Below are 1,153,433 nucleotides of genomic sequence, written 5' to 3'. Positions count from 1 at the left end.
GATGGGAAAACCAGGTCTCTGAGTCATTGTTATGGATTGAACTGTGTCACCTAAAAAGATATGTTAAAGTCCTAAGCCTCAGTCCCATGAATGTGATCCTACTTGGAAATAGGATCTTTGAAGATGTTATTAAAGACAAAGCCAAACTGGATTGGGTGGACCCTAGTCCAACATGACTGGTGTCCTTTTAAGGAGAGGACACTTAGACACAGAAGAAGGCCATGAGAGTTATGGCACAAACAACACCACGAACTGCCAGCCACTGCCAGAACGCCACCATTTTCTGAGCAAGCCTGGCTCCGCCGACACCTCCACTTTGGACAAGTGGCCTCCAGAACTGTGAGATGGTACTTTTCTGTTGTTTTAAGCAGCCCGGCTGGTGGCACTTTGTTACAGCAGCCCCAGGAAACCAAGACAACAACGCCTTGGCCTCTCACTCTGGATGCTCCCATGCGTATTTGGCCTGCCTTAGAGCACTGCCTGAAGATTTCACTCCACCAGCTGGGAGCTCCCCGGTCCTCTATCTATGGCTGCTCGGCTGCCGAAGCCCGACAAGGACATCCCCTCCTCGGCGCGGCCCCAACAACCCCTCAGCACTGCTCCTAGCCTGAGGCCGGTTTCCCTTCTCCCTGCCTGCCCAAGCCCCAGCATTCGCCCCATACACTTTAGGGTTTGCTTGTCTGTACTAGAGGGTGAGCTCCCTGAAGACAACTGAGAGAGTCACTCACCCTGGGGTCCCAGCACCAGCACAGAGCAGACTCCATACATGTATCCGACGTTGACATGAGGAGTCAGAGGCTCCCTGCTGCCCTGGCTGCCTTGGGGCCTTCTGGTTCTCCAGGGGATGGGCCACATCCCCAGATTTCCCCCAAGCCCGTCCCGCCCCCTCCTTGGGGAGAGTCTTTCCCAGGCCCCATCACTCCTACCATTTCCCCACCCTCAGCCTTCTCTTTTTTAAACAAGGATCAAGGTTAAAACCTGCTGATAATCTCTAGATAAAGACAGTCTGGTAACTGGCTCAAAACTCATATACCAGGGCCTGGAAAAAAATTTTTCAACCAGGAAAAAAATAAAGAGGAAGAGAAAGGGACAAAACTAAGCATTGAACTGGAGGCAGACGAAGAAGCCAGAGTGAGCAAAGTGCCTTATTCTTTGGAGCCTATCCTTGCATCGGGAATTCTCAAAAGTGGGGGAGAAATTGGCACAGCCTTGAGCAGACAAAATTGAGCAGTTGTGGTGTGTGGCGGCCTGTGGTACTTAAACGCAATAGCTGATCTTATCACCGGTCTCGTTCTCTGGGAAGCTTTTTGCTGCATTTTAGCACAGAAAAGCGTTGCCCTTCTCTCTTTTGTGGCTTGAGCTGCTATTTAAGAAAGAAAAAAAAATCGATATGCCTTCTCTGGCTTTCAGTCTTTTTCCCCCAAAAGGTGTTTCTTTGGGGAGGGGGAAGAAGTGGAGGGGGGGGTTTGAAGAGCGTTTTTGTCATTCATAAGCCGTGGTGACAAATCCTTGACATCATTCGTGCTTCCTATCGATCAGCTCCATCCGCGGCAACAGAGGACAAATAGAAATCATTTGTCTGTCTTGGCTCCCAAACAGCCCGAGACAAAGGGCTCGGCCAGCAATCAGCAGCTGGAGGTATTAGCAGCAGGTCAAGTTCAGAGGTCAGAGGTCAAACAGGTTGTCATCAGTTTCTCACAGCTATCAGCGCAAGGGCAGGGGAGGGGCTGAGAAAAACCCACCAACAACACAGCTGGTTCTTATTAGCCAAATCCTGCTTCTCTGTAAAGAGAGATGGGCCAGCCGGACCCACACCCACCCCAGGGACACCCTGGGGTGCTGGGTTTCATGTGCTGGCAACAGGGCTGGGGGTGGTGAGAAGCAGAGGAGGAAAAGAAGCAAGATCTGAGTTCTGTCTCCTGCTATCCATCCTTCCCGCTCTCCCAGGGGAAACCCAGCATTTTTCTGTCCTGGGTCCTGAAAGAGACAGAGACCTCGAATTTGTCTGGGGGCCAAGCAAGCAAGTTAATCCTGTAAAATGGGAAGTGGCTTAGATGGCCTGGGAACAGGGGAGGCAGCCAGGGGACAGTTGAGTCATTTTAAGTCCCTGATTACCCACCACCTGTTTTGGTTTCTCTTCCCACCCTCGGGATGAGACCCAACCCTTAGGACAACTAAACCAGAGAAAGGTGTGGGAAAGGCAAGGGTGGCAAATCCAGCCCCAGAGGAGTGGCACACATGGGAGGTGACTTGAGGAGTGCAGGAGAAGTGTGACAATTAGGATGGCACCTAACAACTCTCATCGCCAAGCACCCAGCTCCAAGGCTGGGCTGGGTAAACAGGTGATCTCATTAAGCCCCACAAAAGCCCTGTGAGGTGGGGCTTATTGATCCCATTTTACAGATGAGGAGACTGAGTCTCAGAGGGATTAGATCACTGGTATCATTGAAGCCTAAAAGGGACCCTGGCACATACCCAAGAGGCAGACCCCTAGAGAACAAAGGAAGAGGCACCTTTGGTGGGTCTACTCCTCAGGGAACACAAGTCCACCTGGTGAAACATGGGAGTTGGCACACAGCCAAATGCCCAAGTACTGTATTCTCATATGAAAATGAAAGGACCCAGAAATGGAACTTGCTGCTCCAAGAAGGACCCCACAACTAGGGATGGAAAGGTGATGGAGGAATGTGGAGCTGGCTAAGTGGGGACATTTTGAGCCCTGGCTGACCCAGGCTGGACTGCAGGACTTTACCACATTACCAGATAGTCAAGCCAGCCCTTGGGAGCCAAATGTCCCTCCTAATAAGGTAACAAGAATGATGGTTTCTCTTTAGTGCTTCGAAATAGCACGTATCTAAAGACAGATGAACGACCTGCCACTCAGAGATCTCTGCTGGAACCAGGGCCTGCCCAAGTCCAGGGGGCAAGGGGTGTACTTTCATAGGGCTGATCAGGGAATCCTGTGAGGCACCTGCTAGTTCCAGCTCTCTAAGGGACCTTTGAGAGGTGGGAGGAAAAGAAAGGTAAATGGGGTAGTGGAGTTGGGAGTCAGGGATCTTCAAAAGAAGCCTCAGTGATCCTCAGAGTAAGTGTCCTTCTGAAACAGGAGCCTTTAAAAATAATTGAGGGTTGTGGCTATAGAAGGTTAGTATGAGGGATCTATGAAACTACATATGACAAAACCGCATGGAACTAAATACAAACACACACACACATACACGCACAAATGAGTGCACGTAAAACTAGTGAAATCTTAATAAGGTCAGTGGATTGTACCAATGTCAAATGGCTATGGTTCTGCCAGATGCTACTATTAGGGGAAACTGAGTGAAGGGTTATATGGAATCTCTGTATTATTTCTTATAACCCCATGTGAAACTATAGTTATCTCAAAATTTTAAAAAGCTTTTTAAAAAGCTGTAAAAGGGGAAAAAATATCTAAGGGGCATTCTGTTCCCTCAACAGAGTTCTATCCTCTGATGCCTGATGGGGAGACAGGGAAAAGTAGAGGCACGGGAGAAATAAGCCTTAGGACCCACAAGCTCTCTAAAAGTAGAAAGCTGATAAGAATGATTCAAATTATATTTAATCACACATTATTACCCCATTTTTTGGAGAAGAACTCTGAGGTTCAGAGAAGTGTACTCATCTGCCTGAGGCCACGGTGGCTGAGCTGGCGCCCTGACCCTGGGGTGCTGCCTTGAAAGCCTGGGCTCCTTCCACCATACCCCAGCAGTCGAGTTGGCAGTGTTCCCACTTCTAAAGCTCCAAAAAGAATGCTCTCCAGGGGAATGTTTAGCCCAAGAATCAAAACATGTCAGTTCTATCAAGTATTTACTAAGCACTTTGCCACCAAAGAGTATGGAGGTGTAGGTTTTAGAAGAAAAGGGGAATGGGGAGTTCTTGTCTAACAAGTCCAGAGTTTCCATCTGAGCTGATGAAAGAGTTTTGGTAATGGAGGGGGTTATGGTAGCACAACACTGTGAATATGATTAGCAACACTGAACTGCATCTTTGCAAGCAGTTAAAGTGGGAAATTTTAGGTTGTATATATATGTCACCACAACAAAAAACAAAGAAAGAAAGGAAAGGAAAGGAATAACACAAGTCTCCTACCCTCAAGAATCCGAGTCTTTGTTGTGTACATGAAACGAACACACCTAAAGATGCGCAACGCAGTGTCTGAGAAGGGAGAGAGCTGTGGAGAGCAGGATGGACAGGCAGAGGGCCTCTTGGAAGGGGATGGCTATGTCTTAAAGGTTGTAGCATTTTGGTTTTACTTTTTGGTTTGTTTTGTTTGGCTTGATGTTTTTAAAATAGGCAATATATTTACATGTTCCCAATTCAAAAGGTTCAGAAGAAGAAACAATGAGAAGTCTTCCTACCAACCCCTCTTTCCTCATCACCCAGTTCCCCTCCCGAGAGACATCTAAGGTTATTGGCTTCTTGCTTATTCTTCAACAGGGATTTCAGACTTGTACAAGCAAATATGTATTAGGATAATAGAGTAGAATAATATATATTAGAAGAATTTGATAGGAGCAGAAGAGAAGAAAGAAAGGGAGGATAGAATTATCATAGAAGAGAATCGTTCTTGCACTCTTAAGTTTTCTATCACTTTGTTTTAGGGGTATCTCTTATAAACAGCAAATAATTTGATGTTATTTTTGACTTGATCTTTAAGTCTTTGTCTTTTAATAAGGAAGTTTTACACATTTACATTTTTTTCCCTGTATTTAATGTAAATGGTCTTCCTGATAGCAGAGAACAGAATTCCTTTTGTGAAAAAAAAATGCCTTTTGGTTTTATCTCTTGGTTAATTTTTTTTAAGGTCTGCACATTTTTTTTTAATCATTTTATTGAGATATATTCACATACCACGCAGTCATACAAAACAAATCGCACTTTCGATTGTTCACAGTACCATTACATAGTTGTACATTCATCACCTAAATCAATCCCTGACACCTTCATTAGCACACACACAAAAATAACAAGAATAATAATTAGAGTGAAAAAGAGCAATTGAAGTAAAAAAGAACACTGGGTACCTTTGTCTGTTTGTTTCCTTCCCCTATTTTTCTACTCATCCATCCATAAACTAGGCAAAGTGGAGTGTGGTCCTTATGGCTTTCCCAATCCCATTGTCACCCCTCATAAGCTACATTTTTATACAATTGTCTCTGAGATTCATGGGTTCTGGGTTGTAGTTTGATAGTTTCAGGTATCCACCACCAGCTACCCCAATTCTTCAGAACCTAAAAAGGGTTGTCTAAATTGTGCGTAAGAGTGCCCACCAGAGTGACCTCTCGGCTCCTTTTGGAATCTCTCTGCCACTGAAGCTTATTTCATTTCCTTTCACATTCCCCTTTTGGTCAAGAAGATGTTCTCCATCCCACGATGCCAGGTCTACATTACTCCCCGGGAGTCATATTCCACGTTGCCAGGGAGATTCACTACCCTGGGTGTCTGATCCCACGTAGGGGGGAGGGCAGTGATTTCACCTTTCAAGTTGGCTTAGCCAGAGAGAGAGGGCCACATCTGAGCAACAAAGAGGCATTCGGGAGGAGGCTCTTAGGCACAACCATAGGGAGGCCTAGCCTCTCCTTTGCAGCAACCATCTTCCCAAGGGTAAAACCTATGGTAGAGGGCTCAACCCATCAAACCACCAGTCCCCTGTGTCTGTGGTCATGTTAGCAACCATGGAGGTGGAGTAGGCGAATACCCCTGCATTCTCCACAGGCTCCTCAAAGGGGCACTACATCTTTTTTTCCTTGTTTTTCTTTTTTTTTTTTTTTTAACTTTCCCTTCTTTTTTAAATCAACTGTATGAAAAAAAAGTTAAAAAGAAAACAAACATACAATAAAAGAACATTTCAAAGAGACCATAACAAGGGAGTAAGAAAAAGACAACTAACCTAAGATAACTGCTTAACTTCCAACATGTTCCTACTTTACCCCAAGAAAGTTACCTAATATAGCAACATTTCTGTGAACTTGTTCCTACTATATCCATCAGAAATTAACAGACCATAGTCATTCCTGGGCATCCCCAGAACGTTAAATAGCTTATCTGTTCTTCTTGGATTATTGTTCCCCCTTCCTTAATTGCTCTCTATTGCTAGTTCCCCTACATTCTACATTATAAACCATTTGTTTTACATTTTTCAAAGTTCACATTAGTGGTAGCATATAATATTTCTCTTTTTGTGCCTGGCTTATTTCGCTCAGCATTATGTCTTCAAGGTTCATCCATGTTGTCATATGTTTCACGAGATCGTTCCTTCTTACTGCCGCGTAGTATTCCATCGTGTGTATATACCACATTTTATTTATCCACTCATCTGCTGAAGGACATTTGGGTTGTTTCCATCTCTTGGCAATTGTGAATAATGCTGCTATGAACATTGGCGTGCAGATATCTGTTCGTGTCACTGCTTTCCGATCTTCCGGGTATATACCGAGAAGTGCAATCGCTGGATCGAATGGTAAATTTATTTCTAGTTTTCTAAGGAACTGCCAGACTGACTTCCAGAGTGGCTGAACCATTACACAGTCCCACCAACAATGAATAAGAGTTCCAATTTCTCCACATCCCCTCCAGCATTTGTAGTTTCCTGTTTGTTTAACGGCAGCCATTCTAACCGGTGTTAGATGGTATCTCATTGTGGTCTTAATTTGCATCTCTCTAATAGCTAGTGAAGCTGAACATTTTTTCATGTGTTTCTTGGCCATTTGTATTTCCTCTTCAGAGAACTGTCTTTTCATATCTTTTGCCCATTTTATAATTGGGCTGTCTGTACTATTGTCATAGAGTTGTAGGATTTCTTTATATATGCAAGATATCAGTCTTTTGTCAGATACATGGTTTCCAAAAATTTTTTCCCATTGAGTTGGCTGCCTCTTTACCTTTTTGAGAAATTCTTTTGAGGTGCAGAAACTTCTAAGCTTGAGGAGTTCCCATTTATCTATTTTTTCTTTTGTTGCTTGTGCTTTGGGTGTAAAGTCTAGGAAGTGAGGTCTGCACATTTTTAAGAGCATGAATGCCTGTTGGTTGACTTTTTAAAAACATTTTTTTTTATTAGTGCAGCTGTAGATTTACAGAAAAATTACTTAGAAAGTACAGAGTTCCCATAGTACTCCCCCCATGCAGTTTTCCCTATTATTGGCATTTTGCATTAGTATGGTATCCTTGTTACAACTGATGAACCAATATTATTACAAATATGTTATTAATTATAGTCCATAGATTACATTAGGGTTCACTTTTTGTGTTGTGCAATTCCTTGTTTGTTTGTTTTTTTTTGATTATTGTAGTAACATATATATAACCTGAAATTTCCCATTTTAACCACTTTCAAATATACAATTCAGTGGTGTTAATTACATTCACACTCGAAGACAGTTGTATAAAAATGTAGCTTATGAGGGGTGACAAGGGGATTGGGAAAGCCATAAGGACCACACTCCACTTTGTCTAGTTTATGAATGGATGAGTAGAAAAATAGGGGAAGGAAACAAACAGACAAAGGTACCCAGTGTTCTTTTTTACTTCAATTGCTCCTTTTCACTCTAATTATTATTCTTGTTATTCTTGTGTGTGTGCTAATGAAGGTGTCAGGGATTGATTTGGGTGATGAATGTACAACTATGTAATGGTACTGTGAACAATCGAAAGTACGATTTGTTTTGTATGACTGCGTGGTATATGAATATATCTCAATAAAATGAAGATTAAAAAAAAAAAAAAAAAAAGACATAATGCTGAGCAAAATAAGCCAGGCACAAAAAGAGACATATTGTATGTTACCACTAATGTGAATTCTGTGAAAAATGTACAATGTTTTATACTGTAGAATGTAGGGGACCTAGAGATACCAATTAGTGGAGGGGGAATGATAATCTAATAAGAACAGATAAACTATGGAGGGTAATCTCAATGTTATGGGAATGCTCAGGAATGATTATGGTTTGTAAACTTTCTTGGATATAGTAAGATCATGTTGGAAGCAATAGAGTTATTTTAGGTTTTTTTTTCTCTTATTCCTTTGTTTTCTTAGGGGTTGTTAATTTTCTTGGGGTATGGTAGGAACATGTTGGAAGCAATGTAGTTATTTTAGATTATTTGTTTTTCTTACTCCTCTGTTTGGACATGGTTTATTAATTTTCTTGGGGTATGGTAGGAACATATTGGAAGCAAAGTAGTTATTTTAGGTTATTTGTTTTCCTTAATCCATTGCTTTGTTTGAAATGTTGTGGGGTTTTTTTGGTTGTTGTTTGCCTGTTTGTTTTTAATTTTTTGATAAACAAAGTTAAAAAATTGAAAAAAAATCAGTAGAAAAATGGGAGTAAAAACTAAATGACAAATAGAGTGGGATGGGGGGATGGTTTGGGTATTCTCTTTTCACTTTTATTTTTTATTCTTATTCTGATTCTTTCTGATGTAAGGAAAATGTTCAGAAATAGATTGTGGTGATGAACGCATAACTATATGATCATACTGTGAACAGTTGATTGTATACCACGGATGACTGTATGGTTTGTGAATATATTTCAATAAAACTGAACTAAAAAAAAAAAAAAAAAATTACATTCACAGTGTTGTACTACCATCACCACCATCCATTACCAAAACTTTTCCATCCACCCAAACAGAAATTCTGTACCCATTAGGCATTAACTACCCCATTCCCCATCCCCCCAGCCCCAACCCTGCTAATCTGTGTTCTAATTTTGGAATCTATGAATTTACATATTCTAATGATTTCATATAAGTGAGATCGTACAATTTTTGACCTTTTTGTGTCTGTCTTTTTTCATTCAACATGATGTCTTCAAGGTTTATCCATGTTATCACATGTATCAGAACTTTATTCTTTTTCACGGCCGAGTAATATTCCATCATATGTATATACCACATTTTGTTTATCCATTCATCTTTCAATGGAACACTTGGTTTATTTTCTAACTTTTTGTGATTATGAATGATACTGCTACAAACTTCAGTGTGCAAATACCTGTTTGAGTCTCTACTTTCAGTTCTTTTGTGTGTATACCTAGAAGCGGAATTGCCAGGTCATACGGTAATTCTATATTTAACTATCAGAGGCACCACCAAACTCTTTTCCACAGCGGCTGTGTCTTTTTACCTTCCTACTAACAATGTACGAAGGTTCCTATTTTTCCGCATCCTCACCAACACAAGATTTTCTGTTGTTTTTGTTTTGTTTTTTAAAATAATAGCCATTTTAGTGGGTGTGAGGTGGTATCACATTGGTGTTTTTATTTGTATTTCCCTAATGGCTAATGATGTTGAGCATCTTTTCATGTGCTTATTGGCCATTTGTATATCTTCTTTGGAGAGATGTTTATTTGCCTTGGCCCATTTTTAATTGGGTTGTCTGTCATTTTGTTGAGTTATAGGAGTTCTTTATATATTCTAGATATTAAACCCTTACCAGATACATTATTTGCAACTATTTTCTCCCATTCTACAGATTGTTTTTTCACTTTCTTGAAAATAGCCTCTGATGCACAAATATTTTTAATTCGAATGAAGTCGAATTTATCTTTTTTTTCTCATTCTTTTGGTGTCATATCTAAAAATCCATTGCCTAATGCAAGGTCCTGGAGATGTTCCCCTATGTTTTCTTCTAAGAGTTTTATGGTTTTAGCTCTTCTATTTAGGTCATTGATACATTTTGAGTTATTTTTGTATATGATGTGAGGGAGAGGCCCACTTTCATTCTTTTGCATGGGGATATCTAGCAAATATTTTCCCAGTACCATTTGCTGAAGAGAATATTCTTCCCACCATTAAATAGACTTGGCACCCTTGTCAAAAGTCAGTTGGCCCTAAATGTGTGGATTTGTTTCTGCACTCTCAGTTCTATTCTATTAGTTGATTTGTCTGTCCCTGTGCCAGTACCACACTGTTCTGATTCCTGAGCTTTGTAGTAAGTTTTGAAATCAGGAAGTGTGAGTCCTCCAACTTTGTTCTTTTTCATGATGTTTTTGCCTATTCAGGGACCTTTAACATTCCATTTGAATTTGAAGATTAGCTTTTTCATTTCTGCAAAAATGGCTGCTGGATTGATCAGGATTGCATTGAATCTGTAGACTGCCTTGGGTAATATTGGAGACTTACAATATTAATCTTCCAATTCATGTGCATGGGATGTATTTCTATTTATTTAGGAGTTCTTTAATTTCTTTCAGCAGTGTTTTGTAGTTTGCAGTGTAATAGTCTCACAAATTTGGTTAAATTTATTCCTAAATATTCTTTAGATATTATTGTAGTAGAGTTATTTTCTTAATTTCTTTTTCTGATTATTCATTTCTGGTGTATAGAAACATAACTGATTTTCACATGTTAATCTTGTACCCAGTGTTCCAGTTTGCTAATGCTGCCATTTTGCAAAACACCAGAAATGAATTGGCTTTTATAAAAAGGGTATATTTAGTTACACAGTTACAGTCTTAAGGCCATAAAGTGTCCAAGGTAAGGCATCAACATTCAAGTACCTTCACTGGAGGATGGCTGATGGTGTCTGGAAAACCTCTGTTAGCTGGGAAGGCACATGGCTGGTGTCTGCTCCAGAGTTCTGGTTTCAAAATGGCTTTCTCCCAGGGCATTCTTCTCTAGGCTGCAGCAGCATCTGGGCCTGTGTGGCTCTTTTTAAAGTACTCAAGTGATCCAATAATGATCCACGCTGAATGGGTGGAGCCACACCTCCATGGAAACATTTAATCAAGAGGTCACACCCTAATCAAAGGTGTCATTCACAGTTGGGTGGGTCACATCTCCATGGAAACACTCAATCACAAGGTTCCAACCTAATCAACACTAATGCATCTGCCCCCACAAGATTGCATCAAAGAATAATGGCATTTGGGGGGACATAGTACATCCAAACTGGCAACACAGCAACTTGGCTGAATTCATTTATTAGCTCTAGTAGGTTTCTTGTGGATTCTTTGGGATTTTTTATACAGGATTGTTTCAGTTTGCTAAAGCTGCCAGAATGTAACATACCAGAAATGGATTGGCTTTTATAAAGGGAATTTATTAGGTTACAAATTTAAAGTTCTAAGGCCATGAAAGTATCCAAACTAAGGCATCAAGAAGAGAATACCTGCACTGAAGAAAGGCTGATGGCATCTGGAACACCTCTGTTAGTTGAGAAGGCACAAGGCTGGCGTCTGCTGGTCCTTTGCTCCTGAATTGCATTGCTTTCAGCTTCTGATTCCAGTGGCTTTCTCTTTAAGCTCCTGTGGGTTCTCCCTTAGCTTTTCCAGGGCAAACTCTGGGCTTCATTTCTTAGCTTAGCATCTCTGAATGTCTTTCTGTCTGCATCTCCAAGCATCTGGGTCTGTGTCAGCTCTGACCTCTTTCTCTCTCCCTGATCTCTCTTAAGGACTCCAGTAAACTAATTAAGACCCACCTCCAATGGGCAGGGTCACATCTCCATGAAAATAATATAATCAAAAGATCCCACCCACAATAGGTCTGCCCCCACAATAGTGGACTAAAAGAACATAGTCTTTTATGTGGTACATAACAGATTCAAACCAGCACAAGGATCATGTCATCTGTGAATAGAAGTAGTTTTTCTTTTTCCTTTCAATTTGGATGCTTCTTATTCCCTTTTCTTGCCAAATTTCTCTGGCTAGAACTTCTACAACAATGTTTAATAGCAGTGGTGACATTTGTTTCGTGACCCAATGTATGGTCTATCCTATAGAATTATCCATGGGAACTTGGGAAGAATGTGTATTCTGCTGCTGTTGGGTAGAGCGTTCTATATGTATCTGTTAAGTCTAGTTGGTTTATAGTATCAGTCAAGTCTTCTATTTCCTTATTTATCTTCTGTCCAGATGTTCTATCCATTATTGAATCTCTTATTTGTTTTAATAGTTTGACCATAGATTATCTTGGGTTTTTAATTTGGATCATAATGCTCATATATACATAATGATAATGTAGTCTCAGTTTAAAATTTTTATGTCTCATATCTTTTTCTTGTCTTAGTGCATTGGCCAGGACTGCCACTATGTTGTCGAACTATGGAAATGCATCTAGTTTCATTATTAAGAACTATGATATTTGCTATCAGTTTTGGCAGAACGTTTTATCAAGTTAAGGAAACTTTCTCTATTCCCAGTCTGCAAAGAATTTTTATATGAATGGGTCTTGAATTTTAGAGAACTTTTTTTTCATATCTGTTGAAATTATTTGTGTTTTCTCTTTTCATCCGTCGATGTGGTAAGCTGTTAGACTTTCTAATACTGAATCATCCTTGAGATAGACTCCAGTGTTGAATTTGCTGATATTTTACATAGGATATTTCAATATTTTTTATAAGTGAGATTGACCTATACTTTTTTCCTACAGGTGACTTTAATATCAATATTATACTTTCCCCATAAAATGAGGTGGATAGCTTTCCCTCTTATTTTATCCTTGTGACAGTTTGTATAATATAGGAATTATCTCTTTATTGAAAGTTTGTTAAAAAGCAGTTTGGGTCTGGTGTCATTGGGAGGATTTATGTATAAAAAGAGATGACTTCAGTGGGTTAGGTAACTCAGATTTTGAATTTATTTGGGGATGAATTTTGGCAATTTATATTTTTCTAGAAAATTGCTTATTCATCTAGACTTCCACATGTATGTGATAATAATTGTGTATGTTCTCTCTTAATATTTAAAAATCTATAAAATATTATATCTATTGTTATGTTCTCTTTTCATTGCTAAAATTGTTAGACCTTATTATCTCTCTCTCTTTTCCTGATCAGTTGTGCCAGGGTGTGCCTATTTTATTATCTTTTCGAAGTTAGTTCAGTCAGTTCTAGGTTTTGATGAATATCTCAATTATTCTTTTATTTTCTATTTCAGTAGGTACTACTTTTATCTTTACTATTTTTTTTCCTCTACTTTCTTTGGATGTGTGCCTCTATATCTGTAGCTTCTTGAGCTTCAGTAGTTTTGCAGTAGAGACTTTGGGTACCTACCCTACAGCAATACCCTCCCCCTCATTTTTGGCTACCAGAACCCCAGTTTTATTCAGGTGTCATGCTTCAGGGAAGGCTGGTCCCCTCCACAACCCTGGGGTGAATCCTGATTAATTTATGCCAGTGGTCATAACTTAATTCTCTTGCAAATCATTGGCTCAGGAAGGGACATGTGTGAACCAGTTCTGGCCAGTGAGACATGAGGAAAAGTCTGTTGGAAGGAGCTTCTAAAAAAGGTTTCTTAGATCTAAAAAAGAGCTACAAGGAAAATAAAAGCTATTTTTTGGCCTTTGGACATTGATGTGGTAGCCAGCCTCCAAGAGATGGTCCTCAATGATTTTTGCCTCCTGTTTGGTGTTCGTGCTCTTCTGTAGTCCCTTCCCACAATGAATAGGACTGACTTGTGTAACCAATAAGATGTTGTGGAAATGATGGAGTATGGCTTCCAAGGTTAGATTAAAAGGATATTGTAGCTTCTGCCTTGCTTCCCTTGGATCACTCACTCTGGGGGAAGCAAAGGACCAGGAAAAGCAGCTATCCTATCATTGTGCCAGAAGGCAAGGAGCTGGAAATATCTGGTGAACAGACCTAATGACTATGACATGTACATTCAAGCTTCTACATTTCCCTCTAAATACTGCTTTAACAGCTCCTTACAAGTTTTATGTAGTGTTTTCATAATCATTTTTTAAAATAAACTTTTAATTTAGAATAGTTTTAGATTTACAGAAAAATTGCAGGGATAGTACCTGGAGAATTCCCATATACCTCACACACAGTTTCCCCTGTTATTGATCTCTTACCTTTCTGTGGTACCTTTGTAACAATTAATGAACCAAAATTGATGCATTATTAGTAACTAAAGTTTATACTTCATTCATATTTCCTTCATTTTACCTAATGTCCTTTTTCTGTTCCAGGATTCCATCCAGGATGCCACATTACAGTTCGTCATCATGTCTCCTTAGGCTCCTTTTGTCTGTGACGGTTTCTCAGAATTTCCTTATTTTTGATGATCTTGCCCGTTTTAAGGAGTACTGGTCAGGTATTTTGTAGAACGTTCCTCAATTTGGGTTTGTCAGATGTTCTCCTCATGAGTAGACTCGGGTTATGGGTGTTTGGCAGGAAAAACCATGGAGATCCTACCACACCACACCAAGAATACATACCATCAACATGACTTAGCATGATTGATGTTAACTGTGGTCACCTAGTTGAGGCAGTGCTTGTCAGGTTTTTCCACTGTGAAGTTACTCTCCCCTCCCCACAACCCCCACCTTGGAAGGAAGTCATTATGCTCATCCCATGGAGCGGACAAGTATGTTCCACGTCCTTAAAGGTGAAGTGTCTACATAAATTATTTGAAATTCCTATGCATGAGAGCTGTGTCTATATTCCACCATTTATTTATTTATTCAGTCATTTGTATCAGTATGGACTCTTGGATACTTGGGTATTTATTTTATACTTTGGGTGATAATCCAACACTGCATTTTTTATTTAGTTCCTCAAATTATTCCAGCTTTGGTCTTTGAGCACTCTTATCAGTTGGCCGATGAAGATGGTTGTGGTTGTTGTTGAGTGCTTCCTTACTTTTTGGCACTGCAAGATGCTCCAGGCTCATGTCGTTTATTTCCTGCTCCAGTTCTAGAATCAGTCATTTCTCTAAGAAGCCCTGTTCCTTTTACTGGAGAATGGTATTAGAAACCAAGAGCTGGGTATTAGGTGTATTTGTTGATACTGGGGAGTCGCTGCTGCTCTCAGATGGCAGAGCAAGGAAATCTGTGTGTGTATAATAATGTGTTTGTACATATATCTATGAATATTTCTATATGTAACCATCTATATCTATAGTAAGCTAAACATGAGTTCATATTAATGTCTCCAACGCTAATCCATGGATCATTCTAGCCTCAACCTCTTGCTTTCCTGTAACCTCCCACTCCAACAGTGAGAAACCTGGCTCCTACCATCCCCTATCCATTTACATAAATGTTCAATTCCAGTATACATGCAGTGTGGTTTCAGAATTGTTAGCCCTTTCGTTATCATTTAATCATAAATATTTAATTAATTTCCACTGATTTACTCAACCACCAATTATTTAGTAGTTGATTTTCTAGTTTTAACATAGGTTTTGTTTGCTGTCTTTCTGTGGATGATTTCTAGTTTTCTCAGATTATAGTCTAAAAAACACATATTCTTTACAATGTTGATTCTCTGGAATGCTTTGAGACTTCCTCTGTGATCTAATATATGTTCAATTTTGGTAACTGTTCCACATGTGATTGAAAAAAATGTATAAATTTTGGTACATCTACTCTGTGCCATTAAAAACATCATTATGAAAATGTAGAAAGTATCCCAGTGTTTGAAATAATGTGAAATGAAAAAAAAAAGAATGCTAAACACATGCTATATTTGCAGCAATGTAAACTATTCAGGCATAAAAAACAAAGACTGAAAAAGTATGTGAAAATGAAAACAATTATCAACTTACTGTGGTAGGTTTCTGGGTAAGTTTTTTCTTCTCAAAATTATATTTAATGCAGTTATATGTCTATAATTTATAAAACCTTAAAATATTTACCCTGGAAAATACTGGTTTGGTAAACTAACAAAAGATCAAAGATATTTAATTTTATGGATTTTTTTTTTTTTTTTTTTTTGAGCTCCTGCTATATGTCGGGCCCCCTGCTGGGCCTTGCAAATCCAGGAATGAAAAGTCAAGGTCACTTTCTTTGGGGACTCTCAGTTCAGGGACAGGCACAGGTGATTCCTATGCAATGCAGACTGTGAGAGGACTCTGCAAAGGTGCACAGGTGGTGCAGCTGGAAGACAGGATGAGGAGAAATTAATTTAGATTTCTCCAGGGGAGTTGAGGGGTGAGTGGGGAGTGTTGGAGGCCTGGTGGGGGTGGTGGGATCTACAGAGGATCTCAAGGGATGGACACAGAGAGGAACTACAGGCAAAAAGGAGACCTTGAATTACAGTAAAACTTGATGTTTGGATAAGATTTTCTGGTTTGCAGAGCCTCCCCACTCACACACACACACACACACACACACACACACACACACACACACACACAATATCAATGCTATTTGCCTATATCTATGCTTTTTCCCCTGTGAAACAGATGTTATTATTTTTATACCCATTTTTATAGAGTTGGAAAGTGAGTTTCAGAGAGGGGAAGCAACTTGCCCAAGGTCATACAACTAAGTGACAGAGCCAAGACTCAGATACCAGTTTTCTGGCTCCAGGTAGAGATTCCTTTATGCACAGCCCTCTTAGAGAATAACTCCTTCACAATGCACTTAGAAAGAGCCATAAAACACAATTCAACAAAGCTGACCCATTCAGTGAGAAAGAATATTATCAAATATCCTCTCGAGGAGGAACTCTCGTGAAAACTGAAATCAAGGACCACAAAGTTAATCTAGGTGGTCAACTGAACTGAGACAAATCTAGTTGAGTGTTGTGCGGAACACAAAACTGACCACAAAAGGAGCCCACCCAGCTGCCCCAGCCATGGGCCCCCTCCCAGCTCCAGCTCTACAGCTCTTAGTTGCCGAGCCCACAGGACTGGTGGATAAACGAACAAATGAACTAATGTTCTGCCTCTCGCCTCCATCTCTCTCCAGCCTCCTACCTGGTTGGCGTGACAGCCCTGTCCTCTCCCAAGGGCCAACCCCAAGCATCCCTCTTCCAGAGTCTGCAGGGGATTCTAGAGTCTGCTAGTTTCTCCTGCCTGACTCCTCACCTACCCTTGTCCTCCGCCTCCTGCCCACCTTCTCAGCACTCCCCGGCCTGGCCCTGGGAAGGGGGGAGGTTATCTGAGCACAGGTACCCCCAAGGCCACCCCACACACACCTTAATTTGACTCTCCTTCTTCCTCTCCTGTGTTTCTCATCTCTCTGCCAAGCTGTACCTTTAACTGACATGCTATATATATTATTAATAGGCCATCTCCAATCCATTCTGAAAGAGGGTAGGGTATGATTTTATTAGTAAATTAGTGTATTTGTTCTTTCAACAAATATTTATTGCCTATTGTGTGCCAAGCTCTGAGTTAGATGCTGGGAATACAACAGTGAGCAAAACAGCCATAGTTCCTGAACTTATAGACTGTACAGTCTGGCCGGGGGTGGGGGGGGGCAGATGCTAAGAAGTATGCTCAGAAATGTATATATAAATAAAATGCTTTGAAGGAAAAGGAAAATAACAGAGGGCATCTACTCTGGATTTGCACAGGAGGCAAAGAGCTAGAAATATTGGGTGAACAGTACTAACGACAGAAGCACATGCACTTAAATTTGTAAATTTCCCTATAAGTTCTGCTTTAACTGAACACTGCAAATTTTGATACTTAGTGCAATCATTATTCAATTCTATATATTTAATAATTTTTATTGATTTCCTCTTTAACCAATGGATTCTGTAGAAGTAAGGTTTTTTATTTCAAAATGTAAGGGCTCTATAGGTAATCCTTTTTAGGTTTTAATGCATTGGAATAGCTAGAAGTAAATACCTGAAACTATCAAACTCCAACCCAGTAGCCTTGACTCTTGAAGACGAGTGTATAACAGCGTAGCTTACAAGGGGTGACAGTGTGATTGTGAAAGCCTTGTGGACCACATTCCCTTTATCCAGTATATGGATGGATGAGTAGAAAATGGGGACAAAAACTTGATGAAAAATAGGGTGGGATGAGAGGTGAGTTAGGTGTTCTTTTTTATTTTTATTTTGTATTCTTATTCTGATTCTTTCTGGTGTAAGGAAAATGTTCAAAAATAGATTGGGGTGATGAATGCATAACTATATGATGGTACTGTGAACAGTTGATTGTACACCACGGATGATTGTATGGTATGGGAATATATCTCAATAAAACTAAATTTCATTAAAAAAAAAAAAGTAAGGGCTCTGTTACCTCTCTGTCTGTGGCTGATTGCTAATCTTATTGCATTGTGGTCCGAGAGCATGGTCTGTATAATGGTGATTCTCTGGAATGTTTTAAGACTTCCCTTGTGACCTAATATACATTCAAGGTGGGTTAATTCTATAACCAATTGAAAAATAAAGGTGTATGCATTTGGTATATCAAGTCTATGCCATTCAAAGATCAAGAGGCTTGAAAGATGAGAAGAGCGTTCTAACCTGAGGGAAGAGAATGTGTGAAGGCCTTGGGGGCAGAAAGGAGCTGGAGGCTTTGGAGGCCAGAGACAGGTGGGGGCAGGTAAGACCCAGTGGGGGCGAGGTAGGCAGGAGCCAATTTGTAAATAAATAAGATAGAAATGAATACGGAGCGGGACAGCTAACTCCAGATCCATCCCCTTCCCCAGCTCTCCCCCCTCAGCTTCATCCTGAACTGATTTGGAGTTTTGGAGTCACAAGACAACTCAGAGAGTGAGGACACCCTGTATCCCTTGACTTCTGCAGCCAAGCTAGATTTCTTCTGCCTTCCCCCAGCCCCAGGTACCTCACCCTCTAGCAGCAAGACGATCATCGTTAGAGGCCTAGCTCATAATAGATGAGCCTAACGGCCAGCACCCCGCCCCTGCCCTGTTGGGGAGCCGCTTTCAGCGGGCTTGGAGCTCTCCTAAGTGGAGCCCCAGTGGGGTGGAGAAGGGCTACAGCTGGAATGGAGGCCTGGGCCAGCCGCCACTCTGGGCGCCACAGTGTCTGCATCTATAAAAACGGGGACAGTCGCTGGGTACACCACATACGCGGTTTGGGGAGAGTCTGATGAGAGAATAACTCACTTTAAGTACTTGGTACTGAGCCTGGCACATAATAAGCGCTCAATAAATGCGTGTTCTCACAGTCCAGCGGCCTCCCCTTCTCCCCTCTCCCGCCGCCCCCCATTCCTAGCCCACTATTATTGTTGGATAAATGACAACCCGGGCGGGGACAGAGTCGGTAACTGCTGGTTAGGGGGCTTTGTGGGGACGTCCCTCCCTCTCCGCTCCCCCCTCATCCCTCCCGCCTGGCCAAGGGCAACGCCAAGGGCGGCCGCGGAGGGCGCAGCTGCCGGGGTCGGAGCGTCCCACCTCCTCCTCCGTTTCCCGCCCTTGAACGTCGCGCGGATCGTCCAGTGCATCCAACTTCATTTCCACTTCAATTTTATCAGCGGCTGGGGAGCCGGGCAGGAGATAGGAGACCGGCCCTGACACGAATTAGCCCGGAGATTGCCCGATACGGCTGGGCCCGGGCTCCCGCGCCGCGCGCGCTCGCCTCCCGCGCCTCTCCTTTGTGTCCGCCTCGCGGCTCTCCGCCTCGCCGCCCTCCATTCCCCCGGCGCCGGCTGCGGGCGCGGGCCAGGTTTTTACATTTGGCCACGTTTACCAAACCGCGGCGGGCGGTGGCGCGGGGCTCCGGGGCCCGCTCGCTCCTTGTGCCCTCACCCCTACGGGGCCAGGCAAGGTCACCCCGGGGCCGCCCCAGGGTGCAGGGCTCTGACTGCTCCTCTACCGCAGCCCTCCTCGGGAGTGGCGTGGGGTGGGGGGCTGGGGAGGGGGAGGCTGGGAGGGTAGGGGACCGCCTGGCGGGGGTGTCCGACTGACAGGGGAACCTGTACGTCGGCAGGGGGCTTGTCCTCAATATCTCATTTGATCTCCCCAAGGACCCTGATTAATGGGGAGATTAGAGAGGGGGAGACTCTAAGGCTCGGAGAGGGGAGGAAACTCGCCCAAGGTCACACAGCGCCTAGGTGCTCTGGCCGGGATTTGGGCCCGAATCTGTGCATTCCAAAGAGCCTTGGTGAGGGGTGGATAGTCGGGCATGTTTACACTACGGTGCTTTCCCTTTACCTGCTATAGAAGTCTCAGGAATTAATTATTCCCTCAAATTTATTGCAAGAAAGGAGGCCATGCGTGAAGAGGGCTATGGGGGTCCATGGGGCTTCCAAATGGGGGAGGATAATGACTTCCTCCCATTGCTTCTAGCTTCACTTGTCCCCCACCCCCAACACAAAGCACCCCCTTTCAAAACTCCCTGCCCACTTTCCCCTACAATCCTCACCCTCACTCCAGGCTTGACCCAGAGAAGCCTCCTTGCTGGGTTCCAGCTAGACGGATGGCGGAGGCCCCCTCTCTCACCGTGGAGGACCCGTTTCAGGGATCCGGGGGGTCTCACCCCAGCTCCTCTCCATGGCAGGGGTGGGGGTTTACGGGGATGGACAGTAGCCCTGCCCGGCTCTTCGCACCTCCATTTCCGTGGTGCAGCTGGGGAAAATTTATGTCCCTCTCAGGTTTGGGAACCAATCCCACACTAAAAAGAAAGGAGAAAGAGAGAAAGAAATGATTTTAATTTTTTTTAGGTCCAGAAATGAAGCAGAAGTGAGTAAATTTTAATGAAACGGTGCAAAAATGACATCATTTACTCAGAAATCATTAATTTGTCAGCATTAATATTTCAGCTACAACATTGCCTGTCATTTTGTGCCTGCAATGACTGATAAATCTATAAAAGCGTGCTGCTAATTTACTGAATATTTATGTGCAGTGTCATTTGCAGAGTAAGAATGGAATTTATTTCGTGCCGAGTTCTGCGGGAGAACATTCCCCACAAACCTTCACCCTGATGGGTGGGGGAGGGCAGGAGGACACTCCAAACTTCCTGGCAAACTGGTGACAGGGTGGGGAGAAAAGGGGCCCCAGGGCTCAGTCCCCCAGCTCCAGCACACAGGGGAGTGACCATCCCATTTTTGCCCTGGTGGTGGCATGTCTGAATTTTACCTCTCCTCCACTGTTCTCTTCAAGGGTTTCCCCTCCCAGGAAGGCGCCGGGATTCTGCTGCCTCCAACACAGTGGGAAAGGGGGAGATTGAAGGTGGGAAGGTGGGGTGAACAGCTCATAGAGAGGACAGCCGGGCAAATGGACTCCAGGTCCTGGATGGGTTATTGGAAAATGGGGCCCTGGAAGAGGTTTAGTGCTGGAACATGGGAGTCAGGCAGCCTGGGTTCCAACTCTGGCTCTGTCACTAACCGCATGGTGGTGACAATCTGGGTCCCAGTGTCCCCATCTGGAACGTGGGGAGAGTACACCAGTACCTGTTCCCAGGGACTCCGTGAGGATTGACCTAATGCGGGCAAAGCCTCTGTAGAGAACTCGGGAACCATCAGCTGCTGCCACTGTTGCTACCAAAGGAATCCTTGCCACATTCCCTGCTCCTGAAGTGCCCCCTTCCTGGGTCTGTTTTCCCGACTGGGAAGTGGGAGGCCCTGAGACCCCATGCCCACAATTCCAGGATATAACCCACAGCCCTGGCGTCTTGCTTGGCCACATGGTTCTGCCTCTCCAGCCTCAAAGGAGAATTCCCTTTGAGGAATTCCCCAGAATTCCCTAGTTTCTATCCAGAAGCAGCACCTAGCATTTCCTCTGGCCTCAGAGGCTTTTGGGGAAGAGACGACTACCCTTTGAAATTCCTCCATTTTACAGAGAGCAAAACCAAGGCTCAGAGAGGGGCACCAGCTGCTCAACGGCCCTGCGCCCCCACTTCCCCGTTCCCCATCCCACCAAGAGCACAAATCACAAGCCTTCAAGTTTTGCACAATTTTGCTCAATTTCCTGCCTGAATGGCATGGGGCCTGACCCTCTGAAGGTGCTCAGGAAATGTTCGTGGAATCAATAAAGAACAGCTAAATCTCCCATCTTCTGAGAGCTCTTTGTCTCCTCCCTCTCTCCTGCTCCCCACCTGGCTCCTGTGGCTTCCTCCTCTGTAATGCCTCTCAAATTGTTCCTTTCTCTTCTTTGCCCCTGCCACCCCTCTAGAGAAGTCCTCTGTTAACACTTACCTGGACCGCTGTAGCAGCCTGCCCATGGGCCTCCCTGCCTCTGTTTCCCCCACCTCCCACCCCCACCCCCATGCAGCCAGCACAGTTACGGGGGCTTTCTAGGGAGTAGTCCTAAGATTGCCACTCTCCAACTCAAATAGCTTCAGTGGCTCCCCACTGCCTGGGGAAATGGCCTTCGACTAGCCCTGCCAGGCCCATCACTCCCTGCTCCTTCTTCTTCCCAAACCCTAGAAGTTAACACACATGTCCCCCAATTTCCTGCCTCCAAGCCTTTGCTCACACTGTCCCTTCTGCCGGGTGCCCCTCCGTTCTTCGCAGCCAAATCCCATCTATCCTTCTAGGCCCATCACAACTGCCACCCTCTCCAGAAAGCTTCCTGATCCCCTTGGAAGAATTCCTCCTCATTCCAAGCAGGACTACAGGACAGGGAGCCACCTTTCCTCCCAAATGGCCCTGGTGTAGGAAAACCTGTGAGCAAGGAGAGCGGAGCGGTGCCCACTGTCTGAATCCTATTAGGCAGGGGGCTGTGGCTCTTAGTCTATAGCACTCTGTGACCTTGAATTTACCACACCAAGTCTAGGAAACTAACTGGTGCAGTTGTACTCTGAGTCTTTGTTCACGGCAGCATCCTAACACTAAGCATGGTGCCAGGCAAACAGTAGTTCCTGGAAACGGCTTGTGGAATGAGAGACCCCTAAGCTCCTGCTCCACACCACGGTTCTGAGGGTCTGTGGCTCAGTACTGGCCAGGCAGAACTTTGGAGGTTCACTCAGGGGTGCGTGAAGACGAATGCTCTGTTACGGTCATTGAAGAGCAACACTCTTTGACATAAATGATCTTCTTTAACCCTCCCAGCAGCCCTGTAAGCCAGGCTTTTCAAACCGCTCCCGTTTCACAGATGAGGAAGGTGAGGCCAGAAGCTTCAGTGACCTACTCAGGCCTCACACCCAGGTCCTCAGCACCAAATCCAGCGCTCTTCCTGCCCCATCCAACAGCTCTCCTTTGCTCTTAGAAGAAACTCCAAGCCCTTGGTGTCCAGCTAGGCCCTGCATGATCAGGCCCCTGGAGCCTTCTCCAAGCTCACTCTCCACCTGAGTTGGAGCCACACTGGTCTTCTTGCAGCTCTTTGGACACTCTAAGTACATCTATCTCTGGGCCTTTGTTCTTTCTGTTCCCACTGCCTGGAAAGATTTCCCTCGCCATCCAAGGCTCAGCTCCAATTAGAGGCCTTCCTTGCCCACCCAAGCTAAAATAGGTGTTTCATTTTCCTCCTTCACTCTCCTGAAATGGTCATTTACATCTGTAGCCTATTTATTATCTGCTGCCTTGCTCACCCCTGTAGGCCAGTGCCTGGCTCGGAGTGCGGTTGGTTGAATGAATCTGTGCCTTACAGTTCTGCCTGGATGTGTTAGAGTAAAACCGTGAACTCCTTGTCTTCCAGGAGAAGAGGTGGGGGCTCTGGGGCCAGTGGGGAGGTGTGGGTATTGGGGTGGGGGTGGGAGGATCTGGTAAGCTGGGGCACCAGGCACAGGAGGTGCAGCCTGCTCCCAGAAGCTGGGTCCAAGAGAGGCTGAAGCTGGGAGGCGCCTCCCCACCCTTGTCCTCTCCATTGCCCCCCACCCGCCATACCTCACAGTCATTTCCTTCCCAGAGTCAGTCTCATTTGCTTTCCCTAAAAGCCGCTGGAGGAGCCAATATGTACGTGATGAATATTTCATCTCCTGAGCGTGGGTTTGCGGGAGAGCTGCGATCACCCGGGGAGGGTGCGCGGCCCAGCCAGGCCTGGGAAGCAGGGGGCGGGGAGGGGTGCTGGCAATGGGTCCCAAAGATGCAGGTTCCCAGGGTCCATCTTCCTGCCCCTGCTGACTCTGTTGGCACTGGGATGCTAAGAGGGAGTGGTGCAGCCCCGAATCTGGGGCACAAACACTTCACACTCCCTAGGGCTCCCAGCCCCTCCTTGGGGTTCACCTCTGGCTAGCGGCAGAATTTGCCATGAGCTCAGAGGCTCAAATTGCCCAAGTTGAAGGTGCGGTTGGCATGGCAATAGCCAAAGGAGTGAATATGTCCTGGTCTTCATGTATAGTGGCTTCTCAATTAAGAATTCTGTGAATTGTCTCACCCTGGGGACACTGGCTGGGAAACTAGAGACTGAGAAAGGAAGGGAGGACAGAGGGAGCACCCAGGAGTGGGGCAGACGGAGATTATGAGCAATGCAGCCCCTCCTGCCCCATGCCCGCCCTTTCCCCTCCACTGTGCTCTCTTCCCCTCACCAGCCCCATAGTGATGGTCAAACGGACAGTCCTGGCTGCCAACCCTCTGCTCCTTCACCAGCTGAGTTACCTTTGAACCTCTCTGACCCTCAGTTTCCCCACCTGAAAAATGGTGTTGGTCACACCATCTGGCAGGATGATTCTGAGGCTTCAAAGAATTAAGGCAGGACAGAGGGACCAGAAGAATTCCTGGCACATAGTAGGGACTCACAGGATTTAGTGCTCACGCCACGCGCCCCCACACGCACACAAGCACACACACACACACACCCGGCACACCACCACCATCCCTCTGTCATCCACCTCCAGTTAGAAAACAAAGGCCCACCCGTTACCTCCTCCCTCACTCAGGTTCCCTCTTCTCTCCCTCTGTCCTGTCCGCCTCCTTGCTGCCCACCCCACTCCACAACCTTGAGCCTCTGCTCCCTGAGCAATGGGGAGGGGGCTGCATCTTGCCTCCCGGGTCTCAGCCAGCCCTGGGCCTTGTGCCCCTTGCCCCCAACCCCAGGCCCCTGCAGCCCGATCCGATCCTGTCCCTCCCCCACCGGCCAGGAGCAATCCCCTCCTTCGTGTCCCCACCCACCACATTACCCTCTGAATCCTCTCATTATACCATTACTAATTAGGGCCGCTCAGCAAATTGGCGGCTGCATTAGAGGGAGACAGTGTGCGGGAGCATATGGCATAATATCGTATTAATGAACACTCTAAATTCAAACCCGGGTCAGCTGCTCGCTTCTCGCCGGTGTCACCCACGCTAACCGGAGGGAGGCGGGAAAAAAAAGCAGTCAACCTTCCCCTTGCTTTCCTCGCCTCTCTCCAAACGCACAGGCCCCAGCGTGGGCATGGGGGACGAAATCTGAGCCTGGGCCTGTCTGAGGGGCTGCAGGAGGACCTCCCCCTCCCTGAACTCTTAGCCTGGTTGTGAAAGAGGATAATTAATAATCAGAAACCACAGCCTGAGAGGTGGGCTTCTCACCTGTGTCATCTGTCTGCCCCCCACTATTCCCGTGGAGGGAGGGTACAGCACAGAGGGACAAACCGAGGGCCCGGGGTTACGGTGCCTTCTCAGGGTCGCAGACCGGCTGAGCTAGACGGTCCCTCTGGTCATAAATCCTGGTGTTTCCTGCTCTGTCCAGGGGGAAAAGACTAGTCTGAGGAGGCTCAAGAAAACTCCAGCACTCCTCCAGCCACCCTCTCTCCCATCCCAATTCTGGGCCAAATGGACTGCCCCCCCAGCACCCGGGTTGGGGGACTAGGAGGTCACCCAGCAAATTCAGAGACAGAACTCAGACACAGGCTTCCTTTTCTCCCTGGGGAGCTTCAAGCCCCTGGGGTGATACTGGGGACTCCTCTTTCTCTGAAGGCCGAGAATTTGGCCTGTAGAGCCCACACCGGCCAACCTAGGGCCAGACAGCAGTCCTTCTTCTTCTCACCCTCTCTCCATCTCCTCCTTCCCGCATTCCTCCCCTCTGAGTGTGGATGCACAAGTTCACAAGCTGGCCTGTGAGTCAGGGTGAGGCCCTCCTGCCTACCTGGATCCTGGGAGGACAAGGAGAGGGGGAGACACCTGTGTCAGTCTGGGGAAGCCTCAGGGAACAGGTGGGCTCTGAGTAAGGCCCCCTGTGAGGGAGTGGAAAGATCTGCACCAAAGCTGCCTTCTCCCCCTCACCCCCACCCCCCTAGTCAGGGAGGATGGTGCCCACAGGTGCCCACTCCTGAGCCTGCCCAAGGCATTCTGATTCTGCCAGACCTGAGCCAAGCATGAGCCCGAAAGGGCCTCCTAGGCCATCGGCCTTACTTTGTGATGGGTGATGATGTCAGCTGATCCTCTAAAGACAGAACTGGACTCCTGAGCTCCTGAGTCCTAACTTCCCCTCAAGGTGGGTGGCTGTGCCATGGCTGCTGCCTGCTGGATCCAGAGACTGGGGAGAGGGGCAGGGGCTGGCCCCCTTGGGCCTCCAATCCCTGCCCAGGCTCATCCTTGCCTTGCTCAAAGCACCCCTCAACTTTGCCTCCCCTGGGAATTCTTCCCCAATTAAGACCCAAGATGTCTTGAGCTTTCATTAATGTGATGCCCACCAAGTTGAGACTGGGTCTCTCCATCAGAGAAGGGAGGGGTGAGGGAACCTGGCCAGATTTCCAAGAAAAAACAATCCTCCTTCCTCCTGCCCCCCACCCCCAACTCCAGGAGCCAGGTTCCCTAGGATGAGGCATCCTTTGGGTATCTCAGGGATGCGTATGGGTGTATGTTTTAGTTTCTCAGCTGCTAAAACAAATCCTATACAACAGGTTGGCATAATAACAGAAATTTATTGGCTCAAGGCTTTAAAGGCTAGGTGGTTTCCTCCTTAGGTTGGTATCTTCTGGCTAGCTGGTAATCTTTAGGGTTCCCTGGCTTTTCCATCACAGGGCAATGCACATACCATCTTCCAAATTCCACTGACTTCCAGCTTCTGGCTGCTCCTGGTGGCTTCCCCTTCTGCGTACAATTTCCTTAGCTTATAAGGACTTCAGCCCTACTGGATTAAGGCCCGCCCTCATTCAGTTCCGGCACACCCTAACTAGTAACATCTTCAAATGTCTTATTTACAAAAGTGGACCAGGGTTTGCGACCTGAACATGTCTTTTGTGGGGTACGTGGTTCAATTCCCAACAATCTGCCCTCTAGACCCCCAAAAGACAAGTTCTTTCCACGTACAAAATACATTCATTCCATCACAGCTTCCCAGAAGCCTTAAACCATTTTAGAACAAAGCTAAGTACAAAGTCTCATTAAATCAGTTATGGAAGTGGTTCATCCTAGGGCAAAATTCCTTTCTGTCGGTGGTCCTATGAAACCTGGAAAACAAGTTAACTGCTTCTCTGGTGGGATGATGTAGGATAAACATTCTCATTCCAAAAGGGAGAAATTGGAAGGAAAACAGGGGTCACAGTTCCTGAACAAGACTGAAACCCAGCAGAGCGAACTCTGTTAGATTACCTGGTGTGAGTGTCATCTGTGGATGAATGGTTTGTCCCATTACCCTGCTGGAGTCACAGCTCCACCCCTTCCAAGAGCTCCCCAACACTGGGCTGTGGGCCCCACCCTCTCTGAGCATCAGAATGGTGGCCAGGCTCCCCCCATCACCTCTCCAGGCATTTGGGTGCGGCTCTCCCTGAACAGGTACAAAGCCCGCCCCCTCCAGGCATGTGGGCAGTGAGTAAGCGTTAGGAATCAAGACCGCTTTCAATTCCAAAAGAGCCACAGTGCAAGCCCATTCCAGCCCCTTCTTCCTGACATGTCCCTGTCTTCCTCTCCCTGGGGCTTTGAAGAGCACTGAATGCTCCCAGCCCATGAAAACCTTTATTAGGACACATTGTTTGGGGGACTCTTGTCAGAGCATCGGAGCCTCCAGGGGGAGCCCCTCCTCTTCCCCTCGGCTCCCAAGCAGGACTCCAGAGGTTGGAGTTCCTGTCAGTCCTCGGGGTGTCTGTGGTGTGTTTGTGGGGGTGGGATTATGGAGGTAGGGGGCTGACCGTCTTAGCAGGGCCCCACCCGGGCTCAGAGTGAGTCCCCAGAGAGTCCCATGTTGCTGTAGGTGTGCAGGGAGTACCTTAATGCTTTTCCGTCTGTGCAATGGGTGTGTTCACAGTAGTTCAGCCAGGATTGGAGCCAAGAGAAAGACCTGCCAGCACCTCCACCCACCACCAGCCCTTCTGTCGGTTCAGTCAAAGAGTTGTCTGGAGGAGCCGTCAGAAAAGGGTGGGGGCTGGAGATACCCCCACATCCCTGCTGGGCCGTTGGGGGCGTCAGCAGGGGGTGCGAGAGGCCACTCCCCACCCCTCCACCCCTCCACCCCTCCACCCCGGACCCGCAGCAGCCTCGAGGAGAGGCGCCCCGACCGCCAGGCGGGAGACCGGGACTCAACGCGAGCGCAGGGCAGAGGGAACCGGCGAGACGGCGCCCCTTTCCCGACGCTTTCGGGGCTCTGGCCTCGGAGCACCCCCAGCTGCCCCGCCTCCCCGGCCGCGCCGCGCTCTCCGCGCGCTCCCCTGCCCGCCGCCACTCGCCCACGGTCATAGGATCATTTTCCTTTGTCTGGAGAACCCGCAGATCCTCTCCCTTTTCCCCACAGCTCTCCCGGCAGGGGAGCTCAGGAGGAGTAAATAATTGTCGCCCCTCCCAGCCCGGGCCAGCCAGGCGGAACCTGGGGGGTGTCATCACCGATTACCTTATGTGCCTCTCCCCCCACGTAAGCCATCAGCACTACCCCCTGTAGCTGGAGCCCCATGGCCCCACGTAGGAAAATAAACAAGTCGGGGAAAGGTGTTGGCTAGCCTCTGGATTTTAGAAGCAGCTTGTCAGGACTTGCCTGGGTGTGGGGACACTCCCCCATTCCGTCTTTCCCGAGGCAGTAATGCGGCTGTAGGTCGAAGCTTTGGTGAGACAGAGAGAGAGAGAGAGAGAGAGAGAGAGAGAGAGAGAGGGAGCACTGTGCTAACCAAGATTCCAAGGAGGTTTGGCCTCTTCCCCAGGGAGGAGTGGTTGAGCTAGAAAGGAGCTGAGAGGTCATCTCCTTGGAAGGCTGAACTGAACTTGGGACCCAGAGATGTAAGGTGCCCAGGTGACAAAGCCAGCAGGACAGAGCCCCAGGTCTAGGTAAAGTCCACTTTCTAGAAGACTCTGTTGCCGCAGCCCTGTCAAGGACCCCCTAAATATCAGCTCCCCAAACTCAACACTTTTTCCCACTGTCTCTATGTCAAAGACTAGGACAGGACTGGCTACTTACTTTGAGGTGTCTAGTGCAAAATGAAAATGCAGGGCCCCTTGTTCAAAGATCGTTAGGACTTTCCAGACACAACAGCAGAGCATTAAACCAAGCATGGGGCTTGCCCTGGGCACAGATAACAGCCCATGAAAGTGGCCTTGGATGGGAACATGTCAGTCTGTTTCCTCTGGAAAGGTGAAGGCTTTGGGTAACACCCCCCACCCCACCCCCCCACACACAAATTCTAGAAGTCTCCCTGCCTGGAGTCAGGGTCCACAGACACCCCCACCCAGCCCTTCTGAGTGCAGTGGGTCCATCAGCCCAGCCCCTCCAGTCTGGGGAGGGAAAACTGGGCAGGCCCCCCAAATCAGAGGGGAGCTGGCCAGGGATCAGATTGGATCTGTCTTTTGCAGGGGGCAAGGGGTGCAGGCTCTGGCATCCAAGGGAGAAGCTGCCCAGACCCGAGGCCCTGTGGATTTCAGAAGAGGGCAGGGCTGAGTTTCTCAGTGTTTGTGTCTCAGAAAGCACCATACAAGTGTTGTTCACTTGTGTGGGTGTGTAAAGTTACATATGCAGGGAATGCCCTGTGCAGGGTGTTTGTTATGTGCACAGGCTGCACATGCACCTGTGGGTGCCCTCAGAGCCCGAGTGCAAGATGGATGCCCCAGGCTGACCCCCTCCCCACCCGTGCTGCCCCGATGGGTGCCCTGGCCTCTGTTATGGAGGGCATGTTCCTATCCTCGGGCATTCTGCATTGGAATTCAGGCCCTTGCCAGCTGGTTCCCTGCTCACTAACTATAAACTATCTGATTTATATTCATTAACCAGTACTAGACAGTGGCAGGCGCAGCAAACTTCAGTGAGGGACATGCCTCCATCGACAAGCAGACTGCATTTCAGTTAATTAAGGGGCTGTAATTATTGTCCAGGACAAGGGTCCCGAGGGCATGGGCTTTGTAAATAACTGCCCTCCACTGCCCCCACCTCTCACCCTGCTCCTCCTTCCCCCACCCTCCCTCCCAGGCCTCGGAAGCCAGGTAAAGGAGCTGGGGCAGGAAAGAAAGCCATGGGGAGGTGAAGGAGAGGGCCTGGATATGGGGGCAGCCCCTCCTACATCCCTGCCCCATTACGGCCATAATTCTGGGGCCTGAGGTGGGCTGGGGGAGTCCGGGGAAGAGTCAGGTGGGACCAGAGTCTTGGAATCCTGGATTTATCTGCCCAAACCGGCTAAGTCCAAGAAGGCAGGACACAAACACATACTTGCACATACCCTCACAGACTAGTACTCACAAACATACACGCCCCCATCCCTTCCCCAGGCCCAGTTGTTTATGCTGTCATCCCCTCATCTGCCTACATTTCTGCTAAAGCTCAGCCTGGAACCTGGGCATGGAGAAGGCTCTCTGTCATCTGCCGGGCACAGGGAAACTTCAGGGGCTCAGGCAGGGAGCTGAGAAGGAGGTGCCATCTTGCCAGCCCAAACAAATAGAGGGGGGCACCTCTTACAAGAATCTAATGAGGATGGCTTGTCCCTTTGGAACTCCCAGACTAATGGGGGAGGCCAAATCCTATCCCCCAGGGAGCTTCCAGTCCAATAGGTTTGTGGGGTGCAATCCATGTCCTTCAGTAGCTCCCACTTTGATAGAAGAGAGGGTCCCTCCTCTCAAGAATTTCCTAATCTGACACAAAGCAAGGGAAGACAAGAGGCTGATGAGGGAGGTACATGTTAAAGATATCCATAGCAGCCAGTATAAGTAGATCCCATGCAGGTGTGTGGGCAAGTCCTGAGAACCCCACCAGGCAGGGAGAGGGGAGCCTTGAACAGGACTTTGAATTAAGGGACAACTCAACGTGTGAGCAGATGAACTTTGCTGGAGATGAGTTTCATCCAGCTATTCTTTCCACAGATATTTCCCAGGTGTCCACTATGTGCCAGGGATAAAATGACAATTAAGACTGCCAGATTCCTGCCATCCCAGAGAATAAGGGGTGCCTGCTGCATTTCAAACACCCCTTGGGGCACGGGACAAAATAGCAAGCCTGGAACTTCCATTCTTCCATGTATATATGTGTGCATGTGTGAATGCAGGATGTGTTCCCACTCTGTGTACATGAGTCTGTGAGTGAGTGTACAGGCCCTGGAAAGGGTCTTGAGCCAGGACCCAGGTGGGCACTCACCTGGTGACCCTCCCCATAGAATTTATTATCCTCTGACTTTTTTCAACCTGTGACACTTCTGCTCACACCTTACTACCCCACCCCTGGCTCTGTGCCCAGGGATCCCTCATATGTTTTGTTTTCAGCCTAAAAAGATATCGGTTGCCCTTGAATCACTGTGTAATCACCCTAAGCTAAATCAGAATTGATTCTTTTTAACCTCACTTGCAGTTTAGGATTATCTGTGCCCAACTTCTCCTTCACTCCACCCCACCCCATCCCAGGCACGATCTCGGGGCTGGCCACAACCCTTCCAGTGACTTGAGTTGCAAGATTCCCCAGGGAGTAGGTATTCCACTTGGATCTATCTCAAGAGTTTAACGAAGAAGAGAAAATAAGTTTCCATGTCCTTCCCCCCACCCACCCCACCCCCATTTCCACCTATCAGCCCTTATCTGAAAGAAAAATTAGAGAGTTATTAGGAGTTTCATTAGAAGTGAGCAGGTTGGTAATGAAATTACATTTCAGCTCCTTCTCAGCCCCTGTAAGTATTAAGTGCTTTGATCAATGGTGTTCACACAATTAATTCTGCCTGATTGCAGAGAGTGACTGTATCGACAGTTGGGTTTCACACCTCGAACTTTGTCTCTTAGCCAAACGTGCCTTCAGGAAGCTTGGAGGGTGAGGGCGGGGCCCTAGTCAGTGAGGGCCTTTGCTGAAAGCCACATTCAAGCTCATGGAAATTATTTTTTCTTTAAGCTTAGAGGAAGTTTAGGTATCGTAGCAAAATTAAGTTACTGAATTCTAAACCAGGAGAGAGGAGATAATCCACAGCCCTGCCTCTGGTTTATTCATTTGACCAGCATTCCTTGAGCCCCTGCGCCAGCTCTAAGACTTAAACCAGGCCCGGCAATATTCCCAGCCTCCCCGCCTGGATCAGGGCTATCAAGAGAGACTTCCTCCAGCCCATTCAAATCTCAGCTGCATTAATTTAATCCACTGACTCTTGTTCGGGCTCCTGGGGATATGGAAGGCTGCTGGGTCAGGTACTTTGTGAAATAACACTATCTACGGTAAAGGGTGTGTTCTTAGGGCTGGGGACCTCCAGTTCCTGGGACCTTGACATCCCGAGACCATGACATATTTCCTTCCTGTCACCCCACCCCTCTTCCCCAAGGTCTGTGGACACACTGCTCCTTCCAGCCTGGAGGAGCAGGCCTTTGCATGCCAGACCTTTGGGCTTTATGCAATTCCAATCGTGCCCTGCTTCTCAATAAGGTCTCCCACAGGAGAGCCTGGGAAGCTGGAAGAGTGTTGGCTGCAATGAGAATCTGGGAAAGGGGTGGGCGGACCAGGCCTGGGGGATGGGAAAGATGTGATAGCAGCAGCAGTTACATTCCTTGAACCCTCAGCAAGCGGCACATGCTGTTTTACAGGCACAGTTTCATGAAATCCTCCCATCTGCCCGGGGAAGGAAATGCCCTCTTTATCCCCCTTTTCTCAGATGAGAAATCTGCAGTTTAGAGGAGCTGAGAACCTTTCCCAGGTCCCACAACTAGTAGATGGTAGGACTTCCTAAGACGGTGGGAAAGGAACCTGTCTTCTTGGCTCAGTTATGGCAGGCCCTACTGCCCCCAAGACCACCTCCTCCTTCGGGAAGCCCTCCCCCAGCACAGACAGAATGTGAGGAGGTTGTCCAGAGCCCCTGGGACCCCACCGCTCGTCCCTGCCTGCACCTGTGTCTGAGCATCAGGAAGGCCTGGCCTTTTCTTGGCTGTGTGTCCCAAGTGTTCATGTTGGGTCATTTTGTCCAGTTCTAACAGTACTGGGCAAATTGTAACATCTGTCTCCCCTTCCCCTCCCCCCAGAATGTAGCACCAAGGCTTAAAGGTTTCCCAGGAGGTGAAGGATTCTGTGCTCCCCACCTGGCAGGACATGCTAAGGGGAAGGAGGGCAGCCTGGCTTTGGGTGAGGGGCTCCTAGGCTGGGGAGGGGGCCTTTCATCCAGGTGGCTGAAAATGAGAAAAAGGAAATGATTCTTAGACTCTCCTTTATCCAGATTCTAAGCCCGATAACCATCATGGCCAACAATAAGGGGATTTTCACCCATTCCCCTGTTGAACTATTATGTAACCATCAATAGTACTTAACAACAAGAGGGCAGTTTCATGATATATTAAGAGGGAAAAATCAGGATGGAAAACAATACAAGTCCAATTTGGGGTCTGTGTGTGTGTGCGCGCGCACGTGTGTGTGACTCTGTATCAGGCTAGGGTGCTGGCAGTAGCCACACATCATCTTGCTTAATCTGCATCATAATCCAGTGGGGTAAATGACATTATTACCCTCCTCTTATGACTGAGGAAACTGAGGTTCAGAGCACTTAGGTAACTCACCCACGGCAGCACAGCTCCTAACTGGTGAAGTCAAGCATCTGTATGAGACCTTCGGCTCCAGCGTCTGTGCTCTTATCCACTGCCCTCCAGTGATCCCATATTGCTGGCCAATCCTTTTCACTTTACAGAATGCCCTAATGTTTGCGCTCTCATATAAGAATATTCACAGCCACTCGATGACGTGCCCATTAATGAGCCTGTTTTATAGATGAAGAAATTGAGGCTCAGAGAGGTTAAGAGACTTGCCAAAAGCCACAGAGCTAATCAGCTGTGGCAAAAGGGCTCAAACCCAGGTCTGTACAGATGCGCAGCCCCGCACTAGTTCACAGAAAGACAGAAAGAGATGGGAGGAGCCAACACTGACAGACACTGAAATAGACACAGCAGAGGCAGAGAAACCCATTCGCCTCCCTTTGCCTGTCTCTACTCAAATGTAGAGGGGAAAAATCATTTTAAACGGATGCCTTGCAGCCTTGCATTTAAGAAAAATGCATGGAATTAAGTTCCTAAAAAGCTAGGAAAGCTGAACCAAACCATCACTGGGGCTTGAAATGAGATTTTATGTTTTCCCCGTTCTGGGCACTGATCCATCAGTGGTGCCACGTGCCAGGCTGGAGAGGACCACTTGTGCGTTAGGGGCACCAGGAGCTGGTGGCTGTCCGCCCAGCCTGGCCCAGCCTGGCCCTGCCCCGGTGAGTGCCAGCTGCCTCTTGGTCCCCCAGAGAGCTGGGCTCAGAGAACAGCCATGGGGACAGGCATTCCAGCTCCTTGGTGCTCAAAGCGTGGTCTGGGGACCAGCAGTGGCAGCCTCGTCTGGGAGTTTGTTAGGAATGCGGAGTGCCAGGTTCTACCTACTGAATCAGAATGTGCATTTCTCTAGCTGAAATGTGAATGGAGGAAGGACAGGCCCAGGTCTCAAAGGCCCCTCTTCTCCCTGCCCTGGGCCCCCACATTCTGAGCAACTCACACAGAGTTTAGGAGAACCGAGTCCTGACAGTGAGTGGCCGTGAACTCAGAGGGGAAGGAGGGAGGGAGAAAGCTCTGCCCACCCCCCTCAACCTCTTGCGGTGCCTGCCAGCCACAGTGGGAGTGGGTGGGGGTGGGGAAGCTTGTCTCCATCAGCAGATCTTTCTGGACGGAGAGTCAAGGTGCCCCTACTTCCCTCCGCTCCCACGCGGAGACCGAGTGTAAGAACGCTGTGTACAGCAGGGCAGGGCAGGCTGCCAAGGGTGCTGGGTTCACCTTCCCCAGAGGCACCGTGGTTCTTGTGGCCTGTCCCTGCCCCTCCCAGCCCTGCACAACCAGAGCTGACCCCAGAGGGGTAAAGTAGCTGCTTCTCTCCAGAAAAGGGAGGGCCTGGACCCCCTGCTCCCCACTGCATACCTGAAGAAGTTTCCCTTCCTCCCAGTCTCCCTTTGGAGGTTTGCTTCCCCAGGCTCCCTCTTGGCACCTGTTCCTCCCCAGCCTTCTGGGGCCACCTGGCCCACTGGGCAGGTCCCTCTGATCGTCCCCCAGAAGGTCTGGCCCTCTGCTGGCTCCCAGCTCACCATCTCCTTAAAGAGGCAGCTGTTCACCGTGTCTTTCCAGTGTAACCACCCTGAGAGCAGAGACTCAGAGACATGAGCAACTCTGATAGCAACAGCATCATGCCCATGGTCCCAAAGCCCGGGTGAGGGGCTGGACTCCCACCCTTAGCCTCACAGAATTAGACATCAGCTAGTCCGAGGGGTTCTCAGCCCCGGCTGCACACTTAAATCACCGGGGGATGGGGGGCTTTAAAAAATACCAATGCCTGTGCCCAGTCCAGGCCAATTAAATCAGAATCTCTAAGGATTTGGGGTGGGGTAGAGCAGGTATTAGTAGTTTTAAAATATTGACCAATGTGCAGCCGGAGTCAAAGAACCTCTAAGCAATCACTCCACCCTACTTCACCAACGAGGACCTGTGTCCCAGATAATAAGAACAGTAATATTGCTGCACCCCAAGAGAAGGGATCACTCAGGGTCCCACAGCAGAGCCAAGACTAGAGCATACCCAGGCAGCACAACGGGTACAATTACAGGGCTACCAACCTCGGGTGTCAGCGAAGAAGTAGGGAGAAGCGTCCCCTTCCTTGCCTAACTGGGAGAGCCCTCCCTCACCCATGGGGGACTGGGGCAGGAAGTGACAAAATCTGGTGCAAAAGGGCTCTGCCGCTCAATGGCTGTGTGGTCTTAGGCAAGTTACCTAACCTCCCTGTTCTCAATTTCCCCACCTGTAAAGAGGGATAATAATGCCTATTGTAAGGGAAGCCTGGCGCTCAATAAAATGCCGCTGAATGAATGAACGGACAAACGAACAAATGAATGAATTCACACTTGAGCTGTTCTCTGGGAGGGGTATGGGATGCTTCACTTAGAAATCTAAGATTGGAAAACCAATCCCAAGAGACCCCCAATCATCCCTTTTCAAACTTCTACTGCGAAGGGTAGAGGCAAAGACCGGCAATGGGAGGTTTTTCTTCAAGGGGCAGAGTTTATCCACGTGGATGGGGCCCCGCGTTTTCAGGCCGAGGTGCGGTAACTTGACAGAAGAATAGGCACTTCATTCGTCTTCCAGCCACCTCCTGCCCCAGCCCTGTTCCACTGGAGTGGCTCTGCCCTCCCACTGAGGGAGGGGCGGGGATGTTCACCTTCCCCTCACCCCGTTCCCCCACTGGGGCCTGTCCAGGGCACCTGTGGGGTCACCGAGCTGCCCTGGGGTCACAGGGATGCTGGCACGGCCAGCCCCCCGGGGTGGAGGAGCAGGCAGGGCCCCCCTTCCTATGCAGGCCGGGGAGAGATCTAACCAGGGAAGGGAGAGAAAGGGAGGCCCTCTCGGGGCTGGTGACAGTTGGGGTCTCCCTCCCAGCCTCCCCCTGACCGCAGGCCCCAGCAAGCACCTTCCCACCACTGCTCCCAGCCAATTTCCTGGTTCTCAAACCTCTCCCGGCCTGCTCCGCTTCACTGCCATGCACCACTCCATTAAAGCGCAGTTCCAGTTCCTGGCCTCCCTTATTCCCCACCCTCTCCCCACCCAAACCTCCGGTGTCCGCTCCCCCCAACCCTGTCACTGGGGAGTCCTACCCGGCCCAGTGCAGCCCCGGCCACAGGTGAGACAGGGCAGGGTCTGCCCCAATCGACTCTTTCATCACTGCTTTGATGAGACAAGAATTCCTGCAGATGGAGAGATCAAACTAACTGTACTGGGGCATGAAGGGGGGCGGAGAGTATCTCCTGGGATCTGAGCCGCCATCCTGGGGCAGGAGGGGTGACTGGCTTGTTTTCCTTCCTTGAGCAGGTACAAAAGAAGCCGCATTAACATAGCCCTGCCTTTGAAGCTGGCCTTTGAAACCCGGACTCCTGGGTTTGTGCCAAGCAGGACCAGACGCCAGTGCCCCCTCCCCAGTTCCCCGCCCCCCCAACCCTCCATCATGGCCACTGCCATCAGACCTGCAAGATCAAAAGGTCCCAGCTCTCTCCCTGCTGTGCAGTCTAGAGCCCTTGGTAGGGGTGCTTCTCAGGCCAGGGCACTCTGAGTCCCCCACAGGGGTTCTGGCTCAGATTGGAGGATTCCAAGATGCGTCCGCTCCCAAATCCTCACGGGTCATCCACGAGGAGCCAGATGCCTTCACGCACGCTGCCCGGTGGCCTCACTTCTCCCTCACAGTTGTTATTGTGTCCTGGTTCCCATTTTACAGATGAGGAAAATGAGGCTCTGGGGAGGTTAAATAAATTGTCTGAGAAGTCAGGATTGGAAACCTTCTGATCCTTAGTCCAGGGCTATCCCCCCACTGCAAAGTCCTATCCCCTTCCCAACGATGGAAGATCGTCTCCAATTCCCAGTCACCACCCTTATATGCTTCAGCCCCCACAGCCAACATCTCCTGAAAGCCGCCCCTTTCTTATTTCGAAGTGCACTCATCTCAGCGGCCCCCTGTCCTCCCTCCCCCACCTCCTCAGGCAGGATGGACACATCCGGGCTCTACTGAGAACCCAGTCTTCCTTCTCCCCCAGGCTCATCAGACTCACTTTGCCTTTGCATCTTCAGCAGCAAAGTTGTGGGGGTGAGTGGGAATGCCCAGGTGTCGCCTCTGAACCACCCTCAGAACGCTGGAGGGGATAGGGGCAGGGACTCAGTTCCTTCCCAGGCGAAGAGAGGCTGCGCAGAGAGGCTGGTCACCCCCCCATCCCCACTGCCCCTCTCTCAGTCTCCCCCCTCCCTCCCTCTCTTTCCTTCCCTCCTGCCTCCCTTTTTCTCTCTGCCCCGTTTACCTGGCCCTCTGGCTTTCCCCTTCCTCCCACCACCCCATCTCCTGGCCTCACCTCGCTCCAGACTACCTGATCAAAGGCAAGAATTTGGGAGCCATTAAGGATCTCCTCCTCCTTCCTCCTCCTCACCCCCCTTCCTCTGCTCTTTCTGCCAGGACAAATGACTGTTCCCAGCAGTGGATCCAGACTGGGTGAGAGATAGAAGGGCCTTTCTACATCAGTGGCCCCCTCCCTTTTATTTTCATGTGTCACAAAATATTCTTTTTGGTTTTTTTCCAACCAATAAAAAGAGTGAAAACCATTCCAATATGGTAGTCACCAGCCAAATTAAATTTATAGTCACACTAGCCACATTTCAAGTGCATCCTCACTCTGACAGAGACACCTGGAAGGCAGGACAGATGCTAAGGCCATTTAGAGTCACTTAGGGTTTTGCCCCCGGGTCCTTGGTAACAGCTGTTCCAGGTGGTTGAGGGTGAGAAAACAGCCCCTCCACAGTCAGATTAAACATTTAAGGATTGGAGATCCAGGAAATACAACCAACCACAAATTATTAGAACAAAGAAAAAGAACTCAACAGAACGATGGGCAAAGATAGGAATAGGCAATTCGCAGAAGAGGGAACCCAAATAAATGGTCAATAAACATAGGAAAAGATGATCAACTCCCCTAGTATTCAGGACAATGCAAGTAAAACAATAGTGTGACATCATTTCACATCCATTAGATTGGCCAAAATTAAAAATCTGGCGATACCGTGTGTTGGTGTGGATGTGGAATGACCTGGACACTGATGGGAGATTCTAAATCAATACTATCTGTTTGGAGATCAGTTTGGCAATATCTCGTACAGTCAGTGCTACTCAGACCCTGTTGTGGTAGATTGTCACATCCGGTCTGTTGTGGTAGATTGTCACATCTGGAGTTAATGAGCCACACCTCCCAGGGTCCCCACCCTTGCATACTATAGTCCCCTCCACATCATCCCTTGGCCTGGCCATGGGACTTGCTTTGGCCAATGGGTCATTAACAAGAATGAGGCAAGCAGAGGCTTAATAAGCACTTGCACCATGAGGCTTGTCCTCTGCAACAGTCCCTCTTGGAACCCTGAGACCACCATGCCGTGGGAAAGCCCAAGTTTCCACATGGACAGGCCATGTGCAGGGAAACTGTGGAGCCCATCTAAAAGCCAGAACCAAGCCTCTCCCCACCCCCACCTCGCTGCCGTATATCCCCAGACGATCTGTCCCAGCCAGCCCCCAGCTGTTTGAGCCACCCAAGACATTGCGAAGCAGGGATGATCTACACCTACTGTGTGCCCTGTCTGAGTCCGTAACCCACAGACTTCTGAGCAAATGAAAAGGATGCTGTTTGGGGTGGTTTATAATGCAGCTATAGATAACTGATAAATCTGTCATCCAGCAATTGCATTCCTAGTTACGTGCCCCAGAAAAAGTACTGCATGTGTGCACAAGGAGATATGAGCAAGGATGCTTATTGCTGCCCAAAAACAGCTGAAGGATAAATTGAGGTATATTCCTTCATTCAGTGTATATGACACAGAGCTACATGTGACAACAAGGATAAATCCAAAAGCATAGTGAACAAAGCATGCAAGTGTCAGAAGTTTACATGCTGGTTGCCATCTACATAAGGTTTAGAAGCATGCAACCTATACTATATATTGTTTATGTATTTATAATCTGTAGTTAAAGCTTGCATGGAAAGAATAAATCCTAAATTCAGGAGGGTAGTTACCTCCAGGAAGGGAAGGAAAAGAATAAGACTGGGGAGTTTCCATTGTCTCTATCATGTTGTTTTTTTTTTTAAATAATACATATATATATTTAAATAATACATACATATATATATGAAGAAAACATGGCAGAATGTAAAGATTTAACAAGGCTAGGTAGAAGATACATTGGTGTTCATTATATATTGTTTATAGTTTTATCTGTGTGAGAAATATTTCATAATTTAAAAAGATAATTTAAAAAATAAGAAGGGGTATGAGAGGCTCTGAATGGTGAAGGATGATTTAAGAGGAGATGGATATGGAGAGAAGTTTCCTGTGCCTCCTAGGCCTGGTCCCAGCCTCCCCCTCCCCAGGCCAGCCTCATTCCTGCCCATGGGTTCTTCAAGTCATCCCTGCACCCTTATCACAGAGGCTGCCTTTCTATTTAAAAAAAAAAAAGGGCTTCAAACAGTTGTGTTGCTTCAGCCTAGGGGTGAGGGGGTGCAGGGTACAGGAAAGCAGACTAGTATTAGGGCCCCAGACCAGGGCTTAGGAGACCTGAGCTTGGGTCCCAGCTCTTTCACAATTCTCTGCGTAACCTGTGCAAGTCGCTGTCTCTCTCTGAGTCTAGTTTCCTCATCTGTGTTATGAGCCTGGGGGATTAAATCAGGGATAGTCAACCAGGCAGAGCTAGAGAAGGGAGTGCAGGCATCTGAAAAAGCCCCTGGTGATTATGATACCCTTACCCGGCAGTCCCAGCATTCCAGGATGGCTGTGATAGGCCAGGGTCTACCTAAATTCTATTAGGATTGCCAGCAAAATTAATAAGGCACCTTGTTATTATAAAGAGGTGTCCATTATACATATTCTCCCTGCCCCTCAGGCCAGTCCATCCGTCTATCTAGCCATCCATCCGTCTACCCACCCACCCACCCATCCATTCAAGAAACATTTATTGACTCCCTCTATGTGTCGGGCATAGTGCCTGCTAGAAATTCAACAGCAAACAAAAAAGAGATAATAATAATAAACACATAAATCTCAGGCTCACTTTGAAGCTCTTTACCTGCATCGACTTATTTATCCTCACAAGAGCTCTATGAGGTAGGTATTATTATTGTCCCTTTATTACAGGTGGGGAAACGAAGGCACAGACCATTAGAGTAAGTGGCAGAACCAGGATGGGAATGCTGCAATCCATGCATTTAAGCCGAGTGCAGCTGCTGCTTAATCCCCAGTCTGCATCCGGCTCTGCACCGCTCCTGTTCCTCTACTCTGGTGCCTCTTCCTGGGCTTTCTTCCTGGGCTTCCGCACCTAGAAGAGCCCCTTGCTCTCATCTCCTGCCCCCACCTCACCAGGACAATGGCCATGTCTGGAGGCAGGAAGGAGGGACTGTGAGCTACACAGGAGCCAGGTGGGCCGGCTGTGCGTTGGAGGGAAGGTATATCATCCCTCGTGTTTGTGAAGGTATATCGTCCCTGTGCTCAGCTCCTGCACAGAGATGGGAGGGACAGAGCCACGATTTCCAACCTGCAGAGCCCAGGGAGTGGGAAGAACTGTGGTTTTCTGGGAAGTGGGTGCAATGGGGCGACAGGGGACCCAGAAGTCTTCAGTCATAATAGCTACCATCTATTGAGTGTCCAGCAACTGTGTCAAGGAGGAGCTTGACAAGTAACATCTCATATGATCTCCACAAAACCCTCAAAAGGTAAAAGTTACTACTCCCATTTTATAAACAAGGGAACTCAATTCAGAGAGGCTAGATAACTTTCCCAAGTTGCTAAGCTGGGATTTAAACCCAGGCTCTAACTTAATCATTCAACAAGTACTTCTCAAGCACCTTGTGTAAGCCAGGCACTGTTTCAGGTGCTGAGGACGGCAGTGAGGGAGGCAGGCAAGGTCCCTGCCCTCATAGAGTTTACATTCAGTTGGAGAAGGCAGGTCACAAACCAGTAAACAAACAATTATGATTATTTCAAATAATGACACAAGCTGTGAAGACAATAAAAGTAGGTGACATGATTGAGAATGCATTTCCATTCTTTACCATCTGATGCACTGGACACCCTGAAAAAACCTTCCAGTACAAAACATTAGAAATGTTGGTTAAACTAGAAAAACATCCTATTACAGATACAGCTGAGTTGCAAAAAAAAGTAAGGGGAATCTCAGTGATTAAAACCAAAGAAGGGAGAGAAGGAAAGAAGATGATGGCATAGAGAGGAGTGGAAGTTAGTTAGTCCCCCGGAACAACTAATAAACAGCCAGGAACAACTAGAAAATAATCTGGAATAACTGCAGGGAGACAAATGTGATTGTCCACTCATCATACACCAACCTGAATTGGGAGGAATGCCTGAGATTCCAGCATAAAATCTGTAAGTAAAAACTATGGTCCTGAACCGGGAGCCCCTTCCCCCCGCAGCCCAAACTGCAAAGCCTTGTGGTGCTAGAGAGCAGCTCTCTCCCAGTAAGTGAATATAGCTCAGCTGAGCTCCAACTGGGGTTTTAATTGGCACACATGGACTGCTCAATAAAAGCTATGAATCCGCAAGAAGCAGACAGAGGCTGTTGGTGACGACTGACCTTGGAGAGCTGGAGGACCTCTCTGGGAGGGAGGGGGAGCCCGGAGGACCGGGTGCTATCTCTGGCCAACAGGTGAAACTGAGGGGAGCTGCAGACTGACCCTGAAGGGGGTCTTTCTGTCCCTTTTTCAGCTCAGTGGAGAAAGCCTCAGCCATTTTCAATTCCCAGCACTCAGACCCAGACGAGGGTGGAGAAAGCAGAGTCAGACGCAATGCAAATGCAAATGACCTCTCCCCAGGGGGTATATCTTCCCTAAGAGGAAAGAGGCAGAGGCAGTGCCAAGCTCTACTACCTGCCTTCCATTCAGAACCAGACCTCAGAGCCTGGGGGAAACAGCCACAGGCCACACCTCCTTACACCAGCCTGGAGCTACAGGCTGACAGGCACCACTTACTGGGCAGAAAAGCAGTGACTCAAGGCCTCACAGGGTGTATCAGTCTTCTAAGACACCCTCAGGGAGACCTGAAACTATTGCCTCCTTCCAAGACCTGAGCCCATTCTGGTCTGGGAAAACCTGATTGGGGTAACCAAGGAGGCCAGATGCCTAAACAACAGAAAACTACAACCTACACTAGGAGGGGTGAAGTTATGGCCCAGTCAAAGGAACAAACTTACACTTCAACTGAGATACAGGAATTTAAACAACTAATGCTGGATCAATTCAGCAAGTTTAGGGAAGATATGGCAAAAGAGATGAAGAATATAATGAAAACACTGGGCGTACATAAGGTAGAAATCAAAAGTTCAGAAAAACAACTAACAGAATCTATGGAAATGAAAGGCACAACACAAGAGATGAAGGACACAATGGAGACATACAACAGCAGATCTCAAGAGGCAGAGGAAAACACTGAGGAACTGGAGAACAAGGCAACTGAAAGCCTACACACAAAAGAACAGATAGAGAAAAGAATGGAAAAAGATGAGCAATGTCTCCAGGAAATTAAGGACAAAACAAAATGCAGGAATGTTTGTGTCATTGGTGTCCCAGAAGGAGAAGAGAAGGGAAAAGGGGCAGAAGCAATAATAGAAGGCAATAATCAATGAAAATTTCTCATCTCTTATGAAAGACATAAAATTACAGATCCAAGAAGCACAGCATACCCCAAACAGAATAGATCTGAATAGGCCTACCCAAGACACTTAATAATCAGATTATCAAACATGAATGATAAACAGAGAATCCTGAAAGCAGCAAGAGAAAAGCGATCCATCACATACAAAGGAAGCTTGATAAGACTATGTGTGGATTTCTCAATAGAAACCATGGAGGCAAGAAGGAAGTGGGGTGCTTTATTTAAGATACTGAATATATCTGGCAAAACTGTCCTTCAAATATGAGGGAGAGCTTAAAATATTCTCAAACAGACAATAACAGAGTTTGTGAACAAGATAACTGCTCTACAGGAAACACTAAAGGGAGCACTACAGATGAAATGAAAAGACAGGACTAAGGTTTGGAAAACAATTTTGAGAGATAGTAGCACAGCAATGTAAGTACACTGAACAAAGATGACTGTGAGTATGGCTGAAAGAGGAAGGTTAGGAGCATGTGGGACACCAGAAGGAAAGAGGAAAGATAAAGACTGGGACTGTATAACTCAGTGAACCTAGAGTGCTCAATGATTGTGATAAAAGGTACAAATATGTTTTTACATGAGGTAGAACAAATGAATGTCAACATTGCAAGGTGTTAAAAATGGGGTGGCATTGGGGGAAAATGCAACCAATGCAAACTAGAGACTACAGTTAACAGAAACATTGTATCATGCTTCCTTGAATATAACATAGGCAATATACCAAAGCTAAATGCATATGGGTGGTGGTGGGGGAAATGACATAGGGGAAGGGTATGGGACTCTTGGCATTGGTGATGTTGTCTGACCCTTTATTTTACTTTAGTTTAATGCTATCTTTCCTTTTGTTGCTTCCTAGCTGTCATGTTTTGTTTGTTTTCCTTTTTTCCCTCTCTTTCTTTTTTCTTTTTCTCCTGTCTCTCTACCTTCTTTGACTCTTCCTCCTCCTTTGTGGAAGAAATGGAGATGTCCTTATACAGATAGTGGCGATAGCAGTGAATACATAAATACGTGACTATACAGGGAACCATCTATTGTTTACTTAGGATGGAATGCATGGTGGGTGAACAAAACTGTCTTTAAAAAAATAGGCTGATGAAGAAACCTGGAGGGCACTATATTGAGTGAAATAAGACAGACACATAAGGACAAATATTGCAGGGTCTCACTGATATGAACTAATTACAATATGTAAACTCATAGACGTGAATTGTAAGTTATCAGGATATAGAATGAGTCTAAAGAATGGGGAGTGGTTGCTTATTATGAGCAGAATGTTCAACTAGGGTGAACTTAAACATTTGGAAATGGACAGAGGTGATGGTAGCACATTGTGAGAATAACTAACAGTGCTGAATGGTGCCTAAATGTGGTGGAAAGGGTGAGCTTATTCATGTATGTCACCAGAAGGAAAGTTGGAGATTAGAAGATGGAAATGTATAAAACAGTGAATCTTATGGTGGACAATGTCCATGATTAACTGTACAAATATTAGAAATCTCTCTCATGAGCTAGAACAAATGTATGACACTGTAACAAGAAGTTAATAATAGAGGGGCATGTAAGAAAAAATATATATACCTATTGCAAATTGTATACTACAGTTAGTAGTATTTTAACATTCTTTCAACAACAGTAACAAATGTAGTATACCAATACTATGAATCAATAATGGGGGGGGGTGGTTAGGGGTATTGGAGGATTTGAGTTTCCCTTTTTTGTGTGTCTTTATTTCTTTTCTAGAATAATAAAAATGTTCTAAAAATTGAAAAAAAAATTAACTGTGGTGATGGATGCACAACTGTATGATGGTACCATGGGCAAGTGATTGTACATTTTGGATCTTTGGATAATTGTATGGTATGTGAACAATCTCAATAAGAAAAAATGGAGGAAAGAAAAAAAAAGAAGGGTCTGGAAACCAGATTGGTGAGACAAGTCTGAAGCTTCTAATGCTAATTTTGGCAACATGGAACTTTGCATTTTAGAGGTCTTAAATGGGCAGGAAGCAAAGTGAGGAGATGAAATTGAGATACCCATGCCCCACCACCCAACCCCCCATACACATGAAACCAAGGACTTTTGAAAAACTATACCCTCAGTGAAAGGATGAACTAGAAAAAAAAAAAAAATGTCTAGCTACACAAAGGAAATTAACAGACAAACATGACCATTCATGTCTTCACCTGGACTCGGAGTGAAAATTCAAAAGCCTCTCCTGAGAATTCCATAACCATAGGTCTGTCTTCTTATGGGCTGGGACTCTAATATATACCACCTATGTGAAGCAGAAAAATCCAAGGCAATAAATTGACTAAAATGGATCCATGGTGGTATTAGCTTAGGAGAGAGGCAAATACAAATCCTCCCTGGAGGGATCCAACCCAGACCTCTCAGGATTCTCATAAATAAATAAAGCCCCTTCAAGCATAAGCCCACATTCTATAACTACACACCACACAAAGAAATCAGCCACCATGAGTGAGAGTCTGCCAAAACAATAAACACCAGATTTGTGTTGCTGTGAATTTCATATCATGGATCATCAAATAGAGAACAACAACAACAAAATGTGTATATTCCATATATTTAAAGAGCTTAAAGAGGGAATTAAGTGTGACCAAAGAAGGCACCATTAGACTGCATGGTCAGGGAAGAGCTTTTTGAGGTAAAGATATTTGGGATAACACTTGAAGGAGAGGGAGCTGTCCATGCAAACATAACGAAGAGCACCCAGGAAGGGAAAGCAAGTGCGAAAGCCCAAAGGCAGGACTGAATTTGGCCTCTTGGGGAACAGAAAAAGGCCAGTGTGTTGACTGGGGTGACCTTGAGGGAGTGTGGTACAGGATGAAATGAAAGCGATAGGAAGAGGCGCAATGCTGGGATCATGGCAATGCGCCCTGTAGGCCATGGTGGGAACCCTGGCTTTTATTCCAAGTACAACGGGAAACTTCCAGGGCTTTATGCAAGAGCTTCACATGATCTGATTTACATTTATAAAAGATCACTCCAGTCACCATGTGGGGAAAGCATGGTGAGAGAGTACAGGTTAGGGCTTGAGAGTCCAACTCTCATCAACCACAGAAGACCCTCCTTGCCAAGAAAGCGGTCTGGGGAAGTACGTGTGTAAGATGGGGAGTGGGATGCAGAGAAGTTGTTGATCTTGAGCCCATCTGTGGAGGTGGGAGAAGTAAGGAGCCAAGCCTGGTAGCCCACTCTGGTCCGGTCCCATTGCCTAAATTAATGATTCATTCATTCATTCAGTAAAATGTTACTGTCTCCTATGTACCAGATATTATGTAAGCAGTGGGGGTAGATTGCTGAGGGACCCAGTCCCTGCCCTGGAGGACAGGCAATGAACAGACACTGACTGGCCTCAGGGGAAGCCCAGGACTCGTGGGAGCACAAGGAGGGCAACTGCCTGTTCTCAGGGAGGGAACAGTGTCCGTAATGATTTCTCAGAGGAGGTGGCATGAGCTGTTCCTCTGCTCTATCTCCCAGTCCCTGCCCCAACTCCAGCAGAAAGTTCTTGTGCCCGCCCCTGCAGACAGGCAGAGTGGGGGGTAGTTGTCCCTCTCTCCCAGAGAGCCCCAAGCTGGAAAGAGAACTTGCCTGTGCTCCCTGAGAAAGGAAGAAAGGAATCTGTGGCTAATGAAAGTAACTGTAAGCCTTAGATCCGGGCCTACGTCACTTCCATCCCCAGTTTGACCATCCCAGCAATCTTCTGGTGTCAGCTAGACAGGGACAGTTACCCCATTTCACAGATGAAGAAACTGAGGCTCAGTGCAGCTCAGTGCCTCACCCAAGGCCCGACAGGTAAGGGGAGGCTGGGCCCACCCAGAAGGAATTCTTCTGTTCTAGTGCTCTCCAGAGGAGAGGTGGCAAAGCAGGAAGAGACCAAGAGGAATGTCCTCGTGGGGCCTTCCTCCCTGCCCCCTCCACTCTCTCGTGCGCTCCATCCGGGCCCAGGCAGCAAGGGACAGCCAAGCAGGAGCCAGACGCCATGGCCAGGAGCAGGGAAACGCAAGGCAGCCATGCCAACTTCCTGGGCTGGGCATCCCAACTTCTCCACAAGTTCCCTGGGAAGAGTCCCCTGGAATGGGGCACCGGGAACAAACTTTATAAAATTCTCCGCAACCAGCCAAGCAGAACCTATTTTCCCTCACAATGCAATTAACGGCACCAACATTTACAAAATATGATTACCAGCGCTTTGGTTAAGTAGAGGAAAGTATATTAGATAGCAGCGAGGGGTTGATCTTAATGTGCATTTTTTCGAGAGACTTGCATTTTCTTTGTGCAAATAAAGAGGCCCTAAATTCTCCATAGGCACTAAAATCAATGCAGTGGAACCATGATAACAAACACAGGCTCCACTTTTTGCTACATCCCCCAATTAATTAAGCCTTTCACGGGCATGTAATTAGGAACATTAGCAAGTCATAAAATTGCCGTGAGTCTTTAAATTATGTGCTGGCCCTCAGCAATTTGTTTTTAATTCCTTCTGAAGACAATGGCACTGCGGGGCCCAATAGATCTTCCCAGCGGCCTACTGTGCTCTCCTGCACAGCGCGGGAGGGCCGCGCCTGCCCGGGCTCCCCTTGCAGCAGCCGGGACGCCCTGCGTTTCCGGCCCAGGGCAGGGAAAGCTCTGGGCAGCTCCGGCTCCTCGAAGGTCCTCACTTCTCTCCCCACTACAACCTTCCTCCTCCTTCCTTGTGCTTCTTCTTCCATCTTACTTTTTCTTTCACTTTGCTTTTCCTTGGCCTCTTCCTTCTCCTTTGCATTCTTCTCTAAGTCCTCTTCCAGCTCTTCTTTCTTTTTCCTTCCCTTCTTTTCTCATCTTCCTCCTCCATTTGCTTCCTCCTCGCCCTCCTCTTTTTCTCCCTTCCTCCTCCTCTTTCTTCCCCCTACACTTTCTCTTCGTTTTTGTTTCCCTTTTCTGTGTTCCCTTTTATTTCTTTTATTCTCCTTCCTCTCTTTTCTCTCTTCCACCTCTTCTCTTTCCCTCCTTTTCTTTTCTCCTCTCTCCTCTTCTCCTTCTCATCTCTTTCCTTCTTACTCTTTTTGCTCCTCTCCTTGCTTGCTCTTCACCTCCACTGTTTTCTTTTCTCTCTTCCGTCCCCATCTTCTTTCTCTGCTTTTCCCTCTCCCACCCCCAGCTCCCCGGGTCACAGCCCTGGGCTCCTCCTCGCTCTTCCCATGATCCCTCGGGAGGGACCTGGGCACCCAGAGAACCCCCCTCTCCTGCCCCTCCCACAGGACCTAGCTCTTGGCCCCTCAAGGCCCATCTGTGCTATAAAGGACCCGGGAGACCATGTGGCCTCTAGCCTGACCTGCCATCCCCATGATTTGTGGGGTCAGTTATCAGTTATGCTCCTTGGGAGCCAAACCTGGAAGCAATTCAGAGGTGTTTTAGGGAGTAAGAGGCAGGGGTTTATAACCTGACTCCCCCGACCCTTCCTTCTATGAGTGGAGGGGGAGTGGAAGGCAGAGCAAAGGGCTGAGGTGTTTTCCTTGCTGGCAAAATGCCCTTGAAAGGATCCGTGTTGGCCTTTCACGCATCACCCCCAACACCAGGGGACCCAAGGGAGTGGCAGGACCCTGCCCCACATCCCTGCACCACCCAGACCACCCCCTCTAATTGTTGCCCTTCCAAGCCTGCTGCCACTACCTCTGGGGCTTTAGGGAAGTAAGTCTCTGGGCTTGGGCCTTCTAAACCCAGACCATCTTCACATCTTCCACCCAAGTCTTCCTCTTCTGCCAATCAGAGATTTCTAACTTATGAAGCAAGAGCTCCTGGAAGTTCAAGGAGCCTGGGGCAGCAACCTCCCAGGCTCACTGGCAAATCAAGCCCCTTCTCCAAGGTTGGCTGGAATTCTGCATAGAGAAGGACTGAGCTGCAACTGGGAGCCCCCTTTGCCTTCCTCTGCACCATCAGCACCCCATCCCCTCTCCTGGCAATCACGAGGCTTTTGTGAAAGTAATCCCAAGTGCTAGAGCTGGGAGGGACATGTCAAAAGAGCAACTGAGGCCCATATCAGGCCAGAAGCCTCACAGCCCAGAACAGGAAGACCTTTGCTTGCTCAGCAGCCAACCACAGTCACTCCAACCATCCCCTTCTAGAAGCAGCTTACTCCTGGCAAAGATGGGAGGGTCTGTGCTTTATAGAGTCCAGGCTCAAACATGACCTGTTCTTTTAAGGCTTCTCTGATCATAATTCTGATCTGTGTTCCTCATAGCCCTCTGCAAATTCTTCTATTGTCTACCGGCCATAGGGGCTCATCTGACTATATGCCCTGGCCCTCTCTCTCGAGTGTAAGGTCCTCATGAAATGACCCACTTAACAGTCATCATTTGGCCTCCCCACCTCGCTCCAACACCAGGCCTAAGAAAAACAACTGCTTCAGGCTTACATTTATTAGAATATTGACCACATGCCACACACTGGGCTAAACATTGTACCCAGCTGATCTCTTTGAACAAGTACTACCATTGTCCTCATTTCATACCTGCAGAACCTGCACATTCTACTTACCCACCCTCCCTTATGGTCCCACAGCAGGTTCTCAAGAATGCTCTGTTGAATGAAGGAATGTTGCACAAAATTAATAAATGAATGAATAAATGAATTCTGACAAACACAAAGAGGAGGCCAGGAATTCATGAAACTCACCTGTGGAAGAGCTAATGAGCACCTCCTCCACAAGCCCAGGCGGCTGCTTTCTAAACTGCCCAGCAGCTGTGCCCGCGTCTGCACAGAGTCTGTGAACAGTCAGGGGTCTGCCTTGGGAAGGACACATGTTCTTCCTCTAAGCAGCCCACCCACGCCTGCCCTGACCCGGCCCAGCAGCCCTGAGACCCCCAGCCCCAGCCGGAGCCCACCCACCTGCTCACCACCAGGGTGGGGAAGAGGGGGCACCCCAGGAGCCCAGCCTAGCCCGTTCTGAGGCAGCCACAGTCCCTCAGGACAGGCAGCTGTGATTGGGAGTCTGGCGAGCGGCGTCTAACCTTGAGTAAGTGTTTTCTTGTTGTCATCCACAGATCTAACACAAGCCTACAGAGAATACGTGGTGCAGACATATATTACACTCAGAGCTTTTTATCTCGCACATGTGACCCTGCCCATCATGAGCCGTGCATTTTATTCTCGCTAGTGGGACCCAAACCACCTCCCACCACAGCATATATCAAGGGGAAGAATGTTGAACTTTCTTTGCATTAATATAAATAGCTGTTTAGGCCTCGTTCCTCAGCCTGGGACCCTCTGCATACCTGTCCTTCATCTACTCTATTTGGCATCTGGTTCAAGTTGGGTTTATTTAGAGCCCAGGTCGGCGGGCTTTTACATATTAAAGGTGCATTTTAAAAGAGCATTTTCTATTCTAATTTGGGGGAGCCAAGCTCTTTAGGGCTTTCGGGAACGGTGTCCACCTGATTTACATTTCCCCCATTGGAGCTGAGCCACTGACTCACATTAGAATGTAAATAATAGTGATGGATACATGTATCTTTAAAGATCCATTCTCTCTCCATTTTTTCTCTCTTTGAGGGGAGGGGACAGGCCAGGGAGCAACTGAAGTATCCAGGCTGTGAGGGCAGAGGAAAGAAAGAGAAGGGAGGACTGGGATGGGTTTCTCTGGAAGGCTGGCTCCGAGGGAGGGAAGGCGGGAGCTCACAGGGCTGGGGACCAGGCTCCCTCAAAATGGTCTGCAAGCTGGGCGAGGCCAGACCCTCCTTTGTCTGAGGAGAGGCAACTGTGTTGCGCTTAAGGCTGTGTTCAAATATCAGCTCCAGAGTAGCCTTGGAAAATTCGCTTCCCTTCTCTGAGCCTTAATACAGCCATCTGAGCTGGGGCATCATCATAATCTCCCTACAAGGGGCTGCTGTGAGGGACTAAATGACACGACGCCTGGAGACGACGCCGGGAATGCACTCCGCCCGGTGCCCGGCACACAATATGTGGGCAAGTTAATACGTTCGTGATTGGTTTTTATTGTTATCCTTGTAAATCTTGTCTTCTATCCCAAGCCACAGTGCCCTGCACATGGAGGGTGTTTGATAAGTGTCTGTGAGCTGAATTCCACTCAATGTCAAGAAACTTACCTGGCCCCTACTGTGGGCTCTCAGACACCATGAAAAGCCCAGGAGAAAAGACAGGGATTGAGAAATGGTTCTCTCTACCCCCTGCCACTCCTACCAAGGGCTCCTGTCTTCCCCACCTTCTTGTGGTTCCCATGCTTGCCATGCTGGCTCATGCTTCCAGGGCTCTTGGTCCAGGACTCTTCTTGTGCACCCGAATAAATTGCATTCATCCCGCTTCCAGGAAGTTTTCCTGACCCTCCAACCTAGGTTAGGTGCCCTCTTTGAGGCTCTAGAATACCCTCCATTTCCCTGTGCAATACTACTTACCATCCTACATGATAACTTGTGTGTCTGTATCTCCTACTAGAGCGTAAGCCTCAGGAAAATGGGAATTGTGTCTGCTTTGTTCACCATTATATCCCTGCCGCATTTTAGCTGCCCAATAAATATCTACCAGATGAATCTCGATATAAACAAACTAATACCTGGCATGCAGTCGGTGCTCAACAGATGCTTGTTAAAGTAGACACTTTTGAGGTATTCACAATCTCATCAGGAATGGACCCTATAAAAGCTGCCACAGTGCTGCCGTCTACTATGTGCAAAGAAAACTCAGGAGGGGCAGTTGGGAGAGGCAGGGGGTGCTTCCTGAAGGAGGTGGCCTTAAGGAATAAGTAGGGGTTATTCCAGAGGAAGTGGGAGAGATGTTGAGGAGAGCAGAGACTCTGACAGGGGAGAGACCCTGAATGGGAACAAAAAGAGATGGAATCCTTGTCTGGATCTTGGACCAAAATGCTCTTAGATAGTGAAATGGGTGGGAACCCTTCTGGAAGTTTCCCAAATGCAGGCTTATCTCCTGTCACTGGGCAGACCTAATTGCTGAGGACGGGGAAAGTTGGGGGGCATGGGGAAAGGAGGTGTCTGGCCTCAGCAACAGCTGGGAAGGGAAGGTAGAAAAGAGAGATTGGCTTAGTGCTCAGACCTAGGCAGAGCCCAGGCCTGGTTCCCAGACCCTCTGAGGGGACAGGGCAGCAAAGAGGAAGAGATGAGAAGAGAGGTGCCCTCCTGGCCTTGATTTCCCCAGCCAGGAAGCTTGGCTCGTATAACTGCTTTGGAAATCCAGGGGAGAAAGCCTGGGGCCTTCACTCATGAGCCCCCTTGGGGGGCAGGGGTAATGTCAAGGCAGTGCAGAGAGGGAAGAAACAGAAGGGAGGGGAATGGAAAGGGAATTGATCCTGGGGGTAGTCTTCATCCACAGAAGCAGGAAATGAGTGGGAGGGAGTGGGAAATGGGGAGGTGGGGGAGCACGGGGATGCAGGAGGCAGGAAGCAGGGGAGAGCCTCCCAGCTCTGGAAGGTTTGGTTAAAGCAGGTACTGGGAGAGGAGAAGGAGCAGGGAGGGAGGGAGGCAGGGAAGACAGGGGCAGGGAAGGAGATGAAGATGTCCTTTCATCTTCTTCCTGGAGAGAAGGGGCCAGGCCGTTAGAGGGAGAATGACGGAAAGTCTCATTGGAGCTGTTGGTTTGAAAGAATTTGTCTTTAGAACAAGCTTTTTATCAGTCAGCTTTAAAGATCAGGATTCCTTAGGGAGTGTTCCATCATCACTCTTTGTTTCTCTGTCTCTGCCTCCTTTCCCTTCTCCCTCTGTCTCCCATTTTTGGCCTGCATTTGTCTCTGTCTGTGTTTGTTCGGTTCCTGGGAATCCCCCGCCATCTTTCTCTGCCCTGCTCGCTGCTCTCTGTCAACAGGCCAGGCCCTCCTCAGTCTCTCAAGATAATGGTAGGGCCGAGAAGTGAATGGGCAAGGCCACCTGTCAGCGCTGGGTGTCTTGTTTCGACAAAACATTCTGGACCTGTTTCCTCCTCTGTAAATTGACAGGGTCAGACTGATCCTTAGGGTACAATAGTCCCAAAGGAGGGGAGAGCCTTAGAGCTGGGGGGCCTTGAAAACTCTCCATCTACACCCCCCTGTATAAAATGAGGTCCAGGGAGGGTGCGGCCTGCCCGAGATCCCACAATCCAGGGCTGATCGAAATCCAAACCTTGCCCAGGCAGGAGGCCGGGGAGAGGCCTGTGCCTCAATTTGATGACCTTTGATGGGAGGTGGGGGGCATTGGGGCTGAACTGACACCTTTAGACGCTCCCCAAATATAACTTAGAAAAACACAGTACAGTGATAAATAGATGTAAGGAAGCCCAACATATTTCTGATCCTCCCAGATTACTTATGTACTTTCTTGGGAATATTAAATTCTTTCCAAAACTGTTTTTTGGTGCCCCCACCTTGCTGGTGTTCTCAGCACGTGTTTGGTTGCCCAGCGTGTAGTCCAGCACGGTCCACCAGCACACGCCAAACCGAGAGGTGGGGGGAGGGCACAGCCACGAAACCCCTTCCAAGCTGAACACCAGGCAGTGAGATCAGGGGTGAAGGGAAACAGGCCCAGGTCCCAGGGAGGAAAAGGGGTGGGGAGAGCCTGTGAGCGGTGGGGGCCCTTGCTGCTGCCACAACCCCACCAGCCCAAGCCAAGGCTGCCTTCTGCCATCATGGCCAGCCGTCCAGGTGTGGCTCTCACCTGTCCCACATCCACAGCAAAGGCAGGTGGGAGGAGCAAAGGGAGGAGGGACCTGGCCCTGCAAATTACTCATGAACACACACCCCATCCCCACCAGCAGCCCTGGAGGGCTGGGATGGTGGGAGCTGGCCTGGAAGGGAATGGAGGAATAGGAAAATGTTGGGAGGGAAAGAGAGGAGCAGTGGTATCAAGTGTCCACAGTATGCCACGTGCTTTCCCCACGTTAGTGAGAAAGGAGTTTTGTCCCCCTTTTCCGTGGAGAAGTAACTGAGGTGCTTGCCCAGTGTCACCTGGCAAGTGGAATCCAGACAGAATCGCTGGCAGGATGGGCGGCTGGCTGGAAGGGGAGTAGGGAGGCCTAGCCAGAAAACATGGAGGCCTGAGCCCCCTTCCTATTTCCAACTGCCTCTCCTTGCAGGTTGGCCTTTTATATTCCCTCCACCGTCCCCATCTCATGTGCAGGTCAGGAGGGGCCTGGAGGACTCTTCCCCTGCGGCTGGGTGACAATGCTGGAACACTGAAGATTAGCGTTTCTTGGGTGGGATGGGACTTGGGGAATGCAGGAGTGGGATCAGAGATCTCCTTGGAGCCACAGGGAGCCGCCTTCTTCCTTCTAGTTCTGAGTCCAGAATGAGGGTCCCGCATCCAGGAGAGGCTGTGACCTGGGGAGGAGGGAGAGAGGAGGGTGATCAGATGGTGGTCTGGGTGTCAGGCCTGAGCTGCAGCCCCAGAAGCCCCAACTGGGCCAGCAACGCTAAGCTGTGCCTGAGGGGCCCCTCTGCATGCACAGGGCCCCCTCCCAGGCCCAGCCATGCTTTTCTCTGGGCGCCTGAGAAGGGAGGGGCCGCGCACAGGAGGAGCAGGGAGCGGGCCAAGCCGTGTGTACAGAGAGGCCTCAATTTCACAGGGCTTGCTCCTGAGTGAGTTTCGCATAAAAGGATTAAGGCGAGAGGAAGTGCAGAGGAAATGGGATGTTGGACACCTTGTTAAACGGGCTGTCAGGGCTCCCGGAGCGTGGGTGCTAACTCTATTCCCTGCCTCCTCCGAGAGCAGGCCAGGCCATTACCTGAGTGATCAAAGATAGGGCCTCACGAGTCAGACTTCCCAGCAGTCAGCCTGAGGGCTAGGAGGCCGGGGGGAGCCAGAATAGCCAGGCCCGGACTGGGGGCCCCAACCCACTTCGCGCTACTTCGGGCCTCCTTCCTATATCTTGGTGGGGGGGAGGGAAAGGAGAAACTGAGGCTCTCGAGGCTTGTTCCCACCTGTGCCCAGAGAGCTCTAGGCCCTGGGATTAAATCACAGCAGCAGGCAGGGTGGAATGTTTGACTTAATGATGTGTAGATTATCATTTCCTTCCTTATCTTAATACTGAGGGACATTCTTTTTCCTGAGCCTGGGAATTGACTGAGTTTGTGAATGAGTCTGATGGGATCAGCGCTTTTCCTGAAGAGATAGGGGGTTATCAGCAAGGGGGGGGGTACTTCCTCTGGGGAGAGCAGCAAGGGAACGGGCGCCCTGGGGACCTGAGGCGGGTGGAAGGACCCTCTGTGGGGAGGGTCCTGGTGCCCCGCAGGCTGGGGCAGCTCACACATCCACAGGGAACCCCTGCTCTGCCCCTACCTCTGCCCAGACGGCCTTCTGGCCACTTCCAGGCCATGCCTGCACATCCTTTGGAGGGGTCAAGGCTCTAGCCGTGCATTCAGACCTCCTGGGAAACTTTAAAAACTTGCCCAACCATGCCCATGGGATCCAAATCTCAGGGGGCTCTGGTAATGGCATGGTTTTCAAAGCCTTCGCGGTGACTCTCCCGTGCAGCCTGGGTTAAGTGCTGCTTCCCCAGCAGCAGAATCTCCAGGAGGCTTTCCTGACCCCCCCAACCCCCGCTGTGTTAAGCTCCCACCCCCTCTGTCTCCTCCGCTCCCTGGGAGGCAGCTCCACTTGTCACACCTACCAGTGGCCAGGGAGTTTCTGTTTGCCTCTGTCTAGACCTCCCCGCCCCAGACTGTGAGCGCCCTGAGTGCAGAGGAAGGCAGGGGCCCCTTTGTCCCCTGGGGCTTAGGTCTGCACGCGGTGGCTGTCAATACCCCGGCTTGAAAGGAGGGAGTGAGTGGATGCAGTGCCCCCTCATCGTCCTATCTCCACTCCCTATCACAGGGCCGATTGGAGCTGGTGCTCGATAAACGTGATAAATGTGTGCTGAATGCCTGATGATCATCGCAGTTTCTCTCTGGGCTGTGAGATGTGGGAGGAGTTAGCACCGGTTCCCTCGACTTGCCTGGCATGGGGTGGGGGTGGGGTTCAAGATGACTCCTCCCCTGTTCCCCTTCTCCAAATACTCTTAAAATGCTTTCAGCTGGGGAGATGAGAGTTTAGATTGATCAAGAGTCAGAACACTTGTTCTGTGAAGGGCCAGAGAGTAAATATTTTACGCTTTGCAGTCTGTATCCTGTAGTTTCAACTAAGCTCTGCTTGTAACTCTAAAGGAACTCCAGACGATACGGAAGTGAATGGGCGTGGCTGGGTCCCAATAACACGTTATTTTTGGACATTGGAATTTGCATTTCATATAGTTTTCACGTGTCATGAAATTTCTTCTTTTGGATTTTTCCAATCATTTAAAAATCATTCTTAACTTGTGGCCATACAAAGACAGGCAGTGGCCAGCTGGATCTGGCCCAAGGGTGTCTTTAAGAGCAGATCCCTGGTTTAGATAAAAATTGTTGGCTGTAGTTTCTGAATTCGAACCTTGTAGCTGAGCACCCCTGTCTACCCCGGGCCCTGTACCCTGTTCACTGACCCCTATAGGAGAGAGGTGAGTGCCAGGGGAAGCAAGGGGAAGCTCTGGTTCCTTCAGGGCTGGGGGTGTGAGTGTGAAGGGTGTGAACCTGAGAGATGAAAGCTGATAAGTAATGTGGTTTCACTTCAGGTCGTTTCCTGAAAGTCAGATTCACTTTGCCCATGAGGAGGAAAGCAGGAGCTTCAGAATCTACTCTCGGGGCCTCCAAATTAAAAGCCAAATAGGATGTAGCTTTTGCCTGGGCTGCATCTTCATCTGTCAAGAGCAGTTATGTTCATCGGCCAACGGTGGGGTCTGCTACTGTCACTCACCTCCTGCCCAGTCGCCCACATTCCTGCCACGGGGGCACCACACACCCCAGCAGGGGCGGGTGTCCTCGAAGAGGCCCAGAATACCACTAGTTATTCAAACAGGGAGGGAGGTGACGTTGGGGGCCCCAATGGGAGGACTTGCCCAGTTGGGTCTTTAGAGAACCTGCCTCTTCTGGCTGAAACCCCCAGCCAGAGCCTTGCCACTGGGGGCCTCACGGGGGTGGGCAGAGGCCTGGGCCAGATCCTCAGAGGGTCTCTCTGGCAAAGGGTTGAGAATAGAGGTCCAGCTATCTCACGAGGAGAGTAGCAGAGTCTGTTGCCAGAAACCACCAGCTCCAGCCCCTGGAGGAGAGGTGGGAAGGGAGAGGAGCCAGAGACAAAGGGCCTCAGTTATACACTCAGTTTCCAGAACTGACTGGGACCTTTACTTGCTCTGTGACCATGGGCCAGTTGCTTGACCTCTCTGAGTTTCTGCTTCCTCACCTTGGAAAGAGTCTTACCTGCCCTTTTCCCTTTCAGGATTGTACATTAAGGTTCAAAAGTAGCCCATGTAGGCCCCAAAGTGTCATTCCCATTCAAGAGAACATGTCATGTCAGCGTGTCCCAGAGGAGGCCCCGGGAGCAGTGGGCTCTGCAGCAGGTCCTGCAAGTTGGAGGGGCCGTGTTCTCTCCTTTCTCCCCCACAGCTGTTTGGGGGAAGGGACATGGAAGCTGTGTGGGGCTCTTTCTTTGTCTCCCTCACAACCCAGAACTCTCGGACAAACGGGCATTGTAAAAAAAGACCCTTTGTGATCAGAAGACTTGGGTAAAGACTCAAGTTGTGTGATCTCTAGTAAATTACCTCACCTCTCTGAGCCTTGGGATTCTCATCTGTGAAATGGGGATAACAATATCTCCTTGGGCTGTTGGTGATAATTTGTCTTAGGAATGTGAAAGTGTTTTGTAAATATAATGGGCCACACGTGTAAGGCTGCATCTTTACGCATTCTTCGCCCCAGCCAGTCACATCCGGTCCTCCAGCGGGGCATGGTCTCTGCTGACACCTCCCCACCCCCATTTGTCAACACTGGAGTCTGTGCTAGACTAGCTTGACTCGATCCCCAGGGGAATGGGGCTTTCATCCTCATTCACGCAAACCAGCCCTGTCCCCGCATCCACTGAGGCGGAGCTAGCCATGATGAGGCCACCAAGCCCTGCACTCCCAGCTCAGTGGCCCTGGCCCCTCACCTCTGTCCCCACCCCAAGTCGTCCAAGGCCTCAGACCTGGCCTCCCTGCCTTGTTTTCTCAGTCAGTGGCCTCTCACCCCCAAGAGCTACTGAAGTTGGGTCAGGGAAATGGCTGCTTCTGCACCGCCTTCCCAAGCCTCTTGCAAATGGGTATCAGGCCTTCTCAGCAAAAAAAAAATTCAATATTGTTTGAAAAATCACATGAGCAAAACATGCTCCTTAGAAAACATTTAAATACTTGTATGTATAGAAGAAGGAGGAGGAGGAGGACAGAATGCCCTCGGCCTTCCTTCTCCAACCCCCTCTGCCTGTCTTTTTGATGCCCCCCAGATCTGCCTCCACTGGAAACTCCCCAGTTCAACTCTCCTTCCTGCTCAAGAGCAGTAGGGTCAGGGAGGGGGCCTCTTTGTCTCCTAGCCCCATGCCCTATACACCCTAGGTGCTCAATAAATGCTCCTTGGTTGACCAAATGGGGCATGTTTCCTGGGACTTAAACACAAACCTATTGAGAGCAGGAGGCCTGTAGTTGCCTTGCTTTTGAGGGGCCAGCAGGATTTGGATGCATTTAGGGGTTTGGAAATTAAGATTTGGGGTGGAATGACTCAATATCAGCAAAATAATGATCCTTTTAATGACGAGATGAAGATGGAGACTCTCGGGCACTATTGCTCTACAATGGAGTGGAATGGAGTTTTTTTCATTCATGCATGCATGCGGTGAATAATCTTTGAATCCCTACTGCACACCAGCCTCCCGGCTCAGCGTTAGAGAGAGGAAAGGGCACCCGAATGAAGGAAACATGGCTTCGTGGCTGTTTAAAAAAAGGACAGTTTCCTGGAGAGAAAGGAATGCTGAGTGGAGGTGGGTAAGGAGGAGAAGCAAGGAGGCAGCTGGCTCTTCCAGGGTATGGGGAGAGCAGTGTGGCCTGAGTCCTAAACCCCCCGGTGGAACACGGTAAGCATGGGAGGGGGCCCTGAACCCTCCTAACCCCACCTCCCACTCACTTTGCTTCCTGTGGAAGCTGCCCTGGCACTGGGCGGGGGGCTGGTCAGGGGTTCCTTGGCCTCCAGCTCCTAAGACCCAGTGATGCTTGCAGGGAGGGAGTGGGGAGGAGACCGGTTTGATCTGAGTTAGCCCCTCTGGGCTTAGAGGTAAGTGGGGAGAGCAGGGAATGTAGTTCAGGGAGAAAATTAAAAAAAAAAAATCTTTGTGGCAGAGAGCTCTCAACTGGAACAGCGGGACTGGCTGGGCCCAAAGCCAGGAGGGAGGGTCAGGGGCAGCTCCCAGGCTGGGGCTCTGAGCCCCAGCGACCCTTTCGTGCCCCCAGGAAGACCTTCGGAGGCTGCTGCTCTCTCCCAGGCCAGCCTCCAGAGTTCCACCCAGAGTTCCACCTCTCTCTCAAGAGAGAGAGAGGGTCTAGGCCCAGGGACCTCCTGAATGGGAATGGGGGGTGGTTTCTCACTACAGCCCAGTCAAGCTGCAATTCCTTCTGCCCCCAATCCCCACCAGGCAGCCCCATCCCAGTTCAATTCCAGTGTGGGGCACCAGGGATACAGAAACAATAAGCTCACGTGGAGTTCAGCTGGGTCCAAAAGCTGCCCTAGGGCAGTGTGATCAGTGCCACAGTAGAGGCATCTTCGGGGTGCTGTGCAGGCTCAGAGGCCAGAACAGTTATATATTCTTGGAACCAGAAAGAAAAGGGCGGTTTGATCAGGGTCTTGATGGTTGAGTAGGAGCTCGCCAGGCAGAGCAGTAGTGGGAGAGCATTCTAGACAGAGGCAAAACAGGCAGGAGTGGAGAGAGCTGGGTCTGAGAAACTGTAAGGCTATTGTGCGGGGATGGAACCACAATGCCCGTGTTTGAATTACAGCTCCACTTTCTGGCTGTGTCACTTAGGGCAGTTTGCTTAACCTCTCTGTGCCTCCATTCTCTCATCTGTTAAAGGGTGCTGATAATAGCTGTGGTAGTCATTAGTGCTATTTGCCAAGTATTTTTGGCTGTTTCGCCTTCCAGGCACAGGTCAGAGTGCATTTTCTGGTCCCCTTTTGGTTAGTTGGGGCCATGTGACTAGCCATGGCCAAAAGTCTCTTTTGCAGGCCTGGGCATTTAAGTGTTAGAGTGAGAGCTTCCAGAGCTCTCTTTTTCCTTTCTGTGATAATGCAGTGACCAACAGAGATGTGACTGCTCTATCAGTCTGAGTCCCTGAGTCTCTCCAATGAGCAGAGTGACGATGCACATCAAACCTGTAGCTTTCATAAGACATAAACCATGGTTGTTTCCAGCCACTGAGATTTGGGAGATGTTTGTTACCACGGTGTAACAGCCCATGCTGACTGATAAAATAATACCTACCTCAGAAGGTTGGGAGGGGGGTAACATGGGTTAATAAATAGAACAGTGTCTGGCACATAGTGAGCATGTGATAAACGTTAGCTGCTATTATTATTAAGGTGGAGAGGAGTGGCCACAGAAAAGGCCAGAAAGGGAAGGAAAAGCCTGTTTGTGAAGGGCCTTAAACACCAGGCTCGGTAACTTGGAGCTGATCCTAAAAGCAGTAGGGAACTATTAACATTTGTTTTTTTTTTTTTAAGGAAGAGAATGACATGCTTTGTAATCAGTTCACTCCAGGATGTGGCAAACAGCAGACACCTAATAAGTACTCCTTGAATGAATGAATGAATGAATGAATGAATGAATGAAAAGAGCTTGGAGGAAGAGAGACCACTTAGGAGGCCGCTTCAGTGATTCAGGTATCCCATGGTGAGGGCTGGGCTCGGAGCAGGAGTTGGGTGGGACCCCCGGCCGGGCACCGGGCTCCCATGCCCACCCCCGCTTGCCCACCCCTAGCCTACCAGGCAGGCAGCTTCGCTGGCACTGCTGCTGTGTGTGGCGCACAGCATCACCTCATAACTCACCGTGTTTATGATGAAGCGGAGCAGTTGTTTGGGAAGACAACCACTCTGATACCCGACAGCCCCCAGGGCCATTCCTGACGCTTCTCCTCCACCATCCGCTGCTTAACATGCCGGCTCTCTCTCCTGCACCCTGCTCCCCACACCCCTCATGGCACTCAACTCTCCCCCATACACACACACACACACACACACACACACACACACACGCACGCACGCACACCACTCCGCGGGCCTCTCCAGCGCTGTAGCTGAGAGGAAATTTATTGCAGCCCCAGACTGCTATGGGCAAATACTAATAAAATGCTGTTTTGCTGCAATTTGTTTAATTGGCCACAAAAGAGACGTCTTGAGCATGTGCCGGCTCTGCCCTGCACCCGCCCGCCTGCCTGCCTGGCTCACAGATGCTCTCTTCTCCTGGGCCTTGTCTCCCTGGCTGTGATGACCAAGAATGGGATGATGGGGAGAAGGGGAGAAGAGGGAGGACAAGCAGAGTGGAAAAGAGGGGATGCAGAAGACTTCTGGAGTAGAGAAAGCAGGCATGAGCCCACCTCCATGTAATCTTACAGCACTTTCCTGAGCCCTCAGGATCCTTGTGATCAGCCAGACTGACTGGGTGCAAAGCCTACCAATTCCCCTTCTTGGCTGTGTGACCTCAGGCAAGTTATGGAACCTCTCTGTGCTCCAGTTTACTGTAAAATGGGGGTGATAACAGGGTTGTGAATATTAAATGAGCCAATACATGTAAAACATTCAGAGGAATGCCTGGCCCATAGGAAGTACAAAATCAGTGTTAAGAACTGTGACTACTTGGGTTCTAATCCCGGCTCTGCCACTTACCAGCTGTGTGAGCTGGGGCAAGTTATCTCACTACTTTGTGCCTCAGCTTTCCCACCCACGAAATGGGGTAGCAAGTGCATCTGCCTCATAGGGTTGTGTGAAGATCAACTGAGTTGATCAATCCAAAGGGATCAGAATAGAGCCAGGCACACAGGAAGAGCTACAGAAATAAGAGCTGCTTTTGTTAGTGGCTGTACAGTGAGCTAAGTGCTCTGGTTAGAGTGTTTGGGAAGATTTTCTGCCCTGTGTTCCTTAACTGGGATTAGCTGTGGGGAAGGGATGAATCCCCAGAGATGGGAATTCCCAGTGGGTAAAAAGCTCGAGCCAGTTCCTGGTGTTTGAGGCCAGCTGGCACGGCTGGTAGGGTAGTGGAAGACCTTCACTAAGCGTCTTTTTGGGGTAACTCCGCTATAGCTCCCCAGACAGATCCCTGGGGCTGGGCTGCTGCTCCTGGGGTCAGCTCAGCCTCCCAGCTGCTCCCCTCTTGGCCCTTGGCACCCACACTCCAGGGCTGGGCACCTTGCCACCAGCCAGATGGCCCCAGCAGAAGCTGGGACGTGGGAGGGGAGGTGTAGGGTTGGGTTAGGCCAGGCCTCAGGAGCTGGGTATGGGGGCCTTGGGACAGATGGGCCTGTGTCTGTCCAGTGCACAGGGGAGGGTGGGGACAGCCCGCTCCTTATGACAAAGCTGGGCTTTAAGATTTCCTTGTGTCAGGGGTTTGGGGGGTGGGGCAGGGAGTGCAGGATGGGGAATCAGGAGTCCCCAGGCAGGTCCCTTCCCTTCTCTAGGTCTGTTCCTCATCTGAAAAGGATTGCACTAGATGATTGATCTGATAATCCAGGTGCAATAGTTAGCTAGATGCCTGGCACAGAGTAAGTCCTCAAAGCCTGTGTTATTGTTGCCTTTATTTCATAACAGCACAGAGATTGAGAATGTGGACTCAGGAGTCATCCTGAGAGTTCAAATCCTGACTCTACCACTTATCAGCTGTGTGGCCTTGAGCAAGTGCCTTAACCTCTCTGTGCCTCCTTTTTCTCATCCATAAGTGGGCTAATGGTAGAAGACACCTCAGAGGGTCCTTGCGAGGATGAAACAAGATAAAACTATAAAGCACTTGGAATAGTGAGTGCCACAAAGTAAAGAGTCTATAAATGTTAGTTATTATCCCCACTTTACAGATGAGGGAAGCAAAGCTCAGAGTGGTTAAGCAACTTGCCTGCCAGAATTCAGTCCCAGGTGGATCTGACTTTAAGACCAGGCAAAAATGCTGGGCTGACTCCTCTACCCTGAGGCATACCCAGTGGTCAGGGTGAAAGGTTTCTTCAGGAGGGCTGAGTTTTCTTTGAACTAGGGGAGTCAAGTTCACTGGAAACACATAGAACAGGCGTGCATGCGTGTGTATGTGTTCACACGTGCCTGTACGAATGTGCCCTCATACCACATCTCTTGGGCATTGACCAGCCAGCTCCCAGAATCCCTGTTAAGGGGAAACAGGATTGGATACTGGGGCATCGGGCGGTGGCTGAAATCCTGCCAGGCTGCCATTGTGTGTCCGTGAGACTCTGAGCAAGTGGCTTCACCTTTCCATCCTCGGTTTCTTTATCTGCAAAATGGGGATAAAAATAGTACTTACCTGATGGGGCATATAGTGAGGGTCCAGTAACTGTCAGCTTTTATTATTACTGTCATTAAGTTGCCTAATTACTCCCCTCCCAATCCTCGTGGACCCTGTTGCATGCACACAGAGGCCCGGCTGCCCCCTCAATGCCCTCTGAGCTTCCCTGGTCCACAGCTGCTGACCCCCACTGTAGTGGCCGGCCCAGGTCATCCCCAGCAATAGGCACACATAGGCAGGGTCAGTGCCACCTCAGGCACACCCCCAGATGAGGCTGGGGAGCCGGGCAGCCCCCTGGCCCACCCTCTGAGGCCCTGGTCATGCTGGCTCATCTGGAACAGTGAGGCTCTTGGGGTCTTAGGCAGCCCCACCCTGATCCCTACCCTGGGAAAGGTCCTGCAGCCTGGGCCACGTGCTCTGTGCCTCCCTCCCCTCTCCCCACTAGGCCTTCCCACAGCCTGTTCCCTGCAGCCCTCCCTGCTTCGGACTGCTGCCCGCTCCAGTTCAGGTATAATCTCCGTCAAGCAGGTTCCAGATCCCAGGCCACTAGGAGCCTCTCACACACCCCCTGGGGCTGCTCAGGGTAGCATGAACACCCCCTCCAGCCTGTCAAGGCCCTTCCCCACAAGGTGAGGTCCTTCCGGAAGCAGCTTCGATCCCTCTGGACAGAGAGGACTCCAGAGTCCTGAGTAAAGGCAGCAGGGAGAGCCAGAACCCGGGAAGGTCAAGGAAGAAAGATGGAAGAGAAACTGTCAGCCCAGGCCAGGGACTGAACCAGCCATGAACATGCCCAGGTTCTGGTCTCCCTCTTCCAATCTCAGGGGTTGAGGTGGGAGGGGGGTGAGCCGACTCTCCCTGCCCTCCCAGGGCTGACGCAGCCAGCTGTGGCGAGCAACAGCTGGATACACAAACCAGGATGCATGGTCTCACGCCCTCTGCCAGGGCCCGGTGGTCAGAGGAGGGGGGCTGGGCTGGGCAGCTGCTGAGGGGGCAGTCCGGGCTCGGCGAGGCCCCCCAGTGGGGGCGGGTGAGAAGGAGGCCTGCTAGCACCCAGCCGGCCCCAGGTCTCCTGTGAGACTTGCAATCAGGCATCCCCACAGTGACGCTGCCAAACCCTGTGCAGGGTGACTCTAGGGTTTCTGTGGGGACGGCCCCATTCCTGAGCCTCGTCCCCCACTCTCCATCTCTGAGAAGCAGGCTGCATTAGGCAGTAGGAGGGTGGTGGATGGGACAGGGCAGTGACAGGTCCCAGGCATGGGTGGGGAAGATAATGTTAACAACCCAGGGAGCCCTCCTGAGGCCAGGGGTGGATGCCACGACTTCAGTTTCCCATCACCTGGGACTCTGTTTGAGTCCCTTTGAGAACTGACAGGAATCCAGGAAGGAAGAGGATGTTGTCAAGCATTTGTTCCTTCACTACCATTCGCTGAGAAGCAGCCTCAGTAAACAGGAGCACAGGCCTTGCCCTCATGGAGCTTAGGCTCTACTGGAAGAGACAGACAGACAAGTTCACAGGCAATTCCCATTCCATGTTTTAAATGCTCTAACGGATGTGTGCAAAAGCTCGCATGGACAAGTGCGTACCTCACCCATTTGCAGGGGCCCGGGGAGGCTTCCTGGAGGAAGGGACACCACACTGAGGCGGTGGGGCGAGGAGCTGGCTGTGAACGCAGCTGGCAGGGACGTGTGTTCCCCACAGAATAGCACATGCAGGGCGGGCAAGGGGGGCCTTCTGAGGAACCCGGAGCTCAATGTGGCCAGGAGAGGAGGGAGGCAAGGCTGGAGCGGTGCACGAGGCCCAGCTCACAGGGAATTGAGACATTTGGACTTCATCTTGAAGGCCTTGGGGGGCCCTGGAGAGTTATAAGCAGGGGAGGGACAAGCCCGATTTTGCATTTTAAGGTCACTCTAATTGCAGTTGAGAACTGGAGGCAGGGAGGCCATTTTGGCCAGTGGCAGAAGTCCTGGTGGCCTGATCTAAAAGAAATATTTAAGATGCGGAATTGATGGGTCCTGGCAATGACTGGTTGGTGGGGCCAAGGGAGCAGGGCTCTGCTTGGGCACATCAGTGGCTCCGTGTCAGTCACCAACATAGAGGACACCTGCAGGTTTGACTGATGGGGAGGGGAGCAGACTGGAGTTTGGGCCTGTAGAGTATGAGGCGCCAGCTCCTCCTGCTCGACCTGTCCCCTGTGGCGCACCCCTGCCCAGTGCTCCAAGCATCAGGCCCTAGTTCATGCATGCACTCACTAAACATTTTCTGAACCTCCTCAGCATGTCAGCAGTGCAGGGAAGACACAGAAATGTACAGCCGCCTGATTCTTGCCCTCTGGGCCCTTCCAGTCAGCAGGGGAAGTTGGCCACGTGCACAAATAGCAGTCACACAAGCTCTGGTCTGTCCAAGTCAGAATTTTATTGCCTTAGACCAAGGACTGTTTGCAAGGGCAGTAAATGATTAAGGGCCGCGTGAGTGGTGCAGACGGCAATTGTCTCCTGTCAGAGGAGAGGGAAAGCTCTCCTTGCTGGGGACTTGGGGGATGGAGAGGGGCAGGGCTGCCAGCGGACTGGGAGCCAGGGGACTGGGTTCAAAGTCCCAGCTATGCACTAATGTGGGTGACCTTGGCCAAGGGGTTATAGCTCTCTGAGCCTCTGTTTTCTCACCTGTAAAATGGGGACAAGAATAAAGCTCAGCCTCCCTACTTCCCATGCTAGTGTGGGATCAGTGGAGAAAATGGACCCAAATAGTCTTTGAGAAAAAAGTGCCACCCCTTTGCAAGGAGTTGAGGTCTACTAGGCCCTGGTCATAGGATTTGGAATTAGCAGACCAGAGTTCAAATCCTGGTTCTGCCACTTGCTGGCTGGGCACCTTTGGGCAGGTGACATAACCTCTCCAGGCCTCAGTGTCTGTAGAATACCTGCCCACAGGTAAGTGAGATCATTGTCTGTGCCTGTCCAGGGCTCCGAGAACAGGGGCCATTATCTTGAGGATAGCACCAAATCTCTGGGGCAAGTTCACCCCGAAATCCCAAATGCCCCAGGGTGATGAGGCCTAGGCTTAAGGTCTGAAAAGGTCCTGGCCATTCTTTTTTTTTTTTAATTGTGATAACATATACGACACAAAATTTCTCATTTTAACCACTTTTGTGTGTACAATTCAGTGATATTAGTTGCATTCACCATATTGTACTACCAACACCACATACATTTCTAAACTTTTTTATCACCCCAAACTGAAACTCTGTACCCATTAAGCATCAATTCCTCATTCCCTCCCCCGTTCCCCATCGCCTCTTCCCCAGCACCTGGTAACCTGTGGTCTACCTAGCCCTGGCTCTTCCTAACTACAAATTTTCCCAGCCACTCAAGGTCCTCGTTGTCCCCCTTCCTAACCACCCTGAAGCCTCCTCACCGCCCCTGCCCCAGGGTGGGGCTAGGGGGGATCCCAAGTCCCCCAGCTGCTCCCCTTCAGCTCCCCAGATAACATGCACAGGACCCGCCTGCAGAAACTTCCCAGATAAACACTGCCTGCTCCAGATAGCTGGGGCCCTATCAGCCTGTCATCTTGTTCTCCAAACCGCAGGCACTGGTGATAAAGGGATTGTGTGGGGGCTGCAGCTGCCAGAACCCAGGTGGGAGCTTTTGGCAGGCTTTTTTTTTTCCCCTCTTGCTCTTATTAACAACAAATGTTCGACCCCTTCCAGGACAAACCATCCTCTGGCCTCGGCTCATACCCCTGCCCCAGTCTCTCCTTTGCATCTTGCATTGAAAGCCAGGCGGCCATTTGTCCCCCTGTTGGATTTCCACAAGGAGAGGAAGAGCGGAAGCCATCAGAGATGGGATTAGGTGGTGACAGACAGGCAAATTCTGTTCAGGGGTCTGTGTGGTTATAGGGGGATGAGCTGCCCCTTCAGGGACACCAGACCATGTTTACTGAGTGCTTATTATGTATTAGGCACACTGTTAAGATGCTTGTTTGCCCCTCTCGTTGACTCAACGGGAAAGGCTTATTTTTCCTTTGTTTCCATTTTGCGGGTTAGGCAACTGAGCCTCAGAGAGGTCAGGGGCACGACGGGTAAGGAACTGGAATTGAAGGCCAGGTCTGGAGGCTCCAGACCCTGTGTCCTTGCCCTCTACACCCTATTTCCAAAGTCCGCTCCTGCATCTGGCCCTTTCTGAAAAGTCTGAGCCCAAACTGGAAGCTGGCCTTGGGCTAGGGCTGGGGTGGCAGGCTGGGATCCTGAACCAGAAGGAGTCCTGCCAGCTCCCCAGCGCTGGGGTCTTCACATCCCAAGGCTGACACAGCCTTGGAGGTCATCTGGAGCTGCAACCTCCCAGGACAGATGGGGAAACCGAGGCAAAGAGGAGCGATGTACCATGCCAGGATCATCCACTAGTAACACCTCAGTGTAAGGACTTTGACTCCATGTGCTCCCAACTCACTGATTTCACAGAGGAGGAAACTGAGGCCTGGAGAGAGAACGTGTCAAAAAAAGGCTACAGGGCTCATCAAGGTGGAGCTGGGGTTCACCATCAGGGCTATTTCCACTGCCCTGTTAGGCTCCCACTACCAGGGACAGACATTGGTGGACACAGACGCAGAAGCACAAGTAACGGGGCCCCCCAGATGGACAGAAACTCTGTACCCATTAAGCACCAACTCCCCATTCCCTCCCCCGTTCCCCATTCCCCCTTCCCCAGCACACTTTCAAGTACACATGCTCATGCTGACACACCCATGATGCTGTGTGGGACCCACCCCTGGCCCAGGACCTGAAGGAAGCACAGGTTGACTTACTTTCCCTCCCCTCCCCCTCCCCCCCACCCCCGCCTCATCACCCAGCCAGGCAGCTCCATGCTGTGCTTAAAAAGGGCACTTAATTTTTCATTCTTAAATGCTGGGATGCTCTTGTCTTCCAGCTTCACCCAAACCCCTCGGTGGAGATGGATGGGGGCGCGGAACACAGTTATCAGAAAGATTAAGCCAGGACTTGTCATTTTTTTATATCATGGAGCAGTCAGCCTGACGAGTGATGTCCTCCAGTCTGCTGGGATGAGTCCAGAACCGTTAGTGCCAGTAGTAAAAAAGACTATAAAAAACACCATCGGAGAAAGGGTAATGATGAAATTTAACTGCTCCCGATCACACACCTGGGGTCTGCTCACTACGGAACCGGGGGGTTCAGCCACATCATCCTTTACTGCTGTGTCCTTGTGTCTGAGTTTAAGGTCCTTCCACTGAACCAGCACATTGTGTCCACTGCTGGGAGCCTGGGGCCCTGCCTGGGTCAGGACAACAGACAGAGGGAGCGGACAGACTCAGTCCTGGGAGGCCGTGGGTCTGTGGGCCTGGCAAAGGGGTCGTGGGGCCGGACGGCTTCCCACTCGGGGCAGGGAGAGCCCAGGGTTGGCTCAAATTTTATTTCCTTCCTCCTTTCTTCTTCCCTCCCTCCCTGTCTCTCTCTCCATCTCATTTTTATGTGCTGGGTACTGTGTTACATAATCACCAGCCCAGACCTTTCACTGCTCTCAGGACACAGCACCCCGCTTACCTAAGTTCTAGCCATACTCACAACCCCTCCCCGCCCCTCCCCTTCATCCCTCCTGAAGTTCTCAATGCACTTTCAATGTTGCATTGAAATCATTCAAAATAATTTGCTCTCTCTAGCCTCTGGGCTTTCACACAAGCTGTTCCCTCTGCCTGGAACAGTTTTCCAGCAAGCTCCTGCCAGTCAGCAGGTCTCAGCTGTAACTTCCTCCAGGAAGCCCTCTGTGCCATCCTCTAGGTCTGCACTGGGCTCCCTCACTAAGAGTCCCCACAGCTCCCTGCATTTCCCCTTCAGGGTACAGATCACCACAGGGTACTGGCCATTGTTTAATTGTGTGTAAGGTACTTGAAGGCCCTTGTTGAGGACGCTGCCTTGGCTCCAGGATTCAGCCATGAACAAAACAGATAAAATCCCCAGCCTTCCTGGAGTTTATATTTCCAGTGGAGGTGGGCAACAAGGTCCGTCTGTCTGTCTTGTTCAACCTTCACAAACTTGGGAGTGCAATGTGTGGTTGAATTTAAGCCTCATAAGACCTGAGAGGTAGGTGATATCATCCTGACTGCTCAACCGAGGACCCTCAGGTTCACCCAGTTAGGGAATGGCAGGGCCCAGGTTCAAACCCAGGCCTGGTGGGCACCCAAGCTGGGGCTTCGCCATGTGCCACACTGCCCCCTCCTCGCTCACCCTGCTCCAGCCTCGCTGGCTGCCTTGCTGTCCCTTAGCAGGCCAGGCACATGCTCGCCTCTGAGCCTTGGCACATGCTGTGCCCTCTTCTCATTGATAGCACCAGGCTCATCCCCTCGCCTCCTTCAAGCCTTTGCTCAAATGTTGTCTTCTCATTAAAGTCTTCCCTTCCCCATTCATACTCCTACCCCACATATGCTCTGTGTCCAACCTATTTTGTTGTCTTCTGCCTCAGCTAGAGTGTTAGTTCCCTGAGGGCAGGGATCTTGTCTGTTCTGTTCACTGTCGCATCTCCAGTGCCTATGATAGGTGCTTAGTAAATATTTGTTGGATGGGTGGATGGGTGGGTGGATGAATGGATACAAGAGAAACAGAGCTGAATCAGCCCAAGTCCCCACCCCGAAAAGCCTTGAAATCCAGCCGAGGGAGATGGACGTTGCCATGTGAGTGAGAGGCATTTTCTTTCTAACGGGGCATGTCCAGAAAAAGAGAAACCACTCCCAACACCCATTCCCTCCCCTCCTCAGGATGTGGCTCTCCGGATCCCACTCTCTCTGAACAAACACAGGCTGACCATGGACAGAGGGTGCCCCAATTGGCCCCAGGAAGAGGCGCTGGGAGGGGAGCTCTGGGGCTGGGCTCAAAGGGCTGACCCCATCACAGCCAGCACAGGATCTCATCAGTTCTGGAGCAACCCCGGGGGTGCTGGGGAGAGGAAAGGTAACCAATGCCCAGGAAAAAGAGCCCCAGCCCCAGCCCTGCAGCTCCCACAGTGCCTGCAAAGGGCCGTTCCCCAGGACTCAAGAGGCCCAAATGCCAGTCTAAGAGCCCACCCTCGACCCACCCAGGGACCCTGGGCAAGTCACCTTCCCTCTGTGAGCCCCAGTGTTTTCTCTCCTATAAGGAGATGTGAACTACACAAATGGCTCCAAACCTTTTCAGGCATGAGGACCTCCTTTAAAAATTTTTTTATTTAACTATCATATATATACAGAAAAGTGCACAAAAATTGCATAATGCAAGTAAACATGTTCATATAACCAGCACTGTGATTAAGAAGTAAAACATTACCAGCTCCCCAAGAAGCCCCTTGTGCCCCTTCTCAGTCCCTACCTCCCCCACATGTAAAGATTATCCTGATTTTTAACACTGTAGATTAGTGTTGCCTGTTTCTCTAACATGGAAGATCCCCTTTTTACCTCTACACGATGTTCTTTGGGTTTGAGTGTCCGCAGTAGCCGGCTTCCAAGATGGCCGCCAGTGACCCTCACCTTCTGGAATGAGCCTCACGGCCTGGCAGTCACGCCTTTGTGTTGTCCCCATTCCCCCTGAGGCAGGATGGTCTTTGCAACCAATAGAATATGGCAGAGGGGACAGTGTGTGTCTTCTGAGGTGAAGTCACAAAGGACATCGTGGCTTCTGAAAGGACGTCGCGGCTTCTGCCTTGCTCTGTTGGAGCCCTGGCTCTGGGGAAGCCAGCCATTGCTCTGGGCGCGATCCTGTGGGGAGGTCCTTGGGGAGCAGCCTAAGCGTCATCCCACCAAAGCCCCATGATTGCGCCATCTTGGAAGCAGATCTTCCAGCCCCGGTCAAGCCTTCAGATGGCTGCAGCCCACACCGACCCATGACTGTGACATGAGAGACCCTGAGCCATGACTGCTAGCCAAGCCACTCCTGAATTCCTGACCTGCAGAGACTGTGGGAGATACAACAGTTTGTTGTTTTATGCTGCTAATTTGGGGTAATTTGTTACACAGCAATAGATAAGTAATACAATATACAACGATCAAGTAAATACCCAGTGAGCAAAACCTGCTTGGAATTCAGTAGCCCTTTAAACACATTCATTTTTTAGTGTTTAGTTTTAAATACTACCTTAATTGTAGCTACTCAGAATTGAAATAAAGGCCGCCTTTTCGGTGCGTGAGTGACTTGGTTCGGGCTGAGGACTCTGGGGTCCTTCCAGGGCCTGAGAACCCCAGCTCAGGGCCGGGGCAGGCGGCTCCTGCTGACTCAGTTATCTCCAAGGCTCTTTTCATACTAAAATTCTGGAAGCAGAGACATTCAGGGCTCTGCCTCCCAGTCCTTGCCCCCTCCATCTTGTTGGGTTATTGAATGCGGCAGTGAGGATCCCAAGCTTTGGGGACAAGCACACTGGTGTTCAAATTCTGGCTCCCTTTTCAGATCTGGGTGACCTCCCACATGGAGCTGTGTTCCCCTGAATGTCATTTCTTCATCAGAAAACTTGAAGAGCAGATGCCTAGCTCATCGGGTGTTATACGAAGAGGAGACGAGATGTGCCTTGTGATCGTGACACTTTGGAAACCCAGGTGAGATGGGAGATGGCAGCTACCACGATCTTCATACCATAGGCTGGCTGGGTGCTCTCAGGGGAACTGAGGGGACTCTCACTGCTGCTGGGGCTTTGGTTCTGTTTGGCTGCCCCCTGTGCAGCTGTACCTCCTCCCAGCTCAGCTGTACCCCAACAGTGACTTTGAAGGGCCAGGTGAACATATGGCCACAGGACAGACCCTGGTTGGAGACAGACCTGCTTCCCCTCCCTCGTTAGCGTCGCCCGGGGCCCGCGCTCTCCTTAGTGGAGGCCTGGATAACGAAGGCCACAGCCTATTAATTGCAGTGACAGTGATAAAGGAAGAGGGGGAGGCTGCTATTTGTCTTGCCTGTAACCTCTCGCATCATTCCAAGATGAATGAAAACTCATTTTCTGCTTTGATTCGGTCTAATTTCTCTGGGCCCCCTGGGCCTCGTGGGGGGAAGGGATCCAAGACCCCGCTGAGATGGAATTGGGGGGAGTGGGGTCAGAGGTCACAGAGGGAGGAGGATGGGTTCCACTAGAGAATCAAGAACTTGGTGGGGGGTGAGTGATTGGGGCATTCATTAATTAAGCACCAACTGTATGGGGCTTGCACAGATATTAGCTGATTGGATTTGCACACTAATCCTGTGAAGGAGAGAGTCTGCTTCCCATTTCATAGATGTGAACGGGCTGTGGTGAGAGAAAGTGGCTTGCACCAGGTCACACAACTAGTGAGGGCCAAAGCCAGCTCCGGCGAGGAGGAGTCTGCCCAGTGCCATCACTGGCTCTTCCCCATCACCACTTTGCCTCCCACTGGGGGTGAGTGAAGCACAGAGGGGAGATGACTGTCAGAGCCAGGGTGGGGGTGGGGTGAGGTGAATCTTTTGCTCCATCAAGGATAAAGGACTGACCGAGGCTCTTGTTAAAACGGCTATTTGCTCATTGGCAAGATGGAGCCAACAATCCCTGCCTCCTTGGGCCACGCTGTTGCCGGAGAGAGACTGATGAGAATGTGTTTGAAGCCGCTTCACCCTGGTGCTTCTTCTTTTGTTTGTGGAAAGGGAGAAGCAAACCTGCAGCCGCCGGCACTTAGAGCGGATACACCCAGACCTGATTAACTGGGTGTGTGGGGTCACCTGACCATGACGCCTTCCCCCTGCCCAGCCTGGCCACTCGCGGCTTGGCCGGCTCCCCTCCAAAGCTCCTGGGGTCCTATGAGGTCCAGAGAGTGGGAAGGGCCTGGGCTCAGTGACTTTCTGCTAAGGTGGCCTGGGAGCCCCAGAAAGCTGCATGGACTGTGGAGAAGGTGTGAGATGCCCCAGTTCTAGGGCAAGCTCGCAGTAGAAACTCAGTAAAATGGGTGGAACACACTCCATTCACCCTCCTTCTGGGGCTTTGGGGCAGGAGGAGGAGGTGCTGCCCCTGGAGGGAGGTTTTAGGTGGTGTAATGCAAGAATAACAGAGCCGGCTCTGGAGCCAGCCTGCCTGGTGTGAATCCTGCCTCTGCCCTTGATTGCTGTGTGGCCTTGAGCAACTTGCTTCATCTCTCTGGGCCTCTATTCCCTTGTCTGTAAAATGGGGTCATAATAGTATCTCCTGCATATGATTATCAGTTAACTTATGTGAAGCAGTTAGAGCAGCGCTGGATGCATGTGCTCTGGGGGCCTGCAGCTAGGCTGGGAAAGGCAAGTCTGGGATGGGGTCGTGAGTGAGAAGTTCGGCAGCTGCCTCGACCTGTGCTCCCGGAAACAATGTCCTCCCATCTGCCCCAGATCTGAATTGCAAATGGCCTTCCCTTCCCTACCACTCCAGCTCCAGCCAGAGACAGCTGAACCCAAAAGAAGAGTATGTCCCTGTGGGGGCTCCCCGTAGCCTTGCTCTGTCTCACGGAGTCTGCAGCTGGAGCCCTGAGACCAGGACCCCTTTCCAGTAGCCTGGGAGAGAGGAAACAAGATCCAGGTAGAACCACCTAGGCTGGCATTCAAGCCCTTCACAGCCTGGTCCCACGTTTTATTGCTGCTTCTGCAAGGAACCTCTCTCCCACTCCCAATTCCCCATGGGTCCCGCTGAGGTCCTGCCCTGAGTGCTTATAAGAGCTAGGCCTGGGCGCGGGGCTACAGGGATCATCTCAGCTGTGTGCTGCTGATAGTCCTGTTCTGCAGACGGAGGAACTGAGACTCAGAGAGGTTGCACAGCTAGCAGGTGGCAGAGCAGGGTGCACAACCAGGTCCTGCTCACTCCAGAGCCCAGCTCTTAGCCACCACCCCAACTTTCCACAAAGCAGACCCTGCTCAAAACATACAGGGGAAATGAAGTCAGGGGTCCAGGAGCTGTCACAAAGGTCATTCATTCACTCACTGATCTGATATCCACCCACTATCCAGCATGGTGCGAGGAACTAGGCATTCAGAGATGATGATGATGATGACGACAATGACGACAATGACCACGACGATGACGATAACATCAGTGATAATAACATTAATGATAGTAATAATATGAAACAATTGCTGACATTTCCTGCGCTCCCACTATGTGCTTGGCACTGTACTATGTGGTGGGTATACAAAGCTCCAATCCTTATGATGGCCCTGCAGGTGGTTATCACCATTTTATAGATGAGTCACCTGAGGCACAGAGAAGGTGAGTGTCTGAAGCCACATGGATTTAAACATCTGAGCTAGTGTTTGAACTCCAGCCTGTCTGCCTTGGAATAATATTAGCAACAACAGTGATGACCCTGTCTCTGGCATTTATTGGGTATTTTCTGTGCCAGCTAAGCACTCAAAATGACTAGGTAAGCTACATGGCATTATCATCCCATCTTATGGAGGAGAAAACTGAGGCTTGTAAGTTAAGTAAACCACTCAAAGTAGTACATGGAGTACACTATGCAGTCAGGATTTGGACCCAGGTTCACCAACCTCTGTACCTTCCATGTCACCGCACTGCCTCTCAAGGAGAGGTCTGTCTAGAGTAGGCAGTTTAAATAACAGGACTTTATTCCCTTCCTCCTTAACTGTTGCAACAGCCTCCTACTGGGACCCCCCTCTAGTATCTTCCCCTCCCTGAAATCTCCTCCAAGGGCCTGAACCCAGGTGACCCCTTGAAACTCATTCCTGAGATGGGGGAGGGGATTGAGGTGCGACAACAAGTTCTAGATTCATTCACCTGCTTCAAGGCTTGCTGGGAACAGAAGGCCTGGCCTTAGCTTCTTCCTAGATAATCATGGGGAATGTTCACCATCAGCTGCCTCCAGCTGATGGGTTAAAAAAAACCTGAGTTCACGCTGCCCTCCCCACTACGTGGGACCCGACTCCCAGGGGTGTAAATCTCCCTGGCAACACAGGATATGACTCCCGGGGATGAATGTGGACCCGGCATCGTGGGACTGAGAGTATCTTCTTGACCAAAAAGGGGATGCAAAATGAGACGAAATAGTTTCAGTGGCTGAGAGATTTCAAATGGAGTCGAGAGGTCACTCTGGTGGACATTCTTATGCACTATATAGATAACACCCCTTAGGTTTTAATGTATTGGAATAGCTACAAGTAAATACCTGAAACCACCAAACTCCAACCCAGTAGTCTGGACTCCTGAAGACGATTATATAATAATGTAGATTACAAGGGGTGACAGTGTGATTGTGAAGACCTTGTGGATCACACCCCCTTTATCTAGTGTATGGATGAGTAGAAAAATGGGGATAAAAACTAAAGGACAAATGGGGTGGGATGGGGGGATGATTTGAGTATTCTTTTTTCACTTTTATTTTTTATTCTTGTTCTGGTTCTTTCTGATGTAAGGAAAATGTTCAGAGATAAGATTGTGGTGATGAACGCATAACTATGTTATCATACTGTGGACAGTGGATTGTATACCATGGATGATTGTAAGGTGTGTGAATGTATTTCAATAAAACTGAATTTAATAAAAAACAAAACAAAACAAAACAAAAAAACCTGAGTTCAAATCCTGGTCCCACCACTCCCCATGGGACTTAGACATGCTGCTCATGTCCTCATCTGTATTAGTCAGGGTTCTCTGGGGAAACAGAGCTAACAGGAGATATCTATAAATATTATGAGATTTTATAAAAGTGTCTCACACAACCATGGGGATGCCCAAGTCCAAATTCCATAGGGCAGTCTGCAAGCTGGCAACCCCAATTAAGGTTTTCAATGAATTTACCAGGAGAAGCAGTCTGGCTGGAGTAGAGATGAAAATTCTCTCTTTTAACTGCTGAAATCATCACTTCTTCTTTTGAAGCCTTCAACTGATTGGATGAAACGTCTCTCATTGCTGAAGAAACTCTCCTTGGTTGATTGTAGATGAAATCAGTCATAAATGCAATCAACTTACTGGTGATTTAAGTCCATTAAATGTCCTCACAGTAACAGGGCAGTGCTTGCTTGACCAGACAACTGGGCACCATTACCTGGCCAAGTTGACACATGAAACTGACCACCACATCATCTGAAAAATGGGAAAATACTACCCAACTCACAAGATTGTCATGAAAATTCCTGGAAAATTCCTTATTGGGTAGGATTGACACTTTCTAACATGAGAATGGGCCTCCTGCCCTCCCCTTTCCACCCCTCCACCCCTCCAGGCCCTCTGTCTCTCTGAGACTCTCATCCACTTCTGTTATGAGTTCATGCTGGATTTTTTTTCTTCTGCTAAGTTGTGAGTGGGGACATACCACAGACACTGGGGTTTCAAGTAAAAGGAGGGTCTGAGACAGAGCAAGAGCCATTTCAAGAAGAGAGACCCACTGAGAGGAGAAGCAGAGATGTCAGTAGGAGAGAGGCAGAGAAGAAAGAGGAAGGAGAAGGAAGAGAAGAGGGGAAGAGAAGAGGGGAAAAGAAGGGAAACCAAGAAGGAAAGGAAACCAGGTACAACAGGAACAGAACCAAAAGACGGAGACACTAAGGGATGCAACAGAGACGGAAGGACAGAGAACAAGCAGAGAAAGAGAGAAGCAGCAGAAGCTGGCAGTCACAGAGAAAAGTGGACTGGAAGAGAAGGGCCCCTCAGCCGGGCAGGCAAAGACAGACAAACCTACACCCCTCGCCCCCGGCTGAGCAAGGATTTCCGACTCAGTGTTCTGCTGCTGAGGGAGAAAAGCCTCTTCTTCCACATTCAAATGAATTTGATATTCAATCAATGAAGATTAACTTGCCCAAGGTAAGGGGGTTTTTACATCCGTAAGGAAGTCAAATATGATTATGCAGATGAGAAAATTATCCTGAGATGAGGAGTATCTCAAATATGATAATCATGTGAAAAGGTGGATTCCCGCACTGATCAGCATATCTGCAAGACCATACCGGATGGAGGAGGTGGGGATGAGCCGAGGTGCCCAGAGATGGGCAATTGGGATGCGCTGCCCAGGTATCCTGCTCCGAGAAGTTGGTCAGAGATGTCTGGTTCCTAATTTCCTTTACTGGAAAAGGACACTCAGCCTAGGTCAGTGAGGACCTTCGCTAGAGTTTTGATCCTGCTGTGTCCATCGACATTCCCTGGACCTCAGCTTACTTATCTCTCAAATGAGAGAATGTTCTGGAGCACTTTAATGTGAGTACGATCTCAGGAGATCCTCCAGCGGTGCAGTCTGATTCAGGGGTCTTGTAGTGAGGCTTCACGGTCCCATTGAGCCCCCGGGTGAGGCTGAGGCCCCACTTTAGAAGGCCTTGTTCAGTGGTGCTCAGCCCTGGTTGCACATTAAAAGTCCATGGATCTACTCCTAGTCTCCAGGCGGCCTCAGGCCAAGGATTCCCCAGCCTGCTGAGGAGTCATGATGGCAACTACTACAAACAGCTCTCATGTATTAGGACCTAAGTTCTGCATATATATTCTCTCCAACCCTTACAGTGGAGATATTATTGTCTCAATTTGATAGATGAGGAAACTGGGCTCAGAGAGGCAAAGTGATTTGCCCCAAATCACACAGCTCATAGGTTATAGAGTCAGAATTTGAACCCAGCTTGCTCTGATCCCTAAAGCCCATGTTGTTTGCACTCTAGCGTTTGCCTTCCACCCAATGAGAAGAGAGACAAGGGTGCAACCAAGGCTAGGCTCTGGGCCCTAAGGCCTGGCTGAGCTAGGAGGTCCCCCCCTGCTGGCTACAGCTGAGGTGGGCCAGCCCCGGGTGGCCAGGTGATCAGGAGGAGTGAGGAAGGGCATGGAAGTCAAACAGCCCAGGCTTCAAATCCCATCTCTTATGAGCTGCTTGACTTTGAGCCAGTTATTTACTTTCTCTGAGTGTCAGACAGGCCCCTTCTTGGCCAAACAGGGGTAATAAGAACAACCTCCCAGCGTTGCTGAGAGAAGGAGACAGGGCAAGTATCTCCACTGTGGCACAAGTGGTTGCACAGACAAAGTTCATGTCCCCCTTTCAAGGGTGTGGAGCTTGGCTGAGCTGAGGTTAAAGGTTCTAGGGGTCGAGACTTCACATCTGCCCTCAGAAGCCCAGAGCCCAGTCTCTTTGGAGCCTCACTGGGTGGCCATGGGCTGCTTTGGGATGATAACACCCACGTCAAACCAGTGCTGCTTTAGTGACCAACCCAGGCCTGTCTAAGCCAACTTTGGGGGAGCCACTCTCCCCAGGAGACAGATGGCGCTGGGACTGTCCCTCTGCCCCAAGCAGAGCCCACGATAGGAGGTGTCCTCTGCTCTCCCAGGGAGCCCAGGGTGCAGCTCCCAGCATCTCTTCCGTGGCCTTCAGTTTCCCCTTCTATAGAGAAGCAGTGGGCCTGGGCCATCTCCGAGGAACCTTCCAGCGCTAGGCCGCCTCCCTTTCCTTGCCCCAGGAGCCCCCCCCCAGGAGCACCCAAAGCCCCAGCATCACCGTCCTATGTCCATGGCTGCTGGGTAAGCTTGCACCCTGGAATCCAGCCCCAACGCAACCACCACCCTGCCCTGCCCAGAAGGGGCTTCTTTTGTCAATTGTCACAAAAGCACCTTGCATTTCCTCAGGGAAGAACTTAGCTTCCCGGGGCCTCGGTCTCCTCATCTGTGAAATGGAGAGAGTAACGGATGCTCAATGAAGGTTAAATGCCTTCCCTCTCCCTTCCCCCTTTTTGAACACAACCTGTCCTCACTGCTGGCCTCACTGCCAGCATCCCTTTGACTACCAGTCACTCTAACAAGCAGAAACCTGGGGCGGGGTGTACTAGGCACCCAGAGGTGGGGGGATTGCCCTAGTCCTCACCCTGTTTCCACCTGCCTTTCGGTCCACAGGGTCTTCCCTGCCCAGCCAGGGCAACCAAGGATGAGGGTGAGGAGAGAAAGAGAAAGAAAGGAAAGGAAAAGGGCTGTGCAGTGGGGGGAGCTGGGGGTGCCTGCCACGTTCATGCCCTTCTGTCTCTGTGTTTTGTGATCTGCATCTCTGTATTGTCTCTCTCTCTGTCCGTGGTGTCAGTGCATTTGTCTGGGTGCCTGTATATCTGTATAAGGGCATCACTGTGTCTTTGTGCCTATGCCAAGTTGTAGATTTGTGTCTCTCTTGCTGTGTGTATGTGTGTGTCTCTGTGTGGGATGCATCTGTGGGTCAGTCTGGATATGTGAGGGTGAGAGTGTGAGATGGGGGTAGTCTCTGGGTACACATGAGCCTGGATGGGAACCAGCAGGTGTGGGTGTGTGTATTTCCAAATGTGTTTGAATGAGTGTGTATCAGTGTGTGTTGGTGTGAGTGTCTGTGTGTGTTTGGTGGATGCACATCAATGGGTGTGTGAATTCCTGAGTGTGTGTCTAAGTGGGTGTGTATTAGTGTGCAGGGATAAGTCTCTGTGGGTGTCTGGGTAGGGGTGGGTGAATGTGTGTATATGTTTTAGTGGGTGTGTATCAGTATCAGGGGTGTGTGTATTTGTGTGTCTGGGTGAGGATGTATCACGTGGAAGGTGTCTGTGTGTATATCCCTGTGTGTGGTATAGGGTGGGGGTGGGGGTCTGTGTGTCTGCGAGTCTGGGTGTACCCTGGGGTGTACCACAGTGTGTGGGATGTGTTTCCTGGGTGAGACTGGCTAAATGTGTAGCAGTGTATTTGTGTGTGTCTGCATGTGTCTGTGTGGGTGTATCAGTGTGTGGAGTGTGTGGGGTTGTGAACGTGTGTGTTTCTGGGTGTAGGTCGGAATGGGTGTGTTAAGTGCATGGGAAGTGTGTGTATCTGTGCATGAATCACTGAGAGGATAGTGAGTACTTGTCACGGAGGGTATGTGTGTGTTTCTGTGTGTCTGTGGGTTGTGACCGCGAGGCAGGGTGCATCTGTGTGTGTCTCCGGGAGACTCTGGGTGTGGAGCTATAGATCTGTGTATCTTGTGTGGGTCTGCACCTCTCCAGCCTGGCTGGGCCCAGGCACTGTAAATCCATCGACTCCCCATGATTTTGTCAATTCTGACAGCTAACTTCAACATGACGACAAATCTGGCCCCAGAGGATATTAAGCAAAGACACATGAGCCTATAATTTTCTGCTTCCACGTGTGAGATGCTATAATAATCAAAAGAAAATGAGTTTCTAACTACCCCAGCTCTTTGTGCTGTTGCCTTCATGCCGGCTGCACTAATTGAATCACCCGGCTCCACTGTATCAATGGTAACTTGGGTATTGGGGGGTAATCAGGCGTGTGGGGGGACCAGCTTGGAGAGGTGCGGGGGCTTTTGTGAAGGTCCCATCTGCCTCGTGCACCAAAGCTGCCCTCCAGCCGCCCACATTTGGCCGGACAAGCAAGTGACTGAAGGGCAGCCCCTCACCCAAGGGATGGACAGGGAGGGGATGCCTGGGGGGAGAGGGCACCTGTGCCCAGATGCTGCAGCTCGGGCCTGGGGTCCCAGAAGGAGAAAGGGGCAAAAATAAGAACAATCCAGACTCTGGAGATGGGCCTACCTGGGTCTGATCCCGGCTGAAGGCCCTTATGTCATTGGATCTCTCTGGGGCTTGGCTTCCTCAAGTAGAAAATGGGACAACGCATCTCCCTCCCAGTGTTGCTGTAAAGATAAGTGAGAACACACAGATTAAGCTCCCCCAGCTGCCTGGCGGAGAGGAGGCACTTGGAAGATGTAATTATTTCTGCCATTACCTAATGTTAACCGCACTTTACCAGGCCTTACTGGGACGCTCCACACGGCATGAGATAAGGCTCAGCTCAGCATCCCATTGTGTGCCTGAGGGAACTGAGGCTAAGAGAGGTTTAGTGACTTGGCCACTTGAGAGATACACAGCTCCCTCTCTGTGTGATTGTGATGGGTTGAAACAGGATGTGTGTGTGTTTGTGTGTTTGTGTGTTTGTGTGTTTTCAAAGAAGGAAGAGGAACACTCCCTGGTGGTTCCTAGGACATACCACCATCACCCCCCAACAATCCTGTGACTCAATAAAAATTATAGTTGCCCCCACTTAGGTAGCACTTGTCATGGGGAATTTACCATGTATTAACTCACATAACCCTCACAATTATTTATGAAGTAGAAATGCAAGTATCCCTGTTTTGCAGATGAGAAGAATGAAGCACAGAGAGGCTGAGTAACTTGGCCAAAGTGACACAGCTGATAGGAAGTGGAATTGGGCTTCAAGCCTGGACAATCTGTTTTCACAATCCTCATTTTTATCCATCACCCATTCTTCTTAGGCATCCAGCTGTACCCCATACCCCCTTTGTCCCCTCAAATTGATCTAAATCAAGTCCCTTGTTTTCTCCAAGTGAGGCTCTCCCTGACACCCAGGAAACATTCTTCCCAAAGTGAGGCTCCAGAGTGGGATGTAAATCCCCCTAACCCCAACCTCACTGAGCACCTCCACCTCAAGGCAGGAGATCTCCTCATACCATCCTCCAGCTCACACCTCCACCACTTCCAAGCAGCAGGTTTTTCACTGAGCAGCCACTATGAGCCTGGGACTGGGCAGGGAACTGAGGGACCACAAAGAGGTAACTTTCATAATCCTGCACTTTTGTACGGCACTTTACTATTTACAAAGCTTGGAGCATAGAGAGGGCACCACACACATGGGTTCTAATTTTAGCACTGTCACTGACTAGCTGGAGACCTTTAGGCTTGTTGCTGAAAGTTCTGTGACTCAGTTTTCTCATCTATAAAATGGGACAATTTTTTCCCTAAGATGAGGAAAAAGGCAAGGATGTCTGCTCATAACAATTTTATTCCACACTGCATTGCAATCCCTAGCCAGTGCAATAAGGCAAGAAAAAGAAATAAAATGCATGAGATTGTAAAGGAAAAAGAAAAACCGTTTATTCATAGACAATGTGATCACCTTTATAGAAAACCCTAAGGGATCATTGTCATCAACAACAAAACAACAAAATCACTATAGCTAATAAGTATGTTTAACAAGGCTGCAGGATACAATACAAAAAATCAACTGTATTTCCAAATGCTAATAATAAGCAATTGGAAATTGAAATTAGAAAGAGAACATTAATCCCACCTCACAGGATTACTGGAAGAGTGAAATAAAGTAATATTTATCTAGAGGTATCTAGCAGGCAGGCTGAATATGCTAAATTTATCTCATGTGATTCATCAAATATGCTACGAGGCAGATCAATGAATTATTCTCATTAGCCTCCTTTTGCAGAAGAGAAAACTGAGGCACATAGGTTAAATAACTTATCAAGGACTGAAGACCCTCGGGGGCTCTAAGGAATCCAGTTTAAAAATCACTGTCCTAGTTGAATTTTTTCTTGTCATAGATGGCTGAAATTGGGATATATAGAAGAGTAAAAACCTCACCAAAGTTTGCATAGTACATTTGTGACAAAGCCAAGGCTGATCTAGGACTCTGGATTCCCAGTCCAGGGCTGTTTCCTCTCCAGTCCTCCAAATCCATCTAGATTCTGAAGAGTGAGTATGATCCAGCAAACACTTCATCATCCTTTCATTCATTCACCCACATGAGTGTCGTCCCCTTGGTCGAATCAATGGTTCTCCACAGTGTGGAGATAACGGGTATGCTCCAATTGTCTTTGAGTTTGGTTCAAGACTTGTTACCAACAGGTATGCTCCAATTATCTCTGAGTTTGGTTCAAGACTTGTTACCAACCTCATGGTTCAGAGGTTAGTAATTATTTCATCTGTATTTATAAATAATAGCAGGTTTAAGCTTATCCCCATACATAAAGACACCTCTCATTCTTACATGCTTCCTGATAAGCTTTCCTGAGGGGGTAGGAAGAAAGAGGCTGGCAAAGAATCACAACCAACATGCACCCCACCCCATCAGCACCACAACCACCAAAGGGCATGTTTCTGATGTGTCCTTAGTAGTTGCACCAATTATGAACCATAGGGCTTTATTTATCCACAACTTGGTGGCGGGGAGCAGAGGGTGGGGAGGTGGTTCATCAAAATCTGGGGCTCCACTTGGCAGGTGAACTCAGTGCCCTCCCCCTTACATGGGACATGACTCCCAGGGGTGTAAATCTCTCTGGCAATGCAGGACATGACTTCCAGGGATGAGCCTGGACCTGGCATCATGGGATTGAGAAAATCTTCTTGACCAAAAGGGGAAAGCAAAATGACAAAATAAAATTTCAGTGGTTGAAAGATTTCAAATGGAGTCACTCTGGAGGGCATTCTTATGAGCTACAGAGATATCCCTTTTTAGTTTTTAGTATATTGGAATAGCTAGAGGTTAATACCTGAAACTGTGGAGATGCAGCCCAGTAGCCTTGATTCTTGAAGACGATTGCATAACTAGATATGTAGCTTATATGGTGTGACTGTGTGATTGTGAAAACCTTGTGGCTCACACTCCCTGTATCCAGTGTGTGGATGGATGGGTACAAAATGGTACAAAAACTAAATGAAGGATGGGTTGGGATGGGGGGATGGAATGCTTTGGGTGTTCTTTTTTACTTTGATTTTTATTCTTATTTTTATTTTTTTTTGGAGTAAGGAAAATGTTCAAAAATTGATTGGGGTGATGAATGCACAAGTATTTGATGGTACTGTGAACAGTTGATTATACACCATGGACGACTGTATGGTATGTGAATATATCTCAATAAAACTGAATTTAAAATTAAAAAGAAAAAATCTGGGGCTCCCTGGGAAATATGTGAACATTATCCACCACATGGGCTACTCAGCCTGTATGAGCTCTCCCTGCTCTCCCTTCACCTGCCCTTCCCATCTTTATATCATTCTATATTCCTCCTAAGCCAGGCTCAGGATGTACAATGAAAATCTGAATAAATCTCAGGCCAGTCTCAGCCTGAGTAACATGCAAAAGAAACCCTAATCACCTCCAGAAGCATTGATTTGCAATGAAGACTTTACTGAATTCTCTTGAACAAGCAGCAAAGTGGGAAAAGAAATTACATCACACGAGGGACAGCAGAACTCTCAAAAATCCTCTATCGTTCTGTCTTTCCCTTAAGTCTCACAGGTCACTACACTCCCCCACCGCATTTTCCTGTGTCTCTCCTGAAACTCCAGTTCTGCTCTCTCTTGCCTCCACCACCTGCTGATAAGGATCCATCTATTATGATTCATCTTTTGCTTCTGGTTCCTTTATGTGCTTTCTTATGTGACACATCTCCCAGTCCGAACCTGTAGCTTACTCTGATCAGCTCAGGGGTAGGGGTGGTGGGTGGGGGAGAACAGTTGTAAATACAAATATCTTAATAGTTTGGTTCCTGCCTCATCTGAAGCCCTCAAGTTGCTCACAGCCTGTAGGTGCAGATGAGCGTGGATGACTAGACCCCACCCCAGTGACAAGTGCTCTCTGTGAGGCAGGCCAAATACTGTAGAGGCAACGAAGAGACCCGATCCTTCATTCTGGGGGAAGGGGGGCTTCAGGAGGAGGTGACATTGAGCCAGACCTTGAAGCAGGAAGGCACTCACCTGGTGGGGGTGGGAGGGTGGCCAGAAGAGAGAAGGGGGAAGTAGCAGTTATTCTTCACCAACCAGTGCTTTGCATCCATTATCTTGTGTGCCCACTGTTATGGCCTGAGTTGTGTCCCCCCAAATACATGTTCAAGTCCTAACTCCTGGTTCTGGGAATGTGACCTTATTTGGAAATAGGGTCTTTGATGATGTCATTAGTTAAGGTGAGGCCAAATTGGATTAGGGTGGAGACTAATCCAATATGACTGGTGTCCTAAGAAAGGGAGAACTGGAGACAGACAGACAGATGAGGGGAGACTGAGGCAGAGAATGCCATGGACTGCTGGCAAGCCGCCCCCAGGAGCCAGGAGAGAGGCCTGGAACACAGTCTTCCCTACAGACTTCAGAGGGAGTGTGGCCCTGCCAGCACCTTAATTTTGGAACTTTGGCCTGCAGAACTGTGAGATGATAAATTTATGTTGTTTTGAGGCACCCAGTTTGTGGTGCTCTGTTACGTCAGCCCTAGCAAATAAGATACCCACGGTCCCCAGTGCTCTGGTGAGATGGGTATACATTAACCCCCAATTTTACTGAGTTGGAGACTGAGGCCCAGAGAAGGAAAGGACCTTGTCAAGGTCACCCTGGGAGGAGGAGGCATCAGTAGGACTTGAATTCTAGCCTGTCTGGCTCCAAAACCCTCATGGTGGGCAGATGGGGGAAGGGAGGGAGAACCTCAAATTACCCCTGGGGGCAGGTGGCGGGTGAGGACGGGGCTTTGGTCTCCCAGACGTGTGGGTAAGTGCAAACGGTGAGGTGCAGACCAGAGCGTCACCACTGGTGGAAAAGGCAGGAAAGACTATCTGTATGTATTTGCTTACTTTTGCAGAACAGATCTCTGGGAGGATGCCCAAGAATCTGGGAGTGTTGGTTCCCTTGGGAGGGGTAGTCGGGCTGAGGTAACTCCAGGACTGGGGCAGGGTGGGAGGGAGACATTCACCTTCCCTTTTATGTCTTTTGAAATATGAATGATTCAAATAAATAAAATAATAAGGATTACACTGTAGCATTACAATCCAAACTAAAACACTTGACCATGCAATTGAGGGAGTGAGTGATGGGGTCACCTCATTGGCCCAGGCTGGGGCTGGATTTGGGACTTGGCTCTAGTGAAAGGATTTGGGTGGGGGGTCCAGGGAAGAGAGCCTGGTGGGGCCTAGGTCAGCAGTGAGGCGCTCTCCATGGGTGCTCCCTCTCTGTTCTGAGGAGTGAGGGGCTGTCAGATGGAGGAAGGGGCTGCAGGAGAGACATCGGAGACGGGGCCGGGATGTTTGGGCAATTGTGGCCGATTTGTTGCCATTTTCACGGCCAGACTTGAGAATTAAGTGGCATGAAATTGAGCACAGACCAGGTTCCCCTCCAGAGACAGGACAGCCCTTGGCTGCCCGGGAGGGGAGACGGCGAGGGGGCGGGAGCAGGAGGGGTGGCGGGCGCTGCACTTGGCTGCCTCCGGGCGCAGATGGAGGGAGAATGGAAGGGGGCGGGGCCCAGCCCCTCCTCCCGGCCCCTCCCCTCCCTCGCTCTCCTCAGACCAGCAGAGGGTCTGCCGGGACCCCAGCGACCCGCCGCGCCTGGGCTGGCTCCCTTGTGCCCGAGCGCTCCTGGGAGTCAAGGTCAGGGTGGCAGCGGGGCCAGAGCCCCACTCGGGGCCCCGTCAGACCCTTTTGCTCATCTCAGCATCTCTCTGCTGCCATTTCTGCTCAGGGCCCAGGAAGGTGGGGAGGAAGGGAGGCAGAGGCTCTGCCCCTGCTTCGCTGGGTGGGGAAGGAACTTGTGTGCCAGAAGGAGGCAAATGGGACCAAGCCTCTATTGGAGAGAGGTTTGGGTTCTAGTGGTGTGGCCTTGGGGGAGTTACTTAGCCTTTTCTGAACTTCTGTCTCCTTATCTGTAAAATAATAGCGGTCAGCATGTATATGATGCAGACCATATACCAAGCACTGTTCTGTGTCTTGTATACTTTAGGGCAATTCATTTGATCTCGATAATTTCTTATGATGTAGTACTGTTATGAATTATGCCCCATCTTACAGATGAGAAAACTGCAGTCATCCCGCCAGGGAGAGGTGGAGCTGGGGTTTGCTCTTTAACAAGGCCTCACCTCAGGGAGCCAAGGGGAAGATTAAATGAGATAATGAGCACCTATAGTTGAACATGTGGTAAGCGTGTGACCGATGTTAGCTGCTGTCATCACTGTCCCGTTTGCCCTTTAGCGGGGCACAGGAAGCTCAAATGCAGACTGTTAGAACTGGAAGGAATAGTCTAGTCACCTAGTCCACCCTCTCCTGGGCTTGACAGATGGGAAAAGCAGGTCCAAGGTGGGGAAGTGATTTGCACGAGTCACCTCTCAGATGTTCTGGGCTAGGACTGAAGGGGGTCAGTGGTCTGAGTCCCTGGGTCCCCGGGGAGAGCGGCCTGCCTTGTTCGACACATCCACCTGGTATTTCAATTCCAGGGGGTACCGTGGGCTCTGAGTTCTCCCTCCCCAGCCCAGGCCCAGGTAGGGGTGAGGGAAGAAGACAGCCTGGGGTCTGCCAACTTGCACACCTCTTCCTGGACAGAGCTTGGTTTGCCCTACAATTAGGAAGGGCCGTGTTTGCCTCAACACCAGGCCAGGAGGCCCAGGAAAGCCACGAGGAGCCCTGCAGGAGGCCCCGGGGAGGAGGCCCCATGGTGCCAAATGGGACCTAATCTCTGCCAGGGTTGTCGGAAATGGAAATGAAAAACAGCAGTGATTTTGTGGTTTAAGAATTAACATAAATGCTTACATCATAAGCCCCTGGCCTGCATTACCATACAGATTTATCCCAGGCCCAGCACATAGCCAAAATATGTAATTACACAGAGGCTCAGGGTGGAAAAGTTGCTCTCCTCTTTGCTATCTATAGGATGTGGATTTCTACTAAAGACGGCAAGATCTAGACTTTTGTGAAGGGCCTCTGCCCAGCAGCAGTATGTGTGTGTTGGGGGGTGCCTCACGGATGTGTCAACTTGAGCCATCTCTCTAGGCTGGAGGCAAAAGTGGGTGGGGAAGGGAAAGCCTTGAATAAAGTACTGTGCCCGCTATACTCCTGGTCCCATTTGGTGTTCCCAGATGCACAGGAAGCCTAAAAAGTAGGTATTCTTATCCCCACCTGAAAGACGAGGAAATAGGCCAGTCAGTGGTGGAGTCCAGGATTCAAACTCATGACTCCCGAGTCTATGCTCCTTCTGTGATCCTACACATGGCCTGACCTCACTATGCTCTCCTCACCTGGGGGACAAACAGAGACCCTCGTCTGAAGTCCCTGGGGGTGATGGATGCAGGGAAGTGGGTCACCATTCAACTATGAGGACTGAAGGGAAATCAGGGTCTTAACGTGAGGGCTGATGGCAGGAAGAGAATGAAACGCAGAGATCCCAACCATTAGCACAAACACTGACCCAGTACATGTAACCAACAGATGACCAATGGGATGAATTGTCCAATGTTCTAAAATAAAAATCAGGGTCCTTATTCAGAGTTGGGCAGTGGGTAATGTCCAGATATGGGGAGAGGTGAATAAATCAGTGTCCCAATGTAAGAATCAATATTCCAGTGAAGATTTGGCTGAGTAATCAATGTCCCACGTGGGAATCAATATTCCAATATCAGGAGCAATGGCAGTCAATGATATACAAGGATGAGTACAACAATTTTCCACCGTGAGAGCAATGATAGCCATGGTCTTACCATAGGGGGACAGATGAAGGTTCATGTCCCAAAGTAGAGACCAGCTGGACAGTATGGAGAATGATAGGGTAGCTACCCATGCCCTAGAACTTCCCTAGGGGGCTTTTCCTTGGTCTTATTTGCTCAAAAGGGACAGTTCCCAGTCTCCCTAACCCTAGCAACCACCTAGGTAGGTCCTCCACTGCAGAAAAATTAAAGATGGGGCCAGTCCTCCACCCTCAATGTGCTTCAGCCTGATTATCCACACTAGATGCCCTTAGAGGGCTGCTCCATGCCCCAGCCTGTCTCCAAAGCCTGCTTGCTACTGAGTCCAGAGAATTCCACCAGCATGGAGGATGCTACTCACTTTACAGGGATCGTTTCCTGTGGCGAGATCAGGCCTTGAGCTCCTCCAGGCTCAGCCCAAACCAAAGCAGGTGAGGTACAGTCCCGACCAGCCCTATTCTTACCTCTTCAGTGTGAATCCTGTTATTTAACACGGCAGCTGTCATTTGAATGACACATTTTACAGGTGAAGAAAGCAAGGCCCAGAAGAGTGAACTAATTGGCCAGATTAGTGGCAGTAATGGATCAAAAATCCTGATTTCCTACCCGCTAGCTGTATTAGGTTGACATGACAGAGCCCCCTGCCCCCATCTTACCACCCCAAACTGCCCCCCCCCCCCAAGATAGGTGGGTTCTGAGAGTTTATCACTCTGGACAAAGGAGTTCAAAGCATCTCTTCCCCAGACCTTCACTTTTCTCCATCTTCTCCATCACCCCTCAAATTCCAGAAGTTGGGGGACAGGATGAAGGACCCCTGTTGCTTTCCAGGGCTGGAGATGGAGTTGGAGGGTGAAATGGGTAAAACCTCCCAGCCTCAGCCGCCCCAGGGGGTTAAGGGGAGGGTGTGATTTTTCTCTTGCTCAGACAAAGGCGGGGGCCGTGGCATCTGTCGGCTGACTCTTATGTCTCGCAGCTGCTCCGACAGTCAGACCCAAGGCAGGTGCCAGTTTGGCGAGGGAGGGGAACGCCCACGCAGGCACTCACGCCCCACCCCCTTCCCTCGCCTCCCCCACGTGCACACAAGGCCTCCTGTTGCCCGTCTCCACCCCACGAGCTCACTCTGTACCCCCAAGACCCAGAGCTTTGGGGACAGGATCTCCCATCCCCCATGGCTCCACTGCCCCTCCTCCACGTGTTTGTCCTGCCATGCCCTGCTGCCAGCCCAGGAGGAGCTAGGAGGGCAGGGGCGGGGGGCGTCTGGCAGGAGACGGGCCCTTGGGCCTGACCCTCAAGTTTCTATGGCTGAGGCCAGCAAGCTTTCTGGAGATGTCCTAGGAGACTGGAGCTTCCGGTTCTTCATGCAGAGAAGATCCACAAGCTCACAAAGATGCACAGACACTGATCGTGGAAGGGAGAGAGAATCCAGTAGCTTGGCAGGGGAAGTGAAAAGAACAGCATGCATGGGTGCATGTGTAAGAGTTAGACACACAAGAATGCACAAACATACATGGACAAACCCACAGGCATAGGCAGGTATATTTTTGTGTACACACACACACACACGCCTACACCCGCTCAGGGAGACACATGCAAGTTGGAAAAGTGTTTTTAATGCCGAGACAGTCCAAACTCTGTATTCTCCATCTTTTCAAAAATACCTATTTATGTCCATACTCATTTAAATCACGTTTCCACTCCTGAAATTTTCCCAAAAGAAAATTTTTAAGGCAGCGGAGAGTCCTCCATTTAGGTGCCTAGTTGTAAAATCTATTTTCTCATCTGCCTATTTTATTTTTAATTCTAGAACAGAAAATAAGGTAAGGGCAGGGGTGGGGTGGGATGTTGGTGAGAGTTGCCCTACGGGAGGAAAAGAATACTTCTGCGAAAGCTGCTTGGTGGGGAAAAAAATGTATAAATTTTATACAAAGATGCTTTCAGGCCCCCTCCCTGGTACAGTCCTCTTGACCTCTTCCTCCTGACTCCCCGTCTCCCAGCCGCCTCCCTCTTCTGCCCGCCAAGCTCAGGCCTCTCCTCCTTCCTCCCCCCCTTGCAGCCCCCGCCCCTCCCCAGGGCCGCTCCTCAGATGCAATCCCCCTGCTGTAATTTCTGGGGGAATTGCTTCATCTCGGGTGCAGATATATTTGTGTCAAGGTGCAGCTGCACAGATAGCCTTCCTCTATGCATAGTAAGAGGGTTTCAGAGAGAGAGGTTGTGCCCAGAGCAAGGCCTTATCAGAGCAAGCTGCCTGCCATTTATCTGATTCCCCATCAAATAGGAAAACGGGCCTCAGGCTGCTGCTTCCACTTTCCTTGGGAAAGCCACGGGGGGAATAATAATTTACTCCAATCTTTTTGTTTCCAGAGCTCACCTTCAGCCTGACACAGCCCTGGGTCTCTCCACCCCCACCCCTGTACCCAGACACGCCAGCCTGGGGGTACAAGTTTGGACCCCAGCCCCCGAGGGCACCCCGGGGAGGCATCCACACCACCCCAGAAATGCCCTTGCTGGTTGAGCAGACCTTCACAATGGATTGACACGAGCCAGAGAGACATCCTTTGGCATCAGTGAGTGTAGACACAGGGAAGGGGGCAGGGACCCTGGTGGGGAGCCGGGGAGGATTGGCCTGGCTGCAGGGGGCCTGGCTTTCTTCCCAGCCCCCCACATACATACGCAGACCCCCCATGCACCTCACTCTGTGTGTGTTCACACACACACACGTACGTTAGTCAGACTTGAGCATCCTTGTGTGAGGACCCATTGGTACCTTTATCTGTGAGTATCTGTCCATCTGTCTGTCTGTGTCTGGGGTGGAGATGAATGGACCAGAGGTGGTTTCTGTCCCATGTCACAGACTCTGACCTCCCATCTCAGTTCACAATCCCAACAGCCAAGAACCGGTCCAAGACAGGATGACAGGGAGTGTCTGAAAGGGGGTGAGCAGTGGTGAGGGAGGGGTCTGCGCCGGGCCTGGCGGCTGGTCATCTTGCCCCACCCTCCCTAGCGGAGCCGCTCCTGAGAGCAGCAGGCAGTCCATCTGGTGCAGGAGCTGGGAGAGGTGGGCAGTGGGGAGGGGGCCGCTCCCCACAGGCCACCCATAAATCACAGTTATGTGGCCAGGGGGCAGGGGGTGGGCAGGGGCCAGGGGGCAGCCACAGCAGCACACACAGGATGGGGCAGAGAGGCCAGGGTCAGGTGCAGCTGTAAATCGTCACCCAAATGCTTCCAAGAGAAGGCTAATCAGGGTGCAGTGACAGAACACACAGGCCCCACCTGTCCCCAGCGGGAACACGCACGCCCGTGCAAGTGCATACACACCCATAGATACAAAGGCATACCTGGACATGTTCTGCCTTCAGAGCAGTGCATGCAAAGGTGTCACACCCATACCTGGATACACAAAGGCACACGTGCACATCCGGCTTACTCCTGCTGTGTGTGTATACTCAGGCAGCTGTGTACCCATCCATTCAGACCCAGAAACACAAGGGAGTACCTAGTACACCTCGGTGTACACAAACACACACAGATGGACATGCAGAGTGGTGGACAGCTGTGTATACAACACCCAGAGCAAGTACCACCTAGAGGATGACACCCCAGCTGGAAAGATGAGGGGGTGAAAATATGTCAACACACTTAGTGATGCCATGCCACCCCCATCCTGGAACCCCAGCGCCTGCATTCTCCTCCCAACCCCTCCCCGGCCGGGCCTTGGTCCATTCAGCAGCCTTTCTTCAAAGTTCATCCCTTGTCGGCACGGTGCTTGATCTTTCCCGGCACCTATGCTGGAGTAAGGCTCATTCATTCACTCACCAGCATTTATTAAGTACCTTCTTTGCATCAGGCACCAGCCGCAGACTCCCCACTCTCAAACTTAAAATGTAGCAGAGAGATTCTTGCTGGATTAGAAGCCAGCACAGGGCAGTGGGGGTGCAGAGAAGGGCAAGGAAAGAGGAGGCTCTGTCCCAGGGGAGGCCTGGTGACAAGTGGGAGCAACCAGGTGGGGGAGTGGAGTGGAAGAGGGAAGTGCCCAGCCCTTCCGTGGGTAAATGCTGGAGGAGATGCACCCAGAGGGGGCCTGCCTTGGAGCCCTAATGCCAGCAGTGAGGCTGACTGTGCTCCCTCCCCTGGCCCCCCCAGGGACACCCAGCTTGCATATCCCTGGGTTTCCCTCCATGAGCCTAGAACCCTGTTCTTCTCTATGCAAAGCCAGTTGTTCTACACAGGGAGAACTGACAGCTGGACCTAAGCTTTCCAGTAGATGCCACAATTGACTTGCAAATGGGCTGGGGATGAGGGAACCCACGAGGGGGCTGCGGGTGGTGCCCACTAAGCCTGAGGATGAGCCCACCCCCCTCAGGCCTCCAGGGCAGGAATTGAGCTGGGTCTATTCTGAGTCCTTCTCCACCATGGAGGCTTTCAAAAGGGGCTGGGTGGAGCTCTGCGAGTTCTGTGGGCCCTTCTTAGCATGGGGGAGGTAGGGGGGAGGGTTTGGAAGGCAGGGCTCTAGACCTCCCAACCTCAATTCTACCATTATCTGCTTGCCCTATTGAACTTGCAAATAGGACCTCTTTGAACAAAGGACTCTGGCTAAAATTGTGTGAAACCCGTTGATCCACAGGATGAAGTCCAAGGTCAGCTTGGCATTCAGGACCCTTCCAAACCCCTCCCTCCCCAGCCTTACTCCTAAAATCCAGCCTAACAGCCTCTCCACTGCCCTCAGCACCCCTTTCCTCCCTCGCCCCACCACCCTGCCACGCATGGCAGCTCCTTTCTCCCTTTCTATCCCTCACCCTCTCCTCCAGCCTAACTCCCACCCACCATTTCTGTTTTTAGAATAAAATGCAAAGGGCCTTGCACATAATCTCACTAAGACTCATTTTTAGAACTCTGGAGATGTGTCCCCATTTTACAAATGAGGAAACTGAGGCTCAGAGAGCTTAAATGATCTGCTCAAGGTCACTGTCACCCAAGGTGACAAAGCTTAAGGGAAAGCTCACTCTGGTCCAACCTGAGCCTTCTGGCACAGAATCTGCTCCCCTTCCTCCCCCAACCCCCAGAACATCAGTGGAGCAGGGACATTTGTTCCCTCATTCCTGCACCAAGGCTGAGCAGAAGGAGGAGGTTCTGGGGTCAGGTGGCAGGAGGGAGGGGAGGGGGGACAAGAAGAGGACCCAGGTCTCCATGAGGCACAGAGTGGGGGTGAGAAGATCTGGATGAGGACCCAAGGACCCTGGGCAGCAGCTGGGGAAAGGGGATGCTTGTGGGTCACATGTCCATGAGGAGAGGCCTGGCCTGGCCACTGTGGCTGTTTCCATCCTCAGGTGAAGCGTCTTGTCTCTTCCCTTGCTGGGCGGCTCCCTGAGGTCAGGCAGGAGCCCTAGGAAGGCGGAGTAGGAGAGAAGCAAGAGGAGGTGCTGGGGCCAAACGAGCTCTACCATGTGCTTCTCACATGCCTCAGGTGCACCACACCCCTGGACTCTGTGGAGCCTCAGTCTTCTTATCTCCTACATGGGAATAATAATAGCATCTGCCCCCCAGGTGGTTGAGAGGATTCGTGTGACTGTGCCAGGGGCCTGCACATAGGAGACCCTCCACGAATGCTGGCAGCTTCCCCCATCCCAAGGCAGAGACTGGGCTGCCATCTTACTAACTGAGGGGAGTGGCTGGGGTGGGGCATCACGTCTGGCGGGGTTGCTGGGACTGCAAAGGGCTTGTGCCCTGGGCCTGGCTTGCAGTTGACATGGCAGGAAAGGGGGGTGGGGTGGCAGAAGCCCATTTTCCCTCTTCCTCCCCCACTGGCTGTCCTCTCTTGCCCCTGGAAAGAACCAGCTCCCTCTAAGTTTAAGCAGATCAAAAGGATAAAGGGCACTGAGGCAGCCCCTTTCCAGCGGCGCTCCGCTCGGCTGGGTAAATGTCTGTCTCCCCCCCAGGCGGGAGGGGCCCTGGTCGCCCTCACGGATCATGGGAGTGGGACTGATGCTCCCCATCTCCACCAGAGACAACGGTCTGATCCAAATTGGCAGGCAAGGGAGGAGCAGTCAATACGGATTAGTAGGAAGGGCGTCCCCTGGCCGGGGGCCTGGGGCCCCCATTGATCAGCCTCCTCACCGAGGAAGCCGGCTTGGCCAGCAGCCAGGGGACCCCCACATGGGGGCCACTGGCTTCACAGCCCCCCAGCAGGGTGAGTTTTCTTGGTATTGAGAAAACGGTCAGCAGCTTGTCATAGTCCACTGACTCCAAACAGCTCTCTGGAAACGTTGAATTTAAATCCAAACAGAGATACCCATATACACACCTGTCACTCCTTCTGCCTTTTCCTTAAGCACAAACACAGTTATCTCATGGCTACATACACACCATGTCATTCAATTCAGTCCCAAAGCATTTATTGTATACCTATGGGCACCAGGCACTGAAACCACAGACAGCTTCATGCCCTAAAAAGGAATCAACAGTCTAAGAGGAGAGACAAACATGGAATGAGGTCATTACAAGGCAGGGTAACAGGTGTAATTACAGGAATTCAAGCAATGTGCAGAGGAAGGCGATTAGCTCTGGAGCCAGGGGGTGCTTCCCAGAAGAGGTGAGATCTCAGCAGGGTTTTTAAGGATGAATAGGAGTTTGCCAAGTAGACAGAGTGATATAAATCATACAAAGGTATGATTATCATTGCCTGCCTTTGCCGACATCTTGGCCACACATTCTCCTTTCTCTCTTGCTGACTATTCTTATCCATGGTGAGTTTCTCTCATCCCCCATACTCTCTATATTGTTCTGATGGCTTGAATTCTCTTCCCCTCCTCCCCTTGACTATCCCCTATTAAACTTTAAAGACTCACCTTAAAGAGCCATCTCTTCCTCAGGTAGAGCTACCTTCCCCCATTCTAGCTGCTGCCGTAGCATCCTATATTTCCCTTTTCCTAACTCTCCACACACTCGTCTTCACTTTTTTGCTCCATGAAAGCAATGACCATGTGGTACCCAACAGCATCTGGGACAGGGCCTGATACATTTCAGGAGCACATTGAGTGGATGGATGGATAGATATGGATGGATGGATAGATGGATGGATGGATGGGTGGATGGGTGGATGGACGGTTTGTTCAAGGAGCTACAAGTAAATTAGAATGTAGATCTACAGAGGTGTGGAGAATGCAAAGGAGAGGATCGTGGTGGCAGAATTGTGGGAGATGAAACTGAAGAACCGGCAGGGATCGGAGCATGGAAGGCCCTGTGAGCCAAGCCCAGTACACATTGTCATAGAGAGTGAATTCTAGAGCATTAGCAGTACAAGATCACTTTGAGATAATACAGTCCTACCCTTTCATTTTACAAATGAGGAAACTGAGGTCAAGAGAAGAGGGGGTTGCTCCAAATCACCCAGAGAGCCTAATTAATGACTCTGTTGGGATTATGCCCCCAGGCATGGCCTCCTAGTTCAGAGCATTTTCCATGGGCACCTCAGCCTCCTGCACCCCTCAAGGATGTGACGAGTCTCAGCCCTTACACTCTGTGGCTCCTGAGTCAGGCCTGACTCTGGATATATTGACAAAGGCCACGTACTCCTCCTCCCCCCACCCCACAGAGCACCTGTACCCATCAGAGCAAACGACTGAAACCCTCCTTAAGCTAGCTTAATCCAAAAGGGGAGATAATTGGCCTGTGTAACTGGGAGTCAGTGGGTCTGCCTTCAGGTGCAGCTAGATTCAGACACTCAAGCAAAATTGCCAGATCTCTCCACTCTGATTCTTTCTTTGTGCTGGCCACACCCTCGCCTCCTCCTGATGGGTTCCTCTATGTTGGGTAGGCGGAGATGGGTAGGAAGGTCTGGATCTCATGTCCACTGGAGGCCAGGAGAAGGCATGGTGTGGTGATTGACAGCTCATCAGATGACGTGGAAAGGGGAAGGGAAGTACTTTGAAGGAAAGGGGTGCTGTTACCAGCAGAAAGGGGAAGGGATGCTGAGCAGTCAAAAATGACAGATGGTCACAGCAGTGCTGGGTGACTAGGGCATACAAGAAAATACTTGGATATAATAATAATAATAATTTTATTATTATTGTAGCTTTTAGTGTATGCCATGCAAGTATTTGGTCCACTTGTCTCATTTAATTCCATTTAAACTTGGAATGAGAAGACCTATGTTTGAGTCCAGCTCTGCCATTTACCAGACCACAGGCCTGTCACTTAACCCTACTGAGCCTGTTTCCCCATCTGTAAAAAGGGAAGACTATTGCTCATCTTCCCGGAGCCGCTGGGGGTGGGGCTGGGGGCTCTCTGTAAATTGCAAAGGAATGTACAATGTTAGGGGTAGGAGAGGCTCACAGTAACCCTTGCTTACTGATTCTGGGTGGGGACAAGGAGTAAGGAGATGTTCTCAGCCAACCAGAAGGCACTCAGGCCAGAGAAGCAGCAGGCTGGCTTCCTATCTGACTCGGCCAGAAGAATGGGGAAGCTCGGGGCACGGGAAGCCCCTTTCTGGGACCCCCTGGCTTGGCCATTCTCCACCGGGGTGAAGGGGATGGAAAGAAGAGTTAATGGATTACAGGGCTGGGCAGGAAGAAGAGAGGATTTTTCATTTTAAAATGTTCTGAAATAATTCATATTTGCTTTGCAGGATGGTGTTGTGCGCTGTCAGCTCTGTAATAACTTCTAGGCCTTTATTTATTGTTTTGCCTTAATGATTTCATGTTGTTCCAGTGTGGAGAATTCTCAGTATCTTGTAACACATAATGACAGAGAAGGGCCAGGCCCTGGCAGGCCCCAGGGGAGGGGGTCACACTCCCCACTTGGGCGGTAACCATCCACAACCCTCCCCCTGGAGATGGTGGAGCCTAAAGCAAGAGGCCGTGCCAGTCAAGCTCTATGCAAGGTGCTTTATCCTTGAGCTCCAAGTCTCAAAACACCCTGTGGGGCTGGTGCTATTATCCCATTTCATGGAAGAGAACACTGAGCCATGGGGAGATTACAAGACTTGCCGCCTGACTTTGCGTGGCCAAGCCAGGATTTAAACACAGGCCTGTTGGACTCCAAGCCTTCTATATACTGGTGGGTCTCCAACTTTGGTATGTGTAGGAGCCACCTAGGAAAAAGCTTTAAAATACGGGTTCCCGGGACCCAACCCTGGAGCTTGGGATGTAGTAGGTCTCGGATGGGGTCTAGGGCTGTCTATTTAACAAGCTGAGATGAATCACAGCCACGTTTGGGAATGCAACTAGTCATGCCTTTGGCAGGACCCAGCCCCTCGAGAGTTCTGGTCCTACAATCAACCATCTCCCCACAGCCTGTCTCTCTCACAAATGTCCCATCGGGTACTCCTGTCCCTCTGTTATTCTCCATCCTGTATCCTTAAGGACTCAGACTCCCCACCAGACCTCTAGCCCCTTCTGGGAAGCCAGGAGAGGAAGGGGAGGCTTTCTTGGTTGCCATGGTGATTCTCCACCTCCTAGGTCCGGGGCGGGAGGCGGTTTCATTGTGAGTCTCTAGCCAAGGCCTGGAGGGAAGCAAGCTGTCCCGGGCAGGGAGGAGGCAGAGGGGCGGGAAGAGGACTCTAGTGGCTAGGGAGCAAGGCAGAGGGGAGAGGGCTGTGAGCCCAGGGCAGCCGGAGCAGAGAGCCAGCCCCTCCAGATGCTGGGGCTGCCAGCCTTCAGCCAAGGGGGAGGAGAAGGGTGTGCACAGGAGCTGAGGCCTACAGGGCCTGATGCTCCCCCAGCCCAGAGCTGGCAGGAGACCCAGGGCAGGTGGTAGCAGAGATGCAGGGACAGGCGAGATGGGCAGAGAGGCTGGTGCAGGAGGAGTCAGAGTCACATGGCTGGGAAAGACCAGGGCTCAGAAAGCAAAGGAAAAATGTAGAAAAATAAAGCAAACTGGGATAGCCCTTCATAGACCCTGGACTGCGGCCCACTTGCACCCCTAGCTGGACCAGGGCTGGCACGGTCTGGGATCCCAGCCTGCTGGGCTGGGCTGGGCTGGCAAACCAGATAGCACAGGCTGCAGCAGAAGCAGATGGAGTGGGGAAGGGGCCTGACCCCCAGCCCACTAGGGAATTGCTGGGATTGTCTGTTCTTTGGAGCACTCCCTCTGTCCCGCCAAACGTCCCGCCTCTGGGAGCATGGCTGGGGAAACAGGAAAAAAAAAAAAAGAAAAAGAAAAAGAAGCATCATTTCGGCGTTTCCACCTCCTCCTGCTCTCTTTGGCTCTCTTTTCCTGCCTGGTGGGACATGTGCCCCCTCTACCTTTTTAAGCAAGCACTTACCTTGTACCGGGCCCCATGGAGCACTTACAAGTAGTAACTCATTTACTCCTCACAACAGCCCTAATCGGTAGATGCTGTTATTATAAGCCCCATTTTACAGGAGAGAAACTGAGGCACAGAGAGGCTGAGTGACCTGCCCCAGGTCACAAGCTAGGGATTGGCAGAGAGAGGATTCGAACCCAGGATCTGTGCTCTTAGCCACCATGCTCTACTGCCCTGCACCCCACCCACCCACATTTATATTCTTTAAATTTCTCATTCCCTTTTTGTCCCATCTTTTGTCAGTATTTCTCTAACCAGTCTTTATCCTCTCAGGTGTTCCAGTCTTCCCCGGTCTCCACACCAGCACCTCTGCATGGATGGATGTGTGTAAACACATACGTGTAGAGGCACACACACACCCACACGTACACTCAGACATACACTCACATGCATAACTGTTGGAGTCCACATGCATGGGAACTTATTGCACCTCTACACAATAAGCACACCCTTCCACGTATCTGTGAATGTGTGCACACGCACAGACGTCTTCAGGCCCATTCACGTGCGTGGATTCACCATACACACTACACCCCTGGGTTGGTGAGTGTTCTCACCAACAGAGCATTAACTGTGGCAAAATAATCCTAAACAATGGTTGAGCAAAAAATTAAATCTGTTTGGCTTTGTATTAAAGTGCTGCTTGGCATATGGGATTTTGGGCAATGCATTTACCTTTCTAGGTTTAGCTCGGGTGATGTGGCTTCCTGCATGTCTGTGGCTTGGCAGCCCCGGCTTATAGGGGAATCGATTGCTGATGCCAGGCCCTTGGCAGGCACATCCCAGACATTCTCTGCACTCCTCACAGCAGTGCATGAGGCTAGCCTTGCCATTCCCATTTTACAGATGAGAAACCCTAGACTCAGCAAGGCTGAAATTTGCACAGGGTCTACACACGCAGGAAGAGAGGGAGAGCAAGGATTTGAATCCCCCTGGTCAGCCTAAGGGTCTGCAAAGCTTGAGTGCCCACAGGTGGGTTGGTGAGTCTGACGTGACTTCCCGGGCTTGCCTCACCCATCTAGAATGTGCCCCCCTCACAGTCTGGTCACGTCTGGGTCCCTCTTCAGCAGCCCGACTGGTGAGTGTGGACAGGCTGCTGCAGGTTTATGCTGAGCCACTCTACAGAAGGCCCCACATGGGGCTTTGTGCAACTAGGTATGAAAAAGCCTTTCCCCACTGATATTGAAGATGATAATAATGACTCAGGTTATACATAGACCAGCTGAACTTATGACCCACCACCTAGATTTAGGCATATCCATTCCTTCAGCTTTTGTTGAGCACCTACTATGTGCCTGCCATTTTATTGGGCTTTGTTGGGCAAACAAGAATCAAACTAGGACCCTGACTTCCAATAGCTTCATAGAACAATTTTTAGGTATGAAAACAGTCTTAATACAAGGTTAAAAGGAACCAGAATTCTATAACAGAGCTGCAGTAAGGAAATCCAAGGGAGAGATCATTTCCAACTGGGGCATCAAAGAACTCCTCCTGGGGATGGAAGTATGTTGGGTCTTAAGGAGTAGATATGAACTGATGTGGTGACAGAGGAAAAGGGGTTCTTGGTTTTCCAAAGAGTGTGGCCCAAGACAGAGGATAGGATATTGTCAGGTGGGCATATGTGAAGGGAGTGGTGAGAGGTGAGTTGGAATCAGATGGTGGAGGATCTTGTGTTCTATGACAAGGAGTTGGGACTCTATAGCCAATAAGAAGCCACCATTGAGCAGGGACAGCCTCAGGAACTGTGTTTCATTTAGGAAAACCAATCTGCAGGTGCAAGCAAAGTGGATTGGAGATATACCTGCATTCATTCATATACACATACATGTACATCTTCAGGCATGTACACATACATGTGTACACAAATGTATGGGCCCAAATGCATGGGCCTAATTCCTGGGTCCAGCTGATATTTTTAGATTTTGAATTATATTTGCTTATTCAAACAGGTAATACATTCACATGATCTAAAATTCAAAAGGAATATGAGCAAATCTTGAAAAGTAAAGCTACCTCCCACCCCACACTTCAGGCTCCCAGTTCCTCTACTTGGAGACAAGTACAAGTGATCAACTTGGGGACTTCCTTCCAGAGATGTTCTGTGCATAGATAGGCAAATATCCATCTGTATTTTTATGCCAATGAAAACAAATCATACATATTTTCCTGTATCTTGCTTTTCTCACTTAGTATAACTTGGAGATCCTTACACAGCAATACACAAAGAGCTGCCTTGATCTTTTTCACAGCCGGATACTATTCCATTAGAGTTGGTCATTTACATTATTTTTTTTAACTTTTGCTCTTACAAAAAATGTTGCAATGAATAACCTTGAACATGTCATTTTGCATATTCATTCATTCATTCAACAGACATTTGTTGAGCACCTACTATGTGCAGGGCCACAATCCAGGTGCCCGAGATGGAGCAGTGAACAAAGCAGACAGGGTGGTTGTACCTTCTAGTGATATGTGTGAGTATGTCTGTGGGATAAATTCCTAGATATGGAATCACCAAATCAAAGTGTCCATGCTAAAATTATAGTAGATAAACCCAAATTTCCCCCTACAGAGGCTGTACCAATTAATACTCGCAGTGTATGAGAGTGCCTGTTTTCCCACTTTGACCAACAAAATATTATCAAACTTTCTGATCTTTGCCAATGCAGTGGGTGAAAAACAATTGTAGTTTTAATTTATATTTCTCTTAGGATGAGTAAAGTTGAGCATCTTTTCCTATGTTTGAGAGCAATTTGCAGGTCCTTTTCGATCAACTACTGTCCTTTGTATTTCTGGTAGATTGTGGATCTTTTTCATATTGATTTGTGGATTCTCTCTATCTACTAAGGGAATTAGCTCTTTGTCTGTGGTATGAGTTGCAAATAATTTTTCCCTAGGTTATCATTTGTTTTTGGTCTTTGTTATCATGTGTTTTTTGTTCTTGTTTTTGTTTCTTTTACTCAGACTTTTATTTTTAATGTAGGGTAAACTTTAAAAGGGGTTTGTTCCCAGTTTTGTTGCCCCTGGTGAAATGCTTGCTAGAGTTGGGAGAGACATAGATCACAATAACGTGATCTTGGGTTCCATTAGTAGAAGCACAGGTGCTGAGCAAAGGAAGGTGATAGTCCTGATCTGTTCTGGTGCCCATCTGGAGGGGTCTTTGGACCAAAGGGACAGAGGAGGGTAAACAAGAGGGTGAATGAGTTTGAAACCAAGTCGCATAGGGAATGCTGAACTCGTGTATTAGCCTGGAGCAGGTTAAGTGATGAATATCATCTCGGACAATGGCATTAGCCTCAGACGCAAAACCAGGACCTGTGACAGAGGTTCTGGGAAGCTAAGCATCAGATAATTGGGCTCTTTTTAAGGCAGAGCTGTCTGAAGATGGAATGGACTGCTTTGTGAGGCAGTGTCCTCATCACTAGAGATGTGCAAACCAGAACTGGATGGCCACTTATCAGAGATACCAGAGGTTGGAGCAGACCCCTTTTAAGTTTTCTTCTGATCCTGCAAGTCCATCATTCTACAAGACCACAAGGATCTTAAACTTCCTCATTTTATAGATTTTTAAAAAGGGAATGGGAGACTAATATGTATTGAGCACTTACTTTATGGAGGGCACTTTAGCACGTGACTTAATTTTAAAGGATGAGGACCAGAGAGGTTAAGTGACTCACCTAAGGCTGCACAGCAATCTAGTGGCAGAGTCAGAACTGGAACCTAGGTCCCCATACTCCAAAAGCTCTCTTCAGGGAACCACTTGTCCCTGTTTGATAATTAAACACATGTTTATTGCATGTCTATGCTCACCTACTTTGAGTGGACATTAATGTGGAAAGTGAGAGCAATTTATATGCAGGATATTAGCAAAGTCACAAGGTCTTTGCTCTGGAGAAGGTCACTGCCTTCTCTGCGTTGCCTGACTCAACTTGAATGGTGCCCCTGGCGTGGTGCAACGTGGTAGTTTTGGATAGACTGATAATGAAATATGAGACAGTTTGGTAAGTGCTATAATAAAGGTATATACAAAGTGTCATGGGACTAAAGGCAAAGCATGAGTAATTCTACCAGGGAAGGGAATCCAGAAAAGCTGTACAGAGGAGGTGACAGACATCTCAGCAGAGCCTTCAAGGATATGTAAAAGAAGAAAAGGCAAAAAAGAATATTTATGCATTCATCCTACAAACATTTATTGAGCATCTCCTGGTTGCCAAGAATAGATGAAATTCTTCACTGGACTGTGAAGTCCAGTAAGGGAAACAGACAAGTCACTAATAAATTACCATAGGGTGCAAGTGCAACAGTGGAACATTCTCACAGTACAAAAGTGGGAGCTCCCTCTTTCTGAAATAAACTGGGAGGTCTGGGAAGGCTGCTGGAGAAGTGAGATCTGAGATTTGGGAATGAGAAATAGAAGGATGAGAAGGATGTTGGGAGACAGGGAAAGGCATGCCAAGCAACGGGAACAGCATGGCAAAGTTTCCGAGTCTGAAAGATCATCATGTCTTCAGGAACCCCAAGCAGATAGGAAAGGCCGGAGTATAAAGCTCTGGGGGCGGGAGGCCGCCAGGCAGGAGGTAGAATTGGCATACAGGCTTTTAGGCAGGACCCACCAGGTTTCTGGCTGAGTGGAGAAACTGCCTTGGTATACCCAGGGACTTAGCAGGCTTAGCAACCTTCCCTTCCAAGCCACACCCCAGCCTGAGAGCTGGAGGGGAAAGTGCGCACCATGCATCCCAGCTCCTCCTGCGGTGGCCGGCGCTGCAGAGCTGGAGTCTCCATGGCTCTCTCCAGTCCCATGGCTGCGACCCCAGCTAATCCAGCCTCCTGGCCCATCTGACACACACTTCCACTTAACATTTTGTTAGCGACTCTATAAACGAGCTCTCTCTGACCTTCAATCCCTGGCTAATTGCTAGTTTCATGTACAAGACTAGCTTAATTTTACGTGATAATTACCTGAGAGTGGCAATACATATGGCATTGCATGTTCAAAATGTCAGGCCTGGAAAACTACGAAGTGGCCATAGTCAGGGGCAAAGGGAGGAGATGGCTGGGTGGCAGGGGCCTTTGAGAGGCAGCAGGGGGCAGAGGGACAGGGAGATGGGGCTATGAGGCTACAGGGGGAGAGGGAAAATGCCTGGGGGCAGGCAGACCTCTGGAGACCTGGAGCCCCGGCCTGCAGTAAGGCCCCAGAACCCTCTGCTGGCACAAGGCACCCAGATACCAGGCCAGGGGAGCAGTGCATGTATTTCAGTCACTTGTGCACACACGCACACATTGAAGAGAAACGTGGCCATGGTTAAAGGACACCCTGTTGGTCACCCATTCAACCAAGGCTTGCTGAGCCTGTCCTATGTGCAGACAGTGTGTAGGCACTCGCCCTGGTGTCAACCCTATTGTGGAGTGCATGTTTGGGTTGTCACAATTATTTGGGGGTGTGAGACACCTAAGAAGCAAGGCCCAGAAATGCTAAATGGCCTGCAGTTCCCAACACAGTTCCATTTCATAAAGAAGTGCCCGACCCACATGCCCGTGGTGGCCCCACTGAGAGGCAAGCCATTGAGCACCTCCAGAGCCAGGCCAGGCCCACAGCCAGGAAGAAACTGACTGGCCTCTGCCCCCTTGGAGCCTACAATCAGGGAAGGATGACAATGGCAAGGGGTTACCGTGTGGGAGGTGAATGTTACCAAAGGGGAGCCAAGAACATTTAGCGGGAGGCTGACCTAGTCCAGAGGTCAGAAAAGGCCTTCCTTAAGAAGATGTCTCAGCTGCAGTCTGAAAGATGAGCAGGACACAACTCATTCATTCATTCATTCATTCACCACATAGTGGTTGAGCAGCTCCAATAACACACAGGTTTGGGAGAATTTCTATCTTCTGCACGCCTAGCTTGGCTAAATAAGGGAAGGTGTCTGCCTCATGGTGCTTCAAATGGGCAAGAAAAAACACGAAAGCCTATCCATTTGGTTCCTAGTAGAAGGAGTCTTACGAGTGGGACCAAAAAACTCAGTGGAAACATGGCCAGGGAGGAAGGCAATGTATCTGGGAGGACTCAGAGAATGAAGTCTCTGTGGAGAAGGTGGCTGTGACACTTCTTTGAAGGACAGCCCCTGCACAGGCTGAGGTGGAGCCCCTGCACAGGCTGAGATGGCAGTCCAGAAATGTGTTGCATCCCCCCACCCCCTACCCCCACCGCAACAGGCGGAGCTCTTGCTGTCTCTGTTCCCAGGCAGTTCTGGGGGGATGGAGCTGTTTATTATGGGAACAGAAGACCACGAGGGCATCGGCTTCATTTTGTTCCCCTCAGCATTGCCACTGCCCTTCCCTATGATGGGACGGGGGGAGGGGGGGGTAGTTTGGACGAATAAGGAGACAGGGTGCCCGTGGCCACCTGGGAGGAGCCTCCACGGAAGGTGCACGTGCACACACCCACTGGAAGGCACACCAGCCACAGGATAAGGTAAGAAGCACAAGCCCCAGATTAAGGCAAGATCTAAAAACCCCTTTAGCCTCCTCACCCGCAGAATTGTGGACTCCCGAGCTTGTTGGAGTAAATTACTTGCTTAATGAGATTTCAATTAACAAAAACAAATTAAAATCACTTTGGTAATTAAGCTTCTGTGAACCTTGCCAGGAGTTCTCCCTCACACCCCAGGTTTCCACGGGGAGGGAGAAGGGTGTGGGGATGAGTGGGCATCCACCTGGGCATGGCCGGGCGCTCCCGCCCGGGGGGTTCCACCGCAGTGGCCCCAGCTCCCTGGAGCTGGTCTGCAGGCAGCACAGAGGTGGAGTGCGAGTGAGGGTGCAGCATACAGCCAGGAAAATGTAGGCTTAACTAGTGCAGACATCGCTGGCCTCACTCCACAGAAAATCAACTAAATGACTTATCCAGCGGTTGAAAGAGAAGAACAATGCCCGATCTTGGCAGGAATAGAGAACCCACATTCTCATTCATTGCTGGTTGAACTGTAAATTAGCACGAACTTTCTGGAGGGCCTGTTGGCAGCAGGCAGCAAAAGCCTTAAAATGGGTATTCCCTTGGATTCAACAGTTCTTCTAGGAATTACTCCTAAGGAAATAATCTGAGATGTGTGCAAAGTTTTAAAGTGCAAGCACATTCATCCTAAAAAAAAAAAATTGGAAGTAACGCAAATGCCCAACAAGCAGATTAAATATATTACAGTGCATTGGTGTTGTGGAACACGATGTAACACTGGAAAAGCATGCTGCGGACCTGTATGCAAAAGAGAAAGCAAGGAGGTATATAGAGAGTGTCACAAAAGGCTTAGTGCAGTTTTAGGCTTTAATAACTTCAAAAATATCAGCTGACAAAAAGCACCATTTGAACTTTGGTTATTTAAGCTTCTTTTACACATTTTTAGTTTTAATTTTAAAGTCACTGCCATCTTTATTCAGAGGGACTGAAACATAAGACATAAAACTTGAAATTGTATTATCCAAAATTCACAAAACTAAATAACAAAACAAAAACTGCACTAAACCTTTTGGGATAGCCATTTGTATATGTTATATATGATATAATGTATACGCGAAAGAGATATAAACATATAAATATGGAAGATATATATGAAATGTTTTCTCTGCATTGCTAGAAATTACACATGGTTTTTGTGTTCATTCAACAAATCTTTTCAGAGTGCCCATAAAGTGCCACAATGAACAAAACAGACTTGAACCCTGCCTTCAGGGAACTTAGAGCCTGTTGGTTAAGATGAACATTGAACATGAAACAATGAGGTAAATATTACAGGAAAGGAAGAAGGACAGAGTCCTGGAAGTCTATTATAGAAGGAGGCAATCTGTGGGGAACTGGGGTTTGGCAGAGAGGAGGGTCTGCAATAAACATTTATTTCTTTTGTAATTGGACTGAAATAAAACAATTTATTTATATTTTAAATGAATCCCAAGGGTCCCATCGCTAGTTAGTAACAGAACTGAAGTAGACCTGAAAGCCTTCTGGTTCCCAGTCAAATGACTTTTTAAATCTGACACCCTGAGTAGTTTGAACAGCATCCACTCCTTGCATTAAAAACCTTGCATAAAAAACACCCAAGATGGGAAAAGGAGATGTTTGACGGAAATGGTCCCACCACCTATGCACCTCATGTCAGACGTATCCCCAGTCACACATCCATGTCAGATAGAGGTCAGCAGGTGCACGCGCACACGCGCGCACACACACACACACACACACACACACACACACACGCGCGCGCGCGCGCGTCATGCCAGATGATACTGGAATAGGGGGGTGTCTCACCACCCATCTTTTCAGGAGGAGGAGACCCAAACCTTACCTGGTTTCAGCAGCCCTACTCTCCCTGGCAGGCTGACCTCTAAGTGTTCTTTCAGCCCACCCTGACTCTCTGCTATCCAGGAGCCAGTCTCAGGGGAGAATATCCCAACCCCCAGAAACTTCCACCATCCCCTCCCTCCCACGGCTTGAGAAGTACTGCCCATGCAGGCCCCTCCCTCTGCAGATACCTTTGCCATCCTCCAGGCACCTGGGTTCCTGGCTCCCAGGGTGATGTCCGCCACCCTGAGATGGGTTGTCCTTGCCTCCCCCAGTCTTCATGTGTCATATTTTGCGCTGACTTCAGGCAATCAAGGGAGGAGGACACACAGTTGTACTTTCCAAGTAGCTAGCAACCCTTAATCAATGTTAATTGGCTCTAATTAGCATATGTTAATTAATGATATTTACTACAAATTAAAGGTATGAGTGCTCCCAGAGGGTTTCCTGTTCATCCAATTAGTGCCAATTAGTTGCAATTAACACGTGTAAATGAGATTCCACTGAACCCAAAACAAACAGCACTGAATCTTTCAGATTCCCTCTTGTACCTTTTCAGTCAGCCAAGGGAGCTAGGGGGTAGAAGTTTGACTGGGGGGGTAGTGGGGGGCTTGTGGGGCTGAGGAGTGAGAGGAGAATGAGAGGAAGAGAAAGACCCTGGACTACCCATCTAGAGCAAGATGCGGGTTCTCCAGGCACCAGGGATGGAGAGAAGAGCCTCATTGGGCTAATCAGGGCCCTTGGCATGCCTGGCTACCCACAACTGCCCCAAAGGAGGTCTCCCTAGGAAGGTCCCTGGCCTTGACCTTGCTTCTAAGGGCCAGAGACCTTGCCTTGGGCATCTCTATGTGCCATCTCTATGCGCAATCTGCTTGGCACATAGTAAATGCTCAGTAAACATTGGCTGAATGAAAGGTTGATCCCTTTGCATCAAGGTCCAACATCTTCAAACATAAAAGATATATTGATTAGAAAAACGTGCACTATTTTCTTCTCCATCGGGTCTTCCCAAGGGGTTTACCAGGAAACAAGAGAGATTTGCCTCTATGACATAATTTTAATATAATCTGAATATGTCTACAGAGATTTTACTTTACTGCTCAAGTCACCATTTCTTCATCTTATTTTCTTTTTATTCAACCACTCTCTGAGGCCCCAACCTCTAACATGGTGGTAACTAGGTACAGAAACATCAGGAGGGGCTACCACGAGAAATAAAACTCTTCCCTAAATTCTCCATTGCACAGAGCCTTTTGTGAAACTGTGATGTAAAATATATCTCCCAATAACTTGTTTGTTCCTAACTCATTTTTGCTAAATAAACTTTCCATTAAAGTTGAAATTCATATTTTAAAAGGTTTACTGTTCGCTGTGTGCCAGGCACTGTTCCAGGGGCTGGGGATAGTACTGCGCTCCCAGCCCTCTGGAGCTCACACTGCACTGTGTATTGTCTCCTCCCACTCAGGGTTTTCAGGGATCTAGAGTCAGAGGGACTTGAGTTAATTTCCCAGCTCTACTTCTCAGCAGTCGCGTGACTTTGGTTATTTTATCTTCCTAGGCCTCAGTGTACCGTGGGAATAACAGCCCCTTCCCTCGTCCTCGATGGCTGAGCAGAATTTGGAGATAAGCTATGGGGAGGGTAGAAGAAAGAGAGGTAAAAGCCAGAAGCTCAGCCTTTGCCCAGGAACAGAAGTCTGATTGAGTCATCGTCTCGACATCCCAGTCGGTAACCCACAACAGTCCCTGTCTCGCGTGCAGCACTTCACAGTTTACAAGGCTATTATACAACCAGGTTCCCAGCCGATGCTTCTCATCCCCGCAGGATCCTTAGGAAGTGGGGCAGGGAGGAAGCCGGGGTTCCGAAGGGGGAAGTACTTCCTGTGTCACGCACGTGCAGGGGCGGAGTCCAGTCCTCTGACTCCTCCTTCACCCACGAGGTGTCCTTGAGTGAAGCGAGGGGAATGGGATCCAGAAAGGGTCAAGCCTGGCCCAGGGGTAACTTGCACACCAAGGCTCCAGGACTCGGCCAGGCCACCTCCAGGCCAGACCCCACGGCACCTGTCGCTTTTGTAGCCCTCCCTCACCACTGCTCCCACCGGCCCTCGCGCTGGCTGTTTGATCATTGCAAATTGTCTCAACATCCCTTTCTGAAAATCAAGGGAATCTTCCAAGATGGCCTGTAAAGCCCTTCAGCCTTGACATTCCAGGATTTTGGCTTCTTTCTTCCTTTGGGGAGTCCTCCCACCTGTGATGGCCTAGTGAGTCCCAGCCCCCACCCCCATCCTTTCCCATTGCTTGTATCTCGTCCTCCACCCCAACCTGACCTTCTCTTGGATAGTAATGAACCCCCAGACTGGTCCCCAGGAGACCTGATCTCAGAAAGAGTTCTCTCTCCCTCAGATTAAATCCAAAGTCAATTTGGAGGCTAGGAGGAGGAATGGAACTGATAAAGTTTATTTAAAAAAAAAACAAAAAACAAAAACAGCTGGATTATCTTCAAGGAGGGGGCTTGTGGCTGTGGAATGGATGTCTGTGCTGGGGCTTCTTGGGGCACAATCTTTCTTCCCTTCCACTGTTCTCCACCCCAGGGCCAGTGGGGAATGTTGGGGTGGGGAGTCTGGAAGCCAGTGGAAAAGGTCTGTTCTCCCTTCCTTCCACCACTGTTGGATGCCATCCCCCAGTGCCCGCACAGTGCTATACTATTTATCTGCATTGTTTCCATTTAAGGGGTGGCATTTGCTCCATTTTCATCTCTAGGTGCCATGGGCATCTTGGCATGACCTGACTAGCTTTGGGACCCATGGCCAGCCATAGTTAGCCATGGAAGGTGGATCAGGAAGGTTGTAGTGAAAGGTCAGGAGAGCTTTACTTGCTGTGTCCCTCACAACCAGCAGACACACACTAGCACACACGCACACACATGCACACACGTGTGCATACTCATACCCCTCCCCTCTCCCTTGGCCAGATGGATGCTGCCCCACCAGTCTGAGCAGAGGACACGTCCAGGGAGGAAAGGCTACCACTGAGAAGGCGGAGTGTAAGAAACTCAAAGTTCAAGAAGCCAGGGACACTTACTGGTGTGGACTCTCAACTTTCAAGGACAAGAATATTGCCCACAAACCAGTGATTCTGGGAACCCGAGAAACTCTGGGAGAGGAAAAAAAGGGCACGGGCCAAGTATCTACTTTTTATCCCACTAATGCCTCTTGAGAAGAAGTGGTATCTCTGATGCTAAAGTTCCTAAGATGAGGCTTAACGTGGCCACTTTGGGAAAAAACCTTGGCTACAGGAATGTAACAACAGAAAATAATTAAGGTCTAATAAGGTCAGTGTTCACCTTAACACCTTTTCAGTTCCAGTTAAAACCTCGACTAATTTGCCAAGAAAACCCGGCCTCACTTGGGTCTTATTATGTGAATCACGTCCTGTCTCTTAATTTAAACAAGAGACTCACATAAGGATTTTTTTTTTTTCTTTTAAATTACAAAGCCGACTTTCTTGCAGTTGATTACGGTATATGACTCTCTGTTGGAAGGCCATTATTTTTTTGCTATGATTTACAAAGCATTTAAAGCAAAATCAATGTAATAAATATTGAAGTATTGTAATAGATAATTCCATATATTTAACCGGAGACACGGTGCAGCTCTGGTTTGGGCAGCCAGGAGGAGCAGGGAAGGATGGAGTGGGGGTAGAGTGACCTGATATCCACTTGAAGGGTGGCTTCTCTTCTTCTATCTTGGATTCATTTAGCCCTGGCTAAATTCACCAAGCATTTCCTAAGGTGCTGCACCCTGGACTTGAGATGGTGGGGAGCTATGGGGTGCCCAAGACATGTCCTTCAGGGGCTGTGGTTTGCTTGGAGAAATCCCCCTGCACCACCCAGCTAGTAAGTCAAGGAGGCCACCATGGGCCCACATAAGGAACCCCATGAGTCAGAGGGTGGGGGAGAGCTTAGAAGAGGGAAAGGCCTGTGTGTCTTCCCCAGCCTCTCCTTTCTTCTCCCCCCTGCTTCCCTTCCCTACTCAATTCCTTTCCCCCTACTCCTTCCCTCTCCTTGTCCTTCCTCTGTCCTCCATCCATTTGTATGTCTTCCCACCCTGGGCTGAAGTGTCTCTGGCCTCTGGCTGCAGCCAGCCTGTGCTGGCCTCTGAGTGCACTGAGCAGGCTAAAAAGGCAAGCACAGAGCTCAGCTCAGGACAAACCACCCAACATTTGGAGCCCTGAAAGCCCACGAAGGTGGGTGTGGGAGGCCTGGTATACCAGGCTCCATCAGCCCTCTCAGATGTATGACCTTATGATCTGCCCTGGTGCAGACTCCAGAGTGAAGAGATGGACAAGCTCCAGGCTCTGCACACGTGGCAGCCAGATTCACAGTGTCCAGCTGCTTATCTCTAAGAAGGCAGGCTGGAGCACAGTGTCCACAGTGCAAGTCCGGGCGGCTTCCCCAGGGACCAAAGTTCAAGTGGCCCACCTGCTCCCCTCACCCCCATCTCACGAAAGGACCCAGGAGCAGTTTCCTTTAAGCTATCCTCTGACCCACTGCCCCAATGGGGAGCCCTGCCTTTCTTCCCATCCTCGGAGTCATTGCATATGGATCACGCGTCTGGTCCCAAGTGGGCTTTACTCCTGGTTCTGGCTTGATTCAGAAACGCAGGCCCTCCATAGAAGGAGCTATGCATGGGGCGTGTCTGGGCTGGCATCGATAACACACTCCAGTGCAGGCAATGCTGCTGCTCGGTCTACAGAGCCACTCGAGTACTGTGGAGATCTTGATAAAGGCTTTGTGGACTAGACCCTGCAGGCTTGTAATGGAGCATGGGTAGCACATGCAGACACACACACACACACACACACACACACACACACACACACAGACACAGTCTCTTTCTCTCTCTCTTAACAGAGCCCAGAGGATGAAGATGTATTGTCCCTTGCCTTCCCACCCCAAGCCTGAACCCAAGCCCCAAGTCCCTAGCTCTGAACAGATTCTATCATAAATCCCAGGAGAGGACATACAGAGGGAAAGGGAACAGAGGAGATTTACAGCAAACTTGCTTCCTGACATTTCTTTGGCCCATCCCATAAAATAATATCAGCAAATAAATCACACAGAGGCTCAGGGCACTTCCCCCTTGTCCTTGTGGGGTATTTGGGGGTAGTCAGCGGTGGGGTGGACAGAGGGATCCACCCAGCTGGGTCCTCCCTGACATCGGTTTTGTAGGATGTGGGGGTCTCGGATCTAATCCCTGGGGCATGTGGGGGGAGAAGGAATAGGGTGGGGGTTGGGAGCATTAGTGTCACCACCTAAGAGAGTATGGCATAGAAGATTCACTATGAGCTCTGAGAAAATTCCAGCTCAAATTCCTAGCTGTGTGACTTTGGACAAGTTACTTAACCTCTCTGAGCCTTGATTTAGTTCTCTGTAAACTTAGGGCATATAATATCTACCAACAGGATGTGGGCGAAGATTCACTGAGATTAATGTATGCCAAAATGCGTGGCATATAATAGGTGTTTCAAATATGGTAACTGTCATAACTGTGAATATCTTCCCTCATCTAGGATACCAAACACCATGGGAGCGTTTTCAGCAGAGGTGATCGAATGCCAGTCTCTCTACAGAGATGCCACACTGCCCTCCCTTCCTCTCTAGCTATAGTCTCAGCCTATGATGTTAGAAAGGCAAGGCTCCCACTAACTCACAGTGTGACTGTTGGCAAGTTTCTTCCCCTCTCCAGGCCTCAGTTTTCCCATCTATAAAAGGAGGGGATTGAAACTACTTGGTCTTTAAGGCATCATCTATTATAATGTCATAAAATCCAACAAGCAGGAGCTATTCTCAATGGGCACTGAAACCAAAGAGGGCAGGCAGGTCCTCAAGGCTGCAGGCAGTGTGGCCAGCCAAGGTAATCTGGGCACCCAGACCATCCTGGGCGGGACTGGAGGGCTCCATCTGCTACCCTCCCAGCCTGCCCCCCCTCCCCCCAAGCAAGAGACTCCTCTGATTACCAGCTGAAGAGCCATGGACATGGTCAACGTTGTCGTACTGATTACACTTCACCCAGAGGGAGAGTTGCGTTCCCAGAGGTAGGAGCCGGGTGGGCGAGGCACCATACAGCCTCGTCCCTCACACCTGGAGAGACTTCCAGGCTTCCCTTCCAGGCAGGGGGAGCCCCACTACCCTGCCCCCCCTTCCGCCCCCGAACCTCACACCCTGGTCTGTCTGTCCCTCCCTTCAGCATTTTCAGCCATTAAGGATGACTGACTCCCAACCTTCTGGCCTCTGCCCTCCTTTCTTCCTTTCTTCCTTCTTTCATTTATCCTCCTACTTTTCCATTTTCTTTTGTTCTCCATTTCTTCCTCCTCTTCTCCATTTCTTCCCTTTTCCTCTTTCACTTCTTTCCTGTTTTTTTTTTTTGTTTGTTTGTTTGTTTTTCCTTCTGCTGCTGCTGCCCTCTTTCTTCACCATTTCTTCCTTTTTCCTCCTCCTTCTGGTTCTCCAGCCTGCTCCTTCAGCTCTTTCCTTTTCCTCTTTCTCAGTCTCATTCTGGGGAACCGAGGCAACACTATCCGGGGGGAGGGAGTGTGTGTTAGAGAGAGAGGGGCTGAGGGCTGCAGGAGGCAGCTCTGGCCTGAGCCCCTCCAGTATCTCCAGCCCGAGGAGGATCATCAGGAGTTCACCCTCGGGGTAGCTGTCAGGGGCTCAGGGGCTCAGTGGATGGATGAGAGCAAGTGGAGCCGTTGGGGGGAGGCCAAGGTGCCAGGGAGGGAGCCATCTTTAAATAAAAATGAAAGGAGCATGGTGGATGAAAAACGAGGCTGTTTAATTGTAAGCCTCACCCCAGGCACCTCTGCCAGGGGACCTAGCCCTCCTGCTTACCTCCCTCCAAAGCGCTCCTGTGTCCCGATCCCCATGCCCAGCAGGTTTCCCTCAGCACAGAGGCCCATTTGTTCCCCTGATCCTTTGGGCAGGCCAGAGAGCAGGGGGACCCACTCAACTCCCCAGAACCCCCCTGACCCCCAACCCCAGCATTCCCTATCTCCCACCGAAGGGCACGTGAGATTGGCCTCCACACAACCTGCTCCGAGGGTGATGTCTGGACAGATTAGCGCCCCAAAGCTGGCAGGCCTATTAGGAGGCCTTTGTGGGGGGAGGGAGCCAGAGAGGAGAAGAAAGGGATTTTCCATTCTCACAGCAACTGGATTACACAGTCAAGGGATCAGGGAAGGACTGCTATTTAAGCTGCGTCTTCACGGGCCCAGCCTCTGCCCTGGCTCTCAGCTTCTTACGTTCTCAGCAGGGATCTTAGCGAGCTTTGTCTTGCTTACTTTTGGTATGTTTTTATGATCTGAGTCAGATTCAGAACCAAATCAAGTCTTATCTCTTGTGCCCAAGAGCTATTATACCAAAGAGCGACTCAAAAGGGATCAGCTTAACACCATCTCCACCAACCTTCTTCCACTAAGACCCCCCAGGTCTGGAGATGGATCCAGAAGGTGTGGCTCAGAGGTCACTACCTGTCTTTCCCTGAGTCACACAGCAAGTGAAGGAAAATCAAGATGGTTTCCCAATTATGGCTGTATTTACTGAAAGATGTTCAGAGTGAGTTAGGCCTATTCCAGGGGCTGGAAGGCACCCAAGACTCTGCTGTTCTCCCCTACTAGATGGAGGTTTGCTCTCAAGCTTTCCTCAGCCCCAAAATGCCCATTTGGTCTCCCGGGCTGCAGGGGACTAGATTATGGTTGGTTGGGGCAGGGGTAGGGTGGAAGGAGACTAGACTTAAAAAATCTGAAGTCTTGAGGTCTAGTCCCAGCCTTCCCACTAACTTGCTACCATCCCTCTCTGAGCATCTGTTTTCTTACCTGCAAAATGGGGATAAAAAACATCTTTCAGGATTGTTTTTGGAGATTGAATAAGACGAGGTACTGGCAGCATCAAACACAGCTTCTGGTATATACCAGCTGTTAAATTAATAATGGGGGAAGCATAATTGAAGGTGATTTTATTTCCTTTACCCAGGAGCTATGCCCATACCCCAGAACAAGAGGCTCTACTACACAGCCAAGCAACTGGTTCTTCCCAGCAGGAGGGCAAATCCATCATGTTCAGCAACTATCAGCCTCCCCCACCTAGTGTAAGGTTATTGGGGGGTCATGCCCCCATACGCTGTGTCTACTTTCTCAGAAGAGTCACCACACAAGAGGCCAAAGCCCCTCCACCCTGGCCCCATGTGGCCCCTAGAGGTTTTTTGCTGATAAAGTGGTAATCTCTGACCTTCCCAATAGCCAGAAAATTCTATGATCCTGTGACCCCTAAAAGCCCTGCCCTGCTAATGGTTTTATGATCTTCCCTATGGAATCCTCTCTTTGCCCTCCCTACCCCCAATCCCCTTTCTTTAGGTCCTAGTCAAAATAAACAACATTTATGACCAGAGCAGGATTCAAGGTCCACTTTGCAAACAAATGCGCAGCCCTTTGAAGGTGCCCGGGGAATCCATCACACTGGGGTGTGTGATGCTCCCCAGGCCAGAGGAGAGGGGGGCCCTGGGAAGGGGCGCAAGCCGTGGGAAGCTGGGCTCTGGATTCTGGATTGGGAATCCAGGGCTGCCTGCAAGGGAAGGGAAGAGAAAGGGGAAAAGGGGCCTGGGCAGGTCCTGACAGGTCCACTGCGATTAGCAACCTCTCCTGCCCTGTGTACAGGCCGCCTTGGGTACCAAGGCCTGAGTCCGTAATGCCATCAGGGGAGAAGGAGGCAAAGCAAAAGGGAGGGACAAAATAAAGAAGGAGGTGGAGAAATAGCAAACAGGAGTGGATGAGAAGGTTAGAGCCCAAACCCACAGAGGTCTGAGGCCCAGACACTACTACAGGGCTCATCATCTGGACAGTGGAGGAACAGTAGCCTCAATGGGATAAATTTCCTAAAGAAAACTAGGCCAATTGCCCTGAGGCAAAAATCAGCCTCCCCCCACCTGCATCCTGGGCCTGAGCTGAAGGGAGAGTGGAAGAGAGAGAACGATCCTCCGTTCTGAGTTTCCCTTGGAGGCCCCCAATGTCACCCTTAGTGAGCAATAACACCAAGGGAAAGTAGACGCCCCCGCCCCCCCATCCAAAATGCACACCTGCGCCTCCATCCCACCCCAGGTGAAAGGCAGAACCACCACCACCCCACCCAACTCGGCTGCCCTTAAACATCCTCAGATGGAGAAAGGAGCCATCAGACAGGCTGCCGCCCAGGCCGTCTGGGATCTGCCTTCAGCTCCCCGTGTAAACCAGAGGCCGTGCAGCCTCCTCCGGCAGGTGTGGCTACTAGAAGATTTGTTTTCGAGGGGGACTGCCTCCGCCTGGGGAGCTGTTGTTGGAGAATATTACTGTTCGATTCTCAAGGGCCCAGGTCTGAGAGCAGCTTTCTAGGACACACAGCTCAACGCTTTCTTCAGCCACCGCGCCAGCCTCCAGAACTGGGGCACGGGCCTGGGGCTGGTTTTCTCCAGCTCAGGGCTGGGGGAGGAAGAAAACTTCCCTCTCGAGGCCTGTCCCTCATCATTTACCCTGCTAAAAACATCGTGCTATTCAGCAGGTTGGGTGACGAGCTAGACAGGAGATATGTGGGAGTAGCAAAGGTATCTGTCAGATAGTTAGAATATCTGCATATATGGCATGTAAATAATGCTTGATGAGTGAGAGTCAGAGACATGGAAAAGTGGAAAGAGAACAAAGAGACGGAGAGCGCTGGAAGTGCAGGTGTGACTTGTTCTGGGATAAATACAGTTTGCTCAAAAATTATCTTCCTAAATTGAAAGAAAAATAACTTTAATGACATTTTGTGATCTCACACAAGTGAATTCAGAACATTAAGCAGAGCACCCAGGTGCCCAATACACTGTTCTGTATATAAAAGATCCTCCATGTTATAGGAGTTTTAGGGCTAGAAAGGCTTTGTAGATCATCTAAGCCAGTGGTTCTCAACCTTAGTTGAAATAGAATCACCTGAGGAGCTTTAAAAAAATCAGATGCCCAAGAACCACTTCTGGAGATTTTTATTTAATTGGTCTGGGGTGCAGCCCAGGCATCTGTATTTTTTAAAAGCCTCCCCCACTCCCACCCCAGGTGATTCCACTGTGCAGTCAGGGTTAAGAACCACTGGACTAGGCCAATACTTCACTTTACAGATGTGGACGCTGAGGCCCAGATTGCAGGTGGCCCAGGCTCATTCAGCTAACTGGCAGCAGAACCAGGTCTCTGACTCTTACGTACCTCTCTGATATGTTTGTTAAATGAGCAAATGAAAGACTGATTCTCTTTTGGAGACGTATCTGTCTGCAGAGACTAGTCACCTCCAAACACCTCTGACCCCATATTTTCATTTCATTTTCATCAGGCAGACTGGCATCTTTACCCCAATCTTCCAGCCTCCCGTCTTGAAAGCCTCAGGGCTCACTACAGGGTAAACACACGATGTTCCCAATTCAAAAACAGTCAGCTGGGCCCTGGAGCCTCCGAGAGTAATAGGGCAGCTGTTGCTTCTTGGCCATATTGAGCGTGTGAGTATCGGTGTGTACCCCAGAGCAGAGATGTAGGAGTGTGTGAGTGCAAATGTACATCCATACACAGATGCATATACACCTGAACCTGTGCAGAGGATTCTCCTGCATCTGTGCACAACATCCTTCTGGGCAGGTCAGCACTTGGCAGCTTGAGTATACATATAAATATCCCTGTGTGGGATGGTATGTGTGTTCATTTCAGCACTAATCTATGCAAGAGTATGGGTGGAAGTGTGAAAAAATATGTATAAATGTGTCAAAGACTCTGAAATGGTGCTTGATATGTGTACTGGTAGATGTGTCTGTAACTGTGCACAAGTGCATAACACTGAATCTGCATTTACAGAGGACCAGTAGAGGCAAATGGGTGAAAATATGTACATGGCTGACTGTGGGTGTGAATGTGTGTGCCAGGGCACCTGTGTATGGAAGGGCAGAGAGCAGATTTCTGTGAAGAGAGAAAAGAGTTCTGCTGTTTCCCTCACATTCATCCCAAGTAATCATTGGAAGATATATGTGTTGGAAAACTATATCTTTCATGGTTAAATATATCTTGGCATATATAAATGAAACATGATACTGTGCAGACTGAGATGCTACACATTAACATTGTTTATTAGTGATATAATTAAATAACCCATGCAAGCCCCTGGTAGCATTTCTTAAAATTTTATTTAACACTTTCAGCCAAGCAGCATTTGGCAAACGTGTGTACACAGTGTAGATTACTATAACAAATGCATAATTTGTGGAATATAATATATAGCACATGAGAAGTATAACAGAGAAGAGTCATCTAAAAATTCCAGCTGTCCCCATCTTTCTTTGGGCTTACCTTATTCCCCTTCCTTCCCAAAACCTGATTAAAACCCATCCTTTCACACTTCCTTAGGAGATCTCTGCATTTGTATGGAAAAAAAAAAAAAAAAAAAAAAAGATAAAGTGGAGGGTGAGGATTTGGGGTAAGAGGAGAGATAGCACTCTAAGACCTGGTCTCTGGAATGTTTCTATTCCTCCCCAGTCTGTCAGAGATAGGCCCAAGCCCACAGCAAGTGTTACAACGGGGCCACCAAAGGAAGCATTTTTATAGGTTCTGCAGACTCTCAGGTTGGCTGACAAAGCTATGCATTCAGTAAGAGTAAAAAGACTATTGCACTTATCAAATTAGTGATAAATTCTTCATTAAAAGATTTATAGAAATGGTTCCTTGCTTCTCTTTTTTAAGGGGAAGCTATATTCTCCCTTGAACCCAAATAAGAACTACCCTGCACATAGTAACAGGCATGCCAGCTCACCTTACAAAATGTATGCTGACCAGTTGCCTGGAATGTTGGCTGAACTACGACTGGCCTAAGGGAAAAGAAAAACTAAAGAGCTGGGAGAGCTGAAGTCTTAATCTACAAGGTAAAACTGGAACATGAGTGTCAATATAATAGAGCCACCAATAAGACTCATACAAGCTGAAAATGCTCTCTAACAAGCCACCAGGCAGTGAAAAGAGAGGCACTTATGCCTCACAGATGATCAGTCAATGGCACTGGTAGGTCTTTCCAAAACTTGCCAAGGTCTTCTTAATCTCCCAGGAGCCAGGGCCAAGATCCCAAATGGAACCTCAAAGCCCTGTTCCCTACGACCTGTTTTTCCACCATCTCTGGGCTTTATTTTGGCAGGACAGACAAGGAACTCCTTCCTATGCCCGCCTTCCTGCATTCTATGTTTCTCTAACTTTTTTTCCTACTGAAACCCTCAGTACTAGGAGGTAAAGGAGCCAAGTCCAATCGAACAGTGACACTCCCCCCATGCCAAATCCTCTGCCACCAGCAACAAAGCAGTTATCAGAACTATCTTTCCAGACAAGTCTCCGGATCCTCCCCACTTCTAGCTGCTGGAGAAGCCCTCAGGGATATCAGCCAACCTGCTTGGGGGACAGCTGACAGCCAACACCAGAAAGTATGATATCTTCATGCCACTCCGGAGCCTGGCGCTGTGGGCTGTCTCCTGGGTGAATACAGAAAGGAAAAAAAAGTTTCCTAATATTTGGATTAAAAATGAGAAGGGTGAAAAGTACCCATCAATGTGTGCCCCCCCCGCAAGGCACACATACACACATACACACACGCACACGCCCTCCCCCCACATACATACACCCTGTCCATGCAGACAAATCATGAATCATTTCTGTGGCTGAACATTTTAGCGTTCGGTAATATTCTCAGAGGCCCAAGGTTTTCAGCCAAATCCCAGGTCTGTGCACAAGGACACTGCATAAATCCCGCTCCTTATGAAAGGCCAGCCTGAGCAGATGGGACCACTCTTAAGTAAACTGAAGAGGCCTCCCTGCATCCATCTCAGGAGAAGCAGCAGGGGGCTGGCCCTACGAGGAGCCTGAGCCCCAGAGAACAGCAGAAGCTGCTAATTCTGAGGCTAATGTTCATATCCCAACTTATCTCTTGAAGAGGTGTCATTTGACCACACGGCCCTCCGTCCCCTCCCCCAAGGGGAAATCAGATCTTAAAGTCGGAGGGAAGGAGGCTGCAGCAGAACAATTTGGGAATCCAAATAAGGAGCATCAGATTGCTGGCTGGGGCCAGGAGGACGTGAGAGGCAAAAGGCCCCCTCAAACCCAGTTTCTTTCCATGCTAAGTCAGCGGAAATAACCTCACAGCAACTCCACTTTCTGATAACCTGCCTCATTAATATTTATTAAACAAAAGATTAAAAAAGGAGAAGAAAGGGCCAGATAATTAAACACTCAGTGGAGGTAGACGGCCTCCACCCCGTTCTCTGCCTGGCCCCCCACCCCCACGTGCAGCCTAGGCTGAAGGTAGACGCTGTGCCATCCACCGCCCCAGCGCTGCTCACCTCCCCAGGTGTGTCAGGAAGACATAAGGCAGGTGGGTGGAGAGAGAGACAGACCCAGGCCCCCCCAGGTGCTCACCAGGAAATGCATGGACTGTGAAATTACACCAGAGCTGGACAACTTACCACTGGAACCCTTGGGGTACAGAAATAATTAACTTGCTAATCAGCTACACCCTGCTTTTTCCTTTCTTCCTGGAAAAGAAACAATTGCAAATCGCCTTCGCATCAGGTGCCCATGCCAGTCATTTGGAGACCAAGGATGCTCTTGAAGAAATGCCCTGTCTTCCTCCATGTAGACCAAAACGGGTCAGACAAAGTTTGGCCTCTTCCTTTTCCCAACCTCTACCCACCAGGCCTCAGAATGCTTCTGGAGACACAGGTTGTTGTTTTTTCTTTTTCTCCACCGTACAGAGTTTTTCCATCTCTGCTAAAAGCTTTCTTGCTTTCGGCCCTCGTTAGCCTGCTTGCTGGTGCTAAACAGCCAAGACCCAAGTGGAGAAAAAAGGATTGATTAGAATTGTAATAATAATCCCTGGCATTCGTATGGCTTTACCATTTACAAAGTGTTTTCACACATTATCTCATTTGGTCAGAGGAAGTCGGAGCTGAAAATGACCCCAGCAATCGTTTAGTCCAATCCCCTTGGATTACAGATGAGGAAACTGAGGACCAGAAAGGTTAAATGTCTTCCCCAAAGGCTGCAGCCAGGGCAGTGGGGACAGGTCCCCGTGCCTATTGTCTGGGGACTGCGTGCCACCTGGAATCCTCTGAGAAAAGAGAAACAGTGTGATCACCTTTTTGCTCCATGGTGGATGTAAACCAAAAAAAAATTTTTTTTTAATTTAAAAGAGTAGGACACGAGAATGAATAAAACAACTCCTGTAAGAAATGGGTGGGGGGTTGGGAGTGGGGAAGATGGAACATGTTAATTAACAAACTTCCCCCTCCATCTCTTTGTCCCCCTCATCTCCTCCTTTCTCTCCAGGTTTAAAAATATGAACATTATGCAGTTTGGGATCTAAGGCTTAATTTAGCAGCAGGTCCCTGGGGGCTTTCCTCAGATTCAAATCTGGCACCCACCCTCCCAGAGCTCACGACATGATGGGCTCATGTGTGCATATGTGTGTCCACTCAGACGTTGGATTTAGCTATGAAACACAGGCATCTTGATCCTTTTACAGATCAGATGATTTGCAAATTAATGGCTCTTTCCCCCCCCAAGGATCTGAGGAGGTTAAAAAAGATTTCTGGTGAAGGGGGAAAAAAAAAAAGTGGAAAAATATAAAATGTGGGAAAGGAAACCAAAATGACACTGACTTCAGGTGGAAAATGCTTCCCAATGAATGATGTTTGGACCTCGGTCTCCACATTTCTGCGAGCCACAGTACCCTGGTTGGCCGAGCCTATTGGAAGGTAAGTGGTTCCTTTGTGTGTTCATTTATTACTAAGCCCAACTCTTTCCCTCTAAAACTCCTTCTCCCTGTTGAGCTGACCATGCTTCTGGATTTATGAAGAGAGATGTTTTAGCAGAAATCCCCCAGAGTGTCCCATCAGCCCTAAATCCCAGGCCCGCTCACCCCCCGCCCAGACCCCATGACACACAGCATGCCAACACGGCTTCCTCTTGCCTATGCATTAGCCATCCATTGTGGCAACCTGACATCTCTCACACATAAAACCGTAAGAGAGAAATAAAATATCTGTCTCTTGGCGAAAATAAAGCTTTGCCTCCTTCCTGATGTATAGGATATAAAATAAAGCCGCAGCTCCAATAGTGGCTTTTCCTTATGCCGGAGTTGCCTTTGCACACACGGAGACAATGAAGACGGATGGTTTGGGATGAGGCCCAGCCTCCTGGGGCCGCCTTCACCCTCTTTTATTATAGCCACCCCCCTCCTTCTCCACCTTTTTCTTTCTTCTTCACTTTCTTTTCTTTCTGGTTTGGATTTGCCTTTTGTATGCCCTTCTCCTTCTTTCCTCTGGAACTTTTTATTCCTCTTGCTCACTTTCTAAAGCATGACAGAGACAGTGAAAGAGGAGCCAAGTTTTTCACCTTCCCAAACATGCCCTCCATCTCGCCTTCTCCAGATTGCCAGCTCTCCCTGGGCCGCCAGCCCCTAAGACTAATTTTGCTGTAACTGCTTGGGGATTTGCTCTGGTCAAATGTACAAATGCTCCCAAGAGACAATTAAGAATGTGTTTAGTGGGGGTGAGGGAAGTGAATTTTTTTTCCTGGGGAGCTGCCCTTCCGCCCCTCCTTCCTTTCCCTGGGCTGGACGGTTTATGGATCTCAGCATTTATTTATTTAGCCTCCGAGGAGGCCAACAGGGCAAAGCCACCACCTCGCAGGAGTGAGAGTTATCATGTACCTCCCAAACCCAAGCCTGCATCCCCCAACAGACAGTGGGCCTGAGGCCCCTGCCAGCCACCTCAGCTACCCAGGGGCCAATCCGAGTCCAACACCCTTCTCCCTGCCTCTTCTTCCCGGTCCTCAGAACTGATGGTGCTGCAGGGAGTGGAAGGGGGGCTCTTCTCCATGCTCTGGAGAGACCAGAACTGTCCCCCTCACAGCCACACAGTCACCTGGATGTAACCACCCTCCTGTCTTCCCACTACTGGACACACTTGCCCATCTCCCATGGGGCATGGTGTCTACCTTTTTCCTTCTCTGTCTCTGAAAGCCTCACTCCTGCCAGTTCTGCTCTCCTCTGTGCCTCCACGTCTCTCGCCCATGTCTGAGTGGGTTTGTCTTTAAAAACCTGTCTCCATCCTTGCTTGGAACCCACCCACCCACTGCTTCCATCTATTCAAGGCTGCTTCCCGACCCATTCAAAACTCACTTGCTCTACTAGGGACCACAGGATGCATCACAGGTCCTGGGAGGAGTAAATAGTGACTAAAGGAAGGGGGTGCATGGTCTGGGCAACTGGGGGAGCAAAAGGGGACAGGGGGTGAGGGTTGGAGGAGGGCTCCCGGTATTGACTAGAGGTAGGAAATGTCCCGCAGGGATCCGTGGGTCTGAGATTGGTCTTCTCAAGCAGAGGGATGTGGAGTGCCCTGAGTGTGTGTGTGTGAGGGGGCGGGGGAGCCACCAGAGTTGTGGTTACCCCAATCTGATATCTGTAGCAATGCTGCCCAGACTTGGAGGGGCCTAGGCAGCAGCATCTATTGAATCTTGCCCAAAAGAGGGGAACGTGGGAAGAGGCTTAGGGCTGCCAAGTCCAGAAAGAACTACCCCGGTCCCAAAGGTGGTTAGTTTTGGGGTTCTCTCTCTCTCTCTTCCCACTTGATATCTCTACGGATATCAGCAGTGACCGATAGGTAAGGGGAGAGTCAATTAGTGAGAGGATTAATTACTCCCAGGCACGAGCCCCGTTTGTCTTCCTTACCGGGGTGTGAGTGTGTGTTCAAACAGAGGAACACGGGCACGCACCCAAATACGCATTGTTGTCACGCCATCTTAGACGTTTTATTTATTTGTTGGATTCCTGCCCGCAACCGCTCGCACGCTTTTCCACGGGCGCTGCGTCTCCCACCAAACATGCCGCCTCCTTTCCTCCCGTCTGCGAACGCGCCCGTCACACCCCCGCACCCCTGCGGAGTCCCGCCAACGGGACGCCGGCCACGGCCTCCCTCTTCGCGCCTTTGGTCGCCCTTTTGTCTCCGGGTGCCTTTCTGGGTTTGTTTTCGGTTTCTTTGCCTCCACTCCTCCTCCACGCATTTCTCCCAACATATCTTTCCTCCTCCTACCCCCGACTACTTTTCCGCATTCCTTCTCTTCTTTTCTCAGATTTTCTGCTCCGGTCTTCTCTCATTCGCCTTCTCCCCGCCGAGGCTCTCCACCTCCTGCATTTGCTCCGCGGCGCCGCGCTGACGTGCACCTGAGATCAGCACGCTCCAGACCTCGCTCCCCCGCGGGTGCCCAGGGTCTCCTCCAGCGCTCGTGGGAAGCCAGCGTTGTTTACCCAGGCCGGGCGCACACGGTGACGCCCCTACCGGATGCTGCCCTTTCCCGGCCTAGTGATCCGGCCGCCCAAGCCCCCTTGGAAAACGTACAGGCGGCAGAGTACACAATGGAGCAAGCTGGCAAGCCCCCCAAACTTCTCACCTCCAATAGTGCACTGTCAGGGTTTTTGGACAAACCCTCTAGTTGGGTTTCCTCCTCGGGAAAATGGAGACTAATACCCACCGACACCCATCTACCCACCCCCCGCTCGGCCTTCCTCTGCGGTTCAGGGAAGATAGTGAAGTAAACTGTAAAGTGCTGCTCACAAGTATGTCATTTCTACGAGAGATGGATGGGATGAGAATAGGGAACCTGGTGAGAACCCGAGAGGGGAGGGAAAGACGGAGGAGAGATCGGCGGTGAGATCCGGGAACCCGGGGACCCTGGCCCAACAGACCCCTCGTCGAGCCTGTGCCGAGTCTGCGCAGCTTCCGGGACCCACAGGGTCCAGGGGTGCGACCCGCTCCCTCCCTCCCGCCGCCTGGGCTGTTGTGACTGGGGACACCTCATTCCTGAGGCCGGGCGCAGAGTAACCGCCGAGAGCCGGCTCTTTCCCGGGCGCCTCCTTTTGCCGCCTCACCGCCCTTTCCTGGGGGGCCGTGGCTGGGCAGGAGGGGAACGCCGCCGCTCCTCTGTCCCGGGGCGGCGGGAAGGGGGAGGAAGCCGCCAGGGGCGGCCGGGATCAATAGCTATCGACGATGACCCCGGGGCTCCAGTCCTTGGGCTGTATGAGCCACTCGGGAACATCGTGGGGAGCAGAGGTGGGGTTCGGGAGGCGGCGGGAGGAAAGCGGTGCAGGAGGCGGCATTTCCGCCCCCAAACTGCAGGGCGGCTGAGGTGGGCTGGCAGAAGCCCCTCTATCTCCAGTTCCTGGGCTGGGTCCCTCCCCTCACGGCGCGTCTTAGAAGATAACCTGGACCGTGACAGCCGCTTCCTGGGCCCTCTGGGGCCTTCTGCATGAGTGCCTGGGAGTGGGGTGAAAAGGATTCTGCTGCCCATGAGCGACAGCACAACCGCGAAATCGACCCTCACGGCACCCCGTCCAGCATGTAAACGTCCTGGGGCGGGGGACGGGGCTGTTGATCTGTACCACTTAGAGGACGTTGGGTAGCCAAGCGCTTGCATACTTGATGGAGACAGTAACCTCGGCGGCGAGGGTGAGGGAAGGTTGGTGCTCGTCGCTGAGCGGACGTTGGTTTAAATGCAGGGTAAGCTGAGCGACTTCGGAGGACGGAGAATTTAGAAAACTGGGTCAGTTTCTCTCCAGGTCTCTGCGACCAATTCTCTTTAAAAGAAAAGCTCGGTGGAGACGGAAAAAGAAATTTTATCTGTATTTTAAACCTAGAATTAGGAACTAGGAGGCGCGCCCCGAGTTGCGCTCGGGACCCGCGCTGTAGGCGCTCAAATTGTTTCCCGCAGACCTGTTTACTGCGCCATCTGGACACAGGGACAAGAGGCCCTGATGCCCTAGAGCCCGCGTCCTGTCCTCGCCTCAACTCCCCTCCGCGCTGGTCCGAGCTCTTCTTTCCCCTACGTCGAGGTCCCTACAGTCCCTAACGGACAGAGCGACGTCCTCCTGCCCACGCGAAGGAAGGCCATAGGCCTTGGCTTCAGGGGAGAGCCAGCAGCAGGGTCCAGCTGGCGCCCCGTAGGTCCCCGCCGAATCCCCCCTTCCGCGGCCCCTCTGCTTTGCATGAGAAGAAGCCCAGCTGGGGCCCGGGTCTGGGGCCGCTATAGATTCCCGAAAGGGGCGGATGGGTCCAGGGCGCGAGCGGCGAGAACCCGGACAGCTGGGGCTGCGGGAGCACGGAGACCGCTGGGCGGGACAGGCCCCTCCCCGCGGGCCTCACCTTGTGCAGCGTGCTGGGGAGGAGCCTTGTCGTCCCGGCGGAGGAGGCGAGGACTCCGCGCTACGCCCGCTTAGCGCCTCCCGGGGTGCGGAAATCCAAGTACTGGCCTGCTTGCTGGTGGAATTGCGGGGTCCGCAGGAGGAGCGCTGGGCTAAGTCGCAGCGCGCGGAACTCGCCCGCTGGGTGGGAAAACCGACCTCCCCATCTCCGGCCCTCCCGCCCGAAGCTGGGGCCTGGGAGAGACAGGCGGAGGTCGCGGGGTGGGGGCTGGGGGGCGTTGCGCGACAGATTACCAGCCGCTGCGTCGCCTTTCCCCACGGCTGGGAGCCCAAGAGGAGGCGGAGGCGGGGGGCGGAGGCAGCGGGAAGGCGTTAGGAGGCCTCGTACCCAGAGGTCAAAGCGGTGCCGAGTGCAAAAGAGGAGCACTGCCGCCCTCGGCTTCGGTTTCCAATGAAATTATGACGCGGGAGGCAAGGAGGGTGTTGCCGAGTCTGGGGTTTGCAGAATGGTGCAGGCAGAGGCTTGGTGGCAGAAAAGGGGATTTGGCAGAGTCGGGAAACCCCACAGACCCCTGATGCGCAAGCCAAATTCGCTGTAGCACCTCCCCGGTTCGTCCGAAGAGGGTATTCCATTTACGAAGACCCAGATTTCTTGCCGGCCCAGGGTCACCACAACTGCGTTTCCGCGCATTTTCCCCAGCTTCGCCCCGGAAGCTGGGAGGAGGTCTGAGACCCGCACCGCGAGTGGGGTCAAAAGGCCAAGTCCAAAATACCCGCAAGATCTAGTAGTGGCCGCCCACATTTATTTCCTTTCATACTAGGACCAAATGCAACTTTTTAGCACCCCCCCCCCAAAAAAGGGAAGTAAAACCGGGGTCGCCCAGCCCTGCCACCTTCAGACCCACTACCTCGAGGAAAACCCTAGTTAAGCATAGAAAACTTGCGACCAAAACGGAATTTGGGGTTTGACGCGCGTGCGCCAGGGAAATAGATCGACTCTTCGAGGCTAAGGCTCTCGGGACCTGGAAATGACCCTAAGTCTCGGCAAAACCCCCATGCGCAGTGGTTCTGAGTATTATACCCGGGGTGGAATTTGGGAGGTATGGGTTCCGTAAGGAGTGAACTATGCAGGGAGTGGTCTGCGGTTTTCTGTAAAAGCTGATGCCTGTCCAGATCCTGGAAAAGAGGAGGACTGGAAGTCAGACCCACTCGGCCTGTGCGTCCCACATCCCAATCCATTGCAGCCTCTCTGTGGCGCCCCGGGTGACCTCGCCTCTCCCTCCTCCTTTTCCCGCTACTACTAACCCCCTCCCTTCGCCCCAGCCACTGCTGGAGCCCCGCGGTTTCCCGCTTAGCCGTTGTTTTTTGTATGTAAAAAAGGTGTCTCCAGATCACAGTTTTCACAGAACATCTCGCCTGGGTTGTAACTCCTCACCCGAGGCGCTTCCCCACCCACCCCTTCTCCCTCCCTCGCACCGCGCCTCCGGTCTCCCCCGCCCCCACCAGGAAACCGCCTGAATCAACTGTTTGAGAGCGCGCTGCAGGGGACAGACACCCAGGTCTCCCAGAGACCCGGACCCTGTGGACTTTGGATGGATTGGGAGGGGTCAGGGAAGGAGGGACAGGAGAAAAGAAGGAGGGAGATTCTGCTACCAAGCGTCCGCCCTACAAAGACGCGCGCTGTGCGGGGTAAACTTCCAGGTCAAGAAGGCAAGGGAAAGAAAATGCCAACACCCGCTGAATTTCAAAGTCAAGCAGTGTACCAGGGCCGCCCGAGTTCCCGGACCCGGCTGCACCACAACCCTCCCCAAGACTCGGTCTTGCTTACGCCCACCTCCTGCAGAACTCTGGTCCTCGCCTGCACCTACTCCTCCCTCCTTCAATCCCTCCCACCGAAACCGACACCTTACCGGAGCAGGTGGGGCCCTGGGAACCTCGCCGCCTGCACCGCGCCGGACTGCAGTTGCCTCCGCTACTGATCCTCTAAACGCGGTCTCCCCTCACTCTCCCGGCCGGGGAGATGCAGAACGGTTTACAGAGGGACCGCGAGCAGCTGATTGGTCGCGGACCGCGGTGACGTCGGCGGGCGCTGCATTAAGGCGAGGGGGCTTCCAGAGCTCAGCCAACAGCCAGGAGCGGTGACCGAGCCGCCGGAGCCTGGGAGAGACGCGCCGCGGCGGGGACTGGGCCAAGAGACCGGGAACCGAGGGACGCGCGCCCGGGAAGAGCCAGCGACGAGCAGTGGCCGGAGCGGCGACAGAGGTGGCCCGTGCCCCAAGCTGTTCCAGCCTCAGGCCTATTGTAGCCGCTACACCAGGACAATTTTTTAAGCTCTCGAAGCTGCCCCCCGCCCCTGACTCCTCCAGCTGCAAAAGGGGGGCGGGTAGGCTAGAAAGGAAATCCAGATTTGCCACTACAACGGAAAAAGAGGGGGGAAAAGAAAAGAAAAGAAAGTCGAGCGACTGGGGGTTGGACGCAGGCAGCCGGAGCGCGGGCCGAGCGATGCGGGGCTGCGCGCCCAGGCCGCGGCGAATTGTGACTGGAGCCACGATGAACTGCCAGGCGCGGTGAGGAGCCAGCCCGTATCGCCTCCCAAAGGAGCCCAGGTGCAGTGAAGGCCGCCCCGAGGACACTGAGGTCGCCGGGCAGGCCACGGGCGGAGGTGAAGGGGCTGTGGGGAGCGAGAGAGCGCGCCTGGCTGCGTCCGTCCGTGGTTGTTCCTCTCCGTTCTCGATTGACACAAACACTTCTCCAAAAGAGGGGAAACCCAAGCAACAACAACAATCAACAACAAGCTCTTCTTCCTGCCCTCCCATCCCTCCCTCCCCCCTTGGCCTGCCCCCGCCCCCTCCCCCGGGCCCAACACCGGCTCCCAGAGCATCCGCACCCTTTGCGTGATGCCTGCAGTTTAGGATCCACAGCTTCTCTACTCGTTTTCCTCTTTCCTTTCCTTTTTTTAAAAAAGGAGTAAATCCGGTGGTGGGCAGCCCGGCACGCACACTTCCACCCTCATACACCCGACAAAAGCAGATGCACTTTGACTTCTGACAGCTCTACCTCAAGCCTCAGAGAACTCGACGGCTCTTTCCCTGCAACCAGAGCTCGCCGCGTCGTCCTTTTCCGTCTCCGTCTGTTTATTTATTTCGGTTCCCACCGCGGTTCTCTGTGACCTTCACTCCTTGGAGGGCTCTGGACAGAAGGGTCGCTTTCACGCCCGCCCGAGACTCCTTTTCCTCGCCGCAGGAGCTGCAGCGGCGCTGCTCAGCCCGGGAACCCTGGGACTCCCGACTGCGCGCTCGACCGAGGCGTCCCTCCCGCCCCCCACCAGCTTCGTTTCCCTTCTTTTGATTTCCTGGTGCGGGTTTTGGCTTGAACAGCCGAGTGTGTCTCTTCTTTTTGGAGGGGTCAGGGAGCTCGTGCCGGTTGTCTTCGGGAGTCATCCCCTTGGCTCTGCCTGCCACTTTCTCTCCGGACCCCACCTGACCAAACCAAAGACCATGGTGCACTGTGCCGGCTGCAAAAGGCCGATCCTGGACCGCTTCCTCTTGAACGTGCTGGACAGGGCCTGGCACGTGAAGTGCGTCCAGTGCTGTGAATGTAAATGCAACCTGACCGAGAAGTGCTTCTCCCGGGAAGGCAAGCTCTACTGCAAGAACGACTTCTTCCGGTAAGTACTTACCTTGCTCTCCTCTGCGCCTGCCTCCCAGCGCACCCGTCGAGGCCAGGTCGGGATCAGAGGTCAGAGTGGCCGCGGCGGACGCACTAGTTGCTGCCTCTGGAGAGGGCAGCCAAGTCCCGCGGGCGCCCGCCTCTTCGCCAGCTGGCGCTCCGGGGGCTCGGGACACGGCCCTGCTTGCCTTCTGTAAACTAGGGGGTTCGGTCTTGGCTTCACGCTCCTGGGAAGAAAGAGTCTGAGCTCGTCTCAGTCCAGAAGCCCCTCCAAGCTTGGAAAGGAGGTAGGCAGTTGTAACCCCGACGTCTGTCTTTCCTGGAGCTAAGCTTTCCAGCAACTGCACTTTCCGGGCCTCTTGGTTACTCACTCTCCAAGCTGAGCTTAGAAGCCGGGGCTCGCTCCCTGCCATTGCCTTTCCGGTTTCAGAGAGGTCTTGGCGGGAACCGCCGAGTCTTTTGCATGGAATGTGTGGGCCTCCCGCCGTGGTAGCAGCAGATCCTGCAGGCCCAGGGGTCTTTCTCAAACCTGGACCGGCCTAGAAGTCCAGGCGTGGGCGAACCGTTGCACTGTAGCCTTTGAAATACCCCGAGGCTACAACCTCCTAGGGGCCGCCGTTTGTCCCCGCTTCTCTGCCCAACACAGACGCCGGCTCAGGAGCGCGGGCTCGGCTTTGAACCCTCTCAGGCTCTGCCGGCCTCTGCCCGCCACCTCCTCGCCGAAACCCGGGGAAAAGCCGAGACTCTGTTCGCCTGAGCCAGGAAACCTGCGCCCCTCCTCAGTTTAGCATTTTAATTGTATTCATTTAAACCCAATAACTACTTGCCACTTCACCGACACAAATACAAGACAACAGAGAAACCGCACAAATGCGAACTATAATTTCCCGGTGCGGTTTTGAAATCTCCCAGCATATTCGGCTGACTTGTTTTCTGCTGTTCTTTGAGTTTACGGTGACAAAATCAGACTGAGGGGGGTTCAAAGCCACTCGGGCCGCTTTGCCCAGAGGCTCAGGACGCGCTGCCTCCATTGCTGCACCGGAAGGTGTGGCTCCAGGTACGAAAGAGCATGGAGCAAATAGCTGTGCACGTTTGCACTGCCTGGAGGAAGCGCGGGCTGAGCTTCTGAGCCGCCGCCGGCCAGCCGCTGGCTAGAGCAGAGTCCGAGGGCGGCGGGCAGTGTCCGCTGCTGGTGGGCCCCAGAGGCCTGGCTCCCGCAAAGAGCGGCCCGGCTCCCGGAGCGGGCTCAACCCCCTGGTAACTCCCGCTTGTGCCAAACCGCAGGGCTTTCGGCGTGAACGTGGCGGCCGCCCATCTGCACCCGCCGGGCTCTCCGCGACAGTTTGTTTTCCCGCGGCGGAGCGGTACCTTTTCAAATCCCAGTCGGGTGCGCTGTCCTTTTACGGCGAACTCGAGCCAGAAGCTAGGAGAGAACCGCCGCGCTCGGGCGCCTTTATGGGGAGCTCTAATTCAAATTCGCCTGTCCTCTGAATCTAACCCGAAGACAAGTTTCCCGTCGCCTTCCCGCCTTCTTCCGCGGTGCTTTTCTCCTCTGGGATGTCGCTGGGCTTGACGTTGGGGACGCAATTTGGACCCTTCGCTCTAACCGTTTGCTTCTCCTCCCTGACTTTTCCTTGCTGCCCCGCGCTCGCTTCTCCTGCCTTCTTTTCTGCTTAATCGGCATTCTGCCTTTCTTTTCGGCTCTTTCTGTCTCTCCCGCCCCCTACCCCCTTTCCTCCTTTCCTTTTTCCTTCTCTTTCTATCTTTCTCTCTCCCTTTGTCGTTCTTTCTCCTGGTCCCTGTCTCTCCCTGCCCCTTACCAACCCGGCCCCTGCAGGTGTTTCGGTACCAAATGCGCGGGCTGCGCGCAGGGCATCTCCCCCAGCGACCTGGTGCGGAGGGCACGGAGCAAAGTGTTTCATCTGAACTGCTTCACCTGCATGATGTGTAACAAGCAACTCTCCACTGGCGAGGAGCTCTACATCATCGACGAGAATAAGTTCGTCTGCAAAGAGGATTACCTAAGTAACAGCAGTGTCGCCAAAGAGAACAGCCTCCATTCGGGTGAGGCCCCAATTCCCGGCTCCCCAGGGGCGGGCGAGTCCTGGGGGAAGGAGGCCCTCCAAGACCGTTGCTGACTTGTCCCTTCCCTCTCCCCAGCCACCACGGGCAGCGATCCCAGTTTGTCTCCGGACTCCCAAGACCCGTCGCAGGACGACGCCAAGGACTCGGAGAGCGCCAATGTGTCAGACAAGGAAGCAGGCAGCAACGAAAATGACGACCAGAACCTGGGCGCCAAGCGGCGGGGGCCGCGCACCACCATCAAAGCCAAGCAGCTGGAGACGCTGAAGGCTGCCTTCGCCGCCACGCCCAAGCCCACGCGCCATATCCGCGAGCAGTTGGCCCAGGAGACGGGTCTCAACATGCGCGTCATCCAGGTCAGGGCCCCGGCGCACCACTCCTCCCCAAAGATGCTGGCACAGCCATTCCGGCACCCAGGTCAAGCCGGTTGGAGCCCAGAGGCCAGGAGGGGAGCAAGTCCTTGGAGGCGGGCGCGGGGGGTGGGTTAGGGAGGAAAGGTCCACACCCCACCCCACGACTCCTTTGAGGCGCTGCCTGACACGCAGAGCATCAGGAAATCCCAACCCTCTTCCTCTTCCCACCCGAACCGAGGTGGTAGAGGCGGCGGAGGGAGAGGGGCGGGGAGCTCCGCAGGAGGCTGGAGGAGGGGATATTGTCAGACACCGCCGCGGAAGTTGGGACCGCTTTTTCCGCGCGGCTCCCTCGGCTCCCGTGGAGCCGGGAGGTCCCTGTGCGCACCAGAGTTAATCGGTTCCACTGACTTCTGCACAACGCAATCTCCCTCTGCGTCCCCAGGCCCAATTTTGTGGGTCTCTCTCCCTTAGACGAGACCCATAGCAGAGACTTCCCCTGGGAAGAGAGGTGGGAAGTCCCGAATTGAGGGGGTGGGGAAGGGTCCCGGTGGGAGTCAGCTCTACTTCCAGCGGTCCAGAGGGGGGCAGGGGAGCGGCCATCTGGAGGCAGCTGGACCTGTATTTGTAAGGGGTGAGACTGCGAGTGATTCTGGCCCAGCGCGACTGTCGCGCACAAGGCTGGGTGTGCCATTTGCGGTGCCCTGGAGGCTCTGCGAGAGTATGGGTGCTTGTACCAGGGAGGCTGAGTGTGCATGTGCACATGTGTGCAGCCCGCCTTCAGTGGGAGGCCCTGAGGCCTATGGGAAGCTGTGCCAGCGTGAGCGCACGTGAATGGGAGATTCTGTGTCTTTGTCACTATTAGTCAGAGGCTGTTTGGTCCTGGAAGATTGTGCGTGGATATGAAAAGGAAATTGTGGGTTGTGGTGTCACTATCATTAGGAGACTGAGTGTCAACAGGAGCTGCAAGTAACCGTGAAAGGAAAGCCGTGTGAGTGTGACACTATTTGGAGGAGGTTGATTGCCTCTGTGTGCACTGTCTCGCGAGAAGCTGTAATTGTGATAGTGTAACTGTTGTCAACAACGGGGCTACATCCTAACAGCCTCACGTCGGACAGGGCGGTCTGCCCAGATCCCCCTGTCGGGAATTCTGTTCACCATTGGCTCATGGTCTGCCCAAGGCGGTCCTACCAGAAACAACCCCACCCCATCCGTCCTACACACAAACGGAGCGCCCAGAGTGGACGAGCCCGGCATGGAGGGGTGAGAGGCCGGGCCGGGCCCGGGGGGTGCGGGGTCTCCGTGGCTTCACCCCGCGACGTGCGTCTTTCAGGTCTGGTTCCAGAACCGGCGCTCCAAGGAACGCAGAATGAAGCAGCTCAGCGCTCTGGGCGCCCGGCGCCACGCCTTCTTCCGCAGTCCGCGCAGGATGCGGCCGCTGGTGGACCGCCTGGAGCCCGGCGAGCTCATCCCCAACGGGCCCTTCTCCTTTTACGGAGGTGGGTGGGCGGCCGAGGGCGCCCCAGGGTTGGCTTCGCTGGAACCGGGTGGCAGCGAGGGAGGTGCTCCTCGCTTTCTATAGAGCAACGGAAAACTTGGGGGAGAAGGGGAAAGCCTGGAAATAAATCAAAGGGAGGTGGTGAGACTGAGGGCTGAATTCCCAACTCTGAATGAGGCGAGTGGGCACGTAGGGAGCAGCTCCTATATTTGCGCCAGACCGCGTCCTTTTTCCCAGCTCGGCAGGGGCGTCCGGCAGACTGCGCGTTCCTGGCGCGTTGCCCTCCGTAGCCCGCTTCTAGCGCGTCTTCCTGCCGGTTCTGCCCCGCCTAATCCAGGGCCAGGTCCTAACATCCTCCTTCTGGCCGCTCCACAGATTACCAGAGCGAGTACTACGGCCCAGGGGGCAACTACGATTTCTTCCCGCAAGGGCCCCCGTCTTCGCAGGCCCAGACGCCGGTGGATCTGCCCTTCGTGCCATCGTCCGGGCCGTCCGGAACGCCTCTGGGCGGCCTGGAGCACCCGCTGCCCGGCCATCACCCGTCGAGCGAGGCTCAGCGGTTCACTGACATCCTGGCGCACCCCCCCGGGGACTCGCCCAGCCCCGAGCCCAGCCTGCCCGGGCCCCTGCATTCCATGTCAGCCGAGGTCTTCGGGCCCAGCCCCCCCTTCTCGTCGCTGTCGGTCAACGGCGGGGCGAGCTACGGGAACCACCTGTCCCATCCCCCCGAAATGAACGAGACTGCCGTGTGGTAGCGGCGTCTCGCACGGTCCGCGGAGTTCGTGGTTGTACAGAAATGAACCTTTATTTAAGAAAAATAGGAAAAAGAGAGAAAAAAAAAAAAACAGAAAAAAAGGAAGTCCCCCATCCCTTTCTCCAGACTCGGGGACCATTCTCCGTCTGGGGAGACGGGGTGGGAAAGGGGGACACGAAATAGGATCCATATCCGCCTGGCGGCAGGACTGGGATCCGCGTGCTGGCTGGCGAGGTACAGCACTGGGGCTCCCAAAGGGAAATTGCAGACCTCTTCCCAACTCCCACCTGGACCCTGAACCCAGGAAAGCTCCCGCGGGCGGCGCAGAGACTTACACGGCGGCCGCGGGCGCGCACAGCCAGTTGTGACCGCAGGAGTCGTGGGCAAGGGAGGTGAAACTGCCCGGGGCGCCCCGGGCCAGGCCAGGAGAGTTCTAGCTCTTGGAAATCCCTTATTAGTGTTGTCTCAGAGTTCAGTGACAACAAACTCTTATAGCTTCAGAAACGCCGACCTGCTGTGCATCAGGTGGGACTATATATATATTTTTTGTCTATCTGGGTTTTTGGTTTTTTGTTTTTGACAAAATTGCAAAATTCTCGATGTAAAGCCCTCAGTATCAACTCTTCTACCTTCACAAAGCTCCACACACGCTTACACAGATACACACAGATACACTCGTTAGGATGGTCTCGGCCAGACCGCTCGCTAAAATGACTTGAACATCAGCTGTACAAGAAAAGTATTCTACCTTCACTCACACAAAGTTAAAAAAAAAAAAAAAAGACTATTGAACTAAAAACAGTCAACTGTTTACGTAATGTTAAATTCAGGAGTTCTGTGTTTTACTAATATATCCTGTTTTGAAACCTCTTGTTCAAAAACAAAATTTTTGAACAATCAACCAAAATTGTTCCTTTTCTTTTCCTGTAGATGTTCTGACAGATTTGCAGGGCTTGCGGCTCACTGTGCTAGTATGTAAAAAGGTGTTGTTTACACGAGGCAAAGAGAGAACACGATATCCAGACAGTTGCCAAATAGACTAATTATAGCACAAATACTGTAAAGGTGCCTGGCACCAGCAACCTGAGAAAGTGTTAAAAATAAAAGTGTTACAAGGTTTAAAAAAACATCTTTGCTAATTTTTAGTCCTGTTGAACATTCATGGAATTGTTAATATGACTTATATAGACCCACACAGGTTTTATTTTTGTGTCTTTAAAATAAAAGTCCAAAATATTTAAATTTTATGGTCGAATATGCAGTCAACAGCTGCTACTTTTTTCTTTATATATTAAATTTCTCATATGTCTTTTATTGTTCTAATAAACCTAAGCTTGTGTGACCTCCAGTGCATATTAGACCATTCACTGTATGGAAGAAAACATGTTGAATAAATTTGTGAGTTTTTAATAAAAATAGAAAAGCCGATGTTTAGATAATCAGTGTGTTATTTGGTGTTTTAACAAGCACAGGGGAGCCCTGATGCGGAGCGGAATGGTGAAGGAGGAAAAGAGGCAGGTCTAGGCGATGGATTAGTTTTTGTCTTGACTGTGGCTGAATCCCCTTGGTAAAGCCAGCCTAGCTTTTCTCTGGCTTCCTGCTGTTATTAACTACAGATTTGCATTCTGTGGACTTAACTGATACAGTTAAGAGATGTTTGCTGATAAATTAATATAGAATTTGAAATAGAAATCAAATCCATGGCTGAAAAATGAGCGGTGCCCGACTATGATTAGGCAGGAGATCCCCTGTGCTCCCACAATGCAAAACCTAGCTTGTGAATGTCCGATACATGTAAATATATAGTTAGAGGTGGCCCTTTTCAGTTTCATTTCCCATAGATAATCCTGCTTTCTAATTTGGTGGTTTGAAAGATAACATAAAATGTACAGTACAGCTAGAAATGAAATACCTTAATCCCTTTCACAGAGCTGATAGGAAATCGTTGTTTTATAGTATTTGTTACATTTGAAGTTCCTTAGAAGGAGACATATTTTGCCTGGCACGAGATACATATTAAATTTCTCTGGAAGATGAACAAAAATAACCAATATAGAAATCAAATTTCAACTGCCAGTTGCCAATAGTTTTGAAAAGTAAAGTAGTTCAATTCCTTCCAAGCCTTCATTGGATATTGAAGAAATTTAAATATTTTTACTACTGTGGAATAGGTGTGTGAGGTATATGTGTGTGTGTTTTAATATCACATACTAATAGACTTTCTGAATTTCTCCTCCAAATTACCTAGATTTCAGTCAGGATTACCTATTTTCTTATTTTAAAAAATGGAAAGTTTTACATTAAATGGTATGTAATTACAGTGCTGTTTTCGTATTTTGTTAAGACACGACCAAGTCTATCTTTCCTTCAGAGAAGGTTTTAAAATAAGCTATAATCCACTGAATCCACATGATGGCTTATCTAATAAGGGGGAAAAACTATCAGGGAGGAGTCTGGCGGTGTTCTTCCAGAAATCGAAATTTATGAAATTAGGAGAGACTTTTGAAACTCTTAGCCTCTGCATGCACTCATTTCTTTATCTGCTTTTATATGCAACCACCAGATCGGCTTGTTTTCTTTGCCCTTTTAGCTTCTGTATATATTAAATCATAGCCAAATTATTCATTACAGCTACCACCCCCACCTCCCCTCTTTAAAGGCATTCATTTAAGTGAACGTATGTTCTCTGGGAAGCTGCATTTTCCTATCAGGGCTGTTGAATTATTTAGCAGCTTTATTGTGGAATCGGGTACTTGATAAGAATCGTTTTAGGGTTGGGCACACGGTGTGGACTCAATTCTTCTCTCAGACTCCGTGGCAGCGGCGCCGCGTCGGTTCTCAGCGCGGTATCCTAAACCCTGGCGAATCACCGAACAGGTGGCAGTGCTCAGCAGTCGAATTTGGAGCGGAAAACCAGGGAGGGGGAGGCCGAGAAATGTCAGAGACTGTTCCCCTTCCCGTTGGAGCCGCTCTGCCCATCTCCGGCCCAGAGGTGCGGGGACGCGGGGCACCATCCCCACGCGGCCCCCAGGGGAAGCGCGCCGGCGGGAGGGGAGCATCACGGCGGTCCCCTCCCGCCAAGTAGGGCGGCCTCCTCTCTGGCCGGGCCTGACAGCCTGGTTTCTCCCCGCGGCCATCTTAAAGCCGCTACCTCCGTGCCTCCCACCACCTGCCCTCGGGACTCCAGCGGCCGGGAGCCGCCATCTGCGCGGGCCAAGAAGCCGAAGCTCACCCATCCAACCTCTCCAGGGGCAAGACAGGGTGCGAGGAATATACTTGGAAAGCCAGGACAGATATGCCAGGGGTCTGATGGGACCTGGGGTTTGATGGCGCCCAAGAAGAGAGGCAAGTCGGAATCTGGTCTCTCGAAATTCTGGAAACCTCTGGTCACGTGAACAGACAGTTCCCTGGGACAATGGAGGGGGTGATGTCCAGTGTCACCCCCTGTCCTATCCTCTGCTAATCCTACACCCCGTCTGCCACTTTGCAGCCTTGGGCAGCAGGCAGAGGGATTATGAACCAGGAGCCCCTCCCGCCTGTTCTGTAGAGGCGGGAGGGGCTCCTGGTTTACTGTCATGACTCCGCTAGAGCAGTCAAAGGTTGAAATATCTGCTAGAGAAATAGAGTCTTGGAGGGGCCCCCAGAGAGAGCATTTGAGAGCTTGCATCCCCTGCCCTCCCTGCTCCCCTCCCCCTCCATGCCTCAACTTTTCTCACTTGCATCTTGAGTCCTTGGATTTTTTTCCCTTCAGCCCTGGGTCGCCTTCCTACCCTTAGGATGGGTAAAAAAGCAGTTGAAAGCATTTTGGTGGCTCTGGGATGTCTACGATAGCAGTGGAATGGTCTTGATTATTTCCAGAAAAGCTTCCCAAGTCACTGGGGAGCAGGGCAGAGAAGAAAGAAGTAGGTAAGCAGGTGATGGCATTTTCTGCTGGTTGGAGCCCAGCACAGCCTCACAGTCACCCAGTAGTGTCCTGTTTACACGACAGCTCAGAGGTTGTCCCTGCCTGTCTCCTCCCCCTTTCTGCCTTCTCTTCACCCCTTAAGCCAGGTTTCTAAAGGTTATTAGTGTCCAAAATAGCAAGGGAAGAGGATTGAGGAGTTAGTTTCTAAATGTGGGGTGGGAGAAATATTTTTGTTCTTTGAAGCCCAGGGGGATGACCCTCTTCTGCAGTGTGAGGAGCACGCTGAGGTTCCAGAGGCTCTAGACAAAGACACCAGGCTGCAATCACAGGGGATAGGTTAAAAAGAATGAAAGAAAAAGAAATACATACATAAATAAAAATAACAAACAAACAAGTAAATAAATGAAGGGAGGAAAGAAGGAAAAAAGAAAGAAGCTGTTCTCCCTTGCCTGACATCTCTTGCAGATGCAAAAAGCCTGTTTCATAGCCTGAGTTCCCTGCATAGGGTGCTCCCCATGCTACCTGGCATTCATTCCCTTCTGTCTAAGGGATCTATCCTAGGATAAGTTCTTCTTCATCTCCTCTATCCTGATTGTCTTCATTCTTCAAGAGCCACCTAGGATGGGGACATAGTGCAGGCCACTATAAAGTGGTGGCCTGTCAGTGCTTTTAACTTTCAAGGGCTTAGGAAGACTGTGAAAGTCAGGGACCCTCACATCCCTCGGATTCCACAGGAGACACTGTGGAACCTGGGCTGTATCCAAGAAGAAGCACTGCCTCAGTCCTCAGTGCACCTCTAACATCTCTTTTCTGGATCCTTTTGCGACACTTTCTGTTTCCGGAGATCTAGGTCTTTACAGGTGACCTCAAACTGATACTACAAGGATAGACCACTTTGTACTCACCGCTTATCATCCCTTATTGCAGTTTCTGTTTACATGTTTGTCTGCTCCCCTAAGCTACTCACTGTCAGGACAGAATATGACTTACTCATCTTTATGTCTCATCTAGCAGTGCCTGCCACACAGTGGGCAATCAGGGAACGCTTGATGAAGGAAAGGGAATGTAAAGGGACCGTGTCTTTCTATGTGCAATTAAATTTATCTTATTAAGCCTTTATATTTTGAGTCTACCCCTGCCCCTCTAATTGTAGACCCGAGTTTATCTGCATTCGTGCACCAGTTTCAGGTGTCTGAGTATGCCCTCATCTTTGAACAACAAAGACTCCATACCGTAGAGTAACCCCCCCCCCCACCTTTCCCCTGCTCAGACAAGGCTACTTGGAGAAATACAGAAACGATCTTTATTTATACAGTCATAGTGATTCCTAATTATTCCTATTAATAAAGATGCCAGCAGTCCGCCGCACAATTACACATGCACATCCCTGACACAGGATTCCCAAATCCTGGCCGTCGCGGGACCGGAAGCGTGTGTCCGGCCCCAGACTCCAAATACTGTGAAATGCCAAACCTGCTTTTGGTACAAGTCTGTGTGTGTCCAAGGGCGCGCCCGAGGTTAGAGACGATTATCCCTGATCTGCTTCCCAAATCAGCCACCATGGGCCATGGCCACAGGGCACTTTATTTCCAAGCGTATCTCGCAAAAATCTTGCATATTTTGTGCAAAGGGAACACCGGCCGCGGGCTCCGCAATCTCTACAAGCGCTGGCCGCGGCCAAGTGCCCTCGCGCGCTCCCGAGCCGCCCATCACGCCCCCTCAATGAGCGTGCAAGCGTCGGGCTGGCAAGCTCTTCAGTCTTCTGCGCGCTTCCGTTTTCACCCTAGCAACACCCGTAGTGACGCACAGGCCCCGCCCCCTCACGCGGCTCCCGGAAGTTGCCGACTAGGAGGCTCGCGCGGTTCTTGGCTGAATTGAGGAGCCATCTCCGGGCGAGAGGATCCGGCGAGGGCAGAGTGGAGGGCCAGGGGCTTGGGCCGCAGATTCACGAGCGTGGTGCGCACAGAGACCTGGTAACGATGGCGGGGCCGAAGCCCCTGGCGCTGCAGCTGGAACAGTTGTTGAACCCGCGACCGCGCGAGGCGGATCCTGAAGCCGACCCGGAGGAGGGTGAGGCCTGACGGGGGTAGGCCACGTGCGGGCCGGGGTCAGAGTGAGGGGCCGGCAGCGGGCCTTGCGGTCTCTTGGGCAGAGGAAAGCTGCCTCCCGGGGGTTTGTCCCCAAGCTGGGTTTGTCCCCAAGCTGGGTAGGAAGGCTTCGGCCTCTTTCTGAGAGGCATTCCCTAGACTTGGTGCTCCGGTGGGCGGAACATCCTGAGGACGCTGGCGAGGAGTCAGTCTTGGGAATAAGTGTAAGTCGAGGGCTGTTGAAGGGAGCAAAAAGAGTCTGATAGGAGGTTGTAAGTTATCTTTCAGGATGCCCTTATTGTATTGGGTTAGAAATGGGGGAGAGAGAAGTCCGATCAGGTTTTCCAAGTCTAGCTGTCCAGCAGAACTTGCTTGGACAGTGAAAGGAGATTCCCTGGTGCTGCTGAAGCCTTTTTAGGCCTCAAGACATTTGCTCAGGGACAGACAAATGAAACGCTGTTCTGTAATCTGTTCAAGGTCTAGTTGGGAATAATCCTTCTTTAGACTGGAGTCAGAGAAGTGTGAGGAAGGGAGAATAAGGAGGAATAAATGCGAGTGCTGGACCGTGTCTTAGGAATAGCAATTCAAGGAAATGGGTCTGTTTAGCCAGTATAAATGAAGAAAACTCCCTAAGGAATAGGACAGATTGGTGCTAGAATATGATAGCTGACTTAAGGTATTTGAGGGACTGTCACACAGGGAAGAAGAATTAAACTAGTCTTATATGATCCAAGGCATAGAAATATATCCTATGAGTAGATGCAGGTAGTCATCTTTCTGTTAAAGTGGAGCAATAAGATGAGAGTGAGGTAATGATTTCTCTTTTGCTGGAAGTCATTGGGGACTTTGTAGGGGACATTCAGGCATCAGATGAAGGGGTGAACAGAGTTACCGTTAACGTTTCTACTAACCCTGAGATTCTGATTACTTTTGCCTTTCTCCCACAGCCACTGCTGCCAGAGTGATTGACAGTTTTGATGAAGGGGAACATGAGGAAGGTGATTTCCTGGCACTGGGTAGCATTAGAAAACTGGCATCAGCATCCCTCTTGGACACAGACAAACGATATTCAGGCAAGATCACCTCTAGAAAAGCTTGGAAGGAAGACTACTGGGAGCAGTCTTGGCCAGGTTCATCTGGTGAGTAGACCTACTTTCTTCCCTATTTTTTTTTAGGGTTAAAATCCATCTTCTTCCTCTGCCTCTTCCTGTTCTTTTTTTAATAATCTTTGCAAGACTATCTATGTAGCTTTACCTATTGTCTTAGGAGAGACCATTGTTTTGGCATTAGAAAGGTCCTTAGCAGGTTTCTTAATTTCATTTCATAAGGAATCTAAAGCCTAGAGGGATTATGGTGCTATACTCATATATTCACTCTAATGGTTCACTTTAAAATTGTGTGAGAAAGCACAGTGCATGTTGGATAATGAAGAGGGCTATATGTTGAAAAAATATTGCATCTGATGAGTATGCTTCTAAACTTGGATTTTGATCCTTTTCCTTTGGTTTTTCAGCTCTTGCATTGAGTCACCGTAAAATATTAGCTATTTGTGAAACTCATTTTTACCATTGTGAAAATAAAAGAATCCTCTCCTCTTCCCTGCAAGAGAGTTAGGAGGATGTTAGCTTACAGTTTTAAAACATTGTAAGTTTCTTAGAGTAGAAGAAGGAGCTGGATATGGTGATTATTGAGTGGATGCCATTTGCTTTCCTTAAGAGAGATCAGAGGTACCATGTGGAGAATCTACAGATGAAAGCAAGGATATGATACCATGATTTAATTCTTGATATAGCCCTGGCAGCTCCTGATAAGATCACTCCGTATTCTTTGCCTAAAGACTGATGAAAGTACCAAACATGCGACAAATTTAATATTTAGCATGGTCTCACCAGGTGTCAAGACACTGTGGTAAGCTCTTTAAGTTTTAAGAGCCTGGGACACAATAAATTCTCAAAAAATGTTGTTATTGCCATTGTCATTACGTATATCATCTCATTTAATTCTCCTGATAGTCCTATGAGGTTGGTTCTATTTAGTCCCATTTTACAGATAAGGAAATTGAGAGGCAGACTGGTTAAGTAACTTGCTCAAGATCACGCAGCTAGTAAGTAGAAGATCCAGGATTCAAATAATGGCAGCCTGACTCCAAGATCTACTCTATGTGAATGTTTCTTAATCTGAGAAATGGCATACACATACAGAATTATTTCTGTTTAATGTTTTTGCACTTAGTTTTTGTATATATATATTTTATATCTCTACAGCCTTTTCCACATCTTGAGTTTATGTATAATTCTGTGATATAAAGAAGTACTAAGACCCTTTTTATTTTACTGAAGGAAGTTCTTGGTAACTGCTGATCTCTGTATAAATTGTGCTTTCTATACCTGATTGATAATCAATAAAAACCTCTAGGTATCAGGTGATATCCTAAGCATAAGTAGAAGAAGGAGTCTTCACTAGCATTCTATTAGACTCAAGTCCAAACTCTTTCCCATGGAAGACAAGACCCTTCCTCATCTGGTCCATGAGCAGTTCTGTAGTCTCATCACCCACCATTTACTTGTGCATTCTGCATTTAGTGTGCTTTTGTGGTTCTGGACATTTGCACATGCTTCTTCCTCTTTTCTTACCTCCTTCTCGTCTGATGAGCTGTTACTTAGGATTAATAAGTATTAGAAAGTAAACTTATAATGTCTGCCTCTTCACATGAAGCTATTCCTCACCTTTCCAGGAGGGTTAGGTAGTTCCTTCTTTATACACTTTGCACTAACGGCATTGTAAAATAACTGTTGATATGCATATTGACCACTCTTACCAGACTATTATGTCTTTCCTTAGCCTTTATCTATGCCTGGTGCATAATGGTTGCCTATTAAGTATTTAATAAATAAGTTACACTGGTGTGATAGAGATTGTGCATTTGGGATAGACAAGATAAGCCATATTTTTTTCAGATGTAGGTTTGGGGAAACTAGTAGTTCCCAAACACTAGTGGAAATTGTATCATTTTTTGAGGTCCAGACCAAATGCTACCTCTTCCTAATAGCCTTGCTGAAATTTACTTGCCCCATAATTACAGTTTCTCCTTCCTTTGGGCTGTCAAAACTTTGTCAAACCCTATTAATTCTTCCCTGTATTGTAGTTTTGACTCGTGTGTATTTCCCACCAGAACTTTTTGTTAGGGTAGGACCCATGTCTTATTCATCTTTGCTTCCCTCTTAGCTTTTTATTCCCCCTTTATTAGAGAAGTTGTGGGTTTACAGAACAATCATGCATAAAATACAGGGTTCCCATATACCACCCCACCACCAGCACTTTGCACTGGTGTGGGACATTTGTTACAATTATGATAGCACATTTTTATAATTGCATTATTAATCAGAGTCCATGGTTTAACTTAGGATTCATTGTTTGTGTAGTGTAGTTCCATGGATTTTTTTAAAAAAATTTAATTCTGTTATCATATATACATTTCCCCTTTTAACCATATTCAGATACATATTTCAATGCGAATTGTGTCACAATATGGTGCTACCAATTACCACCGTCCATTAGCATTTTAAAGATGGTAGATGTGTGATAAGTGTTTGTTGACTTGAATTGAGCATAGCTAATTCCTTTTTTGCCTGATATTTTTCTCAAGGTAATACTCATTTTTTTCTTTCTTCCTTTTCTTCTTGTTTAGACAAGAACATATCTGATGAGGAAGGGTCCGGAGCTGGGGATTCGGAGGGACTGTGTCTGGCACAATCCGACGAAGATCCCATGAGTGCTGCCGAGGAAGGGGAGTGTGGTGCTGATGGGGTGGATAGTCTGGCCCGGAGGAAGAAGAGCAGAAGCCCTTCTGGGACAACACCGGGCTTCATTGCCTTCAGTGACTTTGAAAAATTTGCTGAGGGGGCTGATGACCTTGGTAGCAGTGAGGAGGAAGAGGAGGAGGATGAAGAAGAGAGTGGCATGGAAGAAGGGGATGGTGAGGAAGACTTTGGGGTTGAGAGTGAGGAAGACGAGGCTGAAGTCAGGGGCAGTGAAGATGATGGTGTGGTGATGACCTTCTCCAGTGTCAAAGTATCCGAGGAAGTGGAGAAAGGAAGAGCTGTGAAGAACCAGATAGGTTTGTACATGGCTTAGCTGACTGTTTTTCAAAGTATCTGCATTTGATCTACTTTTTGTTTGTTTTTGGCTTGTTCTCTTTCTCCTGTGCCCTTCCAATTAGTTTGTGATGTGCCCCATTTATCTAGAGGCCTAAAACCCCATTCCTCTGTGCTTAGCCAGTCATTTCCACACTGAGCTGCTTAGCTGGCTCTGCTCTTACTTCAAGTAACTGTGGAAGATTGCTTTGGAGAGAAGAATGTTTTCTCCTCTCTTTGTACTTTAGCATTCCCTCTCTCATGTAGCTTCCATCATAGTTGCTTCTAAGATGCCAGATTTATTTCCTATAATAGTATTTCCATGGCGTGAAACTGTATTCAAGCTGCACTGCCTAGAGAACTGGTGTGATTTCCTGTCTCTTCCCCCACCTCTCCACCCCAGGAAGATTTTATAACTGAGAAATGAGATTCTCTTTTCTTTTTTCTCAGCACTATGGGACCAGCTCTTGGAAGGAAGGATCAAATTACAGAAGGCTCTGTTGACCACCAATCAGCTTCCTCAACCAGAAGTTTTTCCTATTTTCAAGGACAGAGGTGGCCCAGAATTTGCCAGTGCTTTAAAAAATAGTAAGAATACTTACGCCATATGAAGATACTTAGAACCACTGGGGTACATTGGGATACACTAGAGTTGATGTATCTGCAACACCACAGGATTAAAGGAAAGAAGGGGGAAAAGATTTGGTTTCCATGATACGGTATAGAATAGTGGTTTTTAAACTTTCTTTTTTTTTTTTTTTTTAAATAGCAAGGGAACCCTTTTATCAAATGAAGACTTCTTTGATTGAATTGGATTGGGTGCTTGAACCATGTATATTCTGCTTTCTTTTCACCTGCCCTCATTCTCCTCTTGGCTGAGTTACTTCCTTAGTGCTCAGGGAACACTGTTTGCAAACCTACTGGTATAGAAAAAAAGGGAGAGAAGGGATAACTAAATTCAGTTAATTTAAGTTGGATATATCACATTCTTAAAAGAGACCTGTCTTTGTTTGGGAGGGTTTTAGAACAACATGCTAAGGTGATCTTATTCATACCTTCCTTCGGGTGGCATATGTTTAGATTGAGGAAATATGATGACAGCAGAGAGGAACTCGTTTTGAAAGAGAATTGCTGAACTATAGTCAGTTTTAGAAGAGGAAAGGAATTGAGAGATTATTTGGTTTCCAATCCCCTCATTTTACAGATGAGAAAACCAAGGCCCACAGAGAATGACTTGTCCAAAGTTACAGAGCTTTTTCAGGCATGATGGAGACAAAACTCCAGCTTTTCTGCCTTAGCATCTAGAAGTCTTCCTGCTGCGCCGCACTGTCTCCTGTGTGCTGCAGGTCTGTGTACTCAGTGGTACAAAAGACAGGGCATGGGGTGACTTGGGGTTAGTCTCTGTGCACTGTGGTTGGAATCATTCCTTCTTCTCCTGCTGAGACTTAGTGTTTTCATTTGCTCTTTAAGGCTATTTTTGATAGTATTATGGAATTAGAGTTGGAAGAGACCTGAGGAGGTCATCTAATTCTGTGCCTGTCTCTAGGTAGAACCACCTTAACCCACTCAAAGTAAATGTATTAAGATTTCTAGGGTAGGGAATTCTGTGAACCATTCTTGTAGGATAATACCTGGTTTAATTTAGAATTACTTCCTAGGGTTCAGTCTTTAGCTTGTATGTCTTGCCATACTTGAAGTCTGTTTACTGTTTGAGTATAGGAAACAGCTAACCTGGCTAATCCTTCTGGAATCCTTCATATACCGTGAGGGTGTGTTGTTTATGTCCCCTTCCCCCATTAAATAAGCGCTAGATTGATGGTTTTCAAATTTTTGAGATTTTTGGAATACTTCTATGCTACTTTTAATACCCTCGTTCCCTAATTGCTGGTATGCCTTTGGTATGAGACCTAGACTCCTCTAGATTAAATGTCTTAAATGTTTCACTGTAAGGTCCTTTTCATTTTGTTACTCTTTACTTTTTTTGCTTGAGTCTTTTCCCTTTTTGGGGGCAGGGTTGGGGAGGAAGAGGGATTCATCTTAAAATATAGTTAGTATCAGGACACATTCTTATTTTTGGGTACAATTTCATTTCTTTTGCTATTTTGATACTTATTTTTTGTTTTACAACAATTTTGATCTTTTTATATCTCTTTTGTACTTAACTGACATCCTCTTTGCCTCAATGGTCAGCTCCAGTTCATCTGACACATACGAGTGGGTTGTGGCAGAAGAGGGGGAGGAAGGGTATGTCTGGTATCACATAGTCTAAAATGGAGAGTGGGAAGTTCTCCAATAGCCAGAATTTCTGGGCACCTGAAGGGTGGCTAATTTTTGTTTTGTTTGTTTTAAACTTCTTTCCATGGCAATATGACATAGTGTATTTGATGTATACTTCCTTGTTTGGTAAACAGAGTTGAGAAATTTCTTGGCTACATTATTCTGGATGAACAATTTATACTGTGTTCTCTCTCTCTCTCTATATATGTGTATATATATATATATATATATATATATATATATATATATAGCTGATGAGGAGCATAAGCTGAATTTGTACCAAGCCCAGAACACTGGAACATATTGTCTTTAATTTAAATCTCTTCAGTTTGGTTGATTTTACAAACTAGTTCAAATCAGACTGCCTGGGTTTAGTTTCCATCTCAACAGTGGATTAGCTATGTGACCTTGGGCAATTTACTTAACTTCACAGTAAAATGGGGATACTGTGGTTGTGAGGATTAAAGGACGTAATCAATTTAAAGCATTAGCACAGGGGCTAGCACACAGCATGCCACAAATATTAGGTGCTAGTATTATCCTTTTCCTGCTGAAAGGCATTTGGCAATGTTTGGCCATGGGAAATAATTGTGATCAGTGTAACTAACCATCATCCTCACTGTCTTCAGTGTTTTTGACTTTTATTAGTATTCAAACTCCCTATATAATTTAACTATTTGTTCTGGAAAGTGGCCAGTGTTTTATTTTACCATAATACTTACAATTCAGTTTCTGCCTCTTAGGACTGCATGGAAAGATGCTGTTTGGCTTCTGATCCCTTCCCTTTCCTTCACATCCCATCCCATCGCCATCCCCATCCCATCCCCATCCCCATCCGCATTCCCATCCCCTCCCCTTCCCTTGTTCTTCTTTTAGCATCTCAGTTTAAATTTCATTGCATTTAGGATCCTGTTCTCAGATTGTGTTTTCTCAATATACTTTCTTTCTTTGGCACTGTCATTTACTCTCATAGCCTTAAGTCCAACTGCTAAAACAGCAGGTTTCCACTATTTTCTAGCCAACGTGAGCGCCTGATCATAATGCCTTTGCAACTTCAGTTTCCTAAACTCTACTTTCCAGAGACTAGATACATTTCTCCTTCCTTCCCTAACACATACATGCACTTGGACGTTGATCATCTTGGTGAGGAGTCTTTCTCCTTTGCTGACAGAACTGGGATTAGAACCCAAGTTGACTGACACTGTCCACTACTGTTTTCTAGTTGACCATTTTATCCCATGACATTCTCTCAACAGTGGCCTTTTAAAAATAAAAGGGAACATTTTATTTTACATAAAAAAATCTCTGATGGTGTTGGGGTATTTAATAGGTACAGAAAGGTAAGATGTGAAAAGTCTCCTACCCATCTTTATCCACTAGCAATCCATTTTATGTCTCCTGACATAAAATATTCCAGTTCCTTGTATCTTTCCAGAGACATTCCATACTTACGTAAGCAATTATGTCTATACTTCCCTTACCTTTTTTTTTATATTTAATACAAATGATAACATATGATATATAACTGCATCTTGCTTTTTTCACTTAATATATCTTGTTCTCCTTTTTTCCCATTTCTTTTAATATTGCAGGGCCTTAAAACCTTCTGTTGGGTCCTAAAATTATATGCCTGGTAGACATGTTACATGTTGGTAATTGTAACTCGAACCTTGAATAATTTCAAAGAAAGTTTTTTTTATATTTTAATGGCTTCATAAGTGGTGAGTCATGAAATAACCTTAACAAAGTTGAAGGGATTTTCTGTGCACAAAGCCTTTTCTCTAAGGAGGTGACTTTCTTTTAAAAAATGTTACAGTATTAGGAGGTGGGTCTTTAATGTTGATGGCAATGATATGTAAAGGAGAAAGCAAGTTGCTTGAGGAAATTTTATTTATTTAGACGTTATTTTATTTAAAACTTTCCGTTATGGAAAACATCAAACCTATATAAAAATAGAGAGAATATAACAAACCCCCGTATACCATCACCACCATAAGCATTTATCAACTCATAGGCAATCTTGTTTCATCTATACTTAGTACTATAAGTACTAAGTACTATAAGTACAACCTAACATTTAATCCAACAGTCTAACAGTTAATCAGTAAATGTCTCAGCTTGTATCTTTTTTTTTTTCTTTTTAATTTTTATTGGGATTGTTCAGATACCATACAATTATCCAAAGTTCCAAAGTGTACAATCAGTTGCCCCTGGTACCCACCTATAGCTGTGCATCCATCACCGCACTTAACTTTTGTTCAATTTTTAGAATCTTTTCATTACTCCAGACAAGAAATAAAGTGAAAGATGAAAAAAGAAAAAAAAAAAAAAAAGGAAACTCGAATCCTCCCATATCCCTAACCAACCCCCCTCGATTGTTGACTCATAGTGTTGTTATAGTACCTTTGTTACTGTTTATGAAAGAATGTTGAAGTACTACTAACTGTAATATATAGTTTGCAATAGGTATATATTTCTTCCCTATATGCCCCTCTATTATTAACTTCTAGTTGTATTGTTATACATTTGTTCTGGTTCATGGACGAGTTTTCTAATATTTGTACAGGTAATCATGGACATTGCCCACCATAGGATTCAGTTTTATACATTCCCATCTTTTGACCTCCAGCTTTCCTTCTGGTGACATATATGACTCTGAGCTTCCACTTTCCACCTCGTTCACGTACCATTCGGCACTGTTAGTTATTCTTACATCTTGCTACCGACACCTCTGCTCATTTCCAAACATTTAAGTTCATCCTAGTTGAACATTCTGCTCATACTAAGCAGCCGCTCCCCATTCTTAAGCCTCATCCTGTATTTTGGTACCTTATATTTCATGTCTGTGAGTTTACATATTATAATTAGTTCCTATCAGTGAGACCCTGCAATATTTGTCCTTATGTGTCTGGCTTATTTCACTCAGTATATTGCCCTCGAGGTTTTGTCATCAACACTTTTTTTTTTTTTTTTTTTTTTAAGATGGTTTTGTTCACACACCATACATTCCATCCTAAGTAAACAATCGATGGTTCTCTGTATGGTCACATATTTATGTGTTCACCACCCTCACCACTATATACAGGGCATCTACATTTCTTCCACAAGGCAGGAGGGAGAGTCAAAGAAGGTAGAGAGGCAAAAGAAAGAGGAAAAAAAATGACAGCTAGGAAGTAGTAAAAGGAAAAGTAACCTTAAATCAAAGTAGAACAAAGAGTCAGAGAACACCACCAATGTCAAGTGTCTAACAAGGCTCCCCTATCCCCCACCTCTTATCTGCATTTACCTTGGTATATTGCCTTTGTTACATTAAAGGAGGCATAATGCAATGATTCTGTTAGTTAGTCTCTAGTTTACGTTGATTGCATCCCTTCCCCAATGCCTCCCCGTTTTTAACACCTTGCAAGGTTGACATTTGCTTGTTCTCCCTCGTAAAACAACATATTTGTACATTTTATCACAATTGTTGAACACTCTAGATTTCAGCAAGTTACACAGTCCCATTCTTTATCTTTCCTCCTTTCTTCTGGTGTCTCACATGCTCCCAACCTTCCTGTCTCAACGGTATTCATAGTTATCTTTGTTCAGTGTACTTACATTGCTGTGCTACCATCTCCCAAAATTGTGTTCCAAACCATGCACTCCTGTCTTCTCCTATCACTCTGTAGTGCTCCCTTTACTATTTCCTGTAGGGCGGGTGTCTTGTTCACAAAGCCTCTCATTGTCTGTTTGTCAGAAAATATTTTGAGCTCTCCCTCATATTTGAAGGACAGCTTTGCTGGATATAGGATTCTTGGATGGCAGTTTTTCTCTTTCAGTATCTTAAATATATCACACCACTTCCTTCCTCCCTCCATGGTTTCTGCTGAGAGATCTGCACATAGTCTTATTAAGCTTCCTTTGTATGTGATGGATTGCTTTTCTCTTGCTGCTTTCAGGATTCTCTCTTTGTCTTTGATGTTTGATAATCTGATTATTAAGTGTCTTGGCGTAGGCCTATTCGGATCTGTTGTGTTTGGAGTACGCTGCGCTTCTTGGATCTGTAATTTTATGTCTTTCATAAGAGATGGGAAATTTTCATTAATTATTTCCTCTATTATTGCCTCTGCCCCTTTTCCCTTCTCTTCTTCTGAGACACCAATGATACTTACATTTTTGTACTTTGTTTCATCCTTAAGTTCCCAGAGACATTGCTCATATTTTTTCATTCTTTTCTCCATCTGCTCCTTTGCATGTAGGCTTTCAGGTGTTTTGTTCTCCAGTTCTTGAGTGTTTTCTTCTGCCTCTTGAGCTCTGCTGTTGTATGTTTCCATTGTGTCTTTCGTCTCTTGTGTTGTGCCTTTCATTTCCATAGGTTCTACTAGTTTTTTTTTTTGAACTTTTGGTTTCTGTCTTATGTATGCCCAGTGTTTTCTTTACAGCCTCTATCTCTTTTGCGAAATATTCTCTGATTTAGCATTAGTTGTTTAAGTTCCTGTGTCTCAGTTGAAGTGTACCTTTGTTCCTTGACTGGGCCATAGCTTCGTTTTTCTCAGTGTAGTTTGAAGTTTTCTGTTGTCTAGTCATCTGACCTCCTAGGCCACCCCAATCAGGTTTTCCCAGACGAGAACAGGCTCAGGTCACAGAAGGAGGAAATATTCAGTATCTGGTTTCCTTGATGGTTTTTCTTAGAGGATTGATACACCTGTGCTTTTCTGCCTGGCAGGTGCAACTGTCAGCCTGTCACCAGCGGGTATAAGAGGGTGTGGCCTGTGGCTCTCCTCCTCCAGGCTTTGGGGTCTGGTTCCAGAAAGGCAGGCAGTAGGGCTGGGCCCCTCTCTTTCCTCTTGGGAAGCTGTGCCCCCTCCAGAGAGATAACTGCATATCAATAAGTTCTTTGTTTCTCTGACTCTGCTGATCAAAGTGTTTTGATATTAAAATGGCTGAGGCTGTCTTTACTGCAAGGTGCTGGGGGCTGAAAACGGCTGAGGTTTTCTCCACAGAGAGAGAAAGGAACAGAAAAGCTCCCAGGTTCACCCGTCAGCCAGAGATAGCACCCGATCCTCTGGGCTCCCCGTCCTGAGACAGATATGTCCCCCGACTCTCCCAAGGTCAGTTGTCACCAAAAGCCTCTGTCTGCTTGTTGAGGATTCGCTATCTGTATTGAGCAGTTAACACTAAAATCCCAGTTGGAGCTGGGCTGAGAGAGTGCTGCTCTCTAGCACCGTGAGGCTTCCGTGGGGGAGGGGCTCTTGGCTCTTGGCTCTCAGCTTGGGTCCATAGTTTTACTTACAGGTTTTATGCTGCGATCTCGGGCATTCCTCCCAATTCAGGTTGGTGGATGATGAGTGGACAGTCACTTTTGTCTCCTCGCGGTTATTCCAGGTTATTCACTAGTTTTTTGGTCATTTATGGATTGTTCCGGGGGGGTACTAACAGTTTTCCACTCCTCTCTATGCTGCCATCTTAGCTCCTCCTCTCAGCTTGTATCTTTAAAAGAAAAGAACTTTTAAAAATCACAGTACCATTATCACACATGAAAATATTAATTTCTTGCTAAGCATGACTGAAATAAATGGGTAGGAGAATTGAGAGAGCATTTCTGTAACAGGTGCTCTCTACTATCATTTTCAGAGTTGGTATTATGTCTTTAAATGAAGTGATTAAAAGAAAGCTAAACTTCAGCCATAATAAGTTGACCTTTTAGTGAAATCCATGTTATTAATGTATTTAATGAGATGCATTACAAACTGCAGTGGGCACCATGTTTCATTACAGGTCTAAAATGCAATATCATTACAAATCTTTGATAGGAACAATAGTTGACATTTTGATATTTCCCATAGGCAAAAAATATCCAAGAATACAGAATAGTGTAATATAGAGAAAGTGTTGAATATTTTTACTTGCCTAAAAGTTTAAAAACAAATTATATTATTAATTACATTTTATTTGTTCCCCCTCATCTTCCCTTAACCATCATAGGTCATAATTCACCCTCTCATCTCTCTGTGGCCCCTCCCGTGACCCCCAGTTATTATTATTATTTTTTTAATTAAATTCAGTTTTATTGAAATACATTCACACACCATACAATCATCCATGGTATACAATCCACTGTCCACAGTATGATAACATAGTTATGTGTTCATCACCACAATCTATCTCTGAACATTTTCCTTACATCAGAAATAACCAGAACAAGAATAAAAAATAAAAGTGAAAAAAGAACACCCAAATCATCCCCCCATCCCACCCCATTTGTCCTTTAGTTTTTATCCCCATTCCTCCACTCATCCATACACTAGATAAAGGGGGTGTGATCCACAAGGTCTTCACAATCACACTGTCACCCCTTGTAATCTACATTATTATATAATTGTCTTCAGGAGTCCAGACTGCTGGGTTGGAGTTTGGTAGTTTCAGGTATTTACTTCTAGCTATACCAATACATTAAAGCCTAAGAGGTGTTATCTATATAGTGCATAAGAATGTCCACCAGAGTGACCTCTCGACTCCATTTGGAATCTCTCAGCCACTGCAAGTATTTCGTCTCATTTTGCATCCCCCTTTTGGTCAAGAAGATACTCTCAGTCCCACGATGCCGGGTCCACATTCATCCCCGGGAGTCATACTCTGCATTGCCAGGGAGATTTACACCTCTGGGAGTCGGGTCCCACGTAAGGGGGAGGGCAGCGAGTTCACCTGTCGAGATGGCTCAGTTAGAGAGAGGGCCACATCTGAGCAACAAAGAGGTACTCAGGGGGAGACTCTTAGGCACCATTACATGCAAGTTTAGACTCTCCTTTGTGGTAATGAGCTTCATAAGGGCAAGTCCCATGCTCGAGGGCTCAGCACATCGAACCGCCAGTCCCAATGTTTGTGACAACATCAACACCAGTCCAGGTGAGGATGTCCAACACATCCGCACCTTCCCCCAGATCCTCGGGGCTGGGGAGGGGGAGGCTGTAAATATATTTTTTATTATCTGCCCAAATTACTCTAGGATGTGTCGCTATTTCACTCCAGTGTATACTAACCTACTGTATCTCACTTCCTGTTCAAAGTTCCATGCAATTGCGGTGTTTGAACAAATCGATTGTAGAGTTGTACCGTTTAGAAAATTTAGATCCTGTACCAAATAGATATCTGTTCCCTTGTTCTCATATGGAAGTTGAAGTTTTAAAACACAATCAGTTTCAACCTTTACCCTTTGGCCTGGCTTGCCCTGGTCTTAACCAGACCTGCTTCATTCATATCACTAATTGAAGTCTGGGCTCTTTTTCAGCTTTTTTTTTTTTTTTTGACAGTGGCTGTATGCACTAATACTGACATTCATATCTGCTGAGCTCTAGCTCTGAGTTTCAGGTGTCTCAGAGATATGCATTGTTCCAGAGACCAATCAGGTTATATGCTATGGGATCAGCATCTCAAAGTTTAGAGATAGGCATTACAATTCAGGGATAGAGTTAACTGCTGTAAGAGCTTACAATCTAGGGACTATTACAATTTTTGTGTCCACGGTAGGCTATGTTCTACGATTCAATTCTGAGTTTACACATTGTAGTTAGTCCATATTGGTGAGGCATCATCCCTCTCACTATGTTTTCTCCAACACTTTTACTCCTATGTATATATTTTCCTACAATTTTATAGAGTTATATTCAGATACCATACATTTATCCACAGTGTACAATCAGTTGTTCATGGTATCATCATAAAGTTGTACATTTATCACCACAATCAGCACTTGAACATACTGATTACTACAAGAAAAATTTTTTTTTTTTTTAGCAATAAGAAAAAAATGATAAAAAGAAAAATAACATGTCATACAATGCAATATACTAGTAAGGACAGCAAATAACACCACTACCAAGAATCCCATATTCCTCCCCTATATCCCCCTCTCATATACATTTAGCAACCCCCAATTATTTTGACTTGAATAGACCAAAATGTTTAATGCTAATTTGACCTCAACAATAATAGATACCTTATAGAATAACTTATCAAGTTTTGAGTAGGTCAGGGGCAATCGTGTAGTTTTAATAGATAATGTTTCTACTTTGCTTTTTAAACTTTATTTTTAAATAGGCAGTGCATTCACATGGTACAAAATGTAAAATTTGAAAGGTACAAAAGACTATATAGTGAAAATCTGCCTTCTGCTCCTATACCCTTGCCACCGCATTCCCCATTCTGTAGGCAACTAATATTATCGGGGAAATGAGCCCCCCCCTTTAATTACTTAGTTGCCTTAGGCAGCAAATCCATGAACATCTATTTCAGTGTTCTCTCAATTAACACTTTGTGGGATCGTGGCAAAGATCTCACAAATGATCTGTAGAACCCTGAGATATTCTTAATTACTTAGGATGAGTATAAATATTGCTTGCAATGAAGGCACTTGCAAGCTTCTCCAAGTGTAGCATTATATAGGATTAAGGACACTATTTACTGCAGACTTCGTCTAGCCAAGATGATGTTAGATTGATCTTTCTGTATCACCCATTGGCTATCATTTTTTTTTTAAATTACTTTACTGTTCTAATTATAAAAGTATGTCGTGCTTATTTCAAGAATTCAGAAAATACATAAAGGTATAAAGAAAAACATAAGGATTACCTGTGATCTTACTGCCCAGAGGTAACCATGATTGTCATTTTGATGAATATCCTCCCAGATCTTTTTCTGTGCTTAACACACACACACACCCTCTCTCTCTCTCCTACACCCACTTCTTTTTAAAATTGGAATCATATTATATATGCACCTATTTTATAAGCTTATTTTCTCTATTTAATATATCTTTTGATGTCAATATATTTAGATGTACATCAGCATTTTCAGTGGCTACAGAGTATTCCACTTTATAGATTTATTGCAATTTATTTAACCTATTCATATTGATGGATGCTTAGGTTTATTCTAGTTTTCACTTTCATAAAGCATACTTGGGTAAATATCCTTGTACGTGCATATTTGTGCAGTTTATCTAAAAGTAGCACTGTACAGTAGAAATATAATGTAAGCCGCATATATAATTTAAAATTTCCTAGTAACCACATTAAAAAAGTAGAAAGTGACAGGTGAAGTTAATTTTAATAATTTTAATAATGTTTTATTTAACCCAATATTTCAAAAATACTATTATTTTAGCATTTAACCAGTATAGAAATATTGAGATATTTTACTTCTTTTTCATACTAAATTTATGAAATTCAGAATGCATCCTACATTTAGAGCTCAAATCAGTTAGGACTAGCCACATTTCAAGTGCTCAGTGGTGGCTACTGTATTGGACAGCACAGATCTGCATTCTTTGGAACTGTAATTGCCGGGACAAAGGGATTGAACTTTTTTTTTTTTTAAGGCTTTTGGAATATATTGCCAAACTGGCCCTTAGAAGAATTGTAACAATTTAAATTCTCATCTGTGGCAGCTGTTTTCTATACTCTCGCCAACACAGCACATTATTGATCTCTTAGTTTTCCTAAACTGTAGGTGGGAAGTGAAGGCTACATTTCTTGATAACTTTCTGTTTGATATTTATGTAATATCTGCTGATTTAACATTGAAATATCTATTTATTAGAGAATGAGTTCTGTGTAGGAAGACTTCTGGTCCCTATTGAGCTACTACTTAATTTTCCCAACCTGGTTATGAGGGCATTTAGGCATTTATGTTATATAAAGAGTAAAGTTGGGTCATAGGGAAAGTGCTTTTCCAAAGTGACCAAATGGTGGAACCAGGAGGAGAGTGTGATCCCACTTACCTTGAATAAATGAACCCTAGATGGGTCATGTTGCTGGCAGCTAAGGACAGCTTGAAAATTACTGAAGCCAATTTCATTTACTGTTTAGGGATTGGGTTTCTTATGTATTAGGGTTGTCTTCAGCACTAAAAACAAATTTTAATAGTGATTCGTTAGATAAGGAAGTAATCTTAACTTAGTACTAGTAGTTCAGTAGCAGGATTACTCTATCCACTATGTTCATGGTGAAATTGTACATACCATCGTATGTTGGAGCTTCTTTATATGTACATTTAATTAACTCAGATTTATGTGCCTGGCCACAAGAAAAAGAGGGAAAGAGAAAAGTTTAAATAGTGCCAATAATTCTGCCTGCCATTTTATCCAGGGAGTGAGTGCCCTGGAGTAAGCATGAGATGGCAAGCAGAATCCGCTGTTGTCTCAGTTAAATTCTTTGTCCCCTAGGACTTCTCCAGTGAGCATCTGGTTAAACAGAATACAGATCTAGTGTTCAAGTTGCAGTATGCTGCCTTAGTACAGCATGGTCCCTAAATGTAATCATCTGTGTTTAATCAATGAAGTACCTGTGTGTTCTAATATTTGAAGGGAAAAACTGATTATGAACTTAAATTTGCTGAGACACAGCACAGTGCTGTACTTAGAAAAGGCAAGTTAAGGGATTTTTCAAAGTAGTTTTGTGAGAATTTGACTTTTGGTTTATGCTCCGACTTTAGAATTTAATCCCAGCATAAGGTGGAATTATATTGTTATTTGTTTATGCAATCATCTTAAAACATTCTTAAATCATTCTTTAAAAATCATACATGAATATGATAAACATACGGAAGCATTTTGGAGGAAAAGCAGAAGTCCTTTACCTTACAGTCAGTGTCATTCTAGTTCTGTTTTACTTCTATAAGTTTAGAGAATTTGTTTTTATCTTTATTTCTTGATTTATTGATTCTCTTATAAGAAAGATGAAGACGCTGCTGATAGGTTAAGTGAGGTGAGGATTGAAAATTTAATTTGACAACATGGTGGTCATCTGACCTTGATGAGTAGTTTTGATTGAATGGTAGGGATATAGGCTTGACTGGAGTGGGTTCAAGAGAAAATGAGAAAAAGGAATTTGGGACAGTGAGTATAGACAACTCTCTCAAGGGATTTTGCTTTAAAGGGGATCAGAGAAATGGGATATTAGATGGAGAGGGATACGGAGTCAAGAGAGATGGTTATTTTGTTTGTTTGTTTTTTAAGATGGGAGAAATAACAGCATGTTTGTATGTTGATAAGAATGATCCAGTAGGGAGGGGAAAATTGATGATGCAGGAGAAGGATGACATCTGCTGTAGCAATGTCCTTGAGTAGGTAAGAGGAGATAGACTAGTGCTCAAGTAGAGTTGGTGTTAGATAGCAGTGTGGACAGTTTCACCTAAGGACAGGTGGGAAGATAGTCTGTATAGATATAAATAGGTAAGAGTCTGAAACTGTTCGTTTGATTGCTCTGTTTTCTTTGAAACAGAAACCAAGGTCATAGGTTGCAAATCAGTAATAGGAGAGGAGGAGTAGAGATTTTGAGGAGAAGGTATGAGCTAGACATCCCATCTTCTTTCCACTACAGTTTTACATTCTGCCTTACATTTCAGTGGTTATCTGTATGTTAATCCTAAGAGTGGAAAACCAATAAACTGCATTTACAGTGTGTTATTACCATGTGAATAAGGTTTAATACCAGAGCAGGGCAGAACTGGAAAATTATGTTTTCTTTCTTGTGGGTCCAAGATCATGACTCATGGGCCATTCAAAGGAGAATGTTCCTGGTTTCCAGGGTAAGTGGATCTTCTACTGCCCTCTACCAAATAGTTAAAATCATGCCATATTTTAGTTTGTATCACATCTGAACTATTAATTTTTTATATCTTTTTCTCAAGCTTCTAATTTCCATTTTTTTCCTTGTAGCTAACGTTCATCATTTCAATTTCCTGCCCCCCCACCCCCCCAAATTCTAAGTCATGCCATCTCTTCTACAAAAATTTTCCAGTTTGAACTGGTTGTTCTCTGTGACTACTAAATAATTGTATTCCTGGGACTTCCTTTCATTTTCTTCCAGGTTGGAGCTACTGCTTTTGGGCTCTCTCGGTTTCCTTTATCTCAGTTTATTTTATCAATTTGCTGGAATAACTTCCTAAGAAAACATACATGGGGAGTACGTTTAAAAATACTCTGTCCTCTGACTATGAAATGGTAAAACTGCTGTGGAAGACAGTTTGGCAGTTCGTTGGAAAGTATAGAATTACCATGTGTCCTGGCAATCCTACTTCTAGGTATATACCCCAAAGAATTGAAAGCAGACCCTTGAACAGATATTCGCACACTGGTGTTTATAGTGGCATTGTTTATAATTGCCAAAAGATGGAAGCAAGCCAAGTATCCATCAATAGATGAATACATAAACAAAATGTGGCATATACAATGGAATATTATGCAGCTATAAAGGAATGACATTTTGATATGTGACAATGATGAACCTTAAAGACTCATATTGAGTAGAAAAAGCCAGACAGAAAAGTACAAATTGTGTATGATGTCATTGCTTTGAAATAATTAGAATAAGCAAACTAATAGTCAGAAACTAGAATATAGATTACCAGGGGCTGGTGTGGCAGTAAGTAGGGAATGTACAATTTGTGCTTAATTGGTACAGGGTTTCTTATTGGGGCATGAAAAAGTTTTGGTAATGGATGGTTGTGATGGTAGCACAACACTGTGAAAATAATTAACACCACTGAATTTGAATGTGGTTAAAAGGGAAAATTTAGGTTGTTAATATAAACATGTTTAAAAAAAGAACTTAGGACTGTATAACATAAACGGTGAACCTAATACAAATTGTGGACTATAGTTAATAGTACAATTTTTTTTTTTAATCATCATTTTATTGAGATACATTCACATACCACGCAGTCATACAAAACAAATTGTACTTTCGATTGTTTACAGTACCATTACATAGTTGTACATTCATCACCTAAATCAATCCCTGACACCTTCATTAGCACACACACAAAAATAACAAGAATAATAATTAGAGTGAAAAAGAGCAATTGAAGTAAAAAAGAACACTAGGTACCTTTGTCTGTTTGTTTGCTTCCCCTACTTTTCTACACATCGATCCATAAACTAGACAAAGTGGAGTTTGGTCCTTATGGCATTCCCAATCCCACTGTCACCCCTCATAAGCTACATTTTTATACAACTGTCTTCGAGATTCATGGGTTCTGGGTTGTAGTTTAATAGTTTCAGGTATCCACCACCAGCTACCCCAATTCTTTAGAACCTAAAAAAGGTTGTCTAAAGTGTGCGTAAGAGTGCCCACCAGAGTGATCTCTCGGCTCGTTTTGGAATCTCTCTGCCACTGAAGCTTATTTCATTTCCTTTCACATCCCCCTTTTGGTCAAGAAGATGTTCTCCATCCCACGATGCCGGGTCTACATTCCTCCCCGGGAGTCATATTCCACGTTGCCAGGGAGATTCACTTCCCTGGGTGTCTGATCCCACGTAGGGGGGAGGGCAGTGATTTCACCTTTCAAGTTGGCTTAGCCAGAGAGAGAGGGCCACATCTGAGCAACAAAGAGGCATTCAGGAGGAGACTCTTAGGCACAAATACAGGGAGGCCTAGCCTCTCCTTTGCAGCAACCGTCTTCCCAAGGGTAAAACTTATGGTAGAGGGCTCAACCCATCAAACCACCAGTCCCCTATGTCTGTGGTCATGTTAGCAACCATGGAGGTGGGGTAGGCGAATACCCCTGCATTCTCCACAGGCTCCTCAAGGGGGCACTACATTGTTTTTTTTTTTTTTTTTTTTCCTTGTTTGTCTTTTTTCTTTTTTTTTTTTTTTTTAACTTTCCCTTCTTTTTTCAAATCAACTGTATGAAAAAAAAAGTTAAAAAGAAAACAAACATACAATAAAAGAACATTTCAAAGAGACCATAGCAAGGGAGTAAGAAAAAGACAACTAACCTAAGATAACTGCTTAACTTCCAACATGTTCCTACTTTACCCCAAGAAAGTTACATACTATAGCAACATTTCAGTGAACTTGTTCCTACTACATCCATCAGAAATTAACAGACCATAGTCATTTCTGGGCATCCCCAGAACGTTAAATAGCTTATCTGTTCTTCTTGGATTATTGTTCCCCCTTCCTTTATTGCTCTCTACTGCTAGTTCCCCTACATTCTACATTATAAACCATTTGTTTTACATTTTTCAAAGTTCACATTAGTGGTAGCATATAATATTTCTCTTTTTGTGCCTGGCTTATTTCGCTCAGCATTATGTCTTCAAGGTTCATCCATGTTGTCATATGTTTCACCAGATCGTTCCTTCTTACTGCCGCGTAGTATTCCATCGTGTGTATATACCACATTTTATTTGTCCACTCATCTGTTGATGGACATTTGGGTTGTTTCCATCTCTTGGCAATTGTGAATAATGCTGCTATGAACATTGGCGTGCAGATATCTGTTCGTGTCACTGCTTTCCGATCTTCCGGGTATATCCCGAGAAGTGCAATCGCTGGATCGAATGGTAGCTCTATCTCTAGTTTTCTAAGGAACTGCCAGACTGACTTCCAGAGTGGCTGAACCATTATACAGTCCCACCAACAATGAATAAGAGTTCCAATTTCTCCACATCCCCTCCAGCATTTGTAGTTTCCTGTTTGTTTAATGGCAGCCATTCTAACCGGTGTTAGATGGTATCTCATTGTGGTCTTAATTTGCATCTCTCTAATAGCTAGTGAAGCTGAACATTTTTTCATGTGTTTCTTGGCCATTTGTATTTCCTCTTCAGAGAACTGTCTTTTCATATCTTTTGCCCATTTTATAATTGGGCTGTCTGTACTATTGTCATTGAGTTGTAGGATTTCTTTGTATATGCAAGATATCAGTCTTTTGTCAGATACATGGTTTCCAAAAATTTTTTCCCATTGAGTTGGCTGCCTCTTTACCTTTTTGAGAAATTCCTTTGAGGTGCAGAAACTTCTAAGCTTGAGGAGTTCCCATTTATCTATTTTCTCTTTTGTTGCTTGTGCTTTGGGTGTAAAGTCTAGGAAGTGGCCTCCTAATACAAGGTCTTGAAGATGTTTTCCTACATTATCTTCTAGGAGTTTAATGGTACTTTCTTTTATATTGAGATCTTTGGTCCATTTTGAGTTAATTTTTGTGTAGGGGGTGAGGTAGGGGTCCTCTTTCATTCTTTTGGATATGGATATCCAACTCTCCCAGCCCCATTTGTTGAAAAGACCATTATGGCTCAGTTCAGTGACTTTGGGGGCCTTATCAAAGATCAGTCGGCCATAGATCTGAGGGTCTATCTCTGAATTCTCAATTCGATTCCATTGATCTATATGTCTGTCTTTGTGCCAGTACCATGCTGTTTTGGCAACTGTGGCTTTATAATAAGCTTCAAAGTCAGGGAGTGTAAGTCCTCCCACTTCGTTTTTCTTTTTTAGAGTGTCTTTAGCAATTCGAGGCATCTTCCCTTTCCAAATAAATTTGATAACTAGCTTTTCCAAGTCTGCAAAGTAGGTTGTTGGAATTTTGATTGGGATTGCATTGAATCTGTAGATGAGTTTGGGTAGAATTGACATCTTAATGACATTTAACCTTCCTATCCATGAACATGGAATATTTTTCCATCTTTTAAGGTCCCCTTCTATTTCTTTTAGTAGAGTTATGTAGTTTTCTTTGTATAGGTCTTTTACATCTTTGGTTAAGTTTATTCCTAGGTACTTGATTTTTTTAGTTGCTATTGAAAATGGTATCTTTTTCTTGAGTGTCTCTTCAGTTTGTTCATTTCTAGCATATAGAAACATTACTGACTTATGTGCATTAATCTTGTATCCCGCTACTTTGCTAAATTTGTTTATTAGCTCTAGTAGGTGTATCGTTGATTTCTCAGGGTTTTCTAGATAAAGATCATATCATCTGCAAACAATGACAGTTTTACTTCTTCTTTTCCAATTTGGATGCCTTTTATTTCTTTGTCTTGCCGGATTGCCCTGGCTAGCACTTCCAGCACAATGTTGAATAACAGTGGTGACAGCGGGCATCCTTGTCTTGTTCCTGATCTTAGAGGGAAGGCTTTCAGTCTCTCACCATTGAGTACTATGCTGGCTGTGGGTTTTTCATATATGCTCTTTATCATGTTGAGGAAGTTTCCTTCAATTCCTACCTTTTGAAGTGTTTTTATCAAAAACGGATGTTGGATTTTGTCAAATGCTTTTTCAGCATCTATTGAGATGATCAATTGATTTTTCCCTTTCGAGTTTTTAATGTGTTGTAATACATTGATTGTTTTTCTTATGTTGAACCATCCTTGCATGCCTGGAATGAACCCCACTTGGTCATGGTGTATGATTTTTTTAATGTGTCTTTGGATTCGATTTGCAAGTATTTTGTTGAGGATTTTTGCATCTATATTCATTAGGGAGATTGGCCGGTAGTTTTCCTTTTTTGTAGCATCTTTGCCTGGTTTTGGTATTAGATTGATGTTAGCTTCATAAAATGAATTAGGTAGTGTTCCATTTTTTTCAATGTTTTGAAAGAGTTTGAGTAAGATTGGTGTCAGTTCTTTCTGGAAAGTTTGGTAGAATTCCCCTGTGAAGCCATCTGGCCCTGGGCATTTATTTGTGGGAAGATTTTTGATGACTGATTGGATCTCTTTGCTTGTGATGGGTTGGTTGAGGTCTTCTATTTCTTCTCTGGTCAGTCTAGGTTGTTCATATGTTTCCAGGAAATTGTCCATTTCTTCTACATTATCCAGTTTGTTGCCATACAGTTGTTCATAATATCCTCTTATAATTTTTTTAATTTCTTCAGGATCTGCAGTTATGTCACCTTTTTCATTCATTATTTTGTTTATATGGGTCTTCTCTCTTTTTGATTTTGTCAGTCTAGCTAGGGGCTTGTCAATCTTGTTGATCTTCTCAAAGAACCAACTTTTGGTGATATTTATCCTTTCTATTGTTTTTTTGTTCTCTATGTCATTTATTTCTGCTTTAATCCTTGTTATTTCTTTTCTTGTACTTGGTTTAGGATTGGTTTGCTGTTCATTTTCTAGCTTCTTCAGTTGATCCATTAGTTCTTTGATTTTGGCTCTTTCTTCCTTTTTAATATATGCGTTTAGTGCTATAAATTTCCCCCTTAGCACTGCTTTTGCTGCATCCCATAGGTTTTGGTATGTTGTGTTCTCATTTTCATTCGTCTCTATATATTTAGCAATTTCTCTTGCTATTTCTTCTTTAACCCACTGATTGTTTAGGAGTGTGTTGTTTAACCTCCAGGTATTTGTGAATTTTCTAAGTCTCTGATGGTTATTGACTTCTAATTGTATTCCATTGTGGTCAGAGAATGTGCTTTGAATAATTTCAATCTTTTTAAATTTATTGAGGCTTGTTTTATGTCCCAGCATATGATCTATTCTGGAGAAAGTTCCGTGAGCACTAGAAAAGTATGTGTATCCTGTTGATTTGGGATGTAATGTCCTGTAGATGTCTGTTAAATCTAATTCATTTATCAGATTGTTTAGGTTTTCAATTTCCTTATTGGTCTTCTGTCTGGTTGATCTATCTATAGGAGAGAGTGATGTGTTGAAGTCTCCCACAATTATTGTGGAAACATCAATTGCTTCCTTTAGTTTTGCCAATGTTTCTCTCATGTATTTTGTGGCACCTTGATTGGGTGCATAGACATTTACGATTGTTATTTCTTCTTGCTGAATTGCCCCTTTTATTAGTATGTAGTGGCCTTCTTTGTCTCTCAAAACATCCCTGCATTTGAAGTCTATTTTATCTGAGATTAATATTGCTACACCTGCTTTCTTTTGGCTGTAGCTTGCATGAAATATTTTTTTCCATCCTTTCACTTTCAGTTTCTTTGTGTCCCTGTGTCTAAGATGAGTCTCTTGTATGCAACATATTGATGGTTCATTTTTTTTGATCCATTCTGCGAATCTATATCTTTTAATTGGGGAGTTTAATCCATTTACATTCAACGTTAAAACCGTGAAGGCATTTCTTGAATCGGCCATCTTATCCTTTGGATTATGTTTGCCATATTTTTCCCTCTCTCTATTAATATCCTTTATTGTACCCATACCGAATCTCTTTAGTACTGAACCTTTCTCCAAGTCTCTCTGTCCTGTCTTTGTTTCTCTGTCTGTAGGGCTCCCTTTAGTATCTCCAGTAGGGCAGGTCTCTTGTTAGCAAATTCTCTCAGCATTTCTTTGTCTGTGAAAAATTTAAGCTCTCCCTCAAATTTGAAGGAGAGCTTTGCTGGATAAAGTATTCTTGGCTGGAAATTCCTCTCACTCAGAATTTTAAATATATCGTGCCACTGCCTTCTCGCCTCCATGGTGGCTGCTGAGTAGTCACTACTTAGTCTTATGCTGTTTCCTTTGTATGTGGTGAATTGCTTTTCTCTTGCTGCTTTCAGAACTTGCTCCTTCTCTTCTATGTTTGACAGTGTGATCAGTATATGTCTCGGAGTGGGTTTTTTTGGATTTATTCTATTTGGAGTTCGCTGAGCATTTATGATTTGTGTATTTATGTTGTTTAGAAGATTTGGGAAGTTTTCCCCAACAATTTCTTTGAATACTCTTCCTAGACCTTTACCCTTTTCTTCCCCTTCTGGGACACCAATGAGTCTTATATTCGGACGTTTCATATTATCTATCATATCCCTGAGGTCCATTTCGAGTTTTTCAATTTTTTTCCCCATTCTTTCTTTTATGTTTTCATTTTCCATTCTGTCATCTTCCAGGTCACTGATTCGTTGTTCAACTTCCTCTAGTCTTGTACTATGAGTGTCCAGAATCTTTTTAATTTGGTCAACAGTTTCTTTAATTTCCATAAGATCATCCATTTTTTTATTTAGTCTTGCAATGTCTTCTTTATGCTCTTCTAGGGTCTTCTTGATTTCCTTCATATCCCGTACTAGGGTCTCATTGTTCATCTTTAGTTCTTTGAGTAGCTGCTCTAGGTGTGTCTCTTCTGGTCTTTTGATTTGGGTGCTTGGGCTTGGGTTATCCATATCGTCTGGTTTTTTCATATGCTTTATAATTTTCTGTTGTTTTTGGCCTCGTGGCATTTGCTGAACTTGATAGGGTTCTTTTAGGGTTTGTAGACCAGTTGAAGTCCTTATCTCTAATTTATCAGGTCTACAGCTTCGTGGAGTACACTTTCTCTAACTAACCAGCAGGTGGCGTCCACGAGACACCTGTTCTCCACAAGCCAGATCTCCCCTGCTTAGCCTTTTTGGTGAGTGGGGGAGTGAGTCTTGTGGGGCCCAATTGGTGTCCCAAGCTTGCGTGTGTAGTTGGTGTTGCCTGCCCTGTATGTGGGGCGTGTTTCTGGGCAGTCGGGGAGGGGGGGTGGCCCTAACAATCAAATCTCCCTGATGATCCTAGAGTTTTAAAGCTACTGCAATAGTCTAATCCTTCAGTTCAGTCCTGCCACAGTTTGTCTCTGCCACTGACCCACAAGTCTTTGGTATTGGCGTATGGCTCCTGAGACTTGCAAGTGGGCCCCTCTTCCAGGCTGTGCACCCCGGGTCCTCTGTTGAGGGATGACTGTGCTATGTCGCAGGTGAGTGCCGTCCCCCCAGGGCAGTTCTGGGCTGCTGGGCTGTGTTGGGAGGCTCCCAGTCTGCTCAAATGATGGCTGAATGGGGCTCTGTTAATTCACACTGCTCCCCCTTCCCAGCTCTGGGACATTCAGCTGAGGTTGCAGGGAAGGCTAATGTCCACGCCCAGTTTTGTGGTGTGTGCCTGTTATTTGAAGCACTTCCGTCACACTGGGTTGTCTGGGGCAGCTCTGGGCTATGGGGCTGGCGATGGGCAGGAGTGTTTCCTGTCCACCAGGATGGTGGCTGTGAGCGGACACCCCCCTTTTCTTGGGAAGTTGTGTTGTTTAGTGAATTTTCTCAGCCACTGGATTATTGCCTTTTGTCTCAGAGCTCTCTTAGTTCTGCTCTTGACTTGACGTGCCCAAATTTCAATTCTTTGAAGCTTTCTGTATTGAGCTTCTTAGAGTAATTGTTTTAGAAAAAGCAAAAAGGATTTAAAAAAAAAAAAAAAAAAACGGCCCTCCTCAGAGATCTAATGGGTTATTGAAATGCTAATAGACAAAGCAACCAGGGCCATTAAGGAAAAGTGCCCAGGGCAGAGAGATCAGCCTTGCTTCGGGATTTGCATATGCGCCTCAAGGCCTGATCTCCGCCCTTCCCCTTTCTGTGTTCACCAGAACTCCAAAAATCCTCTGCTTTTATTTTGGAGTTTTTCGTGTTGTTTTTTTTCTATGCCTGTCTCCTCTCTGCTGGGCTGGCTGCTCTCAGAGTCTCTGGTGTCTGGCCTCAGTCTATCTATGGTTGGAGTTTGAATCAGTAGAATGAGTTTCCGGTAAGAGCAGCCACTGCAATTCTCCCTTCTCCTTCCTGGAGCTGACAGCCCCTCCTCCCCCGGGACTGAGCCTGGCAGGGAGGGGCACGGGTCCCCTGGCCGCAAAAACTTACAGATTTCGCTGATCTCAGCAGTTCCACGTTTTCATGAGTGTTGTATGAAGTATGCCCAAAGACAGATTGCTCTGTGGTGTCCAGTCCACGCAGTTCCTGGCTTTTTACCTACTTTCCTGGAGGAGTAACTAAAACATACAGCTCACCAGTCTGCCATCTTGCCCCGCCTCTCCAATAGTACAATTTTAATAATATTTTTCGTCAATTATAGCAAAGTTGCTACAAAAGTGCAAAGGGTTAATAAAAGGAGGGATTATACGGGGAAAAAATACTCTCCCCTCAGTTGTTGATTGATATTGTGATTGAGTACAGATTTCTAGGTTGAAAATTACTTTCCCACCCGTATATCTCTTATTGCTGCTGTAACAAATCATCACAAACTTGGTGGCTTAATACAGCACACATTTATTATCTTACAGTTTTGGAGGTCAGAAATCCTAAAACCAAAGTGTCTTCTGGGCTGTTTCTTCTGGAGGTGGTAGGGGAGAATCTGTTTTCTTGCCTTTTCCACCTTCTAGAGTTTGCCCACATTCCTTGGCTCATGTCCCTCTTCCATCTTCAAAACCAGCAATCCTATCACTCAGACCTCTCCTTTTTTGATTCTGACCCTACCTCTTACAGGGACCCTTGTGATTACATTGGGCTTACCTGAATAATCCAGGATAATCTTTCCATCTCAAGATCCTTAATCATATCTCTGTAGTCCCTTTTGCCATTTAAGTTAAGATATTCACAGGTTCTGGGGGTTAGGACATGGACGTCTTTAGGGGACAGTTTTTCGGCCTACCGCCTGCCTTTCTGTCTTCTACCATTCAAGTTTTGTTGATGAGAAGGTAGTTGCTGGTTTAAATCTCATTCTTTTGTAGGTGGCTTGTTTTTGCTCTCTGGAAGTGTTTGGGATCTTCTTGCTTTGGCTTTCTGAAATTGCATGATGAAACATCTAGTTGTGGCCTCTTTTTCATTCACTGTGCTGAGCACTTACTAGGCCTTCAATCAGTCCGTCAGTTTTGGGGAAAATCCCTTCTTAAATTTCTCTGATAATTCCTTCCCTCCATTTTCTCTGCTCTCTTTTAGATATTAAACCTGGATTGGTGTTGTGTGTTTTTGTGTTCTCTAACGTTTTTCATCTTTCTGTGATTTTATGTTTATGTTCTGAAAGATTTTGAGTTTGATTTCAAGTTCTCTCTCTCTTTTTTTTATTTATAATCTCTGAGAGGTCTTTTGTTTTCTGAATGTTCCTTTTTAATATAATTAATATATTTAGGGTATACTAAGTACATTTAAAGTTTTTTTTGTTTGTTTTGTGTTCTCTTTAATCCTTAGAATTGTCCCTGTTTTTACCAGCTTTTTTGTTTATCTTGGACAGTTCCTTCTCTCTCTTCAATTTTTATCAAAGTTATGCATGAATTTAATTAACGAGTCAAATAATTCTACAAAGCTTGTAGAATTTTATAAACCAGTGGTCTGTTGTGTGTGTGTGGGCCGCCCCCCTTGCTGTAACCTATTCTGAAGCAACAGTTAAATTTTGAATTATTTTGTTGTATTTTTTTTTGGAATCCATGGATTTATCTCCTTCTTTCTAATTAACATCGTTTGTTTCTACTTGATTTTCAGTTCCAGACATTTATTTATTGACTTCCCATTATGAAAATGAAGATTTAGCCCTTGTGCCTACTACCCTCATATATACTTTCTGACCCTTCATGGTTATACTGTAATTTGGTTAGATCAATATTCAGTGTTTACATTATTGTGTCTATGTAAACTCTGTTCACACTGAGCCATGTATTATATGTAGCATGATTACTTTTCTTTCTACACATCATTTTGTTTCCTAGAGTTAATTGTTACATTTTTGTTTGTTTAGTGTTCTATGTAGTAATTAAAGCCCAAATTTTTCTCCAGTTGTCTAAATCACCCCTCAAAAATATTCACTTGCCTCAAATATTCTGCCAGTATATCTTCCTGAAGATGTCTCCCCCAGAACCTTCTGGTCTGCCTGAATCTAGACTGTTCACCCTCTAAGGAGCCCCATATTATGCTGGGATCTCCCTTCACTATCATCCTGGGGATTACCTTAACCTCCCACTTCTGTGGCTCTCCTATTCCTGGATCTTTCTTGTTTACTCCCTCGTTTTGGTGAAGCACATCCTCTAATAGTTTCCTGAGAAAAAGGGTACATGGGAGATAAATTTTCTCAGACTTTTATTTTCCCTAAATAGCTTTATTCTACCATCACAAATGATTGACTGCGTATAGAATTCTTTAGAATGCTCAATTGCCTTCCAGCTTCCAAAGTTGCTTTTGTTAAGTCAGAAGCTATTTTGATTCCTGATCCTACTATCTTCTTCTCCCTTTTTAGAAACTGGGGTCTTCTCTTTGTCTGCAGAGTGCTGAAATTTCATGATGATGCACCTTGCCATAGATCTGTTTTCATCCATTGTGCAGTACTTGGCATGCCTTTTTAATCTGGAAACTCATGTCTTTCAGTCTTGAGGTCTTTTTTTTTTTTTTTTCTTTTTTCCTCTTTATCTTTTTTTTTTTTTTTAATCTTCATTTTATTGAGATATATTCACATACCATGCAGTCATACAAAACAAATTGTACTTTCGATTGTTTACAGTACCATTACATAGTGGTACATTCATCACCCAAATCAATCCCTGACACCTTCATTAGCACACACACAAAAATAACAAGAATAATAATTAGAGTGAAAAAGAGCAATTGAAGTAAAAAAGAACACTGGGTACCTTTGTCTGTTTGTTTCCTTCCCCTATTTTTCTACTCATCCATCCCTAAACTAGACAAAGTGGAGTGTGGTCCTTATGGCTTTCCCAATCCCATTGTCACCCCTCATAAGCTACATTTTTATACAACTGTCTTCGAGATTCATGGGTTCTGGGTTGCAGTTTGATAGTTTCAGGTATCCACCACCAGCTACCCCAATTCTTCAGAACCTAAAAAGGGTTGTCTAAATTGTGCGTAAGAGTGCCCACCAGAGTGACTTCTTGGCTCCTTTTGGAATCTCTCTGCCACTGAAGCTTATTTCATTTCCTTTCACATCCCCCTTTTGGTAGTCTTGAGGTCTTTTTGAAATTATTTTGAAATTTTTCTTGAAATTATTTTGTTACTGATTACGTCCCCTCTGTTTTCTTGTCTGTCTCTTTCTGGAAAGCCTATCATTTGGTGTTAGACTGCTCCTCTGATTCTCTTTTTCTCTTCAATTTTCTGTCTGTTTTTTTGGTTCTACTTTCTAAGACATTTCCTCAACTTTATCTTCAAAACCTTCTATTGATTTTCTTTTATTTCTTCTACACATTTAAAATTTATTTCTCTGGAAATATATGTGATATATGTTTTCTTAAGTGTTCTTCCTACATAATGTTTCCTTCAAGTTGCTTTTTTCTTTTGTTTTAACCCCTATGTAGCATCATTAGATGTTTTCCTCAGATATTTGGTGATCCTTTGCTTTCTGCTGACTTTTTCTTTTTTTAGTAGATTTTGTTTTTTAAAGAAGTTGTAGGTTTACAGAAAAATTAAGCAGTAAGTACAGAGTTCCTATCTCTTCCTTTGCCCCCTCCCTAGTTTTCTCTATTAGTAACATTTTGTGTTAGTGTGCAGTTTGTTAAAATTGATGAATCAGTATTATTAGAATTATGTTATTAACTAAAGTCCATGTCTTTGTTGACTTTTAAGAGTAGGATATTAAAAAATTGATTGGAAACTTTGTATATTAGGGTGGAACTTTTTGTCTATGGTTTCCATTGTAAAGTAATCTATCTGGGCCATTTTGGGAGAACCTCCAATGTCATGTCATTATCTTTAGATCTTTGCCATTTATGGGGTCATAGTCTCTAGAGAAGGCTTGCAGTCTCTGACATGAGTGCTAAAATAGTTGGAGGTTGGTAGGCTGGGGATTTTAGCATTCAATCTGGAGCTTTAATTTATTCCCCCTGTGTTTAGTATTATACCCTTGCCCTGAACCATGTCTGATGTTCTCTGTCCAGAGACCTTCTGTTTAACTCTCTTCTAAGAATAATTTCTTATCAAGTTTCTGCCTGGTTAAAGGAGAGGAACTGGTTTTTAACAGTTCCAATTGTTTTTAGCCCTGCCTCTCTCCCTCCTCTAATGATGCTTGGCACTGCCAATTCCCGTATCTTCTAAGGGATTTGTTCCTGACTTAAAGTGGGGCTATTTCCTGTTATTCTCCACTGTTAATACCATAGTCAACTTGCTCAGGTTTGCTATGTCAGTAATTATTTGTCTATTTTTTCTTAACTGCTTCATTGAGGTATAATTCACACACAGTAAACTGCACACATTTGCAGTGTACAGTTTTGAAATTTTTGACATATGTGTATACCCATGAAACCATAACCACAATTAAGATAATATATTCCTAATCCCTAACAGGTTTCTCCTGTCTCTTTGTAATCTCTCCTTTCTTCCCCTCCCTGTCTCTAGGTGACCACTTGCTTTATGTCACTATAGATTAATTTGCAGCACCTAGAATTTTATATAGATGGAATCATACGGTTTGTATTCTTTTTTTGTCTGTCAGCATAATTATTTTGACATTCATCCATGTTTTCTCCTATGTCAGTAATTCATTGCTTTTTATTGCTGAGTAGTGTTCCTTTGTATGGATGTGTCACAGTTTGTTTTGTTTCCAGTTTGCCTATTACAAACATTGCATACATGTTTTTATTTGGATATATACTTTCATTTCTCTTGAGAACTAAGAATGGAATGGCTGGATCACATGGTAAGTATGTTTAACTTTCAAAGAAACTGCCGAACTGTTTTATGGTGCTGGAATAATTATATATCCATATGCAAAAATGGTGAACTTCAACCTACACCTCACACTTTCTACAAAAATTAACACAAAATAGATCATTGACTTAAATGTAAAATATAAAACTGAAGCATTTTGAAGAAAATATGGAGAAAAATCTTCATGGCCTTGGATTAGGCAAAGAGTTCTTAACTACATCAAAAGCATGACCCAAAAAAGAACACATTGGTGGTTGGGCTAAAATCAAAATTTAAAACTTTCGTTCTGTGAAAGATATGTCAAAAGAATGACAAACTATAGAAAATATTTGCAAACCATAACATCCAGCAAAGGACTTGTCCAGAATATGTTAAAGATCTCTCAAAACTCAACAGTAAAAAATATGTTTTTAAAAAGATAGGCAAAAGATTTGAACAGGCACTTCATCAAAGAAAATATACAATGGCAAATAAGCACGGAAAAGATACTTAACATAATCATTAGTGTTTAGGGAAATGCAAATTAAAATCACAGTGGCTACTCCTATATGTATATTAGAATGGCTAAAAAATAAAAACCTCAAAATACCAAGTGCTGGCAAGAACAAAGATGCAGTGCCTTGGAACTTTCATATGATGCTGGTGGGATTTCAGAATAGTACAGTTACATTGGGAAACAGTTTGTGTCAGTTTCTTACAGAGTTCAATATACATTTACCAAAACTGTCCTCCTCTTAGGTATTTATCCTAGAGAAATGAAAACGTATGTCCACACCCAGACTTGTACATGCATGGTTATAGCAGTATTACTCATAATCACCCAAAACTGGAATCAACCGAAATGTCCTTCATTGGGAAAATGGATAAACTGTGGTGCACTAGCAATAAAAAGGAGTGAACTCTTGGTACACGCAGAGATGGATGAATCTCAAAGGTGTTATGCTAAGTGAAAAACTCCAGTCTCAAAAGAACACATACTATAAAATTTCATTCATATGACATTCTGGGAAAGGCAAAACTATAGGGATGGAGAACAGATCAGTGGTTGCCATAAATTAGGAGGGGAGTTTGTCTGCAAAGAGGCAGTATGAATTTTGGGGGGTGATGGAAATGTTCTATATCCTGATAGTGGTGATTACATGATTCTATGCATGTGTTACAACTCTGAACTTAGACACCAAGAAATATAATTTTTCTGTATATAAATTTAAATATTAGAACACAGAAGAATTTGGGGAAAATTGTCATTTTAATGGTGTTTTGGAAAGGATCAAAAGAGATTTAGAAAACGTGTATTTGTAACCAACATTTATTCATCACCTACCGTGGCTTGCATTGTTCTTGGTGCTTTACGTGTAGGAAATCTTCATTTGTACCACAACCTTATGGTAGGTAGATGAGGAAACACAAGTAAATCTGCCATTGTTAACTCTGGAAGTAAGTGTTGGGCTTCCTTTTACTGTTCATTCTCTTCAAATGTCTGATGAGGCTTGTTGTCCCTTTCTATTTAAGGTAACTGGCATTTCCTCTGTTAAGTCAGAAGGCTGTTTTCCCACTAGGTCTCTCCTCTGAGTGGAAGTTCTCCGTAGGAGTCCCTTCTGGGGAAAGGCAATGCCAGTTGTCAGGTTCTGCCAGGAAGACAAAGGCTTTGTTCTGGGATGCCTTCATCTACACTAAGACCTATGCTAGCTTTTTTCAGACTGTACCTTTAATTTCTTTATGGAAAAGCCAATGTATGTTTCTGCTTGTTTTCGCTTGGATGCAAATACCTGCTTTTTGCTCTTTGCACAGGAAAGGTGGGGAATGGGTGGGAGGATGGGGGTGGTGTCCCAATTAGAGTCTGTACATAGAAGAGAGGCAAGTGAGTACGCCTGGTTTTGCCATCCTAAACTGGAAGTCTGTTTTTGTGTTCTGAAAATAGAATAGTGTTCTTTTATATAGCTCTTCTGCTGCCTGGCGTGACACCTGACACGTGGGAGCACCCAGTACATTAAACTGTAGTTTATGCCACAGGATTTTGTTTCTTTTCATGACTCTTTGACTAAGAACTGTACTTCTGATGCTGGTTTTTAGGAATGTAGAAAGCACCATTGATACTTACCTGATACTTTCTTAGATGTTAACTTTGTGAGTATGTCTTCCCCATAGCAGGACTTGGATAATCATGTTCATGGTCCCTTAGATGCTTTCTGTTAGATTGTTATGTTTCTGTTGCTGTGCTAGGAGGTACAGACATATTCCTAACATTTGGGAATCATACTTTGTGGGCCAAAATGTGGCTCTGATGGGTTTTGTCAACACTGATCTTTTCCTGATGTGATGCTAGGGATGTGTGTGTGTGTGTGTGTGTGTGTGTGTGTGTGTGTGTGTGTTTTAACTTCTTTCCAGGTGATATGGCTTCTTGGCATTTGAATTTCTTAAATTGAGGGTTTGTTTATATCATTTTATGGACTTGAAACACTAATTGTTGTCTGGCATGCCCTGCTTTCTCCTTTGTTTCTTGTGAGTCTCCATTTTCCTCTTCAGTAGCTTCATTTCCTTGGAGTGTTTCCCACCTGTTTTTCCACAGTGGTTCACTGTTGAACCCTTCAGCTTGTCTTGATTGTGAATGTTTTGCTGGGAGTGAGGGAGGGGGTATAAATAGTTGTGTGCTTAGTCCCAGATAACTCTGGGAATATTTCTTACAGTAATGGGTACATGATACAGTACTTCTAGGGATAGAGAAATAGGCTATTTGAACCTATAGTGTCATTTTTGCTTGAAAAATATATCTTTGGTACTAAAACCTTACCCAGAAGAGAATAATAGATTACCCAGAGCTTCTAGATTTTGATGTGGTTTAGAACTGAAAAATGAGATGTCTTTAAATTCTTTTTCCTTCTATTTTTGATAAGTGATATAATGTGGTTTGGACACTCAGAGATTCCTGAGATTCCAGGTTCTGGTTGATGATTTACTGCAAAATTGCTTATAAATTGAAGTAGAAAATGTTTTGCAGACCTGGCAGCTTTCTGGCTTCACACCCATTTGTCACCCAGCATTTCCCTTTGTGTATAGAACAAGAATTAATTAGGCTGCACTGCAGGAAAAGTTTATGACTATAATTTATATAGGATGAATTTCTTTTTAAAGAGACAGCATTGTTTTGTTATACCTAAATACTTTTAAGAGTGTTTGTGTGTGTGTATATATGATATTTTTTTTCCCTTAAAGCAGTGTCTGTAAGCTTCTGGAGTAAACACTCATTTTCTGCTTAATGCAAGATGTTGGTGGAATAGATGTTTTTATTGTGATTGCTTTCTGATTAAACTTGTATTTTTTAAAAAATCATTGTATACTAGTGAGTAGCACTCAGTTACAGGTTTGCTTTTTCATATTGGTCAGATTTGTCTGGTTTCCACAGCTTTTTATTCTTTTGGTCTCTTCGAAGACAGGGGATTCTGTCTTTTTTTTAGGGTCTTGCTCATTCAATTAATGTTTTCATAATCAATGCAAGTCAGAACTTGCAATTTGTTCCTGATTTGCACATTAAAGAGCTCCATTAATTAAGAATCCTGGTGTTTGGCATGTTCCCGCAGGATCTGTGCATTATTTACATGGTAAAAGTGCAAGATGCAAGTTTCTCAGTTGTAGTGGCAATTGCAGTTAATCCTGCTTTTTCTTTCTTTCTTTTTTTCCTTTTGCTTGTGAATAACAATTATTTCACAACACGTTGAAACTCCTTAGGGATACAGTGTGCCAAAATAGGAACAAATGATCCAAATGAGGATGCCACAGTGGAAGGGTAGAGAGTAAATCCTTTTTTTAAAGGGAAATTCTCCTAGAAGACATTTAGAATTTATGTGTTTAGTTTTTGTTGGTTCTCCCCACTTAGCCAAATGTAGAAGGTGTAATGGTGTTGAGTTGTTTACTCTGAATTTGCAGATTTTTTTTTTCAGTAATAGTAGTTGTATTGATATATGAAGTTGACTTTCAAATGGCATTAACTATAATCCAAATAATCCCAGAAATGGAGACTCAAACATAAACCTATGCTTACGTCACATATTATGTCAATATTTCATAATATTTCTGTTTTTAGTTGCTTTTTCATGAAATCATTCTCAAGAGTGTTTGAGACTGTTACCATTTTTCTTGGAAGCCTTGGTCTAAGCCCTGGTGGTCTCCACTTTGATGTGTGGGAGGGTTCCAAAGGCAGTGGAAACATGAAATCAGATCTGGTTCAGCAGGTTTCCCCCTTCCAGTTTTAATTATAGCTAATGCTTACCTTCTCTAAATATTTTTCTATTAGTAGATATTCTATCTCTAAAAATACCATAAGAAGCTATTAAGCATTTTCTGAAAGAGTGGAGACATTTTCCTCTGATTTTATATGAAACTTGATAGGTACTTCATGGGACTTAGTTTAATTTGTCCTTGACTCTTCCATATGTTTTATAAGTAAAGTATCTCTCTCCAGTATAAAATAAAATGTGAACTGTATAGAGAGATATATACAAAGGAAAAAGTAAAGGATCTTCCACTTTCCTAAATCCCCATACCTCTCAGAGAAAATATAGCTAACAATTTGGGGTGTATTCTTCCAAACATTTTAATATGTATGTATTTTCTTCCACTATTTGTGGAGTTTAATCTTCCATTAAATTTAATGGATGTTTGGTAAGGAAGAGGAGGAGGATATATGAGGGGTGTAAGGAAAAAAAAAAACGTAGGCTGTAATATTACCAATGAATTATCTTAGAGAAAATCTGTATGTTTTGATACCTTTAAGACATAGTTATCTCTTGATTATTATAGTATTATAATTATTTATAACCTGTCTCCAAATAAGTTTGTACATATGACCTACTGTGAAAGTTTGTCATACTTGGACTACATTTGATTTTTCCTTGAGTTCTTTGGTGATTTTTAATACCTTGCATTTAATGTTGATTATTTTGCGTGGTGTTTAATCTCAAATCTACCAGATCCTATTTTCTTTGGGGCAGTTGAGTAAAATTGCCTGTGAAAAAATCTAAAATGCTACTATTTTGAGATGAGTTCTTGCTAGTTGTTCATACTGTTTCACGCAAGGCCTTTTTTTTTTTTTTTTTTTTTTTTTTACGGATAGACTGTTAACACAGTTCTCAAGAGTCTTACATCCTAAAGATGTTACAGTATATGTCTACATAAATTTCAACAGTGATGAGAGTATAGGGGTGGGGATGAGGTGGGCAGAGACAAGCATTCTAAAATATGTAATTAGAAAGCATTTCTGGTATCCTTGATAAAGGGTCATTAAGTGAAAAGAAATCAAAGATGAAATTTTGAGAAAAGGGACTATCAATTTATTTCTATCTTGGTATTTTTATTGTACAATGCTAGATACCTATATGCTCTAATAATAATAAAAATAGCTTCCATTTGTTAATTGCTCACTATTCCCCATGCACTGTATTAAGTTCTTTATAGTGGTCTCATTTAGTTCTCAAAGCAGCCTGCAAAATAGGTGTTAATAATTGTGTTGTGTACATATGAGGAAATCTCTTAGATTAAGTAACTTGCTTTAAGGTCACACAGTTGGTTAGAGGCAAAGCCAGTACCAAAACTGAGGTCTGTTCTACCTCCCAGCCTTGCTCTGGCTACACTGTCCAGTTGCTATGCATAGGTCTAACTTTTATACGAGGTTGTTTTTTTTTTTTTTTCCCTTAAAAAAAGTGTGAGGAAATACAGAAGTGAAATAAATGCTGAATCTTAAAGGAATGAAGACAGGAGAAATATGGAGATGAATTTGATGTAGGACAGAAAGCTTGGAGTGGGAGTAGTAAATGTAGCCTTCATATTCTAAAGATGACAATTCCTACACAGTTTTTTTCAGTAATAGAGCTAGAAGGACCCTCGGGAGATCAGCTGATCTAATCCCTCCTAGAAGCAGGTAGAATTTTTTTGGGTGATAAAGAAATAGATAAATAGGTGGTTTCTTTTCTTATTATGAATATAATATATATTCATTGTTTAAAATTTAGAAAATAGGGAAGCAAATGTAAAGAAATACTTTTCCCTAATACTAGCAACCAGAGTTAAGTAGTTTAAATGTTTTAGGATATATCTTTCCTAGTCCCCTGCCCCCCCGCCCTGTGGGTATGTAGTTAGAACAAAAGCGGGTCCATATTCTATATTCTGTTTTGTAGTCTGAGTTTTTGCTACTTAACAGAGGTCATGAATATTTTCCCATGTCATTAAATATTGTTGTACAGCATCATTTTTAATGTCAGCATAGACTTTCAATCATATGAATGGTTCTTTATTGTTGGGACATTTAGAGTGTTTCCAGGTTTTCATTTTTATAAATAATGCAGTGAAATTATTATTACTGAATCTTTACTCATATATGTGATTATTTCGTTGCATAAAATAGGTTTTTGAGGTGAAATTAGTGTATTTTCTAAGGATTTGCAAAATTTTAAGGATTTTGATCTGTTTCACCAAGTTGTCCCCCAGAAAAGTCATATCAGTGTACATTCTCACCTTCTTATATGAATGTCACTTTCCCTTGTCCTTATCCACCCTTGTCACTTTTCCTTGTCCTTATCCACCCTGGGTACTATAATTTTGTTTAACTTTGTCACTTTGGTAGGTAGAAAATGGTGTCTGCTTATTTTAATTTACATTTCTTTTAATTTATGTTTCCCAATGTTTATTGAGCGTAAACCTTTTTTCCCTTACATTTATTGGTCTTTGGTATTTCTTTTGTGAATCAGCAGGGAAGACTTTAAACTACTCTAGAAAAGGATGATCTCCTTGTCAGTCAATCTTATGACCCCTGTGATTTCTCCTGTTTTTATTTTCATTGGTTTCTTCTTTTTGTTTGATTTTCTACTGACAGAGAGAATTATATCTACCTCAAAAGAACTGTTTGTATTCTTTATTTAGTCTTAATTACTTAAAAAAATCATAAGTAAAACATGTTTATAGTAAAATATATTCCTTTCAAACAGTACTGATTTTTTCCCCTCCAAACAGCACTGAAGTATGTAACATAGATCGTGAAAGTCTCCTTTTCCTTACTCTTAATAGTGCTGTCCAGAGAGAACCATTTATAAGTTTGTTGTGTATCCTTCCAGATACTTTATGTCAATATAAACTTCCTTTAAATCATAAAAGATCATGCTTTACGTATTTTCATGTCAATGCATATAAATCTACCTTTTCTTTCTTTAAAAAGATATTTATCATATTTGTTTTCTTTTTTTTTTTTTGCTAATGAATTTTCAAGTAACTTGTAGTTGTCATTTCACCTCTATAAATACTGTACATTTCTAAAAAAATGAGGGTTTCTTACATAACTGTTATACTATCATCATGCCTAATCAAATTGATATTTCCTAACACCATCTATTGTGTCTATTCCATATTCAGATTACTTCATTTAACCCAAAAAGGTATTTTTTGATTGATTTATTCACACCAAGTTCCATTCATACCTTACCCTTTCAGTAGCTGCATAGAAAGTTATCTGGCTGAACTAAAATTAACCCATCTCCAATAAATGGGCATTAAAGATGTATGCAATTTTAACCTATCATAAACAATGCTGAAAATAACATTTTGTACCTACCTTTTTGCTTTGTTATCTGATTATTTCCTTAGGATTAATTTCTAGAAGTGGAATAGTAGGATCAGGAAATATGCATGTGTAAAACTTTGATACATTTTGTCAGATTGCTTCCCGGATATGTTTTACTAATTAAACTCTTATCAGCTGTGTATGGAGACTATGCCTTTCCTCACATTCTTGCCAGCATCAGGCATTATCAGAAAAATTGTCAGATTATTTTAAGTTTTTTTTATATATTTTACAAATTATTAATGAGGCTAAGCACCTTTTCTGATGTATTTGGCCATTTGAATTTTGGAGACTATTATTCCATCTCTTAACATTCTCTTTTCCAGATTAAGCAAATGTTCCTTTATCTTATCTTATTGGACCTGCTTTCCATCTATATGATTTGAACTTCCTCAGTTCCTCCACTTTGTTTTTTCAAGTGTGGGAACCAAATTTGGGCATAGTATTTTAACAGAGCCTCACTAGTAATTTTTATTGTGGTGATATTGGAGGAGGGCGCTTTTATCATTTTAAGTCATTGGAAATTTCATTGTACTTTGTTTCCCTCATAGTTTTGATACATAACCTACAAGGGTACATTGATCTGGAAAATGAAAAATGCAGTTTGTTTCTTTAAAGCTAGTAGTAATGTGTTTCATTTTCTTCATCTGTAAAATGGTGATATAATAATGTTACCCACCTCAAGGGATTGTTGTGAAGATTTAAATGGTTAATACATATAAAGTGCTTAGGTTAGTGCCTGGCTCTTAGTAGGTCTGTTGTAAGTGTTAGCTATTAATCTTAATAATGATAGTGCAGTCTTTTCTTAGGCTATAGCTATACTACCACAGTGTTTGTTTCCTTTTCTTCAAAGAGTTATAATGTGAATAAATACTAGTACTATATATTTAGCTAGTTCTTTGAAGACTTGAAATGCAAATTTAAAAAGTATATGCCAATAAAAATAATATTCAGATGTCATTTTTATTCAGTTATTCGTTCAACAACATGGGTGCTACCATTTGCCAAACACCAAGTATATAAGGGTGAATAATTCACAGGCCCTGCTCTCAAGGAGTTTGTAGTAAGGCTGCAGCAATAGGCAAACAGCTTTTAAAGCATAAAACATCATTTCAGTGTTTTTTACATGGAAGCAGTCTTTCAAAGTGTTTCATTTTCGGTTGGCAAATATGCAAATACTAAGTCTTACTAATATTAAAAGAAACACAAATGAAAACGATTATTTTCTGAGCCTCAGTTTATCCATCTGTTAAGTGGTGATAATTATTAAGTAGTCTTCAGGAGAATGCATTGTAGAGTGCATGATAAAAGTTAATTATTTGTTAAAACAATTTATTGAGGTGAAATTCACATCACATGAAATTAGTCATTTAAAATGAACAATTTCATTTGGCATTTAGTGTATTCACAGTGTCTTGCAATGCTACATCTCTCTAGATCCAAAACAGTTCCATCACTTCAGTGTTAAACCCCTTATTCATTAAACAGTTTCTTCCCGTCTCCCCTCCTCCCAGCCACTGGATTTATCTTCTTCTGGATATTTCTTCTAAATCATGCAATCTGTGTCTGGCTTCTTTCACTTAGCTTAGTGTTTTGGTGGTTCAAGCATGTGTAGCATGTATCAGTACTTCTTTCCTTTTTTATGGCAGAATAGTATTCCATTGTATGTATATACCACAATTTGTTTATCCATTCATCTGTTGATGGACATTTTGAACTGTTTCCAACTTTTGCTTATTGTGAATAATGTTGTTCTGAACATGTGTACACATGTTTGTACACACTTATTTGAACACCTGTGTTTTCAGTTCTTTTGGGTATGTAATTAGGAGTGGAATTGTAGAGTCATAAGGTAATTCCTCATTTAAAGGAACTGCCAGACTTTTCCCCAGCAGCTGAACTATTTTGCATTCTCATCAGCAACGTTTGAGGGTTCCACTTTCTCCATATCCTTGCCAATACTTGTTTTCTTTTTTTTTTTTTTTTTAATTACAGCCAGCCTGGTAGGTGTGAAGTGCTACCTCATCGTGGTTTTGATTTACATTTCCCTAATAACTAACGATGTTGAGCATCTCTTCATGTGTTTGTTGGCTTTTTGTATCCCTTCTTTGGAGAAATGTCTTTTCAAGTCTTCTCATTTTTAAATTGGATTATTTGTCTTTTTGTTGCTGAGTGGTAAGAGTTCTTTGTATATTCTGGATACTAGATCCTTATCAGATATATGATTTGCAAATATTTTCTTCCATTCTATATTGTCAAGTGTTTTATGTTTGCAACTCCTAAATCTGGTAAAGTGGATTTGAGACCATTAGTCTCAAAGTAGTCCATACATCTTATAATTGATGTGTTATAATAAGGAAAATGTCAAATTTGACTCCTTTGCTTCTGCTAAATGAGGTCATTTTGTTGAGAATACATAGTTGATATTAAAGTTAGCAAGTATGTAAGCCATATTGTATCTGCTTGTTAGCATTTAGATTTTGAAAAGATAGGGTAGTCAGATGTTCTGCCATGTGACTTAGGCATCATCTCTTCTGAAAAGAAAGCATTTGGAGAATAGCTTTTATAGCCCAGGTGAGGTGTTGGATACTGGAGTGATGGACAGATAGGATAAATTTTTTGCCTTCACACAGCTTACAATATACTAAATTAAGACTCAAGGTATAATATGTGTTGTCATGTTGTAATATGATAAGTGTTATAATAATGATATGAATAATATTGAGAGGGGAATGATTTATTATGCATTTCAGAAAGCTTTGCATAGGAGGTATTTCCAGAGCCATATTATGCAGAGAATTTGGACACCTGGTTAAGGACAGTCTCACCACCAAATAAGCTATTTAAAGACTTTCTAATATGAAAGGGTCAGACTTTATTTTGTATGAAACAGAGAGGGTCACTTAGATTGTGGTTCTAGTTTTATTTTTTATAAGTTTTCTTTAAAGTTTACTTTTAATTTTAATAAATTTTTAAATTATAAAAATAATAATGATTATAAAATATTCAAACAGTCCCAAAGTTCTGCCAATAAAAATAAGTGTTCCTACTTTCCCTATGTAACCACTGTTAACAATTTTAACAGTTAAACTACTGTTTAAACAATTATAAATATACTTGGATTTTAAGTATCTTCTATTCTGAATATTTCCTCTTTCTTTTAAAGGGGGAAAAATAAATTTCCCCTTTTAGGAAAAGTACTCAGAAGTAATGAAGATTATCTAGGAACTGTGAAATGGAAGGTAACTGTAGTAGATTTCAGGAAGTACATTGAATAGATTGCTGTGTCCTATAGGGCTTTTTAAGGATTTATTGACATACTTCATCAAGGTATTTGAGAGAGTATTCAGGGAAACCTAAGAAATTCTACATTTCTTTTTCCTTCCTTATAAATTTATGTCTAGTCAGAAATTACAGCTTGAGTGGGCTGTCTCTCCACAGAACTCAAATACACACTATCTATCATGTTACTTAGTGTGGCAGTAATGTAAAATGTTAAGGATTTTTTTTTTCTTTTTGTTTCATTCTGTGAGGGGGCTTACCCAATATATATTTTATCGTATGTCTTTTCATTTCTCCCTTATTTCAACTTCCACTTACACCCCCAATTCCCCACATCATTCTCTTAAGAGAAAAAAATAAGTTTTGTCCACTGAGTCCTCTTTCTTACTTGATTTAATATGTCTTGAGTTGAATGTTTCTCACAAAAACACTTTGCATTCAGAATTAGCCTATCAAACTGTTTGCTCCATAGACTGCTCCATAGGCTGCACTCCTTCTACTGTGGTGCTCTTCTGAGGTATGAAAACCCAAGTCTACTTTTGGCTTAGCCTTCATGATTTTAGAATATAAGTCCCCGTGCTCTGCTTTGAAAGTTATCCTTGTGGTTATTTTGTACCAATAAGAAAAATTCTACTTTTGGTCCGTAGAACCAGCTAACACACTGGGACAGAACTCCTACCATTTCATTTAAAACCATGGTCCTCATAATGGCACACCTATTTACCCGAATTGGGGGGGGGGCAAGAAATATATATATGTGTGTGTGTGTATATATATACACATATATATATATATATACACACATGCACAAATTGGACATGTGTATATATACATGTATATATAAAAATTCTAGTTGGGAATGATGAAACTTACCCAAATGGTTGGGGTTAGGGAATTTGTAACATGCAGTATTTTTTCTTACTGGTAACGCCATTCTACTTGGGGAATATGGAACAAGCCCAAACAGTAATACTGACAGAATTTGGAATTATGATAACAGTGGAGCCTTCACGTAATTCTTTGTTGAAGAAGTTAGGGCCTAAATGTTAAGGCTTATTGTTATTCTGAGTTGATAATCTCTGCCTTGCTTTAATAATTTTTCCTCATGCCTGGGTAGCCCGCGAGTTGCACAATAATCACTCACACAGCTTTGTAATCAATGCCCAAAGTAATAGGATTCCTCTGGCCACCGGCAATTAATAAATTTGTGTCTTTTTTAAAACACTAGCAAGTCGGGCCTGAAATACGACTGACTGGCTCTCCTCATTTGCATATTTATTGCAGTGGAAAAATTCTTACCAGATGATTGATGCTGAGCCTGCCTCTTGAATTCCAAGCAGCACATTATTATGAAATGAAAAATGCCGGCCATACAGTTGATTAAAGTTGAAGACAGTGGAATCGGTGTTTTTTAAGATTGTGGGAGAATTAAAGGCATATTTTAATAGATGTTGACAAGAAGTGAACTAACAAAAGCAAAGCAAAGGATTTGCTTGAAAAGATTTAATCAAATGTCTTTCTTGGGGGATTAATTGCCGGGGATGACTAGTGCAAGTGGCAGGCTTGTGTGGATTTGAATGAAAAGTATTGTTCTCAAGCCAATATATTGTGTGTCATTTTGACCTATAGTTTAGCTGTAGTTTCAGAGTTATACTTTTGAAGGAGAAAAAAAAAATTTCTCTTGTAATCTGTACATTCCAGTTCAGTGTATTTATCTAGGTAAATAGGAATGTGGGAGTTGGAGTTTATGCATACTTTACATGGATAATTATATGTTTCCATATTTAGTTTTAAAATATCTGTATAGATTTTTAAAAGCTGAGAATGGATAAGGTAAACTTTACTTTTTACATTCACTCTTCCCATTCCCCCCTCCATGATTGCCAGAAATTTTATTTATTGGTTTATAATCTAATCAATGAACTGTATACCCATGTCCAAACTTATTGTCTGCCTACAATTTTGTTTATGTTGGACAGTCTGGATGAATCAGGGAAAAAAATAAAGCTGTTAGGTGGAAATGGTTTTTAGATTGGTGACACTTTATATATAGAATGTTTGCATATGGGTAGCATGTAAATGAATACGTAATAAAGGAATCTATGAATGCTACTCCCACACTTGTGCTGTAGATTAATACAAGCAGAGATTAAAAGATATTTACCATGTGAAAGGTGATGATTTTTTGATGTCTTCTATATTTATTAACATTTTTTTCAGAATACCTTAATACACAATAACACATTTATTTTTCATCTTAATTCTGTGAGATAAACAGGGAAAAGATTATCTACATTTTATAGATGAGAAAATTGAAACTATTGGTCCACTCACTATAACATGATTAGCCACTGATAGTTAGAATACTGGACTCCTGACCCTTAGTAAAGTACTCTTTCCATTTATTCTTTTTTTTTTTTTTTTTTTTTCATTTTTATTGAGATTGTTCAGATACCTTACAATTATCCAGAGATCCAAAGTGTACAATCACTTGCCCCTGGGTACCCTCATACAGCTGTGCATCCATCACACTTAATTTTTATTCCATTTTTAGAAACTTTTCATTACTCCAGACAAGAAATAAAGTGAAAGATGAAAAGAGAAAAAAAGAAAAGGAAATTCTAAACCTCCCCTATCCCTAACCAACCCCCCTCAATTGTTGACTCCTAGTATTGCTATAGTACGTTTGTTACTGTTTATGAAAAAATGTTGAAATACTACTAACTGTAGTATATAGTTTGTAATAGGTATATAGTTCTTCCCTATATGCCCCTCTATTATTAACTTCTAATTGTATTGTCATACATTTGTTCTGGTTCATGAAGTGATTTCTAGTATTTGTACAGTTGATCATGGACATTGCCCACCATAGGATTCAGTTTTATACATTTCCGTCTTTTGACCTCCAACTTTCCTTCTGGTGACATATATGACTCTGAGCTTCCCCTTTCCACCTCATTCACACACCATTCGTCACTGTTAGTTATTCTCACATCTTGCTACCAACACCCCTGTTCATTTCCAAATATTTAAGTTCATCCTAATTGAACATTCTGCTCATACTAAGCAAGAGCATCTACATTTCTTCCACAAGGCAGGAGGGAGAGTCATAGAAGGTAGAGAGGCAAAAGAAAGAGGAAACAAAAAAATGACAGCTAGGAAGCAGCAAAAGGAAAAATAACCTTAAATCAAAGTAGAATAAAGAATCAGACAATATCACCAATGTCAAGTGTCTAACATGCCTCCCCTATCCCCCGTCTTATCTGCATTCACCTTGGTATATCACCTTTGTTACATTAAAGGAAGCATAATACAATGATTCTGTTAGTTACAGTCTCTAGTTTATGCTGATTGCATCCCTCCCCCAATGCCTCCCCATTTTTAACACCTTGCAAGGTTGACATTTGCTTGCTCTCCCTCGTAAAAGAACATATTTGTACTTTTTATCACAATTGTTGAATACTCTAGATTTCACCAAGTTACACAGTCCCAGTCGTTATCTTTCCTCCTTTCTTGTGGTGTCTCACATGCTCCCCATCTTCCTCTCTCAACCGTATTCATAGTTACCTTTGTTCAGTGTACTTCCATTGTTGTGCTACCATCTCCCAAAATTGTGTTCCAAACCACACACTCCTGTCTTCTATCACCCTGTAGTGCTCCCTTTAGTATTTCCTGTAGGGCAGGTGTCTTGTTCACAAAGTCTCTCATTGTCTGTTTGTCAGAAAATATTTTGAGATCTCCCTCATATTTGAAGGACAGCTTTGCTGGATACAGGATTCTTGGTTGGTGGTTTTTCTGTTTCAGTATCTTAAATATATCACACCACTTCCTTCTTGCCTCCACGGTTTCTGCTGAGAGATCCGCACATAGTCTTATTAAGCTTCCTTTGTATGTAATGGATCGCTTTTCTCTTGCTGCTTTCAGGATTCTCTCTTTGTCTTTGACATTTGATAATCTGATTATTAAGTGTCTTGGCGTAGGCCTATTCATATCTCTTCTGTTTGGAGTACACTGCACTTCTTGGATCTGTAATTTTATGTCTTTCATAAGAGATGGGAAATTTTCATTAATTATTTCCTCTATTATTGCTTCTGCCCCCTTTCCCTTCTCTTCTCCTTCTGGGACACCAATGATACGTACATTATTGTACTTTGTTTCATCCTTGAGTTCCCGGAGACATTGCTCATATTTTTTCATTCTTTTCTCCATCTGCTCCTTTGCGTGCAGGCTTTCAGGTGTTTTGTTCTCCAGTTCCTGAGTGTTTTCTTCTGCCTCTTGAGATCTGCTGTTGTATGTTTCCATTGTGTCTTTCATCTCTTGTGTTGTGCCTTTCATTTCCATAGATTCTACTAGTAGGTTTTTTGAACTTTTGATTTCTGCCGTATACATGTCCAGTGCTTCCTTTACAGCCTCTATCTCTTTTGCAATATCTTCTCTAAACTTTTTGAATTGATTTAGCATTAGTTGTTTAAATTCCTGTATCTCAGTTGAAGTGTACATTTGTTCCTTTGACTGGGCCATAACTTTGTTTTTCTTAGTGTAGGTTGTAATTTTCTGTTGTCTAGGCATGGTTTCCTTGGTTATCCAAATCAGGTTTTCCCAGACCAGAACAGGCTCAGGTCCCAGAGGGAAGAAATATTCAGTATCTGGTTTCCCTGAGGGTGTGTCTTAGAAAATTGCTCCACCCTTTGATGCCTCGGGTCGCTGTGCTTTTCTGCCCAGCAGGTGACACCTGTTAGCCTATAATTCTTGACTGGTGTGAGGAGGTATGGCCCTGTTCCCCCAGGCTCTGGGGTCTGGTTCTGAATGGAAAGGGCCCCACCCCTTTCCTCCTAGAGAAGACAGACCCCTCAGGTGGAGGTCATTAGCATTTCAATGGTCTCGCTCTCTGCTTGTGGTGTCTCCACCTTTCCCAGAGTCACAACCCTGGAAACTGAAAATGACTGGGGCTTTCTCCACTGAGCCAAAAAAGAAACAGATAGTCCCCTTCAGACCCAGTCCAAGGCAACCCTCCGGCTCTCCCAGGTCAGTCGTCACCCAAAGCCTCTCTGTTTTTTGGGGCTGCGTACCTGTAGTGAGCAGTTCACACTCGCTACTTAAAACCCCAGTTGGAGCTCAGCTGAGCTGTATTCGCTTGCTGGGAGAGAGCTTATCTGTGGCACCACGCGGCTCTGCAGCTCGGGCTATGAGGGAGGGGGTCTCCCGACCTGGTTCCGCAGGTTTTACTTAAAGATTTTATGCTGTGTTCTCAGGCATTCCTCCCAATTCAGGTTGGTGTATGATGAGTGGATGGTCTCATTTGTCCCCCCGCAGTTATTCTGGATTATTTACTAGTTGTTTCTGGTTTTTTGTAGTTGTTCCAGGGGGACTACTTAGCTTCCACTCCTCTCTATGCCGCCATCTTGCCCGAGTCCCTTCCATTTATTCTTTTTTTTTTTTTTTTTTTTTTCCCTAGGTCCAAAATAAGTAATTCTTTATGCTAGTGAAAAAGTAAATGTTCTATGTAATGCAGTGGTTTTTTTTTTTTTTTTTTTTTTATCTTCATTTTATTGAGATATATTCACATACCACGCAGTCATACAAAACAAATCGTACTTTCGATTGTTTACAGTACCATTACATAGTGGTACATTCATCACCCAAATCAATCCCTGACACCTTCATTAGCACACACACAAAAATAACAAGAATAATAATTAGAGTGAAAAAGAGCAATTGAAGTAAAAAAGAACACTGGGTACCTTTGTCTGTTTGTTTCCTTCCCCTACTTTTCTACTCATCCATCCCTAAACTAGACAAAGTGGAGTGTGGTCCTTATGGCTTTCCCAATCCCATTGTCACCCCTCATAAGCTACATTTTTATACAACTGTCTTCGAGATTCATGGGTTCTGGGTTGCAGTTTGATAGTTTCAGGTATCCACCACCAGCTACCCCAATTCTTTAGAACTTAAAAAGGGTTGTCTAAAGTGTGCATAAGAGTGCCCACCAGAGTGACCTCTCGGCTCCTTTTGGAATCTCTCTGCCACTGAAGCTTATTTCATTTCCTTTCACATCCCCCTTTTGGTCAAGAAGATGTTCTCCGTCCCACGATGCCAGGTCTACATTCCTCCCCAGGAGTCATATTCCACGTTGCCAGGGAGATTCACTCCCCTGGGTGTCTGATCCCACGTAGAGGGGAGGGCAGTGATTTCACTTTTCAAGTTGGCTTAGCTAGAGAGACAGGGCCACATCTGAGCAACAAAGAGGCATTCGGGAGGAGGCTCTTAGGCACAACCATAGGGAGGCCTAGCCTCTCCTTTGCAGCAACCGTCTTCCCAAGGGTAAAACCTGTGGTAGAGGGCTCAACCCATCAAACCACCAGTCCCCTATGTCTGTGGTCATGTTAGCAACCATGGAGGTGGGGTAGGCGAATACCCCTGCATTCTCCACAGGCTCCTCAAGGGGGCACTACATCTTTTTTTTTTCCTTGTTTTTCTTTTTTTTTTTTTTTTAACTTTCCCTTCTTTTTTAAATCAACTGTATGAAAAAAAAGTTAAAAAGAAAACAAACATACAATAAAAGAACATTTCAAAGAGACCATAACAAGGGAGTAAGAAAAAGACAACTAACCTAAGATAACTGCTTAACTTCCAATGTGTTCCTACTTTACCCCAAGAAAGTTACCTAATATAGCAACATTTCTGTGAACTTGCTCCTACTATATCCATCAGAAATTAACAGACCATAGTCATTCCTGGGCATCCCCAGAACGTTAAATAGCTTAGCTGTTCTTCTTGGAGTATTGTTCCCCCTTCCTTAATTGCTCTCTATTGCTAGTTCCCCTACATTCTACATTATAAACCATTTGTTTTACATTTTTCAAAGTTCACATTAGTGGTAGCATATAATATTTCTCTTTTTGTGCCTGGCTTATTTCGCTCAGCATTATGTCTTCAAGGTTCATCCATGTTGTCATATGTTTCATGGGATCGTTCCTTCTTACTGCCGCGTAGTATTCCATCGTGTGTATATACCACATTTTATTTATCCACTCATCTGTTGAAGGACATTTGGGTTGTTTCCATCTCTTGGCAATTGTGAATAATGCTGCTATGAACATTGGCGTGCAGATATCTGTTCGTGTCACTGCTTTCCGATCTTCCGGGTATATACCGAGAAGTGCAATCGCCGGATCGAATGGTAGCTCTATCTCTAGTTTTCTAAGGAACTGCCAGACTGACTTCCAGAGTGGCTGAACCATTATACAGTCCCACCAACAGTGAATAAGAGTTCCAATTTCTCCACATCCCCTCCAGCATTTGTAGTTTCCTGTTTGTTTAATGGCAGCCATTCTAACCGGTATTAGATGGTATCTCATTGTGGTCTTAATTTGCATCTCTCTAATAGCTAGTGAAGCTGAACATTTTTTCATGTGTTTCTTGGCCATTTGTATTTCCTCTTCAGAGAACTGTCTTTTCATATCTTTTGCCCATTTTATAATTGGGCTGTCTGTACTATTGTCATTAAGTTGTAGGATTTCTTTGTATATGCAAGATATCAGTCTTTTGTCAGATACATGGTTTCCAAAAATTTTTTCCCATTGAGTTGGCTGCCTCTTTACCTTTTTGAGAAATTCCTTTGAGGTGCAGAAACTTCTAAGCTTGAGGAGTTCCCATTTATCTATTTTCTCTTTTGTTGCTTGTGCTTTGGGTGTAAAGTCTAGGAAGTGGCCTCCTAATACAAGGTCTTGAAGATGTTTTCCTACATTATCTTCTAGGAGTTTAATGGTACTTTCTTTTATATTGAGATCTTTGGTCCATTTTGAGTTAATTTTTGTGTAGGGGGTGAGGTAGGGGTCCTCTTTCATTCTTTTGGATATGGATATCCAACTCTCCCAGCCCCATTTGTTGAAAAGACCATTATGGCTCAGTTCAGTGACTTTGGGGGCCTTATCAAAGATCAGTCGGCCATAGATCTGAGGGTCTATCTCTGAATTCTCAATTCGATTCCATTGATCTATATGTCTGTCTTTGTGCCAGTACCATGCTGTTTTGGCAACTGTGGCTTTATAATAAGCTTCAAAGTCAGGGAGTGTAAGTCCTCCCACTTCGTTTTTCTTTTTTAGAGTGTCTTTAGCAATTCGAGGCATCTTCCCTTTCCAAATAAATTTGATAACTAGCTTTTCCAAGTCTGCAAAGTAGGTTGTTGGAATTTTGATTGGGATTGCATTGAATCTGTAGATGAGTTTGGGTAGAATTGACATCTTAATGACATTTAGCCTTCCTATCCATGAACATGGAATATTTTTCCATCTTTTAAGGTCCCCTTCTATTTCTTTTAGTAGAGTTATGTAGTTTTCTTTGTATAGGTCTTTTACATCTTTGGTTAAGTTGATTCCTAGGTACTTGATTTTTTTAGTTGCTATTGAAAATGGTATCTTTTTCTTGAGTGTCTCTTCAGTTTGTTCATTTCTAGCATATAGAAACATTACTGACTTATGTGCATTAATCTTGTATCCCGCTACTTTGCTAAATTTGTTTATTAGCTCTAGTAGCTGTATCGTCGATTTCTCAGGGTTTTCTAGATATAAGATCATATCGTCTGCAAACAGTGACAGTTTTACTTCTTCTTTTCCAATTTGGATGCCTTTTATTTCTTTGTCTTGCCGGATTGCCCTGGCTAGCACTTCCAGCACAATGTTGAATAACAGTGGTGACAGCGGGCATCCTTGTCTTGTTCCTGATCTTAGAGGGAAGGCTTTCAGTCTCTCACCATTGAGTACTATGCTGGCTGTGGGTTTTTCATATATGCTCTTTATCATGTTGAGGAAGTTTCCTTCAATTCCTACCTTTTGAAGTGTTTTTATCAAAAACGGATGTTGGATTTTGTCAAATGCTTTTTCAGCATCTATTGAGATGATCAATTGATTTTTCCCTTTCGAGTTTTTAATGTGTTGTAATACATTGATTGTTTTTCTTATGTTGAACCATCCTTGCATGCCTGGAATGAACCCCACTTGGTCATGGTGTATGATTTTTTTAATGTGTCTTTGGATTCGAATTGCAAGTATTTTGTTGAGGATTTTTGCATCTATATTCATTAGGGAGATTGGCCGGTAGTTTTCCTTTTTTGTAGCATCTTTGCCTGGTTTTGGTATTAGATTGATGTTAGCTTCATAAAATGAGTTAGGTAGTGTTCCATTTTCTTCAATGTTTTGAAAGAGTTTGAGTAAGATTGGTGTCAGTTCTTTCTGGAAAGTTTGGTAGAATTCCCCTGTGAAGCCATCTGGCCCTGGGCATTTATTTGTGGGAAGAGTTTTGATGACTGATTGGATCTCTTTGCTTGTGATGGGTTGGTTGAGTTCTTCTATTTCTTCTCTGGTCAGTCTAACCCCATTTATTCTTTACTCAGAAAATTATTCCTAAAGCTGGTGACCCGACACTTAGATTGAATCTTGGTGATATGGTGAGACATATGTTCTTCTTGATTTTCTCTTAAGGGGAAGGCCTCTGGAAACGGACGGTGTAAGACAAGATAAACATATATATCCTTGACAATCTCCATTTGATTTGTGGCCATGTGCCACAAGGGAGACAGAAGAGAGTGTATGCATCTTTGCTGCTTTTCTTAACTTGTATAATAATTGGGAGAAAAATTACTGTGTTAGAAACTGTTGATTCCATTCTCTTTATTGTTCATAGGGTGAACAAATGGAATGCAACCAAATATGAATAATAAAGAGGTTTCTTTTTGCTGGGAAGAAGAATTCACTGTTGAATTTGAGTCTTTAGGAGTGTTTCCTCACTCTTGTCATGTCATCATGTCATCGGCTGAGGCTTTGGGGAGGTCTGCTTACCTTTAGTAAAGGGTTGCCCATTGTCTCTTCTGGTTTTACATAAAATCTGATTTGAAGGAACTGTGGCCCTGGTATATTGCAAAAAATTGTGAGTGGGATTCTGCCTTCTAAATCTCTTTACAGAAAGTTGTCTATGTGTTGGGCCACTGGTGACATTTTCTTTGATAAACTTTTTTTTTTTTTTTTTGGTGGTGGTTTGAAGTACAGAATTGCAGATTTCATCTCTGGTAGGTCTCTTGACACTTTGATGCATGGTGGTGCTATTCCTGAAGGGAGCTTAAGTACTTCAGGGCTACTTTCTGACTGGGTGAAGGGGTGTATAAAAAGAGAACATATGAGAGAGTATTAACAGAAAGGCACACTTTGATTTACTGATACTGGCTCTCTGCTTTCTTGTTGGATTGATATGCTCTCTAATATATCTGCAATGGATTTTTTTAAACTCGAACAAAATGAAAGGGCTTGTATAGCTACTTGATAGTAGTGACCCTTAAAAGTTGTAGTCTTTCATTGGATGTTTTCACAATTCTTGGTTATGCTTCATGGTAGAGTCAAATTATGACTTGCTTTTTGGGGGCTAGCAGCTATAAATATTATAGACTGCTTTGCGGCTTCTTCCTCATGTGGTTCTTGATTTCGTATTTTAGATAATGGACACATGATACCTAGAGAATATAAAGGACAGGCACTTGGTTTTCCCGTTCTTTTTGACTAGGCTGAAGTTTGAAAGATTATAGATAATTTGTACAGAGATTAACTGGGATGATAGCAATTATTTATTATACTCTGATCTTGGGAATTTATTTTATAAATGCAAAATTAATTTGTGATTTCACTGTGGAGAACATGGGCTCTGTCTCTTAAGATGTAGCTGTTTCTAAAAAAAGATAAAAACTGGTTAATATGTGGAATTTGGATGAGATTTCTTTATTTTCTTGGGCTTCCTTCCAAGTATGAGTGTCTTTTTAATTTTATTATTAAGGCTCTTTCTATAAGGTTAGCTTCTATGGGATATCTGTTTACAATTCATAGCTCTTGTCACAGTTGAACATTTTTGGTAACAATATTTGTAGTTATTTGTATTCTTTGTTCTCATTTCTTTTTACATTTTTCAAGTATTTTCATAACTGCATTTTCTACTTATCTACTTAGCTCAGACTGAAAAATTCTTCCATCAATAATTATATCTTTTTTCTTATTACCTACTTTTCATCTTATTTATACTTCACCCATATCCCAAAAAGCAGCAGATGGAAGAATAATTCTGATTTAATTTTTTCTTCTTCATGAGAGTCACTTTTTATCTCCATGTTTGGTGGAAAGGGTTTTTTATTTTTGTGTGTTTGTGTGTTTTTTTGTTTGTTTGTTTAAAGACTGAGAGCAACAGGTTGAGGATCCTGATTTGGAATACAAGGTATTTTGGATTTTTCAGGTAATATTCATGTATCGCAAATTCTCTCAAGTGGTATGAATATGAGAATAAAGTATAGAATCAAGAAAAGATATGGTCAAGGATCTTACATGTTATTTTAAATTAAATAAGAAAGTTGTATTTATGTAGTTTTATGTGCAGATTATTTGAAGGAATGCAAGGTTGTGGTGGAGTCATTGAGTTCCTTCTGACCCATCAAAGAAGGCTTTCTCAGGTAGTTTAGTTCTTACCTTTATGTTGAACTAGAATGCTGTATAGTATGGTGTACATGGAAAGCTTGTCTACCTTGTGTGTTGGTCCCACTGATGGTTGGAACACAAAACATTTAGGAGGCCATTTATGCCGGGTAGGGTAGAAGCTGAAAGAATAAGGCTCATAAAAATCTTTTAAACTGAAGTGCGTGTGGTCCAAAGTTAGTGTAGAGTGTTGAATGGAAGTGAAGATTACAATTACTTAAGGAAAAGAGGGGAGGAGTGACAGCAGCATGGCCAGAGATAAATGGACAATTACTTGTGACAAGATGAATGGAAAGTACAGGATTTAGCAAACAATTAAATGTATAGAATAAGGACCCCAAAATATAAGTGATCTTCTGTGAAAACACATCAAACAGAGAAGAGAAGACAAGGGAGAAGTATTAGGTGGGAAGAAAAAAGTTCTGCTTGTAACATGGTATGGTTTGAAGGAAAAGGGAGCATCCGTGTGAAGATTTTCTGACAGTTACCAGAAATGTGAAATTTTGATTATGCGAGAGACATCTGAGTGTCATTGACACATACATGTTGATTATCAATGTGTAGTTAGCCCCTTTAGTAGGGTTATACTGATAGAAAAGGTCTCCAGAAGGCCAGTCTTGGTTCTGAAAGTTCTTAGCCATAGACTATACACTTAATCCTGTTGGCTATGAATAGAACCAGGTGAGAATTTATTCCTAATGTATGGATTTTCTTTTTTCTTTTTAGTAATAAAAATCACAATAGTTCCAACTTATTGGGTATATCCCAGGAATATTATATCCCTTTTAATCCTCTCAGGAACCTGATATGATAGCATCTTAGCTTGAATACCTATGAAACAAAATCTGAGGCAAACCTCCATGCCATGTTCTGTTGGTGGATACTGTCCTGGCGCATCAAGAGCAGGGAATGCAGAAGTGAGTCAGGGAAGGAGGGACAGCTACCAAGACAGCTGATCTCACACAACACCTCCAGAGATCCTGAGGAACCACTGCACTTCAGAAAGAGGAGAGAGGTATTTGCCTGTTGGGTCTTTCTGTTCTGTCTTTCAGTGGTCAAAGTTCACCTCAGGAGGCATTAATACCTTGTGGTGGATAGTTTGCAGAAATGGTCACCGTAATTCCTTCCATCCCTGTACCTTGCTCCTTTGCATGTGACTCTGTAGCTCCTGGCATCAAGAGCTGAGCCTTTATCTCTACCTCTTGAGCCTGGGCCTGGCCATGTGACTTGTTTTGGTGAATGGGACATTAGCAAACATGATAGAAGCAGAGACTTGAAAAGTGCTTGGGCATTGGGGCTGGCCCTCTTTTGCTGCTGGAAACCTTCTGCCACAATGTAAATGAGCCTGGGCTAATCTCCTGGGGGAAGAGGGACATATGCAGAGCCCTGGCTGACATTGAGCCAACTGCTGGACCTGTGGGTGATGCCCCCCAGGTCAACCAGCCTGCCGGTCCCCAGACATGCGAGTAACTTGTTGATGTAGAAATTTTAATGTACAATTCAGAGTACATACCCTGCAAACAATAAGTCATTAACTTGGGTTTTTCTATGTGAACAGGAACTTTTCCATAAGATTATATATTGAGAGTCTGAATGATGAATGTTTGTAGCTCAAACCAGAGGCACATGAGCTCTCCTGGGGAGGGTGGTGGTGATAGGAATTCCAGGACATAACTATGCTCTTTAGGGGAGGAAGAGGACTTGCCTGAGGAGTTGGTTGATAGAAGGATAATCTAAGATTTTGGGGGGGTAACCTGTAGAAAAATTCCTGAGAAACTAATACCAAAGGGGGAAATACAATTAGCTATATAATGACAGAGAGGGAAGGATTTTTTTGAACTTAATAAATATTATGAACTGGTAGTTTATTGAACTCTGTAGACACTTTTCCAAGTACCGCACACATGTTATCTTGCTTGCTCCTTACAACAATGCTATGAGGTTGGAACTGTTTATTTCCTTCTGGAAATTCTGTATTTCAGAGAGCTTGTAGTGCCTGCATGCACTGTGGCACCTTTTTTCCCCACCAGCCAGAACCATCTAGGAATCGTGAGTTATAGGCATTGCCTGCTTTGGAGAATTGTAGATAATTGTCCCTTCTCTCTTTCCCAGGTCATAAAGCACTTAAAGCATTGTTGAGATCACTGGTGGATCTTCAGGAAGAGTTGCTTTTCCAGTACCCAGACACTAGATACCTAGTAGATGGGACCAAACCCAAAACAGAAAGGTAAGGAGGGAATGTAACTATAGAGTTACTTGATTTCTTTTCATCTGGATCATTTCCTGACATTTATGAAAAAGAAAGCCATGTCCTTTCCAGACTGATATCATACTTAATGTTAGTAAAAATAGGAAGAACCTTTTATATTTAACTGTTGGACAGGATGGCATATACATAGGGAATTAGATGTTGGATTTTTATACCTAGTTGTGCCTTGATTCTCTGTGTGGGCTTAGGCAAAACTTGCCTTCTCTTCAGATGTATTGAAATTCATAGTTAAAAGCACGTTTTAAATATTAATGATTAATAAATGATTAATATTTAAGAAACACTTTATGCCCTCATGGAATTACTGGTTATAACCATTCCCTATTCACTGAGGGAAGAAGCTATTATTTTGTAAGGTAGAAAAGTATTCAGAAAACCATAGCAAAATAAACTCTTTTCCTTTATGAAATTATCATATTTCATGGTGGTTTTTCTCCCTCTGATTGAGCCTGCTGTATAATGCACATGCTTGCTTTCTTTTCTTGGATTTATCCTTTGCTTCATTCTTCTCTACTGGACTATTTGGAAGGAAAAAAAGGTAACTCATATTTATTGAGCACCCACTATATGTTGGGTTCAGTAATCTGGTGGGTGCAATTGGCTATAGAGTTAGAAGTTGTGTTACATTCTCATGATGACTGCGTATATTGCAGTTTAGTTCTCATTCTATTGCCTTCCCTTGAGTTTTCTTCACATTCAGCTCCTCTTCATTCAGTTCAGCTAACGTTTATTCAGTTTCCTTGAATAGTTGGTTACAGGAGACACATTTTCCTTATTGATTTGAGGATTAGGGTCACAGACGTATGATTATGTGTTTAAGTTTTAAAGACCCTCCTGTAACAGTGCAAGCCTGGCTTGTATGCATTTCTAATGTTTTTATGACCTCATTTATTTTTATGGTTTGCCTTCTTTAAGAAAAAAAATATATATATATATATATTTTTTGAAACCAGTCCTCTTTATATTTATTTGAAAAGTTACATGAATTTTTGACCAATCTCGTAAATATTCCTTTCAAACAAACAAACAAACAAAATATCTTCATATCTATGGTGTTATTTAAAATGTAGACAGAATAGACAAAGCCTGAATACTCCCTGCTTCATGTGAGCGTAAGTTTTCATTTAGGCAATGCTATTTACATTAGACTTAGTGTTCTTATTGGTTTTCTAGTGAGGAAGAGATTTCTAGTGAAGATGATGAGCTAATAGAGCAGGAGAAGCAGCAGAGAAGGGCCCCACCAAAGAGGAAGCTGGAGATGGAGGACTATCCCAGCTTCATGGCAAAGCGCTTTGCTGAGTTTACGGTCTACAGGAACTGCACCCTTCAGAAGTGGCACGACAAAACCAAGCTGGCTTCTGGAAAACTAGGAAAGGCAAGTGTGTGTATATGTGTGTGCATAAGTTAGGTTCTGGCAACCTGAAGCAGTTTTAAGAAATTGGAACAACAGCTCTTTTTTTGTATGTATTATGTCATGATATAATAATTATGATAATAAGTAATTTCTGTAGCAAAGTTTATTGGACTCCTACTATTAGGATTTAAACCATTCAGGCTTGGGTTTTAATTTTATTTGAAGGAATGTTTTATTCCAGAAATTGTGGCCCTGTAAGCACCCAGGTGCTGGAAAAACAAAATACTTTAAAGAAATGGATTTTTAAAAATTATTTTTATTTAAGGGAGCAGAAGAAACTAATCTCTGGGTATGGGGAAGTGATAGGACCTGATTTTTAAGACTAATTTTTTTCTAAGAACAGTTGTAAAATATAGCCACTTACAAACTCAGTCTTTAACAAAAGTCCCTCCTGAAAGGAGGATTGTCTTTCTCTGTTGACACAAAAAGATAGAGAAAGCAGTATAGCTGCCTTCAGCACTGACTCCTTGTTATCTGATACTGGCGAATGTTGTTGCAGGGTTTTGGTGCTTTTGAACGCTCAATCTTGACTCAGATTGATCATATATTGATGGACAAAGAAAGATTACTCCGAAGGACACAGACCAAGCGCTCTGTCTACCGTGTTCTTGGGAAACCTGAACCTGCAGCTCAGTCTGTCCCAGAAAGTTTGCCAGGACAACCGGTAAGAACTCTGTGATGCAGGGTGGTTATGGGGAGAAGTTTCTATAAGGCTAATTAGCTGAAAAATTGGATCACCCATTTGTAGATATTACTGTTGCTATAAGAAGTTAGTGAAAGAAAGGAAGAGAAGAAAAAATGGCTACTAGATTGTTGAGAAACAGATTATATGGGGGGAGAAAATTTAAAAAAATGGAGCTATTTATTGTTAACTGTTGTGTGTAGTAATCTCTTACTTTTGAGTTTGGTATGGGAGTCTGGTAATAGAAGCTTTCAAAATCCAGTTTTTAAAATTTAGTTTTAATACTGTTTCTATAGAAATGTTAGTATTGGAGCAAGTATATCCTTGAGGCTTTTGTTGGCCATTCAGATAATGTAGAATAATCAAATTATTTTGTTTAAAGGGGACATTTTATTTTTTAATTATTGAAGAAATATATTAATAGTTTTTTTTTTGCAGTGGGAGGGGGACAGTGTACTTTGTTGATGGCACATGACAAGGCAGAGCTCTTTAAGCCCCTTCCCTTCTTTACAGGGCCAGGGGTGGAAACTCTCTAGGACTTTTGATTCTCATCAGGGATCGAGTTGTGGCAAGGACTCCCCAGCAGTTGATTCCTCTCTCTTCATGTGCTGTTGCTGGAGCTGGTGGTCCAGGGGCCTCTTACTTCTTGGAGGCCATGTGGATCATAAGGTCCACCACCCTTTTGCTGTAGCCAAATTCATTGTCATACCAGGAAATGAACTTAACATATTGGTTGTTGAGGACAGTGGGCAGCCCCAGCATCAAAGGTGGAAAAGCAGATGTCACTGTTAAAGTCCCAGGGGACATCCTAGTCCTCAGTGTAGCCCAGGATCCCTTTAGGGGGCCCTCTGATGCCTGCCTTACCACTTCCTTGATGTCATCATATTTGGCTACTTTCTCCAGGCAGCAGGTCTGATCCATGATGGACACATTGGGGGTGAGGACACTGAAGGCCATGCCAGTGAGCGTCCCATTCAGCAGTGCTGGTAGATGCAGGGATGATGCTCTGGACAGCCCCACTTCTGTTGTGCTACAGTTTCCTGGACGGGCCATCCACAGTCTTCTGGGTGGCAGTGAAGGCATGGACAAGGGTCATGAATTCCTTCATGATGCCAAAGTTGTCATGGATGACCTTGGCCAGGAGGGCCAGGCAGTTAGTGGTTTGGGAAGCATGGCTGACAGTCTTGAGGGAATTATCATACTACTTATGGTTCATACCATCACAAACATGAGGGCATCAGTGGAAGGGGCAGAGATGATGACTCTTTTGCTCCACCTTTCATGTGAGCTCCCGTCTTCTCCAAGGTAGTGAAGATACCAGTGGACTTCACTACATATTTATCACTAGCATCAGGTGATTTGATGTTTGTGGGATCTTGCTCCTGGAAGATAGAGATAGGTTTCCCATAGATAACAAGCTTCCTGTTCTCAGCTTTGGCAATGACTTTGGGTGCCATGGGTGGAATCATACTGGAACTTGTAGACCATATAGTTGAGGCCACTGAAGGATCATTGACGGTGACAATCTTCACTTTGCCAGAGTTAAAAACAGCTCTGGTGACCTGGCACCCAATATGGCCAAATATGTTTGCTCTGACCTACACCATCGTGTCTCAGAGTTGTGATTGGCACTGCACTAGTAGATGCGGTTGTCTGTTGAACAGGGAAAGCAAAGAGCTGTACTTAATACTTGTTTAAGTTCAGAAGAATTTAAAGCGAAAAATTAAATTCTTCCTAGTCTGAAAATCCCACTCCTCAGATTAACTACTATTAACAGTGGTTAATCTGAGGAGTGGGATTTTCAGGTATTTTCTATGTACTGTAGATAACAACCTACATATAACAATATATATACTGTATATATGTTATGTACTGTATATAACTACATATATATATAAAATATGGTTGTCCTTTTTTCCTTTATTAAGTGGGATGTGTATATGTGTGTGTGTATATATATAAAAATGTATCAAAGATATTATAACCAAATATAAAATCTTAAAACTTTCTTTTTAAGTTTAATGTATCCTGGATATTTTTCCATATTACTTCCTAGAGAACTACTACATTTTCCTTAATGGCTGCAGAGTAATCCATTGTGTGGAAGTGTTCTATAATTTATCCAAACAATGGATATTTATGTTATCTGCTGTATTGTAAACCAGGCTACAGTAAACATTCCTGAACATTTATGTTTGTGTATTTGTATGAACATGTGGATAAATTTCTTGAAGCGGAAATGTTAGATCAAAGATTCTACACATTTTTAGTCCTTGATAGATGTTTCCAAATTGCCTCCAAAAAGGCTGCATAAACTTCCATTCCCCAGATGTGTTCTTCTCCAATGCTGAGTGTTGTCAATCTTACAGGTGAAAAGTGGTGTCTTCTCATTTTAATATGCATGTATTTAATTAGAGTGAGTTAAACATTTTTATATGATTATTGACTATTTGGGTTCTTTTTCTGATGATTGTCCATTAATGTTTTTGCCCAATTTTCTATGGGACTCTTTTTGTTTTTTAGTTTTAAGCACTCTTTATATCTTAAGGAAAAAAGTGCTTTGTCTGTTACACAAATTATACTAGCCATATTACTATGATAACTTCATTGGGCATTCACTCTCCTTCCCATTATTAATACAGGAGATCCTTCCTCAAGCCCCTGCTAATGCTCACCTGAAGGATTTGGATGAAGAAATCTTTGATGATGATGACTTTTACCACCAGGTGTGATTTTTACACTGTTTTCTGTTGTTTCCAAATCAGGTTTTAGCATTTTAAAACATCTGATAGAATTCTCTGAACAAAAAGCTAGCTTACTTGGATGGAGGATAGAATCAGACGGGGAGTTAGAATTCCTGTGTTCAGAATTGATTTTCTGTGCAATTCTGGATATGTTGCTTCTCGTCTGTTTCATTTGTTTCCTTTTGAAATAAAAGCAGCTATAGCTACTTTGTTAGTTGTTGCTGAGTGTAAAGGATTTGTGAAACAGTTTCAATGGCTTTGAATCAGGTGGTTTATTCTTTCCCAGCTGTTTTTGCTAATGTTGATGGAAGACTTTTTGTTTGTTATTTGGTTTCTTGTCCCATTACTATTAGAATGGGATATGGAGTTCTTGATTTGCACTTCTGGTTCTGTTACTATTAAGTCACTTGTACCTGTCTTTGGTGTCTTTTTGTACCTGTTCAAATCTGTTAAATACGTACTGAGAGTGTCTACATACTGTTGATTATAGCAGTGTAGAGCTCCAAAGACAGGAAGAATTGGTAGAAGTTGAAATAAGGTCTAGTTCTCAATATCTCTTCACAAATGTTCTCCCAATTATTTCCTGACTTTTTGTGTCATTTGCTGGCATGCTGCTCTTTGTAATGTGCTGATGACTGTTAAGGTAGACTAAACATTTGGGCTATTCTAAAAAATTTAAATAATTTCCTGTTATCCTGGGCCACTTGGTAAGATATACTTCTTAATGAAATGTGCTTTAGGCTGTACCTTTTCTAGCTCAGTGGAAGACTGAGGAAACTTTTCAGCAATGATATACCAATTTTTGTTGAGCCATTGTCTATAAAATAATTTTTTTCTTTGCAGAATTTTAAGTGTGTTAAGAATTTGCAACTGTTTGTTGCAAATGTACATATGCAACATATGGTGTATGAGAGAAAGGAACTTCTTAGAAAATTACACAGTACTGTACATATGGCGTATGAGAGAAAGGAACTTAGAAAATTACACAGTAAAGTCAATAGAATGAGTGATTTTTTTGGAGAATACCTCTGGTTTTGCCCTAAAAAAAGAGAAAGATACTTTATTCATCTTTCTATTCATACTGTAATATTCAATAAAATTATTGCCATAAGTGAATCTTAAGAGTAATGATGAGAGGGTGTAGGAAGGAGGATTGGTGTGGCCTCAGGTGTTCCCAGTCAGAGGTCCTGATTCTTTTTTTCCTTTTTTTCTCTTATATTCATTTGTCAGAAGAGTACGGAACTCTGTTTTGTTCTGGAGTGTCTAAGGAAGTACCTGATGTGGGATATTAATGCTGTAAAATTGTGTGAGATCACAGGAGACAATCAAAAATGTTCCAGTCACCATTAATTGAAGTGTACGTGATTCTATGGAAAGTGCATCATAAATTAAATAGACTTAATAAAATAAACTGAAATTACTGGGGAAATGTTGCTTCCACTGGCAATCCTTAGTCTGAAAGATTCTTGTTTTTTTGTTTTTTGCCTGTAGGTCTATTTAAAAAGAAATCGCTTTACTTGATTGGCCCTTCATCCCAATTAATAATTTTAACTTCGATAAATTGTGGTTTCAGAGTTATGACTAGTCACATCTTAGCTTTTCCCCTTGCTGGTTAATTGGGGTTCTGGGGTTAATCTAAATTAAAACTTAAACTAATAGAGGTCAGCAAGGCAACCGAAATACCTGAGTGAAACAAATGGGACTGCCAGGCACAACTTTATCTTGGCTGTTTCCCAAGAGGGAAGTGGCAGCAAATTGGAGTTGTTTCAGCCTTCTGTAAAGGTGAATGATGGGTGACACTTGTTAATGTGCAGCATCTCTGGAAGCATTCCAGATTGCTTTGCTGCTGTACCAACTGCTGCCATCCATGCACAGTCAGTAGGAACTGGACCAGTTGCCAACATCTGGCAGCACAGCAAGGAATGGGTGCAAATCTTGAAACCCCACAGATTCTAAATATGGTGCTTAGAACTGTGCAGGCTTTAATCACTTGGCACTCTTTGGCAGCAGGCTCTGACAGCTTATCCTAGCCTCATACATCACAAGCCGACATCTGCAGAGCCACAAGGCAGCTGCACATTCATTTTCTTTTCTTGCCTTTTCTCTTTGCCTCTTATTCCTTTTTCTTTAGACTTTCCTCTGCCTCCCTTCAGTTTTCCTCCCCCTCCCCAATATGCTTCTAGGGAGAGATGATCTGTAAAGATTACTGCCTCATTGTGTGCAAGTAATTGTGGTGATGCCAGGCCCTTGACAGACACAACGTAGCACCTGTTCTGCTGACCTGGTTAATTTCTTCTGTTGAGTGGGATTTGTCAGAGATTGGAGCTCAAGCCAATTCAATGATAAGGCTAAAGAAAATGGCTGTATGTTTTCTGTCACCTCCCAATTAAATTGGCTTCATAAAGTGCTTTCCTTTATTTGTCAGGGTAGTAAGCCTGAGCTAAGTGTTGCATTCAGAAGTAGTACAGTGTGTCACAATGGGCCTGTGAGTTTTCATTTGTGTTTTTTTTACAGGGTCATATGGAAGAGCTAGGGGATGAATATAATATATTTCACTTCTTTTTTTTAAAACCATACTTGAAACCGTACTCTTTGGGTCTATGTTTTGTAAGGAAAAGATTATAGCCACATTAAATTTTAATGTTTCATTGTGAGAGTTTAAAGCCTTACTTGGTTAATTCAGGTGGCTGTGTAAATGCCTAACTACCCAGAATGATGTGTGGGGGTCAGAACATCCAACACACACCCAACACGTGTGCAGCGTGCGCGCACGCGCACACACACATTCACTCACTTTCCTTCTCATTCTCTTTCTTCTTTCTTAACTGGGCTTAAATTACTACTTAAAATTCTTAAAAATTTATCAAAATTCACCTATATTATTTAGTAAAGACACGTATATACATATGCATGCATGTATATAGATATTTATATGTGTGTTTGTGTGCGTGCAGAGAGAGAAGAGGGCACTGAGGAGTATCAGATATACATAATTGTGTCATTCTGAGAGCTGAAAAGAACTTTAGAGAAAACTGATTTCTGAGAAAGTAAAGTAACTTCCTAAAGTCATATAGTAAATGGCAACACTAATACTTGATTTCATGGCTTCACAGGCCAAGTCTTGTTCTTTCCATCATAGCTTTATATCTTAAATATTTCATTCTTGAGCCATAAAAAGTCTTCACTGTAGTATTACAACTTTTAGTTTGTGAATAAATAAACTTCATTTTCTTAGAACTGGAAGAAATATTATGAGTATTAAAAGTAGATTTTTTTCCCTTAGGTGACAGATAATTTATTGAACCCTTGCTACTTAACAATACAGTGAAAAGATTAGCTTTGTAGTTTTGTTACTGGTTTGTTTGGAACCTGAAATTACTGGAAGCTTAAGGTATACCCAGTGGTGAAGATTTTATGTTGGGGGTGTTCACCTGATGAAAGCATTGCGGATTTTACTGCCAAGTGGAATTAGTTTGCATTTGGCCCATTTCTTGCCAAAGCTCATACCTGATGACAGTTTAACAAAATATGAAGGTTGTAAATAACCATAAAGGATGACCCATTCAGAAATGTTTTCCTGTATCTGTTTTTCATTTTCATGTCCCCATTGGCTACTTTTTAACATTCTTTTGAGATGTGTTGTCTGTATCACCATTTAAAGTTTTGTTTTGTTTTGCTTTCTTAAACCATCAGAGGCTCTTTCATTTGATATGCCTAAGTTCCTAAAAAATTGGGGAAGGACTCACATTTGCTGAACACTAGTTATGTGCCAGTTCCTGGACTAGGTGGATAGGTACTTGATATGTATCTTTATTTAATCCTCATAAGATTCCCATGTTGTGATATGACTGCACTTAGCTATAAACTGTATGAAGTGATTGGTTTTATTTTTTTTTCAGGAGACTCTCCCAGACCTCAAACTAGTTTCTTGTCACTTCATGGGGCATTTTGTTCTGAAAGTACTAATTGAGCTTAGGTATTGACAGATTGATACCTGGATTTCTAAGCATTTATTGGGATTTTATATGTTGCTTCTAACTCTGTTTATCTTTGTTCTGATGTGTGCTCGGTTATTCTGAATCTAACTAGGAGTGTCTAGAGAAAGGAATATATTTTGCCCTTTTGATGACCACCTTGATGGGTTAAATTTCTTCTCTCATTTGCCATCAGGACATGTTTATAACTAACCTTGTCACATGCTGGACTTCTGTATCCAAGACATTTGATAATGCATAAACAAGTAATTACTAGTTCGGTGAACTATTAAAAGTTGATAAAGTTGGAGAAATAGGGAAAAGACAAACTTTCTGACGAAATGGTATACCTTAATTAAATTGGTGAGTGATTAATATGGACACTTGATCTGGTGGCTTTAACTCCATGCATTTAGATCTTAGTATGAATAAGAGAGGTCTCAAGCCACTAGTTAATGGCAATACAGTATTCTTACTGTTGACATGTGTCTTTCTGTCATTCCGTTGATGGGTAATAATGTGCTTTAAAGTTTGATTTGAATCTGCTCCTTTTTGAGTTGTTGGAAAACAGATACCTTCTGTTCACAGCAGTATGTCATTTTTAGTTTTACTTTAAAATGTTGCTGTCATTTGGGGTCTGGAGAGTGTTTCTTAAAAATTTGATTAAAGTTACTGCAGATAGACCTTTCTGATTATTTTAGAGAAGACATATGCATGAATTATATGAATTTGAAAAATAGATACTATGGTTGAAGATGTAGCAGGGAGGTAACCAGTTAGGTTTCTTGTGGTGTTTAAAAAAAGGATCCAAATCACTGGTTTAGCTATCAACTGCTTTTCTCTTCCAGATATCTTTTTTGATCCCTGCACTCATTCCAACATTTTTTTTCTGCCTTCTTTGCTGCAGTTCAAGTACTCTTTAAAAATTTTTTTTAACTTTGATGTTATGAATCAACATCTCTTTTCCTGTACTTATCGACTTTATATCATAATGTTTAACATCAGTGCATGAAACATTAATGTTCACATAGAATGATATTCTTTAAAAAAAAAATTAAAATCTCAAAGCAAATACCAATGTCCAGTTAAACTCCAGTTTAATAATTACAAAATATTTTGACTCTGTGTAAAAATTTTGTTTGAAGATACATGACAGTTTCTTTGCTGCCTCTTTAAGCCAAGTGTGGCATCAGCATTGGCATTTGATTGCTAGCTTAGGCTTGCTATCATTGAGGCTGCACAGAACAGGAGGCCAAAAGCCACATTTTAAATGCAAGGCCTAGAAGTTTCATCAGATAGCAGCATCAAGGGAAGGTACACATGTCTGGTCCTCATTTCTTTCAGTTTCCTTGTTTTACAAAACACCAGAGCATGACTTTAGTACCACTGCTTTTAAACAAACGTAAAACTTCAGAACAAAGCCTAAAACAGTACACTTTGTAGGGCCAGCTAGGAAAGACATAAGAGTTGGCTTAGAGCTATTGAAGAAACTTTTTCAAACTCAAGTGGTACTCTGGGAGTTCACTAGGCACATACGTATGTGCCAAAAAATGGCTTTTTTTCTACTTATAAGAACAGTGCCAGCTGACTGATAGTAATTGAATACAGTATTCTAGCAGTATCTTAGTAACCCCAAGTAAAGAATTTTAGCACTCTAAGAAATGGGGGGGGATGCTACCTGTTTACTGAATTAGGCTTGACATCTTAGTATTAAATTGTATTCAATGTATTGCTCCTTTAAAGTAACATAGGGAAAATGACATGCTAAGAAAAGGAATGTTAATAAACATGTGTATTATGGATCTAGAATAAAACATAATTGTTACAAAGTTACATAGTATCTTTGGAGACCACTTGTCCAAACTGTTTTTTTTTTATGCATTTCTTTATTGTCAACTTTAACATATATACATAACAGTGATAACTTTCAAAGTACAATTTAACAAGTAGTTAGAGAACAAATTTCAGAGAATATCATGGGTCACAGTTCCACAACTTCAACTATTTCCATTATTGTAAAATATAACATACATACAGAAAGGTGTTAATTTTCGATATACAACTCAATAAGCAGTTATATAGGTAATTTCAAAAATTGTTATGGGTTATAGTTCCACAGTTTCAGTTCTTTCCTTATTATGGAATATAGGGTATATGCAGAAAGATGAAGACTTTCAAAGCACAATTCAACTAGTAGCTATAGAACAAATTTCAAAGAATGTTATAGGTTACAGTTCCACCATGTCATTTACCTCCTTCCAGCTATTCCAACACCCCAGCATCTAAAAATATATATATATATATATTTATTTATTTATATATAGTTTCAGTATTCATTGACCTTTGTTAAATCTTATCTTGTTTGTTGCTACCTCTTCCTCTCACTGAATCTCTTTCTCCATCTTCAGGGGTGTCTAGGCAGTGAGCACCCTAACTTGTTCATATTGAAAGGGTGTGGTCCGAACTGGTTTTTTTTTTTTTTTTTTAGTTTTTAATTTTACTTTTTAGAGAAGTTTTGGGTTTACAGAAAAATCATGCTTAAAATACAGTGTTCCCATATACCATCCTATTATTAACATCTTGTATTGGTATAATACATTTGTGACAATTGAGGAAAACACATTTTAATAATTGTACTGTTAACCATAGTCCATGGTTTAACTTAAGGTTCACTATATGTGTTGTGCAATTCCATGGATTTTTTAAAAAAACTTTTATTCTAGTAACATACATACAACCTAAAATTTCCCCCTTTAACCACATTCAAATATATAATTCAGTACTGTTAATTACATTCACAGTGTTTGCTACCATCACCACCATCCATTACCAAAACTTTTCCTTCATCTCAAATAGAAATTCTGTTCTTTCTCTTCACACGTCCATCCACCTCTTTTTTCCTTTATTAGAGAAGTTTTGGGTTTACAGAACAATCATGCATAAAATGCGGGATACCCAAGCACCACCCCACCACCTTTCATTGGTGTGGAACATTTATTACAATTGGTGATAGCACATTTTTATAACTGTGTTATTAACTGAAGTCCAGGGTTTTACTTAGATTTCACTGTGTAGTGTAGTTCCCTGGATTTTTTTTTTTTTTAATTGTGTTCTGTTACCATATATGCAATCTAACATTTCCCCCTTTAATCACATTCAGATATATATTTCACTGCTGTTAATTGCATTCACAATGTTGTGCTACCTCATCACCATTCATTGCCAAAACATTTCCATCGTTCCAAATAGGAATCCTATGCATTTTAAGACTTAACTTCCTATTTCCTATGCCCAGCCTGTCCCTTGGTAACCTAGATTCTAGACTCTGACTCTACGAGTTTGCTTATTCTAATTGTTTCAAATCACTGAGATCACACAATAATTGTCCTTTTGTGTCTGGCTTATTTCATTCAACATGGTGTCTTCAAGGTTCGTCTGTGTTGTTGCATGTATCAGGACTTCATACCTTTTCACAGCTTAATAATATTCCATTGTGTGTATATACCACATTTGATTTATCCATTCATTGGTTGACAGATATTTGGGTTGCTTGCATCTTTTGGCTGTTGTGAATAATGCCTCTATGAACATTGGTGTGCAAATGTCTGTTTGAGTCCCTGCTTTTGGTTCTCTTGGGTATATACCCAAGTAGGATTGCTGGGTCTTATGATAACTCTGTATTTAATTTTCTGAGGAACTGCCAAACTGTCTTCCCCAGTGGCTGTACCATTTTACATTGCCACCAGCAATGAATGAGTGTTCCTGTTTCTCTGCATCCTCTCCAACACTTGTAATTTTGCGTTTTTTTTTTTTAAATAGTAGCCATTCTAGTGGGTGTGAAATGGTATCTCATTGTGGTTTTGATTTGCATTTCTCTGGTGGTTAATGATATTGAAGATCTTTTCATGTGCTTTTTGGCCATTCATGTATCTTCTTTGGAGAGATGTCTATTCAAGTCTTTTGCCCATTTTTAAATTGGGTTGTTTGTCTTTTTTGTTGAATTGAAGGATTTCCTTATATGTTCTGAATATTAAACCATTATTGGATATGTAGTTTCCAAATATTTTCTCTCATTGTATAGATTATCATTTTACTTTCATGATACAGTCCTGTGATGCACAAAAGTTTTTAGTTTTGTTGAGGTCCCATTTATTTATTTGTTTGTTTTATTTATTTATTTAGTTAGTTAGTTGCTTGTGTTTTTGGGTGTAAAATCTAAGAAATCATTGCCCAACAGAAGGACCTGAAAATGCTTCCCTATGTTTCATTTTAGGAGTTTTATAATTCTGGCTCTTATACTTAGGTCTTTGATCCATTTTGAGTTGATTTTTGTATATGGTATGAGGTAGGGGACCTCTTTTTTTGCAAATGGAGATCTAGTTTTCTCAGCACAGTTTGTTGAAGAGACTATTCTTTCCCAATTGAGTGGTCTTTGCTACCTTGTCAAAAATCAGTTGGTCATAAATATATGGGTTGATTACTGAGCTCTCAATTTGGTTCCACTGAAACTTATTTCAGGGTAGAAGAGCCTGTTAGATGGGTGATGGTTACATGAGGGTTCATTTTGCTATTCTCTACTTCTGTGTATATTTGAAAATTTCTGTAACAGAAGGTTGAAGAGAAAAAAAGCCTTCAGATTTCTTTTTCCATTATTCATTCAAAACATATTTATTGAGTACTGACTATGAATTTATTAACTAATGTTCAAGGCTGTGCTGTCAAATGCAGTAGTCATTGGTGACATTTAGGTATTTAAATTTTAATTAATGAAAATAAAATAAAATTAAAAATTCAGTTTCTCAATCATACTAGCCATATTTCATGTGGCTGGTGGCTACTGTGTTGATTATCACTGAAAGTTCTATTTGTGCCCTCTTAGGGGCTAAAGATACAGCAGAGAACAAAACAAAGTTGCTGCCCTTATAGAACGTTCATTATAACTTACGGATAGGATGAAATAGGGAAATACATTGTGATAAGTGCAGTGGAGAACAATAAAACTGGGTATGGGTGAAAGGGGTGCTAAAGTAGGGATGGGATGATTACTGTTTTTATGTATCAGGGATAGTGTGATACTTGAGCAGAGACCTGAAGGAAGTGAATTAAAGAGCTATGCAGGTTTCTGGGGAAAGAGTGTTTCCAGACAAAGGAGTGGCAAATTCAAAGGCTCTGAGGCACAATAGAAGCTAGCATGTTCTAGAAACATCAAGGAGACCAGTGTCCTTGAACTGGAATGGGCAAGAAAGAGTGTGATGGGAGAGGAGGTCAGAGAGGTAGGTAATAGGAGGCCAGATTCTTTAGGATCTTGTAGGCTACTGTAAAACTTTGACTTTTGCTATCATTGAGATGGGAAACCATGAGAGAGTTTTGAAAAGAGGAGTAACATGATAGGACTAATATTTTTAAAGGATCACACTGATGGCTGTGTCAAGAATAGACTGACTATAGGGGGACAAGGTGGCAAACAGGAAGACGGTTAGGAGGCTCTAGTGATAATCCAGGCAAAAAATGGCAGCTTGGATTAGGGTAGTTTTGGAGGAAATGCTAAGAAACAGTTGGATTCTTGATTTATCTGGAAGGTTGAACTGACAGGATTTGCTGGTTGATTGCATGCAGGATATGAAAGAGAGGAATTAAGGATGACATTAAGGTTTTGGCCTAGGCAATGAGAAGAATCAAGTTGCTATTTAATGCGATGGAGAAAAATAACGAGAGAACGCTAGTTTTGGCGGAGAAATCGGAAACTCAGTTTTGGTTATATTAAGTTTATGATATCTCCGAAAGATCTACATGAAGTTGTTGAGGAGGCATAATGTGTGTAATTTTGGAGCTCATGGAAAGGTCTGGGCTGAAGGTATAAATCTGAGATCCATTAGCACATAGATTTTATTTAATATTGTGAGACTGAATGAGATCACCTAGGGAATGGAAGTAGAGAGGAAAAAAGATTCGAAGCCTAAATCCTGGGACATTCAAACTTTTAGGGGTTGGGGATTTGATGAGGAACCAGCAAAGGTGATTGAGAAGGAGCAACCAGTAAAGTAGAGAAAGACAGGGAAGAATGTCCCAGGCTGTATGTGAAGAACATGTTTCCAGAGGAAGGAATCTAGTATTGTTCTCATACCAAAAACCAGACAAAGATATCACAAGGGAAGAAGATTACAGGTCCAACATTTCTTATGAATATACATGCAAAAATTAACAAATGCTGGCAAACTGAATCCAGCAACACATAAAAAGGATTATATACCATGACTGAGTGTGATTTATCCCAGGAATGCAAGGTTGTTTTAACATCTGAAAATCAATTAATGTAATATACCATATCAATAGAATAAAGGAGAAAAACCACATGATCATTTCAGTAGATATAGAAAAATCATTTGACAAAATCCAGTAACCTTTCAGGATAAAAAACTCAGCAAACTAGGGATAGATGGGAACTTCCTCAACTATTAAAGAATGTCTGTGAAAACCCACAGCTAACATAATACGCAACGATGAAAGTAGAATGTTTTCCTCTAAGATCAGAAACAAGACAAGGATGTTTGCTCTTTTCACTTCTATCTAACATTGTATTGGAGATTCTAACCAGAGCAATTAGAAGTTAGGCAAGGAAAATAAATAAAGGGCATCTGTATTGGAAAGGAATAATAATACTCTTTATTCTCAGATAACATGATCCTATATACAGAAAATCTCCCCAAATCCACCAAAATCCTACTAGAGTTAATAAATTCAACAAAATTGTCAGGGTACAAGATCAATGCAAAAAAAATCAGTTGTTTCTAAATATCAGCAGTGAACAATCTGAAAAGAAAATTAAGGAGATAGTTCTATTTATGAGTGTCCAAAAGAATAAAATACCTAGGAATAAATTAAGCCAATGAGGTGAAAGACTTGTGCACTGAAAACTACAAAATATTGTTGAATGAAATTAAAGAGATCTAAATAAATGGAAAACCATGCTGTGATCATAGATTGGAAGAATTAACATCGTTAAGATGGCAGTACTCCTCAAATTGATCTACAGATTCAATACAATCAATATCAAAATTCCAGCTGCCGTTTTTGCAGAAATGGACAAGATGATTCTAAATTCATGTGGAAATGCAAGGGACCCAGAATAGCCAAAATAATCTTGAAAAAGAACAAAGTTGGAGGACCCACCGTTCCCAATTTCAAAACTTACTGCAAAGCTACAGTAATTAAGACATTGTGGTACTGGCATAAGACTAGGCATATAGACCAATGAAATAGAAATGAGAATCCAGAAATAAACCTTTACGTTTTGATCAATTGATTTTTGACAAGGGTGTCAAGACAAGAATAGTCTTTCCAGCAAATGGTGCCAAGACAGCTGGATATTCACATGCAAAAGAATGAAGCTGCATCCTGCCTTAGTTTGCCAGGCTTCTATGACAGATTTACAGTGAATTGGCTTAAACAATGAATATCTGTTGTCTCACTGTTTTGGAGGCTGTAAGTCCAAAATCAAGGCATCAGTAAAGTTATGCTTTCTCCCAGGAGTCTGTGGCATTCTGGTGCTGGCCTGCCACAGTCCTTGGGGTTCCTTGGCTTGCATCTCTGCCTCTTGTCACATGGTGATCTCTTTCTCCTCCTGCCATCATTTCTCCTTTCCCTGACTTCTAGCTTATGGCTCCTCTGTGGCCTTCTCTGATTTTTCTATAAGGCCTCCAGTAACAGTGATTAAGGCTCACCCTGATTCAGTTGAGCTGTACGTTAACTAAAAATAACATTTTCAAAGGTTCTCAAATTGTTGAGAACACAAAGGATGTGCTTTAAGATTAAGAACATATCTTTTGTCAGGTGCACAATTCAATCTACCACAGACCCTTACCTCACGTCATACACAAAAATTAATTCAAAATGCACCATAGACCTAAATGTAAGAGCTAAAACTAGAACACTCTTGGAAGAAAAAATAGGAGTAAATCTTCATGACCTTGGGTTAGGAAATGGTTTCTTAAATATGCCACCAAAAGTGCAAGTGACCAATAAATAAATAAATAAATAAATAAATAAATAAATAAATAGGATGTTCCGATTTGCTAATGCTGCCATTGTGCAAAATACCAGAATGGATTGGCTTTTATAAAGGGGTTTATTTGGTTACAGAGTTACAGTCTTAAGGCCATAAAGTATCCAAAGTAAGTCATCAACAATAGTGTACCTTCACTGGAGAAAGGCCATTGGCACCTGGAAAACCTCTGTTAGCTGGGGAAGCACGTGGCTAGCATCTGCTTGCTCCAAGGTTGCATTTTAAAATGGTGTTCTCCAAAATGTCTCTCTTGTCTGCAGCTGCTCTGAGGTCCTCTGAGACCCATGCTAAATGGGGATGGCCACACCTCCATGGAAATAATCTAATCAAAATTATTCCACATCTCCATGGAAACAACCTAATCCAAAGATTCCAACCTAATCAACACTAATACTCTGCCCCCACAAGATTGCATTAAAGAACATGTCATTTTGGGGGACATAATATGTCCAAACTGGCACCTTGGACTTCATTGAAATTAGAAACTGTTATGCTGCAAATGATACCATTGAGAAAGTGAAAAGACAACGCACAGAATGGGAGAATATAGTTGTGAATCACATATTTGATAAGGGACTGGTATCCAAAATATATAAATAACTTGTACAACTCAGTAATAAAAAATGGCAGAAGATCTGAATGAACATTTCTTTAAATAAATATATGTGGCCAGTAAGTACATGAAAAGATAGATCCTCAACATCATTAGTCTTTAGGAAAATGCAAATCAAAACCATGAGATACCCCTGCATACCCATGAGAATTACTCTAACCCAAAAGATGATAACAAGCATTGATGAAGGTGTGGAGAAACTGGAATCCTTGTGCATTCCTGATGGGAATGTAAAATGGTCCAGCAGCCTTGAAAACAGTTTAGCAGTTTCCCAAAATGTTAGACATAGTTACTGTATGATCTGGCATTTCCACCCATGGTTATATACCCAAGAAAAATAAAAACATATGTCCACACAAAAACTTGTGCATGAATTTTCATGGCAACATTATTCATAAAAGCCAAAAAGTGGAAACAACCCAGATGTCCATAAGCTGATAACTGGATAAACATAATGTGGTAAATTCATAAAATAGAATATTATTTGGCCATCAAAAGGAATGAAGTATGTGCTGAAACATGAATGAACTTTGAAAATATTATACTAAAGTGAAAGAAGCTAATCAAAAAAGACCACATATTGTATGCTCCCATTCATATGAAATGTCCAGAATAGGCAAATCTATAAGGACAGAAAGTAGATTAGTGGCTACTTAGGGCTGGGGGTGGGGTGTGTGTGTGTGTGTGTGTGTGTGTGTGTGCATGCACACGCACGCACGGCTGGAGAATAAGAGTGACAGCTAATTTTAGGTGGGATGTAAATATTGTAAAGTTGATTGTCATGATGTTTGCAAAACTCTGAATATACAAAAACCATTGAATTGTACAGTTTATATTTTATGGTAAGTGAATTTTATCTGAATAAATTATTTTTTTTTAAAGGAGGGAGTGATGTACTATGTCAAATGCTACAGATCAAGCAAGATGAGGACTGAAAATTGACCATTGATTTTAGCAATGTGTGTGGAAGTCATTGGTGACCTTGACAAGAACTGTCTTGGTAGAGTGGTAGAATGGTTTCAAGAGAGAATGGAAGGAGATAAATTGGAGATAGTGAGTATAGACAGTTCTTGAAGAGTGTGCTTTAAAGGGAATAGAAAACTAGGACATTGGCTGGAAGGGGAAGTGGAGGATCAAGAGAGAGTTTTATTTTGTTTTGTTTTAAGATAGGAAATATATTTGGTATGCTGTTTGTTGGCTAATGGAAATGATCCAGTAGAAAGGAAAAAATTGATGTTGCAGGAAAGAGGTGAAAATTGCTGGCAAGTACACAAGTAGAGAGAGGGGTTTGTCTGATGGCCAGTTCATCTGTAGGTATAGGAGGGAAGGAAGAGTATAAGAGTATAGTTGCAAGTAGATATACTGGTAGGACCATGGGGAAGTTCTAGGACCGTGGGGAAGTTCTCATCTGATTGCTTTCAAAATTTTTTTATTTTTTTTTAAATGAATTAAAAAGTGGAGAGTGAGGATTTGTGGGCAGACCTGGAGGCTTGAGAAAAGAGAAGAAGATAAGGAAAAGTTACCTAAGAAAGGAGAGTGAATGGACCAGGCATATGTTGAAGAATGTCATAGTGATAATGAAATTATAGTAAGTGAGACCCTTTAGCATGGTCTTATTTTTTCGCAAACCATATAAAGCCACATTAAATAAAAAAGTTTTATTCACATACCATACACACCATCCTAAGTGTACAATCAATGGCTTCTAAAAAATTAGAAATTTAATTTAGTTTGGGGTTTTCCAAGGAAGTACAGGTACACAATCCCTTATCTGCAATTATGAAATAAAAAAAACTCTGAAAACAGTTTTTTGTTTGTTTTGGTAAATTTGGCAAACTATTATGGTGGCAATACCTGACCCATATGGTCATGAAGCTGTTTATAGGTTTTCTTTTTCCTGCTTAGTGGAATATTCATGTATTTTGCTACAGATCTAGTAATGTATTTGATTAGGGGGTGATGGCCTCAGACTCCACTGAGGCCTTTATGGTATATACACCTGTTCTAGTTTGCTAATGCTGCCAGAATGCAAAACACCAGAGATGGATTGGCTTTTATAAAAGGCGGTTTATTTGGTTACACAGTTACAGTCTTAAGGCCATAAAGCGTCCAAGGTAATGCATCAACAATTGGGTACTTTCACTGGAGGATGGCCGATGGCGTTCAGAAAACCTCTGTTAGCTGGGAAGGCAAGTGGCCAGTGTCTGCTCCAAATTCTGGTTTCAAAATGGCTTTCTCCCAGGACGATCCTTTCTAGGTTTCAGCTCCTCAAAAATGTCACTCTTAGTTGTTCTTGGGGCGTTTGTCCTCTCTTAGCCCCTCTGGAGCAAAAGTCTGCTTTCAAAGGTGTTCTCCAAAATGTCTCTGTAAGCTGAAGCTCCTCTCTCAGTTCCAGTGTGTTCTTCAAAGTGTCCCTCTTGGCTATAGTAGCTTGCTCCTTCTGTCTGATCTTATCCAGTAATTTAATTCAGGCCCACTCTGAATGGGCAGGCCAACACCTCCATGGGAATTATCCAACCAGAGTCATCACCCACAGTTGGGTGGGGCACATCTACATGGAAACACTCAAAGAATTACAACCTAATTAACACTAATAGGTCTGCCCACACAACATTACATCAAAGATAATGGCGTTTGGGCCACATAATACATTCAAACTGGCACAGCACCGTATTATCTTTCTAAAATCCTAAAAATTCTGAATTCCAAAATACATCAATCCCCAAGGGATTGTGAATCTGTATGACAAAGGGATGGCATGCAAGGGACTTGAGGATCTATACTAAGCGTGATTTTCCTGATAGACTGAGGAATCACATCCACCTGGCAAAGGAGGGAATTGAGCACATGAGGAGACAATGAGGGATGCTGGAAAGGTGGCAGGATCAATGGATTATTGATCCTAGTGGGGCTGAAAAAGTATTGGAGTCTGGTTGCTAGAGGGAGAATGCCGGAAAGATAGGGGAGAGGTTTGTTTCAGCTGAGCTTTTAATCCTTAAAGGACATAATTACGGAGATACAAGTTAGTAGTGCCCTTTGGGTTTCTTACTTTTGAACTCTTTTGAGTAAAATTTTACCTAGTTCTTAATGACTTGCTCTTTATTATTTCAATCCAAATGACGTATTGTATGGTGCTGTTAAAAGAAAGGTTGCCAAATATGCCCAGTAACTGAGTTGGTGTCCCAAAGACTATATTACCTCTCTCCCCACCTTTATTATAGTTACAGGGAAAGAAAGAAAAAAAAAAGAGGACGTATGTCTGGTGACCAAGGGGCAGAATATTTGAAATGGGGATTCTTGGAAAATGATTAAATGAAGTCACTTAGTCCTTGTAAAATTCTTTTTATTTGTAGGGTAAAAAAAGGAAAACAGATAAATAGAAGTTCTTAGCATTCAAATTGCTTAGTTCTTACTCTGTTCACACATCAGAGCCTAATACGGATAGTGATTTACTTCTAGTTAATAATGAGACATTGGGAGACACTATTTATCATGCCTTATGGAATATATGGGGTCTGATGAGGAACTTTTCTGTTTTGACTAATAAATTTTAACCCAGATGGCCAAGCTTACTGAAATATTATGGCCTTTGAAATATTTTAGGACTCGTACTGAGAAAACAATGTTACTTTATTCAGTGGATGAATTTATCATTCCTTCCAAATCACAAGGCCTTAGCTCCAGCTCTGGAGTGGAGACATGAAGCAGTGTTGAATCAGAAAGTGGAAAAACTAATCAAATCCTTAAAGACCAAAGGCAGTGAGGCAGAGTTAGAGTGACTTTTTGAGTGGTAGTCGCTAGCTGTATATTCTCTTATCTTAGTAACCAAAGGCAGGTTATTTGTAACTTCACTGTTCAGATGCTTCTTGGATTTTATTCACATATCCTGATTTCTTTCCATTTTTCCCTATATTATTCTTGCTGTAAATATTGTACTTGCCCTTGCAGAAGCTGAATACTTTTTATCCTTGGTCACAAGACCTGGAAGACTGCTAACTACTTAATTCTTTATTTTAGAAATATTATTGAGTAATCACTGTGCACAAGGCAGTGTGCAGAGTTCAGTGTAGGGTGAGATTTCGAGTCAGATCTATATCCTGCCCTCAGGAAACTTATAGCCAAGCAAAGAAGATGACATAAGTGTAAGCAGTCAGAATACTTGGTGAGGGTGCATTAAACAACTCAGAAGAGGGAGAAATTAATAATAGTTTGGGGGAATTAGAGAAGGCTTCAGGAAGGAGGAGGTAGCATTTGATCTGAGCTTTCAAAGGAGGTTAGATAGGATTTAAGATATGCTGAGATGGGGTAAGAAGGCCTTCTAGGTAGAGGTAATTGTGCTCAGAGGACGGTGGGAGAAGTTGCAAACCATGGAAGGGAATAGCAGTTGTTCAAATAGAATTTATGATACAGGAGAGGATTACTTTTGCTCCAATTAATCATGGTCTAGCTTGGAAGAGTCCTACAACCAATAGCATCTTTTCCAGTATTGACTCATCAGTTTTGTGAATTTTTTATACTTCATACATTTCTTCCTTTCTCTCTGCCTTTCCCTCATTTCAAATCTTATTTACTATCTACTTTTGAAAATCAGGAGAAGAGAAAACTGAATTACTGTGCTTCATATTTTTAGCAGCAGTGGTAATTTAGCTATGGAAGATGTTGAATGTTTTACTCCAAGTGGGATTTGGGGAATATGTATTAGTATTATGATCTATTTATTGAGCCCTTACACTTTGCTAAGTGCTTTACTTTTATCATTTCTTTAATTGAAGCACAATTATTACCACTCTACAGATGAGGAAACTGAGTCTCAAAGAGTCAAGTAACTTGTCCCAAATTACACAGCTAGTAAGGGACAGAGTTGGGATTCAGAACCCAGATATGTCAGACTCCGAAGCCATGGCATTATACTGACTCATTGGCAGATATTTAAGATAACGTTGAACTTTGCAGCACACACATTCATGTAATTTGAGAGCTCATATATAGAGCCATTAGAAAATGGGAGATGGAAAATTGCTACCAGGAACTGAAAAACTTATTTCGTGGATAAAAGATTGTTCTAGTTTGCTAATGCTGTCAGAATGCAAAACACCAGAGATGGATTGGCTTTTTTAAAAGGGGGTTGATTTGATTACACACTTACAGTCTTAAGGCCATAAAGTGTCCAAGGTAATGCATCAGCAATCAGGTACCTTCACTGGAGGATTGCCAGTGGTGTCCGGAAAACCTCTGTTAGCTGGGAAAGGTATGTGGCTGGTATCTGCTCCAAAGTTCTGGTTTGAAAATGGCTTTCTCCCAGGACGTTCCTCTCTAGGCTGCAGTTCCTCAAAAATGTCACTCTTAGTTGCACTTGGGATATCTGTTCTCTCTCAGCTTCTCCAGAGCATGAGTCTGCTTTCAACGGCCGTCTTCAAACTGTCTCTCATCTGCAGCTCCTGTGCTTTCTTCAGAGTGTCCCTCTTGGCTGTAGCTCCTCTTCAAAACATCACTCACAGCTGCACTGAGTTCCCTCTGCCTGTCAGCTCATTTATATAGTTCCACTGATCAAGGCCCACCCCGAATGGGTGGGGCCATGCCTCCTTGGAAATATCTCATCAGAGTTATCACCCAGAGTTGGGTGGGGCACATTCCATGGAAACACTCAAAGAATTACAGTCTAATTAACACTGATAAGTCTGCCCACAGAAGATTACATCAAAGATAATGGCGTTTGGGGGACATAATACATTCAAACTGGCACAGAGATATTAAATAAGAAAGTACTACAGTGAAATTAATTCAGACTTTTATTACAAAGATACCAAGCACCTTTTTTGCAATAAAAGGACCAACTCATGAAGGTAATTTATTACAAAAAGGGTCAGACTGTGAGGGAGTAAGTGTTGGAGGAATCACCAAAGATCTGTTCCCTCTCTTCTTCTCTTGAGAAGAATTGGATATTTCCTTTGGAAAATGAGGCCCAACAGGGAGGATAGATCCACATCATTTTAACAGTAAAAGAATGAAAAATGTTTTACGATATTTCAATTCTTTGTATTAAATAGTTTTTTGTTTTTTTTTTAATTCAGATACTCTTGGGATGGTTAAAAAAATAGGTCACACTCATCTACTTCAAACCAGCCATCCAGTTCTGTAGGGCCTTTATAAGAAGTATGAGAAGGATAATGTTGTTTGGGGAAGAGGTATTGCTGATAGCGGTAATGACAAAAACAGGTAGGTTCCTCAGATGCTTAGTGTTCCAGTTTGCTAAAGCTACCGTTATGCAAAATACCAGAAATGGATTGGCTTTTTTTTTTTTAATTAAATTCAGTTTTATTGAAATACATTCACACACCATACAATCATCCATGATATACAATCCTCTGTCCACAGTATGATAACATAGTTATGCGTTTATCACCACAATCTATCTCTGAACATTTTCCTTACATCAGAAAGAACCAGAATAGCAATAAAAAATAAAAGTGAAAAAAGAACACCCAAATCATCCCCCCATCCCACCCCATTTGTCCTTTAGTTTTTATCCCCATTCCTCCACTCATCCATACACTAGATAAAGGGGGTGTGATCCACAAGGTCTTCACAATCACATTGTCACCCCTTGTAATCTACATTATTATATAATTGTCTTTAGGAGTCCAGACTGCTGGGTTGGAGTTTGGTAGTTTCAGGTATTTACTTCTAGCTATTCCAATACATTAAAGCCTAAGAGGTGTTATCTATATAGTGCATAAGAATGTCCACCAGAGTGACCTCTCGACTCCATTTGGAATCTCTCAGCCACTGAAACTATTTTGTCTCATTTTGCATCCCCCTTTTGGTCGAGAAGATACTCTCAGTCCCATGATGCCGGGTCCACATTCATCCCTGGGAGTCATACTCTGCGTTGCCAGGGAGATTTACACCCCTGGGAGTCGGGTCCCATGTAGGGGGGAGGGCAGCGAGTTCACCTGTCGAGATGGCTCAGTTAGAGAGAGAGAGAGGGCCACATCTGAGCAACAAAGAGGTACTCAGGGGGAGACTCTTAGGCACCATTACATACAACTTTAGACTCTCCTTTGTGGTAATGAGCTTTATAAGGGCAAGTCCCATGCTCGAGGGCTCAGCACATCAAACCGTGGATTGGCTTTTTTTAAGAGGATTTATTAGGTTACAGATTTACAGTTCTAAGGCTATAAAAGTGCCCAGACTAAGGCATCAACAAGTGGATACCTTCAACTGTAGAAAGGCTGATAGCATCCAGAACACCTCTGTCAGCTGGAAAGGCATGTGGCTGGCATCTGGTGGCCCTTTGCTCCCGGGTTCTGGTTGCAGGTGGCTTTCTCCAAAATGTCTCTGGGCTTCTGTCTCTCTTAGAATCTTACTCTCAGCTCCTGTGCAGCCTTACTTGTTCTTCTAGGGTGTTTCTCTCTAAACATCTGGGGGTCCTCTCTTAGCATCTCCAAACATCTTTCTCTCTGCGTCTCCAAGCATCTGGGTCTGTGTTGGTCCCTGAGCTCTCTTAAGAACTCCAATAAATTAATCAAGACCCACCTTGAGTGGGCAGGGTCACACCTCCATGGAAATAATCTAATCAAAAGATCTGGTTGGGTGGGTCACATTTCCATGGAAACAACTTAATCAAAAGGTCCCACCCATAATAAGTCTGCCCCCACAAGATTGCATTGTCTTTTCTAAGGTACATAAGTTTTAAACCGCCACACCTAAGTAGTTAGAGGTAACTTGGGATTAGAAACAGGGTATTATATGGTATGATTTCTTTTGTTTAAAAACAATGAAAAGGTGTATATATTTGAATGATAATATAAATGAAAATTTGATATTTTCTCCCAGAAACATTTTTTTCCTTCGTGTATATATTTATTGAGCTCCTTCAGTGGGCCAGATATTGGGCTTGCTTCAGGGGATAGAATGGTGAGCATTGTCAGAACCCATCTCTGTTCTCTGTGAAGCATACAGTCAGCTAGTAGAGGAAACAGACATTAATCAATAAATCTAATAAAATGTAAATTAAGTACAATAAAGACATAGTATATTTGTGGGAAGAGGGATGTGGTTAAGAGGGATCCTGAAGAAGAGATGATTAAGCTGAGATTTGACAACTGAGTAGAGAGAGGAGGTAATATTACATCTGGCTACTATGAGAGAACAGAATGGAGAAGGGGCAAGAGTAAATGTGAGGAAATCATTATACTGACTGAGGTGAGACCATGTCTTTTTTATTCTTTATTGTTTTCCCTAAGTACTATAAATATTTGTGGAATGATTGTAGATGATGATAGCCTGTATGAGGGTGGAGGCAGTGGAAACAGAGAAAAATGGACAGATTTGTGAATTAGGTGATCATGTAGATAAAACTTGGGGATAGATTAGATATTGATGTAGGGGAAAATAAATTTTAGGGATAACTCTTAGGTCATTGAAGCCTTCAAAATAGAATGAAACTCTCAGGGAAAACATGTGGAGTGTGAAGAGAAAAAACTTTGAATTGAGTCTTGAGAAATGTCAGCATTTAATGGCTGAGTTAGAGGATGAGCTGGCTGAATAGGGAGTAAAACCAGACAGGTACTTCACAGATGCCAAAAGCAGAGTGTTTCGGGAAGTGGAGAATGTCCAGTGTCCAACATTTGCTGCTTCAAGAAGTCAGGTAGAATATGTACTGATAAATGTCCTGAGACATGGAGATCTTGAGACCTTAGCATGAGTTTTAGTAGAATAATGGAGGCAGAAGGATTACATGGTAAAGTGGTTGAGGAGTGGGTGGGCAATATGGAAATGGAGAAAGAGAAAAAATTGTTACCTATGGGAAGTCGGTCATTTTTATGTCAATTTTATGCTGTAGGCATGCACAGTAATTCCTTTTCAGGTATTTGAAATTGTTGTACATGTGGGGTTGTTAGTATACCTCAAGTATAGTTTATAAAAACTGCAAGCGACTCCTTTTGGGGATAATTTGAAAGACTGGGGAGCTGAGAATAGAAAAAGGTGGTAAAGCAAGAGGTAGAGCAAAAATAGATATATTTTTACTAAGAATTCTTGTGGGAGAGAGAGAGGAAGCTGAAGAAGTAAATCCAAGGCATGTGAGACTGCTTTTGTACTCTCAGTAAGGGAGTTTGGAACATATTAGAGGAGTTGATTGCTTTTGTTTTAGCTGGCTTTCTTTGTACTGGGCAGAGAGTTTGAGGAATCCTGACTTAGCTAGGCTGAGTAAGATAGAGGGTTGCACCAAACTTTTTCCATCTTAAGCATCTCTGGCTCTGAACCATGGTAGAGCCTGAGAGATGGGAATCAATAACTTGGGGTCACAAATGCAGAAAGCCAGGGAATATGTGATCATAAAACCAAATGCTTTAAAAATGCTTGTTTTTTGTTTTTTTTTTTTTTTTTTTGACAAGAGTGCCAAGACAATTTCAGAATTGAAAAGAATAGTCTTCTCAACAAGTGGTGCAATTGGATATCCACATGCAAACAAATGAGGGTGGACTCTACCTCACACCATAAACAAAAACTTGCTCAAAATGGATCAGAAACTAAGGTTAAAATTCCTAGAAAAAAAACATAGGAATATATCACTGTGACTGTGGGTTAGGCAATGATTTCTTAGATGTAACACTAAAAGCACAAGTGACAAAAGAAAAAAAAATGTACTGCATCAAGATAAGAAACATTTGTGCTGCAAATGACACCATAAAGAAAGTGGAAAGATAACACACAGAATGGGAGAGAATAGTTGCAAATCATATACCTGATAATGAACTGGTATCCAGAATATGTAAAGCACTTTTAATAACTCAATAATAAAAAGACAAATAACCAAATTTTTAAAATGGCAAAGGCTCTGAATAGACATTTCTCCAAAGAAGATACATAAATGACCAGTGAGTACTTGAAAAAATGCTCAACATTATTAGGCAGCAGGGAAGTACAAATCAAAACCGCCATGAATTATCACGTCGTACCCATTAAGATGGCTGTAATCAGAGAGACAGATGTTAAGTGTTGGCTAGGATATGGAGAAATTGGAAACCTCATGCATTGCTGGTGGGAATGTAAAATGGTACAGCCACCTTAGAAAACTATTGGGCAGCTCCTCAAAATGTTAAACATAGAGTTCACCGTATGACCTAGCAGTTCCACTCTGGTGTATATATCCAAAAGAAAAAAAATGTACATGAATGTTCATAGCAGCATTACTTGTCATGGTCAAAAAGTAGAAACAACACCCAAATGTCCATCAACTGATAACTGGATAAACAAAATGTGGTATATTTACACAATGTAATATTATTCGGCTGTAAAAAGGAATGAAGTTCCGATACTATGTACAATATGGTTAAACCTTGAAAATGTGCTGAATGAAAGAAGCCAGTCACAAAAGATCCCATATTATATGATCCCATTATGTATGAAATGTCCTGAATGGGCAAATCTTAAAATAGAAAGTAGATTAGTGACTTCTTAGGGCTGGGCGATTTGTGGCTGGGAGAGAATGAGGAATGGTAGCTAATGAGTATGGGGTTTCTTTTAGGTGCAATGGAAATGTTCTAAAATTGGATGTGGTGATGTCTGCACAACTCTGTGACTATACTGAAAAACCTTGAATTATATACTTTGGGTGAATTGTATGATATGTGAATCATGTCCCAATAATGCTGTTAAAAAATTACTTGGCATCTGCAGCAAGTCAAAATGTTATTAGTGTTATTTTTGGTGGGTTGCTTTTGTTTTTTTTTTTTTTTTTTAGGGAACAGAAAAATATTCATAAGGCTATAATAGGTTTACTCAATATATATGTTTGATCTTCTTATGCTTTTTTCCCTGTAGAAATTGTGAAGTTTTTCAGTGTGAATTTGCAGACTAGGAAGATCTTTCAGAAACTACTATACTGTTTCCTCTGGACTTGTTAGATAAATACTGACACATTTTTCTTCTTGGGGTTTTCCAGTACATTTGAAATGTTAAAATATATTGTTGAGAAGTCCTAGGGGTTGACAACTTCTAATACTGTTTTTTTTCATAGTTACGTGCATATTTTTAAATAATATGTTTATGCTACTGTTTATCAATTTCAGTCATCATCTGTTGGCTTCCCATTACGGAAGTGAGGCCCTTGCTCTCATGTCCCTCTCCCCCATACGCTTTAGCTCCTAATTCTCCCAGTGTACTTATATTATAGTTTTGTAAAAATGATTCAGTGTGTATATTATTATGACTAAATAAATGCTGTTCACAAGTAATGTGATTTGATTACATTTCCTTACACATTTTTTTCTTAGAGTAAATAATGCCTTTTTAAAAAAAATTCTGCTTAGTTTTCTATATATCTGTTGCTATTTTTACCCATATGCTCCAAGTGCCTTGACCGTATAAAATAACCTGTCATTTCTCCCTTCTGCTTTTTTTTCCCTGGCAACCTCACTCCTAGAGCTCTCTTGGCTCCTGTTCCTTTCTAGAATCATCCCTCTCTGGGCCAGGTGCTTTGACTCTGCTTCTTTCCTGTGTTATACCTCTGTTTTCTAAGGTCTCATGTTTTTCTCTTTCTTGGTGTATGCTTTCATTTTACTGAAGCACATCTTCCCAGCTTCCTATGAAAGAGTTTGTGGAAAGTAAATTGAGTCCTTGCATGTGTGAAAATGTCTTTATTGAGCTCTCATAGTTGATTAATAATTTGGCTGTGTGTGGAATTTGAGATTGGAAATAATTTTTCCTCAGAATTTGAAGACATTGCTGTCTTCTGGTATCTGCCATTGCTATTGAGATGTCTAATGCCATTTTGGTTTTCCTTCCTTATTATTTAGGGAAGACCATGCATTTTATAAACCTGGATATTTGAGGTGCTAACCTGACAGAATATTAGGACAAGTCCAAACCAGGACTCGTGTTAACCTGGGAAATGTGGCCACTCTATATGTGACCTGTTTTTTTTCTCTTTGAAAATGGTTAGGTATTTCTCTTTACCTCTGGTGTTGTACATTTTATGTTGATGTGTCCTGGCGAAGGTCCTTTTTCATTTGTTACACTAGGTCTTCGTAGTCTTGTTCCTGTCCTTCAATTTTGAGAAAATATCATCATTTCTTTAATAATTTTCTCCCAGTCTTTTATTAGTCAGATGTTTGACTTTCTGGATTGTCCACTAAATTTTTTTCTTCTCTCACAAAAAGTAAGAGATATTTATCTTTTTGCCCTTTTGCTTTGTATCTAAGAACACTTTGTACCTTTATCTCTTTTTAAAATTTTTGTTTTGTGTTTAATTTCTTGTTTTAGTCTTTTCTCATAGCATCTTGTTTGTTTTAGTCTTTTCTCTTAGCATCTTGTTCTTATAGAAGTATATCTTTTCTCAACTCCCTGAGGATATTCATTGTAAGTTTTTTTAATTTAAATTTTTTTTTTTATTTTTAAGGTTTCTTTTGTTCCCATCGTTGCCTCCTTGGGTGCCCTTTTTCTGTTTGCTTTGGTCTGTGTCTGAGGCTTTCTTCAAATGCTGGAGATCGTTAACTGTCTGATCATATTTAAGCAAAAGGCATTAGAAAGTTCATTTAGAATCTCTGAATCTGGGCAGAGAGTTTTGGCTGGTGTGCTTCCTTGAAATATAATTATGCTGTGAACTAACCTTTTGGTTGGAGTACCCCCCAAAATGTTATTTTTGGGGGAGAAGGAGGATGATGACCATTTGATTTCTCCAAAAAGCACTCCTCGGCTCTCCTGCCTAGGAAATTATATGCTAGAATTCTATAATTAGGATGGGGGAAGTGGGTAGAAGGTCCCAGCGATTAGCATGGAGCCTTTTCCTTGTACCTCTTCCAAGCCTTCTGTGCTTGATATCCCTGAGTCTGGAGCATCTGTGCTTCAGTTTTTGCAGAGAATAAAATTTCTTTTCTCCCAGAGAGGGGATGTGGTAGTGGTGGTTGGTCACTTGGCTGTGTGGAGAAAGGGAGAGGGCCCAGTGGTTCTGCCTCCTCTTCCTTCTCCCACCTGTCATGATAACTGCCATTCCATGTGCTGATCCTCTCGGAAATTCTGTGGGCAAAATTGGCTCTGCCCTACTTTTATTCCTCTTCGTTTTACTCCTAGTCTCCTTACTGTCTTGGAAAAATTTTCTTTATGAAAATCTGCTCTAATTTATTAGCTTTCTCTTTCTTTTCTTTCTTGTGGGTTAATGCATTAATTTTATTCCTCTGCTGTCTTTAGAGGGTTTGAGAAGAGATCAACTTATGTGTTCAGTTTCCCATTTTTAACTGATTATGGAATGCTTGTTTCTAGGCAAAGTGTTATAAATGCTGATTAGGTGCCGAGTAGTAACCATTGGTGCTGTTCCTCATGTATGTTACAGGAAAAAAGAGGTTTTTGTGGACTGATTTGGAAACCTAACCACATCTGTGATGTTCCCCTAGAACTAGAAAAACAATCAAGCCTTTTTGAGTTGAAGACTCTCTGGAGGAATTATGACAGACTGGAACAAAACTATTTCATAGGTCTATGTTCTGAGTCACACAGAAGATTACTATAAGTATTATGTCATCATTGGTGAAATAAAAAGCTCTAATAACCAACAGAAAGTTGAATTTTAGTGGAAAAGTTTGTTCATAAAGTTAAGCTATAAAAATTGAACTTGGAGTTAAAATTTAATTCTTCAGCCAACATCCCTAAAACTTCATGAAGCTCAGCAACTTTTTTCAAAGCAAGTTTTCCTAATTAAATGCAAACCCAGTGATTGTGATAGCTTGGAAAATAGTAATAGCTATGGAAATAGTTTGTTTAGTTGTATTTTTTTGCTACTTTCTCATTTCTATCTTTGACACAATAGGATCTTCTGAAACATTGGGCTGAATAAACTAGACGTAGCCAGAGAGACCAATTAAACAATTTTCCTAATCATGAATAAGAAGAGCTGTGCAGGCTCTCAAGTAGAAAAAATGCATCCCAGAATATGTAAAGTGCACAGAGTGCTTGAAAGTAAATGCTGCACAAACTCGGTATTTGAATTGCAGAGACTACTGCAAGTATAATAGATCCACTGCAATTGTGTGGCTCCAAGTCCCAGCCTTTGGGAAGGGCATATGAGGCTCTGTTCTAAAGGATCGCCCCTGTTGTGCTGGGGCAGCCTTCCATAGCACTGGCTCCCTAGTGGCCATGAGTGCCCTAATTTCAAGGGATCAGAGACTATTAGGAAAAGCAGAATCGGTTGTTGTAATCTCTTACGTGGCTGGAACAAGGTAAGGGCGATGAAATGCAGTTGTTCCATTATTTTCCTTTTTTATTTTTTTATTTTTCTTTCTCCTCCTCCTCTTCCTCTTTTTTTTTTTTTTTATTAACCACTTCTCCCCCCAACCTTGCTTTTGACAGAATATTGACTAGGAACCAGAAGCCCATTTTGCTTAGCCTTAAGGGCAGCTGTTTATAGAGTAGCAGTGTTACATAGGTTTACTGTGTCGTATGTCTGTGTAACACTGGATTTGGATCTTGTATTTAGCTGCCAGAAGTGACTGTGATGAAGTAGGAGAGATAAACTGATAGATTGGCTGTCAGAAAGATGTTGGGAATCAATCAGATAAACAGGGTAGAGAAATAGCTTGCTGTTTTCTAGTGATAATAAACCAGTGGCCTCTGGTCACTGCATTTTTAAATGTAATTGCTGTGGTAATAATGTCCTAAATAAGCAAATGAAAAAGCATCATGGGTTTTAGAAAAAATTTTGATTGAGATATCCTTTTCCCTTTTGCAATAAAGATTTATCTTATGGAAGTGAATATTTTTATAAATTTGTTTTACTTCTTCCAGTGCCTACTTACATAAACAAATGAAAATTAGAAAGTGAACTACTTTGATAGGAATTTATTCCTCTTTTTCCATCCTCCCACAGGCTTTAGCTGTTTACCTTGGTGAAATATTTAGATTGCTACCATGCCTTATTTACAAAATAATTACCTATTTTTGTGAAGAAAGAAGTGTTAGTGTCAATCCTGCATTACTGATGAATTATTATCAGAAGCTAGTTTATTTTAATAGTGTCTTCCCTTAGATTTCTCTCAGAAGATTTTTGGAATTTACTCTCTGTTGCTGTTTCTCTGTTTATAGCACTGGTATAGGAGGGAGGATATCTAGTTTTATTATTGTAATGTAATATTCTCCCTTAATGTTTAACTTTGAAATCCGTTGCCTTCTCTTCACGTAGGACTTTAAGGATCCAGTGTGAATTTTTAAGTCTGTGTGAAAAGTATAGATCTAGATTTAGATTGCATGCTGTGGAGTACCCAGGATTAAGAGAGAATAGGAGAGAAATTTAGAGTTCCCATGGGGTTAATTGTATAGGAAATTGGTCCTCTGTGTTGTGTTTACAGTATAAATAGATGATTTTCTTTAAGTTTCTTTAGGTTTGTGGCTGTGAGTTTGTTCGTGCCATAAGTTGTCAAATTACTTAATAGTAAGCATGATAGAATACCAGCTATGGAAAGCAAGAGGATAAAGCCCACACTTTTAATTATATACAATAAATGCTTTTGCCTGAGGAAGACCTTCCTGCCTGCTGGAAGTTATAGGTCAGAAGTTAACCATGTACCAATATCCTATTGGTGAGAAGCTGATGCATTTCCTTTTTGCCACACAACCCTTCCCATCTGACCTTTTAAAGATTCTCCATTGATATCGATGGGGTGGGCAAAACTAATCATAAAAACAATGAAGGGAATGTTGCACACTCATTGATCCATTTGAAATGACTGCAGTACAACAAGTCTTCCAAATGGACTTCTCACCTATTTCTATAGCCATTTTTTTAAAGATACATACATGTGAAAGGGTTAAAGGAATTCAGTCATGTTCTTGCCACTGGGTTGTCCCTTATTGATTGTAATTTTAGAGCTGTCTCTATGCCATTCAGAATTCCTCCTGTGCCCTTTAAAGTAGTTGGTGCTGGGCGATGATTAAATCAATTGTTCCTTTTTCTCCTAGCTCCTTCGAGAACTCATAGAACGGAAGACCAGCTCCTTGGATCCCAATGATCAGGTGGCCATGGGAAGGTAATTTAGATATGGCTTTCTGTTTTAGTTTCCTCAGTGCTAAAGCAAATACCATGCAACAGTTTGACTTAAACAATGGGAATTTACTGGCTCATGATTTTGAGGTTAGGAGAAATCCAAATCAAAGCATCATCAAGCTGATGGCTTTTTTCTCAAAGACTGGCCTTCTTGGGCTGGCTGCTGGTGACCCTTTTATTCTTGGCCCCCCTATCACATAGCAATGCACATGGTGGCCTCTTCTGGCCTCTCCCCTTCTCTTCTGGGTTCCCTTGACCTTCAGCTGTTTGCTTCCCATTGCTATCTCTATCTCTCTGAATTTCATTCTGCTTATGAAGGACTCCAGGAATAAGATTAAATCCCGTCCTAATTGAGTTGGGCCACACCTTACCTGAAGTAACCTCATCAGAAGGTCTTACTTACAGTGGGTTCACACCCTCAAGAATGGATTAAGTTTAAGAACACATGTTTTTCTGGGGTACATAGCCAAATCACCACACTTTCTGTTCATGCAAGTAGCCAATATAATATTTTCTCTCTGAGTCCCCTTAATTCTGCCTTAACCACAGTGATTGGCCCTAGAATTATAGAAGTTAAGCAAGACAATAAGAGCTAGGAAGACAAAGTGATGGAAATCCTAATTGTTTACTCTACATTGCCTTAAGTGTAGTTTGAAAAGAGTCCTTCTTATGCTCTTTTCTCCCTGGTTTGGGTTGTGATTGTATCTGTATTTGCTAATCATTGAATAAAAAGCTGCCACCCAAATGTGTGCTCTTGGCTGTCAGAATGTGGTACTGTGCACAACAGGTTCCTTGCTCATTGTCAAATCTGCTTTGTTAGAGTCTGCCCTAATTTAGACCTCCACCCCTTCAGTAAAAGCTTCAGCACAATTAGAAATGGAAGTTGGCAGCATTACCCAGATGTCAGGGTAGAGTGTAAAGTAGTGAAGGAAGGTTCTTGTGTGTATACGTCATCCTATGGTTGGAAAATAAAAAGGGCATTTAGAGTGCTACCTACTGAATAGTGTACATTTTAATAGCCATGACCCATAATTTGCAAAAGCATGAAAGGAAACAAAAGCTGTAAATGCCAGAATGGGATTCTGGGCAGAGCAGCATTTTGAGAAAGCAATGAAAAATTTGTGTTGATGAAATAACTTTATTTGAGTAAAACACTATTTGAATTTTAGGGCAGGATGTTGTTGATATTTTGTATATCTCTGGAATGTTATAGAGAGCTATTCACTATAAATTTAATGTGATAGAGCAAATTGCATTTAAGTGGTGATTATATTGTACATTTATCTGACTTTACAATAAAATAGATTATGGTAATTAAGATTATATTAAGATTACAGTAATTGGATTTCCCTAGATTTTTTTTTTTCTTATGTTGCATTTTCATTGTGTGAATCAAGTAAGATGACTAGCTGCTGCCACCACTGCTGGTACTGCTCTTTCTTCTTCTTCTGCTTCTTCTAACATTTGTTCCTGTAAACAATTTATGGAGATTATCTTAGTTCATTATCCTTTATTTGAAAAATTAATTCCTTTTAATCTAAAGGGACTATACAATATGTGAATCTTGTTTGGATACTGACACAGCACTAAGTATAAAATTGAGACAATCTGGGAAATTTGGAGACTGACTGAATCTTTGTTAGTGAAGAATTATTGTTAACTTTTTTTGGGTGTGATAATGTTATTGTGATTATATTGGGGAGGGAGAGGGGAGTCCTTGTCTTTTAGTAACACATACTGAAATATTTACAGATGAAATGAAAATTAAAGAAATGAAATGTCTGTAAAACTAATAATCAGTAGTGGGTAATTATAAAAATTAGCAAAGATTGGAATGTACCAGAAAAAAAGCACTTGGGTATTAGCAAAGGAAAAATTAGGTTTAAAGAATTTATATATCCAAACCAAACAGCACTAACAACATTAGTAATAGAACATGCTGCTCAGCTAAAATATTAAAACAAAACCCAAGCAGCTATATTCAATTTGATGGGGTTTCCTGCAAACTGGTAGATTTAGTGCTTCACAGCAACTCCAAATACTAAGGAGCATTATTAACCAAATTTGTTGTAGAATTTCTCAACTGCATTTGTTTTTTTACCATTGCACAAATCTTCAACTGATGAGTCACTTTGGCCCCACACTATCTTGAAGAACTTGATGTAGGTTGATGACTTCTTTCTGCAGGGGTTGTTAGTGAGAATTTGTCAATATGTGTAACTGTTGCCTTTAGCCATGATGCATAATGTTGCTTGTGAATTTTCTAGGCAGTGGCTTGCAATCCAGAAGTTACGAAGCAAAATCCACAAGAAGGTAGATAGGAAAGCCAGCAAGGGAAGGAAACTTCGGTGAGTTAATTTTTAGAAAAAATTTTAATATGATATGTTGTATCTCTCATCTTGGAATTTTGATTTTTGTATGATTTTTTTATTTCTTCTGATGATTCCACTTTCTAGGATCAGAAAAATAATTAAAACAATATTTGAAGTTTTCTTGACAGGTTTTCTGACTCTAAAATGGAAATGTAATTTCATTTACCTTTTTTCCACTGTTGTGAATGGATGGATGAAATAGTATGCGAGTTTCCTTGAAAGATAAATAATAAAAAAACAAAGACAAATAGTTGACATTGTCTTTGTTTGTAAAAATTATTTCTATAGAACAGTATGAAAATTTTATTCTAGAGTCTTTATTTAGATTAGGATTACGTTGGTCCATTTTCATGATGCCATACATGTACACAGTATGCTAAAAAATGTACATGAAGGACTGCAGAGAATGTTAACAATGTACTTAAATGAGATGAGAAATATAGTTTTTATGAGAAAATAATGAATTTCTGACTGTAGGAAAACCCTCAGCCCTGTGAGCTCTTTAAGGAGTCTCATAAGTATATAGAAGACAATAGAAGGAGCAAGAATAGGAATTGAAATTGCTATACTTTTAAACCTAGATCCTTGTAACGGTATATATATTGCATATTGTCATTCACACAAAGCCCCAGTGTCAAAGAAACTACTTGTAATTAGGTGCACATTGCAAAAATCTTGAACTTACTGTTTAAGGATAGTTCTAAGCAGATAGCTAATCCCAGGTTCTCATTTTAGAACCCTCATAGCATTAAATTCCCTTTAGACAAATGTGGATCTGTCTCATTTTTAAAGATCTTCAGAGAAGCAGATTTCATGACTACTTTAATTAGCTGGGTTTAGTATTTAACAAAACTCATTAGGAGCTGCTGCTTTTTGTTTAACTTTGGAGAAGTACAAGGTAGCTTTCCATCATCCTTTGATTCAGTCACTTTTCTTAAATCTCAGGCTAAACTATTACAATTTGTTTAACCTTTTCAATATGTTAAATTTCCAAATCTTTGTTTATCTCCAGTTTCATTTTTAGTGTAGTTGTTAAGAGCATGGACTTGCGAGCCAGACTGCCTGAATTTAAATCCCAGCTTTAACTCTTGTCTAGTTGTTACTTTGGGCAAAACACTTAAACTTTCTGGGCCAGTTTCTGCATCTGTACAATGGGGATGATAATAGTAACCAGCTTTGTAGCGTTTCTGTGAGGATTATTGAGTAACATATGTGCAGCTCCTAGATCAATGCCAGGTGCATAGTAAGCACTAGAGAAGAATTTGTTGCCATTATGGCTGTCATTATCCCCAAATCGGGTCACTCTCCTGCTCTTGTGTTCACTTACTTATTTACTCACGTTCCTCTTTCCCTCTGTACCTGTTCCTACTGCCACCCCACTCACCCCCAGGATTTAAGGAAGTGTGTTTACTAATATTGTTTGATACATGACCCAGTTTATCTTTAATTTTGGGATCAGATTTTTCTCCAGTACTTCCTTTTAAAATTATAGCTTTGTGAAGCCATAAGTGTTCTCTAGAGGGAAGAGCCCAGGATTTGAAAAATCACAAGACTTGGGTTCAAATTCTGAGTTTGTCTGACTCAGTAATTGTTGTTGCTCTTTATTCTCTATGCCTCACTTTTCTTATTTAATAAGTGGAGATAATAATCCTTACTCTACAGATTTGGTTTGAGGATTGAATGAGATAATGTGCAAATATCTGGAACATAGTAGGCATTCAAAAATGTTAGTTTCTTTGGGTTCTCATGTGTCTTTTGGAAATATACACTCTTCAAAAGAATTGAGAAAGGAAAAATCACCTTTTCTATATAATTGTATTTTTGTGAATTTAAAAAATATCAGGGCAAATGGTTATATTTGTATGTCTTTTGAAGGCAAAAATTGTGCTGCTTTATCCTTTAAGACGATTCCAACCTTATTGTCTGGTATAGATAGTGCCTTGTAGACATTAGTCAACCAGAAAATGATTTTGGATGGTTTTGATAGTAGTAAAAATAAAATCTCATTGGAAAATGAGAAATGGTTATAACTGTAAACATAAAACATAAACTATTAAGAAATCTAGATGAGTGTGTGATAATAAACACTTTTCTAGCATGGCAAATAATTTAGGAGAACATGGGTCTTATTTCCCAAATCAGAATTGTTATTTATCAGGTTGAAAGAAAAAATACGATTTTGTTTTAATAGCAACTACTTTTCCTATATTAATTTATTAACTAACTTCATTAAACTGTTCATGCATGGTATGTGTCAATGTGATTATTTACTTTTGTCCTTGTAGCATTTTTATACTAACTAAGAACCCCACACCCCCATATATCCAGAGGCATTTCAAATCTTATTCTGGTAACAGGCAGGCCGGAGACAGGCATTCTTTTTAAATAGGGCTAAGCATTTAAAAATATATTTTAAGAAGTGTTTTGCATGCCCTCCATGTTCTAGGAACCTTACTAGGCACTGAGTAAGGCCAATTCTGACCTCAAAGAGCAGATAATTTGGAGGGACAATAAAACAGACAATATGTAGACTGTGATACTGTGTGGCAAGTGCTCGGGCATAGATAATCCTGGAGTGGGAGTACATGACTCACCCTTGGGGGAAGGCAGACCTCTCAGGCATACTTACTAAGATGCAACATCCACACTGAGCCTTTAAAGCATGATACTAGTAAGAGTTAGCCCAGTGAAAGGCATAAAGAACGTTTGTAAAGATAGACTTGAGAAAGTGCATGGCCCATTTTGGGAACTGCAAGTCATTTGTTTTGGCAGAGACTTACAGTGAATGTGGCAGAATGGCAGGAAAGGAGGCTGTCTGAGTAGGCAAGTGCTAGATCATAGCCATGCTAATAATTTTGGTCTTTTTCTATAGTCTGTAGTGAGTCATTAAAGCTTTTAGGCAGAGGAGTTTTGTCATCACATTTGCATTTTAGAAAGATAATTCTAGGGGTTTTATAGAAATGGACTAGAAATTTATGAGAGCAAGGGCTGGAATGAATAGGAGATGATGGATTAAAAGACATTTATGAGGGTAAGTAGTTGGTCCTTAGGAATAACTGGATATGAGGAGGTAAGGGAAAGAGAAGGTTAGAATGATTCCCAGGGTTTCAGTGGATTGTGGCATCATTCATTGATATGTGTCAAATAGGGAAGCTGCAAGGAGGAAATAATTTTTTGTTCATGTGTTCTCAGGGAGAGAGCAGGTTCAGTTTTTTATTATGTTGAATTTGACACAACTTTGAGAAATTCAAGTTTGGAGATAGAACTTTGAGTCAAGAGAGGATGTAGGTATTAGTTGATATTTTGGAAACGATTGCTATTTCCCAGGGAGTGTATACAGTGACAAGAGTATACAGTGACATGAATAAAATTCTGAGGAATGTCAACATACGTGAGATGAATAGAGGAAGGGGAACCCATAAAGAATGCCAAGAAAGAGTGGTCATTGAGGTAGGAGGACCTCAGAGTGATGTAAGGCAGAAGGAAGGAGAATGTCAAGTAATGGGGTCAGGAGTGCCAGATGCTTTAGAGAAATCAAGTAGGGTAAGGAAGTTTTCTCTGTGATCACATTTCTCCAGGCATGAGATGCTGTGAGTTACTATAGAAGCCCAGAAACCACAGGGACTATTCATATTTGAAAGGCCTTTAGAATTTATGCATAAATGTGTACTATCTTGATTGGTTTGTCTTATAAAACTTTTTTGGAATACAGTTGATATGCTGTCAAAAGGTCACGTGCAATTCCAATTATTAAATGTAAAAGGAATGAGAGAAGTACAAAATCACTTCTTAGGAAAACACCACGATAATAATTGTTACGGGCAAGATCCACCAACAGATGCTGAAATCAGTGGGCAAAAGTTTGCGTGCTCTTAAAGTATCTCTCCCAAGTTATTTATCAGTTTCAAAGGAAAAAGTAGTAATTTTACAGTGGAGAAACCCAGCAGATACCACCTTAACCAAGTAGTCGAAATAACATCACCAGTAATAAGACAACCCAGTGTCTTAGTTGAAGGACACAATATCATTTCTGTGGTGTTCCTGCCAACAGTGCAGAGCCTCAGTCTTGTGAGAAAACAAATTGTGAGACAAAATAACTTTTGTTTTAACAAAATAATACTCACAAAAGTGTCAAGTCATGAAAAACAAGACCAAGAAACTGTCACCAGTTGGAGGAGATGCAGGAGACATCACAACTACGTGGAATGTGGGATCCTATCTGTATTGGATCCTGGAAAAGAAAAAGGGTAATTAGGATAAAATTTGGTGAAATTTGAATAAGGTCTGTAGTTTAGTTAATCTCATTGTACCAGTGTCAATTTCCTGGTTTTGGTCATTGCTCTATGGTTATATGTGTAAGTTGTTAGCATTAGAGCAAGCTGAATGGAGGGTATAGGTAAATTCTCTACCATATTTGCAACTTTTCTGTTAGTCAAAATTATTACAAAATAAAAAACTCAAAAAAATAATAAGGCAGTGTGTTTTGAATTGGTTTTGGCTTTGTCATCTGTACTCACCTGGCTTCCTCTTGTGACCATAAACTTGAGGGATGTGGTCAGATTCAGAGAGTAATCTTTATTAATAGCAATAGCTGAGCACAGAGGCAGAAAGAGTACAGGCTCTGGAGCCAGATTGTCTAGGCTTGAACTTCTGATTCATCAACTTACTGGACTTGAGACCTTGAGCAAGTTGCTTTATATCTCTCTGCTTCAACTTCCTTATCTGTCAAATGAGTATAAAAATAAAAGTCACATCTCATAATAGCTCTGCATATTAAATAAGCTAATTAATGTAAAGTACTTAGAGAGAAGATAAGTAACGTATCCAGTGTTACAAAGCTCGTAAGTAGCAAGCTGGAATTTGAGCTAAGTGGTTTTAATTCTAGAACCACTTAATTCTTAACTTCTGGCTGTTGAGTTGTTTTTCTGCTCAGGCCTATGCAGGGACCAAAACAACATCTTGGCTATATTAGCACCTTGCTATAAAGGATTAGCCAAGTGGCCCAGGCTAGATGAGACTATTATAAATATATTCCTTGAATTAGACTCCAAGGAGAGCAGGCAGGGTGTGCCAGATGTTATCCCTGATACTAGGTCCCACCAGTGAGCAGTTTTTGTTCTTTGCTTGTGATAGTGTTGGAAAGAGAAGATTTACTGAAATGTTATAGTAAAGATCAACGTTACTTTGTGAAAACATTAGTTTAGTTGATTGTTAGTACATGAGACTGGCCAGACTTGGCATGGCAACTTGCTAGTTGGATGCCAGAAAATAGTTTATAAAAAAGAAATGCTTTTTGGATATAATTATAATGGTGATTATCAGTATTTTACTCAGCATTATATAGAAGTGGATTTGATCATGATTTACTTGGAACTCATAATGTAAATGGATTAAACGCTCAAGTCTTACTGTATTGGTCTATTCTTCTGCAGTGAAATTTATCTTTTCTTAGTATGGTTGGTTAAAGGCTTTTTAATACTAAAATATGCCCCCATCCTCAGCAGCACTGAGATGAGATGAAAATGCATTGCATTAAGTACATATTACTCAGTAGTCTTTAATCAGATTACTTTTTAAAGCCTGTCATTTATTATGCAGTTAATAGTTATTGAATGTAGTATACTAAAGTGTAAAGGTGTTCTATAGAGCAGTTCCATCCGATACAAACGCAGGGTGGTCACATGTAATTTTTTTCTTTAAACTTTTTATTTTGAAATTATTTCATACTTACAGGACAGTTGCAAACATAAAGCAAAACCCATACAAAGAATTTCAACATACACCACCACCTCTGCCCAGATACCCAGATCCATTAGTTGTAACATTGTGTTGCATTTGCCTCCTCCCCTTCCCCCTTCCTTCCTTTCTCTCCTTCTCTCTCTGTCTTTTGAACATTTGAGAGTAGGTTGTATACGTCATGCTCCTTGAATACATAGTACTTCCATGTATGTTTCCGAAGAACAAGGATGTTTACTTATGTAACCACCTGAAGTACATTTATCAACTTGAAGAAATTTAACATTGATATAAAGCTTACAATCTATGCTCCAGTTTTTTCGTATGTCCTTTTGGACACTTTCTCTTCCATTATTAGGTCTTGTCTAGAGTCATGTATTGTATTTAATTGTCATCATGTCTTTAGTTTGTCTTTTTTTTTAATTGTGAAAACATGTGTATAACATACTTTCCCATCCCAACCAACTCCCAAACATACCATTCAGTGAGATTAATCACATTTACAGTGTTGTGCTATCCTTACCACCATCCATTACCAGAACCTTCTCATCACCCCAAACAGAAACCCTACTCCCATTAAACATTAATTCCCCATTCCTCCTGCCACTGCCCTGGTAACCTTCCTCTACTTTCTGTCTATGATTTTGCACAGTCTAGCTATTTCATACAAGTGGAATCATAAAATATCTGTCCCTTTTTGTATCTGGCCTATTTCACTCAACACGATGTCTTCAAGGTTTATCTAAATAGTGGCATGCATCAGAACTTCATTCCTTTTATGGCTCAATAGTATTTCATTGTATGGATATACCACATTTCGTTTATCCATTCATCTGCTGATAGATGTTTGGGTTGCTTCCACTTTTTGGCTATTGTGAATAATGCTGCTGTGAACATTGGTATACAAATATCTTTTTGAGTCCTTATTTTCAGTTCTTTTGGGTATATACCTAAAAGTGGGGTTGCTGGGTCATTTGGTAGTTCTATGTTTAACTTTTTGAGGATCCGCTAAACTGTTTTCACAGTGGCTGTGCCATTTTTATATCCCTACCAACAATGTACAAGGGTTCCTATTTCTCTGAATCTTCACCAGCATTTATTTTCTGTTTTGTTTTTCCTTTCTTTAATACCAGCCATTCTAGTGGGTTGATATGTATAAATATCTTCCTCTGAACTGTAAAACATACTGCCCATGAAAATATATTTTTTGTTTGTGGATAGTGTTTTGCCCAAGCAGAAGTTTTTTTGTTTAGAATTTCATGATATATAGATTGTCAAACAACCTCTTCCATTATAATGAACAGAAAGGGGATGCCTCCTTTGAATTCTCTTTGGTATAATTTGGTCTGTATTAAGCCATGTATTTGTTCAGCCGCCATTCACCAGGGAATCTCAAAGTACTTCATACAAAAACACCCTCTGTTTTCTATTGGTGGAAAATGAAGGTAGTGTAATTAAAATTTCCCTAGCACATTGATTAAAGATCTAGGAATCAAACTTTCTATGTATTTATTTATGCTACTTCATTTAAAGATGGAGCCAGTAGTAGAGATAATGTGAAAAATTATAAAGCCTTTTTGATGCAGGGAAGCCGAACTAGTGAGTGATGGTGTTGGTGAGGTACTGTATTAAAGTGTTTTGTTTTTAGTTTGCTAAAGCTGCCAGAATGCAATATACCAGAAATGGGTTGGCTTTTTTCAATGGGGTTTTATTAGGTTACAGATTTACAGTTCTAAGGCCATAAAAATGTCCAAATTAAGGCATCAAGAAGAAGATACCTTCTCTGAGGAAAGGCTGCTGGCATCAAGGGTTCCTCTGTCACATGGAAAGAGACATGGTGACATCTGTTGGTCCTTCTCTCCTGGGCTCTGGTTTCAGTGGCTTTATCTCTCAGCTCCCCTGGGGGCCTTTCCTGTCTTAGCTTCTCTGCGGCACACCCTGGACTTCATCTTTTAGCTTCTTTCCTGGTTCTGGTTTCAATGGCTGTCTCCAAAATGTCTCTCTGTGCTCTCTGAGTTTCATCTGCCTTTTATCCTCTCATAAAGCACTCCAGCGAGGGGGGTGAAGACCTACCTCAAATGGGCTGGCTCACTTCTCCATGGAAACAACCTAATCAAAAGGTCCCACCCACTATACATCTGCCCCCACAAGAATGGATTAAAAAAACATGGCTTTTCTGGGTACATAACAGCTCCAGACCAGCACAGTGTTATAACACCTACTTGTGCGACTGTCAGTAAGTAGCTTTAATGACACTGAAAAAAAGTAGAGGAGGAAAATGGGTTACCCACGTCCTCATTGTCTTTTATCTGGAATCATTTTTAAGGGTTAGTAAGTATACTGCTCCAAGGTGTATGTGTTCTTTTTTTTGGGCTGTGATATAAACGGATCTGGGTTGAACTGTCATTTACAATGTACTGATATCAGACTTTTCTCTTATAACATTGAGGAAAAAGGGAAAGATATAGTTATGAGTGATAAGTGCCAATGAATTGTCCCCTATTCCACTTTGGAGCCACACGTTCCTCTGATCAGTTCTGGAGTGTGATAGTTCATAGAACGTGTTTCCTTTTTTAACTTACTAGTTACTAATGTTGCTGCCTGTTTGTTTCCTGCTTGTTTAGGTTTCATGTCCTTAGCAAGCTGCTGAGCTTCATGGCACCTATTGACCATACTACAATGAATGATGATGCCAGGTGAGTAACAAATTAATTATATGTCTCAAATGGCTTCACGACAGCTGGGTATTGACCTGTTCTATAGCCTGTCGCCCTCTCCTTTCTCCTTATCAGTTAGCCATTTGTCATTGGCATCATAGTAAGGGTCCCTGTCACATCTCTTCCTCCTATAATTACTGTAAAAGCAAACCAAAAATTTCCATAAATTTCAGTGCTGCCTCTTGTGGTTTTTTGTTTTTTGTTGCTTTGTTTTGTTGTTAACTTGAGCCCCCTGCCAGGACATCTCAGCTGCTCTCTGGGACAGAGGGGCCCAGATAGCACATGTGCTTACTTTGTGTGTTCAGGGGTTTTGTGCATATGTTCCCCTTTTAAAAATGGCTCTAGGGATATGCATGTTTTGTTTATTGAGGCTGCTGGTGAGGATTTTTAAGAAGTGTTTTTACAAAAGAAATATGTGCTCATTTTATAAAGTTGAAACCAGATAGAAATGTATACAGAAAAAATGTACACCCATAATATTACAATTCTTAAAATGACATTTTTAAAGAATCATTCCATCTATATTTGTTAGTTGCCATTTTATTATAATGAAGAGCTTTCCCTTCTCCCCCATTTATTTGCTCATTTAGGTTTACTCATTATGGGTTTCCTATTTTATTCAGTGGGTTATAATTTGTTTTCATTATTTATTCTGATGTTACAATTACCCTAGATTTGGCTAGTGGAAGCCTCCTCAAGGAGGCTTTGTCCTTTTGATATGTCCCCATCATTCTTTGAGCCCTTCCTTATTTTCTGGCACAACATGGTGTTCTAGGCTCACCTTAAACTTTCCTTTTTCCAGTCTTGGAATCAGTCTTTTCTCCAATGAGTTCTGATTCTTTTTAGTGGAGAATGGTATTTAGTAACCAAGATCTGAGTGCTGGTGGTGCTTGTTGTTCCTGTGGCAGTTAAATTCAAAAACAATTTTAAATGACTATGTAATATTTTTATAATATTGCTTAATTAAATATTCCCTAATATTTGGATATTTTACTTGTTTACAATTATCATTGTTGTAAATGATGCTTGTGAGGGACATTTTTAAACATAAATAATTACCAAGTGAAATTATTGATTGTAATATAGGCACATGTGGATTTTGTCAGCTTTATCCCTCAAACTACATTTAACCTTTTTATTTGAGAGTATTTAATTTGCTACTAAATTTTCCCCTTGCCTGAAAAGTGGTGGATTTGCAAGGTTAGATTATTATTAACTTTTCATTTGGGTTGTTCATTGCTTTGTGTATAAAACAGCTTATGGATGGTTCTGAATACATTTATATCTGTCTTTCTGAGCTCATATGCTCTCCTGTGCTTATCAAGTGAAAGCCTAGGTGAGGCTGTTTTAAAAATTTATTTCTGGATCTATTTGCTTCATAAAATTGTGGAGTAAAATGAATGCATGTTGGATTTCCTGTCAGGATGACATGAAAGAAATTACATCAACAAGAGAGGAAGAGTAGGTGCTTAAAACAAACCCAAACCCTTTAAGATCACATTATTATTCCAAGCATAAAATGAAACCTCGTTTAAAAATCAATTGCATCTTTTAAATACAGTACTACTAGATCATTTGGAAATCAGTTCTATCATTTTTAGTTGGGATTTTTCCTAAATCACCTGATGCCCCAGGGACCCTTAGTTTTCCAGAATCTTACTAATACACTCATAATTGTTGAGGGTCTACCATATGCTAGACAATTTGAAAAAGACCATATTATTTAGGATTGTGTTTGATTTGGGCTCCAAGAAGCATAAAACCTGTTTACAGAGGCATAAAGCAAATGGAAGTTTGTTTTTCTGAAGTAATTCTAGGAGGGGTATTGTTGGCGATGTTTTTCATTTCTCAGTGATATTAGGACCAACAGTTCTTGGACTTTCTCGCATGGTCCCAGAATGGCTTCTTCACCCTTAGCCATCGCACGTGCATTCCAGGCAGGAAGAAGGGAAAGGAGCAGTGCCAGCCATACCTGTTTTCTTTTATCAGAAAAGTGAAAGCTTTTTCTCTAGGAAGCCTCTTAAATCTCCGTGGTCAGAACAGCGTAACCTCTCCACCCCTGGTAGAGCAGGTGAGGGAGAAGGCGTTGGGAATGTGGGTGTTGGGTAACAGTCCTTGGGTCTGTATTGTATTCAGTATTTATGGGGGAAAATGCTTATCCCTTGTGGACTGTCTGATTGCTAATTATCAGCATTGTTCTCCAGCTGGTTTAGTCACTTAAGGAAGTAAAATAAGAGTTTTGTAGCTGGAGAACTGAACATTTGTTTTTTATCAAAGTACCTTCCATTCCCATTGTGTTTCCTAAGGATAAAAAGACATTATATCCATATTCCTGCTTAGTCTCCAAAGTCTAAATAGGCCAGATTAACATATGGGTAGAGTAATTGGGTATTAGCTCTCTCTCTGCTAATAGTATCAAACCTTCAAGGGCCAGTAGGTATTGGCACTTAATCTTAAATCAGAAGGAAACAGCAGTAGCTTGGCTGTTTTTGTTTTTCTTTAGTGAATTCCATAACTGAAGTATTCTAGTTTTGCATTATTTTGGGTCCCATATGGTGCACTGCAAAATATCATCACTGAGGAATGGGGAACTTTCATAATTGTTAAAATATCACTATCATTGCATACTCCTTTCTTCAAGTGAATGGTTTTGGTTTTGCAAAGTTACAGATATATATCTCTTCTTGGTGTGTGTGTGTGTGTGTGTGTGTGTAGAGAAGATTTTACGATTTTGATGTGGAGAAGGTCTTAAGCATGACACCAAGGCCAGAAATGAAAGAGAAAATGTTAATAGATCTGACTACATTAAAGTCGCATAGAAAAAGTCATCAAAATCAAAGATAAATGACACATTGGAAATAAAAAGTGCATATTTCTTTACTATGGAAAGAATTTTCACAAATGTCTAAGAATATCCCAGTAGAATAATGGGCAACACATATGAGCAATCAAACTCAAAAAATCATAAAAATCTAAAGTGACTAAAAAAACAAGGACTTTCAACCTAATTAATCAGAGGAATGCAAATTAAAATAATGAGATTTTATCTTTTCCCTGTTAAATTGGAAAACATTAAAAGGATTGGTGATCCCCAGTGTTGATAATGGGGCAAGGAAACTGGCACTTTCATATAATATTGTTGGGATGGGGAATGTAAATTGTGAAATCTTTTTGGAGGGCTATTTTTCAATGTATTTCAACATTTTAGAGGTATACGTATCTCTTGACCCAGAAAATCCACTCCTAGGAGTTGACCTTGACCTAAGGAAATAGCAACTTAGCAAATATATGTATCAAGTATCTTTACTGTAGCATTGTTTATAATGGGGAAAAATAAGAAACGATTGAAATGCTATTGATAGGGAACTGGTTAAATAAATCAGAGTAAAATCATGCAATGATATTATAAGCAGCTGTGAAGGGATGAAGTAGCGCTATCTGTATTAGCATTTGTTAAATGGGAAAGTAGGTTACAAAATAGTATCTATTATAATTCCATCTTTGACTAAAATAGGAAAAAAAAGTAGTGTCTTTGCTTTCATGGAAAGATCTCCAAGATATTTTGTTAATTGGAAAAAGAAACAAGGCTTATAATATGATCCATTTATATTTTTAAGATAAAAATTATAAAGGTGTTTATGGACACATATGTATGTATGTATCATAGTGTTTAGGAAAGGGTCCGGAAAGATCATATACCATAACATTAAAAGCGTTTACCACAGGGAAGGGAATGGGATGAGAATGGGGGTAAAGGGAGACTTTCAATGTTTTATTTTTTATACTTCTTTTTTTGGCTTAAATTTTTTGCCATGAGGATGGATTTATGCTAGTTGTCATTTTAAAAACTTAAAAATAAGAAGCTCTGGAATAATGTAATCAAGCTCTTCACATGTTTATTGCAGAATGGGGTAAGGTTGAAAGCACATTTACTTTGGATTATATGTATTTCTATACTATTTGATTTTTTTACAATAAGCTTGAATTGCTTTTTATCAACAGAGAAAAATGGAAATTTTGTCTACCTTTGTGTGTGTGTATGAGAGAGAGAGAGAGAGAGAGAGAGAGAGAGAGAGAGAGAGAGAAGGTCCTGATTATTTCTCTATTGAAGTAAATAAATGAAACCCCCATGGTTTGTGACTTCTGAACTGTTTGGATAAAACTGTCTTTTAAAGACCTTTTCCCTGCCTTTTTGCTCTCTTGTTCCCAGAGGCAGCTCTTCCACCTGCAGTTCCCACCTCACCCAGTTCTGGAGAGAAGCCTCTTTTCCTTAGTTGGTCCTTGGTTCCAGTTATTGTTGCACACACGTGCCTACGTTGGGTTACTGCTCTTTGTTGAGGAGGGTGGGGCCCCAGTGCTTTTACTCATCCTTGAATCCTCACTTCCTTTGTCCAGTTTAAGTTAATAAATTTGTACTGGGTTAAATTGAATTGAAACTGGAACATAGTTCTTGTTAAGGGAGAGAGAGGAGATCTTTAATACACGGTATTAAAGTATCCTTAGTAGAGAAGTACTTCGGTTTTTAAAAAGGTAGTGGCATCTTCATTTTGTTTTTCCCGTGATGCAATCTGCATAATGTTATCTGTTTAATTTCTGCTGATACCTATTTTGCCCTCTTTTCTTACATGAGGAATTTTTCTCTTCTAGTTATTACTCCCCTTTTTAAATGCAAAGTAGTCCAGTGGTGTTCCTATGTTACCAAATTCCCTTTTGGGTCATTTCTTTTTAGGTATACTTTGCATACTGGTTTTTTTTTTTTTTTTTTTTTAATTAAATTCAGTTTTATTGAAATACATTCACGCACAATACAATCATCCATGATATACAATCCACTGTCCACATGCATACTGGTTTTAATTACCTTTTTGTGCCTTCGGGTCTCCTTCTGTTAATGAAAGTCTCAGGTAACCTCTGATACTTTTTATGTGCTGGTCCAGTGAATTTTTACTCATCTCCATTAGGAGGCAGGCAGGTGGTTTCTACTGCATACCTGAGGAACACTGCCAATACTGAGAGGAAACAAACAAACTCCCACATTACCAAGTATTCCCATGTTTGGATGCTAGAGAGGACGCTTCCAGGAATCTAAATCCTTGATACTCTTGGCATAGGGCAGCTCAGCTCCCTGAGTAACTACTGTTTGCCCTTCAGACTCTTCTTCACCAAGAGGGCAAAGTATCATGTGATGCTGTAGAGAAACAGTTATTGGTGGGTAAAGAGGAGAAAAGGTGTGACGTCTCACTGATGGAATCCCTCTAAGCCTATCATCAGCACCTCTAGTAGCTCTGTACATTACTTGCATTTTTACAGGGTTGCTGTTCACGTCTCTGACTATTGAAACTTTTCTAAGCTTATCATGGACATTTTAGAAACAGAGCTTGCTTTACGTGTTGTAAAACCACTGGAGTGCTGTTACATCAGAGTATGAAGTAAAAATTCAGATGATCTCTTTTCATAGTTCTAACAAAATGAAGAATTTGGAGGCTATGTAAATAATCAGTTGTTTTTTGCCTGTGTTTTTTTGACAGACCTTCTGAGGCAGACTTTTTTTTTCTGTTTTTAGCATATGCATCACATATGCTTTTTTTAAATTCAGTTTTATTGAGATATATCCACATAACATACAGTCATCCATGGTATACAATCAGCTGTTCACAGTATCTTCATATAGTTGTGCATTCATCACCCCAATCTATTTTTGAACATTTTTCTTACACCAGAAAGAATAAGAATAAAAAATAAAAATAAAAAAGAACTCGCAAATCATCCCCCCATCCCACCCTATTTTTTATTTAGTTTTTGTCTCCATTCTTCTACTCATCCATCCATACACTGGATAAGGGGAGTGTGATTCACAAGATTTTCACAATCACATTGTCATCCCTTGTAATTTACAGTGTTAGACAGTCGTTTTCAAGAGTTGGAGTTTGATAATTTCAGGTATTTACTTCTAGCTGTTCCAGTGCATTAAACTAAAAACGGTTATCTATATAGTGTGTAAGAATGTCCACCAGAGTTGACCTCTCGACTCCATTTGGAATCTCTCATCCAGTGAAACTTTATTTCGTTTCATTTCGCATCCCCCTTTTGATGAAGAAGATGTTCTCAATCCCACGATGCCGGGTCCAGGCTCATCTCCGGGAGTCATGTCCTGCGTTGCCAGGGAGATTTACACCCCTGGGAGTCAGGTCCCAAGTAGAGGGGAGGGGAGCGAGTTCACCTGTGAGGCAGACTTTTAAAGAAGTAATTTTTTTTTTTTCGATTTTTATGCTGATGTAGGTCAGATAGTAAAATGCTAGTGTGACAAGTAGGAGAAACAATTACTGAGTGAGACCTCGGAGGCAGGTAAAGATGGTTTTCTCAAAACTGGCCCCCGACTCAGATTTGGGAAGGGGAACCCATGTGGCCTGCTCATTCTGCTGGCGTGGGTTTGGGCTGTCAGGTGGAAGAGGTCTGAGCAGCGGCAACCACCCTGATGTGCGGCAAAGAAAACGTGTTTCACCTTATGTTGGCAGCTTCAGAGAGGGGTTCTTAGAGAAGCTCTATTGTGGAACTGTCCTTAAAAGGTGGAGGTTATTGTATTTTCCTAAGTAGCTTTTTTTTTTCTTATTACAAGGACAGTAGCAATTTTCATGTTTTATAGGTACTCCATTCCTTTGCAAGGAACTTAAATCTCAACAGAAATGGTAAGAATTTTAATTTTAGCTTTCCACTCCCCCCCCAAAAAAAAACAAAAACAACCACTTTTTCTACCCTTTTTATGAAGCTGCTTGGCATTATAAAAGAACAAGGAGATGATCCTTTAGGGCTAAGTACCAAGCACCAAATACATTATTGTTTTACATCTGGACTTCTAGAAAAGGAATGTAAAAATGTAATCCAGCCTTGTAAAGTGCTTTGTCAACATCACTGCCACGTTGTTCTTGAGGTGCGTTGGTATAATAGAATTTGTACAGGCAATTTATCTTCGACTTGCCATTTTTCTGTGTGGGTCTGCACCCTAAATATCGGCATTCTACTATTCTACTGACAGTCTTCTTTTCCCTCTAATTGGTAACCCAGAAGTTCTTTAACCACTTTTGACTCCCCCTTTGCCCACTTTACACCTTTATAGAAATCTGCACTGAATCATGATGAAATATCCTGGTGTAGCTGGCTCAGCATTTGAGAGCAAATCAGCTAAAAACTCCAGAAGTGTCCTGCATAGAACATTTTCTGTTGGTTAAAAACTTGCAAGCAAGAATGTCTGAGATACAGATGTTTTCTCAAAGACTTCTTATCTCCTAAGAAGACACGGGTTACTCTGACAGGGGAAACAACTCTGGGCAAATATGCAACATTGATCTAATCAGCAGGAAAAAGAACAATATTTTAACTGGGACTACCTTTTACCAACATCATTAAAGGCCCCCATTACTCTTTTATTAGAGGTTACCTCTCTTTCTTATCAGATTATAGAATGAACATAACTCATGGCAGTGATTTGATCTCTTGTTAAAGAGGATTACAGTTTTGCATTAACTTGGATTGACACAGTTTATAATTCTCTTGTTGATACTCAGGCGGGTGGTGCCACATGTTTGACCCGCCAGCAGTGCCGAGGGGAAAGGACCCCCATATATCATCATTAAAGATGGCGTCTAGCTCGGAGATAGGAGGCATGGGGCCTGCCTCCTCCAGTAATGTCAGAAAGGACAAAGGAAACATTCTCAAGTTCAAACCTGAGATGTGGGCCAGAGTTTTAAAACTGGGCTGAACTCCGCCCTACGTGGGATCAGACACCCAGGGGAGTGAATCTCCCTGGTAACGTGGAATATGACTCCCGGGGAGAAATGTAGACCCGGCATCATGGGATGGAGAACATCTTCTTGACCAAAAGGGGGATGTGAAAGGAAATGAAATAAGCTACAGTGGCAGAGAGTTCCAAAAGGAGCCGAGAGGCCACTCGGGTGGGCATTCTTAGGCACAAAATAGACAACCCTTTTTAGGTTCTAGTGAATTAGAGTAGCTGGTGGTAGATACCTGAAACTATCAAACTACAACCCAGAACCCATGAATCTTGAAGACGATTGTATAAAAATGTAGCTTCTGAGGGGTGACAATGTGATTGGGAAAGCCATATGGACCATACTCTCCTTTGTCTAGTTTATGGATGGATGAGTAGAAAAATGGGGGAAGGAAGAAAACAAACAAAGGCACCCAGTGTTCTTTTTTACTTTCATTGCTCTTTTTTCACTTTAATTATTATTCTTGTTATTTTTGTGTATGTGGTAATGAAGGTGTCAGGGATTGATTTTGGTGATGAATGCACAACTATGTAATGGTACTGTGAACAATCGAATGCACGCATAGTTTTGTGTGACTGCATGGTATGTGAATATATCTCATTAAAATGAATTAAAAAAAAAAACTGGGCTGAAGATACAACAGTGCTATTTTTTCTTGTATTTTCCCTGATTTGCTGCTGTTCAATCCTAAACATTTCTAGAGAATTTGCATTCTCAAATTGAAGCCTTGGTACCAAGAAGAGTGATAAGAACACATCTTCTAGAAAGAGATTGTAGATGCTGAACAGATAAGTCCTTCTGCAAAATGAGGCTTCTTGGATATAATTCTCATTTCTGCAGTCACATTCCCATCATTTCATCAGAGTCTTAATCCTTCAACAGAATTTCTAAATGAGATTTTCCAACTCATTTACACAAATGAATGTAAGTGTTTCTCTTAAGGACTTACTGTTTTTTAAGTTCCTTTATTTTATTAATATTGTCTTACTAAATATAATAGTTTATAGCTAATATGTTAATCACTAAGTAACTTGCAAGTGGATAGGCAACAGCTAAATGTTTTTCACCTTAATTTAGATTAGTCATTCAGACATGTTAACAGGTTTCCCACAGTGATCTTAGATTGCTAAGATGTGTAGACGATTTCTGTTTGTAAGTGCATTCATCCTTTGATTTATCCACCGAAGTCTGCCACCCTATTTCTGATTGGCAATAAAATAACATAGAATAATGATATCATATTCCACTTATTGATCATTTACTGTATGCCAGGCATTGCACTAAGTCCTTCATGTACATTTTCATTCAGTCTTTATAAGAAACCAGTGAAATGGTTGTCATCTGCATTTTATGGACAAGAATACTGAGGCATAGAGAGATTAATTAGTAGCTTGCCTAAATTAAGGGCAAGAAAGCAGTGGAGCTGGTATATGCGTCTTGGAATGTGACTTCTAACCCTTTCTGCTGTTTTCCAGAAATCAGCAAGCCTTTAGAAGTATGAGAGAATAATGTGCCAAAGGAAGCCACTTCTCCCTAACGCACACACACAGGCACACACACAGGCACACAGCCTTTCTCAATTAAAAACTTATTTGGATTACACTTTTCTTTTTCCCTACCTTTCTTTTATAATAGAGATAACTTTGAACATAGGAAGGTTTTTGCCTATCATTCATTCATATTTTAGAGTGAACCACTGAATTCCCAAGCCTGTTCTTATGAATGGTTATATCATTCGTACAAAGATTTTAAACCTTAAGATCTTACAAAGGTCTTAAACCTCAGAATTAGCTTTGAATCCTGACCATTATATTCAGCGATGTTGCTCTTACAGTTCTACTTCTGTCATTCTCAGGCAGAGACCTACTTTCTTTAGGGACAATATCTTTTTCCCTGGGAATAAAAATACATGCTTATAGAAGAAATTTGGAAAATATAGAAAGGACAAAGAAAAATTAATCTGCCATCCTGCTTTTGATAGTTGAACATTATGAATACTTTTATGTATTTTCTTACAGAATTTTTGGTGTATATATTTTGTATAGATATGCGCATATATGTTTGAATCCTTTTTCCCAGTTAACTGTATTATAAGCATTTTTAATGCCATAATATATTTTAAAGGCATTTTAATAACTTTATAATATTCTACTATGGAATATGTATTATTTCTTGTTGGACATTTAGACTACTTCTGGTTGTTTTTATTTCTCTTTAAGTAATGCTACAGGGAACATAATTTATACATAAATCTATATTCTGGTTTTTGCTTGTGTCCTTAAAGTAGGTTCTTAAAGAGTGATTCCTGGGGCAGAGTTATAAGCTTTCTAATGATTCTTGATGGGTTGTACTACTTTACTCGCTCCTTCTTCCCCTGACTGAGGCTAATGCCATTGCACCTTTGCTGATATGGAGAGTTATCTTTTAAAAATATTTTCTAGTTTGATATGCTAAAACTTATTATTTATTCTTATTTTTAAGTAAATAAATGGCATCTTATTGAGCACCTGCAGTATGTTAGGCATTGGGCTAAATACCTAGTGTTTGTTTTCTCATTTAATAGTAAATTTGAGGAGTATGTATTTATTAAGCATGTGTATTGTCTGTGTTTCTGTTTTTATCCCTTGCCCATTTTTCTCATGAGTTTTAGGTTTTTTTGCAATTTATGTGAATTCTGTATATTACAGTTATAATTTCCATATTTCAGGGTTTTTGTCGATATTTCTTCCATTTTGGTTGTCTATTGATGTTAATTTTTATTGGTCAAAATAAGTTTTTATTTAATTAAATATGTAAACCTTTCTTCTTTGGGGCATTTTTTATTGCTTTTATGCTTAGGCAGTTTCTCTTGTGTCCCAGTCTCAGTCATTCACCTGTATTTTCTCCTAGTTTTGTTTGATTTCTTTTCCTGCTTTTAATCTGTTTGGAACTTCATTTTTTTATGTTGTTCAGTGATCTCTATTTTTCAATTCTGCTGCCTCTTCCTGGTTTAGGTTTTTTTTTAACTTCTCACATAGGCTATTGCAGTAAGAGCCTCCGAACCACCAGTCTCTGGTCTGATCGGTTCTGTGTATCATTGTCTGATTAATCTTCCTAAATATCACTCAGAGCATGCTGCCTTTTGTTTCCTTTAGAGTAAAACCCATACGTTCCAGCCTGCTACTCAAGGCAGTGATCTGAACTCTGCAGACCTTTCTCTCCTTATCACTTGTTTCAGTAACCACACCCTCCGTGCTATCCTGAGTGGGCTCCTGCGAGTCCAGCACACACTTGCCCTCCTCCTGCTCACCTCTGCTCCTTCTGCTTATTCCCGGAGCCCCCACAGCCCACACCTGCCCACCTGCCTCATGGGTACCATGGCTTCCCGGTGAAATGTGCACAGGCCTTCGCGGATACCAGCCTTTCCATGAGGACTGTCAGGATTCCCCACTCCCTGCTTCTCCTTTGAACCCCATTTTATTAGTACTTCTCTAACAGTACGTATTACAGGTCACAAAAGCACTTACTCAGCTTTTTTTCCTCTTGCTAGGAAAGCTAACTTAAAAGTCTAAGTGGAATGCTTCTGTTTACTATAATCCTGTAGTAGTTGGTACACAAGGTTTTGTGCTGATACATTTGGAATAATATATTTTGATTCCAATTGAATCTTGCCTCATTCCATAGCCTTTTTGTAGCATGAGTGTATTTAAAGTCCTTTTCCGGTTGATGTTGGCCTTCTGTGAACTGGAGAACTGGTTCAGGTTCTTGAGCACATGTTTACGCTGTCCCGCAGGCAGTGGGACCCTGAGGGGTCTTCTCTGTATGCCTTAGTTTTCTTCATCAAGAGTCCTTGCTCACGGGATTCTTGAGAATGAAATGTTCATTTTAATGTTTTGTTACTGAGAAAGATTGTTTTTATTGTAATCTGTACAGATAATTACAAAATGTGTATTTTCACAGATTTTTCCTGTGTACTTTCTCAGAAAATAATCAGTGTCCCTTTGCCTGAAACATGGATGCCCATTTCTATGCAAACCTTTAAAAAGGTGCTTATAGGCCTCCTCTCTGAAATGCCTTTAAAGAACTTCAGCTTATAAATCTGTTTACAGTTTGCTTGTAACATTATTTTTGCAAACTGTCCTATGAGATGGATGAATGGGGGTTTCTTGGAAAGCCTGTTTTACTGAAGAACTCTCCTCTGAAACTACTCCAAATCAATCACCTAACCCCTTTCCCTGATAGAAAGAAATGTATTTTCCTCTGATCCCATGGCACTTTGTACATGTCCTTATCACATGGTATTTACCATCGTGTTGTTTCCTAATATTGCACAGCTTGAGGGCCAGCTCCGTATTTTGTTCTTAGCACAGTGCCTTATGTAGAGTGATTGTTCTCTGTTGAAGGAAGGATGGAGGGAGGAAAGAAGGAATGAATAAAAAAAAGAAAAAAGTAAGCTACGTGAGTTCCTGGCCATGTTAGAAAAGCTCCATAAATGAAGGGGCCAGTTTTGGGGCTTCCCATTCCCAACCCTACACTTAGAGAATTTTTCAGGCCATTTTTACTTAGGATTAACCGTGGGAAAAGATCTTTCAAGAACACCCTTACATTTCCATCATTTCTAAGAGTGAATAGCCTAACCTTTGTTTTCTCCTGTAGGTTTTCTCCTTCCTGTCTTGGCTGTGATGCCCATTATAGGTTTGGTTTCTGGTGGCCCTTCTACAAATTATTAGTTACTACGGAGACATGGAGCATACAGACAGGGTTCTGTGATGAACAGTTACAGCTTTGGGTCAGTTTCTTGGACTGCTTTCAGGATTTGCTTGGTTTAAGAAAAAAAAGCAGTCCTGGAATGGGTTTATATGTGCATTAACAAGGCATGATAATCTTTGTTGTTTTTAGTGTTGGTATTAACTGTCAAACCAAAAAAGGATATTTAAAGGGCATTGCCTCATTATTCTTTGAGTTCTGGTTGCTGGGGAGAGCAGTGTTTGTAGTGGTAAGCTGTTACTAACTAACCTGGGAAATGAGGTCTTGAATGAGTGTAACCACACCTTGTGCTTTATCCACTGTCTTCCTCTGGGGAGCAGATCACTTTATAAGCATTAACTCTTTCACCCTCTGGGCACCTCTACTTAAAAGGAATATAAGACTGAAGGCTCTTTCTTCTCCAGTATAGATTAGGAAACTTCAGCCCAGAGAGGGAAATTGCTTGATCAGAGGCAGGTGAAGAGTCAGTGGACCCCAGGGTGTTTGGGACCTGCACCAGCCATGGTGACACCCAGGCACCTTGCTGTGTGGTTTCCCCTTTCTGCTTCTCAGAGGATGGTGGGGGTTGGGCCTTTTGTCGCTTGTATGCAGTGTGAAATGCAGCCCAGGCGAATAATTGTTCTTCAATGCTTTGTGCTCCCTTATAAGAAAGAAGAAATCAATGCAAAATTTCTCATACATGCACTTGGCAGTGTTCTGCCTCCTCTTTCCCAGAGCCTGATCCTACAGGGGGAGGCACAACTGTGCAGCAAACAGACTCACCAGCTTTCAGGTGAAGAAATGCAAACCACCGATTTTGCACTTAACATTCAGGCTTTTTAAAGCCGGTCATATAACTGGCTGAGGTCATCAAATTGCTGACTTAGTGGCAGGCTGGTGAAACTACAGTGAGGAGAGATTGCCCTGGTATAGGCTTTCTGAAGGTGTCACCCTGCCGTTTCCTAAGTTGTCTTGGCAGGCTGAAGTGTCTTGGCATACTCCTGGAGAAAGTTTTCCTGGCAGACATCTGGGACAGCCTTCCTTTTTCCAACTTTCTGTCTGATTTACAGAGGAGAGGAGGAAGTTCTTTGAAGGATACTGGCAATTTGCATTTTATCAATTAATATTAGTAATCCATCCAAAAAAGAGCTCTATCTCAGGGTAGCTTTTATTTTTTATGAGAAAATGTATTGATTTCTGAAACTTTGTCTTAATAGTTTATAGCCATTAAACAGTTAAGTGTGGCACATGAATAGCAAAAAGCTTGCTGCCCTTATTAACAGAAATGGTAGTTTGGGTGGCAGAAAAGCCTTGCAGAGCGATGAGGTGAGTTCAGTTATATTCATAGTTGGTAGAGTGTCCAGATGAACACAGGAGCTGGAGCTCTAGTGCTGGGCATCCTGCCTGCAGAAGATATTTTGAGAGCTGAGCGTATGTGTGAATTGCCAGGGGAGAGTGTTGAGAGAGAAGAGGGAGTGCTGAGAACACAACCTAGGACAAGGCCTAGCTTCCAGCCAGAAGGAAGGAAAAAAAAGACAAAGAGGTCGGGGGAGAATCAGGAATACATGAATTCCTGGGAGGAAAGCTTCAGGGCAGAGGGCTGTGAGCAGTTACCAGTGCTGGGTCCGAGGGCCCCCGCTCCTGGAGTCTGTGTGGGCAGAACTAAGCCCAGACCTCCTGGTGGCAGTTTTTACCTTTACTTCACTCAGTGGCTGCTGCTTTTAAGTTTGGATTGGAACTGGGTTTTAAGCAAATTAGTCTTCCTACTTATTTCCAGAAGTAATAGCGGAATGCCTTTCTGAAACTCTGTGGGTTTACAATAAATGCCTTCACTAATTTCCGTGTGTTTGGCCCCCTAAAAGTAGCAGTTAAACTGGAGCTGAGAAGTGCCTCATCTGTGGCGCACCAGGGCTGGATGGTTGGCAGTGGTCTTGCTGTGGATACAAATGTAACTTCGGTGTCAGTCTCACCTTCCTGCAGTTGGAGGAAGTAATTCACATCTAAGCAGTGAAGCATCCCCTGCTTTTAACAGGAGCTGTTAGAGGGGCTGCTGTTTGAACAAGGAGCTTCATCTTCCTGAAGCCAGCAGTCACAAAACCGTAAACACAACACCGGCCAACTCTATTGCCAGGATCGTGGTGGCTTGACGTTAATATTAAACATCTCCAGCAAGGCAGAGAGCTCTGCTGCCCAGCTACAGAATAAAAATAAATAAAAATAAAGGGAAAACCGTGCTAAAAGCAGTGAGATGATTTGTCGTCTTTCCTTTGTGAAGCCATTTGTCTTCTCTCGCATCAAATCTGTTATAAAACAGTCAAACTGTGAAAGTGGAAGTCATCCCAGGAACATGGAATATTAATGTAGAGGAAACAAGGCGACCCTCCTTTTGTATGAAGAGTGCTCCTCACTCTACCTCCACCTCACTTTTTGCCTTTTTACCACTGAGGTAAATTGTTTTTCTTTAAAAGAATATGAAAGACTTGGAACTAGTAGAAAGGGTGATGTGAGTTTCAGGTATTTTTCTTCCTTTGTTTAGGTTGAGTGAATTTGTAACTGACTTGAATAAGGAGGAAGTACCACTGAGAGAAAGCTTTTACAGATTTAACCTTAATTTCCTTCTCACTTCTCCATCCTTCTTCCCCCTCTTTCCTCTTCCTATCCTTTCAGTTCCTTTGTTTGGGCCTGAACCTGCTTCCTTGAACATTTATAAATCTTGAGTCTGTCTGATCTTTAGGAGACAGGCCAGAGGCCACATGTCACCATCTGTAATTTAAAGCTGTAGGGCTAAAAGCATTGGCAGAGGTTTGAAGGACCTAGTTCTGACCTGACCAAAAGAGCCAATTGAAACAGACCTTCTAGAGTCTCCTTCAAGCACTGGGTAGGATGGTGATGAGAGCAGACACACTGGGTAATTTATGGGCTCAGTTTGTTTGGAGCCACTCAAGCCACTCTAGCCTCTTGGCCCACTTGGAAATGAGTCATGTACTGCCACCTTGTGGCCAATTAGGGTAACAGTGGTTTGGCTGTTTTGGAACATTGTGGCGAGTTCCACCAGTGACTGACTGGAGAAGATGCACCTTGTATATAGACTTTGGTAATTAGTGATAGATAAGTGGGTTGTCTGAGTTACTATCTGTTACTTTGCTAACTTGATCCTGGTAAGAAATAAGTCTTAGGGGAGAGAGGGTTGCTTTCTCTTCCTTTTACCTCATTTCTTTATATTTTCTTTCTTTCTTTAGTATAGAATTGTGATGAGCTTTCATAAAAGTCATCTGTGATCCACTTTTTGTTGTTGGGGAGGTTGGGAGGAGAGTGAGGCCTTTCTATTACAATTCAGGAATCCTGACTTTTCTGACTAAATGACACCAACTCCTGAGAAGAGCTGTGTCTGTCTCTTTACTAGGATTGTCTTCCTAATAACTCAGTCTTCCTGAGAAACTAAATTCCAGTGTGGGTCATCTGCCTCTGATCCTGTTCCTATGATGCGCAGAAGTTTGCCCTCTACCATGCAGCCCCCAAAGAGCACAGGGCAATTGCCTGTCATTTGGATCAATATATTTTCCCCTTTTAGGTCATAGAAATATGTTTCAAACATCTTTTTCTCACCTGTTAAGTCATTGATACAGAATAGAATGGATTTGGGTCAGAGGAAGCAGAAGAAATGAAAAATTAAAGAAAAGAACCATTTTATCTCTAGTATTAGTTGGAAGCAGATCATGATTCAGCTGCATCCTTTTGATGATGACCCATGGGTTCTAGCATGTTGGCTACTGTGTCTTATTCTGTTTTTCATGATCATAATGTTAATGCTATTTATGCAAAGGGGACTTTGCTTAATGCTTAAAAAACAGTATGTTTAAAGAAGATGTCAACATTTTACTGATGAGGAAACAGATTCCAAGGGGTTGCATAAATTTGTCTAAGCTCATAGGCCTAGTAAGGATCTAAGCCAGAGTTCAGAACCAGCTCTGACTCCAAATTGTAGTCCTTTTATATTTATTAGACCATGCTGTGTGCCAAATAAAAGTGATGTTTTATTTTAGGTGACTGTTAGTATTTATGGATTTCTAAACTTGCATTTCTCGTTTGATTAAGCACATAGCAAAGAAAACTGTTGTTCTGAGATTTTTAGGCATGCCTGAGAGGAAGATGGAGCAGTGTGTAGTCTTTGATTCCTGGGGGTGACCTGATAGTTAGTATGGTGGCATGTTTTACCGCGGTGGGAGGAGGGTGGGGGGAGAGGGTAGTGGTAATTGGCAAGGCATCTTTTTCAGTGGCTATTTGGACCGTCCCAGCCATATTAGTAGACACAGAACAGAAGAAAGTGAAAGCTCTTTGAGGATAGGGAGAAGCATGTGTTCAGGACAGAGGAGGCCACACGGTCCTGTTCGGCTGGCTCTGGGCTGACAAGCTGCACCAGACATGAGGGGTGGGCCCAGAGGTTCCAAGGGCCTCACTGTAAGGATCTTTGGCAGATGGAGGGCTCAGAAGAGTTCAGTCAGGATGGCGAGAAGACTTCAGGCTTCGTCACAGCAGGAATGGAAGGAACTGAGGTTGATTAACATAGGAAAAAAACAGATTAAGTTAAGGGGAGACACATCAAATAGTTCAAGTGCTGCCACAGGGAATAGCAGCCAGTCTCGCCGCCCTCTTGTGCTGGCGGGGCCAGAGCCCAGGGTGCGGGTCGCAGGCAGCGGAGGCGGGTGGGCCTGAGAGGAAGGCTGGGCTGTCTCTCCTGGACGGAGTGGGTTGTCCCAGGCAGACCCACTGGAGACATTCGCATTACCAGGATCCCTCCCGGCTCAGCTTCTGCTGTGCCTTTCATGTCTTTGTAATCCTTCAAAAGATCTAACATTAAAGTTCAAATAGGCATTCAAATATTTTTTATTAATTTCTTATGCCTTTTAGTTATACTTTGAGCCCAGGGACCGTACGCATGTAATCGTGTCTATAAGCCTCCACAGTGCTAATAAGTAAAGTGTCTTCAAAAGACAAACGTGAAAAAAGACACTAGTAACATCACAAATAATTGTAAAAGCTTCTGTCTGCCTCATGGCAACCCTGGAGCCGTGGAGTGGGCCTGCTGTGGATTTCTACACCGGCCGTGTCAGTGCTGATTCTGCTCACAGGGACTCTGATTTGGTCAAGATTCTGCTAGGCCCCAGCAGTGTGGGAACTAGAGCCCTTATTCTGACTTTCCCTTTGTGTGCTTTATCATTTTCCTCTGATTCTTAACTGTATCTCTAAGGGATTGAGTTAAGGCTGAATCAAATGCTCCATCACTCTTGTGTGCAGGCAAGGCTCTCGTTCTCAGGGCCTGCAGGGAGGTGGAGGGTGAGAGAGGAAAGAGGGTGGGATGTCTCTGGTATGGGTCTGGTGTATTTAGGGAGCCCACCCCTGCCCCTGTGAAGCAACAAATGAACAGTTTCAAATTAATCAAGAGCAAATTATGTGTATAATTTTGATCAGGAAAGCAGCAATATTGTCTGTGCTGGCATGCTTGGCAGACTGGCTCAAAGCCTCTGCTGAGTAATACTTGCTTGGAGAATATGATGTACTTTTGGAGGCTGTACAGGTTTCTTTAGGGAGCGGTGGAATTGCTGCTTTCTTTCCACTGTCTGCCTTCTTTTGGCCACAGGATCGGGTAGTTTCAGCACAGGGATGTCCTGGAGGCCTGGGGGTTTCCAGGCTGGACTAGCAGTAGTGTGATATTCTGGAGAGCAGATGTGCGATTCCTTCTGTCTCCCAGAGGCCGCAAGCTACTGACTAGCAAGCTGAAAGCCCCACACAGATCATCTGCAAGTTTAATATGCTCTTGTATATTCTGCCCAAATAACATCATGAAAGACAGCGATCCGTGTTGTAGTGACATGTGTACATGTGGAACTTGAAGGGAACGTATTTGGGTACATATGTCTGAGGGCTGCGGTATTATACATGCACACACACACACACATGCACACACACCCCACCATTTCATTTAGGGCTATTTAAAACCTTTACCCTCCACTAAAGTGATTACATTTCAAGCTTGCTAGACTGTACATACTTTTTAAGTCTCTTCAGGAGAATCACATAATACATAAGGTGAATCCTAATACATACACACACATTCTGTCTTTATGGAAAATGGCTGCTAATCCATGATCATTTTTTTTCCAGAAACAGGTTTTATGATAATATAGTAAAAATATTAAATTAGAAAATGCCTCACTAAGGGTTATAAAACCTTACCACAGTAGAGATAGGTAATTATCCCCTCTATAGCCTAAATGACAGTTTAAAAGAAATAAAAATGTTAGTGCTCATTACTTGCTTTTGTAGGTTGCAATAAAGGGTAAGTTAAATTTTAATTCAAGGAAGTGCCCCTGCTCTCGATTTCTACCTCAGGTCCAAGCCCCCTTAATTACTCAGTCGGTTGTCCGCCCGCACGGTACCAATGTGAATGCGTTTTCCACAGTGGACTTTCCCACTGGCCATTGAAACCGAGAATGTGGGGGAAGGAGTGGCAAAGGGAAGGCACTTCAGCTCAGAGATGCAGGCCTTGTTTCTTGATGTGACAGGGAGGAGGAATTACGTATTTAAAAAAAAACAAGTTCATTATTCATAGCCTTAAGGGGACCTTAAGTGTTAAACTCTACACTTACCCTGGAGAATCGGATGGAGACAAGAGTTAGCCTGAAGGATCGATAGTTGCGCTTCTCTGCATGGCTAAATCCCAGGTAGGAGAGATGCCGCAGGGGAAAATGTTCCGCCCAGTAGAGGGTGGTATGACTCTCAGTCCCACAGCGGCTGTTTGTTACCTGGGTTTTAGTTTTATTTTCTTTGGGATGGGTAAGGAATATGGATGCATTTTGTTTCTTTTCATATGCTCTACCTTTCCCTATGCATTGTTACCTGATCTAGTGACCATCTGGGTTTGGGAAAAAGAACAAGCAATCCTACACTATGGACTTACAGGGATATGCAGAGTTTCTAAGGAGAAAGTAGACTCGCAGTTTTAAGGGGTCAACTTCCAGATATATCCTTCTTCTAAAATTGATCTGCTTGAGAATACAATTGTACTGGAGGTGCAGGCTCTCCTTTAAGCCAACTTTTTCTCAGTGACCCTCTCCTACCTGATGAAAGGCCCATCTGGAACCATTTCTCAGTCTGACATGGGACATGGCCCTAGAGTGGGAAAACATCTAGGGCACCAAACAAAAGGACAGTTTGAAATGTTGGTGCAGGGATTAAGAAAGGAAGTGATCAAGGACTGGGTAACAAATCCCTTGCAGGTCAGATGGTTTCCAGGTCTTTATTTTCAACAAAATTAAAGAAGATCCTAATTGAGTTGTCAGCTGATAGATCACTAAAAATAACTTTTAGTGGTAGATCACTATGTGATTTTTTTGGACATAAAATTCAGAAAGAATGACAAGAATTGAGTGACACTGGTATAACAAAACTCTTCCATTTCCATCTACTTATTTATATGAAAAAGGTTTCTCAGCATTTATGTCTACAAAAACAGGGAATAGAATTGATACTGAATTCTTTCATTACAGCAATAAATAATATTCATCTATGGATGTGCAAACAAGTAGCAAGAAAAGCCTCATTTATCACATTAAGAAATGCTTTCCAATCACATTTAAAAATACTTATGTACATTAAATGTTCACTAAAATTATAATATATTGTATTGTTGTTATTGTGTATATTGATTGCATCCTAATAATAGTATCTGTAATGTGAACCCAATCTAGAAGAAATCTTTTTTTTAATTATTTAGAATATTAAGGTCAAGAAATTAAAAATATTTAATTATGATTTTTAAAATTTCAAAAGTATTTCAATTTACACACTTATTTTGTAGGCAAGAAATATGATATGGTGATCAATAAAAGACTTTCAAGCATAAAACAATTATATTAGGACGAAATTCTATAGAGAAAAGTAAAATAGAAATGCAAGTTTAAAAAGGAAAAGGTTCTATGAAATTTCCAACAGTTAAAGATTGTGTTTTTGTGCTATTTAAATGAATGAGAACAGACATCTAATCAAAATGCAATGTAGACTCCTTTGGGTGCATTACAAAATGGCTGTAAGAGTTTTTTTTTTCAAAGTTAATATTCACGACATTCTGGAAATACATATCCTTTGTGACTGTTTAAAGTCAATGTGAGAAATTTTATATGTCAACCTAAACATTTGAGGGGTGTGTGAGTTGTGGTTTTAAAAAGTTCTGTTAGAAGGTAGCAAGCAAAGAGGCTTGAAGCCCTCCACCCTGAGCTGTGTGCTTAGAGGCTGTGTCTTCCCCGGCTCTGCCCCAGGCTCTCAGTGAGTGGAAAGCTCGGCCAGTGGCCGGTGCGGGAGCCCTGGATGGATAGAGAAGGGCTGAGGCCAAGCTGAGAGGCCGGAACCCTGGAGGGCTCCATCCTGGTGGTGCTCCTGGGCCCTGGGGAGGGTTTGCTTTGTCTTTCTCCAGGGTTGGGTCTGAGGGATGGAGAGAATAGGTAGAGGAAAGGGGAGCAGGAAAGAATATGGCTACCACTATATTCTTGGTAAGAGATGATGTAAAACCTGAAATAGTGACGGTCTGGAGGGGCTGGGGAGTTTGAGATCCTCTTGGAAGATGAAAGTGGTCACTGATTGGTGGTAGTAGTTGAGGAATACATCAGAGTTGAAATTACTTTGGGATTGTTAGATTGGAATAATCCCTTATGCATATTCTTTCTTTCTGTAAAAAAAGAAAAAAATTTTAAGAACCCAAACCACTCAGCTTTCCAAGTTGCGTTGCCATGAACAGCTGCATATGTTTGTCGGCTTTGCCCACCTGAGTGTGAAATGATGTTCTATCGAAACATGGGTTTCAGCATTTCACTCTCTGCTCCTGACACGTGAACCCTGCTGCGGACAGTAACTGCTGCCTTCGGCCCAGGCGTTTCCCTGATATTGCAGTGCCGAGTGGAAGCATTTGCTCAGTGGTAATGATGGGGTCTGGTGCAAGCAAGCAAGGCGAGGTTGGAAAGGGTATGATTGTGATGGGCTAAATAGCCTTGCGCTTCTGCATTTCCTTCTCATCAGATGTTGGAGTCTTAAAGTCACACTGTCCTTTTTGTCATGGTGACTCTCCCCTTAATGTCATTTAATTTTTTGTTGAAATGGCTAGAGAGACTTGTACTTATTGGCTAACAGGCAGGCAGTAAAGTGAAGACTGGACAGAGCATTGCTGTCTCATGTGATGGAGCTGGTGGTTTGGAAGCGACTGCCTTTGCGAGTGAGGCTGCCCGCCATTCATTTGCCATTGGTCTGAGGCTGCCTTCCACCTTTGTAGGCTTGTCTGGGGCTGGGTGAGGGCGAGCCAGACAGATGTATACAGCAGAAGAACAAAAGAGATGGAAGGAGCTTAGGGTGAACCTGCCTTTGTCTGTAGGCCTGAACGCGGGGCTGGTTGGTAGTTCAGAATGAGAAGAGGGCTGGTAAGTTCCTGTAATAACCTTGGAGACCCATTGTTTTCTGGCCTGCACTTTCCCTGCCTTGTCCTGTGGTCCCTAACATGGTAAGGTTAGTTTAAATTCTTGGCTTCTACAGTTTCTTCTTTAAGATTTTTACTTTTGTGTGTGTGTGTGTGTGATATATTCTTCCCATTGCTGGATTTCTAATTGTATTTCTATTCCTAGCCACCACTATAGCGGGGTGATTTTAAAAAAAGACTAATAAGTTTTTGTGTTGAAGTCTTGCTGAACCAAAATAGCTCTTTTGAAGGGTGGTGTTTTTTTCTTTTTTTAAAGCCAGATTTGCTGATAATACCTCTCAGATAATGAGAGTGCTTTAAAAAGCTGCTTTGCTTAACAAGGATAGCAGGCTGTATTTTGTTGTTACATCTTGAAGCTATAAAACAGGGCAGGTATGACTTTCACCTGGGGTCCTTCCCCCTGGCCTTAGCCTGCCCTCACCCCGCCCCCAGGGTCGCTGGCTGGGCTTTTGCTCCCACAGCTGCGCTGACGCTGGCCTCAGTGGGCCGTTCCTGGGTGGCACACGGCGCTGCTGGTACAGACGTTCTTGTGGGGTTAACCTGCTTGGGACCTCTTGGCTCCTCGTGTCTGTTCCGGAGCATCTGCTCTCTGTGCACATGGAAAGTGTCCTGAAGCTTCACCACGATAGGAAGGATCCCACGCCATCCCACCACTCTTGGAGGTCTCCCAGGCTCAGCAGACAGCTGTGGCTAGATGTGTGTGTGTGTCCATTTCACAGCAGGGACAGAGGTGGGAAGTGATTCACTTTATTTTCAACAGCTCAAGACCCTGGCATGTTATGATTTCATTTTTAATGTCAGAACCCAACTTTAGAAATCAATTAGCCAATCGAATAATTTATTCTATTGAGAATAGAGAAAAGGGGGCTGGGACTGGGGCAGAACCTGGGTTTTACCACTGAAGAGCTGCACGTGTGGTATTAATTGGAATCTAGTTACTGGATCATTTTCATTGTTTTTCAAGTACTGCCAAGTCCAAGAAAATGTATGAAAACTAAATAAATTATATCCTCCTACATCCCATGTCTGATTGAATAATCCTCATGGTGTGGCAATCTCATACATCCTATTAAAATATTCCATCTTGTTTTCTTACTTGAAGAGCCTGTCTGTAAAGGGCAAAGTTATAGAAAACTCATTCCCTAGAGACAGGGTATCCAGCCACACCGGACTGTTTACATATTTTAGTATTTGGCTCCTTCTAGGTTTCTTCCTTTGCATTTGTGAATCAGCGCTGCGGGATGCATTTTTAATTAGATGGTCCTGTTTTCAATTGAAGAAACAGATTGGGGTATTTCCCAGCTACTTAGTTTCTTTTTCACCTTGAAAAGTTAACAATGTGTTAACCAATTTGTTTTGCTTGTCTTTCAGGACAGAGTTGTATCGATCTCTTTTTGGCAAACTCAACCTCCCTGAGGAAGGCCATAGGAACTGACAGCCCCGGTCTGTCTGGCTTCAGGCTTGAGGCGGGGCCTCGGAGCCCCCAGCGGCTGCCCATCCAACCCCAAACGAGGAGCCCCGTCGGCCTGCTGGGGTTGAGTGAGAGGGGAACGTCCCTGGGGAAGGACTCTGTTGGGAGCTAGTGCCTAATAAATCCCAGGAAGCAGGTTTCTCCGTCTCCAGGGCTTTGGTGTACAAGGTTGCTGTCCTTCTGGTCCTGCGACCACCACCAGTAAAGAGCCTTGTGGCTGCCGCCAAAGGTTATTCCACAAGCAGCGTGGTGGACTCAGCACAGCTCCTGGCCCGCAGTCAGTTGGATTTAGAGCTCTAGCAGGACAGCAGATTTGTTGGGAGGGTTTTCTTTTCTATTCTTTTCCTAGCCAGACAGCCTCCTTATACAACATAAAATTTCATGGAAGGAATAATTCTGGGGCAAGATGCTCTTCTCTGGGTGGATGATGTTTAATTATTTATCATGACTCTGAGGAGCAAGGAATCCCAAGAAACTATAACTATGCTTAGGAGACTTACTCCTTTTGTTTCTGCTTTTCGCCCATAAAGTTCTTCCAGATCCTTTTCTATTCTCACCACTCATTCCTAAACTGTGTTATTGTAAATCTAGCAGGAGGAGATGATTCACTTGTTTTTCATCCAAAGGTCAAAAGCTGGGAATTAAATCCCCATAAGGGGGATTTATTGGCCTGCTGTGGTCAACACACAGTGAAGATTATCTTGCATAAGTAATGTGTGCATCTAGGTATGTCAGTATAGGTCCTTTACCCAAATCTTTATTTAGAGTCATGGAATTGGAGAAGAATTGTTGAATCTAGGCAACTAAGTGCAGTTTCTAGTTAATAACTTTTCACTACTTTTAAAATCAGGTTTTGATAGTGTTGTAAAATGTCAAAACAAAGTGAGAAATTTCTGTGCCCAGGAATCCTACATATCGTTGACTTGGTGATGGAGTACTGCTGCCCAGTGCCTGCAGGCTGTCTCCAAACTCCGCGAGTCCCGGATGTCATCTCCATCAGTTTAGTTGTAACATAAGTGTGTTTGCTGAGCCTGAGATGGGGCAAACAGGAGGTGGGGGAGAGGGCTTTCCGTCTCAGATTAATTGGACCTTGGTACGTGGTGGTTTGTTTTTCCTATATTGGTAGTTACCTCTTGGGCTCGACTATTAGGGAAATGTTTAATTTTCAGCACATCTCCAGGGACCCAAAAGGTCAATTAGGAGAAATAGGAGAATTCCCTGACTTACTTATTTAAAAATGGTCACTTTTTAAAATATAGAACATCTAATCCAGCCCATCTAGCCTGAGGATTCCAGTAAGTAGCAAGTAAGTTATCTGTTAATACTGAACTTTCTATGAGCCTGAGCCAACCCACATTTCCTAAAGAGAGAGAACCTCCTTGTCATAGTCACTCTTTATCTGATGAGGAAAAATATTATAAACAGGTACTTCAAAATATTTGGAGTCTAATGTATTTACTTAAAATGAATTAAAAACGGGAGAGATGAGAAAGGATGAACTGACAGAATTTTCAGTAAAATGCAGGAACTGACTTGCATTTTAAAATTCAGAAGACTATCCTCCTTCCAGCCAAGAATAAATTGGAAACCATTTTAATTGACACAGATACTGCAATTCAACTGTTACTAGAAAGACAGATTAGTTGATTGATTTGCATTTTAATAAAACTAATACTTTACATTTTGGTAGCTAATGCTGATTTTTAAAGAGTTCAGAACAGTTATCAAGAGTTTCAACCCAGAGCCCCTTTTCAGTGTTGACTGAAGCATTCCTCTCTTTTGTGTGGAGTTTGCTTATTTTATTTTTGCCCAGTTGCCTGCTTCACGTACAACATTCTTAAAGCATAGACCTTGAAGATCTCGCCTGGACAGCAAGGCAGTCAGCGGGTCACCGCAAATGCGTGGCAGTGTCCTGCCTAGCTCAGGTTTGGGTTGGGGATAGGAGCTGAGGAGGATGCATTAGCCCCTTCTTCAGGATGGAGAAGACATCAGGCCTGCTTTCTTGTCTTATTTTATTTTTACTTTAAAATTAATTGCAGAAAGTAGAAGGGACAAATAAAAATAAGACTCAGCTGTAATCCCACCACTCGAAATAATCATTTCTCAGTATTACCATTTTAGTGCTTTCACTGTTGTAGTCTTCCTCTGTGTGCGGGCATGACCATGCTGATGGGCCTGGGATTCTCCCTGGAGAGGAGCCAGAGAGCAGTGAAGGTGGAAGCCTTAGTCTTTTCTGTGTTTGCTTTTGGACTGTTTGAAATGTTTTACTTACCCTTTTAAAAGCAATCAAAACCAAAATATCCATACAGGCACACCCAACCCTGCTTCCAACACTCATACACACCAGCAGTACATAGTATTCTCCATTTTGATATTAATATCACAACAAAAAATTATTTCCAGATTTTTACAGATATCATTTAAGTCATTTTAATTGCTAACTAATAATTCCACTTGAGGCATGTATCACCGATATTTAACCAAATCCCCTGATGTTGGACATTTAGGTGGTTTCCAGATTGTTTGCTATTAGGAATAATATTGCAAGAACATGTGTGTGCATAAGCTTGTTTATTGTGTTTTTTAAAATTATTGTTTTTTTTTTGGCATTTATTTTTAGGAGTCAAATGAACCAGGTTAAAGAGTCTAAATATTTTAAGGCTTTTGGTACATATTATTGAGTCTTACTTTAGGACCCTTGTTCACACCTCTTCACTTGCCTGGGCTGGTTCATCTGCAGTAAAATGTCTTGAGAAGCAGAAAGGAGATTGGCTCTGGAGTTGGATCCTGGGTTTATTTCTTGCTCCCCAGGGAACCCTTCAAACCAGCCTCCTCCTTTGGGATGATTAAAGAGCTGCAGCATATAATGTGCTCTGAGCTGCTCCAATGAAAGATGGTGGATAAATAGAAAGTGACACCCTTGTCTCCCTCCTTGGCCCCCATAGCTTTTTTTTTCTGGCTGCTAGACCACATATAATTTGCTCTCCACTCTCCCCTCCAGTTTTCATTGTTCTTGCTACTTTGAGGTCTCCACCCTGGCATCTCCCAGGCAGGCTTTCTTTGCCTTGTATGGTTTGAGTTCCTCCCTGCTGCTCCATACTTTGTTTCTGGTGGATAACCAGTGGTTTCTGGGGTCACTATACAAGATCATTATTGTGCATCGTCTGGGTCTCCTTTCCCAGCAGAAGACACTGCAGAAAGCCGGCTCCAACTATTTCGGTAACAGATCCACATCTCTGCTTTAGGAGAGTTTGCTTTTAGAGTAGAGGTTGATTTTCCTAGTCTCAACATGCATACTACAATCCTTCCAAGGATTGTATTGCCTCTTTACCTCTTACCATTTGATCAAAAGGGAGCTGAGTTTGAGGCTCAGAACAAATCCAAATGTGAACATTAGTTACTCTCCAGCTGGCACTCTGGAAATGTAACATGTTAATGCCAAGATCTGGATCTTAAAGGAGGGAGCCACAGGTCTCAGCAAAGCTTTACAGACAAGTAGAGGTGAAGGGTGCCATGAAGGAGCCCAAGGCTGCCATGCAGAGTGTGGGTGTTTCATGTCAGGACATCCACCTGCCCCTCTGGTGACACCATTATCATGTGACCCTGTGTCCTTGCTGTTCGGCTGCTGTACCTTTAATAAAGACAAATAAACAGTGGTCCTTGTCTAAAACGAATGAGCCTTGTTTTCTGCGTCTCTTTTAGTTCTTTTTCTTCATAACATTTAGAAATAATTGCCAGTATTTTAGTAAGTTCATTAACTAATTCTCTCCTAGGTCTGGGGGATCCATATCACCGCTGACTTGTGTATATTCAATTTGTCCAGCAGCTCTATCGATGGCATCCTCGCCACCTGATCCTGTGTACAGAGCAGAGGGCCGTGGGGAATACAGAGGGATGCACCTTCTCTAGCTTCTGTTTTTCTTGTAAGTCTATAGATTTCCTTTACCATGCCTTTCTTGCCCATCGTGTGGGGTCTGCCAATAGGGTCATTGCCTTAGCATTTGTATTCCCCAGAAGTTTGCTTGGTTTATTTCCTTTGGTTCAAGGTTCTCAGCGTTCATTTGTTGAGGTCAAGGACATTGAATTTTCAGGAAAGAAAATTTAAAAGAATATAAAAAACAAAATGAAACAAAACCAATTCCACGTTACTGGTAGGGTAAGAAAGGAACAGAAGGTCCCCAGTAGGCCTGCGACAATCACACACACAGATTCCGCTCCCATCCCACCCCCCATCCCCCACCCCACACACACACTGGATTATTGGGGAGCTCAGCCCCCATGCAGGGCTGTGATTCCTCTCCCCAGGCGAGGTAGATGCTGTGTCTGGGGGCGTGTTACCACGTTATAGCAGAGCCCATGGTCCAGGGATGAGCTTCTACTGTGTTTCGAGTAGGGGACAGATGGCAATGAAAGGCATGGGTAGTGGAAAGGATCTTGGAACAGATACAAAAACTGGCGTGGCGAGGGACCTTGAGCAGTCGCTTAGCCTTTGGGCCTCATGGTCCTCATTAGTAATAAAAGAAGTTCAGCTAAACTGGGTTCTGAGGACCTTCCCATTCTAAAGCAGCTGTTTCTAAGTAAAGGCAGCTTCCTAGACTTGGGATTGAGCTCAGGTGTGAGACTTGTCTGTTCATTCAGATATTTATTGTCCTCCTGCCCTGTGCCAGGCACTGTTCAAGGTTTGACAAAAGGCTGTTTGGTTAGGTGACCTGGTCTCGGGGGGGCCCTGTTGCTCTCCTGCTCTGTGGAGTTCTGCGCACTCTAACTTGGGCCTGGTGAAAATCTATTGATCCACAGGAGTTGTCACCAGTGATCCTGGCTGCCACTCCTTGAAGTCCAGGCTCTAAGCCCACTTTCAGGCATGGTGTTGCTTTCCCTGGCAGGAGGGCAGCGGCCTGGCACTCGTGGGCACTTCCTCCTGGGCCTCTAAAGTCCGCCTCTGAAAGGCCGGGTGCATTAGTATGCAGGGAGCGCGGATATATCGAGCACAGGAGAGTTAGCCTGCAGCCCTGTGATTTCTTCTTTCCTCAGCCTGCGAGGCCGGCCACCTTCCTCTCCCCAGAGCGTCTAGACCACAGTTACCCAGTAGAACTTTCTGGGATGATGGAAATATCATCCTATCATTCTGCGCTGTCCACTACGGTAGTCACAACCACGTGTGGCTTTTGAGCACCTGGGACGTGGGTGTGACTGAAGGACTGAAAATTAAATTTTATTTAATTTAAATGTGAGTAACTCTCTGTGGCTAATGACTACTGTATTGGACACCTCAGATCTATATGAGTCTGGCCAGCTGGTTTCAAGTCACAGCAAACCCTGAAACTGGAAGTGGTCGGTGCCGTCACTGCCCTGAGCCCAGCATGGGTGGCTGGGGACTGGGAGGTGACCTCCTCCATGGGACCTTGGCCCTGAAACCCGAGTGGGCCTGGGCGGGGAGGCGGCTTCCTGCCTCGGTGGCCAGAGGGGCTGAGGGGGGCCCTGGGAGGTAGACTCAGCTCTTCTCTTCTCCTAGGTTGGAGCTGGCTCTGTGATGCTGTAAAATTATTTTCCAGGTTGCCTCTTGTGTTCTTTAAAGTCAGAGCACACAGCATTTGGTTTCAAGAGCTAAATGTGAGGCTAATAGGGAACACTTTAAATGTGGTAACTCCTAGTTCCTATTGTTTGAGGAGATGAGCAAGAAGGAGCAGGAGCTTTTGAATTGGCTTCTCGGTGTCTTAGCAGATTCCTCGTTGCTCCTGTCCCTCCTGGCCCCCAACCCGTGTGCGAGATGTCCTCACAGGTCTTGGGAGTGGCGGCTTCCCAGGCTGGGAGGCCACTGCTTCACCTTCTGACCCTGCTGGTCGGGTCAGAGCCTTGTGCCCCGGTGTGTGGGGGAGGCCCCTGCGGCCTGGCCGGGCCTGCGGAGGGAGCCCCGGGGCTCGGGACTGTGCCTCAGGCTTTGGGGCCCCGTAGGGAGTTTGCGTTTTTAAGGCCACATCCTGAGCTTCGGGGAGGACAGTGAGAGGGGGCGGATGTCAGCCCTAGTTCTCAGTTATATAATTAAACAGATTTTTCCTTCCTGGCAGAACAAAAAGAGGCCAAGGTCAGCCTAACTGAAACCCCAAGGTTGCTTCTCCAGAAGTGGCCTGAGTGAGGGGCCATGGTAGGTTCCCCTCTTCCCAAGCCCGCGCCCTGCCCCGCCGCCTACCACACAGGAGAGAATGATCTGCTGGGCCTGGGGCTCGGCCTCCTCTCCGACAGCCAAAGACTGGTCTCAAGGGCCGTTGAAACGGGTCACTTAGTTATTTCTGAGGATGTCAGCCTGGCTGGCTCTTCTGAAGTTGTTCATTACTAGATAAGTGATGGTGAAATAGTAATTCTTTTTTAATTGCGGATATGGCTGCTAATTAGAATCCAGGCATGTATTCTTTACACCTGTTTAATACACTTAACTTGCTCCAGAGTGGAAGGACTTTCTCATCTCCTTCTCTCTTCCCCACCCCCAGAAGAGAATTTCAACTTTAAGACAAACAACTTCATTTACAAGTGTGTCTCTAATTAGCTGCAGAATTAGGAAAGCTGAGTTTTCCCCCATAGATCGGCTAAACCCTCGAGGGAGACTGGTGGAATAGAGAGAATCGCATTTCCAATTATTTTGTTGAATTGCTAATTTAGTTATTGTGCCTGGTGTAATTGTGATGGGTATTGGGTGTGCAATTCAATTTGTTTTAAATATTTGTGGGAAGGCTGATCAGTAATGGAGCTGACCTATTTTGTGGCCCAAATTGAGAAAAAAGACTAAAACACAACAGCCACAAAGATATAGTTTGTTTCCATTTTTATTTTGATCTCTCTCATCCCTCTTAAGACCATTGATGCAACAAAAGGATTAAATTAAAAGATGACAGCACTTTGATCTTCCCCCGTTGAAAGCTTAACCGTCCTGGCTAGTTTAATGTGCAGATATTTTAGGGTAGAGTTTTAGATGCATTGCTAGAGTTGAGTAGTTTCCACCTCCTCAATTGCATTTCCGTGTGCCTAGAAGTGATTTTGGGTGTTGGACTTTTGAATAGTGGATGAAACAGTGGAGTCAGTAGCTGCAGCAAACAGTGCAAAGACATAACCACCGGATAGCTACTCCTGCCAGGCTGAAGCCCCTTGCAGAGCCTGGGAACCTGTGTGGAAAGGAAGGCACCTGGCCGGGGGTGGCGCCCTCGCAGGGACTGGGGAGGAGCACCCCACCGGTTTCGAGTCAGTGCCGTGCCCTGGCTGCCGATGGTGACTGCAGTTGGAGCTCCTCGAGGGCCGAGCTTGCGTTTCTCCCTCTGTGGTCTCCCCACCACTCAGCCAGAGTTTGGACCAGCCGGACCACCAGGTCTGTGGTTTAAGATTGTTTACATTCCTGTTGGGTGCTGAGCAAACGAATCCCATCTGGGGCCAGGGCAGGGCTGTGGCTTGCAGGGAAGAGCCCTGCAAAGGCTCTGCTGGGAGTTACGGACACAGAGATCAAGTCCAGGACTTGTGCTTTGGCCCTGGTTACTGTGGAGCTCGTGTGTGAGCACCGGGATGTTCCGGTCATGGTTACTGCAGGTGCCTGGGGCCCCTCACCCTTGGCATCATCGCGCCAGCCCCCCGCCGGGCTTTCTCAGACCCGGGGTAGCACGTGGCTGGGACAGAGTGGACGGTGGCAAACCAGAGGAAGTTTTGAGGAAAGGTATTGATAAAATGGGTCATAGAAGCAGCTGTTGGGATGAATTTCATCACAAGAGGATCGTTTTGTAACTCAGCTTAGAAAGGTGCCTAGGATCAATTTCCCTGCTTAGCCACTGAATAGACGCTTAAACGTCATTATTCCTATGCGAGAGACCATCAGGGCCCACAGAAGGCACCTGAGGCCCAGGTGGTCATCATCCTCTTAACAGGCCCTTCTAGAGGAATTGGGAGAGAACAGCTAATGGACAACGCAGCTCTTGGTCTTGAGGAGGGGCTGGGTTTTGTGGGAGGACGGATGGGTAAATCATCATTGTGCAAGCAATGGATGGCATGAACTAAATATAAACCAGTGAGTGTTGAAGGATGAGAAGGAGTTTGTGGTAACAGGTGCAAAGCCATGGTAGAAGGGCAGCTGTTGGGTGTTTGCATAAGGTTGGTAGTTATGGGTAGCTTAGGGCTGCAGACAATGGGCCAGGAGGTGGGCCAGGGCGAGATCTGCACTGGGTCTGCTTGGACCCAGCTGTGGACTGAGAAGGCTGTGACTGGAGCTGGCTTTTAGGATGGGCATTGCCAAGAGTGTTCGAGTCTGAGATGAATTAGGAGGGCTTGCAGCCACCGAAAATTCCTTATGGAACGAATCAGGTTGTAAATGAGTAATTGTGAAATCTATTGTGGCTGTAAATGTTTGATTCACGAAGGACTCTTCTCTTCTGGTTTAAAACAAACCAGAGTATGCTGTGTTAACTTTTTATTATGAAACATTACAAACACACAAAAGTAGAGGGAATAGTATAATGAACCCCCATTTCCCACCCCACCCACTTTCAGCACTGACCAGTATATTGCCAAACTTGTTTCCTGTATACCTCTGCAACCCTTCCCTCTTGCTGGTTATATTTGTAAAGCTTTATTATTGAGGTATGATTTACATGCCATAAAATTTATCCATTGTATATGTACAATTCAGTGATTCTTAGTAAATTTATTGAGTTGTGCTACCGTCAATATAATCCAGTTTTAGAACATTTCACCACTCCAACAAATTCCTACATACCCGCTTTTATCCCCAGTCCCAGGCAATAACTGATCTGCTTTCTATAGGTATAGATTTGCCTTTTCTGAACGTTTCATGTAAAAATAATACAATATGTTGCCTTTTGTGTATGGCTTCTTTCGCTTAGTGTAAGGTTCCTCCATGTTATAGCATATGTGGTAGTTCATTCCTTTTTATTGCAGACTAGTACCCCATTGTATGGATATACCACATTTTATCCATTCACCTATTGATGAACAATTGGATTGTTTCCAGATTTGGGCTATCATCTATAAAACTGATACGAATAATCACTTACAAGTCTTTGTGTAACATATGTTTTCATTTCTCTTGCATAGATACCTAGGCATGGAATTGCTGGGTCAATTGCTAAACTGTTCCAAAGTGGCAGTACCATTTTACATTCCCACCAGCAATGTATGAAGCTTCCAGTTTCTCCACATCATTGATAATACTTATTATTGCTGTTTTATGATTATAACCATTCTGGTAAGGAGTGGACTCTCATGGTTTCTGTTTACACTTTCTGAATGACTAATAATGTTGACCATCTTTTTATGTGCTTATTAGTTATTCATATATCTGGTGAAATTTCTATTCAAATCTTTTGCTTGTTTTTAATTGAGTCATTTGTATTATTGAGTTGTAAGACTTCTATATATATTTTGGATACAAGTCCTTTATCGGATATGTGATTTGCAAATTATTTTACGTTAGCCTGTGGCTTGTCTTTTCGTTTGCTCCATTGTCTTTGAAAGCACAAAAGTTTTTAATTTTGATGAAGTCTGATTTATCAGTTTTGTCTTTTAATAGATAGTGCTTTTGTTATTGTATCTAAAAAGTCCCAACCTGAGGGCACCAGGATTTTATCCTATATTTTCTTCCAGATGTTTTATAGTTTTGACTCTTATATTTTAGGTCTGTGGTCCATTTTGAGTGAAATGTTGCATATGGATCTCGAACTGCTCCAGCACCATTTTTCGAAAAGACAATCCTTTCCCCCATTGAGTTGCTTTTACTCCTTTGTAAAAAATCAACTGACCATAAATATAAGGATTTCTGGACTCTCAATCTGCTCCATTTTAAATGCCTGTTTTTAATCAGTAAAAGTTTTGAAATCAGGTAGTCTTAAGTCCTCCGACTTTCCTGTTTTATTAAAATTGTTTTGGCTATTCTAGGTCTTTTGTATTTCCATATGAAATCTGTCAATTTTGAGAAAAATGTCTGCTGGGGTTTTGATAGTTATTGCATTGAATCTATGGATCAATTTGGGGAGAATTGGCATTGTAACAAAAGTGAGTCTTTCAATTCATGAATATGGAATGTCTCTCCATTTATTTATACTTTAATTCCTCTCAGCAAGGTATTGTAATTTTTAGTGTGCAAGTTTTCCATTTCTTTTGTTAAAATTTATTGCTATGTTTTTAAATTGTTTTTGATGCTATTGCGAATGAAATTATTTTCTTAATTTCATTTTAGGATTTCTCCTTGCTAGTATAGAGAAGTATACTTGATTTTTTGACTATTGACCTTGTATATTGCAACTTTGCTGAATATATTTTAGTTTTAGTAGGGTTTTTTTTTTTAATGGGTCATGATCTTGAACTCTGTGTATAAAGACAGCTTTACTCCTTCCTTTCCAATTTGAAAGCCTTTACTTATTTATTTATTTGTTTGTTTGTTTAGCCTTACTGCACTGGCTAGAACGCTGGGTCAATGTTATGTTGTGGTGGCAAGAGCAGACAACTTGCTCCTCTTCCTGTTCTTGGGGGAAAAACATTCAGACTTTCATAGTAAGTATGAGGTTAGCTGAGGTTTTTATAAATTCCCTTCATCAGATTGAGGAAGTTCCCTTCTATCCATAGTTTGTTGAGAATTTTTATCTGGAATGGGTGTTGAATTTTATCAAATGCCTTTTCTGCATCTGTTGAGATGATCATTTTTTTTTTATCCTTTATTAATATGGTATATTACATTAATTGATTTTGGATATTAAACTAATCTTGCACACCTGGGACAAATCCTACCTGGCCATGGTATAGAAATTTTTTTATATGTTGCTGGATTCATTTTGCTAATGTTTGCTAAGGATTTTTACATCTATTTCCATGAAATATATCAGTCTGTAGTTTTCCTGTGATGTTTTTGTTTGGCTTTGATGTCAGGATAATACTGTTCTCAGGTGAGTTGGGAAGTGTTCCCTCTTCTGTTTTCTAAAAAGTTTGTGAGGGACTGGGATGATTTCTTCTCCAATATTTGAGAGAATTCACCAGTGAAGCCTTCTGGGACTGGGCATTTCTTTATGGGAAGCTTTTTAATTACTAATTTAATTTCTTTACGGTTATATTCATTTTCTGTGTCCTCTCAAGTAAGTTTTGGTAGACTTGTATCTTTCTAGGAATTTGTCCTTTTATCTAAATTGTCTCATTTGTTGGCATTAAGTTGTTCATAATATTGCTTTATAATTCTTATAATTTCTGTAAGGTCACTAGTGATGTCCCTCTTTCCTTCCTGATTTGGACATTTGTGTCTTATTTTCTCCCTTGTTTGTCAATTTTGTTGATCTTTTCAAAGAACCAAATGTTGGTTCTATTGATTTTTCTCTATTGTTTTCTGTTTCTATTTCATTAATCAATCTTCACTCACATCTTTATTTTTTTTCCCCACATTCTGTTTGTTTGGGTTTATTTTGCTCTCATCTTTAAAATTTCTTAAGGTATAAACTTAAGTTATTGCTTGAGACCTGTTATTGCTGAATTGTCTATTTCTCCTTTCAATTCTGCCAAATTTGTTTGACCTATTTTCAGGCTCCATTGTTAGGTGTGCATACATCTACAATTGTTAAATCTTCCTGAAAGATTGATACTTTTATCATTGTAAATGTTCCTTTTTTTGTCTCTGGTGCTATTTCTTATCTTAAAGTGTATTTTTCCATTACTATTATAACTGCACCACTCTCTTATAGTTACTGTTTGCCTGGTATATATTGTTTTCTATACTTTCAACCTATTTGTAACTTTGAATCTAAAATGTTTCTTGTTGAGCATATATAGTTGTATTTTTTTTTTTAAATCCAGTCTGATAGTCTCTGCCTTTTGATTAGAGAGTTTAGTCCTTTCACATTTAATGCAATTACTGATAAGGTTGTGTTCTTTTGTTTCTCCTTTACTGCTTTAATTTGTGTTACATAGTGTACCATTTAAATTCCTTTGTTGTTGTTTTTAACCATATATTTTTAAAGATATTTTCTTAGTTTTAGGGATTAAAATATGTATCTTAATTTATCACATATTATTTTATGCAATTTTATGTCTTTTAAAGGTGCCAAAGAGAAGAAAAGAGAAAACACACACACATTTTCTCTCTTGTTTGTATTTATCCATTCTGTACCCTTTCCAGTGCTCTTCATTTCTTTGAGTACATTTAATGACTTCTGGGATCAATTATTTTCAGCCTGAAGGATGGCATTAAATATTTTTTGTAAGGTAGGTCTTCTAGCAGTGGATTATCTTTTTTTCTGGGAATATCTTTACTTCACCTTCATTTGTTTAAAGGATAGTTTTGCTGGGACATAGGGTTTTGGGTTGATGTTTTGTTTTTCTTTCCTTCTGGCACTTTGACTTTCTCAGCCCACTGCCCTTACCTTCCTTTGTTTCTGTTGAGAAGTTATTCGTTATTTGTTTTGTTGTCTGCCTATACTTGATTAGCTGTTTTTCTTTTGCTGCTTTCAAGATTTTCTCTTTGTCTTCCAATAGTTTGGCTATGTGTCTAGGTATAGATCTCTTTGTGTTTATACTACTTGGGGTTTGTTGAACTTCTTGGATCTGTAGATTAATGTTGTCCAACAAGTTTGAGACATTTTCAACCATTATTTCTGCAAAAATTTTTTTTCTGTCCCTTTCTCTCTCTTTTCTCTTTCTGGGACTCCCAGAATATTGGGACCAATATTACATGAAAATTGGTACACCTGATGTCATACAGTTGATTTGAAGTTGTTGTCTGCTAAGTCCAACATGTGGACCCACTCAGAGATGGATTCTATTGGCTTTTTTTTTCCTCTGAATATATTATACTCCTGTTTTTTCTTTTTGAATGTCTTATATATTTTTGTTGAAAACTGGGCATTTTTTAATAATACATTATAGCAACTGTGTTCTGATTTTTTCCCCCCTGAAGGTTCTTTTTGCATTTTTTGTTTGTTTAATTACTTTGTTGGTCTAAATCTGTAGAATCTGTTTCCCCATCAGTGTGCAGACACTGATGTCTCTACTTAGTTTTTGTTTTTAAATTCTTGTTCTTATTTTTAAACCTAGCTTCCTGGGGGGGGTGGTGGGGAACTCACCCTCTTGACTGCGTCGCCTATTGGTCTGCCAATTATTTAGGCAGATTTGTGCTCAAATATCCTGAGCCAGTAGGGCTTCCACCCTCTGCTGCTAGACCCGTGTGTGTCTGTTTGGAAGAACACTCAAAATTTAAGCAGTTTTTAAGTATGTCCTGTTTGCTTTCTGCTGAGCCATCTAACAACTCTTCTTCATATGCTCACATATTCACAGTCAGCCAGGGATGTGTGGATGGCTTGGGTCCTCTGGTCTCTCCTGGGTGGATATATGGAGAACTCATCAGGGCCCCTTATGGCTTTCTCATTTTCTGGCTCTGTTAACTTTCTGACTAGCTTGTTCTGGACTGCAGTCTCAGGCTAGCTGAGCCATTGGTCTTCTCAGTTTGTCTGCCATTGAGATCACTATTGTGTTACTAACAACACCATTGGGCATGGTTTTTTGTTTGTTTATTTTCTCAAATAAAGCCAGCCCTCTCCGGCAGCAAAGATGCCAGTTCTCGAGGTTTGCTCCACCTTGATGGAAGTGCTATGAAGACCATGCTGGAGTTCAGGACGGGAGCAGCCCCAGGCAATAACTGTAAGCTCTGACTATTCTCATCCCGAGTTACCAGTTTCTAAAGAATAACTGCTTCTCAATTTAGTTTATGCCTTTGGTTGATTTTTCAACCAAATGCATTCTGACCAGTTTTATCATTGCCTTTTTAAAAAAAACTTTATTTTGAAATAATTTCAAACTTACAGAAAAGTTGCAAAAATAATATAAAAATAATGAGAGAACTATAATATATCATATTAGTTAGGGTTCTCTAGGGAAACAAAATCAATGAGAGGTATCTATGATTATAAAATTTGTAAAAGTGACTCACTCAACTGTGGATATGCACGAGTCCAAATTCTGTAGGGCAGTCAGCAAATTGTCAACTCCAAGGAAGATGTCCGATGAACTCTTCAGGAAACGAACTGGCAACTTTGACGAACTCCTCAGGAAATGAACTGGGATCTTTGATGAACGTGTTCAACGAACTCCTCAGGAAACCAACTGGCAACTTTGACGAACTCCTCAGGAAACGCTTTGCTGGGCAGCCAAAGAAGAAGTGAAGGTCCTCTGTCTTGCTTATAAGTCTTCAGCTGATTAACTGGATTAAATCCAGCCAATTGCATTCTCTCATTGTGGAAGACACGCCCTTCGGTGAGTCATCAGTCACAGCTGCAGCCAATTGACTGATAATTTAATAAACCAGCCTCAAACATCCTCGCAGCAATTGTTAGGCCAGTGCTTGCTTCACCAGACAGCTGGGTACTATCACCTGGCCAAATTGACACATGAACCTAACCATCACATATACCCACTACCCAGATACTCATATTTACAACATTTAACATTTTGCCACATTTGTTATATATATTTTCTAAACATGTTGAGAGTAGGTTGCATACCTCGTGTTCTTTTACCAACCATTTAATACTTACATGCATATTTCCTAAGAAAAAGTATACATTTATGTAGCTACATTAAATACAATTATCAAATAAATTTAACATTGATATAAAGCATAAAGTCTATATTCCAATTTTTCCAGTTGTCCCAATAATGTCCTTTTGGGCATTTTTCTCCTTCATTATTAGATGTGGTATAGGATCATGTATTGCATTTAATTGTCATTGTCTCTTTAGTCTCTTTCTTTTTAAAAAATCATGGTAATATGTATACAACATAAAATATCCCATTTCAGTAATTCCCAAGCACTGATCACATTCACAATGTTGTACTACATCACCACCATCCATTACTGAAACATTTCTATCACCCCAAACAGACTCTTCTCCCATTATGCGTTAACTCTCCATTCCCCTTCTCCACCCCCATCCCTGGTAACCTGTACTCTACCTTCTGAATCTGAATTTTCATATCCTAGTTATTTTATACAGGTGGAATCACACAGAATCTGTCCTTTTGGGTCTGTTTCATCCATGTTGTGTTCTTTATCAGAATTTCATTCTTTTTACAGCTGAATTAATATTCCATTGTATGTATATACACATTTTGTTTACCCATTCATTTGTTGATGGACACTTGGCTTACCTCAACCTTTTGCCTATTGTGAATAATGCTGCTGTGAACATTACTGTACAAATATCTGTTTAAGTCCTTGATTTCAGTTCTCTTGGGGATAGTCCTACAATGGGATTGCTGGGGCATATGGTAGTTCTATGTTTAACTTTGTGAGACACTGCCAAACTATTTTCATTAGTGGCCGTGCCATTTTACATCCCCCCCAAATGTTCAAGGGTTCCTCTTTCTCTGCATCTTCACTAGCACTTATTTCCGTTTTAAAAATAGCCATTCTAGTGGGTGTGTGGTGGTATCTCATCATGGTTTTGGTTGCATTTCCCTAGTGTCTAGTGATGTTGAGCATCTTTTCATGTGCTTTTTGGTTATTTGTGTACCTTTGGAGAAATGTTTATTCAAGTTCTTTGCCCATTTTTAAAAAGTAGGTTGTCTTTTGGTTGTTGTATCCTGCTTTTTGAAGAGAGGATTTGCCAAGCTACTCAATTCACCAAGTTGGAAGTCTCCCCACACCCCAAAATCGGAACATTTTTATGCAGACTTGTTTCATCCATGATTTCAGGTAGAACCTTGCTAGGAGAGATCTTAGGGATCTTCTCATCCATCCTCTCCTTTTATATTCTAGGGAAAGCAGGGCTCCAGAAGGTCCTAGAGCTGCTCAAGGCCCCACCGTGAGTTCAGCCTTGTGACTCAGGCGCACTGCTCCTTCGTCATGCTTCCTGAGTTACTGTAACTCAAAGCCTGGAGAAGACCTTCCCTAGATCCTGCCCAGTCAGCGGGATGGTTCTCTGACAAGGCCCTATGAGGCCTGTGAGGAAGGTACTCCCGAGTGATGACACGTCCCCAGTTTGAGAGTGTAAGGAAGTGGCAGGGCATGGAGAAACCTGACATGTATTGAGAATTTGCTACTAAAGCCTAGCACTTGACGCTTGTGAACTAATTTAAGGACTCAGGGACCTCAAAGGGGCTTTTTGAGAATTATCATCCACATTTTGCAAATGAGGAAATCCAGAACTTGCCTAAGGACAACAGGAGTGGAGTGAGGGACCAGATATTTGAACCCAGCTGAGGAAATGACCTATTAGTATGAGCTTGGACTTTTATAGTGTTTTTTCTCTCTCCTCACCCCCAGTCTTTCCTTCTTACTCCAGAAGGCCCATCCCAGAATCAGAATGTTTGGGATTAGCCAATTATTCAGTTCTCTTTGAGTGCCCCACTATAATACGTAATGGGCTGCACCAAGTGGGTGGTTCCCAGCTGTCAGGGCAGAGGCTCCATTATCATTGTGCTCTTATGTTTTGCAAGATTTTACTTACTGAAACAGTATTTATGAAGGTGTCTTATTTCCACTATTTACTATTGCTAATTGCCCATTATAACGTTTCGCTGTCTTGAGGTGGCCAGTACTACGTCCTGGGCTGTTAGAACTCCAGCCATCAGAAAGGCAATGGCATGGTGAGCTTTGCTGCCTGGTGAGGCACGCCTAGGGATTTTGGAGTGCTGGAACAGTCAAGAGTTACCCATTGTTATTTCTCTGCCCTGTGTGGATGACTTGGACCTACTTTGCTAGGTGAGCCCTCCAGCTTGGGGGCTACACACAGCATGACGGAGGTGAACGTGTAACCAGATTTCTTGGCACCCAAGGCCGTGCTCTTCTCGACTCAGCTGCATTCCAGACCTTCATAGGAACAGCCTCTCTGCCTACAAACATCAAGCATCCCACTCCCTTCAGGGAAAAGCCCCTGCTCCTTGGCCTGGCATTTAAGGCTCTTCATGACCTGACACCTGCTTGCTTTACACTCACCTCTGTCAAAAGGCTTCAGCCCTTCATTGCCCATACCACTGATTTGGCCCTTGGTGCTTTCTTGCCTTGATGTGTGAATCGGAGCAGGCCCAGGTCCTGAGGATCCAGCCATTTGAAGGAAAGTCTGTCTCCCCAGCTCTGCTGCTTGCAAGGCCTCTCACCACGCCTGGCACCGAACCTCGCACTTCAGGAGCTCAGGGAAGGTCCTCCCTGCGATGGTCAGTAAGCATTTGCATTCATCCCCATGCTCTTGTTTTTCAGTCAGGGAAATAGAGGTGGGCCAGGTCTAGATCACAGTACCCTCACCATTCAGTCTTATCCTTAGTATCCCAAAGTAATATCAATGCGTGTGTGTGTGTGAAATTTTCTTTTGTTTGGTGAGTGGAGGAAGCATGGCTTGTCATTAGAAGAAACCACTGTACATATTAGGGCACTTACCAAAAGAAAAGGCAGAAGTAGAATTGTTTCCCATTAATCTTGCTGTCCTTTCCCAGAACCACCAAGAGCTGCTGGCTCAGAACTCTTGTTCTCATGTGCCTGCTTAATGGCGGGCAGGAGGGCCCAGGGCCTCTATGCTGACCAGGATCCCCTGCTCAGAGACCTCGGTAGCTGGAGGTAAGGAGTAGCAATTTCCCACCGGATCTTGAATCTCACTTCTTATTCCCCTTTCTAGGCTGTCTGGCTTAGTGAAACTAACATTTTACTTCATTTTAGAAAAAGCCATCCTTTGCTTTGCCCCCCACCCCCCGCCCCATTACCTTGTGAGCTGCACCTTTCTTTGTAGATGTTCAGAGATTGGTGTTTGTTCCTGCCTCAACCAAGTGGATTCAGTTTTTTTCAGAAGAGAAATTGAGACAGGGGGTTGTCCCTAATGCCTCTTTGTGCCTGAAATTAAGAGCTCAAAGTCCGTTAAGTGGTTCGCTAATGATTAAGAAAATCTAAAACCTCTCCATGAAAATCTCCAATATGTGCAGTTTGGTCCCATACACCGAGTATATGAGAATACTCAACTTACTGCATGCTGGTAGGAGACTTCTGAGATACAGTGGAGTTGGAGCTTCAAAGGCTTTTAGGTGGTTTTTCTGTGCCAGGGGAGACTCACTGGAGGCATTATCAACACTAAATAGGCTAATAGTGTTATCACTGCTCAGCACATGCAGCCAGTGAGCCAAGTTCCTTCTTTTCTGTGGCCTTTCTCATCCCTTCCCTAAACCCACTTTCTTGTGAGGTTAGCCTCACCAGGACCCTCATCCAGCTCTCAGGGGGTAGAATGTTTCCCATCTTGAAAAACCCAACAGAAATGACACCAGAGGAGGAGCTCTTGGCTGTGGGATATTGTAGTATTTTCACCTTGATTCAGTCAGCATGACAGGTTGGCCACAGCCAGCTTTTCATTGCCTTCCCGGTTCATTCTTATGTGAGTTTAAGAGATCAGGAGGGTCACAGAGTGCAGGGCTATGGACGTGGAGGGGCTTGGCCCACCATGAGCCCCACTTCCCCACTGAAAGTGCAGTAAGAAAGGAGGGGGCCAGGCAAGGGTTGAAATGACAAACAATGACTCTTCTACAAATGAGGAGGTTTATTTCAACAAAATGTGAAAAGAGTGCATTTGACGGACGCTCCTTGCTCATCAAGGTGTGTGTCCATTGAATTTTGAGACAAGTGAAGGCTGCTTTGTGAACAAAGTGAATAGATACTATGGCAATTTCAGTTCCATCAAGTCTTGGTCGATACATCATTTATACTCCTCCTGCCTCAGTAACCTTGCATGTGTAATGGGCTGTGGGAATATCAGGTAGCTCCTGTTCTGTGGCTCTTTCTGACTTCTCCCTATGAAAAGCCTCTGCCCAGAGGAAGACCTACAGTGAGGAGCTCTGGAGATGGGGGAAGGAGGTGAAATGAGTGTCACCCACCCTGCCTCTGGAGAAATGGCAGGGCAAGTACAGGCTAGGGCAGGTCAACTGGGGAGAGCAGGATATCATACTACCTCCAGGAGTGTGGAACTTCAGTTATTTCAGAAAAGTGTAGAGGAATAATCTGGTCAAGAGTAATTTTTTTTACTCTTTTTTACTTACTGGGGAAGTAAATAACCTGTAAGAGTAGATGCTTCTTCCTGGACTAAGAATTGTTCCCTACCTTTTTCCGGCCTTCTGTGATGGTTCCCAACAAATGTGCCTTCCACTCCAGCCTGGCTGAGGCTTTGAGCTCCCGGGGCAGTCAGCAATGGATCCAGCCATGGATATCATGAATATCTCCCTGCGATTTAAAACTGTTGAGCAGTCCAGCCAATCTATCTGCACAAATGGTTCCTGAAGAAGGGGAGGTGGAGCTCTTTCTTGTGTGTGAACTGTAGAGTAAGGCTCAAAACTGTTGCTTGTACAAAAGTATTCATACCACTGCTTTTAAAATGTCTTAGTGATTTCCTCCTTGGTCGTTAGTGACAAATGTAATTAGCCATATTGTAACAACCAGACACTACACCAGTCCCTTATCACCTGCCATTCTTGCTTCAGGAATACAGATTGATGGACCAATAAGCTCTTTTCTTAAATAAATTGATTAATTGAAAATAAACTTTCTCCACAACCCCTGAGGAGGTAGGCCCCTGCTGCTGGCTGGGGAGGGACCTGGAAGACAGCAGCACCATTACTGAGTTTTAAATAATCTTAAGGTCATGTGGATTTTGCGTTCACTGGGAGCTACTACCCCCCACCAGAGAAGACCGGTGCCTGTGTACATTCCAGGGAAGAGACAGGACCCAGAGGGGGCAGGAATGTAAACTTCTGGGGGAGTGGGGCGTAACTGCCCTTGAGAGAGAGAAATAAGTGACTCCATAGGCACCATTAACTTCTTGTAACTATCAGAGCTCCAGGTGTACTAGTATTATCCTTCCAAGCCCTGAGAAGAGAGCATGCGGCCTGCTCTCCCTGTGGCATGAGTATCTCGTTTCCATCAGTGACAGGAAAGAGCAATTCCCTTTGTCTCCTCCCCCACCAAGTCAGGAGGAGCCCCTGCAGCACCCAGCCAGGTGCACCAGCTGGTTGAACCATGACACACAGGGCAACCACCTTTCCATTTAGTCTAAGAGCTTTTAACCAAAGTTGCAATCCCCTAAATTGAGAACAATAACTTAGTCTAATTTCTTTCCCCTTGGCTCATGGTTTTGCCTCTTCTGAGTTCCCACGGAGCTTGCAGATTTCATGCTCTAAGGTATCTCAGTGTTAAATTGGGAATGACTCCTATCCAGTGCCTGGTGTGTGCTGGGCTGAACACGGGGGAAGAAGAGACTGACTCGAGGCTTCTTCCTCTCCCCAGATCTGGTGCTGGGCCTGTGACCTCAGCCCTGGCCCTCCTCTGCTGCCTGTGGCCACAGACTCATGGGGCCAAGGGTGAGGGAGGACTGCTACCCACCAAGCAACTCCTCACACTTCACTGTGGTGGGCTGTCAGGAGAGGTGGGGCAGCCCTGCTTTTAGGTAGTAAGACCTCACGGTATATGCTTGTACCCTTCACTGCCTTCTGAGGACCTGTGCAGGGAGAGAGGGGTTGCAGCAAGAGCCAGGGTAATAAATAGTGACTAGGATAGATGTGATGGGTGAGCTGGAGCGGGGGTGGGGTTTGTGATCCTATATCCCAGTATGTCATGCATAACCTGAAAGCATTCGAGGGGAAGTGAAATGCCACTTTCCAGTGCTTGGTCTCCTGTGCCTTCTCATTACAATAGTTTCAGCTGTAAAAGGCAGCTCTAGCCCTTTTCTCTGGAGGCAGGGCAGAGATGGCGCAGGAAGCTCTTCCTATGTTGAAGGGGAGTCCATTGTGGAGAGGATCCGTACGACTTCTGCTCGCTGAGTGGGTGAGATGTGCTGGGTCATATGGACAATGGAATCCATGGCAACCTCTGGATTGGCCTGTACCAAGCTGGGGAGGAAGATTTGGAATGATGAAGAAAAGAGAGAGGCATACGTGTCTAAATCAGTGTAGCTTAAGAAGTGCCTAGTAAACTTGTTATTACTGCCTCGCCTGATTTGTTTTCCTACATTAAAAATAGCCCAGGTAGCAAGGAAAACATAAGATGAACCTGAAACATCTTACTATGCCAGAAAGTAAGTAAATACTGAAAAGAAGAACAATGTGGACATGTAACAAAGACAGGGGAGCCAGTGGGAAGGGGCTCCCATGGCCAAATCTGGGACAGTTTGGGCATTAAAATAAGTATGGTAATGAATTAATAGACATTGAAAAAAATAGAAATTCATTAGTCTGCAACAATAAATACATAAATAAATGTGGAAGAAGGGAGGCTTCTGCTTATAGTAGAATTTGCATGGTGACTGGTCATTGTAGAGAGAATGCTGGAGTTGGAAAGTCATCATTTTGCAAACCGTGGTAAAGACTGGATCAGGTAAGAATCACCAATGGTTTCTAAATTTAGGAGGAAATTTTAATGAGGAGTAGGATAGCTGCATGGTTCTAAAGTATTTCCCCAAAGACTGTTTATTAAGTGCAAGGAGTAATTACACAGCAGAGAAATCAAGTAACATCTTGACTAGGTGACTGAACTTAACATTACAAGGGACAGATGAACATCATGTGCCTCAGTGGGAGATCCTGAGAAGGATGCAACATTGCGGATGTAATATTCCAGCTGAAAAACCTGAATCTACTCATGAGGACATAGCAGAAAAAGTCAAGATGAGGCATGTCCTATTACAAAAAAAATGTGCGGATAGGGGAAGACCGTATAAAAAGGCAATGTCATAAAAGACAAGGAAAGGCCTTGGAGGTGCTCCAGATTAAGGGAAGCTGAAGAGACATGGGGACCAAATACAGTATTTAACCTTAGACTGGAGCCTTTACTGGAATGGGAAAAAAGGATGTTATTGGACCAACTGAAAAAACTGGAATATGAATGGTAGATTAGATAAAAAGCTTATATCAATGTTAAATTTATTAAAGTTGATCATTTTACTGTGGCTACATAAGAGAATATTCCTGTTCTTAGCAAATACACTGAAATATCTAAGGGTAAAGGGTGAAGACAAATGTAACTTACTCTTAAATGGTTCAGAAAAAGAAAAAAATATATATATATATATGAGAGAGCAAGCACACTCACAAATGATAAAGCAAATGGAGCAAAATGTAAACAGGTAAATCTGGGTACAGATATATATATGGGGTGTTCTTTGTACAATTTTTATTTTTGCAACTTTTCAGTAGGTGAAATATTTCCAAATAAAAAGTTAAAAATGTGCCCAGTAGTCTCTACCACTCATCCTGTGGAGAAGACTGGAGGGAAGACTAGAAGAATACAGCTGACACTGGACCAGGAGAGGATGGGAGGCAGTTTCCTGGGAAACACCAGGTAGTCAGCCTTCCTCTCAGAATCATTTATCCAGTTTGAGAATCTGCATTTTGAAGTAATAGGTGGGCAGAATGAACTAAACCTTCATCTAGCTGAGATTACTAAGTGCCCCTGGGGACCAGTAGCTGAGAAAAAATTGTACTTCAGGGCTCTGTTTTCATCTGTGGGTCAACTACAACAGTCTCAAATAGAGATGGACCACAAAGATTAAAAGGCATTATCATCTCAGGATGTGTTCTTAAACTTTTTATCCCAAAGAAATTAACCCCACTTAAGGAATTCCCCCACTCAGCTGGTCTCACCTGCGGATCTGCTTGAGGACATAGTCTCTGCTGATATATTTGATGTTTTCCTCTATTACTGAGCGAACGCCATCTTCCTCTGTCAGCTGTTTCTCCAGCCATTCCACCAGATCCTTATTATTGTCCCAAACATAGGCCTGCAAACAGATGATCTAGGTCAAGCAGCAGCGGGTCTGGCCTGGCCTGGACACCCTGATTATTCAGTAACTGGAAAGTTCACTAAAAAGCTTGCTCAACATAAAAAAGATGTTTATGATTCTCCTTTTCCATAGGCATTAGAAGGTGGAAAGTCTCCAAAAACAGGAACTGTACTTGGTCCTCCTTTCCTGTTTTTGATATACACGAGCCTCACGTTCAGAGCATGTCTAGGACTTTCCAGAGGGCGTTAGTGCTCACACTCGGTACCATCAGATGCCAGGTATACCTAGTCTACTGAGGCTAGGAGAGAGAATTTGATAACTTGACAGATCTGAAACAGCCAAAAGCCCAAATTATTTAGTAAAGTGCTGGTTGAGGTGGAAGCATTGTTTATTTGGCGTTTTTAAAAATGAAAGGCATGCTTCCCAAGGAATTGAGGCATAATTCTTAGAATGTAAGTTTATAGTCCCAGCCAGGCTTGGTGGATGAGTTGTCTTGAGTTTCCTGGACTATGTCTCAGACCTTGGGTTGTGGAAGGCTCCTGGAATATCAACAAAGCATGGAGAGGAGACTGATGTGTGGGAAGCCTTGCTGTTAGGGTAGAGCCACCAGGTCAGAAACCTAACCTCCATTTTATTATCTAGCAGAGAATTAAAAAGGGTCAAGATGTCTGTAATCACCAAAGTCTCAACAACCACCTCTCACCTCCTTTTTTCAAGATCATTTAGCTGAGCATTTCCTTGGTAGTTGATGACATAATAATTCAGGAGTGTGTTAGAAGCCTAATAGCCTTTCCCTTGCTCTCTTCTCCTCTCATTTTCTTTACAAATCATTTAGGAATCGCTTTCTTAATGGTTTCCGGAAAACCAAGTACCACCATTAGGGCTCATTCATATTTATGTCATTTTGTTTGGGTAATTAAACACAAGGCTCGTCATTTAAAGGTGTGCTATCCTTCTCTGTTATCACTAACGAAGTCAAAGTCAGAATGACAATGAGTTTGGTGCTATAATTTAATAGGTGGTGCATTAGTGACTCTCAGAGGCTTTGAGGCTTGAGATGTGGCTACATAAAACCTGAATACAAGCAATAGTACAAAAGCCATAGTTGTAACTAAAGAGCCTGCGAAGACACAGAGGAAATGTTTTCATCGCACCCTTCAAGAGGCATCAAGCAATAAGAAACTGAGCATTGGGCTGTTTTCTAACTTTCTATTTTGTGCCTTTAAACATAATGGTTTCTCTTCAGAGTCTCACTTCCCCTTCTCCAACTAAGCAGGCAAGTTAACTACAATTATAGGTTATCTCACTGACATCCACATTTCTAAAAATTCTTAAGGAGTCCTTCATGTTTGAGACTACCCCAGGATTCAGGATCAGCAAGACACCTGTTCTAGCTGTTTGGATAGTTCTTATGGTCCCAAATTTGCCAATCACCAATAAAAAAATCAGACCTCTAGTTAGGGTGGTGTGGCCAAGGCAGTGGAAACCCGAGCAAGCCTTTCCACTTCTCTGTGCTCAGTTCAGGACTAACCACCTCTCTTGAAGCTAAAAGGTAGGAAAGTGTTTTTGTTTCTAAGAAACAGAGGTACCATTTCAGTCCCTGTGGACAAGGGGGTGGGCCGGGTAGTGATGCTTTTTCCTATGAGGGGATTATATTCTAGCTCACTCATGTGGCCCAGCTTGCACACCCACATACGGACGGACACACCTGCAATCCTAACTGCCGCCATGTGAACTATGACATTTCCGTTTCCATCACTGATAATTTAGACTTCTGCTCCACTGCTTGAGGACTTTCACATATGTCCCCTACTTAGGAATATTTAGGGGGAGGAAAAAATAAAATAATGAATGCTTCTTGGGTTTCAGAATGGACAGGGGACGGGGACCACCTTAGATTTACTCAAGAATCCAAAAGCCTTTAGTTTCGGAGAATATTTAATACTCTTATTAATCATTTTTAATCCATTTGCTTTTAATTAAGAAACAGCATGATGCTTTCCTATCAACATATGCCAGGGAGCAGATTAATTGTGGCTTAAGATAACTCTCCTTGATTGGCGTAATGTATTAGCTAACGAGATGCCTGCTTCTAACGATGCTCAGATACTACACCAGAAAGCCTGCTACTCTCCAGAGAAAACCTTCTGCCTTCCCCTCCTGCAGCCATAGAGTATGCTAGGTGTTTAAATTAAACATTTAAAAAGTTCCCAGATAGGATTAGAACAACACATTCACATTTTAGAGTTGTTCTAATCTCCCCTTTGAACATATGAACCCTATAAAGGAAAGATTTGCTATTCACTCGAAGTACAACAGGATGATAGCCACACCAAGCCAAAACCCCGAAAAAGTTTAGATCACAACCCAGAGCACACAGCACAAAGGCAAAGGGGTTCTAAGTCCTAATCAATTGCATTTTAATAAACAAACATAAGCAACACAGTGCTGCAGGTTTTTCTCAACAGAACGGGGTAGGGTGGGGTTTAAACATGTTGAGCAGGGCTCCTTTCTAGTGCATTTGAGAGTCTACAGTTCTTTGTTTGCCTTCTTAACAACACCCCTGTGTGTGAGACTTATCATTCCAGTCATCTAAAACAAAGGGCTAACCTTATCCCTCCCAAAAGCTGTTATCATTTCTCTCCTTAAAATTATGAAAATGTGGCTGATTATTCCGTGTTCCAGCGTGAATTTTAAGCAAGTATGAAATGTTGGGTTGCTAACCTCATGACATATATCACCTACCTGACATTCACCCAATTCAGAACATTTTAATACCAACAAAATATCAATATTGTAGGGATACCAATAAGTATCCCTAAAATAGTAAGTGTTCAGCAGACACTTATCTTCATCTCTTGCTGCACCAGTGGATAAGTATCCCAGGCACTGCATGGCCTTACTAATTGTAGGGAATAATTAGTCTGTCTTACAAAATCTAAATCACCTATTTGGAAAGTTTCATTTCTAACACAATGGAGAGTTGTGAGCCCTCCTTAGTCGATGGTGTGGCAGGGCCAGGGAGTGACCAGGGTACAATTTGAGGAATGTAAGCCCTAATCACCTTATGAACTGCCTGGAGATACCTACAGCCAATGAGGTTCCTTCCAGTTGTGACCGTCTAGACTTGTAGGAGCCCCAAAGCCCAGGAGGGGTGGAGAGTGGGGATGGGATGGCACACATACAGAGGAATACGCATACTTTGGAAAGACATTTTCAAGATACATTCATCTCTAAAGTTAAGACCTATTCAGCTAGAGCCCAGGAAGAACATGATTTCTTCAGAAGCTTTGAACAAGGTCATAGCACGACTGCAAAAAACCACGTGGAGAGGGGTAGCCTGCTAGACATGCCAGTCTCCTGAGAGCCACCCCAGGTTCAGTTTTAGGCCCACACATGGTCTAGCAATGCTTTCCAGGTTCTGCCTCACCTCCTTCCTCTTTGGCTTTAAATAAGAAGTTTAAAATGAGATTTAATCATTGGCAGCTTAAGGCCAGGCTTTGGGGACAGTGGAAATTAAGCAACCCTATTATCAATGGTGGTTTTTCCCTCTAGCATTCTCCCTTTGGCCTCCCGTGACCATTCATTTCATTTGGAAATTCAAAGTGAGAGTGAGTGGGTAGCTATCTGGACAATAAGATTCTAGGTTGTGGGATACAATTGAGCAAACAAAAGAACATTTACTGGGCATTTATTGTGTTCATGGAACCCACACCCTCAGAAGATCATCAAGTTGCACATTTTAAATTTTTGGTGTTAGTATGTTGTTTTTTTAATCACTAGCACACTGTGCTGAGTGAGGAGGAAACCAGCATTATTTTGAGTATTGTGCTGAGTGCCAGACATTTTGTTCAGTACTTTATCATGTTATTTATAACTCAACCCTGCGAAATAAATAGACCCATTTTACACATGAGGAAATTAAGGCTTAAATGATATGCCTATAAGTCAGTACATGGCAAAGCTGGAATCCAAAAGTTTGTGAGATTCTAAAACCTGTTCTTATCATTACTCCATGCAAAGGAAAAATTCAGTTAAGCTGTTTGAAAAAAAAATGACACAAACGCTGTATTTCTCAAATTGTGAATCCAAGAATCAACAAAGAAAACATGCTTGTGAAACAAATGTGTGCCATGTTCTTACAATCCATTTTAAACTACAGTTCTTGTTAGTTTTTGCAGGGAGCTGTAATGATGCTCTGCTTCTGCCTGCAGTGAAACTACAAACCATAAACCCTACTATTTCCTACAAAAGGAATGTCCCAGTAGATTCAAAGAGAATCTTCTAACTCACCATAACAGAAACCTTGGAGAGAAACAAAAGAATTACATAGCTCAGTTATAACATCACAGTGTCTTCAAACTTTCTACCTTAGAATCTCCTTTTTAAGGATTAAGATTAACAAATTCTCTGAGGAAAAAAAGAACACACAGCACACACAGAGGGCTATCACAAAATATCTTTCACCACTAGTAACCACAATAAGGACTGGTGCAAAGCCAGGGACTAGGCTCAGCCAGTCTTCGCACTTGAGAGACACAGCACACAATATCACTGTTCAAACAACAACAACAAAAAGTGGTGGTTTTAAGCATTCCCGAACACTGAACAGATTCCAAGGCAGCCCTTCAGTGGCAGCACAGACTGCTTGTTAACATTGCAACACTTGATTCTCTCAAGGGCACTGCAGATTTTATCACCCCAACTAAACTATGTCCTGCTGAGCCTGCAGAATATGGAAAGAGGTTTCCAAGCCACATACCCTGACATCAGGATCATCTATCCTCACTTTCTCTCCTTAGCTATCCTCTCAGACTGAGACCTTAGGAGAAAACTCTTTTGTAGATGAGATTAAGGGAAATGGCCTCTTTACTTGGGTATAGATAGTTCCCAGTGCCTTCAGGCAGCCTTCTAAGCTATATGGGGCTGGGTTTGTCTTCTGCACTTGATTTCAAGCCAGGAGTCTGCGAAAATATAGCCAACTGTTCTCTCCATTGATAAGAAATGGCAATGACCTGTTTTGGACACACTTCCCCCCTAGGAGCAGTACAGTGAGGAGCAACTGAAGGGGCACTATCTGTTCGCTTCATGCTTAGAGGGGAAGCTGTTCCTTCCCCTCTTCTTTGTGCCTGCTGAGGCCGTGCATGTCCGTTAGTCACTAATGTGAGAGTAAGGCAGTACAGCTCTTTCCAGGCCACACACACACTCCATTTCCCTAGCTGGCCACTCTTAACTGGAGAACAACCTCTTATTTTACACTTGCATGACTTTCAATGCCAACTTCCACTAGAAGCTGCCAATAGCCACTGACAAAATTGTTTCACTCAATTATACCACAGACTGACCTGAACCTGAACCAAATGTCGCAAAAGGCTGAGCTCCTCTGCTGCACATCTGAAATATTTATCCAAAGAAGCTTTTCAGTCCTCAAGAAATGGGTAGACTTAACAAAAAGGCGAGTCATAGAAGCACCCCAGTTTCCTAGTTTTAAAATGGAAGGTAGCCTTTGGAATTCCTTTCTGAGAACAGTTAGCAGAGACTTCAAGCAACACTTTCCAGGAAGAGGCTTGAGGCCGCCATGTCCACGGACCAGGACTCCACAAGCCACCACTGGCTCCCCAGCCCTGCAGCAATACTCCAACCCAGGAGTCACCAATGTTTCTGATCACATCCCTCTCAAAAAACTCAACACTTATCAGCACCTACTGCCAATATTTTAATAAAAATGTACATATGATTTAGTTTTAATTGATATGTATGATTTACTTTTAATCAATATGCTAACTGCTAATAAAGGTTAATTTCTTTTTCTTTGTAAAAATAAATAGAAATGAAAGTTCTATCATTTTCTCCCCCATTCTCCTGTGGACTGTCTTGTGCAGCTCACCATGGATATTATTCTGCTCACTATCCTACGGGCAAATGCTGGTGTCCTTGCTACCTCCTCCTGGCCTTGAGACTTGCCCAATCCACAACCCCGAGGCAGAAGCCTGAGGAAAGAAGGCGGGCGTGTGCCTGGGAGCCTGCACCTCACCCCTCCCCTTGCCATCTGACTTCCTTTTGTCCCTTTGTGTGGCGATGAGCACACAGAGGCCTGCACTCCCAGCCACCCCTCAGGGTTTCTGTGCTTCTCCTGGCATAGCAGCCCACGGCCACCCCCACCACTGCGAGTGCTGCAACTTTGCCTTGGCAATCAGTGCACTGCGTCCTACACTGAATCTGGAAGCAGACCCTGGAGATTCTGATCCCTGCTTGGTCTTGGGCTCTGCTTGGCCTGGGGTGTGGCCACTGCCGCCACCAGGGGCAAGCAGAACAGCAAGCTGCAGCCCAAGGTGCTACAGGACCTGTGGGAGCACACGGAGTTCACTGACCATGAGCTGCAGGAGTGGTACGAGGGCTTCCTCAAGGACTGCCCCACTGGCCCCCTGCCATGTACGAGTTCAAGACCATCTATGCCAGCTTCTGCCCCCCGCCCCCGGTGATGCCTCCAGGTTCGTGGGGAGTTCATCACGACACTGAGCATGACCTCATGGGGCCAGCTGGGGCAGAAGCTCGAGAGGGCCTTCAGCCACAGTGAGATGCTTGCAATCGTGTGGGCCACATACAAGATGACATTCTCTGTGGAGAAAATGCCCCAAGATGAGCCCATTCCAGAGAAACGAACGGACAAGATCTTCAGGCAAATGGACACAAACAATGACAGCAAACTGTCCCTGGAAGAATCTAGTAAAGGTGCCAAGAGCGATCCTGCCATCGTCTGGGTGTTGCAGTGTGACCCCAGCAGTGCCAGCCAGTAAGGAAACAGGTGTCTGGACAGATGCAGAGAAACACAGGCTTGTCTTGCCATTTAAGCTTTGCTTGCAAACCCAGATATCTCCTCAATCGTTTCTGCACTTGTGGGCACTCGGTGCCCAGGTGACACCATCGCGCCTGCCCAGCCCAGCCCAGCCCAGCAAGCAGCTCCTCCCTCCTCCATCTGACCAGTGTGATCCTGCTCCCAGCCTGTTCCTTCCCGCGACTCACAGGGATAGGTCTACACACAGGGTACCTATGGTTCACGGCTCCCCAGGCACCCCCCTCCCACAGGGAGGCCATAGGACAACCTGAAGATACTAGGTAGGACTTCCTAAGGTGGCAGCAAGGCCAGCTAATTTATTTTGTAATATTAAGTAATTCTGTCAGAAAGGTGGGGATGTAAATGGAACGAGAGCAGACAATGCAAGTCCTTTCCCAAGCATGGCTCCATCTATCTTGTTTGTTTTCTCTGACCAAAACTGCTTGTACTTACATAAACTGTGGGCTTCTTTTTTTTAAATCTATAAATTCTATGTATGGTGAAGCACCATGTACATGCAGGTTCCTTATTTAATGCATCTAACTGCTCTTCAAGAGTGTTCCCCTTGTGGCTTGTGATTCTCGTGAACCTGGTTGTTCTGTGGCATATATGCATTCCCCATCTGCCTATTCCAAAAGGCAACGCATTTGTGCCCAGAGCTGTGGAGACCTACTGTCCATGTAGTAAATGCAGGTATTTAAGGTCTGTTCTCTCTGTTGATTGGTCTGGCATTTCCTGTACTAAAATAATCAAATAAATGGAATTATCTGGGGAAAAAAGAAACAACAACACAGGGAAGCATCTCACAGGGTCACTGTGAGCCCCAAGAAGATGCCGGGCTCATAGTTCCCCGCATGCAGGATGGACATTTCCCTCCAGCTCTGACTTGCAACCAGAAGACCTTTAGTTCTAGTTAAAGCATTTGTTGCCTAAATTATCACCTCCTGTTAGGCTTCCTGCTCTTGTCATTCAGTTCTTCCTCCAAACAGCCCCCCGAGTGGTCTTTCTAAATCACAAATCAGAGGATGCCATTATGCTGCTTAAATACTTTAGTGGCTTCCCATGGACCTCAGGACAAAGTCTAAACTCCTCAACACAGTGTGCGTGGTCCTGCACGGTCAGGTTCCTGCCCATGTCGTCTTCCCTGACACTCCATCTTCGAGCGATACTGAAACATGTGCAGTTCCTTGAACGCACGAGACTCCTGCAATTGTCTTGGAAGATGAACGTTGCTGGCGACATTCCTCCTGCCATTCCCTCTTTTCCTTGTCAATTCCTACTTTGTTTTCAGGTCTCTGCTGAGACGTCACTTCCTCTGGATGTCTTCTCAGATGCTCCTTCCCTTGCCTGCAAAGAGTGGGCTAGGAGTCTTTTCTGCGCTCCGTGGTGTCCTGGGCTTGCATAATTAGCGTCAGCCTCACTGTTGTACGTGACCTTGTGAGTTATCTGTCTCCCCCTCTAGGGGTGAGCTCTGTGTGGACAGAAACTACTTCTGCCTTTTTCACTGCCATGTCCCCAGGGCCTAGTGCAGAGTTTGGCATGTATTAAATGTACAAAAAGGTCTGCTGAATGAAAGAGCTACAAAGTGCCCTACCACCTCTTCTAACAGATACCCTAGTGTGTCATTGTGGAGGGTGGGGTGGAGGGGAGGAAACAGAGCTTAGACCCATATGCTTCCTTTCCACTCCTGCCCTTAGGAGACCCGGGGATTCTCAGATGACAAGCCTGTGGTCCTCAGGTGCGCGTGAGGAGCATGGCAGGGTGACCCACCTACCTTCACTGTTCCTTCTACCTCCACAAACCAGCGCCTCAACATGGCTTGGATCTGGCCATCAGTCAGCTCGGGGTTGGCATTGTGGATTTTCTTCTTGACCAGCTCCTCAAGCAGGAGACGCCTCAGCCTCCAGTAGAAGAAGGTGCGGGATGTTTTCCAATCCAGGATGTCCTTCACACAGATAAGAGTAAGATTAGTTACCCCATCCCTAATGTGCTTAGTGCTGTCCAGAGGGAACCACACAGACACCAAAACCTACTCTCCAGTCAAGCCCCTGAGACACTCAAGAGCTGGCTGCAAGCTCCCAGCACCTCCAGCCTAAGGACTACAGAACTGCACCCCACATGCCTTCCTAACAGAGATGACTGCAGCACGGTGCATAGCAATGGGCCTGGCTAATGCTAACCCCACACATGGCTGATGTTTGGGGGAAGTCTGTGAATCCCCAGATAATCAGAGGGTGAGTAATTGGTTTTGAGCAGATGGCTCAAATGAATTGCAGGCAGATCAAGGGGGGATTTGCTGCTGTTGGAACCTTGGCATTGTAGTAATCCATGGCCTGAGGACCACCTGGGAACCTACTGCCAATAGAGGCACATGTGACTCAGTTTCCCACCAATTAAGCAGGAGCTTGCCTACTGAGGAGTCCACAGAAACCTAAATGTAAACCGTTTTAGGCTAATAATGGATATATAAAATGGGAAAAGTCAGGAAAATTTGAAAACAGTTTGATCTGCCACAAGCTGTTTTACTTCACCAGTCTAGCTCCCTGCCCACTGAGCCTATGTGCACGAGACAGACACACAAGCACTCTTGTGGGTAAGTCAGGAGAAGTGGCAACCATTTGTACTTACGTTAATAACACCCTTCTCCTGCATCCGGCCTGGTGTGTCGTGCAAGTCAGCAAACTGCACGGCTACCTGATGGTAAATGGGAATTAGGAATTCCTCCCGCTCCTTCAACTTGTTCTCCAGCTCCTTCCGCTCAGCTAAGCTTAGCTCTGGGGTGCCTGCAATTAGATAAACCTGCCCATCACACTCTGTTATGACTAGACATTTCTCTGCACAGAAGCAGCCAGTAATGGGAAGCTCAAAATCGCCACGGCCCCTTCCCTCTGTGGCTGGGCTCTCCATCGTCTTCATCACCTCTTTGCTGAGTAACAGGGCTCTAAGAGAGATGCCAGACCTGTACTTGCCCTACCCTGTAGAGTGCACATGTCCTCTTTTTCATGATGGTCACAACAGTGAAAGCAGTTGTGGGAGCCCTTTTCTCCCCAGGCCTCCCATGAAGCAGGTGTGAACAAACACCTCGAGCCTGTGCCTCTTATTTCACTGCTTAAAGACCAGGTTCCTCCTTCCCCAGAAGGGTAGGGCCAGTACTTGTGTGGCCCCATGCCTACCCACCGCTGACCAGGGTGACAGTGACTGGACTCTTCCGAGCATGGGATGTGGGAGGACAGCACAAATAGCGGTTCTTATTTCCCTGTATCTACACCAGATAAGGACTAGAATAACTCCTCAAGTTCCAAGCTGCATTCTTCAACAGGCTCTAATCTCAAGTTTGGACACTCCTAACCTCAAATTAATAGGACTCAATTTGATTGGAGCCATATCAGTGTGTCTCTTGTTAGCCTAGTGGATTAGCCACCCCTCTGGGCTGCTCACTGAGCAAACCCATGACCAGAGTGACAAAGACATTCTAGTTCTTGGGCTAAAAGAGAAGGAAAGGGAAAAAAAAAAAAGAGAGGCAGTCCATAAACCCCATTTGTATCACCAACCTTATAAACACACAGTACCCTTACTCAACAGATAGGAGACCCTGGAATTCCTCACAACAAAGAAGATCCAACCCCGCTCCCCAAAATCAATAGCGTCCCAGTAAAAGGTATTGCTATGTTGCGCTTTCTTCTTAATTACTCTCAGACTAGGATGTAATCAATACTGAAAATTTAACTGCCTGCCTAGTAAGGAGTAGTAAGTCTAGGTGACAGCCCCTAGTGTTGGGGACAAACTGAAGTGCTTTGTCACCAAAGGTGACAAATAAATACATGACCACAAGTGATGGGATGCGGAAGAGAAAGGTCTATTTCAAGCAAGCCTGTCTGGGAACAGGCCTTGTTTATTTCATGCCACTGTGAATCATATGCCATAAACAGCCTTGGGCTGCTGAGTGAGCTATAAGTGTTATACATAAACACGTTAACAGAACAGGGGTTTAACTATAGGACCCAGTTTCATTTTTATGAGGCTTTTGGATGCTCAACTCCACACTCCACCTCTCTCTTTTAAATGCATCACTACTTTAAAAATGTTTTGAAGGGTGCTCAAAGTTGACTATCTTTTCTCAGAGATCTCACATACAGGATCATCATGGACCTACTGCTTCAGGTCCCTGATACCTCAGCAGACTTTTCAAAACAGGTGGACAGTGTGACAGTACTGGGTCCCATGCTATCGGATGAGGTTGAAGGTCCATTCATTCCAGTGTGGATCTGAATGGACTTCACCCTGCCTGGAGAAGTGATGGGAGGAGAGCTGAATGCTTTCTTCTGAGATGAGACTTTCTCAGAACACCCTTTATAGGGAAGCAAACATTTTTCCTTCTCCACTAAAAGGAGCCAAGACTTCTTGGAGAAACAGCTGATTCCAGGGCTGGAACAGGGAAAACAAGATAAGCCTGGAACAGCAGAACAACAATAAATGTAGAATGAATGATGGAATTAGAAAATCACCATTTTACAAGCGTAACAGAAATTGATTTGCCAGGAATCATCACAGTATGCTAAAACTAGTGGGTGAAGTTTAATGAGGAACAGGATATTCATATAGTCTCAAATTGTCTCCTTACAAATTGCCTATTAATTACAAAGGGGAAAATGTTACATTTACAGTGGCTTAACCTAGTGAACAAAACCTTAAACAAGTAATCAAAGTTGCCATCATCAATAACAGGACAAACTGACATAAGCCCTCCTGATAAGAACATAACATCACTTCTGCAGTATTCCTGCCCAAAATGCATAACCTGAACCTAACCGTGGGGAAATATAAGACAATCCAAACTGAGGAACTGTTGTAGTTTGCTAATGCTGCTGGAATGCAAAACACCAGGAATGGATTGGCTTTTATAAAAGGGGGTTTATTTGGTCACACAGTTACAGTCTCAAGGCCATAAAGTGTCCAAATCAGGTACCTTCACTAGAGGATGGCCAATGGTGTCCAGAAAACCTCTGTTAGCTGGGAAGGCACGTGGCTGGCGTCTGCTCCAAAGTTCTGGTTTCAAAGTGGCTTTCTCCCAGGATGTTCCTCTCTAGGCTGCAGTTCCTCAAAAACGTCACTCTTAGTTGGACTTGGGGTATTTGTCCTCTCTCAGCTTCTCCGGAGCACAAGTCTGTTTTCAATGGCCATCTTCAAACTGTCTCTCATCTGCAGCTCCTGCGCTTTCTTCAAAGTGTCGCTCTTGGCTGTAGCTCCTCTTCAAAATGTCACTCACAGCTGCACTGAGTTCCTTCTGCCTGTCAGCTCATTTATATGGCTCCACTGATCAAGGCCCACCCTGAATGGGTGGGGCCACACCTCCATGGAAATTATCTCATCAGAGTTATCACCTACAGTTGGGTGGGGGCACATCTCCATGGAAACACTCGAAGAATTACAATCTAATCAGCACTAAAATGTCTGCCCCACAAGATTGCATTGAAGAATATGGGTTTTTCTGGGGGACATAATACATTCAAACCAGCACAGGAACATGCTACAAAAAACCCTGGCCTATTCCCTTCAAAAAATGTCAAACTTATGAATGACAAGGACAGGCCGAAGAACAATTCCAGATTAAAAGAGACTAAAAATTGCAATTTGTGGTCTTGGATTGCATATCAGATCAGGAGGGAAAAACAAACAAACAAACAAACAAAGACTATAAAGGACATTATTGGGACAATGAGTAAAATCTGAATATGAACCATGGATTAGACAGTAATCTTTTCAATGTTGCAGTTCCTGATTTTTATAAATGTATTATGGTTATGTAAGAGAAAGTTCATGTTCTTAGAGAAGACACACAATATTTATGGATAAAGGAGCATGATATGTCTATGAATTACTCTCAAATGGTTCAAAGAAAATATGCGTGGGGAGGGAGGGTGAGGGGGAAAATGAAAAGGAAGAAGGAGAGAGGGAGGGAGGAGGGGGAAAGAAAGAGCATGCACACACGAGAATGCACAAATGATAAAGCAAATGGGACAAAATGTTAACAACTGGTGAATCTGAGAAAAGGGTTTCAGAAGTTCTTTGTACAAAAATATTCTTGTAACTTTCTGTGAAAGTATATCAAATGAAAGTTAAAAAAGTTAAAATCTTTGAAAAAAAAAAAAAGTCTTTCCTGGCTCCCCACCTACATACAATTGGTAATCAGAGCTAATATGTATAAAGCATTGGGTGCCATTCTAAGTGCTTTATATTTATTAACTCATTTAGTACTCACAACAACCTTATGAAGTTGGTATTCTTTTTACAGGTGAGGACACTATCGTACAGGTGAGGACACTGAGGCACAGAGAATTTATGTAACTAACAAGGCCACAAACTAGAAAGTGACAGAGCCAGAACTCAAAAGCAGCAGCTTGGCTCCAGAAGCTTTTGAACACTATATTATGGTGTCTCTACCTGCTTATTTGGGGTCAGTAGTGCTTCAGTAGTAATATCTTTTTAATTTCAGAAAAGGCTAAGTGGTGATGGCAGACTCCTGGCTGATAAAGTTGAAGTTCCCTTTTTGTCCTATTCCACAATTTAGAGCAGGACAATGTCTCCAATAACTCCCATTCTGTGGGTCAGACACTATTTACTAGGCAGACCTAAGATTTAAGGTTAGGTCCTCCTGTTACTGTGAGATTAAGAACTAACACAACAAGTAGCTAAAATCACGGCCTTGCCTAGGGGTGAGGGAAGGCAGGACTGGGGATGTGGCTGATCTGGAACTGCAGCCGTTACAACATGGTCCGTCTGGGTAAACAACCACCATTGCACTTATAAGCATGTACACATACATGAAACTACATATAACACATAATTATTGAGCCATGTACTATGTGCCAGGCACCACACTTGATGCTTTCAGAATCACATAGCTTGTAAGTCACCATATGCAATTTGACCTAGGTCTGATCAGCTGGTAACACTATGCTGCCAGGCTGAATACCTCAACGTTACTGAGCGCTTTCCAAGTTGCTTCACGGACATTATCTCTAATCCTTATTACAATCCAAATTTACAGACAGAGTTCCTATTTTGCAAATGAGAAAACCAAGGCTCTGAAATGTAAAGTGACTTGCCCAATAGCATATAGCTCCTAACTGGCAAAGTCAGGATTTACTCTTTGGTCTGGCTGTCTAAAGACCCGCGCTTGTCCATATTAAGTGGTACTAAAGGTGGCCAAGCAGGTATCCTGGCAGTGGCCACAGAAGGAAAACAAGCCAGAATTTGGTTCACTTTGCTGGAAAGGAGTTAAGAGGAAGACTCAGTATCAGGTGTGGAAGAGAGAGAACTTGTTGGCTGAGGAGTAGAGCATTCTGGGAACAAGGTTTTTGTTTTACCAAGTTGGAAGGATGAGAAGGCTGACCAACCCAATCAAGCTATTCTAGGGCTCTGAAAGAATAACAAAGCAAACACCCATAATGCTCTGGACTTCCAGCTTGGGAAGACCATAGAGCATCCCCCCAAATGCCACTGTGCCAGTTTGGATGTATTATGTCTCCCAAAACACCATGTTCTTTGATGCAGTCTTGTGGGGGCACACATATTAGTGTTGATTAGGTTGGAATCCTTTGATTGAGTATTTCCATGGAGATGTGACTCAATCAACTGAGTGAAATGTTTGATTGGATAATTTCCATGGAGATATGGACCACACCCATTAGGGTAGCTCTTAATTAAACCACTGGAGTCCTGTATAAGAAGCTCAGACAGAAGCAGCTCCCTGCTGCAGTCTAGAGAGAAACATCCTGGGAGAAAGCCCTTTTGAAACCAGAATTCTGGAGCAGAAGCCAGTCACGTGCCTTCCCAGCTAACAGTTTTCCGGACACCATTGGCCATCCTCCAGTGAAGGTACCCGATTGCTGATGTGTTACCTTGGACACCTTATGCTCTTAAGACTGTAACTGTGTAACCAAATAAACCCTCTTTATAAAAGCCAATCCATTTTTGGTGTTTTGCATAATGGTAGCATTAGCACCTTTTTTGATTCCTTCAGTCATGCCTCTGACCATAGTTCAAGACACACCTCAAAAAAGCATCAAAGGAAGGAAAAGACAAAAATAGAGAATGTGTAATTTTAAAAGTGTACACAAAAAGGCCATGGATTTGTGTGCTCTGTTTTAGGGGAAAGATTTTTTCTGTAAATTTTATTTTCTAAAAATAAAAAGCTGCTTTTAAGCTAGTTATACTCTTGTGTTGCACACCCAGGGCCCCTCTCACTCCATGTACAGCAAAGCAGCCAGCCCTGGTAATGATTTAGGAGAGATTAACAAATATGTCAATGTCTATTTTCTGCTTAATTTAAAAGCGGTGTCTATAAAGATTTTTGACTTCTGAACCCTGTTCTTCTGAAAGAAAGAAGGTAAGAATGAGGAGGGGGATAAAGAGTGATTATCCTATCATTGATCGTTTGTCAGGAGCATTTCTTATTCACTGGACTATTGTAAAAAGCTAAGCTCTCGATCAATCCTGTAAGCTCCCTGTACAATTAAATATCTTGGAATGGTTTTCTTTCTTTTCTAGCCAGATTGCAGGGCCTCAGGGTTTTTAGGAAAGCAAGTTGGTGTGTGTATGTGTGTGTGAGTATGTTTAAGAATACGCTACAGAGAGGAAAGGCATTTTTTTTCTAGAATCCTACTTTAGGAAAAGCCTGAAATGGGAAAAGAAAGGGAGGTTACTCCCAATCTTTCCTATCCCAAATAAAAAAACCCCTATGAAATAATAAAAATCCAACCTTTTAATTAAAAATTCTTAATGTAAAAAGTTAAATACAGAAGAGGCACTGCTAGTCTGATCAAATAATAGGTAACATTATTGCGAATTATTATGTGCTAGTGTTATTCTAAATACTTTTCATCTTATTTAATCCCTGTAACAACCCTAAAAGATCTCTATTTTACATATGAGGAAACTGAGGCACAAAAAAGTTAAAATAGCTTGTGCAAGGCCACAAAGCTAGGAATTGATGGAGCTGAGATTTTAAACTGACCCTCAAGTGTCCACGGCACAGCAGCCTGTCAGGTGTTTTCTGGTGCCAGGACACAATAAAGAGCCACATCTCTCCTCAGTGGGGTCAAAGCTGCAAAGAAACTTCTGGACAGGACAGCTGACTTCTGCAGCATCACCCAAAGAGAACACTGGAGGAGGGCAGGGGAGGCCAGCTTGATGCCACCCTTGGGCGTATCACACTCAGGAGTAGGATTTGGGGAGGAGAGACCTTCAAAGCTCAGAATAAAAAGCAGATTGGTAGGCTAAAAATTCTCTGTCCAGTCAAAGGTGAACTTGCAGAAATTCCTTTTCTTTCCTGAGCTCAATTTCTCATTTATGTAACAACAATCCTCATCTGGCAAATAAGGAAAATGCTTTATGAAAGAAACATAAACATTCCTAACATTTTTTTTGTTATACTAAGCCTATGTACATTTGAACACAATTTTAACTTTTATAGGCTCTTTTCCCTTCTCTTAGTGAAGCAATATGCTTTGATTGGTTAAATACTTATGATGCTAGAGGTAAGAACTAGACCACCATACCTACAAAGCTCATGAATATCTCAGATATAAGAACATATACCCCTGCCTAAACCTTGAGACTGAAAATCTCAGCATAAAAAAGGCTGGACTCTTATTAAGATCCAGAAGTAACAGCATATGTAGCTGTTTAAAAGATCTATGCAATCATGTTTTCTATGTTGGAAGAAATTTCTCTATAAAGATAGTAAAATAAGGTGAAAAAAAAACCTACAAAACTATTTCTGTACCAAAGCAGGTGTGCCTTTCTTTACATAAAAGCATTCTTGAAAAACTGCATAAATCAGATCCTGTTTTAAATGCCTTAGGGGAGCTTTTAGAAGGAACCCTGCAGTGAATCCTTTGGTAAAGCAAATAATCCTTTTGTAATGGGAGTAATTTCTCCCAATGTATGTAGTTTTTTAAAATCCCATTTTCATATATCTGGTTTTCTTCAAAGGGGGCCATACCTATCTAAATACAACTCATTTGCATATTGATTTTAACAGCAGTCTTCTCAAGGGATGTTTAATTCTAAAGTTTCTTGCAATGGTGTTAGTGCTCTGCTGTTCATGGTGATACAGTAAACCCGCAGGTTTCTGACAAGGTATAAATATATATTACTCCCCCTGCAGCCCTGTTCCTGGTGCCCCCATGCAAACATATAACAGAGCTGAGAAACAGCACAGAATTCTCTAAATCCTGCTGGTGATGTGCCTCTGCAGTTGTTACTGTTTTCCTTCCCATTTGCTCTCCCTAGGTCTGGCAGGTTGGGTGCCTCTGTATGGACTGGGCCCAAGCAGGGATGAGAGATCTCTCAGATGTATTCCAGTGGCAGCCTTCAGGGAAGCAAAAGCTTAGGCTCACTCTGACAAAGTGAATTTTGCCTGCCAGGCCCCTCTGGCCTAACAGAATTGTGTATCACTGCTTCTTGAGAGGAGGCAAGCCTCGGTGCTTTTATAAATATAACCAGATTAATGGATCAGACTAAAATGACCCCCTCTCATTCCCAGAAAATGTTGTCACTACTGCACTCTAATTGTATCAAGCCAAATAGCTTCAGAATTGATGTGATGGGGTGGGTTTTAAGCTGTTGCTAGCAAGGGCAGAGGCAAGATTCGACAATATCTACCTTCATGATATAAAACTTTATGTTGTTTCTCATCAGCCTACCTACCACAGGGCCCAGTGCTTGGGCAGGCACATTGCTAATGAGGGGCACTCCACATGTAACAGGTGAGAGGGTGAAATGTCACTTCCTAGGAATGGGTATTAGAACTTCCTTTCCTAGTCTCAACTTTCCAGGCAAGGACACTACTTTCTGCCTCAAACAAGCTACTCTGGCTCTTTCCAGCCTACAACATCTTGAAGATGGACACAAAGAGGTGGAAAAACATATGTAGCTCAGATACTTTGATCACCTCTGCCAGGAAAGCAGCTTAACTACTGAATCCCCTTGACCCAAGGAACAGTCCTTTCTTTTCCTGTCATCCTTACTACTAAAGACAAGGCTTGGGAGAAAGCCAATCCTGAAGATTTTTGAAGACATGTTTATCCCCACTATCTGCACCTAGGGGTGCCTTGGGCAAAAGGCAGACGGGTGCTGAGTAGGACTGGAAGGATCAGCCGAGGGCCAGCAGCAATTCTCAGCCAGGGCTGCTGTTGCCTGGGCCAGGTCATCATTCCCAGAGCATGTCATGTGTGGGCACAGCCAAGGTGCTACATGGCAGGCTGCCCAGCTCTCTGGGAATGGGGCCATGACCAAGATGTGTCTGCCTTGAGCAGAATAAACTTCCATTAAATGGCTTCTTTGCCCAGGTGCTCTGTGTATTGAGAGGGACAGTGAGGAACTTACAGCTGTTTCACACTTGGGCCGGATGGTTCACTTTCTATCTAAATTGATTTGTCATTTCCCTCTGAACACAACAGGAGGGAGGGTAAGGATCCTGAAGAGGACCTCAGGTCACAGTACTCAAGAAGCCAGGCTAAGAAGGCCATCCCACTGCACAGCCACTCTCCATGGTCTTGCCTCTGTGAGGGGGTAGAATGATGTCAAAGAGACACAAAGAGGCCTTAGAGGGCTGGGGCTCTATTTCCAGAGAAGAAACCAACTTTTTTAAGTCAACCAGAATGGTACGATACAACCCTCCCCACACTGAGTCTACCAAGCCTCCCCCACCTGAGAATCCAGGGTCAGAACTGGTCCAGCAATGCAAGACTCTGGTACCTGGGCTTAATTCACTTTTCTTTCTGGGCTAATTCTTCCCATTATCTCCATTAGGAATCAATGTATGAACTTTTCTCATCCTTTGTTATAAACACAGAACTGCAAACCAGTAATTCATCACCTTCCTACCCAAACTAACTACCTAAAATGACAAAAGGTCATTTTGTAAAACATCAAAATTCTAAAAAGGAGATGAAGTTAGCTGTTCAGAAATTAAATATCCCTCATTCTCTCGCAGAATAAATATTAATTTTCTTTTTGAACTCAGTCAGTTAGTTGTGCATTGGTGTGTCTAGGTGACCTGTGAGCAAGGCGGAATTGGGAAGAACCTAGGAACACAAGATAACATCCACTTCTACAGGCTTTCTCCTAAATCAGATTTCTCTACTCCTAAAATCAGTGGAATTGACTTTAGATCACAAAGAAAGGAAGATTTGCTTAATTGCGCTCAGGCTCAGTATTCAGCTGAGGTGAAATCTGAGAAATACTAATGAAATGCAGATCAAGGAAACAAAAATTCCATTCTGGGTTCTGTCATACATTTATTTTGTATCTTGGATGAAGTCATTTTCCGCCACTTGTACAAAATTGTTTTGGCAGTCTCTGGTTCTAAGCATTATGAAGGGAGCCAAAAGTGATGCTCTTTGGGCTTACATATGTTCTGTTATATCCATGTTGATCTGTTGTGTCACGATTGTGAGTGGGTGTGTACAGTCTCCCTGAAAGGCTGTAAACTCCCTGAAAGACAGGATCACTTCTTCCGTTTCCTTTGTATTTCCTTTCTTATATTGCTCATTCCAACTGTGGGTCTAACCCACACAGAACGCTCAATGCCAGCATAGCCATCTGCTTCTTCTAATGATTGAGACCAAAAGGAAATGATAACAACCCCATGTTTGTAAATGCTTCACAGATTCACAGCAAATACATATTCATCTAATCCTCACATCATCTCTGTGGAGGTGTTATCCCACTTTAAGATGAAGAAATTGACGTTCAGAAAAGTTAGACAACTTACTGCAAGCAATATAACCAAGACTTATTTTTATTCCAGATCTACTGCTCATGTTCCCAAGCTGCCTTGGGCCAGAGCCTGCTTCACATTTAGCAGACTAAGGATTCTCGAGTACCATTTTAGTCAAGGTTAAATAAATATGGCTTTCTTCAATGTGGACAGCAAATTGATAATGAGATGATTTGTAACAAATGATTAAATAGCCATCACTTGGGAATCTCCTCCCTCTCCCCTTCCTGTGCTTCAAAAGTTAAAAGGTGTTGGGTGAAGCTGGGAGCAATATTACTCTCCTTCAAGAGCAAAAAGCTTCAGCCCCACTCCCCTCACCATCCAGTCATTCTGCAAACAGATGTCAGAGAGGATCCCTCTTCCTACCACCCAGTTATTCTGAAGGGATGATAACAGCCATTGGGGGGTTAAAAAGAGGCAGTGAACCCCCAGTTAATGAGGAGGAATTCAGCAGGCAGTGCAAGATAAATGGAGCTCTCTCTGCTTCTGCTAGAGTCAGCATGAACTGTGGCCCTGCAGCTTGTTTGTGGCAAATGGAGTGCGCGAAATATCAAAGGGCAGTGATCCAGAAGAAGACCGACTTTGACAAATTTTAAATTGGCCAGAAAGAAAACTAGGGGGAAAAAAAGGGGGGGGAGGGGGGAGAAAAAGGAAAATTATGCAATCCACTGTGTCCTGCAATTGTGGCAATGCTGCCTTTGTACAGAATTAGTGACAAAAAGAGCAGCAAGGATCGCTGGATGCTGGGAGCAATTATGAGCCATCTAAGTGAGATGCTTATCAGTAGCTAAAGCTTTTAGAGCTCTCTCTGTGTACAGTTGTAAGTAACTTGCTCTTGAGCTGCAGTTACTTTAATTAAAGTGTATGAGATTGGTCAGAAGTAATTATCCTGTTTGGGCAAGAAAAAGGAAAAAAACTCACCTCACTGATTCTGTTTGGCCATAGATTTTAGAAACAACTTTGCCAATTTCTTGTTGTTTGTGTGCATTTCCCATAAAAGGATCAGGCTGCCATGAGTTAGAGTTATTGGTGGTTGTTAAATGGCCAACAATGGGACACAGACAAGGTTTATTGTAAACCAAGTCACCATGTATGACCAGCCACCTGGCTCAGGGCCCCAAACATGCTTTCTCAAGAGTGCAGGCTCTAGATGGTGAGAATAAAGAGGCCACAAATAGTACTTTATTAATTAAACTACTATTTGGAACATAAATGAACTAGCACATCTTTCTTCACTTCTCCCATTAACTGACGTTCATGACTCTTTTCCTTTAGAAAATCAAAAACAAAAACAAAAACAGACCAACCAACAAAACAAAAGAACCTCAAACAATTATCTTTACTAACATAGCAAGGGGCTCAATGGAAGACTTGGAAAGAAAATCAGTGTTTTAAAAGAATCTGAAACTTACTCAGGCTGTGGACACAACACAGAACTCCTACAGTTTACTCCTGTGTTCAAAATGAAGAGGCCTTCCAAAAGCTCCAGAAACAAATGAGCAACGGCATAATGGCTGAGAGCATCGGGCGCAAATGTTCCCAGAGCTATGGCCGCTGCAGCCTCTGTTTAGAAGTACACAGTGCACAATTTTATTTCCATTTCTCTAGGTCAGGATGAACTCAGAACACTGCCTAAGCGGGACTCCAGCTTCTTTATGCTGTGACACTGACTCCTGTGTCCCTTAGATATGAGGTGACTGTCCAAAGAGATGAGCACAAATGGGACATATTGAAGTCTAGCATATTCTCTGCCTGATTAGCCTGCCCCCAACAGCAACTTCTAGCTAATCATTCTTTACAAGGACATCCACAAGCCTAGAAAGATGGGCTATTTGAACTCTAAGTAAGTACTGGAAGAAAAATTGGGTGACTTTTGCTTTTTTAAGGGCCCACTTCCCTCTTATTATATACACTATTTTATTCTAGCAGGATTCTTACTATATAGCAGACAGTAAATAAAGATTATCATGAATTTGATCAAATGCTTCAGTGCCTCCTCTCCTGGCCTATGAATGCACTCATTACAAATCAGCTGAATGGCTCATTGATTTGCCAGGAGGACAAGCAGACATACCCAATCGCTCAGCCAAGCGGATGTAGACTGGGTCCACCCGACGCATGGTTTTCACCAAATCCTTTCTGCGGAATTTGATTTCTACTGTCCCTTCTGGCTCCAGAACCGATCCCCTGGATCAGAGAGAAAGAAAACAAAACAAAAGAGAAATACAGGCACTCTAAAGGAAGGAGACAACAGAACAAGGCCAGTTACAATTTGTGGACCAGGAAATAGCTTTCTTACGGTTTTGCCCAACCGTGGTTCACAGACATAACCCCAAGTTGAGAAGCAGGAACCAGAGAAGTATCCAAGTGAGGTAGGAGAAAGGTCTGGTACAAAGCAATTAAAACAATTCTCATTACCACACCAGCCTAATTCCATCTCAAAGGGAGAAGAATACATATTTCACCACCTATAACTGACAAGGGTGACTGGCATCACATTATTTTCCAGAAAAAAAAAAAAAGATGTAGGAGCAGTGGCAGGGGAACAACCTCTAGCACTTAGATTGTACGTGAGGGGTCAATGCCAATCAATCCTACACCACAGCTGTCAGTCTGGCTCTCATCAGACACATGAAGCCAGGCCAAGCTGTTAGTAAAGCATTCTGGCTACTGCTATGGAAATGAAAGGGCTTGGGGGTTATTGCTAGCATATTAATGACACCTTATTCTAGGAATTTTGTCCTCAACAGATTATTTTTTAACATTTACATAAAAAAAGCAGTTACAGCTAATGCTTACTATGTGCATTGCACTGTGCTTACATATAATCTTCACAATAATCCTATAAGGTAAGGTACTATTATCCCCATCTTACAGCTGAGGAAAGTGAGGTACAGGAAGTTAAGAGACTTATCCAAGACTAGTACACGGCAGAGCTAGATTTGAAACCTGATATAATATCAGATCAGGGGCTAAGTTAGGACTTTAAAAAGAATAAATCCATAAGTATAGAATGCTAGCCTAGTGATGTGACAGTAAAACTACTTGACACTCCTAAGCAGCTTTTAAGGTAGAAGGCTGAATTTTGGGGGAAAAGAGAGAAGTAGGTACTCTAATAAAATGGTTGGATGTAGGAATTAGCATGGGAAATGTCAAGAAAAAATACTGTCAGGTTTATTTATTTAGGAAAGGGTTGAGAATAGATTAAGGGACTGCTCAATGTTTCTCAGATAGTCAGTGGTAGAGCTGGGTTAAGAACCTAGAACCCCAGACTTAATAATTCAGTACTTCCACTCCAACTTACTCTAAGTTCTCCCTACCACAGACCTAAGAAAGAGATAGTGAACATGCATATCTGAACAATAAATAGGAGGGGAAAATGTCTCTCAGTTTGGGGCTGCTCAGAAGAGAGGACTTCACAGTAAAAGAATCTGGGGTGGTGGGACCCTAGCCTGGTTTCTTTCTCATGCCAACAGACACTATTTAGAAAGCCTATTTTTATGACCTGAAGTCCTTTGGGAATGGACAGACTCAAAGTTCTTTTGGTTATAATGTTCTCTAGGAGGAAACCAACAGGTACAAGATCCCTGGAGGCAGTGAATGGAAATAAGGAAGGAGGGCTACCTGCTTTCTCGGTCAGCGTACATCTCCATGTGCCGGGGGTTGATGGAGGAGTCAATCACAACCCAGGAGCCGCCTCGCAGCTCAGCCTGGGGAGGTATGTAAACCAGCACAGGCTGGGAGCACTCCCGTAAGCTGTCCACAATGAAAGCACCAAACTTGAGCACTTGGTCGTACATATCTGCAGAGAATGATACATATTAGAACTCATGAAACTTACCCTCCCCAAAGCAGTGCCTCTAAACATTGCTCACATCATGGAAAAAATATCTGTATTGCACCTTGTGTCTCCATGAGGAGAATGCTCATGGCCAGAGGTGAGAGGTCTGGGGGTTCCAGCCACCCTAGGCCCTGTTTGGCTACCCTGAAGACTAAAGGGATTGGTATTTCCATCTGTATCCCATTCAAGACTCCAGAGGACAATCAAAAGCACTAGAGAGCAAAAGAGAAATGCATTGTCTTTCACAAGATACAGTGCAAATCCCCTCCCCTACAAGAAGTCTTCCAGATTACATATTCATTTTATATTCTCCCTGAATTTCTGTGCTCAGGTTTTACCACATTAATTTACACTTGCTCTACAAATGTTGAGTATTTTTCACATCAACATGTGACCTCTCCCACTACATTACATTTTTTGAAGGAAAGAACTAGTCTAGCTCTTCTCAATTCCTCTCATGATACTTAGAATGCAATGAGCTCTTAATATGTGCTGCTAATGGAAATAAATCTTCAAAAATGTTATCTTCAAAAACTGTATTTTTCATCTGTGTATCCCCAGTGTCCTGCCCAGTGTCTGAAACTTAGTTAGTGCTCAGATTAGTGTCTGTTGAATGAATGAACAAACATACAAACACTCTGGAAATAACACAGTGAAAAAGAAAAACAAATTAATTCTTCAACAGCTCCATTTTATCAGGATAGCAATGAAAATTAAAAATACATAAATTTATTGGAAATATCACACAGCCACATAAAGAGAGGAGCCACTCTTCATTCTGCTAAAAGAGTAGACTTTGTAATTCCCCCAAGGCCAAGAGAAGTCTGAAGAAAAGGAGCCACTGGTGCATAAATAGCTTCCTTGGAAAGCAGGATCGGTTATTTATTTCTGAACATTTTTTGGACTTCTTCCCATTCCCCAACTCGCTGAAGTCTAAACATTGCTAAAGTATTAGGTTTATGATTCCAGATGTATAGTGAGTACTTAAGTGGAACCACAATGGATCCTTTCGAAACACCAAATAACAGGTTCAGCTGAGTTCAAACTTTCCTAACAAAGAGGATCTCAATTTGGAATAAATCAATTCTGGAAATGCAAAGAAGCATTCTTCAGGAAGTTAAGAGTAAACCAAATACCAATGACTTTCATTGTAGTTACTGGCAAATTAAACTGCCACCTTCTTCAAAGTAAAAATGGCTCTGTGTAGAAACCATCAGTGAGCACCTTCACTGCAAGGTCTTTCTCCATTCCCCAACCTTTTTGGTCTGGAAAGATTTCAGAAATCCCAGTCAGCCCAGGAAACACTCTATGTAAAACTCTATGTTGAATGTGTATGGTCATATACTCTATATATATGATCAGAGAGAAGACACTTATTTTATTGGGAGGAAAGCAAGGACCAAAAAAATTTACTGCTAATTACACAACTGCTGTATGAAGAGCAGGGAATAAAGGACTTCAAGCGCTTTACACTAATTCTGTGGTTATGAAAATAATTGCTCAGTTCAAATTATTTTAACTAAATTAATTCTTTAGTGGATATTTCAACTAGTGCTCCATAGCACATAATAAAATAATTGTGTAATTAGCAGTACATTTTTCAGTGCTGCCAAGAGTGCAGTCTCAGAACAAGTAACTGAAAGGAGTGGCCCTCAACGGTATCAAGCACAGGAAAAAAAAAAATTGAAGGCATAGATAAAAGGAGAAAATAAAACAATAGAAAGAAGTACGACAGAGCCATTCTACCTGAAAAGAAAAAAGAAAAAAGAAAAAAGAAATGAGAAGTAAATGAGCACAAGCTTCCAGTCTCCTTACTCACTTTTGTGTGTTGAAGATGTATCTACATCATCAAAATCTGTGTACTGCCTATGATTATCAGATCTAACTTCAAAAAAGAAGGGATATATTGTCATTAGGATAGACGCATAGACCAACAGAATTAAGAGTCCAGAAATAAACCCACGTATTTATGACCAATTAATCTTCAACAAATTTTGTCAAGTCCATTCAATGGTGAAAGAATACTCTCTTCCACAAATGGTGCTGGGACAACTGGAAATCCAAAAGATTTGAATTTGGAAAAGAATGCAAAAGAATGCAAAAGAATGAATTTGGGCCCTACCTCGTACCATATAAAAAAATTAATTCAAAATGGATCTATGACCTAAAAAGAGGTGCTATACTCTTACAAGAAAACATAGGGAAATAGCTTCAGGACCCTGTATTAGGCAATGGATTCTTAGACTTTACCCTAAAAGCACAAGCAACAAAAAAAAATAGATAAACTGGACTTTATCAAACTTAAAAACTTTTGTATAACAATGGGTATTATCAGGATAGTGAAAAGACCATCTAGAGAATGGGAGAAAATATTTGGAAACCATGCATTTGATAAGGGTTTAACATCCAGAATATATAAAGAACTACTACAACTCAACAACAACAAAAAGACAACCCAATTAAAAAATGGGCAAAAGATTTGATAGCTATTTCTCTAAAGAAGCTATATATACAAATGACTAATAAACACATGAAAAGATGCTTCACATCATTAGCCATTAGATAAATGAAACTCAAATCTGCAATGAGGTATCACTTCATATCCACTAGGATGGCTATTACGAAGAAACATTAAATAACAAGTGTTGGCAGATGCTGAGAAATAGGAACTCTTGAACAGTTTTGGTGGCATGTAAAATGGTGGAGCTGCTGTGCATAAACCGTTTGTGGGTTCCTCAAAAAGTTAAACACAGAATTATCATATGACTCGGCAGTTCTACTTCTAGATATATATCCAAAAGAACTGAAAGCAGGGAGTCAAACAGATATTTGTATACCAAAACACAGCATCATTATTCACAAGACTCAACAGGTAGAAGGAACCCAAGTGTCCACCAACAGATAAATGGAGAAACAAAATATTCCTACAGTAGAATACTACTCAGCCGTAAAAAAGAATGAAATTCTGATACATGCTGCAACATGGATGAACCTTGAAGACATCATGTTCAGTGAAATAAGCCAGACACAGAACAGACAGATATTGTGTGATCCCACTTATATAAAATAACAAGAATATACAAATTCATAGAGAAAACAGAATAGTCGTTACCAGGGGCAGGGGAGAGAGGGAAAATGAGAAGTTATTCCTTAATGGGTATGAGTTTCTGTTTGGGATGATGAAAATGTTTTGGAAATAGATAGTGAAGTTCATACAACACTGTCAACATACTTAATTGTCACAGAATAGTACACTTAAAAATGGTCAAAATAATCTCTATGTATATTTTACTTCAATAAAAAAATATTTTTTAAAGGGAGGAAGTTTATTTAAAATGTGCCATTTATTTAATTTAAAAACAATAGCACTCGATTCCATGGTATATGCAAATTGTTTGAGTTTAATTTGAGTTTATATGCATTTTAAATTTTTTATGAAAAGAACTGGTTCTTTTTTATCATCACCATTATAGCTAGTATAACTCTGTACTATGCACAGTGATTATATACAGCGCATGCATACACACACAAATTAATCTTCAGAATAATGTCTTATTACAAGTTACAGGGGAGGAAACTTGAGGCTTAATTAAATAAGTGAGTAAATGACAGACAGAAGACTTGAACTCAGATCTTTTTGGCTCTGAAGTCTACATTCTATTAGTTCGTTCTTATTGCTAGGAAAGATAATGTGAAGCTGAGGTAATCTGCTTTCCAACGCCTGATACAATGAGTAAAATAAAAACCAGAAAAGAGCCTTGAATAAATTATTAAATATTTCTAGATTTTTCCTGGATTTTTTTGTATGGTGAGAAATGTCAGAAATCGTACTGATGACACTGCCAGCCAAGGGAAGGACCTGGATCTTACTGCCAAACGGATACCTTTCAGGCCCCAAGACTGAGTAGAAAAGAGGCATCAAGTTTCATTAAAACCAACAAGCTTGGGGCTGAAAATAATGCCTCTAACACCAATACACCCACACTACAACCATCAAAACATCTGAAAAGCAGCAAAAGCTATTAAAATACAAACCAACAAACTACCAACACCATGCTCACAATGAACTGCAGCTGCCCCAAACCATGCATTTTAAAAGGCAGGTTGAATCATTTGGCAACATTCTGACACACATTTAATTGAAATCCCTTCATATTTAAGAGACAGAGCAAAAGCACAGCCAAGAGTGGTAACGGAGAGGGGCTTCCCAAGGGTTCAGGCTAGAAATCTGCGGGGAATTTTAAAGCTGTGCATATGCTGACTGTCCATTCTCAGCCTCCTGAGAAATGCAACTGGGAATGAAATATACTGATAGTTCTTCACTGGAAAGGTAGTAAGTAGCTTTGAGCCTTCCAGCATTCTGGGCAAAGCACATCTGCACGAATGGTGATCATAGGCAGACTTTCCAGCATGTTCTCAGCACCCAGGCACCAACCCTGCCTAGGGTCTTCATTGTTATACAACAAGGATAAACTACGTGGCCACATGTACTAAACAAGGGGACAGAGTGGCAGGGCGTTTCCACAGTGCCCCATGCTCTTGAAATTGGAACAGATCTTATTGGCTTGGACAAGATTATCTGTAACAAGCTGAAGGTAAACATTAGGCGTACACAAGCTGCATATGCATAATGTCTCTCCTGAGTCCATTATGGCCAGCTGACACTGTATTTCAACATCCAAGTAATCGGAGATTTTAAAATAGACTTTCATTCCAGTTAAAGTTTTCAAGAAGTGTTTTTTTTTGTTGTTGTTATTTATAACCTGTCCTAGGAAAAAATAATAAGTATAACATGAAAAGCCAACTGAGAGTGACCCTGTAGCACTAGCAGTAAGGCAGCTTAATATCACTGGGATTTGCATCCTATCAAGCTATTCATGCTGAGGCTGGGACCCTGGTGCTAATTTCTAGTAAATTTCACGCTTGATGTCTCCCTGTTGTGGGTCATTGCCGGTTCGTCTAAATAAACTGCTTCCAAATGGCTCTTCCATCTAAATATTCAGCCAGTTTTTATAATTTAATTTTGCATTATGCTGAATAGCCTTCCGGCCAGATAGAACGCATTGGAAAAAAGCACCAATACCATCTTGACATGCTTTTATTTATTTATTTATATTTTTACTGCTCGAATTAGACCTCCTAGGCTGACTAGTAAAGAGTTTTTTTTTTTTCTCTCCACTAATGTCAATTTTCAGCATAGCAAGAGCTGTCTCTAATCTTTTCCTACTCATTACACACAATTTTGGAGTCATTTTACCCACAGTGCAGTCGGCTCCTGGCTGTGTGTTTGTGTGCACTGAGGGATGGCATAATTGTTTATTTTCCCTCCCTGCATAATCCCCAACCAGTATTGAAACCAAAACTGCAAACATCACCCCAAGGGATGTAGAGAATGATGAGAAGTGCACAGCTCAGGTCCTTTTACAGGAGATAATATGTAGGAAATATCCTGACCTGTATGTAAATATGAAAGGCACTGTTTCTCCTCTCTCCTACTTTTACACTGATCTTTACCCTCCCGAAAGCTTATTTGTATTAGGGTTTGGATGCATCAGGACCAAAATGCAGAAGACAGAACTGGTCCTGGTTTATATCAGGCCAATAACTCGTTTCTGATTTTTCAAAGTTTCTTGTTACATTAACTAAAGGCAACCCCAAAGCAGAGGGGAGGTAGGTGGATGATAACTTTCTAAGGAACCTAGATATTGTATTCTAGGGATATTCTAGTAGATCTGGTTCTGGTCATAATCCCTAGTCAGCCATCTCTGCTGCAGGGAGTCAGACAGAGCTAGATTCCCGTCCCAGTTCTGTCATTTCTTAGCTGAATGATCTCAGGAAATTTACTTAACCTAACCCTCAATTTATGTAAAATGTGGATGACAATATAACCTACCCCTTAGAGGTGCTTGTTATGATTATTCTGTAAGATAATGCATACAAAATGGTTAGCACAATTTCTGGTGAAAAGAGCTCAATCTTAATTGTTGTTGTTCTTACTTTGTATAACTAGCAGCCAATCTGGGCCTGAGCCAAAATATGTAGCAAAATTAAAGCTCTCCCTAGAAGCAGCACATTAGAAACTTTTGACCTTTGAACTCGTGTTAGGATAAAATAGGCTGACTTGCTCCTTAAGTAATTTCAGGAAGAATACATTCTCAATGCCCCTCCCCACCCCATCCCACCCCCGCAGAGAAGTAACTAAGGAGTAGGAGCAATGCATTCTCTCTCAGGTCTTAATGTAGACCATATGGCCCCAGAATTTGGGATCATGTGAAATCTGATGCTAAATGCACCTTAGATATAGGAGTGAAAAGTAGTTTCACCACCACTCCCAACTTTGATATAGTATAATCTGCTTTCATGGCTTTATCATTCTCCCTAAAACATTTTTTCTTGACTCCTTGAGGCAGTGTCTGTTTCTGACTTATTTGTGTTTTCTTTGAAGTGGCTAGCATAGTTCCTTGCAAATAGGCACTTAATAAAAACATGTAAGATTGACTTGTTTAACCGATACTCTTAATTTCTCATGGTATTTCCACTGATTTATTATCTTGGCCAAAAAATAATTCAACTTGGTAGTCTAAAAAAGCACATAAACATTAATTTACTTAAATAGTTCAACTCTTCCTGAAGAAAACTGTAAAATGTGGCAGTTCTTCAGCAAATATTGGCAGAAGGGAACCTTTCAACTAAAAAGACTAAAACAAAAATACCCTAGTCGTCTACATTTGGCCAGAGAGGCCTGGCCATATAGGTGTCTTCCTAGGCAGGTAAAGGAGTAGCTTCCCCAGACCTTTTCTCCCTCAGAGGGTAGAGGTGCTCCTGCCCCAAGCTATTTTTTGATGCCCTCCTGAGAGTTCATTATTTCACATTTCATATGCCCATAGCCCTCTCTGATCACTCTATTTACTATACCAGTATCAACTCCTCCTTCCTTCTATTCCCCTAACCCATTCTACTACTTCAGAATCCTGAGTTCTTCCTAGATGAATGAAGTTTACACTCATGTGCCCACTCTTGTAATTTCTGGGTGCTTAGTCTCTGGCCTTCACATGGCCATGAATCTCTAGCCTTCAGAGAAAGAGCTTTCTCTACTGTAAGAGGTGGAGTGTGTTTTCTTTGGCTTTCCCTGTACTGTCCACAGTGACTCTACACATGGAAGATTCTCAGTAAGTGGTGATACTGGCTACCTAATCACTAAGTAATTCCCATAGCCCAGAGAAGAGCCTTTACAATAATGGTCTAACATGCTGGAACCACAGGCTCAGGGATCTTGTTGGATAATAAATCATATCATAAATTGCCAAAAAGAACAGCCGCTGGTATGGAATTTGGTGTATATTCCTCTCTCTCCCCCCCAATATACACTTCTTTCAGCATCTATCTTGGTCATTGTAGAATGTGAAAGAATAACATCAACAAAAAGTATGTCTAGAAAAGAGAGATAGAGAAAAGCACAAATCATATTTTCCCAGTACCATTAGAATGTTCCATCATCCACCAGTGAAATGCACAACAGCATCTCACCTCAAAAGCTCTACTAGTAATTGTTCTGAAATTTTTTTATAAAACTGTAAAACATTGAATTTTCCCATTCAAGTGGTACCTCAGAAGTTATCTCAGAGGGAGTCTAATCCCCAAGAAGCTGAGGGTGATGGGTTGTCAGCACACCCACAAGTACTATCCAGTCTATCAGTCTAACATTGCCCCCTAGTTCCCAGCGCTGTGCCCCCCACCCCTCAACATCAGTGACACCTGTCCAACCCAGAGTCGGGCCAATCACCTTTCATCCCACCAGAGAAGCCCCTCCAGTTGGCAAAGACCATCAGAGGCAGCCCTTCACGGTTGAAGTCCTTGATAGCCTGATATGTCTTAAATGCAGAATCTGGGAACCAAACCTGGCCAGCCTGCTGAATTATCTATTGGGGAAAGTCAGAAAGGAAGACACAATTAACAACACTGAGGGGGAATCTTTCCAAGGTCAACAGTTTTACTGATTAAAAACTCAAAATCAAATGAAACAAACAAAAACAGTCATTCATCAAGATGATCATCTTTGAAGTAAAAGAGAAGAAAGGATTCTGGCTTTTTTACCTTATTAATTCTTTTAAAGTCCTAATTACACCACCATTCTTTAGTGGAAGCTTTACTGCTTCTAATGGAAGAATGCAGTACGAGAAACCCTTATTCTAGGCTTCCCAAAGGTAACTTTAAATGACTCACATCCTCCTCAAAGCAAGTCAATTGCACACAGTCTCCAAGAGTGCTCTTTTTCCAGAAGTCCTTCACCTCTGTGCTTAGTAGAGCTTTTCCTATACTGTGGCTAATCAACAGACACTTGATGTCACAGTGCTGAATACACTTCTCCCCAATCTCCTACCGTTTCCTCACTTTCTGGATCTTATGTCAGGTTGTGAAAATGTAATGTACCCCTTTAAAAAAGATGGGCTGTTTATGCTTGGAGTCAGAGCAGACTTCATTATTAATTCTGGTTGTAGTTCTCCCATGTGTGTGCTCAGAGAATCTGGGTCCCAGATGCCCATGGCATCACCTCAGCTGTCTTTCTGAAAGATCACTTCCCCAATAGGAACAGGCTGTTTTCTAGCATCTATTAGACCACAGTAATGACTTATTATATTTTTAAGGCAGAATTTAGCTTGCAGTCCATCTAGAGTCATCTTAAAAGCGAGCACATGATGGTCTAAAATCATCGAGGCTGCTGATTGCCCTTCCCTCTAAAATTGGTGGCTTGTAATGCTTCCTCCCATTATACCACCAGCTCTGCAGAAGGGAAATGCCACACCAAGCACAAGCACACAGTGTACTCAAGATGACCCACCTTGGCTTCAGAATCCAGATTTGCAGGATCAGCTGGGATACTTAGTTCCACTGTTCGGGTTTCTACAGCAACTACTCCTACAGGTATTCCTCCTAGCCTGATTTAAAAAAAAAAAAAAAATGAGGCACATAAGAACCCAATGCATGTCAACATTACAGCTAGTTATTTATTTTCCAAGGATTCCAAGGAGTGGGAATATGGCTTTTCTAGGGGTTAAGTGTAGGACTCCTGGGATTTGGTATTCTAAATATTCTGGGAAACCATTCTCAGAATAAATCCTATTCTGAAATGTCCCACCACAGGATAAACTCAAACCAATGGTCCTCCTAGGGGAGTTCTCTGCATTTAGACTCAGTAGCCTAGCACATGCACATCCCTCTTTGTTTGCCACAAGAAATCTGTCACTTCATGGTAGAGCATCTTTCTGCTGGAGATGGAAGGAAATGGTCTGAAAGGTAGGAGGAATTTAAAATTTTCAGTTTCTGGCCTTGTTGGGAGAGAGATGTAGTTGTCTGTGGAGTACTAACAACATGATTCCACTTCAGATTTGAGGATACAGTAGGTTCTACCATTGGGTATGTAAATGAGGACTGGGTAGGTATGTTATGGGTTTGATGAAAACTATGCGCTAAGTGTAGGGAGGTGGTTAAATAAGTCCTTAACTTTCACTTTCATTGGAAAAGAACAATGAGACAGGGATAACTTTCAGTAGTGGTTAATCTTGGTGAAACAGGTGATCTAGATCAGTATATGTATTGAATCTCAAAGCTACATTAGGTTAAAAAGAGCTCAAAGTCTCTGGAGCATCATTATTTTATGATACCCTTCCAAGTTGGTCCTCATAAATATTTCCTAGTAAAAATCAGGGAGGGAGGGAGGGATAGAGGGAGGAAAGGAAGAAAGAGAAAAAGAAAAAGAGAGAGAGTGAGCTAACATGTGAGTGAGCTGCAAGGCATAGGGTGAATCCTAACTCTCAAAAATATGATTCAATCTTAACTTTCTTGACCTCATTCCTTGGCACTAGGGCTCGGATGTGTTATAATTTCTCATTCCTCACAGCATCTTCACAACAAACTTTTCCATGAAGGAAGGACTTTGGTTGTTACCTTGACTACTGGAAACAGATTCTTGTCATCAGGAGAGACCAGACAGAGGCCTGAGTGGGGACCACCCACCCCCTTGTCACTTGCCTCCACTGAATCAGAATCAAAAGCTCTCTAGACAACCAGACAATGAGCAGGAAGTACACAGGAGGGTTTAGAAATATTTCTGTTCACAATGATTAACAATCCAACTGGAAACTTGTAATTGCAAAAGCCACCCTAAATCGGTAACTTATAACTTATATATTAGGGCCCATGTGACCTAATAAAGAACATCTTTATCCGAGTATTACTGTTATTTATTGAACTTGAAAACAGCTCAGAACAACTTCTGTTTTCTATTATACTTCATATAAATTTTATCAGGCTAGCACATGAAGATGCTACATCTTGTTTTATAGTGTGTCCCTGGACAAGGTGCCATAGAATAATAAAAGACAATTTACAGCCAATAGCACACATATTCCAAACATACATACCAAAGATGAGTTTTGGCAGCACTTACAGTAACAATCCCAGAAGAATACATTTATATTTATTTTTTGAAACACCATTGCTTTTGAAAAAACCTAGCTCCATTTGTATTTTATATACTTGTGAGCATGTGTATGTGTTTGGAGTAGAAGCCCAGAACTCATCAGATGGAAAGAAAGGAAGACGTCAGAGCAAGTGTTGCTATAAACAATGGCAAAGGTAACCAGAGCCAAGCTTGACTTATTTTGGTTGCAGAACAATCCCTATTCTTCCAATCATAAGTGTAAAGCATTATTTTCTTGTTTTCCATGGGAAGATCTTAAAAACCTTAACAAAGGTTTGGTTTTCTGAGGCTTAAACTCTGTCACTATTTACAGACAGGAAAACTGAAGCAGAATAAACAAGAGACAAATTCCCAACAAAGTTGGTGCTAGTGTGATGTGATTATTTATAATAAACTGACAGGTCCGGGGGTAAGAGGATTCCTTGTCTAGTGTACTCTTGTCCCCCGCCCCCATATGTATATTTTACCAGGCATAAAGAATAATTCTCTATGGTGAGGTAGAAGATCTGGGACTTGAAAGAAATCAGGACCCTAGTCCCTGTGAGTTTCAATCTGAGCTGAATCCAGGCCTGACTCCTATTCAGAGTCACAGGAGAAGATCCTGTCTGTGGGATTTGCCATCTGATGGCTCCTTGTCACTGGCAGCATGAGGCATGCTGATCTTCTGTACTGAGAGAACCACAAAGCCTAGAATTATTTTCAAGGCTAGAATCTAAATCTCAACCCAATGTGGCATGTTTGAGAATCTTGAGCAGGTGCCACTTTTCACCAAGATAAGGAAAACTGATTGCCCCTGAGAGGAAGGTGAGCTCCAGATGCAGGTCCCTAGGGCAGCATGTCTCTGCAGTGCAGAACTAGATTAAGATCAGCCTTGGCAGGTGCTCGTTATAGCGAGTGCTACAGATTATTTCGTGCAGAGCATGCTGTTGAGTGAAACACTTCTTATAATAGGTATTAAAATTTAATAGAAACTTCAATTTCCCACTTGAAAAATGGGAACCTATTCCAGCTTATTTTACTTGCTCCCATTTCAAGTAAACTTTCTTCTGTTTTTTTTTTTTTTTTCCCAATTCAAATCTGATAATAAGCCAATATACTGTATTTAAATCATCTCAATGCCATAAAGGGACTTCTCTCAGGTTACAAAGAAAAGCAGATGCATCTCTGATTCACTGGCCACCTACTCTCAAAGAAAATGCTCTTTTGGGGAGGAGGAGTCATTGTGGGAAATGGCTATCATAGTTGGACTTTACAGCCCCCAAAGAACTTTCCTTTCTGCTTTATAAAATGGAAATGTCAAAATCAGCCTTCAGATTAAACACATCACTGGAGTGACACACTAAATGACTTCTGAGAACCAGTCCCTAGTACTGCTGCCTTGTGTGTGGTTATAATCTAATATTCTTAGAAAGGTTAAACAAAGAGAGCATTATTGGTAAAAATTTATACAGCAATGGCCCTTTTCTTTCTTATTTTTAGTTTAGAGGAAAAAGAGCTTCCAAAACAAAAGATGTCTTACCTGGCTCTGCCAACAACCACAGTCTGTGCCCAGGGTTGCATAATCTCTGAGAAAGATCCATAGTCAAAAAATCCACTCAACCACTGACCCTTCTGGGCTACAGAAAGAAAAAAAAAGAGAGAGGATAAAGACAGTCCAGTGAAAATGCATGGGGACTGATGAATTTAAGGTTGGATTTCAGGAATTATTTTGGGGGGTCCGTTGTTGTTTTAAGCATATTATAACAGATGCAAGCATTAGGCAGCAGAATGTTCATCTGCTTTCAGACATCATCTCCTATTTCAATTGCTAGTCCGCATAAAAAGAATCATTTATCAGCAAAAGCATCATTTATTGTTAAACGATGGGGCTCAGTTAGCAGAGGGAGTTTGCATGCGTTTAAATAAATAACTAGGCTTTTTTCAAGACACTGCAAACATTTGTCAAAAGGCAGCCAAGTCATTAAGGATGTTTTCAAAATGCCTATTTCTATTTTAAAACTTAGCTTACAATATTCTGTTTGATTCCATTGATTTTCTTTTAATGGAAAGTTGAAAACAGCCAAACTATAATATTAATGATCAGGTAAGGACCCAAATTTGGGGAAAAGAGAGTCAGCTTCTCTGCTAAAGAGCAACAGGATATAGCTGCTTTACTCACAGCTGACAAAGTAAAATCTTTCTACAAAAAAGGGTCATGTCCATATACTCTTAACAGATTGTGAAAACATAATGGTTAAGATGCTCATACTTGATGCCATTAACCTCCCTTGCAGCTGAATTTCCCTCCCTGGTAAGACACATAACTTTTAACATCTTGGTCTAAGAAAAAAACTTTTATTCCACAGGTATCCCTGTTTGACAAAGGCTGCATAAAAGCTTCTGCAAATAACTGTTTCCTAACTCATCCTTCTCAGTGATTCTTCTAATTTGAACATAGCCCTCCGCCCCCTAAAAACCCAAGACCAAAACCAATTAAAAGTGGAGATTCGAGCAAGCTAACCTCTGCTGACTTAAACAGGATAGAGAGTGTTTTATCAAGACTAAACTTGTAATTACTGTGTTCTACATTTCTTGCCTCTACGGCCCCAGTGTAAAATGTGATCATCCATTTCAAAATTATCTCTCTATCATGAGCCCAAAGCTGATCATTTAGATTCTGGTCTCGTGTTGGGCGTCAGTTTGAAGAATATCACAGCACTATCTCCTCTAATAAATGACTTTAACTTTTCACCTAGAAGATATCTGCTTTAACTTATCACAGGGAATCATCTGCTTTCCTTAACGCTTCCACTAAATTAAAATCTGAAGTCACTCGATTTGGGAGCGAGTGTTAGCTGCACATAGACAGCAGGATGAATTACTGGGGAGTCGATGAAAAAATATTATCCAAAAAACAGAAAACTTAGTTTATCACAAATTTCATTTTATTCAGTGGATCTCATTAATAATGGCCAGGATTATGCCCGCCTAAACACATCTGCTCACCCCCTGAAAGAGGTACTCACATTTTGATGAAAATTCTACACCAAACTTCTAAATCCATCAGTATTTATGATTCTCACTTCAGTAACAATGATTTGGAACTACAGAATTCATTTCAAAATGGAAATATCTCTCCTTTAAAAATCTTTCCTTATATGTTAATTTTGGGGAAAAAGGAAGTCTTTGGTGGGCTATGGCTATTGTAGTTGGGCTTTATAGTCCCCAAAGAACAGGTCATATTCAGTTCAGACATAGAACTTAGAAGCCAGTTAAGATGGCTCCCCGTCTTTCCCAGAAGAACACTCACTGAGTCCTGTTCTGAATTCTAGAAATAAAGAGGCCCACTCTTCACTCCCAGATAAGTCCTGGATTTTAAGGCTGTTAGGTATCTCATGTTATATGTTATAATCATAATACAAAAATGAGAGGTAGAGAGATTACTGTGGTGATTTTTCTAGCTATGTAAGAAAAACTATTTAAATTTATTACAATTAACAAGAAAAGGCATTTTAGATACATAAAATTTTAAATTAAACTCAATGTTTCTACAATACCTATAATTAGGTTTCAGATTAAGCCCCAGCTCTGAATAAACAGGTGTTTGACCTTGAACAAATCACTTAACATCTCTGAACTTATAAAATGGTGCTATTTATCTGAGTGGTAGTGAAGCTCGAATAAGAAAATGTGCATGGAAGTGCTTTACAGTGCTACTGCACTTAGAGGGGTACCCACAAAAGTATATTAAGACTTCCTTATGAATACCTCTTTCTCTTTCAACAAAATTAAGACTGAAATTTGGTGAAATGGTATCTTCTGCATTCCATTCTCTTTTTATATATTGGCTTTGTTTGAAATCGTTATAATAAACATGCAAAAAAGAACTTGTCTTATGCAACAAGAAAAAAAAAACAAAACATTAAAAATGTAGCAGGGAATTTGGGGTTTCACAAAAGAACCTTCTGATAAGGTTTGTTAAAAGAGCCAAATGGGCTGACAAATGAGAATGTACATTTGCTGCCTTACATGGAGTTACCTCTTTTTTTTTTTTAAGTTAGCTAAAATCAACTCCAAGACAAAGGGATACATCAGATAAACCTGAGGAGAGGATTTGTTTTCTTCCTCTACAATTTATAAATTTAGAGTTCTAGACAATCTCTTCAGAATAAAAGATCTTATGAAGTAATCTAGCATTAATAACTGAAGGAAATACCAATACTATTACCAATATCATAAGAAAACAAGGGCATATGAAGACTGGGTTTTCAGCAATAGCCTGTTGGGAAGAGCTCAGACATATTATACATTTAAGGGTTTCAAAGACATTTTCTAAAACTGATATGATTAATCTCTTTTTGCTTATAGGGACTAGGTTGTAGAAAATTCTGATCCTACAATTCTGTGGTTTCAGAGCTTACATTTAAAGTTTTTGATCTTTAAGTGTTTTGAAGTCTTTGAACATGTTAAGTGATAAGTGCTTTAAAAGCATAATGAACATAAATGTGTTAGTGACTATACTGCTTATGACTCAATGGCTGATTTGTAAATCTCGTTTCATTTATTTTTCCCGTGTTCATTATGGATTTTCCACCTTTTTCTTCAGAGAGCTGTTTTTCAGTTTCCTCACTTACAGGTATTTAGTAGCTCTGTTTTCTTTGTTATGCTATGTAGGAATGGATAGGGACTGAAAGGAAGACTAAAAGCTTGAGGGCCAGGGTACCATAGGGTCCTCAAACATATACATACATGGGTGAGGTCGGCCTGCTAGCATCCATCGAGGATCATATGGCGCCTTCGTGGGAACAAACTCAATGATTCTATCAACAGGATCCTTAGAGTTCAGAAGAGGAACTGAACTGCACACGCTCTAAAAGGAGATTGGGAAGAAAAGAGCACAGCAATCAGTGAAAACCAGTCCTATACTTCAATTCAACAACAACATTTACAAGGCTAGGAGAGCAGGGCCAACATGTGGAATTATGTCAACCAATCCCAATCATCTAGAAGCACCCCGATTGCATCCCACGCCCCAAGGAACATGTACAGGTATCATGTCTCGTTTAGGAGCCTGGCACAAAGTAGGGCATTTTGCCTCTTGATTTCAATATGCCCATGCTCTTTGGGAGGCTCGCTGGAGGGATGCATGGCTAGTACAAGGGAGAAAATGCACAATGAGGAGAGAGCCTTACTATGCTGTATCTGAACCCAGATGGGCCATAAAGGATTACGTATGTGGCTGGAAAACATCAGAAAGGGGCCTAATGAATGCAATCCAAAGGCATTTTAAAGACAGAATACAAAAGTTGGCTTTAAGAAAATGAGAAATCAACAGCTTTCAGAGAGAAACTTTGTTAAAGGAAAAAAAAAAAAACAAAAAAACTTCCACCAAAAAGAGGAAATGTTGGGAAATGACCGTTTCTGTGGGCTGTGTCAGTACCAGATAAGTGGGCTCACCTTAGGCATGTAAGACAACCAATGCAGGATGGTGAAAACCCCTTCAAAGTCATCACAAACAGTGCTGTGTGTCACACCATTGTTGTGCATGATATGGATGCCCCCAAGCTGGTTATTGGAAGTGTATACTTCCCGCCCAAGGACCTAGAGAAATAAGTAAGAGAAAAGACGCTTGTCTCTATAGAAATAGACAAAGTCTGTTTCATAATTCTCACTATAATGCATTCTTTTTTCCACAACAGAGTAAAATAGCCTCTGCAGATTGTCTTGAGGCACTATCTGAACCTTTATCCTAAAAAGAAAACTTAGAAAACAAAGGCTTTTAGCAATCACATATACCACTACAATTTCAAACCAGTAAGCCCCTCTACCAGCCGCCACAGATACATGTAGCATACTTAACTCGGAGCTAAAACCACAGTGGTAGGTGAGGCTGAAATCCTGAGATGCAGACCGCCTCATCACCTGCAGGCCTGGCAGAGTTGCAGCCCTTATTAGACACACAAAAGATAACAAGCCTGTCTTCTGACAATTTTTAGTGACAAGTGTCAGTTAAAAAAATGTTACGGTATTAGGGTTCCTTATTTTTAAAAGGGTTTTTCACCTTAAAATCAATTTTTAAAACTGGTTTCCACAATAAGCCCTAAGGTGAGTAAAATCCTGATGATATATACATGAACTCCCAAATCTAAAGTCCTCTTTGTGTGCTGAGTTTGTGACTGTGATTTATATCCATGCCCACACCCCCTCCCTTCCTTCTCTCCAAAGGCTCAAGGGAATTCAGGGCCTCAATTCCCTGTGTATCCCTGGAAGAGTTAAAACCTTGTAAAAAAAAAAAAAAAAAAAAAAAGGCACTTGCAACTGGAAACCACAATGTTTCCTTTAAAATCAAAAAAGAAAAAATATTCTTGGACTTGGAAATTGTAGGGTTTCTTTTTCCCTTGAAGATTGGTCAATAATTTCTTTCAGGGAGGGAGGTTTTCTGACCCAGCAGATGGAAGCCAGGCAGCCTAATCACTGACTATTGCAAACTGCTGAGTGGGTAGTAATTGCCAGTCATCTAGGGTAGCCCTGGAGAGCTCTGAACAGTTGTATGACACTCACTGTATTTTACCTTTCCTTTTCCTTCTCTCCTCCTCCCTTTAAAAACACAAGAATGTCTTTCTCTTGCTAAATTTTATTCATTTCTAATCTTTGGGGAGAACCCAATAAATTAAAGACCAGCAAATTCTACCCGTATATTCCCGTTTTGCCCCTTTTTGTAAGGAGTCTTGAGAGGTTCCCTTGCATGCTGGGTCAGCCTCTACATCAAAAGCCTCCAAAGGCTGAGAAAGTTAGTGACCAAAGAATAACTCCAGTGTGACCCAGCTGGTCTTGGTTCCATTTAAATTTAGCCAGGAAGGGCAGAAGAGAATTTTTTTTGCAAGGAGTATGGAAAGCGAAATTGTTCTCAGATTACTGCTTTCCTTGATAAAGAATCACCAAGAACAAGCCTCACAGGCAGTCTCACAAGCTGAACATGCTGGCAGCTCCTATGAAGGAGCCCTGTGAACAGGGGAGACCATAGCTGACCACTGGACTCCATCTTCCTCTCAGTCCATCTTTAATCTCAGCCCAGGCACTGGAGCTCCTTTCTCATTCTCTTGCTGTCTCTTTCCATTTGCCCTCTCCCTGACTGATACACTGATCTCTCGGTCACTCGGCTTTCTGCTCCACTGAGTCCATATTAATAATAACACCTCCGCCACGGCCAGTTTACCTCATGAAGGCAGGAGCACATCATTACAAAATAAACTCATAACTTTGACATTCTAGCAAATACACGCCGTTTGTTATTTTTATGGCTTTAGTCTTTCTAACAGGCAGAGGGCATTACATATCTGTTTCATTTATAGCTTCAAATGTGTGCACAGATGCACACTCACACATGCATTAAGAAACGAAACAGAACAAACAAAAACAAAAACAAAACAAATATCCAAAGCAGTCAGCTGATGGGGAACCCTGGTGGAGGCAGAAACCCTGTCACTCAGGGAGGCCAAGCTCTGATCTGGCTCCAGTTTTATGGATGTCATAAACCCGATGGCCCACAACTGGTCCTTCTGGGACAGCCTTGCCTCTCTGCTAGAAGTCATTCAGTGTGATCAACAGTATTCTCAATTATTAAAATAAAATTGGAAAGGGGAAAAGGAATAAAAAGGAGACACTGTGCTGACCCTGAATATGTGATATTTACGTCTATGTCAGGACCCAAGGACTCCAGGCTGCTGAGGAGAGATGAGGCTATTTTCTACTTACAAACACTATTTTCCTTCCTATGAAACAGTGTCTCTAGAACATAATATCTGACCACTTAGAATCTTACATATATCCAAAATTAGTAATGGACCAATGAAGGACCAATTGTGAAAAAGTAGGGGACCCAAGCAGACCAAGAGCTGTATAGCTGTTTATATACAACCCTCTTCATTAGTCTTTCCCACCTAATTTCAAGGAAGAAGAGAACATCCAGGACCACGTTACCCAGATGCTCTGCTGCTTGCCCAGTCCACCCCATATTTTTACAAACTAATGGGAGACAAGCTTTGAAGGAGCAAGAGTCTAACAACTTAGCATGCCTTCCTTCTGCAAGCTGAAACTGGTTCTGGTGCTTTGGCTCTGTTCTGAAAAGGCAGCAGTATTTCTACATTTCATCTCCTCTGGATTCAGAAGAAAACCCAACCAGGGCTTAACACAACTAGAAACATTATTTTCAGGCTAAAGAAGTATTTGGCATGTGAAAAGTTTCACTTCATCTGGGAATTAAAGAAAAAAAATTATAGGACAGATCAACAGAATATCTAAGTAGCTCTTTCTGAGTGGCCTTACCTGGGGGTAGGGGAGTAGGGCAACAGGCACAGAAATGAAGCTTGCTTCACTAACCACAAAAAAATGCTAACAATCATAGCTACTTATCAATTGGTGAAGAGAAAGCCAGTACCCTGCAGTTCATTTTAAATGACCGTATGTTTGGAGCCTGCACCAGTAGAATGAGGGTACACAAAATAGCTCCTGATTTATAGGGGTTGGTGCTGACTCAAGTGGTTTTAATGATTTTAGAATACTCCACAACAAAAGCTCCAACCAAGGAAGCAGAATCTGGGGTAGGACAAAATCCATTCTGCCTAACTCTGAAATGAGCATGCTGGAACAGTTATACAAATTCTGGTTAGCATCTAGAAAGGCAAAGAAAAGAGCACACATACCACCACTATTTTATTCCTTAATACATTGCTTTACCAACTTTCTACAGAAAACTGTGGGGGTAAAACAACCCTCATCAGCATAAAATTTTCCTGAAGAAAGTGAGCTTCATTCATCAGTCTTTAAAACACTGACATATGCATTTCTATATTAGTAAAGTTCCTTGCCATATTCCTTTTCTCCAATTATTCCTCTCATGTTTTCTACTGCATGATACAAACTTATAAGTATCTGCCCAACAAGCATCAATAACCATTTAAACAGGGGAGCCACTCAAACAGAGGTGACTCTCCTGAGGCCCCACTTTGCTGCCCTCCAGGTCTAAGTGGGGAAGTAACACCATGAAATATTAGGAACAGCCACCATCTAAGGGTCCCCTGTTGTACAGTGCTCACACTGACAGAATTGAATAAGGGCTGAATCTGAGAGGAAAGAGATCTTCATCCACTCTCGATATAAACGTAAGCCTCATCCAGCATGTCATTCATTGCAGCTGGCAGATCTGAGAATTTAAGGGGCGTTGTGTAAAAGCCAGTGATTAGCAGAGATATAATTGTTAAAGTCTCCACTAAAGATGCTACATAGTATAGAATTTTTGAGATACACAAGAAGTACAAACAAATGCAGTCCTACATACAGGCTAAGGCCTCTGCTGTCGTTGCTACTTATCTAGAGACGCTGCAGACAGCACAGGTATACAATAGCTGACAGGCAATGAAAACCATCTAAAATACCGCCTGCTCTCTCCCTTAAAATCCCTTTTTTGAGATCAAGATGAACATGTTCTTCCTTTCCCCAGTGCTCTAGACGTTTTGACTGAAGTGGCAGAATGTTGTGAGGTTTTGTGCAAATGAAGTTACTATGTAATACTGAATGAGTGTAGTATTTGTCAGGATATTTGTCAGCACAGGCATTGAGATTTCCAAGTTTCACAGATGCAACTTAGCTCAGTTCTTAAAAAAGTGCTTTTGTCCTAATATATACATTCTGTTGGGGACCCTTAGACTTACAGAAAAATATTTGTAATCATGTGCTGAATATGTGAAAAATAATGATGCAAATGGATGGGATAAAAATGAAATATGCTGCTTCTCCCTTTTTATCTAATCTTTCCCCCTGTTAACAATCTTTAGTGGGTCAGGGCATCTTCTATGTAAAGAAGTAGTACAAAATTCTTCCTGTACCTCAGAATTACTCTACGCTAGCTGAGACCTCTTTGTAATCCTCTTCCTAATTAGGGCATTTCCATTCTCAAGAGGATTGGGGGGGGGGGGGGTCGCTTAGAAATTTACTGAGCAATTGTCATCACTGGACTTCATTCATGTTCTAGATATTAAAGTCACTCTGGGACTTGCAAGATTATTGATATGGGCTTGGCTAAGGCAGGAAGAGAGATAGATATGAAAAAGAATAAATGGGAGCAGGGAAAAAATGGTAAAATTGGGACAAAGAAAGGAAGAAGGAAGAAAGAAAGGAAAAGGAGGGGGAGAAAAAAGAGGAAGGGGGAGAAAAAAATGCAATAGTTCATCTACTCAGGGCTGCTAACATCCTTTTCCCTGACCTGACAGGACTACATTTGTAAAAGCTGACAAGTAATTCAATCTCCAATTAACAATTTTAAGTGGTGTAGCACATACTACTGTGTAAATGTTTCCCCAGGAAATATATCCAAGGGTGAAGAGAATTAAATCTCTAGGGAGACAGGATAAGTGACTAGGTGACCAACAATATTTGGGAGTTCTAAAATACAGTCTCTTAATACACAGCCATAGAGTTACAACTTCTTTTCCCTACCTGCACTGCCATTACTGTCACTGGCAAAGTGGAGTGCTGGTTGGCAGCTGGTAAACCAGGGGTGGGGGTTAAAGGTGCTCATACTGATGGCAGAGGAGGGAAAAGCCTCTGACTTGAGCCACAATTGGATTTAAGTCCATTAACCATAAGATCGGAAATCTTTCTCTGAGTAGCAAAATTATGAAGTGCCCATGTTTGCAGAAGTATAATTTGAGGTCAAAGGAACTGTGCTACCAGTGGTAGGAAAAGAAAGGATATTTAGAAAAACAAAACAAAACATTGAGATAGAGGCCTGATTCAAAACTGGAAGATCTCCACTTACTGCTCACTGGAGAACACAGAGAGGAATGGGCTAGATGACAGGAGGATGCTGAGGATTTGAAGGAGGAGTGGGTGAGGAATAGACTCATTTTTAACGTAAAGGGGGTAGAGAAGAGCCACATGATAGTTTACTCATCAGATGGATGAGAAAACACATTGGCTTCCAGAGAGAAAGCTGACTGCCAAAAGAAATCACTCATTCCAGAGATCCATCAACTACTCATTTAGCTAGGGTCTTTAGAGTACTGATAATAGATTATTTCCAAATTTGGACATTGTTAAAAAGTCAGGTTTACATACAGCGAAATTCTCCATTTTTAGATATACAGTTCTGACAATTATGACAAATGCATATAGTCATATAACCACTTTTTTACAATCAAGATATAAAACATTTTCATTACCCCAAAAAGTTCCCTCATGTACCTCTGTAATAAGTCCCCTCCTCCCATCTCTGGGAACCACTGATCTGCTTTCTGTCCCAATAGTTTTGCCTTTTCTAGAATGTTATATAAAAGGGATCATACAGTATTATGTAGTCTTCTGGATCTAGCTTCTTTCAGTTAGCATAATGTACCTGAGATACATTCATGGTGGCGCAGTATCAGCAGTTCCTTTTCATTGTGGAGCAGTAGTCCATTATATGGAAGTACAATTGTTTCATCTGTTTGCCTATTAGTGAACATCTGGGTTGTTTCCCGTTTGGGGCAATTATGAATAAAGCAGCTATAGCCATTTACGTACAGGTTTTCATGTGGATATATATTTTCTTTTGGGCAAATACTTAGGAGAGGGATTGCTAAGTTGTGGGGTAAGTGTATATATAAAACTTTATTAAACTGTCAAACCTTTTCAAAATGGCTGTACTATTTTGCATTCTCACCAGTAATATACGAGAGTTCCAGTTGTTCCCCATCTTTGCCAATACTTCATATTGTAAGAAAAAAAAAAAAAATCTCAGTGGTGTCTGGGATTTTAATTTGCATTTTCCTAATGACTGATGATGTTGAGCATCTTTTCATGTTCTTATTTACCATACTTATCTTTACTGGTGAAGCATCTATTCAAATCTTGCCCATTTATTTTAAACAGGGGTTTCTTATTATTGAGTTGTGAAAATTCTTTATATATACTGAATAACAATCTTTTATCAAACATGTGTTTTCCAAAGCTAGGGGAAAACAATAACAACAACAAATAAACCCAGTCACCAGTGGGTTCTTCTATGGATACCAAACATGAGGTAGATAAAAACTGAAAGGCAAATGGCTGCATGACTGATTGCCTATGCCCAACACAAAAGTTCAGTGCTTGCTGGAGTTTGGCTTCTTGGGGAGTACCAATGACTCCACATCTCTGAAGCCTTTTTGCTTGTGCTTTCTCATTTACATATGGTGGGCATCAATTTGATGTTTCTCCCCCTTAAAATACGTTATGGTCATTTAGCCTAAATTTTAAGCTCATGAAAGCAGGAATCATCTTTGTATTCCCACAGATAAGAACAGAGGTTTACATAGAAGAGACATGCAATAAATGCATACAAATTGCCACAATTCTTGGTGCTCTCTACAAACTCAGCTTTGATCTAATTTTTAGCAAGTTTAGCTACTATAAGCAAAAGAAGTCTTTCACATTAATGATGTAATGTGTAGCAACTTTCATAAGAAAAGTAAATGGTTCCATTTTCCTACCTTTTGAGTTTACCCCACTGTAGACACTTGTGGGTGGGGTTTTTTTTTTCTTTCAAAATTCTTTACCTGTTTTAGAACTAAACTAGTAATTCTATATAGTATAAAGTTATATTAGGGTTGCTCTACTGAGCTGTATAAACCTGTTTTATTTGAGAAAAGGCATGCTTTACCAATGGATCAGGTAGAAAATGAAGATACTCAAAAGTTGATTATATATTCCAATGGTTTTAACTGAAGCCTTTTTGTTTGTGCTTTCTCATTTACATCTGGTGGGCATCAATTTGTATCTTATGCTAATGGTTAAATTTGCGTGGGTTCTTTTCCCTTAACACTGATTTCTCATTTTCTCTCATCTGCTTACTATTTTAAAGGGCTTAAATTTTAAACACTGAGACATTATTAAAATTAGGAACCAGTCAAGAATTAGCCAGAGATACTTGAAGCCTAGGTATGGTAACCTGTAGTTCAATCTAAACAGCTCTTAAAGCTTCTCCTTTCACAATTCAACATTCCTGACTGTGTACATTAGCTGATTAGTCTGTGTGATGACAGCCACTCTGAATGAGTGAGGACACAGCTAGATTTGGATTCATGCACAGGGGACATTCCCTAGAATGATGAACAGCCAGGAGTCAAGTTTCTCAACAATCTGGTTTCCTGAGTCTTTATCATATTCACACTGCAGTCTGTGCATAGCCAGGACTCAGGTCTGTCTTCCTCATAGAAAAGGACTGCAGTCCTTACATTTCTAATCTACCAACATGTGCAGTTCTTGCACTTTTAATTTATGAGTGTCTGGGGGGGGCCTTTCTGACTTGGGAACATATTGGCTCAGTCTAATGCTTGGAGATTATTAAACTTGGAGCTATGCTCCACTATCAAGTCTACAGATCTTTTATTTAGAAGATATGGTGCTCTAAATGCACAAAGAGCTCCCTGTCACCTTCACATTAAAGTCCCTAGTGCCTGGTAAATGGAATTATATAGCTGTCATCTCCTTTCCCCAAAGTTTTAAGAGTACAATGAGCTCATTTTTTCACGCTCCATCCCAGCTTCAGAACTAAGAGACCTACTTTGTATTGATTTAAGGTCTCAGAAATAAATAAACCTGCTTCACCACTGTGATTCACAACAAATTCATGATACACTATTGCATGATATATTTCAAGCTCTTGCTCTGGCTCTCTTTTTCCTCTGGTGAGTGATGGGGGAGGTGGGAGGTAGTGGGAGCTGCAAAGCTGACAGTCTGATGGTTATTAGAGATGGCTGCTGACTGCAAATCCAAGAACAGACACTGTTGGAAGAGTACTGGATTTTTTTCACTGGGGGACAGGGATAAGAAGATAATTTTCTTGGTTTCAGGCTGGGATTGGGGGAGAAGAAAAGTTAAGGTGGGGGAGAGAGGGGCAGAAGGAGTAGCAAAGCTTCAAGTGAACAATGATCTGCAAAGACAGGGCTATGAACACATGTAGAAAGAGAGAAAGGCAAAGAAACTACAGTATATGAAAGTGTAACATATGACTGACTGAAAATGAAGAAGCTGAAGAAATGGCTCTGCCTAAAGGACTATGCTCATAGACACAAGAGGGCACTTAGTTTGAGTGCAGGGGCAATGTTTTATTAGAAGCAGAAAGTACAGAGACCCTTCCTGCCACAGAATCTGTGAAGTAGAGGCATTTCTTCATTCAAATACTCAGGAAATATCAGAATCTGGGGGTTGAAATGGACACTCTGGAGATAGGGTAGAGATATAGCTAAGGTCCACTCGGATGAAGTGAACTAGACTGCCCACTGCCATGAGAGGGTAATAAATCCTAGTGTTTTAGCTTTTGTTTGTGTGCCCTTAGGGCTTTACAGTACCACTGGTCTATATCACCTTTACTGACTTCTGAAATAAGTACCAGCAAACCTCAGACCCATGACTTTTAACTGACATCTGAAACTATAGCACCCCCAAAGACCTATTCTCCAACCATGGATCAGGATCCTGACTTTCAATGAGGCAGGTGATGGGAAAGTCAGAGACAATCAGGCTCCACCCAACAGCCTTGTGTCTTTCAGCGTGTGAAACTGTCCAGGAGAACCCCTAAGGTTCCACTGAGTACTTCGAAGTGAGTTAAGCTTTAGCTGTTTCTCTTGAAATGACTACTTATTTCATCTTTCTAGCTGGCAACAATGTTATTTATAAATCCAGTTTCTTTTCTATCTTTGAAATACATTTTTATCTTCACTGCATTTGTTCTTGGACAAGGCCAGACTCTGAAAGCAAAAGTACATAGGGAAGATTTTGGTTACATTCAAGTCCACATACGTCAGATCATAAAACAGAGTTTCTTTGTGAATTCTGAGCACTATTTTTTTTTTTAACCAGGAATCAGACCATCTGTATAGGGAAACAGACTTTAGTCCAATATAAGGAATATCTTTATATAGATGAAAGGGATTGGCTCAAAAAGTACTGAGCTCCTCTTCAGTTGAGTTTTTTCAAGCATAATTGAATGAATATTTAGCAATGATGTCATAGAGGAAGTTCAAGCAATGGTTGGGTAGCTGGACTTTTTTTTCAGGTATTTACTTCTAGCTATTCCAATACATTAAAACCTAAAAAGTGTTATCTATATAGTGTGTAAGAATGTCCACCAGAGTGACCTCTCAACTCCATTTGAAATCTCTCAGCCACTGAAGCTTTATTTTGTTTCATTTCGCATCCCCCTTTTGGTCAAGATGTTCTCAATCCCACAACGCTGGGTCCAGATTCATCCCCGGGAGTCATATCCTGCATTGCCGGGGAGATTTACACCCCTGGGAGTCAGGTCCCACACAGTGGGGAGGGCAGTGAGATCACCCGCCAAGGTGGCTTGGTTAGAGAGAGAGGCCACATCTGAGCAACAAAGAGGCACTCAGGGGGACACTGTTAGGCACAATTATAAGCAGGTTAAGCCTCTCCTTGCAGCAACAAGCTTCATAGGGGCCAGCCCCAAGACAGAGGGCTCAGGGTAGCTGGACTTTTAATGACTCTTCCACTTTCAGTATTTTAAATTCTATGGCCATTTATCATCATTATCACTATCAACAATAACAACAAAATACACAGCACTTAATTTTCTGTAATCTGGATAAGAAAAAAAGATTAAAATGTTTTAATCACCATGCTCTACAACTTCCATTCCTAATCTCAGTAATATGTAATAATTTTACATGTAACTAATGGCTAATATGTTTTTTAGAATACCCCCCCTCCCCCAACCCAACCCCAACATGGTTCCCTGGCTACAAATCAATATGCTAAATTCATGGCATCACAGAATATTAGCAACAAAAGAGAATTTAAGATTAAAATCCTCTGGTCTTCATCCTAAGGTGGCAAATGTATTACCACTACCACTGTGCAAAGAGGAAACTGAAACCCAAACAGATTAAAGCTCAAGTTGCTTACCTGCTAAATAGGAGGGAAGGAAATGATCAAAAAATTTGTTTTTTAATCTAAAGGTTTCAGAAAGTTTGAACACATTTATAATGGTTGTCAAATATGATAACTCCTAAGTTTATAACTCAGCCCTAAACAGGAACTCAGAGCTTTCACTTTTTCTAGAATCCTAAACAGGGACTCAGAGCTTTCACTTTTTCTAGAATCTCTGGACTGGTTCTTGTAGGTTTTCCTAAGTTAATACTCTCTAAGCCACCATACCTACATGGGGCCCTCTAAGGGAGTCAGAGGCAACTTCTGTAATGGAGCCCCAAATAACAATTCCACTCTGCAAGAACCCCAAATGAGAGTACCGTGATACATACCAGGAATACTTTTCTATTAAATATAAGGAACATCAAATGGAAAAGAAATAAAACAATCCAAAAGATCGTGGTAGGCATACTCACTTTTTTTGGGGGGGGGGTTGACTTGAAAACTAAGGAGATCTGCCCATTGCAATCCTTTCTGACAACTCATTCGTGATGCTAAAGCAAGGCTTACTCCAAAAGGAAGCTAAAATGCCTTCTTTAGAAAGGAGAGTGATCCCATCTGGAAGGATGGGAATACAGGGACTGTCTATTGTGAAAACAGGCAGTTAGGGACTTTTAAAAATGCAAATTGCTGAACTGATTCTTTAGTGATTATGGGCTATTGTATCAATAAGTCCTTGGGGACTCTTGTAGACAGATGACTGACACATATACTACCTTATCATGACCTGACATGGTGCCTCTCATGTTAATGGCTTTGCCAAGTGCATTGGTTATCTTTAGATAACAACTATTGGGAAAGTAAATACAAGAATGTACGCTCCAGTAAAGACTGCCACCTAACATTTCTTAAAGGAATTTTTGCCTTCAAAGAATCAGAAATGTTGTGTTTGTATTTCTTTTCCTGGGCCTGAATAATGAATTGCAATGAGAAAAGACCCCAAATGTACATGAACTACTACAACAGTGCCAATGCTTTACATCTCCTAACTCATTTAAATCCTTACAATGATCCTGGTAGGCAGGTACTATTATTATCCCTGTAATACAGGTTAATGAAACTACGACCTGTATTGGTTAAGTAAATTGCCCAAGGTGATATAACCAGTAGGCGGTACAGCCAGAAATTAAACCCAGGCAGTCTGACTATTCCAGCTCTTTAAGGTATTTGAAAGCAAGACTGCCTCACAGTAAGAGCTAAATAGTCTTTCCACCATCCCTTCTTGAGCTTCCATCCATAACTCACTCACTTTGTGTGTCTTAGAAGCATGGATGGGTATGGAGACTGTACAGTGTAGGCCCCTGGTGCTATAGACAAATCCCACTCACAGGAGGAACTCTGATATTGTACCCAACCCAACACAGTCATCTGCAACAACTTTACATTCCATATTGCACAGCTACATAAAAATACATATATGGCAACTGAGATCCAGAGAGGGATATGACTTGTAGCAAGACTCAAAGGTAAGTGTACCGGTTTGTATGTATTATGCCCCCAGAAAAAGCCGTGTTCTTTGATGCAATCTTGTGGGGGCAGATATATTAGTGGGGATTAAGTTGGAATGGTTTGGATTAGGTTGTTTCCTTGGAAATGCACCCCACCCAACTGTGGGTGAAAACTCTGATTGGATAATTTCCATGGAGGTATGGCCCCGCCCATTCATCATGGGCCTTGATTAGTTTACTGGAGTACCATATAAGCTCAGACAGAAGGAGTGGGCTTGCTATAGCCAAGAGGGACACTTTGAAGAAAGCAGAAGAGCTGCAGATGAGAGACAGTTTGAAGATGGCCATTGAAAGCAGACTCTTGCTCTGGAGAAGCTAAGAGAGGACAAATGCCCCAAGAGCAACTGAGAGTGACATTTTGAAGAGGAGCTGCAGCCTAGAGAGGAACATCCTGGGAGAAAGCCATTTTGAAACCAGAACTTGAAGCAGATGCCAGCCACGTGCCTTCCCAGCTAACAGAGGTTTTCCGGACACCACTGGCCATCCTCCAGTGAAGGTACCTGATTATTGATGCATTACCTGGGACAGTTTATGGCCTTAAGACTGTAACTGTGTAACCAAATAAACCCCCTTTCTAAAAGCCAATCCATTTCTGGTGTTTCGCATTCCAGCAGCATTAGAGAACTAGAACAGTAAGATTAGCAGAGGTAATTCCCTACAGGACTAACATAGCCCTAGCCGTACATATCATATAATTTTTTTTCTGGTGGATTTAGAGGAAATAGAGGCCTGATCTCTCTAAGGAGGATGAGTCTATGGGATTTTTTTTTTTTCCCTCTAAAAGGAATGTGAAAGTTTTAAAATGCTTACCACAAGGAAGTCACATATCACTCCTGAATCTATCTATGATCCACCTATCTCCCCAGTCACTGGCACATGTCTTCTCTCCACAGGCAGATGCTGTCCAGAGGGCAAGTCATAAACTGCAAATTTTGATTTCTCTCTGCACAGACGGGGCTCTCACCAAGACTGGGGCAATGGACCGAGAGCTCGCAGGTTCTGTCTCTATCAGTATTTCCTTACAATATTAGGTCCTCTCAACTTGTCCACCATCTGACTTTATGTTAAACATTTTAAATAGAAACTGGGAGGAGCAGTGGGGTGGCAGGGGAGAGAAAATAAATCTGAAAGTTACTGCAAATGTCCAAATGGCACCTTGACTTAGGAGTTTATGACCCTAAGAATCACCTCAGCTTCTTAAGGGTCTATCTAACCAGTTCCCCCTGTACACAGCTTACTACCTTGCCACATCAACATGAGTTCTTTAAAGCAGGGTGGTTTGTTATGTCCATCAGTTCTGGTATTTTGAGGAATCTGCCACCCATAGCCTACTGATCCTGGATCTAGGAACTTATGATCCACTACCTTGAGTGACAGGAAATAGCAACCCCTTAGAAGCTTCTTACTTGTGTCATCATTTTCACAACATTTGGACAAAAAGGAAAACGACCAGACCACTTTCTCTTCTCAGGCATTGTGGACATTAAGTACAGGGGACAGCCCTTTTGAAATGAAACTCAGGGACATAGAGGTTCAATTTCTGGCCATGATCTAGTCTCTCTCAATGTAACCAGGTCACTTTCCCTCTGTTTTAGTCTTTCATCTGTAAAGTAGCCTTGACACCACTAGCCACCCCAGAAGGTAGCAAAGAGCCAGACAGATATTTGTGATTTTAAGTTCCAAATAAAGCCATTCAGGCTACCTCTAATCATGCAGACCATTGCTTTTAGTTCAAATGTCAAATCTGCTTCTGCAACACTCAAGAAAAATGCAGATACTGTATTCACCCTTAAATTAGTAATATTTTGAATATTTTACAACTAACTGCAGGCAACGATAGAGCTAGAAAATCACAGAAAAGATCACAAGAGGAAAGGAATGAAAATACAAATGTGGGTACCATTTTCTGGTTTTGGAACAAAAGACGCAATTGTAAAGGATAGTGCCCCACAAATAAAAGATGTAAGTGTATAGTAAAACCACTGAAAGTAAAAAATAAGAAACAGCTGGAATATTTGTTTTATATGTAGGTTACTGCTTTTGGCTACAAAAAGAAATACTTTAAAAAGTAAAAGTCTTTGGAAGCAAAAGGTAGGAAGGTCTAAATTAATTAAAAATACATTGGCTAAAGACTTGCAGTATCACATTTGCACTGAGATGGAGGGAGCAATAAAAGCTTGATGCTACATGCAATGGTGTTTCTTCAGTTTCATGTCTATTAAAGGAAGAAACAATTTACATGTTACTGCATTACAAGAGTAGGATATGTAGAGTGTCAACTCTTTCACTTCAAATCAAACCACATTAAGTTAAATCAGTGATGGGGTTCTGGGGAGCTGGGGAACAGAGGAGAGAAGCAGGGAGAAAGTTTTAAAAAAATCTCTGCCTCAGCAAAAGTTTTCATTAAAATTTTAGACAAATGATCCCTGTGTCCTTCTCCCTTGCTGCCTGGGGCTCCATGCTATTTCTATGCAAATAACAACCTCGTGGTTTATATCTTATTATTTCCACCGGAGCTGCAGCGACATGACCTGAGACGCGTAAGAGGTGGGTGGGAAGGGGGAGGGAAAGGAGGGAGTTGGAGAGAAGAGAGAAAGGGAGAGAAAACCAGAGAGGGAGAAATAGAGAGAGAGATGAAGTGAGTGTTCACTCAAGTGTGAAAAAATACTGTCAGGAGTGAGTGTCAAGAACAAAAAAAAACTGCAGGGATAACATGTTTATTTCGGTTCTCCCCCAACTCACCCTCCCCACCCCGCTTGCAAACCAGCACCTTTTAAAATTCATTGGGCATCAGGCGATCATGCACAATCCATCTGCTTTCACTTTATCATTTGCATTTCATGCCTCCTGGCTTTTGATGTGCTGATACTTTGATGCAGTCAGGAGACGCACATTATCATTATTTCAATTTTCAAAGGGGTCAACGGGATCGGCACTTGCACACTCAAGATTTTTTTTCCTATAACCTCTGTGCCTCCCCCTTCTTATTCTTCACCCCAATGTTTAACATAAAGGATGAAGACTCAAAAAGGTGGGGTCAAACATTTGTGGTCTAAGAGCTTGCATGCACATTTCCACTTTATACAGGTACACATGTACCATGAGCAAATTGGTCAAGGCTTTTAAAAAAAGGAGGATCTATTGTGTTTCAGCCATATACAAAAACACACACAGACATCAGGAATGCACACAGCGAAAGAGAGGGATCTATAAGCAAGCATACAGACACAAAGAGACAGATCAGCATCACACAGAAAGAGATGTGCACTCAGAGTGACTTGCATACACCCAAAGTGTCTAAGACAGAGATATCTGCTAAAGAAAGACAAACAGGGATGCAAAAAGACACTGACACACACAAAGACAGAACACACACAAGGAGTGAGTCAGAGGATGCAATCTGAATATGTAGCTCCCGTATAGTTACCCTTTTCATACCTGATAGGCAAAGGGACTGATAGGACATTCTAAATGAATCTGCATGAAATAGGGTGTTCTCCAGTAACACAAATCTATAATTAAGAGGCACCAACATGAAGACAGTGAAGCAGCAGAGCAGGATGAGGTAACCGCTATAACTGATCACTCCCTTCAGGTAAAAATAATCACGTCTTTCTGGAAATGAACATTTTTTGGTAAGTTATAGCTGCAGCTTTACTTGTCTTTTCCCCTGAAACTAGACTTTTCCTTTAACAAGTAACTCTGTAGGCTAGGAAGGTGAAAATAATGAATTTAATGAGAATAATCCAACCAGCCGATTTTAAGGGAAAAAAAAAAAAGCCCTAATGCTTTCTTTTGACACAAATGAAATTCAACTAGCAAAATTCCAGGCAAAACACCTTTGCTTTTTGTAATATTCTTTGTGTATAACATAGTATCTAGGGGAAAATAAGAAATTCAGTGTAAAGAAGATACATTTCAGAAATTAGTTCTCTGTTCAGGCATGGAAACATTATGGAAATACAGGTGTATTCTTTAAATTCTATCTTCAAAGATAATGGTACCTAAAATTCTCTTCAACATTCATCAATAGCTCATCTTAAGAACGTATCCAAAAGAGCAACTTAAAAAAACATTTAAGACTCTCAGCAGTTCCTCCCACTGTAATAATGTTCAGTAGGGGTGAGTCACAATCTTTATTACTAGGTTACTCTCCAAAAAGAGGAGGACAGCCAAGTTTGCTATTGTTAGCAGTACTGTGCCTTATCTTGGAAAGAAAGGCAAACCCAGAGAAGAATACAGAGTTCATTATGAATGCAGAGAGCAAATTGATGACATCAAAAAAATTCCCCTAATTTCTGACATTCCCCCCAAAGTTAACAGGATCAACAGATTTATCAACTTTCTGTAAATGTGAATGATGGATAGAACACTTAGTTCCTGTTCTTCCACTTGAAACTCAAGGCTTGATAAAAAGTTCCTATAAGTCTAATCAACATAATTATTCAATACAATTTAGTATGTGTATAACTCCACAAACCCCATCACCAAACTATCTCAGAGAGAAGAAAAGGGAACTGAAATTTTGGTAAATGCCAACTCTTTGTACCAAGTGCTAGGTAATTTTACTTATGTTTTCTCAACTGATCTCTACAACATGGTGTAAAGGTACAAATTATTATCCCCTTTCTATAGATAAGAAATCAGAGGAGCTGAGAAGTTATACAAGTTGTCCATAATCGGCCAGCCCCAGACTATTCCATTACATATTCCTGGCTCTGGAGAGAAAATAATGTCCTATGCCTGCAAAGAAGTCGGAATTGCATTGCCCTTTGTATATTCACGTATCCTTAGGTAGTTTTCACTCTTACGAGCACTGACCTCACCATCCATTTCTTTTCCTTGGAAAAGCCCCTATGAGCTTCGATTGAAAAAGCAAAAGGATTTCTTCTGAGAGGAAGATAATTTCTTGTCATATTCTTCCTGCAGCAATCCATCCATGCATTCATCTACTCATTCTCCCATCCAATATTTACTCAGTGCTTTATGTACAAAGGACCACCCTTAGTGTCTTTTTAGAGGTGAATTCACAGATTTCTCAAAATACTAAAACTCATTATCTGCAACATCTAGGCCAGTGCTTAAATCCATGCCTGTACATCGGAAATGGGAACTAGTACACTGGAATGAAAATCAGCTTCATGTGTGGGAACAGATGTCTTTACATCCCTGACTCACAAATGAGAAAAAGGGAGGAGGAAGCAGAACAAAAGCATTCAATTATTAATTCTCAGACTCTCTAGAAAGACATTAAAATGTAAGCTCTTTGGAGGGGGGGGTCTTATACGGTTTGTTCACTAACACGTCCATATGGCCTGGAATAGTGCCTGGCACATAGTAGGTATTTAAAATATTTGTTGAATGAATGAAATGAATGAGTGAAAGACAAGCAAGTCAATGTGCAGGGAAGATGCAGGGAAAGGGGAAGAGATAAACTGAGGAAGGCATGGATTGAATGGCTTCCCCTCAATCAGAATCTGAAATTAAAAATTCACAATAATCTTCAAACAGCTTCATACACTTCTCCTATACCCTTGAAACTTACTTTGTTGAGCGCCCCAGCTCCTGTCAAAATTAAGTGAGAATTCTCAACCTGGATGGTTCTCTGTCCCAGCCGGACAACGTAAGCCCCAATCCCAATGGCCCGGCATGTCACCTTAAAAAAGAATAAATTATACATGGTAAATATTTGTGCCCTTTCCCAAGTTGTAAGGACTAAGGCATAGATATGTAAAATCCACATCAACATAAATAATGCTTTTTTATGACATCTGTTTGATTAATAATACAAAAAGTCAATTTCCTGAGTAAAGAAGAGACAGAATCCATTCAATGATTCAAGTTTACTGTGCCTGGCACATAGTACGTATTTAAAACATCATACGTTACTTCTGCACTTTTGCCCATTTCACAGATGCCTGGCATCTCTACAAGAGGTATGAACATGGAAGTAGTAAGGGGTGAAGAACATCAAGCTATTAAAATGCTGGCAAAATATTTGGAGAAATAAGAAATTGAACTAAAGGCTAAATAAAATGAAGTGCTAGATTTATCTGGAAAATTAAATTATTTCCATTATCCTATCTTCTCATTATCATGCATAATTAAAATTAAATTGTAGGTATATATTTTCAAGAAATGTTCTCATTTGGGACTGAATACCAGTGAGGAGGACAAAAATTAACTCTAGCCCTCAGCAAAGTCTTCAAAAATTTTCCATTTTGGCATGATTTACCAGGCTTATGGTGATGATCTCATCATAGGCCAATGAGGATTCTCCAGCAATCATTCCAGAACCTCGAAGGTTCTCTGCGCCAAGTCCCTCTTCTTTCCCAATAATATCTGTTATCTTGTACCTATTGAATACAGCCATGCCAAATTATAAAGCTTACACACAGTAACAACAATCCGTTAAAAGACTAAGCACCATTAAAAGGCTACTAAAAGCATACTGAAAGCTTACACTTAACACCAGAGCTTTATATGCTTCCTGTTATATTCATCATTCATTTGTCTTTTCTTTTTAGCTTGGTTCCTATTTTATCTGGAAGCAATGTGGCTTAGTATAAAGAAGAGAATCTGGAATTAAGTATATGGATTTAAATCCCTGCTCTGATACATACAGCAGTGTGACTCTGGTGATAATAGTAACTTCTATCAGAAGGTGATAATAGTATCTACCTCTAAGGGTTAAAGAGTTAAATTAAAGCAAGTAGGAGAGGGCTTGGCACATAGCTGGCACTCAAATTTTACATGTCCTCTCTTACTTTCTATAACAAGTTTCTTAAAAGTAAGGGCAATGTATGTATGTCTGTAATAAGCAGTAGTCATTAAATCAATAATTTTAGATAAATGTTACATAGGAGTCAAACATCTAAACAGAAGGGTAGAGCGAATGCTTGGCCCCATATCTCAAGTCAGAAATCCTCCCCCTTTCCAAGACAGGGATGAAGGGAAAGGTCAAAACAGTGTACTTCCATTCCTGTTCCTTCATAAATATGTGTATACATGAGGGTTCCTGGCTATAGTTTTCTGGAGGGGCAGGTAGAATGTGTGTTGAAGTGAAATGCGGACCAGCTTAGCCAGAAAGCATCCTGTGGATCCAGTGGAATTCACTCATCTGTCTTTTTGGCAGGGGATTAGGAGTGATAGCTGTTAATAGGATATGGGAGATGGGGAATGCAGCTAAGAAAAGAAAGGAAGAATACAAAGTTGGAAGTAGAGATGGGCATATATTATTCATTGTTCTATATGTACCCAGAAGGCTTGGCACTGGGCACAGTTTATAAATTAAAACTGGGCACAGTTTATAAATTAAGTATCCTGTAGTGGCTTTTAAACTGCTTCCCCAACTCATATTTCTCTGTTCCCTTCTTTATTTCTAGTCCTCTTTCAATTCCTTTTCTTTGCCCTTGCTGTTGGTCGGTGGCTTTGCATCTCTGCTTCCCAGATTTCCTTGCCTTTCTATTTTTAGCCCCTCCCAATAATTCCCCAATTCTTCCTTTCGCCCTGTATCTATAGATTTGTATTTTAGAGGTTTGTTGCAGATGAAGCTAATTTCTCCTAAGGGGTTAATGAACCACACTAATGGGGGAGAAGGGGTGTGTGTTCTTTTTATAAGGACCATGTGTCATAGAGTCACAAATACTCATGGGGTCAGTCAGCCTTCCCTGTAAAGCAGATCCTTCCCTTCCAAGGGTTGCATATTACTTCACAGATTTGTTAGTGCCTTGTCAAATGGCATCTTCTCCCACTGAATTATATGAAAAAGAAGAAAAATTTCCCATTTTCTGCTCTATGACCAGAGACTTCTATATAGGACTATCATTCTTTTAAGTGTTACACAATTTTAATATTACTAATAATTTAAAAAAAAAACTTTGAATAGTGTATTACAATTAATAAACACACATATCTATATCACTTTTGACCCTCACACCAATCCAGTGTGACAGGTATTATCATCTCCATTTTAAAGATAATAGGGTGGTTGACTGCTTACTATATGCTCAGCTTTACATATTTACTTGCTCTTCATCTTACAGATGAGGAAACTAAAGCTCAGAGAAGAAAAATGGCTGGCTTTAACAAAAGCAATATACAAAATTAACTTTCTTAGATACCAGTAATAAAGAGTTAAAAGGATATAATGAGGAAAAAAATCCTGTTCATATAGTAAGAAAAAACAAAATTATCTAGGAATATACAAAGAAATTGGCAAACTCCCACTGTACCCAAAGGTACTCCAGGGTGCCCCCATGAATTCCCAGGGGCACTTCAGAATACTGCAAATTTTTGAGAGAAACATTATGATACAGAGTATCTGTTGGACACCAAATGAAGTACTAGCTTTAAGTATTCATTATTTAACATTAGATAGTGCTACATTCCTTTCAACAGTGTCCTATCTTTGCAAAGTTGGTTTTTTCAGGAGCTTCCGTGATAAAAATCAATGTGGAACAAGACATGAGGGTGGCTTGGTCCAATCTGATTCTGAGGTTTGAGAAGTTGTTTGGGCACAAAGATCCAATTAGTAAGTAACTAATAATTTAAGAAAGAAATAAAATACTTTTTTCAATTTATGTGTATTATTTTTTCAAATGATTAAGTTGTCAGTACATAAATACTTAAGTTGTCTGGGTCTACTTAATAAACAGAACTATTAGGTGTATCTTTTAAACTAGGAGTGTTGTGAAAAATTACCCAGACACTGAGGGTGCTGTGAAACAAGGGAGTCTGGGAACCTCTGGCATAACCTACATAAAGAAAACAACAAAACTTTAAAAAGTATGTTTGAATAAATGGAAAAAATATACCATCTTCTTTTGGGATGAGTTAGTATGAATATTTCAGGTCTTTCTAAATTAATTTAAACCTAATGCAATTCCAAACAAAATCTTTATGGAATGTTTTAAGGAGTTAAAGAAAAAAAAATGGGCCTATATGTAAAAAAGGAAAAACAGACAATAAAACTTGGGAAAAACTAAGAATGTGAGGAAATATGCCATACTAGAATAGTTAAAACAATATAGCATTAGCCAAAGAACATACATACAGAACAAAAAACATAACACAAAGCCTAGTAATTGAATAAGATTATTATTAAAGTAGGGAAAATACAGACTGTTCAATAAATGACATTGGAACAATTAATTAACATTCCACAAAACTTGTAGATTATAAAAATGTTCAACTTCACTGGTAATCAAATTAATACAAGTTAAAAAACCATAGCTGTTTTTATCATATTTTAATTGACCATAATCACTGTTGACAAAGGTAGAGAAAAATTAAAGAGGGGAAGCACACACTATCATATAGTACTAGAAAGAGAATAGATTTTGGGAGTGCAACGTGATATTATTTATCAAAAAAACCCTTAAAAATGGACATACTTTTTGCCTAGAAATTCTACTTCTAGAAAACAACCCAAAGGGAATAATCAGAGATAGTCATTACAGTTTATGCAGAAGAATGTTGTGCCCAGGGTTATAAAAATGAAAACCTGGAAATAATCTGAATGTTCAAATGTCATACACTCATTATGATGCAATACTATGCAACCATTAAACATATTCTCAAATAATATTTTAAGAATAGAAAAATTTCCACCAAAATACTTTTTAATAAAAAGAACAAATTATAAACGTTTACCTGTTTATGATCCCAAATATGCAGAAAAAAGTATGTGTATAGAAAAGATAGTAAGAATAAAACATGTTAATAATTTTGATCTCTCAGAGTAGCATTATGGTTGATTTTTTTTTTCTTCATAACTGTTTACATATTTTTTTCTAAAATGAATAAGTATTATAAATGCAATTAAAAAACCTCAATCAATAACAAGATCATTCAGCTAATAGGGGAGGATATAAACCTAGAACCTCTTGATTATGTAACAATCTTCAATGCTCTTCAGTGTCATGACCAGCAGGACAGTAAGGAAAAAAAATAACATACTCTCCTTTCTTTAGTCCACAGCCAAAATATTTTGATGCATATGACCTACCTGGATTCTCCTTCATCCTCCACATGTTCACAATAGACAGAGTTGAGGGCACTGACTCTCTTATAATCCTGAGGGGTCAGATATAAATACTTGTATCCCTGTGAAGCACAAATAGTTTTTAACTCATTATTTGCCATCATAACAACCAGAAGACACAGCAAAGCATGTACAATGCAGCTTGTTCCAAAGCTATCCTTAAATTGCCACATCACTTCTTATAGACAGTTCTCCTTTGAAAGATAGAAGTGCCTGTTTCTCTGGTCACTGACTCTCTGTCCTTGAAACAAGTTATCTTGTGGCTACTCTCCAAATACATTCCATTCATTTTATTTTCATCATGGTCTAAGGGTCATTTTCTGATCTTCAGTGACGCCTTTTTCAAAGACACCATCACAAAATGAAAGAATCATGCGAATTACTATTCTTCAGACTCTCAACTCCATAATATCATCAAAATATAAATGGGTAAGGGATATTGGGAATATCACAAAATTAAGAGATTCAATATTAAAATCAGAAGTCTATGGCACTGAACTCGAGTGACACTGAACTCATGTCTTTTGTTTTCCAATAAGCAACTTCTAATTCCCACATACATTTTAAAAATTATACTAAGATACTTTTTTGATCTATTTTTATACATACAGATACACACACACACAAAATAGAATTACATCACACATCATACATGTGATAGTGAACTTAGGTGAACTGGTCATTCAACCAAAAAAAAAAAAGTAAAAAGAGGAAAACACTTTGAATATTATGGGAAATTATGCGCACCATTCCCTCAGTAAGTTTAGGTGCCATGATGAGCACAATATGGAAGAGTCACAAATCTGGTCTTGCCATTGGTCTCGCATGACATGGCAGGAATGCCTTGTAGCACTGAGTTTCATTAGTATGTCTGTCAGCACATATTTATTGAATGCCTATTATGTGCTCTTCCAGGCACTGGGAAAACAGGATGAACAAAAACAGACAAAAATTCCTGGCCTTGTGGAACTTATCTTTTAGTGAGGGAGACAGACAAGATATGAGATAAATATATAATGAGGTAAAAGACATAATGTTCATGGGAATAAATTCTAAGGAGAAAACTGAAATAGAGAAGGAAGATAGGAGAGTTGGGAGGGTTGTGTTTCACTGAGAAAGTGTCATTTGAATAAAGCCCTGAAGGAGTTGAGGAAATGAGGCATGGAGATATCTTGGAAGGCAGGGGTGGGGTTGGGGGGGGCATTCCAAGTAGAAGGAACAGCAAATGCAAAAGCACTGAAGCAGGAGTGTGTTTAGTAAGCTGAAGAAAAGGAAAGAGGCCAGTAGAGTCAGAGTATGGAATAAGAGGGGCTGTGAGATGAGAAATGAAGGCACACAAGGACTGGAAGGCTAATCCATGTATGGTGTAGGCAACTATATGGTCTTTGGCTTTTACTCGAATGAGTTGGGAAACTATGGAAGGGTTTTGGTCAGTGGAAAGTTTTGCACCATGATTTACATTTTATATTTTATTAATATTTAAACTGCACCATTCCACTTTCTGTCAAGAATACACTTTGGGTGGGATGGGGGCACAGCCAAAAGCAAGAAGGTCAATTACGTGACTACTGCAATAATGCAGGTAAGAGATAACAGTGACTTGGACTAAACTGAAGCAGTAAAAGTGGTTAGAAGTGGTTGGTTTCTGGATATATTTTGAAGATTGGGATAACATGATTTACTGACAGAGAAGACACAGGATGTGAGAACAAGACAGAAGTCAAGGTCTTTTACTTAAACAAACAAAAGAATGGAGGTACCATTTATTGAGATAGAGAAGACTATGGGAAGAACAAATTTAAATTAGAAGATTAGAAGCTATATTTGGCAGACAGGTAAATAGAGGTGTCTGGATATATGCATTTGAAATTCAGTAGTAAGATATATATTTGGAAGTCATGAGCTTACAGATGGAATTTAAAGCTTTAGTACTAGATGAGATAACAAAGGAAGGTACAGAGAAAAAAGAGGAGAGGCCCAGGAATCAAGCCCTGAAACACTCTTACATTTAATACTGCAAAAACCATGAAAGAAAACTGAGAAAGAAGATCCAGAAAGAAGGAAGATAATAAGACTATGGGATTCTGGAAGCTAAGAGAAGAAACTATTTCAAGGATGAGGGAGTGGTCAACCATGACAAACTCTCAAACTACATTCTGAGAGGTCAAATAACTAAAATGAGGACTGAGAATACACCACAGGATTTAGCAATATGGAACCACTGGTGACCTTGACAAAAATGGCTACAATGGAATGGTAAGGGTGCAAGTTTAACTAAAGTAGGTTCAAGAGGGAGGTTACACTTCTGGAAAGATGGCAGAATAGGGAGTTGCAGGGCTCACTCCTCTTCCAAAAACAGCTAGAGGACAGGCAGAACTGTCTGAAACAACTGCTGTGTGTCTCTGGAGACCAGGGAAGAGTGAGACAAAGCGGCTGAGAAAAAGCGGTGTAAAACAGTGAGTAACTCACTTGGCCACAGCTTCTGGTAGGCCTGGTCCCTGCCTGATGGGCTGCTGTGGACTGGGAGGGCTGCAGAAGACCTCCTCCCCAAGAATAGGGGGAGTATGGGCCAATACTGATCCAGCTACTGGCCAGTGAATTTAGACTGCTGGGTCCCGCTGCTTTAGCCTGTTCCAGACAGGTGCCACTTGCCATTGTTTTGGCAAGCATCAAAAGTGCAGTTAGCAGAGGGCTAAAAATACCCTGCCTTACTAGGCCTGTGGGGAATAGGTTGCTGAAGAATTTCATTTGCTGGGCATGGCAGGAAAGCGCAGCCTTGGGAAGCTGGAAAAAAAAAGGCTTTTGGCATCCTTCCTGATCCTCCCATCAGGGCCCTCTGGAACTGGTCTGCACTCCCAGCATGGGTCCCTGGCCCTGTTTTGGCTGGGAAGTACTGATGAACAAAGCGTCAAAGAAGAGTCTTAACACAAACCCCAACAACAACAAAATCCTAGACAAGACAGAGAAACCAATCTCCAGAATAATCTCATCAACATAATCAGATGCCCAAATATCAGCAAAAATTTACAAGCCATACTAAAAGACAGGAAGAAATGGCCCAGTCAAAAGAATAAATTAAAAAGTCAGAGGGGATATGGAATTTGGAACAACTAATCAAAGATGTTCAAACAAATGACCTAAATCAATTCAAGGAGATGAAGAAAATATGCCTAATGAGATGAAGGATATTAAGAAGACAGCAGGTAAGAAGAATTTGAAAGCATGCAAAGAAAAATATTAGAACCTTGGAAATGAAAGGCACAATTGATGAGATTAAAAATACGCTAGAAGCATAAGATAGCACATTTGAAAAAGTATCAGCGAGCTAGAAGACAGGACATCTGAAATCAAACAGACAAAAAAATACAAAAGAATGGAAAAAATTGAAAAATTTCCTAATACTTGAGCAAGGTATCAGGAAATTGAACGACAGCATGAAGCACACAAATATACATGTCACAGGTATCCTTGAAGGAGAAGGGAAAAGGGGCAGAAAGAATATTGGAGAGAATAATAGCCCCAAACTTCCCAATTCTTATGAAAGACATAAATACACATATCCAAGAAATGCAACATACTCCAAAAAATAATAACTCCCAATAGACCTACTATTCCAAGACACATACTAAGTAGATTCTCAACTGTCAAAGATAGAAAATTCTGAAAGCAACAAGAGAAAAGCAATGCATTGCATAAAAGGGATGCTCAATAAGGCTAAGCTCTGATTTCTTAGAAGGAACCATGGAGACAAGGGGGCAGTAGTATGATATATTTAAGATATTGAAAGAGAAAAAATGCCAGCCAAGATATCTTTATCTGGCAAAATTGTCCTTCAAAAGCAAGAGTAAGTTTAAAATATTCACAGATAAACAGAAGCTGAGAGTTCGTTAACAAGACACTTGCCCTACAAGAAATACTACAGGGAGTTCTACAGGCTGAAAAGAAAAGACAGGAGAAGAAGGCTTGGAGGAGAGTGTAGAAATGAAGATTATCAGTAAAGGTAACTGAAAGGGTAAAAAAGAGAGACAAAAATTAAGATATGAAAAATAAAAGCCAAAGGACAAAGTGGTTGAAGTAAGTACTGCCTTTATAATAATAACACTGAATGTTAATGGATTATACTCCCCAAACAAAAGACACAGATTGACAGAATGGATTAAAAAAAATATGATACATTTACATGCTGTCTATAAGAGACTCAACTTAGACCCATGGATACAAATAGGTTGAAAGTGAAAGGTTGGAAAAAGACATTCCACAGAAAGAGTAACTACAAAAGAGCTGTGGGAGCTATACTAATATTGGACAAAATAGACTTTAAATGCAAAAATGTTATAAGAGACAAAGTAGGACATTATATATTAATAAAAGGGACAACTGACCAAGAAGAAATAAAAATCATAAGTATTCATGCACCTAATCAGGGTGCTCCAAAATACATGAGGTAAACACTGGTAAAACTGAACAGATTGCTAGACATTGCTATGATAATAGTTGGAGAGTTCAATACACTGCTCTCATCAATACATACAACATCTAGACAGAGGATCAATAAGGAAATATAGAACTTGAATAATATGATAAATGAACTAGTCCTAACAGACATATACAGAACATTGCATCTAAAAACAGTAGGATATACATTCTTCTCAAGTGCTCATCATTCTCTAGGATAGACTACGTGTTGGGTCACAAAATAGGCCTCAATAAATTTAAAAAGATTGAAATTATACAAAGCACTTTCTCTGATCATAATGGAATGAAGTTGGAAATCAATGACAGGCAGAGAACTGCAAAATTCACAAATATATGGAGGTTAAACAACATACTCTTAAACAATCAGTGGGTCAAAGAAGAAACTGCAAGAGAAATCAATAAATATCTCAAGGCAAATGAAAACAAGAACACAGCATATCAAAACTTACGGGATGCAGTGAAGGCAGTGCTGAATGGGAAATTCATAGCCCTAAATGCATTCATTAAAAAGGCAGAATGGGTTAAAATCAAATACCTAACTGCACACCAGGAGGAACTAGAAAAAGAACAGCAAACTAATCCCAGAGCAAGCAGAAGGAAAGAAATAACAACAATTAGCACAGAAATAGATGAAACTGAGAAAAAAAAAAAAAAAAAAAAAACAACAACAATAGAAAGAATCAACAAAATCAAAAGTTGGTTCTTTGAGAAGATCAATAAAATTGACAAACGCTTAATTAGAATGATAAAGACAAAAAGAGAGAAGAAGCAAATAAACAAAATCAGAAATAAGATGGGGAATATTACTAATGACCCCAGAGAAACAAAAAAGATCATAAGAGGATACTATGAACAACTGTATGCCAATAAATTTGACAACTTAGATGAAATGGACAATTTCTTAGAAACACATAAACAACCTACACTGACTCTAGAAGAAATAGAAGACCTCAACAAACCAATCACAAGTAAAGTGACTGAATTAGTCATCAAATCCTCCCAACAAAGTAAAGCCCAGGAACAGATGGCTTCACAGGTGAATTCTACCCATCATTCCAAGAAGAATTAATGGCAACCCTGCCTAAACTCTTCCAAAAAATTGAAAAGGAGGGAACACTACCTAACTTTTTCTATAAAGCCAACATGACCCCAAAATGAAGCCAGATAAAGTTACTACAAGAAAATAATATTATGGACCAATCTCTCTAATAAATATAGATGCAAAAATCCTCAACAAAAAACTTTCAAATCAAATCCAACAGCACATTAAAAGAATTATACACCATGACCCAGTGGGTTTTATCCCAGGTTTGCAAGGTTGGTTGAACATTAAGAAAATCAATTAATGCAATATACCACATTAACAAATTGCAGGGGAAAAAGTACATGAGCATATTGATCGGTGCAGAGAAGACAACTGGCAAAATCCAGCATTCTTTCTTGATAAAAACACTTCGAAAGATAGTAATAGAAGGAAAATCCCTCAACATGATAAAGAGTATAGATGAAAAACCCACTGCTAATGTAGAACTCAATGGTGAAAGACTGAAAGCTTTCCCTCTTAGATCGGGAACAAGAGAAGGTTACCCACTGTCACCATTATTATTCAATATTGTGCCAGAAGTTCTAGCTAGAACAACTAGGCAAGAAAAAGAAATAAAAGGCATCCAAATCAGAAACGAAGAAATAAAACTTTCACTATTTGCAGACGAAATGATCCAAAACTTAGAAAGTCCTGAAATATCCACAACAAAATACTAGAGATAATAAGTGAGTTCAGCAAAGTGGTGGGATACAGGATCAATATGCACAAATCAGTAGTGTTTCTATAAACTAGTAATGACCAATCTGAGGAGAAAAACAAGAAAAAGAATTCCATGTACAATAGCAACTAAAAGAATCAAATGAATTTAACCAAGGACATAAAGGACCTATATTCAGAAAACTACAAAACATTGCTAAACAAAATCAAAGAAGATGTAAATAAATGGAAGGACATTCCATGCTTATGGACTGGAAGACTAAATATCATTAAGATGTCAATTCTATCCAAATTGATTTAGAAATTCAACACAATCCCAATAAAAATTCCAATGGCTTATTTTGAAGAAACAGAAAAACCAATCATTTAATTTATTTGGAAGGATAAGGGGCCCCAAATAAGCAAAAACAAGTTGGAAAAGAGAACAAAGTTGTAGAACTCATACTTCCTGCCTTTAAAGCATATTATAAAGCTACAGTGGTCAAAACAGCATGGTACTGGCATAAAGATCAACATATTGAACAACGGAACTGTACTGAGCATTCAGAAACAGACCTGCACGTTTATGGTCAATTGAATGAAGACAGAAGCAAAAAAGTTGAGGGTATAGGAAAGATAGTGATTAAAATGTAAATACAATGATTAACCTAAGACTGAGTTTGGAATACAAGCTTGTTAAGAATAAGATAAGGTTTTAAGGAGGGAGTGAAGAATAGTTGCAGGTCCTAGTGGGTTCAAAGGATTGTTGGATTTGGGGTACTAGAGAGAATGAGCTGAAAAGAGAGTGGAAGGGTAGCAAAGAATAGGATGCATGAAACAGATTGTGGGCAATGAGAGGCTGAGGTAAAGTGGAGGATAAGACCAGTAGAGAAGAGGAAGTCAAGAATCCAAGAAGCTGGGAAGGATCATCTACATGGGTATAGCAATCGCTAAGAACTGTAACAGGACCAGTAGTCCTGGAAAGGGTGGCAGTGAGCCAGGAACTAAAATATGCAAAAAATTAGAGGAAGTGACCAAGGAGTTGGTAAAACACTATAATAAAGAGCAGTGGTGGTGTGGCATAGTCTGATGATACAAGATTCAAAGACGAGGGTTTTCAGGGAAAAGGAAGAGAAAGGGTCTGGAAGTAGCAATGAGGACAGAAGACAGAAAAATCCGTCACTATTTAAGAAGGCTACAGGGGATGCAGTATCCTTAGGGGAGAAATAGGTTTAAGCAGAGCAAGAAGGCTAGAGAATAAACAGAGAAGCAGCTCTGGTGACTGACCACAAGTTTCAGAAGCCACATGGAAAGGTTTAAAGATACATATATTTTTGGTTTAGCGTGGCCCAACACTAAATGCATACCTATCTTCATCTAGTGTTCAACCAAAGAAACAGTAGTCTGTTTCAAAGTTGGAGGAAAAACCAAGTGAACATATTGAGAGAAAATTTATCTCCAACATGGTGCCTTTTTAAAGAATTTTCATAATTTAGATTGTGTTTAATTTTCACCTTAAGTGTGACTTTTGAACTTAACTCTCTACTTCTTTTCCATCTCTCTCTACAACAAGTACACACACATGAACATAACCATACAGTGCCTGTACCTTGTAAGGATCCTCAGGATCTACCCAGGCCACATGAAACATATGACGAATTTCTTCTGCCAGTCCAATTCTTGCTCCACTGTTGGCTGCTACATAGATACGTGGGATTCCCTCTGCCCTGGCAAGCTCAGAAGCTCTGAGAAACAGCAAATCTTCCTGAGGTCCAAAGGACCCAATTCGGTATGTGATGTCATTGCCAATAACAATGATATCTCGGCCTTCTGGGTATTCGGGGCTTTTAAGGGTCATTTTCCAAGCTACCATGCCAATCTGCAAAGGCATAAACAAACAAACAAATAAATACAAGCTTCTTACATGTGGAGGTTTTTTTTTGTTTTTGTTTTTGTTCCTTGTAGGTATTAGACTATAGCTAGACACTGCCTTTATGTCAAGATATGCATAGCTAAAGAACCAAGCTCCCTGTGGGAAACAAGAAAACAAAAACAAAATAAACACAGAGCATTCTAGACTTCCATTAGAATAGCTGGATTACTACTTCACAACTGTCTCAATTTCTTCTTTGGGCTTGTCTAGAGAAGACAGGAAAACCTATGTCTAAATGCACTCAAAATATGTGTGGGAGAATATCATGACACTGGCAATTAATTTCAGAACTACCATCTTACCACCCTATCTATCAAGGCATTATTTGTATCTTTTGTGAGATTCTAAAAAACCTTCAAGTCATGAGAGGGGAGCAGAAAGAGGATTACCTCTCATGGGTTATACAGTTTTTGCAATTCTGGGTCCTTTTACTGTCCTCTAGCATTTGATAGAAATAACAGAAACACTCTTAGCTGGCTTGCTTTAAATATCTTCCCTTTCTACAATAATTTACCGAAGCTCAACGTTGTATCCTTCTGAGTGTCTCTCCTGCTGCTTTCCCCCAGCACCAGAAAACCAAAGGAGGAAAGGAACTATTCTCTTGCTGCACTAGGATATATGTAAATATTGCTTTCTGTTCATCAGCATCTGACTAGCCACACAAATAAACAATATTGACTTAAAAGGCAGGGATGATGTGTCACTTTCTAAACCCTCACAGCCCTCTCCTCTTTTAATCCCTTTCTATATGAGAACAAGTCAATCCTTCTACTTGTTTATTTTCTAGTTCCATTTCTGTTCACTCATACCCTAGTCACAGCTGCAGTTTTTCAAGCCTGCCTGTCTGTTTTCCCTATACCTGGATAAGTAATGCTTTCCATTTTTTTTTTCCCTTTCTATCTCCTCCTGCCCCCACCTCCCACACACTCACCCCAAACACAAAGCCTATCAGATGAATATCCTGCTCCTGTCTAATGGAGCCCAGCTACATCTGCAGCCTTGCCCCTCATCCCCAGGCTGCTGCATATCACCTCATTGGGGAGCTGGCCATCAAGAAGCGCCATTAAGAGATGTAAATAGCAGCATCCCTGGAAAGCCACATGCATCACCCAGACTCAACCGGGCCAGTGATCATAAGCTCTGAGTACACATTCCTCAGTCCAATTGCACATCCACTGTAATCAGGCTGGTTGAAGCTTTCCGCACAGCTATTTGTGATTCTCAGCATTAAGAAATATATATATGAAACACCCACAGATAAATATAAGCTATTTAATGTATCATACCATTGGCCATATACAAATCAAAATGAATACAATACAGAGAAAAACCCAATCACCTTCTGGGATGAGGTATTACTCTATCTACTCATTAAAGACAGAGAAAGGAAGGAGAAACAGATCATCCCAAAATAGCACAGAGCAACTCCAAGTATCAGGATAATTTTGGTTGTGGTTTTTAATAAGCTCGTTAATTTAGTGCCTGTTTGGGGAGATATATTTTACCTGCTTTCTCCTGTGCCTCTCCAAACTAACTACTCTTCTGTTTTTTCAGGTAGGAAAAGACATTTCCTATTTATTTTCCTCTAAAAGCATTTGCAGTTAAAAAATTGAGGCTTACACCAAATTTTATGACATATTAACCTTAGTCACCTAGGCCAGAAAGAGCTTAGATATATGCCCTGAAGAATCTACTTCAGCATTTGCGCCTAAGGTAAACAGTGTGACTATGTGACATTGGGTAGGCAAATAATACTCTTATCTTTTCTTACTACCTGGGGACTTTGTGTCATTTGGGCAATCAGTTCAGCAACTGGTCAGGTCATTATGTTTGCAATATGGACTTCTAATTAGGTGTCAACACAGCAGCACCAAGAATTCTTTATCATTGTCTTTCCAAAATGTGTTCACCATTGACTGCCCCTACCTCTGAAAGTACCATTACAGAGATGAGTATTATTCTAGTATTAGAACAGTGAAATTCCTTACTAGAAGAGATTAAGTTTTAAGTGAGTGCAATGGATAAAGATCTTAGAATGGGAAGCTAAGGCTTAAAATGTACAGGGTTCCCATTTGGAACAATGGAAATGTTTTGGTAATGGAGGGTAGTGATAGTTGCACAACATTGTAAATGTAATTAATAGCAGTAAAATATATATCTGAATGTGATTAAAGGGGGAAATATTAGGTTGTATATATGGTAAAAGAACACAAATTTAAAAAAAAAATCCATGGAACTACACAAACAGTGAACCCTAAGTTAAACCACAGACTATAGTTAATTGTACAATTATAAAAATGTGCTATTATCAATTGTAACAAATGTTCCACACCAATGAAAGGTGTTAACAGGGTGCAATATGGGAATCCTGTATTTTATGCATGATTTTTCATAAGCCCACAACTCTTCTATTAAAAAATAAATTAAAAAAAGATCTCAAAAAGTATGTGTTGCCGAATTTACATTAAAATTTAGATTTCACTGCTATCAAATGATAGCATGCATAATGGTGAACATGGGCTTTGGAGTCAAACTTGGATCCAAATCCAGGCTCTATCACTTATTAACCATGTGACCTTGGAAAAAATATTTAATTTTATTGAACTTCAGTGTCTCCATATACAAAACTAAGAAAATAATACATACAGGTTTGATGAGGCTAAACAAACTACTGGAAGCAGAAATCTGATAATACTAAGTTCAACATGCAATGTTTGCCATTTTCACTTCTCTTAACCTATTCAAATTTTACCTACTCCAAAAAGGTTCACTCAAATTCCATTTCCTTGGAAAGTGCCTTTCCCCCAGTCTACGGTAAACCCTCTCTTCACAGATCTCCAATTAAAACCTTCACATAGAGAACTCATTTGATAATTATACAATGTCTAGGACAGCTTTTAGCTTGCCATCTTGAATCATTATATCACTTTTTCCAGTGTCTAGCATGGACCCTACAATATCAGCTGGGAACAATAAATATTTGCAGGTCCCACAGTCATTTAAAATTTTAAATTATACTTGGAAAATAGTCAACATCAAACGCTGAGCATCGTCCCTGACTTATGTCTGGAGATCATAGAATAACAATCCTAAATATCATTAAACTATTTGTCTTAATTTAAAAACATAAGAGTAATAGCTAACATTAATTGAACATCTGATATATACAATACTATACTAGATATTGGCAAATACTGATAATGGTTAAAAGCTTAGGCTCAGGAATCAAGTTATCTTGGTTCAAATCTCAGCTTTACTCTTTATTATCATTTAAATTCTTAAAGCTTCAATTATCCCAATTATAAAATGTGGATAATAATAATAGTATCTTTCTGAAAGGACTGGTGTGAGGGACAGCACATTAAATTAGTACAGAGCCTGGCATATAAAAGACCTCAACTATTAGCTGCTATTATTAAAGTTATTATTGCCATGAGAAAATTGAGGCCCAGAGGAATTAAGTAACTTGTTCTTATAGCTAGCACGAATTGTTTATTTTTTAAAATAAGGTTCACACAGAGAGAACTGGTATTTCTTTTACTGGAGAAATTAAGGATGTATGTACCAGATAGCACTACTGCATTTAGCTGAATACAATGTGGAAAGATGAACATTGGTAGAACACAAACAAAAAACATCATTGACACCTAAATGCAATGTGGGATCCTGGATTGGATCCCAGAACAGAAAAAAGACATTAATGAAAGAACTGGTGAAATCCTAATAAAGTTTGTAGTTTACTTAATAGTATTCTATCAATGTTAATTCCTTAGTTTTGATAATTGGTTATATAAGATGTTAACATTAGAGGAAGTTGAGTGAAGGGTATGTGGAAACTTCCCATACTACCTTTCCAATAAAAATTTATTTCAAAATAAAAAGAAAACAAATGTCATGATTTGGGGGAGGGGTGTAAGTAAATTGGCTAGTGAGGTCATTGTTAGTGTCCTGTACAGTCTCATAAAATGATGGTTATGAAGAATATGAATAGCATTTAAAAATACCCAATATGTAATACTAAATTAGAAAAAAAAGTAGGATACAAAATCACAAGTATACCATAATATTGTGAGAGGCAAATTTTCTTTAATGGGTTTATATTGCATTGATAATCTTAAAATTTTTAAAAAGACTATCAAAATGCCTCTTTACTGGGTTTATATTTGCTTTAATTTAGTTATATTTGAACATTTCCAAAGTAAAAGAAAAAAATTCATCAGCCTAGTGGATTTCCCTTATTTTAGGGGAACTGACTCTAGATTTTAGTCATACTACAACAGACAATATTTATATGAAATTTAAAAGAGAGCTATAAACATGGAAATTAAAAATGAAGACTCACTTTTAAGAGAAAAGTATATTAAGAATTGTCCCTAGCTTGTTGGGACTGTCATTTTATTTTATTTACTTTTTCAAGAAATGCTCTGCTATTGATGTGGTGGAATGTAAACATATGTATATATAGGTTTATACAATATTAATATCTCTCTACCTGAGAAGTAACTGCTTCAGTGTTTTTCTGGTCTGATAGTTAAATACATATTTATACTTTTAAAGTCAATATTTGTACAATAGACAAGAACAGTGCCTATCAGCTAAATACATATTTAGAACTGTACCACATGTATTACAAACGTACTAAAATCGAAAGCTTATATTTATACAGAGCCTTTCTTCTTGAAGGGGGCTAAAGAGCTTTACAAACATATGTACACAGAAGAATGTTTGCACTGATAGACAGGCAAGGTAGCAATTCATCCACTCCACTATTTCTTCCAGTAGTTCTGGCTAGAACACATGGTGTCAACAGATGCAGGTCTACAGCAGCTGCAAAAACATGTAACACAATAATCCAAGTTGCAATGTACAGTCACTGAAAGGGGGCTTTCAACTTGAGAAAAACAACTGCTCTCCTTAAGTGCAGAAGCACTACAGCCATTTCCAGCCTTATGTTTTTAAATTATTCTCTACTAAACTCAACTAATCACTTGATAAAATTGAATTTGATACTGGAAATGGTTTCTGAATGCAAAATACTTTCTGTCTGATGATAAAAACTAGGTTGAAAACAGGTTCCCCCTGACCTTGTTAGGTTTTTTTTTTTTTTTTTTAAAAAGGTGTCAAAACATTCAGGAAAAATGGTTCAAAATATTCTAAGAATAGCTTTGTCTCAAAGGATTAGGTCATTACTTCAGAAGATAGCCATACCCCCCCCCAATTTAATTAGGACACTAAGTTTTTCAGTCAAATTATTCTACATAGATGGGTCTAACTATGTTAAACACACAATGGAGCTTTTATATTGAAAATTCTGCAATCACTATAAAAGTATACACAACACAGTGTGGCAAAGTGATTTAGGAATGACATTCACTGATTTCACCTAAGCCCAAGATGCCTTGTATATTAACTGAAGGGTAATAACCAAGGGAAATCCCATCATTCAGTTCCCTTGTTTCCTCTTTTCTCTCTCTTCAATGTTTTTATCAGATGAAATCTGGTGAAAATGACACTTCAGGATTAATTGCTAAAGGAGGGCTAAGCAAGCAACAAAAGGGCAATATATAGCCTGAAATGGGTTTGTGAAAGTGGGTGGGTTTTATAGCCTAATGAGTTTCAGACTCAAGCTTTTTAAGCACCTTTTGGCTACCCTATCTTCTCCTGCCCACTGTCCCTCTCTCTGAGTCACTGACTAACCAAGTGGTTCTAGGTATTTATTGCAAATTATATTTTCATTAATACCATAAATAATTTTTAAAATATTAAATTTCAGATATTTAAAAATAATAGAACATTCTAATTAGCAGGTTATCTACCTGAAATAATTACCTTGAAGTGAAAAGGGGAGGAGTGTCAAAAGAGTTACAGGGAATAAACTAAGGATATGAAGAAATAAGTATGTTTTCCTAATACAAGATCTAAGGAAGAAAATATTTCTTTGATCACAGTCGGATCTTGGAACAAACATGCTCAAGTGAGGGAGGAGGGAATGGGGAGGAGAAAGCAAGCAGAAGAGAACAGTCTTATTTAACTGTTTTTATGTGAGTAAAATGATTTGTGCCACAGTATTTCCATAAGAAGTGGGACCATTATTTTCCTGTAGAAACACATTTGGTTTGAAAAGTATCACTGGACAAGACGTGAAAATCAAACCAAATGAATTATTCACAACCTCTGATCAGAGGTGATCATTATTTCTGATGCTCCAAACAGTGATTAGGATTCTGCCCTGAGATGTCATTTTCTCACTGAGTAACGCTAGTGATACAGAAAGGCATTATCTATCCATATATGTATTTTTTTCTCCAGGGTTTAATGTTACTATAACAGATACCAAAAACATGATAACATTAACATTTATTCTGATGGTTCCCATAAATGCCATTAGTCTGATACAAGGTGTCAACACTAATCACAACACAAAATTAACACCAAAATTGACATCAACATTAATTGTACTATCAGTGTGAACAGAATGTATAAGCACACAAGTGGGCACTTTCCAAAGCTGTTGTTATCGCAAAATAAAATAACAATACTAATCTCAAGAAATTGAAAGGGAAAGCTAAGGGGCAAAACGGGACAGGATTTTGATTTTTAAAGGTATAAGAAGCATCCATCAATTCTAGGTATGCTATGGGAAGCAGAAAGGGAATATCTTTGCCACGGATGACTTTCTTGTAACTCCATACTTCTGGTTCAGCTGTAACAATATCTTTCAATAAAGATTTAAATATAGGTTAAACTGTGGCTAAGATATTGAAGCTTTATTTGTTATTTTCCATGCTAAAACTCTAGAAGCTGAATTTTTCTGGCAAAGCCTCCAATGGCTATTGTTTCAGTTCTGTTAATGCCAGGAAGATCACCACCCTGCAAGGCCCTATAGTAGCAACACAAAAAATCCTAGAATCTTAGAGTTGAAACTAACTCAGGCATCATCTATATGAAGAAAGTGAGAATACTAAGATCTACAGAGAAGGCATTTGAACTTGAGTTCCCTTTTGGACATATAACAAAATTTACCTTTTTCCACCTTTTGTATCTCATGTAGAACATTAAATGTGGACTTTTAATTAGACAGTATCAAAAATAATTAAATTCATATTACAGTCTCATGACAAAACATACTTAAGGAAGTAGCAGAAAATACTGTATACATCTTAAAAGGTGTATTTTTAAACTGTAAGGTAATGCAGTATCTGACTTAATTTGTGACATTTGGGGAAAAAAAAAAAGGCAAGAAAAAATGCCGGTGCCTTTCCATATTAAATTACCTGACATACCATGTTCCATTGTCAAATGTTGTATGATCTCATAAAAAAGCTCAAAACAATTTTCTTAACAGCTGAAAAACTATTTTTTTCATGCTTGGATAATTCAAAAATAGCTGAACAAACTTACCTCAACTCTTTTAAAAAGCAATAAAAGCGTAAGAAAAATAACATTTTTAGTGCAAAAAAACTTTCACCTCAGAGGTAATTCTTTGAAGATATTGCTAAAGATTGGAAATAATAATTTTGAATAGGGGAATTATTTTCCCTATAATGTTTATATACGTGAAATCACAGTAATTTTACACACATACACACAGTAATTTAATAAGCATTCCAAAATTCTAAAAACATGTAATGGAGCACATACAAGTCAGCAGTATTTAAGAAATGGGGCAAAGGATTAATTGGTTGGTATGGAAATTAACCAAGTTGGCCTACTATAGTTCAGAAGCCTTGCCCATTAATCACATGAATGAATGCTGAACTCCGATGCTCTACACTACACCTCATCCTCTGGCGTCATCTGTTGTACTGATGTTCATTATTGCCTCTAGCTGGAACTGTAAAGTTCCTTGACATAGGGTACTAGGTCACATCCTTTTACAGTAAAACCTTAAAATCGAAGACATGCACAAAAATGCTAGCAAGTATTTCCGTTTGTTTAAAGGCTATCTCTAGGACTTACTTTTGAAAGGAACATAAGAGTCCTCCTTAAGTTACTGCTTTGATAGGCCAGTTGCTTCTTTAAGGTTTTTAAAGTCAACCAAACTCATCGGTCCTTGGTTTGTGTCCAGTGAAATGGGTCAAAATACTAATCAACCTGATAAGAAATCTCTAAAAGTCATTCAGAAGGAATTCTAAGAAAAGTATATGCATCCTAAAAGAACAGCATTGGAAATTCAATTAGTATTAGTAATTCCATGATAGGAAGACTTATCTTTCAAAATTAGCCTCAGTATTTTCCTAATGAGGGATCCAATTTTGGCTCTGAGGATCATTTTAGACAAAGACTTGCAGTCAAATATGCTCACTGAGAATGGGTTAAAGGAAGGAAAGCACATAATAATTTGAAATAAAACTATCTTACCACATACTACATAATATATCTTTCTCTATATTTGCAATTCTATCTTGCTAGCTGTGAAGGATTCAAATTGGTTTTTTGAAGCCCTTGATGAAAAATAGGGCAGGCACAAATTATGGATGGTTATGTATAATGAACGGTATATGGCCCTTTTCTGCTGAGGATCTCAAAGCACTTAAACATTCTCCCATTCTCAGGGACAGAATGGTGGCAAGGGCCATTAGTCCCTTTATGTAAGTTGAACAATCAGTGCACAGACCATTGTCCTGTTTTTCAGATCTGCTTTTCACAGGACTATTTCACAGCTCAATTTAAGCATACTACAATACAAATATACCTCTTTTCCAAAACATAACTAAATGACTGACACCAACCCAACTTCCATACCCAGAATGAAAAGGTAAACTGATTTCAAAAGAATGAAACACAAGCACAATAAAATACATAAAAATGAGATTCACATTCATGGAGTTATTCTGAGGTTAAACTGATCAAAACAACATACAAAAGTCTAATGTAAAACCAGGAAAATATCTGGGTTCTGTGTTCATGAGAAATGGTCAATCCTCTCCTAACCCAAGACCATAAACACATACACTCTCTCCGGTCACAAAGCTTCAGAGAATAATGGATTCCACTATAATTCGAGTCTAGGATAACCCAAGCAATTTCTTTGAGAGTATAGAAAATGTCAACCAAGTGAATTAAGACAGAGGGTTAATGGTGGTGTTTCTAAAATAAGAGGTCCTTTGGGTTAAAGGTCCAATCAAAGAACATTAAAACTGAATCTACCAATTAATTTCTTCCAAACTTTTAGGCTTAAATAAGCTTAACAACTTCCTTGCCCTACCCAACTCTGACGTGTTTCTTTTTGGTAATCAAAGAAGAGATTTCAAAGGATTATAGTAATACATAAGTGAAAAACACAGCAAAATAAGATTTGTTCAAGCTGGTTAGTAGGTGCAGAGTATTTATCATATCACTTGCCAAATGTTTCTGTATATTTGAAATATTTCATAATAAAAAAACTAAAGAGATGCTTAAACTTTGGTGGTACTAGACATCAGCATGCTGCCATCAATTAAACAACAATTAAATATGGACATGGTAGGAGGGCTAAGCAGTTCCAGAACTGAATTCTTAATCCCACCATCCTTACCATTTCACCCCTGAGAATATGAAGCAGAACTGAAAGCAAAACACCAGACTTTGTTTTCTCCTCGATTATCCTCTTCCCAAATAAATGTCTCCTCTAAAAGTGTGTATGTGCATGACGTAAAGTTCAATAGCTCTCTACCCAAAGGGTTAAAATGCTTTTGCATATTGTAAGGAATACTAGGCAAAGTCCAACCTACCAAGTGATAAACAGGAAGATAACACTGGATTTGCTTCAGTAAACAAGGCAATTCAAGTGGCTTGTTTGAATGCTAAGCTGTTGGGAAGGAAAAACCCTGACACCTAGTGCCCATATGAAAAAATGAAACCGTGGAGTCATAATACTGAGGTGTTGGTAATGTGTATGGGGTGGGGGGGCATCAAATTGCATTCAATTTGGAATATAAATTTCTCCTAGAAAGTTTTTAAGGAAAATAAAATCTTACACTATGTAAGAATTTCAGTTTCTGATTACCAATTCTTTTTTGGGTACACATCCTGTATCTAATTATTATAAGTGCTTTAAATACAACACCTTTTTTTCATCTCAGTTTTCATTATAACAGGATTGATGGGATAATATGGATGGGTTCAAATCGTTAAAAACCCCATGTTCTAAAATGGTAAGGAAAACAGGGCCCTAATTTCTACCCACTCACTATAAAAGCTGACTGTATCATATCTTTCATTATTGTACAATTTAGAGATTTCTGATGTAGTTCACAAAGCTGTTACAAAGAAACATAATAAAATAACACTAATAATTTATTTCAGAACAAATAAGAACATAGACTTAAAAAGGTTAGCGTTTTCATTGTCCTCTCAGGAAAAGTTAAGTTGTTCTCTGTCAAGTCCGTGATGGCCCTTGGTTTGATCTTAGTCTGAGCCTTTTAATAACGGGATTTAGTGAGAAAAGCAGCTGCACCGGATTGTGAACTGTTACTCAAAATGTTCCCACCTACAATTACAGCTTCCACTGAATGATCAAAACAGGTTAGCAAACTGGCAGGAAAATGAAAACAATTCCTCCAAAATCAAAAAGTAGTAAAATAGAACTGTAGGTTAGATGCATTTCTCAACAGCGAACATTTATCTAGCTATATATTTACATACAGTGCCCATCACTGTAGCATGATAGCAGCTAGAAATGAAGTCAGTTTTGTTGCAATCACATTTTCCTCAATTTTCATCTTTACTTGAAACTATTAAAAAAATTCATGGACAATTCATCTTTGGATCTGTTTGCAAACAGCATAGTTCAAAGATTTGTTCTACATCTTTTTATTTTTTTATTACCAGTCTAAATTCATACCAAACACAATGCCATTCAAATCTGATGAGAAAAATGTGTTCACCTATACCCGTCATCATGGCATTAGGTAGCATTCCTTCAGTTACATATTCCTTTATGGGGAAGGAACAACTAGGGAAATAGAAAAGAGAATGTAGCTAACACCACATTGGAAAAGCAGTCTTTCTCCTGCCTTTAACACAGACACAAATGTTCACAATGCAGGTCACATCTCTGCTGAAACAGCCAATATTCTTCCTCAAATGGCAAGCAAGTTACCTAAAACTAAATGGAACTAAATTGTTCCAAGTCCTGGTCCCATCACCATTTTCCTATTTCCCGCACCAGACAAAAAAACAGGCAAGAAAGACTGACCACCCATATAGCCGATGGTCTGATAAATGAAGGTTTTCTGCCTTTGATGGTGGGAAAAGGCATGTCAATTCATGAGAAAACTCTGCAGAATCTCTTGCTTTATCTGTGTGCTAGCTTTTAAGCTGAGAAGCTCCAATTCTTCAGGGTAATGCAGTGTCACCCACAATGATGACCTGGTACAGCCATCACCTTTGGAGAACACCACATTATGATGATTTAGTGTCTATGTAGCATCGACGCATTTACATTGAGCCTTAGCTCTCAGTACATTAACTGGTCAATTTTTTATTCCTTTTTTAAATAAAACTATTTCTCAAGGCTCTGTTCAGGTGCCCATTCTCTTTGGGACAGGACAGATTTGCTCCAGATCTCATCAGCATGAACTCTTTTCTTTCCCATCACATCATTCTTGAGATAATATGTAGAGTGCCAGGTTCATGACAAACTTGTCTCTTTGGCCAAAGAAAATTAAACTGTAATAGCTGAAAGTCAACCTGTCCTAATAAAACTGGACTTAGCATGAAGAAATACATCCTGCTGAAACCTCGTCATTTCTTAGGTGGCTGTCTCTCGGAGTTCTGATGCTGAAACTCCATCCTTAGATTGGTCAGTCTCTCAGTGGACATGTTCCATTGCATGTTTAAAGCTATTCGCAACAGAGTTTTATACTAACACCCCAACCTCAGTCCTGTTGCGTAGCACCCTGTAATCTAGAGAAGGCCACAGACTGACTTACCAGCCATCCTGAGCATTACGCACTAATTGCTTGCAAAAGAACATTAGTCTCACTCCTTCCAAGCTCAAAGACTAAGAAACAGCAAGCTAACACTAAGCCTCAATCCTGGTTAATCATCTGAAGAAAAGGAAAAAAAGAACAAAGAAAACAGGCAACTGAAGAGGGAAATGCAGAGGAGAAGAAGAAAGCACAAAACAAAACAAAACAAAAACAAACAAGCAAAAAACAAAACATACTCCTTTTCCAAAAATCATTTCAACAAATTCTATCAGCTTTCTAAGTTTCAAGTTTTTTAAAGCTCTGGGCAAAAGAAAACATGTGGCCCTTATACTAAACCCACTATTAATAGCTTATAGTCTTATGCAGCTGTTTAAAACATCCCTTTTCAACCAAGGTTTGTTAGGTCTTAAAAGGGTTAAAAAAAAAACCTTTAGTTTTTTTTTATTCTTCTTTTGTGTGTGTGTGTGTGTGTGTGTGTGAGGGTGTGTGTGTGTGTGTGTGGTGTGTGTGGTCTTTGGGAACAGAGTCGTGTATAATAAGACTATTTGTATTCATACTGGCAGAGTAAACACTACATGTTCATGCCCAGGCAGCTCTGTGCTTGTAATTTCAGCAAGAGCAGAGCTCTGTCCCTCTGGGACTTCACTATTCCCCTAGTCTCCATTCGCTCAAACACAGAATGAGAGCAGAGAGAAAGCAGGAGAGAAAGATCATGGCAAGAGGTTTCACACAGGACTACAGTTAGTTTTCACATGGCCAAAAATCTCATTTTGTGTTTTAATTACATTAGTTAAAACTGTTTTTCTCTCAGCCCATGTTCACAAGGGTGTTTTCCATTCCTGAAGACTACACTGTTCAGTGAATCAGAATTTAAGTCTAGCACAAAGAAGCTTTTCTTTGCTGTTGAGGAGCTCACTAAGCAGATGTTACAGACAGTGGCACAGACCTCTCTTTCAACTTTGTATACTGACAAGTATATATATCAATTCTCGTCAAAATTCTATGCATCTTTCTTCCCTATCCTCTTGCCTCTGCAATGTGTCAAGGTGTTAGATTAGAACTCCCACAAGTCTGATATTCTCCATCTGGGCCCATGCTTGCATCCTTCTTAATACCAAATCATTTATTCTTAGCATCCACTAGTATAGTTACTGAAACAGCTATAAACCTTTAACATATAGTAAAATTTTTTGAAAATAAAAAGAAAAAAAGAGAAAAAAATGTATATGATCACCAGAGGTCTGCCCAGCCTGTTTATGGTGAATACCCAGTTAATGATTATTCCTTCTAAGGAATGAGATTTATCTAGGGATTAGATCTAGTTTGAAATAAAAACCATTCAGTATTTACTGCTATCATTGTTATAACTGTACAGTAAGAGCAGAGGCAAAAATCAGGAAGAAGGTTATGTGGGTATAGAGTAGAATCTGATTTTTGTATCATTAATAATAGTGCACCATATGAGAAAGGACTCTAAGGCCAGAAAATGCATTCTTGGACAGTCATCAAGAAATGGGTTCTCTGTTATTTTCTTTTAAGTTTAAATCCCTGGTCCTGATTGAGCCTCTTTAAGAGCAATATATTTGCCATGCTCACAGTAACATTAGATCAAATGAAAAGATACCAAAAAAAAAAAAAGCATATCGGTAAGACAGAGGCCCCCAAATAAGAAAAAAACATCAAGCAAAAAAATATTTAAAATTTTTTATTATAGAAAACTGCAAAATTTCAAACATATACAAAAATAGAGAAACTAATATATACCATGTATTTAATGCCTAGCTTCAATTATCAACTCATAACCAATCTTATTTCATTTATGCCTCTACCCTCACCCGCAATTATTCTGAAGCAAATACCACCCATGAGATCATTTCCTCTATAGTATTTTAGTATGCATATCTAACAGAAAATAATACTTTTTTTTGGTAAAAGCAAAACTGTAACACCATTATCAGATGTACAAATATTAAGAGTAATTACTTAATATCCAGTTAATGCTATCTCTTTCTAAAAAATTCTATCAAAAAGACTACTATGCTGCTTATGCTACTTGGGTCTTATTTAATATTATTTAATGACCACCCCTGTGGAAACCTAGTACTAGTGAGCACAGAGACAAAGGGTGGGAAGAGGGGAGATTCAACTACTTGCCTCATTTCCTCCTGGAAGTCTGTTCATGTTGACCAGCTGACCTTGATCATCCAACACTAGCTCGGTATACGTCAGCATGTCAGAAGGCAGAGGTGGTGATGGAAGGAATGCTTGAGTGGACATGGACTCCCAGAGTTTGATCAGGGACTAGTAGAGGGGAGAAGTTTGATTAGTCAACAATAATTAACATTTCAACGTGGATAACAATGAATATGAACAATGAATCTGGTTTTGTTCTTTATTTTCCCTGGTGTTCTGCTTAAGTCTAAGGATTGGACTTCTCCAGCTCCTATTCTCAGTTAAAACAGAATTTTAAAAAATGATAGCATTGCCAAAAATCAAAGACTTTTTCAATAAAGTCTAATTATTGAATGATTCTGAATTAGCACTGGAACATTAACAAGCACAACAGACCTAGCAGCCTGCAAAGAAACTTTGAAAGACTAAAGTAGCATCAATTCCTTCTACAAGATAAAGGGCGGTGGGGGAAATCCCAGAAAACTTGGCAATAGAAAAGTAAGAAAGTCATATGACACTCAGCTAATATAAAGAAAATCCAAGAAGGCAAGAATTAAGTTTCTACTAGAGGTTTAGAGGAAGCATCCTGTTTCTAATATCTTTTCTTAGCTACAGGCCCATACGCAGAAATTGGTTCACCAGAAATATACAGCTGTTTGCAAGTGTGCAGATCTTTTCTGCTCAAATTCAAGGAAACAGACACACCTATCCATTTAAAAATCATTATGATTTCCATTTCCAATTTCATATAAATAAAATAAATTCCAGCTGAAGGAGTGAACTAATTCAGTTCTTTCTTTGCTTGCCTCAAAGCAACATTTAAAGCCCAAATCATTCACACTTACCTACATATCCTAATCACTGTGTTTATGTCTAGACTATAGAAAGAATTACATAGAACGGAATTTCTATTTATAACACTGGCATTAGCTTGTGTCGTTGCCAGAACCAACACTCGAGTTTTAGGCTAATACTGCTGTAAAAGGGTAATACTGAATGAAGGTAGCTATGTTTCCAGAGATGGGACTTGTAAACAAATGGTTACATAAAGGGAATCTCTCGTATTTGTGACTAATACAAGGAATTGTAAACAGACTATTTACCAAGACCACGTGTATTACTTTATTAAAATTCAAATGTGGTAATACTGGTAATATTGACTAGGAGACTTGGAAAAAGTCTATATTCATAGATTTTTTTCTTTTAAGGACAAATTCATTATTCTTTTGATAACTTATTCTTCAGCTGTCGCATTTTTTTTTGCTGGTGATATTTTTTTTCTTGCTTTCTACTGATGGAAGAAAAATCTGAAGCATAGAGATGATTCACCACACAGATCAAAGGAATTTATTTTCATATAGAGGATGAAATCCATAATGCCAGGTTTTTTCTCACTAGTTTTTACTTACCTATAATATCTCTCCCATAAAAGAACTTACACTTTAAACTGTATCATGAACTCTATATCCATTTGTATATATTATCTATATTGAGTCTCATAATTTAACCTCGGCTATCAGTTGGAGATCTGGGTTATTTTGGAAAAGAGGAAAATTAGAACTAGAGTTTCAGAGCTCTCTCTGTTTTTTTTCATTAGAGAAGTTGTGAATTTACCAAACAATCATGCATAAAATACAGGATTCCCATACACCACCCTTATCACCAATACCTTGCATTGGTATGGAACATTTGTTACTACTGATGATAGCACTTTTTTAAATAACTATATTATTTGTTTAATAGTAGTTACCTTTGTTAAAATTGATGGAAGATTATTAAAATAGTTCTATCATTCATTATTTACATTAGGTGTATTTTCCCCATATACCACTCATTATTACCACCTTGCAAACACTTGTTATAACCCTTGAAAGAACATACTTGTATTACTAACTATAGTCTATCATCTACAGTAGGATTCACTGTGCTATATAGTTGTATGCTTTATCTTTTAATTTTTATTCTAATAATATACACATATTCTAAAGTTTTCTCTTTTAACCACATTCACCAAATAATTAAGTGCTGTTCATTACACTTACAAAATAATGTGCTACCATCATCACCATCCATTTCCAAACCTTTACTGTCAGCCTAAAAAGAAATTCTTTCCCTGGCTTTTTAAAAAAATATCCATAATTTGAATATAGACTTAGGAAATATAAACCTGAATGCAATTCCTCACATAGGTCACTGTAAACTACTACCACAGGCATGTGGTCTCAGTTTACTCTCTTCTACTCAACAGAGGCTTCTAGTTCACATTTCTCCTGTTAATTCATAAAGAACTATCCTATATCTGAGTTGGCAGTCACCAAATCCTAGATTCAAAATCAAATGAGAATAGCATCAATGTTATTTCCTGCTCCATGGAAATAGGCCCTGTCTAGACAAAGACGCACCTGATGGAAATTCAGGAAAATCTTGCCTCCCTGGAATATGTCAGATCCACCCCAGTTAGCCACCTTTACCTGCCGAAACATCTCTGGGATATCATATATGTATGTTGTCCCTAAGGATTGTGCCTGGAACCTCTTTGACTGAAGCAGGTCTTTGGTCACATATGGAGTGTTGATTAACATTCCATGCAGTGGTCCCTGTTTGTCTCCATATGCCTGAAACATGATCTGCAGGGCAAAGAGAATGGCATGGCAAGTCAAGACACAGAAAAAAAATCAGATAGCCACTGAGAGGAGCTTTTTTCACAGATATTATTTCTTAAAACACATTTTTGGTGGGCTAAGTATCTAAGACAAGCCTCTTAACAGTAAGTACTTGGTGCTCTCACTTCTCCTAGAGATTAACCAACTCTAAAAAAAAATAGTTATGTAACTGACCATACATCATAGCCCACTTTCACTTTTGGATTAGTTGATATCAACAAGAAAGCACAGCATACATTTCACATTTCCGAGACAGACTGACAACGCTTGTCTTTCTAAAGTGACTCTGAATCCCACATTCTCAGAGAGGAAGTCTGTCAACTAACCAGTTTGAGCAGTCCTAGTATTTAAGCTGAGGAAAGCTATACATGAAAGATAATTCTATTTTTCCCCAATGGCAGAAGGTCAGGTCAAGTCTCTACCATATCATCTGTACTTTAGTCTACTTGATTAGAATGTGCTTCATAACTATAGCCACAGATTTCTGCCAGAAGTGGATTTCATTCGTCTATCTCGCTAGTTTTCTTAACTTGCAAGACATAACCTACAGTATGTAAGTATACACACACACACACCCCATATACATATATTTTTTCCCCCAGTATACCATGGCTACAACTAGTAAATAGCTCCTGCAATACCTGTCTTGTCACAAAATGAAATCGCCACCTCAGTTTTCAATCATTTTAACGCAAATATTTCTAGATGACTCTATGTATTTACTTAGTTTTATTTGCTTATGAATATTCATAAGGAATGTTAATACAATTCAATTAATATTTATTGAGTGCCCAGAGGTATATGACACTAAACTAGGCACTTTATCCATGAATACATAAAAAATATAGACTCCCAACACAGTGAATACAAAAGGAGACTGGGATATAAGGGTATGTTTATATACTCATATATTTATTTGGGTCTAAAAAATACAATCACAAGTTTACCATTATCACTAGATTTGCTGTCCTGTTATACAGGCATAGCAATAGAATTAAGTACTTTTCTAAACCCTGGGCACAATTCCCATCTCCCAGTCAACTAAGTGAATCCTTAGTCCTAACTTAGCCCAGAGGAACAAAAATCTTTTGCACACTTGTCAATAAGGTCCTATCCTGGGCAAAACTTGTCTCAGTTAAAGCCCCACAGAATGGGGGACCTCCCCAGTTCTCTTCCACAGGATCACTGGGGAAAGTCACCATGTGAGAGGCAGAAGTAGTAATGTTTTAAGAGGTTTAAAGTATTAAGTGAAGCAAGGGTGTTAGTATGAGAAAACTGGCTCAGAAGAGATGAGCTGAATCAAAATGAACAAACAAAAAAGGAGTAAAAGCAGTAGGTTCTTGGAACTGCATTCCTGTCTATTAAAAGAGAGAGAAGACCTGTGCATACAGGGTTTGGGATTCAGTTTTGTCAAGCTGCAGAATAATACATGCTGGTTGCGGTTAAGCAACATATCCATGTACAGTGAGGAGGTGGGTTGGAGAAAGCCCTCCAGGTACATACACTGCTGGTGGGAATTTAAACTTTGGCAGTTTCTTATAAAGTTAAGAATATACTTACTATGACCCAGCAATTACTCTTATGTATTTTATCCAAGAGAAATGAAAACATATCCATGCACAGATTTGTAAATGAATGTTCAAAACAGCTTTATTCTTAATAGTCCCAAACTGGGAAAAAACCCAAATGTCCATCAACAGGAGAATGGATATAAAAATGTTGTTATAGTCATACAATAGAATACTACTTGGCAATGAAAAGTAATGAACCTTGCAACATGGATAAATTTCATAAACATTATGCTGAATGAAAAAAGCAAGATACAAATAGTACATATTTGTCTGATTTCATTTACATGAAATTCTAGGACAAGCAAAACTATCGTCTAATGACAGAAAGGAAATCAGTGGTTGTCTAGGGCTGGGGTTGGTGTCTCTACCTCTAACTGTAGAGGAGAATGAAAGAACTTTTTCAGAATGATGAAAATGCTCTCTCTCATGATTGTGATGGTGGTTACATAAAGGTATACAATTGTCAGAATGCAATGGACTATACACACAAAATGAGTGCATTTTAAGTATATATAAATTATGCCTCAGTATAGGTGACTAAAAAAATGTTTAATTTCCCCTTCAGCTACACATCAGAAATTGATTCACTTATGCAATGGATTATCCAAATCTCTTCTCCTCACTGACTTTCTGGCATCAGTGTTCATTACAATCTACAATACAAAGACTATACAAGGAAAATTCAATAAAAAAATTCAAGCCAGTCAACCTTGCTCCTTACTAGCAGACCGAATAAAGACTGTGCTGGGGCAAGAGATTGATAGTAATGGACAATAATGGAAGCCTCTAAATGATCTGTGAGTTTCAGCTATGTTAGTTCCATCTTCTAGTCTCATGAACATAGTCAAGTACATACTTTATAAGTCCATGAAATTATGCACAAATTTTATACATCACACACCTTTCACCAGAGGCCACTGAAAGGGCTTCTCTCTTGGAAATCAATCTCTGGCTCATACCATCTGCTCCCTTAGAACCCTGTACAATTTATTTTATGAAGGTACTAATTATTTATTGGTCTTCTTCCATTGTAGTGTAAATTTATTGAGGGTAGAGATTGCTTTTTACCCACAGTTTCTGACACACTATAGGTAACCAATAAATGTTGCATTAATTTGTTAATGAATGAAGGATACACATGGCTCTATATTATCTTAAACTCCTATAATAATTCACTAAAACAAACAAAGGAAAAAAACAACTTGGTAAAAAGCACCAAGTAGGACTGTGGATGATTATAGGATATATGAATGTAGGATATTGTCATATGTGAATATATCACAATGAAACTGAACAAAAATATATCTCAATGAAACTGAATTAAAAACAAAACAAAACAAAACACCAAGTAGGCAGTATGAACACCAAAACTGGGTTGGGAGGCTAATCTTTTTGTTGGTTCCCTCCTCTTGTCATTGGCTCATAAGTGAATACCAATGTGGCTGAAGAGCCTGAGGGAGATGTCTTCCTTCAGGACTTCCTAAATATGCAAGACCTGTATAAAAGGGGTTCAAGATACTTATTGAGACCTTATTTTGTGCCAGGCACAGTACTAAACCCTGATTGAATGCATCTGTGCCTTTCATGCCTCTATATCTCCACTAGCCACCATGAGGGAAATCTAAAAGCTTTCTAATAAAAGAAAGAAAGAAAAGGTAGTTACGAAGAACAAACATATTTATCAAGAACATTAAAATCTCAAGTGGCCATCTTATTTTTCACAAGAATAGACCTGCCTTGAAGCCATTGTAGAAGTTAATTAAAAAATCTCTGCCCATGGAAAGCTTTCATTGAAAATATCTTTAAGGTTGTCATGAAAAACATCAAATACAACAAAAATCATTGTATACTCTTTCTCTTGCTCACCCTTTGTGCTCTTGTACTGTCTATTTTAACTGCTCACTTCTCACAGGATAGATTTCTCTGGCCATCTAACTGGGAATCAACGAACAAAATGAAAGTCACTCTGACAACTGTCCCAACTTAGATTTTAACAATTCATCATCAAAAGACTGACAAAAATGTCTTTTCCTATCTCTATTCCCAGATTTAAAAGGACATAGATAGAAACAAGGGACACAATCTCTTCCTGGTACCAAATGCATGTAACAGACTGAAAGCCTTGTTTATGCATACTGGACTAAATTTGTCCTTTAATCAAAATGAATGCAATTCCCAAGTTCAGGTCAAAGACCTAGAATGACATCCCAGTTCATAAAAAGACATGAGCAATGGTGAACCAACCTAAATCCAGTATCATAGCAAATGGACCAAATATTTAGAACCAACGTGGTAAAGCAAACTAAAAGGGAATTCTCTGTTATCACAGAATCAGTCCTTAGTCACTTTCTTTTCATTTTCAAATTTCTCAATTTTTCTACCTGAAAAACGGGTTAAAATTTGCTGCTTAGCTCTTTTGTAGACACATAAGGAGAATAACAAAGGAAGAACACTTTGAAGGAAAGATGATGTATATAAACAGAATAATCTAATGGGTAAATATGATAAAGTCATTGCTTGAATATTGCTCAAGTTATGTTAAAATATTTCTTCCCTTCTTTAAGATAGAAGTTGGTGACATATTCTAATAATTTTGCTTTCCTTATTTGCTAATGACTGGTCTAACTCTGGTCTAACTAGCTGCAAACAGAAAGAAGGACAAATCTGACCAGAGAAGACTAGATTGCCAAAGCGGCCCAAGAGCCCTTTAAAAGAGCCCTACCTTGCAGAATTATCTCCAGAGTCAGGTTTGCTTGGCATCTGTTAGTGTTCACCAATACATGATAAAAAGATGAGGATTTCAAAAGATCCATGATTAAGAACATAAGCGCACCTTACAAGGCAAATGAAGTTTTTCAAATTCATACAACCATTTAAGCTGGTAGAGGATAATCCCATTAAGTCAACTGATGGGATGTGAGAGTTTAGATCTTCCATAATAAGGATGAGTGGCTTAACTGTAGGGACAAATAAAAATTTTGAGGCGCCTGCTTGATGATTGTACCTGTGCTGTCCTGGAGTCAGTCACTTCCTTATACAGGCTGATGTCCAAGTAATAGCCAGACTCATTTGTCAGGAATAGGCGGATGGGAATTGCTTTTCCAGTTGGTGTCAGGCGAATGTTGATTTTCAGTTCTGCCTGGAGGACGCGCAATTTCCACAGCCGACTTCCATAGCACATTACCATGCTCCGCACAGATTCCTCAATCTGACACAGACACACCAAGCACAAAACTTAAATACCTTGTAACTAGGACCTGCTTCAGGAGCCCATTCTTTGGGAAAGGATGAATGGAAAAGATGGTAGTCTGGAGATATGTATGTACTACAAATATTCCTTACAAAAAGTGGTCAGATGATCTCATGCTGCCTGGCATTTGAGAAGTTTTCTCTGGCTCACAGCATCCAAATGTGCAACTCTTTCTCCTTTCCCACTTATATTCATTATCTAGTTTATATCAAAGATCTGCAGTTTCTAAAATTACATCATGGGATTTAAGGGAAAGCCCCAAATAAGAATAAAATTTCTAGTTAAACAGCTATTAAGCAGCATTTATATGCATGGTAACTATGTTTCATTGCACTTACAGGACCTTAAATCACATAGCAATTATAACCATGAGCTTTTTTCTACACAATTTTATTAAACTTTATAATTTATGCCTCTTGATAATTGCAGAAGTTAAAGAAAAGCAATTTGTAGGTAGTGTTAGAAAGTTCTCTTTAAGGAGCGCCCTAAAGCTTGGTCACTGCCAAGTCTAACTGGGATTTAAGTAGATGTAACATATGTTTCCTGGTTTCTCTAAGCTTCATACCAAGGCATCTTGGTGCTCCTAACTTTCAAGGTTATAAGAGTATTTTAACTACATGGTCTTAGACATGATTTCTCTTTACTGACATACTAAAGTAAGTCTCCCCTCCTTACCCCCCAATATAGCTGCAAGCCGCTAAGACATACTACTCAAAATTAATGTTTTCTTAAATGAACTATCTTTCTGAAATGTTTTCCCATCTTTCTAGAAATTCAGAAATCTCACGTCACCCTTTTCTTGTGGTTCTTCAGCATTTTAAACCACTAACTCAGTAAGTGCCACTCTTGTAATTTGTTTCTGCATCAAAAAATTTTAGGTTAGAATGGATTTCAAAGAGGTAACTTCTCTATTCCCAAGAAACACCTATCCATTCTTTTCTTGGGAGAACAAAAGTCTACAATCTCTGTATACATAAAACTGATGGTATTCTCTGATTAGGAAAGCAGTCAGGGCATAAGGATGTTTAGAGTGGAAGCAGGGATGCTGATACCAAAAACTCATCGAGAAATGGTAATTAAAATATAAACCTAAAGTCCAAGCCATGTTTTACCTCTTCCAGCTTCATCAGTCCCAGAATGCTTAGAAGTTTTGCTTAAAAAAGATGATGAGACTTGAGAGTCAATGAGTAAATCGTGTTCCAGACAGACAAAAATGACCCACCATTAACTTGAAGTCTTGAAGAAAAAAATAAAACTAAACTCTTGGGTCTTAGACACTAAGTTCAAAATGCAAAAGTCCATTTCTACAATTGCTCTTGAGAAAGGGAGATACTGGTTCTCCTATCTCAAATTCCACAGCATTATGATAGAAAGAGGTTAGAGTGAGCAGAGACAGAGCAGCCTGTTCTTATTACACCTGGGATAAAAGGTTAAGAACAGAATCATCATGTTTTCCTCCCTTAAATTATATGGAATGCATTTTAGAATAGAGTCTTAGGGAAGAAAATGTACATAATACACATGCTATTCCTCATGAACCAAATTCTCTCCTTGTGGAAAAATACTAAAGAAAAAAGGTTAGGTATTTTGGAAACATGCATTACCTTGCTTAGGCCTTCAGGTAAGTAACATTTAGTTTACAGAAGTGGTAATTTACTCAAAGTGGTACTTAACGTGAACTGTGGAGTTCAAGCAAGTTTGCCAAAATGCTTAATGACAAAATGAATTATTCCAGATGAGAAATCTTAGGGAATCATGTAAAACAGGGCCCACCATCACGGCAAATATCATAAAACAGGTACCAAGTGAGGCAAAAAAAAAAGAGCTATGTTTTTTCTACTGCTTATAAATGACCAGCAAGACAACATCAAATCACTTTTGGCTTTGAGAATTGCTTTCAATGGCTATACCAAATTACCAATCCCATCACAGGAAACCCAGTCTTAAAGGCATTCTGTAAACTTTAAAGATTAAGGGCTCAAAAAGCTGAACAGGAATACTGTCCAAGTGAGAATAAATATGAACAAAATGTCTCTGCCTGTACTTGCTAGTACTAGGAAAGAAGCTAAGGAGAAATGTACCTTTGATGGATCCATGATGACTGTGGGCACAAAGTTGAGGAAAATGTGATTGCAGTCAGTGCGGACATTTGTATTGTTAAAAGCGACTTCTAACTCATCCATGGCTTCTAGGAGAAGCCTCTCGCCTTCATTTTGTAGATATTCAAAAGACGCTTCCTACATAGGAAGAAAGTCACCAATGACATTTATGTATTTTAAAAGAGGCAATAAAAAAATGGCTGATATAATCGCTCAAGCAGTAGTATTTCATGATTCCTAAGATACCCGGTAAAAATGTTACTTAACCCTCCCTAGTTATACATAGTCAACCCAACGACCACAAGCAGTAAGGGCAGGCAGGGGTCAGATAACGAGTCCCTGACAGCCCTACCTCCTGTCTCTTGGTGCACCATTTCCCTCTGATAAGCAGAGATGCTGGACATCCCCAGAGCTGTAGCCTCAATATGTTTACGTTTCACATATGCCAAGCAGAACTATATCTGTTTAGAAAGGAAATGCTGAAGAAAGGTTATGACTGTGTAGGACAGTAATAACTAACACACCAGCAAGTACCTGGCTATAAACAGACACCAGCCATCCCTCTTGACAGATTTATAATGGGGTCACCTCTTTTCTAACTTTTCTCCTTATTCCCCCCGAGATTTTTCTACTAGCATATTTTTCCTTTTCTCAAATGCGTCCTATCATGCTTCCATTACCAAGAAATACCAAATTAAAGAAAAAAAATCCCTTTATTGTAGGGAAATTTACTTTTTGAGAGAAATGACTCAGATTCTGCTGGTTGTTGGAGAAAAGGATGAAACAGAACAAGAGCCTTGATTCAAAAAATGAACCAAGCCTGTTTTTCTGTCCCTTCCCTCAGAATAACTTCTCACTAAAGTTCAGCACCTACCTTGGTAACCAGATCAGAATGTCTGATGATTGCCCGTACAAAGAACCTGTAGTCGGTCACCTCTGTGCCCACTTCCACCTTGGCTGCCCCAAGATACAGATGCATCTTATGATTAGCACATGGGATGGCAGTGAGGTCAAAATTTCTCATCCGGTTCAGCTCCAACTGAAAAGCCAGGGCAGGCTCTAGGTGACGATAGATCCGATCCTCCTCAAACTGAGCATAGTAGGAAAAACAACAACAAACAACTCACAATAGGCAGTTACAAAATTATATTATGAATGCGTATGGAAAAAAGATGCTTGAAAACAGAAACATAATGAGCAACAAAAAATTAACTACACACTTAAGGAAACAGCTATCTAAAAGATTCTTCAAGGTTTTAATATGTAGGATGCCTTATTGAATGCATTATGCCAAAGAAGACAATTTCTTCTTTCAAGAAGACCTCTTGAATATTAAAGTTAATTTAAAAGAGATGCTTTGCCTCTCTGTCACGGCTGCTGACCACTATGTGGCCATCTGCCAGCCCCTCCACTACCCTGTGAACACGAAACGTCATGTCTGTGTCTAAATGACTTTTGCCTCAGTATTAAGTAGTCTGGCCTATTCAGGATTCCACGCTGCAACATATTCTGGCTGTGTGTCTGTGAATTCAGTATGGTCCTTTGGTTCTTCTGTGACGTCCCCTCTCTACTAAAGCTCTCCTTCTCTGGCACCTTAAGCAATGAAACTGTAATTCTTGCCTCTCTGGTGGTGACGGGTGGTGGCTGCTTTGCCTTCACCACCAGGTCTTATATTCATATATTTTCTACTGTGCTTAAGTTTCAAAACCAGAGGAGAGTGAGGAGAGACCTTTCCCACCTGTGTCACACACATCCTTGCTGTGATTGTCTTTGTCAGTGCAGGTGCTGCTGTATATACAAAGCTAACCTCCAACTTACCCATGATTCAAGACCTGATAACTTCCATGTTTTATTCTATAGTCTCTCCTTTCTAGAATCCAAGACTATAATCTTAGAAACAAGTAGATTAAGGAAGCTTTAAAGAGAATTATGAAGAGAAAGCTTTATTCAGGAAAACAAAAGAATAATTATTTCAAGCCATTCCCATTTTGATGATGTGAATTAAAATATGATTCAAACATAACTTCCTTTCCCATGTCCAACTTTGGGGGACCTGACTTGATTTCTAAGTCAAAGTTCTTTTCAAATGTGTCAGCACAGAAACAAAGCATACATATTTTATTTTGAGGTTTCCACTCCCAAAAGCACACATTCCCTGATGCCTAAAACATCACTGCTTAAGACTCATGTCTTATGCTAAATAGTTCTCTTTCCAGTCTTTCTCAATTAAATTAAAAAAAGTCATAGACTAGTTAAACTCTACATTAAATTTTTTTCACAATTAGAAAGAAGCATTCAGTCATATATTTAAGATGTTTCTAAAAAAAAAATACTTTGTTTTTTATAATGTGGAGGGATAAATTTTAAATAATGATTTTTACTTGAAGCAAATATATTAGTATTTGTAAGTATAAGCCACTGCTATGTTAACAAAGTTTAGAATTAAGACTATATGTTGGCAAGCATTAAACTCTCCATGCTGCGTGTGAGGGTGGGGGAACTACATACAAGGGTAATGTTATTGCTCACATAAGATTAGGCACTAAAGAATCTATTTACTTCCCAAGCTTTTGAGATTGATGCTTTTACAAGTGGTAATGCTCTACATTAAAAACAAATAAAAAACAAAACAAGAAACAATTTTCTCAATTCCCTCAGAATTTCTGTATCACTTAATGTTTTTATATATCATTTTTGACATTTAAACACAGACTGCTTCACATTAATATCTACTTCACATATCAACATTTGGTTTACCCAACTAGTTTAAAATGCTTAAGGGCAGGGCCCATTACTTACACTCTTATTTCTGGCACAGTACAAAATACATAATAAATACTCAATGAATAAACACCATGTAATTTTTTTAAAAAGATATATTTGGTTTAGGAACATTATATCCATAACTATATAACTATTTATCTTTTTAAAAAGTAGTATAGTACCTTTACTGTATGTTTTGCTGAAACTAAATTGTTTTTCCAGACTATATTTCAGTTGAGTAAATGGAGAGGAGAGTGCCATTTAATAAAAGGAAGAAGTCAATGTAGTCTGAAACATTTTACTTTAAAATTGAAAAAAACAAATGCACATAAGCAAGAGTTGAGTATAAAGAATTGTCTGTAGATGGCAAAAATAATCCTAAATGAGAGATGATTTTGAAAGTTATCGCCCTCTTTGGGTAGCTCTACACATTTAACTGTTTCTTAAACCAAACTCTTTCAGAAGGAAGTCTTCTATAACTCTAAGAGTTATATAAGGCAGAGTACAAATTCAACAGAGAAAGGAGAATGGAAGTAAGAAATTATAGCAAAGATAAGCCACTCCTGGCCTTTGAAGAAAAAAATTAAGATTAAAAAAAAAAAAAAAAGAGGGAAGGAATTTGATCTTACCTTATCCCTTGCTCGGAATGTGAAAAATTTAGGGAATTCTCTCTGTGTTAAATAAAGAAGGGGAAAATTCGTCAGTCCTTTCATAAATATAGCTCTTCAGGGACAGACATATAGCACGAGGTAGTCAAGCATCTAGAAGATAATTTCCTAGAAAACATGCTCCTTACCTAAGCACAGTATGGGGAATATGAATGATTCTCTGGGTAACCACCACTTTGGCCTCACTTCTAAATTTGAAAATCACTACACTCTTAACCTAAGCTCAATATCTACCCACAACTAGGGAAAATAATTAGTACTTTTCATCTCCCAGGTGAAAAAAATCTTTCTGGGTGTTGAACTTGCCACAACATATACTCTTAAGCTGCAGCCATTGCAATAGCAGTTACGAAACTGATTTCCCAAGTTTCTCCTTAAGAAACTCTTAAAATGTAAACTAGTCAAACAGCACAAAATCCCCCACTCCAAGTTTGTTTTTTTTTTTCTTTCCTCACATTCATTCTCAAGTCAATAATTTCAAGGGTTTAAACAATAACATTTCAAGACAAAAAAAAGTAAAAGATGCTACTTTGGTCACTACCACTATATGCATATAAAAGAATGGGGTGGAACTAGTAAACTTGTAATCATTAGGTCTTACTGCTCTTTTGCAGGGCTTTACACAAGAAAACCAATTTACTAGAACCTTATTAATTAACAAAGATGAATTCAATTAACAGAGTTCATTAGTTTCTGAAATTTAACCTATTAACACCAAATACCCCTGTTTCTCGGATGGGAAGCTCTACTGGCAGTGTAGGAATCAAGTCATTACTATTTGCCTCTATAGGAGGCTTCATTAGGCATGTTCCTCATTATGAACACAATATAATCAAATACTTACTGATACAAGGCAGAGAGACCAGGAATAGCTGCCTAAATATCCCTCAATAAGCTTTAGGAACCATGAAGAGAACATGCACTCTCATGTGTTGTCTCATCTAATACTCTCAACAAACGTCTTGAGAGGTATAACCCCTATTTACAGATGAGGAAGTCTTGGCTCAAGTGATATGCCCTGGATCACAGAGCAAGAACGTGAATGTGGGTCTCTCTAAAGCTAGAGCCCATGCTCTTTTGTCTCCATCACTCCACCTCTTAAGTGCAGGGCATTACACCTTTCTATTCTTGATATACTCCAAATTCCTTATTTAAGAGGATTTGCTTGATGAGACAAGAAACAAAAAACAAAACAAAAAAAAAAACAAATAAAAAAGCAGAAACTAAGATTTTAAAGGAAAAAAAAGCAAAAAACAAAGCAAAACTCATGCTGAAAACTTGTTCTTCAATTTACTGAAAATTTCCTGAATATTTTCCCCAAGTATTACATCTTCTACTCACCTTAACAAAAGTACTAATCTTTCTACATTGTTCTTGACTTTTTACCTGTAAACTGCATTTAACATGCTTCTAAGGGCCCCTATACCAAGTCCAGGGAAGTCCTTGTACAGGCTCAGGTCTTTAAAAAGCCCTTTACAAGTGGGTTTTCCACAGGAATGCTCTTTTACTGACGATGTTATATTCTAAATAATTCTCTGACATGCTCCCCCCGCCCCCCCCAATGATAATGGAAAACATGGGGATTACTTCAAGTTAGGTTGTCAGTAAATTCCCCACTAATGGCTTTGTGTAGTCTAGTTTGGGTTTTGTTCCAGAGAGGTGTAGCTTTTAGAGTGTTAGTTAAGAAGTAACATACGTGAAAAAGGAAGGGTAACAAAATCCTTCCATGGAACTCTTTGAAAGAAAAGTCAAGGAACTTGATTATTCAATCTTTTAAGCACACAATCTCCTATTCTGGCATAGCTATTTATTAATTAAATAGTTGATTAAAATATTTATTTAGTATAGCATTTATTCGGGTTCGTAGGATAAAAACACTTTTCCTTCAAAGCAAAACAATAGAAACCAAAAAATTTTGGTTCCATTAATTTGTAAATTTTCTTAATAAAAAGTAAAAGACATAAAAAGTAAACAATTCAAATGGAAAACCTTTATTACAAATAATGAAAGAGACTGACTAAACCCTGACAGAGATGCATGAGATGATGTAAGCAAACTTTTTTTTTAACTTCTGAGTAAATTTTTAACTCCACAGTAAAATCCTCAATTTAAGTAAGCAACATTCAGGACAAGAGATGACAAGAACCTCTATGCAATGGAAAAGTATGACTACTGAGCAATTCTTCAGGACATCTGGAAGCCAGAAGACTTTTATAGAAAAATCTATTCAATCGGCACCTTGTTGGGAACTCAAAAAGCCCCGCAGAAACACAGCCTAGAGACAAAAAAGAAGAAATCCGAAAGTCTCTGATCCTATAGTTTTAGTAAATTCTTTCATTCCACTTTATTCTCACCCTGCCAATGTTTCCACTAATAGCATCCATGCTTATTCCATCATTAATGTAATTGCTTTCCAGGCAGTCTACTAGTATTTTGGGCAAATATCATAATTGAATGTACACAAAGAAAAACACTCAGTGTTCTGGTACCAAAAAACAAAAAGAATGCAACATTTCTCAGATAGAAATTATACCCCTGCTGTGTTCTAATCAGCCAAACATCATCAAGACAATCAAAATAATTTGCCTAAATTAGCCAATCAAGATACCCTGCAAATCAGAGAATGTGAAAACCTGCAACAAAAAACATCATAGCTGATTATGATACTAATAATTGTGTTAAAAACCTAATGAGATGAAGAAATTGGAAGCTTGCTGGTACAATTCTCTTTTACTTCAACATGCTGAGAACTAATTATATAGACTGTAATTAAAACAAAAACCCAAACCAAACCTGAAAAACTAATTGTTGGTCCACCAGCTAACATAACTACCTATATCTTGGTTGAGGAAATGAACTATTAATGATGATGACTGTATGATAGTGGGCTCTTCCTTCAAGGCCCAAACAATCTAAAATATTTAATTTTAAAGTGGGAGTCACATAACAATCAGTAAAACTATAACTATCTTTTGGGCTATTTATAAGCAAGAAAGAAATGAAACCTTATAAGCAAGAAAGAAAAGGAAATATTTTAATAGATATAAAACTGTTTGATTTAGAATTTTATCACAGGTTTTGGGCCTAATGCCTTTGTTTAAGTGGCAAAAGGTAAGAATTTCTCAGAATATGCATTTTGGCATCCTTAACAAATCTTTGTTTCAAAGACATATGGAAAGCTTCAAAACGGGTATAACACTTGTATTCCAATTGGACAGCACTTCCTTCTGCACTTTTTGGAATTAGCAGTCCTGAAATGTGAATGAAACTAAGAGACCTAATACTATATAAAATTGTAGAACTGCAGCTTTAAATAGCTGCAGAAATTCAAGGAGCTCTTCTTTTGCTTTTAAGGCTTCAATTTATATATATATATGAACAAGATATTTACAATGAAAGACTTTTTATTTTCCAATTTTTTTTTCTTTACCTAGCAATATTAAGCAGTTATTCAAGTCCCATTATGGCTACTTGATTTAATTAGATGGTTATGGAAACAGACTCAACCAACACCAAGTCTTTTAATGCTAGCGAATATTGCTATTGCTAATTTAGAAGAACAGTCTTCATGTAGAGTCAAGAGACTAAGGCAGCAGTATACATTCCTGGAGACTGCGGTGGCCAAACAATGAAGTGTGGAAATGCTTATATCCTCACTGGCATGTGAATAAACACCTAACACTATACAGATTCTGTGGGAACCTCTACTCTGTTTCAGTTCTAATTTGCCATGTTCTGGTTCTGCGGCTTGGTGCAAAGGCAGTCTGAAATATGACAATGGTGTGATAGCACGGTTGCTTCATCCCACATGAGCCAATGTTGTTCTTGAACCAAGCTTGGTAACCTTCCTCCTCTCCTTGCACTCTCATGAGCACGTTCTCTCTTCTACTCAATAACACAGGGATTTCAAAGTGTAGAAAAGGGGAGGCTGCATACATCACAGTGTATTACCAAGAAGCCAAAGAGATCAAGGGATTCATTTCTAACACTCTCAGAAAGCTTCCTCTTTTTCACACTACGCTAACTATGGGGCAAGCACACATCAGATAATATGACAAAAGTTAAGCACGACGAATGGCAAGCTACCACTAGCAGAGATACTCACACAGCAGCCCCATGACAGTGAGTCCTGGATTTTTTCAATTCCTGCAAAGGCTTCCTGGCTATTGCAGATCATGGCTAGAGTTTAGTAATAGCTCCCTTTGCCCCCTGCATAACCACTAATTATTTCTAAGGGGCATAATATAAAAATACCTAACTACTCTGCCATTCAATTCCTCAGGGCAAATCCAGTCCACACCCAAACCTTAAAGTTCTCTATGTCCTAAAGCAGCCTTTGCAACACTAATGACAAATCAAGTCACTTGACTTCCCATTTGATGTACCTATAAATAGGAACTGGTCAATGATTCCTAGGGAAGAAACCCTGCTGGACTCATTTCTAAGTAGATTTTGCCTATATATGTTTGTTTTCATTCAATCTAAATCCAGAGATGTTGGGTTAACATGGAGAGAAATGTTTTAAAGCTGTTAGGTATAACCCAACATGACACAGATTCACAGAGATAAGAAAGGTTTGTTTTTTTTGTTGTTTTTTTTTTTTTGGCACGTGTTCTATACATAAAAATAATGTCACTGAAAACTAATCTCTTTGGTCTTTTATAAATTTTAGTGGAGAGTTTTAACTGATCATGAAATGCCTGTCATAGGAATCCAGTTAGCTTGCTATAGACATGAAGACTACATCTGAGCCATAAGGAAAATGGGAAAATTTTTTTAAATTCAGTGTTTTCCCCCAGAATATTATGATTTTATTTCAAAGTCAGTGAGATAAGAAAAATCCAGTTGACACTTAAGAACCTAGTCCAATACTATTTCCAAATCCAGGGCCTGGCTCTGGCATGCCCGTCTTAATTCTGATCAGCATCTACCATTCACAGTATTTATTCATGGCTTCTTGTATTCTATCCTCAAGTATCAATTTTATTCTCTAAGTGCCTGATTTTTCTTCCTAAAGCCCCGGGGGCTCTCTTTAAGCTCCTCATACTTCTCCACTGACTCCAGTTTCCTATCTAAAGTTATTGATTGACATATATCTGCACTCTGCTTAGTTTCCTGACATCAATATCACAGAGCAGTTGCGTAGTCCACAACATTTCCTAAAGCATTTCAGAAAATCTTAGCTCTTTAGCTTGGAGCATAGGCTTATCTTGTTTCTCTACAGACTAGACCAACAAGGTGAACTGTGAGAAGGAAAACAAAATGTCAAATGCTAGAGACCTAATAAACAAAAGGGCAGTAAAACAATCACACATAGGTCCTTGAGTTTAGAAAGTCCTTTCCAGAATCTCAAATGTTATCTTCATTATTACAAATGAGCATGACTTGAGAGCTAACTCAATTATCTTAATTGCTAAACAAAATAAAATTTTCATCAGGAAAACTTTAACATCCTCTGGAATCTTGCTTAAGCTACATAGGATCACTTTTTAAAGAACTATTGTTACTACAATAAGTCATTTTGGAGAATGACATCTTGATTGCAAACTGGATCTTTGGCCTCACTGCTGTCATATACTGAGTCTAGATATCAGTTCAGATACCAGACTATTAACTTAATTCTCTTTTCAATACAAATTTTAATCCCATAAATGTTAACAGTTAATTCAATTGAATGGGAGAAAGAGCTTAATGCTTAATTTTTATTTATTTCCTGTTCCTGGAATTAACTCAACAAGGCAATAAACCAACTTGGACTTTGTTAAGGCATAATAAATCATTGTTCTTTGGAATTGAGAATTCTCAATAATAGAACTTGAATCCAACTTCGGCAGAAGTCAAGACCCCAAAGTAGAACTGGCAGTTCCTGATTACTGATTCACTGTGTACACAATAAAAATTAATGTTTCTGCTTCTACCTTATTCTTCTGGTCAAATGCTTATACTCATTCTTAACTACTTCGCAGAGATATACTGAGAATTCATTATAGCATTTAAAAAAAAAGAACCTTTTCTGGAACACTCTAGAAAAATTGATACTTTCTAAAAGGAAGTGGACCAAATGTTAATCCAACTCTTCTAAATAAATCATACATACTCTATGTTAATAAGCAGTGGTATACAGATAAAACAAAAAGTAATATTTTCATTATTGTTCCTTTTACTTACATGAAATCTCTGATCCACCTCATAGTTGACCTGTTTCCTGAAATCCTTCGAAAGTCAGAAAGGAAGGAAAAACAGCAGAAGCTGGTCATTAGTAAAAAAATTAAAAACAAATTGGGTAAAAGGTAATGAGTTAAACTAATGTTTTTTTTTCCTTAATTAAATTTATAGAAAAACATTTAATTCCCTGCATAAATCCCAAATGTTAGCATGTAATTGTAATCCAATTATTTATTTTTTAAAGTTCTAGCAGCAGCATAATTAAGTATCTGAGAGGTGTAATTCACATGCTATTACCTTTTGTGCAACCAGGAAAGTAAGGCGCCGGATCCCATGCTCAACCAGGGTAGCTTTCTATGAACAAACACGTAAAACAGAAGATAGATAAGATCTTCATTTATCCTAAATTTTACTCCATTCAGTCCTCTAGTCTTGATTAGGCTAAGTACCTTTTTGGATATCTACATCTCTACTCAGTACCTTCAAACTTGCACAGAAATCTCAATCTGGCTCCTGGGACTAAGTTTTACAGAATAGGTTTTACATCGATCTAGACAAAATTGAAAGAGAACTCTGTGGAGGAGAAAGGATCATATGAGGTCACCTCAGTTCTCTCAAGACTGAGTCACATAAAAGTAGACTTTAATACAACTTCTGCTTATAGAAATCACATTTATTCAAATATGAAGATAAATATTGATTCAGAAGTAATAAAATTGGGTAGACAAAAGAAAAATTTTCTATAAAAATGAAAAAAAAAGATCCTAAATTATTTAGATGATAGATATTATCTACCATCAGATATGGGCATTCCTAGAATACAACCTAACAAATCTTGACATTTTCAGTTCATCTAAAACAGTTCTCCTCTACTTTACATGAAGGGTTTTATTTAAAAAGTACTTTTTAAAAATTGTTAAAAGCAAGGTTTAATAGTCTTTTAGTTTTCATAATATACTATTCATATCTCCAATTTGGAATAGGCAAGCAATACGTTAAGCTGACAGAGACAAGTAGTTTCAAGACAGCCCCTTACATGAATATTGGGCTTTTGGACCTAAGCCTTTCTCTATACTTTATTGTTCATTTTCCTCAAAAGGCAGAAACAAAGAAACAGAATAATGAATTAAGTAAAAGAAATGCTTTTAAAGGTCCCTAACAAAGAGGGGCTACATGGCAACAAACAGAAAAGCAATCCCACCAGTTAAATGACCTGAAAGAATAAATGAATAGCACAAATAGAAAAAAAATGTGGACTTCCATAATCTATATGGAGACTTTAGTTTGACCACACTCTTTGCTATAACTTTAACCAAGAGATGTGCCCATAAGTCAGTTCTTAACTTTCTGGATTTTCCTTTTTTTTTTGAATTATAAATTGGCTTCCCTTAAAATCAAGCATGTTCCCGGGCCATTTTCTTCCATTTCTGCTACAGCACTGCTTAGTAATAAAATTAATTTTATTAATAGCATAAGCAAAAACATGCAAAATTCTGTAAACAAATTCTAGTAATAAATTTCTAGGTCAAATATAAGTCATTTTTAGTTTGACCACATTTTAAAACTATCTGTACTGTGGTCATGCCCATTAGTGTAAATAATTGAGTACTGACACTATGATAAGAAAAAAGATGAAAGAAGGCAGGGGCAGTTCTCCATCTCCCAATGTGCCCAGGAACTGAAACATTTCTGGCACCAACAAAGAATCTGACTATAACCAAGTCCGTCAAAGACAAGCATCAACAGTTATGTTCTGGCAAGGGAAGAAAATAACTTGAATAATGCCATGATTTAAAATCAAAATTGTTATTGCTTTTAAAATTCCACAAGTGGCTGACAATAACAGCAGAGCAACAGGATTCTGATTACATTGTAATAATGTGGGTCTCACAGCAAGTCCACAGCTATTACCCAGCGATTAGGCGTCAGCACCTGGAGAAACTCCATTTACACTGACTGCTTCAATCTCCTCCACAAGTCATTTACAAATATATGATCCTAATTTCTATGAGAGAAAAAAAGACATGCTGGGACTAGAAGATTATTTGGACAATTTGGATCAACCTATTTGATAGTTTAATCTGTGCTTTAAAAAAAATTTTCTTCTAAACTACCAGGAGCATGATCATGAAGTGAAAAACAAAACTAGTTATTTCAGCTTAAAAAAAAATTGCTTTCCTTCCTTTTTTTTTTCTTTTTGCTTAGTTTTTAAAACTTAGTCTTAAATATGCTTCATTCACTCTTCTTTTTCTTTTTAATTTTTTTTTCCCAAAGCAAGGAGGTGAAAGTGCCAAATATTTCAGGATAAGCACAGAACCTGGTGTAGGTAGTAGCTTCCCTAGGCTACCTCCTGAGTAGCCTTAGGGAAAGATATTGGATTTCTCTGTTCCTCAGTTTACAAGTCCATTAAAAGAAAAAGGTAATTTCTTATTGTTACAAATATATGTAGTAAAAAAGACACCTACCTCTTTATTTTTTTTTTAATCATCATTTTATTGAGATATATTCACATACCATGCAGTCATACAAAACAAATTGTACTTTCGATTGTTTACAGTACCATTACATAGTTGTACATTCATCACCTAAATCAATCCCTGACACCTTCATTAGCACACACACAAAAATAACAAGAATAATAATTAGAGTGAAAAAGAGCAATTGAAGTAAAAAAGAACACTGGGTACCTTTGTCTGTTTGTTTCCTTCCCCTACTTTTCTACACATCCATCCATAAACTAGACAAAGTGGAGTTTGGTCCTTATGGCTTTCCCAATCCCATTGTCACCCCTCATAAGCTACATTTTTATACAACTGTCTTCGAGATTCATGGGTTCTGGGTTGTAGTTTGATAGTTTCAGGTATCCACCACCAGCTACCCCAATTCTTTAGAACCTAAAAAGGGTTGTCTAAAGTGTGCGTAAGAGTGCCCACCAGAGTGACCTCTCGACTCGTTTAGGAATCTCTCTGCCACTGAAGCTTATTTCATTTCCTTTCACATCCCCCTTTTGGTCAAGAAGATGTTCTCCGTCCCACGATGCCGGGTCTACATTCCTCCCCGGGAGTCATATTCCACGTTGCCAGGGAGATTCACTCCTCTGGGTGTCTGATCCCACGTAGGGGGGAGGGCAGTGATTTCACCTTTCAAGTTGGCTTAGCCAGAGAGAGAGGGCCACATCTGAGCAACAAAGAGGCATTCAGGAGGAGACTCTTAGGCACAAATATAGGGAGGCCTAGCCTCTCCTTTGCAGCAACCGTCTTCCCAAGGGTAAAAGACACCTACCTCTTTAAATCAACATGTGATGATATACAACATTTAGAACTGAGGGCAATAAAAAGCCTAAAGTTGAAGTTGAAATTATGAAAAACAACAAAAAATCAAACGTGGACCATTAGTGCCTCAAAATCTGGGAAGAATCTTTCAAGATCTTCTTTCATGAAGCAGCAGCAGCAGCAGCCACCCAGAACATTAGGACTGTTCCAGCTAAGGTTACTTTGGTCACTGGGCTCTTGGTCATAACCAAGGGCAAGAACGAGGGTACATTTCTCGTCCGAAGAAAAATTCCTAGGCATTTTTCCTAGTTTCACTTCTCTGGAAGTACTTTTTCCTCATGTTGGTCACTGCAACTCCACAGTCAGTGTAAGTGCTGTGAGGGCATTATGGAGTAAGTGCTAATACTCATGTTAATCATGAAGTTACCACCTTTCCCTGGCTGTCTATCATTAGCCTTACATGAATGCCTATGGCACTAATTATTTATATCACTCAACAAAATAAAAAAAAATTTTTACTGAGTTCTTTCTTTGTAACAACCACTATGGGATAAGTGCTTTCCATTCAAAGAAAAGACATGAATCTTGACATTAAGGGGAGCTTCAGAAGGGTGATTTGGCACTATCACATATCACAATGAAATGTAATTGAAGATTATCATTTTATACATGCCTATCCAGCCCCTCTAAGTAGACTATAAGCATCTTCATGCTAAGAATGTATCATTTACTAAAGTACCTAGATCTGTGTTCCCTAGAGCTAGGGTCAAAAGCCTTAAAATCTAGTCTTTGCTCTATCATCTACCAGCTGGTGACCAAGGGGCCTTAATCTCTCTGAGCTTGAACTCTTCTCCATGTGTACAAATGGAATAAATCCTGGCTAACCTAACCCCATAGGATTGTGGTACTGTGCAAATAAAAATTTTCCACGGAAGTTCTTTATAAACAAAAAGTGTTATTATTACTAATAAATGTATGCTGACTATTTAGGAATTCAAGGGAGAAAAATACATTTTCAGTTATGGCTACTCAGAGAAGTCCTCATAAAAGAGGTGAAATTTGATATAGTTCTTAAGACAAGGAGGATTTTAGGAAGAAAGAAAGGGGAGAACATTCCTGGTGAGAGGCACTAAAAGAGATAAAGTAAACAAGGTAGATGAGACAAGAAAGACTTAAGTCTTTTCAAGGAAGGCAAAGACTAGATTATGGTAGATGGTTAACTATCAAGTTAAGAAGTTACACTGAAGCCAAGAGAGAATTATCATTGAATGGGAGAATTACATGGCATGGAGGCATTTTGGACATTTAATCTCATAGTGAAGAGCAAGTTGGAACCATCTGGAGACAAAGCGAAGGATCACAAATAAACCTGCTGTAATGTCTCAAGTATGAGGTGGTAAGTGCTTAAACTAGAGAAGGCAATGGTAATTAAAAAATCAAAATTATGAAAGAGAAAGGGTAAGAGACACGCAAAGGAAAAATTAACAGATCTTAGTGATTGACCAGATACAAATAAATATTTAGGGATTAGGAGTAGACAGGTATAATAATGGAATGACAAGGAAAAGGAAGTAGTCAAGAACTTCAGAATGATTGGGGTAAAGGGTTTGGTTGGGGTTTTATTTGGGGGGTGGTAGTGGTGATAAAAAGTGAAGGAAAATGATGGGAATTAGCCAGACTTTGAAGTATGATGTCAACATGAAACAAAAAATTGAAAGGAGGATGAAAGAATAACTGTTATTTTCAAGGGAGGGAAGGACATAGAAGGGACCTGAGGAGAGTATGGGTTTAGATGTGGAGTTTGAAGTCACTAGAAGAAAATATTGAGCAAGAGATTAGAAGTTGAAGATTAATACTCTGGGAAAGATTTAGGAATGCAATTTTCCTGAAAACATTTTAAATATTTGAGGTATAGTTCTTGATATAAAAAGATATCCAACATTTATTATTAAATCATATGGAATTTTATTCTTACATACAGAACTATGTAGAAGACATAGCCATAAAGCCATAGGCCTTACAAGTGGCAGCTGATGAAAGGATGGATATGACACACATCCAGCAAAAAAGGGCCATCACCAATTTCCACCAGTCAAGGACTTACATTTTGCTGGGTAAACTCCCTGAACATAGCTGCCAGTCTGTCATCCTCAATATCACGGTCAGTCTTGATAGCCACATTAAGAATGTGAATTGGTTCATCCCTGGGGACCTGTAAACCAAGAACAAAGCCAAAGAGATTATGAGGCTGGCTAATATAGAAGCAGGGGAAAGTTATAGTACTTAGTAAAAGACCTGAAGAAGAGGTACACCACATACACTGTTCTGGTTTGCCCACTGGTAGGAATAAGCAAATTGAAACTACTGCCCAACAACCACAACAGATTTTAAATCAAGTGAAACACATAACTTAAAAGATAAGGCAGCGAAGGCATTAGCTGGAGGTGGTCCCAAATCTTGACTTGACACAAACTAGAAGTTCACTATGTCTCAATTTTTTCACCAATAAAATAGGAGTGGAACAATTTGCCACATCTCTCTTCACAGAAAGTGAAGAAAAATAAGTGAAAGAAGCCATTTGCACATATTCTCACATAATGTATTTCCTTACAATTTATCAAACAGAAATATCAAACCAGGAAAATAACAGTAGGGAAACAAAAGAAATTACTGAGAAATGAAATGAAAGGACTTAATAAAAGAATAAAGTTTTAAACAAAATGTCTATTTTTTTATGCAATCTAAAGTTTATCATTCTCTGAGGACTACAACAGCACCACTGTGCAAAGATGCATTCCATCACTGTGTAAGAATTCTGGCAACCACAATTCATGTCTTTAAAAAAAAATATTCAGAGACCCAGAGGCAGCTACAATGAATATAGTTGAGTTCATTCTATACTATGGATTCCAAGATTAATAAATTAGAACTTATATTCCACCTTTTTCATAACATGCTTTAGCAAGGCATACAAAATTAAATACTATAAAGTAAAGTAAAAGGATGAATTTTTCCCTATAATGTTCCAAAGTCAGAAAGATAAAATAGAGGACAAGTCCTGTGTCTGTCTGAATAAACAAACCAGCCTTCCAAAGGGGATGCTATACCTTGTCTTCGTCGTAAAGAGATGTGTGACCTGCTTCAGGGAATGTGGGGCTTTGGGGTGGGGAGTCACAGAAGCAGCCCATCACTTCATCAAAGATCCTGAAAAATACCACAGAAAAATCCACTATTAAAACCCAAGTGGCAGAAAGCCTAAGTGGCAGGAAACTAACACTGCCATTTCCAGTTCGGTCTAAAAGAACCATCTATCCTACCCTCTGCTCAACAGCCAACTGACTAGAAACAACAGTGGCTAGAGATGACATGCAAAATTTCATCAAGTGGCAGAAATTAGGAGGATGGATTGTTTAAAGTTTAATAAACCATACATACTTTTTTGTTTTTAAAAAAGAATGATCTAAAGCTTTTTTGTTTTTTTTTTTTTTTTTTTCATGTGTAAGGTAAGAGTACTGCTGTCATCATTGGTTTTAAAGTAACAGAAGAGCCTGGGACTACAGCAGTGACAGACCAATGTAATTACCCCTCCCTCTAGGGTAATGCATCAGTATACATCAAGAGATAGAAGCTGAATGCATTTAATCAAAAGATGTATTGTCTCTGGTGGGGCTTACTCTAGTGTTGTGTTTAATTTCTCCTGACGTTTCACTCATCATAGAGCAGACAGCGTCTTCTGTTAGCTAGCTCCTAAAGAAAAGATGGTTTTTGTTTGTTTCTTTTTCTCTGACTAGGCTCATACTATGAGTAGAGGCTGAATGAGAGTTGGAAATGGAAGGACACATAATTCTCCAAGAGCATATATAGCAAGGGCTACATCTCCTTAGCAGGGTCATGGCTAGTCTATAGACCTTGACTTATTTGGCAGAAGGCTGAGACCCCAAAACAGAGATACTAATGGTTCTCCAAGTACCGACACAGTTCCAGTGTCTTACCTGACAAAATCTTCAAAAGTCCGAAAAGAGACCATCCCGCCCATCCGCTGACATGGTGGAGTAAATGAGTTGTCCAGCAGCACATCACTGACACTAGCTACATGAGTCATGCCATAGTGGTTGAGGTTGGAGGAGAAGGACATTCTAAACAGTAATTCAATCAAGGTCATTAGACAAGGAAGCAACAATAGGGAAAACTCTGAAGTAGGTTCAGGTTGCAGAGCAGACTTGGTTTTTTACCCATTGTGGATAAGGCTCTCTTGCAGGATTCATGTTAACCCTTTCATTTGGATTTCCCCACACAAATTATATTTTCACTACCCCCAACTTTTTCCAAATAAAAATCCAAGGACTGTCAGGAATTTCATGGCAGTTTAATAAAATGACATTATAATGTGCTGAATGACTGATTAGCACATAATGGGTTAAAAACCATCCTGCATCCTACCCCTCCCTAAATCAATCTCTCCTTTAAAAGAAAGTAAGCAAGCCAAGCTGAGTTGTAACTATGTAACACTTAAGGCACTTTTTCTAGGAACTGTATTAAGTATTTATACATACATAACAATAACTCTAGTTCAGTCACTCGGAATGGTTTAGTAAATCATTATAAAAAGGATTATTTATGGCACAGGAACAAGTCTATAGAAGGAACTTTACGAGTTATTTACTCTTTCCTCTAGTAGGTTGACAGGGATAGTAGTGATCAGGATTATAGCTCCTCCCTTTTTGAGAGAGTATAATTTTTCAACCCCCAAACTGCAAATTTTCCTTTTTATATTTAAAAAATTTTACACCATAGCACAATATCTTCATTGAAAGCTTGTAATAATTCCCAGCAAGATGCAAAAGGGCAAAACATGGATCTCAAAGTATGTGTAAGCATGACAAATAGTTACTGAATAGAGATGCTTAAAGAGAACTTATTTCTTTGATCTGAAAACATAATGAATCCGTATATATTCTTTGATGCATCTCAGCACTATGTACTGATAAGTAATACTGTAAAGTGTTTTTGAATGATCAGTCAATAAAAGATTATCTTAGGAAGGACTAAAGTAAGGGATGCCTCCAGAACTTGCCTGACATGTTACTGATATGAAGCAAGTTCAGAGCAAGGCAATGGCTGCCCCCAAATCTCCTTTAAGAGCACCACCTCCAGTGTCACAGGTGGAAGAGAGCTGGCAATGTGGAACTGAGATCTGGATACATATTATGCCCTACTGCAAATCATAATTATAAAAGGCAATGAAATTCTTTATAGGATGGGTGTGCTGCTCACACAGACTATAGAGACTGACACTCCAGGTTTTTTATTCCTTTGGAAAATAAGGACTACGAAAAAAGTACTTCATCTTTTGACAGTACTGGGGAACAGAAAACTAGAGTGGGAGAGGAAACCATTGATAGCATGAATGAAACAAAGAACACATCAAGCAAGTCTTACACACGGTGCTCACTAGAAACTGGGATTCAGAGTTATGCTAACTCAGAAATGCTAACATCTTCCTCTTTTCTGGGACCACCAAATACATACACTAAAGGGGCAAGTTTTTGAGGCATTATATCTTTTCTACCTGTGAGGCCTTAGACAGGAAGGGTATAAGGGTTCCAGACTACACTTAAAGGGAACTCCCTCTGAATAAGCCAGCAGGCTGTTTGTGGAAAACATGGGGTGAAGTAGGTTTTTCACCTAATTGACCCTTAATAGGAAACATCCACTATTCCGTTTCCTCCACTATTGTGCTCATTGGGCCAGTATAGCCAGAGGAAGGCAGGGAAGGGCCAACTACACTCTCCCAGCAGACAAAAGAACCAAATAAAAGCACCCCCTTTCTTCTATCCATCCAAATTGGGCTTTAAAAGCTATGATCAGTTTTGTTTCTTAATATTTTAAAGGGAGAGGGACAAAATAAATGCAAGTCTCTCTATATAGCTCAACATAGAATTGATGATTTACGTAAAGAGTTGGCCACCAATTTATTACTGCTTTAGCATTTTGTGGATTCAATTCCAATAAGAACTGCTATCCTCTCAAACTTGCACTGTGTTGTCTTGCTTGGCTCAGCTGCAGGAGGAACTCAGAATAGTAATATATCACCTGTGCTATCATACAGGCCTGGAAACCTCTTCACAGTTACATGTATCAGAATTTAAATATACCTTTCCATTATCAATCTATTTCCATTGTCAATCCTATTGTAGGTCTGAAATAAAACGACCTGTATAGCATTGAAAAACTAACACTTTAGAAAAATAGCTAACCAACTGATAAAACATGAGACCAGCTATTTCTGGGTTTCCATTCCTCTAAAAGGAGAGGCAAATTTGAAAAACTAAAAATTGAAAGAATTATGAACAATTTGTCATAAAGTTAGAGACAGATATGAGCAAAAGAAGATATTTCCAGCAAAGCTGAACACTAGGGAGACCAACCCTCTATCAAATACAGTTAGATGGGAGCTTTTCCAGACAGGCTTTTCAGGTATTGCTTTTTGAACAGCTGAAGGAAAGCTGAAGACATGTTTTCCAAACAGGAAGAATAATTTAGTGTGTCCATAGGGGAGCTCAGGACTCCCTAGGAGAAGGAACCATATTAACTTGTCAAGTGTAGTGTTATTTCTTCGTGGTTTCACTATTCTAAGTTACAAAAAAAAGGTGCTTTTAATTGGAAAAGAAACTAAACATACAGTACCTGTTTAGCGTGGGGATGTTCCCTCTGTAATTAAACAACCACAGTTAGTTACTGATAGGTTAGTGAAAGCCATTATAAAAGAATTGTCAGAGCAGATACAGACCAGTCATGAGGAGCTCCAGGTTGGCAGCTCCGGCATTCAGCAGACATAATTAAGTACTCATTACCCTTCAACCCCCAGGGTGCCTCCAAAGAGGCGTGCCTCCTGACCTACCTCATCACAGCAGCTGTTGATGGAAAGGGTCAAAATATATTTATTATGGATTATTTTTTAAAAGGCTATTACAAAAAAAAAAAAAAAAAAAGAAAGAAAGAAAAAATGCAGAGCAGTGGTAAAACAAACTAATAAAAAGCAATTTAAGCTATATGATATGGTACGTTATTATTAGCTTCAACATGAAATATAATTCTTAAAAATATGCTTCAAAAAGACTCTTAGAGACTCTTCTTTCTTGTTCCTATTTTACCAAAGGTATAATAATGAGGGCCAGAGAAGATGATTCCACACTCCCTCCCACCCCCACCCTAATTGCTTTTCTAGGATATGTGATGCACCGAAAAGCTATCCTTCAAAGAAAAGAATCCAGCAATCTGGTTACTGGCTACTCGTTCTAAGTCTATGTGGCCAGACTCTTCCTCCCATAGAAGAGGGAAAAAAGGAGGATACTAGGTTCTATAGGAGCTTAAAGGAACTGAAAATAATGCAGGAATGTCATAAATGGTTCTATGACTAGAGTAGTATAATTTGTTAAAAATTAATTAATACTTTTTAAACTATATGAGTGAAGGTAATAATGACTTTTTAAAATTGCCATAAGCTTAAAAACTCTAGGCCTCTCACAAATAACACCTTACCTAAGTTTGGCTGGTCCTAGAATTTCCTTACAAACAATGTGCCAAAATCATGAAAGACAGACTAGGATAAGGACAGGAAATTGCAAGGCAAGTCTCCTGTATTCTCTTTAGTCTTTGCCACCAAGTCTTGTTTTTTAATTTGATGCTAGTCATTTCCTCAAATGAAAAAAACAAACCAAAAAACCTCTTATTATCACTGTTAAAAGGGCAAAATTATACTTACCACCCACAATTTAGGGGTTGTAACAGGGTTGATTGGTTGATATCTTAACCTAACATTCTTTTAAAAGCATTTAATCATTGTTGGGTTTTCTGGCACAGAGAGGACTTAATGGGCAGAACATAGTGGGTGGTGCCGATGATATGTGGAAGGAGGAGAGAGGGAGGAAAATGATGCACTTTCCATGGCAGTGAAAGAAACAGAATAGAGTGAGCTGGCCATATAAATAAAAAGCTGTGACATATCACTGCACACAAACTGTATACCTCGTATGATTTGTGAGTAGCAATGCTCTTTGCATCAAACCTGTATCATAGACTGAACTCATAAGGCAGCAAAAGCAACCTCCTAGTGCAAAAACCTGAACCCTTGCTGTTTGGATTCCCTGAGCCTCACTCAGGGGGAATGGATTTCATTTTATAAGAGATTCTCAGTTATAAGGCACTTGGCCCTCATCAACACAGGAAAAGAATGGACAGATTCTATAGCAGAAAATTAATGATAGGCTATGCAAATACAGGAAAGTTTTCCTTTTAAGACATAAAGGATTCGAAAGAAAGAGCCACCTGCAGTTTCTTATCCATGAACTTCAGTCCAGAGAGAAGAACCCTACAACCAAAGCATTTTCTGGTGCCATCAACCCAGATTTCAGGAGTTTAGAAATCAGTATAATCTCTCTCAACTGTTAACCAATTTTTTAAACTAATAAAATGGTCTCACTGCTTCTGTACCTATACCATAATCCTTTAGGGAGTCTTCACATGATGAGGACCAAGTTTACAGTAGAAAAGGACCTGAATTAAAAAGAACAACAAAAAGCCAGCCCTTGTCCATCAGCAATTCTCAAGCTCTCATAGAGAGCCCCCTGCTGCCTTGTTATAGGAATTGTGTACCATCTAAACAGAATGGAGTGAAAAACAAACACTCTCAACATCTCCAGGTTTTAAAGGAATAACCCTAAATCAATCATGTAAGAGTTTAGAGCCAGACAGAATAAAAACCTGTAGGGTTGTAGGGAAGATGAGCAGGGAAGAAAGGATAAATCCAATATTACCAGGTAATATAGTTTATTAACCTATACAGGGGCTATTTGATCAATTTGAGAATATCACAAATATGGCATACTGCATACTTCTGTGATACATTGGAAGACTAGATCTATGGCCTTTACAAAATAAAGAGATTGTGTATAAGTCAAGCATTCCATTTTTGTGGTTAAAAATAAAATAAAATTCTGCCACATTGTACTGCATATTCATTATGCAAATATAGTTATATTGTTCAATCTCTGATAAGGCAACCAACTGCATTTTCAAATACATAAATGGTATATAAATTCACTTCTTATAAGAAGTTTGCTGTTTAGGCTGCTAAAAACACTTTTATCATGATGAATCTCCATTCACAATGTTGTGATGAATATTGGCATCATTTTTCCTTCTAGTAGATTAATTCCATTTTACAGATGTGATAACTGAGAAACCAAAGAGGATGCTTCCCAAGGACACTATTAAACATGGTGTCATAAACCAGAATCTAGACCTGGCATTTTCTCATCTCAGTTCCCAAGAATAGCACTCCGTATCTGTACAGAATTTAAAGAAGGACAAGAGAAATCCTTTGAATTCCGAGATTCTTGGCATTAAGTCACCTCTGATTTTATTGATCCGCCTGCCCAGAATGGCTGGAGAGCCTGTTTCAATATGAATGCAAAGTCAGAGTTGCTGTCTGCTATCTGAGCTCTCTTTAATTTAAGGAACACTGACTTCTCTGGCAGTCACAAGTTCTCGGAGCCGTTTACCATCCCTTCCAGCTGAATTTCATTTTGCTTGATTCTAGCTGGCCCTACATAAATCTTTCATCATATAAAAATGTCCCTGCTTCTTTTGCCTTCTAACTTGAAGGGGGGAAGAAAAAGACCCTATATGAAAATGATGGGGATGCATGCAAACAAGCGGTGGTTACATCAAGCTGTGACTGAGAGCCAGTAGAGGACAAATCTTTTGAAATCAGGCAGCAAAGCAGAATCAGAAGAGGTCGGTTGAATAAGCTACTAGCAGTCACTAACAGCAGTACCATAGGAGAAAGAGCAATTTGACTCGCTGTGACCAGTGGTGGTCTCCTTGTGTGACTCTATTTCTGTGGGAGAATCCAAATCAAGAGCTGTAAAACACATCTGAACCATGTATTTCTGTTGGCCTCTCCCTTTATGGTACCCTTGCAGTTCAGATGACCTGATTTCACTGCAGAGCTTTAGTTTACAATAAAATGATCATTGCTTCATTCATTTGCAGTCCCTCCAAAGTCCCTTCTTTGCTCTGCTGGAAGGTTTTGCTCTTTCTGAAACAAGTATGCCAACAGGGTTACAGCATATTACTGCTGCCTGCTGTATAATTAGCTACAAACCCACAGTACAAAACTACAGGGATTTACAGGTGCCCTGGATTCTGTTTTTCCTCCCCTCTGGAATCAGCTAGTCTTCCTTGACAAGAAGGGACCTTGGGCTACCCTAATGATACATTGAGAGTTTTAAACTCGACTCTCCAATCTTACAAGTTTAGTGTGCCAAAATAACACAGCAGAGACTAGAAGCTGAGCCATGGATACAGGAAAGCACTTTGGTAAGCACTTAAACCTGCTGAGAATCTTCTCTTCTGCCAGATGCTTGCATCTTATCAGTAGACTACCTCTGAAAGAAGGAAGCAAGCACTTTAGGATTTTATTTATTTATAGCTCATTCTGGCCTGCTAACTACAACCAAGTGCTCCCACTGTTAAAAAATGCTACAAGTTGGATGACTTTTGAATGCCTCAGTACAGTGCAAAGGAGAGTCTAATCTCTGGTGTCAAAGATTATCAGAATTCACAAGAATGGCAGCAGGCTGCTGATTAGTCACATGGAAGGCTTCTGATTTCTAACTTTATTCACAAATAAGAAGGTTGAGAGGCCACTCACCAACAGCTCAACATTGAAGGTACCCAGAAGACTAAACTCAATCATGACCAAAACCTGTACTATCAGGAGAGAACACAGCCGACCTCTTCTGGATCTAAGATGTGAGTAAAGGAAAGTGCTTGAATTAAAACATAATGCAGAAGGCAAAGTTCACAAGGAGCAAAAAGCAAAGAAGTTATTGTAACCCAACTTAACTAAAGCATGAATTTCCATTTAAGAAATAAGTGGAAATAAAAACTAATAGGTCCTCACCCATTTTATATGTACAGAAACATCTGACAAACTATGCTTCCATCTTCTGCATCAACATTTTGTCATATTTGACAGAAAAAAAATTTTTTAAACATTTTTTTGGAATTATATATATATATTTGGAATTATAAATTTTGTACTCCCAGACTGTCATAATAATATAAAGAGCCATATGTATGGCCATAGAGTTTATGGGATAATATACCTTACATATGTTTGTATAAATATAGCTGTGTTTTAGAACATCAAACACATAGGCTGGCTGAAGAATTTATTTGCTTCCAGGTTACTGTGATACACCTAACATTCCAAAAGTTAAGTGAAATCCTGAATGTCAAACAATTTAATGAATTGTCAAAAATAAAGCCATATTCAGCATGATGCCTCACCATTACAAGCTTTTGCATCACCAGCCTCAGTGATGGATAAAATAGGGTTTCAGTATGGGAAAAACAACACAACATACATATACCACTGACTCTAGACCTTGAGCCTCACTGGAAGAAGAAAGAAAAAGAAATCTCTAAGCTCCTGGATTAATCAGTGTAAAATACTGGTTGAATATACTAAGGAGCTGGGCTGATAGAATCTTAGACAAGATAATTAGATCCTAAATGTCTGGTTAATAATAAAATGTTTTCTTAGTGTAGACAAGCTGCCCTGACTTTTTCTGCATCAAGAAAATGACTGAGGAAACCCACTCAATTCTCCTTCAAGGAACAAGTGCTAACTGGTTACAAAGCACCTTTAAAACTGATAGCAAACATTCACTCTCTTCAAAAAAAATCCACATACAATAGGATATTGCCTTTAAATGCTAAGAAAATAAAGAAGGGAAAGCACGTGCACACACGTCACATATGTATAGGTTTCCAACTAGGCTTACGTCAGGAAAACCTCTGCAGCTGCTGTTTAAGTGAAGTGAATTTAAGAAGAAAAGGATAAATCCAGACCAGGAACTTCCCTGAGCAAAGCTCTAATAATTGGATCCTCTGGTTAGTAAGACCTGGGGACACCAAGTAAGTTCAACTATAGTTACCAGAAAAAAATTTGGAAATCTTAGGTTGAAGATCAAGAAGAAGGTGCCTTGACTGAAGCCTACCTAGAAAAAAAAGGCAATCACAGATATTAGGAATAAACTGTTTACTAATGTGCTTTAAAAAAATATGGGGGGGGAAGGGGGAGAGAGAGAGGTATAAGAAAAAAAAATACAGTCAAATTATACTGAAAAATTGACTAACTGGTTAAGCAATACAAAGCCCTATGATAAACTAAAACAAAAATTGAAAGTACCAGACATAATAGTCAGGTAGTAGCTGCCCAAATGTGCTAAAAAGGAGTGTCTTCTCCTTCCTTAGAGGTTGCGCTCTCATTTGCAATAGCAATCGCTTGTGTTTTGCTTACTTTTCTAAAAATCAAAACAGGTCCTAATAGGACACAGGTCTTCAATCCAAATGGCATCTAAGGTATTTTATTGAAAACATATTCTGCTGCTGTCAGTTTGCAGACAGAGAACCATGTTTCATCTCAACCTAGAGGAGCTAAATCACCAGTCAAAAACAAACTACAAGAATGGAATTGTACCAGGCGATCCCATACACAAGAAAGACTATAGTCTTACTTTGATATCACAGCTTACAAAGATACTCACTTCCAGGGACTTGGACAAAGTTAGTCTAACTCCAGATGCATGCATGTGTAGACTAAGGGTCAGATTAAGGGTCAGGAAAGAAAATGCAAAAAATTGGTTAAGCAAAATAGCTGTTTCCTCCCCCAAAACTTTTGCTTTAAAACCCCACAGTTGGGGAAAAAAAATCTTTTATGAAAATCTTTTTTTGCATTGGTAAGTAGAATACGTATGATAAGGCATTCACATGCCTGTTACCTATTCTCACTAAACAATTTTTAAGCATGCAAAAAATATTGTAGTGTAATATATAGCATCAGGTTTGAATATTTTTGTCACCATTGAGAAAAAGCAACATAAGAGTAAGAGCTTTTCTCCCTCCAAGGGACACTATTGTGAACATAAAACAAAGAAGGCTTCATTTTTAGACTTGTGACTGTCCTAATTAATTTATGGTCTGAAGTTGGGTTATCCAATGTAATAGCCACTAGTCACATGTAGTTATTGAGTATTTCAAATGTGGCTAGTCCAAACTGAGTCCAAAGGACTTTACATCTAAAAAAGCATTGAAACAATTTTAACATTTTTCTGGTTTTCAAAAAGATTATTTTACTTCTCCTTTATTTGCCCTTATTTTCATCTTCACATGGTGAGTGTAAACCCATTTGTCAGTAGGACCTTTGAAGATATTATTAGTTAAGTTGTAAAACATACTCTGAATTTCAAAGACTTGGTATGAACAAAAGAATGGAAAATATCTCATTAATAATTTTTATATTGATTACATTTAAAATGACATTTTGGATAAAACGGATTAAAATAAAATTTTACTAAAATCAATTTCAACTATTTCCTTATACTTTTAAAAATGTGGTCACTAGATAATTTTAAATTACCTACGTGGCTTGCATTATATTTCTATTGGACATCCCTGGTCTAAAAGTAGTGATTCTTATTTATAGATGTTCATCAGAATTATTAGAGGAGATTTTTTAAAAAGTGGTCATATGGACTCTAATCCAGAATGAATCAGAATCCTGGGAGTTGGGATCCCAGTAAACATATTTTCAAAATATTCCCCAGATAATTCTGAGGCACGCTGCTAGTTCAGAATCATTATTGTGAAGGTTAGTGGACATAATCATGTCCTTGAGCCTTAAGATACGGGGAGTGTGCAGTGGATACTAGCAGACAGTCTCATGTGACTTATTTCTGAAGAATAAAAAACAACATGCTAATTATCTATTTGTTCAAAACAATAAGAATAGAAAGAAAAGTACTGGAGTTAAAAAAAAAGGTTGGAACTTGGCTAAAAACTAGTAAAAACTCAGATATCCTAGAATTCTTTTTTAAGTGAGCAGGCCATAATTCCAGTTGTATTATATATATGTAAGAAAAGACAAACTAAATTCAAGTAGCAAATCTGCAATAATTATACTCTGTCTGTCTGTCTCTCTCTCTCTATACATACACACACTTATACTGTGAATAAGCTATACTCTAACACTGCATGTATCACTTTGTGATCAAATTTGATAATACATTTCATAATCCTAATCTACCAAAAGGACTTTAGATCTAAAAAAGCATTAAAACAATGTTAACATCTTTCTGGTTTTCAAAAAGATAATTTTACTTCTCCTTTATTTGCCCATATTTTCACCTTCACATGGTGAGTGTGAACTCATTTGTAAATAGGACCTTTGAAGATATTATTAGTTAAGTTGTGCCCAAACTGCATGAAGGTGGGTGTTAATCCAATATGGCCAAAGTCCTTATCAGCAAAGGAAACTGAACACAGAAAGAAAAGCCACAAGGAGCATCCAGAAGCTGGAAGTTTTTCACTGGAACCCAAAGAGAAAGAAGATACCACCATGTAACAGAAAAGCCATGGACCAAAGATCACCAGCAGCCAGCCCCAGAATGCCAGTCTTCTGGGAGAAAATGTTGCCTTGCTTACGCCTCAATTTTGGACTTCTCCTGGCCTTAAAACCATGAGCCACAAATTCCCATAGTTTAAGCCAAGCCATTGTATGGTATTTGTTTTAACAGCTAGAAAACTAATACAAACTACTAACAATCCAGCAGCTTTAAAATCATACGCACAACCAAGGAAGCCTTCATATAGGAAGACTAAAGAATTACAGTTCTGTTCAAGTCTGGCCTTTGTCCACAATGGCGTCAAGTGTACAACTTTTGAAACCCTATCAGAAATAAATAACTAAGATTCGAATGTTTGATGTGGAAAGGTGAAAATTTCTTACAGAAGTTAAGAAGAATTTCTGTCATTTCTTTCACTTTCCCTAACCAAACTGGACACATACCCTCATATAAAAAATGGGGACAGGGAAATCTTGTTCAGACAGACAAGGATAGAGATGAGGAGGGAAGGAAATCAGAAGCAGCTGTGCAGCCTGACTACAAATCACTGCCCAAAGAAAAGAGGTAGCAAAAAGCAGGAAGAAAAGGAGAATGTCTTGAGAATTACAAAGAGCATTAAGTATAGCATGTAGTTCTCTACAATTATTCAAGAAATTCAGGAAAATAAAGAAAACCAAGTGCTGAGCCCATGTGTGCCATGAGTACTTTACCATTCACTGAAGGACTACCATTTGTTTCTAGAAAATGAGATTCTGAAATCCATAGAGGCAAAAAGGTACCAAGAGATGCTTGCTAAATCAAGGATATATGCTTTTCTCTGTCAGCCATAAGGTATTTTTGAAGTACAGAAGTGAAAGGATCTTCTGAGACAAAGGAGGAAAGTACTTTTCTGAAGATGCTTCTGCTCTTCTGCTGACCTCTGCTGGATCAACAGTGGCATCCTGTGGCCAAAAAGTCTCAGCACAGACTCCTTTGTCTCTAGGAAGGGTTTCTATTGCTTTGGGTGAAGTGGCAGTTAAGAATAAAAGCATTTCTGGTGTCTATAACTAAGGATCCCCAAAGACACAGTACTTTGTAAAGCAAAATGAAGAATCAAAGGCCATAAAGAAGAAATGGAGGCAGGCAGGTAAAGATTGGCTGTGGTATTTATAATTCCTGTGATATTACTAAAAAGAATGAAAATACAGGAGATGATGAACATATGTGTGAGTGGAATTCCTAGATTTTTACTGCCTCAGAACACTTTATAAAGAATGAGTATATGAGATAAATGAAGTATTTGCATTTTAAAACCAAAGCAATGCTGAAACAAATTTCCATATGTACATTTTTTTTTAAAGGGCTTGAGAAAGGAATAATGGAATTAACATGGCTTAATTAAGTAATTTACTTACATTTAAGAAGTTTGGTTCTGAAGTATGATCTTTAAAAACTGATTGAATTTCAACTGCTAAATTCAGATGTCTGTTTTAGGGTGATAAAATGAAACTGGCTTGGGTGTAACCTCAATCCTTATAGAAAAGCAAAGCGTACTACTCAGGATATTTTTATGTTTCAACTGCTGACTTAAATGATTAAAAAAGTGATTTTTCTGGCAAAGTTCCTGCAAGTAAAATGCTAATAATTTTTTTCTAACATTAAAAAAAAGAAAGAAAGAAAAAGACTGACTCCTCAGTGACATAATTCAAGTAAGAATGAATGGGATAATGCTGAACTTTTATCTTAATTAGACTATACTTTATCTCTCATTGGAGCAAAGATGAGAAAGGGCACTGAGAAGCTCTTGCTCTTCTCTCAGGGTTTAAATTTGCTCACTTTCTGCTCTATATTTCTAGCTTAAAAAAATGGAATTGTCATAAACATTATTTCCTTTAAGCCTCCTGACATAGCTCTGGCTGGCCTAGATAACACATGCCAGATCCAACTCACCTGTTGGGATGAGATGTGGGCAGCATGAACTGGAATTCCACAACGCAGGTGTTGTCCTTAAGCTGGCGGTGTTGTACACTGTTAAGTTCATAGGCAATATAAGCCCTTCGAACATACACCTGGTTAAAAAGTAATCCTCAGTAAATACACCCCAAAAACAGAAATGAAGAGATTGCTAGTCTAGGAGAAAGTAAGTCTTGCTCGATAACAGGTATCTGATGCAGAAGGTCTGTGGTGAGGAGAGTCCCAAAGGCTGTACATAACTTGCTTTAATTAATAAAGCTGCAGTCTTAATAGTATCCCCATGACCAACTGAAAACAAAACCAGCCTGCCTCTTCTGGACACTGCTAGGTGCACAGTATACCTTCTTTCGTGCTAACCTAAACTCTGGGGAAGGTTCGATCTTTAGCAAAAGGAAGCATATAGAACCACAGGTAGTAACTCATTAAGCATGATCATTTCCCTAGAAGAGAAAAGCAAGCAGTAAGAAAAATTAGAGGTGCTGATTCTGGGCTACACAAGAAGTAAAGATAAAACATAAATGTTTGCAGTACCATTTAACTTTTTTACTATCATGCATCTTTGTTTTTTATTGTTTTTCCCCCCCTCCACTGCCTAAAATCAATTCTGGATCATTTATACCCCCAAAGCCTAGGCAAAGGCAGTAAGGCATAATTTGACACATAATATCTCAAATGTACTAACTTGACTCAGGAGTTAAAGAGCTACATCTCAGCAAAAAACTGTCAGCTCAACCTTACTTACCCACTTCACAGCCATATTTGTCATGCACATAAAATGCAACATGTGAGTCTATCAGCATGCGAGATAGATAAGTAAGTTTCTCATTAAAGGATATGAAAGCATTGTGAAATACTTACCCAGATATTTCAAAAATTTGGAATTTACTCAGCAGGCAATCTGTCCATAGAATACAAATGAAAAGTGACCCCAAAGAGCTTGGCAACAGTCTGTGATGGTGATGCCACATCACATAAAACCACCTTTATCCCCAGCTTCCAAAAAATGTACATTTGGTAATTTCACAGCAATGTTCAGGGTCTGCAATTTTTGTGCTTAATGAAGGAGTGTGTTGTAGTGGAAATAGAAAAAAGTCTTTGGAGTGGGATTGACCTGAGTTCAAATGCAAACTCCTTCCTCTTATTATCTATGTTATTTTGGACAAGCCACTTAACCTCTCAGAGACTTACTTTCCTTCTTACCTTATAAAGTAATTGTAGGATTAAATGAGAAAAATAAGTATTTAAACACAGTTCATTAAATGTGATTACTTTCTTTCCTATGCTTACCAGTTCAAAATATAACTAAAATCCATTTTAACTGGCTCAAATCACCTAATGTTAAGGTTACACATGTTCTAATTAGCCAGTCACCCTCTGTGTTACAGGGAATCCTAATTCATTACAAAATGGGAAAATTCAAATACCTGGAAAGTAGAGTCTACTGAAAAAAATGCTGGCACAAATTTTCCTGTGATTGGAGACAGAAGCTGGCAATTAGCTCAGATGAAACAGTTGAATAAGGTAAGACATATTTCATTGTTTCAGAGGAAAAGGAGACTCTACCCTTAAAAGCCAACCTTACGGCCAAAGAAAATCAATTGATATGACAGCCAAATGAATAGAGGAAATCAGCTAGAAACAAAGAAAAAAGTTACGTTGCACTACCATAAAAACTCACCTCCAGAGCTGCCATCCTCACTACCTGGTTACTGTGGTAGAAGAAGTTTGGTAGGACATCAAAAATAGATGTTTCAGACAAGATGAGTTTCTGTAAGATAACACAGACAGGCTTAAATGGCCACAACATTCCTAGAGAAAATGTCAGTGGACACTATTTGGCATCTGAAGTATCTAATGAAACCTAAGACTTTTTCTATGAATGCCATGTATGAGTTTAACCTCTCTCCGTGCCTCAGTTTCCTCAGTTATGAAATTGGGAAAACAACATCTCCTATCCTCATAGGGCCATTGGAGGTTTATATGAGTTAATATATGTAAAATCCTAAAAATAATGTATTAACAACACATTAACTGTATGCTACTATAAGCAATTATGAATATTATACTTAATAACATATATCCATCTCACTTCCTAAATATTGTTTTATAACGCTACTATGGTAAACACTGTGGTTCCTAGATTTCAACTATGAATCAAGTAAGCAAAGAATCCTTCTTCCCCCTCTAATTCCCCAGAAGGAAATCTTAGAGAAAGCCTGATGATTCCCCTGGCCAGATAGAACATTATCCTTGTTTTCAAGTAGAAAAATAGAAAGTCATCCCTGAGAAAACAATGTTATTTAAAAAACCAATAATCGAGGTATTACCAATTAATAATAAAATTAGCCAGTACTCTATTACAAATATTGCCTTTTTATACAGCATAATAGTATTAAAATAAAAAGAAAATGAAATGATATTTAAAAAGCTTTGCCTCCAGAAGAATAACAAGTGCCTATTTATACATCTGGTTCAGTATCAGAAATCAACTGGTGATGCCACTGAATTCTGGCCTAGAATACTTTCTAGCTAAAAGTATAAGAGGTAATGACTTCAAAAGGACACTTCTGTCAAGACAAGACTATCTGACTTTTAAGCAAAACACAATTCTAACAGCATTTACATGGAAAAAATATTCATAAGGTTTTTTAGAAAGTCAAGGTATGAAACTTCACTGCATTGAAAATCAAAAGTGATTGGCTGATTGATTACGTTATGCCTGCAGATGAAGGGGGAAGGAGGGCAGAGTGATAGAAAAGGGGTATATATTTATTTATACCTGCAAGTTCTCAATGCAAAACTGATGTCCATACATGTCAATAGCTGATAGGAAGATAGACTCGACTTGGTTATGGCGAAGCTCATATGATGGTAAATGGGAGGCAATAAGAACCTAGAGTGAGAGCGAAATAAGAGGCATAAGTTCCTCAGGGAGTGATTATTCTAGGCTCCTATTAGGCAGCCCTGATACAAAAGCAATAAATATAAATCTGTAAGTGCAGGCATCAAAGATAAAACAGACCAAGTAAAACAACTTCTAGGTCCTGTAACATAAAGCCAATGTCACCAAATACTGAATCTCAATGGACTCTCACCATGATTTGCGTTGTGGGCAATTTCCCAAGGGGACAGGGGGAGAGAAAACAGCTTCAATCAAGTTCCATCAGTGCATGTGATTTACCATTGCAAAGCTGCTAGTCCTGGGGACTGCATGACTAGCTGTTAATTGGGAATCAGGTCTGGCAGGAAGCAGCTGTGGGGAAAGTGGTTGCAGCAGAACTAGGCTTTTACCACTCGGAAGTAGAAAGACAGACCAGGAAAAGCTGCTCCGACAGTCCCACATACTCAGCACCAAGAAGAAGTCGTCAGGAAGTAACACCAGTGTGTGTGAGGGGCAAAAAGAGAGAAGGCAGTGTCACAAACAAATACACCGGGACATGGTGGGACCTGAATACCCTCAGCAGGTCACTGAGAGGTTCAATAACTCTGATTAGTTCAGTGACATGGATACAACTGTAGAGAAAGCAGAAGGTCACTGAATGGCTTCAAATGCTGCTTCCTTGTCAATGCCCATGCATTGAAACATAAAGGGTGCGCCAACTCTGTGCTTCCCTGCTGAAACCTTTTGGAATGGAAATGAGGACTGCAGTGTGAAACTAACTGGACTTCTCTGGGGTTGTTCTGATTGCTGGAACTTAAGATTCACTTCATTATCTTTTTATTTTCCACACTTGCTTTCTCCCCATACACTTAAGTTTTCATATGCTTCAAATGACCCTTTTGAGAAGTCAGAAGTATTGAGTCTTTCTCCTTTCCTCCACCTGATCCTGGTTTACTATCACAGGGCTACTAGGGAGGGAAGGGGGTGACACCAGGATTTTATTATGGGGAACGGGCTACTATGTATAGAGAATCAATGTTAAACTTTTCCCTTCTCTTTTAAAAACATATACCACATGAAAATATTTGTTTGGAGGGCAATGCGAAATTTGCAATGGAAAACCACATGATCTTCATAAAGTAACTGAGTAAAAGCTCACTGTGTCAAGGACTACCCAACCAAAGAAAACCATTCCTCTATCATAACCAACAAATGCCCTTACCTGGCGTGCTCGAAGTGCCACTTTAGCATTGGTGGTCTTACTGAGTTGAGTCAGCTCTGTGAGGATATTTAGCAGTTCATCAGTAAGAGTAGGGTCCCGGCCACACAGTTGATCCTAGTTGTTAACATGAAAAAGAACATCCACATCTACTTTTAAAAGAATGGAAGTTCTTTATAAAATGGGGAAAGAGAATAAAAATGATAGACAAAGCTGGATTAATAAGAAAATGCAAACTATTATTATTTTTATCCTAAATAACATGGTTATGGAGATTTCCAGAGGAAGCTGCTGCTAAGGAGAAGCTGCCAAAATTCCTCATTCAGATTCAGAATTCCTAATGTATTTCTTTATAAATCAACATTACACTTTTAACATGTAGTAGAAATCAGGACAGACCACTGAAAGGGGTCAAGGAGATTCTGAGTAAGAAATAACAGATCTCAAAGTATTGAGATTTTAAATAATATAGGGACTGAACTAGCCTTCCTGCTCCCTCTCCCACTTTTGGAAAGAAGGTAATATACAGTACAAGGAACAACTCTTGGTGGTTTTCATTCCACAAACCAAATGTTCAGATCCCAGGAGGGTAAAAACAGAAACATAAGAGCAAATTATTCACTAATAAGTACACACTAAAAACACCATCTCATAGTCTGGCAATTTGGCATCCAGCATTTAGCTCCTCACTATACTAAGAATCACTCTACTATATCGAAACATGGGCAATCCTACCTCAGTTAGAGAGAAAAAATGAGCTCCTACCATAGAAGAGCTCATTACCTGAACCCTGTGATTCTGAAAAACACAGTAGGTTAAGAAATCCCCCACCCATTGTGTTACTGTCCAAGATGGCCTTAACGAGAATCTCCTTAGCTTCACTCAAATTTACCAGCTTTTCCTTGTTTCTAGGCCTTGACCTCCCTCACCGTGGCCCTTAAGGATCCAGATAGAACACACTCCACCTGGCCTCAAAAGGAAACTTAGAGGAGATATCATGTAATTGACATATCCCACTGCTTGACCTTCCCCTCGAGTACTTTTCTATTAGATCATCTCAGTTCTTAAAAACACGTCTGATTCAGCGGAGTTGAGCCCTCTCTTTCTCCCCTATTGTGATAGGCTTCTAGTCTCTCTACAAAAATAACCTTCTGGTCTCTCTCTTCTCTGTTGCATAGTTTTGAATAAAGTCCTCCTTGCCTGTTTCAAATTGTCCAATTGTGAGGCTTTTTCTTTGACAAACACCAAGGTTAAAATTCAGTATTGGGTCCTTTCTCTTCTAAAAATTAAAAAAAATCCTAACATATTTTGAGAGAAAGATTTCTTCTGGAGTCCAGTGATGTCAGATTACTCATTAAATTTACCTATTATTCATGTAAATTTCACCTAAGCTGATAAAACTGCAAAAGTCATTTTTAAAATCCAGTTTTTAGAAATGTTTTTGTCCTTTATGAATTTTACAGAGCTATTTGTAGCAGTAATTCTTAATATCATGCCATATAAAATATACACGTTTAGGTATAGTTCCCTTTACTTGGAGTTTGAAATAACTGCCTTTATACTTTAGTGAACCTTTATTCTCCCACAAAAATGAATAAGACACAAAACAGTACAAGCTCCCAAAGGTCCATACTCTTGTTGCTTTTTAATCTTGTCTCCACCTTGATTATCAGCCCTTTATCTGAAATCTCCATTTCACACTTAACAGTCTCCATCTCAGGAATACTCTTTTGTAGTTCTTTGTTACAGCAATACAAATAAAAGCTTGCGACTCCTGGCCTTTGGAACCGAAATAATTTACCAAAACGCTTTTCCAAAACCACTACCATCTTCCATGAGACAAAGTAAATACTTCTGAAATATTCCACACCATTATACTAGGAAGAAGCTTTTCAATTATTTTAAAGCAGAAAATACTTTTCAGTTCCCTAATCCACCAACCACAGGTTTGCTCCAAGTGTCCAGAGTCATAAAACACAAGACAGAAATTAAGGAAGTACAAGTATTGCTTTAACCCATTTAAGGCAGGGAATTCACTTGTCTGACTTGGTAGAAAAGCTGTGAATATAAGTCCAGGTTCTGTTGAACACAGCCATGGACTAGAGGACTGGGTCCACTTTCCTAGGGCATGAAAGCAAAGAAGAGGTGAAAAATGCAATTAAGTCTCATTTTTTGCTGAAACCTAATGAGCAAAATAGAATTTCATATAAAATCACTGAAGACAAGACAATAAAAAGACAGGAGGGAAGTATAGATATATTACAGTGGATAGGGAAACCAAGATGTTTTCCCCCCCTAAATCCCTCTTAACCTAATGTTCCTAATAAATGAAACATACTCCTTTCTGGGATACTTACTTCAGCTATCAGAATGAGCCATTGAGAGATCTAAAAACATAAGACATGTCTTGGGTAATACCTTAATTCAGCCACTCTGCAAATAGCCAGACTAAAGTCTAAACATTAAAAACAAAAGCTGACGTGATAAAATAAGAACGTTCACTAGTCACCTTCCCTTTAAAGGGAAAACATATGGAATGTTTTCCCTTTAAAGGAAGTCCAGGTTTACCTTTTGAGATTAAACTTAAATAAAGAAAAATGGAGTTACCATCTTGCCAAACTACAGATTTGTTCTAATTTAAAAAACAAAACAAAGTAAAACATGCAAAATCACTTTTTTTTCCAAAACCACTTTTTTCATTTCATCTTCCCACTGTGAGAGACAGGAAGTGAGGAAACAGGTAAGAAAAACAGTATCTGTAAGAAAAGTGAACTATGGAGATTAGGAAAATAATAGTGAAGTAATTATTCTTTCACTATCACAGTTGATAATCTTCCTTGGGGCCCCCTGTGATAAAGTACAGAAGACCATTCTGGGATGGGAAGTATCAAACACAGTATTAATAAACCACTACATTTCCATTAGTTCATCATGGCTTGGAAATTTTCCATTCAAATATGCTTTTCTCCACTGTCATCATTAGTTCTTAGAAAAAGACTGGCAATAGAAAATTATGGGTAGGGCAACCTTCTCAACTCTCTCTTGTCCTTTCCCTAGACATAGTTCAGGTCCTGAAAGAAACCACCAGAGACAGAGGTTCATCTTGTTCTTAGAATTGCCCATCCTAAGATGCAGACATCCAGCAGAAGTATATAGCCCTTTTCCTAGAGGCAGGCTTCCTTTGGGTAACCGGACAGTCCACCATCACCATCTAATCCTGGTGAACATTTTGTAACAATCATATTAGCTATTGGTTATATCAGATGTGTTTCTTCAACATAAATAATTTCATTTAAAGAGGCTACCTATTGATTTTGAGATTACAGGTCACTTTCATAAATCTGCAGGCCAAATGATTATTCAGCATTGGTTAAGTAATTTCTTGCTTTTGTTCTTGATCTGGATGGGAGCTAACTATAGGCTATATCTCAGATCTGGGGAAATATAACAAATATGCTTAAATGCCAAAATCATAGCCAAAGTTAAACAACTAACTGGCAGAAAAGCCCAAAGTATTCCAACTTCATCTTAGCACCCTAGGCTAATTTCTAAGCTCTTTCCTATAAAATTAAATTCAATAAATAAGAGTTTTTTTTTAAAAAATAGAGGTATTATTGGCCATCTAGATTTTTTTTTCTAGTTGTGGCTCAATGTTTGTTATGTGGAAGAAATTTGACAGGACGTTAGCATTCTACTTGATATTTTGCTTTAAAGCTAGGGTAAAAAATTAGAAGAAATTGTCTCAAGAGTCCTTGAGGCAAGTCACCACTAGGCAAGTTATGCTAACACCTGGAGGGGATGAATGACCTCTTCCAACTGGAGCAGTCCGATATCCTATAACCCTGATTCTCAGAAGTCTGATTTTCTTGATCTCTTTTTCCAGGTTGAAAAGTCATAGAAATGATCACCTACTCAGTTAACTACACCATCAACATTCCTCCTTCTAGAAAGCAGACTGGAATGCAGGACACATAATCATCAACCAGGAAGCCAAGGTAAGCAAAGAAAGGATGAGCAAAGAACACAACTGGGAAAACCAAATGCCTGTAACATCTGTACGAGACAGTAAGACATCTGTAAAAGGCAGTAAGACCTACAGAAAAAAGTAATCCAAACAACCAAACTGGCTCTTACCCAGCTACTACCACCATTAATGCAGATACAGGGAGGTCTGACCATTACCAACGAAGAAAAGAGGAAAAATGTGTCTGGTTTTCAATAGTATCAGATAAGAAAGGAACAACTTCTAAGCTTTCATCTTTGCTCCTTAAGTCACAGCTAGGTGGCCCTTTTAATAGTATCAATTAACTTCTTGATTTCCAAATATCTAAGATAAGGATGAAAATATTTTAAAAGAAATTAATGACATGAAAGGCCAAGGATCCTACTTATTTTTAATGAGGTGTGTTTTGTTTTTTAAAGAAAAATGTAAAGATGACAAAATAAAGAAAAGGACAAATCTGTCTTACTGGTTCACATCTTCAACCTTCCTCTTCCTCCTCCTTCCTCCTCTCCTGTCCTATTTGTCCAAACCCAAACACTGAGAAACAGCTCTTTTCTTGAAAGAGCTCAGCTTGTGGGAAATAAAGTTTGGGTCCCATCCATGCAGGTAAGAAGTAATCAGGATGACAAGGTGGGAGAAAAAAAGAACAGCAGCAAGGCAGAGTCCCATTGGCTTCTGCCTGTCCTGACTGGCAAAAACAGAAAGCAAAGCCTTAAACCAGTTCTTTGACAGGGCCCAACGCCTCTGCAGTATCCCCCATGTAATTACACACTTGAGTGACTGGACTCTGAAGAAAATTGAAGGCCTGAGCTCCGAACAGCTGCCATTTTCTCTCTCCATCACACCAGCGTGATTACTTGAGAAATGAACAGCCCCGGCTCAAAGCTACTCCAGAATTCTCAGAGGAAATATGGCTCCGTGTTCCAATAATGAGATTCTTAAGGCAAGCGTTACTTACAATCACTCCACAAAAGGAGTGAGCCGAGCCCCTATATCTTACAAATTAGAATTTAAGAAACCAAGCGACAGTCTTGGACGATCATTATTCTTCTGCTGCTCCAAGGATTCTAGGTTTTGGTCTGTTTTCAGTGCAGAAAACTGTTAGGTCCTTAAAAAGATAATCATAATAAAATGAAAAACCTACCATAATTAGCTAACTATGAAGGCATATTCGACCCCATTTTAGATTCAAACCAATGGTTTATTCTACCCTCATGATTACCCTCTTCTGCCAGAAAGTCTTGGCTTTATCCAAATTAGAATTAACAATCTTTGCATTAAAATTTTCAAAACAGTGAGGGGGGTAGGGTGGTGGTGGTGGTGGTGGTCCAAGAGATTTCTCCTCTTTTGCTTGAGGAAAAAAAAAACAAAAAACAAAAAACATATATATATATATATATATATACACACACACACACACACATATATTATCTATCTATATCTATCTATCTATCTATATAGCAAATTGCTACAGATTATAGCAATTCTTTGCTGAAACCTGCTACTTGGGGAAGTTAAAATATTAAATAGTGCTGATATTTTCTTTCTTTCAAATGCATCTTCTGGTTTCCCCACCATCTAGCCATTCTAGGGTAGCAAAGGTAATAAATTCTCCCTATAATTATATATTTTAAAAAGTAGCTATTCTAAAAAACGTTATATCTTCTGGAGTTATCCAGCTAGGCATATAACTGAATGAGTGGCACTGCTGTTAACCAGAGACATGGCATAGATTCAGATTGTAGACAATAAATCCCCTATTACAATTTGAGTCAGATAGTTTCCCCCCATTCTGAATTATGAAATAAAAAGTAGCAGTGAGGATTTATGTTTTCTTTATTCCCCAAGAAGAAATGATGGAATTAAGGTATGAAGAATGCCAATTCCATAAAGGGACAAGAAACTCTAGAAGTGAAAAGACACTATAGTCCCCAAAAAAGACAAACATGCAGCAGTGAGGCAACTATTCAGGATCATGGGGTGGGGTACTCCAAGAATAGTCCCATTGTTCTCTGATTCCTAGAATTAACTCAGCCAGAAAGATAAGGGAGTGAAGGGCTTACAAATCATCTTTAAAAATCCTTAAATCAACAAAAATTCTACTCACTGGTCAAATGTACAGTCCCATTTACTTTTACCAGTCTTCCCTTCATTCCAACCTTCTACTAATTCTCGTATTACTGGGTTATAGGGAGAAAAAGCATGTATCTACTCGCAATACAATAATCAGATCTTAAATTTTCATGTAAATAAAACAAAAAGGGACCGAAGAAGTTGCAGAATAAATTGAAATTTCTTTGAGAGGGACACTACTGGATTCTAAAAGGATTTTTTCTTTTCTTTCTTTCTTTTTTTTTTTTCTTTTTTTAAAGTTTTGGACATCAGAGCCATTGCTTATATCCAAGGAACAAAAGAGAATTACAATGAAAATATACATTAGCTAGATAGGACTAAATTTTAAAGCTACTATCATGAGTGACAACAGGAATGGGGAAGCACAGTTCCTGTAAATGAAGTCTAGAGATGTGAGTTCCTGTGCATGATTATGTGCACAACAGTCAGAACAGACCTTTCCTAACTGGAGCAGGTGTCTTCAGGTCAAGGACAAGGACAAAAGTCAAGGACAGAGGTGGGTCTGAGAAACTGTTATTCTACAACCCAAATACCACTCAGCTCACCATTACAGAAGACAGTAGCTTTTTCCCTAACCATAGCCATCAGAAGATGCTTTTTGCATATTATCAACCACCCTCTCAAGTACTGAAGAATGGAACTCACAATGAGCATTGTGACGAGAAGATTCTTCTTGGTGACCTGAGCGTGAGAGAAGATGTAGTTCAGTACAGTGTTCATGTCACTCTTGTTCTCCTCCCGAAGGGCAAACACACATTTGTCATAGTGACCTGCAAGCAGCAAAAATAATTGGTCCTCTCACGTATGAATGTTCACATTTACAAGGTATTTGTGTAGGTTTTAATGTCTACAATTCTTCTGTTAAGCAATGAGAAGAAATATCTTTAGATGGATTTTTACAGAATTGGCAGTGTGGTTTAGTTAAAAGGAAGGCTGGCTGATACTTTATTTAATAGTTTTGCCAAAGGATACCACTGGGAGAAAGTAGGCAAAATGTGCAAGGGATCTCCCTATATTATTTCCCACAACTGCACAGGAATCTATAATTATACCAATAAAATTTTCAATTAGGAAAAAAAAAAAGGAATGCTGGACAAGGAGTCAGACAGTCTGAATATAAGAACTGGGCTCAAAGCCTAGCTCCATTACCAATTTACTATGTGCTCCTGGGCAAATCACTTTACCTCTCTGGGCTTTTATTTCATTATGCCAAAACAAACAAACAAAAAAACCCCACAAAAAACTGGGAGGAATGTACCTTAAAAACTGGAGGATTATGGACAAGTCCATGGCCCCTATACTCTACACTCTCTCATTTAGCTTTCTGGAATGATATTCTTAGAAGAAAGGGTAACTGCTGCTCAATTTAACTTGATAGTCTTTAAGTCTACCTCATCTTGAGATTCTGATTCCATGTATGATTCAACGAAAATACTTCATCTTAACTGGTAGGAACAATTCTAGCTAAAAAAAAAAAAACCTAAAAAGCAATAACAAAAATGCATCAAACTATCAATATCCCTAAGAAGTTGTGGCTGCTATCTCTGAAATCAACACTTTACCCTATAAATCCATGAAACAGCTAAACAATGCCGAGGAATTTCAAATCCAAATTAAGGCACAGATCAAGAAAAACTTGGCATTAAGTCAAAAGATCTGTAGGGACCACAGTCATGTATATGATCACTGGACTTTCATAAGGCCACCAGGTGCAGGTTAGTGCTGGGTAGGAGAGCTATGCTTTGTAACAGAAGCATAAGCTTCAGGTATACTACAGTACTATCCACCAAGGGATACAAGTAGATACAAGTAATATTCAGTTCTTTTGAAAACAGCTTACCTCAGAATTAAATTTCCAAGTAAAGAAGAATTAGTGTTTGATTATTCTCAAGGGTCAGAATTTTATGAAATAATGAAAATAATAAAGGATTATCATCTCAGTTCAGATTTTGAACTGAGTTACAAACCAGAACAGTGGTATCCAAACTGCACTACCACTGACTCCTAGATTACGAAGGACATTCAACCAGGGCAACTCTGCTTTAAATATCTGCTTTAAATATCAGACATAGACATAAAATTTTATTTCAAATAGAAACTACAATATGTTTAGTTTCTCAGTGAACTACAATATCTAGAGAACCATCAATTTCCCAAAAGACCCATTTAGAACAAAACAGAAGCTGTTTAAAATTGGTTGTCTTACTTAAACTCACATTTCTCCTTACCAAGACTAAGCTTCGAAGTGAAAGCAGAAATACACCTAGAGAACAAGAACTATTAGGATCAGGGGAAATAAAGAGAATATATTCACTTGATGGGGGGGGGGGGAGGACTCAAAGCAGAAACAAAGCACAACACAAAGTGCTCCCATTGTAAAAAACTTTATTGTACACTGAACTAAATATTTTCAAGTGGTTTAAAGGGGAAATTTTAGGTATGTTACTAGAACAAACAGTTTTTTAAAACCACAGGACTGTTACAACACAGTGAACTCAAACTATGGACTACAATTAACAGTATAATAATACTGTTTCATCAATTGTAACAAAGGTGCCACACTAATGCAAAGTGTTATAATAGGGAAACTGTATGTGTGCGAGGGAGAGTATTTTTTGTACTTGCTGCATGATTTTCCTGTAAACTTACAATTTCTCCAATAAAAAAACTTTTTTGTAAACTATACAGAAGAGTGTATAAAACATATACTAACAGTTGAAATAATAAACATTTACATTACTCCCATATATCTTAAGAAATAGAACCACTTTAGTACCTTAGGAAGCCCTTATGTGTTTCTCAGAGATAACCATTAAGCTAAATTTTATATTGATCACTCGTCTGCTTTTCTTTACATTTACCACTAATGTACATACAGTCTGATTTGTTAATCACTTTTCTGCTTTTCTTTGCATTTACCACCAATGTATGTATAGTTTGATTTTTCCTGTTTTTGAATTTGATAAAAATAGAATCATTCTGTATGGATTCTCCTGTAACTTGTTTCTTGAACTTGACATTATGTTTTTGAGATTCATACTTCTTGTTCATGTGTGTTCTGTAGTGCATTCATGTGCACTGCTGTATACTAATTCACTGTAGAAATACACCAAATTCAATTACCTGTTCTACTGCTGGATATTTGGATTGTTTCCTGTCTTTTTTTAACAATTATGAATAATGCTGCCACAAACATTCTTGCATATATCTCCTAGTAAATTCATGTAAGAGTTTCTCTATAGTATATTTCATGCAGGACTGAAATTGCTAGGCTGAAGAATATAAATAAGTTCAACTTTATTAGCTACTGACAAATCGTTTTCCACAATGGTTGTACCAATTTACACCTACACCAGCAATGGAAGAACATGGTCTGACTTTTTAATTTTTGCCAAACGATAAATGAATCTCACTGTGGTTTTGGTTTGCACTTCTCTGATTACTGAGATTGAGCATTTTTTCATAAATTTAAGGATCATTTATGTTTTCTCTTCTGTAAAATGTCTTTATCTTTTGTCCATTTTTATCCATTAGGTTGTCTTTAGTTATTGATTTATAGCAGTTCTCTGTATATTCTATATCCTAGTCCTTTGTTAGTTGTATGCTTTGTAAATATCTTCTCCTACTTTATGGCTAGTATTTCCAGTCTCCTTATGATATCTTTTGATGAAGTGTGGTAGAATTAATCAGTTATTTCCTTTATAGCTTGCATTGCTATGTCTTGTATGACAAGATCTTTCCTACCCTGAGGTAATGAGTATATTCTCCTATGCTGTCTAATAATTTAATAATTTCACCTGGAGTAAGTTTAAGTCTTTAATTCATCTGGAATTGATTTTTGGTACACAGATTCTATGGTACAGACCCAATTTCTTTTCTTTTTCTGTTTTTATTTTTGAAAAAGGATAAACCTGTATCCCAGTATTATTTATTGAAAAGTCTATCCTTTCCTCATGATCTATAATGCCTGTTCTGTAATAAATTAAGTTTTCACATATGTACAGAACTGTTTTGGGGCTCTCTATTATGTTCCATTGGTCTATTAATCTGTCCCAACACCAATATCAAAATCTGGAAGTTAATATGGATTTGTTAAATCTTGATGTTAGATTAGACAAATTCCTTTACCTTGTATTACTTTATGAGTATCTCAGTTAATGCCAGACTTTTTTCTTTCATATAAATTTTAGAATCAGTTTGACAAATTCCATGAAAAAATCCTAGTAGGACTTTTATTGGAACTTCAGTGAATCTAGAAAAGAATTTAGGGAGAATTGACACCTTTGTAATAGTGTAAATTCCAACCCAAGATTTTGATACAGCTCCATTTATTTAGATCTTCTTCATTATTGTTCACTAATAATTTTTCAAATAGGCTTGCACATTTTTTATTAGGTTTATTCCTTGATATTTCATATTTTTGGTTGTTATTTGTAAGCTATTTGGTTGCTCTACTGTAAAAACTGTAGCTGAATTTTGTATGTTGATTTTTGTCCCCAGCAACCTTGTTAGACTCTCTGTGGATTCTTTATGGCTTTCATGTCCAACAGTAGCAGGTTTGTTTTCTTATTCTTTTCTAGTCTCTACACCTTTTACTTTTTTTTCTTGTCTTACTGCACTGGCTAAGACCTCCAGTAAAATGGTGAATAGGAGCAATGATTGGCAGTGTCTTTGTCTTCTTCCTAATTTAAAAAAGAATGCTTTCAATGTTTTACCACTATGTATGATGTTTCCTGCAGATTTTTTGTGGGTGTCCTTTATAAGATTAAGGAAGTTCCTAGTTTCATTTCTAGTTTCCCAACAGTTATCATGATGGATGTTAAATTTTATCAAATTATTTTAACCGCATCTTTTGAGATGATGACTATGTCTTTTACCCCTTTAAACTATCACATGGTGAATTACTTTAATTGATTTTCCCAACATTAATGAACCTTGCATTACTGGGATAAACCCAGCCTTGTTGTGATATATTATTTTATACATCACTGCATTCAGTTTGCTAATATTTACTTCAGGATTTTTGCTATTCCTGAGTGACAAAGCCATCCTTTAAAGGAGACAAAAGGGACCCAAACAGATAAAAGAAATTTTAGGTAATGTTCAAATTCTGTGGTGTTTCATTGCCATCTTGTGGCAGTAAGCAATACCAGCAGTGCATAAATTTAAACTCTCATCCTAGGTATTTCACACTTAGAGGCTGTATACATCATTTAGCGAGGCTCTTCAGAGAAAGCCAGGGATAAATTCCACCTAAATGATACACAGAAAAGTACTAGAAAATCTGAGCCCTTCCCCGATGACTCTGGTTCAATCCATGGATTAGCTGCTGAGAGGCAAGTCCTTCAGATATAGGTTTCTCAGTTTCAGTCTAGTTATGACTCAAGTCTCACTATACAAGGTCAAGAAGATGTCAACAGGTAATTCTAATCTCTTCTGGAAAAATTATCCCAGCCCTTTCCAAGAAACACATTGGATTGACAATCTCATCAAGTTGAGTTTTGTTGTTTTCTTTCCTCAAAGCTAGTGGGATATAGAGGTTTGGTTTTTAAGGGAGTAGGGAAAAGAGGAAGAGTTTGTTAGTGGGAAGTGTTGGTTACAAGATAAACTGGCTTAGCTGTTGGACAGTACTATAGGAATACTTTGGGTTGGTCATCAAAATGAGAAGCTTTCTCAGACAGACAGTCCTAAGGAAGAGGCTTACCATTCTGGAATTGAGTTTCCACTCGCAGGTACTGCCGGAGCAGATCCATCACCACTGCCTTCATATGGCCTCGGATGCCACTTCGGTACCTAGGCAAATAATAAAAGGTTCCAGTGAAAAAAAGTCATAGGCCAACACTAATAAATAATAAGCCCAGAAGCTAAATTTATTTTCTAGACATCCCACTGAACTCTTCTCCCTTGAATTCAGGGAAAGACCAGGACCAGCCTAGAATTAACTAACCAAATTAATTCAAATTCAAAGCCTAAAGGAAATTTGGTTATAGACAAGATTTTTTAAAAACGAAAACAGGAGAGAAAAAAGCAAAACCTAAAAAGCATCATAGCCTTACCTAATAGCATCCTGATTCAGTTCCTATTGCTAAGTTTCCATTATTGCCACACCCTTAAAATGGCTAAGGGATATATAAAAGAGTTATTAAGTAAGTATCTTAAAGTTGAAAATTCTCTGTGAATATCCATCCGTCTAGTCCAACAGTCAGCAACAACATAAGCTAAGAAGAATAAATGTCATACTGAGCCCTGTGCTAGAAGAAAATTAAGAGCTTCATCCCAATTACAAGGAAACAAAAATGACAAAATTTCTATGGTTTAATAATTGACAGAAAAAGATGTAGAATAGAAAGAAGTCATCAGAAATACTGAGCATGAGTGTTAGCTCACAATTCTAAGGTTTTACTGGTACTTTCTTATTTACCTAAGTCAAACCTGATGTAAATCTCTTCATGGCTAGTAAAAGAAAAGAAAGTATAGGGATAGATGGGTTGAGGAATCTGGAGTTACATGTAATTACCTCTGTACCAGCTGTACAATGCTCTGAGTGTTCATAAAGAAGACTTCCCGTTCAGATTTCCGGTTCAATGTGGCTGCATGGCTATCTAGGATGTTGGCAATCTAAGGCATAAGAAGGAAAAACGAAGACCAACTCAACAAAGGGACCCAAAACATTAGCTTCTATACATCATCACTAGGAATCTTCTTGGTTATAACATGACAATTGCTATCTTTCAAATGCTGGTAGCAGCTAGAAGTTACAGGGCATAGTTTAGGGGCTTATGTTAAATAAGTAAGCAACTTTTATCCCTCCACCCTTTCCCAGATGAACTTGTGATTGCAAAACAAAAGCTACCATCATATCAGAGGCTCTGATAGGCAAGGTATGTTTAGGGTCAAGGTCCAAACTTGACAGGCCACTTGCCAAGCTTTACTCCTTGCATGTATATTTGCTTGCTTGTAAATAGGCAAAGGGTAAGCATGTTCCTGAGGTACTAAAGAAGTCTGATAAAATGACAAATATGCCTCTACTTTAAATTTGATAAACTACTTCTAATTAGGGCATAGCTCAAGGACTAAGCTATATAGACTGCATAGTAATGTTTTTCTCGTAACCACAGAAACTTTACATTTCACATGTAGTATTTTCATTATTGTGCTTGTATCCTAAGGTAGTTTTGTGAGGAGTACAAAGCTTCAAATGGCAAAAGTGAAACATCCAGACAGTAAGAAGGATCCAAACAGGGAAGAATCCTATAATATGAAATCAAGTACTGGTAGCCAATGGAAAACACTGATAGTGTTACCCTATAAATACCTGCTGGCTGGGAAACTGACAGAGGACTGATGTAATGTTGCTAGCATACTGAGCCATTTCCTTCTTGATAGATTTCTCCACATTAGGGGGGATACGGCCAGAGACACTGGTCATGATATCTTGCAATTCTAGGAGAGGCAGGGAGGGATCTCTGAGGGTCTTCATCAACCTTTCTACCCAGTCTTTTACCTGAGGAGAAGGAAATAAAACAGAATCAAGACAAAGTTAACACAATCCCCAAAATAAAATGACAAATATGAATTCACATGATTTAGCACTTTGAAACTGCAATATAAGCCTCTAAATAAGCACTACCCTTGTTCTCTGGTTTAAAAGGGAGATAAAAGACTGAGATAAGCATGAAGGATTTAAAGACTTCAGGAGAATTCCAGGCCAAACAGCTCTCTTTCACTCCCTCTAAAAAATACTTATAAGACTTTAAACTATCTTGAAAAATAGGTACCCCACTTGTACATCCCTTCCCCAAAAGAAATGATTCATACCCTGCTGCTAAAGAAAGGATCTGGAAGGCAGTATCCATTCATTACATTGACCAGATTATCCAGGACATAGTGGAAAACTCGGTGGAGCTTCTCGCCTCTGAGTGCTGTGCTCTGGATCCGTGGCAGACTACCCGTGTGAAGCTCAGCCTGTTAACCCCAACAAGAAATGAAGTCATCTACGATCTTCTATTAAAGATACAAACACCATTGCAACTTAAAGTAATTAATTCAAAATCCAAATATCCCTTTACCACACCCAGCTACCAGGAGATGGAGGAAGCATGATGAGGAAATTCCAGAACCTCAGTATGCTACTAACTTTTGCAATTCTAATTCTAGTTCCATAATACTTTAGGCACAAATAAAAGGCATGTGATCAAGAAATAAAGAGCTTAAGAAAAAACTGGTAAACCAGCACTGAAATCACTTGCCTCTCTAAACAAGCCTTCAGCTCTTAGAATACAATATTCAGAGTACCTTCCTACTCACCTGCTGGACCTTGCTGGGGTTGTCTAACTGCAATTTGGCTATTACACAGCCAGGGTCAAGAGCTGCTCCAGGCCGCTTGACATAATGGATACAGCCAGACTCTGCAGCTGTTAAGGTCATCACCATCTTCATTACCTACAGTGAAAAATAAAGTAAATTAGAATCTGGAATCTGCCCTCTCTTTGCACAGATGAATGGTTTTAGAGGTAAGTTTCTTCTTCAGCATCTAAGAACAATACCACTGCTAAGAATATACCCTAAAGAATTGAAAGCAGACACTCAAACAAGTTATCTGCATACTGATGTTCATAGACCATTATTCACAAGTGCCAAAAGGTGGAAGCAACCCAAGTGCCCAATAACAGATGAATGCATAAACAAAATGTGGTGTGTGTGTGTGTGTGGGTGTATAATGGAATACTATTTGGCCATAAAAAGGAATGAAGTTGATGCGTGCCATAACATGGATGAACCTTGAAAACATCATGTTGCATGAAATAAAGCAGACACAAAAGGACAAATATTGTACAATCTCAATTATATGAGATAATTAGAATAAGCAAATTCATAAAGTAAGAAACTAGAATACAGGTTACCGGTGGCTAGATAAGGGTGAGGAATGGGAATGAGAAGTAGTGAGGGTGGGGAATGGAATTCTGTACCATTCTATACCAATTAAGCATTAACTGGCACAGATTTCCCATTTGGGGTGACAGAAAAGTTTTGGTAATAGATGGTGGTAATAGGGGCCAACACTGTGAATGTGATTAATACCAGTGAATTGTATATCTGCAAGTGGATAGAATGAGAAGTTTTAAGTTGTATGAATATTTTACCAGAATAAAAAATGAAAACTTAGCACAACACCTAACACTCAATAAGTATTGAAGTATTGTTGCCTAATATCTATTTTTAGAGCTAGAGATTCCTCCATCAAAGAGAGCTTTCTATTTGTTTTAAAAATTTTAAGGTTCACAACCCAAATTAAACCAACTGATGCTCTTTCCTTTCTATTACTCCTCAGCCTTAGTTCATCCCAGCTAACTCTTTTCTTACCTTCCTTCCCAAGACCCAACAACCCACTCACCACCCTGACCTCAATCTCAGCATAGCACTGGCCAGCAAACACATGGCCCCCATCCTCCACAATGTACTGGATTAGCTTCCCAGCAGAAGGTGAGCGCATCACCGATGGGTCATTCTCCTTCTCAAACACACAAGTTTTATTGCCAATCGTGATCCGATATCTAGGAGATAAGCGGGAACATGTAAGCCAAAAAAAAAGCACCTCAGGACATAAAGGGGGAATGGTAGAATAATGTCAACCTTAAAAAAAAAATTTCTAAACTTTATCTTACCCACATACATAGAGGATATTTATTGCATCATTGTTTACAATGCCAAATAAACAAAATGTCCTTCAATAAGGATCAGATTAAATAAATTATGGTACATCCACATAACGGAATATTATAAGACCATTACAAAGAAGAAGGCAAATCTATTTAAAACAGAAAAACATGGAGAAGATGGTCATGTTTTATTGCTAACATTTCTTGAACCTTTATTATATCCCAGATAATGTTCTAAGCACATTACATGTGTTAATTCATTTAATTTTCACAACACTATGGGGTGAAACAGCCTATAAGATATGTTAAGTGGAAAAAAGCAAGGTGCAAAACTGTGTTTGATGAAAGTTTTTTTAATTCCTGAATGTATTTAAAAGAAAAACAAAGTATGTACATAAATCTAACTTGCATATGCACACAGAATTTCTAAAACAATATATAAGAAACTGTTACAGCTGTTGCCTCTAAAGGGGAATTTATTTCTACTGTCTACTGTATCAGACTGGTAGAGATATGTTTTTAATTGTACAATTTTATTTTTTTTTAATTAAAAAGGAGAACCAAAAAAGGCACTGAAAAATCCTGAGAGTAACTTTCAAGAACAAATGTTTTTAGAGTGGACCTCAAACAGCCACTCACCTATCTACTTCCTCCTTCATGTATGTGGTATAGCTGCTGCCATCATAGGACAAGAGCAGCCCTCCATCACTCAGACGATGCACATCTACTTCCACACATGAGCCATTCATGATCACCACATAGGAGTTGGGGGACTGTCGAGTAACCTGTAGGCAATGTGACCAAAAGGGATAAGTCAGTGTGTCCCTTTCAGGTAGAACTCCAGACAAAATTTCAATACTTCAAAAATAAATGTAAAAAAGATCTGTCAGAACCCAGGGGAGTGAATCTCCCTGGCAACGTGGAATATGACTCCCGGGGAGGAATGTAGACCTGGCATCGTGGGACGGAGAACATCTTCTTGACCAAAAGGGGGATGTGAAAGGAAATGAAATAAGCTTCAGTGGCAGAGAGATTCCAAAAGGAGCCGAGAGGTCACTCTGGTGGGCACTCTTACGCACACTTTAGACAACCCTTTTTAGGTTCTAAAGAATTGGGGTAGCTGGTGGTGGATACCTGAAACTATCAAACTACAACCCAGAACCCATGAATCTCGAAGACAGTTGTATAAAAATGTAGCTTATGAGGGGTGACAAGGGGATTGGGAAAGCCATAAGGACCACACTCCACTTTGTCTAGTTTATGGATGGATGAGTAGAAAAATAGGGGAAGGAAACAAACAGACAAAGGTACCCAGTGTTCTTTTTTACTTCAATTGCTCTTTTTCACTCTAATTATTATTCTTGTTATTCTTGTGTGTGTGCTAATGAAGGTGTCAGGGATTGATTTGGGTGATGAATGTACAACTATGTAATGGTACTGTGAACAATCGAAAGTACGATTTGTTTTGTATGACTGCGTGGTATATGAATATATCTCAATAAAATGAAGATTAAAAAAAAAAAAAAGATCTGTCAGAGAAGAAGGAATTCATGGGAATGGCTCAATCCTGCTGCAATCAAATAGGCTACCTTAGTTGTTTCTCCCTGTTCTTGTTGTTACTCCCCTCTTACTTTACTTCTAGGTTATTTATGTGAAGTTTAGGAATAACTAAAAGATTTTCATAGAATCATCAAATACAGCTTCAGGCTATCAACATAAATAATGACTTTAATTTTACTAATGCCCCAGCCCAATAAAACAAACTTTCCCCCTTGCCTCTTGACCTAAAGAAAGAAAGCTAATAAAGAGACGCAAAAATAACGTACAGGTTTCATTGGGATTAAGCATACCTTAAGTACGTACTTGACTCCTTCATAGATAAGTTCAACATCTACCGTATTAAGAAGTGTATGAGCAGGAAGGACTTGACCCCTGAAAGAACAACAATTAAGAGACACTTACTGCCAAAAAGTTCTAAATGTTTATAAAGGATGTTCAAAGATTATTGGTTGTAGCATTTTGTAGAATATCACAAGACTGGAAACAACTAAATGGCTATCAGTAAAAGACTGATTACATAAATTATGGAAGAGCCATATAGTGAAATATTATGCAGTTATTATAAGGAAAGATGAAACCTTTAATGTACTGATATGAAACATTCTCCAAAATATACTGTTAAGTGAAAAAAGCAAGGTATAGAACAGTTTCAGAATATGCTACCATTTGTGTTTCTAAAAGGGGGAGGATGGGTAAGAAGAAACCAATATTACACGTATATGTTTACATAAATTTAGATTATTTCTGGAACATTATTTAAGAAACTAGTAACGCTGGTTGCCTATGGGAAGGGAATTGGTTTGCTGGGGAAGAGAAGTGAGAAGAGACTTTTCACTATTTACCTTTTTATGCCTTTTGCATTTTTAATTATGTGGATTATTAACTGTTCTGTTCTTAAAAATAAATAAAATTAAAACTTACAAAATTAATAAAACCCCAGTATAATCTACCGTTATCTACTCCTTTCAACAGAAAATTTACTTGGGGTCTTTAAAAAAAAAAAAAAAAAAAAAAGCATTAGGCCATGGCTGGGTAGAAAGGAAAAAGGAAGACATTACCAAGGAGGGAAGCATTATCAAGACAGACTTTTGATAGTAATAAAGAGGGAGTGATAAAGCAAGTATGACAATTTGAGAATCATCAGTGTACAGGTAAAGATATACAGAAATTATTTGTATTATCCATGCAACTCTTCTATATTTCCAAAATTATTTCAAAATAAGAATTCTAAAAATAAATTAAAAATAATAATTTTCCTAAAAAGACCTAGAGGGACATTGTACATAGCACATTTGTAAACCAGTAAGAAACCATTTAATGAGATAGAGATTGCACATTGAGAAACAGAAATAAGTAAAACTGGATTAGTAAAAAGGGTTTATGATAAAGTGTAGAGGGGGTTGAAAGTCACACTGAGTTGTTTAGATTTGATACAAAAGGAAAATTGGAGGTTTTAACACCTGAGAGTAACACAGTGAAAGATATTTATAAGGATTGAATAACTGTGCCATCTCCACTCAATATTTAAAATTTTATTTCTTTTCTGCCTTTCAACACCTCACAAGGGAGCTGATACAAGTCTAACAACACAGAAGGAAATAAAAGTGCCTGTGATTAAAGGTGTTTTAAAATAACTAGCCTTTGGGACCATTCCTCCGGGACTCAAAGGTAGAGCTTAGAATCAGTGTTAGAAATTAGTTCAGTACTATACATGTCTAATCCTCACTTGAAAGACTCATGAGGTTATCTTGATATCACCCTCAATTATCAATTCTTGAAAAGTGTTGCAAGTAAAATGTGAAATATTTAGGGTTCAGTGCTAGGGAGAAACACCAAATTTCATCACCAGGGTTTGGAGAAATTTGATGCTTATACAGGATGATAGAATGTTTACTTTAGCTGGATTCCCTTTTTTTTTTCTTTTAAAGCAACCTGTTTTAACAATGGTATAAACTAATATTTAGAATCTGCAGTTAGATTCCCAAAATAAACTCCTATATCCCCTCCCCAGTCAATGAATAACAAATAGCACTCACAAGCTGCCAGGCAACAAATAAAGAATAAATGAGTCTTTCAGCTTCAGTCCTATATTCAGGACTGCTGGTTAGCTTATGCAGCTTACAAGAAACAAAGCCCACCTTTCTAATGAGTGGAGGAAGTTAGAGATGCTATTCCGCAGGTTCACATCTGCCACATGGAGAGCCCCACACACAACTCCCAACATGGTATCAGGTCGCTCTGCCTGAAAAAAAGAAAGAGGGCAGATTAAAAAAAAAACAACAAAAAAAACCTGGATCCCCAAACCATGTCCCCTCAATTCAAATCAGGTTCAAATTTGCTGTGAAAAGACAGCTAGCACTGAAAATCTCCATTCTTACTCCCCAACTGATTTTTAAGAAATAAAAATGAACAAATTTACTTTTAGAACTTGAAGAGCCTCATTTGAATAGAGATGAATAAAAGTACGATTAGGGGAAAACACCTTTCCCCACTCTCCCTAAGGATCTCCACTGAGACAATCAAAGAGCAGCTGAAAAACAGGCTTTTATTAATTAAATTTTAAAAAGGAACAAAGATTTGGCTACTGGTAATCTCAAAGAAATTGTTGAATACCCAAAATTCGGAACTTCAGAGAATTTACATGAATCTAATGATTTTATATAAAATCTTAGGTAATTAAGGAGGGTCAGCAATTCAGGAATAAGGGGTAACCCCTCTTGATTTAAGTTAGGGCTCCTTCATCAGCACTGTAGAAGTTGGTAACTTTGAACCAGATGATAGATGAGGAACTTTGAACATAGATGAGGAAAAAGGAAGTATTTCAACCATTGCATACCTCTCTTCAAATATTCCCCAGAAAGTAATACTAGAACATGGAAAATGACTGTCTAACACAGGCCAAGAACTCTTACAGTGCTAAAATTACAACTCCTACCTTGTTCCAGGTAGCTGAAGAACCATTTAAATTAGAATCAAATAAATTTCATGAAGTGATCAAAACAAAAGCCTATAAAAACCCAATCCCAGAAGTTTTCTGGACAAGTGGAGCAATATATACCTGTACTTTTTCTGCTATCAGCCTGTCCAGCCAGCCAGTGTCAATTCTATTCAACTGAAAGCTTTCAGTCTCCAACAATTTGATTAGGTATTCAACTGTAGTTCGAAAGTCACCCCGAATAGATAGCTCCTTCAAAGCCACCACCATGTTTCTGGGAGAAGAATAGAAGCAGTTGTGTTCCAGCAACAAACATTTCAGTGTTTTTCAATCATGTTACAAAATCTTTCTATTCATTTGGAGCGTAGGAGGAAGGGGAGAGAGATAGATCCAACAACAAATGAAGGTGCACGTATAAGTATGCTTATTCACATGTATTCCAGATAGGGAAAATCTGGAAGAAATCAGTAAACTTATGAATTCAGACTGATACTACCATAAGTTCACTGGCAAATCACATTCATTTTATTATATAAAGAACACAGAACACCCCACCTTGATGGTTGCTTATGTGCTCACAGACATAGGGGACTGGTGGTTTGATGGGCTGAGCCCTCTACCACGGAACTTGCCCTAGGCAAGACTGTTGCTGCAAAGGAGAGACTAGGCCTGCCTATAATTGTGCCTAAGAGCCTCCTTCCAAATGCCTCTTTGTTTCTCAGATGTGGCCCTCTGTCTCTAGCTAAGCCAACTTGGCAGGTGAAATCACTGCCCTCCCCGCTACATGGGATCTGACCCCCAGGGGAGTGGATCTCCCTGGCAACGTGGAATATGACTCCCAGGAAGGACTCTAGACCCGGCATCTTGGGATCGAGAACATCTTCTTGACCAAAAGGGGGATGTGAAAGGAAATGAAATAAGCTTCAGTGGCAGAGAGATTTCAAAAGGAGCCGCGAGGTCACTCTGGTGGGCACTCTTACGCACAATATAGACAACCCTTTTTAGGTGCTAATGAATTGGAATAGCTAGCAGTAAATACCTGAAACTATCAAACTACAACCCAGAACCCATGAATCTAGAAGACGATTGTTTAAAAATGTAGCTAATGGATGGATGAGTAGAAAAAAATGGGGGCAAAAAAAAAAAAAAAAAGGCACCCAGTGTTCTTTTTCACTTTAATTTTTATTCTTATTATTTTTGCATGTGTGGTAATAAAAATGTTCAAAAATTAATTTTGGTGATGAATGCACAACTATATAATGGTACTGTGAACAAATGAATGTACGCTTTGTATGACTGCATGGTATGTGAATATATCTCAATAAAAATGAACTAAAAAAAAAAGAACACAGAACAAATTATATACAAACCATCCTCAGCTGTATACAAACTACCCTCAGCTTTCACTTATTAGGTTTTCATCATTCCATTCATTTATTGCTGGCTAACTATAATTAGGGCATACTTCTCTGCATCTTTACACCTTATTTATTTTACCAGCATATAATTTACATACAATAAAATATACCTATTTTAAGTATACAGTTCAATGAATCTTGACAAATGCTAATACCTTAATTTAAAAGTTTGTATACAATGAGGGAAATGCCTAGGTACAGTCAGGTATCAACTTGATACTGCACATGAAAGTATTTTTTAAACTGCATTTTAGACATCGGTGTAATGACTTAGTCATTTCTTTTATTACTTCCTAATTAAGTGTAAAAACCTAATTTTAACAGAATTTCAAGTATTATGAGATTTTTCTGTATTGTTCTGCTCAATGTCTATCTTGTACAGGGCAGGTACTTAATTCAACAAATACTTTTTATGCATCTCACACACTCAAGACACAAACTAAGCTAAAAAGGGAAAGAGAATACAGATACAATATTGCTTTCAAAATATAAGGCACAATATCATAAACGCCATTAAAGAGATATAAACAAAGTGCTAGAGAGGTTCTAAGAAGGAAGAGAATCTACCTACCTGTACTTTCATGAAGAATGTGAAATCTGACATGGGTTAAAAGTATAGCTGAGAGTTTACCTGTGACAGTAGTATTCCAGGTGGTTCAGAGGTTCAGACAGTTCCTCAGCCTAGAACATTATTCTGTTTCCCACCATCATCCTCCTCTCTGTGCTCTCCCCCTTGCCCTGGCTTATTCCTATACGCTCTTTAGGTATATGTCTAGATGTCACCTGCTTTCAGAACCCTTCTCTAACACCATCTAGATTGACTTAGCAGCCTCTGCTATACGCTCCTATAACACCTTTAAATAATCCCACTGCATAGCACTTACTACACTGTGTTTTATTTGCTTATAAAATTGTCTTTCTTCCTCTAGATTGTAAAGTTCCATGAAGGCAGAGACCCCTACTTTAGTCATCATTGTAGTCCCAGAAACAACACATAGTAGATACTCAGTAAATATCTGTAGAAATGAATGGACAGAACAAATAGCAAGAATAGAGGAAAAGAGGTAAGAAAATATGAGTTGTATTCAGGGAATGGTATGATTGAAGTAGAGGGTAGGAGTAGGGGGATTAGTGGGAAATCCATTCATTCAAGAAAACATTTCCTAAATGCTTACTATGTTCAGGGGATACAGCAGCAACAAGATAAACATAGTCCTGTCCTCATGGAATTTAGATTATGATCTATGGCAAGTGGCCCTGGAAACATGAGTTAGGGCTATTCTGGAGAACAAGAGTCCAAATACCAAACTGAAGAATATAGTCCTAACATACCAGAAAGAAGAAACAAAGAAAATTCTGAGCTAAATAATGAACTTTGGGCATGATATCAAGCAGCAAGCTTAAACTATAAGGAGTGAGGCTGGCCCTGGCAGCGAGGGATTGAAAATGCCTATTTGACCAAAGGGGGAAAAAAGAAAGACAACAAGCTGAAGTCACAGTGGCTGAGACATCCCAAATAGAGTTGAGAGGCTATCCTGGAGGTTTCTCTATGCAAGCTCCAGCTAGACATCCAAAATGGCTACAGTATGCCACACCCTTACCAAAAGCAGTTCCCAATTACCTAGATCCCTACTTGAGATTCTATAAAATACTCACTCACTAAGTTTATCTCTCAGAAACCTAAAGCCACCAGAATGTTCCTATGCCAGACAAGGCCTAAAACCCAGAGGCAACAGCTTCTTTAAGATCAATTATCAGAAGCAGCTCCCTTCCCCAATCTGTCGACACCCCCTCTCAATATGAACAAGTTAGGGTGCTCAGTACTTAGACACCCCTGAAGATGGAGAAAGAGATTAAGTGAGAGGAAGGGGTAGCAACAAACAAGATAAGATTTAACAAAGATCTATGCATGCTGATACTTCCCATAATTATATATATATGTATATGTATATTTGGATGCTGGAGTTTTGGAAGGGCTAAGAAGGAGGTAAATGACATGGTGGAACTGTAACCTATAGCATCCTGTGGGATTTGTTCTATAGCTGCTCAATGAAATGTGCCTTGAAGGTCTTCACCTTTCTGTATATACTTTGTATTGCATAATAGGGAAGGGACTGAGACTATGGAACTATAACCCATAACAATTTTTGAAATTACCTATATGACTGCTGGTTGAGCTATACATTGAGAGATGATACTTTTCTGTATGTATGTTATGTATTACAATAATGGAAATCGCTGAAGTTGTGGAACTGTGACCCATGACATTCTTTGAAATTTGCTCTCTAACAGTTAGTGAAATCGTATTTTGAAAGTTATCAGTGTCATGTATATATGTTAAAATTCACAATTAAAAAAAAAAGAAGCAAGCTTATATTGTGGAGACCATATTTTTGATGGTTCAAAGTTAATCTAATCTAATTAGGTTTATACTGTAGAGAATTGTACAGAGTAGGTCGAGAAGTAAGAAGCAAGGCTTCTGGACTTGGTCATAGGACATGTCCCACAGAAAATACACAGTGATCTGCCTAATAGGACTGTAAACCTAAATGCCAATAGGGCCTGTCAGGGATCATAAATGAGTAAGGCAGACTAGAAGGGGGCTGAAGGGACCGCAAGTTCATGTCCCATCTTAAGGAAGCAGCCACACAAAGCTCCAGCTAAATTTTGCAAAATGAAATATAAAACCACTCTTGTCATTATCAACCCATTTTTGAAGAGAAGGAAGAAATCCACAGATTTTTATTGCAATTTCCCAATTTTTTAATACTGGCAATTTTTCTTTTTTAATTAAAACTATGGCCAATCAAAACATGTCTGTAGGTTGAGACTTGCTTGAAATCTACCAGTTTGCAAACTCTAATGTAAATCTCCTTCACTCTTTGGCAAAGCAGGATATGACAGTGAGAGAAAAAAAAATCGCAAGTTTATATCAGAAGGTTTTTCTGGTAATATGGCTTTAATTTAGAAAAATTCCACTTGCAGTTTTGAATAAATGGAAAGAATTGTAGAGGACAAAATAGAGAGATATTGAGACTTCTCTACTTCTGAAAACATTGTTACTAACCAATATTATTAATATTTTTTGATGACTTACTCTTTAGCACAGTTCAAAAGTCAAGGGAAGAGAAGTAAATTCTTAGTACAAGGAAATAAACTATTGAAAAATGGAAAGTAGTGGTTCAATTTTGGATAGATATTATAAAATATCTGAGCTCCAAATTCCCTCCTAAAGCCCTACTTTTTAGGCAAGCAAAATTGCCTAATTATTGTTTATTATTAATAGAATATTAAGTAATAACACCTTTGATATATCAGTTTTATTTGTATAAGCTGTCTGTATACTGTATAATACACTGAGGTCTCTTAGCGAACAAATGCGGGCAGTTCCCTTATGCCTGTTTCAAAAAACAAGCAACATAATTTTATCGCAAATGACTATAGAATGTTATAGCTATACATCTATTTTGATGACAAATGAAAGATTTTATCTATGATTTATTTGATGCCAAACCCTGGTTGAGAATCTGTCTTTCCTCAGCCCCTCAATTATAATAGTGTTCTTATGGGAAAATATGACATCCATAAAGTATTCAATTTTATCATTTTATCAAAATATTTGAAAACAAAATACTTAAAAGCCTCAGAACAACAAAGAGAAAAACTCAGCAAAACTCTGCATAATTTAACACATTAACACAAATGCATGTATGATTTAAGATACATTTTCAAAAAGGTTGTCCATACTGGTACCTCTGTAGCAGATAAATGGTAATCATTCCTCCCATACTTATACCTTAACTGAAGATAAGTATGAATTTATTTTGTAAAATGCAATTAAATGCTATTATACTCACGAGATTGCTTCCTCTCTGTTTTCTCCCCAGGAAAAGCAGTGACCAAACTGAGAATCAGCAAATTCATGAAGTCCTCCTGCAGCAGCAACACTGAAATAACCCCAAACGTTTTTATTGCTGCGGAAATTCAACTCCTGAACTGTTCCTGAGCTGGGCTTAAAACCCTGTTGGAGAATGGCAAATATGAGAGACTATAATACACATCCAAGGGAAGAGAACATTTACATAATTGTTGTTTAAGCTCTATGCTAATCACACACAAAAGCAGAAATGATGCACAAAAATCATAAAAACTTAAGAGTTAAGATCCGATGTTACAGATCCTTTGAGGACTCCATGGTGATAAAGTGAGAGTAAATGATCAATGGAGCAGTAATCACTTAACATTTATCTGCTCTGATGGATACCTCTATAAATTTCCCCCCCCAGAGGAAGTCCCAAGATATTTCAGAAGTATGCAACTCAGATACTATCTTTAATATTAGAGTTCAGAAGCAGGGAAAAAGTGTGAAACTTTTAAGTGGTGGGTTACCTCATCTGGATTTTCACTAGTGATCCGAGCAGCAATAACATGGCCCCTTGGGCAAGGAACATGAGCAGAATTTTCAAAATCAATGGGAGCATCACCCCAGGGAGAAACCCCGTACATCATACGGATGTCCTTGATTCTGTATAGAGGGATTCCCATGGCAATCTGAAAGGTAATAATAAAAAACATGTCATTCATTTTCCACAGTTATTTTCCTTAAAATGTGGAGGCTATCTGTTTGTCTACAAGGTTTTTTATTGTAGTAGCCACCACCTGAAACATTCTGTTTTTATAGCCTGTATTCCACAATCATCAAACCAGTCAACTCTAAGTTACTTAAAATCAAATATGCTTCTACAGGTATTTCCCACTCCTTAAAAAAAAATCCCTGAATTCCAAATGCAACAGACACGAGTTTCCTTCTATTTTTGTACATCCATTAAAGAATCAGAATGAAAATATCAAAGGGAAGAGTCTGTGTCAGTGAATATTCAAGAACTTCAGACAACTAAGAAGTCCTAATGTGTCATAATTATCTCTTCCATCCCACAAACCACTGGAGGAAGTAAATAAATCTTCAGTCCTTAACGGAAACACAGAAGGGGTTCACAATGTGGGACAAGAATATTTTAGATACAAATAGTATCAAACCGCATCATTAGCTATTACTGCTTCCCATAACATTTGTTTTCTGGGCTGAGATGAGACAAAAGTATTGACAGCTAGCACTTTACACATTATAAAAATAAATGTGTTCTATCATACCTTGCCAGGTAAAACCTTGATCACCACTCTCATAGGAATAATTGTTCTAATATAGAACACTAGTAAAAGGGAGTTGGGGCAAAAAAAAAGAAGAAAAAAAAAAGGTAAAAGGAGTAGGCAGTAATACTACACTTGTAAAGTTCTCTATAACTAAACAACTGAAAAAGCGTATTATTTTTAAAGTTTCTTTCTAAAATATGACAGTTTATATCTAATGTGTCTAGCTAAAAATAAAATAATTTCCCTATGTTTGTATCACATCAAGAAAACCAACCTACACATGCACAATCCACATAGTACAAGAGAAATGAACATTAGACTACGAGAAGAGGTGCCACTGACTAAACAACTTTTTCAGGTACCTCTGATGTTCCTAACTTCTCTAGGTTCCTCCTTGAGTCCAAATCAGGGTTACTCACCTGGAGCTGTGCTGCAGGGAGGTTGACATCAGCCACCATCTCTGTACAAGGGTGCTCTACTTGTAGCCGAGGGTTCAGTTCCAGAAAGTAGAAGCTGCCATCCTGGCTGTACAGGTATTCCACAGTCCCAGCACTCACATAACCAACCATTTTGGCAAGTTTCACCGCACACTCAAAGATGGAAAATAAGCAAACATAAGTATCTCACCTATGCAGCTGTTGGATCACTGCTTATCTAGAGCCTTTCCCTGACTCAAATATCCAGTGTTTATAAGATACACCAAAGGCTTTTAGCCCCAACAGAGCAAATTTCACCCTCTCCAATTATAATACAAGATCCCTGGACATGGCTAACTCAATGAAAAGCTGGGAGAAAACAGAATTTTTTCATTTTCAATCCCAAGCAACCTCACCCAATCAGGCATAAGTACATACATGCAAGCACATGTCTTCATTGTCTCTTAGTTTCTAATATTCCCAGCACTCTCCCCTTCTTCCTGGAAACATGGCTGCCAAGCTAGAAACTAGAATTTCTAACCTCTTTTGTAGCTCAGCACTAAGTTTTGATCACTGAGATGTCAGCAGTAGTGAGTGATACTCACAAATCCTGAATTGTGTTTGTCCTCCATTCCTGACATTCCCCTTCCTATGGATCACAATACAGTCATGATAGTGCAAGCTAGTTTCAACTATGCAGGTAAGAACATGCTAAAAATGGCAAAACAGGATAAAAAGAACTTGAATGTCGAGATGGCCTCATGGAGCAGAACAATCACAACAGCCCTGGAGAGTTCACCTCAGATTATTGAGAGAGGGAAAAATAAACTTCTATCTTATTTTCGTGAATATATTTTTTTTGATCTCTTTGTTACAGCAGCTTAACCTGTACCTTAATCAATACAAAAAGTATTAACTACAGGTAGGATGCTGCTGTTTACAAAAGTTAAAATATGGGTGTTGGCTTAGCAATAGGATAGTGGGTGGCAAAGAAACAGATATTACAGGATGGACATTTGGTGGCCTTTTTGTTATAGCATAACAAAACATGTGATAAACTATCTCCTACAATAACTTGGGATGGCTGACTACATGCCAACTATGCTCTAAGAAAAATAGTTAGAAAAGCTCAGAATGTGAAAAAGCAAACTGCTTTTATAACAACCCCCCCCCCCAAAAAAAAAACACCCCAGAAGATTAGATTCTCACCCTGAAGCAACCCAGTGTCAAAGGTCAGATTAAGGGTGTTGTTTCAGTTTCAGCTGACCTCAGGGTAGTCATATTTAAATTGAGAAGAGAAAGATGGTCTAGGCACAGAAGCCAGTAAACAAAAGAGGAAGTTTCTATATCCAGAAGAAACCTTTGGGTGTAGTTAATCCACCTTGAAGATGACTGGAAGCAAACAGCCCAGAAGCTTACTAAGTTTTTGAAGGCATTATACTACTAAAGAAAACATGTGTCTGGCCTTCCAAGTACTGATTGATGATTGAAGTAAATCTTTGCATCCCCAACCCTGCACCAGCAGGAAGCAGGCTGTGAAAGCTCTTCCAAAGAAGATATTGTCCAAAGCCCAATTTACAGCGAAAACTGAACAAGGAAGAACTTCCAAAAGAGCAAAGTCAGGTGCCCTGAAGGACAATGGGTAAAGAATTTACTTCCATAGAGAAAAAGCAGGAAAGACTGTTCAGAACCCTAAACTAGGACTGTTTCCAAGGCATCCTTCAAGATCTCTGACATTATTTTCTATACAAAAATATAGAATATGTGAATTGTAAAGATACTTGGGAGCCATTTCAAGAAGATAATGATTTGAATAAACTCATCTGAAGACATAATTATAATCAATCTAGAAAATGGAACTGCTCGTTTATCACAAACTTGTTAAAAAAAAATCAAATGAGATTAAAAATCCCCAAACACTTCTCTTCTTTATCCCTACCCAAAATAGTCCATTGTTTTTTTAAAAAGTTTTACTACTTTTAGAGTTTAAAATTTTCATTGTAACTCCCCCAAAGGGAGAATAGCAAAAAAATTTTCCTCTAGATAAAGCATATAATCGTATTAATTAACTAAAATGCTTGCTTGAAATTCCACTATTCTAAGATTGACACATGAGCTGAATAAAAAGCAGTTCCATATAAGAAAACAGAAATCAGAGCTTCTCCTATACACACCTGTTCCATATGTTCAAATACTGCTGGAGTAGCAATAGCAGCAGGTGCCTCTTCAATAATCTTCTGATGCCTGCGCTGTACAGAGCAATCACGACCAAACAAAGAAATAGCACTGCCATACTGATCCGCTAAGATCTGCACCTCCAGGTGGCGAGATTGTTTGGCTAGTCTCATCACAAATATAGGAGACCCAGGGACTTCAGCTTGAACCTATAATAGAAAAGGAAATAAAGCAAATTCATAATTGGTAACAATTTTTGTTATCCTGATAAGCTGCTTCAATTTCAACAGTCAAATGCCTAGAAGTCTCAGGGACCATGGTAATCAGTAAGAATACAAAATGAATAAAATACAGTAACTGCCCTCACCTATTTTTAAGATATTGTATTCTTAGTTATATAACCAATATTAATTTAGAAATAGGAAAACATATGAACATACTGTGTGTTACTAGGGTAAACAAAAATATTTGAAAACACATACACATACACACATACACACACAAATCCTATCACAGGGCAAAATACTGCTATTAACCCCATGTAAACAAATGTCCAACTTGATCCAGACTAGATGCTTTCCTGGTTCATATTACATCATATCCTGAATTACTGTAGTTCCTTATACTTTTCAAAGAACTTTTATCTTTGTTTTGAAGGATATGGGTATAAAATTCAACACAAAATTATCTTCTTTCAGTACTTAAAAGATATCCTGATGTCTTCTGGCTTCCACTGTTTCTATTGAGATGCTGCCTGCCATTCTTATGGTTTCTCCTTCAAAAGTAATCTTTTTTCTCCAGCTTTTAAGATTTTCTCTTTCTCTCTCTCATTTTTGGGCAGGGGATGGGGGTGGGGTGGCAGTTTACTGATAAGCTTAGGAGTGATTTTCTTTGTATTTGTCCTCCTTGGGGTTCACAGTGCTTTTTGAATCTGTGCTTGGTATCTTTCGTCAGTTCAGGCAAATTCTTAGCCATTATCTCTTCAAATACAGCTTCTACTCCATTATTTCTTGAAATATTGATTCTGCTCCATTCTCTCTCTCTTCTCTGAGACTACAAGGATGTGATGTCAGATCACTTCATTCTATCCCATATGTCTTTTATGTTCTGTATTGCCATGCAACCTAAAAATTCAGTGGCTTACTTAGGACATCAACCATTTTATTTGCTCATGATGCTGAGGTCATCTGGGTAGTTCTTATAGTTTTGCTAGAGGACACTCATACCATCGGGTGGTTGCCCAAGTGGACTAAATGACCTAAGATGGTCTCGCTCACATATCTGGTGATTTGTGCTAACTGTTGGCTGGTGGGTCTAGAGAGCCTCAGCTGGGACAACTCATCTCTGGTGCATGTAGCCTTTCATCTTCCAGTAGGCTAGACCAGGTCTCTTCGTGCAGTGTTCCAAGAGGGTAAGGGAAGAAGCTGCAAGGCCTCTTAAGGTCTAGGATCTGGAACTTATACAGTGTCACCATGGCCACGTTCTAATGATCTAAGTAAGCTACAAGGTCAGATAAGATTCAAGGGGTGGGGAAAGAGACTCCACCTCTTGATGAGAGGCACAGCAAAGTCACATTGCAAAAGGGTGTACATACAGGAATGGGAGGAGTTACGGCAGCCATTTCTTCAAACAACCTACTATGATCCACCCTCTGGACACAATAACTCATATACCTTCTCACATGTAAAACAGACTCATCCCCTCCCCAAACCCCCATAGTCTCATCCCATCATGGCATCAGGCTTGAAGTTCATTTTCGTCATGAGTCAAGTATGGAAGTGACTAAGGCTCCTTAAGTGCAGCTTCTTAGGTGTGGTTTCTCTTGCTCCAAAGACCTGGAAACTAAAAAGACAAGTAATCTGCCCCCAACGCTTCTAAAATATAAAGGTGAGATAGGGAGACGATAACTGCAGTGTATATTCCTGTTCAAAGCGGCGAGGAATGAGAGGTACATAAAAATCACTGGTCCACGCTAATCAGATGGGGTATTTGTTGTCAGGTTCCCTTACTCCAGGGGCAGGGAATGTTTATTTCATTAGCATTTGGTTCTGCTTCATGGGAGTGGTTCTTTAATCCATGGATCCCCTCTGCTCATAGCTCTACACCTTTGAGCTTTTGGTTCCATTCTATAAGAAGTATCTCTTTTTATTGGAAATGATCTACATTTACAGCTGAATAGCTTTCTCAGCCTGCTTCCTGACCATAAAAAGATGAAAACCCAGAGGCCTCTTTTCTTTTGAACTGTTTTTGTTCGTTTTAGTTCAAGCTAGTGGTGCATTCATCAATTCATGTCTCTTTAAAACTGTAGCTCCATACTGAATCATCTTGGGGTTCACTTCTTGCCCCAAAAGCCATATCCATAGTTCTTTTCCAGACAGACTTTTGGCGTATCTGCCTGTTATGGAACAAAGTCCTTAAGATTCTTAGAAAAACTTTTGTCTAGCTGAGAGGGTCAAACAGGTACTGTCTTAAATAGTTCTGAAGTCAAAATGGATCTTACTGGCACTCTTGACTTGGCCATTATTCTGAAGCTACTTTTTACTTTGAGAATCTTTGGGAAGCCGGAGACTGGAAATGAGAAACAGTTCTATTTTCATCCCAGCAAGTCCTGGACTCTTTATATTTCCTCTACATTCTTCTTGTAAACTAAACATCTCCTTCTTTAGCTCCTTTCTCTTTTGCAGTTTCTTAGCATATATATAATCAGAAGCACTAAACAGATATTGTCAACACTTTGCTTAGACAATTCCTTAACTAGAGCCACAAGTTCATTAAATACGTCTTCTATTTTCCAGGATACCTTAGGTAACACTTTCTGCCAACTGTTCTACCATTTCTGGAGAAATGATAACAGCCTCCTCACCATTTTTCCAGCACCAGTCAGTCTCAGAGCCTATGCCCCATGTTTTACTTTTGTGTTAAAGCAGTATCCCATGTTTAGGTATCAATTTCTGTGTGAGTTATGTATTGATGCCTAACAAATGACCCAAAATTTACTGTCTTAGGACATCAATTATTTCCTTTTGATTCTATTCATCAGCAATTTGAACTGGGCTCAACTGGGCAGTTCTTCTGCTGGTCTTGCCTGGAGTCACTCATGCAACTGCAATTATCTGACAGTTTGACTGGGGTTGGATGGTCTAATATGGCATCACTTATATGTCCCATAGTTAGTGCTGGCTATCAGCTAGTAGGTATAGGAGGCCTCAATGGGAGAACTCATCTCTGCCTCATATGGCCTGTCTTTCTCTAGTAGGCTATATTGGGCTCCTCACATGGCATTCTCAGGGCTCAATGCAAGAGGGTAAAAGCAGAAACTACAAGACCACTTGAGGTCTAGGCTTCAGAACCTGTATGCTATTTTTGTCACATTTTATTGGTCAAAACAAGTCCCAAGACCCAAGAAACTCAAGGGATGGAAAAGGACACACTACCTCTTAATGGAAAGAGCAGCAAAACCATACAGTAAAGTGAGGGCATATGGAGATGGGAGAAGTTATTGAGTCATCTTTACAAATAATTCTCACATATTCTCTTCTATATTTTTTACCCTTTTATCTCTTCTTGCTTTAGTCTGGGTTTTCTTCAGGTTTGTCTTCCAGTCACTAATTCTTTCTTCAATTGTATCTAATATGCTATCAAACTCCTCTAATGAGTTACTAATTTTGGTTGCTGTATTTTTCAACTCTAGAATTTCCATTTGGTTCATCTTAATGATTTCCAGTTGCTTCCAAAATGCTCAATCTTGTCTTTTATTTCTTTGAATACATTAAGCATGGTTAAAATCCTTGTCTGATAGTTCCATTATCTAGATAATCTGTAGGTCTATTTCTACTGTCTTGTTCTTCTTGGTTTTCAGTCATGCAATTTTATATGCCTGCTTAGTTTTAACTGGATGCTTTGATAATGTATATGAAAAAGTAAACAAAAACTTTGAGGTTCTGGATATTATCTTTCTCTGGAGAGGATTTGCATTTGCTCCTACAGAATGGTAGGAGCAAAAGCAATCATAGATCACCTTGCTTCAATCAGGGGTTGAGTGTTTTGAAACTAAGCTTTAGTTCCTGTGAGGGCTAGTCTATTTCCAGGTCACCCTTACTCTTGAGGTACAGCCCTTCAATATCCTAATCTAAAGTATGGGAGATATTCCAGGGCTCCCCCTCCTCACTAAGTCCTGAAGCCTTTGTCCCTTTAGCAGTTTTTGTTTTGTGAGTCTGTTGAAAGTTTTTCAGCTTTTCAGCTACCTTTCCCAAATTAGAAGATATCTCTAGGGAAAAGGGGGATTCAAATGCCTGGCTCACCTCTCTGGGTTTCCTTCTTCTAAATTTTAGCTTCAAATTTTGACCCCCAAATCTCTTAATGCCTTAAAATAGATTTTTTTTTGTTTTTTTCTTACTTTGGTCCAGTTTTTCTAGCAGGTCTCAATGGAAGGATTAGATTGAGTTATTTAGCTTACCATTACTGGAACTTTAAGGGCTTTTACATAAAATTTCTTCATAGAGTTTTAGAATCTTTTCAACTATTTGATACCAAAGTAAGAGTAATTTTGAAACGTCTAAGGGAGTTAGCATTCTTTTTAAATTAATATGCTGCTTCTTTTGCTTCTAAAAGCAGAAGACCTTTTCTCTGGACCACACAAGGCACTGATCTCCCTAGTAAGAAATTAGTATTACTACGGAGGGAAACGTAAACAAAAAGACTGAAATAATATTCAACTTCTGACTTTCAAAACAGGATAATGCAATAGCCTATAGACAATACCTTTATCACTTTACCTACTATTTGAAATCATGGAAAACACAGTTCATAGCTTTTCCCTTCAGCCCATGACAGTGAAGCAAGAAGTCTGCTGCGGAATATTAAAAAAAAAAAAAAAAGGCAAATAAAAATAAAAAGTAAAAGATGGTGCAAAGTATCATCTTTTGCATGTATGGGAAAAGTAAGAAAACTTACGTATTGGAAAAATAAGAAAAAGTGGGAAGTTAGGAGAGTGAAAAGGCCAGAACTGTATTCCAATTTTCTTTTTTCTTGGTATTGGTAGGAGAGAGAGAAAAATGAGTCAAGTATATGAGGATAACACTAAGAGTAGGACAGAAGAGACTCCTGCTTCCTTTCTTCCTCTCTGTTTAAGATTCTGAAAAGAGATCATCATATTCGCTGGCTCCACAAGCAATCTTTAGTATGGCTTACCAACTTGACTGCAACGCAGAGAGTCAGGCAGAAAGATCCTAGGTTTGGCTTTCCTGAGACACCCTCAGTTCTATTATGACATGGGCCTGCCATAGGATTCCTGTGCTAACATGTGGTTGCTGTGTAGCACAGGTGAGAGTGCAGACTATTTCCAACAGGGTAGATGGGAAACATGGTGGAAACTCAGAGACCCGTAGCTAACAAGAACTGAAGTGAGGTAAAAATCATAGCCTGGTCCTGGCCAAGCCAAAAGCAACAAGATAAAGAGTTAATCAAACCACACACTTTTATCTACAATGCCAGCAGAAAAGGGGCCCAAAGGCATCAACATTTCCTTGCCATTATGAAGTCCCATGAGCCACAAACAAAATAGAAAAGAGCACTCAGAGAAACTGAATATTTTTATATGAGAATAATTCTCCTGTTTGAATTACATAATTAAATAAAACTTCAATCTGAATTGGAACTTTGACTAACTTTCTTTTCCCTGCTTATAAGCAAGCAGAGGTTAGTGAGAAAGACCAGATTAGTTACAGACAAAATGAAAATTTATATATTCTCTGGACAACCAAGTTATAGTTTGAGTTAAATCATGTTATCTCTGATACACATGGGAATTCAAGCAAACAAAAACAACTTGTACCCTACCTGCCTGAAGAGGTTAGGGAAGTCATCTGCATTATTGACTTTTCTGATTCCCTTCCCTCCTCCTCCTTCTGAGGCCTTGATCATTACTGGATATCCAACTTCTTCTGCTGCCTTCAAGAAAGAAAAAAATGGAAGAAAGAGTGGTATTACCAAGGAAGAATACAACTGGCATTTTTCTCCCTTTCAGAATGCTGTTATTTAGTAGGTTTTAATGTAGTAAAATAGATATTTAAGATACACCCTATTAGGTGAAAAAATAAGTACTAGAATGATATTTGTAGTAATATTTTGAACCAAAAGAAATTACCATTTTGGTAGAAAAAAAAGTTGGCAATTTCATCTGGGTCATATAATCCCATAAAGTAAAAAATGAAATAAAGTTGTTTATGTTGATTATGTATGCATCCCTACATATGTAAGTGCAAAGAAAAAAGTCTAGAAAAATAACCAACGGTTATCTACAAAAGGAAGATGGATGAATGTAAACTTTTACATTTCAGTGTATTATTTCTGTATTGTTGGAATATCTTATAGAACGAATGTATTCATGTATTACTCATAATTTTTATTTTAAAAAATACATAAATAGTTCACTTAAAATAAGCTGATGGAATCTATTAATAAAGATTGTTGTAGTATTACTATATGAATTTATGAATTGAAAAAAGACTAGAAGAAAATACACGAATTTGTTAATAGGCGTTATCTCTGGGTGGTAGGTTTACTGATGGTTTTAATCAGCATCTCTTTACTGGTTTTCCAAATTTTCTATCAGAAAATTTTATATTTATAATTATAACCAGGAAAACAAAGAATTTTAATTGATAAGCAAAATAGCCAGTTCCTTAACAAATGGAATATAGCATTTGCAATTCAATTTGAAATAACCCTTATTAAAGAGATATAGGCATGCTTCACTTCAAGAACAAAATATGGAACAAAATTAGTTGAGCATTCAATGTTACTCTTGAATTTATAAGTTAAACACAGGGAGTACGTTTTTCTAAAATACCCTCTTTCAGCCTCTACATGGAGGTAAAACTGACATTTCCAATTAGTTAAACAGTGAAAGGGGAACAAACTGGAAAGAATTATAAAGGAAAAAAAGGTAATGCTGGGACAGGATCTCCTTTTGCTTGGGTTCTCATTTCCGCATTGGGTGGACAATAATTACAGTAATGCTTTTTGGCTTTCCTCTGCTCACAAACTCACTATTTCCCAAGTGGAAAAAAAAGTGAATTATGTGACTTGTCAATCTGGAAGAAGGTAGTGAGCCCAAGTAGCTCAGCCTCTAACCGTTTGGAATCAGCCAGGGCAGGAAATGTGTGTCGACTCTCAATAATACAGAAGCACTGCCTCTAAAGAGGGAAGTCTGTAGTTATTCAGCACTATCAGTAACCAGTGAGTGAGTCTGTTCAACTCTGGAATTCAGTGTACAAATCCTATTGTTTCTACACACTTAAGCCAACATCTTTATCTACAATCAAGCTGACATTTTAATCTCTATCTGCCTTGCTCCTTGGTTCTGAATTCAAGCAAGGGATAATGTGTGCTGTTTACTGGACCCCCTCAAACACTAACAGGCAGTGAAGAGAGGAAGAATCAGTCTTCCTTAAACTTTAATTTAATCACTTAAGAAATGTCTTGCCCAGATAAGCAGAGTGTTTCAAACTGAATTTAAATTGCTTTTGTTAAATCTAAGTTACTTCCTCGTTCTATATTTTATAAACTATACCTCCTGGCCTACAACCCTGATGCCATCATGGGTATGCCATGAGCCAGACTCCAAATCCCTCTGATTGTGACTATAATTGGTCACTTGAAAAGACATCACTCCCTGGAGTTAGTAACCTACCTCCAGCCCATCATCCACATCCTTCACATAACCTTTTTCGTAAAGTTCCTGGGGCACATTTAAGATACGTTTCGAAAAGTCATTTTCCTGCCAGTCTACTCGAAGACCTGCAATAGACAACAGTGACTTAAGAGCAGCCACAAGAGCTTCTCTACTCTTGTAAATTTTCTACTATATCTTCTTTACAATGCTCTCATATTTATCCAAAACATAGGAGAAAGAGAAATGCTGTTTTAAAACAAGTATCACAAACCCTGATCAGTCCTTGGGGTTACCAATATTTAGCCATAACAGAACCTGGCTACTTGGGTTCTCATTCCAGAGAAAAACAGGAGCTAACAGGGGACAACTTGAAAATGCAAGGACACAAAAGACGAAAATAATAAAAAAAAGGCATTGCAGTCTTCTCACATCAACTCAGCAAGCAAAATCCCTTTGAATTGTGCATAAGCCTACTCTAGGGCCAGGGATTTGGGAAATAATTTAATCTTTATGAGCCCTTGGCAATAGAAATGGCGGTTTTATTGGCCTCGGCAGAGTTATGATTCCATGCTCCCTGAATGTCCCTGTACTCGGCCACAGGGGGAACGCTACAGACTCTCCATTCAAAGAAGAACAAATTTGACCTTTTATTTTAAACTATTTGACCCAAGCAGTCTGGAGAGGCTATTGCAATCCCCCAGAAAGTCTGAGTATTAAGAGTTCAAATCTTTTCAGCCTAAAGGCAATAGTCATTCCCATTTGATGGAGATTTTAATGTATCTCTGCTCCCTAGGCTCAATTGTTTAAAAAGGAGGACGTTCATATGGTTATTAACTGTAATGATTCACATGACATTACTTAAGGAATTTGTCAAGAATGAATCATTTTTTGAATATTTTATCCCTCTGCACACCATTTGTGCCAGTTTGAATGTATTATGTCCCCCAAAAAGCCATGTTCTTTGATGTAATCTTGTGGGGGCAGATGTATTTAGTGTTGATTAGATTGGAATCCTTTGATTGAGTGTTTCCATGGAGATGTGACTCAATCAACTGTGAGTGAAATGTTTGATTGGATAATTTCCATGGAGGTGTTACCCCGCCCATTCAGGGTGGGTGTTGATTGGATTACTGGAGTACTTTAAAAAGAGCCACACAGGCCCAGATACTTGCTATAGCCAAGAGGGACACTTTGAAGAATGCACAAGAGCTGAGAGGATAGCTGCAGTTTACAGAGACATTTTGAAGACGTCCGTTCCAAGCTGATGCAGAACATTTTGGAGAACACCATTTTGACACGCAACCTGGGAGCAAGCAGATGCCAACCGTGTGCCTTCCCAGTCACCACTGGCCATACTCCAGTGAAGGTACCCAATTGTTGATGCATTACCTTGGAGACTTTATGGCCTTAAGACTGTAACTGTGTAAGCAAACAAACCCCCTTTTATAAAAGCCAATCCATTTCTGGTGTTTTGCATCCCGGCACCATTAGCAAACTGGAACACCACTGAAGAAACAATGACTATTGATCTCGTTTTCTGCATCAAGAGCAATAGCAAGATGAATGCATTAAACAGGCAAGGCAAATCACCAATAGAGCATGGCCCAACGTCAAGTGGGCTTTAGGTTTTATCTTAGTGATCCAGGCCATGTCCTGGGTAGGCCCAAAGGTTTAAGTCCACCTCTAAGGAAGATTCTAGCCTACTTAGAGTAGATCTGAATCCACAGAACCACGTGAGTTTTACCAGAGTTTTTCCAAAGTAAGTCCCAAGATCACTCCAAATCACATCTCTGTACCTGACAATAAATTTATATTCCTAAGACATGATAAAATCACAGGTGTATTAATTAACCCAGGAGACACAGGGTTCCGTTAATCAACCTAGATTTCTATTTCTTGCAGAGTAACCCAATATATTTTAAACAAACTTAAGCTCCAAATCACAGTCCCAAATATCCTACTGAGCTTCTCTGGACCTCAAGACACAAAAGAGAAATAATTTCTTACCACTGCCATTCCATGGAAGAGTTGGGATACCTGCAGTCTGAGCCACTATGGAAGATGCAATCTTATCCCCCAAAGCCCACATGGCCTGGCTTGGAGGACCTAAAAACAAAACAAGAAAAAAACCCTGACTGTAACATTTTGGCCTCATTGCTGTCACATATATTTTGCTCTGTATTATAATTATGTTTGTATTTGTCTTACAACTCCTTCCATCACATACCATGGAGATCATAAACTTGATTATAGGGACTACTATATTTTGACTCATCTTTGCATCCTTTGTAGTACCTAATAAAGTAAGCTTTTTGCAAACAAGAAGTGAGAGATCAATAAATATAAATATATCTTGAATTAAATTCCTGACAAATGTAACTTTGATTTTATTATCCTTCATGGTCCAACTTTACCAGTATAACACAGTTTTTGTTGTTGTTGTTGTTTTGTTTTGTTTTAACTAATATCCTAAAATAAGGACTATAAGGTTTTGGAGTTCAAGTCTGAAACTCTCCTTGGTCTTAGGGAAAACCTAAAGAGGAGAGTTCTCTTTAATAAGGTTTACAATGCAGAATCACCACTATGGACTGTCTGTGAGACAGCTATAGAAACACTTTTGAGTCATACAATCTCAAAATTTTTCTCTCTGCCACAGGAGAGCAGGAAAATCAAAAGAAGTAGCTCTCTTCTATAGGAATATAACCTACATGCTCAAATGTGAAGGTGCTGATTCATATTTAAGGGTATACTGCCAAGGTATCCTAAGTATTCAATTATCTTTGTTATCTAAAAACAAGTTATTTCCCCACATGTGTTCTGAAGATTAATGCAAAGTTATAAAAAGCCTGTGTTTTGGACATCAGAGCCTCCTCCATACCTCATGGAGAAGAACCCAGGTACAGAAAATACAATCAGGACAAAGTGAGATAAGCAAAGTATAAGAAATGAAGAAGGCTCCTTTGAAATTGCTGATTAATAATATGCTCAACAAAAGAAAATCAGAATATAGAGTGGAATATGGGAAAAACTGACAGAAAGAAACACAAAGACAGGAATAGCATGTCAGAAAGGCTTACCCATGAAGGCAATGCCATTTTTCAAGAGAAGTTCCGGGAGCTTGGGATTCTCCGAAGCATGACCCCAGCCAGCCCAAACAGCCTACAAGGGAACATAATACGACTCATTCTTAAAATTCACAAAAAAAGCCATAAACTGTATTACTCTCTAGCAAGGTTGACCCTTCATCATGAGGCAAAATAGTGCCACAATAGCCTCATACTTTATTCAACTTCTATGCCTACTTCTTGGCAAACTTTTTAGGGAACACTGTGACAAAAACCTCTGAAGAGATCTGACGAGGTCAGAACCAAGTTGAAATTGATATTAAAACTCCATCTAGTCTTGTTGCTCTTCAGGAAACTCAATTCATAGCCTTTCAACTAGGAGTTTATATAGACTTTTTCTAGAAATAGTGGTCATCTTTCACAGATTCAATTATTTTAGACACCCAACTCCACCTTTACACCTAGTAGATACACTGCCTCACAAATAGTTTCTTTTACTTTTTGGGCTTTAAGGTACTTACCTTAAAGCTCATAACACAATATGATAGGGAAGGAACAATCTACTTCTCTGAAATACCACCAAATTCTAGGCTAAGAATATTCCACTGGAAATAGATAACTTTCATTTACGTGGGATGATCTGAAGGTGAGATGGATAGAATAAACAATGTCTGAAAGACTCTTTCATACCTCCTGCTTATATTATGTTTATTTATTTTGAGTCAATTCAGACTTTCCATCTTTCCCATCCATGTTTTACTTATCCCATATAAAGACATTACAAGTTTTCAAAAAGATAATTTATATAAAAGTAAAATGCCAGTCCTTTGGCTCTCCCCTTGTGCCTAATGCAAAATGGCTGAATCTGGTTTTAAAGGAGACATCAGCATCTCTTACTTGTACTGGGATCCTTTTAGCAATATCAAGAATTAATTCCACATTTGCATAGTTGTTGTTGTTTGATCCTCCAGGCACAGGCACATAGTGATCTGCCATCTTAATGTATTCTGAAAATATAAACATATTAGCAGAGAACAATGATTTATTTTCAGAAATATAATGACACAGCAAAATTGTAAAGGACAGGGACCGTCATATAGAACCACAGAATTAATGGGGTAATTTCCAAAACAATTTAGTTGGATGCTCTGAATTTGTTAAGCCTCAGGCACTAATATGGGCTAATCCCACATTTAGGAAGCTCTTACATTAAACTAAAACATCATTTCTTAAACACTGCACTATGTCATCTTACTGAAGGGTCATTCATGATCCCTATATCGAGTTGATGTATTTGTCAGTTGGTGGCCCAAGTACAATTATACCACTCTGAGGAAAAGACTCTTGATCGTTAACTTGCATTCTATCCACCCCACCCAATCCCCCAAGAAAACCCCTTTTCCTGGTGTGCAGCTGGAATAGAATGGGGAAAAGAGGGAAATGTCTGGAGGGATTGAAGGCTGGCTAACAGGAAAGGTTAGTTACACAGGTCTATTAACAGACTGAAGAGGGATCATCTGGTATTTCCTCCTTATATTCTTTTGCTGAATACTCACTTTCAAATCTGTCACCTAGTATCTCTTCTATCCTGGCAACATGGTAACAGAGATGCCAGCATGTGCAGACACTGTACTAAGCACTATATATATTAATATATAGATACATAGATAGACTTACTTATATAATCTAATTTAATTCTACTAACAATCCTATGTATGATAGGTATTATTGATTCCCAGTTTACAGGAAACGATGGCTTCAAGCTGTTAAATAACTTGTTCAAGGACATCACCACCATATTTATTAAAGATTTTAAACAGGCATACCTCAGAGATATTGGGGGTTCGGTTCTAGAAGACCACAATAAAGCAAATAGCAAGATAAAGCAAGTCATAAAAATATTTTGGTTTTCAGTCTATTATTCAGTCTATTAAGTGTGGAACAGCATTGTGTCGAAGAAAATACTTTCTTGCCAAAAAATGCTAACCATCATCTGGGACTTCAGTGAGTCATAATCTTTTTGTAGGTGGAAGGACTTGCCACAATGTTAATGACAGCTGACTGATCAGGGTGTTGGTTGCTGAAGGTTGGGATGGCTATGGCAATTTCTTAAAATAAAACAACCATGAAGTTTGCCGAATCAACTGATGCTTCCTTTCAGGAAAGAGTTCTCTATAGCATGCACTGCTGTCTCATAGCATTTTATCCATAGTAGAACTTCTTTCAAAATTGGACTCAGTCCTCTCAAATCCTGCTGCTAATTTATCAGGTAAGTTTACGTAATATACTAAAACCCTCTGTTGTCATTTCAACAATGTTCACAGCATCTTCACCAGGAGTAGATTCCATCTCAAGAAACCCCTTTCTTTGCTCATCCATGTGAAGCAAAACCTCATCCATTAAAGTTTCATCATGAAATTGTAGCAATTCAGTCACATCTTCAGGCTCCACTTCTAATTCTAGTTCTCTTGCTATTTCAACCATATATGCAGTGACTTTCTCCTCCAGTCTTGAACCCCTCAAAGTCATCCAGGAGGCCTGGAATCAGTCTCTTCCAAACTCCTATTAATGTTGATATTTTGACATCCTCCCATGAATCATGAATGTTCTTAAGGGCATCAAGAATGGTGAATCCTTTCCAGAAGGGTTTCAACTGACTTTGCCCAGATCCATCAGAGGAATCACTATCTACGGCAGCTATAGCCTTATGAAATGTATTTATTAAATATCACAACTTGAAAGTCAAAATGACTCTTTGATCCATGGGCTGCAGAATGGATGTGTTAGCAGACATGAAAATGACATTAATCCCACTGGACATCTCCATCAAAGCTCTTGGGTGAATATGTGCATTGTCAATGAGCAGTAATATTTTGAAAGGAATCTTTTTTTTCTCAGCAGTAGGTCTTAATATTGGGGTCCAAATATTCTGTAAACCATGTTATAAACAGGTGTGCTGTCATCCAGACTTTGCTGTTCCAAGTAGAGAGCATGGCAGAATAGGTTTAGCATAATTCTTAAGAGCTCTAGGATTTTCAGAATGGTAAAAGAACACTGGCTTCAACTTAAATTCACCAGCTGTGTTAGTCCTTAACAAGAGAGTCAGCCGGTCCTTTGAATCTTTGAAGTGAAGCATTGACTTCTCTGTCTAGCTACGAAAATCCTAGATGGCATTTTCTTCCAATATAAGGCTGTTTGGTCTACACTGAAAATCTGTTGTTGAGTGCAGCCACCTTCATCAATTATCTTAGCTAGATTTTCTGGATAAGCTGCTGCAGCTTCTATATCATCTCTTGCTGCTTCACCTTGCACTTTTATGTTATGGAGATGGCTTCTTTCCTCTGCTAGCTTCAAACTTTCCTTCTGCAGCTTCCTCACCTCTCTCAGCCTTCACAGAATTGAAGAGGGTTGGACATCTGCTCTGGATTAGGCTTTGTCTTAAAGAAATGCAGGGGCTGGTTCAATTTCCTACCGAGATCACTAAAACTTTCTTCATATCAGCAAGAAGGCTGTTTTGCTTTCTTGTCATTTGTGTGTTCACTGGAGTAGCATTTTCAATTCCTTCAAGAACATTTCCTTTGCATTCACAACTTGGCTAACTGATGCAAGAGGCATAGCTTTTGGCCTATCTTGGCTTTCATCATGCCTTCCTCACTAAGCTTCATCATTTCTAGCTTTTGATTTAAAGTGAGAGACATGTGACTCTTCCTTTCACTTGAACACCTAGAGGCCATTGTGGGGTTATTAATTGGCCTAATTTCAATACTGCTGTGTTGCAGCGAATAGGGAGGTCTGAGGAGAGGGAGTGGGATGGGGGAAGAGCCAATCAGTGGAGCAATCAGAACACCCACAACATTTGTCAATTAAGTTCCCCATCTTTTATGGTGCCCAAAAACAATTACAATAGTGCTGTCAAAGATCACTGATCATAGATCACCATAACATATGTAATAGTAATGAAAAAGTTTGAAATATTGTGAGAATTACCAAAATGTGACACAGAGACATAAAGAAAGCACATGCCATTGGAAAAATGGCACCACAAGACTTGCTTGACACAGAGTTGCCACAAACCTTCAATTTGTAAAAAATGCAGTATCTGCAAAGTACAATGAAATGAAGCTCTTGTGAAATTTAGGGTTTTAAATAGGAAGCTGAGCCCTCCTATAATTATGCCTAAGGGGCACCTCCAGGGAACCTCTTTTGTTGCTCAGATGTGCCTTTCTCTCTTTAAGTCCAACTCCGCAAACAAACTCACTAACCTTCCCCCAACAAGGGACATGACTCCCAGGGGAATGAATCTCCCTGGTAACGTGGAATGATTCCCAGGAATAAGCCTGGCCCTAGCAGCGAGGGACGGAAAATGTCTACTTGACCAAAAGGGGGAAAAAAGAAAGATAACAAACTGAGGTCATCGTGGCTGAGAGTGTTCCTATACCAGACAAGTCCTAAAACCCAGAGGCAAACAGCCTCTTTAAGATCAACTATCAGATGTGGCCCCTTCCCCATGCTGTCAACACCCCCTTTCAATATGAACAAGTTAGGGTGCTCACTGCCTAGATACTCCTGAAGATGGAGAAAGAGATTAAGTGAGAGGAAGGATAGCAACAAACAAGATTTAACAAAGATTTATGAATGCTGAAACTTTATATAATTATATATGTATATTTTTGGATGGTGGGGTGTTGGAAGGGCTGGAAGGAGGTAAATGACATGGTGGAACTGTAGCCTATAGCATCCTTTGGGATGTGCTCTACACCTGCTCATTGAATTGTGCCTTGAAGGTCTTCACCTTTCTATATATACCTGGTATTGCACAGTAAGGAAAGAACTGAGACTGTGGAACTGTAACCCATAACAATTTTTGAAATTACCTATATGACTGCTTGTTGAGCTGTACATCAAGAGATGACACGTTTCTGTATGTATTTTATATTTTATAATAATGGAAATGGCTGAAGTTGTGGAACTGTGACCCATGACATTTTTTGAAATTTGTTCTCTAACTACTTGTGAAGTTGTACTTTGAAAGTTATTCAGTATTATGTATATATGTTAAAGTTCACAATAAAAAATATCTATATACATATAAAAAAATGAAGCACAATAAAACCACCCATTTAAAATGTAAATCATTTCATCTCTTGCACACACAAATACACTGACCTAAAAAAGATAAAGTCTATGCTCTATGCTCTTGAGCATGGCAACATGGCCCTCCTTGGCAAATACCAGATCATATCTTGTACTTATCAAGCCACCTGTAGTGTCCAAAAATCCCCTTTTGTCACACTCTTCACACATTTTCATATGCTGTTCTTTCTACCTGGAACACTTTCTCACTGCTTCACTCTTAACTCATTTTTAGCTAGGCATAACCTCCTTTCAGAAGTATTCTCTTACCCCAACCCCAGGAGTTAATATGTCTCTCCTCTGTGCTCTCATAGGATCCTGTGCATGTTTCTATGATAGCACTTACCTCATTGTGTTAAAATTATTTGTGCCTTGGAGCAGGATCAACCATCTTATCCAACTCTGTGTCCCCAAGCTCATTGAATGAATGAATAAATGAATTAATAGGAGCACAAGGTAGAAATTGAAGGGAAAAAGAAAGCATGCAAGGTAGTTTGAGTTTATTATGGAAGATCTCATCTTCGTAACTATCCAGTGAAATAGACATTATGATCTTCATTTTTTAGGTATGGCAGTAGTAGCTCAGTGATGTTAAAGGGTGCATTTAAGTGATTCAGATAGCAACATCTGTTTTCCAATAAATTGGTGCCTTCTCTGTTTCTAAATAAGATGACATAATACTTACCCCTTAGAAATAGTCTTAGCATCCTTGTCTCAAGATGGAAAGAATATATACACAGCAAAATAGTCTTTAAAGGACAGCTCTTTAAACCAAAGTTATCTATTGTGTCTTAGTTTGCCAGGGCTGTTATAACAAATAACAAAGACCAATTGGCTAAACAATAGGAACATACTGCCTCACGGTTTTGGAGGCTAGTCCAAGATCAAGGTGTTGACAGGCCATGCTTTTTTGGAAGTCTATAGCCTCCTGGTGTTGGCTTGCCAGCAATCCATAACTCAATCCCTTCTTCCAGCATGCGGCCATCTGTCTGTCTCCTGCAGTCTCCTACTGTTGTGTTTAAATTTCCTGTATTTATAAGGACTCCAATCATACAGAATTAAGGCCTTCTCAGATTCAGTTTGGCTTCCTCTTAATAGGACCTTTGAAAATCCTAATTACAGATGGGATTACATCCACAGAGCCAGGGGTTAAGACTTGAACATGTCACGGGGAACATGATTCAATCCACAACATATAGGTACTCCACCTTAGAGATTACCTTAGTGATAAAAAGAATTATGGGGAAGAAAGAACACACCTCTCAGCTATAACAGCCTAGTCTCTATTACAACTCTCAAATGGAGCACACTATCTGAGTAAAGACAATATACAAAAGAGCTTACACAGTGAAACACATTTAGATACCAGGCGGTCTCTTCCACAGGAAGAGAGGAAAAAAGTAAACTTCAATATAGCTCATAAAGGAAATAGCATTTCTTTTCAAACCTTTCCACTTCCACATGCTAAAGTATATGACATAGCAATTACTTATCACTGAAAAAGTCACATGCCTAAAAGCCCAGATCAGCACTTTGCTTAAATTTCTACCTTCTTCTACTTAAGAACACAGACTCTGTATTAAGGTTCAATATAGGGCAACCACTTTAAAATATCTATTACTGGCAATTTTTTAAAGAAAAGTTTTTTAAAGGCTTTCATTGGATATCCTAGGGCTTGGGAATCCCTGTAAGTTAACACTTTCCTACTTAAAGGCTGTGTTATTCAACGTTTCATTCTTGAGGGTGATGCCTTCTTAACACTAATAACTCACCTGCATTGGCTTTAAGGTCTTCAGGTGTGACCATGACAACAAATCGGATTGCACGCTCATTCCGAAACATCTCATAAGACCACCGACGAATAGACCGCATGCATTTCACTGCTGCAATGCCATTGTTGGCAATAAGAACCTGGGAGATTGAGGGGATGAAAATCAGAGAAAAGGGCAGAAAAGAAGGCAAAGATGGAGGAAAAGAGATGTGAATCTGTTCATGAAAAAGCCAGAAATTCAACCAGGAATTCTTATTGCTGATCCAGGCAGGAGGGAACCAGCACCCATGTGCTCAGGTGGATGGTATTTTAAAATGCTAGCTCAGCAAATACGTTAATATCTACCAGCTAAAACTCACTCCTTTTTAACTTCATTTCTTGAAGAGAAAAAAATCACAATTACTCAAATCCTACAAATTGGTGAATTATTCTACCATACCTATTACTAGGAAACAGAAGACAGAAAACGTCATAGATACTATGTATTAACAAATAAGGAATGGGAGAAAACCAATGAGTATAGTGTCATGTACTATTCTCTGTTGTTTTAAAATAAGGCACGTGGCCCTGAACATGTAAAAAAACACTGCAGCACCAATCACCATCTCTCTCCAAAATGCTGAACCCAAATACCTTAGAATTGTAAAGACTGACTCAGAAAGAGTGGTCACAAGAAAAACAACAGAAGAATCAAAGCATCCTGAGACTTCTTTATATTCAAACCTTTCATTTCCTTACCTGTCTCATGATCATGTCTCTGAGGATAACATAGGCTAGAGACACAGATTCTATCTTTACTGGAAGATTAACAGAAGGACACTGTTGAAGCAATAATCTTAGTAGTGAGAATATAGGTTCCCATCCTTTAATCTTTTAATTATTATAAACTATTTCAACCAAGTCATCCTCTCAGCTCTGGCATGGTTTAAATAAAAGTGACACAGAATTTCTCATAACATTTCAAAATACCTGAAATCTCTTCAAGTATTTCATGTGGTATATTTCCTCTAAATATCCCAAATACCTGGTAAAAGCCAGTAAGTTACAGTGTATCAAACTGTTCAAGCCTTTTGTTCTGAAACTCTCTACTCCCTTAGTTCTCAATCCAATGCTGTGATATATAGTGTCTCCCCCCCCCACCATCTCAGAGCTAATTCACTCCTCACACCCTCTTAAGTCGGTGCTGCCCCCCGCCCCGCAAAACCAGAAGATCTTTCAAAAAGAACTTTATGAGCTCTGTTCCATTTTAGTTATGTCTAAATTATCAGTGGTAAATATATACTACTGAAAATAGTGAAATTATATAAATAGGATGTTGGAAAGGCAGAAAAGATAATTCCACATAAAGAGGGAGAGTCTTAGAAAATCCAAATATCAATTTTGAGCAAATCTAGACAACAAGGCATCAAATCTCATGCATGTTTGAAAAAATAATTTAGCAAGTTACAACTTACCTTCTCAATCACTTTATTTCCCCCAAAACGAGTAACAAATTCTGCTGGAGAAGCCACAGTGAAATCTCGCTGTGAATCTATTTTCTTTCGGTCTCGACCTTGCTTTACTAGGTGCAAGCCAGACATACTGGACCTATAAAATAGAGAAACCATGAAAGTCCATAGTTAGGATTTCTTTACACCATTTATATCTGCTTTCTGCTACCATATTTATAACAGTACACCCAACTACACCCTTGTGAAGGCTGTAGACCACATACTTTTCAAATACAAGGGAAAGAAGAAAATGATCCTTGCCTGTAGACATTTAAGAAATTTAAGAAAAAAAAACAGGTGTAATAAATAATTACAATATCAAGGTATTAAGACACAGATACAGGCAAAGGGTAGAATGAAATGATGTAATATAAAAATAAACTCAGAAAGAATGTTAAAGCAAACAAAAAAAGTTAGCAAAGCTGTCTCTGGATCATGATTCTGACATGCAGATGACTTTCACCTCTGTATCTCTAGTTTCCACCTTTCTTATGAGCTCTAAATCTACATTTTAAACTGCATACCAAATGTTTTGCCTGGGTAGTCTGTAGGTATCTCAAAATCAACAATTTCAAAACAAAATTCTTTACAAGGCAGCATACTACAGCATACTTTATGCTGATTATTAAGATGCCCCCCCCTTTTACATTTAAAAATCTCTGAAATAGGGATACATCTTACAATTGATGGTGCTTCTTACTTAATTGGCAGCATTGTGGTTTTCTGTTTTTTTTTTGTTTGCTTAGTGGTACATAAAATAATGGTGCCTCTAACAATTAACGGTATCTTAGATTACACAAAATACATTAGTGGAAATAGCTCAGGAGTGGATTCAAATTCTAGACACTGTCCACTTAATCTCTCCATGATCTTTGGCACATAATTTAACCTTGCTCAGCTTCAGTTTTCTCTTTGTAAAATATACATACTAGCCACTGTTACAGTTATTTACGTATTTTCCCTCAGCTCCAAGTCCTCCCTTTCATGCCCTGCTCTGTGCTACTAGGGCTAAGACTACCAACTACATTTCCCAGGCTCCTTTGCCAGCTCATTTCTGTTCAGTTCTGCCAATGGGAAAAAAAGAAGGGAAAGAGAAGGGATTTCCTTCATGTTTTCTAGCTCTTATCAGCATTGTTCCAGCTGTGACTGAAAGTTAATTCCATCCTCCAGCTTCTTTCAACATTCCCAAGAAGAGCCTTATTGTAGCAACTCTTCTTCCTTGGCATTCAGAGTAACAGCTTTGTCATGCTCACTCATCCTCTGGGCTAAGGCACCTGGGCCGATCAATCACCTGCTATGTCAGGATACCTCCACAAGAGTGTGAGACCTGGCTACTACCAGAAGACCAAGAATCAGCCCCTAGTGTCCCTCTTCCAAGCTCCTAGGTTGTGGTAACACTACCCCTTTCCTTTTGTTCTCTCAGTCCTTTAGGTGGTAGCTGCTTCCTACAGTTATTAACCCTGAGTTACCTCAGCAACCCCATTTTGTTCTTTAATTCTTTCAATTCCCAAGCAACCAATTCTCACTATTGATTGCCCTTTATGATACCAACGTGCTTTCTCTTTCCCTGACTGGACCTTGACTGACAGACTCTCTGAAAGGGTGTTGTGAGAATTAAATGAGATAGTGGATGTAAGCCCCTTTATACAGCAGTTGTTTTCTCCTATTTCCATCTTTTCTCCCTTTCCCCTACAATCTAACTTGATACTACAATAAGTTGTCTTTTCAAAATAAGAGTCTGATTAAAGTCTTCCCACAAAGAAAATGCCAGGTAAAGGTAGCTTTAAAAGATAAGCTCACAGTCAGTTTGTTCAAACACTATAATTACATAGAACTTTGAATAGGAAGTGAACTATGGTAGATCTGTATAGATTAGAATGAAATAGCAACACATCCTAGAGTAATTTGGGTGGAGAATAAAAATATATATTTCGGGTCCCCCCTGAAGAGCTGGGGGAGGATGCAGAGATGTTGGACTTCCTCACCTGGATTGTTGCTGATGTTCTCACAAACATTGGGGACTGACGGCTTGATGTGCTGAGCCCTCTGTCTTGGGGCTGGCCCCTATGAAGCTTGTTGCTGCAAGGAGAGGCTAAACCTGCTTATAATTGTGCCTAACAGTGTCCCCCTGAGTGCCTCTTTGTTGCTCAGATGTGGCCCTCTCTCTCTAACCAAGCCACCTTGGCGGGTGATCTCACTGCCCTCCCCCCTATGTGGGACCTAACTCCTAGGGGTATAGATCTCCCTGGCAAGGCAGGATGTGACTCTCAGGGATGAATCTGGACCTGGCATCTTGGTTTGAGAACATCTTCTTGACCAAAAGAGGGATACAAAATGAAACGAAATAAAGCTTCAGTGGCTGAGGAGTCGAGAGGTCACTGGTGGACATTCTTACACACTATATAGATAACACTTTTTAAGTTTTAATATATCAGAATAGCTAGAAGTAAATACCTGAAACTACCAAACTCCAACCCAGTAGCCTTGACTCTTGAAGACAAGTGTATAACAATGTAGCTTACAAGGGGTGACAGTGCCATTGTGAAAATCCTGTGGCTCACACTCCCTTTATCCAGTGTATGGATGGATGAGTAGAAAAATGGGGACAAAACCTAAATGAAAAATAGGGTGAGATGGGGGTGTGTGTGTGTGTGATTTGGGTGTTCTTTTTTTAATTTTTATTTTTTTAATTCTGATTCTGATTCTTTCTGGTGTAAGGAAAACGTTCAAAAATAGATTGGGGTGATGAATGCACAACTGTAAGATGGTACTGTGAACAGCTGATTGTACACCATGGATGACTGTATGGTATGTGAATAAATTGCAATAAAACTGAATTAAAAAAAAAAAAGGATAAGCTCTATGAATGTTCAAGGATAGTAGTTCTACCAAACTTCCAGACAATAGAAAAGAAGTGAAATTCACTAGCTAGCATAACACTGATACCAAAACCAGACAAAGATGTTACATGAAAGGAAAATGCCAAGTTCATTTTACTCACAATTATAGATACAACATTCCTAGAATATATATATATGTCCTAAGACAGTGGGTTACTGATGCAAAAATGGGCAAAATACCAGTAAAAAATATGTCATGCTTTGAAGGACTGCATGTTATGTGAATACATCAATAAAATTGCATTAAAAAAAAAATGCTACATCATGACCAAGTTGAGTCTGTCCCAGCTATATAAGAAGTTTAATTTTAGAAAATCTATAAATGTAAAGCACAAAAGCAGATTAAAAGAGAAAAACCACATGATCATCTCAACAGAGGCAGAAAGAGCCTTTGAAAAATTCATGATTTAAAATACCGTAATAGAGACCCTAGCCAAGGCTATTAAAAAGAAACATTAGGATTGAAAGGAGATTTGCAGATGATGTGATCACTTACATATAAAACACAAAAGAATCTGCAGATAAATTATTACAACCATTAGGAGACCTTAGTGAAGTGAGTAGGTATATGAATCATATAAAAATTCCCAAAATATTATATGCAGCAGATTATTTACAGATTATAAAGGTAAAAACAACTAAAACATACATACAAACAAAATAAAACTAGGTAAAACGGAAAATAAGGAATATGATGAAAATGGGACTAAGGAAAATGGTTATGTGGGTAGGGAGAGGCAGGGAGGTGAGCTGAGGAGGAGAGACCATAATGTTAGACATAAGTTACTGCCAAGACCTCTCTTGTTTTAGGTGGTGGGTTTTCAAATTCTTTTTACATCATTTTTAAAAATAAGTAAACAGCTAACCAAATAAATATAAAACAATATGCCACATTAGAAACAGTAATGAGAGTGTGTCATGAACCAAGGATTATTATTATATAATTTTATGTACCTGAAGTTAAACACACAAACTCAGAGATCAGCTTTCAGGTATCTAGGAAGAGTTTGAAGGGATAGAGAAGAGTCAATAAGGAACTGCCTGAAGTGAGACAACAGGGGAAGCAAAATCTCTAATCATGAAATTAAGGTGGGGAGAGGAGTGGTCATGAAATTTAATCAATGGTCCGAAAGTAGTAAAGGAGTGCTCTTAGGACAATTTATAATTAAACAAGGGAGAAAACAGAAATCTATTTTGCTTTTAATGATGGGATTCTTCATATCCACAATCATATGTTATTTGCACTTGTTCCCAAAAGGCATTTATATGCCAAATGTCAGAACAAACAGATTTTTTTCAACCCATCAATAAAATGTCACACCTCAGGAAACACTCTAGTATTGCACTTAACTTAGTTCTAATTGCTCATGAGGGTAACACTTCATAAAATCAAATGCTAATTACATATTGGGTCATCATCATGTATGTATGTTTGTACAAACATGTGGAGATATACATATATATACACACAGAGAAGATATCCATAAATACATTTAAAGGAGGCAGCATAAAAAAATTCAGAAAAAACTTCAAAAAGAAAAAAATAATGTTCCTCTGCATCATCCCTCACCAACTTGAACCCAATTTCCTCCAATACATGGAAGCTACTCTTTGTCAAATTAAACAATAAATAGGAGAAAAATATCACCAAAATAAAAGGAATCAGAGTTGCGCCCTCCTGCTGTCTTGTTGCTGTTTTTAAAGTAGCATTTCCCACTCTTGGCTACAATTTTAAATCTGTGAATTTTTCTTACCTCTCTCTCCTTTAGATATAAGTCTTCCTGAAGACAAGGCACCAAATCTTACAAGGTTGTCTTTTTCAGTTTCCAGCACACTGTCTGCCTTTCTGTGTTCTTATATATATACATATATATCTCCAATCACCCATCTTCTCTCAGTGCTTCTATCAATAAAACTCAGTAAGATATTTCCCCAAAATATTTCCCTACATTTTACGTGAGTAAAATGGCTCTTCCAGCACCCATGGGAGAGTAATAGTAAGAGACTAGTGGCTACTCTACCTCTACACTTAAGTACAGCCCACAACAAAAGCTACGCACTTCCCTGCTGGTACCCAATATATGCTTGCTAACTGACTTCAAAGCACTTTTATCCTTCTTAGACACTGATATTTCCAAGCCTTCATTGTACTAAATTTTCCATTCAGATATTTAATCACCCTGCATCTGGACTGGAACTTTAATGATAAGAGGCACCTTACAAAAATGAGTCCAGAGGGGTAGCATGAATTGTCCAAGGTCACAAAGCTAGTATGCAGCACAGCCAGACCAGACACAAGGTTTTCTGGGTCCCATTTCAGTGTTCTTCTAACTACACCATTCAACATCTCTGATGAGAATAAAAACCAGTGACCTGAAAACAATGCCAAGGCACACATTAAAACTAACAAACAAACAAAAATGAACTTCCTTGTCTATAACTTGAATTATTTACCATGCACCTGAATGTATACCAGTCATTTACCAGATATTTGATTTGCAAATATTTTCTCCCATTGTATGGGTTGTCTTTACACTTTCTTGATATAATTTGTAGCACAAAAGGTTTAAATTGATGAAGCCTAATCTGTGTATCTTTTCTTGGTAACTTATATTTTTGATTTAATATCTAAAAAACCACATCCTAATCCAAGATCACAAAGATTTATTTCTGTTTCCTTCTATGAGCTTAAATTTTTAGCTTTCATATTTAGGTCTTTGATCCATTTCAAGTCAGTTTTTATATATATGAAGTAGGGATTCATCTTGATTCCTTTTTTTAAATTAAATTCAGTTTTACTGAGATACATTCACATATCACACAGTCATCCATGGTGTACAATCAACCATTCACAGCACCATCATACAGTTACGCATTCATCACCCCAATCTATTTTTGAACATTTTCCTTTCACCAGAAAGAATCAGAATAAGAATAAAAAATAAAAGTAAAAAAGAACACCCAAATCATCCCCCACATCCAACCCTATTTTTAAGTTAGCTTTTGTCCCCATTTTTCTACTCATCCATCCATACACTGGATAAAGGGAGTGCTATCCACAAGGTTTTCACAATCACACTGTCACCCCTTGCAAGCTACATTGTTATACAGTAGTCTTCGAGAGTCAAGGCTACTGGGTTGGAGTTTGATAGTTTCAGGTATTTACTTCGAGCTATTCCAAATACATTAAAACCTAAAAAGTGTTATCTATATAGTGTGTAAGAATGTCCACCAGAGTGACCTCTTGACTCCATTTGAAATCTCTCAGCCACTTAAGCTTTATTTCGTATCCCCCTTTTGATCAAGATGTTCTCCATCCCATGATGTTGGGTCCAGATTCATCCCTGGGAGTCATATCCTGCATTGCCAGGGAGATTTATACCTCTGGGAGTCAGATCCCACATAGAGGGGAGGGCAGTGGGTTCACCCGCCTAGTTGGCTTAGCTAGAGAGAGAGGGCCACATCTGAGCAACACAGGGGTACTCAGGGAGAGGCTCTTAGGCACAATTATAAGCAGGTTTAGCCTCTCCTTTGCAGTAATGAGCTTTATAAGGGTAGTCTCCAAGATAGAGGGCCCAGCATACCAAGCCATCAGTCCTCAATGTTTGTGAGAACATCAGCAGCAATCCAGGTGAGGAAGTTCAACACTTCTGCATTTTCCCCCAGCTCCTCAAGGGGCCCTGCATATACATTTTTATTCTCTGCCGAAATTACTTTGGGATGTGTTGCTATTTCACTCTAACCTATACAAACCTACCATATCTCACTTCATATTCAAAGTTCCATGTAATTGTGATGTTTGAACAAACTGACTGTAGAAGTTATATATTGTTTAGAAAATACAGATCCTGCACCAAATAAACATCTCTTCCCCTGGTCTCACATGGAAGTTGAAGTTATAACACACAGTCAGTTTCACTGTTTACCCTTTGGCCCTATCTGTCCTAGTCTTAACCAGATCTGCTTCATTCTTATCTCTAATTGAAGTCTGGGCTCTTTTTCTTTTTTTTTTTTAACAGTTGCTGTATGCATTAATACTGACATTAATATCTGCTAAGCTCTACCTCTGAGTTTCAGGTGTCACACAGATACCCAATGTTTACCAGAGACCAATCAGGTTATACACAAAGGGATCAGCATCTCAGAGTTTGGAGACAGCCATTACAATTCAGGAATAGATTTGACTGCTGTAAGAGCTTAGAATCTAGGGACCATTACAATAATCGTTTCCCTGTTAGGCTGTGCTCTTAAGATTCAATTCTGAGTTTATACACTGTAGTTAGTCCATATTGGTGAGGCATTATAGTGTTTGCCTTTGTTTCTGGTGTACTTCACTCAACATGCTGTCCATAGGAGCCCAGCCCTCCTATAGCACCACGGCTCCAAAAATTAATTTGTTAATTAATTCTGCAGTTGAGGCTGGGTTGAGCCCCTCTTCTCACTCCCAGCAGATTGTTGTGTCTTTTTTCCTTTCAGGGAGCTAGCTGCAAGGCAGTCTGTGGGGTCTGGGTAGGGAGGGGCACCAGATGCCTGGTTGGGGGAACTTACAAAGGTCACTGCGATCTCAACTTTTCCACCAGTTCCAAACTTGTGTACGATGTGTGACTGGTCACTGGAGACCCTGAAAACCCTGTTTCATACAGTTCGTGGGTAATTACCAGCTGCCTTAAAGGAGAGACCAAATTCCACACCTCACCACTCCACCATCTTGCGCCACCCTCCCCTCCTTCTTCATTCCTTTTAATGTGGATGTCCAGTGTGTCCCAGCACCATTTGTTGAAAAAACTGTTCTTTTCCCCCTTGAATTGTCTTGGCACCCTTGTTGAAAATCGATTGACTATAAAATGTAAGAGTTTATTACTGGACCCTCAATTTCATTCTATTGCTCTATATGCCCATTCTTACTCCAGTACGAGCTTGATTATTGTAGCTTTGTAACAAGTTTTGAAATCAGAAAGCCTGAGTCCTCTAAATGTGTTTTCCTCTTTTAAGATTGTTTTGGCTCTTCTGGGTCCCTTGCATTTCCATAGTAATTTTAGGATCAGGTTACCAATTTCTGCAATAAAAGTAGCAGGGATTTATCTGGGATTGTGTTGAAGCTATAGACCAATTTGGAAAGTACTGCCACTTTAACAGTATTAAGACTTCCAATCCATGAACATGGGAAATCTTTCTATTCATTAGGTTTTCATTATTTTTTTAACAATATCTTGTAATGTTCAGACTTTATGTTTTGCACTTTTCATTGAATTTATTCCTAAGTATTTTATTCTTTTTCATGTAAATTCATATATTATTTCCAGTAGATTTTTTGTGCATTCTTTGGAATTTTCTATATATAAGATCATGTTACATGGGAATAAAGACACTTTTATTTCTTCCTTTTCAATCTAGATGTCCTTTATTTCCTTTTATTGCATTACCACACTGGGTAGAACCCCCAAAACAATGCTGAGTAGAAGTGTGAAAACAGACTCTCTTGCTTTGTTCCCAATCTTATGGGGAGAGCATTCAGTCCTCTTTGGTGCCATTTGGTCCTTTGTTTACAATTTCTATCTCCTTGTTGAGAATATTTATTTATTGATTCATTATTGTGAATACTTTTCTTTAATTCTTTTTTTTTCTTTAAGAGCACTTGGAAATCTACAAAAAAAATCACACAGAAAATACAGGGTTCCCATATAATTCCCTCTTTAATTCTTCAAACATGTTTTTCCTTTAGGTCTTTGAACACATAACAATTACTCTGAAGTCTGCTAAATCCAGCATTTGGAAACACATAGAGATAGTTTTCACTGACATTTTTTCCCAAAAAATATGGGTCACACTTTTATATTTCTTTGCATGGCTTGTAGTTTTGTTTTGTTTTTTAAAATGAAACATATTAAATTATTTATTGCAGCAACACTGGATTCCAATTTTTTTACCCATGAAAGCGGTATTGGTTCTTATTGCTATTTGCCTTTTCCTTTGCTTGTTTAATAACTTACCTAGGTTAAATCTGTAAAATCTGTTTCCCCAAAAGCATGTAGCCACTGCTGTCTTGGCTAATTTTCTTATTTTGCTTTTCAAGTAGTTTTCAGTTTATGGAAAAATTGTACAAAAAGTACAAACAGTTCCCATATACACCCACTCGCCCTTCTCCCACATACAGTTACCACTATTATTAACATCCTGCATTAATGTGGTAAATTTGTTATAATTGATGAACTAATATTGATTCATTAATACCCATCGTATATACTAAGTTTCAGTTTTATGGATTTTGACAAATGTGTAATGTCATGTATCCACTATTAGAGTACCATTTGATAGCTCATTTCTTTTTATCACTGAATAAAACTGCATCGCATGGATGCACCACAAATTGATCCATTCACCTACCAAGGACATCTTGGTCACTTCCAATTTTTGGCAATTATGAATAAAGTTGCTATAAATATACAAACAAGTTTTGTGTGGATGTAAGTTTTTCAGCTCATTTGGGCAAATATCTAAGAGAATGATTACAGTCTCCTATAGTAAGCCTATGTTTAGCTTTGTAAGAAACTGCCAAACTGTCTTCCAAAGTGGCTGAACCATTCAGCAATGAATGAAAGCTCCTGTTACTCCACATTCTCATCAGCATTTGGTGTTCTTAGTGTTTTGCATTTTAGCCATTCTAATTGCTGTGTACTGGTATCTTCTTGTTTTATTTTGAGGTTTCCTAATGATACATGATGTTGGGAATCTTCTTATATGCTTATTTTCCATTTGTATATCTTCTTTGGTGAAGTGTCTATTCAAAAGATATCAAAAGTATCTTTTAATCACTTTTTAATTAAGTTGCTTGTTTTCTTATTGTAGAGTTTTAAGAATTCTTTGTCTATTTTGGATACAAGTGCTTTATCAGATATGTGTTTTGCAAATATTTACTCCCAATCTGTGGCTTGTCTTATCATAATCTGAATAGTGTCTTTCACAGAGTAGAATTTTATTGTAATGAAGTCCAACTTATCAGTTTTTTCTTTCATTAATAGTGCTATTGATGTTGTATCTAAAAACTCATTGCCAAACCCAAGGTCACCTAGATTTTCTCCTATAGTATCTTCTAGAAGTTTTATAATTTTGCATTTTACATTTGGGTCTATAACCCATTGTGAGTTAATTTTTGTGGAAGGTGTGAAGGTCACTGTCTAGATTCATCTTTTTTGCATACGGATGTTCAGCTTTTCCAGCATCCTTTCTCCACTGAATTGCCTTTGCAATTCAATGCAAATCTCAGTTGACTATATTTGTATGGGGTCTATTTCTGGGCTTTCTATTATTTTCCAATGATCTACTCTATTCTTTTGCCAATACCACACTACCTTGGTCTCTGTACCTTTAGTAAGTCTTGAAGTTGGGTAGTGTCAATCAACCAACTTTGTTCTTCTTAAATATTGTATTGACTATTCTGGGTCTTTTGCCTTTCCATAGAAACTTAAGAATCAGTTTGTCAATATCCACAAAATACCTTGCTGGAATTTTGAGTGCTATTGTGCTGAATCCATAGAACTGTCACCTTAACAATACTGAGTCTTCCAATACTGGAATACAATCTTTCAATTTAATTAGAACTTTGATTTCTTTCATCAGAGTTTTGTAGTTTTCCTTATATAGAGCTTGCACAGATATTATTTTATTTTTCCTTCTTTCTTTTTTTTATGGTCCTAATATAAATGGTATTGTGTTGGGTTTTTATAAAAAAAATTATTAGAGCAGTGTAGGTTTACAAAAAAATCATGCAGAAAGTAAAGAGTTCTCATATTCCCTCTCCCCACCACACACACACACAGGTATTGTGTTTTTAATTTCAAATTCCAATTGATCTTTGCTGGTAAAAGGAAAGCATCTAACTTTTGTATATTAACCTTACAACTCTGCTGTAATCACTTATTCATTACAGAAATTTGTCAATTCTTTGGAATTTTCTACACAGACAATCATGTCATCTGCAAACAGTTTTATTTCTTCCTTCCCAATATTGTACCTCTAATTTCATTTTCTTGTCTCATTGCATTAGCTAGGACTACCAGTATGATGTTGAACAGAAGTGAGAGGGAGCATCCTTTTCTTGTTTTTAATCATAGAAGCATCTAGATTCCTACCATTGGATTTTTAGATTTCCTTTATCAAGTTGAGAAGTTCTCCACTGTTGCTAGTTTGCTGAATTTTTACGAATAGGTGTTGGATTTTGTGCCAGTTTGAATATATTGTGTCCCCCAAACACCATTATGTTTGATGTAATCTTGTGTGGGCAGATGTTATCAGTGTTGATTAGATTGTAATTCTTTGAGTGTTTCTTTGGAATGCGCCCCACCCAGCTGTGGGTGATGACTCTGGATAATTTCCATGGAGGTGTTGCTCTGCCCATTCAGGGTGGGTCTAAGGTGATCAGTGGAGCCATATAAATGAGCTGAGATAACAGAAGGAACTCAGTGTAGCTGAGAGTGAACTTTTGAAGAGGAGCCACAGCCAAGAGGGACACTTTGAAGAAAGCACAGGAGCTGCAGATGAGAGACAGTTTGAAGACGGCCGTTGAAAGCAGACTCTTGCTCCAGACAAGCTAAGAGAGGACAAATACCCCAAGAGCAACTAAGAGTGACATTTTTGAGGAACTGCAGCCTAGAGAGGAACATCCCGGGAGAAAGCCATTCTGAAACCAGAACTTTGGAGCAGACGCCAGCCACATGCCTTCCCAGCTAACAGAGGCTTTCTGGACGCCATTGGCCATCCTCCAGTGAAGGTACCCGATTGTTGATGTGTTACCTTGGATACTTTATGCCCTTAAGACTATAACTGTGTAACTAAATAAACCCCCTTTTATAAAAGCCAATCCATCTCTCTTGTTTTGCATCCCAGTAGCATCAGCAAACTAGAACAGATTTTGTCCAGTGTTTTTTTCTGCATCAATAAATATGATTTTTCTTGTTTAGCCTGATATGATGAATTACATTAACTGATTTTCAAATGTTGAACCAGCCTTATATATTTGGAACAAATCTCATTTTATCATGATGTATAATTCTTTCTATACATGTTGGATTTGATTTGCTAATCTTTTGGTGAGGATTTTACATCTATATTCATGAGAGATATTGGTATACAATTTTCCTTTCTTGTAATATCTGTCTGGTTTTCGTACTAGGATTACTAGGATAATGCTGGCCTCATAAGAGTTAGGAAGTCTTCCCTCTGTTTCCTTTTTCTGGAAGACACTGTAAGAATTGGTATCATTTCTTCTTTAAACATTTGGTAGAACTCACCACTGAAAACATCCGGGCTTGGTGCTTTCTGTTTTGTAAGACTATTAATTATGATCCAATTTCTTTAATAAATACAGGCCTTCAGATTATCTATTTCTCCTTGTGTAAGTTTTGGCAGAGCGTATCTTTCAAGGAATTTGTCAATTTCATCTCAGTTATCAAATTTGTGGGTACAGAGATGTTCAAAATTTTTATTTATTGTCCTTTTAATATCCATGGAATCTGGAGTGATGATCCCCCTTTCAATTCTGATATTAGTAATTGTGCCTTCACTCTTTTATTCTTGGTAGCCTGACTAGAGCGTAATCAATTTTATTGATCTTTTCAAAGACCAGCTTTTGATTTATTGGTTTTCTTTATTATTTTCCTGTTTTCATTTTCATTGATTTCTGCTTTATTTTTTATTATTCCTTTTCTTCTGCTTATTTTTTAATTTGTTCTTCTTTTTCTAGATTCCTAAAATGGAAGCTTAGATAACTGATTTTAGAGCTTTCTTCTTTTCTAACATATGCATTTAATGCTATACATTTCCCTCTAAGCACTACTTTCATTGCATCCAACTAATTTTAATAAGTAGTGTTTTCATTTTCATTTAGTTCAAAATATTTTAGAATTTCTCTTGAGACTCCTTCTTTGACCCATGTATTATTATGAAGCGTGTTGTTTAACCTCCAAATACTTGGGGATTTTCCAGCCAGCTTTCTGTTTTTGATCTCTAGTGTAATTCCATTGCAATGTGAAAGTATATTTTGTATGATTTTTATTCTTTTAAATTTGTCAAGGTGTGTTTTAAGGGCTAGAATGTGTTCTATCTTGCTGAATATTCCATATGAGCTTGAGAATTATGTATATTCTGCTGTTGTTGAAAGAATTATTCTATAAATGTCAATTAGATCCAGTTGATTGATGGTGCTGTTCAGTTCAACTACATCCGCACTGATTTTCTGCCTGTAGGATCTGTCAATTACTGACAGAAGGTTGCTGAAATCTCTAACTACAATAGTAGATTTATCTTTTCACCTTGCAGTTCTGAGTTTTTCCTCACATGTTTTGATACTGTTTCTAGGTATATACACATTAAGGATTGTCATCTCTTCTTAGAGAATTAACTGCTTTATCATTATACAAATCCCCTCTTTATCCATGATAATTTTCCATGCTGTGAAGTCTGCTGTCTCTAAAATTAATATAGCTATAACAGTTTTCTTTTGTTTAGTATTAGCATGGTTTATCTTTCTCCATCCCTTTACTTTTTAAAAACTGTTTATTTTGAAATAATTTCACACTTACAGGAAAGTTGCAAAACTAATACAAATACACAGAAATCCAACATATCCCCTACTCAGATACCCAAGTTTACCAACTATTAGCATTTTGCTACATTTGCTATATCATCCTTTCCAGCTATCTAGCCAGCCAGCTGTCTATTTTCAAAATCTTTGAGAAGGTTGCATACATCATACTCCTCTACCACTTAACACTTTTATGTACATTTCCTAAGAATAAGAACACTTGGAACACTTATGAAACCTTCTTAAGTACAGCTATCAAGTTCAAGAAATTTAATTTAAAATCAAGTCCATATTCCAATTGTTTCAGTTATCCCAATAATGTCCTTTGGAGCATTTTCTCTTCCATTGTAAGTTCCAGTTGAGGATCACATATTGCATTTAATTGTCATTGTCTCCTTAGTTTCTTCTCTAAAAATTGTGGTAATATATATACAACATAAAATTTCCCATCTCAACCACTTCCAGTGATATGGTTCAATGACATTAATCACATTCACAATGTTGTGCTACTATCACCACCATCCATTACCAAATGTTCTGGAAAATGGAAGTCAAATTACTAGAAAAGAAAAACAAAATAGGGGAAAGAACAAGAAAAGCTTCACTACACAGGCAGTATTTGAGAAGGACCTTAAAGAGCAATGACCTCACAAGGTGAATAGAATTTCAATAGTCAGGGTAAATGGCATCCCAATAAGAAAACATGAGAGAGAGATAGAAAACAACTAAGATGCAAACAGAATGAGAATAGGACACAAAGATGGGAAATATAGGGCATGCTGGGAGACATTCGTCTAGTGTGAGTGGAGTAATGAAAGGAGTGAAAGAACACTGGATATATGGGTAAAAAGGTAAGACTAGAAAAATCAATCTTGGCCACATTGTGGAAGGACTTGAATGCCATACCTCTGCCACTTACTAGACAGATAAATTACATAATCTCTCTGAGCCTGTATCCTAATCTATAAAATGAAGGTAATACCTACTATACAGGATTGTTATTTAGTTAAATGAGATAAATATTTAAAGCACTGAGCACAATGCCTGACTAAAGTAAATGGTCAATACAGGGTGGTAGAGGTGGTAGTTGTTTTTATCTTAGGCTTTACTCTGAAAGCAGATGTAAAATATTATAGGTTTTTGGACAGATCTGAAATAGGCAGAGATAGGGGTTAGAGAAAATAGTTAGGAGGTCATTGCAGCAGACAAGGCTAGAGATAAGGAACACCAGCTAAGATCAGTGATGGTAGGAACTGGAAGAAAAATGTGAAGGGAAAAAAAGTAGAGTGAAATGATTCAATGATTTGCATTTAATGGGCCAGAATATGCTGGAACCCAAATACTGTATTCCGAACACTCTTAAGTAGAATTATTAAATTGGCATTTTGAGATAAGAACTATAAATCCTGGGATAAAGAGTACTAGGAAGAATATTAGGTATCAAACTATGGTTATTACAATCACTTTCTTCTATTTCAATACACAGTGCAACCCACATGCCAAAATCTGAGATTGTTAAAAAGAAACATGACAATGTGCAAAAGTCAGTAGCATTTCTATACATTAGTAAGGGGTAATCTGAGGAGGAAATCAAGAAAAAAGTTTCATTTACAATAGCACCAAGGACATAAAAGACCTATACAGGAAACTACAAAAAAAATTGCCAAAAGAAATCAAGGAAGACCTAAATAAATGGAAGGACACAATGTGCACATGGATTGGAAAACTAAATATAGTTAAGGTGTCAATTCTACCCAAATTGATTTACAGATACAATGCAATACCAATTACAATCCCAAAACAACTTACTTTGCAGAAATAGAAAAACCAATAATTAAATTTATTTGGAAGGGGAGGGTGCCCCGAATAGCTAAAAGCATCTTGAGAAAGAAAAATGAAGTGGGAGGTCTACACTACCTCATTTTAAAGCTTACTACAAAACTACAGTGGTCAAAACAGCATGGTACTGGCATAAAAATAGGTATACTGACCAAGGGAATCAAATTGAGTGTTCAGAAATTGACCCTCTCATCTATGGACAATTGATCTTCGATAAGGCTGTCAAGTTGACTCAGTTGGGACAGAATAGTCTCGTAAACAAATGGTGCTTAGAGAACTGGATATTATTTAAATAAATAAAGTCATAACACATATAACACATATAACAACGTGGATGAACCCTGAGGACATTATGTTAAGTGAAATTAGCCAGAAACAGAAGGACAAATACTGTATGGTCTCACTAATATGATCTAAGTATACTGAGCAAACTCTGAAAGTTCAAATTAAGAACACAGGTTATCAGGAGGTAGAAAGAGGGTAGAGATTGGGCATTTGATGCTGAAGGAGTACAGAATGTTCAACAGAATTGATTGTAAAGATCCAGAAACAGCACAATACTATGTGATGGTAGCACAATATTGTAAGTATAATGAACAAAGCAGAGTGAGAAAAAGGAAGGCTAGGGACATGTATGACACCAGAAGGAAAGACAGAGGATAAAACTGGGACTGTGTAACTTAGTGAAAACTAAGAGTGGACAATGATGGTGACTAAATATAGAAATATAAGCAAGTTTTTACATGAGGGAGAACAAGTGAATGTCAACATTGCAAGGTATTGAAAGCAGGATGATATATGGGAAAAAATACAATCAATGAAAACTAGGGTCTATGGTTAACAATAACACTGTAATATACTTCCAATAATTGTAACAATGGCAAAACACCAAAACTAATGTCAACAGAGGGGGATATAAGGGGGAGTTGCATGGTGTATGACTAAAACTGTTAAAAAATAAACAGAAGGATACAAGTGCTGGAGAAGACGTGGAGAGAGAGATACACCTATTCACTGTTGGTAGGGAAGTAGAATGGTACAGCCCATGTGGAGGGCAATGTGGTGGCTCCAAAGGAGTCAAGTATAGGGCTGCCATAATCCTGTAACTCCCATTATTTGGTATTTTTTTGGAAGAGGTGAAAGCAGAACATGAATAGACATTTATACCCTGGTGCTTATGGCAGCAGTATACACAATTTGCAGCGAATGGAGCTGGCCTAAGGGTACATCAACAGGTTAACTGTGGTGTATACATACAATGGAATATTAAATGGCTGCAGAAAGGAATGAAGTTGTGAGGAATGCAACTAGGTAAATGAGCCTTGAGGACGTTATGTTGACTGAAATAAGCCAGAAACGAAAGGACAAATATTGTAAGGCCTCACTAACACAACATTACTATAATGAGAATATACTGAGAATTGAATTCAAAAGTATAGGTGCCAGTGGATAGAATGTGGACAGAAATCCAGCAATCGACAATGCAGGAGTGTGGAGTATTCAGTGAGGCTTATAAAGGTTCGTAGATTGTAAGCTCTTACAGCAGTCACTGCTCTTCCTGAGTTTTGGCTGTTATTTAAGAGATATTTATTTGGCACAGAATTTATATTCTCTGTAACACGCTTTCAAATATAACCTTTACGGTCAGTCTATTTAAACAACATGGCTGCATGGAACCTAAAATGGGGAATGAGATCTTGTTATTCTGTACAGGTTAATATGATACCCTGATGTGTCCCAGAGTACTTTGGGCAGAAAACAATAAAGTATTTGCAAAATCCCCCTTAGGAACTAGAAAAAAATGTGGAAATATTCAACTTCCTCACCTGAGGAATACCTGATACTCCTGCAAGCATTAGGGAATCCCAACTTAGTAAGTCAAGTCCCTGATCTTGGGGCTTTCCCTTATGAAACTTATTCCTGCTAAGGAAGCTGAGCCCAAGAGTCATCCCCAGGGAACCGCTTTTGTTGCTCAGATATGGCTTTTTTCTCTCAGCCAACTCTGCAAATAAACTCACTATATACTCCCTGCTATGTGGGACATGACTCCCAGGGGTGTAAGTCTCCTTGGCAATGAGGGACAGGACTCCCAGGGAGGAGCCTGGCCCTGGCATTGTGGGATTCATAATGTCATCCTGACCACAAGAAATGAAACAAAATAAAGCTTCAGTGGCTGAGAGATCTCAGAGTCAAGAGGGCAATCTGGAGGTTATTCTTTGCATTATATAGTTATTCTCTTTTAGTTTCCAGTGTATTAGAAAAGCTAGAAGGAAATACCTGAATCTGTTGAACTCTAATCCAGTAGACTTGATTCTTGATGGTGACTATATAACTATATAGCTTTTATTGTGTGACCGTGTGATAGTGAAAACCTGTTGACTGCCACTCCCTTTAACCAGTGTATGTGCAGATGAGTAATAAAATAACGATAAAAATATATAAATAATAGGGGGCGATAAGGGGTATGGGATGGTTTGGGGTGTTCTTTTTTATTTTTTTATACTTTTTTTTCTTTATTTTGGAGTAATGAAAATATAATTCACCGTGGCAATGAATGCACAACTATACGATGATACTCTGAGCCACTGATTGTATACTTTGGATGGCTTACATGGTATGTGAGTATATCTCAATAAAATTGCATTGAAAAAGAAACATGAATGATTCTCAAGTATATTTTAGCCTTCCGCTAAAATCTACCCTTAAAAATTTTTTAATTTAAAAACTGTCTTGATCCTGTTATTCCTTCATGTAAGTGCTGTTTTCTCCTTTGCTATCAACTTCTTAAGAGTAGCATACAAAAACAAAACAAAACAAACAAACAAACAGACAAACAAAAAAAAAAAAAAAAGAAAAGAGTAGCATACAGCCATTGCACACTGGTGGGAACATAAAATGGTGCAGCTGCTGTGGAAAACAGTTTGGTGGTTCCTCAGAAAGTTGAGCACAGAATTGACATATGACCCCATAACCCTACCTCTAGGCATATACCCAAAAGAATTGAAAACAGGGACTCAGATATTTGTACCCCAGTGTTCACAGCAGCATTATTCACAATAGTCAGAAGGTGGAAGCAACCCTAGTATCCATCAGCAGATGACTAGATAAAGAAGATATGGTATTCACATACAATGGAATATTATTCAGCCAGAAAAAAGCAATGAAGTTCTGATAAATGCTACGTGAATGAACCTTGAAGACATCATGTTGATTGACATTAGCTAGACACAAAAGGATAAATATTTTATGATCTCACTTATGAAATATCTGGAATAAGAAAATTCATAGAGACAGAAAGTAGATTATAGGTTATGAGGGGATAGGGGAGAAGTAAGGAAATGAAGAATTATTGCTTAACAGGTACAGAGTTTCTATTTGGAGTGATGAAAAAGTTTTGGTAATGGATGGTGGTGATGCTAGCACAATATTGTAAATGTAATATTACTGAATTGTACATAAATAAGTGGTTAGAATGGAAACTTTTGTGTTGTATATGTTACTATAATTTGAAAAAACAAGAGAGTAGCATAAAGCTGAAATTACTCCTCCTTCACCACTGATTTATTACTAATCTCTTGCCATTACTAAAGCTGTTCTCCCCCAAATCCTCCTATTCACTAGTCCCAGTGCTTTTTCTCAGTAGTTTCTTTCTTATTTCTCTATTTGATACACTGCACTACCTACTCCATCTTGAAATTATCTTTCTCTTGGCTTTTTTGGTCTCCTTCTACCTCACTAATCACTCTTCCTGTCTCCTTTATCTTTTTGTGCCTCCTTCTATTGAAAGCTGGACATTTCCCTGAGATACATTTACTATGTGCTCTCCCTCATAGTGATCTAATCTATCTGCAGAACTTTAATTTCAATGCAACAACCATTTATTGAGCATCTACTATACACCAAGCACTATTCCAACTTTAAGAAAGTAGTTCTCAGCTCAGTCTGCCTTCCAGACTCACCTGTAAAGTATGAAGAATGAAGATTCCTGGGCTCCATCACCAGAGATTGTAATTTATTAAGTCTGGAATGGGACTCAGGAATCTGTATTCTTTTTAAAGCTCCACAGGTGACTGCTCTGCACAGCCAGGGTTGAAAACCTAAATACTGTTTTGCATTTTATAAATATCTTAGTATGACATGTAAGACTTAATAATAATCTGAACTCTATCTTGTCTTCCATTGCATTGCCCACCCTGTCTCCCTTACATTCCAGTAATACTCAATGACTTGCAATTCCTTGAACATGCAAGATATTTCACAGTCTGGCACCTTTGCACATGTCATCTACTTTACTATCTCTACCCATCCTACTATATGCACATCTATCTCTGTTAACCTGTTATTTTCTGTTCATCCTTCAGAACTCATTCAAACATCACCTCCTCTCTGAGACCTCACTGGACCCTTGACAGATCTCATAAAGCCCACCATAATAAAGAGTACAGCTATTGTGAATATAAGAAATATGTTAAGCACCTCACACAAAGCCTGGCTAGACACTTACGGGAACCTACAGAAGTAGAGCTGTGAGGTGATCAGTTTGCCTTTTAGGAAGAGCCCAATGATGGTCCTAGGGATACTAAGGGGGAAAGAAACTGGAGGAGAGACAAAATACTATTGCCATACTCCAAATAAGAAATAAGAGCAAGAGGAATGGCAGTGGCAATGAAAAGTCAAGGGGATGAGTCCAAGAATAATTGGGGGATAGAATCAATAAGAATAATTAAGTAGGTGTGAGGGGTGAAGGAGAGAGAAATCTAGCATAACACCCAAATGTGAGTGCCATTAACTAAGGTAGGTCAAGGGAGAGAATGCAGCATTAGAAGAGAAGACGGCTGAAGCCAGGAAGCCTTTGAATAGAACAACCATTAAGAGGCATGTGAAAACAGCCAAGCCTATTCAAGCTTTTGAGAGGGCTGAGCCAGAAAGTTATGAGAACTGGAAGAGAATCATCATGTAATATACATGGAGTAATTTCAAGAATGAAGAAATGCTGCCAACAGAAGGTCACACAGTGCTGTATCATTGAAGTGGTTGTGTAGAAACCTAACTGAAATAGGTTAATAAGTGAATGGCACTATTTGTTAAAAGTACGAGATTGAGCATTTGTTTATTTTCACTTGCTAATTAAATCCTACATAAATGAGTAAAGTGATAAAAGCAGCATGAACACATAAGAACAAAGAGAATGGAAGAGAAGATGGCAACAAATAAGAGATTTCAACAAAATTTAGGAAAGTAGGGAGTGGATGGTTAAGAATAAACTGCTTCAGAAGAAAGAATCAGCAAGCCAGAAGACTAAGCAACTGAATTTGAATAGGCAAAAGGACAAGTGGAGAAAAAAAAGGAAAAATTTGAGCATGGTCTCAGGGAAATGATTGAAAAGACAAAACGCAGAAACATATGCATCATGGAGGTCCCAGGAGGAGAAGAGAAGGGAAGGGGCCAGGAAGAGTATTCCAGGAAATAATGGCTGAAACTTTTCCCAACCCTTATAGAGGACATAAATATGCAAATCCAAGAAGCTCAATGTACTCCAAACAGAATAAATACAAATAGACCCACTCCAAGATGCATACTAATCAGACTGTCAAATGCCAAACAGAAGAAAATTCTGAAAGCAACAAGAGAAAAGTGATTCACCACATACAAGGGAAGCCAAATAAGACTAAGTGCTGATCTCTCCTCAGATATCATGGAGGCGAGAAGGCAGTGGTACGATATATTTAAGATACTGAAAAAGAAAAGCTGCCAGACAAGAATTCTCTATCCAGCAAAGCTCTCCGTCAAAATAGAGGGCAAGTTTAAAGAAGCTGAGAGAGTTCATTAACAAGAGACTGGCCTATAAGAACTACTAAAGGAGTTCTGCTGATGTAAAGAAAAGACAGGAGAAAGAGGCCTGGAGAAAGGTACAGAAATGAAGAGTAATAGTAAGGGAACTAAAAGGACAAAGAGAAAAAAATAGATCTGACAAATAAAAGCCAAAGAATAAAATTGTAAGTAAGTACTGCCTTTACAATAATAACATTGAATGTTAATGGATTAAACTCCCCAATCAAAAGACACAGATTAGCAGAATGGATTAAAAAAAAAAGATCTGTCTATATGCTGTTTACAAGTGACTTATTTTAGACCCAAAGATATAAATAGGTTGAAAGTAAAAGGATGGAAAAAGATATTCCAAGCAAGCAGCAACCAAAAAAAAGCTGGGGTAGCTATCCTAATATCAGACAAAATAGATCTCAAATGCAAAAATGTTGTAAGAGATAAAGATGGAAACTATATATTAATAAAATAGGAAATTCATGAAGAAGATATAACAATCATAAATATTCATGCACCTAATTAAGGTGCCCCAAAGTACATGAGGCAAACACCAGTAAAACTGCAGGGAGTAACAGACATCTCTACAATAATAGTGGGAGACTTCAACACATCACTTTCTTCAATAGATAGAACATCTAAACAGAGAAGCAATAAGGAAACAGAGAACCTAAATAATATGATATTATTCCTTTGTTTGATTATGGTTTGTTAATTTTCTTGGGGTATAGTAGGAATATGTTGGAAACAAAGCAGTTATTTTAGGTTACTTGTTTTTCTTATTCCTTTGTTTTGTTTTGTTTGAAACGGTTTCTTTGTTTTTTAATTTTTCGATAAAGTTAAAAAAATAAATAAATAATATGATAATCAAACTAGACCTAACAGACATAAATAGAACATTGAAGTATATACATTTTTCTCAAGTACTCATGGAACTTTCTCTAAGATAGAACAAATGCTGGGGCACAAAACAAGTCTTAATTTTAAGAATGAAATTATACAAAGCACTTTCTCTGATCATAATGGAATGAAGCTGGGAATCAATAACCACCGGAGAACTGGAAAATTCACAAATATACAGAGGTTAAACATGCTCGTAAACAATCAGTGGGTCAAGGAAGAAATTGTAAGAGAAATCAGTAAATATCTCCAGATGAATGAAAACCAGAATACAGTATATCAAAATGTATAGGATGCAGTAAAGGCAGTGCTGAGAAGTAAATGTGTAGCCCTAAATACCTACATTAAAAAGGAAAAAAGAGCTAAAACCAAAGACCTAACTGAACAACTGGAGAAAACAGAGAAAGAACAGCAAACTAATCACAAAGCAAGCAGAAAGAAAGAAATAACAAAGATTTAGAGTGGAAAAAAAATGAAATGTAGAATAAAAGAACAACAGAGAGAATCAATAAAACCAAAAGTTGGTTCTTTGACAAGATCAATAAAATCAACAAACCCTTAGCTAGACTGACAAAGACAAAAAAAAGAAGATGCAAATAAAATCAGGAATGAGAGGGATCATTGAAGAAATAAAAAAGATCATAAGAGGATACTATGAAGAACTGTATGCCAACAAACTAGACATCTTAGATGAAATGGACAACTTCCTAGAAACAACTTACACTGACTCAAGAAGAAATAGAAGAACTCAACAAACCAATCACAAGTAAAGAGATTGAATTAGTCATCAAAAACCTTGCAACAAAAAGTTGTTTGTTTTTTTTCTCTGAATTCAGAAACAAGTGGGAGAACTCTGGTCCCCATCCCCTTTGGGCCCTGCAGCCTGAAGTGGTGGATAAGATTGCCTTTGAAGAATGTTCCCAGACAAAACTAAACTTTGAAGACTACTGTTCTAGTGTGACCTTTTCACAGGGCTGGGAAGGGGAAGGGACTTGCCCTTGATCCCAGCGACGAAGGCCACGGAACACTGTTTCCAAGCTCTTTCTGCTACCCTATGCTGCCCTACTTGTTTCTGTGAATGTGAATGAGGGTGAGGATATCTGTTACTGCTCTAAGTTCTGAGCTGGGACTTGGGGATAAAGTCTGGGGCCAGCATACAGTCTATGTCCAATTACCAACAAAGAACATAGAAGAAATTTTTAAATCCTTGAAAACTTTTAATAATGCATGTGTGTCCCTGAAGGCTGGCCCTCATTCTCCCTCATCTCTTTCTGGCTGGAAGCCCTTACACCCCAGGTCTCCACTTTAGGTCAGAGGGAGCCATCAGGTAGAAGCAGGTGTGGGGAAAAAGTCCATACCCATCACCACCTGGAGCTCAGGTGCAAGGTCTGAGACAGTGCTAGATGACTGTGTTGCAATCAAGTTATCTGGAGATATGATCCCCTCTTCGGAAGGACTGGGAGCTGGTGGTGTGGTCACACAGCCCCCAGGCCAGAGTCCTCTGGCCAGGAGCAGTCTGGCAGGAGCTCTAAATCCCTACCAGTTTCCCCTTGTGTGCTAGAAAAATATTACAGTATTTCCTCTACGTACCATGTCACACAAAAGACTGAGAAGCACTGAACCAAGGGGATGAAGGGGCTTCAGCCACAGGGTTTTCTGCCACAGAATCCTTTCTACACACTCGAAGCTGGGGGCAGGGGGCTGACAGGCAGTGCTTCTCCGGAAGTCACCTGCCCATCCACCCATCCATTCACTCCCTCACCAAATACTGATGGCACACTCACTGGGTTTTAGGTACCAAGCTGGGTGCCAGACATCAAGCGGTAAACCAGACACCCTCACAGGCAGATGTGGGGAAGATATGGGAGACTGAGGCCTAGGGAGTAGCAGCTTGCCCACAATTTCCCAGCAGTTAAGGGTTGCACTTTCCCAGCAATAAAAAGGAATGAATGAGTTCAGGTGAGGAGTCCGTGCTCCGAGTTATTTACTGCTGTTTTCATCATGGTTCATCTGCTAAACTGCATCATCACTGTGTCCCAGAACATGGGCAACAAAGAATGGAGACCTGCCCTGGCCCCCGCTCAGTAATGAATTCAAGTATTTCCAAAGAATGACCATAACCTTTTCAATAAAAGATAAATAATTTGGTGATTATAGGCAGAAGGACCTGGTTCTCCATCCCTTAGAAGAATCGGCCTTTAAAGGAACAGAATTAATTTAGTTCTCAGTAGAGAAATCAAGGAACCCCTACAAGGAGCACATTTTCTTGCCAAAAATCTGGATGATGCCTTAAAACTTACTGAGCAACCAGAATTAGCAAATAAAGTAGACATGGTTTGGATAGTGGGAGGCAGTTCTGTTTATAAAGAAACTATGAATCAACCAGGCCATCTTAGACTGTTCACAAGAATCATGCAGGAATTTTAAAGTGACACATTTTTTTCCAGAAATTGATACAGAGAAATATAAGCTTCTCCCAGAATACTCAAGTGCTCTTTCTGATGTCCAGGAGGAGAAAGGCATTAAGTACAAATTTGAAGTGTATGAAAAGAATGATTAATGTGAAGATGTTTTCAGACTTACTTCAATTTGCAACCCCCTTCCCCCCAAATTTAAGTATTTTTACATTAGAAAAAAAGACTTTTGTTAACTTTAAATCTATAGATAATTGTTTTTAAGCATGGTGTTTTTACTCTCTATTAATGTTAACTAGACTGTATCAGATACCATTTATGAAATATTTCGTTATAACAGCTTTAATGCCTATTCCTCAAGGGTCAGGATTAGGTCCCCAGTACCTGCCTAGGGTAGCATATCTATAAAGATAGCCCAAAGTTGGACAGTCCCTGGTATCATGAGTTGAAACAAGAACCCACAGAGACAGGAGCTAGACAGATTGGGCCAAAGGGCAGGAAGGGATTACAAACAGAACTACAATTCGTATTTTAAAAGAAATTTGGTTCAAAATAGGGACTGTAAATTATTCTGGTTAAATCATCCTTCTGAAAAAAAATTCTGTTCACTCAGACAGGAAATCAGTGAATTGAGAGTTCCACTATATTCAGTAGGGAAGGTAGAGATAGGTAGGAAACTAACTTTTTGAGGGTTAAAAGGAGAAAAGATCTAAGACCTTTAAAAATTCTGTTTCTCATCATCAGTGAGATTCAGAGAGTTGTTACACGATAGAAAAGAGGAGGCTGCTCTTTACAGAGAGAGCTCAATCTAATAATAAGCATAATGGCTAAAATCAAGCCCAAAGAGGTAATGAATTGAGAACAGATATTGCTAGAAACCAAAATTAGTTTGTTGGACAACAAGCTTCGCAACATTAAAAAATGAAACTTACAGTATTTTTTACCCATCATGTAATCAAAGACTTAAGATTGTTATGATATCCAAGAAAATGACATTTTCAGCATTATAAATTGGCAAGCCATTGTAAGAATGTAAATTAGCAATATTAATTAAAATTTAAAATGTTCATATCCTTGGAACCCAGAGCTTGCATTTCTAGAAATTAATACTGAACTAAAAAAAGGACCAAGAGTATTTGTTGAAGACTTTTTTTTAAAAAATAACTGTTTGCAAACAGCCAAATGTTGATCAATAAAGAAATATCAAACCAATATATCTATAAAATGTAATATTCTACAACAGTTAAAAAAGGATTGAGGTGCTGACATAGAAAAGTGTCAAAGATTGCTAAGTGAAAGAAGCAAGTTGGATATATTAGCCAAAATTTTTAATAAACATTAATATGTATATGAAAAAAGTATGTTGCAGATTGTTGACAGCATCAGGAGTAGGGTTATTATTTTTCTCATTAGGGTATTTCTATTGTGACTAGATTTTGTGTAGTTTTGTGATGTTTATTTTAACGAAAAAACTCTTGAAGATAAGAAATTGAGCTTCCTAGGTTCAGCAGTAAAATTAGGATATATAATGTTCCAGTTTGCTAATGCTGCCATGTTGCAAAACACCAGAAATGGATTGGCTTTTATTAAAAGGGGTTTATTTGGTTACAAAGATATAATCTTAAGGCCATTAAATGTCCAAGGTAAGGCATCAAAATAGGGTACCTTCATCAAAGGGGGGCCAATGGCGTCCATGAAAACCTCTGTAAGCTGGGAAGGCATGTGGCTGTCATCTGCTGATCCTGGGATGGGTTCCAGCTCCTCTCTCAGTCCCTGTGCATTCTTCAAAATGTTGCTCTTGGGGCATTTGTCCTCTCTGAGCTTCTCCGGAGCAAAAGTCTGCTTTCAACAGCCATCTTCAAACTGTCTCTCTAAGTAGCAGCTCCTCTTCAAAATGTCACTTTCATTTGCTCTGAGGTCCTTGCCTGTAAACTCCTTTATACAACTCCAGTGATCCAATTAACATCCACCCTGAATATGTGGGTAACACCTCCATGGAAATTATCCAATCAAACGTTTCTCTCACAGTTGATTGAGTCACATCTCCATGGCAACACTCAATCAAAGAATTCCAATCCAATCAACATTAATATGTCTGCCCCCAAAAGACTGCATCAAAGATAATGGCGTTTTGGGGGACAAAATATATCCAAACTGTCACATATTAACATCTAGAATATAAAGGAATTTCCTTAAACCTTCCATAGAGGATTAAAAAAAAATAGGTCAGACAAAGGAATGAATCACATATTATTTATGAAAACATGGCTGTAGTCAAGTGTAAAGCCACATATGCTTTGTTTGAAACATTAAAAAAAAAAAAAGCAGAAAGACCAATCAGAAGTTCAGGTGAAGGATGATGGTAACTTGGACCAAAGGGAAGGATTGGGCATGGTGAAGAATTATATGAGCCAGGATATATTTTTAAAGTAGGGGTAGCAGCATTTTCTGATGGTGTTTGATTTTGGTTTTGACCCACTGAATTTGAGATGCCCTTAAGACAAGAAACAAGGAAGGAGAGAAGGAATAAAAGAAAAAGACTGAAAACAATAAAGCCATGACTTCAAAATTATGAGAAGAAAACTTTTTTCCACTGAGAAATCTATAGTCAGCCAGATATGATCAATCAAGGCCAAGAGTAAAATAAAGACATTTTAAATAAAATTAAAAAAAAAAAAAAAAAAAGAATGAAGGACTGAAGCACACGAACAACAACCTGGATGAACCTTGAAGACATTATGTTGAGTGAAATAAGTCAGACACAAAAGGGCAAATACTGTATGAGCTAATTATAATATGTAAACTCATAGACATAAAATCTAAAGTATAGGTTACCATGATATAGGAGATATATGATACTGGAGAATGGGGAGCAGTTCCTTACTATGTGCAGATTTTTTTTTTTTTTATTAAATTCAGTTTTATTGAAATATATTCACACACCATACAATCATCCATGGTATACAATCCACTGTCCACAATATGATAACATAGTTATGCGTTCATCACCACAATCTATCTCTGAACATTTTCCTTACATCAGAAAGAACCAGAACAAGAATAAAAAATAAAAGTGAAAAAAGAACACCCAAATCATCCCCCCATCCCACCCCATTTGTCCCTTAGTTTTTATCCCCATTTTTCTACTCATCCGTACACTAGATAAAGGGGGTGTGATCCACAAGGTCTTCACAATCACACTGTCACCCCTTGTAATCTACATTATTATATAATTGTCTTCAGGAGTCCAGACTGCTGGGTTGGAGTTTGGTAGTTTCAGGCATTTACTTCTAGCTATTCCAATGCATTAAAACCTAAGAAGTGTTATCTATATAGCGCATAAGAATGTCCACCAGAGTGACCTCTCGACTCCATTTGGAATCTCTCAGCCACTGAAACTATTTCGTCTCATTTTGCATCCCCCTTTTGGTCAAGAAGATACTCTGAGTCCCACAATGCTGGGTCCACATTCATCCCCGGGAGTCATATTCTGCATTGCCAGGGAGAATTACACCCCTGGGAGTCGGGTCCCACGTAGTGGGGAGGGCAGCGAGTTCACCTGTCGAGATGGCTCAGTTAGAGAGAGACAGGGCCACATCTGAGCAACAAAGAGGTACTCAGGGGGAGACTCTTAGGTACCATTACATGCAAGTTTAGACTCTCCTTTGTGGTAATGAGCCTCATAAGGGCAAGTCCCATGCTCGAGGGCTCATATGTGCAGAATTTTTAACTGGTTCGAACTTAAACATTTGGAAATGGATAGAGGTGTCGGTAGCATGTTATTGTGAGTACAATTATCAGTGCTGAGTTGTGGGTGAATGTGGTGGAAAGGGGAAGTTTAGAGTCATGTATGTCACCAGAAGGAAAGCTGGAAGTTAAAACATGGGAACGTATAACAGTGAATCTTGTGGTGGACAATGACTGTAATTAACTGTACAAATATAAAGTTTTTTCATGAACTAGAACAAATATATGATACTATTACAAGGAATTAAAAATCGAGCAGTATATGGGGAAAAATGTACCTATTGCAAACTATGGACTATAGTTAACAGTAGTACTGTAGCTTAATATTCCTTCAATACTAAGGGTCAATAATAGGGGGGATAAAGAATATGAGATGTTTGGGGTTTTCTTTTTCTTTTTCTTTCTTTTTTTGGAGTAATGAAAATGTCCTAAAATTGATCATGGGGATGAATGCACAACTATGTGATGATACTGGGAGCCAATGATTAAATATCTAAGATGGATTGTATGGTATATGAATATATCTCAGTAAAATTCGATTTAGGAACAAGCATAACTCTACTTCAGCACTCTGGGAAAATTCAGCAATTAGAAGTGTCCAGTATATCTCTTACCAGCAAGGGTGGAAATGAGGCTAAAAATCTAATAAAGTTGGCAGTTTACTTAATACCAGTGTACCAATGTTAATTGCTTAGTTTTAATAAATACAGGGTTGTAAGATAAAATATAGGATGCCTAGTTAAATTTGACTTTTAGACAAACAACAAATAATTTTTTATATAAGTATGTCTAATGCAATATTGGGGACAGTTATACTAAAATATTACCCATTGTTTACCTGAAATTTGAATTTAACTGGGCATCTTGTTTTTCATTTGCTAATCTGGCAACTCCAGATAATGTACCATGGCTATGGTAGATGTTAGTACTAGATAAAGCTGGGTGAAAGACACACAGGAACTATCTGTGCTTTCTTTGCAACTCTTCTGTAAATCTAATATTTCAAAATAAAAAGCTAAAAAAATTAAGCTTATAAAAGATTTTTAATGACATAAGAAAGCGTTGCATGAAAATAAAGCAAGAAACAGAGCTGTGTATTGATTATGAGATCATCTATCTAGCTATACTTTTAAATGAAGTTTATTCTTAAGGGATATTAAAAAAAACACCAAAAGGAAATATATCAAATATTAACAGTGGTTACTTCTGGATGATTGTGTTGTGAACTGCTATTTTCTTGTTTTAACTTTTAAATTTCCAACTTTTCTATAATAACCATATATTACTTCTAATAATAAAAAATATTTAAAGTAGTAAATGCAAATTTTACTTGTAAATTTATGCTAAAGGCGAGAAGAGGAGGAAATGTATGCAATTACACTAGAAGTAACAGAATAAAAACATTTTCAAGCAGCTGGCCTAACTGTGCCCTACTTATAACATTCAGAATTTCATTTTATAGAATACACTCCAGAGACTAAAGTACATACACAGGCACAGACAACTCTGGAAAAAAGGGGTAGGTGGGAGATGGAGAGAGGAATGAACTATTATCTTCGGCAAAAGAGTATCAAGTTGCAGATCTCATAATGACCTTCTCTGTCTACTCACTTCAATGACACCATGGCAACTGGGAACCTCAGAATATCAAAGGAAGAGCACCAAGAGCAGAGTTGGAGAGCTACTGGAGGAAGGGAGAAAGTCAGGGAAGAAATGAGAAATGCTAAGAGAACACTTTCACAGGCCCAACTATAAGCAAAGCCATAAAGCAAACTTCAAATTAGAACCAGTTTTCTTATTTCTTATGTTAAAGTTTCAGAGAGATGACTTTTCCAAAAGCTTTTTACAGCTTTTGTTTAATTTTTATCTCTATGATTAGATTTAAATGCAATCATTTCAAACTTATGGAGTTTAAAGTGAGAGACAAAAAAAGAAAGAGAATCTTTGTTTCTTTCCAAGTCAAACACTAACATATGCAGCTGAAATCAAAAAGCTCTACCCTTAAAACTTTTGATAAAATGAGACTATACTTTACAATGTCTTATTCCATTGTGATTATAGAATTCATTAACATACCATCATTAGTACAAGACCAAATAATTATGCTGTAATTTCTATAACTATTAAAAGTGTAGAATGGTAAATCTTCTATTTTTCCTTTCATTTGTAGTCTTCAAGCTATCACTAACAACCACATACACACTTTCAAGATTTCCTAGCTTCCTCTTAAACAAGTTGCTGTCACACACAAACAAAAAAGGACTATGTGACAGATTAAAGAAATTTAAGGGTCATAATTCACAGTGAATGGTCCTGGCCGAATACTGATTTGGATGAACCAGAATTTTGGGGTCAACTGGAAAAATATGAATGTGGTATGTATGTTAAATGAAATGAAAAGTTATTGAAAGAAAAAAATAGAAATGTTGACTAAAGAAAAGCAGATTATAACAGTACATACAGTCTAATATCATTTCAGTAAAAGAAATACATATATGTATACGAATAGAAAAGGATCCAAAAGACCACTACAATGTTATCTAGGGAAATCTCCAGGTGATGAATATACAAGAATTCATTTTTGCTAACTTGTATTTGGTTTCTAATTTTCTATGTTGCTTGTTTAATAAAGCATTATTTTAAAAATGTATTTGCTAATTTCTACCTCTTTTAAATAAGGCTGACATTTAATTAAAGAATTGCTCAAAAAGAACATAAGGGTATCTGTTATACCCAGTTTTCCAGTTTAGTGTAGTGCTTGACAGTATGAGCTCTACCTGGATTCAATACTAGCTGTGTGAACTTGGACACATTATTTAACCTGTGTCTCAGTTTCCAACCCTGTAAAATGCAGATAATAGTACAATCCTCCCTCATGGGGTTATTGAAAAGATTAAGCGTGATACACCACATAAAGCAAAGTAGAGTGCCTGGCACATAGCAAAGCCCTTGATAAATGTTACCTTTTGACTTTTCCATAATTAATCAGTGAGAAAAGATGACTACTACTTCTTAAAGATGATGTGAACAACAGGATAAGATGTAGCAGCAACAGAACGACCTTGTCTCTCACTATTCTTGTCCTCTAAACCTTCTTCTTGACTAAGAAGAGCAGAAGCTAAAAAAAAACACCCCCAGACTCTCAGAATCTTACCTCAACACTATCATCTCCTGTGGACAAAAGTCTGTACAACTCTAAATGAACTTTAAAAAAGTCTACAACAAATGTAGGAACTAGGATTGGCTACCAAATTTGTTAGTACACCTGTCTGTATTTCATGACTGGTATTCTGGGAGAAACGTTACAGGTTATTTCTAATTAAAAAATAGCTTCAAAATTCTCAAATTAGATTCTTCTGAAGAGCTCAAATACCTTATAGGCAATCTCATAATTGAATTCTCAATTTTTTAGGATCTAGGTAAAGTACTGTTCTTACTAGATTAAAAAGGAGATAGGAATATAACTAACCTTCAAAAAGCCCTTATTGACATGATTATTTAACAGCGTAGCTTATAAGGGGTGACTGTGATTGTGAAAACCTTGTGGATCGCACTCCCTTTATCCAGTGTATGGATGGATGAGTACAAGAACGGGGACAAAGACTGAATGAAAAATAGGGTGGGATGGGGGGATGATTTGGGTGTTTTTACTTTTAGTTCTTATTCTTATTCTGATTCTTTCTGGTGTAAGGAAAGGGGTCAAAAATAGATTGGGGTGATGAAGGCATAACTACATGATGGTATTGTGAACAACTGATTATATATCATAGATGACTGTATGGTATGTGATTATATCTCAATAAAATTGAATTAAATCGAAAGTACGATTTGTTTTGTATGACTGCGTGGTATATGAATATATCTCAATAAAATGAAGATTAAAAAAAAAAAAGACAATGCTGAGCAAAATAAGCCAGGCACAAAAAGAGAGATATTGTATGTTACCACTAATGTGAATTCTGTGAAAAATGTACAATGTTTTATACTGTAGAATGTAGGGGACCTAGAGATACCAATTAGTGGAGGGGGAATGATAATCTAATAAGAACAGATAAACTATGGAGGGTAATCTCAATGTTATGGGAATGCTCAGGAATGATTATGGTTTGTAAACTTTCTTGGATATAGTAAGATCATGTTGGAAGCAATAGAGTTATTTTAGGTTTTTTTTTTCTCTTATTCCTTTGTTTTCTTAGGGGTTGTTAATTTTCTTGGGGTATGGTAGGAACATGTTGGAAGCAATGTAGTTATTTTAGATTATTTGTTTTTCTTACTCCTCTGTTTGGACATGGTTTATTAATTTTCTTGGGGTATGGTAGGAACATATTGGAAGCAAAGTAGTTATTTTAGGTTATTTGTTTTCCTTAATCCATTGCTTTGTTTGAAATGTTGTGGGGTTTTTTTGGTGGTTGTTTGCCTGTTTGTTTTTAATTTTTTGATAAACAAAGTTAAAAAATTGAAAAAAAAATCAGTAGAAAAATGGGAGTAAAAACTAAATGACAAATAGGGTGGGATGGGGGATGGTTTGGGTACTCTCTTTTCACTTTTATTTTTTATTCTTATTCTGATTCTTTCTGATGTAAGGAAAATGTTCAGAAATAGATTGTGGTGATGAACGCATAACTATATGATCATACTGTGAACAGCTGATTGTATACCATGGATGACTGTATGGTTTGTGAATATATTTCAATAAAACTGAATTAAAAAAAAAATTGAATTAAAAAAAAAAAAAAAAAAGCCCTTCTTGAGTGAACTTAGCCATGCTCTCCTTCCAAAGCAGCAATTAAATTACTGTACTGAACTCCAGGTAACAGTAATTATAGATTATTCTTAGATAACAACTCCAGGTAACAGTAATTACAGATTGTTCTTAGATAACAACTCCAGGTAACAGTAATTACAGATTGTTCTTAGATAACAACAGTTAGAGATTGTTTTCAAAGTTGTTAACCAAATATGCTCACTAAGGATAAAATACTGGCCATTCACTATTTTGAGTATGTATCTTAAGAAGTTTAAGAGACAATTCTGACAGAATTTCAAATAATACAATACGAATTATGAGATAAAAAAAGGTTTAAAGAAACCACACTACCTTAAGACATAAATGACTGTAATGTGGGCCAAACCTGTTTCCAACTGACTTCAATCAGGAATTCAACATACTACATGACAAAACTGATTACAATCTTGTTTATTTGATGATGTGGGGTGATCTGGACTGCATTTTAAGTATGCAGAACAATCTGACCTCAAGTAGCATTACACAAAGAGCAGAGGAACTGCCAATATCCACACAGTTAGATGGCTCTATTATATATCACCAAATTGCACACTACTTATTAAAATTAAAATGTTCACGGTCAGTCTTTAAAAGTATTTCTTCTCAAATATTTTAATTAAATGCTAATAATGAGGTTCACAAATGTATCAACCCCTAGCTGATCTAATCTAAAAATAAAAAGCCAAAATACAGTTGTCTACAGTGAGGCCCATACATTCCCACCATTTCTTAGGAATGTATCTGCCCCCTAAGGTGTTCATTCTAGGCACTGATCCTAAACTCAATCTCTATCTAAATTTGGGTTCAAAGAATGAAAAGAAGTATCTGAACAAATATCATTTTTATAGAGAAGGAAAATGACGTCCAAGGAGGTAACATGAATTGTCTCTGGTCACATGGCATGAATTCCTCAATTTAAATTACTTCCAGACACCACATCCAAAAGTGACTTAAGGAATGAATCAAGGGAGAGCCTTTGTTATATTCGGGAACATTCGCTGGCTGAGAAGCAAATGGGAACTGGCACTGTCTCCTTCCCAGGCTGCAGATCACACTTTAATCCATGGCTCTTCCATGAGGTATGGGCATGAGTTTTGCAATGGCAAGCCATGCAAAAAAGTTTTCAGATGCTAACACTACTGACCACAGTCTTTGCACAAGAGCCATCAACTTTGGGAATGACAAGGCAACCACAGACTGCCTGTAATACCAGCAGCTGAGTTTCCTATATTGATACTTATATCATCTTTGACAAACTTCACAGTTGCATAAGCCAAGGAATGGATATTATGTTTTACCTAGTCACAAATTGAATAAATTTCTCAAGGTGCTGTGTGTAGCTTTAAAGATTAAGATTTAACCCAATGTTTCTCAACAGGGGTACCATAGCATTTTGGAAAGGACAATCCTTGGTTGGGTGGGATTGCCCAGCACTTCGCAGAAGGTTCAGAATCATTGGTTCTCTGTCCTCTAAGTGTAAGTGGCCTCCCAGGCACCACACCCACAATTTCCAAATGACGCTGAGGGGAGAAGATAAATCCAGTATTAACTCAAGGTCAACCATTAAGTAAGCTATGAAATAAAAAATGTTTACATAAAGACCTGACCCTTTTTCGCTGACACTAAATACTGCCTTCCATTCCTCTTTTTAACCCAAAGATTAGACACAATACTTTATTCAGTAACTCCATAAATACAACTTTGTCTAGACCAGCTATGTAATTGGACCAGTTATGTAATCAAGATATGGGTATGGTCAGGGAAGGAGAAAAGAAAAGTTACTGAAAAGGGCTCAGGGCACCTGACTTTGATTTCAATTTTTCTGGCTATCCAACAACCTTAGACAAATTATTATATTCTTTTTGGGCCTCAATTTTCTCATCTATTAAAAAGTGGAATTGGGCCAAATTATCTCTCTGGTTTATTACACTTCCAGGAATCTGTGAAATAAATACAATTAACTTGCTTTTTTCTTTTCTTTTCTTTTTTTTTTTTTTGATCTCCACATGGCTAAACATCTCTCAAAAGCCAGTACCCAAAGCCCCAGGGATAACCATAGGGCAGGATACCACAACCAGTCAAAACTTGGTTTGGGATTTTACTATGGAGTCTGTGGGTATTCTTGAGTGTATAAAAAGGATGTAAATTATTTTATGACCCATTAATAATAGAAGCACCAAGATAATGACAGCAGCAACAGCCACCTTAACTTATGTTTATCTAGCCTAGACCTTTAATCTCAACCCTAGCCACACATTAGAATCAACTGGATAGCTTTAAAATAAATAATTAAAAAAAAAAAAAAAAAAAAGAAATCCTGGATCCAAGACAAGACCAAATGAATCAGAATCTGTGGAAACAGGGTTTATGTTTTAAAGGCTCCCCAAATGATTCTGACGTACTATCAGAGCCAAGAACCACTGATTCAAACCCTTCTATCCAAGAAATGCAAAGCAGATGACATTGGTTGTGTAACCAAACATTAATAAATAAGAATAGTCCAGTGCTGCTATTTACTGACATACATTCTCAATTATATACAGAGACTTGTGTTTCTAAAAAAAAAAAAAAAAAAAGAGCTCTTTCCTTTTTGAGTACTGGCCCTGTTAGAAAAAGAAAATAACTTCCTAACATAATGAAGCAGTTCAAAGAAAGATTACTACAAATTTGCCCACCCCTGCAGAATCCCATATATCATCAAGATGGTTACAACAATGTTAATCAAAATAGTACAGAGACTGAAATTCCTCAACCTAACCCTCAAATACTTAAAAACCTAACATGGAGGAGGGACAGAAAAAAGTTGAGAGGGACATTTAGGAAAAGACACTACCAAAAGCTATACTCCATGCAAAATACATAATTTCATACTCATTTATGAAAGCTTCAAGTCCACTAACATAAGACAGGGTAAAGCACTCTTGGCTAAAATTATTCTTGCTCCTCCTCAGATCAAAATCAGTCAAACTAATAGGACAAGTTAAATAAGTAAACCATTAAAACTTCTCTCTTACCTCATGTGTAAGTCTAAGCTGTCCTGGAGGCTGGAGATCCCCAAATCAGAAAGCATATCTGAGCCAAGAGAGCCCACCTTCCCTTCCAGTAGGTCTAGCTTCAGTGAGTTGCTGATCTCATCCTCTGAGTTATCTTCAGACACAGAACCAATTATGAATCGGGAGTGCTGGTTCAGCTCCAGAGGTTTGGCCAAGGGAGATGGCTCATCCATTATTCCTTCAAAACAAGCTCTCAGAGCTGTGGAGAAAATGAAGAGTGAGCAAAGCAGTTATGGGTGATAATCTATATCTGAGGACAGCCAATTCATTTGGGTTCAACCTAATATGCCACAGCTGATGCTTGGAAGAAGGCAGAGTTTGAGCATTAGCTTCACTGGCTATTCTATTTCAGAGCCTTTGTTATCCACAAGGGAGAAAAATTGGGACTGTGGTAACTATGACTAAAAAATAAAAGCCACCTCGCTTTTCCCCAAACAAATCTCTCTCCAAAAAAAAAAAAAAAAACAAAAAACTGTAAGCCATACCCAATCCTTTAAACAATTTGGTAGTGTCCAAGAAATAATTATGATCAATGCAGAAACCTTTGTAGTAGATGAAAGCTACTTGTTGAACTATTACAATTTCTGTTGTTAGCACTGGGTAGTAGGTGTAGGGCAAGGGTCTGGGAGAGTGGTGATTGTTTGAAAATTGAACAAACTCTATCATCTGGTCCCAAACTCTATACTTGGATAGGCTATGAATTTTACATAAGTAATACCTTTAAAGCAAATTCCAGATGGGTATTTAATAATTTTTTTAAAAAACTTTACTTTTTCACCTTAAAAAAAGTCTACTTTTGGCTCCTCTGCATTGAGGTCAGCATAGAAAAAGAATGTACCACCAAATTTTAAATCTGTAATTAAAGTAATAAAAGTGTCATATTAATTAAATACTGTTTTCCTAGATATGGGACCTTACTGGTCAAAATTAGAATTGTCTAGCAATAGCAACTAGTTAATAAAGACCAAAATACAATTCAAAGCACACAACAATAAAAATCAAAACTAAATGAAATAATACACTCTGTCTTTCCAAAAGTCCATTAAAAAAACTTCAAAACTGCACATCAACTCAGTATTAAACAGTGTGTGGCCTGACCAACCATCTTCATTCAAAGTAAAGATTTCCAATCCTGATTATGAGGAGCTCTAAGATATGGTCTATTTTTTCACTGGCTTGATAAATAAAAGCAAAATCATTTTATTTTGAGCTTAGTAATAAACCTTATATGCTATAAGCCACTTTGAATTCTAAAGATTGGTAAGAAGCAATGTTCTTTGACACTGGACAACAATAAAACAACAAGATTTAAAAATGCTTGGGAATCACCAATTTGAAAAAAATTTACTTTTGCCAAAAAATAAGGATCTTAAGAGACAGATTCTAAGACCAGTAATAAACATGCACTACTTTTTGGTTGTAATTTATGAATAATTATTCATTTAGACGAAACAGTCTTTGTAAATGTTAGAACAGTGGTTCTCAAAAGATGGTTCCTGTACCACCACCACCAGCAGCATTGGCATCACCTGAGAACTTCTGAGAAGTTCAAATTCTCAGGCCCACCCCAGACCAACTGAATCAGAAACTCCAGGGTTTGGGCATAACAATCTGTGTCTTAACAAGTGCAAGGTATGAGAACCACTGTGCTAGAGGAATAGAACAGTAATAAAAAACTGCCTTAAATACCAAAAAACAAAACAAAACAAGACAAAAACAAAAACACACCTATAGACATTTCCTAAAAGTGAGCTGGAAAAGTTAACTTTTATTTTTGAAATTAGAATCAAATACAAAACTGGCATGCAACATGAAAAACTTGACATTTAAATTTACTACACATTTCTCCCTTAGAATAGCTTTCTTTTACAAACACACACACACACACACACACACACACACACACACACACAAGAAATGTCTCCAAACTTTATAGAGATTCACTTGCAGAACACTAAAAGAACATCAAATCATTTGAACAGAAAACAGAAAAAAAAAAAAAAAAAGGGAGGAAGGTACACTGGGAAAAAGTTCTAACAAGGACACTATTCTGAAGAATACCAATAGATACAGTAGCAAAAAGGCTACTTTTTCACATTTTATGGCTGTGAATATTCAAGCCTTTAAAAATGGAGACCAAAAAAATACACTACAGGAATACAACAGCATATTTGAAGAGGCAGAAGAAAGGATCAGTGAACTAGGGGATAGATCATGTGAAATCTTACAGTCAGAGGAACACATAGGAAAAAGAATGGAAAAAATGGAGCAGTGTCTCAGGGAATTGAATGACAGCATGAATCATGCAAATAGACACATCACAGGTGTCCCAGAAGAAGAAGAGAGGGGAATGGGGAAAGAAAGAATATTTGAGAAAATAATGGCTGAAAATTTCCCAACTCTCATAAAAGACAAAAAGGGACATGTCCAAGAAGTGCAACATACTCCAAACAGAATAAATCCTAATAGACTTACTCCAAGACACATACTAATCAGAACGTCACACGCCAAAGACAAAGAAAAAATTCTAAAAGCAGCAAGAGAAAAGCAATTCATTACCTATGAGGGACGCTCAGTAAGACTAAGTCTTGATTTCTCATCAGAACCGTGGAGGCGAGAAGGCAATGGTATAATATCTTTAGGGTAATGAAAGGAAAACACTGCCAGCCAAGAATTCTTCATCTGGCAAAACTATCTTTCAAAAATGAGTTTAAAACCCATAACATTTTGTTCATACTTCTATTATAGCATTTAAAACATTAGCTGTTATTGTTTGCATAGCTTCCTTTATTACTATACAAGCTCACTGAAGGGACCATGTCTTATTTTCTGATGCTTTATTCTTAGTAGGTACAACATAAGTACTCATAAATGTTTTGAATAAGTGAATGAATAGCACTGTCACAAACAGATTTCTTATATAGCCCTGAAATCAGTTCCCCAGAATAGCTTCTAACTACTGAGACCAGCAGAGAACAAAATAAATTTTTTGTCACATGAAAAAAAAAAAAAAAAAAAAAAAATGAGTTTAAAAGATTCACAGATAAACAGAAACTGAGAGAGTTCATTAACAAGAGACATTCCCTTCAAGAAATACTAAAGGGGGTGACACAGGCTGAAAGGACAGGATAGAGAGGCTTGAAGGAGAGTACAGAAATGAAGAATATCAGTAAGGGTAACTAAAAGGGTAAAAGGAACAAAAATAAGAAAAATTAAAAGTCAAAAGATAAAACGTTTGAAGTAAATAATGCCTTTCACTAATAACACAAGCCAAAAGCCAAAAGATAAAATAACACTGGAGCCAAAAGCCAAAAGATAAAATGTTTGAAGTAAGTAATGCCTTTCACTAATAACACTGAATGCTAATGGATTAAACTCCCAATCAAAAAACACATTGGCAGAATGGATAAAAAAAATATGATCCCTCTATATGCTGTCTACAAGAGACTCACCATAAAACCAAGGACCCAAATAGGTTTAAAGTGAAAAGTTGAAAAAAGACATTCCATGCAAACAGTAACCAGAAAAGAGCTGGGGAAGCTAAAATTAAATTGGACAAAATAGACTTCAAATACAAAACTGTTAAAAGAGGCAAAGAAGGACAAAGTATTAAGAAAACAACTATAAATATTTATGAACATAACCATGATGCCCCAAAATACATGATGCATACGATGGAAACACTGAAGGAAGAAATAAACATCTCTACACTAATAGTTGGAAACTTCAAAACACCACTCTCATTACTAGATAGAGGATCAATAAGGAAACACACTATTTGAATAACATGATGAATGAACTAGCTCTAACAGGTTATATATATATATACAGTATATATATATACATATGCACACATATATATACTAACAGATTTTATATATATATATAAATATACACACACACACATACATACATACATAACATTTCACCCCCAAACAGTAGGATATACATCTTCTCAAGGGCCAATGGATCATTCTCCAGGATAGACCACATGTTGGCCCACAAAACAGGTCTCAATAAATGTAAAATGATTGAAGGTATACACAGCACTTTCTCTGATCATAATAGAACGAAGCTGGGAATAAATAACCACCAGAGAACCAGAAAATTCACAAATATATGTAGGTTAAACAACACACTCTTACACAATCAGTGCACAAAGAAGAAACTAAAGAAAAACCAGTATATATTTCGCAATGGATGAAAACTATCAAAATGCATGGGCTGTGACAGAAGCAGTGCTGAAAGGGAAATGTATAGCCTTAAATGACTACATTAAAAAAGAAGAAAGATTGGGAGGGCCATGTGGATCACACTTCCCTTTTCCAGTGTATGGATGGATGAGTAGAAAAACGGGGGCAAAAAATAAAAAAAAGCACCCAGTGTTCTTTTTTACTTTAACTGTTCTTTTTCACTTTAATTTTTATTCTTATTATTTTTGTGTGTGTGGTAATGAAAATGTTCAAAAATTAAATTTGGTGATGGAAGCACAGCTATGTGGTGGTACTTTGAAGAGCTGATTGTATGCTTTGTATGACTGCATGGTATGTGAATATATCTCAAAAAAACTGAATTATTTAAAAAAATAATAAATGAAATAAGGATAAACGTGCACGCGCAAAAAAAAAGCCAACTGTGTGCAAACTTTTACACCCTTAGAGAAGCGACTGCTGCCAAATGCTTCAAATATCACTGGAATAATTCAGACTATGTGCTTTCCACACTTATCCCACAACAACATTATCAAGTAGTACCATTATTATCCTCCTTTTCAAAAAAAAAAAAAAGAAGAAGAAAGAGCTAAGAAAAACGACCAAGACCAAACTGCACACTTGGAGGAACTAGAATAAGAACACAAGCTAAACCCAAAGCAAGCAGAAGGAAAGAAATGACAAAAAAAAAAAAAAAAAAAAAGCAGAAAATGAAATAGAGAATAAAAAAACAATAGAGAGCATTAACCAAACCAAAAGTTGGTTCTTTGAAAAGATCAGTAAAACTAACAAATGTTTAGCTAGACTGACAAAGACAAAAAGAGAGAAAATGCAAATAAATAGTCACAAATGAGAGGGAGGACCTTATTACTGACCCCACAGAAATAAAAAAGATCATAAGAGGATACTATGAACAACTATGCCAACTAGACAACTTAAATGAAATGGACAACTTCCTAGAAACACATGAACAACATACACTGACTAGAGAATAGAAGACCTCAATAAACCAATCAGAAGTAAAGAGATTGAATCAGTTATCAAAAACATCCCAAAAAAGAAAAGGCCAGGACAAGATGGCTTCACAAGTGAATTCCACCAATCATTCAAAGAAGAATTAATACAAATCCTGCTCAAACTCTTCCAAAAAATTGAAAAGGGAACACAACCTTACTCATTCTATGAAGTCAACATCACCCTAATACCAAAGTCTCATAAAGACACTACAAGAAAATTATGGAACAATTTCTCTAATGAATACAGATGCAAAAATACTCAACAAAATACTTGCAAATTGAATCCAGTAGCACATTAAAAGAATTATACACCACGATCCAGTGGGTTTTATTCCAGGTATGCAAGGGTGGTTCGACACAAGAAAATCTATTAATGTAATACACTTCATTAATAAATTGAAGGGGAAAAAACACATGATCATCTGAATGGACACAGAAAAGGCATCTGAAAAAATTCAGCAACCTCTCTTGATAAAAACACTTCAAAAGACAGGAATCGAAGGAAACTTCCTCAACACAGTTAGGGCATATATGAAAAACCACTGCTAACATCATACTCAATGGTGAAAGACTGAATGCTTTCCCTCTAAGATCAGGAAGAAGATAAGGATGCACACTGTCACCACTGTTACTTAATATTGTACTGGAAGTTCTTGTCAGAGCAGTTAGGCAAGAAAAACAAATAAAAGACATCCAAATTGTAAAAGAAGTAAAACTTTCACTATTTGCAGATGACATGATCTTATACAAAGTGCTCAAAAATCTACTAGAGCTAATGAACGAGTTCAGCAAAGTGGGGGGATATAAGAATGACACACAAAAATCAGTATTGTTTCTACACACTAGTAATGAGCAACCTGAGGAGGAAATAAAGAAAAAAATTCCATTTACAATAGTGTGCCGATTTATATGTATAGTGTCCCCCAGAAAAAGCCATGTTCTTTGGTGCAGTCTTGTGGGGGCAGATGTATTAGGGTTGATTAGGTTGGAACGTTTGGATTGGGTTGTTCCCATGGAGTTGTGCCCTACCCAACTGTGGGTGATAACTCTGGTTGGATGGTTTCCATGGAGGTGTGGCTCTGTCCATTCAGCATGGGCCTTGACTGGTTTACTAGAGCACTATATAAGCTCAGGCAGAAGGAACAAGCTTGCTACAGCCAAAAGGGACACTTTGAAAAATGCACAGGAGCTGAAAGAGTAGCTGTAGCTGAGACAGACATTTTGAAGACGGCCGTTGGAAGGAAGCTGATGCAGGCATTTTGGAGAACACCATTTTGAAACACAACCTGGGAGCAAGCAGATGCCAGCCATGTGCCTTCCCAGCTAACAGAAGTTTCCCGGATGCCATTGGCCATCCTCCAGTGAAGGTACCCGATTGTTGATGCGTTACCCTGGACACTTTATGGCCTTAAGACTATAACTGTGTAACCAAATAAAGCCCCTTTTATAAAAGCCAATCCATTTCTGGTGTTTTGCATTCTGGAAGTATTAGCAAACTAGAACAAGTAGCAACTAAGAGAATCAAATATGTAGGAATAAATCTAACGAAGGATGTAAAGCACCTATACACAGAAAATTACAAAATATTGCTAAAAGAAATCAAAGAAGTCCTAAATAAACAGAAGTATATTCTGTGTTCATGGATTAGAAGACTAAATATAGTTAAAAGGTTAATTCTACCCAAATTGATTTACAGATTCAAAAAATTCTAACAGCCTACTTTGCAGAAATGGAAAAGCCAATCATCGGATTCATTTGGAAGGGCTAGGGGCCCCAAATAGCCAAAAACATCTTGAGAAAGAAGAACAAATTTGGAGGACTCACACTTCCTGGTTGTAAAGCATATTATAAAGTTATGATGATCAAAACAGCATGGCACTGGCATAAAGATAGATATATAGACCAATGGAATCAAATTGAGAGTTCAGAAATAGACCCTCTGTGGTTTGATGTGCTGAGCCCTCGAGCACGGGACTTGCCCCTATGAAGCTCATTACCACAAAGGAGAGTCTAAAGTTCTATGTAATGGTGCCTAAGAGTCTCCCCCTGAGTACCTCTTTGTTGCTCAGATGTGGCCCTCTCTCTCTCTAACTGAGCCATCTCGACAGGTGAACTCACTGCCCTCCCCCCTACATGGGACCCGACTCCCAGGGGTGTAAATCTCCCTGGCAATGCAGAGTATGACTCCCGGGGATGAATGTGGACCTGACATTGTGGGACTGAGAGTATCTTCTTGACCAAAAGGGGGATGCAAAATGAGACGAAATAGTTTCAGTGGCTGAGAGATTCCAAATGGAGTCGAGAGGTCACTCTGGTGGACATTCTTATGCACTGTATAGATAACACCTCTTAGGTTTTAATGTATTGGAATAGCTAGAAGTAAATACCTGAAACTACCAAACTCCAACCCAGCAGTCTGGACTCCTGAAGACAATTATATAATAATGTAGATTACAAGGGGTGACAGTGTGATCGTGAAGACCTTGTGGATCACACCCCCTTTACCTATTGTATGGATGAGTAGAAAAATGGGGATAAAAACTAAAGGACAAATGAGGTGGGATGGGGGGATGATTTGGGTGTTCTTTTTTCACTTTTATTTTTTATTCTTGTTCTGGTTCTTTCTGATGTAAGGAAAATGTTCAGAGATAGATTGTGGTGATGAACGCATAACTATGTTATCATACTGTGGACAGTGGATTGTATACCATGGATGATTGTATGGTGTGTGAATGTATTTCAATAAAACTGAATTTAATAAAAAAAAAAAAAAAAAAAAAAGAAATTGACCCTCAGCTCCCATCTATGGTCAAGTGATTTTTGACAAGGCTGCCAAATCCACTCAACTGGGACAGAACAGTCTCTTCAATAAAAGATGCTTGGAGAACTGAGTATCTGTATCCAAAAGAATGAAAAAGGACCTGTATCTTACACATTATACAAAAATTAACTCTAGATAGATCAAAGACCAAAATATAAGAGCTAGGACCATAAAACTCCTAGAAGAAAATATAGGAAAATATCTTCAAGATCTTGTGGTAGAAGGTGATTTCTTAGACTTTACACTCAAAACACAAGCAACAAAAGAAGCAATAGATAAATGGGATCTCTTCAAAATCAAATACTTTTGTGTTTCAAAGAACTTTGTCAGAGGGTGAAAAGGCAGCCTACTCAATGGGAGAAAATATTCAGAAACCACATATCTGATGAGCGTTTAATATCCAGAGTATATAGAGAAATCCTACAACTCAACAATAAAAAGACAAATAAAAAATGGGCAAAATACTTGAACAGACACTTGTATTTTAACAAACAGTTAAAAAAAACACATGAAAAGATGCTCAGCTTCTCTAACTATTAGGGAAATGCAAATCAAAATAACAATGAGATACTGTTTTACACTTACTAGAATGGTCACTATCAAAAACATAAAAACCTGCAAGTGTTGGAGAAGATATGGAGAAATACAGATACTTATTCACTGTTGGTGGGAATGTAGAATGGTACAGCCACTGTGGAAGACAGTTTGGCGGTTCCTCAGAAAGCTAAGTATAGAATTACCATAAGACCTGGCAATTCCTCTACTAGATATATACCCCAAAGGATTGAAAACAGGGACTAGAGCAGATATTTGCACACCAATATTCATGGGGGCATTAAGCACAATTGCCAAAAGAGGGAAGCAACTTGAACGTCCATCAATCAATGAATGGATAAACAAAATGTGGTGTGTGTGTGTATACACACACACATATATATATATATATATATATATATATGTATACACACACGTATATATATTCAGCATTAAAAAGGAACAAATGGAGAGGTGGGGCAAGATGACGGCACAGAGAGGCATGGAATTTAGTTAGTCCTCTAGAGCAACTAGTAAATAGCCAAGAACAACCAGTAAATAGTCAATTGCTGGGGGACATCCGTAACTGCTCATACATCGTACACCAGTCAGGAATGGGTAGAACAGCTGAGATCACAGCATAAAGAAAGTAAAAACTGCAGACCAGTGCCCCTCCTCATGACACGGCAGGCCAAGCTGCAAAACTTCTGCTGTGTAAGAAAGAAGCAGTCCCTGTTGGAGCAGGGAGGGGTGACTCAGCCAAGCTCCAATGGCGGTTTTAATTAAAAAAATTTGGACTACTGAATACAACACATAATCACAGATAGGCCCTGAACAAACAGGAATCTGTGGTTCCTCCCAGAAGGGCTGAAGAGAAAAACAAAAAAAAAGAAAAAAAAAAAACTACACACACAAACACACACACACATATAATTATATAAAAACAGAGGCTTTTGGAGATGGATGAGCTCAGAGTGTTGGAGAACTATGCCTCCCCAAAAAGGGGCACAGAGAACTGGGTACAAACTCCGGTCAACTGGCAAAACTGAGTGGCTGGAGACTGGCTATGAAAAGGGCCTTTTGCTCTTTTTCCGTTTTTCTTCTCTCACTCTAAGCAGCTCGTAAGAGAAGGCCTCAGGCATTTTCAATTGGCAGAGGCTGACCAGGCAAGGGTGGAGTTAAGTGAGTCAGAGAGACAAAGGAGGAATTCAAGTGTAGAAAATAACTCCTGAAGGGTGTACCTTCCTTAAGAAAAGGGGGGCAGGACCCAGCTCAAGTGACAGCCCTCCCTCAGGGAACTCAGACCCCAGGGCTTGGGGGAAGACAACAAATAAACCAGAAACAACCTAAGCTTGGCTTCTTACACCCTCGGCCTGGTCAGGACTGGGTCCTCTGTGAAGCAAAGCGACTGTACCTCTTTATGCTGGTGGGGAGTTGTGGGCTGACAGGCACCACCTGCTGGGCAGGATAGGAAAAGCACCGAGTTTAGAGGCTTCATGGGAAAGTCTGAAAACCTGCTGCTCAGGGAAACTTGAAACTGATAACACCTTCCTCTTGAGACCTGGGCTGCTATGGTCTGGGAAAATCTGATTGGAGTAATCAAGGAAACCAGATGCCTAGACAACAGAAGATTTTGAGTCACCTTAGGAAAAAACAAAGATATGGCCCAGTCAAAGGAACAAACTTACACCTCAACTGAGACACAGGAATTGAAACAACTAATTAAATATCTTCAAATAAATATGCTAAATCAATTCAAAAATCAAATTGAGTTGAGGGAAGATATGGCAAAACAGATGAAGGATATAAAGAAGACATTGGGTGAACATAAGAAGGAAATCGAAAGTGTGAAAAAAACAATTGGCAGAATTTATGGAAATGAAAAGCACAATACAAGAGATAAAAAAATACAATGGAGACATACAACAGCAGATTTAAAAAGACAGAAGAAAAGATTCACGAACTAGAGGCCAGGACACCTGAAATCCTACAGGCAAAAGAGGAGCTAGGGAAAAGATGGAAAAATATGAGCAGCTGCTTAAAAAATTGAATGACAACATGAAGCACATGAATGTACATGTCATAGATGTCCCAGAAGAAGAGAAGGGAAAAGGGGCAGAAACAATAATGGAGGAAATAATCACTGAAAAACTTCCCATCTCTTATGAAAGAAATAAAATACAGATCCAAGAAAGACAGCATGCCCCAAACAGAAAAGATCCAAATAGATCTACGCCAAGACATTTAAAAATCAGATTATTGGGGGAGATCTAAGATGGCGGCATAGAGAGAAGTGGAAGCTAAGTAGTCCCCTTGGAACAACTAAAAAAAAACCAGAAACAACTAGTAAATAATCCAGAATAACTGCAGGAGAACAGGTGAACGTCCAATCATCATACACCAACCTGATTTGGGAGGAATGCCCGAGATCACAGCACAAAATCTGTAAGTAAGAACTGCGGATCCAAATAGGGAGACCCCTCCCCCAGAGACTGAGCTACAAAGCCTCATAGTGCCAGAGAGAAGCTTTCTCCCAGAGAGTGAATATAGCTCAGCTGAGCTCCAACTGGGGTTTTAATTAGCGAGTGTGAACTGCTCACTATGAGGTGTGAATCCCCAACAAGTAGACAGAGGCTTTGGGTGACGACTGACCTTGGAGAGCCGAAGGGTCACCTCAGACTAGCTCTGTTCCTTTTTCAACTCAGTGGAGAAAGCCTCGGCCATTTTGAGTTCCCAGTTCTGTGACCCAGACAAGGGTGTGGCACAGGCAGAGAGAGACCACTGAAATGCTAATGACCTCCCCCTAAGGCATCCATCTTCTCTAAAGAGGAAAGGGGTGGGGCCCAGCTTTACTGCCTGCCTTTCATTCAGAACTTACACTAGTCAAGAATGATAGGCTAATCTTTGCATCAGGGAGACAGCCTCCCTGCATGGCCCAGCAGCCCTAGGCTTAGCTTGAGGGACGACGTGCACAACCTTCCCTCAGCAGAGGTCCTGGAAGATCACAGCTGAGAAGGGGGGCCTGCCTGGAAAACCCAAGGACGCTATGTCAATGCCAGTGGTATGTGGGTCAGTGACAGAAAATCTGGGGCAAAACTGAAATGAAGGCTTAGACTCTTGCGGCGGCCTTGAATCTCCGGGAAACTGGCGGATTTGAAAATTAAAGCTGCCCTTCCTCCCTGGCCACCCGTACACGCGCCCCACATTCAGGGCGGATGGCTCCAACAACACACCCAAACTGAGTTCCCCAACTGAACCCCACAAGAATCATTTCCCCACACACCACAGAGACAGAGTTAGGGAGAACTGACTGGAGGTGTATAGGTGACTCACAGACACCATCTGCTGGCTACTTAGAGAAAGTGTATGCCAAGAAACTGTGTTTCTGAAAAATTAGATTGGTATCTTTTTTTTTTACAATTTGAAAGAACACTATCAAGCAAAGCAAATGCCAAGAGGCAAAAAAACAACAGAAAATCTTAATGCATATGATAAAACCAGACGATATGGAAAATCCAACTCCAAACTCCCAAATCAAAATATCAGAAGAAGCACAGTACTTAGCAAAATTAATCAAAGAACTACAATCGAGGAACGAAAACATGGCAAAGGATTTAAAGGACATCAAGAAGACCATGGCCCAGGATATAAGTGACATAAAGAAGACCCTAGAAGAGCATAAAGAAGATATTGCAAGAGTAAATAAAAAAATAGAAGATCTCATGGAAATAAAAGAAGCTGTTGGCCAATTTAAAAAGACTCTGGATATTCACAATACAAGATTAGAGGAAGCTGAACAACATCTCAGTGTCCTAGAAGTCCACAGAACAGAAAATGAAAGAACAAAAGAAAGAATGGAGAAAAAAATCAAAAAAAATCAAAATGGATCTCAGGGATACGATAGATAAAATAAAACGTCCAAACTTAAGACTTATTGGTGTCCAAGAAGGGGAAGAGAAGGGTAAAGGTCTAGAAAGAGTCTTCAAAGAAATTGTTGGGGAAAACTTCCCCAACCTTCTACACAATATAAATACACAAAGCATAAATGCCCAGCGAACTCCAAATAGAATAAATCCAAATAAACCCACTCCGAGACATATTCTGATCAGACTCCCAAGTACTGAAGAGAAGGAGCAAGTTCTGAAAGCAGCAAGAGAAAAGCAATTCACCACATAAAAAGGAAACAACATAAGACTAAGTTGTGACTACTCAGCGGCCACCATGGAGGTGAGAAGGCAGTGGCATGACATATTTAAAATTCTGAGAGAAAAACTTCCAACCAAGAATACTTTATCCAGCAAAACTTCCTTCAAATTTGAGGGAGAGCTTAAAATTTTCACAGACAAACAAATGCTGAGAGACTTTGCCAATAAAAGACCTGCCCTACTTCAGATTCTAAAGGGAGCCCTACCAACAGAGAAACAAAGAAAGGAGAAAAAGATATAGAGAATTTTAACAGACATATATAGTACCTTACATCCCAAATCACCAGGACACTCATTTTTCTCTAGTGATCACGGATCTTTCTCCAGAAGAGACCATAAGCTGGGACATAAAAAAGCCTCAAGAAATAAAAAAAAAAAAAAAAAAAAAATTGAATATACTCAAAGCACATTCTCCAACCACAATGGAATACAAATAGAAGTCAATAATTTTTGAACTGTAACTCCACTATTTACTTCCGACATGATATAAATTACACGAACTCTAATGACAAATCAGTGGTTTTGAACTCAGTGTAAAATATGTAATTTTAGACAACTATATAAAGGTGGGGGAATGGAGGAGTATAGGAACATAGTTTATGTGTCCTATTGAAGTGAAGGTGGTATCAAAAAAAAACAAGACTGAAATGGATTTAAGAGGTTAATTTTAACCCCCACAGCAAACACAAAGAAATTATCAGAGAATATAACCATAGAGATGAAATGTACAGTTTGGGTTAAGAGAAATGGGGGAAGGGGCAATGGGGAGTTAAGAAATCAGTGTGGACTTGCTGTTTGAGGTGAAGGGAAATTTCTAGTAATGGATGGTGGGAAAGAGCATTACAACATTCTAAATGTGATTAATCCCACTAATGGAAGGCTAGGGAGGGGGTGGAATGGGAAGATTTAGGTGGTACATATGTTTCCACAACTGAAAAAAAAAAAAAAAGTCTAAATAGATGACAATTGAATGCCAAGGATTAACTTGGATAGGATTGGAGGATAGAGGACAGGTGGCTCAAAGGGACACAGTGGAGACATAAGGTAGAGGAAATATAGAATGTAAGCTTTGTATCATTGTTGAATCTCTTGTACTTCGTAGCGGCGCTTAATGGGATTGCATAAAAGAATATTCTTGTTCATGGGAAGTATATACGTGGATTATAGTGTATGTTCAAGGATGTGTGCAGCTAGCTCTCATATGTTCAGAAAACAGAGCAATATATGATGGATGATAGAGAGGGAGGGAAAGAAATAGCGATGTGACAGTATGTTAAAATTGGTGGACTGAGCTATTGGGGGAGGGGGGTCAGGGTATGATGGAATTCTTTGTATGGGGTTAGTATTGTTTTTGCAACTGTTCCTATAACTTTGAATTTATTTCAAAATAAAAAAAGAAAAAAAAATCAGATTATCAAATGTTAGAGACAAAGAGAGAATTCTGAAAGCAGCAAGAGAAAAGCGATCCATCACATAAAAGGGAAGCTCGAAAAGACTATATGCTTACTTCTCAGCAGAAACCATGGGAGACAAGAAGGCAGTGGTATGATATATTTAAGATACTGAACGAGAGGAACTATCAACCAAGAATTCTATATCTGGCGAAGCTGTCGTTCAAAAATGAGGGAGAGTATAAAATATTCTCAGACAGACAGACACTGAGAGAGCTTATGAACAAGATACCTGCTCTACAGGAAATACTAAAGGGAGCACTACAGACATATAGGAAAAGACAGAAGAGAGAGGTCTGGAGCACAATATTGCATGATGGTAAGACAATAATTTAAGTACACTGAACAAAGATGACTATGAGTAAGGTTGAGGGAGGAAGGTTAGGAGTAGGTAGGATGACAGGGGGAAGGACAGAAGATAAAGACTGGGACTGTATAACTTAGCCAAACCTGGAGTGTTCAATGATTGTGATTAAACGTATAAAGATGTTTTTGCATGAGGGAAAACGACTGTCAAATTTGCAAGCTGTTAAAAATGGAGTAGTATTGGAGGAAAAAAATACAATCAATGTAAACTAGAGTTTATAGTTAACGGTAACATTATAATATGCTTCCATGAATTGTAACAAAGACAATATACCAAAACTAAATGTCTATAAGAGGGATATAAGGGAGGGGTATGAGGATTCTTGGTATTGGTGCTGTCTGACTTCTTTATTGTATTTTATTTTATTTTTTCTTTTGTTGCTTTTTAGTTGTCACCTTTTTTTTCCTTTCTTTTTCTCTTTTCTTTTTACTTTCTCACCTCTTCCTCTTTCTTTGTGGAAGAAATGGAAATGTCCTTATATAGATAGTATTGGTGAATGCATAACTATGTGATTATACAGGGAACCACTGATTGTTTACTTAAGATAGAATGTATGGTGTACAAATAAAACCCTCTAAAAAAATAAAACAGAGGGATACAAATGCTGGAGAAAATGTGGAGAAAGGGATGTACCTAACCACCGTTGGTAGGGAAGGAGAATGATGCAGCTCATCTGGAGGGCAGTGCGGTGGTTCCACAGGAAGCTAAGCATGGGGTTGCCATATGGTCCTGCAAGTTGTTTATTGGGCATATACTTGGAATAACTGAAAACAGGGACATGAAGGGACATTTGCACAGTGGGGTTTATGGTGACAGTATTCACAATTTGCAGTGGATGGAGATAACCTAAGGGTATATTGACTGATGAATGGAATGGTGATCTGTGAATGGAATATTGAATTCCTACAAGACGGAGTGAAGTTGTGAGGTGAATGGACATTGAGGACAGTATGTTGAGTGAAATAAACCAGAAATGAAACAAAAATATTATAATGCCTCATTAATATAAACTAAATATAAAGTGCAAACTCTGAGAATTCAGTCTAAGAGCATAGGTTATCAGGGGAAGGCTTATTGTGAAGGTTCCTAGACTGTAAGCAGTTACATCTATCCCTGAGCCGTAATGGTTATTTCTAAACTCTGAGTTGCTGAGCTGTTAGTGTATAATCTGGTCAGTCCCTGGAACTCTGGGTATCTGTGTAACACCTGAGACTAAGAGCCAGAGTCTGGCAGCTATAAATGTCACCATTACCCCATACAACAAATGTTAAGCAGTCTGAAAAAAGAGATCAGACTTAGATTAGAGATATGAATGAAACGGACTTGGTTAGGACTAAGGTAGTCAGACTGAAGGGTAAAGGATGATATCGACAGCGTTTTTTGAAGCTTCACCTTCCATGTGGGACCAAAGTAAGAGCTGTTTATTAGGTGCAAGATCTATATTCTTTGTAACACATTATATAATTTGACTTGTATGGTCAGTTTATTCAAACATCATAATTACATGGTGCACTGATTGGGGAGTGAGGTCTGGTTGGTTTGTGCAGGTTAGTGTGATGTCCCAATATATCCCAAAACAATTCTGGCAGAGAATGAAGATGTATTTGCAAAGCCCCCTTGAGGGACTGTGGGAAAATGTGGAAATATTAAATTTCCCCACTTGGGGAATTAATGATATTCTCACAATCATTGGGGGCTACCAAATTAAAACTCTGAGCCCTCAATCTTGGGGCTTGCCATTATGAAGTCTGTTACTACAAGGGAGAGGCTAAGCCTACTTAAAATGGTGCCTAAGACTCACCACCAGAGATCCTCTTTTTTTGCTCATAATTGGCCTCTCTCTTTAAGCCAACTCTGCAGGTAAACTCACTGCCCTCCCCCCTACCTGGAACATGACTCCCAGGGGTGTGGAACTCCCTGACAATGAGGGACATGATTTGCGGTGATGAGCTTGGTCTTGGCATTTAGGGATTGAGAAAACCTTCTTGGACCAAAAGAGGGAAACAAAATGAAACAAAATAAAGTTTTAGTGGCTGAGAGATCTCAAATAGTCGAAAGGTCATTCTGGAGGTTACTTTTAGGCATTATATAGATATCCCTTTTTAGTATTTGGTGTATTGGAAGAGGTAGAGGGAAATACCTGGAACTTTTGAACTGCAACCCAGTAGCCTTGATTCTTGAAAATGACTGTATAACTATATAGCTTACACTATGTGACTGCGCGATTATGAAAATTTTGTGGCTCCCAATCCCTTTATACAATGTATGGAAAGATAAATAGAAAAATAAGGACAAAAAGTAAATGAATAATAGGCAGGGAGGGGAGTTGGGATGTTTTGGGTATTCTTTTCCATTTTAACTTTTATTCTTCTTCCTTTTTGTGTATGGTAATGAAAATGTTCAAAAATTGAATGTGGTGATGAATGCACAAGTGTATAATGGTGCCGTGAACAATCAACTGTACCCCAGCGATGATTGTACGGCACGTGAATATATCTCAATAAAACTGAATTAAAAAAAAACAAAAACAAAAAAACTAACTCTATCCAAAAAAAAAAAAGAAAAAGAAAATGGAATGAACAGGGACTTCCAGGAAGATGGCAGAGTACGTGAGGCAGACAGGTTTCTCCTCTGTCTGAGTAACTAGAAAGGGGCTGGAGGACACCAGGAACCATGGTTGCAGGGTGTGACCTGCCATAAAGAGTCCCCCACACACATGCAGGGGACACCCCACAAAAACAGAGAGACGGGGCTCAAGGAAGGGGAGTTCATTCCTAACCGGTGGGCGCCTCCCTTCCCCAGGCCAGCAGCAGCAAAACCGCTGCTAGGCAGGGGGGTGAGCAGCGGCTCTCTGTTCCTATCCACCTACCTTGAAAGTTTGCTGGGGGATGATCCTCCACAGCCTGATGGCAGGGAGCTCCCATGAGGGAACTCAGTGGGCTGCAACTGCTCTCCCCCCACGGAATTCCTGGGGGTGCAGCAGTGAGAAGAGGGGAAGGCATCATATTGCTAAAAGGAAGCCCCGCACACACCACAGAGACTCCTGGGTGCAGGGCAGGCAGAGAAACAGCAGGCAGGGCCCACATCCCAAGTGCAGGGTGCCCTGAATCAGGCTGCCTGTCTGCCTCCTTGGGACCCACGTTATAGCCCCAGGACCCAGAGCACACGGAGATTCGGTGCACTGATTGATTCCCCATCCAGTTTGGACTCCACCCACTGGGCAGAAATTCGGGGAAGACCTACCTGAGAGCACCATCTGCTGGTAGAATTTGGAAACTGCACTCCAGCAAGCTGTTCCTCAACAGCGCCACCTGCTGGTAGACTTCAGAAACTGAACACCAGCAAACCAAATCGTATATAAATACACAATTAATTCTGCACTACCCAAAACAACCCCATCAAGACAAGCAAATACCCCAAAGCTAGCAGAAAATTACAAAGCACTTGAAGGATACAGAAGATATGGACAAGCCAAATGGACAATTAAAAGTCGGGAAGAGACACAAAATTTGGAGCAATTAATCAAAGAAGTACTCAGAAATATCAATATTATGGCTCAGAATATAAAGGACATGAAGAAGACCCTAGAAGAGCATAAAGAAGAATCTGTAAGGGTAAATAAAAAAATAGTGGATCTTATAGAAATAAAAGATACTGTTAAAAATGATATTATGAACAACTGATTGTACACTTTGAAGGATTTTATGTTATGGGAATATATCTCAATAAAATTGCATTTAAAAAAAAGACTGCTAATCAAATTAAAAATATTCTTGAGACACATAACACCAGATTTGAAGAACAAGAGGAATGAATTAGCAATCTTGAGCATAGGGTGGTGGAAAGTGAAAGCACAAAAGAATGAATGGTGAAAATAATTGAAAAATTTGAAATGGATCTCAGGGAAATGATGGACAACATGAAGCACACAAATATAAGAATCACTGGTGTTCTAGAAGGGGAAGAGCAAAGAGCTACAAAGCGATTAAAAGAAATTGTTGGAGAAAATGTCCCAATCCTTCTAAATAGCAAAAATACCCCAATTAAAGATGCCCACAAACTCCAAAAAGAATAAATCCAAATAAACCTATTCCAAGACATATACTAATTAGATTGTCAAACGCTGAAGAGGAGAGACTTCTGAAAGCAGCAAGAGAGAAGCAATTCACCACATACAAGGGAAACAACATAAGACTAAGTACTGACTACTCAGCAGGCACCAAGGAGGCAAGAAGGTCGTGGTATGACGTATTTCAAATTCTGAAAAAGAAAAATTGCCAGCCAAGAATTCTTTATCCAGCAACGCTCTCCTTCAAAACTGAGGGAGAGTTTCAAATTTTCACAGACAAACAAACACTGAGAAAACTTGTCAACAAGAGAGCTGCCCTGCAAGAAATACTAAAGAGAGCTCTGCCAGTTCAGAAAAAAAGAATGGAGAGAGAGGACTGGAGAAGAGCACAGAACTGAAGAGTTATTAGTAGGGTGTTCTAGTTCGCTAATGCTGCTGGGATGCAAAACACCAGAAATGGATCGGCTATTTGGTTACACGGTTACAGTCTTAAGGCCATAAAGTGTCCAAGGTAACACATCAGCAATCGGGTACCTTCACTGGAGGATGGCTAATGGTGTCTGGAAAACCTCTGTTAGCTGGGAAGGCATGCATCTGGCTGGCGTCTGTCCCAAAGTTCTGGTTTCAAAATGGCTTTCTCCCAGGACAGGCTGCAGTTCCTCAAAAATGTCACTTTTAGTTGCACTTGGGTTATTTGTCCTCTCTTAGCTTCTCCGGAGCAAGAGTCTGCTTTCAACAGCTGTCTTCAAACTGTCTCTCATCTGCAGCTCCTGTGCTTTCTTCAAAGTGTCCCTCTTGGCTGTAACTCCTTGTCAAAATGTTACTCACAGCTGCACTGAGTTCTCCCTGCCTGTCAGCTCATTAATATGGCTCCACTGATCAAGTCCCATCCTGAATGGTGGGGCCACACCTCTACAGAAATTATCTCATCAGAGTTATCACCTACAGGTGGGTGGGTTGCATTTCCATGGAAATACTGAAAGGATTCCAATCTAATCAGCACTAAAACATCTGCCCCACAAGATTGCATCAAAGATAATGGCGTTTGGGGGACATAATACATTCAAACTGGCACACAGGGTAACTTACAGGAAAAAAAGAGAGAGGGAAAAAAAAAATAGATCTAACAACTAAAAACCAAAGGATAAGATGGCTGATTCAAGAACTCCTTTCAAAGTAATAACATTGAATGTGAATGGATTAAACTCCCCAGTTAAAAGACAGAGACTGGCAGATCGGATTAAAAACTATAACCCAGTGATATGCTGTTTACAAGAGATTCATCTTAGATGCTGTGACACAAAGAGACAGAAAGTGAAAGGATGGAAAAAAATATTCTGCACAAACTGCAATCAAAATAAAGCTGGGGTAGCTACACTAATAATAATTATTATTATTAATTTAAATTTAATAATTTAAAGTCTGGACAAAACGGACTTTAAATGCAAAGATGTCATAAGAGATAAAGAAGGACACTATACATTAATAAAAGGGATAAGTCACCAAGAAGAAACAACAATTATAAATGTTTATGTACCCAATCAAGGAGCTCCAAAATACATGAGACAAACATGAAGGGAGCAATACACACATTCTACAAAAATAGTGGGAGACTTCAATACACCACTGTGCCAGTTTGAATGTATTATGTCCCCCAGAAAAAGCCATGTTCTTTGATGCAATCTTGTGGGGCAGATGCTTTAGTGCTGATTAGATTGGAATCCTTTGAGTGCTTCCATGGAGAAGTGACCCACCCAACTGTAGGTGATAACTCTGATGAGATAATTTCCATGGAGGTGTGGTCCTACCCATTCAGCGTGGGCCTTGATTACTGGAGCAGTATATAAGCTCAGACAGAAGGAGCAAGCTTGCTACAGCCAAGAGGGACACTTTGAAGAATGCACTGGAACTGAGAGAGGAGCTTCAGCTTACAGAGACATTTTGGAGATGGCCTTTGAAAGCAGACTTTTGCTCCAAAGAAGCTAAGAGAGGACAAATGCCCCAAGAACAACTAAGAGTGACATTTTTGAGGAGCTGAAGCCTAGAGAGGAATGTCCTGGGAGAAAGCCATTTTGAAAGCAGAGCCCCAGAGCAGATGCCAGCCACGTGCCTTCCCAGCTAACAGGTTTTCTAGATGCCATTAGCCATCTTCCAGTGAAGATACCCAATTGTTGATGCATTACCTTGGACACTTTATGGCCTTAAGACTGTAACTGTGTAACCAAATAAACCCCCTTTTATAAAAGCCAATCCATCTCTGGTGCTTTGGATCCTGGCAGCATTAGCAAACTAGAACAACCAATCTCTTCTGTAAATAGAACAACTAGACAGAGGACCAATAAGGAAATTGAGAACCTAAACAATATGATAAATGAATTAGACTTAATTGACATACATAGATTATATCCCAAAGTACCACAATATACATTCTTCTCTAGTGCCCAAGGAATGTTTTCCAGAATAGATCATATGTTGGGGCACAAAATAAGTCTGAATAAATTTTAAAAGCTTGAAATTACTAAAAGTATATTCTCTGACCACAATGAAATGCAACTAGAAATCAAAAACCACCAAGGAACTAGATCTTCCACAAATATATGGAGGTTAAACAACATGCTTCAAAACAATCAGTGGGTCAAAGAAGAAACTGCAAGAGAAATTGGTAAATATCTAGAGATTAATGAAAATGAGAATACAACATATCAAAACCAGTGGGATGCAGTGAACACAGTGCTGAGAGGGAAATTCATAGCTCTAAATGCAAATATCAAAAAGCAAGAAAGAGCTAAAACTGAAGACCTAATTGAACAACTGAGGAGGCTAGAGAACGATCAGCAAACTAACCCTAAAGCGAGTAGACAAAAAGAAATAACAAAGATTAAATAAAAAATAAATGAGTTGGAGAACAAAAAAGCAATAGAGAGAATAAATAAAACCAAAAGTTGGTTCAAGAAGATCAACAAGATTAACAGACCCTTAGCTAGACTGACAAAGTAAAAAAAAAAAGAGAAGACCCAAATAAACGGAATCAGAAATGAAAAGGCAATAATTACCAGAGCCCAAAGAATAAAAAAAATCAAGGATACTATGAACAACTGTATGCTAAAAAGCTAGACAATTTAAAGAAAATGGACAATATCCTGGAAACACATGAACAAACTAGACTGACCCAAGAAGAAATAGAAGACCTCAACAAACCAATCACAAGGAAAGAGATCTAATCAGTCACCAAAAATCTACCAAAAAATAAAAGCCCAGGGGCAGAAGGATTCACAAAGGGAATTTTAACAAACTTTCCAAAAAGAATTGACACCATTCCTGCTCAAACTCTTTCAAAAAATTGAAGAAAAAGGAAGACTACCTAACTCATTTTATGAAGCTAATATCACTCTAATATCAAAACCAGATAAAGACAGTACAAAAAAGGAAAAATAGAGACCAATCTCCCTAATGAATATAGATGCAAAAATTCTCAGCAAAATACTTGCAAATCAAATCCAAAGGCACATTATAAGAATTATACACCATGACCAAGTAGGGTTCATTCCTGGCATGCAAGGGTGGTTCAACATAAGAAAATCAATTAATGTAATTCAACATACTAACAAATCAAAAGGGAATAATCAAGTGATCATCTCGCTAGACACTGAAAAAGCATTCGAAAAAATTCAACATCCTTTTTTGGTAAAAACACTTCAAAAGGTAGGAATTGAAGGAACCTTCCTCAATATGAAAAAGGGCATATATGAAAAACCCACAGCCAGCATAGTACCCAACAGTGATAGGCTAAAAGCCTTCCCGCTAAGATTGGAAATGAGATGAGGATGCCCACTGTCACCTCTATTATTCAACACTGTGCTAGAAGTGCTAGCCAGAGCAATTCACCAAGATAAAGATATAAAATGTATTCAAATTGGAAAGGAAGAATAAAACTGTTATTATTTGCAGATGATATGATCTTACATTTGAAAACTCCTGAGAATTTGACCACAAAGCTACTTGAGCTAATAAAGAAATTCAGCAGGGTGGTGGGATATAAGATTAATGCACATTAAGATGGTAATGTTCCTATACACTAGTAATGACCTAACTGAAGAGGCAATAAAAAAAAAAAATTCCATTCACAATAGCAACTAAAAAAATCAAGTACCTAGGAATAAATTTAACCAAAGACATAAAAGACCTCTATACAGAAAACTACAAAATTTTACTAAAAGAAATAAAAAATTCATGCTCACAGATAGGAAAAATAAATATTGTTAAGATGTGAATTCTACCAAAACTGATCTAGAAATTCAACGCAATCTCAATCCAAATTCCAACAACCTACTTTGGAAACTTGGGGAAGGTAGTTATCACATTTGTTTGTAAGGGAAAGGGGCCTCGAATTGCCAAAAACATCCTAAGAAAGAAGAGCAAAGTGGAAGAACTTTCACTTCCAGACTTTGAAGCCTACTATAAAGCTACAGTGGTCAAAACAGCATGGTATTGGTATAAAGACAGACATATCGATCAATGGAATCTGATTTAGAGTTTGGAAATAGACCCCCTGCTATAAAGTCGACTGATTTTTATAAGGCTCCCAAACCTACTGAACTGGGACAGAACAGTATCTTCAACAAATGGGGCTGGGAGAACTGGATAGCCATAACAAAAAGAATGAAAGAAGACCCGTACCTCATACCCTACACAAAAATTAACTCAAAGTGGATCAAAGACCTCAATATAAGAGATAGTATCATAAAACCCTGAAAAGGTAAAGTAGGAAAACATCTTCAAGACCTAGTATTAGGACATCATTTCTTAAACCTTACACCCAAAGCACAAGCAACAAAAGAGAAAACAGATAAATGGGAACTCTTCAAAATCAAAAGCTTCTGCACCTCAAAGGAATTTGTCAAAAAAGGTGAAGAGGCAGCCATCTCAATGGGAGAAAATATTTGGAAACCATGTATCTGATAAGAGACTAATATCTTGCATATATAAAGAAATCCTACAACTAACAACAATAGTACAAACAGCCCAATTATAAAATGGGCAAAAGGTATGAAAAGACATTTCTCCGAAGAGGAAATACAGATGGCTAAAAGATCACATGAAAAAAGGTTCATCTGCATTAGCTACTAAGGAGATGCAAATCAAGACCACAAGGAGATTTCACCTCAATCCAATTAGAATGGCTGCCAAACAGGAGACTATAAATGCTGGAGAGGATGTGGAGAAATCGGAACTCTTATTCATTGCTGGTGGGACTGTATAAGGGTACAGCCACTCTGGAAGACAGTTTGGCGGTTTCCCAGAAAACTCAATATTGAATTACCCTATGATCTGGCAATTCCCCTTCTTGGTATATACCCAGAAGGTTTGAAAGCAGTGACACGAACAGACATTCGTACGCCAATTTTCATAGCAGCATTGTTCACAATTGCCAGAGATGAAAACAACCTAAGTGTCCTTGAACAGACGAGTGGATAAACAAAATGTGGTATATACACATGATGGAATACTATGCAGCAGTAAGAAGCAACAACGTCTTGAAACATATGGCAACATGGATGGATCTTGAAGATACAATTCTGAGTGAAATAACTCAGACACAAAAGGAGAGATATTGTATGTCACCACTTCTATGAACTATCTAATCAATGTAAAATCAATGTCTTATAATGTAAAAGTATTGGGGACCTAATGATAGACAGTAGCTAGTGAGGTGGAATGACAGTCTAATATGTTCAGATATGTTAATGACGGTGAATTCAAAGGTGTGGTAATGGATAGTGGTGACGATTGTTTTGTTAATGGGATTATAAGCATCAGAGCTGTATTGAAGGTGAATAGGAATGAAAGGGGCTGTTTAAAGGCATGTTTCCCACAGATCAGCACCACAAATATAGACTGATGTTTGTATGATACACTTCTAAGGTATGACACTGGCACAGAGAGTTGATAACAGACAGGTACATGGGAAAAAATCTACACATTGCATACTAGGGACCATAATTAATAGGAATATCATACTCTATAATAAAGTTTCAGTCACTAAGTTTATTCGTCAGAAACTTAAATCTCAGAGTGTCCCTATGCCAGCTAAGTCCCGAAACCCAGAGGCAATAGCCTCTTCAAGATCATCAACTAGATATGTCCCCTTTGTTCATAAAGTTGACACCCCTTTTCAACATGAACAGGTTAGGGTGGTCACTGAAGATCAGGAAAGTGAGTAAACTACAGGAAGGGGTAGCAACAGACAAGATGGAATTTAACAAAGGATTATAAATACTGAATCTTTATATAATTTTCTTTTCCTTAGTTGCTAGGGTATTAGAATAGTTAGCAGGAAAAAATTGAAATGGTGGAACTATAACCCATAGCATCTTTTGAAATTTGTTATATAGCTACTTGTTAAATTGTAATTTGAAAGGTATATCTTTCTGTATATATGTTAGATTTCTTATTCTTTGAAATTTGCTCTCTATTTGTTAAATTGCACTTGGAAAGTGATCACTTTTATGTATGCATGTCATATTCTACAGTAAAAAATATGGTTAAAAAAAAGACTGAAAGCAAAAAAAAAAAAAAGAAGTTCTGATTCATGCGATGTCTTCATGGATGACCCTTGAAGACATCATGCTGAGTGAAATAAGCCAGACACAAAAGGACAAATATTGTATGATCTCGCTAATACAAAATAATTAGAAGAAACTAATAAGAGTTAGAATCTACTATGTATAGGTTACCAGGGGCTGTGCTGGAGGTAGGGAATGGGGAGCTAATGTTTAAATGCTACAGAATATCTATTTGGGCTGATTGTCAAGTTTTGGGAATGGATAGTATTGAAGGTAGTACAACATTGGGAGTGCAATTCACAGCACTGAATTATATGTGAATGTGGTTAAAGGGGAAATTTCAGATCTTTTATATATTTCTAGAATAAAAACTAAAAGATAAAACAAGACAGGGAAGCCCAATGTAAACTATGGACTATAGTTAATAGTACAATTAAAATATTCTTTCAATTTTAATAGAGGTACTACACTAATACAAAGGGTTAATATAATGGGGAGGGTATATTGGAATGCTGTATTTGCCACATGATTTTTCCGTAAATCTACAACTTCTCTAACTAAAAAATTTTTTGAAAAGAATTCAATCTCAACTAAAACAAAATAATGGCTGCTTTCTTCACAAGAGAAATAAGGAACTCAGGTGCAAATTCTACCTTACAGTCTGACTGAACGTAGATGACCACTCATAAAATAAAAAAAAAAAAAAAAATCCACAAAAAAGGAGCAATACTCTGATTCCAAAGAAGAAGAAAAAGGGGAAACAAAATATGGTCCAATGGCTAATAAATGAAAGACTCAGTAAGACCAATTTCAAATTTTCTCTCCTAGCCAAGAAGAACACGAAGGCCGCTTTCCCCAAAGGGCTGCAAAGATGAGAAGCAATTCGCTGTTTATAACTGAAGAGACTGTCCAGCAACCAACAAGTTAACTGAATGGCATTCCCAGGCATGAGCCTGAAAACAACCAGAAGAGAGGTCACATATGGAAAATCACTGAGTAGGTGTCCAGACACTCTAGAAGCTGTTCCACAGACTGTCCTATTTCTATTATTCTAGTCTTCATGAACTAAAGAGAAGGTGGTGAACACCACCATTGTCAGACTCCTTGTTAACTTCAGGTTACGCACTCCAAATCTTCCTATACTCTTTTGTGGAAGACAACTTTTAACATAAAAGCCTACAGTTCAATATTTTATTTAGCACAAGAACATAACATTTTTATCACACTGCAAACATGAAGGAACATTGTTTGTAACTGACCTCTTATAATTCTTACTGTGTGAGCAGATATCCACCTCCAAAAAGAACTAAGGAAAAGAGAGAGAGAGAGAGATTTGAGGTTTTTTTTTTTTTTTTTTCAAGAAACCCAAATTTAATCAATTCCTGTCTTGCTTAGCAAAGTACAAAATTAATATTACTCAAAGCATCATTTTCTGGTCAAATCTATTTAACTTGAAGCAGAAAATTCTGTTTATTATTCAACTCTGTGAATCAAATGCTTTACACATTCAAGGACTTTATTATTCATTTAAGTATTAAACAAGCTTACCATTTCACAAGATGCCTTTTCCAATTGTATACTTCAGGAAACATATTCTAATATTGATTTCCAATATTCCATCAAAAAGGAGGCAATGGAGAGAAGAAAACCACTAGATTCTCTATTACTCAGTTAAGCGCTGATTATTTCCAAGTGGTTACACCAGCAAAAAGCCAGAGAGAGAACAGAGATACCATTATACAAAGTCCTCAAACTCCAAAGGATCAAGGAATCTCTAGCTACTTCCCAAATCCTGCATTTCTTTCTAAACTCCAAAATATTAATGTATTCATGGTAGAAATTCTTTACTGTATATAAGAATTACCTGTGAAGCTTTTTAAAAGTACACATACCTAAACTCCACCCCAGATCTACTGAATCAACATCACTGCTGGGGGTCCTGGGACATGAATTTTGTTTAGTTCCACAGTCGACTGACATTGATACAAATCTAGGCTTTATAACCACTGGCCTAGGGTACAGAAGATAACAGAAGGAAAAGAACCTATTATATAAATAGGGAAATCCAGAACTTCTAGGAGAGGATCCCCAAATGACTGGGGACAGGTATGGTAATTGGGGAATTAGTCTGTGCTAGTACTGTTTTCTACAACTGTGGTGGGAAGGGAGTGAGAAAGGAAGGGAAAAGGAAAGTTTGGATCAGATATAAGCAAAGGTGCAGTGGATCTGGAGTCAAAACCCAGGACCCAAGACTCATACTCTGACTCTGACACATATTGGCAGTGCAAACTTGGACAAATAACTTAATGACTCTGAGCCTGCTCATCCTGGGGGAGGCAGGGAGAAAGTAATACAGTGTTTTTCAAACTGTAGATTACCATCCAGTAGTACATTAGGAAATCAATTTAGTGATGTAAAACCAACATTTAAAAAAAAATAGACTAGAAAAGGTTAAGAGTGTACCACATTTTATAAGAATAAATATTGTTTTGTAAATTTTTCTTTCAGTTATATGTAGGTCACAATATAAATGACACCTAATTGTGAGTTGCGGTCAAAAAAAAAGTAAAAGAAAGTGAAAAGACAATCTATAGAATGGAAGAAAATAGTTGCAAATCATATATCTGATAATGATTTAATATCCAGAATATATAAAGAACTTCTACAACTCAATAATAAATAGACAACCCAATTTTTAAAATGTTCAAAGGACTTTAATAACCATTTCTCCACAGAAGATATACAAATGGCCAATAAGTACATGAAAAGATGCTCAACATCATTGGTCATTGGAGAAATGCAAATCAAAACCACAATGAGACACCACTTCATACCCACAAGGATGAAGAATAGGGTTGGATGGAGGGGGTGGAAAGAGTTAGGTGTTCTTTCTTTACTTTTATTTTTATTTTGGAGTAAGGGAAAGGTTCAAAAATTGATTCTGGTGACAAATGCACAACTGTATGATGGTGCTGTGAATAACTGTACTTTGTGGATGACTGTAGGGTATGTGAATATATCTCAATTAAACTGCATTTTAAAAAAGTAAATGAACAATGGGGGGAGGAGAGGAATGGGATGTTTTGGATGTTCTTTTTTCTTTTAATTTTTATTTTACATTTTGGAGTAATGAAAATGTTCAAAGTTTGTGGTGATGAAAGCACAACTATATGATGATACTGTAAACAACTGATTGCACACTTTGAATGATTGTATGTTATGTGATTATACCTCAATAAAACTGCATTAAAAAAAAAAACCCACAGTCAACATATTACTCAATGGCAAGAGGCTGAAAGCCTTCCCTCAAAGATAGGGAATGAGACAAGGATGCCCACTGTTACCACTGTTATTCAACATTGTGGTAGAAGTTCTAGCCAGAGTACTGACAAAGAAATAAAAGGCTTAGCAAGACAAAGAAATAAAAGGCATCAAAATTGGAAAGGAAGAAGTAAGACTGTCATTATTTGCAGATGATATGATCTTATATTTGGAAAACCCTGAGAAATTGACAACACAGCTACTTAAGCTAATAAATAAATTTAGCAAAGTGGCGGGATACAAGATTAATGCACGTAAGTCAGTAATGTTCCTATATACTAGAAATTACCTAATTGAAGAAACAATCAAGAAAAAGATGATATTCTCAATAGCAACTAAAAAAATCAAGTACCTAGGAATAAACTTAACCAAGGATGTAAAAGACCTATACATAGAAAACTACGTAACTTTACTAAAAGAAATAGAAGGGATCTAAAAAGACAGAAAAATATTCTGCGTTCATGGATAGGGAGGCTACATGTCATTAAGATCTAAATCCTACTCAAACTCATCTTCAGATTCAATGCAATTCCAATCAAAATTCCAACAACCTACTTTGCAGACTTGGAAAAGTTAGTTACCAAATTTATTTGGAAGGGAAAGATGCCTTGAATTGCTAAAAACATTCTAAAAAAGAAAAATGAAGTGGGAGAACTTCCACTTCCTTACTTTGTAGCTTATTATAAAGCCACAGTAGCCAAAACAGTGTGGTATTGGCACAAAGATGGACATATTAATCAATGGAATCAAACTGAGAATTTGGAAACAGATGCCCAGATCTACTATGGACATATTAATCAAGGGAATCAAATTGAGAATTTGGAAATCGATGCTCACATCTACGGTCAACTGATCTTTGATAAGGCCCCCAAATCCACTGAACTAGGAGTTAATAGTCTCTTCAAAAAATAGGGCTGGGAGAACTGTATATTCATATCCAAAAGAATGAAAGCAGACCCCTACCTCACACCCTACACAAAAATTAACTCAAAGTGGATCAAAGACCTCAATGTAAGAGACAGCACTATAAAATTCCAAGAAGATAATGTAAGGAAACATCTTCAAGGCCTAGTATTAGGAGGTAGCTTCTTAGACCTTATATCCAAAGTACAAGCAACAAAAGAAAAAACAGATAAATGGGAACTCCTCAAAATCAAAAGCTTCTGTATCTCAAAGAAATTTGTCAAAAAGGTGAAGAGGCAGCCAACTCAATGGGAAAAAATATTTGGAAACAATGTATCTGATAAAAGACTGATATCTTCATTTATAAAGAAATCCTACAACTCAATGACAATAGTACAAACAGCCCAATTATAAAATGGGCAAAAGGTATGAAAAGACATTTATTTCCCAAAAGAGGAAATACAAATGGCTAAAAATCTGTAAACCTGAAAAGATATTCATCTTCACTAGCTATTACTGAGATGCAAATCAAGACCACAAGTAGATATCATCTCACACCAATTAGAATGGCTGCCACTAAACAAACAGGAAACTAGAAATGCTGGAGAGGATGTGGAGAAATTGGAACTCTTACTCATTGCTGGTGAGACTGCATAATGGTACGGCCACTCTGGAAGACAGCCTGGTGGTTCCTTAGAAAACTAGATATTGAATTACCCTTTGATACAGCAATTTCACTTCTCGGTATATACCCAGAAGATCTGAAAGCAGTGACACAAACAGATATTTGCACACTGATGTTCACAGTAGCATTATTCACAATTTCCAAGAGATGGAAACAATCCAAATGTCCTTCAACAGATGAATGGATAAACAAAATGTGGTATATACACATGATGGAAAACTATGTGGCAGTAAGAAGGAACGGGGTCGTGAAACATGTGACAACATGGATGAACCCTAAAGAGATGCTCATTTATCTGATAAGTGAAATCAGCCAGACACAAAAAAGAGAGATTGTATGTTACCACTAATGTGAACTCTGTGAAAAATGTAAAATAAGTGTCTTATATTGTAGAATATAGGGGACCTAGAGATAAACAGCAACTAGTGAAGGGGGAATGAGTATCTATTAGGAATAGGTAAGATATTGAGGGTAATCTTAATGATATGGGAATGCTCAGGAAGGACTATGGTCCATTAATTCTCTTGGGATATGGTAGGAACATACTGGACGCAATGTAGTTGTTTTAGGATATTTGTTTTTCTTATTCCTTTGTTTGTTTGAAATGTTTTTTTTAATTTTTTGATAAAGAAAAAAAAAAAAAAAGAGTAACACTGGAAATTTTGAAGGAAAACTGTTTCAAAACTAGAATTCTGGACCCACAGTGTTGATCAACTGTGAGAACAGAATAAAGACAGAAGGCAAGATCTCAAAACAATTACCTCCTACAATGAAGTAATCAGAAAATGAATTTCATTTTACAAATACCAAGGCAATAACTAACACAGCAGCCAAGGATCATAAATGGATGTTAAAAGGTTGAGTAAAAGGTTATTGGAGAACAGGATATTACTGTGTCTTGAAAAATCACCTCACAAAGGAAAAAAAGTACTTTTATAATGGAGAAATCTGGTAGACACTATAAGTGACCTAACTAAATACCACCAATATTAGGACAAACTGACATTATATGCCACCGGCGTGATGCAATTATAAGTATATGATGCTATGTATGCGGTATCTTTTATAAGAAAAAAAGGTTACATTAATCTAATCATGATGAAACAATCAGATAAATCCAGATAGTAGGGCATTTTTCAAGACAATTGGCCTAGACTCGAAAGACAAAAAGTGGTAGGGTGACTGTTCTAATTAAGGAAATTAGGAGACATGAGAACTAAATCTAATACATGATTCTTGACTGGATCATGAATTAAAACACACACATACATACACACACACATACAGCTATAACGGACATTACTGGGACAAGTGAGAAAACTTTAAGTGAATTGTATATTAGATAATATTGCATGAATGTTTTATTTTGAGGGTATTAGTATTGTGGTTAAATAGCACAATGTCTTAGTTCTTATGAGAAACATGCAGAAATGTCTATGGATGAAGTGTCACGAAGTCTAAAACTTACTTTGAAATGGTTGGGAAAAAAATCATGAGAGCAAATGTGGCAAAATGTTAAAAATTGGTGAATTTAGGTCAAGAGTGGAATGATGTTTATTGCACTATTCTTACAACTTTTTGTAGGTTCAAAATTTTTCAAAATATAAAGTTGGAAAAAATATTTACCTCCTATGTACTCATTCTCAGGAAACTACTAGAGTATATTCTCCATAAAAAAGAAGGAATAAACCCACAATGGGGAAGACATGGGAAATAATTTCTCCACAGCAGAAGAGAAGCAAACAGAATGCCCAAGGTGATGGTAAAGAGTATACCCAGGATGATAACTATGTACCAGATGCAGAGGGCAAGGCATCTAGATTGGAGTCAGTCAGAAGAGTCAGAGAGGTTTCACAGAAGATAAAAATGAGTGGAATATCTGGTTCATCTCAATGTTCTGAGAGATTTAGAAAACTCGTGAAGAGTGACCTTGAATGAATGAAAAGTACATAGAAAACTAAGCAAACAAAAATCAATACCATTACCAATTCAAGGAAAGAGTTGTGGAAGAAAGAAAAGTAATCAGGAGACATTATACAACTGAAGTATAATACTTACACATTCATAATAATGTAAAGACTGAATATTGATAGAACCAGTTATAACTCTACAGGGCAGCAGTTGGGGGTGAGGTAGGGTGGGAAAAGTAAAGGTGAATAATGAGGGCAAGGAGAAGAAAGAGATTCCAAACCTTACCTTCCATAGTTGAACATCAATAAATAATGCCTAATAATGAAATATTAAAAGTAGCAAGACAAGAATATTATTTTCAGAAAAAGGATATGTAACAAATAAATCAGCTAAAATAAATGCAAGTGGGACAGGGATGATGGGGTAAGGGCTGCGGACTGCTGTTTTGTTGTAATCAACCTTGTGGAATTATATGACTTTTTATACTGTGTGCACATATAACCTTGATAAAAATAAAAATATAAAAGGGCTTTCCTATAATGTTAAATGAAGAAACCAAAGGTGAAGAACAGTGTGTAAGCTATGCATCATTTGTATAAAAAAATTAGGCAGGGGAGGGAAGAATATACATGAGCATTTGTTTAAATACGCCTAAAATCTCTGGAAATTATTAAGAAATTGGCAGCATTAAATTTAATAAAAATATCTGAAAATTATTGTTGTTAAGAAATTTATAACACTGGTTGCCTCTAGTGAAAGGAACTGAGTGCCTGCAAGACAAAATTAGAAAGGAAGATGTCATTGTAAACCTTTATGCACATTTTAAATTTTGAACCATGTGAATGTATTCCCTACTAAAGATTTTAAAATTTTATATATAAATTTTTAAGCAATTTTTATAAAAAGCTTTCCCCAATAAATTCCTCACCACTCTGGATCACTTATCCCTAGCTGGGCATTTAGCTAGACAACTTACACATCGTTCACTTATTTATTGTGTTACTGTGTAACTGACTCTGATTGACTGAGTTATCTCCTCAATGAGGCTGGGAAAAATTATTCTCTCTTCCAATTATTTTAGATCCACCACCCCCAACACCTCACAATGCTGTGTAAACACTAGGCTTTTGCAGTCTGAGTGTTTTATCAGAATTCAAATGAGCATCTGAGTTACAAAACTAGGAGACACGAACTAAGAACAGAGTTTACTTCAAATATTATGCTCTGGAAACATTTAGAGCCTTCTAGGTAAAAAGTGATTTTGTAAATTCAAAAAAATATCTAGGATTAGGAATCAATTCATTGAATCAATTCATGCTCATCACATGAAAACAAGAATAGTCTTATTTTATAAAGCAGCATCCAGAGTACGCTAGACCCATGATGCAGATGCGTCGGCTACCTTCCAAAGAGTCTCAAGGAAAAGAATTTCTTCTTTGAAGAAATATTGCTTGATTTTTCCCCTCAAGTCTTCTGCACATGTAAGGCATTATACCTGGTACAGATCTAGAGTTGGAAAAATTTACATGTTAAAACAGAAATTCCTAATCCTTTCGGAGTTACAATGCTCTGTGTAATCCTAGGGAGTTTTTATAGTAAGAAATTATATTAGTATAATAAAATACAAAATAATGAAAACTCTCAAATAATATGATGTTTTAGTTGGACAGTAACCTGCCTATAGCTGAAAGTTTTCAATATGAGTATTAGATAAAATGTTCTCATATTAAGTGGAAAACTGGAAAAGATATATTCCTAAAGTACTTTCCAATTCTAAAAGTTCTATTAAATTCCTGGATTTTATGAGATGGAATTAAAGGGAAATGAAACAGCTTGCCTTATCAGGGACAGAAATTCCACTAAATGCTGAAGTTCAAAAACCAAGCCACAGTGCCATCCACTTGGTGCTAATTTATTGATAATACTCCTAATAAACTTAAAAATTAACAAAGCTTCTATCAACCTACCATCCCCCAACTTGGAGCATGTATAAATTTATATGACTAAGGACAGATCTGAAAGCCATCTATAAATACAGAAATTAATTTTAAGGAACTTCATTAGTGAGGGTATCTATTTCTATAAGAGGGGATAACCAAATATTTACAAATGAGATCTTATATTCTCCAAAATAGACTGAGATTGTTTTTCAAACTGAATTCCATGAGTCATTTAGAATTTTCAAACTCTGTGTTATCATTTCAAAGATGAAAATCATGTATACAAATTTATGCTAAACTATCTGGGGTGACTACTTTATATCTAATACTGCATGCAATTTCAATTCCTGATGTCATGGCATGGTAAACATTATTGGGTTCTTTACATGAAGGAGGGTGAGTACGGTAGGCTGAAAGGATGGAATGAGCCTAAATTCCAACAAACATCATTGGATGGTCAGACCAGTTGGGGCCACCAACTTTTGAATAGGCATTTAACATTCCTTGCGGTTGAAGCTACTTTTCACTTGCTCCCTTAAACATCCTGAGACTAGATGGTTTAAAGGTAGCTTGAAAAAATAACAAATTGGTAAGAGAACTGTTTAATCAGAGAACAAATATTAAAGTTGGCTAACTGAACTGATAAGAATCTACACCCTATCAATCAGGTTCATATCTCTGTGTAAGTACATTTAATACCTCCTTCAGTCCAACAGATTCAAGTATAGTGAATACCCAATAAAAGGTATTATTGATTAAATAAACAAACAAAAAAACTAGTTAAACAATAATCTGTTGAAGAAGATGATCAATGAAGTTTTCCTATGAAAAATTAGTCACCTAAGAGGTTAGGAATTTTTTCAGCAAACAAGTCTTTGTTCATTCACTTCTTCATACTCTTATCATTTCAAGATTTGGAAAGATGCTTGATGTATAGCTCCTATCATTATTAGTTTTTAAAAAAATGTTGGATGATAATATAACAACTTTTTAATTTCTGAATTGTAAAAAGATTCTCCTTTTCCCCAATTGAAAATACTAAATTTCAATGTATTATTCCAATAATTCTTATTCTAATTTACTTCTTTCCTTAACCAAGACTATTATATTAGGATATTGCCTATCCAGAAAAAAAAATTAAGAAAAAAAATTTTTAAGAAAGCAAAACACTAGCTTCAGACCTGTTAAACCAGTCTGTGTGGGAAAAAAAAAAAAAAAAGGAAAAAGGAAATAGAGTGTTACATAGTGATCTACACCTGGATCTATTCACAGCACTTGAAAGGGGGCAACATCAGATGAGAGCTCTCTCTGAGGATGGCTTTCACAATGTCATTGTCTGAACTATAAATTCATTAAGTGAAATGCCACTATTTCCCATCCTTCCTTCCCATTTTAAAAACTATTTGATCTTATGCTTGATGTATTTCTATTCCGCACTGGTAAATCAAAACAAAAGAAACAAACAAAACTTCTACAACACAAGTAAACACGGGCAGTTTTATAAATTAATACTTTGCCTTTGACATCTTTCACATGGTCAATTTACAGTGTTTGTTAAGTACCTTTAGGTTCACAACTGCTCTCCTGTTATGTATGAAGTAGCATCTAGAAATGAGGAAACTGAGGCAAAAGATGTAGGAAGAGACTTGCCCGAACACTGCAAAAAGCTGTCCTGCTCTACTCGACCACAATGCTTTCCTGAAAAGTTCCTGTCAAGTAGGCAGCACAGATATCCTCATCACAGATATCCAAGGCATCCTATCAAGAAGCAAGAGGCAAAACAGGGTATACCTACCCTCTGAGGAAGATGAAACCATGTAACCAAAGAAAAAAAAGAATGCTGCTCAATCTGTATTATGAGATCAGGAAAAAATAAAAGAATGAAACCAGAGAGATTCAAGGGGGCCCAACTTCTGAGACTGAAGAGCAGGTTATTAGGTTTATTCCTCCTATTAGGAAATTACTGAAACACCTTAACAAGAAACGGAAATCTAAGGCCTTTTGATTTCAATCTTTTTTTCTTTCCCCTAAACAAAAATATCTGAAAATAAGGTACTTCCCCTATCTTAGCATAAGCCCTACATAGGGTCCCTGATATGTAGAACTGATTCCAAGTGTCCATTTGCCCGTCTCCGAATCCAAAAATAATGCTGTCCCTGACACTGGCAGGATCTTCACGCATGTTACCTCTGAAATCATTAGCCTCACATCACCTTCCTAAGCCCTATCTCCAGTAGCTTCTCCCTTGAGAAAAGGGGAAGGAGCTGAACAAGAGGCACATACATTTACTACGTCCCTCACGAAAACATAATAAAATCCTGGCAGCAGGAACTGTCAAGGAAGACAGCCCGCCTTTCCCAGGCTCCCACAACGATGTAAAGACACAGAGAAAGTAACAGCAGCTCAGGTCTCTGCACCCCACACTTCACTTTGCATGAGAGAAGACGAGGCTTTCGATGCAACTGGACTCAACCCTCAACATCCCTCTCCCACGTGCGTCTTCTCGTTTCTCCCCAGCCCTGGATCGGATTGGAGAGAGGAGTCTGGAAGGAATCGGACCACGCAGGGCTGGGGAGGGAAGGGAGAACTCCATATAGACCCTTCCTAGGAGTCCTGGGCTATATGCCTCCCAGTTCCGGAGTCTGCTCTCCCCTACTTCGAGACCCCAGGTCCCTCCATGTCTCTCCAGCCGGCTCCTTAAGGTCCCAGAGCTGCGGAGAAATACGGGCTGCCTGGCGCGGAGTCTGGAAGGGATGGAGCTCCGGCTGCATGCGGATGGAGGCTGGGAGGCGGCCCTTGCCTGCCACCACCCCTTCCCGGGCCCTACCTTCTCTAGGTCCCCAGTTGCAGGCTCTAGGGGGGACCCTTCACTTCACCTCAGGGTGGCGTTGTCCGCGGTCAGGCGCCCCGAAGCTCCTGCGGGGAGGCGTGCTGGGCGGGAGGAAACGCTGTAGCTCCAGCGATGGCTGACAGGCGCACACCAAGCCGGCCCGGCACACGGGGAAGGGGCGGGGCTTCACGGGAGCCGGCCCCGCCCCGCCCCCGCCCACCTTAGCAGGCGAGGCCCACGAGGTGACTACATCCGGAGTTACTTGAGGCCATTCACCTCCGACCTCGCTCGGGTCTGCGGCGCAGTCTGGGCGGCGAGGGGCGAGGCGCGGACTCCGTCGGGTGGCAGCCAATGGGAGGACGGCGCGGGGCGGGGCGACGTGAGGCGATGCCGATGGTCCGAGCGCTGCTCTGCCACTCCGGGCCGAGAGGCGAGAGGGCGGGCGGGTTTCGGGCGGTTCCCGGGCGGTCGTACTACTTCCAGTCCAGCCTTCGCCGCCCCGGTGTCGAAGGTGGTACACAGCCAGCCCTCCGGTTTCCTGTCTGCGCAGAGGAGTGCGTGGGGAAAATGGCCCCACATGCAGTTCCCATCGGAGATAAGGCACCGGGCCGCAGAAAAAGTGAGGGGCTGCGACTACCGGCTTATAGCGCCGGTGAGTGGGCGCAGAACCAACCAGGACTGAGTGGGGGAGGCGGTGTACGGGCCTTACATGAGCCTTACCTGTTAAAACCCAAACAACCTGAAAAGGTGTATACTGCGTCCATGAATGACCCAGGATTACACAAACTGATTTTCAAGTTAGTGCAGTCTAACCACTATTCTAAAACTCCATATCCAGTCCCCTTTGCTTGCTCCTCCAGCCCCCAAACAGTCCACCCCAAAGGGGTCTGAGGTGCTGGATCCTGGACGGTGAGGAGAAGTTTAGTAAAGGAAGCTCAATGAGAAGGGCAGTGTGCCAAAGTACAACAGTTTTCTGACTGCCCCAAGCAGGGAAAATAGGTAGGTAGTGGTGAGTCTGTGACTTTTTGGATTGCACAATGTTTCCAATTCTCTAGTTAGTCACACCAAGGAACAGGAACCAACCAATTTCTCTAGCTTTACCGGTTATTTCGCAGCAAGACTTTATTAGTAACTATTTGCTGAAAATTAATAACTAGGAATCTCAAAGCAAAATACAACCGTTGAGCAGAGAGAGAAAGAAAAGGACCTTTGCATTTCAGAAGAATGGTCTGAATTCTAGAGAACTTTCCTAATCCTTACACAAGTGAGTGAGTGATAAAGGCCAGGAGATGTGCAGAGGATAACAATTTGGCAGGAAGAAGTTTGATGCTAGAAGGCAAAAAAGTGAATAAGGTAGAAACGTACCTTTAAGGTCAGAAGTCCTTGGCCAGAAGCTGAGCAGGAGGATATGAAGTTTGGTTAACACAGTGTCCATCTAGGAGGACTCATAACACCACTAGGTGGTGGCTTTTCCAAAAGTTTACCAACCTACTTGGAAACATAAATTGGGAAAATAGATGTGGACTTCATAGAGCAGTGACCCATACTTCACAACTACTTCCCTCCTGAAATGCAGCTGTCAGCTGAACAAAGGTAGGAAAATTCAGAACTTAAAACAGAGGCACTTGAGCAGGACCAAAATAATGGCCTGGAAAGGGAAGTTTTTCCTCTTCTTAATAGCACTATGTGAAGTTGGCATGAAAGCAGTGACTTTGGAAAGAACTAAAAATCCTGAAGTTGCCGCTTTTATTTTTCATCTACCTCTCCTAGTTCTGGAACTTTCCCCAGAATTCTTTCTTAGCAGTGTTACTGTTTATCAGCCTCAGAAACTGTCCCTATATAAACTTCAGCAAGCCCTTGCATGTCCTGCTTTTGATTTCATTGAGTATTTAAGGTAACTGAGCTCTTAAAAGAACTAGCCAAGAGACCTAATGAATGTACTATGGTGAAAGAAAACGAAACACCAAGATCACTTAGATAGGCTCTCATAATCTAATATTTTAAGAAAAATATTCAGAATAGAGAAGAGGCTGTGTCTTTAAGACAGTACATCTGGAATTTCAACAACCCCTAAGTATTGTGTTGTTCGGTGCATGCCACAACCTGCCTATCCCCACTATAGGCTCTTCAGAACTGCTCCAAGTGTTCTTGTCATACAAGCCATTATGTCTGTAAGAGGTGAGGAGAAGAGCCAAAGGGTGGAGAGAACTTATCATACAAGATTAACAGGTGGAAGACAAGTGAAGTGCATGGTATGTTTTTAAAAGTGGAAACTAGAGGTCCCAAATATCAGATGGCTTCCAGGTTTACAAGAAAGCTGCATAAAGGCATGAGGGATTTATCCTGAGTATTCCAATTACCTTCCAACCTCAAAGATAGTCTCACCCTACTGTGGGGAAGTTGGAAAAATCTAAGAGGGGCCCCTGTCTTTAAGGTGATTACAATCTAGCTGGAAGACAAAACAAAACAAACACACCAAAACAGAGAGTCTAGTTCTAGCTCCTTAGATGATACCCCTGTGAATTTTTAAGAGCCATAGATGGGGAGAGGATAAATTCCCATAAAAATGAATAAGCCCCAAAACACATAAACAGTATGTGTGTCACTGTTCAGGCAGCACCATTTGGTACGTATTATCAATTCTTTAATTTAGGGCAGTGTTTCTCAAAATATGTTCCACTGACTACCTGAATCAGAATCACTTGGGTGCTTGTTAAAAATGCATACAGCAGGACAGATGACTAGTGTGATGGTTAGGTTCATGTGTCAACTTGGCCAAGTTGTAGTACCCAGCTGTCTGGTCAACTTGGCCAAGTTATAGTACCCAGCTGTCTGGTCAAGCAAGCACTGGCCTAACAATTGCTGCGAGGACGTTTGTGGCTGGTTAATAAACCAACAGGCTGAAAAATGCAATTGGCTGGATTTAATCCAATTAATCAGTTGAAGACATAAGCGAGACAGATAGAGGACCTTCACTACTTCTTCGGCTGCCCAGCAAAGCGTTTCCTGAGGAGTTCCTCGAAGTTGTCAGTTCGTTTCCTGAGGAGTTCATCAAACATGTTCGTCGAAGATCCCAGTTCATTTCCTGAGGAGTTCCTCGAAGTTGCCAGTTCGTTTCCTGAGGAGTTCATCAGACATCTTCCTTGGAGTTGACAGTTTGCTGACTGCCCTACAGAATTTGGACTTGTGCATACACAGTTGCATGAGTCACTTTTATAAATTTTATAGTCATAGGTACCTCTCATTGATTCTGTTTCCCTAGAGAACCCTAACTAATACAACTTGAAAAATGGGGGAAAAAGTTAAATGAAAAAATCAGGTGAGATGGGGAAATGGAATGCTTTGGGTGTTCTTTTTAGCTTTTATTTTTATTTAGTTAGTTATTTTGGAGTGAGGAAAATGTTCAAAAATTGACTGTGCTGATGAATGCACAACTATATGATACTACTGTGAACAGCTGATTGTACCTTATGGATGATTTATGATATGTGAATATATCTCAGTAAAACTGAATTTAAAAAATTGCATACAACATGCATTCCCATACAACACAGATGAACCCTGAAAACATTATGCTAAGTGAAATAAGCCAGACACAAAAAGATAAATAGTATATGATTCTACTTACATTTCATAACTAGAATTTGCAAATTCATAGAAACAAAACATGGAACAGAGGTTACCAGGGGCCAAGGGATTATCATTATTGTTCCTCTCTTTGCTGCCAGTGTCTCTGCTGAAGAACAATACCTCCTATACCTGCACTTCCAGGACAGGAAAGTCTATCAGGTCAGGCTTGCATTGAATCAAGGGAGGAAAGTGCCTTAATAGAAAGTGGAACCATGAAAAGTCCCCTGTCCTGGTGGCTGCCTGACCATGGATCCAGATTCCATAAGTACTAAGGTCTGAGATAAGTATTTAGGATGGAGGAAATACTAGGATATTATTTCCCGCTGTCCTCCAATATATATAATATACTCATCTGGCTTCTAGCAGTTACACTGCCTTATTCTTACCCCATCTATATCTTTGTTTATGCTAGCAGGCTTTCCCTTCTTCCCTCCCTAATATTCTGCATCTTTCTAATCCTTGGAAGTCCCATTTTCTCCAAGAAGGTTTCTTTTACTTCTCCAGCTTCCACTAATCTCTCTCTTCCCTGAATTTTTGTAGCAATATATTCCCAACCACATGGTTTAGCATTTAATCATGATATAAATTTTTTATGCTTGTTAATTTTAGCTCTCTAAATTCTAATAACCTTGAAAGCATAGAGAATTTCTTATATTTTGGTACCTGTCTCTCATAGCTCTTAGAGAAGGACTCAGTATATCAGTAAATACTTAATTAACTGAAATACAGATTAGCTCTGTACCTGAGAGGACACTCTGCTTCTGATGTCTGCTTATCTGTCTTCACATTGTCTCCTGGAGGCAAAGCCTCCAGTAGGACACTTAGCTGCTTTACAGATGAACAGACTTCATAAGGAGGGTCAGTGCCTTGTCCAGAATTGTGGCTCCACTCATAAGATAAGAGAGAAAGAAAACAAGAAGGCGTATCTGAATACTACCTCCCTTTGTTTTGGTCAACAATGAGGTTTGTCCAGATTAAGAGCCTCAGGGAAACTCACACCATAAAGTTAGAAAAATATCCTCAAGGAAGCCACTTCAGAAATCCTGAGCCTGTTGATGCAAGGTACAATTGCACAAAAAAGGAGAACCTTCATAGTGGGGACTCTCCCCAGTGTTTTCACATGGACAATTGGGTTTTCACATGGCATTTCAGCTCTCCCTCCCTTCTTATTACCCAATCCCAAACACTTACAGTCTCTAGCCACACTTTGGGCAGTCACCAAATCTTAGATTCTTCCTCCATGAAACCTCCAAAATCTTTTTTTTTTTTAAATCCCTTTCTAAGTACTTGACTTAGATTGCCAAGGTAGTGATAACAATACCAACAGGGATATACTGTCTCAGCTTTGGAGGTTAGAAGTCTAAAATCAAGATGTCAGCAGGATCGTGCATTCTTGGAAGTCTGTAGCCTTCTGGGAGTAGTTTGCTGGCAATTGATAACCCAATCTCTTCCTCCATCATGTAGCCATCTATCTCCTCCTGTCTCCTACTGGTAACTGTGTTCAAATTTCCCTTGCTCATAAAAACTCCAGTCATATTGGATTAAGGCCTACCCTCATTCAGTTTGGCCACATCTTAACAGGATTTTTTAAGATCCTGTTTACAAATAAAATCACAGCCACAGGAGGCGGGGCAAGATGGCAGACTGGTGAGCTGTATGTTTTAGTTACTCCTCCAGGAAAGTAGGTAGAAAGCCAGGAACTGCGTGGACTGGACACCACAGAGCAATCTGACTTTGGGCATACTTCATACAACACTCATGAAAACGTGGAACTGCTGAGATCAGCGAAATCTGTAAGTTTTTGCGGCCAGGGGACCCGTGCCCCTCCCTGCCAGGCTCAGTCCCGGGGGAGGAGGGGCTGTCAGCTCCGGGAAGGAGAAGGGAGAACTGCAGTGGCTGCCCTTATCGGAAACTCATTCTACTGATTCAAACTCCAACCATAGATAGACTGAGACCAGACACCAGAGAATCTGAGAGCAGCCAGCCCAGCAGAGAGGAGACAAGCATAGAAAAAAAACAACACGAAAAACTCCAAAATAAAAGCGGAGGATTTTTGGAGTTCTGGTGAACATAGAAAGGGGAAGGGCCCTGAGGCGCATATGCAAATCCCGAAGAAAAGCTGATCTCTCTGCCCTGTGGACCTTTCCTTAATGGCCCTGGTTGCTTTGTCTCTTAGCATTTCAATAACCCATTAGATCTCTTATGAGGGCCCTTTTTTTTTTTTTTTTTTTAATCCTTTTTTCTTTTTCTAAAACAATTACTCTAAGAAGCCCAATACAGAAAGCTTCAAAGACTTGCTATTTGGGCAAGTCCAGTCAAGAGCAGAACTAGGAGAGCTCTGAGACAAAACACAATAATCCAGTGGCTGAGAAAATTCACTAAACACCACAACTTCCCAAGAAAAGGGGGGTGTCCGCTCACAGCCATCATCCTGGTGGACAGGAAACACTCCTGCCCATCGCCAGCCCCATAGCCCAGAACTGCCCCAGACAACCCAGTGTGACGGAAGTGCTTCAAATAACAGGCACACACCACAAAACTGGGCGTGGACATTAGCCTTCCCTGCAACCTCAGCTGATTGTCCCAGAGTTGGGAAGGTAGAGCAGTGTGAATTAACAAAGCCCCATTCAGCCATCATTTCAGCAGACTGGGAGCCTCCCTACACAGCCCAGCAGCCCAGAACTGCCCTGGGGGGACGGCATTCACCTGTGACATAGCATAGCCATCCCTCAACAGAGGACCCGGGGTGCACGGCCTGGAAGAGGGGCCCACTTGCAAGTCTCAGGAGCCATATGCCAATACCAAGGACTTGTGGGTCAGTGGCAGAGACAAACTGTGGCAGGACTGAACTGAAGGATTAAACTATTGCAGCAGCTTTAAAACTCTAGGATCACCAGGGAGATTTGATTGTTAGAGCCACCCCCCCCCTCCCTGACTGCCCAGAAACACGCCCCATACACAGGGCAGGCAACACCAACTACACACGCAAGCTTGGTACACCAATTGGACCCCACAAGACTCACTCCCCCACTCACCAAAAAGGCTAAGCAGGGGAGAACTGGCTTGTGGAGAACAGGTGGTTCGTGGACGCCACCTGCTGGTTAGTTAGAGAAAGTGTACTCCACGAAGCTGTAGATCTGATAAATTAGAGATAAGGACTTCAATTGGTCTACTAATCCTAAAAGAACCCTATCAAGTTCAGCAAATGCCACGAGGCCAAAAACAACAGAAAATTATAAAGCATATGAAAAAACCAGACGATATGGATAACCCAAGCCCAAGCACCCAAATCAAAAGACCAGAAGAGGCACAGCACCTAGAGCAGCTACTCAAAGAACTAAAGATGAACAATGAGACCATAGTACGGGAGATAAAGGAAATCAAGAAGACCCTAGAAGAGCATAAAGAAGACATTGCAAGACTAAATAAAAAAATGGATGATCTTATGGAAATTAAAGAAACTGTTGACCAAATTAAAAAGATTCTGGACACTCATAGTACAAGACTAGAGGAAGTTGAACAACGAATCAGTGACCTGGAAGATGACAGAATGGAAAATGAAAGCATAAAAGAAAGAATGGGGAAAAAAATTGAAAAAATCAAAATGGACCTCAGGGATATGATAGATAATATGAAACGTCCAAATATAAGACTCATTGGTGTCCCAGAAGGGGAAGAAAAGGGTAAAGGTCTAGGAAGAGTATTCAAAGAAATTGTTGGGGAAAACTTCCCAAATCTTCTAAACAACATAAATACACAAATCATAAATGCTCAGCGAACTCCAAATAGAATAAATCCAAATAAACCCACTCCGAGACATATACTGATCACACTGTCAAACACAGAAGAGAAGGAGCAAGTTCTGAAAGCAGCAAGAGAAAAGCAATTCACCACATACAAAGGAAACAGCATAAGACTAAGTAGTGACTACTCAGCAGCCACCATGGAGGCAAGAAGGCAGTGGCACGATATATTTAAAATTCTGAGTGACAAAAATTTCCAGCCAAGAATACTTTATCCAGCAAAGCTCTCCTTCAAATTTGAGGGAGAGCTTAAATTTTTCACAGACAAACAAATGCTGAGAGAATTTGCTAACAAGAGACCTGCCCTACTGGAGATACTCAAGGGAGCCCTACAGACAGAGAAACAAAGAAAGGACAGAGAGACTTGGAGAAAGGTTCAGTACTAAAGAGATTCGGTATGGGTACAATAAAGGATATTAATAGACAGAGGGGAAAAATATGACAAACATAAACCAAAGGATAAGATGGCTGATTCAAGAAATGCCTTCACGGTTATAACGTTGAATGTAAATGGATTAAACTCCCCAATTAAAAGATATAGATTCGCAGAATGGATCAAAAAAAATGAACCATCAATATGTTGCATACAAGAGACTCATCTTAGACACAGGAACACAAAGAAACTGAAAGTGAAAGGATGGAAAAAAATATTTCATGCAAGCTACAGCCAAAAGAAAGCAGGTGTAGCAATATTAATCTCAGATAAAATAGACTTCAAATGCAGGGATGTTTTGAGAGACAAAGAAGGCCACTACGTACTAATAAAAGGGGCAATTCAGCAAGAAGAAATAACAATCGTAAATGTCTATGCACCCAATCAAGGTGCCACAAAATACATGAGAGAAACACTGGCAAAACTAAAGGAAGCAATTGATGTTTCCACAATAATTGTGGGAGACTTCAACACATCACTCTCTCCTATAGATAGATCAACCAGACAGAAGACCAATAAGGAAATTGAAAACCTAAACAATCTGATAAATGAATTAGATTTAACAGACATATACAGGACATTACATCCCAAATCACCAGGATACACATACTTTTCTAGTGCTCATGGAACTTTCTCCAGAATAGATCATATGCTGGGACATAAAACAAGCCTCAATAAATTTAAAAAGATTGAAATTATTCAAAGTACATTTTCTGACCACAATGGAATACAATTAGAAGTCAATAACCATCAGAGCCTTAGAAAATTCACAAATACCTGGAGGTTAAACAACACACTCCTAAACAATCAGTGGGTTAAAGAAGAAATAGCAAGAGAAATTGCTAAATATATAGAGACGAATGAAAATGAGAACACAACATACCAAAACATATGGGATGCAGCAAAAGCAGTGCTAAGGGGGAAATTTATAGCACTAAACGCATATATTAAAAAGGAAGAAAGAGCCAAAATCAAAGAACTAATGGATCAACTGAAGAAGCTAGAAAATGAACAGCAAACCAATCCTAAACCAAGTAGAAGAAAAGAAATAACAAGGATTAAAGCAGAAATAAATGACACAGAGAACAAAAAAACAATAGAGAGGATAAATATCACCAAAAGTTGGTTCTTTGAGAAGATCAACAAGATTGACAAGCCCCTAGCTAGACTGACAAAATCAAAAAGAGAGAAGACACATATAAACAAAATAATGAATGAAAAAGGTGACATAACTGCAGATCCTGAAGAAATTAAAAAAATTATAAGAGGATACTATGAACAACTGTATGGCAACAAACTGGATAATGTAGAGGAAATGGACAATTTCCTGGAAACATATGAACAACCTAGACTGACCAGAGAAGAAATAGAAGACCTCAACCAACCCATCACAAGCAAAGAGATCCAATCAGTCATCAAAAATCTTCCCACAAATAAATGCCCATGGCCAGATGGCTTCACAGGGGAATTCTACCAAACTTTCCAGAAAGAACTGACACCAATCTTACTCAAACTCTTTCAAAACATTGAAGAAAATGGAACACTACCTAACTCATTTTATGAAGCTAACATCAATCTAATACCAAAACCAGGCAAAGATGTTACAAAAAAGGAAAACTACCGGCCAATCTCCCTAATGAATATAGATGCAAAAATCCTCAACAAAATACTTGCAAATCGAATCCAAAGACACATTAAAAAAATCATACACCATGACCAAGTGGGGTTTATTCCAGGCATGCAAGGATGGTTCAACATAAGAAAATCAATCAATGTATTACAACACATTAACAAGTCAAAAGGGAAAAATCAATTGATCATCTCAATAGATGCTGAAAAAGCATTTGACAAAATCCAACATCCCTTTTTGATAAAAACACTTCAAAAGGTAGGAATTGAAGGAAACTTCCTCAACATGATAAAGAGCATATATGAAAAACCCACAGCCAGCATAGTACTCAATGGAGAGAGACTGAAAGCCTTCCCTCTAAGATCAGGAACAAGACAAGGATGCCCGCTGTCACCACTGTTATTCAACATTGTGCTGGAAATGCTAGCCAGGGCAATCCGGCAAGACAAAGAAATAAAAGGCATCCAAATTGGAAAAGAAGAAGTAAAACTGTCATTGTTTGCAGATGATATGATCTTATATCTAGAAAACCCTGAGAAATCGAGGATACAGCTACTAGAGCTAATAAACAAATTTAGCAAAGTAGCGGGATACAAGGTTAATGCACATAAGTCAGTAATGTTTCTATATGCTAGAAATGAACAAACTGAAGAGACACTCAAGAAAAAGATACCATTTTCAATAGCAACTAAAAAAATCAAGTACCTAGGAATAAACTTAACCAAAGATGTAAAAGACCTATACAAAGAAAACTACATAACTCTACTAAAAGAAATAGAAGGGGACCTTAAAAGATGGAAAAATATTCCATGTTCATGGATAGGAAGACTAAATGTCATTAAGATGTCAATTCTACCCAAACTCATCTACAGATTCAATGCAATCCCAATCAAAATTCCAACAACCTACTTTGCAGACTTGGAAAAGCTAGTTATCAAATTTATTTGGAAAGGGAAGATGCCTCGAATTGCTAAAGACACTCTAAAAAAGAAAAACGAAGTGGGAGGACTTACACTCCCTGACTTTGAAGCTTATTATAAAGCCACAGTTACCAAAACAGCATGGTACTGGCACAAAGATAGACATATAGATCAATGGAATTGAATTGAGAATTCGAAGATAGACCCTCAGATCTATGGCTGACTGATCTTTGATAAGGCCCCCAAAGTCACTGAACTGAGTCATAATGGTCTTTTCAACAAATGGGGCTGGGAGAGTTGGATATCCATATCCAAAAGAATGAAAGAGGACCCCTACCTCACCCCCTACACAAAAATTAACTCAAAATGGACCAAAGATCTCAATGTAAAAGAAAGTACCATAAAACTCCTAGAAGATAATGTAGGAAAACATCTTCAAGAACTTGTATTAGGCGGCCACTTCCTAGACTTTACACCCAAAGCACAAGCAACAAAAGAAAAAATAGATAAATGGGAACTCCTCAAGCTTAGAAGTTTCTGCACCTCAAAGGAATTTCTCAAAAAGGTAAAGAGGCAGCCAACTTAATGGGAAAAAATTTTTGGAAACCATGTATCTGACAAAAGACTGATATCTTGCATATATAAAGAAATCCTACAACTCAATGACAATAGTACAGTTGGCCCAATTATAAAATGGGCAAAAGATATGAAAAGACAGTTCTCTGAAGAGGAAATACAAATGGCCAAGAAACACATGAAAAAATGTTCAGCTTCACTAGCTATTAGAGAGATGCAAATTAAGACCACAATGAGATACCATCTAACACCGGTTAGAATGGCTGCCATTAAACAAACAGGAAACTACAAATGCTGGAGGGGATGTGGAGAAATTGGAACTCTTATTCACTGTTGGTGGGACTGTATAATGGTTCAGCCACTCTGGAAGTCAGTCTGGCAGTTCCTTAGAAAACTAGATATAGAGTTACCATTCGACCCAGCGATTGCACTTCTCGGTATATACCCGGAAGATCGAAAAGCAGTGACACGAACAGATATCTGCACGCCAATGTTCATAGCAGCATTATTCACAATTGCCAAAAGATGGAAACAACCCAAATGTCCTTCAACAGATGAGTGGATAAATAAAATGTGGTATATACACACGATGGAATACTACGCGGCAGTAAGAAGGAACGATCTCGTGAAACATATGACAACATGGATGAACCTTGGACATAATGCTGAGCGAAATAAGCCAGGCACAAAAAGAGAAATATTATATGCTACCACTAATGTGAACTTTGAAAAACATAAAACAAATGGCTTATAATGTAGAATGTAGGGGAACTAGCAATAGAGAGCAATTAAGGAAGGGGGAACAATAATCCAAGAAGAACAGATAAGCTATTTAACGTTCTGGGGATGCCCAGGAATGACTATGGTCTGTTAATTTCTGATGGATATAGTAGGGGCAAGTTCACAGAAATGTTGCTATATTAGGTAACTTTCTTGGGGTAAAGTAGGAACATGTTGGAAGTTAAGCAGTTATCTTAGGTTAGTTGTCTTTTTCTTACTCCCTTGTTATGGTCTCTTTAAAATGTTCTTTTATTGTATGTTTGTTTTCTTTTTAACTTTTTTTTCATACAGTTGATTTAAAAAAGAAGGGAAAGTTAAAAAAAAAAAACAAGGAAAAAAAAAAAGATGCAGTGCCCCCTTGAGGAGCCTGTGGAGAATGCAGGGGTATTGGCCTACCCCACCTCCATGGTTGCTAACATGACCACAGACATAGGGGACTGGTGGTTTGATGGGTTGAGCCCTCTACCACAGGTTTTACCCTTGGGAAGACGGTTGCTGCAAAGGAGAGGCTAGGCCTCCCTATGGTTGTGCCTAAGAGCCTCCTGCCGAATGCCTCTTTGTTGCTCAGATGTGGCCCTGTCTCTCTAGCTAAGCCAACTTGAAAGGTGAAATCACTGCCCTCCCCCCTACATGGGATCAGACACCCAGGGGAGTGAATCTCCCTGGCAACGTGGAATATGACTCCCGGGGAGGAATGTAGACCTGGCATCGTGGGACAGAGAACATCTTCTTGACCAAAAGGGGGATGTGAAAGGAAATGAAATAAGCTTCAGTGGCAGAGAGAATCCAAAAGGAGCCGAGAGGTCACTCTGGTGGGCACTCTTACGCACACTTTAGACAACCCTTTTTAGGTTCTAAAGAATTGGGGTAGCTGGTGGTGGATACCTGAAACTATCAAACTACAACCCAGAACCCATGAATCTCGAAGACAGTTGTATAAAAATGTAGCTTATGAGGGGTAACAAGGGGATTGGGAAAGCCATAAGGACCACACTCCACTTTGTCTAGTTTATGGATGGATGAGTAGAAAAATAGGGGAAGGAAACAAACAGACAAAGGTACCCAGTGTTCTTTTTTACTTCAATTGCTCTTTTTCACTCTAATTATTATTCTTGTTATTCTTGTGTGTGTGCTAATGAAGGTGTCAGGGATTGATTTGGGTGATGAATGTACAACTATGTAATGGTACTGTGAACAATCGAAAGTACGATTTGTTTTGTATGACTGCGTGGTATATGAATATATCTCAATAAAATGAAGATAAAAAAAAAAAAAAAAAAAGACATAATGCTGAGCAAAATAAGCCAGGCACAAAAAGAGACATATTGTATGTTACCACTAATGTGAATTCTGTGAAAAATGTACAATGTTTTATACTGTAGAATGTAGGGGACCTAGAGATACCAATTAGTGGAGGGGGAATGATAATCTAATAAGAACAGATAAACTATGGAGGGTAATCTCAATGTTATGGGAATGCTCAGGAATGATTATGGTTTGTAAACTTTCTTGGATATAGTAAGATCATGTTGGAAGCAATAGAGTTATTTTAGGTTTTTTTTTCTCTTATTCCTTTGTTTTCTTAGGGGTTGTTAATTTTCTTGGGGTATGGTAGGAACATGTTGGAAGCAATGTAGTTATTTTAGATTATTTGTTTTTCTTACTCCTCTGTTTGGACATGGTTTATTAATTTTCTTGGGGTATGGTAGGAACATATTGGAAGCAAAGTAATTATTTTAGGTTATTTGTTTTCCTTAATCCATTGCTTTGTTTGAAATGTTGTGGGGTTTTTTTGGTTGTTGTTTGCCTGTTTGTTTTTAATTTTTTGATAAACAAAGTTAAAAAATTGAAAAAAATCAGTAGAAAAATGGGAGTAAAAGCTAAATGACAAATAGGGTGGGATAGGGGGATGGTTTGGGTATTCTCTTTTCACTTTTATTTTTTATTCTTATTCTGATTCTTTCTGATGTAAGGAAAATGTTCAGAAATAGATTGTGGTGATGAACGCATAACTATATGATCATACTGTGAACAGTTGATTGTATACCATGGATGACTGTATGGTTTGTGAATATATTTCAATAAAACTGAATTAAAAAAAAAAATCACAACCACAGGACTGGGGATTAGAATTTGAACATGTCTTTGTGAGGGGCATGATTCAATCCATAACAGTTCAGCATACTTCACACCTAAATACCTGGTGAAAGTTTAACAGGCCCTTTTATCTAAAGGCAGAAAAATGGGCAAGATGACTCATTCAGGAATCTCCCAATCCTGGGATTCTGACATTTTATTTTGACCAGCTTTACAACCTTCTCATCTCTGACCTCACTTCCCTCCAAACCCATAAAAGTAACTCCTACCAAGTTTACTTCCTTCTCTTGTCCAAACCTTCTCTTCAGACTTCTCTGGTGTCTTTACTACTCTTATAGCATTTAGCTGCTACTTTTTAGGCATCCACCTGTCTACCCCAAACCAATACCTCAGTCGTTATTATGTATGAAACATAATAATGACTACAATACAATAAGTTTTGTAGAGCCTTTACCTCAATTTCAGGGAAAACTGAGCCATCAATCAATTTCTTTTTGTCCTTTTCATTCTTTCAGTCTCCAAGTTTCCTTATATCATAACTTGAACTAGAAGAGTTCACAATGTCCCTGTCTTTTTAAAAAAAAAAAATCTCATCTCTGGTGAACATGCTAGACCAGCAGGTGGAAAGCTATCTCCCCAACACAAGTCTTGTTTATCAGTGAACCTGCTAATTTTCATGCCCAGTTTTCTCAATGAAAATGAGAAAGGAAGAAAGAAGGATAAAGGAAACCAAAAATGAATGAAAGTAAAATGTAGCTTCAATCAGTGAATGAGATGGGCATAATTGAATAACAAAAATTTCAAGGGTGAAAACAGATAAACAGAACTGAGAAGAAATGGGTCTTGGTATTGGCAATCTAAGCTGAAGACATCTCAAGGGAAGAAGAGACTTTGCTTCCTCTGTGCTCCATATTGGAAAGAACTTAGACTCTTTAGTCACATAGACAAGGCTTTAAATCCTGACTTTGTCCCTAATTAGCTCTGTGAACTTGAGCAAATGACTCCCTTTCTGAGTTTCAGCCTTCTTTTCTATAAAATCAAGATATAATACTTACCTTGTAGGACTCTGTTTTGAATTAAATGATATAACCAAAATGTATAACTTCTATCACAGAGCTTGATACATAGTAGGCACACACAGTATATTACCTCCCTCTTTCTTTCTCCACCCCATTCCCCATTTCCTACCAGTTCTCAATACAAGAAAATACAAGAACCAAATACCCTGTGGATGCTCACTTGATTCAGGAATGTTTTCGTTATTAATTCTTAAAACAACCACCCCTCACCCCCACCCCCATTTTCTCAGGGTAATAGAGCATGTAACCAGGGTCCTAGGGAAAATTTGTATCCTTTACCCTTACTTGGAGGGAGCCATTAAACAGAAGTGACTATGACATAAGCTTCTGAGAACCAACCAAAGGGTTGGCACTGTAAGAGCATGTCTGGCCCTGGTCAGGACAGTGGTTATACCACTTGGAAAGGCTCTTTGTCAACTTTGTTGGGATGTGAAACAACAGGAGCTTTCATATACTGTGTTCCAGCTTACAAAAGCTACTGTTATGCAAAATACCAGAAATGGATTGGCTTTCATAAAGGGGGTTTATTTGGTTACAAATTTACAGTCCTAAGGCCATAAAAGTGTCCTATCTAAGGCATCAGAAAGATGATACTTTCACTAAAGAATGGCCGATGGCATCCAGAACACCTCTGTCAGCTGGGAAGGCACGTGGCTAGTGTCTGCTGGTCCTCTGCTCCTGGGTTGTGTTTCAAAATGGCTTCCTCCAAAATATCTCTGGGCTTCTGTCTTCATACCTCTCTCTCAGTTCTTGTGCAACCTTGCTTCTTTGTCCCAGGCATTTCTCTCAGCATCTGGGGGTCCTCTCTTAGCTTCTCCAGGGCAAACTCTGGGGTTCATCTCTTAGCTTAGCATCTCCAAACATCCTCCTGTCCACCTCTCCAAGCATCTCTAAGCCTCAGCAAGTTTCTGTGTCGGCTCTTGAGTTCTCTTAAGTAATCCAGTGAACCAATCAAGACACACCCTGAGTGGGCAGGGTCCACACCTCCATGGAAATAATTTAATCAAAGGTATCACCCACAGTTGGGTGAGTCACATCTCCATGGAAACACTCAATCAAGAGGTTCCATCCAAGAAGATTGAGTTAAAAGATCATGAATTTTATGGGGGACATAATATATACAAACCGGCACATACTGCAAGTGGGAGTGTATAGAGGAACAACTCCTTAGAAAACAGTTTGGCATTAACTAGTAAAGTTGAACATACCCAGTATACCCACAACCCAGCTTCAACTTCTGGGTTTAGACCCTGGAGAAACTCTTTCCAATATGCCCCAGGATTGGTTTGTACAAGTTAGTGTGAAGCCCCAACACATCCCAGAGTAATTTGAGCAGAGAATAAAAATGTATTTGCAAAGCCCCCTTGAGGGCCTGGGGAAAAATGTGGAAATATCAAATGTCCCCACCTGAGGAATTACTGATATTCTCACAAGCATTGGGGATGACCAATTCAGAAGGCTGAGCCCTCAATCTTGGGGCCTACCTTTATGAAGCCTGTTACTGCAAAGGAGAGGCTAAACCTACTTATAATTGTGCCTAAGAGTCTCCCCCAGAGAACCTCTTTTGTTGCTCAGATGTGGCCTCTCTCTCTAAGCCAACTCTGCAGGTAAACTTACTGCCCTCCTCACTATGGGGGACATGACTCCCAGGTGTGTAAATCTCCCTGGCAATGTGGGACATGACTCCTGGGGATGAGCCTGGACCCAGCATTGAGGGACTGACAAAGCCTTCTTGACCAAAAAGGGGAAAAGAAATGAAACTGTCAGTTTGAAAGTATTATGTCCCCCAAAATGCCATTATCTTTGATGTAATCTTGTGGGCAGACATATCAGTGTTGATTAGATCGTAATTCTCTGAGTGTTTCCATGGAGTTGTGCCCCACCCAATTGTGGGTAATGACTCATTGGATAGCTTCGTGGAGGTGTGGCCCTGCCCATTCAGCATGGGCCTTGAATAGTTTACTAGAGCATTATATAAGCTCAGACAGAAGGAGGGAGCTTGCTACAGACAAGAGGGACACTTTGAAGAATGCACAGGAGTTGAGAGAGGAACTGCAGTTTACAGAGACATTTTGGAGATGGCCTCTGAAAGAAGACTTTTGCTCCAAAGAAGCTAAGAGAGGACAAATGCCCCAAGAGCAACTGAGAGGGACATTTTGGAGAGAAGCTGAAGCTTAGAGAGGAATGTCCTGGGAGAAAGCCATTTTGAAACCAGAACTCTGGAGCAGATGCCAGCCACGTGCCTTCCCAGATAACAGAGGTTTTCGGGACACCGTTGACCATACTCCAGTGAAGGTACCCTACTGTTGATGACTTGCCTTGGGCACTTTATGGCCTTAAGACTGTAACTGTGTAACCAAATAAACCCCCTTTATAAAAGCCAATCCATTTCTGGTGTTTTGCATCCTGGTAGCATTAGCAAACTAGAATAGAAACTAAACAAAGTTTCAGTGGCTGAGAGATTTCAAATGGAGTCGGGAAGTCACTCTGGAGGTTATTCTTATGTGTTATATAGATATCCCTTTTTAGTTTTTAGTGTATTGAAATAGCTAGAAGAAAATACCTGGAGCTGTTGAACTTCAACCCAGTAGCCTTTATTCTTGAAAATGACTGTATAACTATACAGCTTACACTGTGTGACCATGTGACTGTGAAAACTTTGTGGCTCCCAATCCCTTTATACAGTGTATGGACAGATGAATAGAAAAATGAGGACAAAAAGTAAATAAATGCTAGGGAGAGGTGGGGGGTATGGCATGTTTTGGGTGTTCTTATTTACTTTAACTTTTATTCTTACTCTTTTTTGTGTGTGGTAATGAAAATGATCACAAATTGATTGTGGTGATGAATGCACAACTATATAATGGTACTGTGAACAACTGATTGTACACTGTGGATGATTGTATGGTATGTGAATATAGCTCAATAAAATTAAATTTAAAAAAAAAGTCTATAAAACAATCACTCCTGATGGTAGGTAGTGACAGAGAAGACATGAGGGGAATTTCTGGGGTCTGGTTACCAAGATGTATTCACTCTGTGTTATACATAATAAAAAAGTTTACCTAAAAAATACAGAGTATGATTCCATTTATATAAAGTTCAATAACATGTAAATTAAACAATATTTTTAGTGATACTATATTTAGATAGTTTCCTATTTTTAAAAAGCATGGAGGACTCGGGCAAGATGGCGGCATAGAGAGGAGTAGAAGCTAAGTAGTCCCCCTGGAACAACTACAAAAAACCAGAAACAACTAGTAAATAATCCAGAATAACTGCAGGGGGACAAACGAGACCATCCATTCATCATATACCAACCTGAATTGGGAGGAATGCCCGAGAACACAGCATAAAATCTGTAAGTAAAACCTGTGGAACCAGGTCGAAGACCCCCTCCCCCATGGCCCGAGCTGCAGAGCCACGTGGTGCCACAGAGAAGCTCTCTCCCAGCAAGCGAATACAGCTCAGCTGAGCTCCAACTGGGGTTTTAAGTAGCGAGTGTGAACTGCTCACTACAGGTACGCAGCCCCAAAAAACAGACAGAGGCTTTGGGTGACGACTGACCTTGGAGAGCCGGAGGGTCGCCTTGGACTGGGTCTGAAGGGGACTATCTGTTTCTTTTTCGGCTCGGTGGAGAAAGCCCCAGTCATTTTCAGTTTCCAGGGCTGTGACTCGGGGAAGGGCTGAGACAGCACAAGCAGAGAGCGAGACCATTGAAATGCTAATGACCTCCACCTGGGGGGTCTGTCTTCTCTAGGAGGAAAGGGGTGGGGCCCTTTCCATTCAGAACCAGACCCCAGAGCCTGGGGGAACACGGCCATACCTCCTTACACCAGTCAAGAATTATAGGCTAACAGGCATCACCTGCTGGGCAGAAAAGCACAGTGACCCGAGGCATCAAAGGGTGGAGCAATTTTCTAAGACACACCCACAGGGAAACCAGATACTGAATATTTCTTCGCTCTGGGACCTGAGCCTGTTCTGGTCTGGGAAAACCTGATTTGGATAACCAAGGAAACCATGCCTAGACAATAGAAAATTACAACCTACACTAAGAAAAACAAAGTTATGGCCCAGTCAAAGGAACAAATGTACACTTCAACTGAGATACAGGAATTTAAACAACTAATGCTAAATCAATTCAAAAAGTTTAGAGAAGATATTGCAAAAGAGATAGAGGCTGTAAAGGAAGCACTGGACATGTATACGGCAGAAATCAAAAGTTCAAAAAACCTACTAGTAGAATCTATGGAAATGAAAGGCACAACACAAGAGATGAAAGACACAATGGAAACATACAACAGCAGATCTCAAGAGGCAGAGGAAAACACTCAGGAACTGGAGAACAAAACACCTGAAAGCCTACAGGCAAAGGAGCAGATGGAGAAAAGAATGAAAAAATATGAGCAACGTCTCCAGGAACTCAAGGATGAAACAAAGTATAATAATGTACGTATCATTGGTGTCCCAGAAGGAGAAGAGAAGGGAAAGGGGGCAGAAGCAATAATAGAGGAAATAATCAATGAAAATTTCCCATCTCTTATGATAAAATTACAGATCCAAGAAGCACAGCGTACTCCAAACAGAAGAGATATGAATAGGCCTACGCCAAGACACTTAATAATCAGATTATCAAATGTCAAAGACAAAGAGAGAATCCTGAAAACAGCAAGAGAAAAGAGATCCATTACATACAAAGGAAGCTTCATAAGACTATGTGCGGATCTCTCAGCAGAAACCGTGGAGGCAAGAAGGAAGTGGTGTGATATATTTAAGATACTGAAACAGAAAAACCACCAACCAAGAATCCTGTATCCAGCAAAGCTGTCCTTCAAATATGAGGGAGAGCTCAAAATATTTTCTGACAAACAGACAATGAGAGACTTTGTGAACAAGACACCTGCCCTACAGGAAATACTAAAGGGAGCACTACAGGGTGATAGAAGACAGGAGTGTGTGGTTTGGAACACAATTTTGGGAGATGGTAGCACAACAATGTAAGTAAACTGAACAAAGGTAACTGTGAATACGGTTGGGAGAGAAAGATGGGGAGCATGTGAGACACCACAAGAAAGGAGGAAAGATAACGACTGGGACTGTGTAACTTGGTGAAATCTAGAGTATTCAACAATTGTGATAAAATGTACAAATATGTTCTTTTACGAGGGAGAACAAGCAAATGTCAACCTTGCAAGGTGTTAAAAATGGGGAGGCACTGGGGGAGGGATGCAATCAGCATAAACTAGAGACTGTAACTAATAGAATCATTGTATTATGCTTTCTTTAATGTAACAAAGGTGATATACCAAGGTGAATGCAGATAAGAGGGGGGGATAGGGGAGGCATGTTAGACACTTGACATTGGTGGTATTGTCTGATTCTTTATTCTACTTTGATTTAAGGTTATTTTTCCTTTTGCTGCTTCCTAGCTGTCATTTTTTTTTGTTTCCTCTTTCTTTTGCCTCTCTACCTTCTTTGACTCTCCCTCCTGCCTTGTGGAAGAAATGTAGATGCTCTTGCTTAGTATGAGCAGAATGTTCAATTAGGATGAACTTAAATGTTTGGAAATGAACAGGGGTGTTGGTAGCAAGATGTGAGAATAACTAACAGTGCTGAATGGTATGTGAATGAGGTGGAAAGGGGAAGCTCAGAGTCATATATGTCACCAGAAGGAAAGTTGGAGGTCAAAAGATGGAAATGTATAAAACTGAATCCTATGGTGGGCAATGTCCATGATCAACTGTACAAATACTAGAAATCACTTCATGAACCAGAACAAATGTATACAATTAGAAGTTAATAATAGAGGGGCATATAGGGAAGAACTATATACCTATTACAAACTATATACTACAGTCAGTAGCATTTCAACATTTTTTCATAAACAGTAACAAACGTACTATATCAATACTAGGAGTCAACAAATGAGGGGGGTTGGTTAGGGATAGGGGAGGTTTAGAGTTTCCTTTTCTTTTTTTCTTTTTTCATCTTTCACTTTATTTCTTGTCTGGAGTAATGAAAAGTTTCTAAAAATTGAACAAAAATTAAGTGTGATGGATGCACAGCTGTATGAGAGTACCCAGGGGCAAGTGATTGTACACTTTGGATCTTTGGATAATTGTATGGTATCTGAACAATCTCAATAAAAATGAAAAAAAAAAAAGTAAAAAAAAAAAAAGCATGGAAAGATAATGATTGCAAAAATCAGGATAGTAGTTTTGTCTGGGAGGAGGGAAAGGAGTTGATCAGAGAGACAGACATATAAAGAGCTTCTAAGATATTAGCAATGTTTAATTTCTTTTTTGGGTGATGTTTACATGGTGTTTACCTTATTATTATTTAAAATATACTTATGTTCTATATGATTTTCTGTTTGTATGATATATTCCACAATTAAAAAAAACTAAAAATAAACCAAAATAAACTAAAAAAAAAAGCATACACCTTTGAAAGAAAGAGTATAAGAGTATAGGAATGCTATACAGGAATTAAGATAATAATTTTAGAGCTGGAAGAGGCTTTGAAGCTATCTTGTTGAACAACCTCATTAAAGATACCAAATCTGAAGTCAAGAGAAGTTAAGTGACTTCTTCAAAAGTGATTCAGGAGAAAGAAGATGACAGCACAGAGAGGAGTGGAAGTTAGTTAGTCCCCCCAGAGCAACTAATAAACAACCAGGAACAACTAGTAAATGATCTGGAATAACTTCTGGGGGAAAAGCATGACTGTCCACACATCATACACCAACCTGGATTGGGAGGAATGCCTGAGATCGCAGTGTGGAATCTGTGAGTAGAAACTGCAGATTTGAGCTGGAAGACCCTCCCCCTACGGCAGCCCGTGTTATAGAAAGCAGCACTCTCTGAACAAGCGAATATACCTCAGTCCAGCTCCAACTGGGGTTTTAATTGGCAAACGTGGACTGATCAATGCAAGCTGCAAATCCCCAACAGGCAGACAGAGGCTTTTAGTGATGACTCACCTTGAAGAGCCAGGGACTTCTCTGTCTCAGGAGGGGGAGCCCAGAGGACCAGGTGCTATCTCTAGCCAATGGGTGAAACTGGGGGCTATGGACTGACCCTAAAAGGGGGCTTTCTGTCCCTTTTTCTCTCCCTCAGCCTGAGTGGCTCACTGGAGAAAGCCTCAGCCATTTTGAGCTCAAAGCGCTCTGACCCAGACAAGGGTGGAGATAGAAGAGTCAGAGACAAAAAGAACCTATTTATATGCAAATGAAAACTCCCTACAGGGTGTATCTTCCCTAAGAGGAAAAAGGTGGTGCCCAGATCTACTACCCACCTTCCATTCAGAACCAGACTCCAGAGCCTGGGAGAAAAGAGCCCAGGCCACACCTCCTTACACCAGTTCAGAGTGACAGGCTGACAGGCACCACCTGCTGGGCAGAAAAGCACAGTGGCTTGAGGCCACACAGGGTGTGTCAATCTTCTAAAATACATCCTCAGGGAAACCAGATACTGAATATTTCTTCCTTCTGGGACCTGAGCCCATTCTGGTCTGGGAAAACCTGATTGTGGTAAACAAGGAAAACAGATGCCCAGACAACAGAAAACTACAACCTACACTAAGAAAAATGAAGTTATGGCCCAGTCAAAAGAACAAACTTGCACTTCAACTGAGATACAGAAATTTAAACAACTAAATCAATTCAAAAAGTTTATGGAAGATATGGCAAAAGAGATGAAGGCTATAAAGAAAACCCTGGGCATACATAAAAGGTAGAAATCAAAAGTTCGAAAAAACAGCTGGCAGATCTATGGAAATGAAAGGCACAACATAAAAGACAAAAGACACAATGGAAACATACAACAGCAGATCTCAAGAGGCAGAATAAAACACTCAGACACTGGAGAACAAGACACATGAAAGCCTACACACAAAAGAACAGATGGGGAAAGAATGGAAAAACATGAGCAATGTCTCAGGGAATTGAATGACAACATGAAATGCATGAATGTACATGTCATGGGTGTCCCAGAAGGAGAAGAGAAGGGAAAAGGGGCAGAAGCAATAATAGAGGAAATAATCAATGAAATTTTCCCATCTTTTATGAAAGTCATAAAATTACAGACCCAAGAAGTGCAACATATCCCAAACAGAAGAGATCTGAATAGGTCTGTTCTAGTTTGCTAATGCTGCCAGAATGCAAAACACCAGAGATGGAATGGCTTTTATAAAAGGGGGTTTATTTGGTTAGACAGCTACAGCGTTAAGGCCATAAAGTGTCCAAGGTAAGTCATCCACAATCGGGTACCTTCACTGGGGGATGGCCAATGGTGTCTGGAAAACCTCTGTTAGCTGGGAAGGCACGTGGCCAGTGTCTGCTCCAAGGTTCTGGTTTCAAAATGGCTTTCTCCCAGGACATTCCTCTCTAGGCTGCAGTTCCTCAAAAATGTCACTCTTAGTTGCACTTGGGGTATTTGTCCTCTCTTACCTTCTCTGGAGCACGAGTCTGCTTTCAATGGCCATCTTCAAACTGTCTCGCATCTACAGCTCCTCTCTTGGCTTCTGTGCATTCTTCAAAGTGTCCCTCTTGCCTGTAGCTCCTCTTCAAAATGTCACTCATAGCTGCACGAGTTCCCTCTGCCCGTCAACTCATTTATATGGCTCCACTGATCAAGGCCCACCCTGAATGGGTGGGGCCACGCCTCCATGGATGTATCTTGTCAGAGTTATCAACTACAGTTGGGTGCGGTGCATTTCCATGCAAATCTAATCAGCATCAAAACATCTGCCCCACAAGACTGCATCAAAGAATATGGCTTTTTCTGGGGGACATAATACATTCAAACTGGCACAAAGCCTATGCCAAGATACTTAATAATCATATTATCAAATGTCAAAGACAAAGAGAGAATCCTGAAAGCAGCAAGAGAAAAGCGATCCGTCACATACAAAGGAAGCTTGTTAAGACTATGTACGAATTTCTCAATAGAAACCATGGAGGCAAGAAGGAAGTGGGGTGATATATTTAAGATACTGAAAGAGAAAAACCACCAACCAAGAATCCTATATCTAACAAAACTGTCCTTCAAATATGAGGGAGAGTTCAAAATATTCTCTGACAAACAGACAATGACAGTTTGTGAACAAGATACCTGCTCTACAGGAAATACTAAAGGGAGCACTACAGACAGAAAGGAAAAGATAGGAGTGAGAGGTTTGGAACATAATTTCGGATGATGGTAGCACAGCAATGTAAGTACACTGAACAAAGATAACAATGAATATGGTTGAAAGAGGTAGGTTAGGAGCATGTGGGAAATCAGAATGAAAGAGGAAAGATAAAGACGGGGACTGTATAACTCAGTGAAACCTAGACTGTTCAACAATTGTGATAAAATGTACAAATCTGTTTTTTCCTGAGGGAGAACAAATGAATGTCAACCTTGCAAGGTGTTAAAAATAGGGAGGTGAGATGGAAGAAGATGGTGGCATAGAGAGGAGTGGAAGTTAGTTTGTCCCCCTGGAACAACTAATAAACAACCAGGGACAACTAGCAAATAATCTGGAATAACTGCGGGGCAACAAATGTGACTTTCCACTCATCATACACCAACCTGAATTGGGAGGAATGCCTGTGATCGCAGCATAAAATCTGTAAGTAAAAACTGCGGATCCAAGCCAGAAGCCCCCTACCCCACAGCCCGAACTGCAAAGCCTTGCAGTGCTAGAGAGCAGCACTCTCCCAGCAAGCAAATATAGCTCAGCTGAACTCCAACTGGGGTTTTAATTAACAAATGTGGACTGCTCAATACAAGCTACAAATCCCCAACAAGCAGACAGAGGCTTTTGGTGACAACTGACCTTGGAGAGCCAGAGGGTGACCATGGATGGGCCCTGAAGGGGCTTTCTGTCCCTTTTTTCAGCTCAGTGGAGAAAGCCTCAGCCATTTTCAGTTCCCAAGGCTCTGACCCAGACAAGGGTGGAGATAGCACAGGCAGAGAGTCTATTCAAATGCTAATAACCTCTCCCTATGGGGTTATCTTCCCTAAGAGAAAAGAGGTGGGGCCCAGCTCTACTACCCACCTTCCATTCAGAACCAGACCCCAGAGCCTGGGGGAAAACAGCCATGGGCCACACCTCCTAATACCAGTCTGGAGCTATAGGCTGACAGCTACCACCTGCTGGGCAGAAAAGCACAGTGACTTGAGGCCTCACAGGGTGTATCAATCTTCTAAGACACCCTCAGGGAAACAGGGTACTATTCCCTTCTTCCAAGACCTGAGCCCATTCTGGTCTGCGAAAACCAGACTTGCGAAAACCAAACTTGGTTACCTTGGGGTAACCAAGGAAACCAGATGCCTAGACAAAAGAAAACTACAACCTACACTTAGAAAAATGAAGTTATGGTCCAATCAAAGGAATAAACTTCCACTTCAACTGAGATACAGGAATTTAAGCAACTAATACTAAATCAATTCAAAAAGTTTATGGAAGATATGGCAAAAGAGGTAAAGCATATAATGAAAACCCTGGGTGTACATAAGGTAGAAATCGAAAGTTCAAAAAAACAACTGGCAGAATCTAAAGAAATGAAAGGCACAACACAAGAGATGAAAGACACAATGGAAACATACAACAGCAGATCTCAAGAGGCAGAAGACACACTCAGAAACTGGAGAAAAAGGCAACTGAAAGCCTACACACAAAAGAACAGATAGAGAAAAGAATGGAAAAATATGAGCAATGTCTCCAGGAACTTAAGGACAAAATAATACACAGGAATGTACATGTCATTGGTGTCCCAGAAGGAGAAGAGAAGGGAAAAGGGGCAGAAGCAATAATAGAGGAAATAATCAACAAAAATTTCCCATCTCTTATGAAAGACATAAAATTAGGATCCAAGAAGTGCAGCATACCCCTCCCTAACAGAATAGATCTGAATAGGCCAAGACACTTAGTAATCAGAGTATCAAACATCAAAGACAAAGAGAGAGTCCTGAAAGCAGCAAGAGAAAAGCAATCCATCACATACAAAGGAAGCTTGGTAAGACTATGCAGATTTCTCAATAGAAACCATGCAGGCAAGAAGGAAGTGGGGTGATATATTTAAGATTCTGAAAGATAAAAACCACCAACCAAGAATCCTATATCTGGCAAAAGTGTCCTTCAAATATGAAAGAGGGTTCAAAATATTCTCTGACAAACAGACAATGACAGTTTGTAAACAAGATACCTGCTTTACAGGAAACATTAAAGGAAGCACTGCAGACAGAAAGGAAAAGACAGGCTTTAGAGGTTTGGAAAACAATTTGGGGAGATAGTAGCACAGCAATGTAAGTACAGTGAACAAAGATGACTGTGAGCATGGTTGAAAGAGGAAGGTTAGGAGCATGTGGGACACCAGAACGAAAGAGGAAAGATAAAGACTGGGACCGTATAACTCAGTGAAACCTAGGGTGTTCAATGATTGTAATAAAAGATACAAATATGTTTTTACATGAGGTAGAACAAATGAATGTCAACATTGCAAGGGGTTAAAAATAGGGTGGGATGAGGGAGGAATATAATCAATGCAAACTAGAGACTATAATTAACAGAAACATTGTATTATGCTTCCTTTAATATAGCAAAGGCAATATACCAAAGCTAAATGCATATGGGGGGTGGGGGGGGACATAGGGGAAGGGTATGGAACTCCTGGCATTGGTGATGTTGTCTGACTCTTCATTCTACTTTAGTTTAATGCTATCTTTCCTTTTGTTGCTTTCTAGCTGTCATGTTTTCTTCTCTCTTTCTTTTTCCTTTTTCTTTTGTCCCTCTACCTTCTTTGACTCTTCCTCCTTCTTTGTGGAAGAAATGGAGATGTCCCTATATAGATAGTGGCCATGGTGCTGAATACATAAATACATTGACTATACAGGGAACCAACGGTTGTTTACTTAGTAAGAAATGTATGGTGTGTGAACAAAACCGTCTTAAAAAATGGGTTGATGAAGAAACCTTGAGGGCACTATATTGAGCAAAATAAGACAGACACATAAGGACAAATATTGCAGGGTCTCACTGATATGAACTAATTATAATACGTAAACTCATAGGCATGAAATTAAGTTACCAGGATATAGAATGAGGCTAAAGTATGGGGAGCAGTTGCTTATTATGAGCAGAATGTGCAACTAGGGTGAATATAAACGTTTGGAAATGGATAGAGTTGATGGTAGCACGTTGTGAGAATAACTAACAGTGCTGAATGGTGTGTGAAGTTGGTAGAAAGGGTATGCTCAGAGTCACACATGTCACCAGAAGGAAAGTTGGAGGTTAAAAGATGGGAATGTATGAAACAGTGTATCTTGTGGTGGACAATGTCTGTGATTAACTGTACAAATATTAGAAATCTCTCTCATGAACTAGAACAAATGTATGACACTGTAACTAGAAGCTAATAATAGAGGGGCATATAGGAAAAAATATATACCTATTGTACACTATATGCTACAGTTAGTAGTATTTTAACATTTTTTCAACAGCAACAAATATACTATACCAAAACTGAATCAATAATGGAGGGGTGGTGGTGGTTAGGGGTATGGGAAGATTTGAGTTTCCTTTTTTTGTCTTTTTCTTTTGCGGAGTAATGAAAATGCTCTAAAAATTGAAAAAAAAATTAATTGTGGTGATGGATGCACAACTGTATGATGGTGCCATGGGCAACTGTACACTTTGGATCTTTGTATAATTGTATGGTTTGTGAACAATCTCAATAAATTAAAAAAAAATAGGGAGGTATTGGGGGAAAAATACAATCAATGTAAACTAGAGACTATAATTAATAGAAACATTGTATTATGCTTCCTTTAATGTAACAAAGGCAATATACTAAGGCTAAAAGCATATAAGAGGGGGGCATAAGGGAAGGGTATGGGACTCTTGGCATTGGTAATGTTGTCTGACTCTTTATTCTACTTTAGTTTAATGTTATCTTTCCTTTTGTTGCTTCCTAGCTGTCATGTTTTTTTTTCCCTCTCTTTTTTCTTTTTCTTTTGTCTCTCTACCTTCTTTGATTCTTTCCCCAGCTTAATGGAGATGTCCTAATATAGATAGTGATGAGGATGGTGAATACATAAATATGTAACTATACAGAGAACCATCAATTGTTTACTTAGGACAGAATGTATTGTGCGTGAACAATAACGTCTTAAAAAAATGGGTTGATCAAGAAACCTTGAGGGCACTATATTGAGTGAAATAAGTCAGACACATAAGGACAAATATTGCAGGGTCTCACTGGTATGAACTAATTATAATATGTAAACTCATAGACATGAAATATAAGTTAACAGGATATAGAACGAGGCTAAGGAATGGGGAGCAGTTGCTTATTATGAGCAGAATGTTCAACTAGGTTGAACTTAAATGTTTGGAAATAAACAGAAGTGATGGTAGCATGTTGTGAGAATAACTAATAGTGCTATATAGTGTGTGAATGGGATGGAAAGGGGAAGCTCAGGGTCATGTATGTCACCAGAAGGAAAGTTGGAAGTTAAAAGATGGGAATGTATAAAACAGTGAACCTTGTGGTGGGCAATGTCCATGATTAACTGTACAAATATTAGAAATCTCTTTCATGAACCAGAACAAATGTATGACACTATAACTAGAAGTTAATAATAGAGGGGCATATAGGGAAAAAATATACTTATTGCAAACTATATATGACAGTTAATAGTACTTTAACGTTCTTTCATCAACAGTAACAAATGTATTATACCAATACTATGAGTCAACAATGGAGGGGGGGTTGGTAAGGGATATGGGTGGATTTGAGTTTCCTTTTCTTGTCTTTATTTCTTTTCTGGAGTATTGATAATGTTCTAAAAATTGAAAAAAAATTAACTGTGGTGATGGATGCACAGCTGTATGATGGTACCACGGACAACTGATTGTATACTTTAGAGCTCTGGATAGTTGCATGGTATGTGAACAATCACAATTTTAAAAATGCAAAAAAAAATGCAAAAAAAAAAACTAACCAATTAAAACGTCGGCAAATATTTGAGTAAGCATTTCACCAAAGAAGATTTACAAAAGACAAATAAAAAGGTGCTCAATTAGAAACACCTACTAGAATGGTTATATTAAAAAAGACTTGACTCAACCAAATTATGGCAAGAATGTGGAGTGGAGTGAGTTCAAATTAAAGAATTTGGGAGTTGACCAAGAAAAAAGATATGACCACAAGGTGGCAGTAATACACAAGCTATTCATTGGGGCTGCCTTATATCCTCACAGCAGCAAACCTCATAGAAGGATTCTTCCGGAGGCCGGAAGTGCCAAGAACCACCAGAGGGGAAGCAGGGGAAGGGGAAATTTTCCAAACATCTGGAGGCGAGGACAAAGCACTGCGGGGAGCCTCCAGGCAAAAAGAGCTCTGAGAGCTTAAAGGAGCATGGGGCCTTCTAAACACAGGGTCCTATCTTACCAACTGAGAAGAGACTGCCACTTACAAGGATGAAATCAAAGGAGGTGAGTAAATAATAAATACTGTGTTACGTTAAATTTTGTATTGGCAATATCAATAAGAATTATTGATTCTATTTTCTGTGAAACAATATATCTATTTTGTCACTCTGGCCACTGAAAAGGCCTAAAAGCAATAAGCATTGTTGTCCCCCGGGTTGAGGTCTCAAATATATTCCTTTTTAAAAGGAACTGGGGCTCATTGGAAAAAATGGTTGATTTCAGGACTGTGGCAGGAAAAATACTAAAGAAGTCTGGGATCTCCTTGTGAGAGAGCAAGGAAGTTAGCAAAGAGTAACGGGCCATGTAAAAAGGACACAGGGACCAATGGAGGGGCTCCCACTAATGAAAGAGGAGACATTTTGCTCATCAAAAAGAATAATGCATGTAATTATTTAAGACATATACTGAATTTTTAAAAAAACCCTCATGATTGAAAGAATGGCAAACCAAGAAATGGCACAGATGGCCAGGAGCCACAAGAAGTAGGAAGTGGCAAGGACATCTTCTTCCTTACAGCATCCAAAAGGATCATGACCCTGCCATCACCTTGATTTCAGACTTCTGGCCTCCCAAATTGAGACAATAAATTTCTGTTGTTTCTTAAGCCAAAAAAAAAAAAAAAAAAAAAATAGTGATTCAGTCAACTACAGAGCTTACCCTAGAACCTCTTGGCTTCCTGTCAAGTGCTCCTCCCATAGACCCACTTGGATTCATCTCTTCAATCCTGGTTTTCTACTCTCTTTCAGAGGTTGTATCTCTAATCTGCACACATCACAAAACTCACCCATGTTATAACTTGTTTCCTCCTAAATTTGATGCTTAAGAGATCAGGAGAGATATACTCTCCTCCACAGATATCGCAAACACTTAGAAACCCAGTCAAGATATCTAATAGTAGAGAAATAGTTCCCAGTAATTGAAGCTCTTCACCTCTCTGTACCCAACAGTATGGAGTGCTCCAACATAAAGGCTGATTTTGGGGCTCTTGAGTCACAAGAGGAAAGGGAAGTGTCTGAGAGTTGACAAAACTCTTCCTTCCACTCAGTCTTTACCCAAGCACTTTTGGGAAAAGTGAGCTCTTCTGCCACCTTGTGACCCAGAATGAACAGCGAGCTCTCTGATCCTTCCCTACCCCTGCTTCAAGGTGGCAGCACTGTAACGTGGCACCCACAGACTAATCTAGAGAACATTTCTTTCAACAGAGCAACAGGGGAAATGTGTCTAATAGGATAGGGAAGCAGAAAATCATATTAGGGAAATAGCAAAACCCATGAAACCTAGGGAAGGCAATGGAACTGAGAATCGGGTGACAATGGCAGGGAAAAAAGCAGCACTCTGAACCAATAAAGGTTTGAGGCACTTATGTCCCCTCTAGTCAGTGAGCCCATTTCTCATCTCCCTTACACCACAAAACTTCTTAGAAAAGTCATCCACATTTCTTCACCTCCAGTTCCCTCTCAACACATGCCTCTCACTTCCACAACCCCACCGAAATTGCTCTTATCAAAGCTGTTAAATCCCATGCATATCCTGTCATTATACACACTTCTCAGCATTTGACCAGCTGACCATCCCTTCCTTGAAATACTCTCTTCTCTTGGCTCTTGTAATATCCACTCTCCTGGTTTTCTTATCTTAGATGTACTTCAGAGAAGTCTTCTCTGACCATCCTCTTTAAAGTGGCCTCTGCCAGTAATCCTTCACCTCATCACCTTTTTTGCTTCTTTACAGCAACTATCAAAATCCTTAATTATCTTATGTATGCATCTGTATATTGCTTGTTATTAGCCTTCTGCACCATTGTACTTTTCAACCATGTTTAATGTCTGCTTCCCATAGTTCCATGAGGATGCAGACATTGTCTTTGCTCAGTGCTAGAATACTACCTGGCACACAGTAGGTCCTCAATAAATACTTGTTGAATGAATAAAAGGCACTAGGCCTGGATGTCCAGCATTTCTTCTTCCCCTTCTACATTTCAGGCAGCATATTGTCCTTTGGTGATATCTTTCCTTTCTGTTTTCCCACCAAGACTTCCCTTGATGCTCAATTTAACCAGATTTCAAACTATTTAAACAGGGTGACAGTTAGAATATGATTTGACTCAGATCTCATGAATTCCCTCATGGAAATCCTTTGAACCAGCTCCCTTTTCATCATTATCAATTAGAATTTCAACCTCTACAACCTCAAGTATAACTAAACCCAAAATAGGCTCCAACAGAGTACATTTCCAGTGGGCAGAAAGATTGCAGAGGCTCTAGACTTAGGCAAGGGTCTGAATAGATCTTCATTTCTACTTTATGACCCACCTAGCTATGACAGCACAAAGTCCATAGAGTATTACACTAGATGTATAATCTTTACTAAAAGAAAAACTTTGGGAAAAATCTTCAACAAGATACCTGTCTGGGAAAACCTTCCCAAACTGCAGACAGTTTCACTTGCCTAGTGTATTTAACATTTCCTCACAACCTTCTGACCCAATAGTCATGGGAATGTTGTCTACTCATATTCACTTCACTATCTGGGAGAGTGAAAATGTGCAAAAATAGATAGATATGTCTGTGCTAAGGTGAGTTTATGTGTACAACCATGGATGAATTCTAGTTATCACTTGGTCAGAACTCTCAATTTACAGTGGAGAAAACTGAGATCCAGAGAAGTCAAGTAATTTTGCCAAGGTGATGTAGTTAGAGCCAAATTCCTGTCCTAGAACCCAATTCCACTGATTTCTAGTCCAGAGCTCTTGTCACAGTAAATCACTGACTCATTCAGTCCTAGTTTCCTGCTCATTCTAGAAATCACCTTCTTTAATAGAAGTGTCCACATTTCTTTATGTCAGAATGTAAATCTGTGTGCCTGTGTCAGTGAACATGCATGTGAATGTCTACATGTCTCTCTTCAGGTATTTATAAAGCATATCACTGAGTGTTTATGCTCTTTCTGCCAGGGAAACCTATAGGTAATTAAGTTCCCTCCATCAGCACCAGCAATAAAGTCAGGGGAAGACCTCCTGAGTCAATAGTTAATAAGCAGATGTGGTCCTCTTTCCAGTCAGCTCTATTCTTAGGTATATAGGAAATGGGCTAAATAATCAGGGTGGAACAAGATTCTCCCAGGGTCAAACTTGGTTTCAGGACAGTAAAAGCAGCTAGAGACTAGGCTATAAGGAGCTGTGACAGATTAGCCGCTTACTGTCTCTGCAAAGAAAATGTGCTGAAGCTAACATAATACCATCTTGGTCTTCAGCTTAATCATGGCATCCTAGGATGCCAACAAGAAAGGTAAGTACTTCTCTTGTCTGATGACCTGGAAAATCCCAAGAGAAGCCTAAAAAGATCCTTCTGAGACAATGCCTGGGGTCTGTCCTGCCAGAGGGAGATAGAGTCAATTCCCAGGTGCCCTCTTGCCCCTAAAAGGACTGCAATTGATTCAACCCAGAAACATGGCTGTCTGTCTCATGATGAGAGGTCTTCAGAAAATATGATGCATTCTTCTGTCTTGTTCATGTAACTAACATTAAAAATTCTCTTGTTGGGTACTTTCACAGTTTCAAGTTGTCATCTCCCAAGACTCCCAAATTCATAGCCCCTTATAAGATGATGTCTTCCCTTTTTTTAAGGTGATACATCCAGATCATCAGGTGGAGATGCTCTTGGATGAGGAAAGCCGTGAGATAGGGTGGGGTAAGGGGATGGTACCATTTGCTGCTCTTGATAACTATTTATTTAAAATATGATTTTTCAAAGTGTCCCAAGCATTTTTGCCTCTAAAATTAAGTAGTCAGAGTGAAGGCTAAATGGCATAATATGCAAAAGGTAACAAATTGAACAAGTGAAGAAACTTCACAACACCCTTTGTGCCAAAAAGTATATAAATAACTATGACACACAGTTCAATAAAACCTACAAAGATATCTTGCCCAAAGTCATACTTAATAAACTTTCAAAAGTTTTCTGTAATACCAGGAGGCAGACAGAACAAGAGAGAAGAGAGAAAAAGCAGTGTTTGAGGGACTGGGTTGCTTACTCTTTGATTAATTTATTTCACTTAAACTCCATTTCATCTTTCTTTCCCCTAATAGGAAGGTACTCATTTTTCTTTATACTAGTATGTTTTTGGCTGTGTGTTTTAAAGTCTTTGGGGGGAGTGTTTGATCTCTGTAATTAGACTGCAAGTTTTATGAAAAGGAACCACATTGTTTTATATCTCCCTTCCAGTGCTCAAAATTCTAAAGAGTTAGTACTGGGTAAATCATGACCTTCTTTTCTACATACCTCAGAGCTCAGAGACAGCAGCTGCCACGTGGAACCGCTGCCAGAGCTCTACCCAGGAGAAGTGAGAAGCATCAGGGATGTGCTAATGCAAGGTAGAGAATGGGCCCTTCTTGAAAAACCACTTTGCCATTCCAAGAAATTTTACCTTTAAAAGTTATTTTGTTTCCCCCCTTCCTAGCCAAGATCTCTAATATCTTTATTTTAAATATATGTATCTCTCCTAGGAAGCTTTCTGGAAACCAAATTTTAAATTAACTGTTACTACTTAAGGCTGGGCTATATAAATCAAACAGAGGCAGCCCCCAACCCTCTGTGTATTAAAGAAAATGATCTAAGAATTTCTCTGTGCTGAATTCACTGCAGTCAACTATCTTCATGGGACCCATGTCAGGAGGGAGGGAGGGTTGGGCTTGTATATTTAGTATCATAAACACATGCTGAGGAAGAAGTAGACTAAAAAGAGAAAAAAGTGCAGCAATGGAATTTAACAGGAGTTATGAGTGGAAGTGGTTTAGCTGGGCACCATTCAGATTAAGAACGAGCTTCATTATTCCGTCTGACTTCTTTCAGAAGCCCAGGCAGAAGCCAAAGAGCTGCATTTATCCAAAATCAGACTGTGGCTACTCTGCAGTGCCTTTGCTCTAGGAGCAAAGTGAAAGTACAACCTCGTGCATTCCAGAGAAAAAGCCAAAAGTCTAGAATACTCAGAAGAACTTGAGAATCATTGCTGCTCTCCACAGAAATGGCTCCCTCTCCTCAAGCTTCACCTAGTCCCCACATCCAAATTTCAGACTTTATCTCTTCTTACAGGTAAAGGTGAGATTGGAAAAGGAGATGGAGGTAGGCACTTTTTTTAAAAAAAATTCAGTTTTATTGAGATATATTTACATACCATACAATTATCCTTGGTGTACAATCAACTGTTTACAGTACCATCTTACAATTGTGCATTCATCACCCCAATCTATTTTTGAACATTTTCCTTACACAAGAAAGAATCAGAATCAGAATGAAAAAGAAAAAGAAGAAAAGAACACCCAAATCACCACCTCCCCATCCCACCCTATTTTTCATTTAGGTTTTGTCCCCATTTTTCTACTCATCCATCCATATACTGGATAAAGGGAGTGCAATCCACAAGGTTTGCACAATCACACTGTCATCCCTTATAAGGTACATTGTTATACAGTTGTCTTCAAGGGTCAAGGCTACTGGGTTGGAGTTTGGTAGTTTCAGGTATTTACTTCTAGCTATTCCAATATATTAAAACCTAAAAAGTATTATCTATATAGTGCATAAGAATGTCCACCAGATGACCTCTCAACTCCATTTGAAATCTCTCAGCCACTGAAGCTTTATTTCGTTTCACTTTGCATCCTCCTTTTGGTCAAGAAGATGTTCTCAGTCCCACAATGCTGGGTTCAGATTCATCCCCGGGACATATCCTGCGTTGCCAGGGAGATTTACACTCCTGGGAGTCTGGTCCCACGTAGTGGGGAGGGCAGTGAGATCACCCACCAAGGTGGCTTAATTAGAGAGAGAGGGCCTCATCTGAGCAACAAAGAGGCACTCAGGGGGAGACTCTTAGGCACAATTATAAACAGGTTTAGGTAGGCACTGACTTTTAGCTGACATCCTTGAAGGCAGCTGGAGCTTAGTGGCAGCTGAATCTGCAAGAAAAATGGATTACCCTCACCTTCAACAAATCTATGTCCTCTCCGAGACTCAGTTTTCTAATTTTTAAAGGCTCTTTAAGCCCTAACATGTGATTTTCATATGATCTTCATTTCTGATGGTCTTTTTTTGACAATTAATTTTTTTTAGATTTTTGTTTGAATGCACCCAGTAAAATATTGAAACAGCACAAATTTATAGTGATAAACAAGTCATTGTCCTACTCCTATCTCTCAATCCTTCAGTTCTCTATCCCTGAGGCAACACTATCACCAACTTATTGTATTTCCTTCCAGAGACAGTCTAAGCATGAATAGATGTATATATTTTAAAAACACAAATGGTAGCATACCATACACACTGTTTTGCACCTTGCTTTTTTCTACTTAACAATGGGTCTTATAGGTTGTTTCCATATAAATATATACACAATTGTCTCATTCTTTTTAACAGTTGTCCAGTATTCCATTGTATTGTTAGGCTATAATTTATTTTCCTAGTCCCCAGTTGACAGATATTTTGGTTGTTTCCAATCTTTTGCAAAAGTATATTATGCTTCAGGCAATGACCTTATTATACATTCTTCTCTGTATACCTATAATTTATCAATAGGATAAGTTCCAAGAAGCAGGAAGGTACTCAGTCACCCTCCATAGAGGTTGTTCTGTTTTGCATTCCCACTGACACTGTGTGAGAATGCCTGTTTCCCATAGCCTCTGGACAGTGGTTCTTGATCTCAGCTTTAAGTTTCCCTGTCTGCCCTCTTTCCTTCTCCCTGTCAAGCAGTTTGTAATCAACAAGTTGATATTGACAGTTTCTTTGTGAACTGGAGGTTCACAAGCAGAATGATGAAAAAAAAAAAGCTTTTAAAACTACAGTTTAAGGGATTAGAGATTGGGAAATAAGTGGATAGGTTCTCAGGATGTGGCCAACATATACAGTTAAGTTATATAACCTCACATGACCTGAATGTTTTCCCTCACTTTATTATACTTTCTAAAATTCTACCAGTGATAATTTGTGTTTAAAAAAAAAAAAAAAAAAACTCTTAAAAATGCAAAAGCTTCTGGCAAGGCAAGGGTTTGGGGCTTTCAGCCACTCAATATTAATGCAAATTAATTCAATTTTTCTTGTTGATATGAGTCAATGGCAGTTGTGATGGGGAATTGTGGATTTTAAGTCATTTTGGAGGCTGTGGGGTGGATCTATGGTATGCATTGTGAGACTAGGGGCAATTAAGGACACTAGCACTTAGAAATTTTGGACAAGGTGAATGGAGGAAAGATGCTATGCTGGTTTGAATCTGTTATGTACCCCAGAAAAGCCATGTTCTTTTAATCCGATCTTATGGGAGTAGACCTATTATGGGTGGGACCTTCTGATTAGGTTGTTTCCATGGAGATGTGACCCTGCCCATTCAAGGTGGGTCTTGGTTCCCTTGCTAGAGACCTTTTTTAAAAAAATTTTATTTTTATTTTAATCATACTTTTTATTGTGGAATGTAACATATATACATAGAAATGACAACTTTCCAAGTGTAATTTAACAAGTAGTTAGCAAATTTCAAAGAGTGTTATGGGTTACAGCTCCACAGTTTCAGTTATTTTCTTATTGTGAAATATATATACGAAAAGGTGATAACTTTCAAATTATAATTTAACAAGTAGTTATAGAGCAAATTTCAAAGAATGCTATGGGTTTCAGTTCCACCATTTCCATTCTTTCCTTCTAGGTATTCTAGTACCCTAGAAACCAAAAAAAAAAAAAAAAAAGAAAGAAAAAAAAAAGAAAATTATGTAGAGCTTCAGTATTAATAATCCTTTGTTAAATTCTATCTTTTGATTAGGTTGTTTCCATGGAGATGTGACCGAGCCCATTCAAGGTGGGTCTTGGTCCCTTGTTGGAGTCCTATGTAAGAGGATAAAAGGCAGAGACATTTTGGAGAGAGCTCAGAGAAGCTAAAATATGTAATCCAGAGTTTGCCCCCAAGAGAAGCTAAGACAGAAGCTAAGACAGAAGCCCAGAGACTTTTTGGAGAAAGCCATGGAAACCAGAAGCTAAACCTGGGCAAGGACCAGCAGACCCCAGCCATGTGCTTTCCCATGTGACAGAGGAACCCCAGATGCCATCGGGCCTTTCTCTGGGAATTTTCATGGCCTTAGAACTGTAAATTTGTGAACTAATAAACCCCCGTTGTAAAAGCCAATCCATTTCTGGTATACTGCATTCCAGCAGCTTTAGCAAACCAAAACAGATGCCAAAGATCAATCGGACCTAATTTAAAAATCTGCCTTGGGTTAACCAAGAATCCAGGGAAGGAGGAAGAGAGTAAACTTCTTCCTCCTTCCTTCAAGACATGGTGGTTGGCTCCCAGATCCAGAATTTAAGCTAGTACCCTGTTCTGTTTGAACTATATAAAGGGATTAAATGGATGTTCATGGGTTAGTTTGGGGACCTAATCTTCATTCACCACACATTTCTATGGAATAATAATGAATTCCAAACAACCAATTTATGAATGGACTTTCGAAACATAACCCCATTTATAAAATTAAAACTCCTGGTTCTGAATTTAAACCTGCATAGAGTATGAGGATGTAACAGACTCCAAATAGAGTAGAATAAAAATTAGGTAAATGGTCAAATTTACAAGGTCACAAAAGAAATGCCTTCTGAAGTTACCAAACTACAGATGAGATTAGTCTGCATAGGAGATAGGAGGATGTCCCAGAAACAATCAGAAGAGGGTTCATCAAAATGTTCTCAGAGTAAAATAGGAATTTGAATCTGTAAGGACAGAATGCACGGCACACAGATGGTCATCAGAAAATATGGGTCAATATGGTGCACAGAAAAAAGTTAGAAAGAGACTGCGTATTTGTTACTGTTTATGGTATTTGGCCAAGGAAAAGATCCTCTGTTATATGTATTCTGAAAATCTCCTTCTTGTGGAGAAAGATGACTCAGTGGGTCATTAATTACATAATTTACATCATTTGGTTTCTATTTCTCATATTCTATATTAATCAAGAAATGTTCCAAGGAAATGAAATAAGCTTCAGTGGCAGAGAGATTCCAAAAGGAGCCGAAAGGTCACTCTGGTGGGCACTCTTATGCACAATATAGACAACCCTTTTTAGGTTCTAATGAATTGGAATAGCTAGCAGTAAATACCTGAAACTATCAAACTACAACCCAGAACCCATGAACCTTGAGGACGATTGTATAAAAATGTAGCTTCTGAGGGGTGACAATGTGATTGGGAAAGCCATATGGACCACACTCCCCTTTGTCCATTGTATGGATGGATGAGTAGAAAAATGGGGGAAGATAAAAAAAAAAGGCACCCAGTATTCTTTTTTACTTTAATTGTTCTTTTTCACTTTAATTTTTATTCTTATTATTTTTGTGTGTGTGGTAATGAAAATGTCAAAAATGAATTTTGGTGATGAATGCACAACTATATAATGGTACTGTAAACAACTGAATGTATGCTTTGTTTTGTATGACTGCATGGTATGTGAATATATCTCAATAAAAATGAACTTAAAAAAAAAAAAAAGAAATGTTCCAACTATGCATTAGATTTCACAGGAACCTATACAATTGAGCAATGTACCTAGAAGAGAAAAATGTCTTATCTGATCCTTTTGATAGATATATTCTCCTTTGTAAATTAAAAAAAAAAGTCATTTTAGTTTATAGATTAGTCTCTTTGGATTTTGATTAGTGTGAATCAAATTCCCAAGGGTCTGGTCACCCCATGTAAAACTGGGTGGAAAAGGAGAAATAACATCAAACTAGTTCTTATTCTGATATTATCACCTTTGACAAGTTAATACTTTCTCCAGTGCTGTTTCTATAACTGTAAATTAGAGATTTGACTAGATGGTCTAATTTCTAGATTCATAAAGCTCAAGGGTTATATCTTGACACAGAAACCCAAGAGCAAATATGTAGGCCTCTCAAATAGCCCTTCAACCCACTAGTATTATTACAGAATGATCTCTAAGGGAGATTTCTATTTAAATATACTGTACTTAATGTTTCCTATTTAAAATAAACTATATTGTAAAACAGAGTACCCTTTGGGACTGAAATAATCATCTCCTAAAGTTTCCATTTCGTAAGTTTGGACTTTTGTGTATCTCCTCAAAGTGGGACATTCTTGTTCAAATATCCTTAGCCAAAGAAAAGCTCATACTATCACCACTGGGAATGAAATGTTTGCACTTACAAACGTTCTCCATCTTAATGATGAGACCTAAGAGAGACGATCTGCCAACATGGATGGACATTAACTTAGCAGAACTGAAAACATACTGACAGAGGAAGCCTATTTAGCTGACTTTGAAACAGTGGCTCCCAAGAAGTGGGAAAACATGCCACGTTTAAGAGATAGGATTGCTAGATTTCTCTTCTGTTTTTAATCATAATATCACTCACTCTACAAAGTGTTTTTCTGATTTTCACAACACACCTGTAAAATAGTTAAGTCAAGTATTCTTTTATTATAACCATCTTACAGATAAGGAAACCAAAACTCAGAGAACTTATGTGACTTGTCTGAAGTAAGATTTTATCTTCATCTCTCCTGTCTCATAAAACATCACGTTAGAGAACGAATTGACAGTACATTGAAAATACTTAGCATAATTTCTTTATTTTTTCTTTTGAACCTGCTGACTGTATGTCTGTCTCTATCTATCTTTGCCAACAATGGTCATTCTAACTAAACTGAAATCAGGGAGTACTTTTTCCCTTGACATTTCATGTACTGTGCCTGGTACTGTGGCCACTGGCATTTGAAGAAATGAACTATAATTTTCAAATGGACTTGAATCAAGACATGGAAGAGTAGTTGAGAAAAGTCAAGTAGAACTTACAGACCTTAATTAACCAAAGATATAAGGCCATTAACAATGGAATAGGATCCAGAGTCTGAATTGGATTAGGTCAATTTTGGAGGCAAGCAAAGTTAGTTCCAGCTACAGCTGGAATCCATCGACTTCTCACATCTTTCCATGCTGGTTTGAGTCATAATCATCTTATCTCTCATTTGGATTTCTGCAATAGCCTCCTAACAGGTTACCCTGCTTCTACCCTTTGCCTCCCTATGGTTTATTCCCAGTACAGTATTCAGAGTGGGCCTTTGAACACATAAGTCATAGTGTCACTCCTTTGCTCAAAATCTTGCAGCAACCACCCACCCCTCGCCCCCTCATATTTCAATCAGAATAAAAATCCAAGTCCTTAAATTGGCCTACAAAACCCTATGTGATATCAGCCCACTTCCTCTAAATACTCAACTTCAAATCACACTACTGTACCCCTTGCTCATTGTGCTCTAGTCTCACTGTGCCCTAGTTTTTCCTCTAAAACTCTAACATGTCAGACACACTCTGCCTTGAGGTCATTTTCTCTAGCTGGTCCTTTGCCAAGGTCAAATCTTCCCCTAGGATCTGTTTGACTAATTCTCTCACCTTCAAGTCTAGGCTCAATTCTCACCTTCTCAAAGAAACCTACCCTATACTGAAGATTGCCCAACCACTGCCACCCCCACCCCCACCCCCAGAGTCTTCACTTACCCTGATCTACTTTTAATATTTTTGGTAGCACTAATCCCTTCTAACATGCCATAAAATTTATTTATTATGCATACTGTTGTCTGCTTCCCCTGACCATGTGCTCCACCCTCCCTTCCACTAGCTTGCTCCTGTCCTAGAATATATCCAACTAATATATCCAAAGTACCTGAAGCAGTGCTTGACACATAATATTCATTTGAAAATATGTCCTGAATGAATGAAATTAAGGAGTTTATGAAGCACCTCCTGCTTTCCCCAATCCCCTCTCAGAGTAGTTGACTTAAACTCCACAAGACAGAATTGCAGTAGTCATTAAGGCAAGTTGTAATAGTTCATGCTCTTCCATGGAATTTGGAACCACCTTTAAAGAAGGAAACTTTCAGCAGTGTTATAGCCTCTGCCTTTATTACTATTATGGCCTTAAGAATGATAACCAAACAAGATACGGTCTGATCTTTTACTCTGATTCCACCTTAGTCAAAGGCCCCATGGGGATTTAATCTTTTATCTCTTACTAGTATCCCTATCCTCCTTCATTCTTGGCATTACTTTGCGCCCACACCCTAAACCTATGGACAGGGCAACTGGTGCCATAATCAGAAGTTTAATCAGCTGGGTAGATGCTAGGATTTTGTCAGGCAGGATGAGATTTCTCGAGTTGTTTTTTCATTGTTTTTTTCTTGTTTTTTTTTTTTTTTTTTTTTTTTTAACCAGGGATCTTCCAACATAAGGTCTATATTATGAAGGGGCTTCATCAGAGACTTTCCACAACTACCAGCTCCACAGCTCCTGGAAATAAAGAAGGAGAGAGAACTACAAGTATTTAAGATTTTTTTTTTTTTGGTCTTTGAAACAACAAGATACAGAATAAATAGGGGTGAGACAAGAATGGAAAGAATAAGAAACATTTTTAGTCCCAACATTAGTCTGGGTCTCCTAGGATTTTCCTGAAGGTTAAGAAGTTACACAGAGTTTACATATGAAAATCATTTGATTTTTTATGGGAAAAAATCAGCTTCTTTACAAGAAGATCCCACAGATTTTTCTAATATGACACCATCAGTGATCCTTTACCTCCATGCAAGTAAGCGCACCCTGTAGCCAGATTTAAGTATAGAAGAAATCTTATTCATGTGGTTGGTAATTCTAGACATCACATGTATAGATAGGCAACATTTAGTACTAAGTAATCATAACCGGGGTGACATAACCAAATGCAAGTACATGTTTTCATCTGCACTGTTTTTTAGAAACAGCCCTTTCTAAATTGGTCAGGACTCAAATTCTGTAAGATTCCATTTTGGGTTACATTCCAGTTCCTATCAGGGAAAAATCAAATATGAAATTGGTGACAAGAAGATACATATGAGCCATTTGTCCCCAGATTTGGCTTATTACCCAGAAGCAATGCCAATTCACCTATGTTCCTCCTTATATCCCAGGAAAGCCAAGACGAGCACAGAAAACGTGATTTTCTTATCACATATGTTTTAGTTTCCTGGCTACTAAAACAAATATCATACAATGGTTGGCTTAACAACAGAAATTTATTGATTCATGGTTTCAGAGGCTAGAAGGCTTGCTTCCTCCAGGGTTAGTATATTTGGCTGGCTGGCATTCTTTGGGGTTCCTTGGCTTTTCCGTCACATGGCAATGCATGTGGCAACATCTTCTCCTTTCTCGTCTGGGTTCCATTGACTTTCAGCTTCTATCTGCTCCCCACAGTCTTTCCTCCATGTTCAATCTTTGTTTATAAGGACTTCAGCCACATTGGATTAAAGTCTACCATCATTCAGTTTGGGCATACCTTAACTAATTATATTTTCAAAGATCCTATTTACAAATGGGTTCACAACCACAAGACTAGGAGTTGGGACCTGAATATGCCTTTTGTAGGGGATATGATTCAATCCCCAACACCATACAATGTGTCAGAGTAGAAGAGGAGGGACCCTGAGAGGCCTGCTGGTAAAAGATGAACTTAGAACGCCTGAGAGCAGCACAAGAAGCAGCTGTACTTGATCATGGAAAATACCAAATCCCAGGGAAGCTGCCTCATTGAGAAGAGGCTACAAGGTGGCTAAAACAGAATTCAGGAAGCCCTCCCTCCCCACCCCATCTCCTTCCTGACTCTGAGGCTGTATTCAGTCTCCGCCTCTGAGTCAGGTTGAGCCCCAGTTAAGTCTTGTAAGTCAGGTGACCCTCAAGTCAAAGGGTTAATCTCCTTCCTTTCTCAAATTCTCTTTTCTCCCTTCTCCTTTTAGACACATTCAAAAACCTAGAAAAGAGGCAGAAATTGAGCACTGTGGTCAAATTCCTGATTGTTAACACCCTGTTGCTAGTGGAGTAGCCGTTACAGCATTTGTCATCTTTGAAGTCCCATGCCCTGTATGTTTGCTTATATTCTGGGTCCTTGGCCTTGATCTATAAAGAAGAACTCTTTCTTTTCCAGAGGCAGTATGGCATAATGAGGAAAGCACAAACTTTGGAGTTTGGATAGAACTGCTACTCACTGGCTGAGTGACTGGGGACAAGTTGCATGACTTTTCCAACCTCAGTTGCTTCATCTGTAAAATGGGACTTGGGATATTTGCCTCTCATAGGTGGTTATGAAAACTAATTGAGATCCTGTGTGAAAGGTACCTGGCACATACTAGATGTTCACTAAATGTTAGCTCCTTAATTCGTGTATACTTGGATATCCTCTAGGCAGGACAGATTCAATAGGACCAAATATTTTCCTTAGATGTGATGATTTTCTTTAAATGGCCAGACATGATGTTAGGAAAATAATCAAATGAATGTAAACCACCTGAAGTTAACACGAGTCATTTTCTCTCTTCAGAGTCAATGCCTGGGAGCCAGAGAACTGTGCCAATGCCAGCAGTTGTAGAGAAGAAAAAAGGAAGGGAGCCAGCATGGAAACCCAGCAACCTGGGGCAGCTGAATCCCAGCCTGGCTCTCCACCTCAGAAGGAAAGTGTTCTCTATTGGATTTACATTATTTGCTTGAAGAAAATGGGGTTAATAGATAAATGCTGAAATAGAGAGAGGTGTTTCAGTTATTAAACAAATGTGAGTAATCTTTAGTGTGTCAGAAAATATGCAGGTATTTGATGTTTTTCCAACGTAGTCCAGCCATATCACAATAGAATGCTTAATGAAAATACATATTTCTGGGCCCAAGTATACTGAATAACAATGTCCTGAGTGGGACCAGGAATCTTATTTTTAAGATTTTTAACAACCTTCATAAGTAAAGGTGGTTTTACTATTCAATTAACTAAGCTTAAACTTCAGGGCCAATGGGACCAATCCAAGGCCTTGTATCCAATTTTGTATTTTAAAAATTTGTATGATTTTTCTCAAAATGTGTTCCCCCAAAGTGTAAGAGCCTCAGAACCCACAATATATGTAAACATCCATCCCTTTCCCTAGATAACTCCTATTTAGAAACCATTGCAGCTGAACACAGTTCGAAGACTTGGTTAATTCTTCCCTGACCCTGGGTTATCTCATGATACAATTATTAGAGCCCTTTGGTATCTGAAACAGACACTACCCCACTAACTAAGCATACCTTTTTTAAGTCCAGTTTTCCCACAAAGAGTGGACCTGGCCTTTGAGTACCAGAAACTAAAGTGTGTCTTCTCTCATTCTCTAAAACATCTCCAATGCTTCTAAAATTAAAAAGGTCTCAAACATTATCTAGTCCAGAATGGAAAATTCCTGGCACACGTGCTACCACTCTTTAATCATATGTCTACTGCATATATCAATAATCAAGTTCAGCACTCTTTCTTCCCAGGCATGGAGTCAGAATCTTTCTCCAGGCATATACTATCAACTTATTGGCATCTCTGCTATAGGTTAAGATTTTCTATAACCCTATTTCTTCTAATATTGGATGATGAGCCCATGCATATGAGAATGATTTCATCATTAGATTCAGTTTTTATTCTTTAGTCCAATCAATATTATCATTTCTATTGAACATTGGAAGAAATAGGTCTGAATGTCCTCTGGTAAAGGCAACCATTTGGGTAATTACAAATGCCAGTAATACTGAATTGTACTTTTTTTTGTATGTACCTGCACTTTTTACTCCCTACAAGTGCTAAAATGCAGATACATAAAAAGTAATGATAACTCTATGGTTTGGGACATAAAATGTACAAATATATATGTTGTTACAAGTACAGAAAAAGGTGGGAGGACAGAATGGTATAAGAACAGTGTACATGTAAGATATTGTAGTCAAGTTGGTATCAAATCAAATATGACTATTATACATTTAGGGTGTTAAATTTTAACCCCATGGTAATGGCAAGAAAAATACATGAAAAATACATTCAGATAGAAATGAGAAGAGATTCAATAAGGTACAATACAAAAAATCAAATAAATATGAATGTAGGCATTGATGGAAGAATTGAGGAACAACGAAGATATAAGACTTACAAAGTCTAAACAGCAAAATGGCAGAAGAAAATCCTCCAATATCAGTAGTGACTTAAAATGTAAATTTAAAAATGATTCTGCCAGTCAAAAGGCAGAGATTAGCAAAAGGATAAAAAAAGGCATGGCTCAACTATATGCTGCTTATAAGAGACTCACCAGAAATACAAAGACATAAGTAGGTTGAAAGTGAAGGAATGGAAAAAAATACACCATCCAAGTACTAACCAAAATAGAGCTGGGGTAGCTATACTGATAGCAGAGAAAATAAACTTTACGTCAAAAACTGTTGTGAGGGACAAAGACAGTCATTATATACTAATAAAGGGATCAATTCAACAAGAAGACATAACAATTATAAATACATATGCACCTAACAGCAGAGCCCCAAAATATATGAAACATATACTGACAGATTTCAAGGGAGAAACTGATGGTTCTACATTAATAGTAGGAGACAAATAGTAATCAAAACAGATAGTGTTTCAGTTGTGAAAACCTTGTGACTGACACTCCCTGGATCCAGTGTACGGGCAGATGAGTAATAAAATAAAGACAAATATAAATAAATAATAGGGGGGTAGGGGATATGGGATGTGTTCTAGTTTCCTAATGCTGCTGGGATGCAAAACCCCAGAAATAGATTGGCTTTTATAAAGGGGGTTTATTTGGTTACACAGTTACAGTCTTAAGGCCATAAAGTGTCCAAGGTAACACAAGAACAATCGGGTACCTTCACTGGAGGATCGCCAATGGTGTACAGAAAACCTCTGTTAGCTGGGAAGGCATGTGGCTGGCATCTGCTCCAGAGTTCTGGTTTCAAAATGGCTTTCTCCCAGGATGTTCCTCTCTAGGCTGCAGCCCCTGAAAAATGTCACCCTCAGTTGCTCTTGGGGCATTTGTCCTCTCTTAGCTTCTCTGTAGCAAAAGTCTGCTTTCAATGGCCGTCTTCAAACTGTCTCTCATCTGTAGCTCTTCTCTCAGCTCCTGCGCGTTCTTCAAAGTGTCCCTCTTCGCTGTAGCAAGCTCACTCCTTCTGCCTGAGCTTATATAGTGTCCTAGTAAACTAATCAAGGCCCATGCTGAATGGGCAGGGCCACATCTCCATGGAAACATCCAATCAAAAGTCTCCAACCCAATCAACACCAATACGTTTCCTGCCCACACAAGACTGCAAGAAAGATAATGGCGTTTTGGGGGACATAATACATCCAAACCAGCACAGGATGTTTTGGGTGTTCTTTTTTATTTTTATTTTTACTTTTTATTTGTTTTGGAGTAATGAATGTTCTAAAATTAATGGTGGTGATGCATGCACAACTATATGATGATACTGTGAACCACTAATTGTCTACTTTGGATGGATTATATAGTGTATGAATATATCGCAATAAAATCGCATTTCTAAAATAAAAATAAAGCATCATGGTACTGGCACAAGGACAGGCATATAGACCAATAGAATTGAATTCAGAGTTCAGAAACCAACCCTCACGTTTACTGTCAACTGATTCTTTAAAATTTTTTATGCATTGTTTTATTGTGAACTTTAACATATAAACATAACAGTGATAACTTTCAAAGTATGATTAACAAATAATTAGAGAGCAAATTTTAAAGAATGTTATGGGTTACAGTTCCACAATTTCAGTTATCTCCATTATTGTAAAATATAACATATACCAAAAGGTATTAACTTTCAAAGTACAGCTCAACAGGAGTTATATAAGTTATTTCAAAAGGTATTAGGGTTATAGTTCCACAGTTTCAGTTCTCTCCTTATTGTGAAATATAGGATAAATACAGAAAGGTGATGTACTGATTTGTAAAAGCCATATTTTTAAATTTTTTTTTTATTTTAAACCATTTTATTGAGATATATTCACATACCACACAGTCATACAAAACAAATCGTTCATTCGATTGTTCACAGTACCATTACATAGTTGTACATTCATCACCTAAACCAATCCCTGACACCTTCATTAGCACACACACAAAAATAACAAGAATAACAATTAAAGTGAAAAAGAGCAATTAAAGTAAAAAAGAACACTGGGTGCCTCTGTTTGTTTGTTTGTTTCCTTCCCCTATTTTTCTACTCATCCATCCATAAACTAGTCAAAGTGGAGTGTGGTCCTTATGGCTTTCCCAATCCCATTGTCACCCCCCATAAGCTATATTTTTATACAATTGTCTTCGAGATTCATGGGTTCTGCATTGTAGTTTGATAGTTTCAGGTATCTACCACCAGCTACCCCAATTCATTAGAACCTAAAAAGGGTTGTCTAAACTGTGCGTAAGAGTACCCACCAGAGTGACCTCTCGGCTCCTTTTGGAATCTCTCTGCCACTGAAGCTTATTTAATTTCCTTTCACATCCCTCTTTTGGTCAAGAAGATGTTCTCCATCCCACGATGCCGGGTCTACATTCCTCCCTGGGAGTCATATTCCATGTTGCCAGGGAGATTCACTCCCCTGGGTGTCTGATCCCATGTAGCGGGGAGGGCAGTGATTTCACCTTTCAAGTTGGCTTAGGTAGAGAAGGAGGGCCACATCTGAGCAACAAAGAGGCATTCGGGAGGAGGCTCTTAGGCACAATTATAGGGGGAGGCCTAGCCTCTCCTTTGCATTAACAGTCTTCCCAAGGGTAATCGTGTGGTAGAGAGCTCAACCCATCAAACCACCAGTCCCCTATGTCTGTGGTCATGTTAGCAACCATCGAGGTGGGGTAGGCCAATACCCCTGCATTCTCCACAGGCTCCTCAAGGGGGCTCTACATATTTTTGTCCTTTTTTTTTTTTTTCTTTTAACTTTTTTTTTTTTAAATCAACTGTATGAAAAATAAAAAAAATAATAATTAAAAAAAAACATACAATAAAAAAACATTTGAAAGAGACCATAACAAGGGAGTAAGAAAAAGACAACTAACCTAAGACAACTACTTTACTTCCAACATGTTCCTCCTCTACCCCAAGAAAGTTACCTAATATAGCAACATTTCTGTGAACTTGTTCCTACTATACCCATCAGAAATTAACAGACCATAGTCATTCCTGGGCATTCCCAGAACGTTAAATTTACCCACAATAGCTTATCTGTTCTTCTTGGATTATTGTTCCCCCTTCCTTAATTGCTCTTTATTGATAGTTCCCCTACATTCTACATTATAAACCATTTGTTTTACATTTTTCAAAGTTCACATTAGTGGTAGCATATAATATTTCTCTTTTTGTGCCTGGCTTATTTCGCTCAGCATTATGTCCAAGGTTCATCCATGTTGTCATATGTTTCACGAGATCGTTCCTTCTTACTGCCGTGTAGTATTCCATCGTGTGTATATACCACATTTTATTTATCCACTCATCTGCTGAAGGACATTTGGGTTGTTTCCATCTCTTGGCAATTGTGAATAATGCTGCTATGAACATTGGTGTGCAGATATCTGTTCATGTCACTGCTTTCCGATCTTCCGGGTATATACCGAGAAGCGCAATCGCTGGATCGAATGATAACTCTATATCTAGTTTTCTAAGGAACTGCCAGACTGACTTCCAGAGTGGCTGAACCATTATACAGTCCCACCAACAATGAATAAGAGTTCCAATTTCTCCACATCCCCTCCAGCATTTGTAGTTTCCTGTTTGTTTAATGGCAGCCATTCTAATCGGTGTGAGATGGTATCTCACTGTGGTCTTAATTTGCATCTCTCTAATAGCTAGTGAAGCTGAACATTTTTTCATGTGTTTCTTGGCCATTTGTATTTCCTCTTCAGAGAACTGTCTTTTCCTATCTCTTGCCCATTTTATAATTGGGCTGTCTGTGCTATTGTCATTGAGTTGTAGGATTTCTTTATATATGCAAGATATCAGTCTTTTGTCAGATAGATGGTTTCCAAAAATTTTTTCCCATTAAGTTGGCTGCCTCTTTACCTTTTTGAGAAATTCCTTTGAGGTACAGAAACTTCTAAGCTTGAGAAGTTCCCATTTATCTTTTTTCTTTTGTTGATTGTGCTTTGGGTATAAAGTCTAGGAAGTGTCCACCTAATACAAGGTCTTGAAGATGTTTTTCTACATTATCTTCTAGGAATTTTATGGTACTTTCTTTTATATTGAGATCTTTGGTCCATTTTGAGTTAATTTTTGTGTAGGGTGTGAGGTAGGGGTCCTCTTTCATTCTTTGGATATGGATATCCAACTCATCCAGCCCCATTTGTTGAAAAGACCATTATGACCCAATTCAGCGACTTTGGGTGCCTTATCAAAGATCAGTCGGCCATAGATCTGGGGGTCTATCTCCGAATTCTCAATTCTATTCCATTGATCTATATGTCTATCTTTGTGCTGGTACCATGCTGTTTTGACAACTGTGGCTTTATAATAAGCTTCAAAGTCAGGGAGTGTAAGTCCTCCCACTTCGTTTTTCTTTTTTAGAGTGTCTTTAGCAATTCGAGGCATCTTCCCTTTCCAAATAAATTTGATAACTAGCTTTTCCAAGCCTGCAAAGTAGGTTGTTGGAATTTTGATTGGGATCGCATTGAATCTGTAGATGAGTTTGGGTAGAATTGACATCTTAATGACATTTAGCCTTCCTATCCATGAACATGGAATATTTTTCCATCTTTGAAGGTCCCCTTCTATTTCTTTTAGTAGAGTTATGTAGTTTTCTTTGTATAGGTCTTTTACATCTTTGGTTAAGTTTATTCCTAGGTACTTGATTTTTTTAGTTGCTATTGAAAATGGTATCTTTTTCTTGAGTGTCTCTTCAGTTTGTTCATTTCTAGCATATAGAAACATTACTGACTTATGTGCATTAATCTTGTATCCCGCTACTTTGCTAAATTTGTTTATTAGCTCTAGTAGCTGCATCGTCGATTTCTCAGGGTTTTCCAGATATAAGATCATATCATCTGCAAACAATAACAGTTTTACTTCTTCTTTTCCAATTTGGATGCCTTTTATTTCTTTGTCTTGCCAGATTGCCCTGGCTAGCACTTCCAGCACAATGTTGAATAACAGTGGTGATAGCGGGCATCCTTGTCTTGTTCCTGATCTTAGAGGGAAGGTTTTCAGTCTCTCACCATTGAGTACTATGCTGGCTGTGGGTTTTTCATATATGCTCTTTATCATGTTGAGGAAGTTTCCTTCAATTCCTACCTTTTGAAGTGTTTTTATCAAAAAGGGATGTTGGATTTTGTCAAATGCTTGTTCAGCATCTATTGAGATGATCATTTGATTTTTCCCTTTCGAATTTTTAATGTGCTGTAATACATTGATTGATTTTCTTATGTTGAACCATCCTTGCATGCCTGGAAAGAACCCCACTTGGTCATGGTGTATGATTTTTTTAATGTGTCTTTGGATTCGATTTCCAAGTATTTCGTTGAGGATTTTTGCATCGATATTCATTAGGGAGATTTTCTTTTCTTGTAGCATCTTTGCCTGGTTTTGGTATTGGATTAATGTTAGCTTCATAAAATGAGTTAGGTAGTGTTACATTTTCTTCAATGTTTTGAAAGAGTTTACGTAAGATTGGTATCAGTTCTTTTGGAAAGTTTGGTAGAATTCCCCTATGAAGCCATCTGGCCCTGGGCATTTATTTGTGGGAAGATTTTTGATGACTGATTGGATCTCTTTGCTTGTGATGGGTTGATTGAGGTCTTCTATTTCTTCTCTGGTCAGTCTAGGTTGTTCATATGTTTCCAGGAAATTGTCCATTTCCTCTACATTATCCAGTTTGTTTCCATACAGTTGTTCATAGTATCCTCTTAAAATTTTTTAAATTTCTTTGGGATCTGCAGTTATGTCACCTTTCTCATTCATTATTTTGTTTATATGGGTCTTCTCTCTTTTTGATTTTGTCAGTCTAGCTAGGGGCTTGTCAATCTTGTTGATCTTCTCAAAGAACCAACTTTTATTGATATTTATCCTCTCTATTGTTTTTTTGTTCTCTATGTCATTTATTTCTGCTTTAATCCTTGTTATTTCTTTTCTTCTACTTGGTTTAGGATTGGTTTGCTGTTCATTTTCTAGCTCCTTCAGTTGATCCATTAGTTCTTTGATTTTGGCTCTTTCTTCCTTTTTAATATATGCATTTAGTGCTATAAATTTCCCCCTCAGCACTGCTTTTGCTGCATCCCATAGGTTTTGGTATGTTGTGTTCTCAGTTTCATTCGTCTCTATATATTTAGCAATTTCTCTTGCTATTTCTTCTTTAACCCACTGATTGTTTAGGAGTGTGTTGTTTAAGCTCCAGGTATTTGTGAATTTTCTAAGTCTCTGATGGTTATTGACTTCTAATCGTATTCCATTATGGTCAGAGAATGTGCTTTGAATAATTTCAATCTTTTTAAATTTATTGAGCCTTGTTTTATGTCCCAGCATATGATCTATTCTGGAGAAAGTTCCCTGAGTACTAGAAAAGTATGTGTATCCTGGTGATTTGGGATGTAATGTTCTATATATGTCTGTTAAATCAGATTCATTTATCAGATTGTTTAGGTTTTCAATTTCCTTATTGGTCTTCTGTCTGGTTGATCTATCTATAAGAGGGAGTGATGTGTTGAAGTCTCCCACAATTATTGTGGAAACATCCATTGCTTCCTTTAGTTTTACCAGTGTTTCTCTCATGTATTTTGTGGCACCTTGATTGGGTGGATAAACATTTATGATTGTTATTTCTTCTTGTTGAATTGCCCCTTTTATTAGTATGTAGTGGCCTCCTTTGTCTCTCAAAACATCCCTGCATTTAAAGTCTATTTTATCTGAGATTAATATTGCTATACCTGCTTTCTTTTGGCTGTAGCTTGCATGAAATATTTTTTTCCATCCTTTCACTTTCAATTTCTTTGTGTCCCTGTGTCTAAGATGAGTCTCTTGTATGCAACATATTGATGGTTCATTTTTTTTAATCCATTCTGTGAATCTATATCTTTTAATTGGGGAGTTTAATCCATTTACATTCAATGTTATAACTGTGAAGGCATTTCTTGAATCACCCATCTTATCCTTTGGTTTATGTTTGTCATATATATTTTTCCCGTCTCTATTAATATCCTTTAATGTACCCATACCAAATCTCTTTAGTACTGAACGTTTCTCGAAGTCTCTCTCTCCTTTCTTTGTTTCTCTGTCTGTAGGGCTCCCTTTAGTATCTCCAGTAGGGCAGGTCTCTTGTTAGCAAATTCTCTCAGCATTTGTTTGTCTGTGAAAAATTTAAGCTCTCCCTCAAATTTGAAGGAGAGCTTTGCTGGATAAAGTATTCTTGGCTGGAAATTTTTCTCACTCAGAATTTTAAATATATCGTGCCACTGCCTTCTTGCCTCCATGGTGGCTGCTGAGTAGTCACTACTTAGTCTTATGCTGTTTCCTTTGTATGTGGTGAATTGGCTTTTCTCTTGCTGCTTTCAGAACTTGCTCCTTCTCTTCTGTGTTTGACAGTGGTGATCAGTATATGTCTCGGGAGTGGGTTTATTTGGATTTATTCTATTTGGGGTTCGCTGAGCAATTATGATTTGTGTATTTATGTTGTTTAGAAGATTTGGGAAGTTTTCCCCAACAATTTCTTTGAATACTCTTCCTAGACCTTTACCCTTTTCTTCCCCTTCTGGGACACCAATGAGTCTTATATTTGGACGTTTCATATTATCTATCATATCCCTGAGGTCCATTTCGATTTTTTCAATTTTTTTCCCCATTCTTTCTTTTATGCTTTCATTTTCCATTCTGTCATTCTTCGATGGTCACTGATTCGTTGTTCAACTTCCTCTAGTCTTGTACTATGAGTGTCCAGAATCTTTTTAATTTGGTCAACAGTTTCTTTAATTTCCATAAGATCATCCATTTTTTTATTTAGTCTTGCAATGTCTTCTTTATGCTCTTCTAGAGTCTTCTTGATTTCCTTTATATCCCTTACTATGGTCTCATTGTTCATCTTTAGTTCTTTGAGTAGCTGCTCTAGGTGCTGTGTCTCTTCTGGTCTTTTGATTTGGGTGCTTGGGCTTGGGTTATCCATATCGTCTGGTTTTTTCATATGCTTTATAATTTTCTGTTGTTTTTGGCCTCGTGGCATTTGCTGAACTTGATAGGGTTCTTTTAGGGTTTGTAGACCTATTGAAGTCCTTATCTCTAATTTATCAGATCTACAGCTTCGTGGCGTACACTTTCTCTAACTAACCAGCAGGTGGCGTCCACGAGCCACCTGTTCTCCACAAGCCAGTTCTCCCCTGCTTTGCCTTTGTTGTGAGTGGGGGAGTGAGTCTTGTGGGGTCCAATTGGTGTACCAAGCTTGCGTGTGTAGTTGGTGTTGCCCGCCCTGTCTATAGGGTGTGTATCTGGGTGGTCAGGGAGGGGGGGTGGCTCTAACAATCAAATCTCCCTGGTGTTCCTGGAGTTTTAAAGCTGCTGCAATAGTCTAATCCTTCAGTTCAGTCCTGCCACAGTTTGTCTCTGCCACTGACCCACAAGTCCTTGGTATTGGCATATGGCCCCTGAGACTTGAGAGTGGGTCCTTCTTCCAGGCCGTGCACCCCCTGGTCCTCTGTTGAGGGATGACTGTGCTATGTTGCAGGTGAGTGCCGTCCCCCCAGGGCGGTTCTGGGCTGCTGGGCTGTGTAGGGAGGCTCCCAGTCTGCTGAAATGATGGCTGAATGGGGCTTTGTTAATTCACACTGCTCCACCTTCCCAAGTCTGGGACAACCAGCTGAGGGTGCAGGAAAGGCTAATGTCCATGCCCAGTTTTGTGGTGTGTGCATGTTATTTGAAGCACTTCCGTCACACTGGGTTGTCTGGGGCAGCTCTGGGCTATGGGGCTGGCAACGGGCAGGAGTGTTTCCTGTCCACCAGGATGATGGCTGTGAGTGGACACCCCCCTTTTCTTGGGAAGTTGTGGTGTTTAGTGAATTTTCTCAGCCACTGGATTATTGCCTTTTGTCTCAGAGCTCTCTTAGTTCTGCTTTTGTCTTGACCTGCCCAAATTGCAATTCTTTGAAGCTTTCTGTATTGGGCTTCTTAGAGTAATTGTTTTAGAAACAGAAAAAAAAAAGACAAAAAAAAAAAAGGCATCCTCGCAGATCTAATGGGTTATTGAAATGCTAAGAGACAAAGCAATTAGGGCCATTAAGGAAAGTTCCAGGGGGCAGAGAGATCAGTTTTCCTTCGGGATTTGCATATGAGCCTCAGGGCCTGAGCTCTGCCCTTCCCCTTTCTATGTTCACCAGAACTCCAAAAAGCCTCTGGTTTTATTTTGGAGTTTTTCTTGCTGTTTTTTGCTATGCCTATCTCCTCTCTGCTGGGCTGGCTGCTCTCGATTCTCTGGTGTCTGGTCTCAGTCTATCTATGGTTGGAGTTTGAATCAGTAGAATGAGTTTCCGATAAGAGCTGCTACTGCAGTTCTCCCTCCTCCTTCCCAGCGCTGATGGCCCCTCCTCCCATGGGACTGAGCCTGGCAGGGAGGGTCGTGGGTCCCCTGGCCGCAAAAACTTACAGATTTTGCTGATCTCAGCAGTTCGACGTGTTCATGAGTGTTGTATGAAGTATGCCCAAAGTCAGATTGCTCTGAGGTGTCCAGTCCAGGCAGTTCCTGGCTTTCTACCTACTTTCCTGGAGGAGTAACTAAAACATACAGCTCACCAATCTCTCCAGTCCGAAAGCCATATTCTTTAATGCAGTCCTGTGTGGGCAGACATATTGGTGTTGATTAGATTGTAAATCTTTGTTTGAGTGTTTCCATGGAGATCTGACACACCCAACTGTAGGTGATAACTCTGATTGGATAATTTCCATGGAGCTGTGGCCCTGCCCATTCAGCATGGGCCTTGATTAGTTTACTAGAGCACTATAAAAGCTCAGACAGAAAGAGCGAGCTTGCTACAGCCAAGAGGGACGCTTTGAAGAACGCACAGGAGCTGAGACAGGAACTGCAGCTTACAGAGACACTTTGGAGACGGCCTTTGAAAGCAGACTTTGGCTATGGAGAAGCTAAGAGAGGACAAATGCCCTAAGAGCAACTGAGAATGACACTTTTGAGGAGCTGCAGCCTAAAGAGGAATGTCCTGGAAGAAAGCCATTTTGAAACCAGAACTCTGGAGCAGATACCAGCCACGTGCCTTCCCAGCTGAAAGAGGTTTTCCAGACGCCACTGGCCATCCTCCAGTGAAGGTACCCGATTGTTGTTGTGTTACCTTGGACCCTTTTATGGCCTTAGGACTGTAACTTTGTAACCAAATAAAAACCCCTTCCATAAAAGCCAGTCCACTTCTGGTATTTTGCTTAACAGCAGCATTAGCAAACCAGAACAGGTAATAACTTTCAAAGCATAATTAAACAAATAGCTGCAGAGAAAATTTCAAAGAATGTTATAGGTTACAGTTCCACCATTTCAGCTATTTCCTTCTAGCTATTCTAATACCCTAGCATCGGTTTCAGTATACGATGCTTTGTTAAATCCTATCTTGTTTGTTGCTACCCCTTCCTCTCGTTTAATCACTTTCTCCATCTTCAGGGGTGTCTAGGCAGTGACCACCCTAACCTGTTCATATTGAAAGGGGGTACTGACATTATGGGGAAGGGGGCTGCATCTGATTCTTGTTCTTAAAAAAGCTGTTGCCTCTGGGTTTTAGGACTTGTCTGGCATAGGAACACTCTGCTGGATTTAAGTTTTTGAGAGATAAAACATAGTGAGTGATGCTGCCCTCCCCCTTATGTGGGACCCAGCTCCCAGGGTTGTAAATCTCCCTGGCCATGCAGAATATGACTCCCGGGGATGAATGTGGACCCGGCATCATGGGACTGAGAGTATCTTCTTGACCAAAAGGGGGATGCAAAATGAGACGAAATAGTTTCAGTGGCTGAGAGATTTCAAATGGAGTCGAGAGGTCACTCTGGTGGACATTCTTATGCACTGTATAGATAACACCTCTTAGGTTTTAATGTATTGGAATAGCTAGAAGTAAATACCTGAAACTACCAAACTCCAACCCAGCAGTCTGGACTCCTGAAGACAATTATATAATAATGTAGATTACAAGGGGTGACAGTGTGATTGTGAAGACCTTGTGGATCACACCCCCTTTACCTATTGTATGGATGAGTAGAAAAATGGGGATAAAAACTAAAGGACAAATGAGGTGGGATGGGGGGATGATTTGGGTGTTCTTTTTTCACTTTTATTTTTTATTCTTGTTCTGGTTCTTTCTGATGTAAGGAAAATGTTCAGAGATAGATTGTGGTGATGAACGCATAACTATGTTATCACACTGTGGATTGTATACCATGGATGATTGTATGGTGTGTGAATGTATTTCAATAAAACTGAATTTAATTAAAAAAAAAAAAACCATAGTGAGTGAATCTTTTATAGAATTTTCAGAGAGGGACCGAGGTATTTTGGGACTACTGTTGGTAAGGGCATGGCATACTGTGGCCATTTGGGTTATCTAGCTGGAGTTTGCACAAAAGAAACCTCCAGGATAGCCTCTCGACCCTATTTGAGATCTCTTAGCCACTGTAACCTTATTTTGTTACTTTTTTCTTCCTTTTGGTCATGTAGGCATTTTTAATCCCTCCATGCCAGGGCCAGGCTCATTCCTGGCAGTCGTGTCCCAGGGATATTCATTCCCCTGGGGGTCACATCCCACGTGGGAGAGAGGTTAATAAATTTATTTGCTTAGTTGGGCTTAGAGAAAGGGCACATCTGAGCAACAAAAGAGGTTCTCTGGAGGTGCCTCTTAGGCAAAATTATAAGAAGGCTTAGCTTCCCATTTACAGCCCTACGTTTCACAAGAGCAAGCCTCAAGATTGGGGGCCTGATTTATTAAGTAGTGGGTTCCTAATTTCACATAGCATATATACTGTCCCAAGATAAACAGTTTCTTACATTATCTTCACTTGGTTGTACAATCATCATCATTCTTAACTGTAAACAATAATCATAACATAAAATATTCCAGAGTTCTTATCAGCCACTAATTATTCAACCCTAGTATTAGTGTCGTACTGGTAAGATATTCCTATTAAATATAGTCTATAATATGTAAAGGGTAGTTTTTCCATATACCACTCTGTTGTTAACTCTTTGTAACAGTGTCATACCTTGTAAGTATGTCATTCTAACACTTATTTATGTTTGTAGTACTACTCTGGGTTACATGCCTTTAAACAACCACTTTCAAACATGTTCACCTTCAATGCGTCACTGAAACTTATAATACCATTAACGAACCATAATCACACCTGTCTATTCCCATACCATTAGGTTCATGCTCATTTTCATGTCTGTACATATTACATTATCATTGCCCCTTCACTAGCCTCTGTCTATGTCTAGGTCCCCTATATTCTACATTATAAGACACCTTTTTTTACATTGTTCATGGAATTCACATTAGTGGTAAAATACACTGTCTCTCCTTTTGTGTCTGGCTTATTTTACTCAGCATTATGTCTTCAGGATTCATCCACATTGTCATAAATTTCAAGACCTTGTTCCTTCTTGCTGCTGCATAGTATTCCATCATATGTACATACCATATTTTGTTTATCAACTTCTCTGATGAAGGACACTTGGATTGTTTCCATCTCTTGGCAGTTGTGAACAATGCCGTTATGAATATTGGTGTGCAAATGTCTGTTTGTGGGTACATAAGGAGAAGTGAAATTGCCAGATCATAGGATAACTTGATATCTAGTTTCTGGGGAAGCGCCAAACTGTCTTCCACAGTGGCTGTATCCTTATACAGTCCCACCAGCAATGAATAAGAATTCCAATTTCTCCACATTCCTCTCCAGCATTTGTAGTTTACCAGTTTGTTTAATGGCAGCCATGCTTATTGGCGTGAGATGATATTTCACTGTGGTCTTGATTTGCATTTCCCTAATAGCTAGTGAAGATGAACATTTTTTTCATGTGTTTCTTAGCCATTTGTATTTCCTCTTCAGTGAAATGTCTTTTCATATCTTTTGCCCACTTATAATTGGGCTGTATGTACTACTGTCGTTGAGTTGTAGGATTTCTTTCTATATGCAAGCTATCAGTCTCTTATAAGATACATGGTTTCCTAATATTTTCCCCCATTGCATTGGCTGCCTCTTCACCTTTTTGACAGATTCCTTTGAGGTACAGAAGCTTTTGATTTTGAGGAGTTCCCATTTATCTACTTTTTTCTTTCATTGCTTGTGCTTTCAGTGTACGGTCTAAGCAGTGACCTCCTAACACTAGGTCTTGAAAATGTTTCTCTCTATTATCTTACAGGAGTTTTATGGTATTTTCTCTTGTAATGAGGTCTTTGATCCTTCGAGTTAATTTTTGTATAGGGTGTGAGGTAGGGTTCCTGTCTTACATTCTTTTGGTTATGGATATCCAGTTCTCCCAGCTCCATTTGTTGAAGAGACTGTTCTGTCCCAGTTTAGTGGATTTGGGGGCCTTATCAAAAATCAGTGGACCGTACATCTGAGGATCTATTTCTGAATTCTCAATTCAATTCCATTGATCGATATGTCTACCTTTGTGCCAATACCATGATATTTTGACTACTGTGGCTTTATAGTAGGCTTCAAAGTCAGGAGGTGTAAGTCTTCCCACTTTGTTTTTCTTTTTTTAGAAAGTTTTTAGCAATTAGAGGCCCCTTCCCCTTCCAAATAAAATTGATAACTACCTTTTCCAAGTCTGCAAAGTGGATTGTTGGAATTTTGATTGGAATTGCATCGAATCTGTAGATCAGTTTGGGTAGGATTGACATCTTAATGACATTCAGCCTTCCTATCCATGAACACAGAATATCTTTCAACCTCTTTAGATCTCCTTTTATTTCTTCTAGTAAAGTTATGTAATTCACTGGGTAGAAGTCTTTTACATCCTTGGTAAAGTTTATTCCTAGGTACTTGACTTTTTAAGTTGCTGTTGTGAATGGAATTTTTTTCTTGGGTGTTTCTTCAGTTAGGTCATTTCTAGTGTATAGGAACATTACTGACTTTGTGCACCAATCTTTTATCTCACCACCTTGCTGAATTTGTTTATCAGTTCAAGTAGATGTGTTGTCAATTTCTCAGGATTTTCCAAATATACGATCATATCATCTGTAAATAATGACAGTTTTACCTCTTCCTTTCCAATTTGGATGCCTTTTATTTCTTTGTCTCACTGGACTGCCCTGGCTAGAACTTCTAGCACAATGTTGAACAATAATGGCGACAGCAGGCATCCTTATCTCCTTCCTAATCTTAGGGGGAAGGCTTTCAGTCTCTCACCATTGAGTGCTATGCTGGCTATTGGCTATTCAGATACGCCCTTTTTCATATTGAGGGCGCTTCCTTCAACTCCTACCTTTTAAAGTGATTTTATCAAAAAAGGATGCAGAATTTTGTCGAATGCTTTTTCAGCATCTATTGTGATGATCATCTGATTTTTCTCTTTTGACTTGTTCATGTGTTGTATTACACTGATTTTCTTATGTTGAAGCACCCTTGCATGTCTGGGATGAACCCCATTTGGTTGTGGTGTATGATTTTTTCATGTGTCTTTGGATTCGATTTGCAAGTGTTTTGCTGAGATTTTTTGCATCTACATTCATTAGGGGAATTGGCCTGTAGTTTTCCTTTCTTGTAGCATATTTATCTGGTTTTGGTATTAGAGTGGTGTTGGCTTCATAAAATGAATTAGTTAGTGTTCCATTTTCTTCAATTTTTTGAAAGAGTTTGAGCAGACATGGTGTTAATTTGTTTTGGAAAGTTTTGTAAAATTCCCCTGTGAAGCCATCTGGCCCTGGATTTTTATTTGTAGGAAGCTTTTTGAAGACTGATTGGATCTCTTTACATATCACTGGTTTGTTGAGGTCTTCTATTGCTTCTCAGGTCAGTCTAGGCTGTTCATGAATTTTCAGGAAAATATCCACTTCCTCTAAATTGTCTAGTTTGTTGGCATACAGTTGTTCATAGTAGCCTCTTATGATTTTTTAAATTTCTTTGGGATCCACAGTAATGTCTCCCTTCTCATTTATGATTTTTTTTATTTCAGTCTTCTCTCTTTTTTAACTTTTCAGTCAAGCTAAGGGTTTATCAATCTTGTTGATCTCAAAGAACCAACTTTTGGTTTTATTTATTCTCTCTATTCTTTTTGTGTTCTCCATATCATTTATTTCTGCTTTAATCTGTTATTTTTTTTTATCTGCTTTGCTTTAGGATTAGTTTGCTGATCATTCTCTAGCTTCTTCAGTTGTTCTTTTAGTTCATTGATTTTAGCTTTTTCTTTCTTTTTAATATAGGCATTTACAGCTGTAAATTTCCCCTTCAGCACCATGTTCACTACATCCCATAGGTTTTGATATATTGTGTTCTCGTTTTCATTTATCTCTAGATATTTAGCAATTTCTCTTGCAATTTCTTCTTTGACCCACTGATTGTCTAGGAGTGTGTTGTGTAACCTCCACATATTTCTGAATGTTCTGGTTCTTTGATGTTTATTGACTTCTAGTTGCATTCCCTTGTGGTCAGAGAATGTGCTTTGAATTATTTCAATCTTTTAAAATTTATTGAGGCTTGTTTTATGTCCCAGCATATGATCTATCCTGGAGAATGTTCCATGAGTACTAGAAAAGAATGTATATCCTGGTAATTTGGGATGTATCAATTTCCTTATTGGTCTTCTGTCTGATTGCTCTATCTATAGAAAAGGGTGGTGTACTGAAGTCTCCCATGATTATTGCAAAAATGTCTATTGCTTCCTTCAGTTTTGCTAATGTTCATCTCATGTACTTGGAGAATCTTGATTGGATGTATGAACATTTATGGTTGTTATTTCTTCTTGGTGAATTGTCCCTTTTACTAATATATAGTGCCCTTCTTTGTCTCTGAAGACATCTTTGCATTTAAAGTCTATTTTATCTGAAATTAGTATTGCCTAATTACCCCTGCTTTCTTTTGGCTGTAGCTTGCATGGAATATTTTTAGCATTCTTTCACTTTCAGTCTCTTTGTGTTGCTGGGTCTAAGATGAGCATATTAATGGTTTATACTTTTTAATCCAGTCTGCCAATCTAGACCTTTTAATGAGGGGTTTTAATCCATTCACATTCAATGTTATTACTATGAAGGCAGCTCCTGAATTAGCCATCTTACCCTTTGGTTTTTATTTGTCAGATCTATTTTTCCCTCTCTCTCTTTTTTTCCTTTAAGTTACTCTTACTAATACTCTTCAGCTGTGTCCCCTTCTCCAGGCCCCTCTCTCTTGTCTTTTTTCTCAGCCAGTAGAGCTCCCTTTAGTATTTCTTGCAGGGCAGGTCTCATGTTAACAAATTCAGCATTTGTTTGTCTGTGAAAATTTTAAACTCTCCCTCAATTTTGAAGGAAAACTTTGCTGTATAAAGAATTCTTGGCTGGCAATTTTCTCTTTCAGAATTTTAAATATGTCGTACCACTGCCTTCTTCCCTCCATGGTGTCCACTGAGTAGTCAATATCTAGTTTTGTGTTGTTTCCCTTATATGGTGAATCACTTCTCTCACTGCTTTCAGAACTTTCTCTTTCTTTTCAGCATTTGACAATCTGATCAGAATATGTCTGAGTGGGTTTATTTGGATTTATTCTATTGCAGTTCATTGGGCATCTTTGATTTGCATATTTATGTCATTTAAAAGGGTGGGAAGTTTTCCCCAACAATGTCTTTGAATACTTCTCCTAGCCCTTTATTCTTCTCTTCACCTTTGGAGCACCAATGATCCTTATTATTTGTGCATTTCATGTTGTCCATCATTTCCCTGAGATCCATTTCAAATTTTTCGATTTTTTCATCATTTGTTCTTTTGTATTCCATTGCTCTGTCCTGTAATTCACTAATTCTTTCCTCTGCCTTTTCAAATCTGCTCGTGTGCCTCAAGTATACTTTTATTTTCATCAACAGTATGTTTTATTTCCATAAGATGTGCTACTTTTAATTTACTCTTTCAAATTCTTCTTTATGCTTTTCTAGGGTTTATTGATGTCCTTTATGTCCTTAGCCATCTCATTGAAGTTGTTTAGTAGATTTGTATGTACTTCTTTGATTAATTGCTCCAAGTTATGTGTCCCCTCCAGCTTTTTAATTTGGTTGTTTGGGTTGTCCATATATTCTGGTTTCTTCATGTGCTTTATAATTTTCTGTTGTTGGCCTCATGGCATTTGCTTATCTTCATGAGGTTATTTTAGGATATTCAGAATTATTTGAACATTTATCTATAGTTTGGCAGAGCTATAGTTTGGTGGAGTGTACTCTCCCTGTCCTACCAGCAGATGCATTCTTGAGCCGCTTCTTACACTCAAGCCAGCTCTCCCCCAACTTTGTCAATGTGCTGGGTAGGGTCCAAAACCAGGTGAAAATCTCATCAGTGCATCAATTTTCTGTGTGCACTGGGGACTGCCAGTCCTGTGGGAGGAGAGTGGGTCCTGCACAGTTTTGCAGGGAGTCTTCTCCAGGGCACAGTGGTCCTGTCAATTCTCGGGGCTGCAAGTGGACTATTCTGGGGCTGTGGAGCTAAGCATCTCACCTTCTAGCTCAAATGCACCGCAGTACCTGTACATTATGGGCCCATGATTCACTGGGGTTGGGCAAGGGCTTATGGCACTTTCATGCAGCACCCTTCCCTCTCCACTATGCACACCCCAGGCTTCCATGGAGAAAGAGCTGTTGCAGTCACAAGTCTGCCATATCCTGAGTTTCTTCACAGGAGCTCTCGGCTGTAGGGCTGTGAAGGGATATCTCCCCAGCCAATTGCTGAGATGGGTGCATGGGGCTTAGAAAGCTGCTTGTTCTGCGTTTGGCAGCTGGCTCCAACCTCCAGTCCCTGGCATGGGAGCTCTCAGCCACAGGAGTGCAAAGGGTTATCACCCCAATCAACTGCTGAGAAGGGTGCACAGGGCGTGGAAGTCTGCTCCCTTCCATGCTCATCAGCCGGCTCCATCTGCCCGTCCCCAGTGGTGTTCCAGGCTGAACACTCACCCATCCTAAATGCAGTCTCTCAGCCTCTTCTATGTCCTCACTGTGTGGTGTAGAAGTTCCCTGCCCAGCCAGTGGCACCATGGAACAGCTGTTCTGGAGCACTTTCTGTCCTTTATCTAGTATTTTCATGGAGCATAAATTTGCACTGCCTCTCATAATCTGCCATCTTCCCAGAAGTCCCTGGCCAACTGATTTTTGACAAGGGTTCCAAGTCCACTCAATTGGGAAAGAAAATATCTTCAAATAATTGTGCTGGGAAAACTGGATCTGCATTGGCAAAACAATGAAGGTAGACCCCTACCACACACCATATACAAAAATAAACTCAAAATGGGTAAAAGACCTAAATATAGGAGCCAGAACTATACTCCAAGAATAAAATGAATGGAAGTATTTCTAGAACCTTGTGTTAGGCAATGGTTTCTTAGACTTTCCACCCAAAGCACAAGCAATAAAAGAAAAAAATAGATAAATAGGACCTCATCAAAATTTAAAACTTTCGTGCATCAAAGGACTTTATCATGAAAGTAAAATGACAGCCTACACAATGGGAGAAAACATTTGGAAACCACATATCCAATAAGGATTTAATACCAAGAATATATAAAGGAATGCTTCAACTCAACAACAAAATGACAAACAATCCTATTCAAAAATGGGCAAAAGACTTGAATAAACATTTTTCCAATGAATATAAACAAACAGCCAAAGTACATGAAAAGATGCTTGACATTATCATCCATTAGGGAAATGCAAACCAAAACCACAATGAGATACAATTTCACACTCACTAGAATGGCTACCATTAAAAAAAAAAAAACAGAAAATTACCAGTTTTAGAGAAGATGAGGAGAAATAGGAAACTCACTCTGTGCTGGTGGGAATGTAAAATGGTACTACCACTGCAGAAGACAGTTTGGCAGTTCCTCAGAAATTTAAATATAAAATTACCATATGACTTGGCAATCGCACCTCTAGGTATATACTCCAAAGAGGGCAGAGATTCAAACAGGTATTTGCATAATGATGCTCATAGCAACATTATTCATAATTGCCAGAAGATGGAAGCAACCCAAGTGTTCATCAACCAATGAATGGATAAACAAAATGTGTTATAAACACTCGTTAGAATATTATTTAGCCCTAAAAAGTAATGAGGTTATGATACATTTGACATGGATGAACCTTGAACAGACACAAAAGGACAAATATTGTATTATCTCACTGACATGAAACAATTACAATAAGCAAACTCATAGAGTCAGAATCTGGAATATAGGTTATCAGGAATGGGGTGGAGTAGGGAATAGGTAGATGCTTAAAATGTCCTGAGTTTCTATTTGTGATGATGAGAAAGTTTTGATAAAGGGTGGTCATGGTAGCACAACATTGTGAGTCTAATTATCAGTGCTGAATTATGTATTTGAATGTGATTAAACAGGGAAATACTAGGTTGTATATATATATTATTAGAAAAAAGCTGAATAAAATATCCATGGAACTGCACAATACAAACAGTAAACCCTAAGCTAAACTAGGGATGATAGTTAACAGTACAACTATAAAAATGTGCTTTCATCAACTATGACAAATGTACCATACCAATGCAAGGTGTTAATAATAGGGTGGTATATGGGAATCCTGTATTTTATGCATGATTGTTCTGTAGACTCACAACTCCTCTAATTAAAGAGAAAAAAAGAAATGTGTCTGAATGGTACTAAAAGCTCTAGAACTAGAACTCACCATGTAGTAGCAACTCTGAACTTCTCCTATGAACAAAATAGGTTTCTAAATGATAAAGGAATTAATTAAAAAAAATGTAAGGTAGCAATTTTATATGCTTACCTCATGTGAGCTTCATAAAAGCCCTGAGAAGTAGGCAGGGCAAGTAACTACATTTTACTGATACTTAAATTGAGGGTCAGAGCAGTTACGTGACTTTCCCAAGGCCACAGATCGTAGAAACAGAATTAGAATCCACATCTTTTAATTCCTACACTAATGTTTGTTGGCTTATTTACCTACACTACAAAATTTTACTGAAAACCTATGTGCCAAATGCCCTGCCTTCAAGAGGCTTACAGTCTTGTTGGGAAGGAAAAGCAAAGACAAAAAAAAATTGTAATTATGTTCATAAGCATTTAGATAGTAAACATAAAATCAGATAGGCCACGGACTCACATGTGGTAAGGGTAGAATGCAATTAATAAAAAAATATGTGGACCACAAAGACCCAAATCTCTGCCTATTTCCAAAATGTAGCAAGATTGGGCACGATTCAAGAAATGAAGTACATAGGGCCTTTTCCATTCAAGGTAAATAGATCAAGCAAGGGGTGGAGTATAAGTTCTAACCAACTGTAAGTTTTCATACTTACGTGCACCTTGTTCACACTTTCTCGGTATAAGCAAAAAAACTTTTCCTAGAATAAATGGCTAACTAAGAGGTGAAATGATGTGTACTTGGAATTGATGGGGTTTTGTACTTAGCTTTGGCACTCATTTGCATCCTTCTCTTTCATATTTCTTTTAAATCTCTAGGGTGGACAAGATGGTCTTAACTCATCATGCTCAAAGAAAGCTAAAGGGATCACTGTTATCCACCAGACATACTTCTGAAAGTTCTGTTCTGTCTCACACACTGAATGAAGAACATTATAGTCTTCTCTCTTTTATTAATTAATGTGGGCAGGGTCTCTTGCCAATTTTATACTTGCATCTTCAATAAGGATATTAAAATCAAATAGTAATGAGGATTATGGGAGAATGGCAAAGTAGAAAGTTCCAGGAATCCATCCCTTTACCAAAACAACTAATGAACTGCAGGAACTGGCTGAATCAACCATTTTGAAACTCTGGAGTCTACTGGAACACTGTGCAGCACCCAGGGAAGACCTGGAGGAAGATGCCGGTAATTATTGTACCAGTTAATTTCACCCTTCCTACAATGGCTACCATTCCCCATCTCCTAACCACATGCTATGCAGCAGTGGGAACCAGCCCAGGCACCTGGTGCAACTTGTTGATGGGCTATAAGGAACTAGTCCTCCAAAATCTGAGGCAGGTGGAGGGGAGTATGGTCTGACTACAGATCACTCCTTTGGATCAGCTGCTTCAGATCACTGGGGGTCAGCTGTGAGGTCAGCCATTGTTCCAACCCCATCAGGGAAAAGAGGCAGAGGAGTCATAAAGAGGTAGTACATATTTTCTTTCCTCTCTTTTCTTTTTTCATTCCCCATTTGAGAACAAAAATAGTTTGGAAAAGTCACAAATTGATGGCTCCAGTTCCCAATAAAACAACAGCAAAAACCTAGCAATACCAGAGGAGTGTGGGACCTAGACATCCACAGTAATAATAACATAATACTCACAATGTCCACTTCTGAACAAAAAAAAATGGCAAAACACACAAAGAAACAAGAAAGTCTGGCTCTTTCACAGGAAGAAAAGAATTTTCCAGAAACCATTCCTGAGGATCCTTATACTTTGGAACTATTAGTCAAAGACTTTAAATCAACTGCCTTAAAGGATCCATATACAAAGAACTAAAGGAAATTAGGAAAACATTGTCTGAACAAAATAAAAATAGAAATTATAAAAAAGAACCAAACATAAATTTTAGAGCTGCAAATTACAGTAAATGAAGTAAAACCTCTGTGCCAGTTTAAATGTATTATGTCCCACAAATGCCATTATCTTTGATGTAATCTTGTGTGGGCAGACCTATCAGTGTTAATTAGATTGAAATTCTTTGAGTGTTTCCATGGAGATGTGCCCCACCCAACTGTGGGTGATGACTCTGATTGGATAATTTCCATGGAGGTGTTGGCCCGCCCATTGGGTGGATCTGAATTAAATTACTGGAGCACTATATAAGATCAGACAGAAGGAGTGAGCTTGGTACAGCCAAGAGGGACACTATGAAGAAAGCACAGAAGCTGCAGATGAGAGACAGTTTGAACACAGCTGTTGAAAGCAGACTTTTGCTCTGGAGAAGCTAAGAGAGGACAAATACCCCAAGTGCAACTAAGAGTTACATTTTTGAGGAACTGCAGCCTAAAGAGGAACATCTTGGGAGAAAGCCATTTTGAAACCAGAACTTTGGAACAGACGCCAGCCATGTGCCTTCCCAGCTAGCAGGTTTTCTGGACACCATTGGCCGTCCTCCAGTGAAGGTACCCAATTGCTGATGTGTTACCTTGGACACTTTATGGCCTTAAGACTGTAACTGTGAAACCAAATAAACCCCCTTTTGTAAAAGCCAATCCATCTCTGGTGTTTTGCATTCTGGCAGCATTAGTAAACTAGAACAACCTCATTAGATAGATTCAACACCAGATTTGAAAAGGCAGAAGAGAGGATCAGCAAACTTAAAGAAAAGACAATTGAAATTATGCAGTATGAGGTGCAGAAAGAAAAAATAATGATGAAAAATATACACAGCCTGAGGGACCTGGGAGACAAGAGAAGGAGAAAGGGGATGAAAAAGTATTTGAATAAATAATAGCCAAAAACTTCTCAAATCTGATGAAAGATATGAATGTAGATACTCAGGAATCTCAATGAACCACAACCAGTATAGACTGTTAGAGATCTATAGCAAGACACATTAGAGTGAACTTGTCAAAATCCAAAGACAAGGAGACAATTTAGAGAACAGCAACAGAGAAGTGACATATCACATACAAGATTAAAAGTGGATTTCTCATCAAAAACCAAAGAGACCATAAGTCAATGGGATGGCATATTTAAAGTCCTCAGAGGAAAAAAAAATGTCAACCAAGAATTCTGTATTTGGCAAAATTATCTTTCAAAAATGGAGAAATTACATATTTACAGAAAAGCGTTACAAAAGCTGAAAGAGTTCATTACTGGAAGACCTGCTGTGGTAGTTTGAAGTTTTATGTATCCCATAAGATGTCATATTCTTTTAATCCATTCCTGTGGGTGTAAACCTATTGTGGGTAGGACCTTATGATTAGGTTATTTCAATTGAGATGTAATCCACCTCATTCAAGGTAGGTCTTAATACTCTTACCGGACTCCTTTATATAAGAGGATAAAATATATACAGAAGCTAAGAAATAAAATTAAGAGAAACTCATAGAAAAAGCCCCAGAGAAGCTGAGAGAAAGTTACTGAAACCAGAAGCTGGAAGCAACAAAACCCAGGAGAGAAGGACCAGCAGAAATCATGATGTGTCTTGCTATCTGACAGAGGAGCTCAAGCTCAACTGTAGCTGATCTTCAGAGACGATATCATCCTTTTGATGCCTTAATGTGGACAATTTTCATGGCCTAGGAACTATAAGCTTGTAAGTAAATAAATCCCCCTTGTAAAAGTCAACCTATTTCTTAGCATATTGCATTTTGTCAGCTTTAGCAAACCAAAACGTCTGCCTGACAAGAATTCTAAAGGAAGTTCTTCAGGCTGAAACAAGAGGACACTAGACAATAACATGAAGCCGTAAGAAAAAACAAAGAACACTGGTAAAAACTACACAGATAAATACAAAATCCTGTATTAATATACTTTTGGTTTTAAACTGCTTTTTTCCTCAATATGACTTACCAGGCAGATATGTACAATAATATTTAAAATCTATGTTAATGGGCATACGATGTATAAAGACATAATCTGAGACAATAACAATATAAAGGGGGATTGGTGGAAATATATAGGAGAGTTTTTATACTACTGAAACTAGGTTGATACTAATTGAAGTAGGTTGTTATTAGCTTGTTTTAGTTTCCTCCTTGCTAAAGCAAATACCATTCAATGGACTGGCTTAAACAACGGGACTTTATTGACTCATAGCTCTGAGGGTAGGAAAAGTCCAAATTGAGTCATCAACAAGGTGATGCTCTCTTCCCGAAGACTGGTGTTCTGAGATTGGCTGCCATGATCCTTGGTCCTGGGCTCCTCTGTCACATGGCAATGCACATGGCGGCTTCTCCTGGCTGCTCCCTTCTCTTCTGGTTCCACTGACTTTTAGCTTCTTGCCTCCCATGGCTTTCTCTCTAACAACCTGAATTTCATTCTGCTTATAAAAGATTCCAGTAATTAGATTAACAGATTAAGACCCATCCTATTGAACTGCAATCCAGTATCCTTGATTCTTGAAGATGACTGTATAACTATATAGCTTATATGGTGTGACTGTGTGATTGTGAAAACCTTGTGGCTCACACTCCCTTTATGCAGTGTATGGACAGATGAGTTGGAAAAAGGGAGACAAAAAGTAAATGATTAATGTGGGGGGAGTATGAGATATTTCTCTTATTTTTATTTTTATTATTTTTATTTTTTGGAGTAATGAAAATGTTCAAAAAGTTGATTGTGGTGATGAATACACAACTATATGATAATACTGTGAACAACTAATTGTACACTTTGAAAAACTTACAAGCACTTCCGGAAGATGGCGGTTAGGAGAGACAGGGCAAAAAAAAAACACCTCTGTGAAAAATACTAGATAAAAGCCAGAAAGTGACCCACAACACCAGTTCCAGCAATGCACCAGCTGAACAAGGTCTGCTGAATCCACACGGATTGTGCACTTGGTGAAACTGGGAGTCTGCATTCTGAAATGAGTGAGTAAGCCTGCTGAAGATCCGGCAGCCACGCTGCAGTGTGGGACATTTGGAGTCAGACTAATTCTTTTTTAAAAAACCCAAAAGCAGCTGTGGATATGGCAGCAAGAACCGCACAGTGAAGTGCGGCAGGAACAGGCTGTGGGTACGCCTCAACATCTGGCGTGGACAATAGCCTTTCACAGACCTGCTGCTAATTGTCTCGGAGTGTGGAAGGCAGAAGTTAGACAAAAGGGGAAAGAAACCACACTCCTTACAGCCATCTTCCTGGCAGGCTGGGAATGCTCCTGCTGGGCGCTGGGGCCACAGCCCAGAGCCACGCCAAAAAAAACACAGTGTTGACAGGAAGTGTTTCCAGCATCACGCGCACACACCACAACATCAGGTGTGGACAATAGCCTTTCGCGCACCCACAGCTAATTGTCCCAGAGCTAGGAAGGCGGAGTTGTGTGAAAAGGGGGAAATTAACACACCCCATACAGCCATCCTTTCAGCAGGCTGGGAATGCCCCTACACGGCCCAGTGGCCCAGAACTTCCCTTGGGGGATGGTGCACACTTGTGATGTAGCACAGCCTTTCCTCAGCAGAGGCTTCAGGAGGGCATGGCTTGGAAGAGGGACCCACTTGGAAATCCCAGGGACCATATGCCAATACCAAGGACTTGTGGGTCAGTGGCAGAGACAAATCTGTGCTGAGACTGAACTGAAGGTTTAGACTCTTGCAACAGCCTTAAATCTCCAGGAACACCTGGGAGGTTTGATTATTAAAGCTGCCCTCCCTCCCTAACTGCTCAGACACACGCCCCACATTCAGGGCAGACAGCACCAACAACACACCCAAACTTGGTGCACCAATTGGACCACCATAAGACTCAGACCCCCACACACAGAGATCACAAAGTTGGGGAGAACTGGCTTGAGGGGAATAGGTGGCTCGCGGATGCCACCTGCTGGTTAGTTAGAGAAAGTGTATACTACCAAGCTGTAGATCTGACAAATTAGAGATTAGTCTTTGAATTAGCCTACATATCCTAAAAGAACCCTGTGAAGTTAAGCAAATGCCAAGAGGCCAAAAGCAACAGAAAATTTTAAAGCATAAGAAAAAAAAAGGCAATATGGATAACCCAAACCCAAACACCCAAATCAAAAGATCAGAGGAGACACAGTACTTGGAGCAATTAATCAAAGAACTAAAGACAAACAACAAGAGCATGGCACAGGATATAAAGGACATGAAAAAGACCCTAGAAGAGCATAAAGAAGAAATTGCAAGAGTAAATAAAAAAAAATAGATGATCTTACGGAAATAAAAGAAACTGTTGACCAAATTAAAAAGATTCTGGATACTCGTAGTACAAGAGTAGAGGAAGATGAACAACAAATCAGTGACCTGAAAGACAACAAAATGGAAAATGAAAGAACAAAAGAAAGAATGGGGAAAAAATAAAAAAAAAATCAAAACGGACCTCAGGGATATGCTAGATAAAACAAAATGTCCAAATATAAGACTCATCGGTGTCCCAGAAGGGGAAGAGAAGGGTAAAGGTCTAGAAAGAGTATTCAAAGAAATTGTTGGGGAAAAATTCCTAAACCTTCCACACAACATAAATAAACAAATCATAAATGCCCAGCGAACTCCAAATAGAATAAATCCAAATGAACCCACTCCAAGAAATGTTCTGATCAGACTGTCAAATACTGAAGAGAAGGAGCAAGTTTGAAAGCAGCAAGAGAAAAGCAATTCACCACATACAAAGGAAACAACGTAAGACTAAGTAGTCACTACTCAGCAGCCAGCATGGAGGTGAGAAGGCAGTGGCACAGCATATATAAAATTCTGAGAGAGAAAAATTGCCAACCAAGAATTCTTTATCCAGCAAAGCTCTCCTTCAAATTTGAGGGAGAGCTTAAATTTTTCACAAATGCTGAGCGATTTTGCTAATAAAAGACCTGCCCTACTTCAGATACTAAAGGGAGCCCAACCAACAGAGAAACAAAGAAAGGAGAGAGAGAGATGGAGAAAGGTTCAGTACTAAAGAGGTTCAATATTGGTTCATTAAAATACAATAAGAGAGAGAGGGAAAAAATGTACCTGACACACATAAACCAAAGGATAGGATGGCTAGGATTCAAGAAATGCCTTCACAGAAATAATGCTGAATGTAAATGGATTAAACTCCCCAATTAAAAGATATAGATTGGCAGAATGGGTCAGAAATATGAACAACCAACATGTTGCATACAAGAGACTCACCTTAGACATAGGGACACAAAGAATTTGAAAGTGAAAGGATGGAAAAAAATATTTCATGCAAGCTACAGCCAAAAGAAAGCAGGAGTAGCAATATTAATCTCAGATAAAATAGACTTTAAATGCAAGGATGTTATGAGAGACAAAGAAGGTCACTACATACTAATTAAAGGGGCAATTCAACAAGAAAACATAACAATCATAAATGTTTATGCACCCAATCATGCTGCCACAAAATACAAGAGACAAACACTGGCAAAACTAAAGGAAGCAATGGATGTTTCCACAATAATTGTCGGAGACTTCAACACATCACCCTCTCCTATAGATAGATCAACCAGACAGAAGACCATTAAGGAAATTCAAAACCTAAACAATCTGAAAAATGAATCTGATTTAACAGACATATATAGAACATTACATGCCAAATCACCAAGATACACATTCTTCTCTAGTGCTCATGGAACTTTCTCCAGAATAGACCATATGCTAGGACATAAAACAAGCCTCAATAAATTTAAAAAAATTGAAATTATTCAAAGCACGTTCTCTGACCACAATGGAATACAATTAGACGTCAATAACCATCAGAGACTTAGAAAATTCACAAATACCTGGAGCTTAAACAACACACTCCTAAACAATCAGTGGGTTAAAGAAGAAATAGCAAGAGAAACTGCTAAATATATAGAAATGAATGAAAATGAGAACACAACATATCAAAACCTATGGGATGTAGCAAAATTGTTACTGAGGGGGAAGTTCATAACACTAAATGCATACATCAAAAAGGAAGAAAGAGCTAAAATCACAGAACTAATAGAGCAACCGAAGAAGCTAGAAAATGAACAGCAAACTAATCCTAAACCAAGTAGAAGAAAAGAAATAACAAGGATTAAAGCAGAAATAAATGACATAGAGAACAAAAAAACAATAGAGAGAATAAATAACACCAAGAGTTGGTACTTTGAGAAGATCAACAAGATTGACAAGCCCCTAGCTAGACTGACAAAATCAAGAAGAGAGAAGACCCATATAAACAAAATAATGAATGAGAAAGGTGACATTACTGCTGATCCCGAAGAAATTTAAAAAATTATAAGAGGATACTATGAACAACTGTATGCCAACAAACTGGATTACATAGAGGAAATGAAGAATTTCCTGGAAACATGAAAAACCTAGACTGACCAGAGAAGAAACAGAAGACCTCAACAAACCCATCACAAGCAAAGAGATACAATCAGTCATCAAAAATCTTCCCTCCAATAAATGCCCAGGGCCAGATGGCCTTACGGGGGATTTCTACCAAACTTTCCAAAAAGAACTGACACCAATATTACTTAAACTCTTTCAAAATATTGAAGAAAATGGAACACTACCTAACACATTTTATGATGCTAACATCAATCTAATACCATAACCAGGCAAAGATGCCACAAAAAAGGAAAACTACAGGCCAATCTCCCTAGTGAATATAGATGCAAAAATTCTCAACGAAATACTTGCAAATCGAATCCAAAGACACATTAGAAAAATCATACACCATGACCAAGTGGGGTTCATTCCAGGCATGCAAAGATGGTTCAACATAAGAAAATCAATGTAATACAACACATTAACAAATCAAAAGAGAAAAATCAAATGATCATCTCAATAGAAGCCAGGAAAGCATTCAACAAAATCCAAACATCGTTTTTTGATAAAAACACTTCAAAAGGTAGGAATTGAAGGAAACTTCCTCAATATGATAAAGAGCATATAGGAAAAACACACAGCCAGCATAGTACTCAATGGTGAGAGACTGAAAGCCTTCCCTCTAAGATCAGGAACAAGACAAGGATGCCTGCTGTCACCACTGTTATTCAACATTGTGCTAGAACTGCCAGCCAGGGCAATCGAGCAAGACAAAGAAATAAAAGGCATCCAAATTGGAAAGGAAGAAGTAAAACTGTCATTATTTGAAGATGATATGATCTTATATCTGGAAAACCCCGAGAAATTGATGATACAGCTACTGGAGCTAATAGACAAATTTAGCAAAGTAGCAGGATACAAGATTAATGCACATAAGTCAGTAATGTTTCTATATGCTAGAAATGAACAAACTGAAGAGACATTCAAGAAAAAGATACCGTTTTCAATAGCAACTAAAAAAATCAAGTACCTAGGAATAAACTTAATCAAAGATGTAAAAGACCTATACAAAGAAAACTACATAACTCTATTAAAAGAAATAGAAGGGGACCTTAAAAGATGGAAAAATATTCTATGTTCATGGATAGGAAGGCTAAATGTCATTAAGATGTCAATTCTACCCAAACTCATCTATAGATTCAATGCAATCCCAATCAAAATTCCAACAACCTACTTTCCAGACTTGGAAAAGCTAGTTATCAAATTTATTTGGAAAGGGAAGATGTCTTGAAATGCTAACAATACTCTAAAAAAGAAAAACAAAGTGGGAGGATTTAAACTCCCTGACTTTGAAGCTTACTATAAAGCCACAGTAGTCAAAACAGCATGGTACTGGCACAAAGATAGATATTGATCAATGGAATCGAATTGAGATTTTGGAGACAGACCCTCAGATCTATGGCTGACTGATCTTTGATAAGGCCCCCAAAGCCACTGAACTGGGACATAACAATCCTTTCAACAAATGAGGCTGGGAGAGTTGGATATCCATATCCAAAAGAATGAAAGAGGACCCCTACCTCACACCCTATGCAAAAATTAACTCAAAGTGGATCAAAGACCTCAATATAAAAGACAGTACCATAAAATTCCTAGAAGATAATGTAGGGAGATATCTTCAAGACCTTGTATTAGGAGGTCACTTCCTAGACTTTACACCCAAAGCACAAGCAACAAGAAAAAAATAGATAAATGGGAACTCCTCAAGCTTAGAAGTTTCTGTACCTCAAAGGAATTTGTCAAAAAGGTGAAGAGGCAGCCAACTCAATGGGGAAAAATTTTTGGAAACCATGTATCTGACAAAAGACTGATATCTTGCATATACAAAGTAATCCTACAACTCAATGACAATAGTACAGACAGCCCGATTATAAAATGGGCAAAAAATATGAAGAGACAGTTCTCTGAATGGGAAATACAAATGGCCAAGAGACACAAAAAATTTTCAGCTTCACTAGCGATTAGAGAGATGCAAATTAAGATGAGATACCATCTCACACCAATTAAATGACTGCCATTAAACAAACAGGAAACTACAAATGCTGGAGAGGATGTCGAGAAATTGGAACACTTATTCATTGTTGGTGGGACTGTATAATGGTTCAGCCCCTCTGGAAGACAGTCTGGCAGTTCCTTAGAAAACTAGATATAGAGTTATCCTTCGATCCAGCAATTGTACTTCTTGGTAGATACCTGGAAGATCTCAAAGCAGTAACATGAACAGATATCTGCACACCAATGTTCACAGCAGCATTATTCACAATTGCCAAGAGATGGAAACAACCCAGATATCCTTCAACAGATGAGTGGATAAATGAAATTTGGTATATACACACAATGGAATACTATGCAGCAGTAAGAAGGAACGATGTTGTGAAACATATAACAACTTGGATGAACCTTGAAGACATAATGCTGAGCGAAATAAGCCAGGCAGAAAAGAGAAATATTATATGCTACCACTAAGGTGAACATTGCTGGGGGAGAATGCAACAGTTTTGGGCTTCCCCACCTCGATGGTTGCTGATGTGCTCACAGACAGTGGGGACTGGTGGTTTGATGGGCTGAGCCCTCAATCACAGAACTTGCCCTTGGGAAGACTGTTACTGCAAAGGAGAAGCTAGGCCTGCTTATAATTGTGACTAAGTGTCTCCTCCTGAATGCCTCTTTGTTGCTCAGATGTGGCCCTCTCTCTCTAGCTAAGCCAACTTGGCAGATGAAATCACTGCCCTCCTCCCTACATGGGATCTGACACCCAGGGGTGTAAATACCCCTGGCAATGTGGAATATGACTCCCGGGGAGGAATCTGGACCCAGCATTGTGGGATGGAGAACATCTTCTCGACCAAAAGGGGGATGTGAAATGAAATAAGCTTCAGTGGCTGAGAGATTCCAAAAGGAGCCAAGAGGTCACTCTGGTGGGCACTCTTATGCACAATATAGACAACCCTTTTTAGTTTCTAGTGAACTGGAATAGCTAGCAGTAAATACCTGAAACTATCAAACTACAACCCAGAACCCTTGAATCTTGAAGACGATTGTATAAAAATGTAGCTTATGAGGGGTGACAATGTGATTGGGAAAGCCATGTGGATCACACTCCCCTTTGTCCTGTGTATGGATGGATGAGTAGAAAAATGGGGGCCAAAAAAAAAAAAAAAAAGAACAAAAGAAACCCAACCAAACAAACAAAAAAAACCTCAGTGTTCTTTTTCACTTTAATTGTTCTTTTTCACTTTAATTTTTATTCTTATTACTTTTTTGTGTGTGGTAATGAAAATGTTCAAAAATTTATTTTGGTGATGGACACACAGCTATATGGTGGTACTGTGAACAATTGATTGTATGCTTTGTATGACTGCAGGGTATGTGAATATATCTCAATAAAATTGAATTATTAAAAAAAACAAGCCTAAGTATTGGGATTGGGTATACACATATATGGACTGGAGTTGTATGGGTGGGAAATTAAAGACTTTGAAATATATTAGATTAAAGATAAATAGAGCCCAGGGTTTAAGAGTGTTATACCTCATTTCTTATGCCTACTCTGGATGGACTACTTGTATTCTAAAGGCTGTAGAATAGTTTTATACACAACAACATAAATCCCAAAGGATTACCTATTATCAAAATTCATAGAATCATGCTATTTATTAAAATTAACATGAAAATATACATTTAAAAAGAGAATACAGCTTAATTCTATAATAAAATTAATTATGAATTAAAGAAAGAGCCATCCTGATTGACTTGAGCCACATCTTAACTAAAGTAACCTCACCAATAGGTGCTAAATACAAAACAAAAAGGCAGTAATGCAGTATTTGAGGAAAAAAAGCCAACATACAAGACATACAGAAAATTAATGGCTGAATGGCAGAAGTAAATCTTTTCTTCTCAGTTATTATCTTAAATGTCAATGGATTAAACTCCCCTATTAAGAGGCAGGTATTGGGAGATGGGTAAAAAAAAACATTATCCATCTAAATGCTGTCTACAGGAGCTTCAATTTAGGTACAAAGACACAAAAGTTGAAAGTAAAAGGTGAAAAAAAGAAATTCCATGCAAACAGTAGTCAAAAGAGAGTAAAGTGGCTATATTATTATCAGACAAAACAGAATTTAAATAAAAAAGATTATAAGAGGCAAAGAAGGATGTTATATATTGATAAAAGCAAAAAGACATTATGACTGTAAACATATATGCACCTTACAACAGAGCCCCAAAATATATGAAGTAAAAATTGACAAGATTGGAAGGGAGAAATAGATAGTTCTACTTAATAGTTAGAGACTTCACTATACCACCTTCAATAATTGATAAACATTTAACCAAAGGTCATTAAGGAGATAGAGGACTTGAACAACACTATTAACCAGTTAGACCTAATGGAGATATATATAGAGAGAGCACTTCACCCCTAAACAGCAGAATATATATTCTTCTCAAGTGCTCATGAACCTTTTCTGGGTTAGACCATGTTAGGCCACAAATCAAATCCTAATAAATTTAAAAATATTGAAATCATACAAAGGAATAAATTTAGAAATCGATAACCGAAGGAAACCTGGAAAATTTGCAGATATGTGGAAACTGAACAACATATTATGAAACAACCAATGTGTCAAAGAAGAAATCACAAAAAGAATTCACTGAGATGAATGAAAATGCTACAAAGGCAGTGCTGAGAGGGAAAGTTATAGCTCTAAATGCTTACATAAAAAGAGAAGAAAGATCCCAAGTAATAACCTAACCTCACTCCTAAGAACTAGAACAAGAAGAGCAATCTAAACCCAAAGTTAGTAGAAACGAGGAAATAGTAAAAAGTAGAGCAGGGATAAATGAAACAGAGAATAGAAAACAATACAGAGAAACAATAAAATCAAAAGTTGGTTTACTGAAAAGATCAATAAAATTGAAAAACTTTTAGCAGACTTACAAAAAAATATAGAAAGAGGACACAACTAAAATGAGAACTGAAAGTGAGAAAATTACTACCAACCTTACAGAAATAAAAAGTATTATAAGTGGGTACTAGCAACAACTATATGCCAACAAATTGGAAAACCAGGATGAAATGGACAAATTCCTTTAGACATACAAATTACCCAATCTGACACAAGAAGAAATAGAAAATCTCAACAGACCTAAAACAAGCAGGGATTGAAGCAGTAATTAAAAACCTCCCAATAAAGAAAAGCCTAGGAAAAGATGGTTTCACGTGTGAGTTTTACCAAACATTCCAAGAAGAATTAACACTCTTCCAAAAAATTAACCAAACTCTTCCAAAAAATTGAAGAGGAGTGAACACTACCTAACTCATTCTATGAAGCCGATATCACCTTAATACTAAAGCAGGATAAATATACCATAAGAAAATAAAATTACAGACTAATGTCCCTTATGAACATAGATACAAAAATTCTCAAGAAAATAATGCAAACTGAATTCAATAGCATATGAAAAGTATTATACACCATGATCCAGAGGGATTTATCCCAGATGATTCAACATGAGACAATCAATTAATATAATACATCATATTAACAGAATGAACAAAGAGAACATATGATTGTCTCAATTGACAAAGAAAAGGCATTTGACAAAATCCAGCACTGCTTCTTGATAAAAACACTGAGAAAACTAGGAATAGAAGGAAACTTCCTCAACATGATAAAGGGCAGAAATGAAAAACCCATAGCTAACATCATAATTAATGGCAAAAGACTGAAAGCTATACTTCTAAGATCAGGAACAACACAAGGATGCCCACTGTTGCCATTGATATTCAACATTGTATTGAAAATTCTAGCCAAAGCAATTAAGAAAGAAAAAGAAATAAAAAGGCATCCATATCAGAAAGTAAGACATAAAACTTTCACTGTTTGCAGATGACATAATCATATATATAAAAAAAATCCTAAAAATACTCAACAAAGCTTCTAGAGCTTATAAATGAATTCAGCAATGTGGTGGGGTACAAGATCTACACATAAAATTCAGTAATGTTTCTATACAACAGTAGTCAACAATCTGAAGAAGAAATCAAGAAAAAATTCCATTTACAATAGCAATTGAAAGAACAAAATATCTAGGAATAAATCTAACCAAGGATGTAAAGGAGTTGTACACAGAAAATTACAAAACATGGCTGAAAGAAATCAAAGAAGACTTAAATAAATGGAAGGAAATTCCATGTTCTTGGATTGGAGCACTAAATATTATTAAGATGTCAATTTTACCCAAAGTGATTTACAGACTCCACGCAATCCCAATCAATATTCCAGCAACCCTCTTTGCAGAAATGGAAAAGCTAAGCATCAAATTTACATGGAAAGTTAAGGGGCCCTAAATAGCCAAAGGCATGCTGAAAGAGAACAAAGTTTGAGGACTCACACTTCCCAATCTTAAAACTTATTACAAAGCCACAGTAATCAAAACAGCATGGTACTGGCACAAGGACAGACATAAAGAACAATGGAATTGAACTGAGAATTCAGAAATCAAACCTCACACTGATGGCCAATTGAGCTGGGAAAGAATAGTCTCTTCCACAAATGGTGCTGGGAAAACTGGATCTGCATTTGCAAAGAATGAAAGTGGACTCCTACCTCACACCATATATAAAAATCAACTTTCAATGGATCAAAGACCTAAATATAAAAACCAGAACTATAAAATTTCTAGAAAAGTACATAGGGAAGCATCTTTAGTACCTTGTGTTAGGCAATGGTTTCTTAGATTTTACATCCAAAACACAAGAAACAGAAGAAAAAAATAGATAAATGAGACCTCAAAACTTGTGCATCCAAGAACTTCATCATGAAAGGAAAAAGATAATATATATAGGCAGCTTAGAGAGACATTTTGGAGCTGGCCACTGAAAGTAGACTTTTGCTAGTCCAGAGTTTGCCTGGGAGAAACTTAGAGAACACCCCCAGACGCCTACAGAGAAACATCTTGGGAGAAACCCATTTTGAAACCAGAACCCGGGAGCAGACTCCAGCCACATGCCTGTGCCTTCCCAGTAACAGAAGTTTTCTGGACGCCATCGGTGTTCTTCACTGAAGTTGGTCATCATGGCAGGTGAAGAAATAAATGAAGATTATCCAGTAGAAATTCATGAGTATTTATCAACATTTGAGAATTCCACTGGTGCTGTGGATGAGATGCTCAAGACCATGATGTCTATTTCCAGAAATGAGTTGTTGCAGAAGTTGGACCCACTTGAATAAGCAAAAGTGGATTTAGTTTCTGCATACACATTAAATTCAATGTTTTGGGTTTATTTGGCAACTCAAGGAGTTAATCCTAAGGAAAATCCAGTAAAGCAGGAATTAGAAAGAATCAGAGTATACATGAACAGAGTCAAAGAAATAACACACAAGAAAAAGGCTGGCAAGCTGGACAGAGGTGCAGCTTCAACATTTGTAAAAAATGCCCTCTGGGAACCAAAACCTAAAAATGCATCAAAAGTTACCAGTAAAGGGAAAAGTAAAAATTAATTTTTGATTTTGAAGTATATATATTCAAAAACTACTTTACTTTTGTTGTTTTCCATAAAATAGAGGGTGACTATGTGTCAATGCAATGTTTAAATGTATTCCTTTTTGAATTCATATATAAAGTTCACACTTTAAATTTCTTTAATGCTAAATGCATTCTTCCAGAAAGATTAAGTTATCTTTATTGATTTTTCTATAGAGTGCTATGAGGGTTTTAACATTGTGGTATATTTTATATTCATAATTTACTGTCTTTTTTGATGAGACTATTTCCTTACATAGATCATTCTTTCATGTACTGTTTTATAAACAACTATGAAATTTAAGTTTAATGTTCTTTGTGAACATTTTGCACTATTTTAAATGATTAATGATCTTATGAAATAGGTCATCTGAAGACTGAAATTATAAGTACATCATCTGTTTTCACTATATAATATTAAGAAATAATGAAATAACTTAAATGTCCTTTTTTTCCTTGTGGTTATTTCATTACGTTTTCATGATTTTAGAAATTATTGCTTTTTTATATTCAAAGTGTGAAATTAAAACTTTAAGGTTATACTTTAATTCTTGGCACTTTGCCTCTGTGTGCCATTTAAAATAAAATACATTCTATTCCCATTTTCTTTTAGGTGGGAAATGAGGTTGTATGTAGATGGCTGAATTTTAGCTTAATGGCTATACCCTGTTAAAAGAGGCTGTAAATGTTGCGTAGCTAAGCTGTTTATTTTTCTCTTTTGTGTAAATTTGCCCTTCAAATTAGGAAGATAGATTTTAGAAACCATCACAAAAAGAAATTCCTGAGGGAAAAAAAAAGATATTATATATAAAGTAAGAAAATACTTGGAAACCATATATCCAATAAGGGTCTAATATTCAGAATATAGAAAGGAATCCTACTCAACATCAGAAAACAGACAAACCAACTTAAAAATGGGCCAAAGCCTTGAAAAAAGAAGATATACAAATGGCCAAAAAGTACATGAAAAGATGCTCAGCATCATTGGCCAATAGGGAAGACAAACCAAAAACCACAGTGAGATACCATTTCATACTTACCAGAATGACTACTACTAAAAAACTGGAAAACTACAAGTGTTGGAGAGAATGTGGAAACACAGGAACACTCATCCATATAATGGATAAACAATTTGTGGTATATACATACAATGGAATATAATTCAGCCATAAAAATAAGTGAAGTGTTGGCAAATGCTAAAGCACAGATGAACCTTCTAGGCATTATATTGAATGAAATAAGCCAGACGTAGAAGGACTTGTATTTTATGATTTCTCCTATATGAAATACTTAGAATAAGCAAATTCATAGAGATAGAAAACAAAATACTGGTTAATAGGGGTGGGGGGAAGGAGGGATAGGGAGTTACAGCTAAATGAGTATGAGTTTACGATGATGAAAACATTCTGGAAAGAGATACTGGTGAAAGTTACACAGTATTGCTAATGAACTAAATATCAAAGAAGTGCCCACTTAAAATGGTTAAAATGGTTTTTATGTTATGTATCTTTTACCAGAACTAAAAATAAATAATTTAAAAGAAAATCAAATAGTAATGCCAAATCAATGAAAGGGGGAGCTTGGGCTTAGCAGCCAAAAGTTACCCTCATGCTACGTCCACAGACTTAGCCACAATCCTTTGTGATTTACTTTTTACATCCATAAAATCGATATTTTTCCAATCCATCAAATGAAGACAAAAAATGCTTCCCTCCAAGCACTTTAAACAGACCTTACTGCTTTCTTTGACAAAACTCTCATACACAGCCTCCAAGGAACTGGGCACAGCAGCTGTGGCACAAAGGAATTCACCAATTCCTTTGTTATCCTCACAGACAAATTCATTTTCACTGGCTCCTAATTAGCTTAGGGTGGTGTTCTTGCTTTCCCAGGTTGACATTCATAGGGTTTTATGTTTAGCTTATGCCTTTACATGTAGCTATTTCTGTATTGGTGAAGGGCACTTGACCCTAAGTATTCCAAAAGTTGTCCTTATAAGTCATTCCTAGAGGTTTTGGAACAAATGGGACCCAGGTGAAGTCTAGGTCAGATCATGCTCTACGATAATAGTGAGCTACATACATTTTAAGCAAGGATTCCAGAGCAAAATGATTATGATGATAATCTTCCTCACAGCAGCATAGCAATGAGTCGCCTGATCTGCTTAAGTAATAACTTGGTGGGAAAGTGGAAACAGCTGATCTCATAGCAGTGTTTAAATGTAGGTGAAAAATGGAATTGTAGGTAGGATAAGACAGGTGTCATCCTGCTTCTTTTCTTAAGAGTCTGAAACTATTCCATTTCTTTTTGGTGAAATGGGCCTGTTTCTAAATAATCCCATTTTCTTAGTTCTCTGATGAAAATCACACATAAATCTTATTCTTCTTTCTTTCACTTCAGGTAATGTCTAAGAAAAGTGATTCTCAAAAGTGTATCAATAGGAGAAAATATCATGTCCTAAACCTGATTTAATATTCCGGCTGAGCCTCAAAGAGATAAAATAGACATAAAGCACAGATGATGATTTTCAAGGAAGACCTGAAGATCCTCTAGGTACCCTAATGTTCCATAGTGCATACTTTGAAAATATATTAGATTGAGAGAACAGAACCCTGAGGCCAGTATTTGCATAAATGAGAATATTGTTTGCACTCTGCAACTTATTCACATCACCTCAAGTTTATCCTGCCATTTGTGGCTCAGTTTGACAATCCATGAAGGGGAGGTGGGGCGTCTGTCCCTTTTCAGGACTGCTAGAGAGGATTATCAAAAGAATTGTATCAGAAGCCCTGGGTCTAATCAGGTAATCAGGACTAATGCCTACATTCATCCCCACTCCTCCCAGCCTCATCCACATTAAGTATGTTCCTTAATGCAGAAACATGAAGTTTCCAGGAAATGAAACATGTGGCAAAGTCTACACTCTTTAATTCTTCTGCAAGAATATAATTTGGATAACATTTACATTGACTTTCCTTTTAGAAAGTCACTGATGGAATCAAAATTATTTTGGTTTGGGAACAATTTGTTTCCCCTGACAAAGTAAAGTTCCCTGGAGGATTTCTAACTCCCTAATCAGTTAACGATTTTGAATCCCATATTCCCTTACCAATGGAGAGCTTTGAAAATTACGAGATGGGAGAAATGACAGAAGGACCCTGGGAGAACGCTCTTGGGGACTTTTGAATGTGAACTTCATAGCAGAGCACAATCCTCCCTCTGTCATCATTATACATTAAGTTGTAGACACCACATAAAATACTATTCCTAAGGAAATGACATTAGTCCTCTGAGAAATGCCTAGTCAGCAATGTTTCTATTGCAAATTCTTTCTCATTAAGCTACCACACTTCATTTTTCTGATTATTAAAGTACATTCTCTGCAGGGGTATTCGCCTACCCCACCTCCATGGTTGCTAACATGACCACAGACATAGGGGACTGGTGGTTTGATGGGTTGAGCCCTCTACCATAAGTTTTACCCTTGGGAAGACGGTTGCTGCAAAGGAGAGGCTAGGCCTCCCTGTATTTGTGCCTAAGAGTCTCCTCCTGAGTGCCTCTTTGTTGCTCAGATGTGGCCCTCTCTCTCTGGCTAAGCCAACTTGAAAGGTGAAATCACTGCCCTCCCCCCTACGTGGGATCAGACACCCAGGGAAGTGAATCTCCCTGGCAACGTGGAATATGACTCCCAGGGAGGAATGTAGACCTGGCACCGTGGGACGGAGAACATCTTCTTGACCAAAAGGGGGATGTGAAAGGAAATGAAATAAGCTTCAGTGGCAGAGAGATTCCAAAAGGAGCCGAGAGGTCACTCTGGTGGGCACTCTTATGCACACTTTAGACAACCCTTTTTAGGTTCTAAAGAATTGGGGTAGCTGGTGGTGGATACCTGAAACTATCAAACTACAACCCAGAACCCATGAATCTCGAAGACAGTTGTATAAAAATGTAGCTTATGAGGGGTGACAATGGGATTGGGAAAGCCATAAGGACCAAACACCACTTTGTCTAGTTTATGGATGGATGTGTAGAAAAGTAGGGGAAGGAAACAAACAGACAAAGGTACCCAGTGTTCTTTTTTACTTCAATTGCTCTTTTTCACTCTAATTATTATTCTTGTTATTTTTGTGTGTGTGCTAATGAAGGTGTCAGGGATTGATTTAGGTGATGAATGTACAACTATGTAATGGTACTGTAAACAATCGAAAGTACAATTTGTTTTGTATGACTGCGTGGTATGTGAATATATCTCAATAAAATGATGATTAAAAAAAAAAAATAAAAAAAAAATAAAGTACATTCTCATTATAAAAATTTTTGGAAAATACTGGAAAGTATAAAGAATAAGAAAAATTATACAAATCCCTTCTCTCAAAGATAACCACTGTTAACACTTTGACATGTATATATATCTTTACAGACATTATAAATGTATACACATATTCATAAAGACATACATTTGTTACACAATTAACATCGTACTCTTTATAACATGTATACATATCTCCCCTTTTATAGTATTGCCATATTTCCGTTGGCACAATTATTAAGTTGTGTTTACTTTCAAGACCTAGAGTAGAGGGGACTGGAAGTCATTCCACCTTTTTTAATGGTCCAATACTTTTTGATAGGCTCAAAGATTACTACAGTAGGCAGTTGCTTAGGGCAAAGACAGCACATTCACAAAACCTCCAGTTTAAATTATTGAAGTTATTGCTGACTGAAATTGAGTGAATAATCTAATTTGTGTATGTGTTAAAAGCATTATTTTGTTAAATACACTTAAAACTATACAATAATTTTATATCTATTTTGCCATTTCTTTATTTTTTAGATATACTTGCGATCTCAAAATGAAAGTGACCTAGGACTATCCAGACCTCTGAACAGCCTGGAGCAAGTCATGAGCATTCCTTCTTATCTGCACCCCCCCACGCTAATACAGAAGGTTAATAATCAAAGATGTACTTAAGGGTGGTTCTAGACCTAAACTTTCTTTCCCCTTCTCCCGCACCCCTCCTTTGTAGCATTGTCCGGCAGATTCTAACCTAGAGCACTTTTCTTGTTTATGTCCAGAACTAGCCATTTTTCAAGGACGAGTTGCCATATCTACTTACGACTAAGGACCCGAAATACTCTCCCCCCTCTCCCCACCCCCACCGTCAGAGACCGTTTGACAGTCCTGTGATCCCCTCATCCCTTCACACCATGGTCCTCCGGTCTTGCTTCCATGCCTAAAATACCAGTTATTGGCCAAAGCCTTCACACCTCCCTCCCACTCCCACTTTCAGAAAGGATTCCATTTCCTGAGTTCACACAATGGCTCTCATGTTGCCTTGAGTTGTTCTTTATCTTTTTATGCATACTTCCTGGTTCTGCTGCTTGAAGTTGGTGGTGTATCAGTTTATAGATCTCTATATTCCTTTCATCCAACAAAGTACCATGTTCTTAGCAGACACTCACAACTCTGTTGATGATGCCACACTAACAAATGGATAGCATATCTGACTTCCTAGAAGACTTCCTTTTATTTTTTACATCAAAGCTGCTATGGGGACGCAAACCAATGAGGGGTTATCTTATAAATGGTTATATTATTTTCTCTCATTCTTTATCTCTTCATCTTTCTCAGCCTCTTCCTTATCCCAACACTGTCCTTTTTCCTTCATTTTCTCTCCTTATTCAATGACTTGAGCTTGCCAATCATCCGATACTAAAAAATTTACTTTGGGCTGTAATTTAGGAACTTTCATCGGACTCTTGTGAATTTGTGCCATCCAGTGGCTGAAGTTGCTAGCTGCAGAAAAAGGCAGTGGGTCTAAATAAATACATGCATAACAGATAAATAAATCATAGCATATTTAAAGCCTGTATTACAGCCCCAAAGGAAAAAAAATACATTAATATCAGCTAAACTGTGCCCTATTTTAAAGTCCTATTTTCTAAAACTCAAAATAGGACGGGGAAGAATATGTTTAGAGGTATGGTGTCATGATCTCCACAGAATAAGATGATGCCCAGAAAACTTTAGAAGGATTCATTTGAGTCACTCCTGCTCTCTAGTACTGGAAAAGAAGAACAAACAGTGCAGGCTATGATGTAAAGTTCTCATTGCCCTCTAGAAGAATCAAATATTCAACAGAAGAGACACTGAATTTGAAGACTAATAGATCATACATATAATAATATCTGGTAGCAGTTCAATTTATTTCTTCTACAATGGATATTCGTGGACAGGTCTATGTTTAGGGCATAGGCCAAGGAGCAGAATTCATGGGTCATAGTAAATATACATATACACATCTTCAACTTTACTAGAATGCATATGGCTCTCCAACATGGTTGTTTGGAAATTAAATCAGCTAAGTAATGCACAGGCTCAATTTCAGAATTATTTATTTAGATATTGTTTTCCCAGACATCTGTAATGACTCAACAGCGTTGAAAAGAAATGCGACATCAAGCAATATCTAAATTCCAGGCCCTATTTCCAACTAAAAAGCACTAAGCTCCCAAGGGTAAGCCATTGGCCTAACATTTTTATTTGTATAAGTACAGTGAAAATAAACTTTGGCAAAATAGATGGCATGACAAAGTAACACTGCACAGTAAGGGAAGTCCATCTTTGGCATTTCTGGCCTCCTCTTCTTCCTGCAGGGTATTATCTTTTACTCCTCTAACTTCTTCCATTTAATTTGTGCACATTTCTCCACACTGCAGCCAGAGTGAGCTCTTCAAAATGCAAATTTGATCTTGTTACTCTTCTACTAAAAACCATTAAGAGATTTCCCACTGCTATCAGAATAGTGTTCAAAATCCCTCACAAGACCCTGGTCCCTGCCTCCCTCTCCAGTCTCATCTCTCTCCCTTACTCCCACCTCTCTCTCCTTTACTGCAGCTTCAGCCACAATGGATTACCTTCCTTCTTTCTTGCCAGCACATTTATCAAGTGACCCACAAAACTGCTAGTTTAGAGTTGGGCCCAGAACAAAAGAAGGTTCTGCAGCAAGGATATTGTGATAAAGCGAGTCCCATGAATTTTCTGGTTTCCCAGTGCATATAAAAGTTATGTTTACATTATACTGTAGTCTATTAAGTGTGCAATAGCATTATGTCTAAAAAAAATGAATGTACCTTAATTTAAAAATACTTCATTGCTAAGAAATGCTAAACTTCATCTGAGCCTTCAGCAAGTCATAATCTTTTCACAGATGGAAGGTCTTGCCTCAATGTTTATGGCAGCTGATGGATCGGGGTGTTGGTTGCTGAAGGCTGGGATGGCTGTGGCAATTTCTTAAAATAAGACAACCATGAAGTTTGCTGCATCAATCGACTCTTCGTTTCAGATTTCTTCATAGCATGCAATGCTGTTTCATAGCATTTTACGCACAGTAGAACTTCTTTCAAAATTGGAGTTGGTCTTCTCAAATCCTGCTGCTGCTTTGTCAATTAAGTTTATGTAATATTCTAAATCCTTTGTTGTCATTTAAAAAATGTTCACAGCATTTTTACCAGGAGTAGATTCCATCTCAAGAAACTCCTTTCTTTGCTCATCCGTATGAAGCAACTCCTCATCCACTAAAGTTTTATCATGAAATTGCAGCAATTCAGTCACATCTTCAGGCTCCACTTCTAATTCTAGTTCTTAGTTTTCAACCACATATGTAGTGACTTTCTCCACCAGTCTTGAACCCCTCAAAGTCATCCAGGGGGGTTGGAATCAGCTTCTTCCAAACTCTGTTAATGTTGATATTTTGACCTCCTCCCACGAATCATGAATGTTCTTAATGGCATCTGGAATGGTGTATCCTTTCCAGAAGGCTTTCAACTGACTTTGCCCAGATCCATCAGAGGAATCACTCTCTATGCCAGTGATAGCCTTACAAAATGTATTTCTTAAATAATAAGACTTAAAAGTCAAAATGAATCCTTGATCCATGGGCTGCAGAATGGATGTGGTATTAGCAGACATGAAAATGACATTAATCCCACTGGACGTCTCCATCAGAACTTGGGTGAACAGCGCATTGTCAATGAGCAGTAATATACTGAAAAGAATATTTTTTTTTCTGAGCAGATCTCAACAGTGGGCTTCAAATATTCCATAATCATCTTATAAGCAGATGTGTTGTCACCTAGGCTTTGCTCTTCCACATAGAGAGTAAGGTAGAGTAGATTTATTATAATTCTTAAGGGCCCTAGGATTTTCAGAATGGTAAATGAGCATTGGCTTCAACTTAAAGCCATCAGCTACATTACCCCTAACAACCAGTCCTTTGAAGCTTTGAAGCCAGGCACTGACTTCTCTCTAGCTCTGAAAGTCCTAGATGGCATCATCCTCTTCCAATATACAGCTGTCTCACCTACACTGAAAATCTGTTGTTTAGTGAAGCTGCCTTCATCAATTATCTTAGCTAGATCTTCTAGATAAGCTGCTGCAGCTTCTACATCAGCACTTGCTGCTTCACCTTGAACTTTTATGTTATGTAGATGGCTTCTTTCCTCTGCTAGCTTTAAACTTTTCTTCTGCAGCTTCCTCACCTCTCTCAGCCTTCATAGAATTGAAGAGAATTGGAGTCTTCCTCTGGATTAGGCTTTGGCTTAAGGGAATGTTAGGGCTGGTTTGATCTTCTATCCAGACCACTAAAAGTTTCTTTATATCAGCAAGAAGGCTGTTTCACTTTCTTGTCATTCGTGTGTTCACTGGAGTAGCAGTTTCAATTTCCTTCAAGAACTTTTCCTTTACATTCACAACTTGGCTAACTGTTTGGCACAAGAGGCATGCTTTTGGCCTATCTTGGCTTTCAACAGGCCTTCCTCACTAAGCTTCATCATTTCCAGCTTTTGATTTAAAATGAGAGATGTGTGACTCTTCCTTTCACTTGAACACCTAGAGGCCATTGTGGGGTTATTAATTGGCCTAATCTCAACATTGTTGTGTCTCAGGCAATATGGAGGTCTGAGGAGAAGGAATGAGGTGAGGGAACAGCTGGTGGGTGGAGCAGTCAGAACACACAGAACATTTATCAATTAAGTTCGCCATCTTATATGGTGCCCCCAAACAATTACAATAGTGCCATCAAAGATAACTGATCACAGATCACCATACAGATACTACAATAACGAAAAAATTTGAAATATTGTGAGAATTACCAAAATGTGGCACAGAGACATGAAGTGAGCACACGCTGTGGAAAAATGGCGCCAAAAGACTTTCTTGAGTGAGGATTGCCACAAACCTTCAATATGTAAAAAATGCAGTATCTGCGAAGTGCAATTCTACAAGGTAGGCTGTATTCTCCTTTTTGAGAAACAGCTTCTGGCTTACTATTGGCCTTAACGGAGACCGAACACTTACCCACTGGCCTCCAAGTTACCATGGGACCTGAACTGCCCATCTTGAACTGGGTGTTGTCTGACCGACCAAGTCATAAATTTGGGCGTACAAAGCAGCACTCCACCATTAAATGGAAGTGGTATATCTGAGAGTGGGCTCAATTAGGCTTTGAAGGCACAAGTAAGTTGCTTGAGGAAGTGGACCAAATGCCCATGACCTTTGCTCCTACCACATTACCTTCTCTCTCCTGCCCTGTGTCTATGGTCTCTTGGAGAGTTCCCTACAATCAGCTAACTGAGGAAGAGAAAACTCAGCCCTGGCTTACAGATGGGTCTGCACAATATGCAAGCACCATCCAAAAGTGGACAATTGCAGCATTACAGCCCTTTTCTGGGTCAACCCTGAAGGACAGTAGCGAAGAGAAATCCTCCACAGTAATGAAAAGAAATACTATCCTCCCAATGGGCAGAATTTTGAGCAATGCAGACAAATGCATCTCTGCTTGGAAGGAGAACTGGCCAGAGATGCATTTGTATACCAATTCAACGGATGTGGCCAATAGTTTGGCTGGATGGTCAAGAGCTGGAAGGAACATGATTGGAAAATTGGTGACACAGAAGTCTGGGGGAGGACTATGTGGATAGACCTTAATGAATGAGCAAAAAAACATTATGTCCCATGTTAAGGCTCACCAGAGTGATACCTTAGCAGAGGAGGATTTTTGGTGATAGGGATGGAGTTTATTTTTGGGCTCAGAAACAAACTTCCACTCACCAAGGCTAGTCAGGCTACAGCCACTGCTGAGTTCCCAATCTTCCAGCAATAGAGACCATTCTCATTCTCCAATATAGCACCATCCCTGAGGTGATCAGCCTGCTACCAGATGGCAGGTTGATTATATTAGGAAACTTCTATCATGGAAGGTACAGCATTTTGTTCTTATTGGAACGGACACTATGGATATGAATTTGCCTTTCTTGTTTGCAATGCTTCTGCCAAAAACCTAACCACAGACTTACACATCCAACATCATGGTATTCCATGCAGCATTGCCTCCGATCAAGGAACTCACTTCACAGCAAATGAAGTGCAGCAATGGGCCTATGCTCATGGAATTCATTGGTCTTACCATGTTCCCTGTCATCCTGAAGCAACTAGAATGACAGAATGGTGGAATGGCCTTTTTTTTTCCCCACATTTAGAACAATTTATGATAGTCATTTGATTGATAATATAATCTCTTTAATAAACCACTTAATATTTATTTTTATATATAGACTATTATCCAAGAAAAAAAATGCTAAGAGTTTAAATATCTTAGACAGGACTTGATTTCTGGTCTTCAGAAAGATGTGGAAATTTTTCCTTCGTTTTCTTTAAAATTTTCTTTCTTTAAAATTTTCTTTCTTCCTTCAATGCAGTCTTTTTTTTTTCTTTTCTTTTTTTTCAATGCAGTCTTGTTTCTGAAGTCTCAGTCTGACAAAATGTTCCACAAAAGGCACTGTAAATATTCCTATTGTATCTTTTATTTAGGTGCCAGGTTTAGGCCAGAGCTTGCATTTGTGCCAAATGATTCTTCCAAAGATGTCTCTTCTCCAAGCACTGGGTCTAGCTTTTTCTTGACCAATCTGAAGAAGTCTTGGGATATCTTTTCTTTCCTGTCTTTATCTAATTCATCCATGGAATCTACCACCTTTTCTAACCACTGGCCATCTCTACCTCTTGGCTTCCTGCTCTAGAGTTAGGAGCATGTTTCTTTCTTTCAACAGGACATACCAAATTTTATGTAAATCTTCATTACTTTCGTTCCTTAATTGGTGACAGGTCCATGAAACACCAGAGTTCACTTTTTCTTCCTCCCAATTCTTTGGGTCATCAAAAAATTCTTCTAATCCTTTCCTTGATAATGTGGCATAAAGTAATCTACACTGGTGAAAAGATGTGGCATTTGGTTTATCCTTATGCAAGCTAAAAGCAAACCTACAACCTGAGCTAGCAGGGGTATGAGAAGTCACTAACACGATGGAAGCCTTCTGCGAGCCTGAAACCACTTGGCAAACAATCGCCAAGAGTTGCCACCATTTTTTCATATCTGGAATGGCCTTTTGAAGACTAAATTATAGCACCAACTGGGTGGCAATACCTTGCAGGGTTGAGGCAATGTTCTTCAGGAGGCTGTATATTCTCTAAATCATCATCCAAACTACGATGCTGCTTCTTCTATAGCCAAGATTCACAGGTCTAGGAATAGAGGGGTGGAAATGGAAGTAGCACCACTCACTACTACCCCTAGTGATCCACTAGAAATTTTTTTGCTTCCTGTACCTGCAACCTTATGCTCTGCTGGTCTAGAGGTTATAGTTTCAAAGGGAAGAGATCTTCTATCAGGAGACACAATAGTGATTCCATTGAACTGGAAGTTAAGGTTGCCACCCTCTTCCACTTTGGGCTCCTCATGCCTCTGAATCAATAGGCAAAGAAAGAAGTTAATGTACTGGCTGGGGTGATTGATCCTGATCACCAAGGGGAAATTGGATGGCCACTACACAACTGAAGCAAGGAAGAGTATACTTGGACTACAGGAGATCCTTTAGGGCATCTCTCAGTATCATCATGCCCTAAATGGACATGTGATTAAATCCAAGGGAAAACTATAACAGTCCAATCAAGGCAGGACTACGAATGGTCCAGACCTTGGATCTATTTGGGTTTATTCTATTTAGAATTCATTGAGCTTCATGGATGTGTACATTCATATCTTTCATTAAATTTGGAAAGTTTTCAGCCATCATGTCTTCAAATGTTCTCTCTGCCCCTTTCTCTCTTTCTTCTCCTTCTGGTACTCCCATAACATGGCATATATTGGGACACTTGGTGGTGTCCCACAGGTCTCTCAGGCTCTGCTCACTTTTCTTCTATTTCTGTTCTGCTCCTCAGACTAAATAATTTCAATTCTCTTATCTTCAAGTTCCCTGATTGTTCTGCCAGCACCAATCTGCTGCTGAAATCTTCTAGGGAATTTTTGTTTTGTTTTGTTTTTTGTTACTGTGGTCTTCCACTCTGTTTGGTTCCTTTTTATGGTCTCTCTTTATTGATATTCTCTTTTTGTTACTCTTTCATTTTCTTGGTTTCCTATAGTTCTTTGTCCTTGTTTTCCTTTAGTTCTCTGAGTATACTTAGGATGATTTTTTTAGTCTTTTCTGTTACATACAAATTCTGGTCCTCTAAAAGCTTTGTCTTGCTTCTTTGAATGGGCCATCATTTCTTTATTGTGTAACTGGTAATCTTTTGTTGCAACCTGGACAATTTGATATTATAATGTGCTATCTCTAGAATTTAGTCACTGAAGCATCTGTTCCTTAAGCTGGTATCCAGCTAGGGTTATGACAGAGATTTCTTTGGATGCCAAGAGCTAACAAAAAAGAAAATATCTTTGCAGACTGGCTCATCAGAGTGCTCTTTTATAGGGCTTGGTCTGCCTGACAATGAGTTTATAAAGAACAGCCTGACTTGGCAGATATGAATGTCAGTATTAGCACATACAGCAACTGTTAAAAACAAAACAAAACAAAAAAGCTGAAATAAAGCCCAGACTTCAATTAGAGATATGAATGAAGCAGATCTGGTTAAGACTAGGGCCAATCAGGCCAAAGGGTAAAGGTTGAAACTGACTGAGTATTAAAACTTTGACTTCCATGTGAGACCAAGAGAAGAGGTGTTTGTTTGGTGTAGGATCTATATTTTCTAAACAATATAACTTCTACAGTCGATTTGTTCAAACATCACAATTGCAGAGAACTTTGAATAGGAAGTGAGCTATGGTAGGTCTGTATAGGTTTGAGTGAAATAGCAACACATTCCAAAGTAATTTGGGTGGAGAATAAAAATATATATTTGGGGCTCCCCCAGAGGAGCTGGGAGAGGATGTGGAGGTGTTGGACTTCCTCACCTGGATTGTTGCTGATGTTCTCACAGACATTGAGGACTGACAGTTTGGTATGCTGAGCCCTCTGTCTTGGGGCTTGTCCTTATGAAGCTTGTTACTGCAAGGAGAGGCTAAACCTGCTTATAATTGTATCTAAGAGACTCCCCCAAGTGCCTCTTTTTTGCTCAGATTTGGCCCTGTCTCTCTCTAGCTAGGCCAACTTGGCAGGTGAATTCACTGCCCTCCTCTCCTATGTGGGACCTGACTCCCAGGGGTGTAAATCTCCCTGGCAATGCAGGATATGACTCCCGGGGATGAATCTGGACCTGGCATCGTGGGATGGAGAAAATCTTCTTGACCAAAAGGGGGATGCGAAATGAAACAAAATAAAGTTTCAGTGGCTGAGAGATTTCAAATGGGTCAAGAGGTTACTCTGGTGGACATTCTTATGTACTATATAAATAACACTTTTTAGGTTTTAATGTATTTGAAAAGCTAGAAGTAAATACCTGAAACTATCAAACTGCAACCCAGTAGCCTTGACTCTTGAAGACGATTGTATAACAATGTAGCTTCCAAGGGGTGACTGATTGTGAAAACCTTGTGGATTGCACCCCCTTTATCCAGTGTATGGATGGATGAGTAGAAAAATGGGGACAAAAACTTAATGAAAAATAGAGTGGGATGGGGGGGATGATTTGGGTGTTCTTTTTTACTTTTATTTTTTATTCTTGTTCTTTCTGGTATAAGGAAAAATGTTCAAAAACAGATTGGGATGATGAATGCACAACTATATGATGGTACTATAAACAGGTGATTGTACACCAAGGATGACTGTATAGAATGTGAATGTATCTCAGTAAAACTGATTTTAATTAAAAAAAACAAAACAAAACAAAAAAAAAAAACACAGCCTGAGGCAGAAGCACAGGGTCCTCCCTGGTCTTTTCTAAGCATGCACCTTGTCATGAGTGTGCACACATGGCCATAGGAATACCCTCATTTACAGGGATCTGAATGTCCCTTTTTCCCTAGGAAGAAGTGTTTCCTCCTGGTCCTGGTGCTACATTCTATGTCTCACAGCCAGGGATCCTTTGCCCCAGACACAGTTCTACAGCATTCTACCTACCTTGCAAGCCACCTCTTCATGCAGGGCATTCTTGCTCAGTCTTTTGGGCTGTCACCAGACAGATTGGCACAGACGTATATGTAACTTAGTCTGTGCACAAGGGTTACTCTGCTTCCTCCAGGACTGGGAGAAGATACCCAAACTGGGAGCATGGGCTGGTTCCACAACAAGCTGAAGAAGGGGTAGGGGAGGGCCATCAAGGGTACCGTGAAGTTCTCCTACTGCTGTAAAGTTGCCCTTTTCTAGATTCAGCACTCATCCTATTACTGAAACCCTTTAAATTTTTTTCTAGAACTTTGTAAAAGATGGTTTTGTCAGGTTTTGCTTGTTGTTTGAAGCTTCTCTGGGGGTGGGGGTGGGGGAGGACTCTAGGATATCTCGCTCCACAATCTTGATAACATCACTTTCCCAGTTATCCCTTTTTAATCTTTACCTTGACTTCTTTAGTATTTGGCACTGTTGAATAATCCATGTTTTCTTGATGTACTCTCAGTCTTAGATTGTTGAGTAGGTGTACATACCTGTACATAGGTGTGCTGGTTTGAATCTATTATATTCCCCAGAAAAGCCACATTCTTTTAATCCAATCTTGTGGGTACAGACCTTTTGTGGGTGGGATCTTTTGATTAGGTAGTTTCCATGGAGATGTGACCCATTCAATTGTGCGTGGGACCTTTTGGTTAGATTATTTCCCTAGAGATGTGATCCCATCCATTCAAGGTAGGTCTTAATTAGTTTACTGGAGTCCTTAAGAGAGCTAGAGAGCCAACACAGACCCAGATGTTTGAGATGCTAAGCTAAGAGATGAAATCCAGAGTTTTCCCCAGAAAAGCTAAGAGAGGAACCCCAGAGGCTTACAGAGAAATGCCCCAGGAGAAACAAGCAAGAAGCTGAGAGAGAGAAGCTAAGACAGAAGCCCAGTGACATTTTGGAGAAAGCAACAGAAACCAGAAGCTAACCCTGGGAGAGGCCCAGCAGACTCCAGCCATGAGCCTTCCCATGTGACAGAGGAACCCCAGATGCCATCGGCCTTTCTTCAGAGAAGGCATCTGTTCCAGTTTGCTAATGCTGCCATTATGCAAAATACCAGAAATGGATTGGCTTTTATAAAGGGGGTTTATTTGGTTACAAAGTTACAGTCTTATGGCCATGCAAATGTCCAAACAAAGGCATCAACAGTAGGGTACCTTCACTGAAGAATACCGATGGTGTCTGGAAAACCTCTGTTAGCTGGGAATGCACATGGCTGGTGTCTGCTTGCTCCTAGGCTGCATTTCAAAATGGCATTCTCCAAAATGTTGCTCTTGGGGCATCTGTCCTCTCTTAGCTTCTCCAGGGCAAAGTGTCAGCAAAAGTCTACTTTCAATGGCTGTCTCCAAAATGTCTGCCTCAGCTGCAGACCCAAAATGTCACTCTCAGTTGATCTCCAAAATGTCACTCTTAGCTGCTCTGAGTTCCTTCTGTCTATGAATTCTTTTTATAGGATTCCAGTGATTTAATTAAGACCCACCCTGAATGGGTATCTAATGGATACCTATGGAAATTATCTAATCAAAGGTCTCCCCCAGTTGATTGAGTCACATCTCCATGGAAACACTCAATCAAAGGATTCCAAACTTATCAACACTAATATGTCTGCCCCCATAAGACTGCATCAAAAAACATGGCATTTTGGAGGACATAATACATCCAAACTGACACAATATCATCCTACTGATGCTGCAATTGAGACATTTTCACGGCCTTAGAACTGTAAATTTTTGAACTAATAAACCCCATTGTAAAAGCCAATCCATTTTTGGTATACTGCATTTTTGGCAGCTTTAGAAAACCAGAACAATAGGGTACTAGCAAAACGGGTGGTAAAATAATGACGAACACACACACACACACACACACACACACACACACACACACACTTAGATGATACTTAATTTTAAAATAATCAAAGAGGTCATAATAGGAAAAATCAGAATTTTGGTAGGGCTTCCCTTATACCTATTTTATAGCTTATCATATTTTTATTTTAAATACATAGGAGGCACCATATATTCAGTTATTTAGGGTCCTACAGAGCCTTATTAGGCTCTGCTGACTTTCTCCTCCCCCATCTTTACTGATGCTTATCTCTCAAATCTTTTTTCCCTTTATGTGCCATGGGCTCTTCCTTATATTGTTGTCATTCAAGTTTCTATTCATTATCCTATTATTCTATTTTTCCTTTCAATAACCTCAGGTGATCTCACCCTCTTTTGTGGCTTCAAAATTCCGACGAATTTGCTGCTAAACTCCCTAATCTATATCTCTGACCTAAATCTCTACCTTGGGATTTGAATCAGTCTTGTGATCGTTACCTGTATATCTTGCAGGCTCCTTAAACTCAACATATGCAGAACAAAACCTGCTCTTTCTCCCTTCGTTTTCTCTCTCTTGATGAGTAGCATCATCAGCCACCCAGTCAACAAAGCTGGAAATTTGAGAATTTTCTTTAATTCTACCACCTTATTCACTTGTCTCCCCTTAACTAATTAATTAATTCTTAAACATCTTAAGTCCTTTTCTTCTTCCTCATCCCCATTCCAACTGCATTACTTCTAACCATTACTTGCACTCCAGCAACTCCTGGTCTTTCATTTTGCTGCTTTTCAGTCCACACCGATGCCAAAGAGATAGTTCTAAAGCCCAGATTAGTGATAACACCACTCCTCCATTCATAATGCTTCACTGACTCTCCAAGGCCTTTGGAGTAATGTACAAAGCATCTATGGTCTGAATACTCTATCTGTGCATGTTCATGTGCAGTGACCCTCCTTTTTCTTGTTCTCTTTACTCTAGTCACATAGACAAACCAGCCATGCTATTTCATGCTTCTGTACCTTTGTATAATTTGTTCTTTCTGTTTGGCAGTTCCTTCCCATTTTCTTGATTTACCTCATCATTTCTTGGATACCTACTCCTTAATTCATTTTTTAAAAAATTCAGTTTATTGAGAAATATTCACATACCCTACAGTGTATAAGCATCCACAGTGTACAATCAATTGTTCGCAGTACCATCATATAGATATGTGCATTCATCACCGCAATCAATTTTTGAACATTTTCATTACCCCCCAAAAAATAAAAAAAAAAGAATAAAAACACAAGTAAAGAATAACACACAAACATCCCATCCCCCTATCTCCCCTGTTAATCATTTTTGTTCTCATTTTTCTACTCCTCTGACCATATGCTGGACAGAGTGTGAGCCACAGGGTTTTCACAACCACACAGTCATACTGTGTAAGTTACATAGTTACACAATCATCTTCAAGAATCAAGGCCACTGGGTTGCAGTTCGACAGCTTCAGGTATTTCCCTCTAACCATTCCAATACACTAAAAACTAAAAAGGGATATCTATATAGCAGGTAAGAATATACTCCGGAGTGACCTCTCGACTCCATTTGAAACCTCTCAGCCACTGATTTCTCTTCTCCCTTTTGGTTAAGATTTTCAGTCCCATGATGCTGGGTCCAGGCTTATCCCCAGGAGTCTTGTCCCATGTTACCAAGGGGATTTACACCCCTGGTAGTCATGTCCTATGTAGGGGGCGGGGGAGGGGGAAGTGAGTTTACCTGCCGAGTTGGCTTTGAGAGAGAGGCCACATTTGAGCAACAAAGAGGTTCTCTGGGGGAGACTCTTAGGAAGTTATAAGGAAGTTTAGCCTCTCCTTTGCAGTAACAAGCTTTACAAGGGAAAAAGCCCCTGTGGTAGCCCATGGCCTGAGCAAACCAGGCTTGTGGAACTTGGTGCACAGCAGACTGCATGACTTAGGCAGCTAACGTTTAACCTGTTGTCTTTGTAAGCCAGTAAAGAAAAAAAAGGGTAAATTGACCTTAAAATGTTAACTTTATGGGAAGCAGGCAAGAGGTGAGAGGCTCTTAGTCTCACAAAAAGAACAAATGTATTTGTTCAAATGTTATTCTAGTCCTTCCTGTACCACCCCTCAGGTCAGAGCAAACTGTTTCCACGTGAATGCATCCCCCACCCTTAGGAATGCCTTTGTCTTAAACCCTTATAAATAGCTTGCTGTTCTCTTTGCATTGGGTGGTCGACTTCCCTGCAAATGCAATGCCCGCCCAGCCTGAGAGAACCATCATGATCTCTCCATGACTTCTCACCCTGTAAGTAAGCCCTGAATAAAAGTTCATGTATCAGAAAATGTTCGTTGTCTTCTTTGGCCTCTGGACTGGCATGGCCCTCATGGGCTGTAACAGCCCCCAGATAGAGGGTTAAGCCTACCAAGTTGGTAGTCCTCAATGCTTGCGAGAATATTATTAATAACTCAGATGGGGAAACCCAACACTTCCACATTTTTCCCCAGTTTGGGCCCTGCAAATACATTTTTATTCTTTACCCAAATTACTTTGAATGTATCAGGATCTCACCCTAACCTGTATAAACCTATTGGATCTAACTTTCCTATTCAAAGTTCCATGTACTTATGGTGTTTGAAGAAACTGATTGTACAAGTTAAATTATTTAATGGGCTATAGAAAATATAGATCCTGCACCAAATAAACATCAACTTTCCCTGGTCTCACACAGACGTTAAAGTTTTAAAACACAGTCGGGGGGCAAGATGGCGGCATAGAGGGTGTGGAACTTAGTTAGTCCTCTAGAGCAACTAGTAAATAGCCAGGAACAACTAGTAAATAGTCTGGAACAATGTCAAGGGACATCCGTGAACTGGACACACATTGTACACCAGGCTGGAGTGGGTGGAACTGCTGAGAATGCAGCATAGAACTGTTAGCAAAGCTCCCCAAACTGAGGAGCTGGCATCCCTCCCCTACTGGCATGGTAGCTGAGATGAAACATTCCCTGCAGAAAAAAAGAAGCAAGTTACCTGGAGCGAGAGAAAGTAACTCAACCAAGCTCCAATTGCGGTTTTAGTTAACAAATTTGGACTACTGAATACAAGCTACAAGCACAGATAAATCCAGACCAAGGAGGAAAGGAACCTGAGGAAAAAAAAATACATAAATGAATAAAAACAGAGACTTTTGGAGATGGCTGAGCTCAGAATACTGGAAAATGGCTGTGTCCCAAGAAAAGGGGCACAAACAACCAGGTACCAACAGTGGTCGACCGGTGAAACTGGGGGGCTGGGGACTGGCTCTGAAAAGGGACCCTTTCTCTTTTTCCCTTTTTTTCCCCCTCTCATTCTAAGTAGTTCATCAGAGAAAGCCTCAGGCATTTTCAGTTGTCAGCACTGACCCAGGCAAGAGTCAAGTTAACAGAGTCAGAGACAAAGAAGGAATTCAAGTGTGGAAGATAACTCCCTAAAGGGTGAACCTTCCCTAAGCAAGGGGGGGGGGGGCGGCAGCTCAAATGGCTGCCCTCCCTCAGAGAATTCAGACCCTAGGGCCTGGCGGGAGGTGGGGCAGAAACGACTTAAGCTTGGCTTCTGACACCTTCGGACCCTGGCCAGGACAGGGTCCACTGAGAACTGAAGGGACCACATCTCTTTACACCAGTGGGGAGCTGCAGGCTGACAACCGCCACCTGCTGGGCAGGAAAGGGAAAGCACAGAGTCTAGAGGCCTCACAGGAAAGTTTTGACGATCTGCTAGGTGTCACCCTCAGGGAAACTTGATACTGAATACAGCCTCCTCCTGAGACCTAGGCCCATCTGGTTTGGGAAAATCTGACTGGTAATCAAGGAAACTAGATGCCTAGACAATAAATTACAAATCACACTAGGAAAAACAAAGATATAGCCCAACAAAGGAGCAAACTTACACTTCAACTAAGATACAGGAGTTAAAACAACTAATTATTAATCAAACAAATCCTCTAAATCAATTCAAAAATCAAATCAACGAGTTGAGGGAATATATGACAAAAGAGATGAAGGACATTAAGAAGGCAGTGGGTGAACATAAGAACTCAAAAGTCTGAAAAAATGATTGGCAGAACTTATGGGAATGAAAGGCACAATACACAACATGAGAAACACAATGGAGGCATACAACAGCAGATTTGAAGAGGCAGAAGAAAAGATTCATGAACTGGAGGACCAGACATCTGAAATCCTACACACAAAAGAACAGTGTGCCAGTTTGAATGTATTATGTCTCCCAAAACACCATTGTCTTTGATGCAATCTTGTGAGGGCAGACATATTAGTGTTGATTAGATTTTGAAAACCTTTGGGTGTTTCCTTGAAGATGTGTTTCAATCAACTGTGGAAAAGACCTTTGGTTGGATAATTTACATGGAGGTGTTGCCCCACCCTTTCAGGGTGGGTCTGCATTAAATCACTGGAGCCATATAAATGAGCTGACAAACAGAAGGAACTCAGTGCAGCTGAGAGTGACATTTTGAAGAGAAGCTACAGCCAAAAGGGACACTTTGAAGAATGCACTGGAACTGAGAGAGGCGCTTCAGCTGACAGAGACATTTTGGAGACATCCTTTGAAAGCAGACTTTTGCTCCCGAGAAGCTAAGAGAGGACAAATGCCCCAAGAGCAACTAAGAATGACATTTTTGAGGAGCTGAAGCCTAGAGAGGAACGTCCTGGCAGAAACCAGAACTTGGAGCAGACACCAGCCACATGCCTTCCCAGCTAACAGAGGTTTTCCAGACGCCACTGGCCATCCTCCAGTGAAGGTACCCAATTGTTGATGTGTTACCTTGGACACTTTATGGCCTTAAGACTGTAACTGTGTAACCAAATAAACCCCCTTTTATAAAAGCCAATCCATTTCAGGTATTTTGCATTCTGGCAGCATTAGTGAACTAGAACAAACAGATAGGGAAAAGAATGGAAAAAAAAGAGCAGTATCTCAGGGAACTGAATGACAACATGAAGCACATGAATGTACATGTCATGGGTGTCCCAGAAGGAGAAGAGACAGAAAAGGGGGCAGAAACAATAATAGAGGAAATAATCACTGAAAATTTCCCATCTCTTATGAAAGACATAAAATTACAGATCCAAGAAGTGCAAACGGAATAGATCCGAATAGACCTACACAAAGACAATTAATAATCAGATTATCAAACATCAAAGACAGAATTCTGAAACCAGAAAGAGAAAAGCGATCCATCACATGCAAGGGAAGCTCAATAAGACTATGTGCGGATATCTCAGTAGAAACCATGGAGGCGAGAAGGCAGTGGTACGATATATTTAAGATACTGAAGAAGAAAAACTACCAACCAAGAATTCTGTATCTGGCAAAACTGTCCTTCAAAAATGAGGGAGAGTTTAAAATATTTTTAGAAAAACAGACACTGAGAGAGTTTGTGAACAAGATACCTGCTCTACAGGAAATACTAAACAGAGCACTACAGACAGATAGGAAAAGGCGGAAGGTTTGGGGCACAATTTTGGCTGATAGTAGCACAATAATGTAAGTACACTGAACAAAGATGACTCTGAGTATGGTTGAAAGAGGAGGGTTAGGGGCATGTAGGACACCAGAAGGAAGGATAGAAAATAAAGACTGGGGCTGTATAACTTAGTGAAACCTAGAGTGGTCAATGATTGTGATTAAATGTACAAATATGTTTTTACATGAGGGAGAACAAATGAATGTTAACTTTGCAAGGTTGACATTAAAAATGGGGTGGTATTGGGGGAAAAACACAATCGATGCAAACTTGAGTCTACAGTTAACAGTAACATTGTAATATGCTTCCTTTAATTGTGACAAAGGTAATATACCAAAGCTAAATGTCTATAAGAGGGCACTATAAGGGAGGGGTATGGGATGTTTGGTGTTGGTGTCTGCCTTTTTTATTGTACTTTAATTCTATTTTTTCTTTTGTTGCTTTTGTCATTTTCTTTTCTTTTTTTTTTTTTGCCTCTTCTTTCTTTGTGGAAGAAATGGAAATGTCCTCATATAGACGGTGATGGTGAATGCATAACTATGTGATTATACAGGGAACCACTGATTGTTTACTTAGGATAGAATATATGATGTGTGAATAAAACCAGCCAAAAAAGAAAAAGAGGGATACAAGTGTCAGGGAAAATGTGGAGAAGGGATGTACCTAATCATGGTTGGTGGGGAAGTAGAATGGTGCAGCCCTTCTGGAGGGCAGTGTGGTGGTTTCATAGGAAGCTACGCATGCGGTTGCCATATGGTCCTACAACTTGGTTATTGGGTATATACTTGGAAGAACTGAAAAGAGGGACATGAATGGGCACAATGGGGTTTATGGTGTCAGTATTCATGATTTGCAGTGGATGGCGGTGGCCTAAGGGTACATCGCATGATGAACAGAATGGAGAATGTAAATCGCTTGATGAACAGAATGGAGTACTGTGGTGTATACATACAATGGAATACTGAGCTGCTACAAGGAGTGAAGCTGTGAGGTGAATGGACATTGAAGACAGAACATTGAATGAAATAAAACAGAAATGAAAAGAAAAACAATATAATGCCTCACTAATATGGGCTAACTATAATGTGCAAATTCTGAGAACTGAGTCTGAGAGCATTGTAAGGGAAGGCTTATTGTAAAAGTCCCTACAGCAGTTACATATATTCATGAGTTGTAATGGGTATTTGTAAATTCTGAGATGCTGAGCTCTTTGTGTACAATCTGGTCGGTCCCTGGAACTTTGGGTATCTGTGTGACACTGAGACTTACAGCCAGAGTCCAGAAACTATGAATGTCAGCATTACTCCATATGGCAAACGTTAAGCAGTCTGAAAAAAGAGATCAGACTTCAATTAGAGAAATGAACAAAATGGACTTGGTTCGAATGAAGGCAAATCAGACTAAAGGGTAAAGGACGATATTGACGGTGTCTTTAAAACTTTAACTTCTGTGCAAGACCAAAGGAAGAGATGTTTATTAGGTGCAAAATCTATATTTTTTTGTAACACACTTGTTCTGGTTTGCTAATGCTGCCGGAATGCAAAACACCAGAAATGGATTGGCTTTTATAAAAGGGCATTTATTTGGTTAAACAGTTACAGTTTTCAGGCCATAAAGTGTCCAGGGTAACACATCAGCAATTGGGTACCTTCACTGGAGGATGGCCAACGGTGTCTGGAAAACCTCTGTTAGCTGGGAAGGCATGTGGCTGGCATCTGCTCCAAAGTTTTGGTTTCAAAACAGCTGTCTCCCAGGATGTTCCTCTCTAGGCTACAGTTCCTCAAAAATGTCACTCTTAGTTGCACTCGGGGTATTTGTCCTCTCTTAGCTTCTCCGGAGCAAGAGTCTGCTTTCAACTGCCGTCTTCAAAATATCTCTCATCTGCAGTTCCTCTGCTTTCTTCAGTGTCCCTCTTGGATGTAGCTCCTCTTCAAAATGTCACTCACAGCTGCACTGAATTCCCTTTGCCCATCAGCTCATTTATATGGCTGCACTGATCAAGACCCACCCAATGGGCAGGCCAACACTCCATGGAAACTATCCAATTAGAGCCATCACCCATAGTTGGGTGGGGCGCATCTCCACAGAAACACTCAGAGTCACAATCTAATCAACACTGATAACATCTGCCCACACAAGATTACATCAAAGATAATGGCATTTGGGGGACACAATATATTCTAACTGGCACAACACTATATAATTTAACTTGTTTGGTTAGTTTATTCAAACAACATAATTACATGGAATGTTGAATAGGGAATAAAATCTGGTTGGTTTGTATAGGTTAGTGGAAGTCCCAATACATCGCAGAGTAATTCAGGCAGAGAATAAAAATGTATTTGCAAAGCCCCCTTGAGGGACTGTGGGAAAATGTAGAAATATTAAATTTTCCCACCTGGGGAATTAGTGATATTCTGACAAGCATTGGGGGCTACCAATTTAGAAGGATGAGCCCTCGATCTTGGGGCTTATTCTTATGAAGCTTGTTACTGCAAAGGAGAGGCTAAGCCTACTTAAAATTGTACCTAAGAATCACCCCCAGAGAACCTCTTTTCTTGCTCAGATGTGGCCTCTCTCTAAGCCAACTCTGCAGGTAAAGTCACTGCCAACCCCCCTACATAGGATATGACTATCAGGTGTGTAAATATCCCTGGGAACATGGGACATGACTCATGGGGATGAGCTTGGCCCTGACATCATGGGATTGAGAAAGCCTTCTTGACCAAAAAGGGGAAGAGAAATGAAACAAAATAACATTTCAGTGGCTGAGAGATCTCAAATAGAGACAAGAGTTCATTCTTGAAGTTATTCTGATAAATATCCCTTTTTAGTTTTTAGTGTATTGGAATAGCCAGAAGGAAATACCTGAAAGTGTTGAACTGCAACCCAGTAGCCTTCATTCTTGAAGACGATTGTATAACTATATAGCTTATACTGTGTGACCGTATGAGTGAAAAGTTTGTCTCTCCCACTCCCTTTACAAAGTGTATTGACTGATGAACAGAAAAATGAGGACAAAAAGTAAATGAATAATCGGGAGTGTCAGGGGGTTTGGGATCTTTTGGGTGTTATTTTTTACTTTAACTTTTATTCTTATTAGTTTTTCTGTATAGTAATGAAAATGTTCAAAAATTGACTGTGGTGAATGCACAACTATATAATGGTATTGTGAACAATTGACTGTACACCATGGATGACTGTATGGTATGTGAATATATCTCAATAAAATTGAACTAAAAAACATGTAAAGGAAAGCAAGGAAATTAATATCCTAATAGTCCAGATAACATTTACCATCAGTGAAGAGAATTACCCTTGGTGGAGAGAAGGGTTTTAAGATCAGAAAGGAGAATGCCAGGAAGCTCCTGGAGGGCTGGTAATGTTCTATTTCTTGACTTGGGTGTGGGAGGGGGGAGGTTACCATATGTTTGTTTTAAATTTAAGCTGAACTCCTATATTTTATGCACCTTTCTATATTTGTGCAATATGTCAAATAAATAAATGTATCTGTTCATTTCTAAATATGGTGGTGTATACTTCAACATTTGCAAATTTAGGTCAGAGGATGTTCTAAGAGGTTTCATTTGTGTGATTCACGACATACCTTTGGAACTTAGAAACAGATGTTATCCCATTCATTTAACATTACTTTGTTGAATAAAAATAAGATGTTCTTTAAAAATAACAAAAACAAAAACAAACCAAAAAAACACAGTTAGTAACGTCCTTTACCCTTTGGCCTGTTTTGCCTTAGTCCTAACCAGAACGGCTTCATTCATATTTCTAATTGAAGTCTGAACTCTTTTTCAGTTTTTTTAACAGTTGCCCTATGAGGTAATACTGATATTCATAGCTGCCAGGCTCTAGCTCTGAGTTTCAGGTGTCACACAGATACTCAAAGTTCCAGAGACCAACCAGGTTATATACAAAGAGCTCAGTATCTCAGAATTTAGAGAGAACCATTTCAACTCAGGAATAGTGTGACTAATGTAAGAACTTGCCATCTAGGGACCTTTACAATAAGCATTCCCCTGATAACCTGTGCTCTAAGATTCAATTATCAGAGTTTACACATTATAGTTAGTCCATATTAGTGAGGTGTTATGTTTGTTTTTTTGTTTCTGGCGTAATTCACTCAAAATGCTGTCCTCAAAATCCATTCACCTAGTTGCATATCTCACAACTTCATTCCTTCTTACAGTTGCTCAATTTTCCACTGTATGCATACACCATATTTCAGCATTCTGTTCTTCAGTCAATGTACCCTTATGCCACCACCATCCATTGCAAATCACGAATACTGCAGCCATAAACACCAGTGTGCAAATATCCATTCGTGCCCCTGCTCTCAGAGATTCCAAGTATATACCCAATAATGAAGTTGCAGGACCTTATGGCACCCACATAATACTTAGCTTCTTGTGGAACCACCACATTGTCCTCTAGATAGGCTACACCATTCTACCTTTCCACCAACAGAGCATAGGTACCTCCCTCTCCCCGCATTTTCTCCAACACTTGCAGCCCTCTGTTTTTTTTTTTCCCTGCAAGTTTATAAAGATATCTTCACATACCATACCGTCATCTATGGTGTACAATCGTTCACAGTATCATCATATTGTTGTGCATTCAACACAATCAGCACTTGAACATATTCATTACTCAAAAAACAATTAAAAAATGAAAAAGATAAAATAAAAATAAAATAAAATAAAATGAAATATAACAATAAGGTCAGACAACACCACCACTACCAAAAATCCCATACCCCTCCCTTATATCTTCCTCTCATAGACATTTAGCTTTGGTTTACTGCCTTTGTTACATTTAATGGGAGTATATTACAATGTTAGTGTTAACCACAGACTCCAGTTGCATTGATTATATTTTTCCCCAATATCATCAATTTTTCAACACCTTGCAAGACTGACATACATTTGTTCTCCCACATGCAAAAACATTTTTATATTTGTACATTTAGTCACCATCAGTGACCACTCTAAGTTTCACTAAGTTATACAGTCCCAGTCTTTATCGTCTATCTTTCCTTCTGGTGTCATACATACCCCTAACCCTCATCTTTCGACTTTACTCACAGACATCTTTATTCAGTGTACTTACAATATTGTGCTACCATCACACAGTATTGTGCTATCCATTTCTGTATCTATACAATCAATCCTATTGAACATTCTATACTCCTTCAGCTTCAAATGCCCAATCTCTTCCCTTTTTCTAGCTCCTGATAACCTGTGTTCTCAGTTTTAACTCTCAAAGTTTGCTCATTAATGTTAGTTCATATTAGTGAGACCATACAGTGTTTGTCCTTTGTTTCTGGCTAACTTTGCTCAATATAAAGTCCTCAAGGTTCATTCACGTTGTTATATGTTCCATGACTTTGTTCTGTCTTAAGGCTGCATAATATTCCATTGTATGAATATGCTACAGTTTGTTTATCCACTCATCCGTTGATGGACATTTGGGCTGTTTCATCTCTTACTAGAATTGATTAATCCCTTCTTGGAGCCCTCAGTGTACTAAACACATCTCTGTTATAGCATGTATTATCTTACCTTGCAATTATTTGCATATGCATCTGTCTCCCTAACTGGAGAGTGAGCTTCTTGAGAGCAGAGCTTGTTTTATTGATCTTGAATCCCTACTACCTAGCATAGTCCATGACCCATAGTAGGTCAAGGTCAATAAATACATGTTGAATGAATGAAGAAACACACATTTAAGAATGCTTTAGAAGTTTCAAGTGTATAGGTGTGTGTTGAGGTTGATTTGTAGAAGGTTAGCAGGTTGTCTGTCAGGAGGCCTATCAGGCTGTTTTACAGGCTTAGTAACCCAAATTTTCTACACACAGAGAATGATCCCATTATTCAGGAGGAGATTCACACTAACCAAGCTCATAAAATTAGAATGCCAATGTATTAGTTTACAGTGAGAAACACAGTTATTATATGTAAAGTAATACTATACATACATACATATAGCATATCCTGAACCTGAAAGCAGGCCTTTATGGGGAGCTACATTATTTATGCATCATTGTTTAACCCATGCACTCTCAATAGTGGAGGAAAAAAAAAATCTTATTCTTGAGGGATTAAAAAAGTCTTATTCTTTTGATGTATAAAGTACAGTTACATAAATAGTGCATTAACAGATATACAATGTATCTGTGATCTGAAAACTTTTTGTGTAGAAATGATTAGGGGGAAAAAAGTCTAAAAAGGATCCTTAGGGGAGGCAATAATGAAAAAAAAAAAAGTTTAAGATACACTGGTTTAACCTCTATACTGACTCTTTTCTAACGGATCAGAATAAGGGGAGTTAGTTCCAAATTTCAAATATTTAATGGCATCAAGCTGATAAAGTTTCTCTATAAAGTGTCTCTATAGCCTGTAAAGAGGTAGTAATACTTGAAATTCACTGGCCAAGACTTTCTTCCTTCAATGGGCATTAGGGAAGTTGGCTTCCACAGGCTTCAACTCTTTCACTACCAATAAACCCTTCCCTCTTTAAGGTTGGATCATTCTTCCTCTGGTATGCTAATACTTATTCTGTATTTCTGCAGAGCCATTCTATCTCCTAAAGCAACTTTACATAAATTTCTGCTGGAATTCATTACTTTATGACGTTTGTATAAAGTAGTGGTTAGGGGTTGGGTTTAAAAGTTTGAATCTCTGCTTCCTGCTTATATTCTCTGCATATAGTTAAGTTTCTGTATTAGTAAAATGGGAGTAACAATACCTCCAACTATGGCCTTACTTTTGGAAAGGAAAGGGTTTTTTAGGGACTCAAATGAGAAAATATATACAGAAAGCCTTGAACATAGTAGCTAGTTTTAGTACCATGTTGGGAGGGTGTTCCGGTTTGCTAAAGCTGCTGTTATGCAAAATACCAGAAATGGATTGGCTTTCATAAAGGAGATTTATTAGGTTACAAATTTACAGTTCTAAAGCCATAAAAGTGTCCAAACTAAGGCATTAACAAGAGGATACCTTTACTGAAGAAAGGTTGATGGCATCTGGAACATCTCTGTCAGCTGGGAAGGCACGTGGCTGGTGTCTGCTGGTCCTTTGCTCCTGGGTTCTGGTTTCCAAATGGCTTTCTCCAAAATGTCTCTGGGCCTCTGTCTCTCTTAATTTCTCTCTCTCAGCCTCTTGCATCCTTATTTTTTCTCCCAGGGTGTTTCTCTCTAAGCATCTGGGGGTCTTCTCTTAGCTTCTCTGGGTCTCATCTCTTAACTTAGCATCTCCAAACGTCTTTCTGTCTGCATCTACAAGAATCTGGGTCTGTGTTGGTCCCCGAGCTCTCGTAAATACTCTAGTAAACCAATCAAGACCCACCTTGAATGGGCAGGGTCACATCTCCATGGAAATAATCTAATCAAAAGGTGTTCCCCACAATTGGGTGGATCACATCTCCATGAAAACAACCTAATCAAGAGATCCTACCCATAGTAAGTCTGCACCCACCAGAGTGGATTAAAAGAACATGGTTTTTGTAGGGGACATAATATATTCAAACCAGCACAGTGTGTTTGTGTGCTCGAGTGCATGATTAAATAGTAAAGAGTTTCAGAGAAAACTGGTCCTTGGCATGGTTACAGAAACTAGAAAATTAATAAAATGAGCAGACAACAATCAAAAAATGTGTTTGGCTGGGTGAAAAGAACCAATTACAATAATTTATGTCAACAGCTTAACATTTAAGACCTAATTATCATGTAGCACAATAAAAATTACATATATCATTTAATATGCATCAGATTAACTTTGTTGTAAATGTATTTGATTACAATAGTAAAGTACTCACTGTACGCTAAAGAACATTCTTTGTAGCTAATTGCTCATAATGCTTATGTTTGTTCACTATTTACACTAATTAAATGAAGCATATTTCCTGAGTTTGTTCTTCATTTAAGACAAAGGCTGGATTATTCATCCTAGATTGCAACTAAACATTTGCCCTGGACCTGTCAACTCTTTCCTTAGTTTTCTATAGTGAGGAAGATGCTAAGAAACCAGGCAGCAAAGGAAATTCTGTTTAATTGCCTGGTGGCCTGTAGAATCATTATCTTGATTCAAATAACAAAAAATTCTAATGCTGAGTATTATCAATCTAGCCTTGAGCTAGTTATAAACAAGCCCCAGGATTACCATGTGGAGCACTTCTAAAATTAAAATCTCAGTTATAATCTTTTTGGTACCCACCATGAACCAGGTACTATGCATTCATCATCACAAGTTTACAAAACTCTTATAAATTAAATATTTTTATTTTCATTTTACAAATGAAGAGAAAGTCACAGAAAGATAATCTGCCTAAATTCTTGAATGTAGTAACAAGTGGAAACAGGATTCAAATTCAGGAAGACTTCTTGATTTATATTAAACTGTGCAAGGTTCCTTACCAAATATATCTCGAACATTTATTGAGTACTTTTTGGTTGCAAAAGAGCCAAGATTGCTTGTCACTTAATGATACAAAATACTTTAGGAGCCAGAGGCCCTATGTATCAGGCTGAAAAGCATGCAGCTGGGCTACATAGATGACATTTTAAAATTCTGTGATAAACAGAAGCCACTCAGCAACAATAAATTCTAGTTCACCCAACCTTTTGGATTCTATCCAAAGCCTGGTGACTCATGAGACAGATAATCTACACCTTTTGTAGATAAGAAAGAAGTCAGTGGGGGGAAAAGAGGCAGAAGAGATGGGCAACAAGGTCTGAAGTCACAGAAATGCTCTATAAATGGCCATGGCATTATGAAAATGCTGATAACTGCTAGACCTTAAGTTTTAAATATTCAGAAGCAGTACAGCAATTATGTTTGGACAGATCTTGTTTAAATTCTGACTATGCTATCTCATAACTGATTGACTTTCAGTAAGTAGTTTTACCTCTTAGAGCCTCATTTTCCTTATCTGTAATGTGGGATGCAGTAGGGCCCTTTAGTAGCGTTTTTGTCTTTTTTTTTTTTTTTTTTCCTCTTCTTCACATATAGAAGTCAGGGTTCTCTAGGGAAACAGAACCAACAGGAGATATCTGTAAATAATTATGACATTTTCTAAAAGTGTCTCACTTAACTGTAGGGATGCATGAGTTGAAATTCCATAGCGCAGGCTGCAAACTGGCGAATCCAACAAAGGTTTTTGATGAATTCCCCAGGAGAAGCTAACTAGCTGAAGTAGAGATGAAAATTCTCTCTCCTGACTGCTGAAGTCATGACTTCTCCTTTTAAAACCTTCAACTGATTGGATGAAACATCTCTCCTTGCTGAAGAAACTCTCCTTAGTTGATTTTAGATGCAATCAGCCATAAATGCAATCAACCTACTGATGATTTAAGTTCACAAAATGTCCTCACAGTAACAGGGCAGTGCTTGCTTGACCAGACAACTGGGAACTATTATCTGGCCAAGCTGACACATGAACCTAACCATCACATTACCTTTGAGATCTTTAGTGCGCCTCTTTTAAAAAATTTTTTATTACCATGGTAACACACATACAACATAAAGTTTCCTGCTTTAACAACTTTCAAGCATATAATTCAGAGGCATTAACATTCACAATGTTGTACCACCATTACCACCATCCAGTACCAAAACTTTTCTATTACTTTACAGCCAACAGTAGGCAGACCACAGTGCTATGTGGGTGCAATAAGGTCCCGCAACCTCATTAGGGGGCATTTACTTGGAGGATCTGAGAGCAGGGACACAAAAGGACATCTGCACACTGGTGTTCATGGAGAGAGTATGCATGATTTGTAATCGTTGGAGGTGGCCTAAGGGTATACTGAGTGAGGAACAGAATGGTGAACTGTTGAGTGTGCATACAAGGAAATACTGAGGTACTGTGAGAAGCAGTGAAGCTCTGAGACAAACAAGGTGAATGGAAACTGTAGACAGTATTTTCAGTGAACTATGCCAGAAACAAAAGCAAACATTATAATGCCTCACCAATATGGACTAACTACAATGTGTAAACTCAGAATTGAACTTCAGAGTACAGCTAATCAGGGGAACGCTTATTGTAATGGTCCCTAGATTGTAAGCTCTTACAGCAGTCACATCTATTCCTGAATTGCAATGGCTATCTCCAGATTTCGAGATGCTGATACCTTTGTGTATAACCTGACTGATCCCTGGAACTTTGGGTATCTGTGTGACACCTGAAACTCAGAGCTAGAACTCAGCAGATATGAATGTCAGTATTAGCACATACAGCAACTGTTAAAAAAGCTGAAGAAGAGTCCAGACTTTAACTCGAGATAAAAATGAAGCAGATGTATGTGGTTAGGACTAGGGCAAATCAGGCCAAAGGGTAAAGGACAGTACTGACTGTTTTAAAACTCCAAATTCCATGTGAGACCAAGGGAAGAGATGTTCAGTTGGTGCAAGATCTGTATTTCCTAAACAATTTAACTTGCACAGTTCGTTCAAATACCATAATTACATGAAACTTTTAATAGGGAGACCTGGTAGATTTGCAGAGGTTAGCGTGAAACAGCGACACACCCCAAAGTAATTAAAATATATATGCAGGGCCTCCCTGAGGAGCTGGGGGAAAACACAGCGGTGTTGGGCTTCCTCACCTGGATTGTTGCTGATGTTCTCGCAAACATTGAGGACTGACGGTTTGATGTGCCAAGCCCTCTATCACGGGACTTGCCCTTATGAAGCTTGTTATTGCAAAGGAGAGGTTAAACCTGCTTATAATTGTGCCTAAGAGTCTCTCCCTGAGTACCTCTGTGTTGCTCAGATGTGGCCCTCTCTCTCTAGGTAAGCCAACAGTGCGGGTGAACTCACTGCCCTCCCCCCTACATGGGATCTGACTCCCAGGGGTGTAAATCTCCCTGACAACGTGGTACATGATTCCCGGGGATGAATCTGGACCTGACATCATGGGATGGATAACATCTTCTTGACCAAAAGGGGGATGAGAAATGAAACGAAATAAAGTTTCAGCGGCTGAGAGATTCCAAATGGAGTCAAGAGGTCACTCTGGTGGGCATTCTTATGCACTATACAGATAACACTTTTTAGGTTTTAATGCATTGGAATAGCTTGAAGTAAATACCTGAAACTGTCAAACTGCAACCCAGCAGCCTTGACTCCTGATGATGATTGTATAGCAATGTAGCTTACAAGAGGTGACAGTGCGATTGTGAAAGCTTTATGGATCACACTCCCTTTATCCAGTATATGGATGGATAAGTAGAAAAATGGGGACAAAAACTAAATGAAAAATAAGGTGGGGTGGGTGTTTTGGGTGTTCTTCTTTACTTTTATTTTTTATTCTTATTTTCTCTTTTTCTGGTACAAGGAAAATGTTCAAAAAATAGACTGGGGTGATGAATGCACAACTATATGATGGTACTGTGAACAACTGATTATACACTTTGGATGACTGTATGGTATGTGAATATACCTCGATAAAATTGAAAAAAGGGGAAATTTTAGGTTGTACATGTTACTAAATAATTTTTAAAAACTGTAAGACTGTACAACACAAATAGTGAACTCTTGTAAATGGACTATAGTTAGCAGTACAATTATAAATACATTCTTTCATGAATTTTAACAAATGTACCACACTAAATGCAAGGTGTTAATAATCGGGTGGTATATAAAAACTCTATGTTATGCATTGTTCTTTAAACATACAACTTCTTTAATTAAAAATTAAAAAACAAACAGGCAATTAGTCATCTTTGCTATAATAGGTTGAAGACAGGGTGTACTGGAAACATGTAAGAAGGCTACTTAACCCAAACTTGAGAAGGGCAGGTCAAGAAGAGGTGTTCCTGAGGAAGTGATGATAGGAGCTACTTTAGCAAAGTTAAGTGTTATGGATCAAATCACATCCCCACAAAGACATGATAAGTCCTAACTAATCCCTAGTCCTGTGGATGTCAACCCATCTGTAAAAAGGATCTTTGAAGATGTTATTGCTTAAAGTGAGGCCAAGCTGTATCAGGATGGGCCTTGATCCGATATGACTCGAGTTCTTGTGAGCAGAGGAAATTTGGACACTGTAGGAACAGAGGATAAAGATGGCCATGTGAGAAGCAGAGAATGAGTTATGGATAACCAGCAAGCTATCGCCAGAACACTGTGGACTTCAGAGAAAACAGTTCCCACCAACACCTTAATTTTGGACTTCTAGCCTCCAAAACTGCAAGACAATAAATTCCTGTTTAATCCAGTAGTCTGCAGTACTTTGTTACAGCAGCCCAGGTAAACTAAGATGGGGGTTTGGAGGTAACAGTACAAAAGGTGAATTAGAGGTACTTTGGTCTGTCTGGAGAAAGGCGTTAAAGATATGGAAGTGATGATAAAGAAATGGGCAGATAATAGATTCTGAAGACTCTTTTACAAAGAATGACCATTATTGTACAAACTGAATCACTTTTGAGGGTGAAATGCACTGATATTAACAATTATATGTGTAAACCAGGATCATCTGGAGCAAGTCAGAATTTATGGTCACTGTTTTGGTTTGCTAAAGCTGTCAGAATGCAATATACCAGAAATGGGTTGGCTTTTACAAAGGGAGTTTATTAGTTTACAAATTTACAGGTTTGCTAAAGCTGTCAGAATGCAATATACCAGAAATGGGTTGGTTTTTACAAAGGGAGTTTATTAGTTTACAAATTTACAGTTCTAAGGCCATGAAAATGTCCCAATTAAGGCATCAACAGGAAGATATCTTTTCTGAAGAAAGGCTGCTGGCATCCAGGGTTCCTCTGTCACATGGGAAGGCACAAGTGCTCTGGGATTTCATTGTTTCATTGTTTTCAGCTCCTAGTTCCAGTGGCATCCTCTCTGAGCTTCTGTGGATCCTCTCTTAGCATCTCTGGGCTTTTTCTCTCTCTCCTTTCTCTGGGTGTTTCTCTCTGAGCTCTCTGGGTTTTTTCTGTCTTTTATCCTTATAAAGGAATCCAGTAAAGGATTGAGACCCACCTTGAATTGGGTTGTGTAACATCTCAATTGAAGCAACCTAATCAAATGGCCCCACCCACAATAGGTCTGCACTCACAGGAATGGATTAAAAAAGCATGACATTTTCTGGGGTATATAACAGCTTCAAACCAGCACATTCACCCTACTTACAGGCCAAGTTCAGGTGCTTGAACCTCCAATGAAAGCAGAGTGCATATCGTCTTTTTTTTACCTTATACACTTTGCCTAAGTAACTTCATCCATACCTTTGCCTTCGCTTGCTCATTTCATAAATATTTGTTGAGGACACACTTCTGAACACTGAAGTTACAAAGAAGACACTGACAGTCCTTGTCCTCAAGAAGCTCTGTCTAACTAAGGAAAGCACACATCCAAAGAAACAACTCTAATGTAATTACACAATTTTAGCCTTGACCTCTCCCGAGCTCTAGACTCCTGTCATTTCCACTCAGAGAGCAAAACACAGACCCAAAACAGAACGTTTAATTTCTCCTCCAAATCTGTTCTTCCTTTTGCACTTCCTTAATCAGTTATTATTACTATTACTTGTGTATTTTAATTTTTCCACATCAGTATTAAACACTGACCAAACCAGGACTTAAAATTCTAATGAGGGCCTAACATCATGTGAAGAAGAAAAGTAATTTCCAGATAGTTGAATGCTACGTTTTTAAAGAACAGATCCCATTATTATGTGGAACTGTTTTTTTCCACAATGGGACATTGATGACTCATACTCAGTTTGCTGACAATCTTGACTTCCAAATATTTCCTAGCCAGTTTCAAAAAAGTTCCAGGTTAGGTGAGAAACACACAATGAGTTTCATAAATGTCTGACCCTATCTCCACTTCGTGGAGGAGGGAATGGTCCTGAAGGTGTAGGTGAAATGCCTACATTAATAAACTATCTGTTAAACAATTGCTGAGTAAAAGGACAGTTTATGCTTTCAAAAGCAGTTTTAATGCTTCTATTGTCTTTCCACACAGCTGCCAGAGTGATCCTTTTAAAACAAATTTGATCACTCCTTTGCTCTCAGCCATGGCATTCTGTCACATCCCAATAAAATCCAAAGTCCATCCATGGCACACCAAATGATATACGATTAGACTCCTATCTATGTTTTTCAACTTATTTCTATAATTTGCTATGTTCCAGTCACACTGACCTTGCTGTTTTTCCAAAAAGCCAAGCAAGTTTTCCTGTCTCAAGGTTATAACAATTGCTGTTTCTCTTTTCCAAGAAGAGTTTCCTTCTAGAAATCCATAGACCTCTCTCTCTCATCAAATGAATAGACTTCTGTTTATGTGTCATCTCCATTGAGGGGTCTTCCCTACCCACTAGCTAAAAGAGCATGCCCACATACTGCTTCTGATTTTTTTTTCCATAGAATTTACTACCTACCTGGCATTATTCATTATTTGTCAATGTATTATCTGTATTGCTTAGTGTCAATTCCCCCCACTACACTATGAGCTCCATGAGGTAGAGATTTAATTTTGTCCGCTATTAAATTCCCAACACCTAGAACAGTAGTTCATTAACTATTCTTGAATGAATGAATAAGTTGATTTTCAGGATACATCAAATGTAAAACTATCCTATAATAGATTTATTGACATTATGAAGTAGGAAAATGACTGCAATAGTACATATCAAAATGTTAATTGCTTATTGAAGGTGGTGGGAGATGAGTTTTACATATTTTTGCTTATGCGGTTTTTCTTTCCTTCTTTTTTTTTTTAACAATACATTTTGTATTACTCATCTATTAAAAAATGAAGAGGTGCTACAGCCAGAAAGTGTAAATGAATTTCTAAAAGAGGTCGGGACAATTTAACCAAAACGTGTAAACAAATATAACAGCATAATAGTTATGATACACCAGGATATGAGTTGCCTTCCCCACACTTCCTAGCAGTGTGATCCCAAGTTATTTATACGCCCCGAGTCTAAACATGTTCACCTGCAAGATGAGGATAACAATAATGCTTACCTCATAAGATTGTTTTGCAGATTAAATGAGACCATGTGTGTAACCTGCTCTGTACAACGCCTGCATGCAATAAGTACTCGACAAATGGTAGCTATTATAATAATTAGTAGTAGTAATAAGCGATGTTGGGACATACCTAGCCCTCAAGATTGACATCACGGTGGACCACCGCATCCTCTCATTATGCCTCAATTTGGGCCTCTGAAGCCCAAAGAGGGGATGGTTCTTTCCAAGGAAAAGAATTTCGCCGTTCCAGAAGCATCTGAATATAATGTACCCTGTTCATCCCTTAAACCATTTGGTCAGTCTGGTTAATCCGTAAGGAGCACTCCGTGACTAGAATTCCAGAGGTGACCACTGCTCGCCGTCCTTGGGCCCAGTCCTTTAGCCTCAGCTTCCCTTGCTGCAACGGGGATGAGAGGTGGAAATGTTAAAAAAAAGAACAAACAACAACAAAAACAGTACAGGCCCAGGCCACCTCACCGCACTGTGGAAAGGTTCAAATAGCACCACGCAAGGGGAAGCCTCTGGCGACCCGTAAAGTGCAACGCGGCAGTTACTGAATACTGGTCGGTGTCAAAACAAGCAAGCTGCTCAACTCCTTCCATCCAGTCCTCAACCAGAGGAGCGGCGAGGACTCCGGGAGCAGGCGCAGGGAGGGCGGAGGCAGCCGCCGAGGGCGGAAGAGACGCGGCGTGGAGCTGAGCAAGCGGTGGCGGGCGCGCGCTAGGCGGCGAACTTCCGCCTGCGCAGCACGGGAGCGAGCACGCAGATTGAGGGGCGTGCACGCGGGCTGCGACTTCCAGGGCGTGGAGGAGGGGGACCCAAGGAGGTGAGGCGCGAGGCACTGCGGTCTGTTGGGTGGGGGTGGCGCTCTTCTAGCGGGACGTGGACGGTGCGGGCACACGAGGGGCGGCCGGGGAGAAAGAGCCGACTGCGGTACCGGCGCCCGGGGAGACGCGCGAGCCGGCTGCTGGCAGCCACGCCGCGCAAAGGGGGTGAGAGTGGCGTGGGCCCAGCGTGAGCCCTGGGGGCTCCGCCCCGCGCATGGCGCGTCCCGCCCTCTGTTTTCCTGTCTCTGCAGTGGAGCGCTTGGCAACACTAATAACAGCCAATGTGTCATGCGTTTGACCGACGTTACCACATGGATTTTCAAATAGGCCTTGCAAGGTAATACTTTAGCTCTATGTTGGAGCTGAGGAGAACTGAGCGAGGCTTGCCCAAGATCATGTAGTTCGGAACAAAGTGGGAATTTGAACCCGTGTCTTCAGAACTGCGGTTCTTCACCCTTCTCTCCATCACACTGAATCCTGTCTGTCGCTCACATTACCTTTCTATCCTATGAGAGATGTCAGTGTCAGAAACGTGGTCTCTTGTGAGAAGAAAGTAAGCAAGGGAAGACGACGACTCCGCTTATTGCAGTACTTGATGATGGGGGATGTGCTGAAAGTTCATGGTTTATCAGACTGAATTGTATGCATCCTTTACCTGACCGTTCCTATTAACCTTGGTTGAAATGGCATTGCTGTTTACTGTCTGTAAGACATCGTGCAAGGAACATCATCTTTGTTTCCTTTCCTCCTTTAAAGAAGCATGTTTTAAAAGGATTACGAATACTGAATCTTTATTTTTTTAGTTTCTAGGGTATTAGAATAACTAGAAGGAAACTAGAAGGAAATAACTGAAATGGTGGAACTGTAACCCATAACATTCTTTGAAATTTGCTCTCTACTTGTTAAATTGTACTTTGAAAGTTATCACTTTTCTGTATATATGTTATATTTCACAATAAAAAATGTTAAAAAAAAGGCATGTTTAAGAAGGTTGCAGGATTCAAAGAGATAATCCACAGACAGTACTTGGCATATGGGAAAAGCTCAATTAATGTCAACCAGTATTTCATTGAGTGCATAAAAACACCTTGCTAAACTCATTTTTCTTCAAAGACCAACTTTTCCTGGGTCTATAGCAGAGGTAGATGACTCCATCACCCCCACTCCCACCTCCCAAAAAAGTTAATTGGCAGACATGTTATCTGAGTGTTACCTACACATTATTGAATTATTCTCCAGAGAAAAATATCAAGGTGAAAGAAATCACTCAGAACAAAAGACATGAATCAACTTACTGTAGAACTAACATTTTCTTTTCCATTCTACATCATTTATTGAGCTTCTTCAATGTGTATGGCATGGTGCTTAGTACTTTAAGTCATCCACGTTTGTGTTAGATTTAGTCCCTGCTTTAATTTCTCCTAGAAGTGGGGGGAAAAAATGGACTCATAAGTTATTGTCACAAAGTAGAATGTGAAAAGTGCCAGAAAAGCAATAACATAGAGATGTTCCTTGACTCAGCAAGTGGGAAATGTGTTCATTTTTGCTTTCAAGGAAGATACATGTATACACTATTAAATATTTGTAAAAAGAGTAAATGAGTGAACAAATGAATGCTTTATTAGTTAGAATTCCTGGTTTCCAGTAATAAAAACTCATTCACATTCAAATTTTATTCAAAAGATAAAGAATTGAGGGAGTTGGGCCACTCTGGGAATGTCAACAGCATGAGAATGACCAACCTCCAACTGCCTTCAGTCCTTGCATGTCTTACTCAAGATTCATATTTCTTTAAGCAGAGATATAGTTGCTTTAGCTTGTGTGGGGGCACTGGATGAAGTACTATGATTGGCAGCCCTACCAGAATCATGAGATGTGGGAGGGTCAGTTCCTCAAAGGAAAGAAAGCTAAGGACAGAGGTGACGTTTACTGTAACTATGTAGCATTGTAGGCCAGGCATAGTCCTAAGTTATTTATATGGATTTTGATATTTGATAATGACATTTCACTCTCACAACAATTCTAGGAGGTAGATACTATTATACCATACCCCGTTTTACAGCGGAAGAAACAGGTTCATAGAGGTAAAATAATTTGCTCAGCATTACAAAGCTAGGATGACATAGAGCTGAATACAACTGCATTATCTCCTCTTTATTTTGTCCCTTTCAATTACATCCTTATCCATATGCCACTTATGTTTTCATAGGCGACCATCAAGCCTTGCTGTATGTGTTCGTCAGTTTGAGATCTTGAAGGAACTCGGCAGTAAGGAATATCAAAACAGCAGTCTTTGCCAATTGGGGAATGGACTGTTTGGGTTCCTTTAGCAGTAAGTACAATGGAACAAGTCCCAGGTGAATATTTAACAGCTAACTGAAGTGGAATTTGATCAAGGAAGAAAGGTGAACACTTTGAAGTTAAGCAGTAAAGCTCTGTGAATCTGATCCTAAGAGAATTATAGTAGTATTGAGTCAAGATAAAAATCGACCAGTACTTATCAGTTGCCACTGAATATATGATAACAGACTTCCGGTTTGCTAAAGCTGCTACAATGCAATATATAAGAAATAGATTGGCTTTTTCAATGGGGATTTATTATGTTGCAAATTCACAGTTCTGAGGCCATGAAAATGTCCCAATTAAGGCATCAAGAGGTAGATACCTTCTATGAGGAAAACTGATGGCATCCGGGGTTCCTCTGTCACATGGAAAGGTACATGGCTGGCTCTGCTGAAATTTCTCTCCTGGGTTTAGCTTCTGGTTTCAGTGGCTTTCTCCAAAATGTCTCTGGGCTTCTGTCTGAGCTTTTCCCAGGGGCAAACTCTGGATGACATATCTTAGCTTCTCTGAGCTCTCTCCAAAATATCTCTGCCTTTTATGCTCTAATAAAGGACTACAGCAAGGGAACTAAGACCCACCTTGAATGGGCAGGGTCATATCTCCAGGGAAAAAACCTAATCAAAAGGTCCCACCCACAATTGGTCTACCCACACGGGACTGGATTAAAACAATATGGCTTTTCTGGGGTACATAATAGATTCAAAACCAACACATAGACATATTACTCTGGGTCTTATAAGAAAATTAACTTGAGATAGATCAGACATACTATGGTTTATCTGTAGTTAGATTTTTAAAAGCAGTGGGATTTCTGGGGTTTCTCTTCAGAACTGTAAGCATGTTTCACATGCCTTGTTTAAGAAATAATGTCAGTAGTAGGATCAAGGAAGTGCCTACCCACCCATCCCCGTATAAGTTCCCACAAGTGTGGATCTTGTGTTCTAAAAGTAAACGAAGATAAAAAAAAAAATTGTGCAGAGAATTGTGGTATATGTGTGAAATAAATTCAGACAAAAAAAAATACTGTGATTCTGAAGGTAAGAGGTTTGGCAGAAATAGAAATCCAATTGTCAGATATTTAGTAGTATAACAATGAGAAGAATCCAAAAGACACTTTTTGGGGTATGTTTTCTCTTCAGCAGTTTCTTAAAGGAGCTCTAGTTTATTCTTGAACCACATTCCTCTTATGGAATATTTATAAGTTTAGGGCAGAATGGAATCTTGAAGCACATCTAGCTCAACCTTCTCGTTGAATATATGGAGAAAGAACCTACACGAATTTTCCCAATTTTGGAGGTGTTAAACAAAACTTGTTTAAAAAACTTTTTATTTGGGAATAATTTCAAACTTACAGGAAAGTTGAAAGAATAAGAATAGTACAGAAAATATCCATACCCATTTTGTTAGACTTCTACCCTGTTTGATTTATTATTTGTTCTCTCTTTTTATCTGTGGAGATAGACACATAAACCGTATTTTTTTTCCTCAGCCATTTGACATGAATGATATATGTTATGGCCCTTTATTCCTAAGTACTTTAGTGTTTATTTCTTAAGAGTAGGGATATTCCATTATATAACTTTGGTGGAATTATCAACTTAATATTTAACATTTATGAAATGCTTTTATTTAACCTATCATCTATATTACAGTTGATTCAGTAATGTCCTAGTTGGTGATTTTTCTCCTTCCTGTAGAAAATCAAATCAGGGTCAAGATCTTGGATTTACTGTGTCTCTTTAGCTTTCTCTTTAGCTTTCTTTAAACTCCAACATTTCCACAGCCTTACTGTCTTTTGTGACATTGACACCTTTGAATATAGCCCTCCCCCTCTTTTTAATAGAAGTTTCTAGTTTTGGGTTTTTCTGATCTCTGTATCAGTAATGGCTGATGTTAATTTTGAAAATCCAGTCAAGGTGTTGTCAAATTCTCCATTGTATAATTTCTGTTTTTTCCCTTGTATCTAATAAATCTAAACCTAGTAAAGGGATTAGCTTTCTGAGGAACTGCCTATTTTCCACAGCAACTATACCATTTTACAATCCCACCAACAATGAATAAGTGTCCCTGTTTCTCCACATCCTCTTCAACACTTGTGATTCTGTTTGTTTGTTTTTTAACTAGTAGCCATTCTAGTGGGTGTGAAATGGTATCTCATCATGGTTTTGATTTGCATTTCCCTAATAGCTAATGACATTGAGCATCTTTTCATGTGCTTTTTAGCTATTTGTATATCCTGTTTGGAGAAATGGCTATTCGAGTCTTTTGCCCATTTTTAAATCAGGTTGTCTTTTTATTGTTGAGTTGAAGGATTCCTTTATATATTCTGGATGTTAAACCCTTATTGGATATGTGGTTTCCAAATTTCTTCTGCCATTGAGCAGGCTCTCTTTTTACTTTTGTGATAAAGTCCTTTGAAGCACAAGTTTTTAATTTTTATGAGGTTCTATTTATCTATTTTTTTCTTTTGTTGCTTATGCTTTGGGTGTAAAGTCTAAAAAACCATTGCCTAATACAAGGTCCTGAAGATGCTTCCCTACATTTTTGTTTAGGAGTTTTATAGTCCTGGTTCTTGTATTTAAGTCCTTGATCCATTTTGAGATGATTTTTGTACACGGTGTGAGATAGGGATCCTCTTTCATTCTTTTGCATATGGATATCCAATTCTTCCAGCATCATATGTTAAAGAGACTATTCTTTCCCAATTGGACTTGGGAGCCTTGTCAGAAATCTCTTGGCCTTAGATGTGAGGGTCTATTTCTGAACTCTCAGCTCCATTCCATTGATCTATATATCTACTCTTGTGCCAGTACCATGCTGTTTTGACCAATATTTAGAATGCTAGAGCTGATGAAATGCAATATACCAAAAATTGGTTGCTTTTACAGTGGGGATTTATTAATTTACAATCTTACAGTCTTTAAGCTGTGAAAACATCCAAATCAAGGTATCAACAGGGGGTGCTTTCTCCCCAAGACTGGCTACCAGCGATCCTCAGCACCTCAGTCACATGACCAGTTATATAGTGATGCCTCCTGGTCTCTCCTTTCTCTCCCGGTTTTCACTGCTTCCTGCTTCTGGCTTCAGTGGCTTCCTCTCTGAGCTTCTGTGTGTCCTCCTCTCTCAGCTTCTCTGGGGCTTTTTTCTGTGTCCTCTCTCTGTCTTTTATCCTCATAAAAACTCAAGTAAGGATTAAGGCCCACCTGAGGCATGCCTCAACTGAAATAACCTAATCAAAAGGTCCCACCTACAATAGGTCTGCACCCACAGGAATGGATTAAAAGAACATTGTCTTACTTCTGTGTGAGACCAAGGGAAGAGACGGTTATCTGGAGCAGGATTTATATTTTCTATAGTACACTGTTCTAGTTTGCTTATGCTACCAGAATGCAAAACACCAGAGATGGATTGGCTTTTATAAAAGGGGGTGTATTTGGTTACACAGTTACAGTCTTAAGGCCATAAAGTGTCCAAGGTAATAATACATCAACAATCAGGTACCTTCACTGGAGGATGGCCAGTGGTGTCTGGAAAACCTCTGTTAGCTGGGAAGCCATGTGGCTGGAGTCTGCGCCAAAGTTCTGGTTTCAAAATGGCTTTCTCCCAGGACATTCCTATCTAGGCTGCAGTTCCTCAAAAATGTCACTCTTAGTTGCTCTTGGGTTGTTTGTCCTCTCTTAGCTTCTCCGGAGCAAGAGTCTACTTTCAACGGCCATCTTCAAACTGTCTCTCATCTGCAGCTCCTGTGCTTTCTTCAAAGTGTCCCTCTTGGCTGTATCTCCTCTTCAAAATGTCACTCTCAGCTGCACTGAGTTTCTTCTGTTTGTCAGCTCATTTATATGGCTCCACTGATCAAGGCCCACCCTGGATGGCTGGGGCCATGCCGCCATGGAAATTGTCTCATCAGAGTTATCACCTACAGTTGGGTGAGGCACATTTCCATGCAAACAACCTAATCCAAACTTTCCAACTTAATCCCCACTAATATATCTGCCCCACAAGACTGCATCAAAGAATATGGCTTTTTCTGGGGGACACAATACATTCAAACTGGCACATACACTAAACAATTTAACTTGTACTGTCAGCTTGTTCAAACACCGCGATTACATGGAGCTTTGAACAGGAAGTGAGATCTTGTAGGTTTGCACAGTTTAGTGTGAAACAGCAACACATCCCAGAGTAATTTGGGCAGAGAATAAAAATGTATATGCAGGGACCCCTGAGGAGCTGGGGGAAAATGCAGAAGTGTTGAACTTCCTCACTTGGTTTGTTGCTGATGTTCTGATAAACATTGAGGACTGACGGTTTGGTATGCTGAGTCCTCTAACTTAGGGCTTGTCCTTTTGTGGCTCGTTGCTGCAAAGAAGGGGCTAAACTTACTTATAGCTGTGTCTAAGAGTCTCTCCCTGAGTGCCTCTTTGTTGCTCAGATGTGGCCCTCTCTCTCTAGCTAGGCCACCTCAGCAGGTGAACTCACTGGGACTGACTTCCAAGGGTGTAAATCTCCCTTTCAACGCAGGATATGACTCCCAGTGATGAACCTGGACCTGGCATCATGGGATCAAGAACATCTTCTTGACCAAAAAGGGGAGGCAGAATGAAACAAAGTAGAGTTTCAATGGCTAAGAGATTTCGAATGGAGTGGAGAGGTCACTGTGGTGGGCATTCTTATGCACTATATAGATATCCCTTTCTAGGTTTTAGAGAATTGGAATAGCTAGAAGTAAATGCCTGAAACTATCAAACTCCAACCCAGTGGCCTTGACTCGCAAAGACAATTATATAGCTGTGTAGCTTGCAAGAGTTGACAGTGTGGTGGTGAAAACCTTGTGAATCACACTCCCTTTACCCAGTGTAAGGATGGATGAATAGAAAATGGGTACAGGGACTAAATGAAGATTGGAGTGAGATGGGGGAGGATGGTTTGGGTGTTCTTTTTTACTTTTGGTTTTTATTCTTTCTGGTGTAAAGAAATTGTTCAAAAATGGATTGGATTGATGAAGGCACAACTATATGATGGTACTGTGAACAGTTGATGTACACCATGGACGATTGTATGGTATGTGGATGTACCTCAGTAAAACTGAATTTAAAAAAAAAAAGAGAAGGGGGAAAAAATAAGAACATGATCTTTTCTGGGGTACATACAGCTGTAAACCATCATACCACTGTAGCTTTGTAATAAGCTTTAAAGTAAGGAAGTGTGAGTCCTCCAGTTTTGTTGTTTTTCAAGATGCTTTTGGATATTCAGGGCCCCTTACTCTTATAATTGGTTTTTCCATTTCTATGAAGTAAGCTGTTGGAATTTTGATTGGGATTTCTTTGACTCTAAATCATTTTGGGTAGAATTGACATCTTAACATTATTTAGTATTCCAATTGTTGAGCACAGAACGTCCTTCCATTTATTTAGGTCTTCTTTAATTTCTTTTAGCAAAGTTTTGTAGTTTTCTGCTTATGAGTCCTTTACATCCTTGGTTAAATTCATTCCTAGGCATTTGATTCTTTTATTTACTATTGTAAATGGAATTTTTTTCATGATTTTCTCTTCAGATTGCTCTTTATGAGTGTATAGAAATAATATTAATTTTTGCTTGTTGATCTTGCATCTGGCCCCTTCGCTGAATTTATTAGCTGTAGTAGCTTTGTGGTAGATTTTGGGGGGATTTTCTATATATAGGATCACATCATCTGCAAATTGTTCAAGTTTTAATTCTTCCTTTTCAATTTGGGTGCCTTTTATTTCTTTTTATTGCCTAACTGCTCTAGCTAGAACTTCCAGCACAGCATTGAATAATAGTGGTGACAGTGGGCATCCTTGTCTTGTTCCAGCTCTTAGAAGGGAAAGCCTTTCATATATGCCCTTTATCATGTTGAGGAAGTTTCCTCTATTCCTGTTTTTCTAACTCTTCCAGAAAGAATGTTGGATTTTGTCAAATGCCTTTTCTGCATTGAAGTGGTTTGACGCTGAATATACCCCAGAGAAAACATGTTTTAAAATCGAATCCATTCCTGTGGATGTAAACCTATTGTAAGTAGGATCATTTGTTGAGGCTATTTCAGTTAGGGTGTGACCCACTTAATTCAGAATGGGACTTAATCCTATTACTGGAGTTCTTGATAACTGAATGAATACAGAGAGAGAGGGGTAAAGCCACTTAAGCAAGAAGCTGAAATCAGCAGAACTTGGAAGAAAAGGGAGAGACCAGCAGACACCATCACATGCCTTATGTGCCTTACCATGTGGTAGAGGAGCCAAGGATCACCAGCAACCAGTCTTTGGAAAGAAAGAATTGCTTGGTGATGCCTTGATTCGGACATTTTCCCAGATTCTAGCTGCAAGCGAATAAATTCCCTTTGCATAAGCCAACACATTTCATTTTATCTGCTTTGAGTAGCCTAGGAAACTGAAACAGATTTTGGTACCAGGAGAGTGGGGTGCTGCTATTGCAGTTACCAAAAATATGGAAATGGCTTTGAATTGGATAATGGGGAGAGGCTGGAAGCATTGTGCCAGCCTGTGTCTTTTGATTGGGGAGTTTAATCCATTAACATTCAGTGTTATTACTGTAAAGGTAGTACTGCCTTCAACCATTTTGTACTTTGTTTTTTATATGTTGTATCTTTTTTTGGTTTCTCTTTTCCTTTATTGCAACCTCCTTTTTTGGATAGTTGATCGTTTTTGATGTGTCTGACTGTTCCGTTTGTCATTTCAGTTTCTGTATTTATTTTGAATACTTTCTTTGTGGTTACCCTGGGGTTTGTGTTTACATAATCTACATCTATAACCTACTAGTTTGAGAAGATACCAACTTAGCTTCAATAGCATACGTGTTCTTTGCTCCCATATCCCTCTGTTTCCCATTTATATTGTTTTTGTCCCACATTCTCTTTATATTTTGTGTGTCCATTTTCAGGAAATAGGCCTTTTTCTTGTTCAATTGTATGCTGACTCTTACAGGAATTAAAAGAGTACATTGCATATTGAGGATACAGTACTATTGGGTTTTCCATTTACCCTTTTATTTACTCTTACTGTTAATCTTCATTTCTTCATACTACTACAAGGTACTCTTTCTTGTCTTTTCCTTTCAACCAGCAGAACTCCCTTTAGTAAGTTTTATAGGACAGGCCTTTTGTTGACAAACGCTTTATTTCTGTTTATCTATGAATATTTTAAACTCTTCCCTCATTTTTGAAGGACAGCTTTGAGGATAAAGAATTCTTGGCTAAAAGTTTTTCTCTTTCAGTACGTTAAATATATCATACCACTGCCTTCTTGCCTCCGTGGTTTATGATGAGAATTTGGCATTTAGCCTTATTGAAGATCCCTTGTATTTGATGAATTACTTTTTTCTTACTGCTTTCGGAATTCACTCTTTATCATTGGCATTTGATATTCTGATTAATATGTGTCTTGGAGTAGTTCTATTAGGATTTATTCCTTGGAGTACATTGCGCTTCTTGGATATGTATATTTGTGTCTTTTTTAAGACTTGAGAAATTTTTGGCCATTATTTCCTCAGATATTCTTTCTGCCACTTTTCCCTTCTCTTGTCCTTCTGGGACACTCATGATGTGTATATTTGTATGCTTCATGCTGTCACACAAATCTCTGAGACACTGCTCAAGTTTTTTCTATTCTATTCTCTTTCTATTCTTTTCGCTGTATGATTTCAGTTGACTTGTCTTCTAATTCACTAATTGTTTTTCCTCCCTCTTCAAATCTGCTATTGTATGCCTACAGTATATTTTTATTTTCCATTATTGTGCTTTTCATCCCCGTAATTTCTTTTATGTTTCTGTGCCAGTTTGAATATATTGTGTCCCTCAAACGCCATTATCTTTGATGTAATCTTGTGTGGGCAGATGTTATCAGTGATGATTAGATTGTAATTCTTTGAGTGTTTCTTTGGAATGCGCCCACCCAGCTGTGGGTGATGACTCTGACTGGATAATTTCCATGGAGGTGTTGCTCCGCCCATTCAGGGTGGGTCTAAGTTGATCAGTGGAGCCATATAAATGAGCTGACATAACAGATGGAACTCAATGCAGCTTTGAGTGATGTTTTGAGGAGCAGCTACAGCCAAGAGGGACACTTTGAAGAAAGCACAGGAGCTGCAGATGAAAGACACTTTGAAGACTCTTGCTCCAGAGAAGCTAAGGGAGGACAAATGCCCCAAGTGCAACTTAGAGTGACATTTTTGAGGAACTGCAGCCTTGAGAGGAACGTCCTGGGAGAAAGCCATTTTGAAACCAGAACTTTGGAGCAGACGGCAGCCACGTGCCTTCCCAGCTAACAGAGGTTTTCCAGATGCCATTGGCCATCCTCCAGTGAAGGTACCTGATTGTTGATGTGTTACCTTGGACACTTTATGGCCTTAAGACCATAACTGTCTAATCATATAAACCCCTTTTATAAAAGCCAATCCATTTCTGGTGTTTTTCATTCTGGCAGCATTAGCAAACTAGAACAGTTTCTTTTTGAAATTAGAAGTTCTTCTTTATGCTCACACGTTTTCTTCTTAATATCCTTTAGCTCTATGTCCATACTTTCCTCCATCTCCTTGAATTGATTTAAGAGATTTGTCTGAACTTCTTCAGTTAGTTGTTTCAAGTTCTGCGTCTCCTCTGAAGTTTTAATTTGTTCTCTTGACTGATCCATATCTTCCTGTTTCTTAGTATGACTTCTAATTTTTGCTAATGTCTGAGCAACTAATTATTTTCATTAGTTAACTCTGAAGGTCAGTTTCTCCCTCTTGTCTTGGGTTTTATTGTTGATTGGTTTGAATGTATTGTGTCCCCCAGAAAAAGCCATATTCTGTGATGCAGTCTTGTGGAGCAGACATATTAATGGGGATTAAGTTGGAACATTTGGATTAGGTTGTTTCCATGGAAATGTGTCCCACCCAACTGTGGGTGATAACTCTGATTGGATAATTTCCATGGAGGCGTGGCCCCACCTATTCAGCATGGGCCTTGGTTAGTTTACTGGAGCACTATATAAGCTCAGACAGAAGGAGCTGGCTTGCTACAGCCAAGAGGGACACTTTGAAGAACGCACTGGAACTGAGAGAGGAGCTTCAGCTTACAGAGACATTTTGGAGACGGCCTTTGAAAGCAGACTTTTGCTGTGGAGAAACTGAGAGAGGACAAACGCCCCAAGAGCAACTAAGAGTGATATTTTTGAGGAGCTGAAGCATAGAGAGGAATGTCCTGTGAGAAAGCCATTTTGAAAGCAGAACTCTGGAGCAGACACTGGCCATGTGTCTTCCCAGCTAACAGAGGTTTTCCCGATGCCATTGGACATCCTCTAGTGAAGGAACCCGATTGTTGATGCATTACCTTGGACACTTTATGGCCTTAAGACTGTAACTGTGTAACCAAATAAACCCCCTTTTATAAAAGCCAATCCATTTCTGGTGTTTTGCATTCCAGCAGCATTAGCAAACTAGAACAGTTGGCTTTGTGTGAAGGCCTTCTCTGACTGTTGGTTCACCTTATTCTGGATCTTCAGAGTAGCCCATGTTCAGATTTTCTTAACTCTTCTTCATCTGATTCTTGTCCTGTGTATGTGGTATAATTTTTAATACTGCATTTTTGATTATTATTATTTTTACAATTGTTTCACTTCCAGGAGAAAGCTTCCTGTCCTTGATTATTTCTCCAAGAATCTTGATTTTCTGTATGTTTTTGTGGAGAATTTTCTTCCCAGCTCCTATGATTTGTTTGAATCTCTCTTTCACTCAGTGTTCCCTTTTCCTTACAATTTTCTGTTCTGGGACCCATCCTGTCTTACAACAATTCAGTCCCCCCCACCACATTGTTTTTTGTTTTGTTGTTTTGTTTTTGTTTTTTTTTCATGAGGCTTTTCTGCCCCCGATTTCTTCCCCATTAGGGTATCTCACCCTGGGAACCCAGATGGGGTTAATCCGGAAAGGTGGGTCAATCCAGTAGAGTCCTTCTTGTGTTTTGTTGGTCCAGCCAACAGAAACTGGATTGAGTGTTTGCATCTCTTGCCAACAGTTCTGCCATGATCTCTCTCTTTCTTTCTTTTTTTTCCTTTTTAAATCCCCTGAGGGTCCTTTTGTATGCAGCATGCTTCACCAGCTTGTGTTCCTCCCTGGGTCTCTGTGGATTTGGGTTCTGTGCCTAGATATGTGTGGAGTTCTGATTTGCTGCTGTGAGGGGCTCTATACCCTGCATCCATGCTGGAGCAATTCGGGCTGTGCTGCCTCTGCACTACTCCCAAGCTGCGTGGAACCGAGTTAGAGGGTGGGGTCTGGACTGGCATGTTCAGGAAGAATACCTCTTACCTGATCTTGGAGATTAATTTTCTTTTTTTTCGATTCACTGTTTGTGGAGTTCTTCTCCAGTCTCTGTCATCCTCCAGAGTTCCAGGCAAGTGGAATTTGTCCCTTTATTAGCTGATTCTGAGGCATCTAGAAGATGTCTTATTTTGCTGTGTTGATGACATCTTGCAGCTTAGTTTTTCATTGGCCCCTTACCTGGCGGTGGGAACAGGCCCGGTTTCTCCATAGGTAGTGGATGCTTGGCAGCCTTGGGGGAGTGGGGGTATCCCAAAGGTGCAGGCCTCTTAGAGGGACCTGCTTGAAGCAGGGGAGTAGGAAGCAGATCTTTGAGGTTGATGAATCTGAGGTCACACACCTGGTAAACGGCCCAGTTTTGATCAGCTGCAGAGAATCTGTCCTTTGAAGTGAAGAGAAACAAAACACGGCCTGCTGAGGACTCCGCTGAAGGACTGTAAATGAAGGAAGCAGGATTCTTTCCAGGGCCTGCAATACAATTTTAGGTCTTTTTGTTTTTCCTCTCAATTTTTAAAAGTTCTTTGTGTATTAAGGATTTTAGCCCTTTATCTATGATATGTGTTGCAAATATTTTCCTCCTGTTTGTCGTTTGCCTTTTTACTTTGCTTATGAAGTGTTTTCTTGCTAACTAGAGTTTGTTTTGTTTTAGTTAATGTAATAAAATTTATAAAGTTTTATTGCATCTAGATTTTCCTTTCCCTACTCCTAGGTAATAGAGAAGTTCTGGAATACATTTTTTTTTTCCTTCTGAATAAGCAGGCAGAAAGTTAATTAAATACACATCCAAAAAGAACACACAGGCATTGTCACAAGAAAAGAGAAGCGAGAGGCCCCAGGACTGTGGGACAATCTGTTTTTATTGCTTAGCTTTACTTAACTTCCCTCTCCTGTCCTCATTCAGGGCTCTTTCTCCTACCCTCCCATCTCTCCAGGGCAATGCTTGGTGGTAAATAATGCAGTTAGGCAGGTTGGCTGCTACTGGGTGTTTTGCATAAGTGGGTACCCCCAGACAGGGTAACTGTGCAGGACAGGCCCTCCTGACCTTGATTAACCATCCTTACTCAAGGGCTTCTTCATGCTATCTTCTTTCCCCTCTCAGGTCTTTGTTCTAGCCTGCCTCAACTTCCCCCTCAGAGTTGTGGCCCATTAAATTAATCTTAAGGGTTGCTGAGGGACAGGGGTCTGTCTTCTGTAGCCGCTTGACACTGGGTATAGGCCCTACCTGATGGGGTGTAGAACTTTCTGGCTATCTCATTTAGGTTGAGAGGGGAGGGGTCTGGAGAGGTGGTTGGGATGGCTGAAAATCCTTGCACGAGGATTAGTTTGATATGAAAGGCTTCTAGTCTGGAAGAAATAGACATGGTAAGAAACTTAAAAATACAGGGGCGGATAAGTAGCAAGAGGAAGATAAGAGGTGAGCAGGCCTAGGCAAGGCATTAGCCAAGTGAGACTGGGGAAGAAGGAAGGGAACTACCATCCTTCAGGTCCAAGAGTGAATCCTAGCTGGGCAGCTCATTCCTGCTCAACTGGGGAATAAGAGGGTGCATATGCAAGTTAAAGGGTACAGGAATGAGGCTTAGATGGGGCTTGATTGATGGTGTTGTGGCTTTGGCTGCTGCATCAGCCTGGTTATTGAGAGATTTTAGTATTATCTCTTTGATGGCCAGGGCAATGAATTAACAGCCATTTCTGTTGGCAAGAGTATGGCATTTAAGAGATGGTGGGAACCCAGGGCCCTGGCCCCATTCCCCTCTATAGTGATTTCACATAGCGCCTGCTTGACTGGGACAGATATTAAAAGTCATCAGACCTCCCCAGGGGATCTAAAATGTTGATCACTGTTGATAACAAGTCTTCACACCCTTATGTCACAAGATACTGCCAAACCTCTCTTCTCACACCACCCTTGTCCTAACTCTTTTAAACCACTGTTTGGCACTGCCTGCTTTTATGAAGCACTAACTTCCATCTTTCCCGTCTGGCCACCAAGGTGGAACAGCCATATCTCCTGTAAGTAAATCCTGTTAAACTCGGTTCTAGTGCTGTGCCTGGAGTGTCCTTCAGTCTTGGGGCTAAGCTGGGTTGTAACAGCGATTGAGTATTTTGTTGGCAGTGTTTAACTCGGGTTCTACTGTTTGTGAGAAAGCCTTGCTCTTTCTATGCTGCTGTGGGAGCATGCAGGACTAGGAAGGCATACTTGGAATTGATGTAGAGATTTAGCTTTTTCCCTTTTCCTAGTTCTGGAGCTCGGGCAAGAGCAATTAGTTCTGCCTTTTGAAGACCCTGGAGGGCAGGTTGGCTTCATTCACTCTAGTCTGGCTGAATATCGCATACCTTGCTCTCTTTGTTAATAGAGCTACTTCCATCTGTAAACCATTCTTCCTCAGGGTTTTCAAGGTTTCTTAGGTCTGGCCTGCTAGAATATGTCTGAGAAAGGGATTCTGGACATGAATGGATGAGGTAAGCATCCACTTCCATGGGTAACAGGGAGGCTGGATTGAGGGTTTGTCAGGTTTTTAAATTAACTTCTGGTGAGTCTAGGAACAGAGCCTGGTATCTCATTAGTTGGCTGCTTGTTAGCCATTGGCGCCCCCTGGCTTCTAGAATATCTTGCACTTGGTGGGGAGTGAAGACAGTGAGAGGTTCCCCCCACATGAGCTTTGAGTCTTCTCCAACTAGGAGGGCGGCGGCGGCCACTATTCTCGGGCAGGGCAGCCATTCTTGAGCAGTGGCATCTCTTTGTTTAGAGAAATAGGCTACCTGCCAAGGGTTGTTCTTTAAGTTCTGGGTGAGTATTCCTGAAGTTATGCCCTTCTTTTCCGTAACATAAAGGGCAAAGGATTTGTCAAGGTTTGGAAGTCCCAGGGCAGGAGGACTGACGGGCTTAAGAGCATTAAAGGCTGTCTTTTGCTCTGCTTCCCAATTAAGGGAAAGGTTATGGCGGTCTGTGGAGGGTGTATGCTTAAGAGTGCTTGCATCTTTTCAGGTGAGATTTCCCTTTTCCGGGGAGTAAGGATGAATCCTAGATAGTTGACTGCCTAGAACGAAAGTTGGACCTTGGATGCCAAGGCTCAGTACCCCTTCTCTGAGAGAAAGTTTAGAACTTGGAAGGTGTTGAGGTTTGACACTGCTTTCCTGGGGCTCCAGATGAGTAGGTCACCTACATATTGCAAGACTGTGCCCCAAGGCAGTTGGAGGTCGGTAAGATCTGCTGCTAAGGCATTCTCAGAGATATGGGACTATTTTGAAACCCTTGGGGCAGCACAGTCCAGGTGAGAATCTTTAAGTCCCTGCCATTCAAAAGCAAATAGGTAGTGAGAGTCAGGGTGAAGAAGGATACCAAAATATGTGTCCTTAAGATTCAGGATTGAGAACCAGGAGGCACTTTCTGGTTTAGCAGGGTATGGAGATTAGGCACAATTGGGTAGATAGGAATTACAAAATTATTTATGGCCCTTAGGTCTTGTAGTAGCCAGTAAGTGCTTTTTCACAGGGATGATGGGAGAGTTACAAGGTGATTGACATGGTGGATAAGGAGTTGGTTTTCAGGGAATTCTAAGTAATTGGCTGGAGGCTTTCCACTGCTTCCTGTTTAAGGGGATATTGCTTTTGAGGGGAAAAGGGCACTCCAGACTTCACCTGAATATGGGCAGGGGCTACTTAAGGGGCTCCCCCTGAGATGCCTTCATCCCATACAGATGGGTCTACTATTTCAAGGATCTTCTTTGGGATGCTAAGAGACTTCAATCTACTAGGGGCTTCAGGGCAAACAAGGGGTAAACACCCACTGGATCTATTAGTCTTAAGATGGCCCCAAGGGAGTGAAAAAGATCCCTCCTTTGGCGGCGGGGCATTCAGGGACAATATAAAACTGATGGGACACCAGAATGGCCTTAAGCCTATAGAGGAGAGAAGTAGTGAAGCTCCTTGTTTGGGCTTTACTCTCAACTCCCATAATTAGGCAAGTCTGAATGGAGATAGGTCCAGAATGGCAGTTTGGGACAGAGTGAGTGGCTCCTGTGTCGATTAAGAAGTCAATAATCTTACCTGCCACGTCAAGTGTCACCTGAGGCTCCTCTAGGTTTATGGTTAGGTGTGAAGTTGGAGCCATATGCAGCCTCTGGCACCCTCAGTCTTCACTCAACAGGAGCAGGGCTCGAGGGTTGCCCTGTCCCGGCTTCGGGAGACAGTGCAGTGCCTGACTGAATGCCCATATTGGTGGCACCTGGGGCCTTGATAGGTCCCAAAGCCGAGGGTTGTCTCGAAGGTTCTGGTACTCTCTCTGCCAGTGGCCTTCTGACCCATGGTGGAAGCAAGGCAAAGCCCTTGCTTGGAACTACGATTAGGGTGACCTCGAGGGTACAGGGTGCTTTTAACAGAGACTGCAATAGGCTGAGCCTGTTCTCTGTTCTTCTGCTTACCTCTCTTTGCCACCTTCTCCTCCTCAGCCTTGTCCTTATTGTTAAAGACAGAAAAGGTGGTTTCTAACAGGTTATTAATAGGAGTTTTGTGGGTCCATGGAGAGCTTTTGTAGCTTCCTTTGACTATCAGAGGCAGATTGGCTGATGAAATAGGTGCCCAGCAAAATCTGGCCCCCTGAGGAACCTGGGCTGACATTGATGTACTTTTAAAGAGCTTCCATCAGCCTCCTTTGGAACAGGGCTAGGTTTTCTTCTTTCTCCTGAGTGATCTCCCTTAGCTTATTATAATTAACTGGCTTGGTGGTACATTTTCTTATGCCTTCTTTCAAACAAGTGATTATATGGTCCCTATTAGCTTAAAAGGGGATCATCAAGATTTTTTCTTCTGATGAAAATTGAGACATAGGCATAACACAAGCAAAAAGTCCCTCTCATGTTCTTGTTTTGATAAAGAGCTATAAACATTTGGGTATAGGAAATTTCTGACTAATTTCCCCCTGTCTTTTATAGGCTGGAGGATGGTATTGTAATTAAGAGTCCCATTGGGGAGCTAGGCTTTCGCATCTTTTAGCTTATATTGACTGCTGGCATTTACCAGTTTTCTCTGGAAAAGGAAATAAAGGAGCTTACAAACACAGGTCAGAGACTCAAACCTCATCGGCACTAGCACAAGTGTGACCGCTTGGTATCCCAAAACTTGTCAGAGCTGGGCTTTTCCCTCTCTGTTTGTCCAATGTCTTGGGAACACAGGAAGTAAAGTTCCTGGGCGTCCCTAGGATGTGTCACCAGGCATCCCTGGGACCTTCCTCCCCGGAAGATGTCTAGACCTATGTTCCAAGGTGCAGGCCCGCCCCACCTGAGAGAAATCTAGGACTGTGCTCCCAGGAATACCTTTGTTGTCTAGTTTCCTGTTTCCTGAGGGCTAAAAAGTGAGCATGCTCTAGAAGAAGAGAGACTTTATATTCGGCTATAATGGGTCTCAGTAAAGATTAAACAATCAAGGCCTGGATGGGAGACACTCCATTGGAAAGTACTCGATTCCCATGGGCGTAAACTAGAAGTGACTCCCTAGAATGGCAAAAACAACACCTTGTTTGGTACAAGAATCTTGAGCCCAGAATCCTGTGTTAAAAAAGATGGAATGTCTCAGAAGGCATTGGAAGCCAGACAGAGGAGAAAGAAGGAGACTCTCATGAAGGGGAGAGGATCTCTGTTGAAGAGGTGAAAAGAGGAACAGATCCAGCAGGATGAAGGGTCTTATGCCAGTTTGAAACTGTTATGTATCTCAGGAAAGCCTATGTTCTTTTAATCCAGTCTTGTGGGTGCAGACTTATGGTGGATGGGATCTTTTGATTAGGTTGTTTCCATGGAGATGTGACCCAACCAGTTGTGGGTAGGACCTCTTGATTAGATTATTTTCGTAGAGATGTGACCCCGCCCATTCAAGGTGGGTCTTGATTAGTTTACTGGTGTCCTCTATGAGAGGATAAAAGGCAGAGACATTTTGAAGAGCTGAGAGATTCTCAGAAAACACCCAGAGACATTTGGGAGACAGCTGTTGAAATCAGAAGCAGGAGTTGCTAAGCTAAGAAGATGAAGCCCAGAATTTGTCCCAGGGAAGCTAAGTGAGAACCCACAGACTCTTAAAGAGAAGGCCATTGGAATCAGAAGCTGAAAGGGATGCAACCCAGAAGCAAAGGACAAGCAGACACCAGCCACGTGCCTTCCCAGCTGACAGAGGTATTCTGGATGCCATTGGCCTTTCCTCAGTGAAGGTATCCTTTTGTTGATGCCTTAGTTTGGACACTTTTATGGCCTTAGAACTGTAAATTTGTAACCTACTAAATTCCCTTTATAAAAGCCAATCTGTTTCTGGTATTTTGCATAATGGCAACTTTAGCAAACCAGAACAGGTCTGAAGGGTAAGGAAGTGCGAGGGGAGAGAAACAAGAGGACTTGATTCAGCTCCTGTTGGACTCCTGCACGACATGGGGAGAAGCCCCAGTCAGGTCTCCATGTCAGTATCGTCCTCTTCTCTGAGTCCCCTTAGATCTACATGGTGCAGAGACAAGTTCCTACCACCTCCAAAGAGGGAGCCAGAGAGCCCAGAGTAGACCGAGATTATGTCCTGGGGGAGCCAGGTCAGAATCCCTCAGATCCCTAGATCCCAGCGAGAAGAAAAGTGAAAGCACATGGCCAAGCTTCCTGGTCAATAGCCGTGACTGACTAGTCCAGACAGTTCAAGAGAAGTGTCTCCTGGCTGGCTCGCAAAGGATGTTCCCGGCATTGAGTTTCTAGGTTCTTGGCCATGCCACAAGAAATAATTCAAAGGTACAGCGCAGCTTGAGTAAGTGGGCAGAAAGTTATGAAGTACACATGCGAAGAGGAGCACGCGGGCACTTGCAAGAAAAGAGAGGTGAGAGGCCTGGAATGCCTTTTTTTTTTTTTTGTTAGGAAGAATACTTTTTTATTGTTTGTTTTTGATTAGTGAATGTGGGGACCCAGGCCCACTCCCCTCCATAGTGAAAATGAGTTATTTCACGTACTTGACCAGGACTGACATTAAAAGTCATCAGACCTCCCCAGGGGATGAAAAAATGTATCATAAACAAAGCATTGAAACTCCCTTCCCCTGATGACTGTTGAGAACAAATCTCCACACCGCCCATTGACCCACAACCCTGCTGAAAATCTGTTCTCACACCCCGTGGAATGTCCCCGTCCTAACCCTTATAAACCACATCCTGGCACCCCCCATCCCCTGCCCCGCTTTTGTGGAGCGCTAACTTCCATCTTTCCAGCCAGCCACCTCTATTAAACAATCATCTCCTGTCAGTCCTATTAAACTCATGCCTAACTCCGTGCCTGGCGTATTCTTTAGTCTTGGGGCTAAGTTGGGTTGGAACAAAGAAGTTGTAGGTTTACAGAAAAGTCATGCAAAACTATAGTGTTTCCATATTGCCACCCCCCCACACTCCAAACAGAGTCTCTGGAATGCCTTTTTAAAGGGCAGTTTGGCTGTATGTATTGGAAACTTCAAAACCGTTCAGAATTCTTCTTGTAGTCAACAGTTCTATTTCTAGAGAAACATACATCCTGAGGAACAAAAGTGAAATGTTCATATAGGAATGTTGATCTCAGCATTCTTTATAGATTTAAAAAATTGGAAAATGCCCACCTGTGGAGGACTTAGAATAATTTTTCTCAGTGATCTTGTCAGACCCGGTAATCTCTGTTATACTACTTTTAAAGCCCCTTTTATTTTTGGGAACTAAAATGCATAGATAATATAACATAGGTACGCATGTGACTTCAAATACAAACAGTGCTCTAACTGTAATAAAAGAGAAATAAAAATGAAGTAACTTATAATGAAATAATGCAATTTATAATAAAATAATATGTATCTCCAGGCATATCTGGAGTAGAAAAAAATGACTTATTTCATCAGATGCTTGCACCATCTGTTGAATCACTGTGAATCCTACACTACAAATGCAGAATGACTCAGGTGTGTTATATTGGTGATTCAAATAGTACAGACTTGAATAACTCTTGGCAAAGTTCTGAAAAAAATAAAATACATTCTCCTCTAGAATTCCATGTTATTATTTTCCTGGAAAATTCAGTATGTTTTAAAACTGTCAAAAATATTTTGCATTATTTGTAATATAGAATTAGATTCTAGGCTTATGTAGTTATCACCTAAATGTCTGGTGGGCCATTTGAGAAGATTTATATATACTGTCTGAAAAGATGTCCACAAATGTTGTCAAGTGAAAATAGGCTACAGTATAAAACATCATGTCTAGTATCCCACATTTGTTTAAATACATACACACACATATACATAGAAGGGCTGGAAGAAAATTTATCAAGATAGTAATAGTGGACATTGCTGGGTAGTGGGATTATGCATGACTTATACCATGTTCTTTATACCGTAGGGATTACTTTTACAAAATAATTGCTTATTGATGTAAGGGATTATCATTCAACCAAGAACAGGAATGAAGTACTGAGGTGGAAGAACCTGAAAACATTTTGCTAAGTGAAAGAAGCCAGACAGAAAGGATCACATGTTGTGAAGTTTCATTTACATGAAATATCCAGAATAAATCCGTATAGATAGAAAGCAGATTAGTGGTTGCCAGGGGCTGGGAAGAGTGGGGAGTGACTACTTAATGAGTACAGGGTCTCCTTGAAGGGTGATGAAAATGGTTTGGAACTAGATAGCAGTGATGATTGCACAACATTGTGAATGTAGAAAATGCCACTGAATTGTACACTGTAAGGTGATTAATTTTAGGTTATGTGAATTTTATCTCAATTTTAAAACATTTACTCTGGTCAGTGGCTGATGCTTTTTTAAGGAAACAGAAACAAGCTTCAATCAGTAAAATAAAGAGAAGGCAAGGAGGAGGGTAAAAATTGGCATCAAGTACTTAATATTAAACAATTTTCATCCTTCCAAAATTTTAAATGGGAGTATAGTAGTTGTTGTGCCATACGTTTAATTTGAACCTACTGCTAGGAGGAGTATAATTCTTTCCCCTATGAATTTCCTCTAGGGCTTCATTAAGAAACAAATGAAAAGAACAATAATCACCACTTAGAAAAAGATGCTTCAAGAGTATTTCTTGAACTTTGGTGAGAAAAATGCTAGAATGCAAGAAATCCTGCCTCAGACTAAACAAATTAAATCCCTTCATCTATTTTCAAGGCCTGTGTTTCTTAGAGTCCTGTCACTGAATGCAGAAAACAACTTTGCTAGGTTGCCTTAACGTTAGAGAAGCAGAATTTGGGGCATTGGGGTACATCTGTATCTGCAGTTTTGTGAGTTTAGAGAGATTGGATTATGTTCTTTGCCCTAAGGTATTAGAGCCATTGGAACTGGAAAAGGCCTTTGTCCTCTGCTTAGCATTGGAGAAAGAGAGTGCTTTCCTTGGTTTAAATCCCGACTCAAATATGAAGTAACATATCCCAAGACATATTTAAAGGGGTGTGCCAGTTTGAAACTGTTACGTATTCCAGAAAAGCTATGCTTTTTTAATCCAGTATTGTGGAGGCAGACCTTTTGTGGGTGAGACCTTTTGATCAGATTGTTTCCATGGAGATATGACCCCATCCATTCCAGATGGGTCTTAATTGTCTTTATTGGCATCTTCTATGGGAGGACAAAAGGCAGAGACATTTTCAAGAAAGCTTAGAGACATTTTGGAGACAGCTGTTGAAACCAGAACCAGGAGAAAAGCTAAGAGATGAAATCCAGAGTTTGCTAAGAGAGGACCCCCAGACAGTTAGAGTGAAATGCCCTGGGAGAAACAAGTAAGGACGCATAGGAGCTCAGAGAGAAAAGCTAAGACAGACGCCCAGAGACATTTTGCTTTCTCAGCAAGGGAAACAAGAAGCTAACCCTGGGAGAGGCCCAGCAGAGTCTGGCCATGTGCCTTCCCATGTGACAGAGGAACTCCAGATGCCATCAGCCTTTATTCAGAGGCAGTATTGTCCTATTGATGCTTTAACTGGGACATTTTCATGGCCTTAGGATTGTAAATTAGTGAACTAATGAACCCCCATTATAAAAGCCAATCCTTTTCTGGTATTGTACATTTCAGCAGCTTTAACAAGCCGAAACAAGGGGTTTCTTTTTCCCCCCTTAAGTTATGACAAAAATTTTCAAACATAGAGAAAATTTGAAAGAACAGTACAGTGATTACTTGTATGCTTACTATCTAGATTTAACAATTATTAACATTTTATCAGAGTTGTTCTATCTGTAGATGTGTTGTATAGGTGTGTATCCATTTTTTCCTTGGACCTGAACTATTGGAAAATAATTTGCAGGTATCATGACACTTCCAGTTATTGTGTTTATACATTTTTCTACAAGACCCATATCTACTTAAATGCTGCTTGAAGTAGAACACTGCACTGTAAAAAGGAACAAAGCCGCACTGAAGTAAAGTGGCATACATTGTGTCTTTTTCTTATTTAGAATGAGCTCATCTTGTCTCAAATTTTACACCACAGCTCCCTACCTGTGTAGTCATTTGCAGATTTTTACTTTCTTGCACCTAAGATGATAATAAGGTGTTTTGAAGCTAGAATATTTGTTTTCTTTTTGTTTTAGATGACCCCTCTGGTAAGCCACCTTGCCGAGGCTGCTCCTCCTACCTCATGGAGCCTTATATCAAGTGTGCTGAATGTGGACCACCTCCTTTCTTTCTCTGCTTGCAGGTAACTCACTAAGGAGAGGCTTGTCTTTCCTGGCCTTGTTTTATTGATACAGTAATTCAGAGATTACTGTCGCTTTCTCAGGAGGACCATACCTCATTAAATCTATTCTTTCTAGTCTGTCCTCCGTCACACATTTTGTCAGTGAAAAGTTGGAACAGAGCAGGTAGAAGAGACAGATTGTTGAATATTCTATATCTGTGTATCAACCTAATACTTAAAACTGTTTTTTCCAATAGATTAAAAGAATTAGGACTACAGGAAGCAGAGTTGGAATATTATTCCTTTTGATAGCACTTATGACTTTTTTGTCTTGTTGAAGAGTTACATTTGGTCAGGTAACAAACAAGGAAACAAATTAAGTTGTGGATGATGGTGATAGTTATACTACTAATTATGAGTGCTTATTCTGCCAGGCACTGTTCTGAGTACTTTACATGAATTATCCCTATAATCATCACTATAACTCTGTGAGGTAAGTATGATTATTAGCCCCATTTTATAGATGAAGACGCTTAGGCAAAGAGAAGTTATGTAACTTGCTCAAGGTCCCATAGAAAACACCATATTTTATTGGATCTAAGATGTTACTGAGTACTGATCCCAGTTTCTGAAATGTTAAGATGTGTAAACATGGCTGGTGGAAATTGTAACACTTCCAATTATAAAATGAATCCTTATGTCAGAGTTTTAAATTACCAAAAGATATGTCTTAGAATTTCTGAAATACATTCAGTATGAGGCCAGAATTCAAATTTAGGCAAGTCTTATTCCAGGTCTTACGCTCTTATTGAAGAAGTTGTGTTAGGAAAAAGTCTTTTTTTCCTCAGATTGTTGTTTTTTTCTCTATGAGGACATTAAAAAAACTGATCATGAATACACACTGTTCCATTGTTGCTGTAGACAAATAAATTCCTCTTAAAAACTCTTGTTGTAAGAATAGAGTACCCACAAACCATCTTCTATCTTGTAAGAGTAACCGTAAACCATCTTCTATCTTGTAAGAAAGAATTTCAAAAAGTAAACTTTTGGCAACTTAATTTTCCTTCTTTTGCAGTGTTTCACTCGAGGATTTGAGTACAAGAAACATCAAAGTGATCATACTTATGAAATAATGGTAATAATGAAGTTGTAGGGTATTGCCATTATTTTTCAAATATTTATATTGGGAATTTGTTGTTTGTTTTTGTCCCCATCTCCAAATATCTCGTTCCCTTTTATTTTTTCCTCTTCTGAATTTGGTAATCATTGCCCAGTAAACTTTGGGGGGTTTTGTAGCCCTACGAAGGCATTTTAGTTCAAAAATAGTTTTATATACTCAGATTTTTGTTTCAAATTTAGAAGGAATTTAAAAGAAGTATTTTTTGAAGTTTACTGATACAAAGATAAGAGATATGTTGCAGTTTAGGTTCATTGATAAACATATAGCAAATGCATTATTGCTGTATTTTTGCTAATGGTATTTGTAGGTGGTTCATGTGGGCGGTGGTGAAGTTAATGTCTGGCACTCCATCCCCTCGCCTTGGGGAAATTAGTTTTTCTCTAAGAGTTATCTATAAAATGAACATGCAGCAAATGAGATCATTAATACATAAAATCACTTTAAAGAGATAGGCTGACTTACAGGCTGGAGTAAGATTTGGCTGTAATTTGATTGATTGTATTGCCACCTCTAAAGAAAAAGAAGAGAGGAAGGTTTTCGTAGTATCCTTTCAAGTCCTGCCAGGAGAATCAGTGCTCTAATAAGCCAAAGTGAATATCCAGTTTGCTTGGCAGATACATATATATATACCTTTGTCAAGATAGTTTTAAAAGTTATTGGAACATATTAAGATTTAACTAAGTCTTCAGGTTCACTAAGGAGTTTTCTGATGTTTGGCCTCCCATGTAGTTTTTCTTAAAGGAAAGAATGCTGGGTAGGCACCTGCTTGAGAGTAATAATTTCACATTGTAGATTAATCAGTTGGTACTGTATTAGTTTTCTATTACTCCTGTAACAAATTACCAAAAATTATGTGGCTTAAAGCAACACAAACTTATTTATCTCACAATTCTGTAGACCAGAAGTCCGGTAGGCTAGGCTAGTTTTTCTCTAGTTACCTCTGGGTTGAAATCAGGAGCCTCTAGTGGGCCTGGACTCATGTCTGGAGGCCCTGGGCAAAATTCTCTGACTTCTGTCTTCTCTCTCCTGCCTCTTCCTGTACTGAATCTCTCTGACTGACTCTGCTGCCTTCCTCTTCTAGTTTTAAGGGCTCATGGGATAACATTGGGCCCACCTGGATAATCCAGGACCATCTCCCTATATTAAGGTCAGCCGATTGGCAACCTCAGTTCTGTCTTCAAAGACCGTTTATGGCAGTACCTGGTTAGAGTTTGATTGAATATCCAGGGAACAGGAATCTTGGTGTGAGGAGGGGAGACATGTCTTTCAAATTCTGCTCACCACAGCCCTATACTGTATTTACTTCAGTCTCTGCAAAGTTTAGAAAGGGCAGTTCAGCATCTCTGAGTCTGATCATTCGTGGGGTCCTGTTAAGATGAGTTTCTAGGGCTATAATGCTGAGAGATCCTAGACTATAATGAATTAATCAAAGATATGCTACTTAGTAAGATGTTCTCTACCCTTCCCCTCTCTATAAATACCTTTTATCTTTTAAATGTGTTTTCACTGATTAAAAGACTTGAGATATTTTTTTTTTCCTTTTGTTCAGTTGCAAAACAAAGGAAGAGTTGGGGAAGGGTGGTCAAAGTAGAGAGGCTTCGAGTTCATTTCACCAATGTTACCAGATTTTCAGAAAGTGATGGGTATATGGGAAGAAAACTGGTTTCTTCTTCCCAAATTCACATAAATTTGCTAAATGCAAATTTATTAATTTGAATATAATTCCTTAAGCAATAATGTAGTATAGCTGTAGTATGTTGGTGAGTCATGTTGATCCACTGTAGGAAAGCTGGCCATGAGCTCTCTAACTGTTCTGGGTACCATGTCTTTTGTATAATGGTGAAGCTACCAATTTTTACTCCAGGTTCACTTAATTGTTCTGATTACGTCATCCTTTTCTTAGATAGTTATAGTTTGCTAAAGCTAACAAAATGCAATATATCAGAAATGGGTTGGCTTTTAAAATTGCGATTTATTAACTAACAAGTTTACAGTTCTGAGGCCATGAAAAATGTCCAAATCAAGGCAACAACAGGATGATACCTTCTTCCTGAAGAAAGGTTGCTGGCTATCTGGGATTCCTCTGTCACATGTGAAGGCATCTGCAGGTCCTTCTCTCCCAGGTTTCATTGCCTTCAGCTTCTGGCTTTTCTCTCTCAGCTTTTCTGGCCCTCTTAACTCCTCTGGTGTCCTTTCTAAACTTCTCTGGGGCTTTTTTCCGTCTTTTATCCTCTTATAAAGGACTCCAGTAGGAAAATTAAGATCCAACCTGGGGCACTCCTCAACTGAAATAGCCTAATCATAGGGTCCCACCCACAATAGGTCTACACCCACAGGAATGGATTAAAAGAACATGATCTTTTTGGGGGTACATACAGCTTCAAATGAACACGATAGTCAACACCCAAGCAAACGCTTTTCAGCATTTGTCCTTTACTTTAGGGAGCTTTTGGGGGTTACTTAAACTTCTGCCCTTTATATTTAGCCAGTCTAACCTATTGCTTGTGAATCTTTCCTTTTATAGGAATGATGAGCAAATTTTGGTTTCTATACATGAAGCAACTAAAAACTTGATTTTTTTGCATATGGAAGCCTCAGATAACTTTAAGTTGTTTCAGTACTTTAGTCATCTCACAGTGCTATATTTTGGGGAGTTACTCATGCTGTGGTGGGTGGTGCATTAATCAAGATTTCTGAGTTCTGTGCCTAATTTTGTCTTGTAATTCTTAGAACCTTAAACAAGTCAAGGCAGCTCTTTCTGCCACACCCTTTATACCACTGATTCTTAAACTTTAGTGCGTAAGAATCAACAGGGAGCACTAAAAATGTGGATTCCTAGGCCTGCTCTTAGAGAGTCTGGTTCAGTAGGGCTAATTGAATAGTATTGATTCAACTTTTAAGAAAAACTGCATTATGCCTTTGTGTGTGTATGTGTGTGTTTGTGTGTGTGTGTAAAAAGTATTTTCTTGTTTATCCCACAGTAAAGTTGGTAAGGTCTTATTATTTAATATTCTGAAACACAATTTTAGAAATAACATGGGCTCTTCAACATATGTGTGAGTTGTCATATTTACATGTCTAGTACTTGTTGCCAGATTGAGAGAGGTTATTATGAACTTAATATAGATTTAGATTTCTTTTTTGGGTTTCATAGTGGCTCAAGTGCTAGGCATATATATGTTATGTGTTCAGATTAAAAAAATGTATTGCTGATTGGTAGTGTAATTTCACAAATCATCACAGTTTTTTGTCCTTAAAAATAGATATAATAATTTCTAAATGCCTGTGTAATCTGAAGACTTTTGTGTCACCTCTTTTTTTAGTTTTTTATTAATGAAAAATTTCAAATATATACAAAAGTAGAATGGTGTTTTGGTTATTTGTTTTCACATAACAGCTACCTAAAAACTTAATGACTTAAAGTAACAACCATTTTATGATCTCCACAGTTTTGTGGGTTAGGAATTCAGATGGAGCATAGTGAGGATGGCTTTCTGCTCCACGTGATGTGTGGGGGTGGAAGTCCAAGAGGCTTTTTTCCACACACTTTTGACATGGCACCTCTTTTAGGATGGCTTGAATTGGTTGTGGGTTAGCTGAACATCTTAACTGCCTGAAGTCTTGGTTCTTCTCTTTTTTTGTAGCCATAGGGCCTCTCCCTCTCCATATTTCCCCTTGACTTTCCATGTAGCCTCTTCACATGGTCTTTCCAGCAAGGAGGCTAATTTTCTTACATGGTAACTCAGGGTTTCCAAGAATGTAAAGTGAAAATAGCCAAGCCTTTGAAAGTCACAAGTCCAGCCCATATCAAAGGGACTACACAAGGGCATGAATTGTAGAAATAGTTCATTGGGGGCCACCAATGGAACCAAATTACCACACATAATATAATAAATTCCCATATACTCATCACCAGTTTTTTTTCCTAATGCAATTTTGTTGAGGTACATTCACATCCCATGCAATCTTCCAAAGTGTACAATTAATTGTTCACAGTATCATCATATAATTGTACATTCATCACCACAATTTTTGAACATTTTAATTACTCCAAAAAATAAAAAAAATAAAAATAAGAATAAAAATAAAAGAAAAAAGAACACCCAAAACATCGTATACCTCACCTCCCCCCTATTATTCGTTTACTTTTTGTCCCCATTTTTCCACTGGATAAAGGGAATATCACCAGCTCTTAAAATTATCAAGTCATAGTGGCCAGTTTTGTTGCATCTAAACCCCTACCCCTCAGATTATTTTGAATCAAATCCCCTAGACATCAGATCATCTCATCTGTAAATGTTTCATTAGGTATCTCTAAAATTTAACAATTATTGCAGTCACTTTTTACATTTTCCCGATCATCTCTTAAAGACTTATTCCTGCTCCTTTACCCCTGAAGCTGTCACTGTTCTGGATTTCTATCATTATAGGTCAGTTTTGCCTGCTCTAGAACTTCATAATTGGAATCATATTGTGTTCTCTCTTTTATTTTTGTTGTTTCTGGCTTCTTTCACTCAGCATGCTTTTGAAATTTATTCATGTTGTGTACGCTAGTAATTCATTCCTTTTTAATGCTGAGTAACATTTCATTGTCTGAACATACCACAGTTTGCTGATCTAGTCTCCTGTTGATGAACAACCTGGTCTTTCCCCAGTTTTTGCCTCTTAGGAATAAAAATGCTATGAACATTCTTGTATAAGCTTTTTGTGAACTTTGTGACATTTATTTTCATTTTTCTCTTCAGTAAATCCTAAGAGTGAAATTGTTAGGTCATAGAGTAAATGATTAAGTTTTTAATAAACTTCTAAAGCATTTTCCAAGGTGGTTGTATCATTTTACACCTCTACCAGCAATGTTTGAGATTTCCACCTACTGCATATTCTCACCAACATTTGGCGTTATTGATCTCATTCATTTTCATTCTCATTCATTTTAGCTCTTCTATTGGGGTGTGCAGTGGTATATGTATGTTTTTCCTTTTACAGTTTTTTCTGACTGGGATATAAATAAGTTCTATCCATTGAAAGTGGTTGCCTCCTCAGTATACTCTATTCTGTGGGTTCTTCCTCTATATCACTCTTCTCTCGCTCTCTTTTCTTATAATTCATTTGATTTTTGAAAAATGGGTTTGTTCTCTTTTGCTAATGCTGCCATTATGCAAAATACCAGAAATGGATTAGCTTTTTTTTTAAAATTCAGTTTTATTGAGATATGTTCATATACTATACAATCATCCATGGTGTACAGTCAACTGTTCACAGTGCCATCATATAGTTATGCATTCATTACCCCAATCTATTTTTTTTTCCAACTTGAACATATACCAATTTATTTCATCCTGAAAACAGTACTATGAAGTGGGAGGCAGTATTACCATTATTTCATAGTAATGGAGAAACCAACTAACATCAAGAAAGTTTAGCCCAACTGCAAAAGTTTTCTGAGTCAATTAGTAGATTAAAAAAAAGGCACTATATTAATCTCATTTGAATTGAAATCTCATTAGTTATTAACAAATGTTTAAAACATCTCATTTAATATTCAGAGGAATACACTTGCTATGCTTAATGGTTTTTTTCCTTATTTTTTAAATTAAATTCAGTTTTATTGAAATATACTCACGTACCATACAGTCATCCATGGTATACAATCAGCTTTTCACAGTACAATCATATAGTTATGTGTTCATCACCACAATCTATTTCTGAACATTTTCCTTACGTCAGAGAGAATCAGAATAAGAATAAAAAATAAAAGTGAAAAAAAGAACACCCAAACCATCCCCCCATCCCACCCTATTTGTCATTTAGTTTTTATCCTCATTTTTCTACTCATCCATCCATACACTAGATAAAGGGAGTGTGATCCACAAGGTTTTCACAATCATACTGTCACCCCTTGTAGTCTACATTATTATATAATCGTCTTCAGGAGTCCGGACTGCTGGATTGGACCCCAATCTATTTTTGAACATTTCCTTATACAAGAAAGAAGCAATAAGAATAAAAAAATAAAAGTAAAAAAGAACACCCATCCCACCCTATTTTTCATTTAACTTTTGTCCCCATTTTTCTACTCATCCATCCATGCACTGGATAAAGGGAATGCAATCCACAAGGTTTTCACAATCACACTGTCATCCTTTGTAATCTACATTGTTATACAGTCATCTTTAAGAGTCAAGACTACTAGGTTGGAGTTTGATAGTTTTAGGTATTTACTTCTAGCTCTTCCAGTATATTAAAACCTAAAAAAGCGTTATCTATATAGTGTGTAAGAATGTCCACCAGATGACCTCTCAACTCCATTTGAAATCTCTCAGCCATTGAAGCTTTATTTCGTTTCATTTCGCATCCCCCTTTTGGTCAAGAAGATGTTCTCAATCCCATAATGCTGGGTCCAGATTCATCCCCAGGAGTCATATCCTGCATTGCCAGGGAGATTTACACCCCTGGGAGTCAGGTCCCATGTAGGGGGGAGGGCAGTGAGATCACCTGCCAAGGTGGCTTAGTTAGAGAGAGAGGTTCACATTTAAGCAACAAAGAGGCACTCAGGGGGAGACTCTTAGGCATAATTATAAGCAGGATTAGCCTCTCTCTTGCAGTAATGAGCTTCCTAGGGGCAAGCCCCAAGACAGAGGACTCAGCATATCATGCCGTCAGTCCCCAGTATTTGTGAGAACATCAACAACAAATGGATTGGCTTTTATAAAGGGGAGTTATCTAATTACAAATTTACAGTCCTGGGGCCATAAAAGTGTCCAAACTAAGGCATCAACAAAAGAATAACTTCACTAAAGAATGGCTGATGGCGTCCAGAACACCTCTGTTAGCTGGAAAGGCAAGTGGCTGGTGTCTGCAGGTCCTTTGCTCCCCGGTTGCATTGCTTTCAGCTTCTGGTTCCAGTGGCTTTCTCTCTTAGCTTCATGTCTTAGCTTCTCCAGACATCATTCTGTCCACATCTCCAAGCATCTGTAAGCGTCAGCAAGCATCTGGGTCAGCTCTGGAGCTCTCATAAGTAGTCCAGTGAACTAATCAAGACCCACCCTGAATGGGTGGGAACCACACCTCCATGGAAATAATTCAATCAGAGGTTTCACCCTAATCAACAGACTAATCAGTCTGCGCCCACAAGGTTGCATTAGAGAATATGGCTTTTCTGGGGGACATAATATATCCAAACTGGCATAGGGTTGTTTGTCTCATAGATGTTACTACAGTTTGGATTTTGCTGATTAACTTGTTCTTCTGTCTTCTGTGTTTCCTATAAATTGGTAGGTAAATTTTATAGGCTAAATCAAATTCAAGTTTGATTTTCGCCATTTGTGATTATTGCCTAGATCTCTTCTACAGCGATTGCAGAATAGTGATGTTTTAATTCTATTATTCCTTTTAATTTATGAGTTATAATAATTCTACATAAAGAAACTTATCTTCATTATCTTTCTGGTCACCCTGAGGAAAAATTTTTACAGGAAAGATAGAATAAATGTGTATTTCCCTTTATCTATTAGTTTTGAAAACATGAATTGGTTCCCTGGTATCTTCCAGAGATTTACAATATTTGATGTGTTTCAATCCTTTATGGTTATCCTTATTGATGCTCAGAATGTCCTATCTTTGGTTAGTGGAAGCCTCTCTAAGTTGGCTCCTAAATCCTTTTGATATGACCCTTGTAGTCATAGAAAGAGCTGCCTTGTATTCTGGTATGACAGGATGTTCCAGGCTTGTTTTGGAACATTTCTTGTCCCAGACCTGGAATCAGCCTGATTCCTTTTACTGGAAAATGGTATTTAAAGCTGGTTACTAGAAGTGTCCATTGCTCCTGGGTTGGTCATTATCTCTAGAATTGTTTTTAGACCTTTCCAGGAGACACAGGTATGAATTTCGATAAAATACATCAAGAGTTCACATTAAAACTTTTAATTCAAATATAGGACTATAGGTTTTTATGTAACCTCATAGATCTTGTATTTATCTTTTTTTTCCATGCCAAGAATCCCTCTTCCCAATGACACAAATATAATCACTTATTTGCTTTATCCCACAGCACATACACATGCAGTAATCTCAGAATGACTGTACCAGCACTACTGAAAACAGTTTATGACCTTTTTTTGGCAGTTCTTTTTGTTGTTAAGGTGTAATCTACTAGGGATATATAAGAAATTTCTGTGTTTAAAAGTCTTAGAATAGTTCCTTTCTGTGTGTGAATACCTTCAAATTGATTCAAATTTTTTTGTTACATTCTGCTTTTGATTCTTAAGGATTGTATTTTTAAACTATTTTTGTAATTATGTGCAATATTTATATGTTTTCAAAGTCAAATCTGTCAAATAAAGAATATTCAGAAAGGTCTAGTTTCTACCCTGTTCTCTCTACCCTATTCTCTCTCTCCCCCATAGGTAACTAGTTTTTTGTTTGTTTGTGATTTAGTTTATGGTTAATGCTTCAATTTAAAAAAATATAAACACACATACATATTTGTGTTCCCCTCTCTTTAGTTAAATGAAATCATGCTACTATAATATTGATCTCTACCTTTGTGATAAGTTTAAAATATATATATTTCTGCATGAGTTCATGGAATTTATGAGTGATAATATTTATTGGAGAATCTTATAGCTAATGGTGAAATTAAGGGTGGGGGAGGTGGGCAGCTAATGAGAATGTACTTTAGGTACCTTCCAATACCATGAGAAAGACAGTCATTTAACAATAAACTAGTGCTACAGTTGGGGTTCCTAGGATTCATTTCTTTCTCTGTTCTTAGATAAAACTTTTTTCTCCTTAGACCTCAGATTTTCCTGTTCTTGATCCAAGCTGGACTGCTCAAGAAGAAATGGCCCTTTTAGAAGCTGTGATGGACTGTGGCTTTGGAAATTGGTGAGAGCTTGGTTCTGAGGGTTATCCAGCCCTAGCGGACTTAGGGAAGAAGCTACTGTTGAAAGATAAAGGGAGGAGCCTTGGAAAGAGGAATTTAGGAGCCATATATTGCTTCCTTCTGACCCATGACTTAGATACAAATCCTTTTCCCTCTTCACATTATTTCCCCAGGCCAAAATGCCTCGCAGAGAATTTGGGATCCTTAGTAGTCCATGACTGGGTAACTCTAAAAGGTCACTGGATATATTAACACTGGGAATGTTGATTGTTCCTTTCTGAATAGTGGGGAAGTTTAGACTTAGCATTCTGTTTTTAACTTGCAAACATCTGCCTAAGTCCAAGTTTGGTAGAATTGAACAGCCCTTGATGCTGTCGCCCGAGGATGAAATGCCACTTAATAATAATAATAGTAATGATAATGATAATACTTTCATTGTTATCTTTTTACCATTTTCATACTGATGATTTTCATTTTGTGAACTAGATAGCAGAGGCATTATTCAGTATATTTTGTTCACGAAGAATCTGAAGCTTAGGGAGTTAAAAAGATTTCTCATTATCACGTGCTTATTAGTGAAGGACTCTTAACTGGACCTTCCCAGTCCTGATTTCCTGTTGTGTATAATCTTTCCTGATAGTAACCAAAATATATGATGCTGCTTCCATAGTGTCCAGGGCCCGGAAGAAGACCTGCGTTCAGTTCACATTTTGCTTGTGTTCATTCATTCAGCATTTATAAAGCATAGTATTATCATGTACTATAGGAAATAACAAAGAAGGAAGAAAAAGTGATTGCTCATGAGAGCTTGCTAGTAATCTTTGACCTAATTTTTCATTTTTTGCTTGCCAGTCTAACTCTCTAAAATGAGCATCATCCCCATCTGCCTTGCCTCTTAGCAAAGACCACAAAAAGGACTGTTTATTTCCTCTATACCTACTGTGGGTAAGACACTAAGCTAGAAGGTGAGGAGACTATAACTAAGAATTAAGACATGAATCCTGCCTTCAGGAAGCTTATAGTCTACTAGGGGAAACTATATTGTGTGTGTGTGTGTGTATATGTATATCTATAGATATATATATACACACACACCCCAATAACTGAAATACACAAAGCAGCATATGTAATTCCTTAAGAGAAGGACACTTCATGTAAAGTGCTGTGGAAGAGAAAGTTGAGGCAGGGACTTTGAGAGCCTTCACTGCTACCTCTTCATCATCTGGGCTAGGTGCCAGGGGTCTTGAGTACAAGTTCTGCCTTTGTTACTTACCAGCTTTGTGTTCTTAAACAAGTTTCTTAACCTCTTTTGGCTTCATTTTTTTCCTCTGTTAAATTAAGATAGTAGTAATACCCACACCATAAGATTTATACTAGGATTGATTCTATTTATGTTGTGAATGTTTCTAGCTCGATGCCTTCCTTATAATAGGAGCGCGAGTAAAGAAATGTTTGTTAGTGTGAAGTGTTTTATAAACTATAAAACAGCATGCAAATATAAAACTATAGATATGTATGTTTTTAATATTCTCAAGTGGCATAATATTTATAGTAACTTTCTCTTTGGGCTAGCTGTTTACAGATTTTCTAGTGATTTTCCTTTTTGGTGAAAAGGAAAAGACTTTTTAGATATTGTTTCTGTATCTTGGAATAGTAGGAATTAGAATGTCAGATTACACTGATACTAAGCTTGTATTTGTCTCATTTTCCTGCCAGTATCTCCATGATAGCAGTTTGGAGGTATCAGATTGCAGACATTGTATGGATGTGACTTAAAAGATAAAAATGACAAACCCTGCTTTTAGTATTATGCCTAAACGGAAGCACTGCTTCCCTCTTTTTCCCATTCTCCTCTAGGCAGGATGTAGCCAATCAGATGTGTACCAAGACCAAGGAGGAGTGTGAGAAGCACTATATGAAACATTTCATCAACAACCCTCTGTTTGCATCTACCTTGCTGAACCTGAAGCAAGCAGAGGAAGCAAAAACTGCTGACACAGCAATTCCGTTTCACTGTAAGTACCTCCTTATTTTGGTATGGAATACTTAGCTCATCCTTCAGCCCTATTTCAGTAGCAGATAACTGGTTTAATGACTTAGCTAAAGAACTTAGGAAAGATAGGAGTCAGATAGCAGTTACTGAGAGTCAGGGCCATACTGTGGCAGGGAGGGAACGTATCCCAGGTATCAGATTTCTATACTGGACCGCAGGGTGCCACCCACTCTGAGTCCCTTGAGCATTTCAGTTAACTTTAATGCTTGTTCTGTAAGATTTGATGCCCAAAGGGACCTTCCCACACTGTTGTGAGTATGGGCCCTTTTGCAATTCCTTTGGAGAGTTTATGATCATAGGTATTTGTTATCATAGTATTTAATAAATTATTAATCACTCCAGTATTAAGTCCAAGAAGCAAATCATCATTGTTCACTTGGTTGTGGCAGTGATGGCAAGCTTTTTTTTTTTTTTTAATCTCATGTGGCTGAGGGACCCATGAGACTTTTAACAAAACATAACCAAAAACATGATGAATTATAAATGGACCTCTTTCCTGAATAACTCGCAGAGTAAGTAATGAGATGAGAATGTTTCCCTCTCTCCCTTCCCTCTCCTCATACTCTCCAGATGTAGCTTACTAGCCTGGGGGCATATCCTATTTGCTTAGCACTTTGGATGATAGTTAGCACTTTGTTCTCACAGCAACCCAGTGAAATAGGCAGAGTAAATGCTTTCCTCATTTTACAAATGAACTGGGGTTCAGAAAGGTTAAATAATTTGCAAAGGTTATGTGACTAATGGATATTAGAACTGGGACTCAGTTCCCGCTAACTTCCAAGTCCAGTGCTTTTTTGCTTCTCAGTTACATGAGATTTGTAAATTGAGATTGATCCTGAGGGGTAAGGAAGCTGTAGAAGATAGGGTAAATAATTAGGTCCTCTAATATTAAAAAAAAAAAAAAAAAGTCCTTGGTCTCGACCTTTCATGTTAGGAAAGCAAAAATCAGCAGGAAATTCTGCGTATTTACTTAGGGGAGTCCCTGAGTCTTCTTTTTCCATTTAAGGAATCAGTCTGTATTTCCATAATACTTTTTTTTATCTCTTTTACTTTTCCCTATACAAAACCTTTTGAATCTTATTAATTCTCTTAGACACTGTCTTTTTACCAAACAAAAAATATTTCAGGGTATAAATGAAGACTATTACTTTGTAACTTTTTCATGTCAGTGTTTTATTAAGTAACTAAGAAAAACGCTAAATTCTTCCAGCTACGGATGACCCTCCCCGGCCTAACTTTGACTCCCTGCTTTCTCGGGACATGGCAGGATACATGCCAGCTCGAGCAGACTTCATTGAGGTAGGAGAAACTTGTTTTTAGCAAGAGCACAAGATATTTATTTCTAAGGAGACTTTTCTCTCTTACCCGTAGGTTCCATACCACTAAAAGGAGACTTTCAAATCACTGAATTTGTAGGGCCTTAGACTGTCACATTTTCTTTCACTACAGTGCCTTTGCCCATTTGTAAACATTTTCACGTGCAACAGTAAAAGTTCTTCAGACCATAACCTGTTTCTTTAGTGGCGTTGGTACTGGCTCCCAACTTCCTCAGTAGGTATGAGGTTTCTGCAGTCTGATTCTCATTCACACCTAGAGGGTTTCAGGGTTGTTATACTGTTGTCAAGTGCCTATGAGTTTTTCTATGAAGGGCCAGAGAGTAAATATTTTAGGTTTTGCAGGCCAAACAGTCTCTGTTGCAACTAAATTTTGTCATTATAGTGCAAAAGTGGCCATAGATAATATAAAAAAGTGAGCATGCCCATGTTCCAAGAAAACTTTATTTATAAAAACAGGCTGTGAGCTGAATTAGACCCATTAGCTGTAGTCTTCTGACCACTGCACTGTATCCACAAGTATATAAGGAATGATAAATATGTGTTAAAACTGCATGTTCCAACATCGCTAAAAGAAATTAAAGAATGGAAGGACAACTTTGTGTTCAAGGATTGGAAGACTAAATATTAAGATGACAATCCTACCCAAAGCAATTTATAGATAATGTAAAGGGCTTACATATAGAAAACTATAAAACATTGCTAAATGAAATTATAGAAGACCTAAAACTACATGTTCCTCATCCAGCTGTATAAATTGATTAAAAAAAAAATTTTTGTGTGCTGTTTAGGCTCTCACAGCTTAATTGAATGATTCAGGAATTGGGCAGCATCCCATTCAGAAAATAGAATGGAGCTCCACTGAGGGAGTGGAAAGGGAGATTTCATAAGGAGTGAATGTGGGAGCAAGTGAGGAAATGTTGTGATTGGTTGACAATTGTTTCCATTTTACATAGGAAGTTCTTACAAAATGTGGAGAGCAGATATACAGTGATTAGTATGGTATGCTTGTCCGTTCTGGTAAGCTGTCTCTAGTGGACTGAAACCAGTTTTATCACCAGTTGTTGCTTATGGACAACCTGGTAGAGTGTGTTCCATTTTCTTGGAAATACACCATAGGTCAATTTTTTTTTTGCCTTCTGGAAAATCCCATCTTAGAAAGAGGTCCCCTTCAGTAATGCCCAATGCAGGCAGCCATTTTATTTTATGTAACAGAATATAATCACAATTCTCTGGATTTATTGTCTTATCTACAACTGCAGTGCTCCTTGATGTAACTTGAAAGTTTAACACACTATGGTTTTGCCAGCCATACCCAGGTCAGCATTTTGTTGATGACAGGTGATATTGCAGAGCTACCCCATAGACAATACTCCCACAGTTTGTACTCGTTGAATAGAGTGTGAACAAATCTGCCTGTTGGACTGTGTAAGCATTATTACTGAATAGATCCCTGAAAAGATAGTAAAGGGTAGATGAATTAATGCAGACATTTTTCTTACCTGAATGCTTGAAGGCCTAGTCAAAGTTAGGTTTTTTTGGGAATGAACAGATTATTTTTTATTTTTTGAATAGTAGGTTTGGCTTCATTCTTGAATGCCTATTTTTAATGTTTTTCTGTTGCTACTGCCTGAAAGCTTCTTAGATTTTTACCATGACTTCCTATTACTTGTGGAAGTATTTTGGCCTTCCACCCCATACAGAGTTTTTGTTTTTTAATTTTTAATTTCATATCGTATGTATAAAACCTAAAATTTCCTTCCTTAACCCTATTCAGATATATAATTCAGTGGTATTAATTACATTCACAATGTTATGCTACCATCAGTATCATCCATTACCGAAACTTTTCCATCACCCCCAACAGAAATTCTGTATCAATTAAGCATTAACTCCCCATTCCCTACCCCCTCCTCAGTCCTTGGTAACCTGTATTCTAGTTTTTGACTCTGAATTTGCTTATTCTGATTATTTCATATCAGTAAGATTATACAATACTTGTCTTTTTGTGTCAGTTTTATTTTACTCAACATGATGTCATCAAGGTTCATCTATGTTGTTTCATGTATCAGAACTTCATTCCTTTTCATGGCCGTATAGTATTTCTTTGTATGAATATACTAGATTTTTATCCATTAATCTGTTGATGTACAGCTGGGTTTCTTCTGTCTTTTCACAATTGTGAATAATGCTGCTATAAATTGGTGCGCAAATATCTGTTTGAGTCCCTGCTTTCAATTCTTTTGAGTATATAGTTCTTAATGGGATAACTTGGTCATATGGTAGTTCTATACTTAAGTTTCTGAGGAACTGACAGTTTTTCCACAATGGCTACACCATTTGACATTCCCACCAATAACCCATTCCATATTTTTTAACAAGTGTTTGCTTGTGTATTTTCTGTTTACCACTAAATCATGACTACTGAGAAGGCATTAATCAAAGCTGATGGGTTTGGGTGGGGATTTTTTTCCCAAACAGGAGTTTGACAATTATGCAGAATGGGACTTGAGAGACATCGATTTTGTTGAAGATGACTCGGACATTTTACATGGTAACATTTTATTTTAGCAAACTTTTATTGTGTGCAAACTATGTGGTAGACACCATGTTGGTTGCCAGGACTATAATGATTAATACACCGTGTCCCCTGCCCTTATGGAACTCAAAACCTAGTGGTTAAGTTGCTAACCTTTAGCCTGTTGCAGGATGTTCTGGTTTCCTAAAGCTGACCAAATGCAATATACCAGAAATGGACTGGCCTTTTTTTTTTTTTTTAATTCTCTTTTATTGAGGTATATTCACATATACAGTCATCTGTGGTATACAATCAGCTTTTCACAGTGCCATCATATAGTTGTGCATTCATCACCCCAATCTTTTTTGAACATTTTCCTTATACCAGAAAAAGTAAAAATAAGAATAAAAAATAAAAGTAAAAAAGAACACCCAAATCATCCCCTCCCCCCACCCTATTTTTCATTTAATTTTTGACCTCATTTTTCTACTCATCTGTCCAGACACTAGATAAAGGGAGTGTGATCCACAAGGTTTTCACAATCACACTGTCACTCCTTGTAAGCCACATTGTTATATAATCATCTTCAAGAGTTTGTTACTTTCAGGTATTTACTTCTAGCTATTTCAATACCTTAAAACCTAAAAAGGGTTATCTATATAGTGCTTAAGAGTGCCCACCAGAGTGACCTCTCGACTCCATTTGGAATCTCTCAGCCACTGAAATTGTTTCATTTCGCATCCCCCTTTTGGTCAAGAAGATGTTCTCAATCCCACAGTGTCTGGTCCAGATTCATCCTCAGGGGTCATATCCTGAATGCCAGGGAGATTTACACCCCTGGGAGTCAGGATGGACTGGTTTTTAACAAAAGGGATTTATTAACTTACAAGCTACAATCCTAAGGCCATTGAAAGGTCCAAATTAAGGCATCAACAGGACAATACCTTCTCTGAAGACTGGTTATCAGTGACTCCTGTCAGACAACAAGGCACATGGCAACGTCTGTTGGTTCCTTCTCTCCCAGGTTTCGTTACTTTAGCTTCTCGCTTCTCCATTTGTGGCTTTTTCTCTAAACTTCTCCGGGTGTTTCTCTGTGAACTTCCCTGAATTTCATCTCTTATCTTCTGTATGAGTTTTATTTTCTTATAAAGGATTCCAGTAAGAAGATTAAGAACCACCTTGAATGATGTGGGTTATATCTCAATCGAAATAACTTAATCAAAAGGTCCTACCAACAACAGGTGTGTACCCACAGCGATGGATTAAAAGAACATGACCTTTTCTGGGGCACATAACTGCTTCAGACTACCACACTGGGTTTTGACCAACATTGAGAAAGATCAATTGTGGTGATGTTGACAGTGTTGATTATATAATGATAACTGGATTATCCCATCCCTCAGGCTGTGTGATTTTTCTTTTGTCTCTCATAAACATCCTTGCGTTTAAAGTCAATTTTATCTGAGATTAATACTGCTGCTCCTGCTTTCTTTTGGCTGTAGCTTGCATGAAAGATTTTTTTCCATCCTTTCACTTTCAATTTCTTTGTGTCCCTGTGTCTAAGATGAGTCTCTTGTATGCAATATATTGATGGTTCATATTTTTTGATCCATTCTGCCAATCTATATCTTTCAACTGGGGAGTTTAATCTATTTACATTCAATGTTATTACTGTGAGGACATTTCTTGAATCAGCCATCCTATCCTTTGGTTTATGTTTGTCAGATATATTTTTTCCCTCTCTCTCTTAATGTCCTTTAACATACCCACACTGAATCTCTTTAGTACTGAACCTTTCTCCATCTCTCTCTCGCCTTTCTTTGTTTCTCTGTCAGTAGGGCTTCCTTTAGTATCTCAAGTAGGACAGGTCTCTTGTTAGCAAATTCTCTCAGCATTTGTTTGTCTATGAAAAATTTAAGCTCTCCCTCAAATTTGAAGGAGAGCTTTGCTGGATAAAGAATTCTTGGTTGGCAGTTTTTCTCTCTCAGAATTTTAAATATGTCATGCCACTGCCTTCTTGCCTCCATGGTGGCTGCTGAGTACTCACTGCTTGATGTTATGCTGTTTCCTTTGTAAGTGGTGAATTGCTTTTCTCTTGCTGCTTTCAGAATTTGCTCCTTCTCTTCGGTATTTGACAATCTGATCAGAATATGTCTTGGAGTGGGTTTATTTGGATTTATTCTATTTGAAGTTCGCTGGGCATTTATGCTTTGTGTATTTATGTTGTTTAGAAGGTTTGGGAAGTTTTCCCCAACAATTTCTTTGAATACTTTTCCTAGACCCTTACCCTTCTCTTCCCCTTCTGGAACACATATGACTCTTATATTTGGACATTGTATGTTATCTATCGTATCCCTGAGGTCCATTTTGATTTCTTTGATTTTTCCCCATTCTTTCTTTTGTTCTTTCATTTTCCGTTCTGTTGTCTTTGAGGTCGCTGATTCGCTGTTCACCTTCCTCTAATCTTGTACTATGAGTATCTAGAATCTTTTTAATTTGGTCGACAGTTTATTTTATTTCCTTAAGATCATCTACTTTTTTTTTATATACTCTTGCAATTTCTTCTTTATGCTCTTCTAGGGTCTTCTTCATGTCCTTTATATCCTGTGCCATGCTCTCATTGTTCATCTTTAGTTCCTTGATTAATTGCTCCAAGTACTGTGTCTTCTCTAATCTTTTGATTTGGGTGTTTGGGTTTGGGTTATCCATATTGTCTGGTTTCTTCATATGCTTTAAAATTTTCTGTTGTTTTTGGCCTCTTGGCATTTGCTTAACTTGATAGGGTTCTTTTAGGATATGTAGACTTATTCAAACACATCTCTAATTTGTCACATCTACAGCTTGGTGGTGTACACTTTTCTCTAACCAGCATGTGGCGTCTGCGAGCCACCTATTCCCCTCATGCCAGTTCTCCCTGACTTTGTCTTTGTGGTGAGTGGGGGTCTGAATCTTGTGGGGGTCTAATTGGTGCACCAAGTTGGCGTGTGTAGTTGGTGCTACCCGCCCTCAATGTAGGGTGTGTGTCTGAGTGGTTAGGGTGGGAGGGCGGCTCTAATAATTAAACCTCCCAGGTGTTCCTGGAGATTTAAAGCTGTTGCAAGAGACTAAACGTTCAGTTCAGTCTTGCCACAGTTTGTCTCTGCCACTGACCCACAAGTCTTTGGTATTGGCTTACAGTCTCTGTGACTTCCGAGTGTGTCCCTCTTCTAAGCCATGCCCTCCTAGGGCCTCTGTTGAGGGAAGACTGCTGTGTCACAAGTGAGCGCCATCCCCCGAGGGAAGTTCTGGGCCGCAGCTGAAAGGATGGCTGTATGGGGCATGTTAATGTCCCCTTTTTCGCACCCGTCTGCCTTCCTAGCTCTGGGACGATTAGCTGCAGGTGCGTGAAAGGCTATCATTGCCAGATCTTGTGGCGCGTGCGCGTGTTACTGGAAACACTTCCCATCACACTGGGTTGTTTGGTGCAGCTCTGGGCTGTGGCGCCAGTGCTGGGCAGGAGTGTTCCTGGCCCACTGGGAAGATGGCTGTATGGGGTGTGGTTATTTTCCCCTTTTGACTAACCTCTGCCTTACTAGCTCTGAGACAATTAGCAGTGGATGCGTGAAAGGCTATCGTCCATGCCAGATATTGAGGTGTGCCCGCAGGTTGTGGGGACGCAGTTCCCGCCATGCTTCACTGTGCGGTTCTCGCTGCTATATCCACAGCTGCTTTTGGGTTTTTAAAACTAGACCATCTCCAAATGCCAACCCATGGTTTCCCCAGACCGCAGCGTGGATGCCGGTTATTCAGCAGGCTCACTCACTCGTTTCAGAACGCAGACTCCCGGTTTCACCAAGTGCACGGTCCCTGTGGATTTAGCAGACCCTGTCCAGCTGGTGCATCGCTGGAACTGGTGTTCTGGGTCACTTTCTGTCTTTTAGCTAGTATTTTTCATGGAGATGTTTTTTTGCCCTGTCCCTCCTAACCACCATCTTCCAGAAGCCTGAGCCTGTATTGTGATTATTCTTTTGACCAAGGTATGCCTACACTGAGGTAATTAAAGTACTCTCACTGCCTCCTCAGAATGAAGGAAATCAGTGTGAGAAAACCTTGGGACTTTAGTGGTTGATACTAGATGTTCACTGTAACTTAATTATTACCCCAAATTTCTAATAGTGGGGAAAAAGAATGGCAGTTGTCAAGGGTTTTTAGACCAAGCTTAGGAATTTCTTGTTTCTCAGAATCTGAATTTTCAGCACTTAAGAATTTCATCCTAGATTGGCCCTTTAAGGATCTATGTCAACTCTTTTGTTGTAACTTAAAGTGGTGAATGTCACAGATCTCTTAAAAATGGATGGTTAGACTTAAATCTTTGAGTCTCTGTTTTTCCTTTTTTCCATTTTCTGTGAACTATGTATTTACAACAGTCCCCAGTCTTCTCTTTAATTTCAGTCTGGAATTGAATATGATGTAGTAGATGAATAATGCTCTTTTGGAATCTCTATTCCCCAACAGTATCTTCATTGTTTCTCTTAAATCTGCTTCCCAGGCAGGAAAGGCTAGTATAATCCTTGTTGAATTATAAATCAAGTTTTCATTTTGCCTTAACTGGTGCTCTGTCACTAGAAGGGGAACTTGATTCTTCTCTTCATAAAAAGGCTGCCTAGGTAGGTATTTGTTACATCAGATCTGGGACCAAGAAAGTCCTCATAAAAAGTTTACCTTCAGAATTTCTTTTCTCTATGTATTTCTTGAACAGATTTCTTTGCAAAATTCCATTCCTCTTCTTTTCTCCCACACAACTTTAAGGAAAGTTAAAGTGACGCAGATTGAACTAAAAGAGGAAAGCTTAAAAGCACAATACTTTAGCATTCACTAGATCCATTGTATTTGTTCATTCTTCCTTGTCAATCTCTTCTTTTCAACCCCAGTGACTCATGTTATTGTCTTTTCTCACCTGTTGTGTAGTTTCCTTGAAGGTGGCGTACAGATCGCCATTCAGTATTTCTCTTCATACACACCAACTTTAATTAAAATTGCATCATTTCCTGTCTTGTATCTCTCTTACCCAGAACATCCATCTACCATGTGGAAAAAGGGCAGCATCATACGTGTATCATCCTTTTAAATACTGTTGAAAAATACTGAACTTTTGAAAGTGAAAATCTCTATTGTCAATAATGGGACAACTATGCAAGGGACTTGCTGAATTGCTTCTCTGTGCCCTAATCCAAGGTCTTTATTTTTATGTCTAGACATTAATAAGACAACTGTGGTAATGGTTAGTATTTAATTTCACTCTTCATTCTTTGTACAAACAGGATTTGCAAGGTCTTCTGGTGCATTTATGGTCTTTTCTGGATTAAATGGAGACAAAAGAGAGATAATCAGAAGCAGTTGATTAGCAGTCTTTTATTTCAGTTGGCATTTCAAATCAATAGTACATATTTTAGCTATTTGTGCTTTTTTCCCACATTTTAGTTTCTGCAGCCTTGTAAATCACCTATTTTCATTTGAAATAGAACTTAAGCCTCACTTTTTAATCCTTATGCACAAGTAGTTTTGATAGAAAGTAAATAATAATCCTTCCCTTCTCTCTCCCCCTGCCCAACAGTGAACTGTAAAATGTTTAGATGAGTGTTTTTTAAAAGGTGATAACATTTTAAAGACAATTGGCAGCACAGGAGACCAAAAAGATGACTTGCTAGTGCCACAAAGGTATGCTTTTTTATGGCTCACAGTTCTCATAATGGTTCCTCCTGCAGCATGACCTTCTGTCCAGCGGGGCATATTGCCCCTGAGCAGTCTCTTCCAGAACACTCAGTGACAGGGACCTGGAGCCCAAGGAGGCTCGGGAAGATTATGAAAGAGAAGGGGCTTTCTAAGCACATGAAAGAGGCAGAGATTTTGTGAATATCAGGACACTGAGTCAACCTCAGGCTTGCTTCTGAGTCAGTGTGATCTTGGGCAAGTCCTTGGAATGTAGCTTACTGTTCCTTTATGTCCCCTGTTAGTAAAAAAGGGGTGACACTGATTAGTCAGAGAGTGAGAATGTCTCCAATGAAAGATGGCACATAATTCAGACTGGTGTTATTATCATTCCATTACACCATCATACTCTTAGTATTACTGAGCCTTAACAACATTCCTTTTATGTTTCCTCACTTATAACTACTTGAAGAAAGCAAACTGTTTGGCTGGATTTTGTATTCCATCCCTGGGTATCTAGATCAGGTGATGCCACCAAGCTCTCTTCCTGACTCAAACAAAGATATATGTTTTGTTTCATGTATTTGTCTAATAAAATTGGTCTACATGCCATTATAGAGGCCTGGGACACAATATGAGGTAATTAATGACATTCCAGTCCTACCAGAAGGCTTTCCAAATAGCCCCAAAAGGATATTACATGTGAAGCAATGTCTAGGAAAAAAATAAGGAAGTTCAGGGATCCCTAAATGGCACCTACTCATATTTTATTGAGAAAGCAGCGATTATTGGCTATGAGAGAAGCCTCATAACATCTCTTCTTCTGATACATCCTTTGGAAGTCTGCTGCCTCATTATATATTCTGGGATCTCAATGCAAATGCTTCATGTAGTTCTCTTTCAGACATCTCTTTCCCCATATCCTTTCATTTGGGAAAATTTCTCCTAAATGATTTTGTGGATGCCTCTTTCCCTGAGTTTCTCAGGGTCCTGAAACCCAGGGTGCAGCATTTTCTAATAATTGATGTCCCATAACTCAGGCAAGCAAGAGGCATTATGAATTCCTTCCTATATGTTGGATCTGTGTTTTCAGCTCTTCTCTGGGTTGCACATTATAACAGTTTTACTCTCCCTTTATTTGGATAGCTAAATTCGGCTAGGTTTCTTGACCAGGCATGGACTTCCCTCACCCCTTTTTTTTTTCTGATTTTCTTTCTTTGGTCCATATTGTTAGTCTTTAAATCCTGTAACAATATATCAGAGGTCCAGCCTGGTCTCTGCATGCACTCACCTATTGACAGTGCCTTTTCCCTTTATAGTGATTTGGCTATCTTATGCATAGGACATTTTAGACATAAATGCTACTAATGGTAATAGCTAATACATATAGCCCTTACTATGTGCACTTTACAGACATAAACTCATTTAATCCTCACAAGACCCTCTGAGTTGGGTGTTATTATTAGTATACTCATTTTACAGATGAAGAAATTGAAGCATGGAAAGGTCAAGTAGTTTGCCTGAGGTTATCAACCAGCAAATGGGGGCCAGAGTTTATGCTCTTAATACTGCAATAAACTTACTGCCTTCATAATCTTGATTTTTTGTGGCTGTTTCTGTTTTTGTGAGATTTCACATTCAATATCTTCTGTAGCTTCACCACATTCCTAAAAAGTAGGAATAGATACTTATTTTCCCATTTTACATTTAGGGAGATGCACAAAAAACTGAAGTAACTTGCCTAAGCCTTCCTAGTTGGTGACTTTAATCAGTAGGCTACATGGTCTTCCCTTCACAGGATTAGTTATTTGCGTCTTTGTCAGAAGCTTAGGGGGAAATGAATTTAAAGGAGCTTTGCTTCTGGGGAATACCTGAGTCACAAGTTTGTGTTTGTGTGGATGCAATAGGGACTTAGATTGGCCTCCCTGCTGTTAAGGCCTCTGAGTTAGTTTTCTTGCCAAGCAAGCAGTAAGTGCCTTCTGTCTGGAAAACAGAAACATGTTGCCAGCTATTTTGAACAATGTTAGAAATACATTGCAGTGGGAAGAAGCTGCCTCTGACTTCTGCCTACTTCTTGAAATATTTTAAGGCAAGCCTTTTGGAAACTTTGTTATCAGTCCCCAATGAAATCACAGGGTGGTTGTTCTAACCCCAAAGCTGAGATTTCAGAGGCGTTGCCTTGAAATGGGTGTTTTAGTTTGTTTTTAATGATCTCTGTTTCTTTGTTTGCCAGCTTGTAGTAGAGTCTCCAGTGTTTTAAGTAAAAGGTGAACCAAAGATTCTCATTCTTGGAATGCCTACCTTTCATTTTGCCTGCTGTGCTGTGGTTTTCCCTGGGTTATTCTTGGAGTTAAGGTCTTGTAATCAGTTGGTGCTATCTGAACATGCTTTATAAAAAAAAGAGATCACTTCAAATATGAGTTTTCCTCTGGGGGAATTCCAGTTCTCCTCCTCCTTGCTTCTGTATTCCTTTACTTACCTTTGTTCTCCAGAGCCAGTTGTACAAGTTTGAACTATGAAATGATCAAGCAGTAGAAGTAATTATCATCAGTATTTATTTATAGATTTTTTTCCTAACACAGTCTCTTCAAGTTTTTTTCTTTTCTCTCTTTTTAAATTTAAGTCCTTCCCACACAAATCTCAGGAAATAATGTGGCAAGTTAGTATCTTAGAATAATTACAGAAATGTTTTGTCGAAATTTGCAGAAATTCCCACTGGATCTTTAAGGCATTTCTTTCTGTTGAACTCTTCTTATTGTCAGGCAGATAAATGAGATAAGGCATGTAAAGGGCCTGGAACATGGTAAGAGTTCAGGGTATTTAGTTATTACCACTATATTTGCTTCCCTTTCTGCCTCGAATTGTATACTTCCTAATTCTTCCTCCCTCATAAGAAATAGAGTTAGAGTCCACTATAAAACCTGCATCTTCTGTTCCCTCTTCCTATCTTCTCCTCCTTCAGCCTAGCATTCTAAAGCCTGTCATTCCCCCCAGAAACTGTTTATAAAACGATGTCAGGGTATGGTACATTTTATGGTATCTGTACTTGTATGTGGAACAATCCTATAAATCAAAAAAGATTTCATTTATAGAAAGAGTTTTACAAAGTTTGGAAAACCATTGACTTAAATCTTGGACCTAACAGTATTGCATTATTTTTAGTTTGTGGGCAGTTAGGGAAAATGTTGTTTAAATCTTTGAACTTATTAGAAAAACAAACAAAAATCCATGGTAGTTAATACTTGTTTTCTTTAAACACTTAAACATTTTAAAATATTGCATTCATAAACCTTTCCAGAAAATCCAGCTAGGACTAAGGCTATTTTTAATCTCAGACTCAGGGAAAATGATCTGGTTAAAGTATTCCTGGACATCTCCCAGTGTTTAAAGTTACATGCATACATAGAGCATCTTCTCATAACCCAGCATGTAAAGTTTTGGTATTTCTTCCATCTATCCTGAGGCCAGAGGTACTCGGGAGGTATACAGTAATGAGTTAGGATGATGTGTCCAGAATTTATTTCTGTTGTCTTGCCAGGGCTACCATATTGTCAGTGCTTCAGAACTGTGCAACAAATTTTGTTAGCTTTCATGTAGTAAAAGAAATTTGATGATTGTAATGAACCATTGTGTTTTGGTCTCTTACTTGGGTTGATCCCCCTTTTTTTTTTCTACCCTAAAATCTAGTTCCAATAGAAGTGTACCTTTCAAATTGTTCATGGAGGTGCCCTCAGGAACAGCTACTGGGAAAGGAGTTGGGGATAGAGAGAAGAGGTTCAGCTAACACAAGTCTGCTTTGTCTGTTCCAAATAAGATTTTATTTGAAAACAAGGTTTAAAATTTACACTACTAGAACATAATGTGTATTGACTCATTGCCTCTGTGGGCTAAACTTGAACTTGGATTTCACATTCAGAGGTTGAGCTTGTATTCTTGTCTGATTTTATTAATATTCTAAAAGTTCTAGGTTTAGAAGTTCTAGGCTCTGTTTTGGAATGATGCTTACTATCCCAGAAAAAGCGGTTGTCACATGCAGCTAAATTCTTTGCTTCAAAGTCTGGTGTGTTATTAGAAAACGTATTACCTGATATTTGAATAATGTGTTTTAGTTTTTCAGAGGACACATGGAAAATCATTATGTTGTACTCTAGAGCCTCTTTTTTCTGGGAATGCATTCAGAAATTAAAACAAAAAATAACCAAACTCTCAACTTACACAAAGCTTAAGGAGATAAGTCATTAAGTTAGTTCTACAATCTATTGAAATAATTAAATCTTTTTTTTACACTTTTTATTGTGAAATATTGCATATATACAGAAAAGTGATAACTTTCAAAGTACAGTTTAACAAGTAGTTAGCAAATTTCAAAGAACGTTATAGGTTATAGTTCCACCATGTCTGTTATTTCCTTCTAGCTATTCTAGTACCCTAGAAACTTAAAAAAAATATATATATATATATATATATATATATATAAAGATTAAGTATTAGTAATCCTTTGTTAAATCCTATCTTGTCAGTTGCTACCCCACTCTCTCATTTGATCACTGCCTCAGTCTTCAGGGATCTGGGCAGTAACCAACCTAACTTGTTCATTTTTCATGTTGAAAAGCGGTGTCGACATTATGGGGTAGGGGGATGCACCTGGTTGATGTTCTCAGAGAGGCTGTTGCCTCTGGGTTTTAGACTTACCTACATAAGAGCACTCTGGGGGATTTAAGTTTCTGAAAAGTAAACTTAGTGAGTGAGACTTTTATAAAGTCTCCGATAGCGACTTAGGTATTCTTTAGTATTTTGGGGACTACTGTTGGTTAGGACTTTGCATACTGTGAGCATTTGACATATCTAGCTGAAGCTTGCATAAGAGTAACCTCCAGGATAGCCTCTCGACTCTATTTGAAATCTCGTAGTCACTGAAACCTTATTTTGTTACCTTTCTTTTCCCCCTTTTGATCAAAAAGAAATCATTAAATTTTAAAATACCTTCAGAATCCATAGATTATAAATGAAAAGAATGGTTTAATATAGAATAGTGCTAAGTTATCATTCCTTATATTTTTGTTTATAGTTAAGAATCAGTCTTCATTTCTTAACTCTAGAGGTTTTCCAATTACAAAAATGCCTGTGGGAGTTTTTTTTTTCTTCTGAGGCTTTTAAAATACGCATTTCACTTTCAGTGAAGCCAGATTTAGGATATAGGACTAACACACAAAAAGGAAATCCAATAATACAGAAGAAATAGACATGTTGGACAGTTTTAGCATTGTTCCCACTCTAGGTTTGGATCCCTTCTCCACTTAGCAGCTCTGTGACCTTGGGCAGATTGTTTTTTGTGCATGGCCCATAGGCCATACAAGGGAGGGGCAGGAAATGAGGGAAAGGGAGGCAGGATCTAGACAATAAAGGATCTTGTTGAACTCCTGTAAGTAACTGGGAAGCCACTGAAGAATTATAAGCGGGGCAATCACACAAACAGATTTGTGCTTTAAAATCACACTCTGGTACCATTTGAAGGGATGAATTGGAACAAGGGAGGACTGGAGTCAGTAAGGAGATTGATGCCAAATCTGAGACAAGATGGACTAAGAAATAAGATAAGAGATGAAGAGGAAGAGATGAATTTGAGAGAGATTTAAGTGTTAAATATAGATTAGACTCATTAACTAAATATGAAGAGGGGGGAGGAAAGAGTCTAGGTTGATTTCTGACTTGGATGACTAGGTTTAATGTGACCAAGATTCTCTTTGACCAAGATACTATGAGTTTGAGATTATAGATTTTGATATACTTGGAAACATAGGAGTGGGTGAGTTATAGGAATAAGATGAGGGGTCAAGAGAAAGAAGAGAACAGAACCCTGAGGAACTCGGAAGATGGAAAAAGAGTGATCAGAGAAATAAAGAAAACTGAAATTATTGTACTGACTTAAACTTTTGCTATTCCCTGTCAGTTTTCTCCTTATTCTTTATGTCTTTAACAAAAGGCTATAGACAGGAAAGTATTGGGATACGGGAAACCAGGCAGGGCATGGCTTTTAGGTTGGTTTAATGGAACTTTTCACTGGTGAATGCAAAACTCTATCCCCTAAATAGTTGCTGCTCCCCTATTGAAAATGCTACTCTGAGCAAATGTCTATGCTCCACCCTTATTCACATTAGTACTGCCTTGACATTGTCTCCTGAGCTTATTCCTATTCAATTATAACCACAATCGACATTCATTTTTATGACTAATAGATGTAGTTTCTAGCCCATGTATACCAAAGATCGGACCCTTTATTGAACTGTTATATAAAAGCCAGCGATATACATAATAATGTCCAAAAGAAGTATTCAGTAGAAAGCAGAAATTGTTATCTGTAGGGTAATACCTTATAAGTATGGACATAGAAAAAAAGAACTTCATTATAATTTATAGAGAAATTCAGCAACCTAGGATAATTTTATGTTTCCGTGAGACAAATTATCTAGACCAGTGAGTATGGGTTAGCAATATTAGGTTCAAAGTTTAAAACAGTTTGGGTAAAGGATTTTATTTTGTTGTGGCTTCATTTATGTATGTATGTATGTATTTATAGCTCTGAAGATGGCTGTGGTAGATATCTATCATTCCAGGTTAAAAGAGAGACAAAGGCGAAAAAAGTAAGTATAGAACACTTTCCTGCGTTCTTTTAGCTTTGGAATATTGATTGTTTATAGTCCATAAAAAAGTTCCACTTATGAACCATCTTGTGACCTTGGGGAAGACACTTACTCTCCTTGGGCCTCAATTTTTCCATCTGTCACATAGGGATAATAATCCCTGCCCTGTTTTTTACCTACTCCTTACCCTTTGTTGATGTTGTGATGTGTTTTGAGCACCTTGGAAAAAAGAAACATGATAGATGTAATGTGTTATTAACTTGTAATTTTCTAAATGCTGTCATTCTGATTGGCCATTTTTTATGAGAAGCCTTTAATCTAGAAGGATTTCAAGGTAATTTTGAACAGGTTTCAGGCACTCCTGGTTATTCCTTCTCTTTGCAAAATAAACATTCAGAAATTGTGGATCCCCAAACCCCATTGGATTACAGAGACTTTAACCATTCAAAGAATACCTGGGTATGCAAAGAGTGAGAGTGTGTATGTGTGTGTATGGTAGGCATATAATTATGTTGTTGCTGAATAGAGAGTCAGTGGTATCTCAACAGTAAAAAGGAGAGAGACTTGGGAGAGACTCTTGAAGGACCAAGATGTGATCTAAGATAAAGCTTACTCTCTGCATGTCTGAAGTTAGCCTCCAGAAAATGCTAAAAAAAAGTTTTCTCAGCTGCTGTTATGTGACGTTTCATTCTTAGTCATGAATACCTCTTGTATAAATCACAGGTTCCATACACATAACTTTGCATGGTTTACCTAAATTCTGTTTTGTTTAAGACTCATAATTATGAGCTAAAGAATATTGTGGAGCTCAATAGTTGAGGTACCATTAGATCTTACATTTTATGATGTCCTTCCATTAAACATGCACAATATATATCTATTTCATATGGCTTGAAAGCATGTGAACACACAATTGTGAATGTTCAATGTATGATCATGGTTAATACTTTTCTCTTAAATGGCTGCTCTCAGTTATCATTTTCTCAAGTTGACTAGATTAATTTTTATGACATGGACAGAGATTCCCTTTTTTTCATCTTAATGACACGTTTTTCAGTATTCATGAGTGAATCATTCAATAATGATTCGTTCATTCATCCAATAAATATTTATTGAAAGCTTACTCTGCTCAAGTAGAGGGAAAAATATGTGATGCTCTGGAGTCCAAAAGCGTAATAGTGATTCACTGACTTCTAGAACTTTTGGGAGTGACTTCAGTGTTCCACTGAATAAAAACGTATTTGGAAGGCATTATTAACTGTGAAACTAATTATAATCTACAGATTATTGTCCTTTTTCATTCTAGAATTATAAGAGACCATGGATTAATCAACCTTAGAAAGTTTCAGTGTAAGTATTACCTGTTTTCTTTATTTTCAGATTTCTTCCAATACAGTTGACTAGTTTAAAACAAATCATTTATGGCAGTAGTTCTTAATCCAAGTTACATATTAGCATTACATAGGAAGCTTTAAAAAATTATTATGCTTGGGCGTCATCCTGGACAAATAAGTCAGAATCTCTGGGGACAGAGCTAAAGCATTTGTATTTTTTAAAAGCCTTCAAGGCAATTCTGATGCTTAGTGAGAGTTAAGAACCATTAATTTATAATCAACAACACTTGCGCTAGAATTCTTTTTTAAAATTAGTGTAGTAATTACAACATGAATGTTAATGGATTATTTTCTGGAAATGAATAGGGTCATGTTTGGGAGCTACATGGTAAATGTAACATAACTTTGATCAATTGTATGAATATTTTTATGGAAAAATCAACAGAAACTGATACCTTTACTTTGCATGATGGAGGACAAATTTTAAAATGACATTTAACCTTGTATGATGGTGATAATAAATCTATAATGATTTAAAAGGAAGTGCTAACTTGAACTTACTGTTTTACATATAGGAGATGCCTATGCTGGGTGGAAAAAGTCCCTATACCTCTACAATGTAGAATTTATTCAACAAATAATGATGATCACATAATAATAATATACTATCTGTATGAAGATGTTTATAATAGTTGTATATCATATACTCTTTTTGCTAATAGTACCCAATCATTATTGTGGTACATATTCTAAGTGATAGAATCTTATATAAAGAGGTATCTCTTTGACACTTTGTGGCACTGTAGGGTTCAAGTTAGCCAATCATAGAGGGTATGTGTCTTTTCAATCTAAATAAATGTCAGTATATAGTTTTTAAAAAAAATATAGTCATGACTGTAGTCATGACATTTTATGTCCTTTATGTTTTCACTTTACATTGCAGATTTTTCAAGTTATCTTAGTGTCTTAAGGATGTCACTTTTAATAATTGCATGTTATGTTGAATATGGATCTAGATAAATAATTATATACTTAGCTTGTCTTTTATTAGCTTACTTTTTATTTAGCTTACTTTCAGTTTTTAAAATCATTATAAGTAGCACTGTGATTAACTTGTTTGTTAATAAAACTTTTGTATATTTAGGACTTTTTTTTAAGGTGGAGTCCCAGAAGTGAAATTAATAGGTCAAAGAATATGATCATTAAAGACTCTTGCTACATGCTGCCAGATAGCTTTGCAAAAGATGGTTATCTCAACTTATATTCCTTCTAACAGTGTATGAGATTGCCTGTTTAACTCCATCCTTATCAAGAACTGTAGGTTTACAAAAATAATTCAGGATTGCATTTCCCTTTCCCTTTGTGTAGACTAATTGGTCATGTTCTGGTAGCCACAGTGGTGAGTGTCTGAATTCCTAGGCTTTCAATAATAGGTCAGCTTGGTTTTTAACATTTACTTGTAAATATTGTCTCTTGCATAAATTCTATTCTCGGCTGGTGGACAGTTCAGCCTCATTATTCTGTTAATTTTATTTCTTTAAAGTAAGGACCAAGGAAGCTCTGTGGCTTCTGAGAAGGTAGAAATAGCGTATGTTGGTGGTATTCACTTGTCACTCTACTGAATATACAAGTGATCTTAATATGGTAGGCAGTTTTTTTTTCCTTCAAATTTTGAAATTTTACTCCAAATTATTCTGTTATCCCTGCTGTGAGGAGTTTTGTTGTGTTGTGTTTGTTTGTTTTTTTGTTTTTGTAGGGAAAGTAATCAGTTTGTGGCTGCTCATCAAATCATATCTTAAGATCATGCTCATCAAATCATATCATAAGATCATGCTCATCAAATCATATCATTAAGATCATGCTCATCAAATCATATCATAAGATCATATCATATCTTATGAACAAGAATGTCTCCTACAAGGGAATAGATTCATCTGAAAAGAGGACTTAATTTAAATAACTGTCCTCAAGTGAAAGCCTGTATCTTTAGTCAAAGAGAAGACAGAACTACCCTAGTTACTGTTGAGTATCTGACTGAAATGACTAAGTAGCAGTTCCTGGTAGTTCCTGGGCCCTCCAACCTACCAGTTACTGTCAGTCAGTTTTACCCCCTATTCTCTTTGCTAGTTCCTCTTTTTCTTAGGGGTTTGATTAATAATAATCCCCAAAGTAGCTGGCCCTGGCTACTGTGCATATGTGACCTTTTGCTTGCATGATAGTTATTAAAATAGAACCTCATTAGTAGGGCTTAATTTAGTTTAGAGAAAGGCAAAATGAACTATATAGAGAGTAAAGAAATATGTACCTCACTTTGGGGTTTGTAGGTAGGGAAAAGATTCCAGGTGGAACATGCAAGAAATCACACACTTTTTCCAGGCTAAGCTACCTCTTCTAGATGGATTATTGTCTCTGTAGTTCCATTGTTTGCCTGAGGAAGCTAATACCAGAAATTTTGGCACCATTGTTCCTAATAATGCAAGATCTGCCTTAAATTGTCTTTCCCATTACTGCCAGCAGTTCCTGCCACTGTATAGATTAGAAGACAATGAGGTGTGGGAGGTCAGGAGGGTGCTCCTGAATGGAGATGATCTCCAAGAATTAACATTCCTATTTGATAGTTATTGTGATGGCTGTTATCATTATGATTAGTGTTTTGTGTTCTTAGCTTTCCTGCTTGCTTCCTGTCTTGGGTAAATTAGTCATGTGAGGTTAGGAACAATGTCCGTTCATTTCAGTTAAAAGAAATGCAGAAAACGTAGGGATCCTTATGTTCTCCATGACATGGTTATGCTTTACTTTCTCTGTAGTAATGGAACGGCGGTATCCCAAGGAGGTCCAAGACCTTTATGAAACAATGAGGCGATTTGCAAGGATTGTGGGGCCGGTGGAGCATGACAAGTTCATTGAAAGCCATGCATGTAGGTCATTTTGAGCCTTGAGCAAGTACTGGTGTGTGTATTTAAGAAAAATGGAGATAATTGTATGTTTTATGTGAAGTTCTGTTAATAAATAAATGGGTATTTCTGTCTGTGCTCCCTTTTGTTACCCTGAGATAAATCTGGGACTATGGGGGTGGGAAAAGAGGGATTAAAAAGCCTACTGGCTTTCTTTTTTCCAGATAAACAGTAGTTTAGTAGGTTTTTTACCCTCAACTTTTTATAATGGAAGTTTTCAAGTATCTACAGAAGTAGGGATAATAGTTTAATGAATCCCTATGTATCCAGCACCAACTTCAACAGTTAACACATGGCTAATCTGGTTTCATCTCTACCACCCACTCATCTCCCACCCTGAATTGGATTATTTTGAAGCAAATCGCAGACATCATATTATTTTGTCCATAAATATTTTAGTTTTAAAACTAGTTTTGAAAGTGGGGACAGAGTTGATTGACTCATGAAGATAGAATTGCCTTTCTCTAGATTTCCTGAGAAAGCTACCATTTGATTTTCTCTGTTAAAAAAATTGAATTTGTTAAGGCAGTAAGGCCTAGACTTTTAAAACAATCTATAGCTGTCATCATGAGCTTTGTGTATATGGCCCCCAAGTTAAGTTCTGGGAAGGCACTTTACCAAGGCTTTTATCCTGACCTCTGATAATTATGCAACTATTTCTTGCAAGTATTTCTTACATAAGCATAGCAGGCATTTATTTATCTGAGCCGGGTTGGTTATCCTCAAAAACACCTTGTTTGGTTGGCATTCACTGTGTGGTTTGTACTTTTGTACTGGGTGAGCAATCCTTTACTTCCTACACCCAGCTTGTGCCAACCCTGGTTTATATGTTGCCTCCAAAAAGCTACACCCCATGGAATATCCAAAAGCACCCAAATTTGGATGTTCTGTCACATAATAACCCGAACTACAACCTCATCTGTGTGCTCAGAGGAAGCAAAAATCTTCCTCTGACTTGAGCACAAAACTTTGTCTTTCCCTTACATCAGGGCCACATTAAGTAATAGCTTAGACAGTTTTCTTAAAAGAGTTTGGCCATGTGGATAGAACTTTATACAGAGAAAAGGTGGAACAGGGACACTTGGTTGTTTAAAGTTACATTATTATTTCTATAGACAAATGAATCCAGCCAGTTCTCCAGTTTCCTAGGAGACATTTTCAGCTGTTTCTCCAGCTGGAGTGGGTTTTTCTTAGCCCTGGGATAAAATTTCTAATGAGAATTTACCAGCAAGTAGCTTTCCCCAAATGGAATTGCCTAGTCTTTTATATAAGGCATAATTACTGAAAATACTCAACAGCAAAAATGCTTTTTCACATAGTGGTGATGGTTTTATATCATTGTGCGTGTACTTAATGCCACTGAATTATACACTTAAAAATGGTTAAAAATGGTAAATTTTAAGATTTGTGTATGTTAACCACAATTTAAAAAGAAAAAAAAAGTGCTCATTCATGTTGATTTTGTTTTTCCAATATTTCTCCTTCATTCTTTTTGGGGAAAATAGTGGAATTTGAACTCCGAAGGGAAATCAAGAGGCTCCAGGAATATAGGACAGCAGGCATTACCAGTTTTTGTAGTAAGTATACTAGAGCCATATACTGTATCAGAGAGCAAGTGCTTTCTAAACACGTGGAAGAAGTCTCAATTTGAGGTGGTGTGAGATTTTTCTTTTTTTTAACAAGCTTTCCTTTTTTTGAATGAGCTTTTGATCTTACTTTCCAGTAAAATTTCATGTTTAATGCCCAATAAATACCATTATATGGATTATCAGAGGTTGAATAAAAGTCAACACACCAAGAAAAGAGAGGTGCTGCTTTAGATTAAGATCTTGCTGTGGATCCTAAGAAAAGGGTTTTGTAGTCCAGTTTTTTACTTCAGCCTTTTTAAATTTAGTGATGCATGGTCTGATCATTCTTATTAACCAGGCTTCAGCTGGCTCTAGGGTGCTTGCATCTCAGGTATTCCAGGTAGTGGGAATAATCATATTAATAGCAGTTAATTCGAGTGCTAAGCATTTTACCTGGATCATAGAATTTAATCCTCATAGCAAACTTATGAGGAGATAGATACTATTATTTTCATTCATTGAAGAAACTAAGGACTCAAGATTAAAGAGCTAGGCCTTATGGAAGGCAGTGTATTATAGTAGTTAAGAGCTTGGGGTCTAGACAGGGACAGCTTGGATTTGGATCTGGTTCTCCTGCTTATCAACTCTGTGATTCTGTTCAAGTTACACAAATTTTTCTGGGGTTCTGTGAAACATAGTTTGAAACCCGCTAGTATGGTATTTTAGAATCTGTATACTTTTATTAACATGTGGAAAACCACCATGCAGCTCCTTTGTTAAACAGGATGCTTGTAAAGAGGGGAATAGTACCAGTCAAAGAGGACTTCTTTTTATTTGTAAATCTAAATTAGTTTTATAAAGGAAGAGTATATACTTACATCATTGTGTGACTTTGGAAAAATATAAGTAGAAAAAGTAAGAAAGGAAGAAAATATGACTATTAAAAGTTAGCTACCCTTAGGAGTGGGAATATGAGTGACTTTTATGTTTTTTGTACTTTCCTGGGTTTTTTTTTTTTTTTTTTTTTTTTTAATCTTTCCCCAAATTTCTTAAAGATAGAAAAGGGAAAAAATGTTTTAACTTAGTGTCAAGAAAGGGACGTCAGACTAGGGGAAACCTCCTTTGCTTACGAAACTAAAAAAAACGTGAACTGTTTATTGGTCAGTTGGGAAACCCTTTAAGTCTGGGGCATAGTCATTGCAGTCATGGTGTTTTCTACTCTTCCAGGTGCCAGAACCTATGATCACCTCAAGAAGACAAGAGAGGAGGAACGCCTTAAACGCACCATGCTCTCCGAAGTTCTCCAGTATATCCAGGACAGTAGTGCTTGCCAGCAGTGGCTCCGCCGACAAGCCGACATGTCAGTAATTAGTCCAGGGTGAAGGAGGCATTCCCTCTTGAACACTTCGGCCTTCGTGTGTATTTTCTGACATTTTCATGGGCAAACTAGATGGTAGAGTAATAATAATTGGGAAACTAGAAAAATTCAGAAATATTTTACCATTTCATCTCAGAAACAATGCAGTAGTGCAGTACTGACAGTTATGAGAAACTGAACTGGCTTAGAATCCTACTTTGCTACTTTGATCTTATTTAAAATATCAGTGTGTTCCTTCTAGCCTGTCACCCATGCCTCCTCTTCCCCTCCATATCTACTTTACATTGGAGAGTCATGTTCTTCTCCCTTCCCCATGTTTGAGCTCAGAGATATACCAGGCTAAGAGCTCATCTCACCAAGTCCAAGGGATTTTCCCCCCATAACGAGTTTTCTGTCTTGGTTAGTACAGTACTATAACCTGTAAAACATAGTAGTCTGTCTCATTACATCCCTTCAAAGTGATCTACCTGATAAATGGTACCCAATTCCACAGATGCTTTTGGAAATTGCTTTTTTTGATGTGACATAAATTTAAATATCTCTTCTTTGTTGTAGTGACTCTGGCCTCAGTCCTTCCATTCCAATGGCTTCAAATTCAGGTAACTATTTCTCAGCCAGGGCAAGTCTTGATTGTGAAGTTTGCATTCTAGGAGATATGGCAACCCAATAACACTCCCTCTGTGAGAGTGGAGTGCTTAGGTAAAGTAATTATAACCAATTTATAATCATCAGTGAGTTTTCAGAATCTTCATAGCCAGACAGGGACTATCTTGAGGGTTAGAGTACACAGAGAGAGGGGAAGAAAGAGCTTCAGAGAGGTGTATTCTTTAATTTATCAATGTTTATGGGTAGTTTATTTGTGGTTTTATCTACCAGAAATTTCAAGATTTGTCTCGAAGAGGATAAATTAAGGGCTTTGTATGCTATATTAACAAAGGGCATGTTACTTGCCAGAAAGCCAAGGATTTCTTATAAGTTGGAGATATACGGTATTTCTGTTTCTTAGCTTTTCCTCTTTTGATAGCCCCTATTTTGAGGTAGTTTACAGAGCAAGATTAATCCATATGATATCTGATAATCCTTGATGACTGGTAATCAGTAATTTCAGGGGGAGTGTATATTAGTTATTTAAGGAGCTTTGAACCAAGATAGTGATGTTTCTTTGTCTCTTCTCTTGATTATCATTCACTTCTGCTCCATATGGTAGGATTGCCATTTCCCCTAATCAGAACATATGGGCCACTCCACCAAGTATAGATGGAGTAGTCAAAAAGACAGCCCACTTGTAGTTTTACCATTCTTTGGATTCCTGGAACAACAGAGCTTGTGATCCATCCCGTATATGCCCTGCATTGTTCCCAAGGCAGTGCAAGGTCAGAAGCATGTCATCAGTGAGTGTAGCCTAGACTCTAGTGATTTTTGTGAGGCTCCAAATTATTTTAGTCCCCACTTTTGAGCTTTTGGGGTGAGGCTAGGCCTGCTGATTATAGAGAAGCCCTTATCCTCTGTGTTGACATTACAGAGGAGCCTGTTTTCCAACAGAGCAGTGACAGTCCCTCCCTTTTCTCTGTACCCCCTAAAAAGCAATCCTTATAAAATTTGTGAGTTTATTATTCTATACTTTCTTTTGCTTAACTCAGTGCTTCACTTTCTGTCCTCCATCCATCTCCAACTGAAGTCTAATCCCAAATATACATTTAAAACAAAACAAAATAAAAAATACTTTGCATATCAAACTTCCCATCCTAGGCAGTGACCAGCTACTTGGCTTTCTTGCTCAGGTATGTGAGTTGACCTCAGCCCCTGCTTTGCAGTATAATGGCTCATTGTTTCTGTGTGTGGATCTTTCAGGTAAACAGGGCTATTTGGGAAGGAATAGATACTCCCTCACATAATAAATAAGAAGGGCCTTATGCTGGCCAAACAGTCTGTCTTTGAACTGAGAGCAAATGGTCCTTGGTTAATTATCATGTTTGCCTTGTGTTGTTGGCAGAGTGGCAAGGGTTAGGGAATGTCTCTCCTGCAGAGTTGGTATTTCCAGTCATCAGCTGTCAAGGCAGGCAATGTGTGACCTTTCTTAGCTGGGTGGCAGTACCTGGGCTTTAGATTTTAGGGATTCCCACAAAGAAATAGGTGGTGGTTACTGTGGTAAAGAGTCATATCTGATCCTAAGGTCTGTATATGTATGATCATATGTGTATTTGGGCAGAGCAAAGAGTACATGAATTACCATTTTTATTTTCAAGTGAAAGTTTGGGTTACCCATGTTGCTAGTTAAACTGAAGCCTGAGGGGATGGGTAGAGTTCCTACCACTGAATATATTGATCATATATTTAGCTGGCCTGGCTGCACTGAACTTTATGCTCAAGGAATTGTCACTCCTGTGAAATGTGTGCCTTTTTTATGTCTTTAGGTAGACGGAGTGCACCACCCTTGAACCTCACTGGCCTCCCTGGCACAGAGAAGCTGAATGAAAAAGAAAAAGAGGTAATAAAAAGAAGGGGAACTAGAGGAAATAGAGTAGGGGTTCATTGAGTTGTCTTTAAAAACCCGTTACAGGATCAAACTCCTTTGCTCCACTTCTCTGATATACATGTACAGCTTATGTGTTCCTGGAGAAGTTGAACCACAGCAGATTTCAAAGAACCCCTTTCCTTATCACCCTGCCACCATTCCTTTTTTGGGGGAAGAACGTGTGACATGTAAATCTAAATAATAACAGCAACTATCATTTATTGAGCATTTACCATGTGCCTTATACTATGCTAAGTGCTATATGTAAATGAAATTAATTTTTTATAAACCTAAAATAACTTTTATGTGAAAATGGATATTTCCTATTGGAATGGTCTCTTGGGGAAATTCTGTGTTTATCCCAACAATATAACCATCACTTAAAATGTTTTTGGAATTGCCTCCAGAGTATGTTTATAACCATAAAAAAAGGAAATCATCATATATAGTCTTAGATTAATTTTAAGTAAAAAATGCCGTGACTTATTTTCCTGTCCCATTGTATTCATCACGCTTGTCTTCATAATGCTTTTGACTGTTGCTAAAATTTAAATCCATCCTCGAAAGAATCATCAAGAGTATTCAAAAGAATGTGCCACAGTTCTGAAGTCCATTCCAAAAGAGGAATTCCATTTTTGGTCCTCCCAAGCTCCTTCTTTAATTCCCAAGAGCAAGTCTCCCCATGTGCCACCCCTTATCATTAGTGCAATCAGACAATAAGGAAGAGTCACAGTGTAGGGGTTGGTATTAGTCTTTTATTTTGTCCACCAAGAAAAGCAAAGATGAGAATGAATGTATATGAGTATTGTTGAACAGTCACAGGCCATTCTGATTCAAGTATTGAATGGCTCAGAATTTCAAGCAGTATTTATACTTACCCACATAATGGTGACTTCAGGCTGCTCATTGCTGGGTAACGGCAGATGAACTAGAATTGAGCCAGCTTTCTAGATGTTTAGCAGCCGAAGCGCTATCTTTTTAGCAAGGCTCCTCCTTATATCTCCTTTCCATCTCAAGTAGGAAATGTAATCACAAAAGCTAAAGACTACTACTTTATACCGATACTGAAAATAATGTGGTTCACACTTGGGAATCATACTATCTGGCCTCCCGCCACTGCCGTGCCCTCTGACTCTTCCCTGACTGACTCTGTTGGAATGGTGCTGGCCCTGTACTCAGGCATTTAGCACTTGACTCCTGAATGAGCCAGGCTGCTTCTCAGGAACACATGCATTTATTCCCTGACAAGCCCAGGCCCCTGAGCCGGCTGCATGTGTTAAAGGCTCTCCTAGCGTCACACCCTGGCTGTTTCTTCCTGGATGACTGTCTTTAGGGAGTGTTCTCTCCAGAGAAGAAGAGACTAAATGGAATGTGGTCCAGCCACCCAATAGCTTCTATAAATAGTTGGAGGCTGATGTCGCTTTTTTTTTTTTTTGGTAATGAAATAACATTTTATTTTTGTTTTCACCATTTATGTACAAACGCAAGTAAAAACACATCACAAAACAGTAACATTTCATAGTTACTATTTATAGGTACATAGTTTCATGCTCACATATTTTAAAATTTTATATATATTAACAAATTTCACAGTACATCATTATTCTTAGACAGAATCATTAAAAGACACCTAAAAATCCTGTATTATATTTTAAGGAATCACCCAGAGCTTCTCAAAAAAAAAAAAAAAAAAAGGTTAGTGAAGCTTTAGAAATAAGTCACTTAGGTGTTTTGAATTTATTTTAACATTTTAAATTTGAAGCCACAATATATACAGCACATGAAGACCCTGCTACCATATAGTCATTTCAATGAGAGGGAAGCTCTGAAATGCTGAGTGGGGGCAGGTACAGGTACTCCAATTACTGCTGATGGAAGACTTCAGAATACACAGTGAAAACTTGGATAATGTTATGACTGGGCACATTGGAATGAGCACTTGTGCAGGATGGGACATCTGTCAGCAGATCTCAGGAAACTGGGAAAAAAGATGTCTTAGGCTTCAGGTTCGTAGCCTTGATATCCTTCTTCAGAATGTATTTCATAAGCATCATTGTCAGGATCCACAGGTTTATCTTCCAGAATTCCTTCCTGTGGGCGTCCTCCTTTACTCTTGCCTAACTGATCCTTTTTGCCAAAGCCTGTGGCAGCTGCAATGCTCCCTGCTCCTTCCACTCTTTTCTTTGCTACTGCTGTCACACCTGTCACCACTGCCTCTCCAGCATTTGTCACTTGCTCTTTGGTCTCTCAGCCACTGTTGTACACCATGAACCACTCCTCCTTGGTTTTGGAGCTTACATAGATAACACCCTTTTTTGTCTTTCCTGTGGCTTCTGCCACACTGTGTTTTTTTTTTTTCAGCAACAGCTACCACTTCCCAGTTGGCCTTTGAAAATCCCTTCATGAATACACCCAGGACTGACAAATTCCTCTATACCATACCAACTCTCCCACATCACCGTGCCTGCTTCTTTGTACCCTCTCTATGACCCCTTTCTCATCTGCTGTTACTCTTTTTTTTTTTTTTTTTTGCTATACCTGTTGTGTTAAATTGTGAGAATGACAGATGTTAATGTTTATTAAATTTGCCATGTCTTACAGCTCTGTCAGATGGTGAGGTTGGTCCCTGGAGCCTATTTAGAATACAAATCTGCTCTATTGAATGAATGTAACAAGCAAGGAGGCTTGAGACTGGCACAGGCAAGAGCACTGATCAAGATAGACGTGAACAAAACCCGGAAAATCTATGATTTCCTCATCCGAGAAGGATACATCACTAAAGCCTGAGGCTCTAAGGACTTGGGATCAGAAATCAGAAGTTTGGAATGTGGTGGGTTAAAGGACAGTATGGGCATTCTGGAGAGTTTTGTTTTTGAGCTGAACTCTTATTGTTAAAAAGCCTCTTAAGTTGTATTGTCTACTTCTTCACCCTGCTTTAAAACACTCCTGTTGTTGGTATTGTGTGCTAGATAAGCTATGATTAAACATGAGTGGGCATTCATTCCTAACACCTCTTGTAACTAAAACAAGAACCATAGTACCTCACATTAGTGTTGGTAGAAAGGCGTTCAGCTCAAATCCTTGTACTTGGGAAGTAGGTTTTCCAGTTCTCTGTTTTGCCTTCAAGCATTGCAGAAAGGTTATGAAGTTATTAAAATAAAGAGAAATGGGAAAGCTTTCTCTTTCCTTCTGTGAATTTTTTAAGCTGACAACTAGAAACTTGTATTTATGAGCAAAGGTGGTCTTGTTCCAAATTGCATCTTTACCTTTAATGTCTGACTTGGTACTTTACAGTCTGGCTGTCTGATCTGCATGAGACTTCTGAGGAGGTGGCACTGGATATAAAATGTCTTGTTATTTTTAGAATTAATGGATTAAAGTGTTTTGTTATTTTTAATTTGTGGGCATGTCAAATATTGTGGTAACTAAAGTACATTTAGGGTGTTGGATGCCTGCCCTAACATGCTGCACCATCTCTGCTAATATGTGTGTCCTGGACTCACTCTGTTCTTATCCTGGGTTTCTCAGGATGCCAAGCCCTTGAGGATGGAGATGATGCAACTGACCTCAGCTTCGTTTGGATTTGTGACCTGAATCCTAATTTCTTGATGGTGAAAGGCTAGCCACAATAGAAGCTATTTTTTTCATATAAAACAGAAGTAAGGCAGTTTCATATCTAGGACTCACTGTGACTGTGAGGATGAGTAAGCCTACCACATCTAAAACTTGGTCCTCAATCTTTGCTAAGAAAGGAAGCCAAACTCAAGAGCCATGGTTAACCCATTTCTGTTAGAAGCAAAGTTGTGATTAGAAATAACTTCTTCAGAATCTACACAAATCACGTCCAGTGACTGAATCTATACTTCCTTCAGCATTCAAAACATCAAATTAAAACATTGTGTATTTTGTTAGAAACATCTGCACAAACTTTTTTTTTTTTTGGCTAGGTCATCCTTTGTGGTTTATTAGAAGGTTGTACACATGCATTCAGTTCACAAAAATACAATCGAGTAGACCAACATTTTAATGGAGTTTGGTAGAACAGAGCTCAGTTACATCGTGAACTAGCTGAGAAGCTGCAGGTTTCATCACACTTTTATTATGTGCTCAAACTTTTTGACTGATGTAAATATGCATGTAGCTTGCTAACAGACTTCATCTAAGGATTGAAAAATGAAAAGGAAACTTTCAGGTCTGAGGGAATTAGAGGCCTTCAGTCTTTAAAAAGGGTGACTTGTGGAAATGGTCTCTTTTCTTCACATAGTCACATCTGTTAGAAAATGTATTCTACCACCACCACCAACCACCATTACTCCAATTTGGTTATAAAGAAATTGCCTCTTATACCTGAAAGGTAATTCCTGTCTTCAGAGAGTGAAACGTCTGCTGATTTCCTGTAACTTTTGCACCTCTTTCTTTTCCTATTCTAAAAATTTGAAATGCGTTAGATATCAGGGTTGAGTGATTTCTGTTGTAGTCTGAAGAGTCCTTGAAGAGTCTTAATCTTGATTTAAGGAAGGCTTCCTGGCAGAGGTGAGTTTTTGAGGCAAAGATAAGATTGAGAGGAGAGTGAAAAAATGGCAGATGAAGTGGGAGACTGTTCCAGACATAGTGGGTGGAGGATAATGTGGAGGTAGCAGTGGGAGTAAACAAGATGGTGCCAAGAGATTTATTTGGCTAGAACAAAAGGGGCAGCTGTGGAGTTAGGAGTGGGAGAATGGTAGGAGAGTCTGATGGAAACCTTGGAATCAGTTGAACTCTGAAAAATTAATGGGGAATCAGTAAATTTGATGAGGAAAAATGGCATGGTTTAAATTAGTTGATAGAAAAATATGGCTGTAATTTCAAATGACTGAAAGTAGGATTATTCTTGTTTTGGTAAACCTAACTTTGCATATTTAAAGACCTAGAATCCCTGTGGGTTTCTCAAAGGTCAAGCCATATTTTGGATGAGGAGTACTCTTGAAAAGAGCCACCAAGTGCACTAGTAGAGCTCTCTCAGAGTCCAGATCATTTCAGAAGAGGGAGAGTTTACTTTGAAACTCAGCAACATGAATAAAAACCTTTTACTACTAGGAATTTTTATTGCAACTTAACATTAAGGGTTTCTGCTGGAGTTTTATGCATATCCTATTCTGACAGTGATGGGAAATAGAATACAATTTCTTTCCATGTAATGACCCTTTGCTGTGCTCAAAGACCTAGACCATCTCTCTTGAGAAACCAACTTCTGTTATACTGAGTATTCAGTTTATTTTCTTCCTGGATTCCAGTTCCCATCCTTTTATTGTTTACCTCCCCAACTGCCACCTTTTTTTTTTTAATCAGAACTCAACCACCCAGTCGTTGCTGAGAGATAAGAACAAGCTTCCCAGGTTTGAGTAATGAAAGCATCAGCTGGTGGTTAGCTGGAAAAGGGATTCATCAATAACAAATTTACATTCATCGATAACAAAATTCCAGCTGGTAAACTACTAATTGGTAGCTTTAGGAAATATGTAATAAGAGAATTAAAATATTCAGTGTGAAGAATCAGAGTCCCAAATTATACAGAGCATCTTAGGAAAGTTCATTCATTTATCTCCCAAAACACTTTTCCACTGGTTTCTAGGCAGGAGAGTGGTAGTGTTCTAAACAGCGTTCTGGAACATCACCTGTCCATTTTTAAGAATATCTTGTGCCTAACTTCTAGATATACACTGCATTATAGTTCACAACACAAAAAATTTTCATACAACTTATAGGTATCTAACTTTAATTGAGTTTCTAAAAATGAAAGTTTGATTCAGGAGGTAATGGTCTGGAAGCTTTGCTTTCCTTTTGGATGTGCCAGTTAACCTCCCCCTGATCTGCCAGAAAGGACTATCTCTGGTTCAGGGGGACACTACCATATCTGGGTTTCACTTCAGACACAGTAACTGAGTTCTGAGCAAAGTGTAAGTGCAGTCGCACAGGGTCTCACCAAGAGTTGAGTTCACAGGTGCCAGAGCAGCCTGGATGGTAACAGTCGTGCCGACATAGGCAGTTAATTTGACAGCGGAAATAATAGTGAAGAGCAGTTAACTAGGGGTTATTTTGGAACCTAAGTAGCCTATCCATGACTTATGCTACTAAAATGTAAATGTGCTACTGTTGAGGTCTGGGAAGCCAATTTCCATAACTAAAGGGGGGTGTGGGAAGGGGGAGTTCTTTTTCTGTTCAGGTTTGCCTGCTGCCTTGTCTTCCAGCAGTTGAAGGTGCCGACTGTCCTTTGATTCAGTTGACCAAGCTTATAGATAAGAGACTTAGGTATTTAAGGGAAAAATGAATGTCTTGCATCTGCCATTAAAATTCCTTTGTCACTGAGTTAACTTGTATGTTAGCCATTGTGGACTAGGCCCTCTTCCCTTCTGAGAGTAGGAATAAGGAAATGGAGATAAGAATGAGTACAAGTGCAATTAAAAAGTTTTAAACCAAATTGAGAGTTACACACAAATTTTAATAGATGTGGCCTGAATGTCACTGTACCTCCCCTTATCTGTGAACACCCTCCTCAAACTGCCAGTCTGGGTTTGTTCTCTAACTAGAGCTGTTTAGTTGAGTCAGATGGACTTATTTTCTACTTTAGAACTAAGGGGATGGATTTCTGTGGCACCGAACTAATCGTTTGGTTGAATTAATCTCTCATTCCTATCATTCTTAACCAATTAACTTTTTTTTTTTTCCCCCAGCTTGCTCTTGTCTCTCCTGAGGGCTTTCGTGGCAAAAAGCTTCCTGGTGGCTTGCTAATAATCCTCCCTTGGTCCTGCGTTATGTCTTTGGCATTTTTAAACAGAAGTAGCATTGTAAGTGTGGAAAGGAAAAGACCTTGTAGGTGTTTTAGGAAACCAACACTTTCTTGAAGCGAAAATGCTGAAAATGCTGTCATTTTATCACCCTTATTCAGTGAACTGGCAGCTAAGTGCCAACTCATGACAGTGCATCTCTTTTCTCCTCCTCCTTGGAGAGCCTGCTGCCAAGTATACTCCGTTTCTGAAATTGTTTGCAATGACCTAAACCTCTCTTTTCCCCATTAGACAATATAAATAACTACCAATTTGGATTTTTTTCCTGTTATCACCATTTAGGGAATTCCTTTAAAACATTTTTAAAAAATTAAAAAATAAATAATTCGTGGAACCTAGGCGCAGAGCTTATGTTTTCAATCAGTGTTCTCTGAAAGAAAACTGATTTCGAATTGGGGCTAAGAAGTTGGATGCTTTTATTTCAGTTTCCAGTCTTGGGTAGTTGTCTAAGTTGAAAAGGGCAATTTTTAGCATTAATTTAATAGCTTTTCCCCAAAAACCATTGCAAAGGCATGAAAAGGTCAAAATGTCATAAAGATACTACCTCCCATGTACCAAGGGCTTGGCAGATGGGAGGACTGATTTGGATATTCAGTAGAGGAGGAGACCGCAGCAGTATTCTAGTTTGCTGTCTGCTTTGGAGAGGTGGGTCAACAGCTCTTCCACACAGTACCCCTTTTTAGGAACCTCTTTTTTTAACAGAGGGCAAGCTGTAGCAGAAAAAGCTACTCCACTGGATGTATTTTTACTAAAGGGCATTTATCTAAGCTTCGGCTACAGATAGGTGACATTAATGTCAACCTAACCTGGCTCTTCCTCCAGTAAAGAAATCTTGGCCTTGTTCGGGACTTGCATAGCTTTAGATTCAGAACACCTGTCAGATCTAAGTCAGGGCATAGGCTTAGATACTTGATGCAAAGCAAAATGTGTTTGAAAGTGAAATCTCCCAGGAGTGCCTCCGCCCCCAGCAACTGCAGAAAAGAAGGCGTCTGTGGGAGACCAGGGTGGCTATAGACGTCATTGCATCATCCAGATCCCAGCTGTGACCTGGCTCAGAGTTTTCCAGTTAAAAATAATCATGCTTTATAGTTGGGGAAAAAACTAAACTGTTATGTTTCCATGGAAACGAGAGGAAAAAAGGCTAGCCATGGGTTTCCAGCACTTGTGGGAACGTGGGGTGGATGTAGGGGCTAGAAGTTTAGAGGCCCTCTGGGAAAGGAGATAATCCTGATTAGCATCCAGGATATAGCCACAGACTCTGCTCTAGGGCTCTGGAGACACATTTTGCAGCAAAGGTATGTTACAACAACAGTGTGTGTATCTTGGGTCTGGTGAAGAATTATTGGAGGCTTCTGACTTCCTGTAACGCAGCTGTGCTACAGAGCAATACAGTAGGTTGGATGTTGCCTTCTAACCAATCTGGGAACCTCTGCTCCCCTCTATTCACATTCCACTCTTCATTTGCATGTTCAGAGGCTTGACATAATTTATAACTAGAAGGGAATTCTCCATGCACTTGGGCTGACCTGGACATTCACTAGGACCAGGTTTTTTTCTCTTTGATGTTGCAAAGGGTAAAGATGTCTAGTGGCATTAATTGCCTAGGATGTATTTAAAAGTGGGTCTCCTACCATTTCTGGTATTGTAACTACCAGAAGTGACTAACTCTTGGAGGAAATATTTTATTTCTTCACCTCTTCTTTTTTAAAAGATTTCTTTAAAAACAATTGTTTTCCTCAAGAAATACAGGAATACATTCTAGTCATAAAAAAATTCAAAGAACACTTTCCTTTTTTTGGTGAAGAGTTTGCAGTGCAAAGAACTGAGTAGGGATTATTTATATTACTGGCCTTTTATAGGTAAATGCTTTTGTGTTTACTTGCCTGAAGTATTAGAAGGATTTGAGCACTAATCCTTGTTCTGGTCCTTCACAATAATGCAACTTTAGGCAAGCTTCTTAACCATTCACGTCTCAAGTGTGGTCGATAATGCCAACCAGAATGGGTTTGATGAAGATTAAATGGGATAAGGTATAGTAACACACCTGGTGCTTCCATTCCCTTTCCTTTCCCCTTGAGCCTTTGATATTTTATTTTAACTCTCCCCAGTTATGCATAAGTACGTGATTTTCCTGTACCATGCTAAAATCCTACAGAGGAACACTAAGATGTGGAAGATGGAGCAAATGTTAAAAGAGACGTGCATTTTGCAAGGATGTTGTTTATCCTGGAATTCTATCACTGCATCATTGCCACAGCCCCAGAATTGACTTAAGTGCAGAAAATTTCAGAGAGATAAATAATCTCATTATCCTGGTGTGCTGGTTTGAATCTATTATGTATCCCACAAAAGCCCATGTTCTTTTAATCCAGTCTTGTGGGAGCAGACCTATTGTGGGTGGGATCTTTTGATTGGGTTGTTTCCAGTGGAGATGTGACCCACCCAATAGTGGGTGGGACCTTTTGATTAGGTTATTTCCATGGAGATGTGACACAAACACACACACACACACACACCACCACCACTACCCCCTGCCCATTCAAGGTGGGTCTTAATTAGTTTACTGGCATCCTCTATGAGAGGATAAAAGGCAGAAACATTTTGAAGAGAGCCATTGAAAAGCTAAGAGATGAAATCCAGAGTTTTCCCCACAGAAGCTAAGAGAGGGCCCCCAGACACTTAGAAGTTCCCTGGGAGAAACAAGCAAGGATGCACGGGCACTGAGAGAAGCTAAGACAGAAACCCAGAGACATTCTGGAGAAAGCCATGCTAACCCCAGGAGAGCCCCAGCAGACTCTGCCATGTGCCTGCCCATGTGACAGAGGAGCCCCAGATGCTGTCAGCCTTTCTTTAGTGAAGTGTCCTCTTGTTTATGTCTTAGTTTGGATAATTTTATGACCTTGGAGCTGTAAATTTGTAACCTAATAAATCCCCTATAAATCCATTTCTGGTATTTTGTATTTCTGGCAGCTTTAGCAAACTGGAATGCCTGGGTATGTTGTAATATTTCCTTATATAATGCCTAGCTCAAGAAGCTTTAAGTCAGGTTAAGAACTGTATTCATCTATGATTGTAACTGTGTAAAGAAAACTAAAAACTCATGCATAGAAAAAAGACCAGAAAGAAACCAAGATGCTAATCATTGTTTTGTCAAGTAGTAAAATCATGGGTGATGTTTTTTCTCTTCTATTTTTTTTTTAACGTGACATTATTAATGGGAAAAATAAATTTTATGAGAACCATGAAAACTCAAAATAGAAGTATAAAATATTTTATATCTAATAAAATCCTTATGAAAGCTATATAAGGTGCTTATTTTACATCTTATAAAATAGCACAGGCCTTAGGCAAACTTCTGTAATAGATGAAATGTGTTTTTGAACCTCTATCCTACTTAGGTCTTTCATCTTGTTCACATTTATAGTTTCTTCCCAGATACCTGGTATCCACTGTCTCTGTCAAATCTGCCAAAGGACAATAGCTTAAAGTTTCACTTGTCTTGAGGGGTTTGCATTTTTATAGCCATCAGTGGCATATACTCTGAAATTCAGGCACTAGCGAGCAGCGATTTGAGACATCTGTGAGCTGTAATACCTGATGCCACCCTGAAAATCAAGCTTCTGTAGACTGGGGAGCCCTGATACAGTTCTGACAGATTTATCAGAGTTATTGCCAATTTGTTAACCAGAAGCAATGGTAGGAAGGGAATATGCAACTAGTCTTTCTGAGGAACCCATAAAAATCCCATGAATATAAGGAACAATAATTGCCCAAGCAATTGAGAATATTTTTGGAAAGGAAGACATCAGAAGCCAAGCAGAGGAGACGTTTCCACCCTCTACTTACTGTGTCTAATCAGATCAGCTCTCATTCTGCAGCAAAGCTGCACTGAACTAAAACACTGCTTATTTAGAGGTAGTCAGGAGGACCCACACCCTTCCTGGGCATAGACAACTTGTATAGCAGACAGCTTCTAAAATGTTTTACATCTTGGTTGACACCTATAAAGATACTCAGCTATTTATAGTCTAGAAATGCACTGTCCAATAAGGGAGGCCCTAGCTACATGTAGCTATTTAAATTTAAATTGATTAAAATTAAGATTAAAATTCAACTCAGTCACACTAGCCACATCTGGTGTGCTCAATAGCTACATGAGGTTGGTGGCCACTGTATTAGTGCAGATATAGAACATTTCTGTCATTGCAGAAAGTTCTATTGGACAGTGCTGGTATAGAAGATAATACCTTCAACTTGCATTTTTTGTAGAGGGATATATAAGCCCACACTTCGACATTCTGTGAAGGCATAAAGCACCTCCCTACATGCAGGCATGTATTTACACTCCCTAGATGGTTTTACAAACTTTATTGCTTCTTCCTACTTTTCTTAATCTCTAGACTTTCACACACACACACACACACCACTCAACACAAAGTCCTCGTGTTCACTGATGGGGATATGACTCTTCATGGAAGGCTTAGTCCTAAAGAACATGCCCAGCCCCTTGTAACTAATAGGAACTTGTTCTGGAAACCTGCCTTCTGTGTAACACACAGGCTTGAATTTGAAGAGGGATGTATCTATTTGTGCTGCTGAGTCATTGAATTGACTGAAGCAAGGACCGTGGGGGGAGAAGCTGAAAGGAAGGCAACACACATCGTTTCTATTAGAGATTTTGCTATTTTGGTATTGGCTTGTCAAAGTAAGTCACTAGAAGAATTGATGGTAGAGCAATTTAGTGCTGGGAAGAAATCTTTCCCAAGCATGACTTGAACTCCTACTGCTTTACCCTGAATTGGATTCTGCTTTGCTCTCTCACAGAAAGATTAATTTTACCTAATTTTAAAGCTTTGATCCTTTTTCTTTTTATGGAAGCAAAAATGAACAAATCTCTCCAGTCTAGGCCTTTTTAGCTCCCCTAAGATTATCACAAAAATGCCTTTGATGTTATATTTTTGTCTGGGTAACAGACAAAATTTTAGATATTCCAGCACCCATGGCGTGATTCAATCTGTTCCCAATGGAGATGAGGAAACGCTTTTGGTTGAAGACGCCGGTTTTACTTCTCACCAACCCACCCCCCAAACCTAAGACTTCTCATTTGACTGTTCAGCAGTTCTGATGCCAACGGTTTAGTGTGAGGAGCTGGGTCTGGTGAGTAAAGGACCGGGCATGGAGTCAGGACTCAGGTGCCTGACACTGCAGATCCTTGAGGAAGTTGTTTATACCTCCCCTGTGCCTCCAGAGGCAGAAGGGAGGAGAGGATTGTGCCGAGAAAAAGTCCTCTTTGCATCTATCTATTCATGTTACAGAGGGACAAAGCTAAAGAAAAAAAGACCTGCAGAGTGACACAGGTAAATAAGCTCTCAAGGAATCATGTGTCCAGCCCAGCTCTGGAGACCCTACAAGCCTTACCTCGGAGGTACGGGCTGTGGATCTGGCGTTTTGAGATTCAGAGGGCACTGTGGTGAGCAGGCAGAATGTGGCCATACCCTATAGCTACTTTCAAGAATCGGACGGTATAGCTTCCCAGTTACTAGCAACTGCGCACACCTGTACAAGCAAAATCCATCCCAAGATTGCCATGAGACTTATTTTCCTTCACCCTTCTGTCCCCAATTCCTGGAACGTCCCAAGCAGGTTAGAAGTTGGGGGTAGGGTGACAGGCGGTGACTGGTCACTAACTGCGGTCTTCATACTTTTGATACCTGTATTGTTTTCTTACCTTTAGTCTTCTCACATTCAAAAAGTACCCTAGTACACCACCCCTGCACACCCGCCCCAAACCCGGCTTGTAGGTAGACTTTGACGAGGGGGAGTAAGTGGTGGTATGTGTCTGAGACACATGAGGAGACAATAGGGGACTGCTGAAGTGGGGTACCTGGGGGAAGTGAATGCCACGTGAATTTCGGGGCTCGCGGGAGCCGCAGCCGCATGGCGACGGAGGGCGAAGGGCGCAGTGCGCAGGCGCGTCGTCCGGCACTCGGCGCATTCGCCACGCCACCCCCAACCCCGCCGCCGCCACCTCCGCGCTGCGCGCCTCTTGCCGCCAATGCCCCTCCTCCCGCTCCCCGAGCGCCCTCCCTCGGGAGAGGGCTCCGAGCGCAGGGAGCGTGCGCGCGGCCCGCCCCGGGCGCGAGCGGAGGGAAAGAGGAGGGGCGCGCGCGGCGTTGAGCCCGCAGAAGCCGGGAGCCGTGCAGGAGAGAGGAACCTCATCCGCGAGCCGGGAGGTGCCGGTACGGACTCGCAGGCCAGGGGTTTGGGACTGGAGGGCGGGAAGTGGGAGGAAGCTGTGGGACCTCGCGCCGAAGGGGTCCCAGGGCGCGGGAGGGATTGGGGGGCCGAACCCCGCGCGACCCTCGTCTCTGGGAAACTTTATGCCGGCGCCCTACCTGCTCCCCCGGCGATTTTCATTTCCTCAGGGCAGCGGAGAGGAGGAGAGGCCCGGTGCCTCTCTGCCGCCTCCCATCTTCACAGTCCCGCTGCTTTCCAGGCCCCTGCCCCCTGCCCGCGCCCCCTCTTCGCTGCTCTTGGCGCGCAGCCCTTTGGTGCTACACCTCTGCCACCGACGCGCCAGCTCCGGGGACGCCGGCCCTCGGCACTCCTTCGGGAGCATGCTCGTCTTCTCCCTCTCCATTTCTCCTCCTTCCTGACCCCTCTACTCTCCGGCCCCGCCATGTCTTCACCTCCTCACTCGGCCTCCAGAATCCACCCGCTCTGAGCCACAGGAGCCGATGGCGGTTTTTTGTATTTTCCGAGATCTCGGTTGTGTTATCTTAGGAAGCAACTTGATTTTCAGCGATGCTTAAATACTCAATTTGATGATTTCTCTACGGTGGTAGATTGGTGTGCACGGTGCGAACATATGTCTTTGCTCCAAAGCTAAGTTGAGTTGTTGTTTGTGTGTGTGTGTGAGAGTTGGGTGCTGTAGCTGGCTGCAGTGGATTGTATAACTATATTTTATTTAGGTAATTGTTGCCAGTGGTTCCAGCCACAGTGCCATGGTAACTGGGCATCCCAGAGGCAAGGGAAGGAGTGACTTACATACGCAATTTTACTGTGTAGGGATTTTTTTTTTTTTTTTTTAAACCACCCCGTACTTTTCATCCAGCAAGACCTCAGGGCATTTTGCATGTATTAACTCGTTAGCTGTTCATTATAGTTTTATAAGAGCGGTAGGTGGAAAGCTTTGCCATCCCGTTTTGCCGATGTAAAAACGGAGCAAAGAGCGAGTTCGGGATTCTTTAGTAACGTTAAAGAAATATGGACTGAGAGATTTAACACCTTGTTTTCTGGAATTCCCAGTCCACAAGGCCACTCAGAAGTCTAATGGAATGTTACTCTGACCCTGGAGAGTTCAGTTCAGAGAGTCCGGGCCCAGCGGGTGGCCAGTTCTTGCTTGGGAATCAGCTCTGCCACAAAATTAAGTGACCCTGGACAAGTCACAGCGTCTCTATGCTTATTTACTGCTCTGTTAAATGAGGGGAACAAAGGTGTTGTGTTCTTTGCAAAGTTGTGTGAGGGTGTCTGAAGTTCCACTCCCTTGAGGTGCAATTTTGTTATTGTTACTTGTGGATTGAAAGCCCCCCACTTGTGCGGTTCCCTTGACAGGTGCCAGGAATAAGGCGCCCCCAGAGTAAATAATCGCCCCTTCTTCGCTAGAGACACCTGAGAATTCACATCAGGGACCGGCGAGAGCAGGGACCCAGACCTGGGCTGAGAGAAGGTTGCCAGGAGGAGGTAGGAAGGACTCAAGCAAGAGGCAGCTTGACACATGGGTCCTATTTGTGCCTCCAGCTCTGACTCATCTTCTGCCGCTTGGGGGAGGAGAGGTAGTTGCTTGATATATTTGGCTTTCCCCCATAAAAGGGAGACAGTTTTCCTCATTCCAAGTCTTTGAAACGCCAGTGTGGATGTGTCTATGCTGAGTTCCCATCTGAAATCTTTCATATTGGTTGACTACAGGTATGAATTCCATAATATTCTTTAATAGAATGATGTAAATATATATTCATACCATAAAAAATTGCCCAGGTTTATAGGTCCAGAAAATTCATCGACTGAACTGTAGCAGTTTTTTTTTTTTTTAATTTTTTTTTTAATTTTTTATTTTTTTTTGTAGCAGTTTTAAAAGATGGGAGGGATCTGTGTTTGCACTTGGGATTTTATTTTAAGGCAAGGTGGATTAAAAATGCCGTTTCTCCAGTATCACAAGAAATATATTAATTGTTCTCTGTGTAAAAAATGAAAACTTGACTGATAAGGTTAAAACCTTCTTTTGAGCATCTTTCCCAAAAGTGACACCTGTGTGTATCTGTATCCATTTATTTGTTTCCTTTTCGGCTTTTCTAAGGATTTTCATAAATGTCTGTAAAAGTGATTTTTCAGCTTAAATTACTTTAAAATTGACTAGCCCTGTGCTACAGCATAGATGAACCTTAAAGACATCGAATGAAATAAGCCAGACACAAGAGGACAAATACAGTATGAACTCACCTAGAATGGGCAAATACTTAGATATAGAGAGTGGATTACAGGTTACTAGAGGTGGGGGTGGGAATGGGGAATTATTGCTTGAACGGGTACAGAGCTTCTGTTTGGGGTGATGAAAGAGTTTTGGTAATGGATGACAGTGTTGGTAGCACAATATTGTGAATGTAATTAAAATCATCTAATTGTACACATGACAGTGGTTAAAATGGGAAATTTTGTGTTGTATATATGTTACCAAAAAGAAAAAAATTACTGGTTCTGTTCACAGAGATTTGGCTTCTTTCCAAAACAGGTAGTATGCATTTTACGGGCAACTGTTGTAAAGTTTTATTTACCCTGATAGAATGGTGGCATTTCTCAGGGCAATGGGCAAAGGATCCCTTCTTAAACAGCTTCAAAGCACTTGACTCATTTTCATCCTAGGCTTTATTTATTCTCTGCTGCAAATGAAAACCTTTCCCATTTAAAAAAAAAATCTAGAACTACTAGATTCATCTTTTCTTTGTTTATAGGAGGCATAAAAGGAACAAGTGGAAGGCAGGGAGGGTTGCTAAAGCAACGGCTTCATGGGTATAAACTTACAGAGCTAACATTTAAGGTGATAGATAGCTTTAGTTATTTATGAAAGCTTCACTGAGGTGAAGACAAAGAAAGAAAAGTGTTAATATGGGACCAGTTTGAATCAATAATTTTGGGAAGTGGGTGAGATAAAACAAAATTCTTTTAGGAGTCTGTGGATCTATTTACTAAAATCTTTTGAGAACTTTCTAACATGCTGACAGGGCAGTAGTGACATTCAGAAAGGAAGTGTTCTTTCTCCAGATTGGCCAGAATTGTAATGGTTCTCCATTCTCAGAAATCAGTATTGTATTTATTTCACCTTTTTTATTGAGAGTTATAACACACAGAAAAGGATATAAAATACAAATAGACAATTTAATGAATTGTTTTGACATAAACACAAATAAACGTCTTGCAGGTCAAGAAGTGCCTCCCACCTCCAACTCCCACCCCCCATTTTCCGATGACAACCTCTCCCCTCACCCCAGAGGTAATCAACCACTAGCCTGACTTTTATGGAACTCACTTTGTTTTCTTTAGTTTTTACCCCCTAAATATAGGTCTCTAAGCAATGTAGTTTTCATTTTGCCTGTTTTTTACCTTTATGCAAGTGGAATCGATAGTAGATGTTCTTTTGGGTCCTACTTTTGCTCAACATAATATGTGTGTGTGTGTGTGTGTGTGCGTATACATGTATGTGTGTATATGTATATATATACACATATGGTTTAAATCTTTGCAGCATTAAATTTTTAAGATTTAATGTTGCTATCTGTGACTGTAGTTAGTTCATATTTATATGAACATACCACAAATTATTTACCTGTCTACTATTGATGGACATCTAGGTTATGTCTGCTTTGGAGCAGTTATGAACCAGGCTGGGTCATAGGTATGTGTATCTTCAGCTTTACCAGCTAATAGTGCCCATTTTCCAAAGTGTTTGTATCACTGATTCCAGTGTGTCAGCCTTGAATTTATAATCTTCTCTATTTGCCGTTTAACCACAATTTGCTTGGATCTTTCCTGAGGGAATGAATAAATAAATGTTACCTAGGAGGTCTCTTACCTGGCCCCTTCATGTACCAGTATCTTCATATTACTTATGTTTAATTGTGTGGTGTAAGCCAACATTTCAAGGACTGCAGGTAGTTTTCCATTGTATTTGGTTGAAAAATACCCAATAGATTCTTTCCATCAATCTTTTTTATAACAGATGAGTGGGAAGTTTGAATATACAAAATGAAGTATTAAAAAAATAGAAGTGTGTAGTATCTAGAAGTCTTTTAAAGGTCTTGAGTGACTTCCACTCCCTGGCCCACCAGATGCTGTAATTTGGTGGCTTGGGATCGTGCTGGTGAATACCTGCCTCATGCCCCACCTTGAATGTACAGGTCAGCAGGGCGGGCCTAAGCATGTGATGTGTGCAGGAACCCAGGCTAGTCCTTGTTAAATTCCCCCGTGAGGATGGGTCCTCACGTGTTTGCGTGCCAGTGCCTATTCCCAAAGAGGCACTGAACGCAGACCCATGGCTCAGACTTGACGGTTCCAAAGCAACCATAGCATCTTTGTCATGGGAATAAATGACTTTTTACAATCTTTTCAATGAGTTTGTACTTTTCTGCAAATCTTCCTTTGTGACAGGAAAGATAGTTTAGAGCTGGGTTTGATATAGAGAATTCCTGCTTCAAGCTAACAGTTTTGTCAGCTGGATTTCAAGTTTGGTGTGTGTGTGTGTGTGTATGGGGGAGGTTACTTCAGGACAGTTACAAAACCAGGTATTTGTTCAATATCTACTATGTTCCTAATATTAGGTGCTGACAGTCTTTTTCTGTCCTTAAAGGAGTATGTTTTGCCATTCCATAGGTTTAGAAAATACCCTCAGGAGGATCATTTTCCTTAGCTGAAGGGGTAATGGAAGAACACTAGCCCAGAGATTATGAAGTTTGTGCTTCCTTTTTATTTCTTCCAAAGTCATCTTGGGAAAATGGCTAAATTATGCCATTTCCAGGCTATTTACATCAATCAGGAATGCTTTTTTGCTTATAGATTAAATATTTTCCAAATTCTCTAAAATAATAAAAACTGTTTATGTGTAAATTAGAAAATTTCCAGAAAATTTCTAATTTATACTCAAATAGTATTTGTCAGGTAAAAAATGTGAGAGCCTCCTAATCTCAGTGATGGGGAAAACTCCTGTCTATGTTGTTGCTGTCCCCTTGGCCTCCCAGCTGGTAGTGTCAGGGAACAGCCCGGTGAAGTGCCAGGTGTGTGGTAACGGCTGTGCCTTGTCAGGTGCTCAGCCCACCTCAGCATTTCCATTCTACCCTTCTGCTGACAGAGAGCGACCCTCATCTGGTGTGATCAGCTTTTCCCCTCCTCTCCCATCTTGAAGTCTAAGTGAACAGAAAGGCTTTTTAAAAATTCAAGTGCAACTGCTGGACTTCTTTATATCTTTGTCCCAGAATAGTTTCAGCATCAATGGCCTATTGCAGGTTTTCGATTTGTTTTGTTTTGTTGCAGGTTTTTTTTGACTCCTTAGGTCTTTGAGAAGACAATTTAGAGAATGCATGCTGCTTCTATTGACTAAAAACATTAACATAGCAGAGAGATCACAGGAAGTGCAGACTTCCTCAACTGGAGGCTATCATGATGAACTCGCTCGAAGTTTTGAGGAGGCATTGGTGAAAATAAAATCTGGGAGAGTACTGCCTGCATACAAGTTACATACAAATTTGAAATCAGAATTTATTAAGAATTTTCCTAATTTAGCTGTTGGGCCATGCTAGTTAAGTTAAGTTCTCTTACTATTACTCTCACTCCTTGCGTAAAAAGGACTGCCAGATGCACAGGCCAGAGACTGGAGGTGGGAGCTTGATTAACAGCCTTAGATTGTATTTAATTTTTTTAAATTAAAAATTATTTTTATTTTTAGAAATGGAAATAATATAGAAAATCACAAAGAACCAATTAACCAACACCGTTACTCACCACTCAAAATCATTTGGTCATATTTACTTTATCTCTCTTTTCTCATTACAGAAAAAAAAAAGCATAAAGCTGAAGTTTCCTTGGTCCCCTTTGCTTCCCCCTTCCCCTCTGAGACAATCCCTCCCCATGAATATGTTTCCTTCTAACCCACTTCATTTAAATATTTATTTATTTTTAAATCAGACTGCATTTTTGATGAATGCTGAAGGGACACAGAAATCTCTAGGGTGTTTATTTTGCAGCGTCACATGTTCATTGTTTAGGGAACAGAATTCGTTCAGGCTTAAAGATTTTATATCATTTCATGTGATGTTTCTTAACAAAAATTGGAGAAGTATTCAGTTTTGGATAGAGCTTCACTTTTAAATCCAAGTAACTACTGTATTATTTTATTTGAAAATAATCTTTAAAAAATAATCTACATTTATGGAATTTCTTGCTCCATTTATCCTTCTAGAAGTTATAGTACATAATAGTTATCTTTTCCACAGTAGCAGCTTTAGCTTAATATGTTGTTTTTAGAGTCCTTCTACAGAGGTATTTGTTAGAACAAAAATCCCCAGGCCTTCCCTTCCAGAAATTCTGATTAGTTAGGACTGACATGGGCCCTAGAAGTCTGTATTCTAACAAGCAGCTCAGGCAATTCTCATGCAGGGGTGCAGAGAACCACACTTTGAAAAATGCTCCTTTACCATATAATGATGATTTTATAACGTCTTAATTTAAACCAGGAGTTGACAGACTTTTTCTTAGAGGGTAAGATAGTAAATTTTTTTTAGGTTTGTTGGGCCTTATGGTGTTTGCCACACCTACACATCTCTGCTGTTGTAGCATGAAAGCAGTCACAGACAAAAAGAACAAATGACCATGGCTGTGTTTCAACAAAACTTTATTTATAAACACTGACATTCAATTTCATATAGTTTTTACATGTTATAGAATGCTATTCTTTTTATTTATTTTTTTTAACCATTTAGAATTGTATAAACCGTTTTTAGCTGGCAGGCAGTACAAAAACAGGTGGTGGGCTAGGATATGGCCTGCTGGTAGTAATTTGCTGACTCTGATTTAATCAACAGTAGAGTGAGGTTCAGAGGCCAATGCATTCTTTTATGCATGTGAATAGTAATGCAGGACTATTTTAACATCTATTCTTCTAAAAGGAACTATGTATATTGCTTCATTGTATTTTGTTTAAAACATTATTTTTTGATGAGACAATTAAAAATCCAAGGGAGTAATGTCAGGATCCTCTGCATTTTGACTCCTTTTTAGCTAAAAATGTGTTTCCTCCCTTTGCTCCTGGAGGCCTTAGAAACACCTGATTGTCCTCAAAATGTGGTAGGCCTGCTCTCTCAGCATGGGAGGGGACACACAGCTTCATTAAGTTCCTTCCACCCAACTAAAGCAAGAGACTTACTTATCTGGTTATCTCACCCTGCCCAGAAACATTATAGATGCCTTTGTTAATAAAGAAAAATGGGAGATTAGTTTATCAATATGTTGTAAATGAAGTTCATTTGGTATAAAATCATGAAAAATGTGGCATGAAATCAGGGGTATGACAAGGAAGTCCTTGTGAGGAAAAGGTTGAAGCTCACTGCTAGAGTTGTTTTTTGTTTGTTTGTTTTTAAAGGAATTTTATTACTCAGGAACTACAACCTGGTGTCCAAGGGCCTCTGATTGTTGGGTTTCTAACACAATACTCAGGCCTCCAAAGTTACATCATGGAGAGCACAATCTCATTTTTGCTCCTTCCAATGTGGATAATGGATAGTGACGAACCTCCCAGATATATAAAGCCAAAACTTCTGAGGTCAAGGGATAAGGGAGATACTCCAAGTGGAACCAGAGCTAGGCAGATGGGTTGAACAAGGAACTCTCTCTTCCCATGAGAATTTATCATCTGCCTAAACCAAAATATGCTCTATGGTTTCCATTCTTTACATTTCTGGATGGGTTTGTTTGGTTTTTGTTTGTTTTTTGGCAGTTATCCTGTCACTATTTCACCACTGTATATCAAGGTATAACTTGTGTTTAGTTCATGGGTTGCTAATCACAAGGAGTGACTTCCCATGCTTGATAGAAGAGACTCTTCGAGAAGGGTTGAGTATGTTTGTGAAGGAAGATGAGGGCACATAGATGTATCTCCTTGCATGTAAGACTGGACATGTAACTAAAAGTTCTGGGCAGTAAGATGTTAGTAATGTTTTAAACCTTCACTGCTCGAGTTCTAAGGATTTTGATATACCCAATAACACATCAAAGGGCAATCAACTATTAACTGTTGAGCTTTTAGTCCTGTGAGCTTCATTCGGATTTATAAATTCTTTTCTGCCTTCCCTAAAGTAATAAAGATCTTTGACTGAGATATTATTTATTAAAAGACCTGCATTTTCTGAGGTTTTTGCAGTCCTGTTCTCAGAGCACAGTAGTGGCTTTGGCAGTTTTGAAGCAAACTCAGACCTAACTGGGTTTTATTGCTGGTTTGTGATTTTTTTAAAAGTACTTTGCCTCTAGTTGTTCTGACCTATATAAAACAAAATTGATCACATACCATGCATCTGCGATTCATATTTAATTTTTAGCACTTACCTTGAAGAGTTTTTGTTTTTGTTTTTGAGGTTATTATATAAACTGGTTTCCAGTTATCACCAGACAAGTTTAAATGTAATTGTGGAATTTTGCAAGCATCTTCCTGGTTCAGGTTTATCAGATCTTTCACATCCAACAACCATCTCATACCACTTAGCAGTTTAGATTTTAAAAGATTAATAGCCAGATGATAGCCAATGCACAGTCAATATGATTTTATGTTCCTTAATTCCTTTGTCTTTTCTGTTTATTTCCATCTTGCCACATCCCCCAGAAAAGTATATTTGGTAGTCTCTTGATTGGTTGATCTGTTGTGGTCAGATTGTGTGACACCTCAGGGAGGCAGGGTTCTGGTACCAGTGGGGTTACTAGTTTTCTCTGTGGAGTCTGGAAAGCCCCTTAACCTCCATATACCTCGGATTCCTTATCTGGGAACTAGAACAGCAGAGTGACACTGATCTGTGAGATACCAGGCATGCTTGGGTGGCTGAAACAGGACAGGTGCTAGAGTTTGCTGTTTCTTTTAGTTTAATATGTATACAGATCACCTGGGGTCATGTTAAACTGCAGAATCTGATACCATTTAGGGGAGGAGGGAGGAATCTGCATTTATTTCAAGCTACAGATGGTGTTCATGTTGCTGGGTCTTGGACCACACTGGAAAACAGTAGTGAGGAACTATAGAAAAGGACTTTTATTCTCTATGCAGAAACTAAAAATAAGGAGGTGCCTGAAAGGCAAATGGCAGCATATTTTAAATGGATTGCAGACAAAGCATGATAGTATAATCTATAAGATACCTCCCTAAGAACTCAGTTTTACAGCACCATTGACTATTATATTTTGCTTTGATCCAGTGCTTTCTGTGCATTGATACGGCACCTATTTGCACTACTGATTCGCCTCATAATATTCTATCTTTTATTGTTATTCAGCTGTTTCTATATGAATATCATTTCTTATCTCTAATGATAAAATCGTATGACAGAGTTGTGTTTTATGTTATTTTTATATTCCTGTTTCAGTTGGCATAACTCATCATCCCAAAACTCAGTGGTGCAAAACAACTATTTTTATTTTGCTCATGAATTTTGTCAGTCAGTAATTTGAATCTGGCTTATCAAGACTTTTTGTCTACAATTATCTGGGACTTCAGCTGAGAGATTCAAAGCCTGGGAATGACTTGATGGGTGGGAGCTGAAATCACCTTGAAGTGTTTTTACTCACATCTCTGGTTGGTGCTGGCTGTCAGCTGGGATCTCAGCCGGGCTGCTGACCAGCATAACCTACCTGTGGTCTCTCTCCGTGGTCACTCTCTTGGGCTAGTTTGGGCTGCCTCACATCATGGCAGCTGCGTTCCAAGGAGTGTCCCAAGAGAGCAAGGTAGAAGTGTGACATTTTTATGATCTAGTCTTGGAAGCATCATTTCTACTGTACTCAGAGAAGCAGGCACAAAGGTTTTTCCAGGTTCAAGGAGAGAGGAGATATATCCCACCAGTTGATGGAAGGTTGCCAGGGTCACAGGAGCATATGGGATGGGAGATACTTTGGAAAATATATTCTGCCACAGTCTACAACACTTCGCATAGTGTTTAGCACATGGCATGAACTCCGTAATTATTGCTATATGAATGAGTGATAACTAAGTAATTTAGACACCAAAGTAGATGAGAACAAATTCAATTTAATTCCAGATGTGACCAGATTACCCCCCATGATACCCAAATAAATTGCCTTCACCTTCTACTTCATTTTATGCTAATGTGACTATAACTTGATATTTGTTTTTTTATTTTATTCTTGATGTTTTATCAGAATGTAGTTTTGTTTTATTTTAATCTGCAAGAGTATTTTAACTTTTCCCTTAATGGAACACATTTCTGATTTCTTTTTTCTTTTTTTACCTTATGGCATTGTAGGCTAAAATGCTTCTATTCTGTTTTAAAAAGGGTGACTTCAAGTTTAAGAAAGAACTAGATAGACATTTACTTTAATAGAAGGGGAAAATATGATTACATAAGCTATCAGGTATAAAAACAATTAATAGTGTAAGCCTCCAGTATGTAGTGACCCTCTGAAATTCCCAAAGCTAAAAATGTTTTAGTCAGAGATTTTACATAGTCATCTCTAATATATTTTCTGCTTATTCAACATGAGGAGAAAAAGCAGGAGTTAGAATTTCAATTCTTTAAGTGCTGATTCTTGAGGTTGTCATAATTTAAAATAAGAAGTAGCCTCCATGGCACAACCATGACTCCAGGTAGCCATTCTGAGTTGCTGCTACTGTTTCAGATATAGCTGCCTGTCAAATCACAAGGCTGGTGCCCATGTTTCAGGAGCTCTCTTATGCAGGGAGCAATCAATTATTAGCTTATGCATCTCTGAGAGTACAGATCCACTGGGCAGAGACTAACTCTGAATTTTGTTTAGCATTTAGTGCTTTGGTGTTTATTATTAAAACATATCTGACAAGATATTTCCTATAACTTGTTAAAAAAATAACTATGGGATTGGTTTAGGTGAACGTCTACTTTCTGTCTTTCACTCCACTTCACCTCCATCCTCCTGGTCAAGAAAGCATTTTTCTAAATGCAGCTGCCAGATGGACTTAGGAGGACTTAGTAGAACACCATGGACAGCGACATGGACATTCTTCAGCATGCCTTCTAATTAATTATACTTGTTCCAGAGACCAGTAGGCTATAAACGGAGAGGAACGTTCATTCAGAGAGCCAAGGAATCTTTGATCCCTCCAGTATGGGTCAATCTTTTACTTTACTAGAGCACCTTTCTCTGTCTCCCAATACACATTTACTAATGTTTATTTTATTCTTTACCATTAGGTTACGCTAATCTTAAAACGAAATCAGACCAGGGCCTTTTGTTGTACCTAATCTATGACTACTCTTTCTGAGGTCCCTCTTGCTGTGAGGAGGACTTTTTTTGTACTGAATGGTAATATTAGTCTGGCAGTATTTCCCTATTCTGGGCAACAGCAAAAACTGGAGGAGCCAACTCAGCCTAGTCTGTAAGTAGCATGTAAATAAGTTTTTCTTAGACAGATCCAAGACCCTTTTCATGCATTGAAGGTGCTGTCTGGGTGTGTGATGCTGTGGGGCAGATACAACACAGCCACCCCCTATGGCCACACAGAAATGTGGTATAAGTTGGGACCCCTTGGATCTCTTCTTTAGTTCTGTTACATATCTTCTCCAAATTGAAATCATATCACCTTTTTTGAACCTTATAGTTTCCAACCTGTAAAAGGGGGTAGGAGGGCTTCTGGTTGACCAAGATGGCAGGGTAAGATGCTCAAGAGTGCCTTTTTCCTATATAATCTTTGAGCAGCTAGAAAGAACTGGCAGAGCTATCTTCCTCAGAACTCCAGAAAACAGAAAAAGGGTTACAGTAACTGGGTAAGTGCTGAATCAAGAAAACACAGCTTAAAAGCAGTAGGAGAAGCTCATGGCATACTTGGTACCCCAGTCCCTCCCTAACACAGTGTGGAGCCAGCCTGCACTACCATTGTGGGTCCCTGGACCTGTTCCAGAGGTAGCAGAGTAACTCCTATGCATATACAGAGGTTCCTGTATGTTGGTGCCAGTCTGTTGGGTGGCAGACTGAAAGACTGAACTAGGAATCTTGTCTTTGGATCACCCTCCCAGAACTTGCCCTGAAAAGGAAGCTGCTTGCAAACATCTAAAGCAGTGTAAGAAACAACTAAGTCAAAGCAGCCTGAGGAAAAGAATTACCTGTTTTAAGTTACACAATAGACCACCCAGGAGGGAAAGTCTTTTATCGTAAGGAGTTGAGGGGACATTTGAATTCTTGTAAATGGGGAATTGCTTAAGTCCCTAGCAAGCCCAAGACAAGATGTAGACTCAGGAAAGATTGAGTGGATCCCACACTTGACATTTGCTTCAGGCTGATTTTTTAAATAGAAAGTTTATCTAGAAAGTTTAGGAGGGCTAAACTCTGAAGGAGAGTACCAGCCAACACAGAGCCACATGCAGAGACTGCAAAAGGTGTGTTGTGTGTACATTCGTTTGTTTCTTTTAGCTCCTGGCACTCAAGGAAATTTCTGTCATATCACAGGCTGGGTACAAACTCAAGGAACAAAGAACTCAGGGGCTAAATTCCAGAGTTAACATTTTAAAATGTTACAATGTACGTGTACAGCAAAATATTAAAAGACAAAACAAACAGGAAATGATGGCCCATCCAAAGGAACAAATAAGAATCTAGGAGCCATCCATGAAGAAGAGCAGACACTGGAATACTGGACAAAGACTTTTTAAAAATGATCCTCAATGTGCTCAAGAAGAAAAAGGAAAACACAGAGAAAGAAATAAGGGATATCAGGAAAACAATGAATGAACAATGTGAGAATCTCAATAAAAAGATAGAAAAATTTTAAAAGGAACCAAATAAACACTGGAGTTGAAGACCGCAATAACTGAAATGAAAAATAACCTAGAGAGTTTCAACAGCAGATTGGAACTAGGAGAAGAAACCATTAATGGACTCAATGATAAGACAATTGAAATGATTCAAACTGAGGAGCAAAAATTAAAAAGGATGAAGAAAAGTGAACAGAGTCTAAGAGACCTGTAGGACACCATCAAGTGTACCAAGATACGCATCAGGGGAGCCCCAGAAGAATAAAGAGAAAAAGGAGTTGAAGGAATATTTAAAGAAATAATGGCAGAAAAGGTCCCAAAATAAACGAAAGACATGAATATACACATCCTGGAAGCCCAACAAATCCCAAACAGGGTAACCTTGAAGAGAACCATGCCCAGACACATACTAGTCAAACTGTTGAATGCGACAGACAAGGAGCATTCTGAAAACTGCAAGAGAAATGTGATGTGATGTGTTATATACAAAGGAATCCCAATAAGAGTAAGTGCTGATCTCTCATCAGAAACTGTGAAGGCAAGAAGACAGTGGGACAAATATTTAAAATGCTGAAAGAAAACAACTGCCAACCAAGAATTTTATATCCAGAGAGACTTTCAAAAATGAGAGAGAATACATTCCTGGATAAACAAAATCTGAGGGAGTTTGTCACCACTAGACATGCCTTACAAGCAATGCTAAAGGGAGTTCTTTAGACTGAAAGGAAAAGATTAGACTGTGGATCAAAGAACATAAAAAAAATTAAAACCTCCAGTAAAGATATGAGTAATTATAAATGCCAGTACTATTGAATTGTATATTTTGGCATGTAACTCCACATTTTACTTCTTAAAGGTTCTAAAGTGCAAATTCATAAAAAGTATTGATAAGTATTATTTTGGACATATGGTGTATTAAGATATAATCTGTAACAACTACAACAAAAAGTTGAGTGAACAGAGAGGTAAAGTAACAGTGTATGTGTATGCTTTTGAAGTTAAGTTGGTATCAAGTCCAATGATTGTTATAGATATAGGATGTTAAATTTAAGCCCCATGATAACCACAAAGAAAATAAATGAAAAATAAAGAAACGAGAAGGGATTCAAAATGATACAGTACAAAAAATCAAATAAATATGAAAGTAGGCATTAACAGAAGAATTGAGGGTCTTGGACTTAAAAAGATGGAATAGCAAAATGGCAGAAGAAGGTCCTGCATTATCAGTAGTTACCTTAACTGTAAATGAATTAAACTCTCCAGTCAAAAGGCAGATATTGGCAGATGGGATTAAAAAGCGTGACCCAACCATATGCTGTTTACAAAAGACTCACCTTAAATTCAAAGACACAAGTAGGTTGAAAGTGAAAAGATAGAAAAAAAAATACCATGCAAATAGTAACCAAAGGAGAGCTGGGGATGTTATACTACTATCAGATAAAATAGACTTTAAGTAAAAAACTGTTAAGAGGGACAAATAAGGTCATTATATACTGATAAGGAGATTGTTTCCATTTCCTTGGCTGTGTAAGCAAGTACCACACAATGGCTTGGATTAAACTATGGGAATTTATTAGCTTACAGTTTTGAGGCTAAGAGAAAGTCCAAATCAAGGCATCATCAAGGTGATGCTTTCTTACTGAGGACTGGCATTCTGGGGCTGGCTGCTGGTGCTCCTTGGTCCTGGGCTCCTCTGTCACATGGTGGCTCTCCTGGCCTCTCCTTTCTCTTCCATGTTCAGTGAACTTAAGCTTTTTGATTCCCGTGGCTCTTTACTTTTTCTGTCTGAATTTCATTCTGCTTATAAAGGACTCCATTAATAGGATTAAAGCCTGTCCTGATTGGGTTGGGCCACATCTTAACGAAAGTAACCTCATCAAAATGTCCTCCTTACAATAGGTTCACATCCACAGTAATGGGCTAAGATAAAGACATGTTTTTCTGGGGTACATGGCTGCAAACTACCACAAGGGTCAATTCAAAAGAAGACTTAACATTTATAAATATATATGCACATATATTAATGGCATATATATGAATGGCAAATATAGGAAGAAAATATGAACAGATTTAAAGGGAGAAATAGATGATTCTACATTAATATTAGGAGACTTCAATTCACCACTTTCATTAATCCATAGAAGATCTAAACAGACAATCAATAACGAAATAGAAAGCTTGAATGATACTCTAAATCAACTCAACCCAACAGACATATATAGAACACTTCACCCAACAGTAGCAGAATACACATTTTTCAGTGCATATACATCATTCTCCAGGATAGACCATATGTTAGGTCACAAAACTAGTCTCAATAAATTAAAAAATATTGAAATCATTTCAGGTATCTTCTCCAATCACAATAGAAATCAGTAACAAGGAAGAACTTGAAAATTCACAAATATGTGGAAATCAAACAGTATACTCATAAACAACTAACAGGCCCAAGAAAAAAATCACAAGGAAAATTAGGAAATATCTTGAGACAAATGAAAATGAAAATACAGCATACCAAAACTTATAGGATGCAGCAAAAGCAGTGCTGAGAGGGCAATCGATAGCTCTAAATACTTACATTAAAAAAGATCTCAAATCAGAGCTCTAACCTCACAACTGGAGGATCTAGAAAAAGAACAAGTTACACCCAAAGAGAACAAAAGGAAAGAAATAACAAAGATTAGAAAAAACAAAGCGATGAGATAGAGAATAAAAAACAACAGAGGAAGTGATGTCATCAACATGGCAATGTAAGTCGTGCCCTAGAAAAGATTCCCCTTGTAACCAGCTAATCAAGGGACAGATCCCACTTGCTTGGAACACCGAAGTCCAAATAGAGACTGGAGAAGGACTCCAAAAATGCTGAAATCGAAAAAAAGAAAGGGGGGAGATCTATGATTTGAACCTGCCAGCCTGGGCCCCTCCCCCTCACTCAGTCCTGCACAGCTTAAGAGTAACACAGAAGCAGCACCGCCTGGGTCCCTCCTGCTGTGAATGCAGACTTACAGAGCCACTCACAGCAGCAAGTTAGAGCCTCATATATATCCAGGCACAGGGACCCAAGGCTGCAGAGACCCAGGATGGAACACAAATGGCTGAAGAGTGCCATGTACAAAAGTGCATCCAAGGAAAAAAGAGACTGCAGCAAAACTGCTGTCAAGAGGTGCACACACCCAGCTTAGTCTCTAGATCCCCTGAATGACAAATAAGGTGTTTTTGAACTTCTACCCCATCCCTGTGGCAGGATTCCCTAATGGGGAAGTCACCAGAGGTAGAAAAGCCTCACGTTAAAAAAAGGGAAAACTGAACTGCTGTAAGGCAGAATGGGTCCCAGGACCAAGAATTATAATAAAAAGGGGACACTGTATAAGGGAAAGAATTTAAACAAAGCATAGGAGGTGGGGAGAACACTCTGCACAATAACAAACAGCAGATCAAGATTCCCAAAGAAGGAACAGAGGAAAGGAAGCTTCCTCCTGGAGGTGAAACAACTGCACATCGAAGGGCAATTTAAAAAGTTGTACCACAGGTGAGGAAGACCTGAGAAAATCTGAACAGCTAACCATGGGCTATTCTGCAGGTTCAGTGTAAACTGGACCAAGATTCGAAGAAGAGCCTTAACACAGCCAATCTGCAGTAAAACCCTAGGCAAGAGGGAGAAACTGATGTTCATAGTTAGCATGTCAAAATAATTGGGTGCCTAGACATCAGCCAAAAATTACAGGAAGATATGGCTTAATCAAGGGAATAAATCGAAAGTTCAGAGGGGAGAGACTTTGAAACAACTAATCAAAGAAGTTCAAACAAATCTCCTAAATCAATTCAAGGAGATGAAGGAAAATATGAATAGTGATAAACTTAAATATATATATATAGATAGCCAAAGGATATTAAGACAATATGTGAGCACAAAAGAAGAATTAGAAAGTTTAAAAAGAAACATAACAAAAGTGATGGGGATGAAAAGCACACTAATGGAGATTAAACAAACAAACAAACAAACAAAATACACCAGGGCATTCAACACTAGATTTGAACAGGCAGAAGACAGGGCAATCAAAATCATACAGTAAGAAGAACAGATAGATAAAATGATAGAAAAAAATGGAGCAGTGTCTAAGGGACTTGAGTTACAGCCTGAAGCATACCAACATAAACCATCATGGGAGTCCCAGAAGGAGAAAAGGGAAAAGGAGCAGAAAAAATACTTGAGGAAATAATGGTCAAAATTTCCCATCTCTTATAAAAGATAAATATACATGTACAAGAAGTGCAACATATTCCAAACAGAATAAAATCTAATAGGCCTTCTCTGAGACATATACTAACCAGAATGTCAAACACCAAAGATAAAGAGAAATTCTGAAAGCAGCAAGAAAAAAGCAATTCATCATATACAGGGAGTCCTCAAAAAGATGAAATGTTGATTTCTCATGAGAAATTATGAGGCAAGAAGGCAGTGGTATGATATATTTAAGTTCTTTATCAGGCAAAACTGTCCTTCAAAAATGAGAGCTTAAAACATTCACAGATAAACAAAAACAGAGAGTTCATCAATAAAAGACCTGCCTTAAAAGAACTGCTAAGGGCATTTGTTCAGGTTGAAAGAAAAAGACAGGAGAGGGTGGTGAGTGGTTTGGGGCAGTGTGAAGAAATAAAGATCTTCAGTAAAGGTAACTAAAAAAGGATAAATGCCAAACCCAATAGTACTGTATCCTCAATATATAATTCCCATAAGAGTTAGAATACAATTGAATAAGAAATAGTCATATTTCCTGATAATGGACACACAAACCATAAGAGGTAATGTGGGATAAAAAGAACATGAAGAAGGAAAATAGAAGGATATTGAAGCAAAGAACATATATGCTATTGAAATTGAGTTGGTATCTTTTCAAAGGTTATGGACTTAAGTTGTGTAATGCAAACCCCAGGGTAACTACAAAGAAAGTATTTAAAATATATACAGAAATCTTGAGAAGAATGAAAATAATTTATCAAGACTTTCTAGTTGCAGTGAAGGCAGTGCTCGGAGAGAAATTTATAGCCCTGAATATTTAAATTTTTAAAGAAAGAGCTAAAATCAAAGTGCTAACAGTTCATCTGGAGGAACTAGAAAAAGAAGAGCAAAGTAAACCCAAAGCAAGCAGAAGGAAAGAAAAAACAAAGATTAGAGCAGAAATAAATTGAAATAGAGAATTAAAAAAAATAGAGAAGATAACAAAACCAGAAGTTGATTCTTTAAAAAGATCAATAAAATTGACAAACCTTTAGCAAGACTGACAAAGAAGGAAAGAGGAATCAAATAAAATCAGAAATGGAGGAGGGACATTACTACTCACCTCAAAGAAATTAAAAGGATCATTTAAGGTATACTGTGAACAACTGTGTATGCCAACAAATTAAACAATCTAACTGAAATGGACAAATTTCTAGAAACACACAAACAACCTACACTGACACTAGAAGAAACAGATCTCAACAGACCATTTACAAGTAAATAAAATCAGCCATCAAAAACCTCCCAACAAAGAAAAGCCCAGAACGAGATGGCTTCACAGGGGAATTCTGCCAAACATTCCAAGAAGACTTAGCTCCAATCTTACTCAAACTCTTCTTAAAAAATTGAAGTGGAGGGAATGCTACCTAACTCACTCTGAGGCCAACATCACCCTTATACCTAAGCCAAATAAAGATATCACAAGAAATGGAAATTACGGACCAATTTCTCTTATGAATAAAGGTGTAAAAATTCTCAACAGAATTACTAGCACATCAAATCTAATAGCACATTGAAAGAATTATATACCATGATTAAGTGTGATCATTTGAAGTACGCAAAGGTGGTTCAACATAAGAAAATCATTTAATGTAACAGACATTAACAACATGAAGGGGGAAAAACACATAATCATCTCATTTGAGGCAGAAAAGGGATTTCACAAAATCCAGCATTCTCTTGGTAAAAACACTTAGAAAAATAGAACTGAAGAAAACTTCTTCAACATGATAAAGAGCAATCTATGAAAAACTCACTGCTAACATCATAGTCAGTGGGGAAATACTGAAAGCATTCCCTCTTAAGATCTGGAGGAAGACAAGGATGCCCACTGTCACCACTGTTATTCAACATTGTATTCAAAGTTCTTGCCAGAGCATTTAGGCAAGAAAAGAAAAAGCATCCACATTGGAAAGGAAGAAGTAAAACTTTCACAAGTTGCAGATGATATGATCCTATATGTAGAAAATCCTGAAAAAACCTACAACAAAGAATAGTCTCTTCAACAAATAATGTTGGGAGAACTGGATATCCACATGCAAAAGAATGAAGGGAGGACCCCAATCTCACACCATATACAAAAATCAATTCAAAATGGATCAAAGACCTAAATATAAGAATAAAAATTATAAAACTCCTAGAAGGAAAACAAAATACACCACACATTTCCTTCGGTATTTTCTTGTTCCTCCTCATGACAACATTTTACCTATATACCCCTGTATCATTGTACGCAGGATCTCACAAGGCTGCAACCTTAGCTGAGGCAGCTCCCTATGGACAAGGGCGATTCCTGGGGAGGGACTCATGAGCCACCAGTAACCGGCATCCCAGAAGCTGGGGAATGAGTCTGTCATTTTGAACGGGAAAATCTGGGCTTTGCACCATAGCATCTATCCCTGAAGCAGTAGTCACTGTTTCCCCTGCCCAGCAGCATCAGTGTCACCTGAGAAGTGCAAGTTCTCTAGCCCCATTCCAGAACTAATCAATCAGAAATTCTGGGGGTGGGGTCCAGCAAACTCTGTGTCCTAAGTCCTCCAGGTAATTCTAATGCATGTTCAAGTTTGAGGACCACTGCTTCATAACAACTCTTTTGAAAGTTTTTTTTAAAAAACTATTTAAAATGTTAAACATACACCTATCATATGACCCCAAACTTCTAGACATTTAACTAAGAGAAATGAAGGTGTATATCCATACAAAGACCTGTACATAACCCAGCCCTTCCACTCTTTAGACATTTAACTAAGAGAAAGGAAGGCATGTAAAAGCACACAGACCTGTACAATATGTTAGTAGCAGCTTTACCTGTAGTAGCCCCAAGCTAGAAGCAATCTAGTATCCATCAGGATCAACTTGTATGAATGGATAAACAAATCATGGTATATCCACAACAGAATACTACTTAGCTCTGAAGAGGAATGAACTATTGATACATCCACAATCAGGATGAATCTAATATGCTGTGTGGAAGAAGCGAGACTCCACACCCCCTCCTCTCAAATTATATTGTATGATTCTACCTATATTAAAGTCTGGAAATGGCAAACTAATCTATAGTGACAGAAAGTAGATCAGTGGGCATGAGGAAACTGGGGGATGAGGATATGTTTATTATTGTGAGGTCATGGTTTCAGGAGTGTACATACATATCAAAACTCATCAAGTTGTACACTTGATCAGTTTGCATGTCAGTTTGTAAATCAATTATACCTTAACAGAGATTTAGAAAAAATAAAAATATGTGATGGTTACCTGGGAAAGGTAAGGGGACATGTAGGGGAGGAGCACATTACTTTTAATGATGTTCAGAGGTGCCCATCATATTATCACATAGTGAATAAAGGACCACACATGGAAAAGAAAAGAAAATGAAAGAAAACTTGTAGTTGCTGTCAACACCAGCACCACCTGTGGTTGGCATTCCTGGCCCTAGCCATATCTGCACTGCTGCTCTTAGTGAATCTGTCCTCATTGCCCTATCTAAGTGTCATCACTCCTGGTCACCCCTCCCCCTGCACCTGGTTTAGACTTTCCTAGTGCAGTTTTCTCCCCACCTTGGTCGGAGTCACATGGCTGTGCATCTTGTATCTCGCCTGTACTTCATCTTGCTTCACTCTTTTTCCCACTGTTGTACATGTTTAGCATTGTCCCTCACACTGCTGGGTTGAGTCAGAGTGTATGAAAGACTCTAGCAGGCCCGGTGAACATTCTGTTGTGCCTTAGATTTATTTCATCAATGTGCTGCAGTCTCTGAATCTTCCATAAATCTGTCTTTGCTATTGTCAAAATTGTACTTAAAACATTTGTCACACCATGGGTTATATTTCATTAACAGAAAGCTAGGAGTTAAGTTGATATTTCTTGCTGGAGCATTCTTTAAATGCACATCTACAAATATTTCATATACCTTCCATTTCCTAGATTTATTCCAGTCAAACCCAATTTAGTAATAAAAACCCAGAAGGAATTCTGAACTTCCCAATTGGGCATATTCTTATGTCTTTGTCTTCCTGCAGATCTGATTTGTAGCTGCTATAACCACCACTGCTCACTCAGGACTTTTCTGGATCCAGACTGAGGCCTCTAGAGTACATCGAACTTTCCGCAGCAAGTGAGTAGCCCTGGCACCAATTCTTGTCTGTTGAACCAAAGCTGTTTTACATCACCTTCAGGTTTCCCTGTAATACCCTGGGTGGAGAGGCACATTTCCCAATGGGCACAGGCTATAAAGCTTGGTAATTTTGTGGTGAGAGGAAATGCCATCTAAAATCACAGGAAACCAATAATTTCCTTTTCTATTTGTTACTTTCATAATATATAGACATCTTGTATAATATTGAATGTCTTTTATAGCTATGGAGGTGAGCAAGAAATGTATAAAAGAACATGGCTACAAGGACGATCAGAATTTCTGATTTTATCTAATCACCAGCAAACACTACTCCCTTCAACAAGACCAAGACCTTACAGTGTTGGTGTCCTTCAGTAATCAAAACAGTTCTTTTGTTTCTGTCCTTTCTTTTTCCTAAAATAGGATAACTGTTTCCACTTAGAGCTTTCTTAAACAATCACCAGAGTTAAGTTTTACATTGATTTTACATATTGGCATCTTAGGGTGCTTTTCGATAGAAAATGATTTGTCCACATCCTTCAAAGAACATACTCTATTAGAGAAAGTAACTTTCTAATCCTTTCACCTTTCCATTCCAAACACTACAGAAGGCTGTGATGCAAGTACTGACAGATAATCTGTATTTTGCAGGAAGGAGATTGTGATTTCTGATTTCTTGGTGGAAGGAAAAAAAAAACAGTCTGGTCTTGCTTCCAATGATGCAAGTGTGATTGCTGGCATCTTAATGAGCTCCAGAGGTCACAGCACACTCCCACGAACTCTCATGGCCCCTCGGATGATTTCTGAGGTAGACATAGGAGGCATCGCTCAAATCACCTCCTCTCTCTTCCTGGGCAGAGGCAGTGTGGCCTCCAACCGTCACCTTCTCCAGGCTCGTGGGATCACCTGCATCGTTAATGCTACCATTGAGATCCCCAATTTCAACTGGCCCCAATTTGAATATGTTAAAGTGCCTCTGGCTGACATGCCTCATGCCCCGATTGGACTGTACTTTGACACTGTGGCCGACAAGATACACAGTGTGAGCAGGAAGCATGGGGCCACCTTGGTGCACTGTGCCGCGGGGGTGAGCCGCTCGGCCACTCTCTGCATCGCTTACCTGATGAAATACCACAACGTTTGCCTGCTGGAGGCGTACAACTGGGTGAAAGCCCGGAGGCCTGTCATCAGGCCCAACGTAGGCTTCTGGAGGCAGCTGATAGACTACGAGCGCCAGCTCTTTGGGAAGTCAACAGTTAAAATGGTACAGACACCTTACGGCATACTTCCAGATGTTTATGAGAAAGAGTCCCGACACCTGATGCCTTACTGGGGGATTTAATGCCACCAAAGCCTGCATCAGCAGCCCCTTGAGCAGTACCAGCATCTGCTACACACCGTCTGCTCCCCTCTTCACCTTTCTTTTCATATGGTTGACACTTGGTTCTCCCTGAAGTGTTTTTTACACTGGGTGTTCAAGTTTCTTTTAAGAGACAGGGAGGGAGGGGTGGGACATAAGGGGAACGCATACATTGCTAGTAACATTTTTAAAGCTAACGTTTTGAAATAGTGTTTACGAGAATCTTTAACTGGCTTTTAGTCATTTTTAACAATTTGAACAGTTTAATAAACTGTTCGGTTCTGCTTTATTCTGAATCCCCATTGCCTTTTGGCGCCATTGCAGGTGCAGGAGCTCAGTGCAAAAATCACTTTGGGTCTTTTAGAGACGAACTCTCTCCAAGGCCACCAACCAAACAGATGCTTAGGGAAGACTGATACCAGCTTCAGTCTCTACTGGATTAGCCCTACTCTTTTCTTTTCCCTCTATTATTTAGTGACTCTGTAAGTTAAAATAAATAAAACTTGATTATTTAGCTGTTAAGTAATTATAATGAAATCTGCTGCAAAGACCCTCTTGGAATCAGTGTGCCCCAGGATTATATTAGCATTATTTTTAATAAATATATCTGCTTAACATATTAGAAGTTTCACTAGTATAAATTAACTTCAGGGTGTATGTATGTGTGTCTTGATGGTGGAAGAAAGATGCTTTCCAACAACTCTGTAAGAATATTGGGACATATGAACACTACTTAAAATGGATATCCCAGCTGAATCATGTCCACCTTAAATATCCTTGCAAATGGGGCAGATATTAATATCATTCAAAAGCAATGTGGGAACAGTAGAAAATAAGAGAGAGTACACCCTGAGAAAAGGTATTGGTTATGGAGTACACCAAAGCAGAGTGTCCGCCTTCAAATAAATTGGTTTTTAACAAAAGATGTGCCTCTGCTTGACTGTTAACACACACACAAATGCCCTAAACCAAATCTCAACAAAAGTGATAAGCAAATAACAGTGGCTTCCTTTGTTGAACTTTAGAAATGTCACCCTAATAAATTTGACAGCAAAATTCACCAGGGACTTGGTAGAAATTTAATGAGCTCTTTTCCATTCCACTCTCCTGGAAACCACTGGGAATTACCAGGTTGCCCCTCACTTTTAGACTGAGCTGAGATAGAATTCTGACGCACCTGGAAATCCACCCTTATGATTAGAACCATTGTCACAGCATTGCCATATTTTACTTCATTTGCCAAGTAGGATGCAGCTTGCTTATCCATGGAATAATTTCCTAGATTATGGCAAGAAGCCATAAATATAAGCCAGTAGCTGCATATTTATATAAATTATATCTTCCAGATTTTATCTTGTGTGGGGCAACGTTTCTCCTATTTTCTGCCGTTTGTTTTCCACCATTTGCTTGCTTTTATATACACATATCATTCTTGTCTAAATAGGAAAATTAAAGTGTTAATAGTTTCTGTGGGAAATCGGAGGAATCCACAAATACTACATCAGCACATGATCAAAAAACAATCCAGGGAAGCTTACTGCTTCTTTGTTAGGAAGGCATGTTTTAAGTCTGAAAGTCTCTGGGTAAGAGTCCAAAAATAATCATCATACTATAGTAAGAAAATAGCTGGTTATGGATGTTCTTGGTAATTAAGAACATTATCCTGTAGAAATCCTGATAAACACCACTATTTAGCTGTTACTAAGAGCACTCTTAGTACTTGTTTTCTAGTCTACATGCTTTGGGCCCTACTGGTCCTATACAAAATCTTTACCCAGCAGGGAAAAGACAGAACATTTAGTAGCTGAGGTATTTTTCTACATTTGTGTTTCACTGTGGAGTTTTACTAGGGATTATTTCAAAACAAACTAAGAATATTTTAGAGGCCAAGCTTTATAAATGTCTGATTATGTAAATTACGTCAATCTTTTATTGTAACGTAAACCAAAGAAAGAAGCCAATCCATCTTTTAAAACACAGGAACAACTTCCACACCACACTACACAAAAGACAATTTGTTTTCACTATGGACCCACAGCATTCACTAGTTGATACAGCCCCAGCTAAAAAGTAACAAGCTGTCACTTATACTTGAATACTTTTTTTAAACCACCAACACTATATTCACATCAAAATATAAATGGAATTATGTAAAAATTTTGCTATAATGGAGTTTTATAGGTTATAGAAAAGCAAGTATTTTTTACCCAAGAGCTGTTTTACTTAAGCTTTATTTCCTTGGCTTGACCTTACAGGGAAGAGGCTTTACTATATTGTTTTCTGGTACACACTTTTCCAAACAAATACTAACTAACTTAACAAAAAATACTGAGGCTAAACACATCTTACCCTCTGTTCTAACAATTCTGGAATGACCAACAGACTGGCTATAATACTCCCAAAACCACCATATTGTCTTTGGAAATGTCAAGAGTTTACTGCTGATAACAAAGGAAGGTGTGTCACCAGATATTGTTAAGGGGAATTTCTGCAGTGTTCCCCAATGCACAGCAAGCATTTCAAATTTTCAATAATGAAAAAGCCCTATCATCTTTTCAAAGGTTAAGAATACAGTTAGGAAATAAAAGGCAAGTAAAAGGCATCATTAAACAAAAAACATCAAAGAACAGAATAAATACATAAATAAATATATGTACACAAAATACTCAATTTAAAATATGCAACCCTCATGAAATGCTAACTAGTAGCCACAGGAAAAATACAGCATGGATAATATCCCCGTACACCCTGTACCTCTACTACCTCAAGCATGTCCAGACAAAAACTGAATTACATTCTAAGCCATAAAATTTTAAAAGGCAAAATACAATACCCAAAAAAAACAGTGCTTATTAATGGCCACTCAAGCTGTGGGGTGAAGCTGCCTGACACAATACAGAGTATGGAAATAAGTAACCTTGGTTACTGTTTCCAAGGACACTGGGCTCTTGGCTAACAAGAGCAGAAATGAGGTGAAGCTGAACGCAACACTGAGTCATTTTAATAAATGCGTATAAAGAAAAACTCAGCACAGTGGTATTCCATGCTCCCCAAATCCTTATTGGTGGTATCTCATAAAACATTTCTACTACTAAAAACATATTAAAAGTAGTGAATACTTTTCATAGCAAAGGCTTTTGTCAATGTCTACTGAATATTTTCATAGCAAAGGCTTTTGTCGATGCCTGCTGAATTTTCCTCTTGCACCTCCCAGGAAGTGACTAAACCTATCATACTCGGGAAGGTCAGCAGCAATTATACATAGGAATGGAAACCGATCTGATTAACAGGTGAGCATATTTTTTAAAATGTCATTGCTACAGGCCATTGTGACAGAATAATAGTCCATATGGCATTTGCAAAAAAAATGTTTCAGCAATGTAAATTCAAACTAGGAGAGAGATGTTCTTATACATGCAATGGTAAATTCTGTCATGGTTCTATTATGGAATTTACAAGACCGATTAGAGGCTGACTTGCATTCTGATGCCATGTTGAAACACTGGCGCAGCACAAGATGAGGTGGAGTGGAACCCAGAGGCCTCAGGAAAGCCTGCTAGAAACCCACCCACCTGTGTTGTTCTTATTAACACCCCACTAACTCTGGAAGGCAAAGGCTCTAAAGGTGGCAGTTCAGAGACAGCTGCCCCAGTCATTAACAGCTGGCAATGGCATCATCTGCAGCAAATGAGAAAACAGAATAATCTCATCAACACTTCTCTGTGCATTCTGGCACACAGCAAGGTAAAGCAAACCTCATCAACAACTGTTTAATGAAAATGTTCACCTTTTTGGGAGAAGATGCATGTAAGAGATGTAAAAAAGAACAAGACAAAATTCCCTCAAGTTTTATCCTAAGAGAAGGGAAAGTTATTTAGTTACATAAAACTAATTATATAGACAAAACCAACTTTTTCACTTCTAAAATAAAAATGAAGTCTAGGAGCTAAGTCACAGAAACTGAAGCATACAAGATTAAAAACCTCTTCATAAAGTATACAGTTAACAATTCAGAGAAATTGGCAGGCTCTTCCCAGGAAGAGTAGTCCTTGAACTGCTTGACTTTTTTTTTTTTCTTTTCTTTTTTTTCTGGTTTTCATGCATTCAGTTTAAACGGCAAAGAAAATTTCCTATACTGGAGAGCATGAGCCTTTTCCTCCTAAAATTCAGTGCGTTTCTCAACAATTTCCTTTCACCATTTGTAGGTCCTGTACCTCTACCATAAAGACACATGTTTACTCTTCATCTCACCATGCCAGGAACTCCACCTTATAACCTGAATCTTCAGGTCACTCTCACAGATACTGCAAAGTCAGACAGCACTGGTCCCTACACAGTCATCTTTGGAAACTTGGAGAGAAGCCATGGCAGAGAGTTTCATTCAGCTGCCTTTCCAAATCTTGTATGAAAAAAAATACCACTCTCACAGTCTGTGTGTGAGGTAAAACAGAAGGTTTTCAGTGACGCTCCTAAGGGGAAGAATATTCATCCTGATGCACAAGGAGTTGGGCCTCTGTCAAGATGAACATTTTTCTCCACTGCAAAGTGCCCAGGTATGTTTTGGGAAAAAGTCTTGAGCACTGACAGTTTTAGGAATGAAGGAAAGGAGTAGAGAATTGGTTCAATTGTGATAGCAAAGGTGACAGATCTGCCCATGCCCACCTGCCATTGTCCAATGGAGATGAGCAGAATTTGCTATAAAAACGTAGAGCATCAGTTTCATCACAGTTCCCCCTTTTATTTATCTCAGATATTAACAAACTAAATGCAGATAAATGCATTCTACTTCACAGGACAATAAGTGTTCTAGGAATAAGCAAGCACTGGCTCAGAACAGTCCTGCCAATGCTAGTCCTGTAACAATAATTTACTTTTCTTCAAATTCAATTCTTCACAGTTTCAATATTGCAGCAGCAAATTATTCCTTAGATAAAGAGAATTGTGGCCCATATTTTAAAACATCTTGAGAGAACTAGAGCTAAGTTAGCAAAGTTCTGGTGCCACATGCAGTCTGGCAATTTTACCTCAAATCCCAAAGACTGGCAGTGGGACCTAGGGGACAAAGGTTATCTGTAGGAATGACTAGGAACCTCCACAGCTTGTTTCCTTTCTACCTCTTGGGGAATTCTTCATATAGATTCACAGAGGTAAACTTTGCAGGACTTGTATTCTGTTTATTGGTCCCTCTCACCCATGGGGTGTGATGGGAAAACAAACAAACAAAACTGGTGAGTGTTTCAGAGAGAAGCTTTTCAGAGCAAATCAGGCAGGATGAGGCCAGGAGGTTTTGGTTCAACACAATTGATCCAGAAGTTGGCACAGCTGGCGTGATACTGGTGTCCTCCATATGCCAGCTTGAAACTGTCTGTTTCTGAGTTGAATGCCTACCGGAAATAAACAGAGAGGTGGGGCATGTCAGACTTCTTCTGCACCTGAGAACTGACCAAAAACTAACACGTACACCTCTCCAGGGCATAGGGTCTGAGGCCAAATGGCATACACACCAAAGCTGAGCAGGTGGTACAGGAATTCAAGTGAGAAGGTTTTTGCTGCTAATTAAAAGTAGAAAAATCATTACAATTAATCTCAGTTTCAGCCAAAGAAGACAAAAAGGCAGACAGCAGTTATGGTGTGTGTGTGGGGGGGGGGGGGGGGAGGATAAAATAACTAAGGGTTACAGGTAATTTTTATTCCTCATTGTGCTGAAAGAAGCCCTCTCCTTAAGGCTGGCATTTGACTATCACATGTAACCTCTTAAATTTCTGTGCCTGATTACAGTTCTATCATGAAAAAAAATAGAAGATAAGAGATAAAAACTCTTAGGGAATCCACACAATTAAAAGTCCGAACAGGAATAGGGTTTGTAAGAAAAAAAACAAAATGGATATTAAACACATAAGAATGATCTCCAGGTGATTAACGCTTATAAGGAAGTTATAGCCAGTCAAGGAAAAGTGTTCCATACCTCAACCACTTCCTGGGGTTAGAGTACTAAAGCACCACAAATAAACCAATAAACAGAACAAAAGTCTAAAACCCAAATAATGTGTTTTTTGTGTTAATGGCCAAATCCTAAAGCTCTTTGATCTCAGTGTGTCACTACAACTTCCAGTCTTCTAGATGTTGCTCATTTTGTTACCCTGTTCATTGCAGAGAAAAATAACCACAACACAGGAAGCCAATTATGACATACAAGCATGCAAACAAGACAGAAGTGGATTCACACAGACGTGAGCCAATTAAACACTATGGGAACAGAAGTGACTCAGTAAAGGGTTCATGATTGGAACAGTTCAGAATGGCAGCGGAATCATCCGACTTGCCTTCCACACTTAAAATTAAGATGGAGATGCTAAGATAATGTGTAAATGGTTCATACTTTCTTAGGATGTTCTTCTGCAGGCTTCTCTTCTTTCTGAAATAATGTTGAAACCATCAGATCAACAAAGTTCCCAGAATTGGGCCTCCTGCTGCCAAACAAATCCTTACAGGTGTAGCCTCTCCTCCCCACCACCCCACTGTTCACAGGGTGCTGTAGGTGCAAAGCAAGTGGCAACTAGCATGCTCATTAGAAACAAGAATCACATGGGCTCCCTCATCAGCTTCCCCAATTGCCCTTTTGAAAGAATGTGTCTGCCACTATGGTCAGCTTTCAGGGCTTTATAAAATTCTCACCTCTGGTCACAGACCTTGCAGTGAGGTGGGCTAGGGGAGGTTGTCCAGGGTCAGCCTAGGGGAGTTCTTTGCCTTCAGCAGAGTGGTGTGTAACTTACCCGGCTCCTGGAGTCCACGTTTAGCAGGCACACTCCACAAGCAAGTTCCTGCGCATTTTTAATCCCAGGACGGAGCATACAGGAGGAAAAATCCAGTGAGTTTTCATCTGGCTGTGAGGTTGACAAGACAGATGGGTGAGAACCCGGCAGTTCCAAATGTTGTTTGCTTCCCTCCTTAATCACTCATTTCCAGTGGGTCCAGCAGCAAATTAAGTACATTTTCTAACAGCACTAATGCAATTATTCAATTTCCCTGCTGTGTTCTAGGTGCTAGGAATGTAGGCATGAGCAAGAAATGGTCTCTGTCCTCCGTCAACTCAGTGTAGGGTGGGAATCAGGTGGGCATCAGACAAGCCCTAAGAGCCATACTTGGGTGGCACTAGAGTGCCAAGGTGGCACTTGCCCCAACCCATGAGGGATGCTTCCTAGAACTCAGAAGTCATAGAAGGCTTCCTGTGAAACATCTTGGATGAGTACTGATGGGAATAAGCTAGGTGAAGGGGATGAAGTAGGGTGAGGTAGGAGACGGAAGGATAGCCCATGTAGAAAAAATAGCACAGACCAAGGCCCCTAAGTGAGAGGCAGGAATGGGAAGCAATCTGGAGGGTGGGAGCCAAGCTTATGAAAGGAGATAGGAGATGAAGCTGGTCCACAGAGAACCTTGAAAGGAATATAAGGGGTTGCAACTTTATCCTAGGAAGCCATTAAGGGTTCTAAGTGCATAATGACAGGATAAGGTTTGTATTCTGGGTTACAGTGCAGGCAAAGAACTAAGGGTGGTGATCCTCATTTTGGAGGCTGCTGCCACAACCCAGCAGATGCTGATGGGCAGGACTAATGTAGCAATGGTGGGGCATGGAGAGAAATAGAGACATACAAGAGATATTAAGGCAGTAGAATCAACAGGCCTGGGTGATCTTTTAGATGTGCAAGGAGAGGAGAGGCTTGGGCAACTGAAAGCATTCATCACAATAAGATACATGAGAGGAGGACCAGGTATGGGGATAGAGTGAGGTTGGGGAGATGAGTTTAGTCTGATAAGTGCTGATTTGGAGCTGCCTATGGAACAGTAAATTCAGGTGTTATATAAGCAGGCATTAAGTACATAGGCCTAGTGCTCAAGAGGGAGAGACATGGAAGTCATCAGCTAGAGATGATAAATCAAGTCAAGCTCTTACTTGTGCCAAGCACTATGTGAAGTATTTTGCAAGCATTACCTAATTTATTGCTCACAACAAATCTATGAGCTATGGAGAGTGCAGCCCAGTGATTAAAAGGGCAGGTCCCAATGTGGAAAACTGTCCGTTTCTTAGAAGTTAAATATGCACCTATTCCATGAGCCTGCAAGTCAACTCCTAGATATTTATCTAAGAGAAACAAAATCAGATGCACATAAAATCTTATATAAAAAATGTTTGATATGGGTTGAATTATGTTTTCCAGAAAGATGTGTTGAAGTCTCAACCCCCAATAACTCCGAATGTGACCTTATTCACTGCATATGGAATTAGTTAAGATGAGGTCATGCTGGAGTATGGTGAGCCCGGAGTATGGTGAGCCCTAATACAATAATACAAGGGGTCCTTATAAGAAAGGGAGAAGAAATACAGAAACATGAGGGGAAAAGGCCATGTGAACACAGAGGTGGAGACTGGAGGGACGCAGGTGCAAGCCTGGAAAGCCAAGGATTGCCGGCAAACCTGAGAAACCAGAAGAGGCAAGGAAGCTACCCTCCGGGTTTCTGAGAGAGCATGTCCCTCTTGAAACCCTGATTACACACTCCTATCAGCCAGAATTGAGACAACACATTTCTGTTGTTTTAAGTCACCAAGTTTGTGGTACCTTGTTAAGGTAGCCCTCAGAAACTAATACAATGTTTATGGCAGCTTTATTCATATTAGCCAAAACTGGAAACAGCACAAGTCAGCAATAAAAAGAACTGAACTGACGTGCAACAACATGGATGAATTTAAAAAACTATGTGAAGTAAAAGAAGCCAGACATGAGGTAGAAAGCCAGGAACTGCGTGGACTGGACACCACAGAGCAATCTGACTTTGGGCATACTTCATACAACACCCATGAAAACGTGGAACTGCTGAGATCAGCGAAATCTGTAAGTTTTTGCGGCCAGGGGACCCGCGCCCCTCCCTGCCAGGCTCAGTCCCGGGGGAGGAGGGGCTGTCAGCTCCGGGAAGGAGAAGGGAGAACTGCAGTGGCTGCCCTTATCGGAAACTCATTCTACTGATTCAAACTCCAACCATAGATAGACTGAGACCAGACACCAGAGAATCTGAGAGCAGCCAGCCCAGCAGAGAGGAGACAAGCATAGAAAAACAACAACACGAAAAACTCCAAAATAAAAGCGGAGGATTTTTGGAGTTCTGGTGAACATAGAAAGGGGAAGGGCCCTGAGGCGCATATGCAAATCCCGAAGAAAAGCTGATCTCTCTGCCCTGTGGACCTTTCCTTAATGGCCCTGGTTGCTTTGTCTCTTAGCATTTCAATAACCCATTAGATCTCTGAGGAGGGCCCGTTTTTTTTTTTTTTTTTTTTTTTTTAATCCTTTTTTCTTTTTCTAAAACAATTACTCTAAGAAGCCCAATACAGAAAGCTTCAAAGACTTGCTATTTGGGCAGGTCAAGTCAAGAGCAGAACTAGGAGAGCTCTGAGACAAAACGCAATAATCCAGTGGCTGAGAAAATTCACTAAACACCACAACTTCCCAAGAAAAGGGGAGTGTCCGCTCACAGCCATCATCCTGGTGGACAGGAAACACTCCTGCCCATCGCCAGCCCCAAAGCCCAGAACTGCCCCAGACAACCCAGTGTGACGGAAGCGCTTCAAATAACAGGCACACACCACAAAACTGGGCGTGGACATTAGCCTTCCCTGCAACCTCAGCTGATTGTCCCAGAGTTGGGAAGGTAGAGCAGTGTGAATTAACAAAGCCCCATTCAGCCATCATTCCAGCAGACTGGGAGCCTCCCTACAAAGCCCGGGGTGCACGGCCTGGAAGAGGGGCCCACTTGCAAGTCTCAGGAGCCATACGCCAATACCAAGGACTTGTGGTTCAGTGGCAGAGACAAACTGTGGCAGGACTGAACTGAAGGATTAGACTATTGCAGCAGCTTTAAAACTCTAGGATCACCAGGGAGATTTGATTGTTAGAGCCACCCCCCCCTCCCTGACTGCCCAGAAACACGCCCCATACACAGGGCAGGCAACACCAAATACACACGCAAGCTTGGTACACCAATTGGACCCCACAAGACTCACTCCCCCACTCACCAAAAAGGCTAAGCAGGGGAGAACTGGCTTGTGGAGAACAGGTGGTTCGTGGACGCCACCTGCTGGTTAGTTAGAGAAAGTGTACTCCACGAAGCTGTAGATCTGATAAATTAGAGATAAGGACTTCAATTGGTCTACAAATCCTAAAAGAACCCTATCAAGTTCAGCAAATGCCACGAGGCCAAAAACAACAGAAAATTATAAAGCATATGAAAAAACCAGACGATTTGGATAACCCAAGCCCAAGCACCCAAATCAAAAGACCAGAAGAGACACAGCACCTAGAGCAGCTACTCAAAGAACTAAAGATGAACAATGAGACCATAGTACGGGAGATAAAGGAAATCAAGAAGACCCTAGAAGAGCATAAAGAAGACATTGCAAGACTAAATAAAAAAATGGATGATCTTATGGAAATTAAAGAAACTGTTGACCAAATTAAAAAGATTCTGGACACTCATAGTACAAGACTAGAGGAAGTTGAACAACGAATCAGTGACCTCGAAGATGACAGAATGGAAAATGAAAGCATAAAAGAAAGAATGGGGAAAAAAATTGAAAAAATCGAAATGGACCTCAGGGATATGATAGATAATATGAAACGTCCAAATATAAGACTCATTGGTGTCCCAGAAGGGGAAGAAAAGGGTAAAGGTCTAGGAAGAGTATTCAAAGAAATTGTTGGGGAAAACTTCCCAAATGTTCTAAACAACATAAATACACAAATCATAAATGCTCAGCGAACTCCAAATAGAATAAATCCAAATAAACCCACTCCGAGACATATACTGATCACACTGTCAAACACAGAAGAGAAGGAGCAAGTTCTGAAAGCAGCAAGAGAAAAGCAATTCACCACATACAAAGGAAACAGCATAAGACTAAGTAGTGACTACTCAGCAGCCACCATGGAGGCAAGAAGGCAGTGGCACGATATATTTAAAATTCTGAGTGACAAAAATTTCCAGCCAAGAATACTTTATCCAGCAAAGCTCTCCTTCAAATTTGAGGGAGAGCTTAAATTTTTCACAGACAAACAAATGCTAAGAGAATTTGCTAACAACAGACCTGCCCTACTGGAGATACTCAAGGGAGCCCTACAGACAGAGAAACAAAGAAAGGACAGAGAGACTTGGAGAAAGGTTCAGTACTAAAGAGATTCGGTATGGGTACAATAAAGGATATTAATGGACAGAGGGGAAAAATATGACAAACATAAACCAAAGGATAAGATGGCTGATTCAAGAAATGCCTTCACAGTTATAACGTTGAATGTAAATGGATTAAACTCCCCAATTAAAAGATATAGATTCGCAGAATGGATCAAAAAAAATGAACCATCAATATGTTGCATACAAGAGACTCATCTTAGACACAGGGACACAAAGAAACTGAAAGTGAAAGGATGGAAAAAAATATTTCATGCAAGCTACAGCCAAAAGAAAGCAGGTGTAGCAATATTAATCTCAGATAAAATAGACTTCAAATGCAGGGATGTTTTGAGAGACAAAGAAGGCCACTACATACTAATAAAAGGGGCAATTCAGCAAGAAGAAATAACAATCGTAAATGTCTATGCACCCAACCAAGGTGCCACAAAATACATGAGAGAAACACTGGCAAAACTAAAGGAAGCAATTGATGTTTCCACAATAATTGTGGGAGACTTCAACACATCACTCTCTCCTATAGATAGATCAACCAGACAGAAGACCAATAAGGAAATTGAAAACCTAAACAATCTGATAAATGAATTAGATTTAACAGACATATACAGGACATTACATCCCAAATCACCAGGATACACATACTTTTCTAGTGCTCATGGAACTTTCTCCAGAATAGATCATATGCTGGGACATAAAACAAGCCTCAATAAATTTAAAAAGATTGAAATTATTCAAAGCACATTCTCTGACCACAATGGAATACAATTAGAAGTCAATAACCATCAGAGACTTAGAAAATTCACAAATACCTGGAGGTTAAACAACACACTCCTAAACAATCAGTGGGTTAAAGAAGAAATAGCAAGAGAAATTGCTAAATATATAGAGACGAATGAAAATGAGAACACAACATACCAAAACCTATGGGATGCAGCAAAAGCAGTGCTAAGGGGGAAATTTATAGCACTAAACGCATATATTAAAAAGGAAGAAAGAGCCAAAATCAAAGAACTAATGGATCAACTGAAGAAGCTAGAAAATGAACAGCAAACCAATCCTAAACCAAGTAGAAGAAAAGAAATCACAAGGATTAAAGCAGAAATAAATGACACAGAGAACAAAAAAACAATAGAGAGGATAAATATCACCAAAAGTTGGTTCTTTGAGAAGATCAACAAGATTGACAAGCCCCTAGCTAGACTGACAAAATCAAAAAGAGAGAAGACCCATATAAACAAAATAATGAATGAAAAAGGTGACATAACTGCAGATCCTGAAGAAATTAAAAAAATTATAAGAGGATACTATGAACAACTGTATGGCAACAAACTGGATAATGTAGAGGAAATGGACAATTTCCTGGAAACATATGAACAACCTAGACTGACCAGAGAAGAAATAGAAGACCTCAATCAACCCATCACAAGCAAAGAGATCCAATCAGTCATCAAAAATCTTCCCACAAATAAATGCCCAGGGCCAGATGGCTTCACAGGGGAATTCTACCAAACTTTCCAGAAAGAACTGACACCAATCTTACTCAAACTCTTTCAAAACATTGAAGAAAATGGAACACTACCTAACTCATTTTATGAAGCTAACATCAATCTAATACCAAAACCAGGCAAAGATGTTACAAAAAAGGAAAACTACCGGCCAATCTCCCTAATGAATATAGATGCAAAAATCCTCAACAAAATACTTGCAAATCGAATCCAAAGACACATTAAAAAAATCATACACCATGACCAAGTGGGGTTTATTCCAGGCATGCAAGGATGGTTCAACATAAGAAAATCAATCAATGTATTACAACACATTAACAAGTCAAAAGGGAAAAATCAATTGATCATCTCAATAGATGCTGAAAAAGCATTTGACAAAATCCAACATCCCTTTTTGATAAAAACACTTCAAAAGGTAGGAATTGAAGGAAACTTCCTCAACATGATAAAGAGCATATATGAAAAACCCACAGCCAGCATAGTACTCAATGGAAAGAGACTGAAAGCCTTCCCTCTAAGATCAGGAACAAGACAAGGATGCCCGCTGTCATCACTGTTATTCAACATTGTGCTGGAAGTGCTAGCCAGGGCAATCCGGCAAGACAAAGAAATAAAAGGCATCCAAATTGGAAAAGAAGAAGTAAAACTGTCATTGTTTGCAGATGATATGATCTTATATCTAGAAAACCCTGAGAAATCGAGGATACAGCTACTAGAGCTAATAAACAAATTTAGCAAAGTAGCGGGATACAAGGTTAATGCACATAAGTCAGTAATGTTTCTATATGCTAGAAATGAACAAACTGAAGAGACACTCAAGAAAAAGATACCATTTTCAATAGCAACTAAAAAAATCAAGTACCTAGGAATAAACTTAACCAAAGATGTAAAAGACCTATACAAAGAAAACTACATAACTCTACTAAAAGAAATAGAAGGGGACCTTAAAAGATGGAAAAATATTCCATGTTCATGGATAGGAAGACTAAATGTCATTAAGATGTCAATTCTACCCAAACTCATCTACAGATTCAATGCAATCCCAATCAAAATTGCAACAACCTACTTTGCAGACTTGGAAAAGCTAGTTATCAAATTTATTTGGAAAGGGAAGATGCCTCGAATTGCTAAAGACACTCTAAAAAAGAAAAACGAAGTGGGAGGACTTACACTCCCTGACTTTGAAGCTTATTATAAAGCCACAGTTACCAAAACAGCATGGTACTGGCACAAAGATAGACATATAGATCAATGGAATCGAATTGAGAATTCGGAGATAGACCCTCAGATCTATGGCCGACTGATCTTTGATAAGGCCCCCAAAGTCACTGAACTGAGTCATAATGGTCTTTTCAACAAATGGGGCTGGGAGAGTTGGATATCCATATCCAAAAGAATGAAAGAGGACCCCTACCTCACCCCCTACACAAAAATTAACTCAAAATGGACCAAAGATCTCAATATAAAAGAAAGTACCATAAAACTCCTAGAAGATAATGTAGGAAAACATCTTCAAGACCTTGTATTAGGCGGCCACTTCCTAGACTTTACACCCAAAGCACAAGCAACAAAAGAAAAAATAGATAAATGGGAACTCCTCAAGCTTAGAAGTTTCTGCACCTCAAAGGAATTTCTCAAAAAGGTAAAGAGGCAGCCAACTCAATGGGAAAAAATTTTTGGAAACCATGTATCTGACAAAAGACTGATATCTTGCATATATAAAGAAATCCTACAACTCAATGACAATAGTACAGTCGGCCCAATTATAAAATGGGCAAAAGATATGAAAAGACAGTTCTCTGAAGAGGAAATACAAATGGCCAAGAAACACATGAAAAAATGTTCAGCTTCACTAGCTATTAGAGAGATGCAAATTAAGACCACAATGAGATACCATCTAACACCGGTTAGAATGGCTGCCATTAAACAAACAGGAAACTACAAATGCTGGAGGGGATGTGGAGAAATTGGAACTCTTATTCATTGTTGGTGGGACTGTATAATGGTTCAGCCACTCTGGAAGTCAGTCTGGCAGTTCCTTAGAAAACTAGATATAGAGCTACCATTCGACCCAGCGATTGCACTTCTCGGTATATACCCGGAAGATCGGAAAGCAGTGACACGAACAGATATCTGCACGCCAATGTTCATGGCAGCATTATTCACAATTGCCAAAAGATGGAAACAACCCAAATGTCCTTCAACAGATGAGTGGATAAATAAAATGTGGTATATACACACGATGGAATACTATGCGGCAGTAAGAAGGAACGATCTCGTGAAACATATGACAACATGGATGAACCTTGAAGACATAATGCTAAGCGAAATAAGCCAGGCACAAAAAGAGAAATATTATATACTACCACTAATGTGAACTTTGAAAAATATAAAACAAATGGCTTATAATGTAGAATGTAGGGGAACTAGCAATAGAGAGCAATTAAGGAAGGGGGAACAATAATCCAAGAAGAACAGATAAGCTATTTAATGTTCTGGGGATGCCCAGGAATGACTATGGTCTGTTAATTTCTGATGGATATAGTAGGAGCAAGTTCACAGAAATGTTGCTATATTAGGTAACTTTCTTGGGGTAAAGTAGGAACATGTTGGAAGTTAAGCAGTTATCTTAGGTTAGTTGTCTTTTTCTTACTCCCTTGTTATGGTCTCTTTAAAATGTTCTTTTATTGTATGTTTGTTTTCTTTTTAACTTTTTTTTCATGCAGTTGATTTAAAAAAGAAGGGAAAGTTAAAAAAAAAAAACAAGGAAAAAAAAAAGATGCAGTGCCCCCTTGAGGAGCCTGTGGAGAATGCAGGGGTATTCGCCTACCCCACCTCCATGGTTGCTAACATGACCACAGACATAGGGGACTGGTGGTTTGATGGGTTGAGCCCTCTACCACAGGTTTTACCCTTGGGAAGACGGTTGCTGCAAAGGAGAGGCTAGGCCTCCCTATGGTTGTGCCTAAGAGCCTCCTCCCGAATGCCTCTTTGTTGCTCAGATGTGGCCCTGTCTCTCTAGCTAAGCCAACTTGAAAGGTGAAATCACTGCCCTCCCCCCTACGTGGGATCAGACACGCAGGGGAGTGAATCTCCCTGGCAACGTGGAATATGACTCCCGGGGAGGAATGTAGACCCGGCATCGTGGGACGGAGAACATCTTCTTGACCAAAAGGGGGATGTGAAAGGAAATGAAATAAGCTTCAGTGGCAGAGAGAATCCAAAAGGAGCCGAGAGGTCACTCTGGTGGGCACTCTTACGCACACTTTAGACAACCCTTTTTAGGTTCTAAAGAATTGGGGTAGCTGGTGGTGGATACCTGAAACTATCAAACTACAACCCAGAACCCATGAATCTCGAAGACAGTTGTATAAAAATGTAGCTTATGAGGGGTGACAAGGGGATTGGGAAAGCCATAAGGACCACACTCCACTTTGTCTAGTTTATGGATGGATGAGTAGAAAAATAGGGGAAAGAAACAAACAGACAAAGGTACCCAGTGTTCTTTTTTACTTCAATTGCTCTTTTTCACTCTAATTATTATTCTTGTTATTCTTGTGTGTGTGCTAATGAAGGTGTCAGGGATTGATTTGGGTGATGAATGTACAACTATGTAATGGTACTGTAAACAATCGAAAGTACGATTTGTTTTGTATGACTGCGTGGTATATGAATATATCTCAATAAAATGAAAAAAAAAAAAAAAAAAAAAGAAGCCAGACATGAGAATATACACACAAATACATACACACACACACACACACACAAATTTCATTTTTATAAGATTCTAGAACAGGCAAATCCATGGTGATGCAAATCAGATGAGTAGTTGATTTTGGACAGGGTATTGACTGGGAAGGGGCAGAAGGGAAATTTAAGGGGTGATGAAAATATTCTGTGTATTGATCAGATGTGGGTTACATGGCTGTATGCACTTGTCAAAACTAATCAAATTATACACTTAAGATCTGTGCATTCATTGTATGTAAGTCTTCAATTAAAAAAAACAAACAAAAGAAACAAAACCTGAACAACAAAATAAAAAACAAAGCAAAACAATGATTCAGAAGGGTTGGATTCTTACATGACGAAGTTTTACGAATACCGAAGACAATTTATTTTGCTAATATTATATATGCCCTAGAGCAGAGTTTCTCAACCTTGGCACTAATGACATTTTGGGCTGGATAATTCTTTGTTGGGAAGGCTGTCCTGTGCATTGTATGATGTTTAGCAGCATCCCTGGTCTCTACCTACTAGATGCCAGTAGCACAACTCTCACTCCCATTGTAACAACCAAAAATATCTCCACATGGACAAATGCCCTTGCAGGGAGTTGGGGAGCTGGGGAGGTGGGGGGTGGGGTTTGTTCGCCCCTCCTCCCATTGAGTACTGTCTTTCCAAGAAGAAAAAAAGTATACACACACCCCTGTAAGTTTATTATAAATTTTACTGTTAAAAGATGTGACGCACACAATTTACAATTAATAATATAGAATCTTTACTGTTAATTCCATATAATCAACTGATTTTCCAAGAATGCTTTCTTTGATTTTACTTCAACTCTTGTATCCACAGCCAACCTATGGTTGACTTGACAAATGAGTATATTTCTAACGTGAATGTTGGCTGATGTTCTTGTTCATGTTTAAGACTAAGACTAAAGTAAAAACAGAAAGATATATTTTCCAAACCCCACTCGTTCACCAAGGACAAGACTGACTTCTCTACTGAATCAGACATCAGTTCTTGAAAACTGGAGAATGTTTCCTCAATTTTTTGTTTATGTGCAACGTAATGGCTATGGATGCAGCACACTTTAATCTGCATTATTAACATTTTCCCCATCACTTTTTAAAGTCTAGACAACCAACAAAATAAATCAAGTATTAAATTAGAACATCTGGTGATTTCCATGGTGTAAAACTCATACCATGAGTACCAATGTGAGTTGGAAAGGGGTGCCACTATATAGTACCTCATATATATATGTACACGTACATACACACACACACACACTCTTATATATATACCATTATATAGTACTCCACCATATGGATACAATAGACTAGGGGACCAACTGTTCCAGTTTTAGCAGAGGAAGTTCCTCAGTCCCGAGCAAACCTGGACATTGGTTGCCCTATGATAGACATAAATAAACTAAAAAACTAGGTAAGGGTAAAATGTAATTTAAAAAAATCAAAATTTTGAGCAATTATCATCTTTGTTTTTAATGTAATTTATTTAACTGTAAGTTTACATAACTTTAATTTTTAATGAATAGCTATATTTAAAAATTAGCTTCCAAAATTCTTAAAAATTTAACAATCGACTCTTGAAAGTATATAAGGATGGGCTCCAACACAACCACTGGTGTAGAAGGAAATTTTAGGTGGGGGTCTGTTTGTTGAGGAGTTCCTCTCAGAGGACTTACCTTCTCTCTGAGCAGGAGGTGAGATTATCAGCTGGGTCTGAAACAGCACTAGTCTTGAGATCACACAGAGCAGCAGGCTCTGTGATGTGTGAATTACTCCACTGGCACTGAGTGGGTCAAGGCTTGGGGAGTGGAGAAGATGGATGGTTGCACTGATCTAGGTTGGGGTTTTGTGTACTGAGCATGACTGAAGGGAGCGTGTTGTGATGCCACGCACCGTGGGGACCAAGTAGATGGGAAAGGAAGTGAAGACGGAAAGGGGATGATCCAGGGACAAAGTTGAAGGATCAAATAATTGTGCTGTCCTAAGAATCCAAATCAAGAGCAGTGCAGGTAAAGCGTGTGAAAGTGGGAGGGTTACCAATTTAGGCTCTGAAAGAAGGGTATCAGAGTTTAAGAGTGCAGAGGCACTGTGGGTTTGATGTGATGATAACGGTCATTGTGATCATGGGAATGGATGGCTGAAGTGAGGCAGGGATAAGGGTCCTGCGGTCCAGGTGGCCCAGGATCTGAGATCCTGGTATGCTGGTTGGTTTGTCTTCATGGATACTGAGGTGATCCAGCATAATGGCAAATTCCTGCCAAAAGTCCTGCTATTAGCTACATTTTCTATAGTTATTTTACGCTGAACCACTGTCTAAAGGTAGTTCAGCTATACTGTTATGCTACACTTATCTGTGAGCAACAAAGTAAAATTATACTATTTGTAGTTTTCTTCCCCACACAAAAAATATGACTTCTCCCAAGAAAAAGGTGTAGATTATTATGTACGATGTTCCCCCACCCATTTCTAATTTGCAATAATAAACCACGTACTAGCTCCACAAATCTTTCGTAAACCAACATTAGCTGAATCCAGTCATATCACACCAGGGAAGGAAGGATGAACAGACTCAAAGAAGAAAAAGTGAGGTCTATGTTCCAACTGTGTGGGTGAAGACTGATCTAAGTAATCTAAGTGGCCTTAGCCAAGTCAGAGGATCCTTTTCCTTCTCTTTCCTTCTTTCCTTTTTTACTTCTCTCCCTTCCTCCTTCCCTTCCCTCCTTCATTCCCTCCACTCCCTCTTCCTCCATAGCTCCATCCCCCTCTTTCATTTTTAGTGCAATCATGGCCACTTTGGTGAAATGTAGAAGCAGCTGGTACTATAATTTAATTTTTTGCTCTCTAGTTTTCTCATCTGTACAACGGTAACAATTCCACTTGCCTCATCTACTGCATTCATGTGGTGTTGGGACCACTGAAGTTATATAAAAAGTGTACTGGAAAGGATAATATACTCTAAATGATTATCACAGTTATTCACTTTGACAAATAAAATCTAATAACCTTTTCAAAGAGGCTAAAAACAGTCTGTAATCTAAGTTATAGATACTCATTATGTTCCTGAATCAGGACTATTTAAGAACTAATTAGAATCTAGGAAAACTCTGAATTTTGAAATCAATCACATAAATAAAGGCCCTTTCATATCTGTTTACCAAAGGCATTTGGGACACAAACGGAAAGGTCATATTGTGATCTCCAGCAAAAACCATAAAGCTGTGCAGAAGTTATCTTGTGGTCAAATTAATCTTTCAAATGATAAAATTAACCTTGATAAGTACACAGCTATAAGCAAGGAGATTACTGTAGTGTGTGGTAACAGTTAAACCCAATCAGTGGCAGTAATTCTATAAGATGGTATGACCTCTATAGGTGACCTTAATTTGAACATCACCTGCCTTAGCAGTATTTCATGCATTTTGTTAAGATAAAAAAATAGTTACATGAAACACAAATTGCTTACATGACAAGTTCCAGAGAGAGACTGAAATACATAATCTCAAGTCTTTAGCCAACAACAAATTGCTAAAAGTATTGTCCAAGAAAATCATCATTCAGGAAGTGAGTCTGGTAATAATTAGCGTTCTTCACCAATATTCTCATTCTCCTCCTCCTGAACAATGGTAGGATGGGCCTTATCAATGTCAGTTATATCTGTCACTTCTGGGAGGACGCCTTTATGAGCAATGTGTATGTCATGTACCCTTGCCCGCTCATCGTGACCAGTGATGTTTCATGTGGTGGAGGGTCCTGTCAACCTGGGTCCTTGAGTGAGGAGGACATGGCACAGAGTCCCTTCCAACTTGAGGTGGACATGCAGCATGAGCAAGAAATAAAGCTCTGCTGTTTACATCATTAAGATTTGGAGGGTTGTTTGTTACGGCAGCATAACCTAGCACACCTTGACTGATACAGAGAGTGTAGATTTTTGGTATTGGCTTGGTTATAATGTGCCATAAAGCTGTATGCCCCTTGAAATAGTTTCCTAATGCTGTTTCTAACAAATTACCACAAGCTTTATGGCTTAACACAACATAAATTTATTTTCTTAAAGTTCTGGGAGTCAGAAGTCTAAAATGGTTGGCAGGGCTATATTCCTTCTGAGGCTCTAGGGGAGAATCTATTTCCAGGCATTTTCTAGCTTCCAGAGACCACCTGATTTCCTTGGCTCTTGGTCCCATTTTCCATCTTCAAAGCCAGGAGAATAGCATCTTCCAATCTCTCTCTGCTTCTGTTGTCATTCTGCTTTTCTCACCCCTATTCTCTTGCCTCCCTCTGAAAAGGACCCTTGTGATTACACTGGGCCTACCCAGATAATACAGGATAATCTCACTGCAAGATCCTTAACATAATCACACCTGCCAACTCCCTCTCACCATTTAAAGTAACATATTTTCAGGTTCTGGAGATTAGGACATAGACATCTTTATTCTGTCTACCATGCCCTCCTTCTGTCAACTGGGGATAGCCATGCAAAGACATGGTAAAGATTCTGTCTCTAAAACACCATGCAACCTGGCAAGAAAACAAAATAACTATCATGAAAAATAAACTGTGATATGCCACAGTAATAGGAAGTACTCTGAAATTCACTGCTTATTTCACATTGAACCAAGGTTCAAAAGAATTTCTATCATACTGAGGATAATATTAGAATCAAAGAGCCTGTATGATTTTTCAATTGACTAGAGGTCCAGAGAGTAACAGTCCTTTCTCTTCTCTTAGATTTTATATGGCAACAATTGATGAATTCTGTTTTCCAGGATTGAATTCTTTCCTTGTTTCAAACATACTGAGCTTCAACCCACATCCACAAGATAAACCCTTGGATAGCGATTCATGCAGGGAGCTAACCACCAGGGCATCTCACATGTCACTAAAATAGATGATTTTTACCTCTTGGAAAACAACAACAACAACAACAAAAACAGCTCTTTCCAAGTCCATGCCCAGAGGAAATACTCTTCTTCCACAAGAGGGAGTCTTAGTCCATGGATAAAAGGAGTACTAAAGGGAAAGAGTGATACAAAACTTTGCCAGTATAACTTTCAACTTAAATAAAAATAAGGAGCCACAATTTGGAGTTTAAGACTGTGTACTCTGCTCTCCTCAGCCCAAGCAGCACTGCTGTGATGCAGCACTTTATTCTAGGACTTTTTCACTGGAGAAAAGTAATGCAGACATCTTTTGATGGTAACAGTGTAATGGAGTCTTCATGGGAAGAAAACAAGTCTTTTTCAATATCTTTTGAAACAGGAAAGATCTTGGAAAGTTTACGGATTTTGAAATGATGTAGATTCAAATCTCAGATTTGTCAGTTTCAGGCAAGTTTCATCTTCCCTGAGCCCTAATTTCTTCACCTATGAAAATTTGGATTACACTACTGACATCAGAGGTTTGTTACCAGGACTAAATGAGAGTAATGTAAAGCAAATAGCACAATGCCTGCCAGGTCCTAGGTGAAGAATAAATGGTAACTATTACTAGTAGCAGTACTGGAATCAACGAGCCCGACAGTGGCAATTTGCTTCATCAAGAAAGTCATCTACCTAAAACCAAGCAATTTGTAAAAAGTTAAATACTTAACATACAACCTCAATCATGCCTCACTCTAGAAGTGATTGCCATGCTTTGAGTGTCTAATCCTGAGTGCCCGAGTTTGTATAGGTTTGTTACAATTGATTGATCTACATAGATGTTGGTCTGTGTGTCACTTAACACTTATTAGTATATTCTTATCAGTTCTGTTACAGTAAAGGCTTCTTTATGAAAAATCCCACCCTAAACTCTCTTTGTAGATTGTATGTTATCCTTTACACGGTGGGCGATGTAAGTTTCACAGACCAAGGACCTACTAGTTATCAAGAGGAAATGACATGGTTATAATCTGGAAAATATATCTAAGCAGAGAATAATTGCTGTTGTGTCAGAGCTAACCTGGAGAAAAAAGCAAGAGTAATGAGAGAAATGAATACTCAGTTGTGTTCACATACAATTTGTAGTATATTCTCTGTGTTGTCAAGTTGCATACTAATTCATCTCTATTCCGTAACCTGGTGTCTAAAAAATGTCAGTAAACCACTGCCTAGCACCTAGACATGGGTTCTAGAAAAGGATTTTCATAACGAGAATCTGAAGAAGAGTGCATGAATGCCTGCCCTCTCTCCCTACCCTACCTCGCATTTTGCCACACTAAAGAATTTGGAGCTACCACATGTGAATAGTGCAACACTTTCCAGGTTAGATAGGCTAACCCAATAGTCTTTCTTCAAGATAACAAAACCAAATTCCATGGCTTCTTTAAAAAGGCCAGGCCAAAACTAATCTTTGGTAGAAAAAATAGCGATAAGGATTACCTCTGAGTGGGGTAATGACTGAGAAGGAGCAGGAAGGAACTTTCTGGAATAATGGAAATATTCCATATCTTGAATGGAGCATGGGTCACACTGGGGTATGCATTTGTCAAAACTTGGTGAATGCAGACATACAGGACTGGTGGTTTGATGGGCTGAGCCCTCTACCACAGGACTTGCCCTTGGGAAGACTGTTGCTGCAAAGGAGAGGCTAGGCCTCCCTATAATTGTGCCTAAGAGCCTCCTCCCGAATGCCTCTTTGTTGCTCAGATGTGGCCCTCTCTCTCTACCTAAGCCAACTTGAAAGGTGAAATCACTGCCCTCCCCTCTACGTGGGATCAGACACCCTGGGAGTGAATCTCCCTGGCAACGTGGAACATGACTCCCGGGGAGGAATGTAGACCCGGCATCGTGGGATGGAGAACATCTTCTTGATCAAAAGGGGGAAATGAAAGGAAATGAAATAAGCTTCAGTGGCAGAGAGATTCCAAAAGGAGCCGAGAGGTCACTCTGGTGGGCACTCTTAACGCACAATTTAGACAACCCTTTTTAGGTTCTAAAGAATTGGGGTAGCTGGAGGTGGATACCTGAAACTATCAAACTACAACCCAGAACCCATGAATCTTGAAGACAATTGTATAAAAATGTAGCTTATGAGGGGTGACAATGGGATTGGGAAAGCCATAAGGACCACACTCCCCTTTGTCTAGTTTATGGATGGATGAGTAGAAAAATGGGGGAAGGAAACAAACAAACAAACAAACAAAGGCACCCAGTGTTTTTACTTTAATTGCTCTTTTTCACTTTAATTATTATTCTTGTTTTTTTGTGTGTGTGGTAATGAAGGTGTCAGGGATTGATTTTGGTGATGAATGCACAACTATGTAATGATACTGTGAACAATCAAATGTACGATTTATTTTGTATGACTGCATGGTATGTGAATATATCTCAATAAAATAAATATTTAAAAAAAAACTCAGTGAATGGTATAACAAAACTCATTGAATGGTACAACTAAGACTTTTACATTTTACTGTATGTATATTTTACCTTAAGAAAAAAATGCTTGGAGAAGCAACCAGAGTCTAGAAATGCTTGGAGAAGCAACCAGAGTCTAGAAAGCATGAGTAGCTGTAGTGCTGTGGGAGCGTGGAAGTTTGGGAAGATGTACAAGGAAGAAACTGGTGTCCACTTCCCCTGAGATGTGTAGTTACCTTGAGAAGTAAATGCACCACAGCCACCCAGGCCAGGATTCTCCTCAATCCTTGCCCCCAGGTGAAAAGAACCGAACATAAAGAGCTTGGTTAATGCAATTGGTCTTCTTTGGTACCTTTTCTTCAAAGAGCTCAAGGCAGGGAAAGATACGCTTTGGAATTATAGCCAGATTTTTCCAACAGCACAAGAAGAGAAGAGTTAGGTGGCTGACTTGAAGGTTTGTATATAAATCCAGTTTTCAAAGTGTTAATTATAATGAGTACTGATGGCCACTTAAATTAAAATCTTAACAGCAAGTGGGAAGCTTTTAAGCTACTCTACAATCCAGGGGTATCAATAAGGGAGAAATGTACAGAAAACAACTTGACTGCTTGTATCAAGTGCTGCCAGCAACTATTGCTTCATCTCATTAACCCTGATGCTAAATCAACCCCTCTCTCCAAGGAAAGACTAGCCACCCAACTCCCCCATTTCATGGAAATAACAGTGTGGCCCTTGAAAAAGCAGGCTTCCAACTGTTAAACTGAATGCAGGCCCAACCAGTATCTCTGTGTCTGTTTCCTCAGCTGTAAAAAAGGTGACATTTGTGAGGATTAAATAAATCTATACAAAGAGTTTAGAAGAGTACGTCTAGCACATGGTAAGCACTTAGGACAAGTCGGCTAATGACGATGATATTCAGGCTTAGCTTGGTCGATATTAGCACAAGGGGAAGAAGCAGAAGGTGATTGAATCAGGAGATACCCAGATACATACCAATCTCTAGATTCCTAATGATTGGTTTTAGATCTCTTGTTGCTATAAAAATATGGAACAAATGGGTTTTGAGAGAAGACCTTTGTAAAATGGAGTAGAGAGGCTCTCAATAACTCCAATGCTGCAAAAAGCAAGGGTAAGAGACTGAACTCGATGGTAAACAATGGGCACTACACCTGTCTCTCTCTCTCAGCTTTACAAGCACCCTCGGAATACGTCACAGTAGCCAAACAACTGCAAGTAGCCGGAGTTTAGAAAGTAGCTGCATAATTAATGTATTTCTGTGATGCAGAGAATACTGAACTGAATTCTAGAAGGTCACAGAAAATTTGAGTATTGTGGCAAACTATGTGCCTTTTTTCCCCAGTCTCTTTTATCAGTCATCACAAAAATGAACCAATCCATTAAGGACAGAACTTGAAGACTCATATCCAGAGTCCAAGAATTCTGCCTGTCTGAATGTAAATCTAAAAATGGAGTATAAGTAGTAAACCAAACCTTGTTTTTTCTCCTCAGTTCCTTATATCTCAGTACTCTGACTGAGCTTCCTTTTGGTGGGGGACGTGTGTGCCTCCCTTCTTGATGAGGTGAATTGCCAGGATTGTTTGGGCAAAAGATTCTTCTCTGCTTCAGGATAAAATGATGACAGAGTAAAGGTGTCAAGTTGCCATATAAATTTAACGAAATGAAAGTCCCCAAACTATAATTTAGAGAATGTGATTATTCATCAGTACATCTGAAAGGATAAGTGGTCAAGGGTACCAGAGAGTAGAGGAATATGTTTGCAAGGAAATGAAGGGTGACGATAAATTTCTAGAATCAAAACATTTATTTTTCCATTATCAGTGTAACAAATGCTCATTAAAGTAAGTTAAGAAAATGAAGAAATTAAAAGACTATAAGTAAAGTCTCATCACCCAAACAGAAACCCTATTAACCATTTTAGCATACATATTTCCTCCAGGTCTTTTTTTTTTTTTTTTTAATTCATTTTTATTGAGATATATTCACATACCATGCAGTCATACAAAACAAAGCATACATTCAATTGTTTACAGTACCATTATGTAGTTGTGCATTCATCACCAAAATTCATTTTTGACATTTTCATTACCACACACACAAAAATAATAAGAATAAAAATTAAAGTGAAAAAGAACCCTGCACCCGCCCCTCTCCCCCATTTTTCTACTCATCCATCCATAAACTGGACAAAGGGGAGTGTGGTCCACATGACTTTCCCAATCACATTGTCAGCCCTCATAAGCTGCATTTCTATACAATCATCTACAAGATTCATGGGTCCTGGGTTGTAGTTTGATAGTTTCAGGCATTTGCTGCTAGCCCTCATTCCAATTCATTAGAACCTAAAAAGTGTTATCTATATTGTGCGTAAGAATGCCCACCAGAGTGACCTCTCAGCTCCTTTTGGAATCTCTCTGCCACTGAAGCTTATTTATTTCTTTTCACATCCCCCTTTTGGTCAAGAAGATGTTCTCCATCCCATGATGCTGGGTCTAGACTCCTCCACGGGAGTCATATTCCATGTTGCCAGGGAGATCCACTCCCCTAGGTGTCAGATCCCACGTAGGGGGGAGGGCAGTGATTTCACCTGCCAAGGTGGCTTAGCTAGAGAGAGAGAGCCACATCTGAGCAACAAAGAGGCATTCGGGAGGAGGCTCTTAGGCACAATTATAGGGAGGCCTAGCCTCTCCTTTGCAGCAACAGTCTTCCCAAGGGCAAGTCCCGTGGTAGAGGGCTCAGCCCATCAAACCACCAGTCCCCTATGTCTGTGAGCACATCAGCAACCATCAAGGTGGGGAAGCCCAATACCCCTGCATTCTTCATCACATCCTCAAGGGGGGTCTGCATATTTTTTTCATTTTTTTTTAATTAACTATATAAAAAATTTTTAAGTTCTATAATAAAAAAACATTTCAAACAACCCATTACAAGGGAGTAAGAAAAAGACAACTAACTTAAAATAACCCCTTTACTTCCAACATGTTCCTACTCTACCCAAGAAAATAACCTCTATAGCAACACTTCTGTGAACTTGTTCCTACTATACCCATAAGAAATTAACAAACCATAGTCATTCCTGGGCATTCCCAGAACATTAAATTTATCCATGATAGCTTATCTGTTCTTACTGGGTTATCGTTTCCCCTTCATTAATACCTCTGTATCACTAGTTCCCCTACATTCTACATTATAAAACATTTATTTTAGGAGTGTGTTGTTTAACCTCCATGTGTTTGTGAATTTTCTAAGTCTCTGGTGGTTATTGACTTCTGATTGTATTCCATTGTGATCAGAGAATGTGCTTTGAATAATATCAATTTTTTTTTTTTTTTAATTTATTGAGGCTTGTTTTATGTCCCAGTTGATGGTCTATTCTGGAGAAAGTTCCGTGATCACTAGAGAAGAATGTGTATCCTGGTGATTTGGGATGTAATGTTCTGCATATGTCTGTTAAATCAAATTCATTTATCAGATTGTTTAGTTTTCAGTTTCCTTATTGGTCTTCTGTCTGGTTGATCTATTGATAGGAGAGATTGATGTGTTGAAGTCTCCCACAATTATTGTGGAAACATCAATTGCTTCCTTTAGTTTTGTCAGTGTCTGTCTCATATATTTTGTGGCACCTTGACTGGGTGCATAAACATTTATGATTGCTATTTCTTGTTGAATTGCCCCTTTTATTAGTATGTAGTGGCCTTCTTTGTCTCTCGTAACATCCTTGCATTTAAAGTCTATTTTATCTGAGATTAATATTGCTACTCCTGCTTTCTTTTGGCTGTAGCTTGCATGAAATATTTTTTCCATCCTTTCACTTTCAATTTCTTTGTGTCCCTGTGTCTAAGATGAGTCTCTTGTATGCAACATATTGATGGTTCATATTTTTGATACATTCTGCTAATCTATATCTTTTAACGGGGGAGTTTAATCCATTTACATTCAACGTTATTACTGTGAAGGCATTTCTTGGATCAGCCATCCTATCATTTGGTTTATGTTTGTCAGATATATTTTTTCCCTCTCTCTCTTAATGTCCTTTAATGAACCAGTATTGAATCTCTTCATACTGAACCTTTCACCATATCTCTCTCTCCTTTCTTTGTTTCTCTGTCTGTAGGGCTCCCTTTAGTATCTGAAGTAGGGCAGGTCTTTCATTAGCAAAATCTCTCAGCATTTGTTTGTCTGTGAAAAGTTTAAGCTCTCCCTCAAATTTGAAGGAGAGTTTTGCTGGATAAAGTATTCTTGGTTGGAAATTTTTCTCTCTCAGAATTTTAAATATGTCATGCCACTGCCCTCTCGCCTCCATGGTGGCCGCTGAGTAGTCACTACTTAGTCTTATGTTGTTTCCTTTGTATGTGGTGAATTGTTTTTCTCTTGCTGCTTTCAGAACTTGCTCCTTCTCTTCGGTATTTGACAGTCTGATCAGAATATGTCTTGGAGTGGGTTTATTTGGATTTATTCTATTTGGAGTTGGCTGGGCATTCATGCTTTGTGTATTTATACTGTATAGGTTTGGGAAGTTTTCCCCAACAATTTCTTTGAATACTCTTTCTAGACCTTTACCCTTCTCTTCCCCTTCTGGGACACCAATGAGTCTTATATTTGGACATTTTATTTTATTTATCATGTCCCTGAGGTCCATTTTGATTTTTTTTATTTTTTCCCCATTCTTTCTTTTGTCCTTTCATTTTCCATTCTGTGGTCCTCGAGGTCGCTGATTCATTGTTCAGCTTTCTCTAGTCTTATACTGAGTATCCAGAATCTTTTTAATTTGGTCAACAGTTTCTTTTATTTCCATAAGAACATCTATTTTTTTATGTACTCTTGCAATTTCTTCTTTATGCTCTTCTAGGATCTTCATGTCCTTTATGTCCTGCACCATGTTCTTCTTCACGTCCTTTATATTCTGCGCCATGCTCTCGTTTGTCTTTAGTTCTTTGATTAATTGCTCCAAGTACTGTCTCTCCTCTGATCTTCTGATTTGGGTGTTTGGGTTTAGGGTATCCATATCATCTGTTTTTTTCATATGCTTTAAAATTTTCTGTTGTTTTTGGCCTCTTGGCATTTGCTTTACTTGATAGGTTTTTTTAGGATATGTAGGATTAGTCAAAGCCTAATCTCTAATTTGTCAGATCTACAGCTTGGTGGCGGACACTTTCTCTAACTAACCAGCAGATGGAGTCCGCAAGTCACCTATATCCCTCAAGTCTGTTCTCCCCAACTTTGTCTTTGTGGTGTGTGGGGGTCTGATTCTTGTGGGGTCCAATTGGTGCACAAGTTTGCTGTGTTGTTGGTGCTGTCCACCCTGAAGGTGGGCGTGTATCTAAGCGGTTAGGGAGTGTTCTAGTTTGCTAATGCTGCCGGAATGCAAAACACAAGAAATGGATTGGCATTTATAAAGGGGGTTTATTTGGTTACACAGTTACAGTCTTAAGGCCATAAAGTGTCCAAGGTAACACATCAGCAATCGAGTACCTTCACTGGAGGATGGCCAATGGTGTCCGGAAAACCTCTGTTAGCTGGGAAGGCACGTGGCTGGCATCTGCCCCAAAGTTCTGGTTTCAAAATGGCTTTCTCCCAGGACGTTCCTCTCTAGGCTGCAGTTTCTCAAAATGTCACTCTTCGTTGCACTTGTATTTGTCCTCTATTAACTTCTCCAGAGCAAGAGTCTGCTTTCAACGGCTGTCTTCAAACTGTCTCTCATTTGCAGCTCCTCTGCTTTCTTCAAAGTGTCCCTCTTGGCCTGTAGCTCCTCCTCAAAATGTCACTCTCAGCTGCACTGAGTTCCTTCTGTGTGTCAGCTCATTTATATGGCTCCACTGATCAAGGCCCACCCTGAATGGCTCGGGCCACACCTCCATGGAAAGTATCTCATCAGAGTTATCACCTACAGTTGGGTGGGGCGCATTTCCATGCAAACAACCTAATCCAAACGTTACAACTTAATTCCCACTAATATGTCTGCCCCACAAGATTGCATCAAAGAATATGGCTTTTTCTGGGGGACATAATACATTCAGACAAGCACAGGGAGGGAGGGAAGCTTTCATAATCAAACCTCCCAGGTGTTCCTGAAGATTTAAGGCTATTGCAAGAGTCTAAACCTTCATTTCAGTCTTGTCACAGATTGTCTCTGCCACTGACCCACAAGTCCTTGATATTGGCATATGGTCCCTGGGATTTCTAAGTGGGTCCCTCTTTCAAGCCATGCCCTTCTAGGGCCTCTGCTGAAGGAAGGTTCTGCTACGTCACAGGTGTGCGCCACCCCTCAAGGGAAGTTCTGGGCTTCCGGGCCGTGTAGATGCATTCCCAGCCTACTGTAAGGATGGCTGTATGGGACGTGTTAATTTCCCCCTTTTCGCTCTGCCTTCCCAGCTCTGGGACAATTAGCTGTGGGTGCGCAAAAGGCTATTGTCCATGCCCGATCTTGTGGTTTGTGCGTGTGTTGCTGGAAACACTTCCTGTCACACTGGGTTTTTTGGCATGGCTCTGGGCTGTGGCGCCGGCATGGGCAGGAGTGTTCCCAGCCCGCCAAGAAGATGGCTGCAAGGGGTGTGGTTATTTTCCCCTTTTGGCTCACCTCTGTCTTCCTTGCTCTGAGACAATTAGCAGCGGGTACACGAAAGGCTATCTTCCACGCCAGATACTGAGGTGCTCGCACAGCCCGTTCCTGTAGTGTTTCACTGTGTATCTGCTGCCGTATCTGCAGTTGCTTTTGGGTTTTTTTAAAAAAGAACTAGTCTGCCTCCAAATGCCAACCCACAGTTTTCCCACACTGCAGCGCGGCTGCCAGATATTCAGCAGGCTTATTCACTCATTTCAGAATGCAGACTCCTGGTTTCACCAAGTGCACAGTCCCTGTGGATTTAGCAGACCTGGTCCAGCTAGTGCATCACTGGAACTGGTGCTCTGGGTCACTTTCTGGCTTTTATCTAGTGTTTTTCATGGAGGTGTTTTTCTGCCCTGTCTTTCCTAGCCACCATCTTAGGTTCTCCCAGGTCTTTGTTTTTTTAAATGTATTTTTAAAAGGTTATGATCATACCACACATAGAGTTTGTACCCTGTAGTAACACTTCTAAGTTATTACAAACTTTAAATTCCTTTTTAAAATGGCTGTGTCACATCCCAGCATGAATATTTACCATAATTTACTTAAACAATTCTCTTTTAGACTTTCAGGTTGTTTAAAATTCTTCACTTTTACAAACAACTCTGGGAAATTTTTGTGCTTCTTTTTGTGAGTTCCTATTTAGAAGCATTGCCTTGGGAAGTTTTCCCAGAAGTCTTTTGCCCTTTTTTTTTTTAATTTTTATTGAGATTGTTCACATACCATATAATTATCCAAAGATCCAAAGTGTGCAATCAGTTGCCCCGGGTACCCTCATACAGTTGTGCATCCATCACGACACTTAATTTTTGTTCAATTTTTAGAACCTTTTCATTACTCCAGACAAGAAATAAAGTGAAAGACGAAAGAAAAAAAAAAAAAAAGAAAGAAAAGGAAACTTGAATCCTCCCATATCTCTAACCAACCCCCTCCATCACTGACTTGTAGTATTGGTATAGTACATTTGTTTACTGTTTATGAAAGAACATTTAAATACTACTAACTGTAGTATATAGTTTGCAATAGGTATATATATTTTCCCTACATGCCCCTCTGTTATTAACTTCTAGTTGTACTGTCATACATTTGTTCTGGTTCATGGACAAGATTTCTAATATTTGTAGAGTCAATCACGGACATTGCCCACCACAGGATTCAGTTTTATACATTCCCATCTTTTGACCTCCAACTTTCCTTCTGGTGACATATATGACTCTGAGCTTCCCCTTTCCACCACTTTCATGCACCATTCAGCACTGTTAGTTATTCTCGCATCTTGCTACCGACACCTCTGTTCATTTCCAAACACTTAAGTTCATCCTAATTGAACATTCTGCTCATAGTAAGTAACTGCTCCCCATTCTTTAGCTCGTCCTATATCTTGGTACCTTATATTTCATGTCTATGAGTTTACATATTATAATTAGCTCCTATCAGTGAGACCCTGGATTATTTGTCCTTGTGTCTGGCTTATTTCACTCAGTATATTGCCCTCAAGGTTTCGTCATCAACCGACTTTTTTTTTTAAGATGGTTTTGTTCACACACCATACATTCCATCCTAAGTAAACAATCGATGGTTCCCTGTACAGTCACATATTTATGTGTTCACCACCTTCACCACCATCTATGGAAGGGCATCTACATTTCTTCCACAAGGCAGGAGGGAGAGTTAAAGAAGGTACAGAGGCAAAAGAAAAAGAAAAAAGAAAGGAAAAAAAGTGACAGTTAGGAAGCAACACAAGGAAAGATAACCTTAAATCAAAGTAGAATAAAGAGTCAGACAACACCAATGTCAAGTGTCTCACAAGCCTCCCCCAACTCCCCCCCTTATCTGCATTTACCTTGGTATATTGCTATTGTTACATTAAAGGAAGCATAATACAATGATTGTTAGTTACAGTCTCCAGATGACGTTGATTGCATTCCTCCCCATTTTTAACACCTTGCAAGGCTGATATTTGCTTGTTCTCCCTCGTGAAAGAACGTTATTTGTACATTTTATCACAATTATTGAACACACTATATTTCACCGAGTTACACAGTCCCAGTCTTTATCTTTCCTCCTTTCTTCTGGTGTCTTACATGCTCCCAACCTTCCTCTCTCAACCATATTCGTAGTTATCTTTGTTCAGTGTACTTACATTGCTGGGCTACCATCTCCCAAAATTGTGTTCCAAACCTCTCACTCCTGTCTTCTCCTGTCACTCTGTAGTGCTCCGTTTAGTATTTCCTGTAGGGCAGGTGTCTTGTTCACAAAATCTCTCATTGTCTGTTTGTTGGAAAATATTTTGAGCTCTCCCTCATATTTGAAGGACAGTTTTCCTGTATATAGGATTATTGGTTGGTGGTTTTTCTCTTTCAGTATCTTAAATATATCACACCACTTCCTTCTTGCTTCCATGGTTTCTGCTGAGAGATCCGCACATAGTCTTATTAAGCTTCCTTTGTATATGATGGATTGCTTTTCTCTTGCTGCTTTCAGGATTCTCTCTTTGTCTTTGATGTTTGATAATCTGATTATTAAGTGTCTTGGCGTAGGCCTATTCAGATCTATTCTGTTTGGAGTATGTTGCGCTTCTTGGATCTGTAATTTTATGTCTTTCATAAAAGATGGGAAATTTTCATTGATTATTTCCTCTCTTATTGCTTCTGCCCCTTTTCCCTTCTCTTCTCCTTCTGGGACATCAATGATACATACATTCTTATATTTCGTTTCGTCCTTAAGTTCCTGGAGACATTGCTCATAGTTTTTTCATTCTTTTCTCCATCTGCTCCTTTGCGTGTAGGCTTTCAGGTGTTTTGTTCTTCAGTTCCCGAGTGTTTTCTTCTGCCTCTTGAGATCTGCTGTTGTATGTTTCCATTGTGTCTTTCATCTCTTGTGTTGTGCTTTTCATTTCCATAGATTTCTGCTAGTTGTTTTTTTGAACTTTCCATTTCTGCCTTATGTATGCCCAGTATTTTCATAAACACTTATCTTTATCTCTTTTGCCATATCTTCTCTAAACTTTTTGAATTGATTTAGCCTTAGTTATTTCAATTCCTGTATCTCATTTGAAGTGTAAGTTTTTTCCTTTGACTGGGCCATAACTTCATTTTTCTTAGTGTAGGTTGTAGTTTTCTGTTGTCTAGGTATCTGACCTTCTCGGCCACCCCAATCACATTTTCCCAGACGAGAGCAGGCTCAGGTCACAGAAGGAGGAAATATTCAGTATCCGGTTTCCCTGATGGTTTTTCTTAGAGGATTGACACACCCTGTGCTTTTCTGCCTGGCACATGAGCCTGTCACCCTGTCATAGGCTGGTGTAAGGGAATGTGGTCCGCGGCTCTCCTCCCCCAGGCTCTGGGGTCTGGTTCCAAATGTAAGGCAGGGAGTAGAAGAGCTAGGCCCCTCCCTTTCCTCTTGGGAAGCTATGCCCCCTCCAGAAAGGTCATTTGCATATCAATAAGTTCTTTGTTTCTCTGACTTTGCTGGTCAGAGTGCTGCGATTTTAAAATGGCTGAGGCTTTCTTTATCGCAAAGCGCTGTGGGCTGAAAACAGCTGAGGCTTTCTCCAAGCCACCCAGGTTAAGAGAGAGAGAAAGGGACAGAAAGCACCCAGATTCACCCGTCAGCCAGAGATAGCACCCGATCCTCTGGGCTCCCCATCCTGAGACAGATTTGTCCCCTAACTGTCCCAAGGTCATTCGTCACCAAAAGCCTCTGTCTGCTTGTTGGGGATTTGCTGCCTGTATTGAGCAGTTAACATTAAAAACCCCAGTTGGATCTGGGCTGAGGTACACTCGCTTGTTCAGAGCACTGCGAGGCTTCCGTGAGGGAGGGGCTCTTGGCGCAGGTCCACAGTTTTTACTTACAGATTTTATGCTGCGATCTCGGGCATTCCTCCCAATTCAGGTTGGTGTATGATGAGTGGACAGTCATGTTTGTCTCTCTGCAGTTATTCCAGGTTATTAGTTTTTTGGTTGTTTACGAATTGTTGCAGGGGGACTAACAGTCTTCCACTCCTCTCTATGCCGACATCTTCTTTTCCCTTTTGCCCCTTTTTTAACCGGGTTGTCTTTTTGTCATGACATTGAAGGATTTTTAAAATATATTCTGGATATCAATCCTTTATCAGATACGTGGTTTCCAAAAATTTTTTCACATTGTGCAGGTTGTTGTTTTAGTTTCATGATAAAGTCCTTTGAGGAACAAAAGTTTTTAATTTTGGTAAGGTCCCACTTATCATTTTTTCTCTTGTTGCTTGTGCTTTGGGTGTAAAATCTAAGAAACAATTGCCTAACACAACGTCCTAAAGATGCTTCCCTACGTTTTCTTATAGGAGTTTGATAGTTCTATCTCTGACACGGGGGTCTTTGATCCATATTGAGTTGATTTTTATATAGGGTGTGAGGCAAGGGTCCTTCTCCTTTATTTTTTTAGAAATGGAGATTCAGTTTTCCCAGCACCATTTGTTGAAGAGACTATTCTTTCCCTATTGAGTGGTCTTTTTCACCTTGTCAAAAATCAGTTGACCATAAATGTGAGGGTTGATTTCTGAGCTCTCAATTTAACTCCATTGGTCTATATGTCTGTCCTTGTGCAAGTACCATGCTGTTTTGATTACTGTGGCTTTGTAATAAGTTTATAATCAGGAAGTAAGACTTCCAACTTCATTCTTCTTTTTTCAAGATGGCTTCAGCTATTGGGGCTCCTTTACCCTTCCATAGAAATTTGATGACTTGCTTTTCCATTTCTGTACAGAGGGCTGTTGGAATTTTGATTGGGATTGCATTGAATCTATAAATTGCTTTGGGTAGTATTACATTTTTATGATATTTAGTCTTCCAGTCCATGAATTAGGAATATCCATCCATTTATTTGGGCCTCCTTTAATTTCTTTTAGCAATGTTTCATAGTTTTCTGTGAAGTCTTTAACATCCTTGTTTTGATTTATTCCTAGATATTTGATTCTTTTAATCACTATTATGAATGGATTTTTTTCTTGGTTTCTTCTTCCGATTGTTCATTGCTTGTGTATAGAAACACTACTGATTTTTGGATGCCGATCTTGTACCCCACCACTTTGCTGAATTCATTTATTAGCTCCAGGAGCTTTGTTGTGGATTTTTCAGGGTTTTCTGTACATAGGATTATATCATCTGCAAATAGGGAAAATTTTACTTCTTTTCCAATTTGGATGCCTTTTATTTCTTTTTCTTGCCTAATCACTCTGGCAAGAACTTCCAGTACAAGATTAAATAACAGAGGTGACATTAGGCATCCTTGTAGTATTCCTGATTGCAGAGGGAAAGCATTCAGTCTTTCACCAGTAAGTAAGATATTAGCCATGGGCTTTTCATATATGCCCAATATTATGTTGAAGAAGTTTCCTTCTATTCCTGGTGTTCCAAGTTTTTTATCAAGAAAGGTGCTGTATTTTGTCAAATGCCTTTTTATATCAACTGAGATACAGATAAAATTGGCAAAGACTACTTAATGTGGCTTTTTCCCTTCACTCTGTTAATGTGGTGTATTATGTTAACTGATTTTCTTATGTTGAACCAACACCTTGCACACCAGGGATAACTCTCACTTGATCATGGAGTATAATTCTTTTAATATGCTGTTGGATTCAGTTTGCAAGTGATTTGTTGAGGATTTTTGTATCTTTATTCATAAGAGATATTGGTCTGTAGTTTTCTATTCTTGTGGTATTTTTATCAGCTTTGATATGAGGATATGTTGGCCCCGTAGAACAAGTTAGGGATTGTTCCCTCCTCTTCAAAGTTTTTAGAAGAGTTTGAGCAGAATTGGAGCTAAGTCTTCTTGGAGTGTTTGGTAGAATTCCCCACGTGAAGCTACCTTGTCTTGGACATCTGGTCCTGGACTTTGGAGGTTTTTGATTACTTATTCAATCTCTTTACTAGTTATTGGTTTGTTGAGATTTTCTATTTCTTCTTAGTCAATGTAGGCTGTTTGTGTGTTTCTAATAATTTGTCCATTTCATCTAGGGTATCTAATTTATTGGTGTACAATTGTTCACAGAATCTTCTTGTAGTCCTTTTTAACTCAGCAGGTTGGTAGAAATGCCCTGCTTTACATTTCCGATTTTCATTAGCTGTAATCCTCTCTTTTCTTCTCTGTCAGATAGGCTAAAGGTTTGTTGATTTTATTGCTCTTTTCAAGGAATCAACTTTTGATTTTGTTGTCTATTTTTTTGTTTGTTTGTTTTCTATTTCATTTATCTCTGCTCTAATCTTTGTTATTTCCTTCCTTCTGCTTGCTTTGGGTTTAGTTTGCTCTTCTTTCCCTAGTTCTTCCAGTTTTGAGGTTAGGTCTCTGATTTGAAGTCTTTCTTCCTTTTTAAAGTAAACATTTAGAACTACAGGTTTCCTTCTCAGCACTGCCTTTGCAGCATCCCATAAGTTTTGGTATGGTATACTTTCATTTTCATTCACCTCAAGATATTTCCTAAGTTCATGTCTGATTTCCTCTTTAACCGATTGGTTGTTTAAGAGTACATTATTTAATTTCCATGTATTTGTGAATTTTCCATTTCTCTATTATTGATTTCATTCTGTTGTGACAAGAATATATACACAGTAAGATTTCAAGATTTTTTAATTTACTGAGACTTGTTCTGTGACCCAGCATATGGCCTATCCTGGAGAATGATCCATGTGCACTAGAGAATATGTATTCTGTTTTTCCTTGGATGCTGTATTCTATACATGTCTGTTAGGTCTAGATTTTCTGACTACATGTTCTATCCATTAAGAGTGATATGTTAAAATCTCCTACTTTTAATGTTAGAAACATCAATTTCTCCCTTCAAATCTGTTAGTAATTGCTTCATATATCTTGGGGCTCTGCTGTTAGGTGTATAAATATTTATAATTGTCACATCTTCCTATTGAATTGTCCCATTTATCAGTATATAATGACAATGTTTGTCCCTCGTAAATGCTTTTGACTTAAAGTTTATTTTATCTATAAGCAAAGCCACTCCAGCTCTCTCTTCCATCCTTTCACCCTCAACCTACTTTATCTTTGAATTTAAGGTGAATCTCTTAAAAGATAGCATAGTGTTTTTTTAGTCCTTTCTGGCAATCTCTGCCTTATAACTGAAGAGTTTAATCCATTTAGATTTAAAGTCACTACTACTGGTGATTCAGGACTCTCTTCTGCCATTTTGCTATTTAGTCTTTGTATGTCTTATACTTTCTCTGTCCCTCACTTCATTAAGCCTATTTTTATATTTATTTGCTTTCTTGTGTTGAACCATATTGAGTACCTTCTTACTTCTATCTGGAAATGTTTTTCATCTATTTTCCTGGTGGCTACCATGGGGTTAAAATTGAACATCCTTAATATATAACAATCATATTGGGTTTGATTCTAACTTAGCTTCAATACCATGCACATATAGCCTTCCCATACCCCTCTGTCCCTCCATCATGTTTTTGGTACTTGTTACCACTTATTTCTTTGTACATTGCATGTCCACAAACCTAGATTTAATATTACTTTTAATGCACTTGCATTTTAGCACCTGTAGGAAGTAAGAAATGGAGTTACATACCAAACAATACAATACAATAATATTGGCATTTATAATTACAAATGGTTACCTTTACTGCAGGTTTTTTATTTCTTTATGCTGCTTTGAACCACTGTCTAGTGTCCTGTCTTTTCAGTGTGAAGAACCTCCTTTAGCATTATTTGCAGGGCCAGTCTAGTGATGATGAACTTGCTCAGCTTTTGTTTATCTGAAATTTTCTAAATCTCTCCATCGTTTTTGAAAAAGTCTCGCCATATGTAGAATTCTTGGCTGGCAGTTGTTTTCCTTCAGCACTTTAAGTATTTTAACCCTCTGCCTCCTTGTTTCTGATGAAAAATCAGCACTCAATCTAATTGGGACTCCCTTGTAAGTGACATGTTGCCTTTTATTCTTTTCTTTTTTTGGGGGGGGAGGGGCAGCTTTCAGAACTCTTCGTCCTCTGCATTTGATGCATAATCAGTATATGATGGGGTGTACTTTTCTTCATGTTTTTCTTGGCGTTTTCTCTGAGCTTTTTGGCTGTGCATGGTCATGACTTTTGCTAAGTTTGCAAAGTTCTCTGTCATTATTTCTTTGACTTTTCTTTCTGTGACTCCAATAATGCATATATTGGTGCACTTAATGGTGTCCCATAGCTGTCATAGGCTATTTTCACTTTTAGTATTTCTTTTTCCTTTCTGCTCCTCAGCCTGACTCATTTCAAGTGTCTTGTCTTAAAATTCACTGATTCTTTCTTCTGCCTCCAATCTGCTTTTGAACTCCTCCTAGGCATTTTTTCATTTCAGTTATTGTCTTCAATTCCAGTGGTCCTGTTTGGCATCTTTTTAAAATTTCTCTTTACTTAGATCTCATATTGTTCATTCATTGTTTTCCCGATATCCTTTGGTTCTTTCTCTGTACTTTCCTTCATCTCCTTGAGCATTTTAAAGATCATTTTAAAAGTCTTTGTCTGGTATGTGTCAGGTCGTCTTCACTGGTGTCTTCTGTATTTTTATCCTCTTCCTTTAGATGTGCCATGATTTCCAGTTTCTTTGTTTATCTTGTACTCCTGTTGCACAGAACTATACATTTTAATATTTTAAAATGTTAACTCTGGGATTTACTCCCTGGGATGTCTTTTTCTTGGTTTTGTAACCAGCTGATGATAAGACAGAGATTTCCTTGAGCCTAGCTTTCTATTAGGAAGGTTTCCCCAATACGAATGCAGAGTTCAGTGTTTTCCCCTGTCTTTCTGGGTTTCTTTCTTGTCCTGGGTTTTTTTTTCCTCCTAGGTAAGAACATTCTTATACTTTTTTAATTAACCACAGTCATCATTCATCCACAACAAGGACATTCTACGTTGTACATTCCCATGTTTCATCCTCTAGCTTTCCTTCTAGTGACATACACAACCCTAAACTGCCCTTTTCAACCATAACCACACCCATAATTCAGCACTGTTAATTACACTTACAGTAATGTGCTACCATTACCTCTATCCATTTACAATCAGCCTTATTAAAAATTCTGTACAAATTAAGCATCAGCTCCCCATTCTCTACCCTCATTCAACCTCCTGGTAACCCATACTCTGGATTTTAACATCATTCAATCTCCTGGTAACCTATACTCTAGATTTTAACTCCAAGAGTTTGCACATTATATTTACTTCATATTAGTGGGCCATATAATATTCATCCTTTTATGTCTGGCTTATTTCACTCAACATAATGTCCTCAAGGTTCATCCATTTGTTGCATGCATCAAGATTTCATTCCTTCTTACAAATGAATAATATTCCATCGTATGTACATACCACATTTTGTTTATCCATTCATCTTTTGATGGACACTGGCTGCTTCCACCTTTTGGCAACTGTGAATAATGCTGCTATGAACAATGGTGTGCAAATGTCTGTTTGTGTCCTGTCCTGGGCTTTTACTTTTTGGTTGATTTGGAGTTCCCCTGTTTACAGGAGTTTGGATGTCCCCTCTGTTTCCCAGGAGACAGATCCCAGGTATTTGACACCGGCAGGACTTTGTCCCAGACTGTCCATCTCTATAGTTTTTTATACTTCTTTCATTGTTTCACACTGCTTTTGCCTGGCAGGCAAATTCTGGGTGAAGGGTCACGCTGGACAGGACTTTCCCAATTCAGTCTTTCCTAGCCAAAACATGGCCAGAGACCCATGAAGGCGTGCTGACTGACTCCAAAGTGCCCTGTGGAAGGGGTCAGGAAGGGCTCCAACATCTTCTCTGATGCCTCCCCAAAGCTGAGCTTTCCTGGCCTGCCCAGCAAATGCAGCCCTTCAGCTAACTGTCTCCTGCAGCCCTGTAGAAGCACTGCATCATTAAATCTCCACCACCTCCACCCCTGTCCAGTGCCTTTGTCCAGGCAAGGGTGAAACAATAGCTGTCCTCAGAGCCGACTAGCTACCCAAACTCACTAATCAAAAGCTGTGATTAGTGACCAGTTGTGGCCACCCCTGTTCTTGGGATGAGCATTTTTATGTCCCTTTCTGTCAAAAGCAGTTAGCCAGGGAATGAACCCCGCAGCGGCCTGCTGTGGGAGTGGGGGATAGGAACCAGTAGCCACCGCACAGAGAGAGCAATTTACAGTTCTTTACCATAATTTATCTGTCTCTTCCTTCCACTCTTCCCTGAATGCTGTACAGTGTTCTTCTGGCCCCTGGAGTTTCAAAATAGTTGTTTCAGACAATTCCTGCCTGTTTAATAGTTATTTTGGTGGTAAGACCAAATCCTGGAGCTCTCTACTCTGCCATCTTCCCTGGAAGTCTGGATTTACTTTTATCTTATGAACATAGTGAATTATATAACTGATCATGTTGACTTTGCATCAAGTTCTGGAAAGCTTAAAGTCAACTGTAAGGCCCACCACTAATAAGTACAGGCACTGGTAAAGCACATATTTTTGTACACTTAAACTTCATTCCTGGCTTTATTTATCTTTATCTCATTTTCTGTTTCATTGTCCTTATCCATTTATTTAAAAATTTTAAACCAGTTATTAAAATCATGAAGTACAAAAATGCATGGTATCTAGCTTAAAAAAATCCTGTTTCAAAAAAGTAAAAAACCAAGAGTAAAAAGTCCCACGAAATGTGTTAGAACACAAAGAAATAAGGATACACTTTGCTTTGAAAGGTTTGACAAGCTAGTCAGCAAGAGACAAATAAATCCACAATTATCAACAAGCATGGTAAATGCTATGATAGCGAAATGTGCTATGGACACACACAGCAGAAGGGCATCTAATTCAGATTGAAGAGGTCCTGGAATGACTTCAGGGGAAAAGGATGCAGAGTCCTGAGGGAAAAGCAGTCTAACAGAGAAAGAGAGGCAAAGGCAGTTCAAGTCAAGGAAAAGATCTTAGACACAGAGCTAAAGAGTTTAAATTGAATCCTAAAGGCCAGGGACAAACTACCGCAGGATTTTAAACGAAATTTAAATGACATGATCAGATTTGCATTTTAGAAAGAATAGTCTGATAGTGGTATGCAGAACAGACTGATGGGGGGTGAAAAATGGAAACAGTAACCCTAACAAGGAAGTCAGAAGTTCAGACTAACCATTATTTATATATAGGAATCCTATGAATTTTTGCCAAACAAATTCAAAAGTCCTTGAACTCAGATTTCTAGAAGTATTTCATATCACCCCAATAAGCATAATTTTGTCTCTTCCTTTCAAATATTTATACTTCTTTTCTTATTGCACTGGCTAGAACAGTATTTCTTAAAAATAATTACCAAAACTACATGATTCAGCAAACAAAGTAGGGAATTTGTAAATGATTCACACTTTTTAAGAACTTAATATCACCAATCAGAAGCAAGAAACAACGGTGAGAGGATTTGCTATTTAAGATATGTTGCTGGGAGGGCTGAGTAGCCCCCTGCCTATCAGTAAAGGACAATAAGAACTGCTTCCTACCAAATGGCTACAATCCTGTTCAAATGGTTAAATGCATTAAAAAAAAAAAAAAAAAACTACAAGGAAAATGGAATAGCATATTTATTACAGCTGTGGAAAGAAGATAAACTTCTGACTATTGTGGAAAGGATATCACTAGAGACACACTGAATACGTATAAATATATTTTAAAAAAAGTTTTGCCCAATGAAATGTAAAAATGGGACAGAAACAGAAGAGGGAAAAAATAACTGATAAAAGCTTAATAGCCAAAATATATTTAAAAAAACTATCACAAATACATAAGGTCAATAACCATATTCCATTTAATAAATGGTCAAAAGAGATGACCATTTTTTATTCAAAGTTAAAAGAAATAGTAAATTATCATTTGGAACACTGAATAGCCTTTTCAGAAATTACAGGATTATAAATTTAAAATAACTTTAGAGGATCTTTACACACTTGCTAAATTAAGAAATTGACCAAGAAAGCTAGAACACAATGTAGAGAAATGTATACTGATATAGCTGGTAGCACTATCAACTAGTCCAAATTATCTGGAAAGCCATTTGCCAATTTTATCCAGCGCTTTATATGCATTCACACACATACATGTGCATATGGTTACATATACTCTGACCTCATAAATCCACCCTGAGGAACATACTCCAGAAAGGGGAAAGGCATTTGTTTAAAGACATTCACACTAGAACTATTCATAACAGGAAAAAATGAAACTAATCCAAGAACCTAATAAAAATAAAAAGGCTAAGTGAACCATAGGATAGCAGCAAGATACAGCACACAGTGTTTTAAGACAACATATATTGGTACATAAATAACTAGAAGTGAAAAGAAAGGAACTCACGTCAATGCATGTGAATTCAGAAGGATGTATACAAGTGAGTGTTTTCCTATACCATTTTTTAGGTACAATGGCCCTTGGAGCTATCCAGAAGCCAACCTGGCACAAAGGTCATCTCCCTCCATTAACATAACATGGTCTAGTAGGCACCTTCATCCTCCAGTAGGTGCTATTGTGGGAATATAGAACTTTACTAAGCTGTAAATCTGCTTTACAACTTAGCTTTCTGGAAAGGAAAGCGACTGCTGAATTGTCTAATGGGCTTACCGTGAGTGTGGCCAATGACATGAAGCTGATCAAGTTATTCCATACTTTATCAATGTCCTTCAGCAACTGCTGGAGTTTCTCACTGCACACTGCAGTGGCCTTTATCCCCAGCTCCACACGTTTGGTTACCCTGTATACCTCAACAACACCTGAGGGTGAGACAGTAGCATTAGGAATTGAAAGTAAAGAGGCAAAGATGCACAAAACAAGGCAGCATTATTATTTGCTGATATCTTTGTTGGAATTAAGACATATAACTAGAAAGAGGTGAACTTAATATTGCTTTGGACCAACCCACCCCTCAGTGCTGCAGTACAGCTTACTGGCAAGAACACAGACTCTTCTAGAGCTACACTGCTTGGGTTCAAATCCCAGCTCTGCCACTTAGTAGCTATATAATCTGGAGCAAGTCACCTAATTTCTCTGTGCCTCAGCTTTCTCATATGTAAATTAGGATAATAATTGTACTGTATCTCCTCAAAGAGTTGTTGAAAGGATTAGATAAGTTAATTTACATAATTGCTTGGTACACCAGAGAACAGTAAACATTACACAAAAACTAGCTATTATTTTTCTGGCTTCTTTTTGAGTCTATCTGTTTGAATTTGGGAAATCTCATTAAAAGTAGATGAAAATGGGAATATTAAAAGTTCAGTAAAGGAGAGTGATGTCATCAACATGGCAACATAAACAGCTATTGAAAACTCCTCTCCAGAGATTCAATGAAAAAAAGGACAATTCCGAATTGTCTGAAACTCTGGAGGTGGTTATAGACTGGTGAAGTGCCCTGCAGATGCCGAATTGAGGAAAGAGAAGAAATATCAAGTAGGAATCTTCCATCCCAGATCAGCCGGCCCTCTTCCCTCCCCTTCACTCCATCTCCATGCAGGAGAAGGCACAGAATCAGCAGACAGGAACCCTCCCACCAGGGACACAGATTTTAAAATCTCTTACAGCAGTGAAAAATACTCCCACTGTTTGAAGACCCAGGGGACAGGGGAGGACATTTGAAGGCCCAGGTCAGTGAGGGACAAAGAGACTGAGAAAACGTGGACAGAGACTGCATTTCCAGCACTACGTCTGAAAGCCCTTCCCCCAACCTTGAGGGAAGCAGCAGCCGGTGGTCGTTTCCTTGCCTTTGGGATGGCTGGAGAACTGGATCAGCTGGGGAAATACTCTGCCAGAGGTCTAAACCCACATAGAGCCAGATTTTGGCTGGCAAAGTGAGGGTATAGGAATCCTGCAGTTTCAACTCACCTGTATGCACCCTATGCTCAAGGCAAAGCAGCCTCTGAGGATGACTAAGTTACTGAACAGTGCCATCTGCTGGACAGTCTGGAAAGTGCAAGGGAAACAAAGCACCACTGGAACCCAGCAGATCTATATTACCACACAGTGAACTTGCTGCGGTGCCCAGTGCCTACCTCCCAACCCTGTGGCAGGCCATGATGGGTGACTGATTTTGGGAGAAGACTGGGGGGAAGAGCTCATCTGACAACTGGCCAGTGAGAGAAACAAAGAAATAAACAGATCAAAGAAAACCAACAATAAAACCCAAGGCAAAATAGAGAAAACAACCTCCAGAATAAACTAACCAAGAAAATCAGATGTCTAGACAGCAAAAAATCATGAGTCACATCAGGAAACACGAAGCTATGGCCCAATCAAAGGAACAAACTAACACCTCAATTGAGATTCAAGAGGTGAAACAACTAAAGATGTTCAAACAAATCTTCTAAATCAAATCAATGAGTTGAAAGAAAATGTGACAAAAGGGATGAAGGATATAAAGAAGACATTAGGTGATCAAAAGGAAGAATTTGTAAGCTTGAAAAAACAAATGGCAGAACTTACGAGAATGAAAGGCACAAAACAAGAGATGTAAAACACAATGGAGACATACAACAGCAGACTTGGAGAGGCAGAAGAAAGGATTTCTGAACGAGAGGACAGAACATCTGAAATCCTACACACAAAAGAACAGATAGGGAAAACAATGGAAAAACATGAGCAGGGGCTCAGGGAACTGAAGGACAACATGAAGCACACGAATATACACGTTACAGGTGTCCTAGAAGGAAAAGAGAAGGGAAAGGGGGCAGAAAGAATGATAGAGGAAATAATCAATGAAAATTTCCCAACTATTATGAAAGAAATAAAATTACAGGTCCAAGGAGCATAGTGTACCCCAAACAGAACTGATCCAAATAGACCCAATCCAAGACACTTACTACTCAGATTGGCAAAAGTCAAAGACAGAGAATTCTGAAAGCAGCAAGAGAAAAGCAATCCATCACATGCAAGGAAAGCTCAATAAGACTAAATGCAGATTTTTCAGTAGAAACTATGGAGGCGAGAAGGCAGTGGTATGACATATTCAAGATACTGAAAGAGAAAAAGTGCTAATCAAGAATCCTATATCTGGCAAAACTGTCTTTCAAAAATGAGGGAGAGTTTAATGTATTTACAGATAAACAGATGCTGAAAGATTTCATGAACAGGAGGCCTCCTTTATGAGAAATACTAAAGGGAGTGCTACAGACAGATAGGAAAAGACAGGAGAGAGAGGTTTGGAGGAGTTTATAAATGAAGACACTATGAGATAGAAAGAAGGTAAAGATCAGGCATTTGATGCTGAAGGAGTACAGAATGTTCTACAAGATTGACTGTATAGAGCCAGAAATGGATGGCACAATACTGGGTGATAGTAGCACAATATTGTAAGTACACTGAACAAAGATGACTGAGTACGGTTGAAAAAGACAATAGTGATGGTGTTTTAAAACCTCAACCTCTGTGTGAGACCAAAGGAAGAGATGTTTATTAGGTGTAAAAATCTATATTTTTGGTAACACATTATATACTTTAACTTGTATAGTCAGTTTATTCAAATACCACAGTTAACGTGGAATGTTGAATAGGGATTGAAATCTGCTTGGTTTGTATAGGTTAGTGTGAAACCCCGATACATCCCAGAATAATTTGGGCAGAGAATAAAAATGTATTTGCAAAGCCCCCTTGAGGGGCTGGGGGAATATGTGGAAATATTAAAGTTCCCTACTTGGGGAAGTACTGATATTCTCACAAGCATTGGGAACTACCAATTTAGAAGCCCAAGCTCTCAATCTTGGGGCTTACCCTCATGAAGTTTGTTACTGCAAGGGAGAAGCTAAGCCTACGTAAAATTGTGCCTGAGATTCACCACCAGAGATCCTCTTTTGTTGCTCAGATGTGGCCTCTCTCTCTCTCTAAGTCCACTCTACAGGTAAACTCACTGCCCTTCCCCTAAGTGGGACATGACACCCAGGGGTGTAAATCTCCCTGGTAACGTGGGATACGACTTGCAGGGATGAGCTTGGTCCTGGCATCATGGGATTGAAAAGCCTCCTTGGACCAAAAGGGGGAAGAGAAATTAAACAAAATAAAGTTTCAGTGGCCGAGAGATCTCAAATAAAGTTGAGAGGTCATTCTGGAGGTTATTCTTATGCATTATATAGATATCACTTTTTAGTTTTTAGTGTATTGGAATAGCTGGAGGGAAATACCGGAAACTGCTAAACTGCAATCCAGCAGCCTTGATTCTTGAAGATGATTGTATAACTAGCTTACACACTGACCGTGTGACTGAAAACCTTGTGATCCCACTCCCTTCATCCAGTGTATGGACAAATGAGTAGAAAAATGAGGACAAAAAGTAAATGAATTATAGAGAAGGAAGGGGTGTATGGGATGTTTTGTGTGCTCTTTTTTACTTTAATTTTTATTATTTTTTTGTGTGGTAATGAAAATATTCAAAAATTAACTGTGATGATGAATGCACAATTATTTAATGGTACTTTGAACAACTGATTGTACACCATGAATGACTGTATGGTTTGTGAATGTATCTCAATAAAACTGAATTTTTAAATAAAAAAGTCTTCTATAAAGGAAAAAAAAAAAGTTCAGGAAAGCCTAAAGGTCAATATTATCACAAAGTAATTAAATATCCCATCCCTCTAAACCCCCAAAGATTTACAAACTCTGGCTTCAGACAGCTTTTCTACACTTGACAGGACACAGAATGGTTCTTTTCCTGTGGTCCTGAATTGTAGCTGAACTCTTCAAGCAAGGATGACAGGTGCCAAATACATCCACATCCTAAAGACAGTTGCCAGACACACCCCTACCCATCCACAGCCCCTTACTCCAGCCTCTATAAAAGAAGACTGGAAGAATTTCAGGGGGTCTTCGGAGTGGTATGTCATCAGTCTTGGGCCTAGGGCTTTTCCTCTTCCTTCCCCAGGGTAGAGGCAGGGGTTGCTGCCCACCCTAAGCCAAGTGAGGGGGCTTCTAAAACAATTATCCATAGAGATCAAGAAACCTACTGGAAGGGAAGACTAGGCACCCCATTTCCTGGTGGACATCTGCTTATGCAGTAGAATTGTGCCTGTTAGAGCAGGAAAAGCAGAACCAGAGTGAGGTGGCAGGAGTAAAAGAGACACCTCATCCTTTCGCTACTGATCCATTCTGCAACTATTTCTGAGTCCCCACTATGTGCCGGGCATCACATTCTGGGTTCTGGGAACACAGCAGTGAACAAAACAGACCCAAATCCCTGTATTCTTAGAGCATTATTCTAGTGGAGGGAGACAGACAATAAATAAGAATAGGTGAACTATATAAAATATTAAAGTTGGTAACAGAAAATCCATCAAGGAAGATGACAAGGGCTGGGGAGAGGGGATACAGTTTTGAGAAAAAAAGAGCTAGGGAAGGCTTTGCTTTGAAGCTGATATTTGAGTAAAGATCTGAAAAAGATTAGAGTCCCATGTATGTGGCTCTGACAATGGCCCAAGCCCAAGCTTGGGAAGGGGAGGAACTCTGAATTAGAGATTGAGGTTTTAAGTTACATTGGGATGCTTAATAATTGAACGTGGCCAGGAAGATAAGGAATCTGTCATTACGGGTTGGAAAGGAAGACTTCAGATCATAAGGCACTGATCGGAGACAAAAATGATTAAAATTTTATGCCTCACATAGTTCAGACTCTTTGATAAAACCAGTAACACTGATGTAATTTTACACTGTTGCTATTATGTGTATAATAAGGACCAGGAAACTAAGTCATAAAGACCTTAAGTCAAACAGTTGTTACTGCCTATGACAAGTATCCTATCTGCAAATGCAGATGATACTAAGTAAGGTCATATATAGCTTGAGAGATTTAGATTAAAATACTTAACATAAGGGACAACTGAAAATAATGAAAAGTGCCATGATTTTTGAATAAATAAAATATAAAAGAACTTACCCAATAAATATTCCATGCCTTGAGTTGACTGAATTACTTCTGTGCAAACAGAACTACTACTGATTCCATTTAAGGTATCATTTGCCTTCTTAATGACCTACAAAAAATGAAATCACATCCCTTATATAACTGAGAAAAGTCACTGCAAATCAATTTACTATTAGTAGAAAACCCAACCAAAAAAGCCAGGAGGTATGAAAAAGTATGACTGATTGATGTTTGTATGCGACTACACTGAAACAAATATGAGAATTTAATTTTAACCCTGAAGAAACAATCATCCCTTTCTTTGGAAGGGAAAAGACAGAGATTTCTCAGTTTAAATATTATTTTAATTTAGGCACTTTATTATCTCTTAAACCCAGTGGCAAATGAAGGGACAACTGGCAAATGGGCCTGGCTATTATATACGTGAAAGAAGCATCACTTAAGATGTATGACTTTCCATAGAATTTGACTTTACACAGGCCATCAATGTGGGACTCCTCTTAAGTTTGCCTCTGTCCTTTCAAATGAACCTAGGAGAAAGGAGAATGGCACAAGAGAGCATTGGCACACGTGTGAACACCACACAAGTGACATACTCACATCTAGGGCACTCCCCAGGCATCTCTGCCACTCATAGGCATATCTCTCATTCTCCTGTGAATTTTATAAGAAGAACTCTGTTAAAAGCGCAGGCATGAAATCCTCTATTTATAGTTTCTATCAATCCAAAGAGCATGGGAAGACTTCTTGTTCTAATAAAGTCACACTAGTTCAAGCACACTTTATCTTTTTGAACCCACTAATGATTAAATTATTTAAAAATGTAACTGCAGGACACATGACCTGTGACTCTGAGGCAAATGTTTACAGCAGTCTCTCTGTAAATGTGCCTCATTAGTTCCAGTTAACAGGAGACACCTTTCTTCAAAGGTACTGATCATGTAGGTGTCGAGCACAAGAGCCAATATCTAGCCGTCAGCCTTCCACACCACAGCTATGATGCCATGATAAGGAGCTGGGGATGGTAGAGAGTTAAGGGCATTGGCTGCAGCAGGTAGCCAGTGTGGGACCAAGACGCTGCAAACGTAAATAACAGGATCCAGAACATTCTTCCTCTCTCCACTAACATTCGCTAAAATTAAAAAGGTAAAGTATAAATTCTCAAAAAGAATACCTCAACCCTTTCCTCCTTGCAAAGTCTCATGAATAATTTCAATTTTAAGGTCACTAACTATTTTCAGTGGCTGCCACATCTGGAAAGTATTTCCATCCAAGGCTAATATCACCAATCTCTCTTTTTATATTTTGTGCTTTAGGACTTTCTGTCCCTCACTCCCCAGGGGAAAGCTGAAAATATTTTTTCTTGAGGCCTTCAATCCTCAGCTGGCCTTCTGCCTGACCCCCCTGTGGAAAGCTACCCTGCTTACTTCCACCTCTCCTGTCAGATCTTTGTACTTGTCACGGATGACAGGCAGAGCAGGCTTCTCACTCAGAGTGTTGGAACGGTCTCTGAAAGGGTGCTCCAAAGCCGGAGAAGGAGAAGAATGGCTTATTTCTTTATCACCAAGGCTCAAACTCCTCTTGTGAGATCCTGGGAGAAGTGAACAGTACAGACAAAGGTTTTGATTACTCAGCTTAGTTCAAGGAGAGGCTCTTCCCTACTAACATAACTTCTTCACAGGGAATTCAGAAACAATCCTCATTCATTTTGCCTGGGAAGCTACATGGTGAATCCTTAATCATTCTCTCGCTTGGTGATCCTGCCTTTAACTTTGTCTCTTACTATCCTTAGTTCTACCACGATTATTCCCTAAACCTAAGTGCAGAATCACTGGAGTTTGAGGACAAAAGTGCCTTTCTAGATATCAATGCGTAAGATTTGTGTTGCTTTTTCAGTTATTACTTATGGGCTCCTACATACCCTCTCAATCTAACTGTGATCAATGATCCCTTCTATCAAGTTGGGAGTAAAGCAGAAGAGGCAAACTCAAATGCCTACAGAGACCAGGCAAGGGAAGAAAATAAGTCAAGCAGGTCTGTTGGAGATAAGGGGTTATGGCAAATAGGGGAGAGCACGCCCCATCTAAAGGGGGCACTGCTACTCAGCTGCAGCTGATTGTCAAGAGGTGGGAGGGCAGGCCCAGTGCTGGCAGACATTGTAACTTTTCAAGGAAAGCAAGGAATCTTGATTGTGAAAACTCATGATTTTTAAATTATTAGCAATTATTTCAAACTTTAATAAAACTTCTGTGTGGGTTAAATCAAAACAGGTCACCAGGTTGGATCCAGATCCAGGCCCACCACCTGGCAACCTCTGGATTAAAAGATACAGGCTGGACATAGCCAGTGAACAAGTGCCGAGCTAACTTGCCCACAAGTGGATCAGATAGTTCCTGTGGCTCTGTTAACACAGCACACCTCTAACCAAACAAGCTGACGACCTGAAGTGCTATGCTTGTTTTCAGTCTAAAAAGCAGTTATTTGAAGGATGCTGACTTGACTTCAGTTCAGTCTCAGGGAAAACTCTTTTACAGTTCTCTTTAATAGATCCTGATCTCAAAGCCTGGAAAACCTATTATGTGCCAAATCAGGGACCAAGTATTTATTTTTAAGAAAGAACATTCAACATCTCAGTGGAAGAAACCACGGAAGTAAAATCTAGGTTGAAGCCACTCACCTTGAACAGAAAGGTCAAAGGTTGCCAGCTCACTTTTGATCATTTCTTCACTGGATTTCATTTTGCTTTGTGAATTGGCCAGTAAAAAGTCAAATTTGCTGATTTTGGGTTTTTCACTTTGAAACTCTCCAAAGTCATCTGAGCATTCTTTTGGGGTTTCATGAGAAGTACTACTGGAAGCTGGGCTTGGACATGCAGCCTCTTGGCTCCATTCAGTTGTAGGCAGGTTCTTTCTTGTGAAATCTTTGTAGTCCCCGCTTTCATAGTCCTTTTGCTCAGTGGTCTGAGAAATCACATCTTTAAAATTGGCAAAAGCTGGAAAGGTAGCCTCTGGAAGAGCATCTTCGCTTGTGAAGGTTGTTACTTTGCAGAGAGATGTCATGGTGATGTTTTCAGAACTGCCAAACGAAGTCTCTTTCTTTTGAAGAACTGAGGCAGCTGAGGAGGATCCGCTTCCTGCTGAGAGGACAAATGGAGAGAGTTTTCTGCCCTGAGATGCATCATCCCTCTCTGACCAGTCATAGCTTGTAAGTGTGCTCACTGCAAAATTGCTACCATAAGTTCCAAAAGCAGCATATTTTAAGTCCTCTATATCTGAAAGGGAAATAAGACCCCACAATTAGAGACAAGCTCATGATTTAGGCAAAATGCCCTAAACTCTGCAGAAACAAAGTGTCTAGCATATTTGATTAGTTTTATGCTATGTTAGAGTTAACTAAATTTAGAGCTTGTACTAAAATTAAAGTAGTTGGGCTGTAAAAATTGATCTTAAAAAACCCACATTAGCCTTGAGTTGGCATTTATTTTTAGTTATGAAGAACCATTTTAGATATAAACTTTACTAGAAAAGTAGGTTCGTCTATCAATGTATATTCTGTTTGATATAACATTAGGGTCATTTAATAAATTGTCTGTTTACTTATACTTTAAAATGTACTTACATATTCCCTGCCTAAAATATGTCTCCTTTCATCCTTTGTTGCAAAATATTCCTTAAAACATGTTCATATAAAGTTATGTACATGACAAACATTAAAAATTTATAATTTCTCAAAACTAAAATGGAAATAATATTACCTAACTTAATAATTATTAGGAATTTCTGTCTCAGCCAAAGACATATATGAGGTTTTAATCAAGCAATTACTTACCTAATTGTTATTTTGGTCAATTTGGACGTCATTTTGCTGTGATGAATTTGAGGAAAGAAAAATCAATCTAATCTACTTTAGCTCCTAAAAAATAGAATCAAAGGCCTAGGTCCTATGAGGCTCCTGTTTCTCATTCAACTAGATGTCCTGCTCCCCATTTAAAGAAAAAAAAAAAGGCAAGAAGGAAAAAGAAAGAAACCCAGGGGCAGAAGACTCATTTTACCAAGCATTCTTAATATATGTTTAAATAATTTGAGAGGCAGTATAAAACAGCAGAAAGAACGTAGGTGTTTGACTTAGAGACCTGGGTTCAACTTCCAGCTCTGCTACCTACTACTTGTATAACATAAAGCAGATTATTTAACATTTCAGAGCCTCGGTTTAGGAGACAATGACAACTACCTGGAAGGGCTGTGCTGTGATGGTGAAATGTGATAACATAAAGGACCAGGCTCAGTGCCTGGTGAACAATATACAGTAGCTATAATTGTAGTTGCCGCCAATTTCAATTAGCTACTTAGTTGCTGCTTAGGGCCTAAAATGCCATTATTTCAAAGTGAAAATGAAAAGTAAACTCATCACTTTAGGGGTAGTACTGAGGAAAAAGCCTCAGATCCATTTTCTATAAACAAAAATGGCTGAGGCTAAATCAGGCTGGTGTGGAGAAGCTACTTTTTAGCAGTGCTGTCCAGTCCGTCTGGCTAGTCTGGGTTAAGATTCTGTTAGACTTTGACCAGCAATGGGTTTCATTTTAGTCACTGTACAGGAGGCAAGATCAACTCCAAGAATCTTCCTCTGCCAACGACATACATGATTTACAAGGAAAAGGCTCAAACATTTTGTGACCTACATTTTCATGAAATAGTCAATACGGTGAACCAAAGACACTGGGGCCATTTTTATGTATCTTTCACAGTAGCACCACATAATTTATGAGAGATAAGGGACTCCTGACATTGCCATAGCTCCTCTAACAGTATACCCTAAATCTCCCCCTTTCTAAACCTTGGTAGGAAAAGGGTACTAAATTAATAATAAAAACAGAAAACCCGACATGTGTGAAGAAGGCCAGTCACTGAAAATCAAATATCTTTCACCAACAATGTTATATTTTCATATTCTGTAGTGCAAATGGAACCCTTCAAATTTGGCTTATTTAAAAGGATGGAGAAAAAAAAAAGATTCAGGTGAAAATTTTTAGATTAGAAGGGATGAACCAAACTCTTAAGCAACAGGCTTTTTTAGTCCCTGGCTGTAGTGTTTTTTTTCCCCACTATTTCAAGGGATCACAAGGGGCCCTGGCTCAAAAGAGGTGAAATTCAGTCAGGAGGCAAATGCAGTTAAACACAAGACTAAGTCTGTCAAAGGGAACATTCAGAAGAATGTTTCACAATATGGATATTTTTATTATTAGACCCTATCAGAAAGCTGTTTGGGGAAGCTATATTAGGAACTGCTTTCAGAATCTCATTTATTAAAAGGGTAGCAATTTTTCTACAGACCAAAGATAAATTTATTGAATAGTTAGCTCCAGTTCAAACATTGCAAGCAAGTTGCTATGGAAATAAAAAGACCCTTCTGTGCAATTATGCAGCAAGAGTTTAAGAAACCAGAAATGATTGTAGTATAACAAGGTAAAGGCATTATAAGTCAACAAGGGATTAACTTAGCTAAAGAGCTTTCAAACATTTTTATAACTGTACAGATCTTCAATAAATCTTGTATTTATTTCAAATGATATGCATAACATTTTGCCTTTTGGGTCAAACCATAGAAATGACCAAATAAACGACTTAAGACTCAAGAATAAATGAAATACCTGATATTTAAAAAAAAGAGTAAATATACAAGATTTACTAAAAATCAAGACTTAAGGTTGATTTTTAAAATTTTCCTTTTGCTTATTTATTGGCAACTAGTGTGAAAAAATAATTTGCTAAATAAACTGCAATTAATTTGAACACATAAGCAATATTTAAAAACTGACATTCCATAAGGAATATAAGACCTACCTCTATTGCCCTAAACCTTACTATTCAAAATCAATATAAAAATTGAGTAGTATTTTTGGCATGGAAATTCTGTAAACCATTTTCTAAAAATAGTGTGGTAAAACAGGTCACTGAGGTTAAGTTAACCCAAGAAAATCCCTCATTTCCTGTATTAACCATTCTACATTTTCTAACCAGTCAAATTATATATATTATTATATAACGTTCTTAAAAATATTAAAGCTTTTACAAGACCTACAACAGAAGTGATGGAGGTCTTGTCTGGAAAAATAATACGGAATAACCCAAGTTTTATTTTGTAATAGATGGTTTACTACAGATAGGTTTTCAATTTGATAGCTGAATTCTGAAAATTGCAAGAGAAAAAGGAAAAAGAAAAGAGAATGGATTCCATAAAATGAACTGGGAATGACTATTGTATTTCCAATTCCATTGGAGACCCTTGGACTGAGCTAGGTTGAACTGCAATTGCACACAGATAATACACCAAACAGTGTGCTTTTAATACATGTATTTATGTTTTCAACCAGGAACGTCCTATTACAAAAGCCAACAGAATGAACTATACAATCTGCTTTTCGTCATGGATCTCAAATCAAACATGGATTTCCTGTTAAAGCTGACAAGGAAACCCCATCGGTCTCTTCCCTAATCTCTATTCAAATACCTTTTAAATGGATGTTATAAAATAAAACAAGGTATTTCTTGGAATAAAGACTGTGAGCTGCCACTCTAGAATACAGAAGGCCATGCTCATTCCCATGGACATTTTCTAAAGCTGTAAGCATGTGCCCAGGTGATTAAGAGTTACTGGCCTTTGAAGATGGGGTTTAGAGAAGAAGCAAGATATATGTGCAAATTCCTACTATTCCCAAGTATTTTACATACCAATAAAAATGTACATGGGACTAAGGAAGAAATATCTTTTCATTTCCAATACAGATTTAATCTAATTTTCATTTACCAAAGCAAACCATGAAATATTTATACATTCTAGCTTCTCTCCAGCCCTGGCTCTACTCTATCCTCTGGGAATAGTCATATTCATATTCTCTATTAATTATAAAATCTGGTCTGACTGCATCCCGTAAGTCTCAAACAGCTTGAATGGTGCTGTTGAAGAATACAGGAATGAAAGTGATCACAGTGTAAGTCTGACAGGGTATAAAATGCTGCTGTATAATTGCCTTCCAGTGTTTTCCAACCTGCATGAAAATCTCCCATTCTTCCTTCATACTGACTCATACCAATCTATGGTTTCAATTATATCCATGCTATCTGAAAGCACCTTCAAGGTTCTGTATCAGTGCTTAAAGTCAATAAAGAGAAGTGGCAACTATGGATATCTTATGTCAGAGGAAGATGGAATGCCAAGAATTGTAAGGATACACAGTGGGACTACCTGTGCACATCAATAGAAATCTCATCAAAAAGACACCAAACCCAGAAAATGGGAACTGCAATTGAATAGGCTTTTTGGACATGCAGGAGAGAGAGCAGCACCCAAGAGACCCTCCAATGCACATGAGCCTCTCATGCTCTCATTATCGGACCAAAATTTTCCAAAACAACTAATCAAAAGTACTCAAATCATGGAAAAACAAAGAGCTAGAAGCAGATCTTTAAAAATAAAATAATTTGATACTTTGAGTTTATTTAGGACTTAGCACAGCTGTTATGATATTGCCAATGTCCCCTTCATATTCATTTGTTCTTTTTAAAAATCAGCAGGGATTTTAAGTGAATAGACTGTAGAATATAAATATATTTATATAATTTCTCAAGTACTGATGTATGAAATTAAGCACTAATTGTATCTTACTTGGCTTCAGAGTAAACAAAACATAGTATTTTTTGTTTGCACCTGTAGCATAGAGTTATTCATGTCTTCATTGCAAAAAAAAAAGTTTATTATGTTATTGCCTTGGAAATATTAATTGCTCAGCTTGTGAATGTATGTTTTACACACAGTTACAAGCAGTCTTTTTATGTAGCCTACTCAGATAAATGCAGAAAGAAGTTAAAGTAAAGCAGTCCCAGGTGGACCAACCTAGCATTAGAGAATTCCACTGGCAAAGGAATGCCTCAGCCAAAGCAACTAAGAAAAGGGTCTTCTACACAGCACCAGAAGATCCTGCCTAAAGCACAAATGGGCTTATCACCAGAGGGAGGCCACTCTAAGATCTGTTTGTTAACAGCCATCATCAGAAAGAAAACAAAATGCATTTATACAAGGCTTTTGAAACCAAGTATTATGCTGCAAAATTTTAACTGCAACTCAGCTTTTCTTATAGTTAATCTAAACTCCAGCATGCAACTTTTTTTTCCTCAAAAGTATATTTCAGACACTGTAATTGATTTCTCCAGAATCCTATCCAAAACCCTCACCTTCAGGTTTAATTCTTTTTCTTCCTTAGATTTTAAAAGAGAACAAAGAACCAAAGCCTCAAAGCATAATAAAAATGTAAAACCAGGGAAATAAATCCCCTTTTCCAAGGTTTTTAATGGTTTTGGGTTTCTGACTTCAAAAAAACCAGTAACATTCCTAAGGTTTTCCCTTATTACATTCTAAAACGGAATCCTTCCCCCTCAAGTTTAGCCTACTCTTGTTGCCAACTTTAATTAGTTTTTCTTGAGACATTGTTTTCTTAAAATTGAAAATGCAACTGTGTATGGGGGGTGGTATTTGGGAACTATAATTCCTGGATGATTTCTCTATAAATCTACAGCTGCTCTAATTAAAAAAAAAAAAAAAAAAAAAAAAGTGGACATGGTTTAAAACTTAATTTGTCTGACATATCCCCTAAAGTCATTTTAAGACTTGTTTTATGGTTTACCAGTAAAAGAGACTGAGGGTGGGTCGTTGTACATCCTAAAATTGGGAATATAATGATGTGCTCTGCAAATGGAAAATGGTATACCCAATTTAAAACTCAAATTTCATCCTGTTATTAGCAGTAAACAATTTGCATTACAGAAATTAACCATTTAAATTCAGTTTACACTTACTGTGATAAAAAGTCCATGTCAATACCATTCAACGATTTGTTTTAAATTAAGTTTACAAGTGATTTAACAGATCTTTCTTTTCCCAACACTCAACTTGCAGGTTTTCTCCTCACCTTCCCCTTCTTTTCACAATGTAACTCCTAGTAGAGACAAGCCCTCTGATGTTTACTGGGGAACGAAATCTGTTCAGTTTCTTCATTAGGAAAAACAGGTAAATTTCATCTTTGCCTATTATTTAAAGGAGTGTATGATTTCCTTAATTTTTTAAACATTTAAAGTTATATTTCAATTCCAATGCCATATTAAAAGCATGTATCATGGAATTATAAAGGAAAAAAAGGCTACAATGTGCCAATACTTCCTTAGAAGGAAGGCATTTGAGGAAACAAAACAAAAACAAAAGGGAAAACCCCCTCCCATCTCTCAGGAGCCACTATTGCTTTAAACTTTCTATGGACCAGGTATTTCTTTGGTCTAATCCTAAAAAACGTACAAATTACACACGTCCCCACACTTTCAAAATATGCCAAAGAATTATTTATTAACACAGGACTTACAGATCACAAAAGAGAGTGGTACAGAAGAGCTAGAAAGGAAGTCATCAGAATAAGCATGCAGATCACTATTTGCAGAGGAATATACTAAAGCAAGTTTGGAAAAGGCACATTCACACAGAAAATGTCTAAATTGAAAAGAAGACATCAGAATGCAGCCCAAAAAAAAGGTGTTGATTAAAATACAAAGATCTTCAATGTCAAAAAAGAGCTACTTTACAGGTGGACAGGTAGCTCCAGAAGTCTTGCTAACCCTTTGAGAATATTACACATGAGGATAAACTCTTGCTGCTAACAAAACCAGATAATCTTAATGACTGCACATCGAAGTGCTTCAGTGTCAGAGATTAAATTTGAGGGGCTGGGCAGCAGCCTGGTTGAAATTATATGCAGCAAGGGCTCAAAGGGTTAAATGTAGTAATATGCAGAGAAATCAGGCAACGTTATAGGTAATATCTACCTTCCATACAAAGAATTATAGCAAGAGTTAAAAGAGACAGTATCCCCTTCAGAGTTAAGTTAGGGTTTCTAAACAGGATTACAGTTCATAGAGAGCAAACTACTAGGTTTTATTCTCTCTTCATCAGCCCACTTCTTTCTCAGACAAGAAATACCTTTAATTCCCACACTGAGAAAGCAAGAGATACTGTGGTGAACATGAGGATAAAGTAAAACCAAATTGCATTGAAGAAGTCCCTGCCATTTACCTTCTACAAAACATTTATGCAGCAATTTTGCTGAACAACAATATAGCTCATTGGCCAGACATCAACCCCTTTAAAAACCGCTCTAAAGGGATACTGCTCCTTTCTGACATGAGGTTTACAAATCAAAGGGAGGAAACAATCTGCTTTTAAAAATATCCTCAAACTGAAAAGATTTGGCTTAGAACATTACAGATTCAAAGCTGGGGATGTTCCAAACATATACAAAAGAATATGAGCACAGAAAATTATTTTAACAGGTCAATCAGAATAAGCTCAGTCAAAAAAACACCAAGCTCCCTCCCCAAATAAAATTAAAAATGAAAATAAAATATACCCCAAATATGAATTAGATTCATCTCATAAAGACAACTAGCTTGGCACTGTGAAAGAATATAGATTCACTTTCAGAAAAATAGCTTCTAATTAATAACTTCAGAGTCTAAAAGGCTAGTATACATGTTATGAGATTTTTAATTAAAAATCAAGTATTGTTCAGAAAATGGAGCACTTTGCAACCAACTGCTGTGGCTCAAGCAGCTCATACAAAAAAATAAAATAAAATCACTCTACCAAACAAACAACAGCAAAAAAAAATAGAAAACATCTAAGGAAGAATACAAAAAAAGAAAGTCAAGGGAAAAAGCAGCTCTTCAGACAGCTCACTGAACTTGGAACATACCTTAGCAAGAAGCAACATGAAACACGTCATATCCCTGCAAACTTGTTCCTGATTCAGCAACCCACTTAAGAATACCTCCAACACTTCAAAAGCCAATGGATCGATGCAATTTTGTTTTCTGACTTACCAATTTGATAGATGCAAAACCTACAGTACATTACAATTTCTGCCTGAAATCTGTAATCTTGAAATGTCTTATGTGTGTTTCTCTTGTTCCAAAAAAAAAAAGCTTCATAGGCATAATACATTTTCTAGAATACAGTAACACTGAGATACTTCTCATTTTAAAGGCCACAAAATAGGTTTATCTTTCTATATACATATCAAAAAAAACACACACAAAAAAAAACAAAAACAAAAACAAAAATCTAGGACACTTGGGAATCTAATTTTTATGACAGGAAGTTGAAGTAGAAAATAAACTGCTACATGTAAATCCACACAGAATTTAAAGAGGGCTCTCATAGAAATTTTCAGTCACTTTTCAAACATTTGTCAGATAGAAGTCACCCTATTCTAGCATCTACAGACTTGTTACAACTTAATACTTTCAGTAAAAGAGTTAACATTAAAACAGTATCTAGATTCCACTGACAATAAAAACACATGCCCTCATCCTTGCCAGACCCTGATACAAAGGATATCCAAAGGATATCCATATACACACTCTTTTCCCTCTTCTTCTCTTGAAGAGACATGCCAAACTGCAGAACAATTTGTTAGAAATTTTTCCTTTCTTGGCATAAGAGTCAGTTTCTGTAACCCAAACAGAATACTATATTGGCAGCTGCCAAATACACCCAAGAGAAGGAAAAAAGAGAGGGAAACAATAGAAATGGAGGACATTACTGACATCGCAAAAGTCTTTATAAAATTTCTGGCAAAGTGGGGTTTGTTTAGCAGTAGGTATTTATGTGCCTCTAACACCAAGTTGGTGCTAGATTTAAAAAAATAAAAGGATCTTAGTTATCCAGTCTAAGTTGCCATAGACTCAAATTTAATACTGCTTTAAGGGGACTGGCAACGAAAAGGTTAATTATTAGAAAACCATAAATGTAAAGAAAGGCCAGAGCCTTACTCTTCTGTAAATCAACACCCACAGAATCATCTTTGAAATCTCCTTCACCATCACCAGAGCAATCTCACCAATTCCTCACCTGCAGCAGGAGGATGCTGGCCACTAACTGTTGGCAAATCCAAAGAGCTATCAGACATGACATGCTTAAGATCTCCTCCCACATCAGCCAATTTCATGTCAAACTGAACAGAGAGTGCATCTTCAGAGTCCTCCTTGCCAACACTGCTGCCACCAATGGAAGGGAGATCCAAGGACTTCACTGAAGCAGAGTCTTCTTTGGTGTGCCTGAAAGCCACTGCTTTCTCACCCAGGGATTTGTCCAAGTTCATGGAAGAAAATTTATTGGAATGGAAGTCGGCAAAATCATCATCACTTTTTCCTGGTAGAGTGTCATCTTTAAGTTCTTCAACACCTAGACCAGATCCTTCTAGAGACAGTTGCTTGAAGACATCATACTTGGTAGGTGCGGTAGGTGGGTTTTGTCCATTCTTCACTGCATTGCCTGAGTTGCTGGTGAGAGGAACAGGACTAGCTTCCTCCCTAAGGGCATCATATTTGTCATCTGCCTTTTGCTCTGATGAAACAGAGCTACTACTAAAAGCCATAAAATCTGCAAAGTCATCCTGCTCCCCCACAGATGCTGGACTAGAATAATCCCCAAAAAGGTTGAATTCTCCAAAATCATCAGTCAAACTAGAAGTTTTAGTCGATGCCAATGCTGTCGTAGTTGCAACAGAACCTGTTGGCTGTGGTCGAGCCGAAACTGATTTTGAGTTACTAAATGCAGCTGAAAAAGGTAAGGGTTTCTCACCACTGCAATTAACTGAGGAAAACATATCTAAGTCTGCTAAGTTCAGAGGATTTTTCACTTGTGTTTGTTGATTCTGTTGTATCGTTCCTGAGGGGAAGGATGCTGGGAAAGTTTTGTCTTTTGTTGGTGGGTCTAGTGGTGATATGCTATCGGCTGTTTTAAAATCTGTGAAACCATCATCAGTTCCTGCAGATCTGAATTCTGCAAAGCTTTCTCCTGAAAGAAAAAACACAACCAAGTAAATTAGAACATTGAACTGAAAACCATATAGTGCACTACATATTAAATTACAAGCACAGAGAGGCTTGGGGGAAGACGGCTGAATAGGAAACTCCAGGAATTAGTCCCTTCTCTGAAACAACTAATGAATAACTGGCAGGAACTGTTTGAATCAATAATTTTGGAACTCTGACATCTAGTAGAACAATGTGCAGCATCCAGGAAAGAGCTAGAAGAAGAGGCTGGTAAACTGAGGTAAATAACGTTGAATTTCACCCTTCCTGCAGTAGCTACCATCTCCCCCCACTAGTGGCAGGCAGCAGTGGGTTCTACAGCCTAGGTTCCTGCTGCAGGTTGCTGGTGCCAGGCTGGGCTATAAGGACCTAGGCCTCCCAATTCCAGGGGAGTGTGGTCTGATTCCAACCCCCTTCAGGCAAAAGCAGCAGAGGAGTCTTAAAGCAGCAGCACATTTTTCTTTTTTTTCCTTCTCTCTTCTCTCTTCCCTTTTCCGATTCCCAATTTGGGAGCAAAAAATAGTCACAAATTGATGGCTCTAGCCCTTAACAAAAACAACCACACACACACACACACACACACACACAAAACAAAAACAAAAACAAACTAGCAATCTCAAAGGAGTGGGAGAACTTGATTCCAGAGTTACAACAAGATAATACTCAGAATGTCCAGTGCACACCAAAAATTACAAAGCCACAGTAATCAAAACAGCACGGTACTTGCACAAGGACAGACACATAGACCAATGGAATCTAACTGAGAGCTCAGAAATCAATGCTCACATTTATGGCCAACCAATTTTTGACAAGGGAGTAAAGACCACTCAATTGAGAAAGAATAGTCTCTTCAACAAATGTTGCTGGAAGAACTGCGTCACTATTTGCAAACGAATGAAAGTGGACCACTAACACCATATACAAAAATCAACTCTAAATGGATTAAAGATCTAAATATAGGAGCCAGAACTATAAAACACCTAGAAGAAAGCATAGGGAAGCATCTTGAGGACCTTGTGTTAGGCACTGGTTTCTCAGACTTCACACCCAAAGTGCAAGAAACAAAAGAAAAAACAGATAAATGTAAACTCAACAAAAGTAAAAACTTTTGTGCCACTTTATCATCAAAGTAAAACGCCAACCTACACAATGGGAGAAAATATTTAGAAACCACAATATCCAATAAGGTTTTTTTTTCCTTTTTTTTGTTCTTTCATAAAATTTTTACTTGGAAAAGAGTTTCACAACATACCGTTTTTTCACAATCAAAGAAACTTTCCCATAGGGTATCTGCCTTAGAGATACAGCATGACATTCAAAGGGGACAGGTTTTTAAGTAGCCACCTAACTGCAAAACCTACAAGATACATAGGTGTTTTTTAGTCTTTGTTTAAGTGCCTTTAAAATGCTAAAGCAAGTAATGAAATATAATTGTTGAAGCTATCTGAAATTTTAAAGCTTTCTTTAAAATGATCCATCCATATGGCCAGGGATTGAAAATGCATACTTGGCCAAAAGGGGGAAAAAAGAAAGGTAACAAGCTGAAGTCACAGTGGCTGAGACACCCCAAATAGAGTTGAGAGGCTATCCTGGAGGTTTCTCTTATGCAAGCTCCACCGAGACATCCCAAATGGTTATAGTATGCCATGCCCTTACCAAAAGTAGTCCCCAAATACCTAGATCCCTACCTGAGATTCTATAAAAGATTCACTCACTAAGTTTTATCTTTCAGAAACTTAAATCCACCAGTGTTCCTATACCAGACAAGTCCTAAAACCCAGAGGCAACAGCCTCTTTAAGATAAACAATCAGATGCAGTCCCCCTTCCCCATACTGTCAACACCCCCTTTAATATTAACAAGTTAGGGTGCTCACTGCCTAGACACCCCTGAAGATGATGAAAGAGATTAAGTGAGAGGAAGTGGTAGCAACAAACAAGGTAAGACTTAACAAAGGTCTATGAATATGGAAACTTTATAATATAAATTATTTTGGATGCTGGGGTGTTGGAATGGCTAGGAGGTAAATGACATGGTGGAACCGTAGCCTATAGCATCCTTTGGGATTTGCTCTATAGCTGCTAGTTGAATTGTGCCTTGAAGATCTTCACCTTTCTATATAGACCTTGTATTGCATAATAAGAAAGGGACTGAGACTGTGGAACTGTAACCCGTAACAATTTTTGGAACTACCTATATGACTGCTTGTTGAACTATACCTCAATAGTTGACACCTTTCTGTATGTATGTTATATTTTACAATAATGGAAATGGCTGAAGTTGTGGAACTGTGACCCATGACATTTTTTGAAATTTGCTCTCTAACAACTTGTGAAATCATACTTTGAAAGTTATTACTTGTGCCGGTTTAGATGTATTACGTCCCCCAAAACTCCATGTTCCTTGATGCGATCTTGTGGGGGCAGAGGTATTAGTGTTGATTAGATTGTAATTCTTTGATTGAGTGTTTCCATGGAGATGCAACCCACGCAACTGTAGGTGGTAACTCTGATTAGAATAATTTCCATGGAGGTGTGGCCCTGCCCATTCAGTGTGGGCCTTGATTAGTTTACTGGAGCACTACATAAGCTCAGACAGAAGGAGCAAGCTTGCCACAGCCAAGAGGGACACTTTGAAGAATGCACGGAAGCTGAGAGAGGAGCTACAGCTTACAGAGACATTTTGGAGATGGCCTTTGAAAGCAGACTTTTGCTCCAGAGAAGCTAAGAGAGGACAAATGCCCCAGGAACAACTGAGAGTGACATTCTGGAGAGAAGCTGAAGCCTAGAGAGGAATGTCCCAGGAGAAAGCCATTTTGAAACCAGAACTCCGGAGCAGACACCAGCCACATGCCTTCCCAGCTAACCGAGGTTTTCTGGACACCACTGGCCATCCTCCAGTGAAGGTACCCAATTGTTGATGTGTTACCTTGGACACTTATGCCTTAAGACTGTAACTGTGTAACCAAATAAACCCCCTTTATAAAAGCCAAACCATTTCTGGTGTTTTGCATCCCGGCAACATTAGCCAACTGGAACATCACTGTTATGTATATTTGTTAAAGTTCACAATAAAAAAATAAATAAAATAATCCATATGGTATGCACAACATCACAGCTGGTACAAAACTGCCTGTATTGAAACACAAAAACAATGCATACAAAAAATATTATTTGAAAAATAATTCAAAATGCTGCCACTATATCATAAGACAAACTTAGACAAGGGTATTGACCATATTCAGGGAATTAACAAAATAAGCTGTATATTAAAGTATTCAAACATTTAATTTTAATACCACTCTAAGGATAAGAGAACTTGAATTTAAGAACTTATCTCTTAAATTTGACAAAATTTACTCAGGATCCCTTATTTCAAACTACACGTAACATATTTTGCTACATATACTCTAATCAAATGCAAAACTACATTTCAGGATGTAAACTCCCATTTCCCATGAAGAGCCTAGTTTTTTTGTTGCAATCTGACAGATCTGAACTTAGAAACCCCCTTGGTATAGTTTCTTCTGATACATCTGACAAAAACTCTTTTCGTTCTGGAATAGTGGGTAGCAGAGGATGAGCAATGGCTGGATGAGGTGTTAAGCAGGAAAATAAAATTATTTTTCTATTACTAGCCCAGAAAAAGCCTCAGGTGTTCCTGATAAAGGCAAAAGTTTCTTTTGATGATTTTCTTGTTGTACGTGGCTTCTTCACAGCTACTACTCCTCAGAACTCCCCACCTATCATCAAATTCAGCAGCACTGCTCTCAATCATATCTCCACAAACACTGTTCTCTCTGCTTCAAGACCTCAGAATTGATTTACGAGGGATGTATCCTCCATTCACAACATCAACAAAGACCCTGTAAATGTCAGCAGGAGTCTTAACGGTAGGCAGCTCCTGGGCAGAATGACCACTGCCAGAGCTGTTCTTTCGCTTACGTTTGGCGGCTTCTTTCTTTTCACTAAATTTTAAAGTGGTATTTTTTCCAGTATTTATTCAGACCCTCTTAGGTGCAACAATATGAGAAAAAATATATTGTTGGTACAGAATTATCTCAAAACCTTAAAGCATCGTGGTCATTTTCATTATTACCATCCTTGGCATCATCATCATCATCATCATCTTCATTACTAGGACAGGGATTTGAACCATCCATCGAACAATTCAACTGGCTATACACCTGACCATTGAACAGTTCTGAATTTGTAAAATCCTCATGACAACTGCTGGGAGTAAGAAAGTCTGTTACTGATGAGTCCCATTCCCGTTTGGGTTTTGATATTTTCCTCGTCAGAAGTTCTGTCCTTTCCATTTGCCATACCAAAATCAGGCTATCAAGTTCATCCAGCAAATTTTCTGGGTGAAATTTTGACTAGTTCTTCAAGTTGAGCCCACAGTTCCTCAATAGCAAGCAAATCTTTGGATTTTACATCATTTGAAGAAAACTCTGCTTCAAAAATATCTGAAGTTTTGAGTTTGGAGTGAGGTTTATGGGCAATTCAGTGTTTCATTTTAATTTTAAATTCAAAGTCACTTTTAATTTCTTCTTTTATGTCAACAATATTATCTGCAGCATCACTCATTTTCTGCAAATCTTCTGTGAATTCAACTGTGGATTCAAAATTTTTCTTCACTTTTTAAAAAATCATCTACTGTTTTTCTTACATGTTCTTTTCTGTGCTCAACTAAGCCTACAGCCTGCTTTGCTGAGCACTTTGCAAACCAGATGTCCCCAAGTAAAACAGTAACTTCATTAGCATGGACAAGTTTTCCCGGCATGAAGGCAAAGGGGCCAAATGGTACCATGGTATTATAAGACAAACTTATCAGGCAATGTACTGAGTCTTTCTTGAAAGGCATTATAGTCATTATCTACCTTCTTCCAACGCTGGATTTTCTCTCTGCAGTTAGTGACCATCTTTTCCCGCTCCTTGGGGCGCTGTACCACCTCTGGGGCATGCAGCGGCACTGAAGCCGCAGTTGTAGTGTCAGTGTGGGCCCTGGAGTTGAGCGGGAGGACTCCATGGTGGGGGTGCAGGGAGGGCAACCAGGCCAGCAGACCCAGAAGAGTGAATAAGTCCTAAATGAGTGTTTGTGGAAGCAGTGTGGTCGGTAGCTACTCAGAGCCTACATGCTCACCCTCACCTACAGCATGTCTGGGGCTAAGAAGGACACACCTGTGCTGCCTGCTGCTGCTGTGGTTGTTGCTTGTGTTCCAGCTACCTGCAGCTGCATCTCACATGAGCATGTCACCTGCTGCCGCTGCAGGCTCCGAGCTGCAGGCCAGCCAGGAGCTGTAGTTACCTTTCCTCCAATAAGAGTTTCTTACACAGAACATATAAAGGAATACTTCAACTCAACAACAAAAAGACAAATATCCCAATTTTAAATATGGGTGAAAGACTTGAATAGACATTTCTCTGAAGAACATATACAAATGGCCAAAAAAGCACATGAAAAGATGCTCAACATCATTAGCCTTTAGGGAAATGCAAATTAAAACCACAACGAGATACCATTTCACACCCACAGGAATGACTAGTACTAAAACAATGGAAAATGACAAGTGCTGAAGAGGATGTGGTGAAATAGGAACGCTCACTCATTGCTAGTGGCAATGTAAAATAGTGCAGCTGCTGTGGAAGATAGTTTTGCAGTTCCTCAGAAAGCTAACTATAGAATTACCATATGACCTGACAATCCCACTTCTAGATATATATACAAAAGAATTGAAAGCAGAGACTCGAACAGATACTTGCACACCGATGTTCATAGCGGCACTATTCACGACTGCAAAAGATGGGAACAACCCAAGTGTCCATCAACCAATGAATGAATAAATAAAATGTGGCATATATATACAATGGAATAATATTCAGCTGTAAAAAGGAATTTTTAGGACATCATGTTGCATGAAAGAAGCCAGACACAAAAGGAAGAGTATTGTACGATCTCACTCATATGAAATAATTCGAATAAGCAAATTCAGAGTAGGAATCTAGATTATAGGTTACCAGAGGATGGGGTGCGAGTAGGGAACAGGAATTTAAAGCTTCAAAGGTATTAAGTTTCTATTTGAGACAACGGAAAAGTTTTGGTAACGCATGGAGATGATAGTAGCACAACACTGTGAAAGTAATTAACAGCACTGAATTATATATTTGAATGTGGTTAAACGGGGAAATGTTAGGTTGGATATATTACATTAGAATAAAAATTTATAAAAAAAAATCCATAGAAGTGCACAACACAAAAAGTGAACCCTAAATTAAACCAAGGATTATAGTTAATATTACAACTACAAAAATGTGCTTTCATCAATTGTAACAACTATAAAAATGCAAGGTGTTAATAATAAAGTGGTAAATGGGAAACTTGTATTTTATGCATGATTGCTCTGTAAATCACGTCTCTAATGAAAAAAGAAAAGAAAAAGAATGATGAAAAATGACAGAGCCTGAAGGACTTGTGGGACACCATCAAGTGTAACAACATAAGCATCTTTGGAGACCCAGATGGACAAGAAAGAGAGAAAGGGGCAGAAAAAGGTTTTGAAGAAATAATGGTAGAAATTTTCCCAAATCTGATAAAACACATAAATACAGACATCCAGGAAGCTCAACAAACTCCAAGAAGGATAGACTCTAACAGATTTACACCAAGACACAAGACACTTTATGGTAAACTTGCCAAAATCAAAATACAGAGAATGGATTTTGAAAGCAGCATTAGTGAAGTGACTTGTCATACACAAAGGATTCCTAATAAGTTTCAGAGTGGATTTCTCATCAGAAACCATAGCGGCCAGAAGACAGCAAGATAACATGTTTAATGTCCTTACATTAAAAAAAAAAAAAAAAAAAAAACTATCAACCAAGAATTCTATGTGTGGCAAAATTATTCTTCAGAAATGAAGAAGAAATTAATACATTTACAGATAAACAAAAGCTAAAAGAATTTGTTTAACAGAAGGCCTGCTCTATAAGAAATACTAAAAGGAGTCAGTCCTTCAGGCAGAAGTAAAAGGACAGAGACAATAACCCAAAGCCATAAGAAGAAATTAAGAACACTGGTAAAGGTAACTATACAGATAAATATAAACTCCTCTATTATTATGCTTTCAATTTATAACTGCGCCCATTGCCCCAGATGACTTACAAAGCAAATGTATAAAAAATTTTTTAATCTATGTTAATACATATATAATGTATACAGATCTAATCTGACCCAATAACAATGTAAAAGGGAAGGATGGAGATATATGGGAGTAGAGTTTGTATATCCTAAAAACTAGCTGGTACTAATTGAACTATGTTGTTATTAGTTTAAGACGCTAATGGTAGTTAAAAAGGCAACCATTAATAAGTGAAAAATAGAGGAAAAGATAGAAAGAAGGGAATCAAAAGGGTACACTATAGAAAAGCAACTAAATACAAAGGGTAGTAAAGAAGTCAATTAAAGAACAAAAAACATACAATAGATACAGAAAACAAATAGTTAAATTGTTCACTCTCATTTATTACCTTAAATGTCAATGGATTAAACTCCCCTATTAAAAGGCAGAGATGTGTGGCAGATTGGATGAAAAAGAATGATCCATCTATATGCTGTCTAAAAGAAACTCACTTTAGATACAAAGACTCAAAGAGGTTAAAAGTAAAAGGGTGGAAAAGAAAAAAGATATTCCATGCAAAAAATTAACAAAAGAGGGCTGGAGTGACTATATTATTGTCAGACAAAATAGGCTTTAAGTCAAAAAAGATTATGAGAGACATACAAGGATATTAGATATTGATGAAAGGTTCAATTCAAGCAAGAATACTTAACGATTATAAAAACATATGAACTTCCCAACAGAGCCCCAAAATATATGAAGTAAAAATTGAGAGATTGGAAGGGAGAAACAGATAGTTCTACAATAATAGTTGGGGACTTCAATATACCATTTTCAATAATTGATAGAACATCTAAACCAATGCACAATAAGGAAATTGAGGACTTGAATGACACTATTAACCCGTTAGACCTAATGGACATATATAGAACATTCCACCATCAAACAGCAGAGTACATATTCTTCTCAATGCACATGGATCATTTTCTAGGATAGCCCATATGTTAGGCTACAAATCAAATCTCAATAAATTTTAAAATATTGACATCAAACAAAGTATATTCTTACACCTCAGTAGTATAAAGCTAGAAATCAATAAGAGAAGGAAAACTGGAAATGCTTGCAATGAATGAAAACACACACACACACACACACACACAACATAGCAAAATACGGTATGCAATGAAGGCAGTGCTCACAGGGAAATTTGTAGCTATAAAGGCTTACATTTAAAAGGTCACAAACCAATAACCTAACTACATATCTAAAGAAACGAGAAGAGTAAACTAAACCCAAAGTTAGTAGAAGGAAGAAAATAGTAAAGATTAGAGCAGTGACAAATGAAACAGAGAGAATCAACAAAACCGTAAGTTGGTTTTTGAAAAGATCAATAAAATATACAAAACTTTGGCCAGACTGTCAAAGAGAGAGAGGACATACACAACCAAAATCAGGAATGAAAGTGAGGATGTTACTACTGACTTTACAGAAATAAAAAGGATTTCAAGAGGGTACAATGAACAACTACATGCCAACAAGTTATAATAGATGAAATGGACAAATTCCTACAAACATACAAGTTACCTACTAGACTGAAACAAGAAGAAACAGAAAATCTCAACAGACCAATAGCAAGTGAAGAGATTAAATTACTATGCTGGTTTGAATGTATTATGTCCCCCAGAAAAAGCCATCTTCTTTGATGCAATCTTGTGGGACAGACATATTAGTGGAGATTAAGTTGGAACGTTTGGATTAGGGTGTTTGCATGGGTGATAACTCTAATTGGATAATTTCCATGGAGGTGTTATCCCACTCATTCAGGGTGGGTCTAAATTAAATCACTGGAGCCATATAAATGAGCTGACAAACAGAAGGAACTCAGTGCAGCTGAGAGTAATATTTTGAAGAGGAGCTACAGGCAAGAGGGACACTGAAGAATACACAGAAGCTACAGATGAGAGACAGTTTGAAGACGGCTGTCGAAAGCATACTCTTGCTCCAGAGAAGCTAAGAGAGGACAAAGGCCCCAAGAGCAACTGAGAGTGACATTTTGAAAAGGAGCTTCAGCCTAGAGAGGAATGTCCTGGGAGAGAGCTATTTTGAAAACAGAACTTGGAGCATATGCCAGCCACATGCCTTCCCAGCTAACAGAAGTTTTCCGGACACCACTGGCCATCCTCCAGTGAAGGCATCTGATTGTTGATGCCTTACCTTGGACACTTTATGGCCTTAAGACTGTAACTGTGTAACCAAATAAACCCCCTATAAAAGCCAGTCCATTTCTGGTGTTTTGCATCCTGGCAGCATTAGCAAACTAGAACAATTACTAATCAAAAACCTCCCGACAAAGGAAAGTTCAGGCCCAGATGGTTTCACTGCTAAATTCTACCAAACATTTAAAGAAAATTCAACACCAATCCTTCTCAAGTCTTCCAAAAAATAGGAAGGAATCCCTCCTCTTCTAACTCATTCTATGAGGCCAGAATTATCCTGATACCAAAGCCAGATAAAGACAGCACATGAAAGAAAATTACAGACCAATATCCCTTATGAATATAGATGGAAATATCCTCAAGAAAATATTGGCAATCTGAATCCAAAACTATATTAATGCCTATACACCATGAGCAAGTGGAATTTGTTCCACAAATGCAAGAATAGTTCAACATAAGAAAATCAAACAATGTAATATACCACATTAATAGAATGAAGGGGAAAAAAAACACATCCCAACTGATGCAGAAAAGGCATCTGACAAAATATACTTTCATGATAAAAACACTCAAAATTCTTGGAATAGAAGGGAGTTTTCTCAACATGATAAAGAGCATTTATGAAAAACCCACAGCAAATATACTCTATGGTAGAAGACTGAAAGCTTTCCCACTAAGATTAGGAGCAAGACAAGGATGCCCTGTCACCACTGTTATTCAACTTGTACTGGAGCAATAAGGAGAAAGACAAAAGGCATCCAAATTGGAAAGGAAAAAGTCAGATTATCTCTAATAATGAATGAGATGATCTAATTTATATATAGAAAATTCTAAAGAATCTACAAGAAAGCTAGTAGAACTATAAGCAAATCCAGCAAAGTTGCAGAATACAAGGTAAACATACAGAAATCATTTGGGTTTCTATACATCAGTAATAAACAATCTGAAAAGGAAATTGAGAAAACAATTCTATTTGGAATAGCACCTAAAAAATGGACAAGCTGATCTTCAAATTCATATAGTTTTACAAGGGGCCCTTGAATAGCCAAAACAATCTAAAAAAAGAACAACAAAGTTGGAGAACTCACATTTTTTTTTTTTTTTTTTTTTTTTTTTTACCTCAAACTTACTACAAAGCTTCAGTAACTAAAACAGTGTGCGTTTGGCATAAGGAAAGACATGTAGACCAGTGGAATAAAATTGAGAGTCCAGAATTAAGTCCACACTTCTAGAGTTAGCTGATTTTTTACAAGGGTGCCAAGTCCTCAATGGGAGAAAGAATAGTTTCTTCAACAAACTGTGCTAGGAAAACTGGAAATCCACGTGCAAAAGAATGATTGTGAACCCCTACCTCTCACCATATACAAAAATTAATTTAAAATGGATCAACGGCCTAAATATAAGAACTAACTATAAAACTCTTAAAAGAACCAGAGGGAAATATCTTCAGGATCTTTTATTAGGAAATGAATTTTTAGATTTTATGTCAAAAGTACAAGCAACGAATGACAAAATAGACAAATACAGAGAAAGCCATGGAAACAAGAAGCTGAAAGCAAAGAAACCTGTAAAACAAGGGAGAGACCAGCAGATGCCACCATATGCCTTGCCATGTGACAGAGGAGTACAGGATCTGCCGGCAGCTTGTCTTCAGGAAGAAGGTATTGGCTTGATCATGTCTTGATTTGGACATTTTCACAGCCTCATTTTCTTATTAAAGACAGTTATCATTAATGAAGCTCCCCAACTTCCAGTTTTAGTTTAAACAAGATTATTTTCTGGGACTACATGCAGCTGTCTGCTTTGGGTATCTTTTCATTGGAAAAACAAATTAAGATCATGGTTTCATGTATTTCATGTCTTTGTTTCTAAGATATATGTTCAATATGCTATAGTACATATTTGAGCATGTTTTTCTTAAAGAGTACTTAGATGCCAAGATTCAGTTCCCATATAAATTAAAATTCATTTATTTTGTCCTCAAAAGAAGAGATACACAAAATGGACTTCATCAAAGCTAAAAGCTTTCGTGTATCAAATGACATTATCAAGAAAGTAAAAAGACAACCTACAGAATGGGAAAAAATATTTGGAATCTATACCTCTGATAAGAGTTTAATATACAGAATATACAAAGAATTCTTAGTACTCAACAACAAAAAGACAAACTATTCAATCAAAAAATTCAAATATCCAAAGGAGATATTCAAATGGTCAATAAGCATATGAAAAGATGCTCAATTTTTTTTTTTTTTTTGAGTAATGAAAACCTCCTAAAATTGATCACAGTGATGAATGTACAACTATGTGTTGAGGACTGTGAGCCACTGATTGTAGACTTTGGATGGACTGTACGGTGTGTGAATATATCTCTATAAAGCTACACTAAAAGAAAGATGCTCAACATCTTTAGTTATCAAAGAAATGCAAATGAAAACTACGAGATACCACTTCACACCCACTACTGTGGCTAGTATTAAAGTCTGAAAAAAAAACACTGTTGGCAAGAACATGGAGAAATAGGAACTCTCCATCGTACATTATTGGTGGGAAAGTAAAAGGGTGTGACTGCCGTGGAAAACAGTTTGGTGTTTTCTCAGAAAGTTAAACACAGAATTACCAATATGACCCAGCAATTCCATTCCTTGGTATATACCCCAAAGAACTGAAAGCAGGGACTCAAGACAGATACCTGTACAAGAATGGTGCATTGCAGCATTATTCACAATTTCCAAAAGATGGAAGCAACCCAAGTATTCATCAACTGATGAATGGATAAACAAAATGTGGTATATATACATAATGTAATATTATGCAACTGCAAAAAGGAACAAAGTACTGGTACATGCTACAACATAAATGAACCTTGAAGACATCAAGTTGAGTGAAACAAGACAGACACAAAAGGACAAATATTGTATGATTTCTATTATATGAAAATCTTAGAATAAACAAATTCATAGAGACAGAAAGCAGAATAGTAATTACCACAGTATTGTCAATGTGCTTAATGTTAAAGAACTGTTTACCTAAAGTGGTTAAAATGACTTTCAAATTATGTATATTTTACCACAATTAAAAATTTTTTAAAGTTAAAAAAATTACAAGCATAATTTTATATGCTTTTCTCCTTTGGCTTGATATTATTTAGCCACAATTTATATCCTATCAAATATCTCTTCAGAAATCACATATCCGTTTCTAGTGATATGGGAATAAAAAAAAATCAACCTGAGATCCAACTCAGTTGCCTGGACTCTTGAAGACGATTGTATAACAATGTAGCTTACAAGTGTCAGACCCCAGAAAAAAAGAGTCTAACCTATAGAAGGAATGTCTGATCCAGGGGCCTTGCTGCTTATCTCACAGAAAACTAGGTGCCCCATAAACTAAATAATGAAGGTTGTTCAAGGCTGTTCCAGCCACAGTGGCGCCTCAAAGGCGGGTAAAGCAAGGTCAGATATGTCCATAAAATGAACGACCAGAAACAAGCCAAAAGGCCTGCTTCTTCCACATAGATGATACAGTGCACATCAAAGAAGAGTAGTGTGTTAAAACCCTAGTAACCAGTCAGCTCAAAAGTTGATAAGCCCTCACCCACTCAAAGCACAGGACACCCTTCCCTCCCCACGTGGTTTTTTTCCTTTAAAAAATGCTGCTCTCAGATAGAGAGCCGGAGCCATTTTTCCTTTGTTTCTTTTCTGCTGGCTCCCACCTGCTTTCTTCTGCTTTCTTCCTCTAATAAACCTTAAACTCTCTACTTAAACCATGACTTGCTGCATTGTGTGGATTCTTGAACGGCTCTGGACCTAACAACAAGGGATGACAGTGTGATTATGAAAACCTTGTGGATCAGTACAAAGTACATCAGTGTGTGGATGGATGAGTAGAAAAATGGAGACAGAAACTAAATGAAAAATAGGGTGGGATGGGGGGAATGATTTGGATGTTCTTTTTTACTTTTATTTTTTATTCTTATTCTGATTTCTTTCCGATGTAAGGAAAATGTTCAAAAATGGATTGGGGTGATGAATACAACTATATGATGGCACTGTGAACAACTGTACACCATGGATGACTGTACAGTATGTGAATATATCTCAATAAAACTGAACTTAATTTTTTAAGAAAATCAACCTGAGAGCACCTAAGAGTACCATTTTCATTCTGCTCATGCTTTTAATGTGGTATCTCCCTTCTACTGGACAAAAGCACCAGTCTCAGGACTTTTTCTCCCTATGGCTAGTAGGCCAAGCATACAATAGAATAAGAAATAAGGTGCTGGAAGTTCCAGAAGAGAGGCATATTAAAATAGTGGCCCTCTAAAGATAAAATGCACTACATGGTAAACAATAAGAAAAAATTAGTGGTGCCAACGAAATATGAGAAATTCTGCATGGAAATATTCAGGATGCGTAACACTGCTCAACTAGTCACTTTAAGATATCATTAGATACTATGTGGTCTTGGCTCAAATATATGGAGACATTAACTTGAAGGGAACTTTGATGAAATTTTTTAAAAAGGTATCTACTTCTTATTAGCAAAGCATTCTAGCTAAGGGCACATTTTAAAGCAGCTTCCCCCCATACGCCCCAATAAATAAGCTGAATCTCACAAGAAAAATCTCTGAATACTTGGGCCTTTCTTGAAAGCAGCCATCTCACTGTACCAGTGAGTACTTATTCTTATTTATTAAAATTCAAAAGGATATGGATTAATACTAACTCTTAAAATTTCAAAGGACATGATTTACATTTTAGTTTATATTGTGCTATTCTGAGGATAGGGGTACTGACAATTTCTGTTGCTGTTGTTGTTAGAAAGAATAGGTACTAATGTAATTCTCTAAATAATTAAATATGTTCAGTTAAGACACTGACAAAAGTCCGGGCCCATGATTGTTAACCACATTTCTATTCTTCATTACTCATGCATGAATTATATGATAGGATGCAGATGATCTCAGTTTTCTAATGGTTTCTGAAGATCTTCCATAAAATCCACTAGGGTTTACCCAGACATGCCAAACATAGCTATACCAACAACACTCACTATTCAGAAATACAACTGCCATTTCTAGAGACCTATAAATTAAAATACAAAATTTAATTTCCTCACCCATTTTTTAAAATTCTATTTTTTTTTTTCCTAAAAGTGAGCTGTGCCTCTACCACAGGTTTTACCCTTGGGAAGACGGTTGCTGCAAAGGAGAGGCTAGGCCTCCCTATGGTTGTGCCTAGGAGCCTCCTCCCGAATGCCTCTTTGTTGCTCAGATGTGGCCCTGTCTCTCTAGCTAAGCCAACTTGAAAGGTGAAATCACTGCCCTCCCCGCTACGTGGGATCAGACACCCAGGGGAGTGAATCTCCCTGGCAACGTGGAATATGACTCCCGGGGAGGAATGCAGACCCGGAATCGTGGGACGGAGAACATCTTCTTGACCAAAAGGGGGATGTGAAAGGAAATGAAATAAGCTTCAGTGGCAGAGAGATTCCAAAACGAGCCGAGAGGTCACTCTGGTGGGCACTCTTACGCACACTTTAGACAACCCTTTTTAGGTTCTAAAGAATTGGGGTAGCTGGTGGTGGATACCTGAAACTATCAAACTACAACCCAGAACCCATGAATCTCGAAGACAGCTGTAGAAAAATGTAGCTTATGAGGGGTGACAATGGGATTGGGAAAGCCATAAGGACCACACTCCACTTTGTTTAGTTTATGGATGGATGAGTAGAAAAATAGGGGAAGGAAACAAACAGACAAAGGTACCCAGTGTTCTTTTTTACTTCAATTGCTCTTTTTCACTCTAATTATTATTCTTGTTATTTTTGTGTGTGTGCTAATGAAGGTGTCAGGGATTGATTTGGGTGATGAATGTACCACTATGTAATGGTACTGTAAATAATCGAAAGTACGATTTGTTTTGTATGACTGAGTGGTATGTGAATATATCTCAATAAAATGAAGATTAAAAAAAAAAAAGTGAGCTGTGAAACATATGAGCTAGAAAGATGCGTTTAAAACTAAAATCTAATTCTTAAAATTGGCATATAAACTAACATAGGCTTAAATATATTGTGTTTCTATCATGATTTATACTTTGATATATCAAATGGAAAAAGGATGGAAAACAATGGAAGGTGATTTTTCCTTCTAATCTGTGGTACTTAACCAATTCACCAGTATAATTTATCAACACAGTGAAATCCATTTATTATCATTAGGGAAATTTTAGAAAGAGAGAAAGAGCATTCAGATTTTCTGTAGTTTATACTTTAAAGACATATCACTAAAAAGACTAAAGTCAATTTCACAAATTTACAGAAGTAGACATAAAACTTTTAAAAATCCCCCTAGAATTTTAGGCAAATGTATGACAGATTATATTATTTCTGTAAATGAAAGGGTAATAAGCATCCAATTTTATCGTACACCATACTCAATTTTTGATGTGCTGTTTTGAAAATACCTGTGAAATTGACACGTTTTGCTTTATTTTTAAAAAGAAATCGCCACAGCAAACTAAACTTACTGATGAATTATAAACTTTTCCACTAGAAATGTAAGCTGGGTAAAAGGGTTAAAAAGACATAAAAATGGGTGGGTTTACAAGTTCAAAAACAAAGGAAATTTTTAGCAAATAAATTATTTCCAGTCATTGGAAACTTGCATATCAGAAGGTACATTAAGCATATAATTTCATAGGTAGTTTTTCAGCTAAACTTTTGAATCCTCATAAGCTTCCCTCTCTGTCATTTTTAGGACCTAAAAACATCTCAAAAGAGATCACTTTTTGTGTTTTAAAACTTTAGCTTCTGTGTGGGACCAAAGGAAGAGATGTTTATTTGGTGTAAAATCTGTATTTTCTGTAGCATACTATATAATTTAACTTGTATGGTCAGTTTATTCAAATACCATAATCACATGGAACCTTGACTAGGGAGTGAGATCTTGTTGGTTTGTACAGGTTAGCATGAAGCTCCGATACAACCCAGAGTAATCTGGGTAGAGAATAAAAAGTATTTGCAAAACTCCCTTGAGGGACTGTTGGAAAATGTGGAAATATTAAACCTCCCCAGCTGGGGAATTCCTGATATTCTCGCAAGCATTGGGGACTACCAGCTTAGTAGGCCAAGACCTCAATTGTGGGGCTTGCCTTTATGAAGCTTGTTACTGCAAAGGAGAGGCTACGTCTACTCATAATTGTGCCAAAGAGTCACTCTTAGAGAACCTCTTTTGTTGCTCAGATGTGGCCTCTCTCTCTAAGCCAACTCATCAGGTAAACTCACCACCCTTCCTGCTACGTGGGTCATGACTCCCAGGGATGTAAATCTCCTTGGCAATGCAGGATGTGACTAATGGGGATGAGCATGGACCCTGCATCATGTGATTGAGAAAGCCTTCTGAACCAAAAAAGGGAAACAGAAATGAAACAAAATAAAGTTCCAGTGGCTGAGAGATTTCAAATGGAGTCGAGAGGTCATTCTGGAGGTAACTCTAATGCATTATATAGATATCCCTTTTTAGTTTGTAGTTTATTAGAATAGTTAGAAGGAAATATCTGAAACTGCAGAACTGCAATCCAGTATCCTTGATTCTTGAAGAGTGTATAACTAAATAGCTTATAAGGTGTGACTGTGTGATTGTGAAAACCTTATGGCTCACACTCCCTTGACCCAGTGAATGGACAACTGAATAGAAAAATGGGGACAAAAAGTAAAGGAATAATATGGGTGAGGAGGGGTATGGGATGTTTTGGGGGTTCTTTTTACTTTTATTTTTATTCTTATTTTTATTTCTTGGAGTAATGAGAATGTTCAAAAATTGTGATGAATGCACAACTATGTGATGATACAGTGAACAACTGTTTTACACTTTGGATATTTGTAAGATACGGGAATATATTTTAATAAAAAATGGTAAAAAAAATAAAAAATAAAAACAAACAAAAAATGAGATCACTTTTTGATAAAACTTCATTAAGAGTCTCACTTCTCTATACAAAATATTTTCTTCACCTACTTTTACGTTCTGGTTTACACTGAAAGGGTAGAAAAAAGGAAATACTATTAAACTCTGTCATTTATTAACCCAAGAAACCCACAGCCTTGAACATGATACCATACTATTCTTCATAAATTTGAAGATAAAGTCTCCACATACTTTGATGCGGTCAGGCCAAAGTATTTTTAATAAGACTATGAAAAGGCTATCATTTCATGAAGAATAATGAAATATATTTTCCTAAAATGAACAGTTAGCACCCCTGCTTGAAAGGCCTGACAGTTACAGTTGAGATAGGAATGAAAGCAAGCAAACAAAAATGACAAGAACAATGTAGGATTCTGTTAATAAAGGGATGAGTAAGGTACTGCTTACATTTCAGTACACCATTGTTTTTCCCCATTGTCTTTCATAGGAATAAAGCACATATCATACGATCATTAATACCATTATTACACAGAATCTTGATATTCAACCATGCTTGTTACTACAAGTTGCCTTGGCCCAAGAGTTGATGAAAGCATTGCTAATAGTAAATGAAAACTTGAACCAAAAGTTCCTCTGGGGCTTATCTTTGTATTCCTTGTACCTGACATAGGCACTGAGGAAGAAATAGTTATCACATCCTAAAGGCTTATGAAACACAAGGAAACATTTCAAAAACCTAAGAGCTGTCAAGGGATTGAATATTCTTAGAAGAGGTGTGGACTTCTCTTTTCAGAGATGTTTAAGCAGTACAGTTTCTACCACACCTACCTGACTTTCTGCCTTATCCCGGGCACGAGGATGGAAATAAATGATTAGTGAAGGATGTTCCAAGTTTGAGGATTCAGTACATAAAAGTGAAATGTGGTAATGTGCCCAGAAGGAAATCCTGATTAGTGTATACACATTTTTTAGTATGCACAGTTGAACTTTGGAGGACATCATTTAATCTATGCTTTACCTAAACCTTAAACATATTCATAGCAGGATTTAGCACAAACATAACTTTCAGTCTTTACATATTTGGTTCTAGAATTGTCATTCTATATTGCCTTCCACTCTATTTAAGCTGTTCTATCAGAGATGGGAACCACAAATGAACAGAAACACCTCTCACTTCATCTTTTTCATTAAATTGTAGCCAATCTTGGAAATCTTGAAATGTAAGACTGGTTGCTGCTTTTTGCACAGTTCACAGATTGCTTAAACTGTCAACAGGTCAAGTCTTGTTAAACATCTCTGAATTCACCTATAACAACCAAAAGTTGCCACAGTCCTTCATTTGATATAGGAGTCTAACTTGGTTTGAAGGCTTCCAGTATAAGGAAATGTATTATCTTCTGAGGAAACTGCACCCATTTTAGAAATCAATTCCCAATAACTGAACCACATTTTGACTTCTTACAATTTCCAGAGGCACAAAAAATAAGCGTTACCTCTCTTCCACAAGATAATTTCCCACTTAGTACCTATCATAGTATTTGTTAAAGGTAATAGGTACCCACTGAGGTTTTTTGAGTTAAAATATTTGTAGTTTGAATATCAATCATAATAATCCCTACTACAGCATATTTTTACCCTTTCAGTTTTTTCTCCTAAAACACAAACAATAAAATAAAGGGTGTCAATGAAAGAATCATCAAAAATCTTTTATTAATAATTCATTTAAGGAATCAAAAACTTACCCAAAGATTTACTCTCTATTGTCTGTTCGAGTTCTCTGAAAGCACTATATTTATCACCAGGTTCTACGATGAAAAGACAAAAACTCAATTAAGGTTTTACAAGGTTTTTCAAGAAGTAATAAGGCAGACCGGCTTTGTGAAACATACTTAACATACATTTTACACATTTAACATAAAAGGCCCCCACAACTTAGTTTAAGTGTTGTATTCCTAGGCTTATGAATTATGAACTGTTTTTACCTCCAAGTGGAACTGTATTTTCAGAAGACTTGTCAGCTGCAATTCCTTTAAATACAGCGTATTTATCCATCGAAGCCAATGCTTTAGTTCCAGGAAGCGGTATCAACAAAGAAGGGGCACTAAAAGGGAAAAAGAAACATTTCTCAATGCCTAGTACATTAAATTCTTCCATTTTCATCAATAGGAGCTTAGAATTAAAATGGCAAACAGGTACCTAATTAAAACCCATGACCCTTTGCTTTAAAAGTTAGAAACTATATACATATACTACAAATGACTAAAACAAAGTCCTTTTCCTTGGGGGGAAAAAAAAAAAAAAAAAATATATATATATATATATATATATATAGAGAGAGAGAGAGAGAGAGAGAGAGAGAGAGAGAGAGAGAGAGAGAGAGTGAAACAACACCCAAGCAATAAAAACTTTAACTCAAGAAAGTTCAGATCCACACTGAACATCTAACCATCTCTTTTAAGCTGTAATAATAAAGATTGGAATGACATTAGGAACAGGTTATCATAGAATTATGACCTCCTGAAATTTTAACTTTTGTCCATAAAATTGCAAAAGTGAACTGCTCCAAATATACCCAGTGTCAGAAAGGAACTGTATTTTAAAGTAAATTATGTTAACCTTAAAATAAATTATTCTTTAAAATGGGCCCAGAGTGTAGAGGCAGAATGTTAAGATAAAAATCTATTTATGAAATGTTGTTCAAGCCAAGATATAAACTGTTCTTTTAATCATATTGCATTGCTTACTGGAAGAAGTTCACACATCTGATAAGCAGCAGTAGAGTTAATACAATTTGCATTTTCACAAGGATCACAGCAGTGGTTCCAGAAGCTATCGTTGTAGCAAAACAACAATCACTTCAGAATTAGATAAAGATACCTTTGCCTGGGAACATATTTCTCACTGGATGAAAAAACAGTATAATGAGTACTATCAGTGTCGGTAATTCTTGCAAAGCTTAAATGCATACTATAAAAGCATTGCTTTTTTTTTTCTTATCAGACCCAGGCAGCTCCCTGGAAGAACAACCTTTACATATGAATGACTACATTCCACCATAGTTTGTGTCATTCAATACCATATGCACAAGTTCTATAAATGGATTTCTATTGAGTTCTTTGTCCTGGAGCAAAAACCTTTCCACAGTCATTTAAATCTTCTTATCAGTAGCCTACAAGCATGGCGAAAAAGCGCTCTCCCACATGCATGTTAATGGGGTCCATAGTGCTTTAGGACTTAGTGCCATCAAACACTACAGTGGAGGTATAATTTAAATTCACATCATTATAAAACCGCTGCCACCTATTTGATGTTGACAGATATAATAGGTAGTCATCTATACATTATAGGGGAGTTGTTTTAAAGTCCTATAAGTAATTAAACTATAGCTCATTATATAGAATATTACATAGAAATAAAGGTAATTGTCTTAGGAAAAAAAACACAAAATTGAACGATCCATTTGTTTTTAACAGCTTTCCAATTTTAGCTATAGTCTTTTAAAGCTCAAGCTTCAAATTGATAAAATCTTTCTACTAAGTCTGACATTTAATTGAATGTTATTAATCTTACAATTATATTCACAAAATTGGAAAAAAATAAGAGCATCTTCAGGATAATGAAGTACTGTTGAGTGAAGTCAATGAAATAAAATCCATTAAAAAAAAACCTATGACTCAGACTGTAATTTTATGCCTACTGGGAACGAATAATTCATTCTAGTTCTTTCTCTGAAGTTATTATTAAAGAAACCACTATAATTACCCTGGAAGTGTTTATGCCCATTTACACAATAGTCATTATATGTTCCAAACATGAAAACAATTATTTCTACTCTTTAATCCTACTGAAAGGTACTCAACTGAGAGCGCATATTGTTTTAAAATTTAAGAACCTGAACTCTATTGAAAGGCAAGAGTTTAGAGGGAGATTGCAGCCACCAACATAAGTACTTTGCTTTTTCTCTGGTAAATTCATTTACGTTTCACAATCATTCCATGTGGCTATGGTAGATGGTTTTACTAAGGTGCCTACCCTGCTAAATACACATATTTAAAAAGGAATATTTCAATCTCAGCAAAATAATACAACCTAACCAATCACTACATCTTAAGCCTTCTAGACCTTTTTTCTATTATCAATGTCCCATGTCTGTTTTGTTTATTATTATAGACTCCCAGTGACTGACAGTATTTCCTGGATGGATAAATGAATGATGTTGCTGTCTTTCAGACCTCCTTTCATGCCTTTTGCATTAGGCTTAATTGCTATCTTCCCTTTCACTTTGACATCCAGTCTAACACTAGGTCCAACCAGTATCTCAGATATATGTTTTTCAGTGCCTGGAAGTCTAAACTCAGAGAACCTCTCATCATCTCACAACAAGATTACCATAGCAGCTGAATTTATCCCACACACTTTAGCAAGAATCACTTTCATCATGCCATGTCTAGTTTCTCAAAAGCTATACACAAATCATAAGGCATCCCACAACTGGTGCCACCCTCAAATAATGTCATTTTCTCACAGGCTAACAATGCTCTTCACTCCAGCCTACTTCTAACACCTTATTTGCTTTTTCATCTTCTTTAACAGATACTTCCCATTTTTCTGCTTAAAAACATTGCCCAAAATGATCTCAGTGAGGCTTAGCTATTCATAACAAATCTTCTCTTAATATAAATTCACAATATGGAATATGGAATGTAAGATATCATAAACTAGAGAATTCATTATATATATAATTAAGCATCAACCCTAATATACAATCATAATGTATATTATCAGATAATGGAGGAGTTGTGTTTTTTGCTTCTGTATTTCTAGTGCCTACCCCAATGTCTGGCATAAAGAAGATGCTAAATAAATGTTTGATAAGTGAATAAACGAACAATGGAGTATGGATTCTCAGTCAAAAGCAAAATGTTTTCATTCAAGAAAAGCATGGAAGCAGTCAAATCAGAACTGTAAAAGGAACTTATCTGCAAAGCATGCCTACATATGAAGGTAAACAATTATGCAGAGATAATCCCCCACAAAATTGTGTAATACATGTATCTCAGGTCTAACCACCATCTTAAAAGTTTTCTACCCCCCCAAATTTTAATTTCATCTATTGAGAGATTTCTCTCCCCTCCCCAGAGGAATGAACCACCACTTTGATAAATTCAGTTTATAACTTGCATCCTATAATCCATCCAATCAAAAACCCTTTCCTAATTATGTATTAGAGGCTAAGCACTACATATATAAATGTGAAAGATCATCTTTAGGTACTTACAGTCTAGTGAGGGAGACAGTCAAGTAAAACAAATTTATACAGAGCACAGATATTCGTAGGTTACTATGGCAGTACAAAGGGTGGAGTCTCTAACTTGTTTTGGAGGTGGGGGAGTTGATGGAGAAGGGGTTTGGAAAAGCTTCCTATAGTAAACTGATTTTTTAACTGGAACTACAGTTAACTAGAGAGCAAAGAGGTAAGGGTTATTTCAGATGGAAGAAAACAATGTATAAAGGCCAGAAGCTTTGAAAGAGGCATTTTGCATGGCTGGAGTATAAGCTGCAGGGAAAGTGGCAAGTGTCAGAGAGAGGAGGCAGAGGAAGATCACCCAAGGCTTTTTTCCACACCATTCAGAGCAAACAGAGATGATGTTGTTAAAGGAGAAAGGAAAGAGCAAAAGATAAAATACATGTTTCTGATTTGGTAACTGGATCTGGTAATACCATTCACCAAGGCAGAGAACAATGACTTAACAAACTTATTTAGTTTTGACCAGAAAAACAATGAGTTTAATTGTATGCAGTGAATTTGAGATGCCTGTGGTATTTTATATAGGGATGCTTAGTTCCCTGTAGAACATACAAATTTTGTTCAAAGAAAGATCTGGGATAGAAATATCATTATGTGACTATAAGATTAATAATATATGTGCTGGTGGAGACGTCTTGGAAATTCCATTACTTTACAATCACAGTCCTCATAAGTTATTTAAATATTATGTAAATATATCACTTACATGTGTTTGATGTAGTCGTAAAATTAGGAGAATAATCTCTTTCTCCAATTTGTAATTCTCTCTAATGCTAATGCCTACCCAAGTTTTTGTTACTGCTTGTATGCAATATTGACTAAGAGATAATCCAATGGCTAAAATGGAAGAGATGAATGAAATTTCACCAACAGGAAAATAACAGAAATGAAATATGTATCCTGACAGAAACAAGTTCCAAAATTAAACAAAGAAATTCTTACTGCTTACTCAAAGTCTAGTGTGTTCCACTCTGTGAAAGAAGTATAAATATCTACTTAAAAATGAGATACAAAGGCGCTGACATAACTTACTGAATCTGTTATACCTATACGTTAAGCTACTACATAAAACATTAGAGAAATGTTTATGCAACTGTCTATGTAATAAAGTAACAGAAATCTGAAGGCTAAAAAGCCACTGATTGAAACATACATAAGATAGGAAGCTAGGAATAATCATGTTTAGATTTCTGAATTATGATTTCTATGGGAAAAAAAACAGTACATATTATAGAAATATCAAATTATATGCTCCTGACCAGAAAGTTTTTCAAAGTTGAAACCTGAACCTAAAACAAGATCATGAAGTCATCACTGCACAGGTACACTCAGCTATAATAAATCAGGTTTAGCTCAGGGAGAAGAAATGTTGGTAAGTAGGTATGCACTGGGAGAAAATGGTAGGAGGAGTTGAAGTTTAAGGTAGACAAAGGGGAAAGAAATCCAAAGAATGAAATATGAATAAAGGGTTAATCAAGGAAAGTATTAGAGAAAGGAGTCTCGGTTCCCTTATTTATATTCAGTCTTATCATTGTGGATACCTCTTTTTATTTAAATACAGTGTTAAATATATTCAACTCTTTTCTACCTGTTTCCATGCTGGGAATTATTTATTTTTGAAGAAGCAGGTAACTCTTGGAAATCACTGAATGAATCATCAAGGGATCCTGACTTTGAAGCATCTTGAAAATCTTGGAAGTCATCTTCTTCTGGCTTCATCACCTAGGTTTATAGAGGACATTTAAATTAAAAAAGCATCAAACTGATAAAATAGTTAACAAATCTCCAGTGGCCAGCCTCAAAGACTGAGTTTTAAATTTCCTGATTTATGTATAACTACCTAATTTCTGAAGAACATCCTCCATATATAACATCAACTTAAGTGCTAAAGGAAGGAATCCTGTTTTTAGACACTCTCCCGTAAAAATGATAAAAGATTGGTTTAAAGAGCTAATCTTTGCAATTTTTAAATAGCTAAATCACATCTGTTGGGTTATTAAAAACCTCCCATCTTTAAAAAAACATTATATACATGTGTGTAAATTACAAAAGTGATACAAGCTTGTTGTAACCAATCACATACACGTATAAAATAAATAGTGGACACTGACTCCTACTCCCATCCTCCAGAGGTAAGTACTGTCAACAGTTTGTTTTATAGAAAAATGAGTTTATACGACACTTATTGTTCTGCATTTTAAACAAATGTAATTCTATTACATGGACATCTTTCCAGACCATACATATAGATCTATCTCATTCATTTTAATGATCATATAGTTTACCACTGTATGGATGAACCAAAATTTATTTAATCTCTCTCATTCTGTTGGACATTTAGCTGTTCTTAATTTTTTATTCTCACAAACAATGCTACAACAAATATCCTTGTGTATCTTCGCTAATTCGAATTACTATTTCTGTGGAATAATAGTGTGACTGCTAGATCACGAGACAGGGACATTTAAATTTTGATAGCTATTGCCAAATCTGCCTCCCAAAAAGTCTATACCAACTTTTTCAGTTACTTTTTCCCTATATTCTCGTTGATACTACATTTTATAATTTCTTTAAGAATTTTTGCTAATCTGAGAAGCATAAAATAAACAGGTATTTTAAGCCAGTTCCTGAAATTCAGCAGTTTCCTGAAAATACAACTTCATCAGGTTTTAGGTTTAAAATATATATTATATATACTATAAGGAATTATAAATCTTTAGTTAAAATTCAAATATCTTCAGGCTTTTTTTAAATAATGAAGAACTAAATTATGTATTATTCTAATACTTCTTATTTTTCACCTTAAGGGTCCACCATGAAACAGTCATCTTTTCTATGCATCCCTGGTTTAAAAAAAGAAAAAAAAAGGTGCACAGATTCACTTTCAGGAATTATTTGGAATATCCTGCACAGCTTTTCCATTTACCTGATTGACAGGATAAGTTGGCAAGAAGCCACTGGGAGGCTGAGCCACAGCTCCACCCACTGGTCCAACAAGGTTAATGCCCATGACTGGCTGCCCGAGGTTGAGGGCCATGGAGCCTGCAGGGCCTGAAGGCATCACAGTCGGCTGACTCACTGGGGTAGGCAGGGTCACAGGAAAGCCAGTTAAAGTTGGAATAGGAGCTGCTGGGAACTGGCTTAAAGCATCAGGACTCAAGGCAGGAACCCCCCTCTACACAGAAGAGGAGGAAAATGGAAACATTTTAGGGGACTGCAAACCAAATGCAATCTAAATCAGGCAAACAGAAACCTAAGCATAAAATCTGTACCTCTGGTATGTTTCTACTGACTCTCTCAAAACTCACAAATTTGATACAAGAAAAAAGTAACAAGGTTAATGCAAACCTAATACTTAGCAAAGAAACTGCCAATACATATCAGTTCTGACATTTCCCTCTCTGAAGATTCTCGTTAATTCTCCATAAGCAAATAATTCAAAATCATTTTATAATATGAGAAAAACTACCAGACTGAGAATACTTTACCTAAGGAATTTTAAACAAGGACTTCAAAGGACAGAGAGAGTTATTTCATTTATCACTAACTTTCAAGTTCATAAAGGATACAGTTAGGCCAGAGAATATGACTATATTAAACAGTCTCTAAACAAAAGAATATTTTACAAGTATGTGCATCATAAGTTATGCATCTTTAAAGTCCTGTATCCTGAAAATGATCTAAATTGTAATGTGTAAGGAATTCTACACTGTTGTAGTCAATAAAGGTTTCATTTTCTTTCAAATTATATTGAAAAGTTATTTGGTTTAACTTAAGAAACATTGTCTACCTGTGTTACTGCTATCATAGCCAGAACAGTATAAAGTTCTTCTTTAGTAAGCTTGCCAGGTGTAGTTCGATTAGCTAAGGCCCATATCTGTCCAAGAGTTTCCCTGGGAAGTCCAGATGACATCAGAATGGGATAAAGTTTAGCAGTATCTACTCCAGTTGGAGTCACTGTGGTTTCTAAAATTTTCTTGTAAGTATCTACGACAGGAAAGACCAGATTACAAATGTAAACAAAGCACAAGTGACTGATCTTTTTGTTGTTATTGTTATTACTATATAAGAATAATCTTAGACCTCTGTTTTAAAAGAACATTTCTAATCTAAAACGGTAACAGGGTTTGAATTGCTATAAGATATCCAAATGGAAATATCCAGCAGACAATTAGGGCCTGAGGCTCAGAAGAGAGGTTGGAGCTCAGTCCTAAAGATTTAGGACTGAAAGTAAGAGAAAGTTTTGTAATTCAACAGTGGTTGTAATGACAGTAAGTTGGAGGTGATACAAGCAGATGCTATGAACTTTAAAAAATAAGAAGGTGAAGAGTAACAATTGTGGGAGCAGTCTGAAAATAGCAGTTGGAAACAAGAATGATACTAACATCACTTCTCTCCTGGCCCTATGAATCAGAGGCTTTGAGAGAAAATACCATAGGCAAAGACGCTATAGGAATTTGGTTTCAGTCAAGGTGAGGAAGCAGAAAAAGTGTTTGGAAAAAAAGGAAGAGACATTTGGAGAGTTTTTCACAATAAAATACGGCTTCCAAAGAACAAAGAGGGAAAGACTTTCAGAGGAAGGGGGGCCTTATAAAATAAAGGACAATTGTTTATCTGAATTCAAATTGAACTGGGAGAATCCTGTATGTTTATTTGCTAAATCTGGCAACCCTAGTTAGAGGAGCTGTTGGGGATCAAAGTGGATTGAGCTAAGTCAGAGAAAAATGTTTAAAACAAAAGATGTACATCCAGGATAACAAATGTGGATTACAGGTTAAGAGGCTAGCCTTACAAACAAATATTTTGGCAAGGAAAGTATGTGTGCAATATGTTTGGCCAGAGAAGGGAGAAAGAAATTCAAGTCAGCAGAAAACGGGTAGAACCCCAAATTATACCAAGATCTAGATTTTTCTGTTATTTATTTGGCTTGAGGACAGAGAGATACAGGAAAAGGTCTAAAATGCTAATGGGTAGCTGGAATAAAGACTATTATTTTTATGTACTATTGAAGTCCCACACATTTAGGGAATAATTAGCCTTTAAATTTGTGATTATGTGATTATGATGTAAACTAGACAGTAATGGCTTCTTCCAAAAAGGAGCTCAGCTATAGGAATCTTGCATGAGTTTTTGTTAATCAACTGTATAGAAGAAAGAACTTTAGACTACAACCAACATAGAAAATGGAAGATCTAATGAAACTATCCTTTGTTTTCAAAGGGTTGACAAAGCACAGCAAATTAAACAATTTACAATATAGTAATACTGATTAGCATATGCTGTTGTATAGTCAACATTCTATGCACATCAATATTGATTTAAATAGACTATTTCCTTATACTAAATTTAGTAGCATTATAAAATGTATACATTAGTGATTTTTTTGGCTTACCAAGTAATAATACATACACAGAAAAAAGTAAACACTACCTTGCAATGTAGAAAAAGATGCCACCTGATTTTTTCCTTCACATAGTATCACATGATAAGTCGTAAGAGTATTTTAAAAAAATAAATTAATCAATAATAGTTCAGGAAATTACATTAAACATCAATGCTATTCTTGATAAGTTATTGGTATCTATGAAATTATTTGATAATGTCTTTTAAATCATGATAAATCGAAGGAAACTTTTAGAAATAAAAGCAATTGATGGTCAATAAAACATTAAGCAAAACATTTCTCTTTCATTTATATAGTTACTCCATATAAGAAGCAGCCTTAAGAGCCATTAGATCTATTTAATTAAGAGTCTGGATTTCTTCAGAAAATAAAGAAAACAAGTTACAATTCCTTCCACATATTTTGTAGTTTCAACAGTAAACATTTACAAGTACATCTAGAATATTTAAAACAAAATGATCCAGACAGGAATCATAGACAAAGAAACTTTTTTTTACCTGGAACCAAACTCTCATTGTAAATCCAAGGAGGCATTCTGGGCTGAACAGGATCCTGTGAGGGAAATATTCCCATACCTAAAAGATAAGGAACATTTTCTAAAGCACATAATGTCCATTGGAAAATGGGGAAATCACTCTGAGTAATGGTTTTTTATTAAGAGAAGCACTGGCTGAAGACACTCAAGAAAAAAAAGTCACCAATATAACTAAAATACTTGGTTTCTAAACAATTCTTGTACATTAACTATGTCCTAAAGGCTAAACTAAAGAAAAACTAAAATGTACCAATTCAATATTCTGAATCATATGAGGCTTGTACCATCTCATATGCATTACAAATTAAAGGAAAAAATATGATAGACAGTAGTTAAAATATATATACATATACACATATAAAAATTTAATTGCCCCAAGCTTTACCTGCAGCTTTTAATATAATACTGCTTCTTTGTGAAGTCTGATTTTTGTAACCTGAATATGACACTGTTGCCTTAGATGTACAGTTTTAGTTTTTTTAAAAGCACAATCCAATACTTTCTTGTCCAGTAAAACATCCTCCAAAAGTTTGTCTCCAGGGCTGCCCATGTTCTAATTCCTCTCTGCAAGCTGAGTTTATAAAATTTGGATTGATTAGGCAGCATGCATATGATTTATTTCAGGGAAAGCAAAACCATATTCTCATTGGTGACTTTTCCAGTTATAATTTTAACTTCTTTACCTTTATGGAAGAACAGAAATTATAAGGGGGGAGGGGGGGAAGACAGCTTTTATAAAATAAGAGGAAAGGAAATTTTAAAGCAGGAATGATTTTGACTAAGAAAACTGGTTATCAAAATCATTTTTTAAAAACGAGTAACAGTGTGTTGAAAGAATTCAGAGCAAAATCTTAATGGTTAATTGGAGAAAGGAATGCATTAAATATATTTTAAGCTAGATTTCAAAGAGCAAAATCAAGCAGCGTTCATTTCAACATTAATGCTGAAGGTGTTAGCATTTAAGCGACATTTGGTTAAAGGAATTTTTTGCTGAACATTTCATGAGCTCACCACTCTCTTCAATTGACAGGTTTTGGTCTGAAGTCTTTTCTGTTTCAGCAGGGGTGGCACCACTTACACGTCCATCTACAGCACCCCCGTTACTGGCTGTTAAACTGGGATGGTTCTTACTGGAAACAGGGCCTAGGGCTTTATGCCCAAGTTCAGAAGTATTTAATTTAATCTGTTCCTGCCCAGATGTACTTATATCACAAGATACTAGGCGCTTCTCCTCCAAGGAAGGGCCTAAACAAACAGTATGAAGGATTATTTGTATATAACTGCATATTACTAATCTTTTCAATCACCCATCTTCACTCCCATATTCTATAGGGAAGGCCCTGCCATATATAATGCAAACTTTTAAAATAATTCAATGAGTATACATTTGTATAGGACTTTACAGAAAAACTTAGAGAACTAATACACACATTATCTACTTTGATTCTCCACAACACTGTGAGATAGTAGGTAGAGTAGTATAGTGGGAGGAACACTACTTAGAAATCTGGAGCCCTACATAAGATATAGACATTTCCACTAACTACTGAGGAGACCTCTGGGAAGTAACATCATTTCCAGAACTGTTTCCACATCTGTCAAATGAGAAAGTTAGGATTAAACACTCATCTCCTAAGATCCCTCCAAGCACTATACTATGCCTCAAGATAAAGCATATAATTGCTCTCATTATTTCATAGATGATGAAACTGTGGCACAGGAATACATAAAGACTTGTCCAGGGACAAATTGATAATAAGTGGAGAACCTGGATCTTTGACCCCAAGGCTCTGTCACCAAACCAGAGAAAGCATTTTCTAAAGTTGCTTTTCCTCAGTCATTATTCTTAAGAAAATGACATAGGTGACTTTCCCAAATAAAAGAGTAATCTCCTTAAGAAACCACTTTGTTTTTAAGGTTTTAAGGTGGTTTTAAGGTGATCTAAATAGCTCCTAACTTAGGAACAAACGTTTTAAATCACTTTTCTGGAATATGAGGGCTCCCAAATTTAAAAATCTAGACTCTTATTTTGGTGAATTTCAACAGCACTCATACAATTCACGTACAAGTTTCTTTGCCAATATCACTGTATTGTTCTACTTATATAACAGAAGTAAATTTTTAAAGATTATCTTAAGAACACTTTCATTAATAATGCTAGGAGTTACCTGCTTTCTGTATACTGTGTGAGGCTGAAGCAGTAGAGAAATAAGGAATTTGCCCACAGACACCACGTAAGGCAAAAGACACTGGAATCTGACCTGGAGGGAGAGGCTGTGCCCCAGCCTTCTGTGTATGCAACTGGCCAACTGGGGTGGTAGGATGGAAAGACTGAAAAGGCTGGGAAGAGGAAGAAGGCCCACATGTGGGAACTTCAACAGGTCCCTGTATAAAGTCACTGAATTCTTCTTCATCAAGAAAGGCAGGTGATGGGGAGACATTTATAGAATGAAATGGTGTGGGACAATCTGTGAAATGGAAAATGGCAATGAAACACACAGAAATGAAAATCAATAGGGAAAAAGAAATCAAGATGTAGTACAATTCCAAAAGGATATACTGAAACATGACTAGTGGAGGTGAATAAGAAATAGCACAAGTAATAGCAGTCTAATGAAATTATACAATGCATGCAAAATATTTTGGTATCTATTTATACACAATTTTATGTCTTTTTAAAATGAGGTTTTATTTTGCATTTGATTCAAAAAACAGAAAAACATAAAACACAATTTCTTCCTTTCTTTTATTAGGTTAGTATTAATTGATAATATTCTCTCAAAAACAATACATATCAGATATAAGAAAACCTACCTATATGCTGCTTTTGGACAGATATATACGCTGACGACTAAATTTCATTAAGCCATTAGGGAATTCTGATGATTAAATTCATATATCAGCTTGGCTAGGGTTCTGTTGTCCAGTTATTTGGCCAAGCAAGCACTGGCCTGACTGTTACTGTGGGTGTATTTCATAGACTTAAATCATGAGTCAGTTGATTGCAACTATGGCTTATTACATCTACAGTCAACAAAGGAGACTGCTTTTGGCAATGAGAGAAGTTCCATCCAATCACCTGAAGGCTTTAAAGGGAGAACTGATTATTTCAGCAGTCAGAAGGAATATCTATCTCTACTGCAGCCAGCCAGCCTCTCCTGGGGAATCCACCACCACCTTCATTGGAGCTCCCTACTTGAGGCCTGCCCTATGGAATATGGACTTGCCAATCCCCATCGTTGCCTGAGCCAATTCCTATAATAAATCTCGTTATATTTATGTATATTTTTATATACATATATTTCCTGACAATTATATTTCTCTGAAGAACCCTGATAATACAGGAACAATGCACAATACCAACTTGTAATTTTTGATGTCTTTCCTAATCCAGATACTTTGCATAGATTAGTTTTCAGTAAAGTTACCATGTAAAAGGAATGAAAATTATAAAAGATCACAAAACAGTTAACATAATACCAAGATATTTTCTTGTGAAAAGCATAAAAATTGGAATACCATTGAAGTGCTAAATCACACAACTCAACAATCAATATTTAAGAAGAAAGTGAACCTTAACAGAAAACTGTTTAAAGATCTTTGGCACTAAAGGATATGAATGAACATCACTGTGGTGTTTTTATTGTTAAAGATGAGATTTATTTATGTGATCAACCTGCTCTACAGGGGCCACATTGGCACAAGGCTCATTAACAATGCTATATTATTGTTGCTTCTTAACATTTTTAACAACTTTGAACTACTTTAATATTTACTAAAAGCCTAATGTTACAACAGAAGTTTGTTTTTTTTTTAAAAGGCTCTTTTCTGAAAAACAGGACATTACAAACTTATGTACTCTCTTTTGGATCAATGAAATTAAAACTGCAAAGCATTTAAAGTTCTATGAAAGATGCACAATGAATACTCAAAATTACTGTCTTAATTAATTTTGCTAAAAAAAAAAAAAAAAAAAAAAAGCCATGCCACTTTCAACTCAAAGCCTTCTAACAATGGTTACCAAAGTGTGGATTTAAGAAACTAACAATTTGGGTTTCTCAGAGTAGTACTGGTACAAGATAGTTGTATAGAAACCTGAGAGCTACTCTGAATATTTTTAAAAGGCATACTGGACCCTCGGTATTTACTAACAGAATGGCTGCAAATGTTAAAACAATGTTTCTTGGTATTTGGCTGGAATTATGTTAATTCTATGCAGTTTACATTTGGCTCATAAACTCCTGCAGCTATATATGTGATTAATAAAAAGTATAAAAATCATGTAATAAATACAGTTATAAATATTTTAAAACAAACAGTCTATGGGGAAAAGTTAAAAGATGCTTTTGTACTGACTGCATTTTAAAACTTCAAATTCCATGTGAGACCAAGGGAAGAGATGTTTAGTTGGTGCAGGATCTATACTTTCTAAACAATTTAATTTATACAGTTTGTTCAAATACCATAATTACATGGAACTTTTAATAGGAAGTGAGACCTGGTAGGTTTGCATAGGTTAGTGTAAAATTGCAACACATTCCAAAGTAATTTGGGCAGAGAATAAAAATATATATGCAGGCCCCCGTGAGGAGCTGGGGGAAAATGGAGATGTGTTGGGCTTCCTCACCTGAATTGTGCTGATGGTTTGGCATGCCGAGCCCTCTATCTCAGGACTTCCCCTTATGAAGCTCATTACTGCAAAGGAGAGGCTAAACCTGCTTATAATTGTGCCTAAGAGTCTCCCCCTGAGTACCTCTTTGTTGCTCAGATGTGGCCCTCTCTCTCTACGTAAGCCAACTCAACAGGTGAACTCACTGCCCTCCCCCCTAAGTGGGATCTGACTCCCAGGGGTATAAATCTCCCTGGCAATGCAGGATATGACTCCCTAGGATGAATGTGGACCCAACATCGTGGGACTGAGAACATCTTCTAGACCAAAAGGGGGATGCGAAATGAAACAAAATAAAGTTTCAGTGGCTAAGAGATTCCAAATGGAGTCAAGAGGTCACTCTGGTGGACATTCTTATGCACTATACAGATAACCCTTTTTAGGTTTTAATGCATTGGAATAGCCAGAAGTAAACACCGAATACTATAAAACTGCAAGCCAGTAGCCTTGACTCTTGAAGACGATTGTATAGCAATGTAGCTTAACAAGGTATGACAGTGTGATTGTGAAATCCTTGTGGATCATACTCCCTTTATCTAGTGTATGGATGGATGAGTAGAAAAATGGGGACAAAAACTAAATGAAAAATAGGTGGGGGGGGGATGATTTGGGTGTTCTGTTTTACTTTTATTTTTTATTCTTATTTTTACTTTTTCTGGTACAAGGAAAATGTTCAAAAAATAGATTGGGGAGATGAATGCACAACTATATGATGGTACTGTGAACAACTGATTATACATTTTGGATGATTGTATGGTATGTGAATATATCTCAATAAAATTGAATTTAAAAAAAAAAAAAAAGGCATGCTTTTGGTGGTGAAAACACAAGAAACTTTTTCCAAACTCTAGGCCTAGGCTTAAGACCCTAACTAGAGGGGATCTAGAAACTCCCAGGCTTGCTTCAGGAAAATCTTTTTCTGACTCAGTATGCATGAATGTTGATTGAATTCACAAGATTATCTGAACATCAAAACACTGATTATTCAACACTGTTGAACTACATTGTTGGACATTGTTGTCCAAAAGGGGATTCAATGTGGATAGAACAGTATTTGACCTAACAATGACTATCCCTCTCTGCCTTCCTCTCCTTTTTCTAGGTTCTGTGCTGGGTACAGTTTTTAACATTAACTTCTAAAGTCTATTCTTAAATTATATCTTAACTAGCTTAGTCAATTTATAATCCTCATTTTTAGAAACATTGTTCCTTTCTGAACTCAGTCTAGTTGCTAATGTCCATTCTTGTTTCAATCTTGGGGTATATTTTACTTCGGGGCATATTTCTGGAATCAGAATTTGGGTTCATAATCTAACAAGTGAAATTACTAGGACAGAGTCAAAGCTGTCCCAGAAAATCTAGAATGTAATTGCTGTGCCAAAATTAGATTATTCCCTCCTGGTATCACTATGAAAGGTACTATAATTCAAGGATTTAAGATAAAGTATATATAAATGTAATTATACCAGCCTAAGCAGTTTCTTGGTTGACTGACTTATAATCATATTAATTGCATATTATTAAAATTAGATGATAATGAAATATCAAAATATTGAAGTAAAAAAAGAATGTAGTAACAGTCATGCAAAGACAAAACTAATTTCAACAGCTAAATGTCCAAAGCAAAAAAAAAAACAAAAAATATTCCTTCACCCTGCTCCAAATAGCCTTTTTTTCTTTCTTTTTTCTTTTTGCTTACCTGATATAAACTACGAAGAAATGTATTAAAGAAACTAAAATTTCATGAGAAGCATTATTAAACCTATGACTTTTTAAAAAATGGGGCATTTTAAGAATTTGTAAGTTTAATCATACTGAATTATAAAACTTCAGCTAGCTCATAAAAAGTAAAATTAATTTCAAAACAATTAAAATGAAATGGTAAACTCATCTATTACATTTGCTTTGAGTTAATGGATTTTACTAATGTTAAAATACTCACTTATATAGAGAAGATTTACAACTGAAGCTGTCATACTGACATTTAACCAGAAGTCAAAGAGGTTTCTTCCTCCCAAGATAGTTATCCAGACCAGAGCTCTTAACCCATTGTAAATTTTAGAACATCCAAATCTGTACTTGGTTTGAAGGAAGAGCTCAGCACTGACTCTTAATACACAGATAATGAGCAACTAAACACACAGAAATTCATATTCAAGGAAAAGAAAATTTTAATGCCTCTTAAAACTACCTGGTTTCTTGGGGTGTGATGCTGGAGTAGGGTGCATCTTAGCATCTCTGGAAAACCCATCTAAGTTTCCTTTTATGGCTTCCAAAGCATCATCTCTACTTTTCTCTCCTGTCTAAGAGACAATAAATGTATGTATATTTCTTCATTTATCTCTCACTTCTTCCTAAACCCTCCCAAATTAAAAGAAAAGCAAAGATTTTAGTCTATTTCCAATGTTTTTACCACATACTTCTGGTAATGCATTCTCCAAGGCAGAAAAGCACAGATAAATATATAAAACAAAGGTGTAAAATGACACTCTACAGACTATAAAAATATTAAAAGGTCCATCTATAAAACACTTTAGAATAAAGATGACATATTAAATATACAGAATTATGAGAAACCCATTTTCATATCAGTAAACTGAGGATTAATGCTTCTCCCAAAAAGATTACAAACACTGCCACGGTGGTAAAAAGAGGTAAGAAGACAATAGCTGATAGCCTACTCTGGTCAGTAGTAAAGCATTTTGACAGAAAAAGAAAAATCTTTACTTCAGAACTTAGATAACCCAAAATGAAAGGAATTAATGCAGCCTCAGCTTGGGCTGTGGTTTCAGTGACAAAATACAATGAATGAGAAGAGGCACATTGAGGGTGTGTATGTGTTTGTGTGGTGATTTATCACCTTGGGTTTCACACTACTCAGAAGTCTGAGCTTTTGCTTCTGCTCTTCAAACTGGCGTCTTTTTCGCTCCTCTTCTAAGAGTTTTTGCTGCTGTTCAAATCGTTTTCTAAAGGAAAAAACAGTCTAGTGAAGAACCAACTTCAGGGATTATCAACTGCATTATATTTAGATTTCTACTAACAGTCTGCAAGTATCATCTTGCATTTCCACTATAAACTCCACTGCTAATTATATCTAATTTTAGTCTTATGACAATCCTGTTTTCCAAATATTTGAAATGAGTCTAAAAACCGATTTACCTAAATTATACATATGAATTTACTTCTTGTCTAATTTTCAAGGGGAGGAGATAAACCTTTTTCATAGAAAAGTAATCTCAAAAACTGACAAACAGGTAGACAAACAAAAACATTCTTTGCTCTGCATATAGAAAAGGGCTGCCCTCTCGAGAAGGCAGTGTCATATGGGAGAAAGAACAGTGCTCTGGGAATCAGGAGGCATGAATTTGGGTACAGGCTTTGCTAGTAACTGTGTAATCTTGATTGGCAAGTCGCTTCATTTCTCTGGACCTCACTTTCCCTAGATATAAAATAAAAGAGTGTTGAATTAGAGAATCTCTAAGGTCCCTTGTGGCTCTAAACTAATAAGAATTTTGAAGAGTTTTAAAGGCAACTTAACTGTTTTGGTTTTCAAATCTGTATTAAAGAACATTTGACAATTTTAAAAATAACTGCTATCATATCATTATTATCCTTGAATCTGAGAGGTGTCTTACTGCTGCTCTTCAGCAAACTGTTTCTGCATGTCTGGAGTGTACTGTGGGCCTGGAGGACGCATTCCCAGGAATGGTGCTTGTCCCATGTAAGGCATTCCCGCTGCTGGCATTGGTCCCATTGGTATACCTGCCTAGAAGAAAAAGATAAAAGCTTAGAAAGCAAAATTTCTCCTTTTAACTGTCACAAAGAAAAACTGTAACTTCCAGAAACTCTTTAATTTTCTTTTATTAGTGAGCTACATTAATGCATTTTTTATAAAAGATTCAAAGAACACAGGCTAAAACAGGAAAGTCCTCCTTAACATCTTACCCCTTCCATTCCCTTCACCATCTCAGAGGTGACCACTGCTTTCAGTCTGGGCTATGTGTGTGTAAAAATCTTTTAGCTGTGTGTATGCAAGCATGCATACATAAGTTATATTCCCAGGGGCTTATTAATCCATACTCTAAGAATAGATATCGTATCTTATATATCTTTGTATTTCTAGCATCAGCTAAGAGTCTGGCTTATGGCAGTCATTCCACAAATGAAATTAAACCTGATTTTCCAGTATGTATAGTAGGATAATGAATATTTTGCTGCTTATTGTCACAGGCCTGGCACCCAAACTTTTAAAGAAAATAAAATACATTCAGTCAATAAATGACATACCAATACAAGAGTATATAGCTTACTGAAGTGTCTAGAAATAAGAATGGTATAAAACAAAAGTTAATCACAAAATCTAGTATTAATAATAATGATGACACTGATAATGATAATAGTTTTATTTTTACTGAGTGAAAACTCCTCTGCTCCTCAAGCTTCTCTCTGAAAGGTGCTCCCTCCTACCCTCCAAAAAGGTGACTGTCGCCTGAAGTCCTCTCCTTTGAAGACAGTTGCTTTGCTTCCCTATTCCTTGTAGATGGGGAATATTCCTCCTTGTTTCCTCTAGATCTTTTCTCTTATCTCTTCCTTCAAAAACCTGTATACATTTTAATTTCTTGCCATCAGACTTCTTCATTTAGTATCCTACCTTGTTCATGTCATCTACTGACCCTCAGGTCCCTCTCTCTTCAATAAATGAAGCTGTCAGAACTTGGCTATCTTCCATTCTACCCTCAAACTGCTTTTGATGATTTCAATAATCATCTGATGACTCATCTAACACTGGCCTCTTAGTTCTTTGAGTTCCTCACCACAATCATGTCCAACATACCATTCTAGCTTCCCATGCCAAAGCTGTACCCTTGATCTTAACAGCAGCATCTACAAAATCTGATTTTAAGCACCTCAACACTTGATCACCACCTCCTACCGTTCCAGCTCATCTACTCCAGCAGTTCTATCTCATCGATACCTTGCATCCGTTAATCATACCATTTTCCCCACTATCCAATCACCCTGATCATGTCCTCATTTCTCTTCTTGCCCATCTTAGATTCCAGGGTTCAATATTACAATGTTCTCATAGACATCCTTATCTTTCTGCTTCCTCAGTATGGTCTCCTAGGAAAATTCATTCCTGGCTAGAATCAAAATAATTACCTTCTCTTATGCTTAAACCTGAATAGAGGAACCTTGCTGGAGAGAAGCACATTGGGGACTCACTTGAAATTCTTGATTACAACTCTCAAATGAATCCTCAACATAGCCAGTCTTGAGAAGAATCTTACTATGTAAGATTTCAAGACTTTGAAATTTGTTGAGATTTGCTATGGTTCATTATATGGTCAATTTTTATAGATATTCCATGTTTGCTTAAAAGGGTGTATTTTGCAGTTGTTGGGAACAGTGTCCTGTTGTATGTCCATTATTCAAGCTTGTTAAGTAGATTCTTCAAACCTCTATCTTTACTGACTGTGGATTTGTCTACTTCTCTTTGTCATTCTATCAATTTCTATTTTATACATTTTGAGGCCAGGTTATTATGTCTAAATTTGCAACTGTTACATCTTTTCAGTGAATTTAACCTTTTATTATGATAAAAGACCTTTACCTCTAAGCTTTTAAGGCTTTTGCCTGATTTTACTATAGCCATACCAGCTTTTTTATTGCTGTTACTATTTATATCATATATCTTTTCCATCCTTTTACTTTAAACTCTCCCATATCCTTATGTTTAAATGCGTCCTTTCTGAGCATCAGATATTTGGAATTTTGTCTTTTACATGAATCATTTAGACCATTAACATATAACATATTTATTGATATATTTGGGTTTTAACTTATTTTGTGATTTGTCCCATCTCTTCTGTTTCTGTTTCTTTCCTGTCTTGCCTGCTTTTGGACCATTTTTCTCATTCCATTTGTTTCACCTCTGCTAGTTTAGAAAGTATTTACAACTTTTTATGGTCACCCTAGAAATTACAACATGCATTCTTAATTTATCAACGTCTGATGTTAACTAATACCTCTTTTTTTTTGAAGAATGCAAGGACCTTAGAACATTATCTCTATTTACTAGACTACTCCCCAACTTATATACTATTATTATAAGTACTTCAAGCCTCGTAATATTTAAAAATACATAAGACATTGCTGCTATCATTTTATACAAACAATGTTCATTTAGATTCAATGATGTATGATATAATCTCTTGAATCACTCACTTTGGAGAGGCCGTTGTGCTGGAACTGAGGCCTCCTGCCAATTGCCAGCACTGAACTGCCAGCCATGGGAGTGGGCCATCTTGGAAACAGATCCCCTAGCCTCAGCAAAGCCTTCAGATAAATGCAGCCCTAGCCATCATCAGCCAGACCCAACAACTTGTCTGCAATCTCATGAGAGACCCTGACCTAGAACCACCTAACTAAAGCCACTTGCCAATAATTCCTGATACAAAGAATAAGTGAAATAATAAATGTTTATTACTGTTGTAAGCCACGAAGTTTGCGGTAATTTGTTCTACAGCAATAGATAACTAATACAATTCTGCTTGGATTTACGAGGCTTCCTGAATATGTGGGCCAATGTTCTAGAAACAGTTCTGGAAACTTCTCAGTCGTTATCTCCAATGATTTATTTTCTTTTTCCTTTAATTCTAGGATTTCAATTAAACACACGCTATAGTTTCTCACTGTATCTTCAAAATCCCTCATATATTTCCATCTTTTCTTCTTGTCATACTACATTCTAGATAGTTTCTCCTGACTTATCTTCAGTTCACTAATTCTTTCTTTGGCCATTTCTAATCTGCTGGTAAACTTATCCATAGGGTTCTTACTTTTGGCTAACATATTGTTCAATTCTGAAATTTCTTTGTTTTTACATTCCTTTGAAATCCAAATAAACCAAAAGGTTAAGAAATTACTAGCCCATAGTTACATAGTGATTTAATGTCACAGCAAAAGAAATAATTCAGAATTCTAAGATACATTCAATAAACTACCAAAAGTACTACTAATAAAGAAGCTCACCCCCAAGTTTAAGTATCTAAAAGTATACTGAGGACTACTGAGGATATGAATAAGCAGAGAGATTAAGTACGACAAATAGGAAAACTAAAAATGTCCATTTAAATCAATATTCCAACAAGTTTATGTGGAACTTGACAGGCTGATCTTTTTTTTTTTTTGAAATAAATTCAAAGTTACAGTAACAGTTGCAAAAACAATACTAACCCCATACACAGAATTCCATCATACACTGACCGCCCTCCCCCAATAGCGCAATCCACCAACTTTAACATGCTGTCACACCGCTATTTCTTTCCCTCCCTATCAGCCATCATCTATTGCTCTGTCTTCTGAACATATTAGAGCTAGCTGCACACATCCTTGAACATACACTATAATTCACATATACACTTCCCATGAACAAGAACATTCTTTTGTGCAATCTCGTTAAGCGCAGCTAAGAAGTACAAGAGATTCAACAATGATACAAAGCTTACATTCTATATTTCCTTTTCCTTATGTCTCAACTGTGTCCCTTTGAGCCACCTGTCCTCTATCCTCCAATCCCATCCATGTTCATTCTTGGCATTCAATTTTCATCTATTTAGACTGTCTTTTTTTTTTTTTCAATTGTGGAAACATATATACAGCCTAAATCTTCCCATTCCACCCCCTCCCTAGCCTTCCATTAGTGGGATTAATCACATTTAGAATGTTGTAATGCTCTTTCCCACCATCCATTACTAGAAATTTCCCTTCACCGCAAACAGCAACCCTACACTCATTTCTTAACTCCCCATTGCCTCTTCCCCCATTTCTCTTAACCCAAACTCTACTTTTCATCTCTATGGTTATATTCTCTGATAATTTCTTTGTGTTTACTGTGGGGCTTAAAATTAACCTCTTAAATCCATATCAATCTTGTTTTTCTTTGATACCACCTTCACTTCAATAGGACACATAAACTATGTTCCTATACTCCTCCATTCCCCCACCTTTATATAGTTGTCTAAAATTACATATTTTACATTGAGTTCAAAACCACTGATTTGTCATTAGAGTTTGTGTATTTTATATCATGTAGGAAGTAAATAGTGGAGTTACAGTTCAAAAATTATTGACTTCTATTTGTATTCCATTGTTGTTAAGAGAATGTGCTTTGAGTATATTAATTTTTTTTTTTTAATTTCTTGAGGCTTGTTTTATGTCCCAGGTTATGGTCCCTTCTGGAGAAAGATCCGTGATTACTGGAGAAAAATGAGTGTCCTGGTGATTTGGGATGTAAGGTACTATATATGTCTGTTAAAATTCTCTATATCTCTTTCTCCTTTCTTTGTGTCTCTGTTGGTAGGGCTCCCTTTAGTATCTGAAGTAGGGCAGGTCTTTTATTGGCAAACTCTCTCAGCATTTGTTTGTCTGTGAAAAATTTAAGCTCTCCCTCAAATTTGAAGGAAGTTTTGCTGGGTAAAGTATTCTTGGTTGGAAATTTTTCTCTCTCAGAATTTTAAATATGTCATGCCACTGCCTTCTCGCCTCCATGGTGGCCGCTGAGTAGTCACAACTTAGTCTTATGTTGTTTCCTTTTTATGTGGTGAATTGCTTTTCTCTTGCTGCTTTCAGAACTTGCTCCTTCTCTTCAGTATTTGACAGTCTGATCAGAATATGTCTCAGAGTGGGTTTATTTGGATTTATTCCATTTGGAGTTGCCTGGGCATTTATGCTTTGTGTATTTATATTGTGTAGAAGGTTTGGGAAGTTTTCCCCAACAATTTCTTTGAATACTCTTTCCAGACCTTTACCCTTCTCTTTCCCTTCTGGGACACCAATGAATCTTAAGTTTGGACGTTTTATTTTATCTATCATATCCCTGAGATCCATTTCAATTTTTTCGATTTTTTTCTCCATTCTTTCTTTTGTTCTTTCATTTTCTGTTCTGTGGACTTCTAGCACACTGAGATGTTGTTCAGCTTCCTCTAATCTTGTAGAGTCTAGAATATCCAGAGTGAATATCCAGAGTCTTTTTAATTTGGTCAATAGTTTCTTTTATTTCCATAAAATCTTCTATTTTTTAATTTACTCTTGCCATGTCTTCTTTATGCTCTTCTAGGGTCTTCTTTATGTCACTTATATCCTGGGCCATGGTCTTCTTGGTGTCCTTTAAATCCTTTGCCATGTTTTCATTCCTCGATTGTAGTTCTTTGATTAATTGTGCGAGGTACTGTGTCTCTTCCGATATCTTGATTTGTGTGTTGGGAGTTGGATTCTCCATATCGTCTGGTTTTATCATATGCATTAAGATTTTCTGTTGTTTTTGGCCTCTTGGCATTTGCTTTGCTTGATAGGGTTCTTTCAAATTGAAAAAGAAATACCTATCTAATTTTTCAGAAACACAGTTTGGTGGCGTACACTTTAACTAACCAGCTGATAGCATCTGTGAGTCACCTATACCCCTCAAGTCAGTTCTCCACCGTGTCCCCGCAGTGTGTGGGGAAATGATTCTTGTGGGGTTCAGTTTGAGAACTCAGTTTGGGTGTGTTGCTGGAGCCGTCTGCCCTGAATGTGGGGTGTGTGTATGGGTGGCCAGGGAGGAAGGACAGCTTTAATATTCAAATCTGCCAGGTTCCCGGAGATTCAAGGCTCCTGGAAGAGTCTAAGCCTTCATTTCAGTTCAGCCCCAGACCCTCTCTCTCGCTGTCCCACAAACCACCGGACTTGGCGTAGTGTCCCTGGGTTCTCTGAGTGGATCCCCCCGCCCCACCGCGATCCTCCAGGACCTCTGCCGAGGGAATGCCGTGCTACGTCACCAGTGCGCGCCATCCCTCAAGGGAATCCCCGGGCTGCCGGGCTGTGCCGGGGCATTTTCAGCCTGATGCAAAGATGGCCGAACAGGGCATCTCCACACCCCCCTCCTCGCACAGTTCCTTCTTCCCAGCTCTGGGACAACTGGCAGGGCTCTGGGCTGTGGGCACGGTCCCAGGCAGGAGTTTATCCAGCCCTTCGGGGAGCCAGCTGCTAGCCGGGGGTTTCTTTCTGCTTCTGGCTCTCCCCTCCATTCCCCCGGCCCCAAGGGTATCTGCAGCGGGCTATCTTCCAGGCCAGACACTGAGAAGCCGGCCCAGCCCCCTCTTGCTGTGTTTTGCTGCATGGTTCCCAATATCGCAGCTGCAGCCACTCCTGGTTTTTCCCCCTTTTCTTTTTAAAAGAGCCTGTTGGTCTCCAAACGCCAAACCCTGGCTTCTCCAGACCACCACGTGGCTGCGGGTCTTCCAGCCAGCTGACTCACTCATTTCAGAATGCAGACGCCTGGTTTAACCAAGTATATGGCCCCTGTGGAACTAGGAGACCTCATCCAGCTGGCGCATCACTGTAACCAGTATTCTGGGTCACTTTCTGGTTTTTATCTAGTGTTTTTCATGGAGGTGTTTTTTTTTTGCCCTGTCTCACCTAGCTGCCATCTTAGTTTCTCCCCGACAGGCTAATCTTAAAATTTATACTCAAGGACAAAGGACCAAGAACAGCTCTAATTATTTAAAAGAAGAACAAGAAGGAGACACACTACCAGATATCAAGGCTTAGCTTATGGCTAGAATAATTAAGGCAGTGTGATAATTATTAATGTAAGGAAGGACAGGTATACCAATAGTACAAATAGAAGAGTGCAGAAACTAATCTAAACCACATAAAGAACTCTGATACTATGAGAATAATCTTAGAAATTACTGGGTAAAAAGTGGGCTATTTATAAATGATTTGGGGAAAACTGGCTGCCCAAATGGAATACAATAAAACTAGATCCTTCCATCTCACACCAATACCAAGGAACAATTCCAGGTGGGTTAAAGAGCTATAAGATAAAAGAAATTTTAAAATTTTTGTAAGAAAATGCATGCACATATCCCTATGACCTCAAGATAAGGAAGAACTTCTTAGATGACACCAAAAGGCTCAAACCATAAAAGAAATGAATTCCCTATCTTAATTTCTATATATGATACCATAAACAAATTAAAACACAAGCCAGAAGACTAGAAGATATTGGCAACCAAACACCCACAAAGGGTTATCCAGAATATACACTGTTCCAGTTTGCTAATGCCGCCCTTTTGCAAAACACCAGCAATGGATTGGCTTTTATAAAGGGGGTTTATCTGGTTACAAAGTTACAGTCTTAAGGCCATAAAGCGTCCAAGGTAAGGCATCAACAAAGGGTACCTTCACTGGAGAAAGGCTACTGGCATCTGGAAAACCTCTGTTAGCTGGGAAGGCACATGGCTGGTGTCTGCTTGTTCCCACGTTGTGTTTCAAAATGGCATTCTCCAAAGTGTTGCTCTTGGGGCGTTTTGTCCTCTCTTAGCTGCAGGTGATCTTCAAAATGTTACTCTCAGTTGTTCTGAGATTCTTTTGAGAATTCCTTTATACGACTCCAGTGATCCAATTAACACCCACACTGAATGCGCAGGGTTAACACCATGGAAATTTATCCAATCAAACATTTCACTCACAGTTGATCAAGTCACATCTCCATGGAAATACTCAATCAAAGAATTCCAATCTAATCAACACTAGTACATCTGCCCACACAAGACTGCATCAAAGATAATGGCGTTTGGGGGGACATAATACATTCAAACTGGCACATACACATAAAATGAACTCTAAGAAATTGATAAGACAAACAAATAGCAAAAAATATGGAAATAACTTAAATGTTCATCATTGGAATATATATTCATGCAATGAAATACTACTTAGTAGCCATTATGAACAAACTTGGCATACCTCTATAACAGGTATAAATCTTGGGGAAAAACAATGTTAAAAAATGAAGATGTAGTAGGATATACACTTACATAAAGTTTAAAACTTAGAAAATACATAATGTTCATGAATATACAAACATATGCAATAATAAAAGTATAAATTATACATGGAACAATAAACAGTGAATTCACAACAGTGTTAAGTACCACTGTAGAAGGAGGGGAAGGAAGTTGGAACTGTATTGTTCAATTCTTTAAAAAGATGTGAAACAAATATGGCATATTAAAATTTGATAAAACTATGCTATGACTGCCTACATAGAAAAATCCCACAGAATCTACAAAAAAAAAAAAAAAAAAAAAAAATCCTAGAACTAAGCAGTCAGTTCAGAAGATAGCAGGATACAGGATAAATATACAAAAAATCAATTGGTTTTCTATATTCTAATAATGAATATGTGGACACCAAAATTAAAAATACAATACCATTCACAATCACTCAAAAAAATAAGATACTTAGGTGTAATTCTAACAAGATATGCTAAAAACTGCACAACACTGATGAAAGAAACCAAAAAGAGTCTAAATAAATGGAGAGATAGATTCATAGATTCAAAGACTCAACATGGTATAGGTGTCAGTTTTCCCAAAACTGATATAAGGTTTAATGCAATCCCTATCAAAATCCCAGCAAGATTTTTTTTGTTGCTATAGACAAGATTATTTCAAAAAATTATATGGAAATACAAAGAAACTAGAACACTTAACCTTAAAAAGAATAAAAATGGGAGGAATCAGTCTTATAGGGTATAATCAAGACTGTATTATTGGTAAAACAGTACACATATTAATGGAAGAGAACAGAGAAGCTCGAAAAAGACCCAGACAAATATGCCCAACTAATTTTTGACAGAGGTGCAAAAGCAATTCAATGAAGGAAAGACAGCTTTTTCAAAAATAGTGCTGGAGCAACTGGACACCCATAGGCAAAAATGAGCCTTGACCCATGTTCCAGTTTGCCAATGTTGCCCATTATGCAAAATACCAGAAATGGATCGGCTTTTATAAAGGGGGTTTATTTGGTTACAAAGTTACAGTCTTAAGGCCATAACGTGTTCAAGATAAGGCATCAACAATCTGGTACCTTCACTGGAGGACGGCCAACGGTGTCTGGGAAACCTCTGTTAGCTGGGAAGGCACGTGGCTAGCATCTGCTCAAGTTCTGGTTTCAAAATGGCTTTCTCCCAGGACATTCCTCTCTAGGCTTCAGCTTCTCTCCAAAATGTCACTCTCAGTTGCTCTTGGGCCATTTGTCCTTTCTTAACTTCTCTGGAGCAAAAGTCTGCTTTCAAAGGCTGTCTCCAAAATGTCTCTGTAAACTGCAGTTCCTCTCTCATTTCCTGTGCATTCTTCCAAGTGTCCCTTTTTAGCTGTACTAAGCTCTCCTTCTGTCTGAGCTAATCAAGGCCCATGCTGAAGGGGTGGGGCCACACCTCCATGGAAATTATCCAATGAAAGATCTTGCCCACAGTTGAGTGATCACATCTCCATGGAAACATCCAATCAAAAGTCTCCAACCCCATCAACACCAATACATTTCCTGCCCACACAAGACTGTATCAATGATAATGGTGTTTTGGGGGACATAACACATCCAAACCAGCACAACCTAAGTCTCACACTTTTTATAAAAAGTAACTCCCAATGGATCATAGACTTAAAAGGAAAATGTGAAAATATAAAACGTATAGAAAATCTTCAGGATCTAGGGCTAAGCAAAGAGTTTACAGACTTGACACCGAAAGTACCATTCCATAAAGGGAAAATCTGATAAACTGGATTTCATTGAAATTAAAAACTTTTGTTCTAAAAATGACCCTGTTAAGAGGATGAAAAGCTACAGATTGAGAAAAAATATTTGCAAACCACATATCTGACAAAGGACTAGTTTCTAGAATATATAAAGAACACTCAAAACTCAACAGTAAAATACAAAAAAAAAAGACAAAAAAAAATTTAGAAAATGGGAGAAAGACACAAAAAGATATTTCCCTGAAGAGAAGGCACAGGTGGCAAATAAGCACATGAAAAGATGTTCAACATCATTAGCCTTCAGGAAAATGCAAATTAAAAGCACAACAATACATTAAAACACACTTATGAGAATGGCCAAAACAAAACACAATGTCAAAACCAATTCTGGCAGGAATGCAGAGAAACTGGGTCACTCCTGTATTGCTGGAAAACAGGCAGTTTCTAAAAAACTAAACATGCAACTACCATATGACCTAGCCATTTCACTACTAGGCATTTATCCCAGAGAAATGAAGAGTGATGTTTACACACAAACTTGTACATGAATATTTATAGCAGCTTTATTCATAACTAAAAACTGGAAACCCAGACGTGCTTCAACAGGTGAATGGTTAAACAAATTGTGGTATATCCATACCATCGGACATTACTCAGCAATAAAAAAAGGACAAACTATCGATAGATGCATCAATCTGGATGAATCTCTAGAGTGAACAAAGCCAATCTGAAAAGGCTACATGATTCCACTTACATGACATTCTTGAAATGATAAAATTATAGAAATAGAGAACAGATTAGAGATTGCCAGAGGTTAAGAAGTGGTTAGGGGTGGCAGGGAAGTAGGCACAGCTATAAAAAGGAAACAAAGGGGGATCTTTAAGGTGAAAGAAATGTTCTGTATCTTGGATCATTGTGGGAAACCGAGTCTTCCATGTTGCCTGAGGCATATCTAGGGTGGTGGCTTGGAACGCTAAGCCTCAGGCCTGCATGGAACACCGTGCAGGCCCGCCCTGTAAAGATATGTGTCTTGTGACTATGACGACAACATTTACCATTGTCCTAAACCTAGATTGTTCTTTCTGACATGCAACAGGATGTAAACATAGGTATCTGGTGGGCTCTCCTGAGCCTGAGAACATTTAGCATATACTCCCTGATCTTCTGAAATAAATAACTGGAGCAAAGGTGCATTATTGTCCACTTAGCACGAGATGCAGTGGGCCCCCTGCTCCCTTAATTCTTAACCTTGTGTCTGTGTCTCATTCCTGCACCGCCCTGTCAGCAACAGATCATATCAATGTCAATACCCTGGTTGTGATATTATACCTTTATTCTGCAAGATGTTACCATTAGGAAAATTGGGTACACTGGATCTCTTTTGTATTATTTCTTACAACTACATGTGAATCAACATTTATCTCAAAATAAAAAAAATGATTTTTAAAATTTGATAAATCTGTGTGGTAGGCTCACAGATGTTCATCACATTATTTTGGTGAGTAGAAGTGACTGATAAATACAACTTCTCAGTGGAAGCTTTAAAGCCATCACATGATTTCACCATCTTTTTTCCCTATGCCAAGGGCCTGGGATGTCCTGGGTAAGGAGCTACTCCTACAATTCAGATCCCAGAATAAAGAAAACATGGAGTCTGGAGCAAGATGGTGGCATAGAGAGGTGTGGAATTTAGTTAGTCCTCTAGAGCAACTAGTAAATAACCAGGAACAACTAGTAAATAATCTGGAACAATTGTTGGGGGATATCTGTGACTGTACACAGTGTACACTAGCCTTGAATGGGTAGGATGGCTGAGATTGCAGCACAGAACTGTAAGTAAAGCTCCCCAAACTGCAGAGCTGGCGCCCCTACCCCACTGGCATGGCAGGCTGAGCTGAAACACTTCCCTGTGGAAAAAAGAAACAGGTTACAGGGAAAGTAACTCCACCAAGCTCCAACTGCAGTTTTAATAAATAAATTTGGGCTACTGAATACAACCTGCAAGCACAGATAATCCCAGACCAAATAGGAAACAAACCTGAGATTCCCTCCCAGCAGAGAGGAGAAAGGGATGACAGAAAAAAAAAAAATACATAAAGAAATAAAAACAGGCTTTTGGAGATGGCTGAGCTCAGAATACTGGAAAACAGCTGTGTCCCAAGAAAAGGGAAACAGAACAGGGTACCAACACCAGCTGACTGGCAAAACTAGGGGGCTGGAGACTGGCTCTGAAAAGAGGCTTTCTCTCTTTTTCCCATTTTTTTTCCTCTCACTCTAAGTAGCTCATTAGAGAAAGCCTCAGGCATTTTCAATTGTCAGCACTGTCCCAGGCAAGGGTGAAGTTAACAGTCAGAGAGACAAAGGAGAAATTCAAGTGCAGAAAATAACTCCTTAAAGGGTGTATCTTCCCTAAGAAAAGGGGGGCGGGGCCCAGCTCAAGTGGCCCTTCCTCAGAAATTTAGACCCCAGGGCCAGGGCGGGTGTGTGTGTGAGTGTGTGTGTGTGTGTGTGTGTGTGTGTGTGTGTCCAGAAACAACATAATCTTGGCTTCTGACATCCTAGGCCCCTGGCCAGGACAGGGTTCACTGAGAAGTAAAGAAACCACACCTCTTTACACCAGTAAGGAGCAATGGGCTGGTAAATGCCACCTGCTGGGAAAAATAGGAAAAGCACAGAGTCTAGAGCCCTCACAGGAAAGTCTGACAATCTGCAGAGTCTTACCATCAGGGAAACCTGATACTGAAAACAGCCTTCTCCTAAGACCCAGGTCTGTCTGGTCTGGGAAAATCTGATTGGGGTAATCAAGGAAACCAGATGCCTAAACAGCAAAAAATTACAAATCACATTAGGAAAAATGAAAATATGGCCTAGTGAAAGGAACAAACTTACACTTCAACTGAGATACAAGAATTGAAACAACTAATTATTTATCAAACAAATCTCCTAAATCAATTCATAAATCAAATCAATGAGTTGAGGGACAATACAGCAAAAGAGATGAAGGAGATAAAGAAGACACTGGGTAAATATAAGGAAGAACTCGAAAGTTTGAAAAAACAATTGGCAGAACTTATGGGGATGAAAGGTACAGTACAAGAGATGAAAAACACAATGGAGACATACAACAGCAGATTTGAAGAGGCAGAAGAAAAGATTCATGAGCTGGAGGACAGGATATCTGAAATCCTACACACAAAACAACAGAAAGAGTAAAGAATGGACGAACATAAGCAGCACCTCAGGGAATTAGATGACAACATGAAGTGCATGAATATATGTGCCATAGGTGTCCCAGAAGGAGAAGAGAAGGGAAAAGGGGCAGAAACAATTTGGAGGAAATAATCACTGAAAATTTGCCATCTCTTATGAAAGACACAAAATTACAGATCCAAGAGGCAAAGCATACCCCAAAGAGAACAGACCCAAACAGACTTATGCCAAGACACTTAATATTCAGATTATCAAATGTCAAAGACAAAGAGTGAATTCTGGAAGCAGCAAGAGAAAAGCAATCCATCACATACAAGGGAAACCCAATAAGACTACATGCGGATTTCTCAGTAGAAACCACGGAGGCAAAAAGGGCAGTGGTATAATATATTCTTTCTACTTTTTTCACCTCTTCCTCTTTCTTTGTGGAAGAAATGGGAATGTCCCTATGCAGATAGTGGTAGTGAATGCATAACTATGCGATTATACAGGGAACCACTGATTCTTTACTTAGGATGGAATAGATGGTGCGTGAATAGAACCATCTAAAAATAAACAGAGGGATACAAGTGTTGGAGAAAATGTGGATAAAGGGATGTACCTTGTGGTGGTTCCACGGGAAGCTAAGCATGGGGTTGCCAAATGATCCTGCAACTTGGTTATTGGGTATTTACTTGGAAGAACGGAAAAGAGGGGCACGAATGGACATTTGCACAGTGGGGTTTATGGTATTAGTATTCACGATGTGCAGCGGATGAAGGTGGCCTAAGGGTACATTGACTGATGAACAGAATGGCGGACTGTGGAGTATACATACAATGGAGTATTGAGCTGCTACAAGAAGGAGTGAATTTGTGAGGTGAATGGACATTGAGGACAGTATGCTGGGTGAAATAAACCAGAAATGAAAAGAAAAATATTGTAATGCCTCAATAATATGGACTAACTACAATATGCAAACTGAGACCTGAGCCTGAGAGCATCGGTTATCAGGGGAAGGCTTACCATAAAGGTTCCTAAATTGTAGGCTCTTAACAGCAGTTACATCTATTCGTGAGTTGCAATGGTTATTTCTAAATTCTGAGATGCTGAGCTCTTTGTGTATAATCTGGTCAATCCCTGGAATTTTGGGTATCGGTATGATACCTGAGACTCAAAGCCAGAAGTCTAGCAGCTAGGAATGTCAGCATTACCCCATATGGCAAATGTTAAGGAGTCTGAAAAAAGAGATCAGACTTCAATTAGAGATATGAATGAAATGGACTTGGTTAGAACTAAGGTAAATCAGACTAAAGGGTAAAGGATGATAGTTATGGTGTTTTTAAAACTTCAACTTCTGTGTAAGACCAAAGGAGGAGACGTTTATTAGGTGCAAAATCTCTATTGTTTGTAACACATTATATGATTTAATTTGTATGGTCAGTTTATTCAAACAACATAATTACATGGAACGCTGAACAGGGAGTGAAATCTGGTTGGTTTGTATAGGTTAGTGTGAAGCCCCAATACATCCCAGAGTATTTTAGGCAGATAAAATAAAAATGTATTTTTAAAGCCCCCTTGAGGGACTATGGGAAAATGTGGGTGGGAATATTAAATTTCCCCACCTGGGGAATTAATGATATTCTCACAAGCATTGGGGACTATAAATGTGGAAGGCTAAGCCCTCAATCTTGGGGCTTGCCCTTACGAAGTTTATTGCCACAAAAAGAGAGACTAAACCTACTTAAAATGGTACCTAAGACTCATCCCCAGAGAACCTCTTTTGTTGCTCAGATGTGGCCTCTTTCTCTAAGCCAAATCTGCAGGTAAACTCACTGCCCTCCCCTCTACATGGGACATGACTTCCAGGGGTATAGGTCTCCCTGTCAATGTGGGATATGACTCATGGGGATGAGCTTGGCCCTGGTATCATAGGATTGAGGCAGCCTTCTTGGACCAAAAGGAGGAAGGCAAATAAAAACAAAATAAAATTTCAGTGGCTGAGAGATGTCAAACAGAGTCAAGAGGTCATTCTGGAGGTTATTCTTATGCATTATATAGATATCCTTTTTTAGTTTTTAGTATATTGGAATAGCTGGAGGGAAATACCTGTAACTGAATTGCAACCCAGTAGCCTTTATTCTCGAAGATGACTGTATAACTATATAGTTTATACTGTGTGACTTGAAAACTCTGTGGCTCTCACTTTCTTTATACAGTATATGGACACATGAATAGAAAACTGAGGACTAAAAGTAAATGAATAATAGGGAGGGATAGGGGGTGTGGGATGTTTTGGGTGTTCTTTTATACCTTAACTTTAATTCTTATTCTTTTTAATGCTCAAACATTGTTTGTGGTGATGAACGCACAAATATATAATGGTACTGTGAAATGATAGTACACTGTGGATCATTCTATGGTAAATGACTATATCTCAGTAAAATTGAATTAAAAAAAAAAAAAGAAAAGAAAACATGGAGCAGAGTCAGAACCAACCCATAAAGGACCTGTATCACAAGTGAGAAATAAACCTTCAATTTTTATAAGTCTCTGAAATTTAGGGATTGTTTTTACGTCTATTGAAAGCTGACCAGTATGGACTCAAAATCCACAAGTGTTCAATTGTCTTGATGTTAAAATGAATATTTCCATCCTCTTCTAATTAGAAATGAATAAAAAATGATTCTGAAAGTTCTCTTGAATTCTTAAACAGAAAATAAAACCTTTATTTGCTTAACTGACTTCAATATGACAATGGTTCCAACTTAAATTCTGATTGTGAACTCCCAATATTTACTTATTTATAAAAGTACGAAAACCCATTTTACTCTTAATCTTTAGTGACAGCTATGTGAATTAATATATTTACTTACTTAAAAAAATAATATAATGCTTTGTGAGTCAGCCATTCAAAAGTCTGACTGCTACGGTCAGTTCATTTGATTACTTTGTTTAAAGGCTGCGAAAGCTGAAGAAAGATTTTCAAAGATATGGGTATCCAAATGGAAGAAGCCCATCTTAGGTTGTATTTATTAAATCATGATACTATCAACTTCATTCACCAACTCTAAAAGAAATTGTGTAACATTATTTTCTTTAATCCACACTCCCCAACTGTGATTTTGATTACTGATGGTGGGATACACATTCAGCACACTGAACTACATGGTGAGAAAATTCTCTTCAATTCTCCTGCAACTGTCAGATTATAATAAAGAGAAAGTCACAGGTAAGTGCGACTTTCTTTTACATCTTTCTACCACTTGCTAATTTCCCTTTACTGTGTTGTTATAAATGTTACTGATTTTTACCCATTTTTTTTTAATTTACTACTACAGAAAATTTAAAAGAGTAGTACATAAGGAGGGCTTGGGCAAGATGGCGGCATAGAGAGGAGTGGAAGCTAAGTAGTCCCCCTGGAACAACTACAAAAAAATAGAAACAACTAGTAAATAATCCAGAATAACTGCGGGGAGACAAACGAGACCATCCACTCATCATACACCAACCTGAATTGGGAGGAATGCCCAGGATCACAGCATAAAATCTGAAAGTAAAACATGCGGATACAAGTCACGAGACCCCCTCCCCCATAGCCTAGCTGCAAAGCCTCCTGGTGCCAGAGAGAAGCTCTCTCCCAGCAAGCGAATATAGCTCAGCTGAGCTCCAACTGGGATTTTAAGTAGCAAGTGTGAACTGCTCACTACAGGTATGAATCCCCAAAAAACAGACAGAGGCTTTGGGTGACGACTGATCTTGGACAGCCGGAGGGACGCCTTGAACTAGGTCTGAATGGGACTATCTGTTTCTTTTTTGGCTCAGTGGAGAAAGCCCCAGTCATTTTCAGTTTCCAGGGCTGTGACTCAGAGAAGGGTGGAGACAGCACAAGCAGGAGAGAGACCATTGAAATGCTAATGACCTCCCCCTAGGGAGTCTATCTTCTCTAAGAGGAAAGGGGTGGGGCCCTTTCCACATAGAACCAGACCCCAGAGCCTGGAGGAACACGGCCATACCTCCTCACACCAGTCAAGAATTATAGGCTAACAGGCATCACCTGCTGGGCAGGAAAGCACAGTGACCTGAGGCATCACAGGGTGGAGCAATTTTCTAAGACACACCCTCAGGGAAACCAGATACTGAATATTTCTTCCCTCTGGGACCTGAGCCTGTTCTGGTCTGGGAAAACCTGATTTGGATAACCAAGGAAACCATGCCTAGACAACAGAAAATTACAACCTACACTAAGAAAAACAAAGTTATGGCCCAGTCAAAGGAACAAACGTACACTTCAACTGAGATACAGGAATTTAATGCTAAATCAATTAAAAAAGTTTAGAGAAGATACTGCAAAAGAGATAGAGGCTGTAAAGAAAACACTGGGCATATATAAGGCAGAAATCAAAAGTTCAAAAAAACAACTAGTAGAATCTATGGAAATGAAAGGCACAACACAAGAGATGAAAGACACAATGGAAATATACAACAGCACATCTCAAGAGGCAGAAGAAAACACACAGGAACTGGAGAACAAAACACCTGAAAGCCTACATGCAAAGGAGCAGATGGAGAAAAGAATGAAAAACTATGAGCAATGTCTCCGGGAACTCAAGGATGAAACAAAGTACAATAATGTACGTATCATTGGTATCCCAGAAGGAGAAGAGAAGGGAAAAGGGGCAGAAGCAATAATAGAGGAAATAATTAATGAAAATTTCCCATCTCTTATGAAAGATATAAAATTACAGATTCAAGAAGTGCAGCGTACTCCAAACAGAATAGATCTGAATGGGCCTATGCCAAGACACTTAATAATCAGATTTTCAAATGTCAAAGACAAAGAGAGAATCCTGAAAGCAGCAAGAGAAAAGAGAACCATTACATACAAACGAAGCTTGATAAGACTATGTGCAGATCTCTCAGCAGAAATCATGGAGGCAAGAAGGAAGTGGGGTGATATATTTAAGATACTGAAAGAGAAAAACCGCCAAGAATCCCATATCCAGCAAAGCTGTCCTTCAAATATGAGGGAGAGCTCAAAATATTTTCTGACAAACAGACAATGAGAGACTTTGTGAACAAGACACCTGCCCTACAGGAAATACTAAAAGGAGCACTACAGAGCGATAGAAGACAGGAGTGCGTGGTTTGGAACACAATTTTGGGAGATGGTAGCACAACAATGTAAGTACACTGAACAAAGACAACTATGAATACGGTTGAGAGAGGAAGGTTGGGAGCATGTGAGACACCAGAAGAAAGGAGGAAAGATAAAGACTGGGACTGTGTAACTTGGTGAAATCTAGAGTATTCAACAATTGTGATAAAATGTACAAATATATTCTTCTACGAGGGAGAACAAGCAAACATCAACCATGCAAGGTGTTAAAAATGGGGAGGCATTAGGGGAGGGATGCAATCAATATAAACTAGAGACTGTAACTAATAGAATCATTGTGTTATGCTTCCTTTAATGTAACAAAGGTGATATACCAAGGTAAATGCAGATAAGAGGGGGGACAGGGGAGGCATGTTAGACACTTGACATTGGTGGTATTGTCTGATTCTTTACTCTACTTTGATTTAAGGTTATTTTTCCTTTTGCCACTTCCTAGCTGTCATTTTTTTTCCTCTTCCTTTGCCTCTCTACCTTCTTTGACTCTCCCTCCTGCCTTGTGGAAGAAATGTAGATGCCCTTATATAGATAGTAGTGAAGGTGGTGAACACATAAATATATGACCATACAGAGAACCATCGATTATTTACTTAGGATGGAATGTATGGTGAGTGAACAAAACCACATTAAAAAAAAAAAAAAAAAACGGGTTGATGACAAAACCTCGAGGGCAATATACTGAGTGAAATAAGCCAGACACATAAGGACAATTATTGCAGGGTCTCACTGATAGGAACTAATTACAATATGTAAACTCATAGACATGAAATATAAGGTACCAAGATATAGGATGAGGCTTAAGAATGGGGAGCAGTTGCTTAGTATGAGCAGAATGTTCAACTAGGATGAACTTAAATGTTTGGAAATGAACAGAGGTGTCGGTAGCAAGATGTGAGAATAACAGTGCTAAATGGTGTGTGAATGAGGTGGAAAGAGGAAGCTCAGAGTCATATATGTCACCAGAAGGAAAGCTGGAGGTCAAAAGATGGGAATGTATAAAACTGAATCCTATGGTGGGCAATGTCCATGATCAACTGTACAAATACTAGAAATCGCTTCCATGAACCAGAACAAATGTATGACAATACAATTAGAAGTTAATAATAGAGGGGCATATAGGGAAGAAATATATACCTATTACAAACTATATACTACAGTTAGTAGTATTTCAACATTTTTTCATAAACAGTAACAAATGTACTATACCAACACTACGAGCCAACAACTGAGGGTGGTTGGTTAGGGATATGGGAGGATTCGAGTTTCCTTTTCTTTTTTTCTTTTTTCATCTTTCACTTTATTTCTTGTCTGGAGTAATGAAAAGTTTCTAAAAATTGAACAAAAATTAAGTGTGGTGATGGATGCACAGCTGTATGAGGGTACCCAGGGGCAAGTGATTGTACACTTTGGATCTTTGGATAATTGTATGGTATCTGAACAATCTCAATAAAAATGAAAAAAAAAAAAAGAAAAAAAACATATAGGAAGAAAAGAATAGTACATTAACATTCTGTCCTATTTGCTCTCTGTCTCTACACATACAAACATACTTTTTCTTTTGCTGAATCACTTGCAGGTAAATTGCAGATATGGTAATTTCCTTTTCTAACAAAGGGAAAGTAAAGCCTCAGGCTTATAAACTCCAGTAAGTAACAGTACCTACTCAGAATTTGGTAACATCATTTCGATTTCATATTTATTTTTCAGTTACAAAATAACATGGATTTTTCTATTTACTTTAGCAATACAAAGTTTACTTTTAGAATAAATTTATGTTTAATCAATTAAAATATTAAATAATACACAGCAAAAATCATGAAAGTGATACTCAGACCAATGAAGTTTGGGAGTTAAGAACTCAGGCTCTGAATATAAGATAACTTTGGTCTGTATCTCTGCTCTGGAACAAGTTTTGTGACCTTGAACAAGTCACTTAACCTCTCTGATCACAGTTTTCTTACCTGTAAAATGGGAATAAAAATATTACCTATCTTATGGAGTTCTTATGAGGACTGAATGATATAATACATACAATGAATATAGCATACACAAGCAACAAATGGTAGTTATTACTATTATGTTTATTACTGGTTTTCACTCGGTATTGAAGAAAGAATGTTTTAGACAAAAGTAGTGGTTGTGAGCCAATGAAAGTTTAGAAACATGAAAAGTCCTAAGAATATTAAACACAGAACCTTAAATAATGTATCATTTGAAAGATCATTCCTGATATTATTAACATTAATACAAGAAATAAAAATAAAGGAATAGCTGCCACTTCCTGCAAGCTCACTGTGTGCCAGTGCCTTACATAATTCTTTCATTCAATCCTTTCTATAACCATATTGGTAAGGTATTTTTACATTCCTGTTTTACAGGTTTTAAGTGGCAAAGTGGTATTAGAATTTAGGTCTCTCTGACACCAAAATCCATGCCCAGATCCACAATGCCTACAATCTATTCAATGTCCCTTGTTTTGTGTTCATGCCCACCAGGAAATGCCTGCTTTTAATTATGCTTCCCCAACTAAGTTGACTAATGTAAATTATAAGAAGCACATACCACCTGCCAGGTACTGTGTTAAGCACTTTTGCATGCAATAGCTCACTCAATCTTCACAACAACCCTATAGAATAGCCTATTAGTAATAGCTACATCATACTAACATGGAAACTGAAGATCAGTGAGGTTGAAGTCGTCCGAGGTAACACAATTAACAAATTCCCAAATTTCACTGAATCTAAGATGCATCAATTATAATGTGTATCATTATTTATAAGTACTATAAAAAAAAATCACTGCCAACTGATCTTGACACCTTAATGATAGTCCTGCATGATCACATCAGTTGAATCAAGAACATAAGCCTCTCGTTGCTTGGAAATGTCATTCATCTGTTCCAAGGGATTTGGCAATTCTGTTATTGTCTTGCGGTAGGCAACCCTTTAGATCATATCTCAGAAACAAAACATAACACAGCTTCATCTACTTGTGGGTATTTTCTTTTCTTCTTATAAAAGCTTCTTCTATAAGCATTCTTCTTATAAAAGCTGATATTTTGCAAGAAAATATGGACTTCAAGTCATTCCTCCAAAAACCTTATTTGCTTTACTAATATCAAACATATATCTTTCTCCTGTTTCCATGTCTTTTTTGTGTACAGTTATTTTTTGTTTTTAATGTTAAAACACAATGTAATCTTTTTGAAAAATCAAACTCAACATGGTAGTATAGAACCAACCATGGATATAACTCTATTGGAGGAAAGACATGTGAACAGCTACGATCAAGTTCATATATCTACAGACAATGCCAACTACTTCAGGAATTGGACGACAATGACTCTAAGATGCCATCACTTGTATGAAGCCTTCAGATGTGTTAACGTGTGAAAAAATGGTCATCTTAGAATTAGTAGAATATCATAATAAGTGGTATAGATGCAAAGCATATGCTCACCATGCACGAGCTGTATTTCAAGTCTCTGGAACAATGATTTCCTTACTGAAAAGCAATCAAGTGGCTTCTATGATTTAATTTCCTGTATGATTTGAATACAAAAAGAATGTACCCATCATACTGACATGAGTATTCCTTTTTCCACCAATATTTCTGATTTTTTTTTTTTTTCCAGGCACATGGAGGAGTTGCATTTCCCCACACCACTGAGGTTAGGAAGGGGCTTTTAACTTGCTTTGCCCAATGACCTACCTCCCTGCTGTATTTACCAAAGTTAACTATTTGCTTTCTCTTAAAACTTCGTCTTCCCTTGGCTTTAATAACATGATAAATTTTCATTTTCTTTTCCTTTTATTTTATTTTTTCCACTTCTGTAGCCACTCCTCTTCATTCTCTCTGCTAGTAACTCACTCTCTGATATGTTAAAATTTTGAAGGCTCTACCATGGACTATTTTCTCCATCCAGTTTTCTTGGATGTTCTTATTCAACTCGATGGAATCAATTACCTTCCATATGCAGATGACTCCCATATCTATAATTTTCAACCCAGAGTGAAAGAATTTGAGTTCCAGGTTGGTTTACTAAATTTACACTGCCTCTAGACAACTACACCTGAATGTTTCATGGGTCTTTCAAAATCAACATGTACCATCAAACAATCTCCCCCAATGTTTCTTTTATTAACTAGCACCAAGTTAGTTACTCATGCAGAAAATTGGGATTCAACTTGATATCACCTTCTCCTTTATTTTCAGTGATACTACTGATTTTATTTCCTAAATAGTTCTCAAAAACATCCATCTCTCTACCTTTCTGCCAACACCCTAATTAAAGCCACCAACATCTGTCACTGGCTCTCCTACATCAGCCTTTTAACAGTCTCTCCCCATCCACTCTTGCTCAAATTATTCTACAAACAACAGTCACAATGCTCTTTTTGAAACACAAAGCTGATCATGTTCCTACACTGCTTTACACTATTCAATGGCTCCCTAATGCTCTTAAAAGAGACTTCAAAATCTTTTAACATGGTCTGTGAGTTCCCTGCATGACCCAACCATGTCCACCTCATTTCAAGCTACCCTTCTCTCTGCTCACTCAGCTGTATCAACAACAGACTGCTTTCCATTCCTCAAACCTGCCAAGCTCCCTGCCATCTTAGGGCCTTTGTAAATGAAGCTCCTTCTGCCTGTGTGCTCTTCTCCCACCTCTTCATGTGATTAACATCTACTCTTTCTTCAAATTCAACTTAAATGTCACTTCCTCAGAGAAGTTTTTCTGACCCTTGATGCTGAGTTAGGTCCTATACATGTTCTTATTGCACATGTACCCTTCCTTTGCAGAAGTCACCAAGGTTCACATTTGATATTTAAGTGTGTGATGAGTTGTAGATGGATAATTATTCTGATTGTACACATCAGTCTCACATATGACATTACTCCTAGACCCTCTAAGAGATAAGCCTATTTTCAATATGCCAACAAAGTCAGATTTTTGAACCTTGATAAATTTTATCAACTAAATGAATACCATTTCTCTTGTTTCTTCTCACTCTTACAAATATATCTTCATTTTATTTTGAAGAAAGCCACATAAGAGGCAACTGTATCTATTTCTAAATATGAAGTTAAGCTCTGAGTATGAAAACACACTTTTGTGAAAAATAAACAATAACTCTCTAAACAATTAGCTAAAGAGGCAAGTACCTGCATAGCAATAGGTCCTTGGGACATTTGTGAGCTGTAATTCATTCCCATCATGCTTTGCATATTAGGGGACATTACAGAGACCATAGGGAATCCTTGTTGCTGCATAGGTATCATGCCTGCAGAAAAACATAAAGGCGTCATTCAGTCAATGTGCTTTAAAATTCACTTTATTGAAACCATAAGTACCCAAAGGACTTGTTGCTTGGAAGGCAGCACAGCACAGAGGAAAAAGCATAGGTTCTAGAGTGTGACAGACTTGAGTTTGAATTCCAGTTCTATCACTTACTTAGCTACATGACCTTGGGAAAGTTACAAAACTTTATCTGTAAAATGGGGATAATAGCATCTGTTCCACAGAATTTTTATGCATATTAAAAACATTAGCAGTATAATCTAACTGTATGATATTCATCCTTCACGATGGTCCCCAATGATCTCTGCCTGTTGGTATACACACCCTGTGTCATCCCCTCCCACACTGAATAGGGCTGACCAGAATAACCAGTAGGCTATTGTGGAAATGACACTGTGTGACTTCCAAGGCTAGGTCTTCTTAAGACCTGTAGGTCTTTGTTAGACAATGCAGCTTTCTCCTTGTTCTCTTGGATCATTTTTTCTGGGGAAAGCCAGTGCCATGTCATAAGAATACTCAAGAGGTCCTATGGAAAGGTTCATGTGGGGAGGAACTGAGGCCTCATGTCAAAAGGCAGCAAGAATTTGTGATCCATGTGAGTGAGCCATCTTGGAAGGAGATCATCCAGCCCCATCAGCCTTCAGATGACTGCAGCCCAGTGTGACATATTGACGGCAATCTCATGAGAGGCCTGAGCCAATGTTGCTCTGGGTTCCTGACTCCCAAACACAGTGGGAAATAATAAAATGTTTATTGTTTAAGTTTGGGGGTAATTTGTTATGGAGCAATAGAAAACTATACAAAAACATTTAAGAGCACCAATTCTGGAGGCTAACAAGAAATGCCACTTATTAGCTTTGGGACCTTCAGCAACTTGCCTAATTTCTTTTTGTGCCTTGGTTTCTGATTTTGTGAAACTGTTTAATACCTTATATGCTCAGAGAGGCTTCCCTTAAATGAATAGTTAATATAACGTTTACCACAAAACAATCATCAGCATGCAAAGTATATAATGCAATGTCAGTAAACTATCATGAAAGTATGATTTAGACTAGTACACCTCCCAGACTTTTTCAGTGACATGTCCCTAAGAGCAGAGAATAATAAACATGTGTTCCTATGGGGTTTAGTAAATATTAAATGCCTACTATATGTAAGCCACAGTTCTAGATACTTGGTATATACCAGTGAATAAAACAAAATCCCTACATAACCCAAACACAAATTTCATTCTAATTCTGCATTTTAGCATATATTACATCCATGTTGGTTCTACTATATGGAGCTTTTAACCTAATTTTCAAGTAAAAAAAATTAAGGTCCAGGAAGGTATACCATGTTTACCTTGTGGGTTTTATGTACCTTCAAGGTTATTTACACACAGCTTCATTTCACATGCATGGACATTCACCTTTGCAGGTAACAGCTATTAGAGGCATACCATTCATTTATTCATTCAATCATTTATTCAAATATTTGAAGGCCTTTTCAATGCCAACCACCATTCTAGGGACACAGTAATGAATAAAACCAGGTCCCTGCCCTCATGGAGCTTACACTGTCATTGGGGGAGATAGATAATAAAAACTAAGTACATCATGTGGTGATTAAAGTGAGGTCAAAAAAATAAAGCAGATAAAGGGGAAAGGGAGAGTCAGGAAAAGGGACAGTTGCTATATTGTATATGGACAGTCATGAAAGGCTGCACTAATAGGGTGGCATCTGAAAGTACCTAAAGGAAGAAAGGGCCATGACAATATTTGGAAAGAATATATTCCACACAAAGTTACAAGAAATGCAAAGGACTTAAGGTGTCAAGGAGAATTAGAATGCACAGATTGAATACATCCACAGTAAGATGTTTTCCCTCTTATCTCTTTAGATTTAAGGTTTTACTTACTTTAACTAGCTTTTTTTTTTTTTTTTTAATTCTTAAATTGGTAACTCAGGCACTCGGTTCAACATTCAAAAGGCATAAAAGTGTATTCAGTGAAAAATAAGTCTCCTCTCCCCTGTCCCCTGTCTCTCTTCCATCTCCTTGTGGCAACCCCTGCTGTTAGTTCCTTGAATATACTTTCTGAAATAAGCCATGCATAATTTAAAGCCTTCAAATGGTCAAAAATTCCACTACAACATGCTTTATAAAAATCTCCAATTCCAGAAGAAAAAATGTCAGATAACTTTTGGGAACTCTTCTTGTCCTGTTCCTTCACTCCATATGTAGATTTCTACTTGCAAGTGTATAAAAATGTAAAATAATAAGCCATGATAAACTTTTGTTTTAAAGAACAAAAGGCCTCAAACCATTTGATCTAAATCTGGGACACATCTAACTACAGACAGCTTAAATAATGTATAAATTGTGAGCACAATGAAAAGAATACAACTGACCCTTGGAAAAATTTACCTGAAACCTACATCACTGATTATAAATCGAGACAAAGTCAATATGAGCCACTGACCACCTGCTATCTTTCATCTCTACCTACTGGTGACCTAGGAGTTTCTGTTTCTCTATGAAGTCTAACAGGACCAATCAACACTAGCTTTGTGAGAAGCACCAATTTTCAGAAGGAACTTGGAGGGGAATAGGGGACGGGGGGAGGGGAGAGAAGAGGTATAGTGAGCAGAAAGAAGCAAGCGAAGTAAGACCAGGTACATTCCTCTTTAAAGGTTGTGACCCAGTTGCATAGCAGCACATAGATCAAGATCATATCCCTTCACTACTATTTCCTTGAAGACAGCTAGAATTGATCTTGGTGGGCCCTTGTCTGAAACCGAGAGAGAAGGAGTATACCTAGTAGAGATATTTCTGTGAATAAAACTGAGACTTAATTGGTTTAAATTGAATCAGACTGTGCAATCTTTTTATGTACATAATAAGACTAAATTCATATAGAGAAAATATGGCTGTGTAGAATAACTATAAAGGGTCATTTATTCGCTCAACAAACACCTATAGAGAACCTATTGTGGGCAATCAGCATGCTGGGTGCTGGCAATATTGACAAGAATAAGGCAGACGTAGCCCCTACCCTATGGCTTACAGTTGAGCAGAAGACTAGAAGGAGAAAGAGTCATTAAAAGAATTACAGCTTGTTTCATTTTTGTCACCTGTTCTTTAATATTCTTGCCCTGAAACTCTCCTTATATCTCTGAGGTTAGATGACAACCTGTTAACATATGTTTAAGTAAGTTTAGGAGGAGTTAGGAGTGATCCTTAGTCCCTTCGCCCTCCAAAATTACACAATTTTTAAGAAATTGTAAGAGTAACTGCTATAAAGATTTAAAACTGTAGGAAAATTTTACTCTATTCAGCAGCAATAGAATTTACTTTTCATTTTACCCATTTAATCCTCAAATTCAAAAACATAATAGTGAAAAGAAAAGTTCAAATCTTAAGCTTTCCATACCTTGAGAGGGTCTTATTCCACCTGCAACAGGAAACATGAAGCTGAAAACAGAACAAAAATACATCATGATCTTCATATGCACAAAGATTTCAAACAAAATATGTAGTTTTTATCATAAATAAAATAACAGTAAACAGAGCCCTGGTGTTCTGTAGAACATCGAATTGCCTAACATCAAGGCAGACCGAATGTCCACAAGATGCTTGACAGTGTCAGCATGTAATTATAGGGGGGAGCATTTTGAACTAGAAAAGACCTGGCAGCTAGTCCTAGCTCTGTCACTGTATGATCTCCCTGGATTTCAATTTCTCCGTTCATAAAATGAGAGGGTTGGATTAGATTCAATTCAGTGAACAGTTATTGAGTTTCTACAACGTGAAAGGAATGAATTAGCTCACAATCTTGTGGAAGAGACATGTAGGTACTAACTACGACACAGGACAGAATGTGCAAAGTGCTGTAACAGGTCCAAAAGACTAACAGCTATGGGAAGAAAAGATTAATTTGGATGGGTTATATCTTGGAAGGTCTTGTGGAGGTGGCTTTTGAGTGGATCTTAAAGTAAAAGAAAGGCACACTATACAGCTTGAGCAAAGGCTTCAAGACCGAAGATGCAGTTTATGTTCAGAGAAATGGTTTCAGATTGAATATAAGATATATGATTAGAAACGTAAGCAGACCATAGAGGGCCTTTAAAACTTTTTTATTTTATTTTGAATATTATACGAGGTTGTCAGAGGATTTTAAGTAGAAGAGTGACATGATCAGAAATGTGCTTTAAGAAGCTCTAGTAACAGGATATATCAGCAAGAAGACAAAGCAAAAAGATCACAATAATCTTAATAAGACATGAAAAGGGTCACAACTAGAATAGTGGGAATAGAAAAGAAAGAGTGAATAAAAGATATTCAAAAAGAAGAGTCAACAGGAGTTGACAAGTGTCAAGACAGGAAACAGTAGCAAAAAAAGCAGAAAGAGCTAAAGATGACGCTGAGATGAGCCTGGGCAGTTGCCAAGGATGGTGATGCTGTTTACTGAAAAGAAGAACCCAATAAGAGTAGGTCTGGGGAAAAAGGTGGTAGGAGTGATGTCCACAAGGAGCAGTCTAACAGGCAATCAGAAAAGTAACTGAAACCCAAGAGAGAGAAAAGATCTCTAGGTAAAGCTAACTAGGCTCTTTTTTAAAGAGGTAAAAAAAAATAATCATCATTAAGTTCTGGTTCTGGATGAAACAGCCAAAGGAAAGTGCATATATAATGAAAAGATGACTAAGGACAAACTTGGAGAATTCTTATAGTGAACACTGAGTAGGGATGGTCATTGAGAACACTGAGGAAGGACAGCATTTCAGGAAGAAGTTAAGAAGATTCCAGAGTCTAATGCTAATGAAAAACTGCTCAGAAAGAGGATTAAAAAATAAGTCACTGCTCTGAAAAATGGTGACTTCTTTTTTTTTTTTTTAAATGAACTGTTTCAACAGAGGAAGAGGAAGAGGCCTATGAGGGAAAAAGATTTAGTGGACAAAAGATATACTTAGTGATTGATAAAAACAGGTCTTTGAGGGAATGGGATTAACATAGGAAGGTAACAAAAGGGATTTGCTTTAAAATGAAAGAGGGACTCTTTCTCTGAGTTTGGAGAGAAAGATGAAGAAAAAATCTGAGTGGGAAAGGCTAAATCTGGGAGACAGAGCTCTGAAGAAGGTTTCTGGAAAGTCTTTAGAGAGCTGAATGAAATCCAAGAATTGTATGCCAAATTTATGTGTCCTTTCATTTTTCTAGTATGCATCCTCCCTCCCTAGGAAAAAGGCTAAAAATCAACTGTAGAGTCTTTTAGCTCTAAAATGATATGCAGATTTTTTAATTTTGTAAGGTGGTTTACAGAGTTCTAGTTGGACAGCCCCAGATATACAGATGCCTTACTCAACTGACCAAGTCACTGCAAGTGGCTGTTTCAATTTTGTAGAGGATCTAGCAAATTCTGCTGCTGGTAAACAGGCCTGCACACAAAGAGAGGTCTGATAGTGAACAGCATAAGCTAAGAAATGTGTTAACTGGATAAAATATTTAAATTGCAAGTTGAAATTCGGTAGTACTCAGTTTTTGTTTTTTGTTTTTTAAGTTACATACTTAGGGGCAATGTATTTAGTCGACCTGGCAAGACTTTTCAAAATTAGCCTTAAAGATTAAAATTATCAATATGGCTTTGTAACTATGTAAAAACTGGAAACTCAAGTTACATTTTCTTTTTTCCAAGCTCTCCTAGGAAGTAACTGAAGCTCTCAGCAATCCAATTAACTGCCCTGCCAGGTTTCCCCTCTGTCAAATGAAGACAGTAGAACCAAAATTAATCAAAATCCCAGCTAAGACAACCAGGGAATAACAGATATATAAATGTACAAAATAAACAAGCAAAAACTAAATTAAGAACATTACTGACAAACATGATTTACTCCAGTAAAAGTTTACTAATTCAAACTCCTTAGTTACCCCATGTATCACTCACAAGATTCTCTAAGATATTTAGACAATTAACATCAACATGCTTAAATACTGGTTAAACAAGCAATAAGCCACTGAAAAGGCAGCAAAAGCTTGGTAAAAAAACTGGGTAGCAAGATGACCGACAATTTGATTTCAAAGGTAAACCCACTAATTCATTACTACCGATGTCTTAAGTTTGAAAGCAGAACTGTCAGCATGTCTATCTCACCCATCCTTTTTGTTCAGTTACTTTTGCTACCAACTTAATCAACCCGTCACTTCTCACACCTGGACTCCTACAAGACTTCCTAATGGATCGCCTCACCTCCAGACTCTTGAGCCTTCAAATGCATCTCATGCAGCACAGGTGAGCTGCATCTTCTCAAAAGCCACTTTGATAATGCCACTCCTGGTGTTAAAACTATGTAATGATTCCCCCTTACACTGAATTTCCTTAGTTTATATTCAACACCCTCTCCAATTTTGGCAAAAGTTTCTCTTTTCAGTTTTCTCTCACAAAACTCTTCTCCCCCACTCAGCTGCCACAGGCAATCTGGCCTACCTGTTTCCCCTTAATGTTCAGGAGGTCATCCACATTTTTGCCAATATCTTGACCTCTTCTGCCTACTGAGTGGTCCAGCTGAAATACCAGTTCTTAATTGCCTTCACTGTACCTTGAATTCACAAATATTTACTGAATGTTTTCAGAGTGCAATAATGTGTTAGGAGCTGTGGAAGATGAAAAGATGAGGAAGCCTTCAAGGAGCTTATAAAAAGGCAGGAGAAAAAAAGACAAGCTTAGATATGATAATACCATGGAAGGATGCAATCTCTTTGCTCTCCTTTACCTTGTACTATATTATTTTGTACATTCCCTGAGGATGGAGGCCATGTCTTGAATATCTTTTGAATTCATTATAGCATCAAGGACAGTGTCTTACATGTAGGTGTTCAGTGACTTAGCATTGAACGATTACAGATTAATCCAGATATTTCAACTCTTTTTTTCTGCCTTACTTGACTTCAAAAAACGAAAAACTTCTCATTTCCTGGGCAAATTTTAGTCTTTATACAACTCTACTATTTATTTAAAAATAGCCCATTCAGGATACCAATCAAAAGTAGGCTAATATTAACAAAGCTGCAAAATCCCATTGCTTTTTGTTTAGTCTCAGAGTAGAGATGAGCATGTAATATGGTCAGTTACAGTGTTTCACAGATTTTCTCCATTAAAAGCTTAGAGAGGGTGTCAGGTTCTTTTTCTTTTTCCCTAAAACACACTTAGACCACGATAATATTAGCTTCCTCACAAAATAATTTCAACTTTGACTTACCACTGCTCTCTCAAAACCATGACATTCTTTCTTTATTGCATGCACAGCTTGTCAGCCTCAGAAAGTTTCCAATTTATGAAATGTATTTATCATACATTTTTAAAGTAAGGATTATTTTAACTACTTTTCTCTCCCTCATACTTCCTAGATTTAGAATGCAGACTTTACTACATTTACAGAGGAAATAAAAATAAATTTAAATCAGTCTAATTTCTATCTAAATTCAGGCCATATTTATAAAAAAATTATGTAAATGGAGCAATAGTAATAAAATACCAAGTACTAAAGGGAAAAGATCACTCAACTTTCTGCATCTGAGGTCCTCCCCACCCAAAAAGTTAAAAAAAAAAAAAAATCTGGGCCAAGAACACCAAATTCTTGTAAGTTAATTTTTTCCCAGAACTTGATGCCAAGAGGAATCATATATTTGATCAAATTAAAATGTAATGCCACTGAGAAACAACTTAGAAACTGTCATCACAAATAGAGGAGGGATTATTAGTTTTCTTCTCTAGTTAGAAACTGACTTACAACAAGTATTTAGGAAAAAATCTAACCAAATGGTGAAAACTAGAGAACAAGAGAAAGAAAAAAGCTTTAAATCTAAAGTCAAAGATGTAATAGCGGAAATAACAGGTGGTTCATTGAACAGTGACTACTCTTTTTCTCCAGTGTATATATATTAGTACCTAGAAGAGGTGACAATTTGAAACCTTACATTACAAAAGTGCTCATGACTCCAAAATTTAAACATTACATATCAAAAAATTAGTTTTCCAAGAATAATTTAGGATACTGAACTTACAAAGCTAATTTTACCTCCAAAGGTGTGTTCAGTGTGTGTTGGCTAACAAAAGCACAGTAGGTCATTATAAAAGTGGGGTGAAAATTTCCTAGAATAAAATATTCCCTTAAAATGATAATGGCCTTAAGTTGCAAATATTCCTTTCCCTAACTCTTCTGGGTATGAGAACCACAGGCAGTTATTAACGGAAACATGACAGAGGGCTTTGTTCTAATATCTGCGTAACTGCTGTTAACAATGACTTTTTTTTAATGCCTTTTCATAAAGGAGACTTATACAAGTCCGAGTTATGTCTACAGGACGAGGTCTATCACAAGACAATTACTAATTCAAAGGTCTTCAGATTTTCCTATTGTTTCTCGAGTGTTAAGGAAATAAATAAAAAGGAGGAAAGGACACTGTAAAAGAGGAAAAGACAAATATTACACAGATCTTGGAACCATCTTTCCGATCAGATTTTTCAGAGCTTTTCTTACAACTTATCCCTCACCATGGCCAGAAAGCGCTGGAAAAAGGAAGCCTCTGGTCACTTCAGATTCAGCTAGAGAGGGCTAGAAAAGGAGTCGGGGTTCCTTATTTACCCAGCCTCCAGACTGGACCCTCACGTTCACCACCTCGCTTCCCCGCACCCGAGCGCGCGCTAGCTCCCTGCTCGACCCCAGGCAGCCAATACTCCTGAGCCTGGAACACAAGTATCGGGCTCCCGGGCTCCACCCGTCCCGCTCGGCCTAGGTCCCTGGAGGACGACCCTTCTCCCGTAGCCCAGTTCCGATGGAAACGGGGTCAGAAGCTGGCAAAACCGCCATAACCGCCAAACACGCCTCGCCATTACGGGACCAACCCTACGTCGGCGGGGATGAGGGAGTACAGAGGAATCCAAGTCGCTCTTCACACCTACCTGCCTCCCGCGGCGGCCCCCGCGCCAGCTCCCGCCGCCGCGCCGCCGCCAGATCCTGTCCCCGGCCGCAACGCCATCTTGCTCCGGGCCTGCCGCCGCCGCAGCCGCCGCCACCAACTTACAAGGAGCTGTCAGCTGAAGACAGCCACTTCCGGGGCAAACTCCCATCCCCTCCTCGCCGTGGTCTGGGCGACGGGGAGGGGCCACGAGCCACGTGACTTCCCCAGCCCACGCCGGGGGGGGGCGGCACGCCCTCGTCACGTGACGCAGCCGCAGCTTTTAGGGTCCTGCAGGTGCAATTCTAGCTGTGCGGCTGGTGGAGCGGACGCGGGCGCGTCTCCACTAGAGCTGTTTCATTCTATGGCAAGGTCCTCTGGAGGGCCCAGCTGGCATTAGAGAGGCAAGGCGTCATCATTCCTCAGTTTGAAATGAGATCATCTTGGTTAGTAGAAATAGCTGAGTCTAATTTTTTTAGACTGGATGATGGGCACACGGATGTTGTTTTGTTGTTAATTCACTACGCATAAAGAATAGATGCGCCTGGAAGGCCTTTTAATAGCTTCTCAGCGCTGATCTGCTATCTGTTCTCTCCTTTTTTTCCCTCACTCAGCAGCTTCATTTTAGTATCCACCCAGGAGCTTAAGGTATTTACAATTTTAGTAAAGCAAGAGCCCATAAACCCAAGTCACCAAAGCGTTCTAGTCTTGTTTAGTCCTGCCACAGTGCCACCCCGTAGTCTCTTAATTCGTTTTACCCATACTTGCAGGCGGGCAAAAAGTGGTGCTTGGAAACAATTACTTCATAATTATTTTTACTTATTTTTTTTAATCCAACTACATCCTGTAAATAAAATACAGAAGCCACGAGTAAATTTTTTTCAAATTTTCAAGTAGTTTGCTTACCGGTATAAGCAGTTGGTTAATTATAATTAGCTTCATCTACTTTCAACTTTAGCTTCAGGGCTTTTACCTGGAAACAATTTGTAATAACTCTCACTTATTGGGCACAAATTACTGGTCAGGAACTTCATGTGCATTTTTAAAATTCCTAAATGTTAGTATTGGCATTTTACAGATTAGAAAACCAAGGTCAAAAAAAGTTGATGTTGCGATTTGCTCAGGAAAGACAGCTGCAAGCAGCAGGGTCAGGATTCAAACACAGGTCAGTTTGACTTGAAAGTCATTGTTCATTTCCCTGGCGCTATCAACTACCATTTACTCTTTTGTCATAATTGTCTAATTCACTAATTTCACTCCACTGCTTCCTTAGGTAAAACTTAAATTTGTATAGATCATTCCAACTAACCTGAAAGTACAAATTTCATAATCCACTGATAAATCAGGTTGGTGGAGGTTTATGTAGACAGTTTATTTATGGATGGATACATAGAAGAAAATATTTAAAAGAGGAAATAAAGTCAAATGAAGGGAATTTATCAAGGTTCACAGAAGATATGATCTGTTTCTTCCTGGAATGTTACTGCCCTTCTTTGCCTGCTGACTCCTACAAGACTCAGCTCAGGCCTCTGGGAAGCCTACAACACCCTAATCTGGGTTATATGCCCTCCTTTGATTCTTCAGCATTTGCCACACTATTTGCTCCTTATCTCCACTACTACATTGTAAGAGAAGGGACTGTGTTTTCAAATCTAGTATTTCTATAAAAAACTAAAATGTTTGTTGGAGGAATGTTTGTTGAGTTTACTATGTATCAGGCACAGTACTAGGTACTTCCAATCTTGAGACATAGTTAATATTACCTCCAATTGCACAGAAGAAAAAAACTGATGCTCTGAGAAATTAAAGAACTTATCCAAAATCACATAGCTGGCAAATGCGTAGCACCATTATACCTGCCTCCAGAATATATATTGCATCAAGGATCCATTTGCAAGAATGAAAAACAAATCAAAGTCCTTCTGTTATTCTCTGCAACCTGGTGAAATAGTTCTCCATTTAAATAAACCATGAAGATGAACAATTTCTGTACCATTTAAGTATTCAAATTGGAGTCTACCTGTCCTGAATCTAGAATAAAAAGCAGAGAATAAAGGAAACAGGTTTAATCCAAATGCTGCTGAGGAAAGGCTACTTTCACTATGGAATTGTAGAAGTACTGATAATAATAGCTAACATTTATGTGTCAAGCATGCTTCTAGTTCTTGTTATGTATAAATTTAATGTTTTTATTCCACTGTACAAAAGTAGAAACTAAGAAAAATCTGCTAATAGCCGAGAATATTTTCCATCACTGTATAATCATAATTCCTTTACATTTGACAGGGATCTGGTTACTAAATGGATGAAGAGCTTAAAGCCTCAGGAAAGATAAGCTGGGAGAGAATGAAGTCATAGGTATATCGAGTAGCAGGAACATTCTTCCTTAGCAGGATAAAACATTTATCAGTTTTCAAGCAAAATCATCTCGCATGGAAAGAAGCAGGAGAGCACTGTTACATACGGAAAATGAAGCAAGATAGGGAGAGGCTGAACATAATCTTTTTAGTTACAACATCATGACAGGTAAGGTATGAGCTACGTTGGTATAAGAATATTTAATAAACCAAGGAATAAAAAATCCTAGGGAATTTGAATGACCAGCCACAGAAGAGCTGTAGCTCACACCACAAGATGACCATGAACAAATTAAGAAACAGTAAAATAAAGAGAGCTGTAGATTTCTTCAGCAGCCTATGTTCTTCTTGTCCATCCATTAAAACAAACAAAAAAAGGGCATTCAATCTCAAGGCTTTACTTTGAAATTCATTCTAGATGCCTCTCTACAGCATACATCACACCTTCCTTCACATTTGAAGGGAAAAATCCTTAGGAGTTCACCACAAATGGGTGTTCTTATTTTTAACATAAGCTTTTGTTCTTCTATAAGAAGTTATCTCTTTGGATTCAAACCACATAATCATTTAAAAGTGATCTACAAATTGAAATATGACATGACTGATATTTTAGAATCATAATTTTTCACCATCCCCATGCATTTGGTTTCAAATGTTTGTACAGGTTGACTTGAAGTATTCCACGAAAACAACATCCATGCTGGGATCATAAAATTACATTTCTGGTCTAGTCTTCTAAAAAGTTTGGTTTTAACTTCTTTCTTCAAGAGCTACTTTCTTCTTGCTGTGACCTCTAGTTGATCAGTGACCTTTTTCCTGTGAAAGGAAAGTGGGGAAAATTAAATCAGAAATTCTGGATATACTTTCCAAACTCTAGAAGTTTCATAAACATTTACTGCAATCTGTTGTGTATCAAGTTTGTGAGACACTAATAAAAAGATATATTAGTGAGACAGAAACATCATAACTACACTATTATGTGGTTTGAAAGACAGATTCTGATCCTGACCCAGTAATAAAAGTTAACATCCATTGAGTACTAGACATCCATTGAATGCTAGACATTCTTATAAGCATTTTAACATATATTAACTTGGGTAATATTCCCAGCAACTTATGAGGAAAGAACATTATTTTCCTTATTTTACAGGTGAGAAAAATGAGGCACAAAGTGGTTAACTAACCTGCCAATCATCACACATTGGTAAGTGTTTATATGGGCCCTGACAGTCTGATTCTCGAGGCAATCCTATCTTCAGTAGAGTATGGATTCCAGAGGCATGTGCAGAGAAGTTTTACAAGCTGGTTTTATGAAGACAGATAAATATGATTCAAGAGATTTCTAGCCTGGTATTTGATAAATGGTAAATGCCATTAACTAAATGATACGGCAGGAAAAGGAAAAATGTTTTGTGAAAATACTCAATGTCTGCGTGCTATATTACAGTAATATAAAGTTCTTTTATGTATATTAACTCACTTAATCCAACCAATCATGAGTGGTAGAGTTGGTATTATTTCCACAATTATTTCCATGATATATTGGGGTAAAGAGGCTTAGAGAGGTTAAGTGACTTGCCCAAAGTGACAAAGGAAATATAGACGTAAGAGGCAGGTCTTCTAACTCAAATCCAATTTTTCCCTCTACTATACAAAACTGAGTTTGTAATGCCTGAAGTGAGGTAGGTCCACTAGGCAACAAGGAGTCAGGTTTGTAGCTCAGTCAGAAAGCTGGGGCTGAAGGTTTAGACTTCAGTCATCAGCATAGAGCTATGAGCTGAAGCTACAAGCAAGGGTGGGATTGTTAAAGGAACATCTACAGTGGAAAGGTAGGCTATAGTCAGACCACGATGGATCTTGTTTGTGTGCTATGTTAAGAAGTATAGCTTTCAAATGTGAAGAAAACCAAAGCAACTGAAGTATCTTAAGCAGGGGCTGATGATTTACACCAAGTGTCCTAAAGTCTTAGTGCAGCTTTAAACTTTAAAGCTCAGTAGTATAAATGCTACAAACTTATAAAAATCAACAGATTTTAATTATTTAAAATACTAAAATAGTGATATTTCTTATTAAAATGCAACATAATCACATCTTATGCTCTAGCTGATTTTTGACCTTTGTAAAAATTTTCATTAGCAGCTGAAAGTGTCTGAAAGGACTGCATTTGAAGTCCTAGCCTTAAAAATCATCCAAAGAATGATGTTCTGACACATGCACAACAGTTCTGATGTGACCCATACACACAAGAAAATGTCTGAGAAAAACCAGATGACCAAGGTGGCCAAAGAAGATAACCTCCTCTATCAATCCTCTGGTATGAGTGTCACCCCAAAACCATGGCCACCAAAAATTAAATTTAAAAATGTATTAAACAGTCACAAAACTAAGTACAAATGAAATAAAAATGATTAACCTTTCAAATGATATTTTTGTAAGCTAGTAGCATTTATTAGTAGCATTTATTCTTGCTAAGCAATTAAGCTTAAAACCAAACTAAAATTTTGGGACACCTTGTACACTCTATCACTGTAACTAATTATTCCCCATAGTCAATACAAAACATCAGGTAAGACTCCTGCTCCATACTTAAAAGGCAATTAGATTCTAGTTTCATGCCTTTAACTACCTTCTACATGCCTAGAGTTTACTTTTCTTTGAAAACAGTTCAATTCTATCTTCTTGAAACTTTCAGGAATTAAACAATCCATATTCATTTTCCCTTCTCTGTACTTTTATTTTATTTTAAAATTGTTCTCTAATTTTTTCATGAATACTAATCTCCTTTCCTTAACTTCAGGGAAGAAGTCTTATATTGTACTTTTATGTACTCCCAACCACTGCCAGATAACTGGCAGGACAACAGGTACTCATTAAATGTCTAGTGGTTGATAGAAACAGTTTTTTTCCCTAATGTGTTCCACAAGACAGATGTAAAGCAATGGAATGAAGCATTAGCTCATTTTACAACTTTAGTATCCTAGATGATTGATGGCACTCAGAAAAAAAAAAACACACACACACTAAAAACATTATTAGAATCAAGCAGTTCTATCAGAGTATTACTAACCTGGCACAGGTAGAATTTGAGGAGTGCTATTTTCCTTAAATAAAATAGTTCAGAATATTTTAGCCTCCTATCAAAACATGTAGCTTCCTAGGAGTACTGGGCAAAAAGGCACTCCTGCGTGTATGCTAAAAACTATGCTTTAAAATCCTCTTAAAATTCAGCTAAGCTACTAAAAGTTTACCCAGGTAATACTTTCTAGAGGTGACACAATGAGCTTCAGCATAAGCCTAAGCCCATACTGAAATTCTTTCCAGAATATGGAGTTTCAAGAAAAACTTGATCTGTGTGGGTCAACAGTCATTAACTATTGGCCTCAGAGTATGCCCTGATGCAGGCTGTGAGGCTATAGGAGTATAATCCTAATTGACAGGGAATTGAAATCATATATTCAAAGTTGGAAAAAACAGGTCATTAATATACAGATACAGAAGAATTCCAGCACTGAATCATCCAAGTTCCTAAATCATAAGCAACCTAAGATATATTACTTTTATCATATTCTATAATGGACTGCAGACTTATCAATTCCACTTCTAAAAATTTATCGTAAGGAAAAATAATGCCTACCATAACTACATAATAGACTCATAAACAAGAATTTCTCACCATGTACTTACTGTTTGTCCTTAGCTTTTTCTGAGAAATATTTTGGAGTTGTACTAATGCTCTCTCTTTCCAATGGTTTCTTAATCATCTTTTTCTTTTGTTTGCTGAATGTTACAAAGAGAAGAAATAATTAAAAATTCATTTTTTAAAACTACTTTCTAGTTAAAATGAGGCTGCATCCACTTTAATATAATAAATTACCTAATAGCATTTAGAAGAAACACAAAGAGATGATCAAGTCAATCAATTAAAAAAAGGGCACTGATTCTGATTAAAATATGTCCTGTGTCAACCTTGTATCTTATGTCAATAAGCATTAGACTTTGATTCTGGCCAATTAACCACTTTTTATTGTTAAATTTTATGAACTAAAATAAATTCCAAGTATACTTTACTCAGGCTGAATACTTTTTAAAAAATTTGAACTCATAAAATTTCAAGGATGAAAAAACTGGCAAGCAAAGAACATACAGTATTCACAAATATTTAAAAGCCACATTTTTATCTTAAAATGTTCTAAAAGTATTATTAGAACTATAATGTGTAAAAAAGGGTTCTGTGAAAGCAAGAGCACATATTCAAAGAGAGAGAGAAATTCTATGTAAATTCAACAATGTACCTTAGTAGTTTTTTAAAACCTTTTATGTATTCGGGTACAGGACATCCAGCTTCCTGTATAACATTGGCAACACTGAAAAAGGAATCCATAAATTTGTCTCTTGTCAAACTGATGTTTATGTACTTAACTCCTCTGTATAATATAAGAGAAATTAAAACTAACCAAATAAGAAAGTAATCTAGTAAAGTGTTCTGATAGATTATCAATTATCACCAGATGTGTTTACATTCGATGACTGAGGAAATTATCAGCTGGACTGGGATCAATTAATTAAGGAATAATTGTAGATACCTCCTCTTTCTACTCAATATGTATCAAGCACTAAGAAGCTACTAAACCTAATCTCAGAAGAGACACTGTGATGTGCTATCAATTATAATCAGCCTAAAATTACCAAAGGCAGTCAAAATGCAGGAAACACAACTTCTATATTAAAATCTAAATATGACAATGGGATAAATTAAGACCTTAGATTCTGGAAGTATATATCATGTCACTCAGGCATATTGGAATACTGGAACACATAATGGAATGTGTTATTAAAATATTCCTTCCTGTAAGTCAGGTGACCCTGAGACTAAACATAAAACTCTATCTGCCCCTAAGAAAAATGGAAAGCATGCACCACGTTATGAGATAATGTTGACTGTGCTAAACAGACTCAGGTAGTTAACTTTTACTCTAGTCACTAATGAAAACCTTAATATTACATTGTAAGAAATAACAACTGATAGCTATTGGAAGAATCCTGCATGTCTGAAACTTGATAAATATCCCATTATGAATATTTCCTAATCAAATGATGGAAGGGAAAAACAAGGCTTTTGATCATTTTTCCTTTTCTACTGGATAATATTTGGTTGACAAACATTATAATAGAATTTAAGACATAGCCATTTTGTAACTGATGAAATTATCTGTTATTTAAAAATAATGAAGCAATTCTGCCAACTTAATACTAAATTATGTTTCCTAATTTACCTTCTTAATAACGGTTTATCATCTTCAGTGAAAAACGTAACAGCTTTTCCTTTATGCCCTGCTCTTCCAGTTCGACCTAAGAAAAATGAGACCATAAAAAGCAATTTTGGGGGGGATGGAACCCTCAAAATTCACATATGAAAGTCACTGGATTTTCACAGCACTAAAAAATGTGCTTTCTTACTTTGTTTTTATTAAAGAAGTTTTGGGTTTATAAAACAATCATGCATGAAATACAGGATTCCCATATAGCACCCTATTATTAATGTGCTCATTTTTGTTTGAAGGGAATAGTCGAGAGTACTAAGATACAAGGCTGGGGGAGAGGGAGGAAAAATGACAACTCACCTATCCTGTGGATATATTCCACTGAGCTGGTCGGAAAGTCATAGTTGATCACCAAGTTCACACCTTTAAAATCAATCCCTCTTGCTAACAAGGCTGTACAAATAAGAACCCATATTTTTCCTGCTCTGAAGCTGTGGACTGTATTATCTCTCTGATCAACAAAACACACATCAAATGTTTTAGTACCACTTTAGGAACGAGAAACAAGTAATTCATAATTTAATACCAGTATTTTTAAATTTAGTAGTTCTTTATGGTTTTCAAGGTATATTTGACTTTACCTGTTGCTGTGTTCTCTCTGCATGAATAACATCCACATTAATACCTTCATATATGAGTTCATGAAAAAGTTCTTTAGCCCTTTCAATGGACTGAACAAAAACAAGAACAGGTGGATTGAAACCCTAAAAGAAAGAAGGCAAAAATCAACACACATAACTCATAATCAAGAATACAATCACTCACTATTTCATATTATAATTTTAGTTCATGAAAGAATCCAAATCAGTTTAGTGTGCTTTCATAGTCAATTTTCTCAGACTTGGGGTCTATCTTCCATGCCATCCATTCTGTACAATGTTTACCTGTTCTTCCTTCTCAACTTGAAGTGTATTCTCCATCCTGCTAATTCCAATAAACTTGTCTAATTAATCCCTCTTCAACTTTCTACAGTAATGGATGCCCACTCCTTGAAACAATTATCTCTTAGCTTCTATGTCTCAAATTTTTTTTGGTTCTGCTTAAAAAATGTAGTAACTACTGTCTCTTTTAATTCACTCTTTCTCCTAACTGTGGGTATTCCCCAAAGCTTAGCCCTTGATTCTTACTGAGTTAAATAAAATCTCAGTATTTACATTTTATCATCAAATCTACCTCTTATTCAAACAAGTTTTCTATATTTTCAACTGTCAAGTTTATGGCTTCTTTTTTATTTTAATTCACACCATTTTCAGAATCTGATGAAAACTATGAAGCTTTCAAATAGGCAATCACACATTCACACAATATCTTAGATACCATTTCAGAGGCTTCACAGACCTCCTAAAGCTCACAAATGGCTAAAAATCCATGATATAAAGATCTCCATGTGAGCATCTGTGAAAATCTTATATTTCCTGGTGCCAAATGAAGCCCTTAAGAAGATCAATAAAACTAACACTTATAGAACATTTACTATATATTAGTAAGTGCTATTATTTATAATATAGTATATTCCATTATCAAATTATAGTGCCAGGGACCATTTTTGGTACTGTGTCTGTATTACTCATGGATTAATACTAAACAACCCTACGAGGTAAATAATAATATCTCCATTTTACAAGTTGCCCAAAATCACACGATACATGGTAGAGCTAGAATTCCAATCCAGGCAGTATGGCTCCAGAGGCCATCTTCTTAATCACTAAAGCAAGCGGCTCCTGTCATCACCAGGTACTTGCAAACACCTCTCTCCCCTCATTCTCCAACCATTCTTACTGTCCTATTACTAAGGTTATTTCTCTTATCTTTGTCCATCCTAATTTAACAGCCTGCTAATTGGCTTTGCTTCCAGTCTCCTTGCATTACAATCCATCCTACATACCAATGCGTAACCAATTTTCCTTAAAAATTATGTGGTCTTGTTCCTCAAAAATATCTAATGGTATTTCTCAACCTGACCCTAATATTCCTGTCCAATCTGATCTTCCTTAATTCCCCACCATAAACTCTTTGCCCTAGCTAAGTAACCTTTTCATCTGTCTCCAAACACATCATACTCACTTCCACCTCTTAGACTTCAAGCTACTCCGTAAGCCTTCAATACACCCCCCACCCTCCACCTTTTTCATTCCACAAGTACTTCAAGCTTTTAGATCAGGAGTATTTCCTCCATAAGGCTTTCCCTAACCAATTAACTCATCCTGCTGTTGCCATGGATGTTTAAGAAAAAATTCCATAGACTTTTATGGTATTTCATCCTAAACCATATAACACAGGTGTATTTATTTTAAATAAAACTAAGTTTCAGTGACAGGGCTATTTAACTTTTTAACTATGGTTTCTACTCAGTATTTACTGAAGAGTTAAAAATAGCAAATCCCACCCAGTGTCCTACTTATTCTATAATACCTCAGTTCTTCCATAAGAAACTACCAGAGAATGGGGGACTGATGGGGCAGATGTGTATGCAGATGTGGAAAAATGAGGCCTTCAGGGCATTAAGTAGGTCTTTTTCTAACCTACCCTAAGCTGGGAACAGAAGACTTACCTCCATATTCTGAGAAGTGAGCCTCTCTTACTTCGGACAGTGTGCTTCTTAACAGTTTAACACTAGATTATTAAATATGATGCAGGACTAGCGCTTAGCCTCCCACCAGTGACATAAGGCTTGGTGAACTTTACCAAAATCCAAGGATGTAGTCCAGATATACCTTTTTAACAAGTTCTCTCATAGCCAGAAGTTTTCCAGTCTCAGACCCAACAAAGAGAAGTTCTTGTTCTACAGTCTCTACTGCAGAATTCCTGAGAAGAAAACATATGCAGTACTTTGCAAGAGCCAATTTTTGCTTTTCCCCCATAACTCCAAGTACTTAATTATCTGTATTTTAATTTGAAGACAAAATTAGTATTCTTTAAATGTTCTGTTCTAATTACAAAAACATTATCTTCGGAAAAATAAATTGCCCATAATTCCGCCATTTTATTATCAACTTTGACATTCTGACATATTTTAATGGTAAATTTTCATGTCTGTCTAATTATTTACTTACTTATAGCTAGAAGTAAAACTACTGGGTAAAATAGTAACTTTTTAAGGTTATTATTATTTCATATGGCTACACTTTTTTCTTAATGATCAGTAAGGGGTTTATTTACAGACAGACAATTTGAAGTGAGGTTTACTAAGGTTTTAACACTACACAATGATGCTGCATATCATACTATGTTGCAAATATTTTTCCCTTTCTGTTGTGTGCCTATAAATTATGTTTAAGGTTAAGTTTACTGTTTTCTTTTTATACACAGGAGTTTTAAGTTTAAAGTAGGCAACGGTATCCTTTACCATTTCATTTGACTGCTTTTCCACTTAACATGGTGGTATTACAAGCCACTTTTTCATATAGCTACAGTTTTCATATTTATCATTTTAGGGGTTAAATAATATTCTATCCAAGTGGCAATATCATAATTTCCTTAGCCATGTTGCTACCATTGAGCATTTATTTAGCATTAAACACTCCCCAAAATAATTTTTAGAAAGGAATTATAAATCAAGCTGGATCAGTAACACCAGCTTTCCTTCTGTGGTCCTACTAAATTAAGCGATCAAAGAAGCTAAATCCTCTGGATGGCCAGACTCACGTTATACTTTATGGATGAGAATAAATCATCTAAAAATAACAGTGATAGGGATACTGATGACAATATGAGAACCTCTCTTTGAATTATTCTTAGACAGAAACAAGATTCCTATTCAATCCTGACTTACATTTCTACCAATAAAACTCTCCCCTTATTAATCCCAAGTCTAACAACCCATCTCCTTGAGTCTAAAAAAATAACTTGTATTGAAAAAATAAGTGGGATAATGTAGAAGAACAATTACCTTGCTCCAACAGATACAGTAACAACATTGTCCAGGTTGAGTCTGCACCACTGTTCAACATCATATGCAAAAGTTGCACTGAACATAGCTCTTCTGACCTTGTGAGATGTGCAGGCCAGGAAAATGGAAGCCAGCTGGTCTCTGAACCCAGTTTTGCCATCTTCAAAGAGTTTGTCTGATTCATCTACTACCAGCCACTCAACACTAAGAAATAATAAAATAACTTACGGGATACTGAACTGGAAGATCTAAGAAACTTCACTCAACTGTGAGGAAATCAGACTGTGATGCTGCTTCTTATTACCATTTTATCAGAAACACATAAAGAAAAATAAGCAGGAAATAGGTAAAAACAAGCTGAACATTAACTCAGCGTACCTATTCTATTAGCCCCCACGATATGAGGTCCCAATCAGCAACAATGACGCTTCACATAAACCTCATGAACTTTATCATCACTGCTGAGAAATGCAGAGATCTAGGGGAATTCTGGACTAACTGCTTATCAGAATGTGCAACCTTCAGCCTGACCAGATAGTTCTTTTTCTATGGGTTTAAGAAAACCATTATTCATAGCACCAACACTGAAAGTTGGTAGACAGCAAGCTCCAGAGGGTAATAATACAAGCCAAGGGAGGACAAAACATAACCAACTGAATGAAAAACACCCGAGACATTAAAATATGATCTGTACCTTGTTAGATCTATTCCTGGAGGATCTTGCTTTAATAAGTAGATTAGTCGATTTGGAGTAGTCACAAGAATATCTGCAGGAAAAACAAATGGTACAAATTGCAAAAACAAAGATCAATCCACTTCAACTTGGGAACTTATCCTCCTTGAATTTTGGTTAATAATCTGAGCTGGGGAGGGGAGGATGTGGTTACACTCACCAACCAACAACACAAAAGTTCTTTCTTATTTGTAAACTAATATATATATATCCACCACAGCACAAACCACTATTTTCCTCTCTCTTCTTAGTATATTTGAGTTGCAGTTTTAACTTCTCCATGGCAGCAACACCATAATCCAACAGTTTGGTTTCCAAAGTTTTAGGTTGTCTTCGTGTGTGTGTGTGTGTGTGTATGTGTGTTTGGTTTTTGCAGCAAAATCCCTTCTTTAAATAAAATTTTACTCCCAAGCTCAAGATAAAAGATATGTAAAAGCAGATTCTCTTGCTGATGTAAGGGTAGAGACATAAGCCTTACTCTTCTGTCAGAGAATTGCCTAGGGTTCTACATGGCAGCTTAAAAATCACTGGTATAAAGCAGAGTTTCTGACACTTGGGTCAGATTTCTTTGGGGGGGGGGGGGCTGTTTTGTGCATTGCAGGATGTTTATCACATCTCTGGCCTCTATCCACTACAGGCTAGTAGCATCCCTCTCCAGATGTGACAACTAAATATGTCTCCAGATATTGCCAAGTAGCCCTAGGATAGAGGTAGGGGAGCAAAATCACCTCTGGTTGGGAACCACTGGAATATATTTATATAGCTACTGGGTAGAAGTGGTGATGGGTTAACTTTTAGCATCTCAAAAATTAAAACTAATTATATATATAGGACTATACTTTTAAACTCTCATGTAGCAGAGTATTTTAAATTTCTAAATCTCTTATACGCTCTACATTCTAAGAAGGAATCCTTACCAAACTTCTTAGATGATTTAGGTCCAAATTTTTTGGCTGCCACTGCTGCTTTGTGAATCATGTGTATCCTGAATCCTGTTCCATCAGAGATTTTTACTAATTCTCGGTAAATCTAAAACAGAAAATGATGAAAGCATAAGCTGCTAACATACCTGGATAATATTTACAGTCTGTTTTACATTATTAACAAATAAATCTATTACCAACCCATGAATATTTGAAATTAAAACCATAATAGTCTGTAGATTGACCTGGAATCTTAGAATTTTGGAACTCCAATGCTAAAAAGATCCAGTACTTTCTTCAGATGTAGTAAACTAGTTCCAAGAGATGACACATTCTCTTTAAAATCTACAAGTCTTACCTGGCTGGCAAGTTCTCGTGTTGGTGATATAATCAGAGCTCTGAAGCCTTTATTTGTGGGTTGTTTCAGCTGCATTAAAATGGGAATGCTAAAAGCTAAAGTCTTTCCAGATCCAGTAGGAGCAGAAGCCAGGAGTTCCCGACTCTAAAAGCATAAAGTATATTAAATACAAGGAAAAGTACGCACATTTTTCACAACCTGATGAAATAATGCTACCAGCCACAGAAATAACAAATACAATAATACCTAATGAATACAATCATTCAAGTCTCCATCTGCTTTTCTAACTTCTCCCCTATTTGGTTTTCCAACATCTCCTATCCCCGCTAACACATCCCTAAGGAGTTTCTGGGCATTGCTGCATCAAGTCCATTTGTACTATCTGAACTGGGTAAAGACTGTAGGTAACTAAAATTCAAATGTTGTCCACAACCTCTATTATACCCATTCTTTTCATTTTTCCCTCCCACTAAATTTTTTTATCAAAGCAAAATTACAAAACCAAGTTATTATCCTGGTAGCTGTACTGCTCAAACCACAGGGAAAGTTTCCGTAAATAACATAATGATTGACAGAAATAACAAATGGATATCACCTGAATGACAGAGTACTTTATAGGTGACAATCTTCAAAAAGTTACTGTGATTTTTAAAGTTTTAAGCTAAAGTCATGACAGAAACCATTTTAAATGAAAATTAAAAACAAATTTACTATGATGTGAATCAAAACATCGTTCAAATGTACAAATGTATTCTCTTTTCAGTTCCCAAGGGAAATGAAAAGGTAATTCATATCCTTTGCTACCAGAATTGGAGGCCATCTCAGTTACATGGGAGAAAAAAAAGGCAGTTCTATAAAGAGAAACCTCAGAAAAATGTAATTTCCAAATATCTAAATTAACACAAATGTCCATCAACAACAGGTGAATGGATAAACAAGTTGTGGATGGAACACTACTCAGCAATAAAAAGTATAAAGCTATTAATAATATGTAATATAAATGAATCTCAACAACATTATGCAGAGTGAAAGAAGACAGAAATTAAAAAATAAATAATGTATAATTCCACTGATAAGAAATTTCAAAATAGGCAAAACTAATATATGGCAACAGAAAATTCTGGGATGATAGAAATTTTTTGTATCTTCACTGGGTTGATGGGTACATGAAGTATGCATTGTTGACATTCAACAAACTGTGCACCTAAAATCTTTTATTATATATACTTCAATACTAAAGTTATTAAAAATCAAAACCAACAACTAAGTCAAGTTATGTACAAGAATTTTCAAAAGCATCTTTTTTCTGAAATAGTTCCTGGGCATTATAAACTAAATCAGAGATGAATAAACAGAGCATAGTCTCCATTTGCAGAGGGTTTACATTCTATTAAAATAAAAAAACAAATATAATTGGTACAAATATGTGGTAGTGGAAAGTATAAGATACATGTTCCAAGTACAATGGAGAATAGGAGGGCAGGGGAGAGAGTGATGGTAAAGGAAAAAGATCACATCTATTTGCTGGGATCAAGACAAGTTTTATGGAGGCAAAGGCATTTGAGATGGACCTTCAATGCAAGGAAAAATTTCAACAGAGGGAGATAAAAGTGGAAAAGGGGAATTTCACGTAGAAAAGGAAAAAAAATGAGCAAACATATACAGTAAGGAACGTCAGACACATCCTAGATCTGCATACTCACATGCAACATAACTGGAATGGCTTGCATTTGGATTGGTGTAGGCATCTGGAAGCCTGCATTTAGAATGTTCTGAAGCAATCGAGAATTGATTTTATATTCCTGGTCAAGTTGCTGAAATGTAGCAATTGGGTCCGGAAGATCAGTTCCTTGAACATGAATTTTGTGTTTATTCCGGAAGAAGTTTATCTGAAAAGTAAAGCAGAGGGACCTTCATGGATACAGCCAAATACACAGTCATATGTTATAAAATGACAGTTAACAATTTCTTGGATAAGCTTAGTAGCATATGGAACTTTTTGGTTAAATCCCAAGCTGTAAAAGATTACAGATATTAGGTACACCTCATGCGCTTCCATAGAGACCTTCAAAACATGAAACCTTTCTATCCACACTTTCTTCATATTAATATGTCACTACTGAATAACATGTTATTCATATTAATGTTTTATTGCCACAGTCATAATTTTTAATCTTATATAAATTTCTAGAAGGCAGGTACTGAATCCATCTATTCTTTCATATGGTACTTAGCACACACGCAAATGCTTTTTGATGATTTACCCTTAAACTCTACTATGCAAATACATATTAAAACTAAGTGCCAGAAGTGGAGTCCAATAGCATTGATTTAGTCCGTTTCCCCATTCTCTGGTCCATGGATAGGCAAATTTCTAGATTCTGGGTTACTGGCGCATTTTCACGGTAATCCCTGAGGTAAGCTGAATACTCTTCTCCATTAGACACCCAGCAGACATTCAGCAGACATGACAACAGTGTATTTGTTGTTTCTTCTGCATTCTACTCACCCTTTTCCCAAATTATAAAACCGGTTTCTTACGAATGTTAATCCCTGTCAGAAGAAATCCTTCTAAACCAGTGAGCCCAACACAGAGGAGAAAGGGGACAAATTTTATGTTTATCTGAAGAGGGTAACATAAAATTAGATATATATATATAATTACATATCTATATATATATATCTAGATATGTATATATGTGAAACATACTATCAATCTCGAAACTTGAGCATGTGAAGAATAAAATGTATACACTTTAAATATATGCACTTTAAAAATAAACATACTTTTAAGAATTTCAAACTTTAAAATTTTTAGCCGCAGCACAAATGCTGATTTTAAGTTTTAATTAAAGTAAAATCTAAACAAATGTAACTAATCTTCTATCTTAACAAACTATATTCACTTCTACCAACAGAACAACTCAAGTCAGGTGAAAAAGTCAGTAAGCCAGAAAAACATTTTTGAGCTAAGACATTTTTCTAACCTTCTCCTTTCTGAGAAGTTCCAATTTTTCTGAAGTTAGTTTATTTTTTCCTTTAACTTCTTTATCTTCAATCTTTGCTTCCACAGATGATATCCACTGTATAGTAGTTCCTTCTTCTTGAGAAGTAATTTCTAAAATATATTTTTAAAAATTAAAAAATTTTAAGTGAGACACATTGGGGCACAGCAAGAAAGAATACTAGGATTTAACTAAATAACAGAAAGTAATAGGAGATAAAAAATTGGAAAAGGAAAGGGAAGTTCTGTGTTGGTAGAATCAAACCTCTGAAGTTCATTCTCTTTTCTTTATTGGTTGTTTCAGTTGCATTATATGTACACGTTATGATTCTATACTTGGAAACCACAAGGGAATCAATTGAAAAACTACTTAACAAGAGAATTCAATAAGGTAGCTAGTTTTCTAATACCCAAATATAAAACAGATAGAGACAATAAATACGATGAAAGAAAAGATTTCATTTACAAGAGGAAGAAACACCACACAATATTTAGGAATATTCAATATTATAAAGATAACAATTCTCCCTAAATCTAAAAACACCACCAGTTCAGTTAAAAGTAACAACAGGTTTGTTCTGAGAACTGGACTAGCTGACTTTAAAGTTTGTGGAAAAATAAATACGTACGAATTAATCTAAAAAATTCTAAGAACAGTAATGTGCAAAGACTAGCTCTTTGCAACTTCAGAGGGATAATAAACTGCATATATTGAAAGTATACAATTTGATGACTTTTGATATATATACACATTTGTTGAAAACCATCACCACATTCAAGATAACATTTCCATCACCCCTCAAAATTTCCTTGTGCTCCGTAATAATCCATTGCTCCATTCCTAGGCAACCACTGTAGACTGATTTACTTTTTTCTGTAGTTTTATGTAAATGGAACCATGAAGCATGTGCTCTTTTTTGATCTGGCTTCTTTCACATAGCATAATGATTTTGAGATTCATCTGTGTTGTTTCATGTATCAAAGAGTTGTTAACTTTTTATTTCTAGGTAGTATTCCATTGTATAAATATATAAAAATTTGTTTATCCATTCACCTACTGAAGGACATTTCGATTGTTTCCAATTTTGGGCTATTACAAATAAAGTTGCTATGAACAGTTGTGTACAAGTCTTTGTGAGGACACTTGTTTTCTTTTCTCTTGGATTAATACACAGAAATAGAATAACTGGGTCTTATGGTAGATGCATGTTTAACTTTTTAAGAAACTCCCGAACTGTTTTCCAAAGTGGTTGTGCCATTTTATCATCAACAGTATATAAGAATTCAAGTTACTGTATATCATTGCAATACCTGGTATAGTCAGTCTTTTTAATTTTAGCCATTCTAATGGACATGTAGTATTACATTGTGGTTTTAATTTGTATGATGAATAATGATGTTGAACATCTTTCATGTGCTTACTGCCGTCCTCACTTTGGGTCTGCCCTTCTATAGAAATACTACCCATACAAAAGGTTATGTGTACAAATGTCTTTATTATAGCAATACTTGTAGTGGCGAATACCTGGAAACAACTTGAATGCCATCAACAGGTGAATGACTTTATATTGTCTGACTTGTAACTATAAGAGTACATTAGTTTTTTAGTTGGAAAAAATTAGACAGAAAAAGCATAACAAACCACCTACTAACCTGAAGTTATCTTCCTTTTTTTCTTGTTCGGCTCCCTCTTCCTTTCAAACAGGCTTTCTTTTTTCTCTTCATCTTGGAGCTCCTGATGTCTTCTTGATATTCCACACTCACCTGGGACAGACTTCTTGTTTTGGAAAAAGTCCAATCCCTGCAGCATTTCTGAAGAATCAAAGTCATATTTCCTTTTTCCTACCTAAAACAACAAAAATTGAAAATGAAATGTACTGACAGACTGGCATTGCTTTCACCCAAGCAGGATTGGCAGTAAGAAAGACATGGGTCCAATGACTCCCTTTTTTTTTCACCCATTGAAAAATATTTGCTGAGCAGACAGTGTGTTTGGGCAAATGATGGCACCTTTTCTCATCTCATAAAATTAATAATAGTGACTAACATATATGTGCCTACTTTATGTCAGCAGATTTCTAAACATGTTTACACCTATTATTTCACCCTCACATCAATCCTAAGAGGGAAACAGCATTATTAAAGATGAGAAAAATAGGGAGGTAAGTAACTTGATTGAGGCTTCAAAATAAGTAAACTGGCAGACCTAGGATTTGGATCCAGATAATCTAACTTCAGAGTTCAAACTTGTAACCACTACACTATACTAGACTGCTAGTCAGAGAAAGAAGAAACACACGTCGCAAAACAAGAACAGTGTCTAGTTCCAACAGCAAAGACTGACATTCACCTGACTTCTGATTTATATCACTCACCACTTACTTTTGTAAGATCCCCTATTTTTAAACCGCCCTCTTCTTTGGTTACTTAACATGCCGTGGGGTTGGGACAACAGAAAGAACGCAGCCAAATCAGGGTAGCCTATTTTGTATGCATGCCAAGCCAAATGTGGGTAGACTATATTGAAAGAATCTGTTCTTTCCATTTCGGGTTGTTTTTGTTCCGAAATTCCACCAGCTTCGGAGAATAAGTTCATTTTCAAAGAACTCCAACTCTGCCTTCAATAAACGTCAATAAATAAGATGGGGGGGGGGGGTGCGGTGAAGAGCGTTTCCGTGCCAGACCCAACTAAGTCTATAAAAGTTTCGGAGAAGAGTTTACTCAGAAGGTGGGACTTGAACCGGGTAGATCTGCAGGGAAGCTGCCAAGGGTGGTCCAAGCCGGGCCAAGGCGTGTCTCGGTGCGCCCGCTCCCCAGCAGTCGGTTCATTCTTGGTCTCCTGCTCCCTCCCGGTTACCCAGACTTCCCGTCCATCTTATCCCACATACTACCTGGAAACGGCTTGCGTCTGCCGAGAAGCGTCTTACATCGAATTTAGCCCCCGCGCCGAGTCTGCGAAACAGGTCGTGGACGTCCATCTTTACCCAGAAACCCCTGCAGTCCCCTAGCGCCTGCGCAGTAGACTTCCTCTCCCCGGACGGCCTCCCGCGAGGCCGCGAGCGGAAGTCGCTTTGGGAGGCGGAGCCTGGCTGTAAGTGAGAGACTGGGCGGTTTTATTGTTTTTCTTACAGTGTGTCATTTTTCGTTCTTTCAAAACAATTTATCGAGACCCACTTATGTTGGGCACTGTTCTAGACTTCTAGAGATATTTCGGAGAGCAACACCCCAAGTTCCCTCTCTTCAGGAGGCTTCCATGTTGGTGGGGACAGAAGATGTAGTTAAATAAGCCGTATAATCTCCAAAAGTGGAAAGTGCTGTGAGACAAAACAGTGTGACTGATTAGGAAGTGGGGAGGCCACTTTTGAGTTGATTAGACAAGTTCACTCTAATGAAGTGATATTTGAGCTAAGACTTGAATATCGAGTAGGCTGCCCAAGATCTGGGAAAGAATATTCCAGATAGAGGAAACAAGTGCCTGAAGGAGGGAAAAGATTTAGCACTTTGAGGTAATAGAAGACCAGGAGGACTGGTACCATGTTCCGCTGAGGAAGAATGTATACATAAGGTTGGAGGGACAAACAGAACCCAGAGCTTGCAGAACCTTGCAACAAGGTCATGGTGAGGAATTTGGATTTAATCTAAGTATACTGAGAAGCAATTCAAAAATTTTTAGTGAGAGAGCAACATAATTTACTTTATCAAGTTTTATTTTTTTCATTACCTTTTGATTATCTAAAATTATTTACTTTTGTATTGCCTCTTCCTCTTCTAGAATGAAAGCCTATGAGCACAAGGATCTAATTTGTTTCAATGCTGTAGGATCTGTGTGCTCTCAATGAATATTTGATGAATGAATAAGTGCTTTATAAAATATTACTGTGGCTGATTGGAGAATGGACCATTGAAGGACTGGAGTGGAAGCAGGGAGATCATTTAAAGTAGAAATTATGGTGATGGCTTGGATTGGAGTAGTATATGTGCTGATGGAGATGATGGATTTGGGACACGTTTTGTAGGTAGAACCAAATGGATCTGCTGATGGATTGCTTGTGGAGGCGAGGAAAAAGGAGTTAAATATCGCTCCTAAGTTTTTGGCTTGAGAACCTGGCTAGATTGCATGTCATTTACGTCATTCGCTGAACTAGGAAAGACTAAGGGAAGAACAGCTTTTTGGTGGGGATAAGGAATGGGGAATGGAATCAAGTGTTTTATCTATTGTTCAACAAAAGGAACAGCAGTTTGTGCCAAAATGGGAAGAAATGGGAGGAAAAAATCAACCAGGTTTATTAGGAAATGGAGTATTTGTCTTTAACTTTGCACCATGTATAAAATCAACGTGTGTAAAACCCAACTACCGTATTTTATAGATGGTTTAAGGCAGTTTCAAGAATAATTCAACTTCATGAGTTTCTCTTTCTTTATGAGCTGATTTTAGAACCCTCCCTCAGGTAAGTGGTGGCAAACCCATACCAAAAGAATGAGCATTGATAAAGAAGAGAAGGGCACCCAGTACTGACTCTTAGGGTACTCCAATGTTTAGAGAACAGGTAGAGCAGATGCCTGTAAAAGCCTCTGTGAAGAAGCAACCAGTGAGGTATGAGGTAGTCCAGAAATGTGGTATCACCGAAGCCAGAAGGAAGCTTAAAGAAGGAGATACTGATCGGTTATTTCAAAGGCTGTTTAGAGGCTGGGAAGCCGAAGACCAAAAAAAAAAAAAAAAGGTAAACTACATTTGGTTACATGGGGGTTCATAGTGTGACAACATGGATGAACTTTGAAGATATCATGTTAAGTGAAATAAGCCAGATAAAAAAGGACAAATATTGTATGATCTCATTGAAATGAAATAATTAGAATATGAGGATTCATAGAGTCAGAAACTAGAATAGAGGTTACCAGGGGCCAGATGGGGGTGGAGGATGGGGAGATAATGCTTAATTGATACAGAGTTTCTGTTTAGATTGTTGGAAAAGTTTTGGTAATGGATGTTTGTTGCACAACATTGTGGATGTAATTAACACCACTGAATTGTATATTTAAAGTGGATAAAATGGGAAATTTTAGGTTGTATAGGTCACCAGAATAAAAAAATAAACATAGAATTGCGCTACACAAAGAATGAACCCTGAGATAAATTATGGACTCTAGTTCATAGTATAATTATAATAATATTGTTTCACCAGTTGTAACAAAGATACCACACTAATGCAAAATGTTAATAGGGAACACTGTGTATATGGGTGGTGGGGGGGTATGGGAACTGGGAACTTTTTACTTTCTGCATGATTTTTCTGTAAACCTGCAACTTCACTAATTTAAAAAAGAAAAAGAGACTAGTCAGCATGATTCAGCTGCTTGGATAAGGCTGTAAAGAAGCTGTAGCATTGGATTTAGCCAGAGTTAAAGTTTTGTCAGGTAAATATGATGGAAGGTTTTGGCAGAATACTCCCCACCATCCCCTCCCCTCACCCCCCAAAAAGTCCCCTGGGATTGATAGTTGGCCAGAGCTTTAGTCTCCTGGGACCCAAGAAGGAAGAGGGGGAAATCCCTAGGAATAGCTCTCCTTATTAGGAATAATACTCTGGATTCTATTAATACCCAACTTGCTTCCCATCTGTCAGAGGAAAGAATTTTATTGAGTATTGAATATGTGCTACGTACTTTATGTTCATAAGCATAGACTTTGAATTTAAATTCCTCCCAGCCTCTCCACCTGTTAACTGTGACCTGGGCAAATTAACCTCTCAGAGGCTCATTTCCTCATTTGTAAAATGAGGATAATGATACCTACTTCAGTCCTAGGCTTATCACTTACCAGCTATATAACCTTGTACAAGTTACCTATCCTCTCTAAAGATTTCTCATCTCATTTCAGTAGTGCTGCGCTATAACTCTGAATCTTTGTACATATTTTTCTTTCTTCTTAGAATGTCTTTTCTCTCTTTCTTTCCTGACAAACTCCTTAACTCCTTCAAAACTCAGTTTACGTGTCCCCTCCTCTGTGAAGTTGCCCCTGAATGCCTGTTCCTTGATATAGTCCGCCTTTCTTTGAGTTCTCGTATTACTTTATAAGTACTTTTATTTTGACTTTTTTTCTTGTTACAACATAATTATCTTTCCACATCTGTCCCACACCAGACTTTGAGCTTTCTGAGGGTTGGCCTACATCTCACTTATCTTTATGTTTGCTTAGCATGGTGTCTGGTTCATAGTAAGTGGTCAGTAAATCTTGTTGAATTGATAAACTTAAATAAAATAGACCATGATCCCTGACACTGCCAATCTTGTAAATTTGGGGATGGACTTTGCATGATGCTTTGTAATAAATGTTGGCTGAATGAATGGAGTCAAATGGAAAATGTCCACGTTATACCATTTCCTTCCATGACAATGCTCAGCCTACTCATTAAGGGACCATTTCCTCTTGGGATAAAACAACAGTACACTGGCCACAGCCTATCGCTTGCTTCACTATTTAAAAGCATCATCAATAAAAGTGGTGAGGAAATTGAATCATGGTTTTGCATAACTGGAATTTCTCCAAAAACCAGTATGGTCTGATTGGTAAACACATGGTTTCTCAACTGTAACAAGTGAGAACACAAAGTCTGTATAAAACTGCAGTGGGCGGTTGTTGGGATATCTTGTAATGAACAAAGTGATCACTGTATGTGCTAAAAGTGTGTTTTTGAAAATATTTTTCTCCTTCCCTTCCTGCTTACCATTTAACAAACTTTGTTGTTATTACTGTGTGCCAGACTTGGGGATGCAGAGATGAATTAGACACAGTCCCTGGTCTCAAGTAGCTTATGGATAGAGAGCTCTTTTCAAACAGAGCAAAGACATTCTCCAGGCATTGCAGTTGAAGTTATAGGAGGTAAAGGAGTGGTCGCTTTGTGGTGGCAGGGTGGGGTGGGTTCTGTGGAGAGTTTGGAAAGGCTTTGTAGAGGAGGTAGTATTTAAACATAGCCTTAAAATACATTTGGACAAGACAGATAAGGGTATTCTAAGTATAAGGAATGCAGGAGCAAATGTAAGGAGGCATGAAAACAGCCTGTTGTGTTTGTGGGTCTACTAGCGTTTTAACAGAACTGGAAGGGGATGATGTAGCATGAGATGGGACTGGGCAGGTGGGTAGGGACTAGCTCACAAAGAGCTCACTGAGGAGTTTGGACACTGTGAGCCTTTTAAGGATAAGCCAGTGATATAAATAGTTTTTAATTTTAAAATTTAAAAGATCATAGCAACAGTATGGAATGGAGGCAAGTTTGGAGTCAGGGAGACCAGAATATTGCAGTGGTAGTCTAATGAGAGAAGAAGACAGTAGAAATGGAGAAGAAAAGAAAGGAGCAGATCTGTTGAAGAGATAAAGTTGATAGGATTCTCTTAGTGGTTGGGTGGGGGAGCATGAGGGAAAGGGTGAAACCTAGGACAGCTCCTAGGTTTCAAATGTAGGTGACTGGGTGAGTGAGGGTGGTTCTATTCATGGAGATGGGGAATATTATTGGAAGGATAGTTTTGTGTGAGAACAACATCATAAGTTTAGTTATGAATAGGTTGAGTTTTAGATTTCTGTGGGACAATGAATGGAGGTGTCAAATAGTCCGTTGGGAATAGGACTTATTTTCTATTTCTTTGCAGAGGGTGCTAGAGACTTCTAGACTATAGTTTCAGGATCTTAACTAAAATAAATATAAGTTGAGGAGAGGATGATCAACTGTAAATAACAAACCCAGCAGTCTTTCACACTTAGACAAAAATCTTCCTTTTCCTGGGGCTAAGTTTCAATTCCAAATTCTCAAGAGTCACCAATGCTCTAGTATTTTAGAAATCCAAATCAAGTACTTAAGAAATCTAAATTCTTATGCTTTTTGTATATGTATTTTTCCCATCAATAAAGAATCAACAGAGTGTAGTTTTCAGAGTTTAATGTAAATATAAGGCAGTGTAAGTGCAACTACTCAAATATTCTTGTAATTGGGACAGCATTTAAGTAAATATCCCCAGGACCAAAGCTAACCTCAGGGTGGCACTCCAGTCTTGTTGGAATAAAGGGCTCTGGAATCATCTTTGCTAACCTCTAAGTAGACAGACCACATTGAATTATAGAGTTGGCGTGAATTCTGGGTCCATGGACCCCACAGTTAAACTTCCTAGGGAGAATTTACACAGGAGGATATGTTTTTCTGTCTTTAAATTGATGCTGACCTAAGGCTGGATCAACAGAATAGGTGTATAATATTGCAGCATGTCTCCATCCAAAAAAGAAATTTCATCAGAGTTTGAGATTAGTCATTTATTAATAGCTACCATTTATTGAGTACCTACTGTGTGTTCTGTACTGTCCTAGGTGCTTTACATGAGCTCATTTAACCCTCACAACAACCCTATGAAATTGATATTACTCTCACTTTTCAGAGGAAGAAATTGAGGCTCAGAGATGTTAAGTGACTTGCCTTAGATCACAGAAGTAGTAAACAGCTATGCTTGATTCTATGTGGTTCCAAAGCTTGAACTCTTTAAGCAAGGCTGCATTGCCTCATGTTGGGGATTGAATCACGTCCCCCATAAAAGGCATGTTCAGGTCCCAACCCCTTGTACCGTGTGTTTATGAATTCATTTATAAATAGGACATTTGAAGATGTTATTAGTTAAGGTGTGCACAAACTGAGTGAGAGTGGGCCTTATTCCAATATAGCTACAGTCCTTATAAGCAAAGGAAATTGGACACAGAAAAAAGAAGCCATGGGGAGCAGCTAGAAGCTAGAAGTCAGTGGAAGATAGAAGAGAAAGGAGAAGACACCACCACATACATTGCCAAGTGATGGAAAAACCAAGGAACCCTGAAGATTTCCAGCTAGCCAGAAGATACTGACCCCAGGAGGAAGCAAGCCTTCTAACTTCTGAAACTGTGACCAATAAGTTCCTGTTGTTAAGCCAACCCATTGTATGGAATTTGTTTTAGCAGCCGGGAAACCAAAACACCTCATATTATTGATGCCAACAGTAAAGCAGTAACTGATGAAACTTGACTTTCTTCAGTTATAGACTGTTTAGCATGAGGTGGTTTAAGTAAGAACATATATAAGGATATCTGTCGAGACCCTCTGTTGTGAATTTGTGGCCTCTTCATGAAACTCTTCACCGCACCTTTGTGCCACAATTCCTTTGTTTTTATAATCGAAAAGACAAAGGGACAAGGGAGGACTTGTTGACGTTATCGGTCAGCAGTGGAGCAGAGTACTAATTCCTATCTTTGATCTTCATCTGTGAAAACCCAAACCTCACAAAGATTTCCAAATGAAGCATTTACCTTTCTAAGGGGTATGGCATATATTGGTGAATCCTAGATTCCATATAAAGGAAGCCCTCTAAAAGAAAGATGCAAATAGTAAAACTCCATGATAATGTTGTATGGAGCATAGACAGCGGGGGATGGGAGTTAGTTGCCCTTACTCCTGGAATGCTTAATCAAGAATGTCAAACTATATTTATAAAGCATTTTTTAAATGCCTTACAGACTTCAAAGCCATAAAGCTTCTCTGCATCTCTAGGGGTCAATGTCTACATTTTGTATATTCTTAGCCCAAGATAATTACCAATCTGCCTGTTTTTAAAAGAACTGTATTTTTGATGATGAGGAGAAAATGTCTGGAGAAGCTTTTTGTTCAACATGCTGGTGTTTGCATGATTTACTGTATAATTAACCAACCCTTAGCACCAGCAGACCAGCTCCTTTTACTATTCATCATGTTTCCAGCAACTTCAGATCATCAGCTCTGCTGGGAGGAAATACCTCCTCCTTAGAGATGTAAAAATATGTGTCTGATCATTCTCACAGGCAGAATGTGATCCATCCTTACATACCTATTGTTTCTCAAGTCTAAAGGATCTTTTCCCCCCATTATTTTTGTACATTACTCAGGAGCTAGAATCTAATTTTAAAAATACATATAAAATCCAACATTCGTAGGAAGAGTTTTGTTATTCAATTACTTATAATCACCAGAACACATTTGTTAAGATCTAAGTGTGTTGTTTAAAAGGCATACAAAGTCATAAGGTTTTACTTTCTTTGACTCAAAATCTAAAACCGAAATACCTGTGTGGACAAATATGTCATGAACTTTATTATAAAAGCTCCTTTAAATCTCTATGTTAAAAACTTACTAGATATCTAACAGTAATCTTTCGGCCCATTAATCCCACTTCTAGGAATTTACCCTAAATATATGTTCTAGTTTGCAAATGCTGCCAGAATGCAAAACAACAGAGATGGATTGGCATTTATAAAAGGGGGTTTATTGCATTACAGAGTTACAGGCCTTACATTGCATTACATTGCATTACATTGCATTACATTGCAGGCCATAAAGTGTCCAAGGTAACACATCAGCAATCGGGTACCTTCACTGGAGGATGGCCAATGGTGTCTGTTAGCTGGGAAGACACCTGGCTGGCGTCTGCTCGAAGTTCTGGTTTTAAAATGGCTTTCTCCCAGGACATTCCTCTCTAGGCTGCAATTCCTCAAAAATGTCACTTTTAGTTGCACTTGGGGTATTTATCCTCTCTTAGCTTCTCCAGAGCAAGAGTCTGCTTTCAACGGCCATCTTCACAAAGTCTCTCATGTGCAGCTCCTGTGCGTTCTTCAAAGTGTCCCTCTTGGCTGTAGCTCCTCTTCAAAATGTCACTCTCAGCTGCACTCAGTTCCCCCTGTCAGCTCATTTATATGGCTCCAGTTACTTAACTTAGACTCACCCCGAATGGGTGGAGCAACACCTCCATGGAAATTATCCAATCAGAGTCACCACCCACAGCTGGGTGGGGCGCATCTCTACAGGAACACTCAAAAGAATTACAATCTAATCAACACTGATAACATCTGCCCACACAAGATTACAGCAAAGATAATGGCATTTGGAGAACACAGTATATTCAAACTGGCACATTCCACCCCCTGGACCCCAACATGACATTATCTTTCCATATACAAAATACATTCATCCCACAACAATATCACAGAAACTTAAATCATTTCAATAATAATAGTTAAGTACAAAATTCCATCAAAATTAATTATAGGTGTGGTTGGTCCTAAGGCATAATTTTCCTTCAGCTGTGGATCTGTGAACTTAGAACAAGTTATGTGCTTCCAATATACAAAGGAGGAACATTCATAGGATTAACATTCCCATTGTCATAAGGAGAAACAGTAAGGAAAGCAGGGTTAACAGAACCAAAACGGTTCCTAAAACCAATAGGACAAACTCCATTAGATTTCAAAGTCTGAGAGTCATTAACAGAACAATGTTGCATACTTGGGGCTTGAGAGAGTGGGAGTCTAACCCTTCCTAAGGGCCTTAGTGGCAGCCCTTTCCTCTCCAAATGCTTGGGTGAGTGCTCCAACATATCCACACATTGGGGAGACCACCTTCTCAGACCCACCCTCCTCAAACATCGGGGCAGCACCTGGATTCCCTTCCATCTCTGGGGCATGTGCTCAACCCCTTCAGAACAATGAGGTGGCAGGCAGGCTCTCCCCAATTCCCTGGGAATGTGCTCCACCCTCTTTGGGGCCTGGGGTAGCAAAACTCTTCTGGAGCATTGAGACAGAAGGCCCACCCTCGACCTCCAGGGCAAACTCATCCTTTCCATGCATGTGGGCCACTCCACTCTCCCAGCCCAAGGCCTCTTGACTCCAGACCTCAATCTTCATGGCTCTGTCTTTGAAGAAATTTTTCCTTCAATTTGTTCCTTGTCTTTCTCCTCCAGTCCTGACTGGCAGCATCTCTGTCTAAAGATCTTGCAAAAGTTCTGTTGGCTTTGCATGAAGCACGCAGGGGTCAAAGCCATCAGACAATAGGACTTTCCACAAATCCTTTCTGCTTAACTCCTTTTCCAATCTTGGCTTGTTCTGAAATGGCAGCTGTGTTCCGTATTTGGTTGCATCCTTATGTTGGGCTGTAGTTTCTGGGGTTTCACCCCCTGGAAGCCCAGAGTTTTTCAGGCCATCAATTTCTGGTTTCTTTGAAACCAAGAGTTCATTTCTCAGCTTATCTCTGTCCTCTCACATCTTACTATAAGCTGCAAGTAAAAGCCAGGCTGCTGCTTCTATGTTTTTCTTGGAGAGCTCATCAGCTAAATATTCCAGGTCATCGCTTTCAAATTCTGCCTTCCATCCAACACCAGGACTCAATTTTGCCAAATTCTCTGCCACTTTAAAACAAGGATCGCCTTCTTTCCAGTTCACAACAATACATTCATCATTTCTGTTCAAGTCCTCGTCAGAAGTATCTTTACAGTCCATATTTCCACAGTCTCTTCAAAGCAGTTTAGGCCTTTTCTATCAAGCTCCTCACAATTCTTCCAGCTTTTTAAATGGATAAGGGGAAGATGTTTGGTATTTGCAAATGCAGCAGCACAAGCACCCCATTCCTGGTACCAAAATCTGTTCTAGTTTGCTAATGCTGCCAGAATGCAAAACACCAGAGATGGATTGGCTTTTATAAAAGGGGGTTATTGCATTACAAAGTTACAGTCTGAAGGCCATAAAGTGTCCAAGGTAACACATCAGCAATCGGGTACCTTCACTGGAGGATGGCCAATGGTGTCCAGAAAACCTCTGTTAGCTGGGAAGACACCTGGCTGGCATCTGCTTGAAGTTCTGGTTTCAGAATGGCTTTCTCCCAGGACATTCCTCTTTAGGCTGCAGTTCCTCAAAAATGTCACTCTTAGTTGCACTTGGGGTATTTGTCTTTTCTTAACATCTCTGGAGCAAGAGTCTGCTTTCAACAGCCATCTTCACAATGTCTCTCATCTGCAGCTCCTGTGCTTTCTTCAGAGTGTCCCTCTTGGCTGTAGCTCCTCCTCAAAATGTCACTCTCAGCTGCACTCAGTTCCCCCTGTCTGTCAGCTCATTTATATGGCTCCAGTGACTCAACTTAGACGCACCCCGAATGGGCGGAGCAACACCTCCATGGAAATTATCCAATCAGAGTCATCACCCACAGCTGGGTGGGGCACATCTCCACAGAAACACTCAAAGAATTACAATCTAATCAACACTGATAACGTCTGCCCACACGAGATTACATCAAAGATGATGGCGTTTGGGGGACAAAATATATTCAAACTGGCACAGTATACACCTCCAACAATAGGAAAATACATATGCACAAGGTAATTTATTGTAGCACTGTTAGTATTTGCAAAATATTGCTTGTCTGCATCAACTACCTAAATGCCCATGGGGAGAAGAGTGGTTGAATAAACTGTGGTACTTGCACCTAATAGAGTACTATGCAGCTGTAAACAAAAGGGAAGCTTTCTATGAACTGATATGGAGTGATTTCCAGGATATATTGTTTAATGAAAAAAGCAAAGTACAAAAGATTATCTATAATATGTCACCTTTTCTGTAAGAAAGAAAGGGAAGTAAGAAAATATATGTCTGCTTTTTGACCCAAAAGAAAAACAGGAAGGATAAACCAGAAGCTAACAATATTGGTTACCTAGAGGAGTTAAGTGGGAATGAGGTAGAAAAGATGAGTAGAGGCTGGGGGTAGGGACTGAGTAGAAGAAATAGTGAGTGATATTTCTCTTCTATATTCCTTTTTTATGGTTCTATCTCTTGGAACCATGTTAATGTTTCACATACTTAAAAAAAAAAAAAAATCAGCAAGACTAGAAGGGAATAAAACCCTAACATGGAATCCAGACAAATCAACCTAATGGTTTCAAACGAATAATGTAATCACCCTGGAAAGATAAGTATGTGGGGGAGTTGGAAAGATATGTGGCAGGAGGATCTAACCAAACCCAAGTGACTTTAAAATGCTTTTTTTTAAACTATATTCTCTCAGACTAAATAAAACAATAAACTGCAAATGAATATTACATTCTAGTTGGTTTGTGGGTTTTTCCTTTTTTATTTTGGCAGTGATTTTTTTTTCTTTTGGTAGCAATTCTAAAACTACTTTTTGTATATTTTAGGATTGAACAAATAAGTAAATATATTATGGATAATAGGATTCAGATTCTTACTGATAGAGAAAAGAGTTATAAATATAGATAGGGAAAAGAGTAGAATGAATCCTGTAGCATTGGATTGGGATTGAACATGGCAATACAAACTCATGGTTTTTAAAATAGATAGGTACATATGGATGTACATTTATGTATGTATATACAGCTAAGTGTTTCCTTGTTCTGTCCACTAAGGAACTCCAGAAGCAATGACACCCAGGAGCACCCAGTACCCAGATTTTGGTTTCTAAATTCTGTTTGCCACTGAATGGAACCAGATATCTCTTTAGAGAATTGGCCAATTCCAGGGCTGGAGGTGGAAGAGTACAAGATAAACCTTGAACATCTTATTTTGCTAGAAGTTAGGAAGTGCTCAAAGAATGATGGGGACACATCAGAATAACAAAGAGCCATCCTGAAGGGGCTCCTACTGGCCAAATCTCCCAACAATATGAAAATACATATGCACAAGGTAATTTACTGTAGCATAAAAATAATGATAGCAATATATTATAATCCACTGAATACAATAAGAATCCATAGGCATATAAAATAATAAATACATACATACATAAATGGAACAGGAAAATCGAGTCTTTCAGTAGAATATAGTCTCAGTTTACAGCTAAGAAAACCAAGTTTCCCAAACTTTCTCAGTTAACTGTGCTGTTAGTATCTCAGTAATTTTATTCTCAGCCACACAGGCCAAAAGAAATATCTAACAATTCCATTTATGAAGTTGTCCTTTTATTAATAAATGTAAAAGGAATGATGGAATTAGAAAGTCACTATTTGGTGTCTAGCGTATTAATAATTGAATCATCAGTGGATGTTAAAACTAGGGGGTGAAATTTGGAAGAGAAACAGGATATCTACTTAGTAACAAAGTGTGTCCCAGAAGATATTTATTAATTAATTGTAAATTTACAATGGAGAAACTGGCAGACACCATTTTAATGAACTGATCAAAGTGTTAATGATAAAGCATATATGGTAAAATGTCAATAGTTAGAGAATCTAGGTGATGGGTATTCAGGAATTTTTTGTGCTATTTTTACAACCTTTCTATAAATCTAAAATTGCATCAAAATATAAGGTAAAAAGCATAGATAAGTAAAGCACTTCCAAAGAGTTTACAAAGCTACAGCAAGGCAAAGGCTCCATGGTTAAGGCTGTAATCAATGTATAGCAAGTTAATTTTACCCATCTCCTTAGCAGGATAGTTTATGGAAAACCATAGCTCAGGGTGGAGGTGGTGGTAGGAAGGCAAAAACCTTACTAGATGTTTCTACAAACAGACTTAAAACAAAAATTTTGTTTTAGAAAAGATATAAGCCTATTAGAAAAGAGTTTTTAACAGCTACTTTAAACAGCCAGTATAAAGGGTTTACTTTAGATTAGTGTAACCTCAGTATAGATTAATAACACAGAGAACCAAGAAAGTTACATTTCACTTTGTCATCATCATTTTGGTGTCAGATTGACCAAACAAAGATGGAGTTCCCAGAGCATTGAGTAAAACACCACTGAGGCATCTTTGTAAGTTTTCCTGCAGTCCAGGCTAAAATACTATGACTACCATGGTCATATCTTCCTCAAGGCCTTGCCTCCCAGGACCAGACAGCTGCATGTCACCCCCTTTCTTTTCACTGCTCAAGCTAACTGAATACCTAGGATTGTCTACGGGAGAAATAAAGGCATTTCCTTGGGTCCTTGGGAGAAGCAGGGAGATCTAAAATAAACTGGATGGAGAAATGATCGTTTATGAATGTGAATGACCAGAGAAGGTGCCCTGAGCGATTGCTGTCTAAAGTTTTGTTTAAATATCGTGATGAATTGGCTGCAAAAAGAGGGTGGGAAGGAATGTGAGGATTTGTATAACAAAGAACCATAAATCATCTTTAGTACAGTGAGGCCCTATCACTCAGCCTGTGGGCCTGTCAGAGGAGCTGCAGGGAGAGGGAGGAGGGGGAGTGAGTCCTCCAGCTGGGGGCTGCACATCCTCCAAACCAGCAAGGCCTTTTACTCCCAACAAATCCTTCCTGAGTTCTCATTCCTGTATCCATTTAAGAAATGTCTATTGAATGCCTGCTATGTGCAAGACACTGTTCTAGAGGCTCTTAGAGTGGGAAGGGGAAGGAGGAGAGAAGTAGTACCAAGATGAGTAAGGTACAGTACCTGCCTTATTATTTATTAGGCTTGTTTGTGGCAGAGACCCTACTTACTTCTTTGGTATCAACACTGGTACCTAATAGGGGTGCACCTCACTTCATGAAACAGATGCATTTCTGAGCCTCTCTGCCATTAAAGTGAAGTTCCATCTAGAGAATCTCTATGTTTCCCATAAGGCTCTCCCTGCTACCCTCAGTAGGAATTAATTTCCTCCTTCCAGATGCAGCACTCTCTTTGTGTATATACCTCATCTTCCTTAGTAGGTTTTCTCAAAGCATCTGTCATGAAGCGGAAAGTGGAAAGAGAATGGGCTCTGGAGCCAAACAGGCTCAAATTAGAATCCCATCTCCATCACTTAATAACTGTGTGTGATGTAAGTTATTTAACCTCTCTAAACCTCAGTTTTGTCATCTGTAAAATGGGAATAATAACCGTCCCATGTTTTGGGACTTTGTAAGGATTAAATGACACAAGGTATAAGAACATTTAGAAAAATGCTTGGAATGCAGTAAGCATTCTGTAGTTGTTAGTCATTACTATTGAATTTTTTACAGATGATCATTTTACAGGTGAGAAAATGGAAGCTCATAAAAGGTCAAATAACTTAAAGACTTCTATAACTTGGGGGAAGTATAGCACTGCAGTTAAGAGGTCTAGAGTCATTATACCTTGTTCCAAATTCCTCTTCTGCCATTTACTATTTATACAACCCTCAGCAAATAATTTCTCTTGGCCTTCATTCTTCAGCTGTAAAATGGGGTTGATAATTACTAATATCTACTTCACCGCTTGTTATGAGGTTTAAATAAGATGATGTATGCAAAGTACTTGAAAATATACTCTGAAAACGGGAGCTAGTATTAATACACAAGTCACCAGCCAACAAGTGGCAGGACCTGGATTTTAAGCAGTTTTCTAAGAAACTCACCACTAGCCCCTTTTCTCTCTAAGCTGGAATTCTAAAGGGTTATCAGATGCTATCGACACTTGGAAGGTTTTCTCAAGTGCAGTAAAATTAATTTTTATTGATTTTCCTCTTCTGGTAATTGTTTTATATTTATTCACAAATATATGTATTCACACACCCATAATCTTGAACTAGCCCTTTCCCACTTTCAAACAATTTTCTTTTCCCAACCTCAAAGAGGAATAGCTAACATCTCTGAAGGAACATGCTGCTGCCTTCACCCACATGGACTTTTCAAAACACTTGCCTTTGAAACAGATCATCACTCCAGAAAAAGCATTACTAGGAATTTCTTGTGATGAAGAGTGGGATCAGACACAATTTGTTAGAAACCAATTTGTCAGCTAAAACTCAGGTGGAAAGGAAAAGCAAAAGCTTAACACCTTCCTCTTAGCAAACCCTGCCTCGGATACTGCCCCTCCCCACCCCCAGGAGGGGCAAGAGTTCTAGGGTCAAGGAGTGGTGACCAGGTTAGCAACAGGAGCAACTGGGGGAGGAGACAAAAGAGCAGAAAGTGGAAGCTGGCTGGCTGAATGCCTGAGCATGTTTCTTTGCTGAAAGAGAATGGCAGGACAACGATTCAAACCGAGAGCGAGGAGGGTAGAGGGGAAAGAGAACAGCTAATGGATGGGGTGGCTCAGCGGGGGTCAGAGGTCATGAGGGCACCCAGTGAACTAATTGGCCACCTCTGTGCATATTCACTTTCTGCTTCTAGCCTACAGCTGGGCCTTGAAAGAAAGGCCTGGGGCGAAGCTGGCTTTATTTACTTATGCTCCAAGATTTGAGGCCAACTGGTGAAAAGCAACTGAAGCTGAAAAGGGAAATGAAAACCTCCTTTCCTCCACCAGGAAAATTTGACCAGGGGCAGCCTCTGCAAAGGAAAATGCTAAGGATGCAGGAAACCACTGCATTCATTCATTCATATGTGCATGCATTATTTCTTCTTCTCCTTCTTCTCCTTATTCTTTTTCATCTTGGATGTCCCAAGAAATGTTATGCTGTTTACATCCCAAAACGGAAAGGATTTTATAAATTATCAGAGTTAAACATGGGCCTTTGGGATCATCTCACCCAGCTCCCTTTGTTCATCCGTAAGGAAATGAGGAAAGCAATTAGCTCAAAGTCACAGAGAAAGTGGCAGAAAAGGAAGCAGAGCTAGGTCTTCTCACTCCCAGTTCAGAGATTTTTCCATGACACGTTTCTCAGAAACATACTAACTTTGAAAACTTGTGCAGACTGGTACCATTCATAGCTCAACCTCTGGGTCAGACAGCGTTGTCTAGAATGCTGCTGGCTCTGTTACCTTAAGAGAGTTATTTAATCTTTCAAAACATCAGTTTGCTTATCTGTAGAAAAACAGGGTTGTTATGTGTATTAATAACGTAAATGCATGTAAAGAGAGCACAATGCTTCAATAAATTTTAACCATTACTATTGCTATTGCTTTTGAGCCCTGTATAGACTGTTCTTACGATGATAAACATGTAACACAGCGTACACCAACACTGTCTTCCCTTATGATCTCCATGGGCATCCCATTCCAAGATGAAAACCTTCATTCTTCCTCAGTTAGAGACCTATGAAGATAGGAGGGAAACTTTGGAGTCCTGTTGGAACTTCTACAGACAGTGGTCCAAACTGAGAACGAGCTGCTTTGTGATGAGTCAACACACGCAAAGGTCTTAGAACAGTGCCAGGCCTGTGGTTAGCATTTAGTAAGGTTGAGTTACTGTCATTATTACTGTGAAGGAGAGAGTTCACTGCAGGGGTTCAGGCATAAGACTGACTTACCCATTGTCAAAGATGCAGTTAGGGAGATTCATGGATCAGATTGAAGTTAGACAAGATGAGGTCTGGGTTCTGTGAATTTTTAATTTTTGTGTAGTTTAATAGAATCAGCTTGCCTAGCTCTTCCCAGAATTCTGAAGCAGTCCCTCACCCTGGTACTGCTGCATGTGGAGTCTGGAGCAGATAAAAAGATGAAATTACAAAAAAGAGACATAGTCAAGATATCTATGAACACTGACTCTTCCATCCTGCAATGGGGCTTTTCTTGATAGACACCATAGGGTCAGAAAGTGGAGACTATGAGCTTCTACCCAAAATTTAAATTTTCTTCCCATTTCATTCATTCACTCATTTGTTCATTTATTTTTGATATGTAATTTACATACAATAAAATGACAGGTTTTATGTGTTCATTTCAATGATTTTTGACAATTGTGTGTAGTCATGTAACGTCCATTCAAAAGAAGATACAAAATATTTCCTATAACCCCAGAAAGTTCTCTTGTCCTCCTTTCCGGTCAATCCCCAAATACCCTTCCACTCTCCCCCAAGCAACCACTTTCTGATTTCTATCACCATAGATTAATTTTGCCAGTTGTTGGATGTCACACTCTTTTGTAAAGCATGTTTTTGAATGTATTCACATTTGTTGCATATATCAGAAATTAACTCATTTTTTATTGAGTACCACTTAATTGTAGGATTATGCCACAATTTATCCAATTTTCCTGTGATGGACATTTGAGTTATTTCTAGTTAGGGGGTATTTGAATATTATGATCTTTCTTGTCTATTTCCCTAAGCCCCATTGCATTTATATTTTAAGCATGAAATATATAGAGAATAGTTCAAAGAATTTTACAGATACTCATGTACCCACTGCCTAGATTTAATAAAAGTTAGCATTTTGCCATATTCAGTTTTTTAAAAAAAGAAAAATTACAGATTTAGTTGAAGCCTCCTCTGTGTCCCTCTCCACTTCTATCCCCCTCTCATGCTTCAGAAGTAACCACTTTTCTGAGGTTAGTTTGAATCCATTCCATATTTTTTCATGTTTACTATATATGTATATAATTTCATAAATCATATGTACATATATATGGATCTATTTTCATCTAAAATACTGGGCACACAGTAGGCCCTTTCTGTCTGAAAAGCCATGTCTTTTATTTCTGAGAATTTCTTCTTGAATTATTTATCTGAGAACTTTCTCTCATCTGTTTTCTCTGATCGCTTTCTGCAGCTCCTATTATTCAGATGTTAGACCACCTGGATTGATCCTCTTATTTTATTTTCTATCCTATTTTTCTTCTCTTTGTCTTTTTATTCAACTTTCTGGAAGTCTTTTATTGTGATTTTTCTCAACTTTGTCTTCCAACCCATCTATTAAGCTTTTCACTGATGATATATGTATTTTTTAATTTCTAATAGCTCTTTTTTCTTAATTCTTTGAATGTTCCTTTTGTAGTTTCCTGCTCTTGCTTTATGGATGTAATATCTACTCTTACCTTCCTAAGAATAATAATTATAGTCTTTCTTTTTTTGTTTAGATTGTTGTTTGTTTTTAGGTTTCCTTTTTCTGTATAGAATCTGTTTTCTCCAAGTTGCTTCTTCCTGTTTGTTTGTTTGCGTCTCTGCTTTCATGTTAGAGTCTGGTGATCCTTGGGTGCTGTTCTAGTTTGCTAATGCTGCCTTTTTGCAAAACACCAAAAATGGATCAGCTTTTATAAAGGGGGTTTATTTGGCTACGCAGTTACAGTCTTAAGGCCATAAAGGAGGTTGGCCAATGGCATCTAGAAAATCTCTGTTAGCTGGGAAGGCACATGGCTGGCATCTACTCCAAGTTCTGCTTTCAAAATGGCTTTCTCCCATCATGTTCCTCCCTAGGCTTCAGCTCCTCAAAAATGTCACTCTTAGTCGCTCTTGGGGCATTTGTCCTCTCTTAGCTTCTCTGGAGCAATAGTCTGCTTTCAAAGGCCGTCTCCAAAATGTCTTTGTAAGCTGAAGCTTCTCTCTCAGCTCCTGTGCATTCTTCAAAGTGTCTCTCTTGGCTGTACCAAGCTTGCTCCTTCCGTCTGAGCTTATACAGTGCTCTAGTAACCTAATCAAGGCCCATGCTGAATGGGCGGGGCCACACCTCCATGGAAATTATCCAACCAGAGTTATCACCCACAGTTGGGTGGGGTGCATCTCCATGGAAACAACCTAATCCAAATGTTCCAACTTAACACTAATAGGTCTGCCCCCACAAGATTGCATCAAAGAACATGGCTTTTTCTGGGGGACATACTATAATCAAACTGGTACAGGTGCCCACTCATATTTAAAAGTGGGGCACTAGAGAGCTGACTGAACCTGTGAACTTGAGAGTAGGGCTTATCAATTATGTGGTTTACTATAGGGTTATATGAATGGGTCATTTCCTGTGGGGAACTCCTGATGCCAGTAATTTCAAGCTTTTTCTCTTGGACTGGTCAGAATCCCTAGAGAAGGCTTCCTTCTCTTTATCCTGAGGGGATTTCAGCATTTGATATGTAAACATTTACTAAATCTTACTCTTGTTCTTCATACAGTAAACCCCAGGTCTGCCTGTTCTCTTTCCCACAGACTTTTTGTTTTACCCCCTTCAAAGGTCTGACTGCAAGAAGTAGGGACAGAATATAGGGACCTAAGGGCTTTTAAAAGATTTCCATGCAGTCTTCATTTTTATCACTCCACCTTCATTCCCATTGCCTGAGGTAGCTGGTAGACCAATATGGGTTACTTCCCAGCTTTCCCCACTAATGCCTTGGGATTCAGCTTTCTTAGTTCTACTGAGTCAGTTTTCTCTCATTAATCTGTTTTGTATCTTCCAAAATTGCTCCTGTAGTCTCTCTGTTCTCTTTACACTTTTAAGTTAATGCCTTTTTTTTTTTTTTTGACTTTTAGCTGTCATTTTAGGGAGTGTTCAATCTGCCATCTTTACCTGGAAGTCTCTTGTATTGTGATCTTAAGTTGAATTTCTCTACTTACTGTTGAGGCCAAGTGCCTTTGATTATTGTTTTTGACTGTTGTGTTTCATTATCTTTGACTTGCTTATTCATATCCTTGGCACATTTTTCTTTTGAGTTGTTTGTCTTTTTCTTATTGATTTGTCAGAATTCCTTATACAATCTGGAACTCACTCTTTGTTATATGTATTCATTGTAAATGTATTCTTCCATTGTGTGGCTTGACTTTTAACTTCATTTATAGTTTCTTTTCCCATTTTAATATAATTAATATATGTTTAGTAATTAATTCATTACATTTCCATTTTAGTGTAATCAATTTTAGCTTTATTACACTTTTGGAGTCTTAACTAAGAAATGCAGTTCTACTCAAGGGCACAAAAATATTCTCCAATTATTTTCTTCTAAAAGCTTTAAAATTTTACTTTTGACACTAAGGCTTTTAATGTCTGGGACTGTTTTTGTATTTAGTGTGTGAGATAAGAATATAATTTTATTTTATTTTCCCATATAATCAATTATCTAGCACCATTTATTGAATTGCCCATCCTTTCCCAAGAGACTATAATGCAACCTCTGCAATATACCAAATACTCATATGCATGGGTTTCTTTCTGAGCTCTCTATTCCTTTCCATTAGGCTATTTATCTATCTCTGGGACAATACCACACTGTTTTAACTACCACAGCTTCATTATAAATATTAGCATTTGGCAAGGAAAATACCCCTTCCTTATACTTCTTCTAAATTGTCTTTGCTATTCTTTGCTGTTTATTATTTGATATTTAAAAAATTATGAGAGAAGTTGTATGTTTATAGAAAAAATCATTCAGAGAATACAGAGTTCCCATATACCCAAACTCAAGCACATGCACTTTTCCCTACTATTGACAGTTTGGTATCTTTGTTATAATTGATGAAACTGTATTATTATACTTCAACTATTCACTATAGTCCATGTTTTACATTAAGGTTGTACTTCTATGTTTTTTAAAATTTTTATTCTAGTAACATATATACAACCTAAAATTTCCCCCTTGAGCCGCATTCAAGTATATAATTCAGTGGTATTAATCACTTTCACAATATTGTGATACCTTCACCATCATCCATTACAAAAAAATTTTTCATCACCTCAAACAGAAAATTGCTAACAATTAAGCTTGAACTCCCCATTCCCTATCCCTATTCCAGCACTTGGTTAGCTGTATTCTCTTTCTAGCACTATGAATTTGCCTTATTCTAGTTATTTCATATCAATGAGATCAAACAATATGTGTCCTTTTGTGTCTGACTTATTCCACTCAGTATGATGTCTTCAAGGTTTGTCCATGTTGTCACATGTATCAGAACTCCATTCTTTTTTATGGCTGTATAATATTCCATTGTATGTATGTACCACATTTTGTTTATCCATTTTTCAGTTGATGGACACTTGGGTTGCTTCCATCTTTTGGCAATTGTGAATAATGCTGCTATGAACATTGGTGTGCAAATAACTGTTCCAGTCTCTGCTTTCAATTGTTTTGAAATACCTAGAAGTGGGATTGCTGGGTCACATGGTAATTCTATATTTAACTTTCTGGGGAATCAGTAAACTTTTCCACATCAGGTGCACCATTTTACATTCCCACCAACAATAAACGATTGTTCCTATTACTCCACATACTTTCCAACACTAATTTCCTCTTTTTAAATAGTAGCCATTCTAATGGGTGTGAAATGGTATCTCATTGTAGTTTTGATTTGTATTTTCCCTAATGGCTAATAAAGTTGAGCATCTTTTCAGATGCTTTTTGATCATTCATATATCTTCATTGGAGAAATGTCTATTCAAGTCTTTTGCCCATTTTTTTTTAACCACGTTGGTTGTCTTTTTTTTGTTGAGTTGTGGGATTTTTTTATATATTCTGGGTATTAAACCTTTTTTGGATATATGGTTTCCAAATATTTTCTCCGATTGCATAAGTTATCTTTTTTCTTTCATAATGAAGTCCTTTGATGCAGAAAAGTTTTTAATTTTGAGGAGGTCCTATATATCTATATTTTCTTTTGTTGCTTGTACCTTGGGCGTAAAGCCTAAGAAACTATTGCCTAGTACACAGTCCTATAGATGTTTCCCTATGTTTTCTTCTAGGAGTTTTATAGTTTTGGTTCTTAATTTTATTTTTTTGATCCATTTTGTTTAATTTTTTTATACGGTGTAAATTAGGGATCCAACTTCGCTTTTTTTGCATTTGCAGAATCAGTTTGCCCAGCGCCATTCGTTGAAGAGACTATTCTTCCCCAATTGACTGGATTTGGCACCCTTGTCAAAAAACAATTGGCCATAGATATGAGGGTTTATTTCCAAACTCTCAATTCAATTACATTGGTCTTTATAGTCTGCCCTTGTGACAGTATCATGTTGTTTTAATATGGCAGCTTTGTAATAACTTTTAAGTTTGGGAAGTGTGAGTCTTCCAGTTTCATTGTTCTTACTCAAAATAACTTTGCTATTTAGGACCCCTTACCCTTTCATATAAATTTGATTATTGGCTTTTCCATTCTTGCCAAGAAGGCTGTGGGAATTTTTGTTGGAGTTGCATTGAATCTGTAAATTGATTGGGTAAAATTGACATCTTAACAATATTTAGTTTTCCAGTCCATGAATATAGAATGTCCTTTGATTTACATAGGTCTTCTTTGATTTCTTTTACCAATGCTTTGTAGTTTTCTGCATTTAAGACCTTAGATTTATTCCTAGGTATTTGATTCTTTTAGTTGCTATTGTAAATGGATTTTTTTCTTGATTTCTTCTTCAGGTTCTTCACTACTAGTGTATAGAAACACTATTGATTTTTGCCTCTTGATCTTGTACCCCACCACTTTGCTGAATTCATTTATTAGTTTTTGGAACTCTGTTGTGGGTTTTTCAGGATTTTCTGTATTTAGGATAATTTCATCTGCAGATAGGGAAAGATTCACTTCTTCCTCTCCAATTTAGATGAATTTTACTTCTTTTTCTTGTCTAATTGCTCTGGCTAGAACTTCCAGTACAGTGTTGAGTAACAGTGGTGACAATGGGCATCCTTGTCTTGTTCCTGATATAGAGGAAAGCTTTCAGTCTTTTTGCATTGAGTATGATGTTTGTGGTGGGAAGTTTCCATATATTCCTAGTTTTCTAAATGTGTTTATTAAGTGGGGGTGTTGGATTTTCGTTTTCTGCATCAACTGAGATGATCATCTGTTTTTTTTTTTTCCCCTTTGTTCTATTTATGTAGCGTATTACATTGTTGAATCACCCTTGCATCCTTGGGATAAATCCCACTTTATCATAGTGTATAATTCATTTAATGCGCTGCTGGATTAAGTTTGCTAGTATTTTGTTGAGGATTTTTCCCCCATCTATATTCATAAGGAATATTGGGCTGCAATTTTCTTTTCTTGTGGTATCTTTATCAGGTTTTGGTATGAGGGTGATATTGGCCTCAGAGGGTGAAATACAGAATATTCCCTCTTCTTCAATTTTTTGGAAGAGTTTGAGCAGGATTGGTGTTAATTATTCCTGGAATGTTTGGTAAAATTCACCTGTGAAGCTATCTGGTCCTGGGCTTTTCTTTGTTTGAAAGTTTCTGATGACTGATTCAATATCTTTACTATTTATTGGTATTTCTTCTTCAGTCAGTTAGGTAGTTTGTGTGTTTCTAGGAATCTGTTCATTTCATTTAGGTTCTCTAATTTATTGGTGTGCAGTACTTCACAGTATCCTCTTATTGTCCTTTTTATTTCTGTGGGGTTGGTAGTAAGGTCTTCCTTTTCATTTCTGATTTTAGTTATTTGTGTCTTCTCTCTTTTTCTCTTTCTCCATCTAGCTAAAGGTTTGTCAATTTTATTGATCTTTTCAAAGAACCAACTTTTGTTTTTGTTGATTCTCTCTAAATATTTTTAAAAATTTTCTATTTTGTTTATCTACGCTTTAATCTTTGCTATTTCCTTCTTCTACTCACTTTGGGTTTGGTTTGCCCTTCTTTTTCTAGTTCCTTCAGGTGTGAGGTTAGGTTTCTGATTTGATATATTTCTTCTTTTTTGATGTAAGCATTTAAGTTATACATTTCCCTCTCAGCACTGCCTTTGCTGCAATCCATAAGTTTTGGTGCGTTGTGTTTTCATTTTAATTCACCTCAATATATTTCCTAATTTCCTTTGTGATTTCTTCTATGAACATTAGTTTTTTAACAGTACATTGTTTAATTTCCAAATATTTTTGAATTTTCCATTTCTTCCTCTGTTATTGATTTCCAGTTTCATTCCATTGTGGTTGGAGACGATACATTGTATGATTTAAATATTTTTGAATTTGTTGAGACTTGTTTTGTGACCTAACATATGGTCTTTTCTGGAGAATGATCCATGTACATTAGAGAAGAATGTGTATTCTGTTGCTGTTGGGGGAAGTGTTCTATATATCTCTGTTAGGTCTAGTTGTTCGTCTTCCATTTCCTTATTGATCTTCTGTCTGGATGTTCTTTCCATGATTGAAAGTGGTGTATTGAAGTCTGCTACTCTTATTGTAGAACCGTCTATTTCTCCCATCAAATCTGTCAATATTTGCTTCATATAGTTTGGGGCTTGCTGTAGCGATATATATATATTTATAATGGTTATGTCTTTTTGTTGAATTGTTCCCTTTATCAGTCTATAATGACCTTCTTTTTCCCTTGTAACAGTTTTTCACTCACAATTTTTTTAATCTGATATTAATATAGTTACTCAGCTCTACTGAGTTTTGGTTACTACAAAAACTTTTGTTTTTAAGTATTTTTAAAGTATTTGGTTACTACTTATATGGTGTTCTGGTTTGCTAATGCTGCCATTTTGCAAAACACCAGAAATGGATTGGCTTTTATAAAGGGGGTTTATTTGGTTACACAGTTACAGTCTTAAGGCCATAAATTGTTCCAGGTAGCACATCAACAATTGGGTACCTTCACTGGAGGATGGCCAATGGCATCTGGAAAACCTCTGTTAGCTGGGAAGGCACGTGGCTGGTGTCTGCTCCACGTTCTGGTTTCAAAATGGCTTTCTCCCAGGACATTCCTCTCTAGGCCGCAGCTCCTCTTCAAAATGTCACTCTCAGTTGCTCTTGGGGTATTTGTCCTCTCTTATCTTCTCTGGAGCAAAAGTCTGCTTTCACCAGCCGTCTTCAAACTATCTCTATCTGCAGCTACTTTCTCAGCTTCTGTACATTCCTCAGAGTGTCCCTCCGGGCTGTAGCAAGCGTGCTCCTTCTGTCTGAGCTTATATAGTGCTCTAGTAAACTAATCAAGGACCACGCTGAATGGGCGGGGCCACACCTCCATGGAAACTATCCAATCAGAGTTATCAACTACAGTTGGATGGGGCACATCTCCATGGAAACACTCAAAGAATTACAATCTAATCAAGACTAATACATCTGCCCACACAAGATTACATCAAAGATAATGGTGTTTTGGGGGACATAATACATTCAAACCGGCACATATGGTATATATTTTTCCACCCTTTCACTTTCGAACTGCTTATTTCTTTAAATTGAAGGTGAGTCTCTGATAAACAGCTTATAGTTGGGTCATGCTTTTTTATCCGTTCTGCCAATCTCTGCCATTTGACTGGATAGTTCAATCCATTACATTTAAATTAACTGCTAATAATGCAGGACTTTCTTCTCCCATTTTGCTATTTATACCTTTGTAAGTCTTATACCCTGTTTGTCCCCCAATTCTTCCATTATGTCTTTCATATTTATTTGAATTTTTGTTTTGTACCATTGTTTCAGTTTGCTTAAGCTGCTGTTTTGTAAAATACCAGAAATGCATTGACTTTATAAGGGGGATTTATTAGTTTACAGATTTACAGTTCAAAGGCGATAAAATTGTCAAAACTAAGGCATCAACAAGAGGATATCTTCACTGAAGAAAGGCTGATAGCATCTGGAACACCTCTGTCAGCTGGGAAGGCAAGTGGCTGGCATCTACTTGTCCTTAGCTCCTGGGTTCTGGTTTCAAAAAAGGCTTTCTCCAAAATTTCTCCGGGCTTCTGTCTCTTTTAGCTTCTCTAAGCTCTCTGCTTGGTTCTCCTGGGGTGTTTCTCTCTGAGCATCTGGAAGTCCTCTCTTGACTTCTACAGGGCAAACTCAGGGCTTCATCTCTTAGCTTAGCATCTCCAAACATCTTTCTGTCTGCATCTCCAAGCATCTGGGTCTATGTTGGCTCTTAGCTTCTCCTAGGGGCAAACTCTGGATTACATAGCGCCTCTCCAATATGTCTCTCTCAGCTTCTCCGAGCTCCTCTCCATGAGCTCTCTTAAAGGACTCCAGTGAACTACTCAAGACCCACCCTGAATGGATGGGGTAACACTTCCATGGAAATGTTCTATTCAAAAGATCTCACCTACAGATAAATGGGTCACATCTCCATGGAAACAACCTAATCAAAATGTACCACCCTAATCAAAAGACTGATAAGTCTGTGCCCACAAGATTGCATTAAAGAACATGGCTTTTGTGGTAGACATAATAGATTCAAACCAGCACAACCATTTTGAGTCTCTTTTTATTTATTTCTGAATATTTATTTTTTCACATATTTTCTTTGTGGTGGCCACAGGGTTAAAATTTAGCATCCTAAATATATAACAATCACATTTAATACCAACTTAACTTGAATAGCATACCGATACATTGTTCCTATACCCCTTCATACCCCTATCTTTATTTTTGTCTTTGTTACAATTTATATCTTTGTACATTGTATGTCCCAAACCATAGATTCATCATTACTTTTTATGCATTTGCATTTAGCACCTATAAGAAGTACGATATGGAATTATATACCAAAAAATACAATACAATCGTACTGGCATTTATAATTACCAAAATGGTTACCTGTACTGGAGTTCATTATTTGTTTATGCTGCTTTGATTTACTGTCTAGTGTTCTTTCCTTTCAGTGTGAAGAACTCCCTTTAGCATTATTGTAGGGCATGTCTGGTGGTGAGGTACTCTTTCAGCTTTTATTTATCTGGGAATCTCTTAATCTCTCCCTCATTTTTGAAAGACAGTCTTGCTGGATATAAAATTCTTGGTCAGCAGTTTTTTTTCTTCCACCACTTTAAATATTTCTCCTCCCAGTTTTCTTGCCTCCACAGTTTCTGATGATAAATCAGAACTTAATCTTATTGGGACTCCCTTATACATAATACATTACTTTTCTTTTGCAGCTTTCAGAACTGTCTCCTTGTCTTTGATATTCAACAGTTTGACTACTGTGTGTCTGGGCATTGTTCTCATCAAGTTTATCCTGTTTGGGTTTGGTGGGCTTCTTGATTTCGCATATTCACATATTTTCTTAAATTTGAGAAGTTTTCTGCCATTGTTCCTTGGCTATTCCTTCTCCTACTTTCTCTTTCTTCTTCTGGGACTCTCATGATGCATATATATTGGAATGCTTTGTGGTGTCCTACAGGTCTCTTAGGCTCTGTTCACTTTTTTTTTTCATTCTTTTTTCTTTCTGCTCCTTAGCTTGAATCATTTCAATTGTTTTGTCTTTGAGTTCACTGATTCTTCTGACAGCTCCAATCTGCTGTTGAAACTCTCCAGGAAATTTTTCATTTCAGTTATTGTGGTCTTCTACTCCAATATTTCTGCTTGGTTCCTTTTTAAAATTTCTATCTTTTTATTGATCTTCTTATATTGTTCATTCATTGTTTTCCTGATATCTTTTACTTCTTTCTGTGTGTTTTCCTTTATCTCCTTGAACATTTTGAGGATAATTTTTTAAAGTATTTGTTGAGTTTATCCAAAGTCTGGTCTTCTTTTTGGATAGTTTCTGGATATTTATGTTATTTGTTTGGATGGGCCATGATTTCCTGTTTCTTTGTCTTATAATCTTTGCTGCACACTGTACATGTTGATATTTTAAAATGTTAACTCTGAGATTTAGTCTCTGAGCTCTCTGCTCCTTAAGTTTGTATCCAGCTGGTGATATGTCAGAAATTTCCTTAAGTGCCAGGAGCTAACAAAACCAAACAAACAGACTGTGACAGTTTGGATGTATTATGTCCCCCAAAATGCCATGTTCTTTAATGCAATCTTGTGGGGGCAGACATATTAGTGTTGCTTAAGTTGGAATCCTTTGAGCGAGTGTTTCCATGGAGATGTGACTCAATCAATCAGGAGTGAAACATTTGATTGGATTATTTCCATGGAGATACGGGTCCTGCCCATTTAGGGTGGGTCTTGATTTAATCGCTGGAGTCCTGTAAAAAAGCTCACAAACAGAAGGACCTCAGAGCAGCTGAGAGTGACATTTTGCAGAGTAACTGACAGAGACATTCTGGAGATGGCCACTGAAAACAGACTTCTGAAAATTTGGAGATGCTAGCCCAGAGTTTGCTCTGGAGAAGGCAAGAGAGGACAAATGCCCCAAGAGCAACATTTTGAAGAATGCACAAGAGCTGAGAGAGGAGCTGGAATACTACGCGGGACCAGCAGACACCAGCTACATGCCTTCCCAGCCAACAGAGGTTTTACAGACGCCATTGGCCTTCTTTGGTGAAGGTATACTCATGTTTTTGCCTCATTTGGACATTTTCATGGCCTTCAGATTGTAAATTTGTAACCAAATAAACCCCCTTTATAAAAACCAATCCATTTCTGGTGTTTTGCCTAACCGCAGCATTAGCAAACTGGAACACTGGCCCAGATAAAAACCTTTCACAGTCTTTACAAATTGGCTCTGCACTGAATGATGTTCTCCTTCAGAGTACGGCCTCCCGGTACAGAAGATTAGCCTGAGGCAAATGTGAACTGTGAGTCTTCTCTGTCTTTTCTTAACCTGTGTTTTGTCCTGGGTTTTGTGCTTGCTCCATGGCCTCAGAAATTCCCCCACTTAACAGAAATTTAATTGCCACCCTGACTCCTTATGAAATAGACTTCCTCCCACTCCTAGGTGCTCTATTATGGTAACTTAAAGCAAGTTGTCCTTTGTCCCAGGTCACCTGACTTAATTATTTCCTACATACTTTAGCTGTCTGCAAGCTGCTTCTATCTGCAGGGTATGGCAAGCCTGAGAGGAGTTTCCTGGTTTGGTCTTTCAGGATGCCATCAGACAGACTGGTACCAATACACAGGCACCCCAGTATGCATATAGGGGTTACTTTACTCCCTCCAGAACAGGGCCAGGGACCCACAATGGGGGCTCAGGCTGGCTCCACAGTGTGTCAGGGAGGGGTGGTGTAGGGGCCAGCAAATTTGCTACAAGCTTCTCCTACTGTTCTTAATGCTTCATTTTCTTGATTTGGCACTTTTCCATTTACTGCAATCCTATAACTGTTTTGTAGAGTTTTGAGGAAGATGGCTGTGCCAGTTTTTACTGCTTGTTCAAAGATCCTACGGTGAAATATCACCCTGGAGTGTCTTATGCCCCATCTTAGTTGAATCACTATTTCATATTTTAAGATTAGGTTGTAAATGTCCTATATACAGACATAACCAAGTTAGCATTTTTACTGAAATTACATTGAATTTATAGATTAATTTGGAGAGTATTAACTCTTTTATAATATTGAATCTTTCCATCCATAAACATGGCATATTGTTTCATTTATTTAGGTTTTCTTTTATGTGTTCAGTTTAGGGTTAACTGAGCTCTCATGTATCTCTCACTTGAAAATTGTAATACTTGTATGTTAAAAAAAGAAAAAAACCACTGAAGGTAGATTTTATATATATATTCTCACTAAGTTTAATCATTTTTGTTCCTAGCTCATACTCAGCCATCTGTGGATGTGATAAAGCAAGCCTTCTGTGTAGTTTAAGGTCTGAACTTGGGGAATGCCAGGAGAGATTGTCCTGCACTGCCTAATCATTCAGGCCAGAAGCCATGCTATCATATTCAGCTCTTTCTTCTCTTCTATCCCCTACACCTTCCCATGTATCACTTTGGAGCTCTCTGGTCAGGTCAAGGTCTGGGGGAAGGTGAGTCTCTATTTGGGAGACAAACCACCAACATCTGCAGTTTGGAGGCTGCTGGCAGGTTACAAGGAAGCACCTGATGGGGTTAGGGGTGGCTAAGTCATTAGGGCTACCGTTGCACTGTCCTCACTGGTATTTTGGGCTGTTTGAATAGAGTTAAATGAAATGTCTTACAGGAAACCAGAAATCTCATGGTTTTTTAAAACCTTCTTAAGAGATGATGAAAGAACTATAGGAGTCCTATATTCTGGGAAGGGATATCAGGAGATGGAGTCTTTGCAGCTCAGCTTGGCATCCCCTGGTTTAGCGGGGCTCCCATCCACCCTTCTATCTGACAAACACAAATGATGCGTTAACTCATTTCATCCTCACTACAGTCCTATGTGGTAGACACTGCTGTTATCTTTACTTTACAGATAAGGAAACTGAGGCCCAGAGATGAAGTGCATGCCCAGGGTCACACAGCTAGTAAGTGTCAGGATGGGATTGGACCCCAGGCAGTCAGATCCAGAGTGTGGGCTCTTAAGCACTAAGCCATGCTGCCTCCCTAAGCAGTGAAAGGAGTAGCAGGGGATGCCATATGTGTGGGGTCTGCAGCCCCAGACCTGGATTTCTGCTCAAAGCTACTCTTTGCCAGATGATTTCCCCTTACAACAATCACCAAGAATGTTACTTTCCTAGGGTGGGGTCTTTCTGTAGGTTTTGGCTCCTTTTCTGATGAAGACCAGGACGCCCAGGGCATGAGTAATGTGCTCAGGGTCACGTAGGGAGCACGTGGCAGAATCAGAATATGAACCCAGGGCTGGGTGACTTCAATGTCCACACACTTCCCCCTAGGCTACACTGCCTCTATCGTGCGGCCATTAGCCTCAGGAGAAGATGGGGGCCCTTCCTTGGGGAAAAATCATCATCATCATCATCATCACCAAAAAGTCTTGTTAAAGGTCCTCTTGGGATTGCTTTTCAAGTCTCAGAGTGAGGGTCTCTGAACTCTGAGTGTTCCATCATCAACTTGGCAGGTGTGAAGCGAAACATGAGCAAGGTTCCTGTCCTATGGCAGAATTCTCCATCTCCTGCGCTGACTGGTTGGATGAAGTTACTGCTTCTCATACTGTGCTCTCTGACTCTTGCTTTTAGATCAAGCATAAAAATTTGTTTTCAGAATGGGAGTCAAGGGCTTAGTTCCTAGAACCCTGTGTGGAGGTGTCTAGGATCCCTGGGATGTGTACCCTCCTATGCACATGCATGCCTGCAGGCCACACGCACCCCATACAGACAAGCACACACACTGCCCCATTCATGATGAGAAATCCTGGGAAGCAAGGGTGGCCCTCAGGGCAGAAGCAGGAGCATCTCCACTGATGTGGCCAATCATGCCCTGCGGGAAAGGGGGGAGGCGGGGGCCTGTTCTCTCTGCCCTCAGTCCCACCTGGGTTCATTTTTCCAGGGGTATATCCAGCAGCTTGGGAACCCAGTCCTCACCAAGACTGCCCAGCACATCCCTTTGAGGTTGAACCAGCAGGAAGCCCACCTCACAGCCCCTAAAGAGAGTTCCATGCTCCCAGTCAGTGCCTGGCCAGCCAGCCCTTCAGCAACAATGCTGGGGATGCTTTCTTAGGTCAAAAGGGAAAGCATTGTTGCTGCTCTGTAGCCAGGCAAACAAGCTGCTGGCTTTGAAGTCCCAGGGGGAGTTTGCTTAGGCTGGAGTTAGGAGTCTGAAGGAGAGGGCTGCAAGCCTCCCCAGGCCTGGCTGTATTTGTTGACTCCACCCAGCCTGAGGCCTGCTGGGCCAATGTCTTGGGAGCAGCAGGAGGAGGACGGCGCGCCCTGGGGGTCCTCTTTCCATGGCCGCTGAGCCTGCATTACCACCTAGGGACAGAGTGCAGCCCGGGCCTGAGACCGAAGAGCCCAGAACAGGCCTGCAAAGGAAGGGATCTGCTCCCTTCAAGGCATGGTGCAGGGCAGATTGCAGGGTGTGCTGCTTTCCTCAGGCTCTGTTTCTATTCTGGTGGCATCAGACAAAAATGTATGTAAAGACCTGAAGGGGGAAAGAGGCTTCCAGAGGCAGCACTGGTGCCTGTCAGGGGCCCCACAGACAGGTATGTCCACGCTGTCTCGAGGTTTGGCCCCACGGGCAGGGTCTCCTCCTCCTGTCTCTCCGTCCACTGGGTGCCTCCATGACTCCCTGCACCGTGCTCCACACCATCTCCCCTCCACCACCAAAGCGGCTCAGGTAGGCAGTTTGCCCTCCTCCAGGGACAGCACTGCTGGATTCCTGACTCAGAGCTGTAGGTACGACCAGAGACACTCTCCCTACCTCACCTCCAGGATTCAATGGGCAAGGAACCTGTAGGGTGAGGGGTGGAGGGAGTCCTCTGGAGACCAGACACCTGGGTAAGACAGTACATTCAACAGGGCTGGCTCGCTGGGCCTGCCCTGGGTTTTCACTGTGTTACAGACCTGGGCCATGGGGAATGGGCATTATTATTGATCAGTTCAGTGTTCCCATACAATATCAACCATGAAAAGCTCCTCTTTTACCTAAACCCTCCTGTCTGCCACATCCAAACGTGCACATTGCTACTAGTTTCTCACCCCAACCCCCAGCTCTGCTCTGCAGTCTGCCCCTGCCTGCCCGCTTCCCCCAACCCCTGACACGTTGCAATCGAGAAGGAGCTTGTTTACGATAAGACCTTGAAATCTGGAGTTATAAATCCTGCCTGGCCGGGCTGCCCTATCTCTGTGCTAATGCTTGCGGTGCCGAAAGGAGGCTCACCTGGTGGTGACCCATTCCCACTTACTCTCTGGAGTGCCCTGCTCCTCCTCTGCAAACATGGGACAATGGACAAATGGGAGTTACCTGTCTCAACAGGTGTCAGCTGGGCCTCACTTTCGTACAGGGTGATGAGGAGGTCACCCTTGGCCCACCCACTCTGGGCATTCCTGTGATTGTAAAAGCCCACCTTCGAACGCGACCCTCCCCCCCTTGCCCCTCCATGACTTCAGCAACAGGGGCCGAGTCCACCTCAGTGGCCTTAGAAGTCCTCCCATTGGCTACTGAGTCCTGCACTGTGAGAATGCCCTGGTGCCATCTCTTTACCTGTACATGTCTCTTTCGTGGTAATTGGACCACACTGCAATTAGCATTTACCTATGAGCTCCTTGAGGGAGGAGACTTTTTTTTTAATCATATTTTTTATTGGGGAATATAACATATATTCCAGAAGGCCTATAGTCTCAATCTCCAGGAAGTTTGCCCCAGGTGTAAACTTACTCCAGATACCCGTAAGACCCAGCTACCCATTCACCTCCAATTTCAGTATATTCCAAAATGGAACCATTAACTCACCAGCTATCTTCACATTTAGCTTTCCCTACATGATTTCAGTGTTCCCTTCTTGAAAGAGTGAATAGAAATAATTTCTAACATCTCTTCTTGGAAAGAATTTCTCAACCCTTAGGCACTGGGAACACAGGAAACACAAACCTTGCCCCCGCTGGGGGCGGACTGCAGCTGCACCGGTGAGCGGTGCCTCGTGGTGTTTGCTTGGGGCTCCCTGGGGATTTGAGGCTGGACCTGCTTCTGGCCTAAGGAGGAAAGAAGGAGCGCAGGAAGGCGTCTGTCTGGAGTCGGGTTCATCCCAACACACTTTGGGTGCCTCACTGGCACGGAGCATGGTGCCAACCCCTGAAAATAGAGAAGATAACTTAGGTGGCGAAGCTGTTCCTCTTGGATGGAGCACAGAGACCTCCGAGAGCCTGTGAGAAGGTCAGCTCTGATGGTGTGAGAAGCCTCTAGGGCTTAGATTAGGCTTGTGTCTCATTGGGGGAACTTCACTGCATGGAATGGCAGCTCAAAGCGTGTGAGGACTGTGTGGGGCACTGTCCCCAGGTGGCACTTTCTGGGTAGCTCTTTTAAGTCAGTGCTTCTTCAACTTCTCTACTGAAGTGCCATTCATGGCAGAGAATGTGAATTCATACTTCTCAAGAGGCCTGGGATCTTAGGTTGTTGGAAACATTTCTTTTAAGCCCTGTGTTTTATTTTAATAATTCATGTAGAAGGGGTGGGGGGGGGGTGTTTGTTTGGAAGAAAGAAAGGAATAATTCAAATTTTAAAAGATTAAAAAAAAAAACAGTAAAAATTTAAAAAAATAATTCATGTAAATTTGCATTTTCTACCATAACCTACCAATTTGCTTTATATAAAAATAGTGTACAGTAAAAATTACTTAACTCTGAATAAAATTGATGCTCCAGGAAGATGAGCTGTTTTTCCTGTGGCTTTTTTTACTCCTTGGCTCACTGCCCTATATCTCAGTTTGAGAAGCATGACTTTTAGGCTGTCCAGCCCATTCGCTTGGACAAGTTTGCATGGCTCATGCCCTTTATCCTAAAACCCTCTTCTGAATCTGCTGTATGGCAGCATTCTATGCTCTCCCGCCCACACACTTGTACCCAGTCTGAACCCCCAATATTTTCCTTCCACATCTGGACTTCCCCTGGTTCCTCTAACAGAACTTGGAGATCAGGCAGCCAGTAACCCTATTTCCCAAATATCTAGGGATGGCGGCTCTAAGCCTTTTTGCAGTCTCCTTCATGGAGAATGAGCAGGGCAGGGGCAGCAGTAAGCATGGGGCTCTGGGGCAGTATGGGGGTGAGGGTTAAAAATAATGAAAACCTAATGTGTATCTTTAATGAACTAGTGATCTAAATGGTCCTAGGCTAGGCCTTGTCCTTCCAAATGCCTTGGTAGGTTTCAGCGCCATGTCCAACCGTGCTTTCCCAGACACAGCTGCTCCATTTGTACAAGGAAATTAGGAAGCTAGGAAACTGTCTGCTTATCTGATGATGTAGAAGTTAGATGATCAGAAGTCCACTGAGGGTTTGTTATGGATTCACTACATCAGTGGTTTCAAATAAGAAGTGCAACCCATGCATTCATGCATCTGTTTCTTCATTGGACAAGTCTTTCCAGAGCACCTCATGTGCACCAGACACTGCCCAAGGCACTGGAGAGAAAGTGGTGAGCAAGACTGACACGATCTTGGCTCCCTTGCAATCTAGTGTGCGAGACAGAATTAAGTAAATGCCTTCTAGGGAAGTGCAAGAAACAAGCTCTGGACAGCATCCCCAGGGCCTTCTGCTGCTGACTGCACCTGCCCCTGAATGTGGGGCCATCAGCTCTGCCCAAAAGCATAAATGAACAGTTAGCAGGTCCTGGGCTAAGGGAATAATGGTGAGTTGTCTACAACTCTTCATGTGAAGGTGAAAAAACAACATAAAATGAAATTCCTCTCCAAGCCCCTCCACCTTCCCTGTTGTCACAGAGACCCTAAGTGTGGAAACATGGTCGAGAGTGAGAATATTCACTATTTCACTTAATCCTCACCTCAGAGCTGTGAAGTTAAGGGCCATGGCTCTCCCTCACTTCACTGACACAGAACCTGAGAACTTACACAGAGTTCAGCTGCCTGTGAAAGCTCACCTGGCAAGACTGAGACGGGGCTTACAAATGAGATAGGGTCCAGGGTGTGACTCCTGATTCTATGTAACTGTGCGGGGACTGGAGGCTTCCAAGTCTGTCTGTCGCCAGGCAAACCCCTGCAGTACTGGATGGGCTCTGGCCACTGCCCCTTATCTTTCCTCCCAGGGTTCCCCAGTGGCATGTGCAGATTTGATGCCTCGAGACAATAAAAACTCGGGACTCGAGAACTCCACTAAGGAATGGAAGAGCTGGTGAAACAATGGAGATGTGGGCTTTGGAATGCATCTGAACAACCCACAGCCCTGCTCCTCCTCCCTGAGACTGACCGATGGCCCTTAAACCAGTGACTGGCTTGTTCCTAAGAACGCTGGTGGGCTTTGGCAACTGCCTGACAAAGGAATGTCCCTCCTTCCCACCCTACACCTTTGGAGTATCCTACTCTAATGCAGCACTGCCATTTAAAGGAAAATTCAACCAAATTTGGAGTGAGTTAGGTTGTACAGCTAATCATATTTAGAGTCACCTTCCTATGACATAAGGCCTCCAGGAGTCATTGGAAACTCTGTGAGGTCTGCTAAGTCCACTGAGAATGAGGAATGTGTTTATTCTTCCAAGGGGCAAAGATCCCCCACTCAAAGTGACGCTGTCACATTGTGTAACCAGGAACACGGGTTGTTGCTGATGTAAACAAATGGCCAGGGGCAGACCTGCCAAGAGCCTGGGTCTCCTTTTCCCAGAGGTGTTTCTTATGAATGGTCGTGCCCAGTGAAGCAATTTCCTGCCTTGTAAACTTCTGCCCACCAAACCACATCTCCTATCTATCGCTGCCTGGCTCTGGGTCATAAAACAATTCCCTAGAAACCAATCAGAGCCCGATCAGGAGTCCTTGAGTAACAGGAAAATTACCTTCCACCTGCAGACGTAATGGCACTTTGCAAGCTGGTGGCTTTGCAGTTTCTGTACGTAAACATCACATGCCCTGCCCCATGCCTTACCTCTGCTCATCTGGGATGTGGGGCCCACCTATTTGAGTCTCAGGCTTTAGTTCACTCCATTGAGGCGCTGGCTGGCTAGTGACCCATTACCTTGACCCGAGGGCCCTGCAGAACACATTTCACTGTGTCAGATCATGATTTACAGAGCCAGGGCAAGGGACATTCAGGCAGGGGTCCCAGGTATGCGGGGCATGGGTTGAGGGAATCAATGAAGACAGAAGCAAACATGGGCTGAAACAACACTGGGACTCATGGACTTAGACAATTGCTTTGCATTTTGTGGTCCTTCAGCCTGGAATGTTGCCCCCACCCCACTTCTGCCTGGTGAACTGTCACCATTCTTCATGACACGGTTCAGGTGTCTTCCAAGGAAACTTCTCTGATCTCCAACCAAGCAGAATCTCCTCTATGGCCCTACCGCTCTGTATTACAATTGCATTATACCTACACACTGTATTGCAATTATTTGCTAACTTGTGGCTATGGACTCCTTCAGGGCATCTTGGAATCCCTGGCACTCACTAGAGTGCCTTGCTGAAAGTCAGTGTGTGAAAGAGGTTTGTTGAATGAATGAGTGAAGGGGCACCTCCCCCACTATGTCTCTCCTCCCTTAGCTTAGGTGCTTTGCATATTAACGTGCAAAGAATATACTCAAAGGAATGAAGATCCTGGATTAGGCCCCATAGTTAAAGAGAGGTATAAATAGGGTCTCTGTCCTTAAGAAATTTGCAATCTGGTCTGTGGAGTCTGTGAATGGTAGGACTGTTTGCAGGTGGGCTATGGAGACCAGAAGCATGGTTAGATGGAAGTGTTTTATTTTTCCTCATTGAGTGCCGGCTCAGAAGCTGGCATGAGTTTGAAAAGTGGCCTGTTTTTTCTCCAGCTCTCTCAATCTTTTCAACTTTCACTTTAGGGTACTACTAAACTAGCCACAGTGCTAACTAGCCATAGCACTAAACTAGCCATAAGGCATCATCCAGGACCACCATTTTTATCTCTTCCTCCTCCTTATCCCCATCTATAAAAGTGATACAAATGACTTGCTTTTTCCTTTGAATCTTGGGGGGCCTAAGAGTGGTGGTGGTGATGGTAGTTGGTGTGTATCTGGACTATTTTTCATATGTAGCTAGTAAACTCCATGGCATTCATTCAAAAAATATTTACTGACTGCTTAATATGTGCCAGTACCAGATGCTGGGGACAAAACTGAGAACAAAACACAAAGTCCTAGCTCTCATAGAACTTACTTTCTAGTGAGGAAAGACATTCTAGAAGCGGTAGGGATGGGGGTCATCGTGTTCTCCCTTGTTGTATTCCCAGCAGATCTGGATGCCAATGTTTATTGAGCATTTTCTTATGTGACAGACAAAAGACTTTTTGTGCCTTGTATCTTATTTAATTTCCTTCTTATGACAACCCCATTTTCAGATAAGGAAACAGTAAGGTTAAGTAATCTTTCCAAGATCACACAGTAGGTGGTAGAGCCAGGAGTTGAACCCAGATTAGTCTGACTCTCCAGCCTGAGCTCTTAACCACAACTCTACACAGCAGCAGTAAATATTTACTAGAAGAATAAATGGGTGGATGAATGGTTAACGTTAACTACAGTGGCAACCTCTTGTTTGGCCTCCACGATACAAGCATAAGCAACATGTTTAAGTTTTTCATTTACTTATTGATTCAAGCATCTCCTAAGTAAGTATGGCTCCTATGGAAAGTAATTTCATAAAGATCAAGAAACGACTATATGTCTTCTTACCTTTCATGTTTCCTGGGCAAGACAACCTATTTTGTAAAAATAATGATGAATTATAATTGAAAAAGTTGACTTCAGTTTTGCACAAAACAAACTGTCACCTTACATTCCCTTTTCTAGGTTTGTGGTACAGTCTCTGCGTTAGGCTGAATAACACTCCCCAAAGATACAGTCCTAATCCTGGAAACTGCAGATGGTAACTTATAAGGAAAAAGAGTCTTTGGAGACATGATTAAGTAAGCAAGATGATCCCAGATAATCTGGTGAGACTAAATTCAACCACATGTATCCTTACAAGAGGGAGGCAGAGGGAGATTTGACCCAGGAGAGGAGAAGGCAGCGTGACCGCAGTGGCAGCCTGCAGTGAGGCAGCCACAAGCCAGCGAATGCTGGACATCACCAGAAGCTGGAGGGGGCAAGGGATGGATTCTCCTCAAGAGCCCCGGCAGACAGCATTGCCTTGCCAACAGCTTGGCTTTGGCCCGGTGATACTGGTGCTTTGATTTCTGGCCTCCAGAACTGTGAGAGAATAGATTTCTGTTGTTTCAAGCCACCAGTTTGTGGTAATTTGCTACAGCAGCCACAGGAAACTAGTGGAGTCTCCCAGAGGAGGAGGCAGCAGGGGACATGAATCCTAAAGTCATCAATCACCAATACGGGTGGTTCAGAAATACACACTCATGTGTCTTTTTGGTCAGGATACCCAAAAGAAATCCTGGCTCGGAAAGCAAGGGTACAGAGATTCCCCCACAAAAATGGACTGGCCTCCTTTTGGCTAACCCTATCATTCTCTCTCCTTTCTCTGCTTTGTTTTACTTCCAAGTACTTATTAACACTTGGCATACAGTATATTTGTTTAGTTATTGTTGGCTCCCTCCCAGTTGAACGTCAACTCCATGAGAGAAGTGACATTTTAATAAAATGCTTTTTATCGCATGCCTAGAAGAGTACGTGACACATGATAAGCATGCAGTTTGCCCTATGAATGAATGAATGTCACATTACTACCAGCCCCGACATCACACTAGGGATAGGGTAGTATCAGCCATCCCAGCATGACATACTGCCAAGATGCTTCCTAAAGTGCCACTTAAAAAAATAACCGAGATAGATTCTGTTCTTAGATAACCCTGTTTTTAATTTTCTTTAACACCAATTTTTATTTTCTACTTTTTTCAGGCCCCAAACCTTGGAATTATCTTCAACGCCTCTCTTTTTCACACACTCCACATTCCAACCATCAGCAACTCCTGTTGCTCTCCTGCAAAACACACCCACAATCGGCTGCTCACTCTCTCCACCACCTCCCGCATCGTCTCTTGCCTGGGTTATGAAAACTGCCTCCTGATGGTCTCTTTGCTGTCACTCTAGGCCCCCCTTACAGATGGATCATTTTAAAGCAGAAGTCAGGTCTTGTCCCTGCTGTGCTCAAAACTCTGGTGCCTCCCAGCTCACTCCGAGTAAAAGCCTAGGTCCTTGCAACAGCTGGAGGCAAGATGCTAAGCCATTTGTCACCATGGTCCAGCGCCCGCTTACCTCTCTCCCCCACACCCTCCTTCTCACTCAGCTACAGCTACTCTGGCCTTCCTGCTTTTCTGTCCTAACTTGGGGTCTTTGCGTTGGCTCTTTCCTCTGCCAGGGATGCTCTCCTCCCTGGTGTCCACAAGGCTCATTCCCTCAACACCCTCTGGGCTCTCAAATGTCACTTTCTCAGTGAGGCCTTCCCTTACCTCCCTATTTAAAACTCCTACCCTCACCCCCACCATCCCCTTCCCCTGCCATATTTTTTGTAGATTTTTCATCTGACACACTCGTGTGCACACACATACCTATCCACATACTTATTTGTTTTCTGTCTTTCCCCTACTGGAAAGTAAGCTCCAACAAGGGCAAGAACTTTTGTCTGTTTTGTTCACTGATGTATCCTGTGTCAAGAACAGTGGACCTGGCTGGTCAGTAAATATTTCTTCAATAAATGAATGGGAAAAATTATTTTGGACTAGGTGTTTTCAAAAGCAAAGGGGGGAGGCGGGGCAAGATGGCAGACTGGTGAGCTGTATGTTTTAGTTACTCCTCCAGGAAAGTAGGTAAAAAGCCAGGAACTGCGTGGACTGGACACCACAGAGCAATCTGTCTTTGGGCATACTTCATACAACACTCATGAAAACGTGGAACTGCTGAGATCAGCGAAATCTGTAAGTTTTTGCGGCCAGGGGACCCGCGCCCCTCCCTGCCAGGCTCAGTCCCGGGGGAGGAGGGGCTGTCAGCTCCAGGAAGGAGAAGGGAGAATTGCAGTGGCTGCTCTCATCGGAAACTCATTCTACTGATTCAAACTCCAACCATAGATAGACTGAGGCCAGACACCAGAGACTCTGAGAGCAGCCAGCCCAGCAGAGAGGAGACGGGCATAGAAGGAAAACAACACGAGAAGCTCCAAAGTAAAAGCAGAGGATTTTTGGAGTTCTGGTGAACACAGAAAGGGGAAGGGCGGAGATCAGGCCTTGAGGCGCATATGCAAATCCCGAAGCAAGGCTGATCTCTCTGCCCAGGGCACCTTTCCTTAATGGCCCTGGTTGCTTTGTCTATTAGCATTTCAATAACCCATTAGATCTCTGAGGAGGGCCGTTTTTTTTTTTTTTTTTTTTTTTTTAAATCCTTTTTGCTTTTTCTAAAACAATTACTCTAAGAAGCTCAATACAGAAAGCTTCAAAGAATTGAAATTTGGGCACGTCAAGTCAAGAGCAGAAATAAGAGAGCTCTGAGACAAAAGGCAATAATCCAGTGGCTGAGAAAATTCACTAAACAACACAACTTCCCAAGAAAAGGGGGGTGTCCGCTCACAGCCACCATCCTGGGGGACAGGAAACACTCCTGCCCATCGCCAGCCCCATAGCCCAGAGCTGCCCCAGACAACCCAGTGTGACGGAAGTGCTTCAAATAACAGGCACACACCACAAAACTGGGCGTGGACATTAGCCTTCCCTGCAACCTCAGCTGAATGTCCCAGAGCTGGGAAGGGGGAGCACTGTGAATTAACAGAGCCCCATTCAGCCATCATTTGAGCAGACTGGGAGCCTCCCTACACAGCCCAGCAGCCCAGAACTGCCCTGGGGGGACGGCACTCACCTGTGACATAGCACAGTCATCCCTCAACAGAGGACCCGGGGTGCACAGCCTGGAAGAGGGGCCCACTTGCAAGTCTCAGGAGGCATACGCCAATACCAAAGACTTGTGGGTCAGTGGCAGAGACAAACTGTGGCAGGACTGAACTGAAGGATTAGACTATTGCAGTAGCTTTAAAACTCTAGGATCATCAGGGAGATTTGATTGTTAGGGCCACCCCCCCTCCCCGACTGCCCAGAAACACGCCCCACATACAGGGCAGGCAACACCAACTACACACGCAAGCTTGGGACACCAATTGGGCCCCACAAGACTCACTCCCCCACTCACCAAAAAGGCTAAGCAGGGGAGATCTGGCTTGTGGAGAACAGGTGGCTCGTGGACGCCACCTGCTGGTTAGTTAGAGAAAGTGTACTCCACGAAGCTGTAGATCTGATAAATTAGAGATAAGGACTTCAACTGGTCTACAAACCCTAAAAGAACCCTATCAAGGACAGCAAATGCCACGAGGCCAAAAACAACAGAAAATTATAAAGCATATGAAAAAACCAGACGATATGGATAACCCAAGCCCAAGCACCCAAATCAAAAGACCAGAAGAGACACACCTAGAGCAGCTACTCAAAGAACTAAAGATGAACAATGAGACCCTAGTACGGGATATGAAGGAAATCAAGAAGACCCTAGAAGAGCATAAAGAAGACATTGCAAGACTAAATAAAAAAATGGATGATCTTATGGAAATTAAAGAAACTGTTGACCAAATTAAAAAGATTCTGGACACTCATAGTACAAGACTAGAGGAAGTTGAACAACGAATCAGTGACCTGGAAGATGACAGAATGGAAAATGAAAGCATAAAAGAAAGAATGGGGAAAAAAAATTGAAAAACTCGAAATGGACCTCAGGGATATGATAGATAATATGAAGCGTCCGAATATAAGACTCATTGGTGTCCCAGAAGGGGAAGAAAAGGGTAAAGGTCTAGGAAGAGTATTCAAAGAAATTGTTGGGGAAAACTTCCCAAATCTTCTAAACAACATAAATACACAATCATAAATGCTCAGCGAACTCCAAATAGAATAAATCCAAAAAAACCCACTCCGAGACATATACTGATCACACTGTCAAACATAGAAGAGAAGGAGCAAGTTCTGAAAGCAGCAAGAGAAAAGCAATTCACCACATACAAAGGAAACAGCATAAGACTAAGTAGTGACTACTCAGCAGCCACCATGGAGGCGAGAAGGCAATGGCACGATATATTTAAAATTCTGAGAGAGAGGAATTTCCAGCCAAGAATACTTTATCCAGCAAAGCTCTCCTTCAAATTTGAGGGAGAGCTTAAATTTTTCACAGACAAAGAAATGCTGAGAGAATTTGCTAACAAGAGACCTGCCCTACTGGAGATACTAAAGGGAGCCCTACAGACAGAGAAACAAAGACAGGACAGAGAGACTTGGAGAAAGGTTCAGTACTAAAGAGATTCGGTATGGGTACAATAAAGGATATTAATAGAGAGAGGGAAAAATATGGCAAACATAATCCAAAGGATAAGATGGCTGATTCAAGAAATGCCTTCACGGTTTTAACGTTGAATGTAAATGGATTAAACTCCCCAATTAAAAGATATAGATTCGCAGAATGGATCAAAAAAATGAACCATCAATATGTTGCATACAAGAGACTCATCTTAGACACAGGGACACAAAGAAATTGAAAGTGAAAGGATGGAAAAAAATATTTCATGCAAGCTACAGCCAAAAGAAAGCAGGTGTAGCAATATTAATCTCAGATAAAATAGACTTCAAATGCAGGGATGTTTTGAGAGACAAAGAAGGCCACTACATACTAATAAAAGGGGCAATTCAGCAAGAAGAAATAACAATCGTAAATGTCTATGCACCCAATCAAGGTGCCACAAAATACATGAGAGAAACATTGGCAAAACTAAAGGAAGCAATTGATGTTTCCACAATAATTGTGGGAGACTTCAACACATCACTCTCTCCTATAGATAGATCAACCAGACAGAAGACCAATAAGGAAATTGAAAACCTAAACAATCTGATAAATGAATTAGATTTAACAGACATCTACAGGACATTACATCCCAAATCACCAGGATACACATACTTTTCTAGTGCTCACGGAACTTTCTCCAGAATAGATCATATGCTGGGACATAAAACAAGCCTCAATAAATTTAAAAAGATTGAAATCATTCAAAGCACATTCTCTGACCACAATGGAATACAATTAGAAGTCAATAACCATCAGAGACTTCGAAAATTCACAAATACCTGGAGGTTAAACAACACACTCCTAAACAATCAGTGGGTTAAAGAAGAAATAGCAAGAGAAATTGCTAAATATATAGAGACGAATGAAAATGAGAACACAACATACCAAAACCTATGGGATGCAGCAAAAGCAGTGCTAAGGGGGAAATTTATAGCACTAAACGCATATATTAAAAAGGAAGAAAGAGCCAAAATCAAAGAACTAATGGATCAACTGAAGAAGCTAGAAAATGAACAGCAAACCAATCCTAAACCAAGTAGAAGAAAAGAAATAACAAGGATTAAAGCAGAAATAAATGACATAGAGAACAAAAAAACAATAGAAAGGATAAATATCACCAAAAGTTGGTTCTTTGAGAAGATCAACAAGATTGACAAGCCCCTAGCTAGACTGACAAAATCAAAAAGAGAGAAGACCCATATAAACAAAATAATGAATGAAAAAGGTGACATAACTGCAGATCCTGAAGAAATTAAAAAAATTATAAGAGGATATTATGAACAACTGTATGGCAACAAACTGGATAATGTAGAAGAAATGGACAATTTCCTGGAAACATATGAACAACCTAGACTGACCAGAGAAGAAATAGAAGACCTCAACCAACCCATCACAAGCAAAGAGATCCAATCAGTCATCAAAAATCTTCCCACAAATAAATGCCCAGGGCCAGATGGCTTCACAGGGGAATTCTACCAAACTTTCCAGAAAGAACTGACACCAATCTTACTCAAACTCTTTCAAAACATTGAAAAAAATGGAACACTACCTAACTCATTTTATGAAGCTAACATCAATCTAATACCAAAACCAGGCAAAGATGCTACAAAAAAGGAAAACTACCGGCCAATCTCCCTAATGAATATAGATGCAAAAATCCTCAACAAAATACTTGCAAATCGAATCCAAAGACACATTAAAAAAATCATACACCATGACCGAGTGGGGTTTATTCCAGGCATGCAAGGATGGTTCAACATCAGAAAAACAATCAATGTATTACAACACATTAAAAACTCGAAAGGGAAAAATCAATTGATCATCTCAATAGATGCTGAAAAAGCATTTGACAAAATCCAACATCCCTTTTTGATAAAAACACTTCAAAAGGTAGGAATTGAAGGAAACTTCCTCAACATGATAAAGAGCATATATGAAAAACCCACAGCCAGCATAGTACTCAATGGTGAGAGACTGAAAGCCTTCCCTCTAAGATCAGGAACAAGACAAGGATGCCCGCTGTCACCACTGTTATTCAACATTGTGCTGGAAGTGCTAGCCAGGGCAATCCGGCAAGACAAAGAAATAAAAGGCATCCAAATTGGAAAAGAAGAAGTAAAACTGTCATTGTTTGCAGATGATATGATCTTATATCTAGAAAACCCTGAGAAATCAACGATACACCTACTAGAGCTAATAAACAAATTTAGCAAAGTAGCGGGATACAAGATTAATGCACATAAGTCAGTAATGTTTCTATATGCTAGAAATGAACAAACTGAAGAGACACTCAAGAAAAAGATACCATTTTCAATAGCAACTAAAAAAATCAAGTACCTAGGAATCAACTTAACCAAAGATGTAAAAGACCTATACAAAGAAAACTACATAACTCTACTAAAAGAAATAGAAGGGGACCTTAAAAGATGGAAAAATATTCCATGTTCATGGATAGGAAGGCTAAATGTCATTAAGATGTCAATTCTACCCAAACTCATCTACAGATTCAATGCAATCCCAATCAAAATTCCAACAACCTACTTTGCAGACTTGGAAAAGCTAGTTATCAAATTTATTTGGAAAGGGAAGATGCCTCGAATTGCTAAAGACACTCTAAAAAAGAAAAACGAAGTGGGAGGACTTACACTCCCTGACTTTGAAGCTTATTATAAAGCCACAGTTGCCAAAACAGCATGGTACTGGCACAAAGATAGACATATAGATCAATGGAATCGAATTGAGAATTCAGAGATAGACCCTCAGATCTATGGCCGACTGATCTTTGATAAGGCCCCCAAAGTCACCGAACTGAGCCATAATGGTCTTTTCAACAAATGGGGCTGGGAGAGTTGGATATCCATATCCAAAAGAATGAAAGAGGACCCCTACCTCACCCCCTACACAAAAATTAACTCAAAATGGACCAAAGATCTCAATATAAAAGAAAGTACCATAAAACTCCTAGAAGATAATGTAGGAAAACATCTTCAAGACCTTGTATTAGGAGGCCACTTCCTAGACTTTACACCCAAAGCACAAGCAACAAAAGAGAAAATAGATAAATGGGAACTCCTCAAGCTTAGAAGTTTCTGCACCTCAAAGGAATTTCTCAAAAAGGTAAAGAGGCAGCCAACTCAATGGGAAAAAATTTTTGGAAACCATGTATCTGACAAAAGACTGATATCTTGCATATACAAAGAAATCCTACAACTCAATGACAATAGTACAGACAGCCCAATTATAAAATGGGCAAAAGATATGAAAAGACAGTTCTCTGAAGAGGAAATACAAATGGCCAAGAAACACATGAAAAAATGTTCAGCTTCACTAGCTATTAGAGAGATGCAAATTAAGACCACAATGAGATACCATCTAACACCGGTTAGAATGGCTGCCATTAAACAAACAGGAAACTACAAATGCTGGAGGGGATGTGGAGAAATTGGAACTCTTATTCATTGTTGGTGGGACTGTATAATGGTTCAGCCACTCTGGAAGTCAGTCTGGCAGTTCCTTAGAAAACTAGATATAGAGCTACCATTCGATCCAGCGATTGCACTCCTCGGTATATACCCGGAAGATCGGAAAGCAGTGACACGAACAGATATCTGCACGCCAATGTTCATAGCAGCATTATTCACAATTGCCAAGAGATGGAAACAACCCAAATGTCCTTCAACAGATGAGTGGATAAATAAAATGTGGTATATACACACGATGGAATACTACGCGGCAGTAAGAAGGAACGATCTGGTGAAACATATGACAACATGGATGAACCTTGAAGACATAATGCTGAGCGAAATAAGCCAGGCACAAAAAGAGAAATATTATATGCTACCACTAATGTGAACTTTGAAAAATGTAAAACAAATGGTTTATAATGTAGAATGTAGGGGAACTAGCAGTAGAGAGCAATTAAGGAAGGGGGAACAATAATCCAGGAAGAACAGATAAGCTATTTAACGTTCTGGGGATGCCCAGAAATGACTATGGTCTGTTAATTTCTGATGGTTGTAGTAGGAACAAGTTCACTGAAATGTTGCTATATTATGTAACTTTCTTGGGGTAAAGTAGGAACATGTTGGAAGTTAAGCAGTTATCTTAGGTTAGTTGTCTTTTTCTTACTCCCTTGCTATGGTCTCTTTGAAATGCTCTTTTATTGTATGTTTGTTTTCTTTTAACTTTTTTTTCATACAGGTGATTTGAAAAAAGAAGGGAAAGTTAAAAAAAAAAAAAAAAAAAAAAAAGAAAAAAGACAAACAAGGGAAAAAAAAAAAAAAAAAAGATTTATTGCCCCCTTGAGGAGCCTGTGGAGAATGCAGGGGTATTCGCCTACCCCACCACCATGGTTGCTAACATGACCACAGACATAGGGGACTGGTGGTTTGATGGGTTGAGCCCTCTACCATAAGTTTTACCCTTGGGAAGACGGTTGCTGCAAAGGAGAGGCTAGGCCTCCCTGTATTTGTGCCTAAGAGTCTCCTCCTGAATGCCTCTTTGTTGCTCAGATGTGGCCCTCTCTCTCTGGCTAAGCCAACTTGAAAGGTGAAATCACTGCCCTCCCCCCTACGTGGGATCAGACACCCAGGGAAGTGAATCTCCCTGGCAACGTGGAATATGACTCCCAGGGAGGAATGTAGACCTGGCACCGTGGGACGGAGAACATCTTCTTGACCAAAAGGGGGATGTGAAAGGAAATGAAATAAGCTTCAGTGGCAGAGAGATTCCAAAAGGAGCCGAGAGGTCACTCTGGTGGGCACTCTTATGCACACTTTAGACAACCCTTTTTAGGTTCTAAAGAATTGGGGTAGCTGGTGGTGGATACCTGAAACTATCAAACTACAACCCAGAACCCATGAATCTCGAAGACAGTTGTATAAAAATGTAGCTTATGAGGGGTGACAATGGGATTGGGAAAGCCATAAGGACCAAACACCACTTTGTCTAGTTTATGGATGGATGTGTAGAAAAGTAGGGGAAGGAAACAAACAGACAAAGGTACCCAGTGTTCTTTTTTACTTCAATTGCTCTTTTTCACTCTAATTATTATTCTTGTTATTTTTGTGTGTGTGCTAATGAAGGTGTCAGGGATTGATTTAGGTGATGAATGTACAACTATGTAATGGTACTGTAAACAATCGAAAGTACAATTTGTTTTGTATGACTGCGTGGTATGTGAATATATCTCAATAAAATGATGATTAAAAAAAAAAAAAAAAAAAAAAGATGCAGATGTACTGATAATTGCTAAATTTGGATTTATTATTCTATTCTGTCTGTATTTGTATATGCTTGAAAATTTCTATAATAAAAAATTAAAATAAAGGACAAAAAAAAAAAAAAAAAAAAAAAAAAAAAAAGAATTGGGGTAGCTGGTGGTGGATACCTGAAACTATCAAACTACAACCCAGAACCCATGAATCTCGAAGACAGTTGTATAAAAATGTAGCTTATGAGGGGTGACAATGGGATTGGGAAAGCCATAAGGACCAAACACCACTTTGTCTAGTTTATGGATGGATGTGTAGAAAAGTAGGGGAGGGAAACAGACAGACAAAGGTACCCAGTGTTCTTTTTTACTTCAATTGCTCTTTTTCACTCTAATTATTATTCTTGTTATTTTTGTGTGTGTGCTAATGAAGGTGTCAGGGATTGATTTAGGTGATGAATGTACAACTATGTAATGGTACTGTAAACAATCGAAAGTACAATTTGTTTTGTATGACTGCGTGGTATGTGAATATATCTCAATAAAATGATGATTTAAAAAAAAAAAAAAAAAAAAAAAAAAAAAAAAGCAAAGGGATACACAGAAAGTCTTACAATGGCTCAGGAAGTCAGGCATGTTTTCCTTATTCTGGGATTTTTTGGTCCTTTAAAAAACTTTTTCTTTTTATCTCTTTCGTAATTAATTGGGAATGATTTAATATAATTGGTTCATTCAAGATGTCTGGAAAACAGGGCATAGGAAAGAAACCTGCCTTTTGGGAGCACAACAGTATGTATCTGATGAGGAAATTAAATAAGGTGAGGAAATTGCAAAGAAATACCTTGTATTTGTGTTGTGCAGATCTGCTGGTTTAAATGTATGTACTGCTTGAAACCTGCTTTGATGACTCCTACTCTTGACGTTGTTGCCCTCGTGTTTGCTTTGTTCTCTCTCCCTTAGAAAGTGTTTCCTCTCTTTATATGCACAGATCGCTTTACTTACATCTAGGAAAAATAAATTTTCATCTATGCGTGAGGTCCTGTACACCTCACAGATTCATTTATGAAATAGTCATGGTATAAATCTCGCTGACAATCTAGTAATTGTCTAGCAGAAATGACTTCTGCACCAGAGAGAGAGAGAGAGAAAGGGAGAAAGAGAAAGGGAAGGAGGAAGAGGAAGAGTGAGGCTTAATGGCATTTGGTTTAAGTGGTTGCAATTCTTCATGAATATTCAATCTGCTTGATGTGGTAGGGATGTGTTCGAAGTATTAAAACCTGAATGTGGCATACTACAACAGCTCAGTCCAATCTCAACAGTCTCTTATTTTCCAGAGCAGATTTTGATGGCATTTGTTTGAATTAATTCCTAATTCAAAGGGGACACATCAGCCCTAACTTTCCTTGGGCAGGAGTTAACTCCCACCTCTTCCTGACCCACACCCTTCCTTGCTCCCAGACCTTCTCCATGATCCCTACTCCTCTTCAAAGCTGGTTTTGGTCTCAGGCTCTCAGATCATCACATTTTATCTTCTTCTTTCCCACAGGAACATAAAGATGCCCCCCAGTCCAGCCTTTCCCCTTACTCTCATCTCTGGTTCACTGCTTGATTTGCATCATGGCAATAGACAAAATCATTTTACCAATTACCATTATAAATCTGTGATTAGGGTATCCGGAAATAACAACCAAGCCTAGAAGACCATATGAGAAAGGCCTGGAATGAGATAATCAAACACTAGCACTAGCAGGACTCACTATAAACCAGGCACAGTTCTAGGCGTTTAACACCTATTAACTGATTTACTCCTTTAACAATCTTATTCGAGAAGTACTATTACTATCCTAACTTTACACAGGAGGACATACTTTACATAGGAGAGAGGTTAAGTGGTGGAATTGGAGATTCTAATCAAGGCTCCAAAAATAATATCAAAGACCTGTCCCCAGCCTGCAAGCCAAGAGCTCAAATTCCATGACTCTCCTTATTGTATTCTTAGCCACCTGAATTCAGTAGCTAACATTCCATTATCCGTGCCTTGGAGGGACTATTCCACAACTGTTTAGCATGGAATAAGCTAAATACTTTTCAAGGCAGTTGTTATTACTGATTTCATTTCCCATGTTAAAATGTGAAAATGAATCTGCCTTCCCCAGACCTCACCCTAGGTAATGAGGACAGATGGGGTATAAATGGAGCCATCTGTCTCTTGACCTGGGCTCAAAGGGAAAAGAGAGACCCTGGAAAAAGTTGGTTCATAAGGTGCTGGGAAGAAAGAATGGGGATTTTAGTTGCAAATGAATCTACATAGTGGGTAATTCCACCTGGGCCCACATCCAATGTGTTCCCTAGGCCCTCCTACCCCGCCCAGTGGAGAGGAGCTGATCTCCCCAGGGGGCTCTCAGTTGCCAGGTTCATCTTTCTATATGCTTGTGGTTCAAATAGGGTTTGGTTGAGACGTGTCCCTAGAAATGGATTCTAGTCCTTCTCAACCCACCCACCGTCCCTTCCCTTCATTATACCTCTGCCCAGACGACCTCCAGGATCAATACCACCTTCCAGGTTCTCAGGTTTATTGCAACAAAGCAAGATCTAAAATCCACCAAACGCGGATACTTGCTGTTTCAGAAACAAAGTAGGCCCAGATAAAGGGCTCCAATTGAGACCAGGGCTTCAGGCCTATGTCATCTCCCTCTTACCGGAGCTCATAGTTTCATGGCATCTGGACCAATCTTTCACCAACCCTTGACTAGTGAAAGGGAATCTTGGCCCCTCTTGACATGTGTTTGGCATTGTCTCCAGTCCTTCTCAACCCAACTATGATATTTCTCTTGGCCACATCACCCCAAATTTTATTATCCCAGGGAGTTAGGAACCAATGGAGGTCAGCATTTCCCTATCCATTCTTCCCTGCCCTTGGCACATAATAGGTATCTAGTAAATCTGCCTGGTCACTGACAATCCCGTCTTTCACCCTACTGCGGTTTTGACAAAACCTGTTGCTTAGGGCCTGGTCAGCAAGATTCCCTGGCTTACACATTCCATGGGAAATTGCTCTGTTCAGAAGCAAAAAACCACAGACTAGAGGGCCTGTGCCGTGCAAAAGAAGGAAGCAACACTGAATTATATGGCAAAGTCTCCAGGCCTTGGCTTCTGCTTCTCACTCCTTGGACCTTCAGATTCCAAACAGAGAAGGAATCCTGGGCAGGAGGAAACATCCACCAGAGCTCATTTTCTCAATGACAGCCCTTCAGAAGAAAGGGAGGCGGGGAGGAAAGGCTTAAAATGAGGTTGGAAAGTTACCCACAGGGTTTCCATTCTTCCTGCTTTTTATCTGTTCCTGTAACCACAAGTGACCAAAACTTGGCCCTTTTGCTTTACTCTTTTTTGGGGAAAAAGAGTATTGGCTTCTGCTCTGGCCAGATCCCAAGGGACTTGTGGAGTCCAACCGAGAGAGTAAAATCTCCCTTACCTGGATTAGATGTAAAGCCAACACAAAGGCCTGTGAACGTGATAGCAAGTGACGGCCATTGCTTCTCTCCACCCCCAGACTTTGTGATCCTAGCAGAGTAAGTGGAAAATTCCAAGGAGACTAGTGGGCAGGGGTTCTTGGTAGAACCGTGGCTGGGGAAGTATCAGAGACAGAAATAGGAGGCTCTGGACAGTGATAAAATAAATTGTTTTAATAGGAGACTTTCTGAAAGGGCAGCTTTTTCTTTTGCTATAAACAGCCAGCTTTCCAACCTGGGGTATTTTGGGGGTGCACTGGCTGAACCCCTAACCACCCAGGAAGCTAGGATATTACTCTAACCCTGTGTTCAAGCCCCTCCAGGGATCCAGAGGTGTGTCTTAACATCAGGAGATTTGAGTTAGCTGGCAGTCAGTCCAAAATATACTGCCACGCTGTGGGTCCCGGCCCAGGGAGGGGGCAAGGGACTCAGCTTCTGACTTGGAGTATTTCTCCATGGGGGAAGAGAGAGGGGGCAAATCACTTCGAAATTTCAACTCTGACCTTTACAAAGAAAACTAATAGACACTTTGGTATTATATACAGGGCAGAGGGGAGAGGAAGCAGAGGGGAAATTGCACTTAATTACAGCAGTTTGCAGTTTACACCCATTGGACAAATTTACTTCTTTAAAAGAAATCTCACGATCATTTGGGGACAGGAGTGGGGGACGGGAGTCTGCCAATATTTACAGTGTGTTTGGCTCAGTTCAATAGCACAGGTCCTCCTCTCCTCGCTTCAGTAACAGATTCAAGTTTTCTCATCAGTTTGTTCGATGAAAGAGCATAATGTAGACGACTACAGCTTTCTGTCTTACTCTTCCCCGGTTTCTTGTCTCCCACCTCTAGGACAGACGGGAATACTTGACATCTTGGGAGAGGCATCATGACAATACTGCATAGAAGGAAGGCTGGGCTTCGGGCTGGACCGCCTGAGAGCAGATTGTCCGAGGCACCAGCAGGACGTCAGGTGAGCAGGGACCGTTCTCGGGTGCCTGTCAGGTCACCGGGCTTCTCCATGACAGCAGCTGGAGGGCGATGGTGTGGAAAATAGTGTCCTTGTTGCTAAGCAAAAAGTAAGTGATGTGTGGGCATCACCAGGCTTGAAGAGGACACTGCAGAGAGAGAAGGAAAAAGGGCTCAGCTGTGGGTTTTTGGCAGCGACACGGGCCATTAGTTTGGCTTCTCCAAGGCTGCCAGCACCCAAATTGACCAGTAAAGGGCTGGGGTGGAGCCCGGGGACCTCGTGCGTGCTTAGTTCTGCAGCGTTGGTCCTGAAGCAGACTTGGAGGACTAGGGGAAGGACCCAAGCACTGCAGGCCTCTGAGGCCACGCTTCGTGGAGGGCCAGGCACAGGAGACCCCAGAAAAGTGGGAGAAGCCCTCCAAGAGGAGCCATGAGACCCACCCCAGGGCAGCCTCCCTTTCTAGGGCCATTGGCCTCATTTACTTCAACTGCTATTCAACATCATTACTCTCCTTTTTCCTTCTGGGGAGTTCTTTGTTTTTCCCTCTGTCTGCTCCTTCCCTTTTGTTTGGCTGGCATCTAACGGGAAGGTTCTGCCTTTTGGCCCATAGGCTGGTTCACTCCAGGCTTCCTCTCTCTCTCTCTCTCTCTCTCCCTCTCTCTCTCTCTCTCTCTCTCTCTCTCTCTCTCTCTCACACACACACACACATCATCTACAATTACTACTACTACAGGCCTATTATTCCACTATTATCTCATTAAGCAGTGCTCCTAACCATTACCTTCTATGAAGCTACCATTATCCCCATTTTACAAATTAGGAAAACAAGGCTCAAACAGAGTTAGTGAATTGTCCAGTGTTTCAAAACTACACGAGTCTGGAGCTAGAGATTCAATCCAGTTCCGGGTGGCCTCCAAGCATGTGTCCTTTCTATTATGCTCTGACGTTAAGAGCCTTCTACTGGCTTTGTGCTCCTGGTCAATTACTCTCTCTGTGCCTCAGTTTCTTCACTTGTAAAATGAGATAATGAGAAAACCTAGTGCATGGAGGTTGTTGTGGGGATTAGATGAGCTGATCTATGCCCAGTGCCTGCCGTAATTGTTATTATTACTACTCCACTGCACAATGCTCCCGAGTGCATCAGGCTTCTTGAGTCCTCCCCTGGGAGGGAGATTGAGCTGTGCATTCCAGGGAGAAGACAGGTTTCTGGCCCTTTTAAATTCTTTAGGGCTTGGCCAGGGTCCTCTGATACCCTTTGTCTCCTCTTCCTCCCTCTGCCCGCCCCCACTCTCGAGTCTTTTTACTTCCCACTGTCAGCCTTTTTCCCATTTTCAGATTTCAGGTGGAGGAGACAGAAAGCGGCTTGTGACCTTGCAGGTTTCAATAGAAGAGCAAACAAGAAGGGCAGATAAGGAGACGCCAGTGAGATTCTATGACCTGTCATTAGGGATGGGCTTCCCAGCTATCAAATGTTTGCTCACATAATAAAATGGGGGCAGAGCCCTAAATGTTGTCAAAGGAACTAGAGTTATTTGCGCCCTTCAGAGTCTAAACACAAACATCTGATAAGGAGTGTGCTGTAGTCCTCAGAGCCGGAGGACTAGCATTCCCAGCTCCACCAGGGCTTTGCCCACAGGATCTATGAGTGACTGTGATGCCCGCCTTGTGAAAGGCATGAGAGCTTCAGGGATTGCTAAAGATGTCCTGATTCTAAGAGGTTCCATCACATAATCGTCATAGCTGACATTTATTGAGGTCCTACTGCGTGCCAGGCACCATGCTTGCGCCTTTACACATGATTGCATTCAATTCTTCATCAACCCTTTAAGGTGGGTAATTATCATTCATTTATTTAACTAATTTTTAAGTGCCTACCATGGCTTAGCATTTTTTTTAGTCACTGAGGACGCAGCTGTGAAAAGAAGTCCCCGTCTATGTTCTCATGGAACTTAAATCCTACTGGAGATTTTGAACAATAAACAAGTAAACCAAGGAAAAATAGAGAAATAAAACAAAACCTTAGGTAAGAGGTTCGAGTGACTTGAGAGAAAAGGGAATAATGTAGGAAGGGAGAACATGGGAAGCCTCTTTGAGGTGGTGACATTTGAGCTGAATGAAATGAAAGAGCAAGAAGCAGGTGAAAATGAGAGTCAGAAGATCCCACAATTGCAAAAGCCCTGAGGTGGGCATCAGTTCTGGTCTGGCTGAAGCCGAGTGAGTGAAGGATGGGGAGGAGGAGGTGAGAATGGACATGCCGGCAATGTCAGATCACACAGGGCCTTTATAGGCCGTCCCCACTGGGCGATGGAACAGTGTGCCTGGTGGTTCGGAACACCAACTTTGGATTTAGGCAGATCCGGGCTCAAGATTCTACTACATTCTACCTGTGTGACCTCAGGGAAGTATGCTAGCCTCTCTGAGCCTCAGTTTCCTCACCTGTAAAACAAGGATGATGATACCTCTTTCATTTGATGAGACTTTTGAAACGATTAAATGCTTTAAAACTTGTAAAACATGGAAGCTGGGTCATATTTGGCCTCCCCTGCTGGCAACCTGAGTGTCTCTAGAACTTTGAAAGATTTTTAAATGGCGAAGGGTATTTATTTCCCCCTTGTTGTCCCAGTCAGAAAGTAGAAGAAGGCAATCTTATACAGTGGTCAAGAAAACAAGCTTTGCTGTTGTGAGACCTTGGGCAAGTTGCACATAACCTCTCTGGGCCTCAGTTTCCTCACCTGTAAATTGGAATTATAATCTTTACTTTAAATTAATAGAGCTATGATTGCTGTAACATAAGTTGATAATAGAAGTGAGCTGTCTATACTCACTGTCTCCATTCCCTCACCGTTGATTCTCTCTTGAGGCCACTCTGGATTGGCTTTGTCCTCACCCCTCCACTGACCCCTCTCTGTCCAGCTCACTAACACCTTCATGTTGCTAAATCCAGTGGTTACTTTTCCATCTTTATCCTTGACACAGCCCATCACTCCCTCATTGTTTCACTTGGATTTTAGGACACTGCACATTCCTTGCTCACATTTCTACCTGAGCAGAACTTATTGATGGACCAAATGTGGGGTGCTGAGAGACGCATCAAGTTTTCTCTTAAGTTTCTCACCTGAACAACTGGTGGCATTTTCTCAAATGGAGATGCTCAGGGAGGAAGCAATTTGGAGGGAGAAATTGGGGCAAAATGAAGAGTTCCTATTCCAGGCAAGAGAGGCTCATCAGCTAAATATGCATGGCTGCATCCATGTCAGATGCACTGGACTCGTGAATGGGCATTCAGGGGAGAGGTCTGTATTGGAGACAGAATTTTAGGAGCTCTCGGTATGTACATTTGATCCAAAGCTATGGGATTGGAAGGGATCACCCAGAAGTGAGCACAGAAGAGAAGAGGCCCAAAGAATGAGCCCGGGGTCCCTCCAATGTGCACAGTTTGGGAAGATGAGATGAGCTAAGGAGACTGAGAAGCAGTGGCCACTGTGGTAGAAATGTGAGCAAGGAATGTGCAGTGTCCTAAAATCCAAGTGAAACAATGAGGGAGTGATGGGCTGTGTCAAGGATAAAGATGGAAAAGTAACCACTGGATTTAGCAACATGGAGGTGTTAGTGAGCTGGACAGAGAGGGGTCAGTGGAGGGGTGAGGACAAAGCCAATTCAGAGTGGCCTCAAGAGAGAATCAACGGTGAGGGAACGGAGACAGTGAGTATAGACAGCTCACTTCTATTATCAATTTATGTTAGAGCAATCATAGCTCTATTAATTTAAAGTAAAGATTATAATTCCAATTTACAGGTGAGGAAACTGAGGCCCAGAGAGGTTATGTGCAACTTGCCCAAGGTCTCACAACAGCAAAGCTTGTTTTCTTGACCACTGTATAAGATTGCCTTCTTCCACTTTCTGACTGGGACAACAAGGGGGAAATAAATACCCTTCGCCATTTAACAATCTTTCAAAGTTCTAGAGACACTCAGGTTGCCAGCAGGGGAGGCCAAATATGACCCAGCTTCCATGTTTTACAAGTTTTAAAGCATTTAATCGTTTCAAAAGTCTCATCAAATGAAAGAGGTATCATCATCCTTGTTTTACAGGCGAGGAAACTGAGGCTCAGAGAGGCTAGCATACTTTCCTGAGGTCACACAGGTAGAATGTAGTAGAATCTTGAGCCCAGATCTGCCTAAATCCAAAGTTGGTGCTCCGAACCACCAGGCACACTGCTCCATTGCCCATTGGGGACGGCCGGGAGGGAGGGAGCCAGTTGCAGGGGACTTGTGTCCAGGCTGCCCACCTCCTTCTTGTCAGCACTTCTGACTAGCGGCTGCTCTGGGGGCCCTCTCTTGACCTCCCTATAAACGAGGAAGTGAAGCAGCAGTGGGGAGAGTTGTGGAAACAGGAGTCTGCTCCCAGCCTGCCCACACTTGTTCTAACCGAGGTCAGTGCTTACTGTGGTCTGTGTTTCCAGACTGGCAGGGCGCTGTCTTTCAGGAGTTCGGGCATGGGTCCACTTACACAGCAAACTGCTGACACCCAAGGGTTAAAGAGGAGGAGGAGACAGGAGCTCTAGAAAGGACAGATGGGAGTAGCTGCAGGGCAAGAAATTCCCTGCGTGAGGTTCCTGAAAAGTGATCCACAAGGTCTCTGGGGCATGTCTCCTGACAATGGGAAGTACCAGGATTAGACAGAGTCAAGTTCAAATCCTGGTTTTAGCCTTATACCTGCATGACCTTAGGTTGTTATTATGGGTGCTTAAAAATGGTTATTGGAAGGTGAGTGCTGTTGAATGGAATGAGCTTAGAATTTGGAGCAAGAAGACTAAAGTCTGGAGGCTCAGCTCCAGAATTTATCATCTGTGCAACCCTGGCAGAACCCTCCCCATCTCGGAAACCTAGTTTCCTCCTCTGCAAAACACGCATAAAAATATTACCTTACAAGATGGTGGGAGGATTAGCCAGGAAAGGTTTAAGTTGGAAAAGCTCCTGGAGTGCTGCTTGGCAAATGGAAGATACTAAAAAAACACAAGTTTGTGCATTCATTCATTCATTGATTCATTCCTATTTACTGAATATCTATGACAGCCCAGACAATTGGCTAAGCACAAAGGGCTTGGGTGCTTCGAGAGGCTCCTGAACTGTTTGCTCTTTTCCTAGGGGTGGTGAGAGGGTGTTTGTGTGTCAGAGGGAGAATGGGGACCAGGGATGGAGCCCGGGCCCAAGAGGCAGGACCTGCTAGAAAGATAGTCCTAACCCTGAGAAATGTTATTGTCAGAAATTTCTTGACCACAGGTAGACCAAGGATTGAGATAAATTTTGAAGGAGTGGGTGGCGGTGGGGAGACGGCCATCTCCTGCAGGACCACAGCCAGAAAGGAAGAACAGGGAGCTGCCACTTTGAACGTTTGAATACATCAGGCACTCAGTTAAGCACTTCGAATATCCTGTTAGTTGGGGAATGGGGTTTTCCTGGTTTACAGAAGAAGTAACTGAGCCTCATGAGTCTTAAATAACTGCTCAAGTTCATATGGCAGGGGAGCAGTGGAGCTGGGATTAGCCAGGTCTGTCTGCTTTTCCTACCATCCTATGATTCCTCTAAAACAGCATTTCCCAGGAGCTGTCCTTGGACCAGAGCATCACGCACCATTTTGCCCCGTTCTATGAGCACGTTAGCATGGGGAAGATTCTGAGAAGCCCTGCCCTGAGGCGTTAACTTTGTTTAATACAGCAGTTCATCCAATACATTTGACCAAGGAATCCTCCTCTTCTTATACCCTGTGGGCCCCTGATACCTAGTGATGGTCTTAAAACCCCTTGTGAAAAATAAGACTTTAAAACAATAAAAAAGCAGAGTTGCTCTGTATCTCTTTAGGAGCTCACTTCTGGCCCTTTGCCTAAGGAATAGTTTGTACAAACTTCCTCTACCTCGGATCCCTTCTGCTGTCAGGAGGCAGCACCTTTACCCTCATTTTACCATATTCTGCCTTGCCCATTTCCTCCTTCTCTGACAGTTTGTAGGAAGAAAGTTTCCTGATAAGAAAACTTTGGGCACAATTTTTACTTTTGTCACACACCACGAAAGACAGCAGGAGCAGCAATTACCAGGGATGTTTTAAAGATGGGTATTGGAAGACAAATATTGTTTAGTGGAAAGAGTCCAGGATTTGGAGTCAAAGACTAAAATCTGGAAGTCCAGCTCCAGAATTTATCTACTGTGTGACCTAGGGCTGGTCACTCCCCATCTCTGAACCTCAGTTTACTTCTTTGTACTACTTAGGAGATTACAATAAAGAGAAAAATGATGAGGTAATGTTCATGAGAAGTATAAACTGTAAAGTGATACATGAATATTTTTTACGCTTATTAAGTATCATCATCATCCTTATCATAATTCCAAAAATGAGTCTATTGCCAGACTCCTGAAAAGTCTGGGGATATGGAGAAAACCTCACGGTGTTCTAGAGGGCTGTTCAGGAAACTTCAAGGTTGACTGGCCACTCTGTCCAGGGAGGGGAGAAGCCACTCGGGGGCTGGTGCAGCATCTCAGGGAGCATCTTGAAGTATTTTGATTAAGAGACCATTTCCTGAATTCAGAGTACTTATTTCAATAAGCAAGCATCAAAGTCAACTTGGGAAAGACAGGAATAATTAATCACACGCCCGTCTAGGGCTGACCAAGTGGCAGATGGATTGATAAACCTTTCAAAGGAGAAGGTATTCCCAAGGAGGGCTGCTGCGCCTGGCTGCACCCCTGATTGAGATTTGTGAGCACAGATAAATGTTTTCCCTGCTCACTACAAAGAGTGGGAAATTGCACGGGAGTTGAAGGGCATGGCAACGGGGGTTGTCCTTTCATCTTCCCTTGGGTGAGAGAAGAGTGGCAAGGCAGGTCCCACACATCTCTCCCTCCACTGCCAAATCCAGAGCCTGCTGCCCAGGTTGTGTGTGTGTTTCAGTACCCAAGATGTGCCAGGCCCTTAATCTATGCAACTTCACTGAATCCTCAGAACAAGGAGATGTTACGACTTTCGTTTTACAGATGAAGAAACAGAGGCTCAGGGAGGCCAAGGTCAACCAGCAGATGGCAGAACCAGAAAAAGAACATACCTGCTCCACTACACCGTAGGACTGGGGGCAGATAGAGGCAAGAGAACAGAACCCTGAGCCCACAAAAGGACCTACTCTGAAGCCCATGGGAGTGAATGAGGTGTGACTTGCAGGGCCAAGATGGAAAAAAGGCCATCAACGAGGCCAAACCCTGCCAAGAGCCTATGACATGAAGTTCAAGGCTGTCATCTATTTATCTAGTAATCAATAAAGGCCAAACGGTTCCCACACTGCCCAGACCCCAGCTACTAAAAGGTCCTATTGTGTTATTCTGGAATCATCATCAGTGCTCAGATACCTTGTCCTGTTTTCTAACTCGGTGTCCCATTGCAGTCCAGCTGTCCAAGCTGCAGCGGAGAACCTCACCATTGGTCGTTATTATAACCCCATCACCTCTATGCAGAGGTGGGAATTAGTCATTGACTGAAACAGTGATTAAGCCTCTGGATTCCCCACTCTCAGTGCACCAGGAAGTTGAACAGAAGTTTCTTAATGAAAACACCAAGTGAATGCAGCCCCGGACAGGACAGACTGCCTACTGGGGCATCCCCATAGGTCGGCAGAATTGCAAGAATGATTGCTTACGATGTTTGGGTCCAGTATAGGTTGTCCACTGGGGAAATCAACTTCAGGACCTCTGGCTCACTAGTCACTTTCTCCATTGATTAAGTGGGGGCAACTTGTGGCAGATCCTTAGGGATCCCCCTAGCAGAGCATGCAAATTGACAAGACCCTGAGCCCTCCTTGCAAACATCTTTTCCATGGATCATCAATAAATCCATCAGGGAAATACTCAATTGCAATGTCTAAAGACTCTGGGTAATCCAGTTAAACTTTGAATCCTATCAAAATTTGAACCCTATGAAATTTCAGTCCTCATTTAGTGCTCGCCTTGGAGGAAGAAAGGAGGGCAATAAGTCCCTTTAGCCTGGCCTGTGCCTCATCTTGTTTGACCTGTGGCCTTAGGGATTCCTTTAACAAATAACAGGGAGCCTCCAAAGGACCTAGTACACACTTGCCGCATCCTCTGCATGTCAGTAGCCCTGGTCATAGCCCCATTCCCCAGCTCCCATACTGCTGGCCTTACCTGTTTACTGGAAGACATGTTGGTGAGCGTGCTGAGGCTGCTGGTATCTGTTACCACCATTGCCGATGGAAACCGGGAGGTATGGGAATACTGGGGGGGCTCCTGCTTGTGTGTATACACTGGTGAGACAGAGTGAAGAAAAAATCAAGGTGGAGACCACACAGATGCACATACATCTACAGATCCTTCAACTCATGCCATAGATCTGTTTCCCCAGGCAGATAAAAGGGGGTGCTGGTGGTAGTGGGTATATTTGGCAAGGATGTATGATGTGGTAAAAGGAATGGGCTTCTTAATCAAGTTACTTAACCTCAGTTTCCTCACCTGTAAAATGGGAATGAGATCTGTTGTAAGATTAGAGGAGGTCACATGTAAAGTCCTTTATACCAAATAAATGGTCTTGTCCAGTGCCTAGTATGTAGTGGTACTTAGGACCACTCCTGTTCTCCTGCCTTTCAGTAAAATATTAGATGCCAGGGCATCAAGAAAGTGATCCTTGGGCAAATGTGGTCTATCTGAGATTTTAAGCCAAAAACAGGTCTCAGTAGCTAGAAACATGAAGTAGCTAGCCAGCACACATGCTTACTGTTTCTGCCATGACTCAAACCCAGGTCTCGTGCTAGCAGTTACAGATTGATTAGTAATTGTAATGAGACATGGATGTAATTAACTGTATAATTTCTGGGGTGTTCCAGTTTGCACTAAAATGACATCATAGTCTTATGACATCACAGAAATGTGAAAGATGATAGACAAAAGGAGACTAGATGCTCAAGAAAACCTTCAGAGGCATGAGACTTATTTTTTAGTTTTTCTGGTACTTGTCCAGCAAGTCTGAAACCTTTTGACTCACAGTAGTTATTCATATAATTCATGTAAAGTCTGAGTCACATGACCACCTAATGAAAGCATGCAGATGCTTGGCCGTTCCTAGAACTCAGAGCCTACCAAGGAGTCCCCCAAGTAAGGAACGGGGGTGAAGGTCACTGCCTGCCACCTTGCCTTGCCCTGCCTGTGCAGGGAGGCTGGTTATTTCCTAGCCCAGGACCCCAGAGTCTATGTCCTCCCGGCCAGCCAGGCCTGCTGGGCCTCAGCAGTCCACAGGCCACTGATGACCACTTTCTGAGTGCCCCACCCAGGCCTGACCAGAAAGGAAGCCTGCCCAGGAGAGGGGATGGGGGCAAGTGGAGTGCGTGAGCTAGGATCCGGGAGGAAGTGGGGTACACGTGGTGCCAAACTCTGCTACAGGCTGTGGCAGATTTTTAAAAGCCACGAAAATGTGATCAGAATGTGAGATGGTGCTCAGAAACCAGCTCTGCAGGCTCGGGTAGGGATCTAACCCCAAGGACAGAAGACGGCTGAATCTGGCTGTTCTCCCTCAGAGCCACAGCTCTCTCTGCCCAGGGCAGCCAGGGAGAAACTCAAACCCCTCCTCCATCCCTGCCCTACAAGTTCCTTAGTAATCATTTGCATTTCCATAACTCTTCATGTGCATAAAACAGCAGTTCACACCTGTTTTTATTTCATCTTCCTATGGCCCTGTATGTATATTATTTCCATTTTATGGATGAAGAAATTGAGGCTCTGAGTGGCTAAGTAATCTCCCAATGGTTATATAGCCTGGATATAAACCCAGATCTGTCTGACTTCAAGACTAGCACTTTATTTCACAGACTTCTCAGGAGTTTCTCTGAGGCTGTGCCTAAAGCAGGGAAGCCATCCTTTCCATGATGCTTCCCCAAACTTGGAGCCCAGGAGCTTGAGCTAGACCTGACTGGAGGACAGGGGGGCCTGGGGCTCAGGACAGGGAGCAGAGATACAGGGATTGGGCAGGGGTGGGAAATAAAAGGGTTGAAAGATAGATGTAAGGGATAGAAATTGGACGTGGGAAACAGTCTCTGGGACTAGAGGCAGAAATTCTAATCTTTCTTGCCCAGGATGATGTGTGGGTGGTGTTTTCAAACTGTGCTCATGGGTTCTTGAGAGATGTTTGGGCTGTGTTGATTAGAGAGCACAGGGACTCTGGAAGATTTTTCTATTTCAGGGAAAGCAAACAGGTTTCAAATTACATGCCAGCTCTGCTTGGAATGTTGGATTGAAAAGGATTCTTAGGCTGAGTTGAGGCTCACTGGGAAAAGGTGCTGTGGCTGATTGCTCATACCCTTCATCGGTGCCTGAATTAGAAATGTGTTTCCATATAACCTATTCTGCTCTCTATCATGGAAGCCAAAGCTGTCTTCCCCTTTGGGAATCTTGGGGGTAGAGGAGGAGACTTGAAAAGGCATAGCCACACACATGAGTTAGGCTTGAGAAACTGTCCTAGCTGGTAATAGTTAGGGAAAAGCGACCAAAGGCAGTTCAGACCCAGAGCGGAAGAAGTCAGGTGGATGCGGCGGGCCCTCGCGCTCCATTCCCCAACTCCCGATATGCACGTGTCCTTACTGTGTGAGTTCTGCAGCTGAGTCACCGCAGCCATGAAGGGCTGCTGGGCCATGTGGCTGCCTGGGCTCTGCTGCATGAGGGGCTGCTGGTGAGGGCTGTGTAGCTGCTGGGAGAACTGGACGGGCTGCAGGGCTGCCAGGCTGCCAGCCACACTGTTGATGACAGGGACGCTCTGTGCTTGGGAGGTGTTGAGACCTGTGGGAGCAAGAGGGAAAGATCAGAGATGGCTTCAGGGATAAGGAGAGGATAAAAGGGTGAGAACTATTATTGACTGAGCCCCTGCTTTGGGCCAGGCACTGGGCTGAGCCTGTTACGTAAGAGTGTGCATGGGAACCAACATTACAGACCCACTTTACAGAGAAGGAAACTGAGGCTTAGGGAGATTAAAGAGATTTGCTGAAATCCCTCAGTGAGTTGTGGATGGAGACAGGTTTTAAACAGATCTGACTGAGGCCTGAGAATCTCCCAAAGTTATCCTGTGACCTACCGAACTTTGCTACCTTGAGGTTACCAAGGCCCAGGGAAAGTTGGCTTTCCTCGCCCACTCCATTCCTAAGTCAATGGGAGAGACTTATCCTGGCACTCTCAGGGCAGAGCTAAAGTTGTCCCTTCTAAGGCAAGGAATGTTGTCCAGATCTGTCTGTCCAGTGGGAGGCAGTGGTGTGTAGGGACCCACATTTTGATTAAAAATAAAAAACCCTCCGCAGTCCATTTAGTGGACTGTGCAAAGACCCAGAGGTCAGGGGCTCACTCTCTTGACTGTAGCAGAGAGAGGGAGAAATGCTGGAACTCAGCCAGTCTTTCTACTGATGAATGGGCATAGTCTTTTCTGGTAGCACAGGGCAGGTGACACTGAAAGGACCAGGTACTAGAAAGAGAAGGTAGTAAGTTAAAGATTGGCCCTTGACAGTTTCAGTGGGTGCTGCCATCATTCTGCTCTGGGTGCACGAGGCCCTGGGTGGCTCTGTGCTGTCTGTATCCTGAGGCCTCTGCAGAACCAGGGCCAGCACTGCAAGAACTGGGTCCCCTGGTACCACCCTCCCTCTGCTCCCTGGGCGGGACTTTGGGGAAGACAGGTGAGGCAGGGTGGGAGGGGGCTCAAGAGGATAAGGAGGGAAGACAACCCCCCCTCTTTCCTGGAGCCAATGCTCCCTTGGTTTTGCTTTCTGGGAGGTGGGGGAAAGAAAGCGGTAGAAAAGAAATAAGGAAAAAAGGTCTATTTTAGGTGAATGTGGAAGGAACACTTAGAGAGCTTTTACTGAAAAAGAGAGGGGTTCATAAGCAGATTTGTATGGAAGTTCTCAAGGGAGATAGCACAAAGCTCTCAACAATTGTCTACTCAGAGCTTTAGCAGATATGATTACCAGAAACCTAAAAGGTGAGCCCCTGAGCAGAAGCCAAGGGGGAATACTCCCCCTCCTGGTTCTCCTGGGTGGAGGTGGGAGGACTGGATCCTCTGATCATCCTCAGAAAGCACCATCTCCAACTCCCCAGGGCACTCAGCTTCTCCCCAAGCCAGTGTCTCACCTGATACCTTGATATGCTGTTTCCCTTTCCTTCCTCCTCCTTAGGATCTCAGTTCCCCAGGAAGACCCATGGATTTCCTGCTTTCCCAGGAGCCCATGGTCACTGCTCTTTTTGAGAAATCTCTGCCCAGAAAAGCAAATTAGCCTTGTCTAGAGTGGATGACATTCGAGGGCACAGTTCTGAAATCTGCGTAGTCTTCAGAATTACCTGGGGGAGCTCTTTAAGAAATATACATTCCTGGGCCCCAGCCAAGACTTAATGAGCCAGAACCTTTGGCAGTAAAGCCCAGGAATCTTATTTTCAAAACATTCTGTGACAACTTTTACCATTGTAGCACCCATAGCGTATGGCTCTTGGTCTTTTTAATCTGTTTGCTGGGCACTGGTTCCTGCTTAATAAGTGGACCATGAAGAAGCATGTAATCCATCTGGTAGACAAGTGGAGAATGGGGAAATGACCCTGCCAAGTATGTTGCTATCACTTTTGCAGTCCTGAGGGCCCAGGTACCCGAAAGGGCATGAGTTGGTTAAATGAGGATGTCTGCAACCAAATCTTCATCCTGCCACTCTATAGGGTGGGACCACTGTGTCTTGACAAAGTCATATGGTGATCCTCACCATTCTTCATGCTCTTTCACCCCAAATGCATAGACACACACACACACAGAGACACATAAAACACACATACACACACACACATCCTTCTAAGGTCAATGTATACTCTGACATAATATACTCTCCAGTAGGATCATTGTGAGAAGGTAGAGAACTCTGGATGAAGGAAATTAGGAGGAACAAAATTGAAGAAGATGGAATAGCTCCAGGGAACATTTTAGTTCAGATAGTGCCTGAAAACAGAAATAATTGTGTATGTCAGCCAAGGCTTGAAATGGGAGGAAAGAAGGTAAGTGGGATCTTCTATAAGGCAAGCAAGTTGGCTTCGGGTATCCTATCTCATTCTCACTGCAAACCCTGGTATTAGCATGGATATCACATTCTTGGAGAAAGTCCAGTGAAAAAGCAGTAAATCTAAAATAACTTTTTATTTTGGAGCCCACCAAAGCCTTCTCCAACCCCATTTTCCCTCTGCAATAAATAAATGCAGAGTGTATGTCAGTTTCTGAGCAGCTAAGGGCAGAGCCACGCAGACCCATTCAATCAGCTTGTATTGAGTGCCTCCTATGGGCCACGCCCTGTTTTGTCCTCAAAGGGCACATAAGTCACCCTCTTCAGAAGTGATCAGAGTTCCTACCCTGGCTAGAGCTGATTTAGGGAGATGGGAGGGAAGGAAAGGGGAAGGAAAGAAAAAGGAGAAACAGAGGCTGTCAACATGGGCACAAGGTAGAAAACAACAGGGCATTACAGGGTTGAAAGAAAAAGAAACGGCCAATGTGCCACACTTAGATCTCTCCCGAGACGTCTCAGGAACCCTTCCAAGGGTCACAACAATCATTTTGAGAAACAATGATCTGTCATGATGCAGCTGAAAATATGCTGAATACTCATCAACGTGATAACTCCCTGAGAAGCTTCCACAACGGCAGCCTGCTTCACCCTTCCCATGCTCTGAAATGGCCCGTCTGTGACAGGGCACAGGCTCACAGTGGAATACGAGCCCTGGAGCTGGAAGGACCTGACCCATCTGCCTTCTTCAGACACGTGCATCAACAATCTATTCTCCTCAAAGCTCTCAAGGCTCAGAGATGCGACAATGGATGGATGCCCACGTGACCTCAAGGTTCCCTCTCAATGTATTTTCACTACCAGCCAAGGAGGTCTCCCTTAGGACCACACAAAAGTCTCCATTTAGAAGGAAGCCCATCATGTCTTGCTGCATCTTCAGCCACCCAAAGAATCACCAGCACAACCTGCTGGAAAAGTTGCCACATACTTAGGGATAGCAATGAACACTAGTCAGAGGTATAAGCTACAATATTATACATACTCATGCTTTCTCACTTTGCAAGCATGTGTGTAGACAGTCATTTGATCACCTCAACCACCCATATTAAAGATGAGGAAATTTAATCCAAAACAATTTGATGAAAGATGCACAGCTGGTAAGCTATGACTAGGATTTGAATCCATTCCATAGTTTTCTCTTGCTTTAGGCCAAACAATCCAAATATTGTTGAGGCAAGAGATAAGGGACTAAAGAAATTAAATCAAATCTACAAGTTGTGTTTGAGTTTGAAGTTCTATAGTCCTTTTATACCACATTGACCCACTTCCCGTTCCTCTCCCTGCCCCCGAGTTTTCAGACCAAGAACAGAGCTTACTTTGTGCAATGGCCATGACTCCAGAGAGGGGGGTCATGATGAGGTTTTGAGATTGCTGGGGATTGTGGTGGGACAGGCTGTGGATATTCGTCAAGGTACTGACAGGGGGCAAACCTCCTCCTGAGACTGATATCTGCTGGAGAGAAAAAAGCAAGAGCAGCATGAGCAGAACTGGAGCTGCAAAGAGCAGTTCCACAAACAACAAGACTTCATTTCTTGGCACAGCTACTCAGAGAGCATTTGCTAATTCATTCATTCATTCACCCACTCACTCGGTAACAATTAATTATTAAGCACCTACTGTGGGACAGGCAGTTTCTGGGTGCTAAGGATATAGCAGTAAGTAAAATAGATAATAATCCCTGCCCTCGTGGTGCTTATCTTTGTTGACTATTGTTGAGTTACTAGCCTGCTTATTTCTTCTACCATGTATATTATGTGTCTGTCACTTGTTCACTTTGGATGTATCCCTTGTTCTATTCTCTGCCTACTGTATTATTGATGCTAAAGGTATGTGATTGCTAAAAATAAGAACTGAAGAAATGCCCTGCAATTTGGTAGTAAGAGCAGATTAGGGCCCAGGCAGGAGCACAGGGAAGCTCTTACTAAGTGCTCTTCAGACATTAACTCACAAACCTCACTACAGTCCTAGGAGGTAGAAACCACTGTCGCCCTCATTTCACAGATGAGAAAACCAAGGCTCCGAGTAGATATGTCTCTTGCCTAAGAGACTAGTAAATGGTAGAGCAGGTATTCCAACCCAGGTCTGTCTGACTCCAGAACCCAAGTTCTTACCTGTTGTATGACAGTGGACACCCCCAACCTGCAATGACTACTAAGGGTTGAGCAAGATCCCATAAATCCAGCTATTTTTGGGTTTTTCTACTTTTTCCAAATCTTGTCACTATGCACTAAAACAAAATTTGTTTTATCAAGGAGCTGATGTTGCAATGATAAGGCCGCAATCCTCGGGCTCCCCAGGTACCCCATTCAGTTCCATCATTTTATTTTAACGACCACTTTATTTTAATGACTGATTAGTATGGGAAAGCTGAGTTTTAAAAAAATTACTTCATAAGTGGCCACTTCATTGAATTATTTTATTTATTCTTAATAGTGTCTTTTCCTCATTGATGCTCTTCATTTTTCTAAGTATATGATCGCATCACAAGCATATAATAATAATAGGTCTCTTCCTTGCTAATCTAGTACATCTACATGTCCTATTGCATTGGTTTGAACTTTCTGAATAGTATTAAACAGTACTACTGTTTTGATTCCGATGTTAACAGAAATGTTTCCAACGTTTCCCCATGAATTTAAGGGAGCCATCTGTTTTACACTCACACACTTTTTTTTCAATGTAAAGTAGTCTACTATTTATGGTTTTCAACTAATTTTAAAAATTATTTTTAGGAAAGGACTTTCCCCCTCATTCTGAATTGACCCAGATACTCCTGATGGCATCAGGAACCCCTACAAGTGATTTAGGGTTAGGGTGCTTCAGCAACCCTTCCTTGGTCTTCCATCACTCAGTGTCTCTCAGATTATAGGTCTCATACCAGGTAAGACGCTCTTATCTCCTGCCTGCCCTTCTGGTCAACCCCACGGCTTCCAAGGTTAATTTGAAAAAGGAAGAAAGAAAAAAAACCAAACAGGTCTGTTTGTGTTTTCAAAACTAGAATCAAGAAATGAGTTAGGGGTCACATGACCATAAAGGAATTCTGACCACATCAAACAAGAGAGAACCAGCCGGACTGCTGGACTTGTTTTTCAAAATGTCAGAGTCGTTAAAAAAAAAAAAATCAGTAACCTGCCTTCAGACTGAATCTTTTGGGTAGTATGGTCAAGCGAAAAAAGTTAAGGAAGTAACAGTAATCTCTCTGCCAGTTTTGGTGTTTGGTCTTAATGGTGACCCTATGAACAATGATAAAAACAACTTTTGTGTGTATAACTTAAGAGTTTTCAAAGTGCTTTCACTGATCATCCTTAATAGATAATGACACAAGCAGGGCAAGCAATATTATTGCCCCTGGGTTACAGATTAAGAAACTGATCTTCAGAAAAGCTGAGAGACTAGCAAGTGGGGAGCCCAGAATTTAAACCCTGGTTTGCCACGGTTTAAATCCCACACATTTACTATGTTTGGGGGTCAAGTACCAATGGTCCAGGTACTTCTCACCCTAAAATGCAACCATTATTGTCTGTTTGCCTCTAGGACTGATGAACTCAGGGGGTTGCCAAGGATATTGGTGATGAGCCTTACATGCTAATTTGGAGAGCTTTAAGAATATAAAAGCCGCCATTTACAGTCCCTTCAATATGCTTTGTGCTTTACATGCCTACAACCTCTGAGGTTGATATTATTATCCCTATTTTGCAGCAAGAAAACTGATGTTTAGAGAAGGTGAGGAATGTACCCAAGTGGAATAGCTGGGATTGAAAGCAGGCTGTCTGCCTCCAATGCCTGAGCTTTCCATCTTCAGGCTATATTGCTTTGATACTGCAGAAAGATCCAGTATATGCTTCTTTTTTATTAACTTGTTTTTTTAAATAACATGTTCAACATGCACAGACTGCAATCTAAACCTGGCCCACTTTTTGTCAGTGCCTGCCATTTGGGCACAGGGGTGGAGGGCAGACCATGCAACAGAGAGCTCAAATGGATCACCATTATTTCCAAAACCAGTCTCTGGGGGAAGATTTGAAAGGCATGTCCTGCTAAAATACAGCACACAGAGACTGTCATTCCTCTTACAGGGCTTACCCAAAGAACACAGAGCTACAATCAATCCTCTCCCCAGCCATATGACATAGGCATCAGTATCCCCCATTTTACAGATAAGGAAACTGAGGTTCAGTGATTCATCCACCCTACTGCTGGTAAATGACAAAGCCAAGACTTGAACACAGGACTGTGCGGTGCCCTTGCCTGCTTTCCTTTTTAAGTATACTCTGCTCTTGCCTTGGGGGATCAAGATCTGTAATCGACTTGTTAGATATTAACAGAGAACAAACTCTTGAATTTGGGCACCCAGGGATGATGACACGGCATATGAGCCAAGGTGTTGGAGATGAGTGAAAAGCTGGTCACCACAAACAAGCCTCCAGGTGTTTGCTAACATTAGGGTGCACTGTCTCAGTCAGTCATCAATCCAGTAAATATACGGATGGTCTAGGGCACTGATGAGCAGAGCAGGAAGAAAAAGGCATGTCTATGCGCTGAGTTTGGAGCCACCTGGCTGGGTGAGGCAGGTTGCCTCCTAGAAGAACAGGCAGGGGACTTCACAGAGAAACTCCAAGGCCCTCCAAGCAGCAACAGCTGGGGCACAGAAGATTTTATCCATTAAGAAGTCAAGCTTCCTCAACCAGCCCCCTTCTTCAGAAGCCTGGGTGAGTCTTAGCCCCAACTTGTTTGGATCTCAAAGTGACTCTTGTTAACAAACTGTTCTTCATGAAGAATAAACTTTCTTAGGGGATGAAGGGAGGGCAGAGGGGCTGCAAAATACTTCCCACGGGTGTGCCCTTTCACTTCTGTCAGTAGAGATCACCGCCAGGGAGGGCCACACAGGTGCCCTGAAAATAGGGTTGGCCAGGCCAGCTCTCCCTTAAGAAACTATACTTTGTTTTTCCACCAGGGAGCCAGGGACTGGGTCAGCTGTGACTCACCACCCCCGTGTTGTCCACAAAGCACACACGTCAAGTCCAAAATGGCATCTGCTCCCGCTCCTCCCTGCCTCCAGCCCCCACCTGCCTTTGGGTCAGACACTTCAAGAGGATGTGGGCAGCTCCACCTTCAGCGTGGAAGTGGGAACCTGCAGCCCCTCCCTCCCCTGAAACACAGAGCATGACCCAAAGAACAGTTTTCCACTTCCGACCCTTAACTAGTGTCCTAATGCTCTGTTCCCTCATAAACCACTCTCCCTGGTGCTTGGATGGCTAGAGGAAGATTAGGACCTTGAAAATTCGAAATGCAAATTTCTCAACAAGGGTGCTAAACTTACAACTGGTTATGGGGCTGTGGTTACAGACATAGAAAACTTGTTTTAAGGAAAATAACGTCGACATTAACTTAATCTTAACAACAGCAATTCTGCCATTTTTTAAATATTTACTATGCCAAACATTGTGCAGGGTATTTCACACGTCACCACATTTATTCCCCCAGTGACTCTGTTGTTATTATCCTCATTTTATGGATGAGGAAAAGAGACCTATGGTAGTTCAGGGACATGCACAAGGCTATATAGCTATTAAGTGCTGGGGCTGGGATTTGAACCCACGTCATTGTTACTTCAAAGACAGTGTTTCTCACTCACTCCTGAGTATCGCCCCACCTCCACTTGCCATTTTGTTCTGTGATCTTCACTGACAAAGCATCCAGTGTCCTTCAAATCCCCAGTTCACGAGGCCTTTCCCCACCTCCTGTCATCCACTAAATACTGTCTTATTAATGACTCTCCAAGCACCAAGGAGGTGGTGAAGAGGAAGAAGGGGCTTGTTTCAAAGTGGGACGCCCTGGGTTAAAAAAAAAATGGTTTTGGAGGCCTTGGGGTAGGGGTGGGATGAATGAACATTTTATCAACACAAATGTCATTGGCAGCCCCAAAACAAACAGTGTCCCACCTGGTTTGCTCCTTTATGAGGCATTCAATCAATAAAATTAGAGCAGGGCTCTGTCAGATTTATTGGCTGGGTTCAAACCGAACACCTCTTCCACCCGCCAAAGGTTGGGTCACCAGCTCTACCTCTCCATTCCAACTTCGGGCAGCCCCCATTTTTCCCTGTGGGGCTACAATGGCTCATTGTTTGAGGCAGGCCTTGTGAGAAGTTGTGTTTGTTTTGCCTCTTATCTTATCAGCTCCAGAGCTACAATGGCCCAGGTGTACTCACCATTTTACCATCAGGTGAGAGGAGATTGTGGCCCGGGTCCAGGCTGGCTGGGGAGACTTGCTGTAAAACTGACTGGCTGGTCACCATAGCGCTGTTGCCATGGTGACTGATTGTTGAGGAGGAAGTGACCTCATTGTTTCCCTGCTGGCTGTAGCGCACTCCTGCAAAACAATGCAAACCCAATAGGGAACATTAGTGGCACAGAGCCCTGGAACACAGACTTGGCTCCCCTTGTTTTCAAGGGTGGATGACAACAAAACAAAATTGCCTTGTCCTCCCCTATCCACCCACAAGAAATACTGGCCATCTTTCTTTAGGGCAAAGGTGGCAGGCTGCATGGCCTCCACTCTAAATCTAGTATGTAAGCTCCACGAGGGCAGGGCACTAGCATCTGCTTTTGTTCATTGCTGTACTTAGTAGCCGCTCCATTAATAGCTGTTCAAGTGAACAAATGAATGAATTTTGCTTGTTGCTTTAGCATGGCTCCTTTAGGACATGGGGGTCCAGATTGGCCTTCTCTTCCTGGCTGGAGTATTTCTTTTATTCTTCAAAATGCCTTCTAGAAAAATTTCCCTGGCATCTGTAGGCTCTGTGAACTGCAAAGTATGAGTAGACCCATTTTACAAAGAAAAAGGAACTTGCTAGTGACCCTTGTAAAGCCATAGCAAAATGCATACGTCTTCTGGCAGAACCCAAGAGGCCAGGGGACATGGGCAGAACAGAACAGGGATGGAGCTGCAGCTGGGAGTCTTTGGCTCTGGAACTCACATTCCTTGCTGGAGTCCCATTTGGCTGACTCCCAGGGCACAGGGGTAGGTGTCTGCTGGGAGGTGGGGCAGGCAGCACATACAGGTGGGGTGTGGATGCTTAGTAAACCACTGCAGTTTGGTCTGCAAGGAGGGGAGAACCACAGTCTATTTACAGCCTCACTGCTCTGACCCTCCCTCTTGCTCAGGAACCAAAACTAAGGTCTCTTCTCAAAAAAAGAAGATGCCGAACAGGGACCAGGCATCTGAAGAAGGCCAGAGAACCATGGGTCAAGTTTATAGAAGCAAAGTCTTGCTCGATGTGCCCATGAAACAGCCATGGAGGAGGCTGGGGAAGCTGGAATCATCTCACCCTAAGCTCAAAGCATGGAAAGACAATGTCCCCGTTTCTCACTTTGGATTTGATAACAGGGTTTGGGGGACCCCATGCTTACCTGCAAAGAGGAAGACCAAATGCCTTGGATGTGGGGTCACTTGGAGAAGTAGACCAACTATTTGGCTGCCCTTCTTTTGGCCAATCTCCCAAGGCAAATGGTAACTAATCACTGATTCTGCTAGTCTGCTTGCCCCCTGTCCTGCCTCCTGCCCCCGCTGGAACCCCACCTTCCAGGGGCCAGGCAAGCTGCCACAGCCAGCAGCCTTCCCTAAGATGAAACTTGCCAAAAGAGAGACCCAAGCCAGTTCTCCTTGGATCTCATAAGGATATTTCCTAAGGCTGATGTGACCTAGAGCTTAAGAGAGCTGGGGAAAAACAAACTCCAGCACAGGGTTCTGACCTTCAAGAACAATTTGTTTGACTATGAAGTGGCTTGATGCTTTTTCCATAGGCTTTTTTCTATCGGTTGTTTTTCCATCCTGTGATTCAAGGGCTGCTAGTGGAGGTGGTGTTGACAGTAGGAATTTGGTGGTTATTGGTTTGAGGCACTGCAATTTGGGGAGGGACAGAGCCAGGAAGTTAAAAGAAGAAAAGGCTTCCATACCTCCAAACCCACACCCCTACCCAGTCCTGTCCATCTTCCTCTGCACCTGTCTTCAGCCCCTCAGTCTCCTGCTTGCCACCCTCTGCTCAAGCCTGTTGGATTGAATTTGGTTCTTTTCTCTGCTTGTGCTCACCACCAGGTTCCCAGCGGCTGCTTCCAACAGCCACAAGTGTTGTTAAATAGAAGAAGAAAGACATTTGAACCTTGTGAGCTCAGAGGGCAGAACTAGGTCCAGTGGAAAAGAGGAAGGCAGATCTTTGAATCAATAAAAGAAACATTTTCTAATATGAAGGAGTAGTGGGAAGACTGTGGGCTCTGGAGTTAGACAAACTCAAATTCAAATGCTACTTTGCACATAATACATGTGCAATCTTGGGAAAACCACTTCCCCTTTCTGTGCCTCAGTTTCCTCCTGTAAAATGAAGAGAATACTTCCCTTACAGGGCTATTTTTGGTTAGAGATAACATCTATAAAGCTCCTAAGCCACAAACATAATGCAAAATAAATGGCAACTATGGGTGAGGATGCTGGAGGGAAGGAGCTGGGTTAAGGATGGACCCCCAAGATATTTGCCCTAAGATTCTAGAATTCTAAACAACTTCAGGCAGATTCTAAATATTGAATGAAAATCCCTTTCCCTTCTCTGGCAGAATCACTGCTGCTTTGCCCTGGCAACAACTTTGGAGAGAGACCTGGCCACTGCCCTCTTATTTTTTCCTTTATTGAGGAACTAGGCTTCAACCTGTTTTTCTCCTGCTTTCTCTGTCTCCCTGATCAGCTATTTACCTCTCCAAGCTGCACTGCTCCTGAGAGAGTGGTGATAACGCTGGGAGTCAGGTGTGTTTTCACCTCCCAGCCTGTCCCCATCATCGATTCAGTCTCAAGTCAAACAGTCTCTGGAGTTGGCCTATTTAATTTGGCTGAAGGGAGAAGGCCAGCCCTTTGATGGTCAAATATGGGTCACGGGGAAGCTTCTCCCCTACCAGAGGCTACGTAATTATTTATTTAAAAATAATTAACCAAGGATATCCGCAGGAAACAAAAGCCTTCTTTACAAAGGAGCCTGGCAGGAGAGAGTCAAGAACCATTGGTTAGAATCCAGGCAGTACAGCCTCAGGCTGTGGTTTCAAACATTTTTTTTCCCCTCCTCCAGCAGCACTTCATTATATAAGAAATAATAATGGCAGAGCTGCTCTATTTAAAGCCAGACGGGCCTAGACCGCTGAACATTTCTTTAAAAGCTTTTGGCTAAGGGATGAAGTGCTGGCTGGGAATTGGAGGATCCCAGTTTGGATCTTGGCTCTGCCATCAACTTACTGGGTGATCTCCGGCTTCCTCATCTCTATATCCAGGAGGATGCCTCGCTGCAGGGAGAGGGCTGTTATCACTGCAGACTATGGTGGGAGCTAGGGTAAGAGGTTGCTCAGCAGCTCCAGATTCACCTGTTACCTTCTTCGCCAATGCTCCTCTCACCAGGAATCTGGCATGCTATAACCAGCTAGCCCTCTTAAAGAGGGGGTGGTGGGGGGTGGGGGAGGGGTCAGTAAAAGGCATCTGCTGGCAATAGACCAGAAATAGGTGTTCTTGTTAGAGGAAGGGGAGGCCAAGTCCTTGCGTATTTCACAAACTCAGAAGCACACTTGAATTGAGAAGGAAAGTGGAGTGCAAAGTGCACAGGCTCTGGAGCCAGGTGACCTGGGTTGAAATCCTGCCTCCACCTGTAATAGCTGTGTGACCTTGGGGAAGTTACTTAACCTCCCTGAGCTTCAGTTTCCTTATCGTGAACAATATCCACTCCTTAGATCCTTGCGAAGACTGAATGAGTTAATGGATGTGAAAAGCGCCCAGCCCATGCTTGGAGCTTAACAGTTGCTCCAAACACATCAGTTCCTCCCACTTTGGGACTGTCTTGATCTAAAAGACATTATTAGGAAGGCTGAATTCACAAAACTTACCATGTGCCAGGCACTGTGCTAAGGATCCTGTGTTAAGAAGTAGAATGGCATCTTCCTTGACCATTATAAGCTGCAAAAATGAGCATATGGCTAGGGCTGTGGTTGAACAGTGACTGGCCAAAGGTGCCCCATTAATATCCACAGAGGACCAAAGGAGAAATGACAATGCCAGAAGGTGGCCACCTTCTAGTGACTCGAGCTACTAATTGTCTGGGTCCCCATTACTGGTCCTGTAAACCACAGCAAGTGAGTTCAGAAGTAAAATTAGTCACCCCAGCTGGAGTTTAGAGACACCCCTGTTGAGAAGGTCATCTATATTCACCTGTTTCCAGATCTCAGCAAATGGGCATTGGGTTATTTCTGAATTCTTGACATTATGTGGTACAGAGACAAATCATTTGGTTTCTATCTAGTAAGACTGGTCCAGAAGTGTCAAAAGCATGGGAGAAACTAGTGACTTATGGTTCCAAGAAGCCTGCATCTCCAGGGCATCCTACACTGCTGCCTGGGATTTCTTGCTAAAACCAAACCTCACCACGTCACTGCCCTGCATGGAAACCTCTAATGGCTCCCACTGCCTTCTGGATGAGACCCACCACCTCAGAAGGCAGAATAGGGCTGTCATGACTCCAGTCTGCCTTATCTGCATCCATCTCCCTCTGTAGCCCATATAACCACACCAATGCTCCTGACATTGCTCAAACAGGCCCTGCCATCCATCCCTCAATGCCTTTGCTTCTGCTCTTCCCCCTGCCTGGAAAGCACTTCCCCTCCTTTGCCATGTTATATTCTGTAAGAGGGTGAAATGTCACCTCCTCTGTGAAGCCTCCCTTGATTCATCCTGGCAGGTAGGTGCTCCATCCTTCATACTTCGCACCCTGTATAGACTCTGTTACAGCAGGAGCCAACTGTACTATGATGCACTGATGATAAGTTTACTACTCTCTCTTCCTCCCAAAGGAAGAGATGGCTTTTTAGTCACTGTTGCATCTTCAGAGCCTAGCAGAGTGCCTGGCACTGTGAATATTTACTGAATGAAGGAGTGAGCCATCAGCTGCTTTGAATACCCATGCCCCAGAACAAGGAACACCAGTTCTAATAGAAAGAGAAACTATGCTCAGTTCTGCTACAATGCTTGTTTTGAAAATGTGAATCTGTTCCATTTCGTTTGATGTATTAGGGAACTACTTGAGCATAACAGGGATTTTGCATTTGCTTATGAGAGATTTCATACTTAAAAAACACTAGGTGAGGGCAGGTATCTCCACCCAGACGAACAGAGCCACAAAGGAACATACTAAATGTGTGTGTGTGTGTGTGTGTGTACTCCTCCCACACGCCTCAAATATCCACCAGCTCCTTCAGTTTACTGTGTGTTATGTGCCTCAGCCATCCATTTCTGGAGTAACAACTTTCTGATTTCAGATAACCCTCCATCCACCACTTCACAAAAACTCACAAGCTGCAACTCTTCTGACACCTACAGCCACAGGCCAACGTTAAGTATTTTTTCAAGGTAAAGTGCCATGTTTCTTGTTGCACAGCATTTATGTATTCCTAGTCATTTAACAGGTGTAAAACTGTGTTAATGTTTTTATCAGATTCTTATCTTTTTTAATGTGTTACTGAGGATGCTTTTGAGTATTATACCCTTAGCCCCATTTTCTCCATGAGTTCTGTGTTTTTTACTGTGCAATTCTGCATAGTGTGGTGATTTTTAGGATGCAAATGTTGGGTTATAGCAGAACTGACTGTACACCTGTTTTCAAATCCTGGCACAATTGCCTTACAAGAGGACCTCAGAGAGGAACTGTACTGTTTAGGGTATAATTAACCACAGAGACTTTTCAGAAACCCATGCTTCAGGGGCTTAGAACTGCAGTTTATAGAGCCCTGGATCTAATCTAGCTCCCTACCAGCTTAAAAAAAAAAGAAAAAAAAAAAAAGAAGAGAACCCAATTCCATGATTCCAGAAATCAAGAGGACACCAGCCTCAAGACACTTTAAACTCTCTCTCCCTCCCTCTCTCACTCTTTCTGCCTTAACTCTCTGGTGATTCTGGGCCAGTCAACTTCTGTACCTTGGCATTTTTTATCTGTAAAATGGGCATGCAGACTTCCTTCCTCAGAAGGCAGAATGATGTATGGATAAAATAATGTTAGAGAAGCACTGGGTTCTCCTGGGAGAGAAAATGCTGGGTCAACACAAAGGCAACGTCAGCCAGGAAAGCATGACCAGAATTGCTCCTTTAGTAAGAAGAGGACAGGGAAGTGGGGACAATTGGGCCTGGGAGACCCTTTCACTGGGGTCTGTGAGCTGCATCCAGAATCTGGTGGGATGCTTTTCACCCTTGACATACCTGAGCCAACCTCCCATCCCTGATAATGCAGGAATGTTCCTCAGGCTGGTGGACCTCTGCCAGCGCGAGTGAGCGCCCCAGTGTAAACATTACTCAACTGGCCGCCCCGTCACACATTCTTCCCCTGTGTTCCTAACCTCACGCAGAGCACAGCTCAGCCCTGTTGGATCTGAAAACTGGGAATTTAAACTCAGGCAGGAGGGAGCGAGTGAAGAAGGCTCTTGCAAAAGGAAACAACCATGTCTGTAAATTATAGGTGGATGAAGCTCTCTTTTCTAAGAAACCAAAACATAGGTTTGGGGAGGAGACTGGGAGGAATTAGGCCGGGCTCCTTGGACCCAGTCTTTATAACTCCACCCCTCCTGAAGAGTCACTTTTCTTGAGGGCAGAGGCAGAGAGACAAATGATTCAGTCTGGTGAACTTCTGAGAAACTCATTTGGGATCAAAGAATGTGAAAAATTCCCGGGCTTGAAACTGGGAACTCCAGAAAGAAAAGCTTTCAAATGAGGAAGTGTTTCTGCCTCGGTTTCCTCACTGGTAACACAGGACAACTGACAGTTCTTATTAATATTTCCCTCCTCTCCAGGGATAAAGATAAATGTTTGCAAAGAGTTTGGGAGATTAAAAATTTGAAAGCCTGGGAGGAAAAAAGTTGATGCAAGATGAAAGCAATTTAAACACTGGGCTGGTTTCAATTCCAGATCCCTTTCTATCGAAGGTGGCATAGCTAGAAGCCCAATTCATAAGAGGAGAAACACAGACTGGCCTGTGGGGATGGTAAACATTCTTGACTCAAGGAGTAAAAGTGGAGTGACACTCAAGGGAAGCCCACAAACTGGTTTTCTTATAAAAATCAAAGCAAACGTAACCAAGGAAAGAAAAAAAGTCTCCCCATCAAAGCATCTTGACTGAGAACAGAAGCTAGCATGCACGAAGCACCTGGGAAAATCACACATGTAGGCAGGTAGGAGAGCCACAGAAACACTCACCCCGCTGTCCTCCCCATGGGGTCTCCACTAGTCACCAACCCTCTTCCTGACCAGAGAGCTGGTTTCTGAGTGCAGACGTTAGATGGCTTGCAATAAACACTTCAGCCTGGAGACGGGAATGTGTGTGAGCATTGTATGTGGTCTGCTTCTGAACGTGACAGAGATGCCCATTTGACAGAGAGAAGAGCTGAGGCCCAGAGTGGAAGAGGTAGTTGCTAGGGGGTCTCCCTGCAAGTTGGTGGTGACTCTTCACTTTCTGCTCCATAAGTCCTAAATGGACTCTAGATGTGCTAAGTCTCCTCATTGCAACCCACTAGTACTTTGAAATGAATGTTTGTTTACTTGTTTCTCGGCTGGACTCCTCACTAGAAATGTAAGCTCCATGAGGGCAGACTCTTATCTGTCTTCTCCATGGTATCCTCAGCACCTTGCACAAAGCCTAGCCTGTGCCAGACACTCAAAAAATGTTTGTTGAATGAGTAAATGAATGACCTACACTTCAGCTCTGACCCAGGGCTCCAAACCCCCTTCACCTTTCACCTGTTGCATTGAGCAGTGGAAAAGTGACAGTGGTATACATTGGACCTCAAATCCCAGGATTTCTGTGCTTATGGAGAGGCAAGCATTTTTTGAAGGGAAGAAGAATGGGGACTAAGAGAGGGGGAGAAAGAAAGGAGAAAGTAAGATTAAAATATCATCAGTGGTCTTGGATATGGATGGTAGTGATGGTAGCACAACATTGTGAGTGTAATTAATACCACTGAAGTGTACACTTGGTTAAAATAGGAAATTATATATATGTGTGTGTGTGTATACATATATAACCACAATAAAAATATATATCAATGGTGAGGGTAGCATAACATTGTAGATGTAATTAATGCCCCCGAATTGTACACTTAGAATGCAAATTTTAGGTTATATATTATTACCACAATTATACACACACACATATACCATATTAATCAAAATAGGAGAAATCGTGTTGACAGATTGACAGGTTTGGGCAGAAGGATTGGGAAAGGCATGAGGTGGATATGCTGGGAATTAAGTAGGAGCAGCAGCCCTTCCCTTCCCACACACGAGATCTTGGGTCACAAGACAAGGCTTTATCTTGTGCAAAAATGGCTAATGGGATGCCAGTGGGGAACCCACCCATTCTCTACTTCTTGAGGCCTCGGCACAGCTACCCTTACCCAGGGCACTCCAAAGGAGTGGAGCAGGGGATCCCATTAGCACAGGCTGACCATTTCTAAAGGTTTGGGGCTGTAGGTGGGAACCCGAGATTTAGACTCACACTTTTGAACCCAGTTTGGGGGCCTGTGGGGTTTAATTGGAGGAAGAAGAAGAAGAAGATCCATTTATGGGGATTTGCTACGACAACATGAGTAACTTAAATGCTTTTTCTCCAAAGAAACTAGGGTAAGACTAAGAAGGGTTAATGGTGGACATTGTTAGGCCTGAAAGCTAAGGGGACAGACAGCACCCTGCTGCAGTCTGGCTCCCGGGGTCTGGTCTTTTCTGAGAGGTAGCCTTTGCAGGCCAGGGTAATATGACTGCAACAAAGACCCCTGTGCTTGGCTGATGAGGAGAATGATGGTGCTCCTAGTGGGTCTGGGCAATGGGGGGACGGCTATAAAGCCATCAGCAGACTGAGCCACTGGGTGTCCACACAAAAGTCAGGACCTATAAACAGACATCTCTATTGTGACTGAAGGGCTAATAAAATTGCCTTAGAAAAGAGAGGTTTTTCACTGTGACCTATTCATAGCAGGACACTACTGGGAGGTGATACTCAGAGAGGAGATCCTTTGAGGCCTGGCAAGAGTCAGAGCTGTCTGGTAATGGGGGTTTGCCTGGCCAGACCCTAGGCTCTTCATCACCATCGCTGAAGGCAGCTCCATCAGCCTCATCATCATCATCATCATCACCATCATCATGACAGCCACTGATCACCCTGCAGGCTCATGGCTGCTAGTCCCAAGGAGCATCAGGTGTTGGGCACTGAGGCCTTGGCAGGTGGATAATTACTGGTCTTCAGTCTGCTGGGAGAGCAGGAGTACCAGTCCAGGGCTCAGGGCACATCCCCAGGAACCAGTGGCTGCCTGGAGCTGACAGTTTCATTTCTGTCTCTCTGGATGACTCTGATTTGTAGCGGGTCTAATCTCTTTTCTAGACTCCAGTTCACTCAATGGAAAGCCAAAAGGGGTTCTTGCCCTTTCTTACCTATGAGATGCTGGTAAGAGATTATAAAATGAACTAAAAAAATGAAATAGAACACTGGAGAGAAAAAAAAAGTAATATTCTGTTCTTTGACAACTTCCTGGTAGCATTTAATGTTGATATTACTTTTGTGAACTGTATAATTTAGTTAAGCAGTGTTAATGGGGATGAGGCTGGATGATATGGTTTACAAAAAAGGAAAAATACGCTTCAAATAATAATAATTATATGTATCTCATGTAAAATGAAACTAATTTCAAGTGCTTTTAACTCTAAAACTGAATACAGGAGTACAAAATGTTGGAGAAAATGCATTAAGCTTTTGGGCAAGAGGCCCCCGATAATAGATGTCTTCATTCTACAAATACATGGAGTGTCAACTCCTGTCAGGCACAGGCTCGTGAGCTGGAGGACACAGTGGTGAATAAGTCCAACTCAGGCTTGGAAGATGTTGGCCCAGCTCACAATTATACCACTCAGAATACAGCAGATAACGAGCTGAGTTTTTAAAGGTTCAGGGATCTTCCCAGTGAGAAGAAGGCTTACTTGGTTTGTTTCTCTTTCTTTGACAGGTGGAGATGCAAGCCCTATACTTTACCTCAAAATCCTGGCAGGAGGAGTCTAGAGAAGAAGGGGGAGGGGCTGCTCATTTCTGTTTCCATCTGTAAAATGTTTTGAGATGAATTAAACACTTTCTGCCCATTGTGCAAATTGACGTTACACAAATGGGAGATGTTAATAGAATGTTTTCCACCCTTACTGAGCAAGAACTCACTTGGGCTTCTTTGCCAGCAGGTGCTGACTGAGGAGAGGCATAGGCCCAGAAGGCATGTGCGAACAGGCTGCCACTCAAAGGCTCTGAAAGTGTTAACTTCCAGCAGTTACAGGTGTCTCATTTATATCCATCATAAATCTGTTTATTGTGACCAGCTCCACCCAATCTGCTGGTGCCCGTAAAGCTCTAATGGGCCCTAATAAAGGTGGAAGGCTTCTAACAGCACACAGTTCCTGAAGTGGGGAAGGAGAAAGAAGCAAGGAAAGGAGGGAGAGAGAAGATGATGAGCTTAACAGTAAAATATAAAAAAGGCAAATCTCCCACTGCCACTTCAACCAGCAGGGTTCTGGGTCCCCAGACTTGCTGCTACACACAATCTCCAAATAATAACAGGTCATTGCTGAAAGGGTCTTGGCCCAACAACCTCATTTGCCACAATCCCTGGGAAGTAATATGATTTGCCCAAGGTCACTCTGCCCATTTGTGGCTCAGATCTCTTGAATCTGGGGATCCTCACTCCAGCTAACTTCCCTCCCCCAGGTCAGCAGGGGCTCAGAACTCTCCTGCTCTACTAGCCTAGTGTTGTCCACCTCTGGGAGCCTCATATTGAAACTTGCCATGGCTGACCAGTACCCCATTTTGATTCTAAAGGTGTGGGTGGATGGAGGAGCTGTGCATATTTTTAATAAGCATCCCAGGTGACTTTTATGTGGCCTGGGAAGGAGATTTGAGAACCACAGATCTTGCCATTACCTGGGTTTCATTGTTTCTGATGTCCCAAATGCCAATCAGGGCTCAGAAAGGGAAACCCTTCTAGGAGAGCCGCACCCTGGACAGGGACCCAGGCAGATCCAAAGCCCTTTCTCTCCCTCAGGGCCATAGAGATTCTTGAGCTCATCCAGTAACTGGCATTGGAAGCTAACCTTCTTCATCAGGCACTGTGCTTGGCACTGGGTGTGTTTTATCGCATCTAAGCCTCACAATGGCCCTAAGAAGGTAGATAAGATGATCCCTTTTTTAATAAAGACATGGAGCCTCCAGGTGGCTAAGTAACTCATTTGAGGTCACACAGCCAGATGGTGACGGAACCACAAGGCCAAGCTTGTTTGAAGCACCACGTTGCTACCCAGTCTCACCCATCTCAGTCTGGTCCCAAGAAGGGGCTGCCTGAACCAGCTCCCCTCTGGGGCTCCAGAATTCCCTGGGGGAAGCCATTAAATGCTGCATGTGTTCCTCTAACCTGCTTGTCCTGAGAAATGCAGCTCTTGACTTCCAGAAAGCATTAGAGACCTTAGTGTTCCCAGGCTGACGCTCAGTGGCTGAACTCCCCCCAGGGTGCTTCTGTGAAGGCTGTGGGAGGCAGAGCCAGGGCAACAGGAAGGACTCAAGCAGACACAGGCTCTTAGGTTGAGTGACGTGGCTTGCAGAGAACCAGCCCTCAGGGGCTTCTGAGGTCTCCCCGGGCTCACTGCTGGGGTGGTGTCCACTCTCCCTGTCTTACCTTTCTGCTCCTTTGCCAGAAGTTTTGGGGAGCTTCCTTTCGAAGAACAAAGGCCATTAAGCCTGTTAGACACCAGCCGGGAAAGTACTACAGCCCCTCTAATTGGCAGGTTCCCAGGGCTAATTACTAACAAGCAATACACCAGGCCTCCTTTAATTAAAGGAGAAAATGCCCTGTTAGGTGCAGGATATTCAGGGTCATCTTACGAACCTGACCTCCGCCACATGGTCAGGGGCTCCCATGCCCCGCCCCCATCAAGGCACACTCGCTCCGTGTCTGGGGATGCCTTATGGACAACACAGAGCAGTCCTCTTAGGAAGAATTGGAAAATGTGCTAAAAAAAAAAAAAAAAAAGCCTGCTTGAGCCTGCTGCAAATACCAAGAAGAGTCTCAGGTTGGAAATAGTCAAATTCTCTAAAAACTCCCAGAGGGACAAGGGAAAACAACAAGGCTCTACAAGCATTGTTCATAGCTACGGTTAGTGATAGCCTGCTACTTCCAGGGCACTTTACAGACATCATCTCATTTAATCTCATTAAATCTCATTATCTCACTTAATCTGTCCAGCATCTGCATGAGTGGGTGTCCATTTTAAGAACTGAGAAACTGAGGTTCAGAGATTCCAGAGACTTGCTAAGGGTGACATCTAACAAATGGCCAAATTGACATTGAATTCAGGTCTGAATAGCCCACGATTTTGTTGCTGAACCCACTGGATGAATAAGAGCATTTTCTTAAGAAGTGCATATTAAATGATGGATTTGGTGATGGTCAGGCAAAAAAAGTCTAGACACAAAGGGAAATTAGTTCCTAATTTTGTAGCTGTAAGGATCTCACTACTCAAACTGTGGTCTCTGGAACATCATCTTCAGCAGCACCCAGGGACTTGTTAAAGATGAAGACACTCAGCCCCCCACTCCACCCCACCCCTTTCCACCTACTGAATCCTGATGACGTTCCCAGGTAGCATGCACATTCCCAGGTAGCATGCACGTCAATATCTGAAAAGCTCTATCTTAGAGCTGGCTCTCAAACTTGGCTGTACTTTGGGGTCGCCTGGTAAGTTTTTAACAACTCCCAATGCCTGGCCACACCCCCAGAGATTCTGATTTAATAGGTCTGGGGTGCAGTGTGGGCACTGGAATTTTGAAAAGCTCCCCAACTGATTCTAAAGTGTAGCAAAGTTTAAGAACCGTTGTCCTAGAGCAGGGTCAGCACTGTGGTCGGCTGGCCCAAGCAGCCTGTTTTGGTATGGCCCACGAGCTAACGATGGCTTTTGCACTTTGAAACGGTTGAACAAAAATCAAGAGATGTAGACTATTTCATAATACACGATAACTATATGAAATGCAAATTTCTGTCCCCAGAAATAAATTTTTATTGGAACCCAGCCATGTTCATTTGTTTCTATGTTGATTCCAGCTGCTTTTGCCCCATAAAGGCATGTCCCGAGAAGACTGGGTGTCTGGAAAATATTTACCATCTTGCCTTGTACAGAAAAAGTTTGCTGATCCTGTTCTAGAGTACTGGTGAACAGTTAGGGTGTTAGCCATGATTAGATGCTTCATTTGACTTTATTTCTGGACTGTGTTCCATAAATATATATATTTCTTCTTTTTCTCCACTTGTTTGTATTTTTCCTTGAAAAGTGGATAGCGGCATAAGGCCAGATCTTGTGGCCTCCCATCAAGCCTCACTCTGCACCTCTGGTACTTAATTTTCTCCTAGTTCCTGTCACTTTCCATCAAACCTTCAACAAATAGATGCCACGGGCACTTCTCTAGCATCACCCCAAATCCCCCAGGACGATGGAGGCTATGCGCTTGCAGGTAGCTGCCTTCCTTGGGGAGCTGACTGGAGGGCGGCAAGGAATCCTTAAATCCTCCCAGGATTCTACCGGGCAGTTAGGCTTGGCCAAAAGGGCTGCCCACAGTGACAGAGGGACTCCAGTATCTGCTCAGCACCTTTGTGCAGAAGGAGCCCACCAGCCCAGCAGCTGGGTTCTTTGTATGCAGACCAGGGTTAGGCCCCTATCAGGGTGGGGGTGCTGACAGCAGAATGCTCCCAAGGCCACTCCTCTTAATCTCATTAGTATCCTGATTGTCTTCCTCAATCTGGTGGCAGCCCATAGGGTGGTCCCCACAAGATAAAATGGCCTTCGAATTCAACAGATAAAATGGCAGTCAGATAAAATCCCTAAGAAGGAGAACATGGACCTGCATCCCGCCCAGAACCCCGAGCCAGTTGAAAAGTGTCCACTTCCAACTTTAAAGATGGTTCCTAAACTAGCAGACATTTCAAGGCACGATTTGTTTCTCTTCTGAACTGAAATAATCTGCTACTTAGGGACAATTGGGCTTATTTACTATGAGGACCTTTGCTGCTGAGATGAATATTTTTACAACGGCCCTCATAAACCCTCTCCCCTTGTCTGCTGCCCAGGGAGGGGGAGGGTGAAAAGAGGTGAGCCGAGGTGCCTGCTCTGTCTCAGAAGCCCCATTAAGTTGTTAAGGCGTTTAGTGCCCCAGACAGCGCAGATTGCAAGGGCAGTTCAAATCCCTGCACAGATGGGGATGGGGGTGTGAAAGGGGAATCCACCTTGGTCAGGGGCAACAGTTGGGGAGGAAGCAGTAAACCAGCCAGACTGGGAGACCCCCACCGTTACCCCCACCTCCTTAGCTATACTCTTCCAAAGCCCCTTTTGTCATTGAGAGGGGAGCAGGAGGGACAATGGGGGGATTTTGTGTGTGCGTGTGTATGTGTGTGTGTGTGTGTGTGTTGGTTGGTTCCTGTGCTTGGAAACTTCTTAGCATCCTGTGTATAGCAAAGAGAGATGGACAAGATAACAGCTTAAAACCTGGCTCTGCCACCCACTAACTACATGAACTTGGCATATTACTTACATTTTAAACATCTCACCTTCCTCAACTGTAAAATGGGGACAACACACAGGTGTTGTGAGGATTAAACAAGATGATACACTAGCAGCTATGGTTAGTCACATTTAGTCACAGCCTTGCCACCAGGCACTTTTAAGATTTCCTTGGGTCTTGCAGATTTCAGCATCAGGGAAAATAACAGTGTCCACACAGGTGCCCTGTCCAGAGTTTGGTTTTCCTAAGACCCAGGGTTAGATGCAACTCGGCAGGAGGCGTGAATCAGGGGGAGAAGGGCAGGGGCAGGAGGCAGGATTTCAAGCTCTGATCTGACCCCAGTGGAGTCAAGTCCATCAGGCTTAGAGAGCGAGGGATGGAGTTTGAAAGGAGGGAGAAGTAGTGGCCAGAGAAATAAATATCTCCTCTTAGGTAAAGAAGCTCTGGTTTAGGATCTCTGAAGTTTCCCCTGGACGGGCCTCGTCTCTGTGCCTCAGTTTCTTTCCATGAGAATGAGTCCCCACCTCCTTCTCAAAAGGTGATGCAAGAGTGAGGGCATGACATGTGGAGAGACGTGAAAGCAGATGAAGACCTTCTGCCCCTCCCTCCCTTCTGCCAGGCGGCCCGGTGAGTTTGCTGCAGACTGGAGCAAAGGGCACAGAGAGCAAGGCCAGCACCTCGGATCATGCAACCAGATATCATGGCTTGTGCCAAGGCTAGCCCAACTTCCATCCCACGCCAACTTCCTCCTCCTCCTCGAGCCGATCAATACAAGCACCAGTCTCCAACCAGTCCTTTTCCTTGCAGCAGCCCTGGCCTCTGACCTTTTGGGGGCCTTTCTCTTGATTCAGCTCCAGAATGGAGGTAAAGGCCATCACTCCGGGCCTGCTCAAAGGCCGCAGAATAGGCTGTCACAGGGCCTATAACCAGGGACAGCTCCTGCTGGCGAGAGCTGGAATGGGGAGGGGGGCACATAAAGGCCTTCCAGGCTGAAGATAAATGGCTGCCTGCAGCCTGCTACAGTAACTCCAGGCCCCCAAGAAGAGCAAACAAAGAGTGCCCCTGTGACACTCACAGGAGAGATGAAGGCCCATCAGCCACAGCCAGGCTGGTTCAAAGCCCCAACTTAATTGTCAATTAAGCATGCATAAGGGAGACAACGCCATGACAACCCCTGGCTGCATGCTGGTGTGTGATTGTAAAGCTGAGGAGGGGAAACGCTGAAAACAGCTGATTCTGCTGACAATGTGTTTGTAGGGCACCTTGTAACCAATCAGCTGCTGACAGAGGCAAAGTGCTCCTCCTGCCACCTCTATTGTACCGGACATTCCAGGGCCAGGGTCACACTGTGGTCACCGTGGGCGAGTGGGCCACAGCGAGTTCAGCGTGGCTGGGAGCGAGGGGGCTTAGTTAGAGAAAGTGTTCCAGGGAAAGACTGGACCCTAAGATGCTGCCTGCCCTCCTGGCTTGGATGCTGGTGTTTGGAGAGGAGAGAGGGTAGGAATGGGGTAGTGGGCCTTGCTCCCACCCAGCTCAGCCTTGGAGATGGCTGGGGCTGATTCTGGGTGTTGGTGTCTCCTCAGCCACCATAGGGTTCTTTTTTGCATTCTGCATTCAGTTAAGCTTTGGGCTTGGTTAAAGACCAGACCTTGGCCACGGGTACTGTGATGGGAAGCACACTGTGGGGTTCTGCAGACAAAAGCCTCCCCTGGCTGCTGGGCTCCAGCCTGCTGGTCTGCTTGGCCCCCCGCTGCATTGCCCGGGAGCCCCGACTCGGCTCCTGAGAGGGACACAAGGCAAGGACCCCAGCATCCTTGCATTCCCGGCATCAGCGGCCACCTCTGCTTGCAGACCCAGCACCAGGACACATCTCACCGCCTCTTAGGAAGAATGCCCCACCGTGTAAAATTAAAAAGAAAAGGGACTTCTGCTGCCAGCCATTCCCTACACTGCTGCTAGATTAGTGCTCTGTACTTTTTACACATTCTCTCCTTTAATCTTCACATGCACCCTGTGGGGAGATATTATCACTCCCTCGTACAGATAGGAACTCAACTCAGAGAAGTTATATGAATTAGCCAAAGTTACAGGCTGGCTGATTAGAAACAGGATGCCAGAGAATCCAGCCCCTGGGCTTGGGATCAGCACTACCTTGATGAAGCTGAGGTGCAGGGGAAGGCAGCCACTGAACCACACACAGCATCCCAAAACTGTCACTCCCTTCCCTAGAGATGCCCACGAAGCCCCCAAAGGTAACCTTTTTTCCCCAGCTGGTTCTGCAGACTCCACATTGACATTTTCTCCCTGCTAGACTGTAAGTTCCAAGAGGGCATGGATGAGTGTCTCGTTCCGCCCTAGCCTGGCGCTGGGGACGTGGCAAGCACTCAGTGCACATTTGTACCACAGGAAAGTAAGGAGTGGGAATTAGCAGCCCCGAGTTCTAGTCCTTGATCGGCTACCATTTCTCTGTGTCACCTTGGCAAGTCACTACCTCTTTCTGGGCCTCAGTTTCCTTTTTTGACATCTCTCTGAGTTCTAACATTCTGTGATTTTTTAAAAAGGTCCAGACTTCTGGGGCACCCCAAAGACTCGGCCTTCCGGTGGGCCGTGCCCTTCTTGGACTCTGGTGGAGAGGTGCCCAGGCTGTGTTTCACACCTGCCCCGCTCAGTTTCCAATACCTGCTCCCCATTCCTCCAGCCCTAGCTCTCTCTGTTTCCGTTCAGAATCCAGAAGGCCTAAGCTAACGACCCTGTGGTGACCTCCACACAACCCCAGCTTGTCAGAAAGCTGCTGGGCCTTTGTTTGGCTCGCAGGCTCCCTGACTTTGGTGTGGAGATCACAGGTCCCAGCACAATGGCTATTGTCTTCTTGATAATGCCCCTTGCCCCAGCCACGCCCCCCTGCGTGGCTCCCAGATTCAGCTCTGCAGATCACTGTAGTCGCAGCAAGTGCCGAGTCCTGCCTGGTGCCAGCCGCCCACCATCTGCCCTCTGAACCCAGCTTTGAATTGCCGTAAAGGGGTGAAGGTGCTCTGCAGTCAAGCTAGCATTTGCCTGGAGGGGCTTCTCTGCCTCTCAGGAGAAACCTGAACTCCCTCCCTGTGCAATTGAGACTGTCCCTCCTATGAAAAGGGGGGCCCAGAGAAGTTTCCAGCCCTGGCCCAAGCTACATGCTGGGCAGCATCAGGCCCCCAGGGAGGGTATGACCACAGAACAAATGCTCAGATGCTGCTGCCTAGTTGGTGACTCTGAGCTTGTCGGGGTGGCACTGGTCACCCTACCTTGAGTTAACGCTATGATTTCTGGCTTATCCCATCCAAAGGGAAGCCAGCAGGCAAGAGAAGGAACAGGTGTTAGAAATGGTGCTCAGCTCTTCTTTTGCAAGCCTTTCCCCAGAGCAGGAAGGAGACTGTGCCACATTTTGTCCACCAATCAGACACCAATAAATACATTAATTCTGAGACGCCAGCTTTCCTGGCAGAGCTAAGCTTCAGGAGAAATGTTGAACCCCAGCTGGTACCCAACACGGCACTCAGCTTATAGGGGTGCTTTCTCACCATGAGGATGTAGGATTCCATCCTAACAAACCCAGATCCTACAGCAGAGACACTGCTAATCCAGGCTGGGCCCTGGCACATAGGAGCACACAACAGGCACTCAATTGTTTTCGGCCAACCTAGCACTGCAAAGACTTCAAGTGACAGAAACCACCCAGACCCTGATGGAGCACAGAAGCCAACAAGCAGAGGCTGACAATAGAATGACCCTTAAAGGCTGCTGGGCATCTCCTGCTGCAGCTAGACAGAGCACTGGGGGTGAGGGGGGCAGCTGGAACATCACTCTCCATCACAGTGGCTGATGATGCACCGGCACCAACCCCTGCCTGCAGTTTGGACCTGGCACACTGAGAAGGCTGCCTTCTCAGTACATGATCTGATGGCTGCTCTGACCCTCTGAGTCAGCAGCCACACAGGGAGAAGAACAGAGAGAAGGGCTCCCTGGAGCCCCAGCTATTCCCTACGCTGTGATGGGAGAAATCTGAACATTTGGGTCTTCCTGAACACAGCCACACTCTTTCTTCAAGAGGGTGTTCTTAATTGGAACACCAGCCCTTGTATCAACCCAAAGCATTTGCTCTTCTGAAAATTCTCGGGCCACTTGAGACCCATGGGGAGAACCAGGATGTTCCAGTTGCTGAGACAGTGAGGCCCGGCCCCTGCTCACCTGCCAGCTTGTTTGGAGGAGAGGTGCTGGGCTGGTGGTGGGGGGAGCCGTGGGAGAGCAGAGGGTTCAGGCTGTGCGTCTGGTTGGAGCTATAGGCATCCATGGCCAGCTTCTGCCGGAAAGCCTCCTCCTTCCTCCGGTTTGCAAACCAGTTGTAGACACGGACCTCCGTGACCAGGTTGGAGCCCAAGCCGTGAGCTTTGGATGGGGAGACGCCTCGCTGCAAGCATTCTGCCCTGGGAATGGACAGAGGGGAGATGGTGAGTGAAGGTGGCTGGACAGGTGGGAGGGTGGGGGGACTTGCCAATGCCTGGCCCCAAACACAAAATCTTGATTAGGAGTATGGGAAGCCGATGGCAGAGTGCAAGCCTGGGAAAAAGTCCGTCCTGAGAAAAGGTAAACCCATCTAAGATGTCTGGAGTGGGGCCTGAACACAGGTATCCCTGGATATGCCAGCCTGGAAGGCAGAGGTCTAGGCCTCTGGCATGGTTGCTGATGAGAAGACAGAGGAAGTCAGGGCCAAGCAATTAAGGGGGAAGACCCAGCCTGGGCCTCCGGACACCTCCTCATTTTGCCATTCTTCCCACCCCAGGCTCTGCCTGACTCCCTCAAATTGCTGGAAAGAACTTCTGGTCTTCCAGAGTACGGACACAGATGTGCGAGGGAAGTCAGATTCCTTATTCATACCCAAGGAATACCCTTTAAAGGGCTGGCCAGGTGGGGTATTAAGGACAGCACACAGGGTTGGGCTGGGTCTCTTGTTTTCTCACAGCTGATGAAACCCCAAACCCATTAGCAGGAGGAACAGGAGCACAGCTGCAGACTCTGTGGCTCATAGAGGCTGGTTCCTCTGCCTTTCCACTTCCTGGCCCGACTGCCCCAGCTGCATCCTTCCTCTGCACAGCCAGCCCAGCCCAGAGAGAGAGCCCACAGGTCTTGGCCAGGGTGAAAAAGCAGATTTTTCAGAAAGTCACTCTCAGGGTCAGGGAAGACAGGAAAGGAATGAAACAAAAAGATAGCGCAAGGATTTCTAAGAGTTTTCTTTAAAATTATATGTAGTTGTTAAGGTACAAAAAGAACTTTGTTGAGCCAGTGTGGGCAGGGTGGACTGAATAGACCCGACCAATTCTTACTATCCTGCCGAGTTTCCTTTTGGACCAAGGGGTGTAAGACAGTTGGTAGAGGCCAGAGCTGGAGTCTGTGGCTAAGGGAGAGTTTTGCCCTGGCCTGTATGGCAGTCAAACACATGATTCTCACTTTGTTGGCATCATATTATAGACCAGCATTCTTCAGAGTATTTTCTCTAGAAAAATAATTCCATGGGGGATGTTAAAAGGTATTCCACAAAAAAAGGATTCCATTGCTAACAGCCAATTCAACCAAGTTAAGTGGGTTTCTGTACTGCAGGACTTCTCAGAGCCTTTACTGTATTAATGAATATGATGACTCCCTAAGAAGTGTGCATATGGTGTTTCTCAAACTTACTTATTTAATGAATGAGGTTAAGGCTCTGGGGACCACACTTTGGGAAACCCTGATTCAGCCACACTTATCTGGATGACCAGTGTCTCAATATCCCAGGACCGAGGGATCCACCTTGGGTCCATGTGCTCGCCCGCCTGTTCGCCTGAGCTTCTGGTGGTGTTACCTGTTGCACTCCTCCACTAAGGCCTCCCTCTCCTCCTTGCTGGGGTTCTTTTGTCGGTCGTAGGCCTGGTACAAGATTTGCTGGGACGCGGGCCCCCATTTGAACCGGTTGCGGCGCATCTTCTTGTTGGTGGGCTCAGAGCAGGTATCATCGGACTGCCCAGGCCCCTGGCTCTGTTGACTGAACTCTGGAAAGAGAAACAGCAGCTGATCCTGACTGCTTTTGTCTGTCACATTTCCAGAACTCTGGACTGTCTGGTTGAATTCTGAAAAGAGAAAGGAGTAGATTTGATAGGGTCTGTAGCCTTTCCTGGGCAGACAGACAGACAGACAGACAAAGACACCTTTATTCCTCTCTCCTGAGCTTTGCAATCTGTCATTATTGTGTGTGGGGCTACAGAGGGGAGGCCCCGCAACGGGCTCCTCACTGCCCACCTCAGTTTGCTCCATCGAAGCCACCCCGTTCCTTTTTTTTAAAGTCGCTCAAACACAGCCAACCATTGTTTTGAGGGCAATTTATTTTTTCATTGGCTCACTGGCCCTCAGACATGAAGCAACACTCTAAATCCCAAACGCTTTTATTCTGATGTCAAGTTGATGTGCTAAAGCAAGTCTCACATTGAGGGGAAACAGCTCAGAGGTACAATTTGCACTTAGACAAAAATATTTAGAGACTTTTAACAACCCTCCCTACCTCTCCTCTCTCTTCACATATCTTAGCTAGCTACATTATGATGTTTTGGGTTCTTGAAAAAAAAACCAAACCCCAAACCTTCTGAATACTGCTTGGAAATTGGTATAACTGGAATTTCATATTGGAAAGAAAAAATGCTCTTTAGATCTCAAATAATTTCCAAGTTTGTAATGGTAGTGGTGTGTGTTTCCAAGGGTCAATTTATGAGGGAGACAGCCCAAGACGGAAAGGTCTGACAGCCCTGTCCACATATTTGAAAGATGGCAAGTGCAGAAGACTTCAAATACAGGACCTTTTTAGGAATGGTGTTTAATGAGTTGGGGAAAGATAAATTTGATGGAATGTTGTTCTCTGTTTGTCCAACTCCCAGAACCCAAGCATATTGTGACCCTCCATACATTTTTAATGCAGTTTTATTGAGATATATTCACATACCCTATAATCATCCACAGTGTACAATCAACCATTCACATTGCCATAATATAGTTGTGCATTCATCACCAGAATCAACTTTTGAACACTTTTCTTACTCCAAAATAAATAAATAATAAAAAATAAAAATAAAAAAACACCCAAAACATTCCATCACCCCCCATCCCACACTATTTTTCATTTAGTTTTGTCCACATTTTTCTACTCATCTGTCCTTACACTGGACAAAGGGAGTGTGAGCCACAAGGTTTTCACAATCACACAGTCACACCATGTAAGCTATATAGTTTTGCAACTGGACTCAAGAATCAGGGCTACTGGGTTGTAGTTCGACAGTTTCAGGTATTTCCTTCTAGCTATTCCAATACACTAAAAACTAAAAAGGGATCTCTATATAGCACATAAGAATACCCTCCAGAGTGACCTCTTGACTCTGTCTGAAATCTCTCAGCCACTGAAACTTTGTTTTGTTTCATTTTACTTCCCCCTTTCGGTCAAGAAGATTATCTCAATCCCACGATGCTGGGCCCAGGCTCATCCCTGGGAGTCATGTCCCACGTTGCAAGGGAGATTTACATGCGTGGGAATCAAGTCCCACCTAGTGAGGAGCCCTCCATACATTTTTGTTGAATGAACGAAAGAAAGACGGCAGCTCGGCCCAGCAGTGATACCTTAGCCTATATAGTTTACATGAGATTAGAAATTTACTTATCAAAGAAGAGAATTTGGCTGTCCTGTTCCTCAGATCTGCATGAAGCAGGGCTTATCAAGAGTCATTAGTTCCCTTTTACAGATGAATAAACATAGAGGGCAAGCAACCTGCTGAACAAGGACATATCACAGATTCATTTCCTAACTCGTAGCCCACACATTCTGGACCTTGATGTTTTCCTTTCTTGGTTCCCGGAGTCACTCCTGCAGGACCCAGAGTCTCAAAGGCCACAATCTCCAGCCACAACGAGCCCTGGGTAATAGTCGAGATGTGCCATCACTCGTAGATGCTGAGCTTTGGACAGCTAGAATCCAAGATGCTCAAGGTTCAAAAGTCAGGCCACCATTTAACACTTGAATCCTCTACAACACCCCACCAGGTGGTCCTTCAGTCTGTACATTCCAGCAACCAGGAACTTACTATCTATCCAAAGCTCCATTTCCATTTTGGTCCATTATGAGGAAGAAGTGGGCCCCTAACTAGCCTGGACTTAGGATCCCAGCTGCAGGTGTTGTTGGGCTTTGTTTAACCAGTTGCTGATTGTGGACTGAGCTTGCCACTGGTGCTTTGATTTGGGCCCCGCTTACTTTAGATGATTCTTAGGCCTCCTTAGGGCTCTGTTTTCATTGGTGCCCAACTTCTTGAGATAACCTGAGAGAAATGCTGCCAAATTTATTAGGAATTTAGCAGGAAGTTTCCAACTCAGTGGGATAATGTAGAGCCCCAGTCAAGTTGCTTAATTCCCTGGTCACTGAGCTTCCCGTCCTTATAATGGGGCTGAATGAACACCCAAGGGACACTAAGTAGTTCTTTAGAACATCTCCCCCTAATCAGGGTGGTGGTGATGATGATGATGGTGATGATGTTTAATACCCAAATTCCTAGGGAGGTTATACTTTTCAAAGTGCTTTCACATCTCATATTATTTGGTCTTCATAACAGCCCTGTAAGTGCCATTAACTTTAGGGACAATCAAAGGGGGGACAAAGAAATTTCCTGCTCAGTGGGGTCTGTCTCAGTGTCTTCTCTTTTCCCTGTATGGCACCTTGGAGTCACCATGAGTAATAGCCAAAGCCAGTGTTGATAATCCCAAAGATCTGGCATCAGTGTGGGATTTTTCATTTGATGTGGCTAGATGAAATAACAGTTAACAATGAACCATTCTATGGTTCAGCATTGTGCAAATCCCTTTAAATGTATCTCTCTATCTAATTCTCAGAACCTCTCCATGTAAGAAGTATTGTCATCTCCATTTTACAGATGAAGAAACTGAGGTTCAGAATGGTTAAGTAACTTGCCCAAGGCTTCATGGACTGGGGGCAGAAGCTGAGATGTGAACCCAGCCTGTAGACTTGCAGGCTCCTGACTGCCACTACAAACAAACCCAAACAAAACACCTACAAAACCCTTAAATCTGACTTATGTGGAGGTAACAAAATCAACTCCTGAAGCTTGTCTGAGGTGGGTGGAAGACATACTCACAGCATCCCCATGGTGTAGGAGCTGCCTGTCTCCTGCCCCTGGGGGAGGCAGAGGCACCCAATACATGCCAGGATCAGCTAGGCTGGTCCACCTGCAGGTGCTCGGAAACTTCTAGGCTCTTTTGACCTCAGGCCTTGACCCCAGCTTCTCTCAATTTTTGAGGAATCAGACACCCACACACCTTGCAACCACCACCAACTCTCCTTCCCTTCCTTACAGATTAATCAGAGAAAACTTGCATTTCCCACAGAAATTAAGTTACAGAAGTGACTTCAAGCTGCCTTTTAATATGCTTGGGAGCCAGCTTGGACAAGCAGATACTGTGTTGTAGAAAGGCCTATGGATATGACCTTTTATTATTTTTAGTTTTTCAAGAAAACTTATAATCATGTATTCTCTTTTTTTCCTTCTCCCCTTCTGTTTCTACTTCTGCTCTTCCACCCCATTCACTTGTATTCCATGCTTGTAAGTCTTCTATTCATCCTTCAAGACCTGGTTGGAATATCACCTCCTCTAGGAAGCCCTCCCTGATGTCTCCACGCAGTTTAGCAATTCCTCTTCTGCCACTTGTGTATATCCCTATAATAGATCCTAGTAAGTGTCTTTCATGATTTACTTAAACATCTCATCTCCGATTAGGCTGTAAGTCCCTGGAGAAAAGGACCTGTGTATCCCAAAGCCTAGCACAGTGCTTGGCATATATATAATACTCATATAATATTTATGGAATGAAATAATGTATCTTGAACTTTACGTCTCGTGATTTTAAAACAATAATAAAAAACCTTGCGAAGACTGCCATGAGTTTTTGGAAAATGTCCTTTCTCAAGCATATTGAGAAACTTTCTGGAACTTCTACCTTTTTAGAAGATTCCTGATGGCCTTTCCTACCTCATTCTCCTTGAGCAGAGAGGAGCACCTCAGACTGGAGATGCCTTTGCATGACGCTTGGATTGGGGTGAAGGTAGGTCCCAATGGCTCTCTGGCCTCTGGGGACTCTGACTACTAAGGATTTTCCTGGACTTTCCAGGAACTGCAGAGAGTTGCTTCATGTCAGGAACACAAATTCTTAAAGAGCCGTCCCCGTGGATGGCGGGTCAACCCTTACTTTAAAAGGGACCTCCCCACCTGGGCAGCAAACAACTCTCACTTTACTTCTTACTTCTGATCTGTCCATTTAATGCTCCCAACAAAAGAGCAAACAGCTGCAATATGAGAAGACTGCTTAAAACCTTTTCTTCTATCACGAAGGCCTTTCCAGTCCACAGATATTGAGACAATAAATACTGAAACAATCACTTTGGGGCAGCAAGTGACAGCAAACAAGAGCGATTAAAAAAACCGACCATCCAGCAAGAAGGAAAAAACCCAACCTGGAAAGTGGTGGAAACTAACATCTGGACAGAGAAACCCATGGCCCAGTGGATAGTGTGTGGGGAGAGTGAAAACAGATACACAATTTTCCTAGGAAAAGGAGTGGATTGGAATAATCAAAGTGGAAAGTGAAACTATACTTTTCTAAAATAAAACAATATATCATTCATGCTCTCATCATTCAAATGCAGTTAAAACTTCCCCAGATTTCAAAACAAAAAACTCCCAATGTTATTGGGCAGAAGAACTCGAGGGACAGAAAGGAGGGTTGGGGGTGGGAGTGAGAATGACAGGAATCAACTGGTCAGAGTTCCAAATGCAGATACCTTTTCTGTGCCCCTCCTTAGCCAGAAGCAGCTCCTTCATTAGACAGGGGCACCAGCTGAGGTTCCCAAATTACCAATCTTGGTAAATGTGAGTAAGCACATTAACTACCTTCAGGATTCAATCCCCTGCCCGCCCCCCGACGAGCAGGTTCAGGTTCTGAATACATCTTTGCAAACACCTGGTATTTTTTTATATTTTCTCCAGAGGAAAGGAAAGTAACAGTAACAGGGATCAATATTATTGACTGCTACAAAATGTCTTTGGAAACTCCAACCTTTGGTCACGTATCAAGGGGCTAAACTCAGCCTACCCTGGGATCACTCTGTTACCTACTTGGTTTCAAAGAGAAGGATGTTGGAAGCAGGGACCAAAAAATTCAAGGTACGTTGCATAGATTGAGGCTGGTCAAAGCAACTGGCTAGGTAGCAAAGGAATGTCAGAGAGAAAAATATGGGCTAGTCCCATTGTATAGCAACCATGAAAGCCAAGTCCACCTGCCAGCTTCCTTGCATTCACCGCATTCAGCAAGTGCTCACACAGACCTTCTTGATGAAGAGGAAACTGAGGCAACCCCCCAGGGATCACAGTTAGGGCAAGGTTCACTCTAGGTTGAGGCAGAGGCAGGATTAAAACACTTACGTCGGAGGATCTCTCGCTGCTTTCTGACATACCAGGTGTACAAGGCTGCACGCTTCTGGGTCTTCATAGGGGTGCCCTTGTTGAGATGCTGGGAGAGGTGTGACTGGTTCAGGCCTGTAACATCAACCACCTCCCTCTGGGGGATGTTGTGTTGCTGCATGTAGCCCTTGATCATTTTGGCAGCTCTCCAAGGGTCCTCACTGGATAGACAAGCAGATGGTTAGGATCCTGGTGGGAGATGTCCGGGAAGAAACATTCTCTAGGGGTTCTACCTAAATGTGTAACACTCTGATCATCCCTAGTTCTCTGTCCAAGCTACTTCCTTGGAAGGGTGTAAGGCCAAAATGGAACCTAAACAGAAGAGGAGATGAAGGCACCACTGGCCAGAGGAGATACCCTTAGCAATGGGCTGGGCTGACCCTACAACGAGAGGGGATGGCATCAGTTTCTCAGGCCACCTCATTTCCTTCTGAATGGGTGCCTCAGTTTCTGGTCTATAAAATGGGGGTAAAACATATGTGTTCACCTCCTGAGAAGCAAGGAAGACTTCTTAGATATTAAATAGTTCGGGGGGGGGGCATTTAGAAAAGTTTTAAGAAATCCGATGACCTTCCTCCCTGGAGCTGAGGAATCACATCAGTGAGGTAAGCAAGTGAAGTGAAGTTTTATGTATCTCCACAGCCCTACCTCCCAAATAAAACCCAGTGGGGACAAGTAATTTTAATTTCCAAATAAGATATCAGCAGTCTCAAATGCCGTGCTTCTCTGTATTCTTACATTTCTCTTCTGATAGGGTAAGGGTATCTAGAAATTAATGTTTCTCATGTATTTCAAGCTTGGGGCAGGGACGTAATTACTCTTCTCATTTCTCATAAACATAGTTGTACAAAAAGTTAGTTTTTATAGAGCATTGAATTAGTGCATTTGGAATAATCTTTGAAATTCATTTATTTGAAATGTTTTCAACTTTACTAATATATATTTTTGTTTATTGAATAGATGACTTAAAAATGAGAGAAAATAATGCACAATATAGGACAAAAGTATTGAAGAAGCAAAGCACCCACATGTACTATTTCTTTAATGCAGCTACATATTTAAGTTAAAATTTAAAAAAAAATCTTCCACTGTATGTTAATGTATATATTAGCCTGATAAAACAGAAAAAAACAAAGGGGAAAATTTGTTTCATGTGAAACAATAAAAAATGGTGTTAAGCAAAAGCCAAAACTGATGCAATGTTGCAATGTCATAACCAATTTACTTCTAATTGGTGTCTATAATTTGTCAAATAAAATTAATTTTGCTTAATGAATTAAAAATCCATTAATTAAACTGGGTTATTTTGTAAGCATTTGAGTAATTCTGATTATTTCAGCAAGCCTTTGATATTAAATTCATGAGAACTTGGGCTTTGAATCAGAGTTCGTAAGGAACTCAAACTGTTCACATTAATTACATACAAATTAATAACAAATTTTTCAAGTATTCACAAAAGTACTTCCAAATAACACATCATGATGCATTAACAACAAAAACAATAAAATGAGAAAATGTGTTACAGTTTCAAACTTGAGAAGTTCACCTTGAAAAATAATGTAATCAACATTTTGGACATACTCAGTTAAACATGAAAGGTGATTTCTGACAAATATTTCCACAGACATTTTTAGGATAGAAAAACACTTTCAACAGATATGAACAATAGTTTCAAAAGTAGCAAAAGCTTTTAGATTTTTAAAAGTTAATACTGCTTTAACAGATCCTTTTACTGTTTTTTGTTGTTGTTGTTTTCAATTTGTTTACCTGTGTTAATTTTGTGTGCTTAAGAAGCCTAGCGAAATAGAGTAATGTTTTAAGTGCGAAAGGTCCTGTGGAATTAGTGATGAATTCGCTCAACAACTGGGAAGGTTAAAAAAAAAAAAAAGCCCACCAAAACTCTACAAACTACATCAAAGCCTTTAAGCCCAAATTAAAGAACTAGAGTTGGGAGGGTAATATGGCGCAGTTATACCTTTATAGCTATCCGACCCCAGAATTCTTGTATATTCACCGGGAAGAACCAGGAGGACTGGTTACGTTTTAAAATTTGAAAATGCAGTTCCTTTTCAGGGGTTCCCAAACGCGATAAAGCACCGATCCCAAGAAGCGCGCAGGGCCATTGTGTTCAGAGCGCAGGTGTCAAACGGCGGACCTCGGCGTCCGCATTGTCCGCCCAGCACGCTCCTTTCCAAATAATGACTTACTTGCCTGTCCACGAGCAGAAAAGCCCTCGACCCCATCACAGTTCTTGGCGTGTTGGTTAAGAAGCCTCAACTCCGGCTTCTTTGGAAGCAGCCACCTTTCCAAACGCCACCGGCGCCCAAGACCTAGAGGCGGGCTCCGCTCGGAAGTCCCTTGCTTTCCCTTCTCTCCTTTCTCTTCTAGGAAGTTTAAAAAGCGCTCCGGAAAGTGGCCTTTTCTTTTTCTTTTCTTCCTACCTTAGGGGAACAGGATGAGCAAAAAAAAAAGGGGGGGGGGGGACTGCATTTGCCTGGCGCTCAGGAGCCGACTGTGTATTGACCTGGGAACCGCTAACGATTTCTTGAAAAATTACTTTAATCAAGTCCGACTACTCCTGGGGTTAGGGGAGGGAAGGAGCACCCGCCTGGGAAAGGGAGAAAAGCCTCGGGTCTCTCCGGCGCCCCCAACCCAGGGCGGGTCCCGGGCCCCTCTGACTCCCTGCGGCAGCCGGGGACTTCGGGAAGAGAAGCGGGCTGAGGTCCCCGGCCCCCCGCGCCGAGCGCGGCTCTCCCTCGGCGGGGCGGCCCTCGGGCCCCACGGGCGGCTGGCGCGCTGGGACAACCCGGGTCAGGCGCGCCGGGGCGGCGGGAACTCGGTGCGGTGCCGGGACCTGGCTGGGCTCGCCGAATAGCTCCGTGCGTGTGCAATGGGAGCGGCGAGCAACCCCGCGTCCGGGTTTTGATTTCCTTCCCCTCTAAGCCGCATTTACAACTTCACCAATGAATAACCCGCCTCTCTTTTCAGCCTAATCACGGCTCTTTGTGTATCTTTCTGTTGATGATTTATAGAAATAAATTAATAACACCCCAACTCCACGTGCTTTAGTTTATGTTACTTCTCTGCTACGTCCAGCCCGGCGCGGGGTTGTGTGCAGAGGGGCCCTCTAGGTCCCCTCGGGCTTCCCAGGTCCTCTGAGCTTCCAGCCAGAAAGCGGGGGCTGCGGCTAGGCGGTAGGGCCTAGGCCTGGCTGGCTCCTGGTGGAAGGCGGCTGGAGCCGGGTTTGTCGGCCTGGTCTCGGTCAGGCTCCAAGGAGGCCATGCTCGGGCCCCAGCCCTGCGAGGGGCTCCTCTTTCGACCTCTCTCGGTCTCGGGGACGCACGCCTTCCTGCGCCCCAACTCCCGCCGGGGAAAATCGCCGCCACGCTGGGGAATCGCGCGGGAAAAACCTCAAAACTCTGAACAGTAGCAAAATACTTTTGAACAAACAAGCAAAGCAACAAAACCCCTAAACATCTGACTGTCCAGAGCAAGCCGCCGGGCCCTCGCAGCGCAAATTCAAATGCAAGGTCATATCCCACTCCATATTGCCGCTGCGGGCGTGCACACGAAAACGCCCGCGTCCCGGGCGCGACTCGGGTCTGGCCCAGACCTGAAACCGCGACGCTGTAGCGTCGGAGGCCACGCGAGGGGCTCCTAAAGCGCGGAGTGGCCCGGAGCGACGTGCAGTCTAAGGGAACCGCTCGGCTCCTTGGATAATTAGTAACCAGCTGTCAAAGCCCTAGGCCAGCCGGGGAGGCCCGGCAAACGATTGTGGACCTGGGGATATCCCGCCAGCCTGCCTGTATTCCCGGGGAACGCTGGGGTGCAGCGGCGATAAATCGAAATGCCTTCCCTTTCTCAGATTCCGACCGAACGCACAGCGAACTGGGGTCTTGGCCATAATTGGCCCCCGCTGGCTTAGACGCGTAGTTTCTTTTGCCCCGCGCGGGCCAGCCCCGACCGTACATGCATGCATTCCCCTTTGCAAATCTAAACTGGCTTTGAAGATTCCAGATAATCCCAGGCCCTTGCACGGGCTCTGCAGACGCAAGTGCCCACCAAAACAGACGTCTCTTAGATCCGCGCCCCGGGTGCCGCCGGTAACTTGGCAAGAATTGGCAGGAAGCTGCGCCCGAGGCCGAACTGCGTTTTCCCAGACCCGAGAGGCGATACCCGGGGAAACGCTTGGCTTGGTGCTCTTGAAGGCCCGAGCCTCTGCTCACTGAGAAATCGCCGTAGTTTCTCAGCACCCACCCGCACTTCCAGTCGTGTGGGCAAACCTCGCGGCAAAGAGCTCCGCGGCCCGGGTTCTCCCTGGCGGAGCACCAGCCCGGCTGGGAGGGTCCTTCGGGTCTCAGGCGCAGGGCCTGGGCTGGGGGAGAGGAAGCCTGGGGCCCTGAACCATCAGGCTAAGGGACTGGGACTCGTCCAGGTGTGGGGAGAGAAGCGGAGCGCCCTCCGGGGGTCTTCTCTGGTGGGAAACATGCTGGCGAGAGTGGTGGGGCGCAATGTGGCTCCGGCACAGGGCCCGAGGCTCCAGGAGCTCCGGCGCGCATCCCCGCCTCGCTCGCGCCTACCTGAGCATCCGGTCCACCTCAGCCCGCTGCTCGGCCGCCTCCTCGGTGTTGAGAGCCTGCAGTTCCTTGAGGATGGGAGGGGTGTCATAGTCGTCCCCGTCCTCGGAGCCCTCGTCCCCGGACAGGCGGCCCTTGGCGTGGCCGTTGGTGAGAGTGTGAAAGACCGGCTTGGTGTCGGGCTCGGCACCACTCCCGGGGGACAGGGGCAGCGTCTCCAACTTCACCCCGAAGCTTGGCGACGGCAGTAACTCCTCCAAGGCCTGGACCAGCACCTCCTTGGTGACCCCGGAGCTCAGCAGGGCGCTCAGGAGTTCTTGCTGGAGCGACGTGAGCTTGGACACCATTTTCCAAGGACAGGAAAAGAAGGGGGTGAGGGGGTGGGTGGGTGCAAGAGAGGAGGGTGGAGGGGAGTTTCACAAGCGAACCCCAAATCCGGAGCCCCCCCACCCTTCAGGCTCCAGACACCTGTTACTCCCTGGGGTCCTGGAGTCTCCTCCGAGAGGAGTCAGAAAACTTCTAACTTGCCATGATCGCCACCATTAGGCCATATAAGATATGCAAATGAGTGGGAAGGGCTCGGCTTTCGGCTAGATGCAAATGGTAGTGGGGAGGGGGGAACACCGAGAGAGAGGGAGAGAATGAGGGCAGATGTGGAGAGCCGGAGACCCGGGCCGCGAGCGGGTATTTGCCAGGGTCCATTGTACTCACGCTGGGGGTGCTGAAGACCTTCTTTTACTGGTTCTGGTTATCAGTCAAACTCTAGCTGACCTTTGGACTTATTAAGCAAGTGGTTTGCAGCCTAGTATGGAAAGCGCGGGGCTTTTTCACCGCCTGCGGGTCCGGCCCTAGTCCCAAGAGAGGACACTGAGCTTCGGGGGTTCAGGTGAGAGCTGGAGGAAGTTGGGGTGCTCCCGGAAGAACGGGATGGGGAAGGAGGCGAAGAGTAGAGACCCTCCTAGTTGTCCCAACCGAGCAGGTGATAGAAGGAGCCAGCGGGGAGGAGGAGAAACTGCCCTCTTGGGGATGGTCTCGGGGAACCGTGAGGCGCTGTTAGACCTGACGAGTAAAAAATAGGGGATCGGAGGGACCCCATTTATTTCTACCACGGTTACTGCTCCCCAGGCCTGAGACTTTCACGGGTCGGGTCGGGAGGTTTGGATTTGCAGAACTGCCTGCACCGATAGCAGAGGTGAGGAGGAGGGGGCCCGGGAGGACGCTTGAAGGAGGCGCTGACTAATTTATGGCCAGAGGGAGTAGCCAAAGTTGAACTCCCCAACAGCGGGGCTGCACCTTCGCCCAGTCGGTCCGAACCGCTGGGGAGCAGGACGCCCTTAAATCAGGAATATCAACGCGCCTCTGCTTTGGGGTAAAATAGGTTGTGGTGCCTCCTTCCTTAGCAATGAAAGCAAAGACTCGCCGCTGGATGGAGAGTGGGAGCCGCGTTTTCCCGGACCGGCTGATACCTGGTTTGTTTGCAGATCCGGGACGTACGCAGTGCCGGGGCCGGGGCCGCGCTCTGTAGGCGCAAGGTCACCGCGGCTGTGGTGGGAGTCTCGCGCTCCAAATTGAGGAGACGCCGACAAGGCCACGGAGGGAAATTTTTTCCCCCACCCCGGCTTGGGCCTCTGATGGTCTTTCAGTACCATCAGAGTTTCACCCACATCTCGCCGGGAGGCAGAGGGGCAGGAAGGAAGCTTGAGGCGCACCGAGACCTACGGACTGGGGCAGCTCAGGGGAAGGGGCTCGCTGGGATCCGTCGCTCACAGACCTTAGCTCCTGGGGCAAAGGACTGACTCTCTTACCTTCTCCAGCCTGTGAAATGGAGATAAGACTGATCCCTACTGTGCAGGGAGATTGTATACATTGAAGGAGACCGACTGTGCAGCTCCTTATTCAGTAGTGTTCACACTTACCAGGCTGGGAAGGCAGAAAACCGAGTTCCCTGTAGTAAAATCCCATCACCCTGGAGGCTTAGGGTTCTCAAGGGCAGGGAGATGAGCCTCAAAAAGCTGGTGGTAGCCCTGGGGTTGGAAGAAGTGGGAGATTAGGAACAAAAAATTCTGAATTAGCTGGGAATTTGCATAGGAGTTTCTGAGTGAGTTCTCCTACTTCTCCCATCCACAAAAAGGCAATTAGGAAGAAGGTGGGGTTAGGTTAGGGATAGAGAGGAATCTCAACCTAGAGAAGGAGGGTCCAGCAGTTCTCATCTGCTGGTTTTAAGATCAGACCTCCCGTGTATGAAGGCTAAAACCCCGGATGCAATTGGTCCAAGTCAGGCAGCTAAGGAGGTGGGCTGTCTTCTTTAAATAAGGACCTGCTACAGGTACTCGGGCCACCTGGGTATGGGAAGCCAGAAAGCAGCAGAGAGGTTGTGTGCACGAAGCCCCTGGGAAGGTTTACACCTATTTTAGTCTCTCATCTCCTGAGGAAGAGGTAGTAAATTCATGTAAAATGAGGTTCCTTCATTTCACCTTATTGTCTTCCAGTTTGTTTTGACATATGGCAGGTCCTTGCCCCTTACAATTCAGCCCAGTGGAAAACATCCCCTGCCTACCCAGCTTGCTCTACCAGGATAATGAAGTGTTCAGAGTAAATGTCCCTGGAGAACAATCTCTTTCTCTTTCTTTCACTTGCTATCATGATAGAAGCAGTCAAGTGTAATGAAGATCAGTTTCTGTGTTGAGCTGGGAAAACCCATTTAAAAAGCAGCAACCACTTCCCTTTGAACAACAAATCTTTGATTTGTAGTTCGAATTGCCGTGAGCCTAGTCTGACCCCCAAGCCTCTTTCTCTCTCAAAATTCAGGTGTCAGCAAACCCATTCCTTCCCCAACCCCAGACAACTATGTGGATGTACAGGAAGTTTCACAGTGAGTATAGGGTAAAGTTCCTATGAGTGTCCAGGTATGTCTACCAGGTAATCTGGCCATTCATATCCAACAACTTCTGGCAATCCTTCTACCTTGATCTACCTAGCATGTGTTACCTGCTGCATTGTGGGTGTTCACCATGGAACCATACCTATGGATCTGTGAACAGACTCAACAACCATCCCGTCATAAGTAAATTTAAAGGGAAAAGTAGACCAGCAGTTAGCTCTTCAGGATGTGTCATAAATGAATTATCTAATAAAAATGAGTTTATCTAAAAAGTTAAACTTCCCCCAAATAGATTAAAAAAGAGTATGGTTGAAATGATCTTTATTTATGCTTCACACAGAATGGACTGTGTGATACACTGATATATTTAGCCCCATTGTAAAGATGGGGAAAATAAGGCACAGGGTAGTTTAAGGAGGTTGCTTGGAACCACTGGAGTAAGTTAATGGAAGGGCTGGGGTTGGGGCTCAGGATGTTTGAGCAGGGCTTTAGATGAAAATGGACTGGGGCTGTCCCTCAACTCTAAGGAAGGCTTCCAGCTTTCATTTCTTTGGGAGACAGGAAGTTGAAGGGGGGAATTCTATGAGGAAGCAGTGGAGGAATAACAAGCAGAGAATAGAGGGCAGGCTTTGGAGTCAAACAGACCTGAACTGGAGACTGAGATCTGCCTAAGCAGCTGTGTGACCTTGGGCATGTTATGGAATCTTTCTAAGCCTCAGTTCCCTTATGTGGAAAATGAGAATAATACTCTACTGTGCTTCTCTGAAGATTATATGAGTTATTACATGCAGGTTCCTGGAGTACGGTAGGCTCTCACATGTATAGAAAGAAAAAAGAAGAAAGGCATCACCAGAGGGATACAAAGAAGTGTGGCCGCTGGTCTCTTTGGGCTCTTGTATTCCTAGCTTGTTTTTAGGAGGAACTGGATTTGAAGAGTCCGTATTAGGCTCTTCTACTTAAGTGATTACTCTGCAGTTCAAATGCCAAAATTTTCTATGAAAAATGCTTTCCCCGGAGTCCAATAAATTCAAACCCAAGTTGACTCATCACTCTGCAGAGATTTTCCCGGGACTATCTTGGTAATTTCACCAGAACAGCAAATGTGGTTCCTGTGGACTCACCTCCCCTGTGACTTAGCAGCATAAGTGAGATTCCTTTGCTGCTCTTGGGAAGACAGCACCCCTACCCCACCCACCATCACCACCCTTTCCTTGGTTGTCCTTTTTTGATCACAGCAGGGGAGGGTCTGGTCTTCCCAGTCCCCTGCCCCTGCTGTGCTGCTCCACTCTCCAGGCTTAATTACACCACAGACAGCCACCTCCATGAGGGTAGGGACTGTCTCATCTCTTACTCTTTGGTGCCTGGAACAGTACCTGATACATAGTAGATGCTCAATAAAATAGCTGTTGAGTGAATGAACAAGCGACCATCTCTGACAGATGCCATTAAGGGTGATTTTTGTTTCCCTATTTGTACTTCTCAGATTTGTCAGCAATGAAGTTGTATTTAAAAAAAAATACCTTTTCCAGACCCTTAAGAGTATACACTGCATGATTCATTTACATGAAGTTAAAAGCAGGGCAAACTTCCATGGTGATAGAGGTCAGAATTGTGGTTCCTTTTAGGGTGCATTGACTGGGAGTGGGTAGGAAGGAGCTCTCTGGGTTGGTAGCAATGTTCTATATCTTCATCAGGATGGTGGATACAGCATGAGGCTGTCCATTTAGGATCTGTGTATGTTGCTGTACATATTATAACTTAGTAAAAGTAAATTAAATAAATCAACAATTCCAAAGTGTAGAATATGAAGTCACCTCCTTACTACTCAACTGTTTGCAGTTGGTGTGTGACCCCCCAGATTCTTTTCTACCCACCGTGAATAGTTTATCACCACTAAAATCTATACAATAGTATATTGCAGGGGCTTGGCAAACTTTTTCTGTAAAGGGTCAAATGGTAAATATTTTAGGCTTTGTGGGCCAAATGGTTTCTGTCACAACTATTCAGCTCTTATAAACAATAAGAGCTGACCGTGTGGCTGTGTTCTGAAAAAACTTTATAAAAACAGTCGTCCACCTGGATTTTGTCAACCCCTGGATAAAGCAATCCATCTGAAAGGGACTTTAGCCATCATCTCACTTGACTTCCTCTTTGGGATGAAGAAGCAGATTTAGGGAGAAGTAACTTTCCCAAGATGACATACAGCACAGTGCAATAGGGAAACCCTGGCTTTGGAGTCCCATAGACCAGTTGCTTGCTGTGTGTGTGTGTGTGTGTGTGTGTGTGTGTGTGTGTGTGTGCGCGTGGCCTTGGGAAAGCTGCTTAATTTCTTTGAATCTTTATATTATCACTCCTATGTAAATGGTGATAGGAATGGAATTAAACCTCATAGGTTGGGGGAGGACTAAATGAGGCAATGTAGAATAGGGCTGTATGGGGGCTGACACAGAGTAAATCATTCAAGCACACAGAGGCAGGACTTGGTTTCAAATTCAGCATTTGCTTAATTATAGCACATGGCTCAGGGATTTCCTTCCTCTCCTCCCTCCTTCTCTCTCTTTTAAATGCACAGTTTCTCCTGTAAGTTCACTAACAAACAGTACCAAGTGCTTACTATGTGCAAAGCCCTTTGGGGAGAGCTGTGTGGGATTAACACATCGATGTGGGATGACCTCAAATCCCACCAGTCCCAGCCATCATCTTCCTCTCTAGCAGTCCCTTCCAGTTCTGTGCTTTTATCTCGAATACATGCTACTAAAAGAAGATGTTTGCCAGGAAAACTACTAAAGAGTTGAGGGGGTTTCTTTCATTTGATTCAACAACCCCTTCTGCTGGGTCATTTTTAGAAATAAGTTGTTTCCACTAGCTTGTAAAAGATTAAATTAAAAACCAGTGGCCTAGTATGATATTAAACTAATAAATACTACACCTAGCATAGAGAGCCTTCACTCCAGAACAATGATCTTTTCCCTTTTCTTCTACAAAAGGAAAGTGAGATTGGCAGTCATCAAAAGTGACACAGTAGGTGCTCTCCATACATGTTTATTGAATAAGTGATAGGGGCTAGGCTATGATGTTTAGATAAAAGCAATCATATTTACTAAGATTGCTTGGAATCTGTTTTCAGATTAAAATTCAAGTAAGTGTTAGTGAATTGCCCTTGCTACACTCTCCCCTTTAATCCTCCCCAGAGACCTAGGAAGTAGACAGTCCCACCACTATTTTAATGATGAGAAAATCTAGGCTCTGCCAGGGTAAGGATTAGACCAAAGATCCATAAACGGTTAAGGGGTGGAGTCTTGGACATGAACTGAGAACCTCCTGATCCTGCATTAAGTGCTTTACTTCTGGCTCTCCCTACCCAGGCAGAGTGGGGCTCACAGAAGCCCTCTGCACAGTTTCAGCATAGAGAGGAATCCTGTGATTGCCCTAGAGAGAAGCAGACCAATGTCTGGCGTATAAAGAACTATAATATTTGCACAGAGTTTCATGGCGTGTCAAGAGCTTTCTTACTTCATTTGATCCTCAAAAAGGCCCTGCAAAGAAGGGAAGGCAAGCATTGTCCACATTTTCCAGAAGAAGAGACCAAAGCTCAGAGAGGAAAAGTCACCTCCTGAAAGTATCAGAACCACTGTCTTCTGACCCAAGTCTTCTGAATCCAGACTCCAATGTTTTCTCCACCACATCATGTTTGTATCCTGACAAGATTAGCACAAAGGGCAGCCCAGGAACATGCACAAGACTTCAGAATAAGATACAATACTACTCCCATTTCTACTCCTGAGGTCATGCCTGTGTGACCCCATGAAAGGGTGCCAGGAAAGACTCTGGGTCCAGCCTGTGAGTTAGGAACCTCCGCCACTTACATCTCCTTTCCATAGACCCTAGAGTTCCTTGTTGCACAGCAGGGCCCGGCTCTGTCCTGCTCTGCCTGGCTGTGTCAGGTCAGGAGGGCTGGCCTCTGACATGTGTCTCAGGCATGAGAGTGATCACTTGGCCTCAAGCCGTGGGATGGCCAAGGTATCCTTTCATGCTCTGGTGACTAGACCTGGACCCTGCCCCCAGATATGGGGGCAGAGAGCTATGCAGCGCTGCCAAGTCAATGCAGCAGGCATTTAGTGAGCACCCAATACGTGCTGGGCACTGCGGTGGGTGCCTGGTACTGTTGAGATGAACAAGATTCAATTCCTGCCTTAAAGGGTTTTATTATAGAGTGGAAGAGACAGCCATGTAGATACTTACCTCTATGTCCAGGCAGAACAGAGCAGGCTTTATAAGAAGCACTGTGCTGGTTGCTTTACATAAAGCATCTCATTTAATCTTCAGAGCAGCCTCATGAAGAGGTATTACTATTCTTATTTTTAGTTTTTTTTAACTGAGGCTCAGGGACCTGTGGTTGCTTACGTGGAGTTGAGATTCAAACCTTGCTCAATCTGATTCCAAACATCACTCTGTACTATACAAGAGGCAGGTGCTTTAGGGGAATCAGCACGGGGCTTGGAGTCAGGCTGATCTGGGTTTGAAACTTGTCTCTGCTAGGTCTGACCCTGGGCAGGGTGCCACTCTGAACCTCAGTTTCCTCGTCTGTTAAAAGGAGGACAGTAATTCTTCATGTAGAAATTGACAGGAAAGATAATTTATATACATAAAACTACCTGACATAATTAATAAATAGAAGCAACTGTTAATGATAGAGGAACCAGTAAAGTTCTGTGGGGGCTTAGAGCCTTTGAGGGGTAAATAGAATTTGACACTAAGGAGAAGTCAGGGAGCATTTCAGGCTGAAAGAAGAGCTGAGTGAAGGCTTGAAGCATGAAAGTAGGTGATGAGGTGATGGTGTGGGAGGCAAGCTCAGCTGTCTGCACCAAGAAGGGGTGTTCCTAACGATGAGGCTGGACAGTGAGGACAGGACTTCTCGTGAGCAAATATTGAATGCCAGGCCCAGGGATCCGAACTTTTCTCCCTAGGCAATGAGGATTCTCTGAAAGTTTTCAAGGGCGGGTGAGGGGATAGTTTTCAAGGTAGAAGGGGAAGACGTGGTATAATTTTGTTTTTTTTTAGAATGCTCATAACCACTATAGCAGGACCAGTGACTATTTACTGAGCGCCTACATTGCTGTGCTAAGTGATTTACACCATTGTCAGATTTAATCCTTACCATCACCCTAGTTTGTTCTCATGATCTCCATTTTACAGATAAGGAAATCAAATGAACTGGTTAAATATGAGGATTCTGGAACTAAACTGAAGGATTCAGATTTTGGATTCACAACTCATTAACTAGGTATCCATGAGCAAGTTACTAAACCTCTCTATGCCTCAGCATTCCCATCTTTAAAATGGGGATAAAAGTAGTACCTACCTGACAGGGCGGTTGTAAGGAGTAAATGAATCAATACATGTAGAGCTCTTAGAAAAAATGGTGCCTGTCATTCTCGGCTATGATATTATTACTGCCCCAGGTGACACACTGAAGAGAAAATGACCAGGGGGTTCCCTGGTGGAGACTTCTGTGGGCCTTCTCCATGTAGGAGGTGAGTAAAGGTCTGTCGTGGGGTCTGCACAGAAGGGATGGAAACAAGTACATGGACCAGGGTTGCCATGGAAGAAGACTCTTTAGAGAGGCTGATGGGAGCCCCTCACCATCTGTCCAGCTGGGGCCTTAGGAGGGGTGAGGCACAGCACAGCCACAACCCAGAGCCCAGGAGGAGGCCGGGAAGTCCAACAACTTATGGGAAGCCACCATGGAGTGATGGGAAAATTCAGAAATACTGTGTTAGGTTTCATGATGCTGAGCCACCCCTCCATCCACTTTCCTTACGAAGCCCTTCTCTGGAGTGGCCCCTACAGCACCTTGCTAATTTCCTCATCTACACCCTTCACCTGCCATTTTCTCCACCTGGAAGGGCTCCTTCTCGTCAAACCAGATTCCGCACCTTCTCTGACAACTTCGTTTAAAATTCATGAGCTGCAGGAACCTTTCCTGATTACCCTGTTCCTTTAATTACTTTCCGCCCTCCAGCCTTCTGGGATCAGCTGAGGGCTCCCCTCCTTCAGGGAGTCCCACCTCCCCCCAGGTTTGGGTTATTAATCCTTGGTTCTCAACTGGGGGTGGCTTTGCCCCTTGGGGGAGATTTGGCAATGTCTAGCCAGGCCAGTTTCATGGGAGTGCTTGGGGTTCAATGCTCTGCAGTCGTTGTTTTGAAATTCTTAATGATTTTATCTTTGAATTTCTGTTTTGTAAGTGAAATCTGACAGGGCAAGGGAGCATGTGCTGGGGCCTGGAGCCTCAGTGCAGTCCTACCTCCTGCTGCTCCCCTGCCTTTCTGGGATGGGTTTTTGGCCTCCACTCCTCCACCTCCTGGTATTTACCGCCTGGCCAAGCCTCTCTGCATCCCCCTTCCCGTCCAACAAATGAGCTGCCCTCCTCCGCCTTGGAGGCCTAGCATGGGCACAGGGAGGGCTGGGATAGGGTGCTTACGCCCTGTGGATTTTTGGGGTGGGGCGTGGTGATGGTCATCCCTGCTCCAGGCTTGTGTTGCCATGGAGCATTAGGAGGTGACTAAGTGGGGTGGGGGGGTACCCCTGATCCAGGTACTACATGTGTCCTTGCCCAGAGGTTGTATTACCCTTGGGGGTTGCCCATCTGCCATGGTTAGGACAGCAGGTCCATGGCACGAGGATATGCCCAACTTGACTTCCACACCCCATGTTGGGTACAGTGCATCGTTCCACTGGTTGGCAGGACGGGGAGTGGTCAGCCAGTGGACCACACTGAGGCTAGGGGCAGGGTTCTTGGACAACTATGAGTTTGTTCTTGCCCTGCTAGTATCCCTGTGCCCAAGAGAATGCAACATTAAATAGCAAACAAAAACATCAGAACAGATAGAAGAGACCACAGAAGAAAAAGCTTTATATCATATTATCTTTAATGGCACTTTTTTCCCTGCTTTTTTGAAAAAGATGCCCCAAATTTTCATTTTGCCCTGGTTCCCACAAATTATGTAGTTGGTCCTAATGTCTAGGACCAGTTTTTGTTGTCATGGTTGTGGGGGCTACCAGCATCCAACAGGGAGAGACCAGGGATGCTGCTAAACCTCCTTCAATGGCACAGATGGCCCCCAGAACAAGGAATCATCCAGTACAAATGCCAAAAGTGTGGAGTAGAGAAACATTGGGTCATTTGTTCCTCCTTTCTGCATGCAGCGTCTTCTGTGCTTTTCTCTGTCCTTGCTCTTTGCCCATGTTGATGAAATGACCTCATCACATATCTAGACTAGAAGCTCCTCAAGAGCAGGGTTGCATTTTTATTCCCCTTTGCAGCGCCAGGACCTGATGGCACACAATAAGTTCTCAATGTTCATCAACTGGATTAAATGGCAGGGCCCAGGAACTCACCTTATCATGTTTTAATCTACTATTTTGTGTTTGTTGGAAGCACAAAACCACTTACAGCTATTCTTGAGGCATTTCATGATTGTATGTGTTATCTCCCTGAAAGGGTTGTAAATCCCCAAGCACAGGAAATAAACTTTTCAAATCTCTGTGTTGCTCAGTGGTGTTTGGAACAGTGCATTGCGTGCAGCAGGCATTTGTAAGTGCTTGCTTACTAATTCTTTTGCTCTTGCTGATTCTACCTTTCTCCATGTCCAAGGCTCAGATAACATTCATTTATTCATTCAACAAACACATCTCAAGCATTTACTATATGCAAAATGCTGGGATTTAAAGGTGTTAAAGATCCAATTCCCACCCCCATGGAGTTCAGGGGGTTCGACAGTGTTTTACACAGCAAAATTAAGCGTCATAGTTGCTGTACAACCAGCTGTCAGAAGTCTAATGATAAGGAAGAGAAGAGAGAAGATCCAGTGGCCCCATTTTTTTTTTTTACTGATACTTTCGTACTTTCTATTTTTGCCAATTATGATTCTTAATATTACCGCATGCATGACATATTAAATATAGTTAAACACTTTAGTCATATTGTCTGATAATGTTTTTTTCAATTTTATTGAGATATATTCATATACCATACAATCATCCAAGTATACAATCAGTTGTTCACTGTACCATCATATAGTTGTGCATTCATCACTCCAATCTATTTTTTGAACATTTTCCTTGTACCAGAAAAAGTGAAAATAAGAATAAAAAATAAAAGAACACCCAAAACACCCTCCCCCCAAAAAAACCACCCTATTTTTCACTTAGCTTTGTCCCCATTTTTCTACTCATCTACCCATACACTGGATAAAGGGAGTGCGATCCATAAGGCTTTCACGATCACACTGTCACCTCTTGCAAGCTCTTTTGCTACACAATCGTCTTCAAGAATAAAGGCTACTGGGTTGCAGTTTGATAGTTTCAGGTATTTACTTCTAGCTATTCCAATGCATTAAAACCTAAAAAGGGTTATCTATATAGTGCATAAGAATGCCCACCAGAGTGACAATGGCCCCATTTTCAAGAGAAACCCCTCAAGCCTCGTTTGTGTTTCTAACCCAGTCCTTTGCGGCTCTTAGTCTGTTCATTCAACAAAGATGTAGCTGTGTCAGGCACTTTCCCAGGTACTGGTGAGGCAGCAGTGAATAAAACAGACAAAGCCTCTGCCCTCACAGGGCTTACACTCTAGAGAGGATGGGAGACAGACCACGAAGAGGACAAGTAAACGAATAAAAAATAGTATGCCAAATGATGGTGCACGATAGAGAAAAATAAAAGGATGGGGGAAGTGAAAAGGTAGTGCGGGAGACTACTGTAAATGAAGGGTGGTCAGGGGAGACATTTCAAATATATGACATTTAGCTGAAAATCAAACTCAGTGCAGTTTCTCTGCGTGAAAGCACCTCTCTCTGTGCCAAGTCTCACAGCCCACCCCCCCTCCCACCCCTGCAGTGGGCCCAGAAATCCCCTTCAGGACCAGTCAAAAGTACTGACTGTAAATAAGAAGGAGTTGAATAAAGTGTCAATAAGTTTTAAAAGGGGCTTTTCTTTAAAGTGTAGTCTGTAAATGTTTTTCCCAAGTTATTCTTATCAGTTAAAAACAAAAACTTGAGTACCTCATCCCCATTATTTCTTGTGTTTTATTTATTTATTATGCATCCTGTGGTTCCAATAGTTCATGCTCATTATAAAGCAAACACAAAAATATAAAGGATGGGGTTAAACATAAATATAAGTTCAATATTTCATTTCATATCCTCAGTGTATCACTTTTACACCTTACTTTGAGACTCTTGTTTTAATGTATGAAAGCACTAAGTTTTATTTTATTATTGGATGAGCAGAAACCTGGCTAGAAGTCTTCAGATATCTGTCTATCAGAAATTTCTTAAGATTTGGAATAAAATTGAAAGTAAAGGATGAGAGAAAGGAAAAAAAGGAATAAAAGGAGATAATGAGAAGAAGAGAGAAGATAAATAAAAATTTAAGAAGTAAGAATGATAAATGAGAAGGAAGGAAGAAGAAAGAAATGAGGAAAAGGAAGAAAGGAATAAAAAAGGAAGGAATGAACGAAAAAGAAAGAAAAAAGGAAGGAAGGACGTGAGAAAGGAGGGAAGGAAAGAGGAAGGAAGGAAGGAAGGAAGGAAAGTAAAAAGTAAAGGAAAAATCCCCAAAGACGCCACTGGATGGAGGCGGCGAGTCTGCCGGCCTTTGCCCAGACCTCACGGCATTTTAAGAATGTTCTGTCACAGTCCGTGGGCTGGACCTTGGCCTCTCACCACACATTCGGAGTCACTGGCTAATTAAGTGGATATTGCTTTCTGGTCCATCTCTCTTTCCCGATTGCTGGTTCCCCTCCGTGCCCCACACTTAGCCGTGGTGTCAGGAGTGATTGAAGGGTGACCTTTTCCCATCACTGTCCTGCACACCTCATTAACTTCTCCTTGCAGCTGGAGATGACCATTATGGATTAGAAAAACTGACAGGTTCTGCAGAGAACAGAGGAACACACAGTTTCCCAGAAGTTCCTGATCCAGGAAGTCTCTTCTCTAGGACATGGGAGAAAATCTTCTGGTTTGTGGTGCCATGTTAGAAGCTCTTAAAGAACCCTGAGTATTTTTTTTCCCTTTCAGTTCCTTACTTTAAAGTGGTGAGACAAGGCATTTCAATATGGAACTAATCAAATAAGACAGAATGAAAGAATGCAAAAATACAATATAAAATAATGACAAAAGCAATGGTTATGGAATGAAATTTTCTTATTTTAAATTTGATCCGGGCCTGAGTCAGGAGGCATGCAGTATTTGTTGAATGAATGAATGAACAAATGGTGAATTTTCACAATAATCCTGTGATGATATGAGGTAGGTAGTGTCTGTATGGACAGAAGAGACTGAAACCAGAGAAGTTAAGTGCCCAAGGTCACTCAGCAAGGAAGCAGTTCACAAAGTTTCCTCCATTGCCACCGGGGCACTGCTTATACGCAGTCGTTATACCTCCTTCAGGAAGAATTGACACTTGCCTAGATGCTCTGGGGAAGTCATTCCTTTAGGACAACAGAATTGAGTTTACATGTATTGAGCACCTACAGGCAGACAGGCCTGGTGTTGGGTATGGGGGATACAGCTGCAGAGCCGGCCCCTGCTCTCAAGAAGCTCACACTTTGGCGGGTGCTACTGCAGCCCGTTGCAAGCACAGTGACCTGCAGGTCCGTTTTCACTGTCGCTTCCTTGTCTTATTTATATGTTCTAATCTGCATGAGCATTCGCTTAAAAAAAGTCTTTATTAGATGCTTGTTACAAAAATGCAAAGAACCACAACTGTATAAAATAAAAAGAAAAGCCCCTTCTCACCTATTGACTCTCCACTTCTCAACCTCCTCTTTCTATAAGCAATTTCTGTTCAGTTTACCTGTCATGTACAATCTCTCTCTCTCACACACACACACACACACACACACACACACACACACACACACACACACTTTTAAAAACCAAAATGGGATCGCAGGTTGCTTCTCTTCAGTGATATTGCACATCAGGGACAGCAGAGAGAAGCAATCGTGAGTGTAGGCGTGTAGGCAGACGGGACTGATTGCTGGTTTGAGTTTCCTTTCCACACCTTCCTAACTGTGACTGTGGGCTGGTGACCCAACCTCTCTAAATCTCTTTCCTTGAGTGAAAATGAGGATACTATTGTTGGGTCTTAATAAAAAGGGCACTAGGAGATGCTCAGCACATGGGAAACGCACAGTAAAGGCTGACCGTGGTTATTCTTTCCTAGAAGTTTCTCTCATGGCTTGTGGACTCTGTGTGCAGTCAGGGTTCAAGGAAGTCTGCAGCCAGGGGATACCTGATTAGCCCTTGATTACCTTGGATCATCTTTTCACAGAGGGCCTAGTTAGGAACAAGTTACTAAGGTGTTCTTTATCTTTCCAGTCATAAGGAGTAGCTGTTGCAATACGAGTATCTTTTTCAAAAGAGTACCTCTCCAGAGTGAAAGCTCATAAAATAAACTTTCAGGAAGAAATGACAGAGCAGAGTTTAAGAAAGCATTTAGGGCCTGGGGAGCATGGATAGGTGACTATAGGAAGATACTGAGGAAGTGCAATGTGTGCAGTGCTTAGAGTCGAGAGATCTGAGTTTGAGTTCTGCCTTAATAGATCTGTATAACCTTGAGTGATGCACTTATAAACTCTTTGAGCCCCGGTTTCCTGGTCCAAGTGGGCACTGTCTGTCCTAAAAAAAATATTGTGAGGATTGAAGTGGAGCAGCTATGCAAAAGTCCTTTTTAAAATGATTATTACTGACTTTTTAACCAATAGGTTTGTGTTAATGTACAGGCCTACTAGTACTGGAAACTTTTTTTTTTTTTTAATGGAAATAGCTTTCTTATCTTTTTTTTTTTTTCTTGATATTATACAGTCAATGTAAAAGCAAAATGCGAGAGTACAAGTTTCCTTAACCTCAACTACTGTTGACAGCTGGGGTATAGTCTTTCCCACTTTTTATTTATTTAAGGATAATTCAATATAGTAACTGAAAAAAAAAGGTTTCAAACATTTTTATAGTGTGATCCTATTTATGGCTTGTGAATTACTGCCAATCAAATAATAGAGATAAGAATAAAGATCTTATGATCTTCAGAGGCTTTTATAACCTGAGATTCTATCAATTATTCCTAAAGAGCCTTCTCTAAACTTGCATTTAAACTAGAATAGTGTGTGTTTTAGGAGCTGGGTTCTGTATTTAAAAAAATGGAGATAATATAGTGCAAATTCATAGTTTTAGTGATGATTAAATTAGATAATGCACAGTGTTGTCAAAAAGCAAGTCCTCAATAAATGTTAGATGCTATTTATCAATAATAATACATTAAACTAATTTCATTACCTGCTTCGATTAAAGGGCTTGCTTACTGATTACCACAGATTAGTGATTATCTGGGATAAATGAAACTAGAGTTTTAGAAAATAAAGACACAATTTATAAGATTTGCAAGGTAGAACAAAAGTAACAATGTTTGTACAAAGACTGTGGAGATTGGGAGGGCTGGGTGGTGGCGGCTAGGCAGTCGGGCTAGGTGATAGCACTGGAATTTGTAATCTGAATTTTACAAAGCTATTGCTTCTTTGGTCTGAGCTTTAACTATTGTTATTGAGATGTTATGTGCCTGTCTCCCATTTCCCTGTCCAAAGCTTCCTTAGCACGACTGCCAGATTTGTTGATATGTAAGAAAATAGTAATTACTTTTCTCTGCTAAAATGGGAAACTGACATTGGGAACCATTTCATAATTCTAGAGCAAAAGCTTTTCCCATTTAATCTAATTCTAAAGTCTTGCCTGCACCCCTTTAAGATAAAGGGTATATAAAAATATTGTACATACAGACAATATTTGAAAGAGAACAAAAAACACATAGATTTAAAAAAAATTTTTTTGTTTGTGGAAATTTATATGCAACATAAAATTCACCATCTTAACCATTTTAAGTGCATCATTTAGTGGCATTTGTTGCATTTATAATATTGTGCTACCAGGCGCACATGATTTTTTGAAGTTTGAAAGTTACTTTTTAAAACAGCATTTGCTACTCTGGAGAATTTCTTCTGTATCCTGGAAAAGCTATCACACACACACATACACACACACACACACCCCTCTCAGCTTTCAATGAATCATATAGTACCAATTGTGACCTTAACCACAACAAAAATGTGTTACTTTTATATTGTCTTTGAGGTTTCCCTTTTAAAAACTGTTTTCAAGGAGCCAAGTTTTGGTTTTGTTTTTTTCCCTCTGATCACTGCTGACTGACTAAGGACTTTAGGCTGTTTACATGGGAAAGCTTTAGATATGGTTATTTGTATGGCATTGTAGCAAGGCCTTCAAATATTTGCTGGGAGGTTTGGTGGAAAATGTCTAGACCAGTGCAAACACTGCAGGCCCCAGAGAAATTCAAGGAGCTCAAGTGGCCATTCGAGAACCCTTGATCTATCCTATTGTCACTACAAGAAGACTCTTGGAGTCTTTGTCAGAGTGGATGATCCCATTGAAGAGACTTAAAGGGTCTAACCCAGGGAAAGGATCCTGATTTCATAACCGGTTTCTTTCATTTGATGTCTATAAGGGGTGCCGTGGAAAGCCACCGGCCCTTAGCCAGGAGAGCTCATTGCTAGCCCTAGAACCACCACTCACTTGCTGGGTCATTCTAGGAAGTCACCGACCCTCTCTGGGCTGTTTTCTTAGTCTTAAAAGAAGCAAAATCATCTCTAAGTTCCTCTTCTTTGATTCTACCTATTAAGTATCTCTCAGGTGTTGGCACTGAACCAGGGCTTCATTGGAAGATACAAAGAAAAATAAGATCCCTCATTCTCAGGTTCCTCATCTCAAGAAAGTTTGATTGGATGTTTAAGCCTCTTTTAATATTTGTCAGCTCTGAGTAGTCTCCTGGAAGCTCATAATCTCAGGGGTGGCCACAGGCAAATACACAATAAATCACTTATTGATTACGATATATGATGAAGTAATTTTATCCATGCTTCCAGACTTTGCAGCCACCATGAATTTTTGTGCAGGTGACCATACACTTAGTAGGCCAACACACACATAAATACAGCTATAATATCAGTTACTTTTGTGTGTAATAATAGCCACACTATATTGAGAATGTACTATGTGCCAAGCTCTCTGCTAGAAGCTTTGCAAATCCTCCTGATAAATCCTCGGGAACCCTCATATCTATCTTGTAAGGTATGCAGCATTGTCTCCATTTTACACAGGAGGAAACCAAGACTCTGAGGGGTTAAGAAACTTGCCCAACATCACGGAGCTAGTAAGAGGCTCCAAACCCAGCTCTTCTTGGTTCCAGAGTCTGGACTCCTTTCACCCTACCTACCTTTACATTTTGCACATCATATATATCCACACCTAGATTTAGAAGATAAGTAGATGGAAGCACAGACAGGATGACATGCCCCCAACCCCTTGGCTGGGGAGTGGCAGATGTGGGATTTGAAACGAGGGGTTCTGACTCAAAAAACCCGGGTTTTTCCCCACCTTGTGACATTGCTTGTGCAGCATGCTCTGACTGACATGGTTTTGTAAGAATTCTGAACCCCTCTAGAAGGGGCTAGCATGCCACAGAGCCCCCCACTACTTGTTTTTTATACCCAGCCTCCCGTTTCCCTCCCCAGACCTGCTTCCCTTGCAGTCTCTTCCTACCCCATAAAGGGCAATTGCTCCTTCCAGCTGCTCATGCCCCAGAGCAAGGACTCATCCTTTTCTCTCACACCCTGCATCCCATCTTTCAACAAATCCTACTAGATATGCCTTCAAATTAAACCCAGAATATGACCACTTTTTGGAACCTCCATCAGTATCCCCTTAGTCATGCCAGTCATCTTTCCTATCCTCCTGTCTGGTCCCTCAGTATCCCAGCTGGAACTGTACTAAGAGGTCATCTGGTGCAACTTGCTCCCTACAATCTATTCTCCAAACTGCAGCCAAAGGAATCCAATTAAGCTGAAATTCAGATGATGACCCTCTCTGTTAAGAGATACACTAGTGACTTCTCATCTCATTCACAGCAAAAGCCCTGCGACAAGCTCTCGGCCCCAGCCACACTGGCCCCCTTGCTGTCCCTGCACTTTCCTGCCTCAGGGCCTTTGCCTTGCTGTTTCCAAGCCCTGGACACTCTTCCCCAGATAGTTGCACATCTCACTCCTTATATCCTTCAAGTCACTTCTAATTTGTGATCTTCTCAAGGAGGCTTTTTTTCTGCCCACCCTTTAAAAATTGCAGTTCACATCTACTGGGTATGTCTAACCCATGCCCTAACTCTCTTTTTTCTTCTTCAAGGCATTTATCACCACTTGACAAAATATTATTGAACTGATTTATTTTGTTGATTGTCTCTTTCCCCATCTAGAATGTAAGCCCCATGAAGGCAGGGGTTATTTTGGGGGGACCAGTGTGTTTACTGCTGTAACCCCAGAATCTAGAACAACATCTGGCATTTAGTAGGTCTCAATAAATGTCTGTTGAATGAATGAATGAATGAATGAATAATGAATGATCAAAACGTCCCTAGCCCCTGAGGGGTAGTTGAATTGCAGCCTGTCTGGGCCTCAACTCGTCCTGATCTGCAGAGCAGGTCACTTTGATCTCGGTCACATGGCTGCTCTTCCCAGGTGTGGCACGGCCGTTCTTTTCTCGTTCCCCTCTGCCCGAGCCCAGCCCCCGCCTAGGCAGCTCTCCAGAGAGGTTTGGGCAATGGGATGCCATCGTGGTAGCTTCCGGCCAAGATTTAAAGGAGGGATATTACTCAGGTGTGGTCCTAGACTCCTCCATAAGACTCTGTCTTCACGTATGACACTCTCACTCTCGGTTTTAGGAGGCACTCAGCAGCCGAAAGTCAAGCACTCAGCTTACTGAATATTAATTATTCAAATGCCTCTGGCCATATGGGAATTGTTCAGCCGGTGATGAAATGAAGGTAAACCAGGCAAGGAGAAAGCCCGTGTTAACGCTGGTCTTTGGGGGTAAATGTCCTCTAAAGACCCCCTGTGTTTCTGGGTTGAAGAAAAGCCAGCAGCAGCCAGAGGAGAAGCAAGGCCATTCATTTTTGCAATTTGCAAAAAAGGAATCATTTCTAAAAGTTTCTACTTGAGATATTTAACACTCTAATTGCCCTTCAAAAAAAATTTAAGGCGGTTATGGCTGATAAAAACACAGCAAGCTCTCCTGTTTGGCGAAGGAGAAAACAAACACGGTGATTCTCCAAGGACCACGGCAACCCAAGCAATTCTACCCTTTGTGTCAAGAGTCAGTCATGCTTGTCTCCATCCACCTGAAGTGTCCCAGACCATCTTGGAGGGTTACGTCATCATGAAAGTTACCCCAGCATTGAGGGGGAAAACAAGAAGCGAAACTCACCAAACTCTCAACCCCCAAACAGTGTTGAGTCAGGGTGAGATCAGAGCAGGCAGTCCTGGGAAGGGCTTCAGAAGGGGCATCGGTGCCCTGGCTGGAATGGTCCTTAGAAGTCATCTCAAACAACCTGTACACGGGGAAGCTGAGCTCCAGGGAGGATGAGCGTCTCTGGGGCCCTGGCCATACAGGGATTTAGTAACTGGAAAGGAACCAGAATTCTCCCACCTCCGGTCTCCACGTGGAGCTATGTCCACTCCACCAGGGCCTCCCAGTGACCCTGCAGGACCTCATTTTCTGGATGAGGACACAGAGACCAGCAAGGCAGAAAGAGCAGTGAGGCCAAGGAGGACTTAGGAGGCCAGAGAAGTTATTTAAAATGGACCTTCACCCTTTCTGGTTCTCTTAAGTTTATTTAAGCAGGACTTTCAGTTCTTTCCTCTTCCTTTTCCTTCAGTGTCACAGTAACTTATACATCGGTTTGGTCTAGTTACTCAGGAAATGGTCTTGTGAACTTGGAAAACAAATGCCTAAATTCACTGAACCAAGTAAGTTTCTTGTACTGTCCCTTCTGTTCTATGCCAGTGTTTCTGTCTAGAAGTGGGGTCAGTTTTGGTCAGAGTGGGTAAAAATATACAGTGGCTCTCCTAGGGCCATCCCAGTGTTTGCTGCATACAGTTTGTGCTTAGCAAATGGCAGTTGGATTGCCTTGTTGGGTGCCATTTTGGAAGACTTGTAAGCCATCAGTTTCACAAATAACCAGTGGATGAATGTATTAATCACTCTACGTCCAGAATCACACCTGGAATTGTGGAATGATCAAGAGTCATATGTGTATTTTCTAGTCTTACCTTCAAGGGCCTTAAAATCTCATTGAGAAGTCAGTTCTCTCACACAACACAAATTGAGTGAAATACAATACTGTTCCCACATAAGTTTCTGTAACATTCATAGGATTGTAGGGAGTGGATTTAAAATCAACCTGTCTTCACCTTCATACCAACATGATAGTAATAATAATAATAATACCAGTTGCCTTTTTTAAGAGCAGTTACTGTAGTTATTACTAGGCATAGGCTAAGCTCTTTATAAATATAGTCTCATCTAAAGAGCAAAACAAACCTTCCAGGTTGGCATTAAAATTATTCCTTTGCCCAAGGTCACAAAGCTAATAAATGTAGAGCCCGAATTTGAACACAGGACATCCTACCCCCAAACCATGTTCTTAGTGTTGACCCCACTGCCCCACTCTAGAACTCCATGTGTCCATGGTTTGTTTTAATATGATGCCTCCTTTTTAAAAAAATTCAGTTTTATTGAGATATATTCACCTACCATACAATCATCCATGGTGTACAATCAACTGTTCACGGTACCATCCTGTAGTTGTGCATTCATCACCCCAATCTATTTTTGAACATTTCCTTACACCAGAAAGAATCAGAATCAGAATAAAAAATAAAAATAAAAAAGAACACCCAAATCATCCCCCCCCATCCCATCCTATTTTTCATTTGGTTTTTGTCCCCATTCTTCTACTCATCCATCCATACACTGGATAAAGGGAGTGTGATCCACAAGGTTTTCACAATCACACTGTCACCCACTGTAAGCTACATTGTTACACAATCGTATAACGCCTCCTTTTGAACTCTTTTTCCTCATCTCTGGCCACCATGTTCTGGCCCAGATCAGGGGTTCCCCAACTCTGTGCCACCACTTGTAGAGGAACCTGACAAGAGGGAGAGAAAAGGGACCGGCTCATAACCTGTGGCCCATTTGCTTCTTCCCCAACTGGAGTGAGGGGCACAAGATCACATGGCCCCGGAATTATCTGTAAGTGGGAAATAAGCTAAGAACCACTGTTCCTGGTCACCTCTTATTGCTGTGTTCCCACTTTGCACATCCTTTCCTACCTTCCCATCTTCCTGCAACTAACCTTGCTCTCCTGAAGTCTGTCTTAAATGCTAGAGATAAAACCATCTTCCTCTAATGTTTGGGTAGCCAACTCTCCTTAATTTATCAGGGGTCTCCTGGGTTCCTCAGGGTACTCCTGCTTCCTAATCCAGCTGATTTTCCGTAGGGGGTTCAGGTATCCTGGGTGCTGAATTCTGCTCCATGTTATGGCTGTGCCTGGGAGTTGGTGCTCTCCTGGGCACCAGGAAGGCTGGGCCCCCAGAACATAGGTGCAGGGTGTCAATTCCATCCTTCCCTCTCCCACCCCTGCTACCCACTCAGACAGTTTCCTGGAATGGAAGTACATTAAATTGTACTTGACCTCCTCAAATGATCACCATGGCTTCTGGGTACAAGGAAATAAGAATTACCTTGATACTACCACTAGCACTACCAGTGCTACTACTGCCACTGCTGCTGCCATGAAAACTTAGTATGGGCCTGGCTCATGCTATTTTACTTACATTATCTCATTTAATTTCACAACAACCCTTGAAGTAGAAAATATTACCCCCAGTTTATAGATAAGATAAGTAAGACTTGGAGAGTCACTTGAGTTGGCAGTTTCCCCTCTAATAGGAGGTGAGTCAGGAATTGAATCCAAATGGTCTGACACCAGAGCCCATGCACTTAACCACTATGCTAAATGGTCTTCTAGTGAGCAGAAGTGACATTGGCTTTGGAGTCACAGAGAACTGGATTAGAATCCCCACCTGGCTGGGTAACCAGGTGTTTTAGTTTTCTGGCTGCTAAAACAAATACCATACAATGTGTTAGGTTAAACAACAGGGATTTTTTGCCTCACGCTTTTGAAGCTAGGAGAAGTCCAAAATCAAGGCATCGTCAAGGTGATGCTTTCTGCAGAAGACTGTGGCATTCTGGGACTAGCTGCCGGTGATCCTTTGTCCTTGGCTTTTCTATCACATGGCAATGCACATGGCAGCCTCTCCTGGCTTCTCTGGGTCCTGCTGACTTCTGGCTTCTTCCTGTGGTTTTCTCTGAGACCTTCCTTCTCTGTAAGGGCTCCAGTCATAGGTGTAAGACCCATCCTGATTCGATTGGGCCACACTGTAACTGAAGTAACCTCATCAAAATGTCCTATTCACGATGGGTTCACACCCACATGAATGGATTAAGTTTAAGATGTTTCTGGGGTACATAGATCCAAGCCACCATGCCAGGCAAACTTATAAGTTCTTTTGAGGAGTAAATGAGATGATGCATATAAAATCCTTAACAGAGAGGCTGCACATAATCCATGCTGACTCCTAGGGAGTCTCTCAGACCTTCGATCTTGTGGCCAACGATAGGTCCTCTGCAGATATTTGTAGGATGGCTCACTCTCCACTCAGGCCATACAAATTGCTTAATCATCATTCAGTCACTCATTCATTCGTTCACTCATTTTTCATACATTTATTGAGCCCCTACTATATACCAGGCAGAGTGCTTGGGCCCTGGGGATAAGGTGAGGCAAGCAGATATGGTGACTCTTGCAGAGTGTACCCTAGTGGAATTTTCTGTGTGCAAGCGACAGGGCATGCAGAGGTCAGGATAGAAGAGTCAAGGCTTACAGCATCTGGTGAGTTTGGAAACAGAGGTAAAACAAGGCCATCGATGACTAGGCATAGTGAGGCTTAAGGGAATTGTCTTAAAGGATTGGGGAACAGTAGTCAAAAGGGAGAGAACTCCCATCAAAGGAGAGAGGAATCCCACTGGTGGACAGGTAAGGCAAGGCTTGGTAGCATCCATCCAAGGGAAGGGCAATGGCCAAATGTACCAGCCTTGAGGAGCAACCAGGGACTAGAACTCCAGCTGATGCTTCAAGACCTTGAAAGTAATTTTAATAACCAACTACTGTTTTGCAACAGCCTCATTTGGGAAGGGGAAACCCAGGTATTAGAGGTTCCTTCAGAAACAGTAAGGGACAGAATTAATAACCAAGTAAAAATACCCTGCCATAGACCACGTACTGCGCTGGACCCCAAACCCCACAATCCTGCTAATGGGGCCCCATTTTACAGAGGAAAAAATTGAGGCTCAGAGACGTTCAGTGGCTTACTCAAGTTACTCAAGTCAGTAAGATGCAAATTGAGATGGATGCAAACCTTGATCCATCTAGTTCCAAAGACCATGTTCTTTCCATCACAGGTCACATTGTTTCTTTCTTTTGCCAAACAGACGGGAAGCCCAATAAACTGAGATCACTCAGGTTTGCTCACCCAAGGAGGGGGCTTCAGTGCAGTGTGTTCCTGAGCTGAGCGAAAGGCAGCGTCCTCTACGTAAAGGGTCGTTGCTAAGTTGCTAAGAGTAGACTGAGTGCCACAGTCACCTAGAGTGACAGGCTGCAAGGCACAATTGTTGGTGTCAGGAAGATCTGGGCTTGAATCCCAGCTGGGGCACGTTTGCTACCTTCTTTAAGCCTCAGTTTTCTCATCTGAAATAGAGGAGAGAAAACAATAGTATCTATGATAGAACCATACATGAGGATTAAATCAGTTAACACAGGAAGAGCTCGGCAAAGCTCAGGTGTACAGTAAAACTTAATACATGTTAGCTGTGAGCTTTCTTTTCCTATGAAAAGAGCCTAGGACACTGCCAAGGACTTTCCAGGTGCTCTGTATGCAGCTATGCCGCTTCCTTTTTTGTCTAGAACTTGCTAAAACCCTGGCCACTGTACCCCTAATCTATACAGTTCAGTGGGTGTTTCATGGGCTTATGAATTTTTATAAGGCTCTATTTTTGCAATTTCAGGCAATGCTCCAGTGCCATTGGACACGTCAGCTCCTGACCTTTCAATCGATGAGACACTTCCCACAAACAGAGCCATGAAAGCCCACTGGTTTTCTCCCGGCCGGGTGAGTTTGCCTGGTGCTCTCCCTCTCTCCTTGGCCATTTGAATAATGATGTCATCTTTCCCTGTCTTCTCACCTCCACTGAAAAAGACCCACCAGTGATTCTCTCCCGGGTGTTCACAGGCATCCTCAGGGAGGAAGTTGTGGTTTCAGCAAGGCACAGGCATCATGAAACAGAGAGAGAAACACCCACACATGTTTATTAAGCTCAAGTCAGTCTTTTTTTTTTTTTTTTTTAAGACTTGTGTTTAAGACATTGGTTTAACAACATTTAAGGAAATTTAATAGAATGAAACATCTACTCATTTCTGCCCCCCCCCAAATGCTAGCCCTGCTGTTTTTTTCTGAGATCCTTTCAGTTTTTACACATATTTTAATGAAAATTATAATTATACCATAGGCTTAATTTGGGGGCCTTCTCTTTTCCCCGAATGTTATTTCTGAACTGCTTTCTCTATGTTGCTGCATCTTCTTCTTGCTTATCGTGGAAGCAATTGCTTCGTGGTCCCACTTATGATTCACACTGTTCCCAGTGTCTTGGTCCCGAGCAAACCTAGGGGCGGAATGGGCAGAAAACGTCATAAAACCTCAGGTTCAGATCTTGACTCTGCCATTTACTAGCCATGTGGCTTTGATCCAATTACTCCCTTTTGCTCTGAGCCTCAGTTTCCACATCAGTGAAGTGGGGGTGATGCGAACATGACAGGGTTGCTGTGAAGTTTAGAACTAAAGCATGTCAGAGAATTTCTTCAATAAATGGTGTTACTATTGGAGATGTGCTATTATTAGCCTTATTGTTGGATAGTTCTAAAATAACACCACAATGTACATCTTTTACAACCTTTTTTCTCCTTTAGATTTATCTTATGGGGAAAGTTCCAGAGTGGGATTATTTAACCCAAAGGTATGGACATTTTTGTGGCTTTTGATATCTACTACCATTTTGCCTTCTAGAAAGCTGATACAAAAGTGTGTGTTAAAGCATACGCTCCAGCAGGGCTAAAAGTGTTTGATATTAAAATGTAATTCTTCCCAAATCTATCTCTGGTTTAAAACCTAACATAGAATTTCTGCTTAAATCTTGTATTTATGGTTAACTCTCCTCTTCTAATCACTGCTTATGTAGTTCTTTTCTTGGGAACTAAAAACAAGTTCCTCCACTCATCTCATCTTGATTTTTATAATACATCGAAGTTATTGGCTTGCTTGTTGTTATATTTCACTTAGCCAAACAGCAAACCTCAGTATACAAGTACTCTTTTCCTATCTGAGGGGTGTGAAGCTCATTGCTATGATATTTTCACTTATGCTTTATGATTTATACCACCTCTATTCAATTTTATGGATTTAATCATGTCCCCAACAAAGACATGTTCAATTCCTAACCCTCAGTCCTGTGTGTATGAACTCATTTATAGACAGGCTCTTCGAAGGTCCTGTTAAGAAGAGGCCAAACTGAATCATGGTGGACGTTAATGCAGTATGACTGGAATCCTTATAAACACAGGAAATTCGGGCACAGCAGTAGGAGCAGTATGAGACTGAAGGAGAGATGGCTATTTGACAGAGGAAGAGGTTGAGTTACGGATTGCCAACAAGCTACCACCAGAAGGCTACAGGATTCTAAGCATGGCCAGCCAATTCTTTGATTTTGGACTAGCCTCCAAAACTGTGAGACAGTAAATTCCTGTTGGTTAAGCCGATAGTCTGTGGTATTTGTTACAGCAGCCCTGGCAAACTAAGACAGGTGGAGAGAGCCCTGAGGGGAGAATTGGTTGATCTGGGTTCAGGGCCTGTTTCTCTCATTACTTCACAGTGTAATTTGGGGAAAATCATTTCTCCTTCCCCAAATTCTGATACCTTCCTCAGTGGAGATTTACTGCTGTTGATGGCGATGGGTGGGAATGTAGCACGTCATCCCTCATCAGCATTGGGTGGGAAGTGAAGTTGAGACCCTTTGGACAAGTCTCCTTAAATTATTTTCCATTTCGAAGAGTTAAGATGATCGGATTACCCAAATTCATGGGCATGATTTTCTTGACTCTTGCCTTGTCCGTCATCCATCTATACCATTCCATGAGTCCAGCTGGAACTCCAGCAGGAGGCCACACCTCTAAGTTGCAGAGATTGGAATTATATTGAAGGTTCCATCTAGCTCTTATTTCCAAAAAAAAAAAAAAAAGAAAAAATTTAAATCTAATATTGGAATTGATCACGGAAAACAGTTGGGCATTGAAAAGTACTTAAGTCAGTACTTCTCAAATTTGTTTACAAAGATGATAATTGAAAACAAACTAAGTGTCCAACAGTAGGGGATAGTTAAGTAAATTATGGCACATTCACATCGTGAAATGTTTTTGTGGTCATCAAAAATGTGTTCATGAAGAGTTTAAAATAACACAGAAAAAGTTTTCTGGGATAATGTTAAGTAACAAAATCAAGTACGATGTCAGCTAAGTAATGAAAACATGGCTGTGTGTAGAAAAAAGATGGGAAGGAAATGTATATAGTGCTTTCTTCTGGGTATTGCGATTTTTGAATGATTTTTGATTTTTAAACTTTTCTATATTTTCCAAAATTTTGTGTAATGTATTTCTATTTTTCAATAATCAGAACTGTATTTTTATTCAGACTTTATAAAATATTTAAAAGTGCTTTAATCTATCCAGAAGTCAAACCACCCACAACTATTAAAGGTTTTAAACTTTTTAGTATTAGAAAGTAAAGTAAGAACAGTAAATTATAATAGTCAACTAATATATTAATGAGAAAAATGGGTAAAAATTTACCCCCTTTGACAAAACTAACTCTACTCAGTATGATATAAGAAAAAGTTCTGAGTCTGAGTCAGAGAACATGAGTTCGAATCCCAGTGGAATCCTAGCTGAATGACTTTGGGCAAAGTTAGTTAATATTTCTAACTCAGTTTCTTCATCTATAAAATGTAACTCAGGATTGTTATAAGCTCAAGAGAGACAATGTCTCTGGAACTCTTGCGTAAAATTTGAAGTGTTGTATGAAAGGTTAATAACTGCAGAGATAAGGAGAAAGGTTGCTGTTTGATCTTGCCTTCTAACAGGAAGCCCCTTTCTGCGTTCCTGTGTAAGAAAAATAACAATGTTTTTCAAACTGTGAGTCCTGACCCATGAATGGGTCACAGAATCAATTTATTGGTTCACAGACAGGTTTTTTTTTTTTTTAAGAGGCTAGAATTGAACATGTCAGAGTGTATTGCAAAGTACAGCCATTGTTTATGAGACAACTTCCCCAGGTTGTGGTGTAAAGTGTATTTTTTTACTTAGCCCCAAAGACTAAGTTGGCTATTCAAGGCTAGAGCACCTATCGTTTGCTTTGAAGTCAGTATCCATGGGGAGGCCAGGGTGGCCAAAGCTCCTTTCTCTTGCTCAGTTCATGAAACCCAACAGAATTAGTGTATGGTGGCATGTGAGTCAGTTTCATGAAGAGAGGGGAAGTTAAAGAGGGGAATGGTTGCATGAGGAGGGCCCTGAACAATTGTTATAATATTTACATTTATATCATACTCTGCCATTTATCAGTATTTTAGCGTGTAGGATCTTCCCTTCCTCCCCCCTTACCTTCCTTCCTTTTTTCAAAAAAAAAAATATATATATATTACATATATTATTAAATACTTACTGTATATGAGGTACAGTCCTAGGCCTTGGAGACCCAGAAATGAAAAGATCAGGTCCCTGCCATCCTGGGGACAGACACGCATAGAACCACTTACAAGGTGATATGTTAATTTTGATATAATGCTAAGTGCAGCTCAAGGTCCGAAGGAGTTCAGAGGAGCCTGCCTCTAAGTCTTCCTGACGAAGTCAGGGACAGCGCCCAGAGGAGAGCTGAGGCTTTAAGGATAAACATCAGTCTTCTTATTTTCTGACTGTTAAAAAGTACAAATCCTTGATTTGGAGACCTTCGTTTTTGCTCTCTGATTCCTAATACCCTGTTAACAGACAAAGAGTCTTAGTTTGCAAGTGCACCTGTGACAATGGGAACTGCAATGCTTTAAAGAGATGTAGAGGAGCCATAAGAAGCTCTACCTGGGGGACATAAGGGGCTAACACAGCTTGTAGGATGAGGTGAAGGCATGGACGTGGGAGAGACAGAACTCTTGGAATTGTGGACTGGACTCTGTCCGCACAGAGAATTCCTGCCCTCTTCCCTGCCCAGTCCTCTGGAAGCAGCCTGAGAGACTCTTCTTGGAAGTTTTAGCTTTAGATGTCAAAGCTTATGGAACACCTTCAAAATTCTGCTTCAAATCTTGTGTCTTTACATCAGAAGTTGGCAAACTTTTCCTGAAAACAGCAAAATAGTAAAACCTTTTGGCTTTGCAGACTGTGCTGTCTCAACTGCAATTACTCAGCTCTGCTGTTGTGATGGGAAAGCAGCCATAGTTAATTTGTAAACAAATGAATGTGGCTGCGTTCCAATAAAACTTTATTTATGGTCACTGAAATCTGAATTTCATATAATTTTCATGGCTCATGAAATGTTATTTTTCTTTTTCTTTTTTTTAACCATTTAAAAATGTACAAACCATTCCTAACTCTTGGGATGTACAAAAGCACCGAGCTGTAGTTTATTGATCCCTTATCTACATGGTTACATATATTTTTCATTAAATTGGTGATTTCTTCCCAAATAAATCTAGTGAATCCTAATAGTATCAAAGAGGAAGTGAAGGATGGTTGAGTTTGTTTTATAGCTTTTGAGCTTTCATAAATCAGTTCTCAAGTTCTCTGTAATAATATACCAATGGAATTTTAAGACTCCAATGTTTAATAAATGCATTTTAAATACCCTAGGGGTAAATATGCCTAACTCACTCTAGAGTTTCAAAACTATTTAAAACAAAGATTTGTCATTTTAATATTAAAAGCTATGAATTATTGATTCTCTATTACATGCATAGAGTTGCACTGATCCCTATAGTAACCCTTACCCATTTTACAGAAGAAACTGAAAAGTTAAAGAAATTCTCATAGTCACAGGTCTAATAAGTGGCAGAGATTCAAGTCCAGATCCCTCTGGTATGAAAAACCCTGTCCTTCCGTGACACCGCACTGGCACACAGAAGTCCTGAGAAGTGGAGAAGAGTTAACTGAAAGAAGAGCAGAATTTCTCAGTCATAATCACATTTTCTTTTCAGTGTGAATACGTGAAACCTCACAGTGAAATTCATGTGCATGTTGGGGTGGGGGATGAATCTGGGGAGCTGAGGAATGTTGGATTGGATTAAGGCCCTGCTGTTTCTGAAGATCTGGAAGTCTTTGAAGGAAATTTCTTTGATTTAATGATGAATAATAATTTACCTTTATTGAACACTACTATTGATGGTGTTCAAAACTGTAGATGTGCTTGGGGCAACCTTAAAGTATGGTGGAAAACTCTATGTAATTCTACAAATAGTGTTGGGTGTTGGAACAGTATCTGCTTAGAAAAGGCTCAGCATACTTTGATTTTTTGTTCCAGTGCCAGTGACTGGAAGCTCTTAGGACCCTTTTTTTGGAGAATGGATCTCAATGCTCTTTCAAACTACAGGTTGATGGAAAAGCCTACTGTAGTGGAAATAGCTGTAGTTTGGGAACCCGGAGCTCCCAATTTAGGGGTTAATTTGCATGGTGAATTTGGGCAGGCCCCTTCCCCTTGCTGGCCTTGGTTTCCCCATTTGTAAATGAGGAGGTTGATTTAGGCAACTCTGTGGGTCCTTCCCTCTCTGAAATCCCCCATGTCTCTGAATGTACCCCACTGGGCTGACACTGATGTTGATGCTGCTATGGCACCGCCATGCTCACCTCCGCTCCGCCCCTGACCAGGCATTTGGGGCCTAGGGACTTCGTTGTGCCCCATTCAGTTGAGCTGCCTTTTCCCTGTCAATCTTTAAGAAAGAAAGGATTCAATATGCAGAATGGAGAGCTGGAGCTCCTTGCGTCTTTCTTGGCAGTAAAAGTTGGGTAGCCCCCCCACACACACACACCCAGGGAGGACCTCCTTCCTCAACTTTCTTCTTTTTCCCAGCCTATCTCACAGAGCCTTTGGGAGCACTCCCTGTCTCATTTCACGTGCCTGCCCCACTGGGGAATGGTGAAGTCCCGGGGACCCCATGCAGCTCTGGGCTGGCTCAGGGGCTCCCATTTCAGTTTCTCTAGCAGGAAGTGACCAAGGCCAAGGACCTTAGACATTGTTCATAGGCCACATTATGGCCAGTGGAAGAAAAATGCCCAGGGTGAAGTAACTGAATGCTGATGAGATTATTACTGGAACAAGGTTTTTATTTTCCTCTTTAAGAACAACAACAGGTTTGTGGCGTCAGTGTGGTGTTGTGAAGGGACTCTTACTCAACAACTACACTTGCTAGAGGTATGAAAATTAGCAGGCTGATGGCCTGTCCTTAGCGTTGCAATTTCCACCTCTTTCCAAAACCGTGCTAAGAACTCAAGACAGTCACAACTTTTCTAGGATGGGTTCACAAAGAAGGTGGCCTTGGAGGGACTGGGGAGGCTGAAGTCTGTGCAAATGTAATCTGAGTCAATGACCTGATCTAATTGTGGCCCCAAATGATCTACATTCTCTGGGAATGGTGTGCCTGGGTCTGTGAGTAGGCACAACTGAAGGAGGCTGCTTGGTACAGTTTTGCTTGAGGGCTCAGGAAAAAACAAGTTCATGCCATTAGTCACTAGAGAGGAAAGCCCATTCCAGATTGCCCTGTGAGGAAATATATTAAGGCTCTGTTCCCATGATTCACCCAGGGAACTGACTGGTTCTTCCTTTTCACATGCTCCCAGAATGCTATGTACAGACAGACAGACCTTCACCATAACTAAACAGCACTGAACAAAATGCTTTCCTCTCTGTATTTCCCCAACACTTCTGAGTGCTAAAATTTGAGGGTCTGGGTCTTTTCTCTTTCGTAAACTTTGTTCTTTTCCAACTCAGCCCCTTAATCCCCCATTGCCTGTATATGTAGCAAGTATCTGGCTTGTATTAGACTCTTGCTACTCAAAGTACAATCTGGGGACCAGTAGCATCTGCATCACCTGGGAGCTTATTAGAAATGCAAATTCTCAGGCCTCACCCCAGAATCTACTGAGTCAGGATCTGCATTTTAAAATTCTCTCTAGGTAATTTATGTGTGCATTAAGGTCCGAGAAGCCCTGCAGATGTTTGTTGAGTGAATAATGACAGGTCAGATTCATTAGTGATATGGATTATGGATCTGAAGAAGTCACCCAAAATGAAGAATGATAAATAAAAAGACTGACATCATGAAAGAGGTTAGGAGACATGGAAGATAGAATAAGAAGGTCTAACATACTTCTAATGGATATTCTAAAAGATAGTCTAGAGAAAAAGCAGAGATGGCAATATTTAAAGAGATACTGACTTCCAAAATTGAAAAAAAATCATGAGTCCTCGGGTTAAAAGAGTACACTGAGTCCCATGCAGGATAAATAAAAACAACTACACACTTAAACACCTCTTAATGAAGCTGCACAAACAATAGAGACAAGGAAAAGAAGGTTCAAAGCTACCAGAGATAAATACAAACACATTTCCTATAGATCCATGTCAATTAGACTGACAGAAGAGCTCTCATCCATAACCAGAGGGTGCCAGAATAGTGGAAATAATCTTAAGATTGAAAGAAAAAATAGCCGTCAATATAGAAATCTCTACCCAGCAAAGGTATTACTCAAGAGTGATGGCAAAATAATGATATTTTCAGGCAAAACCAGAGAGTTTATCTTTCATAAACCCTCAATGAAAGCACTAGCAAAGGATAAACTGTTGGGGATCAAATCATGTCCCCCATAAAGGCATGTTTAAGTCTTGATCTGCATTCTTGTGGGTGTGAAACAATAGGACCTTTGAAGATATTATTGGTTAAGGTGTGGACTCATTTATGAATAGGATCTTTAAACCCAGTCTCAATCAGGGTGGGCCTTAATCCATACGACTGGATTCCTTAACAGGCAGAGGAAATTTGGATGCGATCAGACAAAACACAAAGGAAGACCAAGGAGATAGATCACCAGGTGACAGGGGCAGAGATGCAAGCCAAGGTACCCCAGGAATGCCAAGGCTCCAGGGTTGAGTGCAGCCTGTTGAAACCTTGATTTTGGACTTCTAGCCTCAGAAACTGTGAGACAATAAATTCCTCTTCTTTAAGCCAACCCGTCATGTGGCATTTGTCATAGCAGCCTTGGCAAACTATGACATTAAGCAAGAAGGGAACTGGATCCAGGTGGAAGGAGTGGTATCGCAAGAAGCAACATGAGCAAATACAAAACAAAGCAAAATCAAATATATGTGGAAACATACTTCTGTATCTAAATAATAATTGACTATAAATTTTTTAAAAGGAGTAATTTTGGGTGGGTTTAAAGATAAAATGGAACACAACAAGGAAATTGGGAAGGACAAGTTAAAAAGTTCTAAGTTTCTTGTATTTTGGGGGAAAATGTTAGAGACATTGATTAACTTTAGATTCATTAGGACAAGTATTTAGGTCAAAAATTTAAGAGTTCCTCCCAAAATATTTTTAAAGGCTCCCACTAAAAGAATAGAAATCAAATTTAAAACTTCCAAACCAAACAAAGAAAAACAAAAAAAAGATGACCAATTTGGTGGAATGAAAGGGGAAAAAAAAGAAGAAAAGAAGATAAGCGGAAAATATAAAATAAAATGGTGAAATAAGTCCATAAATATCAGCAATCACAATGATTCTAATTGGATGAAACGCACAATTTCTGAGCATGTATTTGATGCCAGCTACTCGTCTAGGCACCAGGGATACACAAACTACAGCTGCTGTCTTCAAGAAACTCCCAGTGTAGTAGGGGTGGAGGGAGGGTGGGGATGGGACCAGAAAAAATGAAAATAACAATAGGCTAGTGTTATGCTAATGGAAGATATAGAGTGCTGTGGGGGCTCAAAGGAGGGTCCCTAACTCAGCCCATGGGCAGGGGCCATGGGAAGCTATCCAAAATGGCGACACCTCTGCTGCACCTGCAGGATGAGTAAGACAAGGCAAAGGGGATCAGAAGGGAGCACCAGGCAAAGGTAGGGAAGTGGGAGAGAATGGGGCGCATTCTTCTGTTACGGATGAGGAAATTGAGGCCCAGAAAGGGTCAGGAGAGTGTCCCAGCTAATGAGTAGCAGAACCAGGACTTGCACCCAAGGCTCTCTTCTTTTACATCCACCTTTCTCCTGTACCCCAATGCCTTATGTTTGCAGCAGGAGGCTCAGCGACTGGATGTTGAAACTCCAGCCGACTTTGAAAATGAGCTGCAATATGGGTGTGAGGGAATTTACTTCTGTCTCTGTGGATCTGTCTCTAGCCTATCCAGGGCTCAAGCAGAGCCAGAAACTTGGCAGTTTCCAGGGCTGAGCTGCCCAGCTCACCCCAAGGAAACCTCGGCCTCCAGCCACGATACCGACGCCCTGTTTAATCATTAACTCCAAGTTCACAGGGCTGGAGCTGGAATGCACAGAACCTGGGGAGCAGGCTGGGTCTCCAGGGAGCAAAAAATTAAAAGATGACTCTTGAGGTAGGAAGGGACCAAAGTTTAGAATGGGGTCTCTATTCCTGAATGTGTCTACACTCCGGGCTCAGGAACAAGGGCTCTCACTGTCATTCTCATTTTGTTGGAGTTCACACAACAACTTCTTGTTCGCTTGATTTCAGGATTTCCTTTCAGTGTTCACAGGATATTATGCCTCCCTCTGCCATAGCCCTTAGTCTGCACTGTAAGTGTGTACTCAACTATCCGCCCTACTAAACTGTGACCTCCTGGAGGGCAGGACTCTGTCTTTTATCTCAGCATCCACAGTGCCTGGCACAGCCTAGTGCATAGTAGGTGCTCATTAAATGTTTGCTGATTCTTTGAGCAAATGATACCCTAACGCTGCCTAAAGGTGTTCCAAAGAACCTGCTTTCTTTTTTTTTAATTAAAGATTTTGCTCAGTAAATTCAACAGAGTTTAATGATCATACCCTGAAATACTCTGGGGTATCATAAAATATCTAAAAGATGAGGTCCACTGGTCTAAAAGAGATAGAATGTTCTTCAGAAGTCCAGGCTTTGGACTCTCTCAGCATCTGGACGACTGCAGAGCATATTTAAGGCTCTTCCGGCATTCTCGGCTGAGGGGTGCTATTCAAGCATGAGGTGACAATTTATTGAGAAACAAAAGGCTATGGAGGGCAAATTCCACCAGCATGATAAAGATAACCACTCCTTACAATTTCTGAAAGCTACAGTTGGAAAGACTGCATTAGCAGTGCATTGCCATGCCCTGGGAATGCACATGTGAAGGGACTTTTGGATTCCATAAAAGAAATCTTCCTTTGGAAGCTGAAGTGCAGATGGCAGCAAGAATTTCCCTTCTTTCTGGTGAACCTGAGTCTCTTCATCTGTAAAGTAGACATGTTCGTCTCTTCTTCACAAGGTACTTGTGAGGATTGAAAGAAGTGATGGAGATAAAGTCCTTGGCACCTGCGAGGTGCTCAATCATTGCACATTTTTTTCTCTCTCTCTTAAAAGTAAAAATTCTGAACCTATATAGAACCAGAGATGTGGAGCTATATTCTGCCTTCTCTGGCTTTTAGAGGCCATGGGCTGGTACCCAAAGATTCAACAGTCCAGTCCAGAGGGAGAGAACCACTCGCTGATTACTGACTTAAAGGGTAGTATGTGTGTATGTTGCTATAGCCAGCACTGGAGGATGTAGGGAGAAGAAACTTCCCTTGGAGGAATTGTGGCTTTCCTGGAAAAGCCTGCCTGCTGGGTTGGTATAGAGCCAGAAAGGCTGACCCTCACCCTCATAAATTCTGTATCACCCCAAGTTCCTGGATACTCTGGGGAACTGGCCAGCATCACGAGCGTCCTTCTGTGCCAACCTCTGGGTTTCTTCTCATTGGTTGTTTGGTGGTCTATAATACAAACCAGTTCACATTCAGCTCCTAGTACTGTCTGCAAATTCTTTAAAATTCTAGCACTCCATGATTGGATTGTTAGGTTAGGATCTAATTCAGGAAAGACTCCAGGTGTGGATTCCTCCAGCTTCCCCACTGCTGTTGGTCCTAGCCCCAACCCAGAGGGCATCACCTTTGCAGGGAACTGGAAAACTCTGGACTTCTCTGGTCACCTGGTCTCTTTCACATTCTCCTTTCCGTTTTTCTCCACTGTCATAAAGAACTGGGATGAAATGAGAAATGAATTGCCAAGAGAGATCCTCTCCTGGGGCAAATTTCCTGTCTTTGCTCTCAGGCACGGAGACCCTGGTGTGGAGGCCAGTTGCAGGGGCACTCTCCCAGAACCATCCCTGGGGTCACAGTGCAGGTGGGATGTGCTTTTTCATGGGGGAGGGGGGAGAATTGAAAAAGAGGAGGAGGAAGGAACACTGTGTAGGAGACCCCTAGGGCTGCCCCTATTCCACCACCCCTCCCCAACCTGAAGCCGTCCGTCTCCGGCAAGCCTCAGAGAGTGAGGTGGGGGTGGGGAGAAAGAGACGGGGAGGGGGAAATCAAAGAAAATTGCCAAAGTCAATGGCCTGGAACTAGAGGCAGCCTCAGCAACTGCAGTGTGACTTTGATTCCCCTATCATAACCCTGAATTAAAAATTCAGGCAATTATCTGCATGGCTTCCTTCTGATTAGAACGAGCCGGAGCCTTATTTATGCATCGGCACAGAGGAAAGCCATTAGGGTCTGTGAAATGGAATGTTTCTCTGAGAACAGGTTCCGCTTGATGTAGAATACCCAGCAAAAAGAAATTTCACACATTTTTGAGCTCAGAGTCACAGGACAGCAGCCTGCTCCAGGGCTGCAGTCCCCACCACAGCCGTCTCCTCTCAGCTGGCTCGGGGTGAAAGCCACCTTTGTTTCCCAGCCCGTCTCTGGTACCTCCATCCACCGGAGTGTGTGGAGGGACCGTGAGGGAGTTAAGGGGCCAGAAGGGACTTGTGGGCTGCCCCCTTTGCTGGGTCCTAGGACACCCAGTTGGCCTGGATCTCCGGTTTCAAAGTCTGAGCCATGAGGAACACCGGACCTTCTTGGGAATTCACTGCCCTCCTTGGCTAGAAGACCTAGAGGCCAGCTTGACGAGGACAGTGAATGTTCCCGACTCCAGAAAAGATCAAAGTGTCTGCATGTCCCCAAAGGTCTTGGTGTTTTCCTGACTCATGTGATGTCTCAGGCATTGCTAAGGTGGTCCTAGCAAGAGCTGGTGGATCTGAGCCAGCCTTGGGGCCTTGTTGTTTGGGAGAGGATTAAGGGTTGGAGAAAAGGAGGAAATCCTTTATGCATCCCTTATTCTGTAAATTCTGAGCTCACAGAAATGGGAATCCACTGCCTAGTTCCTATGTGGGTGAACATTCCTACAGCTCTGGTGTATAGAAGCACCCATGTGCCCCTCCCTTGGGATTTGTAGAGGCAGCTTTCTTCCACAGATGACTGTGTATGGCTTACAGGGGAACCCGACAGAAATTTTATAAACAACTACCTTTCCAGCCCTAGCAGGTTCATCTCTCAGGAGAAGTGAGCTTGACTCAACTTCATCTCTATTTTCTTCGGGTCAGTGGGTACAACTTGGGTTCCCCATCTTACGTTTCTGAGAGCTCAACATTCCTCTAATACAGGGATTCTTGGAATGTCAAGCACTTATCCTTGGGATAAATAACATAAATAACTCTTTCAGGAGAAAGGCTAATCCTACGTGTTGAGGATTGAAAATGGTGAACAAGATTTTGCAAGATGAGAACAAGCCACAGTCAATTTCCCAACCAGGAACATGTTTTCCCTTTCTTCCCCTGGCATGCTTGCTGACTATTCAGTGGTAAGCACCAGGGCCACGTGTCTGTGCACAGCTGTAGGCAGAGAAACCACAGTCAGGGTAATGGAGTCAAGGTTTTAGGGACATAATTTGTACCAACAGCGCCCCCTACTGCACACCAGCGAAACCAGGCAACCAGCAGCCTTTCAGGTCCTCCAAGCGTTTTCAGCCACATCCCACGTCAGACGGGAACGTTCCTGCTCACCAGGGAGTTTTTATGAAGCATGTTTTCCATACTGCAGACAATTTTATGGGTGAAGGCTCCTAGAGTTTACCTCACTCTCCAATACAAACAAGATGCTTGGTGATTCAGCCATGCTCTTTGTGGGCTCTGAATGGCCCCCTTTTGCTCTCACTGCACCAGCACTCAACAAAGTCAGATGCATTTGAGGACTATTGTGCCAAGAGCTGAACTGGTCTTGGGTGGGGGTGGGGATAGCCCCCCTAGGCTCACCAGTCGGTATCAGTGAAGGGAACTGGCCAAAGGTCAGGAATGTGGGCTTTCTAGGGAGGGAAGCAACCCCACCAGTGCCACTCCAGAGGCCTGATTTATGCCACTGGAAATGATCAAACCCCACTCCGTAGTCCCAGCCTCTGGGTTTCTCAATATTTTAAACATAGACACTCTTTTCAGTCAGATCACTCCTTCCTTCTCAAGATAACTCAGTTTATACCTTTATAATCTGTCACCCCTTATTCATTCATTCAATAAATGTTTTTTGAGCAACTATTATGTGCCAGACATTGTCCTGGCCTAGAGGATGTAGCACTTCCTATATAGCATTGTTCTAGGGGATGTAGCACTGAAACTAAAATAGACAAAGTCCCTGCTCCCATGGAACATACATTCTAGTTGGGGAAATGGGCAATAAGCAGAAAGCATGTGGAGTGTAAGAACTTTAAATTAACAAGGTTGGGTACGGGGTAAAGAGTGATGGAGGACTGCTTTACACAGGTGGTCAGAGACGGCCTCTCTGAAAAGCACATCATAAAAACATCCTGTTTTGCTCTGGCAATCTACTTTCTCTCATTCAAAACTGGGGTCGTCTCTTTCATAAAACGTCCCTGATTAACTTTCCCCCTCCCTTGACCTTCCCTTCAGTTCATCTCTGCTTAAGCACCTTTATTCCTGCAAAGATACATGATTTAAGTTTTGGAAATACATAGAGGTGATGGTTACACAACCCTGGGAATGTAATTAATGCCACTGAATTGTACACTTAAAAATGGTTACAATGTCAAATTTTGTTATGTATATATTACCACAATAAAATTATTTTTAAAAAGGATAAATGATTTTATTTTTGATTATATTTTCCTTGAGGACAAGGGTCCTGCCTTCTATTTCTTCGGTTTGCTACTAGAGGAAAACTCCTGCAGGCTCTATTGTTGTCTCCATTTTATTAATGAGGAAAGTGAAGCTCAGCGAGGTTGTTGTTTATCCAGGGTCATGCAGCTACCATGTGGAGGAACTGGGATGCGGACCCTAACCTGTTTAGCACCATCGCCTGAATCTTCTCACCACCGCGGGCAGCATAAAGTGAGTGCTCATTAAGTGTCAGCAAGTGATGAGTACAAGGGAGGGATGAGCTCTGTTTCCCAGAAAAGGGCCATGCAAAAGGAGCATGCTGGATTCTAAATCCTTCCTTTGCTGCAAGGTGGGAAACCCTGGGCATGTCATGTCCCCTTCCCGGGGCTCATAAGCCCTCTCCGTAACCTCAGGATGGGCCATGTGGTCTCCCAGGTCTTTTCCAGCTCTGACTCCATGGAATATAATCTTCTGCAAGAGGGTGGGGAAGGGGATGGGGTGGAGCCAAATGACTTTACTACATCAAAGGTCCAAATCTTATTTTTTTGTCAAGAAAAGAACAAAAAGTACAATATGTTCATTCAAAGAAAGTTCAACATACATTGAAGACCTACTATGTGCTGGGCCTAGGCATGTACTGAGGATCCAGAGATAAACTTTTAAAACCTGGTCCTTGCCCTGTAAGATGTTTGAGAGAAACACAGATACGCTAACAAATTGTTACAATAATAACAATAGCTAATATTTTACCGTTCTGAGCACTTCACATGTTTTAATTCCTTTTAATCTTCCCAACCATCCTAGGAGGTGGGTACTGTTATACCCATTTTAAAAGTGAGTAAACTGAGACCAGCTTGTGTATTTCAGAGGGGTATTGTGCACATTAATAATGTATGAAAAGTGCTTCTTTACAGGGCCTGAAATGTTGAAATAATAATAGGCAAATGTTTGCCAAGGGGTGACAGTTTGCAGTGTTAACTGGTGGTTTCTTCCCCCTGATATTTTTTCTATTATCCCTTGCTTGACCCTTCTGTCATCTTGGATCAGCCACACACACCCCGTTAAAGGCTTTAGGGTTCTGAAACTCAAAATCCTTGGTGTGAAGTTACTCGAGACATAGAAGAAACCGAGTGAGTTAGATCTGGGAAGGAGGGAGAGTTGAAGGGGAGTAGAGACATGCATAGAACCCCCTTGAGAAATGGGGCTGATCCCCATTTGAGCGAGGTGTCCTGGGAGGTCTGGGCTCCAGGGCCCGGAGCAGGAATTGTCAATATTTTGCTCGTGCCTGAGACGGCCCTACTGAATTTGTTCCGCAGGCACTGATGTGACGGGAGAGCAGAAGGGCCTGGGTTTAACAGTAGGTGGACGTAGAAGAGGTCTTGGCCCTGCACGGTTTCCTTCTGACCAGCGTGTTGCAGACAGCAAAATGCATGTCCGCCTAGGAGAAGTGAGGAAGCAAAAAGACAGCCACCCAACCTGAAGAGCCCTCCAGAATGGAAACAAGAAACAATGCCACAGCGGCCTGGGGAAAATGATGCCCCAGACCAGAGCGGCTAGTGGATGTCTCATGGCTGCTGCAAGGAGGGAGTGAAGCTTTGAGGCCAGAATGGAAGCTCCTCGAGGGCAGGAATGTCTGGCTGCTTGGCTCACTATTCCATCCTCAGGGTCGAGATCAGCAACAGGAGATCGATCAATATATGTCAAATGCATAACGTTAGGCAGCTTTCTTCTGGAATCGGGTCTTTTGGTTTTAAATCTTGGCTCTGGCTCTTATTAGTCACAGAATCCTTGAGCAAGTTACTTAGCTTCTCTGTGCCTCATCTGTAGAATGCAGATAAAAATAGTGCTCTGAGATGGAAAGAGGCAGTGCATATAAAGCTCTTAATGTCTGGCACAGTGGAAGCACCCAGGAAGTGTTTGCCTTAGTGCTATTAGATGCCACTGCTCCACCCTTGCCTGCACTTTGGCACTATGAGATCCCCCAGCTGAACTTAGAGGCAACCCTACAGAAAAAAGGGGACCCCAGAATTGGTCATGATCAAGTTCCCACTACCACAAGACAGTGGGAACTCATAATAGAAGTTAAGCTAAGAGGTGTTTTTTTAAAGTTACTTTTCTTATACAACTGCTTTTGTAAGCCAATAATCATATTCAAGAAGAGAACAGGCCTTTGAAAGTTAGGTGTCCTTTGGAGACCATTGCTAGCATTTTAAGTTAAACAGAGTTCTCTCAGGTAGGCATGTTTGCTTATGGACTAATTTCCCTCTCACCTTACGTGTCTTTCTAGAAAAGCACAATCCTCTAGGTGCATTATCATTTGCAAGTGCTGCCAAATAGAACTCAACTTTGAGGAAAAGAGGGCACTTCTAGGAAACAGATCTCTGTCCTTATCTCCCTTGCTCTTGAATCTGGATTTACCTGAAGAAATTCAGTTTAAAAAGTTTTAATTTTTGTTAGCATATGCCCGCCTGAAGGCAAAGGATACTTTTAAATTTTTTTTTTTTTTAAAAACAGCTCTTTTTGCAGCATCTACTGTGAGAATGAAGACCATTCTCAGCAAGCAGACTGTCAATGTTCTTGAAAATGCAGACCTCACACACAGTTACTGTGGAGGGCCCCAGAGGAACCCTTCAATCACATCAATGTAGAACTTGTCTACTTGGGAAGAAAAAGAAGAGGCTATGGACTGACAAATGGTGGGGCAATAGAAAGGATCTGGCCACAGTTCGCTCTCTGTGTGTCATGTACAGAACACGATCGAGGGTGTTTACACTGGGCTCCTGTTAGAGGAGTCTGTGCGTGCTCACTTCCCCACCAACGTGGTTAGTCAGGAGAGCGGGTCACTAGTCGAAATACGAAATGTCTTGGGTGAAAAATAGATCTGCAGGGTTCTGATGAGGCCAGGTATTGCTCATTCAGAATCTCAAGCCCTTGTGATTCTTATTCAGAAAAATGAGTTAATTCTTGAAGGAAATGACATTGAACTTGTATCAAATTCAGCTGCTTGGATCCAGCAAGCCACAACAGTTAAAAATAAGGAAATTTTTGGATGGTACCTATGTCTCTGAAAAAGGAATAGTTCAGCAGGCTGGTAAATAAGATCTAAGAGTTATGTAGCAATGGAAACAAGAAGATGCCAGACCTATTTGCGATTTCAAAGATGCAATAAATTTCATCTGTTAATTTGAGACTTTTTTAAATTTATTTGAGACTTAATGGGGAAAATGGCTTGAATTTGGTTCTTGTAGATGATATTTCAGATGAGGAATATTATAGTACCAGTGATATGTGACACAAGAGACTGTTTATCATCAGATATGGAACTTTTGGGAGATGCTAAAGGTGTCTGTAATTTTGCTGAGCTGTGAATTTTAATGCTTGAATCACTTGCCTATATATCAGAACTTTTGTGGAAAAATGGTCTATGAAGTGGAACAAAGTATATGTCCCTGCCTTAGTGAGAGTTAGAGACAGTTTGTGTTCATGATAAACAACGTTGCTGTTATGTAGGGTCCTCTCAATAATATTTCTAAAAACTAGTAACCCTTCCATATCTTATTCTGTCCCCCTTTACATACCACATGATGCTACCATACTTTGCCTAATTACTACTTCTAGCTTAAGATACTTACTCTTAGCATCTGAGCTTTTGTTGAACAATTTGTTGTCCAGTGCCAGTAGCGCTGGTTTAATAGACAAACTCAACTCAACAGGCCATCTGCACACCTCTTCCTGTCTTGCCCATCTCATTTGATGACTTCAACCTTCCAATTTCTCAGGCGAAACTTAGATTCAAGCTTGAGTTCTCTTTTACACGCCCCATATCCACAGGAATGCCTGTGGGCTCCGCCTTTCAAAAAATGTATGTTTAAGGATTTTAACAAAAATAAAGCAAGGAAAAATAGGGAACCCATAGATTCAATAAAAGAGGCTAAAGTAAGATAGCAACCACTTACAATGTATGGCTCCTACTTAAATCTTCATTCAAATCAGCCAACTGGATATTTGATATTGGGAATGATGGTATGGTTACATTTCATTTTAAAGAAATATGGATGCAATCTAGGATTTGCTTAAAAATATTTGAGGTGGGCTTTGGATAGGGTTCTACATGAACAAGATTTCCTGTGAGTTGGTAATTGTTGAAGTTAGAAAATAGAGGTTCATTATTGTATTCCTACATTCATAAAGTTTTGAAATTTCCCATAATGTAGAAAGTAAAAAGAAAACAATATCAGCTGGGTTTTCTTGGCTTCCCACCATTCTACTTGCCTGGATTGTCCTGATTTGAGCATGGAAAGCCTGGCATCCTGGGAAGCCCTCAGCACTGGACAAACCTAAACAGGTAGTCACTCTTAATGTCAGTTACAAATTGAGTGGACTTGTCAGCCCAAGGGAGCATTTGGGGAACTTTTGATGGACAAGGAAGCTTACTGTTTTGAAATCAGAAGTGCTCACCTCCTAGAGAAGAAAAATGAAACGGGCTCCTCTGGGTGCACTTTGCTCTCTTCTCACAGTGGCCCCGAAGACCCCGCGAAGGCAGATGCACCCTGTCTGGGATGCCTTATTTGACAACGAGGAAATGGAAGGGCAGAGAGGAAAAGCCATGTGATCAGCCCGTAAAGCCTGCGTTTGCATTCTTCCCAGAAAGTCCATCGCCTTTATTCAGACTCCGGACCGCACAGCTAACCCCCCACCGGCTGCACAGGACAGTTCTCGGACCCGCCTTACGGTCAAGCCTGTCTGCCTGGGTGGGGCCCTGCGATTCTGTCCCCGTGTGACAGAGCAGTCCAGGTGGTTTCCCTCGGGAGACAGCGGCTCCCAGAAGCCTGCGGGCCTCCCCTTCACCCAGGCCTGGCCTCCTCTACAGCTTTTGTGGTGTCCTCGGACCTCTCTGCATTGGCTCGCTGCATGCGGAACAGGTTTCTGGTCACGGAGAATGCAGTATGGCCTGTTTCCGCACCTCATGGGCGAACCTGCCTCCCAGCAGTGCTGTGGACACTTGACCATCAAGGGTGGGTGCTGAGGCTGCGGTGCTCCTTCTACCAGTGGATCCCAGGGCACGGGGATCCTCTGTCCCCTCATCTTGGCCACAGCAGAAAAGAATATTCCTCAGTCTCTGCTCTCCTGAGAGCCACAGCGGGGATTCCTTTCAGACGCATGGTCAGAAAACCTTCTTTAACTTAAGGAATTGACTTGTTGTTTTGTTGGCAAGGTTGACAGGGCTGGCTAAATAACTTGTGGGGCACAGTGCAAAATGAAAATGTGGGTCCCAGCCAGGGCTGGGGAAGTCACTCTCTCCTTTCCTTGGGCCTGCTGCCCCCACCCATGGTGGACAGGCAACTCCAAGGGATTGCAAACTCTGTGCTGGGACACACTCCACACCTTTATCCAGCCGAAATTGCTGCCAGGGGTGCTGTGCATGGTTAGCCAGGAGTGGGACCGGCCCACTGCCTTGCCTGCCCCAAGACACCGTGGGGTGCAGGCTTGACCTTGACCCTACCCATGGCTGTGCCCAGGCGCCTGCTGGGAGTGGAGACTGATGGTGGAATGTGGGCCTCTCCTTACCCATGTGATCTAGTCACTGCACAGGGTAGAGGGTAACAGTGGTTGCAGGGTGGGCTAGGGCAGGGGAGGCTGTGCAGGACCAGAGTGACAGGCTAGGGGGAGTGGGTGACTAAGAACCCATCCTTGGGAGGTGGGGAGGTGGCAAGAGGCAGGATCACGTGCGAGGTGAGACCTCAAGCTCTCAGAACATGCTCCGTTGTCCCCAGAGCATGCTCCATTGTCCCGTAAGACCTCACTCACAAAACAAAGGCAAAATTATTAAGACTTTCAAAACAGCAACCACGGAGCATTAAACCCGAGGGCAGGCCCTTCTGAGTGCAGGACCCTATGCAACTGGTTGCAGGTCTGTGAAGCTAGCTCTGACCATGGGACTCTGCAACTAACCATGCTTCTGTCCTTACCTTAGCTCAGAGCTGAAATTAATGGCTTGTTTTTAGTAATTGTGGAGGACCTGGGGCTTCTACACACTTTCCAACTTTTCTTTAGTTTTGATCCTCAGATCTCTCAATATTCTGCTGGCTTTGACTTCTGTTTCCCATTTTCTTGTTTACATGCTATAAGGATATACCATTATAAATAGACTTTAAATCTTTTGTGAAATGAGGCAGGTAATAAACGGAAAAAAAAAAAAAGGAAATATTCTTTTTCTCTTAACCCTGACTCCGCTCCTCATTTTAAAGAGGTCATTTTAGTGATGGTGAGTACTGTTCCACCATAGCTCCCCTATCCAAGAGGAAGTTTGGAAATGCAGAATGAAATACACTATCGGTTCAGTCCACCATTGACAAAGCACAGGTGTGAGCTTGTTTTTCCAGTGGGGATGCCTTTGCATCCTGGAGCCACTCACACTCTCCCACCCAATCTCCTCTGCAAACATTTTAGAAACAGCTGCTCTGCATCTCCAAAGAGTTGCTGTGCTACTTATCTATTGCTGCATAACAAATCACCCCAAAGTCTAGCAGCTTACAACTACAGACATTTCTATAGCCTCATGGTATCTGAAAGCCAGGAATCCAGGAGCAGCTTAGCTCTGGGAGGTTCTGGCTTAGGGTCTCTTGCGACGTATTGGCGGGGGCTGTAGCCATACGAAGGCTTGACCGGGGCTGGCAGGTCCGCTTCCAAGATGGCACACACACCACGGCGGTGGCTGGAGGCCTCAGTTCCTCATTTGAGGACCTCTCCACAGGGCTGCTTGTATGGCCTCATGACACGGTGGTTGGCTTCCCCCAGAGGCGGCGATCCAGGAGAGACAGCAAGAGGGAAGTCAGGATGGCCCCTCGCCATCACTTCTGCCATACTTGAGTTGTTAAAAGCAAGTTACTAATGAGGACAGTATGTTGCATGAAATAAGCCAAAATGAAAAGACAGACATTATAATGCCTCACTAATATGGACAAACTATAATGCGTAAACTCTGAGAACTGAGTCTTAGAGCACAGGTTCTTAGGGGAAGGCTTATTGTAAAGGTCCCTAGATTGTAAGCTCTTACAGCAGTCACATCTATACCTGAGTTGTAATGGTTATTTCTGGATTCTGAGATGCTGAGCTCTTTGCGTATAACCTGGTGAGTCCCTGGAACTTTGAGCATCTGTGTGACACCTGAGACACAGAGCTAGAGTTTGGTACCTATGAATGTCAATATTATCCCATACAGCAAATGTTAAAGAAGCTGAAAAAAGAGATCAGACTTCATTAGAAATATGAACAAAATGGCCTTGGTTAGGACTAAGGTAAATCAGGCTAAAGGGTAAAGGACGATATGGACTGTTTAAAAACTTCAACTTCTGTGTGAGACCAAAGGTAGAGATGTTTATTTGGCGGAAAATCTTTATTTTCTGTAGCACACTATAGAATTTAACTTGTATGGTCAGTTTATTCAAACACCATAATTACACGGAACCTTGAATGGGGGTGGGCTCTGGTGTGTTTGTACACGTTAGTATGAAGCCCTGATACATCCCAGAGTAATTTGGGCTGAGGCTAAAAAAAAGTATTTGAAAAGCCCCCTTCAGGGACTGGGGGAAAATATAGAAATATTAAATTTATCCACCTGGGGAAGTCTTTACATTCTCATAAACATTGGGGACTACAAATTTAGTAGGCTGAGCCCTCGATCTTGGGGCTTGCCCTCATGAAGCTTGTTACTGCAAAGGAGAGGCTAAGCCTACTTATAATTGTACCTAAGAGTCACCCCCAGAGAACATCTTTTGTTGTTCAGGTGTGACCTGTCTCTCTAAGCCCACACGGCAGGTGAACTCACTGCCCTCCCCTCTATGTGGAATATGACTCCCAGGGGTGTAAATCTCCCTGACAATGTGGGATATGACTCCCAGGGATGAGTCTGGACCCAGCATCGTGGGATGGAGGAAGACTTCTTGACCAAAAGGAGGAAGAGAAATGAAACAAAGTAAAGTTTCAGTAGCTGAGAGAGTTCAAATGGAGTTAAGAGGTCATTCTAGAGGTTATTCTTACGTATTATATAGATATACATTTTTAGTTTTTAGCATATTGGAATAGCTAGAAGGAAATACCTGAAACTGTCAAACTGCAACCCAGTAGCCTTGATTCTTGAAGATGATTGTATAACTATGTAGTCTACTCAGTGTGACCATGTGGTTGTGAAACCTTGTGGCTCACTCGCCCTTTATCCGGTGTATGGACAGATGAGTAGAAAAATGGGGACAAAAATTACAAGAATAATAGGGGGGAATGGGGGCGATGGGTTGTTTGGGTGTCCTTTTTTACTTTTATTTTTATCCCTAATTTTATTTATTTATTTTTGGAGTAACGATAATGTTCAATAATTGTGGCGATGAATGCACAACTATATGATGGTACTGTGAATAACTGATTGTACACTGTGGATGATTGTTTGATATGTGAATATATCTCAATAAAATTGCAAAAGAAAAAAAGAAAGTTATCAAGTCCAGCCCAGTCAAACGGTGGGGAATTAAGCTCCACCCTTTGGGTAAAGAGTATCAAAGGATTTATGAACGTATTTTATGTCCAAGCATTAAGTGGTCAGACCATAGATGAATTTTCCACAAGGAGTTTTTTCAGTAATAGTACGATAGGAAAAGCATGGGCTTTGAGTCAAATCTGTTTGAAGTCAGGCTCTGCTCCTTACCAGTTTGTGGGATCTGGGGAAAAATGATCATTTCTTTAAAATACCTCTCCTACATTTTTTGACTGCATACTTTTTGATCACTCCTAAATATGTCCAAGATTTTGTAGTATCATTTTCCATAGTGAGAAGAGAAAGAAAATTCCACCTTTCCTTAGCATGATCAAAGTTTGTTCATTACTGAGTTATTTTTCAGCTTCGCAACTCATTTTTTTTTTTAGCCTTTGTGTTGATTCTTTTTTTTTTTTTTTTAATTTTTATTGGGATTGTTCAGATACTATACAATTATCCAAAGATCCAAAGTGTACAATCAGTTGCCCCTGGTACCCTCTTACAGCTGTGCATCCATCACCACACTTAATTTTTGTTCAATTTTTAGAAACTTTTCATTACTCCAGGCCAGAAATAAAGCAAAAGATGGGGGAAAATAAAAAACGAAAAGAAAAGGGAACTCGAATCCTCCCGTATCCCTAACCAACCCCCCTCAATTACTGACTCATAGTGTTGGTATGGTACATTTGTTACTGTTTATGAAAGAATGTTGAAATACTACAAACTGTAGTATATAGTTTGTAATAGGTATATAGTTCTTCCCTATATGTCCCTCTATTGTTAACTTCTAATTGTATTGTCATACATTTGTTCTGGCTCATGGAAGCGATTTCTAGTATTGGTACAGTTGATCATGGACATTGACCACCATAGGATTCAGTTTTATACATTCCCATCTTTTGACCTCCAGCTTTCCTTCTGGTGACATATATGACTCTGAGCTTCCCCTTTCCACCTCACTCACATCGCAACTCATTATTGATAATATCATTTACATTTCTAGGGTTGTCTTCAAATTTGGGAAAACTTCTATCAGATTTCTTTCATTTATGAGCACAGTCAGGGGTTCTTGATTTCATCTTCCTCCTTCTCCAGTAGCCCCTCCAGGGCCCCTGAGGGCAGGGATTAAAATAAGGACCCTGTTATGATGCGATGGAAGGAACGCTGGGCTTAGTGAAAGGACTGAGTTCAAGTTCTGACTTGGCACTAATGAACTGTATGACTTTGGGCAAATCACCTCACCTCTCTGTACTTCAGTTTCCTTGTTTCTGAGATGGGCATAGCTGTGCCAGCCTTGTGGGTTATTGTAGAGATTAAAGACGACATAAGAAAAAGGGCTTTGTTAATGGTAAAGCATTTTTACCAATGTAAAGTATTTTTATTTTGGTACCTGGAAGAATTACTAAGGAATCAGATCGGACACTATCCAAAATCTATGAGCATCTTAAGTCCTTTGTTCTCTGTGGTCTAATTAGGAGTTGGAAATTCAAACTGGAATTTAATCAAATTTAGCTTAATGGCCAGAAGCAAAATTGTCTGCTATTTCCACAAAAATGTATTGAGCCCTAGCTACTGCCATAATTTGTGCTTGAGACAGGGATTCAAAGATAAATAGGAAGTGGCCTGGCCCTTCAGGGATACATCTCAGCTAGCTGGAACCCCAGACAGGCATCTGTAGGACAGATTCAGCTCCCAAGCCTGCCAAATTACAATCTTGGCCTTCCTGTGCCTCAGTTTCTCCTTCTGCAAAGGGGGTGTGGCTAAATGTGGGATTGCTGCATGGAAACGACCAAGTTAGAGCTTGCAGATTTTGAGGAATACCATGGTGGAGGTCTGATGGCTAGCAAAACCATCCCAGCCTTGAAGTGAGCTTTGCCGAGACTGGCTGTTCTCCTTGGGGAATTTCCAGGAAAGCTTTGAAGTGCCGCCAGAACAGGGGAGGCGCCTCATCCTGGAGGTGAATTCGCTTGTAATTTACTCCTCCACGTGGACTCTGGAGCGCCACTCTCCCAATACACTGCCCAGCCAGCCCTGCCCTGTTGGAAGGAAGACTGACAGAGGATGAGGGAAGGGAGGGGAGGAATCATGGAATTGCTAAATTAGGACGGTCCCTGGGAGTGAGAAGCCTCAGATCTGACTGACTCGGAGTTCTCTCCTTAAAGTACAAATGTTTCTAACGAAGATCACAGACTCCTTGCTCATAAAAGCAATGAAACCACAAGGGAAAATGATCTCCTGCATGACTGCCCCTGAGATATCTCAGACAGAGTCGTTTCCCGTTCAGCAGAAGCAACTGTTCTGCTGCTCAGGATTTGAAATCCAAGCATCGCTATGGAGAACTGGAGGATACGAAGAAATCAAGTGGGTTGGGTGCACATATATCTTGTTTTACTTGCAGAATTTAGAATGGAAACTGTGTTTTTGTGATGGGTTCTGTACAATCCCAGCTGCCATATCAGACTTTAACTTGGAGTCAGAAGATCTGCACATAAGCCCCAACTCCTTTAATTACTGCCTAGATGTCTTTGGGCAAAATAGAATTTCTCCGAGCCCAGTTTCCACAAAGTCTGCCTGCCTTATAGGGAAGGTGACAAGATCAAAAGGGATCTGTCTGTGCAAATGCTTTGCAAACCATAAAGTGCTTGATAACAGATTTTATTATTAAAAGATAAAAGCACCAATCCTGCTGATGTACCTGTTAGTAAATCGTTAGCCATAAGTGATAGAGAACCTGACTTAAACTGGCTTAAAACACAAGGGGCTATTTTGATTTCTCTAATTGAAAAGGGCTGAGATGGGACTGATTCGGGTGAGGACCAGATTAAAAAATGCCACCCGGGCCAACTTGTCTCCATCTCCTTGCTCTGCCTCCCTGCTGTTGGCTTTGGCTTCAGACTCTGGGTTTCCCAAGAACCTTGAGGTCAAAAATACCCACGGTGGCTGCAAGTCTCACATCTTCACATGATGCCATCCAGGGCAAGAGAGATACTTTTTCCAGTAACTTCTGTTGACTAGAGATTGAGAGGAGTGAAAAACTTCTTTTTCCACACTTAGCATATGTATCAAGTTTCACTGGGGTAATTTACACACTCAGAGGATAGGACTTAAAAGAATCAAGGTCTGCCCTTAAATCTGGGGGCAGAATCCTCACCAATCAAACCATTTGGAGGAGGTTATTTTATCAGAAGAGTGAGTGATGCTGCCTTGCAAACAATGTACAGCTACCCCATTCAGCTTTCCGACATCCACACACACACACAAACACACCCTTATCTTCCCATAAATAAATACACCTTCAAAAATATTCACCATAAAACACAGTCAACCTCTTCCCCTGTTTAGCTTCTAGTTGTGCTCCCTCCAATTCATTCTCTAAATCGTTGCTCAAGTGAACTGGTAAAGCTTTAGATTACTTTGCCCCCTCAGTTTAAAATCCTTCAGTGACCCCTCACAGGTTTCAGAATAAAATCCAACTCTTCACCGTGATATAGGAAGCCCCATGTTATTGACCCCTGCCCAACTTCTCAGTCACATCCCCCTCTGCTCTCTGCTGCTCACACCCTCTGTTCCAATCACTGATCTTTTTATAGATTTCTTAAACCTATTTACCACCTCAGTGCCTTTGCATCTGCTGCTTTCTCTGCAAGGAAACTTTTCTCCCCCTTTGTTTTGTGGGAGATTGCTCTTTGTCTTTCAAAGCCCATTCTCTCTGGGAAACCATCCTGACCATCTGTGTCCTCCTCATGCACCACTTGTTTGGGACCCCCTTGCCTGCACCCCTATGGCCTCCCTAAGTTACTCACCTCCAGCACCAATCTGTCTCTATTTAATTGTTAATTTTTTTTTTTTATCTTGACCTCCTCTCTAGATTATAATCTCCTTGAGGACAGTGTTTTAGTCATTGTGGAAGTTCCATATAATGGCTAAATCCTCCACCTTCTCTGCAGTCAGACTGTGTGGGTTCAAATCTCAGCTGTGTCACTTCTCTTGGGAAACTCTTTGAGGCTCAGTTTCCTCATCTGCAAGGTGATATATTTTTATCTGCAGTGCCTGGCACAGAAGATGCTCGGTAATGTGCATGGAATGAACCCATGCAGATCAGTCAAATTCCCCGGGATGGGGACTTCCCGGCAGGGGAGGAAGGATGACTCAATCAGTCCTGACTCCTTCCCCTCTCCCAAGTAGGAGGACTCAGCCTCTTCTCTAGGACCATTACACCTTGGGAGTTGTGAGGAAAATCTAAAAAATGCAGAACCTTTTCCTTTTCATATTTATCCATGTGATGACTTAAAGAGTTTATCTCTCAGAGCAAACATTTCTGAATCGCTTCATTGCGTGACCATCCTTATGTGGCTGTCTAGACAGGGTGTTACTTTAGGACCAAAGTGTCCCCAGGTGTGGATGTGTTAATTAAGGATCCCTGGGAGGAAGCAAAGGGATCATATACCCGTTCTGCGCACGGAAAACCTCATGATCTTCTCTAAACTCCTCAGAGAGCAAGAACTCATAGAACTTCTCAGGAATCGACCAAGAAGAGGTTTCTGGCTTCCAAGTACCCTTCTCCCCCAGCTAAATGCATATTCTGTTTTTGTCCTTTGGAAGAGACAGCATCTCCACGAGGTTCCTCTACTTTGAGTGGGTTTCTAGAAGCAAGAAAGAGGGTTGACCCTTCTCAATGTTTTCACAAGATCTGGAGCAGAGTCCAGAATGAACTGTGCTACCTATATGTCCTCTTATGTATCTCCTCCCACGAGCAATCATTTTTCCAGAGACAGAAAGAGGACCCTAAGTGTGGGTTTGAGACAGATTTCTGGCTATCAGGCCTTCCTCTACCCTTCAGTAGAGCAGTCAGATATTAGAGGTCAGTTCTGACTGGGAGGCCTTTAACTTTTATAAACTGTGAGCTTCTCCAATTTCCTTCTCCTTTTCTCCCCATCCTATACTCAGGGACTGTATTGTCACATAGATAGACTGGGGGACCACGGCTTTGTGGGACCCAGTGTGGATTACAAAGAATTGCTGAGCACGCAGGCCAAGGCTCTGCTCTGTTTTTCTTCTCTCTTGAGACCTATCAAGGGATGTCAACCATGGACAGAAGGAGTAGCATCAACCCTGACATGTATGCCACCAAATTTTTGATCAACGTGTAAAATTTATTTTTGCTGCAAATGGCTATCTACACTATTCCCTGTCAGATTAAACATTGAGCTCAGGGGGTTGTGAACCTCAAAGTAGTGTGGATCCAATTTACTTTATGAGCTAGGAGGCACATGGGAAGGTCATGCCAAGCCACTGCTTTGCCAAAGAGAGTAAGCGAGTTTGCTGGAACATTCTAGAACTTTGCTTTGCTAACATAAGAGGTGTGATCAGGGCAAGAACAGATGGGTTCGTACAATGACATGGGGCAAGCCAGGCAGTAAAGCATTAACTGTTAAGTCTTCTGAGCTCTGTGAAACATAATCACACTGTAGTTGTATGATTATATTGTAATAATGCTGTTTTCTTTCATGTATCTTTGAGTCTTTTGATCCCTTCAAGCATGCCACCCCAAATTCTAGTATTTGGAAAATCTGAGAGTCACTTGATTACCTATTTGTTCACTAAAGTCCCCTCTGATTAGGGTTGCCAGATAAAGTACAGGATATCCAGTTAAACTTGAATTTCAGATCAATGATGAACAATTTTTTAGTATAAATATGGCCCATGTAATATTTGAATATTACATGTATTTTTATTTGCTTTTTGCATCCTGTAGTTTTATTTGCTAAATCTGGCAACTGTACCTCAGATTCCTATCTAGTCATTGCAAAGTGACAAATGCAACCCATTTCAGGGCTAATGTCTTGTAATGTGCACCATCTAGTGGTTGCATGAACAAGAAGGGAACCAAGAAACTTTCCCAAGATCAACTTGAAAACAAAATGGAATAAAGCTGAAAAGAAGCACTTATGCTTTAATTTTAAAAATTCTTTTAAAACTTTTTTTACTTTCTTCTTGGGATGTGCTGTGATCAGATCAACAGCATAAATTGTCCAGTGAATATTTGAAATCCTTTGTAAGTCATCAAATGTTTAAATAGCAACATCCACCTGGCTAAGGACTGGGTTCCTCTATTAACATATAAATGCTAATACACAACCTTGGCCTTGATCTATTGTCGTTTCTAGTGTTCCTAGTGATTATTTTACAATAAGCACGTGGCACCCAGCAGTATCTACTAAGTACAATAAATGTCAGGCTGGTGCAGTTTTATTAAACTCAACTGGGCCAGTAAGGAGACATAAGGAAGCAAGTATTTCCTGTTTACTATCTTGCCGAGAGAGTATAAGGTTAAATGCCAAAGGGAATGGAGCAGTCTGAATGGCTGCACATTGGAATTACCTGGGGTTTTCATTGAAACCACCTACATCTGGAGCTTACCCCCAGAGATTTTGATTTAATTGATTTGCAGTGGGGCTCAGTCTTGGTATTCTTATTCAAAATTTCCCAGAAGATTCTAAAATGAAGCCGCCAGGGTTGAAAACTCCCAGTTGTTGAAAGGGCACAGACTGAAAAGAGGAGTGGATCCTTGAACATGTTTCTTCATTCCTCTGGGTTTCAGTTTTCTCCTTTGTAACACAAAGATAGTTTAATACACCTGCTTGGATCCTTGGAGAGCTTGATTGTGCTAACACGTGCAAGGCATTTAGCCCTGTAGCTAGTGTGAGATAGGCACTCAGTAAACGTTATCGTTCTTCCTCCTGAGACCGGAGGCTCCTACCATGCTGGAGAATCCAGATCAGGGATGAGCTCCATCATTAGGACACGGGCCAAGTCTTACCGTAGATATAAAAGGGGCCATGGTGTGAGCACACAGTGTAACAGCCTTGACAAAAGGCCTTGGGACTCTGAACTCAACAGTCATCAGAGGGTCAAGGGACTCCCCCTTCAGTTTCCACAGCACGCAAATTACATTATAATTATCCATTGTAAAATATCACATCTCCATCTATAAAAGTAGAAAATTTAGATAATGTGGAGCAACATCAAAAAAGAAAATAAACACGACCTTCATCTCAGAGAAAGCCACTACTAATATTTCAAAGCATTTATTCCAAGCACTTCTCTGTCTCTAGTCTCTATATACCCCCAAATTTGGATTATTTTGTCTATAACCTTATAAACTGATCCCCCCTCCATACTTATCTTTATATCAAGAACATTACCCAATGTCATTAAGTATTTTTTGGAAACATAATTTTAAATGGCTGCATAATATCACATTATATCTGTGATTTACAAACTTCTGTGGGCTTATTAAAACTCCGACTGCTGGGTCCACCCCCCGAGTTTCTGATCCAGCAGGTCTGGGGTGGGGCCCTGTGATTTTGCATCTCTAACAGGTTCCCAGGTGTGGCTGCTGCTGCTGCTGCTCCAGGGACCGCACTTTGAGGCCGCTGCATCTTGTGGCTCTATTGTATATAATGCATCTGCTCACCTGTCTGCTGCCCCCTCTAGCCAGGGACAGGGACCATGACTTAGACCACTCTGCATCCCCAGTGGCTAAAACAGTGCCTGTTGCACAGGTGCTCTTCTGCATGTGGGACCCTTTGTGCGTGCACAGGTCCAACACCACGACGCTTGCCCCACTGAGGAACAGGGATGAGATTTGCCCTCTGCGGCCATGAGAGTGAACTGGTCTCTAGGACAGGAAGTAGCAGGGAAACTGAGGTTAGCTCTCCCACCTTTCTAGCCAGTCCACAATGGAATGGGTGAATGCCTTACTTGTCACCAGAGCTGTTTCAAAGGCAATCAGGTGATGGCTTAGATCTTTTACAGACGGAACTGAGTGGGGAGAGGCTTTGAGGGTGAGTGGTGTGGTGATGGCTGAGTGAGGAACCTTCCTCATCCATCTTAGCCTTGAGCTTCTGTGAGTCTGAGTTCAGCAAAGCAAAGGAATGGCGCGTGGTCTCCATAGGCTCCATGGGGGAGCTGGGACTTGACCCTAAAGGAGGGGTAGGCCTTGGGAAGACGGTTGCTGCAAAGGAGAGGCTAGGCCTCCCTATGGTTGTGCCTAAGAGCCTCCTCCCGAATGCCTCTTTGTTGCTCAGATGTGGCCCTGTCTCTCTAGCTAAGCCAACTTGAAAGGTGAAATCACTGCCCTCCCCCCTGCGTGGGATCAGACACCCCGGGGAGTGAATCTCCCTGGCAACGTGGAATATGACTCCCGGGGAGGAATGTAGACCTGGCATCGTGGGACGGAGAACATCTTCTTGACCAAAAGGGGGATGTGAAAGGAAATGAAATAAGCTTCAGTGGCAGAGAGAATCCAAAAGGAGCCGAGAGGTCACTCTGGTGGGCACTCTTACGCACAATTTAGACAACCCTTTTTAGGTTCTGAAGAATTGGGGTAGCTGGTGGTGGATACCTGAAACTATCAAACTACAACCCAGAACCCATGAATCTCGAAGACAATTGTATAAAAATGTAGCTTATGAGGAGTGACAATGGGATTGGGAAAGCCATAAGGACCACACTCCACTTTGTCTAGTTTATGGATGGATGAGTAGAAAAATAGGGGAAGGAAACAAACAGACAAAGGTACCCAGTGTTCTTTTTTACTTCAATTGCTCTTTTTCACTCTAATTATTATTCTTGTTATTCTTGTGTGTGTGCTAATGAAGGTGTCAGGGATTGATTTAGGTGATGAATGTACAACTATGTAATGGTACTGTGAACAATCGAAAGTACGATTTGTTTTGTATGACTGCGTGGTATATGAATATATCTCAATAAAATGATAAAAAAAAAAAGCAAATTCAGCTTGAAAAAATGGAAAAAAAAAATAAAAAAAAAAAAAATAAAGGAGGGGTAGGATTTAGAAAGCAGACAAGGAAAAGGACAACATCCGAAGGTTTTGGGAGCAGTGGGAAGGTGGTAGGGATGCATATGTTAAATTGTTATAGAATTAAGTAAAACAAATGTGGCAAACCTGGCCTTTAGAACGTCTACATCAAATCCACACCCTTGATTTTACTCAGAATTTCAATATAGACTTGATAGTCTTCTTGAAGAGATGCCGTTATCCACAAAACTTAATGAAGCAGCCAGGATGAGAGTGGGTCGTTACAGAACCCTTGTGGCTGCTGCTACTTTGTTTCCCTCCTTCCCCTTCCCAGTCCTTTCCCCTCCCCGGACCCTTCTGCCTCTCCTGCGCCCTCCTTTTCTTCTGCTTTAACTGTCTAAGTTTTGATGTCTGAAGCAGATGAGTTGGTTGTTTTGTTTGTTTTATACGCAAGGTTGGAAGACAGAGGGACTGCCGTGTCTAGAATTCAGGTTCCTGGGCTTCTGTGATTTTAGCACAACATAATAATAAAATGGCAGAGGCTCTCCATTTGCAATTTTGCCCAGGATAAAAACTCAGAGCTCTATTTGTTCTTTGAACAAAATAGGTTTTAGGATGAACTGGAGGGTGAGAGGAAGTTTTGTGATGGAAATTTATTTTTCAAATACCTGTAACCCTCCAAATTCACAATGCATCTTTATACTTATACTAGTAATTGTAATAATAATGAAAAATAATAGATGCCATTTATTGAGCATCTCTTATTTGCCAGACATTGATCAGGTGCTTTACACACACTACCTTTTTTAATTCTCAAAGCAACCCGGCGGACTGGCTACTATATCCCCAGGTTACACAGGAAGAAACTGAGGTTCAGAATTTGCAGTTCCTAATATGACAGCTGGTAAATGGTAGGGACATTTTACACCCAGACTTGTCTGACTGCAAATCCTTTGCTCTTTCAACTGTGATACTCTGCCAAAACTACGCAGTCTAGTTCGGTGGATTTCTTTCCCCTTTGAGCTCAGGCTTGTGATGGAGAGTTCTCTACTGACTTCCTCACATATCACTGGCACTCAGTTTCTAGCGTTAGCCATCCTGTATTTTGAGGCACTTGAAACCAGACTTTAAAAAGATTCTCTTCCTTCGGCTGGCTCAAGAAGTCAAAAAGAAGTTTTCTTTTTTTATGGCACTTCCTTTGAGTAGTTGAATCACCTTGAAGATCTTATTGGTGCCTTTGTGAGGATATTAAAAGCTCTATCTAAGGATATGATGGAGCCCTTCTTGGAAGGAGGGACAAGAAACATACAACAATATATGATAGGAAAACCCAGACACTGTATTTCACAATCAATCCATTCCTTGTGCTTCAAGCCTCCTTGTGCTGAAACGATGTCACCTCCACCGGGAAGCCTTCTGTGACTTGTCTCTGCCCGAGAGCCTGTGAACTGCTCCCTCAGGCTCCCACTGTGTCCCCGGCTCTGCTCTCGCTCTCGGCACGCTGCGCTGAGGAGGTGGGCGAGGAGGGTGCGCACCCAGAAGCCTCCTCTAGGCTGGGAGCTCCCTCACAGAGCACGGAGTTGGCCTGGACTGGTTCAAGCTTCCTTAGTCGGTTTGTGAGCACTCGGGAGGCAGGGGTCCTGAGCACACTGGGAGTGCAGTGGGCTGGAAGGAGCTCCCTTTGCAGGGCTTTGCTTGGAGACTCAGGGTTGCATGGATTAATCATAGGCAGAGCTTTGAATATCTTTCTGGGACGTGGTCCTGTAAGTCCTGCCCACATCAAAGCCTCTGGTTTATCTGAATGTCCCCAAAATCAGCCCCTCCTCTCTGACCCATATCACCTGTACACACAAACACCTGTACTTAGCACACTCATTACTTTATTCAACAAGTATTTTTTGAAAGCCTATTAAGAACAAGGCACTGTACTGGGGACCCAGCAATGAACAAAATGGTCACTTCTTGTGCCCCACTGGTGCCTACCCACAGGTGAGGGGCCCAGACTGCAGTCTTCTCCCCTAGTACACTGAGCTCCTTTGAAGGCACACATTAGGTAGTATTTACTTATTTCTATTTATCGGAATATAATTCACATACCATAAAATTCACCGTTTTAAAGAGTACATTTCAGTGGTTTTTAATGTATTCATAGGGTTGTGAAACCATCACCACTATCTAATTCTAGAATGTCTTCATCCCTCCAAAAAGAAACCCCAACCCATTAGCAGCCACGCCCCGGCCCCCAGCCCCCACCCACCCGCTTTCTGTTTCTACGGATTTGCTACTCTAGACATTTCATGTAAGTGGAATCATACAATCCGTGGCCTTTAGTGTCTGCTTCTTTCTCTCAGTATTGTGTCTCCAAGGTTCCTCCATGCTGTGGCACGTAGCCTGCTTATGGTGGAATAATGCTCCATTATATGCATAGACCACGTTTTGTTTATCCAGTCAGCTGTTGGGGGAGGTTACATTTACTTTTGTGTTTATTACCTCTCTGTCTTCCTCTCCCTCTCTCCCTCCTTCCTCTCTCAAATACTTATTATTCCAGACTCGCCATGTTGTGTGCAGTCCTAAAATATCGGATGAAGTTTCCAGACTGAAAGGCACCATTTTTTAAAGTTTTAAATGAATGTTTTATTTGAAAATAATTTTCGCTTTACAGAAAAGTTGCAAAGATAGTCTGGAGCATTTCCACATAGCCCTTGTGCTGTTTTCTCTCTTGTTAAGATACTGTATTACTATGTAGCATTTGTCGTAACTAAGGACCCAGTGCGTGACAATTGACTCCACACTTTATTCAGATTTCACTAGTTTCCTCCGGTCCTTTTCCTGCTCCAGGACTCCATGTCACATTACATGTAGCCCTCCTGTCTCCTTAGCCTTCTCTGGTCTGCGACAGTGTCTCAATTTTGTTTTTGATGACCTTGAAAGTTTTGAGAAGTACTGGCTTGGTATTTTGGAGACTGTCATGCAATTTGGGTTTTTCTACAGCTACACTTGGTTTATGGGTTTTGGGGGGAAGGCCACAGAGTCGAAGGAAGGTGCTAGTTTTAAATTGCTGCGAGGTGCCCTGGAACCAGGAAGTGAGACCAAATATGCCAGGGTTATTGGGAAAAATCAGAGAGACCTCATTTTGAGGCCCTCTTATGGTAGAAGTGGTGGGTGAAAGGATTCCCTGGGTCTTTTATCCAAAGAAACTTGCAAGGGGCATATCTTCATGCAACTGAAGAAAGAAGTCTATCTGACGTGTAAAAATGACTTGATATTTGTTCCCTTTCTCCCCATTGGGTCTACGGTGTGACCTTGGGTGAGTCAAGTTCCCTTTCTTGACCCCTGTAGAGGTAGGAAGTTGGAACAGATGACCTCTGAGGCCTTTGCCCAGTGGGATGGATTTATGCTCTAAGTGGTGACTCCCAGTCCCCTTGATCCCTAGTGAATTCCAAAGTTTGGCTCCCCTTTCTCCCACAGGGGAGAGGCCCAGACTGCAGTCATCTCCCCTAATACACTGGGCTCCTTTGAAGGCACACATTAGTTAGTATTTACTTATTTCTATTTATCAGAATATAATTCACATACCCACGCTGTTGTATTCGGGTGACACAGGCCCCAGAGAATAAGCTCCACCCCACCCCAGGAGGTTTTCAAAATCTTCCTGGCAGACAAACACAGCAAAGAAAACAAATCCTCCAAACAGCCCTAGACCTTTGCAGTGCGGATCCCCACCTCGAGGAACCCAGAGAACATTCCAGAGCACAGTGCCCTGAGCAGGACCCCTGGCCTGGCTGCACCCGCACCCCTGCTGACACAGCACAAGGGCTAGATATATGCAGCACACAGCGCTGGAGAGTCTTTCACCCCAAGGGGCTGTTTTGGTTCAGCAACTCCTGTGGCTTGAAGAAGTTAATCAGTGATGATGAGAGATTAATTTATAACTGGACAGCAGACAAGATAGTTCAGGCTTCGGTGGGGTGGCACTGAACTGTGGCACAGGACATTACTTGGAAGATGCCTGGGTCTGCAGCTTGGTGCAGAAGCTGGAAATCTCAGATTTCCTATGATTCCTGGTCCAGAGTAGGAACATGTGCCAAGGACTCTCCTGTTCTCTCCCGGCATATTTACTTGTCTTAGAAAACTGTCTGTGCAACAGCCAGCCCTTTAGAAAGCTAAGAGGGCGCCAAGCCAGCCAAGGCCCATTGACTGAGTGTGCGGGAGAAGTGTGTGTGTGGGGGGGTGATGGCAGGTCGTAGGAGGGTAGACACGGAGCCGGGCAGTGAGGGGGTTGTTCCTATAGCCCGAGCCACTGAGTGGAAGCCCAGGGAAGTCAGAGCTGTGGGCAGGTTTTCGAGGATCTGCCACCCACCACACCCCCCATCCCACACGCCTCCCTCTATTGATCCTAACTGTGACCCCCACTCTAAATCCCAAAATGATGGAATTGAAACATGATGTGCAGGCCTCTCTGGAGGGATTGCTTTTACTGTTTTAATATTGAGTAAAAGGCCCTTCCCTGTCACGTTGGAGTTGCGTGCAGCAGTTGGTTGTGGGTGCAGCCATCTCCTCACTGCGGCCAGTACAGTTCCAGAGCTCTGAAGTCAGGCATCTGCTAAGGAAGCCCCGAGCAATACCGCCCTGATGAAAGAGAGAGAAGGGAAATAGAACCAAAAAGTCAGAACAAGGCCTGCATTAGAAATGGGGGTGGGGGGTGGGGGGGTGCAGAGCTACTCCTCTGGGGGCTCCCTGCCTGAAAGGGCTCTGGGAGGCCCATTAATTGGTGGGTGACTTCTGCTTGATTTTCCACCAGGGCCCCAATTCTTGTCACTTTGATTCAGTCGCACTGCCCTGTCCCCGGAACACACCCCAAGCTGTCCTTGTTCAGGCTGTTCGCTTGGCCAGGAACGCCCTTCTCTCCTTGCTTCACTTTGCCCACTTCTATCAACCATCTCCACCACCAAGCCTTCCCCGGTCCCACAGCAGCCCCTGCTTCCTCACATTTATTTTGTCTGTTGTGTTCCCAACCCCGACAGGTGGATTAGCAGCACCTAGGGAACTTGTTAAAATGACAAATCCTGCAAGCCTGAATCACAGCCTCTTGGGGCAGGGCCCAGGAAGCTGTGTTTTTATTGGTCTCTGCCTGTGTTTGGGGGGCCAGGCTAGGGTTGGGTGTGGGGCTCTCCCGAGTTCCCCCGTGACCCTAACCTAAGTTCCTCAGTGTCTTTTCTAGTCTGTGCTCCCGGGTCTGGGCACAGAGCATGGCAACCTCATGTCACTGTGCACAGACAGCCCCTAGGCCTGGCAGGAGGGGCCAGAAGTGAGAGGCCCACACCCTTTAATTCACACCGTTTCCACCCATTCAGAGCTCCAGCTTTGTGCCCAGACACTGTGCTGGGTTCTGGGGCCACAAGAACAAAACCTAACACAGCCTGCCCTCACCCAGCTTACAGTCCAACAGGGCAGCCGGAGGTAAATCAAAAGACCTCACATACCCACACGATTACAAATTCAACGCCAGCATCCTAAAGGGAAAACACAGGTGCTCTGAGAACTGGTAACAGGGCTGTGAGGTCAGGGAAGGTGGGACCTGAGGCCAAAACAAAGGGTAGTATAAAGGGTGAGTGCGTATGTGTGTGTGGGGGGCTTTGAAAGGGTTCTCAGAGCTGCTAATGTGGAAGCCAGCTGGGAGGTGCTGGAGGGGTAAGCCCCTCTGGCACCCAAAGTGGTCTCCAAGGGGAGCTTCTGCTCACACACTCCCTACTATCCCAGCTTCTCTCCTGCTTCCCTACTATCTACTTTTGCCATGAACCTTTGGGAGATACGTTTGAAACCAGACAAAAGACCTATTTCCCCATGATGGGGTTGCCTGTTGGCACACACAGTGCGTTTGCTGAATTATAAAAGATGCACTTGTCCTCTGAACTTACCTAACCTTGCATGGGCACCTGGCTTGGGCTTGAGTGCAGGCTGAATTTAAGCCCCTACTCACCCCTGCCTCTTTCAGCTGAGCTCCTTGTGCAGTGAGCAACTTGGACAACCTCCTGTGATGGCCCTGCTGTAATCTCCTCTTGAGCAGAATGTTCTGGCTTCTTGGCTCTCCCTCACAGCTGGAAGATTCCTGCATCCTAGAAAGAGGTAATTACACCTTCCATGGGCATAAATCTGTTTGGACATTTAAAGTGGAATTTATATGTGTTTTCTGAAGGACTGGGTGTTTTTCTTATCTAAATTGAAATGAGGACTCTTTTAAATACGATCCAAGAGAGTTCTTTCATATGGTAATTCACGCACACTCTGGCTGATAAGCCCTAGACTTGGCATAAGGTTCAAAGCAGAAATTGTGTTCAGATGAGGCACAGGGATGCTTTTTGATCTGATTTGCTTTTAGCCACTGACATTGGGATAATTTTGGCCCCTGAGTGGCAGTGGGCCTCAAAAACCTGGTAAAACCAGTCTCTTAAAAGAAAGCCTGAATCTCCTAGAATGGCTGGAGGAGTCCTTGCTCTATTTGGGAGCTTGAAAGAGAAGCATTTTCTGGTGGAAGAGAACTCTCATCACATATCAGTCAAGTCAGAGGGTTTGAGATGGCACAGCCCTTGAGAGGTGCCTTTCACCACTGGGGAACCGAGGCTCAGAGAGAGATAGTGGCTTAGCGCACCCAGTAGGTGAGTGTAGAGCCAGGTCGACCCATGACAGGCGCTTTCCCCTGCACCTGAACTTAGCTGGTGGCTTCTTTCCCATGGAGTGGGGCCAACATGTCCATGAGGAGGCTGGCGAGCTAAACGGGAGACAGGTGGGGAAGGTGGGAAGGTGGGAAGGCAGTGTCAGGGCCAGAAGACGTTGTGTCACCAAGGCCAGAGGGGCCCCCTCCTCTTGCAGATATGGGAAGCTGCTTTTCCTACTTAAGGCAAGCCTCATTTTCCAGATATGGCACTAGGAACAGAGTGGGAACTGGGAGTGATGGAAGAGAAAATGTTTGTTCATCTTACAGACATAGAGACTATCCAAGTGAATCACATGTGATACTGTGTCACAAATGATTGTAATAATTGGGTTGGGGGGGAGGCTTGAGTGTCAGAATGACAGCCTACCTTGGGTACCATGTCTTTCTGTGTCTGACATTTGAAAAAAACTCTTCCGGTTGTGAAAACGAGCTGAGCCAACAGGTGCCTGGCACCTGGAGGGTTCTCAGTAAATGGTAACACCTCTCCATAGGGACCCTGTCAAGGAAACTGGGAGAGGGAGGGAACCCCCCACACACACACAGAGAAAGAAAGGGAGAGGATACGTTTGTTGCCCAAAGTCACATAGCTCAAAAGCAGCGAAATTTGGTTCTTCTGGTTCCACGCCATTTCCACCACACCATGCTAGCTTGTTCTTGGACTCTGCATAATTTCCATCAGCTTCAGTGGACTCTTCTTTTCCTTGCTTGCAGGCCCTGCTCTCTCTCCTCAGAGGATACATAACAGACAGGATCCCTGACTTTGTGTGCATTTGAATAGAGGTGAGGAGTCTCCTGTGTAAGCTCTGACTTTGGGAGACAAGTGTGTTGGTGGCACCAGCATTTGAGAATGCAGGACATAGAAGACCCTTTCCCAAAGCTGCAGGAGAGGTTCTAGGACCATGCCCGAGCTCCATCAGCAAGCTGGACGCCGTTCTAATTCAGACTCAGGCTGAGGCTGCTCCTTGCCCTGTTGGCAACAACGATCCTGAGGCACCTGAGGCCCCCTTCCCTTCCCTTGTCTCCTATTGACTACACTTCTGGAGACAAGGCAGGGACAGCTTCAAACAAAGTCCTTCATCATTTTTGTGAAACCATCCTACAGAGTAGGCAACTATGAGTTTTCCATCATCAGTATTACCTCTCTATTGGATTTCATAAAGATCTAGCTCTAAAATAATAAATTCACTTCCATTCCTGTTAAGGGGATTGGTGGAATATGGAAAGGCAATTCAAAAGGCGAACTTTCCTAATTCTGAAAGACACATGCAAGAGTACTGACTAAGCTGGGAGAGAGACCTAAGTTTTGGTCTCGATTTCCTCCCTGCTGCCTGTGTGATCATGGGTGAGTTGCTTAACCTCTCTGGGCCTAATGCTTGCTAAGGAGTCTTTCAGTGAAGTATTTTATGATTATGGTCACTGAGAAAATTTTCAATAGTGCAGTTCCTTTGCAATGCTAAATTTTACACAGTCACCATAGCTAATGATACCTGATAAGTCTTGAATTTTCCCTTGGTTGGAACGGGGACAGGGGTTTAAAGCAAAGACTTGAGTTTTTTCCAATGGCAGCCCTGAATCTGTGAATTTGGCGGGTCAGTCAGGCTATAGAATCCTAAGCATTTTACACTGTAAAAATATTTCCCCTTTGCTTAAAATAAAATCCTTGGTAAGTGGTATTTCCAAACTGCCGAGTTGGAGCCTGAGGATTCGAGGGCTGGACTGTGTAGTCCGTGATCCTAATTTTACAGATGTGGGGCTCAGCTTAGGGAATGAAGCACTCCAGGAGCCCCAGGAAGTATCAGACAGAAGTGGAGATACAGAACCTGGCTGCCGTTATGCCCGATCTAAGGTTTGTGAGAATAAAAGCTGATTTGAAGGGCAAAGGATTATAAAAATCAAACAATTATCTTAAGAGCAACTTTGATACATGTAACTAGGGGCCCAAAAGTTTGGATTTATATTTTCACTTGAACACACACCAAAACCTTGCACTTCTTCAAACACCGCTATGGACATGTCGCTTTGCATTTCCTGAAGCCACCCCAGAGACCAACTCTTAAATAAATTATCAGGAATGGTCAAGGTCGAATGCACACAGAGGCTTTCATGGGCCCAACTCAGCAGAATCAGGTCTGACCCCTACAGAGTTTGGACTATGAACTGGCACTGACATTCTCTACGCTCAGTGACCATTTCACACAATGGATTCATCTGTGTAATTGTGCTTAGCTGTCCCAGATTAACTCCATGTTTGCAGGAAGATCAAAATGCTTACTTTAAGAAGTTTGGTTTGCTTCCATTTCTGTCTTATCTGGGAGGCATTCATGCTTGGAATTTCCTGGGCTTTTCTTTTTTAAATCTCTTGTAGGGATTGGGAATGTGAGGGCAAGAGTAGGGAGGTGAGATACTTTACCTTGTATTGTCCTTCTTTTTGAAAATAAAACAAAACAAACAATTTGCAATCATTCTTCACTGTCTTGCTGTCTTCTTGGCAAAGGCAATCCAGACCACTGGCATCTGGAAGAAAGTGATAGCATTCTTGCTTGCCCCCACCCCTAAATCTTACGTTAGAACATGACCTAGAATTCCGGCTTTTACTGAGGTATAAGTTACATATAGTTGAGAGCATATACCCGGAGTGTATAGCTTGACAAATATTTGTATTTGCATATACTTCTGCTTTGCTTACACCTTCAGTGTAAGGTGTAATGAAATACACTTGGTAGTGAAATATCTGCTCTGGGTTTTTCCAAGGACAGCTGTAAGAAAGGAGGGACGAGGTCGACATGCAGAGGGCTGGAAGGGTGGTGACATGATTCAAACCAAAAGGGTTTACTTTTGACAGTTTCACCCAGCCTGCACTTTAGGTGCAAGTTCTGGGAGAAATGCTGGAAGGCACGCTGCACTCTGCTCTCCCTGGGGACGGGCAGGAAACAGGGAGAGGTTTGAATGGGGTGGGGTGTTTCCACTTAATCATTACCACCTGCTGGCATCAATGAAAAACAAGTAATGTGTGTCATCTGCGTGGCCCTATGATAAGGAGAAAGGAGGCCAGATTCTTAGTAAGAGTTATGATGAGGTAGGTGATGGACAGAATACAAAACTGACAGGGGCAAGCAGTGTGGTTTGTAGTTCAGTTTCAGTGTACCATTGCGTTTTGTGGTTGAAGGGTCCAAACTGCCCTGGCCACTTCAGAAACAATGTCAGGAGAGGAGAGGTTATGTTCTCCAGCATCCCCAGTGGGTGTGCAGGACATGAGGCAGCCTGGAGGACAAATATATCCTTTCTCAAAACAGGAAGCCAACTATTTACTTATTCAAATAGTGCTGTAAAAGGGCTTTATAAGTTGAGCTGTGGCTCCTAAGCTTTGGACTGACCCCTAGACTTGTCTCAAAAGGCTTCTTCCGGAGGAAGGAAAGTTCTGAGGCTCTCAGGGCAAGCGCTGGCTCAAACAACAATTTAAATCAAGGAGAACCACTTCTGTCTACAAGTTGTGCCAGCCCTGGCAAACACCATCAAGACAGCTTCCGAAAAAAGATGACAATATTACCATTTAAGCCTGAATGGAAATCACAGCCTGGCTTCAAAATTCCTTTTGTTAAGTTCTAAAAGTTGGACAAGCACAAAGAGCTATAGCATTAATGGAACCTTAAATAAAATTCATTTATTCAATCCCTCCATTCCGAAGTATTTATCACGTGAGATACGCTAATATTTATTAACTAGGGATGTGTAGTATGATTTCCTGGCTGCATTAAGGGGTCATTTGAGGTGCAAGGGCTTGAATTTAAAGTGAGAGCAGCCAGCGTGGTTGTGAGTTTTTTTCTAACTTTGTCTGGCTACAGGTCAGGGGCTAGGCAGGAGGAGAGTTGAAATTAACTGAGTTGTGGTTTTGCCAAGAGTGTGATGAAATGAGAGGGGGACGAGAGAGTTGAGGGTGTGCAAGGGAGTGATTAAGATGATTAACCATGGAATTTAAAAGTGAAATTTATTAAAAAAAATTTTTTTTAAATCAACACTAGCCCTGGACCCAGAAGACCCACATTCCAACCCTAGCACTGCTGCTTGCTAGCTGGACAACCCTAGGCAGGGCACGCTTCCTCTCTGGGACTCGGTCTCTTCTACAAGGGGAGGAGGCTGGATCAGGAACGCTAGCAGATGGAGGGTCTCTATAATTGTTTGTGGAATGAGTGATAGGAGGTCCCTTTCTTCTGCTGGAGATCTCGGGCCCATGATTCTTTCTGGGGCCAAGCCGTCCACAGCTGGGTTTCAGTTAGGAGAGAGAGCCGTGAAGCTGCTGATATTCAAAGGACATGAAGAGACCTGCTTGCATACTTCCTTGGTCTCCGATTTTCGCCTCTGATTTTGCAGCTGGAAAGTGATTCCAAAGTAGGCAAAACTCACACTAAAGGCAAACAGTGGACTTTGGTTTTGAGCAAGCCTCAGATGGAGCACAGTAGAGAGACTGGGAGTTGGGGACTTGGATTCTACCCTGACTCTGTCACTGATCATCAGAAAAAGGGTGGGCAAGTCCCTCCCTCTTGTTGGGCCTCAGTTGCCACATTGTAAAATGAGGGCCTTTAAGTTTCCTAAGCCTTTCTCCAGTTTCCACCATCTGCATTGAGTCTCCAGCTCCGGTGGCATCTTTTTGCCTTATTCAATTGCCAGACTCGAAACTGGCACAGAGCTGGCAAGTTTATGGTTTTATACACCCTGAAACATACTCTGCAAATAAATGATGAAGACATTAAGAATATTGCATAGAAACACCAAGGTCTAGAACATGCAGAGGACTTTGGAACCATACGAGGAATGGAGAACACCTGTCCCCGAGCGTAAGAGCAGCTGGCCAAGGGACCACAGACCGTGGGAGAGCCGCAGGGGTGGCAGTGCTGTGCGGCAGCTTTTCTCCATTGTGTGGGACAGTAGACAATTTGGATGGGCAAAAAAATCATTAAAAAGAAACCAAAATCTCTAGTGAGAAAATCATTTTCAAATATCTTTCAATCTTTCTGACTCCTTGAAAGAATCTGTTGTTATGCCAGGATGTTGAATAACTTTCTTATGCTTGTTAATCTGCCCCTTCCTGATCTGCTCCCCTTTTGAAATGAAGAGAAGACATGTAGACATGCCCTTTCCCATCTTCTCATCCTTTGGGACTCAGCCCAGGGCTTGTTCCCCTAGGAAGTCCTCCCTGACCACTGTCCCCCAGAGGGCCACGTAGGACCCCTCTTCCAAGGTCCCGAGCAAATCTGTTGGGACCCTTACCCTACTGCTCTATGGTTGTGTGTTTTCTGGCATCTACTCTGTGAGCCCCTCAAGGCCAGGGTCAATATATTACTCATCTTTGCATCTTCAGCTGATAGCTCCTGACACATGGTAGGTGTTTTTTTGGGGGTTGGGGTGGGGAGCAATGAATGAAGGTGTGGAGTGAATGAATGAATCCTGTTGGTCCACATAGGAGCAGGGGACCGGGTGGGCAATCTTACCAGCCGCCAAACTGAGCTTTTCCTTGTCACCACAGTGGCCATGGGGCAGCCAGCAAGTCCTGCTCCCCACCCCTTCCAGCCCGTAGAACACCCAGCTGCAGCTCCCAGCCTGTGGCCTGATGTATCTCACTTCTCTAGCAGTGGGCCCTGGTGCCAGCAGGTGTAGGCAGTAAAGGGGGAACTGGGTGGGACAATCCTTCCTGCTGCTAAAGGCAAAGAGCCCCAGCCCAGAGCTAAATCATATAAATCTACTAACAAAGGGCCTTAGTGGGGCTTAGTGTCCCTTGCCCCTTCTTCAACCATAAATCTCCAGGCTCGGGAAGGTAATTGCCCTCCCCTTGAAAAAGCTATAAAGAGCACAGCATATAAACCGTCAGTAAGGAGCATCAGCTATAAAACGTTTCTCTGGGTGGGGCAAGGACAGACTACCTGTCTTCTAAGCACCGAGCTTTCCTCTGCCTGCTCCCTCCTGCTGCCTCTGCAGAGAGCTGTTGGAGGCTGCAAGGCTGGGCTGCGAGTGATGGGGATGTTCCAGGAGCACTTGCCCTGAGATCACCAGGCTCCTCTCTGCTGCTCTGCCCACTTGACTTTTTTTTTTTAAATTCAGTTTTATTGAGATATATTCACATACCATACAATCATCCATGGTGATAAAGGGAGGGGACTGGGGGCACTGGACAGTCCTGCGGCTGCTTTCAGGTCTAACGTCACAGCTCACCCCACCTGAGAGCAAAGCTGCAGGAAGATTTTCCTCCTAGTACCTGAATTATCAGGAAAACCATAGCTGGGAAGACAGGAGAAAAACAGTATGGAAACAACTTGAAAATAACTCTACTCTGTGGTGTCAGTTCTTCTATAGCTGGCCCGGTATGTGCACGGTAAGACAACAGTTTAGGGGGCACAGCACTGGAGGAAGGAGTCTCCAGGACTTGAATTCAGTCCCTGCTCTGCCACTGACTGGCACTGTCACCTGGGGCAAGTCATTTCCCTCTGTAGGCCTCAGTTGGCTCATCTGTAAAATGGGTGATATTGGATTCTTTCCCAACTCATTCAACACACCCTGCCTGTCAGGTGCCTGGCACAGGGCTAGGTGGGGAGACAGGTGAATAAGATGCTGCCAGCTCTCAGGGAGCACCTGGCCTGGTAGTGGGACAGATAAGTAAACAGGCAAGTGTAATATAGTGTGCTGAGTGATATGATAATGATAATAGCTAATACTCATTTGGGTTTTCCTAGTGCTAGGCCCTGTTCTAGGGGCTTGGCATGCAGCATTTCACTGAATCTTGGAACCTTCCAAGGCACCCAGAGGAGAAGATGTGTGCACGGCGATTGAGGCCTGAAGGGTGCGTGGGAACTGGTCAGGTGGGGCAGGAAGGCTGGGGGGCTGACGGCCTGAACACCCACACCCTGGAGCCTGGGGATTCCAGTGACCGGAAGTGGGTCCCAGGCTGGTGCCCAGAGTGGGGATTGGGGTGGGGAGGAGTCGTGGTAGATGGTGGAGAGGTTGGGGAAGGTGTCAGCAGTAAGCCCCTGAAGGAGTCGATGAGGAGTCACCAAGGATCAGATTGTCTCTTGGGAAAGATCCCTCGGGCCTGGCGGTTAGCAGTTTGGAGAATGGGTTGAGCAGGTAAGGAAGCAGAAAACCTAACACATCTGCTACTGCCATAGGGACCTCCTGGATGCGGTGATGGTATTTCAGAAAAGAGGTGAAGGGCCGGGGCTCAGTAGGGGCCTAGCTATCAGAAGGGCCTGATGGCAGAGTTGGCGATTGCTGGGCAGCCTCCTGAAAACCCCAAGCCCGGTGGCCGTCTGGGCGCCGGCATCAGCCCGCAGGTCTGGGGCTCCAAGAGGAGGCCAGAGCGAGGTGGCTGCTCTCACACCTCCCTGCAAAGCGGCCGCTGACCCACCCCTGGGCGTGACCCAGAGGCAGCGAGATGGCTGGGCCCGGCCTGGGAGGAAGGTCTACAGCTTTATAGAGAAGATACTTACGGACAAATGGGAAAAACCTCCTCCCTTCCTCTTACGGCTTTTATTTAGTTCCTGAGATAAAATCTTCAACACATAAAGGCCCGTAGAGAACCTACAATCCCCTCCCCTGCCATCCTATTTGGAGAGAGTAACCATAATTGGAAGTACACAATCTGTGTGCATTAAATGAACAGTTTATCTATATTTTAACAATTAAGATGAATGAACAAAACTGCCTTTGTGAAGTCAATGTGGTAGCTTCTTTTTAGCCGCCACAAAGGTCCTGGCACTGCAGGATTCTGCTGTGGATGTAAAAAGAGCTTTCAACAAGCATACATCGAGCAACTAACGCACACAGGAGGGGACGGAGGCACCAGGGGAAGGAGGCAGGGCCTCTGTCTTACGGAGGGGCCGTGAGTCACATGCACAAATCACCTGGATCTCTCTAAGCCGTATTTTTTCAACTGTGTAATTGGATAATGCTATCTGCTTCATTAAATGTTGAGAAGAATGGAGATAATCTATGTAAAATACATAACTGAGTGCCTTAAACTGTGGCTACTCTGATCTAATTTGGTCTTTACGAAAGTGAGTGAGCAGGTATTAGTAATCCAGGGCCAAAGACAAGGAAACAGGCTCAGAGGGAGAGGTAGGGTCCTGCAGTAGAAAGTGTGTGGGGTTTGCAGGTGAGTCTACCTGGGCTCAAATCCTGGCTTTGCACCTTACTAGCTGTGTGATCTTGGGCAAGTTACTTAATCTCTCTGAACCTCACTTTCTTCTGTCGAATGGCAATAATATAATGCACCTCAGAAGGTTGAGAAGATTAAATTAGATAATATAGGTGAGGAGCCAAGAATGATGCTTCAGCACATAATAGGTGCCTAACAGTTAAGGACCACTAGACAGGTAAATTCATCACCCAAAGCCACAGAGCCAGACTCAAATCCAGGTCTGACTGACCCCAGAGTCCCAGCTCTTCCTACCGTGGCCCCTATTGTCTGGACTGATGACTTGTTGAGGGGAGGATGGTGGCACATCAGCTTCTAGGAGCGTGTCAGTCATTTACAAGGAAAAGCAGGCCCAACTCTTTTCCAGCTCTGAGCCTGAGACACCAGAAGTCAGGGACTTACCACTTATTAGCTTATTTTCCTTATTAGCTTATTCAGAGCAGTGAGGATGCAGTTGCCATTAGCTCAACTGCTTTATCTTACTCAGGAAAACTCATTTAAAACATGAAAACTTTTTTTTTTCATTGCTAGGTCTTGCTAACTAGTTATCTTTGATCCAGGATGGATTTTAAGCTCAGGCACACTATCTGAACCTTGATTATGGTTGGCACACTTGCTTCTTTCCAAGAAAATTACAACAAAATTTCTGCATTAAAGTTCCTAATATAAAGGCTAACATTTTCTTTTGTTGTCTTTCGAACCTCTAAGGTCAGTCATCACAAACAAAACTTTACAAAATATTCTCTACAGACATCCAACTAGAATGTCCAATAGGCAGTCGAAGACATAGGACTCGAGTTCAGGGCTGAAGATGTTAACTTGGGAGGTGGTGGGTAAAGCCGTCTAAATCAATGCAAGTAGCTTATTTGCAAAGTGGTCCCAGGGTACATTGACAGGGCAGAGGGGAAGTGACAAATGGGAAGAGCAGGCAGCACAGAAAGAGGGCGTTACCAAGTCAGTTACCGCTGTGGGCAACCCAGCCTAACCCCAACCAGGAGCTGGAACTCAACGACTCTATCCAAAGACCTCCCTCTTCTCTCCCACAAAATGTGATCAGACCCTTTGTTTAAACCCCAAATTTCTCTGTCTTCAACTCTTGATGACTTTTTCCCACCTCCTCCAAAAGCTCGCTCTCCATTCACTCCTCTCCTTTCGTTGTGACTCCTTCCACGGCTCTGCAATTTCCCACTTCTCCCTCCTATGCATTAAGGCTCTGGTGCTTTTCCCAGAGGACATTCCCTCTGGGAATCACTATGTGATCACTGTGTGCCTACCCATTAGACAAAATTCTGTCACAACTTACTTCTTCTAAAATGATAGCATCCCTGAAAAAATGAGGATAAGAATATCCTCATAGGAGAGTTGTGGTAAGGATTAGAGGTTAAGTAAGTAAAACATTTAGCACAGAATCTGGTATAACATAGAAACTCAATACCTGGTAGGCACTCACACTGTCACCAAGCTTAATTATCAGGGTTTGCAACCCACAGCTGATAAGAAACGGAAAACTACAAGAAAGAGGGCTGTTAGAGGCAGGTGCCGAAAACCTGCAAGAATTGACAGCTGACAACTGACACTGAGCAAGGAAACAGAAAAGTTCCAAAAGACACAAGAACACAGAAAGTGTACAAAAAGTGCAAATGTAGATACTAAATGCTCAGTACAATTAGCTACATCAATATCACCAAGCAAAAGGTGACATCCAAGCCCCATCCAGACAGGGAGCCCAGGGCAGAGCCTGTCTCGTCTGGCCGGTCAGCTGGTTCCTGAACTTCCTGCTAAGGCCCAATAATTAGAGAAGGGAAGAACAGTGGGATGAGCAGAACTACATGAATATAGGAACGTACTAAATGAGCAAGGAGGCACTTCAAACCCATGGGGAAAGGATAGTTTGATTATTAAATCAATGGTGCAGAGACAATTGGCTAATTGCTCGGGAAGCCATAAAGTTACATTTCTACCTCACATCACACACCAAAATATAATTCTAATGTATATTAGCAAGTTTTATATAAATAAAAAAGAACTGGAAAATGACATCCAACAATAGAGAATTGGTTAGATGAAGTATGATGTAGTCATTAAAGTCATGTTTTAAAAGAAACATATTTGGAGGATGTGTGAGCCTACATGTGTAGTGTATAGTCATACACACATGTACATGTATCATGAAAAAAGTCTGGAATTTTTCTCCTATAAAAATTGAAAAAAACATTTTCAATCTATGCCAAAACTCTGACTATCATGGGGTAGTAGAATAACAGATAATTTTTATTTACCTATATTTATTGTCTTGTTTTTTCCCAAATGTTTCCACAACAAAGATTCATTACTTTTATAATATAGAAAAACAGTAAGTGTTAATTATAAAATTAAACTGTGATGGTTCTGTAATTAAAATAATTTTACTGGAGTAAAACAAAGTGAAAACTAATTTGAGAAATGCCCCTCCACAAAGGCTGGGCATCTGCTTGGCCAAGCAGCTGTTTTTTGGCCTAACACTCCACCACAAAACAACCAAACATGAATTTATAAACTTCTGGAACCTGATGCCTTGTGCAGCCTGTACTTCTCTGGAGAGGAAACCCACTGCCCCAGCCCTGGAAAACTGCTCCTGGTGCTCCACAAAATAGTCCAGGACTCTCCAGGGGGAGAAAATTTAAGTTAATGGCTACTCTTTACTCAATTAAAATTTTTCTCCTATAAAATTTTCTTAAAACTTTTGATGCCTGCAGTTACTCTGATATCTTAGAATTTAGTTGGAGACTATATCCAAATTAGTATTGACTATATGTTAAATTATCTTAAGTTTAATACTTTACCATTTCAGGATGCACTGGTTTTCAAACAATTGAAGACTACAACATCTTGGGTCTACAGTTTTCCACAAGTTTTCCAGGTGATTCTGAAACACACCATCCTGTGACCTGTTGTTTCATTTTCTAAAATAGTGGAGCTCAAACTTGACTGTAATTAGATTCACTTGTGAGGCTTTTAAGTCTCCCAGTGCTCTCAGACCACGCCTCAGACCACCTAAGGCAGAATCTGGGCGTCAGCTGGTGCATCTGTAGTCTTTAATGTTCCCCAGGTGATTCCAATGTGCAGCCAGGTTTGAGAACCGGGTTCGAATGAGAGCAACCTGAGATCCAGGTGCTGCTGCCCCTGAGCCTGAATGATTTTGTGTACTTTGTCTCCATCTGCTGGCCACTCCACTACATTGCTTTAATTTACCTGTACAATTTGGGTGTCCAAGACAGTGCCGCTTGTACTCTGAGAATGTTTGCAAAAAGAATGAAAGAGAACCAAGAAGACTTGAAATTGTAAAGTAATAAAAATAGCTATAAAACATGTTCTTGTAGATAACAGGAGAGTTATAAAATGATTTCATGGTCTGCAAGCATGAAGATCATAAAAATGTAAGGATCAAATCTTTCGTTTAATGATTGATTCTTATCTGAGAAAATAGGGGCATGCCTCTCTGGGAGTCATATTAGAGTTTCTGGTATGTGTGTATAGTAGCTGGGGGAGGGGAGAATATTTGACTTTAAATTAAGTTTAGCATTTCAGTTATTACATGACAGGGCATTTTTAATTGAGACTGAGTTTGGTGACTTTAAAAGACACTATGATTTTTTAAAATTATCTAACTGTGATCACAAAAGTCTTGGAACTATCTAAGTTTTCATCCAGGGGCAGGGGAAATTCCTTCACAGAATACATTTGAGGGATACAGTGGAGATAAAAAAAAAAAGTTGCTGTCTGACTGCTCCCCATGAGCCCCACTGTCAACCAGTCACAGCAATCACAACAGATATTATGGTCACTGTGTGGGATGCTGGGCAGACAGCAGAACCAAGGCCAGCCACTCACACCATGTGCTGATAAATACTGAGTTTGGACAATTCTTTCATTATTGGAAGGAGAGTAAAGAAAACAAACAATTTTAGTGAAAGCAGTTTAGCATCATAGTGATTAAAGACATGGCTTTTGGAACCCGAGAGAACTGAGTTCAAATTATCTTTGTCACTTATGAACCTTACAATCTTGGGCAAGATAACCTCTCAACTTTAGTTTCCTTATCTGTGCAATAGAATTAATAATCCTTACTTCCCATGTTTGTTGCAATGAATAAATGAGATAATACATGTAAAGCATTGTGAATGTCTTTTTTTTACACAAAAAATCAAGTTGGTTATTGCTGATATTTAGAAGAGCTGCTAATTTTGGCATATTTATTTTTGAATAGGCTGAGCTGCCTTACAGAACTGTTTATTAATTCTGTTATCTTCTGAGTTGATTTTCTTTGTTTTCTACAAATAATGATTTGTGGGTTCAGTCTCTCAGACTGGTTATCCACAAATAATGATAATTTGGAACCCCTTTTCTAAAATTTTGAAAATATTTTTTGTTTATTTAATTACAGAGGCAATTAATTCCAGCATGATGTTAGATGATAGTGGTAAAACCAGGCTTGGTTGTCTTGGTTCTGACTTTCTTAGGAATGCCTCTAATTTGCTGCTAAAATAGATATATTTTCTGATAGATATATTTTGTTAGTGAAATATCTTCTCGTTTCTAAAAATCTTTTTGATCAGAAAAGGACATCAAATTTTATCAAATTTTCTTTCAGCATCCCAAAAGACGACTATTTGGTTTTTCTTATTTGACCTATTAATTGTGACAATTAATAGAACTTCTAATCCAAGATATCTGCCTTCTTACAATAAATACTAGTTGGTCCTGGAGTAGTCTATAGCACAGTAATTCTCAAGGAGAGGCTTTTTCATGTTACACAAGTGCCCTGACTTTGAACTATGCCTCAGGGAGGTGGTACCACAACCTTCTCCCTCCTTCCATTAGTCTAGTGAGAAATAACTTACTGCTTTCAATTGCGGTGTGCTGCATTCCTCAGATGTGTTGTACAGAAATGGCAAATGGATCCTCACTGTGTGAGACGTTGGCCCCAGCACTAATATAATCTCCTTGTCCGCTAGAGCTGAGGGCCCGCTTAGGTTAGGCTTGAAGACTCGAGGTTACATTAGAAGCAGACAGAGAAACTTCCTCCCAAGATCCACTCCAATGATCTTTCTCCAATGATGAGGAGGCAGAGACATTCAAGCTCAAGAACACCAAAGAAAAGAGAGACAAGAGACGTCAGCTGTGAGCACCTCCTCTAGGCCAGCTCTTGGCCAGATGCTATATGTACATTATATAACCTACTCCTGAAACAACTCTGAGGTATCATTATCCCCTTTTACAGATAAGTGGTCAAGTAACTTGCCCAGAATTTATTAAGCAACAGTGATGTCCTTTAAAAGCCTGGCCTAATTCCAAGGCTTGTGCAAGCTGGATCTGTCATTGCTGAAGACTGGCTCTAAGGGGTGGGCATGAGGCAGAATTGGGGAAGATGTTACTACTCTCCTGTTCAGTGTATGGCCTCTTACACTTCCTTCCCTTCCCTGTGAGGGTCTGTGGGGGCAAGGCAAAGGGATGCTTCTGGAAGGATACAGAGTCCTGGGGTAGCGTCTCTCTTAACACTACTTGAATCAGGTTCCTGAGGTGTCCTAGCTAACACCTCACCTAACAGTACAGTCAGGAGAATGTAACTGTTTTAACTATCACAAATGCTCACGGGGCGTTGACTTGATGGTATTTGTCTAGTGGCTTGACTTCTCCAGGAAATAAACACTCTCTAACACTTGAGTACCAGAAACTGTTCTACTACTTTCCACGTATTGACTAATTTAATCATTATAACATCTTTATGAGGTAGGCACTATTATCCCCATTTTATAGACGAGAACACTAAGGCACAGAGAGATTGAGAACTTTCCCCAGATAGAAAGCAGCAGGGCCAGGATTTAAACCACTACACTGTACTAATGAAGCGAAAAGTAACTGAGCCAGAGTAACTAGAACTCACTTTAGTTCTTTTTGTTGGAAAGATGTTAAGGTTCTGCTCATGGTCTATATGCATGGAAAAGCATCAAAATCGAGGCAGATTCTGTCCTGGTGTTCTATGGGTTTCTGTCCTGTGCTCTCCTTGGCACACCTGCTTGACCATTAGACTCTGCCTGGTGCTTCATTTGACTTGTGTTCTCCTGTCTCCCAGAGCCCGTCCAGAAGGTCATTAACCCCATCCCATCCTCACTGGATTCTCCTGGTTTCCCTGCAACTAATACCACAAAGAGTTGAAAAATGCATCCTTCTTCTGATTTCTGGAGGTGGCAGGAAGTAGGGGTGCCTACAGTGGTCACAGGAAGGGTTCAGAGAAGAAGGTAAGTGGTGTCTCCTAAAGCCCTCAGCTTAATGAACAAAGGCTCTAGCAGATGTCATCTGTGCTCGCATGGCCCCTCCTTTAAATATTTTTCTTTGAAATTAAAAAAAAAAAATTCAGGATTTGGTATTCTGAATCAGATTTCTGAATTGGAGCCAGGCTTTCTGCTGTTTCTGCATCAAGACAAGTCCTGACTCTTCACCGTTCTGCGTGGCTTCTTTCCATTACAACCGCAGCTTTACTGAGGCACCGGCCCAGGGTTTGCTCCTGCCCCCTGGGGTGCGCCCACAGTGCTGCAGTGAGAAGCGACTCAGCAGCTCCAAGGGACCAAAGCCTGTGACCCTGCATAAGGACATCTGCATCCGTCTTAGGGACCTGGAAACCTTTACAGAAGCTAAAGCTTTAAAAAGAAAGGAGATTTTTCCCCCCTTTTCAAGATAAGCAAATAATAATAGTGAAAATCAAATGAAACCACTAGAAGTTGTATCATAAATATTTTATCAAGAAAACCACCAGTGAAAACTAAAAAACCAGAGTAATAAACTATATATGCCACCTTTTTACTTTAGGAAAATTATAAGTAAACAAGTTGCTACTAAGAATTGTATTTAGAAGGAAGTTCAAAGATTCATCATAGGGCAAGTTCAATTCATGTTCGGAACCATCCTCAAAGAAAAGCAAGTTTAAAGAACATTCTGTTTTTGTTTTGACTGTGCCTGTAGTCTAATTCTTTGGAAGGTGGTACTCTACCAATGGCAATTTGGGCCTCCAGTTAATCTAAGCATTCTACTCCCCAGTCACTTCACCCAGACAGCATTTTCGGAGCAACCAACATTATTGGAGGAGAGAAAAGAAAAGAGCAACCTAAGAGCAAAGGGGAAAAATGCAGGACAAGTGCTTGCAAATAAATATTTTAAGTTAAATAACAATACTTAAATAATGTAACATCAAAACCCATTCTCTGTATTTTGATTCCTATTGTTCCTGACTCAAATATAAATGAGGAATATTTTAAATGTTCTTATATATCTTTAAATTCCTGACTAAAATCCACTCCAAGAAATTATTGGCTGTCAATAGCCAAATGCAAAATTTAAATGTCAACTAATTCTTCAGTGAGCAATTACTTTTATAACTGCTCAGGTATTATCAAAATTTAATTTAAAAACCTTTCTTTGTAACTATGTAAATTAAACATACCCCCTTTTAAGGCAAAAACTAAAAGGTGGCAGAACAACCAAAGATTCATGGGACCACACTCTCCTGAAGGGCACTAGAGAATTTAGAGTGACCTGGACACAGGCTTGGTCTAGAGGTCCTGCAGTGCCCGGAGTTAACTCTTTGGCTACCAGATATTGGAGGGTGTGGAGGGGACCTGGTGCAGCAGCGATTTACCAACCTGTAAGAACTGTTTTGGTACTTAAGCAAACAGAGCAGCTGGACCGTTGAAAACTGGCTGCATACAGCTCTGCCTGCAGCTTTCTCTAAATGCAACTTGATACAACAGGAGAGTGTGGGCACATGAGTTTTCATTAGTTTATTATAAAAGAAAAACAATTCCTGGACATACAATATGCAACCTTCTAATTCCTAAGTCTATTTTTTTTTTCTGAGATTACACGCCTTTCACAACTCCCCAGTTTGCTCAGCTGACACTACAGCCCTGTATTCTCAGAGGTTCCTACAACGCAGACAATGGCCATTGCAGTGGAACCACTCTGAAGGGGCTGTCTTTGGAGAAAAATTAAAATAGCTGCTAACTCATTCCCTCGTCTAAATAAATATTGGATGGATTGTATCTGCCCCTAAGATTAAATCCTACATATCTGATGCTTAAGCTCAGATCTTCTTATGGCCATACTTGACATCTGGAAAGTACGGTGGGATATTCATGGATTTGTTAATCCTAGGAGTGCCACGTGTGATCCAGCTGAGTCAAAATAAACAGTCAGGATTTCTTCCAAGAAGCCCATGATGACCCTTTTGGCTGTGTCTCCGGCCAGTGGCTGGACACCGCTTATGTGCTCCAGGGCCATTTTTACCATTTGGTCTCTTTCTTGTAGGCTGTGGGGTGCTCCACTGTCATCTCCCTCTTCTTCTGATTTTAAAAACTGCAGGATATAGGACCTAACCATGTCCCCATTCAGTTCAAGGACTTCTTTGATACAGGGCAGGTCTGAGGCACTAGCCAAGCTCAAGAGGTGAATCAGTGCCTGGCAGATTTGGGTCCGTAGGCTGGCACAGTATTTGAATTCCAAAAAGTCTGTGGTGTCTTCACTCTTCTGTAAGGCTGTGACCAATGCTTTCCAGATCTGAGCATACTGTTCAACAGACCCATAGTGTTCTCTCTTGACTGGGATGGAAAGGGCAGTGGCAGATTTGATGCGCACTTTGAAATTCTTGCACGATGTCACAACTGCTGTCAGGGCACTGTAGGCCTGAGAGGTCCATGGGGCTGTTCCTAGAAAGAATCCACAATCATTAATAACAAATGGAGGCTTAGAAATAAGTGGGGGAAGAGGGGTAGAAGGAAGCACATACGAAAGTACTCAATTAATACTTTAATGTTTTCATTTAATTCTCACAGCACTTCTACAAGATCAGAGTGGTGAGTGACTTGTGTGGGATCCTGAGTAAGAGGCAGAGTACCTGGCTCCCAAACCTTCCTCTTTCCCTAGACCAGCCTGCCACACACTCAGGGCTTCTGTATCCTAAACAGGACCTTTGGGGTCTCAGAAAAAGGACTTTCCTCTGGGAGGATGCTGTCCCAAGGAGGTAGGGCCTGGTGGGAGGTGCAAGCAGCCCCACCTGTCCTCTCAGTTGGACGCTTCTGAGCAGTGTGTAAACTGCACAAACTGTACAACTGTATGTGGCAGCCATGTTTATAAAGGTAAAAAGAGTATTTCCTCACCCCGATCACCATCCAGCCAGACCTTGCTCTGGACAGACAGAGCAACTCAGGCATTTTATTGCAAAGAAAAAGAAATCTAATTTCAAGAAGGTGCCCAGATTTCTTTTCTTCCTTCCTCTAGGCCCTAGGAAATGATCCTGCTTTCCCGCTTGCCAGAGCTACCAGCTCCTTTCTTGTCTCTGAAGACAGACAAGTGGGTCCTTTCATTTTGTGGGTGTTACTGCTGTTTACGATGGGCCACTGTTAAGATGCCCTAGAATCTCACATTCTGTCCCAACTACTGTCCTTAGTCTGTATCCTGATGTTTTAGTTTGCTAATGCTGCAGAATGCAAAACACCAGAGATGGATAGGCTTTTATAAAACGGGGGTTTATTTACAATTACAGTCTTAAGGCCACAAAGCATCCAAGGTAACACATCAGCACTCGGGTACCCTCACCGGAGGATGGGCAATGGCCTCCGGAAAACCTCTGTTAGCTAGGAAGGCAGCTGGCATCTGCTCCAAAGCTCCGGCCTCAAAACGGCTTTCTCCCAGGACGTTCCTTTCTAGCAAGCTTGCTTCTCTTCAAAACATCACTCCCAGCTGCACTCCCTTTCCTCTTTGAGTCAGCTCATTTATATAGCTCCACCGATCAAGGCCCACCCCGAATGGGTGGGGCCAAGCCTCCATGGGAACATCTCATCAAAATTATTTCCCACAGCTGGGTGGGGCACACTCCAAGCAAATCACCAAAACTTCTGCCCCACACAAGACTATAAAGATAATGGCATTTGGGGGACACAATACACTCAAACTGGCACATTCCACCCCCTGGAACCCAAAATGGCATCATCTTTCCAAATACAAAATACATTCATTTCACAAAAACTTAAATCATTTCAGTAACAAAAGTTAAGTACAAAATCCCATCAAAATCAGTTTAGGCTTGGTCAGTTCTAAGGCATAATTTTCCTTTAGCTGTGGATCTGTGAACCTAGAACAAGTTATGTGCTTCCAATATACAAAGGAGAGACATTCATAGGATAAACATTTCCATTGCCATAAGGAGAAACAGTAAGGAAAACAGGGTTAACAGGAGCAAAACAGTTCCTAAAACCCACAGGACAAAGTCCATTAGATTTCAAAGTCCGAGAGTCATTTACAGAACAATGTTGCATCCTTGGGGCTTGAGAGAGTGGGAGCCTAACCCTTCCCAAGGGCCTTTTCAGCAGCCCATTCCTCTCCAAACACTTAGGTGAGTGCTCCAACATTTCCACACATTGGGGAGACCACCTTCTCGGCCCCACCCTCCTCAAACATCGGGGCAGCTCCCGGATTCCCTTCCATCTCCGGGTCACACGCTCAACCCCTTCAGAACAGTGTGGTGGCAGCCAGGCTCTCCCCAATTCCCTGGGAATGTGCTCCAACCTCTTTGGGACCTGAGGTGGCAAAACTCTTCCAGAGCATCGAGGCGGAAAGCCCGCCCTCGACCTCCAGGGCAAACTCACCCTTTCCATGCATGTGGGCTGCTCCGCTCTCCCAGCCCCAAACCTCTTGACTCCAGACCTCAACCTCCATGGCTCTGTCTTTGAAGAGATTTTTCCTTTAATTTTTTCCTTGTCTGTCTCCTCCAGTCCAGACCGGCAATGGCTCTGTCTATAAAGATCTCGCAAAAATTCTGTTGGCTTTGCATGAAGCATGCAGGGGTCAAAGCCATCAGACAATAGGAGTTTCCACAAATCCTTTCTGCTTAACTCCTTATCCAATCTTGGCTTGTCCTCAGGTTGGGCTGTAGCTTCTGGGATTCTACCCACTGGAAGCCCGTAATTTTCCAAGCCATCAACTTCTGGTTTCTTTGAACCCAAGAGTTCAGTTCTAAGTTTATCTCTCTCTGCTCGCATTTTACTATAAGCTGCAAGGAGAAGCCAGGATATGTCCTCCACACGTAGTCTGGAGATCTCCTCAGCTAAGTATTCCAAGTTGTTGCTTCCAGATTCTTCCTTCCATCTGACACCAGGACTCAATTTTGCCAAATTCTCTGCCACTTTAAAACAAGGATCGCCTTTCTTCCAGTTTACAACACATTCATCATTTCTGTTCAAGTCCTCATCAGAAGTATCTTTAGAGTCCATATTTCCACAAACAGTCTCTTTAAAGCAGTTTTGGCCTTTTCTATCAAGCTCCTCACAACTCTTCCAGAAATTCCCCCTTATCCATTTAAAAAGCCGTTCCAACATGTTTGGTATTTGCAAACTCAGCAGCAAAAGCACCCCACTCCTGGTACCAAAATCTGTCCTAGTTTGCTAATGCTGCAGAATGCAAAACACCAGAGATGGATAGGCTTTTATAAAACGGGGGTTTATTTACAATTACAGTCTTAAGGCCACAAAGCATCCAAGGTAACACATCAGCACTCGGGTACCCTCACCGGAGGATGGGCAATGGCCTCCGGAAAACCTCTGTTAGCTAGGAAGGCAGCTGGCATCTGCTCCAAAGCTCCGGCCTCAAAACGGCTTTCTCCCAGGACGTTCCTTTCTAGCAAGCTTGCTTCTCTTCAAAACATCACTCCCAGCTGCACTCCCTTTCCTCTTTGAGTCAGCTCATTTATATAGCTCCACCGATCAAGGCCCACCCCGAATGGGTGGGGCCAAGCCTCCATGGGAACATCTCATCAAAATTATTTCCCACAGCTGGGTGGGGCACACTCCAAGCAAATCACCAAAACTTCTGCCCCACACAAGACTATAAAGATAATGGCATTTGGGGGACACAATACACTCAAACTGGCACACCTGACTCCCTTTTCTTACATGATTCCCGATAGCTCTGCCATTTGATTCTTTTGCCATCAAACCTCCTGCCTCTCTGGGGCTTCCATTTCCCCTCAGGTCACGCACTCCCCTTTCTTCAGGTCAGTTTGTCTTTCTCCAGTAGCCTGAAGGGAAGGGTCAGACAGGATGGCCGGAAGCAACCAACCATTGCTGAGGTCCCCTGGTTGCAAGGACTCCTTGGTTCTCCAGAAAGCAGACACCCACACCTCAATGAGCGCCATCAAAAAGGTCACCTTAGACTATTTCCTCAGTGAGAAAAATCATGATGCTATTCCTCCACCAGCTCCTGGCTGACCGTCTGTTTGGACACTCTTTGCAAAAAAGGGGAGCAGAGGCAGATTCCCCTAACTTGATACATGCTCTGTGGGTCCAGAATGGCTTTCTCCTCTACAGGAACACACCCTTATCTTTCAAATCTTGTCACAGAGACAAGTGTATAAGGCAAATGCTGGCATTAAAAGTGAGTGGGATTTGAAGGCTGTGATCCATAAGCCTAAGCAGCTTTAGCCACTGAGTGCTCTATCAAGAGGCATGTCGTAACTAGAGACAGATGCCCTCCTTACATCTAGCATTCCATATCTATACTAAGGGCTCATATTTCATAGGGGATTTCCAATTTGTACTTTCTTTCTCCCATACCAGTTTTTTCCTTTATTTTTTCTGATTATTAAAGTAATACAGCTCAGTCTAGAAAATTTAGAAAATGTAAGCTGAAATTCCTGTTCACCATTCCATCAAGAAACATAATACTGAAAATAATAATGATAATAATACTGATAATAACTAGGCCAATTTCCTTTCAGTCTTTTTGCTACACATTTATTGAGATCATATTGTAGAAACAATTTCATCATATCCTGCTTTAGTTTGCTTAACATTAGAATTATTTTCTCAAATTAGTAAAAACTCTTTGTAAACATCATTTTAAATGGCAACAAAATATCCCACTGAATATATACACTGTGAGTTAATTAACAATTTGGGGAGAGTTGGGAGTTCAGTGTGTTTCCATTTTTTCAAATACTGTGATAAATAACATTGTGACAAACATCTTTAACAACAAAATAGACTGGTTTGTGCTGTCTTTCAAAGAGGCCCTCGCCTGGAAAGAAAAGAGATGCTTTCTTACCTAATGGAAGAGCAGGATTTTTAAATACATTTCCCATTGCATAACAAGCATTCCATCGGACTTTCATGGCAGCCTCCATTAGAACAGTAGAAATCAGGGCCTGGATAGCCTCCTCAATGATTTCAGCAAATCTGGGTTGTTCTATATGAGATGGCTGCAGAAAATGAAGCAAATTTCCAAGGGCCCGGACCGCATTGCTTTTTACCTGGTATAAAATATAGAAGTAAGTATCAGAAACCTGTTTTATTAAAGAGGTATTTCAGAAAGTATAATTTCAGCTATTAAAAAACAAAAAACAAAAAACCCTGAGGTCTTAGATCTCCAAAAGCAAGAATGCTAATGAAGAAATGTAAATGTGAGCAGGATCTGCGATCTATAAGTTCTTGGAACTTGGAATTCTGCAAAGTCCTGTCTGGTTAACATTCTACATCATCAGGAGGGTGAGGATCTACAGAGCTCCTCTCCCTGATTATTTTAGTGCCTGTCTGAATCTCAGAGACCATCCAGTCCATCCTTCTTATTTTACCAAGATGGCATGTAAAGTCCAGGGGCAAGAGGACAATGCTGGTTTGCTGCAAGGCTAGGGGTAGAAGCTAGGTTTTGATTCCAGTCCAATACTTTCCTACTAGATTCTCAATCCTTGAAGCATTTTAGAATAATTTGGTAAGTGTTAGAAAAATACTAATTCCCAGGTCCAAACCACAGAAATTCTGATTAAATTAGTCTGAGGTAAGGCTTCTCAGGGGATAACGAGGTTAGAACCACTTTCCTCTTAGGTGCCTGGTATGGGTCAGATCTGTGCTAGGTGCTTTAGCAGAAGGCATCTCTGTCCAGTGAGGTATGTGTAACTATGTCCATGTTCTAGATGAGGGATCTGGCCCTCAGAGAAGTTAAATCATGCACCAGTGGACACTCAGCTATGAAAGGGCAACCCAAGATTTGAATCCATGTCTGCATGACCATAAAGCCCAGGTCAAAACTTTTCTAAACCCACCTATGTAACTGGAAATAGTCAAAAGCTCATCTTTCTGACTTGTCAATTCTACTTAAAGATTTTATTAGGAAAAAAACAGATTAGCATTAAAACAAACCTGGATATATTATGGAGTAGTATTACAATGGGCATTAATTTTTTTTTCATGAAACAGGAGACAGTAAACAAACTGAAAAGGTGTGGTGTGGGCCACTTTATACCCTCAGAGTATACCCTCAATTTCATTTGAATAGGGGTGAATTTGGTGGGACAGATTGAGGAACATCATACCACATGCTGGGATCAAACTATAAAATACTAAGTATCTAACTGAGGAATGCAAGTTTTTATTGCGCATCTACCTTGTCTTTGTCCTTAGATGCTTCTATAGCTGATCGCAACATTTTGAAGAGCAGGAGACCAGAGAATTCTTCCTGGAAACTTGGGTCTGGTGTTTCCCTGCTCCACCCAAAGCAGGCAAAACATGATAAAAGGTAAAACCCATTTAAATATATGCATATAAAAATACACTAACTAAATATAGCTATAAAAACTTCAGGAAAACAGCTCAACAAATCTGTCCAGATTATACCAAGAATTTACTAATTTATACCTTTTAGCCCAGCAGGCCCACATCTAGGAATACAGTAAAATGAATAGCTCAAATTGGAGATATCATACACAAAAATGTATTATGCATATAAACGCCTAAAGCTGGAAACAAATGTTCAGTAATAGAGGAATGGCTAAAATAAATAATCCCTGCACAGCTTCAGATTGTAATATTAAATAATGATTTATAAAGACAGTAATAGAGGAGACTGCTCATATATGTTATATGCTGGAGTTCAGTGACTAAGGCAGGACTAGGGAGTCAGGGTAGGAGAAAGACTTTACACTGAATATGGCTTTGTAATGTTTGAATTTTTTTTTTAATGTGAATACATTACTTTAAAAAATACAGATACTATATTTTAAAAGTAGGAAAACCATTTCTGAAGTCTTGGATTTCTACTTCTATATTTTCCACATTTTCTAGAACGTAGATATGCAATTTATATCAGCCTACAGTATTTTAAATACGTATCTCTTAATTCCTATTATATATTAAAGACAGCTTCTTACTATTATTACTTGAAGGAATATAAAACAAAGAAGGATGACTGACTACATAAAATGGGGAAATACTGTTATTTCTTTTATTTTAGGGAGAAGAGGTCACCCCAAGGAAAATAAGCTGAGCCACCTACATGTTGACAATCAGAGTGTCTGTCAAGTTACCCAGGGACCAGGCTGCTTTGGTCCGGACATTCAGAGACTTGTCTTGAAGTGACATCAATATTGCATTTGCTGTATCAGCAACAAATATGACATCCTATAAGATAAAATAAAACAAATCAAAATACTATAGTTACTTTAGGAGTTCCCACTGGTATCTTTGAAATTTTCAAATTTATTTTCAGATAAAGCTAACCTTTTATCACAAATTTCTTACTTGGAAACCAAAATTCATTTACTCAATCAACTCACTCTTTTTCTTGTTTATTACAATTTGGACACTCACTAAAATCGCAGGAGAAGATCTCTATGATTTTTGTTTGTACCATGCACCCCCAAGGAGTCGACGGATTTTGCACTTGTGAATATCCTGTAAACTGGCCTCTGATAAGGGATCTATGAGTTCTGGGCATGGACTGATTTCCACCTCAGGAAACAATGTTCTGACAAATATTAATGCATCTCCAAAACACATTCCATTCATCATACACCTGTGGCTGAGGTAAGTGAAAGAGAAATTCATTTCCTTCTTAGTGAAAATTATATCAGCTTTCCAAATTATTACTATCACATGCTAATGTCCCATTTCATTTCATTCAATCATGCATCAATTTAAGCATTTACTGGGTACCTAGGGTCCCAGGCAGTGTGCTAAGTAATTAAAGAATAAATGAATTACAGGTATTACCATATTTTAGTAGCAATTAAGGAAATCAGATCACAAAGCAATTTAATTTCCCTTTACTGTCCAACTTACGAGCTTCATATTCATCAGAAAAAAAAAAAAAGTACTGATATGGATTACAAAAGAGGCACAAAAGAGCCGAATAGGCTCACTCTGACCTGTCTGAGACAGGGAAAAAGCACGTAGACTCCCAGGGCCCGGGAGGTCGCAGCTTTCACCAAACGATTCTTACTGTCGTTCAGCCCGAGTAGCATAGTAATGCATAGGATTTGCCTGTCATTCTGCAATGAGAGAGGGGGGCAAAGGAAAAGTGAGAATGAAATGACTGTAAGTCAATGTCTTTGACATGTTGCTGTGCAATATCTGTGTTTGAGTCCGTGTTCAGGAGATGAACACAACTGTGACCTTGAAGCTACCCTGGTAAAGAGGAAAGGTTCAATTCAGATTCAACTACCATCTGAGCACCCACTTTGTGTGAGGCACACACACTCTATCATCACATTTAAGCCCTATGAATTTGTGAATCAGGACATTTTTATTCTTCTACTTCATTAAAGCTGCCTTCTTTATAAAAGCTTATTTATATAAAAGAAAAACAAATGTAAATGCCACTGAGGATGGAAGAAAACAATCAACTTGAACCTCCTATGTGTCAGGCACCAAGCTAAGTATTTTCACATACTTCATTTAATTTTCACATCATTCCCGTTTTACAGATAATAAGACTAAGTCTCAGAGAAGTTACAACAATCAAACAGCTAGAAAGTGGAAGAGCTAGGTCTCTATCTCAGGTTTGAAATCTTTCTGAAACCATCTGACTTCAGAGCCTCTGCTACCCTTACTTCCACTGCCTAACTTCATTAAGACTTTTAAGTTTTTCTATTTGCTGCTGCCACGCCCCTCACCCCAATCTCAAATAGAATAAGCACCTTTTCTTCAGAGATGATGTTGAGTAATGGTTTAAAATGAAGAAGAACCAACCCAAGGTCTGATGCTCAGGGGCATCATTTAATGATGAAGAAACACCCCTCATGTTACCGGCAGATCACTGAAGGCCTCTGGCAAGATGGAAGACAGGGCATCACAGGCGCTTGCCTGGAGAGTCGGGTGCTCTGAGTTCTGCAGGGCTCTGGGTAAAGGACCGTTCAGCATCATAGTCCAGAACATGACCACCTGGAATGGAGCACAGTTAAAACCCAGCCCAGAAGACAATGGTGGAATAAACTCAACACGAAGCCACAGAAGCGACTGTAGTAATGAAGCATTTTTCCTTCAAGTGGTAGTTTTTAGTAAACGATTTCACTAGCTGTACTTCTACAGTGATGAAATGCACTTTAGAAAGCCAGTTGAATCCTTCCATTTTATTGATTAGGAAACTACAGCCTGATGAAGCAGCAATAGTGATAAAAAATAATGAGGGAGATGATAGTAACGACAATGGCAGCAACAGCCAATGTTTTTCTGAAAGCCTACTGCATACCATGCACAGTTCTAAGATCAGCTCATTTTAATCCTTGGCACAACTAAATGAAGTATATATCATCATATATATCATTATCCCCATTTTTCACACAAGGAAACTGGGCACAAAGAGATAAGGTAACCTGCTAATTTACAGCAAAGTTGTCAGATCAACTGACACCCCGCTAGGTGAGCTAGGGTTCTTCTGACCTGACCCCACGTGGGCACAGGGATTAGGATCACAGAGCAGTCCAAAGGCCACATATCAGAGTCCAAAGAGCATGGGATCCAGAGGCATAGCTGAGGTTGGGTCCTTCAGCTGCTGCTCCCTGTCTCTGCAACCTTGGGTGTGTCACTTAACCTGTTTAAGGCATCTACTTTCAAGTGTTTGTGTAATAATTAAAGGTAATACTAGTTCCTAGCACGTGCCTGGTACATAGTGGGTACTCACTCTTAAATTGAGTAATAGGCAGTGTCTTAAACACTCTGAAGAATTATCTCACTTCCAAACTCCTCAAGGTAGGCATCTGAACAGCACCTTGCAGTCTCTTCCCCATGCACAGTCGGTATGCCTTATAAAAACCTTGGGATTTTATGTTCATTTGCAAATGTGTCTGCAGTTTGGTGTCTCCAGTTTTTGAACCCAGCCCTGAGTTTTGCTGTATATCCCCTGGGCCACTTCTGTCTTCTCCCAACTCCAGCTCCTGAAAGCCCAGTCTGGGCCTCCCGTGCTCCAGTTCAGGGTAAGAACGTGGACAGATGGTGTGGCTGCCAGGCTCTAGGATTGTACCCACGATTCTCACCTCCTGAAATTCACACCTCTGTGCAATCCCCTCCCACAATGACCTGTGTAACCAACACTGTGGCAATGACAGTGTGACACTTCAAAGCTAGTTATAAAAGACACTGAAGCTTCTGTCTTGTCTTTCTCTCCTGGATCACTTGCTCTGGGGGGAGCCAGCTGCCATGTCTAGAGGACACTCAAGCAGCCTTCTGGGGAGGGCCTCATGGGCAGGAACTGAGTGAGGCTCACCTACCAACACCCAGTACTAACTTGTCAGGTATGTAAGGGAGCCACCTTGGAGGTGGACCCACCAGCCCCAGTTGAGCCTTCAGATGCCTACAGCCTCGGCCAACGCCGACTGCCACCTCAAGAGAGACCCTCAGCCAGAACCACTCAGCTACACTGCTTCTAGTTCCTGACCCAGCAACTGTATGAGATAATAAGTTTATATTGTTTTAAGCTGCTAAGTTTTAGGGTACTTTATTACTCAGTAAAATATCAGTAATACAGATTTTAAAAATGCCTGCATCTGAATGGCTAACTCAAAGTCACTCGATCAGCAAAGGGAGAAGTCTGGATTCAAACCCAGGTCTGTCACCTCCTGTAAATGGTTACAGTTCAGCTTTAGTGGCAGTCCAAGGAAGGGATTAGGGCTAGGCGTTCTTAATTCACTGGAAGGATGATGGAAATTGTGAAGGGAAAAAAAGAGGTAGGATGAGGGGGTAGAGGGAGAAAACAGCATTAATGTTGAGTTGGTTTTGCTTTTGGCACCAAATAGAAACCTTTTGTGGTGAAGTCACGTGTTCTTCCTCCAAAGAAGAACTGGCACAGTGTGGGAGAAACCCAAACAACCTGAGATCACAGGAATTTAATAGGAATTATTGGGGGGAGGGGGGTGGAGTCAAGGGAATTGACATTTACTGAGCATCAACTATGTGCTAATCTTCCAATAGCCCTGTGAATTAAGGATTCTTCTTCTTTACTACGAGGAACTATACTCATAACCACATATCCATTAAGTGGTGCTCCCTAAATTTGGTCCCGTATCTTCTGACTCCAAATTCTTGGCTCTTTCCATGCCTCTTGGACATGCTGAGTAACCAAATTAAGTTTTAGGCAAAAGAAATGGCTTTTCCATTGCTGGCTATGTGTTGCACATAATCCTACCCCATACAAACTTCAAATAAACTGAAATGCAAATAAAACCTACTCATGCTAGTTTCATATCATTCTGAATTATAAACCAAAATTTCTGACACTAGAACCATTTAGATGTCTTTATCACTGAATCTCAAAGTTGCAACTGAAACACTAAGAAAAGAGAAACTATGGATTGACATTTACATACCAGGGTGACTGGCACTCTCTGATCAGGTGCTGTGGTAGAATCTGGTTTATACTGTTGTATTAAGCCTGTACCCAGTTCTTCCAGTAGCTGCCAGGATAAAAAAAAGAAATAGATAACCATAACAGAATATTAGAACTATGAAGATTATAAATAGCTTCACTTGATTGAGATCACCTCAAATCAAGGGGAAAAATAATTTCCAATTGATTTTTTTATTTTCTCAGTAACTCCTATATCAGAAGCATTCTTCTTAGGAACAAAATCACCAGCTGTTACTTTATTATCAATTCTTTGGGTTTAGATGGAGGGCTGAAAATAGAGGAATGCATAAATTCCGTATCTGAAAGATTATCAGTAAAAGTATCTATTTTCAAACCTTTTTAAAGAAACTTCAGAATTGGTAGACAAGCAGCAGAGGGAAGGAGTAGAAAGTGAAGAGGAAAAAAACATTTAGCTTTTAATGCAATATTACCTTTGCTCCATGAAGCTGAATGGATGGATCTGCTTCTCCCATGCACTTGCAAATCACCTCTCCAAGCTCCATCAAGTAGACCCGAGCCGTTGAAAAGTAGCCCCTTGCCAGATGAGCTAACACCTACAACGAGAATAATGGGAGGGGATTAACTCCACAAACTGAATTCAGATTTGCAGTATCAGAAAAGTATTACAATATTTCAGAAATCACTCCCACTTAACAAGAGGCTAGGATTTGAAGTTGAATGAAATGAAGAACAACCATAATCTTTATTTTATGGCTAAAACCAATTCACTACACCATATCATTATATGGTGCTTTACAGTTTCCAAAATATTTTTCATTGATATTATCTCATTTAAGCCTCAGAACAGTTCTTTGGGGTAGGTATTAACTGAATTTTTTTGGCTGAAGAAACCAAGGCTGAAAAGGCTAAAGGACATGCTTAAAGTTAGACAGATAATTAGCAGCAGACCCTAGGGCCAAGCCAGTGTCTTAGATCATACTTGATAAAGCAAATATTTTTATCTAGGGTTGTTTACTTTCTTTTAAGGAACAATTATTTTGTTTTCTTTATGCAGATACAAGACTGGAGAAGTTTTTAGAGAATTAAACATTTATTTAACTTTAAGTTGCAGAAATCAAAGATTAACTACAATTTTTTTCAGAATTACTTCTTATATAATCTATTATACCCACCTGCAATATAATACCTGAGGTGACTAAAAGAGCATGCAATGAAAAGAACAAAAAGGAATGAATCTGACATTTTACAACCAAGACCTCCCCCACTAAAAGAAACCAAAACAACAAAACAAACCACCCACACCTAAAATACAACTCCCAGTAACAGCAGTTATACGTGGCTATATTTTCCATTATCTTCATTTACTTGCTCCTTACAATCACCCTGTGAAGGAGGAATGATTATTTCCATTTCAGAGGAGCAGAAATGAAACCTCCTACCTGTAAGGCCTCCAAGCGCATGGGGGAGGGTTCATAGGTGCTTCCTGCTGCAGAGCCAGCCTCACCACCGGAACAGGAATCCTCTCTGGGTAGCACAACAATGGAAATACAAAGTCGAATGAGCCAGCAGGGCTCTGAAGACCCTCTAGGTGAGTTAACCGTGGCTTCTTCCAGAGAGGGTCCTGAGGGGGCTTTCTTCCACCAATCAGGAGGGCTGAGACGAGGAGTTGCTGAACTGCTATTACTGAGTCCAGAAGAACAGGGCTGTTGTAAAAGTAGCTGGACTTCAGGTAAAGGTGCGTGAGTAGACACTATGGCTCCCAAGAGGGTGAGACTGGACACACGGACATTGACATCTGTCAAAGGAAATAGAAAGAACCTATCATGGCAGGAACAGCTATCATAAGGATCAAGTTGTCGCTGCAAATGGTTAAGAATTAGGGGATCCCTGTTTAACCTAAATCTAATGAAATATCTAGACCTAACCTCCAGTTCATAGGAAATATATGGGGCAGATGTATAAGTTAAATAACATCAAAAAGAAACAATCAGACAAATCCAGAATGTGAGACATTCTGTAAGACAGCTTGGAGTCTTCTAGTAATCAATATCTTGAAAAAAAAAAAAAAAGATTAAAGTGACATAACAACTTAATGCAATGAACAAACCTTGACTAAAATTTGTCTTTTAAAAAAAGCTATAAAAGACTTTTTTTGGGATATGTCAGGAAATTTGAATGTTGACTACGTAGTAGAGGGTATTACGGAATCATTGTTAATCTTCTTAGGTGTGAGAATGGTACTGTGTTTTCTGAGAGATTGTTATTCTTAGGAAATACATGCTGAAGTATTTAGGGGTGAAATATGTCTGCAATTTACTTTTATGGTTCAGGAAAAAAGTCATATATACACACACACACACACAATTACATATATGTAGAAGAGAGAAAATACATATGACAACATGTTAACAATTGTTAAGTCTACGTAGAAGTATACAGGTGTTCACTGTACTAATCTTTTAACCTTCTGTGCATTTGAACACTTTAATAATAAAAAGTTACTGGAGGAAGAAGCCAGACACTGAACGGGACCTTGGGATAATGGTCTACAACCCTCAGTCTGCAGATGAAGAAAAACTGGTGTGGTGGACAGAGCAATGGACTGAGCCAGGACACTTGGGTTGTTTAAACCTTACTTTTGTCACTAATGTAATGAGGTACCTTAAGTCATGATTTATCTTTCTGGGCCCTGTTTAACACATTGGTGAAAGGAGTGGGTTGGACTTAGTTTTCACATCAGTATCTCTCTTGATCTCACAAAATCCTATGATGTAGGTATAATTCTTCCTATTAGGAGGAAATTAGGATTCAGAGATGGCGGAAATAGGACTTGGCTACAGATTCTTGGACTGACTCCTACCACAATGTCACAGGAAATATCCAAACTTCTTTCTAGTTCTACCATATGGACCAAAATACTCATCAGAATGTTGCCTGATTCTAAAGCTGACAAACAAAAGAAAAACAAATATTCTAAAGTGTTTATAGCACATACATAATATGTGTGGGAGCAAGTCAGAAAAAAAAGGAAATAAGGCTCTGTAGTTAGTGGGGATTTGAAGTTTTGGGATTTTATCTCAACTTCAGAGAAGATAATGATAAAGAAGTTAGGTTTTATATCCCAGTTTCTGTTTCTAGAAAGAAGATTTCTGTCTGTCTGTCATCTGTCCATGCATCCAGCCATGGACATCTAGCCATTCATCTACCCATTCATCTATCCTCTACCTATGCGTAAAGGATATGAACTATTATAAACTAGTCGGGGATCCCTTGCACTTGGCTCAGTCCTAATTCTAGAGGGATACTCTGGTCACTGCACTGAAGCACTGAAGAGGAATTAACCTTTACTTCTCCATCTCACTTCCTTCCACTGGAGCCCACTGGGGCAAAAGTGGTCTAAAGTAGGGTTCTAAGCAATAGTTGTTCAGGTCCACAGGTGAGAAGAGTACGTAGAGAACTCTTAGAGCTGGAAATACTGGGTAATCATCAGTCCACATTCCTATCTCTTCTTTAGGATATTTATAAAGATGAATTAATAAATGTGAAAATGCTCTGAACTCTTTTTCTCATTAATAATCTAGACTTGATTGCTAGAAAGTAGTAATCAGTTTTAAACCACTACCAACCTTTGTGGCGTATATAAGGTTTTATCTGGTTCCAGACTTTGGTCAGCAGGCTGAGTTTAAGACGGTTGTAAGGTGCATTTGATACTAAATTTGCAAGGCACTGTAAAACACAAATGAGCAAACAGCTCATCAATAAGACTGATTATGACACAGCGTAGAAACAAAATTTTATAGCAATTAAAGAAAAAAGTCTTTTACACTTATTTGAAAATAAGTCCTTTTTGTTTTTGGAATAACACCTGTATTTTCACTGATACTAAAGATAAAGGAGTACTTTCAATAAATTATTTATTTGAACTCAACAGATTGTAAATAAGATCAGAAGACAGACTTCCAAATAGGATATCTAATAAAATCACCACCTATAACTGTAAGTTACTTTGGGACAATGTAAAGCACTGTACAAAATTAAAAGAGAAACCCCCTTTGGAACTCACAAATAATTTGGTATATTTACTTTAATTATCTGAGTAAGGGTTTGTGAGGATGACTCTGCGACCAAAGCTAACAAAAGACATCTGTGCAACTCTCTAATGCTGGAAGCAATCATTACGGAGAAGGGAGTAAAAGCCCGTCTGTGGTCACTGGTATCTTCAGCAACAGAAAGGAACTGCTTTGAGCCTTCCAAGATGGCAGATAAAACTTGCAGAGCACAGGCACGTGTCTGAAATTTCAGAAGGAGTCATACCGTTAGTTAAAAAAGGAATTGGATCCCCTTCCTCTTAAATATTTTATTTTTAATTTTCAGAGTATTTATAATCATTTTAAATAGAAGAATAAAGGCAACAAGTAAAAGTACCCATGAACTAGACCAGTGGCAGCCCCCATCTGGAAAAACAAGAACAACAACAACAAAAAACACCTTAAATCACATTGCAGTTAGGCTTTCTTGCAGTAAGGAGTAAATCTAAGCTACAACATAGTGCAAAAACCTGAAATCCTGAGCATCAGGACAGCTTAAAGTTTAGAGGCCTGGTTTATTCAAGCATAAGACCAACTGAAAGGCTACAACTAAACAGCCTGTGGAGTAGAAATATGTACAGCCATCCAGAATCTGTTTCCTAGCAGAGTTCCTGAGGACATTCTGCTTTATATTCCACCCTGAAGCATCTGAGTGCTCAATGTTATTAACTTAAATAGGATATTGGAAACTTTGTGTACATGCAACTTGGCAGGCCCACTAGTTCAGACTTTTAAAAACATTCTTAGACACATGAAATAATTTGGCCTGCAGTGAAAGTCTGATAGTCAAAAACATGAATACACATTAAATTTAATCTTATGATAGAAAGGAAAATTATGTGCACCTTTGTTAACGGACTGCTATATTTATCAGGAAACAATGTCACTGCATCAAGATTTTAAAAGATTATTTAAGTACTCTGATGATTATGTGGTATAAAAAATCAGAAAAGGAAAAAAGAGAGCCAATTTAACCAAAATAGAATATAGGTGACCAATGGAGGATTAGATATTGTATTCTCTTTGGCTAGCTCACAAAAAATGACAAACACTCTCAGTCAGATTAAAAGAACAAGAACAGGGAATCAACATTACAATTCAAGGACCTAATCTAAATATTTACTCAACATGACACATTTGAGTTTGGAGTGAAAAAGGTTTTCTGAAAACTGTCAACTATATTATCTCTAAATAACCAAGTAATAAATCACTTCTGCAAGACTTATGTAGAGTGTGATCATAAGCAAAAACTAAAGATTTATTGCTCTGAAAACAAATTTGTAGTACAGTAGTGTAAGTCTTCAGTATTAAGCATAAGCACTTAAGTTAAGAAGTTTACAATGTATTAAGAGTGTGTGTCCCCAAGCCAACTGATCCAAGAGCAGTGTAGATGAAGTGCTGGCAAACTTTTCATAAAGGGCCAGAAATAGTATATATTTTGTATTTTAGACTTTGTGGGCCACAGACTCCTTCTCAACCACTCAACCCTGCTGTGGTAGCACAAAAGGAGCCATAGACAATATGTAAAGGAATGAATGTGGCTGGGTTCCATCTCATGTCACAAAATATTACTCTTGATTTTTTTGTTTGCTTTTTAATTTTTTGTTTTTTTGATTTTTTTAAAAAACCATTTAAAAATGTAAAAATAATTCTTAGGCCGTGGATTGCACAAAAACAGGTGGTAGGCCAGATTTGACCTACAGGCCATAGTTTGTCAACCCCTGATTAAATGGCTGGTGTTAGGAAAATCATAAGACACCTGTTAAGCGGCCAACACCCAGCCCTCACCTCCCCCTACCCTCCTTCTCTGGGGAAATCACAAATACATGCTAAGCACCCCACCCCCAGACCTTAAATCCCAAACAGTCATTCTCCCCCACTCCCCCAATGCTTAAAATAACAGTAATTTTCAGTGGCAGGGCCCCCTTCCTCCTGAGTGGATGAAAACCACATTCAAACAGCATAGACTGGTCTCTCTTCTCCAGTGCAAAGTGGGGCGTGTGGAGCTCCCATCTATCCTCCCCTACCCGGAGCAGTTTTTGGCCACTCTGGGAGACGGCCCATGATGGGAATTCTTCCCCTGCTCTTCTGGACTTTGTGCTAAGTGGGTGACAAGGAGGTGTGCCGTTTCTGGACTCTATTCTGTACAATAAAGGGATCGTGTGCTGAAAGTTTGTGCCCTGAACTTGCGTTCCCATGATCCACGATTGTAGCAACTCACTCCACAGCTGGTGTGAACTAAAAAAGGCAGATATTATGCTAAACCTCCACTTCTTTAGACGGTAAATAAAAATCACAATCTCAACAGCTCACAAGCCAAATAAAATTAAAAGTCAAGTTGTGGAAAGACTGTAACTGATGGGAAAAAGCATTCATGACTATCAAAGATGACAAACAAAAGGCATGTCATTGAAATTGGTTATTTTTCCTCACTGAGGTAGAAAACTTATACAGAAATTTTATACTATAACAGATTATACTTTTCAGTTCTAATTTAACTTCCTTTAAACTGTTTAATATACCTCTGCTGTTATAAAAATATTATTTACATGATATTGAACCTGGTTCAAATTCTGTTTCTTTAATTCCTTTTCCCCCACTTATTCTTATATCAATATTTAATACACTATTTACCAGCTCTAATCAGCCTTGTCAGCAGAAATAACTGATGTGCAAGCAAACCATAAATAGATACGGCTCTCCAGAGAGCTCACTTTATTGATGAAGGTTTCATTGTCTGAATATTTACAATGACGGATGAAAGACTTTTCAATCTCCTAAATCAAGATGAGTGTGTTCAGTTTCACTAGTGTGTAATTTTACCTCCTCGGACATGAAGGCTTGCCCAAAGCTAATGAAACAGAAAAGCAGTTACCTTATTTTTTTACTTAAGAAAGTAGCAGAAATATTTGCTGAGGTAGCTCAGTCAACCCATTATTCCTTTTTAATATATGTTTGGTCTCAGATAATTCCTAAAAGGGTGCTGTTTTGAAGAAGTCACTGCCAGGAATAAGTACCACTGAGGTTTAACGCAGGGCTCCCGGCTGTTCTTTTTTTGGCCTTGTCTAAGTACTGATTACCCTTCATGGGCTTCAGGATTAATTTTATTGGCTCACACTCCCAAAATTGGTTGACTTTTAGGTGGAAGCATGTGAATACTGTGTCAGGGCCCTTTAGATTTGGAGACATCCATGCCAAGGGCATCTGTTTTGAGTTCTTGGTTGGCCATATAAAAGAAAACATAACCTACATTCCATGACAGTTAAGAATTCCAACCTTTTCATGCTCTCTTCTAGCTATGTTATCAATTATCTAGATTATTTGTTTCCACATTTCATAGCTCTCCAAAAGAAAAATAATCATCATGGAATTTAAAAGTCAGGATAGAAATTCTCAAGGTACCAAGAGAAATGCTTGTCCTATAGTTTGTTCCTTAGACCAAGTCTTGCTATATCTCCATAATCTACCGTAGTAACATCTGAGGAAATCCAGAAGAAATTCTCAAATTTACCATCTGTTATTTTGTTTGCTAATTTTGCTCCATGCCCCATGGAGACATCTAAAGCACATGTCCAACATTTAAGAACATAAAAGTACTACTACACTGCCAAATCCTAAAGGAAATTTCTAAATTTTCTCCTTCCCAATTATCCATTCTAGCATTTATATTACAATTTCCTGACAATAATCTTTGTCTATTGTTGGTGTTATGATTAAAAGTGTTCAATCACCTTTCCTTCTGTTCACTTCTATTTGAAAAATGTCTCAGTATACTAATAAAAATTGTGTTTCCAGTTGAATCTATGATAGGTCATATCACAGGCTGCCATGAACTCATCACTGAGCACTTCAATGACAAGACATACTGTTTTCTTGTTATGTTTAATCCCAGCTAAGAGATGCACCAGTCATCCAGCTCTACACTCACAATAAGCATCTGAGAAGATGACCACTCAGTCTTTAGACATGGTCAGCACCTTTTAATCTAGAGCTAATCATTCCAGAATGCTGTTATGTTCCAATTATATGAACTGGTACTTTAAAGTCTTTTTTAAAAGTCTCTCATTCACACCATCTACCACAGCACCTTCTCCTAGTATATGTCTTGGTGCACAATTAATTAAGGACAGTTTGCAGAACTGTGCTCCAAACCATGTTGTAGACAATGATCACCATACTTATTTACACCCATCTAACCGAATATCGGGAAAAATCTGTTGAGTATAATCATTTCACTTGCCATTAAATGGAATTGACTGATTTAAATAATTTCTTTAATTTTTTTTTTTAATCCTCTTTAAAGATGACTGGTTTTTCCATTTTTCCAGAATCTTCCGTGGCTTTTGTACTGGACTGTGCCACCTCCAGAAGGAAGTTCCGTATCTTTTTTTCTTATAACATTTCTTGCATTCACCAAGTTAAATAGCAAGAACATATCTAAAAGACCAAAGAGGTAGAGAGGACCACCTTGCAGTATGTAAAATTACTCATGGCACTTTAAGTCAAATACAAACATTTAAAGAATATAAAGATATAAATATCTTGAAAATTATTTCAATCCAATTTTATTGTATATGACCACATAACCTCTCTGTATTCCTATCTCAAACCTATGTGTCCCACATTGCCTTAGCCTGGGCAGGTGCAGTGCAAGTGGCTAACTTGGGCTGCTACTTGCCACACAACACCATCTCCTTGGCTACTCCTGACAGCTCTCCCCAGCTGGAGGGTCTTCAAATGTACATATTTCCAACCTTTAGCATAGTTTGCCTTTCAATTACTAGAAAAGCTTCATTATTGATTTGTCACCATTCATTTTCCATTTTTCTCCTAGATTCTCATTCCTTATTGATTCAGTCTATCTGAAAAATTTCTGCTGGTTTAAATACTTAGGATACAGGGTTTTTCCATCATAGCTCAGCATTTGAAATAACTTACAAGGCATTTTTGTGTATAGTTGATGCTAACTTATTTTTCTTCACCATGTACAAGCTTTTGAAGTGTCATCTAGAAGTTTCTTGTAATTAGCTATTCAAGGAGATGATCACTGGGAGTCCCACTGTACCCTTATCCCACCTTTTTAAAAGGAAAAACCTTAAAATCAGAAAAAGATTAGCATTATTGACCTAGTTAAAGCTATTTGAGAGGCAGCTGGTTACCTGAGGATTCCCAAGTGCCATTCAGCATGACTTTTTTTTTTTCCTAAATGCAATTTTATTGAGATATATTCACAAACCATATAATCCACCCGAAGTATATAATCAATAGCTCACAGTGTCATCATATAGTTGTGTATTCATCACCACAATCAATTTTAGAACATTTTCATTACACCCCCCAAAAATAATTAAAATAAAAAAAGTTTTCTAAGAAAGAACAGCTGAAACATCCCATACCCCAATCCCCCCCCTCCATTATTTATATATATATTTTGTCTTTATTTTATTGCTCATCTGCCCATACACTGAATCCAGGGAGTGTCAGTCATGAGGTTTTCACAATCACAAGGTCACACAATAAAAGCCATATAGTTATAGAATCATCATCAAGAATCAAGGCTACTGCATTACAATTCAACAGTTTCAGATATTTTCTTCTAGCTATTCTAATAGACTAGAAACTAAAAAGGAGTATCTATATAACACACAAGCATAACCTCCAAAATGACCTCTTGACTCTATTTGAAATCACTCAGACACTGAAACTCCACTTTGCTACATTTCTATTCTCCCTTTTGGTCAAGAAGGCATTCTCAATCCCACGATGCCAGGGCCAGGCTCATCCCTGGGAGTCATGTCCCACATTGCCAGGGAGACATACACCCCTGGGAATCATGTCCCATGTGGAGGGACAGCATGACTTTTTAATGTTCATTGTTGTAAAAGAAACCTAAATAGCAGACTACTTTCCTTATTTGATTAAGAGTCTAACTTCCAGAGAGAAGTTAACATGTCCCAGAAGAATCAAATATTTCACTAGCCATGAATATCTTGCTGGAGCTATTTATAACTGCCAAGCCATTTTTCCTTCTTTTTAAAAAATTAACTTGCTGTCATTAAAAACACGTAAATATTATTACAAGTGATTTGAAAAAATATAGGCAAGTTGAAAGAAAAAAACCAGAGGAGTGATCATACCGTATACATAATTCTATATCCTGTATTTTCACAAAACATTATAAGCATATTTCTAAGCCTTCCGATCCTCAAAATCATTATGTACCATGATAAATTCAGTTGTTTAGGTCATTTCTGACTTTTTTTTCTGTTGTAAATAACACTGCAATCAACATTTTAATAAAAGGAAGAGAGGCAGAGATGCGTCAATGAAGCTCAAAGGAGACACAAAGTTATAACTCAGCCTGCTCGGGCTTCAAGCAAGCTCTGGGGCAGGAGGTTACCTCAAAGTAATTTTTGGTACATTTCCCTGCCTATTATTCACATAAGCCCATTTCCTATCTTCCTGTCTGTCCAGTGGTTCTCTAGTCAGGACTTGAGTCCATACTGGTAAGAGCAGTGTTCAGGTAAGAGAAAACAGTGGAGATTTGTAAACGTTTCCTTTCCATTATAAAGCTTAGAACTTAAAAAGGCCCTTACCTTTGGAGAAGGATCTTTTAATGTAAGAGTCATCAAGGACACAGACTGTGGGCTTCCAAGCTCAGGTGTATCAGGAACAAAGGCTGACCAGTAGCCATAAAGAACTTTTTTCTCTATTGATTTTATAGTAGAAAGAAAACAAGCTAATGCACCTTGGCGAACTTTGGCTTGGTAAGACCTTTAATATCAAAGAGAAAGAAGGCAAAAAGTCCTTAATAAAAGTTTCAAAAATGCCAACATGAAATGCTACTTATTCCAGTCAATTCATATGATACACTGAGAAATGAAACATTCTGAATAAGTCCTAAAGATGCCAAAGTGATAAATTAAAAATTTTTTTTCAAACATGAGCAAAACATGTTAAAGCAATCTGCTTATATATCAAACTTAATAAGGCCAACAATCAAAAACATAAGTAGAAGAGAGTAAAGGTTAACATTTTGATGAAACTAGTGTCAGATATGAAACACTGCAGAGTGTCCATCCATCCATTCATCCAGTCACTCATTCACCAAATATGTACTGAGTGTCAGGCACTGTGCAGAGGCTGGCAGACATAAACAAAGCCCTTGTCCTTGTCAAGCTGACTAGTGGCAGAGATGACCCGTTAAAGAAATAACTATAACAAATCATGATTACACTTAAGTAGAGGTAAGAAAGGATCGCATAGGAGGGGTGCTTAATCCAGAAAGTGGGGTTAGAACAGGCCTCTCATAAGAGATAATCGTTGCGCTCATTCTAAATATAAGTAGTGGTTAACAAGGCAAAAAAGGCAAAAAAGTGAAGGAAAGAATATTCTGGGCAGAGGAACAACATATACAAGGGCAGATTAAGAGAGTAAGGCATGTACAGAGTAATGCAAAACCCACAAAAATGAACTCAGATCTTCAGGTTAAATCACATGCAGCAGTCAGATGTAATTTGACTGTAAACTATGAAAATATTACAAAAAACTACTACCTCATTTTACTCTGCATGCCTCCTTCAGCATCAGAATAGTCTGATTCACTACTGCTGACCCTTTTCCAACTGGAAGAACTGAAGGACGAAGAGACTCGATCTTTTCCTGCAGCTCCACTCCCATTTAATGCCAGACTCTGGATGCCCAAGGAGGAGGAACCCTGAGTATTCCCTTCATGTAGGCTCACTGTGCCCGAGCCAGTGACTGGGGATACTTCCATTTCACCACTGGACTCGTCTTCCTCCTCATCTCCATGCTGGACTTTCTTTGGTTTTACTTTTGATTTTTTCTTTTTATTCTGATTTGAGAGCAAATGAAAAAATATATATGATAGCTATTTCAAAACAGCTTTTAAACAAATCACTGGTACTTTCTCAGTTGATATCTGTTGACTGTGTCCCCAACCACGTAGTGAGAAGAAAGACCAAAGGAGAAAAGAAAGTGGTATTTACTTAATACTCTCTGTGTCAGGCACTATGCTAAGTGCTTACACACACCATACAGGACTATAAGAAACAAGGTATGAAATACATGAGACAGAGAAAAACATGTGGCCTGAGTTTAAATTCTACCTCTGTGAACTGTGGGCAAATCATTTAACCTCTCTGAGCTATATCATCCTCGTCTGTAAGCATAAAGCTAATACTACCTACCTTGCACGGTTGTTGTGAAAGCACTCAGCCTTTCTCAACTGGGGTTCCGCAAGAGAATTAAGGCCTACAGAAAATGATTTGAGTGACTATTTTCTCAGTTCTCCCAAATAAGACACATAGCTAATATCATTCTAGATGCACAGGAGACATGTTAACCTATTACATACAATGCATGTTAAGGGCATTGAGGCTTTATAGATGTAGATATTAAGTAAAAGCCAGTTTTTTTCCTTTTCCCTACTTCCTTCTTTCTGAGGGTCACATATCTCTGGAATCTGTGCCCTTCTTGGCATTCCCAAAATCTCTGGCCTTGGGGAAGGAAAGTCCTTATCACTTCTACCTTGGATTACTTACTGGGGCTCCAGACTCACACCTTTTCACTTGCTACCAGGGCAAAATCTGATCACATCAGTACCCTACATAAGATTCTTTAATAAATCTCCACCACCTTAAAGTTAAAAACCCAAACTCTGTGGTTTACTAAGCAAGGCCCTTATGACTTGGCCTCTGATCCACCCTTCCCATCCATACACCTGGAACTCTAGCTCTAGTGGTTAACAAATGGGCTATGTACCCTCTCATTTTCTATGTTTATGTACCTTCTGTTCCTGTGGAATGAAACTCTTCCTTCCTTCTCTGTACTGCTAACTACTAATCACTCTTGAGTCTCAGTTTAGCCACAACATCTTTTTAAAAGTCTCCTCTTACTCCTCCATTTGGATTGGGTGCCTTGAATGTGTTCCCAGAGTACCCTGCGAATATTCTGATGAAAGAAATCATGATAGCGCATTGTAGTTGTTTCTTTATCCATTTCTCTCCTCCCCTCACCCCCAAACTTAAGACCAAGCACAATGTCGGGCACATAGCAGACATTGGTAAATGTTGAATAAGTGACTAAATAAATGAATTTCTAATTATAATTATATTATCAGGTATTATATTTTAGGATGTGATACTATGTGCTCTTGGTTCTCTCACAGGAACAGGAGGCAGCTATCTAGAAATGCTGGGAAATTTGATGAATACAGGGAGTGTGAAGAAGGTGAGCTGAATGATAGGTAGGTTTCTAAAGGTCTAGAGAGGGGTTGGCAAATTATGACCTGGAGGCCAAATCTAGCCCACCTCCTGTTTCTGTAAATAAAATTTTATTGGGCTAGAGTTGTATCCATTTGTTACATATTGTCTATGGCTGCTTTTGCACTACAACGACATAGCTGACAGTTACAACTGAGATCTGAAATATTTACTATCTGCTCCTTTATGTAGAAATTTTGCCGACACCTGGTCTTAGGCAAATCTGAGATGACGATGCTTGGCTTCAGGTTTATGGATGAATGCACATTTTTCAGCTGTTACACTGCCTACACCTCTTAGAAGTGTAAGATGCTTTAACCGCTATTTTTCAGTAGTCTGATAAATTTAAATCTACTATGCTAAAAACACTAAGTTGAAATGCAAATCACAGAAGACATAGAGCAAGCAATGAAAAACAATTTACAACTTAAATATAAATGGACAGAAATGTACCCCAGTTGGTTGAGAAGTGCTGGATTCTGATTGCTGTGGTTTGGCAGGTGGTCGCCCATCATACTGAGGAAGCAGAGTTGGGTATAACACCATGGGCATCTCTAAGTTTAATCCAGGGAGTCCATGAAACATGGATTTCTAATAATGATGATTAAGGAAAAAACACACATGATACAAAAATCACAAATCATAAAACAGAATTATCTACCATGTTCTGAATCACTTACGTGATCAGATTAATGTTTAGAAGCTTATTAAGGAAATAAAAATGGGACAGAAAATAGATACCTTTAAGATTTAGGGCTTAAGAGAACTCAAATCTCATCTGGCTTCCAGCAAGGTTTGGCCAGATCAAGTTAAGTATGATTTTAATTTATTTATTTACTTACTATTTTCATCTGTTAATTTAAAAAAATTATCAATTTTAATCTAATTATTTTATTTATCTTTCTCTCTCTCTCTATATATATTTTTAACAATCTACCATTTTATTTCTCTTATCTATCTCTATAACTAGCCATCTATTTGTTTATCTATTTGGGAGTAGGGGAGAAAGCACAGGGCAAGAATTAAAATATTGGTTTTTATCCAAGATAAAATTAGATTAGTGTACATGGTTTAGACCTGAGGTCTAAGCTTCCTTCTCTTTCATGGCTGAACTGAAGTTAGCTGGGTCCCCAGAAAGGCTGACTCGACTTTCCCACTGGCGGGTAGGCTCAGAAGCTAAAAGATGGCAACCTGCTGTCACCTGCTGATCGGCCTGCCTGCTACATGGAAAAGAAAGCCAAGGAGAAGCCCGGTTCTTCTTTCAAGTACAAGCAGGTTCAAGACAATCTATACTTAAGTTAATTAACCTACAGATCATACCTCAAAACCTTTTCTCCTCCCAAATTAATATTTATAGATAAAAATTTTAAATTTTGATACATTTGCTAAATTGAATTTTATTGTTTGCTGTTCTTAATTTTAAGTATGCTTGAATGTGAACATTTTATTTTTCCCTCTTAAGATATAAAATTTTAGGGCTAACCTTATAGAGACTAAAAACAGGGTCTCATACAGATACTTATTCACCAATATTCATGGCAGCATTATTCACCATAGCCAAAAGGTGAAACAACCCAAGTGCTCATTAACAAATAAATGCATAAACAAAATATGGTAGATACACACAATGGAATATTATTCAGGCATAAGAAGGAATGAAGTTATGAGACATCCTGCAACATGGACAAACTTTGAAAATATTATGCTCAGTGAAATGAGCATGGCACATGCAGACAAAAATTGTCTGATATCACTTATAAGAGATAACTAGAAATAGCAAATTCGCAGATATAAAGCAAATCATAGGTTATGAGGAGGGGGCAAGGGGATAGTGGAAGGGGATATGGGGGAGTGTTTGTAAAAATAAAAATTAAAAAAAAAAAAAATAAAGAAGGCTAGTCTGAGGGTGATGACATAAAGGTTTAAATAGCAAAGACACTAGCCATAATGAGGACTCGGGGTTTAAATAAGCAATGCCTTACCTTTAATACAGCTAGAAGAGCTCCAAGTTTGTCAGTCTGTGTCAGTTTCATCTTCCCACCATTTAGAAGTGACTGTATACCTTTCAATGCATTTTGTAACAGCTAGGGGCAAGGAGGAGACCAAGTTAGAAGGCAAAATCAAATGTGACTGTACAGGTATCAACTTTTTAGTACCACTTAGGATGGAGAAGAAAAAGTCTTTAGATGAAAAAACCCTTAGATAGCAAAAAAAGAGACAGACGACGATCTCTTCTAGAAGAGTGCTCTTATTGTACCTGCTTATAAATCAGCATGTACAAATGGCAAGCAAGAAAAAAAAGGAGAGCTTCTTAGTTGGAATAATGTGGCAAGGAATGAAAAAGAGGTAGCCCCAGAGATCAGAAGTGGGAATAGTAGTTAGAGAAGCTTTATAACGTGGCAACCTCCTCAGCTCTTAGAGGCAAAGGAATGTATGTGGGTGCACATGATAGATGGTAAGAACTTGGTTTCTGGAGAGCAATTCTGATCAAGATTGACTTCTTGACTCACTTATCTTGTTTATAAAAGGATTCTGTCCTCACACATGTGGGGAAGAGATGAACTGTAGCCTTATTTGAAATAGTGGAAAAGATGAAAAAAACTTCAATTTCCATCAGTTATGATGATTATAACAATGCTGATATAAGAAGCTAATACTTTGCTAAACAGTCAAACTCAACTATAATTTTGGTAGGCACTTTGCCAAGCACTTTAAATGATTTATTTCATATACTCTACATAAGAACCTTATAACGCAGTTAGATTATTAATACCATTTCAGAGATGAGGAACAAGGAGGTTCTAAGAAGTTAAGTAACTTGCTAGACTTAAGTAATATAGTTAAGACTAATATAAGTTAAGTTAACTAATATAGTTAAGACCTTAATATAAGGTCTTCCAGCTATAGCAGTTAGTAAGCATGAGGAACATCAGCGGGTACTGAAAAGATGTCCAAAAAAAGGGTAAGCTGAAAAACAGCATATATAATATGATTCTACTAAAAATTTAAAAATATGCTCATTTAAACATAGAAAAAATCTGGGGCATATAGAATAAATTGTTCCCAGAGGGTATGGAAACAGAAGCACGATGAAAGGAACTTTCACAAAGTTAGATTGTAATGTTTGAAATTCGTCACTTTGGATTTAATAAATGTCAACAAATTGTCATATTTGCATCAAAACTTTTTTTAAAGAAATACAATATTGCAGATATTGTTGAAATCCATTTCCTTCCCTTCCCTCTTATAGGCAGTTGCTAGTCTGAAACTGCTTTGCTTTTAGAGTCAGGAGGGGAAAAAAGTAAAAACATATTTTTTAACCTGGAATTGAAAAAAAAAAAAAACAAAACAAAAATAAACAAGCAAACAAAGAAGACAAATAAACAAAACCAGTTTGTTGTGATTTAAACCCAAAATGTATTATTTTACTCTTTGGGGTATAAATATTCCATTTACGCCTACATTTCTAGACAGAGCTAATATAGCAACCAAATTCAGCTCTTTAGGAACAGCCTCTGTTCTACTGCTGCTTCCAGATACATTTGTAACATTCACAGGATCAGTGACATTCCCACCTACCATGCAAAATGTGATATCATCCATATCACATGACTTTGGAGACTGTAAAGTGGTCAAGAAAGCTTGAAAGCAGATATTTTGGTAGGGCTCATCCAAATATGGTTGTCCTGGCACACTAAAACACATACAGAATAAACAACTCAAATTCAGTCTCCTTTGAAATTGACTTGCAAAATAGTAAGAATTAAAAATAGTATTAATGCAGACTAATTGAGGAAGAATATACCCTGAATGCACCTGTAATATAGGAAACTGAGCACTTTAGTTAATTCATTACTGCTGTGGATAGGTACAAGGCTGGAATTCATGTGTAGAAGGAAGAATGGTTTCCATAGAGAAAGGTTTCAGAAGTTTGTAATGAAAGAAGTATGGAGAAAGAGGAATCTTTTTCAGTTCTGCTTTTCAGTTCTAAAAGGGAAATAATGCAGACAGGTCCTATCAAGCTAGAATTGAACAGATGAACTGCCTTCCTAACCACTGGGCCATACTGGGCTCTATAGAGATGTTATCTTAAGTCAGTTCAAGTCTGTGCTGTTCATTTTTTATTGTATGAATCTAAAACTGAGCACCTGGGATTGATTTCATTTTCTTAGAAGAAACTGGTCTTGACAGATAAATCACACCAGAGCTTAAATTCATATAAACATATCCTTCTAAATGACTTAATATGGCTAGAATTTATACCAATAGAAAACAAAACCTTGACATATTGCAATTATATATCACTTTTGCCATAATTTAGGGACAAGGTCCTGGTCTATTTTTTCTTTCAGTTCTTTATAAGCTTTCTTTAAAAACAATATTGAAATTAAAAACAAACAATATAAGATGACCTTATTAACAAAAGAAATAGCAAAGGCAAAGTGTATTATTTTTCTAAGTTGGCTCTAGCTTTAGATGACCACCACTTTCAAAGAGTGCAAGAGAGGCTTTACCTTATTACTACTGGAAAACCCGACTGGATCCACATACCTGAGACATAAGTTTGCCATACAATGCACTGCAGCTCTCCTGACTTCAGGGTCAGACTGAGCTGGTTCACTCAACTTCATCAAGAGTCCAGATTTGCCTAGCAATTCTGGGAGGTACTAAAACAAAATAACAGCCAATGGTGGTTAAAGGAAACCAAGGAAAACATTACTCTTTACATAGATTATATTTTTTATCTAAAGGGAAGATAAACATCAACAGACTAGCTGCTATGTAAATCTTTCATGGATGTGCAAACATATATGAAAAAACATCCATTTAAACTACCTTTTGACATTTTGAGCCATTGCAGTAAACCAGAGCCGCCAAAGCTTGGAGAATTTCCACATGTGTCCAGGAACTACATTGCTGTATAGCAGAGATAGTATATGACAACAGGAAATCGAGGTTCTGTTCATCAACAATCACCTACCAACAGAGGAAAAAATATAGATGACCTAAGTTCTAAAAAATATTCTTATCCTTTATATATGCTCACATGAATCAAGCTGTGTGTGAAAGAGCGTGTGTTCCCATCTTTTTTGTGTCAACAGGATCAGCTCTAAAGGCCTTGAAGGTTTGATCAAGACAGGGGCCTTCTCTCTGCCCCAGAGATTTGCTAACTTCTTTCCTTTTAGTCCCTCCACTCAAACTAGAACCGGACAAAGTCCCTATAACTTTCCCTTAAACTAACAAGACACTGTCAGCTGTAAATACATAGTATATGCTCAGTAGATGCAGAGTGAATAAACATATCTGCTAAATAGCTACTATGTCTCTAGTATGTTGTAAAGAAGACAACAGGAAGAGATAGCATATTCCCACCCTTGAGAGTTTATAATCTTGTTGGGACAGGCTACACCAATCCAAAAAGCAATCCATGGACAGCTGAGACAAAATGTCATCAAGTGCTAGAAAGTTGGTTATGGGCTGTAGGTACCACCGGTGACCAGAGATTCTTCCAGTTGCCAGTGTTCCAAAGATGATGTACCTGACAGTAGTAAACACTGAGAAGCCATCCCTGCTCTGGGTTAATTGCCACCAGTTTGAAAAACTCTCATTTTGAAAACAGCCCAATTTCATCTATGAAGTCACATGTAGCAGACTCCTTTCTCTACTGGCAGAGTACTGGTTTTATTTGGATGCCCACCTCTCCCACATAAGACCCAGGGGTAAATCCTAGTTAGTCTAAGACAGCGGTTCTCAACTGGGGGTGCTTCCCCCCAGGGCACATTTGGCAATTCTGGAGACATTTTGGTTTTTAATAGGAGGGATGCTGCTGGCACCTAGTAGGTCGAGGCCAAGGAGGCTGCTAAACATCCTATAATACACAGGACAACTGCCCACAACAAAGAATCATCTGGTCCAAATTGTCCACAGTGAGGAGGATGAGAAACCCTGATGTAAGCCGACTTTGGCTGGACATGATTACTGGGCACAGCCTCAGGTGATTCTAATGGGCAACCAAGGTTGAACCCACTGGTTTAAGCCAATCATGGTAATACCATTCCCCTGGTCAGAAAATGGTTTCGAGGGATGACCCTGGTCTCCCCAGTAGATATCAACGGAGGTCTGCTGGAGAATTGCATGCAAAAGTTTCTTCACTCTTAAAGAAAAGAGACACAAAACAATTCTTTTGTTTCTGCTGGATATTATTTATTTATTTTACATACTATGCCTGGAATTGACGCTGCCATCTTATGACTGTGACAGACGCTAGCCATGGATAACCTCCACACTGAGGACGGCAGACTGCAAAGATGCCAGTGAGCATCTTATTCCTGAGAGCCCAAGAGCTGCCTCTCTTGGGACTTCTGACACGAGATAATTTTTTTTTAATTGTGTAGCTAAGCGGGGTTGGATTTTCTGTTTCTTGTAGCCAAAAGCATCCTAACTGATATAATGCTAAATGATATGTTTTGTGCTTTTAACTACATTCATGTACTTTACCTCATGTGGTAACACTCTAAATTTCTCAACTGTTCCCAAAAAGATATTTAATTTATTTAGCAATTTGTAAAAAAGGTTCTGAAGAAAGGGGGAGATACAGCCAGACCTTGATATAAAGAACTGGAGTCTTGTTATCCTGATGCACCCTCTTCCCTAAGCTACTCTTTATGTTTATGAAGATCAAAAGGAGACCATAAAAATGGTAGCTGCAGGAAAGGGGAACACATATTGGTGGAAAGGTTGGAGGAGGGGCAATCATTTCAACTGATTCTTAGATTATCTCGGTCAGATAGATCTTTCATGAAAAATTCTAAGACTGGGGGGACCTGGATGAGGTCCTCAAATAGAAACTTGAACCAAACGGAAAGAAATGCCTCCAATGGACAAACTCCTAGAATTGTGTAGAATATTTCTTGTCTTTTGGTCAGAACTTGAAGCAAGGTTTTTTACAGCTTCTCAAAAGACAGGCTTATCGTTCCTACCACAGATGTAGTATTTCAAAAGGTATTTACTTATTCTCAAACTTCATGATCTGAATTCTAAAATTACATACATGATTACCTGTAATCTGTTAAGTAAATGGTGAATAAGCTGAGACAGTTTGCTGACAAGATGATTCTGGTTAAGATGCACCAGTCGGCAAGCTTGGACAAGAAGAGCACTGACATCCTACCAAAAAAAAAACACAGAAAACAAAAAAACCAAAAAGCAAAAAGACAAAGAAAATGGTGACATTCCTATCAACCAAGTAGAGATTTTGCAACAACAGCCAAGTGGGAAAAAAATGGTATTCAGACTCAGGAATGGGGAAAGATGAAGTTTGAGGCAGAAAGTAGGACAAAATTGAAACGATAGTACCAAAGAGGGAATAAAAGAATCAATATGGTTTTGGCTGGCTAAACACTTCAGAATCTCTACAGATGTAGAGATGGTACAATTAAACAAAGAAAGGCTTCCAGAATATAAAAGCATGCACTGATGCAAAAATAAGCAAAAGCAAGCAGATTTTTAAAATCAGGGGGAAAATCAGAAATGACACTTGCATGGATTTTATGAAAACTAGGGAATTCTATGAAAAGAGGAACCTGCAAATCATACTACTCATTCATCCACTGATGTTTACCAAATAATGAGGCTTTGAGCACTTACTAAGTGTCGGGTACTGTGCTAGGTTCTTGGGCTCCAAAAGTGAAACAAAAAAACAAAAAACCCACAAAACATGTTCCTGAACTTCAAAGAGCTCATAATTTAGTGAGGAAGACAGAAATGCCCACAAATAATGAAAACAAATTGAATTAGATGCTAAAAAAATTAACTATAAACTCCATAGAGCACAAACTGGAGGCTAGAGAAGGGGAAATGGTAGTTCAAAAGGTCCCATGGAAGCAATTTTAAGCATAATCTGGAATGCTTTAAAGGATAAGTAGAAATTTGCCAGACAAGGCATCAAAGGATATTGCAAGCAAGGGAATGAAGCGTGCAAAGACATGGAGATATGAAACACCATTAGGTTCCTGAAAAACAGTAAGTTTTAAATGACAATACACAGGACACAAAAGGAGGGATGGCAGGAGAGTGGACTGGAAAGGTACATATTTTTGTTGCAAAAATATCAAATTATACAAATAAAGGAAAAGTCTCCTTTCACTATCCCCTCAACCCCACTCTGCTCCCCAGCAATACACTAACAATTATCCTACTATCTGGTTGTGAACTCTTCTGGACCTTTTTCATTGCATATATAAACACATATTTTAAAGTTTCCTTTTCCCCTTCCTTATATTGGTCTCATACTATATGAATTGTTCTGCAACTTGGTTTGACTGTTTACCACTACATTCTGAAGAGATTCCCAAATAAGATTTTTACTTTTATAATCAGATTTTTTTTCCCCACTAAAGAAATGATCACTCTGGCAGCAAAACAAAGAATGGTTAGGAAAAGGGCTGGACTGGAGGCAGATCAGTTAGGAGACTGATGAAATAGTCCAGGCAAGAGGCATCTTGCCTGAGGCCCTAAGGCAATGGCAGTGGGAAGAAGAAGAGGAGGGGATGGACTGAGAAATATTTATGACGTGGATTCTGAAGAATTCAAAGATGGATAGGACCGGGACGGAGAAAAAGGGGAGAATCAGGGGTAACTCCAGTGTTTGTGCCTTCAGTGATTTGGTGGACTGCATGCAAGTCTGTATGTGCAGAAGGTGGGATGGGTTGGGGATGAGTGAGTGTGTGTGTGGAGATACTGAGCTCGTTTTAGGAACTGTCAAGCGTGAGTTGCCTGTGAGCACCAGAAGGCAATGGTAAGACTGGGTCCAGAGTTCAGGGATTTCAGCAATCATCACAATACAAGTGATATCGAAGACCTAACGTGAGCGTATAAGATTTCGCAGAGGGTGAAAAGAGCTTCTAAAGAAATGACAGAGGAGGAGGAGCTGGCATGGACGCACAGAAAACGCGGCGGCTTTACGGCAGACTTAGGTCTCAGTTGCAGCTCTGCCGTTTACCAACAATATAATGGATCCTTTTGCGCTTCAGTATTTTCCACAGTAAAAGAGATCTAATAATACCCCCGTTGTAAGATTCCTGGAACCGTGGGAGCTAGAGCTCTTAGTACAGTAGGTGGACACTGTGCCATATACTTAATAAACGGTAATAATGAATTTTATGTACAAAGTGTTTTGGATGCATAGACAGAAAGTGGGGGAGGGGTGACACCAAAGGCGTGATCACAGCAGAAGCCACCAAGCTAGGTTTTAAAAGAGGGGAGTTTGCCAAGCACCGCAAGATCTTCCAGAAGTAGGGCAGAGACGGTGCCACGGTCGGAAGGCGCAACCGAGTTTGGAACTAAGTAATCCAAGGCGGGGGGCTGGGAATAGCCCAGAGAGTAAGGCGAGAGCTACCAGCTAGGATCTCCGAGGGGTGGGGCTGGGGCCAGCAGGCGCCGCACCCTCCTCCCCGCCGCGCGCACCACCTACCTCGGGGGCCACGCCGCCGTGCTCGCTATAGTTCTCGGAGATGAGCTGGTCGAAGAGCAGGTGGATCTCGGTGCGGGCGGAGCTGCTGTCGTCCGGGCGCAGGGCGCAGAGTCTGGCCCACAGGCGGCGGAACCCAGGCCCCTGCTTTGGGGGAGGCTCCCGCGCCGCTTCCCGCGAGGGCCCGCATGGCAGGGAGTCTGCAATTTGCACCGCCGCCATCTTGCCTCGGTAGGACGACCGGGAAGTACTTCCGGGACACACACACTAACAACCCACACCCTCGCTAGTTTTGGAAATGCTTAATTCGATCGGTTTCCATGACTACGGGGCGCCTGGAACTGGTTTCCTGCAAATGCTTTACAGAGATTGGGAAAACTTTTTCACTGCCCATTCTTATTGAGCCTTGCCTCAGGTTTGTTCCTGGGCAGGACTGACATTCCGTTGTCGAGTACTGATTTTTCAAATTCGAGCTGGGATTGGGTAATTTCAGGGATGGAGGACAGGCTACTGAGAATGGCAGTGGCAGAAAACTGCCAGCTATAAGATTTCTTTCTCCTCTTTTTACATTGCAGTAGAGCCCCCGATTTTTACCCTGGCACAAGACCAACCTGAAAGAAAGGCTACGTTTCCAGTATTTTGGCAGCTGGCTTTGCCCCCGTGATTAAAATCCTGCCAGTGAAATATAGGGCAGCCTTCCGGTTCTTAAGTGACAGTTGACTGCTTTGTTCCCTTTTCTCCCTCTTTCCAGTGTGGATCCTGAGGGACCTCGCCCACAAGAAAAGTAATGGGGATTATAAACTGAACCATGTAAAAAATAACCTGCTTAAAGGCGACCTGGTTGAGATGAGACACCCCAAGATTTTCTGAATCTCTATATAAAGGCAAAAAGTTGGAAAATAAAATAGTTGTTTTAAAAAGCTGTGAACAGTTTTCAGCCATCCAAGAGGTGAAGACTACATATTGGCAGACTATCTCTAGCGCCTTTGCATTATGCAAATATAAAGCAATCCTCACTCCTGACTCAGGGAAAACCTTGAAGTCATATGAATGTACGTATTTTATCCTGAGAATAAGACATTTCAGTTCATTAATGAAAACTGGAGGTATGTGAATATATCTCAATAAAACTGAATTTAAAAAAAAAAGGAAGGAATCCCTAGGGCATCAAACGGGGGGGAAAAAAATCCAAAGCATCTATCTTCTGAAGTGACAGGAAAAACAAAGTACACTAATCTGAAACAGATAAAGATAGGATCCAACAACAGAAAAAGCTGGCAACCTTTTTCAAAGAGTAGCAGAGAGTATTTGCAATCTATGATGGAATCAGTAATATAGCAATTTTGAGTAAAAGTATTAAAGAAAATGAACAAATCCAATGTCATCTCAACTGCCTGAACAAAAGATTGCTACAGCTGTGTGAAATGTGGAAGTTCCTCCGAAACATCAGAACGATTTAACTAATGTGTCATGTCTACAGAAAATGGAAAGGACACAGCACAGAGCTAATGAAGAAGGTCTGGCATTATCGCAGGAAGAAATAGATAAAATAGTGGAGACCGCAGAGTCAATGACTGGGAATATTCAAAGCCTCAAAAGCAAACTTCAGATTCTGACAAGTGAGGTGGAAGAAGAGGAGGAGAAGGTAAAACAGATATTTCAAATGCATAGTAGTGAGGTACTCTCTCTTCTCTTCCAGAACTTTTTCAGAACAGTCTCAAAGCACCAATACTTCAGAAAGAAATTTTGATGCTAATCCCAAACCAGAAAGCTCTTCTGAGGACTTGAATGTTTTTCATAATTCATCACAGATGAAGGACATGTTAATTTTCATTGAAGAAGCCTGTAAGAAACTTGATGCCTCTTAAAACAAATTTTTATATGAGATTGTTTCATATTAATTTAAAGTTTATGAATTCATAAAACTGTTACCCTACAATGATATTTCAGAGGCTGAAGCTTCTGTGGGAATTATTGTCCCTTAATAATTACATGCATTTTAAAATTAGCCGGTGCAGATCTGCCACAAGCATCTAGTGTAGTCCTGGAGACTGTTTTAGCAACTGGTAAGCCTGGAAAATCAGATTTATTATATTGCTGCATCTCTTTTTGGTTGTTTGCCTAGAACCATAAAAGAACTGCCACAGTCCGTTAGTTGATAATGGCTGAATGGAGGTTATTTATTGCTTAGTGCAGATAAAATATGATGCCATGAGTTAATATATGTAAAATCTTTGTATGGTACCTAGTACCTAGTTTGCTATCATTAATATCATTTACCTGATATCTTGCAGTTTGTGTCTGGTCATCTAGATCTTGAGAAATCCCCAAATGCCCTTGACTCTTTAACAGAACTCCCTAGTCTTTTTGTGGAGGAGTTAAGACTTGCCAGGTGTCTTTAACTGTGAAGGTAGCATCAGCGTTTTATTTCTTTGGCTGAATTAGTGAATACATGTTGAATATTTTTTTTTCCTTTAAAAATTATTAAAAAGGAATTCCTAAGCAAATTTATTCTCTTTAGTAACCCCTTTAAACAAAAACCAAACAAAAACCCTTCTTTCTAAACCAGATTTTTCCTATTGTGATAAGTATATGCATATATGTGATGAAATTATCACTTAACTATATGAAGAAATCATTTCTAACCAACTACAGAATATTGCCTCAATTACTTTTATCTGTTTGTGAAATAAAATCACTGCAATTTCATTATTTTTCTGTTTAACCTATTATATTTTGTCAGTTAAGTTAAAAGATGACATAATTCTCTCAATACCCTCCAGGCACAGACCACTATAAACACACCTGTAGCTAAAAAAGTTAAGTTTAATGCTCATTGCAACAAAAGAGTCAGTAAAGGGTCAAAAGCAATATCCTTTTAGAAAATAATGGCAAAGGGTTTGGGAGAGAAAGAAAATCTTCAGGAAAGGAAATCTACAATGTTGCATTAAAAAAAAATATTGTGAATGTTTTGGACTACCTGCTACATGCCAGACAAAGCAACTAAAAGCAAAACTTTACAAAAATGTCTTAAAACTGTGAAACCTTTTACTTAGAAACTTAAAGTTTCATATTTTTAGAGTGACAGAGCTTCAACTCATTGATTTTTTTCTAAACATACATTATGATGTTTATAATTGCTTTTGGGAGGAAAAGACAGCTTCCATTAAGCAAGTGCTGTTTCTCTCAGAACATCTGTTTAACATACTTTTAAAAGTCAACTGGAATCTCCCTGGCAACGCAGGATATGACTCCCGGGGATGAATCTGGACCCAGCATCGTGGGATTGAGAATATCTTCTTGACCAAAAGGGGGATGCAAAATGAGACGAAATAGTTTCAGTGGCTGAGAGATTTCAAATGGAGTCGAGAGGTCACTCTGGTGGACATTCTTATGCACTATATAGATAACACCCCTTAGGTTTTAATGTATTGGAATAGCTACAAGTAAATACCTGAAACCACCAAACTCCAACTCAGTAGTCTGGACTCCTGAAGACGATTATATAATAATGTAGATTACAAGGGGTGACAGTGTGATTGTGAAAACCTTGTGGATCACACCCCCTTTATCTAGTGTATGGATGGATGAGTAGAAAAATGGGGATAAAAACTAAATGACAAATAGGGTCGGATGGGGGGGATGGTTTGGGTGTTCTTTTTTTACTTTTATTTTTTATTCTTATTCTGATACTTTCTGATGTAAGGAAAATGTTCAGAAATAGATTGTGGTGATGAATGCATAACTATATGATCATACTGTGAACAGTTGATTGTATACCATGGATGATTGTATGGTATGTGAATATATTTCAATAAAACTGAATTAAAAAAAAAAGTCAACTGGAAATTTGCTTTATTGTTGTTGAGTGATTAGTTCTTCACTATGCATGAACTGGTGTAGCTTGTAGCTTTGTAAAGTATATGATCTCATTTTGAGAGATCTATGGTATGTCTTGACAGGTAGCATGCAATCCAAGCATACACGTGTTCTTGAAAGGCTGCATTTTGATAAACCCTTTGTGAAGAAATTGAAAATTAATTACAGATCCAAATTAATTTAAAATTCAGCTGCACTTGGTGTCAGTAATTCATTTGACAGTTCTCCTATTAGTGTCCTCACGCAGCTTGGCCGTGCCAACTATGATACTGCTGCTCTTCTCCAGGGATTGGTAAGCACCAATGCCAGAAATGGAAACGAAATGCGTATCTTGGAATGGAGGCTGGATAGTGTAAAAACGAGGCATATGATAAATATGGCATTTCAAATAAAGTGCAGGAAAAATATATTATTTAATAAATGGTCACCATAAACTGTCTAAAAACACTATGTGCTCTTGCATATGATTTAAAGCTTGTGAAATATGTGAGTAATCAGGAACATTGTATGTTTACAAGGACACAGATTCCACCTTGTGCCACAGTTAAAATGTCTAAAGCCATTCTATTTTGTAAGACTACTTTCCATAATTGGGTGGTTTTGTCATTTAACAGTGATATTGCTAATTTAGATTCATTAAGCATGTGACCTGTGTGGTTAGCTAAGGCTGTTATATGCTTTTTCGTAAACTTCGCAGCTCTCTCTGGGGCAAGAATAGCTAAGGGATAAAACCACCATGGGATATGCTTCACTCAATATCTAGATTTAACCATTTCCCAATTACTAGGAGTGTGTGGTAAAGAATCATGTAAAATGGCAGGGACATATGGCTGCCCCCATGTACAGCATCCTGTCCAATTGTAAGGTCAATAGGGCCATCCATATTGCCCACAGGTCCATAACTACCCCATGGGGGATGCATATACTCTGTCTTTTGGAGACACTTTGCCATTGGAAAAGGCTGTCAGTTTTAGCTTAATGGTAAATTTGCACACTTCTGCAGGTAATCACCCCATATCTTCATTCTCATTAAGACGTTCCATGCAGACGGGCAATATGGTCTAAGGTTACTGCTTCCATTGTCAGCCATCCTATTCCATCATGTACAGCATATCCTAATACAGTCTGGGGCTTATTCACTTCCCTCACAAGGGAAAAGATATAACTCCAGTTCTCATTATAAGACAGTAATTGGACTTCAGTCTTAAAAGAAAGTCTCACTCCAGATTTGTCAGTGTGTCAAATTCTGCCATGTCAGTGATGTTCCACGTAGTCCAGTTAGCAGGAACTATGGTCCAGGGAAGGCCAGTAGCACCTGAAGATGGCAAGGCTATACAAACCCAACCTTGGGTTCTATTGTGGGCAAGAATTACTGCTGAAGCCTACTGGAGAAAGGTGTTTTCTAGGGGGCTTTGGGTGAAAAGGAAGATATGTATGGGGAACGATAAGGGGTAAATCTTGTTGATTTGATAATATACATGCAACAGTTTCATTGGTAGGTAATAAGGTACCAGGCACAGGGACATGGTGGGAGGTTTTAAATGCCAGATATTCTCCCCCTGTAAATCTTTAGAGTCCTCTACCATGACAACAATCATTAGTCTAGGCATAAGAAGGGTCCACATAGTTATACATAAGGTTCCCATGGGAATAGGAGGCCCCAGATTGGTGATTAAAAAAATTTTTTTTTAATTCAGTTTTATTGAAATACATTCACACACCATACAATCATCCATGATATACAATCCACTGTCCACAGTATGATAACATAGTTATGCATTCATCACCACAATCTATCTCTGAACATTTTCCTTACATCAGAAATAACCAGAACAAGAATAAAAAATAAAAGTGAAAAAAGAACACCCAAATCATCCCCCCATCCCACCCCATTTGTCCTTTAGTTTTTATCCCCATTCCTCCACTCATCCATACACTAGATAAAGGGGGTGTGATCCACAAGGTCTTCACAATCACACTGTCACCCCTTGTAATCTACATTATTGTATAATTGTCTTCAGGAGTCCAGACTGCTGGGTTGGAGTTTGGTAGTTTCAGGTATTTACTTCTAGCTATTCCAATACATTAAAGCCTAAGAGGTGTTATCTATATAGTGCATAAGAATGTCCACCAGAGTGACCTCTCGACTCCATTTGGAATCTCTCAGCCACTGAAACTATTTCGTCTCATTTTGCATCCCCCTTTTGGTCAAGAAGATACTCTCAGTCCCACGATGCCAGATCCACATTCATCCCCGGGAGTCATACTCTGCGTTGCCAGGGAGATTTACACCCCTGGGAGTCGGGTCCCATGTAGGGGGGAGGGCAGCGAGTTCACCTGTCGATATGGCTCAGTTAGAGAGAGAGAGGGCCACATCTGAGCAACAAAGAGGTACTCAGGGGGAGACTCTTAGGCACCATTACGTACAACTTTAGACTCTCCTTTGTGGTAATGAGCTTCATAAGGGCAAGTCCCATGCTCGAGGGCTCAGCACATCAAACCGCCAGTCCCAATGTTTGTGACAACATCAACACCAGTCCAGGTGAGGATGTCCAAGACATCCGCACCTCTCCCCAGATCCTCGGGGCTGGGGAGGGGGAGGCTGTAAATATATTTTTTATTATCTGCCCAAATTACTCTAGGATGTGTCACTATTTCACTCCAGCCTATACTAACCTACTTTATCTCACTTCCTATTGAAAGTTCCACGCAATTGTGGTGTTTGAACAAATCGACTGTAGAGTTGTACCATTTAGAAAATTTAGATCCTGTACCAAATAGATATCTATTCCTTTGGTCTCATATGAAAGTTGAAGTTTTAAAACACAATCAGTTTCAACCTTTATCCTTTGGCCTGGCTTGCCCTGGTCTTAACCAGACCTGCTTCATTCATATCACTAATTGAAGTCTGGGCTCTTTTTCAGCTTTTTTTTTTTTTTTTTTTTTTTTTTTTTGACAGTGGCTGTATGCACTAATACTGACATTCATATCTGCCGAGCTCTAGCTCTGAGTTTCAGGTGTCTCAGAGATATGCATTGTTCCAGAGACCAATCAGGTTATACGCTAGGGGATCAGCATCTCAAAGTTTAGAGATAGGCCTTACAATTCAGGGATAGAGTTAACTGCTGTAAGAGCTTACAATCTAGGGACTATTACAATTATTGTGTCCACGTTAGGCTATGTTCTGAGATTCAATTCTGAGTTTACACATTGTAGTTAGTCCATACTGGTGAGGCATCATCCCTCTCACCATGTTTTCTCCAACACTTTTACTCCTATATATATATTTTCCTACAATTTTATAGAGTTATATTCACATATCATACATTTATCACAGTGTACAGTCAGTTGTTCATGGTATCATCATAAAGTTGTACATTTATCACCACAATCAGCACTTGAACATATTGATTACTACAAGAAAAATTGTTTTTTTTTTTTTTTAGTAATAAGAAAAAATGATGAAAAGAAAAATAACATGTCGTACAATACAATATACTACTAAGGACAGCAAATAACACCGCTACCAAGAATCCCATACTACTCCCCTATATCCCCCTCTCATATACATTTAGCATTGGCATATTGCCTTTGTTACATTTAATGGAGGTATATTACAAGGTTACTGTTGACCATAGACTCCAGTTTGCTTTGATTATGTTTTTTTCCTGAATACCATCCGTTTTTCAAATTTCTACATGGTTGACATTCATTTGCTTTCCCACATGCAAAAACATTTTTATATTTGTATATTTAGTAACAGTCATTGGCCACTCCAGTTTTTGCCACGTTATACAGTCCCAGTCTTTATCATGTATCTTTACCTCTGGTGTCATACATTCTCCTATCCCACCTCTTTCAGCTTTACTCACAGACATCTTTGTTCAGTGTACTTACAATACTGTGCTACCATCACACAGTATTATGCTATCTATTTCTGGATCTATGCAATCAATCCTAAACATTCTGTAGTCCTTCAGCATCAAATGGCTGATCTCTGCCCTCTTTCTATCTCCTGGTCGCCTGTGTTGGTTATTGAGTTTTTTTCATGTCAGTTTGAAGTCAATTTCCAAGATCTTTTGGGGAACTTAAGTAAGTAAGTTGTGCAGGATGCATTTTTGATAAGGAAGAAGACTAGCTTTTCCCAAAGTAATTTCACTAGATGTTTCAGAATGTGCAAAAGGATAGTGTAGGAGAGAACCTAATTAGATACAGAAAGTTATAGAAGATTAGTAGAAATGAATTTTATTTGCCAAATCAATGAAGAAGAAGATTTGATAGGCTTATTTCTAAGATTTTTTTTTAAAGAGCTTTCATATCAAATCGCATATTCATGCAAAACTAGAATTTGGTGTTATGTCTGTTAAAATGATGAAATTTTCTTGGATTATTATTATTCTTGGATTATTGTTTGCTCTTAGTGAGAAGTTATGAAAGATTTTTCTCAATCATCTGAGTAATGTGTCTTGAAGACAAAGAGTCTATGTCACATCCTCATGGATATTTATTTCCACATTTTCATCCTTTCAGTTTAAGAGAATCAGTTTTCCTACTTTTGAAAGGACTGTGTTTTAACCACCCCCCCCCCTTTTTTTAAACATTCATGGTTACCTACTATATTTACTTTAAAATTCTTTGTTACTTTGGTTAAGTAGGTAACAAACTATTGTTTATTACTGACCTATGATTCTGTTTAGCCAAGTGTTCAAACCTCCTGATAAGTTTTAACATTTTGCTTTCTCAAAATCCAACCCCTAAAGGGTATTTTTCTTTTTTTTTTATTTCAAACTGTCTTTGGGGTTTTCTGGAAGGCCCCTGGAAAATCACAAAGGATTTGTACTTTTGCCTTATGAAAAGAGAGGCGCTAGAAATAGGTTGTTTGATATGAGTTCCATGGTAGGTGTTGTCAAATTTAAAGGGATTTTTAACCTGCTGTTGGTTTAAATTGTTAGGGAACAATGCTATTGATTTATGTATTTAGGATTATATACAATTCCTAGAGATTTGACAATGTTCTCATTGTCCATGATATATCCTGAGACTGATCTGCATGATATGAGAAAACAGTAGAGTTATTGGTCATAATTTTAGTTGTTCTTTTAAAAAATTGCTATATTCCACAAAAACAAACTTCCTTCTCAGTTACATTGTTTTACATTGATGCCTCTCTGAAAGTGTTTGTAATTTGGTGGAGCTCAGATTCTCATCTTCAGGAAAAAAAAAAAAAGAAGGGGTGACTTTAAATGAGAAGCAACATGAGTACACAAATTATATTCTACCCATCATTTAACTAAACCTTAGTAAATCTGTAAGGGGAGATAGGGTCAATACCTTGACTAACAGGGCCCTTCTGGACATATTCAAATGGAATTTACAGAGCTACCTCCTTCTGTGGGTTATGAATATGTCCTTGTTATCATATGTCTATTTTCTGGATGAATAGAGGCTTTTCCTTGTCACAAGCCTACTGCTTCACAGTAGCTAAAAAGGTATTTGACTTTTTATTCCACACCTGGGGAATTCCTGCTATTCTCTCAAGCATTAGAGGCTCCCAGTTTACTGCAGCTGTAATCAAGGTACTTTTCTACATTTTATACATCAGCCAAAAGTTTTATTGTCCTTACCATCCTCACTTGTCAGGAAAGGTAGAATGAAAAAATGGTATCTTAAAACTTAAATCAGCTAAATTGTTTGACACCGTCTTCCCGTAGTCTTGATGGCCATAAGATCCATCCCATTGTACTAACCTCCCATAAAATCAAAATGAGAATACCCATTAGGTTTATTATTTCTCCTACCTTACCAGACTCCAACCTACTGCAATGTGAAATTGCTAATTATTATAAGGGATTAATTGCATATGCCCAGTTCCACCATTCACAGATCTGGGACGCCTTTCCTGAGATCCCTCTACAGAGGACTCTACATGACCTTCAGCCCAGAGACTTGATTTACTGGAAAAGAAATAAATGAAAGACTGCTTTAGAACCTAGATGGAAAGGGCCTTATTAAATCTTATTGCCCACCACTACAGCAGTAAAACTTTAGGGAATGCACCCCTGGGCCACCTAAACAACTAAAATGTGCTCGAAGCCCTTGAGAGGTATCTCCCATTGTTCTTGTTTTCTAATGCTGCGTTATGCAAAACACCAGAAATGGATTGGCTTTTATAAAGGGGTTTTATTTGATTACCAGTTTTTCCAGTCCTACAACCATAAAAGTGTCCAAACCAAGGCATAAACATGAGTATACCTTCACTGGAGAAAGGCCATTGGTGTCCGGAAAACCTCTATTACCTCAGAAGACGTGGCTGGTGTCTGCTTGCTCTCAGGTTGTGTTTCAAAATTGCGTTCTCCAAAATGTCTCTAGGCTTAGCTTCCTGGGGGTAAAGTCTGGGCTGGTATTTCCAAAGTGTCAGCAAAAGTCTGCTTTCAATGGCCATCTCCAAAATACCTCTCTAAGCTGCAGCACTGATCTCCTTCTGCCTGAGCTCTTATAGGCCTCCAATAAACTAATCAAGACACGCACTGAATGGATGGGTCCACACCTCCATGGAAATAATCTAATCAAAGGTATTACCCACAGTTGGGTGGGTCACATTTCCATGGAAACAATCTAATCCAAATATCCCACAAAATTGGATTAAAAGATCATGGCTTTCTCTTGGGGGACATAATATATCCAAACTGGCACACCCATTTTGAATCTCAAGCTAAAATTCCATAAGCAGATGACATCTGATATAGACATCTTCTGTTCAAAATGTTGGAACAAGTAGATGACACTGAAGATCACAGATTGAGACACTCAAATTTTCTTGTCTTATAATTTATCCTTTTCACCATTTTTCTAAATGTTTCCTTATTCATCCTATACCCTTTTCAATGTTGGAACTCCATGGCCAAAAATACCCTACCATCACAATGATTTTCTTTTATTTTTTCCTTATCATCCTATTTCTGCCCCATATGCTCCTACCTTGAATACAATTCCTTTGACCTATTACCACCTGTACCAGTTTGTATATATTTTGTCCCCCAGAAAAAGCCATGCTCTTTGATACAATCTTGTGGGGGCAGACATATTAGTGGGGATTAAGTTGGAAAGTTTGGATTAGGTTGTTTCCATGGAAAAGCACACCACCCAACTGTGGGTGATAACTCTGATTGGATAATTTCCATGGAGCTGTGGCCCCGCCCATTCAGTATGGGCCTTGATTAGTTTACTGGAGCACTATATAAGTTCAGACAGAAGGAGCAAGCTTGCTACAGCCAAGAGGGACACTTTGAAGAATGCGTGTAATCTGAGAGAGGAGCTGAAGCTTACAGAGACATTTTGAAGATGACCTTTGAAAGCAGACTCTTGCTCCAGAGAAGCTAAGAGAGGACAAATACCCCAAGAGCAGCTAAGAATGACATTTTTGAGAAGCTGAAGCCTAGAGAGGAACGTCCTGGGAGAAAGCCATTTTGAAACCAGAACTCCGGAACAGATGCCAGCCATGTGCCTTCCCAGCTAACAGAAGTTTTCCAGACATCATTGGCCATCCTCCGGTGAAGGTACCCGATTGTTGATGACTTACCATGGACACTTTATGGCCTTCAGACTGTAACTTTGTAACAAAATAAACCTCCTTTATAAAAGTCAATCCATTTCTGGTGTTTTGCATTTTGGCAGCATTCACAAACGAGAACACCACCCCAAGGTTTTAATGACATGAGAACTTATTGAACACAAGGTACAAATTTCTGCTCAGCCGAAAGGTCAAAGTAAACTATTGGTTTAAATGAGATTGAGATATCAAATGACAATGAAGACGATGGTGGTTATGATTCAGCTTTTGCATTTTACACCTAATTAGGTCTACATGCCAATATTCCATTCCTTAAAGGCAATAAGCACCCTTACTATGCTCTGTAAGACTGACAAACTCTTGTCCAATCAATGAGTCCAGCTAACTTCCTTTTCATTTCTGTTAAAACCGTGTGCTGTCCCTAGAACTTCAAAATTATTTCTGTTCTAGCTTCCTTTGCTGCAGCAAAACTTTGGTGTCCTGAATAAAATGCTATAGTCTGAAAACCCGATTTAGATTTGTCTTTCCCACTCTCTTGCCCCAGGTTTCAGCTTTTTGATGGAAGTTGTGAATTTGCAGGGGCCAGTCAAGATTTCATTATGTGCCTGGAACTTTATATGGGTAATGGTAGACTGAACAAGACTGACCCCTGATGTCATCAAAGATTAACTCCTTTGTTTGTTGTTTATTTTCCCTCCCTCTGTCCTTATAAATTTTATTGGGGGTAGTTCTATACTTATTTTTCTAAGTCTCAAAAACTTTGTTAATTCAGAAATTAGAATGTCCAGGCTGATATAATAATCAAAACCCTGATTTAGCATTAAATCTTTCCTCTCTTGCTTTTGGTCAGAGGCCTGAGGGGGAAAGGGATTAGGTTCTGGTATTGTCTAGTCTGTGCTTGCTCCTGTATTCACATCTTTAGTTGCCATTTGGTTCCTGTCAGCCTGTAAATGGGGAAGGGAAGAGCGGGGAGGTGCAGGACTGTCTACTTGGCTGGGTGCTTTGGTCCTTTAGGCCTGACAGATAAAGATGGAGTTTCCCGGTAGGCCTGGCAGGTGAACAAAGCTGCCTCTTTCTCCTTTGGGTTCTTTGAAGACTCTTTAGAGGTAACCAGGGGGCCCACTGTCTTGAGATTGCTCGGTCTCTGGTGGCTTTATGTCAATCTAGGTCATTGCGTATGACCCTTCCCAGCCCCCAGGCTTCTTTCTCCTAAGATCTCCTTACTTCTTCCAAGCCAGAGGAGGGATACTATGAACACGATGTGCAGACAGTGCATGAAAACTACTCTTGAGAAATTCAGTAGGAAAAGCAAAGTGAGAAAGAAGCCTTAGTAATAAGGTTCAGGAGATCTTTCATAAGAGAGGCGAGACCCACGTCTGTGTGGTCAGAGTAGAAGCCAGTGGCAGGGTGGGCTTGGCGATGCTGAGGAGAGAGGGGTGGCTATGAAGAGCAGGATCAGAGAGGCACAGCGGAGGGCTGGAGAGAGCAGTTGGAGGGGCAAGATTTGGAAAAGAAGAGGAGAGTCTGTGACCAGATGAAGAGCTATATGGAGGAGGACAGATGATGGTGGCAATTGAGCTATACCCCGGCAGATCCTCCTTATATAGAATGTTTTCTGCCCCTGCCTTTCCCATCCCTTTCCATCTCTGTGAACACTGGGTGCCAATTTCCTTCTATTCAGCTCATACTTCTTACACTAACAGGCTGCCTGGACTCGCCAATCTCCTTGAGAGTTGAGAGGTCATCCTGGCAGCTAAGGCTTTGTGCTACAGGTTGGGAAGGCCACAAGAAGGACAATTACCAACACCTGTACTGAGTGAAGTCTCCTTTGATGACAGTGCAGGTGGGCAGAGATGGGCTGAGATTTACACCATCCCTCCCGCTGAGCTGGGCCAGCATGTGGGACATGGGTCAAGGCACAGGTATCTGGAACCTTAAGCTCTGACAGGCAGCCATCCTTTCTGGATAATGCAGACCTGCACTTAGCGTTGAGTGATAATTTATTTTCAAACAAGCTCTCTGAGCCAGGGTAATAGCTTCTTCTGCTTAATAATCATGACTTCTAAAAAACAGAGGCCACTTTGATGACAGTGACAATGGAATGGGGGGAAAGGGAACCTGCATTTAATGGGTATTTCCTATGTGTCAAGTTTTTTTTTTTTGAAATAATTTCAAACATATAGGACAGTTGCAAATACAATTCAAACCCCATACAGAGAACTCCAACACCCCCTACCCCCAGATACCCGTATCTACCAGTTTTACATTTTGCTACCTTTGCAGTAACTTTCTTTCTCTTTCCTCCCTCCCTCCCTCCCTCCCCCACCTCTCTTTCTTTCAACTCTATCTATTATCTTTCTATCAATTATCCATCTAACCCATTTATCATCTTCTGAACATTTGAGAGCAGGTTGCATATATCATACTCCTTGAACTCATAACACTTCCATGTACATTTCCTACAAACAAGGATATTCACTTATGTCATTAACTACAGTTCATTCAAGAAAATTAATATGGATATAAAGCTTCAATTCTATGTTCCAGTTTTTCCTTATGCCCACTTTGAGCTTTTCTTCTCCATTCTTAGATCCACTCCAGTATCATATATTGCATTGATTGTCATTAACTCTTAATTAACTCTTTTTTTAAAATTAACTATATCAAAATAAATTTTTTTTAAAAAAGATATACAATAAAAAAACATTTCAAACAAACCATAACAAGGGAGTAAGAAAAAGACAACTAACCTAAAATAACTACTTTACTTGCAACATGTTCCTCCTCTACCCCAAGAAAATAACCTAACATAGCAACATTTCTGTAAACTTGTTCCTACCATACCCATCAGAAATTAACAAACCATAGTCGTTCCTGGTCATTCCCAGAACACTGAATTTACCCACGATAGCTTATCTGTTCTTACTGGGTTATCATTCCCCCTTCATTAATTGCTCTCTATCGCTAGTTCCCTTACATTCTACATTATAAACCATTTATTTTAGGAGTGTGTTGTTTAACCTCCAGGTGTTTGTGAATTTGCTAAGTCTCTGATGGTTATTGACTTCTAACCGTACTCCACCATGGCCAGAGAATGCGCTTTGAACAACCTCAATTTTTTAAAATTTATTGAGGCTTGTTTTATGTCCCAGCACAGGTCTATTCTGGAGAAAGTTCCATGAGCACTAGAGAAGAATGTGTATCCTGGTGACCTGGGACGCGATGTTCTATATATGTCTGTTAAATCAAATTCATTTATCAGATTGTTTAGGTTTTCAATTTCCTTATTGGTCTTCTGTCTGGTTGATCTATCTATAGGAGAGAGTGACGTGTTGAAGTCTCCCACGATTATTGTGGAAACCTCAATTGCTTCCTTTAGTTTTACCAGCGTTTCTCTCATGTATTTTGTGGCACCTTGATTGGGTGCATAAACATTTATGATTGTTAGTTCTTTTTGTTGAATTGCCCCTTTTATTAGTATGTAGTGGCTTTCTTTGTCTCTCCTAACATCCTTGCATTTAAAGTCCATTTTGTCTGAGATTAATATGGCTACTCCTGCTTTCTTTTGGCTGTAGCTTGCATGAAATATTTTTTCCATCTTTCTACTTTCAATTTCTTTGTGTCCCTGTGTCTAAGATGAATCTCTTGTATGCAACATATTGATGGTTCATTTTTTTTTAAACCATTCTGCGAATCTGTATCTTTTAGTTGGGGATTTTAACCCATTTACATTCAACGTTATTACTGTGGAGGCATTTCTTTTTTTTTTTTTTTGCGAAATTTCTGCTTTCTTTTTTTTTAATCTTCATTTTATTGAGATATATTCTGATACCATGCAGTCATACAAAACAAATTGTACATTCGATTGTTCACAGTACCATTACATAGTTGTACATTCATCATCTAAATCAATCCCTGACACCTTCATTAGCACACACACAAAAATAACAAGAATAATAATTAAAGTGAAAAAGAGCAATTGAAGTAAAAAAGAACACTGGGTACCCTTGTCTGCCTGTTTGTTTGTTTCCTTCCCCTATTTTTCGACTCATCCATCCATAAACTAGACAAAGTGGAGTGTGGTCCTTATGGCTTTCCCAATCCCATTGTCACCCCTCATAAGCTACATTTTTATACAATTGTCTTCGAGATTCATGGGTTCTGGGTTGTAGTTTGATAGTTTCAGGTATCCACCACCAATTCTTTAGAACCTAAAAAGGGTTGTCAAAATTGTGCATAAGAGTGCCCACCAGAGTGACCTCTCGGCTCCTTTTGGAATCTCTCTGCCACTGAAGCTTATTTCATTTCCTTTCACATCCCCCTTTTGGTCAAAAAGATGTTCTCCATCCCATGATGCTGGGTCCACATTCCTCCCCGGGAGTCATATTCCACGTTGCCAGGGAGATTCACTTCCCTGGGTGTCTGATCCCACTTAGGGGGGAGGGCAGTGATTTCACCTTTCAAGTTGGCTTAGCTAGAGAGAGAGGGCCACATCTGAGCAACAAAGAGGCATTCGGGAGGAGGCTCTTAGGCACAATTATAGGGAGGCCTAGCCTCTCCTTTGCAGCAACCGTCTTCCCAAGGGTAAAACCGATGGTAGAGGGCTCAACCCATCAAACCACCAGTCCCCTATGTCTGTGGTCATGTTAGCAACCATCGAGGTGGGGTAGGCCAATACCCTTGCATTCTCCACAGGCTCCTCAAGGGGGCACTACATATTTTTTTCCTTGTTTTTTTTTTTTTAAACTTTTTTTTCTTTTTTAAATCAACTGTATAAAAAAATAATAATAAAAAAACATACAAAAAAAGAACATTTCAAAGAGAACATAACAAGGGAGTAAGAAAAAGACAACTAACCTAAGATAACTGCTTTACTTCCAACCTGTTCCTACTTTACCCCAAGAAAGTTACCTAATATAGCAACATTTCTGTGAACTTGTTCCTACTATATCCATCAGAAATTAACAGACCATAGTCATTCCTGGGCATCCCCAGAACGTTAAATAGCTTATCTGTTCTTCTTGGATTATTGTTCCCCCTTCCTTAAATGCTCTTTATTGCTAGTTCCCCTACATTCTACATTATAAACCATTTGTTTTACATTTTTCAAAGTTCACATTAGTGGTAGCATATAATATTTCTCTTTTTGTGCCTGGCTTATTTTGCTCAGCATTATGTCTTCAAGGTTCATCCATGTTGTCATATGTTTCACGAGATCGTTCCTTCTTACTCCGTGTAGTATTCCATCGTGTGTATATACCACATTTTATTTATCCACTCATCTGCTGAAGGACATTTGGGTTGTTTCCATCTCTTGGCAATTGTGAATAATGCTGCTATGAACATTGGCGTGCAGATATCTGTTCGTGTCACTGCTTTTCGATCTTCCGGGTATATACCGAGAAGTGCAATCGCTGGATCGAATGGTAGCTCTATATCTAGTTTTCTAAGGAACTGCCAGACTGACATCCAGAGTGGCTGAACCATTATACAGTCCCACCAATGGTGAATAAGAGTTCCAATTTCTCCACATCCCCTCCAGCATTTGTAGTTTCCTGTTTGTTTAATGGCAGCCACTCTAATCAGTGTTAGATGGTATCTCATTGTGGTCTTAATTTGCATCTCTCTAATAGCTAGTGAAGCTGAACATTTTTTCATGTGTTTCTTGGCCATTTGTATTTCCTCTTCAGAGAACTGTCTTTTCATATCTTTTGCCCATTTTATAATTGGGCTGTCTGTACTACTGTCATTGAGTTGTAGGATTTCTTTATATGTGCAAGATATCAGTCTTTTGTCAGATACATGGTTTCCAAAAATTTTTTCCCATTGAGTTGGCTGCCTCTTTACCTTTTTGAGAAATTCCTTTGAGATGCAGAAACTTCTAAGCTTGAGGAGTTCCCATTTATCTATTTTTTCTTTTGTTGCTAGTGTTTTGGGTGTAAAGTCTAGGAAGTGGCCACCTAATACAAGGTCTTGAAGATGTTTTCCTACATTATCATCTAGGAGTTTTATGGTACTTTCTTTTATATTGAGATCTTTCATCCATTTTGAGTTAATTTTTGTGTAGGGTGTGAGGTAGGGGTCCTCTTTCATTCTTTTGGTTATGGATATCCAACTCTCCCAGCCCCATTTGTTGAAAAGACCATTGTGACTCAGTTCAGTGACTTTGGGGGCCTTATCAAGGATCAGTCGGCCATAGATCTGAGGTTCTATCTCCAAATTCTCAATTCGATTCCATTGATCTATATGTCTATCTTTGTGCCAGTACCATGCTGTTTTGACAACTGTGGCTTTATAATAAGCTTCAAAGTCAGTGAGTGTAAGTCCTCCCACTTCGTTTTTCTTTTTTAGAGTGTCTTTAGCAATTCGAGGCATCTTCCCTTTCCAAATAAATTTGATAACTAGCTTTTCCAAGTCTGCAAAGTAGGTTGTTGGAATTTTGATTGGATTGCATTGAATCTGTAGATGAGTTTGGGTAGAATTGACATCTTAATGACATTTAGCCTTCCTATCCATGAACATGGAATATTTTTCCAACTTTGAAGGTCCCCTTCTATTTCTTTTAGTAGAGTTATGTAGTTTTCTTTGTATAGGTCTTTTACATTTTTGGTTAAGTTTATTCCTAGGTACTTGATTTTTTTAGTTGCTATTGAAAACGGTATCTTTTTCTTGAGTGTCTCTTCAGTTTGTTCATTTCTAGCATATAGAAACATTACTGACTTATGTGCATTAATCTTGTGTCCTGCTACTTTCTACTTTGCTAAATTTGTTTATTAGCTCTAGTAGCTGTATCGTCGATTTCTCAGGGTTTTCCAGATATAAGATCATATCATCTGCAAACAATGACAGTTTTACTTCTTCTTTTCCAATTTGGATGCCTTTTATTTCTTTGTCTTGCCGGATTGCCCTGGCTAGCACTTCCAGCACAATGTTGAATAACAGTGGTGACAGCGGGCATCCTTCTCTTGTTCCTGATCTTAGAGGGAAGGCTTTCAGTCTCTCACCATTGAGTACTATGCTGGCTGTGGGTTTTTTATATATGTTCTTTATCATATTGAGGAAGTTTCCTTCAATTCCTACCTTTTGAAGTGTTTTTATCAAAAAGGGATGTTGGATTTTGTCAAATGCTTTTTCAGCATCTATTGAGATGATCATTTGATTTTTCCCTTTCGAATTTTTAATGTGTTGTAATACATTGATTGATTTTCTTATGTTGAACCATCCTTGCATGCCTGGAATAAACCCCACTTGGTCATGGTGTATGATTTTTTTAATGTGTCTTTGGATTCAATTTGCAAGTATTTTGTTGAGGATTTTTGCATCTATATTCATTAGGGAGATTGGCCGGTAGTTTTCCTTTTTTGTAGCATCTTTGCCTGGTTTTGGTATTAGATTGATGTTAGCTTCATAAAATTAGTTAGGTAGCGTTCCATTTTCTTCAATGTTTTGAAAGAGTTTGAGTAAGATTGGTGTCAGTTCTTTCTGGAAAGTTTGGTAGAATTCCCCTGTGAAGCCATCTGGCCCTGGGCATTTATTTGTGGGAAGATTTTTGATGACTGATTGGATCTCTTTGCCTGTGATGGGTTGATTGAGGTCTTCTATTTCTTCTCTGGTCAGTCTAGGTTGTTCATATGTTTCCAGGAAATTGTCCATTTCCTCTACATTATCCACTTTGTTGCCATACAGTTGTTCATAGTATCCTCTTATAATTTTTTTAATTTCTTCAGGATCTGCAGTTATGTCACCTTTTTCATTCATTATTTTGTTTATATGGGTCTTCTCTCTTTTTGATTTTGTCAGTCTAGCTAGGGGCTTGTCAATCTTGTTGATCTTCTCAAACAACCAACTTTTGGTGATATTTATCCTCTCTATTGTTTTTTTGTTCTCTATGTCATTTATTTCTACTTTAATCTTTGTTATTTCTTTTCTTCTACTTGGTTTAGGATTGCTTTGCTGTTCATTTTCTAGCTTCTTCAGTTGATCCATTAGTTCTTTGATTTTGGCTCTTTCTTCCTTTTTAATATATGCATTTAGTGCTATAAATTTCCCCCTCAGCACTGCTTTTGCTGCATCCCATAGGTTTTGGTATGTTGTGTTCTCATTTTCATTCGTCTCTATATATTTAGCGATTCTCTTGCTATTTCTTCTTTAACCCACTGATTGTTTAGGAGTGTGTTGTTTAACCTCCAGGTATTTGTGAATTTTCTAAGTCTCTGATGGTTATTGACTTCTAATTGTATTCCATTGTGGTCAGAGAATGTGCTTTGAATAATTTCAATCTTTTTAAATTTATTGAGGCTTGTTTTATGTCCCAGCATATGATCTATTCTGGAGAAAGTTCCATGAGCACTAGAAAAGTATGTGTATCCTGGTGATTTGAGATGTAAGGTTCTGTATATGTCTGTTAAATCTAATTCATTTATCAGATTGTTTAGGTTTTCAATTTCCTTATTGGTCGTCTGTCTGATTGATCTATCTATAGGAGAGAGTGATGTGTTGAAGTCTCCCACAATTATTGTGGAAACATCAATTGCTTCCTTTAGTTTTGCCAGTGTTTCTCTCATGTATTTTGTGGCCCCTTGATTGGGTGCATAAATATTTATGATTGTTAGTTCTTCTTGTTGAATTGCCACTTTTATTAGTATGTAGTGGCCTTCTTTGTCTCTCAAAACATCCCTGCATTTAAAGTCTATTTTATCTGAGATTAATATTGCTACACCTGCTTTCTTTTGGCTGTAGCTTGCATGAAATATTTTTTCCATCCTTTCACTTTCAATTTCTTTGTGTCCCTGTGTCTAAGATGAATCTCTTGTATGCAACATATTGATGGTTCATTTTTTTTGATCCATTCTGCGAATCTATATCTTTTAATTGGGGAGTTTAATCCACTTACATTCAACGTTATAACCGTGAAGGCATTTCTTGAATCCGCCATCTTATCCTTTGGTTTATGTTTGTCATATATATTTTTCCCCTCTCTCTATTAATATCCTTTGTTGTACCCATACTGAATCTCTTTAGTACTGAACCTTTCTTCAAGTCTCTCTGTCCTTTCTTTGTTTCTCTTTCTGTAGGCTCCTTTAGTATCTCCAGTAGGGCAGGTCTCTTGTTAGCAAATTCTCTCAGCATTTGTTTGTCTGTGAAAAATTTAAGCTCTCCCTGAAATTTGAAGGAGAGTTTTGTTGGATAAAGTATTCTTGGTTGGAAATTTTTCTCACTCAGAATTTTAAATATATCGTGCCACTGCCTTCTCGCCTCCATAGTGGCTGCTGAGTAGTCACTACTTAGTCTTATGCTGTTTCCTTTGTATGTGGTGAATTGCTTTTCTCTTGCTGCTTTCAGAACTTGCTCCTTCTCTTCCATGTTTGACAGTGTGATCAGAATATGTCTCGGAGTGGGTTTATTTGGATTTATTCTATTTAGAGTTTGCTGAGCATTTATGATTTGTGTATTTATGTTGTTTAGAAGATTCGGGAAGTTTTCCCCAACAATTTCTTTGAATACTCTTCCTAGACCTTTACCCTTGTCTTCCCCTTCTGGAACACCAATGAGTCTTATATTTGGACATTTTATATTATCTATCATATCCCTGAGGTCTGTTTTGTTTTTTTCAATTTTTTTCCCCATTCTTTCTTTTATGCTTTCATTTTCCATTCTGTCATCTTCCAGGTCACTGATTCATTGTTCAACCTCCTCTAGTCTTGTACTATGAGTGTCCAGAATCTTTTTAATTTGGTCAACAGTTTCTTTAATTTCTATAAGATCATCTATTTTTTTATTTAGTCTTGCAGTGTCTTCTTTATGCTCTTCTAGGGTCTTCTTGATATCATTTGTATCCCGTACTATGGTCTCATTGTTCATCTTTAGTTCTTTGGGTAGCTGTTCTAGGTGCTGTGTCTCTTCTGGTCTTTTGATTTGGGTGCTTGGGTTTGGGTTATCCATATCGTCTGTTTTTTTCATATGCTTTATAATTTTCTGTTGTTTTTGGCCTCTTGGCATTTGCTGAACTTGACAGGGTTCTTTTAGGATTTGTAGACCAATTGAAGTCCTTATCTCTAATTTATCAGATCTACAGCTTCGTGGAGTACACTTTCTCTAACTAACCAGCAGGTGGTGTCCACGAGCCACCTGTTCTCCACAAGCCAGTTCTCCCCTGCTTTGCCTTTGTGGTGAGTGGGGGAATGAGTCTTGTGGGGTCCAATTTGTGTACCACGCTTGCGTGTGTAGTTGGTGTTGCCCGCCCTGTATATGGGGTGTGTTTCTGGGCAGTCAGGGACGGGGGGTGGCTCTAACAATCAAATATCCCTGGTGATCCTGGAGTTTTAAAGCTGCTGCAATAGTCTAATCCTTCAGTTCAGTCCTGCCACAGATTGTCTCTACCACTGACCCACAAGTCCTTGGTATTGGTGTATGGCTCCTGAGACTTGCAAGTGGGTCCCTCTTCCAGGCTGTGCACCCCCTGGTCCTCTGTTGAGGGATGACTGTGCTATGTCACAGGTGAGTGCCGTCCCCCCAGGGCGGTTCTGGGCTGCTGGGCTGTGTAGGGAGGCTCCCAGTCTGCTGAAATGATGGCTGAATGGGGCTTTGTTAATTCACACTGCTCCACCTTCCCAACTCTGGGACAATCAGCTGAGGTTGCAGGGAAGGCTAATGTCCACGCCCAGTTTTGTGGTGTGTGCCTGTTATTTGAAGCACTTTCGTCACACTGGGTTGTCTGGGGCAGCTCTGGGCTATGGGGCTGGCGATGGGCAGGAGTGTTTCCTGTCCACCAGGATGATGGCTGTGAGTGGACACCCCCTTTTCTTGGGAAGTTGTGGTGTTTAGTGAATTTTCTCAGCCACTGGATTATTGCCTTTTCTCTCAGAGCTCTCTTAGTTCTGCTCTTGTCTTGACCTGCCCAAATTGCAAGTCTTTGAAGCTTTCTGCATTGGGCTTCTTAGAGTAATTGTTTTAGAAAAAAGAAAAAAGGATTAAAAAAAAAAAGGGCCCTCCTCACAGATCTAATGGGTTATTGAAATGCTAAGAGACAAAGCAATTAGGGCCATTAAGGAAAGGTCCACAGGGCAGAGAGATCAGCTTTCTTCAGGATTTGCATGTGAGCCTCAGGGCCTGAGCTCTGCCCTTCCCCTTTCTATGTTCACCAGAACTCCAAAAATCCTCCTCTTTTATTTTGGAGTTTTTGGTGCTGTTTTTTTCTATGCCTATCTCCTCTCTGCTGGGCTGGCTGCTCTCAGATTCTCTGGTGTCTGGTCTCAGTCTATCTATGGTTGGAGTTTGGATCAGTAGAGTGAGTTTCTGATAAGGGCTGCCATTGCAGTTCTCCCTTCTCCTTCCCGGAGCTGACAGCCCCTCCTCCCATGGGACTGAGCCTGGCAGGGAGGGGTGCTGGTCCCCTGGCCACAAAAACTTACAGATTTCACTGATCTCAGCAGTTCCACGTTTTCATGAGTGTTGTATGAAGTACGCCCAAAGTCAGATTGCTCTGTGGTGTCCAGTCCACGCAGTTCCTGGCTTTCTACCTACTTTCCTGGAGGAGTAACTAAAACATACAGCTCCTGAAGGCATTTCTTGAATCAGCCATCTTATACTTTGGTTTATGTTTGTCATATGTATTTTTTCCCTCTCTCTATTAATGTCCTTTAACTTACCCATACTGAATCTCTTCAGTACTGAACCTTTCTCCATATCTCTCTCTTTGTTTCTCTGTCAGTAGGGCTCCCTTTAGTATCTCAGGTAGGGAAGGTCTCTTGTTAGCAAATTCTCTCAGCATTTGTTTGTGAAAAATTTAAGCTCTCTCTCAAATTTGAAGGAGAGCTTTGCTGGATAAAGAATTCTTGGTTGGAAATTTTTCTTGCTTAGAATTTTAAATATGTCATGCCACTGCCTTCTCGCCTCCCTGGTGGCCGCTGAGTAGTCACTACTTAGTCTTATGCTGTTTCCTTCTGTGTGGTGAATTGCTTTTCTCTTGCTGCTTTCAGAACTTGCTCCTTCTCTTCTGTGTTTGACAGTGTGATCAGAATATGTCTTTGCATGGGTTTATTTGGATTTATTCTATTTGAGTTCGCTGGGCATTTATGATTTGTGTATTTATGGTGTTTAGAAGATTTGGGAAGTTTTCCCCAACAATTTATTTGAATACTCTTCCTAGACCTTTACCCTTCTCTTCCCCTTCTGGAACATCAATGAATCTTATATTTGGATGTTTTATATTACCTATCATATCCCTGAGGTCTGTTTTAATTTTTTCAATTTCTTTCTCCATTCTTTCTTTTGTTTTCATTTTACATTCTGTCATCTTTCAGGTCACTGATTTGTTGTTCAACTTCCTCTAGTCTTGTACTGTGAGTGTCCAGAATCTTTTTAATTTGGTCAACAGTTTCTTTTATTTCCATAAGATCGTCTATTTTTTTATTTACTCTTGCAATTTCTTCTTTATGCTCTTCTAGGGTCTTCTTGATGTCCTTTATATCCTGTGTCATGGTCTCATTGTTCATCTTTAGCTCTTTGGTTACTTGCTCCAAGTACTGTGTCTCCTCTGATATTTTGATTTGGGTGCTTGGGCTTCGGTTATCCATATCATCTGGTTTTTTCATATGCTTTCAAATTTTCTGTTGTTTTTGGCCTCTTGGCATTTGCATAACTTGATAGGGTTCTTTTAGGATTTGTAGACCAATTAAAACCCTTTTCTCTAATTTGTCAGTTCTGCAGCTTGGTGGCATACACTTTCTCTAACTAACCAGCAGATGGCTTCCGTGAGTCACCTGTTCCCCACAAGTCAGTTCTTCCCAACTTTGTCTTTGTGATATGTGGGGGTCTGATTCTTATTGGGTCCAATTGGTGCACCAAGTTTGGGTGTGTTGTTAGTGCTGTCCGCCCTGAATGAGGGGAATGTGTCTGAGCAGTTAGGGAGAGCGGGCAGCTTTAATAATCAAACCTCCCAGGTGTTCCTGGAGATTTAAGGCTGTTGCAGGAGTCTAAACCTTCATTTAGTCTCACCACACATTGTCTCTGCTGCTGACCCACAAGTTTTTGGTATTGGTGTATGGTCCCTGGGATTTCCAACTGGGTCCATTTCCAGGCTGTGCCCTTCTAGGGCCTCTGCTGAAGGAAGGTTGTGCTACGTCACAAGTGTGCACCATCCCTCAAGGGAAGTTCTGGGCCGTCGGGCCATGTAGGTGCGTTCCCAGCCTGCTGTAAGGATGGCTGTATGAGGCGTGTTAATTTCCCCCTTTTCGCACAGCTCTGCCTTCCCAGCTCCAGGAAAATTAGCTGTGGGTGCATGAAAGGCTATTGTCCACACCCGATATTGTGCTGTGCTTGTGTGTTGCTGGAAACACTTCCTGTCACACTGGGTTTCTTTGGCGTGGTTCTGGGCTGTGGCTCTGGTGCCAGGTAAGAGCATTTCAAGCCTGCTGGGAAGACGGCTGCAAGGGGTGTGGCTTTTTTCTCCTTTTGGCTCACCTCTGCCTTCCTTGCTCTGAGACAATTAGCAGTGGGTGCGCAAAAGGCTATCATCTATGCCAGATATTGAGGCATTCGCACAGCCTGTTCCTGCCCTGCTTCACTGGTGGTACTCGCTGCCATATCTGCAGCCTCTTTTGGGTTTTTTTTAAAAAAGAACTAGTCTGCCTCCAAACGCCAACCATTGGTTTCCCCACACTGCAGCGTGGCTGCTGGATATTCAGTGGCTTACTCACTCATTTCAGAACGCAGACTCCCAGTTTCACCAAGTGCACGGTCCCTGTGGATTTAGCAGACCTTGTCCAGCTGGTGCATCACTGGAACTGGTGTTCTGGGTCACTTTCTGGCTTTTATTTAGTATTTTTCATGGAGGTGTTTTCTTGCCCTGTCTCTGCTAGCCGCCATCTTAGCTTCTCTCTATATGTCAAGTTTTACACACACATACACAACACACACACAAACACACACTCCCAAACACACACACATATACATATATACACCCCTAATATTTATAGACACTCCTTTTATGGACCTAAATACTCTCAGGGGTTTATCTCCATTTTACAGAACACAGATGAGGAGATAGGAGAGTAACTTGTCAAGGTTTTCATAACAACTTAATTACCTAGGTCATCCTGGCTTCTAATTAAAAGCTTTCTTCTCCACACCACCCTGCCTATGCCTTTTCTTTACACACTCCTCTTTACTAGATTTTAGATGCAATTATTAATATAACATAGCTCAGGGGTTGACCTAGGAAAGGGGATTAGCATCCTCTCTTCTTCACTCCCCAGTTGTCACAGAACTATCTAGAATCCTCATTTGGTCACACCACCTGAAATGCCCACAACGAGAGAATCCCTTGGGTAAATAAGCTTCCTGCCATGTTCAGATATGTGAAAAACACCGTATCTGAAAAATATTATTTCCTCCTTCCAACTTTTACAAAAAACCTCATGTATAAACTTTCATTTTTCTTTTTGCAAAAGCTGTTCAGGAGAACATTCATTTTATAAAAATGGCTCTGTGGAATGGTTGACCAGTAAAAATAGGTCTACTTCATGTTCAGCAAACTCATTTCTTCTTCCTGAGCACAAAGCTAGACCATATTTCCCAGTTTGCCTTGCAAGTTAGCTGTGTAGGAGTGGGCATGTGGCTGAGTTCTAGGTAAGAGGGTGAGCAGAAATGATGTGCACCACTTCGGGTTACCCCATCTCTCCCATCTCCTCTGGCCAGGCACATCCTCCTTTCTCTTCCTCCAACTGCTAGCCTGGATCACAGAAGAAATGATCCTGGAAGTCAGTGTTGAAGTTGGGGAGGGCCCATGGAGAGCATCTAGTCCTGGAATTACCACTTAGAGGACAGCTACCTGCTTCAAGAACACCAGTTTTGGATTTCACAGCAGGGAGAAATGAACTTCTGTGGACTTCAGAAGCCAGTAAGATTTTTGGAGTTTATCTGTTGTAGCAGTTAACTAATGAGAGGTGAATTCTAGTCCCATCACTTTTGACAAATCAGTTTGATTTTTTCCCTCTTTCCAACCCATCTTTTCCCCTCCACTCCTGAAGAGAGTGGCTACTTTTGGGGTTTTGTAATTTCTTGAAGTCACTACTATTTTTTCCTGAATAATGGTGGTAGAACAGCTGTTATGGAATACTACATCCTTACTGCATTATAGAGTGCCAGCCCATACTGTAATTTAGATGAAATTTCACTCCTAAGAACAGGCTGCTGAGGCCTGAGGACTCTGTGGTAGGACAGGGAAGATGTGTGACCCCTGAGGTTTCAGCATGAGACTGAGAAGTCAAGTCCATTTAGACAACAAAAAGAATAGGGTGGACAATTATTTTTGATTTGGATTAGCTTGAAATAATTACTGATTTTTGGGTTATCTGTGCCTGTCCATTTCACAGATCTAAACATACGAGTCATAAAGCAGGTGCTTTCCCAATGAGCTTTAAGTAGACTTTAGAGCCAAGGATATCACAAGCCATTGTCAGGTGAGAGGTTGCTATTCTCACAATGCAACCTTAGGGGTCCTGACTCTATCAAAGTTTCAGGAGGACCCTGAATCCAGAATCTCTACTTGAGGACTATTTAGTCACCTTAGTCCAGTGAGAGGCTAGATAACTGAGCCAGATCTTTCAAGTTCTTGGTCCCAAAACCATTGCCAAGATACTGTAATAAGTCAGTAGTTGAGCTTTAGTAAACCCTTCAGTGTCACTTCCTAAGGCCTCAGTTCCACAAGTGCTTTCCACTGTGGAAGAGTGATTTGCACAGCTTCTTTCATAGTGGTTGATTAAGATTAAAGTCCCAGGTAAGCACACACCTGGGTTTCATTTTTGGAAAAGCACAGGAAAAGAGTAAGCTGGGAGTCCCTAAAACCTCTTTTGAAACTCAGGTTCTGCTACCTACTGTGATGTGACTTTCATGATTTACTTAATTTCTCTAGGTTTCTTCATCAAGAATTTGAAACTCCTAAAACTCAAGTCATTGGGCTATGGTGGGTAGTAAGGAATAATGCAGGAAAAATACTTACCACCAAATAACATAACAAATAAAATATTTCCCTGCTTCTCTAAATGTGTCCCTTATTCCAGTTTGGTTTTAAATGTTCCAAAGCAAGAGATGGATCTTTACAATCTCTATGGGACTCTGACATCATGAATACAGCCACAATTATAATTGTCTCTGTCTCAAGTGTCATCCTCCAGACCAGAGACCCAACAGGGCCCTCGGTCATTGTGTTACTCGTGAAATCATGTGATAACTTTGTGTTCAGCAGGGAGGATTCCTCTATGAGATGATGTTCATTCTACATGAGCAGTATTACCCAAGTTTCAGGGTATATGCTAGAGAGGACAATTATTGAGGCCAGAGGAAGTTTTGTAGGACTGTTGGGGGGAGATAAGGGTGAGGCACGGAACCAACCACATCAAAGGAGGGTGCTTCTCTGTGAAGAGAATGGGGGCTCAGTGGGGAATTAAGTACAGACAGCTCTGTTTGGAGTTTTAGGTGTGGATTGGTTGGCAGCTAGAGTGGTGCATGGAGTCAAGTCATAGTTCTGTGAAAGAGTAATCCAGAAGCAAGAAAGATGTCTATAAAACTGGGGATGATAATTAGAGAAATGAAGTCCTTGATTAGATGAGAAGGGGCATTATCTGGAACATAGATTGAGGGGTCAGACAAAAAAAAAGATAAGGGATAATTTGTTCCATTAACATAGGACATAAGGCAGAGTAGACGGGTGCAAATAAATGGGGTTAGATGACAATGGAATTTTTGTTCACTTGGATACACTTTATCCATGAAGGATCTGGTGAGCTCCCAGTGGGACCAGAATGGTGACAGTTGGAGTGGTAGGTAGATGTGATGGAGATTTGAAGAAAGAGAAGAGGTGTGAAATAGTCATCTTGAAGGGTGGGAAAGTTAATTGCATAGGGAAATGTGGTGAGATTTCTAGGCAGTGTTGAGTACCTGAGCTGGCCTGCTGGTCCCAGGAGAAGGAAGAGAGATGAGGGGTAGAGCCAAGTCACCCCAGACAAGCCTAGTCAAATCAGCCAACCTCACATGCATGAGAGAGTCCAGCAAGATCAGCAGAGCTGCACAGTTTAGCCCAGCCTGGGTCAGTCGACCTCCTAGCTGACCTGCTGATCTTTGAGAATGATTCTTGTTTTAAGGTACTGAGTTTGAGGATAGTTTATTGTGACAATAAATAACTGACATAGGGAGAAAGGAAAAGAATGGAAGAGAGGAGATGGGAGTAATGGATAATGAAAAAGGGGTAAACTCAATGGATTGGTTTCAAAACCTTGTTGGAGCTGGAAGTACTAACTACACGAGCTAGAAAGCTAGAAATCTTACATGGAAAGCATGACTCTTGTTAGATAATGCCACAGATATTGTTTTATTCAGAAGCAGGATAGTTTTCAAAACAGACACTCATTATTCCCCACACAATTGCCAGAAATGAAGAACAAAGTTATTTTAGATCGTTATCCAGTGGTACTGGAGTTTTAGGAAGAGAGAGCAGCCAGGAAAAGACAGTAAAACATCCTTTGTACTCATCCTAGGTGTTCAGAGCAATATGCATCCTATGAAAAAACACATATTTTTAACTTAATGCATATCCCTCCTTGTGAACCCATTGTAAGTAGGACCTTTTGATAAGGTTACTTCAGGTGAGGTGTGCTTCATCCCAATTGGGATGGGACTTAATCTGATTAATGGAGTTCTTTATAGGCAAATGAAATTCAGGCAGACAGAAAGAAAGCCATGGGAAGCAAGAAGTTGAAGGTCAACAGAACCAGGAAGAGAAGGCAGAGGGGAGGAGGCTCACAGGCATTGCCATGTGACAGAGGAGCCCAGGCCAAGGATCACTGGCAGCCAGTCTTGGGAAGAAAGCATTGCCTGAGCATCCCTTGATTTGGACTCTTTCCTAGCCTCAAAACCATGGGCTAACAAATTCTCATTGTTTGTGCCAACCTATTGAATGGTATTTGCTGAGAAACCAGCAAAATAAACACCAGGTACTGGAACAAAGGAGACATTGGGAATGGTCATTGAAGGACTCTAAGGTTTATTATTCATCCAAACAGATAAGGATGTCCTCTTCCCAAAATGCAAAGTTAATGACGCTTTCTAAAAATTTCTGCTTTTTGCTATCTAATAACTTTCTCCGTGTGTTATTCAGGCTTCAGTGAGCAATGGGGAGGTGGGTTCTATAGTGACAAAGGCCAGCAGGTACCCATCCTCCACTTACAAAGCTCCCTATTTATCTTATACTCTTGTCTCTAATAGGGATTTGGCAGGAGCTGCCACACCCAATGCTGCAGCATTTTTGTCCTTTAGGACAAGATTCACCTGCTGTGTTCATCTTAGCACAAAGTCCAACATATGCTAGAGACACTCTTGGACAAGTTCTGGGTCTTTGTCCATCTGAAAAACAAAACAGTGTTCTAGAACCCCACACTGGCTCTGCAGAAGGAAGCAGGTTCTGGTGCTGATAGAGTGCTGAAGTGTCTCAGTCCTTTTCAGTCCTTTAGCTTCTCCCTTTCTTGAAACCCCAGTCTCTCCTCTCTCAACCTTGAAGGCAGACAGTACCATTTTGCCCAGTGGATAACATACTGCTGACCAGCAGCTGCAGCATCCTGGGAGAAGAGGAGGTAGAGTGGCCACTACTGCCCTTCTCTTTGCTCCGTCCAGGACTGGATAATTAGATTCCATCCACAATTCTCCAGTCAACCTCCTACCAATTCTGTGTTCCTTCAGGTGCCAATTGACACTGACTCCCACAGCCTGCCTGTGTCCCTACTTGACAGGGAGCCTGATCCTGCACCCAGTGCCACTCACATGGGTTCCAGGAGCCAGCAGCATCAGCATCATCTGGGAGCTCATTAGAAATTCAGATTCTTGTTCCCCACCCCAGACCTGCTGAAACAGAGACTCTGGGAGTGGGGCCCAGCAAACGGGGGTTTAACAAGCCCTCCAGGTGATTCTTATACATGCTGATGTCGGAGAACTGCTGCTATACAGGATCCCCAAAGCAGCTCACTCTTTCAAATGAGAGCTCTGGAAAATGCAGGCTGGTTATTACACTTGTGAATAAGTGAAATAGATCTGGGGGATGCCTCATCTCCACTCTATGCTGGGGGAGGCGTCCTTCATTAGTGATTCCCTGATATGCTCACCTGCCACCCCCACCTCCACCCACAAAGGAAGTCTAAGGTTGACACTGGGGGCTGAGAACATGTCCAGGTGTGTCAACAAGCTGTTCCTCATGACCCATGCAGTCTAACTGCCCTGTTCCTCCCTAGTTCCTAGTCCTCTTCAGGGCCCCCACCAAGTCACAGTGACAGCAATCCAGCCCAGCCTTGTAATCAAGAAAGAAAGAGAATTGAAACTTCTGTAGAGAAATAGCACCTGCCAGACACAGCTGTCAAGAATCAGCCTGGGCAGGAGTAAATATTGGTGGAATGAATGAGTGGACTTGTGAATTTCACATTAGCATGGATGTGGGTTTGAGTGTGAGAGACAGGCTAACTTGTTATAATCATGTTCTTTCCAGCCCTTGTTGAGGACTCATTTAGTGTCTTAATGACATTAAAGTTTCGTGTTTAGTGAAGAGTATGTCCAGCTTTTTCAAGGTGATACATATTTTGAAAGCCAGGTGTCATTGATGTGTGTGTTCGTGATGTCCTGGACCTGGAGGAAGGGGCGTCTTTTCTAAATTGCCCACAGGCAATCTGTGTCCCCGACTGTAGCTGCCTTCTCTCTCTCTCTCTCTGTCCAGTGGCCTGACACCTGTTGTCCCGGCAGGGCTGTGCATTCAGGCGGCCAGGGGGGCAGAAGCAGGGCTTGTTGCTCTTCCCTTGGTCATGGGCTGGGGGCAGATGTGGCCACATCCACTGCTGAGACACAGGCTTCCTCCACCTCCGCCCTTGTGTTCTCGGCTTTGGTCCACTCAGACGCTGACCAGGAGCCAAGGCTCAGCTGCAAACTGTTCATCCTGGAAAGCTGGCGGTGGGAGACTGTGAGGGGGATCATTTGTTTCAATTTTCATTCAGTTTTCTTGGTGGCTACAAACCCTAACTACTATAAAAGTGGTACATTTTCATTTTAAAAAGGCAAAAACCACTGAACTCTATAATGTATACAGTAAAACTTTCCTTTCTTCCCAACCCCTCTAGTCTACTGCCCAAGGGATATCCACTGTTTGCTATTCACTGTGGCTCCTTCCAGAATTTTCTGTTTTTACAAATATAAACACAAGTACATCTATAACACACATATATCCATATGTAATATATTAGTAGAGTTTATGTACTAAATTACAAATATCTATGTAGGGGTGAAGTGATAGAATTTTTGGAGTTGAAAGATGTCTTCACTGGGCAATTTAGCAAAACATATCCTAAAGAAATAATTAAGAGGAATTTATTTTAGTGAAATAGTTAAGGAAACACCCTATGGTTTAGCTCAAGGACATTTATCTTGTACTTGTTATTATATCATTAGCCAGAAATGGCAGATTGTCCAAATTTGTAACAGTAGAAGGTACAGAAAATGAAGTATATGCATGTACTGAAATATAATGAGGCATTTAAAGTGTGTGTTAAAATTGTATTTGTTTATTAGGGATGATATTTGACACAATGTTTGTAAAAATTATATCTACATGCTAATTTTTAAGATTTTTGTTCATTTATTTATATGTTTATGTCTATTGCTTTAAGCTCTTTAAGTGCATAGATATGTCCTTAATTATCTCCTAGCGGTCAGCTCAGTGCTATAACCACAAAATGAACACTTCCTCATTGTTAAATCTGAAAAAGTATTTCTCTATGTTTGTAAATGTGTGTGTATGAACTATGGGAGGTTTTATTTTAAATGTTAATGTGGTTATCTGGGTTATGGGATCAGGGATAATTTATCTGATTTTTTTTCCCCTGACTTTTCTATAGTAAGCATGCATTATCTGTATAAGATAATAAAAGAAGAGGGTTCTCTGCTCAAACAACTTGGGACCGGCAGCTCCACAGCCTGCTCTTCCCTAGGACGGGCAAGCTGGAGTGCAGAGACAATCGGGGTGACCTGCTGAGGGGAGGGAAGTCTGGGCAGAGCTCAGCACACAGTCCCCCGGGGTTGGATGTGGTCTGGGGACCTGGGCAGGACTTGGTGCTTTCACCTGATTCCTGGGCTGGAGAGCAGATGCCACCACATCCTGTTGATGCACCCTTCCCCGTCCCTTCAGGCCTGGTTCCTCTGGCAGTCATCCTCACAGATTCTAACCTTGGAAAAGACTCAGGGAACACAAATAAGCCTCATGTGTGAGTTTCTGGCAGTGTGGTGGCTGTGAGGCAATAGACCCAGGTTACAAAGTATATTACACTGTGTAATGACCTTTGGAATAGGATATAATGTAGAAATAAGAGTATCTTAGTATATTCATAGAGGAAATTGGAATATTGTTTAGCAGACAATTAATATTGATTATTTCAAGGGGATAGAATTACAGGTGTATTTAGCCCTTTTTATTCATATTTCTATAACATTATAACTGTTGCAAAAATAACCCATTTAACTTTATAAACAAAGAAAGACCCATGTAAGTTCAGAAAATAAAAAAAGTCAGAAAAATCAGCTTCAGCTTTTTGGCCAAACAATGAGAAGCAGAAGATGTTCATATGTACTGAGCAACTAACTACCTGTGTGCCCGTTCAGCAAAGGCAGGGTTGTCAGGAGGCAACAGGCTCTCAGAGAGTAGAACTGACGTGTGCACCCTCAGGGCTCCTGAGTGCTGGTGCTGGCAGGTGAGTCCCAGCTGACCTGGTCCTGACATTCATTGTGACTAGGGACCTTCTCTGGGATCTCCCCTGCAGATACACATACCCACATGGATTCAAGAATCCTCTCAGATTTGTTCTTCTGTGGCCCTGAGGGTCAAAAGTGTCTTGTAGGAGGGGCAACAACTGGCTCTTGGGGAGCTAATGTTGGCCCCCAGGGCAGAAACCCGTAAACTCTTGATGCCCACACCCATCCCTTATCTCCTGGGCATCAGGAGGGGTCTGGCTGGGCCATTTCAAATGCTCTCCACCCTGCACTGCAAAGACTGCACTTCCCTTCTGGGGTCTAGGGTGTCTCCTCCACTCTGCTTCTCAGTTGAGGCCTCCATCACCAGGGAAATGGTTCTTGTTCTCAACTTTAAATAGACATTGGGGAATGGTATCTATGGAATAACAGGTATGTCCTGACTGTCCCAACTCCCCATTCTCTGAATGGAGCAGGTCCTGGGTGCCTACGAGATGTCCTGCTGCTTGCGACACCTTCCCAGGGTGCATGGCAGAAGCCAAAACCAGGGTTTTCCAGCAGCTAAGGTCCCACACTTGGCTGACTTCTTTCTCTGGGATTGGAGGGACAAAGGAGGGACAGATACACCAGGTACTTAGATTGGTAGAGAAGTCAGTGATAAAGGGCTATTGAGCAGAAGCCACTTGTGTCACTGAAACTGTAAAACTGAGCTTCCTGGAGAAACCATTAAAAACCAGGCCAAGGACTCGATGTCCCTCTGGATCTGGGCAGGGACAGAAGCACAGCCAGAGTCCCTTCCTTGTCAGAGAGGGTAGAGGGCATGCTGGAGAGGCCCTGGTGGCCTCCTGACCAGTGTCCTTTCAGTTCAGAGGAACGTCTCCTCTTGTTAAATACTTGGGGGAGGTTGCCACTTTTGCTTTGGAGTCCAATATGAAGATCAAGGCCTTAATTATCACCCATTTACAGATAAAGAAACCATATTGGGCAGGAAAGAAAATTCAATCGGAGGGAGCAAAATTTTGGTCTGTGGCACTGGACACGGCCAAGGGAGGGACAGTTAGGGATGTTGTTTTTCTGGGACCTCTCAAATGTTTTTCCCACCCCTGCTATCCAGAGAATGGGCAGAAAGGCTGCTAGGAGTGGGGTGGGCGGCACTGAAAGAGCAAGCCAAATTAAAGGGCTCGTGCCATCAAGCCCTTTTTAAGAGGGGACTAAGTGGGGTTACCTTGTTTTATGCTCCGGTAGTAGAGTGCTTGCAAAGATTCAATACCTTTCTGAAGTGTCAGAGCAACATAAAAATTAAGTCCAAATCTCATGTCATTTTCCACCTTCTGCCATCCCCTTAGAGATTAAAGAGTGTTTCCTGTTACTTCATTCCTTTCCCACCACAAATTTTATTATTTTTTAAGTAGAAGCATGATTTTCTTTTGTGCTCAGACTGAAAATAGGAGATCCTCCAGTTTCCATGTATCACCTGATCTCTCCAACGGTTCCTCATTTTTAGATGATTCAGTCTCTTTTAAAAATCAATTTTAGAAAATTAATATTTAATAAAATAAATTAAAATTTAATTTAAAATACTTAATTTTTAATAAATAAAATTTTTATTGCCCAGTTCCAAACTCATTATATACCTTAGCTCATTTAATCCTTACAACAGCCGTCTGTGACAGGTGTTATCCCCATACTCCAGATGAGGAGCCTGAGGTGAAGCACGTGCCCTGAATCACACAGGGGTGAGCTGCAGAGCCGGGATCCCAAGGCTGGGCCCCAGGGACACATCCTGACTGTGCCCCTCACTGGTTCTGGAACCACCAGGAAATCTTAGGTAACTGAATCCCCAAGACCCTCAGTTTCTTCATCGGGGGAAATGAAGGAGGTGCACAGTATTCAGCTAGAAGAATCATCACTGAAGTGTGGATTAACATAGCAAAACAAGCAGCCAAACAAGAACTCCCGCTAAAATGTCCACTGAGAGGAGATTTCCTGAGGTAATGTGGGGTATTCTACATGGTGGAAAATATTCAATACTTATTGACAGTGAGAGATGTCCATGATGAAACTTAACTTAAGAAAAAGCATTTATAGGATGGCCATTTTTGGGTTAAATCACATATAATGGTGTTGAAATTTACTGGACAATTGAAATGTTGAGGAATATAGATTTTTCTTTTTGTCATTCACCAGCAGTTTGTAATGTGTATTGAATGAGCCTTACTTGTGGGTAAAGGAAATGATGAAAGGTCTTTCCAGAGGGGTCCTTGACAGTCACAAGCTGGGCTCGCTGTCTTGTGGCCTGGTGTCCTCTGGGAGGGCAGGAGGGGAGGAAGAGGCCCCTTGAAGGCCGAGGGGTTTCTGTCCCTTTCTGAGGAAAAGCACAGTTTTGGAAAAGCCCTGCAGAGCCCAAGTTCTCTGGTCTCACTGGTTGGGGAATTGGGCAGGGCTCCTGCTGTCACCTGCCTCAGGGACCGGGTGTGGGGGGACAGACCTGGCCACAGCCCCTCGGGAAGCTCTCACTTCCTCTCAGCCGCCAGTGGTCCCTGTCTGTCCTGCACTGGAGCTCACAGGCACCTGCCAGAGAAGGAAAACTGATGTCTCAGGTGCGGGTGCCAGGATGGGGCAGAGCCCAGGAGTGACTGGAGTCTTTTACAAGAGGCAGAGTCTGCATTTTAGCTACTCAACAAATTATGCAATTTATAATATGCCCACTATTGCAGGAAAAGAAGTTCACAATCTACATAAGACTGTACAACTTACAAATACTTTCCACAGTGTACATGGTATTATGGGGTAATATTCTTCTGAGATTCAAGCTATTGATATAGTTTTGTTCCTGAGTCCTCCTGGTTTCTGGTTGCCCAGTAGCTCCCCCACCCCCCTCCATGGTATCAGGGCACTACTGCTTCATGGGCAGGGCGCATCACTCTGGAATAAAGAGTCAGAGTCAGCACTGAGTTTCCAGAGAACTGTGAACTAGGCAACAATAGATTTTGAGAGAGAGAAAGGGTTTTCTAAATTCTAGAAATCTCCCTTTACGTAAATGTTAGAGATCTGAGGGACAGCAGAGAGATGTGGAATATGATGGGAGTTCCTACCTCACAGAAAGGGGAAAGTACTTCTGCTTAATGAGGAGAAGAGGGGTGGAGGGAAGGAGGGAGGCAGGGAGGGAGGAAGAGAGAGAGAATGAATGGGGTGAATGAGTTCCGAGGTTAGTACTCTTAGGTTATTCCTCAGGGGGAGCCACACCTGGGCAGAGGGAAGTACCGGCTGCCTGGAGCCCAGGAGGATGCAGGAGCCAGAGTTCATCAGGACCAGCCGTCCCTTCCCCTTGCCTGCAAAAGAACCTGGACCCAGAACTCTTTCTCCTGCTCCACGTAGACCCTGTGTTTGGATTCTGGTTCTACTTCTTACTGTCTGCATGTTCTCAGGACACTCACCCAAAGTTTTCTGTGCATCACTTTCTTATTCTATAAAATAAGAGAAATAACATTATGCCAGAAACTGTCCTGGATCTTAAATGGGATTAGCAAAACTCACATGTGCTCCACTGCCCCCTCGTGGGCAGAGGGCAAAGATGCTGCTCAACATCCTACAAGGTACAGGACAGCCCCACTAACAAAGAATTAGGAGCCCTAAATGTCAATAGCACCTGATGGAGAAACGGATGATGTAGGGGAAAGAGAATAAACTTGGAAGGTCAGCAGACCTGAATTCAAATCCTGGTTTTACCTCCATTAGCTGAGTGACCTTAGACAAGTCTGTGAGCTCTCTGAGACTCAGTTTCCTCATCTATAGAATGTGGGAGATAGAATACAAGCCTGATAAGGTTTAGGAAATTAAATAAAATAATGTCCATAAGTGGACCCGCTACACAGAAGGTGCCAAATACGTTTCATTTTCTTTCTTCTTAAATTCTCTTCCAACTGTGACAGATGCCAACTTTGGCTGGTGCACGCACCTGCACACAAAACACTATCTGAGGAGTACAGATATCCACATGCAGGTGATAGCATTTCTGTTGTTCAAATGCATGTAAAATGATTTACTACTTGTTTAAAATTGTTGTCATTCCATGGCTAAGAAAAGCATGACCAGCCTTTTTTGTGATCACAAAACATTTTGACACGAAGAGGCATATCATAAGCAATTTGACAATGTATATTTCAGATCATGCTGTGGTAACATGTGTGTTACCATGATGTCATGTCTAGGAATTAGTCCTAAGAAAATAATGAAAGATGTGTAGAAATATTTATCTCTAACAGCACCAATACAGTGGTATATATCAGGGGTTAGCAAACTGCAGCTAAATTCAGCCATACACCAGTTTTTGTAAATAAGGTTTCATTGGAAAATAGTGACACCCATTTGTCTATGAATTGCCTATGGCTTCTTTTCCCACAAGGGCAGAATTGAT

The 1,153,433-nt window shown here is 40.7% G+C and overlaps 10 protein-coding genes, 5 long non-coding RNA genes and 7 pseudogenes across 59 annotated transcripts; 12 read left to right on the top strand and 10 right to left on the bottom strand.

Annotated features, from left to right (window-relative positions):
- Positions 1-128,490: 128,490 nt before the first annotated feature.
- Positions 128,491-134,817, top strand: LHX1 (LIM homeobox 1). Its single transcript, XM_037809422.1, has 5 exons — positions 128,491-130,130; positions 131,970-132,196; positions 132,293-132,570; positions 133,898-134,063; positions 134,438-134,817. Exons 1-5 carry the CDS (start codon positions 129,961-129,963, stop codon positions 134,815-134,817), a joined length of 1,221 nt encoding a protein of 406 aa, XP_037665350.1. The 5' UTR covers positions 128,491-129,960.
- A 5,740-nt stretch (positions 134,818-140,557) lies between these two features.
- On the top strand, positions 140,558-268,494 carry AATF (apoptosis antagonizing transcription factor). 4 transcript variants are annotated; one of them, XM_037808145.1, is made up of 13 exons: positions 140,558-140,790; positions 141,755-141,946; positions 144,496-144,924; positions 145,391-145,528; positions 196,811-196,925; positions 197,497-197,505; positions 198,141-198,342; positions 198,881-199,045; positions 201,706-201,789; positions 230,408-230,475; positions 232,760-232,840; positions 241,225-241,296; positions 264,721-268,494. In XM_037808145.1, exons 1-13 carry the CDS (start codon positions 140,700-140,702, stop codon positions 264,782-264,784), a joined length of 1,710 nt encoding a protein of 569 aa, XP_037664073.1. In that variant the 5' UTR covers positions 140,558-140,699; the 3' UTR covers positions 264,785-268,494. The 4 variants fall into 4 exon arrangements, with proteins under 4 accessions (XP_037664073.1, XP_037664075.1, XP_037664074.1 ...); XM_037808147.1 differs by lacking the exon at positions 264,721-268,494 and adding an exon at positions 255,695-257,387; XM_037808146.1 differs by lacking the exon at positions 197,497-197,505.
- On the bottom strand, positions 231,675-237,522 carry LOC119513181. The gene is made up of 4 exons (XR_005212569.1): positions 237,382-237,522; positions 236,989-237,095; positions 232,594-232,944; positions 231,675-231,962 (listed from the first exon to the last, which is right to left on the bottom strand). It is a non-coding gene; the product is annotated as an uncharacterized LOC119513181 (long non-coding RNA).
- Positions 268,495-276,929: 8,435 nt separating the features above from the next.
- LOC119513182 lies at positions 276,930-293,427 on the top strand. The gene is made up of 3 exons (XR_005212570.1): positions 276,930-277,051; positions 278,371-278,482; positions 292,923-293,427. It is a non-coding gene; the product is annotated as an uncharacterized LOC119513182 (long non-coding RNA).
- ACACA (acetyl-CoA carboxylase alpha) lies at positions 283,337-654,367 on the bottom strand. Of its 8 annotated transcripts, none has more exons than XM_037808139.1 (56): positions 653,895-654,367; positions 653,548-653,814; positions 498,829-499,066; positions 462,791-462,923; positions 461,338-461,476; positions 455,330-455,439; positions 454,445-454,526; positions 453,375-453,473; positions 451,386-451,492; positions 449,531-449,641; positions 443,692-443,901; positions 441,521-441,691; positions 440,340-440,501; positions 439,808-439,971; positions 434,656-434,806; positions 433,736-433,839; positions 431,888-431,969; positions 430,677-430,822; positions 429,782-429,932; positions 428,686-428,820; positions 428,197-428,343; positions 427,694-427,882; positions 426,896-426,996; positions 426,083-426,171; positions 421,024-421,148; positions 414,246-414,359; positions 412,922-413,035; positions 411,821-411,910; positions 410,119-410,237; positions 400,400-400,423; positions 397,705-397,848; positions 396,820-396,916; positions 395,817-395,924; positions 390,738-390,794; positions 390,444-390,488; positions 384,237-384,278; positions 381,719-381,934; positions 380,827-380,982; positions 378,500-378,703; positions 373,733-373,888; positions 371,244-371,390; positions 356,851-357,120; positions 348,989-349,086; positions 345,215-345,335; positions 344,525-344,635; positions 326,963-327,106; positions 326,255-326,375; positions 323,046-323,142; positions 319,886-319,982; positions 318,830-318,965; positions 310,830-311,007; positions 309,280-309,392; positions 297,047-297,201; positions 296,193-296,363; positions 287,444-287,580; positions 283,337-285,694 (listed from the first exon to the last, which is right to left on the bottom strand). In XM_037808139.1, the coding sequence occupies exons 3-56, from the start codon at positions 499,038-499,040 to the stop codon at positions 285,571-285,573; spliced, it is 7,026 nt and encodes a 2,341-aa protein (XP_037664067.1). In that variant the 5' UTR covers positions 499,041-499,066; positions 653,548-653,814; positions 653,895-654,367; the 3' UTR covers positions 283,337-285,570. The 8 variants fall into 8 exon arrangements, with proteins under 8 accessions (XP_037664067.1, XP_037664068.1, XP_037664070.1 ...); XM_037808140.1 differs by having other exon boundaries at positions 653,900-654,367; XM_037808142.1 differs by having other exon boundaries at positions 653,972-654,367.
- On the top strand, positions 293,662-294,516 carry LOC119513762 (annotated as a pseudogene).
- LOC119513178 lies at positions 486,869-487,427 on the top strand (annotated as a pseudogene).
- On the top strand, positions 568,362-579,741 carry C18H17orf78 (chromosome 18 C17orf78 homolog; the record flags this gene model as incomplete). The annotated part of the gene is given in 4 exon segments (XM_037810486.1): positions 568,362-568,413; positions 569,412-569,498; positions 577,383-577,487; positions 579,514-579,741. Coding segments are annotated over 4 exon segments (411 nt in total), but the record flags the coding sequence as incomplete, so codon positions are not given.
- On the top strand, positions 616,210-616,635 carry LOC119513180 (annotated as a pseudogene).
- LOC119513177 lies at positions 627,263-628,456 on the bottom strand (annotated as a pseudogene).
- TADA2A (transcriptional adaptor 2A) lies at positions 654,179-719,000 on the top strand. Of its 9 annotated transcripts, none has more exons than XM_037808150.1 (16): positions 654,179-654,243; positions 656,454-656,576; positions 677,471-677,577; positions 678,632-678,691; positions 687,531-687,622; positions 689,478-689,635; positions 690,884-690,972; positions 693,489-693,561; positions 705,791-705,854; positions 707,161-707,204; positions 709,996-710,106; positions 711,648-711,719; positions 712,938-713,070; positions 713,644-713,687; positions 715,503-715,576; positions 718,205-719,000. In XM_037808150.1, exons 2-16 carry the CDS (start codon positions 656,552-656,554, stop codon positions 718,388-718,390), a joined length of 1,332 nt encoding a protein of 443 aa, XP_037664078.1. In that variant the 5' UTR covers positions 654,179-654,243; positions 656,454-656,551; the 3' UTR covers positions 718,391-719,000. The 9 variants fall into 9 exon arrangements, with proteins under 9 accessions (XP_037664078.1, XP_037664082.1, XP_037664084.1 ...); XM_037808151.1 differs by lacking the exon at positions 654,179-654,243 and adding an exon at positions 654,333-654,581; XM_037808154.1 differs by lacking the exon at positions 678,632-678,691.
- LOC119513758 lies at positions 717,530-718,195 on the bottom strand (annotated as a pseudogene).
- Positions 719,001-728,537: 9,537 nt separating the features above from the next.
- DUSP14 (dual specificity phosphatase 14) lies at positions 728,538-752,114 on the top strand. The gene is made up of 3 exons (XM_037810280.1): positions 728,538-728,666; positions 749,769-749,863; positions 750,515-752,114. Exon 3 carries the CDS (start codon positions 750,609-750,611, stop codon positions 751,203-751,205), a length of 597 nt encoding a protein of 198 aa, XP_037666208.1. The 5' UTR covers positions 728,538-728,666; positions 749,769-749,863; positions 750,515-750,608; the 3' UTR covers positions 751,206-752,114.
- A 1,324-nt stretch (positions 752,115-753,438) lies between these two features.
- Positions 753,439-881,954, bottom strand: SYNRG (synergin gamma). 10 transcript variants are annotated; one of them, XM_037810270.1, is made up of 23 exons: positions 881,829-881,954; positions 876,309-876,349; positions 872,760-872,878; positions 849,275-849,405; positions 848,500-848,605; positions 847,831-847,942; positions 843,139-843,438; positions 841,982-842,215; positions 840,933-841,010; positions 838,822-839,018; positions 837,958-838,206; positions 836,620-836,753; positions 831,706-831,824; positions 831,466-831,528; positions 811,491-812,438; positions 802,222-802,815; positions 800,972-801,135; positions 800,145-800,198; positions 799,557-799,653; positions 794,264-794,412; positions 757,997-758,107; positions 757,603-757,638; positions 753,439-756,607 (listed from the first exon to the last, which is right to left on the bottom strand). In XM_037810270.1, exons 1-23 carry the CDS (start codon positions 881,903-881,905, stop codon positions 756,476-756,478), a joined length of 4,245 nt encoding a protein of 1,414 aa, XP_037666198.1. In that variant the 5' UTR covers positions 881,906-881,954; the 3' UTR covers positions 753,439-756,475. The 10 variants fall into 10 exon arrangements, with proteins under 10 accessions (XP_037666198.1, XP_037666200.1, XP_037666201.1 ...); XM_037810272.1 differs by having other exon boundaries at positions 843,232-843,438; positions 881,829-881,953; XM_037810273.1 differs by having other exon boundaries at positions 802,222-802,680; positions 881,829-881,905.
- LOC119514487 lies at positions 815,920-817,759 on the bottom strand (annotated as a pseudogene).
- Positions 881,955-882,622: 668 nt separating the features above from the next.
- On the bottom strand, positions 882,623-901,408 carry DDX52 (DExD-box helicase 52). Of its 4 annotated transcripts, none has more exons than XM_037808993.1 (15): positions 901,301-901,408; positions 900,063-900,255; positions 898,393-898,523; positions 897,109-897,294; positions 895,406-895,549; positions 895,042-895,153; positions 894,086-894,158; positions 893,392-893,595; positions 892,217-892,307; positions 890,084-890,206; positions 889,803-889,953; positions 889,455-889,530; positions 888,474-888,605; positions 887,855-887,958; positions 882,623-884,997 (listed from the first exon to the last, which is right to left on the bottom strand). In XM_037808993.1, exons 1-14 carry the CDS (start codon positions 901,385-901,387, stop codon positions 887,862-887,864), a joined length of 1,800 nt encoding a protein of 599 aa, XP_037664921.1. In that variant the 5' UTR covers positions 901,388-901,408; the 3' UTR covers positions 882,623-884,997; positions 887,855-887,861. The 4 variants fall into 4 exon arrangements, with proteins under 4 accessions (XP_037664921.1, XP_037664920.1, XP_037664923.1 ...); XM_037808992.1 differs by having other exon boundaries at positions 887,866-887,958; XM_037808995.1 differs by having other exon boundaries at positions 888,474-888,545.
- On the top strand, positions 901,403-954,432 carry LOC119513624. The gene is made up of 3 exons (XR_005212663.1): positions 901,403-901,500; positions 952,801-952,921; positions 954,254-954,432. It is a non-coding gene; the product is annotated as an uncharacterized LOC119513624 (long non-coding RNA).
- On the bottom strand, positions 952,104-1,003,926 carry HNF1B (HNF1 homeobox B). 10 transcript variants are annotated; one of them, XM_037809002.1, is made up of 9 exons: positions 1,002,816-1,003,920; positions 998,197-998,396; positions 992,538-992,724; positions 990,890-991,125; positions 972,242-972,402; positions 967,349-967,484; positions 963,544-963,738; positions 961,102-961,220; positions 952,104-953,066 (listed from the first exon to the last, which is right to left on the bottom strand). In XM_037809002.1, exons 1-9 carry the CDS (start codon positions 1,003,157-1,003,159, stop codon positions 953,046-953,048), a joined length of 1,599 nt encoding a protein of 532 aa, XP_037664930.1. In that variant the 5' UTR covers positions 1,003,160-1,003,920; the 3' UTR covers positions 952,104-953,045. The 10 variants fall into 10 exon arrangements, with proteins under 10 accessions (XP_037664930.1, XP_037664931.1, XP_037664929.1 ...); XM_037809003.1 differs by having other exon boundaries at positions 967,349-967,481; XM_037809001.1 differs by having other exon boundaries at positions 952,106-953,066; positions 967,349-967,481; positions 992,538-992,802; positions 1,002,816-1,003,916.
- LOC119513627 lies at positions 1,003,433-1,088,875 on the top strand. Of its 3 annotated transcripts, XR_005212668.1 has the most exons (8): positions 1,003,433-1,003,698; positions 1,021,531-1,021,632; positions 1,026,777-1,026,880; positions 1,064,395-1,064,525; positions 1,065,826-1,065,894; positions 1,079,409-1,079,574; positions 1,087,777-1,087,891; positions 1,088,606-1,088,875. It is a non-coding gene; the product is annotated as an uncharacterized LOC119513627 (long non-coding RNA). The 3 variants fall into 3 exon arrangements; XR_005212666.1 differs by lacking the exon at positions 1,021,531-1,021,632; XR_005212667.1 differs by lacking the exons at positions 1,021,531-1,021,632; positions 1,065,826-1,065,894.
- On the bottom strand, positions 1,061,009-1,077,418 carry LOC119513625. 2 transcript variants are annotated; one of them, XR_005212665.1, is made up of 5 exons: positions 1,076,119-1,077,418; positions 1,067,525-1,067,628; positions 1,065,482-1,065,622; positions 1,064,380-1,064,515; positions 1,061,009-1,063,028 (listed from the first exon to the last, which is right to left on the bottom strand). It is a non-coding gene; the product is annotated as an uncharacterized LOC119513625 (long non-coding RNA). The 2 variants fall into 2 exon arrangements; XR_005212664.1 differs by lacking the exon at positions 1,065,482-1,065,622 and having other exon boundaries at positions 1,076,119-1,077,404.
- On the bottom strand, positions 1,080,113-1,116,051 carry HEATR6 (HEAT repeat containing 6). Of its 3 annotated transcripts, XM_037808990.1 has the most exons (20): positions 1,115,800-1,116,051; positions 1,113,387-1,113,494; positions 1,111,164-1,111,304; positions 1,110,879-1,110,994; positions 1,109,907-1,110,021; positions 1,108,310-1,108,411; positions 1,106,781-1,106,918; positions 1,104,600-1,104,898; positions 1,103,640-1,103,817; positions 1,097,039-1,097,245; positions 1,096,582-1,096,681; positions 1,094,395-1,094,750; positions 1,093,426-1,093,548; positions 1,092,954-1,093,040; positions 1,090,399-1,090,533; positions 1,089,519-1,089,641; positions 1,088,648-1,088,772; positions 1,087,760-1,087,856; positions 1,086,425-1,086,629; positions 1,080,113-1,082,034 (listed from the first exon to the last, which is right to left on the bottom strand). In XM_037808990.1, the coding sequence occupies exons 1-20, from the start codon at positions 1,116,016-1,116,018 to the stop codon at positions 1,081,463-1,081,465; spliced, it is 3,546 nt and encodes a 1,181-aa protein (XP_037664918.1). In that variant the 5' UTR covers positions 1,116,019-1,116,051; the 3' UTR covers positions 1,080,113-1,081,462. The 3 variants fall into 3 exon arrangements, with proteins under 3 accessions (XP_037664918.1, XP_037664917.1, XP_037664919.1); XM_037808989.1 differs by lacking the exon at positions 1,113,387-1,113,494 and having other exon boundaries at positions 1,115,800-1,116,028; XM_037808991.1 differs by lacking the exons at positions 1,110,879-1,110,994; positions 1,111,164-1,111,304; positions 1,113,387-1,113,494 and having other exon boundaries at positions 1,115,800-1,115,883.
- Positions 1,116,052-1,116,842: 791 nt separating this feature from the next.
- Positions 1,116,843-1,119,142, top strand: LOC119514720 (annotated as a pseudogene).
- Positions 1,119,143-1,153,433: the final 34,291 nt, after the last annotated feature.

Source organism: Choloepus didactylus, chromosome 18 (genome assembly GCF_015220235.1).
Source record: "Choloepus didactylus isolate mChoDid1 chromosome 18, mChoDid1.pri, whole genome shotgun sequence".
Classification (NCBI taxonomy): domain Eukaryota; kingdom Metazoa; phylum Chordata; class Mammalia; order Pilosa; family Megalonychidae; genus Choloepus; species Choloepus didactylus.
The sequence above is the reverse complement of the archived record's forward strand: the minus strand, read 5'-3'. Positions and strand labels throughout refer to the sequence as shown.

Coding starts and splice junctions, on each gene's coding strand:
- LHX1 (XM_037809422.1), top strand. CDS start 129,961: ATGGTGCACTGTGCCGGCTGCAAAAGGCCGATCCTGGACCGCTTCCTC. Junction 132,571..133,897: donor TCAACATGCGCGTCATCCAG/GTCAGGGCCCCG, acceptor TGCGTCTTTCAG/GTCTGGTTCCAGAACCGGCG. Junction 134,064..134,437: donor GCCCTTCTCCTTTTACGGAG/GTGGGTGGGCGG, acceptor GCCGCTCCACAG/ATTACCAGAGCGAGTACTAC.
- DUSP14 (XM_037810280.1), top strand. CDS start 750,609: ATGAGCTCCAGAGGTCACAGCACACTCCCACGAACTCTCATGGCCCCT.
- TADA2A (XM_037808149.1), top strand. CDS start 673,714: ATGCGAAGAGGAGCACGCGGGCACTTGCAAGAAAAGAGAG. Junction 687,623..689,477: donor GACTGTGGCTTTGGAAATTG/GTGAGAGCTTGG, acceptor ATTCTCCTCTAG/GCAGGATGTAGCCAATCAGA. Junction 705,855..707,160: donor GAGAGACAAAGGCGAAAAAA/GTAAGTATAGAA, acceptor TTTTCATTCTAG/AATTATAAGAGACCATGGAT.
- DDX52 (XM_037808992.1), bottom strand. CDS start 901,387: ATGGACGTCCACGACCTGTTTCGCAGACTCGGCGCGGGGGCTAAATTC. Junction 898,524..900,062: donor AAAAAGGAAGATAACTTCAG/GTTAGTAGGTGG, acceptor AATATATTTTAG/AAATTACTTCTCAAGAAGAA. Junction 890,207..892,216: donor TGAGAGAACTTGTTAAAAAG/GTATATCTGGAC, acceptor TCTTTCTTTTAG/GGTTTCAATCCACCTGTTCT.
- ACACA (XM_037808137.1), bottom strand. CDS start 525,696: ATGTTTCCTGAAGTATACAATTGGAAAAGGCATCTTGTGAAATG. Junction 411,911..412,921: donor TTTGCATTGAGAACTTGCAG/GTATAAATAAAT, acceptor GTTATCTTACAG/AAACTCATCTTGTCTGAAAC. Junction 296,364..297,046: donor AGGAGAAGGGTGTTATTAAC/GTAAGTACAAAT, acceptor ATCTGTGTGAAG/GACATCCTGGATTGGAAAAC.
- SYNRG (XM_037810270.1), bottom strand. CDS start 881,905: ATGGCGTTGCGGCCGGGGACAGGATCTGGCGGCGGCGCGGCGGCGGGA. Junction 801,136..802,221: donor CTTTGACCTTTCTGTTCAAG/GTGAGTGGCTTC, acceptor CACTTCTCCCAG/GATCTCACAAGAGGAGTTTG. Junction 794,413..799,556: donor AGGCATGGAATATTTATTGG/GTAAGTTCTTTT, acceptor TCTCACCCTCAG/GTGTTGTTGAGGTATACAGG.
- AATF (XM_037808145.1), top strand. CDS start 140,700: ATGGCGGGGCCGAAGCCCCTGGCGCTGCAGCTGGAACAGTTGTTGAAC. Junction 144,925..145,390: donor AGCTGTGAAGAACCAGATAG/GTTTGTACATGG, acceptor CTTTTTTCTCAG/CACTATGGGACCAGCTCTTG. Junction 241,297..264,720: donor ACAATGAATGATGATGCCAG/GTGAGTAACAAA, acceptor CTTGTCTTTCAG/GACAGAGTTGTATCGATCTC.
- HEATR6 (XM_037808990.1), bottom strand. CDS start 1,116,018: ATGGCGGCGGTGCAAATTGCAGACTCCCTGCCATGCGGGCCCTCGCGG. Junction 1,108,412..1,109,906: donor ATGATATCACATTTTGCATG/GTAGGTGGGAAT, acceptor CCTTGCCCCTAG/CTGTTACAAAATGCATTGAA. Junction 1,094,751..1,096,581: donor ACCTTATATACGCCACAAAG/GTTGGTAGTGGT, acceptor TTCCTTTGACAG/ATGTCAATGTCCGTGTGTCC.
- HNF1B (XM_037808996.1), bottom strand. CDS start 1,003,159: ATGGTGTCCAAGCTCACGTCGCTCCAGCAAGAACTCCTGAGCGCCCTG. Junction 992,803..998,196: donor GCAGCGAGAGATCCTCCGAC/GTAAGTGTTTTA, acceptor TTCTCTTTTCAG/AATTCAACCAGACAGTCCAG. Junction 963,739..967,348: donor AGTCATGGCCATTGCACAAA/GTAAGCTCTGTT, acceptor TTGCTCCCACAG/GTCTCAACACCTCCCAAGCA.